We start from the raw sequence: 1,071,222 nt of genomic DNA on the forward strand, positions 1-1,071,222 counted from the left end.
TGAACATTCTTGCACATATCTTTTGTTCCACATGGACTCTCATTTCTATGGGGTATATACTGAGGAATACCACAACTGAGACTTACAGTATGTGTATATTCAACTTTGGTAAATAATGCCCAGTGATTTTCCAAAGTGTACCAGTTTAACCTCAGTTGTCTTATAAGAATTTCCACTGCCTCACATATTAACAGTCTTTATAATTTCAGCACTTTTAGTTTATGTGTAGTGGTATCTCATTGTGCTTATAATTTGCATTTTCCCGATAAATAATGTTATATATCTCTCATCATATGATTATTGGCTACCTGGATATTAACTTTTGAGAAGAGATTTTCCCATGGGTTACCTGTTTTTTTCTTAATAATTTGTAGGAGGTCTTTATATATTCTGGATACAAACACTTTGTCTGTTATACTTATTGCAAATATCTTCTCCCTGTCTGTGGTTTGCCTTTTTTTTCCTCTTTAATGATTTTGGTTTTTTTTTTTTTGATCAACAGAAGTTTTTAATTTTCATATACTGCAATGTTTCAAGTTTTTCCTTTGTAATTAGTGCTTTTTATGTTACATTTAAGAAATCTTTCCTATCTCAAGGTCATAAAAACATTATCTTTTAGATAATTATCTTACATTATCTTTTAGAAGTATCATTGTTTTACCTTTCACATTTATACAGTCAATCCTCCTTAATTTAATTTTTGTTTATGGTGTGAAACCAGTGTTAATTTAACTTTTTCTCTATTGATATCCAATTGATGCTTTCCTACTGCTCAGCGGTGTCACCCTTTTCATAAACCAACTTTCCATGTGTGAATGTCTGTTTCTGGGCTCTTATTCAGCTTATTAGGCTATCGTTGTGGTGATACCAGAATTTCCATATAAATATTAAAATAAACCTATTGATTTTCACCAAAAAAAATTGGGATTTTTGACTGGATTGCATTGAATCTACAGATCTATTTGGAGAGAGCTGACATTTGTACAATATGGAGTCATAAAAACATAAAGAATCCTTTCACTTATTTAGGTCTTCAGTTTTCCTAAATATGTTTTACACTTTTCTGTGTAGAGGAATTTCACCTCTTTTATTCTTAACTATTTGACTTTTTGGTTGCTATTGAACATATATTTAAAATTGTCGGTATTATACAGAAATCCAGTTTTTTGTATCCTGATACTGTATCAAATAAACTTGTCAAATGCACTTATCAACTATTTTCAAACTTTACATCATTTATTTCTTGTTCACGATTTATTGCACTGGCTAGGACCTTGATACAATATTGAATTATTTATTTATTATTCCATGCATTCCCCCAATTAGATTAAAAACTACACATTTTTAAATCTTCTTTAAGGGTAATTCTAGAGATTAAAGAGGGTGTCCTTGACTTACCAAAGTCTGAAAGTCTAATATAAATTATTACAATTATCCTCTTTCTGAACTTCAGATGCAAGGATTCTAGAAAACTGTATCTCCATTTACACCTTTCTTGACTTACTATAATTGTCGTACATTTATTTTTTATATTTTAAATTTATAATCTTAATTCGATATATATTTAAGGAAAGTCATTGTTTTACATGTCAACATCCCTTTAGATTTACTCACATATTTACTCTTCCTCCTGCTCTTCATTTTTTCCTCTATCTCTGGCCTTTTTTGTCTTAGATCGTTTTCATTCTGACTAAATTAAATATTCTAGTGTTGCCTGACAAATTCTCTATTCCCTTGTCTGGAAATATCTTTAATTCACCTTAATTTTTGAAGGATATTCCCACTGAGTACAAAATTTGAGGTTGGCAATAATTTTCTTGTATCACTTTAAAGATACTCTTCTGTCTTCTTGCTTCCATGATTTCTTGTGGACAGTCGGCTGTCAACCTAATGGTAACTATTTTGAAAGTAATCTTTTGCCCCTCTGACTGCTCTTTAAATTGTTTTCCTTTGTCTTTATTTTTACTACAATATGATTTCCAAACAAATGTGTGTCAAACTTGGGCTTTTACAAATTGCCAACAGACACATGAAAAAAATGCTCAACATCACTCCACATCAGGGAAATGCAAATCAAAACCACCCTGAGACATCATCTCACCCCAGTTAGACTGGCTATTATCAAAAAGATGGAGAATAACAAATGCTGGTGAGGATGTGGAGAAAGGGAACCCTCCTACACTGTTGGTGGGACTGTAAATTAGTGCAGCCATTATGGAGGCTTTCTCAAAACAGTATGGAGGTTTCTCAAACAACTAGAAATAAAACTGCCATATGACCCAGGAATTCCACTGCTGAGTAATACCCAAAGGAATGGAAATCATCGTGTCAAAGGGATACCTGCACTCCCATGTTTATCACAGCCCTATTTACAATACAATAACCAAGAGTTGGAACCAACATAAATGTCTATCATTGGATCACTGGATAAGGAAACTGTGGTATATTTACACAATGGAATACTATTCTGCTAAAAAAATGGAATGAAATACTGCCATTTGCAGCAACATGGACGAACTTAGATAAAATTCTGTTAAGTGAAATAAGACAGGCACAGAAAGAGAAATACTGCATGTCCTCAGTCATAAGTGGGAGCTCAAAAAATAAACAAATAAATAAAAGAAAGATGCAACAATCACAATAATACGCTGAACTTTCAAAAGGAGTGTAAAGAACTAGGTTACCAGAGATGGGAAAGAGCAGTGGAGGGGACATAAGGGAGGAATTGGTAAAGGGCCACAAAAACCAATTACATTATATAATGTTGAGAATACTAATTACCCTGATTTGAGCATCACATATTGCACTCAGATATTTTCAACTCTGTACCCCTCAGATATGTACAATCAACTATGTATCAATAAAAAATAAATTAAAAAGTTGGGCTTTTAAGATTTCTTCAATCTGCAGCTTGAGACTTTTGTCAGAATTGTAAAGTTTCATCCATTATCTCTTCAAATTTTTCTTGTGTTCCATTTCTTCTCTTCTCTCCTTTAAGGATTCAATAACACATGTTAGATCTTTTCACTGTTTTCTTTATGTCTCTGACCTTACACTGTATTTTCCATCTTGTTGTCTTTCTAAGATTTATTTTTCTTACCAATTTTCCAGTACATTAATTTTCTCTTCAGCTGTGTCTGAGCATTAATTTCAGTGACTGTTTTTTCCCCAAGGTTTTATAATTTTCATCACTTTTTTTTTTATTGTTTCCACTTTTTCACTGAAATTCTCAATTTTGTCTTGTATCTTGGATATTGAAAGTACACTCATATTAAAGTTTGGGTTTAATAACATCAACAGTTGGAGGTTTTTCAAAATGTATATTTGATACTGCCAATATCTGGAGGTCTTGTAAGTTTATTTCTATTATGTTAATTCTGTTATCTTTTGCTTATGTTTTCCCAACTGCTTGTGTGCCTGGTTATTTTTTACTGTGCACTAGACACTGTATTTGCAAAATTGCTTATAGAAATTTTTTTCTTCCAGGTACCTGGGAACACCTAGGATCTTTTGAATATAATTTCAGTGATGAGAGTATTTATCAATGGTAGTTCCTATGAAGTCCTGTCTACTTTTTGATCACTCTTACTCCGAGGTTGCAGCCCTTCAGTTACCAGCCCAAAGAAAGCATGGTTCATTAAGTTTTCCTCCTTGGTAGAACTCAGACTTAAATGCTGTTGTCTCAGTTCCATAAAACTCAAAAGTGTCAATTCAGCCCTCAGCCACAAAAAACGATTGGTAAAGGGCCACAAAAAAACGATTTAAGAAAAACGATTGGTAAAGGGCCACAAAAAGAGAAATACTGCATGTCCTCACTCATCAGTGGGAGCTAAAAAAAATAAATAAACAAAGAAATAAAAGAAAGATGCAACAATCACAATAATACACTGAACTTTCAAAAGGAGAGACTAGAACTAGGCTACCAGAGGTCTACAGGAATGTGTGACCTCTGGCACCAGTGTCACCTCTCAGGATCATACTTCCTCAATTCCTGGCCAGATAATTTTTAACGCTTCTGTTTGTTCTCTGATAACTTCAAGTAGTTTCTCCACCCCCCATCCCATCCCCAGGTTTTCTAGTTGTCCTCAAGAGGAGGGTTGGTTCAAATTACCAAGTCTGCCAGTAGTGAAAGGAAATCACGTGTCATGGATCTGAAGGTTCTTGTTGATACAGGAATTGGTGAGGATCCCCCAATGGAGAGCTGCTGTTTTTGAACATAAAGAAGCACAGCTGAGTGCCTGAACCCTTCCCCGCTCCATCTGTTTTGTACTCAATAATTTACAAAGAAGTTTGATGTGCACTTGACACAATGACATCTTAAGGTAGATATCACTATCTCTACAGAAGAGGAAATGGCATCTCACTGCGGATAAATGACTTTTGTAAAATAACCAGTAGGTGGCAAGGCTGTCACAGTACTTAAAGTCGGAACATTTTTCCTCTAGGGTCAAGGAACCAATAGTTAGATGGAGATAGAAATGAGCATAGACACATAAACATGTACTTTCCCAACTAGTTATGACACATGTGCCATAAGTGACTACTAAAAAGTAAGACTGGTTTCCATAAGACATACAAAACCAGACTCATTACTTTATAGTCTCACCTCGACACACGTATTTGCACACAATGGCCAATAGTGTAATAGTAGATCAGAGGAATTGTGCTGAAAAGTCCTCATGTGCACAATGAGTGTTGAGGTGGGTTTGAGCAGATGAAGAATGCAGTCTGTCAAAGTGGGAAGTGGTGCATCAGAGAAATGGAACCCCCCCCAAACACTGAAGATGGGAATTTCTACTTTGTCCATCACTGTACCTTCTTGTGACAACAGCAATTTAGTATTAGATTTGCACTAATTTCTCAAAAGTGAATCTGTTAGTTCTTGGGGGATTTGATTTGCTTTTCTATGAAACTACCTATTGTATCTCCACATATACTCCAGGCACTGAGAGGCAGAGGCAGAGGTGCACAAAGGCACAGATCCATATTTTTTATAGATGTTTAGAGTGTACCTACCCACTGCTGCCTCTACAAAGCCATAATCTGTACCACATAGCCCTACCCTGTGCCCCACCACAGGCGACTGCACAAGCAGTCTAGTGTGACCTGCAGGGCATGGCTTGAAGAGTCAAGCTGGACCAATGAGATTCTCTTGTCTTCAGCAATGTGAACTAAAGAGACAGAGGGAAGTTACTGAGAATTGTGGACACAGAGCCACAATTAACGGAAGGAAATCACTTTTCATGGATCTGAAAGTTCAGAGTCGAGGCTGGACCATGCAGGAGAGTGTGCTGGAGTTAGTAGGAGGGAAGCCTGTGGGTGACTGGAAGAGGTTGGTCAGGAGAGAGAGGACAGCAGAACATGCAGGAAATAGCAGACAACACCCAACAATTATTGTGACTCGATCAGAGTAGAGTGTATAGCTATGCCTACATATGCCATGGCCTGAGACTTTTTGTCTGCAGTAGCTATTACCAAGTCCCATTCTCTTGACCACTGCCTATGATTCTGACTTCAGAAAATGATGGGATTATTTGCTTAGAACAGGCTAACCTTGAGGAAACACAGCCATGGAGCTGACAACCAAAACAGAAGTTCTCTGTTCTTGCCGGTCACAAAAAAATGTTTGCATTGTGGAATGATAAAATTATTTCAAAATTTAAAAATTAAAAAAAATTAATTGCAATTACTTAAGTCTCTTTGTATTCCCAGAGAACCACGTAACAATGAGTACAAATGGAAAAAGAGCACAAGCGAATCTGAATGAAGAGTCAGTTTGCACTCAGTACTCCTGTGGATGCTGATTTCTCAAAGTTCTGGAGAACTAAGTTGGGACTAAGTCATATGACTGGTTTAAATGGTACTAAATTACAATACACGGACTCTGAGTGCCCTCACTTTTCAGACTCAGCTCAAGAACACTCAAAATTATATCTCAGCAACAGAGTAAGTTTTCTCTTGAAATACATATTTTACTGCAGCAATTTCATTGTAGTGCTTTTCTCTTCTTGCTAAATAGGAGTTGAGTGTCAGAATTTTCACTGGGAGCCTGGGGGAAAGGTACTCACAAAAATGTTACATTGACTATTACATTGAATTTTCTGTTTTTAGAACCACTGTCTATTCTTAGAGACATAGAAAGTGGTGAAAAATACTGTCTGTGGCTGACACCAGTGAGAATAGTTCTGGGGAAAGTTATAAGTCTCAAAATATTCAATCCCCTTTCTGTCTGACACTGCACAAGGCTCCAGTGCTGTTTCACCCCATCTGTCCCTCCCTTACCGCTGGTGTTTTTTTGGCTGAAAGTTTGGCCCACAATTTAACAAAGTAGTTTCTGTCCGTAGAAACCAGGAAATCACCAATGTTCGAAGTAGTAAGCTTCCTAGGAGGCTCTTCAGATGTCCGGTGGGATGTCTTCACATCTGGTAGGAAAAAAATAAAATTTAAAATAAAAGGCATAAAATAAAATAGGAGAAAAGAATAGGATAAAAGAACTTTCTGAAGTGATAGAAATGTTTTATGTTTTTATTTGCCCCCAAACTGTACACTTACAGTCTGTGCATTTCAACCTGAAAATAAAATAAAAACGTCTTAGAATAAAATAATAATAATAATTATTATTATGAAGTCAGCCTATAACACCTGCTAACACATCCTGTGAATATACCTAGTACTTGATCAAAACAGCCTTTTGAATGGGATTAAAGTGAAGAAAACATGTCAAAAACGGTGGCTCCTGGGCTGGCTGGTCAGCTCACTCGGGAGAGCATTGTGGTGGTTAACACCAAGGTCAAGGGTTTGGAACCCCCTACTGGCAAGCTGCCAAACAAACAAACAAACAAAACTCTGATGGTTTCTAGCTACCTAATTGAAAAGTTATCCTTACAATTACTTTCCATTTGACAAAATTCTTCTAAAAGGCCAAAAGTTAAATAAAACAGCAATGCCGAGAAGAAACTTTAAAGTAGAATGGAAGGAAGGATGAGGCTACTGTTTGACAAAATTTATTTACAAATAATGTCTAATATTTCCTTTAAATTTTCCTTTAATATTTCCTTTAAAATACTAGAATGTCCAGAGACCTAGAATATACAAATATAAATTTCTATGACTGCTCATCTGTAGAGGAGCCAGGTGTAAATACCTTTGGATATATAGGAACATCAACACTTTCGTAAGTATGGCTTTTAAAATGCCAAAATAAGTAATTTCCACATGTACCTCTAGTCGATGTGGCTGACTGAGCAGATGGGAAAGCTACTGCCACCCAAAGACAAAAAGTATATACTAATGTTAACAGAAATGTGTTTTGTTTTTAATACAGAGTAAGGCTGACACCAAGAAAGAAAATTTCCCAGTGCTACATGTGAAGTGAAGACTCTAAGTCAGAGGAGTGGGAATTGATGCCAAGAGGTCAGAGGGTATCAGGGGAGGAGGTCTGAACACCTGGACTGAGAGAGGGGCCACAGTGCCCGTGCGGTTGGTATGCAAGACCTGAGATCCTTGATGAGAAGTTGGAAAGGAGGTGTCTGGAAATCTCAGCCCACAGACCAAGAGACTTTGCTAGGGCACAGAGTCTCACCAGGACTGAGGATACAAACACCTGTGGGAAAGCAGACCTCTATTTCTGTGCTGTGTACGGGTGTGGAATCTGAGCTTGAGCTCCCCCCAAACTGTGTGGCAATCCCAAACCAGTGATGCAAGGTAAAAGTTGTTGCAGATGAGTAAAAGTATGTAGTCATAATAGGAAACTCTAAGGCTCGACAATCCTGTCTTGAGAGAGAGGGAGGGAGATTCAACAGATGCAACAAACAGACTAGGAATATAGCCAAGGGATTCCAGGTAACAGAGCAACCTAAAAAGGAACAGTAAAGTGACTATGTTTATTGCAAAGTGATAAACGAAGACAACTGTATGTAGAAACATTCTGTTAAGTCTATGATTAAAAAAAAAAAAACCAAACAAACTCATCTGACCCATATTTATTGAGCATCTACATGTGCTGGATGGTGCTCTGGATTTGGGGGATATGCTCTCGATGTAAATAAAAAGTTCTTGACCTGCGGGGATTCCACTCTAATGTTGGAGACAGACAAATAACACATTAAATAATGTCAGAAAATGATGAGTGCAATGAAGAAACAGAACGCCAGATAAGGGGACACAGTGATGACATGGTGGTCAAAGGAAGCCTTCTCTATGGTGGTGACATCTGAACAGATATCTAAAGACATGAAGAAGAGAAGCATTCAAATATCTAGGAGAAACCATATCAGGCAGAGAAAGTGGCTTGTATAAGGACCCAGGAGCATGCTTAGCATAACTGCACCACAGTAAAGAATTCAGTGTGGCTGGAGAAAAAAAGGGGAGGGGGGAGGGGGAGGTTGTCGACCTTGTGCTATTTTTTTTCAAAAACCACGTTTCCTATTGATGTGACTCTAAGAACAGAGAATTATGAAAAAGACCAGATGAATTTGAACAAATCTAAATAAGATAAAAATTAAAGACGTAGAAGTTTTATTCATTGAAATAGTTTCCACAGAAAAGGTCCTATACAAATAAAAGGCTTATTCAAAATATAGTTTTTGAGACAGGTTTCCTTTTGCTCACTTTCTAAGACATAAGCCATCTGTACTATTGTGTAAAGTCAAGTTCAATCTGGTGATACAAAGCAGCTATAATTCCAAAAATTTAGTGTCTTAATAGTTTCTCAGCAACAAAACATTTTGGGTAAACATAATGTGTTTAGATTACTATTAAATTACATTGTAATGCCACCACTTTAATTACTTGAACTACTACAGTAAAGAGTTTTATACACTTCCTAACATATTTTCTAATAACTTGATACATCAATGGACAAAAGATCTTACTTCCCAATTAAAAAAAAAAAAACATAATTATCAATGTTGTTTTGTAATAACACCCTGCAACAAAGTATCCTAATGTGATCTTATTCAAAGTATCTAAATTAAAGTCAACCTTGAAGCAACATTTAGAAAATATATAAACTACTTTACAGTCCACAAAAGAACCAAGTACTACAGTATATAGGCTGGTTAAATTTATTTAAACACTTACAGCAAAGCATAAATGAATTTAATGATGCATGGAAGATTTTAAAGTTATTTTATGGGTTAGTATCATTACCAAATGCAGGAAAATATAAATGAAGTGTCTCGAACAACTAGAACTACATCTCAAATTAATTCTAAATGGCTTAGGCCTTTTATTTATTTATTTATTTATTTATTTTATATATATATATATATTTTTTTTTTTTTTAAATTTTATTTTGTCGATATACATTGTAGCTGATTATTGCTCCCCATCACCAAGACCTCCCTCCCTTCTCCCTCCCCCCCTCCCCCGCAACAATGTCCTTTCTGTTTGCTTGTGGTATCAACTTCAAATAATTGTGGTTGTTATATCTTCTCCCCCCCCCCCCCCCCGGTTTTGTGTGTGTGTGTGTGTGTGTGTGTGTGTGTGTGTGTGAATTTATATCTTAATTTTTAGCTCCCACCAATAAGTGAGAACATGTGGTATTTCTCTTTCTGTGATTAGGCCTTTTATTTAGACTTATATCCCTTGGAAGTAAAATGAATTAAAATAGTATTTGTATAAAAAATCTTAAAAGAATAAGCATAGAATCCCAGCTAAATAACACATGCAATAGGGGCCATAAACCTAAGAATAAAGCATATATATGTGTATTTAACATCATATCATCACACAAAATAAGTAGGGTCTTTCACTGCATAAAGGAAAGGAGAAAATAAAAGACACTGATGATCTGGTGTTATAGGCACATAGCCAGGTCAACAACTAGTAATAAAATTATTATTTCGGGGTCAGATTGTGAATATTTTGAAAACAAAAGTCCCTATTTTAATGACCAATGTTTCAACATTAATAAGATTACCTGTATAGCAGTTTAGTTACTCTCCTGTCCACTTTTCAATATGAACTATTTTTAATGTTAAAAAGATGCAAAAAAAAAAAAAAAAGTATCAACACTAGAGTTGAAGTTTTTGAAAGCAGCTGAATGACTTGGAAATAAGCTTTGATTTTTAAGACAAAAGTCCTCAGATGCCCAGATGACTTCAGAATCATTTATTTTCCCTCCAACTCAAATGATACTTTAAAAATGCATTGAGGTTTTTAAAAAAAATAAGATACCTACCATGATTAAATGCACATACTCGTACATATATAAAATGTAAATCCCTATAAAAACGATTTTCAATACTGAAATACGTAACCAAAAAAGGGCTTAAAACAAATTAAAACACAATCGTCTGCTATAGAATTTTAAATATTTATTTCCAATAGGATAGTTACATAATTTGTAGTGGAAAATTTATGAAAAAATTTAGTTCATTAGGAAGTGCTATTAGAAAAGTGAAGGTGCCAAAAGAGGCTATTTTTTTCAGGACAGAATTACATCTGAAAAGTCTTGTCTCTCTTTGCTTTTAAGAAATGAATAATAGCAACTAGAAAAATAATAATTTCCCATTGCATCCCTGATGATTTTCCATAGCAAAATAAGCTTTTACAGTAAAAAGTTACCACAATGTTTGCATTATGTATGATACAAATCAATATATTTATTAAACTATTCCAGCAATAAAGTGCTATATTCTTGAGTGTCCAATCAAAGGAAATAATCAGCTATTTAAACAGAAACACATTCTACCTCAAGAAAAGGGAAAAAGCAAGGGAGGAATTAGTAAAGGGCCACGAAAATGATTACATTGTATAATGTTGAATATACTAATTATCCTGATTTAAGCATCACATATTGCACACAGATATATATATATATATATATATATATATATATATATATATATAAATATTTATATATTTATAAATATTTAAAATGTATATATATATACATTTTAAATGCTTTGGGGAGTCCTATATATAGAAAAAAAAAAGGAAAGCATGTGAATGTATACTCACATGAGAAAATGAGATACGAAAACGTTTCTTTCCACTAACTTCGTACTTTGTAATGTTTTCAGTAGAGCTGAAATAATAGATTAACCTTTGGGCACTATATCCAGAATGTCCCAATTAAAACATATAACAATAATACCCAGAATTTCAAAAGTAAGTTGATGAGTTTATTCTGAAGTATTTACTTGACACTTTGAAGGAGATAAACCATAGAAAGGTAAATTTCAAGAGTGGAAACTTGGTATATAAGATTTGCATTGCATAGAAGAATTTGGGAAAGGGACAGGAGAGAAAAGGGGTGGAAATGACTGGCAGGAAATGGGATAGAAACCTTCAGGGACCTTCAATACACACTAAGAATTTCCTTCTAGAGGGTCAAAAATCTTGATTCTCATTTGAGTTTTATAATAGGGTTTTTAGGTAATGCATGTATGGGACAAAAGCCCTCAATTAAGAGACAAAGGTCTACAGATAGCATGGCAAAAGCCCATCTAATCAATTCTAATCACTGTTTAGGGATGGGATTATGTACTTTGTTTAACTTAGTGATTGTTGTTAAAACATGTTGAAGGAATTGCTGTAGGAAAAATGTGAAAAAAAATGTTTGCTAAGGGCGAGCTGTTGATGGAAACTTTAGAGACAATTATCATAAGAATGTAACTTTTGCTTAAATCATTTGGGGAGAGGTTATGTTTTGGGTTAGATAATGATTGAAGTTTTATCAATTTAGCTTTCCACAAATTGTACTTTGGAATGTCACCTTGTTAATTTAAATGATGTTACTATTTCCATTTCTTAAGCTATACCTAGGTATAGATAACTTTTGTCTTGTTGCCCATGTCTTTGTGTCCTTTTGAAGTGATTGAATCAACTGATTTTTCTTGTGAAACTTCCCTGTGTTTACAATAGAAAACAGAAGCTAACTCTGAATCGGGGCTGTACCCAGTTTTCTCCCTCTAACAGAGGAGCTGCTGAGGTGCAGTCCCTTCCGGCTTCTCATTGCATTCGTGTTGCTTTGAGCAGTCTTTTTTTCATCTCCATTACACAGTGAGAAGTGTAACATTTCCTCATATCCTTTGGCCAATGCATTTGAATAACTGTATTTCTGATGTGATTTCCACCCAACCCCACACTCCCACCTTGGGTAAGTGTGGCCATTGCTTGTTAAGGGTTTATCCTTCAAGAATGACTTTTTCAAAGATGTTGTTTCACTGGTCACTTTCTCCAGCGATGACACTTTGTCTCTCTTCACTTTGCTTTTCTATTTCTGTCCTTGGAAACTGAGAGTCTGTAGATCTGGCAGCTTGTGGAAGCCAGTCTTTGTCTCAACCCACCACAAAGAAAATCAAACTGCCCATTATCTGGACAAGTAACTTGACAGCATTTACTATCTAACCAATCTGAAACCCAGAATATAAATGATCTTGATTTTATCAATAACAAAATAATAATAGTAAAAGTAAAGGTAACATTTATTGAGCATATACTATGTCCCAGGTGTTATTACAAGTCTCTTATATGTGAATCACAAGGAAATACATAATAACTCAGAACTGCTGTATCCCCACTCACGTCCCCAAGCTGCAATGCTGCCTGTAAATGTCCACTGAAGAACCTCTTGATCTCAGTACCACTTCGCCAAACTTCAATTTTGATCTAATCAAGGTTGTCAAATTTTTTAAAAGTATTTTCAGAGAAGACCATCCCATTTGCGAAATATTTCTACCTACTCTGGACGGTGTTGTCCTATCCCAATTAATGATAAAATACAAAAAGTTTTTGCTGTTTACATGTTAGTACTAACAAACACTCACATAAGTGCTTACTGTGTGACAAACATTGTTCTGGGTGTTTTTCAATATATTAACTCATTTAATCCTTGTGACAATACCAAGGTTGGTACTCTTATTGTCTCCATTTTATATCCAAGAACTCTATAACTTGCCAAAGGTCCCAAGGCTAGATTATAGTGGAACTGGAATTTCCAGTGATTATTTTGAACTTTTAGTGTTATTTGCAATCATGAATTTCTCAGGTTTCAATCTTTAATGAAAGATCTTCAGCTTTTGCCAATCCTGACTGATTTCATAATCAGCTTTAATATTAGAAATTTGTTCTTTTAACATTATTTGTCTATCCTCCACACAAAGAAATGGTTAGGTTCCTATCCTCTGCTCTGAATGCCTGGTCAATACAGAAAAGAGATTTCTAGAATTATATCTTTCAAATTGAACTAGGCAATTAAATTCATTTATGGACATACTGTGCTAGATACCGTATAAATAGTGCAATTATCTGAAGTGGAATTTGGAAGATCTTTTATGACAATAAGATGATTTTCAGGGTTGTCATGGAGCAAAAGGCAAGGGAGTCAGCTAAGTACTTAGTGGTGAAAACACTAGTACTGTTTTAAAGTGCTTTTCAAAAAGTTTTATATGAGAACTTAGCATATGCATTTTGGATATATCTTATGCATTTTGGATATATCTTATCCTGAGCCCCAGCACTGACAACATAAGTGCCAATACACCAATTTCTTGTCCCAGAGAAGAATTCAGCATAAATGATACCAACCCACCCAACCTCACTTGAAGGCAACAGAGCAGGGAGTTGGGTCAACAGGCCTCTAAGGACAGCACCATAGCAAAGCTCCAGAGTGCTCAGGGCAGCGTTTTTCAAACTGCAGGTCAGAAACTAAGTTGTGAAAACAATTTAGTAACTCACAACCAGCATTTAAAAAATTAAAATTCAGCACTATAGAAAACATCAGAGTGTATCACCATAGTAACAATGTTTTATGACACTTTTTTTGTTTCCTATGTGTGTATGGATTTACTGGGTCATGATATTGTAAAAATGCATTTCTAGTTATGGATCTCAGTCAAAAAAAAATATGAAAGTGCATGCAATTTTCTAGTACTAAGTACTACATTTAATAAAACAGACAGCTGGATTCTTTACAGCCAGCGAGCAGAGCCAGTTGCCATAAATGGATCATAGATCATAAAAGGAACTTTAAATTCCATCCAGTTCAACTAATCACCCAAAATATGGAGACTTTCTGTAAGATTCTCATATCAGAGCATCTAACTTCTGGAGAAAGCCTGTTCTTTCCTCTGTGAATCACCTCTAACTTTTAGAAAGTTCTTCATTATGCCAAATCAAAATAGAACATAAGGCTGCTGCTTTCAGATAACAGCTCTTCACTGTGTATGTGTGAATTTAATTCTATATAACTTTTTTCTGAATAAACAGAGTCGTTGTAGAAAATTTTTAAACTACTAAAAAGTGTAAGTGAGAAAATAAAAATTGCTCATAATCTAATAACCCAGAGCTAAAAACTGGAGCCATAGTGGCTAGACTTCCTTAACCTGCTTCTACTTAACATATACTGAATATCTTCCTCTACTTTAATATTCTTCTACAACATGATTATAATTGCAACATAACATCCCAGCATATGGCTGTACCATAATACAATAACTTATGTTTTAAATGCCATTAGAAGCCTAGATTATTTCTCGATTTTACTACAAAAAACATTGATATGAACATCCTCATAAATAATTTCCTTAGGATAATTCTTGGATTAGAGTTACTAAAGATATGCAAAATTTTAAGGCTTTGACAGATATTGTAAAACAGTCCCCCAGAAGATGTGTGCCAATTTCCTTTCCTGCTGATGATGCAGAAAGTACATTTACCCACGGCCTCCCCAAGAACAGGCACTAACCTGTTCTTCATCTTTGCCAATTTGGTATGAAAAAAAAGTCTACTCTGTTTTAACTTATAATGAGGTTAAACACTTTTTGACATATTTATCAGCCATTTTTATTTCCTCTTTTATGAACTGCCCAATCATGCTCTCTGTCCAACTATCTTTTGAGGCTTTGAAAATAATTGATATAGCTCTGCAAAATATTTGAAAAAAGGCTTTCATGCCCAGTGGAACTATTACCACCTCTGCCGATTTGAATACTAGGTGCCAGACTTCCTTTACAAAGCCAAAGATGGTATCACTGATACAGTGACTATAAGCCACAATGTTTTTTCCCATAAAGACCACTTTGCTGAGGAACACATCAAATGGAAGTGATGTGAACTTTGCTTGTAAATATTGATAGAAAATGACAATTTTTAAATATTTATATTCTACATTTAAAAATCAGAAATTTCCCTTATACCAAGAAAACCGATAATAGCACTAAAAACCTTTCACTAGAGAGAAGTTGAGGACCTTTTCTACTCCTTTCCTTAGACCACAAACAAAATGTCCAGTTGCGCTGAATCTGAGACATTAAGGACTTACACTACCACAACCAAAACACAAACACAAACAAAAAGCATATACTACCCGCATGGATCCCAGCAAAGGGGAGCTAGAGCTCCCTCCAAGTCAATGAAGGAAAATTTGGCTTATCGCTTCCCATTCATGTCCTAATGAAAATACAACTGCAAATGCCTTCAGGAGCTTCTGAAACAGTTGCCCAAAGAGGAAACCAACTAAGTTTCTAAAGTTCTCACCTAAGTGAGGCACTGGCGCCTCCAAAGTGCCCACACACAGCTCATGGAAAATGGGTGGTTATCCTCATTTCCTCCCTCTCCTTCACACTCCATCCTCCCCCACATCCAATCTAAATACTTACTGAACTTGACCTTTCCTGCCACCATGCTTATTTCAGTCCCTTGTTGTTTGTCCAGACTCCCACAATGGCGTCCCAGCCATTTCTCCTGCCTCTTGTACTGCCCTCCTTAAATTTATCCTCTCTACCACCTCCACATGATGCCTCTAAGATACAAAATTTAGCCATTCAGCGGCTCCCCCATGTTACAAGATCAAGTTTCTGAGCTCTTTAGCATAGCACAAAAGGCCCTTTTGGGTCTACACAGACCTACCACTCTCCTGGCATCTGGGTCGTAGAGGACGCTATGCCTGCTCTTGCCTTTATGCTTAGGCATATGCTGTTCCGTCTTCTAAGAAAACTTCCCTTCACCCATCAGTCTACTGACTAATTCAGCAACCTTGAAGATAGCTGAAGGTGATCTTCTCTTGGGAGTGCTTCCTGATCCAATTCTCCTACTCCAGCCTGAAATTCAGTGTCCTTCCTTGGTATTCTTATGACAGTCTGGAAAAGTTAGTAAATGGGTTTTCTCGTTTGTACGATACCACATACAGTCTAGCATGCTTTAGGGCTTCCAGTTGTCCTAACCACATGGCGTTGTAGTGAACCTTTGTATCTGTCTCTGTCGATAAAAGAGAGAGCTCCTTGAAGTGTTCTCACCATCTCACTATATCCAGCAACAATCAGTATCTGGCACACAGAAAGTGATCAATAAATGCTTGTTGGATGAATAACCTAGCTTAATAAAAATTAATTATGACATGTTAAAAAAAATCACCTTATTACTTTCACCTTGAACAAACCAGATAAATCAGATGGTAATTACTAGCATTACATAGGCTCTTCACTTTACAAGACGATTCCTCCATCCTGGATTTTTATAATGTCGATTTCCTCTACTGCGCTTGAAATAACATTTGAGATTCATAGCTTTGTGGATACGTACCTTTTGTGTAAGATAAGACAATCTATACAGGCATTTAGTCATTGATTACATTTTTTAAACATAGGATGGCAAACATACCTTAGTATGCTGCTGTGGTATACAGTAAGTGCTCAATAAATATCTTGTAATCCCTTAAGAGTCGAATCTTGTGTTGGCTGCCTTGCTCACAGTTACTCTCTTCTCTGGGGATGCAGTCTCCATAGACAGGAATAAGCCCAATGGGTATGGCCAAGGTAACCCTGTTCCTTGCCAGAGCAGATTTGTTTAAGAATAAGCACCTGACCCAAACTAAGCCAATTAGTTTTCCCCTGGAGTTTTTTGTTTGTTTTTTAACCTTAGGACCAAGGAATATGCAAGTTAATCCCCTTACAGTAGTGAGAGCAGCCAGAGGTGAACCAGATATAAACTTGAGAGCTGTTGGTGGCCACGTTCCCTCCCATGTGCAGAAACTGATATATAGCCATTTGTAGACCAAAGAATGAAGACAACATGGAAAAAGAAACGGAAATGAGAAACGAAGAGAGTCCTAGACAAGAGTCCTGGAGGCAACAAGAGTCCTTGTTATGTTCAGTGACTGGTCCCCAATCTCTCTGCCCTGCCGCACTCCTATCCTTCCCACAGTCTGGTTGCATGAGATATTCTACTCTCTTCTAATAGATTCATACAAGCTGGCTCAGGCTGGACTCCTGTCATTTGCCAGCAAAAGAATGCTGAAGGCATGAATAAATAAATGAAAAACTGATTCACCTGGATTTTCTCCGCACTAATTCTTTTAACTGATTGAACCAGATGGTTTGGCATAATGAAGGCATGGGCTCATTTATATGAGATTCCTATTCAGAGAGAGAAGGAAGGTATCCATTTTGAAATACATTTCAAACAAAAGTAAGTTTCAGGCAACATATGTCAATGCAAACAAGAAGCATTCGATCACAGTGTCACACATGCAAAGATGCATCCTCTTCCCTACACAAGGTCGCCACAAATTAGCTGTAGGTTTGGAATCTCCAGAAACAGCAAATGCTTCCTTTCTCAAAGTTCTTTTTGCCTTGGGACCCCTTGATAATGTAAGCGGTGGAAGAGAATTTTCTAATCTAGAAGTGAATTTTCCCAGTGAAGAGAACACAACTTGATGGCAATGGCAATGGGACTTCAGCCAGAGTTGGCATGCATGTTGGAATTCGTGTCTGGATGCAAAGGTTCCTTGCTGACACTGGCCTTCAAGACTGGCTCTACTGGCTGGCAGCACTAACCCCTCTGTTGCTGTATCCCTCTGCAACAGCTGCTCTTCCCTGCTGCAGTGGCAAGCTGCTAAAGAGGCACAGAGGTGCCAGGATTGGCTGCCTTCTAGCCATCCAACGGCGGGCCAGCGCTGGACAGCCCCACCACCTGTGCTGATTGTGGCTGCAGATGGAAGCCAGTGTACAGACTCACAGCGCCCCAGCCATGGCTCTTCATTTTGTGCCAGCGCTGCCTCAGGGGGTGGCGGACTTCAATGCTCTAGTGGTTCCAGGGATGGCTTAAACCTTGGTGCTCTGACTGCCCCGGGCCCGCAGCCTTCCTTGCCGGCTGCCCTCCTCCTCAGCAGACACCTGATTCTGGGCAGCAGCAGGGTTTTCGTCCTGTGGTACTCCCTCGTGTTTTCGGGTTCGGTTCTCTTTGGCTTGCTGCTTGGAAGCAAGTGCACTGCCCCTTTGGACAGAGCTCTCTCTGGTCTGACTGGTCCCCTTATGGGCTTGTGTCTCTTTGACAGGCTGCTGGGTGGGGGCCATGCCATCCTGCTCTGGGGGTTCCGAAGCAATCTCTGCCTTCTGAAACCTTCCCTTTTTGTGAGCCTGTTCCTTACCCCCTGGACACTTCACAGGAGCAGCACTGTCCTGTACTGACTCTGCAGAGGGCTTTTCGCTCTGGGGAGGTTTCTTGTCGGGGGGCTGACTCTCTTGAGTTGGCTCATCACTGCTGAAGGTAGTTTTATTTGCTTGAGAGAATCCTTCAGAAATCTCTCTTTTCAAAGATGCTCCTTTTTTGGACACACCTACATCCTGAGGCAGGTCATGTGGGGGGAGGTTGGTAGGGGCCTTTTTTCTGGAATGATGTACTTTTCCCCTTTTTTCTTCCTGCCATCGGGGATCTTTAGAGGATGGTTGAGCGTGGGGTGGCTCTGGAGTGCCTGGGGTATGGACTTTTCCCCTCTGGTTCCCCTGGGGGTTCAGGGGAGGGCTGGGGTTAGGATGGTCGGGCACCATCACAGGGGTTCGCTTACTACGGGATTCTAGCCGCGAGGCTGTCGGGTGGCTGCTAGGTGGTGCCTTCTTCAGAGCTGCTGGTCCTTTAGCTGTCTCTCTCTGGATAGGGAGTTTTTTTTTTCTTGCTCCCATCTGCTGCACTGGCTCTTGGTTGTGGGCTGGGGCCTGCAGATCTGGAATCTTCTTGCTGGAGGAGCGGCCTACCTTGGAAGCCTTACTTTCCTTCATGGGCCTTGGGCCAGGAGGAGCCCCTGTGTCCTCGGGCGGCTGTGGCCCTGCATGGGGAGCGGGGATGTGAGGCAGCCCAACTTTCTGGGCCTCCTGGTCCTGGGGCGGATCGGGCATGTGCTGGGGTGCTTGTTCCCGGGTAGGGGGACGGATCAGCGGCAGTTTCACCTCGCTGACTTTCTCCTCCTGGACTTGCTGGGGATTGTGGGCTGCTTGGGGGCTCAGCTTCTGGGGCGGTTTGGAATGGGGGGTCCTGATGGGAGGAAGTTTACTGGTATCTCCTTCCTGAGTTGGTGGCGGCCTGGGAGAGGGAGTCATGGTTTGATCTGAGGTTGTTCCTAAAGCCTCTTCCCTGCTGGGTGAGAGGAGCTTGGGGGTGGGCCTCCTCCTCTGGAGGGGAGCGAGTAGCCGAGGCTGGGGCAGCCTGGTGGGAGCCAGCCGGCTTCTAGGGAGCAAGGTCACTGGGTCTTCCCCGTCCTGGGTCTGCTTTGTACTTGCTGATGAGTCTTGGGGATGTGACAATTCGGGGTAAGGAGTACCGACCCGGACAACTTCTGCTCGGGGGGGTTCCTCTGTGAGAGGCTGTTGAGAATCTCCAGCAAGTTGCTTCTTCACCGCATCAGGGTGGGAAGGATCTTCTGGAGGATCATGATGGGAAGTGCTGGGTGGAAGCTTGTCTGACTCAGTTTCCTCATCCTGTGTTATCTGAGGGTTGAAGGAAGTTGGACCAGGTCCCTGTGGAGGCTCAGACAGGGGAGGGAGGGTCAGGGTTACCTGGGCCTCCCCAGATTCCTCATCCTGGTCTGGCTGGGGGCTGGGGGAGGTACAAGGGTCAGGGTGCTGAAGAGGCGCTTGTCCCTCATCTTCAGGGACATCTGTCTTAGCGGTTATTATTTTTGAAGAAAGATCTGGCTGCTGAATATCCTCTGCTGTCACATTTGAGGATAAGTCTTGCTCCTGCTGAGGAATAGCGGGTGCTGGTGAGCCGATCTGTTGAAGAGGCTCCGAAGTGAGATGGCTCCTGGGAGAAAGCTCTTTTTTATGGGGTTCTCCATCCTGAGTCAGCTCTTGGTTCTGGGAGGGAGCTGGGCTCTGATCTTCAGGGACCTTGGCATGAATTTGCATTCCAGGGAGGTGCTCTGTCATCTGGCCATCTGCTTGCAGTTTTGCCAAGCGCCTGGGGGATGGAACCAGGTGTGCTGGTACCCCAGACCCAGTCTTCTTGCTAGTGGGAGCTCCTGCTTTAATATAAAAAGAAGTTAGCTAAAAGCAGTCTTAACACTTTAGAAATTAGTAACAAAAACCATCTTTCCCTTTTTTGATGCACATAGACCCCTGAAAAGAATAAAATTATGTATTATAGAGAACTTAACCTTCCTTCCTCCTCGGGGATACTAAGTATCTAGAATTCTCTTATTTAGTGGAACTTAGAAAAATTTAGTTAACTGAAAACATGAATTTTAATGAACAGATATAAAGAGGCTTATTCACAGAACCAAAATTTATATCCAGGTTTGTGGATGGCGAGGAAATTTTCCAAGCAAATGAGTTTTAGAATTTTCACCACCTTAGAGATCAGTGCTGCTTTGGATTGTAGAAACCAGAGGATGAACATCTAAGCCAGATGAAGTGCCATTTGTTTGTTTCCTTGTTTGATGACAGTCCCTTTAAATAAGCTCTGAACTCTGGGAACAGTCATGGCTCTTACCATGGGGCATGAAGCTCAGCAGGAACTCAATAAATAAGTGATGAATGGAAAAAGGAAGGAAAGAATCAATCTGATGGAGTCATAAGGCACATGGTTTAGAGACGCTGCTCCTGAAGATCCCTGTCCAAGCTGCTATCCCCTACCCATTCCTGTCCCCGGGACATCTCTTTTCCCTCCAAGTCCACCCAGGCTCTCAGAAACCACTAGAGATCTGATATTGCATGGAGGGATTGCTTTTTCCAATCACCTGGGAGCAAGTCCTCAGGGGACTCTGCTCTCATGGACAGTCGCATGGACACAATCACCCCAGCAGGTACTTGTTTATGATAGAAGCCCTGATACATTCTGGCAGACCGAATATCATCTTAACCCAGCCCTTAGGACATGACTCTGAAATGCAGAGTGGTCAGAGGCAGCACACCAGCCTGGAACAACCTGGAAGAAACTCACCTCAGCCCACTTTGGGGGACACCTGATACTCAGAGACTACCAACGCAATCAGACCTCCAAGGTGACCCCAGAGCGCTCCATCCCCGGAAGCCAACTAGCCCCCCTTGGCCCCTCTCTGGAAGCTGGACGAGCCTGTACTGCTCTGGGTTCTCACCGAGCCTCCTAGTCTGGACGAGCACCCTCGGCACCCAGTCAAACCACATGTCCCCTGGGGATGGGAAGGAAAAGCTTCCCTCTTGGCAGGGCTTCTGAGGGGCTGCCCTGTCCGTCACTCTTATCTACCTAGTTTATAACAGTTTAAAACACGAACTCAGACAAGAAACAAGGTTAAATCAAAACATAAGAGCAACGAAAATATCTAGAACAGGCAAATTCATAGAGAACAGAGAGTAGATTAGAGATCACCAGGGGTTGAGGGGAATTACTGTTTAATGGGTACACAGTTTCTGTTTGGGGTAATGAAAAGTTTTGGAAATAGGTAGCGGTGATGGTTATACAACATTGCGCATGTAATTAATGCCATTGAATTGTACACTTAAAGTGATTAAATTGGAAAATTTTGCGTTTTATACATATATATATATATTTTTTTAACACAATAAAAAAATTAAAAGATACTACACTATAAGAACAGTAAACCCAGTGCTGAAGGTCCTTTCCCCCTTTAATTCCTCCTGGTTTCCTATAATGACACGTACACATTTTTTTTTCCCTATTTACACAATTCATATTATTTGGAAAATGATACCATGCCCTTTATTAAAGATAAAGGCAACATTTTACGGACTAGTAAATTGTTCAGTTTACCTGTTTGACACATCATAACCACCATCATTTTCCTCTAATCATTAGTAAGAATTCTGAATAATGATCTGCAAATACAATTTCATTTTATGATCATTACAGCAAGAACTCAGGGTGATAGCTGGTTTGGCATTCTAAAAGCTTTATTGGAAGCACTGACTATCCCAGAAATAGGCTGTACAAGACAAATGGAGGGGAAAGACATCCCTTATGCTGAGTTGCAAACATAGTGAGTTTTTTCTTATTTTCTAGCAACTACATTGTTTATACAGGCTTTTTAAGTCCTCATGCTTTAGAAGCAAATGTTACCTGCATTACTACAGGAAATAAATAAGATAATTCTATACCTAAATTTATATACATTTCTAATTAATGGTACACCTAAAGATCTCAAGAGTCTGCGATCTCTCTGTACCTAAAGTTACTATTTTATACAAGCATTAAATGAAAATCCAATTAATCCGTGCACAGTGAAGGCTGACATTTCTGGGCCCATGCTGGGGGGGGCTGTACTCAGAACTGATAGACTTTGGGCTTACTTTTATAACTTTTTTCACTCTCGTTGTTAAGCGTAGAAATTAAATTTGCATTCTCAGTTACATATTAGCAATGTAAATTTACTAAAGATAAAGCTATGTATTATTACTTAAAATATTTGGGAACAATTTTCAGTTTGCATTGATATAGGATTACCACTTTTAGAAAAACAATACTGTTGGCCATAAGATTTCTGTTTGTACTGAAGTGTAACACATAGGCAGTCTAATCCAATCAGGAAAAACCTCAGCTCTGGAAGGGCAGATTCTAATAATATCTGGTAATATTATATATAGGGTTTGTGGGGTTTTTTTTCTGAAATGGGATTTCGACATCATTTCTCTAATCAAATTAATTATTATTGCTTAGATTTTGAAGAGAAAACTTAGGCCTAATACTTCCAGTCCAGTTTTCTAACTGCTCAGACAAAACTGTATTTTATAGAATCTTAAATATTTTTTATATATTTCAATTTCTTCCCTTTGACAGCTCAAGTATACAAAAATTCACTATACTAAAATTATTGGGTTTTTCTATTTCTAGAGACCCCATTTATGTAAGTATTTATATAAATAAACCTAAACTATAAAACTTAAAATCAGTGACCAAGCTCAGAGCAGAGGCACAGGCATAAGGTGACGGTGAGTCTGCTGGACCCCCGGGCCCTTCTCGGGCAGTCTTATACCTCGTTTTGAGGTCATTGTGATTGGGACCCACTTTCCTACACTGAATCTGTAAGCACCTGTCCCACACTCCTTGGGATAAACTTCACAGCCCTGAAACTCAGAGAGGACACTGGCTCTACTTTTTGGGCCACCAGAAACACCATAAAAGCTTATAATAGGGACCATGTTCATCAGAATTTTAAAAATACTCACTTGAATAATGTCTGGCCTCCACAATGTCACTTTATGTGCAAGTTTATCCTTAAACGATTAACTTAAAAAAGTAACTTGCTCTGCAAATTAACTGTATAAATAAGAAAATGTTTGGCTCAAGAAAACACATTGTTTTCCAAAATACTAAACCTACCAGGAAAACAAAGATCTGCTGTGGGTAGTGATTTGATATATTAATTACAAATCATCCCATCTACTTTTTTAAGCTGGAATTCTATTATTCAATAACTGGATGGCTCAGTTTCAGTTATTAACTGTGTCTGAGAGTCATAACATTTTTACAAATTTTATAATTCATACTTTTCATTAAATCAGACAGGCCTAACACAATTAGTCCAAATAAATAAAATTTTATTATACCTTTTAAAATGGGAGTCCATTTTCCTATGCACACATTATTTGGTCTATTAATTTGCCAAATGGTAAATGTACCCAACAGTCAGTGTTCGTGATAGTTGTAAAACAAGAAAAGACACCAAGATGGAGCCCACTGGCTTCTGAGACAGAGTCTTGGTCAAGCGTCACTGTTCAGAGGCACTCTCAGCACTGTCAGATCAGAAACGTGCATTTCTCAGTTACTCAGCCCTGGTCAGGCTCAGGGGACCGACTCATGTTTATGCAAAGCCTCAGAGGCTGATTTAAAAGCCAGCACACCAATTTATTAATTTACAACGGGAGCGGGGCCTGGCTCGGGGATCAGGGCAGGGCATTCTAACATAGGGTTTGGCCCCCACAGAAACAGGTCTACCCAGGGGACCAAATTAAAGACCAGAAGGTTGCCTGGTTAGCAAAGAATTAAAGCAAAGGGAACAAATTTCCTTAAGAGAAACTTCTGTTGGGCCACCGAAGCCTCATCAGGTACACTTTGCTACTCTACACGACACGCATGGCCTCCCACAGAGCCAAGGCCTGACGTGGAGAACCAGCAGACGTGGAGAACCAGCACAGGTCTGCACAAACACACTGACACGCCCCTAATTTAACGCCCTCCCTCCCATTAATGCCTATTTTCAGACAGGTTGAACTTTATTCAGGTACTTTCCAGTCAGTAGGTCATATCCTGGTCACTTTCCCTCCTGTGAGACAGATATAGAAGGAAATTTTCAGCTGCTATCTGTTGATTTTCACCAGTTTCACACTGACCTCATCCCAAAATACAAGGGGCACTCGACCTGGGAAATGTGTACAAAACTGCAGAACAGCACAATTGGTTGTAATTCTGACAAAATCACGATCTGGCCTGCCTCAGTCTACCAAGATACAACCACGCCAACAAAATCATATTTGGGCAAAGAGCCACAAAGGCTAAAACACAAAGCTGCATAGCATCTGCAAAGCAGCAGGAGTCTCAGGTTAACAGCTTTCAACGTGTGATAAGCGAATGGGGTTCAGCCCGTGGAGAGAAACTTTGTAAATTACTACTGTGTAAAATACACATAACATAAAATTTACTATATTAACCATTTTTAAGTGTACAGTTCAGTGGCATTAAGTTCATTCACACTGCTGGGAAGCCATCAGCACCATCCCTCTCCAGAACTCTTTTCTTCATCTTCTCAAACTGAAACTCTGTGCCCATTAGACAACAACGCCCCATTCTCTCCTCCCCCAGCCCCTGACAACCACTACGCTTCTTTCTGTCTTTACGAGTTTGACTGTTCTAGGTACCTCATATGAGTGAAATCATACAGGATCTGTCCTTCTGTAGTTGGCTTACCTCACTTAGCATAATATCTTGAAAGTTCATCCATATCCTAGCATGTGTCAGAATTTCCTTCTTTTTTTAAGGCTGAATAATATTCCATTGCATGTATACACTACATTTTGTTTATCCATTCATCCATCCATAGACACTTGGGTTGCTTCCACCTTTTGGCTATTTTGAATAATGCTGCTATGGAGATGGATGTGCAAACTCTCTCTTTGAGATCCTGCTTTCAATTCTTTTGGGGCATATGTCCAGATGTGGAATTGCCAGGTCATATGGCAGTTCTATTTTTAATTTTTTGAGGAGCCTCCATACTGTTTTCCACAGGAGCTGCACCATTTTACATTCCCACCAATAGCATACAAGGTTTCCAATTTCTCCACATCTTTGCCAATAGTTCTTTTCTGTTTTTGTTTTGTTTTGTTTTGTTTTTAAAGTATTCATTCTATTGGTTGTGAGGTGAATTTGAGAGAACCTTTTAAATACATCATGAAATACTCATGTACCAAATTCTACATTAGAGCCTTAGAATTCCTAGATTCCAAGGAGATGCTTCTGTATATCCTATGTTATTTGCTGTTCATAATCCATGAGGCAGGTGGGGAGCGTTAAGTCCAGATAGCAGGACAGTAAACTGATGCTCAGGACAGCTCCGCAGCTTGCCCAAAGGAGCAGTAGGGCCAGGACAGGATCATATCCTCTTACGAGTGCTCTTTCCACTATATTCTGCACTGCAATGTTTTGAGGGCTGGGGCAATGCAAAGAAAAGGGGGAAGAAATCCCTTGGACTGAAATAAAGCTAAATGCAAACCCAACAGATAGAACAATTCCTCAGCCCCCCAGAGGAACTCAACTTCTGGAAGGCTGAGTTCTGAACTCTTGAGGCTAACCCTTGTCTGTTCCCCATCTCCAAGACACTGCTCAGCTTGTCCCTGAAGGGCAGTCCCCTAAGTTCTGTGATGGGCGTGGAGACAAGCAGAGTCACAGGTACAGAGACTGACTCACGCAGCCTGTTTGTGGGGATGATTAACCCAGAAGAAGGATTAATAAGATAGAACCAGCATTAGCCTCGCTGATGAGTACCCAAATAACAACTCACAGATTTCCTTTCCATGAAAAAAACCATCTGGCAAAAAGGGGGTAGGATGGTACCTGCAGCTGGAGCCAGACTCTTGGCAGGTTCTTCAGTCAAGCCAAGGTATTCTCGAATGAGTTGACTCAGCTTCTCATAGGCAACATCCAGATCATCTACAGGAAATGAGAGCAGATGTCAAAGCAACAGGATCACATCAGAGTAGAGCTGATGTTCACCTCTTGGTGGTCAGGATTTGTTTACTACATTAGATTTTATGAATATTGTGGCAGACAGCATTCTAAGGTGACCTAATGACATTTCACCCTTGCGTAGTTTCCTCCCCCTAAGTGTGGGCAGAACCTGTGGAGGTAGTGAGATATCACTCCCGTGATTATGTTACCTCATATGGCAAAAGGGATTTTTTTTCAAATGTAATTAAGGTTACTAATTGGTTGACTTTGCATTAATTAAAAGGGAGGTTATGAAGGTGGGCCTTCCCTAATCACGTGAGCCACATAAAAGGAAAGTTTTCTCTGTCTGGTAGCAGAAGAAGATGTCAGAAGACTCAGCACAAAGTGCTGTTGCTAGCTTGAAGAAGGCAGAGGCCACACAGATAGGACCTGGGAGCAGCCTTTAGGAACTGAGGACAATCCTTGGCAGAAGTCAACGAAGATACTGCAAGCACAAGATACTGCAAGCACAAGATACTGCAGCCACAAGATACTGCAGCCGCAAGATACTGCAGCCACAAGATACTGCAGCCACAAGATACTGCAAGCACAAGATACTGCAGCCACAAGATACTGCAGCCACAAGATACTGCAACCACAAGATACTGCAGCCACAAGATACTGCAGCCGCAAGATACTGCAGCCACAAGATACTGCAACCACAAGATACTGCAGCCGCAAGATACTGCAGCCACAAGATACTGCAGCCACAAGATACTGCAGCCGCAAGATACTGCAGCCGCAAGATACTGCAGCCGCAAGATACTGCAGCCGCAAGATACTGCAGCCGCAAGATACTGCAGCCGCAAGATACTGCAGCCGCAAGATACTGCAGCCGCAAGATACTGCAGCCGCAAGATACTGCAAGCACAAGATACTGCAGCCGCAAGATACTGCAACCACAAGATACTGCAACCACAAGATACTGCAGCCACAAGATACTGCAACCAGAAGATACTGCAAACAGAAGATACTGCAGCCACAAGATACTGCAACCACAAGATACTGCAACCACAAGATACTGCAAGCACAAGATACTGCAGCCACAAGATACTGCAACCACAAGATACTGCAAGCACAAGATACTGCAGCCACTCAGTCCTACAACCACAAGAAACTGCATTCTGCCAATAACAAGAATGAGCTTTGCAGCAGATTTTTTTTGAGCGCCTTCAGCCCAGCTAACTGCTTCATTTCAGCCTCCTGATACCCTGAGCAGAGAATTCACCTATGCTGTACCAGGCTTCTATTCTACAAAACTGTGGGCTAATAAACAGGTATTGCTTTAAGCCACTAAGTGTGAGCATTTCTATGCAGCAATAGAAAACCAACACAAATATGTAACATATTAACATGTTTTAGAGGTCAAAAACTATTAAGTTGAACTACATGAAATTGTTTTCATAGATCAAAAGAGTTGAATATCAGCAATTTCATATGGTTCGTACTAATGCCCCCCAGCCAGTCTCCCCTAGACAGGTAATCTCTGTTATATTTTGAGGATTCTTCCAGAGATTTTTTAGGTAGAACAAAAACACATGATTACATAATTTTTTTTTTTTACATAAATGATGCTATACTATACCTATGATTGTGAACCTGGCTTTCTTACTAACAATATGGCTTGAAGATATTTTCTTATCCTTACACAGAGTGTTTTTGCATTCCTTTTTATAGCGGTATAATACAATGCAGTTTAAAAATATACAGACATTTTCATATTTCAATAAATTCTCCCACTGACTCCTGCTTTAAATAAGTGGCCATTTCCAAGCTAGTTCTTGAAAATGTTTGTTTTACACAGATATTTTCATGATTTTGATATTTTTAATAGTTGGGTTTTTACCTATGTAGATTACGATAAATTTGCCTGAATTTTATATACCTTTCTAGAACTTTAAATGTGTATTTCAAATTATACATTATCTGATTTTGTTCTCACAATGTCCCCTTAAGGAAGAAAACTAATCCAGGCTCATATTATACCAGATCTTGTTAGTTAAGATCTTAAGGAATAATAGAGATAATGCTCTGATTAAAAAAGTGGAAGGTTAGACCTCTTGGATTCTTAGCCCTTTTTGCAGCTGTTTGTGACTCATTGCTACAAGGAAAATACGTTTTACCAAAGGACTTTCTTCCCAGGAAATAAACTTTTAATCTGGTGACCTTATACTTCAAAAATAAAACTTTGTTGAAAGTTACTGACCTGCATTGATTACTGCATCAAAATATCCTGGCCATTTCTGATTAATTTTAATATAAAGGTTCACTCTGGAGACGGCAAATTCAATTTCTGCACGACTGAATAGTCCTTTTCTCCTCAAGTATCCCTCATATTTTTCCTTGTTCATGGGCACCACCAGGATATATCGAGGCTCAAAATAGGAACATTTCAAACTTCTTACACCCTACATGTTTAAAGAAAAAGATAATAAATTGGAAACAGATACCCAATTTAGAAATCATTTTGGAGACATCTGACAACATGGGTATAATAACTAGTATTATTTCAAGGAATTTATCTTATCTGTATAATTAGTTACTGGTTTCCTATAAATATCTCAAGGTTGGATTACTTTTCTGTATCGAACATTAAGTTGTCATTGGAAATATTAGAATTCATTCCATCTGGTTATCCTCTAATTAATCATGCTAATGAATGCAGCTATTAAAAGAAAATTGCTGGGTATAAGACATACATTCCCAGCAGTTTTGCAATTTTATTACTGAAAACTTATTTAAATTCTATATTTCAAAAGGCATCTTTGGAGCACCAGAAGATAGAGATCCTACCAGGGAGAAAAGCCTCTTCTGTTACCCCTTTCATCACCCTGGAGCCATTTCTGTTTCTAAACCAGCAAACTGTTTAGGCTGGTTCCAATGACATCTCATAGCCTCTACTGGTGAGCTCTGGCTCTGCTCATAGCTCTGGAGCTGGCAAGGCCAACTCGTGGTAACCGCTAAGCAGGAGATCACAGCATGGAGCAGTGCAAGGTACTGGTCTGTGGCTCTGGAGAGCTTGGTTGTGACCGCAGCTCTACAGCTCCTATAGACCTTGCCCAAATCCCTCAAGTTCCCCAGGGATCAGTTCCCTCATGGGGAAAATGGAAGAGTTGTTTCAAATGGACTCCAGAGTCCCTTTCACCTCAATTCTATCCTATCAGTTTAACTCAATGCTCAAAATCTTTGTTTTACAAATTTAGTGGGAAGAAACACAGGGTCTGTTTAAAACAATTTCTGAAAGCATCAATGACAAGAGTAGTTTGGAAAAATACTTCAGCTGGGGAGAATCAGGGGAATAAAGCATAGTTATAGACTCGGCTCCCTGGAAATGAGTGGGAGTAAGCTCTCAAGGAGAAAAAAAGGAAAACAGGAGCCATCACTCAGGTAACTGTAGAACTGGAAAAAGGTAGACACAAAAAGATAGAGTGTCTGCACTCAGAAATGCATTAATTTTTGTTTCTGCCTTGTCTAAGCAGGAATTTTTTTAGAAAAGTCCTATAATTTTTTTTCTGATTACAAATGAGTTATACTGCTTGGTGAAGGTTACTTGAAAAAAACAATCAAACATCTTTGAATATTTCAAGTATTTAATAAAGCTATATCTCTTTAAAACAAATGAGTGGGAAATTCGTGGTTTTACTCTGGATCTTAACTTTGGAGAAACTTCTGTATACTCTAATTACAGAAGATTGTTGGGGGAAGACGGGATTCTGTGGCAAAGAGAAAAATCTCCTGAAATCTGCAAGTCTAAATCGCCAGAAGAATGAAGACATTGTACCCAGTGAGCAAGTGAAGTCAAATGACAGCACGGCCCACACCTGTCCCATAATGAGTGACAGAACAAGACCAAGGCCACAGGGCTGCCCTTGTCCTGAGGGGACAGGGAAGTAGAGAAGCAGGTCCCCACTCTGCAAGAACCAGGCTTTACCTAACATCACTCTATGCTAACAGAGACCATACTTTAAAAAGAAAAAGGACAATGTAGTGAGAAAATAATTTAGTATAAATAATTTAGTAACTCATAGGATATGTGTGATTTCTGATATTGTCACTTAAGTTTTTACAACTTTCATTCCCCATACTAATTATAAACTTAATACCTCACACTTTCATATACATTTTTGTTGTGCCTAGCCCCCTCCTCAACTTCAAATACACCCCCCCACACACACACAATAAACTGATTGAATAAAAAACACTTACTTCTATTTCCATATGAATACAGCTTGCTAAACCATCTCTGGCGATACCTTCTATGGTGTCCCTATTTAATCCATACTTGTGATTCCCGTAATCAAATGTCAGAATAAATTTCCCCTGGAATTTGAGAAGTACAAAGATTTTCATACAACAGCAGCCATAATGAAATTTAATATAAGTAAAATCATTTGATGTCTCATTTTTGTATAACTCCATAAAACTTACAAATATTAGCAACTATACAAGAATGACAATGGGATTATGAAACTTAATATCCAACTGTGATTCGGAACTTTATTCAGAATTCCCAGCTGACAGACAAATCAGGTTTTTGGAAATAACCTGCTGAGAAAATGTCAGAGGAGGGCTAAGGCACTGAAGCTGCTTATAGAACAGACCATTTTTCTTGCTTTCCCTCATCCTACCAAACCTGCACCACGGACCTTGCTTATTGAGACAGAAAAACTAATAGCGGTCCTTTGGCCCCACCACTTTGGCTGTGCCAGCACACCAGGTAGCCCAGAAAAGGCTTCCATTCCCCAAAGCCTTGCATTCCAAGATAAGCCATGAATTACAGATAATTCTTGAAGGCTGTGAATTACAGGGACCTCCTCAAAGCTTTGAAAAACAGACTCCTCCTGTTTTTCCTCATAACGATAGCTTTTTATTGAAACTGTCCCAGATGTTATTCAATGGAATTGTTGTCTTCCCATAGTCATTTGAACTATAAATACCACCTTCTGTCTGTATTCTGGAAGCTCAGTTCTTCCAAAAACTATACTCTCTTGCCAAAACTGCAAGTAAAAACAAGTCTCTCAAAATCGTCTGCAACTTCTTCTTTGACAATATTATATTTATTAAACCACTAGGTCTAATCCATACTGGAGGCCAATGACAAGAGAAGGAATAAAAATATTGATGACGTTGGCAAATCTGGCTCCTCATATACATGATTTTGAAATAAATAATGAAGCGAAATGTCCACGGCTGTGTCAAATCCCTTCAACTGGCGGCAGCAGCACTAGGAACGGCAGCAGTAAATGTCTATTGCTACCTGCGCCTCCTGGCCCCAGATGTCCTGGAGACGTGTGGGGTCGGGCGGGTCTCTGGGGGATGTGTCTGCTCTGGATGATGAGGAAAATTCACACCCCCCATGATCAAAAGATGTTTATGTCATGTATTCTAAAAGTTAAAAACTCAACAATAAATATCCTTAAATATTTTACTCCTTCAATGTCATACTCTCTGTTCTTTGGAACAAATATTGTGATTCTTTTGCTTTTAATATATATTATATCTATACAGATAGATAGATATCTGGCTCTCCTTTCAGGCATATACTTTATCTTGTTTACTGTGTGTGATGGTCAATTTTATGTATCAACTGGGAGGAACTCTGAGTAAGCAGATTGCCCTCCGCAATGTGGGTGGGCTTCATTCAATCAGTTGAAGGGCTGAATAGAATAAAAGGTCAGCCTTTGAACTTCACCTGCACTGTGAGCTCTCCAGGGTCTCCAGGCTGCCCAGACCACACTGCAGACGTGGACTCACCAGCATCCATAATCACGGGAGCCAATTCCTTATACTAAGTCTGTCTCTTTATATATGCACACCCTATTGGTTCTGTTTTTCTGGAGAACCCTGACTAATATTCTGTGACTCACCCAGTTTTCAAAATGTGTACTTGAATTAGTTTTCAGATACTAATAAGATACTATAAGTTTCAGGTATTACAAGTTTGTTTCCTTGTGTGGACAAGGACATCCTCTGTGGATCCCAGAAGCATTTTCTGGAAGGATGTGGGGATGGGAGGAATCTTGTGTTATACGTATACGTAAAAGAGACCCATTAAACTGATTTGTTAAGAATTGAGATGAAGTGCCCCCACTCTTCGTTGCCCCCATGTCTAGCTGGTGATTCTCCTTTCATTTCTTGCTGCATGTGGATTTCCCAATAGTCATACTTCAAAACCTCCAGGTCTGTGTTCTTATTTCCACAAAATGGGGAGAGTTTCTGTGGATAAGTGACTGGGTACAAGTATGTATCCATAAAAAGGGCCCATGTGTCTGTGGACTCATAGGAGGATGATCTGTGTGTTGGAGGGAGGTGCTTGTTGGAGAAGGTGTGTGTATGGGGATGCTGGTGCAGGTCTATGTGTTGTACCTGTCAGAGCAGGTAGATGTGATGTAGGTGCGCAGTAGGTGTGCAGGGGTGGGGTATGCCAGGGTTGCCCATCATGGGAGCTGCTGCAATGGAGGGTTGGGGGAAGGCTGTCTGGGCGGGTGTTGTGTGGCTGGGTTCTGTGTACAGAAGGCTGAGTGTGTGGGCAAGATTGGTGAAGCTGTCTTCATGAAACAGTCTGAAGCTCACATTAAAGGAAAGATCAGAGGCAAAATTCAAGTTGAAGAAAATTACGTTATATTGAAATAATACATGTTAGCAGAAGCATTAAAAATGAGTACTTCTCAAACACATGAGGATTTTCATAGAGGGAGTAAAACTGTAAGACTACATATAGTACAGAAGTAGTGATTTCTTAGACTAGGAGTTAGCCAGACTAACCTGATTACAGATCTGATAAGGTATGGACCATCACAGGTGTGTGTGGGGTACTGAGAACAGATGAACTGGACCAAGAAAAAATGCCTTATATTCTAGCAAGAAAAATTAACACTAATTTTGGGAACTAGATGTCTTTCAACCTAAAGAGTCCTAAGAGAATGTTTCTTACTAATAATCAAGATAATTCCTCAAATCCCTGTTAAGGCTTTTAGAAATATGAAGTCCCAGAATACTCTTAATAAATGAAACTGAATTTATTAAGTTTAAAATAGAGCTCCAGGAGAGAAAATTATAAAGAATTTATAAGATGTTCTTCTGGTTAGGTTAGAGGAAAAACTGCCTAGGATTACAGGACTTTTTCACTTGCGTTTCTCTGTAAATGCAAGAGAACTGAAAACACACCATGGAAAGAGTTGGTCATTCGAAATTATACTTGTAGAAACGACAGAGCCCATGCTTAAGTGTTCCATGTTTATGTACACTGAGGTATAAGCCATGTCCATTATTTCGGGGTGGGAGCAGAGGAACGAGGGGGAAAACAGAAGGGGAGACGGGTAGGAGGAGAGGTAGCTACAACAGCATCAATCGCTGGTTGGATGGTGATCTTTCAAAAGTAGAAACATAGATCAGTCCCTCATCTGGTCCTGTGATAGGCTCCAGGAAAAAAAAAGGGGGGGTTGTAGGATTCCTTTGGTGATAGAAAAAATGGTTATATAAACAAAAATAGGGGCTATGGTAAAGAAAAAATAAAAGGTTTACAGATTCTTTGCTTGTGATGAAGACACAAGATTCTCTTTCAGTTTAACTGAAGTCACGGGTGGATAGGTATTAACATTAGCATGTACTTTCAACAGATAAAACACACTAGGGTTGTGAGAATTTCCTTTGCATGTGAAGACAGAGAAGAAACAAACAAATTGCTTTTAAGAAAAGAAATTCAAAGACAGGGGTATTGTGAATTACTGTCAATGACTAGATTATCAGGGTTTCAGTAAAAACAAAAACAATTTAAATTATACAAGATTGCCCCGAGTTTCTATGAAATGAACTAATGAAGGGTAGTTACCCTCACCTGGTAAAGACACAGTCCTCAAAGAAATTAGGACTCTTCTACTGTCCCATAACAAGGGCTTCCCTCTGCATTAGTGAACTGCCTGACCTCCAAGACTCGGGGCTTCTCAAATGGCAACGTCACTGTGGAAGGTGATGTGTCCAGAACAAGCCAACTGAATGGGACACGCCATGTTGAAAGGGTGCTTAGGGTTGTGACAATCAGAAAGCACCCTTGGTGACACAGGAGTACTCTCTGGACAGAACACCCAACCCCCAGGAATGCTCAGTTTGCAAGCCTTGTGCGTCAAAGCAGTTCTGTGAGAACTGTTTATCTTGAGTAAAATCTGATTAATAACAGTAGCAGCACCTGAAAAGCACAGATCACAGAATTTCCCGTAGTGCTTTTAGTTCTAGTTCGTTAAAACATCAACTCATTCATTTTTATTGGAAATTTACAATATTTTCTCCAGGATCATAAAATAAAGAGGCATGTGGAGAATGACACATTAAGCAATTTAAGAAAAAACCCAATAGGAGTTCACCTCTTGTAACAAGCACAAAATTTAATTTTTCCCTTTTTTATTTACCACTATTTTATAATATTTATGCCAGAGAACATGTATTTCTTATGCAATAAAAATAAAGGAGAACATTCCTACCATGTTTAGCATTTCATCAAAAACTTCTTGAGAGATAAAATGATAATCAACTCGATCCCCTTCTCCAAAGTAAGGTGGTCTTGTGGTGTGACAGGCCCTGAAATCACAGAATGGTTAACCCAGTCTATTTCTATTAACTTGACAATCCAAACGGAAAAGGTTTCAGTATAAAGTGTGCTTTAGAAAAACGAAATTGACCCACAAATAATAAAGTAATTACGAAAACACTGTGGTTTTGAAGTGCTAGGTTACATTTACTTGCTACAGTTTACAAGGATTACACAAATTTTGGATGATCAACAGGAAATTTTTACTCACCGTTAATTATCACCTTCTGAGCTACTTTTTCTGCCATCACGTAACAATACTTTAAGAAGTACAACAAGATTAATTATTCACATATTTTCCACTCAACCGTGCTGTGTTCTCTCTGTTCTATGAGCATTTTCCACAGGCTCCCCTCCTCCCCTTACACCTGGCTGGCCCACTTGTCTTTCAGGGCTCAGCTTAAGTGTCACCCCTCCAAAAAGCCTTTCGGGACCTATGGCCGGATCACAGTCCTTTACAGTCCCACAGCCTCATGCCTGCCACCTACTGCCTTCCAGCTCCTCGTTCAGGACCCCGTCTCCTGTACCGCCCGTGCTGCCAGGCTGTGCCAACTTTGTGAGTGAGCCTCCTATGGCTCCAGGATGCCAAGGCTAAAGGAATTCTCAATGCAACCAGAGAGGCCTGTTCCAACCGCTGTCTGAGATGGCAGCCCCACCCCACCCTACCTCCGACTGCTCTCTTTTATGTATTTATCTGTTTTTTTCCTATCTTCCCTAGCAGACCACAGGAGCATGAGGCCCCAGGGGAGGACTCTGTCACATTCATCTTGCCCGCCACTGCATTCCCAATGCCTGGCACATGGCAAGCAATCACTACGTATTTGCAAAACAGATGAAAAAACTGAAACATGTGAACTGGATAACAGAACTCCATTTTATAGATGGTGATAAGAGTGACTTGTCCAAGGTCACACAGCAGGCTGGTGGCAGTCCTGGGACTAGAATCTGTGGGTCCCATCTACCCAGGACTCTTGATTTCATGTCATTCTGCCTTCACAACATTAAGTTCTGAAAATGCAAACTGATTTTTAGACTATTCTATAATTTTAAAATGGGAGATGAGAACAGCTAGACACTTGACCTGTTATTTCATTTATTTCTCACAAAAACCACAAGGTAGATGTTCTTTCTTATTCTTATTTTACAGATGATGAAACTGAGGCACAGCGATTAAGTAACGTTACTAAGCGATTAAGTAGCAACACCAGTGATAGAGTTTGGATGTGTTGTCCCCGCCAAAACTCATGTGGAAATCTGATCCCCAGTGTGGCAGTGTTGGGAACTGATTGAGTCATGGGGGCGGATCCCTCATGAATGGATTAATGCTCTCCCTGGGGGTGGGGGGATAAATGAGTGAGTTCTCGCTCAATTAGTTCCCGCGAGATCTCATTGCTTAAAATGACCCTGGCACCTTCTCTCTCTCTTGCTTTCTCTCTCTTGCTTCCTCTCACCATGTGATCTGCTTGTACCCGCTGGCTGCCTGCCACTTTCTGCCACAAGTAGAAGCATCCTGAGGCCTGCACCAGATGCAGCTGTCCCAGAATCATAAGCCAAATAAACCTCTGTTCTTTATAAATCACCCAGTCTCAGGTCCTCTGTTATAGCAACACAAAACGGACTAACGCAACCAGGATGACTCCAAAGTCGATTCTTTTTAATATCATGCTAATTAAGAGGTAAAGTTGCAACCTCAAAAGCCTCTCCATGACAAAGTCAAATGCAAATAGATTTTTATATTTCATACCACTGTTCCCCTTCCATTATAATCAAGAATTAACCATACTGGTAGATTTTAAGGTCATAACATTTCATACATTTAAGTTGTACACTCAGGAAAGTGAGTACATTGTAAGAGAAGACTGGCAGAACACTGTAACCTGGGTTTCACTGTTTGAACACACTGGCGTTTCTTCACATGCCCTTGACAGTTAGGGAAGATCCATCGAACCCTCAGCACAGCCTTCGCCCACTGTCTGAATTTACATTTCCCAACAAAGGGATTGAGCGGCAGGAATTTTTTCATAACTTCTAAAAGGAAGACACAACGAAGAAGCAATTTGAAGCTTTTAGGCAGGAAAGTGAAGAGCTGGCCTCACTGATGTGGAGAATGCTGATAACAGAATCTGCGACCACTGCGGAACTTTCTATTAACAAGGACCTAACATGGCCTGCAGTGTTTCAAACCTGTCGTCCAATTTTCACATATAGAAACGTTTGCAGTATGGTATGCCGCTCAAATATGTACATCTTAAATAGGAAATACTTCATAATGAAAGCAACCTTTCAATAAACTTGTTTAGAAAAAATGATGCTAATTTTAGACAGATTTTCTTGAGCCATCACTATCAATGGCCTTCCTCTCCCCTGTCTAAATATTTCCAAGAGTTTATTACTTATTAATTAATCTACTAGTTAAATCATGGTAGTTAAATCATGGTTTCTAATGGGAGCTATACTCCTTGTTAGTTTCACTTAACAGACAGAAGGACTGAATTGGAGCTTAAACCCAGACTGTAACTCTGGCCCTAAAAATCTAAGGGTAAACTTGGACATTGTAAAGGCCAATCTATCGGCCAGCTGTCATCGAGGCTACTAACAAAGCAAGTCCATGGAAAGGAGAGGACCAGGAGGGAAAGGAATATGGAAGTCCAGACCAACTAATGGAATACTAAAATATCCAGAGATATGTAATAGGAAGAAAAGATATCTAAGAAGAGCTAGCAGGTGGTTGAGGATGTAGAGATTTTTCAGTGTGATTAGGAAGCATGCAGATTTAGAATCTCAATTCTGGACCAGATTGCCTCAGGAAATCATGAACTTCTTGTTACTACAACTATTGAGGCAGAGGCTTGGCTGTGAGCACCTCTGATTCAAGCACGCCATATTATTAATCAGTGAGTTCTTTCAATGGGTAGCCACAAAAGCCCAGGTATTCCTGGAGAATTTGGTAGGTAAGTTAAATTGGTCTTAACACCCAGTGCAAATATATGTCAATAACTTGCTGGACACAACTTAAGGAAGCATGAACGTAAAAGATTCTAGCACATACTGTGTCTGAGTATCAAATTCCATCAAGCCACCACTCTGTCCACTTACCAGTAACTACACACCACTTACTAACTCACACCATCATCACCTGCCACTATATTCTGTATTCTCCTTGTCTCCAGCCTTCCTTCCCAAGCTTTCCCAGACTGCTGACAAGGTTTCTCCTGCTTAGAAACCCTTTTTGATCAAACCCTTATCTTTCCACTCTTATCTTCTGTCATCTCCCTTAATACTTCAAGTTCAACCATACTACGATGTACGCTTTTTCAGTAAATGAAATGTGCCTGTTGTTCTCTGTGCCTACAATGCACTACCCACTCAAGCCCCACATCCCACTTCTCTTTTATTTCTTTACTTCTCTCATCACAGCACATATCTAACTATCTTGTTAGACAGCATTTACTTGTATAAACCCCTTACTAGATTGCAAGCTGCCAGGAGGACAAGACCCGGGTTTTCTTCTCACAGTTTTAACACTAGCACATGACACATGAACAATGCTCAATAAATATTGATTGAATGAATGAATGAAACTTTCTACAAATTTGTCACAAGTGTATAAACAGACACTTAGATTAGACTGCACTTAGGTTGCTATAGCTCCTATCATTTCATGTAGCTACACAGCTGTGGTCTTTTACTTTACTGTTTTATAATGCTAACAATAAATTACACTTTAGTAGTCAACATCATGAGAAGGTTATGAAAATAGAGATTGCTATAAAATAAAGATCTAAGGAAGAATAAAGTTTTTCTTTCAGGACCATTCAGATCAATTTCATGGCCTTAAATCTGGAAGATAAATAGGCATGCTGGTATTGTTTTGTGTCACCCTCATTATCCAGCACTTTCCCAGGAAGTCACCAATTTGTGCAATAATATCAAGCTGGAAATAAATAGAGAGATTTTTAAAGGCAGTAAATGCGTATCCCCAGGTCACTCATAACTAACACAGGTAAAGAAAGAACATCCAAACTATTTTCTAAAACCAAGAACAAATAGTAAAGTAAAACTCTAAGACTAGAGGAAAACCTCTCAGCCACACCAATATTTGCCGTATGACTGAGCTATGTTTTTAATATTTGTATATCTGCACAGGCAACTTAGCTTGTGAAAATTTTACTGAATGTCTTGATGTCAGATCAATACAATTTTAAAAAGAAGCAAAATATCAGGAGAAAACGAAATAAGTAGAAGAGAAAGAAAAGACTTAAGAAAATGGCAGAGAAAAGTGCCTTTGTTAATGCTTTTATGTTTCACAATGAATCTGTATTTATGCCTTTTTTTCTTTTCTTTTAATTAAAACTCCATAAAACTTATGTTAGAGAAAAATTAAAGGAAAGTAAATCCAAGCAAGAGCAGTGGCTGGCCCCTGAGGATGTGCTTTGGTTTTATCTTTAGTTTTAACTACAAAGTTGCTGCATATAATGGTAGTACTATCTTACTTTCTTAATGGATGAAATAACTAGCTATATAATACCCTCTTTTATCCAATAACATGGTCTTTGATCCATGCCTTGATGAAATCCTTAGAATGATTTGCCATTGAATGAGCCCTGATCTCTACCTGCGTGAGGGTGACAATGAATGGCTGGACGATGCTTCTGAGCCATGAGGCAGGTGGAGGAGTGAGCGTGTAGTTGGTAGGGGGGCGGTTAGGAGCCTTCCCAGTTGCCACTAATTCCAGCCAGAGGAGAAAAATAGCAGTGGCAGCAGTAACAGTCCAGGAAGATGAAGCTGATTTTACGATTTTGTTTTGCCACCTTGTGCCTTCACACAAGTTTTGCAAGGCACTAATTATCTAAGGTCTGAGTTCCCCACTATATTACAAATGTCATTAGGCAAGGACCTCACCAGTCTTGCTCCCGCTGTATCCTCAGGGACTAGCACATAAATGGGAAGAATGCAATAAATATTTATTGAAAGAATGAACAAATGAATGAACCCATCCATCTTTCTGTATATCCATCAGTGGAGGTTGAGGGAAATCACCTATGCTTCTTATCACAGTCATTTCCACTAAAGGTGGCATAGAGCACCATTAACTCAGCTGCCCATTCACTCACTCCATCAGTTATTCATTTAACAAGTATTTATCACACACATATTAAGTGCCTGGCCATGTGCTGGGCACTGAGAACTCAAAGGTGAACAAGGCTAACATTGGCTCTTACCCTCAATTATGGTTACAGATAAGCAAGGAAAACAGACATTCAAAAGCATGATGGACAAGGATTCTAATAGAGGAAATACAGGACTTAATGAAAATAAATAACTAGGGGGCCTAGCCAGGTGAGAATGTAAGGGTAGACTGGATCAGAATCTTTATGATGAGCCAATAAACACCTGAAACAACACATGGACCAAGCATGCTTTGGCAGTAGCATATCACAAACGAATAAAAATGACTGGCCTACCAACAATAGGTATATGCATCATAACTGACATCAGAGATGTGAAAGGAACCAGAGAAAGCCTTGGTTCCTGTAGGTCACTTTGGTTTGCTAAAAGGTTCCAAATTTACACATAGCAAAATAGTCAGCATATACGCTCTTGCCCTAGTTTGACCTTCCATTCACTGTGTTCAGCTGATCTTTTAAAAAAGGTTCAGTACCCCCATATGAACACAATGGTACTCTCTACTTTTTTATTCTAATATTAACTTTTAATTTATTTTTGTTACTTCAGGGTGTTTAAAATATATTAATCAATAATATATGTGTCCTAGAGTTGTTCAAATAAAGGATGTACTTTTAAATATCTAAATAAATGGACCTGTTTAAAACAGTATTTACATTGTTTGAATGAATGCAGCTTAAGGGAAGATATGCTTTTTGTAACAGCATTAGAAAATAACTTGCACTTAGTTTTCTCGCTGTCCTGTGTATCTCTGTAGTCACCTCCTCAGCTCACAGACACCACTAATCTAAAAGTAATTTCTTTGCCATACATAAAAAATAAAAGAGAAAGTCAGCCTAAGAGACCACAATGACAATTCTAAATCTGATTTCCAGAAACCTCTAAAAAAATCTGTAAATGCAGCTGGAGGTTTTCTGGGGATGGGTCTAGTTTTTCAGATACTTTCCTCTATTTTAACTGCGTCATAGGGAATGGCTCAGCAAAACATTTGCTCTGGAAAACTTTAAGGGCATTGAATGCTAACATGAAGGACAGGAAAGGAAAAGGTTTTGCTGTTCCTACTCTTTCCATCCTCCTGAAACATGCCTCTAAAGAGGAAGACCTGACTTTGAAAAAGAAGCTCAAGTGCCGTCAATGTGTGTTCCAGGGAGAGACAGGAGACGCTGTCACTAGAGCACAGCACAGCCCCTCACGCATCGATCCCTGCTGTCATGCTGAGCAGCAGCAGGAGGGGCCTGCGTTCAAATACGAGTACGCTTGATTAAGAAGACATGTATTCTCAAACCCTGGAGAGTGATTTGGCTGGTGCTGAATTACGTTAAACATTTGGAGGATTCAAGTTTTAAAAAAACAGTGTATATCACAGAATAATAAATGGTAAAGAAGCTAATAAGCCTTTTATGGAAAAAATGCATGAAAATGGCATGAATGAGCCATGTTTGTTTGTTTGGGGAGGGGTCACTGCTATGTGTTTCCTGTCTGCTTCAAGGAAGACAAAATATTTTGTTTCTTCTTGTCATTTGTTAAGGTCTTCTATTGCTAGGAGTACACTTTAGCAATCATCTCTACCACATCGATTAGAATGCCACATAAATCAAGATTTCAGGAGCAGGTAATCACAGTGGTCCTATTTTATCAATAATTTACCTTCAAGGACCAACACTCTCACAGTGCTCTGTCCTTACCAAGAGTTAATATCTACTGAACGTTCAATTTACTGACCCCTTCGAGCTCTGCTGTAAAACGTAACTTATACATTAAGTTGTTTTGTACATTTTTGAACTTGATTAAATTCATAGCCAAAATTATCAATATCTGAGATTTTACTAGGAAAGAACTATTGATACATGCAACAACTTGGATAAACAAACTTCTAACAAGCCAATAAACCAATATATAAAAGTTTACTCCTGTCACACAAGCCAACAAATAAACTTACCCGTATCTGAAGTAAGTACTAAACTGTCTGCAGAGGCGGTGGGCAAGTTCTCGTTTACCGCAAGCTTGAGGACCAGCTAATATCAACATGGGATAAGGGGCATCCAGACTGGGAAGAGTGCTGCAACACAGGATCAGAGTCAATTATTACCACCCGTTAGTGACGCGGTCCACGCCATGGCAGGGTCCTAAAGGAGTCAGCTTGGGCTGCCCTCTCCGAGTAGGCAAGGCCGCCGGAGGGAGAGCTGCTGGCCAGGCCGCAGCTACGAGCACTTGCTGCAACCAGAAGGGCTGCCTGCCTCGGCTTCGTGGCTTTTGCCTTCTCTTTCGATATTTTGGTTAGCGTGGCAGTTCTCTGAATTCCCAAAAGATTATAAAAACAACACAAATAATTATGCGGTCATTGAACTAAACATTCCCACAGAGGATCCGAGTAAATTGGACAATTCAAAATTATGCCCTTATGATAAATTGACCACACCAGCATATGTTCCAAAAGCACCGCTCATGACTAAATATGAGCTGCAGCCTAATGTAAGTTGGCAAACATCATTTGCTGGAGATTATATTAATGGCAAGAGAATGGTTGGTATTAATGGGAAATTATACGATTGGGACAAATTAAGTATATGGAAACGAAACTGTAGAACCCCCTTTACTTGCTGGTGTCCAGTTTTAAATAAATCATTAAGAATCAGGTATTGGGATAAAAATATATGCTGTAAAATTATTAAACCTGCAAAATTAGATCTTAGAAACATAAGAGAGTACACCTAGTTTTGTGAGGGATGGTGCTGTGCACAAGGACACTTTAACACTTAGATCAAGATTATAGGGCCACAGCGAATGCATAACCTCAAAATGTGCATGATAATGCTGCTCAAATATCCACTGTTCTTTTTCCATATAAACAGTAGATTCTTTCCATTAGAACATAAAATCATTACACCCCCATTAGAAATTTTTTTTTTTTTTTTTTTTTTTTGTCTTTTTCATGACCGGCACTCAGCCAGTGAGTGCACCGGCCAGTCCTATACAGGATCCGAACCCGCGGCGTGAGCGTTGCTGCGCTCCCAGTGTCGCACTCTCCCGAGTGCGCCACGGGCTCGGCCCACACCCCCATTAGAATTTAAATGTTAGCATTTTTCCTTTTAACAAATTTGTACTTACATTTAGCAATAGACATAGGTCATATGATAGTACTGTCTATCACTTTGCAACTGCAATAGTCCCACCCTGTTAATAGGGTAGATATTAACCACAGCTTGCCAACTGGAAAGGTCACAGGTTAACTTCAAGACAATGAGAAGATGGTCCCAATCTGATAACCTGATACCAAAAGGAGGAAGCACGAGCTAATCACCTGAGACGTGCTAACGAAGGAAAAAAACTGGCTTACCCTGTCCTTTTTAAATTATTAATTCAAGCTTAGTGATGTAATAAAAATGATACCCAAAAACCCCCTGCAGAGAAAAATCTCAATAAAAGGCATTGTCTCATGCTCTACTGTGCTCCAGCTGCAACACGCTGACAGCCCACAGAGAGAGAACATGCATACTGAGGCACTGAGGTCTCTGTCTGTGTTTTTTATTTTCGCCGGCTTCCTCATCCCTCTTTCAAGGACCCACAACTCGACTGGAGCTGGTCTCCGGCATGTTAGGTAAAGTTTCTATGTTACAATCATAATTAACTCAGCTAAATGAGCACTTGCTATATGTAGACACTGTATAGAAGGGTAGCCCTACTTTCCAGAAAAGAGTTCATTATAATATGCCAAAAATAATATTCAAAGCATATATAAAATCATGTAAAATACAAATTTATGTAAGTTTAACAAGATTTTTTAAAGGAAAAATATGGTAAGATACATTAGTTCTTGAATGTTAAAGTATTCCCCCTAGAATTTATCAATGAAGGAAATAAGACTTCTCTCTGAGAGTTGAAGTTTAACATCCATATCTATTGAATTAGAACACAGATAGGCGCCTATTCACTGGGGAAGGGACAGCCTCTTCAGCAAATGGTGCTGGGATAACTGGATATCCATATGCAGGAGAATGAAACTAGACCCATACCTCTCACCATATACTAAAATCAACTCAAAATGGATTAAGGATTTAAATATACACCCTGAAACAATAAAACTTCTTAAAGAAAACATAGGAGAAACACTTCAGGAAATAGGACTGGACACAGACTTCATGAATACGACCCCAAAAGCACGGGCAACCAAAGGAAAAATAAACAAATGGGATTATATCAAACTAAAAAGCTTCTGCACAGCAAAAGAAACAATTAGCATAGTTAAAAGACAACCAACAGAGTGGGAGAAAATATTTGCAAAATATACATCTGACAAAGGATTAATATCCAGAATATATAAGGAACTCAAACAACTTTACAAGAAGAAAACAAGCAACCCAATTAAAAAATGGGCAAAAGAGCTAAGTAGGCATTTCTCTAAGGAAGATATCCAAATGGCCAACAGACATATGAAAAAATGCTCAACATCACTCAGCATCCGGGAAATGCAAATCAAAACCACATTGAGATACCATCTAACCCCAGTTAGGATGGCTAAAATCCAAAAGACTATGAACGATAAATGCTGGCGAGGTTGCGGAGAAAAAGGAACTCTCATACACTGTTGGTGGGACTGCAAAATGGTGCAGCCTCTATGGAAAATGGTATGGAGGTTCCTCAAACAATTGCAGATAGATCTACCACACGACCCAGCTATCCCACTGTTGGGAATATACCCAGAGGAATGGAAATCATCAAGTTGAAGGTATACCTGTTCCCCAATGTTCATCGCAGCACTCTTTACAACAGCCAAGAGTTGGAACCAGCCCAAATGCCCATCATCAGATGAGTGGATACGGAAAATGTGGTACATCTACACAATGGAATACTACTCAGCTATAAAAACGAATGAAATACTGCCATTTGCAACAACATGGATGGACCTTGAGAGAATTATATTAAGTGAAACAAATCAGGCACAGAAAGAGAAATACCACATGTTCTCACTTATTGGTGGGAGCTAAAAATTAATAAATAAATTCACACACACACACACACACACACAAAAAAAAAAAAAAAAAAAACCACAATTACTTGAAGTTGATACGACAAGCAAACAGAAAGGACATTGTTGGGGGGAGGGGGGAGGGAGAAGGGAGGGAGGTTTTGGTGATGGGGAGCAATAATCAGCCACAATTTATATCGACAAAATAAAATTAAAAAAAAAAAAAAAGAACACAGATAGGCAAAGCAAACTTAACAGTAAGAACTAAAATTTACCTGAGCAATTACTACGTGCCAGGCACTATTCTAGAAGTTTCACATGTATTACCTCATTTAATTATCATAAGAAGCTAATGAAGATGTTTCTATTATTATCCCCATTTAACATATGAAGATATTTAAGAACAGAGAAGTTAATTAACTTGCTCAAAGCAGTAGCTAATAAGGAAGAGCTGATACATGATTCTAGACTTGGCTTCCAAGCCTGAAGGCTGGACTAAAGAATGAGTTTATTAACAAAATGTCCTATAACATGCTGAGCTGACGTGTTTGGACTCCATTCATGACACAAAGTATAGAGATATAGAATAAAACATATTTTTTAAAAACATGGCTGAGATGTGGATTCTGTGAACATTCTGTGAAAACTATGAAACAGCATAGCTTTTTAATCTCTCTGAATACCTACAAAAAAAAAAAAAATAGAAAAACTTGAGAGCAAAAGCCCATGAAAAACACATATAACAAAACCAGCTAAAAAGGTATCTCTACAAACCACGAACCCACAGAAGCTGCATGGCACTGGGAGTCTGCAGGAAGAAGAAAGAAGCAATGGGCAGCATCTGACAGATCTGAGAACAAGGGAACCCCCAAACAGCCACTGAGTCCCTGCTGGAAGCAAGCAGGCTGAAACGTAAGATATACACCTAAGGTACATCTCTTTGTACACGTACAAAAAACAGTACATGCATGTTCGTAGCAGCTTTATTTGTAGTAGCCAAACACTGGAATCAGCTCAGACGTCCTTCAACAGGCGAATGGTTAAACTAATCATGATGCATCCATACCATGGAATACTGCTCAGCAATAAAAATGAATGAACTGGTGATATATACAACAACTTGGATGAATTTCCAGGAAATTATGCTGACGGGGGTGGGGGTGGAAAGTAGCCAATCAATCCCAAAAGGTTATACACTGTATGATTTCATTTACATAAGATTCTTTAAATGATAACATTATAGAGATGGGGACAGATGAGTGGATTGCAGGGCTTAGGGAAGATGAGAGGGAGGGAGGCACTATGGCTACTAAAGGGAATTGCAAAGGATCCTGAGGATGAAACTGCTCTGTATCTTGACTATAGTGGTGCTCAGATGAATCTACACATGTGATAAAACTGCACAGAAGGAAATAGAACTAAAGACACACAAGAGCACATGCAAAACTGGTGAAATCTTATAAGGTCAGTGAATTTTCTGGTCAATTTCCTGGTTTTGATATTCTTCTATGGTATGCAAGATACCACCGCTGGGGAAAACTGGGTTAAAGGTATATGGAATTTCTGTGTTTTATTTCTTACACCTGCATCTACAATTATCTCAAAATAAGTTTTTAAAAAAATAACTAAAGGGAAAAAAAGATTTCAGAGAAAGTGACAAACATTGAAACAGGCAAAGGAGATCTTACTGAAGAAGAAAACCAAAAGGAACAGAAAAATATTAAAGACTGTAACTCAAGAAAACTTTTATGAAATTAAAAAAAAAAATCCTACACATTAAAGGGCACACATTTATACCTGAAATATCATCCCAGAGTGACTAGCACCAAGACATGGTCTAGGAAAACTACTGTACTTTGAAGAAAAAAGAAAAAAAAATCTGTTTTATGAGCATGTAGATTGAAAAAAAATAAATTTTTTAAAGAATCTGTTCAACTAGAAAAAGAGAGCACATGACTTATAAGGGAAAGAAAATTAAATTTTCACCAGATTTTGACCACAATGTTTTACACCAAAAGAAAATGGAGTAACACCTCTACTATAGTCAAGGAAAAAAGTGTGAGCCATGAATTTTATACTGAGCAAAAATGACTTTCAAGAATAAAGTGTACAAATTATTGTCAACATGCAAGAATTTAAGGATTTAAGAATTTAATTTTTAATTCTTAATTTTAAATTTAAGAATTTAATTTTGAATTTAAAAATTTTTAAATTTTAAATATAAGAATGTAAGGGATGCTGATCCCATAACCCTTCCTAAGGAATCTACCAGAAAACAAGCTTCATGCAACCAAAAAAACTCAAAAGACATCAGTATAAGGACTGGTAGTGAGAAATAACTATGTAATTACTCACAGAACTGAGCTTAAATGAGAGTAAAGAAGGAGAAAGTATAGTATGTGCTGGGTTTATGTTCTGACAATATAAATATAACACAATACTATTTTTATTTTTATTTATTTTATTTTATTTTTTTTAAAAAGATGACCGACCGGTAAGAGGATCTCAACCCTGGACTTGGTGTTGTCAGCACCACGCTCTCCCAAGTGAGCCAACTGGCCATCCCTATATGGGATCCGAACCCACGGCCTTGGTGATATCAGCACCACACTCTCCCGAGTGAGCCACGGGCCGGCCCTCAATACTATTTTTAAAAGGGGTGGTTGATACTTGTATGAAATATATGCAAGAGGCAAATTCATAGAGACAGGAAGTGAATTAGAGGTTATCAGGGGCTGGGGGCAGGGGACAAAGGAAGTTATGGCTTAATGGATACAGAGTTTCTGTCTGGGATGACGTAAATGTTTTAGAAATGGACGGTGGTGGTGGTTGAACAACATTGTGAATGTACTTAATGCCACTGAACTGTACACTTAAAAATGGTTAAGTGGCAAATTTTATCTTATATATATTTTACCACAATAAAAAAATGAGGAGAGGTTGGATGGATAGAACATAGGCAAAGCACATTCTAATGTTTTCAGTGATCATGTTGGTGGTGGTATTAGCACAGGTATTCTGACACTGTTGCACTGTCATATGGGATTAAAAAATGAGAAATTATGGGATTTTATAATTCCATTTTCCTCTGTCTCCTTAAGAACCAGGGGATTCTTGATGTGGGAGAAAAGGAAATACAGATATAATAGAGGGGAGATTAAATAAAAGCTTGACTGTAGTCTTGAAATTGAATCGTCAGTATCAATATGAATTCAAGAGGTACTTAATCCTTCTATCTATAGGTATATAGAGATAGATCTATCTAGATATAGATAAGAGAAATAGGTATAGATAGATTGAATAGATGTACATAAGTAGGTACAGATAGACAGGATAGTGGGTAGATGGATGGACGGATGGATGGATGGAAGGAAGGAAGGAAGGAAGGAAAGAAATATATTCCTAGCTCTTTCCACTAAAAGGCCTAGAAACAATGACCAAGCAAGTAGTAATGAGTATCCCTAGCACCCAGATTGGGATTGGGAAATACCATTTCTCATTAAAACCTGGGCTTCTTGGAGAAATGGCTGATTCCAGGTTTGGAATAGGACATGTCCCAAATGAGCCTGGAGAACTTTGTCATATCAGAGAGTAAGGAAGCTGTCAGCGACTACCAGGCCAGAGTCGAGGTTTGACTCATGCCAGGAGAGGGGACAGTGATTCCCCAATAAGGCAGCATATAAGTCCCTAAGCTGAGAGTCAGGTTTCCTCTCCTGGAGCCTGATTTCTGATGCTGCCAGAGAGCTGTGGCCTGACCCGGAGTAGGAAGGGAAATGGCAGGTCTACAGCTAGCTACGGATCCTTTCTCTGTGAGTTTCACAATGAACCCTGCCCCATCCCAGAACTTCTGGGCCTGCTTGGTCTTTGCTCTTGTTTGCCTGACAGCCAGAAATGATCAAGATGTATGTGTTTATCAAACACTGCTGCAAATTTCTTTGATATATACTTTTATATAAATGTACCCTAAAGCATGAAACAACTAGCAATATCATAAACTATTAAAGAAATACAATGAGGACATGTCCGTCTTTTATATCAAAAGTGCTTTTCCAGATGTATGTAAATAAATTATAATTCATTTCACCTAGAGGGCTACCATAAACATAAAACTGTCAATGTCTACATTATTAAATTATATGGAAAAATCATGTCATGGGTTCCAAAATAAAACATTTTGCTCTCTGTGGGAAACCAACCATGTGAAGCACAGGAGCAAATATCACATGAAGAAGAGAAGCCATTTAAATCCAAGAGATTTTACAAGTATTTTTAAAATGCCTTTGGGTATTGATAGAATTTCTGCATTATACTTATAGCATAAGTGGCCATCTGCTCCAACAGATTGTTTAAAAAGAAATGGAGAAACCGTGGTAAATCTGTCTTTGAATTTAGAGGCGAGAGACTCTATTCACATGTTCAGCCAAGCCAGGTGACTCCTCCCTGTTGGGTTGACTGCAGCTCAGTGCAAAGACTGTTTCAGATTTTCCTTAGGTTAGCTGGGCTTTCTGCTAGGGACTCCTTAACCCTAATAATCTGTATTCTTGGAATGCTCTTTGGCAGGGGTATTTAGCATTCACTCACAGCTAAGAGAAAATTTGCAATGGCTGTAAATGATCACAATTTAATTTTCTGTTAATGAGGTTGATATGAGTTCAATGTGTCCCCCAAAGTTCCATGTATCAGAAACTTAATCCCCACTGTGCTGATGTTGAATGGAAAATCCTACTATGGTCATTGAAAAGTGGGTCCTTGAAGATGTGATTAGATGAGATTATGAGGACTGTACCCTCAGGAATAGATCCATTCATGGAGTAATAGGTGTGGTTCTAATGGCTTTAAAAGGAGAGTAATTGACAAGCTTAGTTCTCTCTCACTTAAGCCATTTTGCCAACATGACACACTGCGTCACTGTGAAGAGTCACCACCCACCAACGAGGCCCTCACCAGATATGTTCCTTGGACTTTGGACATCCTGGCTTCCAAAACTGTAAGAAAAAATTCTACTTTTTATAAATTACCCAGTTTCAGGTATTTCTTTTATAAGCAACAGATATGGATTAATACAGAGGTTAAGGTCTATGTTTCTACCCTAAGGCAGAAGAGTTTAGAAAATTATTATTATTATTATTATTAGCTTTCATTGTTGCATGGCACAGGCTAGCTACCACACAAGTGGCCAGATGCAAGAGAAAATGAATCAGCTCATCACCATGCTTGGGAAAATGCCAAAGAGTGAGCAACACATTCAAGTGGGTGATACGACACTGTAACTGAGACAACACAGTCTATCAGATAAAGACTTTGACCCCTTCTCTCAGAGAAGGCAAGAAAGTGGCATCTATAGGAAATGAACAGGTCACAAAACAGGCTGGGGAAAATGAAGAGGCTGCATTTTGCTTGCCCAGCCTGAGTTCTACCCTACCGATTCCTGATAAATACCTGTCAAAGATCCGCTGCGGCTGCATCACGCTATTGCAAACATGAGTCAGGTGATCTTGAGCCGCAACCACTTCAGGAGGGGGGTCATATTTATTCACTGCCTCCACCTTTTCCAGAATTAGAAATGTAAAAGAAAAAAAAAATTTTGTTTCTAAAAAACAGATAAGGCTTAGATTTTCTTTAATAAAATAATCTAGACATGCAACCAGGTATACAAAATAATTTAACCCATGCTCATGAACCTTTGCATTCAGTCTTCACATGTAGTCCAATGTAGTCCAATTTTCCTAAAACCTAAATAATGACAATTATTTTAAAATATGGAGTGAGGTTCTTTGATCCCCTCCAACCTCATACTCCCTGGTTTGCAAGGGGAAAAGGCCAAAAAACAAAAAGTCCATGATTACTTTTAATATAGTGAACATTCCAACTTTAAGTATGAGAAGGAACAAAATTTAAAATTTCTAAACTCCAGGTAGTTGATACTGGGGAATTTTTTTCTCATGCCAGCTCCCTAAAACTATTCCCATGATCTCAGATTCTACCAAAACTTCCTCCTCTTAGCATAACCTTCTTCATTCAAGGATATAGGCCTTTCTCTCCTAATGCACAGTTCTCTAGCCCATCGTCTTTGCCATCCCTCTAAATCCATTATCCTCATCTACCTTTACTTAACATGTGGTTTTAAAATTTATTCCCTTTGCAAAACATTAAAGGGAAAGAGAAGTCTAATAAGAACCTTTGAGTGTGAGAATAATAACAGGCTAGCATCTGTAACTATTTTTAACAGAGATTTCAGAAAGGCATTTATGAGATGGAATATGTGCTTCTCTACGTATTTATACCCATTTTCATTCCCATCTCAAATTTGCATTCAGTGTAAGAGATTTCAGCTGTCACCAGCCACTAAAGCAAGACAAAGCAGCTACCACAGGTAGAAGAGGCAGGTGCCAGCATTCAAGGTCTGGTTACTCTGAAATCGTGTGACCAGATGAATCATGATTTTAAAAAGAAGAATTAAGGATTGATAATATCAGAATAGTGATTTATTTGAGTACCATTTGATTATGTGGAGAAGGACAGTATAATTAGTGTTAAATGAATTTTTAAAGTAACACAGAATCATATACCCTCCGGATGACAGTTAACCAAAATGACGGTCTGCATGACACTGCCAGCCTAGGTAAGTGGAGAGTGCTTCGGGCCCCCATTGCTCAGCTTTTCACTGTGCCAGCAGCAGGCCTTTCACGGCATTTGTGTCGATGCTCAGCTTTGCAGAGGATTAAACTGACAGACCCTAGGACATGGACACATTTCCTAAATAAAGAATTCATTTACATATTGTCACGTTTCTCATTTATTGATCGTATTGGTTCTGCAGCAGGCAGCATGAGCTTTGGAGCATGTTAACCCATAAACACATGAAATGACAGGATCACATACCTTTTCTTCCACTTTAATCTTCTTCTGATCTAATTCTGTCAATCGCAGTAGCATAAAAATTACGAAGAGCCAATATTCAGATTTTTCCTATTTAAAATACCAAGAGGAGTAGTCAATTGCCTTCCTTTACCCAGATCAATAGGCACCAGCATTCTATCTTCATGAGCCTGGATCTCCCACCTGCTACCCCCTCATTCCCACACACACACCCTCGCAGGTCTCTACATTCCATGCTTACCAGTCCCCTTATTTTAATCAAATGTAGATTGTGCCTTGTAATTTATTAAACTCTTCAAATGTGTGACCTCATTCATCTCCCTGTGAGATTAGCAGGATGGTAGGATTATCCACATTTCTAAAGAGGAAAACAACCAAGCCTCAGAGAGGTGAAGTGTCTCATCTAAGGTTCCATGGCCAGTGACTCAAATCCTGTCTTCTGACTCCAAAGAGTTTCATTATATTCAGTAATATAATGAAGCTTTATTATTCATTATTTACTGAATAAAATGAAACACTATAATTTACTATTACAGTCACGCTCTTTATAACAACGTTTCAGTCAACTACGGGCCATATACGACAGTAGCTTTACCATAGGTGTGTAGTAGGCTATGCCATCTAGGTGTGTAAGTGAATTCTACACACAATGTTTGCATGATGACAAAATCACCTAATGATGCATTTCTCAGAAAGCATCCCTGTCGTCGTGATGCATGGCTACATTTCATTTATTTTTATATTATTTCATATTAATTTGTATTACTTATAAATTGGCTTTACAATCATAAAATAATATTCATTTATGAAACAAATTTCTTATTACTCCCTATCATCTGCTGTATTAGGATTACCTGCCTTTTAGAAATGTAATTAGAGTTTTTTTTGTATTAAGAAGCTACATCTCTGTTAAGAGAAAGAGATTTGTGGAAGATGCCTCCTACAGATGAGAATGCATATAAAGTGAACTACAAAGGTATCTTTTATGTACTTCCATGTGCAAATGTTGCTGGGGTTGTATATAAACGAGTTGACGTGCACAAAAGGGTTCATGATGTTAATTCATGGATATGCACAAACACTCTTCATGGATCTGAATCGGGGTGTGACGGTCACTTTAAGCCCTGCTCCTTACTTTCCCAGAGATGCTTTTAAATTGCCTGCCACTATTGCCATACCAAGGGCTGTTTTTATTTTTGAAATCTTTCTTCTTTTTTTTCTTTTTGATTTTGTTGTTTTTATGTTCAGACATGTCCATCAAGATACACACAAAAAGAAAGGTACTAAGAGATATGTACGAAGTCAAAAGTCTGTGGAAATGTTAAGTGGAGGATATAAGTAGAAAGATGGGATGAAGGACAGATGAACAAGGAGGGAGGGGAAAGAGGCCAGGAGAAAGGATCTATCACTGGAGAGGAAAACAGGGACCTGGAAAACAGTCCCCGATCCTTGAGTCCTGAAGGTTAAGAACCCCTAGGAAATATATTATTTTGTTCTATAATTATTTTACAACCATATCAATTTCATGACTATCTCAGGCAAATTACCTTAGATTTTTTCTTCCCTGTTATAAAATAGGAACCATATTGGCATCTTGCCTCCTCTAATGTAAAAGAACATTGCTCTGCAATCTGATTAGCTCCCTCCTGTGATCTTTAGTCCTGCCCAGGATAAGTCACAGCTGACCACACACAGCAGGTAAATGATGATCAATTTCAGGCTTTACTTTCTCTCACAGCAGAGTCAAGAAAGATCTTATTTCTAAAAATCAAGCCTTTAAGTCCTACTTAGCCCTTCTAATTGTTTCCAAGAGACAGAGAATGAAGAACTGTATTCACATTCCTGATGTTTTTTTATCAAAAGTGCTTCTTGTAAAAGAATTCCAAGATAGTCTTCATCCGCTTTCCCCTCCCTGATATAAATGGTCTCTCACCTGAATTGGATTTCTTAGAAGACTGAGAATTCGAAGGATAGGTAGGTTTTCAACGTATTCTATTTCACTCAGCTCAGCAATCTGTTCAATCAAAGAAATTATTATCAACAGACTAAATGCAGAAAGACAGTAGGAAACAGTTCCTCTAAGAATACTATATAACTGTTCTGGCAAAATTTCACTTTAGGTCGTCTGGGATGCTGCTGTCCCTACACCTTCTGTGAAAGCTGGTTACGCACAGGGTCTTGGGTCTGTGGCCTTGGTGGAGAGGAGAGGTAAGGGTGGGATCCACTGCCGGTGACGGTGTGCAGCAGAGAGGGGCCACATAGGACAACCAGTATCTGCTGCACTTTGCCGATTCAGGTGAACCCCCAGGACGCCCACACTTGCACCCCTCTTACCAACCTCGTCCTACTCTTGGAAGGGGAGCACAGATGCCCAAGGCCCCCGGGGTTCTGGATCACTGTGGAAGGAGGCTCGATGGCACCTCTATGCCCCAGTCACCTGAGCGGGGAGCCTGGGAGCCCTCTTCAGCAAAATCTTCCTCATCCACCACCTCCAATCTGTCCTATTAGTTCTACCTCAGGAATCTTTCTGGAAGCCAGCATTCCATCTCACTAGCACTGCTTTATGTAAGGCCCTCATCCTCTCAGGCCAAACAATTCCTCTCATCTCCAGTCTCTGTCTCCTCTCTCCATCCAGCAGGAAAACACCGGAGCCTCACTTCTTTTATACAGTCATTCTAGAATCTTATTACATGCACCTTAAACACCAACCAAGCACTTGATGGAACAGAGGCAAATCTGGGCGCTCCCGAGGGCTCCTGAGAGTCATGCATTCAGTCAACAAAAACTCTTGAGTGCCAACTACGAACTAGGCATTGCAGAGAGTAAACAAGGTAAGATCCCTGAGCCCGTGAAGCTAACATGCTAGTGGGAAAGAAAATGAACTCCTAAAGATGTAAAAATAGAAGGTATGATACGACATGGAATGAATTGTTTTGAAAATTTGGGGAAAATCTTCTAGAACAGATGTCAGATGTTATAAAGCTCCTGAGGCAGAAATAAGCTTGGTCTGTATGAGGATTAGAAGAAAGTTCCTGCAAGTTGGCATTCCAACCGCTTCTGCAAGGGAGCCCTCGGCTCCACCAGCTGCCGCTAGGAGTGCTGGTCTCCTTCCCAGTCACATGAACTGGCCGTAACAGGCCCTCTGTCCTGCACTGCTGGCCTAACCAGGTCAGCTGGCTGTGGCACACATGGCCTCAGGTCAGCAGCCTGCATTCTAGTGAGTCAGCGCTACAGCTAGGCAAGGGACAATTGAGCAGGCTGACTCCACCGCCACGAAGCCAGGTCACCAAGATGCAGGCCAAGTCCACCACCACGAAGCAGGCATTAAGTAAGGGGCCGTGGGCAAAGAGTAAAGTCACATTAGCCTTGGGCCAAAAGTTCAATGTGTATCTGAAAAGTGAAGAGGTAGCATCAGGACCTGGGCTCAAGGCGTGCACCCATCATCAGCGCTCTGCAGAGAGCCAAGGCTATCCAGAGAAAGCAGTGGCTGGGACAGCTTCTGCTGCCTTTGTGACTATATAGCAGCTCAGGCTGCTCTGCCTTTACATCCAGGATGTAAAGAGGCCAAAATCCTCCGAGGGTCCTCCTTCCTGTCTGCATCCCATGGCAGTGGTACCTTGGCCAGGTGGAATGGAGACTGATTTTAGCAGGAGCCCTCATCATGCCAGCACCTTCTATACCCAGCCCCAGCCACCTCTGCATCACTGTTGTCAGCCCCTGGAGGCCCCAGGTGCCCTAAGGAATTGTCTGATCCAACTCCTCTCTTTACAGGCCTAACAAACTTAAATCCAGAGAGAAATAAGGTTCACTTAGAAGCCAGATTCAATCTAATTCCCTGAAAATTCCTTTTGCTCACATATGTGAACAGAAGTGGAGAGTGACAAAAGGCCCCCAAACAAAGGACCTTTGAAAGGACCTTTGAAAACCACATTCAAACTATCACACGTAGGTACTACTATGTTTCGACAGCTAAAACCAAGTAAATATATTGATGAAATATTATATTTAAACCAATAAAACAATATTCCCAACATCAAATTAATCACATGAAAAGCAGAAGCTATGTTAGGTTTCTTTTAAATGACACATTTTTCCATCCCTGATACACAGTATTCTCAGTAGTCCTGGAGAAATCTCTGAGGAACTCTTCCAATGCCTCAAAGAATATTTCAAAGTACTATTGGTTGCTCCCCGACCTGCCCAGTGGGGAGCCAGGGAATTATGTTGTCGTCACGGACCCAATTGTTGCCAAAGGATCCCTCTTTGGGACACAAGGCCACTTATTTTTAATGGAGTCTCTTTAACATTTGAAAATTATAAACTCCTTTCTTCATTTAATGATACGCCTTTTTTCTTTAAACTTTTTCAAATGTAATTTGAAAAGTCTCTTGAAACGAAAGAGAGTAATATACTGTTTGTGAGGTGTTTCCAGACATGATCCTTCCAATATGGTAGCTACTAGCACAAGTGGCTACTCAGCACTTCAAGTATGTGGCTAGGAGGAATAGAGAAATACTGTAAGTGTGAAATACAACCAGATGCCAAAAACTTAGCATGAAACAATAAAAGATAAAATATCTCATCAATAATTTTGAATACAGATTACATGTTGAAATGATAATATTTGGGGTATATTGGGGTAAGAAAAATATATTAAAATTAATTCCACCTGTTTCTTTTTACATTTTTTATGGCGGCTTTTAGGGAACTTCAAATTATATCTGTGGCTCACATCTATGGCTCGCACTATATTTGTAGCAAGCCATAAAAAAATGTTATGACGAGGATTAACTGAGATACGTAAAATGCTTAGATCAGTGCCTGGTGTGTAAAGTACTCAGCAAATATCTCTAGATTATTCTATGACTGTAATTGTTACTATTATTATTACTATTACTCCTTTTCCTAGATCCTGAGATGCAATGAGTTGGAATTTAATGAGTGCATTCCATGTTTCCAACACCCCCTGTATTTATGTGAGAACCATTTTGGGTAGGAAATTTTTTTGAAAACCAATCTTCAATGGCGATTGCATGACAAGGACATCAAAACCATATGAAATAGAGATTGTGCTGACTTCCTAAGACACAGGGCACAGTGAACAAAGGTCACGCACTAGAACTTAAGAAGTCACCAAACAATTTAATATACAAATCAGGTGAGCCTGAGGATGAACAGTTTTGTTTGTGATTAAAAATCCACTTATTCCCAAACCTAATGACTGACTTTTCTTGATTTTTAGCAACCTACAGATGATGGAAGTTTGTGGGAGAAAAAGCCATCAGACAAAACTGATAAGCACCACCACATTGTCACATCTTGCCCCAGCAATGACTGTTTCTCTTAGGGTTGGGCCAAATATTCATTTTTAAGAAGAAATAAACATTTATCTTTCTTATGAAATCTTTCCCCCCAAAATATGATAAAGTACTCAATATGAAAAAAATCACTTTGTAGACCTTATCGCATAAGAAGTCAGCCATAGGTACCAACTTAATATGCCATGATAAGGATTTAACAAATGCTTTAATTAAAAATAAAATGTAATTAAGAATGAAAGCCAATTTACATAATTCTTCAGGTAAAGTGCTCATTAAGCCATCCGTAAAAGATTGACTAAGACCAATCCCCAACTCATCATGCAGATCAGGAACTTACACTATCGTTATTACCAATTGGGTGTAAGAATTCACTTCCTGTGTCTCTTTATTTTTAAAATGGTTTAAGCCTTTCCTAGATTATTTGCATTTAAAAATTTATATTGACAGATAAAATCGTGTGTGTTTATTATGCACAACATGATGTTTTGAAATACATATACACATTATGGAACGGCTAGATCTAGCTAATTAACATACTCATTACCTCACAAAGTTATCATTTTGTGGTGAGAACATTTAAAATCTACTCTCTTAGCATTTTTCAAAAATACAATACATTCAGTCCTCCATTTCCAGAGCTCCACGTCTGTGGATTCAACCAACTATGGATCAAAAGCATTCAGGAAAAAAAATTCCACAAAGTTCCAAAAAGCAAAACTTGAATTGGCTCTACCAAGTACTACAATGAATCCATGCAAATAAAGTGATGTGTAGGCACTGTATTAGGTATCATAAGTAATCTAGAGATGACTTAAAGTATACGGGAGAAGGTGCATAGGTTATATGCAAATACTATGCTATTTTGTATCAGGTACTTAAGTATCTACAGCTTTTGGTATCTTTTGGGGGTCTTGGATCCTAACCCTCACGGATACTGAGGGATGACTATATATTGTTATTAACTACAGTCACCATGTTGTACAGTAGGTCTCTTGAACTCATTCCTCCTATCTAACTGAAATTTTGTATCTTTTGGCCAATATCCCCCCACCTCTCCCCACCCCTCACCCCAGTTTTCTCTAAATCGTAGGCAAAGGGCAACACCAGCCTGAGGCTATTCTCATATCTCCAATTTCTTTGCTCTGACATTTTAGACATTTGTAACCTGCACAAAATTTTGCATGAACACATCTACTCTAGGAAATCAGGTGCATGTGGGTGCAGTTTAAACCTATACAATAAGGTAATTAGGAATCATCAAATTTTCAAAAATTAAGAATTCTAAGTATTTTTAAAAAACAGTCCTGCAACTACTGCTCTAGGAAATTTGCTAGAATAATATTTCTAAGCTGGTATTTAATGTGACAGCCCTTGAGAACCCAAAAATGGGGTGTTTGTGCTAAGGTCTTTAATATGTCCTTTTGTGTAGACATTGAAACCAAGATGTGTAAAGTATGACATTACCTTATTATCCTCTAGGTTGATCACTTCCAGGAGGTCATGATTCTCTAAGCCTTTGAGGCTACTTATCTGATTGTGGGACAGATCCAGGTTCTGCAAGACTTGCAGATCCTCTAAACCTGTGATCTTCTCAATCTGGTTATTGCTCTAAAATGGATAAAATACACTTAATGTCTTAAAGGCCTCTTGTAGGAAAAGTTGTAATGGCAAGTGTTCATTTTGGATACTGCGCCAGATCTCCTAAAATACCAACAAGCCATTTTTGTCCCTCCCCACCTTGCCCTGTCTCCATCATTCACTCCCTGAACACATATACATACCCCAGAAAGAAATCCCTGTTTCTCAGGTGGAAGATAGGTTATAATATTATCATTAACATTCAAGAAAAATGAGCATTCAGATCAGTAGGAAAGACAAAGCTAGGTAGTATAAGCTTTTAACATTGCACACCTAAAGTCTAAGGGCAGCATAACTCCATGTTTATCTTTAGAAATACAAGTTTAATGCAATTCTTTCATCGCCATCACAATAAACCACTTGAATATTGTAATTCCCACATATGCTTTGTTTTCAGAAACATTCTAAATATAGTGACTTTATATTATGAGGACTGTGGTGGTCTGTTACCTTGGTGGCCTCCAGTTATTCATGCTCTCGTGCAGTTCCCGCCTCTTAAATCTAGGCTGGACCTATGACTTGCCTTAACTAAAAGACATGGAAGAAGTGTGCCAGTTCCACACCTATGACTTAAGAAGGCCTGGAAGCTTCTGCTTTCATGTCTTGGGAGCCTTGAGCTACCATGTAAGAACGCCAGGCACTCTTTTGGAGAGAACTTGTGGTGAGAAGGAGAAGTCACATGGAGAAAGGCCCTGAGATTAATAGAGAGAAAAGCCCAGCCATCTCAGCATTCCAACTGAGTCAAGCCCCTAACCAATATGGCAGCTGAATGCAGCAAGCCCAGCAGAAGAACCACCCAGCTGAACTCAGCTCAGATTACAGAATCATTAGCTAATAAAATGGTTATTTCTCCAAGTCATTACCATGAGGGTGGCCTGCATACAACAAAGATAACTAAACTAAGTTCTTCAATAATTCACACATAGCATCTTCTCAGACAATGAGAATAAAATAGATTCAAGACTTAAATGTTGCCCTCTTCTTCAACCTCCATGTACCCATAACAACAAATAAAAACAATAATTTGCATTTCCTTGTACATTTTTCAATATACTTCATCTTTCCTTGGGTTACTTATCCTTGAGGTATAAGAAAATGTCATAGTAAAACTAAACTTTAAGTTTGAGCCAAGAATCTTAATAAAGAGTAATTTTGAGGTTTCAATTAATGTCGTGTTGTACCCATCCTTATACTTTTAAAACCTAATAAGCATTTAAGAACTAAAAAATTAAATTATAGTATTCTCTTCCATCTACAATATTTTTCCTGGTACATGTTTCCTGGTACATTTAATAACAAGAGCACATTTTCATCCTATTTTTCATAAAATTTTGTTTAATGAGCAAGATTTGTGTTCATTAGTATAATTCTATGGCTCTTTAAAATATGTTAATAAAATGTTGATAATCTATAAAGCTGGGAGATAGCACATGAGGGTTTATTATACTATTCTTTTTGCTTTTATATATGTATGAAAAATTACATAACAAAAAGAAAAAATATTTATAATCCCATTTGCCAAAGTGAAATCAAATTTCCTTCTGTTCAGAGTTCGAAAAAGTTACATAAAGTGTACTAGAGAAAGAAAAGAAAAAAGTACACTACACTGAACATCATATCCATATTAATTTACTATATTGAAATAAAACCTCAATATCCTATTCAAAATATGCCCATACATCAAATTTATATACAATACACTTCTTCCCAAGTGCTTTAGATGTGGCAGATAGACTGTAATTCTTCACAGTGCCTCTGATGGCTTTCAAAGTGGAAGGTGATATGAATAGAGTGAGGCACAGAGAAGTTTAATTAGCCTGTGGTCATAAAAGAAACCAGAACTGAGAAAATTTCAGAATCATAGAATTTCTGAATTGAAAGGCATACAGTTAAGCACTTCATCCAATGCAAAAAAAACCTGATGCATCACTCCTAAAAGTGGCATCAGTTTCTGCATGAACAATTCTTCTGCTCATTTTATAATGATTAGCAGGGAAAAGGCTTTCAGAGAGAAACTATTTTCTTAAATAAATGAAATCAGAAACATTCTTGATCTTCCAGTTTGGGACAGAAAAACAAGCGGCTTTTACTAAGACAAAGTGAATTTTAAAGTTTGGGAAGCATTGTCATTACCTGTTTAGAAGCTGGGTGACAGAATAGCTCATTAATGAACCACATTTTCCCCTCACATTTATCGTAAGAGATGACAGTCGAGAATTAATGATTGGTTCATACCGTGAGCTGTTCTTTTTCTAAATTGTAAAAAGAATTATTTTCAATAGTAACTAAATGGTTTTCTGATTCCACAAGTTAAAAATAAAAGTGTTAAAAACTGTTTAAACAAGTGTGTATCATTTTATCTTATAGATTTTATTAAAATTTGGAAAAGAAAACCTTCTGCCGTGGATTGAACGTCCCCCTGAACTCACTGAAGCTTAATCTCCACTGTAACTGTTGAGGGTGGGAAATCCGATTATGATAATTGAAAGATGGGGCCTTGAAGAGGTGATTAGATTGTGAGGACCATGCCATAGTGAATGGATTAATAAGTTGATGGTTTAATGGTGGTCATGGGCGTGGTCTGAGGGCTTTAAAGGAGAAGGTGTGAGGAGTTAGCTCTCTCTCTACTCTGCCATCCAACACATGACACCTGAGTCACTGAACAGAGTCACCAACAAGAACAAAACCTTCACCACATGTGTTCCCTGGACTTTGGACTTCCCAGCCCCTGAAATTGTAAGCAATAAATATTGTTTCTTTATAAATTACCCAATTTCAGGTATTTTGTTATAAGCAACAGAAATAGACTAATACATCTACCTATTCTCAAAAAGTTTAAGGATAATCAATTATAGCATATTCTGTATTTTCTAGTTCATCTTGGGTAATGGGGGTGGAGATTGGGAAATACTCAACTAAATCTATTTGTAGAAAAAAATAAGTATTTTATGCTATTTCTAAAACCTATTTCCGACAGAATTGTTAACAGGGGTTACTATTTAGTTATTGAAACAAACTTTTAGGATGAAAGTGCTATGTGCTATTATTCTTAATAATGAGATAAATTCTCTTTCTCTTAAGTACACCCCCAGATCTCTTTCAACTTACGGTCCACTTAAAATTAGTGGGAATGTAAATACAGAGAACATATGAAGAGAAAAGAATATGGTTCTAACAAAGTACAAAATGAATAGAACATACTGCCAATAAGCATTCAGATCATCATAATTTTAAAACATAGCTTTCTTTTATAATTTAAAATTTTTCAATCCAATTTATCAAATTCATTTTCATTTACGCTTTGCTAACATGCCTTCGTAGGCAGAAAACATGAAACCTAAGGGAAATTATGAAACCTTTCCAGCCTCAGTGTCATCCTCAGTCCTGGGGTGCCAGTACTTTACCCTCACCTACCTCACTGCAGGTATGGATGGGTCTCAACAAACACTTTGAGCTCTAAGCTCAGGGGGAAAAAAATTAATACATAGCCAATCTTTAGTGATCTGTGGTTAAATAAGACAGGAGTAGTATACTGTATAAGTTAAAAATCTGCAGATTAAACCAAGATGTCATTTCAAACATTAGTTCTACATCCTCCTATGGGATAGTTCACACAAGAAATTCATGAGCTATAAGCTTCATGGCTTGAATTCATGCCTGCCCACCCTGTTAGGGATGTAATGAAGAACAACAAAGGCATCCAAGCATAAGAAGTAGGAGAGAGGAGGAAAGAAAGAGCAATCCTGGATAATCCGCAAACAATATTATTAGCCCCTAAATGAGCAAACCATACTGTTATTTTTAAAATATTGCATATATCTTTGGAGCTATTATGATCCTGCTGATTTCTCTGTAAATGGTCTCTATTTTCATTGAGTCATAGTCACACAGCATGTCACATAGCTTAAGAAGAGTGCTCTCCATGGGGAAAAAATAATCAAACTTAAACTTTCTGATTGCAATTGTTCGTTTTATTGTCAGCACTATTTCTGATTTCCTACAATGGGTGACTACCACGTATTAATATAAAAGGACTGCCAAAACTCAGTGCCCAGGAAACATCTTGTGGTTCATTTGAAGGCAATAAAGTCTCAATAGCAACAAATGTTATGCTTAGATGTTATTTTCACCAATACAGTATTATAAAATCGATTTTAAATACTTGTTAAAAGTATACCTCTCTTTTCCAGCATAAAAAGTCAACTTTTTAAAAAACTGAATTTGGCTATCAAATTAGAAAATCATTTTACTTAGCATGAAATATTGATCACACATGCACATGCACACACACACGCACACGCACACACACACACACACACACAAATACAGATATAGGAAGGAGCAAACAAAACTGAAGACAGTAACATTTCATGAAGAGGTTAGCTGTTTAGACATTTAAAAAACCCTAAGTAGTCAGAATTCATACATTTACTAAAACATTAACTACATTTCTATAAAGAATAACATTTTTATTAGACTCACCAGGCAAAGTATTCTGATTGGTAACGTGTTTAAGCCATTAATTGCTGTGATCTTGTTGTTGGCCAAACTAAGGTGAGTTAAATTGCCACACATCTCTAGTCCACTGATTTCTTCTATCTCGTTGCCTATATACCATAACTACGTTTAAGGAAAATGTCATTAAAAACATTTTGAAGAAAAAAAGAATTAGCGGTAAATTATTACTAGTAAAAAATCAGACAGCAGCTTAAATAAAGCAGTATTATATGCCCAATATACTCGTAGGATGAACACTAAATCCTGAAATATATTTTTCACATAGATTATGTTATATTCTCTATGAAATTTATCTTTTTAAAGGCATCGCTTTGCATTCATATGTGACATTTAATCGGTATGAAAAGACATACCACAGTGGTTCCTAGCTGCTCCTCAGCAGTGTGTTTCCCCGGTTAGCTATCAGTCTCCGTGAGAAACTCATGTGCTTTCCCACAGGCAGGACTTCTGAACACAGGGTCACCCTGCTGAGGCCACATGCACCAAGCTCCATCATCCTCATAACTAGGGTAAAGCCTGGGAGATGTCATTCGTAGCCAATGAGTGGTCCAAAGACCACTACCCTCCTATAGAGAGGAACAGCCCTTTCTTTCTGTCTATATTGACTTTTCTCCTTAATAAATGAGGCTTAAATGCTGCTTTAATTTTCTCATCCATTAAGTTTTCATTCATTGATACAATTTTAACTTATCTTCTATGTTCCATCCTTGTAGTCACCTTAAACCACAATCTCAAAGTCACCAATTCCACTTAGTTCTCTCTGTTGTCAATCTCTTTGACCAGTTCCCAGAATTTAACGTCATTTACCCATCAAAGCTCAGTTTTTCTCTGTCTATGACTGCACCATTTCTTAGTCCCTGATAATCTGCAGGGAATCTAACTGACCACCGAGACCTGGCATTTTTTTCATTTAAAATATCTCTTTAATTATTCACTTCCTTTTTATTCACGCCTCTGCCAAACTAACTCACCTTTGGCACCAACAGTTACCTTTGATATCCATTACTTCCTGCGCTCAATTACCGTACACACTGTAGTCAGGTTAACTTTTTCAAAATATTGATTGGATATCACGTTTCAATTAAAAACTTCTCATAGGATGCCAAAACCACAACGAGATATCATCTCACTCCAGTCAGAGTGGCTATTAATCAAAAAGACAGAAAATAGCAAATGCTGGCAAGGATGCAGAGAAAAGGGAACTCTTAGACACTGTTGGTGGGAATGTAAATTAGTACAGACATTACAGAAAACAGTACAGAGATTTCTCAAAAAACTAAAAATAGAATGACAATATGATCCAGCAATCCCGCCGCTGGATATTTATCCCAAGGAAAGGAAATTAGCATACTGGAGAGACATCTGCACCCCCTGTTTATTGCAGCACTATTCACAATAGCTAACATATGCAATCAACCTACGTGTCCATCCACAGACGAATGGATAAAGAAAATGTATATATACACAATGGAATTCTACTCAGCCATAAAAAGAAATGAAATTCGGTCATTTGAGGCAACATGGATAAGCCTGGACGACATTATATTAAGTAAAATAAGTCAGGCACAGAAAGATAAATACTGCATGTTCTCACTCATATGTGGGAACTAAAGAAAAAGGTTGAGCTTATAGAAGTTGAGAGTAGAATTGTGGTTACTAGTAGCTGGGAACTGGGGGATAGAAAGAGGTTGGTTAACAGAAAAATCACAGCTACAAAGGATAAATAAGTTCTAGTGGTCTACAGTAGTTCTAGGCATCTATAATTAACAATATTGTATGTTCTCAATTGAAGAGAGGAGCTCAAATACTCTCATCTCAAAGAAATGATAAATTTTTGCAGTGATGAATATGCTAATTACCCTGATTTGATCATCACACGTGTACACATGTACTGAAATATAACTCTGTGCCCTATAAATACATACAATCAGTATATGTCAACTAAAAATGAATTAATTAAGTTAAATTGAATCCAGGACAGATAAGAAAAAATTCCCATAGGATGAATTCCAAATTCCTTACTCTGGCATTTAAGGCCCTTCACTATAAGCAAAACCTATTCATCCAATTTCATCCCCATTGTAATCCAATGAGAATTCCCCATTTTTGCCAGGTCAATCCTCTCAATAGTTCTAGAATATACCAAGAACTTTCTTACCTGGCAGGATATCCTTTCTTCATACTGCTTTCCTTCTCCTTTCTAAATGCTACCTATTCTCCAAAGTCTACTTTTTTTTTTTTTTTAACATTTATATTAAACCAATGTCATATGCTTTTTGTTTTGGGGGTTTTTTTTTTGACAGATAACCTTCATTTTCTTACTAATTCTCTTTTAGTACCTTTTAATTACACAAGTAAGTACAACAGACTGGGAGAACATATATAATATCTAATATATAAATATATATTAGATATTATGTAATATATATAATATATAAAATTTATATTAGACAAAGGATTACTAACTAGAATACATTTTTAAATGACAATAAACCAGTAGAAAAAAAGATAAAACACCCCAATAGAAAATGGAAAAGGAATATGTCCAGGCAATTTCCAGAAGAGCAAATCCAAATGGCTAATAAACACATGAAAAGATGTTCCGCTTAACCCGTCTCAGAAGAATACAACTAAGATAAGATGCCATTCGTCACCTATCAGCTTAGCAAACATTTTAAAGTGCAAGCTTTTGAAGAGCAGATACTTTTATACTGCTGGGTGAGAGGGTTCCTCATGATATCGCCACTTTGGAGGCAATTTGGCAATGTCCATCCCAATTGTAAATATCCAATTCCACTTTTTGGTCTTCACTCTAGACAAACTATTTCTTCCTCAAATCCTTTTCTGGTCAACTTACAATGCCCAGCTATCTCCTTCCATCAATCAGAGAATCAAAAAAAAATTTGAAGAGGAAGGAAGGGATCATAAACATCATAAAACATGCATATTTGCCTCATAATTCTTTGTAATTATTCTAACTCTCCTACTTACTAGTTACATAACCTAACTTTTCTCTGCTCAAATTTTCCATTTGTAAAGTGGGGATAACACCAGGTTGCCATTAAAGGGAAGTGAGGTCATGGACGAAAAATTAGAAAATGCATGTGAAGGAGTGACACAAGCCATACATCACTGCACAGTTATAAGGCAGTGATATTACTAGATGGCAATCACATGAGGCCAAGTAATCACGTCTTCTACCTCTTGGCCAACAAAATGGAAAATGAAGATTCAAGGCCAGGGCTGAATCTGAAAGACACAGGCCAGAGAAAAAGGTAACTAAGTAAATTAGACAAGAAAATATTGCTAAATGTGCCAAAGATTCCTAGGTTTTCCTCATTGGTTTCAGATTCATTCCTCGGGCAGAAGCTTAGTTCTGTTTGTGGTCAGTGTGCATTTTCAAATCTCCTTCCACTGAGCCCCCTGCCAGAATAGCCCTGCAAATGACATGGATGCTCACAAATACTATTCTCCCCATTTCCTTTTGCTTTGGGCTATTTAAATAATTATTCTGGAACTAGAACAAAGACCAGATCTTTGTAGATATGGATTGTAACAAAAGATGAACATGAAATAAAGGAAATGAGAGATTAAACTATCTCACACAGCTACTGATGAAATGAAGTACCTTTGGAGCAGGCAATCTTTGGCAACAAAAACTAGGCTGGGAAAACTTTGAATGGCCATCTGTCTCACTTCAGCAGAGAGGGCAATAGTGTTTAAGGCTAATTTCAGGAGCCCTGGTGTCCTGGTAGCTGTATTCCAATCAAGGTGAAAATACTCTGAATCATGGCAGAAAAAAACAGACGCTTGTGGGTAGCTGGGTCAGGAAGCATTCCCATGGGGAGCAGGCAAGGATCAGAAAACTAGAAAAAAGGAATCCTGAAACTAGCACGAGATGTCAGGAATTGAAAAGGAAAGCTTGTTTATTGGGTCTACAGTAATTTTCGAAGGCATTGGAAGCTAACCGCGGTTCCCTTGGTACATCCAGCTCACTCTCTAGTTTTCTGAAATTAGTATTGCAAGGACAAAAAGAAGGAGGAATGCAGAGGCCACACTGCAGTCATAGCCATGGCTTCTGCAGATACCATTGCTGTCACTCAGCGCTGGGGTGACGGGTGCAGAATTGTCTGAACATCTCTGTTGAGAAATATGCTCATTTCAGAAAAATTGTCTTCTCCTATTTCCCAGCTCTTTACTCCCCTTTAAATTTGAAGGAATTTCAGGCACTATAAATTCATGAGGTACTTGAATAAAGAGCACTTTTTACAGTGGCACACAGCTTCCCCCCCCAGCCCCCTTACTCCCACAGCCACCTCAGGGGTGACCTCCAGCAAGAACAGCCCATATGCAGGACTGGGCCACACACAGCTCTGAGTTCACAGTTTGATCTCCCCAGTCTCGCATTTTCTTATTTTAAGGGCCTCCATGAAATGTTACTTGTCCCTCCTAACATTATTCTTTCATGTTCTTTTATAGGTCTTGGGACTTTCTGATAAGAAGAAACATAATCTGATAAGTCATTAAACTTAACAATGAATTAGCTTACTGGGATAATCCTCTTAGGTGTATTTTAATTTTAGAAGACCACTATCAGGAAAAAGAGGCTCAAAGAACTTAAAAATCATCATATTGGATTCCAGCTTTAAAGTTTTATGATTCTGTGAATAAATCTTTTACAGTGGAACTTTAGATCCTTATGGAAACCGAATGAAGTAACCCTGTGGCACTTAGGCATAACTTTACAACTAGGGAAAAGCCCGACAATATATTTTCATGTTTGGGTGATGCTGTCAGTAGTTCACAATGCTTGACATGAATGATTCACTAGTTCAGTATTCAGTCTTACTCATTTGTCTACAATCACAAAATACAGTTCGGGTGTACAGAAAACAGTTACTGAGAAATAAGTAGGAAAAATCCAGCACAGTTCTCTTAGAGGAGAGAGCCACAGTGGTGGCTTTAATCAAAACCAATCCTGAAAGATCACTTTACCAGTGAAAAATGTTCTTCACTATGGGAGTGAGTCTCTCTAAAACATGCATACAGTTTACATGGCTGTGTGATAAAAGTAGTAATTACTCAAAGAATTGCAACACGGGAAGAAACAATGGAATTCAGAAGACTATTCTCAGTTCAAACATTTAACAAATACTCTCAGGCAAGTCACTGAACCTACCTGGGTCTCAGGCTCCTCTTCCACGAAACACATAAAGTAATGGTTAGCACTAGATAGTCTCTAAAATCCTGCCTAGATTTAAGATTCTATGAATCATTTTTTTAAATTCCATGATTCTAATTATAAAATTCTAATAAGCAACCAGTCAATGTTTATAGGTAAAGAATAAACTGCATTTTTATGAATACATTTACTTAATCTTGGCAAAGCTTACCATCTTGCAGTTTAGAATGCTTATCAATTAGTCAGTTATCCACATGTGGAAGGATAAAATAGAATAATAAAATAAAAAACTGATATTTCATAGTTAACAACTCGCTCTGAGGTATTAATATAATCTACTATAATCACATTGCCAGTATTGTTAGCTTGATTAACTGACTTGGGTTTTTTTATATAATTGTTTTCAAAGAAATTAATAAAAAATTTTCAGATTTTTAAACTTTTACATAGAACTGGGTTAAGTTTAATACTTGATTCATCATTGGCCCATAGATGGCCTGCTGTTATTCACTTTTAAAAATATAATGAATGCTCTTGAAACTGTGCCCCCACCCCAGCCCAAGAAGTAGAACATTAGCAACAACTTAAATCTACTCCTGTACACCTGTCCTGTCGAATCCTTGTGTCCCTCTCAAGATAATCACTATGCAGAATGCTTTCCTCTTCCCTTCCTCCTTTAGTTTTATACCTAAATCGTATTTACTTTTATTAAGGTTCATCACATTGCTGCATATGTCATTCATTCTCACTACTGTACGATATGCTGCTGTGCGAGTATATCATTATTTATGCTTTCTCTTACCAATCCAATGTTTTGCTATCATAACTAAAACTGCTATAAACATTCTTATACAAACCTCCAGGTACATATATGCTCTACTTTCCATACGTAGAAATGAAAGTACTAGGTCACAGTGAATTTGAATATTCAACTTTACAAGACAATATAAAATTGTTTTCCAGAATGTGAGCTAATTTCATGCCCACAAACACAAACAAGGTAAAAAGAGATCCTCTTGATCAATATGTTCTCCAACGCTTGGCATTTTTAGGTTTCTTAAATTTTGTCAACTGAATGGCTATAATACAGAATCTCACGTGGCCTTGAGTTGCATTTCTCTGACTATAAATGAGGTTGACATTTCTCCATGTGTTTATTAGTCTTATCTATTTTCCCTAAAATCATTTTTCACATCTCTGCCTATTTTCTTACCCAGGAACATGGGATATATTTCTCTTTAGTTAGGTCTTTAATATTCTTCGATAAAGTTTTACATTCCCCCCACAGATCTTATTCATCTTTAATAAGATTCATTTTTTGTTGCTCTTGTAAATGGCATCTCTTTTTAAAGCTGAGTTTTCTAATTGTTTGCTTCTGATGCAGAGGAATGCAATTGATTTCTGTTTATTGAAGTCATATCCAGCCACTTTTTTTTTTTTTTTTGTGACCGGCCACACCACGCTCAGCCAGTGAGCGCACCAGCCATCCCTTTATAGGATCCGAACCCGCGGCGAGAGTGCTGCTGCGCTCCCAGCGCCGCACTCTCCCGAGTGTGCCACAGGGTGGGCCCTCCAGCCACCTTGTTGAACTCTCAAAACTCTATTATTTCTAGTAGTTTATTGCAAGTTCTTTTTTATATTCTCTGTAGATAAATATATTATTTGCAAAGAATAACTTTCATTTTTTCCTTACCAATCTTTATATCTCTAATTGCTTTCTCATGTTATGGTGCTGGCTAAGAACTCCAAAACAATGATGGCTAGAGGATGGCAGGTATCCTTGCCTTGTTCCTGATTTTAAAGGAGAATGCTCAGAACATGTCCCCAGTCAGGATAAAGTTTGTCTCAAACATTTTTGTAGACATCATTTATCAAGTTGTGAATATCCCTATTGAGTTTACTGAGAGTTTTTATTGTAAATACAGGGTTTTATAAAATTTTCTATGTCTATTGAGTTTCTTTATGTATTAATCATAAGGTTTATTTCTCTTAATCTGTTAATGTAGTTAATGACATTTATAGATTTTCTAATATTAAACTATCTTTACATTCCTGAAAAAAACCCAACTTGGTCATAGTACAATCTTTTTAATACATTGCCAGATTCAGGTGCTAATATTTTGTTTAGGATGTTACACCTACATCATGACAAGCCAATCATCACCCTTTCTTTTACTGTTCCTTGCCTGGTCTGAATGGCAAAGTAACCTCAATAGAATAAATTGTAAATATGCCTTCTATTTTTAATGTTTGAAATAATTTGTTCATTATTAGAAGGTCTGTTCTTGAAAGTTTGTGTTTGGTGTATTTTGTAGGAAGATTTTTTAAATTTAGTTCATTTTAACTTGTAATGAATTACTTTTATAATTACAGGACTGCTCAGTGTTTCTATTTCTAAATCAGTGTTTTGGTACATAATATTTTTCTAGAAATTTGTTCATTTCATCTAAGTTTTTAAATATACTGGCATAAAAGCTGTTTTAAAATTCTGTTATCTTTCTGATTTCAATTAAAGTTTAGTCTTTTCAAAAAAAAATCTAATCTAGTGCCTTTTTATTCTGAAAGAGATTAATTTATAATCTTCTCAGATATGTTTTTGCTTTCAGCTATCCAGAAAAACTTGTAAAACTCCACCACCTACATCATGCACAATATGATATGCTTGAACGGAACAAAAATATATTTAATAGTATATGAAGGATAGTTTGTCTTGGCTACTTGTCTTTGCATTTTAAAAAATGCAGGTGAGAAATGGTGCCATGTTACACTCTAATTACATATACCCATGTTCTGAATTTCAATTGGTTCTGATGTAATAATTATAGCTTTTTATACTTCACTGACAAGACTTAAATGCTACATCTAACATCAAGGTAAAAAACAACAACAACAAAATAAACTCTGATTCCTTTCTTCAAGATATCTGAAGTTTACAAAGTCATATAATTTTTTACATGGAAAGCTAAATTTATAGAGAAAGTAAGACTCTCATTATAGAAATGTTTTAAACTGTATCTCCATTTTGAGTCCAAAATACCAAATTGTTTTCTTTGGCGATTACATGCTACACATGAAGAATGTCTTCCTGGGAGACAGAGCTCTCCATGTCAGACTCTAGATTGCCACGTCAACATCCTCATTCAGAGTACCCTCAATGATCAGAAGGGGCTCTGGCAGCTGAACCCCTTCTGGCTGGCAGGCATTTAGGGGCAGCTGACTTCTAGACACAAGGTCTAAAAGGAGTGCTGCTATGTTCTAGGCTTTCCATCCCATATGAATAAAGGATTTTTCTACAAGACATACGTTCAAGAAAACATACCTTCCACTATCCCCACATCTCAGCCTTATGACAAACATAGTGTGTACCATCTGTTGCCACATCCCTGGAATGAGGCACCCAGGGGCAATCAATTCATTCTCCATTCCACCCTGAAAAATCCTCAGGTGGGTAGAAAGATACCGAGAAAGAGAAGGCGCTGCTCCCCTATCACCCAGTGAACATTAGTCTCTGGTGTAAGGAAGAGACTCAAGCTCATTAAACTCACAGATTCCCCAATTAACCTCCCATGCTCTAGAAGCTGGAGCGAGCTGACTTTAAAGTAGGTGCTCTGTTTGCATGGGAGCCTGATTCATGCAACAGATGTGTTCCTGAAGTTGGTTGCAAATCAAAAGTTGCTTTTTTTTTTAACAAAATCTATTTTAAATACACTAGAAAGGCTTGCTATTTAAAGGGAACACACTATGAATTCTTTTGTAAAATAAATAATTACTAATTTTCCTTATGACCATATCTGGATTTTCAAATACTGAATTTATATTAAATAGGGCATAGGTTTAAGTAAATTTCAAGAAAGGAATTAATTTTCTGGTTCTAGAATTTTGAATAAGCCTACATTTATCAGAAGAATGACTATCTTACTTAGATTTTCAGAGGTAAGATGCTCTTGGCAAGCTCTGACTTGCAGTTTTACTCCCTGGTAAATAAAACATCTTTCCGCATTTTGTGATTATCAATTCTTAATTATTTAGATGAGGCACACATCTCTAGTAAATTGCTTACCTAGTACTGTTTCATATAATCCACACACCCTCTTTAATGTGTACCCTTTAAGTTTAATTCTTTAAATTTCCCCTCTATTCATTCAAAGGATACTGTCCAAAATTAGTTTAGTGAGAGCATGGTATGCTGACAAATCACACATTCCAGAAATTCGGTTGCAGGAAAAATCCACCTTCTGGTGAGAAAAAGAGAACAATACATTATACTTTTTCATTCATATTCACAATAATTAATTACGCAAGAAGATGGTATTTCTGGATGTAGGGTTATAATTTGTTACGAAAGTTCACTTAGGCTAAAACATACATCTATCTTTAATCATTTTCTAACTGGGATCCTTGTCTGTCCACTTTGAGGGAAACTGAAGAGGAGACCCCTTCCTCGTGGCCCACAGGGACATCCCCACAACCTAAACACTTTCAATTCCTGCAGCTACTCTTTCCATTTTCAGCATTTATTTTAAACTTTCTTGGTCTTCCCTCAGGATTTGCCTCAATTTCATCCTTACTTACCACCGTTTCTTTCATCTGTTCTAATGCACCATGACCTGTTTTCCTTAGTTTATATATGCCTATCTTGTGTCCCTTTTCTCTGCCTTCTCGACTCCTGTCTCAATATATCCTCCCATGTCACCCCCCAAATGCCAGAATAGTCTTTCTTATTCATCCCACACCTCTTCAACTTTACATCTTTTCTTAAAATTGACTATTTTAGGAAAGCATTTTCAGCAACATCTGTTGTTTTTAGTCAAAAATAAGAGACTAAAAAACAACATTAAATAACTTTGTTTAATTATTTACGTAGTGGCAAAGGACTAAAGAAAAAACTTTAAAAAAAAGAAAAGAAAAAGAAAACCCCAAGTTTTTTGAAACTGTGTATTGCTAACTTACTTGGCACATTGCAATCCTTTTCTGGAAAACTATTAAGCAATTACAAAATAACCAGCACTCTTACTTTCTTGTGCCCTTTAAAACAGTGGCTCTACCCCCAAAATATTAAGATTATTTTAACAATATGTTAAATACTAAAAACTTTATACACTAAATACTCAAAAAAATTTAGAAACAACTCAAGTGGCAAGAGTAGAGAACTGGTTAAGTCAATTACAATATAGGAACAGCACTACATAGTCAGTAAAATGCAAGTTTGTAAGCCACGTGGAGAAACAGAAATGTGCAAATAAAATAGTGCTAAGCAAAAATATCAGAAGACAAAATTCATATATTTACAAATGGCAGCTATCTAAAATGCATACTATGACATAATCGGTCTGGCATAATGTATATGGAGTACTTTTTTCTTCTATGTAATAATAATGGACTAAAAATAAACTCTCATTCCGCAGGCTTGCTTATAATTGACACTTTCTCATCAATGCGTTCCATTCTCGTGCCATAGCATGCTCTCTGTCTAACTACACCTCCATCAGGGCTATCTGACAATACTATGCCCTATGATATTAGGTTTGTCAAGAGACCTTAAAAAGCATATGATGTTGCTTTGACTACCCAACCAATCAAGTTAACATTTGTCACCCACTAAGAGCAAAAGCATTCTAAAAAGTACAAACAGTGCAAACACAAGCCCCTGCTTTTTAGGAAATGCACACTCTCTCCGGTTGGTGGTGCAAGGCTCATAGATATGAAATGAAAAGGAAGTAGAGCTTCTCAAGAGGACAGAACATAGTACAGTACACAAGCCCAACTTTATGGAGTGGTACAGGCTTTGGGGTCTCAGACGTTGGGTTCAATCTCAGTTCCACTACCTCCCAGCAAAGGTTAAGTTACCTAACCGTCCTGTGCTTCACTGTCTTCATCTGTAAAATGGGACAGTACCAGCTACTTCACAGATTTATTCAGGAGGATTAAACAAGATAATGCATTGAAAATGCCGGAAGGACTCAATCATCCCTTCCCAGGTCCACAGAGAGCCCACCTAGGGTAGAAAACCCTCATTGAGGCAGTCTGGCACTTAGAAAGCACTTCTCTAAAGTTACCAATGTGTTTGCTCTTAATTCTCCAGGAGCTCAGAACCTTAAAGATGAGGTATATGATTTTGTTTTTGTTCGTTTGTGGGTTTCTTTTGGGAGGCGGCCAGGTAGCGTGTGAACAGAAGAAACTCCAAGGAAGTTTTTCCCAGGACAGGGGTCACACTGTTACCCTGAGTAATTTCCCTGCTGAGGGCAAGGCGAATGGGACAGCAGAAGAGAATCGAAACAGCTCTGCAAATCCAATTCCTGATAACCTGACACCATGCAGCCCCACACTGAGGACAAATAGGACAAAGGAATGTCACCCTGGCAATAACTATAATTGCAAAGGGAAAAAACACACTACTGATAAAAATAGAAAAATGCGAAACAACGGAAGAAAAATTAAGAAGGCATCCCACTGTCAGTATGGGGAATATCAGATTCTTGATTTCAAACAGATTTTTATATTCATGCAAGCCTCAGTAGAACACTTTGGATCTAAGTTAATTTGGTTTGTAAATAAAATAAAACTAATAGATAATAAAGGGCATAAATTTTGTGAAACAAATAATTACTAATTTTCCTTATGACCATATCTGGATTTTCAAATACTGAATTTAAATAGGGCTCAGGTTTCAGTAAATTTGAAGAAAGGAGTTAATTAAAACAGAACCTCTCTTCTGGTTCTAGAATTTTGAATAAGCCTACATTTATGAGAATGACTATCTTAGGTTTCCAAGGGTAAGACGCTCTTAGCAAGCTTTGACTTGCAGTTTTATTCCTTGGTAAACAAAATATATTTCCCCATTTTGTAAATATCAATTCTTAATTATTTGGATGAGTCACACATCTCTAGTAAATTGCTTACCTGTTACCTGGTTGATGGCCATTCCTTAAAGTGACTTTTTTTAATTAAATACTTGAGTCCAATAGATGAACGCTAATCACAAGCTCTGTGGCAATGGTTCCCAAATTTATCAGCTCATCAGAGACACCTGAGGGTCTTTTAAAAGGGCCAAAGCCCAGGCCTTACCTTGAACTACTTAAATCAGAATCTCTGGCAGTGAGTGCCAGGCATCAGTAGTTCTTAAAAAAAAACCCCAGATGATTCCAATGTGCAGAAAGTTTGGGAAGCCTGACTTCATGACCTCCCTACTTAAGAAGGGGTCCGTGGACCAGCAGCAAGGACATCACCCAGAAGTCTGTGAGAAATCACAGGCTCAGGCCCCACCCCAGACCTACTAGGTCGGAATCTCATTTTCACAAGAACATGGGCAATTTGGGCACACATTAAAGCAGATGACATGCCACTCTATAGCATAGTGGTGAACTGTTCTTTAAACTACTGTCCACAGAGAGTTTATTTTGCTTCAGAAATGCAAGAGCAAGCACAGAGAAGCAAGAATGGAAATCTGAAGCTTTCTTCTCTAAAAAAAGGAAAGGTTGGATAAATAAGAGGGTAGTTTGGGCCCCTAGGAAATTCTTACAGATTTTTCAGAGATAAAATTTTTCAGATAAAATTGTTCTGCTATAACAAAAAAAATGCAATAACAACTACTATTTAATTGAGGGAAAGAGTAGAACAGAAGGAAGCTGGTTCTTTGGTTTGAACACGAGGTTTTAGCAAAGCTTCGTAAAAAGACTATCCATTGACAAAGCATCTTCTTTTTCCAAAATAAATGAGACACAAATCCTTTTTTATTTCATTTCAGACACTTACACTATGCACTTCAACAAGTTATTCTCTCTGAATTTTCTATTTTTGTGCTATTTTACTTATTTAATGTCCTTTGCAAACCATTTAACATATGTAATTAGTGTATTGATAAAGTCTACCTTGAGATTTTTGGGTGGCTTGAAATTGAAGAATGTAGTCAGTTTATTTTGAGAAGCATTAAGTTCTAGAAGATAAGGCATATAACTCACACAAGACAAATCTAGGGGGAAAAACAGATACAGAATAAGGTAAGCCAATATAATAATTAGACAAAGTCATTAAAAACAGCATATGTCATATCAGAATATTTTTTTAATGATGCCAGTTGCAAGCACGTCTTAATTATTCCAGATAAGTGAAATGAATAAAATTGTTAGTGTGTAAAATATACACAAAAAAGTGTGGAAATCTCCTTATGAGCCAATAATTTAACCTTCTCTCCCAGGGCGCCTTCCACCCCTTATTTCCCGGGCAGCCAGGGAAAAAAGTGAAAGAGGCCTCATCCGTGAGGCCACTCTCTCCAGCTCACTCTCTCCCATGACCTGCTAACAGCCAAATGCTTCAAAAACTCCCAGCCTTAGATAAAAGGATGAGAAACTAAAGCCTTAGATAATCCTCTTGATAATTAGCCCCTAATTTACTAAATTAGGTCTTTTCAGAAAGACTGAAAATGCCACAATTAGGGAATTCTCTTTGTTGTAAATTAAATTTTGTTTTAGTTGGACTTAATCTTAAATCTCATTAATTATTTGAAGTGATTTAAGTCATTGCTGTTATTTTACTTTGACTCTAACTCAGAGTTCAAAAGCACATCTGAATTTTGCATTTTACCCCAAGCAAGTATTCTGAACCTCTAATACGTATGAAGTAAAGGACTATTTGCTAATAAAGGATACTCCTAATGAAATTACACATACACCATAAAAGTTGTGAAGTATTGTTTTGCTTTCCTGCCACTTTCCAGTGGATGCACGTCAGGGTAACAGGATGAATTAGGGAAGGATCAGGAAGAATCACACAGTAAGGGTTACAGCCCTGTCTCTACCAGTAACTCATTTCTCCACCTGAAAACCGTAACAGTAACAGCGTCTCCCCCTCTCTTCTCATTCTAGGTCATAGAAGGAGCTGTTACAACCCCTCAGAGGATGGCCCCTAGTGAGAGAATGGAGCCCCCACAACCAAAGCCAAGCAAAGTGCTCCCACCTTTTACCATCTGGCACAGACACATGCAGACCAGGAGAGGGGAGCAAGCCGGAGCAGTGGGGGGGCCTTGTCCTGGGTGGGACAGGCAATGTGAGGGGACCTCCTAGCATCTTTCCTTCTCAAGGGTCACTGAAGCCAGAAGACCCCTACCAATTCCGACTTCATTCCTCTAGACTAAACCACACACTTCTTTAGTAAATGTGAGCAGATCTAGGAGAGACAATCCACTGGGAATGAGCGAATCAGGGAAGGTTGCCTGTGAGAGGAAGCTGCGATTGTCTTAGGATTTGTATCTATTCGTCGCTTCTGCGCTCAGCGACGCATCTGTCAGGAGAGGTCTCAACTGTACTAACTTCCACTGGCCTGCGGGTGCCCTGGAGCTGATCTTTTCTGTCTTGAAGCAGAAGCAGCAGCTGGGACTCAGAGAGAGACAAAGAGATGGTGAGTGCTCTTCACACTTTGTAGATAGCCAATGTGTTCAAATCATTCTGACAGACAAAATCCATGGCTCGGGCTGCTGGACTTCTAATTCCAGCAGGCCCCTTAACTCCCTGTTCAGTGCAGTGACCTCTCTGTCCACCAGATGGCAGGAACTCCTCGTGTCCACATCAGTGGTTCTCAGAGTATGGTCCTGGACCAGCAGCATCAGTCTCACCTGGAAACTTACTCAAAATGCAGATTATAAGGCCCCACCCCCGATCGACTGAATGAGAAACTCTGAGGTTGGGGTCCAGCAGTCTGTTTCAATAGGCCCCCAGGTGATTCTGATGCAAGTTGAAATTTGGCATACATGAAAAACACCATACCTCACACACAGTAGGCTGTCAAGCACTTGATGAATTAATGAAATGGGCCATACAAGATTAATGAAGACTAATGTGGCTGAAGAGGAAAGCTTCCATTGCAACTGTGGACTCCCTGCTCAAGTGGCAAGGATATGAAGCCAGGTCTTTTTTCTTGTTGTTAGCACTAAGCATTGTTGAAGCCTCCCCCCTCTCGGCAACTTCTTATCCACTAAATGAAACCAAGCTTGGAGATGTGGGTGGAGCACTCCTACCAGTTAACACTAAAAAAGTCTTACTGATTATACGATAATCTGGGATATGCTTTAAAGTAACCCTGGGGAAAGGGTACAGGGAGGTATAGCTGAAACAAGATTGGCTATGGGCTGATGATTGTTGAACCCAAATATTCATTCTGATATTCTATTTCCGGACATGTTTGTAATTTTCTATAACAACGTTTTATAAAACTAGAAAAAAATAATAAAGTCTCTCAAAACAGTAGAATTTTAAGAATTAAAAGACTAGAATATTTCTTACCCATTGAAATGAGTGGATTTTAATTATTAGAGTCATATGAGGGGAAAAAGTCAGAAAATAAAACAGAGAAGATGATATAAGCAACATTTAATTTTCATTTAAAAAGGCAGGCAAAACTAGCAAGTAGAAAGATTATCAGTGGAGAAAGTTCAGAAAGAATGATTTGCTTACTTCCCTATTAGTCTAAAGAAAAAAATTATACACTGAAGTTTCAAATAAGGTAAGAAAATTAGAAACAAGGATCAAGCTTTGAAGGAAATGTGACAATTGTAAGACTAATTTCGTTAAATGTGAACAAGATGTCATAACAAACATACATAGAACTACAAATGGTGGAGTTAGAGTTGTAAGAATCAACTAAACACATAGAGACAGCAAAAAGAGGGGACAAGTAAATGCACGAAGCCCTGGTGCTCAAATAGTGAGAATAGAAGTAGCTCGCCAGGATTAAACTGTAAATGCAAAAGCAAAATATAGAAAAGAATCCATTAAAGTGGAAAAAAAGGACTAATTCATCTGCACTGAATAGAAGGAAAGAAAAGGGAATTGTTAAACATTCAGGAAGTATTGAAGAAGTAAAATAGATCTTAACAGAAAAAAATGAAGCAAACATTGCATCTCATACTCAACTATCACAGAGTGCATCTCAACCATGTCATAATTTTGCAGACCTGTGCCAATGACTCATCACTCATTGGTGTCTTTTATACAGAAAGCAAAGGACCAGTTTGTAAATTGATCCACCGATCACATACACCAAGTTTGAGGATATTACACTGTATTACACACTACAACATCTGCATTCCGAAATAACTCAGAGATTAATCTACTAAAATGACCATTACATACCTTCAATTTTATTTACCGAAAGATCCAACTTCTGTAGGTGAACATATCCACAGAGAATGCTAATGTCAATTAAATCACAACCCTGAGAAAACAAAAGGTAAAAGACTTTAATATTGCTTCAACAGGTTAGTGTTCAGTCTTGTTGCAACATCCAGAAATAATAGTGATGGAAAGCAAGCCAGACTTTCTTTCAAAAGTATAGAAGAAGTGAGAGAAGAAAATCTGAAACCTGCTACTAATAGGATCTCAAAACAGACTATGGACTCCCTGAGAAAAATGCATTCCTCGGAAGAAAGAAGCTTAGGAAACTAGTGCTGTTAGCAAGAACAAATACGACATGAAAAGGCAAATTAAAGCAGTGTTCTAAAGACCTTTAGAGCAGAGTTTTATATTAAAAAAACAACACATAACAGCAATAAAGACAAAGGTTTTATCTAGTAGAATAAAAGAAAAAGCAAATGCCTAGAATTTAAATGAATTTTTACAGAGTGCACACCTAATCAGGAGATCATTGATAACACCACCCATATTTTCACAGGATTTATTTTCAAAGCTCCTTCACAATAATCTCATCTAATCAAATGCACCTGTGAAACCTGTAGGGTGGCTTATTCCCAATGTAGAGATGAGGAACATGAGGCACATGAGGCACAGAGGCATATGTAGGTACCCTGGAGTCACACAGCAGGTTAGTAATAAAGAAGCAGTATCCAAATCTCCTGAATCCTTGCCCAAAATTCTTTCCAAGAGACCTTGCTTCTAGTGAACTTCAAATGTGGTTATGGGGGAATTTGGTCCCATGGAACGAGACATATTACTGATTTATGCTGTTATGTCAGAAAAAGCCAACCAATGAAGAGTCATTAGAATAATGATGATTGTTTAATGAAGGCTGCTAGAACATTAATAAATACGTACTTGCTAAATACCTGCTATGAACAAGGCATTGTGCTTGGCGTGATGAGAAATACAATGACAGAACAGAGCTACACTGTGCCCTTAAGAAATGTATGACTTTGGTAGGAGAGAAGATATGTACATAAGTAATCAGAGAAAGCAAAATTAAAGTGTAACATAAGGAAGATGTAAGGGGGAAAAGAATCACTAAACGTGGGCGACCTTAGAAAGTGTATTCAGTAAGACAGGTTATTAAGGCAAAGTAATTCACCATGTAATATCTCAAATGTAAGGAGGTCAGTGGCAAAATAAGTTAAGCTTCAGTCCATCTAGCTGAAATAAGATTTAAAAGATTGCTTTTTTTGGTAGATCAATTTAAGGCATAGCACTACATACGTAAGTAGAATATTGATTGAAAGGGACTTGTGCAGGAACGTTTTGGCTGCTGGAATTACATACCATCCCGATGTCTAACATAGTGCAATGCACACAGGCTGCTTCCTGTATGTTATTGCCTGACTGGCTGAGTCATCTATAAAATGTTATAAAGTGAAAATAGTAAAAGATTAGAGCCTTCATATGCTGACCTCAAAGGACGTGCCACAGAACCAGCATAGGTGTAAACAGCTTAACATTTCTTGAATAGTTTACTAATTCAAATCCACATCAGAAAAGTCTTGTGATGAATTATATACACTTTAGCCACCTCCTGATGCTATAGTAAAATTTCAATGTACTTTTTAAAATTATGTATCCACATTTATTCTCTGAATCTCCAAGAAACATTTCGTGCTCTACAGTATAAGGAAGCAAAAAAAGTGAAATTATTTTTCTAGGACTATAGAGAAACAAAATGGGGAAAGAAGCTGAAGTACTCTGACTAGTCTGCTCTTACAGCCTCTCATAATAAAACAGGAGCCAAGATTTTGTGCCACTCTATGACTCGTATTGGAATCTTGAAAACTGATGAATAACAATAGACTTTTTTCTTTAATGATAGGTATCTTTTGGAAAGTATGATATAGCTCAAAGCTACTTATTTCTTGACATATTTAGGGGGGAAAAGTCAATATCAAAATACTTTGTTCCCTCGCATTTAGATAAAAATTTTAGTTCTACTGATCAGAGAGAAAATCCTTAAAAGAGTTTTTTTTTTTTTTTTTTTCTTAAAAGAGTTTTTGATTGCTTTTACAGAATCAAATTCAACCTTCTGGAAAGAAAGCATTGATTACTATAATATAGACTACTTAAGATGAAAGAGAGTGTGAAGAGAATGAAAACAAAGGAATTTGGGGAGCTGATTATTGGACTGGCCAGGGCTCTTTGAAGTCTAATACTTATATAAATATCCCTTAATCACCAGTCTCCATCAAATTGAGGACCCTGAGATTTGCTGCCACCACAAAAGCTATGAGTACCAGAGCAAATGGATATGGTCTAGTCAATGTCACGATGTAACCAGCCAGTGATGATCTTGTCATACTCACTGATAAAGTTAGACTGAGGTAAACCTGCTCAGTCCCAGGACCTGAGCGCCCCAACTGGTGGAGTGCCTTGGCCACGGCCTCCTCTCTTAGGATCCCATCAAATTCCTCCTGCAAAAAAAAATCAGACAGGTGGACAAAAAAAGGACTCCCATTAGAAAAGAAACAGCCCACCTTGTCATGTCCAGCACTTAATAGGTCACACACCCAGGAGCTAAGCCCTCCAAAATTTACCATCCCCAAAGAAAATTCTGAGTTTAGAATACATACCTATTATGTAAAATTAAATATATATCAAATCAACGTTTCTATTGCCACTGGTTTTTCAGGTGGTCGCTTGCATGACGTATGCAAAGTTGAGTGAACGTGGTAGCAGTAAAAGCGTCAGTATTAGTGTGGATAGCTATCATGACTGAGGGCTTCTCGATTCCAGGAGCTGTGCTAAGAGCTCTCAGTGATCAACTCACTGAATCCTTCTGACGGCCCTGAGGTAGGTACTTATCTCCATTTTACAGAAGAAGAAAGTCAGGTTGCTGAGCTGACTTGCCTGAAACCACGCAGCTAGTATGTGACAGGGCTGGAATGAACACCTGCATCTGTCTGACTGCAGGGCAATTCTAACCACTGCCCTTGACTGCTTGCCCACGCCCCAAAGTATGGTTACATCAAATTAAGGCAATTAAATCTGCTGTTCTTCCTGGAGAAAACAGGTCCTTGGTTTGCTTCCTATTGGCTAGTTTTGCTGGGTTCATGCAATTTACATTTATTAAAAGGGTGATAATCATTTCCATACAGAAGTTGGCCGTTGGTCTGTAGACATCCCATGGACAAATGGCAGCTCAACGTGCCCTTCCCCTAATAATGACAGACAGAAGCGATAACAGGTGGCACAGTGTTATGTTTGTGCTGCCTTCAACTCCATAATGACTAAAATTAACAATGCCATCAACAAGAGGACACAGAACACAGTCATCACATCAGTCACACCGATAGAACCAACCATGACTGGCAGATGGACTGCAATGGTAAAATACTCTTTCCAGGTTTTCTATAGTAATACAGGAAGCCACAAGGCTGCTCAGGCTGTTGGTGCAGAGGACATATATTTTGTAGGCTTGTTCTACTGTGAAGAGTTTCTTTCCCCCCAAATTTCCACTAATCCAGGGAAGCAAAAACCACCTACATGGAAACAGCACATGGGCTTTGGCATTTGGCAGGCTTGGTTTGAACCCAAGCTCTGCCATTTGGATGTGTGACTTTGAGGAGCTAAAGTTATCTCTGAGCCTCACGTTCTTCACCTATCAATAGGAAATGTTATTACCACTGAAGGAGTTCAGAACATGCCACCCTGAAATAGGCTGCTTTGGCATGTTGATTATTTTGAGCTGATGGCATTTGAAACAGAAAATGCAGGGAGAGCCTTTCTCTGAACTTTCCTTATGTTCCTAAAGACAGATCTTCCACAAGGAACTCAATTGTCATAAATCCCCTTCCCGGGAGTTTCATCAACTCGAGAAGATTGACTCATCACAGGAGAGAGACTAGAAGTCAACCCACACTCGGACAAAATTTGTCACAAACTATCATATCTCCCATCCATTCTCCTAAGGGCTCATCCATCTTTCCCAAAAAGTATTTACTCTCCCCTAAGTGGCCTACTTCCCCCCGCCTTGCCCTTTTAAGACGGTGTATAAGCTCTTAAATTTCACTGTTTTGGGGGTATTTGCTTTTATTTATTTTTTTCTTGTGATGCCCCCACACATGTAATATTAAAAATTAATAAATTTGTATACTTTTTTCCTGTTAATCTGCCTGCTGTCAGTTTATTTCATAGACCCAGCTATCAAAGCTAGGAGCGTAGAGGGAAAATCTTTCCTTCCCTATACCTTCTTTTAATGTTTTAGGGAGAATGAAAAAAAATGTCTATAAAGCTCGTAGCGGAGTGCTTGAAGCATAGCTAGTGTTCCCAATAAATGACATTTGTTCCTACTAATTGATGAAACCAGAAATTCCATCTTAATGTTTCATTCATTCATACCTATCAACCTGTTTACAGAATGGGTGGAAGATATTCATTTTTCTAAATAAGGTTCCAATTTCTTATATAAGTCCTGGGAAGGAGGGAGGGCAGAGTTACTTTCCCTTTGAAACTTTGCATTTTGACCTCTGAAGTTCGTGACACACACACACACACACACACACACACACACTCTCTCTCTCTCTCTCTCTCTCTTCCTGGAAATGAGAAGACATTCCATCCTTACTTATTGTAAGCAGATGCCTGTTTATCAATGTAGCTGTTGACAGGGAGCATGGAGACGGGTCACACTGTCAGCATTTTTCCAGATCCCCAAGGCAAGTCTCCGCACAGCCACCCCCTCACATCTCCTCTGAGGTTCCTGCCATTTGCCAGTATCATGCTTTCCCCTTTTGGTCTTTGGTAATTTTCAAAACTTTACAAACCCCATCCTCACTGTGGGTGGCCTCGGAATCCCTACAGATGGCCTCCAGCACCCCTACTGCCAGCACATGCGCACACACGCGTTCCTTACTGACTCAACTCCAGACAGCTTCAACTTGATGTCCACCCAACTTCAGCCACACAGAAGACAGGGTGAATAAGTGAATAGACATGGTGCCTGCCCATAAGGGATTTATAGTTCAGTCCGAGAGACAGACAAGTACACAAGCAACTTCAGGAGTTTCATATTACAGTGGAGACAAGCAGGGTGCTGCTGACTATCAGCAGGGCGCCCATTATATGTCAGTGTTGGGGTGGAGTAGGAAGTTAGCAGAAGCTTCCTGGGGGACAGAGCAGTCAAGCTGAGACCCCAAGTCATGAGTCATTCTGGCAAAGGAGAAGAAGCCTGAAAAGAGAGCCAAAAAGTAGCATTGCAGGCAAAGGGGGCAACATGTACAAAATCCCAAAGTCACAGGCAAGCACTGCCCTCTGGGGGAACTAGGAAACTTCCAAATGGCGGAAGCATAAAGTGGGAAGGAGGAAAACAGTGCCTAGCAGTGGTAGGCGCTCAGGCATGGGTGGAAATGAACTAATGAACACTCTCTGCCCCCCGAGCTGCCAGGTGGGCCAGAAAGGGCCCCACCGCCATGCATCCTGTCCATGTCTGTACAGTCGACTTTCTGCTGGGCCTCGGTGCTATTAGACGGTCTCCCACTCTCCATCAGCTCCCTTCCCAGCTAGTCCAGGTCCGCATCACTCTCCCCAAGCCATGCAGCATCAGCTCCTTCGTCCTCCTCTCAACAAATGTCTTTCTCTTCTACTTCTGAGGCAGAGTAGAAACTCTCAGACAGTGACCCTGTCAACCCCCTGCACCGTCTAATGCTTCTCACTTGGGTCTCAGAGGAAGACCGCTCCTTCTCTCTACCCAGGGCCCCACTCCCTTCTGTTTCCCCAGAGACCCTGCTCAGGGACCATCAATTTTGCCCTACTTTGTCGGTTTCCAGCCTGTCACTCTCCACTGGTTCCTTCTCCCACTATACAAGCCCGTGAGTCTCTCCTGTCTTCAAAAGGCTCTCTTCTGTCCTCCATGTTCCTTTAGCTATAGCTAGAGTTTCCCTTAACAGCCAAGCCTCTGCAGAGTTGCTTTTTAATCCCTGGTTCCCCCTTCCGCACCTTCCATTCACTCTTCAATTCATTCCAGTTAGGCCTCTGCCTTCACAAAACAAAACCCACGTGGGCCAAGGTCGTCAGTGACCCTCCTGTAGGCAGTGCTGATGAGCACTCTTTTAGGGACCTCTCCACTTAACCTGTTGGCAGCATAACCCCTTCCCACACTCTTGAGACTCTTTCTTGCTTTGGCTTCTCTGTCTCCTTGCTCTTCTTTCTTCTCCTACTTCTCTTACCAGTCCTTTCCAGTTTCTTTCACCAATCCTTCTTCAACTGCTGACCACTTAGATGCCTGTATCCCTACGGCTCTGTTCTCGGTCCTCTTTCCTTCCCTTTCCTTCCCTTCTCTTGCTGGATGATCTCTCAAGCACCAATGCTGATGATTCCCCAACTTCCTACTCTGAGACCCTTCCCCTGACTTCCAGTCATACGGTCCCTATGCCCAACTTCTTAATGCATAGCTCATCTGACCCTGATTCCTGTTGTAGACAATGACCTTAACATCCCCTCAGACCATGCCATAGACCTAACAGTCATCTTAGACTTCTACTAGTCATTAGTAACTGTCTCATCTTAAATATTTTAAATACAAGGGTACTTCAAAAAGTTTATGGAAAAATAGAATTAAAACATGGTATGAATCTTTCCATGAACTTTTTGAGGACCCCTTGCATGTTTTCATCTTTAGCTTTCTTTCCCTTTCCACTGCCACTGTCTTAATCCAGACTCTTCTTGCTCCTCCCTAAATATGACTACAGTCTTCTCACTGGGCTCCCTGCCTCTAATCTAATCCCACCTGGCCACCAGAGCAGTTCCTCACTGCTTAGAGACTCAAGTCCATGTCTGTACAACAGCACAGAACCCTCCACAATCTGGCCCCTACCCAGGCTGCTACTTTTGCTGTCACCTATAATTCATCCATAGGAGAAGCTCTGTCTGCCTGCCCACACACCACCATTCCATCCAGACCCTGCAATCAAGCTGTTATCTGTACATATCACTGTATGTAATACTACAGATGCTGAATTGCTAGGACTTACACTCTTATCTCCCTGTGAGAACAAGGACCATGTGTGTCCTCAATCATGTTATCTTCTCCTATCACTACTGTTGCTATTATTTATTACATCTATAATTTGAGAGCCTACTCTGTATCAAACCCTATATTAACAACTTTAACACAGAGTTTCTCATTAAATTTGATGTTCTTAACTATCCCACGAGCAGGCATTATTAGCCACATTAAGTTACTGGCAAAGAGTGATTTTCATGCATCAGTTATCGGGGCTCAAATACTTCTGCTCTTTATAGTCAAAGAGTTCTCCCTACACAGCAATCATTCAATAAACGTTTGTTCAATGAAAGCTAAATTAACTAAATCACTTATTGGGTAGTTAGCAGATAAAAATGTGTAAGGTACTATTTGTATTAGTAACCGTATCAAAGATATATTATGCTAAGCATACTACATATAGGATCTCATTTAATTCTCACAATTCTCCTATGGGATAGGTATTACTATAATTTCCACATTATGGATGAGACATAGAGAGGTTAAGTAACTTACTGAAGGTTTCACAACTAACAAAAGGCTAAAACAAGCCTCAAACACAAATCTTTGATCACAAAGGCAGTGTTTAAACAGCTGGTCTGTTCCGCCTCCCTTAAATTCATCAGAGTTTCTGAGGCTTGCAGCTAATTGTATTATAGGCACTTAATAATTATTGTGACCATTGTAGCATTGCAAAAAAATAATAAATCACTGAACATGAATGTCCAAATGTTTCTTTTTAAAACTTTTCTTTGCTTATTCAGCATATTAAAATGTATGCAATACTATGAAAAGCCAAAATAGAATGTGAGAACACAAAATAAATAGTAACATTTAAAATGTAAATGTATGAAATAATGAACTTTTTTACACACCCCCTACGAGCCAAAAAGGAATGACTAATTCAAGTCAACCCCTTCTGTGGTTTTTTAATGGCATACTGAAGACAGATTAACAAAGGTACTAATGAACCCCACAGCTGAGGAGTATGTGTTAATTAGAATAATAAAGTATACGGGTGGCTCATTTGTGAATTCCTCTGGGGTGGAAGCTGCTGGAAACCATACAAACATCTCAAAGTTGTAAAAACACTGTTACAGTTTTGCAGTAATCACTGCTGAAGCTGGCAAAGTAAATCAACAAAGACAAACAAAATAAGTAATAACTAACGAAATAAAGAATAACTTTCTGTAGTCAGCTTTAAGCAAAACTAGCATATAACTATCTCCTGTAGAAGGAAGGAGAAGAGGAGAGACAAAATGAGGGACAAAGGAGAAAAAACATGGGCCAAATGTTGACAGTGAACCAAAGGACATTTCAAAAGAAGGGGAATCCAAGTTGGGGAAGAGTATAAGGGGCTAATGGTAGAATCAGTAACAAAAGACACTGCAGATTAGACAGGGAAGAAGAAGAAATAACACAAATAAGGAAAGGAATTTGCGAAAGGGAACAGGCATAACAAAGTGAAACATGTTTGGCCTCGAAGAGCAAAGGTGACTCGGAAAAGCTGCAAAGCCAGAAGACTTTCACAAAATGTAATATACTAAGTTTTTAAATCACTTAGTCTTTGAAGATTATTTCAAGAGAGTAATTTTTTTTTCTTTTTTTTCTTTTTTCCTAGAGGAAGATGGAGAGGAACAGGTACTGGGGATGCCAGCTCTGCCTATTCACAATATTGTCAAGTTTATAATTTTGACACGTTAAAGCCATAACTCCCATACAAATATACGGATACTTTTTTCAGAACGACGCTCTGTAACTTGACTCATAAGAAATCGAATGTGTTAATGAAAAAGAAAGGAGACATTTGGAGAGATTTCAGGCAGGGGGTGAGGAAACGGGGTAACAGACATGGGAAGCAAAGAGCGGGGAGCCTCGGGGCGTTCGGGAAGAGGTGCTCCTGGAGGCGAGGGAGGCCGAGGAGCGGGCTGAGGCTCGGGCTGCTGCGGGGTGCGGCTGAAGGGGGGAGCGGGGGGCGTGGGGGGCGGGGAGGGAGAGGGCACACCTCCAAATTCAGCATTTCGGACTCTTCGGACTCTTCGGACTCTGAGGAAGCCGCCTCGCCCTCGCCCTGGTCCTCGTCTCCGTCCGCGTCCGACTCCTGGCTGCGGTGAATGAGCTGCTGGAGCAGGTAGGACGGGGCTCTGTTGAACGTACTTTTTCCCACGGGAAAAGAAGACCAGCAAGCCGAACGCGCCTTTTCTGAGCACAACAGGATCGACTGGGCTCTAGTTCGTGAACTGCCCATGCCTCCCCGGGGAGAGGCAGCTCCCGCCTTCTGGGGATCGCTTCTGGAGGTCGCCATCTTGTTTAGCGGTTGCCTAGGAGACTGACGCCGGGGGGGGGGGCGCCGCGAGGCATTGTGGGGGCTGTAGTCTTCATTCCTCTGCGCGTGCTCGCCTCCTGCCCTTTCCCTTTTTTCTGCCTCATCTGTTATTCTTCTCTCTAGTTCTGTATTTGTGCTTGTCCTTCTCGTTATCACCCCTTTTCTCCACACCCCTTTTCTTTGTCTTCAGCTGTCTGTTTTCTCCTCACCTCGAGGCCCGTCTTAGGGCGTTTTCATCCCACCTAGGGATCACACGTGCGCCTTCCTTGCCGTTTCGTTCATGAAGAGCTCTTTTCGCAGAGACCACTTTGGAATTGTCTCTAAAGCGTCTGCGGGGAGAGCTGGCAACGTTGAAACTGAACTCTATGCAGAGCGCGGTGCTAGGAGATGAGGGAGTGCATAATGAAATAGAAGACAGGCCCCCCTGTCCTTATGATTTAATTGTAGATGATAAAGAGAAAGTATCAGACAACTTCTGAGAGCTGATTTGCAATTAATTTACATCCCCCCCCCCCCCCCCGAAATGATGAGCCATGTCCTTGGGGGAAAAAACTGGCAACGGTCGGACAGGCCAAACAGAGAGAGAGAAAAAACTGGCTGTCAAATTGACACTATCTGAAAGCCTCTGAAAAGCTATTAGCATCCCATAAATAATTGTTATTAGTCAAGTGACCTGCATTGGTAATTATGTTAATTTTGTTGCATAGGTTCTCTTTGCAGTTTGATAAAATACTGTTGCAAGATTACAAAGCATGATTTTATGCTAGCGTGATTTTATGTGACCCAGATCCCATAGCCTTAAGCTCCACAAAAGTAGACACTCCATAGAAAAGCAGAATGAAAATTATAGTAACTATTATTGTCATAGTAATGACAATAGAGATCCTTGCAGGAAGTCGCCCTCATCCTCCTGGCCTTACAGGGCCTTTTCTCCACGCTTCAGTGACAGCAGTTGCAAATACAAAATGATCCTGTCAATGGCTGTCAGGGGAGAAGAAGGAAAAATCCTTATGGACACCATCCATTGACTATTATCTTTCTCAGTGCTTGAGGGACTGTTAAAACTGACATAAAGCTTTCAGAATTACCTTCTTTCATTATCTTGCTAGTCATAAATGTAAAGGCCACAATGAAAGTATCTCTTTCTGCTAGGCTCATCTTGCTTCTTGCTTATTTCTTTTTCCAGTAGGTAGTTTTCTCCAAGGGATTTTCCCCACTCTCACCCCCATAGGGCTTGGCTCCAGCTAACGGACTTAGAGAGGAAGGGAGCAGAAAGTATAAAAATGCAAACCCAGTGTACTTTTAATTTTTTTTAATAACTTAATCAGCATTGCTAGCAAAGCAAACTTCGCCAATGTCAATCTATTGAGGAAAGTGTCAACGCAGTTAGTTAGGACTCATCAAAGAATAATTTTCAAAAAGTTAAAAGCATAATTCTCATACAAAAAAAAAGGTAAAGAAACACATGTGAAAGATTCTGTTCAACTCATTGATTAATGAGAGAACCAGTGAGAAGGTAACAGGATACTCAGAGTCCACGAGGAAAGACATTCTGAAATAAGTTCGCCAAGTTAGAGACAAAACTGGTTAGTGCACTATAGGACAATAAAACGATAGCCTTTGGAGTTATATATTTCTAAGTGTTTTGTCTCTTTTCATCTTCGTATCTACTCTCTGTCTAGCCTCATTCAACAGATGTGGTCACTGAGGCTCAGGGAAGTTACATAACTGGCTGAAAGCTAAGGGGTGGTGCTAACATCTAAACCTAGGATGACCAGCTCCACAGTCGACCTTCAACTACCACTTCTGCAGGTGAAAAAATGTAAGACAAGATAAAGCTGCACAACAAGAGGTCTCAAAAGAAAAAAAAATATCAGTCAAGGTTCTTAAGTATAAATAAAAGAGTTCAGGGCCGGCCCCGTGGCTCGCTCGGGAGAGTGCGGTGCTGATAACACCGAGGCCGTGGGTTCGGATCCTATATAGGGATGGCCGTTGCACTCACTCGCTGAGCATGGTGCAGACAGCACCAAGCCAAGGGTTGTGATCCTCTTACCGGTCAAAATAAATAAATAAATTAATTAATTTTTTAAAAAAGAGTTCACTCAGAGAATCACTTTTTTAAAATAGAATTATAACATGTCAGAAGCAGAAGGAACCTAAAAGCCCATTTTATCCCAACTCTTCCTTTTTGAAAAGAAATTGATGGCCCTTAAGTGACAATGACTTGCCCAAAATTGCCTCACTTTTTAGGAGCAGAGCAGAAATTAGAGTCCAGACTGCTTATTGCTCGATCTTTGCTCTTGCTAGTTCACCAAAATGCTCCCTAAGCTGGAGTTCTTCTACTAGAATCCCCACTTTTGGATTCTGATACCAAAATAGAAGGCATTGTCTCCATAAAGCAAGTTATTTTACCAGGTAGGGAAAACAAAACTAGGCAGAAGGAGAGGAGGTAAAGAGAGAATATTTTGTCTAAACTCTTCCTATTAGTACAGAATGTCAATAATCCCGTCCATTTATTCATTGCTTACTGTAAACCAGGCCTGTGCTATGTGCTGTATGCATTTCTCATTTAATTATTCCAACTGCTCTCTGAAATAGGAGTTCATATCCCCACTTTACAAAGTAGAAGAATGAGGCTCAAAGATGTGTTAGCTAAGTTGCCCAGTCACAGAATTTGTGTCTAAACCAAAACTTCAACTCAGGACTTTCTGTATCCAAAGCCCACGATCTTAACTATTAGTACTCTACTTTCTTCAGAAATATAAATTAGTTTCTCAGGAACTTATTGTCAGGAACAGAGAGTCAGGCCATGGTGAGATACTGAAATGGTAGTACACGCACGTGCACATACGTGTGTGTGTGTGTGTGTGTGTGTGTGTGTGTGTGTGTGTGTGTGTGTTGGGGCAGGCAGGAAGACCCCAGGTTTCTGGAGCCAGGGAAGTGGAGCAGGGTGGGCAAAGGTGTGGGCTACAATCATCCAGAAGAACAGAGTCTTCTGTAACAGCCCCAGATCCTTACCAGCTTAGGTGAGAGGAAGGAGAAAGCAGAGGAGTGGCACCATGACACTCAAGAGTGCCGCTCTTGAGAAGACAACCAGGGGGCAGTTATGAGGGGAGAACCAAAGAAGTAAAGAGCTTAAGATGAAAAGAGGTGTTAGCGACCAGCTTCAGCTACGTGGTAGCTTTGCCTCAGTGCTGATATTGACACTTGCACCTAACTTTCCTGGGTGCAGCTGGAGCCTTCCCCTAATGTGGAGCCAGCACCCTGATGTAAGACCTTTCTTTCCATTGAGAATGGGGAAAAAATTCAGGGATGAGCCCTCTATTGCCTATATTTGGAAAGAGTACCTTCGCAGGAGTGTGCACCTTGGCAGGATGAAGAATGTGGGTCTCCTTCCCCTTTATGTAGCTGCACCTCCCTAGTTTTGTGTAAGGAAAGCAGTGCTTCTCAGGCATGTTGACATGGCAGCACTTTGAACTCATGGTGTATTTTTATGGAGTGTTATAATTTTTACAGAACACTATGAAATGAGGAGAGAAGATAGACAGTAGACAGCATCATTGGTATAATAATAATTAAAACACAACCACAACTAATATTTATGAGTAATTCCTATGTGCCAAGCAACTTTCTAAGTGCTTTATATATATTACCTCATTTAACCCCTACACGAACTCTGTAATACGATAATATTATTAGTCCCATTTTATAGATGAGGAAAGACAAGCTTAGGAAAGTCATGTGATCCACTCAACCCCCTTGTCACACAGTGACAAAGCCAGGACTCAAATGGAGAGGGTCTGGTTTCCCAGACTACACCTGTAATCAACACGCTGTATTTCTACTCCACTGCTATTATAAAACTTTGCAGGGAGGTGGGAAAAATTTGAAATAATTTGATTCATTAACTTCCTATCTTTTTATGTTTTCTTATCCCTTTCTATGAAGAAAGGATGATTTTTCATTGAGAAGGGTGCTCATTATCTAATAAAAACCTAGTGGATTTATAGACATTAAGCAAATAGTGACATAAATAATCATTTTGTTTCAATTGTCATAAGGGCTAAAGAGGGAAAATTCAGGAGCCATGAGAATATCATCCGGGGCCTTGACCCAATAATGGTGGGAGAGGGCCTTCAAAATGTCAGACAAACACTTCGAGCCTCATGATAATTATAAAGTTGGGAAAAGACAGTACAACAAATGAGGAATTCATTTGTTACCTTTGCAAGAATCAACTGTATTCAGATTATGATTGTCATAATGAAGTGAGCCAATTGCACCTGACAAAGTCCAGGCAGGACTTGACTGAGCCACACAACATCTCTTTCAGCAGATATCGAAGGTATTTTGGGGGGTGCCCCACTGATAGATAACCTGGATCTGATACCAGTATGGAGATCAAAGATAAAAACTGCAGTCTAGGAAAAGATAAAATCTTAAAAGCTCCAACATTAAGGCAGAAAAGTCAGGCCAATAAAGAATTGTTGCAAAGGAACTGGAAGCATCAAGTCTGAATAAAACCTGAACAGAGGATGAGATAGGGATCACTGAAAGTCTCTGGCTCGGATTATTTTAGCAGGCAGAAAACTGGAACCCATGCAAGAAGTCACGAAGACTTAAGATCAAAATGATTAAAATGATGATCAGAACGGATGATACGAAATCTTTTGGATGAAGATATGAGGACTTGAGGATGTTAAGCTAGGACATTCAGAAGATCAAAGAAGATCAGAAGGAATTTAGAAGAAATAATCGCAGCAGGTGGTAGAAAGGAAAGAGAGCTTGAGAGATACAAGGTTTAATAACCAAAGCATCCCAATGGCGCTGAATAATAAAAACAGCAGGAAGAGCAAACAGAAGACAGGTGAATGAAATGAGCAGGAAATCCCACCACAGCCCATACGCTTGGAAAACAGCAACCTGCCTCATCTACCTAAGAACAAGTGTGGAACAGTGGTGCTTTGTGGAAAGAGCAAATCATGCAGACTCTGATGTAAAGCACAGGTAACCCCACGTCACCATGATCACCAACTGGCCACACAACCAATAAGGCCCTACTATGGAGAGGGGTCTATTTCAAGCACTAGGGGTATCAAAAAAGGCAAAGCCTTGGTCTCTTTATTCACAGGATTTTCACTATGGTTGAGGCAGTAGGATACAGACATTAAAAAATAAACTAAGTACAGGAGAGGAGATAAGTTGCAGCTGATGGGTCTGGAGTTACGTTACAAGCCCTCAGGGAGGGACTGAGCTGGAGGCGCAGCGGGACCCTGGAGGGAGGCAGTGCCCCAGGCCAGTCTAGGGAGGCGTCCGTTGAGATCACATCTGTCCCAAGACAGAGTTGTTCAGGAGTTTCACAGAGGAAGGAAGAGTTGAGCGAAGCGCTCAAGGAAAAGGAGGGGTGGGCATTCCAGAAATGGGAGGTGCTATGGATAGCGGCCAGGAGGCTGGCTGGGATGTGCTTCAGGAAGACTGAGAAGTCATTTCTATAGAAATAAAACCTGCTCCCGGGGAGTGGGGAAGAAGCGGATGGTGCTGCCTTCCAAGCAGAAACGGGGCACGAGCGAGGAAGGGGATGACACGGCCTTGTGTGTCAAAACGTCTAAGCAGGATCTGGGGATGAGATTTAAAGGAAGAAAAGGTGGGCATGGTGAGAGGTCCTGATGGCTGTGAGAAGGAAGAGGGGACCTTATCATTCTTGGTTTTGATGAAGTCGGTTACACATAGATAATGCTTTCCCAAGAGATGAATAGGAGATTATGTCTTGTCTCTGATATACTGTACATTTTAGGCACCTTAAACAACTTCCACGTACACCTTATGGCCAAATGTCCTCAGTCACCTCTCCTTTGAGGGTGCCTCTCTTTCTGGCCGAAAGTGCCTGCACATAGTAGGTGCTTGATAACATGTGCGACTACATAAAACCTTAACATTATGATGATTGCAGCCCCTGCTTCATTCCTCCTGAGTGAAATGACATCTGTGCAGATGAGTGTTTGGAATTCAATTAGCCGGACACCTGTCTCAGATAGGAGTACCCAGACTCTGATGCCTCCAGAGAGATAAAAAGACACAAAGCAGAACTTCAGACTGAGACCTGGGATCTAATCCAAGTCAGTCCTAATGCCTACCTCACAAGGTTATGGGGAGAGTCAGAGGGTATGAGTGTAAAATTGGCTGATTCCGTGTGGTAGATTGCAAATACAGCCACTGATTCTTCTCATCCATGTATGCATAACCCCTGCAAGGTGACTTTGTAGCTCCTCCTGTCAAGAAGCAGAGTCTATTTCTCCACCCCTCGGATCTGGGCTTCGCCATGCAATTTCTCTAGCCAACAGAACAGTAGGAAATATGGCACCAGCAGAGACTTGAAAACACTTGGGCATTGGGACTGTGCTTTCTTGTTGCTCTTGTAAATACTGTGATCACCCTGTGAAGAGCGTGAACTAGTCTGCTGGATAATGAGAGACACCAGACCCATTTCCCCTGTGACCTTGACCAGCCACGTCTCATTGCCAGACACGTGAAAGAAGCCAGCCTGGATAAGCCAGTAGCAGCTGACTCACCACCTGACCTAAGATTAATGAGAGAGCACAGCAAAAATCAGCTGAGAAGACTCAAACCAGAAAAAATCCCCAGTCAACCCCAAACACCATGAGCTAAATAAATGGTTGTTTTATCGCCACTAAGGTCTGGGATGGCTTGAAGGGCAGCAAAAGTTAACTTATGCATACAGTGTGTAGGTTGCCTACAGTCTCACCCAACTGATTAGTAACAGATTGAGGTTAGAATCTGTATTTTATGACTCTCACTGAAGTGACTAGTTTTATATTAGCCTTTGCTACTGTCAGTACTATCTTCCATAATAAACAAATCTTTGCTGCTATCCAGGCCAAAAAAGAAGCTGCAAATCTTTCCAACAATGCAGGTGTATTAGTAGGTTTCTCCAGAGAAACAAAACCAATAGGATATATGTATTTATATATATATATATACACACACACACACACATATATATATGCACATATATATAACATAAATAGATAGATATACACATACATACATACATATATGTTATAGGAAATTGGCTCACACAGTCATGAAGGCTGAGAAGTCCAGGATCTGCAGTTGGCAAGGTGGAGACCCAGAAGAGCAGGAGGTGCATTTCCAGTTCACATATAAAGGCATGAACACCCAGAAAGCTGATGGTGTAAGTTCTAGTCTGAGAGCAGAGGAAGACCAAAGTCCCAGCTCAAGCAGTCAGGCAGGTAAAGTTCCCTCTTACTCAGCCTTTTTGTTCTGTTCAGGTCTTCAATTGATTGGACAAGGCCCACCCACATTAGGGAGGGCAATCTGCTTTACTCAGTCTACCAATTCATATGTTAATCTCATCTAGAAACGCCCTCACAGACCCATCTAGAATAATGCTTGACCAAATAGCTGGGCACCCTGTGGCCCAGTTAAGTTGATACATAAAATTAACTATCACAGCAGGTAACACTCACAGAAAGTTCCTAAGTAAAGGACAGAAAGTTCTTTGGAATCCATGAAAGGGAAAGAACAAACCTCGCATCTTTTGCTGTTCCAGACTTCCTGTTCCCTCAAGAGGGCCTCCTGGATGCTCTGCTTGGACACCCTTCCATTTCACATGCCACTGTCACCTTCCTTGAGGTCTGGGATGATCTAAACCATTAAGAGTATTAAAAAGTCTAGGATGCACATAGAAATAATGATAATGATAATAATAATAAAGAGCCACACTTGCATGAAAAAGTACAAGTAGACAGGAGGCGGCTTTGCAATTCTTTTCCCTTCAAATCAAACATTAGATATTCAAAGTGGAAAGAGGATGGTAAAGAGAGAAATCGTACCCTGAGTCACGCCACAGGGCCTTTTGATGAGTCATAGGACATTGGCAGCATACATTTCTGGAGAATAAAATTCTAGAACCATCAGAAGAATAGGAGAGAAGCCTGACCTTTGCCCTTAGCGATCTTTAAATACCCAGGTGAGCAAATTTGTGTTTGAATTATTTATCTCATTTGTAAAGACAAACAGCTCTGAGTATACATAGTATTTTCATTATAAATAAATAAGGCTTAGGAGATTTTTTCAAAGTTCATTAATTATTGAGGTTCCCTCAAGCAGTTCTTACTTTGTCACGTTTTGATATTTGTTTCTGACCAAATCAGACTACTCAAGAGTCCATCTTGTCTGTGAACTCATTCAGAAAGAAATTTGATTTTAACTGTTTAGGCACTGAGTTTCTCTTAATACTACAGCTTTCTTAAAAATTGTGGTAAAATACACATAATATAAAACTTACCATTTAACTGTTTGAGGGTACAGTTCAATGGCATCAAATACATTAGCATTGTGGTGCTGCCATGACCACCATCTGTCTCCAGGACTCTTTTGATCTTGTAAAACTGAAACTCTGTACACATTAAACAGTAATTCCCCAAACCCCCTCCCCCATCCCTGGAAACCACCATTCTATTTTCTGTTTCTATGAATTTGACTAGTCTAGGTATCTCACGTAAGTGCAATCATACAGTATTAGCCTTTTTGTGACTGGCTTATTTCACTTAGCATAATGTCCTCAAGGTTCATCCATGTTGTAGCGTGTGTCAGAATTTTCTTCCTTTTTAAGGTTGAATAACATTCCATTGTATGTAAATACCACATTTCACTCATTCATTCATCCATCAATGGACACTTGGGTTGCTTCCCTCTTTTGGCTATTGTGAATAATGCTGCTATAAATATGGTGTGCAAATATCTCTTCAAGATCCTACTTTCTGTTCCTTGGGGTATATACCCAGAAGAAGTGGAATTGCTAGATCATGTGATAATTCTATATTTAACTTTTTTGAGGAACTGCCATACAGTTTTCCATAGTGGCTGCACCATTTTACATTCCTACCAATACTGCGCAAGCATTCCAATTCCACCATATATATGTGTGTGTGTGTGTATATATGTGCATATAACATATATGTTATATGTGCACACACATATATGTTACGTGTACACATATGTTATATATGTACATGTATGTTATATGTACATATAACCGTGCTTGTTATTTTCTGGGTTTTGGGAATAGCCACCCTAATGGATATGAGGTTGTATCTCATTGTGGTTGTCATTTAAATTTCCCTAATGATTAGTGATGGTGAGCACCTTTTCATATGCCTGTTGGACATTGTATGTCTTTTTTTTGAAAAATGTCTATTCAAGTCCTTTGCCCATTTTTTTTTTTTTTTTTTTTTTTTGTCGTTTTCGTGACGGGCACTCAGCCAGTGAATGCACCGGTCATTCCTATATAGGATCCGAACCCGCGGCGGGAGTGTCGCCGCGCTCCCAGCGCCGCATTCTACCGAGTGCGCCACGGGCTCGGCCCCTTTGCCCATTTTTAAATTGCATTTTGTTTTGTTTTGCTATTGAGATGTATGTGTTCCTTATATATTTTAGATATTGCCCCCTTATCACATATATGACTTGCAAATACTTTCTTATTCACTCTGTTGATTTTTTCCTTTGCTGTTGATTCTTTCCTTTTTAATTTGATGCAATGCCAAGTATCTGTCTTTGCTATTATTGCCTGTGCTTTTGTGTTATATCCAAAAAAAAATTGCCAGGACCAATGTCAAGAATCTTTTTCCCTATGTTTTCTTCTAGTAGTCTTACAGTTTCAGATCTTATGTATAAGCCTTTAATCCATTTTGAGTAGATTTTTGTATATGCTGTGAGATAAAGATCCAATTTTATTCTTCTGCATGTGGATATCCAGTGTTCCCAACATCACTCATTGGAAAGACACTGCTGCTTTTTAAAAAATAGTATGCTTCCTTTGATCTTCCAGCTTCCTGCTGTGGCCAGGCCCTGAGTATCTCAACATCCTTTCTTGGGCTCCTTAACCCTACCCATACCTCTGCAAATAGCCTCTTTATTAAATTCTCTTCAGGATTCTAATTGAGTGGGCTTAATATTTCCTGCTGGACCCCTGTCTGATAAGAATGGTAAGAGAACATGAAGACGACCATTCAAAAGGAGCCAACAAAACTAGTTTGTCTAGAGAGATATTTAGCATAGTACTTCCATCCTGTTTGGAAGCTGAACGTTGAGTAAGAGAAACCCAGCCAGGAGTCATCAGGAGTCCTCTCCCTTGCCTTTTTAAAAATTTTTTTTGTATGGGGGAGGGTGGAGAAGAGAGGAAAGGAAGGAAAGGAAAATCCTGAAGTTTGTTTTGTTTTGTTTTGTTTTTTTAACGCTAAGATTCCAAAGGGAAAACTTGTAAAAGACCAACATCCCCTGCTGAGTGTTGAGGAAGATATTACATGCAGACCAATAGAAGGATTTTACGCTACCAGCACCTTAAAGGATCCAGAAGGGTTTCTCCAATCTCCCCAAACCCAGTGAAGAAGTTAACCATTGTTTATATACTACTCGTCCACAGAAATATGTTTATAATTTGGGCATCAGAAGTAAACCCAGGGGGTCGGCCCCGTGGCTCACTCAGGTGAGTACGGTGCTGGTAGCGCTGAGGCTGCGAGTTGGGATCCTATATAGGGATGGCTGGTGCACTCACTGGCTGAGTGTGGTGCAGACAACACCAAGCCAAGGGTTACGATCCCCTTACTGGTCGGAAAAAAAAAAAAGAAGTAAACCCAGGCCTAGATTCCATTAGGTAATAATTTATCAGTCAGAATTTAATGACAGAGATGGTACCAATGTGGGACTGCCCAAGTGTTCTATTTCTTTTTATCTTGCTCCTTTAGTCTTCTTTCAAAGGGATTGTGGCTCATTTCTCTTCTATGTACTTGAACTTATTAATTGGGCAAACCCAATCCACACCCAGACCTGACTCAGTCACTGAACCAATCTGTGCCCAATCTCTGCCATCTAACTAGACTTGAATTAAATCATTCTATAAACTATACCCACAATTTTTGTCCTAGGGGTGAATCCTGGGCACGCATGTAGTCAGGATTGCAGCACTTCCTACACCTGGCAGCTACCTGCATTGCTGATTCAATCTGTAAGACTATGCTTCTGCCCTTATAAACATCCACTAACTCTCAAAAGCAGGATCATAATTGAAGGCTTAGGCCTCAGATGGAAATAATCAATGCCCTACTTGTGTAATATTTTGTAAACCCAACCTATTTCAAGAAATGACATTGCAATTTACGAGGTTACATGGCTAATGCCTAATCCTTTGTCATCTCAACAATTACTCTTTGTTAAATTTTTTTAAATAAATAAAATGGATGTGGATCATAGTTAAAAATACAGATCTTTTCCCCGCCCAATCAGCTCATACTTATTCAAATAATGACTTAAGGGTAGGAAAGAAGACTTCCAAATTTGAACCATATCTCCCCATCCAACCATTTCTCAAAGAAGCTGCCAAATCTTCTTAAATAAATCCTAAACAATATTTTTTATTTTCATTATGCTTGTTTTTAAAAATGAAAGTAAAAAGATAAAGTACTTTTCACCCTGGCAATAAAACTTCACAGGCAGAGAACTGGATGTCAGAATCTTTAGTAGCAGCCCCATTATTTAGCTGATGAAAAAATAGGAATTTGTGGAAGAGGAGGTAGGATTTAAAGCTAAAACTGAATAACAATTAGGTTTTCATGTCATTAAAATTCCACTTTCAGTTGCTATTAATTTTCTTTTGACCATAAAAGACATTCACTTTTCTGAGTAAAGAGGAAAAAGATCTATATTGTTTTACAAGAGTACTCACCGAAGAAACTGCCTCTGTAGTAAGAGGTTGTCACGTGAATTGCCTACACAGGAACAGATGAGCAGAAGGGGGAAGATAGGGAAAGAAAAGGATGCACTGGGGTGCATGTTAGAATCTTAAAACTATGAGCAAACTCAGATGGGAACGGTGATACTCTTTCCAGTGGTGGGAAAACAGATAAGGGAGAGTACAAAAGAGCAAAGGCAAGCCCCTCGACCCAGGGGCAGAGAGCTCTGGACACTGAGGTGGGCGTGGGCCAGACATTTTCGAGAAAAAGACCAGGTGCTTTGAAAGAGAAAGCTGATGATGTCATGCAAGGCCAAAGACAAGTCCCCTTAACTCCAGATGACAGCGTGGTCACTGGATTTAAGCTTTTAGCAAACTTCCATCTTGAGATACTGGTTGGTATTTGGAACTCACTTGGGGATGATGGATTTAGGAAATGCTACCCCAAAATATGGCCTCTTGGTGTATTGACTATTTTAAACGGGAGGAATTTGAGAATACTGCATAAGAAGGTCACTCTGACCTGCCTCCTCCTTTTTTCCTTTTTGGTCTGTAGCTGAGGCATGTCATAACATGCTCGTGTGAGAGGTGCCCTTCCAAAATATGTGGAGGAAAGGAACATTCCTATGTTCAAAGAGAGACACCAAGAAGGATCTGAGCAGGCTTTGAAAAGTTAACCCCAGCTTATCACCATTGGATTGCTCCCTTTTTGCCCTCTCATAATTTCTCCACGGCTTCCAATGCTTCATCAAAACTACTATAAAAAATATTCAGGTTTAACCATTTCCTTATGAAGCTTCCATGTCATGTAAAACTTTGATTAAAGAAATTTGCTATGCTTTTCTCTTGTTAATCTGTCTTTTGGGGGACCCAGCCAATGAACCTAAAGATGGGCAGAAGAAAAAGATAGTGCTCCTCCTGCAGGGCACAGGGCTTGGGTTTGCAGCATGATTATGCCTTTTCACCCTGGGCACAGGGCTTGGGTTTGCAGCATGATTACACCTTTCACCCTGGGCACAGGGCTTGGGTTTGCAGCATGATTACGCCTTTTCACCCTGGGCACAGGGCTTGGGTTTGCAGCATGATTACGCCTTTTCACCCTGGGCACAGGGCTTGGGTTTGCAGCATGATTACGCCTTTTCACCCTGGGCACAGGGCTTGGGTTTGCAGCATGATTACGCCTTTTCACCCTGCCTTCCCTCCCCTCCCCTAAACAAATGTTGGTTTACTGTTAGTGTCACCCAGGGCCATCCACCCACCTAATTCCTGCTTACAGACAATAAATACAGAAACTGGGTACATTTCACTGTTAAGCAGGCCCATTAATGTATTAATTGAGAGCAAAAGAGCATAAGTTTGAATTAATTAACAGTATATTAACTGAGAGCAAAAGGGCATCGTTTGAATTATGTGATAAATTATAGCAGCTGAGCTGTAGACTATCAAAGCTACAATTCTGAGCTCAACCATTCAAAAACCAAAGCATCTAACATGAGGAAATAGCACAGCATGAAATCCAGTGTGGAGAAATCCAAAACAGGGACCAGCCCACCACTGCTAAAACTCAAGACTGTTATTAGAGAATTAGACATTCCACCTAAAGCAAGTCTGGCAAACACACAGCTCCTAGAGAAAAACAGCAAATCGAAGGAAGCTGATTCCATAAATTCTGAGTCACTCTAACAGAAGAGAGGAACAAGCACTCCCTCGCAAAGAACAACACTTAAAAAGAGAGCTGCCAAGAGAGGCTGAGATAGGAAAGCAATGACTCAGCAAGAAGATGGCAACCTCTTAAAAATGAAATGTAGGCAGCGCCTCAGCCCTCCCTAGCCTTCCGAATGGCTCCTCCGAGGGGAGGTCTGTTAACTTTGCAGCCATCCCTTAAAGACCTGAGGAAATGAACATCCCATGACCTCATCAGGGCACTAAAAGGGGTCACATTTTAGTTGGAAAATGGCAGTCTCTCTGTAATTTACATACTAAGCAAAAGCTTCTAAATTCCTGGAATTTCCGTTAGGAAGACACGATAAGTAAGAAAAGGTGCTTATGCTGACCCATTGTCTAGTAGGAGAAGGTGAACTAAGTCCAGATGACTCATACAGACAGGCGAGTGCCGCCATACAGTGTGACAGACACTGGTGATGGATCTATGGGCCAGGTGCTCAGGGAAAGCAGAGGAGGTCGTGGCCAGTGAACTGAGCCCTTTTTGAACCCAACAATTCTCACTATCATAGGATAGTGAAGCTGAGTACGGAGTCCTAGCGAAGAGGAAAAGAGCAGGCCAGGGCTTTCCTTTTTTGTTTGAGTCCCCCAACTTGCTAGACTGGCTCTAGGTGCCTCCCTTTCTCAGTATTTATGAAAAATGCCTCATTCTACTGGTTTTCTCTGTGGACTCTGTGCAACTGTAAATTATTTAATGTGTTTTCCCTGAAAACAAATCTAGGATGTCAACCTGCTAGCAAATGAAAAAGGAACTTGTCCAGGGGCATTGCCACCATTTTGAACACATTTCACAGTAAGGACACCTGCTGTATTTTAGGCACTGTATCAGGTTCTTAATATTCACAAGGGTGGGAATTATTATTCCCGTTTGGCAGGCGAGGAAACAGAGTTTGCCAGGTTAGGTGATTTGCCTATGAGCACATAAGCTACTCAGCTGTGCAGCAAAAAATGTGAACCCAGGTACTCGGATTCCAGAGCCCATGCTCTTCCTACCAAATTCTGTGCATCCCACAGAAAACTGAAATGCAACCAAGCACCACTGACATTTCTTAGGGGGAAAAACCTGAGATTTCATTAGTGAGTCATGAGAAACCCAGGCTGGGGCCCACCCCAAGATCTGTCGACCCCAACCTCCCGGGCACCTGGCACCTGGCCTTCCTAAAAGAAGCTCAAGTCCCTCCGGAAACCCAGCCTTGGAGCAGCTTCAGGGGGGGACGGGGGGAGGGGGCAGGGGCTGGCCTCACCCAGCTGCAGCCTGCCCTTGATGGACAGCAGCCAATCAGTTCCTCTCGGGTGATTGGTAAAGGACAGTCCCATGGAACTCATCTGGCCAATGATATGTCTCTGCTGGAGAGCTTCTGGGAACAGCACCCCCAAACCCTTTTTTAAAAAAGGTTCCCAGGAAGAGGGACAGTCTGTCCTTGCATAGATTGGCTATGCTTTTGCATAGCTTCTTGGGACGTGAGGACCACAAAGTGGAGAGAAGTAACTTATCCAAACCTGTGTCTTTGGATATAGCCTTGAGGAGCCCTGTTTACAATTCTGGGCTGCTTATCTCTGGACTTCTTGTTATATGGATGAATCATCTCCTTTACTGTCAAAGCCTTGCCATCTGCTTGGAGTGGTCCTGCTCTTGTTTGGGATTTGTTTTTTATTTTTCTCTAAAGCAGTTTGAGACCTGCAATCCAGCCACCTCTGTTTTATGGGTCAAAGCACTTTGAGCTTTGCCATGGGAACCCAGGAGAAATGACCACTTCAGGATCTCAAAGCTCCCCACGTATAGGGGTCTTTTAGAAGCCAAGTAGGACAGAATCCCCTTCCTCACTCTGGTTCAGGAGTGTGGGTCCTAAGCCCTTGAAAATGGCCAGCCTTCTTAGCAGGATGGGGTAGGAGTCTGAGCCTGCTGTTCCAAAAATCAGCTGCCTTCTGCCCAGGCCAAGGACCAGCTTGAGTCTCATTATTTCCTTCATGATGGTATCTGCCTTTGGATGTTTCCAATGGATAAACGATTACTTGAGCTTTTTGCCTTTTTTTAAAAAGTAGGATCTGGAGCAGTTAATCACTTCACATTCATTCCTTTTGTAATTTAGAGAGCTTTCTCTGTGAAATGCAGAGCAATTTCACAGGAAGCCATAGGAAACTTCTCTCCCCACGTTCCTCTGTAAGATCAAACAGGTATCTATCAACAAAGGGCAGTCATCTCCGAGCTCAAGCTCTTTAATGTGATAATGAGATAATGCGGTTCACATTTCTCCCGGGCTCCTCAAGGGTCTGCAGACTGCACCCCGCCGGCACCTCTTCTCCCAGCGTCCTCTTCCCACTCCTCTCTCTCAAATTCAAATGCATCTCTCAATATTCTCTATATTCTTTTTACTCTTAACCCCTTTACTGCAACCTTACATTCAGAGGCACCCAGAGTTTTGTCATTAAACTCAACAAATGCTGTGGAGTGCCTACTACGTGCAAAGCACTGTGATAAGCGCAGTGCAAGCTGTAAACCCGAGTGAGGTCATGTCTCTGCCCTCAGTTGCTTATTCTCTCATAGGGCAAATAAGTTGGGGTAAAGTAAGGTGAGTGGAAAGTACAAATCAGGGTCCCATTTTTGACCAACTGAGGCAGAAAGGGAAGGCATGACTGAGGGAGCAAGCAGACAGGAGGGTTGGGGCAGAGTCGGCTCCTGCAGCCCCTCATTCTGTTTGCAGATCAGCTGCAGGACTGCAAGTCTCAGCCTCTGATAGAGTTTGGATGTGTTGTCCCCGCCAAAACTCATGTGCAAATCTGATCCCCAGTGTGGCAGTATTGGGAGCTGTGTGAGTCACGGGGGTGGATTCCTCAGGAGTGGGTTAATGCTCTCCCTAGGTGGGGGGATTAATGAGTGAGTTCTCCCTCTATTAGTTCCCATGACAGCTGGTTGTTTAAAAGACCCTGGCACCTCCTCTCTCTCTCTCTCTTGCTTCCTCTCTCCATGTGACCTGCTTGTACCCACCAGCTGCCTGCCACTTTCCACCATGAGTAGAAGCAGCCTGAGGCCTGTGCCAGGTGCAGCTGTCCCAGAATCGTATGCCAAATAAACCTGTGTTCTTTATAAATTACTCAGTCTCAGGTATTTCTGTTATAGCAACACAAATGGACTGATACAGCCCCCACCAGCTTTTCCTCCTCACTTTTCTCTTGACCTCTTCTGAACCAGCCCATTGCCCCTTTTTGAGCTCTCTCCAATGAGGAGCTCTCTTCAATTGCTCTTAAAAATGTTTTATTATTTTTGCCATTTCCTGCCACTCTTTTCCTCCTGTAAGCTGAGTATTTCCAGAGATCTAAGGCTGGGTATAAGGAAGGGCCAGCTCTTTTCCTTTTTAGCTTTTTAATGTGGCTTCCAGAAATTAAGTGACATGTGGTTCATCTTCTGCGTATATTGGGCAGCGCTGAGGCAGTGAGCAGTTTTGGTGACAAGCCATTTTGTGTGATCTTATTCACTGGTATTTGGCTTTAAGTTTTGGTGACAAGAGATTACACGAGATACGATTCACTTGTCCCTGGCTTCCTTAAGCATGGAAGGAGTTAATATGGTTGGGTGTGACCCACCTTCCCTGTTGAACAGGCTTTTCTTACCATATTTTAAAGAAAGGGCTTTCTCTCAGTGTGGTGCTAAAAGCATCCAGGGTCCTCCTGGCTGCTGCTCTGCCTCTTTCTACCGACGCATCAATTAAGAATACTTTGATGACCTGAGTTTCCTGTCAGAGAGCTCGGAGCTCACTAGCTAATTAACTCTCCAAAGAAAGCGGAGCTGCTATCACCTCAAATGTTTCCTCTTTCCCTTCCTGCTGTGGATGGGAGAGCAAAACAGGGGATCACCCCTGGGGGCTGTGGGGACTCCGGCTTGAGTTTATGCTTTTGTTTCTCCAGCTGAGGGAGACTTTCCTTGCCAAAAAAGAACCATTTCATTACTGCATCCTTCCCAAGAGAGGGACGACTTTGCCAAAAGCGAAGTTCAAGGAGTTTTTGCCACTGACCAGAACTTTTCTTGTTAATACTTTAAAAAAAAAAAAAAAAAAAAATCCTTCACATTTGAATGGATTATAACAAACTTTAAGTGGATTAACAGGGGGATTCTTTCCCATTTCACGTCATTTCCGGTAGAATAGAACTGTTGTTTTCAGCTGGCTTAAAATTATTGATTCTTGTTTAGAGGAATGATGCCTGCCCACGTGGTCATCCCTTTCTCACTAGATCTGTTAATGGCACTACTGTCTTCCCAGTCCCCAGGTTCAAAGCATTGACATGTTATGTTCAATTCCTCTCTCCCTTGCCCCCCACTTGCAAACATCTGCCATGTCAACATGTAATTTCACCTCATCTTCATCCCTCTTCTCTGAGCTGCTACCTTTTTCCTAATTCAGATCTTCTTTACTTCTTTTTCAGATCACTGCAGCAGCTTTTTTGTTTTTTATTGTTATGCATATTCATGGGGCACAAAGCTGACCATCACCACCTGTGCCCAAGATGTGATGATCAGGTCAATACTATCAGCATGCCACTACCACAAATTGCAGTTATTCCCTGTGTCCCCACCCAACCTTTCCCCACCTCACCCCATGGCAACCCCAGGTCTGTTCTCTGCCTCTGCAAGTCCAACACACCAATGTGATCTTTCTTTCCTTCCTTCTTTGCAGCAGCTGCTTACCAAGGTGGCTTCTTGTCCCACAGTTCTCTAAGGAGGTGCCAAGTTCCCCTTCCTGTGGAGGCTCTGATCAAGTCATTTCCTGGCACACAACCTGGTTCCCTATGACCTGCATTCTGAGGTCAGCCATCTGAAATCATTTTAGGCCAAGGTGGATATAAACAAATGTAAACATGAAACAAGCAAACTTCCCTAGATAAAACTTTAGGCATCTTTCCCGGCATTCAAAGCTCTCTGTTGCTTGGCCACAGTATCCCCTCTTCAGACTCTTGCTTCCAGGAGAACTGAACTATCGAATGCTCTCCATGTGCAAGTTACACATTCTGTACTCAACAAGCTTGCACTCTCCCTTCACCTGAGCTTCTCTTTTCCGATGTCTAAAAACAAACAGTCCTACAAGTCCACATCAGTTTGCTAGGGCTGCTGTAACAAAGTATGCTAACTGGGTGGCTTAAAACAAGAAATGTATTGTCTCTCAGATCTGGAGGCCAGAAGCCCAAAATGAAGGTGCTGGCTGGGTCATGCTCCCTCTGAAGACACTCAGGAGAGACCTGTTTTCGCCTCTCTCCTAGTTTCTGATAGTTCCTTGGCATGTATGTGGCAGCATAACTCCTGTCGTCATATGGCAAGTGTGTGTGTGTCTGTCTGTCCCTAAATTTCCCCTTTTTATCAAAAGCCTACCTTACTCCAATATGACTTTATCTTAACTAATTACATCTACAATGAGCTTATTTCCAGAAAAGGTCACATTCTGAGGTACTGGGGGCAGGCTAGGATTCAAAATATGAATTTTGAGGGCACTCAACCTGGTTCCCTGTGACCTACATTCCAAGGTCAGCCACCTCAAATCATTTTAGGTCAAGGTGGATATGAACAAATATAAGCATGAAACAAGCAAGCTTCCCTAGGTGAAAATTTGGATGTCCTTCCTGGTTTTCAAAGCTTGCTGTGGCTTGGTCACCATATCCCTTCTCACGGCTCCTCTTCAGACTCTTGGTTCCAGTAGAACTGAACTACTGAGTGCTTAACACCATCCTTTAAGCCAGGTGCAAATGTTGCCTACTTCTGGAAACACCCTTGACCCCTTTCCCTGTCTCCTAGGGAAAGAGTTATAATCTCTATCTCTCCTTGGATGTCTCTGGCCTGAGTAACCCTTAAAAGTTTTCTGTGCTTTATGACACAAAGCACTGGCTTTGTATCTGGCTCAGGTATTTGAGTCAGCTCCAAGTGGTTTTCTGAAGGGAAGTTAATCCTTCCTGAAGCGTCTCTAATGCTCCCACCCATGTCTCATGACCCTTGGAGAAAAGATGAAAAGCCAAAACACTTCAGTGAGAGCTCTCCTTGGTCTTGAAAACTTGCTGTGTGTGGTGAGGATGCATCCAAGTGGAGCTGCCCTGCCATGACAGTTGTCCCAAGAACCAGTGCTGGAGTTCTGAAGACAGCTCTGAGGACTTCTTCACCTCCAGCTGCTAGAGGCAGCACCTCCAGTTGCCACCACTGAAGAACAGAGGGTTGTTCTGAGCCATCCTCACCCCCACCAGCAACTTCCCCATCAGAGAAGTTAATCTGCTATTTAAGATGCAGATCTTGATTTCTTTTCACAGCTTGCTCAGCTGCATTTTGTGGTTTTGATTAGGAGATAGCACCCTGTGTGCAAGAATTGAGTCGGGTCACACCATTTAATAAAGCTATCATGACTGTGAGCACTACACACAAAAGAGAACAGGAGTCGCACAGCTGTACTCTTTGTGGCATGAAATCATGCAGCTTGCACGTGGGTAGGGACCTTTTTGATGTCACAGGGTGAGGGATTAAGTCATAATTATGTAGGTCTAAATTACCTTCCAGCAAACCCACTGGCGGTTCTTCATTAACATCTCAGCAGGCTTTAATTCTAGCATAAGAATGATCACCCTTCAGCTGCCTGACATCCAGCCTGCAGAATGTTTGGAATTAAGCAGGAACTTTGGTTAAAAAGGACATCAGGTGCTGATTCCCTACTTTTGTCTCAGATTTTATGTTGATTGACATGTGAGTTACCCCTTTGTGACAGTGTCTGGGATGCGTGTGCCACGTGCCACACATCTGACTTCACTGCCCAAGGCTCACTGTGCTGTGATTTGAGAGCCTAGCAGTTAGCATGGACCTTGAACATTACTGATCATCTGAATTTTCATCAGTGCAACTTCAAGTCAGATTTCTTCCAAAACCATTTATGACTGAGGTGGCCAATCGATATCACTGTGAACATTTTCCAGAGTATGACTCTTCCTACTCTGAACCAGACCTAAACATCTTAGTGTCTCTCCCTAGGGAGGCTGGAATAATCAGGAGGAAGATAAATGGGATCATGTAGGAACTTTGGTGTTTTCATCCTGTATTAGGTTGTGGAGGTAGGCCCCTTGTCAATGTGCAGGAAGCCTTGGGACTGATTAGTTGACTTTTGTTTTGAGTCAACCAGGTGCTTATCTCAGCAAGAATAGTCCATTAGCCAAAACCTCCTCCACCATCTTCCATTAGGGTGAAGCAAGGAGACCGCCTCTCAAATTAGGCAAGATAAAATAGCCTTGCTTCAGGGTACCACAAGCCTGTTCCTGTGAACAGTAGACGGTGAGATGTGCTTTTCTCCATTAAGGAGGTAGACGTTCTCATATCCACCTTCTGGGATCTGTTGCCCATGGACTATTTTTCTATCTGTAACAAGGAATTTTCAATTTACCTTAAATTGTATGATGTTTAACCCCTGACAAAGCACAGTGGAAATGATGAAGACCTGGGAAGGATAGTCTGAGCCACTAGGTCTCTAACCTGAATTAGGGGCTTAAAAAAGAACATATTACCAGATACTACTCCATACCGACTACGTCAACATCTCCATGGGTTGGGAGTTAGATTTTATTCTTCTTTGAGCTTCCATAATTGTTCCAAATTGTTGCAACTCTCCTAATTCTTCTATGTGGTTTCTGATTTCTGTTTTTACAAATTTTATCTTAACTCCTTTATGTACAGTCATCTCTCAGTATCTGCAGGGGATTGGTTCCAGAACCCTCCAGCCCCCCCCACAGATACCTGAATCCACAGATGGTCAAGACCTTATATAAAATGGTATAGCATTTGCGTAAACCCTATGCACATTCTCTTGTATACTTTAAATCATCTCTAGATTACTTACAGTACCTAATACAATGTAGCTCCTATATAAACAGTTGTTATACTGTACTGGTTTTTATTTGTATTTTTTGTTGTTCTATTTTAATTTTTATTATCAAATATTTTCAATCCTTGGTTGGTTGAATCTGTGGAGGCAGAATCCACGGACACAGAGGGCCAACTGTGTATGTCATAATTCCAGACTGCTTCAAGTTATTTCTGGAAAACAGATGGTGGTGGTGGTGGGTGTCAAATTATAAGTAAATTTGGAAACAGAGGTCACCTAAAAAATCCTTTATCTACTAGAAAAGAAAATCCCATTCATCCTCTGTGATAAATGGCCACCTGCCCTTTGTTGAGATCTTTAAGTGGCAAGCAGCAAACCAACTTTAAAATGTGACCTATTTCATCATGGGTTGCTGTCACTATGTAGCGTTCTTCCTTGTATTAAAACAAAGTTATCTGTGTGATAACATTTCCCTGTTTATCTTAATTCTTTCCTTTGCTTCAGAGAAGTTTTCCTGTCAGCATTTATTAGTTACTATTGCTGTACAGCAAATTATTCTAAGATTTAGCTACTCAGATAACAAACACAGTTCGTGTGCAATACATAGCACCTGAGAGTCAGGAATCAAGAGCAAATTACCTGGGTGGTTCTAACTGAGGGCCTCTCATGGGGTATTTAGATGTCAGTTGGGGAGGCTTGACTGGGAGGGAGGATTCGTTTCCAAGATGACACACTTGCATGGTTGTTGGAAGAAGGCCTCAGTGCCTTGTCGGTTTTGGGCAGGAGGCCTCGGTTCCAAGCCATGTGGCCTTCTCCATAGAGCTGTTGGAGTGTCCTCATGACATGGCAGCTGGCTTTCCCCAGGGGTGTGATCCGACAGAGAGCCATGAGAAGTCTCAATACTTTTTATGACTTAGTCTGGCCACACATCGTCACTTTATGCCACATTCTGTTCAGTAGAATTGAGTTGCTCACTGCAACCCAACTCAAAGGGAAGGGAATTAAGCTCCACTTGTTTTAAACAAAATAATAATTTCTATCTCTTTATTAATATTCTCTATTTGGTGAGACATCACTCTTATGCTTCCTTTTAATTCTTTAGACATGGTTTCCTTTAGTTCTTTAAACATATTAATGTTAGCTGGTTGAAAGTCTTTGTATATATAAGTCCAGCGTGTGGGCTTCATCAGGGACAATTTCTCCTGACTGCTTCTTGTCCTGTGTATAAGTTATATTTTCTGTTTCTTTGTCTCATAATTTTTGTTGTTGTTGGAAACTGACTTTTTTTCCTTAATTTTTAAAATTAAGGTATGTTCTATACCATAATATTCACCCTGTTAAAGTGTACATAAAGCCCTATGGATTTTAGTATATTCACACAGCTGTGCAACCATCACCACCACCTAATTCCAGAACATTTTCTTCACCCCAAAAAGAAACTCTGTACCCAGTAGTTGAAAACTGGACATTTAAAATAATGCAATGTGGTAACTCTGATACCTTCTTCTACCCAGGGTTTGTTGTTGTTGCTGCTTGTTTAGTAACTTTCCTGGACAAATTCTGTAAAATGTTTACTGTCATGACTAAAGTGTTTGCTCAGTGAACTTAGTGGTCATCTAATGACTGAACAGATATTTCCTTAAATATCTTGAACCAATTAGTCTCCAGTCTTTGCCAAGGGCCACTGTTTGTTGTATTAGGGCACACTTTCAATCTCCAGCAGTTTACAGTTTTCTGCTTGCACAGGGCCTCAAGGTCAGGCACAGGTGGGAGGGTAGGTCACACTTAATCTTTCCTGAGCACACACACAGCCCTGCACAGGTGCATGGCCTTCCACATCCCCAGTGATGTGTCGGAGCTTTTCAAAGTCCCCTGTGAACATCTTATTCCCAAGATCTCCCTTTTAAATGTTTGGCTAGGCTCATGTTTGCCCCAGCTGGCATCGCAGCCTCAGGCAGCCACAATGTTAAACAGTTGCTATTGATTGTTTTTGGCATATGCCTCAGGGAGAAGATCTCTCCCACCCCCTTTCCCCCAGTGCTGGAGACCAGCTCCACAGGATTCGTTGGACCTGAATAGGTGTTGTGGATTCAGTGAAAAGGAAGAGACGGACCACAGATGTCTAGTGCAAGTGTGGACAACAACCACAAGAATCTTGCTTTATTTATATTTTTTTACTTAACCTTTTACATGATGACTTATCTTTTAATCAAAACATTTTTTATTTCATCTCTATAGAAAAAGAAAAATCAGAATGTTCCAAAGCACTCACGCTGTGATGAAAGCACCCACTCATGCATCAATAGTTCATCCCAAAGCCTATGGCTTCTGGCCAGGAAACTATACAATAGCAGCATGCTTGGCTTTAAAGAGTGTCAGACTTTTGGTTTAAACTATAATTCTTAACCTTTTAAACTTACAATTCAACCCTTTTTATTTTTTATTTATTTATTTTTTTTTCAAGCAAGATGCATTTATTAAGTAATAATTACATCATTCTCCAAGACTTCCCCTCCCCCACCACTTTTTTTTTTTCATAATCAAATACATATATATCAAATAAAAGCATCTCAGATAACCAATCAAGCTGAGCTGATAGAGTTCTGGCTCAAAGCAGAGAAACTTGACACCAACTTAGCCCAGGATAAAAGCAAGATTTCAGTTGTGATTCCTGAAATGCCTATATTTTGCAAATCACACTGATTGCAAAGAAGCCCCTGGATTAATGCTTCGCAAATGCCAGTGTGCGTGCATATCACCTGGGATCCGGTTAAAATGCAGACTGTGACTCAATGGGCCTAGGGTGAGGCCTGAGAGTCTGCATTTCTGACAGGCTCTCGGGTGCTGCTGCTACTGCTGCTGGTCCAGGAACCACACTTTGAGAATCAGCGTCCTGGATAACAGGGGACAGCAGACAGGGAATCGGGTCACAAGGCATGGCTCAGTTTCAGCTCCAAGGAAAATTTATTAAGCACCCTCTATAGACCAGGCCTTTTATAATGCCAGGTACATTTCTTTCTTTTTTTTTTTTTAAATTTTTATTTTTTTATTTAATTTTATTTTGTCGATATATATTGTGGCTGATTATTGCTCCCCATCACCAAAACCTCCCTCCCTCCTCCCTCCCCCCTCCCCCCCACCAATGTCCCCTCTGTTTGCTTGTCGTATCAACTTCAAGTAATTGTGGTTGTTATATCTTCTTCCCCCCCCCCCGTTTATTTTTTTTTGTGTGTGTGTGTGTGTGAGAATTTATATATTAATTTTTAGCTCCCACCAATAAGGGAGAACATGTGGTATTTCTCTTTCTGTGCCTGACTTGTTTCACTTAATATAATTCTCTCAAGGTCCATCCATGTTGTTGCAAATGGCAGTATTTCATTCGTTTTTATAGCTGAGTAGTATTCCATTGTGTAGATGTACCACATTTTCTGTATCCACTCATCTGATGATGGACATTTGGCCTGGTTCCAACCCTTGGCTATTGTAAAGAGTGCTGCGATGAACATTGGGGAACAGGTATACCTTCGACTTGATGATTTCCATTCCTCTGGGTATATTCCCGACAGTGGGATAGCTGGGTCGTATGGCAGATCTATCTGCAATTGTTTGAGGAACCTCCATACCATTTTCCATAGAGGCTGCACCATTTTGCAGTCCCACCAACAATGTATGAGAGTTCCTTTTTCTCCGCAACCTCGCCAGCATTTATCGTTCAGAGTCTTTTGGATTTTAGCCATCCTAACTGGGGTTAGATGGTATCTCAGTGTGTCAACCCTTTTTAAATCTTACTTATACTTACTACACTTAATTTTAATAATATTGATTAGGTATGGTTAACAATTTAATATTGCTTATACTCTATATTGATCATTTTAATTTATAATCAAAATCACAATATTTATACCTTTTATTTCCCTGCCAATAGACTCCAGGAACAACACAGGGGACAAAGTGAAAAGTTAAATGATCCTACTCAAACTAACAAAAACACACTATATCATTCTTATTATTACTAGGGAAATAACATGTTCTTGGTAAGTCAAGTGAAACCGTGGGAATGGGGAAAACAAAGAAATCTGTAATTGGTTAATGATCAAATAATTGTAAACACCACTGCACTCGGACCCACCACCTTCCTGGGGAATATGGATAGAAATCCAACATAATAACTTCATTCCACACGTACAAAAGTGTGACCACAGCCACAATGGGTCCATGTACACATCACTAACAAGAAAGAACAATAGCAAAATTAAATCGAGCCAACCCATACCGGGAACATGCATCAAAAACACCTTTAGTACTGACAATGTCTTTTAAATAAACCAGTTAATTTTGATGTATTTTAACATGTCCTTTGAGAAACTCCAGGGAATTTCCCAAAGCCATACTAAGCCAAAAGGTTAGGCTGTTTAATTCTGGGAAGCCTTGTCAAGCAAACAAAGGTGAACAAACAAGAAATTCCATGGAGCCGTGCCACACACACGGGACCCCCTTGTAGCCTGCAGAACAAGGGGCATCACTCCTCAGGCTCCCATGCCATTCCTTATAGCAGGACAGTTCTCAGCACCCCCGCCCCAGTGAGCTCTGCATCAGGTCAAATAATGACAACACCCTGTGAATGGGGCTTTTCAAGGGAGCTGCAAGACAGGTGACATAGTGACAATTCTATGAGAATGTGCTTTTGAGGAACTTTAAACTCAGTCTGCCCCTCCAGTAAGTCTGCTCATTTTCACAGCAACAGTAATTGTAAAGCTGCTGGTTGTCAAGGCTGCCACAGAGCTGCAGTGGTACGGGAACAGTGCAAGTTAAAATGTCACAAAGTTTGCTATTCTCACCAAGATTCAGCAGTTTTTCTTGAATAAATGCTCCTTGGATTACTGCAAGCCTTTCGTTAATTTTCAGAGTTTAGAAAAAGTTGACTGTTTTGGCCAGTATTCCTGTTGCTCTTATGGAGGAGTGGAATTTTGGAAGGGTATTATTCTACGATTCTGGAAATCTCTAAGCTCCACCTCTTGAAGAGAGAGTGCCAAAGGATTTGTGGACATATTTTAAAACCACCTCACAGCATCCATACTCACAAGTGAAAACCAAGGTCTCACCTCTCAACCTGGCCCAGAGCTGCCATTAGTGGGTGAAAGACTTAGCAGTAAAATTAAGAGTGAGCAAGCCTGTCCTATTGTTGATTGCTTTCTTTATAGCTAAACCAGATGCTTTCCAGGAGAGCTTGTCCTCTCTTTGACCACTTGGAAAGCCTGTGCCCTCTGTAACCACCTGCCAGCCTTGCAAGGAGGTGAGGCATCTACATTCAGAGAAGCCTGCCTGAGGCCCTCCAGATGTAAAGGTAATCCAAGGGGAGCCCAGGTGTCAACCTGAGATGAAAGGATCTGCCAACGTCTTGGGACCTTCTCTCTGACCAACTTTCCCATCCAGATTTTCCATACCAGAGCCCTGTGTTCCTGGTAGCATGACTCCTTGCCTTGATTGTGCCCCACCAATTTGCAGCCATATTCTCAATTTTGGCCAGCCCCTCAAGAACTTTTTATGTAGTTCATGGTGCCCTGACAAGAGATTTTATGCTGTCTATAAAACTGACAGAGACATATGTTTCTGCTTTGGACAAATAAGGAAGTATTCAAGGCTTCCACAAGAGTATTTGGGAATTATAACAGGTCTGCACATTTGGCTTAGAAGCAGCTACCTTCAGAATAGCCAGTTATAGCCAGCGACCAATGTGATAACTGATCAGTAGAAATTCCACACTCTTGGCTGAGCCACGTTCCCAGAAATGGATGGCTGAGACTAGGCTGATTATATCTCCTTCGTAGTGAAGAGTCTTCTTGGGAGAGCCAGGTTAGCAGCTCACTGGAGCCAGACAGCCTTGGTTTGTGTCACATATAGGTATGAAAGTAATGTTACAAGGGATCCTTTTTGTTTGCTATAATAAGCCTCATTTTCTACGGAGAAAGAGGTGAAAAGATTTTCACTTTGCAAGACAATTATGGAGAGGAATTGGCCCACACAGTAGAGGAGTAGAAGGGGAATAACTTGAACGTATGTGGCAGAACCTGCCTTCTTGGAAATGCTAAATGAGGGAGAGTGTCATATTAAAGATAGCTGCAAATTCATTGGCATACCTTCCATTGAGGGGTGGGATGTATTACTGTCCCATTATCTTCTGTCCTCTAGAGTATGGCCAAAGTGATGCTATGCTAGTTTTAGGGCTAGCCTTTAAAAGAACTAGCAGCTTCTGCTTTCTTCTCTTAGAGCCTGAAGTCATCATGTAAGAAGTCCAACCACCCTATTGGAAAGACCTCATGGAGAGGCTCTGAGACTCGAGGGAGAGAAAGAGAAGGTCCCAGCTGAGCCCAGCCTGCAAGCTGTTCCCACCCAGGTGTCAGGCTTGTGAGTGAAGCCATCATGGACACTCCAGACTGGCCTAAGTGCCAGCTCAGTATTACCAAATGACCTCAGTTAGTGCCACATGGAACAGAAGAATCACCCAGCTGATCCATGCCCAAATTCCTGATCCATAGAATCATGAGATATAATAATTGGCTTAAGCTGTTAGGTCTTGGGTTAGTTTGTTATGCAGAGATGAATAACTGGAAGAGGGTGCTGGTACCCTTCAGTGAGTGTGCATTAGACATGAGCAAGGAACCAGAGGGGTCCTGGCTGTTCTGCAATTGTATCTTGATGGAGCCCAGATGGCCCCTGTTAGGGGATTCCCATCACTGGTTGGGAATCCTAGGTGCCTACACTGGCCACTTCCACGTACCTCTTAGTGGTGTAGGACCCAAGAGAAAACTTCTTTTTCAACCTCCTGAAGGTTTTCTGAAAAATCAACTGAAACAGATTAATATGAAAAAAAGACATAACAAATGTTATTATTTTAATATGCTGGGAGGGGAGAATGCATGAGAGAATCATAAGAGAGTAATTTTTCAATTTTCCGGTAGAGTACAGAAGCTTATATACCAATTTTCATAGGGAAAGGGGAGATGGGGGGGCGTAGGAGTAAATGATATTTAGGGGGATTCAGTGGGCCTTGAGAACATAGAGTGGCCTGAGACAAAGTCTGTTTGGCCCACAGAGCAGATAATGACTGGTAAACAATTCTCTTCAGAATACTGAATGGAACTGAAAGGTCTGTGACAAAAGTTTGTTCAGGTGTGTTGACAGACTTTAGTTTTTCTTCCTGTGATATGAGTTAAGTTAATGAAAATTCAGAGAAAGGACCACAGGTAACTGTCATCTTCTTTGGTGGGTCTGGACTTTAGACTTAGACTTTGGAGGGTGACAGAAGATTGAAAGACAAAGGATAGGGGGAAGGTCAGAGAGATCTTAAAGCTGCTTCTTTATTCCAGCATCTCAAATCACCATATTTTTGGGTAACAGTCTCTGGGCCCAAACATAGGATAGCAAATCTTCCACATATGACCAGCAAATAAATATCTAGAAGGAAAACTGTTGAGTCATTGATATGTAAATTTCTAAGCTTTTTTTTACTGCCAAATTGTAATGCAGGAAGGTTCTACCAGCTTCTAGTTTCTTCTGAAGTGCCCCTTCTGTGGACTATACCAACATTTATAAAGCAAATGTATTTCACAGGGCCAACCCTCCAAAGCCTTGTAGTTTCAGGTTTAGCTTAACCTTTTAAAATTACACATAGAAATGTTAAGCTTGCAAAGGACAGGAAACTTTCCCCAGGCTAAAGTCTCTGTTGTAGATAAAGTATTGTAGCACAGCAAAATTGTTGGCTTAAGGACAGATGCCCTTGGAGCAGGTTAACCTAAAGTTATTCGATTGTTATGTAAAAATACTAAGGAAATTGCTGTAGGAAAAGATGGTATTTGCTAAGAACAAGCTTTTGTTGGTGGATCGACTTAACCTTTTGCAAATTTCATTATGGAATGTCACTTTGTTATTTCACTGATGTTACCAGCCTCTATTGTTAAACTATACTTAGCCATAATTCCACCTTTGTTCCTTTTCTGTACCTTTCTGGCCTGGAGAATAAATACTGGGAAAAGACCCCAGTCTGGTGTTATTTTTCCAAGGAGGAATGCCTCTCTCTTGAGGGTTCCTGGAAAATTAACTCCTTCGGGGCTTCTCGCTGCTCAGAAGAAATGGGCTTTGAGTAATCTTTTGCATCTCCATCACCCAGGGGGAGAGAAGTGACAAAGAGAGTGTAATACCTTCATTAGCACTGGCTGTTATCAGTGGACATAATTGTGACCTTATGACTAATGTCATCCACTTGCATGACCTTGGTTTGCTCATGTTTGTATCTAGCATGCCTGACATACTGTCTAGAACAAAGTAGGTGCACAATACATTTTTTGAATGAGTAAAGACTCTGAAGGCTGCAAAATCTATTTCCCCAGCCCAAAGCCCTCTCCCGTCTCTCTACATCTTTTCCGAGCTGTCTCACAGGTACCTCATGTTTATCACAAACCCACCCCTTAGCCTCCAATCCTGCTTCTTCCCTCCCGAGTGGTGCTCCCTATCTCACTGAATGGCACACAGCTACTCAGTTAACCTGGCTAGACCTGGGACCTTCCTCTGTTTCTTTACCACTCTCTCTTACTCACTCCCTTCCGTTCAACCAGTGATCACATCCTGTTCAATCTATTCACCCTTTACCTATTTCTTCATTCTGAAAATATTTATTTTCCACCTACTATGTACCAGGGATTGTTCTAAGCACTGGGGATAAAGAGAACAAAAGATACAAAAATCCCTGCCCTCACAGAGCATATATTTTAGTTGGGGAAGATGAGTGATAAATGCATTAACAATTAAATTACATAGGATGTCAGAGGATGATAAAGGCTATGGAGAAAAATTAAGCAGGGGAGGGGACAGGGTATTGGGAAGGGGCTCCTGTTTTAAATAGGTGGTCAAGGAAGGACTCACTTAGGTGAAATTCAAGCAGAGACCTAAGGAGGTCAGGGAGCGACGGTGCTTTGATACATCTCCTGAAGCTGTCCATTTCTCTCTGTCTGCCCTGCCATCACCCTAGTTCAAGCCACCACCATCTTCTTCCTGGACTACTGACTGGTCTTCCTGCAATCCACCTTCCAATTTTTTACCCATCTTCCCTCCAGGGTGATACTTCTGAAGTCAAAACCCAATACCACTCTCTTGCTTAACACCCCTTAGTCGTTACTCCAAATTCTTCAAGGTAAAAATTTAAAACTCGCCACTACCTCCCACCTTACCTCCCCCAAGTCCCCCCTTCTAGCTCCAACTACTTTTAGTTCTTTCAATACGCATGGAGCCGAACTTTTAAAAACCTTCTTAAACACCTTCTCATTCCATAAAGAAGATAATGGGTTCTGTTTTTGTTGTTGATTCTTTTTTATTTGGGTTTGAGATGTATTTTAGAGAAACTGACTCTCTTTAAAAGAGCCATTCATTCAGAAAGGGTAGGTTTTGTGACAGGACTAAACTTTCTAATCAGCAAGGTGAGAACTAATCATGCAGATGAGGGACGTTTATAGCTTACCTAAGTCAGGGGCTGCAGCTATACATTATTAATAAGCTACAGTCTTCTGGCACGGCTCTGGCTATTAATAGCATAAGCTAGATGGACTCCAAATCTTGGCGTGATAAAGTACAAAGCTCTGCACATTTGGAGGTGGAGCCTGTTTGCACCAGCAATAGGCATTAGATTTTTGGGGGGAGGAGGTTGCACTGACACCTCCATGTAAAAGTTCATGGGAGGGTAAGGCTTCTTGATTGTGGGTGACTGGAGTGCTCAATGGTCAGAGATGCAATGGGCCATTGGTCAGAGCACAGCCTTGGTTCCAGTGGACCTAGTTAGTGTCCTTGTGCTCTGAGGCAGGCTGGGACTACACCCTGGGTCCTGCCTTGCAAATCTGAGTTGTCATTCCCAAGGTCACATGGATGGCTCAGTACAAACCTGTGCCCACAACTAGGAAACTGATGACTAGTAGATGTCCTATTGCAGGGATTAGAGAAACTGATGCTGAATCTGAAGGGTGGGATATTAATGAGGGATGGGATAGCCCAAGCTGGCAGCTCCCTGACAAATATCCTTAAAGACCAGACCCAGAGCATCCTTGCAAAACCCACCCTCCTGTAGTGGCTGTGGCAAATTTTCTAAGGATTGCCATCTAAATTAGAACAGTACCCAGGGACAGTTAATTAGCATAAGAGGAGTTAAGAAATGAGTGGTGAAATGCATTCAAGTATGTGGTTGGCTGGTGAGACTTTATGGGATTTACCTCCTTTTTTGTAAATAAATGAAAAAATAAGTAAATCCAGTATTTGACAGCTGTGGAACAGCACTCTGGGTCCTCCGTCTCCCGTAATTCATGAAGAGCCCTGTTTCTAGATCTGAGTAGAAGGTGGCTCTGATCCTTCTGACAGAACATTGTCGTGTTGGCCTTGGAGTAAACTTTCTAATAAAGTGCTAGTCAGAGAGTGGGGACACGGCGTGGAAACTTCCCCAAGCTCATGGAGCATGTTGAAAGACAACTTTCGTACTTGCTTGCTGATCAATGTTGCCTGTTGACAGCTTCCTTTGTGGCATATGCCTGCTAGCCAGCTTGTGGGGAGGAGGTGCGTTGCCCCACCTCTCATATAAGAAGGCTACTGATGTTTACCAAAGGAACCCGACAACACGGATGTCTAATCACCTTAGATCAGTGCTCAGTGGAGGGGTGGGATGTGGAGTGAATTACTTAGATACTCTTACTTCCCTTCCGAACTCTGAGCTGAGTCTGGGACAGTGTGTAACCATCACAGGGGTCTGTTGGGGCAGGACCTGCTCCATAACTAACTGCAGGCAGAACACATGAGAAAGAAAAACCAAGAAAATGATGACAGTTAATAAAACTATAAAACATAAGAATTTCTATAACCCCAGTGAAAACACTTTAACGTTTGCTATACTGTAGATGAATGAATTGCAGCTCTTTAAGTAGCAAAAGGCCTAGTACCTTGTGTCTTATTAGTCTCTTAAAGCTGGCTGAGTTAATAGCATTTCTGTGTTATGTTTTCTCATTTTAAAATTGCAGCTTTAGATTTCATTTAAAATCATTAACATTTACTTTCATTGGGACATCAGAGAAATACAAGGAACTGTGAGCTGTCAGGGAGGAGGGAAGAAAGACAAAGATTTTGCTCCCAGTCTTTTTCATGTTTTGGTGAATGGGCCTGGGTTGTCAGAGGATAAAAACTCCGTACTAAGAACAGATATTGAATGGTACTGTAATGCAAAGCTCCAAAGGAAAAAGGGGCTGGTCTGATGAGCTGAATAGGCCCCAGAATCTAGGAGCAGAGGTATATGGCCTTTTTTGTGTGTGTGTTAGGGTTTTTAAGCTTTAACAAGGGTTAAATATTATAGATAGCTTTTTGTATTTATATATTGGATTTATAAAGAAGCTTTCCTGGGAAGAGTTAGAGACACTGAACTAAAACCTATGTATGTGGGCTCATTAATACTACAGGAGTTAAAATACAGGAAGGAGGCAGAGGAAGCAAAAGAATAAATAAACTGAGGGGATCCAGGGTCACTCCTTGTTTTGATTAATTTCAAGTGTCAACTTGACTGGGCCAAGGGATGCTCAGAGTTGGTAAGGCATTTCTGGGTGTCTGTGAGGGTTTCTAGAAAAGATTACCACTTGAATCAGTAGACTATGTAAAGAAGATCTGCCCTCACCAGTGTGGGTGGGCATCAGACAATCTGCCGAGGGCTCAGGTAGAACAAAAAGGTGGAACTTGGACTTCTGCTGAGAGTGGTAAGTGAAAGCTCAAAGCTAGTTTTGATTCAGAAAAAATTTTTTAAAAAAGAATGTGACATTTTTCTCACCTCCATTTTATAGAGCAATTTGTGAACTTATTAGAAATCCATGACCTGACATTCCTCAGCATAGGTGGGCAAACTTACCCCCCAGGCAGAAGGCCATTAAGTTTGTGAAGGCCTGGTCCCTAAAGGGCATCAGAGCCTTCAGAATTAATGAGATGCACATAATATATTGGCAGGCAATGAGATGCAAAACCCTCAGTAATAGCTAAAAAAGAGCAGGCTTGAGGAAGTAGACCAGAGGCCAGTTGTCCTGTGTGGGGCAGGTGGCTGAAACAATCGCATAACAAAATCAGGACCTCCTCGGTGGGGGCTTCAGGCGTCCCAACGCCAAACAGCTGTCTTGAAACAGGCCTGGTCAGGGGGCTGCATTTCTAAGCCGCTTCAACAGTGCTCATTTGCTCAATACTGGGTGTAAAGCTAGGGCTACCAACAGGGCTAGAGCTCACGGACCCCTCGAACCCATTGCACAGACTGGGTCACAAACCCTTCACACGTATACCTACGAGCTAGGTAATAGGAAAAGGTCCTGGGAGCCGCGGATAAAAAAACTAATAGGCTTTATTCAGAACTAGGAGCAGCCACCCTAGTAGCCTCCCGGAGTGTCCCGAGAAGCACTGTGTATCAGAGCCATTAGTCCTTTATACTTAAGTCATAACCCAGGACAGCTGGGTGCACATGTGCAATTACATTAGACAATAACCAAGGAACACCTGGGTTCATGTGCATATTTACATCAAATGCTCCACAAGATTCTGAACATCTGAAGGGCCCTGACCATTTTCCTTCCCTTTCCCAACATTGGGTCAAAACTGCTCAAAGAGATGGACAAGGTAATATTATGAATTATGTATATATAATATTTACTACATGCCAGGTACTGAACCTCTCTTTTACTGTACACAGAAATACTACTGAATAGGAGCTATGGTATCATTATCCCATTTCACAGATCAGGAAACTGAAACTTAGGGAGTTTGATAACTTGTACAACGTCAAACCACTTGTAAAAGGTGATGGGGTTCAGGACATATTGTGAGGCACCCTCCCACAAGAAATGCACATACACAACACTCGTGCAGAAAACGGCAGTTTATTCACTACAGCTGGCCAGAGACCATCTCCTAAGGAGCAACCAAGGAAGAGCGGCCTCAGGCTTTGGTCTTGTAGCGTTTTTAAAGGCAAAAAACTACATCCCGTTGGCACACAGGTTGTCCAGGTGCACAAAGCAAGCTAGGGAGCTAGGTCACAAAGGCCAAGACTGAGCCGGTCGAGCAATCAAGCATACAAGTTTTCATTGTGTGTGGTTCCTGTTCCAATGTAATAATCCACTGTGTATGGCTCCTGTTCCCATGTAGTGGTTTTTGTTTCTATGAGAAGGTCAGCGGTTTCTCACGCAGACGTGGGTGTAGTCTGCAGGTCAGGCAGGGGCTAAAATGGAGTTACTTAGGTTAAGCAAGCAATTCTACAGAAGCAGATAGCGTACGTTATAAGGGTGTAGGGAGCTCTATTTCAATACTACCCCCAAATATGGCACCTTGGCATACTGAGTATTTCAAGCTGAAGGAATCTGAGAAACAGCACGTTTAGGAAGGTCCTTCTGATCTTCTCCAGCCCTTCTTCCCTGAAGCAGGTCACAAGACCCTCATGTGGGAGGTGCCCTCCCCTGTGCTTGGAGGAAGGGAACATCATCTAATCTGAGACTTAGGGACACAGAGAGGATCTGAATAAACAGGCCTTGCTAAGCTTGCCCCGGCTCATTCACACCCTTTGTCCTATCACTTGTTCACTACTCTCCACTTTTCAGGAAACCTACTATAAATAACACTCAGATATAACTCTTTTTGCAGGTCTTCATTTCCTGCTGAAGGCTCCTGTGTCACATAAAACTTATATTAAATACATTTGTGTGCTTTCCTCCTGCTAACTCTTATTTAGGTTCATGAGAACCTAAGATGGGTAGATGGAAAAGATAAGGTTCTTCCCCTACAAAGGCTAAGGTGACATTTTGAGCCAAGATACAACAGATTCTAGAACTCTGCCCCCCGACCCTCCTGGCCTCACCAGCCTTTGGGCCAGGTGTGGGTCATCTTCAGCGTCCAACTGGCTGGGCTCAGCCTCTGGGCCACAGGCTTGTGATTGCAAGATGTACGTAGCTGTACTGGCCACAGGGGAGGGCTCAGGCAGCCGGGGGTGCAGAGAAGCAGAGGGTTATGGAGAACGGCAGCCCCCAATTCAGTCCAGGACTGGCCTCCGCTGGGGGCCACAGGACAGGGCAGAGCTGATGATGGACGAGTCAAACTGCCAGAGTGTTTCTTGGAGCTCAGATATAGCACGTGAGGGCCCATCCCTTTGCCACAGTACACAGTGAGGGTTTGGATCAGAACAGAGGAGAGAGGGGGCACCAGTGTGGATTCCGGCGCTGGGTCACTTACCGGGGCTGCAGCAAATCTTCAGTCTGAGCCATAGTTTGCTCTGCAAAGTGGAGGTGATGATAGTATCTACCTCATAGGATTATTGTAAGGATTAAATGAAATAATGTGGTAAAGCATTTAGCACAGCATCTGACACACATTGTGCCCATTAAGTCGTGTCTAGAATGACATAATGGCAATCATACAAGAAAAACAATAATGAAGAACAGCTACTAATGGTTTCCTGATCTCTCATAGTAAATAAATCCTTGTGAGAGAAAATTCAGCCTGTTAGGTAATCAAACACGTTTGAGGTGTGATGGTTGCTGGTGTTTCTGTTTGGAGCCAGGTTCCTCTTAAGTATCCATTGCAGAGTCAGCAGGAACCTGAAGCCACATTTCTAAATGGGATCAAGTATAATGCGAACTACACTCACCCGAAAGCACCTAACCTTATTTATTTTTTCAGTTGTGTGTACACACATATGGTGTATACACATTTAAAAAATACATGTGGCTCTTCCAGGTCACTGCATTCTTGGGAATCCCAGGGACTCCAGCTCCAGGTGTGGGAATGTCCTGGAGATATTTTTAATCACAGACCTGTCTTTGGCCCGGGTATGTGAAAGTCACCCCTCAGATCATGTACCTTTTAACACTCCCACACTAGCTCCATTAGCAGAAATTCTTTCTTGGTGTTTGCATCTTAGTTCCCTTTTAAAGAAATTTCCAGCTCAGTTCCAGTGGCTTTTGCATCTCATTACACTCTTGATAATTAGCTCTATCTCATTACACCCCAGCCCAGTCGGAATAGGATTAGTTGTTTTCAGGTGTAAACCTGTGGTGTGCATCTTACTACACCTCTTCAAAATTCCAGGCAGGCCTTCCGCCTCAGCCAAATTAGGATGACTGCTTCCAGCTGTGTACAGTTCATTACCACTTCCATTTCAGGAAGAGACTCCGCTGCATTTCACATCTGGTCATACGCTTATTAATTATGTACTTCTTATAACAACTGTGCCTAATTAGGACAGAGTTGAGACCTTGCCGAGCTCAGTGATTCTTTATGTTTTCTTGTTCTTGGTACCTCATTACCCTCCCTCCCAATTATGCCCAATTTGTTTTACATCCCTGCCACATTAAGACGATTGCTCTCAGGTGTGTGTATTTCAGCATACATTTTACTTTTCAAGCAAAATTTTGTTGACCAGGACTCTCCTTGTTTTCATATCCTGCTAGAAGGACAGCCACTTTGCTGGTCTTCTGATCAGATTTGCCCCAAATGGAGTGAATCTAGCTGGGGTTTGCTGAGCCCTAGGGCTGGACTCTGGTCTCCTTCACTCTTTCTGTGCCCTGGTCCTGGGGAGATGGCCCTGGTCCTGGGGAGATGGCCCCAGCTATGCCTCAGAGCAATGGCCTCGGCCCATTCATAGAGCCTATGAAGTAGGAATTCATTTGTTGCATCAAGAAAGGTAAAGGGTGAACTTCCCTGCTGTGCTAGCTGGTGGGAGCACAGTGAATAGCGCCCAATCCTGAGCTGCCACAAGGGCAAAGCTCAGCAAAGAACAGCAGAGGGTCGAGCTGAAGATTTCAGTCCTCCTATGAAATGCCTTCCTAAATGAAAGGGTAGGCTTGGAGAACAAAGGGCGAAATATGCACTCTGGGCAGAGCAAGATCAGAGAAGAAGTTGTAAGAAGCTAGTGGAAGTATAAGCTCCATGTCACAAGGGACTGTCTCTTGCTCGCCATTGCATGAATCCCATATCGCCTGAGCTGTAATAGGCAATTATATCCTTTTGACTCAATGAATGACTGCATCAGTGCTAAGAAATTCATGGATGGGACTTGACAGTAAGAATCATCAGGGTTTGGTGCCAATTCAACTTGTCTGTATTGGAGTTTTTCTTCCCAAGCCACTGCATAAAAATAATGACTGTCAGTCTCAGAAATCATTCAGGCAGGAATGAAGTCCTGGAGAGGGGCTGGGGCTTCTGTGAATGTCACTCTGCAGAGGACGGTAACTCGTGGGGGAGGGTCCCACCGCAGAGTCTGTGTCTCAAGAGTATGGGCCGTAGGCACTCAGGTCCGGTCCTGCCACTAAATTTGAGCTAACTTGGGCCTACCTGTGTTTCAGAGTGTGGAAGCAGGGCTTATCCTGTTCAGGCAAGGGCAGCATAAGGAATGTATATCCTTGTCTAACCATCAGGGATATAACCAGCTGGCAGGGGGAAAGTTCTAGTTGGGCAATAAGATTTAAAAACCCCAGTGTGAGGTAGGGATAAAAACGTTGTACTAGGATGAAATTGCCTTAAAAAAAAATTGTGTCAATAGGACAGGTATAAATGAGTGCTCCTGGGGTGGCGGACACAATATTACCCAAAGAGTAGTTTTGTTTATAAATTAAGAGGTGTACTGAGAGGTGATAAGATAGCTAAAAGTAACAACAACAAAAACTGTAGAAGAAACCACTACCAGCAGTTCTGAGAATACAGTTTGTCAATGACGGTACTTCAAAAAGTTCGTGGAAAAATGGAATTAAAAGATAATACGAATCCTTCCATCTTCTTGTACATATCAAGAGTTGGACCTGATCTGTTGAATTTGTACCTGTTAGGCTAGGGCTCGAACCCTTCAACCCGTTGTACAGACTGGGTCGCAGATCCCTTATATGCAGGTCGTGAGCTAGGTAATTGGAAAGATCTTGGGAGCCATTGGCAAGACTGACATGCCTTATTCGGACATGAGCTCAGCCCCCAGCCTCCTCAGCAGCAGCCTCCAGCAGTCCCAGCAGCAGCAGTGCCCCCAGGGGGGAGGGGACACATCCTGGGGGCCCTCTGGATCAGAGCCGTTTGTCCTTTATACTTAAGTCAGTATCCCAGGGACACCTGAGTGTGACACAGCTAACCAAGAACAGCTAACCAAGGAACACCTGGACGCAAGTGCACAGTTAACATGTTTACATTAAACAGGCTAGGTCATGCTCAGCAAGATTCCAAACATCTGAGGGAGCCTGACCATTTGTTTCCTTTTCCTTATAGTACCTCTATTTTAAGGAATTTATTCTAAGGGTGGCTAAGTTGGGAGAGACTCTTCTAGTTGTTTCTGATCCCTTGGGTATGGAAGAAAGGAAAGAAATATTTATGCCATGGGGGAGAACAAAGTGGGAAAACATAAGCACCACCGAGTTGGTGACATTGATGAGAAAAAGGAAGCGCTCTCCAGGAGCTGCTATTACTTGACAACCAGGTTGGATGATATAACCTCAGAACCCTCCTTTCTCTGTAGTCACGTTTATTGTCTCATCAGGACCCTTCCTAGTCCTGTGAGCCTTCTCGAAGGTGCTGTGACTATGCTGGAGACATGTAGGGAAAATATAGGAAAATGGTCAGGGCCCCTCAGATGTTCAGAATCTTGCTGAGCATTTGATGTAAATATGCACGTGCGCCCAGGTGTTCCTTGGTTATTGTCTAATGTAATTGCACATGTGCATGCAGATTTCCTGGGTTATGGACTTAAGAATAAAAGATGAGTGGCTCTGATCCATGGCACCCCCCTTTGCCCCCCAGGAAGCCCCCAGGGGGGGCCACGGAGAGGCTGCTGCCGCTAGATCTGCTGTAAGCTGCCACCACCGCTGCTGCTGAAGAAGCTGAGGCCTGAGTTCGTGTCATCTGCCAAAAGCTCCGGGATCTTTTCCCAGTTATCTAGTGTGGATGTGCATGTGAGGGGTCTGGTGACCCAGCCTAGCATGTGAGGGGTCTGTGACCCAGTCTTTACAATGGGTTTGAAGGGTCTGTGGGCCCTGGCCCCTAGCCCTGACAATACAAATGGAAATATTAGTGTAACTAAAGTAATGAAACATTTTGGCTTTAGTTATGAATTACCTAGCCATACAATTGGTGTGGTCACTTAGCAGTGCAATTGGCTACATTGGCAGGATACTGACAATGGCCCTGACCCGACAAGACATCATCCACATATGTCTACCCCACTCGTCCCTTTGTGTAAAAACGCAATAATGGTTTGCTTCAGCTGCAGTGCCCTTCTGGTAAGGTCTGGTTTTTTTTTTTTTGGCCTTTTTATCTGCAACAGCACATTAAGGGATTGGTCTTAATGGTAGCACACTAGCTCTTGTAGCTATATAGCTCTGTGTGTGTGTGTGGGTGGGTGGGTGCACATGCACACACTGAGCCTGTCGTTGGCAGACCCTGGATCTCTAGCACTTTCTGGTCATGGCTGTGAACAGCACAAAAACACTCTCACAAAATATCCCCAAAGAAGACCATAACATGTGGAAATCTTCACTGTGTCCCAAATGAAGCTAGCATTTGAGGTGGCCATGCCATCTCCATCTGCATCCATTTGACCATCCACTGAATGTGTCATTGGCTATTCTTGACCTGTTGAAGAATAAAGACTAATGTACCAACCTTCAAAGAAATTTGTGACTTGAATGTCCGGAACAAAGAACCCTAGACCCCCTATTCTGTGCAGAATTGACATTTCTCGATAGCATTATTATGGTTAGCAAAGCAGGGATTCTACTTTCCTAAATACTCCCCCCAAGGCAGCTCATCTGCCATTTTTCTGCTGGTTCTCAGCATTCTTGACATTTTACTCAATCAAAACCCATGTCCCTTTCTACCTCTAATAAAACTATCATCAGCCTCCCCAATCCCACCCCTGGCTTTACTGTCACCACTCAGAGGGTCTACACTTGGTGTGGAAGGAAGGAAAAGAAAAGGCACAGAATCTGTGCTGGGAGGCCATGGCCACTAAGAGGAAGCTTCCACACAAAATTGGGTAACTCTTCTCTCCCCTCTTCTCCCTCCTCCCACCCCTACTTCTTGGGTAGATCACTTCTAATGATCTTGTCTAGGACAGTAAGTTTTTCCATGGTTGTCTCCTGCACGGACTCAACTTCTTCCCAGTCAGGGCTCTGAAGCCACACAGATTTACAACATTCCTTCCTGCCAGAAGCCCCGCTGAGTGTCCTTTACAGCTGCCCCACTGTCTGGAGTGACTGCTAACTCAGTGCTGTGTCCGTCTGTCGGGATCTGTGCTGGAGTCCAGTCCCCACACTCCTAGATAATAAGCGTGTCCTCTTGGTCTATGTGTCTGCCCCTGCGCAGAGCAGAATTTGGCACATATTAGGCCCTCAGGGAATGTTTACTGAATAAAGAATATAAGAAAAACAACATACAACATTTAAGCTTCTCAAAACATTTCTTAATTTTGTTTTCTTCCCACCAAGACCAAAGTTGTATGAAAAAGGTGTAAAATTCCCGACGATCAGGGTGTGAGGCATCACTACGTGTGGTCCGAGTCCTTCCTGCTCTCCTTTCCATGTTTTCAAGATGCGTCCCAGTCAGTGCACTGCTGCCTTCTGTGACATATGAACCATGGGTGGCAAGAGGACTTGGGGATATGGGGGACAGAGGTGAGGTCCACTGTGCCAGGATGAGCACCACATCATGGGAGAGCAATGCAGAAACAGGCTCAGCTGGTGGCCCACACAGGAGAAAGGTCACAGCTGTCCTGCCTTCCTTGAACTCAGCTGAGCAGACCTGGGCCACTTTCTCAGGTGAGAAAGACCTAGGAGCTCATAGAAGAGTAAGTGGGCACCTAAGAATCATTTACCCCCAAACAACATTTCAAGTGAGATGTTAAATTCTCTAACCATTATTTTCTCTTGGAAATTAGAGGGGGAAAATCAAGCAGAGGGCTGAATCACCTTTCATTCTTCCACTTAGGTCACTAATGTTATGGCTCTTGGTTTTGATATAGCAGAAATAAAACAAGAAGGCAACAAGCCAGCCTATAACCTATGTATAAGCTTCAGCATACAAAACTCTCCCAGGGATTAGGATAAAAGGACTTTTTCCCCCTAGTCCTGAAGAGGTCCTGTTCTGGTTAGGGAAAATGGTTGTAAACAACAGCCAGCTGAGAAACCATTTATTTGATTTTGGCAATAGAGACAGAAAGCAATGCACATACACTTATTTCACTGAGTTGTAAGCCGACAAGGTTAAGAGTAAAAATCCTTCTGTTCATGTAATAGAACCTAGTTAGTGGCTTTAGGAAGGAACTAACACTTGGGTCACAGTCTGCTTTCCAAGACTGGAATTTATAAGTGTTGGGCAATAAACAAAACATTAGTTAGTAATTCATTCATTCATTTTTCAGAATCCGACAGTTTGACACAGCCTTCCTCCCTGTCCCACCCTAGTCTTTAGACTTGACTGCATTGAAGCAGTTGTTAAATTAAAACATGCATGCACTGCAAACTTCCTCTAGCGTTCATGTGAAAAGCCAAAACTCAAGAGAAAAACTTCTTATACCTTCTCTCCACTAAAGCATCAGTGTAGAGAAAACCAAGTCAGCTCAGAATACACCAAAGAAAGAGGCAAATATGACCGAGAAAACAACACCCCCCGCCCCCTCCCCCACCGCAGCACACCCATTACACGGTAGTTATTTTCTTGTCCTTGGTGGCTTGTTTGATGGCGGCCTGCTCGCAGATGATCTCCTTGAGCCGCTGCAGCCTCATGTTCTGGGTGGTCTGGTCTCCCACCCCAGTCTGGCTGCGGTGCAGCAGGGTCAGGGCGTGGATGTACTCCAGCTCCGTGTACTTCACGCCCTGGTCCACCACCAGGTTCAGGAGCTCATCGGCCGTGTTGTACAACATCTCGTAGTACTGCCTGAGAAAGCAAGACAGACATCGTTCTCTGTCACTGCCTCCACGGTCAGCAGCGAGGGGAGTGGTTTACACACGAATTCACTTACTTACTCGACAAGCATTTATTGATTACCAGATAGGGTTCTAGGCCCTATGAACATAATGCAGAACGACACAGACACCATGTGTGTCCTCTTGGAGGTCACTGGATCTCTCTCTATGAGAAGTTTAAATGAGACGTAGGAGTAGACTTTGCACCTTTCAGGGGTTCGATTCATTCTAGATTTTCTCTTAATTTTGCATGGACCTTAGGAGACTCAGAGAAAGAGAAGTAGGTGTGCAGAACTAAGATGGAGAGAAATAATCATCCAGTGGGCACAATCCCTCATTCATTCACTCACTCATTCAATTATTCATTGGAGACTCTGTGAAATATATGGTTTTCTTCTGCTAAAGAGAGATAATAATAGTACTGACCTCTGAGGGTTATTGGAAAAATTATATTGATTAATACACATAAAGCACTTAGAATGGTGTTGCTTCATAAAGATTATTATTATTATAAATAATAATATGTTAATAGTAATGTAATAAAAGTCCGGGTTGAGTATCCCTTATCCAAAACAGTTGGGACCAGAAGTGCCTTGGACGTTTTTGGATTTTGGGATATTTACAGAATACTTACTGATGGAGCATCCCAAATCTGAAAATCCAAAATCCAAAATGCTCCAATGAGTATTTCCTTTGAGCATCAAATCTGCACTCAAAAAATCTCACATTTTATCAAACAGTATGTTTTTGATGCAAAAGAAAAAAAAAGTTTTGGATTTGGGAGCATTTTGTGTTTCAGATTTTCGGCTGTGGGATGCTCACTCTGTAACAGTAGTATATAATGATGAGCAAGACATGGCCCCTTCCTTCAAGTGGCTCAGAGACCTGCAGAAAAGATATTGAAAAGCAGAGAAACAGGATTACGTTGCTGTTGCCGAAGTTCATTCCCACGCTCTGTGCCACGTATCCCTCCCTGCACCCCGGGAGCTATACTTCTTCTCTCAGATAAGAAAGCTGAAGTGTAGAGAAGTTACGGGACTTGCCCAACGTCACAGAGATGATGACTATGCCAGGATACGAACTCGGGTGTCTGACTCCAAGTCCAGTACCATTTCTTCATGGATACAGACAACTTACAAGAAGAATGTTCCCTGTGCCACAAGTGAGGTATAAGTGCCATGAATTTATAGCAGAGGAAGGAGAAATCGTACCATGTTGACAGGAGCATGTCAGACCAAGAGAGACTTCACCTGCGGTAGGATCTGTCAGGCAGGGCTTCCAGGAAGGAAATTTTAGATAGAGGCAAGAACATGGGTAAGGACAGGGGAGAGTGATCTGGTCGGACTGGGGAGTGTAGCCTCATAGCGGAGAGTCCTGAGAAAAGGCGCTGAAGCCAGAAGGCTTTGAACATCAGGCTATGACTTTAGGCTTAGGTAAGCCAATAAAGGACTTCCCTCTCCCACCCCCAAGGCTCTGTTGAGAGCAGAGGTACTGTTCTAAGTTGTCCTTCTGAAAGATAATGTGGCAGCAGAGTGTAGATGGTCTGGGAGGAGATCAGTTATAATTCTAGCAAAAAGGAGGGGACTTGAGAGCCATTTGACTGCAGGCCATTGGCCTGGGTGGTGGAGAGAGGAATAGTCCCTATAACAGAAATGTGCATTACAGTGAATCTTCAATGCAGAAAGGAGCTGGAGGTGGGAGTCAGGGAGGGGGAAGGCTACTACTCACTATTCATAAAATCAACATTATGTCCCTACTCCCCTCAGACTGGATTCCGAGCTATGACTTACATGCCACTCCAGATTACCCAAGAGGTAAAGTTTAGCACAAGCTCTGAGCCAGCAGTGCTACCACGGCTGTTAGCAAAAGGACAGAAGAGTCTTCCCAGGAGCAGATTGCTTCCTCCTCTCTTCCTGACATGAAAGGTAGGTTTGCCAGGACTGAGGGGACAGAACAAGGTGGTGGGCTCAAGGCAACTCCTGGAGGTGAAGGGATCTTACAGATCTCTCAGGATCACTAGCTCAGAAATCCTGTGTTACTGGACTCAGGGCCTTGGATTTGTTTCTTCTTCATCAGAAACATCTTGAAAAAAGAACATCCAATGGGAAAACTAAGCCATCCTTAGGGTAAGGAATACATTCTAGGAGTGTCATACTTTCAAAAATATTTTATAAATTGCTGCTACAATGAGAATGTGGGCAGGAGGCATTGTGGCGTCTTTTCAGATGGCTAGTTCCTCTTCCTGCTCCGTTAAACCTCCTTTTCTAATTAACGTACTCTTTTAAAAAATAGGAGAAATAATACTCTTTTGTGAACATTCCCTAAATAGTGGCAGGAACGGAAGGTGCTCTTTTCAGATTGGCAAGTTTATGAGTGTCTCCTGGGAGCAAATGCTCAGCTCCCCTGTGTACAGGGTTCTCTTGGGCCTAATTTTCTATAGTGTCTCATTTTAACCTTCTGGAAACAGACATTTAGGAATCACTGGCCACGGGTAACCTTGAATGTAGACAGAAGTACTTCTGATAGAAGAGGGCAATGAACTCTAACCTCCGGGGGTCTAGGAGCCCAATAGCAGCTACAACCAGAAAACTTTTTGAAGCTTCACATTTAGCCTAAAATCCATGTGAACTTTGTATCCTATTCCTACATAGCTCATGGCTTGTAGAGCAAGTCTCTTCATAGTCCATAATATTCAGGGACCAGTTGCTAGATGTGGACCAAATATCCTATTCTGGGGACCAAAGAGTTTCACGTCACCTTGGTGGCTGGGACATTCTGGGAGGAGGTGTGTGCTTTCCCATGGTTTCTCCTACCCTTTGCTGTGCATCTTTGGGCAGCAGTTCCCAAGGTACTATGAACAGAGAGGGCAAGGGGGTGGAGTGATAGAGAAGTGGTGGTCATGTCTTCAATGTATCTGTTGTAATTTAAAAATACCATTTCTAAGAAAAACTTGATGCTGTAGGAAGATGCGCCATATTTATCAGACAGCTCTGCATGTCTCCTGGTACACCATGGCTTCCTCCTTGAAACTGGCCTCTGTTTTGAGAAACGAGGCCCAATGTCACCTAATTCTGTTTCCTATAGATGCACAGGTAAGAAAAAGAGCTGTCTATTTAGGCAACTACCTAAAAATATATATTTTTAAAATTGCTCAAGAAAAACCTATGTACACATCTAGATTTACCAAATGGAATGAGACAGAATATGGGGCTCATGATTGTTTCAAAGCCAGAAGGGAACTGAAAGCTACAGTTTCTAGACTAGTGGTTCTCAAACTCCAGAGTGCGCAACTAAGAATTATCTGGGGAGCTTATGAAAAGTGCAGATTCCTGACGCTTCATCCCCAGATACTGTGATTCTCAAAGGTTCTAAACCAGCTGTGTGAAAAGGACGCTGAGCCAGAGTTGTACGTGAGGGGAATAGTTACAGAACCAATTCCATCTCCTGCAGCCAAGGACCTAAATGCATCAGGGAAGGCTAGAGGAACAATAAATGGTTTGTGATGCTTTTCACTGAGATTTAAGCCAAAAGAACTGGGTTTCTTTGTATTATAATGTTGATATTTTTATCATTTATCTTAGAAGTAACACTGAACCTATCACACCTGATGAAACTCGATTTCTTTTGAAAAATCTGATGAATTGTTTCCAGGGATACTGGCTGGTTTTCTATAGAGATCTTTGTTCCATGCTGGGAGCAAACAAGAAAATGAAGATGCCTGAATTTCTAGTCTTGGATTTTCCAGGGTGATAAGTGATAAAGGGCATGCCACGTAAGTTCGTAATGTTTCAATATCCTCTGTGCAATGAAGACCTTTATAAATCCCAGAATGACACTCTGAAGTGGACTGAGAGACTAAAAGAGTCCTCAAGAGCCTCAGATGAACAGTGCCCCAGAATTGCAAAGCTGAGTTATTCAACAAAATTGACAGGTAACTGATGGTGTGTTTTCTATAGTGAGGGGAAAAAAATTCCCTTATAACCATGATGATATATTAGATCATAAAGAATCATAAATATTTAAAGGCAGAATGAAATTCATTTATCTCTCAGAATCGTATCCAGTAGCAAAGACTACTAAATTGACATAGCAACAGTTACACCTGGAGGTGGCAAAAGGATGCTACAAGGTGCCCTGAAGAGAAAATAGAAAAATGCTCTGAATTCTACAATTAAAATGAGCTTCCATGACAAACGCTGATACACTGAAATGAAATCATGTAACCCAATGGTAATAAATAATTTCTCAACACATATTGAGCCCCCAGGAAAACGAGAGTGTGGTCTTTATCATCAAGCATTACAATAGCAACTATGGGTTCCAGGGCACCACGTTTTATACAAGATGGCATTTGACTTAGCTGCCTGCATGGGATCAGTGAACACATATGTGATTTAGACATTTTCTAGCTCATGGCTTGTAGAGCAAGTCTCTTCATAGCCCACAATATTCAGGGGCCAATTGCTAGATATTCAGGGGCCAAATATCCTATTCTGGAGATGAAAGAGTTTCACATCACCCTGGTGGATGGGACATTGTGTGCTTTCCCATTTGGCAGCAGTTCCCAAAGTATCATGAGCAGAGAGGGCGAGGGGGTGGAGTGATACAGAAGTGGTGGCGTGATGTCACAGAGACGGGTTTTGTGTACAAGTCCATGACATGACAACGTTGATACTTTGTTCTGGGGCAAATAGATCATTTTCTCTTATCTTCCTCACACTTGCATTATCAACGGACTGTTCTTTTCTGTGGTTTTTTTCTTCTTCCTTTGTTTTAATGATGTTGCACTGTGACTCCCCTTCTGATTTATACTAGTGTTCATGCCAGTAAAAATATGAAGGCATTTTGGTAAGTGGGCAGATCTTTTCAAAGTTTTAAAATAAAGTTCATTTTTAGTCATGACTTCAGAAATACGAATTCGATAAAATTCACATGCCAACTCATTTTTCCATGCTAGTATTGTGGCAATCCAAAATTCATTTACACAATCTTTGCAGTTACAATTGAATAACACTGGATTTGATCTGGGAATTCAGTGCTCTAAACCAAATAATAAAGTCATGTTGTAAATTCAGCACTTAATTCAGGAGGTACAGGAAAGATTTTCAGTTTTTTCATTTTGTCACCTCTCTTTATTTGGTCTCTTTTTGCCCCTCCAAGCTGGCAATGGATGAGGTGACCTTTCTTTCCAAAAGTTGGCTGCCCTTTTGATTCAGTACTTCCTTGGGGATGGGAGATGATTAAGTATTTCACTGTAAAGACTTTTTCTTCTGGTCCTTCCTGAGATAATGCTAGTATTGCTGTCAAGAAGAGAATTAAGAGCCAAAGCTGACTTTTGAAATGTATGTTTGAGAGAGAAAAAAATTGGTCTGAATATAACTTCGTATTACATAATAATATTCAGTTATTCTCATATAGTATTGCTATATACTGTAGCTCCCAAAATTCTTTTTAGCTAATAGTTGCAGCATTCTGAGTAATAAAAACCCAGTGGACTATGGGTCACTAAACTGTCAGGTGAAACATTCAACTCCTGTTTTCTCTGCCCATTCAATGGTACATATAATAAACAAGGAAATAGAGAGAAAAGGACCTCAATAATCTATAAACTAGATAATCATCCCATTAATAATTGAGAGGTAGTTGCAGCAGAAAGACTTAGAGAGGTAAATACTCAAGAGAGCAACTAAACTCAGATTCTGGTTAAGTCTGTCATGACCCCCCTAACTAGCCGTGTGACCTTGATTCTAGATTCTCCGGAGCCCTTTCTGGTTTTTCTCTCTGTTGTTATCACAGCCCTTCCCCGTTTACTAACATTCGCCCTTCTTTCTCTGCTCTCTTTTTCTTTGCTCTTTTCAGCTTATCAATAAGTGAGGTTTTCCCTGACCACCTTATTGAAAATACCAGCCCCATCCTCATCAAGCTTTGTCCTTTACTAAACTTAATTTTGTTTTTAGCACTCATCTCCATCTAAAATATGTATTTCCAAAATATATTTAATATATACATATTTTATATTATACATATATATTTAAATATATGTATATATAAAACGAGAGACACAGCATAGTGCAGTGGTTAAGATCGTGGCCTGGGGGCTGGCCAGTTGCTCAATCAGTTAGACTGATGCTTTGGGCAAATGCTGTCAGCTCTTTGTACCTCTGTTTCCCATGAGAAAAGTGAGTTATAGTGGATGCTATTTAAGCACTGGCATTTTGGATTTTAAAATCTTTACGGCATCCTCTGCTTGGTCCTTTAAAATCATGGGGCTTCTATCAGAATTAGCTGATGGTGATTTCCCCCAAGCAACGGTAGGCCAGATGCAGTAGCAACTGATTTGCAGACACTCTGAACAAGTGTAATCTGAGCTCACATGTACTTTCCAGACCAATAATAAAATGAATGATAATCCTGTGTGCTCGAAGAATAAATTAGTTTATTAAAAAATATAATTGCTCTTGTCTTCCCTTCAAAGAGCTCAGAGTTTATTACAGACATGATTGAAAATTCTAATTTGAAATGAGTTTAAGTTATTTCCATTCCCGGAATGACAAAACTATGATAGAGAAAAACTAAATAATTTTCAGACAGCTAGTGGCAGACTTAGAGGAATGTTCTACATAGGGATAGTTTCTAACACTCCTCACAACAGATTGTGTGGGTTTTTGATCTAACCAGGACACTCTAGAGGTAAAGAACGGTCTTTAGAAAAGACATTGCCCATTTTCCCTCAGCTGGTGGCAGCAGAAAATCATCCAAGAGGGAAAGACAGTCTGGCCGTCTGTTGCTTTAAGGCATGCTCGGGCTTCTTTGATTGGTCATCTACCTACATTTTCTTTATGTAAAGTCACACACACACACAGACACCCTTCATCAGTTCCACTAAAATGGCAGTTACCTACTGGCCTCGTTCTGATAACATCATGCTTCAGCAGTACTGGGGGTGTCTCTCCAGGGGTGACGTTCAAAGTTAAATTCAGCTGCGTTCACCCCTCTCAGGAACGCATCCTGACACTTGTGATAGTTAGCAGCAGCAACAGAGCCTGGCTTTATTTCTCTCCAGAAAACACAACTGCTCAAAACAAAGGAATTCCTCCAAGATGTCCCCTTCACAGCTGAGATGATGACCTGTTCCCAGCTCGGTCACAGTCACTGAAATGGGGAGAGAATTTCTTTTTGTTCCCCTAGCTAGCAACTTCTTTGCTCCTCACCTTTGGAACGCATTGTAAATTTATAAATATCTATGGTTGAAAATCCTCTTCAACAACTTAAGAATTCAGCTGTCACTCTCTGCTACATCAGATAATTTTTTAAATTAAGTTCCCTACAACAGGGCTAGAGGAAGATCTGCATTTAAAATTCCATACAATTAAAACTGTGTCTCTTTGGTCTGGCACTGCCTTTGGTCAAACCCCATCTGTATGAATAATTATTCAGTCCATTAGGGAGTCTGCCCAACTCCTTCTCCCATTTTGAAGGTTTTAATAAATATTGATCAGGCGCATTTCTGTTTGCACTTGCCAAAGCAATTCTGATGGATTCATCTTCTGATGTTATCAAATAATGAAATATGAAAGAGTGAATAGAATTACCCTCTTGTTCTGTGATTTTTTATTTAGGTCCTTCATTTTACGTTCATAATTGTGTTTGTCTCATACTTCTGTAAATGCTCTTTTGATTACCGAAAGGTGAGTCCAGGTTAAGGAGAGCCATGCTGTGCTGAATATTACTTTAGAGTCTTTTCAATTTAAAGAAATCGTTTATCAAATATTACTTTAGAGAGTCTTTTCAATCTGTAAAAATAATTTATCTAATATCATAGGTTGATAAAAAGGACATGAGACTCTTGCGCTGTATATTATCTATATTTCCCAGGTTGTGGAGGTATGTTGAATAAAAACAACTCAGAGGCCCTATGACTTTTTCAGTTTTAGGTAATGAAATAGAATTATTAACTTTCAATAAATAATGCAAAAGATTTCTTCAAAGGGAAATCTAACATTCTTATTATTAATGCTTAAGAAGCTACAAATAACATTTTAAACGCTAACATAACAAAGAAAGGTATGATCCTTGGCTTCGAGAAGCTTCTCTTATTTCTACTTAATCCTGGCCCGGGTCAAAGGTGTTAAAGGCACGAGGCAAATGTTTTAATTTAAAGCAAAACAAAACCAGGGCTTGCCAGTCTGCCTGCCCACTCCGCTCCTGTCTCCTGGTACCTGAGAGAAGAGGAAAGAGGTGGAAGGCTGTAGACAGGACGGAAACCAAGGCTCCTGCTCTGGGCGATGACCAGAGCTAGTGACAGGATGGAGAAGTGAATGGGCAATTGGTTTGAGATGTCTGTATTTATAATACAGTGACCCTGCTCTACCTGTCAGTGTTGGAGGAGAAAGGTCAGTGGGGACAGGCATGGACTGCATGGCTCTGATGTGAAAACATGCTCATTAGAGCATGAAGTCAATGGGGCCAAGATTATGGACTGATTCTGGTGGGTGCCAGTTAGTGTATTCTTTGGCCATTGACTCTGCCCCTAGGCAGCCAGCTCACAAGTATGTTAGGACAGGGACAGGTGAGGGTGAATGGCTGCTGGGGGTCTTAGATGCAAAGGCTGCTGTTCAGCTAGAAGTTGGGTGAGTCGCTCAAACCCCGATTCCTGACCTTTTGGTCCTCCTTAGTGACCCTAGTACATGCCTCAAAATTGTTGGGGAATTTCTCTACTTTGCTGAGACAAAAGACCATGTCTTTTAAGACTGAAGGGCCACAAAGGAAAAAGGGTTGGCACAGGAACCAAAAAAATCAGTGGTTTATTTGAAAAGTGTGAGCATATGCAAATCAGTAGATCCCCATGGCAAACACTTGAGGGTATATTAACTGAACCTTTAGGTTATTTATGGAAGAGAGAAAACTGAAATCAACCAAAGCTACAAAATGGGCCACCTGAGATTCAGGAACATGTAACTCAATTAGAAAAATAATAGTGTAAATAGGAAGGAGCTAATGGAAATATGTACAATACCCAGCAGGGTTTAATTAAAGACTCCAATTCTCTGACAAACGTGATGGACAGCCATGGATAGCCATGTGAATCTGGTGGATCAAAAGACCACTGTGGCTGATATATATTTGGATGCCAGTGAACCATTTGATGCAGTGCCTCTAAAAATACATAACTAGCAAGATGGATTTATTCTGAACGGCTACCCCTGATGGGACAGAGGCTGAAAAACAAAGGGTAATGATGAAGGCAAATCGACAAATTCAGAAGAGAAAGCATCTGGGGAATGCTAAGAACACTGGCTTTATAACTGATCTCACTTAATGCCTTCATTAACGTGCAGGAAGACACAGAGCGGAGAAAGGGCGAATGTTAGTAAACGGGGAAGGGCTATGACAGCAACAGACAGAAAAACCAGAAATGGCTCTGGAGAATTTAGTAAATAATGAAAGGAAAAGGAGATTCAACTTGGAAAAACCCAAGTGCATCTGTCTGAAGAAATTCTAACCTCCTTTATTCGACAGTTGGGAGAAAACTTAGAAGAGTACTGTGTGAAATGGTCCATGGTGGGGTGGGGGTGGGTAAGGGCATGGAACCAGAGCGTTTTCTTACTTCCTATTAAAAAAAAAAAAATGTACCAGTTATTGGGTGATGAAGTGATGATAATCCCTGTCTTTGTTGTACTTCATAGGTTTTTTTTTTTTTTTCCTTTATTCCATAAGCCAATAGAAAGAAAATCAGAAAAGAGCATCAATTGGGTAAAATTAAAGGGACAGAGGGTCTGAGGAAAATAGATCAAAAGACTCAGTCCAATTTTGCTCCAATGTCAGCTTATCAACAAGTGAGGTTTTCCCTGACCACCTTATTGAAAATACCGGCCCCATCTTCATCAAGCTTTGTCCTTTTACTGAACTTTAATTTTCTTTTTAGCACTCACCTCCATCTAAAATATATATTTCCAAAATATATTTAATACATATTTTACGTTATACGTATATATTTAAATATATGTATGTATAAAATGACAGACACAGCATAGTGCAGTGGTTAAGATCATGGCCTCCCTTGGGGCTGGCCAGTTGCTCAATGGGTTAGACTGACGCTTATAACACCAGGGGCCACCAGGGGCCAGGGTTTGATTCCTTTACCGGCCAGCCAAAAAAAATAACTCAAAAAGATCATGGACTCAAGAGCTAGGGACCTGGGTTCGAATCCCAGGTTCTGCCTCTTACTATTTGTAAAATTTTGGTAAATTTATTAATCACTCTGTGCCTTATTTTGTTCATCTGAGAAAAGGAAATAGTGATACAGGGGTTGTTCCAAGGCTTAAATGATTAAGAACAGTGGCTACATTCGTAGCAACATGGATGGACTTAGAAAAAAATTATATTAAGTGAAATAAGTCAGGCACAGAAAGAGAAATACCACATGTTCTCACTTATTTGTGGGAGCTAAAAATATATAAATAAATACACAAATAAAGGGGGTGGGTGGGGTGGGGAAGAAGAGACAACTGTCACAATCCCTTGAACTTGTTAAGACAAGTGAACAGATATGTTGATGGGAGGGAGGGATGAGAGGGAGGGGGAAAGAGGAATCGGTAAAGGGACAAGAAAATCAACTACATTGTATATTGATAAAATAAAACACAAAACAGTGGCTAGACAGAGTAAGGATGTATAAGCATTTATTACATAAATAAAGATCCCCCTCCACCCCCAGAATACAGGCTCTATGAAAAAGCAGAGGTGGGTTCTGTATCACTCCTTGCTGTTACCCCTTGGCCTGAGAAGGGGGCACCTAATGGGTGCTGTATAAATGAAAAGCAATCAGTGAGTGAGCCGACGGTCTGTAGGTTTCCTGTAAGTGACAGAGCACAATGTAAAAGAGCAGCCTGTGATTCTCTGACACTGGGAAGGGAGGAACATGAACACGGTGGCTGATGCATGTAGAACGCGAAGGGGTGTTCTGACGTTGCTCCGAGGGAGACGTCTGGGATATCTATTTGCGAATGGAAAAAGGGAAGACACAGAGGGAAGAGATCCAGTTTTGGCTAATGATCTGTAATCCCCCTCAACTTTCTTTCATTCTCTGGCAGTTAGACATGAGTCCCATACCTTTAACCTAAGGTGTATGTCCTTGGAAATTTCTTAACATGTCTGAACTCCAGTTTCTTCATTCACACAATGGGATAAATAAATGCTACATCACAGGATAGATTTCAGGATTAAATCAAATGATATGGTAGAACACCTGCTATATAAAAATGGTAAAAATAATAGCTTTTATCGAATACTACTATGTACTCTGTGCTGGACACTATTTGCATATACGTTACCCGTCTGGACCTTCACTTCACCACGATCGTATTAGGTATCATATCTTCTGCACTAACATTTGTTTGTTTTGGTTTATATTAATCCTTCCCTCTTGATTTAGAAGATGAAGGGTTTCTTTTCTATCTTTTTCTTTCTAAGATTAACCTTATGCCTTTGATCCCAACCCCTCCCAATGCTTTCGGGACTCTGCTGGGGTTTTGTTTTAACTCTTTTATCTAGTATGTAGTATGTTCCCCTTTCGCTGGTTCTTTCATGTCTGCCTTCAAGCATCCTTGTGGTTCTCATATTTACAAACAACATCCCCAAACCTTTATGTGGTCCTGTGTCCACTCCTCTCACCTTTTGTATTTTCTCCCTTCCTTTGTTGAATGTCTTGAATAAATCATTTGTATTCACTGTCCAAAGCCCTCATTTTGTCCATGAAAAGGGTCAACAATGACATCCTAGTAGAGAGACACAGTGGCCTTTGCTTGCTCTTTTCCTTGACAGTTTTCCATACTGACAATACTTTTTGGGCCACGTTTTTTACGTTCTCCTCCCAGCTCCCTCTCAGTTCCTCCTCTGATTCCTTTATTGGCTCCTATTCTGCTGCCTGCTGCAGGCCTTCCTCCCAGTCAGGCAGCAGCCCTCTGTTCTCTCTCTGCTTCTAAGAGTCTCATCCATGCACGCAATGCTCAGATCTGTCCCAAGACCTGGTCTCTCAATAGATCAAAGCTTCATTTTCATTGGCCTCCAGACATTTCTACCACATGCCCTTTTCAGGCAGCATCCCTAACTTCTGAATTTTGCTTGATAGAACTAGTTTGCAAAACCTCAAAATCCCAGTGTAACCTGTGACTCTTCCCCTCCCCTTCATTTCTTTTGCCCAATCAGCATCACATCTATCAGTGTAAGATCTTTTATGATCATTTCCTCTTTGCAAGCTCATTATCACAGACCCTAGGCACTTCTCATTGGATTACTGCAGTTGTCTCCTTACTGGTCTCTCTTACTCACTCACTCCTCCTAGACTAATCATATCACTATTCAGTGTTAAACAAAACTTGTGTGTTGAGTAGTGCTAGCAGGATCAAGTCCAAACTCTCAACACTGACATCCAAGGTCCTTTAAAGGTCTGGCCCCTCTTCCACCTTTTCTCGCACTTTTCTCCTGCTTCAACCTTTCATTCAAGCCAACTGAGCTACTCGCTGTCTCCTGAGTAATGCTTAGTACTTTTTGGCTCTAAGTATCCAAAGCCTAACTCTCAAGACTACTGAATCCCCCTGTCCTCTACTTGATGTCTCCAGGCCTCAGTTTCCTCATTCATAAAACTGGGATAGCAATAGTACCCAGCTCATAGGGTTGTTGAGAGGATTAAACAAGTTAATATTTATCAAGTGCTTAAAATAGTGCCTGGCACATAATACGTACAATATAAGTTTTCATTAAATAAGGAAAATAAAAGGTACAAAAAAGTATACAGTGCAAAGTCTCTCATACCCCCTGCTTCCAGCCACCCACCCTCTCTCCTTTCCCAGAAACAATGGCTGTTACTAGTTTCCAGGGTATCCTTCCAGATACATTTTATACACAAGCATAGTTCTTTTTTGAGAGAGAGAGCCATATGTGTATATGCTCATGCATATTTAAAGATAAATGTTGTTTACATGCTGTCCTGCACCTTGTTTTTTCTACTTAACAATGTATCTTGGAGATGGTTCCATTTCACTACATATTCACCTGCCTCATTCTTCTTAATGGCTGCAGGATATCAACTGTACAGATGCACCATAATATATATATCTTCACCCGGACTGTAGGCTCTTTGATGACAAAGACCACGTCTTATGACTCTCTGTACTGCCCTCACCGCTTGTATAGTACCTTTCAAAATCCTTCTTTAAAAATTTGTTTATTTGCTTTACAAATATTTAACTGCCAATGAGGCAGCAGGTGGTATATAGTAGGCACTGTGGATACAGAGATGAATAAAACATAGTCCTTGCTCTCCAAAGGTGCAAAGTCTGGTGTGGAAGAAGCCATGTACTTATAGCAATGTGACAGTGGCTATGCTAAAGGTACAAAGGAGATTCTCTAAGATGACAGACAGGAAGGCTGCACGCTTCTCAGAGCAGTCCGGGAAGGCTTACTGAAGGCGACATAAACGATGAGACAAACGTGAGGGACAGAAAGTAAGTCCCCTATGAGCCAAGGAAATAAAATGTGCAAACTGGGTGGGAAAGTAGGAAAGAGATGGTATTTTGGGGGAAATACAAATGGCTTATTCCTCACTGAGTGCAAAGGGTGTGTGCAGGGGCAAGGAGGGTAAGCTGAGGCCAGACCATAACAGACCTTGTGAGTCATGCTGAAGACTGGATTTCCATGGGTGGGTAGGAGGGGATGAGGGAAAAGCTGACTTAGAGTTGTTAATCTTGTATTTTGCCAAGGTTATTAAAACAAAACAATTGCCATTTTTTATTACCAGGATTGAATAAAAGAAGATATTTTAACACTCGTCACATAGAAAGGAAATAATCTCAGAACAAAAAGGTTAAATGTTTTCTTTTATGAGAAATACACAAACTCACTATATTGTCATTATTTTTCTAATATTCCTCTGAAAGAGAACCCTCTCAGCTTCAATTTATGTACCATCTCCCCACCCCTGGCATTTGGGAACCAATGCTGACTGATGACAACTGTGTTCTAGGAAGACCTGTCCAGCTGCAGTGTGAAGGGTGGCCCGGAGGGGCAAGAGAGCCTTCAGACTGTTGGATGACCCAGCTTTGCCCTGGTTTGCTCACCTTCTTTTCTTCTATCAGACCATATCAATCTTCTAGAGGTTTCCTCACAACTCCATGTCCCCAAGCTTATAGCTGAACAAAATCAACCTCAAAGAGAGAGAATGGTGCTGCCACCTCAACAGAGAACCACATATCCAGACTCTCATCTCTAGGACCTTTCGTTCAGCTGAGCCCCTGTATGGAACCCTAACAGCACACACACTGGACCAAGATGAGAGGCGGGGGCTGAGAGGACAGGGAAGGTTGGCAGTAAACCGCTGACCCTACTCCTCAGCTGGCCTGAGATGTGTGGGAGGGGGACTTAAAAGGCACAGAGTATAAATCACGAGTACGATCACTGTCTCATTTAATCTCTTCACAACCATACAAGAAAGGTGTGATAACCTTAGTTCGGCAGATTAGTAAAGGATCAGAGAAGAAGGTCACAAAGCCTCCATGTGACTGACACTGGATTCAAACCCTGGTCTGTCTGATTCAAAAACTTGGGCTCCATCTCTCTATTGAAGTTATGGGGAGATTTGGGGGGCACTGGTGACCTGAAAAGTCATTATTACATCGTGAGAATTTACACTAGATTCTGAGTTTAGAATTGCAATGCGAGTCTGGTGAGGGTGTCTGGAGGGAAATGAGATATAATAGGATAAAATTAACCATAGGAAAATACATTCTGCAAGTCAGCACAGAAAATCAGGCATGGAGGGACAGAACAGCAATTTTTTAAAAATGGCCCTTTCCATATAAAAAGACTAATATGAGGTCGCTCAATAATACTGCTCTCCTGTCTAAAGAAAAAGGCCTTTGATGGGAAAAATATATATAGCATTTGCATTCTTTTTTTAGGAAGAAAAAGTACCTGACTTGAAAAAAAATCTCCCAGAAAGGGCAACGTTAGGAGAGGAAGGTCTTTGAGCAAGTTTAATGCCTCTATTTAAATGCTAATGCTAACCTATACCTCTAGACCACACAAAAACCAAAGCTGCTCAGAGACCATAAGTGAATTTAAAATGAAACCTGAATTTCTTTAAGAAAAGATTTTTTTTATTTCCGAAGAACAAGAGAACATGAGGCATTTCATAAGAGGAACACTGTGCTGGTCACAGCAGAAACGAGCCAAAGACAAGGCAGGCACATTGACGGCAGAGCCTCACCACCAGCGTCCAGTATGCAAGGCCACCTCTGTCATAAACCATCTCCCCTCAATACCTCTGTCTCTGGAACTCCATATTTGCCACAAATCGTCCCTGATGGAGGCTGGTGCTTCCCCCACCTCTCCCCTGAACCATTTCTTGTAATGATCTGTGCTGGGAAGGAAAGCTGGAGGAAAACACAAAGGCCTGGGGTTGCTTGGCTCAGAACAGCCAGAAGGACCCAGCGCACCATGAGGAGAAGGCTCTTGGTCTAGTGCTGCTTTATTTCCCCTGGCACCAGCATTAATGAATGCAGGTAACCGAGGTCTGGAGTACGGGGAAAGGTTGGCTCCTCATCACAGTAAGGCAGCCGAGGCTTGGGGGACCACGTACTGTATGTGGGTGTACAGGGAAACAAATTCAGAAAATCAACCCAAATCAGGAAATACATGCCTGGGAAGGGGGTGAAAGGAGGCTTTTGGGGTGATTTTAATAGTTTATACTTTTATCTGGGTGATGGTTATGTGGGGATATTCACTCAGTGATCAAGCTGTATAGTTAAGATTTGTACAGTTTACTGTACGTATGCTCTATGTCAGTAACAACACATATCCTTCCTCCTCCACAACCCCACAACAAAAGAAAAAGCAAGAGAGCAGGCAGTAGGCCAGGTGTTGGGGTGAATACCTGGGTACATATTTTTAATTCAGTCTCATACCCTAATATTAAGACAAATGCAAATTTTGTGAACCTTGAAAATATCATGCTAAATGAAAGAAGCTAATCTCAAAAGATCACATACTGTATAATTCCATTTATATGATATATCCAGAAGAGGCAAATCTGTCAGACAGGAAGTAGACTAGTGGTTGCCAGGAGTAGAGTTTGAGGTGGAAATGGGGAGTGATTGTTATTGGATACAGGGTTTCTTTTGGGGGTGATGAAAATGTTCTAAAATTACCTAGTGATGATGGCTGTGCGACTCTGTGACTGTACTAAAAACCAATGAATTGCACACTTTAAAAGGGTTAATGTTTAATGTTTATGGCATGTAAGTTATAAATCCATAAAGCTGTTATAAAAATGCAAATTTTATGAACTACAACCCTGACTTCTTAACTATATAGAAGATATTCGTCCACAGCCAATACTGTTGTGAAGATTGATCCGTTAATCAAGACAGCTGCTGCAGTTCAATGAATGTTCTCCTGTGATGATAATTGCAGAAAAGATTCTGCATGCTGACAGATACGAAAGCACTTTTACCAGCTCACATCTTCACTAAGTGCCCCTGAAACGTACTGAAGTCATTTCTCAGGGCTCCACACATTTGTAGGTGAAGTGACCCCTAGCAGCTCTGCACTAAATGCCTCTGAACTCACTCCATCCCTATAAACCATTCTCACGAAAAATTTATGACAACTAGTAATGAACAACCCTTATTAGAAAAATGGGTTAGAACTGGGAACAATTCTTTGTGTATAATTACAGAGTGACAGAAATATAATTGAGCCAAAGAGTCACTAATGATTGTACTAATGTTTATTATTAAGAAGGACAATAATTAAGAACAATTAGCATGTAACACTTATTATACGCCATGTGCTTTACAGGTATACCTGATTTAGTACTTACAACCAGAAGCTCACAAGGTTAAATACCTCCCTAAGGTCACCTGGATGGTTAACAATGGCAGCAGGATTGAATTCATTGTTTTTTCTTTTTAATTCTGACTACATAGACTACACTATCCTACCCTACCACCCCCAGATCATTCCATGAAAACTGAGTTGGGCCATGAGTAAACAGTTTATACCCAGAATCAAGCTTGGGAAGACAAAAATGTTGACTCATCAAGAGACCCACGGAGATCCTGTTTGTGAAAGCCCTATGGAAACTGGAAAGCACTCTGCAAGTGTAAGTATCCAGCAAGAACACATTAATGGGTATTGGGTGGGGGAAATCAGAAGCTGAGGTGCAAATAACTGCTTGAAGTGTGAGTGTTGTGCAGACTTGTGTAAGTGAAAGTGGAGGATGAGACTTCTTACAGCTGTCTGCTCTTTCACACAGCTGACCTCTGGGCTGTTACCCATGTTGAGCTGTGTTGAGGCTGTCCTAGAGAGGAAAGTATAGGCCAGAATGGCCTGTGACCTCAGGTAGTAAAGAATTTTAAAGAAAATACATGCTGATCCCTAATAGGAAAAGTAGACCTTATTCAAAAGGCAGCAAAAATAGGCTGGAAACTTGAAGCTAGTTTTTCACAAAGATTGCAGAAGATGGCAGGCAGGACAGAGAGAAAAGGCTTATTCCTTCACACCTGCTACCTTAAGAATCAGTCTCATAATTCCCAGTGCTTCCAGAAATCCAATGAACTTCCACAGGTGCTTTACAGCTGATCCAGTGGGGATGTCAGTGAGCAGGATGTGGCCTACTGAACCTTCATTCCCCTGTGGCCCAGAGGCCATGCTGCTCTCATGACCTGCACTTCAGTGGAGAAAATGAAATGGGAGCAAGGTGGTGACAAGGACTCCCTTGCCCACACTTTGGTCAGGCTCCTCTGAGCCCTCTTCTCTACTAGGCCTTGTCCAGAGACAGAGTGGGTTACTTGAAGTACCCATGAGTCAGAAGTACGGTGAGGGTTCAACCCACTCTTCTTGGACTCCAAGTTGCTGATCTAGTCACTAAACCCTGCTCCATCACTGATCAGGCCAATGCTACTTAACCAACGTTATTCTAAATATCCTGCTTCAAATTAGCACTGCTGTGTTGGGCAGTGTGGGCAAAAATAAGGAAGAAAGAAATAAGCCTTTGGTCCGTCCTTTTCTCAGTAAGACTGCTCTGTCAAGTTTCCTGCCTCCTCTTTCCACACTTCCTTCTCAGCAATACTCTAAATTTATAGCCAGAGGAGAGAACTGAACTGCCACCCCCCAAACTCACCCCAAACTGTACTACTCCTCGGTATACCTATTACCGTTTAAAACCACAGAATGTTAAAGTCTAAGGTGATGCTGGGAGATGTCACATGTTCCTTATGGGCCAAGAAGGGACTGTTATGCCTAGAGGTCCCTGAATGTCCCAAACCAGGTGGGTGGGGGTTTCCCTCCCATTCCAGACTTACACTTCTGTTGAGAATCTGTTTCCCTGGCAAACATTGCTAATGTTTTCAAAGAGAAACATTTCAAATGAGGTGGTGAAACAAACACTGGTTGCAAATGTTTTCTCAGGCTGGGGGTATAAATGTTTACAAACCATTTGGGCAGGAAAACTGCAATGATGTGTTTCAGTAATAGTTGCTTGGGGGGAAAAATCCCCATGCTAGTAAGTGCAGCCACGATGTCATTAAGAAAATGCCTATCTATTCCTTTATATCCCATGTGACAGTGTAGACATGATGTGACATCTCCAATGCATCTATTCCAGTCCTTGCCCCAACACTAGCTAACTAGAATCATGATTATGCCACTCAATCCCATTGTACCTCAGTTTCCATATCTGGAAAAAGAAATAAATTAGACTAGAAGAGATGACATCTAAGAAGTCATCCTAATTCATGAGGGAGATTGGAGCAGGGGAGGGGCCAGCATTGTTAATATCATTTCCATTTTCCAGGGAACAAAATTTAGGCTTGGACAGATTAGGCCCCAGGTCACGCAGTTAATCAGCAGCAGAGCTGTGACTTAAATCTGCATCTCCTGAGCCCAAAGCCTATAACCTTTCTATTACACCGCACAGGCTCTCGACAACTCATCTGGTTCCCCAGCTTCCTCAGGGCCTCTGTACTAAACGACAGTGTGCCCAGTCATGGATGGCCCACATTTATTTGTCCTTTCACTTTCACTTTTTTCTATCATGCATTGTGTCACTCGATCTGCACTAAAAAAAAAAAAAAAAAAAAAAAAAGGTGCTTTTGACAAGAGGACTGAGTGCACTGGGAAATGCAGTTGATGCAGCTTTATTTCAGGGCATATTCACTTGAAAGTAATAGAGGCTTCATTGTAATAAAAAGCTTTATTGTGCTTTGTAATGAAGACACAAAGCACTTAGCTGGAATTACAGTCTTTTAAACTAATATGCTTTATACTCTATAGCAGAGACGCAGATAGCAGGGAATTCGAAAGTGATTTCTACAAAATGATTTACTCAAAGTGGCTGTATCTCTGAGTGGGAACCTCAGTTTTGCCCAGGTATCCTCTTGGGCCAGGGTTTCTTATCTTTTCTCTTTTCCTACTGCGTTTATGATAGGTAATCCCTGGTCTTTCTCCAAGTTTAGTCTACGTGAGGACTGATAGACTTCACAACAAAGAGCATTACATATTATATGATCTCAATCGAGGTATAAGAATCCCATACCACCTGCTTCTGTGTATGCGTGCACATGTGCACACACATATGTGCACACCAGAATATAAGACAGCTAGCTCGGGGGGGAGAAGAGGGAAATGAGGATTTTAAAGCCTTTAAATAAAGATTGTAACTGTTGTAGGACTGCACAAAGATACACAGTAATTAAAAAGCTCTTCAAAGAATCGAATAAGTCCATTAAATTCAGTTAAATAATTTTTCAGAAACACTGTAAGAAATATTTCTTGCTGTTTCGTTCTCTCACAATGAACTGAAGGAAGAATATCTCATTTTCCAAATGGAGTTTATGGAGTTTTTAATAAGCCCCCTCAGCACTTATCTAAATCTTTAATTAGTTCTATAATATACTGATGATATCAAGCCTAATTAAATTTATATAGATAAGGCGCAATGAAATTCTAACCAAGTGATCTGGAAAGCATATATTAAATAGTAAATTTAATGGTTCAAGCTGATAACTACAATTTTATATCAAAAAATTAAATTCAATTTACATGTTGTATTCAAATTGATTTTGAGTGTGCAAATTATTGGAAAAATCTCTTAAATATATCAGTAAAATTGCTAATCCAGCCTGTTTAAATATCAGTTACTAATGTCTGCATTTGCAAATAAGCCACACACATCTGCATTTTTACTGCATATAGTAAAAAAATTATCTAAAACTTATGCTGTTTTATTAAGAACACTAAGTGATTTTTCTTTTGGCTTCATGAATAAATTAAGGAGGCACAGAAATGATTGTTGGGTCTAAAGAAGAGAGAGTCAGCAATTCAATATATAGCAAGGCAAAGATGAGATATATATTTTGCTGATTAAAGCAGTTTACGTAACCCTTTGGGAACAGCAATTACAATAGTAAAATTCTCCTTTACTTAGGATCAAATGGAATGCAACCATCCACAAACATCTGATGCCATTATCATGGGGACAGGTGGCTGGATGCAAATCTGATGGTATTTTCCATCAGTTTGGGGATCGGAGGAAAATGTGTGCTTATGTTTTAATAGAAGGTAAAGATACACACCACCTGTATTAGTCCATTTTTGTTGCTTATAACAAGATACTACAGAACTGGGTGATCTATAAAGAAGACAAAATTTATTGCTTACAATTTCTAAGGCTGGGAAGTCCAAAGTCCATCTGGTGGTGGTAACAGTGACCCAGGTGTCTCCCATTGCAAGATGGTGGAAGCAGAGAGCAGAGAGAGAGTAATCTTTCAATCATTCTCTTTCAAAAGACCTCAGAGCCATGCCCCTTACTACCATTTTTAATCTATTCACTATGACATGGTCCTACAATCCAATCACCTTTTCAAGGCTCCACCTTTTAATTACCATAATAGGATTTTCCACCCTCTTAACAATCCCAGTGGGGGACAAGTTTCTTCTACAAAAAACTTGGAGGATACAACTCAAGCTTCAGTGAGTTTTGGGGGGACATAATTCAACCCACTACACCACCTGATCTCATTTCACAGTGAGCCAAGGAGTAGGCTTGGGAAGCTCTGTTAAATATTCACTTAAAGAGAAGGCCCAACTACTTTCCCATGTACGGTGACCAACAATAGTACCATTTTCGGTTTCCACAGGTGACTGGCTACCCCTTAGAAGCATCTGCCTTAAATATGCTTACTTCTTTTTCTTTGCTGACATACACAGATATTGAAGATATTATAAATATTGTTAATTAAGCTTCAGTGACATCAGAATTAGCTACATATTGGTTAAACTTTGTGCAGTGATTACTCTGCCATTATCTTTACCTGTTTTCCCTAAGACATACCTTTATTAATCTTGGATCCCACTGGCTAGAAAACTATCTTTGAAATGATCAAATATTTATTAAATATGTATTATATGTCATGTGCTTGTACTATGGGGGATACAAGTAATATGCCAACAACTTCAGAGAACAGAAAAGTGAGGGTCAACTGGAGTAGTCAATTGTTCCAGAGAAGGGGTGGAAGTGTGAGACATTTTGAAGGGTGGGAAGGTTAAGAATAAGTCAGCAGAACAGCTGGAACAAAGCCATGGACATTAGACTACAAGTCACAGGTAAGGAGGACTGTACAGCAGTGGGATCAGAAGATTCCAGAATAAATCATGAGAGAAGCTGGCCAGTTAAGAAACAATGGTTATTAGATGAATTTTATCCAAACCTGAAAAGTTTGGGCTGGATAGAGTATTTATCAAAAAGTTATTCTAAGGACTGAGCAAAAATTTAATTTAAAAGAAGCAATATTTTGAGATGACTAGTCCAACCACATCACAAAGAATAGCTGAAGGGAAGAGACTGAAAATTATGAACATCAGCTGAGGCATTGTTGCTTTATTCCAGATCCAATATGGTAGTGATGGCAGGAAAAGTAAAACAAGAATCAAACTGAGAACCATTTAGAGGAAAAAAGAGTCAACAAGTCTTTGTGTTTACCTGGATATAAGAGGCTGAAGGGATGGACGGATGAGCCATCGAGAGGTGTTAGCAATTTCTACAATGTGAAATCTAAGGTTAAGGGATGCGGAGTGGCACTAAGCTGGCAGATCCTGAACCTGTTTTTACAGAGAATCAAAACCAAAGTGAATACACCTGTTTGTCTGTTATTAATATCTGAAAACATGGAAGGAGAATTGCTAGGATCAGATAAGGAAGATGAAAGAGAAGTTGGAGTCAGTGACTGTTCAAGACCTCCCTCCTGAATGGAGAATGGTGTCAAACTTAGAAATAGGGACTTGCTTTATGAGAGACGATGAGCTCGTTTCCAACGTAAACTCTCAACACAGTGAAAGCCTGTGTATTCTGTGGCTCTGTCTCCACGGTTATTCACTCTCTTGGGGCAGCTAAGCAGAACAATACAATAGCTGGGGAGGGGTGGTCAGTTACACATGGAGGACCATGACGGAGGGCAGTGGAGGGAGAAACACTAACAGGCCTGGCAAGATTATATCACTTTGGCATTAGTATGACTGCCTGTTCTGATCCTAACTTTTTGTTCAGAATTCCAGAAATGAGAAAACAAACATGAGGGGTCTTCCAAAAGTTTACGGAAGAGCCTACATGTAAATATAGATGCCTAGAGTATCAACACAGCACTTGCGGAAAATATTTTTATTCTGTAATGCCTGGAATTATTAAACATATCCTGGAATTATTAAAGGCTTAAATGTTTTTATGTGTTCACTGGGTCTCCATGGGAGAAGTCTCAGGCTGCTACATCCCGGGCTGCATGTTAAAGTCCTAAATCTGCCAAAGTGTGAAAGTTCAGCAATGCCAACCTGCCAAGTGCAGACGTGTCCCAGCTGAATGAGTTCAGATAGTCCCCATGTGCCAGATATGCTAGTCTGTACGCAATCAGTACAGCCACTGCTCAGCCTATGCTTCTCACGCCTGCCTCAGAAAATGGGATGTCCACTCCACGGTGTGTTCCACAGCAGGTAAAGGAGGCCTCGGCTGCACTGGATTTTGTTCCCATCCCGACCTTTTAAAGGTAAACGGTGGAAAGACAAGTTACCTGTTTTAGTTCCTTGTTATTCACAGTTCTAAGCATTTTGAAAAGAACTCCCTAGGTTCAGAATCAGAGAAAACCTGAGCTGGTAAGTAGTAAGATGCTGAGGGTGACTATTTTGTAATTGGAATACTGGAAATAAAAATATGTGCTTTTTCAAGAACTGCTGGGGAACAAGAACTTGTAAAAGGCCACAGGAAGTCCTCAGTTTGTTTTGTTGTGGTATTCTGCTCAACAGACTGTTGGAACTTAGAGCAGCTGTTCTCAGGGTATTCAGAGAAGAAACTAGAAAGATGATGCTTCCACTCAAGACCAAGAAAGCCCCTGAGGACGAGTGGGAATAATCCACTTCTAAATTGTGCCTAAAATGTTCATGGCGAAGTTTATAAAGGCCTGGATGCCAAAGCTACTCAAATACTGTTCCTGTCTCATGCCTTGTAGTATGTGAAGAATAAGACTAACACCAGGCCCTCTCCTCTGCTGATGCCTGTTAGAACTAACTGAGATGATACATTTGAACTTCTTTGAGCCTCTCCACAAGGGAAACATGCTAGAAAAATTCAATTATTATTGAATTATAACCCTATAACATGTTTTACCCATCGTCTCATGCTTTTTGATCATCTGATTTCTTTTTATAATTCAAAGTGTTTCAGTGAAGAAATAAAGTTACCCTGGTCTCCTTCTGTGAGGACACCATTCCGCTGAAATCCCCTTCAATGGAGCTCTGTAGGACCCAGCTCAGGGCCATGTGGGAGCAGTTTTCAGCCTTTGATTGAGAGAACTTGGGCAAAACCACTGATATCTTCTCCCTTTGGTCTTTATCCTTGATGCCTTTCATCTCCCCTATTGTTACTATATTCATGTTTCAAATGAGAATTAAATTCCTCTGCTTTGCCCCCTGATATGACTCACTTTTCAATAATGTCAACCTACCTTTAAAACCATAGAAACTGTGGGCTGGCAGGTTAGCTCAGCTGGCTGGAGTGTGGTGTTATAACACCAAGGTTGAGGGTTCAGATCACTGTATCGGCTAGCCGCCAAAAACCACAAAAAAATAAAACTGAAAAACATAAAAAACTGGGAAGCCAAGTACTAGATATCCTGTTGTATGTTATAACAGGAAGAAAAAGAATGAACAACCACATTCCTTATATCTGTACTGGGTAACTTCTATTTGCACTTTCATTTAATCCCTACGACCCTCCTAAAGTGTGAACAAATCATCCCCATTTTATAGATAAGGTGACTAAAGTATTAAAAGCCAGCTACTAGTAAGTGGTAGAGTTGGGATTAAACCCTGGTTTGCATTTTGTTTCCACTTCACCAAGTTGCAAAACAAGGAGGTTTTGAGAAGAGACACCGAATTCTTTTCTTTTTATAGAATCTATATATTATTTTTTAAAATCTATAGATTATATTAAGAGATGAAGGACCTTTTAGGGTCTACGAATTATATAAAGCTGGCTATTTAATCAAAGAAAAAATTCACTTAGCTTGGACGATCCTGATTTGATACACAAAGCCAGAATGAAGGAAGCCCTCTTTCTATACCTCAAGGGAAAATTCCTGAACAAGGTAACTAGGCAGTCACCACAGCCTTTTATTCTGAATCATGTCTGTGATTAAACTGAGCACGCCAATGACACAGACAACAACTTTTCTTTAACAGGTTCGTTGGTATGAACGTTCATCAGTTAAGGGAAAGATGAGATTAACAGTTGTCATGCCTAAATCTTAAGCTCATGCTGAGAAATAAATTGTCATTTCCAGGACCATCCACAAAATCAAGTCTGCTGAGGAGTGGCTGCAAGCAAGCAGCTTTCCATTTCTGTTGCCAGGGACTGGTTTAGGGGAGGGTGTGTGACGACATGTGGGCCAAGAAGACATGATAGGAAGTAAGCTGAATGACTGCTAGAAAATGTTTCCTTGCTGACAAAAATGAAGTTCAGGAAAGGAAACACTCTTCTTCTACTGGCTGTTTCTGTGATGCTTGGAAATTTAGCAGCCAACTCTGGTCTGCAGAAGCAGCTTTGGAAGATGAAGTCAACACATCTTCAGTTAGGAAGAGCACAGAGATAGCAAGAACCTGGGTTTTTAATGACATCAATGGGCCACTGAATTACACAACCCTCAAGCCACCCTACCTTAGGACTTCACATTATATAAGAGAAAATGTTTTTTAAAAAGAAATGCTTAAACCACTTAAGTCAGGGTTTTCTGTTACATGCAGTCCAGCAGTATCCTAATAGAGGAATCTCCTGGCGTGACAGATGAAGATATAGCTCACCTGCAATACCGCTATCCTTCTAGTATTTTAAGGTCACATTTTATGATTTTAGAGTGAAAATGCTGTTCTTTGTAACTTAAATTAACTCCCTAAGCCACTATTTTTTACTTGAACTAATCTCCTGCCTGCCCCCACTTTTAAGATGAGGCTATAAATGACGCTTTTTAAAATGTTTCTTTCTCCCTCGACTGTCTACCCCAGCACCCTTTTGTCCCCCACCTGCTATTTCCCTCAGCTACGTTTTTACTTTTGCTGTGTGAAGGAAACATTTACACACTGTCCTACAAACACAAGTGAGTCTTTCATGTTATGTCTGCAGGAAGATTTGTGAAAAACAATAAAAACAACACTGTACTTTTATTATTACTGCTCAGTGCTCGCCCTGTACTGTGTGAGGATTATGCTCCCTTCTCTATCAGTCAGCCACAATCCTCTCAATGAGGATGCTTCTAGAAGTTTGCTTTGTATGTGAACCATGAATTTCTTGTACAGGTTTTTTTTTTTTTTTCCTGAAAATTTCCAATTGCTTTTCCTTTTTCTTGCATTACTTATATGTGTCACACCTTAATTTTTTTTTTTAACCTCTCAATCAGACTTTCTATTTTCTTGAGTCTTTTCCCTCCCTAGAGACCCTTCCTCAAGAAAACTGTATCCTAATATTTCAATTTGGACTGGTTCTTTTCTCTAAGCCTGCTTCACGGCTATCCTTTTAATGTTCTTCTGAGTGGGGTCAAGTGTTTTTTAGACACTACATTTTCTAAGTTTTTGGTTTATTTACTTGCTTTGCTTAAACACATCTTCAAATAGTTCCTGAGGAAGAAAAGCATGAGACATAAGCTTTCTGAGTCCTTAACATCTGAAAAAGTCTTTATTTTGCCCTCAGAAGTGGCTGATACACTGTTTGGACATGCAGCTCTGGGCTGAGATCACTCTTCCTCGGAGCCGAGGAGGCATGACTTCGTTATCTCCTGGCACTGAGAGCTATAGATCACCAGTCTGACACCAGCTGACTTTTTTATGCCCCTCTCTCTGGAGCTTTTAGTGACTTTACTTTTGGCATTCTGAAAATTCATGAGACTGTGTGGAGGTGATGTTTTCATTCACTGCAGCGGGTACCCAACAGAATCTTGACATAAAGACTTGTGCCTTTCCTCACTTGCAGAAAACCATTTCTACTAATTCTTCAGTGATTTTCCCTCCCCTTCATTTTCTGTTCTCTTTTCCTGGGACTCCAATTAGTTGCATCCTGGGCCTGTGAGTACAAGGGTATACTTCAAACAGTTTGTGGAAAAATAGAATGAAAGGTAATATGAATCTTTCCGTGAACTGTGTGACGTACCTTTGGATAGGAGGTATAGCGTTCCTAACAAGGCTCTTCTCTTAGCGGGAGGGAGTTCTGTTTGCGAGTGTTCTGTGGGGTGGTGCAGAAGGTGCTAACAGACGGGCTTGTCCTTGGGGTGAGCAGGTGGGATGCCGACTGCCAGGCTGGGAACCTCTTCCCCCAATGCCAGAATAAGGAGGGTTTTGTTCCGGGGCTCCAACACCCCACCAGAAGCCTTGACTCTCCCTAAATATTTCTAAGATGGCTCTTCCAAGAATAAATTCTGGATGCCCACATTTTGGAGGGATGAATAAAATAGTATTGTATAGCATATATTTTCACATCTGTAAAATGTTCAGTTTCTGTTGGCATTTCCACATTTTGGTGAACTGTTGCTTATGAACCTGGAACTTCTCTGAGGTTCTCATTACACATTCTAGACTGAGGGTTTTCCCCCCCTGCTTTGTCCATTAAAAGTGTACATCTTCTTCCTATCACCCAGAAATTTGTTGACATCTTTTGTTCACTGGTAAACCCCCTCCTACTTTTTCTCACTTGTAGATTTCTTCCTTTTTGTTTCTCTATGAAACTGCAGAAGTGAGGTCTGCCATCTTGCAAGCTATACATTATTTAAACCTCACAAGCTTTGTTGAAAACATTAGAAATAATGCAGGACACTTTAAAATAACTTTCACTGTATGGCATTAATCTGCACCCGGTGGTCAGGGAGGAGCAGAGTATTGCTTATTTATGGTACCTACGCAGGCACATGGTAAGAAGGAAGCTGTTGAAGCTGTCTACTGTGCTAGACAGAATAGTTTTCTAATTGCTTTCATCTCCAGAAACCAACAAAGAAGAGACATGCTCGAGGTCTAATGTGCTGTCCCCTAGAAGGGCAAGATTTTTTGAGTCCCCAGGTCCAGTTTCATGGAGAGGCCCAGCTGCTCCCACAGGTAACAAGATGACCATTTCACTCCCTTCACCAGTGAGGCCAACCAGCTCAGGGCTGGGCTGGTCCCAGCTGGCTTCACCATGTGAGGGTGATAATGAGCAGTTATAGTAAAGGGTGTCAGATGGCTCTGAGCCTGGCAGGGTGAACAGCTTCTGCACCGTGATGTGGCATGGAGAGGTGCCAATCAGTCCCACAAGCAGCAGGAAGGTGGTTGTGGGGGTAACAGCTTGTATGTGACAGTGATGACAGCAGCAACAGTGAGAAAGGCTGGCAGCTGCCACAGACACCAGAGGAGCAGCCACTGGGCAGTGACAGCAGCTACAACTGTGGGAGAAAGTGTTGACAGACCTAGGGCAGCACACACCTTACGCTTTAATGTAAGAGACTGTAAATCGCTGTCAATACATAGGATATTGCTTTTTGGATAACGTGGTTATAGGAAAGATTTCAATATGGCTAAAGATACCTATGACAAGAGGCTTCTTTCTGAAACCAAGGTCAGAGGACCTTACAAAAAGCCTTTATCACCATCTCTGTATCACTGACTCCTATTTTCAGCTTTCAAGGAGTTAATTTGTTTATAGAAAGGCTAGTGTTTCTAGAAGGGCTGTGCTAGTTGCTGTCATCAGGTGGCAATAAAGAGTCATAATTTATAATCCCAGATGGCTGGAGTCACTACTTCATAAACTTACTGTCGGCTTATTAAGCTAACCATATCGGAGAGATTTGGAAACAAATAAAAAATTGCAAAAGAAAAATCTTCCTTGAAAATAGAAAACAAAAGAATTCTGCTACACTTCTTTAGCTGTTCTTAACAGAGCTGTAAGGGACACTTAGATTCATTTGCACAAAAGTTTCCTTCTCTTTTTAGATGTATCCATTCTAACTTTGGAATTGCCATTTCTTCAGTTGCTTATTGCAGTTCCTTTACTAGTATAAGAAAGTCTTCTTTCAGCTGGATGGAGGTGTGTGTCAGATTCTGAACTAGTAATACCTGTCTCTACCCTCACAAGTGTAATCCACTCTTCCTATAGCTGGTCCTTTGTCCTAATTAGCTCCATAATAATAATAAAGTCACCAGGACTACTAAAAGCAGTTCCTTACTTCCACAGGCAGCATTACAAACTTTGTGTCTGTCTTTCCTCAACCATAAAAATTGTGTGTGTGTGTGTGTGTGTGTGTGTGTGTGTTTATTTGTGTGTAAGGGGGAAAGGGAGGGAGGGAGGGAGGGAGGTAGAGAGGGAGGGAGGGAGGGAGGAAGAGAAAGAGAGAGAGAGAGAGAAAGAGAGAGAGAGAGATCCCTGCCATTCCCTACCACTACTCTCAAGTTTTGCGCTTTCTAGGTTTTTTCCTTAAAAACAAAACAAAAAACAGCTTATTGAGATATAATTCACAAACCATACAACTCATCCTTTTAAAACATACAACTAATAGCTTCTAACATATTTACAGATCCACGCAACCATCACCACAATGAGTTTTAGAACATTTTCACCACCTCAAATACAAGCCCTGTCTTCTTTGGTTACCACTCTCCGGTCCCCCACTCCCCACCCAGCCCTAAGCAAACACTAATGCACTTTCGGTCTCTATAGATTTACCTATTCTGGACTTTCATACGGATGGAATCACATCGCATGTGGTCTTTTTGATCAGCTTCTTTCACTGGGCATAATGTTTTCAAGGTTCATCCATGCCGTAGCAACATATCAACATTTCAGTCCTTATTGTGGCCAAATAATATTCCATTGCATGGATGTAGCACAGTTTGTTTATCCACTCATCACTGATGGACCTTTTGGCTACTATGAATAATGCTGCTACAAACATTTGTGTACACGTTTCTGTGTGGACATATGCTTTCATCTCTGTTGGGTATATTCTGAGGAGTGAATTTTATGACATCTTAACGTCCTTCCTTACCTTAGTCCTCTCTCTCAGTTCTTATCACTCTGCACTGCTCCATTACTGAGCCTGCTGTGGAACGTGGTGTTCAAACAGGAACCCTATCTTTACCTTTGTAGCTCCAGGAATGATTAGCTCTCACAGATGTTCAATACATATTTGATGTACAAATGGAATGACTGACCCTTGCCAGTGTGTCATAACCACTTCAAGCAAAGGCCTCGGATAGTGAAACAGTTTAAATGATGTGCTTTATACATGTACGTGGCTGTACTCATTGAGGAACTCAGTGGGAAGAAGCTCCTGATGGTAGATGGTTCCAAAGATGTGAAAGAGCCTGAGAATAGGCTACTTTAAAAAGATCACCAAGGTCCTACAGTGAGGAAGAGGCTTAATACACAACAGATGAGGGAGATAGCAAACAACATATTTTGGATAATGAGGGCACGTCATCCCTCAGCGTAGAAAGATAACCCCCTGGGTGGTGTGGATAACACCAAGGTCTGGGGTTTGATCCCTGTTCTGGTCAGGAAAAAAGAAAGAAAGAAAGAAAACCCACTGGAAGAACATTTTGGTCTCGACCAGATCGGCTTCCTCCCTTACACTGAGGGCAACCCACCTGGGTGGGCCTCCTGTGGTCGTGCGCTCTGCTTCCTTCTGGGCCCTCCTACCTTCTCAGCAAGACCTTTGCAGGAGCATAAGGGCTCTCTCATGTCTACTTGCTAGATATGATGATGCAGTTGAGAATGTCATTTCAAGGCAGTCAGCAGGCATCTAGATTAGATCAGACTCCTCTCAGAGAGAAAGTAAGAATTTGAAGATTATGCCTGAGTGGCCCCAACACTAAACCTCTGCTCTCCTCCAAACTGTTCAGAGATATATGAATTCTCCCTCTTCACCTGGCACTTTAAGGGTATTTTCCGCATTATGATCATGAACTCTGGAGCTCGGGAAAAGAACCTATGCATCCTGCGGAGAAATCTTCATTGAAGGTAGAAGATTAGTATCAGGTTGGCGCTTAACAAGGCAAGTGATGACACTCACTTCCCAAGCATAGGCAACGGCACCATGCCTACTGGTAGCAACAGAGGAGTCTGGCCACCCTCCACACTGCGGCTGACCCGAGAGCTCCATGTTCTTCTGCCAAAGATTTGACTTTCCACTCCTCAGTAGCAGGAAAAGTCTCCTACAATATCTCATCCTCACATAATCACAGTTCTTGTATTTTGTTTCAACAATATAGTTTAGTAGAACTTAGATAGTAATTAAGTGTGTTATAGTTTTTACTTTAATTTCCTTAAAAAAAAAGATCCAAATTGATGTGGGCAGAACGGATATTTATAGCTAAGAGAGAACATGACAATATCAATCTCGAAAGCTAATAAAACTAATAATCTTTCTGCATTTACTTAGTAACAAAGACACGAGTCTATGTACACAGTAAACAGAAGTCAAAATTATCATCACGTAGTAAGTCCTGTTTGTAAAGAAGTGTCCGCAGCAATGTTACTCTGGAATTGAGAAGGTGGACATTATGGTTAGTGGGGCTAACGTGACACCCTTGGGCTGTATCAGAAAAAGGGAGAGGTGGTTGAGACCTCAAGATGACATCCCTTCTCCAGAGGATTCTGGTAATCCCCTTCTCTCCAGGTTGCTGTCACTGCCCTAGGGCATCACTGTTTCCCAGGAGAAAGTGAACAAGTGCGAGAGCTTCTGCCATCAGTCTGCAGGAGGCATCGAGGCCTCCAGGAGGGAGGACAGAGAGAGGACTTAGGACATCTGGGTTCCAGGCCTGCGGGAATCCTTCCCTGGCCAGTCACTGCACCACTCAGAGCCAGCCCCGCCTGCCGGGAAGGGCTAGACGGTACATCTCAAAGGTCCTATTTAATGAAGACTTTCAGATTTCACACAGTATGACCTAAGTAATCTGGGCCAACCAGGACTCTCTTATCACGAAATTCTAAACTTATGCCATCTACTGATTTCTCCTTCACCAAACCCATGGAAATTGAGTTGGCTCGGTCAGTTCAGTTTTGCTGCTTTTCTCCTCATATTTTCAGTCCTCTTTCACTGCTTTTGGGGAGGAGGGTGGAAAGGGGAAGGGCGGAGAGAAGGAGGCAAAGAGAGAGAGAGAGATTGGGGGTGGGGAGATTAGTTGCTTTCTTTTCCTCCTTAGCTTATGAGAGTAAAACTAAGTTCATTCACATTCATGGAAACCTTCAGCTTCACAGGAGGAATATAAATACAGATTACTATTATTTCTGGTAATTTCAGCATCTATTGTTAATCAAAGTGACTGAGGATTATAAATGAATATATGTTCTAAAAAGGCTTTTCTTTTCTTTGATAGCAATCACCATGGAAGTTTTATTTTTTTTATGAGTCCCTTAAACACTAAAACACCTACTTGTCACATCCAGAGTTAAAAAAAAAAAAAAATTCTTCTTGCAGCCAACCAAATCTGAAACTCCTTAGTACAATATAATACAATATAATACAGTCACCAAATTGAAAGAGTCCTGAGAAATACAAAGGTGCACCTTCAGGAGAGCAGAAGCTTCTCAAAATTATACTCTGCAACCTTCTCTTTTAAAATACCTTTTAGTTTTTGAGAAAATAACCTTCCTCTGCCTATCATATGCTCTTTCCTTCTAAATCTTACCTCTTTCATAGTACAGCTCAAAAACTACTTCTATAACATTTTCTCTAATTATGTCAACCCACTCTGAATAATGTCCCAGCAACATCTCTCTTTCCATAAATTATTGTTTTTAAATGTCTATCCTCTTTGACAGATAACAAACTCAGTACTTTATTGTCTGCACCACTCATATATTACTTAAATTTTATTTATTCAGCAAACTGCTATTGTTATGTCTTGTATGTTTATCCAGCATCCATCCCTCTTCTTTTGTTATTCAAACCTTTTTTTTCTATGGAACATGTTTTTTGAGGTCACATTGGCCTGATCAACCCTCCCCAACAGGTGTGGACAGGTGATCTGCGTTGTCCCATTGTAATGTTCCATTTCTCTTGGCCAAAGCAATTGGCTCAAAAATGGACAGAGCCCATCAAGATTTCCTCCATGAGATTTGCTATATGGATTTTGGAAGAGAGAGAATTTGCCTAAGATTCTCAGCTCTGAGTTTGATATAAGTTTGGGCTGCTATTTTGTCCCTATTGCAAGACAGGCTATGTAATAACAAAGCCAAGCAGATGCAAATAGGAGCAAACGTTGGAGTAAGAAAAGCAATAAGTCCTGCTAATACAATTTGAATCTCTGGATAAAAGCAAGTCTACCACCAATGGTCCCTTGGAAGTCTGCTTCATGATTCAATAAATTTCCTTTTTTGGCTTAAACTAGTTCGAATTAGGTTTCTGCTTCTTGCAACTGAAAGAGTCCTGACAAATACAGTGGGTGGCTACTATAGCAGGCACTGAGTTAGGTATATCTAACTTGGAGCTGGAAGCTGAGATATAGCAGTAGCTAAATTCCAAAGATAGCCCCTAAAGAACCACGCCTCTTGTTACTCATGCCTTCATTCAGTCCTCTCCTACATTAAGTCTGGGCTAGTCCTGTGACTTGCTTTAAGAATGTGACAGAAGTGATCCTATGTCAGAACTGATCTAAGCCTTCAACAGCCCTGGCAGCTTTTACTTTCATGCTTTTGTGAGCCCCAAGCCACCGTGTACAAAGTGTGACTACCCTGATGAAGTAACCACACACAAAAACTACACAGAGAGTCTTTGAGACTACGTGGAAAGAGAGAGAGGGACCTAGCCATCCCTGCACCCCAGCTAAGCCCAGCCTTCCAGCTATCCCCACCAAGTCACCAGACATATGAGACAAGCCATTTTGGACATCCCAGCTCCAGCTGCCATCAGATTGCAGCCATGTTAGAGACTCCAAGGCAGTCCAGAGAAGAACCTTACATCTGAGCCCCAGTCAATCTACTAAATCAAGACAGCTAATATAACGGCCGTTGTTTTAGGTGCTGACTTTTGGGATGACTTATTATACAACAATAGATAATGGAAACAAATGTGTACCTCCAGTAATTAAATTTTCCCAGAGATGAGTAGCTAACCTTCAGGGAATGCCAATGCAGGCAATTTTACTTTCTCTTTAAAAAATGAAAATTTTTTTAAAAATTATTTATTTATTTTTAGTGTTTCGTTTTGTTTTTATTGATTATGAATATTCATGGGGTACAAAGAAAATTGTCACCATTCATGCCTAAGATGTGATGGCCAGATCCATACTGGCAGCATGTCCATTACCAAAAATTGTGATTATGCTCTGTGTCCCCCACCCAATTATCCCCTCAATTATCCCTGACCTCCCTCCCCATCCCCCTTCCCCCACTCCACTTTGTTTCCCTAGGTATGTTCTCTCCCTCTGCAAGTCCAATGCACCACTGTGGTCTTTCTTTCCTTTCTTCTTTATCTCTTAGCAACCACTTATGAGAGAGTACATCCAGTATCCCTCTGTGCTTTCCTTATTTCACTCAACATGTTTGTCCAAGCTCATTCATGTTGTTGCAAATGGGAGAATTCCATTCTTTTTTATGGCAGAGTAGTATTCCATGGTGTATATATACAACATTTTTCTTATCTAATTATCCACTGATGAACATTTAGGTTGGTTCTATATCTTGGCTATTGTGAACAGAGCTGTGATGAACATGGAAGTGCAGGTATCTCTTCAACATGATGATTTTCATTCCTTTGGATATATACCCAGAAGTGGGATTGCTGGATCATACGGAGGATCTATCTGTAGTTGTCTGAGAAACCTCCATACTGTTTTCCGTAGTGGTTGTACTAATTTACAGTCCCACCGACAGTGTAGGAGCATTCCCTTCTCTCCACATCCTCACCAGTGTTTGTTATTCTCCATCGTTTTGATTATAGCCAGTCTGGTGAAAGATCACTACAATGAGAACTACAAACCACTATTGAAAGAAATTAAAGAAGACACAAAACAATGGAAAGACATTCCATGCTCTTGGATTGGAAGAATTAACATTGTGAAAATGTCTATACTACCCAAAGCAATCTACAGATTCACTGCAATCCTCATCAAAATACCAATGACATTCTTCAAAGAAATGGAAAAAAACAATCTCAACATTCATATGGAATAATAAAAAAGCCCAAATACCCAAAGCAATCTTGAGCAAAAAGCAAAGCATAACACTACTCGACTTCAAGTTATATTACAAAGGTATAGTAACCAAAACAGCACAGTACTGGCATAAAAATAGACACTCAGACCAATGGAGCAGAATAGAGAACCCAGAAATCACCCCTCAGGCTTACAGCCATCTGATATTTGACAAAGGGAACAAAAACATACATTGGGGAAAAGACTGCCTCTTCAATAAATGGTGCTGGGAAACCTGGATATCCATATGCAGAAGGATAAAACTAGACATGCACTTCTCACCATATACTAAAATCAACTCAAAATGGATTAAAGATTTAAGTGTAAGACCTGAAACTGTAAAATTACTAAGGGAAAATATAGGTGAAACACTTCAGGAACCAGGTCTGGGCACAGACTTTATGAACATGAGCCTAAAAGCACAAGCAACAAAAGAAAAAATAAACAAATGGGACTATATCAAACTAAAAAGCTTCTGTGCAGCAAACAATCAACAGAGTGAAACAACAACTTACAGAGTGGGAGAAAATTTTTGCTAACTAGGCATCCGACAAGGGATAAATATCCATAATATACAAGGAACTTAAGCAATTATACAGTAAAAAAACAAATAACCAAATTAAAAAATGAGCAGAGGAATTGAATAGACATTTTTCAAAGGAAGACATTCAGATGGCAGATAGGTACATGAAAAAATGCTCAACTAGTCATCACTAGTCATCAGGGAAATGCAAATTAAAACTATATCGAGATACCACCTCACCCCAGTTAGACTGGCTATAATCAGAATGACGGTGAATAACAAATGCTGGTGAGGGTGTGGAGAGAAGGGAACGCTCCTACACTGTTGGTGGGACTGTAAAAAAATGAAAATTCTTGATAGATATTTGAGCATGTTCTATAATTGACCAAGAGATATGATGTGGGTCAAAATTTTAATAGTCACGCGTAATAATGAAAGAGTAGATTTTATTGTGTATATATGTAACAGGCTGCTAACTTGCAGAAAAGGAGTTACTGGAGGGATACTGGGTATCTCCTAGATAAGCCAGGAAGATGGAGAATGAGATTTGGAGAATGAAGAGGAATAAACAAAGCTAGGCAGCACCTGGGATCATGGCCAAAGTCGCTCCAGAACCACTCTTTAAAGATAGTTTCATGAAGATATGACTGCTGCTGCCGCTAAACGTGAACACCACGTCTTGCTCTGCTGCCAGCAGAATTGGATGTTGGTCATACCACAGCCACTGCTGTGCCACCACCTTAGGTAACTGGAAGTTGGAACTGCTGCTGATACTGTCTCATGTGTGTCCTCGGAGTCCCCAGCTCCCTGATCAGAGTTTGGAGAAGGTGAGTCCGATTGGTCTAGCCTAGGCTGTCCCCCACACAGTGGAAAAGCCTTGACTTTTGTATTTTTAGGATGGAACGTGGACTGTGCCTCCCTCCAGGACCAGGTTGTGGGGAATTCCCTAAACACAGATTTAGAAGAGTAGACAAAAATTGACAGATGTCAATAATATACCACTACTTTTTTTTCTTTTAAAATGACTGGATTTTCTATTGACAGAAGAAAAAGGTGTAGCTTCTTGCTTTCTACTTCTTTTTGAATATTTTAAACTAATTTAGAGAAAAATATCTAACTGCTTAAGGGCTACTTTAAGACAATTTCATCAGTCATTGTATTATCACTGTATGTAGGAGTTCTACTGATTCTTTTGGATTTGAGTTTGTATGTGGTGGTGGCCTCACTCACCCTATACTATCTGGCCCAGCTTTTCTCCCTGACTTGGACACCATATAACACTGCTGCCATACAAAATCTCTCTGAGGTCCCATACCCCTTCATGGCTCTCTTGGGCCCATCACAGCTGTGGGCATTCCTAGACAGGCCTTCCTTAGGTGCTGTGCTACAATCCTTTCTCATAATCTTTTGGTCTTCTTTTGTTTGTCCCTGCAGTCCTATTAAACAACCTCTCCTTTCAGTTTTGCTCAGCGAAGATAAACACTGTCACTCCTCCTGCAAGCCCTTTTAACTAGGAACACACCATCACCACTGTTTAATAGAATTAATAAAAACACTGAGGCCATGGTATATCTTCTTGAAATACTAATGAATTACATCATCATAAACTGTATATAGCATAATGGCTAAACTGCAGATAGACCTGGCTTTGAGTCATGGTCTTGTCATTTACTAGTAGTACAGACCTGAGGTTACTTATCTTTCAGAGACTCCATTTTCCAACTGGCAAAATGAAGATACTAATACCTAAGCACACTAGGTTGGTATAAGGATTAAATAAAATAATGTGTGTAAATCACATAAGTAGAGTGCTTTGCACAAAGTATGTGCTCAATTCATAGTAGTTATTAATGATATTAACAATAATAAAATAAGAAATTATTTTAAGCAATTTGTTACTACTTAGTCTTATGGAAAAAATGAAATACTAAGACAGAATTATAGAGATGTAAAACCTCTACGATACAGTATGAAAAGAAAATGAGGGCTTATAGTTAGTCAGATATTCTTGCTTATACTGAGATACCATATTGAATCACCAATTTTTCAAAGACACAATATGGTAAAATATATGTAATGCTACAACTACACCATGTAGTAGTATTCTTCTTTGATGAAGAATAGCATATTCTAGACTTGGGGGCAAACATCGTGAATTCCAATTATTATTGCAATGAAAAAGGACAGAAGTCCCAGTTAGTATGATTTTACATACAGAAGAATTATTGATAACCAATTCGTACTGTTCTTATATTTGGTTCTAAATATAAATGACAGTTCAAAGAAAGAGAGCAATATTGGAAAGTGAAAAACAAATACATGGGGGGAGGGAAAGGCGGATGGGGAGAGATTAGACAAGGAGCATAAAGAATAATTACGATTTGTAACAATATATATGCTAGAAATGTTGATTTGATCAACATATCAATATTGAACCCCCAAAATATGTATAATCAATTTTGATTCAATAAAAAGAAAGAAAGAAAGAAAGAAAGAAAGAAAAAGAAAGAAAGAAAGAAAGAAAGAAAGAAAGAAAGAAAGAAAGAAAGAAAGAAAGAAAGAAAGAAAGAAAGAAAGAAAGAAAGAAAAAGAAAGAAAGAAAGAAAAACAAATATATTTTTCTGAGAGGGATAGCTTGGTCTAGGAGATTAAGGAAACTTTTGAAGTTAGGGCCTAATAGTTCATTGATCAGAAATGGACAAGACAGATTAGACAGAAGAGGAAAATGTGATATTAATATTATTTGAATTGAAAAGAAATGTGAACATGTATAGTTCATATTTTTAGGGGTGAACGACCCTTAGTACAAACAGCAGGATATCTATGTGCGATAATGTCTCACATTGGCCAGTCCACAGGCCTCACTAGTGTATCCTGCAGGCCAGGATTCCTGCTAAGATAGTTGCAAAAAAGGAAATCTCTCTCCTTGTCCAAGTGAGTTAACACAGAGGTTGGGGATTATCCAAGCAGATCTGTACAGGTCCCATTGGAAGGAAGGAACACAAGAAAAGGAGCTACTGCTTTTATTGGAAAACTGCATTAAAAACTGCATTTTTTTTTTTTTTTTTTACAAAATTATTTATTCATTTATTTTTGTGGCTGGCCGGTAAAGGGATATAAACCCTTGACCTTGGTGTTATCAGCACATGCTCCAAGCAAGTAAGCTAACTGCTCAGCCCTTTTTTTTTTTTTTTAATTTAAGAAAGGGAAAAGAGCCATTACAGACTCTTTGGCTTGAGGGCTCATAATTTAAACATATGCCATTGGTGAGAAGGAGCCTCAAAATGCCTGAGAGCCAGTTCTTCTCCTCTGTACAACAAACAGTAAATATTTAAGGCTCATTAGAGGAACTGCCAAATAGCTAATAGCCAATAGCTACAAAACTTAACTGAGGCCATCAGTTTCCTCGCAGGCATCTGCTTCCCTTGCTCAAACGTTAGTTACATGTCATTATCATTTCAATACTTATGTCCCTGGAGAACTATGAAACCAAGAAATACAAAAAAGCAAAATTTCTGAAAAGTGAAAAATAAAAATTCTCCTATGCTATATAATTAAAGTTAACAAAAGAGACAGACAGACTGCCACATACATGGAGCAGAAAGAAGCTGAAGCTTCGGATGACTGATGTACCACAGCAAGTAATTACTTTATGTTTTTCATAAACATTTGAAACCTATTATTACTTCCACAGCAGCCCACATCAACGGAAGACTGTCACCTCAGGGAGAAATGGGCACCTGGGCTGTAATTAATTTCTGGTCAAATACATCATGAAGCCTTTAATGTTGTCAATAAAAGGCTCTAGCCACTAAAAATCCCAAACCTCTCCCTCCCTCCTCTGTCCCCAGTACCCCAAAATGTTTAATCAGCATCTTTGTGAAACAGATTGCCTAAAGCAGAATGAGATGCAGAGTTAACGTGTGCTGGAAAGTTGAGGCCATCGATCCACTCCTTCCCCTGACCGTGTGTATCCAGAGAGAGAAGTCAATCAAGAGCTGGCCTCTCCTACCCCCACTTGTTTTTTTCTCGTGTGACTCCATCTGCAATTGAGAAAATGGAAGGTACACAATTCTTTGGAGGAATTTAAACATGTAGATACCAGGCAATGGAAATCATTACAGCAGTGGCTGAAGCCTGTATCTTTAAAGGTTAGAACACAAAGATTAAGAGTGCCTCCAGGAAAAGGCGAAAGGGCTGATCTGAATAAAACCTTTCCATCAGTTGAAAAACCACAGCACAGCAAAGGAGATGAAGAGCTGCAGCAGCTGTGACATTTATGTTTATGAGTACCTACATGTTTATTTTTTGAATTACCGTTCAGAGCCTTATAAGACCTTTACAGGTCACGCAAAAGCAACAGCCAGCTTCTATCTCTTTCTGAATGTCTTAACTCTCCTGTTCATGTGGTGAGCATGCTACAAGCACGATCTTCACCATGAAATGAAACAGGCCTACGTTACTTCCTTGTTCATTCATTCATACGCACATACATTAGTTTGTCTGTCAACAAATATTAAAAAGCCAGGTACGTACTGTGTATCTCAGAAACCTTTACAGTATCTTTATGGAGTGAAATTGGAGCTAATTTCCTTCCTTTTGAAGACCTTTCCTGTGATAGTCTCTTTTGAGAGCCAGAAGTCAAGGCCAAGCACTAGACCTTCAACCCCATCTCTGCCTTTCCATCATGGAACCCTGTCTGGGCAAGACCAATCTTCAAGAGACTCTACAGTTGATCTTCTAGTCAAACCTCTTATTTTATAAATGAGAAAACTTCAGTCAAGAGAGACAAGTGACTTGCTCAAGTTTATGCAACAATTAAGGGTTGAATTTGTTTACTAGCCATCCATTAGATAAATGATAGACTAGTTCACTGCCAAACTTCCAAGAACACAACCCAACTCTGCCCCAATTTCTACACATGTAAACTGAAAATAAGAATGGTGACTACCTTGTGGGGTAGTTTTAGTGATGATTCACCTTAATCCAGGACAAGTGCTTTCCAGTTTATTTCTACTTTCACTGCCTGTAGTAGGAGAAAAGAAGAAGGGGGACTAAAGGAGAATAAGAGGCTGAGAGAAAAATGGCCTGGATGTCATATGAGTCTCAAAAAACATGAGGACAGGCCAGTATTTCTCCAAGAGTGTCTGCAAACTACCTGCATCAGGATCGCCTGGGCCCCACCCTCAACCTTCTAAATCAGAATTTTTAGGGATAGAGTCAAAGAGTTTCCACTATAAAAAAGTTCCCCAGGAATTTCTTTTATCCTCTTACCTTTGATAACCATGTGGTTAAGCTCCTATTGGATTAGAATTACAGGTGTATGCACTTGGGATTAATGACAGAGGTTATAAGTGATGTGGATCATGTGCTAGCTCTAATTTGTGGTATGGTTCTGAGACAGTGGTCTTGGGCCTTAAGTGCTACTGCTCCATGGACAGCTGTTTGGAAGGTCAGCAGGAGACCAACAAGCAGCACAGAGCACCTGATGACTGAGCAAAACCAGCCCTATAACACACACCAACATAGGAGGAGTCTGCAGGGCCCTCTGTATGGTTAAAGCTAGGGCAATTGTTGGAATCCTACTGACCTAGCCAAATGTATTGCTAGGGCTCACAGAGAGACCCTTCAAACCCATTGTACAGACTGGGTCACAGAGCCCCCACATGCAGGTCCATGAGCTAGGTGTAGGGAAAGTATAGGAAAATGGTCAGGGCCCCTCAGACGTTCAGAATCTTGCCACGCATTTGATATAAATATGCACGTGTGCCCAGGTGTTCCTTGGTTATTGTCTGATGTAGATGCACGTAAGCACCCAGGTGTCCTGGGTTATGGACTTAAGTATAAAGGATGAATGGCTCTGATCCACAGGGACCCTTGTCCCTGGGGGGACCATGGGGAGGCCACTAGTGCTGCTAGAGGCTGTTGCTGCAAGCTGTTGTTGCTAGTGCCCCTGATGCCCGAGAGGCTACTACCGCTGCTGCTTCTGCTGCTACTGCTGAGGACTGAGCTGGTGTCATCTGCCAATGGCTCCCAGGATCCTTCCCAATTACCTACTGTGGACGTGCATGTGAGGGGTCTGGTGACCCAGTCTATACAATGGGCTTGAGGGGTCTGTGAGCCCTGACAATATAGATGAAAACTTAGTATAACTAAAATAATGAAACTTTTTGACTTTAGTTATGAAATGCCTAGCCATACAATTGGCATAGTCATGTAACTTTAGGGAATTGGGAAAGATCCTGGAAGCCATTGGCAGATGACACCAGCTCAGTCCTCAGCTTCCTCAGCAGCAGCAGCAGCAGGGGACTCCAGGAGGGACCCAGGGGCCCTGGGAGCAACAGCTCACAGCAACAGCCTCCAGCAGCAGTAGTGGACTCCCCATGGTCCCCCCAGGGACAGGGGTCCCTGTGGATCAGAGCCATTCATCCTTTATACTTAAGTCCGTAACCCAGGACACGTGGGTGCACATGCGCACTTACATTAGACAATAACCAAGGAACACCTGGGCGCACCTGCATATTTACATCAAACGCTGGGCAAGATTCTGAACATCTGAGGGGCCCTGACCATTTTCCTATATTTTCCCAACACCGTCTATAGCCAAAGTGCTAATTAAAACTGCTGGAGGTCAGAGCTCAAAGAAAGTCAAGAAGGAAAGACACACAATCAGAAAAAATAAAGGAAAAGAAATGTTTGAGAGTTAAGAGCCTAATTGAAAACTAAAATCATATTTTAATTAAACAAAGCAAAACAGAGACCAATATTTACCACAATGATAGCCTTACTTCACATGGTTAAGAGCATACGTAGATTTGGGGGCTGGATTGACCTAAGTTTTAATCCTGTCTCTTATTATATAAACTGGGAATGTATTTAACCTTTTTAAGCTTTAGCTTTTTCATCTATAAAATGAGGTAATAATAGCTACGTACAAAATTTCAGGGAGGAGTCATAGAACCAATGTACGTAAAGCATTTACTATAGTTCATGTCATGTACTGAGTTCAATTATCTAGTAATAATAATGTCTCTTCTACTATAATGGTAACGTCATCATCGTCATCACTGAGAAAAAGTAACCAATTTAGGCCTCTAGGATAATTTACACTAAACTCACTTGTCTTCTAGGAGCTGTCCTTGTTTTAGAGAAAGCAGTTTAGAGTTAAAGGTCTATAAGGCTAGGTACAAAAACTATTTCTTGGTAACCTATTTCTATTTAGCTAAGTATGCTCTCTAAAACATAGATGAAATTCATGTATATGAAACACACTTTGAAACCCAAATTACATTCATAAACACTTTAGATTGCTGATTATGAGCCTATTACATAGAAGTAAGGGGGAAAAATGCCCAGAAACCAAAATAAGCAAAACACAGTCATTGTAACCAGTCACACAGACTTTACAATTAAGTGGGAAGGGAAAACATGCTAATAGAAATTAGAGCAATAAAATATTAGAAGATGGATTCAAATGAAGAATAATGTGGCACATAATGAGGTATTAATTCAGAGTACAGAAAATCAGAAAAAAAGATTATAAAGAGGAATTGATATGGGCCAGACACATTAGAGAAGGTTTTAGAGAACAAAGGGACTTCAGCAGTTGACTGCAGCGTTCACTGTGGCCATCTGACCTCCCTTCGGCATTCTGGTCTTGCTCTCTTCAGATTGGCAAAGGGAGTTAGGCAAAGCAGGAGGTGGGAACAGAGAAGTGCTTTCTATGTATGATGGAGCAAGAACAGGATGAGCCGGATAGGAAGCCTGGCCTTGATATGGTTTGTAAGGGGTTGTAGCTCTGCTTTTACAGCTGTAGCAACTGTGCCTGTTTCTACTTGTAAGCACCAAAATTTAAACACTACCTCTTTATTTAGAAAACAAGAAAGGTCAGCTTCCAGCCCCAAGTTTTTCAGTAAGAATTCTAATAGAGTCAGTAAATAATCATTCTTGGGCTTTAGTCACAGAACAACCTTAATGTCTTTTCAGTACAATGCAATCCTTCCCTGGCAGAAAGATAGCCTCATTGGGTGGGTTAATTTAATTTCCTAACTATGATGACTGCAGAAGTATTGCAGGATACATAAATAACACAATTTGATAAGAGATTTTGGACAAGTCACTTCTGATTTCCGTTCCTTGAGATCTTTATTGGATAATAATAACACCTGCCATCTATGCTAATCTCTGAATCATTCCAATTCCAGCATATAAATACTACGAAGGGAAGACAGCCACTCTCTGCCAAGGATCTCGAGGAACCCTAAATTATACATTGACATTATATATGTACAAGGCATGGTGACATTAATTGGGCATAATCAAAAGAAATCTTACTTAATTAAAGCCTCACACATGAGATATGTTTTTGAGAAATCAAACATCAATTACTGAGCGGTATTTTTTTGAGAGGCTTATCAGTAATCATTGTTCTGAGGTGCTCTATGAAGGATATATAGACCAGTAAGGCATGCTCACTGCATTCAAACAGCCCTAATTAGATAATTAATTAGACATTATTTAATTGTTACAATGTACAGAATCCATAAGTGTAATAAACAGAAAAAGGAGATCAGTAGAAAGTGGTATGGTCAGAAATGGGGTGGCAAAGTCAAACTGAAGTTTTAGAGAGATGTAATATTATTTAAATCTACTTATATGAAGATCTTTAAGAAAATTCTTTGAGAGATAAGGCCATACAGATTTTTGTTTTGTTATTAAATTTTATTAACTGGTATATTTCCTTCTACTAGGCAGCAAAAGCTATGTAACCCATCATATTTCCCAATTTACTCTGGCCCCAGGGAGAGGAATGGCTTTTTATCATTACTAAATTCAAGAGATTTAACAGGATTTTTAGAGGCATCATCAACAGAATTTTTGGCAATAGACTAATCTCTCCTACGAAATCAATCCCAAATCCACATGGTTAACAATCTTGAGTCTGGAGTAATACAGGTAAAGCTTGGAGAGGGATAGGTTACACCCTAGAATTGGAAAAGCAGATAAGATCAATGACAGGCTAAAGCTGGGTAAAAAGTAAACAGATGAAAGGATGCAAAAAATTTTTTTGTTTCTTTCTCAGAAACAAAACTGCTCTCCTAGCAAGGCAGTCAAAGATAATTTTTTTTAGTAGGTACAAGCATTTCATATTTCCGAACAAGTCATCTTTGAAGTCTACTTCAGGGGCAACTCCTGAGGAGACCACGGATAATCGCCTGTCTGAATGTCTGTGGGTGTTTCCAGTAGGTGGCAGCATGTCATTGCTAATGCCCCTTTATCAAACTACGCCCTGGTCACTCCTAATAGGAAAACTCATAATCTTTCCCACAGAAAGCGAAAGTGGTGTTCCTGGTGCAATAGGTTTGTAGGAAATAAGTCTATGTAAATACCTCCCTTGGGAGGAATTCAACATTTTCAGCCATGCCAGAGACCATTCCTGACCTTAGAAAAGGTACACAGTCAAGGATAAAGCAGGGGTCCAAATCAGTATGTTAAGCATCTGGACAGTTTATCTGAAAGAGGAGTTGGAGGAAGTTAAAATGAGAAAATGCTTTCACTTGCTGGGAAGAAAGCTGCCGTATCAGTTAATGCAGAAAGCACGATTTCCATGCAGGCTGCAATGCGGCCGTACACTCTCTTTAGCTTTCATACACTGTCCTCTTCTGGCCCTCACCTGTCCCATGGGACCATTGCTTCCCTATCCTCTTCAGGGATTCCTCTTCTTCTCATGCCCTTTACTGTTGGGTCTTCCTCATGGGATTGTTCTCCATCTACACTGTTTATCTCCTCTAATTTTAAACAGCTCCATGCAGAGGATTCCCAAAATCTCTTTGTTCAATTCCGGCCTCTCCCTCAAGCTTCTAGCTTACATATCCAGCTGCATATTAGACATCTCCAGTTGGGAGTCCCACAGGCCTCTTATACTCATCATGGTCACTGGTGATCTTCCTTCCACCAGACCTAGTCCTCCCGCCTCCTGTAGGCTTATGTTACTTGATATTGTGACCCAGTTAGATATGCATGTCAGAAACTGAAGAGGCATCCTTGGCTCCTTTTTCTTTACCCTTATTCAATCACTCGCAAATCCTGCCAATTTTAGCTCTTTCACATTTCTCAAATCTGTCCCCTCCATCCCCACCAGCACTGATCCAGTTCGTGCCCTACACACTGCTGTCTTAGCAATCACCTTCCAACTGGTCTACAAGAACTCCAATTTCATCTCCCTGAAATCCATGCCCTGCATAGCTGCTCAAATGAATAAGCACATAAATGTAAACTTAGAATATAAACCTGACCATCTCGCTTCTCTGTTTAAAATAGTTCAGTCACCTACAGGGGAAAGTCCAAATAACTTGATCATCGCACAAGTGTTTATTGGATGTCTACTATATGCCAGGTACTGGTCTAGGTCCTGGGGCTACGGCAGCGAACAAAAGAGAGCCCGTGCCTACGGAGCTCACATTCTACCTGCGGTAGACAAATAAAAACAAATAAATAAGTAAATATACAATATGTCAGATACGTGATAAGAAAATATAAATCAGGGTACGGAGAAGAGGGAGTGCCGGTGGGGGAGAAAGGCATATTTCGAAATTCTAGGAGAGAAGGCCTCTGACAAGGTGGCGTTTGTGCAGAGCTTACCCTCAGCTAGCTCTGGCTTCCCCTCTGGTCTCATCTTTAGCCACCCCTTTCCTTGAACATCTACTTTAGTCCCCCTGAACTGCCGTTTCTATTTGAAATGGCTCTCTCCCCACCCCGGATAATTCCAGAAAGATTAATATTAACCATCACCTCCTTCTCCAAAAATTCTTTCTTGATATTCTATCTTTCAGGATGCATTGGGGACACTAAAACATGAGCCAGACAGTTCCTTTACAAAGCTCCCCCGTCAACGTGAGTATACAACTTGGGCTACTCATTTCCCAGGATATATCATTTGGGATTTTTAAAGGTTTAAAGCTCAACTTAAAAAAAAAAAAGTTTTATTAAGATATAATTCAGATATCACACAATTTGTACATTGAAAGTGTACAATTTTAGGTCTTTTCGTATAGTCATAGGGTTCTACAACCATCAGCACAGTCTATTTTAGAACATTTCCATCACCCCCAGAAGAAATCCTGTATCCATTTCCCTGTTTCCTTTCAACCTCCCAGCTCTACATAACCACAAATCTACTTTCTACGTCTATAAATTTGCTTATTTTGGACATTTCATATGAGTACGATCATACAATATGTGGTCTTTTGTGACTAGCTTCTTTAACATAACATTTCAAGGTTCCTTCATATTGAATTATGTATCAGTACTTCAACTCTTTATGGTCAAATAATATCCATGGTATAGATTTATCACATTATATTCATCTATCAGCTGATGGACATCTAGGTTGTTTCTACTTTTTGGCTACTATAAATAATGCTGCTATGAACATTTGTGTACAAATTTTTGTGTAGATGTATGTTTTCATTTCTCTTGAGTATATATATACCTAGGGGCGGAATTGCTGGGTCATATAACTTTATGTTTAACTTTTTGAGGACCTGACAAACTATTTTTCAAAGCACTTTACATTCTCACCAGCAACAAATGAGGGTTCCAGTTTCTCCACATCCTCACCAACACTTTTATTGTCTGTTTTTTGATTATAGCAATCCTGGTGGGTGTAGAACGGTACCTCCTTCTGGTTTTGATTTGTACTTCCCCAACAAATGATGTTGAGCATATTTTCATACTCAACATGAATTAGCCACCTGTATATCTTCATTGGAAAAATGTCTATCCAAATCCTTTGCCTATTTTTTTTTTATTAATAGACTTTTTTTTTAGAAGTTTTAGATTCACAGAAAAATTGAGTACTACAGAGTTCCCATATAACTTGCACCTGGTTTCCCTATTAACACTTGACATTAATGTGGTACATCTGTCACAACTAATGAAACAATATGAATACATTATTATTAACTAAAGTCCATAGTTTATTCAGACTTCTTTAGTTTGTACCTAAGGCTCTCTTCCTGTTCCAGGATCCCATCTAGGACACCACATTACATAGTTCCTCAGACTTTCCTTGTTTTTGATGACTGTGACAGTGTGGAGGAAGACTGCACAGGTATTTTATAGGATGCCCTCTACTGGAATCTTATGTCTTTCTCATGATTAGACTGGGATTAAGGGTTTTCAGGAAGAAGATCTACAGATAAAGGGCCATTTTCATCATATCATATCATATCAAAGGTACATACTGTCAACATGATTTATGCATGTTGATGTTGACTTTGAGAAAAGAGAGGTTGCCAATTTGGTCTTTTATATATCACACTAGAAACTCACTAATTGCGTTTTTATTTGCCCTAATCACATCAGACCCTACCATTGAATTGAGGACTGAGAAGGCTGTTCCCAAATACATACATTTGAAGCTGTTCCTACTTTAGGTAATTTGTGTAGGGAAGATAAAGGAATGCAAACCAAAGCATTTCAAGCTTCTTGTCAAGCCCTCCAGTGGCCAGTTCTCTCTTGGGCTAATTTAACCTATCAGCAGCATTTGACACAGATGAAGAGGCCCTATTCTTAGAACACTTCACTTGACTTCCTGGACGTGACCTCTCCTAGTTACCGTCCTACTTTTTGGCTGTGACTTTTCAACTTCCTCTGCTGGTTCTTCTTCAGCACTCCAGCATCTAAACAGTGGGGTACCCCAGACCCAATTCTTGGACAGTTTCTCTTTTTTCTCTACTTGTGCTCCCATTGAGATCTCACTTCTCACCCCTTCTCATGGCTTTAAATCTCATCTATATGCTGATGTTTCCCAAACTCACATCTCCAGCCCAGACCTCTCTCTTGAACTCTAGGTTTGTATATCCAGCTCTCCCCTTTTTATCTCTATTCGGATGTCTAACAGGCATCTCAAACTTAACATTTCTCTTGAAATCCCCTCCCTATCTGCCCCATGCACTCCACACACTCACCTGGCCTCTCCATGGTCTGGCTCATATTCATGTCGGTAAATGAAAACTCCATGCTTCAAATTGCTCAGAACAAGAAACTTGGAGTCATTGGCTTACTTCGAGTCCTTCAGCAAATTCTGTGAGCTCTATTTTTAAAACATATCCTAATCGTACCATGTGTCATCCTCTGCTACCATCTTGGTATGAATCACCACTCTCTTTCACTTAGCAGATTACTGCCGTAGTTTTCTAACAGATTGTTCTGCTTCTGCCCTTGCCTACAAACTCCCCCCACCATTCATCTATTTTCAACAGAGGAGCCAGAGTGATTCACATTACAGCATTCTTCTACTCCAAACCCTCTAATAGCTTCTGCCTCACTCAAAGTAAAAGTCAGCGTCATTGCAATGGCTTTCAATATCTCAGCTCCCTAGATTAAACCTCTCATCTCATCTCTTACTATTCTTCCTCTTGCTCATTGACTTCATCCATACCGACCTTTCTGCTGTTCTTCAAATGCTAAGCATCCTCTTCCCTCTGAGTCTTTACCCTTAGATTCCCTTTGCTGGTATGTGCTTGCCCTAGATATCCACACGGCTTGCTCCCACTCTTCCTTTAGGATTTTCCTCAGATGTTCTCATCTCCTTAAGGGTTTCCATGAACACTCTAAAATTTCAGATTACCTCCATTATACCCTGGCACACTTTATTATCCTTCCCATGCCTAGTTTTCCACCATAGCATCTATCTTCATATGATATACTTTATATTTTACTCATTAGTTTGTGTCTTGCCCTGCAGTAATGCAAGTTCCGTGATGGCAGGACCTAGAGAGAACACACATCAGTAAGTATTTGTTGAATAAACAAAGGAATAAAAGGGCGAGGAAGCTTTCTTGTATGTTACACCTTCTCTCCTGACCACTTCCCAAACCTCAGGCTTCATTTCCTTATCTTTGTCAGCTTTTCTTCAGCAGATTTAAGAATGAGCAATGCCAGTCTAAAGAAATCAAAAGAAAAAGAAAAAAAAAAAAAAATCAAGGAGCGATGAAACCTTGGAGGAAAGCAGGAAGTAGAGCAATAGGAGAGAGAAAGGAAAAAAAGGAGCCAACTGTAATGGAAAAGGCAGGTACCAAAGGGAGAGGGGGGGAACTGGGAAGAAAACTCTGGAATATTTGTTTTTGAATAATGGCTTCATTTAAACTCTAAAGATGGACAGATACACCTTCGGGACTACAACGTCCATTCAGACCTCTCTTGTTATACACCCACCACCTGAACTTGTAGGGTGGTTTCAGTGACTCATTTTTGGAAAGGCACATGAGGGCTTAAGTTAAGATGTTCTGTGATGAAAGGAACTAAAAAAGCACACTCATAAAGCCCCTCCACTTTCTAGTTAATCTGCAGTGATTTTCATGGACAAAGAATCTTTTTGAGTCTGAAAATTAATAGTGGGGTCAAAAGGGTCAAAGCCATAGCAGAGCTCAAGTGATCATTTCCATAGAGGGCAGGGGCTCGCTGTAATTCTGGTAATGTTATAGGTTGTCCTGATCCCTTGCTCATCCAAGATTTATCCTCCTATAAGTTTAACTAGAGTAAAGGTGCATACAAAAAGAGAAGGACAACTTAACAATAGCATGGATAGGAGAACCAACGTAAATGGAATCACTCCAGATCCTTCATTTCTTTATTATGGAAAGGTGTTATATTTTCCACTGGCCAGGAAGGTTATGGAAGTAAAAAACTACAAGCGCTTTGCAACTTCTTGTTAAATAAGTTTTCTGACACATGACAACTAGTGATTAATTACTGTGCTAGAAGATAACATTCCTATAGAGATTTGCTGGAAATACAGATGCTGTCCATGCTTGATTAGACATTGCTTAAGAAATGCTGAGGCACACTGTGGCAGTCTATTATTTCTGGCTATTTTGGTATCGCTGTTATATTTATATTACACAGCTACAAATTCAGTAGAATTGATGGAGCCTATTTCACAAAACCTGTCCCTACCAAAACAAGAAGAAAAAAAAAAATCATAAGGCTACAAAGTGTGTGTGTATAAGTGCAAGAGAAAATGAGAGAGAAAGAGACTATGAATAGTTGGACTATATTATTCCTTTTTGTAATACTTTCTGCTCTACAAAGAAAGAACTATAAGGGAGATCTGTTGTTTCTTATAAGCCTATAAAAAAACTGAACCAGGTCAGTTGGTTAAAACCTTCTGGGCTTCAAAGGTAGACTAAACTGTCATTATCCAAGCCTTTCATCAACTCCAAAACAAGCCTTGACTTGATATCTATTCATTCATTCAATACACATAATGAGCATTTACTCTGGTCCAGGCACTGAGGAAACAAAGTCACGGCCTCTTGGAGCCCACAGTCTAGTAAGGACATGTCTTCTGGACCAGGATCAGAAGGACAGAATCATCCAATGCTATATGTTTATGTCAGCCTATTTCCTTTCACAATCCATTTAAGAATAAATAGTAATAGCAGCAGTACTTCTTCCAAATGGTCGCATTCAGCTTGTACCTATTTCCATGGACATAATTCAGAAATCCAACCATGAGAGGCTTGACTTGGTTGCCATTCAATGATTTCCTGAAGAAGCGCTTTGTGGGCATATGGGCCACTGATGCCAACCGCAATACTGCCCAGTCAGCATTTCGTTATTCAGTTTTTTCACTACACATTTGGGCCCCATATTGTCTGCCAAAAACTCTGTTAATTTACTTCTTTCAGCTAAATAAAAAAAATCATTTAAAAAAGGATGATTGAATTTAGGAATTATATTCCTCAGAGAATTAGTAATGGTTCTCTGTATCCCTCAGGCCTCCGTGTTCTTAACTTCCCTCGTCAATGTTATTATTAATAACTAATTCAGTAATGAGATCATTCCCCATAAGAGCAACCAAATAAATGCAGCATTCAGTCACACCTGGTTTCCTTAATCTGAGCAAGAAAGGCTTTCCACCAAATTTAGTGTAAAATAGGGAATTTAATGAAAACGCACACACACACATTCCCACAAACAGGAAGAAAAAAGACAGGGAAGAAGGATAGAAAAGCAAAGAAACAGGACAGCAATGGAGCAAATGGAATAATAGATTGGGGAAGAAAGGTTAAAAGTGAACATATATGGTCCATTTTCAAAACAAAGACCTTAACATATATGTCTTCATAATTACCAAAGTAATATAATATTTTATAAATGCCTCAAGAATTGTTTCAAAATTTCCTGAACTTATCAAAGAATCAAAAAATCAAGTGAAAAGACACAGCACTAAACTACTAAGTACTAAACATTAGGCAGGAGCATTCTGGATTATTAAAAACAAATGACATTCTAGTCATAAAGGCTTTTGGAAAATCCACTTAGGTATAAATAGCAACAGAGCATGAATATACCATAAATATCTATTTTCTTCAAAACTATTTACACTTTCATTAAAGCACCAAAGGTTTTATGATTTAAGTAAGGTACAGACACTGTTAAGACCAAATGAAGAGAGAACAAAATTAACTCTCAAATTTGAAAAGTGTCACATAAAGAAACCTTAAAAATTAAGATCAGCAAACCTAGAAAAGAGAAAAGATAATGATGAGTAATTACTTTCCTTCCAGTGGAAACGAGGAGACAGGTTTCAACTGGAACAAGACAGAAGAGATGAGGAAATAGATTCATGTAAAAATAGGCTCAATACATGTTATTTACAATGAGAGAAAAAGATGGAAGAAATTCAAGTGTCCAAAAATTCGCAAATGGTTAAAAAAAATTATGGTTCATTTATACCGCAGAATATTCGTTCAGGCATTAAAAGTAATGTTTTCAAGGAGTTTTAAATGGAGGAAGGACAAATCACACTTTCAAAGAATATTATTTGATATGGGGAAATGCAATTAAATTAATATAAAATTATATTAACATAATTTCAGTTTTGTAAAAAGAGAAACTATGTGCATGTAAATGTGTGAAAGGTCACATGTACACACAGCACATTCACAAAAGCCAGGAGAAAGTATACCAAATATCAGCCTCTCAGTGAAAGCGTAAAAGTCATGTTTATATTCTCTGTATTTTATCTGACATATTTTATGCAACGCACATAGATGACTTTTATACTCAGAAAAAAGTTACTAAAGTTTTGTAGTGAGAAGAACTTAGGTTAGACAGTAGGGAAAACTACCTGCCTAAAGAATGTAAAATATTCCATAGAATTTTGTAGAAATACCTTCTGTACGACCTAAGAACACCTATTTGTCTGTTTCTTTCTTTTTTTCTAACTAAGCTTCTAAAATACCAAGAATCTATTTTTTAAAATGACTTTGTAAGCAATGAGGTCTTGGCCTCGATACAAAAAACTGAGCCCAGTTGTCCCTTCTACCTTGCAAAGTCCAGGTCTGCCTCCCGCGACATGGTGATGTTGGTCAAATTCTGCTGAAGAACAAAAATGTTCCTACACATTTTCTTGATGCCGGACTCACTGATGCGCCTGAAGTACTGGGCACTGTTAACGAGGATGCAGGAGATGAGGTGGCCCAGGCCTGAGGGGTGACACGGTGCAGTGGGGAGAAAAGAGAAGACAGTGAGCAGCATGCTACAGAAACCTGCACGCAGCATTCCTCTCTTCTCATCCTCCACTAACGTAAATGACCAAAGAAAACATCTCTCTGACGGTCGCACCAGCTGATCTCACAATAATTTCAGAGCATTCCACCACTGTCCCAGTAGTTACGAATGGGAAACTCAATGCTGGCAGAATAGCCTGGTATATCTACGGTTCTAGCATTACCATATGCACCTAAAGCCACCATGCCAAGGGCTTAGAGAATATGCCAGGTTGTTATAGTCTATTACAGTGCATAGGAACTCCTGCTTTTCTGTACAGATTTATGGGAAGCAGAGAAGAACACAGGAGTCTGCAACAGAACAATGAGCTGTCTGGCCTCTCCTTTCTCCCACAAAACAGAAAGGGGAACACTTTTGGCTTAAAAGTTGACTGGGAACCTATATAAGAAAAAATAAATCAATTCAAATTGGGCATTGGCAATAATACTAATACACCTCAACACTGTTAAGTAAAAACAAATCAAGAAGAAATTGAATTACTGACAGTAATGCTAATACACCTCCACATTGGCAATGGTAGAAATTGGAGAGTATGTGGTCATCAGAAACAAAGGGCAAAGGAAAAGCAGATCATACATGAACTGCTCCATTCCCACGAGACACGTATGGACATTTCTGGGGTCCCAGAAGTGGTTTGTTCTTACATCTGAAGGATTATCTTATGGTCTATGGAGCGTGGCCAAGGGCAGCTCAGGACATCAACAAACTACTGGCCCCCTTCAGGAGACCACAATTAATTCAGCTGGTGAATGCTGGCTCAGAACAGGAGGTGTCTATGGGTTACTATTTTTAAAAGTTACTTTCTAATTCTAAATATTTGAAATTAAGTAAATGTTTCTCCTTCTCTTTTTCTTATTCTTGCCAAGATGGACTCTAGCAGGACATTTCCCTCAGAACTCTAAAGCTAGTCTGACTAGTCACAGCAATGTATACTGTTTTTGTTATTTCCCTTTATAAAGTCACAGTCCCTCCATGGAGACCCTTTAAGGTTCAGATCAGAGTGCAACGCACATCTTCAGGTTCAATGGCTTCCTCTGTCTTCAGAATGAATTTCCCCTTGATTAAGATGAAAGTAGAAAAGGGAGAGGAGGATGACCTCTCCCTCGCTTCAGCTACACTCACCCAAGACCACAGACTTTTCCTTTACGTGCTACTATTTGAAAGTGGGGGAAAAAAGGTTTCTACTCACAACAAAACAAAACAAAGAAATACAACCTTGGATTCTACATTTAAAACTTGACACCTTATGTATGTGAAAAATCTCTGTAGGTCAACTTTTGGTGTCATTCTCCCGAGCCCACAACTTTGGGTATAATTTTGTCCTGCTGTGGTACAACGTGGTCTGCCCAAAGTGTGGGCAATGGGGGCACTGTTTGTAGAGAATAAGACATATAAATTATAATAAATATGTTACAGAAATAAATTTTATAATATGGATTGTATGAATGTTCATACACAGGGCTTGGAAGAGCCACTGTCAAGAGCAAAGAGTTAACTGTGTAACAAGGGAAAAGTGAACTCCCAGACGGACACAGTAGCTTCAACTGAAGAGCAGTCCAGGTGACCCAAATTCACAGCGCCATGCCACGGGCTAACTAACAGCTAACCCTTTAATCACTTATACTTTTTAGCTAAAGTCTTTTAGGACTATTCCCCTTCAGAATGCAACAGGATTTTTTTTGGTCTGAATTTGCTGGAATACAAATGTTTCATAAAGCAAGCATTGGCCATCCATTGACACTTTCTTTCCCATCTTCAGTTTGCCACAGTCCTTTGGACAGTGAACCTTCTTAATTGTTTTAAATCATACTGGTTTAATTCTGTGAGAGAACACAGATACTTTTGGCACCCAGGTCTTCTACACACAAACAAACCAAAACAATTTTTACTTGTGCATATTGTGTATACACAATATACTTGTGTATATTCCCTTTTTACGGGAATATAATTTGAATTCCTAACAGGGATCCCATGGGCGGAATTCAATGAAACGATTGTTTGGCTGGCACCACATTTAACAAATTTTGAAAACAAATGTCTTTAGATGGTACTTACTGCCTCTCACACCCTTCCTGGCCTGCCTGACCCCTAACAGCATTTATGGAGGCTGCCTTCCTCAAAATCACAGCTGGTCAGAGGCTTCTGTTCTTTTCAGATGGTAATTCATTCTGTGAGAGAAAACTTCCCCTTCATGATAATTTTAGCCAATGAGGGATCTTTCAGGGTTCTCTCCTCATTTTGTGTGTGTGTGTGTGTGTGTGTGTGTGTGTGCGCATGTGTGTGTGTGCTCTTTTTCTTTCCTGAGCTCTTCTTGAGTTCATTTGTGGCCCACTCCACACATTTACCTAAATCTCATGAGTGGCATGAGAGGAGTGTCAGGGAGGCAGCCGGGCAGCCATCTGCCTTATCTTGGATTAAATCTTCTTATCAACCAGGAGCAGATGGCAGCCATACTGCTGTCTACCTAGTCATACACAGACAGGCTGGGTATTGCAGCTTCAATTCAAACAAACAAACAACTTTTTTTCCTGCAAGTTTTGAACTTTGATGATATAGAAAATCAGGAAAACCTTCACTCTTCCTTCCTCCCAAACTCCCAGAGAGAGAGAGAGCAGGGCCTGACCTTCAAAGATATACTGGAACTTGTGCTGCTGAAGGCTGGCGCTCATGGCCTCTTCAATGGCGCTGATATCTTTGTTGAGCTTGACCACCAGAGGGTCATAGTCCATACTTTCCACATTAGCAACAATGGCATAGTTCCCCTCCTTTGCAAGAGGAATGAGATAGTGGAAGCAGTGAACCCTGAAGAGAGAGATGAGCAGAGTAGTTAAAAATAAATCTTTCCAGTAAAAACAGTGATCTTGTGACAGAGCACTAAAACATCTGAAAAAGCAGTGGCCAGGTAAATTTTTATGTAACCCCCGTCCCCTTTTATTTTTAACTAGAAATCCATCTTATTTATTCTGTAGAACAACTGAGTGATCTGGAGCAATTAAGCTTCTAGGACCTTTGCTTGTTTAATCCATTGTTGGTGAGTTCTAAAATTCTTTTATATGCCAGGATTGTATGCCCAGTGTGAAAAGCACTGTATCTTTTAACATATATTGTTGCAATGGAAATGAGAGGCAGAGATCACAGATCTTAAAAGCAAAGGCTTTTGCAGGCTGGCTGGTTAGCTCACTTGATTCAAGTGTGGTGCTGATAACACCAAGATCAATGGTTTGGATCCCATTACCAGCCAGCAACCAAAAAAAAAAAAAAAAAAAGAAAGAAAGAAAGAAAGAAAAATGAAGGCTTTGGAAGGAGATTACATTGACTTTGATTCCCAGTTTCAACATTTACTGGCTGTGTGACTTTAGGCAAGTTACTTTATCTCCCTGTGCCTCAGTTTCCTTATCTGTGAAATGGGGATGATAAAACACCTATCTCGTAGGGTGCTGAGGAACTACTGCATACAAAGCATGTAGCACAGCGCCAGGCACAAAGGAAGTGTACAGTGCTGGCTATCATCACTAATATCGTAATTATTACTGTTATTAGTTAAATACATCACTTACTGAACATCTATGAATCTGTTACAAGCTGTGCTAGGCCCTGGGAATATAAGCCAGTTCATGCCCTTAAAGACACCACAGCCTGGTGAGGCAGACCAATAAAAAATCACAAAAAGAGGTCAGTGTCTCACTCAAAGCACATCCACACAGGGGTGCCATGAAAATATGCCACAGGGTGTCAGGAAAGGTCCATCACAGGAGGTGACAGTTGGGTCTCATCTGCGTGAGCTGGAGGAAGGAGGGCATTTCTATGCCTGAATCAGTTGGGTCATGAACAATTCTTAGGTTTTTTTGGTAGATATTGGTACTTCCAAAGAAGTGTGAGGTTGGTAGGGACTGGCTACACCTCTAAAAACTTTTTAAGTTGTAATGAAAGCAAGTTTCAGTCCAAATTCTGCCGCACATTCAGGCATTTATTTTGGAATACAAAAAACAACAAAACAAAACACCATCCACTGGCAGTTCAACCAGGCTGTTCTGTAAGCTCAGTGAAATCCTAAGTCGATATCATTTTAGGTGCTCTGTCTGATCTTGTAAGGAAGGTCACGGAGGCAGACATGATGATAACCCAGAGTCAGGGTTCTGTTAGCCTTGCAGCTGGCATCAGGTAACAAGAAACATTCTTAAACATATGGCTACACAAGCCTTGGGTATTATCCCTAATGAAGCAACTGCAGACCTTGCTTATCACCTTTCCTTTTTTAAAGTTGGGTTTATTGAGAAATGACTTACAAAAAATAAAATTCCTCCTTTCTAGTGTGTAGTTCTGTAAGTTGTGATAATTGTGCATGGTTGCATAACCACCACCATAATCAAATTATAGAACATGACCATCTTGCCCAAAATTCTCTTGTGCCCCTTTGCAGGCACACTCTGAGCCTTTGGCAACCACTGATCTGTTTTGTCTCTACAGTTTTGTCTTTTCCAAAATACCATACAAATAGAACCATGTAGTACATAGCCTTTTGAGTCTGGCTTCTTTCACTTTGCATAAAGCATTTGAGATTCATCTGTTTTGTTGTTCATGCCTTTTCATTGCTGAGTAGCCTTCTACTGAATGGATATACCACAATTTGTCCACTCATCAGTTGACATTTAGGTTGTTTTCAGTTTGGGGAGGTCATGAATAAAGCTACTTCATGTACAGGTTTTTGCATAAATATAAATTTTCATTTCTCTTGGGTAAATACCTAAAAGTGGGATTGCTGCGTCATATAGTAAGTGTATGTTTAATTTTGTAAGAAACTGCCAAAATGTTTTCCAAAGGTGGTGTGCTATTTTGTTTCCTACCAGAAATATACAGAGTTCCAGTTGCTCCACATCTTCATAAGCACTTAGTGCTGTCAGTTTTAAAAAAAAGTTTTAGTCATTCTATTAGACGTATAGTCGTATCTCATTGTGGTTTTAATTTGCATTTTCCTCATGACTAATGATGTTGAGCATATTTTCATGTACTTGGTTTCCATCTATATTTCTTTGGTGAACTATCTGTTGACATCATTTGCCCAACTTTTTTTTATTGGGTTGTTTGTTTTCTTATTATTAAGTTTTGAGAGTTCTTTATATATTCTGTATATAAGAACTTTATCAGATATATATATATATATATATATATATATATATTTTTTTTTTTTTTTTAAATTTTATTTTGTCGATATACATTGTGGCTGATTATTGCTCCCCATCACCAAAACCTCCCTCCCTTCTCCCTCCCCCCCTCCCCCCCAACAATGTCCTTTCTGTTTGCTTGTCATATCAACTTCAAATAATTGTGGTTGTTATATCTTCTCCCCCCCCCCCCCCCGGTTTGTGTGCGTGTGTGTGTGTGTGAATTTATATATTAATTTTTAGCTCCCACCAATAAGTGAGAACATGTGGTATTTCTCTTTCTGTGCCTGACTTGTTTCACTTAATATAATTCTCTCAAGGTCCATCCATGTTGTTGCAAATGGCAGTATTTCATTCGTTTTTATAGCTGAGTAGTATTCCATTGTGTAGATGTACCACATTTTCCGTATCCACTCATCCGATGATGGGCATTTGGGCTGGTTCCAACTCTTGGCTATTGTAAAGAGGGCTGCGATGAACATTGGGAAACAGGTATACCTTCGACTTGATGATTTCCATTCTTCTGGGTATATTCCCAACAGTGGGATAGCTGGGTCGTATGGTAGATCTATTTGCAATTGTTTAAGGAACCTCCATACCATTTTCCATAGAGGCTGCACCATTTTGCAGTCCCACCAACAATGTATGAGAGTTCCTTTTTCTCCGCAGCCTCGCCAGCATTTATCGTTCATAGTCTTTTGGATTTTAGCCATCCTAACTGGGGTTAGATGGTATCTCAATGTGGTTTTGATTTGCATTTCCCGGATGCTGAGTGATGTTGAGCATTTTTTCATATGTCTGTTGGCCATTTGGATATCTTCCTTAGAGAAATGCCTACTTAGCTCTTTTGCCCATTTTTTAATTGGGTTGCTTGTTTTCTTCTTGTACAGTTGTTTGAGTTCCTTATATATTCTGGATATTAATCCTTTGTCAGATGTATATTTTGCAAATATTTTCTCCCACTCTGTTGGTTGTCTTTTAACTCTTTTAATTGTTTCTTTTGCTGTGCAGAAGCTTTTTAGTTTGATATAATCCCATTTGTTTATTTTTCCTTTGGTTGCCCGTGCTTTTGGGGTCGTATTCATGAAGTCTGTGCCCAGTCCTATTTCCGGAAGTGTTTCTCCTATGTTTTCTTTAAGAAGTTTTATTGTTTCAGGGTGTATATTTAAATCCTTAATCCATTTTGAGTTGATTTTAGTATACGGCGAGAGGTATGGATCAAGTTTCATTCTCCTGCATATGGATATCCAGTTGTCCCAGCACCATTTGCTGAAGAGGCAGTCCCTTCGCCACTGAATAGGCTTGATGGCTTTGTCAAAGATCAGCTGACAGTAAGTGTGTGGGTTGATTTCTGGATTCTCTATTCTATTCCATTGGTCAGTGTGTCTGTTTTTATGCCAGTACCATAGTGTTTTGGTTATTATAGCTTTGTAGTATAGCTTAAAGTCAGGTAGTGTTATGCCTCCAGCTTTATTTTTTTTGCTCAGCATTGCTTTGGCTATGCGTGGTCTTTTATTGTTCCATATAAATGTCTGGATAGTTTTTTCCATTTCTGAGAAAAATGTCTTTGGAATTTTGATGGGGATTGCATTGAATTTGTATATCACTTTGGGTAGTATGGACATTTTCACTATGTTGATTCTTCCAATCCAAGAGCATGGGATATCTTTCCATCTTCTTGTATCCTCTCTAATTTCTCTCAGCAGTGGTTTGTAGTTCTCATTATAGAGATTTTTCACCTCCTTGGTTAACTCAATTCCTAAGTATTTTATTTTTTGTGTGGCGATTGTAAATGGGCAGGCTTTCTTGATTTCTCTTTCTGCATGTTCACTATTGGAGAAAAGAAATGCTACTGATTTTTGTGTGTTGATTTTGTATCCTGCTACTGTGCTGAAATCATTTATCAATTCTAGCAGTTTTTTTGTAGAGGTTTTAGGCTGTTCGATATATAGGATCATGTCATCTGCAAACAGGGACAGTTTGACTTCATCTTTTCCAATCTGGATGCCCTTTATTTCCTTCTCTTCTCTGATTGCTCTGGCTAGTACTTCCAACACTATATTGAATAGGAGTGGTGAGAGTGGGCATCCTTGTCTAGTTCCTGTTCTTAAAGGAAAAGCTTTCAGCTTTTCCCCATTCAGGATGATATTGGCTGTGGGTTTGGCATATATGGCTTTAATTATGTTGAGATACTTTCCCTCTATACCTAACTTATAGAGGGTCTTTGTCATGAATGAGTGCTGAACTTTATCAAATGCTTTTTCAGCATCTATAGAGATGATCATATGGTCCTTGTGTTTGAGTTTATTAATATGGTGTATCACATTTATTGATTTGCGTATGTTGAACCAACCTTGCATCACTGGGATGAATCCCACTTGATCGTGATGAATAATTTTTCGTATGTGTTGCTGTATTCTGTTTGCTAGTATTTTAGTGAGGATTTTTGCATCTGTATTCATCAGGGATATTGGCCTGTAGTTTTCTTTTTTGGTTATATCTTTACCTGGTTTTGGTATCAGGATGATGTTTGCTTCATAGAATGAGTTTGGGAGATTTGCGTCCGTTTCAATCTTTTGGAATAGTTTGTAAAGAATCGGTGTCAATTCCTGTTTGAATGTTTGGTAAAATTCTGCTGTGAATCCATCTGGACCTGGGCTTTTCTTTGTTGGGAGCCTTCTGATAACAGCTTCAATCTCCTTTATTGTTATTGGTCTGTTCAAATTTTCTACGTCTTCACGGTTCAGTTTTGGGAGCTTGTGTGTGTCCAGAAATTTATCCATTTCCTCCAGATTTTCAAATTTGTTGGCGTATAGCTGTTTATAGTAGTCTCGAATGATTCCTTGTATTTCAGATGAATCAGTTGTAATATCGCCTTTTTCATTTCTAATTTTTGTTATTTGAGTCTTCTCTCTTCTTTTTTTTGTTAGCCATGCTAATGGTTTGTCAATTTTATTTATCTTTTCAAAAAACCAACTTTTTGATTCGTTGATCTTTTGAATTGTTTTTTGGTTTTCAATTTCATTCAGTTCTGCTCTGATCTTAATGATTTCTTTCCGTCTGCTAACTTTAGGTTTGGATTGTTCTTGTTTTTCTAGTTCTTTAAGGTGAAGTGTTAGGTTGTTCACTTGCCATCTTTCTATTCTTCTGAAGTGAGCGTTTAATGCAATAAATTTTCCCCTCAATACTGCTTTTGCAGTATCCCACAGGTTTTGGTATGATGTATCATTGTTTTCATTAGTTTCAATAAATTTTTTGATTTCCTGCTTGATTTCTTCTTGGACCCATATGTCATTAAGTAGAATGCTGTTTAATTTCCATGTGTTTGTATAGTTTCCAGAGGTTCGTTTGTTATTAATTTCTACTTTTAATCCATTGTGGTCTGAGAAGATACATGGGATAATTCCAATTTTTTTGAATTTATTGAGACTTGATTTGTGACCTAATATGTGATCTATCCTGGAGAATGATCCATGTGCTGATGAGAAGAATTAATATTCTGAGGTTGTTGGGTAGAATGTTCTGTAGATATCTGCCAATTCCAATTGGTCTAGAGTCTTGTTTAGATCTTGTGTTTCTCTACTGATTCTTTGCCTAGATGATCTGTCTAATATTGACAGTGGGGTGTTCAGGTCCCCTGCTATTATGGTATTAGTGTCTATTTCCTTCTTTAGGTCTAATAGAGTTTGTTTTATAAATCTGGCTGCTCCAACATTGGGTGCATACATATTTATGATTGTTATGTCTTCTTGATGGATCAGTCCTTTTATCATTAAGTAGTGTCCCTCATTGTCTCTTTTTATGGTTTTTAGTTTAAAGTCTATTTTGTCAGATATAAGAATAGCTACTCCAGCTCGTTTTTCTTTTCTGTTTGCATGGTAAATCTTTTTCCATCCTTTCACTCTTAGTCTGTGTGAATCTTTATGGGTGAGGTGGGTCTCTTGTAGACAGCATATAGTTGGGTCCTGCTTTTTGATCCAGTCAGCCAGTCTGTGTCTTTTAATTGGGGAATTTAAGCCTTTTACATTAAGAGTTGTTATTGAAAGGTGTTGATTTATTCCTAGCATTTTATTGGTTGTTTGGTTGTCTTAAGTGTCTTTTGTTCCTTGCTTTCTGATTTACTGTTTGGTTTCTGTGTTTGTTGGTTCCTTAGGTTGTAGATAGTGTTTTTGTTAGCTTGTTTTCTCTTCATGAATGCCATTTTTATTATACTAGTGGGTTTAGATTTTTCTTGGGTTTTTATGGCAGTGGTAGTTATTTTTCAGGAACCAAACCCAGTACTCCCTTGAGGATTTCTTGTAAGGGTGGTCGTGTGGTAGTGAACTCCCGCAGTTTTTGTTTGTCTGAGAAATATACTATTTGCCCCTCATTTCGGAAGGATAGCCTTGCAGGGTAGAGTATTCTTGGCTGGCAATCTTTGTCTTTTAGTATTTTGAAAATATCATCCCATTCCTTTCTAGCTTTTAGGGTTTGTGATGAAAAGTCTGATGTTAACCTGATTGGGGCTCCCTTATAGGTGATTTGACGCTTCTCTCTTGCAGCTTTTAAGATTCTCTCTTTGTCTCTGAGTTTTGCCAATTTGACTATGACATGTCTTGGAGAAGGCCTTTTTGGGTTGAATACGTTTGGAGATCGTTGAGCTTCCTGGATCTGAAGATCTGTGATTTTTCCTATACCTGGGAAGTTTTCTGCCACTATTTTGTTGAATATGTTTTCAATGGAATCTCCATTTTCCTCCCCTTCTGGAATACCCATGACTCGGATATTTGATCTATCAGATATATATTTTAAAAATATTTTCTCCTAGTCTTTAGCTTGTCTTTTTATCTCAACAGTGTCTTTCAAAGAATGGTTTTTAATTTGGATGAATTTCAACTTATTTTTTTCTTTTCTGCATGGTGCTTTTGGTGTCATGTTTAAGAAATCTTTGCCTAAAAAAGGTCACACAAATTTTCTCGTATGTTTTCTTTTACAAGTTTTAAAGTTTTAGGTTTTATATTTATTCTATGATCCATTTTGAGCTAAGCCTTGTATAGGATATGTTATATTCTTATAGCGTGTTCATGAAAGAGAATTCAAATATCAGCTGCCTCTGGAATGTGACCTTTCTGATACAATGAAAGTTGACCAGCTATGGTGAGGGATTCATGATAGGGCAACTGCTACTGTGGTTGAAATTTAAACAAAGTAGCACTTACTTGAAAATGAAATCAAAGCATGCATGCTAAAGTATTTTTAAAAGTAAACTATATACTTTGTAGCCCCAGACAATGGGAATCCCACATAAAAAGGCATGAGGCTATGAACGGAGGATAGTTCTGAGGAATCGTGAGTGGTTCCTCTCTGCTGCACATAGATCACATGACAGAGGCCTGAGGGGACCTTGGGGAGATGGGCAGAGACCAGATCATCACAGGCTTTGGAGGGTATCTAAGGAATCTGGACTTTATTTTTAGAATCCATAGGGAGCCTTAGGAGGATTTTAAGAGGTGAAATGATATAATCACGTATGAGCTTTGGCAAGATCCCTCGGGCACAGTATAACAGTAGATTGATGGTAGAGAATGGAAACAGTTGGAAGTAGAGGGACTAATTAGGAAATTCAAATAGTCATAAGAAAAGAAGTCAAAAGAAATTTAAATAGTCATAAGTGAATGTCAAATTCAAGTAGTCGTGTTCCCCCCCCCCCCCCCCCCCGCCGTCTCTTTTAAGTTCTGGCACATTGTTGCTGACCTTAACATGACTTTGTCATTAAGGTTTTCTGAAAACACTGCTGATTACACAGTGGGATGGTTGATTTTCAGAAAGTGCACATTTAGGATCCCAACAGTGACAGACATTGCTGTTGAACCTACTTAGAGCCCTCTTGATGGTGAAAGAAATCAGCTGAAGGTGACATTCTTGGCATCTTGGACTCAAACAGCAACTTAATTTTCTTCCTCTAAAGCTCAAATAGGGAAAAAAATCCCAACAATTTTTAATGATCTCATCATGTCTTTCATCTCTTGGGGGTGTCATCTGCTTTACCCTTCAAACTGTGGAAAGGGGCTGCTTGGTGGTTAAATGTGACCTACAGAGACTCAGGTAAAATGTCAAATGCTCTTTGGATGGGTCCTTCAACATAGAACCTGCCAAATTTGGGAACATTGTTTGGTTTAAACTTTAAAAATGTTTTTAAAAAATGTGGGCTATGGATATAAAGATATTTTGGGGGATAAGACAAATTTTTGGCATTTCAAGTTGTTCTGGACTTCTTGCTAGCATATCTCATTCATTTTTTTCCCATGAATTTTTTCTTCTGTTTTATCTCTGCTCTCTTATTACAGTGATGTTTTGGCTAAAAGTGCCAGAGACGGTACCTAACCAGCCATTTCTTTATCACACTAGCTCCCGGATGACAAGGCCTATGTTCTACTCCTCTTTTCTAGCAGGCTGGGAACAAAACAAACATTAGTTGATTATGACGATGATGACGCTGGCCACACACTCTGTGTACCTCTTAGACATATGCCGTAGATGTACAAGTGAACTACCATGTGAAAACAGAATCTACAAACTAATTCATTTTCTTTAAACAGCAACAGGTTGTGTGTGTGGAAATCACACTTATTTTATCTGGGTTTAATTTCAAACCAGCTAATTCTTAAGAATCAATCAAGTTTTTACTGAGTATCTAATATGCAATAGGACTGTTTCCGGTTCTGGAGCCAGCCAGAACAATGAGCGACGCACACCTGGAAGAGCTGATAGTCTCTTCCACACCTTCTGGGTGCCCAGAGCACTTAGCAGTTGTCTTTATTCTAGCATTATTATTCTACAGTGTAATGATTTGTGTGACATCTGTCTTATTCATTTTGTATCATCACTGTACAAACCCCAAACAATTGCTAATGGAAAGGACAGAATAAAGTGTGTCAACATTCACTAGTTTTATGTACCATACTTTAGAAGGAACAAAGACAAAATAAAGCATAGTCATAAGAAAGGAACCTGAAATTGAAACCATGTTATATGAGGAAGTGAGAAAATTTAATTTAGAAAAAATAAACATGTATAGTGTTCTCAGTAAAAGTCAAGGAAAGATAATATAATTCTGCATCCAGGACTTTAAAATTCAGTCTTTTTGTTATTCATTCTTCAAATTACCTTTTTCTGTTTTTAAATTAATGTTGAAGGAGATATGACAATAGGTGTTACAGCACTGTATGGTTTCTTGTAAAGTCAATAAATAATGACTAAAACATGTTCAGCGTTAAGAATAGCATTGCCAAGATGAACAAAAATAAAAAGGGCAGAACAGAGGTCAAGGTTTAAAAAGATCTTACTCAAACGTGTTGAAAATATCCCACTTGGAATTAACTACACTACAAGTAAATAATTCTGAATGCAGAACATGTCATGCAACCACACAATCAATAGCATAAATTCTAAGACTTGTGATAGTAATTAATTTGGTGCTCCCTTGTTTTTTTTTTGAAACCAGGGAACAGAGGTATGATAATATTACTGTTTTTTCTCTTCTGTCTATTTCATTTATCTATTCATAGAAAACATCTGATTTATCTCACTGTTAGCTTGTAAATAAACAGAAAACATATCTAAAAATTATTGTAAAACAAATCAGAAAACATATACTAAGAGCCTTTATTTCTGGACAGCTTAATGTAAGAAATAAGGTCAGAAATAATGTCAAGTAAAATAAGATTCCCAATCTGCAATGCTACTTTTCTTGTTCCACCCCCAAGGTGCTTACAAGCAATAAAAAAGTAACTCATTGGGCAAGATATTGATATTAAAGAAGCATGTGGTACACATAAAGAAGTAACATCAACACACCTGAAAGATATCTGAGTTCTAACTGGAGTCCAAACATATTCCAAAGGCTTAGCTATGAATCAAAGCCCTATTTACATTTTAAAATCTAAATCTAGTAAAGAATTCAAACGAAAATAGAATATTCTATCAAGTTTAATAATGTTCCAAAGTAATACAGAAGAAAATGTATTACCATACCAAACACTTTCTGATCCTGAGATTTCTAATCCTGAAGTTTCAAAAGTATATGTCCAACTGTCTATTTGTCATTGCTACCTAGATGTTTAATAAGCGTCTCAAACTGAACATCTTGAAAACAGAATTCTGGATTTCTACCCCTCCCCCAACCTTTCTCACTTCATTTAATGGCAGCCATTAAATGAACACAGATTAAATGAACACAGTTGTTCTAGCCCCAAAACTAGTGGGATTCCTTGAGTCCTTTCTTTCTCTCACTGCTACCAGCCTGTGTCCAATCCAGTCTATCAAAATATTCTATCAGCTCTACTTTTAGTAAATGTCCCAAATCCAACACTTCTTACACCTCCACCTCTGTCATCTTGGTGCTCATAACTGGTCTTAACTGGTCATTCTACTTCCATTCATATTTCTCCCTGCAATTCCTTTTCCATACAACAGCCAGAGTGATCTTTTAAAAATGTTAATTAATTAATGTCTCTCCCTTGCTTAAAACCATTCTATGGCTTCTTAACGCACTTAGAAGAAAATCTGAACTATCCACTTGGTCTCTAAGGCCCTACAATGTGTCAGGCTTCAAGAGCCCACGTGATCGTGCCCCAGCCTGTTTCTTGTGGATCTTGTTTCTGTTTCTTGTTACTCTTCCAGTCCTCCCTACCTGCCTTGTACACCAGGCTACAATCATATCAGGCTCCTAAAACTGCCAAGCTTGATTTTGTCTCAGGACCTTTGTGAGTGTTGCTCCCTCTGTCTAAAACTCTCTTCCTCTAGGTTTCTGTACAGATGGCTTCTTCTTGTTACTTCATCACATTTCCTCTGACTACACAAAAAAGAAAAATCCCCCTTCTGAGTTAACCTGAGCCACTCTTTGTACTGTCTTGTATGACAGCAGTAGCCACATGTGGCTACTAAGCACTTGAAATGTGAGTAGTCCAAATTGTGATGTGTATACTTGTAAAATATGCAGATTTCAAAGTCTTAGTACAAAAATATGCAAAATATCTGTCTTTTTATATTAATTATACATTAAAATGATAATATTTTGGATATATTGGGTTAAATAATTCATTTTACTTGTTTCTGTTTACTTTTTCAAATGTGACTATTAGAAATTTTAAATTTATCTATGCAGCTTGCATTTGTAGCTCACATTATCTGCTACTGAATAGCCCTGCTTGATCCCATTATGCTATTTTATTATTTTAGTTGCTAAAATTATCTTTTTTTGTTTACTCATTGGCTGTTTCCCTCCATTAGAATGTAGTTCCATGACAGCAGGGACCTTGAATGTTTTGTTCATTGCTATATCCCAATTTTCAGAACGCTGTCTGGCACAAAGAAGGTACTCAATAAGTATTTGTTGAATGAATGAACAAACAACTGAAGACTTCGTACTGCTTTTTCCCTACCATTTCCATATGTATAATTAAAGAGGCTACCAAAGCTAATCAAAACATTCTACCCTGTGAGAGAAGAAATAAGAGTCCAAGAATACAGTATCTTTGAAACTACTTTCTCGAATTATTTCTTAATCTCTTCATTTGGGTTTTAAGTTCCTTAAAGGAAGGATTCATGGTTCTTCTATCTGTATATTGCCTTCTTGACTAGCAGAGTACCTTAGTGAAAATATCAATGACAATGAAATCACCATAATTGTAAAGCTACTTTGAGCTGGCATTGTGCTAATCATTATTTCATTTACAATATCTCTATAAGTTAGGAATTACCATTTCCACTTTTAAGATGAGGAAAATGAGGGTTTATAAAGTTAATTAATTGACCGAAGATCACCTAGCCGGTTGGTATACACATTCCAATCCAGGCCATTGTGATTTCAGAGGCCATGCCAATTCTGAATCACTATACTCACAACACAGCACGTGTTCAAATACTGTAAGAGTCACTGAATAACACTAAAAATCACCTTCAGTGTAAAAAAATGAACAACAATAATAAGAACCAAAAATTATGATGATACTCCCCAGAAATAAACAAGTGCTTAATGAGCCACGTGCATTCCGACTGCAAAGTCCCATGCTTGGCTGCATCATACCTCACTTCCAGATGTAAGACCAGCAAGCAGCGGTCAGCCATGTCCTGGAACGATTTGGCAAGTTCACTCAGAGTCTGCATGATCTGCTCTGACACTGGGGGAAGATCCATGTTCATGTGGCTATCTTGAGCAGGAGAAAGCACTGAAAGAAGGGGTGAGGATAAGACACCAATCATTTCATGAGATGCCTACAAATTTTTTTGAAATGACATTACTTTGTTCATCTTGTTTTCACCAATTGTCTACTGCTAGTGGTGGCAGCATTAGAATTACAAGATATGATAGACTATTTTAGAAGCTCAGCTGATTGTCTTGAGTCAATTCACAGAATGATGGAAACAGAATCTTAGCATTGGGTGTGGCCTTAACAGTCGTGTGGCCCAAACACTGGGTCTATGTTTTTGCACATCTTCCACTGGCTGTTCAGCTTCTGGTTGCACACTCACGGAAATGTTTGTGAAAGGAAACTCAATACCTTTAGAGGCTGCCTATCCCATCTCTGAAAGATTTGACCGTCTTACATCAAGTCAATATGTGTCTTATTAACTTTTAATCACTGTCTCTGATTCTATCTAACATGACAATCACTCTCATATGTGTCAGTACTTCACGTACTGAAGATACCTTTTTTTGCTTCCTTAAAGTCTTCTCTTTTGAAGCTAACTGTCCCCAGTTCTTCAACCATTCTTCAAATGATTGGATTAAGTCATTTTACAATTCTCAAAATTTACCAGCCAAAACATTCCAGTTTTTCTATATGTCTTTTGAAATGTGGGACTCAGGACCAAGCAGAGTAAATACTACGGACCTGTCTAGAGACAACTATCAATTCCCTTTTTTAGATTAGATGCCACGTTGCTTGCACTGAGGCCTGGAATCCAGAGGGTAGAAGTGGTAGTGTGCTGCATTCCACTTTAACTCATTCATAGCTTACAGCCAACAAGCCTTAAAGTTCTTTTCAGAAAATTTAATAAAACCTTCTATATCTTTCCAAAATAAATATTTATGAAAATATTTAACAGCACTTGGACATTTTCTTCACAAAAATACTGAATAGCAAAAAATGTGAACTACATTTATTTATCTCTAGACTTCTGTTGTATTTTTAGTTCCCCATAATTCCATCAATAATTTGGCAATCTCATTCAAACATTCTTAGTTCTCTAGAGGCTCAAAGGCTGGCTTTGAGTTTTGTCTCCACCATTTACTTTATGTGACCAAGAGCTAATTATTTAAATTCTCTCTGCCTTAGTTTCTTTTTCTGTAAAATGGGGATAATAGTACCTATATCATGGCATTGAATAAATTAATGTAGGTAAACATAACAACAGCATAAAAAACTTACCCAATATTAATTTAAATAGAAACACAAGCAATTATTACTATTCTTTAGCATGTGATTTCTCCAGGTACTTACAAAACGATTCCATCCATCTTGAAGTTCAATTTCCATTTATCTGTATTTTTCACTTTTCTGTCTGAAAATCATTCTCTCTATTAGAGAATACAGGGTCTTTTGGAAGAAGGGCTCTCTGGACTTAGGGCACATGAGATTTGGTGGGCATCAATGACCAACTCAGGAGGCAGCTCACCTTCCAGGGTGGGGAGGCAACCTCTGGCTGCAGCAATGTCTACAGTTATGACCTGTCAGTGCTGTATCTATTTCTAGCCTTTGCCAAGCCCAGAGAAAGGCCCAGATAGACAGCCCAGACTAACAGCTCATAAGGCTAAATTCTCCCCTGTGGAAACAGACTGTAATAAATTAAAATAAGATGGCAAGCAAAAAAAGAATGTTGTTCAAGAGAACTGATGTGTAAGGAGGAAGGGAATATGGTGATAATAGGCTTTAAATTGTCACCCATCTTGGCATCATTCTGGATGTTCTCTAACTTGATTTGCTGGAGCCTGGGTGCACGGCTCTGGATCCCCTCTCTAATGTTAACATTATTTGTGTTCGATCACAAGGCAAGGTCACTGCCTTGAAAATGTTTTCGTGTGGCAGGTTAGATGACAGCAACTTTAAGTAACACTATTGTAATATTTCAAAACATTTTAGGGCTTTTCAGTCCCTGGATTCCTCTGTTCTGTTACACTGACTGTGGCATGGAGAGCTTCCTATGTGCAGTGGATTGAATGTCCTCCCCCACAAAGAAACTTACTGAAGCTAAATCCTCTCTCTAACTGTTGAGGGTGGGACATCCTATGACGATAATTGAAAGGTGTGGCCTTGAAGAAGTGATTAAGGTGATGGTTCAGTAGTGGTCATGGGTGAGATTCTGAGGGTTTTAAATGGAGAGAGCATGAGGAGCTATCTCTCTCTCTGCTCTGCCATTCTGCCATGTGAGATCCCTGTGTCACTGTCACCACCATCAAGGCTCTCACCAGATGTGTTCCCTGGACTTTGAACTTCCCAGCTCCTGAAACTGTAAGCAATAAATTTTGTTTTCTTATAAATTACCCAATTCCAGATATTTATGTTATAAGCAACAGAAACGGCTAATACACTATGTATCAATGAGAAGAGGCAGAGATTGGATCCTGAAGTCTCATTTCCCATCTGAGGTCCACAGCTATATCAATTGGCCAAATTCTGTTAAAGGTATTCTAGACAAATCCCACCAAGAAACTAAAAAGTTCCCCTTTCCTACTTAGAAATACACAATTCCATCATGTGGCAATTGACCACTGCCACACTACAAATTAAAAAAACCCCAAAACACGCAAGTAGAGTAAGTCAACGGCAAGATCAGCTGTCAAGGTAAAACCTGCAATGAGTGAGGAAAGAGCAGTTTTGAACAGTAGCATGCCATGCATTTCATTTGACTGTAATCTACAGCAAAAACATTTTATTAAAGCAACACAGAAAAATTATGCCCAGGGCTCTCCTGAAAAGCTGGCTTATGAATTCCTGAGGGCTCACTGAAATTTATGAAGTTTTCTTAACAAGAAGGAATATATTGAGCAAAGAAATGCTGAGTGTGGCAAACAAAGACAACACAAAACAATTGACTAGCTCTTAAATGTCAAATGGAAATCTACAAAAATGCAATGCTGACAGAATCTGCTTGGGACATTACAGTCAAGGCAGGAAGGCACTGGATACACACACTCATGCATTTGCACACGCACACCCATGCATTTGCACACGCACTTTTAGAGACTACGTGGTTGTATATTTATCTCAGGATTGCTCTTCATATCAGCAGAGCTCACATGCATTGGGTTTTAAAAACATTAGTACTTGATCACTTCATTAAGACATGTGCTTTGAGCTGTTTTTCTAATACTGGGATGGGTGACATCGGACCATTCATAATATCCTTGCTCCTCTTATGAACACTGCATAGACGCATGTATCTTTAAGATTCTTAGCTAAGTGTCTGTGGCAAGGTAAATGTGGTTTTCTGTACTAAACTACTGGCCTATATAAGGAAGCTGAACCTTGGTATCCGGGGCAGACACTGCTTTTTTGGTGAACCAACAGATATTTCCAATTCTCATCTGCTCTGTTCACTCTGTTACAGACTCTAGAAAGCTAAATGTTTGCATTTCCAGCACTGTTTGTAGCCAGTGATGGCCATGTGTCACAGTCTGGCCAGTGACCCCCTAAGTAGGGTTTTCTGTGGCTTCTGGAAAGGCTTTTGTTTTTCCTGATATAATGAGAGAGCTGAGGCTGTTGCTACCCCTTTCTCTCCCTTCCCCTCTTTCCTGATGTGAATGTGGTACCTGAAGTTGCAGCTGTCAGCTTGCTATTGAGAGAGAATGATTGAGAATCAGAGAGACACTGGTCTAAATACTGATGAACCATTGGCCAACACCAGCAACTGCTTGCCTTCAGATTTCATGCTCTAGTAGGAAAATAAGCACCTCTTTAAACCACTGCAAATTAAAAAATGTAACCTGCTGCCAAGTTAAATCCTGTTTTCCAACCTCCAAAATTTTAAATTCTAATATCATATTCTGAGACCAAAAACTTTTCTTCTTCTAACTCTCTCATACCCTCGTTTCCATTGTACCTGCTATTCAACTTTAACTCAATAATCCCTTCATTTTCTCCTGGTAGATCAGGTTCCTCTTAGGGCCCACAGCATGTATTGCATGGCTGATCCCCTCAGCTACTCTTTCACCAGAAACCTCAACTCCTCGGAATCCTCTTCTTTCACTATAACTGCCCTAAAACTCCATCTAACCCTGGGCCAATTCTACAACTCATCCCTTGACAGGAAAACAAAACAAAACAGAACAAAAGTACAGATGTTGCCACTAAAATGTTCTGGATTTTAATCTCAAAAAAAAAAAAAAAGCTTTCAACGCCACTTGTCAATCCTTTCCCTAGTGCTTGGTTAGCTCCTTACCCTTACTCAGCAACTTTTTCAAATGCATGCTGCTCTCCTTGGTCCTCTGTCCTACCTACTCCCTATTACTCTTCTCACGAGGACCTAGGATTCTTACGAAGACTTCAAAAAAACTATCGACGCTCGCTTTCTCCATTGACCTGCCTTCCATTAACTCTTCAGTGTGACACAATGATTTCCGCCTTAATTTCTTTATTAAAAAGTTATTCTGATAATGGTCATCAATGGTATTTTAACTGACAGATCCACTGAGTGCTTTTCAGTCCTAATCTCTTAAAAGCTCTATAGTACATTTCACATCACTGGCCATTTACTTCTCAAAATCATGTCTTCTTTTGGCTTATACAGCATCATATTCTTCTGGGTGCTCTCTTATTTTTCTGACATTTCTTTAGAAGCTTCGTTCTCTGAATCTTCTTCCTTTTCGCCCACCCATAAATGCTGGTGCTTCCAGGGAATTTTTCTGCTATTGGTATTCCTTACCTGCCATTACATTTTGAGTGAACTCATCTATTTTCACTGTTTGCACCATTATCTATAAAATGAAGACTCCTAAACCTCATTTGATTAACAGTTTACAAGATATCTTCATCCCAGAGACACAAGGTTGGTTCAACATACGCAAATCAATAAATGTGATACACCACATCAATAAAATCAAACACAAGGACCATATGATCATCTCTATAGATGCTGAAAAAGCATTTGATAAAATTCAACACTTGTTCATGATAAAGACTCTCTACAAGTTAGGTACAGACAGAAAGTATCTCAACATAATTAAAGCCATATATGACAAACCCACTGCCAATAACATCCTGAATGGGGAAAAGCTGAAAGCTTTTCCCTTAAGAACAGGAACTAGACAAGGATGCCCACTCTCACTACTCCTATTCAACATAGTGTTGGAAGTACTAGCCAGAGCAATCAGAGAAGAGAAGGAAATAAAGGGCATCCAGATTGGAAAAGATGAAGTCAAACTGTCCCTGTTTGAATATGACATGATCCTATATATCAAACAGCCTAAAGCCTCTACAAAAAACCTCTTGGAGTTGATAAATGATTTCAGTAAAGTTGCAGTATACAAAATCAACACACAAAAATCAGTAGCATTTCTATTCTCCAATAGTGAACATGCAGAAAGAGAAATCAAGAAAGCTAGCCCATTTACAATATCCACCAAAAAAATAAAATACTTAGGAATAGAGTTAACCAAGGATGTGAAAAATCTCTACAATGAGAACTACAAACCACTGTTGAGAGAAATTAAAGAGGACACAAGAAGATGGAAAGATATCCCATGTTCTTGGATTGGAAGAATCAACATTGTGAGAATGTCCATACTACCCAAAGTGATATACAAATTCAATGCAATCCCCATCAAAATTCCAATGACATTTTTCTCAGAAATGGAAAAAACTATCCAGAAGTTTAAATGTAATAACAAAAGACCACACATAGCCAAAGCAATTCTGAGCCAAAAAAATAAATAAATAAATAAAGCTGGAGGCATAACACTACCTGACTTTAAACTATACTACAAAGGTATAGTAACCAAAACAGCATGATACTAGCATAAAAACAGACACACTGATCAATGGAATAGAATAGAGAATCCAGAAATCAACCCACACACCTACAGCCATCTGATCTTTGACAAAGGCACCAAGCCTATACACTGGGGAAGAGAATGCCTCTTCAGCAAATGGTGCTGGGATAACTGGATATCCATATGCAGGAGAATGAAACTAGACCCATGCCTCTCACCATATACTAAAATCAACTCAAAATGGATTAAAGAATTAAATATACACCCTGATAAAATAAAACGTCTTAAAGAAAACAGGAGAAACACTTCAGGAAGTAGGACTGGGCACAGACTTCATGAATACAATCTCAAAAGCATGGGCACCCAAAGGAAAAATAAACAAATGGGATTATATCAAACTGAAAAGCTTCTGCACAGCAAAAGAAACAATTAACAGAGTTAAAAGACCACCAACAGAGTGGGAGGAAATATTTGCAAAATATACATCTGACAAAGGATTAATATCCAGAATATACAAGGAACTCAAACAACTTTACAAGAGGAAAACAAGTAACCCAATTAAAAAATGGGCAAAAGAGCTAAATAGGCATTTCTCAAAGGAAGATATACAAATGGCCAACAGACACCTGAAAAAACGCTCAACATCACTCAGCATTTGGGAAATGCAAATTGAAACCACACTGAGATACCATCTCACCCCAGTTAGGACGGCTAATATCGAAAAGACTGTGAACGGTAAATGCTAGTGAGGTTGAGGAGAAAAAGGAACTCTCATACACTGTTGGTGTACTGCAAAATAGTGCAGCCTATATGGAAAATGGTATGGAGGTTCCTCAAACAATTGCAGATAGATCTACCATATGACCCAGCTATCTCACTGCTGGGAATATACCCAGAGGAATAAAAATCATCAAGTCGAAGGTATACCTGTTCTCCAATGTTCATTGCAGCAGTCTTTACAATAGCTAAGGGTTGGAACCAGCCCAAATGTCCGTCATCAGATGAGTGAATATGGAAATTGTGGTATATCTACACAATGGAATTCTACTCTGCTATAAGAAAACATGAAATACTGCCATTTGCAACAACACGGATGGACCTAGAGAGAACTATATTAAGTGAAACGAGTCAGGCACAGAAAGAGAAATATCACATGTTCTCACTTATTTGTGAGAGCTAAAAATAAATAAATACACAAATAAATTGGAGGGAAGGGAAGAAGACACAACAATTATAATTCCTTGAAGTTGATATGACAAGTGAACAGATATGAGGTTGTTGGGAGGGAGGGGGGAGGGAGGTTTCAGTAGTGGGCCACAATAATCAACCACTTTGTATATTGACAAAATAAAATAAAATTAAAATTAATAAATAAATAGAATAGAATAAAATAAAAAATATCTCTACTTGTGCACCCCATAGGCATCTCAAATGCAATGTGTTCAAAGGTAAACTCATTATCTTTCTTTAGCATCTGTTCTTTATCCTGCATTCCCTTTCTATCCGTGATATGTCAATTCAGGAATCTAACCTGCAAACATGAGTGTAATCTTTGACTCTTTCTTCTCCAGCAAAGACTAATTTCTGCCAATTTTATTTACTAAATATTTTCTTAATATTTGCAAGGGTCCTCAAAAAGTTTGTGGAAAGATTCATATTATCTTTTTTTTTTTTTTTTTTTTGTGACCGGTAAGGGGATCAGAACCCTTGGTTTGGTGTCGTCTGCACCGCACTCAGCCAGTGAGCGCACTGGCCATCCCTATATAGGATCCGAACCCGCGGTCTCGGAGCTCCCAGCACCGCACTCTCCTGAGTGAGCCATGGGTTCGGCCCTCATATTATCTTTTAATTCCATTTTTCCACGAACTATTTTGAAGTACCCTCGTATTTTCTCTTTTCTGTATCTATTGCCACTTTCTGGGTTTAGACCTTATTTCTTCCACCGTGACTGGTGTCCTTGCCTCTTGCCTGTCCCCTTTTTATCGAATTCAATATGAGTTATATAAATAGTTATTTATCTAAAATGCAAATTTAACTGCATTAATTTCTTGTATAAATAAAATCAACGTTTCCCACTGCTTATGTCATCGAGTCTAAGCTCCCTAGCAATGGTTCCCATGGCTTTTAATTTCTGCCCACCCCTCCAGTCTTTCACCTTTCACCACTTTCTTCTTCCTGTCCAACTTATACCCTCCCTAACCCTGGCCCTTTCACCTACCACCCTTTTAAAGCGAATTTCCTAAATATGTCATGCTGTTTCATGATTCTACACCTTTGATGCCTCTTACTCTTCTTTCAAAACTATTCACACTTCCTCTGGCTCTTTCTGATTCCCCAGAAGTCTTTCCTGACTCCCCAGACAGGATCAGTGGCTCTTGTAGGCCTTTCCCACCCTCCACAATTCTAGTATAGTAGCTATCATATTCCATTAACATTATCTGTTTATCAGTATATCTCCCTTTCAGATCATTAATTCCTTCAGGGCAGGGATTATATATTATATATACTTTCCCATTTGCAAGGCTAGCAGAATTACTGGAAGCATTACAAGAGCTCAATAAATGCTTTTTTAATTAAACTGAACAAATGGTTTAATTGACCAATGTAACATGACAAATAATTCACATAATGACAGATTGATAAAGACCAGAAAAAAAGAAGGAATGACTTGCCATTTCCAACTATAATTTCCCCTCTAGTTTCCTGCGTATAATCTAGGGAGGGAGTGGAGATGGGGAAGTGGTTCATTACAGCTGGTTTCCTGGGCTAACGAGGAATCTTACAGAAATACAGTTTAAAGCAATTCTGGTCAGTCCCTACAGCCCAAGCACTGTCCCTATAAGTTGGGCTGTCTTTAGAAGCCACTTTAAGTTCATGAGTAGTCAGTCCACCTTGCTGTAGCCAAGACTTGGGGGTCTCTCTTCCACTGACATAAAGGCCCTGGCATGTCAAATACCCAGCATCTCTCAAGGAAAGCCATCATAGTAACTGTCATGGAGAAGCAATCAGTCGAGGACATTAGGATGTCTCAAGTGGTTCCATATCCTAACATTAACCAGACTGAAATCTGTTTAGGTCTTAAAATTAGTCAAAATTGGACTCATTCAGACCCAGAAGAGCATCTGTTTTCAAGGATGCAGCTGCTACACTTTCAATGGCAACTTACTGTGACTTCTTTAATTGATTCATATGAGGATGTCCTTGTGCATCTGCAATATTATCTAAAATTGTTACAATATTAGCTTAGACTGGTATCAGCTGTCATCAAAGTGATAAATTGAAAAGGGAAAGATGGTTATCACGGCAGGAAAAGAAAGGTTAATGCTGTGAATTCAAACTTTTTAGGAGATAGAAAAAGACAGTGAAGAATGATCCCATGAGACTTTCTCACTGGAAACATTTTAGAAGATCAAATTTTGGCACAATAATTATTTCTGAATTCTCTTCCTATTTGTACAGGGATGACAGACACCACATAATGATTTCTGCTCTAACCTGAGGTAAAATTATTTAATTTCCAATCTTCAGATTTCCTATTTAGAAAATTGTGGAAATAGCACCTTCCTAACTCCTAGAGCAATGTGTTATTAGGTCTTGTAAATAATTTTGAGGTCCTTCAATGCTGTTACCTGGCCTAACACTTTTTTAAAAATGAAAAAAGGGATGCTGATTATATCTATGATATTAAGAATTCATGGGGATTTCAGAGTTAATGAAGACGGCAACAGTAGCCCCTCTATCCTCTTTCCTCTCCTTAAATGCCTGTGACATATGCTACTATCAAGCCTACTCTTGGGATCAGATTTAAAAGTGTTAGACACTAGAATACCACAGTTCCAAGTTGGAACTTTAATGCCTGCTAGCTCTACTCTCAGTCTTCATAATTTCTTTGTACTCTTATTCTTACTTTTGATTCATTCCCTTGAATTATTTACAAACCTATACAAGCTAACCTTCCCCTATTCCACTGCTTTATACCCTGGAGGACCTTACTGTTTGTTAAATTAATTATTGATCTATTTATAAAGTCTATTTGGCTTCTGGAATGCACAGATGATCTTCACATGCTAAAGTATCTACTGTTTCATTAACGTCTAATTTGAATTTTCTTAGGATAGAGATGTCGTTTCCTCTTTACCTAAGTTAATTACTCCAAACTAAAATTTCATGGGAACTCTTTTTGAATGCTCTTGTAAGACACATTTTCCAATACCTAGCCACTCTTTCCCAACAGTCCTTAGCTTCTGCCACTATATCTATTCATTTATTTTGTAGCTCTTTCCCCCCTTCCAAACCATCTATAACCTAGTTTTAAGATCTTTTGCTATGTTTTCACATAAGGATGACCCTTGTGTAACAAACATGTTTGGAAAGTTCTCTCCATTTTGCTTCCTATTTCAGAAACAATGGTTCTTCTGTCCCCAAATAATAGCTCTTTTTTTCAGGCCAGACTTCCCCTGAAACTTGGGGTTGGTACTAGCAAAGTCAACCGATTTTAAAACCAACATGCTGACTGAGATTGTTCTTTGACCAACAGAATTCTGATCACAAAGAACGGGGACATACTGCACATTATTCAGATTAGCCCTGTACACGCATACACAGGTGCACAACAAGCTCTGGACATATAACCTGCTCTGTGAGACAACACCCAGCCAACGAACGCTTTCTCATCTACTCAGCTGTGCAGCAAGAATTCCCAGCCCTTTCCCTGCTGCCTCTGGCAGGGAGCTGTCTTTTGCCCACTGTTGCAGGGGAAGAAAGGCAAAAGGAAGGGAGTTTTTAAAAATTGGGGTGGGAACAGTAGAGAAATTCATTACCATGAAGAAAAAAAGAGATAAGGATGTGGGAACTGGAGGATGAGGGGAAGGTGTTTTATTTATATTTGTTTTCTATGGCGCAGTTTCCTAATTGATAATATATTTATGTTCAAAAAAATCACTTCCTGATTACAGAGGGAATACTTTATATGTGGGTTAGGAGACAGAGACCTACTTTCTTCTCTGTGGTGCTATTTGCTATTTAGGGTTCATGTATTACACCTCTTCCCCCTGTTGCTCATAAGACTACGCACAACATAACTTCTTAGTGATCCTTAGAACACCTCCTCTGAAAGTCATATATTACCCTGACTATAGACAGGAACTCTTCAGAGAAGAAAAGATATAACTGTACATTCCCACTCACTGCCTACCTTCATGTCTCAGATGTTCAAAAACATTCATTTGAAAATGTATTATTATGAGCTCCCACAACCCGCTCTCCAAAGAAAAACAGACCAAAGACCAAACTCTGAAAAAGAATTTGCACTTTTAATTTTAAGGATGCTGCTTAAGAGTGCTTTTCATCTCTATGAAACCATACTCTTTTCTGCTGATTCCCAGAGGAATATAATTTATTCTCCCACTTTTTATGACCTCTAGAACAAATTTCTTAACAACTCGAAGCCTTGTTTTCCTCATATACACAACTCAGAGAGTTTTGAGGGCCAGATGGGGGAATGTGGCACCTGGTACTATATGTGCCACAAAGCTAAGGAACATTTAGTAACACTCTGCCTGTCTCCTATCAACTTAGCACATTGCACCTTGCATGGTACTTCCCTACAGCATCCCTAGTAGATTGTGTGACTGTGATAACAAAAACAGTAACTTGTTCTTCCTGGCTTCTCTCATAGTACATAGCTCTTTCTTACACTCAGCAGACTGACAATAATGTTTGTTGAATTTAATCTTCAAGTTAAGGACAAATCAAAGAGTTTTATATCCATTTTTAAAAATTATATCTCCACAATGCCTTTAGTCTAATGTCTTCCAAATAGTTCATTAGCCTGGAACATTATTCTGTTTCAGGGTAAGAAATTGAAGCTCCAGAAAGGGTATGATCATCTGAAACTAAGGAATTATTTCAAATATTGAATTATATAGAAAGAACAAAGGAGATTCATGTAAGACCCATTCTGAAAAACAAAACAAAAACAAGAGCCAAGTTAAAAATGGAGAGTTATGCCTTAAGGCTGCCATGGAATAAGAGGCCAATTCTGAGCCAACAGTATATGCTACACACTGCACAGTTCTGCAGAGGGAAAATCGCATCCAATCACTCATGAAATAGGGCTTGATAGTAACAAGACTGAGCAAGCCCCAGGTCCTCCAAGACATTTAGCTTTAGGGTCCTATCTACATATGGTGCAAACCAGCACAGACACATGATTTTTATACCTTGTGACTGATAGTACAGACCTTAGTCTCTTTCAGTCCTGGGGAGAAACATTAAGATTGATTTTTTCCTTTATTCCAAATAATCCTCCCTGAGGCTTGGTAAAAACCTCATCATCTACTAAAAAGGCATGTGGTATAGCCAATTCAGCTCCTGCCAGATATGAAAGAGAAAGGGGGGAAAAGCTGATGAACAGCTCCTGTCCTTCTGTTAAAAGGCTCTGTTGTGGAGCTATATTCAATTTCATGGACTTTGTAAGCCTTTTGTATTTCTGTAAAACCCTGCACCAAAGAGCATCTTAAAGTGTTAACAAATACTTAGGCAGATATTTTAAGTGAATAAGTGACACAGATTTAAGTTTTAAGAGAATTTTAGAGGCAAAAATATTGCACAGCAGAGAGAAAACATTTGTCTATGTGTTCAAACAGAATCCTTGTAGCTTTAGCATTTGTAAATCTTCCAAAGCGCCTTAAGGGATGGCTTATTCACTGGGTAAATTAGAAACATTAGGTCCGTTTACAAATGTTGAAACTGAACCAAATAGAAATAAAGCCCATAGCCCAGTATGACACAGCATGGAAACAGACCTAAAGGAGTTGAACTGAAAGTCCTATATGGGTACCCTCTTCGATTTAACTTTCCCCAGTTGCCTTTTTTTCCCCCCATGGGTTTCCTTTTCAGGCAGCTGCATCATTCATAAATTTGGGCCTGAGGATAGAAATAATTATTACCTTCTTGACTGAGAGAAGGTTTCTAGAACCAGTAGGTAAGTACCAACTATAGTGTATAGGACATGCCCTTTGGAGATAAGACAAATCTGAGCTCAAATTCTGACTTTCACGTATACTATTTGGATGTACTTCTCTAGAACAGGTTCCCTTCCTGTAAAAGGAGGATCATCGTACCTACCTCACAGGATTCTGTGATTAAATTAGAACATGAAGCCTTGGAATAGCATTTAACACACAATTGCTTAATATATGGTGATTACTATTGCTACTGCTACTATTACTATTGACTCAACAAAGATGTATTGAATGAATAATAAACAAAAACCCAGTATCCTTCTCCTCCATCTATAGTTTTATGTAGACATTAGAACAATCAGACTAGCTTTATACATCTGATGCCAAAACCTAAGAGCTACTGTGACCACAGAGGAAAATAGGCAGAATCCTATAAACCATGGCCACTCTGGCCCTATTGCTGTGTGGACAACATACAGACAACTGATTTATCCGGAGTATGGAGCCGATCCTGCCAGAAAGTACTTAGACCATCACCATGACTAACTGTGTAGTGGATGGGGATTCCTTTGAAGCATGTAGGATGTAAGAAATATAAAGAGAATTAACTTACTGACATATGGTGTGGAATTTGCAGGTGTAAATCTTGCTAAGACAATTTCTACTCAGTGGGGACAAGTGTGGGTGCTTCTCTAGTATGTGCTAAAGATAACAAATAACTCCCCTCTAATCTCTCTTGTGTCAGATACTCCCTATGCAAGTGTATTAGTCTGTTTTTGTGTTGTTACAATAGAATACCTGAGACTGGGTAATTTACAAAAAAAAAAAGAGGTTTATTTGGCTCACATTTGTGGGACAGCTGTATCTGGAGTGGGCCTCAGGCTGCTTCTACTCATGGTGGGAAGTGGCAGACTAGACAGTGGGTACAAGAAGCTCACGTGGCAAAAGGAAGCAAGAGAGAGAGGGAGGGGAGGTGCCAGTGTCCTTTAAACAAACCTGCTCTCTAATAGAACTAACAGGGCAGAGTGAAAAGTCACTCACTATCCTGCACCCCCAGGGAAGGTATTATCTATTCATGAGGGGTCTGCTCCCATGACCCAAACCCCTCCCAACATTGCCACATCAGGGATCAGATTGCCACAAGGGCTTTGGGGAGACAATGTATCCACACTGTATCAGCAGGCTAAACTGACGAGCTGGTGCCACACACGTATTGACTAATGCTTTGTGAATGTTAATAATATATGACCATATTTCTGTCTTTATTCATTAGTAACACGTGAATACTGTTCACATATCCATTCTAGTTTTGCTATACAATCCTGCAATCATTAACAGTTCATATAGATGCCTCCAGAATCAACTATCCTAAAAACCCAAAGATTAATAATCTGTGTTTATGTCAGTTAAGGAAAAGCTACATAAAGAAGCAATCATTTAAGAATCAGCTGATTATATAATTTCAGGATATTGCCTCGAGATCTAAATTAACTTTCTCTAAGTAAAAGGATATGACTGTTCTCATATTAACGATGAACCAAATTTTCTTATCTATAACAACACTGCTTTTGAAATGACTACCTTTTCTTTTTGACTGACCCAAAAAGTAGTGGTTAAATTCTGATTCAATCAATTACTAATTGAACAACTGTGGGCAAATCGTTAAACCTGTGAATCAGAGCAACAACATTTTCAGCCACAGAGCGTCACTATAAGGATTCGATGAGATTATACACAGAAAGCATTTAAAACAGTAATCAGCACACAGTAAGTGCTCAGCAAATCTAAGTTATCTCTGAACCTCGTGGTGGGAACCCTGAAGAGTGAGATTCCTAGACTCTCCCCTTACTCACCAAAAATCATTGCAAAAAATCTGAGAGCTGTGGGCTTAATTGTTTATGTGGGTAATGGTCAGAAAAGAAATGACGTGTTGATATATTAAGACATTTACATTGTGTAAAATCATGACATTTTGAACTTAAAATAAGGAATCACAAAAGTATCAGAACAACACAGAGTTCTGGCAATGTTCAAATCAGTGAAGACATGCAGGAGAAAAAAGGGACTAAGGGTGGCAGGTTTAAACTTTATCTTTCCATCCATAAAAAGGGGAGAATGACTCTCTGCAGAGTTGCCAATTTAGCAGCATTCGTTCGGTGCAAAAGCCAGGATGCCACTCAGAAGCAGCTTGGGAGAAGATACAGTAGGGTTTCTCACATCATTTTGAGGCAGGAATGACAGGGGTCTTTCTTTCCAAGGCCAGGATGTCTGCAGAACTTGGTTCCTCAGTAAAGCAAACGTAGGAGTTATTTTAGGAAGTCAAGAATATTGAACAAAGCTTTGAAATTGTTCATGTGTTTGAGAGACCAGGACTGCTTTACTCAAACAGGGCCTAAAAGGTTACCCTCATATTTATATTTTGAATCAGCATTTACTTCATGACCAGAGTTTATTTTTCTTCTGCCAATGGCACTATGAGGAGAGGGAAGAAAGAACACACATGGGTGTGATTCTACGTGCCACAGGTGAGGGAGCAATGATTATGAATCTAATAGCCATTACTGACACCTGTGTTATTTTCACCTGAACAGACACAAATTGGGTTATATATTATTTTAATGTGCACATAAAGACACTGACAAATCAGGTCTTTTATTAAGGCTTAATACAGCCGAATGGGGATTATTTCAGAAAGATGCTTTTTATATTTACTATCACAGGCGTCTTGTTATTTTATTTGCTTTCTTGGAAATCTGTCCTCCTTCATATTATCCTAGACTGGATTTACTGTAGAAAATTAAATGCGAAGACACCCTTGTGCCCTTGTTTGTTGTCACCTCAGCATCATCCCCAGCAGCTTTCCTGGAAGCAAAGGAACATTATCCAACTTCTTGCCAGCAGGGTTTCAGGTTTGGATTCTGCCACTGAGAGACACCCCCAAAAGACGTGTAGGGCAGAAAGAAAGGGACGGCATTATTCTCCTCTTGCAGTAGCAGAAAGGTGCGCAGGCAGCTGGCAATGACAGGCTTGCAGCAGCCTCCAGGAGAGCTCCTGCCACGGCTGCTTCCTCCCCACAAGGAGCTGAAACCCTGGCTGCACTTCCTGAAAGCTGACAGCTAGTTTCCTTGCTTTCTGTTCCCTTCCAACTGTTTTCTCAGCCCATTCAGCAATTTTTAAAACATCGAATTCCCTGTATTAAATTCCCTCTTGTTGAAATACCTAACATGGTTTCTGTTCTCCTGACTGAGCCTTGATGAATGACTACAATCTTCTACTCGTGAGATAGTTCTGAACTGTGGCACCTCGAATCTCAGAGAACGTTTGGAGCAGGAAGGAGTCGATGAAAGGTCACCAGGAGTCCCTGGGCTACCCTAGAATGGAATGTTGTAACCTCCAAGGCAAGGATTTTCAGAAGGTGCTCTGCAGAGTTCCTCATCTCATCCCCGTTCTTTCATCCTTCCCCCTCTTCCACCTCAGAGAAGCTCCACTTTTATTTGTTACCCAGTTAAGATTTGGCAGTAAAATTCTGCTGAAAGAAAGGCTCTACTGCTAAGAAAAGCTGTTTACAAACCACTGCCCTGGAAAAGGAAGTATCTGGTGACAAGCAACAAGCTCCCACTGTATTCCTGTCCCATCTCTTTCGTAGCCCTTCTTTTCCTCTGGTGAACCCATTTTGGCTCCTGGTACTCATTATTTTCCTTTCTATGTGCTAATGATCCTACTGGTTCTAGAGATCATTGTCTAATGTTAGTCTCTTATTTCTAGAATTTCTTCTCTCCCTCTGCTTTTTTGTTTTTTGAGGTTCAAGAATCTTTATTTATTAGTGCCTGCACTTAAACCTGTAAGCTGGAAAGTCATCAGTTCAATCCAAAGTTTGGGAGTCATGAATTTGGCATTGGTTTCAGTCGTACCAAAATGCATCTCCCTAACTCTAATCCAGCTCTCACTCTGTTTTGAGAATAGGAATAACTGCTGTAATCTGATGTTCTGTCCTGCTTTACATGCTCCATAATTTCTCAAACTCAGCAAAGTTCCTTAACACCCTCAGATCACCATTTGAGCTCTATTTTAAAGAAGCCAGATGCCATCTGATGCTTTCCTCATGACTTGTCCTATCTTTTCATTTGAAGAATCTCCTTTCTAAATAAGACAGAAACAAAAGAGGAGGAGAGTGGTTCTGCCTTCTATTACCATTATACTCACCACTTCACTAGTCAGTGCAACTTCTACAGAATCCCATAATGTTATTTTAGTTACCAGCATCAACCTCTCCCTTCATTAAACTATTCATAACGACAACTAACTAATGAGTTGAACTACATTAGGGGCATTCCGAAGCTTATTGCCCAGTGTGAAAATTACCTTCTTTTGCCCTTGTGCTACATCCTTTTGGGTTGATTAGCTGCTTATAATTCTACCTGTTAATCCCAAAACAGAACTCCTGTTTCACTCTCTCAACATGGGCCAAACACAGGGCATGAAGAAAAGGATTCAAATGAGTCTGTGTTGCTAATTGTAGCAGGTCTGTGAGAATAATTTCTAAGATTAGATTTGTAAACTACAAATCAAATAATATTGATACAAATACCTCTATAACAAAAGAGATTTCTAGGAATCAACCAAGTATTTATCCTAAACAGAATTTTATAATATAAAGCACTAGTTCAACTAAATAATTTGGATAGTTTCCTTTAATGTCATGTATTTAGATTTAAGCTGTACTACACATCTGTGATGTACAGGTATACTTTCATTTTAATGAGTGTCATTTTTAACACATGGCTCTATTTGGCACAGCTAATTCCACATCCTAGCACAGCACCCGGTATAGTCACAGTGTACCTAGTTACACAGACAAGGAACCTGGAAATACTTTTGATGCCTCTGTATCCTGTACTCCCTGTATCATTCCTTCCTAATATCTCTTGAATCCAACCCCACTACCTCTGCCTTGGTATAGTCTGCCATGGTTTAAATGTGCCCCCCAAAAAGCCTGTGTTAGAAAGTTAACCCCCAATGCAACCGTGTTAAGAGGTGGGACCTTTAACAGGTGATTAGGCCATGAGGGCTCCACCCTCATAAATGGATTAAGGCCATTATCAAGGGAGTGGGTACATTATAAAAGGCCATGTTCGACTCCCACCCTCTCTTGCCCTTCTGCTTTACCATGGGACGATGCAGCACGAAAGTCCTTGCCAAACACGGGCCCCTCGATCTTGGACTTCCCAGTCTCCAGAACTGTGAGAAATAAATCTCTAGTTTTTATAAATTACCCAATCAGATATTGTTATAGCAGCACAAAACAGACTAAGACAAATCCTTCATCTTTCACCCTTATTAATGTGTCAAGTTTCTAACTAACCTCTTTGCCTGAAGGATTATTCTTCTCCAGTTCATTCCCCTACTGTCTTACTGGAGAAATCATTCCAAAACACCATCTGATCATGTCTTTCTCATGTCTAAAATTTTTCAATGGTTTGATTCTGTTCTCCAGATAAAACCTCAGCTGCGCTGTGCCACACCTCTAGCTTCACTGCTTTTTGCTCCCCTAAAGTGAGCCCTACATTCCTACTGAATACATGAATCACACTGAACGTGCCCTATTTTCTTTCACTTCACAGCCTTTTCCTTCCTTTCCTTTCTTTCTTTCATTTGGTTTATCCTCCATACTATGACCTTCTATCCCCTCTGTGCCTGGCTAATTACTACTTACCCTTCAAGGTCCAGATCAGAGGCCACTTTCTCCAGAAAGCCTTCCCTGATACTTATACTCCCCTTAAAGTGTACACTTCATATATTCCCATAATGTGTTGGGCTTTCTCCACAATTGCCAAATCACATTATGGTGTAATTACTTTCATGCCTGTCTTTTCCATTGCTCGTGAACCCCCTACAGGCAGAGGCTGGGTCTTGTTTACCTGTGTCCTTATGGCCTGCAGCTGGTACTGTGTTATTTTGTAAAACTGAATTGATCCACAAATATTTACTGAATGAATGAATATCTTCCCTGATGGCCCCATAAGACAGTGCTTCACTGATTTAGTTTCATTTCTACCAGACAAATTCCATAGAACACATGATTTATGAATCCCTGTCCATCCATGTAACCGCTGTGACCATCCAGCTGATTGACCATGTGTCTATTTGTTTCCTCAGTAGGGGATGCCTCATGGGGAAGATGGAGAGTGAACAGCTGGCAAAGCCAGGGAAGACAGCAGGAGAGTCAGAGGTCAAAGGCAAAAACAGGAAAGTGAAATTTCCTTTTCCAAGTAATACTATTTTAGGCACTTCCTCATTCTCTGCCATTCAAAGAACCCAGAACACAAAAAATCACAAAAATATCCCAATGTACATAATAAAATTCCCCAAGTTTTTGCATTTGCAGTGTTTATCTAAGAGTTGCTTTTTAAAATATAAAGTCCTAAATACTGTTCTCTCTGCTTATACTATCACACTATGGTTTCAAACATACTTTGAAGCAATTCTGATATTTCAAGTTTGCTAAAATGTCATTATATCTGTTTTTATTAGGTGAAGAAATAACTTAAACGATAAGGGAGAGAAGTAAATAACTTTCTAATACAGAAAGTAGAAAGCATGTCCAAGAATCACCAAAAAAAGGTTTTTAGAAGAAGACGTATCTTTGCATTGTACCACAGACGAAGTACTGGTAAAAATATTTCTGCCAGGTGAGAAAGTGGAAATTGCAAATATTGTGGACAGACAGACTAATCATCTATAAGAGGGGTACTGAAAAAATGGAAAATACAGAATATAAGGAGAAAGAGAAGTAGGGTAAAATTTCTTTTTAGTTTAATGAAAAGTAATGTGGCTCTCAGATCAATTTCAGCTCTATCACTGGCCAAACATAGTTCATACATTTTATACCTCAGTTTTTCCATCTGTAAAGTGGGAATAAATATGCTAGCTTTCTAATTAGCTCAGAAAGTTGCTGTGGGGATTAACCAGTGGGTGATTAAAGTGCAACATACAAATGTGTAGGGCTAGAGAGCTCCTGGAGGGACACACCAGGAAGAGAAAGGGAAGAGAATTAAAAAATGCACACAATAACTTGATTGCTTCCTTGGGACCCTTGGATTGCTCATTTCAATGAAGAGAGAAGTGAAGCTCAGAAAGTGAAGCAAACTCATTTGAGATGAGCTGTGATAGCAGGCTCGACTGTGGTCCCCATCAGCTCAGTAAACACTAATGATGGAGACAGTGCAGACTGCCACCAGCGATAAAGAGCTAGCTAAACACTCTATTAGTTTTTCAGTTTGTGAATTAATGACCTTCATGGCGTGTGTACACTAACCAGTAATGAATTGTCTCCTTTGAACGGCCTGGGGTACTCTTTACTGCCTCTGCAAGAAGGCATACATTTCACATGGAAATTAGCCCTTTTAAGGAGGCAATCACTCTTAAAAGAGTTTGTTTTCCTTTAGTTTCTAGAAATGTCCTGCCTTAAGAAAATTTGCCTCTTTATAAAAAATCAATTTATTTTATAAAAATTAAAGAAAAAAGAAGCAAAACAGTCCTCCATAAGAATATATTCTTACTTGTATTCCACATAAGAGCCCAGACATGAGCTGGGAATACTTTTTAAAAAACCCAAAACTCTGAAGCCCTAATATCTTCTATAACAATAAAGAGAAATCAATCTCTTACTGGTCAAGTAAGTCTTACGCATTAACCCTGATGATCAGGTTTTTCTCCACTTGCCAACAAGGTCCTCTAAACCTTCTCTACCCCTGTGGACTCAGAAAGCCCAGTCCGGCCTCTGGTGCACATAATGGTATTTCATTTCTCTGGAATTTACAACTTCTGTATCTCGCAAAGGACTGCATAGTTACAGCTGAGGTTGTCTTTTCAGCCTTTAACCAGCTTCTCTGTGGGTTCTTCCTCTAGAAGACTTTTTTTTAAATGCCGAAGTAATTTGGGAATCATTTTAAGGTCTAAGGAGAAATCAGTAGTGAAGAAAAGGAAGGTCTGGGGAAGGCCTTTTGGGAACTGGAGTCTCCTGGAGGCAGGTGCTTGCTCTGTGGGTGGCGATCTTGAACCAGTGAAGTTTACACTGATGAGACAAAAGGAAGTTTTAAAGCCTCAGAGAAAAATACGGTTGGTTCTTCAACTTGGCTGGCTTTCTTTTTTAGTTTAAAAAGTCATGATTCTGACATAAAGAACTAGAGGAGCCAGAAGGTCTGTGTTCTTTTGACTGGTTCTTTTGCTGATTTCAATTTTTCTAAGAAGGTTTCGGATTTATTTTCTTCCCCAAAGATTTATATACTGCCTATTTCCCTAAGAACTTGAAGTTCTTTCTCATATGTTCCTTCATATTAGCTTTGCAGATTTTAATTAAAAAGATTTCACAGGGGCACACATACATAATAAAAACATTCTCACAAAATATATGACAAGTCCCTATTTCTATACTTAACATTCATACTTTCAAGATGAACTATCCCTTTCTTCTTTTCTCCTAATATTCAATATTTCCTAGGTAACTTAAATTAACACAGAGGCTTTTCTTTTAAGTCATGTCTTATGTCGATAATGGTCCCACGAGGCTGTAGACCCCAAAAGGGCTGGGACCATGATGGATGCCTCATGTTTAACTCAGTCCTGGGCACAGTGCAGGCTGAATGACTGAAGTCACAGAATGAATGAAGGAGCAATATCCCTTCTTACTCAATGCCAATTTCATCATCCTGTCTCCTTTCATGAGTTCACATCTCTTTCCTTTTTGATACTTTAATATCTGGTATTATTCTCTAATAATTTAAGCATAAAATCAGTCTTTCCCCCAAATCCTTGACACTGCAGTTATCCCATGGGGCTTTGGTGCCCACAGCATCTACTATTTGTCACTTTCCTTTTACTCCTTGCCTTACTTGTCAGAAATACCCCTGAGTGCTGGTGTTTCTTTTGCCCCTCACCTGTCTCTAATCTAAACAGAAGTTCCTAAGGGTTCCAGATTCCTGTGTTCTAGTTTCTCATAGCACAACAGTATTTAAGTGAGGCTGATGGTTTTGTTGTTGGTCAATTGACATTTACTAAACACTCAGTGTATATTCTAAAATGTATTCTAAAAAGCATTTAGTTTAGTTTTGTTTTGTTTTAATTGATGAGCACTTCAAAGTTCTGAGCACTTTAAATATGGGTGCCTCCCCTCTCCCCCACCAAAACAAAAATTGGAGCCCCACATCAACCTTTCTATGATACCTGATCATAAGAATAAGACAAGGAATAAGACGAGGCACATCTGCAGTGAGTGATTAGCTGGGGCCACCTGGTAAAGTGGAGGGACCATGGAAGGCAGCCCTAGGCTGCTGTGATGCCTGCCACCCTAGTATCACAAAGCCATCCCTACATGTACAGCATGTGGAAACATATTGAAATCCTCTTCGGATCACAATACATCTGTGCTAAGAGGCTGAATGAGAGATGCCAGGGGAACATTAACTCAGAATTTTCTAACTCGAGTGCAATTAAAATCTCAGCCATAGTGCGGAATTAATGTAGCCCTTTGCATTTTAAATACATATTTTAATTAAATGACACCCATCTGTAGAATATGAGATTGCATTTTTATTGAGGATTTCAAATGATATAATCTGTTCCTATGAAGCATAAATGGCTTGGTTCATGTTTCCAAAAACCTCAAAAGAATTATACAGATCTGGCATAAGCACATGTGGTGACACTCAATTTTGCTTTCATTTAAATCTGTTTAACTTGCATGGTAAGTGTTGTTTGTGTGATGAAATTGAGGTTGTGTGTAAAGAGCGACAGAAAATAAGAGTGCAGCCTTTTATATGTCTTGGGTGGTGTCTCCACAGAGCCAGTAGGAGGGAAGCAGAGAGTCAAAGGCAGTAGGTCTCTGTCCTGGCTGGAGCCCCGTGGTCACAGTGATCATCTTTTAACTAATTTAACCTAATGAGAAGCATTCTCTAAGGTAGCAGGTGTGTTAATGAGCCCCACTAACAAAATACAGACAGGACAGCTACTTGGGAGTTGCACAATTAGTTTTGACAAAAGATTTCGACTATGTGTAAAGTTTCTCAAAACTGAACTACACTAACAAGAAGTAGAAAGCAAACACATCATTTTCTCTTTAGGGCTGTTCTTTGGTATCTTTGCTTGATGTGGTATTTTCACCTGCATTTCCACAGGAAGTGTGTTCTTCAAGAAGATAAAGCTCTAGACGGCGCAGAAGGATACCTGGTTTTGGGAGACTGAGACATTCTGGCTCTCACTTTCCTTGTTCATAAACTGCAGGAAGATAGCAAAGTAGGGCTGAGACTAAGACGTGGACGCTGAAGTCAGACAGCAAAGTTTTAAATCCTGCCTCCGCCACTCTCGGCCTGTTTCCTCCTCTGAGAAATGACGCAGCCACTACCTCCCTCCTAGGGTGCTGTAAGGACCAGGCAAGATCACTAAGGTGTGACGACAAGAGCCTGCCTCCTACTTGGCTGGTGTTCAACAAATGCCACTAGAATTGCAGTCGAAAGAGTCTAGTCTGGGAATCACACTGTCCTAGGTTCCAGTCCTGGCTTCACCCCTATCTCATGGTTTTAGAGAAGATATTCAATCTTTGAACCTTATTAGTTTCCTATTGCTGCGGAGACAAATCACCACATACTTCCTGGCTTAAAACAAGTTAAATTTATTACTTTACAGTTCTGGAGATTAGAAGTTCAGCATGGGTCTCACTAGCCTGAATAGGTGCCAGAGGCTCCAGGTGAGAATTCATTTCCTTGCCTTTTCTGGTTTCTAGAGGCTGCCACGTTCCTCACCTGTGGCCCCTTCCTCCAGCTTCAAAGCCAGCAGTGATGGGTTGAGTCTCCCACATCACATCACTAACTTACTCTTCTGTCTCCCTCTTCCACTTTTAAGGAGGCTTGAAATTACATTGGGCTCACCTGCATAATCCAGGACAACCTCCCTATTTGAAGGTAAGCTGAGTAGCAACCTTAATTCTCCTTTGCATAACACATTCATAGGTTCTGGTGATTAGGACATGAACATCTGTGGGGGGCCATTATTCTACCTACCGCACTTAGCCTCACAGGTTGTGAAATTACAGATGATATTCTGAAACCCACATTATAGCATCTTGTGTACAACAAATTCTCAGTAAATGGCAGCGCTCATCGTTGTGACTAGTGGCTAAGGTCCTGTCAAACTTGGAAGTTATGTGATCTTATAATTACATAGCTAAATGTTTTGCTAACAGTTTTATGTTCTGATCATAAAGAAGTTCTGTCCAGGTCCTCACCATTTACTTGTAAACATTTGTCTGTTAATAGCCGGAATATGATAACAACTTAATACGTGGCTCTCTAGTTGATCTGCTGAAGGCCATTTGAGGGAAATTAAATCTCCTAGCAGAATTATTATTATTTATCTCAAAAACTCTATTGGATAGCTTGTAGAAACAGCTTCACAGTAGTGAGTTATTTATAATATTATTATGGGAAGTATAATGTTATATATCAAAATATTAAACATACTTGTATTATTTTTACCATTTTTTTTCTCAGATATATGTATTTATTCATATATAGGCTTAAATCTTTTTCATTATACCTAAAAAAACCAAAAAAACAAAAAACAAACCTAAGTCAAATTCTTAGAGTTCTGCTGTACTCATGGAAGTGCTGCTGATAAACAGAACCCAGTTCCGTCTACTGTGTCGGGCACCCTGCTACGTGGAGGCACACCCTGTTGGTGTCAGTTACCTAACAGTCTTCATGAAACCAGAAAACACCTTGTTCAAGATGGTATATCTGTGAGCAAGGCAGCATGGAGAAGAAACCACCTGGGATCTTATTAGATACTGGATAGTAGAACTTTTATCATCTCACCCAAATCCAAGCAAATAAATTATTCTGGTCAGATTTGCATTTGGTGGTCAGTACCAGGAATGAGGGCAGATTACAGAGTAACTCCTAAGTTTCACAGGAGAAATTTTGAAAGTCCAGATTCCAACTGACATTTGGAAGGTCTATTTTTCTCTGCTCTTTGGATCTTAGGAAGACTGACTGGAATTTTGTGGACAACAGGCACTTCCTTGATTGAGTCTACCAACCCATTTTCACATAGTAGTATAAATTATTAACTAGAATTGATTAAGTACTTAAAAGTGAGCACTCAGAGAAGACTTTTTAAATACTGTAATCAGTTTTTAATTCACTTTTTATTCTATGCACATAGATTAAAAAGTCAAATTGTTTTCATAAGCTTTTTTTTTACTAGAATACTAACAATTCTTTTAGTTGATTTCTTTAGTTCTTATTCCTGTCTCATTAAAGAAGTTGCCTATTTAACCACTTTGCAATTTTTCAGTTTTAGGTATTTATCTGTTGCCCTGCCACTGTGCAAGAGGAGGATTTAACTCCCTTTCACATACACACTCTTTCCACTATCCTCCCACTACAGATTCCTTCTAACTTAGGTTAAATCAGCGTTTCATGTTCACGTGATTATGACTAGGTACATGCTACTGACATCTACAGCTACGTAGTGTTCTGCACATTTCCCCCCTTGCATAACCAGTTTGTTTTCTCTGGTGTTTATGATAGTCTTATTAGTTGTCTGCTTAGTTTTCTATGTACTGAGGGGTCATTCAACTCTACACTCTTCCCCGACTGAACAATTCTTCTTTCAATAAATCCAAACACACTGGGTATTCTATCAACATCATCTTCTTGAGCAAAGCTCTCCTAAGACCTGAGCTGCTCTGCTCTGAGCTACTTACTCCCTAGGCCTGTGGCAGAGCTGTTATCTTGGCATCTCCTATCATTATCACTCTGAGGATCTCTCTGTAAGTATGTATGTATGTATGTATGTATGTATATATGTATGTATGCGGGTAGTTGTGGCTGGACGGTATGGGGATCCGAACCCTTGACTTTGGTGTTATAACACAGTACTCTAACCAACTGAGCTAACTGGGCAACCTGTAAGTATATTAGAATCCCCACTTCTTGTAGCCCATGTCTTCCTATATTTATGTAAACTCCTTCAGTTTGATAGATTCTGTGCAAGACTGCGTGGAAAATAAGTTTAAGACCCCACATTCTGAAAATGTCTGTAGTCTTCCCTACCACTGAATTAGAAGTGTGGTTAGATGCATAATTCTGGGTTGGAAATCATTTTTCTTAGATTCTTAAAGGTATCTTGCTATTGTCATCTAGCTTCCTGTGTTACTTTTGACAAGTCATTGCTTTTCTGCTTATTGATACTTTCCAGAAAAACTTTTTTTTTTTTTTTATGGTGGGGGGGGGCAGTTGTAGGATTTTCTCTTTATTCTAAGGGTTCTGCAATTTTCTGATGACTTCCTTAGGTAATCTAGGTCTGTTTTCATCACTTGGTCCTTTCAATTTGAAAACTCATGTTTTCCATTTTGGGAGGTTTTCTTAAATTTTTGGATGGCTCTCTCCTCTTTCTCTCTGTGGCCTTATTATTCAATTATAGAACATCTTGGACTATTATATGGAGTTCTTTTTCCTTTCTTTTTGTTCTCCTTTCTTAGATATTTCTTCAGCTCTATCTTCTAACCTGCATTTTGAGATTTTAATTTCACTTTTTTATTTTTTATTCCCAAGAGTTCTAATTTTCTGAATGTTCCTTTCACATAGTATACTGTTCTTGTTTCATGGATACAATATATTTTCTTACTTTTTCTAGGGATATTAACTATAGTTTTTTTTTAACAAGGTTTTTTTCCTTTCTTTCTGGATAATCCATGTTCCCTCTAAGTTATATTTTCTGTGTCTTTTGATCTCTGCATTTCATATTACATGGTCTTCTCAAATGTCCACTGTCCTTGGCTGTCTGCTTATATTTAGTGGGGCTGACTGAAGTTTTGTGTCTGTGGAGGTGGGGCTGAGGAATGGCAGTCATCCTTGCAGGTGATCTGGCTGGTCTCTTTTATTGGGAACCCCCTGGTATGAGTTTCTTTGTCCCCCCACTGAGGCTGATTGGATTTTTTAGGGAAAGAACAGAGGTCTCAATAGTCATTAATGTAAACTTCGTCTAATTTTGGTATGGGAGCCCCCACACTCATCTATGACTTGTATCCGTCAGCCCAAGGAATCTCTATTTTGCCATTTTTAGAGACAAAACATCCAGCGCTCTGTTGTGATTTTGACAGGAGCAGTGGCACAGCTCTGTGAAGTACAGGAGAAAATCTGAGGGTAAATGTCTCCTCAGGAGACTTTCATCAAGTCTCCCTGTTTTTAGCCTCACCTTCATTCCCTCTTTTAAAGGTAATTAACTTTGTCAATTCCCTGCCTTTTGAGTTAAAAAAGAACTTCTAATATATACATAAGGTATATATTATTCAGGAGGAAAAATTGTTTAAGGAAAAGAAAGACAAGTCAAAGTAGGTCAGAGAGAGCATTTTCAGTAAATAAAATCTACATTTAGCAAGGGATAGAATAGGCATAAAACTAAATATATTGCTTTCAATAAGGAAGTTAATGGCCACAGTACTGTGGAAATTCAAAGGTAATCGTACCATTCAATCCTAAGAGAAATTCTTAACAGAGATAAACAGATGACTAGAGAAGAACTTCCCTGTGCAATAAGATAGTTGTGACTATTAGTGCTTGAAATGTGAGGGGAAAAAGAAGAAAGGAGAGCACTTGCAGAAATAAGAGTACTTGGTTGATTCAGCAACCAATTCAGCAAACGGAAGCAGGGAGAAGATTTCAGTCCTTGACTGGAAGCATTTTGTTAATTTAATTCAATTTAATAAAACATTTACTGAGTACCCAGTTTGTTCAAGGAATTATGTCTTGAACTGGTTTTATTACTGATACTGATAAACACACTGGCCCTGCAACCTCTAGATCAACAGGAAGCATTATTAGGCCCTGTGCAGCACACTCAGGTTGGCTGTGATTTCCACCTGGTGCTTTGGTTGACAGTCTAAGTCGATATGAAGTATCGATGAGCAAAAGGAATCTTTAACTGATCTGGCAGTGGTGCCTGGGTTGTTAACTAAAATTCACGTGACTAATTCAGTATGTATGGAAAGGAGAAAATTAAGTGGATTGCAACATGGGTAACTGACCCTTTATAAATTCAAGCTAAATAGCTATTTTCACTATTCTTGTTTCCCAGCCCTCCCAAATATGTTCCTTGGATGCTCTTCTCAACTATTTAGATGTTTCGAATGGTTCTGCTCAAGCTAACAGAAGCTCCTGATAATGAAGCCGTTTGTTATTTCATGACGTATGTAAAGCCTTAGGAAATGATCCTTAGTAAAGGATTAGTATACAAAGGAAATTGTGGAATAATCCATTACCCAAATAGTGAACACAGAAAATACCACATTAACATTTACAAATCTTGACTTTCTAATTTAAAAACTGGAGTGGTTTGAATTCCTTTGACACTTGTAAGGAAAATCCTAATCTAGTCTAAGTTATGCTTTGCCACCAGGAATTTATTGAAGACTAAGACTATACTTATTCAAAATTAAATATTTGAAAGTTATGGTAGAAGTTTTAAATTAACACATATTTATCCTTAAATTTCCAGTACGTACAGCATTAATGAAGTGTCAGTATTTTGTACATCTTCCTATGGCTATCCAGGGTCACTCAGATATTTAATAGTCTATAATTATTCTGCCTTTGTAAAATAAAACTACTTATAAGAGGCATAACTAAAAAGAAAATCCCTATGAATCATCCATTCAATGAAGAATTACAAATTAATCTGAATGAAGAAAGGAAGAAAAGCTTTGATTTTAGGGAAATACACTTGCATTGAAAACTTGATTCATTAATTTTAGGCTATGAATATAAAGATCATCTTGAGTATGCCATTGAAGAGAACCAAAGAGAGTCATCATTTTAATTATTCACTTTAGTCTGTATATAGTCTTCACACAGACAAAAAAAATCAAGTATTTTATCAGTTGGGAAATAGATTGTTTGTAAATAAATGTAAAGAAAACACATTCTCTGTACAGGTCAAAGTGATTAATTACAAATAAGTAATATATCTTTTCTGGTATTATTTCCTCATAATTCACCAGTGTGGTAGAATAAATAATTGTCACAATTTCTTGCAGGTTTTCCCATTAAGCAGTAGAGTCTTTTCCCCACCTCTTGAACCTCGACTGGCCTTGTGGCTTAACACTGACTGATAGGCTACGGCTGCAGTTATGTTGTGCGAGTTTCAGAAGCTGGGCCTTAGGTACTCCAGATTCTGCTTTTGCATTTTTGGAACTGCCCCGAGACCTCTGTGCATTGAAGCAGTCCAGGATGAATGAGCACATGGAGAGAGAGGACAAGCTTTCCAGATGAAGCGACCCCTAGCTGAGCTGTCAGCTTAACACACAGCTGCTTGAAGAGCTCTGGACAGAAAAACTGCCCTGTCAACTCACTCAATTATGGAAAATATTTGGGGTGGTTTGTTATATAGTAACAGATAAGAGGAAGACCAAGTTTTTGTATACTCCAGCAGCACCTTTTTTCAGCCATGACATACTTCACTTTGCAATGAAATAGACAAAAGAGGTTTCATAGAGGAAGAACTATCGTTAGTCTCTGTTTTTCCATGAGAAAATTCAATCCTACTGGAGTCACTTCTATCCTTTACCACTTACTTTAAGTTACATGGAATCTGGAGGCTGCTAAAGTCCTAATTATGTCATATTTTTAGATACAATTCATAGTACTCATCTAAAAAGAGATACAACTCATAGTATCCACCAGAACAACAAGAACACAAAAAGCAATGGCAATGTTGTCCCTGTGGTCCCACATTAACTCCATTTAGAGATAATACTGCCTAGAGCAAAGATCTCCAAACTCCTTTGATTACATATCCCAACAGCAAAAAAATTTGGAGCCCAGAACAACAGTATATGTAATTATTCATGTTATAAACATCCCTTATCATACTAATATATACATTTTAAAATATGACCAGAAAATAAATAAAAGACAAGCTCAAGTTGGAAAAAGTAATATTATTAAATTTTTTCCTAATCACAGTAGCTTCAAATTGATGTTACTTAATATCTCATAGCACATATATACTTAGGGCAAGGTTCAGGTTAATAACTGTAGATGTAAATCCACATTCCAAATAATTTTCCTGACAAGTAAGGTCTTTTGCCAATTCCCAGTCATCTGATTAGATTGCGACTGCTGCTTAGATAACATCATAATGTGACTAATGAAGAGCCTTACCAGGAGCAAGACCAATGTGGTAAATCCATGCAAGAGAATATTATGCGGCCTTAAAAAAGATGGAAATTCTGACACATGCTAAACATGGATGAAACTTAAAAACATCATGCTAAATGAAATCACCTAGTCACAAAAGGACAAAAACTGTATGACTCTACTTTCAAATTCATAGAGACAGGAAGTAGAATGAAGTTTGCCAGGGGCTGTGGGGAGGGAGGAATGAGGAGTTATTGTTTAATGGGTATGGAGTTTCAGTTTGGGAAGATGAAAGAAGCTCTGCATATGGATGCTGGTGATGGCTGCATAACAGTGTGAATGTACTTAATTTCACTGAACTACACATTTAAAAATGGTTAAAATAGTAATGATTAAAAAAGAATACTAATTCCCATTCCTAGTTAACACTCTTAAAGTCCTAGTGGAATTGGGACTCGCAGAATTCTCTTAAGTGCTTTATTACCCCAGAGGCAGCACAGAAGGGGTAAGCAGCTAACCAGATCACTTGTTACTCCTGTGGAGTAGGCCCAGCTGAAGCTTGAGTAGATCTTCACTAGAGTCGTTCCAAAAGCCTACTTCAATACAGATGGAATCCCTTGATAGTATAAGGCCCAAGAGCTGCAGAGCTACTGGGGGCTCTGGACTTACATGGTCTGCCATTTTTGCTAGTTTTTACTAAAGCCACAATGCAGCAGCTCCTTCATTTTCTTTATCTCCTGATAACACTGAAGTACAAGTTTACAGGGAAACTCATTCAATGAGGGCAGGAGGTTTAACCTTCAGTTTCACTCATTGTGGCCCTGAATAAATACAACCTTATCCCATGCCTAAGTTCCAAGGCCACGTGGAGTTTGGAAGGCTGTTAAATTTAACAGCTCAAAATCCAATTTCAAATGCAATATACCCAAGATCCTTTGACAGTGAAATTAAATTATCAAGCACAATGGCCCAGCTACCAACAGGAAGGATAGAAGAAGGGGGAAATAAACAGGAGGTAGACCTGGGCATTTTGCACTGAATACCACTATGGGCAAATATTGGCAGCAAAATGAGAAGAGTCAGAAATAAAATATTCTCAGGATGGCTAAGAATAAGGAAAAGAGCTTTAAAGAGAAGCAGCAGAAGAAAGAAACCACCATTTATCGAGTGCTAGGCACTGTACCAGGTATTGTGTCTACATCAGTTGATTTAATCCTCCAAACAATCCTATGAGGAATTTATGATACAGATGACACTATCAGCAATGTTAAGTATCTTGTCCAAGGACAAGCCCCTACTCCTCTATTGAGCTATGTTGGTGCTGAGGAACAGAAATAAGGCAGGAGTGTAACATCAGGTGTTGAGTTGGACTCAATATTGCATGGGTGGGGCCGGTTCAAGGGAGAGAAAGTCTGGGCACAGTGTTAAAGAAAAGCACCTCTCCCCACTTGTTTCCTGGGAACGGGAGCTGGTGGGAGGAGTTTCCGGCCACTGGTGGCACTTGCAGCAGCCATCTGTCTGTCAGTGACCCATGCTCTGCTTCCTGGAGAGAGGCAGATACAGCAGCATATGCAAAACTCTTTTGTGGGGGTGTTTCTCTAGCACACGTCCAAGATTTCTGTGAAAAGCTAAAAGGCTGTTGGCTTGAACAAATGCGTTAATTGGGCTTGTGGTACCGTTGAACAAATAAGATGATGGTAGATTTTAGTTCCACTCCTTTTAGAAGCAACAATGACAGTTCTGAGTGTCTCTTCTCTCTGGATAAGTTTGAGCAAATATTTCTCTTCACAGAACCAATCCTAAAGGACAACCCTTATTATTAGTGTATGAAAAAATAGACTCCAGTGATACTTCTGCTTGATGCTTACAATAATCCATAAAACTTAAAATTAATATTTTGGTGAGATTTTTCTCTCTAACACAATCTTTTTCCAGTATTCTGATAACACTATTGAAAGACTGTACCCAGAGAAGATCAAAACATTGTCATCAAGTTTCTTGAATGAAGTTCTATATTTCCCTTCAAAAATTGTGAGAGACTCCCTTGGGCAGAATGGACAGGTCCTCAGTAGGCCTCAGAAGAGAGTTCCCGGTGAAGGAAGGTATGTGGCCTTTTTATTCTGTTCCTTTGTTGGAGCTGTCTCACCTAAATCTCCCAGGGATTCTCATTATGAAGAGAAGAGACTCGGTCTTAACTAGAAAAGAGCTTTATTCTATGAGCGCCTAAGATAAAACCTGGAATAAAAAGGTAAACACCTAAAAGTACGTGTTCTAGATCAGGTCCAAGGCTTGGGTAAAGTATACAGATCTTTTAAAAATAATCCTTTCAGAACCACAGCAGAATTTTTTGCAGATTTAAAATAGTTAAAATTCTCAATAATGAGCTATAGATAGAAAGACGTATTGTTTGAACCGGCACCTCTCCCCCAGGTGTCAGGCTAATGACTTGATCATTTTCCTTTCAGAAAGTTGCTCACGTAAAGACAGTCTTTATTTACAGAGAGATCCACTTACACTGCTTATCACCACCTTACTGGTTCCATAACATAATAATTCTGATAATAACATCCTTGCCTTGCCTTCTAACCACATCAGCCTTCGTAATACCTCGTCTTTGCCATACGCTGTTAGCAGAATGGGGGGGGGGGGGAGGGTTGCAAAGAGATATAGAATATGGGAAAATACAAAGAATGAATAGGAAGAGGGGAAAACTCCAATTGTTATTAAAACGCAGTAGTCCTCTGCTGCACGTCCCAACACTAGTTAATACAGACATCTCCAATAACTTTAATCTTTAAGTGGTGATTGTTGAAAAAAGAAATCAAGTTTGCATTTCTTAAAAGACAAGAGGGAAGAAAATGACTTGTCATATCTGACTGGTTTGGAAATATAAAATCCAATTCTGAAGAAGGAGATAAGAAAAGGGCGGTGGAAGTGCCATCAGCTTAGCAAACACTAAATAATGAACGATGCAGAGACTGTCCAGCATGATAAAATACTCTATTAGAGGGACTGTTTTTAAATGAGTGATAATTGTGGCATCGCCACAGTGAAAGGTTATTGAATTTTTATCTGTAGCAAGAAGCTTTTGACAGACTTGTTGAAAAGTCACCTACAAATAGTACCTTCTTCAGATGAATTTGACCAAAGGGGTTTTCCAGCATGTAACATCTTTCTGACATTTACAGGATTTTTGCTTCCTAGAAGAATCTGATCATATTCTTGATTTCTGTAAAGACACTTAGGTTTTTCATCAGTCTTACAAAAAAGTCCTCATTATTCTTCCTTTCACAAAAATTGGATTGTTAGTTAAGAACTCCAGTCAAATCCACCAGGATTCAACAACCGGAGCTCAAAGATATTAGTATGCAGAATTAACTGCTATTAATAAGCAACACTGTGCCTTGGAGACCTCCACCTGATATATACCTTTACTTCGTATGAAGGAGGAGGCCTTTTACCTTTTTATCATATAATTTATAATACTGTCATGTACCGCATAACAACCTTTCAGTCAACAACTGACTGCATATACAATGGTGGTCCCATAGAATTATAATGGTTATACCATATAGCCTAGGTATGTACTAGGCTGTACCATTTAGGTTTGTGTAATGACACTCTACGACGTTTGCACAATGATGAAATCACCTAATGATGCATTTCTCAGTATGTAATCCCATCGTTAAGCAATGCATGACTGTACTTAATATAAATTACAGTATTGGGTTTGAGATGATAAAACAAAAGAACCTATCCCTGAATATATGACTATCAAATTTGGTTCTAAAATAGATCCTTTGTGGACAGGGGGTATAGCTTTTACTCTTCAGCTTCTTAAAATGGATGAAATAATGTCAAGATCACTCCCCCTCCTACCCACTCCTCCTTTTTTTTTTTTTTTTTTAATTTTATTTTCTTGATATACATTGTGGTTGTTTATTGTTGCCCCTTACGAAAACCTCCCTCCCTCCTCCCTCTCCTCCCTCCCTCCCTAACAATGTCCTTTCTGTTTGCTTGTCGTATCAACTTAAAGTAATTGTAGTTGTTATATCTTCTCCCCCCCACCCCAGGTTTTCTTTTTGTGTGTGTGTGTGTGTGTGTGAGAATTTATATATTAATTTTTAGCTCCCACCAATAAGGGAGAACATGTGGTATTTCTCTTTCTGTGCCTGACTTGTTTCACTTAATATAATTCTCTCAAGGTCCATCCATGTTGTTGCAAATGGCAGTATTTCATTCGTTTTTATAGCTGAGTAGTATTCCATTGTGTAGATGTACCACATTTTCCATATCCACTCATCCGATGATGGAAATTTGGGCTGGTTCCAACTCTTGGCTATTGTAAAGAGTGCTGCGATGAACACTGGGGAACAGGTATACCTTCGACTTGATGATTTCCATTCCTCTGGGTATATTCCTAGCAGTGGGATAGCTGGGTCATATGGTAGATCTATCTGCAATTGTTTGAGGAACCTCCATACCATTTTCCATAGAGGCTGCACCATTTTGCAGTCCAACCAACAATGTATGAGAGTTCCTTTTTCTCCGCAACCTCGCCAGCATTTATCATTCAGAGTCTTTTGGATTTTAGCCATCCTAACTGGGGTTACATGGTATCTCAGTGTGGTTTTGATTTGCATTTCCCGGATGCTGAGTGATGTTGAGCATTTTTTCATGTGTCTGTTGGCCATTTGTATATCTTCCTTAGAGAAATGCCTACTTAGCTCTTTTTTTTTTTTTTTTTAATTTTATTTTGTCGATATACATTGTAGCTGATTATTGCTCCCCATCACCAAAACCTCCCTCCCTTCTCCCTCCCCCCCTCCCCCCCAACAATGTCCTTTCTGTTTGCTTGTTGTATCAACTTCAAATAATTGTGGTTGTTATATCTTCTCCCCCCCCCCGGTTTGTGTGTGTGTGTGTGTATGTGTGTGTGTGAATTTATATATTAATTTTTAGCTCCCTCCAATAAGTGAGAACATGTGGTAATTCTCTTTCTGTGCCTGACTTGTTTCACTTAATATAATTCTCTCAAGGTCCATCCATGTTGTTGCAAATGGCAGTATTTCATTCGTTTTTATAGCTGAGTAGTATTCCATTGTGTAGATGTACCACATTTTCCGTATCCACTCATCTGATGATGGGCATTTGGGCTGGTTCCAACTCTTGGCTATTGTAAAGAGTGCTGCGATGAACATTGGGGAACAGGTATACCTCGACTTGATGATTTCCATTCCTCTGGGTATATTCCCAACAGTGGGATGGCTGGGTCGTATGGTAGATCTATTTGCAATTGTTTAAGGAACCTCCATACCATTTTCCATAGAGGCTGCACCATTTTGCAGTCCCACCAACAATGTATGAGAGTTCCTTTTTCTCCGCAGCCTCGCCAGCATTTATCGTTCATAGTCTTTTGGATTTTAGCCATCCTAACTGGGGTTAGATGGTATCTCAATGTGGTTTTGATTTGCATTTCCCGGATGCTGAGTGATGTTGAGCATTTTTTCATATGTCTGTTGGCCATTTGTATATCTTCCTTAGAGAAATGCCTACTTAACTCTTTTGCCCATTTTTTAATTGGGTTGCTTGTTTTCTTCTTGTACAGTTGTTTGAGTTCCTTATATATTCTGGATATTAATCCTTTGTCAGATGTATATTTTGCAAATATTTTCTCCCACTCTGTTGGTTGTCTTTTAACTCTTTTAATTGTTTCTTTTGCTGTGCAGAAGCTTTTTAGTTTGATATAATCCCATTTGTTTATTTTTCCTTTGGTTGCCCGTGCTTTTGGGGTCGTATTCATGAAGTCTGTGCCCAGTCCTATTTCCTGAAGTGTATCTCCTATGTTTTCTTTAAGAAGTTTTATTGTTTCAGGGTGTATATTTAAATCCTTAATCCATTTTGAGTTGATTTTAGTATACGGCGAGAGGTATGGATCTAGTTTCATTCTCCTGCATATGGATATCCAGTTATCCCAGCACCATTTGCTGAAGAGGCAGTCCCTTCGCCACTGAATAGGCTTGGTGCCTTTGTCAAAGATCAGCTGACAGTAAGTGTGTGGGTTGATTTCTGGATTCTCTATTCTATTCCATTGGTCAGTGTGTCTGTTTTTATGCCAGTACCATACTGTTTTGGTTATTATAGCTTTGTAGTATAGCTTAAAGTCAGGTAGTGTTATGCCTCCAGCTTTATTTTTTTTGCTGAGCATTGCTTTGGCTATTCGTGGTCTTTTATTGTTCCATATAAATGTCTGAATAGTTTTTTCCATTTCTGAGAAAAATGTCTTTGGAATTTTGATGGGGATTGCATTGAATTTGTATATCACTTTGGGTAGTATGGACATTTTCACTATGTTGATTCTTCCAATCCAAGAGCATGGGATATCTTTCCATCTTCTTGTATCCTCTCTAATTTCCCTCAGCACCCACTCCTCTTTTTAAAGTGTATTTGGTGCCATTTATACCAGGAACACAGCATTGTGTTCATGTTGCTGCTGTAATTTTGGAAGACAGCTGAAGAGCAGCATTGTCTCTGTGGGGAAACACAGGCATGCTGGTTTGGTGTTTTGAGGCACACACATAACAGGTGATTATGCTGTTTTTCCAGACACTCTGGTCTGCAGTCTGAGAACAGTTAGATTTAGTCTAAATTTTGTCACTGACTCACTTTGACCTTGGGCAAATGGCCAAACTTCTGTGTTTCATGATCACACTTTGTAAAATGGAGAGAATAAAAGCTGGCCTGTCAACTACAGCTTCAGGCAGGGATAAGGGATAAAGAATTAATGATTATAAAGGTCCTTGAAAGTACAAAATGTAATCCAAGCATTGAGCGCCGTTATTATCGTCATGGTACCTTCGGGGATAGTTACACGCACACACGTTCACACACGCTGCCCCTTTGCTGCACTTTCCTGGGGCTGGCAGTCTGGAAAAAGTCTGTACGCACTATTGATTAATAAGTCAGCTGTCTGAAAAAGCATACCCAGATTACATTGAGAACACTTTTGTAAATGCAATCCCACCAAGTGACGGAGATCTCCATGCAACCTTGGCCAGCCTCCATGCTCTTTCTGGTTTCCCTGTCAGGATTCATCTCTCCTCATTCACTGCATTTTGTAGCATATCTAAACTTAGTTTCAAGGGTGAAGAAATTAAAAGACACAGGATTTTTTTCTAGTGAGGAGTTCATTAAGTCACGATTTCACCTTGGTTTGTGGGCTTATCTCAAGTTTTAAAGCACCCTACTGTCTAAGGGCTTTTCTAGAAAAGAGCTTAGATTTAATAGTACAATCAGTGCCTTCAGGGACAATCTTTCTCTGCTGCTCATCAGAAGATGCCTTTTGGTTTGGCAGCCACATGAATCCCTTCTGATTTGTTGTTCACATCAGGCTGCCCTAGGAGCCATTCCTCCCACTGCTGTCAGGTGTCGGCTCGGCTCAGGGAATTCTGCATTCCACTGTCTGCTCAGTTTTAGAACCTTCTCTTGCTTTCCAACTTCTGCCTCCCCTCTTTCTCAGGGATTTTCATCTGTATTTCTTCCTTCTGTTTCCATTTTACAGTTTTGTTTGAAGATACAATCACACAACTGGAAGCTCCCAGCCACCACACTTAAGCATCCATGACATTATCATATTTTAATAAAACATTTCCCTCTGGATACAAATGTTGGCATTTTCAAAGAAACAGCCACATAATTCTTTATGGGCAGGTACATAGAACTCCATAATTACACTGAAGCGCTCACAGCACTTCCCTTCTGTGGCTCCACAACTGATAATCGTCTCTTGAGAAGGAAGGAGGGATACTGCTTTCTAATCAGTCCTCAGCAAGAACCCTACAGATGACCAGCTGACTGACAGAAGCAAACTGTAGCTGGATCTAGCATGTCTCTCAATAGTAGCTGAGCCCTCTTTAGGTAGTTGTGAAAAAGGAAAAGGTATCCTTTTCAAATGCAACCCCGGCTTCTCAGATAGGCACCCGGAGGCTCTCAGACGCTGGCCCATTCTCACACACAGTCCCCGTCCTGAGGTATGCTTGGGGACTCTGGTGGAGTGAGAGCCATGATTAACTAGAAATCATTCAGGAGCACAGATACTAGCAGTTTTAAAAGCAGCCTTTATGACTTGAGATAGAGGAGAAGCCTGAAGTAGTAGAAGGAAGGTGAAGACCCAGTACAGGGAATGAGAGCTCTAGTGACAAGATTCATATTAGGATGCCAGAAACTCCATACAGAGTACCTACTGCATGTCAGACTCTGCTAAGAACTCCAAGTTCATCATCTCATTTAATGGTTACAGCAACCCCATGAGTATGCATTACTATTTATTAATAGGTGAGAAGACCTATTTAGCTCAAAAAGGCTAAATAACTTCCCTATGGTGATGCAATAACTTGCCTGATTTGTCCTCAAGTGTGTCTGATTTCAAAGTCAAATATGTACTACAAGCTTCCGAGACTAAGGGGGAAGAATGGGAAAGATTCCATGAATTAAAAGAACAGAGAGGTGTGGGGAGAGGTAAAAATGACCATGATTTGGGCACTCAATGAGAGAAAAGGAAAACAGAGTAGAAATGTTTAAAAGGGGGAATAACTCTTGCATATTAGTATTTAAAATGTGCTCAAAGCAGAGGAACATGGGGAAGCCCACTGGGGTCGGCCTGAAGCTTGGATGATAATCAACAATAATAGTGTGTAGCACATCAATGTGGAGAAGGAGATAGAAGCGTCCAGGTGGTAGTCCTTAGAAAACAGAAGAATAAGCAGCATCTCCGTTCCTAGTAACAACATGGGTTTCAGAGGAGTCCTAAGAACAGTCAGGTGAACACCCTGAACACAGGGGCTTTCCTCACAATTCTCTCTTCATTATGAGAAATTTCAATGAGTTTGTAAATATCAACAGAATACAATCAAGACTGAAAATGAACAAGACAAAATCATCATAAAATTGTCGGTTGGTGTTTTTATTCCTATAAAACATGACGAGTTGCAAAACTGGGTACATTCTGGAAATATATTTGGGCCTCATTTTAAAAAGAAAAAAAAAGCTCATACATACAGAAGTACAAGGAAGTATCAATTGGATAAGAACAAAACAAATTCAGAGTTGGACAGTGGATGAGAAGCTCATGAACAAAATATAATACCAATGGTAACTTAACTTTCTTAGTAAACAGCATGATCATGAAATTAACCAATGACATGAATGAATGAATTTGGAAGGTTTTATCAATAGAAGACGAAAGAGAATAAGAATAAATCTACAGAATGAAAGTCAGCTTAAGAAAATGACAACTTATAAGACCGAAAAATGATTAAGGGCATAGAAAGCCTGAGCACAGAAAGACGATTAGAAAAACTAAACATGTCGAGGCAGGCTAACCAGAGCTGAGGAGGAGCTGTCTGATAACAGTCTACAAATATTTGAAACTTGTAAATACCGAAGCAGGAGAGGAATTACCATGCATGGAGTTCAATTAAAAAGAATCAGATGAAATTATGACAAGGAAAACTCTGACTTAATGGTTTGACAAAAGCAAAGCTGAAACAGGACAGTTTCCCATGAGATCTTGGCTAGGGAAATTTTTATTCTCATTTGTGCCAAGGCAGAAAAATAATCAGCCCGGGGATTTGCATTTTGTTTCTCATTTACCATTAAGGCATAAAAAGTCCATGACAGTAAGCTACTATACGAGCATGGGAGAATTCACATTCCGTCTTCCAGAAAATGTTAAATCATACTAGGCAAGGCATGAAAACATCCTGGTATGCTGCACAACCACGTACTTGGGAATGGGGGTGGACAGACACCCGGACCTTTTCCTTCTTTATTTTCAACAGACATAGGGTACTTCAAAAATTTCATGAAAAAATGGAATTAAAAGATAACATAAAATTTTCCATGAACTTTTTGAAGACCCCTCATATAACTGACTGGTAAACACTCCCACATTCATTCAATTGGTTTAGCAATTTCAGTCTTTTGTGTTAGGAGAGATACTGATTCCTTGTGCCCTTCTCATTTAACTGGCTTGAAAGGGGTAAGAGGAATATTTTTATTTTTAATTGATTTGGGGTGACAGTTTGGCTATCTAACAACTGCTAAGCAGGTTGTTGTCCTGACTCTGGCATAGACACAACATACACTATCTCTGCACCTCGTGTTTTTATCCATAAAATGGGCAATCATGCTAATCCCAAGCTTCTGAGAGTAGAAGAACTGGCAAAATAACTACAAAGCATTTCCCAAACATAAAGAGCTACAAAAATTGAAAAAAAATTTTCAGGGACTCTAAATCAGTGGTTTTCAACCCTGGCTGTTTGTTGAAATTGCCTAGGGAGATGTTAAAAAGCACAGGTGATTCTAATGTGAGCAAAGGTTGAGGACCATTGCTTTAGAACGGTGGTTTTCACCATCTGATTTCATTGGTTTGGGGTGGAGACCAACGCCCAGGCCATACCTTGGAACAATTAAATCAAAACCTCTGGGAGTGAGGCCCAGAATCAGTATTTTTAAAGCTCCCCAACTGATTACAATTGATGTGCAGCCAAGTTCAAGAACTGCTACTCTCAAAGGATGTATCTCAGGAAGCAAGTTTTACTTGGAAATGGATTTCGAGTCAACATTGTACATCAGAACCTAATGAAAATGGATTAAATGTAAGACTTTTTAGTGAAGGAAATTCAGCTAAACTCTTTTAATCTCAGCATGGTTTTGTCTGAAATTAACATGGTGTGCACATTTATTAAGAGTTATTTAGCACATGTGCTGCTAAGCAGTAGCTGCAGGCCCGAAGCAAGCGTCTCAGGGTAGGAAAAAATCTTCTCCCGCATAGAACCTTTCAGACCTCCAAGATTACAGTCAACATCAATTGCATAATTCTTTAAGGTGAACAATCATTTTTTTCAAGCAAGTATTCAACTTGTTCAAACATTGAGCTTATAGTAGATCCACTCATCATGTTAAAAAAAAGCCACTAGAAAGATAAAGAGACAAAAGCAATTTGTGGTGGGAAAATGGAAAGTCAATCTAGAATTTATAAACAACTGCCTAGAGAGGACGGTATAAAGTTGAGGCACAAAATCAATCCTGGAACATCATTAGTGACAAGTTACGTTCATAGCATGTTCCCTTGATATGATGTATGACAATGGCACTTTACCTCTCTGGTTTTCCTTTCCCAAAACCATAAGCCCTGTTTAATGAAATGACATCAGACAAATCCATATTGAAGGACATTCTACAAATACCTAACCAGCATTCCTCTAAACTGTCAAGGTCATCAAAACAAGGAAAGTCTAGAAAACTGTCACAGTCTAGATGAGCCTAAGGAGTCATAATGACTAAATGTAATATGATATATTCTGGATGGGATCCTGGAAAAAGGACATCAGACGACATTAAAAACTAAAGAAATTCAAACAAAATATAGACTTTAGTTAATAATAATATACCAATATTGGTTCATTAATTGTGACAAATGTACCATACTCACGTATGATGTTAACAATAGGGGTAACTGGGTACAAGATATTTGGGAATTCTCTGTCCTATCTTTGCAACTCTACTCTAAATCTAAAAATTTATTAAAAAATCCATCCCAAGAGCCCCCACAATGGATATATGAGCATTCCCCCATGAATTGTGGTGCAGTGTTATGATATTGTAGCTAGAATCTTTAAGAATTGTGAGGAAAACATGACTAGAAAACGGTTGATATAGCAGCCAAATTTGAAACAAGCAAAAAGGGGAACTATGTTTATTTTATATTGATTGACTTGAACATTTCTAAAAATAACTAAACAAATCAAATAATCAAATAACCAAATTGCAAGAGAAGTCATCTGATGGCGTGCAAATTGCCAATAATATGAAATTAAGTTCCTGCAATAGCGGAACATCTGTTCTGTGCCTGATGGTGTTGGGAGAAATAAAAGATTCTGAGCAAATTATATGAACACAGCACTGGGCAGTGTTGCACAGAAGATGCTCCACGGAATAGAAGTCCTTTGAGATGCTCTGAGATCAGAGAATTCCACTGAAAAATAAGTTTAAGAAACACCGCACTGCTGTAATTAATTGGTTAACATATTAAAGATGTTAGAAGTTTTATGCTATAGAATTACTGTTAATGTTCTTTACCCTAATGTTTCCCAAGTCTATTTGATCATTAAACCTTTTCTCTTTAGCATCAATCAACATCAGTAGGAAAAATCTCAGATAATATTGGTTCTAAAACACATGAGGGGTCTTCAAAAAGTTCATGGAAAGATTTGTATTGTCTTTTAATTCCATTTTTCCATGAACTTTTTCAAGTACCACTGAACATGTCTGTCAGGGGGGTAAACATGATTTGGAGGCTGGACAATTAAACTAGTTATCCATGTTTTGATATAAGTGGGTAGACATTTTGACCTTTATCAATGACCTGGGTGATGATCTATAGCATTGTCCAGTAGAACTTTGTGATGATGAAAATGTTCTGTATCTGTGCTGTCCAGCACAGTAGCCACTGAGCATTTGACATGTGACGTAAAAACTGAATTTTTAACTTTAATTAATTTAAATTTAAAGAGCCACACAAGGCTAGTGGCTACTATACGAGATAGTACAATATCTAGAATATATCAAATAACAGGATTACAAGACAGATGAAGTTTCTAACTTAGAAAATACCTGCAGAACAAAAATAGAGAGTGGCAAATTAGCGAAATGTTTTATTACAACTAAGATGAAATTCTAAAGGGATAATTGCAACAATCCCATATATTTAAGGCACAGAAATTATATTTAGGCACAAGAAAATGGTTGGAAATTATCACAAGTTAACTGTAGGCATTAAGTGCTTCCATTGAAATAAAATATGACCACCATCCTGGAATGATTTAATAGAAATATGGCATGAAAGATCCAGTCAGTGGCTCTAATCTTGGTACTGGTCAAGATAGTGATGTACTAGAGAGAAAATTAAACTGAGAATTTGAAGACTTGCTCCATCCCAGTTTGGCAGAGACATGTAGTGTCTATGAGGCCTTAACTTCCTCTTGTGCAAAATAACTGAGTTGGACCAGATGATTTTTACTAATAATTCTACTTTAAGAAAGAAGTATATAAATAATTGTATTACTAATACTGTAATAATTCTACTTTAAGGAAGAAGTAATTCAGTAAATAATTGTGTTACTAATAATCATTATTAAATTTCTGAAGAGAACACAACAGAGGAAAGAGGTTTAGACTGAAGTAAGGAAGCTTTAATAAAAAAAGAAAGATGACCTCCTAGATGGTAAAGAACAGAATACACAATCAAGGAAGTTGTAGAATCTCTAATCCTAGAGATTTTTACAGAATCCCAGATAGAGAGGAGGACCTCCCTGAGGAAGGACAAAATCAGCCCTTGAGCCTCATTCTAGTTCTATGTAGTCTATTTTTTAAAGTGATTCATCCTTAAAACAGAAGGATAAGATACAAAAGAAAGTCATTAGTGTTAGATTGGAATATACTCCAACAATTTTTATGTAGTTCATTTTGAGAATTTTCTTAACCATAACAATTTCAGAGTCTTTATTTAGGATTCCTACAAACAACAGGTATTACAAAGAGCAGATATTGTTTCATTCCTTTACTACAAGGTTGAAATTGTGATCAATGGGTGAAAATATGTATAAACTTTTATCCTGAATGCCTAATGTTAAATATGATCCTGTTCAACTTCCTTGCACTCAAAGCATGTCTGTTAAAACAGATCCAGTGCATAGAGGTATTCTAGAGATGGGAGTGGGAGATAGACATTGAGTTGGAAGAGAGAGAGAATAATGTGTAAATATGTCTGCGACCTATGTATCTGTGAACCTCTAGATCCAGCCACACCTGAAGCCCTTTCATTTATCAATTTTATGAGTCAATGCATTCTTTTTCCTCCAATTAGTCTATGACTTTCAACTGAAAGAATCTTAAGTAGAATAGGTATAGGGAAGATTGTGGGGGAGAATGCCAGAAGAGATGGATCAGGAACCATGGACCATGCTAGGAAAAAAGTAAGAGCAGTACCTTTGGTGTAGTCAGGACTTAGGTGATGTGAGGAGACCCTTTTAAGTGTAAAAGAGATAGAATGACATTTAGATAAATACTAAAAGCGATGGAAAAATTACCTTTGAAATAATCACCAGTTCTAATCTCCTGGACAACATGTGACCGACCATGCCCTGCCAATATTTTCTTCTGGATGATGTGAAATGTTTCAGGTGGATGGAAATCCTACTCTGCTGTGTGAAGAGATATTCTACTATGAAAATAATTTTCTACAAACTTCCTCCACTCCATACATTAACAGCTTCCCAAGTTTAAGAAGTCAAGTGTGGCGTTTACCACAACAAATAGTTAACAGGCTGTGGGATGAGATATAAACCTAAAATCCTCTTATCTTGATTTCTTCCCATCCTGATGAGTATCCATGAGTGTGGGATGAAAGGCCGGCATTTTCCTCATGCTATCTAGTCTCTGGACTTGGAAACACTTTTGTTGCAGTAATCACGTGTTTCACTTTTCAAAAGAATAATAAAGAGCGGTCCCTGATTCCCTTTCTAGAGTCACACTGACATGAAGCAATCAAAGTAACCCTTCTATCAGAGAATACCCTAATTTGTTCAAATTATAAACATCGGTGGGCATCTCTTCTGGGAATCCAAGCGCAGGCAAGCGTGGGTGAGCTAGGCTTGTTGTTCACAGGATGAACCAGGTTTGCTTGGTGCTTTGTTTTAGCAAAGACACCATAAGTAGTGATTACAGTTCAGATCGGTTTTGCACTGATCATCAAAATGCTGACAGTCACTTAAATCACTCACTGGGTGGAATAATAACCCCAGAAGGAACTGAGATGGCACAACTTATATTATAAAATGGAACTGAGCACATGAGACAAAGTATTAATGGGTGTGGTGAAAGAGATCTTTGTCAGAATAACAGAGATGATTGCAGACATGAATTAGACATCAACTGTACTGGGTACTCTTAGTGACATGAACATAACAGCTAAATCGCGCAATTACAAAGTTAAGCATAACTCAGAAAGTATCCTTCCCCTTTTGAAAACAGTTGATGCCAGGTTAGCCTGTGGGAATCATGCAGTGGCTTGCCATAGAGGTTATGTACTAGTACTATCCTGTCTTGTGAAGCCATTTTAGAATGAACAGAATAAAAATCTGGAATGCTGTGCCATTAGAAATAAGAGACTATACTATTAAACATTAGACAGTGATGGCCCACCAAATGAGAGGACCCCTTCCAAACGTCACTCATAAATCTACCCAAGCAGCCCTGCATTTGCAAGAGTCGAAGGAAACCAGAAAAAGAGGCATCTAGTCCCTTTTCAGAGCTGTTCATTTTGCAGTTAGCAAAGAGAAAATGATATCTTTCTGATTTTGGGGTGGGGGGGAGCCGAGTGGGTTTAGGAGATAAAATGGATAATTTAAATATCTTCTTGTAATATAATTGCTTCATATTATGGGATTACAAAGTTGAAAGGGCCTCTCAAGGATACCTACTTATGTAGAGTCTGCTTAAATGCAATACTATACCCCAGAATATCTTTAATAGGTGGATACATTTTCTATTCTTACAGATTTCTGAGAATAAACAAGTATAATTTTATCATTAGATAAAAAGCATTTTAAATAAAAGGTATACAAATAAAAGTATAATTAAAAACTAATATTTGAAGATTTCTAAAGCAGATGTTATTATCGTCCCCAGAAGCCCGCTCCTCCCATCCCTTCTCCCACCCTGTGATGGCCCTCAGGACAGGTATGTGATCATCATGAGACTGTGTCATGAATGTGCATGTAGTGAGCACTCAAGGGATTCCCTGATCTCTGGATATGAGACCTGTATTTCAGGGAATAATTTACCCCTGCAAATTTCATCCACACCTTTCCCACCTCTAGGCTGGAAACATGATTAATCAAGTAACAATAACTTCCCAAAGGACAGTGATAATAAATAACTCACTCTGAAGTGCACAGTCCAAATACGATAAGCACTTCCTTTCTAATAATTGGCTAACAGTTAACCCTACTATTAAATTTAGGGCTGATTTTGTTTCTTTCTTCTTCCTGCTGTGTTTTTGGGGTTTTTTGTTTGTTCGTTTGTTTGCTTTTTTTTTCTATCCTATTTCCATCATTCCATTCATGCATGTAAATCTGCCTTTTCTTTATTCCTTCTTCATATCATTTTATCCTTTGCTTCTATTTTAACTGCATACTCCTGAAGTAATGCTTTAAAAATCATTTACTTTATAGTTATAAAAATTTATGTGCCCTAAAGTTTTCAAATTATTTTTCTCTGAGTCATTGGTCCTTGATAGAAAAAGAAGTTTCCCATTCTTACTTTATATCCTATTCCTTAAATTCCTTGAAATCTATAATTATCTCTCAACCATCTCTTTTCCAGAATAATTGTTGTCCTCATTATCTCTGTTTTCTAGCACCTTAATCACTTCTCTGATTCTCTTTTTAGACACTTTTTATTAGCTTTATATCAAGTTCAAATGAGAACTTCAGCTGGGCACTCAGCCCTGAGCTCTGAGACAGTTTCTGCCCTTGAGAAGTTGTTGTAAGGAGGTCAGAAGGTACTGCTTCATGTTCTTGAGACACAGTGATTCAATCTGCACGGTTTTGTGTTTCTAAGGTTTAATATCAAGCTATGTTAACACAGACCTTTTCTGGCTTCCTACACCCCACACGGGGAAACCAAGATTAGTTCCTTTCCCAGAATCACAAAGTAGGAGAGGTGCGGCACAAGCAGAATCTAACACTTCTGACAACTTGGGATATGCCCCCATACGAGGGCATGTTTGGGGTGGTACGGCCACAGACCACACTGACATTTCAAATGAAAGTACTCAGTCTAATTCCTCAGTTGTTGCAACAACAGCAGCCACATTAGATACTCACTCTGAGATGTAGAAAGACTGGAGAAAGCTGACTTTGTTCGGCCTGCCAACCATTCCAGGCTTTCATGCATGTTGGCCAAAGCTTTGAGGTCACTGACATCACGAAGGATGTCTTGTGGAGGGATTAATTTGTCACCCAGGTTCCCAATAAGAACTTCAGACTCCTTGCCAAAGGCTGCCCTGGAAAACAAATCAGAAACACACTTCACATACAGCATGGAAAAGGTAGAGTGGCCAACGCTTTCACGGCATGCCTAGCACAGTGACTGCTGTAATTGCTATTTTACAGCATGCTTGTGCTCCTAGGTTTACCTTTGTTAGAAAACTATCATATGCCTCCTTAAAATTATTCTGCTAAGTAACAGTTCTTGGAAGAAAAAGGTGATTTCGATGGTTGTACCTTCAACAGGAACCGGTATGGGCCTGACTTACACAGTGCTGGTCCCTGGGGACGGCTTCAATGCTACTCTCTTGTGGGTTTTTTCCTCACCTCTTCTCCTGCTATGGAAGTTGATGAATAGCTTAGAGTGTTAAATATGTACATGGTTTGAAGTTTATTGTAATAAAAATAAAACAACCAAGTCAATCTGGCAGCTAGACAATTTTTTTTAAATGTTCAAAAGCTCTCTCTTTAAGAGAACAGGTTACAGCTGAGATGGATGACAGGCTCCATTCACATATTCATTTATTTACTTGTTCTAAAAAGGATCTGAGGAAATAAACTATAAGCATTAAGGCATCCATCATTTGAAAAGAGAAAACAAGAAAGATCAATGCGGGATCCTTTTACTGACTGGAAAAATATAATCAGATGGGTTATACACAAAGCCCCAGTGTCTGCAAAATATTTTTGGGGGGTTGAAATGTCAAGTTACATGGGGTGACAAAGGGTGGAGTTGGAAAGGACCCCAGAGACCATACGGCGCAGCCACTGCAGAGGTGAAGAAACGGAGGCTCAGTAAGTTAACTGTTTTGCCTACATGACACATGAGTGGCAAAGTGGGACTCAGGCTGCCTAATTCCCACAGCTCTCTTTCTTTCAAAAAGAGAGACAGCTGAAATGAGAACAGATGACTGAGGGCAGTAGGGAGAAAAATCATGTCTTTTCAGAAAAGCTACACACAGAGTTACACAAACAGAGTGATGCTGGAGGGGACTCCAACAGGTACCTGGGCAGTTTTCCTTATGTCCCAAGGCTTTTAAAGCTCAAAACACCTTAAGTGAGAAAAAGCAAGGGCTTTATTTAAGCAGAACAAGCCAAATTCACTTTCAAGTAAGCAGTGCTTAACATACAGTCAGGAAGATGTCTAATTGACACACGGGTATTTAGTGCCCAGCACTACAACAGGTGCACAATGTTGAAAGAAACAACTGCTGTGAATTAAATGCTTATTAAAATGTTTAAGTTACCAAAGTAGTGACTAGTGATTAGTTTCTTATTTCAATAGAGGGTAACTGTTTTTTTTTTTTTTTTTAAGGAAAAGTGACAACTGATGGACTGATTTGGGGAAGTCATGGCGACAGAGGCAGTGAAGACCAGTGGACTGTGCACTTGCAACTTGAGTGTACATACAAATCTTACATGGGGGTCTTGGGGTGGGGCCCCAAATTCTGCATTTCTAACTAGTTTCCAGGTGAAGCCCAGCTACTTGTCTGAGAAGCATTTTGTCTTCGAATAGGAAAGGTTAGAGCACAGGCTTCAAACTCAGATAAACCTGGGTTTGAATCCTGAATCTACCACTCACTTGCTGTGTGATGCTGCTTAACTTCCTTGAGCATTGTCATCTAGGGGTAATAGTACAGACTGACCCTACATGAAATAATGTAAAGATTAGATGAGGTGATTTTCAAAACTTTTTATTGGGGAAAGTTTGATAGTTACAAAAGTAGAAAGAACATTATAACAAATCTCCATGTGTCCATCTCCCAGCGTCAACTATTAGCAATCCATGGTGAGTCTTAGTTCATCTGTCCTTATCCCCCCTCCCTCCTCCTTGCAGTATTTTGAAGTAAATCATTCAGGTGATACTTTTAACTGCATAACACAGTGCATGGAATTTTTGGTAAAACCTAGCGAGTTATAGCTATTATTATTCTTAGGTCTGTTGAGATGGCTGGTTTATTTAGCATCAACTCAAGGTATGTGATGATGAATAAATTTAAATAGGAAAGAGTGAGTAGAAGGAAAGAATTTAGATCTTAAGGGCTAGTTTTACAAATGGAAACTTGTAGCACCATAGCATAGTTACTGTGTCTCACAGTCCAGATTTTTGTCAGAGACTTCATGAGGTAAATCATTATGACAGAAATCACAACTTGCCTATCCAGTACTTATTGTCCCAAGTTACCACTCAGGTAAAAGGAACCTTGTATCGCTGCAGTCAGCAATGTGCCCAACTTAAAAACAAAACAAAAAACCCCTATAAGTTTCCCAGCCCTTCTTGCAGATGTAGTGGCCAATGAGATGAAAACTGAAATCAGCAGATAGGCTTCCAAGAAAGCTCGAGTAATCTTAGATGGCAGGCACCTCTTTTGCCTTCTCCTGTTCTGGAATGCAGCTGTCTCAGTATGCTTTATGCTGCTATAACAGAAACCACAGACTGGGTAATTTACAAAGAAGAGACATTCATTGGCTCACAGCTCTGGAGGCTGGAAAGTCCAATATCAAGGTGCTGACATCTGGCAAGAGCCTTCTTTTGTTGCATCATAAATGGCAGAAGATGGAAGGGCAAAGAAAGATGAGGGGGCCTAACTCGCCATTTTATAATGGCATTAATCCCACCCATGAAGGCCTCTGCCTAATCACTTCTTAAAGGTCCCACCTCTTAACATTGCAACGGCAATTAAATTTCAACAAGAGCTTTGCAGGGGACAAACATTCAAACCATAGCAACTGACACTGCTGCAGCCATTCTCAAACATCAGTTGCCCTTGAGTATGGAAGCCAGTGCTGAGAACAGTGGAACCAGATGATAGGAGGGCAGTGACACACTGAAGCCATCGTGGAGCTACAATGCAGTCCCAGACATGCTTCTGGGCTTCATGTCATAGGAGAGAAAATGAAACTCCGTTTGTGTAAGCCACTGCTCTTTCAAGTTTCTGTAACTGGCCGCTAAATGCAATTCCTAACTGACATAATTACCTAATTAGCATAAATGATGTCATCCTCAGAAAACTTTCACTGAATGTAGATGTCCCTAAAATCTAGTTACTGAGAAAAGCAGAACAATGTCTCCTCCGTGATTTAAGCCCAGAACACATTTATGATATCTTCCCCTCGGCTGTCACTCAGTCAGGTTGTAAATATTTAGTTTTCTTAATCTGCCCTTATATATCAGCTCTTCCAGCCCCTTAATCATCTTTGATAGTTAGAACACAAAAAAATGCCTTTGAGCTGGGTAGTTAAAAAGCAACGGGGGAGTAAGAGAGCTTTGAAAACCTGGCTTGGAGCCATCTTTATGCATGTAGGTGTAACCCTGGGTAGAATGTGACAATCAAGACAAATGTATTTATGTAGAAGTCTAATCTATTTGTGTGGGGATTATGGGGCCCTGGGCATGTCTGCGGTGTGCTTCCAGCGCTAGCTGCCTATCCCGTTTCCCTGTGGCTCACTGAGATTTGCTTAACCTCCTCAGATGGGAGAGCAACAGACTGAGAAAAATACAAACTGCCTCATGTTGAATACGTAGCACACATCTCATTTGACAGGACTCCAAAATCACCCCTTAGCAACCTGGAAAGAGCACAGAAACCATGACATGGAGAATAACTGATTGACAGCTATAATCATTTCACACAAAAAATCATTCCTTTGAGGATTTGTGTGTGTCAGAGAGCTTGGTGGAAGGTTTTTATGTGTTACAATAACCTTAAAGGGATGGCTTCAGCTGCTTGACTACAGATTTTTTTCTAAACCCTTTGATTTATTAAATTATGATTTCCACTATGGACACCTATAGAGTCATTAGAAATTATGTAGCAGAAAATACTTGATACCACAGAAAAATGTGGGGTATTTTTAGCTTATTGAGCTTATTTTTTAGCTCTTTTTATTTTTACTGTTATGAAGTCATATGTTCTGTATGATATTAATTTAAAAAATTAGATATGAACTGAAAAAAGATTTGATATCTATATACCAAAATGTGAACTGTGTGACTGAATCATCCTTTGTGCTTTTCTGTACTTCCCACATTTTCTCCAAAAATCATATTTGCTTTTTAATTAAAAGAAAATTTGAAAATTCCACCACAAATGAGAAAACTTTCCAATGGGCATGCCAAGAATCCCAGCATGGAGAACTGGAGGCCGTGGGTATTAGCTATTTGAGCCAGTCTGGAAGGCAACAGGTGGCCGGCAGCAAGGTGGGTCTGCTCCTGCGGCTCCAGGCTTGCTAGGATGCAGTCACTGTCGCCGGAGGAGGATCTCACTGCCAGAATGGCCACTACCCAGCACCTGGACCAGTACTATTTCCTGTTTGTAGATATGAATCTTTACATGCTCTTCATCTTCTGCTTCTTATGCAAATACATTATTTAATGAATATATTACATATTTTTGAGTGAAGTGGGTAGCAGAATAATCATTATCTTGAGAAGGTAAAGTAACAGAAACTCAGAAGGAGCAGGAGCTCAGTAATTGCCCAAAGATTACCCGACATAACCGGGTAGAGAAATCAGAACTCAAAACATGTATGTTTTAGGTGCTGGACCACCTGTGAGCAGTCGTCTTCATAATCAGTCAGCCAACATGCTCACACAGAAGCCAATAAAACTGAAGGAGAGTGTTAAACCTGTTAAGCTTAATTTTTACCACACAATTATTTATAATCTTTAAAGACCTCGATCTGATAAAAATTCATTTATGAGAATTTTGCCAAGAGTGTTAAACTTGTTTAAGTATAATTACACAATTATAATCTTTACAGAGGTCTAACTTAAGAAAATTATTCACTTAAGAAAATTTTATTAAAGATGCACAAAATTGTCTCCATTTAGTCTTTAATGATTCTGTTATCCACTGAAAGGAAGCCAAAAAAATAATCTTCATTTTCAGCAGACTAAATGCAATTATGAGAGAAACATCATAAATGGCTTCAAAGTGACTGATTTGCAGATCTGTGCTATATCTGACCACATGACATATACACTCAGGCCCATTCCTCTCTTTTCCTGCCTCATTCCCCAAATCTTCCACCACTGCTTCCTGTTGCTGAGCCCAGCTCTGAGATAACTGCCCCCAGAGCCTAGGAAATGCTGCCAAAAGGAAGAGTCAGTTCCCCTTCCTTCACAGAAGAGCACGGGAAAGGCAAGAATTGTCTCAAATGGCAAAGCAGACTGACACAGACTTCCTGCATCTTGGAGGGGGCTGTGTCATACACTACACTGTCACAGTCACTGGGTATGGAATTGGCTTCCTTGACTGAAATATTTCTGCCAGCACCACTGTCAGCAGATTTACTGAAGATCTTATTCAGTCATGGTACCCCATTCAACATTGTTTCTGACCAAGAAACTTACTTTATAGCAAAAAAAGTGAGGCAGGGCCTACACTCCTGGAATTTGCCCTCTCTTCCTATATCCCCAATTACCCAGAAGGAGCTGGCCTGACAGTAAGGTGGAATGACCTAGGCAGGATTTAGCTATGGCACCAGTTAGGAGACAATACTTGCAAGGCTGGAATACTGGAGTAGCCTGACCCAGAAACCAATATATAGTGCTTTCTCACTCCTTACCCCCCCCAATAACAAGAAAATGTTGAGTCTGGGAACCAAGGACTAAAAATAGAAATGGCCCCTCCTCTCATTATTAAAACTACTCATGGAGGTTTTGCTCTTGCCCCTGCAACTTTGGGCTAAGCCAGTCGAGAGGTATCCAGGAAGGAATGCTTCCCCTGGAAGATACAACAACGGTTGTGTTAAGTTGGAAGGAAAGTTGTCATCTGGCCATTTTGGGCTTCTCACACTACTGAACCAACAAGTAGGTAAAGGGTTGCTTTGATGCCTAGAATGAGTGATCTGATTTGCCAAGGAAAAAGTAAAATATTGCTTCCATGCAATAAGGGCAGGCAGGACTACGGTGGGTTCACTGGGACCCGTCTTAGTACCTCCATGTCCATAGTAAAAGTAATGGGAAAACCACAGCAGCCTAACAAAGGTGGAATCACTAAGAATTCAGCTCTTTAGGGAGCAAAGGCTAGGTTCCACACAAACAGGTAAAGAACTCTGCCCCACTGAGATGCTCAAAGAGGGCAAGATCAGCATGGAATGCATGGTGGAACAAGAATGTGATAAATGTCACCTACTGCCTTGTGACCAGTCATAGAAATGGGGCCTGTGGTAGCCCGGCATTTGAATGCATATATTAATCAATGGTTTCTTTTTGTTTTCCACTTCCACTACTATTTTTTTATTGTGCTAAAATATACATAACATAAAAATTTCATTTTAACCATTTTTAAATGTACATTCACAATGTTGTGCCACCATCCATTTCCAGAACTTTCCATCATCCTGAACAGAAACTCTGTGCACAGTAAATAGTAACCTCTCATTCCCTCCTGCTCCCAGCCCCTGGTAACCACTACTCTACTTTGAGTCCATACATTTGCCTATTCTAGATACTCATATAAGTGGAATCACACAATACACGTACTTTTGTGTCTGGCTTATGTCACTCAGCACAATGTCTCCTCCATGTTGTAGTGCGTGTCAGAATTTCCTTCCTTTTTAAGGTTGAATAACATTCCATTATATGTTTTCTTGTCTGATCATTCATCTGTTGATAGATATTTAAGTTGTTTCCACCTTCTGGCTTGTGTGAATAATGCTGCTACAAACACTGGTGTACGAGTATCTGTTACAGTCCCTGCTTTCAGTTCTCTCGGGCATATATACCTAGGAGTGGAATGACTAAATCACATCACGATTCTATGTTTAACTTTTTGAGAAACTCCCCAATTTTTTTTTATAGTGGCTGTACTAGTTTACATTCCCAACAGCATGTTTCCATTTTCTCCACATCCTTGCCAACATTTGTTATTTTCTGTCTTGTTTTTTTTTTTTTTTTTAAATAGCCATTCTAATGGGTATGAAGTGGTACCTCCCCTACTATTTTATATGAGGAGCATTTGTAGTGATTAACTTTACAATCTAGTTCAGAGGTCACCGGATATGAGGAATCACATCTGACCTGAAATGGAGGACTCTGGAGATCCTAGACATGAGATGAACACAATGACTGATGAGACTTTGAGTCTTCCTTGCTGGGGACAGGGGGAGAATGCCTTTGTATGATGAATGGTTACCTTGAATTAATCAGAAACATGAACTTTTGAGATATGGGTATAAGGGCGAGAACGGATGCAGAGTAACAAAGGGGTGGTCCCTAAAAGTCCTTGGCCTGTTTGCACGAAGATCTGAAGATCTGTTCCTCACCTCTCCCCTGCTCTGATGTGTGTTGGGTTGGGGGTGAGGACAGACCCGTGCAGGCTGTTTTCCATGCTCCTGGCTGGGTCCTGACAATGGGAGGCCCCAGAGGGAAACTGAGGGCAAAGGGAAAGGAGGAGCCAGGGCCCTTCTTCCCCTCCCTCTCTGCCGTGGGTGATGCATCTCTCTAGAGGTGGCTCTGGCTCCCGCCATGCCTCAACTTCCTTTGGGTGCCTTTGTGCTCCAGTAACATGCCTCTTCCCTTTAGCATTCCAGCTAAGGGGAGGTATTCCAGCTTTGTGCTGCTGCTAATCTATGGGTATCTTAATGTCCTTGTTTGATACTCAGATCTTTAATCTGTGTAACCCATTCCCTACATTAAATTCCCTCTGAGATAAATATTTGAAGTGGTTTCTGTTTTCCATGTTAGACCTTGACTTACACGAGTATAAGAGCTGATAACAATGTTTGACTACATTTAATTGACTATATTCAATGCTACTGGGAATTGGTTACATTCTTTGGGATGAGGATTAATTAGTTCTGTTGTACAGGTAGAGAAACTGAGATATGTTAAGGTGACCTATTAAAGACCATGTAGCCATTATCTGGCAGAGGTCACCTACCTAGATTCCTAATAATACTGACTGATTCTTATCAGAAGTGACAATGACACTTCCATTTAGCACTTCTGCTTTTTAAAACTGCTCAATTTTCAACCCTTTCAAAACCTGTCTAATTTTTCCATGTCAAAAATAATGGGGTAGTACTATTCTGGGTTCTTTAATCAGGTTTTCAAAAACTGTTTTTCTAAAATGATTTTAACTAAATCCTCATAAATAGGAAGTAATGAAATTGTCCAGTTATCTTGATTACAATATTATTTTTTTTCCTCTTAGAAACTGCTAAAATTCTTCAGTAGGTCTGTCCTTCAGTGGTTTTCATCAATGTACATTTCATTACACACTATCATGTGAGTAGCTATTTTTCATATTTAATAATAATTGCTCCTCTCTAGAAGTCTGTCTCCTCCTTAAGTGATCACCAGCAAGAATTTTTCATTTGCTTTCTTTGCAAACTGTTCTTCCACCATTTAAAAACTTGCAGTGTTCTTGACTAGTTAGATGAGGCTGAGCAGTCCTGCAAGGTGCAGAGGCAGAACTGGGAAACAGTGCAGTGGGTTCTCAGTGGGTTCTTTAAGTCAGGATGCATATGAGACGATATCAGCGACTTCTCTTCACTCATGACTTAGAACAAATTCATTTATTTATTTGTTCTTCTGGTTGAAGGGAAATTGGGGTTTCTACTCACTCAGAGATTACAGCCAGAAATATTAATCATGACCATCATTAGGGCATGGGGGTCAGGGGGTAGGAGCACCAGCTCTCCCCCTTGTGCCTTTGAATCAGCCTGTTCACAGGGACACGCACTAAACACTAGACTTATGCATTTTTGGTGTTCTGGCATTGAGAGGGATCTTGGCAATTAGTCTAAACCAGGGGTTATCACCCTGGCTATATATTAAAAGCTTAACCAGAGAAGCTTAAACAAAATAACCTTACAAACTACACTTACAGAAATTCTAATTTAATTGGTCATGGGTTGGGCTCAGGTACAGGCATTAAAAACAAAACAAAACAAAAAAACCCATACCCAGCTTTACTAAGATATAATTCACATACTATAAAATTCACCCATTTAAAATGTACAATTCAATGGCTTTTAGTACAGTCACAGAGTTGTGAAATCATGACCACAATTAATTTTAGAACATTTCATCATCCCAAAAAAGAAACTCTGTACCATTAGACTCCACACTTACCCTCAACCCCCAACCCCCCAGCCCCAGGTAACCACTAATTTACTTTCCCTCTCTATAGATTCCCTTATTCTGAACATTCATATATGATTCCTAATCATATACATGGAATCATGAACATGGAATCTTTGTGACTAGCTTCTTTCACTTAGCATGTTTTCCAGGTTTATCCATGTTCAAGCATGTAGCAGTACTTTTTTTTTTATTACCAAATAATATTCCATTCTATGGATGTATGACATTTATCATATTTATATAAATGACATATATCCATTCATTCATCAGTTGATGGACATTTGGGTACTGTCCACCTTTAGCTACCATGGTAATGCTGCTATGAACATTCATGCACAAATTTTTGTGTGGATGTTTTTCATTTCTCTCGGTTATGTATACCTAGGAACAGAATTGCTGAGTCATATGGTTCTCTAACATTTTGAGGAAATGCCAGAGTGTTTTCTAAAATAGCTACACCATTTTACATTTCTATTAGTGTTGTATGAGGGTTCCAATTTCTCTACCTTCTTGTCAACACTTATTATTATCCATCTTTTTTTTCTGTAATAAAAAACTGGTTTATTTGGATGAAGTGTAGCATGTTTTCAGGCACAGAAACTAGCTAGACAAGAGCTGCCTTTTAAAAGTAAATTCTATCCAAAGATAGAGAACACCTACTTTATTAATCCATTTCATTATGGCATCTTTTTTTTTTTTTTTATAGTCATCCTACTGGGTATGAAGTAGTATCTCATTATGGCTTTGATTTGCATTTCCCTGATGTCTAATGATCTTTTCATGTGCTTATTAATAACCATTTGTGTATCTTCTTTAGAGAAATGTTTATTTCAACTTTTGTTCATTCTTTAATTGGGTTGTCTTTTTATTATTGAGTCATTCCTTCTTTAGCAGATTTTACTAGGAACACACCATTACCCAGGCCCTGTTCTAGACCCTGTGGTAGGTTCAAAGCTCACTAGAATGATTTCTTAATCCACTAATATGTTATGACTGTGAGTCCGAAAATACATTTTAAAGTCTGCCTGGCTCTATGAACATGTTCTTTGACTGGATCTCCCAAAGAAGACAAACATTTATCAAGCATTGTATAGAGAAAATAAAGCACACAGAGGAAGATGTGCTCATTTTGCACACTGTAGCAAAGGTGGAAACAGAGCTGGTTTCTGTTCTTAGTTTACTAATCTGGGCCACAAACCACATTGCCTATCATGAGTTATAGTAGCTTTAGCATTCTCCTGCACCCAGAGATTCAAATAGGCCCTCCCTAAGACATATAAAAATTGTTTCTTACCCTGGAATTGAACTTTCATAAACACTCAACTGTCAAGTAATGCTAAAGTAGTAGAGACATAACACAGAATCTCAGAGAGTAGAACCCCTTAATAATAACAGGCACCTTCCCACTTTTGAAGACTAGCATGCTTGATTGATGGGCAATTGCCCAGCAATAAAGTAAATCAAAATCCTCCTATGAGAATGCCCCCATTTTTGTTTCAGCTCCTTAATACACTCATAATCTACAAATGACTCAAGAGTTTATGTGGGAACAGAGAGGAGGAAGACACAAAGAAACTCCAGCATGAGCGGACTCTGAAAGGAGAAGAGAAAGATGAGCAAACACGAGGAGTGGCTGGTAAGAAAGGCAAACTGAGTGGACATTACCTCTACTAAGGACATGTTGCTTTGGCAGGGTCACATGTCACCCCTGAGCAGTTGGGCAGCTTGGTCCATGGGCAGGGTTATGACAATGAAGAGGAACACTTCTACAAGTGGCCTTATTCTCTGGCCATTTAGGTAGCTGCCTGCCCAGTCTTCATTTTACATAATTTTTTTCAATGGAGAAACAATGGGGATAGTTCTGCTTTAAGTCTGTTCTTAAGTGACAGGGTGTGTCACATATGCTTGGCTCAGACAAACATGCTGGGAGAGCTTTTATTAAGAGAAAGGAACCTTGAGACATGACAGCTCACCCATAACTAAAAGGGGAAAAACCCTACAATACCCATCTCTTTATTTCATCGTTTTAGTCATGCTCCAGAACCTGAGATGTTAGCAATGGTAATAACAAGTTGTATAATACATAGAATACAAAAAACTGAATGTGTTTAATGCAATCACATCTTAAAAATGCTGGAATCCTTTGCTGTTTTTCAAGCAACTACTTGCCCCCAACTCTTCCATCCTGGCCCTTAACCTGAACATGTAATAGTAAGGAAGACAGGTAGGCTAATCAAAGTATTTGTGATCAATCACAATCATCTTCAAACACTTAAGTCATTTTAGTGTGACAGTACAAAGACTGACCCATCACCAAGTGTCTATGTTAATATTGGAGAGATAAGGAACAAAGTGTCTAATGCAAATACTTGGCAAAATCTTTTAATTCATTTACGTAAACTTCTTTCTTTTCATCATACAGCTTTCCCTCCAATTATGCTTGAAGTAATGATTAATTGAAAGCCATCAATAAGAAGAAAAAAAGTGAAGAAAAATAAGAATATGTGCATGTGCTTAAATATGTATATATTTGCTTAATAACACAGGAAGGATAATCTAGAAATTAATAGATATGGTTACCCAGAGAGGTTGGGTAGCGATGAGGTGAAGAAAATAGGAACAGGAGCAACATTTCTTTGCATGTGCATTTTTACTTTGAACCATGTAAATGTTTCTTATAATCAAAGAATAATATTAAACTGGGTGAAAAACAAACCCTAGAACTGAATACATACAGAAACACATAAACCTGACTATATATCAAAAAGATGCTATAAACATATAGGGAAAATAATTAACTCAAATACCATTTGAATATAGAATTCTTACTGCATATCCTTAGTAGAATATATTCTAAGGACAGAAAGAATGGCAAAGAAATCTTGAACTTTACTTAGTCGGATTGTTATTGGTAATGGTATTGTCAGTTTTTTGAAACAATTTTGTGTACGTTATAGGGTATAACAAAGGAGTAAATATGTTGATGTTATGGGGAAAATTACTATGGGGAGAGAGATAAAAATGTGGAAAATCAAAAGGTAAGGAAGAATTCTTTTGTGCTGGATTTGAATTATAAATTATATATATAATATTTATTTTATATATGTTTAGGTTACGTGTGTATAAACTTGTCAAAACTCATCCAACTGAAGACTTAAGACTTATGTAGTTCATTGTATGTAAATTATACCCCAATTAAAAAATTAAAAAAGAAAAAAACAATTGTTATGATTATAATGCACTGAATGTATTAAAAAATGCGTGAGTACAACATAACGGGGCGGGGGGTAGAGAGAGAGAGTACAGAGGTGAAGGAAAAGCTCTTTTTCACAGAAGAATGTTAGCTAATAATGTTTCAGACAGGGTTTATCAACAGATGCTGAAACTGTTGGTGAAAGATTGTTGGGAGAACAGGAAAATCACATGGCCTCAAGGTATCACTCCACAGATTACTAATTAATAACAAAAGGAAATACAATCACCTTTACAATGGGGTTGTACAATGGGGCAGTCATACCTGAACCACATGGTCAAGGTTGGCATTGCTAGTAGCAGCCCAGCTGGACTTTATATGAAGCCATGCAGTGGGAGGTAAGAGATATCACGTATGTGATGTTCTCGACAGAAATGTTCAGCCTGGATATAATCACAAAATTGTGACATGAATTCAGACCGCTACTTGGCAACTGGCTTAGACTCTTATCAAAGGACTCCATGCCATGAAAATTAGAGGGAGTTGATGAGAATATTGTAGATTAGTGGAAACTAAAGAAACATAACATAATGTGCAAACCTTGATTGAATCCTGGATTTTAAAATATCTACATGATGTTTTTGGGGGGCACTTGGGGAAATATGAGTATGGACTATATGTTGGATAAAGTTTTGAAGTTTGGTGTGGTAGGCACAATGATGACCCTGCAAAGACGTCCCTATCCTAATTGCTCGAATCTGTGAATATGTTACTTTACATGGAAAAGGAACCTTGCAGATGTGATTACGGTTAAGAACCCTGAGATGGTGAGATTATTTTGGATTATCTGGGTGGACCATATCTAACTACGTGAGTCCTTATAAGCAGAAAATGTTTCCTGGCTGTGGTCAGGGAGAGAGATGTGATCATGAAAGAAGGGTTAGAGTGATGTGCTCCCTTTAAAGAGGGAGGGATACCACAGACCAAGGAACAAGGATGACCTTGAGAAGCTAGAAATGCAAGATAGATTCTCCCCTAGAACCTCCAGAAAGAAATGCTGCCCTGTAGACACCTTGATTTTAGCCTAGTGAGACCTGTGTTGGACTTTTGACCTACAGAATTGCAAAATAATGAATTTGTATTGTTTATGAAACTAAGTTTGTGGTAATTTGTTATCACAGCAACATGAAACTAACACCTGTGGTAATGATGTGGGTACCTAGGAGAATGTCTTTGTTCTTGGGAGATGCATGCTGAAGTGGTTAAGAGTTCAGGGTCATTATGTCTGTAGCCTACTTTGGGATGGATTGGCAAGAGGGAAGTGTGTGTATATGTTTGGACAGAGAACAGAACGGGTATGGCAAGAGGTTAACGGTCAGTAAAGTCTAAGTCAGTATACAGCATATATGTATTCATTGGACTGCTATTTCAACTTTTCTGTGGGTTTAAAACTTTCAAATTTCAAAAATCCAAAAAGTTTAAGCTCATGGAAAAAAATAAGAAGCAAGAAATAGAAGGGCATTATTGGGCTTTTCAAAATCAATATCTCCCCTACTCCTGTCCAGAATAGTTACTGGGACATCAATCTCCTGGGCATCACTTCCTAGAGGGATCCTTTGACAGTGCTCTTTAAGTTTCTTCCTAGTATGTTGAGTTTCTAGAAATGAAGGTTTTATACAAGGTATAATATAACATGTATGATGAGAAGTTAATGAACCAAATTAAAAACTTGAACAATATTATTAAAGCAATCAGAATCCTTGCAAACTGTTTCTGCCATTCTCATTTCAGATCTGGAGAGATAATATTTAGAATGACAGTCAATTACATGTTGACATGTTTAATCCATGAATACAAAGTTCCTTCTGTCAGTCTATATTTCTCTCCTTGCATAAGTATTTTGGAGTGGCTTGTGTGTTGTGTTCTTATGAATGAGCACAGAAAAACTTTTGTGCAACTCAGCCTCTTCTAGAAGAAAAAGGGCTAGAGTTACCAAGGCTATGGCAGGGGCAAAGGTCTAGAGACTCAATTGCAGGCACCACTCGGCTAAACGCAGCTTTGCCACTGTGTGGGCACACTGTCTAAAAGAAACACACAAAAGCATCATCCTTAGAGAGGCTGGGTTGATAGCAAAACACCAGGGTTCAAACAACTAGTCTCCACTTAGAGGCCAAGGTTTTAATCACAGGTCAATGTAGGTAACTGTGAGAAGTCCAAATGCATATTATAGGAGATTCATTACATTAAAAAAACAAACAAATGAAAAACAAAAAACAAAAAACCATTCCTATTTGCCTGCACAATTATACAAGAACAAAATTCCTTTAGATTTCTCTATAGTTATAGTTTAATTTGCCATTTTTCTTCCCTAACAGCATAATTTTTATTCTTCTCCCTGTATTATTAACAGTATATTCTATACATTAAACAGTTAACTTTTATTTCTGACTAATTTCCAATTGCTAACAAAAAATTTTAGCTCAGATTTCAGGTAAACAGTTAAGTATTTGTACTCTATAAGATTTCTCCTATGCTATCCTTTCTCTTATTTAACTCCATTATGTGTATATCAAGTAATACATGAATACAGACATACGTTCATCCAACATGAATTTATTCAGTAACTATTGCTTGACTCGTCCTATGCCTGTCATTCAACACAAAAATTCTAAAGCAATGGTATCGGCTAGGCTCTCTGGTCATTAACCCTACACCTTTGCTATCAGTGTTGAATCCTGATTTGATCTAGAAACTTGATGGTTTCAAAAGCTATTACAGGCAGCCTCTGCTTTCACAAAAATGTTTCTCTGGAAACCTCATTGGAAAATAGTAATCACCAATGAATTGACCAAATTTTCTTATAAAACAACTTGACAATTAAAGGTTGTGTTTCTGAGATATCAAATAAATGATGAATGTTTGCAAAAAATATGCCACAAATGTAAACATACTAAAACTAGAACCCCAAGTAGTAGCTAAAAATAGTAAAATTATAGTCCAAGTTCTACAAAATGGGCAGTATGCACTATGAGGACTTCCAATACGAGGGATTCCAACCTAAAGTATAAATGCATGACATAAAAACACTACTTTATTAGACCTTTAATATGACCTAATATGAACAAACAGATACACAGACACAAAATATTATCATTTAAAAAAATACAGCCTATAAATTCTAGGCTTATAGATTACCATTTATAGAGGAGGACTGGAGGTGCAGAGGAGTAAGGGGGACCGCTCAAGTGGAGTACCACATAGATGGGTACACTGATGTATCAGTGGGCAAAGACATAGAAAAATTCTGTGAAAATGATACTGGTAACACTAAGCAAAAAGCTAATTGTGAAGCAGCATATTATTTTCTGTTGCTTTGCCTCACACGGCATGACAGAGATGCAAAAAGGATTACTCAAAGCCCATTTTTTCTGAGCAGTGAGACACCCTGAAGGGATTAATTTCCTGGAACCCTCAAGAGAGAGGCATTCCTCCTTTGGGAAATTAACCCTGAACTGGGGTTCTGTCTCAGTATTTATTCTCCAGGCCAGAAAGTTACAGAAAAGGAACATAGGTGGAGTTATGGCTAAGTATAGTGGAACAATAGAGGCTGGTAACATCAGTGAAATAACAAAGTGACATTCCATAATGCAATTTGCAAAAGGTTAAGTTGATCCACCAACAAAAGCTTGTTCTTAGCAAATACTGTTTTCCTACAGCAGTTTCCTCAGTATTTTTACATAACAATAAAGCAACTTTCTTAACATATCTATCAGTAGGTTAACCTGCTCTCAAGAACATCTGTCCTTGAGAGCCAGCAACTTTGCTGTGTTACAATTCTATATCCACAACAGAGACTTTAGCCTGGGGAAAATTTTCTGTCTTTTGCAAGCTTAACATTTCTATACGTAATTTCAAAAGGTTAGGTTATACCTATAGGGCTTTGGAAACTAGGCCCTGTGAAATATATTTGCTTTATAAATGTTAGTATACTCCACAATTTTGAGGCCGATGGTACCAGCTCAAAGTTATGATGTGTTGACACAACTTGGAATAAAACTGCATTGAAATGCTCTGTTAGCTCGGAACAAGAATGCACTTTTCTTTTGCTAACCCACTCAAATAAGCCTGGCTGCTAAGTTTCCTTCATAGACATTGCCAAACAACATTAGATATAAACAATTAGGTACAAAGTTTTTCTTTAGGTGCTGAGACTTCAAGAGGTATACAGTTTTCTGCCAAGAGCCACTGTAATTATGCATTCGTACAAATAGCAATAGCTTCCTATAAAGAACATTTCTTAAGCTTCAAAATAGATCATCAATATACAGATTAAAAGAAGCAATGATCACTTAGTGTAAGCTGAAAATAATAGGCTTTGGTTTTTCAACTACTGAGAATGATTATATGGTTTAAAAGTCAAAATTTATACAGCATTGAACCTTCTCCTCTGAGTCTTCCAGTTTATTGACCATTTTGGTTATTTCTCAAATTGTCATACAATTTCCTTTTGCAGACACTAAATCCATTGAGAACTGAGACACTAAACAACTGATCTCAAGCAAGGGCAACTTAGGATCAGGTCTTCAAGGCAGCTCTCTTGCAACAGAGAGGAGGAGAGATGGGGCAGGGGTCTTAGGAGGAAGACACAGATAGGAACCTCAGTGGCTAACGATACAATGGAGAATAGTGAATGCTTTGCATAAAATTGGCAGAAAAGTGAAGATGGTTAAAGATTGTAACTGTTTTTCAGAGATAAAATTGTTAGAATGACAGTGTACTTGTATTTGTAGAGCTGTAGGGAAATGGTAGTGTCACAAGGTTTGCAGATGTGTGAACATTTTTTTAAGGAAACAAAAAATTTAAACCAAAGTAATAATTACCGATGGCTAAATAACCTACAATGACAAGCACTGACCTCATGTGTCACCCCTCCCAGCCTCAGTTCTGTGCCCAAGAAACAACAATATACAACTTTAAAAAAACTATTTCTGTTTCTAAATTCATCGCATGATTATATCCATCTCTCTACAGAGTCTGTTCAAACTGCTACTTGTCAATGTATTAATTATAGACATTTTATTCTGACCTCTTGTTTGATAGATGGGTGACGATTACATCCCCTACCCCTTCCTAACATGGTAATGCTACAAGTTTTCATTTCTCTACTGGTCTCTTCTTTATATGTTTGCACATATTTTTTCCTCTAGCAGCAGCACTCACTACACTCTAAAGCTTCTGCTTTCTTGCTCGAATGTCCCCAGACTGTGAGCTCCAAACCCAGGTGGGAGGCAGGGTGAGGTGAGGAGAGGGAGAGGGTTACAGGGAGGAAATGCTGGAGGAATTGATACCTGAGCTGAAGCTTGAAAGCTGAACTGGGCAGGTACAGTAGATGGGGGTGCGATGAGCAGAGGGCACTCCAGGATGAGGGAATGGGCAAGGCAAAAACTAAGAGGTCTGAAAGAGCATGGTGCCTGGGGCACCTGCAAAAGCTCAATATGGAAAGAAAGACTTGTGTGAGGAGGCAAGCAGCCCCTCGCCAGCTGGCAGGGAATTTCAGTGTGCAGCAGGGAACAGGCATCCGCAGAGACAGAAGTGGGGCTAGACTGCAGCAGGCAGCAATGGTTCTGGATGGTCTCACCGATGCTCTTGTCTTAGGAACACCTGTTCCTGCTCACCTCCCCTCGCTCAGTCACAGGCATGCTTGCCACCAACCACCACAGTGGCACAGACGATCCATTACCAGCCTGATCTTCTCAAGGGCCGAGTGGGACTACATTAGACAGATTGCTATTTGGTTTTTTTTTTTCTTTTATTAAGACTCCAAATGAGAGAAAGAGGAATGGTATTAATGTATACTTAAATGAAAAAAAAAAATTAAATAATCCTACAATCTGAAATTTAAAAAGAAAGTGTAGAAAACAACAAATTAGTGACTTTTTAGTAGCACCAATAGATAATTACAATTCTCAAATAACTGTCTAAATAGACTAGCATTTATGCAAGTATAAGAGTTTAAGGTTTTTTTTTCATTTATTGCCAGTCTTGTGCTAACAAGAGTCACATTATTTTGATATCATGACAAAGTGCCTAATTCGATCATCTTGAACAGTAATTGATATGCTTGTAGCTGAGTCTCCAGTTAATGACCTTTTTGTTTAACTTTGAGATTTAATTCTGCTTTTCATCCAGACTTACCTAACAGTGTCTTAGATCCATCTATGACCTTCATCTTGTTTAATTGAGAGAGGAAATAAACATTTTAGTAAAGCATTTTCTATCCTTGCACTTATTTTATACATTCATGTTTCCTTTTATAATTATATTTTTAAAGTCATATTAAATATTCAGAGATAGTTAAATAAATGTCTCCATTCTAATGAACATTTTGTTCAAGACAGCTAAAGTCTTTTTTCTTATATCACCTTTTTCACTTGCTCCTTCAAATTTATCTGAAAATTCTTCAACAGCTATACTTATCTAGAACCTTTTAACAGATGTTACTTAGATTATGTTGAGAAACTTGTAAATTTCTAAGTGGAACTTTCCTGAAAATTATTTATGTTCTACTTTATTCATATTATTTCTGTATCTAAATACTTGCCTAGCCCTGCTAGATTTCTGCTTCTTTTGTAATCATCTAATCTGAGCTGGATGAAGAAATTGAAGAGGTATAAAGACCTAAACAAAACAAACTCGTTCGTGGCCGTGCTGAGGACTAGAACCTAGGCCTGTGAGCTTCCAAAGGGAACATTTGCTATACATTTAACTTTTAGGGAGTTTGCCGAAGGCATATTCTTCTAATGTGAGGCTTTCTCATTCTTTATGTACAATCTGTTATTGGGAGAGAGAGAACCCACAACAATTTAATACATTAAATATAATACAGTGAATATCAATAATAACAAATCTAGAAAAGTGCCTATATGATAAATGTCTGTGACATTAGCAGAAAATGATTCTAATATTAGTCAAGATTATGATGATCAATGAAAATGAAGGAATAACTGAAATGTCCCAAAATACAAATACCTGATCCATTTTTAGGCTGGTTGATCACAGTGTAGTGGCTCTAGGAGCCAGACTACCTAAGTTCAAATTCTAGCTCTGTCATTTAGTGACTCTGTGAACTTGGGGAAGTTGCTTACTTTCTCTGCATCTCAGTTTCCTCATCTGTTGAATGGGAATAATAATACTTGAAAACACATAATGTTGATATACAGTGCCAGTCACTGTCAGCTCTTATTGCTGTGATTTTTGAAATAGATTGCACAATCCATCCAGAGACTTAATTCTTTATCATGCATCTTTCTGCCTACTAGAATTCAAGACTAATTGTCAGTTTTATATATTGCTTGACCCTTATCACCTGAAAACTCTGCTCCTGGTCCCACCAATCACACCTATCCACTTAAGGATTTTCAAATCTCCCTCTAGAGAAATGATTCTTATAATTTGAAATTCAGGGGACCTGAGTGAAATGGGGGTAACAGACTTTGGGGGACTGCTTTTCTAATACACGTGGTCTTCCTAGATATTAGACAGCCCCTCCATGTCCCCTTTATCTCCCCCAACACCTTACCCCTTCTGCTAAGCACATCTGTAGAAAGGAAGACTACCTTTTATCAGCATATACTCATAGATCTCAAAGGATGAATATATGCATATACATGACAGGGGCAAAGACAATGGGCTAGAAAGCCTGCATTCAGCTTCTTTGGAAATAAAAGGATATTTGCTATTTTTCTTTTTTCTATTAAAGCCCTGGCTTGGCCTATTTTTTTTCCCTTCTATTCAAAGTTAAGCCTGGAAATAATACATTTTACTTTTTAGTTAAAAAACAAGAATAGAAAAGGGCCTCATTTAGTAATGAAGGGAACATAACCTTTAGTCAATGCAAAGGGCACTGGATTCTATATTCATCTGTGCGCCAAATAGCCCTCTGAGCTTTAAAAACTAATTATAGGGGAGATTGTGACTTTTCAATCTTTTTAGCTCATGCCATGTTCTGCAGTACTCTAACGTGCTAAATCAAGGCTCTCTGTCAACTCTACCATACTGGAATATCAATGAACAGTGTCCTCTCCTACTCACCTTTGCTTTCAACTTCTAAGCTGGATAGAGAATGTGACAGGCTAAGAGAAAAGAATCAATCACATACAAAACAAAACAGATCTAAAAAATTATTTCTCTTTTGTTAAAGGAAATATAATTTGTTTTTCAAACCATGTCTACATACAGAAACATGGATGAATCTCTCAGGAATAATGCTGAACAAAAGAAACCAGATATTATGATTAAATTTATACGGAATTCAAAGACAGGAAAAGCTAAACTATGGTGATAAAAGTCAGAAGAGTGGTTACTTTGAAGGTGCTAGAAAAGTTCTATATTGTGATCTGGGAGACGGTTACCTGGGTATAATCATACATAACATTTCACTGAGATCTACACCTAAGATTACACTTTATTTCACGTATAACTCAACAAAAAATTAAGAAATATATATACAATTTGTTTTGCCTTCAAATTTATGATGGAAAGGGATATAATTCAATGAGCAAAACAAGAAAGCAAAGTAGGATCTTAATTCTAGCTTTTCTAAATAAGAAGCATGAGGTGGTGCACGGAGATTCATCTCTTGCGATCAGCATTCTCTTCTCTGGAATAAGGCTAGATATTGCTCCCTTCAACTCTAAGACATTAGATATATCTAATAAAACTGAATGAAAATCTCTTCATAAAATATAATTAAGAAGTTATAAAGTAATAAGGTGAGGAAATATAATTAAGTATAAAATATAATTAAGAAGTTATAAAGTAATAAGGTGAGGAACAACAAGACACACATTCATTTAAAGTAACCTGCAAAGTTGGGGAAATAATTTATCCTCCAGAAATTGCTTCTAACACAACTATTAAGGTTAATAGATATGGCCAAATGAGTACACTTAAAGAGAGGAAATGGGAATATGCTCACCCAGACCTCTTAAAAACCTGGCAGCAGGAAAATATGAATGGTAATACTGTGAAAGACTTGAGCCTGTGCCTGACCTCTGTCCAAAGGTTAGTTTGATTATTTCTACTTGGAACTCTAATCAATCAATCTTTCAATCATTGTTTATTTCTCTTGATAGAAAAAATCATGTGGTTACACTACAGCCATGACAAAGTGATCTAAATTAAGGGAAGTATGGAGAATGGGGATAGGAAATAAAATTTAAGAATTTGTAATTTATTTGAGATGCTGGGGAAAAATATATTTAACACAATAAATGTTCTAAAGGAAAACCTCTCTGTGGTATAAGCAAAGATTGCTTAAATAGGATACAAAATGTTCTATCCATAAAAACATAATAAATTGCTAAATCTTTAAAAATTCTGTTTAGTAAAAGACACGAGTAAGAGAGTAAAAAGGCAACCTGTAAAGTGAGAAAAGATTGACCTATTTATCTATAACAAAGAAATTATATCCAGATAGGTAAGGTACTCCTAAAAATTACTAGAGAAAAATAACTAAAAATTATCAATAAATTTAAACAAGTATATTACAAAAGAGGATATCCAAATGACCAATAAGTACATAAAAATACATAAAAGGTGCTCAACTTCATTATTCATGACAGAAATGCACATTAAATGACAATGAGATAACTCTACAAGCCTACTAGAATGGCTACAATTAAAAATATGAAAAATATCAAGTGCTGGTGAGATATAGAGCAACTGGAATTCTCATGCACCAAGAATGTAAACTTTTGCCACCACTTTGGAGAACAGTTTGGCATTGTGTACTAAAACTAAACATATGCATAGCTTACTACCCAGCAATTCTACTCCTAGAATATACCCAACAGAAATGCACACATATGGTTACCAAAAGACATGAAATAGAACATTCATAGCAACACTATTTGAAATAGTTTCAAACTGGAAAGTGCCCATCAGCAGTACAATGACAAATGTATGAATACACACTATATGTGCATATACATATACATACAAACACACACATACAACATACATACATAGACACACACATAGAATAAAATATTTCTTTAAAAACTTGTGGTATCCACACAATGGAATGCTATATAGATAGATAGATAGGTAGACGGACAGATTGCAGAGTAATGAGAACCTGTATACAATATGGATGAATTTTGCCAAGGTAATATTGGACATAAAAAGTGAGTCATAAAAGAATGTATAATTGTACGATTTCACTTATATAAAGTCAAAAAGCAGATTAAATTAATCTGTGTAGTTGAAAGTCTAATAAGGGTAACTTTTGGAGAGGCAGGTAGTAATTAGAAGGAGGCAAAAGAAGACCCCTTGTTGCTGTGTTCTACTCCTTGTTGCCAATGTGCTGTTTCTTGATCTGGTTATTGGTTACACAAGTTGAAAAGTGTGAAAATTCACCATGCTGTGCCTTTGATAGGTGCACATTTCTGTATATTTATTATGCTTTATTAAAAAGTACATATATAATGAGTATATATTCAATAAAAAGTAAATTACAAGTAACATAAAAAGAGATGCAAACTTTAAGAAGGAATCAAGAGAAAAATCAAAACCACCATAACAGAAATGAAGAATGCCTTTGATGGGATCAGCAACAGACTGGAAATTGCCAAGGAAAGAATTGGTGATATTGAAGAAATGTCAATAGGAAACACTGAAGCTAAAATCCAAAGAGAAAAAAGAATAAAAAGAGAGAACAGACTATCTAAGAACAATAAAACAATTATAAAAAGTATAACATATACATAATGGGAATATCAGAAGGAGAAGAAAGAGAAAAAGGAAAAGAAGAAATATTTGAAGCAGTAATGACTGAGGATTTCATAGAACCAATGATGGATACCAAATCACAGATCCAGGAAGCTCAGAGAAAACCAAGCTAGATAAAAAATAAAAGTCTACACCTAGGAAAATCATACTTAAACTGCACAGAATCAAAGACAAACAAAAATCTTTCAAGAAGCCAGAGGAAAAATTAACTATAGAGGAACAGGGATAAGAATTACATCAGAATCACATGGTTCAGAAACCATACAAGCAAGAAGAGAGTGGAGTGAAATATCCAAAATGCTAAAAGAAAAGAATACCAACTGTGATGATTAATTATATGTGTCAACTTGACTGGGCCAAAGGATGCCCAATAGGTGGTCAAACATTATTTTTTTCTGGTATGTCTGTGAGGGAGTTTCTAGAAAAGATTAGCGTTTTAATCAGTAGACCAAAGATCTGCCTTCACCAATGTGGGTTGGCATTATCCAAAGCATTAAGGGCATGAATAGAGCAAAAAGGCAGAGAAGGAGCAAATTCACTCTCTTCTTGAGCTGGCCCATCCATCTTCTCCTGTCAATTACTATTCCACCCCTGCAGCCCTATTCTTGGCCTATGGACTTAGAATAAATTACATCACCAGCTTCCTGGTACTCCAGCTTGCAGATGGTAGGACTTCTTGAGCTCCATAATTGCATGGGCCAATTCCAATAATAAATCACTCTAGCTAGCCAGTCAGCCAGTCAGCCTGCCTGCCTACTGGTTCCATTTCTCTATTTCTTTGGAGAACCTTGATTAATACACCAACCTAGATTTCTGTACCCAGAGAAATTAGCCTTTAAAAGTGAAGAAAAATCAAGACTTTCTCAGACAAACAAAAATTGAGGGAATTTGTTGCCAGTAAATCTGCCTTGCAAGAAAGGTTAAAAGTTCTTCAGAAAGAAGGAAAATAACATAGGTCAGAAATTTGGATATACACTAAGAAAGAAAGAGCAGTATAGAAGGAATAAATGAAGGTAAAAATAAACCTTTTATATTTTATTCTTAATCTAACAGGTAATAGTTTGCTCAAAATAATAATAGCAACATTATATTTAGTGATTATAGCTTATGGATAACAAAATGAATGACAGCAATTTTATAAGGAACGGGAGAGAGAAATTATGAATACTTTCCAATAAGGTATAGTTGACCTTTGGACAGCCTGTGCAGTCAAGGAAAATTTGCTTATAACTTTTGTCTCCCACCACCCCATGTATTTAAGTAATAAATTATTTGAATAATAGTTTGCTAATAGCTTACTGTTAGATAGGCTACTTAACTGTTTGGTTAGGTAAGGATACATGATATACCTAGCCAAAAATTTTCCAATATATTTATTGAAAAAAACCCATGTATAAGTAGACCTGCACAGTTCAAATCTGTGTTGTTCAACAGTTTGCTGTACTTGCATTACCTGTGTAGTGGTATAGTGTTATCTGAAAGTTGACTTGGATTAGTTGTAAATGTATATTGCAAAAGCAAGGAATAAAAAAGGAGTATAATTGACATGGTGAAAGAAAGAAAAAAAAGGAATCATACAAAATAATTAAAACAAGAGAAGGCAGAAAAGCACAATCCATAAAAGAAAAAAAATATCATGAGTTCGACTTTATTAAAATTAAAAACTTCTGCTCTGCAAAAGACACTGTGAAGAGAATAAAAAGATAAAAAGATACCGACTGTGAGAAAAATCTTTGCAAAATATGTAAGTATATAAGATAAACTACTGGTATCCAAGATATGCAAACGACTCAAATCTCAACAATATGAAAACACATAATCTAATTATAAGTGAGCAAAAGATCTGAACAGACATCTCACCAAAGAAGATATGCAGATGGCAAATAAGCATACGAAAAGATGCTCAGCATCACATGCCATCAGGCAATTGCAAACTAAAACAGTGAGATATCACTGCACACCGACTGGAACGGCCAAAATCTAAAACACTGACAACACCAAATGCTGACAGGGATGTGGAGCAACAGGAGCTCTCATTCACTGCTGGTAGAAATACAAAAGGATACAGCCACTTTGGAAGACAGTTTGGCAGTTTCTGACAAAACTAAACATACGTTTACCATATGATCCAGCAATCTCATTCCTTCATACTCACCCAAATGAACTGAAAGTCTCAAGACTACACAAAAACCTGAACACAAACGTTTACAGCAGCTTTATTCATAATTGCCAAAACTTGGAAGCAAATAAGATGCCTTTCAAATATGTAAATAGATAAACTGTGGTACATCCATAAAATGGAGTATTATTTAGAGATAAAATGAAATGAGGTATAATGCCATAAAAAGATGTGGAAGAAACTTAAATGCATATTGCTAAGCAAAAGAGCCAATCTGAAAAGGCAACATACAGTATGATTCCAACCATATGCCATTTTGGAGAAGGCAAAACTACAGAGACAGTAATAAAGATCAGTGGTTGCCATGGGTTAAGGGCATCCAGGGAAGGAGGGATGAATAGGACGAGCACAGAGGATTTTTAGGTCAGTGAACTATTATTCTACATGACACTGTAATGTTGAATACACCCTTTATACATCTGTCAAAACCAGTAGAATACACAACACAAAGAGTGAACCCTAATGTAAACTACAGACTTTAATTAATAATAATATATCAATAGTAGCTCATCAATTGTAACAAATGTACCATATTAATACAAGGTGTCAAAAATAGGGGAAATGGTAGGGGGTAGGTTGTAAGGGAATATATGGGAACTCTGTAGTTTCTGTTGATTTTTTTCTGCAAACCTAAAATCACCCCCCCCCCAAATAAAGTCTATGAATTTTAAAAAGTTTGTTATATGTATATATAGTTTTCTTATACTAATTTAACTAGCTGACAAGTATCTCTGAGATAATGTGAATAATAAAGAAGAAAAACATATATAGGAAAGCTTTAGGTTATATTACACATGAACTTTTGAATATCACGGTTTTGAGGAAGTTTAACATGATGTTATAGAACGTTTTCATAACAATGTTGGTAAAAATATGGCACTATAGTGCACGGATATACTGTAGTTAACTTCGTGAGCAGGAAAGACTTATTTATCTAGTTGCAATCCACATTCTGAGAAACAGATGAGCCCACAGTTCCATAATGAAGGAAAAGTAAAATATTGGCCATACTTCTTTTATTCCTCTTCTGGTCTTTGCTTCTTTAAAGTGCTTTTATTTTATTTTTACCATTTATTCATTTACTTCGATGGGCAAAAGACAATAAGAATAAACCTAATCTTAATATGACAATATATCACAGACATCATTTTTCTATTTTACACAGCTCTAAAATGACAGAGATGAAAGTGTTTTACTGTGGGAAGCCAGCCATATGGAAATTAGGCCACATGTTCATAACTAAGTAAATCATTTAAACCGCATGAAGGTAAATGTTGAGTGATAAAGCTGAGAGACCTTACTTTGTCAAAACAAGTAGAAAACAATCAGAGATAATACAGTGTGTGTGAACATGGGACATCTGTAATTTCCAGAAAGTCCAACTAACATTTCTATGAACCGAAGTACATGTTAAGAATAACTGTAACATGCTCTGTATGGGTAGGAATCTTATCTTATTGTCATGTTTGTATGGTACGGCATATAATAGGGTCAATTCAGCTTTGCTGAATAAATGAATGAATGAATGAATTATATTTTCTCCTAAGAGGGGAGAATGACCTATAAATTAAAAGATATTTTAACTCAATTTAGCAGTTCTCCAAATTTGATTCACATCAATTCCTTCTTCTAAGGTTCTGAGCTCAAGGCATATTTGCATGGGAAATGAGGTGAGGCAGAATGGAAACAGATTTTACTAAGTTCAAGTAATTGCTGCTTGATTTTTAGAACTGGTCAAAATTTCACGTAAAGAAAGGATTAGCTAAACAGATGTTTGTTCTTATGTTTAGTACAACTTGGAAAATAGACCTTTTACCTTATGAAATCTTCCTCCTCTTCTCTCTTTGGCCTCAGCTGTTTGGGTTGGGCCATATTAATCCAGTTAGGTAGAGATTTCAAGAGTCTGCTGATATCATCATCTTTTGCCCAAGATGCACTGATGACAAGTTTTTCTTCTGACTGGACAATGCCCCTAAACACAGCCAACAGAAAGAAGACACTTCAGCACAATGCCTGGTATTCATACAGCATTTTTCATCTACCTTCACTGAAGAAAAAAGCTATTACATCCGTCTCTCTTATTAACATAATCCGTTGTCTGAATTGGAGGTTATGAGATCCATTAATAGGTCACTTTACTGGGAAACACCATTTCTAGATTTCATTCTTAGTTTCTTAATTGCTGAGTAACTGTGAGAGCTAGTACTACTAATTAATTCCCCTTATAGTTAATCCCTTAGGATAAATAAAAGTGTATGGTAGGTCTGGGGGAGGGGGGAATCTTTTAAGAAAATGTTGAATAAATAAAAAGTGGGGTGGCCATATAAAAGAATGCTATTAAATTACAACAGAAAAGGTACCCAAAAGGTGACAGAAGGGTTACAAAGGTTGTTCTCTCACCTCTTGATTTAAACCACCAATTAGTTCTACTTGAAGGTATTTTTTGAACTCTGGACACCCCTCTATTCAAAGCAAATCTACCATCATAAAGAAACCCTCTGCCCCAGATGTCAGGCAGAAAAGCCTTTGATCATTGCCATCTCCAGTGGGCTTTGACTAGCGACCTAGAGTTGACGGGCTTCAAGTCCTTTAATAGGGCTCATGGGTTAGCTATTAGCAAGGCACTGACAAGAATCTACCTGTAAATTCATCTTAAATGTTCACTTTCAACTTAATTAAAAAGCTTCTCTTTCTGTTCAACACTTCCGTCACTATAACTAATTTCAATGGTCTAAACATCCTCGCCAGCAATACTAGGCAACAGAAATGACATCTATTTATAAAGGGAGTGCTAATTAGCTCGATCCTCTTCTGAAGCTGACCAAGACTCCAGGAAGTCCCCCCATCGTGGAGAGAAATCTATTTTGGGATAAGGGTCATAATGAGGGCCATTACATACTTCCAGATAAGCAATACATATGATAGGATATGTCTGTGTGCATTATATCTGATAAAACCTCCCTGACTCAACACCCAATTTAATGTTTGTAGATAAAAGACCTCTCCAAAGTCTACTCTATGATTTAACCCACTGACTGCTGTTGGAAATTTTTTTCGTTATGTTTGCCATTTCTAGATTTTCCATTTGGCTGTTTTATAAAACCACTGGCTGCCCCCTCCAAAATGTCCTGTTCTTGTATTATGGATTCTATTCCTCCCTTTAAACCTAAACCTTGGCATACAACAGCCTGACTCAAGGTATCATGGACTTATGCTGCAGGCAGCAATATTGTCCTGGTTTTCATAAAATACTTAGAATAAATAAGAGAACTATGGGTGATCTTTAGAATTCTTCCATTCATTATAAGCAAAAGTTTTCTAACAGTAACTGTGCTCAGAGATGCAAAAATTAGACTACAGAACCTTCTTCCCTCCAATCTCTCAAATTACTCTCTCACTGACACCGCCTATTCCCTCCTTTCTCTTGTGATTTCCATGTACCTTTTCTGTAATATTTATGAATTAATCCAACAATCTAACTTTTACAATCATGCTTTCATTGCTGGGTGCAATCTCATAGCATGGTACCACCTCGGATTTGTGACATTCCCTTGGACCTCAATGTTCGCTGGCACTCTTTATGCCTGTTTCTGATCAGCTTCCTCTCCCCACTTCCCTCAGTGGCTAGTTTTTAAACCTTTGCCTTTTCTGTATTTCCTCATTGTTTATCCTCACATACTTTCTATTTGACAGAGAAAGGAAGGGACCCGAGTACATACTTTCAAACATTCTACCTCCTACCCCCCAATAGAAATATGTTCAAATCTGCTTCATGCTCATTCGTTTCCAGTAATCCCTCTAATTAGGCTTTTGGGGATCCTTTCTCCCCCAATTATCCCCTCTTTTTCCTGAATTTTTAGTATCTCCTCCTCAATATATTCCTCAACCCCTATGTTATTCTTTCAAAACAATGACTGAGTGAATGAATGAGTATCTTCCCTGATCCAGCATCCCTCTCTAAACAAAGCTCCTCTCTCTCCTTCAAAGACACTCATCAAATGAGTTACGAACCTAAGTTCAGAAACCTACTCTATGGGTTTCACTGGTTCCAAATAAGTTTTAAAAATTTTTATTTTTTCTTTTTTGGTTTAAGTTTCTCCTCCCTACACGGGTAGTGCAAATTGAGGTCCTTACTTGCATATATCACATGTATGGGATACTGATTTCTTTTAGGGGCTACTTTTCTACTCCAGGTTGGGTGGCTCATTCTCAGGTCCAGAGTTTTTCTGGTTCCATTCATGAATGGAATAGCCCCTAGCATGACTAATGCACAAATAAAGCTCCCTCTGTGTCTTGTAGGTGTTAACATGCCAGCCCCATCTGACTTCTATATGTGGTCCTGATACCCATGTGGGTCATTCGATGTCAACATTTGCTTGTTTCTATGGCTTTTAATTTGTCTTTCATTCATAGCATCTGGAGAACTCTTTCTTCCTTTTGAGTTTGGATGCATATTTAAAATACTTTTAAAGTTATAAATCTTTATCCAGAATTTCTATATGCTAGGAACAGAAAAGGGGCTTCCGAAATCTATTCACTCCACACTTTTGACAAGGAAGTCAAAATTCAGTCTTAAACCAATTTTAGAACTAGGGTTCTAAAATCACTGTTGCAGCAAAATTGCTCCACCATCCCGTAGGCATGCTTTATGCTTCATGCTCTTTGACCGTTCTAAAGCATCCAATAGTTTTGATTACTCTCTTCTTGAAATATTACTTCTTTGCTTTCCACGTCATCATTTTCTCCTGGTTCTGCTCCTGCCATCTTAACCTCTTTCTTAGCCAGACCGATGGCTCTTTTCAGCTCTCCATACTGTATATGTGGTGTTGCACAGGATTCTGCATTTCTCACTGGGGCAATCTCATCTTCTTGCCAGACTTGACCCACCTATATTCTGATGACTCCCAAATTAATATCTTCAGAGTAGCCCACTATTGTAAGTCTTGGTCCTGCATATCCAAAGGTTTACTGGAGAACTCTACTTGAAAGTCCCACCATCATTTTAAGTTAAAATGAGTCAAAAGCAACTCACTTATTACCTGCCTCTCTCTCTCTCTCCCACAAACCATCTAGTATTCCTTATTCAAGCCATCATATTACCCACCGTCACCACGTCCTGCCAATCCCACCTTCTTCATATCTTATAAATCTGTCGTTTCCTGTCCAGGTTCACTGCCATTAACCTATATTTAAACCCTCATTATTTCTCACTTAAACTTGGCAACAACCTTGTAACTGAGTGTCTTGCCTAGAGCTACAAGACCATCCATCCAACTCATCACACTAGTCAGAAGAGACATTTTTCTAAACTACAAATACAATCACATTATTCCCCTTCTCAGAACTTTTCAGTGATGCCTAATTCCATATAAAACAAAGACTGGGCTTAGCAAGGCATGAACATCTACCTTCCCAGCTTTATCTCCTGCTACTACTTTCCTCCTTTGTCTCTGTTCACTATTCCCAGTCCAGCCCCTGCCTGTGTTGCATGAACACATTATCAACAATGAGAATTCTAATGTTTCTGGAATGGGATACACTGTTTCCTGCTTCTGTGTGTCCTCTGCCTACAGAGCTTTTTCTCACTTTCCCTGTTTGCCTCTATTACCCAGCACTGCCCTGATTCCTCCCTTGGTACAGCCGGGTTCTCTCTTTCAGGCCTCATTACCCTTATGCCAGAGGTTTTCAACCTTCACTGCACCTTAGAAGCACTTGGGGGGAGCTATTTGAAAAACTAGACACCAAGGCCATATGCAAGACCAAGTAAATCAGAATCTCTGGCAGGTGGGACCCAGGCAACAGAATTTTTAAAAGCTTCCCACATGATTCAAATGTGCACTGAAGGGTGACAAGCACTGTCTTACACAGACCTCTACTCTCACTAGTCCTAGTGCACTTTTTCACAAGTTGGAATCCCACACTGATGAGTTCTCTGAGGGGAGAGTTGATTTCTTCCTAGTTTTTGTGTTCCCAGTACCTAGCACAATACATGGTATTTGTAAGGTGTATACAAACTGAACTGGAGATAAAACTAAGCCCTGCCAACCACCAGAAAAAAGAAGCCCTCTTCAGTTTTAGGAGTCTAGTCTTATTAAACTAAAGCCATTTTTGTGGTTTCCCTTTTCTTTTCTGCACTAAACAACTTAGATGAGCTATCAAGTCATTTGGCATTTAACCTCATCACAGATCACTCCACACATGCCCTTCAGGAGTTTAGCCTCTCTGAGTTCAGCATAAGTCAGAATAATGAATACGGGTGTGCCCCCTCTGAAAAAAATCCAACATAAAAAGTTCCAACTTATAAAATGAAAGAAGCAAGGTATGGTTATTGACAAGCCTTCCCTTCTACTGCACTTACATCTAGGTGGCCCATTGTAGGAAAGTCTCCTCAAAAACTTACTTTCTCTGTAAAGAATTTGTTGACTGTGTCAGCTTACAGTGATCTCTCCCTTTGGGAAGGAAAGAAACAAAAACACTCCTTTCATACCATCTACAACGTCACAATTAGCACTTTGTCCTATACAGTGGGGTTGGTATGGTACAGCCTGTGGGCCGAATCTGCCCATCAGCTATAAGGTAAGAATACTGTTGACATTTTAAATTGTTTTTTGTAAAATTATTATTTTTTTCTTTCTTTTTTTAATTTAATTTTTATTGAATTAAAATTGATTATACATATTTTGGGGGGTCAACATTGAGATATATTGATCAAATCAATATTACTAGCATATATATTGTTACAAATCGTAATTATTCTTTATGTCCCTTGTCCAGTCCCTCCCCATCCCCTTTTCTCTCCCCCCACCCCCCTGGTTTTTGTAAAATTAAAAGAATAATAATATTGTGTGATATGTGGAAATTATATAAAATTTAAATTTCAGTGTCCATATCTAGAAAGAATTTTGGCTAGTTCATTTGATTCCCCTTCAACCCATACTACAGGTTAAATTCTGCTCCACAAGAGTTAGAAGCTCAAACCCAATTCATTTTTCCAGCATCTAAATATTTGAGTCCATCCATGCTGGCCCACATCTGCTATAGGTTCAGGAAACAGTTTGGGTATGTAGGTGTGAGATGGTATTGGTATACTTTGGGGAGCTAGAATTTTCCATTTTCGCACTATCTGGAATGCAAAAAGATTACCTTGGTGGGACACTGCATTAAAGGTGCCCACATTATTTTGTATTGTATATTGGAATAAACTTCAATCCCAAATGCAATTCCAAATATTCTAATTTGAAATATTGGCATTGGTTAACAACATACAATTACCCTAAAGGAAAATCTTCATTCAAGTGACAACATTTCCACTCTAACCCAATGCATTTATTAGTTTTTGATTTTGTGATAAACTAGATCATGTGGGTTACAAAATTCTAGGACATATCCAAATAGCCTCAAAAAAGGGGAGCTACATCTCCAACAATTATTCCAAGAGAGGAGTAGGGTTAATCATCCCTACCAGAACTATAACCTACTAATTAATTCACAGCTCAATGGGCCACAGACAGAGCCATCTGTGTAACTATTTGTACCTGTTCCCAGGAGGAAGAGGAAAATAGGTGTACCTCTTGGAACAGGTGATAAAGCTTCCATGAGAAGAGTCCACTCTCTAGATACAGCCGAGTGCATTTCATTCAGAAAACATCTGCTGGTGTCGACTGGTTTGATGTGCTTGGCTTCCTCTCTGGAACAGTTGGGAAGTGCAAGTGTGCATGGTCCCTGGACACAGCTGGGGTGCTGAGTCTTTCATTAGGCAAACAACTAGGGGCAAGTGGGGCTAATTGGATTCAACTGTTTGGTGACAGCCTGGGCATGATGTTTACTTTGCCAGACTGAATCTTTCAGATACTTTGAAAACTAGGAGTCGGGCTAGACAAATGAACTCTGGGCAAGGTTGGTCTACATTAAACTGCTGTAGTCCAATTTAGACTGTGAATGACTGGACCTGCAGCAGCCAAACCTGCGGTGCAGTGCCCAGCAACACAAGTGATAATGACAACTACGGAAGCAAAAATAAGAGTAAGTACTATGCTGCTGAATAAAACAACAAAACAAACACAAATCTAAGACTAAAAAATCTCTTAAGATAAAATAAAGCAGAACAAATAGAAGAGAGAAACATCAGATCGTCTTTGATACCACACTCAGTGCTGGTCAGAGGGCATTATGATGGTGTGTATTTCTACCTGGGAATCACAACAAAACATCTGGTAATTCTGGAGATGGTTCACGTGAAACAGAAAGAATTCAAGGGGACTCGAGGAAAAAGGATTTGGAATCTGAGAGTTTACAGAAGTTAATTCTTGGGAATAACTCAATAACAACCTTTAAATAGACAGGTTCTCACATGAAGGGTCATAATTGTTTGACATTTAAAAGACCAAGAAGAAAAGAATTATAACACAGGCAGTAGACCAAGAATTAATATAAAATCTGTCTCAACTGCCAATGTTCAGATTTTTCTTATGATAAGTAAATTTAAATATATTCTGTATTTGAATATCCTTATGATCTTTATAAAAAGATATGAGACTAGAAAATTCCCTGTTTAAACCTTGCATGTCTTCCCAGTGAACTCAGAATTAAACTCATATTCCCTGGCCTCGAGATCCTTCATCAATGGTTCTTAAGGCTGGCTGCACATTAAAACACCTGAGAAGCATTTAAAAAATTTATCACTTTCACAGTCTGAAGTGGGGCTCAGCATGGATATGTTTTAAGCTCTCATGTGATTCTCCTGTGCAGTCAGAAGTGACCCAAGTGATCTGACCCCTGCACCTGTCTAACCTCACTTAGTATTCAATCTCTGCTCTAGTTAAACTGACTGGAATTCATGGAAACTTTAAGCTGGCTCCCATCTTCAGACCTGCTCCTTCCTCTGCCTGGAATACTCTTCTCCCACATCTCCATGTGGCTCCTTCTCATCCTTCAGAACTGAGCTCAAACACCATGTCCCCAGTGAAGTCTTTCCTGATGCTGCCTCTCACATCATCCTTATTACTGAGAAATTTCTTTTATTTATTTGTCACTTGATTATTATTTGCCTTCCTCCATGAAAGTGTAAAATCCACGAAGGCAAGGACCTTGGCAAGCTGATTCACTTTTCTACCCTTAGCCCTAGAATAATGCTGGCTCCTAGAAGTGCTCAATAGGTAATTGATGATTGAATGAATGATACAATGAAAGCATAAAACACCAGGGAAATAACAGAGGGCATAAAAATATCTTTCTTATGACATCTTACTAGCAAATATCAAAAATACCATCAATGAATTAATTTAAAATTAAATAAGAAAACACCACCAACAGCAGCGACAGATATCATATTGGTTAACACATTTAGCATTTGCCATGAACTAGGTGTTCTTTTAAGCACTTTATGTGTATTAACTCTTAATCTTCACAACAATCCTGCATGGTAGGTATTATTATTATTATTATTATTCCCATTTGATAGATGAAATCCCAAGCCACAGAGGTTAGGGAACTTGCCCCTGGTCAACCAGTCAGTGAGGTAGAGCCTGAACTGAACACAGACCTACCATTCTGGAGTCTGTGCTCCTAACCATTAGAATGTCTCTCTAAACCATGTGAAACAAGTTGCAGGCTTCCTGTTTCCTTTTTAATTCCATCGTCTCTCCTTTGGGCTTTAGATTCAGACAGACTTAGCTTCTAATGCACGCACTGCCTCTTCCACATTCTGTGACTTTTGCCACATTATTAACTTTTCTGAAACTCTGTTTTCTCATCTGAAGGTAGAGACACCCTAATTTAACAGAATTGTTGTGACTAACTATAGTTGGTAATAACTATATAGACCCTTTCACAGTGGCCATGTACTTTACTGATTGTTTATTTCCAGTCTAGTCCAGGTCCTTATTACTTTGCATCAAGGTTACTGCAACAGACTCCTATCTGATCAAGGTAGACTGAGTTAGGTACTAGAAATGAGAACTGGCTGCTCACTACAGAATTTGCAGGACACCTGGCTATGTGGACAACATCTGTAGTTGGCTAGGATGGCAGGTGATGAGCGCTGGAAAAATGGAGTGAAGGTATTCACTTAATAAACAAGCATGAAAGGACTAGATGTTGGAGATAATTATGTGAAAAAAACCATAGTAACTTCCTTCTAGAAGCTGAGAGTCCAGACCAGTGATTTCTAACCAGTAACAAACATGAGAATCACTCTGGGGAGCTTTTTAAACCACACTTCCCCAGGCCCAACTCTCTGTGAGCCGAGTGTGAGAAATCAGTATGACTGTTTGGAAATTTCCCCTAATAACTCTGACGTGAACCCACAGTTGAAAAACAATGTTCTAGAGAGAGAGAATGACATGCAAACCAATAACTGATCAAATAATACATTAACAAAATTAAATTGTAATACAATGGGATAAATTCTAGAATAGAGTCATGCATAATAAATGATAGGAACACATAATAAAAGCTCACTTGCACAATGTGCTCTGTGAAAAATATACTGTACATTTTTTACAATGATCTTTTGTATCTATTTAATATTTAATAAAAATGATTATATATCAGTGTTAAGATATCAGAGGCAAGAGGGTGGCAGAGACGACATAGTTTTAAGAGGCAGATCAGAATACAAGCTTGCATCTAGCTTGCAGAGGGTTTCTCTGGCATATTCCCCTGGCTCTTCTAGGCTCAGTTAGCTAGGCTGGCAAAGGCTGCGAGGTAAGGTCAACTAGGCTCTCATGCCTACAAGAACCTAGCCTCTGGCTGCATAGGAAAACTGAAGGTGACTTCATGAGCCACCACAGCCCCTGGTGTCTAGCCTCTATCTAACACGATGGGGCCAGTTAGAGCTTCTTACAACACCACTTAGATCACGTCATCCTTCTCACCAAAACCTATTTTAGTTACTCTACTTACTATGGGAAACTTTCAAAACTCCCCTTTCCTGACCCTTCCTACCCAACCACACTGTCCACTCTAGTCATTCTGATTTCCCAACCTTTCCCCCACACATCACGTCCATCCACACTGCCCGCTGCTCGTGCATCCTGTTCAGTCTGGCAGGGATTTCCTCATTCATTCAACAAACACACCAAGGGCCAGCAAGGTGCCAGACCTGATTTCTGCCATCAGCGAGTGCTAGTTTATCCTTATCTCACTCTTTCTTCATGTTCCGGCATGAGTTCTAGCTCCTCTGCGAAGAAGTGGTGAGAGGGGTGACCTGGGGATGGTTATACCTCTCCTAAAAAATAACATGCTTGTGTCTTATATCAATTGAGCCTCTCATACTAGAGAAGAGGTTTTATTTGTATTCTCTACCAGGCCCAACACAATGCAGAGTCCCCTCCCTCCCCCTGAAAAAAATTGATTAATGAACTTTTGCTAAATTGGAACAGTCAGAAACTTCAGAAAACTGTGAATTCCAAGCTCTAACGTATGGTCTTGGGACACATAAGCTGCTGGTTGTATCTTAGGACAAAGAAGACAAGACAGGGGAGTGAAGTGCTCAGCCTGGGAGGAGCCGACTCACAGACTGATGGCCTGACTGCGAATGCAGCAGCGCAGTACAGAATTCACAGCTGAGCTTTCCTTTAAGCCCCAAGGCGTATGGCTAATTAAGGAGAAGGCCTCTAGTCCTCACTTCCCTTCTAGGAAACCTCTCTTTATCCAAAGCACGTAACATGACATCATTATACGGTATCATCTTTCTCTCCAAAGTGAGGTGCTCACAGAAAGGTGACATGTTTTTGACCCTTCCTCAGATCTCTAAATTCCCAGGGACTGCTCAGGTTCTCATGGTAAACTTGGAAAACAGGCCGACTCTCAGCAGAGGGCATTGTGAGCTTATGGACTGGATCATTTCAGTGAAAGATATCTGCTGAGGATCACGTGGGAGAAAATCAGAATGCAATGTTCCCCCACACCCTTCCTCCTTCCACAATGTTATATCATTTTGGATCATTTGAATTGTATATGGCTTTCTATTTAAGTCAGTCATTTGCTGGCAGCAAAACTAGAACATTTCCTGTTTTTCCTCTCACTGTAATCAGGATTTGGCTGTCCAAATCAGGACTGCCCTAATTACTCCTCAGCAGGTGCCAATCTGGGGGAGAGCAATAAATGAGAAGAGAGGAAGTAAGGACATTTCGCATCTTCAGACTGATTCAGTAAGAAAACACTTTGTCCCTAAGCCTGAAAACCCTGATTAAGTAACAGGTAACACCCACCATGGGGTCATGTGTTGTGCGTGAGTGTGCATTGTTGTGTAACAACCATGAAGATGACTTTCTATTCATTCCCCATCAAACTTCACAGAATTACTTTTCCCCACCCTGAGATAAATTCAACCTTGGCCAGTAATTCAGCACTTGTGGTAGATTGCCTCCAGATATTCCACTGTGATCTGATAGTGGGCCCCAACAAGTAGACGTAATTTCAGAAACTTTGGCCAGAAGGGATACCAAAGTGGCATAGTCTCTTGCGGGTAGGAATCAAGATATTCTTGATGACCACAAAGGTGTCTTTAACCAAAAACAATGGCTATATTCCAGAAATAGTACGAGGAAGATACAAGTTTGCAGTCCGAACAAAATGGTGAAATATAAAGGAGAGAGAAATAACTCAATTCCTATAGAAAGGACTGAGCATGGCATCCTTCCTAAAATCGATCACTCCACTTGTGCATTAGATCCCACCCCTACTCATCTAGCCAAAAACATAATTTCAGTGGTTTTCCCCTTTCTTTCCTATGCCAACAATTTTCCTTCTCTCCCAAATCATTTCTTCAAATACAAATATGCATTTATTTCTCCTATTTAAAATAAAACATGAAACCAGAAAAAACCTTTTACGTGACCTCACTCTTCTAGCTATTCCCCCATTTCGCTGTTCCCATTTGCAACAAAATTCACTATAAAAGTTTTGCTTGTATTTATAATTTCTCTACTCCCATTTTCAAGTCCACACCAGTCTGGTTTTCATCCCTATAACTCCACAGAAACAGCTCTTGTGATGGTCACCGATGACATCCGCATTGCTAAATTCATCACTCAGTCTACGCTCAGTGCTAATGCTGACCTAGTAGCAGCACTTGCCCCAGCTGATCGCCCCCCTGCAACTCCTTCACTTGGTTTCCATGATGCCAAATTCTCTTGATTTCCTGCCACTTCACAGGTTATTGCTTCTCAGTGTCCTTTGCTGGTTTCTCCTCATCTTCCAATTTCTTAAAGTCCAAAGTCCTCTTCTCTGACATATACGTGTATACTCACTCCAGTGGAGATTTCATCTAGTCCCATGGCTTTAATACCGTTAACCCATACTATTTATATGTCAATGTCTATCTTCATGCCAGACCTCTCTCCTTTTGGGGCATATATCCAACTGCTTACTCCACATCTACATGGGGATGTCTAATAGATACTCCAAATTTAAATCCTGTTCTACTTGCCCCCAAACCTGCAGTGCCCTCTGTCTCAATAGCTGGCAACTCCACCTTTTCACCGCTCAAATAAAAAATCCCAAAAGTCACTTTGACCACTTTCTTTCTGTCTGCCCTATATTCTATCGAGCAGGGAATTCTGTCGGCTGTCTCTTCAAAATACATTTGGAACTCAACCATTTCTCACCATCTCTGCTGCTCCCAACAATGTGAGCTGTCTTCATTTCTCACCTGGATCACCTCAACAGCCCTGGTCTCCCTGGTTCCATCCTGGTCCCTTTACAGCATATTTTAAATACTTATCTTTTAAAATGTAAGTAAGGTCATGCTGCGAGGCACAATTCCTGCAATGGCCGCCATTTCACTCAGAGTGGAACTCAATGTTCCTGTCCTGGCCTACAAGGCCCTGCCTGGTGTGCCCCACTGTTCCCTCTTGGCCACTCCCTGACATCCACCTCCTTGCTCACTTTATTCCAACTGTGCCAGCCTCCCTGCTGTTCCTGAAAAGTGTCATGCAGAGTCCTGCCTTATAGACCTTGCTCACTGCCAGTGCACTCTTTCCCCAGATATCTTGTCTAACTCTCTCAACTCCTTTAAATCTTTCCTCAAACCTCAACTTGACAGGCCTCCCAGGGGACACCCTACTTAGAATCACAGCCTCCTCCTCCCACACTCCTGAGTCTATCCACCCTACTCCATTTCTTTTCTCTACAGTGCTTATTATCTTTTTTTTCTTTTTTCCAAGGTCAGGCCCAACGCATTTGACAGCAAGAAAGGCAGAGTAACTAACTCTGACCTGTTAGCAGGAAACTTGAAAAGTATTTACTGAATGTTATCTATGTGCTTGGTACTCAATGGATACAAAACAATAGATATGAATTCTGCCCTCGGCTTACAGTGAAGTTGGCAAAACAAGGAACAAACACATATAATCTTTTTGTATATCTGTACCCTCTACTAGACTGTAAGCTCCATGACAGTAGGGTCTGTATTCACCTTATGCACAGCTGCCTACTATAGTCTGGCCCTGCCCACTCAACAGATAAGTGAATAAATGAATGAACATGAATCAATGAAGTAACAATAAAAGGCAGCCTTTACCTAGTAGTGTACCAAAGAGAAGGGTAAAGAATTAAAGCTAGAAGCAGGTAGAGAAGTGAAGAGAGCTAAGTGGACAGTTAGTGGGTTTGGAGGTAAAGTTAGAGTTGGACCTTTCCATGGCCCGCAGAATAAAGCAGCTCTCCCTGCTGGTTGGAGCCTGACTTTGGGGCCCTGACTGTGCCCTATCAAATGTGTAAAGCATTCTCAAGTGATGACATAAAGTGGCAAATGCCTCAAAGTACTTACTATCCTCTAAAATTCTTCGATACGTTTATGCATTATATTTATTAAATATCTCTTCTCTCCCAACCCCAACAGAATGTAAACCCCATGAAAGCAGATATTTAATCTTTCTGGTTAATTGCTACATCTACGAATTCTTGTTACAAGTACTCATATTCACTAAACATCTGTGGAATGAATAAAATCCTAGAAACCAAGCAAATGAATTGTTTTAAGGATGGAGTAATCAACTGTGTTAACAGTTACTGAGATCAAAGGATATTCTGACAGGTTTAATAAATTTAGGCAAGGATCTTGGGATACTGAAACAATTCAAGCATAGAATCACAGCACCACTACTGGAAGTATCCTGATGGGGAAAAATGCCGGAGAGCAAACCCTGATGTTCATAAAAGAAAAAGAAAGTAAATTACAGAAATGGGGTAAATTTGGAATTATAGGCAAAGTACTGGACAGATTATTAAAGATACTTTGTGAACGATAGGAAAGTGGAACTCACCAGGAGCCAGGAAGATCTCACAAAGAACAAGTCACATGACTTTATTTCTTTCCTAACTGACTTAAATAAAGAAATGGTAAATTTGGCTCTTGGTTGTCTTGACCTTGCTTCCAGTGGCAATTTAAAAGCTGCCCAAGAGGAGAATTCTTAAATAACAGCTCAACAAAGCAGGGAGAAGTGGGTCCTAAAAGTAAAGGGATGGGAAGATTCCTGAATGAACACCTAATATTGTCCATAGCTGGCTTATATGCGCCCATCTTGGGGAAACATGAGGGAGGGCTGGTTGCATGAGAAGGATCAGGGCTGAGAAGACACCAGCAAGAAATACGATAAAGGCTATTTATTATAGGGCAGATGATGAAGTATAAGGGCTACTGTAATTGGTGGTGGTCAAGGCAATCACTGTCATCATTATCACTGTCATTATCAAAATGGCAGCTAATCATTTTGCAGGGAGCATACTGTTTTGCTAAAAACAGCTTTGAAAGATTGACAGGCTGAGTAGCTGTTCAAGGTCATATAGCTAGCAGGTGGAAAAGCTGGCATTCAAACTTAGGCTGCAGGGCCTGCTCTTGAGCCAAACCCTAGTTAGAAAAACTCCTGAAGTGCCAAGTAATATATAGATGCCAATCTGAAAGGAAGTCTCAAGAGGTATACCCCTCAAATTCTCAACTTAGCCTTGTCCTATTAAACATCTTTTTCATATGAGGGGTCTTCAAATGACATGAGGGGTCTTCAAAAAGTTGGAAAGATTCATATTATCTTCTAGTTCTATTTTTCTGTAAAGTTTTTGAAGTACCCTCATAAATAAAGAAATTAAAAGATTATTTATAAAATCAAAGATGACATGGAATTTGGAGGAATAGCTAAGATTTTTTGATGACAGAATGAGGATTCAAAAATACCTCAATAGACTAAAATGATGAGTTAAAAATAACATTACATTTAATGTGTAAATGTGAGATCTTGAATTTACATCTAAAAACTCACCACAAATACAGCATAGAAAAGATAATGCTAATTTCAGCCAGTATTTCTTCTTATATTTCCTTATCCTCTACAGCCAACTCATAGCCAGGTCTTACAAATTTTACCTTTTAATGTCTCTTGATCTGTCCTTTCACTTCCATTTTCCTTGCCTCTATCCTAATTCAGGCACTTCATGCACCACTCTCTTCTACCTCCACATTCTTGTTTTTCCAATCCATCTTACACAAAACTCAGAAAAATTCTCCTAATGCACAGGTCTGCACCCCCCTGCTTACACACCTTCAGTGGCCCCCTACTTCCTAATTTAAAAAGGCACGTTCCTTGAGCCTGACATTCAGGATCCTCCAGTTTGGCCCCAGCCTTCCTTTCCAAAACCCAAATATCCATCGCTTGTTCCTCCTTTGCTTACTCTTCCTTACCTCTTAACATTGCTCTGGTTCCATCCTTCCCCTCTGTAAGCCTATCTGTCTAAATCTTCCTCATTTTTCACAAAGGTTAGTTCATACCCTTCACCAAGCTTTCACTGTGCTCCTTAGTAATTTCCTCCTCCTGGAGCATTACAGCATATTTACCTATTTTGACATATTTTCTGCCATAAATTAATGCTGTGGGTATACACATTCTATTTCTCTGTGCCAGATTTTCCTTTCTATCCTTCACCAAGAATATAAGCTCGTGAAAGGTGGAATCTGTGGCTGATTAACTTCTTTATCCCCACACATTCACACAGTGTCTTGGTAGGTGCTCAATAAGTAACTGACAAGCACAACGATAGGATGCAAGAAGCAGCCCTAGATGACAGGATGTAATAGTTCCCAGCACTGGGTCCTGCACAAGGAAAGTGATGGTTCTGCTGAAATAGCCAGAGCACATCTGGGACACTGGTCTGAGGTGGACACTGCCGAGCCAATGGGCAATGGAGAAAGGTGACTGGGACGGCTTGCAGACCCAGGACTACCAGAGACTGGGAACGTTCAGTCTAGGAAAAAAAAAAAAAAGTCTAAATATGAGGGTACTCCAAGAAGTTCATGGAAAGATTCATATTATCTTTCGATTCTATTTTTCCATTAACTTTTTGAAGTACCCTCATATTTGAAGGGCTTTCGTAGATAAGGATTAAACTGATTTGGAATCACTCCAGAAAAAAACAAAAATACTACATCCACTGGATAGGAGAGGATCACTTCAAAATAAGAGAAGGCTGCCAGATGAGAACTTTCAACAATGACCAGTCTGCTTTGTGGATGCAGTGGCTCCCGTCACCTGACACGTTGAGAGGTGGAGTCGTAAACAATGAGGAAAAGATCACCAGTGATGAATAAGGAGCCAAGCTACAGGGACTCAAAAAATTTCTTTCAAAATAACAACAACAATACTATAAAAGTGGCCATTAGATTTGGGGTTTAGATTCTACAGTCAACTTTACCTTCTCATGGTCCGATTATGCAACATCTCCATTATAATTAATATTCATCGACATTATTATTTGTGAGAAATTACTGGATGCCCATAATCAGACATTAAAAAGAGGGCATGACATGACCTGTTTTTAAAAAAGCTCTAAATTTAATGGAAATTAAACATAAACATAAAAGTAAATTTAAAATGAAATGTTATTAAAATGCAATTTAAGAACATTTTAAGTTTTAATATTTAAAATGTGTTTTTCAATTCTCATTTGGTATATGAGACATTGGTACAACCACTTTGGAGTTTGGTTTTATAAAGCTGAAAATACAACACTCTATGGTCCAGAAGTTCCAATTTCAGACAACTAACCTAGAGCAATGGCTAATTGTTATTTGTGTATCCCTTAAAATAATTTCGAAAAACTACTCTTCTCCATCCCACATTTTTAAGTTGACATTTAATTTTTTTCAGCATGAGTTTAAATAGTTGGAAGAGATATAATTTTTGGCATATCATAAATATTAACACTTAAAAATCACTATTTTAAATATGCCCAGTGGCCAGGCACAGAAAGACAAATATTGCATGATCTCACTTTTATGTGGAATCTAAAAACGTCAAACTCAGAAGTAGAAAATACAATGGTGGTTACCAAAGGCTGGGGTGGGAGCAGGGCGATGTTAGTCAGATGGTACAAAGTTTCAGTTAAACAGAAGGAATATCTTTTTGACATCTTTTGTACAACATGGTGACAATAGTTAATATTTCAAAATTGCTAAAAGAGATTTTAAATGTTTGTACAACACACAAAAAGATAAGAATGTGAGATATAGATATGCTAATTACCTTGATTTAATCAGTTCGTAATGTATTCATATATCAAAACATCACATTGTACCCCATAAATATATATAATTATTATTTGTCAATTAAAAACAAAAAATATATTCAATGGCATCTCATAAGGATTTGATACCCTCCATTACACATTTACAATATATGCTCGTATGAACAAGCTCGTTGGCAGTTGAACATTATTCATTTTTCCTCTTTGAATTCTTATTTCTATTTCACTTCCTCACAGAATTTTATCCTAATGGAGTATATTTTTATGCTTAAAGTATTTTATTGATTATCCTACTGTAGTTTTCTGCAAAAAATTATTTGTATACATAAAAATCCAAAAAATCAAAATTTTCTTTTACAGGACTAAATTTTAACTTTTTTTGCTTGGATTATCATTATAATTATCATTTAGCACACAATTAATTATGATATAATTATTAATTATATGTATGATTTTAACTTAAATATATTATAATTTTTGATGAATAATTATTGAACAAAAAAGGTGAAGTATCATTGGGAGTAGAATTCAATAAGATGGTTGGGTTTCTTTCTTTAACTGGTCCATGTAACTGTGGATAAATGTCACTTATTGCTGGAATGAGGGGGGTAAGCAGTAATCAGTGTTGTCTTCCACTGCCAGATTAGTCGTCTCTAAACATTGCTTCCTAGATCACTTATAACAATCCCTCATCTACTCTACAATATCTAAATTTCCAGGCTTTATTTTTTCCCTTTGTTAGTTGGTCTTACTCTTCCTATTCAACATTATCTCTTACTACATTCTGCTAGGAACTCTGTTTCAGTCAAACGTCCTCTTCCTTGTTCCCTCCAAACATTAGGCAGCTACTTTAGTGCTTCCTCTCCATCCCTGCACTGCCCTTATTTATTCTCTCCACCTCCATAAAATTTGTCTGTCCAGCACACACCTCACCTTCTGCTAAATCATTCCTGTCCGCAGCCACCCTTTCTTTCTCTTTCTTGCGTTTTATTCCCTTTGCCCTTATACTCTGTATTGTACAAGCAGCACCTGATTATGTACTGTACTTCACCTATCTATCCGTAATTATACATCACATATAATTTAGTATTTTATTATACATTCTTTTCTTCCCTAATTGTTTCATGTCTTGTCAACCAGACCATAATTTGTTTCTATTATTAGCTCGCTATGCGAAGTGCTATGATCTTTTCCACAAGCCCAGAGAGATTTTTGAACCCAGTGAAAAGAAATCAGAGGGATAACTAATGGTTTTCAAGTTCATAACAATGGTTTTTCACTTCGAGTGATGCTGAAAACAGGCATAACTGTCCTTAGGTGACAGCGGGAAGGCTATAGATCAAACATCAGAAGGAACATACTTTTAAGTATTAAAAAGAAACACTGTTAAAGATTATTGAGAATTTCAATTGCTCTACTTTAAGGATCTTTTCAACCACAAGATGGACTCTCAAGATTTGGAATTTTCTGGAGGAAGACAAATCTTATGTTTCTAGGTTTTCATGAAAATCAAGGCTGACACCTCATCTGAGTCACCCAGTGGCAGTCTTATGTAGCTCTGTCCCTTTGTCCCTTCCATTCCCTGTCGGTAGACTATGCAAGGGTCTAGGAGACTATTTCTGTGGTGCATGTTCTCATCAGGCCCCTCGACAAACTCAGGGAAGGCCCTTGTCTATAATGATGGAATGTAGGCTATGGAGGCAATATCAACAATCAGAGCAATTATCAGGTTCCAAAATGGCTTTGCTCAGCTAGTAACAGAAGCACACCTGTAGGCTGCAGTGCAGGTGTCCTTGTACTCCTGAAGCTTCACACACACCATGTTGAGGAACTGATCTGAATATGCACTCAGGTCATGCATCAGGTTCATGAGGTCTTGCACTGTCTTCTCCACAATGATCGTGCTCTGGAAACAAACAAAAAGAGAGAAGACACAGAAACTCATGAGATTTCTGTACTAAGTAATGTGTAGGACAAGGAAGGACACTAAAAGGATGTAACAATTGAAGACACTGGAGCTTTCCTGGAAGGATGTGACATTTAAAAATATGGACTAACAACAACAACAAAATAAGTATCTGACATAGTGCTGTTCTTCCAAAGACGCAAGAAAGTGTTTTCTCTGGAAGGACATAGGATAGGGATTTTAAAACTGATTTCATGGAATTCTTGGCATCTACAAGATATCTCTGTAGCTCTGTAGCTCTTAAGAAAGAAAATGCATATTCAACTGGAGCCTGATTTATCACCTCCGGGCTCTACTTTAAGATTAGGGACCTAATCTCAGGCAGCACCAAAAAAAAGCCTTCCATGATTTATTTTCAAAGTTTCAAAACCATCAATCTATTAAGAACAAAAACTGACATTTGTATTGTGTATTACAGCTTGTAAAAGGTTTTCACATACACAGCACGTTATCTAACTTAAGATTCACATAATAATCATAACCATGAACATTTATAAGACTCTTATAAGTCCAAGGACAATGCTAAGCACTCTCCATGCTTTATTTCATTTAATCCTCTCAACACTCTACCTATCAAGTGGATCCTATAGTCATACCCAGTTTAAAGATGAGGAAATTGGCTTAGAAAGTTGAAATAAACAAATCAAGGGCTCCAGGAATTGCACTTTTCACCACACCATTCTGCTTCGGAGCTAGACCTAGGTCCCCCTGCCCTAGACCAATTATTTTTCACGAGATCACAGTATTTCACATTGTTCTCACCACTACAGAAGTAGGGTCCAAATGGACTCAGACATATTTTAAAACTTAATTAAAAAATATCTAAAGTAAACAATAAGCCCATCTTAAAGCTAGAGATTGATATTACTGTGCAGCAAATCAGTTGTTATATCTGAAAAATTCAATAAATTCTAAATCTTTGATTAAGAAAAGACTGTTTTTTAAACCATTACTTCATGCCTCTTTCAAAAGGAACAGAATTACACTGGGGTAAATACTAATCACATGCTTAGCAGCTTGGAATCCTTTGGTCAATAACTGGTTGTTGAATATGTATTTACATAAAATTACATAGGCTATGGTAGACTTAGCCATAAAAGTAAACATTAAAAAATTTTTTTTCCAGTTAGCCAGTAACCTTTGAAGGAATCAAAGGCATTTTATTATGCTTGAATACAGACACTGGGGTACAGGGTTTCAGCTCATTTTTTTTTCTAAAAAGAAAAAGAATGGATAAAAGTGTACAGCTTTTCTGGACACACTGGAGGATTAGCTTGAATGAGTTACATTTGCATGCGTATTCAAGATGATTTGGTGGTAGAGGTTTCCTGTCTCTTTCCCCCTTCCTCATCCCTGGTAAAAGAATTGGAAGGTGAAAAAAGGAAGGAGCAGTTATATTGTGTAAGGCAAACCTCAAAGGAAACCAAATTATAGTCTCTAGAATCCCCACAAGTTCAACTTCCTTTTCTGTATTGATTTTAAGATTAAAGCACTGCAGCTTCACCCTGATCCATAATCCCATTCCTCCGTATTTGTGTGTGAGTGACAGGAATTGATTCTGCCTGGCTACACGTCGCCATGCTAAGAAGAATCTAAAATCCTCATCCTGATTCAGAACACAGGATATCCTACAAACGTGGACAGCAATTAATAAAGGAGAGTGGTGTTCAGCCATCCTAACAAAGCCCATTTAAAATCTAAAGCATCGCAGGGAAGATGAGCACGGGGAGATTACGCTGATTATTGGGAGAAAGGGCCTGGTTCTATTTCCCATTACGCTATTGATAACCATCTCTGGGGTAGGTTTGGGTAGCCTCTTTCTTTCTTATGACTCAGTTTAGTCTGCTAATAACCAAGGATAATTTGATCACTCCTTTACTCTGTCGGAACCTCATGGCTCATGTATTCAATGTCTGCACTGGTACTTCCACACTGGGTGAATACCGTGTCACTGCTCTCGAGTCATCTCAGGTGTGTTTGGTCTTCCTGAAGAGATTATCAGTGTCTCAAGAGGAATCAGCATTCTTTTCTTACTGTCCATCCCCATGTTTCCCTTGCCCCACTTGCTTATAATTTCTCAGGGTCTTCAGGACAATACCACTAATAAAAGAAACAAAACTAGTAATGTTAATACACAAAAATAAACCTCTCTTTGAATGTCATATATGTGAGAGATGTTAGACACAATTACCTTTGCATTTTGAAATCTCCTTTGGTGGATTAGGTTTGGTTTGTATTTATTGCAGTGCTTTGGGGTGTCTAGAATCGTGCTGATGGTATATGGATGGGGAGAGGTGACTGCAAACACCTCTGCGTATCCCCTGGTGGTCAAGGTTTTATGGGTGAACAGGAGGTATCAGTAGGAAATTATTAGAATGCCATGGTTTAATTCTAATGCTTGTGCTAAACACAGAGCTTATGTGATGCTGTATGATTACATACAATTTTCCAGCTATTTCGCTGGTTTACCTTGTCATGGTAGCACTCTGGATAATCAATCACTACATTCTCTTCGAGGAAAATGATACTGTAGTTTGCCAAATGATGGGTATTTTTACAGGAAAAAAAGTTCCCATTTTTTCAAGAATTTATAACAATTTCCAAATCAGTGTCTCTGACAGATAAATGTTGAAAATATCAAATTCCTAACAAGGTCAATCCTGTTTTTATTTATTTGAATTCTTTAGCATCACAAATGATTTATTGACTCATTATTAATTTTGAGATTTGCCAATGTTGAATATAATGACTTTATAATAAGTAAAACCTTGATTTTATTATTATAATTTCTATTAAACACATCATAAATGATTGATATTTGTTTAGAAACAATTCAATTCACATTTCTTGCAACTTATTAGCAGGTATTAAACCATGACATGAAAAATGAGAAAAGGAAAAAAAAATCCCAGGTCAGCTGATGTGAAGAAAAACATTGCTATGAAAAATAAACAACCAAAGCTTATTATAGGAATATAATAGCAATCTAAAGTAGAAGCAGGTGTATAAGAACCAGATCTTTGGTTCTGCACTTTTCAAAAATCTAATGAATGAATGAAATATATGATTGGACCTTTGAGAGCTAGTCCATTGTTTGCCAAAATGGCACGCTGCAGAATGACACTAAGATTAACATTATAGAGAACTGGTTCCACGTTCAAATAATTTGGAAAATTATGAATTCAAGAAAATTAAAGTGGTTTCTTTACTGGAGGACTTTGAAAACTTTTAATATGTTGATGTCATTGTTAATCTTAAAGAGGCAAATGTAGTATTTAATCTTTCCCTAACTAGTGAAGTAAAGAAAACACTTTTCATAGCCCATCTTTTCACAACTACTGGAACAATTTATCCAGAACATGGTTTGGGAATGACTCTTCCCAGGTCTCTGGTTGTACATTGAGGTCACTAAGGCCCAATGACATGTTTGAGGACACATATGGAATACTGGTAGGAACAGGGTGAAAATCCAGGTCTCTTTATTTCTTGGTCCAGGCCTTTTCTACACACCAAGCCTTTTATGCGCTGGCTCCTGCCTGCCTCTTGAGCTTTCTCACTAGCTCCACTAAGCATGCCCACCCCTTGCTCCAGCCACACTAAATTACTAGTCATTCCCTACTTGCATCAAGCTAATTCCTTCTTCTGTGTCTTTGTGTGCCCTGAGCTCTGTGCCTGGAATGCTCTTCCTAGCTTATGCCTGTCATCCTTGAAGAGTCAGTTCAAGGTACCTGCTCTCATTTAAATGCCCTTCTTCTGTGCTTCCAGAACACCCTGGCTAAATAATTTTAGGCTGGGCTCTAAATGGGGTATGGGAGCCACTGGTTCACTTGGCCGTCTCTTTCAGTATTTTTGATCAGTGACTGTACCTTCATATTCCTAACATCTAGCAAGGTATCTGACACACTGCAGTTGCTCAATAAATGTTTATTAAATGAATTAATGCACATGCACAGCACATTCTGAGCAGGGTAAAAAGACAGACTTAGACTATAATTATAATGCTTGGCAGTGTGTAAAAAGCCTGACTTGGTTAGGTGAAGTCAGATCACAGCCTTATTACTACATGACTAAATCTTAATTCCCGTGGTTCTAAAGACCGAATATTTATTGTGACCAAGGTCTTTAGATATTTCTACAAAAATGCTCCTAATTTCACCTGATTGTATTCCTTGCTGTAATGGCAATCCATTGTATATGTGACCAAACTGTGCTAATTTTAAAGTTTTAAGACATATAAATAAATTCACAATTCAGATAAAACAAAAACAAAACAACATTAATTTGAAGAATGCAGTCTCTGTATGTGTGCTGTTTTAGCTCCTAAGCAGGAATGGCTCAGAGATGCTGCACTGAACCTAGGGTTCTGGGAAACTGCTTTAGGAAGAACTGGAAAGAAAACATGGTCAGGGAAATCCATCCATCACTTTAGATGCGAGCCCCCCACCACCTTGACACACACACATACAAGCAATTGTGGAACAAGGGGTCTTCATGAATGTTTCATGATGACCATAACGGTTCTGTTTATTGGGCATATTCAATTACAAGTCAGTAAAACTTGCCACACCATATTGTTCTTCCAGTTACTGTCCACTCTAAGTTGTAGATGGCTGTAAACAGTGATAATAAGGACACCAATGGCAGTAATGACAGAAGCCGAAAAGAAATCTGCTTTTTTTTTTTTTCTAAATCTATGTTTTGATTTATGTGATGTTTAAAAATGTTCTGAATGGGTCTGCTCCTTTTCTAAGCGAGCTGGTAAAAGGCTACGCATCCCGGAGTTGGTGCCTGAGGAACTGCACCTCGACTCTCCCCAGATCATCCTTCACCCTTCTACAAATCTGCATCTCCCACAGAAAAGAGTGCTCACATCCATCAAAAGACATGAACACAAATATTCATCACGGTTTTATTTATAACAGAAAATACCAATTTGTATGCCCATCAATAGGAGTGGCAAATAAATTGTGGTATATTCATACAATGGAATGATGCAGAACAATGAAAGAGACGAACTACTGCTACACACGACATGAATGAATCTTACAGACCTTACACTGCGTGACAGTGGTCAGACACAGGAGTACAACTGTATGATTCTGTTATTACTGTAGTGCAAAACAGGTGAAAGAAATCTCTGGAAATAGAAGTCAGAACAGTGGCCACCCTTGGAGGGAGTGGGTCCTGATTGGGAAGGAGAGAACCTTCTAGGTACTGGAAATATCCTGATTGCGTAGCTGTTGTATGAGCGAAAACATATCTTAAAATTCTTTGCACTTAAGATTTGTGCACTTTAAAATTTATAACGGTTATGTCCAAAGAAAAAATGTAAAGTTATACCTGATCGTGTCTCTCCCCAGCTTAAGACTCTTTAATGGACTAGGCCCCGCATTCTTCAGATGACTCATACGGCCCTTCATGACATGGCTCCACCTCTCCAGCCCTGTCTCCTACCATTTTCTCTCTGTCTCTCGAAGATTCAGCTCCATGGGCTTCATCAGTTCTTCATTACCATTTCAGGGCCTTGAACTTGCCTGCAGTACTCGACCCCTTGTCCTCCCTTCCTAGAGTACTTTTTCTTATCTTTTAGATATCAGGTAGAATGTGCTTTCTGCAGGAAAACTCTCCTTAACCCCCATACTAAATTCGGTCTTTGTTTTATGAACACCTAGAACATCTTTTACTTCTTTGTTATAACATTTAGCATACTCATAATTGCTTATTTAGGGTCTGCCTACCCCGCCAGTCTTTAAGATCCCTGAAAGGAGGGACAATCATACAGGACCTGTCATATAACAGGCACTCAATAACTATTTCTTCACTGAATGAGTAAAGTTAGGTACATCCTATGTAAAGATCAATTCATCACCTGCCAGAGGAAGGAGAAAAAAAACAGGAAGCTGGTCACTGAAGCTGTGCTCTGGAGTTTGGTTCTCAAACAAAGCCTTGTATGCAAGCCCAAAACTATAAATAACCCAAATGTCCATCAACAGTAGAACTGATAAATAAAACTGTGACATATTCATATAATGAGATACTACAGAGTAATGAAAAAGAACTAGTGGTGTGCATAAGAATTCACATGGATGAATTTTGCAGACACAATGTTGAATGAAAGCAGCCAGTCACAAAAGACTATATACCGTTTGATTCCATTTACGTGAAGCTCAAGATCAGGCAAAGCTAATCTATGGTGACAGAGGTCAGAACAGTAGTTTTTTTAGGGGAGGAGGAGATACTGGGAAGGGCATCTGGTTGGTGGTTACGTGGGTGCATGTTAAACATGAATTTTAACAATTTATGTCCGACTATTTACAACAAGTAGATACCACTCCAAAAACTTTTGAGAATGCTATCTGTAAATATATGGGTTTTTTATTGTAACAGTTTTCACTTAATGTATATTTTTAAAATGTGAAGATGTAGCTGTATTGTTGGCAATACTTCTATGAACCACCAAATGAGAACTGTTCTGGAGAAGATCAAAGTTGTTCGGTGAAAGAGCAGGGAACTTAACTGATTGATTAAGTAGATAAATATTTATTAAGTAAGCATCTTCTCTCTGCCAAATACTGGGCTAAATGTGGGAGATACAAAGCCAGATAAGACAAGATTCCTTCCTTCCAGCAACCTTAGATATTAGTAGGAAGAGACAAATCAGTTTGTAAATAAGGACAATAAAATGTGGCTTCTAGGTTAAGCATCTACATATTGTACAGTGGAGGCACAGAGGAAGGAAGGGTTCACTGGACTATGGTGGAATGCGGGGGAGACTGGTGAGAAAGGGGAAGTTACAACTGAACTGAGTTCTGAGTGATAAATAGCAATTTGTAGGTAGAGCACTTCAGGTAGACGGAGCAGCATGAACATGAAACAGCATGGGATTCAGGGAAATGCAAGTGGTTCTTCGTGGCTGGAGTGAAGGGTGCGTCTGTGTGTGTGCGCACGCGCGTGTGGTCAGAAGGGCAGGCTGAAAGAGGCAGTGAGAAGCCAGACTGTGGAGGTCCTTTTATAACATATATATATACGTAGTATCTGAACATTTTGACTATCCCTCTTTTCTTCTTCTCCAGCAAGAAAATACTACAAATTAATCTAATTTGATGTCACTAATCACTAGATGACCCACTTCAAGTGTAAGAAGATAATTTCTGAACAGTTCCACTGTTCAGAAAAGATGAATATACTTATACTACAAATAAGGAAATACATTCTGAACCTCTATTTTTCAGGCTAAAGAGTTAGGAAAAATTTCCAAATAGGCTCAAAGAAAATATGAGATCAAATTTTGGACAATCAAAAAGCTACATATCCTTTTAAAATTCATGTAGGTGATTATAAAATTTATTTGCTAATTTAAAAACACAGACATGTATAGGAAGTATATTATCAATAATACATTTTTAAGCATTTTGGGTAGAGGATCATATATGGTTGAATAAAATCTGTGTCTAACATACTTTATAAGCACAGCTGGCTCTTTATGAGGTTTGTGATTTCATATTCAAAACAAAACATAATAGCAGGAAAGGGGAAAGAAGTCTACAACAGTTGTTCTTAATTAGACTATGTGATCCCAGAAGGCATCTTTCTTTCTCTAGTTAATATTATGTAATAAAGAAATATTTGTTGACATGTATATTTCAAATCAATGTAACTCTACGGCCAAGTTATCAATTCCCCTCGAAATGTAACGGAACCAAGAGAGTGGAAATGGATGAATGAACAGGCGAGCATCAGCACTTGTAAGAAATATCCCCAACATCCCCCTCCCCAACACATGCACGTACACATACACACATGCACTTCAAAAGCACCTTAAGGTTATTAATCAGCAAAACTGAAATTGCTACATGTAGAAAACAAATAGAAGTATAACAACAACCTGAGCAACTAGAGTACTTCTTATTTGCCCAGCAATGTTCCTGGTAAAAAGCAAGGTCTCTTCTTTCCAGGAATGATGACAATCTAGTTGGGGTAATATCAGAATAGGAAACAAGTGATATTCAAAGAGAAGAAGGAGATAAGTGCAAAACACAGTGTCGGAGAATAGGACTAAAAAAGGTGGAGGAGCCTGAACTGGGATCTGGAGCATGGGCGAGGTCTGGATACTTGGAGAGGCAGAGGCAAGTATTCCAGGCAAGGGAAAAGGTGCAGGCAAAGGCTGGGAAGAAGGGCTGAGCTGGCTTCATGTAGGAGGCAGTTAGAGGACGAGCATGGCTGGAGGAGAGGATTCCTGCTGAGGAATCAGGGGAGAAAGGGCTGACTGGAGAGCAGGAACCAGCTTGTGGAAGTCCTGAGTGACAGGCTGAGGGCTTTCCCCTGCAGCTGGAGAGAAGCAGGGCAGCGTATTAGGTAGTGGAGCTTGGGATCCTAATTCTGAGCTGAAAACAAACCTTGTTACCCAGTCTAATTCTCTAATTCTCTAATTCTCTCTCTCTCTCTCTCTTTTTTAAAGAACCATAACAAATATTAAAGGGCCAGTCAAAAACACATAGCTAGTTTATAATAATACAATAGCTAGAATCCAGGTCTCTCAGCTCCTACTGACTCAAGTTGATGATTAGAGGATAAAGAATAAATTATTAGAGCAAAAAGAATAAATTATTATAGTTGATGATAATTACTGAAAAACATGAAAAATCAATGAAGAGTGAAAGTCATAAAAAACTCATTTGTCATCATTTGAGGTGGCTATTAAATCAAAATCTTCTTTGAAAACTGGTAAACAAAGAGAAAAACTTATGTATGCGCTCTGTCTTTCTGGTAGAAACTCTACTTTAGCATTACGGAAAAGGGAAGGTTCTTTAAGGAAGAATGCCTGCTAAGAAATGTAGAAGAATAACAGAATTAGAAAATCATTTTGTAACCCCTAATAAACAATTGCTTCAGGTAAAGGTTATCGATTGGCACTAAAACAAAAAATGAAAGTTGACAAGGAAATGAACATTCATGTATGGTGGTGTCACACAGATTACTTTCTGGCACCTACTATATGCCAGGCACTACCACTAAGCTATGCTCTGGGATAATAGTTTACACACACACACACACACACACACACACACACACACACACACACACACACACATTTCCTGCCCTTGGGGGTTTACAGTTTAGAGGGGATAAATAAACGAAACAGGAGATTATAATGACGTGTGCCACAGACAGGTCTAAGTGCTTTATATGCATTATCTTATTTAACTCTATAGATCTTATTTTACCATCTATAAGTTAGGCGCTATTCTTATCCCCATTTTACAGTTGAGAAAACTGAAGAACCTAGAGGTCAAAGCATTGTCCAAAGTCACACAACTACAAAGTTCAGTGCCAGCCAGAATTTGAACTCCGGCAGCCTGAATCCAGAACACTTCTCTTAACCACTATTTTTTTATTGCTTCTAGTAAAAACAGAAAAACAATAAATGATGAGTTAAATCTCTTCTTGTAGTCCACAGTGCTGGGGCAGCACAGTCAAGGTGAATAGGACTGCTGTGGAAGAAGGTTACTGTGACCTTCAGATGACAATTATAATGGCATGGTTGGTAAGACCAAAACCAGGTTTGCAGGAAGCTGTGAAAGGAAGAGAGGCAGTCATCCTAGCCACCCCTCACTGAAAGGAAGGTAGGGAGCTGCTCAGCAAGAGGACAGAATGCAGTAGGGACAGGTAATGAAGACTAGACGCTCCTGCAGGTCAGCAGGCTGTGCTGCTTGAGCAGCCTTCTGGAGGCTCAGGCCACCCCTGTGCCAGCAGCCCACAGATTCGTCACGGGCAGTCTAAGCCGGCAAGGGCTCTTCTCTCTTCCCACTTTCCCAACATCCCGGCCTCTTAATTCACCCACAACTGATACCTAAGACAAAAGGATAGATCAGAAGGACATAAGCTTGCCATACAGGCTCAGGCTAATAATCCAACCTGCCTCGAAACTTCTTTTTGAAGTTATGTCTTAGCATAATTTTCCATGCCCTGCCAGCAACATCACCATCGCATTTTCTAACACCCTTCTTCCTGAGAACTCAGAGTACTTCACAAATATCTCTGTCAATATCCCAACAGATTGTGAGGAAGTAGAGCAGTCATTATCATGCCTATTTTATAGCAAGTCTAACACTAAAAGCCGTTTCAAGAAACAAGTATAACACTAGAAAGAGGTTTTCAAAGAACACCAGAACGTCAAGCTGCCACCAAAGGTGGTCTGAAATGCTCTCATTTCTTTACATTTCTCAAATTCTTATTCCACTCTGACTAGTCTGTCATGTCACAAAGCATCTGTAGTCACAAAAGCCCCTCTCTTGATACAGTAATATTATTCAAGCATTTTTTGTGATTATTTTGTCCTTTTAAAGATTACATTTCCTCAGTCACTCCCTTTAGAGCCAATAAACAGACACAAAAACTCAAAGAGCAGAACTTTTACTGTTCTTCTTTTTCCTAGCAAAGGCAGGATGTGTTCAGTGGGAGGCACCAGTGTCCCACCACGGGGCATGATTCATTAGGGAAGAGCTGCAAACCTATAAATCAACATGTCAGAGGGGGAAGTCCGGCTGCACCAGTGGGAGGTGCGTACTACGTACACATTTGTTCCGCTCTGTGCGGGCTCACCTGGCTTTGGTGGCTCACACCGTATAATAATCAATTATGCTGACAAGTTTTCCTACAAATTGTTTCAGCTTCAGTTACTCAAGCACCTCAGAGGTGAGGTCTGGAGCCCTCTGAGGAGGAGGATGGGCCAGGGAGCTTGGCTTCTGGTAAAACAGAACATATGGAACTGTTTGGGGGAGAGAGCGGCGAGCGAGCGTGCAAGCATGCACACGCAAGGGAAAATTTGTTCAAGGGTAGAGATCCAATCCAGATATGCCTCCCACTGGGGGAGACAATACAATATGACAAGAACTAAGGAATTTTAAAAAGTAGTTCTTGTTTTCAACAAAACTGGCTGTTGCAAACCCAGCATTCTAGCTTGTTTCGGGAATAAATTTAGCTGCTCTCTCTGACCTTTCCATGCCAAGCAAAACAAAACACACTGCTGGGCAAAAATGGCATGACTAGCACACAGGAGACCTGGGCTGCTAGACACATGGTTTTAGCGGTGACTGCCTCTGGTGCAGTGAGCAAGTTGCTCTCCCTTTCTTCTCATGCAAGGGTGTGATATTCTTCACGAACCATGGAAACATCTCCAGCCTGCCCACCATAAACTAGATTTGGGCTTCACCTCATCTTCCCGAGTTGAGGAGATGACTTATTCACACTTATCTTTCCTAGATCTTCGTTATCAAAGCACACATCTGTGAAGAAATAGGTTGACATGAGATTGGAAATCACCAAATGCATTCTGATGAACTAATCTCAATGGCCTCCCACCAAAGTCGGTACAAAAAGGACAGTGATAGAGCCACCCACATATCGCCTGGGAAAGCAGCTTTTCTCCCAGTCCAAGAATAGTTAGTAGTTAAAAATCAGAATACTGAAGCTTTGATGTTTTTTTTCTAAGACTGACTATTTCTTCACACAGGAAACACCTACACCCCGGCAGGATACAGCCAATACTTGGAATGTACAATAATTTCCAGACCTTAGGATTTCGCCAACCAGAAAAAAAAATAAATGAACCAACAAAAATCCAACTTTTTATTTTCCAAGTAAGGATGCTTAAAACAAAACAAAACAAAATGAAAACAAATCATCTACAATAACAGTGTTTTCATAAAAGTATGAATGTTTTAACATCAAAAAATAGGAGGAAAGTAAAATATCAGAAAATACCGACAGTCCCTCCCAAGAAAGCAAACTTGCAATCTTCACAGCCCCCTCTTGCTGCACACCCCACCCATGCACATGCATACACTACCCACTACATTGACCATATTCTACCTGTTTTCTGTGGATCGCACCCTGGAGTGGCTGGCCCCAGTTGGTGGCCTAGCCTTTGGGGACCATAACTCTGGGAGGGAGGTGTTAGGTATCATTAACAGAGTGCATGTTTTGCAGTTCCATATGCCTAATGAGACATGCCCAAGGACAATGTTCAACTGTTGTGTTTGTTTTTAGCTTTTGCTTTTAAATGGGAAGTCATCATTCTACCAAACTCAGTCTTAATATTTTCTCCAGTCTCTCACTAGATTATGGATGAGAAAAGAGGTTCATATGTTCTAAAAAGAAAGAGAAATAAAATACACAAAGATTCAGCTGTCATGATTTTATGTTTGGGTTAAGTATAAATTTTTTTAAAATACAAACTTAATACAAAACTCAAAAGAATTAAATGAAATTATTCAACAGCCTCTTACTGTTGGTAATTTAAGAGGCACTTAAAGAACATGCAGATATAATTTGGAAAGAAGACTCTAATGATTCCTAAAATTACCACAGTTCCCATGCAACTGAAAACAATAGAGCCCACCGCAAAATATAGACAGAGCATTCAAATCATTGTCACGGTTTCTCATTTTTTTCCTTTTAAACCCTCTGCTCCTTTTATCACTAAGATTTTTTTTAATGAAAAATAGAATGTCCCTGCTGCCCATTTTCTTCTTTTATTGTTTCCCTTTTGTTCTAAAAATGAGGGTAAAATTAAGTGTCTAGATCACTCGAGATTTCCAGATGGTCAGACAAATGAGTACTTCGGCCCCTGAGCTTGCATTTTTCATAGATAGAGACACACATCTCTCACTGTCTCCATGGGTCTTGTTCAATGCACATTTGATTTAGCCTAAGTACCTTAAATATATGGCAAACAAATTTCTGCTTTGAGTGAATAAACCAAAATTGACTTAATTGATAAAATCAAAATGGGAATTTTCTGTGCATTTATGAAAATACCCCCTTTTTTCTCCTGGTATACATATTTAAGATAAAATATAAAAAGTTCATATTATATGTAGTTTAATCTTTGCAGATTATTCCAAAATGTAACTATTTTTCTTCTTATTTGTCTCCCTTCCTGATCTCCACCCTTCCTCTGGTTTATTTCATTCACGCTTTCCCTAGTTTCTGAGAGCTACTTTGCCTGTGTTACAGCCCCAGGCCATTTTACCTCCTCTTTATTTTCACATGTTCTTTTGGTCTTGAATTCTATCACATAATAAGTAGGCAAGGGCTGCATAATAAGTGCAAGCATTTTCTTAAATAAATATGCACATAATTGCTTACTATATGCCAGGCATTATATGGGGTGCTTTTAAAATTATTAACTCATTTAATTCCCATGATAACTCTAACAGGTAGATACTAGTATTATCTCTACTTTACAGATTATAAAACTGAGGAAGAACATGAAGGAGGAGGAAGGAGAAAGGGATGGGAGGTGAAAATAAAGGGATAAAGAGAGAAATTAATGACTGATTCGTTGGGGATGAGAACAGAGAGGGGGCAGCCTAGCAGTGGTCATGGATCCAGAGAAAAAATCTGGGCTTCGTGTTCACTAGGGCCGTGGGGCAAAGAAATATAATGTAGGTGCAACCACTTTGGAGGAGGGGTTTTGCCATCTTAAGGATAAATGGTATCTGGTGTGGCTCAAGGTCATTGGCAAATGGCAGGAGTAGAAAAGAGAAAGTGGTGTGCTGGTAAATCTATGACAAGTGGCTCTCCAGGGAGATGGAAGAGTCTTGATTTCTAACATCTGCTGGGTTTAGTGGTGTAAACAATCCCAATATGGCCAATTTCAAACTATCAATGTGATGTCACTGAACTTAGAGGTGGGAAGAGATGCACGGTAACACACATAGTGATATTTCATATCTGCTACCAGCTACAATAGATGCAAATAACCTCAAGGGCATAGATCATAATAAAATGTAATAAAATAGTTAAGAAGTTATCGGTTTGATTACCTTTTTTTAATATTATAGAATTTACTTTCTAATAATGACTGTGTTTAATAATTAGCTTACAAGATGTCTGCGAATTTAACAACTGGCTCTCGGGAGCCATGGGAGTGTGACTATCCTAGTACACCTATCTATTGTCACCTAAGTGGATGAACGGTGATCTGGAGACCCGATCTTCACAACATCCCAAATTCACCACAGCTAGGAAATAAATGCAAGAAGAGGCAGACAAAGATGATAATGCTTATGAAAAACAGAATGCCCTACTAATCTGATGAAAGCAGAAAGAGGTCATGTGTGAGAAACAGAGTTTGGAAGGTAACTCCAGAGAGGGGCTGAGTTTCTGTTCTCTGACAAGCTCTAGGCCATGAATGGCAAACAAAAGAAGGCTGCTGAGCCCTGCCACTAAACTTGACTTTCTAAACAAGGTCTTACATCTTCTTTCTCTGTTCTACAGAGACTTTTCACTAATGGAAACAACAAACAGAGGTCTAGAAGGAGCAGAGGACATTTAATAAAATGACACGCTTTGGGTGAACCACAAAGATAAACTATGTAAAAAGAAAATACAACTCAAGAATTTAATGAAAACAATTTATGCATAAAGCTAGATACGGCAATGAGAAATACCTGCATGGAGAGTTCTTACGCAGAAGAAAAAGTCAAACATCAGAGGCAACTAACAATCTTTGCAGAAAGACAGTCTGTTTCACTCACCAAAGATTCTCCAGTGTCAAGCACATAGTCTAGTACAATCATACTCAGGAAGTATTTTTCAGTAAATGGATTTCCATGATTTTTGTTCCAAGAGGTAACTGTCTTTGACACTTGTCACCTGAGTACAAAGGGATGTGGGGAGGTGTGTATAAGAAAAAACTTTTTTATGGAAAACTTTCTGCTGTTTTCCTTAATGCTTAAGAGTTTAGTAATATTTAAAAATTCATGAGCTCACAAAGGAATGCACATTTAAAAACTTTGACCTCCAGTTCTGCCTATAACCTTTACCGGGTACAGTACAGTATAGAATTTTATGTATAAAGAACTTATCAAATGCTTGTCAAATTGAAAGATTAGCGTAAGATCCATCTCATTACTCCAAACTGCCAAATAATGGGCTGTTTTGCTAATCGACACCTGAACATATAATTATAACTGGCAACCCTACATAGCAGAGCACCTTAGGTCAAAAAATCAGCTAGCTTCCAGATCCCAAGTGGCAAGCTGTGTATTGAATTGGAAGTTAGTTAAAACACAGTTCTCACTTTTATAATTGCAAAGAGGAAGCACAGCTGTCAGCCTGAGGTGTCGAATTTGGTAAAGCCAATACTGTGATTGAGGGGCTTTCAGTTTCACTGAAACTGTGTTTCTGTCCCCTGTGTTCCTTAACTCAAGGGATAGGAATTTCCTGCCATAAAATTTTAGTTTAGAGAAAGAATTCTATGTTCCTGCCATGGTTGATGTGGGTACAGCTTGGATACAGAAAAATAAAATGTCTAACGAAGAACCTCTACCAACTTCTTTTTCCAGAACCAAAACATAGTGAAATTTCTTGAGCATCTACTACAAGGGAAGCATTGTGCTAAGGTGATGTGAGAATCAAAGGGGCAGGAGACTAAGTTTTTTTAAAAACCTCCTATATACCTGGGATTATGCTAAGCGGGGCCACATGCTTCATCTCATGTAGTCTTCACATACCACATTTTATGGATGAAGATAAGGAGCTGCAGAAAAGTGAAGTCCCTTGCCCAAGATAACACAGCAAGTAAGCGGTAGAGCCCAGAGCAGCTCCCAAGCTGGTCCTACTCCAAGGCCTGCTCTTTCCATTATATCGCTTTGCAACTTAAATCATGAATTACCAGGCAAGACCCTGGCGTAAAGGAGAATGCAATCTAGTTTTACTCTCCTTGGAGAGGATAGAAGAGATGCATATGCAGAAATTCAGCTAACCACAGGAGTATACGTGAGCGTTATTCATCATGGCCTGGGATGCTCTAGAATGGCTTTATAGACAAGTTAGAATCTGATTTGGGCCTTTAGGGAGGGTAAGTAGAAAAGTTGGACTTTAAGGCCTGGGTAGGAAGAAAAGCAGGGGGATGAGTATTCCATATTCCTCCAGATGTCTGTTGGGAGAGGCAGGGCAGGACCTTCTGTGTAAAGGCACAGGCATCAGGAATGAGAGACGTGTGGAGGGGACAATTTACTCCCAGGTCAAGAAAGTAGATTGAACATACACATCCGTTCTCTCTCCCTCCACTGAAATGACAATAAAGAGATTTTCCCCCCCAAGACATAAACCTCCTACAGTAAGGAGAACAGGATGCAGAAAACAAAAGCAACATAAAAGTCTACTTCAGCAGTAGTCAAATTTCCAGATCCCTTCTGCCACTGGGCAACAGTCTCTCTTCCACCCTGGCAAGAACCTAAAGGTTCATTCTTTAGAAAGAGTCAAATAAAGGGTCTGTAGACTGGGAGACAGCACGAACAACTAAGGGTGGGAGAAAACGTGGGAATTAAGCGGACTTATGCATATGGGATGTCAAGAATCCCCAGCCCTCTTCTACTGTCTTTCCTTTGGTTTCCCAGATGCTGGCAGCCAGGCCTTCGATATCCAGAAAGCAGTTTAGAGACTCTTTCTCTGTGGAGTCTGTTCCAAGAGAGATCACCTAAACATACTGACACTGGAGGTTTCTCAAATAAATGGCCCAGTCAAATCTTCATGGTTCGATGACCCCAGCCCAAGCCAAAAAGTGAGTTGAGAAGAATAAATAATAGCGAAAGAGCTCTTGCCCTTACTATTTGAAAAATAAAAAGGATCTCTTTGAACCACACTCCATATAGAACTGTTACTAAAGACTAATGAAAGAAAATTCTTGTTCTTTACCTTCTGTGTTCTTGGCAATTATTTGATTACCAAATTGATGAAATAAAGTCAAACTCATGCTGATTTGAGAGTGAAGGCCATTAGCACACATCTTTAAAGATCCATTAGAACCGTACAGTCAGATAACACAGAGCAGTGTACAAGTTATAATCTTTCTTTAATTAAGTTGATCAATACACATTTGCTCAGAGTTCTACTGAAAAGACCTGGTCTGTTTTAATATGCACAACCCACCTCTGAGGCTTATAAAAATTAGTCTTTGGCAGGTTTAAGTAAGTGATTAGGGTTTTCCACTGTTATCCCACAGGTCATACTACGTTTCACATTTAAGTGAATGTGGCAGGATAATCTTCTGAGAGACTAATTTCTGTTCTAACTACTACAGGAAACTTGGAGGGAAACCCAAAAGGCATTTTTCTCCTTCCCTGCCCCCACTGGTAAAAGAAGAAGCAAGTCTTTGGTTCCTCAGGAAAGGATTAAGAGCTTCCTTTACTTCAAGGAATTCCCAAAAAGAAAATCTATCAGCCAGGTCTCTGAGAGGAGAAGCTGGGACTGCTCTCAACGGGAAGGGCTGGGAGGTTTTGCACGCTTTGAAAGGATTCATGCCAATGATGATGGCAATAATGTTAGCAACATTTGCTGAGTGTGGACTCAGTAGTTTATGCATTAGAAAGTGTTCATAGTAATATAACAGTTAGAAATTTACATATTAATTTACGTAGTCCTTGCAACAATCCTGTGAAGAAGACAGTATTGTTGCCATTTAACAAAAGAGAAAACTGAGGCACACAGAGGGTGCCCAAGGCCACCCAGCTAGTAAGCAGCAGAGCCAGCACTTGAACCCAAGCAGTCTGGCTCCAGGGCCCATTGGCTTAATCATTCTTAGTGAATCCCCGGAGCCTGGGAATGCCTGGACTTAGGAGTGGTTATTTCTACAAGTGGCAGTATCTACTGCTATACAGTGCTCTGGATCATTGATGAGGTGGTGTGTGTGGATGTCTGGGAGCCCAACACTATGCTACCACCTCAAGGGCCCCCTGGACAAGCTCCAGTGGTTGAGTTTGGCAGGCATAGGTTGAGAGATTGCAGGGCACAGCAGAGCCAAATGTTTTCAAATCAACCAAGGGACTTGCAAATGAACTTCTCAGCAAAGACTAGGTTGCACAGAATCTATTTCAGTAGAGAGAACATGCACATTTCTCTCTTCGTTAAAAAAAGTTGCAGACTCTTACAAAGCTCTAAAACTCGAAGTTTCAAATGGCACGTATGTGACGCGATGGATATGTTAATTAGCTTGATTGTGGTAATCATTTCACAATGTATATACATATATCAAATCATCACATTATACACCTTAAATACATACAATTTTTGTTTGTAAGTTATATCTCAACAAAGCTGGGAAAAAATATTTTAAAAACCCCAAAGCTTCAGAGCACACATGCTCTCAGATCCAGAGATGAATCAAAGTAAGTTCTACTTGGAAGAAGGAAAGTAGATAAATAATGAAATTGGAAGGTAAGCGTCAGAGCTGAGATTTAGTGGCAGGAAGAAGTTGCAATGCCTCCCCACGGTCCAGCCTGAGTGACTCGGTACTCTCACTAGTAACAGGACAGCACTCTCACTAGCATGGCTTCTCTAGCTAGCATCATCTCCTGCCAGCTTCTCCCATGTTCCATGGCTGCACTGAAGAGCACATCATGTCCCTGTTCTTTAACCCCCTGCTCCCAACCATCTCATCCCAGCCAGACCTTGAGGTACATGAGGGCCTGGGTATACTGAGCAGCTAATCAGTGTCTAACACTTAAGCCATATGCCTGAGGGAGGCAGTGTGTACTGGGGAGAGAAAGGCTGGGATTCACCCCCAACTATGCCAGTGACTCGCTCTGTGACCTTGAGAAGTCACTTAATTTCCCTCAATCTCTTATTTAAAGTATTCACTTCATAAGATTGTTGCAAAGATCAAGTGAGGTCATATCTATGAAAAGCACGTTGCTCAATAAGTGGCAGTTATTATTAGTCCCCCCTTCAGAAATGTTAGCTGAACAAAGGTAATTACTCTAAGAAAATATTGAGAAACGAATATAATCTTTATTTTAAAAATATGCATAGCAGAATAGATGTCTCCAAGTTCACAATGATTGGTCATCAGTAGACGTACTTTAATAGAGCAACTAACTAAGCTACAAGTGTTTTTACAGAGGACTGAATAAAAATGAACATGAAAATGCAAGAACTGGGAAGATAATGTCCAATTATATGTTCAGAATATTAACACAACTTAAAATAACTGTTGGCATACACTGAATTTATATGTCATTTCCAGGTAAATTAAATGAGAGAACCCCATCATAAACAAACTACACTTAAACGTTTTTATCTGTTTGTCTCAATGCACCGCCAGTGAATTTCTTAATTTTCATTTTTATGGATATAAGATTTCCATTTTTTTTTTAATGGGAATGAAAACAAGAAATTCAGTGAAAATTAAAATCTATGGATCATCTTAAATCTGATTGGTCAAATGAAATTAGTCAAGATAACAATTTTATCCCATGAAATGTATTTAAGAGAAATTAAAAAGTACTTTATAATGGTAAACACCTTATAAATTGCATGCACAATAATCCTTCACTATTCACTTTCATTTTTCAGACAAGGATTTCTCAAATAAAATCTCAGTTCCTAACAGGTGGTCTACCTATTTTAAAACAGTATTTAATAAAACAGAATTCCAGTACAACTAGACACTTTACATGATTTATATAACTTCTTAAACTCCCATTGCTGATGATATTTCTAAAATATATTCAGACTTTCTTGCCTTTTACAGTAGAATCCAAAGATCTTAATGTAACTTCATAATGACTCATTATAAATTAATTATTTGTTATTATTAAAATTAACTTCTCTGTTCAGCAAAAAAGCCATATCCTCAAAGGTTATCATGGCAGGGAGAGCAGTTTGCACCCCACTTTAATGGCTTGAAACTGACACGTAGCTTTATGATTTTATACAGTTTTCTTATAGAGAAGAGGAGCTATTAAATCTCAATGCTTTGAACAAAAAATATCAGCAGACTCTTAATTGTTTTCAGTTTCTGCAATTGCTAATTTACTGCTTCGTAAAAAAATGTGAACCAGAAAATCAGATAGCCAAACTTTTCTAAAATAAATAGGCTTTAACTGAGGCTTATAGGTAAAGCACGTGGGCTTTGGTCCCTAGATTTATGGCCACTAGTTATGTAACTCAGAAGCTTTCAATTTTGCTTATACTAATCCACTTTTGGTACTTAATATCTTAATCAAGTATTTAGAGGAGATAAAATGCAAGAGCATCATTATCTTTTCCAACAAGAAGTCAGGTGTGCAAAAAGTACCAAGTACTTTGATGAATAAGACAGGACTCATGATACAGATGTATTTTTCATATCCCCGTGTTAAAATTTAAGTTTCTCGAAAGCAAAGCCTGGTCCTGCTCATTTTTGTATATCTCAGAGCACCTAGCAATGTGCTCTGTACATAGGCAGCCATTGATTATTATTTATTTCTTGTAATAACCATAGGAGTAATAGAAAAAGAGCCTTTGGTATTTCGTCAAACGCAACAACTGCTTCCAGCAAGGGTGAGAGCAACACACGGGACACAGCTCCCTATGAGAACAGAATGGAGGAGGAATGGGGGTACAACAACAAGGGGTCTGGATCAAGAGAGTGGAGAAGGAACCCAGGGCTGCGTAAGCAGGACTAGAGAAGGTGAGAGTTCAGACAGGACCTTGCCCTCCCGTTGTCCTCAGGCTATCAAGTGTTATCAGGGCCTACAGGGACAAACTGTCCATGCCTTGGGCTTCTGCTCTCAGGACTCCTGCTCTGAGGAATCTGATCATCTGGCCTCACTCCTGCATTTTCACTTCCTACCATATTTGACGGCGAGATTCAGATGTAGCATGCATGACAACGTTTATGTTTCCATTTCTGGTACACATAATTTACTTACAAAATCCAAAATCTTAGTAACAGGAAATCTATCTTTTGTTTCATAATTATCTATAGTTGCCAAATTCTTCTGCCTTTCTTAATTTGAGTGCAAGTGTCTTAAAAGCCAGAAGGAAAGGATTTGACAATTTACTCCTTACCAATAGGTTGATATTTGACAAGTTATTAAAAACTAATAATTATAGAAAAAGTTTGAGGGCTAGTGAAATCACCTAACAATTCTTACCAACTTTTGTATACTAATGAGACTCCCTAAAGCCTTCCTGATCCAGAAAAGGAAGTATAGTAGAGTGAGAAAAATATAGAATGAGATTGAAAGATCTGGTTATTAGATCCTGATATACCACTTACCAGCTACACTATACTAACTAAATCATATAGTTTCCTTCTCTATAAAATGGAAAAAATAACCTATCTCACAAGGTTGTCGAGCATAAAACAAACACAAAGGTATTAGGTAAAATGCCATCCAAATATTCATTAATATCATCAATTTTCACATATAAATCAGTGAGCCTAGACAAATTAAGTCTCTGAACCTGTGAACAAATAGCCACAGTAACCACACAATGCTCTGTACTATTTCATCACAGTTATTTATGTGAAGGAGCCACCAGAGATTACAGCAGAGACATGGTCAGCAATCAACGGAAGATGAACAGATGATGGTGATAAGAAAAAGTCCTAAGCATGGAAAGAACAAGTTCCAGAATCAATATGAGACAATATACTTATTATTGCTACATTTAATATCACCCAAAGCAGGTTCAAGTAGAAAACAAATAACCCAATGGCCACCTACTGCCTCTTATAAAATCTGTTTACTCTTATAGCTCTGTTTGGTCAGTAGATCCCAGAAGAACTGCTGAATGTCACAACTGTCAGTCACTAGTGCTGAACTGCAAAGCTGGGAGTTTTACCAAACAAGAAAGTCATTCCAAACTTGATGGCATCCTCTAACGCAGCCTTTAAACATTTCTTGGCAAAACGTTTAAATGAAATAAAATATACAAACAGAAAAGTGCATAAATAATAAGTGTAAAGCAAAACACATTTTTACAAAGTGAACTCACCCACATAACCACCACCCAAATCACGCTAGAGAACACTGCCAGCAATTGAAAAGCCTCCCTTAGTTACTCTGCTAGTCACGATGCCTGGCCAAAAGTAACCACTGTTTTGACTTCCTATCTCTTTGATTCCTTTAATCTGTTTTTGAACCTCATATAAGGAAAATTACACAGTATATGCACATTTGTGTCTGGCTTCACTGTGTTATACCGTTCCACTGTATAAACATTCATAAATTATTTGTTGTTGATAGAAACTGGGTTGCTTCCAGTGTGGCTATAAATATTTGAGTTCGTGTCTTTTGGTGAACATATGTGCATATTTTTATTAGGTGTATACCTAGAAGTATATTAGGTGAACATATGTACATATTTTTATTAGTTGTATACCTCGTGCTGGATAATAGGATATGTTTATGATCATCTGTAATAGATGACACCTAAGAGTTTTCCAAAGTAGTTATACCAATTTGCAGTCCTGTGAGCAGCGTGTGAGAGTTCTAGTTGCCCCACATCTTTACTACACTTGGTACTGACAGTTTTTTTAAAAAGCCATTTTGTTAGATGGGTGGTGGTATCTCATTATGGTACTTCATTTTGTATGTCTCTGAAGACTAATGATACTGAGCACTTTTCATGTGTTTATTGGATAACTTATTTTTATAAGTGCCTACTTAATTCTTTTGGCCATTTTTTATTGGGTTGTCTTTTTTTTTTTAATTATATATATTGTGGACACAAATCTTTTGTTGGAGGTATGTAATATTAGTATCTTCTCTCACTCAGGGGCTTACCTTTTTATTCCCTTATAGGTGTCATTTAAATGAAAGAAATTCTTAATGAAGCTCAGACTATCCACCTTTTTTTTTTTTTATCACTGGTGCTTTTTGCAGTCTTGTTTAAAAACCTTTGCCTAATCACAGATCCTGAAGATATCCTCCTATTTTATCTTTCCAAAGCCTTCTTTTTTTGATATTCATGCATTTGGATATCCAGTTGATCCAGCACCAGTTATGGGAAAGATCACCCTTCCCTCACAGCCCTGCAATGGCACTGTTATAAACCAGGTGTTTATCTGTTCTTGACTTCTGTTCTGCTTCCCTAATTTCTTTCTAATGCAAAAAAATTGTGCTGATCTCCCCATGATCGTATTTATACTTTCAATATTTATTGATAAAGAAAATATTTAGTGACCCATACATATTATGAATTCAGAAATGCTTCTAGATTATTTTATAGTTTAATTATCATTCTAGCTTTTACCTGTGTTGACAAACAGTACATTTATGTATGAGCCCTAATTATTCATATTCATGGATCCTTCCGGTAACTCAGAGACCCTTAGTCTGGTAATTGGGCTTTAAATGTTAATTTTTAAATGCTTTTACTCTCATATTTTTGCTCTAATATAATTTCTCACCATTAACATAAATCCCTCACATCACCAATGTAAACATACTAGAAAAATTTAGAAAAATGGTTTCCCTACATAGTGTTCACTTCAGTTTTTTAAAAGAAATTTTGTATGTATGTATGTATGTATGTATCTACAGTACCTATCTTTAGCTTTAAGAGCAACCTTGACTTCTTGTAGAAATCCCTGAAAATCTTCACAGCCGTCAGTTTCACAGCGGGAAGCAATGATTTAGCTTAACTAAAGGTCATCCTTTCTGCTGTAACTAGTATTTCAGTTAATCAGTCAATCAATCAAACCAAGAAATAAAAAGCCTCAATTAATGAAGCCTCTGGGAATAAAGCTCTTTTTAATGAAACAAATAAAGTTTAAAAAAAAGATAAAGAAAATTAAAGATACGAACCATATGAGCCAGTGTTGGTGTATACTTTACGGCTTTATCAGAATGCTTCTAAAGCTACCCACATAACCAACTACCGACCAAGTACCTTGTCTCATGACTTTTATTTGTAATTACCAGAGGAAAATGGGTTTGACCTCAAGCAGAACTGTGAAAGCATCTTTTCGACATTCCCAACCTTGCCTTCTTTTCTTTTCTCTACCTTGACGTGCAAGGTACTTGCCCTCTAAACCATTGTTTCTCAAAGTAGGTCCACTGAAACAGCTTCTTTATAATCACCCTGGGTGCGGGTTAAAATTGTGGATTTCACTAGGCTGCGCCCCCCCCATCCAGATCTTATAATATACTTATTAGCCACGTGTGTTTGTTTGGGGTGTGTGACTTATCTGCTCATGTCCTTCACCAAATTTCTTCTTAGATTTTTCTAATTCATTTTAAACAGTTCTTTATGCAATTAAAAAAAAAAAAAGAATTGTGGATTTCTGATCCCCCACTCCAGGTCTAGAGGATCAGAATCTGTGGGTAAGCAAGGTCCACAGGCAATTCTTGTGCACCCAAATTTGAGAACCCCTGTTTCTGGTCCTATTATGGCTTCTCCTCATTTCCTGAAAACCTTTGAGGATCTCTTCTATGACTTAGTGCCTACCCTCTCCGAGCACAGGTTGGCTTTAAAGGAATCATCCCTCCACAGGCCTTGCTTCCCTTTTTGATGTAAGAACAGCTGAATTACCTTCAGCTGAGGCAGCTGCTTTGTGAAGGAGGTTGCAGTTGAGCCAGTAATACTCGGATATTTGGGGATGGGGACGAGTGGAAGGGCATTCTCAGCAGAAATAAGTGAAGGAGTGAGAACATAAAAGCAAGAATGCTCTTAGCACATAAGGGCAACAGGGAGCAGCTGAGTTTGAAGTGCCTGAATTATTTCTGGTTATATATGGGAAAATAAACACATACATGTTGAGATCATGCATATTAATGCTATGCACATTAATGCATTTAGGTAGATCATGAGATCATGTACATATGTGGAGGCACTTTTAAAAGTTTAAAGTGTTTTACATAGGGTCTTATTATTATTTCATGGACCTCAATTAAAAAATTTAAATTCAATGTCTTAGAACTGAAAGAGGAAAGGAAGTAACATTTTTAAAGCACTTACGTGTGTTGGCACTTAACTAAATACTTAACTATATGATCTTCTTCAATTCACCAGCAACTCTCTGAAAAATTATTTTCCTTAGTATGAATCCAAAACTATAAACATTAAGATATTTGCCCAAAGTCACATAGCAGCTGTAAGGGGAGAAGGATTTCCTATTTTTTTGTTTTGTTTTGCACGGTTCCTTCCCTCTCACAACTGCCAATAAACACATCTCTGGAGTCACCAAAATTAAGGTTTTTCATTGTTAGTGGCACTTCTTAAGAATGAGGAGTTTTGCCCTTTTACTTTCTTCCTCAGAACTTTTAGTTTGGTGATCTCCCATGCTCTGTTAGCTTGACTGTGTAATACGTAGAGACGCTGTGGAAGAGGAGGCGTGGAAAGGGGAAGTGAGCTGCCCAACCTCCGCCATGCTGTGGAACCAGCTGTCCCCTGGCAGAGCAGTTCTGAGGCATGGCTCTGACTCACACATGAACAGAGCTGGGCTCCTCTCAAGAACAGTGGGCACTGGCCTACAGGCTTTGGTTTTATCAGAGGAGAAAAACATATCTACAGTGCTGTGCTGGCCTTCAGAATTCTATCTGAACAAAGCCAGCAATGCGTAGGTTGAACAATATGAAATTGACAATATTTGACCTTGTTTGACCTACAAAAGCAGCAATTTCATAATCTAACAAAACATTCAGATGCATTCTTAGGAGTTTTCTAGTCTGCATCTGGCTCTGCTTTCTAGAAGACAACACAACTATTTGCACAACATTTCCTGTACTTTAAAGAGCTTCAGCATATAAAACAATAGCAATTTTCACCCAGCATCTTATTTTATCTTCACAATCCTGCTCATTGAAGAATCCACATTTCACACATTCTTTTCCAACTCTTAAAAGTCAAAGATGAACCTCTTAGGCCATTTGTTCTGTCTCTGGAAGGATTTTGTGAATTCACTCTCAAAAAAACCCAGTCACCCGACCAACCAAACTGTCCTGATCAAGGAAGGCACGAAAGCAGCTCTCTTGTCTCTGTCTTCAATACGATTTCCCCCCAGTGCTAATGACTGTAAGCCACTATCCCGTGAATAAACCCATTTAGGTCTCCTAGTGCCAGCTGCAAGTAGGAAATTAAAGCAAATGGAAAGCCAGGCGCTGCAGCAGTTCCAGTGTGGGTACCAGGATCCAAGAGACGCTCATCCATTAACCAAACAGCAGCACTTTCAAACCCAGCGGGAACCAGTGGCTCCCTGCTGAGAAACAGAAATTAACTTTGCAAGGAGATAATTCGTCTTTAGATGACTGTCATATTCAGAAAAGCTCTCAGGGTGAGGTAGTGGGAAGAGAGGGAGGGAAGCTCTTGACAACATAGCCACATATAAAACAAAAGCTTATCAGGGAGCCAGGTGGCACTGAAGATTGATCTTGCTACCTCTGGGACATATGCTTGAAAAGTAGCAGGAGCTGTGGTGCCATTTGCCTCTAATGGCTGCTTGGAAAAACTAAGACTGCACAAGCAATGCTTGTAGATTTAACTCAACCAAAGAGGAGCAATGAGACAAGTGGAATTAGGTTTCTGAAAAACAAATTGGTGCCACTGGGTGAGGCTTTGCAAAGTTTGGGGGAAAAGAGTCAAGTACCCAAAGGGTACTAAAGATGGCAACAAAGAGACCTGCCGGACTGGAAGGCCATCATCAAATAGGTAACTAGAATCTGAAACACATCCTGGGCTTGGACAGCAAGCTGCAACAAGATGCCACTTTCTGTCAAAACAGATGAAACACAGGAGGTGCCTAAGAATGTGACATTATTTTGGCTAACTTGAAAATTATTTAATATTACAGGGTTTAGATTAACTGCCGTGGGATAAGAGTATAGGAAAACACTCTGATGCATGTGAATTGAACAGAACACCATTTAGTTTCGGAATCCACATTTCACAAGCACCTGCAGAATGCCAGAAACTCCTCAAGGAGTTTCCAATATGTGTAACTCCACAAGGCACTTGAGGTATCTTCTTCAGAGCCCTCCGGCAAATAAAATTCTATCTGTTTAGTCCCAGGGCACTAAGACACTCATCCAGGTAGATCACATGGAGGCATTATTTTTAAAAGTATTCTATTTCTCCATTGCAATTCTGCCCTTAGACAAGAACATACCAAGCAAGGCACCTGAATCAAGAGGCATCAAGAAGCTTGGAGATGCAGAATGGAATCAGCTTTGTGGACTTCATATGAGCCACGTTGCCCCCCTATTCCAATTAATAATTATTTTTATAAATGTTAATGGTATCTATGAGGTACCAAAGTATGAAAGGTATGGCAGATGACAAAAATCATTCATTCATTCATTCGATAGACTTTTTCTGAGAACCTACTGCATGTTAGATGCTCACTAGGAGCTGCATATGCAGTGAGAAGACAGGCTGTACTCAAGGGATTCACAGACTGTGGGCGGCAGGAAAGTCAACAAGCAACACGGAAGAGGTGATGTCACGCTGTTAGTAAATTTCAGTGCCAGGAATCAGGCTTAGACAGTGTGCCTTAGGTGCTTAGCCATTATGATGCTCTCACAACTCACTAAAGCAGCACACATACATTTTCCCAGTTACAATTGCACCAATAACTTAAATCAGTATAGGACTTACGTTCCTTTATACGAATTACTTATTTAATCCCCATATTGGTGCTGTAAGGGTCGAGTTAGTAATATTTCCACACTATAGATCAGGAAACTAAGTCTCAAGGAAGTTAGGCTACCTGTGAAGGGTTATGTAGCTAGTGAGAGGCAGGTGTGGGATCTGATCCCACATCTAATTCCAAAGCCTGTGCTTTTTTATCTATGTGGGTCAGTTTCTTAAAATTAATACCCATGTAGAGTTTCACTTTACAAAGTGCTTCTCCACTTTCCAGACCATCTAATCTTCCTGACAATGCTGTGAGGTAAATATATTACAGGTAGGGAAATCAAGGCTCAGAGTGTTGAGAGATAGGACCCATTTACAAAGCTAATAGTTGATAAAGCAAAAGGCTTACCACAGGGGCCAGAATTGAAATCATTGCTTTTTCCCCACTACAGTCTACATATGTAGGCATAATAATTGTAGATGATTTTTACGGTTATATAATAACTGCTCACTACCATCTTGAGTGTAAAGGGGAATGCGGGGTTAACTACTTTGATTGGCAGACAAGACATGGGGACTAAAGTAATGCCTACCTTCTCATCAGTAGTTGCTTCTACTGTCTACTCCCCAAAGAAAAAGGCACACGTTATGCTTTTCAGAATCACTGATTGTTCTATATTTTGTTAATAGATCTATTACATCACTACTTGGATACTTAGGGGAGGAAAAAATGCATTTGGAGATTTGAAAGTTACAGGCTAAAATATGGATCCCAGGGCTCTAGAATGAAAGCCACATATCTCCAAATGCAGTTCTGCTGGAATCTTGAGAATGAAGATAAAAAATCAATCTTGCCTGCCTGATAAATGAAAGATACATGGAAGGGTGTTCGTATATCTTATTTTCATATCCTATTAGAAGAAATCTTCTAGGGTACCTGCTGTAGTTTGAGGAGCGGTTGAAATTTGCAGATGGAACTAAGTTGGGTTTCTGGTCTCGATTTTTAGATTATGGCGGGAAGGGTGGTTTGGGAGGGCTGAGAGAGGAGTTTTAAGTAGCAGAGGTACTCTCTACTAAACATCTAGGATAAGCCGTACATGAGAAACAATTGTTCCACTTCTCTTTGCTGGTAAAAATAGCTGACTTGGCAATACCTTGGGAACAGGAGGAGCCACTTACAATACCTCAATCAGCCAGAGGGCAGCACTGTGTTATCTACTTCCTGCAAATGAGAAAGACCAGGAGACATTAAGAGAATCACAAGAAGTAGGGGTAATGTACTGCATAAGTCTCTGGATCATAAGGCCTCTTCCTTCTTTAATTAATGCCAACAGGTAAGTCTTTTTTTTTTTAATAATTGGTTTCTAGGGAGCAAGAGAAAGGGATAGTGAGGAGGATACCCCCAAGCAGAAGAAATGGCTAGGAGGGACTACCTGAAGGTAAGGAGGGGGTGGGACTTAAGAGGGCTCAAAAGTTTAAAGTGCCTCGGGGTCCCATGCAGCTTCTAAATTTTGCTGATGGCTGTGCTTATGTTTTAAAAATAAAATATCTGCTGAGCAGATTAAAGGAGTGAATTGAATTCCTGAGGCTCCGATTACCTTTCCATTTGCCAGTTTTCATCAGCAACGATCGATAAGATCGTTAGATCTGATGTAAACTTTTTTCCAGTTGCACTCTTTTTAGCTTCATGGCATGTGAAAATTGTGTGCATGTGCGTGCGTGTGTGTTTTAACATGAGCCTGGTTGAGAATGCTGAAGAAAAATACTTAGGAACCAGGAGACCAACAAGTGAGGGCAGGCATGTGTGAGGGGAAGACACCTCCCTCCATCAGTCCCTGGAGTCCCCACAACCCCTGTGCCTGTCATTCACAGTCCTACCCCAGCCTCACACTAAGAAACAAGAAGCTGGATGGCTAGTGCCTAGAGAGGCAAGTGTAAAACGACACTGCTCGTGTCATTATGAGGCCCTTTGTCCCCGCAGTCAAATGGGATGGACCCTTCAAATGGAATGGACTCCCTCTCGTAGGAGTGCTGACTCTGATAAGGCAGCTGCCCACCCGCCCCTGGTTAAGGCTACTTCCTCTGCACCACATCTTCTTGAAAGTTAAACACTTTACCACCGGAAAGCAAACAGAAACACAGTCAACGTCTTTGAACCCATCAGGGACTGTGAACAGACAGAAGATTGTTCTTGAGTACCTCTGTGCTCACAGACATGCCAGCAAAAGAATGCACCAGAGGAGAGGTGCACAAACGTGCTCAGCAAATGTGAAGCAGCAGGTTCTTCTCAGGTTTAACCTGGCAGAAGAGGTGGGAAAGGTCTCTAGAGCAGGAGCTCTGTGTCCACAGAGATGAATACAAACACGAGCACATGGTACAAAACTGAATCAGGATGTCTGGGGACTGGCAACACTTGTAAATAGTTTCCGGGTCCTCAGATGTGCCTAAGCCTGATGCTGAGCCACTTAGATATTAGGGCAGAGAAAGATTTTCTTGCCCCACAAAGTAGCAGTAACAATGGTCAAAACAATAGATAAAATCTTGACAGTAAGAATATTGAGAAGAGAGAAGCGGATGGCAATAGAAGCCAGCTAGCTACATGAAGCAGGTATCCCAGCTGGTGAATAAGCACCCAGTTATCTTAGGTGTCACACTAAAGAATGGCACTGTAACAAAGCCTGACACGACCTCAATTGCCTAAACCATGCCCAAATTGCACTTTAACTGGTACTTTTCTACCTTAGGCTAAAACCATTTACTGGATTCTGAACATTAGAAACAAAAAGACAGGTAACTGACTAAATCTAGCTTCCAGTAACTTAACTCATCTCAAATTCTGCCAGGGGTTCAAGGAATACTTGACAGCAGAGATACCCCACTGTCTATTTATTTGTTTATTGTTTTGGTTTGTGTTTTTCACAAATCTTTGGTCCCTAGGTCACTGGGGGAGTACTCAATAAATATAATCTCACTTTGTGTGAATTCATACAGGGCACGGATTCTAAGCGACAGCAGATGTTGCTACTCCTTTCCCTTAGAAAGAATGTTTTTATCAAACAAGACTCCCTAAGAATTTTGCTTGCTCCCCAACCTCCATCCCAAAGACAGGAGTCAGGAAAATGCTGTGCATGTGGGGAAAAGAATGCATTTTAGGAACTAGTGATTAAATTTCAATCATCTCTTAGGTTATGAACATTTAGACAAGGAAATGTTATCTAAAAGCCATCATGCATTCATCTAGATGTTATATTAACTTACTTTTCTTACAGGATTAGCAGACTAAGAGACGTACATGTCTTGAATTATCTTGAGAGCTATGTTTACGGTAAAAATATGGGGTGGATGGCAATTCATGAAGTCAAGTATTAGCAGGTGGTTAAAAAGCTATGAGAAAAGGTTGCTTAATGGATTCCTTTCAACCTAAAGTGATATCCATAACATACTACAGTCTGTGGAAATGACCTATACCAACAATTTTATTGATAACTTTAGAGACGTACAGATTTATTTATTAAACTTAATAAAACCAGGAAGCTGAGAATGCTGTATCACTACTGACAAAGTCAGGATTCAACATTATCCCAATAAGCATGAGACCAAAATTATGAAATTTAAGGGCAATAAATGTTTTTCACTTAGATTCTGAGTTACTGGCTTTGTCAAGATCATAAGGAAAAAAAAAAAAGATCTGGGGATTTTAATTCACCAAAAATCAGCATGAATTAGAAATTCAACCAGGTTCTCAGAAAAACAATGACAACAACCAAAAATCTTGAGCTGGATTAACACTAGTATAATGTAGCATGGTGACTTATGGAAGATCAAATCAACTGGAATGACCTTTTAGAAGTTTGTGTCACTCTCCTGCTTAAAAGCTTCCAATAGCTGTCCACTATGCTTAAAATCTATAGTTACCTGAGCCATGGTAACATGGCTATGATCCCTTAAACAGTCTGCTGCCTTCCTCTCCGATGTCACCTCAAGTTACTCTCCCCTTCTCTTACTAAACTTCCCACATGGCAGGCTCTCTTTCAATTGAAAAGACTTGTGTCCACCATACAGCCCGCTGTTTGCCCTTCCTCCACCTGGAATGGACTGCCCACAGGTCCTCATTCACTCCTTGGTTCCTCTGTATCATTCAGGAACATCTCACGAATGGCACCTCCTAAGAGGCCTTCCCTCACCGCTGATCAAAAATAAGCCACCTCCCCCCAAACACTTTCTATCATATCACCCTGTCTTATTTTCTTCACAACATTTTTGACTACCTTGCTTATTATTACATTTCATGGTTTACTTGGTTTTTCCACTACTAGACGGGAAGCTCCACGAAATCTAATCTTGCCTGTCTTACTGTCTGCTGTATTCTTAGCACCTAGTGCCCAGAATAGAACAGTGGCTCCAGGGGTATTTGTTGAATAAAAAGTTAAACATTTGTGCTTGATAGATTATAGTAAACTGTGTTTAATTCTAGGTATCACATTTTGAGAGGGACACTGTATGTTATCCAGAGAACAGTAACCAGAATGGTAAGAATTCTAGAAACTCCTTCATATGAAGAAGAGTTAAATAAGCTAGAAATATTCAATCCGAAGAAGACAAGGCTAACAGGAAACATGGTAGTCATCTTGCAGAAAAGAAAGCAAATTTGTTTTGCCTATATTCCAGATGGCAAAATGAGAAGAAATGGGTAACTTACAGAGAAACAGATTTTTGGTTCAATTATAAGGAAGAATGTTGCTAAAAGAAGGAAAAGAGGCCAGCAATGGACTGAACTGCCTTTTGGAGTGGTAAGTCTTCTGCTAAGGTCTGTATTCAGCAGAGGCTGGATGGCCATCTGTCAGGGCTAATGTAAACTGGATTGCGACATAGGTGTGTGTGTGTGAGGGGAGGTGACCAGATAACCTTTAAGCCCTCTCAATTCTAAACATTTTATGATTCTCTAAGTCTGTTCATATATGAATGCAATATTTCACAAAGAGTATTGCTTGGAACATTAGGTTTCTGTGATTCTCCAGTGAAAAAAAAATTCATTTAAATAGTATACTCTCGGGTCGAGCCCGTGGTGCACTCAGGAGAGTGCGGCGCTGGGACCGCCGCGACGCTCCCGCCGCAGGTTCGGATCCTATATGGGAATGGCTGGTGCACTCACTGGCTGAGTGCCGGTCACGAAAAAGACAAAAAAAAAATAAAATAAAATAAAAATAAATAGTATACTCTACATCCCCTTCTGTGAAGTGTTATTGTAAAGAAACCTATTTAATGTTTAACTAATCTTCTTCCCAAACTTATCTTAACCTTGGAACCAGTTCTCACACCGTACCTATTAGCATCCCACACAGCTGGATCCCATGGAACACATTTTGGGAAGTGTTAGCCTATACTATCGGAAGAGCATTCTTTTCTCCTTCAAATGCTCTAAAGTGCAAAAATGCTGGGACTTCAATTTCTACATTCTGGTTGGTACCAAAGCTTTAGGCTGACAACAAGAAAGATATATAGTACCTAGAAAAAACTGTTAAATTTTCTGCAATTTTATAAAGATAAATAATCTATATATCACAGGAATTGGGCAGCTCAAAGAAACTGACTTTCTACTGAAAAATAGTTTGAGAACTTACTTACATTAGGAGTTGTTTCTTTGAACACTATACCCATGAATAACTCACATACACTTAGTTGCAAAATACTGGAAACATTAATATTTCACATGCTGAAGTGCTTAGAGATGAACATTCACGATATATTGTTAAAGCTGACCAAAAGAAAATAAAACGTGATTTTTAGAAGAAGAAACCCTTTTCCTTTGTATTAATTTGGTTGTATTAATTTGGTAAGAATGCAAAAGCTTGGATTGATTCCTTCAGTTAACAAATACTTGAGTATCTACTTACTACGTGTTAGGCATCAGAGATGTAATGGTGATGCAATAGAGACACTATCTCTGCTTTCAGGAAGCTCTTTAGGGAAGGAGGCAGACAATTAAACAAGCCATTGTAATAAACTGATAAGAAACAGTGATGTGCTGGAGCTGCTCCCATTGGCTCATTAGAGTGGACTGTTAAATTTTTAGGACTTTCTTGAGCCAGTTATTAAACACAACCATCATTAAAAACTATTATATAAATGTACAATTAAACCAATTGTATTAAAAACAATGGTAATCAATAGTCAAAACTCATCACTTCCCAGTTATTTTACATTTTACTACCCTCTGTGCTCTTGAGGTTATTTACATATATTTTAAATGTATGATGGAAATTCTATATAACAGTGTGCTATTGCACATTTCTTCCCAAGACTACATTCAGTATCATGGTGGTAGTGTAAAATTGGCCATGGTAGGAGTATTTACACCATAAAAATTGGCGAACACTACAAATTTGGGCTTGACTTATTGATCCTCCCCCCACCCCAACTTTATTCCCAAATAGTTGGTTGTTAAACATTTACCAGAATACTATTGGAATGAGAAATCTTTTCAAGTCCCAAGGCTTCAGATTAAGATAGGTGAGATCTCCATTAAGGTAAAAGCTGCCAAATAAGGTTTTTGTGTCCCTGGTATTCTTGGCTTCAGAGAGGCTCTCCTATACGGAAAACATATTTACTTTTGTTTAAATATACTTTCACTCAATGAACATGTATCGAACAACCTGCCATATGCAAGGCTCTGAGATGGACATAGAATTAGGGTTGGCCCCGATCTCAGGAAATTTATCATCACACTGAGAAATTAAAATGTGAGAAGACAACAAATGATAAACTGAGTAAATTGCAACTTTAAATGATGGCTCAGACAGCCTATACATTAGAATCCAGAGAACAAGGACACTTCAGATCCCAGAGAAGAGGTGAGATGTATTTATGGATAAAGTCTGATAAATTGAAGGAAAGTATAAAGGATATTTCAGATAGAGGAGAAGAGTAGTGGAAGAGTAGAGGGTCAAAAAAAAATGCCATGTATGCTTCTGGAGACAGTGACCAGACCAGTTAGAAGGTCTTTGTTATATAGAATATATCATTCTATATAAGATACAATTATCTTCCAGAGCTGTCCCTTATGAGACATGTTTGCATGCTAGCTTCATTAGTGTTGGGGATACAGCAACTGGGAAAGGTTCAATATGATGTCCCTTGAGTGTATCAAATCCTTGGCAAGTTTAAAATCTTCATATGGGAACACTTAGATGCGAGGGAGACCAGCCATAATACCTATCACCCCACTGACAGCCAGGGTTGATATAAAAAATGTCACAGACCCTGTGGGCATCTTCCTCTTCTCCCATGTGCTCTTTCTGAAGCCGTGTACTCGGGCAAAAAGGGCCATTTCTTATTTCTTCCCTTTGCTAGGTGATATGTAGCTAGGGTTGCAGATTAGAATCACGTTCATATGAGCATGGCCAGGTGCAGCCCACCTCCCAGCGTGCGGCTCTCTGAGGGCTTGTGCTTCTGCCCCCAAATTGCTAAGTTCCAAGACACTCTGGTATAGTATGGGGAACTGGAAGTGAGTCCTAATCCTCTTCTCCCCTAGAAAAATTGCTTTTGCTGTTGCTAATGATACTTTTCAGGAAAAAAACCTATGTTTACATAAATAGCAAATAAATCTTATTCACTGAAATTATCCCATTTAACATTCTAAGGGAGGCATAAGAAGGGCTATTACCACTACTACAGACTTTACAAATAAGTATAAAAGTGATGAGACCCACTTAAGACTACATTGTGACCACATGTGAAACCCTAGCTCAAAATCGGTAATCTTGCCACGACACCAGGGATCAGCAAACCATGGCCTGTGGGCCAAATCTGGCCTGCCACCTATTTTTGTAAATAAAGTTTACTGGAACATAGCCACGTGCATTCGTTTCTGTATTTCCCACTACAAAGACAGAGTTGAGTAGTTGAAACAGAGACTGCATGGCTTACAAAGCCGAAAATATTTTTGGATCTTTACAGAAAAAGTTTGCTGACCCCTGCACTATACACCATACTGCCTTAGGTGGATGGTCCTAAGTGCCCAGGAACAAAAGTATGGACTCTTTCAGTCCAGCATATAGCGGAGCAATCTATATCTATTGGGTACTGGAAAGGTACTCTCTAAGCCCAGAGTACCACCATGGGATCATGCCATCTACACACAAGTCATTAAGGGTGGTAAAAAGACTGTGGTTACAAGATACTTGACTAATTTCAGAATGGTCTATTGTTAGCATTTTTGAGGCTTATAAGAAACTTAAGTAAAAGATCTGAGCAGAAAGACAGAACTAAAGACTTAAATGATTAAGTGAAAGGCTAAGGTAATAAAGCAAGGAGCTGACAGGGCTAGACGTTGATTTTATGAAATTCTAGTCTCAGCCTGCTTCTTGCATTGTCTTTTCTCAAATTTCCTTTCACTTTATCCCCACTTCTTTGCTTGATTGAAGACCAGCTCCACAGATATAAAATAAGCATGATGTTATACTTTTTTTGCTGTAAATTAAAATTTTCCTCTGTGTGTGTGTGTGTGTGCGTGTGTGTGTGTGTGTGTGTGCGTGTGTGTGTGTGTGTGTGTGTGTGTGTAGGAGTGAGGGGTAGAGGGAAGTTATCACAGAATTAATTGCAAAGTTTTCTGGTTTATTATAGTGAACAAGTGCCTGCATTTTATGTTCTTTTAAATCCTTTAAGACTGAAAAGTTTAGCCAGTCAACCAGAGACACTCTATTTCCCCCCGAGAAAGGAGAGTGCAGTATCAGCACTCTGATGCCACTACAGTAAAGAAGCAGATTATTGTGACTTGTGTTCATGACATGATTATAAAGTAAACCTGTCATCTGTTAAAATAAGCAAAGCTTCCTTTTACTTACTGCATGCAACATGAAATGTGAAGTTTTGTTTAAACCAAGCACCAAACTAATACCAAGAAACATGTAATTCACTGAATGAGAGGGAGACACCACGGCTGGGACACATGGCAGGAATTACATGCTGGAGAGTTGACATACGTGAAGCGCTTCTGTCAGGGAGAGAGCCCGCCAAGCCATGCGTATGGGTTTTTGACTGTCGGAGAGAACCAGACACTGGGCAGTTGGGGATGAGTCTAACCCCCAGATATTTCAGTCAGTTCAATGGGCAGAGGCTATATGTCTAACCTGGCTATCTTTGCTACCTGGCTTATTCTTGCTACCCAGGACATTTCACTTGAACATAGTGTTCCCAGCAGGCCATCTGTCATAAGGCAGACCAGGTGACAGGACGTGTGTGGATCACACAACTGCAGCTCTTGCACTAGAAAAGAAACACAAGGCATGTTCCCACCTAATCAGAGTAGGAATCCATACAGTCTCTCTGAACAAGTGACAGTTTATTTACTCTATTTCATACAAAGAGAAAAACAAGCATAAAAACTAAAGTTCCAGGCTGACCCTGTGGCTCACTCGGGAGAGTGCAGCGCTGGGAGCGCAGCAGCTCTCCGGCCGCGGGTTCGGATCCTATATAGGGATGGCTGGTGCGCTCACTGGCTGAGCGTGGTGCAAGTGACACCCAGCCAAGGGTTGCAATCCTCTTACCGGTCACAAAAAGACAAGAAAAAAAAAAAAAAAAACTAAAGATCCCATGATGCAGAGGCCACCTATACATACCAATTTCAATTTCAAGATGTAAGTTTGGATTTTCAGGCTTGAGTTAATCAAAGGCAAAATTTTAAATTAGAAAAAAAAACAACATTTGATAGAACAAAATCTATTACAAAGTAGAAAATCTAGTGTGGTTGTAATGTAGACACAGATATTTTCAGGTGGTATTTCAGAGAGGGCCTAAAATAGCCTCCTTTTTAGTCAGGAATGGGTTCCTAAAGGGGATTTTAAGTTTGGTAATTAAGCTGAGTTGAATGTGAGGGAAAGGACATAAGGACGCTGTTCTACCTACAGAAGCGTGGCAGGGAGGTACATACGGCCATAGACCTGGAGAAGAAAAACAAGCAGGAAAGACTACATTTGTCAAACCAGTAAGAACAACACGTGTGGTAGCAGCGAAGAATCAGAGAAATCAAATTGGGTGGATAAACATGTAAAAGAGAGTATAGGAAGATACTTCAAAACGTTCATGGAAAACCGAATTTAAAGATAATATGATCCTTTCCATGACCTTTTTGAAGTGCCTTTGTAAACAGCTTGAGGGGATCTTTGGATTTAATGAGGGTGCAAAGGTGGGCAGTTGAGCAGTTTTCTTAGCCGAGCAGTGGTGAAAGTGGCGACGACTTATACCTACCTGAAAAGTAGTGTGAAAAAAATAACCTTTGTGTGGAATAAGAATGGGCTTAAAAGGAGAGAAAAGCTATAGCCGAAATGGCCTTGCCCATTATGGATACTATGTTCTCTACCTCAGCAAATGCCATTTCTAGTCAACAGTTTAAAAAACCTGGGCATCATGACAGACCCTGACTCTTCTTCCCCAACCATGTGATTCTACCACCTGACAGCCTTCACGCCTGCAACAGGCTGCATGTTTATGCACTCTCCCCAGTTCATATGTTGAAATCCTAACCCCCAAGGTGATGGTATCAGGAGGTGGGACTTTGGGAGGTGATATGGTTATGAGGGTGGAGCCATCATGAATGGGATTAGTGCCCTTACAAAAGAGACTCAGAGAGAACCCTCACCTCTTCTGCCATATCAGGTTCCAGTGAAAAGACAGCCGACCATGAACCAGAAAGTGAGCCCTCACCAGACACCGAATCTGCTGGTGTTTTGATCTTGAACTTCCCAGCCTCCAGAGCTGTGAGAAACTATTTCTGTTGTTTAGAAGCCACCCAGTTTATGGCATTGTGTTACAGCAGCCCAAACAGACTAAGACAACACTCACTCTTCCCATCTCCTGCTGCCTTACTTCAAGCCTTCATCTTCTTTTAAAAAATCTCTTTTATTGTGAAATATAACATAACATAAATATGAAAAGTTTATAATATGAATGTACATCTTAATAAGTAATCATGAAGGAAACACCCAATGGAACCACAAACCTGGTAAAGAAACAAAACTTTCAAGTATCCCAAGTTCTCCCGCTGCACCAGTCAAAACCTTCTCCCCTTCCACTTGAGGTAATGCTTGTAGTAATCCTTTCTTTGATATTCTTTATGATTTTGCCATTTGGATAAGTACCCTTAAACTATATAGTTTAATTTTGCCTGTTATAGATGGAATCACACATATGATACATATTGGTAAATAAGTGTAAAGAGAGTTAGACAACTTTCAAGTATAACACTTAACTCAAAGAAACAAAGTAACCTCAAAGTAACACTAAAAAGATGAACCTAGTATCCTAGGCTTAGGTCCATAAGGCTGGACTTGAATACTCCCATAAAGCACTTGTCACTATAGGATTTAGGTATTGGCACAAGTCCTCCGTGCTAATATCCTAAAGCTCAGTAGCACTCTTAAGTGAGTACCAGCTTTGGTCTTCATTCTTTATTGATTGCCAATTCATATGACCACTTCCCTATTACTGGTAGACAAACAGGCAAATGCTAAACAACCTTGCCAAGGAAAATACAGTGAAAATGAATTTATTAAGAGCATATGTTTTTTCACCAGAGCACAATCTTCAAAGCAATATGCTGCACTGTCATTATCTCATTACAGTAATTTGAAGACTTGTTCCTGTTAACTTATTAAAAAACATTTTAAATCGTTTTCTTCATTGCAGGCACAACAAACTATCTCATTACCCAAATATGGCTCGGTGCCAAATGATATGGCAAGAGATGTGATAAAGGAAATGCACATACACAAGAAAAAGCCAGAGTCTGGAGAAAGGCAAGCACATAATAGAATACAACTGTAAGCTACTTCTTGCCAAAGAAAAAGTGATTTTGAAAATGTTGGCAGTATGACGCCACAACAGGGCTAAGCCATTATGCCTCTCACCTTATTCTAAAGCCTCTAGAGGAATAGATAGCTTGTTAATTGACTTCAAATTTTTCTTACATAATACCTAGGTAGAGGATAAATTAACCTCTATCCATTCTATATATGTGCATGACATTATAAAACAATCCCACGTAAACATTCAGATGGAAACCTTTAAGTTAAAAACAACAACAAATCATTTCAGACACATTGTCTAAAACAGGGTTGGCAAACTACAGCCTGCAAGCCAAATCCAGCTGCCTCATTTTTTTGTAAATGAACTTTTACTGGAATATAGCCATTGCTTCATACCATGATGGCACAGTTCTCCAAACAGAGACAATACAGCTCACATAGCCAAAAATATTTATGATCTGGCTCTTGACAGAAAAGTTTACTGACCCCTGGTCTACAGCCTTGCTACTCACAGTAGGGTTCATACACCAGCAGCGTCAGCACTACCTGAAAGCATGTTCAAAATGCACTATATCAGGACTCAACTAGACTGACTGGTCGGAATGTGCATTTTTTAAAAGATCCCCCCCCCCCCAGTGATGAACATGAATATTAAAATTTTAGAAGCACTGGGTCTAAAGATCACAGTCCTAAAGAGAAATAAAATTTCCAAAAGAGGAGTGGGCTTATTAATGGACTCAGAATATTTTAGTACTAGACAATACAAGAGAGGTCTGTTTGCAAAGATTTCTATAAAGATGAAGAGAAAAAAGGAGATAGATTGCAAATTATGGAAAACATTAATATTGTATATGAAGGAGAGATTTCTCACATCAATTTATACCCCTAGAGGGTATGAGACATGTGCAAACTGCTTTAGCCCAGATGGCTAGCTTTTTCCATAAAAAAAAACCTTTACTGCTGAAAGCTGGTCTAGGTCCCATATCTATCTTTCTAGTACAAAAACAACAAGTAAATAAGAAACATATTTGCTGGTTTCAACCAAGTCCATTTGGTTGTCATATTCGTTTCCTTTTTAAATACTCCATTTTCCCTGTGTAACAGGGAAATTGCCTTTCCAATAAGGCAAATGGGTTATGATTTTCTTCCTGAAAATAAACACGTTATAAAATCCACTCGAAATCTCTATTTTATCATGTGTTATTTGTGTTCCATTTGTAACAGGCTATATGCTGTCATTTTGGGTTTACGTTATCCAACACTGTAGGGATCTGACAGAGATGAATAGCATTTCCCCTTAAAGTTACAAGGCCTGCTCTATCATTGTGTTTATATTTAATATCTTCAAGTTTTCTAAGTTTTTGAGTTGGGAAGTTTCAACATATTCAAACTAGACATATCCAAAGAGAACAGAATAATATATAAAGAAGTACAAGAACCATTTCATGATCTTCTTTTCTAACCGACAGACAGTGAAACTCAGAGGTGAAAACCACATCTCTGAATCAGAATCCTCACTGGAAACACAGCCCCATGAGCTAGCAAAAAAAGATGCCATGCAATAATTTGAGAGGGAAAATTATTGCTCATTTGATAACAACATTCATTGGCTCAGAAACTGTTACCTTCTGCCCCCAAACATGCCCTGCTTTGGACGTGCTGGACTGAGCAGGTAGAAAATACATTTGAGAAAAAGGAAGCCTTTGTCTAAGAGCTTTCAGATTGGACCTTTTTTTTTTTTAATTTTATTTTGTCGATATACAATGTGGTTGATTATTGTGGCCCATGACCAAAACCTCCCTCCTCCTCCCTCTCCCCCCTCCCACCCAACAATGTCCTTTCTGTTTGCTTGTCCTATCAACTCAGATCGGACCATCTTTGATTTCAGAGATGACAAACTGACTTCTGTCACAGAAAATTTATACCTTTTACCACTCCCCACTTTTCCAACTAAATCTGACAAAGAAGGAATGCGGCTGCTACTTTCTGGACTTTTTTGGAGCATCACCAAATAATACAGCTAGGAGGAAATTCTGAAGAGGCCCGCTAGCCTCTGTTTAGAGATGAGACATCGAAGCCTGGAGAGATGAAGCGCACTGCCCTAAGTCACGTCACCAGTTGGTAGCAGATCACCAGGAATGCACTCCCAGAGGACAGCTCTCTTTCCTTTTAAATCTTTGCAATTCCTAATTCTTCATACAGTGCTTGGCACACAGCAGGCATTCAGAAATTGTTTGTTCAACTGAATACAGATCCCTGAATTTCAGTCCCAAAGTTTTTTCCACTGTGCCATGCTTGTTCATGTTTAACAATGGATTAATCTCTCCTTTATCTTCCAAAAGAATCAGAAGTCACATTTCAAATTATGCTTTTATGCAGGTATAATTAAATCTTTAAAAGGTGGGATGGCAAAGAAATTAGAGGCTAGAACATAACAGACATTTTACAACCTGCAGATGCCAACAGCAGGCAGCTCCCACCCTGCTCCGCCCCCACTTCCCCCACAGTATAACGACAATTATGTTTCAGGGTGAATAATATAATTATCTAAATGAAACTAGGAAGAAAAAAAAAAGCATACAACATAAAAGGATTAGCTTCTCAAGGGCTTGTGGCTGGGGAAGGCAGGAAGATGGATCCAGGCTGACAATTTCATAAAGTAGCCATCAATTATTTAAATCATTGTGACTTCTCAGACAGCATTCTGGACAGCAAGGGGCTAAAAAAACACTCTAAAATTTTGCAAACCATAAATCAGGATAGAGATGCCTATTATTTGGTTTTGGAGTAACACATGCTCTGCCTTCAGAGAAAGGAGCAAAAGCAAAGGCAAAGTCAACAAAAATAGGAGGTGGCTTAAGATGTCACTTTCTTGGAAGTTCAGCAGAACAAAATATTTTTCTTACAGTACAAGCGTTAGTACTGTTAAAACCCAATATAAATAAACGGTTCAGTACATGAAAGGTAACAGGTTTTAAATAATACTACAAAGTAGAAAAGAAAGAGAATTGGACCAGAAGGAGAGGAGCCTGGATTCTACAATTAGATCTGTCATTTACCAAATATGTCGCCTTAGACAGGTACTTAATGTGTTGAGCTTAACTTCAGTGATGGCATTGAATTAATGTCTAAGGCACCTTCTAGTCCAAAAATTCTATTGAAGTCTAGTCTCTATAGGATAGAGAATACCAATGCTAGCTGGAGAATATTTACAATGTAGACTAACCACATACTATCAGGCATTCATTAAACAGAGTTATGACTTAGAATATTTGTCTCATGTATGTGAGGTTGCTTACAACATTGCCTGTCTACTATGTTATATTTCCATCATACAAATAAACCAGACTGCTTTTACATCCAGGACCTAAAAAAAATAAGGAAATAGTGAATAAGCCTAAAATGTGTGCTATTACTTGAATTATTTACATTTGCTAAGCTAGCTGTAAAGAAATTGATTATTTCTACCCAGGCACAAGGTTTACAATTGGGTTAGTACTCATGAGGTGAATCTGGTCAATAGTTTTATGAGCCAATTAGCTAGGTTTTCCTTGGATATAGCTAGTTGAGAAAGAATAAAAATAGCTTTCAATTGAGTCACTTAGATGATTTCTATAAAACTGCTCCATAAAAAGCAGACATTATAAATACATAACTAATCACATAAATATTTAACTAATGCATTTTAGACAAATGTATAAACTATAGCAAGATTTTTTAAAAAATACAATTACCTAGGGACTAATTAAAAACATTCACCAACTAAAATGTAACATTATAAATTACAACTTATCTCTGATTCTTTTTGCTTTTCACTTAAAGAGAAATCTTTAATTTTCTCTTATTTATGTTCGATACATCAAAAAGCTTCTGATCACTTGCTGCTTACAAATTTCTTGTCATGCTGGCTGCTGGAGAAAGTTCTTTCTGCTCTTACACTTTGGCCATTCTGCCTATACGCTTTCCACCATATTAATTCCTCTCCAAATGAAAAGAACTTGGTAATCTAACCAAGTCTCTGAGCTTGCTATATTTTACTAATATGCAGGGTCAGTGTACGTTCAAGGAGGGTGTGCCTGGGACCTGTTCCTGTGCATTCCATCTCCCAGGTGGTAAACATACTTCTTTTTTTTTTTTTTTTTAAAGATGACCAGTAAGGGGATCTCAACCCTTGGCTTGGTGTTGTGAACACCACGCTCAGCCAGTGAGCTAACCAGCCATCCCTATATAGGATCCGAACCCGTGGCCTTGGTGTTATCAGCACTGCACTCTCCCGAGTGAGCCACAGGCTGGCCTGAACATACTTTTTTTTTTCTCTCTCTCTCTCTATTCCACCTTCTTCATCACTGACTAAGGTGTAAGTCAGGCTCTGATTGGCCCAGTTGAACCAGTCATCTAACATTGAAAGGTGTGCAAACAGGAAGCAAGAGGCTTCTTAAAGGTCTCCTGGCCAGAGCCATCTCCTCTGAAAGCTTAACACAAAAGTTGTTCTGGAAAGAGGAAAGCTTAGCTCTTGACAAAGCAGGATTTTGTTTCCCATTTCATGAGCTCCTTTGGGTTTAGCTCCCTCTTTAAGAAATCCCTGCGGGAGGAACTCCAAGTCCCAGAATAAATTTACCTGTTGCTAATTCTGAATGACTTGATAAAAGAATTATATTTGCTCTTATGTCCCATTAATTAATTCCAGTTTCCAGATACCTAAAAATTCCCATAGCCTTTTTTTTTTCTTCCATAGGAATGAGCTTATTGTTCATCTTTATGTGGATTTTCTTTCCTATTATTTGAGCCGGAAGAAGAAAAATCATTGTGTTAATTTCTGCAGGAGTCTGCCCTTCAGTGAATTCCCATGGCTATCCTATTTCAGACAGAAGACTTTTGTTCCACCTGACTCATGGTCTTTGTAATAGCTGTAGCAGCATGTCTTCAACAAGTTAGGTTGGTGTATGTGTGACCCAAAAATACAAAAGATAAATGAAACAAAGAGTTGTGTTTTTTGAGAAGATAAACAAAATAGACAAATCATTAGCTAGGTTAACAACAACAACAACAACAAAAATCAGAGAAGATCCAAATTACAAAAATCAGAAATGAAAAAGGAGACATTACAACCGATTCCACAGAAATACAAAAAATCATTAGAGACTACTACAAACAACTATATGCCAACAAATTTGAAAACCTAGAAAAAATGGATAAATTTCTGGACACATAGAAATTACCAAGAGTGAACCATGAAGAAATAGAAAACCTGAACAGACAAATAACAAGAAATGAGGTTGAAACAGTAATCAGCCATCTCCGAACAAAGAAACGCCCAGGACCAGATGGCTTTACTGCTGAATTCTATCAAACCTTTAAAGAGGAATTAATACCAATTTTCTTCAAACTATTCCAAAAAACTGAAACAGAGGCCACTCTCCCAGCCTCATTCTATGACGCCAGCATCATCTTGATACCCAAACCAGACAAAGATACAACAACAAAAGAAAAGTACAGACCAATATCTCTGACTAACATAGATGCAAAAACCCTCAATAAAATACTAGCAATCAAAATACAGCAGCACATCAAAAAAAAAATCATAAAACAATTAAAAATGTTTAAGTGGAATTCACCCCAGAGAAGCAAACATGGTTCAACACATGCAAGTTAATAAATGAGATACATCACATCAACAAAATTAAGGGCAAAAACCATAGGATTATCTCAATAGATGCAGAAAAAGCATTTGACAAAATTCAACATCTCTTCATGATAAAGACTCTCAGCAAATTAGGTATAGAAGGAAAGTATCTCAACACAATAAAAGCCATCTACAACAATCCTACCACCAATATCATCCTGAATGGGGAAAAAACTGAAGGCTTTTCCCTTAAGAACAGGAACAAGACAAGGATGCCCACTCTTACCACTCCTATTTAACACAGTACTGGAGGTACTAGCCAGAGTAATCCAGCAAGAGAAAAAAATAAAGTGCATCCAGATTGGAAAAGATGAAGTCAAACTGTCCCTATTTGCAGATGACATGATCCTATACATAGAAAAACCTAAAGACTCTATCAAAAAATTCTTAGAGCTGGTTAATAATTTCAGTAATTGTTGCAGGATACAAAATCAATGCTCCAAATCAATTGTGTTTATATTCTCCAATAATGAACTAACATAAAGAGAAATCAATAAAGTAAGCCCATTTACCATAGTCACCAAAAAAATAAAATACCCAGGAATCAATTTAACCAAGGAGGTGAAAGATCTCTACAATGAGAACTACAAAGCACTACTGGAAGAAATTAAAGATGATACAAAAAGATGGAATGATACTCCATGCTCTTGGATTGAAAGAATGAACATTGTGAAAATGTCCATACTATCCAAAGCAATCTATAGATTCAATGCAATCCCCATCAAAATACCAATGACATTCTTTACAGAAATAGAAAAAAAATCCTAACATTCATATGGAACAACAAAAGACCCCTAATAGCCAAAGCAATCCTGAGCAAAAATAAATTAATTAATTAAAGAAAGCTAGAGGCATAACTCTACCTGAATTCAAATTATACTACAAATGTATAGCAACCAAAACAGCATAGTACTGGCATAAAAATAGACACTCTGACCAGTGGAACAGAATAGACAACCCAGAAATCAACCCACAGACTTACAGCCAATTGATACTTGACAAAGGCAACAAAAAATTCATTGAGGAAAGAACTGCCTTTCAAAAAGTGGTGCTGGGAAAACTGGATATCCATTTGCCATATTCCAAAATCAACACAAAATAGAATAAAGACTTAAATTTAAGACCCGAAAACTATAAAACTACTAGAAGAAAACATACGGGAAACACTTCAGGAAGTAGGACTGGGCAAAGACTTTATGAGTAAGACCTCAGGAAGCAACAAAAGATAAAAATAAACAAATGGGATATATCAAACTAAAAAGCTTCTGCACGACAAAGGAAACAATCAACAGAGTGAAAGACAATCTACAGAATGGGGGAAAATATCTGCAAACCATACATCCGACAAAAGAATAATATCCAGAATATACAAGGAATTCAAACAACAGTAAAAAGAAAAAAAATCCAATTAAAAAATGGGCAAAGGAGCTGAACAGACATTTCTCAAAAGAAAACATACAAATGGCCAAAAAAATCTTAAAAAATATTCAACATCACTAATCATCAGAGAAATGTAAATAATCAAAACTACATTGAGAGATTATCTCATCCCAGTTAGGCTGGCTATTATCAAAAAGAGATTAACAAATGCTGTCAAGGATGTGCAGAAAGTGGAAACGTTCTACACTATTGGTGGGACTGTACATTAGTACATCAACCATTATAGAAGAGAGTAGGGGGGTTTCTGAAACAACTACAGATAGAACTACCATATGATCCAGCAATCCCACTGCTGGGTATATACCCAAAGGAATGGAAATCATCATGTCAAAGGGATACCTGCACTCCCATGTTTATTGCAGTTCTATTTACAATAGCCAAGATATGGAACCAACCTAAATGTCCATTAATGGACAACTGGATAAGGAAAATTTGGTATGTTTACATAACAGAATACTTCTCAGCCACAGAAAAAAATGAAGTTCTGTCATTCACAGCAGCATGGATGATCTTGGAGAAAATTATGTTAAGTGAAACAAGCCAGACACAGAAAGAGAAATACCATGTGAACTCACTCATAAGTGGGAGAAAGAAGGAAGGAAGGAAGAAAGGAAGGACACAATAATACATTGAACTTGCAGAAGTAGAGAACAGAACTGTGGTTACTAGAGGTGGGAAAGGGGCAGAGGGCTGGGAGTTAGCAAGAAATTGGTTAACGGACAGAAGGAATGATTATATTTTTTAATGATGAACATGCTAATTATCCTGATTTGATCATCACACATTGTACACAGATATTTATATTCCACTCTGCATCCCACAAATATGTATAATCAATTATGTTTCAATTCAAAAAAATGTATTGATATGGGCTCATTGGTTATAAAAAATGCACCACACTGATATGTTATTAATAGGGAAACTGGGTGTGGCGTGTATGGGAATTCTCTGTACTATTTTTACAACTTTTCTGTAAATCTAAAACTTTTCTGGAAAAAAAAAGTGTATTTTTAAAAAGTTTTAATGCTACTTTTCCTGGCAAACAAAATAGGTTTGCTTTTATACACTCTATCCCTAACCATGTAAGCCAGAGGCTACCCTTTAAGGTAACTGTTGGCTATTTACATTTTATTCTTTAAACAAAAGTGCTTACTATGTGTCACAGATTTCTTTCGGCTCTAAAGCAAAACTTTGAAAGGATGTAAGACAAGGGTACAAGAAATTGACAGTCCAGCCTTCTCTCTCAGGCAGGCTGCTCATTCTGGTAAAGCCTCGGAAGCCATGGGCAAACACAGCAAGCAAGGTCACCAGAGTACTTCTGCAAGAGCCTGATAGGCTGCCTTGACCTTGGAATGACCAAGGGGACAACACAATCAGAAATGTTTTGTGGAATAAAAAAGGAGGAAGCAATTAAACTCCTGCAGTTGAAATGGAGCAAAGAGAAGGAGCATATGTCCTAGGAGGAGAGGTAGAGAGTGGCTCTCATTTAAGTGTAGTTATCGGAATTTGGCTTTGTAGCTATTTGCAAGTGAATATTCAGGGTATTCTGGACTCCACAGATATGCCTAACCATCATTGAAATAGCTATTACTATGAAGGGGGAAAAAGCAGATAAAAATGTGGAAGAAAAGAAGCTGAGATGGATTTTTTTTTTCTCCTCGAAAGACTCTATGGCCAATATGCACAATCTAAAAAGGACATAATGACATAGATAACCTGTTAATGAGCTAGCTGCATGTTTCCTTTTCTCCAAAGCAGGACTTTAATTGACAGCTCCTGTGTGACTAAAAGGATAATAAATGAGAAAGGTACAGCTTAATCTTTAAACAAATGTGAACATGCTGCATCCAAATGGCTGCTCCTGTAGACGCAGAGGTGATGAAAAACCCTGTCCAGTCATGGCTTCAAGGGCTCAGGAAGAAAAACCTGATGGGGATTTATAAACACGATATGTATCCCAGAAATCAGTCTGTTGGGTTTGTTTGTTCAATTATGACAATCAATCAAAAGAATGGCTTCAAATGCTGAGCTCAGGAAAATGCTGGGGCTCACCAAAACTCAGGCAGCCATGAGGTCATCACCCAAAGCTTCGGGCTGGAGAGAAACACTCACAGGACACTGTCTGTCTCCCCTTCAGAGCTGGAGTACTGGACCCTTGCCTTAGCTGGCCTCTGTGATAACAAGCTCTCTTCCCTCTAATCCTATGAACTGCCAAAGCCCAGTCTTGCCTAAAAGCGCAGCCATTTGAGCACATCCCTTCTCTAACACCTTACACCACTCTGTATCTCTTTCCACTTCAAAACCAAACTGGTCTGCTCAAAGTGTGGGGCCTCTGTAATAGAGTTTGGTGTCCCTGTTAACCTTATTTCTCACTCTGCATTCATTCTTTCTCTCACGTAGACAACTCTCACTGTCACAGGAACACACGGTGGTCGGTTTTACCTTTTATCTTCGCTTATGTTGTGTTGCTTGTTTGGGTCACCTTCTCCTCTGCCTTCTCCATTTCTACACATCCTACAAGGCCCAGGACCCACTTCTTGCTTAAGGTCTCTCTTGAATCCTCCAGTCCTCAGTGTCTCTCCCCTCTGCTCTTATGGTGCAAAGCTCCTAAGCTATCACAATCAGTGCTCAATTAATTATAAACTGTCCTCTACTGTTTTTGGATTCATAAGTGTGGGGAATACTGATTCCCTAATTAATTGACTCCCTACTAAATTATTAAAAAGTGGAAGTCTTGTTTTAAATTTATTCTGTATCCTTACATCACCTTGTCTAGTGATAGTACAAAGCAGGTGCTTAATAAATTAATATTAAATTTAGTTTTATTATAATTTCAACAGTGAAAATTACTCAACTGTGTCATGTCACTCTTGTTATGGAAGATGTATCAGATTTTTAGCAGCCCATCTTAGTGTCTATGCTAAGATTAAGTGCATGCAAGTTTCTGAGTAGGGCAGGATCCTTGAAAAGCATGAAGAAAAACAGCTGCTTTATTTGAACAGTTAATCTTAAAGGACCATTTAACTTTCAAGCTGAGATAGTCTTGTATCTCTCTCTTCATTTTCTCACTAGAACATCTCTAAGCCAGAGCTGCAACATCCAGACAGGGCAAAAATTACTTAGGATAAGAACCTCAAAAATTGCCCAAGTTAAGCAGTTCTCTGTCTACACTCATCTGGATCCTACCAGTAATCTTGCCAGATCAGCAATTCTGCTGCTCTCAAGAATGATAACTATCATTTGCTTAGGCTGTCGAGCCAGCCTTTTCTCTCTTCCTAGCATCTTTTGATGGGACGCTTTCCTCTTCTCTAACATTTAAGGAAAAGAAATAAATCTGAAGATGCCTTTGTTAGCAAGTAAAGTCAAATAATTTCAGGCAAAGGCAGCTCTCTAAAGATCTGAGTGACAGAGTGTTAATGTAGTTGGGTGCCTGTCAGCAGATCTGTCATAAGTCATTACCTTCTCTCCTGCTTATCCAACAAGGAGTGGGCCGAGGCAAGATCAAAACGGACAGCAGCCAATCAACGCCTCAAAACACTTACCCCAAATGTGCCCTGTCTCATAGAACAGCCTAGACAACAAAGAGGGGCATCGGTGGGTCTCCCGCTACTCATGACAGAAAGTAAATTCAGAGTCCTAGTTTAAAACTCAGGGCTTATCCCTATATTGATGTCATTCTGAAATAGCCTCAGGCTCAGACAAGTTTCTTGGCACCAAACAAAACTGGTAAACAAGCATCACTAACTGTAATTACTTTCTCACCCAGCAATCCCTTGTGACTCTGCTACCTATGTGGATAAAGCCTGCCAACTTGTTCTTTTTAAACTGAACTTAGAACCCAGATGTAGTAGATAAATTCTTGAAAAGTTGCATCTAAATTAAAATCTGTTCTAAATACATTATGAGAGATGGTGGATTGTTGAAGAAAACACTTGGAATAATGACTGATCTCAAAAAACAAAAATTTTGAGAACATTAAAGATCCTCCTAAAACGTACAGGGCTGGCTGCAGACAATTTTCTGCAGACAAAAGAAAAAAAAATAAGGTTTATTTCTAGCTCCCCATGTAGAAGTTCGTTTAAATATAGTTAAACACTTTTTTTTCCCCCTCTTGTGCTTCATAGAAAGCTATTTATAGAAGTCTAGTTAACCAGGAACTTCTCTAAGAAAACCAGCCAGACGAGATCCTATTTCCTTTTCATTCAGAGACAAGACTATATGTTAAAGATATTTATAAAAATGCAACTTGACCATATAATGGGACTGTTTTGATGGTATATAAAAATCATGTCTTATTAGCTCACTTTACAAGCCTTCTTCAATAGTTATGAGGACAAGTTACTTTTTAATATCATATCAATAAAGGCACTACTTACAGATTAATCACAGCATGAGCTGGTCAATTTCCTGTTCTACAACACTGTTTAAAGGAAATGTTTGGAAGAATACTTTTAGAAATTGAATATTCTTTTAAAAAGCAACCACTCTCTCACCTAACACATCTCTCTGTATGTTCCAGATTATCTAAATAAGATACTAAAATCCTGTGAACACCACAGGATTTTACGATTAAAAAAAAAAATCATGGTAAAGTGCTTAGGGAATGATTGAAATTCATTTCTGGGATGGCTGAAGATGAACTAAAATGACCAAGTTTAGTTAAGCTATGAAACAAATATAGGAAAATGTTAATCATGGAATCTGGATGCTACGTCTGTGGGGGCTCACTAGGCTTTTTTTCCAGCTTTTATGTATGTTTAGAATATTTTCATAATAAACTGTTGGAAAAAAATATTGCCAGATTCTTATACCGGTTGTCTAATCATGTATGAAATAAACTATTGGTAAAGACTAGTAAAGATTTTCATTTAGAAGAAAACATTTTTTACTTCTATAGGTGTTTTCTTAGCCCCATTCCTTTTAATGCTAATAGATTTTTCTGAATGGGCATTTTTCTGAACCATGTGGGCATGTGGAGCAACAATAGCAATTGTTAGGAAACATCTCAACACATAGAGCCCTTCGTAAAGCCCTGCTGAATACATGATCCCAGGGTACTTTTCGCCCTAGTCGTCTGAGGTAGTTTGAGCAGGTATCATTCCGATTTTATATATGAGGGAAGGTAAGCAGCTTGGACCTGTCTAAGGTCATCAAGCTGATAATTACGGAGATCAGAGCCACATTTTATATGTTTTTCCCACACCACCATGATGAAACTTAGCAGTAACTACTTTCAAAAATGGCTGTGAAGAATCACAACAAAAATTCTACAGAAATTAAAATGTATTAAACCATTAATAATAGAATAAACAATACAAAAAAAACCACAACTTGATAAAAATGACCTGAGAACATAGATAAATGTTATGGAATCCCCAAAATCCCCACTAGTCATGAAAGATCTAGTTTGCTCAGTTGATTCAGAAGAGAACAGATGAGGGTTGAAAGCCACGGTGACAATCTACATAATCAAAGCCAAGAACAAAGGACTCTTCTACTCCACGTTCCTGAGTAATGTCTGAAGTAGTCACAGGTGGCTGGTTATTTAAGGCCCTACTTGTTGTGAAGAAGCCAAACAATACTGTTAGTGAATAAATACAATAATAAGAGTAAAATTCATAGAAAATCAAAACTACGAGAGGTAAGTTAGTGTTTCTTTGGGTATAGATAAACACTAAAGAATTAGATCAGACCCCAAGGCATCTCGGTTCTAAGACTTATTTGAGCACAGTGAGACCATTAGGACCACCTCACAGAGCTTAGAGGGAGAAAAAAAATCAATTGATGAGCTCTCTTTTCAACTTAATGATTTTCACGATGACTTCCAGCAGACCTTAAATGGGACTAATCTATTTACACTAATACAAGCTGAAGCTATTCTGTACCAGAGAGTGGGATGGCAACAGTTGGCCGTGACGCGAATGCCACTGAAATGCAACATTCTTCATATTAACATAATGTGCTATGATGAAAACAATATGCTACTGCTGCCAGCCACACTTCCTTGGGAAATTATAAGAGGTTACTGGCAGTGCCTTAGCTTAGCTAGGGAGATAATAGGTTTGGGCATCAGTCTAATTATCTCTAGCATATTATCATACTGTAAGCAGCTGTGTCCACCAATCTTCAAAAAGGCTTAACTAGGGTTCCAGCAATCACTCAAACTACCTAAAACTTTAATTCTGAACCTTCCTGACATCTAGAATTTACAAATTGCTAGACCTATTGCCTTAACAGCAATACTTGTACACTGCTTCCTTCCTGAAGACTTTAGGTCTTCAAGGAAAATACAGCAAACTGAATGTATTTCATTCTGCATAACTTGTTTCTAGTTACCAGCTGCCCTGGATTGAATAGTGTCCCCTGTCCCCCAAATTCTACATAGAACTTCAGATTGTGACCTAACTTAGAAATAGACTTTTTGCAGATGTAATTAAGGTAAAGACTGAGATGGGATCGTATTATATTAGAATGGACCCTAAATCCAATGAAAGTGTCCTATATTATAAGAGCCAGAAAAGGACAAGTGAGGACACAGAGGAGAAGGCCATGTTAAGGTGGACGCAGAGACTGGAGTTATGCTGCCAGAGTCCAGAAACACCAGGAGCCACCAGCAGCTGGAGGAGGCAAAGAAGGGGGCTCCTCTGGAGCCTGTGGAGGAAATGTGGCTCCTGGCCTCCAGGCTTTGAGAGAATAAATGTCTGTTGTTTTAAGCCTCCAAATTTGTGATCATTTGTCATGGCAACCCTAGGAAAATAATCCACTAGCTTTAATGGTCATAAACACTGCATGCTGCTTCTAATAAATAACCAGTTGACAAACTCCAGGAACAGAAGAAAGGAGGTGGAACAATATCATCTCTTGCTGTCACACCAGGGTAGAGGGAGGCAGGAAAGAGAAGATACTAGGTAGGTGCTAGAGGACAGAGAACAGGAAATAGGTAAACAGCAAGTTGGTGATGACAAAGAGATATAGGTTGAAAATCTAGACAGAGATGGCAGTGGTTGACAAGTATAGTTGGCAGAGATCAGAAAGCCAGGAAAGCAAGAATTAAGGAGCAGGAAGGTAGCAGAGAGTAGTCCATGCTGAAATTCATGCACAAATGACAAGGGGCAGGAAGGAGAATGTATGTTTTACAATCATTATTCCATTTAACTATGACAGAGTTTCTATGGCATAGACTGTATTATTCCCATTTTCAGAGGAAGAAATAGGTACACAGAGGTTAAGCAATTTGGTCACGGCCACCAAGCTATCAAATGAAATGTCTGGGATTTAAATCCATTTGGATCTGATTCCAGGTCTCATGCCCAAAGTTTGGTTCAAAGTATTAAACAGAACACTCTGCTATAAACCTGACTGTATTAAAGAATGCCTCAACTATAATTTTTTATATACTCCTCTCAGGGCAATAGCTGACCCAATGGAGTAGAAAGATCCAGGCCAGGCCAGTAATCCTGGCTGCATGTTGGGATCATCTGCGCATTTTACAAAACACTGATGGCCAGGCAGGGCCCAGTCCTGACCACTGATGAGAAGTTCCTGGGTGATTTTAATGGGTGGCCTTGCTGAGAACCACTGCTCTGAGCCCACAGGTATTAGTGGGACATGCAGCTGGGGAAGAGATGAATGTGGTGTTTGCAGGCAGACTCTAGCAATTTCACTTTTCAGAAGTTACTCCAACAAATACTGGGGCAGTGAGGTAAATGAAAATATGCTTTAAGTATTTCGGGACTGTCTAAAATTTCTACTTGCACAGCTTTTATTTGTTCCTCCAATGATGTGGGAATTTGAGCCTGAGCATTAGCAATGCTGCCTTGTGTCTCACATTGCCCTACATGAGCCAGAAAATGTAGGCTCATTCCACATTTGGAAGGAACTCTACAAAACTCAGCAATGTGCTAGACTAGGAAGCAGCTTCTGCTGCCACTGCAAATATTGTTTCTACAATTTCTGGGCCTGCTTGAAACAAAGCTGGATACTTTTTTTTTTTTTTAAGTTATTACTGGTGTTCACAACACTAAGAGCCCTCAGAATTAGATCCCACTTCCTAGCCTCAAGCTGGGCATGATGATGTTGCGTTAAGGGAATGCTTCTCAAACTTGAGTGTATATCACAAAATCACCTGGAGGGTTGGTTAAAAAAAGATTCCCAGAGTGGGGTGAGGTTCAGGAATGTGCATTTCTCAAAAGCTCCCTGGTGATGCTGATGCCACAAGTCATGGGCCACACTTTGCACTGAACTAGTACAAGGCCATGCTTCTCAAACCCTAAGGTGTATAAAAATCACCCGCCGATGCCATACAAATGCAGATTCTCATTCAGAGGTCTGAAGTTCTTGTCCACAGATCACTCTGTAAGTAGCAAGAATACAAGATATTCCATTGAGGGGTAAGGGAAGAAACTTTACTTGTTCTGTTGTTTACACAGTTTGCCCATTCAGCAGTTTGATAGGTAAGGAATAAAAGACTTAAAGTATTAGTCCCCTCATTCTTTTTTAAGATGGAGACACCAAAGAGAAATAAATTAAATGACATCCGCAAATCAATGATGAACTAGGAAACTGGAGTGAATCAGTGTAATCTGTTTTCTCATGTCTAAGGAATGAATAATTTGTAGACTCTGGGAGACATAGAAGGCATGAAAAGTATCCAGTTCAATCATTTGTTTCCAACACTCCACATCCAGAATGCCAGACATGATGACCCAAAATTCCATGTACAGAATCTGACCCAGAAAAAATGAGGAATTTCTCTTCACATATTTCCTTATTTTGAATGAGCATGCTTTGCCTTACAATGGGTGGAAGACATTTTGCAGAAAAAGTAATGGCAGTAGAGAGATCTCAGATGTTAAGACTGAAGTATCCAATCCTGCCTTCATACTGAGGGCATCAGAGGCAGGACAACTCTGACATTTTAATTTAATCATCACCAAAATCTTAAACCCAAGATTGTAAATCTTATACCGTGGGTGGAAAACGTGTCCACACACATCCTTGCACTAGGGAAGCCATCATTAATTCATTCACTATCATCCACTCCTTCAGTCATCCGTTAATTAAATATTGAGAGCCTGCTCTATGGCAGACACTGTTGTAGGAGCTGGGAATTTAGGAGATAATCAACTGCAACAAATATTCGAGCTCTTCTATGTTGTAATGTGCTTGAGGTGCTGAGGCAAAAGAGATGGTTCTATGCTTTACCTCTGTGTGAGGCAGTATAGGGGGGTAAGGAATTTAGGGCAGTGCTTCTCTAACTATGGTGACAGCCCAGACTGATATTTTTATAAAATACAATAAAAATGAATTACAAGAAAAGAGAAATTAAGAAACCCACAGCTACATACAAAACACAAGTCCCAATTTTTTATTATTTCGATTTGACAGGTGATGTCAAATTGCTGGAAAAATAATAAAAAGTGTCTAAATGCTCACTCTCAAATTCTCTACATCTCACAGCAGATTAGTAACACATAGTTTACTGACAAGCAGAATCCACAGACTACGACGTGAGCAGAAGTGGTTTAGAGCATGGACTCCAGGGTTATGTGGTCTGGGTGTGAATTACAGCTCCACTCTTTGCTAGCTGTGTGACTGCGGAAAAGTTCTTTGATCTCATTGTTTCTCAGTTTCCTCACCATAACGAGAATATCACCCTCACAGAGCTGCCACCATACATTTAAAACACTTAGGAGTCAACACATATAAAAAGCACTCAGAATAGTCTCTGGCTGAAAGCAAATGCTACTAAAGTTTTCGCTGCTTTCACTACTATCTACTGTTATAACTGCTGTCACTACTATTATTACTTCTGTTATTACTACTAGCAGTATTCTGCTGTAGCACTTTGGGCTATGTTAGCATCCACAGAAATGCCCCTTGTAAGCCAAGTGTCTGTACTGCCCAGATGCCATTTCAGAGAGGCGAGGACAAAGTGTCCTGAGGTTCTCTTCACAGGGTTCCCAGGCACTGTGCCTGCTCATCATCGAGCAAATGAAAGCAGCATTAAGACAGCTGTCCTTCCACCCGCCCTGGAGAACCCGGCCAGGCTGATGCTGTGTGACACTGGGTGCTGCCTCCAGGGAAAGGCACGTTCACTCTTTGGACTGTGACCAAACAACAATCCAGTGGAGGGAATAACTTTAAAGGACATTTTTATACTTCACGTAATTGAATACTTAACTCACATGAATTTTTTGCACATTCCCAAGCTCTCTTCTTAATATTTGTTTCGAATTTTCAGCTAAAATTTTTGAGAATTATTTCCTACTTTTTCTTCAGATTAGCTACCTACAATTAGCTGGGAATAAAAATATTAAAAAGACACAGAAGCACGTTTAGGAAACATTGAAACTTGAGCATGGGAAACTATATTAGAACACAATTTACAGTCATTATAAAGCAAGATAATTTCTCAAGATGGGAAAGGAAAATAACCATCTCCTCATTTGCTTTTTTTAATCTTGTAATTCTGAGAATATTAAACAAATTTATTGATATGGTCTAAGAAATTTTCATTTTTATAAAATAAAAATTTTATGAAGAAAGAGAGGGCAAAAAAATAACCAAATAATAAAACAGGCATTTTAGCTCTGAAAACAAATTTGGAGGTTAACAGCTTGAATGGCCTTAGTCTCAAGATTTTCTCACTTACATATAATTGTCATATCTCGATAAAGTCAAAGAGAGAGCAGCTGAAGTTGGAATCCTTAGCCTCAGAATGGAGAAATGGACTTCCAGGACCAGAGGCATGGTGACACGCACAACATGACTGGTGATGAGGTTGGCAGTGACGATATCATTTAGCTGGCAGTGTCCGGCCTTGACATGGCCCAGACTGTAGTCAACAAGTTATGACTTTTAGTGTGTCTTTGCTATTTAAGCTGAAAATTATTATGTTTAATAAGCCAGCATCTCTAGATCACAGATTCACTCTGCAGTGCACTGTTGCCTTTTTTTTTCCATTTTAAATTCAATACACTAACCATGTTAAAATTGCTTTGTGCAGCACATAGCAAGACACTTCACAGAAATAAATATTGAAAGGTTTGCTGATGGAAATGAGGCTAATGATATGGTCAGACAAAACATAAAAGTAAATAAGTTTTTGTCACTTTCTATTTCTCATCTTCCCATTCTGATTTTACAGGTATTTATAACTCTCAAAACTTATTCACTGTGTCCATCTGTTGCTACATCCATCCATCATTCAATAAATTATTTATTGAGCACCTTCCTGCTACCTGGCACTATACTGTGCTTTTGGAACTTTCCTTCTAGTGGGAAAAGACAGAAAATAAACAAGTTAGCAAAATTAACTAATAACTACAATTGTAGTAAGTGTTAAGAAAGGGAAAAACCCCAAAGTGTTAAAATATTGATTAATTGGGGAGATCTATTTGGGATCCTGACAACAAAGAGTATTCCCCTCAGACAATTCAGATGAAGAAATACGAATGAAGGGAAAACTTGCAGAGGTATAGGCCCAGTTGAAAGAAGCAACAAGGGATGTGGAGGCACCCAGAGAGTAATAACAGCAGAGAGCCCAAATCAAGGAGCACGGAGAAGAAATGGTGTCACCCAAGCCCAGTGAGAGCTGGAGCTACGGAGGAAGAGTCACCTGGCAGGACTTCTGGTTATGGAGGGATGCGCCCACGGTCAGGACCACGATCCAAAGTGGAGAGGAAGGGGAGAAGAAATAATCCAACCTCTTTCTCCTTTCACCCTCCAATGTCCTGTTAGGGCTTCTTCATATTGGCAGAACCTGATCAGAAGACACCTGTCAAGGGAGCCTCAGTGACATAGTCCATAGGGTTTGGCTGCAGTGCTGACAATGGACGTGGGGTGAGGGGGTAGGGGAGGATGGAGAATAACCAGGAAAGGGAAACTTCTTAGGTAGGATGGTCAGGAAAAGCCTCCCAGTGGAGGTGACATTTGAAGTGAGACACAGAGAGGAGAAGGTCCCAGCTGCGCAAAGAGCCAGGGAAAGAGTCATTGAGCAGAAGGGCGGGTGCGTGCATGCCTTCGCCCTTCCCCTCCTCTGACCCCGTTCTCACTACAGATCCCTCACCAGGAGCACAGCTAACACGGACCCGGGCAACACGAATGAACGTCTTCCTACGTGTGATGCCTCTATTGTATTTTTTCAAAATCATACAAGAGTTTCCACATAAAGAAGGAAAACTGAGGAAGATGTCTGTAAAGGCAAGTAAAAACAGGCAGGTAAAGCAAGTCCAACTCTGTTCCATTTACACGACTTCTGAATAGCTCAAGCCTTCCATACTTCGAATATCCTCACATCGTGCAACTGATGTAAAAATGTGCTACTATGTCCATCATTCTGTTAAATGAAGAGATACTATTAAGATTCAATTACAACGTAATAATAATTAATGTATATCCATAATATAAAGTCACAAATTTTCTTTTAGTTTTACATTTACCTCTAAGTGACTAGCAAAAATGCATATAAAATATAAACCTTAAGCCAATCAATCCAAAATATGTACTGACACAATATTTTTTCTGTTATCCAGAATCCATTTCTTGATATAGTCAAAGTACAATTTTCAGTATTAACAACATCATCACTTGAATTTAAATGGTCTGACTTTTATTATTTTTATTTATTTATTTTTTTCTCAATACATTTCAACTTTATTTTATTTATTTATTTATTTATTTACAAAGATGTTACCTTTATTTTTATGGTCTGACTTTTAAAAGCCAGCTGACTGGTTCAAATTCACCGTGAGCTAGCAAAGTTATTTATAGGAAGTCTGCCCTCAAATAGTACAGAGGGAAGTTTCCTCCTAGTAATTAAGGTTAGGCACAGTAACTTTCTTCCTGTTAATCCTTCATACTCTGGGATGCATTCATCAATGGAAAAATAAGTTCTTTCAAGGACAAATTCCAGGCAAATAATGGGCAGTTGCCTGCATGTTAATGGGACTCACCATCTCCCAAATCCAAAGCTAACCATTTTTTCTTAAAGATCTTAAGGAACTTTAATTATCCAACTGCATTAGAGCTAAATTCCCCTAGTGCCTGTTTAATTTATTTCCTCTTGTTTTGTCCCTGATGAACAGGGAAACAGATGGTAATTCTTTTTTAATTTATGACTCTTGCCAAGTCAATAAAAATTGCTTATGAAAATAGTAAGTTCAAAGTGTGTTATTACCTGTAGGAGAGGCCGCTGTACCCCCAGCACCTTCATAGTGTCTGCATTAGCGAGGATCTTCAAGGGGTCAGATGTTTTGGTGACTCCTTCAATCTCCTTGTTGATCTCAGCCAAGACCTGATTAAGGAAGATGTTTTTGATGTACACAGTAAGAAACTCTCGAAGAGGACACTGTTTGGCTGGGCCAAGTCCCAGAGCATGCTCAATCTCCTGAATAAATCTGGAAGACAAACAGAGTAAAAAGGTTGTTAAATATATCAGAAAAATAGTTATATAAATACAACACAACACACATGGTATTTCTAGGGTTTGGCTATTTCCACGGAGAGAGCAGGTTATCACTCCATGATTCATCTATGCATGATTTTTAATCTTTTATATAGACTATTCTGCTAATTCAACAGAAATAGCATAAAGTAAAAAACATAACTTCTAAACCAGGGTGGGGGGGTTGTGGGGAGAAGGAGATACAAAAAATATTTTTGTTAATTCAAGAAGGAACTAAGACTACAAGAAGCAAAGAAAAAGCAACAGAAACAGAAAATACAAATTATGGTGCAAATTAAAAAGCGCACACCCATACAGTACATATTTCTTATTGAAACTTTTATATAGAGAGATATTAATGTTAAAAAAGAGGGAGAGAAAATGAAGGATAGTCTTTAAAAGTCATGATGATATGTGAGTTTGGAGGTTTAGAAAGGGAATGGGATGGGAGTTGGGGGGCAAAGGAGAACTTTAACCTTACTTGTAAGGATTTATTTCCTTCATTAAAAACACTTAGAAGTATACATAACAGAATGCTAATAACTGTCCAATCTTGGAGAAGAGCATGCCGATGTTTGTTATGTTATTCTCTGTAATTTTCTATACAGGCAGCCCCTGCCTTGTGTGGTTTGATATGCACAAATTGTTTATAAACAATTTATAAAGAACATCAGCCCCCCAGTAACACGGTTTAAATTCCATAGTACCATACTACAGTTACCCCAGTGTATTAACTGCGAGTAATGGCATGAAGAAGAAACCGAGCGAGGTTTTAGCTCTTAGAAATTGCTACGTAAACAGCTGACGTGCATCATGATCAGTGACCAATCCCATCACTAATCCAAAGTCTCTTGGTGACTGGTCACTGTGCATTTGCTGTTCAGTTCATGTGTAGCCAACGAAGCATGCAGCTGTGGTGTCTCCTTGTCTCCCTGTGACAAATCCATGTGATGTTTTATAAAAGTTGAAAACTGAAAGAGGGAATTCACCAACAAAGATAAAAGTACAGGGACAGGAAAAAAAAAAAAATATAACACTGAAAGTGAAATCTGAATTGACTCTCAATGGAGTTATGAAGAAATAGATGATTGTGGGAATGTTGACACTGCTGCCATTTGAGAGGCAAATGCAGCCAGAGTGAAGGCGAACATGAAGAATTTCCTCTTTATGTTTATGCGGTTGTGTCGAAAGGGGTGAAGAGGGATGGGACGACAGAGGAAGTGATACTGGCAAAAAATTCACATTTAAGGAACTCTTTGTGTTTTTTTCACAACATTGAAAAAACAAAGGGTAAAATTCTGGCAGCTGATCCAAACTTAGAAGGAGTATGACAGTTCACCACGGCGTAATAAAAAAGATGCTTGCTGTGTTTTGTAAAGTATACAAGAAGAAGGCAGCAAGCACCAATCAAACTACTCTTGAAAAGATTTTAAGAAATAAAACACTTTACTTCTCAATGATCCTACTGTTACAGTGGACTAAATACACCTTAGTTTTCTTATGTTTTCATTTCCATATACATTTATAAATGACAGTAAGTTTTTAATGTCTCGACAAAAAATTTTAAAAGTTGTGAAACAACTGTGATTTAAGATTGCTTTACATAGTTTCAGCTTGCATGGCCATTTTTACAGTTCCACAATCCTACCCAAAGCAAGGGCTGCCTTGTACTTTAAATTTTGTCTCATAAAAGGGGAGGAGGAAAATGAAATGAAATAAAATCTAATGAAATAAAGACAAAAGATGAACAACTAACTGGGAAGATATATTTGCAATTCATATCACAGATGATGGCTAGAAATCCAGAAGGAAAAAAAAAAAACTTTGTAGAAAAATAATCAAAGGACATGAAAAGACCATTTGCAGTAAAAGAAGTATAATAGTCTTTAAACATAAGAAAAAATTAACTTCATTCATAATGTGAAAAAATGCAAAGTAAACTATACTAAGATACTAATTTTTACACCCATGCAGTTGACCAAATTCCAAAAGTTTAAAAACACATTCTGTCGGCAAGAGTGTGGGGAAAGAAGCATTCTTGTGTATTACAGATGAGAGTAAAAACTGGTAAAACCCTTGCGAAGGGCAAGTTGGAACTATCATTCAAACTACAAATGCATTTCCTTTTGACCCAGATATCCCACTTTTGGGAAATTCTTCTGACAGCTCTATCTGAACATGGATGAGATGATATATATATACATATATATATACAGAGTATACAGATAATTGTGGCATTGTTTTATGGCAAAAGACTGGAAACAACCCCAAAGTCCATAAATTAGGGGATAATTAACTAAACTCTGGTGTGTCTACACATTAGAATACTGTGCTCTCTCTGCCCGCAAATGTGGAAGCTTCTGATGCACTAATGTGAAAAGGCCTCCAGGAAATATTAAGAAAGCAAGTGCAGATCAATATGTATTTAGTGATATTTACTACACTAACTTCGTATAAGAATTATATGAGTATATCTTCCTTTGTTTATTTTAGCATTAAGACACCCTGGGAAATCGCACAAAAAAACTAATAAGTACCTGTAGGAGGCAGGGGTGGGGGTGAGGTCTAGAAGAGGAGTGGGAATGAGACTTTTCAGTTATAACTTTTTTACAATCATTTGGTTGCTGAAAACTGTGTCTTAGCTACTCAAATAAAATTAAATTAGAAAATTTAAAACTTACCTACACTTTTTAAAGACTATATTTCATGCACTGCTTTCTAATCAGACCACATTTAAAGTGTGGCGTATAAATAGTTCCTTAAGTTCAGCTGCTTGACCTATTAAAGTTTTTTTTACTATATAAATCAACTCATTTCAGTTAACCTTGCATATAACCAATTAAATATTACATTAACTATGGTGTGTGTGTTTGTGATGGGAGAGGAGGGGAGTATACATATAGGATTATCACAAAGAAAAAAGTAACCCAAAGAATGCAGGAAAGAAATTGGAAATTAACAAGGCACGAGAAAAGGCAATGAGCCTTTTTAATTGATGTTATCAATGTGGAAAGAGAAATAAAAATATGATCCTAAACAAGATAAAATGAATCTTTGAGGAGAGGGTGAGCAGAAGTTAGGGGAAAATGGAGAGATAAAAGTAGATCGTTAATCATGGCCATAATTTTAAGATCTCCTAATCTCATCCTGCTACATGGACCCCTTATGATCGCACGTAACCCTCAGAAAAATCCCCCACCCAGGTGCATCCAGGTCTCCTTAATCTGCATCCAAAAGAAAATTTGCTACTGAGTAACATCAAAATTATGTTTATTTTACTCTTTTTTAATATAATGGGAATCAATCATCAGAATCCCTATTTATTTTCTTCAAAGTGACTTAGAGTTTTGTCTGAGTGGAAGTACTTCTTACATTTTCAAAATCTTTAACATCCTTAGAATGAAATTCTTACTAGTCAACCTACTCCTAAACAGAGTAACAGAAGGCTCTAAATTATCCATATTTTCTTTTTCTCTAGTCTCTTATTTGCCTTTGGCGTCCCTAAAATATGAAACTGCTCTGACTGGCACTGATGGAGGGGCCCCCGTCACTTTCGGCTGAATGATTTCTTTCAAATACAAATTGTTTATTACCTAAAGCACACACATCAGTCTCAAATGACACATCCAGGTTGATGTTGTCATCTCTAACTTGAGGGGAACCATTCAACATGCTTCCAAATCTACCTTCAGAGCCGTGAGGGACCTCACTGTGCAGAATGCATAAAACATGTGGGTGAAAATGAAAGAGAAAAATTGGGGCTGTCTTACCAGCTCCTTCTTACGTCTAGTCAAAAATGGTAGAGTGGAGGTTATTAGAGGCTGGAGGAGATGGAGAGACATTTGGTGAAAGGACACAATGGTTCAGTTAGACAGGAGAAATAAATTCAAGAGATCTATTGCATAACATGGTGACTATCGTTGAAAACAATGTGTTGTATACTTGACATGTCTATGACAGTAGATTTTAAGTGTTCTCATCACAAAATTGAGTATGTTAGGTAATGCATGTTAATTAGCTTGATTTAGCCATCCTACAATGTATACATGTTTCAAAACATGTTGTACACCTAAATACGTACAATTTTTATTCCTCAATGAAAAATATAATAAAATTATTTTTTAAATGGAAAGCAATTACATTAAATGGGCAAACTGCCCTTTCTCGGGCATGAAGGGCACAGAAAACGAACTTTCCAAGCCATCCAGACTAGGAATCTCACTCACTGTCACTGCAGGAAGGAATAATTTAGGGGAGTAGAGCGGTCAAGAGCAGAGCACTTAGAGTAGTATTCCAGAGTTTGGACCTGGAATGTATAGTCTTGGAGAGGATACTTAGCCTGTCTTTGCCTCACTTTTGTATCCCATAAATGGATATAACACTACCTACCTCACAGGATTGTTCTGATTAAATAAGGAAATAAAAATTAGGCACTCAGAACAAAGACAGACACATAGCAACTGCTAAGTAAATGGTTGGCTGCTGCTATTTTTATAATTATTATTACTACTATCATTATGTAGACCCTGACGAAGTTGGAGATTAGAGGAAAGTGTGACATATTTTTTTCACCTTGCTCCTTTACTTTCCTGTCATCATCTATAATCAGCAATTCAGACCATTAAATTAATACTTCAACTATTTCAGCAACAAATAGATGTAGGAATGACCAGAGGTCAAATGCAGATTGCTTACTGCTATATCCTTAGTGCTCGGTACTACTCTATGGCTGGCACATAGTAGACTCTTGGGAAACATTTGTCGAATAAAGTATTGAATAAAACAATTAACGGGGCCTTTGATTTCAACCCACAGTTTCTGAAAATAGAGCCTGACTTTTCTGACAAATAATGTTCTTCTCCCAAGAAATTAGGCTAGAGGTCCAAATAAAAGCTTAAAGAAACAAAAACAGAAAAGCCATTCCATATCTCTATACCACCTCAGTGTTAACTGGTACCTCTTACTGAAAGAGTATTCTCTAGTTTTTGTCCACATTCCCACATTGTTTTTAATTTTGTGCAATATGGCTGTACACACTACTTTGTACTCAGCTTTTTCATAGAGTATTATAGACTCATTCCATCATGCTAATGAACACAACATTATTAAACTGAACGTCTGTTAAGAATCATTATTGTGTCCCCGGGTTTTATTATAGATAACCCTACAGTGAACATCTTCATTTTGCTTCTGTCGAATTATTTCCATAAGTTAAAATACTGCGAGCAGCTCCTCAACATCTTTCATACGTGAGTCTATTTTTTATTCTCCCCACATTCCCACAATACACTACATGGGTCAAAGTAGTTAAAAAATGAATAGCTGAATGGGAGACACGCAGGAGAGGCAAGGGTGTGGAGAAGAACCGTCAAAAAGCCCAATTTTTCCAACGAGGCTCCTAATCAGCTCTACGGAAGTAAGAAAACATTGAATTTTTACCAGTGAAAAGAATCTCATTAGAAAAGAAAATATTTCACTTCAAAGTTAAGCTAGAACACAGATGGAACCCTGTCAAAAGAGTATGATCTAATCTCATAGAGTACTTCACACTAGGGATTTCCTAGCCCTGTGAATGACAAGCAGGCAAACATAAAGTACAGGTACATCTGTCATATGGAAAAAGAGCCAACGAGAATCAAAGAAAAGGATCTACACAATGCTGTATGTACAGCATCTGATTACAGGATTTTGAGGAATCTCATTCAGACCAGCCTCCTAAACCTAAGATTGTAAATTAGAATAAAACAAAAAGCAATGACAATATTCAACCAATTCTGATTGCATTTGAATGTTTAAAGCAAGGATCTTATTTCCTACATTCTAATACTGCTTTTTGCAAATATTTAACCAGGGGTTTTCTTCTCAGATTATCAACTAGGGGGCCTCCAAAAGTAGTATACATGCAATACATATATTTTCGAATTTACTCTTTCTTGTAGCAAGTTATGTGTCCTTTGGAATGCACACATGAGCACATACTACCTACATTTCACCCAGTGTTTTCAAATTTTCTATCTTGATTTAATTTCTATCCAGGAAAATTATGAAGTAATTAAAATTTCACTCAAGCTTCCCAAGCCCCTTGCTTAGCCCAGCCTCTTTATCACACATTCCATTTCTCTGTAAAGCTCCATTTCTTCCATTCTATCCAGCCAAGAACTGTGGCTGCGGCTAGCTGGAAATATCCTTGAACACAGAGGGCTGACACTGTATTGTAGAAGCTGTGATGAGAGCAGTGGTATTTATTCATTTGAATAAAAATAGTTGCTCATAGTAAATAAGTATTCCTTACATTTGCACCCTAATGAGTTTTTAATATTTGAAGGTCAACATCACTAATACTGGACAAACTGAAACTCATGTGCCTTCTGACATGTCACAGAGGAAAACACAGCATCCCTTCTCTGCTACTCTTGCCAAAAACTGCATAACTTTAATCTACTCATGGGGACACATCATCTCTCCATAAAACCTAACTCAAAACATTCACATTCAGGATTCTGGCTTTTAGAGCACAAGTAATGCATACACGACTGTCATAAACATTGTGACATTGCAAATTAAGCTATTAAAGTATACATTTATATATAATCTATATCATACAACACATAAAATTTAATTTCATTTTGATGTTTCCTGACTTTGTTGTGTGTCACACATATGTTTTAGCAGTTTAAGACAAATAATATATACCATTAATATTTATCTGGAAGGCTTGGGGATTTTTCTCCTGATGCCATGCATCAGAACCAGCAGAAATGTGTGATTTATCCCTTATGGACTCTGCATTCTGCAAGATCTCTCAGCATATCATTTCCTCGAATGTATTTTCTAATCTACTCCCGACTGTCTGCAGATACCATGCTAACCTCCATTGAGAAGCTCTGGGTCTCTTCCACTGCATAATAGCTTTAAAGATTTTCTTTCTTTCTTTCTTTCTTTCTTTTTTAATGGAACCATATTCTTTCCATTTTAGTCCAAGATTTTAAATTTTTTTATTTTTTAAATTTATATATGTATATTCTTTTTATTGAAACATAATTGATTATATATACTTGCGGGGTACAGAGTTGACTATCAGTACTTGTGTACAATATGTGACGATCAAATCAGGAGAGTTGGCATATTCATCATTACAAAATGTATTCATTCTTTGTGCAAGATTTCTATGAGAAAACTTGCATGATATTTATAGGTCTGCAGAAACTTTGCTTAAGTAGTCAAGCAGGTTCAAAGATAAGTTCACATGGCACCATCCTCAATATGCTAGTACGCTACTGTCACATTTCATATATGTACATTTAATAATGTTGTATGACACAGATTATATATAATGTATATATTAAAGACTTAATTAGCCTCTACGGCCATACCACGTCTATGAACACGCCCAATCCTGTCTGACCTCACAAGCTAAGCAGGGTTGGGACCGGTTAGTACTTAGACAGAATATCACCTAGGAACACTGGGTACTGTAGGCTTTGAAAAAAAAAATGTGATTAGCAACAAACAGTGACACACACTGTTTATGATACAGTTGTGAATGAATTACTTGTGCTTGCAAAGCCAGGATTCTGAATTTAAAACTTGTACCTTTGATTTTGTGTTTTAGTTTTACGTAAAGAATGCAAACGACAGTAACAAAAACCCTGTAGCATGAATAACACAAGTTATGAAGAGAAAATAAAATGCACATTTTCCCCTAAATCCAGTAAACTGAAATAATCTTTGAACCCAGAATGAGAATGGAACATTGACTGTCAAATGCAGAACTTTTCTGGGGAAATATGAGCCCATGTAAAAATATGCCAAACACCATTAATAACACAGAGTCCTGCATTCTAATGACAGTTTCTGCACATCACTCTAGGAAAAATAGTAGACTTTTTTGAGAACACAGTACACTCAAAATTCCTGCCATGCTTAATTTGTATGAAAAAAAACAAACAAACCTAGAACCCATAATAAAATTGACTCCCAGACATAAACCCATTCTTCTACAAAGAACTGTGACTAGCTAGCTATACTCAGGTAAATGGGCCTTTGGAATCAAACCCAAGTGAGACCATGCAAAAGGCTGGAAACAACTCAGTCTGCAGAAATAAGCTGCCCCAGCAAACATGGCTCCTTCAAGACATATTTCTTACTTATTCCATTGCTCTCAGATAGGACACTTAAGATACAGAGCAAACTGGAAAATTTGGGCAAAGAAGGAAAGAAAGCTCAGAGGAATTGACTTCAGACACTGTACATTGAACTCACTTGTATTATCGGAGTTGAAAAAGATCACTTAGAAATGATCTACAGGGGACTCATTCAGAAACAGCAGCAACAGGCATATTTAAGACCATAAATCAGTGGAACATGGAAACCAAAGAAAAATCCATAAAGGTTAATGCACTTTGGAGCACAGTTGCCTCTTAATTCATGGGCGTGAGCCACCAGCACATCAGAAAGAGGCTCTTCCCCCACCAGTCTATAATTGTCCATGCTGAGTGTAACTACTATCCATGCCTTTTATATATAAAGATTTTTTGTGTAAAAGTGCAAAATAAGCTCATCATTGCAGAGCCCAATCATGTCCTCAGCCCACACTCCTGGTAGACAATTTGCTGAACTAATGCAATAAAAAGGGATTTGGGTGCTCTTATTTGTAATGAGTGAAATTCATGCCTAGGACGAGAGGAGGAAAGAAGTAAAAATCATTAAATAAAGGGAGAAAAGAATATTATCTACAAAATTTGGACTCTGCAGGCTTATAAACAAATTCAACGTTAAAAAGTCTTATCATGGGTACATTGCAGGTGATTTGTGACTATATTTAAGTGTTCCCTCCAGACTGAAAAGCACTTTAGGTAAAATGAAGTAAGCCTCTTTGAAATGACAGCTGTTAAATTTTCTAGGCATATAATTTGGAAACTGAAGTGACTTAAGCTACAACCCTTAATATCAAGCAATCTTTTTCTAAACCCCCCAAAAATGCATATAAATAAATAAATCCTACTGATACAAAACTCAAGACAAAATAATAATCCTGCTTTTCTAACAGATCTGAAATTCTATTATTATCTTTAGAGTTATCTTACTTTAGTTAAATAACTGCTTCTTTATATTTTTATAAAAGATTAAGCTGTCAGGAAATTTTCAACGAAAATTGCAACTTATTGCAAAATGCCTATCGTATTACCTGGAAACTTATGTGTAACATATTAAATATACTCTATTTTAGGTGCTCCACGTCAATTTGGCCTTCAGATATTCTAATGCAAGATACAGAGGAATTTGGAAAATCTCCTATTTGTTGCTATGTCAGTGGGAGCTGTATTAATAATTGCTTACACTTATGGAGCTCTTACCATGTCCTGGTCAAAAAGCTTTATATGAATTATTTCACATAATTTCCACAATAACTCTATGAGGCCTACACTATCACTATCTCCATTTTACATATAATGAAACTGAGCAAGTGAAAAAATAACAGCAACATTAACAGCTGACAGTTGCACTGTTCTTATTATATGCCTGCACTGTTTTAAGTAATTACCATGCTTTGTTTCACATATTCCTTACAACACTATGAAGTGAAGTACTTTTATAATTGCCATTTGGAAGACGAATTGAAGGCATAGAAAGGTTAAGTTACATTCCCAAGGTCATGTGGCTAGTAAGTGATGAGGCCAAAATTTGACCTTGGATGGTTGGGCTCCAGAGACCACACTGAAATTCACCACCGCCCTGTCCAACCCACTCCCCTAACATCACAGCCTCTGCAGTGTTCATCCCCTGGATTAGGACTCTGGAGGTGGGCAGGTAAGGCGAGGACTACCAACAGACAGAAGTCCACACTGAAAACCCTGAAGTGTGTGTCGATGTAGTGGCACCTTGTGTGGATGGAGAGGACCATAATACTGCTAAATGCAAGTACCTGAATATATCAAAGATTGAATTATTTCCCTTGAAATGCAATAAATCTTATCTCCAGCCCTGACTTCTTGGTCCTGACCTGCATTTTCAATCACCTGTTCGCTACTTTTAACTGGATGTCCTCCTGATAATTTAAACTACGTCCAACGTGGAACTCTTCACTGCTGCCCTCCCACCGCTTTTCAATTCTCTCCTTCTGTGTTCTCTATTTTTGTACCAAATCATCTTTCATGTTAAAAATCATCATGTTAAGAATCAATCTTTCACTTTTTGCTTAGCCTCAGTACTCATGCGAGAAGCTTCCAGACTTAGAGACATTCTTTTTATATTATGCACTTATTCACTTCTTCGCGCCTTCATTTATTTAGGCGCTATTTATGGAGTGTCTACTTTATGCTAGGTTCAAGATGCTAAAGCATCCACAGGGAAAGAAGCACGCCCCAGGGCTACCGTTCATACAGTATATGATAAAAAGGACCAACTCAATGAGTTCAAGGCTGGAGTCCAGGCAGACATTCCTGTGCCTCCATTTGTGATATTCACACACTAATTCAGGTTCTTATTAGTGAGATGATGTAGACGAATGGACAAAACTTAATATAAGGTAATTTCTTTCCTCAGTCTCCCTAAAACAATATCCTTTTTTTCACACCTTCAATCCTTTCTTCCTTCATCTTATCCAACATACAGCTATATTAATCTCATTAAAGCACAGAATGTACAACTACTTGAAGTTTTGATAATGTGCCCTGCTCTCTCTTGCCTCCAGGTCTTTGCATATGCTGTCCATTTACCTGGAACATTCCCTCATACCTCTTTCCTGACTGTCACTTGTCCTACGGCCTTAGCTTAAATGTCACTTTCTCCAGAAGGCTTTCTCCCTGAAGTGTGCATTGACTGCTTTTCACTATGTCACCATCCCACTCCAGGTCTACAGAATACTCCTACTGAGTGTCTTATCTCCTACTAGTTTTTAAATATCTCAAAAAGAGAAAACAGCTCATTCATCGCAGACAGAGCTTGGTACCTGGGCGGTACTCAAGAATAAGTCTTACATTATTTCCACTTCTACTCATCAACAAACTTTGCTTTCTGAGTACTCCCTCATTCTGTTTAAAAAGTGCATGACTTTTCTCATGATGTCCGTGGGGTCTACTTCTGTGAAACTCTGTATTTTCTAAATTGTGGCATATCAGCTAGAGCGGTAGTTTGGAAAATTATCATTTTCACTATAGTATTCCTTCAAGGAACAATTAAAATCTAACTCACTCATAAAGATTTCTCTGATCTCTTTGAACTATTTTACTCATTTGAACTACTTTACTTCATTACTTTATATCAGTAGTCCTTTTTCTACCTATTAGACTTAAGTTCCTTCAGAAAAGCAACTGTTTTGTGCATCTTTGAATTGTACCAGACATGATATCAAGTACAGTGGGTGTAGTTAATAAATGTTTTAATAAATAACAATAAGTTATCACAACTTACTTAGGCTTGTCTTTAAAGGCCAGTGCTTTTTACAGGGGTTACAATGCACAGATTATTTTAAGGCTAGGGAATAAATATGGCTAAACAAAATGAAAAAAGAGTAGAGACGATAAAAGAAAAAAAAAGGTTGTGAGGTTAAATAATGCACACATTGTGTTAAATGCATCAATGTGAGGCATTTTAAGGCAAACTATTAGCAAATTAAAACCTAGCCTTTCTCTCTAATGTAAAATTCAGGGAATCTGGCGTAAGTTGAATACTACTTGAGTATCAGTGATGGAAGTCAAAGAGTGAAAGTATTTCATGTGTCAAAAACATGCCTTGTGTACATGCTGGGATAAAATCACAGTATATATTTGCTGGAAGAAACAGGCTGGCTACTAGGTTCTCTCTTCTACTCTTTCTCAACAGGATAGATTTCCTTATGTTTAATAAATGAATGCTTTGGAACATTCAGATTAAACAATCTCTAATGAGCCTATTTGGCAGCTAACCTTGTTCCTGAACTTAGTTTATGATTATTTCTTACCCCACTCTTATGTTTACTATCACTCAATTAACTACCAACCTGAATGCAAAGTACTGTAAGAACAAAGTATCTGCAAAGTGGTGAGTGATCCCCTAGTCAAGAATTGTGAGTCATAGATAACAAGAGTTATGAGTCTGGTCCCTTAAACCTTTCTACTTTTATCTTCTTTTATGTGCAAAGTTGATTATTTCAATTAAGTCATGATAATCTTCTCATATCACTATTGGCTCCTTTCTCTCCTCCTACATCCACATTCTCCTAGAATAATACCTCTAAGTAAGTATCTTGCAATAATATTCACAAAGTTATTTTTCTATAATGGTTCAAGGTTTCCAAGTTTACCTCCTACAGAGCCCTTTCCTACTTGGAAGAGATTCTCACTTTCTATTTTCTCACTTTTGGCCATCTATTGACATACTACACATCCACGGTTTCAACATGACAAAATGGGTTAGAGTACGAGCAATTAAAACTCAAAAGTGAACTAAGCTAAACATTTTCAAGCCATCTCGGCCAGTATTCCATTCTTATCACCCTATGGTTCTTCCAGAGGCATCAGGGAGTTATTTCATCCTTTATAGTTAGTTTTATAAATAGGTCCACTTATTAGACAGGAATTAAAGACTTTACTATTCCTATTATTCCATTTTATCCAAGTTTTGACATCCCGTGTAACCAAAATCAGAGTTAAAAATTTAGCTCACAATCTGAAATGGAGAAAAGTATAGATTATTACATTTGTATATGGAATAATAAAGAAAAAACTGCCTCCTATCTAGTTGATTACTCGCAAGTGAATATCTATCAACTGTACAGGCATTAAAATGATGGAATACACAGCATTTCTAATAAAAACCCTAGACCCTACAAAAGAATTTCTACTACAATATTCTTCTACAACATTCTACTACTGATATTCTTCTGGATTATGCTGATGACAAACACCTAAAACACATAGAAGATAAACAGCTGTCCAAGAGTCTATGTCTGCAATCAGGTGACTCTGCTCAGTGTGTTACACTCTTGGGCTGATTGTTGCTACTAACTGCAGCTGAATATGCAAGAATCAGAATAGTTTACACATTTTTAAAAAATCCATTGTAAGCTCTGATTTCATCTGAGAAATGTTTCCTGGTTTCAAAGCAATGGAAAAATTTCAGGAATATACGCTTTATCATAACACAAATATAAAGTACATCTTAATGGAAAAAGAATTATTTCAGAAAACTACTTTGTTGATATAAAACTTGTAAAAAAATTTCCAGCCATCATATTGGCAGTCAGGTCCCTCTGACACAGTTTATTTTCAATATGAAAGTACACATAAAATTGTTCATTTTTACAAGGTTGACAGTGAAAAATATGGCCACAGGCAAGATAGCCAAAGCACAAGAGTTAGTTTTGCATTTACCATTTACATATTCAGGTTGTTACTACAATGCATTCACACTTGTTAATATTTTAAGTATTTTTATATCATTTCCCACATGCATATCTTGTTTTGGAAGCAATATAATAAGTCCTTCTCGGACAGAAGGTGTTCATTGTATTTTCTCTCCTTTTAAAATGTATGCAGCATGGGCTGGCCCGTGGCTCACTCGGGAGAGTGCGGTGCTGATAAAATGTATGCAGCAGAATCCATTTAACTGGTTTTGACAAATCCTTGGCAATAATCATTCACGTAAGATTCCAGCAACAATCTGAAAGATGTCAGCAAATCTTTCAAACATCTAACTAGTTAATTAATTCAACTAACATTTACTCACCCTGTGTAAGCTATGTGCAGGAGCTAGGGATGCCAAGTCATGTAAGTTAAGTGGATACATGGCTATCTCTCATGTCTATAGTGCCATGTTAGCACTTATGAAGGACTTTCACATACTAGAAACTCATTCTGTTTTGAGAACTGTTTGACAGTAATTATTTCCATTTGACATATGAGGGAACTGCAGTTCAGACTAGATGAGTAATTTGCTGAAGGTCACACTGCTATCTAGCTTTGTGACTCTGTTTTGAACCCAGATCTGGCTCCTAATTAGTCCACCATCCTTTCTTCTAAAAATGGCAAAGCCCACATGCATGTAAATTCAGAAGAATGGGAAATACATGGTCACAGATTCAATGATTCTAGAAAATTTCCCAATGAGCAGAAATATGGAAAGGCATATTTTTCATAACTAAGTTCTACATATTTAGGTAGTTTTAGAACTTTCCACTGCACTACTATACTACATCCTGAACAGTTTTAAAACATTGGCAAAGTCTGATGTGTATAACTTTGCTGGAAAAGTGAGTGGGCAAAATATACGTATAAAAAGAAGCAACATGACAGGATCATGCACTACACTGGTGTGTTTATTTCTACAGGAAAGGATGCCCGAGTGTGTATAACATGATACCAATGCCATGCACAGGTTCTAGGAACTGTGAGAGAGCTGATCTGAGACTCAATCACAGTGTTTGGCTAAGCATGAAATCTGCATCTTCTGCCTCTTAGTTCAATTCTCCAATGACAAGGGTGAAAGAGTAATTAGAATATGTTGGTTTCTCTTTAACCTGGTTGGCCATTTCCCCTAACAGCACAATTACCCTGCTAATGAGATTAAATTTGGTTTAACTAGAGGACTGTTTCACTGCAGAGCCCCCTGCTGACTCTGGTTCCCACAGGATCCATCACTCTGTGGATGTACCCATCTGACATTCATCTGCCCTAATGAAAGCCAGACATGAGAATTGGGCCTGCACAGCAGTGAAAAACACAAGGGCCTTTGTTTATATTGAAAAAGAGGCTCATTTAGTCAATCTCAATCTTCCTAATACCCAGTGAAATATTTATTAATGAGTATCAGCACAGCAAGCCAAAAGTCTTATTTGCATTAATTTAAACCATAAATAATTGAAGGTAGATTTCATTCCTTAAGTCATGGTTTCAGAAAAATCCTCAACAGCATGCTGAATAAAAGAGACCATTAACAAAATAAAATGTATTAAAAGTTGAGGGTGGTAGATGTTTTGCCTACTCTTAAACTACATGAATAGTTTCTCAATAATATAAATCTTCATCCTGTTATGTTCACCTCGGTAGAGGTGACAGAATGAGACATAAGTTTTTCTTATTTCTTGAGGTCAGTATTATAGAAAACATATCTGCACTATTCATCAGGTTGGACCAAGAACCGGCTCTGAGCAGATTTGGGTATCCCTTTATTCACCGACTCACCAAACATTTAGTGAGCTTACTACATGTCAAGCACCACTAGACGGTAAGAATGAGAAATGGACAAAACATACAACCTGTTTTTAAGAAGCTCAGACTAAAGCAATGCTGAATCCAAATCACAGTTCACACCCTACTAGTGGTCATGAAATAAAATTAAAGTGATGCAACCAGCATGGGTGCAGGGGAGTTGAGGGGGAGATAAAGGCAGAAAGGACTAGCAGAACGGGAAATATCAAAGTGTATTACGTGTGTTTATGCTAAATTTGTTTTGTGTAACTTTTATGTGTGTGTATATATATATAATATATATATATTTTATACATACATAAGAATCTACTAGATCCTGATATAAAAAAATAATTCTTATTATGGGTTATGGTGGAGGGAAAAAGTACTAAAGCCACTGACCCAGGGAGAAATGAACTTAAGAATTATACTCCAGACAGGCTAAGAGCCCTAATGGTACATACCACTCTCTAATTTGTTTACATACTTTATCCCCCTCCTAGACTCTAGGTTCTTTGAGGGCAGGATATTGGTTAGATTTATGACTGTATTCCCCTCAGCGTCCAGCATAGCGTGTTGGCAGATGCTCAATGCAAACTTCCTGCATAAAGTGAGGAAGTAAAAATTAAGCCTATGTGAAAATGGCCATGATGCAAACCAGCTAATTTAGGGCTATGTTTACCTGAGCATATGTGAAGAAAATGTATACAGTGGTCCCCCCTTGTTTGCAGTTTCATTTTCTGTGGTTTCAGTTACCCACGGTCAACCTCAGTGCAAAAATAGAAAATGGAAAATTCCAGAAATAAACACCACATACGTCTCAAACTGCATGCCATTCTGAGTAGTGTGATGAAATCTCACCCTGTCCCACTCCATCCCCCTGGGATGTGAATCCTCCCTTTGTCCAGCATGTCCACACTGTAGACACTACCCACCTGTTAGTCACTTAGCAGCTGGCAAGGTTATCAGATCAGCTATGGTGGCAGCACAGTGCTTGTGTTCAAGTAACCTTTTTTTGACTTAATTATGGCTTCCAAACGCAAGGGCAGTGATGCCGGCATATTGTTTTAATTGTTCTATTACTAGTTACTGTTATTTCTTATTGTGCCTAATTTATAAATTAAGCATTATCATAGGTACATATGTTCAGGAAAAAACATAGTGTATATAGGATTGGGTATCATCTGTGGTCTTAGAACATATCCTCTGATGATAAGGGGAGACTACTGTATTCATTTGCTGTTGGCCAGAGTTTACAATCATTTTATGCTTGCATTTTCTCTACCTGTGATAATTAGAGCCAACTTCATTTGTGAAAGCTCTAATTAATTCACATTGCTGAGCAGAGTCTTTACCTTTGGGAGGTATTCAGAAATTATGAACAATATTGCTGCTAAGACAAATTGTGCCTCTTATTACCTGGGTATACAGTGGCTAGGAAGAAGGGAGTAGGCCTACTGATGATTCATAAAGAGCAAATACACGCTACTCAACCAACAACAGAACATAAACATGGGGAGATGCTAGTGAACAATGTCTAGCTCACAGCCAAAAAGAACATCATTTCCCAATACAGCTTTCCACGTTCCTCATCTCATCGCTCCCCTTGGAAATTAGCACAGGAATAAACAGCACTGTGAAGACAGCAATAACACGCGTAAGGAGAGCCACCTTCATGCTCGCTAATCACCTGACCCCACATGCCAGGCCTTCATCATCTGCCCTCACCATGTTAAAGTATCTGGTGGGCATCTGTCATGCGGGTCACCTGGCCAGGTGCCATGTAGCAATTCTTTTATTCGTCTGGAGAAAAAATGGCCTCGATAACTTCGACCACAAGGCTGAGCCATTCTATTCCACGAGATAATTTATGTAAGTTTAAACACTAGAAGGGAACAAAAGCATGAGATGAGCTTAAAAATTTTATATCTTGCTTTCAGACCTGAGAAGTTATGCATGCTTGACACTTTGTAGTATTGTTATTAGAGAATAGAAGAAGATGCCTGTCTGTTAGGTCCTCACACTGGGGGAAAAAGTTATAATTAGATGTCAACACTGTCAGCTACTTGGGTCATCTCAACTTTGAAAGCAATGACCAGGGGATCTCCATGAAATGTTTTCATGAACAGACTTCTTTTTGACTATTGTTCCTAAGACTGTGAGAACTTTTGAAACAAAAGAAAGAAAATCTTATCATCAGAGGACTTGAAAAATTCAGTGCAGAAATATTACTTAATAATTTGACTATTACTTAATACTGTCTTACGAGGATAAAAAAGAGACACTATCAAAAAACATTTTATTCTTAGAGCTGTGAATCTTTCATTCACAGCCTCATAAAGAGAACCAATGTGATTATTTCAGATCTTGATAGAGAAGCAAGACTTCCTTTATTTTTGGTCAATTAATTCTCTAGGAGAAGATGCTGTTATAGAAATGCAGAAAGAATCAGAATAGATGGAAACTGGATCATCCAAGGATATATTCATTTTCAAATGCACAAGCAATACATAAATCTACCTATCTAACTTAAATGTGATTTTAAGAAAATCCAAAAGAGATGACAAGTAGACAATAATCATCATCATAATATTTGAAATTTGTTTTCAGAATTTGAGTCATTTTCATATTTATTATCTAATTTAATGCCACCAACATCATATAGTGATATGAAGGGACTCTTACCTGGGCAAGTTATATGTTTGGCTGTAAGTATAAATTTAGAGAGGGAGAAAAGAAGATAGGATGGATGAATGGCTGGGTGGCTGGATGAATGGCTGGGTGGCTGGATGAATGGATGGAATAGTACATTCTGAAAAGCCATACAGCTAGTGGATTCACTAAGTTCTTGATATTTAACCTCTTCCTTTGAATGTGCATCATCTCCTTTAAATTGCTTTAATGAGATCAAGTAAGATGAAAAGGCAAAAAAAAAAAAAAATCATCTCCAGATGAGTCCTATCTCTATGACTGTCTACAATTCTAGTCTATACCCTCTTCTCCTAGGTTATTCTGTCTCTGGGCTGGTCTTTTCCATGCCTATTTCACTACTCACCCTACATTTCACCACCAGATTAATTTGCATTAAAGATCTCTTTCATACTGATATTCTATTTCTCAAAAACTTTCAGTGGCTTCTACTTCCATCACATGAATCTCAAATTCTCTCTCTGGGTTTCACGGCCCTCCCATGATCTGGTCCCATTACTTTCCCGTATTTCTACAGGATGCTTGTTTGCTTAGTATTTCATGAGAATGCAAAATTATTTTTGCTCTGGACCTTTTGCTTATACTCTTCTACTCATTCAGAACACACCCCATTTCAGTGAGGTTTCAGAATGCCCACAGTTAATATATATAAAATCAGTGATGCATGGGCTGAGAGAGAAAGGGCTATGTAATAAATATAATGAAGCATTCAGCCTGCCATTCCAATCAAGGAGAATATGTCCCAGGATAAGTAAGACAGGGAGACCCAAACCTAGATCCCTCAATCAGACTCAGCTCCTGTCTGCCTTTATTGTGACTGTGTGATCTAGCATTTTAAAATATGTATTTTTTATGCAATATAATGCATTTATTCACAAGGTGAATACTTCTTTTGGAGATTAACCAAAAGGGGGTTAAAAAATAAAAACAACTAGCTGTACTGTATTTACCGTGTTGAGAGACAGTAGTTCATCTCTGACTTGCTAAGCAATTTTTATGGGAAATCATGATGACATCCAATTTTCACCCTAGGTACAGGAGTAGGTCCTAACACCCACGTATGACTAGAACTCTATGACACAGTCTGCCTCAACTTTACCTGTCTTTCAAAAGCTCAGCTTCGGGCTTATTGTCTCCAGCATACACTAAGCTCTCTCTTCCCTAGCTCTCATAGTGCAAGGAATGCAATTATGTGTTTATACCTCATTTCTCACTGTTCTCTGTTATTTCTCATATAATTATCTATCCCCAATTATATTTTCATTTCTTTGAGTACAGGGATTGGTTTTTTGTTGTTTTGTTTTGTTTTGTTTTGTTTTGTTTTTATATTTCCCATGGTTCCTAACACAGTGTGCCACTCATATTAAGAATTCAATAGTATGATGTTTTGGACAACATGGTGTATAGCAGACAGCATGGGGTTGGGGTCAGACACGCCTGGGTTGGAATCTCACCTCTCCCAGGTACTTAACTATGAAATCTCCTTGACTACCCAAGCTCCTAGTCTACAAGATGGGGAAATAATATTACTTTGCAGGGTTACTGCAAAGTTGGCAGTGAAGTGTATATTGTAATAGTGCCTCATTCACCTAGTGTATATAAGCACAGCACCTGAAATATAGTAGCACTTGTTATATGGTAATACCTCTAACAATTCCTTTGTTCATTTATTTGTAAATGTGCCAATCAAATTAATGATAGGCTATTTGTATCATAAAAGTGATGTTACCACAGAGTCAGTCTCTTAAAGTAGGAATTCCCTCAAAGTTTTTAATGACTCATTTTACAATGATGAAGATCTTACTAACAATATTATATGTTTACATATTGGTTATAGTTCACAACACCTCCAATGCTTATTATCAGTATCCATAACATTCAAATAAGGAATGCTGAGGATCATTATCTGGCAAAGGAACCTGGCAGCACCTGGTTTCCTGGTGGTAACACTAACAAAAATACTCACAATGCACTTTGGCCTTTGAAAGTGTCGGTCCCTCTGCCTAGCTGCTGTTCCTCCAGACAGTCCTCCAACTCACTCTCTCACTTGAGTTGTGTGTGTGCACATGTCACCTTCCTAACATCATTCTCTGTCTCCTTTCATTACCTTCTTTATCTTCACAGAACTTGTTGGTTACCTTCCATCTGCCTCACAGCAATGTATGTCCCATGATGACTGTGGTGGATTGAATTATGTCCCCCCAAACTCACTGAAGCTTGAATTGTGTCCCCAAAGTTTTATGTATTAGAAACTTAGCCCCATTGTGATTGTTAAGAGGGTGGGAAATCCTATTACAGCAATTGTTGGGAAAATAGAATAGTTTGGTCAGGGCCCTTGCCTCAGGTCCAGTTGGGTGTGGTTTTAGCATATCCTTTGTAAGCAAATTTGTGTGTGTGTGTGTGTGTGTGTGTGTGTGTGTGTGTGTGTGTGTGTGTGTGTGTGTGTGTGTGTGTGTGTGTGTGTGTGTGTGTGTGTGTGTGTGTGTGTGTAGTTAGTGCATATGTGTACCAATGTATCTTTTTAGTTTTGTTGCTATTCTTGTGTTCTTCAGAGAGAGAGAGAGAGTTTTAATGAAGCAGGCAGGCGGGCGTCTGCCTCAGGCATCCACCTAGTGCAGCCATGCTTTCCAGCATACAGCTTCCAAGGACCTTTTGGCCGGTTATCTAGCTCATAGACCTTCACGAAAGGGTCTGGTGACCCAGCCTGGCATGTGAGGGGTCTGGTGACCCAGTCTGGCATGTGAGGGGTCTGGTGACCCAGCCTGGCATATGAAGGGTTTGTGACCCAGTCTGTGAATGGGCTTGAGGGGTCTGGGAGCTCCAGCCCCAGCCCTAGCTCAACCATCAGCTCAGTCAGCAGGATTACTGGCAGGTAAAAGAGCCCAACAACTAGTGAGGTTGCCTAGCTTTACAACTGGCATCACAAACAGGATTAAGAGTGCTACAATTGGCAATGTTGACAGGATTCCAGACATTAGCAGTAGTGCCACAGTAATCAAAAGGTGGAGCCTTGAAGAGGTGATTAATTGTAGGACCGTGCTGTAGTGAATGGATTAAAAATGGTGGTCAGGGGTGTGGTTCTGAGGGCTTTAAAAGAAAAGGAGAGTCTGTCTGTCTGTCTGTCTGTCTGTCTCTCTCTCTCTCTCTCTCTCTGCTTCTTGCAATGTGAGACCCCTGGATCGCTGTTGCCACCACCAGATGGACTTTGGACTTCTCAGCCTCAGAAACTGTAAGCAATAAATTTCATTTTGTTTATAAATCACCCAGTTCAGTGTATTTTGTTATAAGCAACAAAAATGGACTGATACAAGTCCTGAGACTTCAACTGACTCACAGCCGTATACCTAGAACCTAGGGAAGTGCCTAGAACACTGCAGGTGATATTTAGATACTTGCCAAATAAATAGAAACTTGCTGAACTCCTGTCTAGTTCTCTCCATGACTTCCAAGGACTGGAGACTCCAGAAATTATGTTGAGCAGGGTTATGATTCTCACTGAATCGATTAGTGAATGAATGAAGACAATGTCTTTACTACTTTTTCCCCATCAGATCCATCCAGCCACAGCTGTTTAGAGAAGAATAAAGCTCAGAATCCATTTCTGGTTCCAAACCCTCATATTTAGCCCATCCCATGTTTTTCCTGACCTCCAGTCATACCAGGAAGTAAAATTAGAATCTCTGAAAGTAAGTGCTTATGCAACACTGCTCTAGACCTTGTCACCTTTCTTTAATGCCTCATTAAGACTGTTGTTTGATGATCACACCTGAAAAGTAAGAAAAGAGTACGAGTCTAATGACAATACTTGGGTAGACTAGCTTCAATATTTTTTGAATTATCATCAGTAGCACATTCTTGCATGTGCAAATCCTGCAGCTCTCAATTTGGCCCCCTGTAAAAAGTAACATATGCTCACAATAAATCTTTAAAATGGCTCTATTAATAGAGTGGCTGTGGTGACAGTTTTATAAATGGGCCCATCTTTATGCAAACTGTGTTTTATTAGATTGCATTATAATGATTTGCAATAAGAATACAGAGATGAATTCTGAGAGAAGAAACTCCAAACGTTCCTAAGCCAGTCAGGGGTTTCAAAGTCCATGCATTCTGTTTGTTGGGCTGTGTATTCCGGGAACAACAGACATCATCAGATTAGTTTTGCTACAGTTGTATGCTTCTCTGCCTGTTTTTTTCCCAATCAGATAACACCAGTCTAATAACTGGCTTCGTGTCTGTCAATCCAATTACTTCCTATTTGGGATGTGCTGATACTCCATTAAATCGGCAGACAGATGGCAGGGTCTTTCATTACTCTCCGACTGAATAATTAGCTTCCCAGGCACATAACTGGGGAAGGAGCCCATCTATGAAGTCAGGTGCCTTCCAAATAAAACCAAAGACATAGATAACTAAAAATAATCTTGTTAACCCAATGTTATGTCAGTGCCACGCCTGTAACAGGCAAAGCCATCTAGTTAATCCTTCTGAACTGAGGAACCTTTCTAGGCAGACGTTATCAGGAGTCTCTGGCCATATTCCCACTAGAGGAACCCTTTTCCCCATATATCTGATTGGTATCCACCCCAGGAAAAATAGAGCCTCAGGCTGGGGTCCAAATGACGTCACCTTGGGAAGGCAAAACAGTTCTTCCATCTTACCTGATCTCATTACAAAATTAAAAGAGTACAACAGTGACTGAAATAAGCCACCTATGGAGAAAGTTAGGTAGAATTTAACCCAAAACTTTTAAGGCTAGATGACTGTATGTCTATAGTAAATTAAAGTGCAATCAGAAGAATTTTAATAACGTTACCTTACAATTGTAAATCTTCATAATATGCTTACATTATAATTAGGAAAAAAGAATTAAAAGGAAGCCATCATGTCTTCCATATTCCCCACTCCATCTACCATAACGATCAGCATTTAACAGGTGTTTCACCAACTTTCTGTGAATAAACTTAAGGATGTTTCAAAGTTGTTAAGAACAATGATGATAATTTTTAAGAAGAAAGACGTGATAAAGCAGGTGAGATTAATGCCCCCAAATATAGCTAGAGTTTACTCCTAAGAACTATGGTGGTTGATAGAAACACTTTTCTATCCTCCTTGAGTAGCTTTTCACAGATGTCTCACTACATGGTCAATTTCTAATTAGTTATTTGGCATTTCATGTCTTCCATGGGAATGAAAAAGGCAAATTAATGTGGAGATAGCATGATGTATGGAATGAATATGGCCTGGGTATGAAAAGGCCTAGATTCTGACCTCGCTGCACATTTATAACTGTGTAACCTGGGCCTCAGTTTACTCACTCAATCCTCTAAGTACAGCCTCACATTCCATGGTTTAATATAGGATGCTGGGGTGATTTGGCTTTTTTCTGAGCTTTCCTAGTTGCTAAGAGTAATTCCCTCGGACCCTTAAAGGGATCTGAAACATCACTGCTATCTCATTATGAATATTCATTCCCAAAGGCCACAAAAACTAATAAATTCCCAGCTTCAGGGAACAGAGGGTCAACATACAGCACTAAAAGCAGGGAGACATTAGTGTGCTGAACCACTAAAGTAGACGACTTTATAGCCCTTTGATGAGGATTATACTTTCATGGTTGTGGTTAGAGGGAAAAAGAGACCCATTACCCATCGTTCTCTCTTTTCTAAGTGTCTTCATTCCTTATTTATTGAGGGTAATAGTTACAGTCAACAATGGTTATATATGAACTTCCTTGTGGGATACCTGATTTTTTAAAGAAGGTTTTTTGAATACATAGTCTCTTCAACTTAATATTTAAGAAAGCATGCAAAATAAGTAGTTTCTTTGAAAAACAGTGATTAGACTGGGAAATGCTCACTCATTGGGGCCAAAGCGTGCTGCTACTGAAGAGAAAGTGAACAGTGGCAGTTGGCTGTGACACACAGAGGCCATTATCTGCAGCCTGGACAGCTTCCAAGGAAACTAATATAACGACTGAAGGAACATCTGGGCTGAAAGAATTGAAACCTGAATGAATTGAATTGAAAGTAGTGATCTCAGGTGCTAAGGGACAGAATAGGCTCGTTTAAGTTCAAAATCAGGAAAAAAAGGTAATTTAATTTCAAGATTTCAGAAACCCTGAAAACTAAGGAAGAACTCCAATGTAGAAGAAGTACGTTCTGCCCCTGAGCTCACTGAGTAAGCCACGCAGTTTCAGTGTCACTAGGACAGCTGACAAGGAGCTAGGCTGCTAGTGGCTTTCCTAAGTAACCCACCCTTTAAACCAGGAGACCCTTAGTCTATGACTCATCTGGACAGCAAAGATGGAAATGTCACCCTAATTACTGAAGCCTCCTGAGTGTACATAATAAGGGATCTCTAAAGAGTTATTTTTTCATCTAGGGGTCAAGAACACTAGAAGCTTCACAAAGGGCACCTGAAAAGTTGACTACAGAAACTGGACAGTGGAAGAAAAACCCACACCACTCAGTATAAAAATAATGAACTAGACATATGAGGAGAAAATGGCTTTCCGTGTTCAAGGTCCTCAACTCTAACTCTTCAGTTCTCACTGTATCATGAGAACATGTAGAGGAAAAGACCTCCAGAATGCAAGAGGGGCATTTTCACTCTCAGATGGGTGATGTGAGGCTGAACGTCCTTCTGGAGTTGTATACTTTCACAAGTTCTGTGAGGTACCTGATAAATACAGTTACGATGAACAGAGTTCTAGTGCCTCTGTGAGTCTCTTCAAATCTCTAGAATTAACAGCAGCCCTGAAGGTGATAAAATGAGGTGAGAGGGATCCCAGCTCACGCTGCTCTTTGAAGATTTGGAGGCCTCACTTCTACTAAATATCTTCATTTGCTAATTGAACACATTAGGCTTACTTTCCCAGTAATCCGCTCATTTTCACAGGTAAAGAAAAAGGGTGGCAGGTAACGGGGGGAATGCCTCAAAAAACCAGGGTGACCGTCCACATGCACCTTCCTTTCTCGCAGCAGTGCTGCCGATGTTCTGAATGAGCAGAGCACCCTGGGAAGATGCCCCACCGGGTGATTCTCTCTGTGCTAACGAGGCTCCAAACCCACTCAGACAACCTAAAGTTGACTGCTCTTTTCTATTACTTTATACCTTCTCTGAAAGAACTATAAATTCATACACTTTTTCCATTTTCATACACTTTTTTTAGAACATTAAAATTGCCTCAGTTTTTACAGTTCATTTCCATTTTGGGATAAAAATGCATATTTGACAATAGCTCCACTCACGTCTTCATCATAGCATGGTAATTTAGATTTTTGCTCCTTGTGAACAATTTTCTTCTGCAGCAGGTTTCTTTTCCATATTTTAAAAAATGAAAATGCCTTAGTTGTAAATAAAGTAATCACATTCCATGGACATATGAAAAGTACCTTTGGGGGCATTTTAAGTGATAAAACAGTATGGGTTGTCTAGCACTGCTCTGAGTAGAAGCATATTTGAAAGCTCATCAATTCTGAAAGGAGCATCCAAAGCCATGGAAGGAACAGGAGGAATGGCTGTAGATCCCCTAAACCAAGATCCTTAACCTGGGGTCTGTGAATTGCCTGAGGCTGTGAGTAAAACTGCATGGGCACGGGCATACAGGTGTTTCTCCAGGGTCCACAGCTCTCATCAGATGCTCAAAGGTGCTGTAACTTTCAAAACTTCCTTAAACCACAAAATTCCCTTAAACAGAGTCTCATCTGCATGTAAAAAAAATTAACTACAGAGGTAAGTTTTATTTAGAGTCATAGATGTTGATGTATAAATAATAGATAACATTTTTATTTCATAAAGATCAAACATCTAAATGAACCTGATCTGTTTTAGATAATATAGTTTGTGGTGGGAAGATCATGGACCAACAGCTTTGGATTCTAATCTTGATTTTTCCATCACTTGCTGCTCAACTTGGAGCAAGAAACTTAATTTCTCTGGGCCCCAGTTTGCAATTGTTCAAAACAGTTTACACACCAAGAACTTATTTTATTAATTCACTCTCATGGAGATTTTATTTTGAAATATTTTTACTAACCAAACTGCATTTATTAAACAAGAATTTATTTCTTCTTTTTCAAGAAAATTCATCCAAGTTTGTATAACTGCTAAAAGAACTTCTGATTAGTTCTTATTCCACCCATTTGTCCAACCATCCAATCAACAAATATTAAAGTTCCTATCATATATGAGGCCCTAATTTGTGGGAGCAATGGACACAGAACTGAGCTAGTCAGACTCAGCCCTCCTTCTGTGGAGCAAGCAGTAAGTGCTACACCTTGAGCTGATATAACTCCAGGCAAAAGACAAATAAACCTATTTGTAACTGTGCAGCTCTATCATGAGTGCATTCATACTCCTGAATATACTGAAATAACTTGTGAACTTCATTACCAACTTCACAGACTTCTAGGACTTGGGCACCCTGCACAGGTAGCTGCTGAATGAGATCAACTGGCAGCTTCCTTCTAGTTCTAAATGTTAAGAATGTTCTAGTTCTAAATGTTTCCATTTTCAGTGGAGAAGAGAGGATCCATAGTTCAGTGCCAGTCCCTAATATCCAGCTCTAATAAAAATGATACTTCAATGATTAAAACATTCTACATCCCCCATCTATATAAATGTCTTCATTCACTAAAACCTAATTATGCCTACAACTAGATATTTATACTGATAATTCAATCGATGTAATGTACATCTCCCTCCATGCTTCAGAGAGTTGAGTTTAAATGCCTTTTTTGATTACTAATTATTTTCTAAGTGAGTTTAATGCTTGTGAAAGCTATTGGGACCACATGCCTGGGAATGAATATTCTCTGTTTATTTGACAAGCAGGTTCCAGAAAGCCCCCAGCAGCATGCAGCATGAAACTCGACCTGCAAATCTCAATCTGGGAAGGCTTGTTTTATGCAACTGAGAATATTTCAGTCGTGATACCTTCCCTTGGGTTACTGGCTGGTTGTAAATCTTAAACAGGAGGACAATGTAGTCCTAGTAATGGGAGATAAATTATATGAAGAATTTGCCTAATCATTTATTTCAAATGGAATGCATGTGGCCACCCATAACATACAAATTGTGTGAAACGGGGCTAACGTGAACTTGTGATAGAAGCAAACAGCTTCCACATATTTTCTATCAATGGTCTGAGTTCTATTACTTTGGTGCCATTTGAGGTGTTATGGTAATCACCCCCACAGTTCCAGGAAATCGAATCACATTTTTGCATCATTTGTTTCAGCCTACTCAGTGCTTAGCAACATGTAAGTGCCCCCAGTGGGATGGGCAGAGACTCATTAAAGCTTTAGGACTATTAAGCAATCTTAGGTGAAGACATCTCTCAGACTTTTCCAGTGAAAATCAATTCATCAAATCCCTTTCCCGCCTACATTCTATTGCATGCTCTATTGCCCCTAAAAAAGCTTGATTCTCCTGCAGCTGGGCGAACTGCAGTTCACTCAGCAACCACTGACTCAATTGACCATACTGCACACTGCAAAGGAGCCTGATTCTCATCTCTGTGGGGACGATCAAGTTGTGTTAGTTGTGTGCTCATTATTTACGAGGCTGGAGCAGCTTCTGACTCCCTTAGGAGCTGCCTAACACTAATGGCGTCAGGTTTGTTACATGAGAATATATATTTTATCTAATTATGTGGTCAGTGGGCTGAAGAGCTCCCTATCCAGAAAAAGTGGCAAGTCCTTGGACACTTTAAACCAGATGATCAATATGTTGACTACCTCCAAGATGGAGAGTTAGAAACTAAGACAATATAATGTGGGTGTGATGGTTAAAATGCACAACTTATGCATAAAGTCTATCATTTCTTTTAGTAACAGTGTATTCATAGAAGCTGAAATGGAAAGGAGAAAATCTTTTCCTGTCCTACCCCACAACCCAAACCAAAACAACAACTCCCCTTTGAAAGGGATAGACTTGGACTGATTAGTATACCTGCAATTATTATAACAGTAACACAATCTCATAACCAAACACAGTAATTGAGGTGTAGAGGTTTAAAATCTGACCAAGGATATACGTAGGGTTGATGCTGGGCCTGCCCATGGCTCTCACATTTTCTCCCAGTCTCCTTTCTAGCTCATCACACTGCTTTTGTTTCACCCTCCAGTGGGAATCCCACATCATTACTGTGAAATTATATTAGGAAGTTTGCTGGAAATCAACAATAGAACATATCGGCAAAAGCAAAATATGTGCCCTTTTGTGCTGGGGAAGGGGAGGGAGAAGTGGCATAAAACTGAATACACATCAACAAAATGCAAAGTGGCACAAATGGAGAGCTTTAACACTTTTCTCAACCTAGTGTTCCAGAACTGTTCAGATCAAGAATAAACTCCTAAAGTTTTGTCATATTTTTGGAATAGATGCTGGTCCAGAAAACTCTCTAACCCATGCTTTTCTTTCCTTCCTTCCCTGCTTTATAGGCCATGGCAAAGAACTTGAACTGTACCCTGACAGAGTGCCACGATCTGCCCTGTGTTTTAACAGAATCACTCTGGCTGCCATGTGGAAACAAGACTACAAAGGGCAGGAAAAGTAGTAATCGCATCAGATAAGAGCTACTGCGACAGTGTAGATGAGAGATGACAGGGCCCGGGTGAGCGTGGCAGCAGTGAAGAAAGTGTTAAGTAGTTAGATTCTCTGTACAGTCTGAAGGTAGAGCACACAAGATGTGGTGCTCAATACAGTACCTGACAGAATATGCTCAGCAAATGTTACTTTCCATTACTGTTGTTATTCATGAATCCTTTGTCTTTTATGCCTAAAGCACTTTCCATCTATATACTGACCATTTGGAATTTATTTACAACCTTGAAGTATAACTTTAACTACATTTGTATTTATGTCTTATCTCGTCAACTAAACTGTAAGCTATTTAAATTCAGAAACTGATTCAACTTCCTTATATTTTCCACAATTCAAGCACAATATCCTGAGCATAGCAGATGCTGAAAACATATTAGTGGACTAAAAATACATCTTGACAGAGCAAAAAAGAATATAGGTTTTTCATCTTTTGGACTTTCTTCTGTTTGCCTGAATATTAGGAGGGAAATCTAATATAAGATACATAAACCGTAATAGCCAGGGTAATGAAGTCATCACTGTTGGATCTTCCATGGCCTTCTCTTGGATAGGGGAAAAGTACAAACGATTGAATAAAAATGTAAAATAACACAGACCTTCTATGTGGCCTTAAGCCTGAGGAAAAATGTTTTTCTAGACATAGTGTTTTAAACTTCTCAAGTACTGAGTATGCTTTGAGAGCTTTCATTACATTTCTGGAATGGATGCTGATCTAGAAAACTCTTTGACACCTGCTTTTTCATGTACTAAATTCTCCTCTGGGCCTTTCATTAGCTCTGGTTCCAACAACATGGATACTTTTTGGATGGCATACCCAGCGCCCTTCTCAGAGAAAGATCCATAACCCCCAGAAGGGTAAACTCTTTGAAGCCATTTTTTCTGCTGCACAGTCCTGTCTTTGCTCTAGTTGATTTCTACAGTGTCAAGAGATACCTGGCCAAAGTAAGAGACCTGAGACTTAGGAGTTCATAACAACTGGGTCATATAACGGAAGCAGTACAGAGAGTAGCCTCACACACTCCTCTTGCTAAGGTCCCCAGAGCTGCCCTCATTTTTGTCCTTCCAAACGGTTGTGTTCTAAGAGACACTCAAGTGTCCTTCCAAAGAATTACCTTTTTTTTTTTTGCTTAAAATTCCCTTTTTCCTTTTATTTACAAATTTAAAAACTCTTTATTGATGTATTTGGTATATTGAAAAGAAGTTGAATGTGAAATGAGACTTTTTAGTATTTCTAAAGTAAAACCAAGAAAATAAAACAAGTGTCTACTTCTGCCTTCCATCTCTTCCTATGACCTCAGTTTGGTGATGGGAAATAATGGCATTCTTATGTGCTGAGGATAAAAGGAGCCGGGCAGATAGAGAAAGTAAGCAAATGCTTAGGAAAGAAGGAGGGAGTATGGGATGGTTGTGGTCCAAGTCATCCCAGTTCCTCCCTGTCTTATCACTCTATCCCTTATTACACAGTAATCAAAAGATAAAAGTCCTAGATTATGATACATGTAATAAGCCAGACACACATAGGAAGAAAGAAAATCAATTGAAAAAATTCCATTTTATGGACGTGTCAAAGAAAATGGTTACTGAGAAAGCTAAGACTTTATCAAATGCTTGTATTGTTATGTTTTATATTTAGAAGGGAGAATCACAACTGATAACTGAAGAAAATTAATGTACAAGCAAGAAGACTTTAATTCTAGAAATTACCCACTTAGCCAAATAGGCTTGGGGGGACATAATTTACACTATCATTCCAATAGTTGTGGAAGTTTTGGGCTGATAAATACAGGTTCTTTTCTCCAGACCTCCTTTCACTATGTGGCAGTAACCTGGGAGATGGCTAACTAGGATTGGGAAGATGATAACTGGTGATTTAACATAGTGAAGTCAGTTGGCTGTATGGGAACTGAATTCATGGCCTTGGTCTCATTTAAATCATGCTCTAATTAACTACAATATTCTGTTCTGCAGTCATGTAGCTCCAGACATCTTCTGGGGTGCTTGGAATAGAAAAGCTGTTAGGAGTAAAAGACAGCAGCCAAGCAGTTAACTGCATTTGGGAAAGCAAAAGAAAAAATGTTTAATGCCTTCTTTTCTTAAAAGTTAGCCTGAGTGCAGCTGTGATTCTTGAACAGCTTGTTCTGAACCACATGGCCTTCCAGCCTCCCAATCTTCCCACTATGTTCCATGCTCAACTGGCTTTCAACAGCCTTCCTGAAGCAACTATTCAGCATACTAAACTTGGGATTCTTTAACACCAAGTAACACTTTTCTGTCTTTAATGGGATAATTTAGCCTTCTGACTTTCACAGCAGATGCATTTAAGACTCAGTGATCTCATTTAATTACAGACTCTGAAGAAATCTGAAAGCATCATTATAACTAGCCTGTGCTGTCAGCTCCCTGATGGAGCCCACCAGCAATGCCATACATGAGAAGAATGGACTCCAGGGAGGAAGAAAGAAGAGAAAAAGACACAGGTCAGGGCCTGTGCTCCATCCCCTGAATATTGATGTCCAGGGTTCTCCATAAATCACCTAGTTAAATGGAGATAAAACTCAGAGAGGCAGACTGAGGGTCCAAATTAAAAGGCAAATAAATGATCGGGTCAATATACCTACTGAATAATTATTAAGGTGTATTTTCTCAATTAGAGTGATCAAATTAAGATATTAAAGGTGCATTTTTCTGTCCTCTTAATGGTGTCTTGAAGTCTTAACCACTAGAGTTCAATTACTGCTATGCACCATTACAAGCTCTTCCACTTGACCTTTGCTGAGTAAGAGATGATGATGATGAAGACAAAAAATACGAGCAGAGAAGCCTATGTGTTAATCAAATGAGAAAGCACTAAGAAAAAAAATTAAGTGGCATAATTACAATTTTTATTGATTTGAATTATTAATATAATTATTACTAATATCATCATTCAAAATGGAAGAATAGATAAAATGGATGTTCTAAAACCAATGGTTTCTATTCTTTAAGAGCATAAGGATGGGAGTGTGAAGAATTTATCACATTCATAAGTTGTCCAAAGAAAGCAAATTAGCCACATCAAAAATATATATACATATCCTCTACTGCATAAAACTTTCTCTTCATGCCATCAACTCAGGGTCTGAGCAATTAAACTGAATAGTTTATCAAAATTCAAAAGCATCATAGCAAGTCCTACCTCCTTTACTGAGAACATGTGTATCCAGTATACTCTAAGTAAAGGAAGAAAGAACTAAGCTAACTTTGTTAAGTCTGTCAAAGTCTAAATCTTCCTCCCTTCTAAATCATTCACAGTTTTTAAAAACTACCTACAGGCAACGATCCCGTATACTAACTCTCTCCTCAGTTCACTGAATGCACACTTTATGACACCACTTAAATGTAACAGAGTTCAAGAGCATAAAGATGGATGAGTAATTTGGCATGGTGAATGAGATGAACATTCTGGCCCTCTGCCACTAGGAATCATATAAAATTCATTGTTCATAAAAGCAGTTATGTCCTAAGGGAACTGCAAATAGGATGATGGCCAAGGCCATGGCTCGATATCATGATGTCACACTCAGCAGTGCTTCATATGCAAGCATCAAAGCACACATGGGTATAAGACTATAACCCACTCTTCCAACAATCAACCACCGCCAACCCCTGGTCTCAGGATATGCCCAACTAGAGCTGGTCTTGGCAGCCTATGCAGCAATGAGACTTAAGGATGTGATGAAGATGTGGACATTCTTAAGTCCCCCACTACTGGGGAGGGGCTAAAAAAGTTAAGTTTTCAAGGGATGCAAAGGTTCATATTCGTGGCAGAGGATACAAATTATAAAAGTTTCTTTAAAAAATCATTTATTGAATGCTACTATATGCCAGGCATTACATGAAATGCTATATAAATTTTATTACTACTCTTCATAATACCACTAAGAGATAAACATTATCCCCATTTAAAGATGAGGCACAGTAAAGTAACCTGTCTAAAAAAAAGTCATCAAGACGGCAGAATAGACAGTCCTAGCAACACTCTCCCACATGTCCAATCAATTTACAACTATTAAAAAGCAAAAGCTGCCAAACTAGGTCTGCTGGAGCTTGGGGGAATAGGATGAGACACTCATTGAGCTTGTGAAGGCAGGAGAAGCCACAGTGAGAGAAAGAAGGGACCACTCTGACCATTTTGAGGCCTGGCTGCTTCAGGGCTGGCCTGGTAAGGGGCAGAAAGAAACTGTAGCACACTGAGCAAAGACTGACAAAAGCCACAGCTGTGCTCTTTGTGTAAAGTTATCTGGAGTCTTCAGGGGAGAAGAGGGCCTTGAAACACACGATACCAGCCTCTGGTGAGACCATGGGCAGGGTTCCTGTTGACCCACATAGGAACGAGGGGCTACAGCTAACCAAAGGAAAAATAAAAAAACTTCAGAGACCAGTGAATCATCACGAGGGACCATGTACACCCTGCCCCATGAGAAGCATTTGGAGTATGGGGGGAGGTTGGCGCAGCAGGGGGATACTGAGGCACAGCCTGGGCAGCTGATCTGCATTCTGATCAGCACAGTCCCACTCCGTGGAGACTGGGTCAGGGAGACAGAACTCCAAGGTGTGCAGTTTGCTGCAAAGACTCAGTTCCAGGCCAGAATTTCCAAACGGCCCGGGTATAGCTGACCTCACAAAGTGATTAAAAGGCAAACAATTAAAATATGAGCCACACAAAAAGCCTTCCCCAGAGAATCAGCAGCAAAGCAGCAATTTAGCTCAACCAGAGGGATGAAGTGCTGGTCTCCACAGGAAGTTCCCCTAATTTTAGAATTAACCAAGGGATAACAAATTAGTTCCAGTGCAGAGACAAAGCTCTGATATTAACCAGTAAAGGCCTAACAACACCAAAGAACACCTACAAAATCTAGAAGAGGTAGCAGACTCCTCAAATGCCCAGGCATCAATGTGAAGACACACAGATCAAGAAAGAACAGAGAAATATGACACCATCAGAGAAAACAAACCAAGAACCAGCAATGCACCCAGAGGAACAATGGATTTACAAAATTTCAGAGAATTCAGAATAACATTCTTAGGATGTTCAGGGAGTCACAAGAAAATACAGACAGAAAATTGATATCTGGAAACAATCCAGGAGCAGAATGAGAAACTTAACAAAGGAATTTAATCAATTAAAAAGAACCAAGTAGAAATTCCAGAAATAAAGAATACATTATCTGAACTGAAAAACTCAATAGAAAACTCCAACAGCAGACTTAACCAAACTGAGAAAAGAATTAGTGAGCTCAAAGATAAAAACATAGGTGGGGGCTCAACGCCACTTTGCCCCCGGCAGGAGAGGCTGCCTCATTTACAGGCAACAGCTTTGAAGTGTGGAGCAGGAAAAGAACTGATTCTTAGCTGCAAAAGCGAGTCTTGAAACAGGGAACACGGCGCCAGGGCTGCTGTGGATGCAGCCAGGATCCCGGAGGCCGGGGCCGCGCTGAAGGCGGCCAGCTGCCCTATTCAGGATCCGAGGTTTCAGGCCGGCATTAAAGAAGATTCCTGGGAGCGCCCGAGCGGCGCCGCGACTGAACAGCCCCGAGGCGGCAGCGCCGAGAACACGGAAGGCAACAAACCAGAGACAGAGCGAGCGCCCGACCTGGCACAGCACTGTGAGTGATCCCTGGACCACGCGGCTCCCGCCTGCACCACCAGGCCACTCACTGCCCCGGTGCTGCCTCCATTTTCCCAGGTGCGGGCAGCTCCGCCCTGCTCGGCCATCACTGAGCCCATTTGCTTGGCCTGGCGCGGGGCTTTCCGGACCCTGCGGGCCGGCCTCCTCTCCCACTCCCTCCGCGGTTCTCTGGCGGGGCTGGGGGTGTGGGGCATCCTGACCAGTGTTGGAAGGGCAAGGAAGTACGGGCGGGCCGACTGTCACTCCACCACACCCTGGACTCCGGCCCCGGTAAACTTCCTGTTACTGGGAGGCAGATACCATCTCTGCGACCACCAGTTTGGAAAAAAGCCTAACGAATTTCTGGTTGGGAATAGTGTGGTAGGAGAGTTCCCAGGTCCGCTTGAACCTGCCGGAGAGCAGGCTGCAGGCGGGCACTAGACTCGGTTTATACCGGGGTGATACAAAGGTGAACAAGACCCGAGAAAGATCTACACAGTGCTACAAAGGCACCCAGAGAGACCGGTCGTCTGTGCCTAGCAGAAACCTGGTAGACTTCCTGGACGAGGCGGTGCTGAGCAGGGTCTTGAAGGCCCAGCTGATAGACGAGGGGTGCAGAAGACACACCCCAGCCCAGCACAGTGTGCACAGAGGGGGGAGACGTGCGGCCAGGGAGGCGGAGACTCGACAGAAACCACACACCCGGTGGGGTCGCCACTGCACGATCTAACAGCCTGGGCCAGAGCACACGGAATGGGGAGAAGTCCTGTACAGAAAGTGAAAGCTCAACAGAGATCACACACCCTGTGGTACGTGATCCACCAGCCCAGCAGAGTCCAAGCTGACCAGAAAGGTGGATCCCCGGAGAAGCCCAAGACCCGAGGCAACCACACACACAAGACACTAGAGGCCAACTGAGCAGTCACGGCGGGAGCCATACCAAATTGGCAACCACAGCAACATCCTAGTTAGTCATTAGTCTCAAACCGGTGGACTGTGAAACCCCCTGCCACAATGAATAAACACCAAAAAAAGATACCAGAAATACAAAAAATCAAGAAAGTACACCACCAAAAGTTAATAAATCTCATACTCTAGATCCTATAGAACAAGAAGCCCTTGAAATAACTGACAAGGAATTTCGAGTGATAATTCTAAGGAAACTGAATGAGATACAAGAAAACTCAGCTAGACATCATGATGAAATGAGGAAAAGTATACAGGATCTGAAAGAGGAAATATACAAGGAAATCAATGTCCTGAAAAAAAATGTAGCAGAACTTGCTGAACTGAAGAAGTTATTCAGCGAAATAAAAAACACAATGGAGAGTTTAACCAGCAGGCTTGTCGAAGTTGAAGAGAGAACCTCTGAACTTGAAGATGGGCTGTTTGAAATAACACAAGCAGACAAAAAGAAAGAAAAAAGAATCAAGGACATGGAAGAAAATCTGAGAGAGATATCAGACAACCTCAAGCGCTCAAATATCCGAGTCATGGGTATTCCAGAAGGGGAGGAAAATGGAGATTCCATTGAAAACATATTCAACAAAACAGTGGCAGAAAACTTCCCAGGTATAGGAAAAATCACAGATCTTCAGATCCAGGAAGCTCAACGATCTCCAAACGTATTCAACCCAAAAAGGCCTTCTCCAAGACATGTCATAGTCAAATTGGCAAAACTCAGAGACAAAGAGAGAATCTTAAAAGCTGCAAGAGAGAAGCGTCAAATCACCTATAAGGGAGCCCCAATCAGGTTAACATCAGACTTTTCATCACAAACCCTAAAAGCTAGAAAGGAATGGGATGATATTTTCAAAATACTAAAAGACAAAGATTGCCAGCCAAGAATACTCTACCCTGCAAGGCTATCCTTCCGAAATGAGGGGCAAATAGTATATTTCTCAGACAAACAAAAACTGCGGGAGTTCACTACCACACGACCACCCTTACAAGAAATCCTCAAGGGAGTACTGGGTTTGGTTCCTGAAAAATAACTACCACTGCCATAAAAACCTAAGAAAAATCTAAACCCGCTACTACAATAAAAATAGCATTCATGAAGAGAAAACAAGCTAACAAAAACACTATCTACAACCTAAGGAACCAACAAACAAAGAAACCAAACAGTAAATCAGAAAGCAAGGAACAAAAGACACCTAAGACAACCAAACAACCAATAAAATGCTAGGAATAAATCAACACCTTTCAATAACAACTCTTAATGTTAAAGGCTTAAATTTCCCAATTAAAAGACACAGACTGGCTGACTGGATCAAAAAGCAGGACCCAACTATATGCTGCCTACAAGAGACCCACCTCACCCATAAAGATTCACACAGACTAAGAGTGAAAGGATGGAAAAAGATTTACCATGCAAACAGAAAAGAAAAACGAGCTGGAGTGGCTATTCTTATATCTGACAAAATAGACTTTAAACTAAAAACCATAAAAAGAGACAATGAGGGACACTACTTAATGATCAAAGGACTGATCCATCAAGAAGACATAACAATCATAAATATGTACGCACCCAATGTTGGAGCAGCCAGATTTATAAAACAAACTCTATTAGACCTAAAGAAGGAAATAGACACTAATACCATAATAGCAGGGGACCTGAACACTCCACTGTCAATATTAGACAGATCATCTAGGCAAAGAATCAGTAGAGAAACACAAGATCTAAACAAGACTCTAGACCAATTGGAATTGGCAGATATCTACAGAACATTCCACCCAACAACCTCAGAATATTCATTCTTCTCATCAGCACATGGATCATTCTCCAGGATAGATCACATATTAGGTCACAAATCAAGTCTCAATAAATTCAAAAAAATTGGAATTATCCCATGTATCTTCTCAGACCACAATGGATTAAAACTAGAAATTAATAACAAACAAAACTCTGGAAACTATACAAACACATGGAAATTAAACAGCATTCTACTTAATGACATATGGGTCCAAGAAGAAATCAAGCAGGAAATCAAAAAGTTTATTGAAACTAATGAAAACAATGATACATCATACCAAAACCTGTGGGATACTGCAAAAGCAGTATTGAGGGGAAAATTTATTGCATTAAATGCTCACTTCAGAAGAATGGAAAGATGGCAAGTGAACAACCTAACACTTCACCTTAAAAAACTAGAAAAACAAGAACAATCCAATCCTAAAGTTAGCAGACGGAAAGAAATCATTAAGATCAGAGCAGAACTGAATGAAATTGAAAACCAAAAAACAATTCAAAAGATCAACGAATCAAAAAGTTGGTTTTTTGAAAAGATAAATAAAATTGACAAACCATTAGCATGGCTAACAAAAAAAAGAAGAGAGAAGACTCAAATAACAAAAATTAGAAATGAAAAAGGCGATATTACAACTGATTCATCTGAAATACAAGGAATCATTCGAGACTACTATAAACAACTATACGCCAACAAATTTGAAAATCTGGAGGAAATGGATAAATTTCTGGACACACACAAGCTCCCAAAACTGAACCGTGAAGACGTAGAAAATTTGAACAGACCAATAGCAATAAAGGAGATTGAAGCTGTTATCAGAAGGCTCCCAACAAAGAAAAGCCCAGGACCAGATGGATTCACAGCAGAATTTTACCAAACATTCAAACAGGAATTGACACCGATTCTTTACAAACTATTCCAAAAGATTGAAACGGACGCAAATCTCCCAAACTCACTCTATGAAGCAAACATCATCCTGATACCAAAACCAGGTAAAGATATAACCAAAAAAGAAAACTACAGGCTGATATCCTTGATGAATATAGATGCAAAAATCCTCACTAAAATACTAGCAAACAGAATACAGCAACACATACGAAAAATTATTCATCACGATCAAGTGGGATTCATCCCAGGGATGCAAGGTTGGTTCAACATACGCAAATCAATAAATGTGATACACCATATTAATAAACTCAAACACAAGGACCATATGATCATCTCTATAGATGCTGAAAAAGCATTCGATAAAGTTCAGCACTCATTCATGACAAAGACCCTCTATAAGTTAGGTATAGAGGGAAAGTATCTCAACATAATTAAAGCCATATATGACAAACCCACTGCCAATATCATCCTGAATGGGGAAAAGCTGAAAGCTTTTCCTTTAAGAACAGGCACTAGACAAGGATGCCCACTCTCACCACTCCTATTCAACATAGTGTTGGAAGTACTAGCCAGAGAAATCAGAGAAGAGAAGGAAATAAAGGGCATCCAGATTGGAAAAGATGAAGTCAAACTGTCCCTGTTTGCAGATGACATGATCCTATATATCGAACAGCCTAAAACCTCTACAAAAAAACTGTTGGAATTGATAAATGATTTCAGCACAGTAGCAGGATACAAAATCAACACACAAAAATCAGTAGCATTTCTTTTCTCCAATAGTGAACATGCAGAAGAAGAAATCAAGAAAGCCTGCCCATTTACAATAGCCACCAAAAAAATAAAATACTTAGGAATTGAGTTAACCAAGGAGGTGAAAAATCTCTATAATGAGAACTACAAACCACTGCTGAGAGAAATTAGAGAGGATACAAGAAGATGGAAAGATATTCCATGCTCTTGGATTGGAAGAATCAACATAGTGAAAATGTCCATACTACCCAAAGTGATATACAAATTCAATGCAATCCCCATCAAAATTCCAAAGACATTTTTCTCAGAAATGGAAAAAACTATTCAGACATTTATATGGAACAATAAAAGACCACGAATAGCCAAAGCAATGCTCAGCAAAAAAAATAAAGCTGGAGGCATAACACTACCTGACTTTAAGCTATACTACAAAGCTATAATAACCAAAACAGCATGGTACTGGCATAAAAACAGACACACTGACCAATGGAATAGAATAGAGAATCCAGAAATCAACCCACACACTTACTGCCATCTGATCTTTGACAAAGGCACCAAGCCTATTCACTGGGGAAGGGACTGCCTCTTCAGCAAGTGGTGCTGGGATAACTGGATATCGATATGCAGGAGAATGAAACTAGATCCATACCTCTCACTGTATACTAAAATCAACTCAAAATGGATTAAGGATTTAAATATACACCCTGAGACAATAAAACTTCTTAAAGAAAACATAGGAGAAACACTTCAGGAAATAGGACTGGGCACAGACTTCATGAATATGACCCCAAAAGCACGGGCAACCAAAGGAAAAATAAACAAATGTGATTATATCAAACTAAAAAGCTTCTGCACAGCAAAAGAAACAATTAACAGAGTTAAAAGACAACCAACAGAGTGGGAGAAAATATTTGCAAAATATACATCTGACAAAGGATTAATATCCAGAATACATAAGGAACTCAAACTACTGTACAAGAAGAAAACAAGCAACCCAATTAAAAAATGGGCAGAAGAGCTAAGTAGGCATTTCTCTAAGGAAGATATCCAAATGGCCAACAGACATATGAAAAAATGCTCAACATCACTCAGCATCCGGGAAATGCAAATCAAAACCACATTGAGATACCATCTAACCCCAGTTAGGATGGCTAAAATCCAAAAGACTATGAACGATAAATGCTGGCGAGGCTGTGGAGAAAAAGGAACTCTCATACATTGTTGGTGGGACTGCAAAATGGTGCAGCCTCTATGGAAAATGGTATGGAGGTTCCTTAAACAATTGCAAATAGATCTACCATACGACCCAGCCATCCCACTGTTGGGAATATACCCAGAGGAATGGAAATCATCAAGTCGAAGGTATACCTGTTCCCCAATGTTCATCGCAGCACTCTTTACAATAGCCAAGAGTTGGAACCACCCCAAATGCCCATCATCAGATGAGTGGATACGGAAAATGTGGTACATCTACACAATGGAATACTACTCAGCTATAAAAACGAATGAAATACTGCCATTTGCAACAACATGGATGGACCTTGAGAGAATTATATTAAGTGAAACAAGTCAGGCACAGAAAGAGAAATACCACATGTTCTCACTTATTGGAGGGAGCTAAAAATTAATATATAAATTCACACACACACATACACACACACACACACACAAACCGGGGGGGGGGGGGAGAAGATATAACAACCACAATTATTTGAAGTTGATACAACAAGCAAACAGAAAGGACAGTGTTGGGGGGAGGGGGGGAGGGAGAAGGGAGGGAGGTTTTGGTGATGGGGAGCAATAATCAGCTACAATGTATATCGACAAAATAAAATTGTAAATAAATAAATAAATAAATAAAATATATAGATACAATAAAAATAAATAAATAAAAAATAAAAAGACTTTAATGTTTTTAAAAACAAAAGAAAAGATAAAAACATACAAAATTATCAAATCAGAAGAGCAAAAGGAAAAAGAATAAGGAAAAATGAAACAGAAATACTGCAAGTGTAGGACTCCCTCAAGCGAAATAATCTCTGCATAACTGGCATACCCAAAGGAGAGGGAAAAGGAAGAGATGTAGAAAGCATATTCAAGGAAATAATGGCTTCAATTTCCCAAGTATGGAGAAAGATGACAGCATCCAGGTACAGGAAGGTCAGAGGTCGCCACTCAAATTCTATCCACGGAGGAACAACTCAAGGCACATCATAATCAAATTATCAAAAACCAGAGACAAAGAAAGGATATAGAAAGCAGCAAGAGAAAAGAAACACATAACATTCAATGGAGTCCCAATCTGTCTCTCAGCAGATTTCTCAGTAGAAACCCTACAGGCTAGAAGAGAATCGGATGATATATTCAGGGTGCTGAGGAAAAAGACTGTTATCCAAGAATTCTGTATCCAGAACAACTAACCTTCAAATGTGAAGGAGAAATAAAGTCTTTCCCAGACTAATAAAAGCTAAGGGAATTCACCAACACTAGACCTGACTTACAGGAAATGCTGAAGAGATTTCTTCACTGAAAGAAAACAATGCTAAGGAACAGCAAGAAAACATTTGAAGACATTTAACTCATTAGTAAATAAGTTCACAGACAAACTCAGGATAATCCAATGTCATAAGGGTGGAGAATAAAAAGCTTACATCCTTAGTATGAAGACTAACAGACAAAACTAACAAGACAGCAACAAATACAACAACTGTATAAGAGATGGGCAATATTAAAAGATGTAACTTGAAACAACAAAATATCAAAAAGTGTGGAGGAATGATGCCAAAGAATAGAGTTGGCTTTGGTTCTTCCTTTCTTCTTAGACATCGAAGTTATTAGTTTAAAATAATCTGTTATAAATATAAGAGGTTTTTTGTAAAGCTCAAAGTAACACAAAAACTTATATGAGACATAATAAAAGTAAGTAGCGAGAAATCAAAATACACTGGTAGAGAAAACTACTCAATTGCAAAGGAAGATGGTAAGATCAGAAAAAAGAAAAAAAAGGATCCACAAAACAACTAGGAAAAAAAGTAACAAAATGGCAGTAGCAAGTCCCTATATATCAATAATAACTCTAAATATTACTTACAGCCAATTTACACTTAGCAGCCAGCTGATTTTACAACACACACAGCCAACTGATTTTTGAGAAAGGTGCCAAGAATACACAGTGAGGAAAGGACAGCCTCTTCAGTAAATGGTGCTGCGGATGGCCACATGCAGGAGACTGAAACTAGACCCCTATTTCTCACCATATACAAAAATCAACTCAAAATGGATTAAAGACATAAATTTAAGACCCACAACTATGAAACTACTAAAAGAAAACATAGGGGAAATGCTACACGAAACGGGAGTGGGCAGCGCTTTTTTGAACAAGACCACAAATGCACAGGCAACTAAAGCAAAAATACACAAATGGGACTGCATCAAACTGAAAAGCTTCTGCACAGTAAGGGACACTATCAACAAAGTGAAGAGACACTTCCAGAATGGGAGAAAGTGTTTGCAAACTACACATCAGACCAAGGGCTAATATTCAGAATATATAAGGAACTCAAACAACTCAACAGCAAAAAAACAAACAACCCAATTAAAAAATGGGCAAAAGACCTGAATAGACATTTCTCAAAAGAAGACAAATAGCCAACAGGCACATGAAAAAATGCTCAACATCACTAATCATCAGGAAAATGTACATTAAAACCACAATGAGATACCATCCCACTCCAGTTACTGGCTATTATCAACAAGATAGAAAATAAATGCTGGCGAGGATGCGGAGGAAAGGGAACCCTCCTACATTGTTGCTATGAATGTAAATTGGTACAACCACTGTAGAAAATAGTATGGAGGTCCCTAAGAGAACTAAAAATAGATCTACCTTACAACTCAACTGTCCTACTACTGGGTATATACACAAAGGAAATGAAATCAATAGGTCAAAAACACACCTGCACTCCCATGTTCGTCACAAGGCTATTCAGAATAGCCAAGAGATGGAATCAACCTAAATGTTCATCAAAAGATGAATGGATAAAAAAAAAACCTGTGGTATATATAAATACACACACACACTCAATGGAACACTATTCAGCTATAAAAAAGAATAATATCCTATCATTTGCAGCAACATGGATAGAACTGGAAACCATCACGTAAAGTGAAGTAAGTTAGGCACAGAAGGGGAAATACCACATGGTCGTCTTACTCATATGTGCAATCTAAAAAAAAAAAGAAGCAGTTTTCATAGAAGTAGAGAGTAGAACAATAGTTACTAGAGGCTGGGAGGGAAGGGGTTTTGGGAGGAGAGAAGGGGTAGACTAATGGGTACAAAACTATGCTAAGTGAACCATCGTGCAGTATATGCACATACTGAAACACATCATACCCCACAAAAATAAATATAGATAAAATTGAAAAAAAAAGTAACTTGTCCAAAGTCACCAGGCAAATAAATGGCATAGCTGGGATTCAATCCCTAGTCTGTATTGATATTTGGGTCTTTCCACTCTGTCACATGCTTTCCAATGGCTTGGGCCGGTGACCAGGGCAGAATCTACCACTGGGTGGCCTTGAAGCCAGACGGCATGTCTTTGGAGACTTATTTTGTCTTTCTGCATACTCCACACAATATTATCAGCCCTTGATATCACGCTCCTCTCCCCACATGCACAGTATTATTGTAGTTATGTATCAAGGTCCTGGGAACATATAATCTAAGGTGACAGTCATTCCTGGCATTTATTTAACCAGATTTTATCTGCAAAAGAAAGTGTTTCAGGGGTCACATTAAGGTGTGATTTGCCCCCGGCTCCACTTCTACTATGGATGTCGCTGCAAAGAAGTCTCCCATGTCAGGATCATTTTTCTGTCCTTATTTGAAACTTATCCTTTGACCAGCTTTCAGCCTGCCTGATCTGAGTCTCATCTGTTCAAGCAGATTATTGCAGAAGAGACTCGCCTAGTGAAATCAACATTCAGGAAGCCTAATTTCTAATTGAATTTTGCATCATTTTGATTAATGTTCATGCCCTCAAGGGCCTCAAAATGGGTGTATTTGTGTGATTTGAAATAATATAACAATTTCATAAAACCAAAGACGGATATTGGCTTATTCGTAAGCTTAAAGGCCCAAGGATCTCACTAGTCTGGATCCCAGAATGATTGCATGCCCTCAGAGGTTACATTTATTTAGTAAACCTAGATATGTATAAATATAACATTTTCTAATGTAGCATTTTGACAAATAACTAGCAATGTCTGGATTGATGACCTCCTCTGAGCTAAGAAAACTAACTCATTCTTAACAAAAGCTTAAAAGAAACTGGTTACAGACAACACTGCAACCCAAGCAGTGATGATACTTGGCAGCCTTTTGATATTGATCCAACTAGTTGTAATCATCCCTCAAAATAAATTAGATAGAAAAACTCATGCAGGCTGGGATTACAAAGGAATAATTTTTTAAAAATTAGAAGCCACAAAGTAACAATTAAAATTAGAAAAGTTTGATTCTGACTCAACAAAGGCTTTTTTGTGTTATCACTCATTATATGGCATGTCTGGAAGGAAGCATTATTTATATTTTGCAGCTGTTGGAAGTAAAGATAAGTTAGACAACTTGCGCAATGCCTAAGAGCTGTAAGCCAAGAACATACTTGGGAGTTGAGGCTCTGAGCCTCCTCCTACCTCTGCACTGATCATGATGAGTCAATGCTGAGCCCCATGTGGGAGACTCAGAGAGGTGAAGAAGGCCCAGTGAAGGGCAAATTCTCTGGACATATGTCAAGGTCTCCCACAAGCTTCAGGTATGTGGGTGGCTGGGCTTCCAGGGCTACAATCATCTGGAATTACCCCAGACACTGACAGAATCAAAGAATTTTAGAATTGGAAAGGATCTCTGCATTCATTGCTATTCCAATTCTTGCATTCTGCAGACAAAGATACCAACCCAGAAAGACTAAGTAATACTCTCAAAGGAACACAACTAGTAAGTGGAACAACCGGATCCCAAACTCAGGCCTACCAATTCCTGGCCTATTGTTCTTTTAATGTTATGGTGTAGACAAAATGTCTTTAGATTTTAGAACCTACAGAAAGCCAGTTATTTTTATAATGAATCCAGGACCCCAAGAGGTCTGGCCTGATCTTGAGTTTAATGGCCATCCTAGGGTATGAACAAATGAACTGGATAACCTAGAACAGCCTTCAAAAGTTTTCAGATTCCAATAGCCTTCTTCACAGACTGTTTTAAGATTTTTTTTTTGCTTCTTGATACTTAATATTTCCCTTATATAGAAGGACATAATGTTAGGTAAGGCGAGACAGAGAAAAGGGAGAGAGACATGAGCCAGGTACTATTTCAGCCAAGAGGCTTTATTCCACCAATGTGGAGGAGAGACTGAATCAGATCAGCTCCCCCAAACAAAGGAGAGCAGGGGTTTATAAGCCTTTGAGGTTCTGGCAGAGTAATGGGCAACTTCAAAATCATTGGTATGCAAGGTGACACAGCCCTTAAAGTCTGCTAACACCTGGTTGATTGGGGCATAGGCTTCTAATTACTGTCGTTACTATATCAGTGCATAGTGTTCAGCCTGAAGCCTGTTCCCGCAGCCCACAGGATATTCCTTTGGTGATAATGGTCATGTTTACCCCTTCCCACCAGAGGAATTTCACTGCTCAGTTCCTGGAGCAGAAAAGGGAAAGCCGAGGGGGAGAAGAGGGGGAAGTTGCTTAACCGGGCTGTGCTGATGTTAAGCTAGCCATGAGGCTAATACATACTATCCAAGAGTTGGCATTTGCTATTAGAACCAAAATGTTGGAGGGAACATAGACAGTATGTTCTACTCCAGTCAGTGTTGCCAGCCAGTGCCTCATGCATCCGAAGACTAATACAGGATCATCTGCCCAGTTCTATAATGTCAGAGTGAAGTCACCATGAAGCACAGGATATAATAAGAGCTATCTTTAGAGGATCAGACACTCACTCAGCATTTCAGAAGGCAGAAATTCACAATTCTTTGCTTTAAAAATACCAACATGCTGACAGGGGTTGTGGCAGCCAAGAGAATCTGCTGTGGAGAGCAGAGCTGATGGCCACCCTATAGATGCCACATTTTTGGGTCCCCCCCATGGTATTCATGCCAGGCCATGCTTCCCCCAGGTTGCTCCTAGCCAGTGACTGAGCATGGCAGGTACATTTCAACTGGGCCACTCCCATCCAGTGTGGGATTCCTGATGACACCACAATGCTCCAAAGTGAAAAAAAGACATGGCTCCCTGGAATTATTTGTACAGACAATAATTCTGGTAGACTCCTGGTGAATCTGGGCAAGTTGTTAAGTCCAAGCAAGAGGGTGTCTCTATTAATATAAAAAGACAGTTTTTTAAAAAATATATGCAAAAAGAAACCTGTTTAATGACAAGCTCTTAACACCAGTTTTTGAGCTCTCGAATCCAACACCTCTGAGGCCACCTATATCACCTTTTCGAGATTTACAAAAACAAAACAAAAAAACTCTTATTAACTTGGTAATATTGTCAAATAAAATATTAAAAGTGTGACCTTTTAGATTCTTGAAAAGCAATTATAGAAAGAAGAAATTATTTCACATATGAAGAAAATGAAGGGTTTTTTTTTTTTTGAAAATCATTAACTATGAATGCTAAGGCATTTAGAGCACAGTTCAGAAATAAAAATACAGCTAGTTGTAAAACACTGTTAGTGATCATTAGTTCTATGATAATATCACTTGTCAAGCAAAATCCTTCCTTCCCTCTAGCATCTACCTCCTGTTCTTCTCACCTCCCAGAACACGCTGCCCTGCTCTCCAGCAAATATCAGGATAAGTCCTCTGACCTAAATATCAAGAAATCAATAACTAAAATTTCCCAAATGATTCTAAGGCATAGCTGAGTTCTAAATAGTTTCAAGGAACAGAGTTTCTAAGATATCTGAACTGTTCTTTTTCTCATTCCTTTCCTACTCTTTGCTTTTTATAGTGTCATAAATCCACACTTCTCACCTAGCACTGCAGCAAAAATAAGAGTTACTGGTATTGAGAAAGCCATTAAAAAACAAACAAACCAACCAAAAAAACCTCATTTTTATAGACGGGAGCATTAAATGCATAGTATTTAAACCTCTTACTTATACCATGAAGATGGCAAGAAGATATAAAGTTTATAGTATCTGAAAGCAAAACTCTGTGGCCTACCAAAACAAAATTACTTTCCAATACAACTTTGCAATGGAAATTGAAACTCCAAAGGTAATTTTGCATCCAAGGTACTCACTGATGTATGAATTATACTCACGAAGATGAATCAATAAAATCTGTTTGATTGCTTCATCACGCCTCCATTATATCAAATCTTCTAAGGCGGCAGGAGAGATCATAAGGACGTTTGAGGATTGCTTATTTGAAGATACAGAAGAAGCCAAATCCTATCATATCTATTAAGGAATGGAGCCTGACCATGAAATCTTAATTAACACTGTAACAATTTACTTAAAAGTCTCTGATGCAGCCCATGTGAGGCTAAATCAGAAGGGAAACACTGTTAGCATTTTAGTAGCATTAAATTAAAAGAAAAAAAACAACATGACAGAGGCCACATGATAGGCTAATACGAGATTAGATAAAGCTGTTATTGCTTGGGTACTGTTTCTGTTATGTGGTAGAACAAAGGGGGAAACAGCTCTGCGTCTTCGGTGAGACTACGCTACCAGAATGAGTAGGGCTGGGAAGACAGTAAGTGGCCACAGCCTTCTGACTCTAGTCAGTAGAAATAGAAAAGAAATAGTGAAGTCTGAGATAACATCTCAGATCAAGTCCTGTCTAAAGTCAATAAGAGATTCATGAGGGACTTGGTTTACATTGTTCTTTTCTCATTAATTACCCCCTAAGATCAGAAGCAAGAGCTGGAATAGGATGTATGGCAACTTGGGTCAAAACTCTTAATACTTTGGACCTTTCCTTTGTTTTAATCATAGTACAGTCCTGATTAAAATGTGAATACTCTTGGGAGAATGCCTGCAATTCTCATCAATAAAGTATACTTTTGTAAACCTTTCAGAGAAACTTTTTTTTTTTTTTAAATAGAAGATAGAGAGTGAATGTCACTGGATGTTTGGTTTACAAATACTACAGACATGCAGGGAAAATGTAGTTCTAAGGAGAACAGAATATTACCCAGGTAAGATATGGTACCAACAGAAACTTCATAATGACTCATGATAACAGTCATAACATATATGATATAAATATATATATCATATGCACTAGCAACATGCCATAGACTATTCTAAGAACTTCACACGTATGTATTGATAAGCTTAATCCTTACAACAACCTCATAAAAGGTGGTACTATTATTATTATCCCCATATACCAGAGAAGGAAACTGAAGTATAGAGAAGCTCAGCAACTTGCTCAAGGTCAAACAGCTAATAAGTGACCAGGCCAGGATCTGCACATAGTATGGTTTTAAAGTCTGCATTCCAAGCTATGTGCTACTGTCTCTCACCTATATTATTCCTCTGCTTCCTACTATAATTCCAAATCAGGCCATCCCTGATTCTTCCACTAATCATAATACTGCCTTGTTCTTTAGAATAAATGCACGAAGAACATGAAACACTTTTCAGCTCTATAGCTGCAACTTCTCACACACCCTCTGCGAGAAGTATTTTTACTATACATTGTGGTCCAAAAGGAGACCCTTAGATTGCCTGAATCAAACCAGGATATAGTGTTCAGTAATAAGGTTTACTGATAATTTATTCTGCGAATATATTCATGAAATCAAATTTAATTGGTATATATAAACATATATTAATATATATTTACATGTAAATATATATATACACACACACATATACCTACCTATCTACATATATAGGGAACTTCAAAAAGCTCATAAAAGAGATTCATATTATCTTTTAATTCCATTTTCCCATGAACTTTTGGAAGTACCCTCGTGTGTGTATATATATACACAAACAAAAACACTCTCCTTCTCACACACACACACTCAACAAAATAAGCAGAGGCCTAGAAGAAAGGAAAAAGTGTACATGGTTTTTAATCTCAGTAGAAATACTGATAATTATGTTCAAAGAATTCTCCTTGACACGGAACAAGACTCATTCAAGATCCTGATACAACTCATCATTTTAAATCTATAATCTTAGTAGACTAAATATAAAAAAATTAACAATGAAAGATAATTATGAAATAATATCTGAAAATATAAACTGAGTAATTCTCTTGCCCCTCAAGTGGTCCTACTGTAGAATAAAATTAAAGCTCTTGCTCTTTTTTGTTTTCATTCTAGTTACTTTCCAGATGGCAAAAAGGGCCTTCTAGTTACAGGTCAATTTTGTTTCGTATTTTTAATATGGTAGTGAACTACAGACAAGTATTCTCAGATATTAGGAGGACATCAGTAAAGCAGGTAACAAATTCATGGCCCATAACCTGCAATAAAGAAACATAGAAAATCATACTTTGTAAAGAACATCCATTTGAGACCCAAAGCAATAGGCTTCTGAACTTAATTCAAAGTATTTGGCATCCAAATAGGCTTACTCTGAGCCAAATGTTAGCTCTTGAACATTTGATAACTCTTAAAAAATAATATGTTGATGATTTAAGAGGGTACAAATCAAACATGAATTGAATTTTTCTTAAATTACACATGATCTTAAAAATTAGAGAGAAGGGTAAACGAATTATATCCACATTTACTATGGCTCCCAATTTATTATTCACATTCTGTAGTCCTTCATTCACAAAAAGATCAATTAGCCTTCTTTGACAGTCCCTTTTTCCACATAAAGGAATTGGGCTTGGGGCAACATGTGCCAAATGTCTGGAACAAGAGACAAGATGTTCAATTAACTCCTGAAAGATGAATGAATAAATTAACGTAGAACTGAAACTAGAGTACAAATCATGTCATTGCAGTTAGCGGCATCAGAAAGGGAGAGGAAGGGTAGCCTTTAAGGAGGATGCTGCATCGCCGTTTTATTGCACAACAACCTAAAGACAACAGCATTTGAATTCCCAGCACCAAAGGGTGGAATAAGAAAATAGACTTGTGACAATCAATAAAGAGATAGTGGAAAAACCGAAAAACTCAATTTCCTCAAGTGGCTAACCTATTTTTTGAAATCACATACTTGCAACTTGAAGTCCATAGTTTCTTTAGCTTTCTAGCCCTTCTAGAAATAGATATGCACCTTATTTTGCCTTATTTCTTTGATTTGAGTGCTTTTTAATCTATAGAATACCTGGGACTGTCCAATGACCCTGAAGTCCACCAGGACTACAAGCAAAAAGAAGATAGATGTAATTCTTTCTAGAGAATTAATGATTTTCTTCTAGCACCAGGCCTACTTCTTTATCTCCTAGAAATCCTTTTCTGAAGACTCAAGAACATCAAATTTTGACTCTTCTTTTGAAGACATGAGAACATCCCAAGTGATTTACAGCCATGACTTATCTGCACTGAGCATGCCATATCAATCCTGCCATTTCCTATGTATTTATGCTTATAGGATACACTAAAGAGTGAATGAAAAAGCTTGTGGGATTATGGATGCCTCACAGGAGAAATGGACAGAGAAAAATATCTCATATATTTTCCTAGCCATTTTGATGCCTTAACTGTATCACACAGTTCTTCCTATTGTACTAAATCCATAGAAAAACTACAGGGAGAATATGTTCCAGATAACATTCTGGAACATTCTATATACATTCTGCTAGATGCACCTGCTACATGTTTGGCTGATAAAATTAATTTACCCTCTTGTCTAACTTTATTAAGGATGATAAGCAAAGACAAGACGGTAAAGACAGTGCTACATAGTGTATCCAGATTAAGAAAGTCGTGTGTTTGCAGATCACCCTGTAGGATTGTCAGATTGACTACTTTACTGAATGGCCTCAAAGGTAGCTTCAAGTCATATCTCCTTGATGCAAACTATAAATGATCAACGTACACTCTTCTAATTGATATAAAAGCCTAACATATGGAGGTTGTGCATTTAATCTGTGTTGATTTCTACTCCTTTTCCCCAAAGGACAGATTAAAGACACTAAGAAACCTCAGCACGTGGCACTATGTGGTAAAGAGTTTAGGAGGGAAATGCAATTCCTCACTTCTGACAAGACAAACTAAGAAAAAAGATCACGTAAAATACTGTCTACCTTTTTGAAAAATTGCCATAATTTAGCTCCACAGAGAGTTAAATCCATTTAAAACCTCTGGATCTGGAGCCCCAGGGGTAAAGGCAGTGCTCCATTCTACTGCCATATATCTGGGTCACTGCTAGAGGTAACAGACTTCAGTCAAGTTTACCATGTTTTCATCCTTATTTATTCAACTAATAAAAGTAGCAGGGTAGGGAGCAAGCTGAGTGGAGGATTAGAGTCTTTAGGGAAAAATAATCATAAACTTTGAATTGACATTGTGAATTATCCATAAGCCTCAGTGACTCCTGAAATTGGTCCAGGGATGAGCTTCATACAGACCATTTAATTCACCTAAAAACATCCAATGCACTAAACCCAATGGAACTCTGAACTCAGAATTAATGTCCATAAGTTAAGGACCATATACTATATAATACGTACAAATAGAATAAGAAGTTAGGCTTGAACAAAGTAGATTTCTTAAACAGCTTTTTTTTCTAAAAAATCAAGATAAATGTCTTCAAGTTTCTATGCTTAACATCCATGGTCAATATGCCACTGATTATCAGTAATAACTTGAGTTAAATAGCAATGGCTTCAGAATAATAGTAATAACCTCAACTGGAGCTAACATTTATGGGAAGCTTATTATGTGTTGAGCTCTACCTAAATTAACTTCAATATATATTATCTCATTGTCTTTGATTGCCTTCTTTTTCAACATCTTTATTCAATGTCATTCCACGTCCTACTGCAGCATCTTTAAATCTCTACAAACATTAAGAGTCCACAGCTGGTAGGAGGCTGCATTCATTTAAAAAGCAAGTGAACTATTATAGCAACGCATATGGAGCTGGCTACACATACACTTCCTGCTTATGCCTGAGAATGACTGAAGGTATCAGCCTGGATCTTCGGGGATGTTAATGGCCTGTAATCCTGTAGCCTTCCCAGCTCTGTCCTGGCTGGTTAGCCCAATGGGCAGAGAATTCTGATACCAGTTTACTTTGCACAGAAAATAATCACTCAGTACCGCACACCATAGCCTTAATCCCAGCTACATATTTTGGAAATGTGCATCTTTGATTATGAGGGGACCAGATGAAAGAGAGAGTGGTTTAATACAAACCCAGCCTTACTATTAGGATGGTGGGTGTGAGGAGATTAAAAACACCACTACCATAAAACACAGAAAAACAAATCTCAAATGTGTTTTCTACCAGTAGTGGACAGCAGTCTTATCTTCACAGACACTAGCTGTCTACTATATAATCCATTTAGATCGAAAGGGTTGTGGACAGAGTGGTGGGACGGTTGTAGCTTTGTGTAGATACAACTATATAAGGGCAAAGAAAGAAACACCAGTACTTCCAAGAATTTATATTATCAGTTCACTTGCTGATATTTCAACCTCCAAAATGTAAAAGTTAATTAGAACCCATAAAAAAGTATTCAGAGATTTTTGGCAGCTGTAGAAGGTGGCATATTTTGGGATGTGATCTGCTCTGGTAAGCAGCATCTCCCAGGCAGTGCCTCTAAAACCTGGCTGCTCTCCACAATTATCCAGGGAACTCAACAGGCAAAAACAAACAAAACAAAATCTAGCAAATATACGGGTTAACAGGACCTCCTCCAAACCTGCCGAATTAGGGTTTCTTTTCAAGGGGATTGGCAGGAGGGCAGAAGTAGGGTGAGGAGCAGGAATCTGTACTTTTAAAACACTCTCCAGGTAAATCTTACTCTGTCATGTTTGTAAAGTACTGCCCTAGAGACATCAATTATGATAACTTGGGTTGGAAAGCCTGAATTTCTGCACATGAGTTGAGTGGGCCTGCCTCTAAAAGAAAAAACAGAAACTTAGCAGCGGACTGTAAAAGAGTATGGTTTTCAACCAGAAAGGTACTGAGAGCTTTCCTATGCCCCTCAGGAGGCACATATGAACTCTCGGCATGACTGGGAAGTGGTGACATAGTGAAAAAGCAATCAGGAGAACACAAGGTTGCTCAGAGTCCTACAGAGGGCTGTGGAGTAGCTTCTCCATTTATGCTCACTGCAACTCTGGTAGGTACACATTATTCCCATGCCCATTTTACAGATCAGGAGACTCAAGCTCAGAAACATCCAGTGATTTGTCCAAAGTTGCCCAGGTAATAAGTCAGTAGGTGGTGCGCTTGAGGGGAAAGGATAACAGGCTAGAACTCAGGAGAATGGAGTTCCAACTCAGGCTTGCCAAGAAATTAACTGTGTGGTCCTGGCAAATTACTTTAGCACTCTGGGCCTCAAATATTCTTGTTCATAAAGTAAAGGCATTGAACTAAATAATTTCCAAGAACCATTAAAATTTTACCAATTAATGACTTTTAAGCTGTCACAAGCAGGGTTTCTACCCTGCTTAGTTTTTTAAACATTATACTTTAACTCCATATTATAATGTTTGGCAAAAGGGGGAATGAAAAATCTAGGTTAAGTATTACAGCAGGAGTTATCCAATGTCAAGGTTTTTATATACCTGATAGTAAATAATTTTAATTAATAAATTGTAAGTTCTGTTTTAGTAAAGGGGGGTGCTTAGTGGTTTGAATCCAACAGTGTGAAAGAGTCTTTGTGTTCTAACATATAAGTTGCAATGACAGTGGCATGTTCCATGAGACCAGGTGTAAAGGAATGCTGTGAGAGATGTTCCTAAATATTACCAGGGTTGCAGTAACATCTCTATCTTCAAAATGCATGCCCAGCACAGCCCAGGATGCAGAGGACATACTAAATAGGAAACGTAATAAATGTGAAGAATGGCTGTATAATTGCTGAACTCGTGCCTCATATATTCATAGCTAATTTTGGCAACCGATTTCAGTTACGGGAAGGGGGAAGATGGGGAGGGGGTGACTTCTCCTGTCCTTCAACTTCCCAGAAATGTATTAGAAATGACAGCCTATGATTGCTGCAGACAGTATCTAATTAAATGTCATTATAAAACACATGTCAGAGCCTGGGGCCTATGAGGGATCTGATGTCTAATTTCTTTCCAGAATAATAAGAGTTTCCCTTGAAACAAGCTGGTGAATGAATTTTGTTGTCTTATTAATCAACTGATTTCAATCTGACCCCCTATTTCCCTCCCATACTTCATTCTTTCCTGCTGCATCCCCCTCCCCTAACTATTTCGGAACTCATATTTTAGACAAGTGATGGATTTAAAACAACTTCTTGTCATTCTTTGCCTAGGCAATCTCAATAAAGAGCGACTGCAGAAATATGATATGAAAATGGAAGCTGTTTGTAAAAACTATTAACTCAATAATGAAACAATTATTCCTAAACAACCATGAAAATTACTTACAAGCCTTATTTTCGCTCATTTTGCCATACCACGGATTGCAATTCTACTTTCATTCCTATTAATTAGAACAAAGAATTTAATCCTTTTCTCCTTCTATTATGCAAAAACAAGCATGGTTATTAGGGAGCTCTCTAGTTTCCAATTAATTTCACTTAGGAATGAGTTGCAGGACTGAGTCATTACTGATGTCCTTTATCTGGGGGGTTAAGATGAAATGGGGCCTGAATCAACATAGAAAGTAAGTAATTTCTCCCAGTTTATTTTTCCATTCACAAGATTACTCATCAGCTTCTTCACATGGATCCATGGTATTCTACAACTAAGCAAGGACCACTAGCAAATGAGGCTGAATGAAATAAGAGACTATCAATTGACTGTAGTTGTGTGAGATCCTGTGTATAATACATATGTGGTAACTCCCACCTACTCACTCCAGTACTGGCACAATTAAAGTGTCCAGTGCAGTGCTTGACACATAGTTTGGGCTCAGATACTGTTGTTTCCTTCTCCACTTCCCTGACAGGGAGTCTAGGATCATACCTGTATCTTTTAGAGTACCTAGCAAGATGTAATACACACACAAGACATGCAATAAATACTCGATGGTTGAATGGATAAGTGAATGAATAATAAACAAATGAAAAGATCACATTAACTCAATAAATCTCCAATGGCAGATTTCAATTGCAGTAATAGACTCATTGGAGAAAGACTTTCAGGCATGGAAGTGTTCCTGGAACTCTTCATATAAAATCATGAAGATGACAGTATCATGACTTTTTAGATGGATAGCCCTACTGTTAGGGCTATTGAGTTTGAAGACTCAATCATTTTTTGCAATTTTGTGGATTTCTTGAGAGTGGTAAAACAGTTGCTGATTAGATGGAAAGTCACTGTGAAATGGCACAGTACAGCTGCCTACTGGAGGTGATTTATGAGTTCCAGTCATAACCCCCCCACCAGTGTGGTTCTTGAGGTTGAGAATAGCAACTTCTATACCCTTGGCTAGGACTTGATTCTTTAGAGTCAGGCTGTTTCCACAGGGGCCAGGCATGATACCTGCATATGTAAAAATGTTAATCTTTCAGGATTTTCATAAGTAGGTAATTTATGTAAGACATCTTGTTTACAAGATGCTAGAGAAGATGCAGTTGGGCTATCTTCTTCAGCAATACAGACATGTTACAAGACAGAACTGCTACTCATAATAGTACATATATATATTAAAAAAGTATACATAAAAATATATAATATATACATACACACACATATATATGTAATATTCCATAAAAGGCAAAGTAAAAGCTCCTGATAGAAAGAAAACAAGCAACATAATCTTCAGAGATATGAAGCTTTGGGCCCATTTGTTGAATTTTAGTTTGTAAATTTATTCTTCAAGATTCAACTCCTGGGAAGTTGGGCCTCTTTTTTGTGGTGCCTTGGAGGCGATCAGCTACTTCAAGACAAATCTGAATATCTCCTTCCCAGCCCCTGGCTGCCAGAAACTCATTGAAGTAGACAATGAACGCAAACTTCGTACCTTTTAAGAGAAGCCTATGGCCACAGATGCTGCTGCTGACACTCTGGTGAAGAATGGAAGGGTTATGTGGTCCAAATCAGTGATGGGAATGACAAACAAGGTTTCCCCATGAAGCAAAGGTGTCTTACCCATGGCCGTGTCCACCTGCTACTAAGTAAGGGGCATTCTTATCATAGACAAAGGAGAACTGGAAAAAGGAAGTGAGAATCTGTTCGGGGTTGCATCGTGGATGCCGATCTAAGCGTTCTCAACTTAGCTGTCGTAAAAAAAGGAGAGATGGATATTCCTGGGCTGACTGATACCATGGAGCCTCATTGCCTGGGCCCAAAAGAGCTAGCAGAATCTGCAAACTTGTCAAAGTCTCTAAAGAAGATGATGGTTGCCAAAGAAAGCCCTTAAACGAAGAAGGTAAGAAACCTAGGACCAAAGCCCCCAAGATTCAGCATCTTGTTACTCCACGTGTCCTGCAACACAAACACGGCAGTATTGCTCTGAAGAAACAGCACACTGAGAAAAATAAGAAAGAGGCCGCAGAACACGTTAAACTTTTGGCCAAGAGAATGAGGGAAGCCAAGGAAAAACGCCAGGAACAGACGGCCAAGAGATGTAGAATGTCCTCTTAGGGCTTCTACTTCTGAGTCCAGTCAAAAATAACAATTAGAGAGCAACAAATAAATAAGATCAGACCTCAAGAAAAAAAAAATCCAGTGCCCCCTCCCACCCTCAAACTTTCATGCCCCACCTAAAAATACTGAAGTTCCAATTGATATATTTTATCACCAAGTGGTAGAGGTTGTTTGGGTCATGGTTGAATATGATTCTTAAACAGATATATAATTCCGTAAAGGAAACTTCAAAAAAGAAATAAAAAGGTAAGTTCTACTTGGTACTTCACTAATGGAGTATTGTTGGTCTTAACTCTAGTCTTAAGTTAGAATCCCCCTTGAACTCATCCTGAATTTATTATCTCAAATCGATTTCTTCTGAAGGCTGGTCAGTGGCACCACAACCCATTTCATGGCAGCTTAGAATCAAAATCTACTCAATTATTCTCAAATTGCATTGCAAAAACATTCTACGGCTATTCTCCTCTAACTCCTGCTGTTGCCAACATCTTGCTACCCAAGAAGCTTTACGTCCTAGGCTTCTCTTCCCTTTGTTTACACAGGAAAGGAGCAACAAGCTTTCAGCCACAGTGATGCACAGAACAGTTTAATCTGCCTCTGACAGCTTACCCCAATCAGCTATTGCCGATGCAAATTAATTGGGAGGAAGAGACAACCCTCTCTCTTCCCCACAAGTTATTTTTCAGAGCGGTCTACATTAGTGTTCGGTACTTCCTCAGTCACCCCAGTCTCTCCTTGGCCACCTCAATCTGGTTCTCAGCAAACGTTCGCCTGAAAGTTGCAGTGACTTCTTGATGCTCACCCTGCCTGGTGTCTCTGCGGCCTTGGACACTGTTGCTTGAAAGCCTCTCCTTGCTCAAGGACACACGGTGCTCATTGACCCTTTGTCACTATGCCTCCCTTTTCATGCTCCACTAACTCTTCTCTTCAATCTCTTTAGCTTCCTTTCTTCCATCCAATCTTAAATATCAGTCACCTACTTTCTTTCACTTTGTGTGCCCACCCTCAATAATATTTATTACAGTAGATTCAAACCATCATATATACCAATGACACTATATACACAATTTATAACTAGTGCTTCAGACCCAAAATCTCAACTGCTTACTCCATTATCTCCACAAGGACGATGCACAGAAGACTCAAATTCAAAACACACAACACTGCCACCAGCTCCTCTCCCGGCCCACACTGTTGCTCTTCCTACTGCATTCCCAACCCTGGGTATCAGCACTACCGTTTCCCAGACGCCCATGTGCCTCAACTGGAAAACTTGGAAGTCAGCTTTGAAGCCTTTTCTTCATCTTTCAAATCCATCTCCTCCTCTCAGTCCTTACTTTCTGCTACTTGCCTTGGTTCAAGTCCTCATCATTCTAACCTTTTTTACTATTAGAGCATATACACTGCGCAAGAAGGAATTCTCTAAATCAGAAATTAGACGAGGTGACTCCTCTGCTTAAGGCCTTCCCATCCTCCCCAGGGCCGAGCCACAGAGAAAAACCAGGCAAGCTCCCTGTGGCATGCAGGGCCATCCATAATCTATGCCAAGTTGCTTTTCTAGTCCTGTCTCCCACATATGTCCTCGCCAGATTCTTGAATGGGTCTATGTCTTTGTCTGTGACTTCAACTCTGCCTAGATTGCCATCTACCTTTAGTAAATTCCAGTTTCACTGCCTAAAGCCTCTGTTCTATGAATTTACTCAATCAGGAGACAGGTGTCATTCCTTTCTCTGGGCCACCACGCCTCCATTCACTGTATGCCCACAATCCCTTCTGCCAAACCCTTAGGACCAGATGTATTTCACAATTCAGAAAGTTCAGATTTTAGAAAGGTTATGCAGGGCATTCACTGTATATTATGTAACAACTCCAGCAGAATTTGGGGTAGCACCTCATAATCAAACACATGTATGAAAAATTACACTAAGAGGTAAAAATAAAGGTCATATAAAGTCTTCTATCAGTTCAGGTAAGGTATTAGTTATAAACGAGTCTCGCACAAAATACTTTCATTTCTCGGAGCTTTTTGAAATTTGAAATTGTGAATAAGGGATTACATACAATTATTTTCTTGTAAGTTTTCCCAACTAGATGTGACCTCGTCAAGGTCAGGAGATTCTCTGTTTAACCCAGATGCTTGATAGAATGTCTGGCTTATTATTAGCTGAATAAATATCCTATCAACTGTGTATTGGCTACAGAGTGCTTTCAATGTTCACAAATAAAACTATCAATAAGTTAACAAGCACTATCATAAGAGATCAAATTATGGTTTCCAGTAAGAACTGTCATGTGGAAAGGCTACTTTAGAAGATCACGGAAGGATAAAGAGATGCAGTATAAACTAGTGTTTATAAGCACGGGCCTGGGTGTGGATCCTAGCCCAATTAGCTGCAGGATAGTGGGCAAGTTGACTGACTTTTGGAGCTTTAGTTTCCTCATAGATTAACTGAGTCTCACTCTAGCATCTACCTGATAGGACCAATATAAAGATAAACAGGATAATACATGCTAAGTGCTTAGCATGAGTTATGTGATAAAAATAATAGCTAATATTATGACTATAAAATGATTATGAGAACACTTATGATGTTACTGAAATAGCTACAAGAGAGATCAAGGCAGTATTCCAGGAGTATAGGTTATATATGTTGATTTTCCTAAGCGTATTGATGCAGTGATCTACTATTTCTCAACATATAATTTGGTTTCTTTCCTGATATCTTATCTTGGCCCAGGTGGACATATTTAAAATAGAGCAGATGAAGCTAATGAAACAAAGGCACCTGCTATTAACTACATGGAAAATGATTCTGTTCTGGGAAAAATGGGGTGGCCAATATAATCGGAGTGTGAGGCTCCCTGTGGTGCCTGCTAATAGTCCTCAAACCTGGAAGCTAATTCTGAACAAAAACTAGCTCCTTTGGATATTAAACATTCATGATAAAGGGAATCAGGGAAAAGTTCAAAACTGTTTCAGATTTGCTTTGGTATCTAGGAAACAAGATTGATGTACTGCATTTAGAGACCTTTTTTTCCTCTTTAGACAATAGCCAAAAGTTTCTCTCAAATAAGCCTTTTTATTATTAAATAAGTGTTAACTATTCCCCTTAGTTGTTAATAAATAGAATAATAAGAAGTAATCATTTGTCCTCTACATGGTATATGGCTCAAGGCACAATGTGTGCAGACAGACCTTAAAATTGGAATAAAAACCAGACACAACCCCAGGACAGAAAGATTTGAGGGATCAAAAACATGTCTGTTCAAAGACTCTGAGAAAAATGGTGCATTAACTGGCAATAAAACTTTCCACTTTTGTAGCCTAACCACTGGGTGGGTAGGTAGCAAGTTCAGCTACCATCAAACACCAAAATTTGGCTCCCTTGCCAATGAAAGTCCAACTTTCCACACTGAGTTAGCCTCTATACATGCACACTCACATTGAATTCTCACAATGTTTCGTGGAAAACACTAAATGCAGATGTGGAAAGTAAAGTTCAGAGAGATGAAATAACTGGCCCATGTATGGTCACACAGACTTGCATGCGGCCAGCCCAGTCTCTGGTGTGTCAGACGTCCAAGCATACGTGATTTCCATTCTAACTGAAAGCACAGAGGACATCCTTCCCCCGTCTTCATCTGCCTAATTCTAAATTCATTCTGGCTCAATTTAAGTGTCTGGCCTCTGATATGACATTCGCTTTTCTATGTCCCCATAACCCACTCTTTATATTCCTTCCATAGCACTTACCACAATATTTTGAAATTATCTGCTTGCTCATCTAACTCCTTCACTAGACCATGGGCTCTCTGAGAAGGGCCATGCCTTTTTCCCTCATGTACCCAGTACAGTGCCTGGTACAGCATAGTCAGTCAAAAAGTGTCTGTTGAATTAAAATGAACATCTGTCCTAAATTCAGCATCAAGTTTTAGGGAATTCATTAAAGTGTCATCACAGGCTAACAGATAATACTTTCCTATGAGACTGGTACAAATTTCAGATGAAAACTGGGAATCCCTCCCAAAAAACACTGCAGCATTTCCATTTTGCCAATTAAGGTTCATTATCGAACCTTGGCGACAGTTTGAACTTGAAAAGGAGTTTTGACTATTTTTAGGTTCCTAGAGGACACAGTTGCTATTGCTGGAGATATGGAAGATTTATTCCCAGTATTTTAGATATCCTAGGAACAATCTCCTAAACAGCTACTGATTGTCCATTTTCAATTGACATGGGGGCAGGTGGTGGGGGGCAAAAACCTCAAGATGGAAAATAATATTCTTTCTGAATAGCATTTTTTCTAGTTTTAAAAAAATCTATAGTACATCATACTGACCATAAATCAAGTTTTCAAATCATCTTCTAACTCTTTCTTTTTTATTCTATCTCATTTCCAACTTCTTAATTCTGCCTCTCTCACTTAAGAGGCTCAATGCAATAAACAATATATTTGTTGTTTCCTAACTAAGAATACTTAGATTTCTAAGTAGTCTTCCTTAGTCCTCGATAGTCCCACAGAACTTTTCATTTATACAGGGATTCCTTTCCACTCTTGGCAATCAAGGCTCAAATCATTCAAATCCTGAGCAGTGAAAACTTTCCTAGATGAGTCTATGGATAAACACAACTTTACATCCCCTAAGTATTTATGTATTCTATTTATGTCATAAATATTGTTTACTACTACTGATATCTTTATTTGAATCTAGAATTACTGAATCTCAGAGATGGAAGAGATTGTCTACCAGACCAGGAACTCTTTGAGGTGAAGAACTATGTCTTAATTTATCTTCATCTCTCACATCAGCCCAGAGCCTAGCATACAGTGGAGACTCATTAACATGAGTGAATACAAAATAACGGTTCAGTAGTTTTAAAACTACGTACCTCAGAACTATACGACTGTGCAGGGTCTGACTTGGAAGAGCACAAAAGGACCTTGTATTTTGTGGAGTAAGTTATACCTTTCTGTTTCACATAAGTCTTATAATGTTTCATGTAAAATTTCAGTTGAAAAAAATTTCCACTGCTAAAAGAGCTTGAAAAGCACTTATTTTTGTAGATATTATCTTATTTGCTAGGTTATTGTGTCTCTTGAAATAGACTAGGAGGATATGACAATAAGAACTCAGCTATATATACACAGTAAGCTAAAAATATCACATATATGAGTGTACTTCAAAAAGTTCATGGAAAGATTCATGTTATCTTTTAATTCTATTTTTCCACTATTTTAAATTCTATTTTTAACTCTATTTTCCATTATCTTTCCAAAAGATAATATGAATTTTTTCATGAGCTTTTTGAAGTACCCTTGTGTATGATATATATCCTCATATTCTATTTATATATATATATGTACACATACATAAATGGCCATTGTTTAATTGGATCCTATCATGAACTAGAAGCTTTACATATGTTATGCCATTTGACCTTCTCTCTAGCTCTACATGGCAGTCATCGCTGACAGCCCCATTTTATAAGTAAGGACTCTGAGGCTCAGAAAATTAGCAATTTACCTGACAAAGCATGTTTGAAACTCATTTCTGTCTAGAGCCAAAGATCAAGCTCTTGAGATAGAAAAGAACGTTTTTGATGTGAATTAGGAATGAATAGGAAGAATACATTGCAAAATTTTTAAATTGGCATTTTAGAGAGCGGAAGTAGTTTTAAACTAAATGGAGGAAAAGAACAGATAACAGTCAACAGATGGAAGAATGCATGCAAGAAAGGGGCAGGTATGTAAATAAGACTTCCCACCTCATTACTAAGATAAGTTGGGGAAAGTTTTTTAATTATCTAGTATCTGACAAAGGTGGGGGGATGAAGGGGATGTCTATAGAGGTAGAAGAATTTTTAAATTGAGAGAAGATGAGAGAATGAAATGGAAAAGTCCCAGCTCCACTGGGAATCTGACTTTAACTGCAATGAAAGATTTGCAACCTTGAGAAAGCCTACAAATACACAAATGTTTCAGAGACTATATTAGAAGGTGAACTGCACTTGGGTCTTTGAGAATCATTGTCAAGTACTAATTCCCTCCCTCTTTCTTCTAGAGTAGGTGATAAGGAGGTATGAAAGGGCAGGGAAGGTTTCCCTTATAGGGGGAAAATGTATCCTTCAATAGATGAACCATATGCAGCATTAGTTGGTGGTTTGGAAATATTAACCATTTTACTCTAAAACTTTAAGATTTCCAATTACAATTTGATATTAAAACAACTCTGTTAAATTTTAGCCACTCCAAATTCCACTGAGGTAGATAAAGATTTTTCCACTGCCATTCTAATGAAATGTCACTACTATTATTTTAGGAAGCATATTAAATTGGAATTTAATTTAAATAGAAAGTGAGTTGCTTTCCTTTAAAAAATTATACTGTTGCCTGTGTTAAGCAAATAATAATTAACACAAGTACATACTGTTATAATTAGCAGGGAATTTAATTAAACAAATATGCCAACATAACCAGATGCATGACAAAGTAATTGTAATATGCCTTGCCAATGTATTCTTTCCCACTTCATAGTTCTTACATAGTAATTATAAAGCTATCTCTTTTTTTAAATAAGCACAGAATTTCTAAAGACAAGCCTCCTGAAAGCCATATTCAAGTGAAAGAAAGCAAATTTTAAAAAATCTTACTGCAGGAGGAGCCGTGGAGAATACAATCAGTTATTTCACTCAAAATTCCTGGTAAAAGTTCAGTTGATTTTGACTCTTTAGCTCCATCTGAACTTTACCAGATTTCATTCTCACTTCAGTGTTATGGGGCTGTATCCCTAAGCTGGGAGAGACAATGCCATATAAAAAAAAAAAGACTGATTTTACATAATCTCCTAGAAGTACTCTGTCCTTCAGAAAGAAAGCAAGTCACCTAGAAACCATATGCCACTTTGAGTTACAAAAGAATAAAGAGAGTAGGGAAATAAATTACCAAAGGAAGAGGAATATGATTTCCAGGTAAAGTTTAAAATGCATATTCTTATTTAACACTGAGAGAAAATGATGGCGTCTGACAGTTTCCTTATGGGTAAAATTATAACACAAAGGAAGGTGATTAATGCAGATAGAAGGAAAATTTAATTAGGTCATTTCTAAAATAAGTCCAAGTATAAACTTTAGTATCTCAATGCTATGACATATAAAGATCTTAAAACACCACTACACCCTATCTTTTGTTATATCCTATACATACAAAGACTATAATATTTTTAGCAATCAAGAAACAAACAATTTGCCCACGGCACCAGAGCACATCTGGAGACACACATATAATTTTTAATTCCTGAGTCTACCATCCCTGGAAGTATTCCATTAACCTTGAGTTTTCAAAATGAGAGCAAGTCATTTGAAACATCTGATCTACTCTGCATTCAAAAAGAATCAGTTTTCAGCTTTTTAAATTTTACATCTAAACCAGGGATAAATTCAATCAAAAGGCAGGTGGGCTACGACCATATGTGTTAGTGATCACTTCCACTTCAACGTTACATCCTGAAATGAAGGGGAAAAAATAACCATCCTGATTAGATAGATGCAACACTCAGTTAAAAGAAAGTGCAAACTCTCCCTATGCAACAGGATATGCTCATTTACAGAAAAGAAAACTTATTTTCACAAATGATATAACAGCAAGGTGGCAGCAACAACCTACCTCTACATAGGAATAGAGGTCTCCCCTACATCTATGTAGGATTTCATAGGTGATAAAAAATTTCTCACGTTTTCCTTTAGCTGATGGTCACAACTATATAGTTAGCTAGTGATTCATAGCTGTATTTGATGATGTAGTAATTGAGACTTGGAGAGGTTAAATGTCCTGCTTAAGATCATCTAGCAATAAGTGGCACAACTGGGGCTCAAAACCAGGTCTTTGGAATCTGATTCTACTGTCTTTCCAACCATCTTCTGAATGTCACACAAAGAACAAAGGTCTGTATATATGTATAATGGATAACATCATTCTCCAGATTAGTAAACACTTCATCAATATTAAGCAACTCCCTGGGGTAGCTAATGGCAAAACAACTTATCTAGAAAAGTTACCCAATATGCTTGAAATTGCAAACTTTCTCAGTATTTCAAATATTACCCAAAAAGAAAACCAAATGGCAACTGTGCATACATGAGATATAAAGTTTGTTTCCTAACTCTCTCACAGGAAATCAACTTTTCTGGAACTAGGAAGTTTTTGAACTTAAAGTCCCAAACAATTTCCAATGGCACATGTGCCTCAGTGAAATACCATACTCCTGGGCCAAGTCCTCTCAGCCCACAGCATGCTGGAGGTCTCCTAGCAGACATCAATGGATTCATCCCTAACTTAGAGACACCATAATGAAATATCCACAAAGCCTCCTTGCACTAGAAGAGAAAGGGGGGCTTCATATTTGGACTGGACGGACTAACTCTTAGAGCACATCTTCTCTTTTTCAATGGCAGAAGTATTAGAAAGATTATTAGTTTAGATTGTGAACTCTTAGGGCAGTTTTTTAAAATTTTGCCAATCTTAGTAAAAAGACTACCTTGACTTCTGTTCACCATTTAAAAATTGCATAGAAAGATGGGATGCAGAAGGGTGAGAAGGGAAAGTGGGGAGGGAAGACAAAATTGAATGAACATTTATTAAGTTGAATCAGCTGTGTGCCTGGTATATCGATCATGCATTTGCCCATAATTCCTCGCTTAGTCTTCACAACTAAACTCTAAAGGAGTCAGTACTCTCACCATTCATATCAGACATGGGAAAAAGTCACAAGATTAAGACATTCTACTAAGGCACAGAGAAAACTTCGATGTTTCTTTGTGGTTTATTTTTATTTTTTATGACTAACAAAAATCAAAACAAGACTATGTACAAAACTTTCAAGTACTTTTGAGAGATTCCCTAGTTGGTAAATCCTGGGACTGTGAAGGCCGCTAAAAGCAGAAATGTCCCGTAGAAACCTGTCATAATGCTTTTAGAGAATTCAATTTTCTCTATAGTTCTTTCCCCACGTTTCCCTAGTCAATAAAAGAATTATAATTTCCCTCTTTTAAAGTGTTTGCTGTTGCAATTTTTTTCGCTGAGTACTCAACTTGTCTTTTTTTGACAGTCATTAAAATGCAGGCAACCTTGTATGAAAGTAACAACAGCTGCTAACATTTATTAAGCACTATTCTAAAACCTATGTATTAACTCATTTAATTCTACTAACAATCCCATGAAGTCATTTTACAGATGAGCAAACAGGGGCACAATGAGGTTAAGTAATCTGCCTAAAGTCATAACACAGTAAGTTATTAGAGCCAGGATTCTGATTCATTTTTTATGATGCTGAAACTGCACTCTTTACCCCTTAATTCATTCAATAAACCAGCCAAAATAAATGAACATTTTTTTCTATGCTAGGTACTGTACTAGATGAAGGGGGAAGAGAAAGGAAAGGCCCAGTCCTGAGCCCTCTGGGCAGACATATATTAGGACAGTGAACAAACTACTCCAAACTTTCATTTGCTAGAGCCTGGTGCTGGCTCACAGAGAGAGAGACAGCACTTACACTTGGTACTCGACCCTGTTTAAACTAAACCCAACCACCATTATAAGATGTCTATGAGAAGACCTCTGGAAGCAGAAGTTTCATTAGGCTGCTGACACTGTGGTGGGGACAGCAGCAGCAGGTACATCTTGATATCAGGAACTTGTTTTCTCACAGGAAATATCCCCAAAGAGCAATCGCTACATTAGGAGTTCTTAAAGAGTGGTCCCTGGACTAGCAGCATTGACACTATTTGGAAACTTGTTAGAAAAGCATATGTCTGTGTTCCTATGTGAACATGCTAACCTTTGGCCAGGGGGAAATACAGACTTTATAAATTGGTATACAAAGACAATTATTTTAAGTGTCCTCCCATATTTAAGTACTACATGTTACTAATTGTGTTTATATATTAACAACATAAATAAGTATATGTTAATTGCATAATAAAGTGAAAAGAGCAAAGAAAAGAATTATTTTTGTGTGTACTTTGGTGTATTTTGTCTTTTTTTCTATGTTTATAAAAGCTTTTTATACCATTATGATCATATTATATACACTATCCTGAAACTACTTTATTCACTTTTTATATTATAGATCTTTTCCAGTGTGATTAAAAACACTTGGTAAATATTTCACTACATAATATGGATGTAGCATAACTAACTTATGATTCCCCTACTGCTAGGTATTTAGTTTGTTTTTAATATTCTGCTGTTATAAGCAAGCTGTGATGAACATATTTGTGCAAAACTATTTATTCATATATCGGTGTACTACCTTGATATAAATATCTATAGGTGAACAACACTTAAATATTTCCATACTTTCTGGTTGTATTAATTAATGCTGCCACCAGCAGAGTATAAGACTACCCACTGGCTTAGTATTTGACAAAGGTAAGGAAATGGTTTCTTATTTTCATTTTTTGTTTTTTGGTTCCTGTTAATATTAAACTTATATATTCACCAGCCACTTATGACATTTTTGTACATATCTGATCTCATTTGATTTTTGCTTTTGGGTTAAACCATGTGAACTTTTCCTTTTGTAAGTAAAACATAAAAACCAGCAATTTCATATTGTTCAAACTTTATAGCTTAACCTTCAGGATTCTGAAATTGTACCACTTACACAGTGAAATTCTGAAACTATACCACCTATACAGCGATAGAATTCTCAGTTTATTTGGGACACAGAACATATATGCATGAAAAGAGAATAAAAAAAAAAATACACACCACTAGTCTCAGTACCATCTTGGGTCCTCCTCAGAGCTCAGCTTCCTCCTACAACCAAGTCCCCAATGGAACGATAACATTTAAAACACATACAATTATTTTCAATAGTATGATTTGTGTAATTTTGTACAGTGCTTTATGTATGTTTCAATAATTATAATGGATAAATAAATCATACAATGACTGTGAAAAAATAAAATATATATAAAAGGAAGAAGACAGAAAAGAGTGAGCAGGAGAGAGCTGAGCTGGAGCATCCACACATCTCTTCATGTGCCTTTTTCTCAGTCCTTCTCAGCAAGCCACTTCAGTGAAGTCTCACACAGGAGGGAGAAGAAACACTCTACCAGCAAAAGTCTGCCTAACTTGTCCACTTAGTCAGCACAGGTAAAAATCACAGGACCCAAACAGGCATATGAAAAAATGTTCAACATCACTAATGATCAGGGAAATGCAAATCCAAACAACAATGGGATACCACCTCACTCCAGTTAGAATGGCTATTATCAAAAAGACAAAAGAAAACAAGTGTTGGCAAGGATGTGGATAAAAGGGAACACTTGTACACTGTTGGTTGGAGTAGAAACTTCTACAGTCATTATGGAAAATAGTATGGAGGTTCCTCAAAAAATTAAAAGTAGAACTACCATACGATCCAGCAATCCCATTACTGGGTATATACCCAAAGGAAATGAAATCAGTATGTCAAAAAATAGCTGCACTCCCACATTTGTTGCAGCACTATTTATAATAGCCAACATATGGAATCGACCTAAGTTTGAACAATGGATGAATGGATTTTTAAAAATATGGTACATATAGGTATTTATATACACAAGGGAATTTTATTTGGTCATAAAAAAAGAATGAAATCCTGTCATTTGCAGCAGCGTGGATGGACTTGGAAGACATTATGCTAAGTAAAGTAAGCCAGGTACAGAAAGACAAATATCATATGACCTCATTCATTTGTGGAACTTTAAAAAAAAGAAGAAAAAAGGTGATATTATAGAGGCAGAGTGTAGAACAGCAGATACCAGAGTCGGGGGAAGAAGGGGGGCAATGAGAGGTCTGGGGGAGGTTGGCCAACAGGCACATAATTCAATTAGAGAGGAGGAATAAGTTCTGATGTTCTGTTGCACAGTAGGACGCCTATGGTTAAATTTTATATATTACGTAATAGCTAGAGGAGAAGCTTCTGAATATTTTTGCCACAAAGAAATGATGAATGCATGAAGTGACTAACCTGATTACTATTCAACATATATAGGTATCAAAACATCAGACTGTACCTTATAAGTATATATACTTACAATGTGTCAATTAAAATGTTTTTTTCAAAGTTAAAAAAAATTAACTGGGCCCACGTGGAAGTGTTTGCTTACTAATTAGAACTAATAGTAAGTTGCACAGAAAGGTGGTTAGAAATGAACATAATCATATAGACAATTCACTTATCAGCTATTAGCTCAATCAACAAAGTTGATTGCATATTGAAAAGCAAATGAAATGCTAGCCAGGCAATATGGCGGGATGAGCAGAGCAGTGCACTCTTTTATCTTTCAGGCAATGTGGGGTTTAGACTTAGCTCTGTCACCTAAGCTAGCTGTGGGACCTTCACTGAGTCGACAGCCAATTCATGCATCAGTTCACTCTTTTGTAAAAAGAGAGATAAGAAGAGCTCTAAAGTCTCTTTCCAATTCTAAATTCTATGAAGAAACTGACAATTGGCTAATATTATAGACAGCCACTTTTCCTTACAACTTTGGCAACAGCACATTTTTATCAAGTGAGACTCAGCAAATCTTTCATAGAAGGCTCTTAAACACCCTTAAACTCTCACATATGATAGAAAATACAAGGCTTTTAATGAGTTTCATGAGTTTGTTTCACATGCTTTAGAAGAAATAGTGTTATCCAAGCTAATTAAGTCATTTCATCTGTGTGGCTCTATGCAATTGTTGGGATTTTTCCAAAAACGTTCCTTAGGGTATCTTCTGCTTATGCTATTTTGTTCAAAATTTCAGAGGTAAACATGAACAGAGAATGCTAATCTCTCTTTAAGACTTCTTAATTAGGAAAGGTTGAAGCCCCAGTAGATTTATCGTTAATACTAAATTCTTCATTTATCAGTTTGCTTGCTCTCTCACTTGTTAGGCTAAATACATGCTAATTTTGGTGCAGAGCTGAGAATCTTCCACCCTGTTTCTGCCATCAAGTTGTAAAGCTGGGTATTATGGATTAAATAATGATAAAGAAAATACAAATTATGACATGTATCTGTTTATTCTGTTAGAATTTTGTGATATCAAGGGAGGGAGGTTTTGGTGATGGGGAGCAATAATCAGCCACAATGTATATCGACAAAATAAAACTTAAAAAAAAAAAAAAAAAAGAATTTTGTGATATCAAATACCTCTTGAAATAGAGAGACCATTTCCTAAGCCTTGAAAATATTTTTGTTACACAGAACTTTCTGTTGTCTAGACAAAAGACCACTTTTAAATCAGCCTGATTAAATATGCTGTGTGATGTTCAAACTCTTATTTTGCTTTAGGAAAGAAGGTTTTATAACACAGTGGAAACCTGGGTCTTGGTTTTGCTACTAATGCTTTTCCTAAAAGCCCAGAATGGTGCAAGGCCAAACCAGATGGTCACCGGAGAAAGAGAGAGAAAGCACAGGTGCCAGGCACTCAGGACTCAGGGGTGCGGTAATACCAGGTAGAAAGAGAGGAAGAGTGGAGATTTTCCCAAGAAGATACAGGATTCTGAGATTCAAAGGGAACAGCCCACCCTCCCCCACCCCTCTTATTCTAGGAACCGACTTTCTATTAGGGGAAAATATTAAGATTGTATATATCCTTCCATATCTCATCCCATAAACCAAGACACTATTTTGAAAAAGTTTCTGTGTTTATTAAGAAAATTACACATTATATTCAAATACAGTGTACAACAACACTACACCAAATGCTGCTTTCATTGTGAAAAGGACTAAACAAAAGATAAACAAGGTCTTCTGAATGCCACTGTTAAACAAATTTGCCTTGACTTCTACAATTTGTTGTGTCCATATCAGGAAGGCAGTTTTACCAAGGGCTCTCTGAAGAGCACAGCCTCATTACACAGACCTGAGCATTACAACACTGCCCCTAAACACAGACTTGACCTCCTGGTGATTTTACCTGTAAGGGATTTTGACTTGACCTGACATTTCATCATTGGTCAGACTGGTGCTGACTTGGAGAGGCGATGATTAATTCTAACCTGTACTCTGTTCCTTCTCATTTTTTTCTGTATCCCTTGTGTCTTTTCTCATGCCAGACACTACTCCTAGACCAAATTGGAAATTTGAATCTACCACCGCCCTCCCACTTTACTTTTCTCCCACCAATTCCGTTCTAAACTCTGACCACACCCTCCCCCAACATCTAAGGACTTCCTCCTTTCCCTCAATTTCCATCAGAACGTCAATTCACCAGGCCCTTCTCTCAGTCTACTGTCAAGGAGGAAAGGAGTCAGTGAGTCTAGGCTGTAAATAGCAGATGACAAGTGTATGTGTAACTGGTGGTAAAGACAGGGGTGGTGGCTATGGAATCACACTACGGGAGTTTCTGTCCTGGCTCTGCCATTTATTAGTAGTGCAACCATGAAAAAGTTACATAATCCTATTAAGCCTAAATCTCTTCATCCATAAAACGAGAAAGCACATAGGAGTGCTGCATTTGAATGAGATAATACATGTAAAGCTACTTTAGATCTGTGTCTGAGACTTAGTAATATACTATTTTAAAACATCGTTGTTATCATCATCTTCATTATCATCATCTCATCATCATTTATTAGCTTCTTCAAGATCCATTTGAGTTTTAAAAGAAGATTGCTCAGAGAAATAATACCTTAATCCAATATTCCATGAAAAATAGGATTCTCTGGTCATATGAATTTGGGAAGTGCTTGGCTAAATAAAACTAAATGGATTTTTTTCTTACAATGGGACTTCTTAAAATCTTCATTATCCTAAGGAGTAATGAACTTCAACAATGGGATTAGTGTAGTATTTCCTGATCTTATTCTCTTATTTGCTTACGGAACTCTTCCCCCTGCCTAAAGCATATTTTAATATCTTGCAAAATAATAGAATTCTACAATACAATTTGATGAAAAGTGCCTTAATGTATAAGATTTTAATGGTGGAATTTCAGGAATTATGGCAAACAGAGGGGAGGGGATTTTTGGCATGGGAGCAATCCCTAAATCCAAAAAATTTCATCATATTAAAAATGCCTACCCTATTAGTATGATACTGGCCCCCTTCCTTATTCCTCCCCACCCTCTAGAACTGCCTTGAAACGTCAACATTTATTTCTTAAACACTTAAAGCTGCCAAAGTACTTTAATTCTCGATTTTCCTTTATGAACATGATCTTTATCCTCTTTTTTTTTTTTTTTTTTTTTTTTTTTTAAACTTGGCACTTTTTTTTTTTTTTTTTCGTGACCGGCACTCAGCCAGTGAGTGCACACTGGTCATTCTTATATAGGATCCGAACCCGCGGCGGGAGCGTTGCCGCGCTCCCAGCGCAGCACTCTACCGAGTGCGCCACAGGCTCGGCCCTTTATCCTCTTTTTAAACTACAGACTAAGAAGACAATATCTTAGGAGGGAAAAAGAGACATATCATAGTAAGGTTATTAAACTTCAAATATTAATAAAGAATCATGTGGTCCTGTGGGCATCAGGCAAGAAAAATTAATTGAGCTATTACACACACACCCGAACACTTTTCAGTGTATAATTGTATACCAATTGTATACAATGTGTCTGTTTTGCTTACTAAATATATATATATATGTACATGAAATATGAATGAAAAAAGAAAGAACACATGTCCATCCCCAATGCACTTACTGCACATGTATATATGACACTAAGTGTACCTGCTTCTCCCAGATAGAGAGGCCTCAAGGACTGAGGCCTGGCCTGTAAGTCATCTTTGTATCCCTAGTACCTGGGATGTCACAGGCATTCTATAAATATCCATTCAATCCAATGAATAAACTATGCATTGATTTAACTATTTGGTATTAGCATGACTTTCTGTTTGGGTCACAGTCACTAGCAGTACCACTAAAGATGTTTCCTAAATAGTTCAGCAATTCAGAATTCCCCTGACTGAATAAAAGATAAAAGCAACCATTAACGTGATCCTTCTTTAACCTCTCTGGATAAGAAAACAGGTTCTAGAGCTAAATGTCATGAGTTCAAATCCATGTTTCACCATTTACTTGCTGGGTCAATTTAGGCAATTTATATACATTTTTTAAGAGTCAGTCTCTTCATCTGTTCCAAAATGGGAGATAACAGTACCTACCTCATAAGGTTGTAGGGAGAATCAAATCAGTTAACAAACATAAAAGAACTTAGAACAGTGTTTGTTAAATAGGTAGTACCCAGGATTTAGGAGGAGCCATTCAAAAGCAAACTGCTTGGCAGTCACTGAACAAACATTTAGCTGGAATCCAGATCTACGAATACCTTGTCTTTATGCAGATGTATAATATCCCAAGAACGTTAGTATAAAAGAGTTTTCCATAGATAATAAAAGACATCCCATCATGGGATATTATTCTTCCTTAATTATAATTTAATCTATGTTGGGATTCCATGGCATAAATGCCTCTTTTAGAGGAAGTCATCAAGTAGTTTTGACTCCAAAATTCCTCAGGAAAAGAGCTCTCTGACAGTCTTGTCTCTCATCTCAACTTGGGCATTTCCAAAGCTTAAGCATATTCATGATACTCCTTTAAACACTGAAATCACAAAGCGAACACAGTCTACATCTTTAAATATGAGACACTTATTTTTTCCCAAAACTACTACCCCCTTTCTCTTTGACTCAGCAGAAAAATCTTGAGCCATTTAACTACAGCCATAAAATGCAACTCATGTTCAATGGCTTATATTCAACATTATATCATTTCCTCACTGTAATCGCATTTTAAAGTAGAACCCACTATCTTCACATGTAAGAAAAGGGCCCAAGAAAAAAGGGTGGCATTGTTGGTATTAAGGCAGAATGTTAGCATCTGCTTATCTGCTTACATGCAGAAAACGAAATCTCTGACAACCAGTTTCATGGATAGATGTTCTAATAATGTACAGGGAAGCAAGGGAAGATATTTAGTCTCTTAATACATACTTTTTAAACAGCAGCCAGACAATCGTGATCTTGCCCATTTTCCCCTTCTCATTCTGGAAGCCTGAGTTTACCATTTCCAGGTACAGCTTCAAGAATCACCATCTTTGACTACAGTGATTCTCTTAAACTAAATAATCAGATCAGACTCAAATATTTTAAACTCAGTCAATATTTTTATGTAACTTTGTATTGTGTTTTATACAAGCTTTTCAGAATATCTTCCCATTTTCTACCTTCTTGGTCGTGTAATATTAGAGTAAAAGGAGCCACATCGTTTCTCTATCTCAGATACAAAATACTTTCTGGATTCTATGTTGTTTCCATAAGGTTCTCTTTCCTATGCTTAGGGCAAAAGATTCTTGGTCCCCAGATGGTGTTGCGTGAAACACTTTTGGATGTTTATGCAGATGGGTATTTGTAAACGGAGAAGGTCCAAAGCTTTTGTCACATTCTTAAGGGAGTGCATGACACAAAAAAGGATGAAGAACTACCAATACTATAGAGGTTTATCGCATTCACAGTCATAGAATCACAGACCAGTTAGAGCTTAAAAAGACTTTAGAGATAATCTTAGAGATAATCAAGTGCAATACCCTCATTCTACAGGTGAGATAATGAAATTTAAGAAAGGTTAAGTGAATTTGAAAGACCTTTTGTGAAAAAGTGACATTATAAAAATTTAAAAAGTGGTAATCTAGGCTTCCTTCACTACTTAAACATCTCCACCCTCTACCTTCAATTGTAACACAAGTACTTAGGAGAAAATAAGCAAGAGGTGTCATCAAGACAGTAATTATAGCTGATTTATTTTCTGTAATGGTATAACACTGTTTTATGATGAAAATGATAATTATGAAAATTATATGGAAATATGAAAAATATGATGTGTAAGAGAAAAAGCAGAATGCAAACTAGTACACATGGTACTGTAGGAACACATATGCATGAGGAGAAGAAGGGAGAGCATGGAACTAAAAGAAGTTATTATGATGGGATAGAAAGATTTTTTTTTTCTTCATTGGTACCACACTATTTTTCCAATGATTTAATAGGGCAGGAAGCCACCATGCAGACTCTGGTAATACAAGTTAAGTAATGAAAGAAGAAAGGGTATCGCAGAGAAGGGAGAGCAAGCTATTCGTGGCAAATACTCCACCTTGAGTCAAGATGTGAAGGAATTAAAAACAGGAACACCTGGGAAATGCACAGGGTGGCTGAACACCGTTGCGAGGATATGAGAGAACATGTGCTTTGCCCATTTGCACAGAGCCTAGCACACAGTTGGCAGCCAGCAAATGGAATTAGGAGTTGCTGTTATTATCCTATAGTTCCTTTTAAAATTCTGAAAATTTTTCAAATGGCTTACTGATTGTTTCATATGGCTTTCCAGTGTTGTGTGAAGAATTTGTAGAGCATCAAGTAGATCTCATGGAAGTAAAACTAGTGAATGGCAGATTTGTTAGCACTTATATTCTGGTGGTCTATTTAGTCTGATTCTTGGCACGTGCATTATACTTTAAACAGACTAAGTTGATAGAGGAAAGTATGTGCAAGAAATGCAAGGTCAACCTTTATGCCAAGATTCTTCTTCAGTAGGAAAAAGATCATCATCAATGTACATTTGCTGGCCAGCAACAGGAATACTGTGTTTACAGATCTATGAGGATACATGGACTTACCTCCACTTTAAGAGCAAGGGCATGGATGTAGGAAAAAAAGAAAACATAAATTCAGTTTCTTTGAAAAGCCTCAAACCTGGATTTTAAAAACACTATTTAGTAGCCCTTCTAAATTCTCAGAAAAAAAGAAAATCATTACTAATTAAATATGTGATGTTTATCCTATTTGTTAGAATTAAATTTAAAGAAAAATCAGGTTGAATTTTAAAATGCAACGTATGCATAGTTCACAGCACATCAGAGCACATCAGATAATCATCGGTCCTGTACATTTCAACAGTTTACAGTAGTAGGGTCTTCACTTTAGTCCCCATTCCTCTGACTATTCTTTAAGTGATATGGATTGAATGTCTCCCCAAACTCACTGAAGCTTAATCCCCATTGTAACTGCTGAGGGTGGGAAATCCTATTATGGTAATTGAAAAGTGGGGCATTAAAGAAGTGATTAGATTGTGAGGACCATGCCCTAGTAAATGGATTAATGAGTTGATGGTTTCATGGTCGTCATGGGTGTGGTTCTGAGGCCTTTAAAAGGGGAGCGCATGAAGAGCTCGCTCTCTGCTTCTGCCATCTGCCATGTGACACCCTGCTTTGATGTGGTGAGTCACTACCCACCAACAAGGCTGGACTTCAGACTTCCCAGCCTCTAAAACTGTAAGCAATAAATATTGTTTCTTTACAAATTACCTAGTTTTGCGTATTTCTGTTATAAGCAACAGGAACAGACTTACACAGTGGTTTTGTTCCCTAAGGTGCCACCCAGTTCTCTTAACAAACTCCCTAGTTCATTTTAACTCCTGTCATTGTTTGAACTAGCACCCAAATACCAATAACTCCCTTATGTATACCTTCTGCTGCTACCTTTCTGAGCTCTTGAGAAATACTCCTAAGTAGCTAATGCACTCACTCTGCTATTTCTTCGGGATATCAAGCGCCACAAGTTCAAACCTAAACTTAAAATTTTTCCCTAGAAGCCTGCTCCTGCTCTCACGGTCTCTATTTCAGAGAAAGGCACTGCCATATACCCAGCTGCCCAGGATAGAACTGGGAATCACCTTGGCCTCCTTCCTCTCTTCCCCTCCAAGATCCAGTCCAAGACTTGTCAATTCTGCTGACAAGACCTCTTACCCTAGCCTTGCAGAAACACTGCACCATCACTCCTCGACCAGACTATTACAGTACACTGTTCTCATTGCCTTAGGTTTTGTCCCATTCAAAATACCCTCTACACTACTGACACATTCCTGTGGGTATCAAAGATGTAATGATTAAGTGAGTTATTAGATATAAAAACGTATATTTTGTCTGGCACATTCTAAGAATTATATCTTCTCTTCCCTTTCTTCCACCTTCCTCAAGTTTAAATCTGATCAAATCATTCTGACTTAAACCCCTTCAATGCTCCCCAACTCATAAAGTACAAAGGTCACGAGTCCTTTCAGGCCCTCAGGCCCAGCCTTGGTCCACCTCTCCAGCCTCATGCTCATGCCTTAAATACACTCAGCACTCTAGGTTCAGTGAGCAACGTGTAGTTCCACAAATGCATGAGATTCTTTCCACCTTTATGCTTTCTACATGTTGAATCCTCAGGCTGGAAATGCGTCCTTCCTTGTTCACCTGGAGAAATTAAGATTTAATATAAATAGTGTAATGTTCATCAATCCTTTCTGGACCTCCCAGGGTATACGTCATTTAATCCCTCCACTGTATCTCTGCAGCACTAATTACATCTTGCTGGACCTATCAGATATTTACATATCTCATTTCTAGAGTTTCTGTTTGTTTTTTAGATATAATCTAAGTTCAACCCTGAATGTTTGTTAATATTTATTCCTTATAAATAACATCTTATCAAGTATCTACCGAGTGTCATTCTCGGGTGTGCTGGTGATACAAAGGTGAATAGGTTCTAGTCCCTGCCTCAGCGAGACCACAGAAAGTTAGAAGATTCAGAAAATAGATAGACAGTTACAATGAAAACTACAGAGTTGGTCTTGGGAGAAAACAGTCATTTCAGCTTCTTGGTATTCACATTCCTAATGGATGAAACTTACCTATATTTATACATTTAAGCTGAAAAGACACAGAACACACTTTATAAATAAAGCACATTCTAAAAAGATTAAGTTCTTTGATCTTTGAAAGAGATGGTCAATATGGTGGAGAAAAAAATCAAGAGTATTTCACAGGACAGGGATAAAAAGGATGGTTTTAGAGCAGCAGGAATGACCAAACCAGAGAGAAAGGAAGGCAAATTGGCTTCACCTAAGCAGGACGGTATTAGCAAAACATGGGGCTGGATGTGAGCATTTTTGTGTGATAATGTTTAACTGAGCCAGTGCAGTGCTTAAAGGTTGAGAAGAATTGAGAAACTGAGACTCTTATTAAAAACTTGCAGGATTTGCTATGGGAAGCAAAGCACGGCCTATTTTTCCTCATCCTCCACAAAGACATTCATGAAGTTAAAATTTATTTGCTGAGCAAAGTTGCTTATGACTCCCCTCCATCCCCCTGCCCCCCACCTAAAAAGAAATACTTTGATGGCTTCTCCTTGATTCTCCCTGCAATGCTCCTATGGCATCCCGTACTCTCTCTTTTTTTTTGTCAAACACTAATCATACACGTAACTACTTGTTTAGCATTCACTTTCCCAGTAGCTTGTGGGTTTCATGCGAGCACAGACTATGTCCTTCTTAACATCCTGGTATTGGCCCAGGGCTTGACACAGAGCATATACCCAATACATATCCTAAACGAATGAATGAATGAATGAGAGAATAAGCAAATGAAAAAACAAACAACATCCCAGAAAGACAGGTACCATGAATCATATTTTATGATGAGAATATTGCAGCTCTGCAAGCTTAGCTGAAATGACCAAATTCACAGAGACAGTAAGCAGCAATGACAGTCATGAGCCCCAAACTGTTATGACTCTGCCACCCATGCTCTTTCCTCTTGATCACATACCTTACCTTAGATAGCAAATGAAAAGTTAACTCACAAGTGCCAAAGAAACATAAATGAGTCCCTAGGAAAAAGAAGGTTTACTGGAGGAAAAGACTTTAGATGCTGGTCTTAAAGAAAATAAATTAGAAAATTCGGGGTATATATAACAGAGGAGCCATTCCAAGTGAAAGGAGTAGTGCTTCAGAGGACAGCTTCAAGGGCTCTTGAAACAAGTTAAAATGGAAAATTAGATGTAACTGTTTCACACTTGTGTTCTAAGACAACAGGAAAAAACCCATATGACAAGAAGAGCTATATAAAGAGGTGGTTTTGATGGAAATAAAGAACAACAAAGAACTAACAAACACTGAAATCAAGCTGCTGTTATAGGAGGAGTTACTTGCTCACTAACACGATCCACCTAACTTTTGCTTTCCTGCTTTAGCTCAGTCCATGAAAGCCAATTTAACTAGAATGAAAAGGAAACCAAGCAGTTTCTTGGAGTACATATAACACCCTCTTACATGCTGACAAATCAAATTTGGGAGAGGGCAAAGCAGCAAGGAAATTTCAAACTATTTTGGGCTATGTATTTTCTCAGGTCTTTCCCTTACGAACCCTTCCTGCCCCAGATATTTTACTAATTGGAAATCTAGATTTCAAGCAGAAGTCTTGAGCTGTAATTTGTTACATCTGCTTAGAAATGTGACTAGAATCTCAAATAACTTAATTGTAACATTTGGGAATGGTGAACACTAGTGCAATTACAAATAACCAGAGAAATGCTAATAAATGTCACTTTGTTGGGAAAGGAGATAGTCTCTGACTTCATGCAAGCAATTAAAGGTGTCTTTGTGACCATTAAATAAGCTGGTCTTCCAAATATTTTGATGGACTTTAATGAAACAAGAAACTCAAAGGATTCAGCAAACCAGTTGAGTATTCATGGCAACAGAATCCACCGGTAAAGAAAAAACCCATCACCTTTAGGAATGCCAACAAGGGAGGGCAAAATATGTTAAACAAGTTGCTAGGATCCTTGGTCTTCTACTGAATCTCGAGGTACTGTAAAAGGAGAAGCAATTCGGCTTTAAAAGAGAATGGACCATTGGTTTGATGTTAAAATTTTACCTCACAGTTGATCCTGCTCAGTGCTTTAGGAAATTTTAGACATAATATCCCTTTGACATTAGATTTACTTATGACATAAACTGAACAAGATTCAAAACAATTAAGTCACGTTTCTAGAGTTCTTCAGTCTGATTATGCATAAAGCTTTTAAATTTAGGCCACCATCCATCCGGACCCGGAGACATGGATAAAATTGTAAAGTAGGCCATCTGGGGAAATATCTCTCCTTTCCATCAACCCTTGGGCTCCATTGAGGACTCTATCAGTGAGGGCAGTAATTCTCAAAGACAAGAAGAGCAGGGCACCAGAATCCCCTGAAATCAATTTTCAGTAATGAAGTTGCTTAATTACTACCATAGTGAGTCATCTTTACTGATGCAAGAATAAAAGTGTTTATCTCATATAAACATAAAGTGTTTATCTCATATGTAAGAGAAAAGACACTAGACATAAAGACAACTGTCATGGTTCCTGACCCTATCCTGTCATGTTGTCTTTCAGCTGTCTAGCAAAATTGTTGAAGCCAAGTACTCTTGTGCAGAAAAGGGTCAACAAAGCAAACCTGAGGCTGCTGTCTTAAGAAGGACCTGCTTGCAAGGTTGGCCTCTGACTAACATTTAGGAACTTAGATTTTGGAAGTGACCTGACCTTTCCCTAACTGATAAAGGTGGTTTACTGTGCCTAGACTGTGTAAGCCAATATGGTTTATGCTGAACACCTGCTTTCCTTCCGGAAGTTTAGAATTTTGGGACATGCTAGGCAGAGGGTGTGTACATGACCAGGTAACCAGTCCCTGACCTTGGGCACTGAATCTCTAACACTTTTTGCATTTTTGTCAATGGGGGAAGAGTGTGCCTTCACATGAGTGTGCTCCGTGTGACCCTCTTATGGGAGGGAAAGAGCAGGAGAAAGCCTGTACATGGATTCCTCTAGACCTCACTTGTGCCTTTTTCACTTATCATCCAGTTGTGTAACCTACTACATCATTGTAATAAACCTTGACTACAAATACAATTATATGCTGAGTTCCACAAGTCCTTCTAATGAATCTTCAAACATAGGAGTGAACCCCCAATGCAACCCTGAAATGCCACCCCATTATGGGACTTTATGTGGTTCCTCTCATCACCAGGTCTCATTCTCTGAGCTCTTTCACTTTCCCCCTCTTGAAGCTTGTCCTAGGTTTTTATACTTTCCTAGATTATTGATAAAGTGTATTAATGAAGAAGAGTTATTATAAATTTCTAGGATTTGAAGTCTTCCTTCAAAACATTTTTAACATGTAGACTTTTGAAAAAAAAAAAAATCTTCAAGTCATTATCTAATCCAAAGTATTAACTCTGGTGGTACAAATCCAAGGCCTGGTAGAAAGATGTTAGTTCAACAGTTGATGAGTGAAAGAAGTATTTGGGAGCAATGCAGATTTTATGGTGTCTTGGGTCATACTACACCAGCAGTGCCTAGATCTGCAAACAGGGCTGGCCTAGCACAAAGAGAAAGTTTAAGTCATATGCCCACAGGAAGAGAAAATCTACGGGTTTCCTAGTCTCTTTGGCTGTATAGATTCTTTCTGAGTGTGAGAACAGGGAGCAAAAAGTTAATGAGACATCCTGAATCTGAAAGACCAAATTTTCCATAAAGGTGTAGATATTACAATTACGTGATAGTGGCCGATAGGCAAGAAAATAATATTCTTTCTGACTGTTGTTTTTTCTTGCTGAATCATACAGTTTTTAAACACTGTCTCAGAATAGAAACAGTTAAGCTGGGGCAGGGATGGGGTGCTGGGAGCTACGAAGAAGTTAAGAACTCAGGTTGTATGCTCAGTCTGATTCTATAAGGAGCAAAGTATCTCAAATCACCTTTATTTTTGACCAGGATAATTCAGTACATAAGCGTCAGAAAGGTACATCATCATCCTCTTTCCAGCACACAATTTAATGTATGTGAGTTTTAACCAATTCACAGATTATTTCATTTGACCTTCACAGCATACCAATTTTTGTGAATATTTCTGGTGTGATTTTAAATAAATGATCTTACTACTAATTCTCCTGGATTTTTTACTACAAGTTAAACATGCCAAACATATTTCATGTAAGAAAAAGTAAATAATAATAGCAATATCTATACCACCACTGAATGAGAGCAACACAGTATATACCATTTATTCTTTCTACTAAGTATAGAATTGTCTTTATTCCGGACTACGTTACTTTCAATAGTAATTGCTTTTAGGTGTGTTGAGTGCAATGCATTCCAATATTACACAAAAATTAAAAAATAGATATTAATACAGAGCAATAATAGTATTTCAGAAGTAACTAGTAACTTGGAGTTAACTTGACTTAGGGCACAAAGAAGAGAAGTACCAGACTTTCACAGCAATGAAATGCTACTGGAAGACTCATTATACACACCTAATCATGTCACTTCTCCCACAGGTTTAGAGATGCAGATGCTGTTTTCCTAAGTGTTGCTTGAAACAACATACAAGGTTCATCTTCACATACCTGAACCTTAACACTCCCCAGGTGTAGTTGTACTGGGAAACACCCTTCTTCTGAACCTCTGACTCTTTCAACTTATTTTCCTCTCTTTCTCTCTTTCTCTCATCTCTTGTTTTGCTTTCTCCAAAGTACTTCAGTGAGACCCTCTTTAGAAAAGAGAATACTCAGTCCTGACTCAGAGGAACCTTGGTAGAATTTCTTGCTGTCAGTCTGGCAATTGGGTTAGAAATCACAGGAAAGGTGGGCTGCACTCCTGCAGCTTTGAAATTTTTCAGCAACAGATGAAAATGTTTCTGCATTCTGTTTGAATTCTCTCTGTACGAACCTGTGTGTATCATTACAATCCTGTTTCACTGGTTTCCTCTTAAAAAATGAGCACTGAAACAGAGCTACCAGAGAACTTTATGACCTCAACACTGAATGCCAAGGCCAAGTTTTACTAGAAAGCAAAATCTCTGGCACAGAAGCATGTTATCTCCCCTCCCTGGCATATCTGCATGTAACTCAGTCTTGGGCAGAGGTGCACTGTGGATCAGTGAGTCAAGAAAGCACTGTGCAGGGACTCTGGCACTGGGAAAATTAACATTAAATAAACCACTGAAGGAATCTGAGTTCTTTAGCCTGGCTACAATATTTGGAATTAAAAACTAAATAATATTTCTCCATCTACAATATGATTGTAAGATAGCATTTAAGTAGCAAAATAACTGAAGCTCTCTCTGTTACTTGGAACTGGCAATTATCCTAAGCAAAAAAGACCATCAAACAAAACAGTGGCATTTAATCTACCTAGGAGTTTCCTAGACTGATTAAAAGTTAAAGATAAAAACATCAAAAAATTAAAATAAAGGCTGTGAGGTGGAATGGCCATTTCTAAAATAACAAGTACACATGTAATGTGAGAAGCCTTTTCTTCTTTGATACCTTCACATGAATCGTAGAGCAATAATATGCCTTTAGGAAGACTAAGATAATGTCTTTACAGTAGGGTTTTTTTTTCCTATTATAAAAGGAATTTTTTGTTAACATAATTGAAAACCACAGGAAAGTAAGAAGTAAACATATCCACTCAACAAATATTTATTGAAGAGATATCCTATGCCAGATACTTGGCACAGGATATGCAATGGTGAAAAAGCCCACAGTCTTTTCTCATAAAACTTACATGCTGGAGGAAGAGACTACCAAAAACCATGTAAACAGACCAATAAAATAATTGTGTATTGTGCTGTAAATAAAAATTTAAAAAGATAAGAGAGTAACAGGAGGAAATAGTTCTAAAATGAATCACAATTAATACTTTTTTTATTTTATTCTAGTCCTTTTAAAAATGTTTAAGTGCTTGTTCTATATGAGGGCACTTCAAAAGGTTTCAGGGAAAATAGAGTTAAAAGACAATACGAATTTTTTCATGAACTTTTTGAAGTAGCCTCCTACAGTTGTGATCATGTCACTTTATATCCTGTTTCTTTCACTTAAAGTCTTCTCATAAACACTTTCTATATCAATATACATGTATTATGGGCATAATTTTAATAATAGTTTTTATTATTAAATAGGCTACCATTTACAGAGCATTGTATACAAGGCACTTCCTATATATAAGCTCATTTAATCTTTATAACAAGCCTGTAGATAGGTACTTCTATTATCCTCATTTTATATATTAAAAAATTAGAAAATAAGTTTAATTAACTTACTGAAGATAATAGAGCTCATTAAAAGCAAAGCGAGGATTCAAACCAGGCAGTTGGACTTGAGTCTAAGCTCTTATTATAGAAGAAAACCAGACCGCCTTACCGGTTGCATAATATTCCATCACTCCCATTTGGTATTTGGTACACAAGCTTTTTATAGGGTGAGAACGGAAACAATGAAGACAAAAAATATGGAGTGACAGTGGAAGCAACAAATGGCAGGAGAGCGGGGGTCAGAGCAGTAGAAAGAAGCTCCCTTGAAATAAAGAAATAAAATAGGTAACGAGAGAAGAGGAAAAAGGAGCTTTCAAAAATTATTCCCTTGGCAAATTTCTAAACATTGCTAAATTGTGCATTTAAATTAACTTTTTTTTTAAGTAGAAAAAAAATGCTTATTATGTACTGTTTTCACCATGAACACATCATCTAGAACCTTCCAAATACTTGCGATCATGGAAGCAATGAATTCAGCCATCAGGTACATCCAGATTTAGTTGCATTTGTGATTCCTCAGCCTCAGCTAAAAGGGCACGCAGAATCAGAATTCTTCTGAGAGCCTTGGCACAATCTTATAAAAATGACAAACCCAACTCACAAACAGGACTGGATTTAATGCAAACAACTACTGGTGGAATAATACAAGACCATTTGTAACATTAAGAATAATTAAGAATAATTCTCACCAAAGCTCTAGTTCTATCTGTGCCTCCTCATCCTATTTTTCAACGCCTTTGGGCATATATGTTTAATTCAATATGCCTCCATCTCACTTTCCCACACCCACTCCCTAGCACCTCCACCATCAATCAGAATTTGGGTTAAATGAGAGTAAAGACCATGTTTGACACATTTCATCTTCCCCTAGAGAGTTTTTTTCTCAAACCTCAAGTGAAAAGTATAATATAATAAAAGATTTAACAACTTGTACTTTGAAATCAGACTTTCCTAGATTCAGATCCTGGCTCTATCACTCACTTCTGATTAACAAACTTAGGCAGGAGGTAGGGGAGGCTTGAGGGTGGTGCTGGTGATAAGAATTTACTACACTATTTCTTGTACCTAGGTAGTCTTTGGTAATGCCTTGTACAAGCAGGTGGTCAATGAATATCTTCGTATTAGATTCCTCACATCTAAATTTTTTCTGTACATTAATAAGATCTAATTATCTAATTCTCTTCTACATTTTTTTTTTTTTTTTGCCTCCAGGAAATATGTACCTGACAGATGTTTAACAGCTACATATCAGCAGTGAGTGAAATGATGTCAGTACATGATTTGGTTGTAAAGTTTATAAAGTGCTTTGAACTAACAGAAATAATGCAAATGAGGACTGTAAACGAATATAAAACATAAAATATCTCTTTCACTAACCTACTCCCTTTTCCTTAGATTTCTCTCTCCCAAACTAGGAATTCCTCTGTTTTTTTTTTTTTTTTTTTCCTTCCCCTAAGAGGTAGACACACCAAACTAATATGCAGAAGTAAGAAACAAGGTGGCTCTGATTTATTTAGATTTCACAGCACCAGTGCACAAAACTACTGAAATAGCTCAAAACCAAAGATTAGGCTCATTTACCTAATATGGACAGCTTGTTCATTAATGCCCAATAATGGGCAGTGATCCTTGTCAATTACATCCCCAAAGAACAATGGCCAAAGTATGGCCCACAATGGCAGCCTTGGGGTTTTGACTTATTTCATGGTTTTATAAAGGATGGCATTTAATTTCCAAAAGTCTTCTTGTGTTTTGGGGAGATAGCCATCCACTACCTCCTTCTGCAGCTTTAATACATGACATGTCACAGTGATTTTGAGTGGGCTTCTGCCAGTGGTACAGAAACTGATGACATGAGACAGGTACCAACAATGGCACAGCTGCTAATGGGTACATTTAAATCAACGTCTATTCTTCCCATGCCATCATGCAAAGCCCCTTTTACTGCTCTAAAACAAATACAGCTTAATTTTATTTCCTGCTTGGCTTTGTATAATTTTGACATGTCCTCAGTCAAACACGACCCAGTCCTTCAATCAGGCCCTATTTTTCTGGAGATGGGGAAACAAGAGGAAGCTAAAGTAATTATTGAAAACTCATAAGCGGCAGCTTTAGCCTAATTACCTTGACTTTCCTTTTTAATTTTTTTATCGATTGTCTCTTGTTAATATACGAGTATCGACTGAACTGGTAGAGCCTGGTGCTACTATGATAAGAACAGATGCTGCTGGGAAGCAAAATGTAATTAGGAGACCCAATATTCTTCTCTTCCTTTTCAGAAGCACACATGTACAGTACCGACTTTAGTTTTAGACTCTTAAGAATCACCAGCAGCACTTACACAAGAATCTTTGTTAAATGTCTTTGCTGTCTGTTGTGCCTTTGCCACCAGAGGGCAGCTGGGAAAAGCAAAAACAATTCCCTGTTCTTTGTTCCTCTTTTGATGTTAAAATAACGTTTCCCCTCTTTTGAGCACATATCTATTAGAACTCTCAGGTCAACAACTCCAGGGGGATGAACAACCCAGGAATGAAGGTGACATCCTTTTGAGCTGTATGTGTTCCCTTTTAAATGCTGTTGTATTTCAAGTCTCAACTTGAAAAAAAAAACCAAAAACTAAGCGATATTGGATGATCTCCCCTGAATATTAATGTGTCGCTGACAAATGCTTTTAACAGATCTTGATTCCTTTGACGGGGAGAAATATAAAGTTGTCTTGCTGTAGGATATGAAACTTACTTTAAAAATATTTATTTCTAAAGTAAAGTACTTTAAACTCTCCAATTTCTCATAAATCTAAGTTTTCTGGAACATTAATAATATCTTGTACCTCTCTAAAGGACCGGGTAAAGGGTCACGAAAATCAACTACAATGTATTTTGAGAAGTTAAAATTAAAAAATAAAATTAAAATAAATAAATAAAACAATAATAATAATATCTTGTATATTGAGAGTTTTAAATTGCTATAAAGGTGTAGCTCACTAAAAGCAAACATAATTTAGTAAGGTTGTGTGCAGGTCAGTTTTTTAGGAGCCAAGATGACCCTGGTAAATCAGGGTATCTTGTTGCATTCCGTTTTACTTTATATTTTTAAACAACTTTAAGAAGAAATAAAGCAGGAACAGTTAGCAATGCTAAAAGTAATCAGAAATATCTAAAAGGAAGATTTCTCAAGGGCTAACAATAGCCCTATAAAACTGTGTTATTGTTGCAAAATCCAAGAAGCATGGGGAAAGTGGTAGAAGAAATCTAATGGATACAAAAGAAAAAAATAAATGAAAGAACCATTAGACTAAAAAAAAGGCTTAAAGAATGGTATAGAGCAGAGATGGAGCACTACGCAGTAGAAGTAGTTTAGCCCCTGTAACGTGTACTATAACAACAAAGGCATATCAACTATAAAGTGAGAATCCTACAGACTTTGGGGGCATTTAGAGAAAGGACAAATGGATTTCTATTAAAATACCTTCATTGGTCCCTTAGGGCATTCTTGTAATCAGCTAGTCACAGGCTTAAGTATATCACCAATCCAGATCAGCAAATGCCAAACGATTCATTGCAAGGTATTAAGAAACAAAGTCACACCACACTCTGTACAACAGTTTGTAAAAGCACCAGATAATGTCATAGATATTCATCCATAATATTGGTTTCCAACATACTTCAGTGTGCTTTATATAATATTTAAGGCTCAGAAATAAAAGGTGAAAAAAATCTTTAGGATTTTGAATTACCCACTTCTGAAGAGTACTATCATGCTATATACATAGATGAATTAGAGCCCTTGGACAGTGTTTCAGTAGTTCAGGAAACGTTTTCTGAGTGCCCACTATGACCCAGATGGTGGAATACAAAGGCAAATTTGACCTGGGCTTTCTCTCTACAAAGATCATGGTCTAGTGGAGAGAAACACTCAAGTTATTAGGATACGATGTGATAGGAACAATAATTATGATAGGAACAAGATGTTAAGTCAGCTAAATAAAGAAAGGGGAAGGCTTTAATTTGTAAAAAGTTACATTTAAGCTATATCTTACAAACATAAATGAAATGACCATCAGGAGAGTAGCAGGGCTGGAGTAGTGGGTCGAGAGAGGCCCTGGCATGTTCAGGTCAACCCAGGCCTCAAGTGGGGAGAGACAAGTATTGATAAGAGCAAACCTGAGTTGAGAAAGACAAGTAGGAAGAGAGTCAGAGACACCTGCTGGGAAGCTACTTTAGGAGACACTTGGAAGGAAAAAGAAGGATGAAAGAAAAATGGACAGTCATCTTTCAGAAATTGAACTATAGTTCTTATTGACCTTCTAGGCATGGTGTACATAGCAAGAGCTTTGAATTTGCTGCCAGGTGACATGGATTTAAGTCTCAGCTCCACTATTTACTTTGTATGTGCCTGTTCCAACCAGGATCATTTCAGCTACAAGTAATAGAAAACTGACTAAAAGTGGTAAACAGGGTTTCATTGCAAGAAAAAGAAATCACTCACATTACTCTAAGCAGAAAGGGATTTAATGTAGGAAATTTGGTACTCACAGTGTCATAGGACACTGGTGGAGTTGGGTTTCCAGGAATTATTCTAAACTAACACTAACCAACTGATCCACCAGAGGAACTACTAGGAAAGTGAGGAATGAGGGGGCTGCCAAGGCTACACTACCTCTTGATAGTGACGAAGCTGGCGAGTGACTTGTAAACTGGCAAAAATACCAACATCTCCATGCTTGCTCTGAGATAACAACCAAGCCACAAAAAGTAATCTTCACCTGAGTTCCTCCTTCCAGATCTCACGAGTGTATCAATAGAAAGAACCTAATTCATCTGCTAAACTCTGTTGTAAGGGAGACCAAGAAACATAGCCACAAAGGCACAGTAAGAGGAGCTTAGAAGGTTTTCTGAGTGCCAAACCTCCATATCCACCACGAGTAGATTAAACGATAAGGTCGATTATTAAAAGCACTCATGTCAATATTCCCAAAGGTAGGGCAGCTTGAGAATCAGTTAATTCAGTGGTTCTGTGATATCTCTCAGGACTCAGGGTATCCCATTTTTCTATTCTTTATCATCAGAGGCTTTTCTCTTCTTGATTAATTGGCTGTCACAGTTCTATGTAACACATGTACATTTGATACTATTGACTGAAACAAATGGAACTATTTCTTCGTAATATCTTTTAATCAGAGAAAACCTTACCCCAAAGGCCACAGTAGACTTTCTCTCACACTTGCTGACCAGAATTATATCATTTATCCACATGCTAGACCATCGTTGGCAAAAGACACAGTGTTAACTTGATGGCCTAGACAAATCATAACACCCTGCGGGGCAGGAAAAGGGCCCCTTTCCTAAGCACAATGCCTTGCTGAAAGAGGAAGCTGAACGAAATTAGGATTTGACATCTAGGAAGAAAGGGATGGGTGTGGATACAGCAGGCAGCCAACAGGTTCAGCAAGTTGATTACCTCCAACTTCCAGTGTCTCACTTGCCTCAACTCTAACATGGGGGTGGTTACATCTGCCTGTTCACCTAAGGGGATCATCACTCCTGTGATACCAAATGCCTGCTGTCAAATGGGGCCATAATTCCTGGATGATCACATGAAGTGACATATGTAAAACCTCTGCATACGATGTAAGAAGCCGCTATTATTATCAGGGGCTGAGAAAGGGGACTTTTGTTTCAGAAAGTTCCACTGTCTCTGGATAGTATTAATTAGAAGGGCAAATAATTGTCATGAGAAAAGCAATTTGCTGAAATGCGTGCTTCAGAAGCATTTTACATGGTCATTATGGGAAAGAAGGTTAGATTGTATCTGATGAAAGACAACCAACAAACCATGAAACTGCCCAACAGGGTTTCCAGAGTATTTAATTTCTAACAGAGACTCCCTTAAGCAGTGTCACTTTGTTGATGAAGGGGGACTACATTTATGAAGCATCTTAACCACTATCCAGCAGGTAATAATGGATCAAGAACCTCAAGTTTAAGGGACAAGGCTTAGTATTAACATACACACTAATATCCACGCAGGCTCTTTTATATAAAATGTGTGGATAATTGGAAATTTCATGGTCCTTGGGCTTTCAAAGGGGCATATGCTTACTTGTTGCTTATAGTGTACATGATAATGCATGTCAGTTCCTCCTGTCAAGTTCTAACATTTTTTTCTTACGCTCAGTAGAACTTCATTTTATACAGTTATATCAGGGTAGCAAGGATTACTACCTATTAATATGCTCACAGTACTTTCTGCTTGCCAAAGTTAATTCACTGAATCAAACTACATTATAATATGAAATATTATTGAAGTGATATTATAAATTGATATTAAAACTATTAAAAAGAATTTCCCCTAATATCCTTATTATTTACTCTTAATTTTGCTACATTTGAATCCTTTACACTTAACTACAATGAGTTATGCTCTAAGATTCTCAGCCCCACAGTAACTTTAATAAGCAATTATATATACTGGTTATGCCCGGAATTTTATCATCCAGATATTATGAGAAATTTGGAAAAATTTTGTTTGTAGAATACTGTATCACCCTTTTGAAATTATAGCTAAGCTATATAGAAGGCTAATTTCTTATTATGGTGGCTTTGTAATGTGCAGATTGTCTAGACTGAACTGCATTTCCCTGAATTCCCTTCCCTGTGCATTTAGGGTTAGGGTGGGCTATAAGAGGCATTTTGCTTGAGCTGTGAAGGGTGGAAGAGAAGCAATAGCTACTGTGTTTTATCACTTAGCAGCTGTGGCCTTAATGTTCCTTAACTGCTGGCTTGACTCCTTGGCATGGGGTAGTTGCCTGGCCTGCAACTGTGTCAGCTTTCCTGCACGCTCCTTCAGCTTCTCCAATTCCTGAGCTAAGTGTGTCCCTGCTGCACGATGCTTCTCCTGTAGAACACACACATCATTAAGGCGAGGACTGACATGAACTCCAGCTCATTCTTGCAGGTTCCAGCCTGTCCTTGTTCTCCCTGACTTGATATCCCTCTCTCCTTCCTGATGTCCTGCCCTACATACTTCAAGCTCCAGAATGAGTTTTAAAGACAGCAACCTTACAGAGACTGTTTAACCAGATCCCACAATTGCCTAAGGTCAAGTCCCCATAGCAAATCTCTTACTATACAAACACACACACACATACAAATGCTACTGTAAGATAGGTATATGTCATGAAGTTCAATGTTGTCCTTTCACAAAATGTCTTTTGTTGCCCTGGTGGAAAAAGTATAGTCCTATACTGCAGTGGGTATTCATAAAAGGCAGTAGAGGTAGGAGTATCAGATCTTCAACCACCACAAATAATTTTATAGTTTCAATTACACTTTTGGATCTCAGGTTCTGTTTCAGTCTCCACTGGGCTAGTTTCTCTCTCTTCCATAGCTACAAACTGTCAAAACAATGTATTCTATACATAAACAGGAAGACTAGTCTAGAGCACATTCATTTTGGCTACTGGAAAACAATTCAAATGGAATGGTAGTAATGACACAACCTGGAGTCTGAAGGGAACATGCAGACATGCTGGATCACATGGTACCCAAGCTCCTTTCTGCAGCAACCCTGGAGATGTCAGCAACATCATCTTCAAATTAGAAGAAGCTAATAGTTTTGACAATTCCTAATAATTACTACTTTAAAAAAGATTTTAAAACATTTTCTCTGAAAATGATGTTGTCAAAACCCCAAAAATACAAGTCCAAAATTACCTATGCAAAACAGGTCATGATGACTGGAACAACTGCGCTTTGCATACATGCAAAGTCTGATACTTAATCCTGAAGAACTCTGTGGAAGGCAACTCAAATAGTAAGATGCTATCAGTTGACATTCCATTTTCCATACCCAACTACAAAACTCATTCCTCTAAAAGAATTCTTCTCATCTTTTGAAATGTTGCACGAAGCACTATGCTATTTCCCAGCAATGCTAACCGCGAAGGTAATGATGCTGTACATTTAATTTTTCCAGCCTTCATGTGTCTGCTGGCATTATAAATGAGTCATTAACAGTCTCAAATAGATTGACATTGTTATTTGCTACTGCTGAGAAATTTCATTTCTTTCAAGATTGCAAGAGGACAATTTGGATTTAATAATCCAGGAGCACAGAAAGCATGCAAAGTTAAAACAATCTAAAAGTATATGGGTCCAACTTTCTATAATGTTTATTTTGTTACTTAACTCAAAGGCTGAATGGCCTATTTCACAAAAGGTCGAGGCTGGGAAGATAGACTCTGTCCTCAAGAAACATGGGAGTTGAATAAAAAACTGAGGCTGGCTGGTTAGTTCAGTTGGTTAGAGAGCAGCCTTACAACACCGAGGTCACGGGTTCGGATCCCCATACCAGCCAGCCACCAAAAAAATCAAAAAGACAAAAAAACTGAACAACCTCACCTTTATCTTGCATGGTTTGAAGGAAAGGATAATTTGCTACACAAAGCCCCAGGATTTCATATACAACACAATCAGCCACAAAGCCATCTTCTAATGTACAAACTCATCTAGGTTAAATGAGATCCAAGCACCCAGAAACCTTAAGCTACAAGTTTGATGTTGAATTTGGAAGTCAAATAACATGAGAAGGATTGAGACAGCCTAGAACATTTATGGCAAAAATCTTCTCATCTAAGGGATTCAGAAAAAAATAATAAGCTTCTTGAGGCAGAAGAAGATTTATAACAGAAAAGGAATGCCAGAAGAAAGCTCAGAGGCTGGGGAACAGCAAGCAGCCCAGTTTAGCTGAAGCATAGAGTCTTAGTGGAAGAGTAATGGGGATGGATTGAAAATGCTGGCAGAGACATACTATTAAGTGCCTAGAATTTCATGCCAATTGTTTATATTCAATTACGGTCAATAAGGAGCCATAGAAGGTTTTAAAAGATACTGAAAAGACTGGATCTGGGCCTGAAAATTAATATGACAGCGCTATGTAGGACAGAGTAAAGACCAGCCAGTAGGTTACTGTATTGGCCATACGCAGCCAGGACAAGATTAATGGCTGCGGAAATATTAAAAGAATAGCAAATTAAGGAGCAATTCCTAGGATGGAATCTATAGGTTTTAGATAATAACTGGTAGTGACACAAGGAAGATAAAATTGAAGACAAGAGGGGTGTTTATGGTTTAGGTAGCTGAAAACAACAGAAAAACAAAAAACAAACAATTCCAGCAAATTGATAAGCTCTTCTTTGGACATGAGTGCCAACGGTAAATAAAGTGGGTAAATGAAGCATAAATAAAGGTGTCAAGAAAGCAATATATAGTGAGGATTCTGGGTTTGGGGAAACAGAGTAGGGTGATATTACATAAATATAATGGTAGAGCAAGGAAATAAGATCATTAATCTAAATTACACAGATTAGAAGACCTACCTAGGTTAATAATTTGGGCAGAAACGGTATTATAGGATAAGGAAGCAGGAAGAGGAGTCAAAAGAAGACAAAGAAAATGAGCAGTCAGAAAGGTGGCAAAACAAACACACTGTTTCAACCGTGAATATTGATGAGCATAAGGAATAGGTTTTCACCTATTTTGAAAGAACTAATAAGCCAAGGAGGATAAACACAGGAGAGGAAATCTGTTGAATTTAACGATTAGGGGTCATTACAGTGATCAGTTAGAGCAGTGGTTCTCAATCCAGGCAGCACATCAGAATCCTCTGGGAAGATTTTTTAAGTTATCAATGGTGGTGCTTATCACTGACCAGTTAAATCAGAATTTACTGGGGTGGTGCCCAAGCATTAGTAGTTTTAGAAAGCTTCCCAGATGATTCTAATGCACACAGGGTTTCAAACCGCTATTCTACACAGAATGATGAGGAAAGAATATTCAAAGGACAGAGAGTCAGTAGGTTGTAAAGCAGAGAAAAGGAGCACAGTCTACTCTTTGGATAAACTTGATATAGAAAAGAAGGCAATATCTTAACAGGACGTCAGGTTAGGAGGAAGTTTCTTTAGGAAAGGAGAGAATGAGCATGCTTATAGGTAGAAAGAAAGAGACCAGAACACATACAGAATATAAACATTTTATGGGAATGGTAGAGGTTTATAAACAATATGTCTCAGGATTAGAAGTGAGATACCAACTGCTTTACAAAAAAGGAAATGGGCTGCTTTAACTAACATCTACACTAAGTCTGAAAAAAGTTAAAGATGTGGTCAAAGTTTTGAGTTAGGGATGGCTTTAAAATAGTTGGTAAACACCAAACTATGCTGTAAGAAATACTGACAAAGAAATGCATCACGCTTCATTAAATCCTTAAGTTTCAAAAAGTTTCACGAAACTAATACAGAAAACTAGAATGTCAAGGAATCTCTAGGTTTCTGGAAGGCATACAAAAACTAAGAGAAACTGGGGAAAATTCCTTATAATATTTCCAATAAATATTGTTTCTAATAGAAACAATCAGAGATCACCTAAAGTTTCAACCTCAAACCCAAGTTGAAAAAAAAAAAAAAAAGAAGAATTATCATGAGATAAGTGAACTTCAAAGATTCCATTTACATTCTGCCAGGTCCTGTTTAAATAAAATGGAAAACCAATTTATGACCCATCACCATCTCCCTGCTTAATGTGATAATGACTGCACAGGCTTAAAAGGTTTAATTTTAAATTCTTTATAGTACTTGGGATGTTCTCATCAATAATTTGAGTTTTTAAGTGTCACCCACTCTCACCCTGGGCTGCTAACAGAAGCTGTCCCAGTGATACTATGAAGCTCTCCAGTGGATAACAAACAACTTACCTGTACAAATTTGATCTGCCAAAGGCGCTATTGTCTACTGCTTGGCAAACGGTTTGTATAAAAATCCATATATTGAGTTGAGCAGAAATGAAATAAAGTCAGCAGTGACAGAATGTCAATTATAGAGTTGGTAAAATAGCCATTTTAAAAAGTTGTTGACGTTGGCATTTTTTTGATTCTAAGAATTTTATTTAAATACCATATTTCTTTGTCACAAGCCACATTTTCTGTCACTTGCACAGTATCGTGAGGAATTGGAAGTGAAGGGTGAAAAGTCTCAGTAGATCACTATAAGATTTCTATAGAAATGTGATGGGTCACACACACTAAAAAGGAAGTATACACAGACTCATGAAAATTGAGATTTAGGCAGAATAATGATTAAAGAGTGACACCCAGATCTGTAAAGCATAATGATAAAACCTGTAGTTTAGACTTGGCAAGAAAAGACAATGAGGAAAACACCTAGGTACATGGTATAAATAACATACATTCACATTTGAAATGTGAGTTCTGATTTTCAGAATGCTTTCATATAATTAACCGACTGGTGCCTCACAACGTCCCCGTGAGGTAGGAAAGGTGAGCTTTTGTTATGCCTGTTCTAGACTGGAGGCAACTGCTGCTCTGAGAGCTTAAGGATTGCCTAAGAAGCAACTGTCTAGGGAGAGTGTTGGAGCCGGGATTCAGACTGCGTGCAACTGTACCCGTGAGTGTTTCACTTGGCTAGACACCTTACTCTTTACTCTCTTTATACCCTTTCCCTGCTGTTCTGCACAAGAAGTAGTTCTAGAAGTCAGTATAATATTTTTTCATTGCATCCCAATAATAAACAGAGAATCTTCAGTAGCACTTGTTACTTTACAAAGAGCCAAGGATATTGCACATTCTTTTATTTATGTCCCACATAAAATAAATGAAAGCAACAAAAAGGGGAACGGGAAGTTATTGTTTAATGGGTAGAGTTCCCATTTGGGAAGATGAAAAAGTTCTGGAGATGGATGGTGACAGTTGCACAACAATGTAAATGTACCTAATATCACTGAACTGTACACTTAAATGGTTAAGACAGTAAATTTGATGTTATGTATATTTTATTACAATAAAAAGTAATAAAAAAAATTTATACCACACAAAACTTTGGTTGAAATATTGCTGTCTAAAAGAAAATTACCACAGGGTAAAATCTACCAATGTTTTTGATTATCTATGTTAAATAGGAGGGCACTTCAAAAATTTTGTGGAAAAATGGAATTAAAAGATTATATGAATTGTTCCACAAAATTTTTGAAGATCCCTTTTTTGCTGCTCTTCTATATAAATGTGGCCCATATTTTAAGTAAAATCTGAAGTTTAAAAAATTCCATTTTCCATTTGAACAACTAGTTTCACTTTGTAATAAGTATCAAATGAGTCTTGTGAAATCAAATGAAATCTAATAAAGTAGAATATTTAATCTTACTAAAGTCTTATGTCTTCCACAGCATTCCCCAAGAAATGACTAAAGCTCACCATACTAGTGTTTACCTGTTAATGTGAGTTAATCCATACAAAACGGATAGAAAAAAACAATGAAGCACATAATTCCAAATAGTTTTTTTTCCTGGGGGGGGGGTAGGGGGGAGCTGGCAAGTATGGTCCATATAGTTTAATATTCAATACTGGTATTTTTGGACACTTCCAAAATGCTTTGGATTGTAAATTCTGAGGACAGGGATTTGTCTTATTCTCTGCTCTATGCAAATAACAGAAGAAGGGAGGGAAGAGAGAAGAGAGATGGAAAACTAGTGACTTTATAAACATATCCAAACAGGCATCCAGAAAAGAAATTGGGATCTGCTAAATCTGAAATAGCTGGGAGCTCACCAAGTTGACTTTGATTATATCAAAAAGCAACAGATATGACAGCACCGTTAATAACATATTACTAATCTATCATCTGTTTGAGAAGAATAAAGGGAAGTTAGAGCATTTCAATAAAGGGTCATAATAGACCCTAAAACTCCCAAGACTCCATACTTGGGGATCCTGCTTGCTTACCTCCAAGAGTTCCGCTATAAGGTCCCTATCCAGGTAGAGAATATAATTTCAAACCCATTTAACAAGATTCCTATATTGTCACTATCAATTATTATCCTGATTCCAATCATCTCATTTGTACTATGTAGGTCAGAAAGAAGGCCACTAAGAAGCTGCTTTAGCTGCCTTTGAGATCTAGTAGTTGGTTGCTTGGTTGACTTGTTTGTTTTTTAAACCTTCCTTGTTACGTGGTTGTCAGAAATAGTAGCGATATTAAAATAACAGAAAATTAAAGCCATGCTGTTATTTGGTCAAAAGCCTACATCTTTTATTCCCTTCACCTAAATATAAGAAAAGTAATCACAGTAGCAAATAATTATTCATCTGAATGCTATAACATTTAATTTCTAAAGGTCAATTCCTTTATCTTGCTCTGGGAGGTTTCCAGATTAAGACTTAATTAATCTTATTCCTTTGGCCAAGAGGCTAGGCTATTTTAGACCTAGAAAAGGAAGTTTTCTCAGTGTTCTGTAGTGAGGGGAGAGTCTATCTCCTGAATACATGGAAGAATTTAGAAAAGAAGAATCACGAAATTTGATTGTGACTATTTCAATTCCTTTTTAAAAATTATCATCAAAATATAAGTATGAAGTTCAGAAAAAGAAGACTCATTAAATAAAATATTAAACAAAAATCTGTAACCAAAAATAAAATAACATCATTAGAAAGCTTGAGAAAAATCTTAGTATCAAGGACCCAAGAAGATCTCCTGTAAGTAAGCATTCCCTTCCAGTCATGACAGATAATATCATTTCAATCATAGGAAGCACAGTGAGGCCTTTTCATAACTCCCTAATATATAGTGAACTGACAATACCGCCTCTTCCTAGCTAAGTAAGTATTTACCTAGCAGTATCTTTTCTATATTTCTCCCTTTCCCCATTCCCTCAAATACAGTTTGCAAGATTTGTATGTTAGGCCAATATTAGTCCTATCCCATTGATCAGTGATAAATAAGCAAACAGTATTGCTTTAACAATTATACACGAGTGCAATTACTGTCTTCTCAAAAACATAAGATGTTTTTTATAAAATGGCACACTTATATATTTACTCGGTAATGAGTAATCAAGTCATCTGTCAATCATTCCCACACTTCTTATAGCATGGCCCAAGTTTTCAGTTTGCAATTAAGTTTTTCACATTTGTTGTTTTTAGCTTTTCTTGAAACTAATTCTAAGGAAAAATAAAGGGGGAAAATTCATCAATAACCACCATTATGTGAGAACAAACAGGGTTTACAGAACAGAACTATGCTCCTGTCAGCCAAATATTTGAAGGACTGTTTTGTGAATGAGGGGTTAGACTATATCCAGAAGAACCCAAAGGCTAGAACTGAAATAGACAGGTGAGGCTGGGAGTGAAGTAGGATTGAAGTGGACCCCAAAATGTGAATTTCCCCCCACCCCCATTTTAACTTTACAGCTAAAATGTGCTTGCTTGTAAGGGACGCCTAAGAATACATTAAGGATTAAGAGTTAACTGTATTCTGTGACTCTGCGGTTGAAGCCTGTCAGTTTTGCCTGTGTGTGTGAGAAGTTCTACAGTGACTCTGTTGTTAGAGCCTGCCAGCTTGGCCTGTGTGTGTGAGATGCTGGCAGGCTCAGTTTGCAGAAAGCCCCTAACCACATTTCCTGCCATTGCAACAAGCCCCCTTACCCAAATTATGAAGCCCCTCATCTGTTCGATGAAGACCCCAGCTTGGGTAACTCTGCCTGGATACAGACAGAACCAATAGAAAAGCTTGCATGCTTACTCAGAAAAGGTATATAACCCCAGCTCTCTCTGCACTCGGGGCCCAGGAATTTGGAACAGAAGTTCACCTGGGACCACTAGCGTAATAAATCATCTGACTTCTCCATCTCTCTGAGTGTCTGCGTTTCCTTGGTTGCTTTTTCCATAACAGGAGGAGACAGGGTGTTTTACACCAAACGAAGGCTCTCCAATAGGCAATTTTACTGAAAGATGAAATGAGTTTCGTCAAAAGGTGGAGAGTTTTGTATTACTAAAGGTCTAAATAGTAGAGTGGACATAATTCAAGACAGAGGGATACTAGAGAAAAGATCATATGTTGAAGATGGGTTGGACTAGAAGAATTTAAAGGTCTTAGTATAATGATTTTGTACATAGAAGTCATTCTTACTATCATTATTAGCAAACTAATAAAGAAATGGGGTAAGAGCCCCAAAGGAGTTTACTGAACAAAAAGTATTTTACATTATGTTATAGCAGAAGAGAGTGTAAGTTACAAATAACAAGAAGGCAAGGAAGTATGGAAAGTTTGTGCTCAATATCAAGACAAATTACCAGCAAATGTAACCATTTTCCAAGAGAAGGACAGAAAATCCAACTTAAATCTAACAAGGGAAGGTACTCTTTGATTGACTCAACATGGTCAAAAAGGTTTGAGACAGTCTATAACTCTCAATGTTATCTACAGTTCTGAAATAAAAAGCTGTCTTCAGTAAACACTATGTGACAACATCAATGGAAAGTCTCAATAAAAATGTTCCCAGGACATACTGTCACAGAAATAGTCCTTTCAAGACAACTCTCAAGAAAATAGTTACTTTAAGAAAAGAGCAACTATGTTTCTTGCTACCCAAGGTTCACAAAATCATTACAGGTTTAGCTCTCCATGTAACTTTCTTTTTCTCCACTTGATGCACTACCATAAATTTTTAACACAGCATTTTAAGGTCTAATGAAAAAGTTCTAAATATTGACTTTGGCTGCAGCTCCTTCTCACTCAGTGATGCTCTGCTGATCAACAAGAACAGTGGCATTTTCGGACAAAGGAAGAATTAGATATTCATGTGCTGTTATCAAGTTAAACTGTTATCAATTACTGCCAAGTGGCAATAATTTAAAAGAACTTCAACAAGGAGTGTAAAATGAAAAAAGAGAAATTCGACTGTAATTAACTTAAGACATAAAAGTTAATGTTTAATCCTTTCCATGTAAATAATTTAACAAACAAGTGTGTGCAAGGAAAAAATTTAACTTTAATCTGACACACAATAAACGCAATAAACGAATACACTTAATATGACTATCTCATCTAATATTTGTCTTCAGTTATAGGTGAAGAAATGAAGGCTCCAAGAGTTTAACCTACTTAGCAAAATCACAGGATTAATGGAAGAACTGGTATTTAAAAACAGGTCTGTTTTATATCATTCCCCATGCTCAGAATCATTCCACTATAGTAACATGCACCTATTCATAGGTAGTCTAAAATATCATGTGTGAATTAAAGCAAAAAACTGCAATGAAATGTAGCAAACACTGGATGCATGTCAGTCATGACAAGTGTTTAAGGACGGTTTAGAAGAGAGAGAGAGAGGAACAGGGCATTTAAAGTGGCCTCTAATAGAAAAGATTTCAATGTGTAAAGGAGGACAGAATGGCATTTCAAACACAAAGGAATTTGTACGGAATGAGTAAACAAAGAAATGCAAAATTGTAGGGCCTATTGGAGACCTATGAAGAGGTGCTGCAGTTTGGCTCACAGCCATATTAAAAGATAAATTTTTGGTCAAGAAGTTGGTGATGGGGAGCGATTAGAGGCTTCTGAATGGGGGTTGGGGTGGGGCTGTATATTACGACACAACAGAAGTCAGCAGAGAGTAGTGTGTGCCCAGTGATTCACTGACTCAACACATACTCATGTGACCGCTATGTACCAGGCAGCATTTGATGAGTATTGATGAATCCCTCCTTTTTTTTTTTTTTTTTTTTTTTGTGACCGTAAGGGGATTGCAACCCTTGGCTTGGTGTCGCCCGCACCGCGCTCAGCCAGTGAGTGCACCAGCCATCCCTATATAGGATCCGAACCTGCGGCCTCGGCGCTCCCAGTGCTGCACTCTCCCGAGTGAGCCACAGGGTCGGCCGATGAATCCCTCCTTGACACACTCTCATTTGGCTGCTAGGACATCACTTTCTAGTTTCTTCCATCCTTCCTCACAGTCTTCTTCACTGCATTCTCCTTATCTGTTTTACTAATGATAAACTGAAACTTGCTCTTGCATTAATATTTGAGGTCAGCTAAATTTCCAAGGCCCTGGGAGGTCAGGTATAAGGAAGCAGTCACATCGGCACATTCTGGAACACTGTTAAACAGTTTATTTTAGGCCTAGAGTCCAAACACAGTTTGCTTTATAGAGCTATAACTTAACCTAAAGAACGTTGAAATGGATGATGTGATCCTTACTTATGGATTTAGCAATTGTTTAAAAAGCAAGATGTAACCATTAAATAATCACTAATTCGTGTCATGCTAGACAAGTGTAAAGCCTGATTAAGGGGCTTGAACTTCCACCTCTTTGGCCTCCCCTTCTTGATTATGAAAATACTGAAACTCTGTTTGTACCTCAGAGCACTTCTCAAGGTAACTTGGAGGTGTGTCCCAGGCTGCAGTTACTCAAATTTGACTCAAATAAATTGTTTGTTGTTCAAGCCATGCCTCAGTTTCCTTCCCCAGGTAGGCACTACATACAAGAATTAGTCCTTAGATCTTTCCTCTTCTTTGTCAAACTCTCTCTCTATGAGATCTTATTCATATCCATGGTTTTAATACCATTATTTTTTACAATTTTCAAATATATATCTGCAGTACATATCTCTCTCCTCAACTCCAAACCCCCCTTGGATGCCTAACAGACATCTTAAACTTAACAAGGCCAGATTCAGCTTGGTTTCACCTTTCAAATCTGCTCCTATTTGAGTCTTTCCCATCTTAGTAAATGGCAATTCCATTTTACCAAATGTGGAAGCCAAATACCTTATTTGTTCAAGTCCTCTCTTTCTTTCACACCATACATGCAATCTACCAATAAATCCTGTCAATTGTACTTTGAGGTATAGGCTGGTCATCACATGAGGAGTCAGCAAACTACAGTCCATGGGCCAAATCATATCCACAAATAAAGTTTTATTGAAACACAACCATGCTAGTTCATTTACATACTGCCAACAGCACACTTGAGTAGTTGTAACAGAGACCACATGATGTGCAATACCCATTTACTAGCTAGCCTTTTACAAAAAATTATCTGCTAGCCCTTGGTCCACATGAGTACAACAGCTTGCTAAGTCTTCTGCCTGCTTGTCTCCCTGCCTGCCGACACACTATTCTCCACAACGCAGCCAGTGAAAATGTAGTTTTACATTTTCTGTCTAGTACACTAGCTCTGTCCAATACACCTGTTGTTATTTAAAATTATATTAAATTTTAAAATTCACTTCCTTAGAGTCATTAGCCACATTTCAAGTGCTTAATAGCCATAAGTGGTTAGTGAGTACCTCACTGGACACTGCAGATTTTAGAGTATTTCCATCATCAAAGAAAGTTCTGTTGTTCAGCACTCTTCAAAATCTAAGTCAGATTATTTCCGTGTACTTCTCTAAGCCCTCCAATAGCTTCCTTTTCTATTCAACGTCAACATCTTTGCTATGGCCTGTTTATTAAATGATCCTATTTCATCCCCAGTTCCCACCACTTCACTTCTCTGATCTCATCTGCTTTCACTTCTTCTCATTCACTGTGCTCTAACACCAGTCCTCTTACAATTCCTGACAATGCCAAGCACGTACTTCTTTCAGGTCCTCTGTACTTGCTGTTCCCTCTTTCTAGAACATGTCTCCACATATCTGTATGAATCATTTCCACGCTTCCTTTGGCCTCTGCTCAAATATCACCTTCAGAGATCTTCTTACTTAGCTCTTTAGTCTACTTTATTTATCTCCATGGCATTTGTCACCAGCTGATCTATTACCTATATTTTATGAATGAAATAAAATAATGGATATGACGTTTTTAATATGTTTTCTCACTAGAGAAAGTTCCAAAAAAGCAGAAATTTTGTCTGTTTTGTTCACTGATATAACCCCAGAGCCCAGAACAATATCATGTACACAGTAGGCAGTCAATAAATACTTGTTGAATGAGTGATGAGTAAGTGAATGAATGAATGAATGGAAACACCCTGCAAAGGAGGTTCCAGAAGAGTTAAGATGTAAGAGGTTCTGCTTTGAAATGTGCCTCACTGACCTATTTTCCAGATGTGAGTTTAAAATTTGTCTTTTACTTTCACCAAAGCTTGGTTTGACTGAGATCTCCTTTCAGTTAACTTTGGAGTAACTGAAAAAGTAAGTGAAGAATTCGCAATAGCTCTGCTGAATCCTTTCTGCCTAAAGCTGTTCAACAGCAAAGGCTGTAAGACTTTGGAAATATCAGCCTAGGGAAACCAGATCTGACCTAGCAACCCTAGGCCTTATATTAAACACACCAGCTCAAAGACAAAATTTACCATTGCTAAATCTGCCATCCTGGGTTTAATTATTAACTTGTAATTAATAATCCGTAATCATTTATTAAAATGTTAATAATTACGTAAGATTTTTGACTCACATAATTTAGATTGACATAACTAACAACTGCATGTAAGGGTTTTTTTGTGTCTGTTTTGTTTTGTTTTTAATATAACTCAGAGCTTCATTTTTAATTTTGCATAAGTCATTATGGAAAGAAACTCTACTTCTTTAGTAGCTCAAGATAATATTCCCCCATCAAGTACAGGAGGTATTGTCAAATCTTTGCTCTCTGCTGGAGAGGGAGATACTATTTCTCTTGCTTTAAATACTGTTCTGTTTCTCCACCTTAACCAAGTCCACCTAACACTGAATGAAGAAGACAACATAGGAGATGGAAGGGCAAACACAACTGTTCAAGGTTTAGCAGAAACTGCCACCAAGGCCCGGTGGTGCCAGATAAAGCACAGCAGACTTTGAGATGGACCACCTGACCTCTTCTGCCCTCTTTTCTGCCCTTTATAACACTTGTTATTTTTGCCAAAAACCCCAAACTAGATTCTTGAATGAGCAACAGTCAAATAGCACAGATATATTCACTCATCTGACAGCTTTTATCTGGCAAACTTATAAGACATGAATTCCAAAGCAGGTAAATAATTTAAGATTACTAATGTAAGTGGAGAAGTAACATTTAACGTATAAATAATACTCATAAAGAAAGGAATTTGTATTCCCTGAGGCATATGAAAAAAAGCAAATCTGCAAGATGATCACTGACCTAGGAAAAGGTTAAGAGCAGTTTAAATAATAAATGCAGAAGCAGAATTCTGACTGATACAAATTTATTTTTCCTGCTACTGCATCTATATGGCAATAATCCAATCCGAGAAGCTGAATCTATGCAGAAAGGGCATTAACCCAAAGCCTGCTTGTTTAAAAATGCAACAATTTGGAGTAGTGATATTATACACCACTTTGCATTTTGAATGGCAGTAAAATTTTACATTGATTTTCACAGAAGACACTTAAATGAACACTGTAGTAAAAATTAATGGATTATTTTCCCTTTCCCAATGACCTTTAAAATGCCCAGACTTCAAACTGAAGTACTTAACAGTTATCACCCCTGCTTACTGTACCAGTGGTATTACACCAAAGACCTAAGGTTTCAATAATGTTTCCAAATTGGCTACTGATACAGACATATAATTGCCCAAAGCAGAGTTTAACAACAGCCAATTTCTCTTTCCCTCTGGAAAGGATACATGGCTTCTTTAACATTCCTCAGTCTGCAGAAACTTGATTTCTTCTAAAGGAGAAAGAAGTTAACTATTTTCTCCATTTAAAGAGCCTCTACTTCCCCCCCAGACTCTAGATAAATGCAAAGGCAATAAGCATTTAATCAACCCAGGTAAAGTAGATGAATGTGTGTGGCTAGAGAAACTGGTTTTCTCTAGTTTTAGGTCTTAATCACTCAAAATCAAAGTGCACTCTCAACAGATTTCCAACATTTCATTGTAATGAAAGACTGGTATTCAAGGCATCCAAGACCCAAAGGGGATAAGGGATAAGGCCTATTTAGCAAGAAATCATAAAGCCACACATCTTTAGTTCTGGCCTCCCCTTTACATGCCAGAACTTATGCGCAGTTGCAAATTGTATCAGACGCATAACTTAAACTACCTCCCTTACCTTAAAGTCAGTATGTTCAAACACCTCTGTCAGGAACTCTGAAGAGTCTGAGATTTAACCCTATTTGCAATCTAACAAGTTAGCCTGCCACAGTTTTATGGATGCTGGCAGAAGGGGAGGGAAAAAAAAAAAAAAAACTTCCTGGGACAGGGACAAAGGACATTTTTATCACTCTTCAGCAATAGTAGCAGCCAGAGTATCATCATTTCCTTGCAATGGTTCCCTCAGCCCCAGTTCCCACACAGCTACATGATGAGGGTGAGGTAATGTGCGCACACACAGTGGGCTGCATTACAAGAATGGAAATATAACAGCAGGACCCCCCATATTTGATCATATTTGATCCTTTTCCCCTAGGGCTGGAGCAGGCTTCAGCTTTGGAGGAAGTTTGCAAAGCAAACTTGCTGGCTGAATCCCCAGAAATAAGAGTACGCTTGCCTAGCAGAATATAAAATTAGCATAAAGGCTAGCTTAGCATGCACTTCTCTGAGTTCCTTCTTTTCCCATGGTTATTTGATATTTTGAACCTTGGTTATGGGGCAGGATGGTATTATTTACATAAGTGTAGGGCTGTTTTCTAGGTAACTCGGAGCTGCAAACTTGCTATGAAAAACCAAAGAAGACATCAGTAAAGCTATGCTGATTCCACCTCAAGGCAAATCAAAATCCTGTAGGACCCTAAGATAACGTCAAGGATGAGAAAACAAAACAGATGGAGCCTTGACGAGATTTTGCACCTGGCCCTTCACATGTCCCCCTCCCTCCTGCTTTTCACTCCTTCAACATCCTCCTTAAAACCCCCTTGGTAAATTGGAGCCTTTGAGATAGTTTAGCCAGCCATCTCCTCCAGTTACCAGTTTTCCTGAATAAAGCTGCCTTCCCTTTTCATCAGCATTTGATTTTCAGATCATTTGTTTCTGTTTTGCAGAGGGCAGCCAGAGTTGGGTTCTATATCCCAAGGTGAGAAAACCCCAATCCTATACAATAGGCACCAAGCAAATCTGTACAACCTCTTCCCTGGAAGGAGACATTATTTTTATGATAGTAGATGGTACACAAACCTACCCACTGCTCCAGAGGGAGACACGTTCTTTTTCTTCCAAGGCCGCTTACCATACATGCAACCATCCTTGAGAAGTGCATGACAAAAGGCTGCCAGTGCCTCTGTTCATGAGACATGAAGAAATACAAGAGATCCACAAAGAATTATCTCCCAACAAGCTCCTTCTTGCCATGTAAACCTGCCCGGTGGTTACATGTAAAACAGACGCCTGACTTACAAGGAGGTCATAAAAAAGACCTGATACTTTTGATTAACTACAAAGGTTCCAAAACTTACTCCAGCTTACACCAGGCATGATATTATATCTCCATATTTCTTTCCCTAAATCTTACAACGGCTTATGTCTAATGTAAAAAGCTGGCCTCTGACATAGTTAATAACAATATTTGGAAAGAAATGAGACCTCTTGACTGCCAAACATCATTTTTTTATACCACACCACACCGCGCTTGTGTTAAAAGAGATTCTCTATCCCATTCATGGTTCCAATTACCAGTTTTGATACCTGGTTCTTTCCCTAAGAATGTTATATGAACCCCAAATAGGTAATACTCAAAAAGTATGTTTGATGGTGTTTCAAGGTATTTTTCCTTATAATAAGCTCCTATGAGTACAGAAAAATAATAAATGGCAAGGTGATGCCATTGCTGGTAAATGTGCAAAATCCAGATGTTTTTCTTAATCTCAATTAAAAATTAGAAATAAAGCTCCATATTTTTTCAAACTCACCCAAAAGCAAGACCAGCCCATTAATTTAGTGACTGGAAGAATGAGCTGTCTGAATTTCAAGTTCTCAATCTTCCCTTAATTGGATGCACACAGTAAATGCAAGAGCAAGCCCACCAGAAGCAAAAGGAATAGAACAAAACTACCATCTTAAATCAAATGCCACTTAGCTACATAGTTACTTTAAGAAAACTGAAGTTTCCTATTTAATGCTAAGAAGTTCTACTCTAGCCCAAAGGATTCTCTCCTTAAATTTTTCTGATAAATTTAAGCCCTGTATAACATTTTGTTGTTTTGCTGTGGCACGCTTAGAATCGCAGCAGGTCAGTCTCAAGTCATCTGTCCCCTTGCTGGAATGTTTATTGTCCACATCTCCAAGGGGCCAACTCTCTGTTTATCTATCATGGAAATATTACTGTTTGCTAAATACAACAGCAGGTTTATCATCATCAAGTTAAGCAAAATACTGTGCTGACTCTCTTAAAAGTTCTTTTTTCTGGTATTTTAACAGAAAACAATTGAGGTAGGAGTACAAAATCTACCATACAGTCAGAAATTTCTAGTTTTATAAGTTCAGATATCCTCAAAGTAACTGTTCCCTTTGCTTTAACATGAATAAGAAAATAAAACACCTTCAAAATGAGACCCTAAGGTTGACTGTTTTGTGCATCACGGCTTCCTTGTACAAAGTGGCTGTCTCTTTATTGGTAGTTGTGCCTTGCAATCTCACAGTTCTGATGATGACAGGCAACACTCATGAAACAAGTCTCCCATCAGCTGCACATGCAGCAGACTTAGTTACCATAACGCTGAAGTATTTTGCTTTATATTTTAACCTATTATTTATTGGCCAAATAAGTGCTATACACATTTTTACAGATAAGGTAACTAATGCTCAGAGATCTAAAATGAGTGGCCCAACGCTGGAATACAATCCTTTATTGGTAATATACTCTCTCAAAATCCCATACTTGACCTTATTTCAGGAGTAGATTCACATACTCACTCAATGAAAGACTATTCTAGGCACTGAGCTAGGAACTGGGGATACACTAAGAAAAACATAGACACAGTTCTTGCCCCAAGAGGCCCATGGTCCAGTGTGTTGATGGTAGGAGACACATTAGACAATCATACACAATCAATCACAACCCAGTGGGATAAGGTCCAATAATTCTGAACTCCTTTCCAGGCTATCAGTTGATTGATCCATCCATCCATCCGTCCAGTCATCATTTCTTGAGAAGCAGTTAGTTTCTAGCAAGCACGATGCTAGTCAGGATTGGAAAACAGAATGCTAAGTAAGACACTGCAAACTTTTCTAAAACTCTGGCTTGCTGCATCAAAAACAATTACAATTTCTTGAAAAGGAAAAACATCCTTTCTGAGTTTCTGCCAATTCAATTTAATGAGAAATCACCAAAATTCACTTTAGAGAAATGCCAGGTATATTATTTTTATTTGTCACTAGGCCTTATTAAAAATAATTTGTATTACTTTTTTAACTCTTTGTTTTTACAATGCCAAGCCTCAAACCACACACACAATGAAGAAAATCAGCAAATGGACAAAGGTCTGAGGCATATTGCAACCAAGGCTGTAACAAACGAGATGAAGGCTGATGGCAGACTGAATGGAAGTCACAGTTCAACCAACTCAAATCCATAGCTTCCTGGAAAATAAATTACTTCTAGCCTAAAAGGTTGTCTTGCTTTTAGTTTGTTTACCTTTTAATCTACGTGAAATGCCTACCACCATATTACTTTTCCTAAAAATTCTTCTACCTGTCACTGTTTGACATGAAAATCTTCAATGGCTCCAAATGGACTGGAGGATGACTCTTTAGTCTTGCATTAAGGGCCCTCCATAAATCCAATCCAATTCTCCCCAGAATGAGCCCTTTCCCTGACAAGATTGGTCCACCTACTGTCCCTGATCATGCCTGTGCCCACACAAATTTTCTCACTATTGCCTTTCTTGGAGGATTTTTCCTTTTCAGCTAATGTTCAGTGAGCATTTACCATGTACTAGACATGTATTGTATTTAATCCTCGCCACAATCCTATGAAGAATGAACTATTATTATCCCAATTTCACATTTCAGAATATTGAGGCTTTACAGAAGTTAAGGGCCTGAGGTCACATAGCCAGTAAGGGGGGAAGCTGGGATTTGAACTGAAGTCTCTACCTGTGGGGTCCAAACTCTTTAACCACTGCAGCAAGAATCAGGATTAGCTGATGGTGAGCCCAGAGCTCACCCAGTGTTGCCTGGATGGCCCCTGGTTGGGGCAGGTAAACGCCTTCCTCCTTCATCAGTTATCCCTAGCACTGGAGGCTTCCTCCCCTCAGAAGAGAAAATTCAATTTCCCATCAATCTGAAGGTGTCTAGGCGACAGGCAGCTGATATTCTCAGACAACCTCTGTAGCCAGCTGGGACCCCAAACTGAACTGGATGGTCCTAAGCAACCTATGTATTCCCCCAAGAATGCTTCCTTCTTCTTGTCCTGTGGTAAGGCAGAATAACAGGGGAGCTCAAATCCATATAGCAGGCTCAGCAGAGGCCAAACCTGGTATGCCTCTCTATGGGATGGCAGGAGAATTGCAGGGACTATGCCTTCTTTTCTCTTGCTGACTTATCCTTGTAAGTTTTCCCTTTTGCTTGTAAAACCTATTCCTTAACTCAGGCTGGGTGAGTTGTGCAGTCTGGAACTCTGGTCCCTGATGAATGGAGACTTAGGTGGAATCTACCGAACACATCCACCACCACCTGTACTATAATGTCTTTTGGCATGAATCTTATCCACTCTTTTAAAGTTGAGCTAAAGTCCCATTCCTTCTGTGAAGAAGTCCCTGATTCTCCTTAGTAAAGGGGATCCTTTGGCCTCTGAACAAAACAAAACAAAAAAGCCTTGAGATATATTGTATACCATCTCTAATTTTCACAAACAAGCATTTCTATTCCAATGGAATTGTAAGCTTCCCAAGGGTGGGGTAGGGACCCTATATATGCATTTAATGTATATTTGCTGGTGTTGTGTGTGTGTGTGTATGTGTGTGTGTATTCTGTCCTTCATAAGGCCACACTTCATCTACTCATTGAACATATATGAATATCTAATATACCAAGCACTGTGTTGGGCACTGGGTTCACAAAGATGTTGTTCACAAGAAGCTCCCAACGTAGTAGTAAGATGGATATGTTAACACTGTATTGTAATAAACTTATGAAGAACCATGGGGTAGTATGGGGGATAGATCATGGAGGACTTTACAGGTTGGGGGGGCACACACATAGGCAAGATGGTCACACTTTAGCAGGGCCTTCATGAATCAGACTAAAAAGGTACAAACTTCTACAAGTGAGCAAAAGAAATACACTAACCTTTTAGTTATTAAATGAGTAACACTAATTTTCCTATCATTTGCAAAATTATAAAGCTCACTTAATGATCAAAAGTTCTCCCACTAGTTATTAACCTTGAATTACATACAAAGGGCAGTTTTACTTATTTCATTCTTTGGCAGTAGCCACCTGAAAAGATAAAAAAGAGCAGTGTACCTTTTAGAAGTTCTAACAATTCACCTTCGTCTGGAATTGCTTTTCTTTTTTTTTAAAGAGCCAAATCTGATCTATGGGAATACGGGAAATAACAAATGGAATTACTTGTTATCAAGAAATTCCACTTTTTAAAAACTTAAAGAAAAAAAATTTCTTGTTTCTTTGTTTATATCTGAGTCCAAGGAACATAGAGCTGGTATGAATTATGGCCTATTGAAGAAATATACTTTTAAAGAATATTTTCTAAAACTAGTATAAGACAATTAAATCCTATAATTATAAAAACACTATAGAAGAAAGCTCTTCTTTATTTGCTATTTTCATTTCTATGTTTTATGGCAGGAGACCAGGTCTACATTAAAAATGATTTCAAGTCTTCAAGTGTAATAGGTGAGGCCAAATGTAAAAAGTAAATATTTATTCTGTAAACAGGGAGAATTTATCTCAGAGATCCCTTCAAGCAATGTTCTTTGCTCTCAAATTTTTCTAGGTCCATGTCTGTATATGGGTTGTATTTCACCCAAGACTCTCTCCCATACACAGGTATTTCAGCTCTATAACAAACCCTTACATTTACTTGTTCAATTTGTTTTCTCCACCATAATGAAAACCCCTTGAATGCAGAGTCCCATGTTAACTCTTTCACTGCTGTGTCCCCAACACTTTGCGGGGCTCTGCACATAGTAAGTACTCAAATATTTGCTGAATGAATTTGCTAAATGAATGAAATGCATTTTGAAAAAGAATATTTAACAAGTACCACGCTAGAATAAACCTTTCTGGTGGTAGTATTATAACATATAGCCTTTGAAAATTTGACTTTAATATTTTTAAGAAGCAGGAAAACAATTTCTTGGTTGAGATACAATGTGCTTTCTACATACTCAAGGCAAATCTAACTGCTTTAATGATTCTGCATTGCCTGTAAATGGTTCTCCCTACTTGAAGAATATGGCTATTGGACAGTAACCTTCTGATATGCTTTCTAGAGGAAGAATTAGAGTTGCCAAGAGAAGCAAACTGCCTGGTCTCTTGAGTCTATGATGCAAATACCCTCTCCCCCAAAACTAAAGAAAGAAAGAATTAAAGGAAATGGCACCCTAGCACCCTCCCTTCTCCTCTTGTCCTTTCTCTCTATGAATGCCTCTAATAGTGAAGAGAAAAGAAGCAAACAAGCAATCTCTGGAGAAATACACACAAAATGCAGAAGAGGTAAGGAGCCAGCTTTGAATTCAGCACAGTTATTTCAGACAGAAAGTATCTAAGAGAGGCTTAGGAATTTAAAGAAAAATATAAGAGAAGAGCTAAGGCCAAGAAAAAAAAAAACAGGCCCTACATTCACTGAAAATATAAGGGCCTTTATGCCATAAAACTGAACTACTATAACTTTTTATCACTTTGAACTTAGGTCTCTCCCACTGATTGTATTCCTAATATTTTACTCTTCCCAAAAGATGATTAGAAAATGTGAAAAATTGTAATGGCTACTTAAGGGATACCAGAGAAAGTGGTTAGAGACCAGATCTACTTTTGTAGTCTATGCTCAGGTTAAGAAGCACTTTTCCGGCTGAGTGTTCAGTGGTGGCAGTAAGAAATGAGAGGACGAGGAGACCACTGAAGTCTTAAGATACCCGGTTTGGGATTTCAGAGCCCAGAATCCTCAGTACAAGGTTACTTGGTTTCCTTCTCTGCCTTCTAGCCTCCCCTATGTAGAACCCAGGAAGGAACTGCTGCTCTGTGGGGATGATCATGATAATTTTGAAGAGGAGAAAAAGACAAGGAGAAGAAACATTCATGGAATCAGAAGGTTTGAGAAATATAAGAAAAGCTGGAGATCAACAGATGTCACCTACCCATTACACCAAAGAGAAAAATGAGGCCCGGAGGCGTGATGTCTTGAGATCGTGCAGTGACAGAGCAGAGGTTAAAGCCCAAGTTTATTTTCTCCTTCATAGTCCGGTATTGTTTTTATAATAGTGATTGTGAGATGAATGGAAATCAGGTCTAGATTTGAGTTCTAAATTTCAGGACTTGAATTCTGGCTGAGCCTTAGGGAAGTCACTTCATCACCAAAGTCTTCGTTTTCCACTCTGGTAAAATGGAGATAACTTGTTAACTTACAGAATTGTTTCCTGAAGTAAGAACATATATTTGAATGTTCACCACAGACTATGGAATAAAATCTATCCATCAGTATGCTTTCAGCAGCCAGGGAATGCAACAGTAAGATAATTTATTTTCTTCTGTAAATGTCCAAAGGTGGGAAGGGCTCCAGGACGGTAAGATCAGGGCTTTTGCTTCAGTTATCTCTCGGTTCTTTCCTCCTCCACACTCAGCCTGTCCTCGGGTCATTTTCCCTTTCAATTGCAAAAGAGAGAAAACCTCTCCCTCCCAACTATGGAATACAAATCTTTCCTTTCATTCCAATTGGGCCAATTTAGGTTTTGAGTCTACACTAATCATATTTCCCAGGACTGGCACTTTGAGTGGTTTAACTCTGGGTTTCTAAAACAGTCACTGCAAAAGGGCTAGAATTACTATGACTGGATTAGATTAATCTGGCCTTACTTCTAGAACTAGGAAAGCTAGACTTCCTCTAAGATGCATGCACTGCTTTGGGGAGGGGTCAGTGCTATTAGGAAGGAGGAAGGGGAAACGGATCGCGGGAAGGCAAACAACATTGTCCACTACACGTGGTAGTGTTATGAGGATGAAAACAATGATGAACACTCAAGTCATGTCCAATGGTAGCGTCTAATCTCAATGGAAAACACAAGAAAGCTTGAGGCCAAGGATAGAACTCTGGACCAGTAACAAAGACGTCATTAAAACCTTTTACTTAAATTCCAGACTCCCCTGTTTCCAGAAGTCTTTGCTCTTCTCTGGAATCCTGAAGTATGTTTCACTGGAATGTGGACCTACCACTTCTTGTCACCTCTGACACCTGCCTCATTGCTCTCATTCTGCCTGTACTTACCCAGCTGTGGTTCAATGCTGAGAATAAACAAACCCACTGTCTTCAGAAAGATCCAACTATAGAAGTTACGCATACAGACTATATGTATTTCTTCCTTGCTGCTGCCGAAGCTATCAGGAAAAATGAACAGTTGAATATCTTATGAATTTGTTCTTCATTTTTGCTCTTTCCTTCATAAATATTTCCAATTCTGACCTTACAAGTGTTCAGAATCAATTGGCTACTATCATCACAGAGTAGAAATGAACAGATTTTTGCCTGCATTGATAAATATGACCTAAATCTTCTTTAAAATCTGGGTTTATTGGTGATTTTTCTCCTCGAGTAGTACAGATGCAGAGACTTGCAACTCCAATAAATAATAGTCTTTCGCTCCCAAGACTAATTGTTATCAGTTAAGATATAAGCACCATTTTGAGACCCAAATGCAGATAACAGTCACTAGCTACAGAAATGGACTATTAGGGTGAAAGAAGAAGTGAATGTTATATAAACAATCATCATCATGATTGTTATTTTGCTTATCACTGATAATTCAGAGTCACTATTAAGCACCATAAACTTCTTCATAAACTTTTTCACAATGGAAAACTTGACTTTACTGATTTTCATGCATTAAAAAAATTTGTAAGTCAAGTAAATAACTAAGCATATCATGTGTCTTAGGAATCTAAAAAGAATCTTAAAAAGGCAGACTAAAGAATTAGAAGGTATGAGAATACACACAGTCTTTTCAAATAGAAGAATCAGGTATTAATCATTGCTACAAATTCTTTGCAAAAATAACAATTATCTTGCCACTTTAGTAAGTTAAATATTAAGAGAATTCAGTTGTATATTACTAATTTTGTGAACAACTGTTTATAGTTAACATTCATTACATGCCCTTTAAGTAAACTATTGTCAGCACCAGGGCAAAAAGAGAGGATGGTAATTGAGAACATGTGGAGATCAAGAGTTAGAGCAAGGCTGAAGTGTTAGACTGGATAGAAGACAGAAAACAGGGTAAGCAAGATGTAGGGGAGGTGTGCAAATGGTATCATGATGGAACCAGAAGTCAGAAATCAGTCAGTGAGTACAACTTGGGAAAACTAGGGTCAAAAGAGCTAGGGAAGAGTTCAAACCGGACAACACATCAGGTTGTTAGTAACCTGGTAACAGGTTGATAGTAAGTGGTAAAGCAAGGTAATATTCAAAACAATCAGTGATCAGAACAAGGCGTCTGCTTAGAGCTAATATAAGTAATGAACAATTTGGAAATATTTAAGAACCTAGTGTTGGAAGCAAGGCTGTGGGAAATTTAGGCAGCATGCACAAGGTGCTGGCAGCAAGGAAATCATAAATACTAAAGCAACCATCTTCTTCAAGCAAGAAAACTTTTAATCAGAAAGCTTCTAGTCCTAGCACTTATTGTAGGTCTGAAGGTGAACCTGAAGGGGGTCCCCCATGCCCAAGTCTCTGTGTGTTCTATCAAGGGGTACAGGCCAAGTGCCCTCCCATATTTCTATGTCACAGCTTTCCTTCCATTATAGCCTTTATCATGTTCTATGACCCTTTACATATTTATTTACTTATTTTTTGGTCTTCTCACCTAAAATCTAAATTCTATGAAGGGTAGGTTATATCTGTCTTGCTCAAAGTTATATCCCCAAAGATTAGCATGATGCCTTTAGTACAGTAAGCTCAAACTAAATATTTCAGAGTGATGAAATTAATGACTATGAAGTATCTCTGTAAAATAAAGTATCCACAAGTCAAAGAATAATCCCCATGCTGAAGGAGGTCACAATCTAGCTGGCAGGAATGAACATAGTTCATCTTCCTTTGGCTATGAATTAACTTTTCTTATTTAGGCAACTCTGCAGAAGTAGAGATCAGTGGGTTATTACTTTTCATAAAACCTACCTCACATGAGGACTTGTCTCCACCAACCCTTTAATTTCCCTTCTCCAAGATAACATCTGTCAGCTATTTTAATTTTTTTCCAAAAATAATTTGAGGTGACATTCATATAGCAAAATTAACCATATTAAAATGAACAATTCAGTGGTGGTTAGTGCATACACAATGTTGTGCTATTACCATCTCTATTTGGAAACATTTCCATCAATCCAAAGTAAAAGCCCTTACCCAGTAAACCACTTCTCCCCAACTCTCCCCTTGTCCTAGCCCCTAGCAAACACAAATCTTCATTCTATCTCTGTGGATTTATGTATTCTGGATATTTCACATAAATTGAATCATAAAATATATGGCTTTTGGGGACTGGCATCTTTCACTTAATGTTTTGAAGGTGCATGCATGTTGTATAGCACGTATCAGTAGTTTACTACTTTTCATAACTGAATAATTAAAAATAAATAAAACAAATATAATAATTTAATTAATATTTTAATAAATTTATTTATCCATACATCTGTCGATGGATATTTGGGCTGTTTCTACCTTTTGGCTATTGTGAATAGTGCTGTTATGAACATGTGCGTACATATACTTTTTGAGTCCCCTTTTTCAGTTCTGCAGTCATATGCTAATTCTATGTTTCACTTTGTGAGGGACCATCAAACTTTCCACCACGGCCGAACCATTTTGCATTCCTACCAGCAATGTAGCAGGGCTCCAATTTTTCAACATCCTTGCCAACACCTGTGATTTTCCATTCTTTCGTTATCACCATCCTAGAGGGCGTGAAGTGGTACTTCGCTGTGGTACTTTAATCTTTTTCAATACTCTATTTTCACTACTTCCATTTTCTGCTGCATACTTTATGAATGTTTTTGAAATTTGTCATATCCACTTTACATTATGGACTCAAATTTAGGCTAGGTAGAGAATCTTTTAGAGTATCTTGATATTGAGCCCAAAGAGTGACAAATGCAAAATGAGCATAAGTTAATCAAAAAACAGGGAGGCAGGGTAAGATAGTGAGTACCGTGCTCAGTCAAAAACAATGGGCAGCAGTCAGGAAATGACAACAATAAAAAGGCACCCATATGGAATGAACCTTCTCTCTCAACTAGAATATCTCCTAAATGATTCCTTCTAGGAAAAGACTAAATGCTAGAGTATGGCCAGAAAATAATCTGGACTATATCCCACTGTTTTTTTTTGTTTTTTTTTTTTTTGCTAGCTCAGCTTCTTAAGAGCACCTAAATAAGCACAGTTTTACAAGAGTTCAAGGGCCATAATAACGCCACTGTCTATACACAGGTATACCCTAGGCTGACAGAGTATGAGTTCTTCTAAATGGAGGGGTTCTCATCAGTATCCAGCTGAGTCTATTTTTCCTATAAATATCCATAAATTGCTTAATACCATGTAGTTTTATGAGACACTCAAAAGTGATCATGTGTATCTTATCAGTAGGTTTCAGTTTATGCATTCTTCTACAAAAATCCACGACACTCTCTCTATTTTGAGTTTCACTAAATCCATTTCGCTCTCATTTCTGTCTGAGCATTGCAATCCAGCTCTACAGGTAGCAAATTGAAATGTTTAGTGGCCCATTGCAGACAGATTGAATCTGAAAAGAATACGGCAATAAGAAAGAAGCAAAGCATCAATATCCTGCAGTAAAGCTCTCACCAATGACAGCGATGATGTAGGGTGAATGATTGAGCATTTGTTAAACTTCTACAGTTGTGAAAGTAACCTATTATTTTCCTGGTTGTGCACTGAAATGCCTCAATCACTGATAGAACGAGTCGGTAAAAATGATATAGTTGATTTTCTACTGCTGTTGTTCCATGGGGACAGTATGGCATATGAACCCCTCATCCCTTGAACTCCGCACTTTACCAATAGTGTGCTTAATTTATTCCTCCCTTCATTCATTTTGTAAAATGCTTGATATACTGGTGGTGATGGTTTTTCCTTCTTTTTTTGTGGGGGGGCGGGTTTAAATTAAGTCTGAAAACATGACATGATTTTCTGATTTAGGGTTACTGTATACAAATAGAATAAAATTTTTAAAAATGTGACAACCATGTCAAAGCAAAACAAAGAAAAAAGAAATTAGTAGCAGCTGCCCTGGAATACGTTTCTTTGTCTCTCTGAATGCATAATAAAAATAGTTGAGGCTATTGGATAGGTCTCATACAGTAGCATTTTCTATCTGCAACTACCAATTTATATCCCAATTAGTTTCCATGTCCAAATCATCTTACCACTTAGAGAAATCCCCATACAGAAAATAAGCCATCGAAGCTGTACTGACCCAGGGCTGTGGGCAAGAGTGAAGACACAACAAGGAGCCTGAGAGAGCAGGTGCAGAGGATACAGCATGTCCCAGAGGTCTGCCCTGGCCTGCGATGGAAGCCTAGACCATCACCTGTGCTGTTTCTGCTGCACTTCTCTCCAAGTACTTGGTTCTAAATGCCTGACTACTACTGCATGCAATGTTCTTGTGAGTTTAATAAAACATATTAAGATTTCCATCAGAGGATATCATAAAACAATGCTAAACTCACTATAGGCAATGAACAGATATAATCTCCCAACTATCTAGTCTGAGGTCTGGCCAAACTCATATTAAATGTGATTATGCCCCCTTCTGTTGAACCAGATGTAATCAAAACCTTAATTTGATAAGAAGCAAGGTGCCTAAACAACTTGGCAAGTAACAACTCCAACCTGCTGGGGCAGAGCCTGGTGATAGGCCGCTGCTGATAATCAGCTTGTTGCAGAATGTTTCACTGTACCTGATCAGGAATGCATGGAACTGTCTTGCCTCCTTTTTATCTCTTTTCCCCGCTTCTTGATGTCATCTCCTGCTTTCTATTCGTCCACAAAATCTGTATATTTCTATAGCACCTCTGCCAATGTCAACCATGGCAGACTCTGCCTGATTATAATTGACTGTCCTCTGCTATTACACAGACTACACTACTAAAGAAGTAATTGCTTATCAGAATCACCATTCTGAAGATAGCACCCATTAGGAATCTTCCTGTTGTTACTGAGGGGAAGCAGCCGTTTGTGCTACCAGATCAGACTAAACACATCAGATGTAATTTCTTTTGAAGACATAATCAAGCCCAATACCACAAAATGACTGCTCTGAAAATAAGCTACGGAATGATGAGCAAACCCACATTTTCTAACATTATTAAATGCTGACATTTGGTAAAGTATTCTTATAAAGCATATGACCATGGGAAATAGCATGGCAGTGGAGCTATAGGACTACAGTGTCAGACTGATCAGATTTTTGTTTGTTTTTTTTTTTGTAAAACTTCTTTATTTAGGTATGGTTGATGCAAAAATGCCGTACATATTTAATGTATATAACTTGATGAGTTTGGACAAAGTATACACCGATTACCTTTCCTGCTTACCGGCCATGTAATCTACAGCAACTTACTGAGACTCGTTTCTTCATCTTTAAATTGGAAATAATGATAATGCCATAGATTGCTGTGGGACTTAATTGAGAGAATATATATAAAGCACCCAGCAGAGTGCCTGCTATGACACAAAAACTTCTCCCCCAACAGAATTGAACTTCTATGATGGCAGGAAATCTTGTCTGTTCTCCAGCATAAATAAATGTTCAATAAATATTTATTGAGTAAATAAATGAATAAACATGCCCACTGTCTCTTTCTAATCCATGAATTGTCAATTAATGTCAATTCCTCTTTTTCTGTGATGTAGAAATAAATTCTTTCTTTGGGACTAGGTAACTTACTGAATCCTTTCAAATCAGTATGTCCCCATGTGGCCAACTAAAATGTTTGTTCTTTCTCAGACTTGGTATGACAAACTCAACAAGTGCTTATGATGATAAAAGCCTCAAATTCTTCATTTATTTTAGTTTACCAAGTCACTTATGAAGAATTCCTTTTTCTGTATTGACCACATATTCTTTGTTTTTGTGTCTTCTTCTCATTATAATAGGAGTCATATACTTCTACTTCCAGTCAGAAGCAGGATTTGAGTCTTGATTTATAGCTCTGTTGCCCTACCCAAAAACTTCTGAGTCTGAGGGTTCTCATTAGTTTTTTTTTTGCAGCTGGCCAGTCATGGGATCTGAACCTTTGACCTTGGTGTTATGACTTCATTAGGTTTTATCTTGAGGATTTCCAAAAAGCACTTTATAAATAATATGAACCACAAAGCATCGTAAAAATTTCAGGTATTTTTATTACTCCATTATCTAAGCAATTGCCTATTGTCACTTGTAATAACCAGAATTTTGGAATTTCAAAATTCCAGGGCCTCCAATCTATCAGAAACAAAAATGATAGCAAACACTGTTCAGAAATAATCATTTGGGAGGTGAGAGAAAACTAGTCAGATTTCTAAAAGTCTACTTTACAATAAAAAACTGTTTATTTACTTAATTGGTATTTCATTGTCAACTTTATTTTTCTTTGTTTTTCTTTACCAATAGGTTTTCTGTCATTTTCTTAACTAATCTCAGGTATAAGTTAAATTCTATACTTTTATCAGTAAAACTTTTAATACAAATCCTCCAAACCACCTGACAATTAATTATGTGCTAAATGAGTCTCTTGGCTTCAATTTTATAGTGCTTCCATTAAAAAAAAAAAGAATAGGTAGGGAAAGGTCACTTAATGTGTACACACACACAATATAAGAATTTTGATTTACTGAGATGGAGACAGTGAAAGCTTGAGATATGAAAGCAGTCCCCCTGTTATGCTCTAAATGTTTATGCTCCCCACCCCCAACTCACATGTTGAAGCCCTAATACCAAGTGTGATGGCATCAGGAGGTGGGGCCTCTGGGAGGTAATTTAGTTTATATGAGGTCATGAGGGTGGGGATATCATAAGGATGCTATTAGTGTCCTTATGAGAAGAGGACGAAAAGACAGGAGCTAGCATGCTCTCTTCTCCTTCTCTGCCTCCTCCTGCCCTGTGAGCACACAGCAAGAAGGCTGCGGTCTGCAAGCCAGGCAGTGGGCCCTCACCAGAACCTGACCATGCTGGCACCCTAATCTCGGATTTCCAGCCTTGAGCACCGTAAGAAATAAATATCTGTTGTTTAAGCCACCCCTTCTATGGCATTTTGTAATGGCAGTCCGAGGTAAGACGCCTCATTTGTACTCTGTCTTCATATTCATATTAATTGGGCAAATTACTCAAACAATTCTGAACCTTCCCTCAGAGCAGCTTTAATCTCTGCCCTCCACATCAGTAATGTTAATGGCAAAGCTTGCTGGGCTAAGGCAAGCCCATTTCTGTAGGCCTCCTGCAAGGGAGACAGGCAAGCTTTTCTTCCCCAATCAGTAAAGGACTAGAAATTTCTGTGGCTTTTATACCTATTTTGAATTTGAAAAATGTTGCTTCTGTCAGCAAACTAAGGAAAAGCGTTTAAGCAGTTCTTCTAGCGGATATTCTTTATGTCCACATATATTTACAAAGTTGTCTTATTTTTGTACTTTGTGTTTCTTCTTTACTTCCATAGCAAAGAAGCAGTGATGACTGAATAAGCTGTCAAATGATCTATGATTTAATCCTAACTTTATTATTCTCACGATCCCTATCCTCATCACAGCTCACACTGGGTATACAGCCAGACAATCATCTACTCTGCGCTGTCCAATATGGTAGTCACAAGCCACACGTGGCTATTAAGCACTTCAAATGTGGCTAGTCCAAATTGAGATGTACTCTAAGATGTATATTTTAATACACATCTCGTTTCTAAGACTTAGTGTGAAAAAAAGAATGTAAAATATTTTCTTAATAATTTTTATACTGATTATAGGTTAAAAAGATATTTTGGGTGTACGGGGTGAAATGAAATATTATTAAAATTTATATCATCTGTTCCTTTATACTTTTAAGCATATATATTTCTATTGGGAACAAACTTACATTTGTTGCCTGTATTATATTTCTGTTTGATAGTGCTAATCTGTACATTTATTAGTCAATGGAAAGCCATGTCTAATGTTGACTTAAGTTTGTAAGAGTTGATAAATGTAAATAAAAGTACAAATACAAATACTTGTGTATATCCCCTTTACAGTATGCTTTTGTCATTGATAAACCTAGTTAGTAAATTCCTATAAAGTAGAATGAAGGCAGCATGTTGGAAACTGCTTAACTAGATGTTTTCATCAGGCTGGCTGGTTAGCTCAGTTGGTTAGAATGTGGTGTGATAACACCAAGGTCAAGGGTTTAGATCCCTGTACTGGCCAGCTGCCAAAAAAAAAAAAAAAAGATGTTTTCATTATAATAATTTAATTATATTGAGGCTAATGGAACTAATAAAATAAAAAGACATACACACATATAAATTTTCATACACACAGACACAGATCTGCATATACACATAAGCATGGTGGACATAAAAGTGACATTAATTCAAACTAACTGGGAGGGAAGTTCATACACACACTAGCAGAAGGGCCAGATGAACACTATACTTTCTTCAAAATTAAGTTTGATTATTTCTAAAGTTATAAATGCACTGGAACTGCAAGCTAAATTCTGTCTAGTAGAAAGTTAATTTAATAGACAAACAAAGAAAGGCACAATCGGCATAGCAAAGCCCCACTGGAAGTAAGCTCTTTAGAAGTGCCTAAAAACAACTTGATTAAATAAGCAAACATTTCCCTTTTGATCTTGTTGCTCTTGTTTAGTCATGTTAATATGCTCATTCATTAAAATCTTTAAGGTAATATTATGTTTCAACTCAGTTCCAATTCAGATTATCATATCACAGATGCTGAATTATGACATCTATCGCGCTCTGCACAGATCTTTTTAGGGAGCATAAAAGCTACTTGGATAATGGAAAATTTCTAAAATCTAGAATTACATTTCAGTTTTAATTACTCAGCGAGAAATTCGACTTGGAAAATTAAGACTTTCTAGGTATTTTTAACCCTTTGGTGAAATACTACTTGCAAGTTCAAGGTAATGCTTATTTTCACTGACATACAGCTCTGCATTTTGATTCTCAAATCTACTGCTTTCCTGGTCTTTTCTGTTTATTTCACCAGATAAAAATATAAAATAATTGATACTTTTAATAAACATATAAACATATCCTAGTTAAACACCTACGGCTGGCTGGTTAGCTCAGTTGGTTAGAGCGTGGTGTTATAACACCAAGGTCAAGGGTTCAGATCCTCATACCAGCCAACCACCAAAAAAAATAAAATAAAATAATTTCAAAAAATTTTCTTCTTAAAGCACCCAAATAAGAATTAGCCTTTCCAAAATACTTGCCTTCAGAGGTTAGCTATTTACCTCAGAACTGCTCTCACTGTTAAAAATACTCTAGAATTCTACTTTGGGAACTCCGTTAAAAAAACAATTCAGTAGTGACATATCTTTGTTTGATAAAGACTTTTTTGACCATGTTAAATCATTCAAACCTCAGTATGACAAATGAAGAAGTAAACAAAATGGGTATTATGATTTGATGTTGAATATATATTATAAAATACACACACATATGAAATATACATAAGTATATAATATATATAAAATATATAAAGCAACTGTACTTAGTTTTGAGGTCCTTAAATTTGCTCTAAGGTAATTCCAAAGGAAGATTTTTTTTAAAAAAATGTTTGAAACAAGAGCAGGATTTTTATTTAAAAATATACACATTCCTAAAGTAAATATTTTATGGATAAAATTTAAATTAGCTGACCAAATCTAGAATGTATGCTAAAAAATCTGTCCCTCTATGACCATGTATGCTAAAAAATTTGTCCCTCTATGACCATGTCTCTAAAAAGTGAACTCAAAAATCAATTGCAAAAACATGTTACTCTTCCTTTCACATTCCTAACTCAGAATCATAGAATCAAAGTCTTGTTAGGTATGTCCTTCCATTTTCTCTTAATGGAGAGGAATGGACTTGTCCAAGATTACAAAGCTGGTGTTCTGAAGTCCTGAGCCACAGCTCAGTACTCCTTCTATACTAATTCGTACCTAGACTGCTCCTTCCCCTTTCAAATTCACAGAGGCCCAGTGCTCCCTCATTCTCAAATGCTCAATCTTTGTTTTGTGTAGATAGTTTTTTCCAGACCACATGTAACCAAATTAATCCATATTTTCCCTTGGGCAAACTAAAAACTCAAGCAACCCTTCTGGTTCTACACACTGAATGCATGAATACTCCTTTGCACCGATGATCCTTGACACTAACAGGTTCATTCTTCTTATAACTACTGCTGTTGATTCTCTTCCAAAATCTATAATCTCTATTAGCTTTCTGAGGTTTCCATTTCAAATTATAATATAACAACTTCAAAATTCCCTCTTGTAATTAAACTTTAATTCGTAGAAAGCTTAAGATTTGAATTTGATCAAGTTAAATGTTCTTACAACAGAAACCATTAAGTTAATATCAAAGTAGAGCTCTTTTTTCCCTTTACTAACAAAATAAATAAATGGCAACAGAGAGGAGTCCCTGCACTGTTCCCTGGACCACGTTTGATCCCTGCCTCCATATAAAAAACAGTTGCCACGCAAACCTACTTCAGGCAATAAAAATATAAATTCAGTAAAATAATGAATGTGGATTGTCAATTGTTATTTGTATAATATGATGTGACATAAACATCTTGTCCAGGTCCTATTAGGAAAACAATGACTGTAAGCTCAAAATCACAAATCAAAGGCTGAGCATTTGACCATATGTCTCTCCCAGATATGCCCCTCACTAATGAATAAATGGAAACAATTTCCTGCAATTTTGGAATTTGTCAAAACTCATAACACAAATCAGAGACAAATCCAGGAAAAGAGCCCATACCAATATTTTTTTCAATTTCTTTAGTTAACATACAAAGTCAAAATGACTTTGGTATAAAGAACTTGAATCAACACCATACAGAACCGATTAGTGCAGTTTCTCCAAATTTTATCTTTTTTAAAAAAAATAGTCTCTCAAGAGAAGATAAGAGTAATTTTAAAGATATTTCTGTTAACACATATCTTTGGAAAATACTGCATGCTATATCAATCTCTTTGGCACTATTCACTTAAGCGCATTATAATTGAGTAAAGTCCTAGGGTAAAGAAACATATATTAACTTCTATTTAACCAAAGGTTTTTTTCCCCAGATCATCTTCCTCTTTACTGGCCATGATTCTAGTTATGTTTCTTGGGAGCAACAGTGTTCTGTGGAACATAGTTTGGCAAATGCTAGTTTACTGAAAAGTATATAGGATTGAAAGATAAATAAACATGGTGTCAGACTAAATCTAAGGAACAATCTGTATGACTTTAGCAAGCTATTTACCCTGGTCTCAGTTTTCCTAATAATAAGTCACAATATACCTCACAACTATATAATGCAAAATTAATTACTCTGATACATTTTCTGTTGCGATGGCAAATCATAAACTTTATTCATTAAATCACAATCAAACTTTAGTGAATGTGCAATGTTTCAGACTCTATGGGAACTCCTAGAGATCGTCTGTACATAAAGGAACTCATACTTAGTTGAAAAGCCACACACTTAAATAAACCATTACAAGAAGATACTAAAGGAACAAACGCTGACTCAGACTAGTAAAATATCAGGCAGAAAAGGCTCTACTGAGGAGTGGACCTGAGAGATGAATATCAATTTGCTCCAGGGGCTAAAGAGAGAATTCCAAACAGAGAGAATAGTATAGGAATATGAATCTTTAAACATTCTAAATATAAGTATACCCCTCTGTAAATAAATTTCACACTAGCCTCTTTAATGTGTATTCTAATTTCACCCTTGCAAATATTTACAGTATGTCATATCTATCAGTGTGGTTCTAAAAAAAGTTGAATGCTGATACTAAACAACAGTACTTTTTAAATACAACCTTAAGTTAGTGTTTAGTTTAATAAGAAATATCATATGCATGGCATAGAACTGCTAAAGCACATGCCTATTTTTTCATTGCCTACTTCTTTATTTTATTTCCATATTACAGACACACATCACACACAAATAAATTAACCATCAAATTCTAAACTTTAATATTCTATGCAAAATCTCAGTATGTGGCTGCAAAAAACGAGAAAGAAAAACAACAAGTATACTTGACATAAGAAAAAAACAAGGCATTAGAGTGTGGTACAGAGTACTGTGCCTACTGAATGTAGGTTGCTCTTCTCATAAGTTTAAGAGATAGTTATATAGCTTGTAATAAGTTGTTTAATATTTCTATGCATCTTCTTTAAGTCTAATAGTCACAACTCAAAAGGGAAGCCACTGCTTACTATACTCAATGACTAAAAACCACAATAGCCTGACTCTTCTTCATATAGAGGCACCGACACACAGGGCAGGGAAACAAAACGAAACACAACAAAGGTCACGTACATAAAATCAACATAATCTTTTATGGGGGGTGGGGGGACTGCTCAGTTGGTAGAGCATGATGCTGACCACACCAAGGTCATGGGTTCGGACCCTGCCAAAAACAAACAAAATATATATATATATAATTTTTTCATAGAGTGTTAAGCTTTCTAAAAAAGCAGTCAATTCATTTGCATTTTTTCTTTTGTTGTTAAAACAGAACACGTATGCATTAGCACAACACATCTTAAAAACAACGAATTTTGGTTTTACAATATAGTTTAGTGATAGTCTTTCTTTTGACCAAAACTTTAGTCAGGATCCTCTGAGTCTTCAGATTGACTAGGCCCAACCTTGGGCTTCCCTCTCTGTCCTTGCAGAATCCAGTTTGAGCAAGAATGCTGCTAAGTCAGTTTATGGAAAATCATCTTTGGTATCTGACCACACTGGCCTGCCTTTAGCAATAATGCTGTCAAGTTGGTTTGGCCAGAAACTCCTTATCCTTGATGTTTTCTCTTAGTAATTTTCCATCCATTAACCCCCCACCCTGCTCCTTGTTTATAAATCTGTCCTTGTCCTTGCTGGGATCCAAGTTGAGAACAATTTCTCTCCCCGACTACCAGACTCCATTGCAGTGGCTCCTATACCCATTGCCACGGTTCCCCTTGAATAAAGGCTGCCTTACCATCTTTAGTAACTGTCATAAGTAATTTGTTCTTTAACACTGGTTATATCAAGGGAAAAGAACATGGAGCTACACAGCTCTGAGTTCCAAGCCATACGCTACCATTACTAGTTGTGTGACCGTGTGTTTTTTTATAACCTTCAATGCTCTATGAAAAAAGGGGGAATAATAATATTTATTTCACAGAACTATTGTAAAAGTTAAATAATCTATGTCAAGGTGCCATCCCCTTCCTTAAGCTGAAAAATAAGCCACTTAACCTCCCATTTTCTTATTCTTTCTCTTTTTTTTTTTCTGTGAATGGGAATAAAGATTAAAAAAAGAGAAACAAAGATATTGATAAAAGGTAAGGAAGAAAAAAAACATACTCAGTCTAGGGAGAGGACCATCTCTTTATCTTGAAAGAACTCTAGCATTACTACAGGGGCTTTAAAAAATACTCTCCGAAGTCCCAAGCTTTACCCTATAATATCAGAATCACCAGGGAGGAAGCCGAGCAATGGAAACTGTTTTCAAATTTCCCTAGGTAATCCTGATGCAACCAATCCCAGACCTGTGCTTAGAGAAAATTTCCTAAAACAGATAACGGGCCTAATACAAAGTTGGTGCTCAGTAAATGTTTATTGAATGAATATATTGCATATGATTAACAAATTGAGCAATTCATAATATTATTAGAAAGAAAACTACAATAATAATGACTGAGGAGCAGGAAATAAACTGACAAATGAGACTTTTTGCCTTCATAATTTAATAAGAAAGGATGATATGCAAACAAAGAAGTTAAAATAAAATTATGATAAATGCAACAAAAGAAACAGCAAAAGCAGGGTGGGATTACTGTGCTGCTCTAAAGCAGCTGTAAGAAACCAACGGATTGTGTTATTCTGATGTCAACAATAAAAAATTCCAAAGATTATATAGAAAAAGAAACCAAAATTTAAATAGAAATATCAATTTGTTTTGCATTTATAATGTCATGCTTTAAATGCCCCTTGATCAGTAGTATATTTTATTTTTTAATGACCTAAGGAGCAGTACAAATAACCTCTGAAACATGGAGAATACGTGACCCATATTTATGTTAATATGTATACAATAAAACAATATTATTTTAAGCAATCCTTAATACAGCCACATTACAGTACAACAAATGAATTTGAACAGTCCTTTGGCTGTAACAGGATTTGATCCATGTAACATAATTGTTAGGATAAACGTAATTCAGATGGCTCTAGAATTCCAGTTCAAACTTTTAAAATGCTGAGACAACTTAATGGAAATTATTGATGACCAGAAAAGCTGCTGTCACTATCTGTGTAACAATTATCAACACAGACTTATTTAAGATATTAATAGCTTGGTTTTGCTCCAGCCTTTAAATAATTATAACTCTTTATTTAATTATGATAACTTATTATTTAATAATATTAAGTCTCTCAAGACTGACAGGCTAGTTGGAAAGAGACCCAACTATCGAGGACAGAGCTAAAGAGTGAAATGTTAAATCTTGCTATCCACAAATTCTACTTTCTCATCTAAAAATAAATAAAAAAAGAATACATCCTCAATTATTCTCCTTACAAATACTGTTAAACCAGAGGTAGACAATCTAGGAGTGGTAAACAAACACCTCTGTTCATTTGAGGTTGCAAGGGAGAGGAATAGAAATAATATTCTAATTCTCTCATCTTCTGCATACTTTTAGTGGTTCTCAAATTTGAGCACACCTCAGCATCATCTGTAAAGTCCAGGAAAAAAAATGTACATTTGGGGGCCCCACATACAGTGTTTCTGATTCCATTGTTCTGAGCGGGGCTGAGAATTGGCATGTCTAACAAGTTCCCAGGGGACGCTGGCGCAGGGGTCACCCTGTGAGACCCCCTGGCAAGCATTACCTCTTCAGCCTTGCACAGCCCTACACACCTGGCCAGACCCACTGAAGCTTAGCCCAAGAACAGTCTCCTCTCTAAAGCCTTCCCCGAGACCCTTTCAGTTGTCTTCCTATCCTGCTTCACCTTCCTCTTACAGTAAACTCCCTTTTTTGTTTTTGTTTTGTTTTGTTTTGTTTTTTTGGTGGCTGGCTGGTACAAGGGCAAAATCCCGTCTTTACAGCCCTTTTCTGTCAGGGGCTACTGAGACAGGGTCTACATGGCTATATTTCTTATCATCAGTGCCTAGAACACAGACACTATTTTACACATTTTTACTGATTTAAATGCATATGATGATCAAGAGACTGGGTCCTGGAAATGGACAGCCTGGGTTTGAATCGTGACGACATGACTTTCTGTGTAATTAGGGGTATGTTAATTAAATTCTCTAAACCTCAGGTTCCCCATCCCAAACAACAAGGATATATCAACAGGGCATACCTCACATTTTGTGGTGCAAAATGAATGAAATAACCCATGTAAAGTGCTTAGCACAGTACCTGACACATAGCAAATGCTTACTTAATCATCATTATTTCATTTACAATATTATTAAGAAAAACTGATTCTAAGAATGAGAGAGATGATAAGGTGCTGTTGGAAGATTCTTGAAGAAAAAGGTACAGGAACCACACATTGATTTTCACAGATAGTTCTGAACATAAATTTATTACTAAGTTCACGATTACTAAAACCTCTGTTGACTTTTAAAATAATTTCTTCTCCAGTTTCTCGCAATTGGCAATCTAGGAGGATTCTGATTAGTTGGAAGGGAGACAATAGAAGTGGAATCACTCAAATATTGACAAGATGGGAGTGCTTACCAACCTGGCATCAGTTCCATCTTTTCATTCACCCAACAAGAATTTCTTGAGACTATAAGAAGTTCACAGATTCTGTGAGTGGTTTCACAGCAGGAGATAAGTGCCAACATTGTATACCATTGATCTGAGTTCAGTTAGGGGAGACAAAAAGAACAAACCAGTCTATCCACAGGAAGCCTGTGATGTAAGAAACAAAGGCATACACTCAATGAATAGTTTCTAATTTGGTGGAGCGAAGGCTTTAATAAAAACTATTTTACAGGGCCGACCCCATGGCTCACTCGGGAGGGTGCGATGCTGGGAGCGCAGCGGTGCTCCTGCCGCAGGTTCGGATCCTATATAGGGATGGCCGGTGCACTCACTGGCTGAGCGCGGTGTGGGCGACACCACGCCAAGGGTTGCAATCCCCTTACTGGTCACAAAAAACCAAAAAGACAAAAAAAAAAAAAAAAAAAAAAACTATTTTACAAAGCGGCATAGTTCAATTAGCGACGTGTATATTTTACATTTGGAGGGTATACTTGGAAATTCTACTGTTCACAGCTGGACTCTGTAGTTTTTTGGTTACTACTGCTTCACAAATTTTTTAGGTTAAAACTACCACAGACATATTCTATTGCGTCGTTGTTTGTACCTAAGTAAGAAGTGAATGTCTTTCAAAGGACACTCTTGACCCAGCCCAACCACTGTTTCCCCTATAGCTCGCCTCCCAACAGAGATGAGGTGGTCTGCCCAATATGGGGCTGAAACATGAGATTATGAGACATATAGGGGAGTTGATCAACAGGTAGCCTCTTTTCCATGTGAAGACTTCCTGTGATCTCACAAAGAGTTTTGCTCTAACTGCACTGGCTGCTTTTCAGTTTCTCAAATGTGCCAAGATTTTCCCCACCCCAGAACCTTCAGTTCCCAGAATCATTATCATCTCCCCTAGGAGACTTTGCCTGACCACCCTCTTGAAGTGGCCACCCATTTTTATTCTCTATCTTACTACTCCCTGGTGATTTCCTTCATGTCACTTATTGCATTTTGTACCTATTTGATATTTTTGCTTGCTTACTTGTTTATTATCTCTCATTATTATATTTGCAAGTTCCATGAAGACAGAAGTCATATCTGTTTTACTGCAAATCTAACACACCTAACACGGTTCTGGCATACAGAAGATACTCAGCAAATATTTATTATTAGTATTCTATTTACTTGATTGTTGAAGACACTACTCATTACATTACAAGGTATTATCTCTAGGAGAATCTCTAGAAGTTATGACACTTTCAGCAATAGTTACTCTGCTGAGCAAACGGTTTATTTTATATTACAGATACGAGGAATTGCATGAGAGATATACATGTGCATCCCTGTGCTGACCACCAGAAAGTTCAAGGACAAATTAGTGGCCCACCTCCAACCACAGCACTAACATCATGACTGCTTCTATCTGACTTTTTGAGACATAATTTCCTTTAGTTCTCTATTTCTCCTATATATCATTAAGTTTTGCTTAATTAGTTGCATCTTCACAAACAATCTTAAATCTTTTGCGGATGAAGGGGATGACGATATACTACCCCAAAATGTGCAACTTTAGTACTCGGATTACTTTGAGCTGGAAGTAATTAAGAATCAACAGGTTCATGGAAGAGTTCTTTTTCCTCCCTGATCCACCTAAAAGCGGAGCATAAAATTTTCTTTGTGAAGGTGCATAATTTCCCCATGTGAAGGTGTCCTCCTGTCCTGTACCAGGAGGACAGCAACTCTTACCACAACTTACCACCAGAGAGATGAGTAAGCATAAACAAACCTTACCAAAATAACCCTTATCATCCATTAGTTTTCTGCATATTCCTAGTCACTTCCCCACAATTTATGGTCCCTGGAAGCCCAACTCCCCTTTCTTTGCTTTGTTAAAAGAGTATAAAGACTTTGAGTCTATGCCTTAGTCTAAACTAAGTAAGCAAAAATTTTAAAGTTTTACTTCCTTTCTGTGAATCCTTATGCCTGTAAATACGGATAAAAATTGTATAACTCTTCTCCTGTTAATTTGTCTTTTGTTATTCTAATTCACAGGGCCCCAGACAGTGAACCTAAGAGAGTAGAGGAAATGTTTTGCTCCTGCCATATGGAAAAGGGGAGAATATAAATTTTATATATATATATATATATATATATATATATATATATTATTGTGATATATTTTTTATATACCTATATATGTATATCTGTTTGTTGAGATGAAGCAATTTATTTGCCAGAGTTGCAGAGGAGCTGCCCCTCTCAGGCAAAGGCCTAGAGAAGGGAAGATCCTGTGTCAAGGAGGCGCTGCTGCAACAGCAGTAAGGGGAGGAAGAAGCGGGCTAAGGGAACAAAGGACTGGCGTGATGATATGGGGCTTGCAGACACATTTTTAGCAGCTGCTGTGACTATTAACTTTTGGCTGAGGAAAGAAGGGGATTTTTACAAAGTTTTGCTGCAAGATGAATTTTTAAAAGTGACTTTTCTCTTCTTCAAGAAAATTGGGAGTAAAGATTTTATTTATTCTGACAAAGCCTCTTTCAAATAAAATGTATAGGAGGCCATTGGTTTGGACTGAGTTCCTGCACTAGCCCCAACAGACCAGACCAAAATGGAGTTACTCATGCTGAAGTTCCATGCCATCTGGCCTAAAATAAGTTGTTTATCTGACTTTCTGAGAAATCAGGAGAGAGAGAGGTAATAGTCAAATCCTCAAACAAGCCAGTTGTAGCTGACATAAGGAAGTTCCCTCTGCTTTAATCTTTACAAGGAAACCGACTTTGAAACAACCAATCTGATTTTTGTTCTATTTCTGCTTTCCTCAGCTTTTTTCCATCTAAAAAGCCAACCTCCTCTGCTCAGCTTATGAGAACACTCATTCTATCTTACACAATGAGTTATTGCCTGATTTTAAAATTAGACATAAAAGCCAATTAAGATCATTAAAGTAAATTTGTTGTAATTTTGTCTTTTGACAACTCTCTCCTTTGAACAAACTTGAGTCAGGCTCCTCTGAGTTCTATTTCTGAGTAGGCCCCTGACCTTGGGTTGTGTCCTTGGCCCCTTTTAGTCCAGTTTTAACAAGAATTCTGCTGGGTCAGTTTAGCAAATGTCCCTCACTCTTGTTATCTGATCAAATTCTTCATTCCTACCCTTGATATCTGACTATCCTCAGTATCTGGTCAAATTCTTTATCCCACACCCTCAATATCTTATCATTCTCACTTGCCTTCAGCCATAATCCGTCAAGTTGGCTTAGCCAGAATCCTCTTATCTCTGATGTTTCCTCTTAGTAATTTGTCATCCACTGACCCCATCCAGATCCCTGGCTACAAATCTCCCTCCACTTGTCCTTGTTGTACTCAGAGTGGAGCCTGATCTTTATTCCTTACTACAAAACCCCATTGTAGTATCTCCGCCTTGAATAAAGTCTTCCTTACACTTATACTTGTCTTTAACAAGTGCCATGAATACTTTTTTTTTCCTTTAACAATCCTTTCACAACTCTCATTGTTGGACTGGTGTGTTAGAGTAGGCCATGGGACTGCTCAGCTTTCTGTATTTTATGTGTGCTACAGTGGAGAGATATAAGAGGAACTGTATGAACACCAAAAAAGGAAGCTTATACTCATCAGGGAAAATATAACAGCAGGGTCATGAACAATCCACTCCTACTGTGAGAGCCTTTTACCAAGAAATTGCTGGATATGTTGGTTATTTTACTTGGAGGGCAAAATTATAATTTCGAGACTGTGTTTCTTTTCTAAACTACTTGACCTAGAGCAATAAATTTGGGGAGGGAGGGTGGCTACAAGGGAGAAGAAAGACAAGGTTGCAAATGGAAGAAACTATCTATCTATATATATTTTCTCTATATATATATCTATTAGTTTTTGGGGGGGGGGTTGGGGGGCTGGCCGGTACAGGGATTAAACCCTGGACCTTGGTGTTATCAGCACCATGATCTAACCAACTGGGCTAACTGGCCAGCCCTGGAAGAAACTATATGATAAACAGTAATATAACAACAAATACCTAAGGAAAGAGGACATACGCACTCAGCCTATACACAGAATATTATGAATGTTTGACTGGTAGATGGGATGCCATTGGTTGATTCTAAAGGAACTGAATCCTTTGGTTTCTCAAGTATTCTGAGTGTAATATAAATGTTAAAACTTTCACACAGGAACAAATGAAGCATCTCTTGACAAAGAAAAATGGGCCTAGACCCTGGTGCTATGCCTTCTGAAATGTTTAAAATGACAGACAAGCTAAACTATACATGAAGGTTTTATTTTTCTAAGGCAAACAAACTACATTTTCACTAATACTAAAAGATAATTTGCTTATTTAAAAAAATATATTCAGGCCATGTTTTTCTAGTTCCTGAGCCTCCCACACTACTTAAAACAGAGAATAATAATGACTAATATAATTGGGTACCATTTCTTTTCTTATCAGTCCCAAAGGAGCCGTAATCTTCACTATACTGTCATTTCTAATGTAAAATAGAATTGCTAATCCATTGGGACTCAAAGTAAAAAGCTGCAAAGTATCGTTTTACCGCTGCCACTTTTTTCAATCCATATTTTCATTTTGTAGATTTTTATTCCGTTTAATTAAACATATACATTGATCAAAGAAAAATGCAGGTAGATATGCACATAATGAAATGCCTGTTCTGTACATTATGTGCCTACACAGAGAGTTCCATTTTCAACCCACTTCACAAAAGGCCAGCTGTCTCAGAGCTAATCATGCTATAAAACTTACTGCCTTCTCCTTTTCTGGTTTTGGTGAAGCTCCATATAAAATTACACAACGACCTCAGGACATTTCTATTTGCATTATAGGGTGTCTCAATCATGCTTCTAACTCTGAGTTCAATGGCATGTAAAGTGATGCACATTCAATGAAAATATTTATGTTCAACAAATACCTTTAAGCTTACTTTTCTCTTTAAGTCACATTTCATTGCAACTGATTAATAGCTAGTTAAGCCAAAATAATGATCAATTGCTTAAATTATTTTAAGGTCTGATTGAAGATTTTAATTACTTTGGAGAATACTTGTATTAATATTCAAGTTTTGAGGTGTGGGGAACAATGGTGCTAAGAAGCAAAAGAGAGAGGGGCAAATGCCTCTACATAAATTTAGAACTCAAAATATATGGAAAAACAGGGATGCTAAAGTAAGCCCATTGTTAAACTTGGTACCACCCTAAAGTCTACCTATTCTTTACCTATAGATTTATCAGAACTGTAGTAGCCCCGTCAAGTCTCAGTTTGTGTTAGTTAGTTGAAGAGATGGAAACCATTCTCTGCTCACTAAACATACCTAGGTGTATTAGGTCAAGTAACTCCCATGATCACTGAGTACAGCTGCTCCAAACCTACTCTCTCTTGATAGGGTCAGCCCAGAGACCTTGTTGCACAGCATGATTCCATTTCACCAGCCTGTGGACCAAGAGTAGATATCTTACCCAGTGATAGCCAAGCCAAAGGCTGGCTACAAGCCAAGATCATATTCTTACTCTTAGAAAGCTAAAATTAAAATGAAGTAGTAACAGAGAAAAAAAACAACTATAGGATCATGTAGTGAAAGGCTGAAAATGTCATGATACGTAAGTTGAATTTTTGAAAGAAACCCAAATTATGAAAAAATAAAACTACAAGGAAGAGAAAAGCAAGCATGAAAGTTGGCCAAATCACTTATAGAAGTTGAATATCTTGTGGGCCAGCTTTCATTCAGATTCTGCTGTCTCCTTCCATTCAGCTTTACAATATTTACTATCATTCTTGTGTTACCCCTGCATTTTTTAATAGCTCCTAAGTATATCATATACTTGCCATAACACTTGCAATAATCTGAATATGTCTCTATTCACTGCAAAGAAAAGATCCAATAATAGATTGAGCAGAAGTTTTGCCAATATATTTTAAAACCTCATTAAATCTCCAAGTAGCCTATCATCTCCATAACTCATAATTCTGCATTCGACTAAATTCCCACTGGAAAGAGTATAGATGGTAGTAATAGTCCCACCACCACCATTCTTAACAATTTTATAATCAGTAATTCTTTCTTCAATTCCCACCTGTCTCTACCCAGTTTCTACTCCCCACCCCACAAAACTCCCCTCTCTATCCCATTCATCATATCTTATAAGGATTTCATTTATTATTGACGAATCACAGTGATTTCCAGCTGTTTGAGAAAAGAAGAATAATCTTCCTGACCAAAATGTAGCAGACAATGTGTTACTACAGACATTGAGAAGATCGGAGGATTTTAAGAATATAAAGATTCAGTGGTATCACTAAACTATATAAAAGCTCAAATTCCATCTTAATATCAAGCAACAGATCCCATTCAAAACAGTTCCTGGACTTTAGCCATAAGGTTCCATATTTCCTGTTTCACTTTCTCCCTTCCCTCACTCCGTCTACTCCCAACTGCCAAGGCTCAAATCTCCCAGTCAGGTAGAACGGATTTCACAACTGGCTTATATCCCTGTGCATTAAACTACTCACCTAAATCAGAAATTAAGTGGGATTCAGTTAATCTCTAGTTTCCATATCCTTTCAGACTAAGTATGCATTTCCTCTAAGGAGTGAAAGTCCTGCCTGCTTATAATCCTTTTCCTTCCCCATTATACTAACTTTAATGTTTGTCATTCAAAACTATGCTTTTATATTTTACACATGTATGGATCACTAAAGCATACACATAGGGAGACACATACACGTAGTTTCTCAAAGTTTTAAACTTTTTGGGGGGGAGAGGGGTAATGGGTCACTAAGGGGATCCAAACCCATGACCTTGGTGTTCTGACACCTCAAATTTTTAAACTTTATGTAAACTTTATATAAATCATACAATATGTATTCTTTGCCAAACATAATATTTGGGAGATTGATTCACCTTGATATACATAGTTGCTGTTCAATTATTTTTTACTATTATATCGTATAGGAAGTTTTTTACTACTGTAACATATCACGATGTATTTATTAATCTTTCTGTTCAAAAAAGAATGTTTCCACTTTTTAGCTACAGCAGCTAATGCAGGGTTGCATTTCACTGGTAAGTATGCCATCCTTTTCTCTCTGACTGCTTTTAATGTCTGTTTTATCTTTGACTCTATTGTTCTACAGTTTTATTTTGATGCCTTCAGGTATATGTTCTATTTTTTGTGCTTGGGATTTATGCTTCTGAGATCCAAGGATTCATGTCATTTATCAATCCTGAAGATTTTTCAGTTTCTATCTCTTTAATTATTGTCTCTTCCCTATTCTTTCTATTGTCTTCTTTCGGAACTTCTTTCAGATATATGTATCCTATACTACTCATCCTATCTGTTCCACTTACCTACTGCTGTGTCAAAAACCACCACCCAAAAAGCTACTATTCCATGGGATAAAATTCTGTAAGGCACAGCAGGGATGAACTGTGTGTGTTCCATGAAGTCTGGATCTCGGCTGGGAATACTCAAACAACCAAGACTGACCCAAATCACTCAGGCTGGATTTTCCATGTGGTTTGGGATTCCTGGAAACATCACGGCTTCAGGGCAGTCTGACTTCTTTTAAGTCAGCTTAAGGCTCCAAAAACAGCTATTCCAGCAAGCAAAATAGAAGCCTTCTGTGACCTAGCCTTGGAAGTTACATGACATGATTCACACCATATTCCATTGGTTCAAGCAGTCACAAAGTGCCCATTTTTAAGGGCATGGACTCCATCTCATGGAGCGTACTGTTGGGCGTACTGGATGGGCGTACTGTTAAAGAATTTGTAGTCCTTTTTAAAACTGCCACAGCATCACATACATTTTAATTTCTCTCATATTTTTAAAATATTCTGTCTTTACATATTTCAAATTTATGATAGTTTGCTAATTATCTCTTGAGTGTGTCTAATCTGCTGCTTATCCCATAAACTAAATTTTTAATGCAAGATAAGAATTTTCATTCCTAGAAGTCTATTTGGTTCTTTTCCAAGCCTGCTTAGTCTTTTTTATTGCATCTTATTCTTTTATAATGTTTTTATACAAATTTTATTTTTTTAATATTTGAAACATAGCCATTTCATATTCTGCAATCAGTAATCCCACTTCTCAAGTTATTGGGAACTAATTGAACTGCTACTGTTTCTGCTGACTCTAGCACATGGTTACATTTTCCTTGTGTGTTTCTGTAATTTGGGGTCGTGAACTCATGCTTTAGGAGATTTTATCCATGGGAGGAACCAACATTAAATTGAAGGCATAACCTTCTAGAGAAGAACTGTTTGCTTTTTTTTTTTTTTTTGTCTGTTTTTTTTTGTGACCGGCCGCATCGAGCTCAGCCAGTGAGCGCACCGGCCATCCCTATATAGGATCTGAACCCGCGGCGGGAGCGCTGCTGCGCTCCCAGCTCCCCACTCTCCCAAGTGCACCACGGGATCGACCGAACTGTTTGCTTTTACCAAGATAAATTTACTTGTCATCTCCCTTTGCTGACGAGTGGATTTTTTCTATTCTACCCTTTTAACTGAAGGTATAACGCTTCAAAAATTCTATGCTTTCTATTGAGGTTTCAATTCTACATCCCCTCTTGTTCAGGCCCAGTGCCCTGTGCCCAGTAGTGATGTAGCTGTTAAAACTCCAATCTCGGGCCGATCCTGTGGCGCACTTGGTAGAGCGCTGCGCTGGCAGCGCGGCGACGCTCCCGCCGCGGGTTCGGATCCTATATAGGACTGACCAGTGCACTCACTGGCTGAGTGCCGGTCACGAAAAAACGACAAAAAAAAAAAACAAAAAAAACCTCCAATCTCTAGGTTTCTGAAACTGACAAATGCCCCAAGGCAGCTGCAACATCAGTGTCAGTTTACTGCTCTGGTTTTAAGTTTTCTCTTTATTTTCATCCCCAGGAGACCTTTACTCTCTAACAAGGTCAGCAATACATATTTAAAAGGAAGTTTATTACATTTTATCCAACATTTCTACCTACTTTGTATTGGGAAAATTTCCAGACTTTTTAGCTCTCAACCCTGTCAGAAATCAAAGTCCCTTCATTTTCCTTTTATGTGGTCATTTCTTTACCATTTTCTTCGACCTAGAACCCACAAATTTATCATATATCATGGAAAAGCCTTTTAATTCATGAAACCAAATTATTAAAAAGTCAAAGTAATTGGGTATTTTTTAAATTACCAGTCCTTAAAATTAGAAATCAAATAAAAATACGGTAATTTTGTATTAATTCTCTTTGTCTTTAGAAGCATATCACAGTAAATAGTTAAACAAGCCATCACTTTTGCATGTTTTACAAAGTTACGAGAATGCATTAAAACTCAAAGAATAAAGTTTCTGTCATTTTAAATAACCTTATCATGAAGGATGAATATTTTATCTTGAATTTGTAAAACAGTAATGGTATGACATCCGGGGTCATCTTTTCCAAGCTATGACCATTCAAATTCCTTGTATGTGTGCTAAGTAGCATCCAGTAGTTTGTTAGAAGTATCTCAACTAATTGGATAAACAATGCATGTTATATTGGCAGAACAGTAAATATTTAAAATAGCAAATGTGATTACGTGGCTTTCTACATTATATAGGACAGAATGTTAAACATGTATAAACTAACTTGGGTACATGCTGTGATCATTTGCTCAACATACTATGTTTACTCTTTTTTTTAAAAAAAAGATTCTCTTGGGCCGACCCCGTGGCTCAGTCGGGAGTGTGCAGCGCTGGTAGCACCGAGGCCGCAGGTTCGGATCCTATATAGGGATGGCCAGTGTGCTCACTGGCTGAGTGTGGTGCTGACCACACCATGCCGAGGGTTGCGATCCCCTTACCGGTAAAAAAAAAAAAAAAAAAGATTCTCTATTTTCTAATTATTTTATTTTGTATACTTATATTCTAGATATTTAGACATATAGGGAAAAATATCTAACAGCTTTTCATATTTTGATGCTAATATATATTACCTGATTTTTCCCCCATATGCCACAAAAGATTGTTACAAACTATTTTAACTGAGTTGGCAAAATTGCTTTTCTTGGTTCAAGAATACCTAAAATCTCATATGAGTGCTCCAAAATTGGGGGAAAAAGACAATGTTCTATGCAAGGACTATAAAGCCAGACTAGCAGTACAGCTTTTAAAAGATGATTATACTGGAAACATTACTTAATCAATGGTCGGTGAAAGAATAATCACAATATATTTTCATTTGATTCAAAAGCTACAGATATTAGTTAAAATGACTCAAATGATCAAATTATAAACCATTCACTCTTCTATCGCCAACCTCTTGACAGTTTAATACATACGTTAGATATCAAGCCCCAAGATATGAACCAACACTGCATATGAAATCAGTACACCGTGAGTTAAATTAACAAGTCAGATGTAGAAAAAACTGCAAATTTGATACTAATCAATTATGCCCCAAGCAGAGCAATTGAGGAGAGCTATCTTTGAAAGTAAGCCTGATGACCTGGAAGAATGAGAAACAACACTCCCGGTGATTTCACTCCTTCTAATCTGTCTGACAACACTAACAAAATGTGTCAGCTGGAATGAGCCATGTAATATAAACACACAGGAAGAAGAAGCGAGGCCCCACAAAGAAAGACAGGAGTAAAAGAGGAGGGAAGACATCCAAAAGAGCCACAGTGCTCAGAAAATCAAGGTGGGAAGGACAGTCTTTTAAATGGCCCCTCATACTTTTTCCCCTTTCACAGAATAGCAAAATCTCTGCAAGATCAGAACACCAACCTGTTTAAAGAAAAGCATTTTATGGTGTTCAGCTCAAGAGGGGAAATCCACACATTCCTTTGCTGCGTCTGAACTAACTCCCTTTCTTCAAAAGCATGCATTGGTGCTTGAGAAAATAACAATGTGCTCTGAGACCCAGCAGGTACAGCTTTTGAGTCATTTTGACTGCGAGCCTCGAACCCTATGTGGTGGTAAAAGGATCTGATCTTAGCCAGCACTTTACATCTGGCACACGACTAGCAGGCCATGAAATTATAACACGTGCATGTGAAAGGTGGCTTATGAAATTGTTTAGGGTATGCCCCTCTCCAAAATGCACACATGGTTATCTGAGTGTTATGTCAGTAAACATTACAGTATGAATCTGCTATAGGAATTCTCAGAAATAGGCCAAAATGGTTAGCTTGCATACTGTAAGAATCTGGGCTTTACTGCTCTGTCACGATGACCTCATCTATAAAATGAAGATAACAATAGTGCCTACCTCGTAGGTTGTAAGTTTTAGTTGTAAGGATTAAATAATATGAATATATGTAAAATGCTTAAAACAGTGCTAGATTTATACCATTCCAAAATTGTTATCTATTCTAATAGCATTATCTTTAACATGCTTAACAGTTTATTTGATTTTCTTAATTCTACATTATCATTTATCGAACTTGTATACTTTTATATTTTTTACAAGCTTCCATCTCAACCATTTTGACATAACATTCTTCCTCCATAGTAAATGGAAAAATATGTTTTATATGTGCATATTTTAAAAGGAACAACAGAATAAAGGCAAAGTTTAATAGCAGATCTGCCAGAAAATATCCAGTGAAAATACATAACAGAATAATTGCTGTAAAAATGGTAACAAAAGAAATTGAGTCAAAATTTCACACGGTAGCAAAATTTCATCAGATCAATCAGATTTTTAATTATACAGATTATACAGATTTTCTTTATTACATACAACTGAATATAGTACCTAGCATGCCACTTCTGAAAAAAGTTGTTATAAATCTATGATACTTCCTACATACTAGATTTCTCTTTTTAAATGTGTTATTTTGAAATAACTGTGATAATAATAATAATAATAATAAAGAGTTGCAAAGACAGTACAGAGAGATCCTGCATCCCCTTCACCCACTTCCCCTTACTTAACCATGGTACAATTACCAAAACTAAAAAGTTAATATGGGCACAATATCATTAACTAAACTACAGTCTTGATTCTGATTTCCCAGTTTTTCCACTAATAACCTCTTTCTATTCCAGGGTCCGATCCTTGAGGCCACCTTGAATTTAGCTGTCATGTTTCCTCAGTCTCTCCTCTACTCTATGATAGCTCTGCAGTCCTTCTTTGTCTTTCATGATCTGGAAATTTTTGAAGAGTACTAGCCAATTGTTTTGTTTCCCTGATGTGTTCCCAGGATTAGACTGCTGTTATGGATTTGGGAGAAGAATACCACAGAGGTGAAGTGTCTTTCCCTTCACACCAGGGGACACATGATATCAGCATGTATATTTAATGTAAGTTTTATGTGACACAGGACCCTTCTGAAATGAAGACCCAAAGAAACAGGGAAACCCCTGTATTTTTCTGCTAAGTTTGATGCAGTAGATAGGTGTGAAGAAGTATATCCGGACAAAGGTGATGTGACCTAATAGTAATGAACCAGAGGGAACTTAGTAACGCCTGTTTGTGCAGATTCTTCTCCGGGTCGGTGTCTTTAGAGATAAAGATGTTCTTTTTCACCAGATATAGCGATAGCACCTCTCACATGAGGGCTTTATGACCTGCTTCAGGGGAAGGTCAGAAAATTCTTTCTATGTTCTATGGCCTGCTTCAGAGGAGGAAGGTAGGAGAAGGACAGAGAGTAACCTTTCTGTTTCTGCTGTTTTCTCAAATGCAAAGGTGCTGTATTTGGGGATAGCATGTCCTGAACCCTATCATTGTCCAGCCCATATTCTAGGGCAAGGGAATTAGGTTTTGCTTCTATAGGGAGGAATATCAAAGAATATGTTATGTTATGTTATTATGTTTAAATCATCACAGTAATTAATAACTACTGTGGAAGAGATACTTCAAGGCTAAACAAATATCCTATTTCTCCAATTCAGGTGTTTTCAAAAGCAATTTTTACATATACCATTTCATTTGACATCATAAGAATTCTTTACTTCATAAATCAAGAAACCGAACCTGAAAAAGATGGACTTGGCTAACTATAAGTAAAAGGTAAAGTAGATTCCCGATTTCATGGTACAACCGTAAACCTAAAAGTCAGTACTAATTCTGTTGCTAAACACCAGCATTACGGAAGATTTCATTGTCCATACAGCAAATGCAGGCAAAAAGGGGCATGCTTATTCATTCTAAGCAGCTCACTTTACTGAAGAGTAAAAATGAATAACAGAAAATAAGGAAAAGGGCTAGGCTAGGAGACAATTAAATGTTTCATGCCTGAGCTATCACAAAATCGCCATTCCCCTTTAAATCAAAAGTACTGTTCACTGACCTAAGGATGTCTACTTGACTCTTTTTGTATAAAATAAACTAGACCTTGGGCTATCTAATCACTACTCCATAGACATCTGACCCAGTAAAGAATATAGCTTAGGCTTAAGTCTAAAATACAGTCTTAGATAACCTATTTTCATAATTATCGAATCATACTCTATTCTTTGTTAAACATTTTAGTAAATGTTTAGTTAATACTATACATATCTGAATGTTCATAACATTTTAAATTCTAAAAGCACAAAAAAGCCTACAATATTTTGTATATTTTTATGTAATATATATAAAGCACTTTCACATACATTTTCTTATTCAATCTTTTCAACAACTTTGTGAGATAAACAGAACAAATGACCTTATTCTTACTGTACAGATGAGATTTCTGAGGATTTAAGTAGTTAACCTAAGATCGACTGTCTAGTAACTGCTTACAGTTATGACTTGAAATTAAATTATGCTGTAAATCTACATTTGCTTAACCTGATGAGTATTCATTCTTTTTATTTATATCTGGTTTGTCTGAGCATACTTAGATATATCAGATCACTTCTCTTAGACAAGATACATTTTTGAATACTGTATGAAAATTATTGACACTTTAAAATCACATTTTTTCAAATCATAAAACACATGTTCATAGGATGAAAACATGAAAAATATAGAAAAGGAGAAAATAATATAACCAGAGATAACCATATCTGAGATCATATTGTATCTATGATTTCATATTCACTTGCAACATACATACTTTTTTTGCTAATAAAAGCTCTTTGTGGACATAATTTTAATATACCACTAGTAAAAATAATAGCAAACAGTTATACGATGCTTACATGCCAGTCACTGTTCTAAGTGCTTCATACGTATGAATTTATTTAATCTTTACCTCAGCCCTATGAAGTAGGTACTATTATCCCTATTTTTCAGAAAAGGAAACTGACTATATAATAGAACATTATCCACAACATAATTCGTAATTTCTTGATGTTAAGATTGTTTACCATTTGTAAAACTATAATGAACATGACTAATATTAAATTCTGACTCTGCATGTATTATTAACATAAATGTATGCTGATTTGGCTGTAACTGTGAGTGAACTGAAAAGTGAAATATAGACATTGCTGAAAAAGTAGAAACAAAATAAAAGGTTAACAATAAGTAAGGTTGCCTTTATATTTTCAATTATCTTCAACTGCTTATAATAAGAACCGTAAGTCTCATGGCCAGGAACTCACTTAATCACATTTTTGCCTGAAGAATAGTCATTATAGGTGATGTCACCTTCCCTCCATGATCATAACATCTGGTAAAGGAAACTGCGACACAGAAAAGCAAAATTACTCATGTATGATCAGTGAATAAACACCAGCTGGAATTCAGAAAAATCCCCTGAGTTAACTATTTTGAAACTATATAAAGCGTTTTAAAGTCCTTCAGAGATGTTTTTAACTTAACTACGGTAAGAAAACTGGAGTCCACATACAAACAATACCAAATGTAAGCTAAGGTCCAGTGAATGGAGAAACTGGCTTTGCCACTGCCAGTTTGGAATTACTATGCAAATAAGTAGAAGGTGTCCTATTTTGTCCTAAAGACCTTTCCACTATAGATATAGAGAGAACATTTACGTTTAAATTTAAAAAACATTCCCTTGAATCAAGTTTCCATCATTCAAAACGAGATCTGGCACTGAAATGCCCTTTACCTGCTTTATTTACATGTGAAACACGACAGAAAGAGACTTTATGTTCTCTACCATCTAATTTCTCTAAGCTACAGCCATTGATTCTTTGTAAGTTTATTTATTCAAAACAACAGCACAAACAATTCTTTTTTCTTGGGTCAGCAGCTTACTGAATTAACATCAATCATCAAAGGAGACATGGCTGAAAGGAAGATGGAAGCCCATTTTCTCAGATTGATTTTTTTAAGCCAAAACACACAGGCATAAGCAGGAGGCTATTTACCATCAAAAAGGTTCAACTTGAAAGTCACAGCCAAAAACTGGCACAGTACTGAGCAGGGTCCCTGAAATCTTAAAGAAATCGTTGTGGTTTTTTTGTTTGTTTTTTTTTTAAATCACTTAAATTTCTTTTTTAGTGGCCTGTGAGAGTTTGATTACTTCACTATAGAAAGCCCACCTAAATAGCTTAAAACAAGGAAAGGGGAAGTTCCAAAGGAGAGGGAAGGAGATCAATGTTGGTGTTTATTATAACGATTTTCTAATGGCTTTTTTACTCTCTCTACTTCCTTTGATGTATTTAAAGTGGGAGAAGTTCATCAAAGACTTCTGTGATTAGGGGCTTAAATGTATTTAAATAACTACCTTCGGCATGGTTGAAAGGTGATTTTGCTCCATAGGTCCTAGCAGAATTATTCTTTGGAAACCTTGGTATGCTTATTGCTAGGAATTCAGCTCAATTATTTTTCCTTGCAAAATGAGGGTGGAGAGTTCTTGCTTGAAAATGAAGTCAGAAGGGTCAGTATTCCTGAGACTGCTCTAAGAAGTGCAAAAAGTAATTGGTTTATATTCATTTTACATCCTGTTGTGTCAGGGGAATGTATGTTCCTTCTTTAGCTTTTCTGGAGATTTATGTAAGGTGAGAGATGCATTAGACCAAGCACTTATAAACTGCTGGACGCCTATTTCAGTAGAATGTGCTATGTTCTTTATTTTAGATATTTTTAAATATTAACTATATTGTTAAATCAATTTTAGGAGAAAAAGTGAGATTTCTTTCAATCTAGGGTAAAAGTGAATGAAGAAAGATCAAGAAATAAAAGGCCCACATGCCTGAACTGGTTGGCTGAGAGGACTTGTGTTGTCACTGTTTTCTATAAAATTGAGACAAAATTTATTTCATTTCAGAATTTGATCTCAAAGCCATCAATCACTCTCTTGTCTGAAAATGAAGCAGAAACATTCTGGCTCTCCAAATGTAAAACAAAGACTTTTAGCCTCTAATTCACAGTGATTATGTTGAGGAATAAAGGTTGCTTCCTGGAAGGTAGAAAATAAATAAATTCATTAATAAAATTAATAAAAAGCATAAAGGACTTTCACCTAATTTTTAAAAACCCATTATTTAACACTGAGATAGTATGACTTGTTAACCAGTCTAAAGTTTCATTTCTACTTACTCCCATAATTAAATAATAGACAAATTAGCAAACTAATGTTGAATTGCATATATATATATTATCATCTGTGGCCATTTTTGAGTAATCTTTTAGCTTCAACATTCTATAGAATGTTGTGTACTGAGAAAATATAAAATCCAGGAGAAAAAAGGCCTGTCTCAAATGATGACTGGCAATGTCAACTGATTATAAAGTGTTATAGTTAATATAATGTCTGTACCACTCTATGAGAAGGTGAAATTCAAACGAAGCAAAAAATATTACCCAGGACCAACTCTGGGGTATGACAGGGCAGCTTCAGCAAGAGTGCCTGGAACATCAGGCTCTGCTCCAGGCAGCTCTGTAGTGGACATCCACAATGACAAGAAATCTCAGAGGTCTCCAGAGCACTAACAGCATGGGGGAAGAGGGTAATTGATCACAATTGGTTAGGAGAGGCAGAACTTAAGAACAGTATTATTAATAAAAATGCTTTGGGAGAAAGTAAGTTTAAAAAGCATGACTTGAAATGAAAGCAGAAAAAGGGGGGAAAGGCATTGAAAATTCTGAAAATAAAATTTTCAAAATGGTGCATTCACTTTCAGCATGATAGTTCATTCCCCAAAGAACAATTTATGAGAGAGAAGCATCAGACTTATAGGGACATAAAACATGTCCTGTTTTTCCAAGGTTAGGAGTGTTGAGGAAAACACTTCAAGGCAAGGGCCTAAGTTAATAATTGACAGAGTTTGGATGTGTTTTCCACATGAGTTTTGGCCAGGACATCTGATCCCCAATGTGGCAGTGCTGGGAGCTGTTTTGAGTCACTGGGGCTGATCCCTCATGAATGGATTAATGTTCTCTCTGGGGGAGAGGGGGCTTGAGTGAGATCTCACTCTATTAGTTCCTGTGAGAGCTGATTGTTTAAAAGACTCTGGCACCACCCCTCTCTCTTGCTTCCTCTCACCATGCGATCTGCTTGTACCCAGCACTAGCTACCATTTTCTGCCATGAGTAGAAGCAGACTGAGGCCTGTACCAGATGCAGCTGTCCCAGAATCGTAAGCCAAATAAACCTCTTTTCTTTATAAATTACCCAGTTTCAGGTATTCTGTTATATCAACAAAAAACGGACTAATGCAATAATATATGATGGTCCTCGATATTTTAACAAAACAGAACTCACAGCACTGGTTTGAACATATAAAGAATAACCACAAAATATAAAAATAAAATATCTACGTGAAAGAAGTATGAGATCAACCTGGCAGGAAGAGAGAGGGTAGGAGCCATCAAGAGCTGGTTTGGTGACACCATGTGGACTTTACAAAGGGGAAAAAACAAAAGGACAATGAGACCAGGTGCATGACTAAATTTATGATCTCCAAAAGATAAAATAACTTCAAAATAAGCACAAACTTGGAGAAATTAGTTACTTTAATAAAGGGGTCAGCATGAGAGAAACAGTTAGGAGTAAATTGACTTAAATTATTTCCCTATGAGTGAACTGAACACACAGTGTAACAAGCTGTGAAGAGGGTAATACCATACATACATTGTGTTTTGCAAGCAAAGTTAGAAATTGAGAATTACTGAACCATGCTTAAGTTCTTATCCAAATGAGTGTTTCAATTAGTTAACAAAGTGAGTTTTAGAACTGGAGTTAGCATATGGAATAAAGCAGTCAACCCAGGGTGCTGTGAAATGGTCAAGCAAATTTGTTATACATGGGATTAAATCTAATTAATCTAATCTGAGCCTACTGTGTTTATAACAAATAATAATATTATTAGGTAGGATTTTTCAAGTTATACTTTTTGTATACACATAACAACTTTACTGAGATATAATTTACATATGGCAAAGTTTACCCTTTTTTTTTTTTTAGGTTATTATTAACTTCCACAAATACAGGAGGAATCAAGACATTAAAAATAATCACAGAAAGTTAAAGAGTACTAACATAATGATGCTTTTTCACCAAAGTGTACTGTTGAAAACATTATAGGACATTCAGTAAACACCCTATTTCACTAAATGATATAAGCTCTATAAAATATATCTACCAATGAAAGAAACTTGATGCATATAAAATCCTTCAGTTAAAACTATTAAGAAAAAAACCCAAAGTAATCCCTTCTGATGCTACTTAATAGAAAGGGAAAGATTTAAGATTAATTGCTGGTTTCGGTGGCCATGAGGTGAAAGAAGGTAGAAATGAGCTTTCTCTTATCTTTGTAGCTATCGAGGTGCTTAACACAGTTCTTTGCATAGAGGGAGCATTTAAGAAATATTTGCTAAATTAAACTAAAGAATGAAAGGAGCTGGAATATGTAAAGAAAGCAAAAAGCCAGAAGAAAAAAACTTTAAAAGTTCTTTTTAAAAAACTTGTAATTCCAAATTGAAGCTTTGGAATTTTATTTTTATGGCTGATAACTTAGAAAATGATCTTTTCTTTAAATACATGCGCTACACTTAACATGAGAAATTCTACCGCACATCCCTTGTGGTAAGATCAGTATGGCCTTGACAAAGATGGAAATGTCTAAAGATGAAATCATGGAACAAATCAACCACAGTAAATCACCTGGATAAGGCACGTTGACCCATGGGTTTGGTAGAAGGCTTGTGGAATGGCAAGGACATGGGATTTGTCATTTGTTCCTAGAAACAGCAATACATTTTAACTGTAACAAAGATGTTAAGGAGAAACCACTAATTCTTTTTTCTAAGACTTAAAAAATGAGAGACCAGGGAGATACTATGAATTCCCATACCAGTTAGTTTTATTGTATGCATAGGAAATAAGGAGTTCAAGTAAAACAGAATAATATCTTATAAGGATAAGATAGATATTATCAGTATAAATAAGAATGACTGTCAGAATAAAGGAGGCAAGAACTCTGAGGCCTTGGAGAGTCATCACATTGTTCTCATTACCTCTCTCTCTCTCACACACAAAAACACACAAATGCAAACACACACATGGTTTACTGTATTTTTGTACCCCTAAATGATAACCCTATATGGCTTTTTGAAAAGCTTTCTATAATATACATGATAAAAACCTCCTACTGCAAATAAGAGGTCTTAATCACAGCCTTTTTATTAATGAAAATGACAAGAAAATAAAAATATAAATAGCTCAAAAGTATACATATTTGGACGCCACATAAATAGCCTGTTAACTCATTTATTTACTTAATAAAAAAGATAAAAGACTCCTTGGGGGTGGGGGGAAAGAGGATGGTAGTTAATAAAATGCCTTATGTGAAATCAATAAATCACAGAAAGTATAGTAACTTCCCCTTCACTTTGTATAAGTCAGATCCTCTCACAAATGCTGTATTCAGTCTTGGTTCCTACACATTAAAAGGGACAATAATATACTAGAGAAGAACCAAAAAGGCAACCAAACTATTTGAAGAATAACTAGTGATATTTAGCCTGAACATTAGGATAATGTGATTAAATGACTGCCATAAAGAGATTAGACCTACTCTATGCTGCTCTCCAAAATAGGCATACTTGGTCTAAAACTTCTTTAAAAAATAAAATTTTGAGCACATTCTAGAGGTCATGCATTTTGCTAGGTGAGCTGGAAGATACAAAAGCAATCAGACAAGAATCCTCACAGAGTACATTGTCTACAAAGGCAAGTAAGATATAGAGTATGAGTGCCATCTGGTATCTGGGCCATTGCCTGGTATGTAATGGACACTCAATAAATATTATTTTTAACAAATGAATGACTGCAACTGTCACCCCACTAATTTTGTGACCGCCTGCTTGCCTGAGTTGCATCAACTCATATGGCTGATTCAAGCTCCTCTTCAAAGCTGCAGGTTCATGGTATAGGGGACCTTGCCAAACAGATAAGACATTTCTTATTCATGGAATAAGCATAATAACACACAAGGCAGAAACTAACAATTGCAGAGACGAGAACCAAAATGGGCTAAAGGAATTTACGGGCTGAAGAAATCAGAAGTAAAATTTATAAGAAGGTTGATTGTATCTCAACCTAATAACTGAAGCTGTTTAACAAAGGAACAAGGATTGAACTCCCAGCTACTCAAATCAAAATTGTACTTTATGAAGCCTCTCTTCAGAGGGATTCTCTGTACTGTTCCCCACCCTTACCCTTTTATCTGGAGATGCGTCTGGGGCTAATTCATCTCAGCAGAGCCATCAGGAATGTAGTCTGCTAAATCAAATAGTCTACAAAGTAGAACGATTTGTCCACACTAGAAGCAGACAACTCGTAAATCAGACCTCAGAATCTTCCAGAATAAAGTCAACTCTTCTCTGATACAGAACTATAGCCTATACTGTTTCCATAATACACTGTCTGATTTCTAGAGTTTTCTAAGGTGATTTAATATGTCCCTAAATAGAACTATGAAAATAAAAAGTCTTCATAGATTGATATATTGTGAAATATTGTTCTAGTTAAAACTAAAGACATTGTATCTAGAAAAATAACATTGAATTGTAGAGAATAATCGATATGAATTCTCCAGAATACAATATGGTAAATAATAAAATTATGTTTTTAGCAAATGCCTTTGAATAAAATGAGAAAACCCTTTGATACATACATTTGGTGGTGACTCTACTTATCAACTGCCAGTAGCAAAACACAAATCACCAAACCACTTGTACATGACACTATTACCATAAAGGTAAACCTCAGAATATCCCTCTACCATCGTATCTTTCCGTCTAAGTGCACATTGAAATAACATTTAAGTATATTGATTTTAAAGACTGAAAAAATAAAAATACTATATAAAAGAAACACTGAATATTTTGTGTTTGTATGTTTATTGTATATGTGTGTGTGCATGCCTCTACTCTGCAATCCCTAACTTCATTCAGCACTCTTCTTTTAAAGATGTTTAAAAAAATAGTAGTAGTGGATACTTTAATCTAACAGTTCAATTGAGCTTTGACTGTATAAACACTTGCATGAACTTATCATTTAAAGCAGAATTAGCAAACTGGCAATCACCTATGAACCAAAATCAGAATGCTGACGTATCTAATATGGGACCAAATATTTAATTTTTAAAAAATAGTTGATAATCAGCTTTATAAAAACTAAAGATATCTGACTTTTTTGTTTGCTTATTTTGTAAATTTAGAAGATCTGGCACAAGTGGGACTATATTATGGATGGCAGTGATTAGCTCCACCTGAGAAGGGGCTGGGCCCTTTAGGTGGATGGTACATGGGTCCTCCAGTTTGCATAAGTCCCCATTCATGCTTAAGTCACTCATTTAGGTTACAAGTCACACTCCCAGAGGCATTTAAATTTGTGACCTTTTGTTTCAAGAAACAAATATCGAATGAAGCAAATAATATCAAATAAAAGCAAACATAATACAAAAATAACCTGAATAACCTTGAAAGATAATCAGGCATACATTCATCTATATAGAGTTTTGAATATTTACAAGTGACTCTTTATAGACTTCAACTATGATACAGAACGGCCCTGTTAACCAATGACTACACTGAGGTTCTGGCTTGTAGATATTTAACCTATGGATAGCTGACAGTTAGGGTCATCTTGAAAACTCCAATTGGGCTTGATAATAAAGAGATTTTAAAGCAATGCCTATCCCCCCCCACCCCCCCCCCCACTCCCAACAAAACAAAACAAAAAGGGCAGGTGTTTTCCTTGGATGAAGAAGGTGAAAAACGCTAATCTAACATTTATTTATTTACTTACTTACTTGTTTACTTATTTTTGGTATTTGTTTACTTATTTTTGGCAGCTGGCTGGTATGGGGATCCGAACCCTTGACCTTGGTCTTATCAGTACCATGCTCTAACCAACTGAGCTAACCAGCCAGCCCCTAACACTTATTCAGCCCAAGAAATTAAGTGTTATATACTTTACAGAACACTCTCTTATTTGAATTGCCAATTTGGAGTTGATATAATCTCCTAAGATGTTGCTAATATGATTGAGTCTTTTCCCTCTCTCAGTCTCATTACATTCAGATGCCAGTAGTAAGCATAATGTTTAGCACTGTAATTCTGCCTTTATTAGATTCAGGTATATAAATGGCATCCCAGTGAGCATGGTGAATTTTGATCATTATTTCTCCACTCAAGTTGTGTTCATCCTCCTGCTGAGAGGATGATCACTGAGTTTTTACCATAAGCCCAAGGGACCCATTATTTATTATGTTACATTTTACGGTGTGGAGAAAATAAATAGCATTAAAGGGCTAAATTCATTCAGAGAGATGAACTGTGTTCATAAACTGGAGAAGTTCTTTAAATCAAGCCAATGCTGCTAATAGGTTCTTCATAAAAATGCAGAAAACATTCATTGTGATATGGCAGCAATAAAGTAAGGCAGCTGGGGTAACACACAGAAATATTAGAGAGCAAACATTTTAGGCAAGGCACACTAACAGCATATAAGTGAATCATGAGGTTAAACACAAAAACCTCATTTAGTAATCTGTCATCTTAATGTAACTGGATTGTAAAAATTCACTTTAAAAATAATATAATTATCCTTATAGAAGAATTAAAAAAAAAACCAAGAGTATAAATACATGAAGAATCCAGCAACCCTGACCCCTCCTAAGATGTGCCTAATTACTGTGTATTTTGTCTTAATCGGCTTGTCTTATACTAAAAGCCCATTGGGTAGGGAATGTGTCTGCATTTGTCTTTTGTATGACATATAATCCACTCCCATTTCCATCTCAGGTTTCTAGGGTTTCAAACAATTGCTTTTGGTATAGCTTTTGACTATAAAAAGATTTTCTAGCCATCAATCCTTTGGGATTTTCTTTCCCCATTCCTCATGTGACTTTTAATCATTCAAGGCAAGCTACAGCTCTGCATTTTTCCTTGGCAGATTTAAACCCTGGAGAGCTTGAGAGTGACATCAATTCCTTGACTCCCTTGGACTTCACTACAGAAAGTCACTGTGGGTCATAAGATTTGGGCTCCATACAACCCCATCTGCTCTCCCTTATACAGTGCTGTACCAACACCACCGAAACAACTGTGAGTAATTTTAACAATAAGAATGACAATAAACTTTCTATGTCAATTATAATATTTGTTTAGTGCTATGAGTTATTACCATACAGACATAAAGAACAAGGGAAATGAGTATTAACAAAGTGTCATAGTAATTATTTAAAATCATACCTAAGGGAATTGTCATAGGAACTATACTCAAAATATAGAAGATGGTAAGGTAAAAAGCACACCTGTTGCCTCCTTCTTTTTGAGATTTCTCTCCCAGCTAATATAAGAGCTCAGAGATTACAGGAAACAGTATATCAAAGACAGAACAAAATCTAAGACAAAGCCAGGTGCACAAAATGCAGTCAGAGGTCTAGACACACAGAAGAAATTCCAAATGAAGGCATATCAAAGTACTACAAAACAAAGCAAGGATGTGTAATGGTCAGAACAGGTGAGACTCTGAATCAGGGCATACGTAGAAACAATGAATGAAACTTCTCAAAACAGAGGAATAAAGGGAGAAAAGAATAAAAGAAGAACATACACATGAGAAAGGCAGGAGATACAGTTGACTATCAACGTTCCAAGTCCAGAAGAAGAAATAAAAGTTAAGATGGGATAATCAAAGGAAAAAAAATCAGATCTACATATCAGGGTTTGGGGATAAAATCTACTTCTCCACTATACATAATCACTTCATTTGACCCTAAAAGTTGACACAGGCCAAGTGTATATATGGCTTCCATCTGCCCTACCTAGAAAAACTCCCTTTAAGAGCACTCCTTTAAGGAATCAATATGAAAACAGCAAGATATGGGAGAAGGGTAAAGTCTAGGGCTAGGCAGATGTTTGGTTCTTCTACCTCAGCTGCTGAGATAAGAGGTACTGATGCTGTCTTCATACCAGCTCCTCTAAAATAAGTCCTGGTAGGGCTGCAGAGGGGGAGATGGTGGTGAGGACTGATGGGTAAGAGGTGATAAATAGTTTGAGATTTCCTGCAGGTAGCAGTTCTAAGACGTCAGAGTTATCGACCTTAAATAAAGGAAATAAATATATTTCCCAAAAATAAGTTTTAAAGGCCAACTGAGTAAGCCAATCATTTGTTCAACATCTTCATTTTAGACATGTTTATAAAGCAACAATCATGTGCTAGGACTGGGATAAGCACAAGCTAAAAAGAGATAAATCCTTAAGTGATTCACTAGGCAATGAGGATGATGGACAGCTCAACAGCATTTACACAGTTGATTGCTCTCTTTAAAACACTTTTTTTCACTTGGTTTCTTGGAAATCACTTTCTTTTGGCTTTTTCCTTTCTCATCATTTGCTCCTTTTTTGCATATCCTCTGCTGACAGCTCTGCATCTTCCTAACCTCTGCATTAGAGACCTCAGAGCTCCGTGTCTCTTCTTCACCTATGTCTCATGGCCTTACCTAGCAATGGACTATGGATGACTTTCAAGTTTTTATCTGCAGTCTTCCATGCTGAGCAATACAGTAATGACTAACCATATGTGAATATTTAAATTTTAATTTAAATTAATTAAAATTACATCAGTAATCAGTTCTTCAGTTGCACTAGCCATATTTTAAATGTTCCATAGCTACATGTGGCTAGTGGCTATCTTATTGGATGGTGAAGATATAAAACATTCTGTCATGCAGAAAGTTCTACTGGACAGTGCTAGTCTATTTCTTACTTCCAAATTTTAAAGTCAAGTATTCAACTAACTCCCAACATATACACTTGGCTATCTAACAGACATCTCAAATTTAACATCTCCAAAACTGAACTCATGATCTTATTATCCAAGTAGCACTTCTTATAGTCTGCATCATGTTTTGAAATTATATCCCCATTTTTGCTGTTGCGTAGGCAAAAAACTTTTGACTCTTGACTCCTCTTTTTCTTACATCTATATTCAACCCACTGGCAAATCTTAATACATCCAGAATGTGACAGCTTCTTACCTCCACTATTACCAACCTAGCTCAGGTCATCATCTCTTACCATTAATTATTGCAATGACTTTCTACTCTCTGCCACTACTTTTGCTCCCTCACATCACATTCTCCATATGGCAGCCAAAGTAATCCTTTAAAAAAAGTGATATTCCTCTAGTCAAAACTCTCCAATAGCTTCCCACCTCACTCAGGATAAAATGTGAAGTTCTTACTACCATCTAAAAGACCTTAAATAATCTTGCCTCTAGCATCTGTCTGGTGTTATCTTTGACATACTCTCTCCTCCTTGCTCACTTGACTTCAGGCATACTGGTCCTCTACCTGGAATGCTTCTCTCCCCAGTATCTCATAGTTTGTTCTCTAATTTCATTCAAGTCTTGCTTGAAGACATGCCCTGAGCACTCTATCTAGAACAGCACCTACCCATTCCTCCTTACCCACTAGATTTTCCTTCACAGAACTTAGCAAACCGGAGGCAATTGTCATTTGTTTATTGTTTGCCTCTCCCATTAGAATGTAAACTCCAAGGGAGCAGAGGCTTTGTTGTTTATTCATTGCTTGGCACATAATAAAAGCCAAATAAATATTTGTTAAACATATACAAAAAATATGCCTTAACAGATGAACATGTAAAAATGTTCTCCAGATCCTTCAACTCAGTCCACCAGTTGGGATTACCTTGATCAGGCAAATACTGTCCACAAATACAGAGATATACATACAAATAAACACTTAGGAGAGTTTGTGAGTAAAAGGATGTTATACAGCAAGGAAGAAGAGACAGAATTAGGGAATCTAGGAAGGAAATTCTGTAAGCTCGTGCCCTTGACGTAAAGGCAAAGTTGTCTTGCAGGCTGCCCTTCATCATTTGGTGGCTCTACAAACATCCCCCTGCAATAGACCAAGAGCACCCAGTCACAATGGAATCAAACTCAAACAAACCAAACATTGACTGCACAGCTAGGAAATACCAGGGCCTTGCACATACATCATTTGATTTGACACTTAGAACAGCGCTGCCAGCTAGGTAGTATTCACCCCATTGTCCAGGTGAGGAAACACATTTAAATGCTCAGAGAACTGGCCCGAGTCACAAAGCTGTAAGGCTAGAATTTCAGCATAGACAGGACTCCGAAGGTTCTACAATAGCATTCACCTTAGCAATGTAGACACCAACCTTTGAACCAGACACCTTAAATTCACAGAGAAACACCCACTCATACCAGTTATTTGCCATTTTAATTCTCATCACTAAAACCTGTCATGACATTATACTACCAAAAGCTGAAATAACTTACCTCTAGGAAATCTACCGAAATTTCATCAGAAATTGCATCTTAAAAAGAAAACGAGCTTCCTAATCACTGCCTCACCGTCACACAGCCACAATGCCAAATTAGGTAAAGAAAATAACTGTAAAAATAAAATGTTTTGATATAAAAATATGATAAAAGAAACAACATGCTTTAAAGCCGTTTTAAGTGTTCCTCACAAATGAGACCGTTGTCTCCTGGTGTCTTTCAAAAAGCTTTAAGTGAATCAAAGGGACTCTCAAGACATTCTTCCCAGCCTACTCTGATGGATTTTATTTTATGTTTCAGTCCGTCTATCCTCTCTCTCTTTCCAACTACCTTCTCTTACCCCAAATACACACAAATACATTTTACTGAAATTTCTACCATTTAAAAATATAAATATTTAGAAGATTCAGGGTCAAAGGATAGAACTTCTTGTGTGTTAAACACACAGTCAGGCATTTAATGAACACGGTTCTTCATTCACTGTGGTTTTTAAGCATTATTTAATTGGTGTCTAAAATCCAATTTTCCATTCTAAACTTTCCAGGATTTGTTACTAAATCACACATTCTGATTCATCAGAAAAAGCACAGACAGTTCCTTTCAAGCCTCCTTCCTAGATGCACACAGGTACCGCAGCTCAGCCATGAAGCCAGCACTGTTTTCTCTCCACACCTCAGCAATGGCTCCCCCCGGCACTGTGATGTGCACATCTAGCCCTGCCCTCGCGCAGCCTCAAGAAGCTCCTCCTCTTTACCTCTTGACAGAGACATCCTGCTGCTCCTCCTGTCACCACTGCAGACTCTGCAGCCACCAGAGACAAGTCAGTGTTGCTTCTCACCCCTTCCCTCCAGTCATGGCCTCATTGAATGAGGAGGGTGATCTGTTTCTGGGTGCTGATGGGGGCGATGAGGAAGAAAAACATGAATGCCCTCTTGCCAAAAGAAAGGGAATTCACCCAACATGTGTTAGTAACTAGGAAGGGAAGCAGATGGAGTGGGGTATAAAGTAAGAGGCAAAACAAGGAAGAACATTTCTGTCATGTCTATCCTCAGGCCCCCATCTCCACCTCCCCCTGCCATGCTTCACCCCAGAACTGCCATTTGACCCAGGCCTTGGTAACCATAGCAAGAGCATGTTGAGGGTAATGCTTTTATTCTCAAAAATAAGAAGGCTGGACTATATGGTCTCTAAGGTTCCCTTTATTTACCATATCCTAATATTGTTTGAGCTTCTGACTCCACTCCCAGGTTTCAGTAGGAAGAAATGTGCTCCTAGAATCTCAAGCCGAACTCTAAATCCATTCCCAGGACACATGCTTACATTTGAGTTAAATTTGAGAAATCTACAGTAAGACATTACAGATACATTAGGGATAAAACTGTTTTGCAGAAGTTTGCACCAAATAAGATAATGTAAGATTATTTTGAGGAGAAAATGCATTCTGAGTTCCAAACAACTGACTTACAAATGAACCAGATGTATGGACTACAATGTACTCACAAGTATGAAATTATATTGTTAGGATAGTACAGGGTACCCTATTAAAGAAAAGCTTCAGAAAAGAGGTGATTTGACAAATGACCATGACTGTGACCTAAATATGCCTACGGAATATTCTATAATGTATGTACACCTTTCTATTTGACTTACACATTTTTCTGTAACACTTTTACTAGAAAAATAAGGTCTCCTAATAGCTTTTTTTTTTTCTTTTTTCTTTTTTTGGCAGCTGGCCAGGTACAGGGATCCAAACCCTTGACCTTGGTTTTATAAAGGCCTCCTAATAACTTATTTTCCATTCCTACATTTAATGGTTTTTATTCCCCTGCCTATATTTATCACACTTCCCTTGACATAAAAAAATCATTCAGAATATAACCTACACAGGGCTTCTGTAGTGCGTCAGATGTTAACACTTAGTCACTTTACCTTTGTCTGTGGAGCATGGAGGAGGGAGGTCTACCAGGGCCTAAAACACAGTATGGCCATTACGGTAAAAACACCCTCAGCTTTATGATGGGATAGATGGCAGATGAGAAAACTGCAAAAGAAGAAGAGAACAGCTGACCAATTCAGACATTTTTGCGGGAAAAGAGCAAAAAGCATTTGATCGCACAAGCTATTTTTTAATCTATTGACTGTAAAGATGATTTGTATAAGAGTTTATGCCCAAAGCACTAGTTGTTGGAGTTCCAGCATTTGAAGTAGAAAATTTCCGATCAGGTATTGTCTGAAACATGGTATATTATTATATGAAAGAATCAAAAGAGCTGGGGTTTTTTCAGGCTCTGCTTCTAACTAGTTTTATTATCATAGGTAAGTCACAAAGCTGCTGGCCTCAACTTCCTCTTCCTCTCAAGTTGAAGACAGGGGATAAACTAGATGATTGCTAATGTTTTAAGAGTTAGTCTGTCACATAAAATACCTTAAATAGTTTAAGCGTAAATGTGAGCAGTGTGGATGCAGTCTGTTTCTCTTTCATAGGCTGCTACTCAATTTGGGGGGAAAAACAATTTCAAAGAGTGACTAGATTAAATTCTCAAGAGCTGTTCTGAGAAAGTTGGATTGTCTGGCTGTGATCATTCCTAGTGCTGCCTGGCAAGTGGATGGTGAAGCATGGCTATGTCACCAGTGCCTTAATGTGTTGTGAAGAATACCAACCCCAAGATATAGTCCTGAGTAACATGTTTATTGTTCACGTAAGCTTAGAAAATTGTGGCATGCACTACTTGCCTGTAGACATTGACAACACACTCTGTATGTATATTAAAGGCTCTGAAAGGTTCTGCAATAAAGAAAGTTGCTTGTTTTAAAAATATGCAGACAAAAAGAATATTATATATATATATTTTTGGTACCAAAAAGGATCTACTAGAATAGAGTTTCTTGAGAATAAGAACCATTTCTTAATTCACCTTTCTGCCCATGGCCTCTAGCGTAGTATTTGATTTGCAACAGTGCTCATGTTTTTTGAAAATCCAAGTGACTAAACCTGGAAATATGGCTAATGTCCTTATTATTAAGTCTTCCAAAGCAAAGGTAAAAAGGCAAATGTAGGAAGAAAATGCAAATTTTCTGAGTGACTGAACCTGGAAATATGGCTAATGTTCATATTAGGTCTTGTATAGCAAAGGTGAAAAGTAAAATGAATTAAGAAAATGCAAATGTAAATGCAAGACATACAACAAAAGAAAAACTTTCCAGGAGGACAAAAGAGTAAATCCAAGCCAATAAGTTGCACAGAATATTTTCCTCAAGCATAAGGGGGGAGCTAGAAACAAATATACTGTGCAGGGTTTATGAAGGTATTATGCCCCACACAGGCTCAATAAACATTAGCTGATGTATCCCAGCAGTGCCCATAACTTATTTATCCATCCACTTATGTTCTCAATGTCTCAATTTCCCTGTCTATAAAATAAACAAATATTTACTGTAAAATAAAACAGCAATCTATACTCACAGAGGAGTTGGGAGGATTCATTTAAGTTTTGGAAGCATTTGGCAAAAGGCAGGTGATGGATGGGAGTGTCAGTCATCTCCACACATCACAACTGCTATTGCAGTAAGCAGGTTACAAAGGCAGGACACCAACTCTCCTGGCTCCTATGTTTCCTGTCATGGGAGAGGCGTCCTTTCTATAAAACCACATACTTCTCGATTTCTTAGGGTATGCAGGGAAAAATGAGAAATGCCAAGGCAATAAAATTGGATATAGCTGAGTTCCAATGATTTCCATTAATAAAGATTTTCTTTATTAATCTGTGACAAATATTTTTGCCTACACAGTATATATAAATTATTTCCTAGGAAGTGCCAAGATAGAACAATTAAAAAAAAGAAAGAAAGAATGAATGAATGAATGAACACATCTAGCCTTTGAGTACAGAGTTGAGGGTGAAGAAAATCTTCGATTAGGATCTTGACTGTACACCACCACCAGTTCCTAATCCATCAGTTTGTAAGTTACTTGAGAGCAGGGATTGTGGTGATCACTCTCACACCCCTAGTGACTGGCACAGTGTCTGGAATACATTAGGAACTAAGGAAACATCGAGCAAATGAATGGATTAATACCTACAAGTCAAAGATTTATCAAGCAATAATCAGAACTTAACCAGCTATGCAAAGGCTGATGGTAATGGTTCCAGTTGTTTGTAAAATGCCTTAAAGAAAAATTTTAAATGTTTCTAGCCCTATTAACACACCCTTAAAGGCGCAAGAGAAGAAGGGGGAAAAGAGACAGCATCTGCACACTCTACAAAATGTCTACCAGTTTGATACATGACATGGCTATCACTCTGCACGCCAGTCACCCCAATCCATTCTGGAGAAAAATCATTGCTTCCAACATAATACACTAAAACAAATTTATAAATGTTAATAAAATTTTTAAAAGGTCAGGTCGCTACCTCCTGAAACATATGTCAGGGGAACCTAATACATCTCAGTATCAGGTCATTGGCAGGACAGCTATGACATTAAAGGATGGAGAAAATGGAATTTTTTCTCTTTTAAAAATAGTTAACCAGCACATCCATCTGTTTCCCCCTTGGCTGCCTGGTATGGAGCAAGCACTGTAATGGGAGAAATTTATTGAAACATACCATTAAATCAATATGGCAGAGCACTCTACTTTATACCATGCTATAAAAGTCACACATGTGGGAAAGCTGAAGAAAACAAATTGGTACTGAAAATAAGAACAAAAATGTTTTTAAAAAGCAAATGGATTACTAGAATTTATAAATTTAGTAAATAAGGCAACAAAACCATTTTCTTGAAATTGTTCTTAGGGTAAATTTGGAGATAGCCCTTACTCAAGAATCTAGCTCAAAAATGACAAACAAAAATGAGGATTCTTGCTGGATTATCAGAAATTACTTTGGAAGAAGGTAATAAAACTGGATTTATAGAAAAGAGTCATACTCACGCTTTATTTAGTCACAAATGGAAATGGTATATTTTAATAGATCATCCAGGGAGATTCAGAGAGGAAGGAAACATGCTGTCAAATAATTCTGCTGTAGAGTAAAATGTATTCTGAATATCTAAGAGTCAAACATTGAGAACATAGTATGCATAGGTTACACTGACATTCTAAACAGATTTTTAAAACTCCTAGGTCACTTCAGATTATTCAGTGTTTCATGGTCAATTTTCAGTAACCCCAGGTTTTACATATCTAAATATCCCAATTACCTAAATTTATAGAATCTACTAGAAAGATTACTTTTGTAAGTCTTAGAATAATTCAGGTCTACAATTGAAAAGTCTTAGAGTTAGACCAATCTAATATCCACATTAGCATCACTAATTTAAATGTTTACAGCAGTTTATGAAGCACATTTATACATACAAGGGTACTTTAAGAAGTTCATGGAAAAACAGAATTCAAAGATAATATAAATCGTTCCATGAACTTTTTGAAGTGTCTTCATATGTGTTTGATCTCAAAACAATCACATGCAATAGAAAAAGTTAACTGATTAACTCAAGACCACCCAGCTAACCATGTGAAAGTCAAATGGGGAGGAGAAGTACACACAAGTAAAACAAGCTTCTCACTGACATTAAGAACAGGAACAAATGCACAGAAAATGGAGTAAATCAGTATGGATCATTATGAGAATGATAGAAGTATCTATAAATAAAAATAACAAGCAACTGAAAATCTCAGGGTAACAATTTGCATGACAATTCATAGACCACACAGAAAACCCTAATGAACTATAATAAGGTTGCTACTGGGAATAAAGAGCAATTTTTTTTTCGTTTTTTTAATACAGCAGATTCTCTCCCCACTGTACGATGACATATGTACCTTTTCTCAGTCCAGATGCATGTACTTTCAAAAATAAAAAAAGGAAAAACAAAGAGATACCATGAAAATCACTGTGAACTTGGCCTGCAGCTTGTTTCTTTGCATCTCTGGACGTGGTTTTGTTTTTTCTTTTTTTCATTACCATTATCAAAAACAGGGAAAACCTTACCTGGCAGTTCAGCCTACAGAGACCCATTTTGTCACAGGCCATTAGTGTTCATCATTACACAGCTTAATGCAGTTGTCTATTCCCTTTAGTGAACTCTGCACAGATTCATCTTCAGCTAATGCAGCAAAGGCTATGGGAAACTACAAAGGTCTCCAGATTTGTTTGCCTTTAGGTGATAGCATTTTGAAGTCACTGTGGGCCAAAGGGACTCTACAGAATAGAAGATGTTAATATGTGCCTCTCTTGCCTGGCTCTAATAGGCAATGTTGTTCATAGAGATAAAGATTTGGGGGCTCAGAGGTACCACTGTTCAGAGGTGGAAAACTTATCTTGGGACTACAGTTCAGAGATCAAGAGAAAATTTTTATTTATTTATTTGTTTATTTATTTTGTGGCTGGCCAGTAAGAGGATCAGAACCCTTGACTTTGATGAGGAGAAAAATTTTATACACAAACTTGCATACCTTGATTCCCTGCTTCGACAACTCTATTTTAGGCTCTGAAACTTCATTCATTCAACAAACATTAATTGAGGGTCTACTATTTGTCAGGAACCACAGTAAGCGGTGAGGAATCAACAGTGGACAAAATAGACAAAAATCCTGCCCATATGGAACTTACATTCTAGTGGGAGGAAACAGAACATAAGCCAGATAAAAGATAAAGGATGTAGATGGTAATAAGGGCAATGAAGAAAAAACAGTGAGGGGCATGTTGGACGGTGATGCTACAATTTTCAATAGAATATCCAGGGCAGGCTTCACTAGGAAAGCAACATCTTAGAAAAGTCCGGAAGGGGTGAAGGGAGTGAGTCACATGAATGTCTGGTGGAGGAAGAGTGTGCAAATGTGCAGAACATTTGAGGAGTAGCTTGGAGCCCACTGTGGCCAGAGGCGAGTGATCTACACAGAGAAGGTTACAGAAAATGCACTCAGTGTCACTTGGTAGGGGCAGATAACTTAGGGTCTTGTAAACCAGTGTAAAGAATTTTGGTTTTCACTCTGCATGAATTGCTACTGAAGAGTTTTTGGCCCAAAAGTTCATTGGATGGGACTTACATTTTAACAGCATCGCTGTGGTTAAAAGGGAGAGGAACAAGAAATAAAGCACGAGACCACTTAGGGGCCTAATCCAGGCAAGAGACAATGGTGGCTTAGGCCACATAGTAGTTGTGAAGATGGCAAGCAATGGTTAGATTCTGGGTATTTTTTGAAAAGGCAACAGGACATGCTGATATATTGCTTCTGATGTAAAAGAAAAAGGAATAACTCCTAGGTTTTTGGCCTGAGCAACTAGAAGGATGGCATTGCCATTTTTTGAAATGAGGAAAACTAAAGCACAGCAGTTATTGAACATACAGTGCAGAATATCAGGATGACAATTTTAGACATTTTCAATTTGAGATTCCCATATGACAAAGAGGTGGAAATGTCAAGTAAGCTGGAAGACATGTAAGGCTGGAGTTCAGTGCAGCAGTCTAGGCTGGAGATATAAATTTGGGAGTCATCAGCTTGAGATGGTATTTAAAGACCTAAGATTGGATGCAATCAGCAGGAAAACGAGTGTAGATTAAAAAGAGAAGGTGGCCAAGGACTAACCCCTTGGTACTACAGGCTAAGAGGTCAAGTAAATGAGGGGGGACTCAGGAAGAGCCAGTGAGGTGGGAGGAAACTAGAAGAGTGTGTTATCCTGGGAGCCAAGTGAAGAAAGTCTTTCAAGGAGGAGGTAGGGATGAGTCCTGTCAAATACTGCAAGGTGGGTTTAGTACCATGTCAATGTAGATGGACTCAATAATGGTGACACTTTGTTCTAACCATCAGGAAAAGTGTGGATGAGGAGAGAACGCACAGAAAAGGAAAACTGGGGTTGTATTTGTTCTAAATCATTCCTCGTTGTTTCAATTTCTTCATTGCAAAAAAAAAAAGGAAATCAACATTAACAGCCTTATCCTTTGCACATGTTATATTTTGTTTATAAAAACTAAGCAGGTCTATGAAGCTTTTTGAGTGCCTTAGTAAAAAGCATAGGAAATCCCACTCTCAATAGAGTCCACTAATTCATTTGCCACATCTCCTCTTGCCATCTTCTATCTACTCCTTCTTAGCAAAATTTTTTTCAAGGCAAAATAAAGAAAAATCTCCGGTACTATTCTGCTGTTCTCAGTAAGAAGGACACTATGCCACATTTTTCTTTGTCTTATATATGTGCTTATTTATTTTGGAGGAGAGGAAGAATGGGACAAAGAAATAAAGGGCACATCACATTCATTCTTATTTGCTAAAATATGTTCAGAACTATTATGCTAGACTATAAAAATGCTCTTGAACTAGCCTTAAGTGATATCCAAGGATAATTACTGAGTAAACTAATCCAATGCTTCAAAATGAACAGCACATTGAGATATGATTAACTGCCATGCTCAAAACTACTCTTGTCAAATTCCCCAAAGACACATCATCTCTATATTCAATAATTTCTCTTATTCTCCTTGGCTTCTCTGCAACTTTTAGTAACTCTCTTCTTCTCCAAACACTCTTCCATAGTTTCCACGCTGGCTTTCTTTAGATGTCCTTTGTGTTGCATCTCATGCTGTGCCAACACTTCTCTCACCCCCTTAAAATGGGCATCTTCTGAGATTAAACTGAGCCCAGCTTTCAAATATATTCAAGGCTTACAAATCACCTCTATGCAGTATACCACAAGGGTTAGGAGCTTAAACATCACACAGATTTATGTTTGAATCTCGCTCTAACAATTACTAGTTGTACAACCTAGGACAAATTACAAAAATCTTTTCTGTGCCAGTTTCCTCATCTGTGCAATGTAGATATTAATACTATCTGCTTCATGGAGTTTTGGTGAAGGTTAAACGAGTTAATCCATGTAAAAAAGCTCACCACAGAGACTGGTACATATTAAATATGCAAAAAATGTTGGCTATTATTGTGACTCTCAAATACAAATTCCTAGCTCCAGTCTTTAATTTCTAAGTTCTCTCTAAGTACTAAGAATTGTCACACCAAACTCCTACTGGACAACAAGCTCACTAGTTTCTTTTAACTGAATATTTTGTTGTTGAAACCTAATTGGCCAATTTATCTATTTTGCAGTATAGGTTATCAACATCAAAATTATTTACTTCACAAATGTATAGCCCCTAGCCATAAGCAGTTAATAAAATATATCCATAGGGCCTGTTAAATATGTATTTTGCCATGTCTTTGTGAGCTTTCCATATTTTTTGTAGTTATAAAATCTTTACTTTTTCCCAGAGGAAGGGGGCAGAATACCACTGTCACTCAGGTTGTGGGCACAGTTACTAAAATGCGTAAATTCCTCCTGTACTGCTCAATGACCTAACACAGTGACCTAACAGAAAGTCCATTTCTGTTGCTTATAACAAAATACATGGAACAGGGTATTTTGTAAAGAAAACAAAATTTATTGCCTACAGTTTCTGAGGCTGGGAAGTCCAAAGTCCCTCTGGTGGTGGCAACAGTGACCCAGGGGTCTCACATTGCAAGACGGTGGAAGCAGAGAGAACAGAGTGAGCAAGAGAGAGAAAGACAGACTCTTCTTTTAAAGCCCTCAGAACCACGCCCCTGACCATCATTTTTAATCCATTCACTATGGCATGTTTCTACAATCTAATCACCTCTTCAAGGCTCCACCTTTCAATTACCGTAGTAGGATTTCCTACCCTCTTAACAGTCATAGTAGGGACCAAGTTGCTAATACATAAAACTTGGGGGACACAATTCAAGCTTCAGTGAGTTTGGGGGGACATCACTCAATCCACTACACACAGTAAGATGTGCATGTGGTTAACTGTGATTTTGTGTTCCCCAAACTCCAAAGGCAGTTCCTAAAGTGGTAATCCCCAGTGCCGCCTCCTCTAGATGCACAGCTGCTCTGCTAGCACGCAGCAAGAGACTCACAGGCAGCGCGCGTGTAAGGTAGGCTCACTTCTCTTACTCCCGTCTGGGATGATGCCACACCCCGCTGCTGTTTCAGGTATCTCAAGTGTCCAATGAGAATGCCTAGGTGGCTTGAGTGGAGAACTGGCAAGCAAACGAAACTTCAAGTAAGACAAATGTGAATTCAAATCTCAGATCCACCACATGTACTGAGTTCTACGACCTTGAGCAAACCACTTGATCTCTTTCGCAGATTCCTGATTTTTAAAATCAAATGACTATTATGAGAATTAAGATAAGACATGAAAAGTAGTCGGTACAGAGTAAGCACTTAATAAATAAATAAATGGTAGTTCTCTTCTTCCAGCCTGTGTGGACTTCTGGAGGTGGTACCACATCCCACACCTTCACCTTTTTCATCAAATTCTGCACTTAACATTAACAAAACATTTACATTTATCCACACAGAATGAAACTAGCATTGGGCCTCCCTTTAAAGTAATCAGAGGGGAAAAAAAGTTAAGAGAATAATAATAATAAAAGATAAGGAAAATCCTTAGTTCCATTCAGAGGTTTAATGGTTTTTTTGATCAGATGCTTCTAAAATCTGCAGAGTTCTACTTGGCCCATTCAGTAGGGAATATTTCCTTTTCCATGGCTTATAGAGATCAGCACAAGATAAAAACAAGAGACATTAAAGTGCTTCAAGAAGGTTTTCACATAATGTGGCAGAAATAATATCATGGAGAGGTAGGCATCTTTACCACCATCTTTTCTCCCCCCCTGTTTATTCTTTTTAAAAATTACTGCAACAAACATAGGCAGAGAGTTGTCTATCTAGGCCCTCAACATTTCTCTTCATCCTAGCTCACAGCTGGTAGTTTTCCCTACTCACCTTTGCTTGGAAAATACTCAGTAAATAAATGAGTGGAAACAAATTAGTCATTCTGTAGTCTATCGATTAAGCCACACTAAATCAGGGTCTCAGTGGGCGTGCTTTGGAGGAAGGGAAGTAATCAATTCCAGGCTGCAAAAAAAAATTAATGAAAACATGCACAGAAGTTTCTGTCCTTTTTACCTCGTTATTAACATTTGGGCTGTGAATCGCAAACGTACGGCCAAGGGCAATAACAAGCCCTACGATGGGGGAAGGGGAAGGTGCATTATTAACTATGATACACTGAAGGTGGTGGCAGGCAGGAGTCAGCCTCTGCTTCCTGAAGTTTCAAGAAATGGATGCTAGTAAGGGAAGACTTAATAAGGGAGGATGAGAGTTCAGTCATATCCTCCTTTTCTCTGGGAAAATCCATGTAAATGAAGGCTGCTAAAGACATGAAATGTTCAGTTTCACCATCTAAAGTAAAGAGACTTTTTCAGGATTCAAAGACGAAGAAAACATATAATAGAAAGAAGAGGAAACTGAATGCTCACCTTTCCTTGCTATAGCACCAAATGGGAGGCCAGTAAGACAATGCGATCCCAACAGGTAAACGTCAGCGTGTGTAGGAATCACCTAGACAGCCTGTTCAAAATGCCAATTCCCCAAGCCCTGCCCAGAGGTTCTGATTTGGTAGGTCCAACATAAGGACCAGGAATCCATATTTTTAATAAGTTTCCCTGCTGATTTTGATGCAGGTGGTTCATAGAACACACTTTAACAAACACTGTAAAAGTATAAAACAGAACTAAAATGAGCACTAATTTACTTTGGAAAAATAAAGGAAGAAATTCAAATAACAATACAAAACCAGTCATTTTCCCCTAGGAACCAGGCTAGGTGATGAGGTCCTTAGAGCATCTTTAGTATATATCAGTTTAATGAATAAATGACTGAATGAATGCATATCCTTATAGTTGGCAAACACAGGCAGACAGCTGTTACCATAGTTACCATTTATTCAACACTTATGTAATTTTCAGCAACTCTATGAAATAGGTGGTGGTGTTGCTGCTGCTACTAATACTATTACTACTGTCCTCATTAGAAAGAAGAAGAAAATGACATTAAACAACCAACCCAATGTCACACAGCCAAGAAATTGTGGAACTATGTCTACCTTACATCACAGTCTGTGCCCCTATTCACTGTGAATAGTTAATGGCTAATGATTTAAGGGTATGTTTCCTAGGAGGGTACACCATAGCTGCTTCTATCCTGGTGAGACCAGCACTAAAAGCAACCCTTTTTCCCATTTATCTTAACCACAAAAAAAAGCTTCTCTGAATTCTCACAAATCAATGTTTGGACAAGTTAAGGAGCTTTTGTCTTGTTTTCTGTTTTTTATCTGAAACTAAACTAAAAGGTCATTTCTTTGCTGTGCAATTTCATTTGCAACAATGTCAACATGCAGCTACTGCTCTCAGGTAAACTAGTCTCTCCACAGACCATGCACCCCAGGATCATTCAACATCCCTGTTGTTACTCCTGCCATTTCCTCATTGGATGGCATTCCTTTCCTCAACCTTTACTTGAGCTTTGGTTTGATTCCTGCCTCCTTCCGGAGGTCTCTCTGGATGATCATGCATCCAAACCCTTATACCTTTCTCTACTGCATGAAATTTTCCTTTGCGCTGACAATGTGCTTCATTGTCGTACTAAATATGTAGAAGAGGATAAGTACAAACTGCAGAGTTAGCCTAAACAGATGGTCAATCTCAAGATTTTGGTGAGAACAGGATGTGGATAGACAGCACTCCAAGGCCTAGGGGCAATCATGTGCTTTTGGGGCCTGGGCAACATGAGCCAGATAGCAGCCTGGTCATATACAGGACATTCAGTAGAGACCAGTCATACCAACAGGAGATCTGGACCTCCTTACCTGGGCACAGGGTAGATATAAGTAATTTTTAACCTGCTGTGATTCTGAAAGTCCCTAGAAATAAACTGGCAGAGGGGTCATGTGGCCTATAATCATCTGTTGCATTTTCAAACCATAGGTGAGAAACAGCAAGGGCTAAAGAGACACAAGTTCATATAGGCACAGTCTGACGGATCTAAGACTCACAAAGTCCTCACAGATGCATGTGGACCTCTCTCTCCCTCTCATTTTCTTTTCTCATTGCTTTTGCACATGCTGTGCTCTCCGATAGAAAAGTTTGTCCCCTATCCCTGACCAAATATTAGTCATCCTCTAGGTCTGAGCTTAGATGCCTCCTGTTTTAGGAGGACTTCCCTGATCAAAGGCTGAGTTGTATTACTCTACTATATTCTCCCATTCTTTGTTTTATATAAGTGCTTTCTTCGTGATTGCTTATATCACCCATAAGCCGGTGGCCACCATAAGGGTTGGGAATGTTACTCATGCCTATTTTATGCCTATTGGCTAGCATAAGGCCTACCACATGATAGGTGCTCAGTCAACGGTTACTGAATGAATCAGTGAAAAAACCAGCGAATGAATAAGTAAACAAGCAAAGCCTTAAGAAAGTCCAAGGCCCCACAGTAGATTCATGGCAGAGCCAGTTCTATAAGACTTATTTCACTTGTTAGTCTCCCTGCAGGAGTATAAAATGCCTAAGAGCAAAACCATGACTTGATTTCTTCTGAAAACTCAGACCAGTGCAGACCACTAAAAGATGCACAAAGAGAACCCATATCCCTTGGCTCCAAGTTTTTCCATGCAGCCTCCATAACCAACTCAATTATCTCCCCATGATGATTTCACACTCAACCAAGGCAGGATCCACTGACTTCTTAAACAATAGCATAATTATGGTTAAATGAGAAGAAACTCAAAAAACACACCTCTAAAAAGCTATTGTCCTTGGGAAATTAAAGACCATTTCTGCTTATAATTATAATTGATACTATTAAAAGTATAATGACGCTCTTTAGTAAAATACCAATACCACTGAAATTCAACTGTGTCTGTCGAGGGAGTAGGTATAGATTAACTAATATAGAACTCTGAATGGTATTTAACATCCATGCTAAAAAACTGCTCTGGGAGTAAAATTTTGATATTCAAAATTTTATTTTTCTATGCTTAGTAACAATACTCTAAGACCTCCTTAATAGTAGCTGTGGAATGACAGTTTTTTCATGAAACTTGAATAGTGGCTGTGAATGACAGTTTATAAATTTCTTAATTGTAGGTGTGCATGACAGTTTCTTCCTGAATACTAATTATCAGTGGAAAGAAATTGATGCCCATGACTGTCCTTTGCTGGACTTCATTCATTATCATTAAATTAGGAAGCAGCAAGAATGGATCCACAACCACCACCATGCACTTAGCATAACTTTTTTTCCCCCTTAATCATGCCTCAGTTCCTAGAAGAAATCCCATTTTACCCTACTAGACTAAGAAGAAAAAGACAAGAAATAATATCTGCCACTTCTATGTTCTCCCTGGTTGTCTGCACATCTTCACAGCATGTGTTAAGTTAGATGAATGAGCTGTTTTCCCGTAAGTGCCATTTGTTACTTGAAATGCCCTTCTGAATTCTACTCATTTCAAGTCACAAAATCAAGACTTAATTCCTAAACCTGGCCATCAAAAGTAAAATTCAGGCAAGTATATAAATCTTTAAAGAAAACACTACAAAGCTACACTATATCATTTCATAATATTCTAATTGGTGTTAGCTTATAGGCACGAATCACATAGAGTCAGAACTGACTCAGTTCAAATAACTGCAACCCTACTACTTTTGTAAATATTTTCTGCTTAAGGCAAAAACAATTTAAAACAGGTGAGTACCTGTCTTTTTATTCTATAAGGGTTCACTATAGTCCTCACAATTAATTTTTTTAACATATATATGTGTCTGTAATTGATCATTTCATCAGTATTCTGCTGCCATTTCATTTGTACTATTATTCTAATAAATGAGGGCCACTCATTGCTTTACTAGAGCTTTTTCTGTATTTGAGGGGGTTACTATGAACTTCTCAGTATTTTCAGATTTCAAAAACAGTAATCTCACTATTTCAGTTACATACTCTAGACACTTTACAAGATGAAATTCATTTTCTATTTCTTCCAACATCCAATTTTACTAATTTATTTTCATAGACAAAAAAGAAAGTAGTGTATTCTGTGTATTGTCATGAAATCTCCCCTCCCCTACAAATGATATCTTTGCCACTAAAGCTTCAAATTCAGTCCTTAATTTAAGCATAAGCAATCTTTCTCCAAGTCCTTCTATTCTACAAATACTGCGGTGGAGCAATATAGCCTGTTATTTGACTACAAATGAGCCTTGAGCAGTAGAAAAAGAAAAGAAAAAGAATTGCTGGACCAGGTACTGAGATAAGAGGAAAAGGGCAGATATTCTCCCACCCTTCAGTTTGCTCTGCCCATAACCAACAGACCCTAAATGCCTAAGGCCCCCGAGGTCCTCTAAAAATGTTAGGCCATTTAAGTATCCATTTTCAGTTCTATAACAACCACCTCTACAAATATCATTGATCAAGACCTTACTGTGTTTCCAGTACAACTCTAATTAATTTAGGCACAATAGCTCCCCTACTAACAATGCCACAATGCTAATGGTATTATTCCTACTTTACAGATGAAGGAACTGAGGGCTAGTGAAGTTCAGTGACTAAAATGGGAATGAAACTCAGATTGGTTTGGCTCCAAAATCTGAACCTCAACTGTATTTCTCCCTTCACGGCTAAACAGCCTCACTCACAGCTCTCAGAATACTAATGAATTTAAGGCTGTCCTTTAAATTCCTACTAAGGTATATTCTTTCCTGCAGGATTGATTTTTAAAAACCCTGATTCAGACATGCATAGAACCAGTGCTGTAATGACAGAGATCACCTGGTGCACTACTCAATTTCTTACTAAGAAAATACTCCATATATTAGAAACCCTATTTTATAAGTCCCAAAGAGGGGGAAATACAGGACATCTAGGAGGAAACTCACTTCCTGCCATGACTACCCCATCAAGCCCGACTAGACTTGTTAATTACCATTAGACTTTCACAGGGTCTTATTCACCTTGGCCTAACAGCACATGGATTCCCCCAGCCCTGAATTTTCTGCTGCCTGGGGCACTCTTCTGCCTTTCTACTACTCTCGCACTGCTTAAGAATAAAGACAAATCGCTATGCACAGAGAACACACCCTAATCGATACTTCTATTTTGTTCACTTCAAATTCTGCTGCGCAGTTCGGAAACAGGGAAGTTGTCTGGAGAGAGACAACAAAGAAAAGGGTTCATAAAATCGGGCTTACTTTTTTAAAATCTGTCAAAAGGGAGAAAAGTGGAGCTACAAAGGGAAGAAAATGCAGCTATACAGGCAAAGGTGTTTGCTGAGCTTGGAGAGTTTACAAGGAATGAAGGGATGTTTGCAGAGCTGAAGACACAGAGAAAAAAAAGATTAGTGAACGTATTTTTCCTATTAACCTTCCGGAGACAACGGAAAGTTCTCAAAGATAAATGTATTTCGCTGTGTGTGTGCAAATGCAAAATAGTGCAAAAATAGTGCAGAGGAGTCTTGTATACCCTTCAAAAAATTACCTTTGAGACACATTTTTACAAATAAAGGGGTGTCTTGGTACAGTGGGTATTTTGAACTGTGATAGGCAAATACTTCGAGAACTATTTTATCATGGTAATTGGCGGTTAGGAAAAAAAACTTCTAAAAACTAAGTTATGGTTTTGGATTCCAAAGCAATTCAAAGTAATAGAGAATCTGAAAATATAATATCTACTTACAAATATAAAAAATTATTGTTCTTAATAATGATTTCCTTCTCTCTAAAGTTTCATTAGAAGACACCTTCAGGCTTTTCAAGATGGCGGCGGCTGCTGTGGCTGGCGCGGAGTAGCTGAGGTGGAAAAGGTGGCCACTGGGCCTCAGGCAGCCGGGAAACTTGTGGACCTTCCTCTCGCCATCTCTTAAGGGAGGACTGCTGCTGCTGACCGGTCGTGGGGGTGACCGCCACTTTGTCCCTGGCAGGAGAGGCTGCCTCATTTACAGGCAACAGCTTTGAAGTGTGGAGCAGGAAAAGAACTGTTTCTTAGCTGCAAAAGCGAGTCTCGAAACAGGGAACGCGGCGCCAGGGCTGCTGTGGATGCAGCCAGGATCCCGGAGGCCGGGGCCACGCTGAAGGCGGCCAGCTGCCCTATTCAGGATTCGAGGTTTCAGGCTGGCATTAAAGAAGATTCCTGGGAGCGCCCGAGCCGCGCCGCGACTGAACAGCCCAAGGCGGCAGCGGCCGAGAACTGGGAAAGGCGGCAAACCAGAGACAGAGAGCGAGCACCCGACCTGGCACAGCACTGTGAGTGACCCCTGGCACAGCTCTGTTCCGGGGGTGGATGCCCACGCGGCTCCCGCCTGCACCACTAGGCCACTCACCGCCCGGTGCTGCCTCCATTTTCCCAGGTGCGGGCACCTCCGCCCTGCTCGGCCATCACTGAGCCCTCCCACCTGCTTGGCCTGGCGCCGGGCTTTCCGGAGCCTGCGGACCGGCCTCCGCTCCCACTCCCTCCGCGGTTCTCTGGCGGGGCTGGTGGCGGCGGGCGTCCCCGGCCACTGTCGGGAGGGCAAGGAAGTATGGACGGGCTGACTGTCACTTCACCATACCCTGGACTCCGGCCCCAGGTAAACTCCCTGTTACTGGGAGGCAGATACCATCTCTGCGGCCACCAGTTTGGAAAAAAGCCTAACGAATTTCTGGTTGGGAATAGTGTGGTAGGAGAGTTCCCAGGTCTGCTTGAACCTGCCGGAGACCAGGCTGCAGGTGGGCGCTAGACTCGGTTTATACTGGGGGGATACAAAGGTGAACAAGACCCGAGAAAGATCTACATAGTGCTACAAAGGCACCCAGAGAGACCGGTCGTCTGTGCCCAGCAGAAACCTGGTAGACTTCCTGGGCGAGGCGGTGCTGAGCAGGGTCTTGAAGGCCCAGCTGATAGACGAGGGGTGCAGAAGACACGCCCCAGCCCAGCACAGTGCGCACAGAGTGGGGAGACGTGTGGCCAGGGAGGCGGAGACTCGACAGAAACCACACACCCGGTGGGGTCGCCACTGCACGATCTAACAGCCTGGGCCAGAGCACACGGAACAGGGAGAAGTCCTGCACAGGAAGTGAAAGCTCAACAGAGATCACACACCCTGTGGTACGTGATCCACCAACCCAGCAGAGTCCAAGCTGACCAGAAAGGTGGCTCCCCGGAGAAGCCCAAGACCCGAGGCAACCACACACACAAGGCACTAGAGGCCAACTGAGCAGTCACGGAGGGAGCCATACGAAAGTGGCAACCACAGCAACATCCTAGTTAGTCATTAGTCTCAAACCAGTGGACTGTGAAACCCCCGGCCACAATGAATAAACACCAAAAAAAAGATACCACAAATACAAAAAATCAAGAAAGTACACTACCAAAAGTTAATAAATCTCAAACTCTAGATCCTATAGAACAAGAAGCCCTTGAAATGACTGACAAGGAATTTCGAGTGATAATTCTAAGGAAACTGAATGAGATACAAGAAAACTCAGCTAGACATCATGATGAAATGAGGAAAAGTATACAGGATCTGAAAGAGGAAATGTACAAGGAAATCAATGTCCTGAAAAAAAATGTAGCAGAACTTGCTGAACTGAAGAAGTTCTTCAACGAAATAAAAAACACAACGGAGAGTTTAACCAGCAGGCTTGTCGAAGTTGAAGAGAGAACCTCTGAACTTGAAGATGGGCTGTTTGAAATAACACAAGCAGACAAAAAGAAAGAAAAAAGAATCAAGGACATTGAAGAAAATCAGAGAGAGATATCAGACAACCATAAGCAATCAAATATCCGAGTCATGGGTATTCCAGAAGGGGAGAAAAATGGAGATTCCATTGAAAACATATTCAACAAAATAGTGGCAGAAAACTTCCCAGGTATAGGAAAAATCACAGATCCTCAGATCCAGGAAGCTCAACGATCTCCAAATGTATTCAACCCAAAAAGACCTTCTCCAAGACATGTCATAGTCAAATTGGCAAAACTCAGAGATAAAGAGAGAATCTTAAAAGCTGCAAGAGAGAAGCGTCAAATCACCTATAAGGGAGCCCCAATCAGGTTAACATCAGACTTTTCATCACAAACCCTAAAAGCTAGAAAGGAATGGGATGATATTTTCAAAATACTAAAAGACAAAGATTGCCAGCCAAGAATACTCTACCCTGCAAGGCTATCCTTCCAAAATGAGGGGCAAATAGTATATTTCTCAGACAAACAAAAACTGCGGGAGTTCACTACCACAAGACCACCCTTACAAGAAATCCTCAAGGGAGTACTGGGTTTGGTTCCTGAAAAATAACTACCACTGCCATAAAAACCCAAGAAAAATCTAAACCCGCTAGTATAATAAAAATGGCATTCATGAAGAGAAAACAAGCTAACAAAAACACTATCTACAACCTAAGGAACCAACAAACAAAGAAACCAAACAGTAAATCAGAAAGCAAGGAACAAAAGACACCTAAGACAACCAAACAACCAATAAAATGCTAGGAATAAATCAACACCTTTCAATAACAACTCTTAATGTAAAAGGCTTAAATTCCCCAATTAAAAGACACAGACTGACTGACTGGATCAAAAAGCAGGACCCAACTATATGCTGCCTACAAGAGACCCACCTCACCCATAAAGATTCACACAGACTAAGAGTGAAAGGATGGAAAAAGATTTACCATGCAAACAGAAAAGAAAAACGAGCTGGAGTAGCTATTCTTATATCTGACAAAATAGACTTTAAACTAAAAACCATAAAAGGAGACAATGAGGGACACTACTTAATGATAAAAGGACTGATCCATCAAGAAGACATAACAATCATAAATATGTATGCACCCAATGTTGGAGCAGCCAGATTTATAAAACAAACTCTATTAGACCTAAAGAAGGAAATAGACACTAATACCATAATAGCAGGGGACCTGAACACCCCACTGTCAATATTAGACAGATCATCTAGGCAAAGAATCAGTAGAGAAACACAAGATCTAAACAAGACTCTAGACCAATTGGAATTGGCAGATATCTACAGAACATTCCACCCAACAACCTCAGAATATTCATTTTTCTCATCAGCACACGGATCATTCTCCAGGATAGATCACATATTAGGTCACAAATCAAGTCTCAATAAATTCAAAAAAATTGGAATTATCCCATATATCTTCTCAGACCACAATGGATTAAAACTACAAATTAATAACAAACAAACCTCTGGAAACTATACAAACACATGGAAATTAAACAGCATTCTACTTAATGACATATGGGTCCAAGAAGAAATCAAGCAGGAAATCAAAAAATTTATTGAAACTAATGAAAACAATGATACATCATACCAAAACCTGTGGGATACTGCAAAAGCAGTATTGAGGGGAAAATTTATTGCATTAAACGCTCACTTCAGAAGAATAGAAAGATGGCAAGTGAACAACCTAACACTTCACCTTAAAGAACTAGAAAAACAAGAACAATCCAAACCTAAAGTTACCAGACGGAAAGAAATCATTAAGATCAGAGCAGAACTGAATGAAATTGAAAACCAAAAAACAATTCAAAAGATCAACGAATCAAAAAGTTGGTTTTTTGAAAAGATAAATAAAATTGACAAACCATTAGCATGGCTAACAAAAAAAAGAAGAGAGAAGACTCAAATAACAAAAATTAGAAATGAAAAAGGCGATATTACAACTGATTCATCTGAAATACAAGGAATCATTCGAGACTACTATAAACAACTATACGCCAACAAATTTGAAAATCTGGAGGAAATGGATAAATTTCTGGACACACACAAGCTCCCAAAACTGAACCGTGAAGACATAGAAAATTTGAACAGACCAATAACAATAAAGGAGATTGAAGCTGTTATCAGAAGGCTCCCAAGAAAGAAAAGCCCAGGACCAGATGGATTCACAGCAGAATTTTACCAAACATTCAAACAGGAATTGACACCGATTCTTTACAAACTATTCCAAAAGATTGAAATGGACGCAACTCTCCCAAACTCATTCTATGAAGCAAACATCATCCTGATACCAAAACCAGGTAAAGATGTAACCAAAAAAGAAAACTACAGGCCAATATCCTTGATGAATATAGATGCAAATATCCTCACTAAATTACTAGCAAACAGAATACAGCAACACATACGTAAAATTATTCATCACGATCAAGTGGGATTCATCCCAGGGATGCAAGGTTGGTTCAACATACGCAAATCAATAAATGTGATACACCATATTAATAAACTCAAACACAAGGACCAAATGATCATCTGTATAGATGCTGAAAAAGCATTTGATAAAGTTCAGCACTCATTCTTGACAAAGACCCTCTATAAGTTAGGTATAGACGGAAAGTATCTCAACATAATTAAAGCCATATATGCCAAACCCACTGCCAATATCATCCTGAATGGGGAAAAGCTGAAAGCTTTTCCTTTAAGAACAGGAACTAGACAAGGATGCCCACTCTCACCACTCCTATTCAACATAGTATTGGAAGTACTAGCCAGAGCAATCAGAGAAGAGAAGGAAATAAAGGGCATCCAGATTGGAAAAGATGAAGTCAAACTGTCCCTGTTTGCAGATGACATGATCCTATATATCGAACAGCCTAAAACCTCTACAAAAAAACTGCTGGAATTGATAAATGATTTCAGCACAGTAGCAGGATACAAAATCAACACACAAAAATCAGTAGCATTTCTTTTCTCCAATAGTGAACATGCAGAACGAGAAATCAAGAAAGCCTGCCCATTTACAATAGCCACCAAAAAAATAAAATACTTAGGAATTGAGTTAACCAAGGAGGTGAAAAATCTCTATAATGAGAACTACAAACCACTGCTGAGAGAAATTAGAGAGGATACAAGAAGATGGAAAGATATCCCATGCTCTTGGATTGGAAGAATCAACATAGTGAAAATGTCCATACTACCCAAAGTGATCTACAAATTCAATGCAATCCCCATCAAAATTCCAAAGACATTTTACTCAGAAATGGAAAAAACTATCCAGACATTTATATGGAACAATAAAAGACCATGCATAGCCAAAGCAATGCTGAGCAAAAAAAAATAAAGCTGGAGGCATAACACTACCTGACTTTAAGCTATACTACAAAGCTATAATAACCAAAACAGTATGGTACTGGCATAAGAACAGACACACTGACCAATGGAATAGAATAGAGAATCCAGAAATCAACCCACACACTTACTGCCATCTGATCTTTGACAAAGGCACCAAGCCTATTCAGTGGCCAAGGGACTGCCTCTTCAGCAAATGGTGCGGGGATAACTGGATATCCATATGCAGGAGAATGAAACTAGATCCATACCTCTCGCAGTATACTAAAATCAACTCAAAATGGATTAAGGATTTAAATATACACCCTGAAACAATAAAACTTCTTAAAGAAAACATAGGAGAAACACTTCAGGAAATAGGACTGGGCACAGACTTCATGAATACGACCCCAAAAGCACAGGCAACCAAAGGAAAAATAAACAAATGGGATTATATCAAACTAAAAAGCTTCTGCACAGCAAAAGAAACAATTAAAAGAGTTAAAAGACAACCAACAGAGTGGGAGAAAATATTTGCAAAATATATATCTGACAAAGGATTAATATCCAGAATATATAAGGAACTCAAACAACTGTACAAGAAGAAAACAGGCAACCCAATTAAAAAATGGGCAAAAGAGCTAAATAGGCATTTCTCTAAGGAAGATATCCAAATGGCCAACAGACATATGAAAAAATGCTCAACATCACTCAGCATCCGGGAAATGCAAATCAAAACCACATTGAGATACCATCTAACCCCAGTTAGGATGGCTAAAATCCAAAAGACTATGAACGATAAATGCTGGCGAGGCTGCGGAGAAAAAGGAACTCTCATACATTGTTGGTGGGACTGCAAAATGGTGCAGCCTCTATGGAAAAGGGTATGGAGGTTCCTCAAACAATTGCAGATAGATCTACCATACGACCCAGCTATCCCACTGTTGGGAATATACCCAGAGGAATGGCAATCATCAAGTCGAAGGTATACCTGTTTCCCAATGTTTATCGCAGCACTCTTTACAATAGCAAAGAGCTGGAACCAGCCCAAATGCCCATCATCGGATGAGTGGATACGGAAAATGTGGTACATCTACACAATGGAATACTACTCAGCTATAAAAACGAATGAAATACTGCCATTTCCAGCAACATGGATGGACCTTGAGAGAATTATATTAAGTGAAACAAGTCAGGCACAGAAAGAGAAATACCACATGTTCTCACTTATTGGTGGGAGCTAAAAATTAATATATGAATTCACACACACACACACACACACACAAAAAAAAAAAAAAAAAAACGGGGGGGGAAGAAGATATAACAACCACAATTACTTGAAGTTGATACGACAAGCAAACAGAAAGGACATTGTTGGGGGGGAGGGGGGGAGGGAGAAGGGAGGGAGGTTTTGGTGATGGGGAGCAATAATCAGCCACAATGTATATCGACAAAATAAAATTTAAAAAAAAAAAGAAGACACCTTCAGGCCCACTATGTAGCATGTAGAAAAATACTACACACAACTGCTCCATGACAGATGCAAACACGTAACCTCAGTTCCAAAATCCTTAAAGGACATGGTCCCACTTATTTACAGGCGTTGATCTCTTCCTAAAATTTACCCTAATTAAAAAAAAGTGAGCATTGCCAAAATTTGTCATTGATAGTCTTAAATTCCTAAAATTTCTATATCCTAGAGATTTTTACTCTTTTTAACCAGGATAAAGCAGCGTTAATATTTATGTCCAAAAAGGGTTTACTTTAGTACAGTACCCAGTTTGTGAATTTTTAGGATATTGCCAGAAAAGCATTAAAGCTATTTTCATTTGTATATCTATAAGTAAGCAAAGGAATATTATGATGAGAGTTTGGAGAATGGAGAAACAGTCAAAATTCCATAGAACAGCAAACACAGCCCATTTCTCTGAGGCTGACAGACCTAGGGGACCACCGAAGGTCCTCTGCCCTCCTGGGCTGCTTCTCCCTCCGCAGCTGCCCTGCAGTCTCCAATTTCTCTCTTCCTTGACTCATGACTCCCTTCCTCCCCCATGGTTCCTCCTTCTCGTACCTTTGTCTCTCTCTTTTCTTTCTTCTTTATATGGTTTCCATTTGCCACTGGCCACTCTCCTGTCTTTGATTCCTTCCCTGTGCTAAGTGGCTTAAATGGAACTGAGGTTTTGTTTTGTTTTTTAAACAACTGTTGTGTTTAGTAAATTAAGCACCACAAACTCTATACTATTATGTTAAAGACAAATTAAATAGCTTATATTTATCTAAGCACATCAGCAACAAAAAGAAATATGCACTTTACAAGTATTTAGCCTTTAATATATTTTTGGGTAATTGAAAGGAAAAAATAATCTCTCCCCCATCTCCCACTTACCTTCATTAAAAAGGTACTGTATTTCTAGGCTTTGTGTTAATCACAATTCATATTTCTTTACATGTAAATTTTTAAAAAATACATCCTTATATCACAAGTAGTTATTCTGGTAGCTTTTCACTTATATGGAGAATATTTATTGTGGCTGTCATAGGGAGAACGGAAGTTATAAACCGTCAACATCATAGCTGAATTACCTAGAAAAGGAAATCAACCAGCTTTTCTGCATATCTCTAAGCAAATAATGAGAATCAATCTACCAAGTACTGTAGTACCTGTCTCCTAGAGTTTCTGAGTTACAAGGCGGCAATTCTTGTGGGCAATTCTGATATCAGATAGAAGTCCTCAGGGGGATTTTAAAAACCATCCTATACAATGAACAATCAATCTGTATCTTCAAATGATGGTTTAATGCTATGAGACTAACTCACACTGAAAGTGATCCAAAGCCTATTTCCATTAGAGTTAACAATCTTTTTCTTATGGTAATGCAATAATTTTTTGGATTAATGAATCATGTTTTTCTGAAAATGTTCAAATCAAAACAAATGCAGAATCTGTAACGCTAAAAGACTATATAGGTGGTGGGTTTTTTTCTCATTTTGTTTTGATTTTTAATTTTTTGAAGATATATCATCCTTTTCCTCTAGATTTATTCAAGCATGAATGAAAAGTTCCTGCTTCAGTTCTGAGTTTTGATCTTCTTAGCTATGATGTCTTCCTTGGCCTAGATCCTAATGAGACTGTCACTACACACACTGCCAGTCATCTACATGAAATGCTAGGAATGAGCAGAAAGTGACTTTCTATTACAAAACACAGAAGTCCTCTTTGGGAAAAAAATGTGAAGAAATGTGGTGTATGACTTTAGATTTTTCTTTTCTTACATGGGGAGTACATGTACATACTCGAAAAACCTTCCCATGGTCATAATAATTGAATTAATACAGAATCCCCTATCCCTTTTTCTTTTGGGGGGAATACACAATAAATGCCCATTGCAGAAATGAAACCCACCAATCTCAATACTAAGAAAGCTTTATTTAAACCTTAAATGAACAGCTTCTTTTATAGGATTTTAAAAACCTAGAAAATAAGAATATGTCTCCTGGTTTTTCTTCCTCTTTGAATCTCTTCTACTGCAGTTATTTTGCAGATTAGAGTTAATCCCCCAAATAGGGAATATGCAGCAGGGTAGGTTATTGATTATATCTTACGATAAGAGTACTACTCCCAATGTGGGCTTCAATAGTGTATGAGAAGTCATCCAGGATTATTAGTGTAAAATCTTATAATGTAAGATTCACTTCCCCATTACAAAGGATAACTACCATAATTAGGGACCTCGAAACAGCCACGCCATTAGTTTTAAGTGGTACTAATCAGGATTTATAATTTAGATACTATGCAATACACAGACACAAACAAATACCATGTAAACTTTTGGCTCCTTTTATAAGAACACCAATTTGAAGATTAAAAATGAGGCTAAGTATTCTTAGAAGGGCACAATTTTCATTCTAGAAAGAAAATAAGCAACCTCAAGTTGCAACCAATGGGAGGAACAACCGGTTAAAAGCTCCGTTTCACAAATTAAATTCTGGCTGCGTTTTAGCATCAAGTCTTTTTTTTTCTTCACAATGCTAGAAATACATTCCAGAGCCAATGTTCTCAAGTGAAAACATCCAGTATTTAGACAAGCTGTAACTTGCTAGTAATGCTGCTGCATAATCATTTCACACACTATTGGTAATCATGCCATGGGAGGGAAATCTCTAAACTGGGGAACATATATACAACCATAAAATTAAATTATCAAAGATAAATAAAGGAAAAATGATCAAGTAAAAGAGTGTATTTTAAGCTGGTTCAGAGTACTAATAAAGTCTGTTTGGATAGTTTTAGATACTTATAAAAGGATAGAAACCTGGAAAATAACCAAATCTTAGAAATATAGACTCTTCCTTTTACTCCCGAAATTCTTAGCTAAAATTATATTTCCCCAAAGTAGTGATATAATATTAAATAGGTTCCCATTCAGTCACTTATCAGCATAACTTGTAAGGACTAAGCTCTTAAAAAATTATTTATTGAGGCCTATTCCAATAATAAAAAAAAATTATTGAGGTACATTGCTACCAAACCACGGTCTCTCTCTTAATACACTCTCAAGCTACTAATGGGCAGACACAGAGATAAAGGGTTACAACTCCACCAGAGCTGCTGAGTGCATTCTCTTGCTGAAAAGCAAGGTCTGGCATTCAAAACCAACTCCATCTTTTCTCCTTTTGCTCAGAAGGAATGACGAAGTGAGTGAAAGCATCAGGGAGGTGTGCACAGAGGAAAGCCAAGAGAAACACTTTGAACAGGCACATGATTCCCTCCCTCCTTCAGAAACACAAATGAATATGAAAGAAGTCAAAGTCATAAATAATCCTTAGTGGTTATAAAAAAAAAAGCGATAATGCGTCACACATGGCAGGGTCTGGCAGAGTATGTTACAGAGCCAGCCTGTGAAATGCTTAGCTATCAAAATCCTTCCAGTTGGCTGGGCTACGAACCCTGTCGCATATATTGAAAAGTAGATGAAACATAACTAAGTGTAATGATAAAGAGCAGTGAAAGTGGTGCTGGAGAAGTAATCAGGAAGCTTCAGCTTTTTTAATGATTCTGTCAATATCTGAAGAAGAGGAACTCCATGGAACCAGAAGAAATCTCAGGGGGATTTTGCAAACATTAGAAAGAAATTATACAAAGGGTTTGCAATACCAGTACATTAAAGCGGGAGGAAGGACATTATTATTTAAAAATAATAAGCTCAAGAAAATGCTCAACTAAATTTAAAATCTTAAGATTTTTTTTCTTTATGAGTGGTATATGAGACTTCCGACATTGAAAAAAAAAAGTCTACTCAAGCTTTATTGCAATCCACCATAGAGAAAAACCACTCCTTTCATCTCTCTCTTCCTAATATTAAAGGCACTAAATGGAAAAGCACAGGTATATTAAGAGAAATGAATAAGAAAATTGTTTTTTGTTTGTTTGTTTGGTTTTTGACAGCTGGCTGGTACAATGACTGAACTCTGTTACCAGCAACACCCTCTAACCAACAGAGCTAATCAGCCACCCAGAAAAATTAAATATGTCCATTACTTTCCTTTCATAAATTGTTTCTGGCTTTGTTTTCCCACAACTTCAATTTGTAACTGCTTCTCAAACAAAATATTTGATCAGCTGTCTCACATTCTTTTAAGAAAAGCATAAGCACTAAATGAACAAGTAAATGAATTTTTAAAAAATTAATGAAGTTTCTGAATTGAGCTGCTAATCCTTTACTCAAACTCTTCCAAATAAATACAGAGGGCACTTCAAGAAGTTCATGGAAAAACAATTAAAAGATAATATGAATACTTCCATGAACTTTTTGAAGACCCCTCATATAGATATGTCCATTCTTCCTCATATGAGACTAAGGATTAGCAAGATGGCACTAACAATTGGCCCAGATAAGTCAGAATTGTCTTCCTCTGCTATTATGACTCCCACTAGGTCATCCTTCTATAAAATAAGGAATAAGGAATTGTCATAAATTGGGAGATATGTGTGTTTAAAGCTGATTCATAATAGCGTTATAAAGACAAAGGTATTTGAGAACAATATCATACTTGTCACATCTCATGGAAACATAGAAGGGTCTACAAAGGCAGAAGTCATTTGAGAAATAATGTAATGCCACAAAATATAGAAAAGTGCATGCTCTCTGGAAGGTAATGCCAACAGATACTGTTTATAAAAGAGATATTCTCACAGGCAGCATAGGGGGTTCTTGAAAGTTTTCGTTTCACTTCATATCAAGACCCAAAACTAATTGGGAAATCACAATGTTCTATTCTAAAAATATTCAAGTTATCCTCTCCTGTAATAAAGACATGCCTAATCTGTCTAGATCAATTTTCTTTTAAGTAAATTGAGTTATATATTAAATGGGCTTGAAATCTTACCTTGAGTAAATTCCTATAACAAAAGTCCTTAAGTTATGCAAGTAATTATAACCAAATTAACTAATTAAACCCATACTTTCTTCTAAGTCAGCCAACTATTTCTGGATCCTTATCTTTTAGAAGCACAACTAAGCGACTGGAATAGTGATTAGCCTAGATCAGCATGAGAAAAGTGTTCTGCAAATCTGATCTTGACCTGGCCAGTGATGTCTCTGGGACTCAGAGCTGGTCATATTACATCTTTTCAACTGAATTTAACCCAACAGAAGAATTATGTTTATGAACTATTTCCAAAGTATCCTACTGAAATATATTTCAGAGTCAAACAGCCCAATTAGAGCCAATAGGGAAGAGTCTGAGAGACTGAGAAACCTCCTATTTTATGGATTTTGGATGGAGGCACAGAATTGTGACAGAGTAGGTGGTAAGAGCTCAAGCTCTGGAGCCTTTCTGCTTAGCTGGATCCTAGCCCTTCCACTGACAGTACCTAGATCTCGGTCAAGCTACTTCATCTCTCTATGCCTCAAGCTCCTTAGCTATAAAATAGGGATGATAACAGTACCTGATATAGAGTTGCTGGAAGACTAAATTAGATAATACATGCAAAGCTTTTATAACATAGCTGGGTATATCAGTAGGGCTCCGTAATTTTAGGTACTCTTGTTATTTTGAGTTGACTGTGACCTTTATAATACACAAGCAGATTGCAAAAGGGAGAAGCAAAATGAACACTTAGACAATTAGTTCCATGTCATATTACCCTATATTCCTAGAATTCAGAATGCTTTAAAACTATTACTTACTTTCTTTTATATAATCCAAAATACAAGGATTCAAGATGTGTGCTCATTACTATTTCTAGGTACAAGTAGGAAACGATATTAATGTTTGAGAAATTCAATGTTTGCATAAGCGTCAAATGTTTGGTGGCAAATTGGATGTGAGCAATGCAAGCAAAATCACTAGAACTGCATCAATGATCCGGCCTTATGGCTTCAGTGATGACTTTCCTCGAGTTTGCTGTGATAATGAGTACAGACCATGCTGATCCATTAAGAACCATGCCTGCTATCTTGCGTTCCCTCAAGTAATTCAATCATGTTTGTTTGGAAGAGACTTGGAGCTATCTTAGGAACATTCTAATACCAGGGTTTCTCAGAGCATGCTAATATATTTAAATTATAGAGGGGTTTCCTGATTGCACTAGAAATGTATTCATCTTCCCTGTTCTCCTCTTAGCAAAGGACATACCTGCTAACATTGTCACAACCAAATGCCAACTTCTCCAGGGCTGTGCTCGCCAATTATGTTTTAAAGAGCTACTGGTTTCTCTCTTAGTTATTCATCATTCACCAAAGAAAATAATATCTGAAATATGTATAACACACATACATATATTTCATCCGACCCCTAAGTAAGTACGCATGTGAATAATTCCCAAGAATATATTTGATAAAAAGCATCTAAAAGACTGAGAGGAAACTAAAAATAAATAACAGAAAGTTTAGAAATATCAAGGCCACTTGAAAAGCTCATACTCTCCTTTTCAGAGAAAGCAGGAAAAAGAGCATATAATATAATTAATATTTTGGGCAGAAAAATCGAGTCCCTAGAAGTACAGTAAACTACAAAGTTCACTCAAAATGCTGGGAAGATTTCAAAAATGTGAGCAGAGGCTTCCTTACTCTCTAATCCAAACTATGAATAAAACTATCCACAGATGCTCCTTAGCCTATGATAAAATTTCTCTAACATTTACAGCTGTAATGGTTTTTCTCCCAGAAAGAAAAGAAAATATAGGGAAACGAAATTTTTGACAGCCTTTGTGATGTTCAGTAAGGTGGAAGTATGTTTGCAAACTTCAAACCTGACTGACTTGTTGTAGCACCTTTTCTGACAGGCAATGTTAAACAAATGTCTCACACAGGAGGTTCCTCTGATATGTGAGCTTGGGTTTGGGGAGGGGAGGAAAGGAGCACCTTCGTGTGCTGTCATGGGAAATTAACAGTCTACCTTAAGAAGTTTACAGACTATCATTTTTAATCAAGCACAGGCAGCCTGTCAGCTAACATAAAGCACTAAAGATAGCAAAAGAAGTGACTTTCTCTCCCTGCTTCATCTTCATCTTCACAATGACCTAAATAAGAATTAGTCCTCTTTAAATAACTTTGCCAGAAAGCACATTTGGAAATGTGTATTTGTAATTTGTCTATCTGTATATCAAAAATAACCCCAAGAAGGAAAACTCAGTGCAAATCTGTTTTAGAAGGCAATGACCCTAAGGCACACAGGAGCACAAAACCTGAACCTTGAACTTGTGTGTGGCTACCTGACAACCAGCTGTCTGTTCTCCTTATCCTGGTTCTGACAGTGAGAACCACACAACGTCACTCTTCATGAAAAATTCACATTATTGATTCACTCACCAAATATTTAATGAGAAGCTAGTGTGTGCTCAGTATCATCCAAGTTCTAGATATGCAAAGTCAATCAAAAAATGGTCACCAGCATCTTCTTTATGAGGGAGAAACATAGGCTAGGTCCTATAAAGGCACAGAAGAAAGGGAAAGGAAGCGCTGCGAGAAGAGGAGGAATACAAGAGGTGTCAGAGGATTCCCAGAGAAGAGGTTGCTGAGGGATAAGCCGAAATTCACCAGGTGAAGGGGGAGGAAATGGGCATCGAGGAGAAAGAAACCACATGCAAAGGGACCCAGAGGTGTGACAGGGTACTGTGGTTAATCAAACTTCAGTTTAGGACGGTAAATGTACTACAGGAAGTATACAGGAAAATGAAGGAAATGAGGCTTAAAATACAGTTCTTCTACAATCCCACGTTTCTCATTTACTTTCCAAATGGAAAGACTCAGAGGGCCTGTAAGAGAGGAGCTGCAAAACGGAGGTGGCCTGGATCCCTGAATCACCTAGTGGCACATCCCACTGAACACCTTAGAATGACCCTCTCCATGTCTGGGCTCCCCATCCAGCACAGTGCAGAAAACACAGGCTTAAGAATCAGATCCATAGGTTTAAGCCTTGCCTCTAATACTGCATCACTGTGAATAAGGAACTGAACGTCCAAGCCTCATCCGTGAAATAGAAATAATAATATGACTCCTCCACACTATTTCTTACAGTTGTTATGAGGACCAAATAAGACAATGTACTTGGAAGTATTTTGCAAGTTGCTATTTAAATTTTAACTATTTAAAACTATTATACACTTTATATATTTAAGTAAATATCATAATCATAGTAATAAATTATTATTATTTATGTTCTGGTAGATCATGGCCTTGTACGCTGCTGGCTTCCCCCTTTTGACCTTTTTTTATAATTTAAATATGTGTTTATTGTAATGAATTCAGAAAATAAAGAAAAGCAGAGCAAAGAAAATAAACATCATAATACTACATTTATTTCTAAGTATACATGTCCTTACTCATAAATAAAGATATATATGTATTTGTATATTTTAAACAAAATTTGGTTATGCTATATATTCTGTTCTGTATCCAGCATATTACTCAATACGTTGAATGCTTCTACATTGGTTTTTTTTTTTTTTTTTTTTTTTCCGTGACCGGTACTCAGCCAGTGAGCGCACCGGCCATCCCTATATAGGATCCGAACCCGCGGCCGGAGCGTCGCTGCGCTCCCAGTGCCGCACTCTCCCGAGTGCGCCACGGGATCGGCCCTGCTTCTACATTGTTAATGGCTGGACAATGTTGTATACATGTACCATAATTTGTGTAATCAGTTTCTTCTAAATAGAAGCCCTATGTATCAACATAGACCTTAGCTAAACATTCCCTGTGATTTATCCATTTCAGGGTCTTTTAATCCCTTTCCTTACCCCATTCTCCCACACGCTCACCCATATCATCCTTTTGCTTTGCTTCTTTGCCAGAATCTCTGTATTTGATTTTAAGATTTTCTGAAGGCCCTCAATTCTGCATCATCTGAGTCACTGTTTTATTAAGTTTTATTTAATTGTGTAATTGTACAATGACTTAACCTATAAACCCTCATCTCAGCTACAAGTGTCATTAGCACATCCAGCTTACACCAATTATCCAGGAATCCCACTCTGTTTTTCACAATCCTTTCCTCCCCATCCCCCAACCCCATCTTCCAAGCAAAGATCTTGAGTCTGAATACAATCCAATTTCTCTCCTTTTTCCTGTTCTTACATTCTTCCAAACATCACTAGTAATTACAGATGTCACTGTTTTCTCCTGATAAGGAGGTTATTCTCCTGTTCTAATATTTTCACTGGGGGTAGGTATATTACTTTCAAAATAATATCTGTGTTCTGTCTTCAGTCATCTCAAGACAATATGTTAAATGCTAAAATAAAAATATGCCTAAAGAACAACAATTTTTTAAAAGGAGACAGTGATGAACTCATATCTTGTGAGAGTGGGTGGGAGTAAGCAGAGGAAAAAGTTGGAAGAGAAGGGAATACATGAGCTGATTCTTGAAGGATAAAATGTCTGGCAGCTAAAGAAGGAGAGCAGAAGGTTGGTGTTGGTGGTTACATTTTTGGTAGAAAGAAAGAAATATGGATTAACAGCATGACAGATCTAGGAAAAGAACGGGTTCGTGTGTCTACAGTGCACAAGGTGGACAGGAGAGCAGCGTGCATAAGGTCAGAGAGTCAGGCCTCTGTTACACAAAAAGGAATTCAGACTTCATAGACAGAAGAAGAGTCACAAAGGAGCAGTACAGTAGCATAATTATTCTGGCAAAGGTGTGAAGATGGATCAGAGAAGTCTAGGTTTACAGTAATGGAAACCAACTAGGGAGTTGAGAAACTAAAGTAATGGCAACAGGTATAGAAAGGAAGGGATGGATTGGGGACATATTTATGAAACAGAGCAAGCATACATTAGTGACACTGGGAGTGTGGAGTAATACGGGCAAGGGTTTTCAAGGAGGACTCCAAGATTTTTTTTGGTTTGGATCCCAAAAGGAATGGAGGGAAGTGGGATTAAGACTAGAGATGAATCGCCACTGAAAAAGGAAAGGCACAGAAAAAAGATGTGTCTCTACATCAAATGAGTCTCTAACTGTAAAGCAGGAAAATAGAAGAAATTCAGCACCGGTAGAATGATGGACTTGTTTGTTGTGGATTTTCTTTATTTTCCAATTAACACAATACCCTAATTAGAAACAAGCTCCATAAAGACAAAAATAGTGTCTGGCACATAGTAAGCACTCAATGAATATTTGCGGGGGGCGGGGATATGAATGAAAAATAAAATGACAGAAAATTATGACTAGAGTGAACAATTTTTCCCCAAAATTCAGTTTAAGTACAATCAACTCCCACTGAATGTCAGAGTTTCATCTTAAAAATCAACATGTCAGTCAAAAACATGTAAAAAAACCATATATATATATATATATATATATATATATATATATATATATATATATATATATATAAAATGAGTTAAGAATTATAAACCAGAGGGACCTACAACTTTCAGAGAAGGATGTTGGTTCGTTTTTACTTTTCACTGAAATCCTCATTTCAATTTTCTTAAAAGCTTCAAAACAGGAAGAACTGTAGATTCACTTAGACGCATTTCTGAGCATTGATGCACCTCTGTCAAACCTGCTCAGTATTTCTAATTTCATTCTAACAAATGGATTTAGTGGCCTCTTTTCATACAATTTTCTTTGCTATTCTTATTTCTGCTCTTACTTTTAAAAATTTTTCACCATTTTTCACACAGATGCAAAAAGCAAAAAAACCAGAATATGCAAATAAGATATGGATGGCTTCACTGACACCACAGCACCCTGAGCACACCGGACAGAATGAGAGAGCTTCAGGTGGCGGGCAGGACACTGTAGCTCGCAGTGATCCTAACAGCCACCAGGAGACCATACAGATGTGTAAAAACTCAGAAAACAAAACAAAGTGGCTGTAACAAATGTGACTGTACAGAACACATTATATTCTAATAATCAGGTAGCTAACGTAAAGGCAGTGAGCAAATAGGCAAAGGAGAGCAAAGGATATCATCTAATACGCAATAATTAAAATGCAAGATTCAAAAGACAGACTGAAAGAACAGTCAATATCCAGCAAGTTTACCTTGCACTTTTAAAACTGCCCCTGTCACTTACCTGTGATTCATTTGCTCATTTACTCAAAACATTTTTACTGACTGCCTGTTATGAACTAGAAACATGTGATTTACAGTCAATAAAATTAAATTCCCTACTCACTATAATTATGTCAGTCTCTCAATTGGGCCTATGTCTGCCTGTTGCTTCCTGTGACATTCCTCTCTATCTGGTCCTGGTTAATCCCTCATGTCAAGCTTCTCCTCTCCTTCTTGGACTGAATTTATTATTTCCAAAAACTAGGCTACATACTGATGTTTGCTTAGGAATGACAATTTAAAGCTGATAACTATCTTTCCTCGAAAAGAACATTTTTAAATTCTGAGATATCAGTTTTACTCTTCTAGGTGTTAAAATTCCTTTTCTTTAATAAAACCAGCAACTTATTTTAGTTGCCAATTATTTTTCCATTGATTTATTCATAAATTCCAAAGTCTGAGAAATACAGAATCAACTTTAGCTTCCCCGGCTTTTACTCCCAAGGCTGTAGGACACAGTCTGTATTCATTGTCTAGAGAATCTGACTTCTGGAGACCCTGGCCGATAGCCCTGCTGGATACTGCCCCAGCCCCCACGATCTCCCACTAGCCTCAGAGGCTCCTTGGCTCCCAATATAGGATCAAAAGATTTCTCAGAAGTTGTTTACAAGAAGTGTAAATTCTAAGCAGTTTTTAGGACAATCAGATAGTAAAAGTTCTTTTGTTCCAAGTAATGATTGAATATCGTTTTTATAATTATAAATTCAGTAGTATACTGATGATGAATAACATAAAACCAACTATTGCTGCTACTCCTAATAATGTGAATAACTAACACAGACATCATGTTGCACAAAGTGGCCAGACACCAAAGAGGACATATTATAAGATTCCATTTATTTGAAGTTCAAACACAGGCAAAACCAATTTACCTATAACAAAAAAGTCAGAAAAACGGATACCTCTTAGGGAAGGTATTGACTGTCAATATGAGCAACTCTTCTGGGGCACTGAAAATGATCTAAATCAGTATTCTGTATCTTGGTCTTGGTCATGGTTACATTTGTGTATGCATATGTAAAAATTCATGCAAATATATGAATAGATAAAATATATATGTAAATAATTTGTATATGTTAATATACGTTAATGTCATATCTCAACGAAAATGAAAAAATAGATTATCTTTTTAAAAATTTATATATATTGAATTCACAGAATCCAATTAAGTAAGATATTTCCATATTCTTCCACTAAAGAGTGTTATCCTAGAAGCCTTCTGGCATTACATTTTTTTCTTCATGCCAGTATGAAATACTTTCTCACCAATTTATAATGTGGTAGTTTACAGAAATAGACTTTAAAGAATGTCCATTCAGTTTTTAAAAATAGTAGTAATTGCTAAATAATTTCAATTCCTCCAAAACTAATTAAAACTACTTGAGGACATCAAAAACTCCAGTATGCATTTCAAGTGCAAAGCAAAAGTCAGGGTAGACCCAGCATTTCCAGGTTCAAAATGACTGTTCTTACAAAAAAATGAAATTAAGGTAATTAAAAACTAAATCTTCTTTTATGATGCTTTCACCTCTATTCTTCTTTATAACTGACTGTTCTCACTTGTCTTGTTTGAATCAAAGAACGTTCCTTTCTCACTTATTAAATAATAAAGTCTCAATAAAATATTATTGTTTAGTTTGGGTTTTCCTTTTGTTTGTTTTTAACTACAAAAGGAAAGTAAAAAGGTTTTCTTGACCATGAAGTGAAAAGTATTTCACTTGCAATATGACACATTAAAAAAAAAAAAAAACATAGTAGGCAATATTAATGATCAAATGTGCAAATGGTAATTAATAAAAATAAAACAGTTGAAAATGACCAAAGAACCCTTGGTATTATACAGAAGTCCTAGTAACAAAGTATGCAAAGCACAAACAAGAGAACAAAGTGAGCAGGTCTGTGTGTGTGTGTTTTGAGGGGCAAAGGGAATGGTAAAATATTTTTCCAAATCAGACAATGTACAGCCAACACCCAACGGAATATAAATTATTAAAGGGAGAGATTGTGTTTTTCCTCTAGGTATGCCTATATTATTTTTGATACCAAATTACATTATCAATTTATATTTCAAAATCAGATGTAAATGGGCCTGTAGCTGGACATAAACATATTTCACTGAATGCTGAATAAGCATATTTTGGCTATTGCAGTCCAAAAGACAAATGCATGTTCAGAATATATAAAAAGCAATGCAAAAATTATGTAAGCATTTTGTACTAAGAATCTTCTCTTTCCTAGTGTCTTTTATATGTAAGCTTCCAATAATGTTAATTGATAATAATAAAATGCAATTGATAAGGACAAGAAAAACTACATCTAAAATATGAGCTTAAATCTGCATCAAAATCACAGCAGGAAAGTCAGAATGATATGAGGTTTATTTGGAAATACAGTTTTGGTTCCATATCAGCTTTTACTGCAGAAGAAAGCCAGATTTCTTTTTACCTTAAGCATTGTTATGGTCATATGTACCAATTACTAGCACAGGAAAAAAATAGAAAAACAGAAAAACAGGAGCAGAGAAAGAAAAAAGAAAAAAGACAGAAAGAACTATATGGTGGAGTACAGTCCCCGTAACAACTGCTCCAGAAACAGTCATGACATGAGTTTCCTCTAACCCCTGGAAAGAAGAAAGACAACACTGAAATGACGCAGAAGTTAACTATAGTTCCTTGACCCTGCCAGTGGTAATCATCAGCATTAAACTGAAGTATGAAAAAGTAACCCAGATGAATAGGACAGCAAGAAACATATCCACCCTGAGCTCTGAAGTCGCACAATATATTAGAAAGACTTACAACCATAGATTTAAAGAATGTAGACCTGACAGCTTGTTTTTTTGTTTTGTTTTGGTTTTTATTCTTTTTATTGAAGTACAGTTGATTGTACATATCTGAGTGGTATGGAGTATGCAATATGCAATGCTCAAATCAGGATAATTAGTATATTCAACATTATACAATGTAACTGATTTTTGTGGCCCTTTACCAATTTACACCTGACAGTTTACATCCAGTTAGCTGCATCTTGAATTAACTTTCTGGTTAAACATTTCCAGGAAGAATATTGCCTTCCAAGGAAAGCTTTCTTATTTCCGATGCCTTGTTCATTCAAAAATTCTCATTGTGTAGAGTTAAATCTCTTTAACATCCAACCAACTAGTTCTAATCTAGACTTACGAAGCAAGAAAGAATAAAAGTGCTTTATCTCTTTTAAGTGATAGAGCTTTATATGTTTCAAAACAGTTATCAAATTTTGTTTTTCACTAACATTTCCAGGTTTTTCCACAATTTCTCATAAGGAACAACCTATACTTCTCTGCTAATTAGATTGGTATGTCTTACCTCTTTTGATATTGTTGAAATTTGCATAGATATGTGGGTTGAACTTTAATTGGTTCTCCAATTCATTCAGTAATATAAAACTGCCAGTTAGCTGCAATCAATGCTTAGCCATATATCATACAACATATTTTGAAAACACAAAAGTAAGAATAAAAATTTTTTAATCTCCAAAAGTTAGTTGGTTTCAAGATTAATAGCATTTAACATTTATAAAATAAATTCAAAAGCAGTTGCTCAAATGTGGGGTTTGCAATCTAAATATACCACTACTCAGTGCTTCACAGGCCTCATAGGTCAGACAACCTGAAAACATGGCAATATTTTTCATAATTCTGAGGACAGGAAAAAAAGCCATTGTGTTTCATAAAAATGCAGCAAGGTGGCCACATTTCCTCCCATGTATGAATAATGTATGATCCACAATGTTATTTGCTAGACTGTCTAATCACCAACATCTTTCAAAATGTCTATATAAGCTTTAGCTCATTAAGAACAAACATGCATCTGTACAAAAATATCACATACCTGTGAACACTCAGAATAATATTCTGTCAAATATCAATGAACACATCAAACTGACATGGATGGGTAAAACAACTTTTCTGCATTACTCAAAGAGAAAAAAATTTGGAAAAGAAATGTGGAAGATAATTATTTCAACTTGAGACATTCATACTTAATCTAAATATTCAAATATAAATGTCCCTTTCAAAGCAATTCACACTCACATCAAAAAATATATATCCAACACCAAGAAATGACCCAGGGGCTACTGCACACTTTCTAAATAAAAGTGGGAAAAAATCCAATAGAAACAGAATAGGGGGCTCAAAAAGACATATTTTAAAGCAACATTTCTTCTATTAGAAAAAGTTTTATCATCTTGGAAGGGGCTTCCATGATTCATGAAAGAATATGACAAAAATTACTTTACTCCACCGTAAGCTTTCAATGTAGTAATAACAGAAAGAAAAGTGGGGAAAAAAGTATCTAAGTTTCTAATAAACTCAACAAAATATGAGTCAAAGTTACAAAGAGTGTCACTTAGGATCAATGCTGTAAAAAAAAGTACATTTCTAAAATCACCTTTATATTTCTGTATTTGATCTTATAACAAACATTTCCTATTTATAATAGAGGTAAAGAGATATTTAAAAAACCAGCACATACCATGTTTAGGGATGAAAGACAGATTGATCTATTTTAATATCATTACTAAAGAAAAAAATCATTTTCCATTATATTTTTATTCATAACTGATGAAAAAAAAGCATTCACTTCAAATCAACAAAAATATACTAAGCACTCCTATAACTTACTTATTAATTTTTAAACAAATATTTATTGCATACCCATTCATACAGAATCACTATTCCCCCTTCATTGCAGAAGCAGTATAAGGATAGGATCTGAAAAAGGAAAAATCAAGAAGGGCAAAAATTCGGGATGTTACAGAAATGTAGATTTGGAGTTTTGAATACCTAAAATGGTCTTACTAAATTCATTCATTCATGAGCAGGAGTTAATGCCAGAAAAAACTGAAAAGACCTTTTGCATTTGACCAAGTTTAGACTAATATATATAATTCATAAGTAGTTAAGTGATTATCTCAGAATTATTCTCTAGAATAAACTTTGGTAGGTTTGTTGACAAAGCCTACTTAAAAACAAACAAACAACAAAACAGGCCTTCTGTAAAGCAGCCCACTAGACCATACTATTTCTTTAGGAGAAACAATAATCTATAGTTCAGCTACAACTATTCTTTAAAAACTCATATGACTGGATGGTTAGCTCAGTTGGTCAGAACATGGTGTTAAAACACCAAGGTCAAGGGTTCAGATTCCTGTATTGGCTAACCACCAAAAAATAAAAAAATAAAAAATAAAAAATAAAACTCGTATATCTGAAATGCCACACAGAATAATTCCTTAATAACATCTTGATAGGCTAATGTCATAAGAACATTTGCCCAATTTCTTTGGATAATACTGTTGGAGTGGGCTTTGTCAAAGATTTATTTTCCATTTCTAGAGATATAATTGTTTGGATTTTCACTATACAAATACAGTAGTGATAATGACTTCACCATTAAAACCAGGGGCTCCTGAATGCCTGAAAATAATTTTTCCTGACAGCCAATATTATCAGGTTCTCTCCAAGCCTTCAGTCCACGGCCATCTCACCCTGAAGTCGCCAGATCTAGTCTAAGCCTTCATAGCCTTTGGAAATTTCAGGTCTAGCCCCAAAAGTTTCTTGTAAATCTAAATACAATGATCTCTTTGTTCTTTAAGCAACAAGGAAACCACTATAATCTTGACTTTCCAAGTTCCTTACCCATGTACCCAAACATGCACCCCTGCAGTACTCACACCTATTCACATGAGTCTTTGTGCTGTTCCTTAAACATATTCATTTTCTTCCTTTTCACTTAGAATTTCCTCTGCCCAGGTCGTTCTTTACCAGATATTCCCATGGCTGCCTCCCTCACTTCATTTTCAAGTCTAATTAAATGCCATCTTCTCAGAAGGCCTTCCAGTTCACCCTATCTAAAGCAGTGCCTGTGCCCCCAGCCCTGCCACCAGTCACTATCAAATTCCTAGCTCTTCACTGTTAATTTTCATAAAACTATCATTACCTGATATTGTTTTGCATGTGTATTAGATTACTCATTTATTGTCTCACTTTTTCAATAAAATTAATTCCATGAGGGCAGAGAGTTGTTAATTTCTACATGAAAAGGACTAGGCACAAAGTAAATGCTCAGTAAATTCTGTTAAATGGGTGAGTGAATAAATTTTTTTGATTAGGGCTGAGCCCGTGGCGCACTCGAGAGAGTGCGGCGCTGGGAGCATGGCGATGCTCTGTGGCTGTCGCGGGTTCGGATCCTATATAGGAATGGCCGGTGCACTCACTGGCTGAGTGCCGGTCAAGAAAAAGGCAAAAAAAAAAAAAATTTTTTTTGATAAATTATAACAGTGAATTTTACATGTCTTTGGTCTGGCAATATTGGCAACATGTGACATTATAACTACTATAATTAATCCAAAAAAGTATAAAATAAAAAAGTCAATTGTAATTGTCATTTACTCTGGAATATCATTTTTAGAAACATAAATTAACATGTTAATAGCATAATCACTTTTGGGAGTTTCTCATTGCTCCAAGTTTGGTTTCAGCTACTTCCTGTGCTCCTAACTTCAAGTACTTCTCAACAATCATAGGCATTTTAAAGGTATTTCACATACAGGCCAAGAGTAACTCTGAAAAGGTTCCCTGTACTACGGCTAATTGGCAGTTTCTACAAAAATAAATTTTAGAAGTTATTCTTCTCTATATATTAGATATGATCACAACTACTAGTTCTTAAAGCTGTTGCCTTAAGAAAGGCACACAGCCAACCAGAAGAGATACTGTCCATCACCAAAAGCCATGAAAGTTTCATCTCCTTAACTGACCTAGATGCCAGCACTCTCATTATTGACCAATAAACATTTCAGTTTTTGCTCTACCCAGGAAGACATTAATTGCTGTCTGATGTTAATGAAGTATGGCTGATAATAAATAGTGAAAAATGCTCATTGCCTAGATATTCAAACTGTGTTCAACAGAGCCAGAATTTTTGCAACTTTAAATGCCATCATCATCCTCATATGCCCAGCCCTTGCCTCTGCCACGTCACCCCAAGACTGCAAACTGTTCTTCAAGAGTCTCATAAGAAACATACTTCATATATGCAAAGCACTCATTACCCTAAAGAGCCAAATGCCTTTTAAAAGCTAGTTGAAGCAAATAAGCAAAAAAACAACACATTGTAAAACCCACTTGTCACTTGAACTTTTAAATTTTAAAATGTCATGCCTTTGGATTCCCTAAATATTATAAAAGCATTCCCAGTCACAAAATCACAAAAATTGAAAGGTAGAAAGCAGCATCCACACCAAACAACTCCTTCCCTTTACAGCTCAGGACAACTAAGACTCATTGATTTGGCCAACATCACAAATGAGAATGTGTTCACTCGCCCTCATCTCCACACCTCACTTTCAATGGTCTAGCCTCTCTCTCACGAAATATATGGAATTCCTCTCCACTCAAACACGAGCTCCAGTGCTGAAAGAGTGATCAAGTAAATGTCTACATTAATTTACCTAGTTTGTTCTAATTGTGAAATGTAACATACATTCTCTGCAGCAGGTAAAGTAAAATGAGGTCTTAAGGGTGGGGCCCTGATCCTATAGGACTGGTATCCTTATAAGAAGAGGAAGACACACCAGAGAGCACTCTCTCTCTCTCTGTGTCTCTCTCAGTGCACAGAAAAGAGGCCACATGAAGACACAGTAAGAAGGTTTCCTCGGGCTCAAGCATGTCCTCGATCTTGACTCACATTCTAGCTAATTAGGATTTCGGATTTTGTTTCTAAAGCAACAATGGGCTGCATTAAATCCCACTACCCTTCTTGGATGGTCTCACCTGTGTGACCGAGAGCCTGCAGTGGTGAAGGAGGGGATGCAACAGAGCCAAAGACATGACTTTGTTTCCATTTAGCAACATCCCCAGCAATGTGCCTTACTGGCCCAGTAAGCAAAAAACAAATAAACAAATTAAAAAAAAAAAAAAAATTAGCATGTTTTCTGAATAGTTTTAGCTAGATGCAAGCATTTAGATGCTCAATGGAATAACTTTTGTTCTCACCTACGCTTGGCTGTATGAAGGAACTGTACTAACAAATCAAAGCCACAGTAGATGTTCTGTTTCTAGACTTTGAGAGAATAAAGAATAATGTCAAATGAATAGAAAAACAAAGAGAAAAATAAGTTCTCACTCTTTTCCCCAAAATCCCACAAACAGCAGCCACACGATAATTTCAAATTTCCTGAAATGACTATATCATATATTAATTGTAATAAAACGTGCCACTCTGTGTTAATCTGTGGTTGATACCTCAATAAAATGTACTTCGTTGCCAAAGGTTTATTTATATTTATATCATGGTTAATAATTACCATGATGTAATTATTCAAAAATAATAATTTTTGGAAAGAAAACTAAAATGCATGTCAGCCCTACACAAAAGAAGGGAAATATGCCACTCATATTTCAACATTAACATATCTTCCTTCTGTTCCCCAATTCAAAGCCCATAAAATGAATTCCATTTATTGGAACAAATTCATCCTTTTCTCTTGAAGGTTTCCAGAGAAAGATGAAAAACACCAAATGTGTAGGTGGGGGAAAAAGGCATTAGTCATATCATTTTCAGGAAAGTATTTTAGAATGTACTAGGGCATAGCTAAAAACTTATTTGTTTCAATATGTTTGTGTTCATTTAGATCCACAGGCAGAAAAACTGATTTGATAACCTCTTGTCATCCAAAGCATTTATTATGGGTTTAATTGCACACAATGTCCTGGTAGGCTAAGAGTAAGGCAAGCAAGATAATACCATACTCAATCTTTCTAGAAATTTACTCTCTAAGAAACATGCTTGACCAGAAAGAGAAAACAGTAAGGAAAAGCATGAAATAAACAAGTAAAGGGGCCAGCAGAGCTAATGGGGAATGAACAAATTGGAAGTCAGTACATTCACCTCCAACATCATATGAGATTACTAGTGATGAGACTGCACAAAAGTAAGTCTGCAAGATTATCAGAATTGAGGGCCTTGCACAATAATGTCATGAGAGGACAGTACAAACAACTGCTGGGAAAATATAAAACAGCATAATGGGAATCTGCTTTGATGTTCTTAGAAGGGTAGTTCAGAGTTTTCAATATAGAAAACCCTCAAGGCTGCAAAAAAATGCACTGCCTACTGAATAAAAATTATGGGAAGACTGTTTTGAAAAAATGAAGTGTGTAGAAAAGTCATAGGCAAAGTCTCAGGAAGACAGACTTCCAGTGATGCTAGACACAGGGTAAGAGCAGCAAAGAAATGAAGGGCCTACCCACTTACCCTTCCAGTGGAAAAACTCAGTTCACCAAGAGATTGTATAAGAAAACAATGAACTAATGTTTAAATAAGTTTTGACTTGTGATAAGTCAACTTTGAGAAGTTCCTTCTGAACTTACTTTTTGAATACGATATACATTATAAATAAAGAATAATTACTGAAATCAATTAGAAAAAGTTTGTTTGGCAAATTGGGATGGGAAAATAATGACTCAGTTGATAGGAGAAAAAACACATTCAAGAATAGCATTAGGAGGGGGAACTGCTGGGTAGCAGGATATGTGATTTCTCAATAATGTCAAATTGGTTTCGAGACAGGCTGTATTGATTTACATCTTCCCACAAGGTATAGAGATCTCACTGATCCATGTCCTCCCCAATATGTCGTGTTTTCAGGCTTCTTAATTTTTGCCACCCATTCAGCTACCATGAAAGTAACTTTTAGACAAGGATATGATCTTATCTTTTGGTTTCCCCAGGACCTGGTATAGAATCAAAGTCCAGTAAATAATCAGTGAGCAAAAGTGAGGTGAAGGAGCCTAGCCTTGAACCAAGATATCTTGCTGTGGTCTTCATTTTAAATTTCAAATTCTGTATTTTTTTCTATCTTTCTATTCTTCTACACTGCTTTTCCCACTAGGCTAGACTGTCTTTTAAATAATAGAATGCTAAACTGAAATCACTTTGAACTAGCATGGAATAAATGTGATGAGCATTCCAAGGGATGGAAAACATATCTATACAATTTTATATAAATAATCCCATAAAAATAAGAGTAACTGTTTCTAAATGAGAGTTTACATCTAACCTGGAGAAGGAAAAAAAAACACCACAAGTACTCGATAAACATTTGGGGAGTATGAATAAACGAATAACTAAAGAAAAAATGAGAAAGTTTATAAATGGTAACAGTAACAATGAAATGTACTAGTATAATTACGCACACCTATTCTTCTAATTACAATAACTAAACTTCTAAACTGTAGAAGAAATAATGAATCAAATGCTCAGCAAATGCTGATATGCAACCATGAAAAAAAAGTAAGAGATACTAAAAGACTTTAGTCATTTGAAGTTCCACAAGCCCATTATGAGTTTTCAGCTGAGACTCTAATGGGTTTGAGAGGCATGGTTGCAATGGCTAAAGTCTATGATGGTCATCTGCTTATCAAGGAATTACCTTACAGATGACATAATATTCTTGTGACTGCCACTAAAAGATACACAGAAAAAGAATGAAAAATAAACTATTAGTATCATGCAACAAACTTTCTCCAGTTCTAATCGATAATAAATAAAATTCTGAATGAAAGTAGAGACCACACAAGTGAGTAAAACCAGTGGTAGTACTATCAAGCCTTAAAACAACACTCTAGCCAAGCAGAATAAATACAACACTAAAAAATAACTGTCAAGATCTGTACAGTCTTCCACAAAAAGTTACATTTTATTAAAAAAAACAAAACAAAACCCACCAGTCTTCTACAGAACATGCATTTTATTAAGGGTGAAATAAGTACTAACACATATATATGCACATATATATATACACACACATTACATATATTAATTATTTATATATTATTTATATATTATTAATTATTAATACATTATTTATATATTAAGTATTTCATTCTCCCAACTTCACATTAAAAATTTTTTTAAACTTGTATAGGAAAAATCTCTTGAAAAGTGGTTAATGACACTGCAAAATAGCTTCTAAAGTAAAGTAGCTTCTTTGTGGGCCATTTGGGTTCTGTTGCAACTATTCTATACTTGGGAACAAATGTAAGCACAGGATTCCATTCATCCAAGCTATAACATAACTTGGCAATAAATTATGGCATTAAATCTAGGTTAGAAGATTCCTATAATGATTAGGGTATTTCCCCATTTTCCTAACAATTAGCAACATTAAGTAAAAATCAATTGTAATTAGAGAAGAGAATGAATACTAAACTAATTGAAAAAGTCAGTTGATACATATGAGCAGCGTTATTTAATCTAGAAATTCTATATTTCATAGTTTAACTATTATATATGACATATAAACCAACTAAACATATAGAGAAATAGTCATAATTCTCTTACTCTCTTAATAGCCTTAATTCTCTTAATTCCATGATTCTTAAATCAAATGAAATTACTTGCTGTGAATGTTTGCTAAAATAGATTTCTTAAAGGTCAATAACATTTCCTCAAAATTTTTTTATTGTATGAAAGCCAAAATTTTTATTTTCAATTTATATATTTGTGTTCTTGCATTTAACACCAATTGGGGAAAGTAATCTGGTATAATTCAAAACACTGGTTACCTAAGTAAGAGATTTAAACTTAATTAGTTCTAATGGTATCAATTTAGTAAGTCTTGGTTAGAGAAGGTAGGAAAATTTCAGTACTAAACTGCTTATGTTTTGGAAAAGTACACACAGTATTGTCTCTGGCCAATTCAGTAGTATTTTTTTAATTGTTATTCCAAATGCCTCAAATATCGTAAGAGTTTTCTGAGAAAGTTAATGTGATATTCTGAGGCACCTTTTAGTGAATCCAGGAGTTCCTGGTCCATTACATGAAAATATAGCAAAATATATACTGGATCTTTACAGAGAAAATGTAAAACTAATGTTATATTAGATATCGGGGTCCAAAAAGTGCCTTTTGTTATTACGGTCAAAAACAACATTTAATTTACCATCTTAGCCTTTTTTAAGTGTACAGTCCAGTAGTGTTAAGTATATGTACAGTGTTACATAACAGATCTCTAGAACTCTTTTATTGCAAAACCAAACTTCGTATTCACTGAACACTGCCCTTTTTGTTTTCCCTCACAGAAAAGTAATTTTTAAAGGTATTTAGGGCTTAGAATTTGCTTAAATGAAAGCATCGTGAATTCCTGTTTTCCTACAATGATAACATCACAAACTGAGCATTATAATAGATTTCACTCTAAGTCACCAAGTTATCTTTCAATATTTAAACCTATATATTCGATATAATGTCTTTCTGTTTTTGTAAATCATATTTGTTTAGAGAACTGCCAATTTTCAAAGGAGATGTGAGTCGTTAGTGTAAATGAGTGAGACAGATTATGGGTTGACAATATTTTCCTGTAAAGGGACAGAGAATAAATATTTTAGGCTTTATGGGCCATATGGGTTCTGTTGCAACTATTCAACTCTGCGATTGCAGCACAAACGCAGACGAGCAAGACTGCGTCAATAAAAATGTATTTACAAAAACTGGCACAGGCTAGATTTCTCCAGCGGGCCATAGTTTGCCAACCTCTGAATAAGGAGGGGAGGGGAGAGGAGGCAAGCAAAGAGGAACAGGGATAGGGAGTGGGAAAGAAAGAAAATCAAATAAAAGTATTTAGGAACTACTACTCCTGAGAATAAGTAGCCACTTAGTGGGGCCGACATTATCTGTTCTATTGATTAACTTTGATAGTGAGGCCTAGAAAATGGAACAAGTTTTTTTTTATGACTTGTTTCAATGCTGACTGAACTACCGACATTCTGTACATCAGCATAAATAATGAAAATATTGATCTTCAGTAAGTACATCATAGGACTTGACTTACCTTAGTAATGGATGGAATATGACAGTAATATTTCTGGCTCCAGGTTTGCAGACAAATTTTGTTCCTCCACCTTCAATTAAATTATCATCAGGACCCCCTTTCAGAAAAAAGAAATAGAGAGATTTAGCTGATCAGAACTTTGACAAATAAATAAATTAAGCTTATCTAGATGAGCTGTATACTGTCATAAGTAGGACCATCTTTGAAAGCAGTTTCCTTCAATATCTATAAAATTATTTTGGATGACTTGATCTGGACTTCTTCACTTGAATAAAGTATGGATTAGAATTTCCACTCTGGAGCGAGAATATGGAAGCACAGTAGTAATTTAAATGGCATATTTAAAGCAACAGAGCAAGGTTGTAACTCAGATAAGGTTAAAATTCTGATCTCCAGTGACTGGTGTCTATCTTGGACAGCATGGTAGATGAAACTTTCAGAGGAAGGAAAAAGTGCCATTCAAAGTTGTCCCAGGTTGAAAAGGTTAGAGCACAGACTCATAAACCTAACTGACTGCATCAATAAATCTAAAAGCCCAGTGACTGTAAGATACACAATTATTTTATGTACCCCTAAGAAAAAAATTCTAATTAAACTATACAGTGTTTTCTCAGAATCTTTATTTTTTCTTATTTAAAATCTCCTTTGGCTTTTACATAAATAGATGTTTGCCATAAATCTTTCATATATATTCAGTAAGGAATATCTGACTCAGAGTTCTCAATGCCTTTGTTTTATAATAGTGTCATCCTATGTCACCAAGAGCATGAATTTCTTAAAGGAGTGTTCCTCGTTGCAGTCAGTATTTTTTTTCCAAACTGCTGATATCAACTCTGCAAATTTTAAAGTTGATGTTCTCTTGATGCTATCAGAAGGTTTAAATAGCAGGTTTTCCTATACCAACCAGGATTCATACTCCTCCTGCACATGGCCCTTAAATGGCTTCTTAACTGAAACAGTGAAGGGTCATGGTGCAAGGAGTAACCACCAAACTCACACAACCAAGGCAATGATAATTCATCATGACTGTCTTCCAGTGGACAGCCATTAAGATGCCACTGATTTAAGATGTATCTTAATTTCAGAGGGTTTAGAATGTAAAAAAAAAAGTATGTAATTTTGGATGTTGGAAGAAATGCTTTCCCCTCACTCCTCATGTTTCTTTCCATTAGAATGAAGTTCAATGAATGTAGTAATCCCTGGTCTCTCTCCACCTTTTATCCACTCCAGGAGAAGGGAAGTAACTCCTCTGGTCGGTAAAAATTGAGAAGAAAAAGCTAAGCATGCGTGGCTTAGTAAAACCCTTATTCTACTTTAGAAATCAGAATGCCTGTAGATAGTAAGTGTTGTCTGGTATAAGTTCAGTTATAAAAGTCCTGCCGAGTCAGAGAAGAACTGAAGTGGTCCTAACACCTTCTAGAAGTGGGTGAATAAATCTAATTTTGATTTTCAGTTGGCAAGCCCACTTAACTCTACAACTAGGTTATATTCTTTAATAGAATTTATATCAGTATAAAAGTGATATTTCACTTTCCATCTACCTTATTTATGATATTTCCCAGCAGTTTCAGAACTCTAGCAGGAAAAATGGATGCTATTTAGTGGGCTTCCTCAAGACTCTAGCAATCTATGCCGATAATATTTCTAAATTAAACATTTTCTTTCTGATTACAGTTCTTTGCATGATACCAAACAAAACTAAAACCTCACCTGATTTATTATCTATCTTAATGGTCTATGAGGCATCTTGGAAATTGACTGATAAAAACATGTGAAGCTTCAGAAATCCATACCCTGGATCATCAAGACTTCCCAGAGGCATCACAGTCTAGACAAATACTATTAGGATCAGTTGTTTCCATCATTTAATCAGAGCACAGTTTTTCTTAAGAACAACAGAAAATATAATGGTGTGTACACCTCTTAATTCAAAATCATGAGCTGTTTCTGCTCATTTGAAAAAAAATCTATCTCGTAATGCTATATTTGCATTAGAGATATTAATGTCCTGCTAAGTTCTGCTAAGTTAAAAGGAAATCAAAAGGAAGGCATCAAGACTAACAAATAATACTCCTTTAATAAAAATCCTTCTTGAAAAGTCACATGGAGTGGTTAGAAACAGAAAAACAAACAAACAAAAAACCCCAAACAAATAAATATATCTTCTTAAAACTTTCCTTTCTAAGATTAAAAAATCTAGCCTACAATTCCATTAACAGTGACTATATACAAAATAATTCATATGAACTTTAACATTGGTTACTTCTATCACTGAATCACCAACGAGACATGTGTAGAAGAAACCAGGCTATATTCTGCACTCCAAGAACAGCATAAATCTACACACAAAAAATAATGCATTCACCTTCTCAATATGGACATATCTTTTAAGGACATATGTGAGTTGGAAAGATGACTTCCAGTGGTTTCTAAACACTCTAAAGTGCTATGATTTTAGGTACTCAATCATTAAATTCAGACCTGATTAACCTAGTTCCATTCAAACTAGTACTTTCATGGACACTAAATGCACACACACCTCTATATGTTGGCCACACTGGGCTCCCATCTGGAGGGCCCTCTCCCCTCTCAACATTCCTTTATGTCCCACATCTAGCCCCAAACTGTCAAAAGTCCCTCTTCCCAAGTCCACAATTCCATTAATAGTGACTATACATAAAATAAAACATATGAACCTTAACATAGGTCACTTCTATTATTGTTACGTGTTTTCTAATGCTTAGGTAACATTTTTCCACCTAGAACGTAACTTCCTAGAAAATGGTTACAGGAGCATACATTTGCTGAATGAATGGGGAACAAAGACCTAACCTGGTAGAATGCTATTAGAATTAGATGAGAAAGTATATGTGAAAGCCCTTTGTAAACTGTCAAAAATCTAACAAATGTAAGCAATTCTCTCTGTATCCCCAAAGACTTACAGGTCGTAGGTGTGTTTAATAAACATTTGTTGATTATGACAATATAGAGAATAAAGATAACAAAAGATAAGCTACAATACCAAAATTAAAGCACAGGAGTCACGAGAAATGTCAGTGAGATGAAGACTTGGCTGTGGAAATAAAGGCATAATAACAGTGCATGAGACCAGAAATGGAATAATGGTTTCATTTGTTCTAAAGCCTTGCTAGCTCCAGAAACATGATTACTGATTCACATAGTGGGGCTCATCTAAGTAAAAAGTAAAGTCTGGGTGGAAATATGAAAAAAAAAAAAAGACTCCCCTCCCTACTCCAAACTTCAGCATGGTGGGGACAAAGTTTTTGCTCAAGGTCATACACATGATAGGTTCAGAATTCAAATTTTAGTCTGTCTTCTCCAAGAACTATTTTTTTCCCCCAACTATACATCCTACAATGTGCTGAATATCATTTTATATTCCTAAAGAACTCACAGACTAAATAAAATGAGGTAGAGGATCGAGTGACTACAAGAAAATTCTAACATAGGAAGCACTAAACCCTGATTTTGTGGTAGTTTGACACATATAATGCATTTTCCATGGGATCAACACTAAATAGAGAACTCGGTTACTCAAGCCAATACACAACCAAAGCCTTTTTGATTAAAAATGTAAGTGAAACTTAAGAGAAATAATATTGTATGTATATAACCATCACGCAGGCAATGTTTGGGGGAAAACAGGTTTAGTGGTCTGAGGCCAGAAATGCCCCTTTGGTCTTTAGTAGCGTCCCAGCAGCACGAGCTAGAACTCTGCCCCTCCCCAGAGCTCCTGACTAGCCGGTAGTGATCGGATGACCCCCACACTCAAACTGCTGCTGAAGGCTCCTTGTAGGCCCAGGAACATGAAGACAGGACGACGAGAAAGGGTTGGGACCTTCAAGGAGGGAACTTTGGCGAGTCCGCCTGTCTTAGTCTCAGAAACTCTGATAGAAATCCATCTTTTCTGTTTCTCTGTAAAAAAAAAAAATAAATCCAACACCTGTCCTCCCTCCTTCTACTGTCACCACAGGTCATTTCCACATTTCTAATCACCTGAGGCCCATACGATGCCTCACAGTTTCATCACGACATAGAAAAAGCATGGCGTCCCACAGAAATCATCTTATACTCACTGTTTAATTTTAACAACAAAGGAAAAAGAGAGGATGGGGAAAATATAAAGTTTGAAAAGTCTCAAAAGTCTTATAATACGTTGAGCAGTCCTTCTATGTAAACGAGGAAGAATTTTCTTTTTCTTTTTTTTTTTTTTTTTCGTACTTAAAACCTTGTCTCTATTTCTGTTGTCCTCTGTAACTCTTAAAAATCCTGAGCGTGAATCTTGGGCTAATATTCATGAAGTACATCCTCCCCCCCCCACCACCACCCCAGTCATCCATAACTTAATATGGACGTGCAAACTGTGAGAAAAACAAGTGATTTTGGTGTATTCTTGTGGTACTCAAAAGTTATAATAAAGTATGAATGGCAACTATCATGCAGAATGCCATCTTCCCTCTCGTAGGCATTGGCAGACATTGTTAATTAAATCAAAATCATTTTTGTGTTCTAAGCAGCCACAACACTTGTTGAGAGTTGAAACATCCTGTTACGGAGAAAAACCATGTCTCTTGCTCAATATTCTTCCTTTATTAGGATTCAAAGTCAACACAAAATAATGAAACAAAACCAAAAAAGCATTCTTGGGTATTTTGTCAGAATACTTTTATCATACAAAATGAATCTCTTAGGGGTGGCATGAAGAAGCAAGAAATTAGAAGTTCATGAAAGCTGAGAGCATGAAAATTTATATTTAATTTCCTTAGTGGGATGGAGGCTTAAGGTGAGTGGTGATTAACTGAACTAGCCATTGAAAGAAATGGGAGAAAAATACTGATGAAGGATTCCTTGATCTTTTTATACTACCAAAGGCCCAGTTGAGATGAAACATCTGGAATGTATGGCAGTATCATCCAATTATGTAATATTCTAGAGCAGGAGTAAGAGTGGAGAAGAGAGACTGAGAGCCACAGTAAGGGATCTACCAGCTGGCTATTGCAGAAGAACAAGAGAAAAAAAGAGTTGAAGGTCCTGGTAAGAGAGAGATTCAGGTGATTAACCATAGATTGGTGAATACTTGATAAAAAAAGAAATAAGTTTGGGAGGGGCTTGGCCCAGGAAAATGGAAGAAGCTGATACTTGGTGGACTCTATAAGGTCAAAGAGTATTTTTGGCTGGAGTTGGAGTAAGAAAGATTTGGAAGGAATGGGAGGTTGTGATTAAAGAGGCAGATACTTAGAATTATATCCTTCCTCACTTTCCCTGTGGTCACAACCACAGGAGCCCCTCCCCAGAATTAGAAATGGGGAAGAGGGAAGGGAGCAAGTTTGATGTTTGGTAGTTAAAGAATTATGTAGCAGCAAAGTTTGAGGGTGAGGGTAAGGCAGAGAAATAAAGGAAATAAGGGAAATTCCAAGGATCTCGGCCCAGAGAATAAAGGGAAGTACCTTTTGATCTTCCCTACAATCGCACACAGTTACAGGCATAATGTAGAGAAAGAGAATCTAAATTAGGGACTGCCTAATGATGGCTTATTGTAAGAAGGACATATCTTACATGTTTTGAAGAAAAAGAACAGTGTAGTATGTGTACATGTAGTATCTTTCATTTGTTGGAAATTTCCATGTGAGCAGACTGCTAGGAAACAAATAACTCATCTCAGCTCTGCTTCAAGACCATCTCTCCTAGATTTTCAGTTAAAGACCATAAAGTAATTTTTAGAAAGAAATAAAGATCATATTCTTTTGTAGCTCAAAAATTGAATATATTCTAACTCCTAAATAACAAGTGAATTTTATAACAATCTACCATTTGGGGTGGTCTCTTGATATAAAAAACAAAACACCAGACAAAAAAAAGAAAGAAAGAAAGAAAAAACCAAAAAATGGTTCTATAATTATCTTCCTATCAATACATTAAAAGAGATTTGGAAAGATGGGATGACAAGGGAAGAAAGAAAACAAAGCAACAAATTTCAAGGTTGAGAATAGCTCATTCTGAACCATCGGTAAAATGTGTTTACCTGGAGCTCTTCCATGAGCGTAAGTCAAAGAAGGATCCATTAGTAGCAGTACTGAATGTTTCTTTAATGGAGTCTGAAATAGCATGCTCTATGATGCAAAATGTAAGATATAAGCCAATTACCAAAGCATCCACAGTCACTGCATGCATTTTTAAATGGTTGATCAATAAGGCACAAGGGAACTTTAATTGACCGTCTTTGAGGAGCATTCCTATTCTAGTGACATTATCCTCCAACTCACTTTACTTTAAGGTTACACAGAAAGACTGCATTGATTCTTCTTCCACTCTTGAACTGATACCCTAGTTTTAATTATCTTGCATCTATTAAATATGTTTTAGTGGCTAGTCAGGTGTATCTAGCCTGGAGCCCTCGTGTGTAAGCTGGGGTCCCCTACCTTATTTATCATGGGTCTGATTTCTTTCACTTAGCATATTTTTAAGGTTCATCCATGTTGGAGCAAATATCACTATTTCATTTCTTTTAATGGCTGAATAAAATTCCAATGTATGTATATATCACATTTAATTTGCCCAAATGTTTATCAGCTGATAAATGGATGTCTCCATTTTTTGGCTATTATGAATAATACAGCAAGGAACATCCATGTACAAGTTGTATGTGGATATATGTTTTCAACCCTCTTCGGTACATACCTAGAACTGGAATTGCTAAGTCATATGGTAATTCTATGTTCAACATTTTAAAAACTGCCAGACTGTTTTCCAAAGAGACTGTAACCTAATATGAGTTTTTGTTTTCTAATTTTAAAAAACTAGTTGTTATTTAACAGAAAATCGGGGGCATGGGGAGTTAAGGGTGGATGCAGTGGGCAGCACACAGAAGAAGTACGAATATTTTGTTCTACAGAGGAATCTCTTCCCATAAACTCCACTTCCCCAACCTGTCTCCTGTAGGGGTGGCCCTGTCTATTTCAAAGGATCACTGAGGAAGTATTACCAGACATAACAGATGATGGCTACAGCAGAAGCACTTGGGACTTGGTACAAGTGGGAAACTGTCTGTGCTATCTGCACTATTTCAATGAAGTGTCTGTGCTGTTTCATCACCCATGATTAAAACAGACAATAAGGTTTCTCTCCTCATTCAGGTTTTAAATTGCAGAAGATTTTACTGTTTACTCGGTAGTTATTATTAAAATAAAGCACAAGTAACATGAAGGACACAGATTGCAGTGAATTTCCCTAATCAGATGAGTGCATCTCTGTGCTGACCTACCATGTATGTTTGGCTAGTCAGAGTCTTCTGATGATGGTGTGCCAGTTGAGAGGCAGATTTATGATGTGGATAAGCACAAACTGAAAACACATTGAACCCATCAATCTTATTTTGCCTGTGAAGTGGCCTACAATGAAACTCGGGCCTCTGGGAATGATTAGTGCGTAAATATAATAGTTTGTGTAGAAGGAATGGTGTTGTTAAATGCTGTCATTGCCTTCACACTCAGATATGTGCTTAAATCTAGGTACTCCCAAAGCTGGAGAGGAATTACTTTGAAGGGATCAACATGGCAAGCACAAAGTATAATATCCCAAAATAATTAAGAGAAGTAGAAAAGATAGAGGGCTCTTTAAATACAAATTTAGTCAAAATACAGGTTGCAAAGCATGGCGGCATTTAGCTTGCTAACAAAGATAAGCAGTTCTGGCATCCAAAGAGAAACAGCATTACTTCATGGCTCATTGGAAGCATCTGGATGACTGAGGCACAGGTGGCTCTAAGTAACTTTACTAGCAAACCCATAGTCACTGTTTAGGTTTAATTAGCAACAGTCAACTTTCCAGGCACTCTAGGCAGCCACTCTTGCAACATTCTCACAGAAGTAAAATCAGTCTTCCAAGGCAGCTAAACAGGAGCGATAAAATGATTAACACTCAAAAGTACAACGGAAGAGGCATTTTTTACTATTTCCATATAAACAGAGAATAATATAGTATTATACATAACATGTTCAGCAAATAACTGATAAAAATAATCAGTATTTTACAATCTATACAGGCTGTCCTGCAGCTCTCTAATGCCCGATGTTTTTTTTTACACCAATACTATATATTGATAAAAAAGGAAATACAGCCCCTCCTATTTATCTACAATTGAAGTAATAAACATCATAGAGAAAAAGACAAGCTTTCTAAGTCTGAAGTCTTGACCTCTATCTTTCAATGAATGCAGTAAGTTCAATGTCAGCCATCCACCAAAGCAAAAAGTAGTGAATTTTTCCAATCTTATTTGCTCCACATTTGTCTTGGCATGGTTATCCTCAAATTTTTTATTTCCCATTTGATCAGTTATGATTATTGTAGAGCACATACCCAAAGTGTTCACATTTCATGTTCCAGTTCTAGGAATTTACTCCCAACCTCAATAAAAAATAACAGCATGAGTGAACTAAGATTTAGCAACAAGGATGTTCATCACAGAACATGGTGGTATATTAAACTTAAAAAAAGGAAAACACTTAAAATGCAAAACAGAGAATTGATTTAATAAACAAACATAAACGTACAAACATACATACATATATACATACACAGATATAACTGGAGTATAAGACAGCCATTAAAAATAGACAAACACTACAACAAGTCAAGAAAAAACATATAAAAGGCAAGAGCCATCATGGTAAAAAGTTATTAGTAAAAGTCATTCTGTGAAATAAGCCTGTGCTGTGTCTGATAATTGCAATACTGGAAGTCTTTGCTGACCTGGTTCTTTTGTCTTTCGCCTCTGCTGAACCCTGGTTCCACTTTTCCTGTGTGTGTGTGTTTTATACGTTCATATTCCTTAGAAATTTGTCTGTAGCAATTCTTTAAGGCCTGGTTTTAAGACAGGGTCCACCAGAAAACACTTCCAACAGCTTCTGTTAGTCCACCTAAAGGAACTGACAACCTGGAACCCATTTTGAACTAAATTCTCACTTGGAAATGTTTTCCTAGTACCCAGAGGATGTATATTTTGACAACAAACCTAGTTATGAATTCTCTAGGGATTTTTCCTCCCTTCAGCTTATGCCAAAACGGCCAATTTTCCTTTAGTCTCTTATAGGAGGTGTGGAGATTACAGAAAAGGGATGATATTTTTACATGATCCATATACTTTATGTGGAATGTGGGGGTACTTTCTGTCAGACACCCCCACACACACACCACCAAGGTTAAATGGGCCCTGGGCTTTGTTCCTGTTCTCCTGTGACTTGCAAGTCCACTTGGGCTTGGCAAATACCCTCAGGGTGAAAATAGGCTTTGATAACACTTTCTCCAATCTCTCTCTGATGTCCTTGGGTGTTTTTCCCTCCCGGTAATCCTAACTTTCTTGCTAGCACATTAAAATAATTTAATGCATTTTTATTTACTTATTTTTTGTTTAATTTTAACTTCTCAATCAATATACATTGTAGTTGATTTTCGTGACCCTTTACCTGTTCTTCTTTCCCCCTCTCCTCCCACCCCTCACATCATATCTGTTCACTTGTCTTAACAAGTTCAAGGAATTGTTGTGATTTAATGCATTTTTAAGTGTTTCATCCAGCATTTTTAGTTTTTTCATAAAAGGATTGAGAAAGGTACCAGTTGCACTGCTGGAAAGAGAAGTCTCCACACAATCTACTCTTTACAGAAGAGAATAAAAAGAACTTCACCTCAGACAAGCAAACAGAAAGGACATTATTGGGGGGGAGGAGGGGAGGGAGGAGGGAGGGAGGTTTTGGTGATGGGGAGCAATAATCAGCCACAATGTATATCGATAAAATAAAAATTTTTTTAAAAAAATTTAAAAAAAAATAAAAGATAAAAAAATAAATAAATAAATAAATAAATAACATTACGTGAATAGCTGGAAAAAAAATAAATAAATAAATTTGTTAAGCTTAAAAAAAAAAAAAAGAACTTCACCTCAGAAATCAATTATTCTAGTGCAACTATCTTTGATTTCTAGATTACAAAATTTTCTTTACAATGCATTCTACCCATTGGTTTTATTTACATTTTTCTGATGCTGCATAAAATAGCATAGTAGCAACTTTACTAAGTAGAAATTGATTCCAATTACTATAATCATTGAGATATTGTATATAATAATTCTAATGGAATTTTTTTAAGCGACATTAACTGTATTTTTTGCTTTGGGATATTAGTTATGCTTCAGAAAAAAACTGGTATCATTTTGTGCTGACATTTTTACATGGTCTAATTATGATTATTTTATGCTCTCTTTCTTTTATGAGAAGCATCTTAGATCTTACCATGATTATCACAAGAAATTCCCAAAGGAGAGAAATAAAATGGGCAAAATTCATGGCAGGTCTGTGCAATTTTAGTCTAAAATGTTTCTCAATTATTCACCCCTGTACTGGAAAATTACATCCCCTCAAAACTCACTGAAGCTTGTATTGTGTCCCCTAAGTTTTATGTATTAGAAACTTGGCCCCCACTTTGACTGCTAAGAGGGTGGGAAATCCTATTATGGTAATTGAAAGATGGAGCTTTGAAGAGGTGATTGGATTGTGGGACCAGGCCATAGTGAATGGATTAAAAATGGTGGTCAGGGGCATGGTTCTGAGGGCTTTAAAAGAAGAGAGAAGAGAGTCTGTCTCTCTCTGTTCTCTGCTCCACCATTTTTGCAACGTGATACCCTGCCATCACTGTCGCCATCACCAAGGCCTTTACCAGCTGTGTTCCCTGGACTTTGGACTTCCCAGTCTCAGAAACTGTAAGCAGTAAATTTTGTTTTCTTATAACAAAATACGTGGAACTAAGTGATTTATAAGCAACAGAAACAGACTAATACACCCCCAAAATAGGTGTTTAAACTTAAATCACTATAATCAATGGTTTTCAAAAAAGCAATTCTGAAGGAACTGTATTTAATAGAAAAACACAATTTATTTCATTGAATTCAATAATATATAATCAGTAACTCAGCATCTTTGTGATAGTAGCAAGCTTATGTTGAAATAAACATAAGCAACAGACATAGTCCCTGACCTCAAGAAGTTCATGTTATGATTAGGGTATAAAAAAGAACAAATCAAATATTACAGACAAAGCTATTATAAAATACAGCAAAAGAATAAAAAAGCCTTTCAACAAGACCAACTGTTCTGGAGTTTGGAAACCAACTTATATAAGCATAATAAAATCCAGGGTAGAAATGAGAAGTTATAGTTTGGCAGAGAAAATATGACACTCTTCCTCTGTAAGGTGACCTGATATTGATAATACAAGAAAACAAGCTGGAAAAGATAGCACATAATACAGAACTCCTAATACGTGGATTCAATATATACTCTATTTGGCTGATCAAAACAGTGACTCAATCACAGAACAAAGGAGCCTACTTATCAACATTTTCTAAATACATCAAATAAAATTACTGCTACAACCTATTCCTGGAAAAGTAATTTTTCTTTGTATTTCTTTAAAGACTGGTGATTCCGCTTTTGTATGCTGTTTTTCAAAACTCTAAAATATAGACAAGGCTTTTATTAAAATAAAATGTACTTGTCGATTTAGCTTGGAAGGAAACAGAGATGGGCAGAGGTTACCAACAAAAATGCTCTGAAGATACTAGACAAAGCAACGTAGGCCTACTAACTAATGGTCCACGGAAGGCAGCTTCAGTGTAAACATTTTCTATCTCCACAATCAAGCACCACCCCAGCAAGAGAACTAAGGAGAGACTAGAACAAACAGACGGGAGGCAGATTAAATTCAAATACATTTGACAAGTATTTATTAAGTACCAACCATGTGCAGGTAGTGTACGAGGTCCTGGCGACGGTAACAACATTATTCATGTACAAAACCTTAGAGTCAGTTTCACTCTTCTATTTTGCTCATACCTCTCATGCAGTCCATCAGCAAACCCTGCCAATTTGGTCTTCAAAACATAAAGAATACCAGTACCTCTCATCACCCTCACTGCCACTACCTTCCCAGACACCACCGTCTTTCTCCTGGGCTCCTAACAGGTCTCCCTGAGTCCATCCTTGCCCCCTTTCAGTGTATTGCTAACATACATGCCAGAGTGATACTCTTAAAATGAAAGTCTGATCCAGGTTCTCTTCTCCCCGGAATGTTCCAAGGGCTTGCCATCTCATTTGGGGTAAAAGCCAAACTTCTTTCAATGACCTATAAGACCTCTGTTCATCCTGGTCCCTCTGCCTGTCAGCATTCTTCCCCAAGAACCGCAGGCCTCACTCCCTTACTTCCTTAAGGTCTTTACTCAATTATTTTGTTCTCAGTAAGCCCTTTCTTGGAATACAAAATAAGAGTAAAATAAATAAAATCATTTAAATATTAAATCCAGTCAGTAGAAAGCATATACTTCTTTATACCAGCAACTACAGTCTATAAAAAAACCTGGCCATGATGATACAATTCTGAGAAAGAGATTACACAGGGAATGCCCACTAAAACAACACATTTGCACAAGCTCACAACTCAAGCATATGTATAAAAAGTTAAAACCACATATAAAAAAATTAAAATCATGTATATCTTCATGTCTGAGCTAACTTTTTCCTCCTAAGAAGCTATCCTGAGTGTTTTTCCATGTCATTAAATATTCTTTAAGAACATGAGTATTAAAAATTACAAACATTGTAGGGAAATGCCAAACATTCACCATTCAACAACTGTCTTCTGTGTTATAAAAGACTAGAACAGTGTGGCAAGAGAGACCATGATACCTGTATAATATTTAACAATAATCTCTAAAATATCTATTAGGGGCTAATTTAATTCAGGCTAGAGAAAACCTCTTTCAGGAAGTGACATTTACACAGACACCTGAAGGGTGAGTAGGAGTTGGTGTGTAAAGAGTAGAGGGAGATATGTTCCAGGCAGAGGGAAGAGCATGCATGAGGCCCTGGGCACATTCAAGGCAACGAAAAAAGCTCAGTGCAGAAGAAGGCTACTGAGGAAGGTGAGTGCATGCAGAAGGGAAGCAGGCAGAGCCTGATCACACAGGGCCTGATAGGTCATGTGAAGGAAAATAGATTTTGTATCCTAAGTACATTGGGAAGCTATTAAAGATTTAGAGCAGGGCCGTGGATAGGGTTTAATGGAAATATAAGAAGATCATGTTTTTAAAAACTCAGAGTAATCTCTGACACAATTATCTCCTTAATTTTTATCCTCACATAAAGTCGTGCTTCAGAATGCCTCTCCTATGAGCTCCAAAGCAAAGTCTCGGAAGTCTCTCAATCCTCTCCGCTAAGCAGCACATAGAGTCTGCAGCTTCTGGGACCATCATCAACCAAGTAAGGCAACAAAACCTCTGGTTAATACAACCAAAGCCCACCAGACCTCTCATTCCTATTTCATTGGCTAATTTCCATTCCCAATCCATAACCCCCCTCATAGTCCTCCCAATTTCCTTGCTCCTGATCCAGACCCTACTTTTCTCCAGTCTCCAAAACGCCTCACTCTTATTCCCCAGTTTTCTCCTGTGAACACCATTTCTCTCAGGCCTCTCAAGTGTTGGTTATTTCCTCTCTCACGGGCAGGAGAATTAGCAGTCTAGACTGGGTGGTATATCTCAAAGCAGCTTCTAAATCTCACATGCTAAGGACCATCCCATCGTGCTGTGCCATCCTATCTTCCTTGGCTACCATCTACTAACCCTGGCTCCTGAGTCACAGTCTTCTTCCCCAAAGTTCTTCCAGTAGCTAGAATGATGACCTCAACATTCAACATTCATATTTATGGCCCTTCAAACACAGGGGCCTCTAAGGGCTTTGGGATTCTCATCTCCAGTGACCTCATTCATTCCACCTCAGGCACTGTGCTGGATACAGAGACACACCATCCAGAATCCCCTTCAAGGAAGGGGTTGCTTCAGCTGCAGGGAGTGCTGTCAGATACAGCCACAAGCTGTCAGCAACTTCAGAATCAGCGTTGCTGCAGAGCCTCTTCACTGGAGGTTGTACCCTTCCCAGGCGGGCCCACACCCAGTGACTGAGTAGGCAAGAATATAAAGGCCCAGCTATTTCCACCCAATGAAAAACAATTCTGATGGGCCAGATCTCCATTGTTTCCTGCTGGGTTGGCCAAAGCTCTAAGGAGCCCATCTCCAATTTGACCTTTCTCTTTGCAGAACCTACTTCTGCCCCACTTCCTTTCATAGGTGGTAAGTCCCAATAGATATTTGCACCTTTGTCTCTGTCTCAGTGTCTGCTTCTGGAGAATCCAATTTGCAACAGCCATCTGATACCCCTGGTCTCAACCCAAATCTTATTACCATCTATTACTGCTCTAACTACAAATTTCCCATTCACCTCCCCAAATATTCGTTGACCCCATCATGCCTTTCAATCTACTATTCCATTCCCTTTCTCCCATTTTATCATCACCTTTTCTGTTTTTCACTTTCCTCCTTATTCAACCAAGATCCCATGATGCATAATGCCAAGAACACTCTTGCCAATACTGTCACTCATCTTTTTGCCCCTTCAACATGCCAGGCCAGCAAAAGCCAACCCTAAAAAAGCTCAATTACCTATGTTTTCTGTGTTTACCCTAAAGCACTGCCAAAGAGAGTCACCAAATAAGACACAGTGGCTGACTTAAATGGGTCCTGCAACACTGTCCCAAAAGCCTACTGCATTTCTCTGGATAATTCATTCTCCCACTGTCTACAACTACTATACCAATCTTTCTCCACTCTCAAACCCTAGTCCCATTATGTTCTCCCTCATTCTTACCAAATAGCCTTATTTCTTATTAATAAATAAGAAATATTTATAGAGAAAATAGTTGTCAATAATCTGGACATCCTTCACCTTCTTATTTCCAGAAAAACAAATGTTCCTACATCTATACCCACTCTAGCCTTCTTCCCAAAGCATTTAAAAAATAGCTCCCCCAAACTAAAGCTAATACCTAGGTGTCTTAGAACACTATTAAGCTTATTACATTAATGAAAATTCAGCCTCACTCAAAATAATCAAAGAGAAATAAATTGATAGCACACATTAAACTGACAGAAATACAATATTAAATAATAAGGTGTGATTGTAAAGTGACAAGTTCCATAAACCAGATTTATTTTTTCAGAAATTGTTTTCTTATTGCTTATAAAACTAAAAAATTATTTTTAAATTAAAAAAAATTTGAGAACAATGAAAAAATAATAAAATATATAATAATATATAATAAAAAACTATAAAATGTATTCTTTTTCTCTACACACACACACACACACACACACACACACAGAGTCTTGCACCACATAACGACATTTTGGTCAAGGACTGTGGTCCCATAAGATTATAATGGCTATATCATATAGCCTAGGTATGTAGCAGAGTACACTATCTAGGTTTGTGCAAGTACACTCTGTGATGTTCGCACAATGATGAAATCCCCTAACAACACGTTTCTCAGAACATGTCCCTGTCGAGAAGGAACACATGACTGTATATACGCACAGGGGGAAAGGGAAAGGGAGATCCACATCTATATATAGACATATAAGGGTTCTTCAATAAGTTCATAGAAAAAATAGAATTGAAAGATAATACGAATCTTTCCATGAACTTTTGAAGTATCCTTGTACATTTATAAGACATCATCTGATTGGATCTAAAAAATGTGGGATGTTTATTATACTCACATTTGTGTACACACACACACACACTCACACGAACTGTGTTATTACATATAATACAGCTCAGTGAGTCAGCCTAGAGAAAGGTACCTTTGCCTTATGATGTGAATCTGTGATGTGAATCTCAATGAGATCTCTACAAGTAGGGAAGTATTAAAGCCAAATCTTTTATTTATTAAAGATTCTGTCTCTAAATAATTCCCTGAAGGATAATCCTTCAGAGAAGCAGGCAACATGGTCACAGTTCTTAACCTTTGTAGGGTCAGAAAAGTTTTTCAGAATCCGATCTAAAGTATAGATTCTCTCATTAGAAAAATACACATATAAAAATGTGTGAAGAAAAAATTTTACAAATAATTCCAGGGGGTTCATGGACAGAAACCCAGGTGTAATAGAATTAATAGAGTTTCTGGAATCAGAAAGATCTGGACTCATTCCAATTTCGTTGTTTCCTCTATGTGTCTGTCCTTGTCAAGGCATTTAAACTTTTCCAACCTCTAATTACTTATTCATAAATAGCATAACTATACTTTCTTTGCCCACAAGGATTTATTATAAAGAACAAATCTGTGTGTGTGAAGCTCTTTGTAAAATTTCACAAAGTACATTATAAATGCTAGTTATTACAATGTGAAAACACTGTTGTGTGTTTTGATAACTCCTGCTATGAAAAAGCTGTAAGAGTGAATCCTCACAGGAAAGCAGGCTTACTTCTTATAGTTTTATTCTTGGGTATAAAAAGAAAAAAAATAGTAGAGGAAATGGGGAATGTTTAGGTTAGAAGAAAGAAGGAGAAATGTGGTGGGAGAGAAATATAATTTTGCCTTGAGATATGTGAAGTGCTATATTACAGAAAAAGAGTCAAAATTGTAATTCTGTGGTCCTAGAAGACAGTATTAAGATAAATACCTTGAAACCTTCAAAAAGGCACATTTAGCTATATAAAGGGAAAATCTCACTCAGGATTAGAAGGGCAAGAAAAAGTAATGACAGGAGACAGTTTCTTCCTTGTAACTTACGTCCATTATTTGTTTTTCCTAAGAGAAGCTAGATGCCCATTTGCAGTGGTACCATAAAGGAGATTTAAAGCATTGATTGGAAAGTAAGATTCAATTCCAACAGTGAGATTCTGGGATTTTATAAAAATATCCTGGGATTAAATTAACAAATATTATTAAGTCAGAGACCATCACCAAGGATTCTGTAGCAGTAGTCAACTTCCCTAAAAAATTAGTGATTGTAGTATCACGGTCATGTAGGATCATAAAAAGGGAACTAAACTTGTAACATGTCTAATTTTATTTAGTTATGTCCAGTTGTATAAAGAACAAAAAGCAATACTGTATACATTAAAGAGCAAATGATTATAAAGTAATGCAAAACAGTGATTAAAAAAAAAAAAAAAACTGTGAAAAACCAAAGAGTACAGAACAATAAAAAAGCATTTGGGTCTCTTATTTCATAGGTAAATAGTTTTTCAGGGACTATTACCACTAGTGTGTTGGTAAATGCTTAATAACCAGTTCTCTGACAGGGCTGGGAGCCCTGATTTATAGCATTTGCTGATACCTGTTGTGTATACACTCCCATCATGGCCAAGTTCAAGCTATCAACAGGAAATGTGCACAATCTGTTCCCATTAACCAAGTCCAGCCTGCACTGGCACACCAATGAGTCTATAACTATTCTTATGATCCTTATTATATAACTTTATCTCAATCCCCCCTCCCCCAAAAAAACCACATGTAAGGTAATGCTATCATTTCTTTAAATACAAGATTTTTCCCATTTCTGTTATAACTACGTTTTACAGATACGAATTTGTATTTATGTGTCAGTGTGAGAGTGCAGTTTATGGGAAAATATTTCTCTGTTAATGTTTCTCCTTAGCTGACTTCAACGTATTCCCTAGGCGCATCACACAACTTAGGGAGGGTAGAGCAATTGCCACAGAGTTATTATAAATAAATAATCAAAAAATATTTTCCAACTCGCTCCAGGCACAATATACATGTAATTGGAATATGCTGTATTCACAAAAAGCAAAAAATCATTTGGTATGAATTTCTGAATCAAGACCTGGAACAACTACAAGTTCAACTGAAGTATGAAAACATTCCACACATGAAATAATATGAAGGAATTCTGTATTTTCATACTGGATTTCATATAATAAAAAGCATTTCCTTTCTACCTCCTCCTTTTAATTAATGAACCCTAAATGAAGGCAAAATGTATGTGGGTACTTCAAAACGTTCACGGAACGATTCATATTACCTTTTAATTTTATTAAATTTTATTTATATATTTTATTTATTAATTAATTTTCCACAAACTTTTTGAAGTACCTTCATGTAATTAGCATTCCCAACACTTCCATGAAGCTCAGGACAAAAACAACTGTTGAAATTTCAGATATCTAACAAAGTTATCCTTATGTTTTAAAAATACATATTCACGGACATGGAAATTTGAAATTTATGTAATTTTACCATGTCCTGAAATATTATTCCACCCACCTCTCCCCAACCATTTTAAAAAACATAAAAACCATCTTTAGTTTGCAGGCCACACAAAAATTAAAAATAAACAAATAAAAATACATATTCAGGCATGTAGGGATAAAATGACATGATGTCTGGGAATTGCTTTAAAATACTTCGGCAAAGAATAGAAAAGGAAAATAGGAGATGAAGCAAACAGGGTAAAATTTTGATGACTGTGTAACTATTAAACCTTGAAAATGAGTATATAGAAGTTGAATGCATACTATTTTCCCAACTTTTGTGTTTGTTTAAAATTCTTTCAAAATGAGTGATTAAATAAAGCTGCCAGAAATACAGCAGTTACATTTAACACAGATAACAACCATTTATTAATTTTCCCTGGATCCGGGGCGTTGGTGGTCTGGTGGTATAGTGGTGAGCATAGCTGCTTTCTAATTTTCCCTGGATCCGCTAGAGTAGAAACCCTCTTAAACTCTGTTGCAGCCTGTTTGAATACTGTATTCATTATTCTCATTATTTAACAATTAAAGAATAATAATAAAATTTAACTTTTCAGGCCAAAACTGTGGGTAGTACTCTCCAATTCAAATGTACTTATATAGGGGCTGGCCCTTTAGCTCATTTGGTTAGAGTGTGGTGCTGTAACATCAAGATCAAGGGTTTCAATCCCTGTATAGACCAGCTGCCAAAAAAAAAAAAAAAGAGAGAGAGAGAGAGAAAGTATTTATATAAAGGTATAGTGCCTTTCTAGGGTTATTTTTGACTTTGCAGAGATAACTATCACCATTTTATAATACTAATTGTTTATTATTAAAGTAAACTCCCTCAAGATAAACTCTTGTCTTTAGCCATTTTGGATTCCTTTTGCTGAGTGCAAGCCTGGCAGGTAGTATACACTCTGTAAGCCATGATTTAGGAAAAGCAGGCTTGACAGCATGACACTCAGTGTATGTCATCAGAAGCATTAGGTTTAACAGGAGTTACTTAGAGGCAGTAGGCAATGGTCTCCAAAGTATCTACCTAAAGAATGACCTGCCTTAACATATGCTTACAGCACCTCTCCAAATACACAGGGGGCTGAAGGCAAAACATCTCAACTGGATACAAGTTGGTTACAAGTCTAGTATAGCTGGAGAAAAGCTTTAAATTCTGGGCCCCAAACAAATTACTGTTTAGCTGAACTAGGTTCATGAATCTCATATTTTAGTATTTTATTTCATCTTCATTTTCAGTGCTTTTTGAAACAGTTGAATGTGTTGCCTTCTCCCTCCCCCAGGGACTGTGACCACCTTAAAGGGAAGGTCTCTATTTCAGTATAACGCCTAAATCTCTAACAGTGTTTGGTAGTTGATGAATACAATAAATTTAAAACCATTCTGAGAAGCAGAAAGAAATTACCACAAACTCAAATGGGATAATCAAACAAATCGTTAACCTAGACACTTTGGAGGAATATAAGAGAAGACATTCATTAGACTCATCCTTCTGTTTTTTCAAGGGAAAATGTATTTCCATTCGTTTTCCATTTACCCCACAAAAATAAGTCCCAAACTGAGATTAAAGTGTTCTATATTAAACTAAAATGCTGAAATCTAGCTTAAAACAATCCCCCAGGAAAATTTTACTATTAAATTCTGAACATCTTCAAATTGAAGAATATTCTACTAACAAAACTTTTAATGCCTTATTTCAAAAAAAACTTCCAAAAGAAAATTTTCCAACTCCACTTATAACTAAAAAAAGTCAGTAAAGTATGACTTAAAATTATTTAATGATATCAATTTTTGCTTGCTTTTTCCCCCGCATCTTTACTTAGCGCATATTAAATTCAAACTTCAGAGCCATGCTTGTTTGCTTTTCTCAAATCTATTTTTATACTTAAGTTGTACAAAATTTTATTCAATGGTCCATTTTATATGACTCCGTGAACAAGAGACAACCATGTAACACATAGCAAGCACTGATGCAAATTTGTCCATTATAATAATCTGCATTTCTACTGTTAATTTTTCTTATGAGAAGTCTATAAAATGATTATAGTCTTCTGATCTTAAAGCACAGTAGAGAAGAAAATATTAGAATGATCACAGGATGCTGTGGTCGTACAATTTCACTCTGATCTCTTTTATGTACAATTCCATGGAGATATTGAAGGCTTCTTTTGATGCCCTAAAATTATTTATTTACTAAATTTCTGAGCTTGATGCCATGAAATGAATTTAAATATTGTTATGCAGATAATGCTTAGGTACAATGTCCTTCTGATGCTGCCTAATCTATTTTTACTCCCAACACTATCTTGTCTGAGATCCAACACCATATGCATTGAAATAAGTTGCTCTTCAATGTTTCAAAACCTGATTTATTAGTTGTTCACATTCCATCTGCCTCAGAAAACTGCAATGTGTCTTTACTTTCACTGGTTGCCCAAAAGGTTGAGGCTCAATTTTCCTTCACTTTATCATTTGATCAGCTTGTCAGACACATGTGTTAAGGTCTCTTTTCAACTATATAAACCACTTAAAATTCATGCATTTTTTAAAAATTAGGCCCATACAGCCAGAGCTTGATTAACGCATTTGTCATCTTCCATATTTACTAGTGTCCCAGAAAAACTGGTCTCAAAATACTGCCCTTACTATTGAAGCCAGGCTGTAAAAATGATGCTTGCCAAAACTCAGAAAATAAATTACTTTATTATTAGCAAATACACATTGTATGATCTACAGCTACAAAAAGGTAAAACAATCCTAGGGTCTATAAGTAACTACCATAGATTATTCCATCTGTTATTATTTAAGGACATGTGAATTTTTAGGGAGAAGAGAAAAAAATGGTCTGAAAGAGGCAAGTTCGACCAAAGAAGATACCTCTTACATGGCTGTACAGGAAAGAGAAAAGCCACCATTTAAAACAACAGCAAGGGTTCCAACTCTTGGCTACTGTAAATAGCCCTGCAATAAACATGGTAGTACAGGTATCCCTTTGACATGATGATTTCCATTCCTCTGGGTGTATATATGGTAGATCTCTCTGCAATTGTTTGAGGAACCTCCATACTGTTTTCCACAAAGGCTGCACCACTTTGCAGTCCCACCAACAGCGTAGGAGGGTTCCTTTATCTCCTCATCCTTGCAGCATTTATCATTCAGAGTCTTTTGGATATTAGCCATCCTAAATGGGGTGAGATGCTATCTCAGTGTGGTTTTGATTTGCATTTCCCGAATGCTGAGTGACGTTGAGCATCTTTTCATGTGTCTTTTGGCCATTTGTGTATCTTCCTTTGAGAAATCTCTATTCAGCTTCTTTGCCCATTTTTTAATTGCGTTACTTGTTTTTTTGTTGTTAAGTAGTTTGAGTCCCTTGTATATTCTGGATATTAACCCTTTGTCAGATGTATATTTTGCAAATATTTTCTCCAGCCTAAATGCCCATCATCGGATGAGTGGATAAGGCAAATGTTGTTTATCTACACAATGGAATACTACTCTATTAAAAAAAAAAATACTATCATTCACAGCAACATGGATGGACTTAGAGAAAATTATATTAAGTGAAATAAGCCAGGGACACAAAGAGAAACACTGCATGTTCTCACTTATTTGTGGGAGCTAACAAAAATAAATAAATAAACAAACAAATAAACAAACAAACAAATAAATAAATATACAAATAAATGGCGGGGGAGGGAGGACAAAAAGAAGACACAACAATCACAATTCTTTGAACTTGTTAAGACAAATGAACAGATATGACATTGATGGGGGCAGGGGGAGAGGGAGGGAGAAAAGAAGGAATTGATAAAGGGACATGAAAATCAACTACATTGTATATTGATAAATTAAAAGAAAATTTAAAAATAAATGAATAAATAAAACATCAAGGGAAGCAGGCTCTCAAGGCTAAGATGGGTTTTAATTCTAACTGCTCTAGGAAGAAGGTTAAAGGACCACTCAGTGAAGATGCTCAGGACATAAGGGATTTGCCACTATGAGACACGTAAGTTCAGCCATTGCACAGAGGAAAGAAAAAGACATGAATAGAGCAATATCGGGGATAAGGGACCTGAGGATGTTGGATAACTAGGGAGCCCTGGGCTCTTCATGGTAACTGAAATGAACAAGACAAAGGATATGAGGAGATGAAACAGACTATAGAGGTGAGAGGTAAGAGTTGTGGGGGATTAAGGGGCATGAAAATTGCCAGCAATATGCACAGCTCTGGGGTCCTCACCTTTTCATTGCTTGCCAATGGTGGTGCGGGAGCTACCCTCTTAAAATAGTCTTAGTCAATGATCAATTCTCAGTCCTCATCTTTCCTACTGATCTAGCAGCATCAGTTGGCACAATTAACCATTCCCTTCTTGAAACTTTTTCTCACTTAGCTTCCAAAACCCTATATTCTCTTGATTCTCCTCCTAACATACTAGCCAGTCCTTCTCGGATTTTCTTGCTAATTCCTCCTCATTTATCTGACCTTTTATAATTTTGTCACCCAGGGCTCAGCCACTGAGCCCTTTCTCTGCTCTATCTACACTCCACAGAAGATCTCACTTAACCTGCTGGCTTTAAATATCATCTACATGCTCCTTCAATAATCATCCTTATCTCAGTAAAAAGGAGTAAAGTACTGATTCGTGCTGCAACATGGATGAACCTTTAAAACACTATGCTAAGTGACAGAAATCAGACACAAGGGCCACATATTGTATGGTTCCATTTATACTTAATATCCAGAATAGGCAAATCCACAGGGACAGAAAAGAGATTAGTGTTTGCCAGCGGCTGGGGAAAGGAGGGACAGAGAGTGACTACTAATGGATAAGGTTTTCTTTTGGGGCTGATAAAAATGTTCTAGAATTAGATAGTGGTGACAGTTATACAACCCTAGAAAATGATGAATATTATGGCATATAAATTTTATCTCAAGAAAATAATTCAAAATAAAATTAAATAAAAATAATAAAAGATTGCACAAACTTTGTTTTATTTGCTATTGTATCTCAAGCTCCCCAAACAGTGTCTGACCATAGTGGGTACTCAGAAAATATTTGCTCAATAATTGATGAATTAGTCTCTCAAGTTCATACACATATACACACCTATTACTATTTTTCTGTTCTCTTTTCTTTATACATCAGTACCTAATGATGTAGAAAAGAAGAGCAGAGTAAGAAAAGAAATCCATTGTCCTATTGTGAAATCAGCCCTAAAAGTTAATGTAAATAAGAAAGCAGAACTGAACGAGAATACCAAGTGTGTCAATTCTTTGAGTCCAGAACTCTTTCAAGTTAAGATAATTTTAATTATTTAGGTATTTGCATGAGGTTGCATTTGAGCTTAAAAATTACATTTTTGTAGAGCACAAAGGGTAAATTCTAAATCAATCCAGACAGGCATTATATAACTATATTGTGTATGGCACAATGAGAGAAAACAAAAAGTCTAAGATACAGTGCCTTACCATCAAAGCCTTTATAATCTACAATAGGTAGAAGATAAACACCTAAGTTTTAAATTTTACAAAGATAAAAGATGACCGAGTAAAAGAATAAAATTATGTGAAATCTTATTTTAGTAGCCACTGGGGAAAAAAACTCACATTCCATATTATTAATTTCTAAAATCTGACATGTTTTTCAGTGTGGAAAAGAATATATATCATTAACTAGGGTAGCAGTACATATTCAATAATTGGGGTTTTTTTTAGTCAACCATAATTCCACAATACATCTTAAAACCTAGGGAACCACCTCTCCCCCCAACACACTTTTTTTTTTTTTTTTTTTTTTTTTTACACCCTAAGAAAGAAGCTCATTTTCCATTTCCCATTGGCAGGCAACGAGATCCTTCCTAACAGCACGGGTTTTCCCCAGTGTGCAGCTGCCTGAGCTCCTCATGCCAAGGCACAGAACACACCTGTCGAGAAGGGCCCAGCTGAAGCTGAAATATCTGATTGCCTAAATTCCAACCCGCCATATCATATTCCTCAACCTGTTCATCCATAATCTCTTTTAAATGGGTTTCTCTCCCCTCTCATGATGGCAGCTTTGTTTAGTCTGAAATCCAATCACAGATGAATTAGACTTTAGGAAACATTCCCATTCTAGCTCTGTAGTCACATCAGAAACTCTAGACCCCGTGTTAATTTTGTTACAGCTTTCAGTTCTCGCATTTCAATGCAAAATCACTTCCCCCTGGAGAATGCCACTGATATTGGCAAGAACGCACAAGAGGCTGCCACACAATTCAATCGCCAATAACAACGGGGGAAACTCAACCCTCAGCAGACATTAGTAATCACGGGAAAACAGCCAGAACTTTAATCACAATTCTTTCAAAGACAGCCAGGGATTTCAAAATGCTGTTATTCTAGGATATGACCCTAATACAGTGCTTAATCAAACCCACTGCCAGTATAAGAACAACCTGCAGACTTTAATAAAAACCAATTTCATAAAAGTCAGTGTGTCGGTATCACATTGGACCAAATTTAGCAAAACTCCAAAAACCTTACATATATACACATTCTGTAGATATGAATTTGTTTATGATACCATACAGCACCTCTGTATCTGGAACTGTATATTATACAAACACACAAACGTGCATCACATACACATATATACACTGCCATTTAGGCATGCAGTCACACAATTAAGGTTATATAGTCAACAAAAGTACTGGAAAATGTGAACCTGTAAAGCTGGTGACCAGCTGGGTGGGCAGGTGCAGGATCTGGACTGGATTGCCTCCGTGCTCCAGAGATGGTCTGGAGGCTTTCTTCAAAACAGAAATTTGGGATGGAGCACTTTTGGTGCCAAGCCTTTGCTGGCAATAGACACAAGTCCCAGATGTTCTAGAAGCCAAGTGGCTTGACAACTCCACCACCAGCTCTATTTTGGGGCAATGTCCTGTTGAAATGGCAAAGGCCATGATCACACCTTAAGATACAGCAGATGCCACAACTGCTAACGTAGCTGGATTGAGCTCAGTGGAGCTGTTGTCTGTCATCACAAAGAAGGAGAGAGAAGAAAAGCAAAAAACTCTTAGCCTATCTTATCTGCTCTACTACCTCTAGGACTTTTCTCCCAACTAGGAGAGAACTAGAGAAAGTGGCAGTGGGTGGAGGGACACAAGGGAGAGAGACTATATTGGAATGTTGTGTTCATTCATAAAGATGATGTCCACCAGGGAACGTGAATATAATGATGGGATACAGTAATTCATAGTGACTTACAACCTATCAGAGATTGAAGAGAATGAGTTAATTTCTAATTTTTGAAAAATATATGTGCGCCAATATATATATGTACAGGCCTCCAAAGATTTCTTTCCAAAGATTTGCTTTATATCACCAGATATCTCCACCAGATCTTTCCACAAATAAAAGGGGAGAAATTCCTCCAAACAGAAATAATATCAGTAAGTTTTCCAAGACAATGATACCAAACAACAAAATCTAGCATTTCAATGGACTAAAAGAAAGCTGAGATTTTTTTGGCCTGCAAAAAACCACCCTGATCACAAAGAGGTCTATGAAAATAAAATGAAAAGAATATGCCAAACAACCTACTCTTCAATTTAAAACAAAACAAAGCAAAACAAAGGTCAGGCTGAGCAACAGAGTCTACATCTGTTGCATTTCCATATACTCTCACCAGGGCAATCTTTAGGGGATTATTCCCAGGATAGTTGATTCACAGCAAACCTGTTTTCAAATGTATACTGATGATATTCAATTACATACTTTATTGGCATAATCTGTATGTAGTTGATGCTTCTACAGAAGCTAAAAAAAAGGCTTTTTCACAAATATCTGTTCCTATCTGACCAGACAAAGGTTTGAATTGTTAAGAAAATAAGTCAACAATGCTTTAAGCTAGAACTCTGCCCTGGTTGGAGGCACGGATGCTTTTCCATCCCACAACAGGATATGGGGAACAAAGCATAAGATGGCAAAGGTATAGAGCTTCTTATTTTCTTCTGAATCACACTTAGCTTTTTTTTTTTTTTTTTGCTTTTGTTTATTAGATTATGAATTCTTAGAACATAAGAGAGACCCATGTGTAAATGTAAATGCTGAAATACTTTCTAAATGATTTTTTAATTATCTGCCTTTCTGGAAAATTTACAACACTGATTCTCTCCATTAGTGCAAATAATAGAGATACTCTGCACCTAGGTAATCAGGCAAGTGGGAAACTATACCACCTTCATTTCACTGGGGAAGAAAACAGGTCTGCATAAACAATAATACTTACAATAGCTACTAAGAATCCAAATTACCTTTGCAATCATACTTTCGTCTGAGCCTCACAGTACTGTGAGGTAAAGCAAGTGTTATTAAAGCAATCAATGAGAAAACCAGAATATCAAAAGGTGAGTCACCTTGCATAAGATCCGTACAGATGGTTGGTGGTTTCAAAACAAACAAAAATGCTAGGCAATGCGAGAAACATCTGAAGTCCTCAAAAGTCAGAAATCTATCTAGTTTCTAATATCTGCTCTACAGTTAACTTGTAGTGTGATATTTAGGGGCAATAATATAAAGGTAAACAAAAATTTGCATGTTGTAGAAAAGGAAGCAAACCACTCACCTCCATTTCATCACAGATACCAAAATAAATGAAATAATAAGTAACAGATAATGCTTTGGACACAATACACTTCACACACTTTAAAAAAAAAGAAAAGGTTTTGTCTCTGCTCAATCCATCTCAGAAACAACTAATGTGCAGAAGGGTCCGTGATAGATGTGGAAGTTAATGTCAGAAATGCTAATTTGGTATCTGTCATCAAAGATACAATGATATACCATATTCAGTGAAGTACGTCACATTAACACTACACAGTACGGTCATCTTCTGTTAAATAGCAATGAGAAAGTCTTATTTGAGGCAAGGATAGGGTTAAGAGGAAGCCTGAGGAAAGGATCATGACAATGTGAAAGTAGAGAAAGATAGAAATATAAAGATAAAAGACTACAGTAGCATCCAGCAAGGACAATATGACAAAAAGATAAAACCCAGTCATATTCATCTTGGAAATTTCTGCTTCCTCCCAAACCAGGAGATGTTAAGAAGCCTCTACATTTACATATGGAGTCACATCCTCTACTGACTGATAAGGCTTTATAATAGTGCTGACCAATGGAAAAATAAAGGAGCTACAGATGTAATTTTAAATTTTCCAGTAGCCACATTAAAAAATAAAATGAAATGAAATGAAACAGGTGAAAGTAATTTTATTAACATTTTATTTAACCTAATATTATCACTTAAATATGTATTCACATGAAAAAACTGAAATATTTCACATTATCTTTTTCAAGTTACTAAGTCTTTGAAATCCAGTCATTTTACACTTAGAGCACAACTCAATCCAGACATTAAATGTTTATCAAAAAAACAATCTCGGCCGAGCCCGTGGTGCACTCGGAAGAGTGCAGTGCTGGGAGCGCGGCGACGCTCCCGCCGCGGGTTCGGATCCTATATAGGAATGGCAGGTGCACTCACTGGCTGAGTACCGGTCACGAAAAAGACAAAAAAAAAAAAAAAATCTCTATTTAGATTTCACAAAGTTTACAGTTGAAAAAGTAGAGTCATATGCCCAAGTTGTTCCAGATATAACTAATAGTTTCCAGTAACAAAATCAAGTATAAGTTTTCAGTTAAAATTAAATTAAGTTAAACTAAATTAAAATCTGTTCCTCAGTTGCATTAGCCACACTTCAAGAGTGAAATAGCCTCAGGTGATTCGTGGCTACTATGCCAGACAGAATAGCCATATACATTAAGTTTTGCAGTCTCTAGAATATCAAACATCATTCTGCTGCTATTGGCACAGTTTTCAAAAGGACAAATGGAGGTAAACAAAGTCCAAATACTAAGTAAGTGATCATCTGTTCACTAACATAAGTCAGATGATTAGACTGGAAGGTGCAGCAGAGACTGTTAGTTGTGGCCAATAATCACTCTCCCCTGATTTTTAGTTGAGCATCTTAGAATTCAGACTACATTTCTGGCCCTCCCTCACAGTTAAGTATGGCTCTAAGTTTTAGCCAGTGGGATATAGGCAGAAATGTTGTTTGGTAGCTTCTTAGAACCTATCTGAAAAGAGGGTTGATATAAGTCTTTTGTGCCCTTTGTACTTTGTCCCTCTCTCCATTAAGTGCCCACAATGGCCACCATTCTGGAACATCATTCAGCCATAGAATGAGTTGGCACTCATGCCAGAACCATGAGTTGGAAGGAGCCTGTCTTTCTAAGGATTTTGTGGAACACAGCTATCATACCAGCCCTGAACTACATCCTGACTTACACGAGGGGGAAACATCTACATTGTAGAGGCCACAGTTATTTTAGGTCTTTGCTACTTGCAGCAGAATCTAATCCATACTGATAAAGTGGGTGCTCTAGTGACATCAATTATCACTGCATTATTCACCAAGCTTGATCTGGATTATGTAGCTGCCTGAGGGAATATTTCATATATGCTGAAGAAAACAAACATAATTGAAAATTTGGTTGTCTACCAACTTTACATACTCTACAATTTCTTCCTCTCAAAAGGAACGTGATTTTGTTCATCTGGACATCAGCATGCCTCATGGGAGGCTGATCTGATGCCTTTGCCAGAGATGGATTTAGGAAAGGGCGTAATATTTAGGCTAATGAGATATGGGGATATTCCAGTAAAGGCACACATGCATTATAAATGAGATTCAAAGAAGGGGTGGGTCTTTGATGCCTCTAGAGGTCTTAAATGAACATGATAGCTGTGAAAGCTGTAATGCTTTGGCACACTGGTACCCATCTTGGAGCCAAGTTGAAGATGAAATCCACACATGGAAAAGAGAACCATAAGAAGGGCAGAAAAACAAAGCTGGAGCCCCCTGTAATGAACATGAAGCTTACTCTAGTTGAGAGACTTGCACTTACTGGGGAAACCAATTAAATGGCAGGAGGGGTAAATTTCTCTACAGAAGCACCCATTCTTTTACCAACTTCCAAAACACAAAAAACGAACAATTATAAACAAAACAAAAAATACACAGCACAGTTATGGAAACAGAGGGATCTGTAATATAAAGATTGGAATTTAAAAGCAAGAAAATTTGATTTTCAGTAGTTCTACTACTAATTCATGCAAATATGAACAATTCAGTGCACATTTTCCCTATTTTTAAAACAAAGTTAGCCTATTTTTGTCTTTTCTCCAAAAGAGGCAGCATATTAGGAAACATAAGAAAACAGCCAGAACTCTCACAAAACCTCTCATAAATCCACAGTACATTTTTTTTTTACAATGTGAAATAAAATAACTAAATGGGTTAAATAACAAGAAAGAAATCCAGATTAGGTCAAGAATTGAGATACCCAACCAATAGAACATCTAGGCTGTGGGATAAGAGAAAGAAATGACACAGATGGAACTCACATGAGGAAAACGTAGAGTAAGAGCAAACTGGATCAAAGCAAAGGGTAATGAGGATGTACTAGTCCATTTCTGTTGCTTATAACAAAATACACAGACCTGGGTAATTTGTAAGAAAATGTAATTTACTGCGTACAGTTTCTCAGGCTGGGAAGTCCAAAGTCCAGAAAACACAGCTGGTGAGGTGACCCTACAGAAATGCAGGGTGTCACACATGGCAAAATGGCCAAGCAGAGAGAGAGAGATAGTTCCTCATGCACTCTCCTTTTAAAGCCCACAGAACCACGCCTACTATTCCAAAAATGGATTGATCCATTCACAAGGGTGTAGTCCTCACAATCCAATCACCTCTCCAAGGCCCCACCTTTCAATTACCATAATAGGATTTCCTATCCTCAACAGTTACAGTGAGAATTAAGCTTCTAATATATGAACTCTGCAGGAGACACAATTCAGTCAATCCACAGCAGAAAGGGAAGTGGCCAAGCCTAGTTGGGAGCCATATCTAGCAGCTAGGACAAAGACAGGCAGACAGAAGTGTCAGAATCTGAGCTTCAACTCTTTAGGACAATCCAGGGAGGACAGAGGCCTGGTGGGTAGGCACAGTAGGAGATCCCAGAATCTGAGCCTTTCCATCAACCCTTAAAAAAATATCTCAGAGAAGAGAAGTTTGGTGAGAAGACAGTGGGAGACACAGGGAAGAATTTCTTCTTGTTAACTGACTACTTACATGACCTTGCACAAATTTCTTTACCTCTCTGACCATTATTTCCCATATCAGTAAAATGGGGATAACAGTAGCTGTATTTCATAAGGTTATGACAAGGATTAAGTGAGATCAAGAATAGAGTGTTCAGCACAATGCCTGACACATTGAGCTAAAAATTATTGGCTTTTTTTTCTCACACACACGCACACAGACACACACAAAACACCCACAACATAAATAGTTCATCCTGTAAAAGGAGATGGCAAGCTAATGCAGAATGCAAAAAAGGTATCTACAGGAAAAGTCTTAAGAAAAGCACATGCAATCAAATCAAGTTAATTATGGAAACTAAAGAACTCGGAGCAAGGAACCAAAAGCAGGGGAAAGGTAGATAGACTTTCTAGGAGTGGACTAATTATAGGACCAAGGGCTTTGCTTACTATTTCTCGTGGTATCAGCAGCATTTGACACACACCACTTATCAGTTCCTTCTTCTCTTGGTCTCCAGGAGACCACCCCCTCTTGATTCTCCTGGATGCTCCTGCACAGTCTACTGGATTTAATCCTCCTTTTCTGCCTTTCCCCATGGGGAGAGAAAGTCCTCTCTGATCTCATCTACCCACTCTCCCCATTACTTACACTATTCTATCCACACTGGCTCCCTTGCTATTCCTCAACTCTACCCCTACCCCAACATCTGCATGGTTCTTTGACTTCCTTCAGTTCCTGCCCAAACATCACCTCATCAGAGAGGCCTTCCCTGACCATCCGGATCTGAAATAGCAACTCATCCCTGCTGCTACCACCACTCTAGCCCCTCGACTGCTTCTGTTTTCTTATTGGCACTTCCCATAATCAGACCTGTGTTTTTACTCCTTGTCTCCCCACTCCCCACAACAACGTAAGTTCCATGAAAGCAGGGACCCTGTTTTGTTCCCTGCCTATGTCCAGTGCCTAAAACAGTATCTAGTACATGGTAGGGACACAACAATATTTGCTGAAAGAAAGGAAGCGAGAAAGGTCTTCAAAGGGAAATCTTTTTCATTCTTTTTCTACTCCATCTCTCATAACCAGCTTTTATTTTCTTCCATTTGACATCTTACCCATTGTTTCTCTAAACTACAAGTCACACACATCTCATTTTGGTTGAAGGGAAGCAACATATACTCTGCATCAAACTGGATTCCCATTTAGGGTTCTGGCAACTCTTACATTTTAAGATTCCTCTCTCAGTTCAGGTTTTGATGGTTTTGCCTCAATGACACCAGGAATGGTCAATAAGACTATCTTTAAACCAAATAACTGTGCCACAATTCTACTTGTTTAAATAATACTATTTATTGTAATCTAATGTACAGCTAGGCATCAGGGGCATTTTTTTTATAAATGCATTTTTTTTAATTATTAAATTTTACTATATCCTTATGTAACCTCATAAAATGTGGGTCCTGATAGGAAATTCAAATGCATTTAATATCATTTTAATATTTAATCAGAATAAAAAACAAAACTGGATTATTTTTGTTTGCTTAATAAATTATTTTGTGTCCTTTTTTAAGAATTTTGCATATGTTACCATATTAGCTCAAAATATACTTGCTCATCTATTACAGAAACATATGCTTACAATAATTTTGGAAAAGGTGTGGGAATTATGACAACTAGAAGAAAGGATTGTCTTTTAAATCCTTTCAATATGTAGAAAACACAGAATTGAAGAATCTAGAATCAGGAGAGATTTCTATAATTTAAGAGCTTTCTTCCATAAAGATCCCCTATGATTGTTAACTATATAGATCTGAAAACTGAACTTCTTTCGCTATTCCTCTCAATCCAGACTCTCAAAGACAAACTGATTCCCATTTTATAATTACATGCACATTCGTGATTCAGGGAGCAAGATGGCCTATGGCTTAAAGATTTCTAGCTAGATTAGCTCAGTCTCTGAGGTCACGCCTGCCAGGTAAGGATTACCCAGAGTTAATTTCAGATAGTGAACTAGAGGTGCCAACAACTAATGAAGAAATGTCAGAGTCCACAACCAGAACAATAAAGGAGCATCTCCAATCTTGCCTGACAAATCTCTCCTTGCTTGTATGTGATTCATTCTCCTGTTTGTCTTATAAAAACAAAATGAAACAAGAAGTGATGACTGTTTATAGCACTTTTTCTCACCCATGTTTGAAAACAAATAAAGACTAAGAAGAATTACTGAGACAAAAACAAAAGACTTTCCTTATTCTTTGAAGGTTTAAACCCCTTTATTAATATCTATCAACTTATAATTGCTGGATGGATCCTGCAAGACCTCTCCAGATAATCCCAGGTGTACATATTCTTGCATGCACTGCAGTGGCCAGAAGGAAACGCTTTCAGATTTTGCCATACTTTCCTTTGGCAAAAGAATAATTCCACAAGGTAAATTTTAGTGTTCCCAATGGGAAAAATACAAAAACTATCTAGTCCCAACAGACTCAAAGCACACTCTCAAAATCAATAAAATCACATATCACTGCCCCATGTCTATCTACCTGTATCCACCCTGTTGCCACAAAACAGAGCAAATGGAAATGCATGAACCAATTCTCAAACCTACATTCATCCAATTCCCCAAACCCACTGTCACCTTTTATAATCCAGTGGGCTAACCATTCTGTCCAGCAGCATGGAGATCTGAAAGAACTCACTTCCACATAGAGAACGTTGTATAGTCTCCTTAATAAATTCATATTGGCAACTTAGTTACAGAGATGTATGTTTTACATAAATATACAGGGTTAAAAATAAAGGAAAAGAGGCAGTTTTGCTAGGAAATATGATTATATACATATATATTTTAATTATTAGTTAAAATGGAATTATATCAAAATAGCTAAAAAGGAGGCAAAAAAAAAACCTAGGTCTCCATTTTCCTTTTATTTGGACATGTCATTTTATATAGAATAGAGAGTAAACACAAAAAATGTGTTAATATTTTACTTAATGGCAAATAAATTATCCCCCAAACAGAAAATCATAACTAATAAGCAAAGCATAAATACTGAAACAAATAGCATTGTTCGTTTTTAGTATGCTATTTAATATTTTTAAGGGGTGGTATAGAGAGGGCCAGAGAGAGAGGAAAGGAGGAAGAAAAGAAAATCATTCATTTTTTTGTACATAGTATTTATTTTCTGTTTTGGAATGAACTAAGAATCTGGGTAGCATGAATCTAAATGTTGCCACATGGCCCAGTTCCTAATGATTGGTCTATTACACTATAGTTGGATTTATTTGAACAATTAAATGGCTTGTCCAAAACAGAAGGCATTCCTGCCTTCCAGTAGATAAAATACACAATTTCCCTTAGGGAATGAATATAGGGCAAGAATACAAAGAACTGTGTCTAACACTGGTAAAAATGTCAGGAAACAGAAAATGTCAAATCCCCAAGGGAAAAACAAACTCAAACTTTGGTTAGAGCTCAGGCATCACTTTTTTTGTGATAAAATTGTAGTCTACAGTCTTCCCTCAGGGAAAAAACTGCTAGAACTAATCAAAGTGTAATTCTTGGTGGATTTTTTTCCCCCAAAGTTCAAAACAAAAGCAATAGCAACAACACAGCTTTCATGTCATTGCTGGCAGGAAATTTAACTCTTTTCAGGATAACTTTTCTTTAGGAAAAAATTGAACCAGAAATGAGAGTTTCACATCCTGGATTTCTCTTTCTGATTCCAATTTCCTGTCTGGTATGCTGGAAGCTAAAGAAATCTGGAGGACAAATTTAACTGCTAATTACATATTCAAGCCATCTGATTTTGTTGACGGGTTCAAACAATGACGCTAAAACTTGGGCATTTTACTTGATTTTTGTCCAGTGTGACATGCAAAAACCTTGTTAAAAAGACAAATGATGTGAATAAAATTGTCTGCTGACTCTTCCTCCACCTTTCCAAGGCCAGTCTAGTTCAGCCTCAGTCTGAATACTGACGCTTCAGTTAGTTCTGAGTTCAGGCAATTTTCCCCCATAGATCCAGTTTTCATTATGAAACTCAAAGACACTACCATCCTCATTCAAAACTTCCAAAGAGCAATCAATAATACCTGACGTGGACAACTGGTCTTTATTCTTCTGGTTTTCATTTTGCAGTCATAAGTGTCTAGACTAATAAAAATTAGATGAAACAAGTATTAAATATTTAACTTTCATAGAATTCTACTAACCTCCACTTAGATATGACGGCCTTGCCTTTTCCATCATTTCCAGTTATATTTTGATATATCAATTCCTTGTCAGTATGATGTATTTCCCTCTGCTCAAGGAGCCCATAAGAGCTTAGGGCAAAGGTGACAAAATGCCTGCATCTAGACACACAACAGCGTGTCCCAGAGTACCACGTGTGTACCAAGAGTTCTTATCAGAGAAGCTTTCCCCATCCAACCTGCCTAAAATTTCCACCCTCCCTCTTGATGTTTCATGTCTCCCTTTCCTCCCTCAATTTTTCTACTCAGTACTTACCATTATTGGAACCGGATGTACTCCTTATCTCATTTATCATCTATCTCCTCTTCTAACATAAGGACAACATAAGCTCACAATGGCAGTGATTTTTGTCCGTTCTGTTCACTCCTGTATTCTCACTGACCACAGTGGTGCTGAAGCAAATATTTGTTGAATTTAAGTAAATGAATTAATGAGAAGACCCAAAAGGACAAAGATCAGAAAAAGTAACTCCTGTGCTATACACTTCACTTTTTAATTAATTTAAGCCACACAAGAGCCTATTTCATAAATAAGGAAACTAAAGTTCAGAAAAGTAAGTTTTCTGAAGTTACACAGGCAACAGATAGCTGCACGAGGATTTGCACAAAACTCTTTATTCAAGGCCACATTGCCTTCTCTTCAATGAGGAAATATGACTTGCACTGCCGAGTTGATCTTTGCATGAGTGAAGAGCGAAAAAGATAAAGGAAACAGCATTAAGAAAAGGCAGACACAAAAATGTAGAGGACTGAATATCACAGAATGGCAGGAGCCTAAAATTTATGCTCAGATTTATATTCGAAAAGATAAATTAGAGAGACCCCAAAAGGCCTTGAATGCCAGAATCTATATTTTTATAAATGAACCCTTTCAAAAATTTTTTTTAAAAAGTAGAATTCTTCTTTATCATCTGAAATCATACACAGAACCCTGATATATTAAATACATAAAAGTCTAAGAAAAATCTGGAGACAAGATAGGTTGGGGAAGTAACTGTAATAGGTTAAAAACAAATGCCTGAAAAACAGTGATGTAAGTGGAAAAAAATAAGAGCATATCTGAAAGGCATCATAAAGGAAAAAAGCAAAAGAATTTGGTGATAGATTAGGCAAAAATCATTGTCAGAGAGGACTCCGAAGTCAGGATTCCAACTACAAGAAGGATACTGCTATCTTGAAAGAACAAGAGAATTTAGGAAGAATGGGGTTTTGAGGAGATGACGACTGTGCCTTTAGATGAGCATGGTCTACTCTACCTCAACATCCCTTACATGCTCGAGTCCCCAAGGTTCTGTCCCCAGGGCTTTGCTCTTCTTACTCTTTCTCAAAATGATCAAACACGTAATCATTGTATCAGCTACCACCCAAATACTAATGACACCCAAATCCATGTGTGGCCCGAACTTCTCTCCCAAATTCCAGATTTCATCTGAATGTCTCATACATTTCAAATTCAGTAAGTCCAAATGTGAGCTCCTGCTCTATACATCTTGCCTTTCTTGCCCAAAAGTTTGGCCCTCCACCACCCAATTTCCTGAGCCAGGAAGTCATCTCATACTCCTCCCTGTCCTTTATCTCTTCTCTTCCCCCACCCAATCAGTCACCATCCTCCGAGAAGCAGCCACCGTTCAGTTCAGCCACAGTTTCTGAGCTCTAACTGAAGCAACTACGGTAACCTCATGATTAAGGACCCTGTCCCCTTGCTCTCACTTTCTAAATTTATCCTCAAAACTGCTAAAATCTGATATCAATCCTGTGCTTAAAATCCGTCATCAGCTTTATCATTTCTTTCTCCACTTAAAATCCTTCAAAGGCTATCATTGCCTTCAGAATAATGGGGATATGCCTTAGTATATCATCTAAAGCCTTTTGAAATCAGGCCTTTCCCCATCTCTCCCTCTAGCTTCACCTCTCTCTTCCTCTCTCATAGCCATACCACTGAATGAACTGTTTACCTTCCTCTAAATGCAATGGGTTCTTTCAAATCTTTCAGACTTTGTACATGGTAATCCCTTTGCTTGGCATTCTCTTCCTTGTATACCTGGGTAATTCTCACCCCACTCTGAGATTCAGCTGAAGACTCCTTTCTCCTGCAAAATTTTCCCTGCACCACTCAAGTGTCGTTCTTCTATTTTCCCACAGCATCCTGACATGATATATCCATACAAGTATTTCAGTCCCTGGATTGTCACCATTCCTGATTTACATGTCTGTCTTCCCAACTATACCAACATTCTTCAGTGCACAGCACACAGCACACAGCAGACCTCAATAAATGTTGAATCAGTGAATAAAACAGCATGCTGCATGAGGGATTATCTGAGAAAAACAAGATGGAAATGTAGGATTTGTGTTTGAGAAATGGCTGAAAATGGGGTTAAAATCAGAGTGAACGGCTGAAGCCAAAAACAACAGACAAGATCTCAAAGAACTCAACATAAATAAAAAAGAATAGAGGGTTTTGGTAAGAATGTGGGGAATAGAAAGAAAAATACAACACTATTTAAAAAAAAACAAACACAAAAAAACGGTCCATTCTAAAATTAGACTGAGGTGATGGATGCACAACTCAGTGAATATACTAAAAAACACAAAATTGTACACTTTAAATGTGTGACTTCATGGGTTATAAATTACATCTCAATAAAGCTGTCAAAAAATGCTAAAGAACAGGTAATACTGGTATTTCTTAACTTCTACATATACTATTATTTTCTAAAGGATGAAATTTATCCTCAAAGAATGAAGCTTTTAAAAACCCATAAACTCTTTTGTACTTCTTCAGACTCCATTGCTTTTTTCTTTTAAAGTGTAATTGTTGCTCAGAGTTTTTTCTGTTTACCTTGAGAAATAGAGCAATTCTGATTCTTGTGATTTGTTTCACTACCATTTAAAACGCATTTTCCTGAATTTTTCATCATTACCCTATGGTCATTATTCATAGTTACACTAAAATGGCAAGGTACCTAACCATTTTTGCACCTGTTAATAATATTAAGGAAAACTTCCATTATATATCCTTTATTTAAAATAAAAAAGAGGGATTGTGACTGCATAAGGACAACTGAGCTACAATTATCAGAATTAAACATGTTCAAAAAGCCTGGTTTAAATTACAAAGCAGTCCATTTGTCTTGGATGTAGGAAGCTTCTGTAATATTTGTGGTTCTATAAACAGGACCCTTTAAAAATTAGGCCACTGTTTAAAAGTACTGTTCTTAACAAACAACTGTAAAAGTCTTTGAATATTTCAGTCTCGACATCGGTAAAATAAAATTCTCACTGGATCATCTCATAGCTTCCACTCACTTCAAATTTTCATAATTCTAAGCCAGTGTTAACAACTCAGAGATTAGCTGGTGAGTCCAAACATTTTCTGACCTTGTATCAAAAGCAGCATTAAATATTCAAGCAGTCTTCATAGGCCCAGTTTCTGCCTTAAAGAAGATAATGTATGGAAATGAATGCCCAAAACACCGCCAGAGTGAGACTGCTTACAGAGACTCCAGAAGTAAAGACACCTAGGTCACCTCCTTAAACGCTGCTCCAGACTTTTCTTGTGGGTCCATTTATCATATCAATTTTAAACACTTATGACTTGCCAGTGACTATGACTTCAGTACTGCTGGCACAAAGATGAAAAATACATGGATAGTACGGTGTCAGACACAAATCAACATTCGTTAGCATTCACTAAATGAAAGTTACTAAACTAACATATAAACAGTACCTTAGAGGAGAAGCACAAAAGAAGGAGTAATTATATACAATATGTGTCAGAAGGTGTTGTTAACAAGGTTCCCCGGAGAAGTTTTTTGGGGAAATCTGAAACCTCATGTGCAACCTGATTCAATCAGGGTTAATTAGTGTTTTAGATGTCAAGGGAGAGTGAAGAAGGATTTTCAATTTTAATTTATATTTTTCTACTTTGTCTGAATCTCTACAACAGCATATGCAACTTCTATAACTTAAAATCTATACATTAAGCAGAAAATTACAAGTGTTTGGCTAGACTGTGGAGAAACTGGAAGCCCTGTACACTGCTGGTGGGAAAGTAAAATGGTGCAGCTACATGGAAAACAGTATGGAGGCTCCTCAAAAATTTAAAAACAGAACCACTATTTGATCCAGCAGTTTCACTTCTGGGTATATATCCAAGAGACTTGAAAGCAAGGTCTCAAATAGATATTTGTTTACCCATGTTGTCAGCAGCATTATTCACAACAACTAAAAGCTGGAAGCAACCAAAATGTCCATCAACAGATGAATGGATAAGCAGAATGTGGTATATACATCCGATAGAATATTACGCAGCTTTTAAAAGGAAGGAAATTTACAACATAGATGAACGGTAAAGTGAAATAATCCAGTCACAAAAAGACAAATACCGTATGATTTTATTTACACGAGGTACTTAGAACAGTCAAATTCATGAAGATAGAAAGTAGAATGGTGGTTGCTATGGGATAGCTGGAGGGGAGAATGGGAAATTATTGTTTAATAGGTACAGAGTTTCAGTTTTGCAAGATAAAAAGTGTTCTGAAGATGGTTGTTAGTGATGGTTGCACAATAATGTGAATATAGTTAACACTGTATTGTATCTTTTTAAAGGTTAAGATAGTAAATTTTATGTTATGTGTATTTTACCATAATTAAAAGTAAACAAATTAAAAAGTCAACCGAAGTGAATAAATAATGAAATCCTAACTACATTATAAAGAATACTAGTGCTTAAAAAAAAGAGTACTTCAGCACCAAAAGATATTCATTCTATGTCCATGCCTTAGTCTATATTCAAAGAGAACACTCTTTTCTTATTCAAAGAAATGATGCATTGCATGAATAAACAAATTATTTACTCATGTCAGGTAATTCATTTTCATTTCAGAGACAAAAGGCCAATATATTATACTCTATACTAAAGTATCCCTTCACTGTTAATCAAGATTAAATGAAACTCTTTATGGATGGCTAGAGACCTAAAACTGAAGTATCAGTATACCATTAATATTTTAATTGAATACATGAATATTCATAGCTATTTATTTCTTTAAAGAACGAGATAAGATAACTAAATTATTCTAACATGCAAATTTCTGTCCAGACATGACATCTTACCTTCATCTAAATTACAAAACCCAGTGCATTTTGGGCCAATTCATTATTTATGTAATCCTAGGGTTTTTCAGGTTAACAAGAGCTATTGAACAAAGGCTGCATTTTCTCAGATGGGGACAGAGTAATTGTGGTGTTGCAAAGTCATTTTGCCCTAGCTATCTCAAAGAGTTGTATTTTATTTTTTCATGATTTCTAAGTTCAACACCAGCCCAACACCTGTTCTTCACTACAAGCCCCTGAGAACAAACAGAATGCAATGCTATTAAAGATCCGTTTCTTAACTTTTTCTTTCAATGCACTGGAAAATTCCAGCTCTAACACTGCAGAAAAAGTTAAGAACTTGACAACTATGCCAACTATTTTATAAAACTAATAGTACATTACTTCAATCTTCAAACATAAATACATTTATGAAAATTCACTGATAGCCCCCAAAAGTAAAATAATTCTTTTTTTTTCTTTTTAATGACGTGGTAAATGTTTATTTTATTTTATTTTATTTTATTTTTTTCCCACATTTATTTATTTATTTATTTATTTATTTTTTTAAATTTTATTTTGTCGATATACATTGTGGCTGATTAATGCTCCCCATCACCAAAACCTCCCTCCCTTCTCCCTCCCCCCCCAACAATGTCCTTTCTGTTTGCTTGTCGTATCAACTTCAAGTAATTGTGGTTGTTATATCTTCTTCCCCGCCCCCCGGTTGTGTGTGTGTGTGTGTGTGTGTGTGTGTGTGTGTGTGTGTGTGTGTGTGTGTGTGTGTGTGTGTGTGTGAATTTATATATTAATTTTTAGCTCCCACCAATAAGTGAGAACATGTGGTATTTCTCTTTCTGTGCCTGACTTGTTTCACTTAATTTAATTCTCTCGAGGTCCATCCATGTTGTTGCAAATGGCAGTATTTCATTCGTTTTCATAGCTGAGTAGTATTCCATTGTGTAGATGTACCACATTTTCCGTATCCACTCATCTGATGATGGACATTTGGGCTGGTTCCAGCTCTTGGCTATTGTAAAGAGTGCTGCGATGAACATTGGGGAACAGGTATACCTTCGACTTGATGATTTCCATTCCTCTGGGTATATTCCCAACAGTGGGATAGCTGGGTTGTATGGTAGATCTATCTGCAATTGTTTGAGGAACCTCCATACCATTTTCCATAGAGGCTGCACCATTTTGCAGTCCCACCAACAATGTATGAGAGTTCCTTTTTCTCCGCAACCTCACCAGCATTTATCGTTCAGAGTCTTTTGGATTTTAGCCATCCTAACTGGGGTTAGATGGTATCTCAATGTGGTTTTGATTTGCATTTCCCGGATGCTGAGTGATGTTGAGCATTTTTTCATATGTCTGTTGGCCATTTGTATATCTTCCTTAGAGAAATGCCTACTTAGCTCTTTTGCCCATTTTTTAATTGGGTTGCTTGTTTTCTTCTTGTAAAGTTGTTTGAGTTCCTTATATATTCTGGATATTAATCCTTTGTCAGATGTATATTTTGCAAATATTTTCTCCCACTCTGTTGGTTGTCTTTTAACTCTGTTAATTGTTTCTTTTGCTGTGCAGAAGCTTTTTAGTTTGATATAATACCATTTGTTTATTTTTCCTTTGGTTGCCCGTGCTTTTGGGGTCGTATTCATGAAGTCTGTGCCCAGTCCTATTTCCTGAAGTGTTTCTCCTATGTTTTCTTTAAGAAGTTTTATTGTTTCAGGGTGTATATTTAAATCCTTAATCCATTTTGAGTTGATTTTAGTATACGGTGAGAGGTATGGGTCTAGTTTCATTCTCCTGCATATGGATATCCAGTTATCCCCGCACCATTTGCTGAAGAGGTAGTCCCTTCCCCAGTGAATAGGCTTGGTGCCTTTGTCAAAGATCAGATGGCAGTAAGTGTGTGGGTTGATTTCTGGATTCTCTATTCTATTCCATTGGTCAGTGTGTCTGTTTTTATGGCAGTACCATACTGTTTTGGTTATTATAGCTTTGTAGTATAGCTTAAAGTCAGGTAGTGTTATGCCTCCAGCTTTATTCGAGACTACTATAAACAACTATATGCCAACAAATTTGAAAATCTGGAGGAAATGGATAAATTTCTGGACACACACAAGCTCCCAAAACTGAACCATGAACACGTAGAAAATTTGAACAGACCAATAACAATAAAGGAGATTGAAGCTGTTATCAGAAGGCTCCCAACAAAGAAAAGCCCAGGACCAGATGGATTCACAGCAGAATTTTACCAAACATTCAAACAGGAATTGACACCGATTCTTTACAAACTATTCCAAAAGATTGAAACAGACGCAAATCTCCCAAACTCATTCTATGGAGCAAACATCATCCTGATACCAAAACCAGGTAAAGATACAACCAAAAAAGAAAACTACAGGCCAATATCCTTGATGAATATAGATGCAAAAATCCTCACTAAAATACTAGCAAACAGAATACAGCAACACATACGAAAAATTATTCATCACGATCAAGTGGGATTCATCCCAGGGATGCAAGGTTGGTTCAACATACGCAAATCAATAAATGTGATACATCATATTAATAAACTCAAACACAAGGACCATATGATCATCTCTATAGATGCTGAAAAAGCATTTGATAAAGTTCAGCACTCATTCATGACAAAGACCCTCTATAAGTTAGGTATAGAGGGAAAGTATCTCAACATAATTAAAGCCGTATATGCCAAACCCACTGCCACTATCATCCTGAATGGGGAAAAGCTGAAAGCTTTTCCTTTAAGAAAAGGAACTAGACAAGGATGCCCACTCTCACCACTCCTATTCAACATAGTGTTGGAAGAACTAGCCAGAGCAATCAGAGAAGAGAAGGAAATAAAGGGCATCCAGATTGGAAAAGATGAAGTCAAACTGTCCTTGTTTGCAGATGACATGATCCTATATATCGAACAGTCCAAAACCTCTACAAAAAAACTGTTGGAATTGATAAATGATTTCAGCACAGTAGCAGGATACAAAATCAACACACAAAAATCAGTAGCATTTCTTTTCTCCAATAGTGAACATGCAGAACGAGAAATCAAGAAAGCCTGCCCATTTACAATAGCCACCAAAAAAATAAAATACTTAGGAATTGAGTTAACCAAGGAGGTGAAAAATCTCTATAATGAGAACTACAAACCACTGCTGAGAGAAATTAGAGAGGATACAAGAAGATGGAAAGATATTCCATGCTCTTGGATTGGAAGAATCAACATAGTGAAAATGTCCATACTACCCAAAGTGATATACAAATTCAATGCAATCCCCATCAAAATTCCAAAGACATTTTTCTCAGAAATGGAAAAAACTATTCAGACATTTATATGGAACAATAAAAGACCACGAATAGCCAAAGCAATGCTCAGCAAAAAAAATAAAGCTGGAGGCATAACACTACCTGACTTTAAGCTATACTACAAAGCTATAATAACCAAAACAGTATGGTACTGGCATAAAAACAGACACACTGACCAATGGAATAGAATAGAGAATCCAGAAATCAATCCACACACTTACTGCCATCTGATCTTTGACAAAGGCACCAAGCCTATTCACTGGGGAAGGGACTGCCTCTTCAGCAAGTGGTGCTGGGATAACTGGATATCGATATGCAGGAGAATGAAACTAGATCCATACCTCTCACCGTATACTAAAATCAACTCAAAATGGATTAAGGATTTAAATATACACCCTGAGACAATAAAACTTCTTAAAGAAAACATAGGGGAAACACTTCAGGAAATAGGACTGGGCACAGACTTCATGAATACGACCCCAAAAGCACGGGCAACCAAAGGAAAAATAAACAAATGGGATTATATCAAACTAAAAAGCTTCTGCACAGCAAAAGAAACAATTAAAAGAGTTAAAAGACAACCAACAGAGTGGGAGAAAATATTTGCAAAATATACATCTGACAAAGGATTAATATCCAGAATATATAAGGAACTCAAACAACTTTACAAGAAGAAAACAAGCAACCCAATTAAAAAATGGGCAAAAGAGCTAAGTAGGCATTTCTCTAAGGAAGATATCCAAATGGCCAGCAGACATATGAAAAAATGCTCAACATCACTCAGCATCCGGGAAATGCAAATCAAAACCACATTGAGATACCATCTAACCCCAGTTAGGATGGCTAAAATCCAAAAGACTATGAACGATAAATGCTGGCGAGGCTGCGGAGAAAAAGGAACTCTCATACATTGTTGGTGGGACTGCAAAATGGTGCAGCCTCTATGGAAAATGGTATGGAGGTTCCTTAAACAATTGCAGATAGATCTACCATACGACCCAGCCATCCCACTGTTGGGAATATACCCAGAGGAATGGAAATCATCAAGTCGAAGGTATACCTGTTCCCCAATGTTTATCGCAGCACTCTTTACAATAGCCAAGAGTTGGAACCAGCCCAAATGCCCATCATCAGATGAGTGGATACGGAAAATGTGGTACATCTACACAATGGAATACTACTCAGCTATAAAAACGAATGAAATACTGCCATTTGCAACAACATGGATGGACCTCGAGAGAATTATATTAAGTGAAACAAGTCAGGCACAGAAAGAGAAATACCACATGTTCTCACTTATTGGTGGGAGCTGAAAATTAATATATAAATTCACATACACACATACACACATACACACACAAACCGGGGGGGGGGGGAGAAGATATAACAACCACAATTATTTGAAGTTGATACAACAAACAAACAGAAAGGACATGGTTGGGGGGAGGGGGGGAGGGAGAAGGGAGGGAGGTTTTGGTGATGGGGAGCATTAATCAGCTACAATGTATATCGACAAAATAAAATTAAAAAAATAAATAAATAAAAAATAAAAAATAAAAAATAAATAAATAAAAAAAAAAAAAAAAAAAAAAAAAAAAAAGAGAAGAGAAGGAAATAAAGGGCATCCAGATTGGAAAAGATGAAGTCAAACTGTCCTTGTTTGCAGATGACATGATCCTATATATCGAACAGTCCAAAACCTCTACAAAAAAACTGTTGGAATTGATAAATGATTTCAGCACAGTAGCAGGATACAAAATCAACACACAAAAATCAGTAGCATTTCTTTTCTCCAATAGTGAACATGCAGAACGAGAAATCAAGAAAGCCTGCCCATTTACAATAGCCACCAAAAAAATAAAATACTTAGGAATTGAGTTAACCAAGGAGGTGAAAAATCTCTATAATGAGAACTACAAACCACTGCTGAGAGAAATTAGAGAGGATACAAGAAGATGGAAAGATATCCCATGCTCTTAGATTGGAAGAATCAACATAGTGAAAATGTCCATACTACCCAAAGTGATATACAAATTCAATGCAATCCCCATCAAAATTCCAAAGACATTTTTCTCAGAAATGGAAAAACTATCCAGTCATTTATATGGAACAATAAAAGACCACGCATAGCCAAAGCAATGCTGAGCAAAAAAATAATTCTTTTTGATGCAATGGTACGAATAACCTATTAATTCAAGGAGCTACCAAATGTACATCAACATGTCAGTTTTATATATATCTATATATATATATATTAAATCGTGTTATTATGTCAAGTTAGCTACGGTGATAAGAAATATAATGGCTAAAAATTCTGTGAAAAACTCTAATTCTCACTGGTTTGAGATGTAAAGATACACCCTAAGATCAAAAACCAGGAGTGGATATTTAGTTGCCCAATAAATAATTAATAACCCAGGAACAGCACTCAAGGTTTTGCAGCATAAAGTGAAAAGATTCTATTTTTTTAATGTATTGAGGATAGCCAGGTAAGTCATGAAAATTACATGATGAAAGGTGAAGCTGATTTACAAGGGAGAAATATAGCCAAAAGCTATACACATGCCTTAAAACATTCGCTCTATTTAATGCATTAATCAGAATTTAGGGATACAGAAGCATGAACTACTTTTCTTTGAACCCCATGTGACCATCCCATTACAAAAGATAAGTACTACCATTTCAACTAACTAAGACAATAATATAAGAATAACAATTTTAAGTGTGTACATAGTTGGAAAAATATTTGCATCTACCAATTGGGGGGTTATGAAAAAACATCTGTCCTACTCTGAAAATCTATAATCTCTACCATGTTGATTTGTCTCCGATTATGAACACTTACTTACATAATGTGATTGTGCTGGTATTTCAGTATGCAAAAATTCCTTCCAAATAAGCCAGATGGATCCATCTTGGTTTCTTTTCTTATTTTTATATTTTTTGGGAAGTCACAAAAATTGCATATGTAAAGCAATACCAGTTTCATCCATTCATTTAATAAATATGTATTCAGCATTTTTTATTTATATGATGACCTATAGAAAATAATAAATTTGAACGCTATAACTCTATTATTAAAACATAGATGAAAACAATAGTAGTAATTGCTAACTTAGACTGAAAACTGCATACTCTAGACCTTTTATAGGCATCTCATCCAGACTGAGAATGTGATAGGAGGCATCATTGTTAGGAGCAAGAGTATTGAACAGGAATGAGGATCTAGGTTCTTTCCCAGACTCTGACTTAATTTGTGCAATCTAGAAGATATAACTTAGCTTTCTGGGGGCCTCAGTTATCTCTTCTGTAAAGCAAACTAGATGTTATCCAAGAGACTGTCTAACTTTATGATAATCATTGGAATAATTTGTAGGAATAGTTGTCTTAGTGACTAGGAGGAAGAGAATAAAAGTGCTTGTAATGGCGATCCATGAACATACAACGTGGCAGTTTTATACTTCAAAAGTTTTTCATAAAGAAAAATATTATTAAAGGGGAAGAAAAAGAAAATTTTAAGTTTGTAACTTCATCATATATTTGCTAGCTTCCTAAATTCTGATGCATTAAATAGAGTGAATGTTTTAAGGCATGTGGTGAAGGTAACAAATTTTTCTTTTCTAATCTGCAATATTACCCAAACTGTAATAAAGGTCTGTCCCACCTCCATCATTTGTATAACTTATTCTTTTTGATTATGTCTATCATAAACTACATTGTGCAAGAGACTGCCATGTCGAAACTTCTGAGCCTACACGTATATGAGCATCTTGTTCCACTCACTAAGAAATAAAAATATATATCCCACCCTGAGCACATTATCCTTCTCACTCACTCACACACTCACACACACACACACACACACACACACACACACAAAGTAATAACCTAGAAAGAAGAAAACTTAATCTTGGCGTCTTTTTTGTCAGCAGAAATGAATGTCCATCATCATCATCATAAGAATTAGTTGTTACAAAAAGTAAGTTTTATAAAGCCAATACTTATATAAATGCTTAATATTTATCACAACTATGGATATTTTAAAGGTCATCCTCTCATCTGTCATCACTGAAGTTAAGTGGATGAATTAATTTGCCCTAGATCTCAAGGAGTTCAGTATACTATGGTCCAAGATCCTCTGTCTCCGTGTTAGGAAAGAGTCTTCATTGAGGTGGTTTCACAGATCCCATTTCTTACTTTTGATTGTTTATTTTTCTACTGAGTGAGATCACCTTAGCATTATCTGGGTGGTGACTATTCCCACTTCAGAAACCAGCTTTGTAGATCTGGGATTATTGGAATCCCCTCCTTTGCTTATTTTGATTTTGCTGGCTGTGACTAAATTGGCCAATGTAAGAGAATGATGTAAATAATTCAAACTCAACTAACAGATGCCCCCTATAAATAGGTTAAATATATATATATATATATATATATATATATAATTTTTTTAAAGGATAGTAATAGACTGCATAATGATAATTTGCCTGTAATGAAGACAACAGATTAAAATGAAAGAGACAAGCCAACCAATCACTTTTCTTAAGGTGTGATCTGCCAATTATCTCAACCAACACAGATCCTAATATTATCATTCTAAGCCATATGTGTAATTCTCATGCAAAAAATAAATCTTTTAACAAGTCTGTAAGAACTTCTGGCACCCATTCATGCCAGCCTGCATTAACATCTTGAGAATTTTCTCTATAACGATGTGGGGAGTGGAAGAGGTGGGAGAGAACCTAGCCATAAATATGATTTAGTTACAGGTCCAAAAAAGATGTAAAGATCCAAGCAATTCTTTTTAAATTTGCTAATAGATAATAAGAAAAACGCTGGCAGGGCTCACCACTCCTGAGCTGAAGGAGTTTATGGAGGTCCAGAACACTTTCAATATTCAGTGTGCCCATCTGTCAGCAATACAGTTGCCGAACAGAATGGGCAATAACCAAAGCCCTTTTCACATATAATCTGTCAAGCACATCTAGTCCTCCTGCCAAAAGAAATCAGAACCAAGGAATTCAAAAAACACACTGGCTTTATGGGACCAAGGAGATGTTCATTTAAGATGAACTTGTAGGTGAAAAAAGGAAAGGGAAAAACAGAGAGTGCTTATAACCACTCACCAGAATATTTCTGAATTGTACACAACTGGTCATCATGGAAGCATGCAAGCAAAGAGGCACCACTATGATTTAAACCCACTTTGCTCTACTGTGCGTATTATACTGTCAATTTAAAGAAATGGTCCACTCATTCCCAGAACTGGTTCTCTTTGGACAATGAACATACTGGATTTACTCCTCTCTACAGTGGTCCCACAACCATACCCTACCACCAAAGTGGAATTTTTAAATCAAGGAAACTGTTTCAATTCAGTAAATATTCATTAAATATTTTAAACATCCAAAGAGGTATTGTATATGTTATGGGTTCACAATTATTTTTAAGGTTAAGGGCGGAGCTCTTTTAAAGTTAGTGCTCTAAAGATTACAAACCAATACCTCTCTTGTCCACTTTGACTATTCCTTACAGTCTAGAACTATGATCTTATCACTCTATTACTACTACATTAAATAAATGTGCACTGAAGCACACAGTGTATACAATAAATCAGAATCAGGAGACAAGTATTAGCAGTATAGTCAATCAGATTAGAGGTGATGAAGACATGGACAACGTGATAGTAGTGAAATCAGGAAGCCACAAGAGGTAAATATGAATGAAAAAGGAAATGAATACATACTGACTTCCTTTGGGGAAAAGAAATCACCTTAAAATGTTTTTACCTGGGCACTGAGCACATCTTATAGCTTTTCAACAAGTGTGTATAATCATAAATATAATTATTTGATCCTATGGAGCACTTCACCAATATAGATAATATTAAAGCACATGAAACAATCAGGTCATCCATTTCACAAATAGGATTTTTATTACAATATCTCCTCCAAAAACTCTTTTCTAACAGATCTGTCATCACCAGTGAAGATAAAGGATAATTTTTAACTCTTAGAGGTTCCAAATCTTCACCAAAGTATCTCTGCAGGTGACAACTCTTCTGATGCATGTGGGTACAAGGGCAGAGAAAAATTATAATGACAAAAAGGCGAAGAGAAGAAATGTGGAGCAGCCAGCATGAGACGTAAGTACGATATTAACAAGAGTGAGAAAATGTACACTTCTGAGAAGCAGGGGTTTTGCTGACCAGGAGCTTCCTCTTTCGCGCATGTGAAAGAGCGTTTGAGCATCAAGCCAGCTATCAGTGACGGCAGGTCAGCAGCCCTGCAGACTGGCTGACTTACACACACACACACAAAGCGCCCTGGCCTTGATTATCCTTTACAGAGAAATACCCATTTTACCTACTACCAAATCAGGGAAAGCAACAAGTTTTTTTATTCAGTGTCTATTAAGTGAGAAGAACAAAAGTGTTATAAAAATGCCTGCTCTCAGGAAGCACACAGTCTAGTGAAAAAGCTTATAAGCAGACAAATCCTCTCCCTAAATATCTAGAAAAGCATGTAGGCACGTGTATATTGGTATACGTGCGAACATATATTTAAATATATGAATATAGATTTTACATGTGTATAGATTGTAAATATATGTAACTCTATGGTCATATTTGTGTAAGTATATAAATATAAGCACACACACATGTGCACACACACATGGACGCACACATACACACTCTCTTTGCCTCCACTCAAGAGCCAGAGCTACTTCTTATATACACAGCACACTTTCTACTTATTCATGTCAGATGTTAGTAATAAATAATGTATAATCACATAAACTATTAACAAGAACAGCAACTTAGTAGAAGTCTTACCTAATAACTAACAATGTTAAGAAGCACTTTGAAAACACAAAATGTTTTAAATATAATGAATAATAACTGGAAAAATTATACAGCATGTAACCAAAGTGTTTTAAGATTTTACAAGGCTGAATATCTCAGCCTTGAAATATTAAGTTGCCAACATCATTAATTTGTATTTAACCCAGGAACACCCAATTCTGACAGCTACACATCAAACCCCAGGCTGGCAGTTAAAGACCTGGTTCTAGGTCCATGCAGTTCTTCAGGGCTGTGCAATTCGGGTGCATTACCACAGCTTGCTAGGTCCCTGACCTCCCCTTACTGAAGCTGCCTCTGGTGATTCCTCAACTGCATGGGCCCAGGTAGGAGGCTGAGTGCTGATGATTCACCAGAAAGGGTGATGAGGGGACTCATGCACTATCTGGCACTGAAACTGGTCCTTCCTCCATTCTCCTAAGTAGCTCTGTGGTTTATCTGAACTGGTGCCCAAAAAACGTGTGCTTCAATTTTTCTTTGCCATAACTAGTCAATTCATCTCTGCAGATGTAAGTTTTGTCACTCTGCAAAAATGGGGTTCTTTCCAGCTTTAACATTACATGTAAGTTTTGAGTATCATGTACATCATAAACTAGTATGTTTTGTTTTTAGTTATTCATCAGACCAAAGTCAACATATTAACTATACTCAAGATCTGTTAAAAAAAAAAAAAAAAAAAAAAAACTAACTCTAACTTTATGTATTACCGCAGCTATGTATAACTACATCCTTTTGTTTGTTTTAGAATTGGTATAGTTCCAAATCACTTATATCTAGTAAGTGCTTTATCAAATGATCATACCCTTATATTATCTCAGAATCTGGCTAGTGTTTCCTGGTCAGTGGATGATATCTAATTCAAATATTCAGAAATAAGACCATTTCCCCCAAAACAGTCCCCATTTTCATAGTAGGAAGTTTATTAAGTTAGAAAATGTCTAGTAGTTATGAGTGGGAGGCTGAGTCATAAAGCCTTTTTAAATCACAATAGATCATATTCAGATATCACTATCCTTGGAGTATTAATCAGGAATCACAACCAAGCTGTTCCAGTGGAATAACAATGAGACACCCCAAAAGCTTCCCCAGAATCCCAACAACTATTCAAATCAGTAATATATCTACCCTAAAGTTTATTATTTTATTTCACTAAAGTGATTTTTATTATGCCAGAAGGAATTCCTTTTATACATTTTTTGTTTGTACTTCCTTTATTCTGCCATAACCTTTCAAATGCTAGAAATCGTTCGTATAGGCACAGAGAAACTATCAATTTGTTTTTATTTATACTGTTCAAAGTAAAATGATTATCCAAGCAATGTAGATGTTTATTATTCTTGATTTATTGCAATTTTTATATTGAATAAGCCTTTACAAGTTTTTCCTAGGCTTATTGATTTTTCAGTTCCAGTCTTCTTCTCTAGGAAAGTTCACGTTTTAGTCTATTTAATTACTTACTTCTATGATTCAGGTTTACTATTTCTATTATTGAAAATTTGGAGAAGAAATTTAGAAAACATTACAGATGAGAATTTGAGTTATTCAAATAGGCTGTAATGATGCAGACACGAAATAAAATAGACTGGAGTGCTGTATTAAAGTACCTCCAAGCACAAATATGACCATTCAAATAATCGTATTCTTTAATATCTACTGACACACTCTTCATTCACAAACACTACTGCCTTTTCCATTAGATCCTCTCTATCCTTCTTTATTTTCACCCAATGACTCATTAACAAAATCTCCACATCTACTTTCCCAGCAAATCCTAATTTTTCATTAACATTCCGATAGGGTTTCAGTGTGTCCCCTCCAAAATTCATGTGTTACCAATGTGATGGTATCAAGCTGTGTGGCCTTTAAGAGGTAATTAGACCATAAGGGCTCCTCCCTTATGAATGGGATTAAGGCCTTTATAAAAGAGTCTTCACGCAGCATTTCATGCTCGTGCTTTTCTGAGTTCCTCCCCTCTGGAGGATGCAGCCCTCACCAGAACACTAAACCTGCTAGCATCTTGATCTGGGACTTCCCAGCCTCCAGAATGGTGGGAAAATAAATCTCTGTTCTTTATAAATTAACTAGTCTGTGGTATTTTGGTATAGCAGCACAAAAGGACTAAGACGCTTCCTTCTAAAGGTACTGTATTAGTCCATTTTGTGTTGCTATAACAGAATACCTGAGACTGGATAATTTATAAAAAACAGAGATTTATTTGGCTTACAATTCTGGGACAGCTTCATCTGGCACAGGCCTCAGGCTGCTTCTGTTCATGGTGGAAAGCGACAGGCAGCCAGTGGGTACAAGCAGATCACATGGTGAAAGAAAGCAAGAGAGAAAGGAGGTGCCAGGATCTTTTTAAACAACCAGCTCTCACGGGAACTAGTAGCGTGAGAACTCACTCATTAATCCCCCGTCAACCAGAGAGAGCGTTAATCCATTCATGAGGGATCCATCCCCATGACTCAAGCAGTTTCCAGCACTGCCACATTGGGGATCAAATTTCCACATGAGTTTTGGGAGGACAATACATCCAAACTCCATCAGGTATTTAGCTCCCTTCTGTCTGTATGGACCATTAAAGGGGCTTATCTGGTCAATACCCTGAATGAGACTTGTCTCCCTCCTCAGAACCATTATACGACCTGGAACCACACAAGTGATCATTTAATAATCACTTCTTATCAGTCCTTAATTTTTCAAATATATTTCAGTGTACCTCTCACAAGATTGCAAATTACTTACAAAGTTCAAAACAATTCTAAATTCCATTGTCTAGAAAGGAAAGGCCATCCAGGTTGCTCAACAGTAGTAAAGATAAAGTATGGAGATACCAATACTTAAATTACATCTCTAATAAGTTCCAAATTAAGTAATTTTAAAAATATTAGTTACCATAGTTTTACTTTTTTTAAATGCCTACTTGAAGGTGGCTTCTGCTGGGCAATTTTAATTTGGTTACTAACAAGTATACATCACCCAAAGAAGTGGTCTTATATTGATTTGATTTTAAGTTTATCTATTTATTTATTTGATGTCTGGCTTGTACAGGGAAACCCTTGACATTAGTGTTACAAGGCCACACTCTAAAACCAGCAGAGCATACCTAGGGGTCCTAAGCAGGAGCCAATGGCAGCTGCCCCCTCCACCTGGAAACAGGCAAGCAGAAGAGCATGCCTGGGGTCCTAGGCATGAGCTGAGGGCAGCATCCCCTGCCCAGAAGCAGGCAAGGAGCACGACAAGAACACCACTTCCACATGGGTGGCCCACAATAGCTGCCACCACTGCAAAAGTGGCTCCACACCGCAGCAGTAGCCACAGCTACTGTGCAGGTGGCCAACCAGACACTCAACTGCACTGACACAAGGAGAGTCACCAGCAGAGTCTGGAAAAAGAAGAGGACATTTCCCTCTTTAAAGCCCACTCCAGAGTAACAGAAGAAGCAACTGCTATACCAGATGACCAGATATCAATGTAGAGATACTAGAAATATGGAAAGCCAAGAAAATATGACACCACCAGAAGAATACAATAATTCTCAAATACCAGAACCTATAAAGCAGGGAACCCTTGAAAAGACCAAAAAGGAATTCTGAGTAACGATCATAAGGAAACTCACTGAGATAATGAGAAGACTCAAACAACATAATGAAACAAGAAAAAAAAAAAAAAAAAACCAGCATATGAAGGAAATTTACAAAGAAACTAACACCTTAAAAAAGAATGTAGCAGAACTCATGGAACTAAAAGATTCACTCAATGAAATAAAAAACACAACCAAGAGCTTAAGCAGCAGATTAGAATGAGCAGAAGAAGGAATTTCTGATCTTGAAGACAGTCTCCTTGAAATAACCTAGGTGTACAAAAAAGGAGAAAAGAATTTTTAAAAATGAAGAAAATCTAAGAGAGCTAGCAGACAACCTTAAGCACACAAATTTCTCAGTCATGGGTGTTCCAGAAGGGAAGGAGAAAGGAAAAGTCATGGAAAACTTATTCAACGAAATAATAATGGAAAACTTCCTAGGTATAGGCAGAGACACAGACATACAGACCCAGGAGGCTCAAAGATCCCCAGACAGATTCAACCCAAAAAGATCCTCTCCAAAACACATCATAATCAAACTGGCAAAGCTCAAAGACAAAGGGAGAATCTTAGAAGAAGCAAGAAAAAAGTGTCAAGTCACCTATAAGGGAGCCCTTATCAGACTAACAGCAGACTTCTCAAAAGAAATTCTACAGGCCAGAAGAAAATGTGATGATATTCAAAACATTAAAAGAAAAAGACTTCCAGCCAAGAATACTGCACCTAGCAAGGCTATACTTCAGAAATAAGGGAGAAATAGTGTAATTTCCAGACAAACAAAAATTGTGCTAGTTCACCACCATATGACTAGCCCTGCAAGAAACCCTAAGGGAGTCCTACATCAGGAAATCAAAAAATGATAATCACTCATCTGACCAGCTATCGTTCTGTTCAAACTTTGTTTTTTCATAATTCGGTCTTGGTAAGCGGTGCATTCCTAGGAGTCTGTTCATTTAGATGATTTAAGTTGTCATAGTATTCTCTTATAATCCTTTAAGTTTCTGTAAAATTGACTGTAATAACTCTTCTTTCATTTCTGATTTCAGTTATTTGAGTCTTCTCTTTTTTTTCTTAGTTCATTTAGGTAAAGGTTTGTCAATTTTGTGGATCTCGTCAAAGTACCAACTTTTAGTTTCATTGATTTTCTCTATTTCTTTTCTATTTTCTATTCCTCTTATCTATGCTCTAATTTTTATTATTTACTTCCTTTGCTAGGTCTGGGTTTTGTTCGCTGTTCATTTTCTAGTTTCATAAGGTGCAAAGGTGATTGCTGATTTGATATCTTTTTTATTAATGTACACATTTTCATTAAATAAATTTTCCTTTTACCAAAAAAATTTTTTTCATAAAAAAATACTTTTTTCAGTCTTTTTTCCTTGCTGTATGTCTGAAGTTTAAACATACCTAGCTACTTTTATTGCAGTTTTTCACTCTGCTTTTTCACTTAATATTACATCTTGAAAATTTTTCTTACTTTTTAAAATTATGAGTTTAATATCTGCATTATATTACATTTGAAGTAGGTCCATAATTTATTTAGCCATTCTCATATTGCTGGACATTCACTTTATTCCCAATTTTTACTTTATATAACTGCTTTCCACATTTAAAAATATATATTTTCTTTGATTATTTGCTTAAAGTGTCAAGAAGTAGGATAATTGGTTAAAAGTGTATGGACATTTTAAAGACACCTATTTATGAATCCAATCTATTCTTCAAGAAAGTTTTACCAATTTATACTTATACTAGAAGACTTTGATATTGTTTCTCTCTTAGCACCAGTATTACATAGTATAATATTTTTTCAGTTTGAGAAATGAAAAATGCTATTTTTCTGTTTTAATTTCCATTTCTATGAACATCATAGAATGTATTTATTAGCCACTTGTGTTTCTTTGGGTGTGTGACTTGTCTACTCATGCCTTTCACCAAATTTCTGTTTAAATTTTTCTAATTCATTTTTAAGAGTTCTTTATGCATTAAAGATGTTAACTTTTTAGGTGTTAAATTCGTTCCTTTTTCAATTGACATTAAATTCAATTTGTGATTTTTTCCTTTGTTTGTATGTCGAGAAAATAATTTTCTTTCTAAATAATAAATGAATGAATGAATGAATGAATGAATAAATAAATAAATAAATAAAATAAGACCATGCTCTAACCAACTGAGCTAACCAGCTAGCCATGATTTTAGATGCTTCCTAAATCCTCTATGTAGAGTTAGGCACTTCAGTTTCTGGAACATAAAAGCAATACATCAAAAAGATATTGAGGAGTGGACAAGAGAGTCCTGGTTTTCCCACTTCCTACACATGTGACCTTGGATATAACTTCTATGTACTTTAGTTTCATGCTCGACGTGGTCCACCCTTCTCAAGGGGTGGCACAAGAACCATCTGCGTCTTCATGGGTACTTGTTTAAACATGTAGATTCTTGTGCACAGATCCTAAACCTACTGAATCAAACTCTCTGAGGCTGGAGAACAGGAATCTGCATTTTTTCCAAGAACCACTTGGGGTAGACTGAAAATTGAGAACTGCTATGGCAAAGGAGCAACATATGCTGAAAAAAGCAAGTCAGAAATTCTGATAGTTAATTTCTGCCACCAAATTTGCCTTGTACACTCAGAGAAATAACTTCTTTAGGTTATTCTAAGCTTTAGGTTGCTCTTTTCTTTAGGTTATTTTTTAGCTTTTGCTAAGCTATAAAGTAATGTGACTGAATTGGATGATCATTATGTAAGACCTCAGATTCCCAATCCTTTAAAGGGACCTGGCTGCCTCTATTTCCCACAATATTAAAATACTACAAGAGGCTCTAAATGCATAAGATTATCAATACTCATACAGTAACATCCATTATACATCATATATTGACACTACTAACTTGACTTTTATATACTAAATTTGACCTGTCAAACACAAGTATTTCCAGCTTATCCATAGAGGCCTTTTCCTGCCAACTCACACTACTTCAATTTCAGTGGCACTGCATCTTGGTACAGAAGCAAGTAGGCAACTACTTGATATTTTATTGCATTTTGCCATTATTTTATAAAAATTAGTGTTGAATGGAAAAACAAAAGTGCACACACAGCTGAAAAGCACAGGTCTCATTAACACATTCCTGTCAAGACAGAGATGTAAAATATTAAGTGTACAAGTGGTTATATAAAATAAGGTACATCAGTACGATGAAATACTCTTGCCATAACAAAGAAAGAAGAAACAAAACTCCATGATATATTAAATGAAAAAAATTGATGCTCAGAACAGTATTTATAATGTGTTACCTATTTTCAAAAATAGGAGAAAAAAGAATATAGATATATTTGCTTATATGCAAAAAATATCTCTAAAATGATACACAAGAAACTAATGATATCAGATGCCTACAGGAAAGATAACAGGTGCCCAGTAGAGAGTAACTGCACGGAGATGTTAACCATATATACTTATACACTTTTGAATTCTAAAGCATGTAAAAGTCAATTTAAATAGGTAATACATTTAAGTAAAGATAAAGTTGGTTTTTTTAAGGCAGCACAGTATATCCAAAAGTTAAAAAGAAAGAAGAGAGAACAAAAGTGAAGTGACTTTGTTCTCACATGAGTACTTTTAATGAATGCACAAACATGTAAAAACCTTTCCTTCTTGACATTCTGCATGATTCTGTATATATACCCAGTTTTGTTATGAGATATTCTAAATATTTAGCCTAATGTTACATCCATAGGAACATTATCTTCCAATATAATAAGTCTGCCTACGCAACTATAAAATCTTGTAAAGACAGTTTATTGGAATCATTTATCAATGGTACCATCTTTTGTTCTTTCAACAAATATTTATTGGGCACCTATTATGTGAAAGGCACTGTTTTAGACATTATGGATAAAACCAACTATGAAACAAGAATGGTCTCTGTTATTGTAGAGCTAATATTCTAGGACGTAGTAGACCAAAAAATCAAATTGAAATATGCATTTTCCTGCCCACCATGAATCAGTGATGTTTCTTGGTCCAAAAACGCAACTTGACTCAGAGGATTTGTTAAACAATGGAGTAAGAACTTACTCACTAAATTGAGGATTGGAGTTTTATTAATTCTAATCCTATTTTAGCCTGCATTTAAGTGCTTGCTTACTACATGCTAAGCCATGCTTTATGTACACTCTTATACATCATGCACATAACAACCCTACGAAACAGATACTCTTATTATTTCCACTATACAAATGAGAAAACTGAAGCTTGGATGGGCTACATAGCTAACTCTAAAACCCATGAAATAACCACTCTCTATACTGCTTCTTGCATGACTAAATTCTGGCCTCTGACTTAGAGAGAGATTATAGATAAAGTACATATAAGTTTAAGGTTTGGCCCTGGGCCCTCTCATTCCAAACCCAAATCATAATTCCAGGCATTAAAAAGCTATAAATCTGAAAATCATGAAGATGTTATTATATTATTTTCACTTCATTTAAGCCAATGTAGTTATTTACATATCTTTATAAATGATATCAAACTCATGTTCCTTATTTTTTTAAATTACTCCATATATCTATAACCCCTATTAAATCATCACTATTTTGACACTAACATTACTGCATTATATCTTGGGTATATTTTGAACTTCTAGGGAACTTTATCTACACGTTGTATAACAGTTATTTGTAAATGATTGTTAACACACTCCTCAGTTCTCTCCAGCTACAGGTATTGAGAGGTCCTCCAAGTTTGGTCCTGAATCAGCAGCAGCATCTGGTAGGGAACTTGTTTGACGTGCAAAATCAAATATGCCTCACCCAGACTAAATTTTTGAGATTTTGCAAAAACAAAGCAAATCCAAAAAACAGGTTGCTCAGTTATATCAGAATTTCTTGTAAACGATGAATTTTTTTAGTATAAGTATGTTCCAAATATTGCACAAGACATAGTTAAAAAATTAGTTGCTCTGTATCTGAAATTCAAACTTAATTGGGCGTCCTGTATTTTATCTGGCAACTCTACTCCATGGATCCCTAATCAAAAACTCTGAAAGTAGATCTCAGCAATCTGTTTTAACACGTGCCAGCATAGGGCTCCGACCCTTCAAACCCACTGTACAGATTGGGTCACAGACCCCTCACATACAGGTCGCAAGCTAGGTAACTGGGAAAGATCCTGGGAGCCACTGGCAGAGTTGACAGGTTCATTCCAAAACAAGCTCAGTCTTCAGCTTCCTCAGCAGCAGCAGCAGCTTACAGCAACCTTCAGCAGATCCAGCAGCAGTCGCAGTGGCCTCCTGGAGCATCCCGGGGGCCCTGGCAGCAACAGCCTCCAGCAGCAATAGCGGCCTCCCTGTACCGCCCCCCCCCCCAGGGCATTCCAGGGCTGGGGGATACTGTGGATCTGAGCCATCCTTTATACTTAAGTCCAATAAGCCAGGAACACCTGGGTGCCCACTTGCATCCACAGATAATAGCCAAAGAACATCTGGGTGCAGGTGCACAGTTACATTTAAATCAAATGCTCAGCAAGATTCTGAACGACTGAGGGATCTTGACCATTTACTTTCATTTTCCCTACAACAAGTCCTTAGGGTAATCCTGATACAGGTGTTAGCTCTTTCCTGACCCATCTCTAGCCAAGTCTGGGGTCTAAGTTTCCCATTCCTTTGAGTGGATGACATCTGTAATTGCCCGTATTTATTGAACACTCACTATGTCTCAGGTACTGTTTTAAGTATTTGTCATAGATTTCCTCTTTTAATGATCATAAACAACCCCATGAGGTAACTACTACTACTGACTACTGTCATCTCACAGATGAGAAAACTAAAAGTAAAGGAGGTTAAGCCCAGGATTTAACACGCTTGGAAACACACATCGAGCTTATAATCAGCCCCAGCAAGCATGTCCAATCCTTGGGAATTAAGCTTCTCCCTTGGCTCCTAAATCAGTTATGGTTCCCATGAACCTCAATCCATTTTGCTACAGTTCTGAAAAAGGGAAAGTCCCAGGACTACTAATTGGAATTCTAATTCAAAATAAAACTGGGCACCGCAACACTACTACTCACCAAATTCTAGATTTCTATCACAATTCTAACTCATCACATTAGACTCCTGGATTACCTGTACTCGGCTAGGTGAAGCTTGAGTTCACGGAACACTGGAACACTACGATTCAGACTGCTGAAACTGGCCTTAGCAGCCTGATCTCACAGGCCTGAAGTTGCAGTCCTAGAACAACTTGTAGCTACACCCCAAGTTACGACATATTTCCACTCATGAGGGCAGAATTAGTATCCGTTTCTTCCTTGCCTCTCACATTACACATCAAAAGCTTCACACATCATCAATCTTAAAAAACATTAAATGAATAGTGAAAATCTTAGCCAGTCTTCTACTGGTCAGTCACCAAAATTCAGCATTTTGACTGGGCCTTACTTTCAAAATTGATCACTCAAAGCTGGTTTATTTAGGTTAAAGGTATGGTTTAGGTGGTTTGGTTAAAAGTATGTCATAAAGTGACTAAAACATCTTTATTATACCTATTTTAATTTCCTATTTAAAGTAAGTGGAGAAAGAGGACAAAGAAGGTAGGAGTTTGATTTTGACCTGCAACTGAGTAGATAAAATAAGAGAATTTCTATAAAGCAAATGATCTTTCCATAAAGTTCAATTTGAATCACACTCATATGTCAACATGAATAAAACATTCTCAGCACCTTCATTTTTCTCTAGAGTATCTCCCTTCTACAGAATCATACCCAAAAGAGTAACTCAGCGGGAAAATTCAGATGCACAAAGTGGTTGATGTCAAAAGACAGTGGTCTCAATGTGTAATTTAATTCCTGGCAATTTTATAGAAACAAATTTCTATCTTCACCCAATTTGTAATTCATGTCAAAGGTGTAAGCAAGTATATCTGAATCACTGTGTTTTAAGGCCCTATTTTGCAAAGTCTTCATCTGGTTTAGGATTCACCTAAATATTCCAACCAACTTATGCCATCTAGTTTTGCCAAATCCATTTCAATGAATACACAGAAAAGACAGACAACGTATCAGACACCTCCCACTCGAGCTACACATAACTAGGCTACAGCTGGTGCAGATTAAACTCAACTGTTAACAGGTGCTTAGAGGAAAAGTCTTTAACAGATAAAGCACACTTGTCTTTAGGTTCTTAAAAGATAACTAGAGCATCATTAATTCTTCTATACAAGCAAATGCATCTGACCCAGGCAACAGTAGGAAAGAAGAAATAAAATGATATGTAAAAATGGAGAAATAAGGGAATAAAACTAGAAACCTCACAGCCAACAGCAGCTGCAGGGCAATTAAACTCAATATTTTACAGATGTTCATGAGAGAAGGCTAATTTGTCCAATTTTGATTCACTTTTTAAAAACATACACTTCTTGAGTTTTTTTTTAAAAAGCCCATTTTCATTCAGGATACTCTAATAATTTTTAAACATTTTCCTTCCTTCCAACACTTCAGTCTCTTTCAATTTCATAAGCCATTAAAAATGGCCATTAAAAGTAACCACTAATGCCAGAGTGTGACAACCCACAAGTACAAATCAAACAAATAAAATATAACATTCTCCTGAATGCTGACCACAAATAGCCATCCTTGGCCAGAAATAGCCATTTTAAATTTAAAAGTAGCACTAAAATGCCCAAAATGATTTCATCCTCCTTTCATGACTTCATGTGTCATAACAGTCTATCCCAGCAGACCAGTGTATTCCTAATGAGTCTATTACTAAAATTAATTAGGAAAACATTTGTTTTGGCCACAGGAGGGATAGCAACACAAAAATGTGATGACTCAGGGACTAAAAATTAAAAGCTCCTAAGAAGCACGAGGATTACTAAGGACACAGTAATATCTTTTTATTTTAGATTTTTGTAAGTAACAAAGTCCCACTATGACACATGAACCCCATAATGCATTAGTTGCATGGTTAGAAACTACAATGACTCAATGCCCTCAATATTTCTTTCAATTTGTTGCCTCAGTGCAAAACAAGAATATTTCAGCTGTGCTTATCTGAAACTAATTGCAATTTTCCAGCTCTACGCACACTTGTGAAAACAGCTACAGTTAAAACAAAGCTAATATTTTTCCTAGGTGAGAAAGAACTCTCTTTGTCAGAGGTATGCCATAACTGCTGAAGCAATGGCAAGTCTAATAAAAATGACAAGTCTCGAAGTGCCAGATGAATGGGATTTAGGGAAGTATATTAACCAGAAGCACAAGGTAGCAAATGTCAGGGCAGTGGAGGACCCTAGTAATGCACAGCAGCATCATGAGAGTCTAATGCAGACGTCAGGTTGGCCCAGTGAGACTTCTCATGCTGCTTTCCTCTCATTGGAGCAAAAACCAGCCACTGGGCACGGACAGCCTGAAGCAGGACAGAGTTGACTAAGAGCAAATGCACCCTTCACAGAAGTTTAACTATTTCTTCACAGTAAAAAGCAAACAGAAATAGAGTCAGCATTCCACCTCAATGAGGAATGCCCAAGGCAATCAGTCAAGGAATGGCATTTCAAAAGGATGGAAATAAAGTATAAGTGATTTTTAGGGCTTCCAGGACTCTTTTCTGCACTGTTATAGGTGGCAAGCAAGTAGGGCTAATGGCTTTTTAGAAATCCTTGAAGGGAGAAAGAAATGAAGAATTAAGAGGCACAGAGAAACAGCAGTTAAAGAAGATACAGAAGACCTTATTTATGGTATGAAACTCTGCTTACACCATGTAAGATTTTCAAGGGTGATTTTTGCCTTATCTTCAAAGGCAGATGGTATTGACCAAAAGGCCATTCCAACCCCAATTCCCAAAATTGAGATTAAAAAGCTAGATGCTTGCTTGTCAACATTACCTGCATGGAGAAGTGGTCATGTGACCAGACCTAAACAGAGGTGACCCGAGAAGACGTTCATTTTACTGACAAGTGTACAAACTGACACACCCAGTCCTTTACCCTCTTGCCTTGAACATGAATGTAACAACTATCCTGGCAGCAGCCATCCTGTAACCACCAGAGAAAGGCCAAAATAATCGTACAAAATCAGCTCTGATTTCATTGAGTCATCGAGCCAATCTCTCCGGACTTCTTTAATCATGAGTGATAAGAATAAAATGGTACTGTTATCGGATTTTCTGCTACTTACAAGTGAATGCATTCCTGATTCAAACACCAGTTTGTTGCATCCTCAACGTTCAACCCCTGTGGAAGATGCAGCATCATCATGTGCCTAAATGTAAACAATTATCCCTAAATGGCAGGATTACGGGAAATCCTTACTTTCCTCTTTTATTCACCTGTGTTCTCTAAATTATTCTTATCCCAAGAAGCTTTATTTCATTAGGAAGATATTGGTAGTGAGTATTCATTTGACACTAATAAAGCCATGTCAGCCTACCTTAACATAAAAGGATTTTTAAAAATGGAAAGGCATATCATGATTCTGAAAAGTCTCAAAATAAGCCAATTTTCCACTTATGAAGCTATAAATTCAATAGATTCATATATTTCCATCAAAAAACATGGGATGTATAATGGAACTTGACAAGCTGATTCCAAATTTCATCTGAAATAATGAATACCAGCCAATCATTTTTAAAAGGAAAAATATGAGAAAGTACTTGTTTTATGAGTACAGTTTTCTAAGTACAACAGAAAACTGCAGTAATTGACACAACTGGAACAGATCAGGATAAGCAGGAAATTATCATTTCTAGAGAGTCCAGAACCAGACTCATGTATATAGTACAGTGGGCATCCGTAGGGGAAGTGAAGATAAATGGTCAGGGCCCCTCAGATGTTCGGAATCTTACCGAGTATTTAATGTAAATATGTAACTATGCACGTGTGCCCAGGTGTACCTTGGTCTAATATAATTATGTAAGTATAAAGGATGAGCAGCTCTGATCCACAGTGCCCCCCCCAACCCCCAGGATGCCCGCGGGGGGGGGGGTGCCGTGGGGAGGCCAGCCCCTGCTGCTGCTGGATCTGCTGTAAGCCTCTGTTGCTGAGGAGGCTGAGGACTGAGCTTGTGTCATCTGCCAATAGCTTCCAGGATGTTTCCCAATTACCTAGCATGGACCTGCATGTGAGGGGTCTGGTGACCCAATTTGTACTATGAGTTTGAAGGGTCTGTGGGCCCTAACCCCTAGCCTGGTCAATACAAATGGAAAACAGTGTAACTAAAATAATGAAACATTTTGGCTTTAGTTATGAATTGCCTAGCCATACAATTGGTGTAGTTACTTAGCAGTACAACACCTAAGAAAGTATTAGCCTTTCATCACTTCATTCTGCTCGGGGCTTGCTGTGTTCTTACATGAATTCACTTCCAGGAAACAATGAAGGATAGCTGACTCAATTCTGAGGTTTATGGACTGGAGACCAAGAGACCAGTCTTTCTGAGTAGACGAAAGGCTCAGTGTAGGGAAAATGAAATAAATGGTCAGGCACCCTGGGGGTGATGGGTTTCATTATCTTGCCGAGCATTTGAGGTAAACATAACTGTGCACGTGCACCCAGGTGTTCCTTGGTTGTTGTCTGATGTAATTGCGCATGTGTGCCCAGGGGTTCTTTGGTTGTCTGATTCCACCCAGATGTTCCTGGGTTATTGGACTTAAGTATAAAGGACAAATGGCTCTGATCCAGTGCCCCTACCCCTGGGATGCCCCAGGGGGCGGGGGAGAAAGGGGAGGCTGCTATTGCTATTGCCAGCTGTTGCTGCCAGGGCCCCCAGGTGCCCCAGGAGACCACCGCTGCTGCTGCTCAAGCTGAGGACTGAGCTCATGTTGGAATGAACCTCTCAACTCTGCCAATGGCTCCCAGGATCTTTTCCAATTACGTAGCTTGTGACCTGTATGTGAAGGATCTGGTGACCCAGCCTGGCACATGAGGGGTCTGTGACCCAGCCTGTACAACAGGTTTGAAGGGTCTGTGAGCCCTAGCCTGATACTCAGGAATCATTTAGAAAATGACAGTCTAGACAGTGAGAAAAAAGAGTAAAGCCAACATATAGGAAAGAGGAGATGAGAAATGGAAAGAACAAGAAAAAGGAAAGATAATGAAATCTGATGGTATCTGAATCCCTAGTCAGGGCTGTTCCCAGGGTCCAGCCACATTCCTGTTCTGTGGTTCTGAGGGAAAGCCAGCTCATCTTAATAACTACTCTATCTTGCTTAAGCTCACCAACGTGGGTCTCTTTCATCTGAAATCAAGAAACTCTAATTATACATTTGGCAATTAGTACATATTTCAAATCACTGGAAAATGGCAGAACTATCCAATAAAAGATGCTGAGATCCTGATTTTACACTGAAAAAAATTAAATTGAAGTTCTATCTCACATATTACACAAAAATAAACTCAACATAGACTAAAGACCTAGCTGTAATACAGAAAAATTGAACTATGGAATCTGGGGGAGAGGGGGAGTATTTGTTTTTAATACGGGGGTAGAGAAGGCTTAAATAAACAAAATGTAAACCACCAAGAATCTATTAAAAAATTTAATGACACAAAACATTACATTTTTGCATTACAGGTACTATAAATAAAGTTTTAAAAATAAGCAACAAACTGGGAGAAAATAAGTTTGCCACATTTAAGAAAGGTTATCCATAACTTTTCTGACTTACTCCACTCACATCCATTCATTCACAAATATACACAAATCAGTAAGAAGAGTAGAAAATTGGTAAAGTAATAAGAACAGTCAATTTGGAAAGAAAAAAATAGAAACAGAAACACACTAAATGTAAACCAAAGTGAAAGTCCAAAGTTTGGGGTTATTGGTTTAACTGCTTAAAATCATAGATCTGAAAAGCATTTTATGTAACTAGTGTTCATCATCATATACTTCTCCTATGGACTTTAGTCTTAAAATAGTAAAAAAAGGCTATATGGTTGGTCACATGGTACCCCTGGGAGGGTAGATAGGCACAGAAGTTCCTCTTTCTACCCCTCAGGCTTTCCCCCCTCTGAGCAAATCAAAGTTTATTAGATAGTTTGAAGCATTAACTCCCAGATATCTCAGCCAATCAAGATTCCATTAAACACAATTTACATCTCTTATCTCTTTAGTGAACATAACCACAGCCTAAGGAGAGACATGACCAGAAAAAAATCAAAATCTATATTTATCATTAAAATTGAGGGAAAAAAGGAATAAGAATGATTTAAAGAATATGTATAACATTTGTCTGTAATTTCCAAAATTATTGTTCTCCTTTAAGGGGGAGGGGTAGCTTAAATACATTTTTCCCATTAAATTAGTCAATGTTTAAACACACCCCTCTCCCCAGTGCCTAAGGTATTTCATGAACTTCAAGTATTACTCAGACATTTAAATAAATTGATTATTATGATGTTATACCTAGAAAATAAACAAAAAACAAAATATGCAGTAACTTTTAATTTCAAGTTATAGCTGAACTTCAAGAAGCCACAATTACAATATTACTAGATTTCCCTTTTACAGATTTCCTAAGATTTACATTTATAACAGATTCCAGGGCAAAACGCTTTTACTAAAAAAAGAACCAAAATGCCAACTAACATTTCCTTTCAGGAAGCATTTCACCGTGGGTGTTTTAACAGGCATATTTCTGCTTTGATCAAGGAATAAAAAGCAGAGAATTAACAAACATATGACACAGGTCAGAAACAACGTGTGAGGGGAAAACATTTATCATATTAATTCCCCATGTTTGTGCTGTTTTAAGAACAATGGAGAATAAAGGGTTGGATTTGGGCCATTACTATTAGGAAGATTTTCTTTACTATTCAGAACTCTATAAAAATCATGCATGTTTTATTCACCACACACCTGTATCTCAACATCGTGACAGGTCCTAAGAGTATGAATCTAATAACTATTTATTCAAAATAAAATACTAATTTTTTTTAAAGTTCATGAAAAATGGAAAGTGTCGATTTCAAAATCAAATCACTAACCCTGGGCCTATGAAATCCCTAGGCTATTAACAGATGCATATGGCATGTACCATTTAACTGGTAGAGAATCAATATGCAACCTAAGATCTTCATGTGTTTTTATTTGGGGTAGGGTGGTGGGGTGGATGAAAGGAGACCAGGTGGTGTTTAAAAATGTGTGATAACTACAACTTTATGAAAAAGTCAGGTTGAATAAAAGCTATAAAAGCTATATTAGCTATGTTAAAGGAATGGGCACCCATCTCCTTGGTCAAACATTCCAGTTAAGCGCTTTAGGTTAATTGCTTATTTCTGAAGAGCTCAGCAACCACCATAATACTGAGGTGGTATTACTGTAGAAATTCTAAAGGAGGCCCATCCTGTACCTATCTAACAACATTCTCCCTCTTTCTCTGACTTATTCCACTCACATCCATTCATTCACTCACTTGTTCACTCACCCACTGAAACAGAAGAAAGCTGAAATGGTTTAAGAAAGCCCTGGGCAGGGAACCTAACCCAGTCCTTGGGTATCAGGAAGGTCTCCTTGCTGTCTTGGCTCCAGCTCTGCTCACTCCTACATCCAAGTGTGGATTCCCCTAACAAGTTCTTAATTCTCTGCTCTTGAATCTCCCCAGTCCTTTGGCATTTCATCCATCATTTCTACCAACACTCACGGAAAAGTACTCCATTAGTGCCTTATCTCCCTCACATCCAGCCCCATAATTCTTCCCAAAGTGGTAATGCCTATGATAATACTTCCACCGTAGGTCTCCAGCATCCAAGCAGAAATGTTTATCTTACGCACCAAAACTAGATTTCATCCTTACCTTGGTACTTTATGTTTGTTTCTTTAAAATCTGACATGGCATATTCCACTAAATATAAAGTTGGTACTTGCTGTTTTCTTTCTGGACAGTGTGGGAGTTATAAATTTGGCAGTGACATAGGGATTGAAGATGGAGCTGAACAATAAGAAACTGGACACTAAAATCAAGCTAATCTTAACAAAATGGGATGGAAAAAGTAGGGCAAGAAATCTCCTTTCAAAATAAGAAGAATTAACTCTACATATGTACAGAAATTCCATTTAGGATAAGAATCAGTGACAGGAAACAGCCAGAAGGGACAATTTATACTGAAATACAAACCATTAACTTGAGCCAAGCTAACAGCAAATGACTGCAGTGGCAACTGCTGGCTGCAGATAATTAGTTTAGAACCTATTTTAACATGAATATTTTATCATGCAGCACAAAACTCGTTATGGAGAAGAATTAGAGAGCCAGGACGTCTGAAAGCTCTGGAGAGGTGATCTGTCAGGTCCCAATAAAGAGCCTTCCAGGAGAAAGCAGGTTTAGTGATTCAGGAAGACGGGATTTCATTAAAGTTACAACAATCCATTAAGAACATATCTGGTGACAAGTTAAAGAGTACAGGTACCAAGCTGCACTGCAACAACTTAACTATGGGTAACAACTGACAGGAAAAATGAAGTTAGTGAAAAATCACCTCAAGTGATTACAATTTTCTATGTGATGCACACAACCTATTTCTATCAGAAACAACCTAATTCATCTGACCAATTCTTTCACGAAAGCATAACTACCTTGTGTGCTTACACATAAAAAAGGTGAAAAATTCAAAATTTTGAAAATTAAAGATTGCATTTTGCATGCTGTGTAGGAGTATGCCAAACTGGAATTTTTATTTCAAAAATACTTGTATATTGAGAGCATGTTATAATAGCTAACAATCATGGTTAAGAGTCTTATGTGCATTATTATCTCATTTAATCCTCAAAATTACCATATGAGTTAGGAGCCTCTAGTGTCTTTATTTTGTGAATGACCAAGTAGCAAAGAGATGCTAGAGTAAACATGTCTAAAATCATACAGCTGGAGTAGGAGAGCTAAAATTTAAGCCCATGCAGTTTGATTCTGAAGTCTGAGCTCTTTCTCTCTATGTGTATTGAAATGACCCTAGGCCTTCTAAATATAAGCCTAGGTTCTTAGAGGAACAAGGTTAATGTCTTTGGGTTTATTAAACAAACAAAACTAAATATAGGGACATATAAGTATTACTCAAAAAATTACTATCGTAAAGAAAAAAATGTAGCTAAAAAAAAGAATAAAATCATAGGTTATCTTTGAAGATGAGACGTAAAATATATTCCCTGGGAAAATAGTAGTGTACTAACATCTGCTTAACCACTACACATTCAGTGACCAGCCAAGAAAAAAGGCATTGTAATTATTGCTAGTTTTTCAACCTGTTTAGATATCTCAGTCTGTACAAAAAAGTCAAGTGTAGCATACTCCCTTAGGCTGATGGGGATTCAATAAGTATTTGTTCATTATTATTTAAACAAATAACTCTCCCAGGCCATTCTGTGTTACAGGAATTAATCCATACCCCAGGGGGAATTACAGGCTACAATCAATTTTTCCAATAATTTCTAATTCACTGATTTCCCAAATATTTTCTATCCACAGCAGTCTTGGAGGTGGTTTCTATATACTTCATGACATACTGCTATACCCAAGGGAAGCTAGAAGATGAGGAATCTTATGATTGTTAATCCACTGTTTGTTTCCAGAAACATTTACTACATGTAATGTGCAAGGCACAGGTTTATACAAAATTAATAAGACATAATTTCTTGCCCACAAGAATCTCAGTCTAGGTGGGGAGACAAATGTGTAAATAAAAATTATAATACAATGTGATGATTGTTAATACACAAGGGTACTTTAAAAAGTTAGTGGAAAAATGGAATTAAAAGATAATACAAATCTTCCGGTGAACTTTTTGAAGACCCCTCGTATAAGGAGTTACTAGAATAGGAAAAAGAAGACTTTAAACTCTTTCTTAAAGGTCAGGTGGGATTCTTTTGATGAAAAGTGACATGCAGGATGCTGCAGGATGCTGCAGGATGCCTGTAGCAGCAGGTCTAGGAAAAAGAACAGGTTAAGTACAGTAATGAGGAGTGTTGCTTTGTGTTACTTCACCCCCCCCATGGATTTGTCAACCCACTTCCCCTGGGTGACGGAGACACAAAGAATTACTCAAAGCCCATCTCTACTGAGCAGTGAGAGGCCCCAAAGTGGTTAATCTCCCTTTGGGACACTCAAGTGAGAGCCATCCCTACTTTGGGAAATTAACACCGAATTGGGGTTCTCTTCCTGCATTTATTTTCCAGACCAGGAAGTTATAGGAAGAGAACAAAGGTGGGGTTATAGTTTAACAATACAGGCTGGTAACTTTCAGTGAAACGAGCCAGATGACATTCCAGTAAGGCAATTAAGTGGTCCTCCTTATCTTGCAACAGAGACTTATAGCCTGAGGGAAATTTCCAGTCCTCCGCAAGGTCAATATCTGAAACTGCAAGGCTTTGGAATACCAGGCCCTGTGAAGTACATATGTTTTTTAGTATATTCCACAGTCGGAGGAAATGGCAATGGTCAGAAAACCTAAAACCTGAAGTGAGCCCTCTGATTGGCATTCTGATTTATGGCAATTTTGTTAAAGAAGAAAGTCAATTTAGTTGCATTTCAAAGCACAAATCAGGCAGGTAGGCACACATATTGCCCCAGCACTGGATGAAGGTTGGAGAGCAGAAGCAATAAACTTCTCTACAAGAGATCAATTTATTTTGAAATTGACAAAAATTTTAACAATTCTATTATTGGTGTGGGGAGCTTAGGAACTTAGAATTTAAACATGTAAGGCTCTTCTATTGACATTTACAAGATTCTTGTTACTCAAATCATATTAACAAGGAAGACTTTTAGAGAATAGTATGAAATTATTGAGAGAGAACTTAAAATTTTACTGATCTACGGTAGTACAGTCTATTAATATTTTACTGTTCTCAGGAATAGGCCTGGACTTACAACGTTACCATTTTCCTATAGATACTACCACTTAAGGTGGGATAAAGTATGTCTTAAGACTAAAAAAAAAAAAAGAAATGTGATATATAGAAGTCTAAATTTACATTAACAGAAAAACTGTGAATTTTCTCAATATAAAAATTGAACTCTACTTTCAAGATAGCTCACGGCTCCATTCCTCTAAACAGTACATTTCCTAAGGAATTTATATTATAGGATTTACTTAAAATTTTTCACTATCTATATTGTATAAAATAAAAATGCTTATAGATCTACATAAAAACTACTTCTCAGTTAAAGTACAAATTTAAGCATCACAGAATCAACACGGGTTGGGGCAGAAGGCACCAGTGACATGTTACATGGGAGATTAAAAACCTACTTCAATTTTAAATTCTCCAACAGCAAAATAAAACCAAGGATCACCTCTCATTGTGTCAGGAACAAGAGAAAATCACACTGGGTAACACTGTCTCTCCCTGAGCTGCCACCCTCCGTTCCTGGCTCCCATTATCTACTCCATTTCTATAAGAAATTGGGTCTGGTAAAGGCAAGAGGAAATAAAGGAACTAAGGTGTATCTCAGGTGGGCCTTGAAAGACAGATAAGGTTTTACTGAGTCTCTACACAGTGAGTGAGATGGAGTCTGGGTAGAAGGCACAGCACAGGCAAAGGCAGCAAGTATAAAGAGCTGAAGCAGTAGCGAGTAGTTTCAGGAATGAAACGGAGGAAGCAGCTTAAAGAGAAGACAAGGGCTGGAAGAGTAGACAGGTGGGACAACACAGAAAGTCTTGAAAAGGAAAGTAACATATTTAGAACATTATTTCAGGACTACTCAACACATTCTTTAAAAGCAAGAGATAGGGAATTTATTTGGTAGAAGACAGGCATAATCCTAGCGTGGGGTAATAAAGGCCTGAATTATTTGGGGGCAGTGGGAATAAGAAAAGATGTAAATTACAGACACCCTGTGATATAATAATGCCTTTTACACTTTTAAAAATACTTTATAGCCATTATCTTATTTGATTCTCATAACCATCCTATGAAGTAAGTAGGATATATAATACTGTCCCTATTTTATCAATAAAGAATCAGTGCCTGAGACACTGTAACTTGCCCACTGTCACACACCCACTAGCAAATGGCAAGGAAGGCACTAGAGCTCAATGCGTGTTAATCCAGTGATCCTTCAACAACACAAAAAGCAAATGGATCAGGCAGCAGGGAGGAGCAACTCTGCTCTTTCCTTTATTCATTAATTCATCAAACATATTTCGTTCAAGTATTTACTGAAAATTTTTGAAAAGGTTAAAAACAATAATAAATATACATGATAATGGTATGATGCACCTAGATTGCAGGAACATTTCAATGTAAAAAATTATGATGTTTTACTATCAAGAAAATATGGTGATTAGTACTATGCACCATACACTGTGTCAGGTGCTATGAATACAGCGCAGACTGATTGTGCTGATTATACACATACGATCATTTCTATCACAGGTTGGGGAAAACTATCCTGCCTCACTACCCCATACTAAGTCACCACTGCGTCTCAGCAAACGGGGCCTGAAGTTAATTGCCCAATTTGCCATTTGTTCTGGGGCATAGCTATGGGTGAAAGGAGGGAATGCCTAAAATATCTGGCTTTTGAAATAATTTCAAATATCAATAACTGTGCCTCAATTTCCCTAACATGTTGGGTATCAATAAAACACCTTAAGTTAAAAGTCTCAAATGTTTGCTAGACTGTAAACAAGAAGCACCTTTTTGTTTTTACACGACAGCAGTAACACAAAGACATCTTCAATGATTTCTGCCCTGTCTATTAAAACAGCTGCTTTAAAGAGAGGCTAAAACATGGAAGATGCAATGTAAAACAATGCTAGCTGACACATAAACCAATAACTCTGCCTCAAGCTTAGAGAAGCATTTTTATGAGGTCTGAAAACCATGGTTCAATAGAGCCATGTTGTTTTTTCTGTTTCTGAAATCAAAGGCTCTTAATGATATCAAACAACGGCAATCTCATGCAGTCAGAATGCAACCAGTTTTATTACTTTTTACATTCAATCAAAATGTCAAATGCTATTCATAATACCATTATTCCTGAACCATGAAAACATATTTATATTCATTATTATTATTTCCTTTAAAGATGTCCAAAATGATCTAACCCCATCTTCTCATGAAGACTCAATAAAATAAAAAAATTAATTTCCCTCTTCACTCCACAAGTCAGAAATGGATACTCTGCTCCCCGCTGTTAATGAGGTGATAGAAATACTACAGCTATATTACTAATGCACTCATTTAATGAATTATTTTTTTCTTGGTAATTGCTGTAATAACAGTAAGTCATCCCAACTTCACCATTTTAACACAGCCATATTATTTTCACTTTCATATTTAGTTTGCTTACCTCTTGGACACATTTAAATGAATGAAAATCAGATAGATTACAGGTGGTATAAACCCCCAAAGAAACACCATATGGAGATCCATATGCTTTGGCACTACATCAGCATGTGACAGAATCCGGGAATATAACTTCCAAGCAACTGATATCCCCTTTGTATCAACTCTGTGTACTGGCACTGTAGATTTCACATTTTAAACCTTGCACTAATATACTATACACCCAACTACTGAACACGGTAAATCAAAATGCACAGCAGCTACTCTCCTTCCAAAAGAGTACACAGAGAAATTTCCAAACAACTAAAGTTACAAAAACATTATTTCCCTATACTCTAGGCCAGAAAAGTAACATTATGAAATTTTCCACAGGAAGAAAAACCTGGAAATAAAAAAATTAAAAAAATAAAATGACAAGTCAGTAAGTGTGCTAGAGCACAGTTTATGGCACCTGTGCAACTGGAAAGTGTGTAAAGTACAGGCATTTATCATACAGCAAAGGTCTTTTATAACATGTAACATAGGAATAGACTGATTAATTAGGAATCATGCTTTGCATCTCACTATTCCTTATAAAAATATCATGAGCCACCACTCTGATAGGGTATCAGTCAGGGTTCAACCAGAGAAGCAGAACCAGTGGGAGATATATGCTAAAAAATGTATTGCAAGGAATTGGCTTACCCGAGGGTAGGAGCTATCTAGTCAAGTCCAAAATTTATAGTGCAGGCTGTCGGGAAGGGAGGCTCTAACTCTTGGCCACAAACTGAAGCTGCTGTCCACAGAAAGAATTTCCTCTTCAGGGAAACTGCAGTTCTACTTTTAAGGCCTTTTGCTGAATGATTCAGGCCCACCCAGATCATGTAGGTAACCTCCCATACTTGAAGTCAACTGATTATGGACTTTAACCATATGCACAGAATACCTTCCCAACAACACCCAAATTAGTGTTTTATTGAATAACAGGGGACTGTAGCCTAGCAAAGATGACACACCAATAAGACCATCACAGGGAAGGCGTGGAAGCTGGCCATGCCCTATCTTGTGCGGTTGAGGAACTGTGCACAGCATTCTTGCAGCTGCATCTCAGTTAAGTTTGAGTGCTTATGCTTGTTGTTTCTTTTTCCTTTGGAATTCATAAAAACGGGGGATAAAGGAAAAGTGTAAAAAACCCTCTACTAATAATACTGTTGGTGGTGATAAAAAACAGTAAGGCTGTTACTCTTGAGCAAAAGCTAAATGTCATTTAATGCTAGATTTGCTCAGAGATACAGGTTTTATAGTCTCAAACTTAGAGCTGTATATTTTTTTCAAACTTTATTATTTAAATTCCTGCAGGAAAAATAACTTTGTTGTTGTGACTAATGGCCATAAATGTATAATAAAACAAGACTAAACAGGACCTAGTTAAAGTGTGTGTATAAATCTAAATAAAACAACAATATTGTTAGGTAGATTAATTAAAGCACAACACCAAAGAGAATGATTAGTGGGTAAATGTCAATATTCTCTGGTGCCAGACAAAAAAAGGGCTTTACCCTTTGCTCTTGTCTCTGGTCAGCTTTTCCCCCAAATAACATGAACAAAGAATACGGCCAAAATGCATATCGAATTTAGGCATATCATGAGACTTGGAAGACAATAGAAACAAAATTAAAATCCAAAATATCCTAACAGTCTAGAGCTATGCCCCAAGCTAAGATGAAAATTTAAAAGAATAAATATTAAGTTTTATACCAGAGCAGAAAAACCACTCATATAAGAATAGAATGGTATCCACAAAATGCAAAATTATATTGGACAGAAATCAGGTTGCCAGATGCTGGGGATGGGGAAAGGGATTGACTACAAAAAGGCACCAGGAAACTTTGGAGAATGAAGGAAATGTTGTATGTCTCAATTGTGGTGAAAGTTACATGACTGTGTACATTTGTCAATAGCAATGAAATTTTCCACCTAAAAAGGGTGAAAATTTTACTGCATGTAAATTATATCTCAATAAACCTGATCTTAAAATAAAGGATAAAATGAACAGTTGTAGCTTAAAAACAGCAGCAATAAAAAACCCTTAAAAGTTATTATGAATTAACAGGATGACTGGCTATAAAATATATCTAGAGTAATATCAGACTACATTAATAGAAGTATCTAAAACAAGAGAAGTATTCAGCCAACTCTCCTCTGGACTGGTTAAGTCATATCAAGAATAGAGAATCCACTGTACAAGAGTGACTTAAAGCAACTGAAATAGTCAAGAATATCAGAGTCAAGGGCACTAGAAACCTAGAAATACAAACTTGGAACTGGGGTTTTCATCTGGAAAAGGAAAAGCTCTGTGGGAACACGTAGGCCATCTTCATCAATTGGAAAGGGTACCACGTGAGGCTGAGATTAGACCCCCTCTGCGGCTATACAGGGTGTCAAACTAGGACCAATATGTTTAAGCGATAGATATAGACTGGAAAAGAACTTGAAGAAAGGATGCAGATAGAATTCAAACTAGATCACTTTTAAGACTCTTTAATATTGGAAATAGTTCAAGAGAGTGATGAAGAGAATCTAGACTGGGGAACCTGAAGTGAACATGAAAAGGAAGATTAAGAAAAATCTGAATGTAAAATCTAAATGATTTTGTGACTGAAAATATGAAGAAATATGAGAAAGAGAAGTTAAATCGGGTTATGGTATTTAATGAGAAAGGGAAAGAAACTAATATTTATTGATTGGCTATGAGGTATCAAGTACTGTCCTAGGCATTTTACACTCGTTTAATCCCAGAACAAATCACTGAAACAAATATTACAAGCTCATCTTTAGAAAAGAGGAAATTGAGGCTCAGTGCAGGTCAACAACTTGTTCAACATCTAAAAACTGAGGATCTAGTGTGATTCCAGAGGCAGGATTTAGTTAACTGGGAAATTAACTTTTGAGAGACACTTTGTTTCTTAATGATACCAACAAATGAGGCATTACTATACTTTTTTCCTCTAAAATGCAGTCTTGAACCTGAAGTGGGGGAGGGAGAGAATCTCTCACTCATGAGTAGTTGGCAGAGAAAAAGCTACCACACCGGCAAGAGAATTGCTGAAATAATCTTTTCACCCCTCACAAATCTGCAAACACACACACACATACACACACTAGGGTACTTCAGAAAGTTCATGGAAAAATGGAATTAAAAGATAATAAGTATCTTTCCATAAACTTTTTGAAGATCTCTCATATCATACATACATACATATGTGTGTGTGTGTATATATATCTATCTATCTTTAGATAGATAGATATAGATAGATAGATAGATAGATAGATAGATAGATAGATAGATAGATAGATAGATAGATATCCGTTGACTTCTAAAGACCCAAAGTGAATAGAATTAAAAAACAAAATAATCAAAACGAAAGGTGAAGAGTTATCCTCCTACTCATTCAAACCTTCTCTCCATATTCTTTCATGTACAAGATACAAGGAGCCCTGAAGCACGCTGCACAGGAAAAAGGAAGGAAGGAAATCTGCAAATGGAAGATAACAAGGCTTTTCCGGCAGCCAATCTACCCAACACATCAATGTCCTGTTGCTCTAGGAACAGAACATAAAAGGTTACTGCTTTAATTCCCTTGATTTGGTTAAACCTCACATTTGGCAAAATACCATTTAACAAACTTATTAACATGGTCCTAGAGATCAAGAACAGAGGAAAGGAAAAAAATGACAGTGTTGGGATTCTGAAATCTCAGTTAAAATGCAGGGAAAAAAGGCATTAGACTGTGTGAGGTGACCTAATTAAATTTGTGACAGGAGGTGATAAAAACAGGTTCTGAAGACCCTGATCCTAACAAAAAAGGACAATCTCAAAACAAAGATATCAGAATCACACGCGGAAGTAAGGCAAATCAGTTTCCTACTAGGAAAACGGATGAATAAATGGTGGAAGTTACTATAAAAGTCACTTTACCAGCAGGAATTTTACTAGATTTCAATTTAACTTGATCTCTAAATGATTAGGCGACTAGAAGGAAGAAAGATAAAACAACGAAGATATTAATCCTAAACATGCCGTGATTATCAAGATTTTAAAATTTATTTTAGATCTAAAAAAAAATCAAAGCACAAATAGCTGGTACAATTTACTTTGAACATGTATTTTTCAGTCTACCTGGGTTTAATTTTTGAATAAGGCTGCAAGCATAGATGATGAGGAATCTTTTGTTCTGTTCAGGAAATATATGCTGAGTTCTTAACACTTTGATTTGCCCAAAGCACTATTACTTGGTGATAAAAGCCAGGCAAAAAAAATTTATGTATATAATAATAATAATCAAAATGTAGCCCCTAGCCTTTACTATTGAACTTCATTCAGAAAGGTATAATTCAAAATTTTCTAAGTAATGCTATTTCTTGGAGAAATAAGATAAACCTAATTTCATTTACAGGCTAACTAAAAACTGAGGGTCCATTTATCATTTTTAAAATGCTAGCCAGCAGATAAGATTAGTTTCTGTCACTCACAGAACTGTCAAGATGACTCAATATGATTGCAAAGTCGATTTTTATGGCCTTATTTGAACAAATAATAAATGTTCCCATGGAGGCTGCAGATTGAGGATCTCAAAGAATTTGACTGATGCAGAGGATAAACGACAGGCACATTTTTAGCAGCAGGTTCATTTTATAATCTCATACTACTCTTTTCTAAAGATCCAGAAGAAGCCACTAAAATTATTAAAGCCTGGATAAAAGCAGTATAAAAATAAAGCTTAAAGGAACTGGGATTATTGTGGCTGAAGAAAAAAACAGCATAAGGATAATCTAATAATAGTTATTAAATATATGAAAGCTTATCGTATGAAGGATGGGTGAAGCTGTTCAAGGGAGCGACTCAAGCATAAATGGAATTAAGGAATCAGGTAAAATGAGCAAAGGAACTTGCCCACAGTATAACTACCAGACACTGAAAGTATAAAAATACTCCTCTGAAACTCAACACTAGGGAATATAAACTGATGACACCTTGGGTGGAATCAACAAAATTAATTAAATTATATCTGGATACTCAGGTCATCTGAGAGCCCCCAAAAATATTAAATTAAAAAGAAACATAAAAATTTGCCTTAGGGGAAAATCTTTGGCTATGGAGATTATGTTAGGATACTCAATTTACATACAAAGTGAATTTTGGAAGAGTTATTTAAAAAATCTCTCTGATGGCCTTCTTGAATCAATACGAAAGGGTATTAAATCCTTTATCATACCATTCAGAAAACAAACTGCAAAGCCAAGAAAGAATCCAAGGACAATCCAAAAAGCTCAAGTTTTCCAACATACTCAAGCCATTAGTTTGTGACATAACTGAAAATAAGCAAAACATTATTTTGATAGCTGTGGTCATCTTATGGCTCTCAATTAGCATAATTCTAGTCTAAACACACTCATCATTAATATTTATAACCTCTCAGTTTTAATTCTGAATCTATCAACAATTTTGAAAAGAACAACCCAAATTTTTCTGAATACATAGACTATATTAGGTACCAATAATCGAATATAGACTTTAATGTCATTCGATAAATCAGTTTCAAACCATTTTGTGAACACCTTTAAAAGGGCATTCTTCTAGTGACATAATATTTCAAAATAATTCTTCAAATAAATTTTTAAAATGCCCTTATACTGAATACTAAAAAAAAGAATGATAGTGAGAGTTCTGGGTAGCAAAAGCGCGTGATCGCTTCATAAAGGGTCTTGAGCCTCTGTCTTCCTCACTGGTCACTCCTCGCTTATATGATCAAAATACAGTGAGCCTCAGGAAAGCTTCTTTCCCAAAACATTATTCCCAATACCGCCCAGAATGTTTACTCTATCTCACTGTTTATTCATTCACCAAATAGACACCCAGGTACACTGGTAAGAATTTTTCTTTAAAATGCAAATAGGCATTGGTGGATGATTCATGCCTAAAAGGAACTATTTATGGGGCAACAATTGAATGGGGCCCCCAAACATCATTATGGTCAACATCTTTCAAAGGTATCAGGGAGATTCTAACCAGGAGTGCTACAGAATGGGCAGGTAAAAGTGGCAGACATTCAAACATGAAAAATCAAGCTGAAGGCCACTTTGGCACTAGGTCTCAGGGACGGCATACCTAACCTACGCTTCCTAGGCAGTGCACAAATTCTCAAATTGTTTAAAATATGAGAAGACTCATTTCCAATTTTTAAAAAAGTAAATAATGACTATAATTAGCTTAATTAAATCTAAGTACACTAGATTTCAAATGTGAATAGCTCTAAAACATATTGTGTCTCAAGAATTATTTCACGTAGACATATTCAGAAGATGAGCCATGATTTTCCTTAGTTTCCTGTTAATATAAAATCTTTCATGCTCCTAGAATTAAAAAATAAGATTGTTAATAATGTCAGAAAAAGGGAACTAGCCAGAGTACTTTGATTCATGGTGTAAAAATATGCCACACATCAAGAGATTCCAAATTTCAAAACAAAAATTTTTTTTTTAAGTTTTTTGATGAATTAATTAACTGGAGGTGGCTGGGTCAAGATGGCGGAACAAACAGTTCCCAGCGTCACACTCTCCCACAAATCAACCAATTTACAACTATAAAAATGTAACATCAGCCAAGCTGGGGCCGCTGGAGCTCAGGGGAAGAGGAGGTGAACATATGGACGGGAGAAACTACGATGAGAGAAAGAAAAAGCTGCTCTGAGCGTTTCAGGCCGTGGCTGCTTTAAGGCTCAAGCTGATGAGCGCCTGGAGCAGGAGCCGGCAGAAGCCGCAGCTGTGCCCTTCAGATGGAGTTACTTGGAGGTGGCAGGGGAGAAGAGGGCCTTGGCGGCCCCCAGGATAACAAGACCACTAATAGGGATCTCGTGGACCCATGCAGGAGCGAGGAGCCAGAACAACTGAAAAAATGGAGCCACTCAGAGGCCGGTGAGTCATCGCAAGGGACAGCACCCCGCTGGTCCCACAGGAAGTGTTTGGAGCATGGGCAGTGGGCGAGATGGGAACACCGGGAGAACACTGGGACACAGCAAGGACAGCCGACCTGCCCCCCAGTCAGTGCAGGACCACTCAGAGGAGAATGGTTAGGAATGCAGAATTGCATGGGGTGCAGTTTGATGAAAAAACTCAGGCCCAGATCACAGATTCTACAGAACACAGACCCACCGGGTGTCTGGAGAGCCAGAAGGACCTATAAGATCAGCCATTAAACCCTGAGCTGCACAAAAAGCCTTCCCTAGGGAAACAGCAGCAAAGTAGCGATTTAGCTCAACCACACACTCAAGTACTGGTTCCCACAGGAAGTTCCCCTGTGTTAGAAGCAAAGGAGAAAAAATTAGTTCTGGCCCAGGCATACCACCAGCACCTTGGGGCCTGCCTGGGAACCAGAGGCTTGGATCCGGGGACCGGACCCCACTCCCACTTCCAGGCAAACTGTACCAGGGCCCCGGGGCCAGCACGGGGATCCAAGGTATGGAGAAGGGGACTGGACCCTCCTCCCACAACCAGGCACACCATGCCAGCACCATGGGGCTGAGGCAAGGAGAAGGGAACCGGACCTCTCTCCCACAACCAAGCACAACATGCCCACACATCGAGGCCTGCCCAAGGACCCAAGGCATGGAGAAGGGGACCGGACCTCTCCCCTACAATCAGGTACACCATGCCAGCACCTCGGAGCCCGCCTGGGGACCTGAGGTATGGAGAAGGGGACCAGCCATCTCTCCCACAACCAGGCACACCACGCCAGCACCTTGGACCCTGCCCAGTGACCTGAGGTATGGAGCCAGGGACCAGACCCTCCTTCCACAACCAGGCACACCACACCAGTGCCTCTGGGCCTGCCCAGTGTCCTGAAGCTTGGAGAAGGGGACTGGACCTCTGTCCCACAACCAGGCACACTGTGCCAGTGCCTCGGGGCCCACCCAGGGCATGGAGAAGGGGACTGGACCCCCCTCCCACAACCAGGCATGCAACGCCAGTGCCTCAGGGCTCACCTGGTGACCTGAGGCATGGAGAAGGGGACGAAACACACCCCACAACCAGGCATCCCGCCAGTGCCAAGGAGCATACCAGAAACAGTACCTCCATGTAGGTGGCCCACTGCAGCCTCCACAATAACCATGGCTGCCGAGAAAGTGACTGGACACCACAAGCACCATGCAAATGGTCCACCAACCACTGGAGTGCATTCACACAAGGAGAGTCACCAGGAGAGTCAAAGAAAAGAAGAGGATGTCTCTTTCCACAAAGTCCATTTCAGAGTGATAGAAACAGCATCTGCTCTATGATAATATCGGGGGACCCGATCACATCTCTCAGCATTGGACAGATCATCTAGGCAACAAATTAACAGAGTAACCATGATTCTTTCAGAAGGAGAGAAGAAATCTAGGGTAATTAGAGGGGGGAAGGGGAGGGAATGGAGGAAGGGGAGAGATTGGACAAGGGGCATAAAGAATACGATTTGTAACAGTACATATGCTAGTAATATTGATTTGATCAACATATCTCAATGTTCAATCCTCGAAATATCTATAATCAATTTTGATTCAATAAATAAAATAAATTTTAAAAAAGTTTTTTGATGAGAAGTCAATGGAGAAAAAATGTGTCTGTGCAACAAAGTCTTACTCTATCGTGGTAAGTGAAACTGGCAAAGTATATCAGGTCAAAGTATTGCTCTGTAACATGCAAATTGATCACTGCTGGCAGGAATCTTTCAGAAAAGAGACCCAAAGCTTTTCAATAAAGAAGGAACAACATATATGCAAAGAGCTATGCATTAGTAAATGAAAGCACAGATTTGGAAATTGTAAATTTGAAAGTGAAAGAAAAGGCAACTTAGCAATTTAGCAATTAGTTATAAAGATGAAGCCATGCAGGAAAAAATTATTAATGTTTTTTTAATAGCTTTCTGAGGTAATAAGAATTATGAGGTAGTCAGAGTAACACTGGTTTTTAATATATTTTCTTTTTCTGGACAACTAGTACCATATGTTCCTAAGAAATTTCCATTAGTGGTTCACTGACAAATGGGACAGAAACAGTATTCTAGGGCTGGAGTTTGAAGAAAAAAGAAATCCAATGGCAACATTTAGACAGTATGCAGTTTACCACAGATTATATAATGACAAAAAGTAGCCATCAGGAGTAAAATTGCAGCTCCTGTGAGCAATTGCATTAGTGAAGCAGGTGCTACATGAATGACAACAAGTAATGGCAGTAGTAATAACAAAAAATGCCTTATGTTTATCTGATGCCTTCCTTTGAAAATGCCCAAAACTACCAACAGGAAATAGCTAACTGCTCCTCCCAGGTTTTAGAGGTTGCTGGTGGGTTTTTTTTTTTTTTTTTCCCCCATACCTTTACCTGAATTATAGAATTATCATAAATCATAAAGCAAGAAGGGATTCTGTGAGATTATCTACAGTGAACTCATTACCTCTATGGCAGATCTGCCCCTAAGGCATGCCTCCTTAGCATCTTCTGGGAGAGGGACTATAAATTTCCTTAGCAGCATTATGTTAGAAATTCTCAGGTCCAGAGATTCATAAACTTCATACAGCAATGAACTTCCTCCTGAAGACCAATTAAAAATTCAGGCTACATTCATGATAGGATCTGGGGACAGTCTTCAGCTTATCAAACCATATTATAGTTTCCTTTCTGATTTGTTTAAAACTGCTACATCACACAAAATGGGGAAATAGTACAAATTACTAAATCATCCAACCTACACTGATATTATGGTTGGCTTTGTTAAATAAAAATTATAGGAGGCCACTGTTTTGGACTAAATTCCTGCAGTAGGTCCCAAAAGACCAGACTAAAAGTCAAACTGGAGTCAACCCTACTAAGTTCCATGTCACTTAGGCTGTGGACTGACCTTCCTAGAAGTCAGGAGAAAGATAACAGCCAATTTCCCTAACAGGCCAGTTTAAACATTCAATAGGTATGATAATTAAGTTCCCTCTGCTTTAATCCTTACATAAAAGAGACAGCCCGAAGTAACCTGATATTATTTTTCTATTATTCTGTCTTCCTGTCCCCACCTTACTAGGAAAGTAAGTTTGAAATGACCAATCCGCATTTTGTTCTTTGTTTCTGCTTTCTTTAGCCTTTTTCTGTCTATAAAACCAATCTCCTCTGCTTGGCTTATTGGAACACTTATTCTATTTTATGAAATAATGTGTTGCCCAATTCTAGAATCCTGATAAAGCTAATTGAGATCTTCAACTAAATTTGTTGTAATTTTGTTCTTTGACAGCTTTTAGAAAGATGGGGCAAATGGCTTTTCCTGTTCTTAATTAACAAGTACTAGATAGCCTGTCTTCACTTAAATCAGCAAAGAATAGAATGCAACTGAGATCTGGAACTCTGTTATGTCAGTCTTGCCAAAGGAAGTTGGTTCCCGAGTTCCATATCTGAGTTCATTTTAAAGTTCAGACATTGGCAATTATGCAAAATGGAAAAATACAACCCAGCAGGCAACGTCAAAGACAAAAAGAGAGACAGGAGAGATGGCTATTTGCATCAGACCCCAGTTGAAAACAATGAAAAAAAAATGTCTTGCCTACTCAAAGCATCATAGTGCTTAAGTAGAATAATTGAAGAATGATCCTGTCCCCATTTCCATGCAGGGCAGGACACTGCCATTGCCTACTGTCTCACTCTTTGTAATCATAAGATGATAAAGTGTGTGTTTAAGTATCAAATTGTTCTTTCTAGAAGTACTGGAGTAGAGCAGAGTCTTAAACATACCATGTGTACAAGGTACACAGGTAAAAGGTAAAAAAAAAACGACAATTAAGTTAATATTTCCAAAGCAGACAACTAATAGATCTGCAACATAACCAGCCCCACTTTAGACAAGCCCAAGTACAAAATGGCACCGCCCACCTCCTCCCCTCCCCTACCCCCTTCCCTCTAGAGGAGCCTCCTGACTTAGAAACAACTTTCCAGCTTCTGCATGGGTGCAGTTCTCCACCCAGTTACATCAACCTAATGGTCCCTCCCCCCTGTACATTTCGCACCCAAAAGCTAATATAAACTCTCGCAAACCCATTGTTGGGGCTGTCCACCATTTTCAGGGCAGCCCTGGGCCCTGTGCCACTCTGAGCACAGCCCAGCAGATTTCTTTCTTTGATAAAGCTTGAACGGTACCCGGCATCTCGGCTCGCTTTCTTTCAACAACAGATCAGCATTAGTTTTATACTGGATAAAGGAGACTAAAAGAAAAAAAAAAAAAAAATACACATGCAGCAATTTCGTGGAGATAAGAATGGCCTTTTCTTTATATGTATATTATGTATCCATAAAGAGATTTTTAAGTTCCTTGAGAGCTTGGACACAACTTTATATATATATATAAATAATATAATATATATAATAACTATATATATTATAAATTCAATTGAAGGACAAAGGTCTAAAGGTAAAGGATTTTAAGGACAGAGAAGGAGTTTTTAAAGCTATGGATGAGGAGAAAACTATTTAGCAGCAAATAAAGGAAAACAATTCTACTCCAGCTGAACAATACGGTGGTCCTCCCATGAAGAATGACCCATTCATTCTGAAAAATCAGCAACAAGGACCTTTGAGAATTCAGTTTGTGGTGAGTGAAAGAATTCTCTTATTTTCCAGATCTTGTACCATACTAGAAAAGGAACGGAGTTTAAATTCAAAAAACCTTGGTTTGAGTCTTGGATTTGCTGTTTCCTGATTTTATGACCTTGGACAAGTTATCGTACTTTTGAACCCAGTTGCTTCATCTGTTAAAATGAAAATACTCCTATGGCCTCATATACCTGTCAATTACAACAAAGTGCGTGGGGGGAAAGGCAGGGAAAGTTCTTGTAGTTGTTGCTAAAGAAAGAAAACATTTACTTATAACAGAAAACAAAATGAACCAAAAGTATGGGCTTTTGTGATTGATATGTAAAACTTTTTACAATCTCTTCTTCAATACTGTTCAATTAGATGCACTTTCATGATTACACCTGAGCACTGATATGTCTGAAATATGGAATATATTTCCACAGACGATTTGATAAATATAAATTGAAGAATGCTATACCACCCATTATTCTGGTTAAAAACAACATAAAAATACATGTTTGACTACTTTCAGAGAAATGTGGGGAAAAAAATCCAACATGGCATTCTGCTAGATGTGCCTGCTAAGCCTAGAGTCACCGATCATCGTGGCTGATTCATAAGGAAACAAAGAATCTGACTAGTAGAGACACTTTTCTCTTGGCAAGAAAGTGAACAAAACAGAGTACAAGTGGTATTCTCTCTATTTCTATAGATAGTGTAGACTTAAAACGATAAAGTACAGGATAAGAAGTAAATAGGGAGCTACATAAATAGTGTAAAGAAAGAGACTGGATTTCTCAACACTTTAGCTGAGGATACAGCACATCTCAGGGCAGACACCGCTAGGTGTCCCCTTCCCTCCTTCCAGACACGTGGATGATCGATGCAGACTACTTTTTTTTTTTTTTTTTTTTTTGTCTTCTTCATGACCGGTACTCAGGCAGTGAGTGGACCGGCCATTCCTATATAGGATCCGAACACGCGGCGGGAGCCTCACCGCGCTCCCAGCGCTGCACTCTCCCGAGTGCGCCACGGCTCGGCCCGCAGACTACTTTTCTGAGTCTTCCTTGTATCTAAGTGGGGCCATGTAATAAAATTCTGGCCAATAAAATGTAAGAGGAAATCAGTGTGGGCAGCTTCCAGAGAAGGAGACATGTCCTACTTTGCCTGTCTACTTCCTACTGGATAATATGTAGATATGACGGCAAGAGTTCAAGTACCCACCTAGAACAAGGAGGAGACCTTAGGACTAGAGCACACATATCGTGAAACATTAAGATAGAAAAGGCCTGGGTCCTTGAAGACGTCCCAGATCGAAGCCACCATACCAGCACTTGACTGTCAAACGTGTATATGAGAAATAAAAGTCTACCTTGTTTATATCACTGTTATGCTGAGTTTCTGTTACTCACAACCAAATCTACCCCTACAGCCAGGATAAAGATGTTTCACAGAAAACCTATCAACTTGATAAGGAGAGATTTAAAATGGATTGACAAGAAGAAACAAGCCCAGATAAAATAGATAACATGGGAGATAACAAGGATGACTGGGAAAACTGGTATTTTTAAATATTTTGCTGAAGAAGGCTGGTTAGAAACAATAGTAGGATCCTATTTACCTATTTTCTCTGTGTTCATCCATGCTGCTGCGAATGGCGGTATTTCATTCTTATTTACAGCAGAGTAGTATCCCATTGTGTACATATACCACATTTCCCTTATCCAGTCATCTGACAATGGTCATTTAGTTTGGTTCCAATTCTTGGGTGATGTAAAGAGAGCTGCGATAAACATGAACATTTATTCTGAGTAAGGGATTATGATAGGTATTTCTCTTAGGCTGCCTTATCTAATCCTCAAAATAACCCAACTAACACCTCTTAATTATGGACAGGACAGTGTGGCTAGACGTGTTTTAGTAACTCAAAAAAGTTAGTAAGTGGAGGAGTAAGAATCCAAATTCAGGTCTTTGTCTCAAAAGCCCACATTCTTTCCATTACCTGACACTGCTGCCTACAAGTTCTATTTTTGAACAAAATTTACTAAACTCAGAATAGATTTTTTTTTAAAGATTTTTTTAAAAAAGACTGGCATAAAAGACAAAAGAAACAAATGTGCTAGCACTGTATTAATCTGAGCCATCAGAAAAGAAAGTGATGATGTGACAGTAATCTCAGAAATCTTAGAAGAAATAAATATATTTATTCAGAGTTTATAATAGCAACAAAATGTACACTGGAAATACTTAAACATGTATTGGTAGCCTTGGGATAAATAAAATGACAACATGTTTGGAGGATACACACATATGATTCCAGGGCTGGACTCTATAAAAGAAAATAAAAATCTGTAAGGTAAAAAGAATACTTTAATCATATAAAAGAACTCATGTTACTTTATAAAAGCATTATATTGATTTCCATAAAACAGTACCAGGGTCCTGATTCCCCAGGCTGCCCTTGGTCTGAATGCAAATCCTACAATCCGCTCAGAGGATGCTGGTGTAAACTCTGGTACCATCCCTGCTTTCTACATTTCCAGCATTACTGCTTATCTTGAGTGAAGCTAGGATTCAAATGGCAATGGTCATTCAGATATGATGGTAAACATCCAGGTATAAGGAATTCTTTTTGTAATGAAATCCTTCTCATTATCTATAAACAAGGCAATTGCTATGTGGCGGAAAGACAAAATTACTGCCCCTGGAGTCAGAAAGACTTGCATTCAATGTCCAGCTTTCACTATGGGCAGGGAAACTGGACAAGTCACTTTCCTGCTCAGAATTTCATCAGTAAAATCAGGATAATGACAATTAACTCCCACAATGATGTACTATAAAAACACCATGTAAAAGCCAAATGCCACAAAGACATTAGGTTTTGCAGTGGGCACTCAATAGTATTTGAATTTAGTCGATACACAGAAAGATTGATTTCAAAAAACAAAATATAACTGTTTCATGTGCTTAAGCAGACATATTGCATAATGTGTGGGGCTATCTTGTCTCCAAATAATGACTCGTCTACCCTTTTAGTGTTCTGCCTCTAATCCAAAATGTGGTGACACACCTACACAAATTCCACTGAGAAGTAAGCAACTAACATCACCTGGGATAATGTCAGCTGTAAACATAAAATTGGCATACTTTTTTAACTCCCATATTTTCTCAGTCTATGTCCCCAAAGGCAGTATATCGTTTATCAAGCAGTTCTTCAGCTGGATATGAGTGACTCAACGAGACCGAAGGTAAACGTGCTGTTTATGTCTGCTGACTTGAAATCACAAGAGAAGCCATCTTCACAGTCTATTTATTTTCTTCTTTTGTTTGATTCAGCCTGATTCACTTTGAACAATAACGTAACACTACTTCTGTGTGTATATGTGCATGTGAGTGTATATACATGTTAATGTAATTCAATACCACTAGGTTAAGCTGCAGTGAAAATATTTCCCAGCCCTTGATTAGGGCCCGCATTAAACGATCAGACCCCATCACAAGCCTTACTGATGAATAGCTATTTGGACACACACAGAGCTGTGATTTCCATCCACTTTACTAATCAGCAAGTTCAGATTTGCTGCTAATGTGACATTGATGAACAGGAATGATGCTAATGTGACAGTGATGAACAGGAATGACAGCTCAGGGCTGATTAAAATTAGCTAAGGTTCTTCAACCCAGGAAAAAACGGAGGGAATTTGAACTCAACTGTAGCCCAACATGCATCTCTGAAACAGACAGGAAGTACCAAAAACATACGTTTACTGATTATACATCAGCAAATATACAGTTCAATGTGACAGTGTTTCAGACCCCAAGACTTGGAGTTAGATATTTTATCCACAGCCTTCAGGACAATTACCCCACCTTCCTTTCCTTCCTTTTTCTCACCATCTATTTCCATGCCATAGAGACTACCAAATCAGTAGATTAATACATAAGAGATCACTGAACCATGGCTGTAAGAGTCAAAATGTACTGCTGTCAAGCTGGTAACATATTTCTATTTTCCAACATAGTCTATTTAATCCATCCACCAATGTTTCTGGCAGCATAGTAGAGTTTCGATAAAACAAAAACAAAACAAAACACACATAGTCAATTGTGCCACTACCATAGCTTTTTTAAGATAACACAGATAACCTATGGCAAGAAGATGACCATAAACAATCCACACAGTAGTGGCTACTCCCCAAGCTAGAGTACAGTAGGATACAATACAGATATCCTTTCTTTTTAAAGAAAATATATAAGTCTATTAACACATTCTGCTTCTGTTAAGCTCTAAAGTGACCAGATTATCACTGTTGACAGTATTGAATAATTCCTAATGAGAGATGTACTCAAAACATTAACCTGCCCCAATGGTTAATTTGAAAAGAGACATCATCCATCCACAGGCTGCAATGTCCCTGCATAGTCCATGACTGCAGCATTGAAGATCAGGAAGTATTTCAACACAAACATTCATACAGATGAGGGTCTACAAAAATAAATAAGCATATTACATGCCAAAAATATTAGTCTCAGAATTCTAGTACATTTTAATTCAGGTTTTGTACATTGATACTGATATTGATTGAAATGTTCTACTGGTAAACTAAACAGAAATGGTTAAGTGGCCTTCTAAGAATCCAAAAATCTATAGATTAACCAGACATATTTTACAAGCATTTCTGAAAAGAGGTAACAAAGGAGATAGAAGAACAAGATACACTGCTCAGAGTTTCTATAATCAGATACTGAAAGTCAATCAACACAGGCAAATCTTCAATTACTGTACTCCCAGTGGCAATCATTGACAGGGCTGTTTCTGGGTCATGCTCCATACATGTAATTTTCACCCTGAAATCTCAGAGAACAGACCACATTTAGAGAGAAACTCTAGTTTTAAACTCTGTCTATAGTAACCCTATTAGCTTTTTAGTAAACAGTCATTTCTCATGCATAATATAATTGTCTAAATTATCCTTTATTAGAATTCCTTCTCAAAAGTAAATTTTCTGAAATTATCTAAATTACCTTATTGCTTCTAAATAAGTCAATTACTGATGCCTCCAAACAAATTTATATTGGAGTAAATAATTCTCTTTTTTTCCTTCTGCTAAGGTTAAAAATCAAACATGACTTCCAAACTTCCAAACTTAGAGCAGATGTGACCGATTTTTAACCTGGCCACACCAAACTACCATTCACTTCTAGAAGAAAAGGGCATCAAAAGCAGGCTTTCTCCTAGTTCAGTGTTTTCTTTTACCTTTGTGCTTCATTTTTTGGCATTAAGTTACTACCAAAGCACCACACATAAAAAGCAGTCAGCATGCAGGAAAATAAATTACCTATACAACTATCCAGCTCCTCTTGGTCAGGGTGGTTGCTCTGCTCCTCTATATTCACAGTGGGAGAATGCAATGGATATTCATTTCCCAAGAGGGTTTTGAAGTAATTTATCCTAAATCTTGTCATTCTGTGCCGTTCTCTTCTTTTCTTTTTCTAAAATACTGAATTATGATGGGACATATGATAACAAACAACAGTGGAAGAGTGAAATTCAGGCTATGGGCTAAAGACAAAGTTCAGAATACACACATGCACGCACACACACACACTTTTTTTTTTTTTTTTTTTTTTTTTGGTGGCTGGCCAGTATGGGGAGCCAAACCCTGAGCTAACTGGCCAGTCCCAGAATATTTTTAAAGGAACTAGGCTCCCCAAAATTAGAACTATAAGTACTGGGTAACTGTAGGTTTACCAGGCCTCTAGTCCCCAAAACTAAATTTATAAAAATGATTCAATAAAAATTTTTAAAAATAAAAATAAAAAAGCTATCACATTATTAAAAGTCAGTACAACTGAATTCTCAACCATGACTCAAAAAAGAATTTATGTCCCTAAGGACTACTATATTTTTCACACAAGAAGAACTTTTTTCATGTCTTTCTTTTTTATTTATTTTGGACCCTGAGTTTGGTAAATCTGCTCCCAAGCCTTGCCTGGGTCTCAAAGAACTGGTAGTGCCATAGGTCCTGACTATAGCCAAGTCTTTCTTGGTTTTACCATAATGTTCCTTTGTCTCCTCTCCGGTTTTCACCTATTTGTCAAAATTTAAAAATAGAATATAAATTCAGTTAATAAATCTGTATTAGAAGTAGACTACATTATAAATCTAAAATGCTAAACATAAAATAGCTTATTATATCAAAACTAATTAAAGAAGCATGGATACCATCTAACATGGATGGTTAGATTCCATAAAATACTGATGATAGAATCTGTGATTCAGAAGTTAACTTAAGAAAGGCCTTATAAGTACATTTACAGTCAATAAAATAAAGATACTACCTCATATAAAGATAATATATATTAAATTTTAAAGAAAATGAGTGATATTTAGCATCTTAATATTATTTTAATTAAAATCTTTTCCTTACTAAAAACTTCATTTTGTCCTTTTCCTAAAGTTTTGCTTGGCTACAGAAAATATGTATACTAAGAAGTATTTGTATGTATATGTATACAGTAGTAAGAGGTGTTTGTTACTCTTCTGTATGTTCATACTCATCTGTATGTTCAAGGATTTCAGTCTCTGCTAAGTCCTGCCTCTGTTAAGTCTTGCCATGATGTCAGAAATGCCAAATACCATAGAAATGCTTTAATTTAAAAAGATTAGGGTAAGCCTCTCCACTATGCTCAAGGTTATGCAGTTAATATGCCAAAGCACATGACATTGCTCCCTCCTTTCTTACAGATGCCTTAGTATGCAATGTGAATTGGAATCCTTCATCTCCCTTTACCTTCAGCAAAGTTATATATGTGAAACTTCTGGTCTCCTTCTGCTACTGTTTTAACTTTCCCTTTTTATTCTCAAGACCCCTCAGTTCCTTCCATTTATACCCAACAAGAATGAGGTAGAAATTATATAACTAACTTTCACGGATTAATAAAAAATATACAAGGTAAATTTACATATCCTTTAATTTCTCTTTAGTAGATAAGCATCTGAGGATGGATAAATGTACTGTATATCCATTTTCTTAATGTTCCTATTTTGCTGATGGGAAAAAAAAAATGCCCAGATGTTCAAATAATTCACCTTTTTCTAGGCTACCATATCACACTGCTCCCACCTCTTAATACTGCAAGTGCTTGGCAGTGGAGCTTAGTGATTGAGAGCACAAGCTCAGGAATCAGATGGCAGCTCTAGCCCCAGCTGTATTCTTGCAGGCTAAGTGACCTTGGGCATATTACTTAACTGCTCTGAACCTCATTTTCCACATCTATCCCCACACTTTCTAGAGAATTAAATGAAATAATGCATGCTTGTGGCTGGCACACTGCAAACTATCAATATATGTTAGTGGAGAGGTAGATATTTTCTTTTGTCCAATTACAAAGAAAGCTCCACGTTGCTATTCCTGATCATCCCTCCCCATTTCATTTGAAAAGACTGAATAATTCTCTAAATAGAAGAATTATGACCTAGATATGCATCACCAGATAAAAGTGAGATATTTTTATCATGATTCCTCTACTTGTTTTTTTTGTTCTGAGTAGATAATCATGCCACATAAGCAGACAATGATGCCACATAAAAAATAAACACAGACATCTGAATTTGTATGTAACTTACCAAAAGGTTGCATAAACAGTAGAGTGAAATGATGGAGCCAGATAGACAGGTTTGAATCCCTGCCCCACAATTTACTACTTGGGTTTTTGGATCTTTCTGATGCTTAGTGCCCCATCTACAAAATGAGATGATAACACTTACACCTCATAGACTTATCGCCACAATCAAATGAAGTAATACAAGTACCTGACAGAAAATAACTCAAATATAAGCTCCCTCCCCTGATAAGCATAAGGAACTTAAACTGCAACCCTCTCTCCAGCAAAGTTGCTTTTTACCCCCAAGGGAGAAGGGATGTCTAAACGATAGGAATTATCGTGAAACTCTGTTCCTAATATTCTTCTAGTTACACAAACAAGTGATATTTACTAATTACACTGGCGTTATATATTTTTTTAAATAAAAGGCACAGCATACACCATAAACATAATAAAAAGCTGAAGGAGAAGAGGATAAAAGGGAACAGCTGGTGTAAACTATGCACATCATTCAAAGAGGCAATGGGGCCAATAGAGTTCTTCAATAAAAGCAAGGGAACACGAGGTGGTAAGGAAATGGATACTTAGATCTGGGGAAGCAAAACATATTCACTACTCTTTGGGATGCCAGGGGAGGCTTGGATAACATCTCCTGTCTTAATGAGCTATACTCCATTCCCACCTGCTCAGAACAATGACAGAGTTCACTGCTGCAGTGAATCCATATTAAAAAACCCCATGGTCCCTAGAGCCAGAGGTGCAGGGCAAATGCTAAATCATACATCTGTTGATGTTTGGATGTATAAATGAACAGGGATTTAAGAGGGAAAAAAACCTTACATATCCAGGCTCTTTCTTCTCCAATAACTGTCAAACTTACACACATTTTCTTATCTCTTCTTTTGTTCAGAAAAAAACGTGTTGGCTCTGAGTATTTATTTTTAATTAATTGACTTTATTTTTTAGAGCAGTTTTAGGTTTACAGAAAATTAAGCAGATAGTAGACAGAGTACCCATATAACCTCTCACTCTGAGCACTTTTAATTGCCCTGGCTAACTTAAAATATTAAATGTTCACCCAATATGTGAATGAATCAATATATAAATGACCAAAGAAGAGAATTTGAAACCTATTCCCTATTTAGGTTTGCAGAAACCAAATGACTGATGGTGACAACAATCTGAATAGAATATAATGATCAGCCAAAAGAAAAATGTATAGCTGTAGATGTGTCAGTACCTATTAAGGGCATGACTAATGCCAAACTCAAAATCACAGTAACTGATGTAACATTTAAGTTTATTTGTAAAATCAGAATTTTCACAGTCAATTAAAAATATTAACATCTCATTAACCTCCATATTTGCTAAGACTAAGAGGAAATAACATTTCATGATGGGCCTATCTCCAATCTAAAGGACTTAGAATGTTCCTGAGATCAAGGCTCAGAGCTCCCTTTATGTTTATTGGACAGCTTCTTTCAACTATGGAACAGCTCCCTCTTGTTTTTAATAAGATGAGGTGCTCTATCTGGTTTGGTCATGCAAACACCATTTATCATTAAGCCAAAGATTATCAAATGAGTCATCACTACTGCTAGGAAACAATTAAATGGCTAATACGAGCAGTGGCTCCTATGAGCAGTGGTTCTCAAAGTCTGGTACCTAACTTGTTAGAAATGCAAATTCATGGGTCACTCTCCTGACCTAATGAATCAGAAATCTGGAGGTGGCAACCAGCAGTCTGTGTTTTAACAAGTCTTCCAGGTGATTCTGATGCAAATAAAGTTTGAGAGTGACTGGTATATTCAGGGATGTCTAATCAAGAAAAAAAGGAAGAGAAGATGAACAGTAAACATTGGCCCCCTACCTAAATCCACTCCCCCCCCCCCCACGCCCCAGCTTATCTGCTGAAGACAGGAAAGAATTTTGATCATTTTTAGAAAACTGTTGTATTTCATCAGGGAAATATTGATGACTATTGTGTAGGGCTTCCTAGAGTGGCCTACTGAACAGAGCTCTTTCAACTACAGCTATATTTCTTAATTGGATGTAATTCACATTTTCCATGCATCATAAAATGAACTAAAACCTATTGTTATACCTATATACAATTTTTCTCTTCTACACAATTTAAAATTTATCCTAACTAGGGTTTTTAAGTTTTACAGTGGATTTCAGCCTTCTGAAACTATGTTCCTTCATATTGCCTTAAATTATCTTACTCCTTTACCTGTAGCTCCAGGTGTAATAAAAGCAGACATACCATAGGAAGACTCTACGTTCAGATAAATCAAATAAAGAATCCTGTCTGTATGCTCTAGCCCTTAGCTAACAAACATAAAAGGCCCACCCACTGCATGATTTAAATATGTTTTTTGTTTGTTTGTTTGTTTTTGTAGCTGGCTAGTATGGGGATCTGAACACTTGACCTTAGTGTTAGCAGCAGTGTTCTCTAACCAACTGAGCTAACCAGCCAGCCCAGTATTGTTTATTTTAAATCAACTACTGTGTGATGCAAGAAAAATTCATTGAAAATTCATTGAAAGCCAGGTGGCTGTAACTTTGCTCCCTTTTCTATCGTCTAAATCTATTTGAGATTAAGTTTCTACAGTTAAATTAAAGTAATTGCATTCTTACTGCTGATTCTCTCTACTGTGCCTTGAGAAGTGAAATGCCTTTGCAAATCTATGTACTAAACTAGGTAGTAATGATACATTTGTTGGCTTCAGGAAGTTATATATCCTGGTAAGTTTCTTTCTTTAGAAATAGAATGCAGGATCAATGCAAACAGTTTTATTGAATCTTAGACCATGTATTTTTTTTTTTTTTTTTTTAATTCTCAGCAAATCTATTTGGTTTTTCTTCTTTGTCCAGTTAATAAGTGGTTTATTTCAAATTACTGATCCTGTGTCATGAACAAATTCCTAACCTGACAATAACTTGGATAAAGGAGTGGTCAACATTTATAAATGAGATTAACTTATTTGAGCAAGTTGGAAAGAAAAAGATTGGTGATTTCTGACAAACTGATTTATGCTTTGGTGTATAGCATCCCAAAGAAATAAGAATTTCTCAGCAGCCTGGGTAACAAGAGTGTACTGGTCTCTCAAGTGAAGAAAGAGCCAATTATCTCAGGCAAGGAAAATAATGCACCAACCATGTGTCTCTTCTGGCAGAAGAAGCTAAAGATACTGAAGTTTTAGCAGAATTATAAGCCTCATCTGCTGATGTTCAGGGGATTCAGCCCTTTGGAAACAAAAGGCAAATAATAATCTCTCTCATTCTGGAATACTGACTCCAGAAAAATACTGATCAGACAAGCAGGAATCTCTTTACAAAGGGGCTTCTTAATCTAGAATCCATGGATAGAATTCAAGGAGTATTTGATCTTGGATGGGAAAATAATATATCTTTATTTTATTAACTTCTATTGAAATTTAGCATTTCCTTCAATAATGATTGTGGACAACTACAATAGTATTAACATAATTGTAACTTTGTCACCAATAGAAATCACAAATATTTTCATATCACATTACAGTTGTTGCAGATATCTCAAAATTACACTTATGCTCATAAGTACTTTGCAATTTTAGTATTATTAGACTAGCCACCAGATCTTATTTATCATGAAGGTTAATTGTAGGTGTCAACTTAATTAGATTAAGGAGTGGGGAGAAACCTGATAAAGCTATCTTTTTAGGTGTGTCCTTGAGGGGGTTTCCAGCAGAGATTAGTATGACAGCCCGAGTGGACTGGGTAGGAAAGACCCGCCTTCAGTGTGGGCAGGAACCATCCAATCCACTGGGAACCCAGAGAGAACAAAAAATGTAGAAAAAAGGTGAATCTCTCTCCCTCTATCCACTGGAGCTGGGACACACTCTTCTCTCCTGTCTGTGGACATCAGAGATTGAGACTCTTCACCTTTTGGGTTCCAGGACTTACACCAAGGGCACCATCAGCTTCCCTGGTCTTGAGACCTTTGGACTTGGCCTAAGCCACGCTGCCAGCACCCAGCTTGCAGACGGCCTATCGTGGGACTTTTCTTCATTATCACGTGAGCTAATTCCCCTAATAAATCCCTTCTCATACATTTATAACATATTCTATTGGTCCCATCTCTCTGGAGAACCCTGACTAATACATTTATTATAATTGTATTTCAATATTGTTGGTTCCTCTTGCACAAAGGTACTTCAAAAAGTTCATGGAAGGATTTGTATTGTCTTTAATTCTATTTTTCTACAAATATTTTGAAGGATTTTTGTACTTCTATGCATTCTTTAATGAATTTGACATTATTATGAGGCATGGCAAAGGATCCACAACACAAAAAATGTTAAGAACCCTGCTTTAGAAAGAAATAGGATGGGAAGAGAAAACACTACAAAGTAGTTCCAGAAAGTCCAGCACAAGCCCTGTCACGAAAAAGAATTTTTCATATATGTTTATTATTATGTTCTGAAATCCACAAAGAAGTTAAGGAGCAAAACTAGCTTATTTTTCTCACTTGGAAAAAAGGTTGAGATGGGCTACTTGGTCTCAATAGCAATAATTTCCAGCAATCAGTTTGACCTTGTAAATACTAACCTACAGCACTGGCTGTTCTGGGAAAGGAAAAGACCACTCAGTGACAATTCAGCAAACACAATATCAGGAGCCACATTTTCAGTCCAAAATCCTACCTAAGGTACCACTGAAGGGACACTGTAAGGCACTCCAAGAGCCACAGCCCTTACAGTGTTAAAGTAGTAAAGTAGTAACTGGCAAATAACCTGCGGTGGACAATTCAAGAAGACTGAAAGTCACACAAGATACAATAGGTCGAAAGCTCTTTGTATAGAAAGATTTCAAATGCCCTGACAGTAGACTAACTTGGTGAAAGGCAGACTGGAGATCAAAGCAATCACAAACCAGTATCTTCATAATTATCAGATATGTTTGGATAGTCCAATCTCTGCACATAAGAGATATTCTTGAAATAGTGCTTTATAAGTCAGTTACTTTCAAAGTACTAAGAAAGAGCTCATTATTGAAAGGAATCTTACTGCAAAAATTGAAAGTTATATATACTCCAACTTTTAGGTTACATGTTGTCTCTCTCCCAGATGCCTGTGACCATACTTTGGAAAAGCATGGCAGTAGACTATGACTTCAATGTTCATGGATCTCCTCAAACTAATTTATAGGAAGCTATTAACCACTGAGATTTAGTTTAAATCTTTACTGAATTTAAATGTAGAGCACACTTTAACAGAGTTAGGTAACTAATCATCTGCCATTTATTCTGTAAGATGCTGAGCATTAAACTTCTCTGACCTGATCTTTTCTTCTAAAATATCCTAGAAGTGAGTAGTCTCAAGCAATCAGCACATATGAAACTGTGGCACATTATACCCATTAGCTGGCATTTTAGCTGAGGGTAAATAATGATTATCACTACATTGTAGCTTTAGATATTTTTCTTGCTGGCATCAGGCAATATCAAAAACACGATGGTGAGTTAAACACCAGTAGTCAACTTGACTCGGATCCCAGATGAAGTGCTGCCAATGCCCTTCAAATGAACTAGTACCTGAAGGAGTTAAAAACAAACCAATTGGCCATGGTTTTCACATGGCCCTATAAGAGATCCCTGGGCAGAAGTTTTCCATTTTGTTCTAGTCACGAAAGCATTTAAAATCATGTATATGCAAAGGTCTTACAAATAAATATTTCTGAGACATATTTCATACATTCAAAATGCTCTGCAACCGAAAAAAACAAAACACTCATTGCCTCTTTGAAAAAAGAATTTTCTATTTTCCACACTACTCTGCTATATGCCATCAAAATTTTTTTAAATCAGCACACATAATTATGATTCAGTTGAAAACAAAAATAGTACCACTATAATTGTGCCCAATGAGCCCAAAATATTAAACTTTTATTTTCAAGAATGGCTTTCATCACTCCCTCCTCCAATGCAGTATATATGATAATATATTATTTGTAATTCAGAAGAGGAAGAGTTCCATACAAAATGAATGACTTCAATTGCCTTATAAATAAAACATGGATAAATGTCTTGGTAAAATAAATTAAAGGAGCATTTGTATTTGATCACTCCATCATATTACTGTCTTTATCTACAAGCAGAAAAAGCTGTTGTTGTGTATTTCCTGAAATTCATTATGTGTAAAGTCCATAATGGAGAAAAATCACTGCTAAGTTATGGCTGAAATTCAAACAAATAACACATATTATGCACCTCAGAGAGACTCAAAACACGTTAAAGTCACAACACTCAGAAAAGATAGTAATGTTTCACACCTGCAGTTTGGGGGTTTCTTTGTATGTTTGTTTTGGAAGAGCTTTTACTAGCTTGATGATTTTAAAAATTAAGCTGTAAGACATTATTATCATAGGTTGATATCAAACTCTACTTTCACTTCTTAAAATCTAAAAAAATGGATGACGAGGATAAATATTAGTCTTAATGAAATGAACACATTTGTTGATTTTGATTTAATTAACAGGAGTTATAAGATAAACTACTTAAATCCAGTTCTAAGGAAAACTGAATCCACATCACTGTGAAAGTTGCAAAAATATATGAAACAGAACTGGATTAAATCAAAAGTAATAAACAGTATATTCTGCTTTCGGAGTGTAATTCTAGGTTATCTTCCATTTTCCCCATTATTGTTGAAATGCATTGGGGGCGGTACAAACTTCAAAAACTGTTGAAATAAATACGTTAACAAATAAACACTTTCAGATTTTATAAAGTAACACAGGACCATTTTCATTGTTTAAAAGAAAGCACTTTCAAGTCGATACAAAAAAAATTATATTAAGTAAGAAAATCATTAAAGAAAAACATTTTTTCTCATGTGCTAATGGAGAGTGGGTTACAAACATAAAATTTTAATTACAACTAACATGAAAGGCCAGGTAAAATCTAATTTCTAAGGATTTCAAATTTTCATCTAGTGTTTCCCATAGCATAAAACAGAAAATACTATTAAAATATGGGTTGTAAGTGTATTCATTGCAGTAAAAGTTAAAGCCTGATTGGTAGAAATTTCATTTTGAAAATTTATAAACACTCACTTCCAGTAGCCAACAACGAAGTGGCTCAGTTTACCACTCAGACCACATAACGTGCACTTACAAGCCCTGAAGGGTCAACATCCCACATAACTTTCTTTATTTTATACATCATCATCAACAGTAATTACCCTGCACTGGAAGCTTATTTCCCATAAAACTGGTGCTATCTGAAACACATACTTGGTTGATTTTTATAGCTAAACAGGGAAAAGCATAATTAAAATTCAGAAACTTTACTCTTTCGCTGAGCTTGTTGGGGGGGAAGGAGAGAGAGTGAGAGATAGGGAAAGAGAGAAAGGGGAAGTAGAAAAAGAGGTAGGGCCGAGCCCGTGGCGCACTTGGTAGAGTGCTGCGCTGGCAGCGCGGCGACGCTCCCGCCGCGGGTTCGGATCCTATATAGAACTGACCAGTGCACTCACTGGCTGAGTGCCGGTCACGAAAAAATGACAAAAAATAAAAATAAAAAAAAATAATAATAATAAAAAAAAAAATAAAAGAAAATAAAAGAAAAAGAGGTAAAGAAAAAAACAGGGGAGAGAGAGGTGAAATAAGACAGGAGGAGCAAGCGAAGAAAAAGAATTACAAAGGCAGCAGAAAGATCTCCCTGTAATCAATTTATATACTAATAATGTGTGTTATTTGCATTTTATAATGTGACTTCCACAGCCATTGAATTTTTTTACTGGAATATATATTTCATTTTTTAAAATATTTTGCACCAAAAAATTTAATGTATGCTGCATTTGCATAACAATTTAACTGAGCACTTTTCTCCCCCTTTCCCAAATAAGCTTCATCAATTGTCAAATGCATTCGCTAGCATTTCAGACCTTGGTAAAATAAGGGCTCCTAAATCCAATTCGTTCACACTCAGTTATTTATTAAGTATCTTTGACAGGCTAGGCTTTGTATTTGTCCCTGAAAATACCAAAACGAATAAGGTATACACACACACACATCACCCCAATGAAACAAATACAAAAACATTAATTATAAAACACTGTGGTGAGTACAGAGATAAGACACATGCCCAGGTCTTATGCTGCACCCAAAAGAGGCTTGTATCTGGTAAGAACTTCAGACTTCCTGTCATATTTGTTGCAAGGTTATTCAATTTTTTTCTTTTTTTTTTGGTTTTTAATTTTGTATGCTTGGATTATTAAAAAGTTCTACATTTTTTTGCGTGTGGCAATATTAACTTTTCTTTTCCTTTTAGAGTTCTCTCATTACTTTTAAGCAGGAAGTATTTGTGCATCCAAACACTTAATATTTACTTTTACCTTCTAATTTTTTGTTTTGATCTGTTGTTTTACTATTTTAACCACCTGTAATTAATTTTGTCGGATAATACAAGGTGAATTAGATTTTTTTTTTCCAAATTGTTGTAGCACCACTGACAACATCCATTCCACACTGAATCGTCATATACATAAGTTCACATGGAAACTGAGATCTTTCATTTCCAGTGATCTAGTGGTCCACTTCACACTGGGAACTTCATCTGAAAACTTCTTCCTAATGGCATTGGCTGGCATATTTGACTTCCTGAAAACACCCAACTTCTCCAAACTATTTATACTTCTCATTTGTAGGCTAATCAGGTTGTAGTCAACTTCCTTCAGACTATTTTCAGTGAAGAAGTCTATATGGATTCCTCTTTGTTTTGGCTTTTTTCCTCCTCTCTGATTTTTTAAAATTTATTTTTTTTATTATACATGCATATGGGTAGTTTGTTGTTTCAATACATGCATATATTGTATAATGATCTATTCAGAATAGTTAGCATATCTATTGCCTCCACATTTATCATTTCTTTGTGGTTATAATGATTATTTTTAAATAACCTTTTCTCATGGTTTGTAAACCTGTTTTATCTGTTTTATTTACACGTTTGGGGTTGTATTATTTAAATTTATGCCTTGATTTTTATGACATAAGTATTTCTTTTTATTAAATACTCTTCATAAACATTTAAATTAATACCTAATACTTTCTAAAACTTACATGAAATATTTACTTACCTACAATTTCTCTATTGTTAACCATTTAGGTAGTTGCCAAATGCAGTGTGTGTGTTTTTTTTTTAATTGTGGTAAAATATACACAACATAAAATTTACCATTTTTACCATTTTCAAGTATACAACAGTTCAGTGGTATTAAGCACAGTCACGTTACTGTGCAACCATCATCATCATCCATTTCCAGCACTTTTTGCATCTACCTAAACTGAAACTGTACCCACTAAACAATAACCCCCTATTCCTCCCCTCTTGGGCCCTAACAACTACCATTCTACTTTCTATTTCCATGAATTTGACTACTCTAGGTACTTTCTATAAATGAAATTATATAATGCTTGTCCTTTTGCGACTGGCTTATTTCACTCACTATAATGTCTCCAAGGTTCTTCCATGTTGTAGCACGTGTCAGAATTTCCTTCCTTAATGCTGAATAACAATCCATTGTATAGATATACCACATTTTGTTTACCCATTTATCCATCGATGGACACTTCAGTCACTTCCATCTTTTTGCTATTGTGAATAATGGTGTTATAAGAATGGGTGTAAAAATATCTGTTCAAGTCCCTATTTTCAATTCTTTTGGATTGCAATTAATATAATTTTAAATTTAGCTTTTTCCTACATTTCCTATAATTTCCTTAGGATAGAAGCCTAAAACTATCCTAGGAGAATTGAAAAAAATAGTAGAGAGAGTATGAATGATCTTAAATTCTTTTGCTACAGTGTAGAAAATGGTTTTTAAAAAAGCCAAAATTTCTTACCATCTTTGCATGCATATACCACTTTACAATATAGCTTTGCAGTACCTACCATCAAGAAATGTCCATTTCTGCACCCTTCAAATCTGGGTTAAAGTATGGGATAGTAGCAAACATAATGCAAGCCTAAATTTGAAGAAGTACAAAGGGAAAATAACTCATCTCAAAGGCAATTACCTAAAGCAAAATTATCTTAAACAAATGGTTTCTACTGTAAATGGCTCAAATCCTGTAAAAAATGAGTAGCTAGTTTGGCAGTTCCCCCAAAAATTAAACATAAGAGTCACCGTATCAACCAGCCTTTCCACTTCTAGGTATATACCCAAGCAGAATGAAAACATGTCCACACAGAATCTGATATGTGAATGTTAGTAGGAGCATTATTCACAGTAGCCAAAAAGCAGAAAAACCCAAATGTGTATCAACTGATGAATGAATGCATTAAATATCCATAAAATGGAATACTATTCAGCAATGAAAAGCAATGAAGTACTGATGCATGCTACAATATGGATGAACCTTGAAAACATTATGCTCAGTGAAAAAAGCCAGTCACAAAGACCACATATTGTATGATCCCATTCTGTGAAATGCTCAGAAAAGATAAATCTATAGAAACAGAAAGCAGATCAGTGGCTGCCTAGTAATGAAGGAAATTGGGAGAAATGGAGAATGACTGTTAACAGGCAAAGGACTTCTTTTGGGGATGATGAAAATGTTCTAAAGCTGATTGTGGTGATGATTATACAACTCTGTGACTATCCTAAAAACCACAAATTGTACATGTGGAATGTACAACTATATGTTATGTGAATTATATCTCAATATAGCTGCTTTTTTAAAAGTAAAAAAAAAAAAGCAAAATAACAAAATAAAACAAAAAATCCCCCCAAAACCTTGTAGTGTTTATACAGTTGCCGAGACTATCATATTTCTCGCATCAGAGATTGTAATTTTAATAGTGATGCATCAAAATCTTTCCACTACTTTAAAGTTCAGCCATTGAGCAATGATTGAATTCAAAGATGTATAGATGATATGTCAACTAACACTGAAAAGCAGCTGACAAATTTTCTATTCAGACTGATGAAACCACAATTACTTACAATAAGGCTCTTCAATAGCACATGTTCATTATTTTGATAATGATTATAAATTATAAGAAGAGATGTTGTTGGCAAATTCTTTAGAAACTATGCAGTGAAGCATTGATTTTTACTATTCTAAAAACTTGGTTTGATGAAAAACAAGTGCCACTGTAAAATTCAGTGTCTTGTGCTACTGATGGAGTAACCTCCAAGGCTGGAAGATACAATGGTTTTATAGCCCCCCTAAGAAAGTAGGTCCTGAAGTTCTTGCAATACACTGCATTGTGCATTGACATTAACTAGTTGCAAAAAGAATGTCAGTGCAGTTCTTTATCTCTCTTTTAGTTCAATAATTAAAACCAACAATAAAATAAAATCATATCACATGCAAAAAAAATGAGCAACTAGTAATCAAAGTAAACTATCTTGTAGGAATGTGTACGAAAGAAATGATGTGCTCTAAAAAACTTACTCTATTAAGAATATATTAAGAACTATAGTTTAATACCTGGTTTATCAATCTCAACTTCTCATCAATGATAAAAACTAAAGTGGTGGTGGCAACAAAAAAGTTCAGAATATCCTTAGTCCAATGCATCAGGAAAAAATGTTCTTATATGCAGAGGACACAATTTACCATAGTACAATGAACATAAAATATTTGATAAAAAAATAATCCACATTCTCCTATACGACTAAGATTTTTCACACAGTGCCTAGTTCCTAGCACCCTGATAGAGTTTGGATTTGTTGTCCTCACCAAAACTCATGTGGAAATCTAATCCCCAATGTCACAGTACTGGAAGCTATTTAAGTCATGGAGGGAAATCCCTAATGAATGGATTAATGCTCTCCCTGGGGGAGAAGGGTTAGTGAGTGAGTTCTCGTGTCCCTCCCCCTCTCCTTTCCCCTCCCCTCCCTCGCTTCCTCTCGCCATGTGATCTGTTTGTACCTACCAGCTGCCTGCCACTTTTCTGCCATGAGTAGAGGCAGCCTGAGGCCTGTGCCAGATGCAGTTGTCCCAGAATCGTAAGCCAAATAAACCTCTGTTCTTTATAAATTACCCAGTCTCAGGTATTCCGTTATAGCAACACAAAACGGACTAATACACACCCCTAAGTCTAAGCCCTCAGGTTTTCACTGCTATCTAATCAACTCAAAATATGTTAACTTCTTCTTTACAGATTTATTTTCATTAGTCTCCTTTTAAGAACTTTGGTGCTTCTTTCTGTCTCTATCAACAGCTCTAAGTCTAGACTAGGGAGCCTCTCATCAATAATTTCAATACTGAACACCCTGAACAGGGTGTTCTAATGCTGCCCAGAAGCACCTCTTTGTCAAATTTTTTAGAACATTCATTCCAGAAGAGGATTTATCAGAAATTACATGGAGGAAAAAAAAAATCTACTTATTGTTTTAAATATAGTGATGTTCCTAGGAGTTGAATATTAGAATTAAATTAATCAAATTGATTATCGATTATATAACAGTAACAAAATATTATCAATATCATTAATACATGTAAAGCACTGACAACAATGTCTGGGTATAACAGACACTTAATAGATGTTAGGTATCGCACTACATACATAAAATAATAAGCATGATATGGGGTCCTGAGCCAGCCACAAATGTGCTAGAAAAACACCACCCAATGGAACACCCAATTTTCTCCTCTGCACAATTACTGTCCAACAAATTGGACAGCAGTTACAGCTTACATAACCAACAATTTCATGAATCCAGATACTAGTCAAGAATTGAAAGTAAACAACAATGGCCTCTCAGGGGACAAGACAGATGTTACAAATTTCACAAGCCTTATTACTCATCTCAGTTCTATTTACTTTTTCTTTACACAGAGCATACATTCTTATTTCCAATTTCTAAGTCTAAAGGAAAGAAGGGGATGAAGATTACTAGAAGGAAGCAAGCTAAGCAGAGAGAAAATGCTTAACAATAAGAGAAGAAATAAAGGAAAATTAAATTAAATAAAAATCAGATCCAAGAACACAAAAAGACAGGATGCAGGATCATTTGAATAAAGGACAGACCTAAATTTTAGTACAGTATGCTGTTTGAAGTTCATAATGATGACCTGAAGTTATCAATAAAAAGTAATATTATGTTCAAGAAGACAAACACATGAAATATCTTAGAAAGCTTATCCTAGAAAAGAGATAAAACTTTTAATGATAAAAATAACATCAGGCATAGGACTGAAAGTTTCATATACTTTATGTTCCATCCTAACTGACTCCCTGCAAATGAGAATTATTACCTTAATGTAACATACTGTGGCTAAGAAAAAATAACTCGCCAATAGTTATATGTCTAATAAAACAATGACTAACCACATCACTGCATGATTCAAGCTTGGCCTAACTCTCCAGTCCACTTTGGGCAAATCTCCCCCTCACTACACTATCTTCAAGTTTCTTGTACACATTGACCTCCTTCCTTACTCAGAGCCTTCACAATTCTCTTCCCTATGCTTGGAATGCTCATCCTTGCCTCTTCCACATCCCCCATTACTTGTCCATCTCCCAGGATCCTTCAGAGATCTTGCCCAGAGATTTCTGACTCTTCTGACTAGACTAAGCTAGCTCCTGTATTATGCATTTTCAAAGCACCCTACACCTTCCTTTCATAGTAGTTATCACAACTTAACAGAATTATTTGTATGATATTTGTTTAATATGTTTCCCCTGACAGACTGTAATCTCCATGAGTGCAGGGTGCATTCTGTCTCACTGAATCTCCAAAGCCTAGCAAGAGGAGGAAAGGAAGAATACTGCTGTTGGAAGTGGAGGGGAGGGAAAGAGGATTTAGGAGAGGACTAACATTTACTACATCCTTATATCACAGGTACCGGGCTTGCATTTGCTCTACAATCACTACACTAAAGTGAATCACATGTCACCCCAAAATATGCCACTTTGGCATTTTTGAGCTGAAGGCAATTAAGATAAAGCAGACACAGGAAGAGATCTTTGCCCTCCCCCATGTGCCTAAAAGCAGGGCACAAATTTCTCTGGTGCAGGTGCCCCCCGACCCTCACACCAGGAAGAGGAAAACAACCCTTATCACCAGAGACAGAGAGAGCACAGAAATGAGTCTACAAAAAACATATTCCTAAATAACACTACCATTAGTTTCCACCATATATTTACCTTCCCACAATTTACTGCCCATACAAGCCCCTTACCTTTGTCTAGTCACTTCTCCACAATTTAGCCCCTTTTGTTAAAATTTTATAAGCCCCTGAATCTAACAACTTCCTTGAGATTTCATTTCTTTTCTGTGATGCCCCCATATACATCAAATTAAAAATAAAATTTGTATCCTTTTTCTCTTGTTGTTCTTGTTAATCTGTATTTTTCCAGTTTAATTTTCAGGCCTCAGGCCTTTACCTAAGTGGTTACAATAGAAAAGCATTTAGCCAGGGTGTTTGGAACCTAAATGTTCTGGATAAACAATATTTCTAAAATTTGGATATCTTACCCACAAGCAAACAAAAAAGAAAAAAAAAAAAAAAACTTGATGAAGATCTCCTGGATATACTCTTTTAGCTTTTCTTTCTTTTATACTTTTTTTAATAAAATAATTATGACTATATACTTATACTTATAAATTGCAATTTTGAACTTTAAGATGGTTCTTACCTGCCAAACCATGTAAGTAATGAAAAAAACCACGACTTCTGCATTGCCAGGAATATCGTAACACAGTCACTGCAGTTTCTGCTGTGATCTGTACCATTCTGTCCATAATGAACTAGTGACCTATCAAGACAATAGTAATTACTCATTTGAAACCCTGTGGGTCCCACTATCACCACCATCATATGCCTAGTGTTTAGATTTCTGAATAAATGATCTCTTATGGTATTTCGTTTAATCCTCACAAAAACTCCATGAGAAAAACTGTATCATGAGTCCTGTATCCTTTTATATATAAGGAAATCACATTTTTTTAGAGATGAGCAGTAAGGCAGTGTACCTGAGGACATCAGACTGTTAAAAGCTGGGGAGCTAAAATCCAAAACCAGTTGTGCCAAAGACTTAAGAGGAATGTTCAGAACAGCATTATTTACCACAGCCAAAAAGTGGAGACAACACAAATGTCCACCAACTGATGAGTGATAAACAGAATATAGTATATTCACCCAGTGGAATACTATTCGACAATAAAAAGTAATGGATTATTGACATATGCTACATCATAAATGAACCTCAAAAATTATACTAACTGAAAGAAGGCAGATACAAAAGACCACATAATTACATGATTGTGTTTATATGAATAGCCCCAAAAGGCAAATCCATAGAGACAGAAAGTAGATTAGTGATCATCTGAGGCTAGGGTGGAAATTGACCATAAACAGGTATGAGGTATTGTGTAAACGGGTTGACAAATATATTCTAAAACTGGATTGTGGTAATGTTTGCACAACTCAGTAAATTCACTGAAAATCACTGAAATGTACACTTTACGTGGGTGAATTTCACATTATGTTAATTAAGCCTCAATAAATTTGTTAAAAACAAAACAAGTTTATCTGACTCCAAAAAACATGCTATTTCACTAGGCAGAAAGAAGAAAAAAAAAAAAAGAAAAAGTATAAGATGACAGATATCCAGTTATACATGTGGAATAATTTACAACGAACTTACAAGGTCAGTAGTGAAAACACCTCATAGGTTTGAAAGATATACCCTTCTTTAAAAACAGAGAAAATGCCATCATTAACATAAACAGCAAAGTTTGCTTACAAGTAACAGAAAATCCAAATAAACAAGTTAAACAAGACAGAGGTTTATTTCTTTCTCCAATTTAAAGGTACATAGTCCAGGGCTGGAATGCTGACTGTGTGGTCATCAGGGATCAAGGCGTCTTCCTGCTCTACCAACATTAGGGCTTGGCTTCTAATTTCTAGGTGGCCTCATAGCCCAGTATGGCTATTGAAACTTCAGCCATTATATCCAAATTCCAGGCAGAGAGGAAGAGAAGGTTATAAAATGGTACCTTCTCAGCTGAGTCAGCCCCACTCAGATGCTCTATCCAACTACCTCTGTTTATACTTCATTGGTCACATCCAACTGCAAAGGATACTGGGAAATGTATTTTTGGGAACATTACCACCCGGGATACAATCAGAACAGGGAAAAAGGAGAAGGAAGTGGGTAAATGGATACTAAGTAACCAGCAATTTCTGCTATGTGCCCTTTAAAATTGCTCAGGACCAAAAATAACCAAAAGAAAGTCTAAAATAAAAACACTAATGTACAATTAAATATCTAGCACATTAGATACATATTTTTAATAGTATTTTTATGCCTTATAAGCGTCTAAACTCACTACTTATTTTCAATTCAAAATTAGTCTCAAATCTCTACTGGAATAAGTTTGGAAACTAGTCCTTCATCCTTTTCCTAAACATTCTCCCATCTCCAGTTCCGTAATTCATGCATAAAACCCAAATGAAGGAGACTTGTACAAACATCCAATTATACAGCCTGGTAATTGTTAATTTGTTACCATAGCTACAGGTTTTATGTCATTTGATGGGAATGTCTCTTTTCAAATTGCTCTAGGCCCAGGGGAAAAGATGTAAGGTTGATGATCTCTTAATGCACATGCATAATTCCATTAAGTTTGATCTTCTCCAGGGGAAATAAGATAATTCCTAAGTGCTATAGTGTTAAAAAGGAAACAATAGTTGCTCATAGGCAACAAGGCTATCCTGATTAGCACCACCTTTTATTTTATTACAAGGTTTAGAGTTGTGGTTCTCAAAGTGTGTTCCCTGGACCAGCATCACAAAAGAACTTGTTAGAAATATGAAATTCTCAGAACCAGTGCAGATGTACTGAATCAGAAACTCGGGTAACAGAAGTCCAGTAGTCTGTGTTTTAACATGCACTACAGGTATCTGATGTACCCTAAAAGTTAAAGAACATTGTGTCAGGATATACTTCATATTTCAATTATTTCACTGTAGAGATACATGTTCTCTAGGACAAATGAGATAATGTCATTATATATTCAGTAAAGACCTTTGAGGCTACCGATAAAAATATCTGTACATCTGTTGGTTTTTTTATGTTATGAAAAGAGAAATTATAATACTCCAGTTTATACCTTAGTTTACACTTAAGCACTAGCTGCTGGTAATGAAAAAAAAAAGGTCAACTAGTCAGTCTAGAATTCTTCCAGCCATGCTCAGCCATGGTCATCCACCTGTTGGTAATTCTTCATGGAAGCCTGGAGGAATAAAATATGGGAGTGATCCTCATGCCTTCCACAGGAAATACCACATGTTGGGCCACATACTGGGCCATGCATTGCTAGACAAAAGAGCTATGCCCTATTTGCATGGCATATGTATTTTACCTTGAGAGCACATCTCAACAGACTGAGATTCTAGCTTCTGGTTCTGCTCTGGTACAACCTTCAGCAAATTGTTAAACATCTGTCCTTCTCTTTTGAAAAGTACAGATGATGCCCACTCATAATCTATCCAGAAGGGATACTATGATGATCACAGTCTATAAAACAGGCTAATTTTAAGAAGAAAAGCAGATTCAAGGTGCTACTTAGTGTAAGAAAAGTGATTCATTTTCAGAAGTAATTCAGGCCCAGCCCAAAAGTTGTCCAGCTGGTTCAACCCATGGGGGGGCGGGGGGGGGGGGTTGCTGGACAGACAGAGCTCTCCTTGAGATGGTAATGGGTTACCAGCCCTTATTATTTACTTCAAATAGATAAAGCTCTCCTTGAGATGGTAATGGATTACCAGCCCTTATTATTTACTTCAAACAGATAAAGCTCTCCTTGAGATGGTAACAAGTTACTAAACCTTTATTGTTCTCTTCATTCCCTAGTGTTTCTCCTTTCACAGGGTTTCAGTGGGCCTTTTTCGCAGGCTTGTCCTGAGCCCTCAAAGAAATTTCTTACAAAGGGGTAATAAATCAGGGCAATCTTAGGTGTCATCTGGGAAGATTGTGCACCCTGTATACTCTCAGCCAATGAGGAACTGGGGGGAGGGACTTGCACCCTAGGGAATAAATTGCTTGCTACAGTCCTTTTCCATGTGCCTGCCCTTCAGACACCCAAACTTTGCAAGGCCATAATTAAAGTCTCACTTTGCTGTACCTCATGTCTCCATGTCCATCCTTTGGCACTGGACAGGTGAGGGTATTTCTCACACTTAGTAACTAAAGATATGAGATTAATTAAAAGAATTACTAAAATCTTAAAATTTTATGTTAATAGAAATTTTTTTAGATGTTAAATAAGCTGAATAGGTATCCAGGCTAATGGGAGATGTTAATTGTCAATTTTAAATTTTTTTAATTTGAGAAACATAAAGTTTGTAAGGACTGTGAGAAACTAGAAGAGATTACCCTCCCAAAAAACTGCAACATCTTTTTTACAATCTTTTAAAAACATCTATCCATCCAGCTAAAAGAAATCATATCTTTATAAATATTACTGAAGTCACTTTAAAATTATTTTTAGAAAAATAATCTTTTCCCCCCAATTAAATGTTATCTAAATATTGGGCTAGGGGAAACAAAGTATAGCATATATAAAGAGTATCTAAAAATCATTAAAAAGGACAAATAGCTCAGTAAAAAATAGGAAAGGGGCTAAGGATTAAAAAGTTTTAGACTCTTAATAATATCAAAAACTACAAACATCAAATAAATGTAGAAAAATACGCTAATCCTAGCTAATAATCTGGTCCATGCTCCAATCAAGTTGATAAAATTTTGTTTCTAAGCTTTTTAAATTTTTAATTTTTTAAAAATTGGTAATATCAAATGATGTCAAGGATGAAAAGAAAAGTATATATTCATAGGCTTTTTTGAGGGGGGAAGGTAAGCTGGGTGATATGAGGATCCGAATCCTTGATCTTGGTGTTATAATACCATGCTCTAACCAACTGAGCTTACTGGCCAGCCCCTCATAGACTTTTGGAAGGACTGTAAACTGGTAACATTTTTTGCAAAGTAATTCTGTAAGTCTCAGTTTTTATATAGGGTTACCCTTTTACCCAGGAATTCCTCTTCTAGATACCTACTTAAAATTAATATCACAAATATTCATAAAAGTGTGCACTGCAACATTTTTGAAATAGCAAAACTTGGAAAATGTGTATGTATGAAATCTCAACATATAAAGACAAAAAAGAAGAAACGAGCTTTTAAAAGAGAACTGGGAATCCTGATTGGCCAATTTCTTACACCATTTCAGGCCTCTAAGTAGTCTAGAGAACATACACAATTTTAAAACCACTGGAATAGATTAATTCAGAAGCTGCTTCCTAGTCCCACAGGAGAATATAATGTTTTTGAGGACTTCACAATCACATACATGAGTACATTTACATTACTAGACCACTACCATGGAGTATAACGTACAACTGAAATCAATCACATATTAATATCAAGAAATGTATCTCCCCAATCCACTTTGATATTCTAAAACATAATGTCATCCTATTGCCAGATATAACTACCAAAAAAGCCAACCATTATGGAAAAAGAGTATTTCTAAAAATATTTCTTCAGCATGTCTCCCATTTTAAAGAAACTCTAGGTGAAGAAGACCATTTGAAAGTATTTATATATTCTGTTAAACATACAAAGAAGGGATTGTTCATTCATCCTATACTAAATGCTGCTGATGGGCACTGACTGCACAGTGAGAAAGCAGGAGACTTCAGCAGTAGTTAATGGCAATTAAGTTGAATACAACCACAAAATCATAGCAATTAAAACTCCCGCAGAGGAATATAAGTCATCCAAACTACTAATCATTTACAACATTTTTTACATTATTTAAGGGAATCTAGCTACAGAACATCAAGCTTTTGTTCTTATACTATCAAGCTCTTGTTATACTATCAAGCAATTAGAGAGAAATCTGAAAACACTAATATAAACTGCAATCATACTAAATTCTAAGAATCAGAATGAGTGTGGGATCTCTCATTCCACACTGGGCCTCAGAGAAGGTTCATATAAGATATGAAGAGAAATTCTTGATATAATACTAAAAAAATTTTCATGGCTTTGTTTTGTTTCATGTGATTAGAAGAAAATATTTCCATTAAAGACATGATGCCATAACAAAGATTCTTCTCCACTGACTATTTTCATAATGGTTGCAAGTCATGTAATTGTAACTCAGGAGCTTGCAGTCAAGAGCAGACTATTAAACCATTAAAATAAACCCACAATTTTGGATATACTGAGCTCAGAGACAAAGTTATGGCTATCAAAATTTATAGAAGGGCACTGGAAACAAAGCAAAAATTTAATTATGGTTATTGGGAATCATGAAGACCTCACTTAGGTGAGTATTTAAAAAGCTGATGGTGGAAGATTTTTGCACTATAAACCTTAGGTGTCCACTGATCCACCCTTCCCTTAATTTATTCAAGATACTCCTCAAGTCTTAGGAGCTACTCTTCTTCAGCCAAGTAACAGCCTTTTCCTCAGGCTTAGTCTAGGGTTTTTCTTTCCACTTACTCCTATTTTATTTTATTTTATTTTTTATTTATTCACTTATTTTTTGGCAGCTGGAAGGTATGGGGATCAGAACCCTTGACCTTGGTGTTATAACACTGAGCTCTGACCAACTGAGTTAACTGGCCAGCCCTATTTCTATTGTAAAAGCTCAACAACTGCAGGGTTTCCATCAACCACATAAATGATTCATGTATTTCAATCCCTGACCTGAATCTCTCCCAATCCATTGCTTTGAACACTGAGGCTCGAATATTTCATTTTGCTGTCCTACACTCACCTTCATGATCATAAAATATCATTTCATAAATTCGATAGATCACAGCACTAAGAAAATATTCTTCTTTGCACCCACACTATTTCTGCTAGAGTAGGATATCCTCATGAAATCAAGTATTTCAATGGGAAGTGGGACCAAAGACTAGAGAGTTTCAGAGACTCAGTAACAATATAACTTTCCCAGCAGAAATTTCAATTATATATATATATATATTTAATAGTTAAATATCTATAAATACAGATAGATATATAGTCATATAAACATACATGAGTTGATCACTAAAAAGTAAAAGCATTCTTTTCCAATCATCGCCAGCAAAGATTTTTAAATAGCCTTCTTCCACGTCCATCATTCATCACTATATAAACTGAGCACATAGCAAATCAAAGCAGAAATGTTGTTAGCAGAATAGCTGACACGGTCACCTCACCACTGGGAATTCCACATGATAATATGGTTATTAGCAATTGTGAGCCTCTTAAAGCAAATCAAGTTCCTTAATTAACTAATTGATTGAGCTATATTAAACTGTAGTTTTAAAAAACTTCACATTAGAGGAGAAAACAAAAACAAACTTAGAATAGCCTTGTGTTTCCACTCCACTGAATAATAATCCTTGCTTTCCTTAAAATGATTCATATTAAATTACTATGCTTCACACTCTGGTTTCTCTTCAGATCGTATAAATCTTTCGCCTTTTTAAATTACTATGCTTCTCCTGATTTCTCAATTCTTATAAATTCGATTATTTCTGCCTACCTTTGATATTAATTTTATTAAAATTAAATGTTAGTAAATAGTTATAGGTATATGTGTATTTAGTTAACATTTATCACAAAAGGATATCATTTTATGTGCTTTTATTGAAGTTGTTTTATTATTTTCTTTGAAGATAAGACTCTCAATGTTGGGAACTATGTTTGTATATGTATTTATGAATGTGTGTTTAAGTACACACATACATACACACGTAATAATAGCATTTTGCAAACCTAATGAAAACAAGGTACTTTCTTCCTATTCCCCCCACTAATCTGCAAATGCTATTGGGTGTCACAGACTCCTTGAAGGTTTCCATGTAGCCCTCCCCACCAACACACACATTAAGAATCACTAATTCACCTGCTTAGGCTTCCTATGTTACTGACATGGAAATATAGAAATATTTCCCAACAAAGAAAACATCTATAAGCATAACACTACAAATTCTTTCAGCAGATATTTATCAGACACCAAAAAGCATATAATCATCAACATCAAAAAACATGAACATCAGCATTGAGGCTGACAGCTACAAATATGACAAAATCAACTCTTCAGCCTCTGACTGGCAGTTTTTCCAACTCCTTCCCAAAAGATTAAATTGCAGTTAGTTTTCAGCCAGCCAGTGATAGATACTCTTCATCAACAAAGGAAGGAGGATTAAGCAAGACTGGCATATAAAGCTGAGAATCCATAGTAGGACTGCAAGAATGATAGACTAGATCAATGAATCATGTTCCTAAATCAGAGATGCTGTTAAGGAGAAAAGTGCGGTGACAGAAGTCTCTGATTATATAGATACCACATTGTCTCTTCCATTCATGGTTGGCATAGTCTGGAATCTGCTAATAAAGCTGTTTTTTAAAATAGCCCCCAAGAGTCTGACAAAAGCTCCTACCTTTTGTTTAAATAGAGAAACCAAGGCTAGAAGAACATGAGAGAAGTCAGATTCACGCTGGCCTACTAACCGATCTTCAACCCCACCCCCACCCCCACCCCAGGCCAAGGAAGAGTTCTTTACCTGCATTCCACCTTAGACCTGAATGCCAACAATGTCCCTGATATCAATAAGCAGGCAATCCATAAAGAGTACATATTACTATTGTACTATGTATATTGTACTGTTTATGTACTATTTATAGATAGGCAGAGCATCACCATCACGTGCAAATATGAAAACAGGGCAGCAAACAGAAGGTTGAGAGATTTGAAAACGATGAGGTCCTTTTACTTAAGAATCTTAGAACCTAATGAAGAAAGAACAGACATATGAGTTTAACTTGGCAGAGTAAGCTAAGGCAAAAGATACATTGTTTCTTTATTTCTCAATTGAAATTACATGTCTAAATTAAGAGGAAGGAGGGTGAAAAATATTTTCCAGAACAAATGCATTTTCATTATGTTGTATCTCCTTGGGGTACGCCAACTACACTGATGACAGAATATACTTTGTTTTACAGAAGGTCTGGTGTTGCCTTCTTATTTCAGGCACCTAAGCTTGACAAAAGTCACTTATCAATAAGTGGTGATCTATGGCGTGGCATAATGTACTACCTAGACTATGTCTCAAGTGATTTAAAATAATTAAAAACACCAACAGTAATAAATAGACTCCAAAAATAGCAAATGCCCAGTTAGAAAACTAATGAAAGAAATTTTGGCCTCTCTCCAACATACATAAATATTTTAAATATTTGTTCAGCCACTAAATAGCCAAAATAAATTTATGAGAAAGACTGAATAATAAGTAATAATGAAGGAACAAAAAATACTGCTGTGCTTCTAAAACATACACTGAGCAAACATTTGTAACAGATATTTCACACAGTAAACTGGCCACTAAAGAATCAGGCCTTTCAGTTTCTTGCATTTTCAGATGTCTCCTTCTTCACCTCCTCTGAATCTTCCATTGCCTTAATAGTAATCTCAGAATCAAAATCAAAAGACTTTTTTTTTTTTTTACATATAATTTCACACTCCCCCACTCCTGCTTTGCTGTCAAGTGTCTGACCCTGGTTTGATAATCTCATTTCCTGAGAATCAAAAAGCTGGAAATTTAAGCTTCCTAGAGTGTTAATTGCGGCCCTGCTCCATTGCTAATCAAAAAATTGGATGTTTTGCATGAAAATGCTTCTCTAATTAATTCTCAGTCATAAATCGCCCTGGTTTTAATAACCCCTCCTTGATTGGATAGCCTTTGAAGAGACAGTGCAGCTAATCTGCTAAACTAGAAAAAACACACGTGGAGGAAATAATAAGTGGGCTTACAAGGTATGAACTAGATGATTGCATTAACACTGTCAAACCAAAAAAGTGAGTCTCCTTTCCAGGTCTTTCACGCCTCACCCTGTACCCCAGGAAAATAAACCGTGAAACTAGGAATCATGAACAAAGGCAACTGTCAAAGAGGTCATGCAACAAAACTCAAATCTTTTCACCCTCTTCCACAGAACAGCCATTCTTATCATTTTTTTAAAAAGAGGTTTCCAGGCCGGCTTGTGGCTCACTCGGGAGAGTGCAGTGCTGATAAAAAGAGGTTTCCCTTGACATTTTTTTCCCTAGAAACTGGAGATCCAGCAATATCTACTTGTCACATTGTCTATTTTAATAAGACAAGGTTTCTGCTTCCCCCCTTCCTTCTGCTTCTGACTGACAATATATTATCATACCGATCTCTAAGAGGTGCTGAACTGAATTTTCATTATCCAAAATGTCAAGATTCGTTTTTGTCATCAGAGAACACAGCTGGTCTATACCAGCAGCCCTTTGATTAATTCAAATAGAACAAGTCACCTATACATAACTTAATTTTCCCTAGACTAGGCCTTGCATTCTGCAAGTTTTAATTTACACCTTGTCAGTTTAAGATACCATTTGCTGCCATGGTGGCACTCAAAGAAAAACAAAGTCTTAACTAGCATTAGCCCTGTAAAAAAAATAATAAACTAATAAATAAATAAATAAATAAATAAAAATAAACTAATAAATTGATAAACTAATAAAACAACAATTGGGAATTTGTAACTTAGGAGCAGGACTTGCTCAGAACTCACCCAAAAGCTGGTAGAACTATACATATATACAATGAGTATTTTTAGTAAACACTATTTTTAACATGTAAATGAATGTGTATGTGGCTTTCCAGTTGACTTGTAAAATAGTTACATGCATTTTTTCTATATTTAAAATTTTCATGGAGGTACATATACATTATTCCAAAAGAGATGACATAGAATAAGACATATGAACTAATTATCATAAGAGAAAATCAATTTGAGGTTGATCTAACTTGAATGTAGCAGGCTGAAATCCACAGTAGTATAGCCTCCTACATCAATAAGATGTTACATTAAAAATAGACAAGCCACCACAATGAGATATAACTGTACATCCAGTAGAATGTCTAAAATTAAAAAGAATGACAATACCAAGTGTTGGCATACACTGTTGGTGGGAATATAAAATGATACACTCACTTTAGACAACTAGCAATTTCTTAAAAAGTTAAACATACACTAAATATATGACTTAGCAATCCCATGCTTCTTTATTCCCAAGGGAATTGAAAAAATATGTCTCCTACAAAGACTTGTACACAAATTTTCACAGCAATACTATCTACAATAACAAAAAACTAGAAACAATCCAAATGTACATCAATAACTGGAGGAATAAATAATATGTGGTCATTCATACAACTGAATACTACTCAGCAATAAAAAGGAACTACTGATATGCACAATAATATGGATGAACGTGAAAATCATGTGGAATGAAAGCCAGTCACAAAATTTTATATTGTATGATTTCATTTATATAAAATTCTAGAAATTGAAAGCTAATATATTGTGACATAAAGGATTTCAGCAGTTACCTAGGGCTTGATGTAGAAGGAGAAACAGACTACAAAAGGGTACAAAGAAATTCTGAGGTAAAGAAAATACTTGTATCTTGATGGTGACATTATTTTTATGGGTGTATACATCTACCAAAACTCATTAAATTGCTCATTTTAAATAAATGTGGCTTATTGTATGTAAATTATCTCAAAAAAGTAGAAAAATGCATAAGACACTTCAAATCTAAGTTATTTTTGCAAACCCGATATAATAAAACTCTATTATAGAACAACTCTGTCATTTATTGCTTTTGTGAGTTTGGTCAAGTTACTTAACCTCTATGTTCCATAGTTTTCTTAACCATAAAAACTGAGGTAATAACACCTATTTGAGAAAATGATTATGAGAATCAAATGATAATTATGCATGTACTCAAAAAAATGCCTTCTCTGTAACTTCATCCTCTTCTCTCAAATAACATTAGTTTCCCTTATCTTCCTTCTTAATATAATTTAATCTATGATATATTTGTATATCTCTACAATTATTATCAACATACTGGAATAAGCTCTAAACTTGGAGAGAAAAGAACTAAGCTTCTATCAAGTTCAGCCATTTGATTAATGTTAAATGAACTTCTTTTCATTTGTAAAAAGCATGAAAATTTACTGGGTGCTTACTATGCTTAGTTCTTGGTATATATGGTAAACCCAACTAACTTAGGCCTTTACTGTGTGAAACTTAAAATGAATGACAAATACACATTTTAAACAAATGACAAAAATAATTCATTGATTATAAGTATGCCATGTGCTACAAAGAGGGAAGTCAACCTAACCTGGGGAAATCTTAAAAAAAAAAAAAGTTTACCCAAGACTTCAGGGAAATAACACTTAAAATGATGAAAGTAGTTACTACTACATATATAATTTTTTAGAATACTGATTTATTCATGGTCAGTACGTAGTAAGCATTATATAAAATTCTTACTGCAAGGCAGAGCACAACCTTAAAGATGACAACTAGTTATCAAGAAGATAGGGGCAAGCCAAGTCCAGTATAGACAGCAGCACATAAGGAGGCCCCAAGGCCTGAATGAGCACGGCATGTTCTAAGAAGTCCCATAAAGCTATGGCAAAAAAAGGGGCCAAGAAGTGGCTGCATGTGGTGGTAGATACATCATGCAAAACCTTATTAGGCATATTAAGGACATGGGACTTAGTACTAAGGACACAAGAAATCACTAAATACTTTTAAATCACTCTGGCTCCAGTATAAAAAATGGTTTGGAGGAATTCAAGACAGAGGGAGACCCAACCAAGAGATGATGGCAGTTAGAACCTGAGTAGAGGCAAGAGACATTCTAAAAATAAAGAGTCGAGGGGTTTGTAAGACACTTAGGAAACAGCGTCAGTAGGATCTGGTGATAGATTAACTGTGTAGGGCAAAGGAGGCAGAGTCAAGGATGACTTCCAGGTTTAGCAATCAGTAAGGCAACAGTGGTACTGAATGGAATCAGGTGCACTGAAAGAAGAGCAGGTCTGGGTGGTGAGGAGAAGGGAGATGACGAGTTTGATTTGGGCATGCTCAGTGTCAGGTGCCATGAGACAGTGTAGAAAGGTAACATAATCATGCAATCATGCTGATGATGGTTTTTACCGTGCATATAAATTATTATAAATATTTTCAAAACTGTTATTTCATACTATAAACCCCACAGAAACTCAGAAAACCTGTTGGACCTTCATGCTTTCCCAAAGTCCCTCTCAGCTTCCAAATTAAATAAAAGTTATAGAGAATTGGAAGGGTAGGGACTAATTGTAAGACTGACAATTGAAGTAAATTGGGGGAACAACAAAAAGGTTGTTATTTTCCTTTCTTACAATAACAGAACAAGTCTAGCAACTTCCATCCATTAGTCTGAGGAAATTTGAAGTAAATCTGGGGAACAACAAAAAGGTTGTTATTTTCCTTTCTTACAATAACAGAACAAGTCTAGCAACTTCCATCCGTTAGTCTGAGGAAATTTGAAGTAAATCTGGGGAACAACAAAAAGGTTGTTATTTTCCTTTCTTACAATAAGACAGCAAGTCCAGCAACTTCCATCCATTAGTCTGAGGAAATATACAGGAGTCTCAAAGGAGAATCATGGAATATCAAGGTTGGGTGGTGTATTAGTTTTCTATTGATATATAACAAATTACCACAAACTAAGCTTAAAACAACACAAATTGATTATCTCAAATTTCTGTGGGTCACAAGTCCAGGCATGGGCTAGCTGGGTCCTGTGCTCAGGGTATCACTAGGCTGAAATCAAGGTGTCGGGCAGGGTGGCAATCTCATTTGAGATTTGGAACTCTCTTTCTAGCATATTCTGGTTCTCAGCAGAATTCTGTTCCTTGTGGTTACAGACTGAGGTCTCTGTTTTCCTGCTGGCTGGTGGACAGTGGTCAGCCCTAGGTCCTTACCATATGGCCCACTCTTCTCACAAGAACTACTTCAAGACTAGCAGAAGAGCATCTGCGACCACTTCTTGTCCTTTGAAGGGCTGACCTGATACGGTCAGGCTCTTTTGATTAACTCAAAGTCAAATCATTAGGGACTTTAATCACATTTGCAAAATCCCTTCACTATTGTCATATAGTGTAAACTAATCATCAGAGTGACAGCCCATAATAGTCGCAGATTTCCCCCACACACACACACAAGGGGAAATATTATACACAGGCACGTGTCTGGTCATTGGGGTCATTTCAGAATTCTGTCTACTACCAGTGGGAATATCAATAGGATATATAATAAAGATATAATTTGAAATAGCCATTGACCAAAGAATGGCAAAGAGGAAAGAAAGGAGATACCTTTATCTTCCACCTCAAAACTGCTAAGAAATTAGTAGGTGATCTCTAGCAAGAAAGGCTACCCAAGAATTCTGGGTAGAAACTGTATATATACAATCAGGACCTCCTCTAGAACATAAGATTATTTAACTATGAAAAGCTATATTGTAAATCAGTAAATTGGTATGCAGCCTGTAGAGTAAATAATCATATACAGAAACTCCTGCCAGAATGGGGGCAGGAGAGGAATATTAGGGTAGGGGGAGCTTAGAGATTCTTGTTTTAGAAAATATAAGGTAGACTATACAATCAACAGAATAGCAAAAATTTAGGCTGATAAAATCATATGTTAATGAAAATGTAGAGCAATTGAAATTTTACAATTTCTCATTAATTTCTACAACTGTAAAATGCTTGTTAGCATCATCTAAAGCTAAACATATGCCTATCTCATGACTTAGCAATTGCACTAAATATATCCCCAAGAGAAATTAATGTCATATACAAAACTGCAGAATTATTTATAATAGCCTCAAAGTAGAAATAATAAGTCTATTAAAGAGAGAATGAATTGTCCTATAGTCACAGAATGGAATACTATATAATAATAACAAACTGATACACATAACATGAATGAATTTCATAAACATCATGTTGAGTAAAAAAAGCCAGTCACACAAGACAATGTATGATTCTATTTATAAAGAGTTAAAGAACAGGCAAAACTAAGTGACAGCATTAGAAATAATTAGTGTTGACATTCAAGGGGTAAAAATGACTGAGAAGAGGCATGAGAAAACCTTCTGGTTGGAGGTTATCAAACCATCTAAAACTAGCTGAAACTGGTTTTATTTCCCTATCTCAAGTCATTTTACAAGTTCACGTAGGAGGTAAGCTGAGCATGTGCAGAAAGAAGAACCTTGCCCTCCAGTTGACCTTGAACATGAGAAGAACCAAAAATCTCCCTTCTGCAGGACTCAAAAGTCAGAAATTGAACCACCAGGACCTCTAGGAAGTGAGTGGTCCTTCAACAAAGTAGATCTGACATCCAGAAGTTTCATCATAGATGGCCTGACTCATACATAGCCAATCAACTTACACACCATCATATGGCCTGATTCCAAGCTAGCCAATCAGTTTCACATCATTATCATATGTGGTCCAATCAGGAGCTAGCTAATGAGCCCTTGCCTAGTCATTTGATCCTGAGCTAGCCAATCAACTTTTGCCCAGCTCTTCAAACCCCTACCTACCCTTAAAAACTTGTCTAGCTCCTGGATCAAGAGAAAGATTTGAGCCTTGCCTCCTGTATCCTTGCTGGTCTACTTCCCAATAAAGCCTTTTCTTTTCTCAAAAACCGGTGCCATAGTATTGGCTTCTATGCACATCAGGTAGTGAGCCCTTGCTCAGTAACACTTACTTGGTTGTATATACATGCAAAAATAAAGCTGGGCATTAAGATAGTGCAATTTACACACTTTATTGGAGATACATTCATTTCAATAAAAAGTGAAATATAATAAAATGATAATAAAAATACTAATAAAGTAAGGTAGAAGAAAAAAACAACAGAAAAAATTCAGTTCATAGGCACCTAAAGTTCCTGTGTTAGAGACATAATTTCTGTTTAGAAAATGTATATTATTACTTATAAAAGTATTTGCAGCAAATAAAAATTTCAATATGCAAAATGCAACAACTATAGCTAAAAATTAAACAGAAACCATCTAAAATAGACAAAAGGAGTAGAAGTTACTTAAAATGAGCTAATTATTCCCCTTGGCCATTATATTGACTTAAAAATGTCCCAGAAGTGAAGGTAAAAAAGAGAACCATACTGACTGATTTGGGGATGACAAAAGATTTCAATTTCTCAGGATAACACAGAACAAATTCTGTGTCTATTCTAAGGAAACTATGTCTATTGAGTTAATCAGAGTAAATAGTTTAGAAATAGTTCAGTCAACCACTTAATTTAGATGCTAAAGAACTGAGGCAAAAGTCTTCTCTTGAGAAATTTTAAAAAATAATTCATGAGATATTTAAGTGGAGATGGAATTATTTGTTCTCAATGAGTCCTTGAATCATAAATTAGCAAATCATTGATCCATCAATAGCTTCCCTTTTATCAGTCCTCTTTCAGTAGCATGCTGTGTGTAAAGATGTCCATAAACAATTCATTGCTTGCCTTCCAAGCCATGTCCAATTTCCCTTTCAGATTAACTGTAAAATTTATTTTTTTAAACTTTGTTTCAGTCAGTGATGGTTAATTTTCTACATCAACTTGATTGGGCTAAAAAATGCCCAGATAGCTAGTAAACTTTATTTCTTGGTATGTCTGTGAGGGTATTTCCAGAAGATACCAGCATTTGAATCATTATACTGAGTAGAAAAGATATACCTCACCAATGTATCATCCAATATGTTGAGGGCCTGAATAGAACAAAAAGTCTGAGGAAGGATGAATTCACTCTTTCTGCTAGAGCTGAGATATCCATCTTCTCCCGCCTTTAGCCATCAGCATTCCTGGTTCTTAGGACTTTGACTCCAACCAAAACTTACGCCATTCATCCCCCAGTTCTTGGGCCTTCAGCCTCGGACTGCAACTTACACCACTGGCCCCTGTTTGTAAGGCTTTCGGGTTTGGACTAGAACTACACTATTGGCTTTCCTGGGTTCCTAGCTTGCAGATGACAGATCATGGGACTTCTCAGCCTCCATAATTACATGAGCCAATCCCTCATAATAAATCTCTTTCTTTTTATCTATATATATTGCTTCTGTTTCTCTAGAGAATGCTGACTAAAACACAGTAATACATCTTTTTTTGTTTTTGAGAATTTACATTGTTTTCAAAAGATAATTTAAACTTATTTCTTTTTATAATACTAATGTGATATCTCTTCTAGCTCTAACATGTTTTGGGTTAAGAGTTGTTAGCAAACCATGAGTTGGAGTATGACTTCTTTTATTTTTGTTTTCACAAGCAGCAAGGAAGTGATTTCAAACTGGAGGCCAGAGGATGGCAAAACAAAAATGTACATGAAACACTGCCAAACTCTCAGATGTAAAGTAGTTAATTCACAAATACAAGGGAAATCTTCTCAATTTTAACCTCTTTATTTGCCACATTTTGATCATTCTAATTTATATATAAAATTCAGAGTTAGTGACATTGAAAATCAAAATGATTTTGAAGAGAAATGGCCACGCTCATCATCGCCATGGATATTTCTCTGCAGGGGAGATACAAGCTGAGAAGAGCAGATCACTAAGTGAGGACTTCCTAGTTAAAGGTATATGTGAATTCCACCTAGACTCTTACAGTGGATGCCACTTAACATTGTAAGACTGGGGTGATCACTGAGGTGAACACATTTTCTCAACACTCTAAAAGGATTTTTGTCAAAGAAGAAAACAAAGAAAAAGAAAAAAAAAAAGGGGAGTTTCTAGGAAGTACTCAGGGAGATACTACTTGAATTTACTTGCCCATTAACAGGCTTATTTATTAATGTTTTTAAAAGAACATTTATTAAGCACCTCCTGTGTGCACAGGATGCAGCTAGGTGCTGGGGGTCACACTTAGAACAACAGTAATAAACATTTACTCAGTAATTAATCTGTGCCAGGCAAAGTTCTAAATAGTTTACATGTGTTAACTCATTTCATCCTCACTACAGCCCTGTGAGGTTACGTATATCATATTCAAAGTTCACAGAAAATGAAAGTGACACACACAGGAATTAATTTATACAAAGTCAACCAGGTAGTAAGCCTGACTCCAGAGACCACACTCTGAACCCCTAACTAGTCCTCAGACTCTGATCTGAGCAAGTGGTTGAGAATCCAAGAACCTAGAGCTTTGGAGATGAATGAGATTCACAGAAATCATTTAAACTCTTCCTTTTACAATTGGGAAAACTGATTAGTGACTTGCACAAAATCATGGAGCAAGTTATTAAGAAAGAAGGATGGTAGCTTGGTTTTAATAATAAAAATACAGGCTACATCTAGGAACAGAAATTAAAGAATTCATATTCTTCAGAGACTAAAATGGGTAATAAAACTAATGTATCAACAAAGCCTAGAAAGAAGAAAGTAGTATATCTGCAATTTAAAAATAAAAGGTAGAAGAGGGAGGGAAGAAAAACATAACTCCAGTACTCTGAACTGAAGAAGAGGAATGGTTATAGGTAATCACAAACTGCTAAAAGCTTTAAATTTGAGGAAGAAGATAATAGATTAGATTAGACTAGGTGGTAAAATTATATTAGGTTAGGTAAGTTTTATTAGGTTAGATTATACCAGGTGAGATTAGATTAGATGGATCTAAACAAAACCAAAGAGAAACATGAAAATATATGTTTAAAAAGCTATTTTTACCCTAACACTCCATAAAATCTGCTCTTCTTTTTATATTCCCTTTCGTAACAAATAACATCATTACTTACCCAAGTCAGCCAGAACTTACTCAAACCCTGCACAGAATGAGTCATCATGTCTAACTGATGCTACCTCCAAATTAGCTTCTGGATCTCTTCCCGCCTCTCCTAAATAGCTGGCATAGTCTTCAATAGGCTCTCACCTGAAATAATAACACAACTTGCCTCCTTATCTCCAGTCTCACTGCACTCATTCTCAGGCAGCCATCAGAAAGCTTTTTCTAAAATGCAGGTTTGATTATGTCACTCTCCTGCCCTAAACCCTAAAAGACTCCTTATCATTAATAAGACAAAACGCAAACCTTCTCACTATGTTATTCTAGGTCTTTTGAAATCTGCCTACCCATCTCCCTTGATTAGGTCCAATCTTCCCCATATACTCTATGCTTCAATCAAAACAAAATAATTCCACGAAACCCTCACACATCTGTGTGTTGATTTACATCTTCCTCTCCCTATCTATAGTGAGTTCCTTTCCCTTGGTCAGTCTGATTAACTCGTCTTTCCAATTCAGTGTAAGGATTCCTCCTTTGTAATACCTTTTATGACTTTCCCAGAAAAGGTTAAATGTTTTCTTCTCTGTGCTCCTCTAAATACTTATGATATTTGCTAAAATTTTAACTGTTTGTATGTCTTGTCTGCTGCAACACCTAGAACTCCTCCTTATGCAGCAGATGTTCCAGGGAGCAGGGCCTAGGATATAGTAGGTCTAGAAATGTTGACCTTACATTGTCAGTTCCTGTGTGTCAGCTGATACAACAACTCTAAGAACTAGGCAAGGTAAATGTTATTAACTTCATTATACAGATGAGTAATCTAGAGCTCAGAAAGGTAGTGACTTGCCTGATAAACGTAAGATGAGTAATAGGTACTCCTTCCATTAAACCATGACACTCCCCAAGCTACTCAAAGCACAAACAGAGCTGCACCAATATTCCACATATGAACATCACTAACCAACTGAACAGGAATATGTAAATTAGTTAACTGGTGCTGAAATCAGACATTAATGTGCAAACAAACAGGGACTTTTCTGAGCTAAGTGGGCATGAATATGCAAATGAACTGGCTTCAATTCAGTAGATGTCATCACAATTCTAGGAATGAACATCCTATATTATGACTATTACAATATTCATGTAGCATTTCATACATACTATCATATATTACTGTAATATCAGCTTTTCAAGTCTAAAATTGTGGGGAAGCTAAAAGTAACTCGATGAATATTTTCATCCACACCACAATTATAAGCTGGAAATCAGATGTGAGCACACAGAACTCTGCAATCTCCATATAGAACCAAACGGCCATCACAACTTGCAGTTCAAGCTGAACATTCTATTTTTAACCCAAGGCACTTCAGAAATAGGTTGGGTGGTCCTTCGTGATCCGGACCCTGCCAATACTTCCAGCCTCATTTACCATGCATAGTCTGATATAAAACACGACAATAGCTGCATTTAAAGCAAAATTATTTATCCTATAGGAATTTTAATACGGTTACATGGCTGTAACACTTAAACATCACTCAGAAAACCTAGTATGTGACTACATTTAGCTTTTGTTCAAGTATAATAATGGCCTTCATTTTCCTATCATCACCAATACACCATTGGTTCTTATCAATTCTTACTCTCTTAAATGTTAGGATGAACAATGGCCAAAGCCATTCATAATAGCTTTGGTGTTCTATCACCTCTGGTTGCTGAAAGTAACGAGTTATAATCAGTAGAGGTCTATACACATAAACTGAGTTCCTTAATTAATAGAAAAAATTATATCCAATTCATGTTCTAAAACTCTCATAATAGCTTATATTCTCACACTTCCGTACATTTGTCCTTACCATGCCCACTGTCTGAAATTCCTGTCCCTTCTTTCTTTATCTGGAAAGCTTCCCTTCATCCTTTATAACTGAACTTAAGCATTAAATACTTACAGAAGCCTCCCTGCCTTTCCCAGCACTTGTATACACATCCTAGTTGTACATTTACAATTCCATCACAATGCACACCACAGTGCTGCGATCCCTTGTTTGCATGTTAAATTAACAAGGATCTAAGTAGGGTTGCATGTAACAGAGAATCAAAACACTAGTGACTCAACAAGACAAGAGTTTATTCCTTTCTCATACAGAGGTCTGGGACGGTATGGTGGCACTGGTCCAGGAAGTCATCAGAGGTACGGCACTGCACATATCAGAACCCAAGCTCCTTCTGTCCTGCTCTCCCATCCCTGCAGTGCTGCCTCAGCTGCGAGGTCTATGATGGCTCTCCACCACATTTCACTCATCTCACGTCTTCACACACATGCTAGGCTGGGAGAAAAGGACAGCATGTTCCTTCACTTTAAGAACATGACCCGAAGTTACACAAATCAATTTTACTCACATACTATTTGCCAGAATTAAATTAGATGTCCAAGTCTAGGGGCAAGGAAAGTGTAGAAATGTTCCTATTTTGGGTGGCCAGATACCTAGCTAAAAATCAGGGGCTCTACTAATAAAAGGGAAAAGGAGAACAAATGTGGGGAGGTAAGTACCAGTCTCTGTGACACACTTATGGTCCCTTTCTTTTCTTTTGCCCTACAAAGGCAAAACTTGGTTCTGTTTCATTACTGTATTCCAAAGGCCTAGTGAAGTGTCCAACACAAGTAAACATCATAAAGCTGTACAGGATCAATAAACAGAGAATCCAGAAAACACAGGAAACAAAAGTAGAATAGTTGCTGACTCCAATTAATGGTAGGTGTCTGACATTCCAGATGGGAGATGAGGGAGAGCAAGGAGCCAGTAGGTTGGGAGGGAACTCTCCTAACCCCACGGTTGTCTTCGCATGGATGACTTAAAGTGCAGTACTAGCTCAGGCATAGCTCACAGCTTTGGCCTGGCCTGGAGTTTCATAGCAATGGTACAGACCAAAGAACTAGTCCTGCTATCACAGAAAGCTCCAAATTTGGTCTAGACTTCTAAATGGGAACATTAAACGACATACACAGTTTTGTCTCTGGAGTCTTAAGAGGCTTTTTAAAAAAAATTAACTGTTCGGGTGGCCGGTTAGCTCAGTTGGTTAGAGCATGGTGTTGATAACACAAGGTTAAGGCCATACCAGCCAGCTGCCCCCCTCCAAAAAAAAAAAAAAATTAACCCTTTATATTTGTACTTTTAACAAAATTTATACTAAATATGAGCGTACATGATGTCTGCAATTTTAAAAAGAATAATAGAACAAATAACAGTATTTCCATAGCTTAGCTTCATAAACAGAGCAGCGCTACTATCTTTGAAGCCCCATGAGCTCTTTCCTGATTATGTCCTCCTCCACTCTCTCCAGAGACAGAAATACAGTTTTATATTTACACTCCCTTGCTTTACCTTCTCTACATTCCTATTACACAAGGATGCATGTCCAAATAATGTACTGTTCGGTTCTGCCCACTTCTGACCATCATAAGCAGAATGAAGATTCTGAGGAATGAGATTTCATATACATTTTTTTTTCCTTTTCTGACTGATTTTGAGATTCAATAAAGTCAACATATAGTATGGTTCATTCATTTTCACAGCTACAGCGTATTCTACCATCTGGCTCTACTGCAATTTATATATCTATCCTCCTGTCTCCGGGCATTTGAGTTGTTTCTAGGTTTTGGTTATTAAAACAATGCTGATATGAACATTCTTCTCAAAAGGTTTTGCTTTTCACATTTGAGTTCTGAAGCCCTTAAAAATTTGTTTTCCCAAATGATATGAGGTATAGATCCAATTTCCTTTTTTTTTTTTTCTTCTTTTTAAACTGTACGGATAATCAATTGTCTCACCACCCTTTACTGACTAGTCTTGCCTTTTCCTACAAATCCTTAAAATCACCTCTCTCCCAAATCAAATGTCTGTCTGTGTAGGGTCTGCTTCTGAGTCTTCAGAGTTTTATAACGGTGCCCTGGGAACCGCACAGAGCAAGGGAAAGGGGCAGATGCAGAGCAGGACTAGGCAGGGGGGCTCTGAACCCCCAACCCAGCTCTCTCAGAATATCTCCACTTTAATTTGTTTTCTGTACTGAACTGTGAAATGAGACTTGAGCAGAAGAAGGGTTCTATGACTAAAAAATGAGCCTGAAAAGCACTAACATATGAGTTCTAAAGCACTTTCTAGCTCTACGGTTTTATTTTCTAGATATCATACTATATGTGTGTTTACATCAGTATCTTCTGAATTTGATAATAGGTCACTTCAGAAAAGGTCATTTCTACTAATACTGTTAGTATTCCTGAAAGGATCCAAACCTCATTCTGAAAATATAAAATTACCTTATGAATTGTGTCTTATTGGGACAACAATAAACTTGTCATCTAGCATTTTCATCAGTTTTTTTTTTTTTTTTCTAAAAGATGACCGGTAAGGGGATCTTAACCCTTGACTTGGTGTTGTGAGCACCACGCTCAGCCAGTGAGCGAACCGGCCATCCGTATATGGGATCCGAACCCGGGGCCTTGGTGTTATCAGTGAGCCACGGGCCGGCCCCTTTTCATCAGTTTTTAATAATTACTTTCTTCACTACATGCCGTAAATGTTTCTGGTCTTCTCTATTTTCTAAAAAAGCTCAATTCATAATGAGTGGGATTATTTAAACTATCAGAGTTGCCAAGAATATAATTTCTTGTGGTCTTAGAGAAAGTTTAAGAAAATAAGCAAATCTGTTATTTTTGCCTTATTAAAAACCTGATGTGAACCAAATGATGAATAATATGAGATATAAGGTAACTTTTTAAATTTTCTGTTGTATCATTTTAGAAGTTTTTGTTCTTATTTTTCATATATCTGGGTTTTAAAAAAACCTTATAATTGAAATATAAATATAGAGAAATGCATTTGTATCACTTTTAAAACTCAAATACATTATATTCCACTTACTAGCATTCCCTCTTTTCTCACATCTGTATAAATGAATAAATAAATGAACAGAATGGAATTTTTTTTAAAATAAGGTTATATGTCATCAACTGGTTCTGCGTGATGACCAAGTATATTTCAAGAGTGAGGTTCTTAGGGCTTACTATGTAATGGGCTTTGTGATGGCTATTTTGCACTCTCAAGATCCGTTTTCTCATTCATTCCAATCTCTTCCGTATGTTTCAGCTACGGTGATTTGTCTACTGGATAGATAGGATATTGTACAAACTAGTGTTATCCAGAAAATAAATCCATTTTATATAAACTAAATCCATGACTGAGGACATTTTAAATAAAATAAATTTCTACATCATATAGATTAATGCTAAGAGGTGGTATATTCAATAACAAACTTGGCATATGAATATTTTTATTTCCTAAATGATTTAAAATAATGCATTAGTCTGTTCATGACCTGAAGAAAGTGTACTTATTACTTACTACTTCTAGGAACAAATAAAGAAATAAGCATTTACAAAAATTCTACTATAATTTCATTATAAGACAAATCCTACATATAAGGAAGCTAAGATCATTCTTTTTAAAAAGCAAGAATATAAATATACAAAAGAGGGCAAATCAATTTTTATACACTATTTTAGAGGCTAAAACAGAAGTGATAATTATGAAAGATTAAAGTTATTTTGAAACAATTATAAGCAGTTTGCAGAAGGAAAAAATGTACTTTTAATGTTCCCTGAATATTGTTACATAGTTATTAACAAAGTCATTAAGCAAAATTTAAAAGGCTACAAAGAATTTTCTAATCAAATTTCAAGGTATAAAGCTTTACAACAGCTTCTAATACTTAAGGCTGTGAAACAAATGTGTGATATGAGTGTAAAATTTTTGCACTAAATAATGTACCTCACTTCAGCAAAAATATCCCTGAAAATGTGTGCACGTTAAGTGACAAATTGCTTTAAATCGTCCATTATAGAACAGTTTGCTATTTAACAGACTCCTATTATAAATCCTTTTGTAAAAAGGATAATCAACCCATGGTTAATCTATCTCAAATATTGTCTTATCTTAAGGCAAGGCACCTCCAAACAGATTAATTACATATAATATCATTAAGTATTCACAACCCCAGTCATCAACAACCCATTAGAGAGAAAAACTAAGAAAATCAGGTCAGGTCAGTGTAAGACCCATATTTCCCTGATGCCAGTACTTTCATATTTACTATATACAGCAAATCTTCTCAGAGAAGTCAATTCTCAAGTGGTTGGAGCTTCACAGAATATTTTAATGTTAAGGCTATAGAAATGTCACTCATTAAAGTAATGAGAATAAAAACAGCACTCAAAAGGTAATATCATTGAATACAAACAGAAGTATTAAGTAGCCGCAAGATAGAAAAGACACTGTAATCAAAATTGAACATACATTTCTACTTGAATCAATGGCAATTAATGTACTCTACCCATTCATAAGTTTTGTTATCCTTAAAAATGTCAGAAGACAAATCACAGGATTCCTACTCTGTTCATTAAAGCTCCCGTAGTATTTCTCAAAAAGTAGGCTTATACCTACAATTAAGGAGATATTAATATATCATCATATATTTTTTAAGTGCCTAATTCAAGCTAAGCATTATCCTAGGCACTGGTGTGCACCAGTGACTAAGGCTTGCATTCTGGATGAAGAGAAGTGTAGACAATTAACAAGTTAGCAAATAAATAAGACACATACATATTAACAAAATTATTATGAGGAACATTTTTTTAAAGTGGTCATAAAGAATTATAGGATGGGGAGCAGGATGCTGGAACAGAGCAGGAGACATAGACATGGAGGTCATCTGCACCTAGGCACTAAGTAAAGCTTGCTGTTGGCTGTCATCATTTGAAGAGAGTCTATAGAGTGAGCATAGAAGAAATCCCAGGACCAAACCCTGAGGCACTCAAAAAGGGTCGTGAGAAGACTCAGAGAGAACACAAAGAGGAGAAGAAGAAAATACCAGCTGAAAGATCAAGTGAGATGAATGCAGAAAAGCAAATACTGAGTCTGACAAGATGGAGGTCAAGGGTGGACTGGAGTTGAAAAAATGAGAGGTAGGGAAGCAGATGCAGTACTCATGGTAACAAAATGATATTTTTTTAAAGTGTGATTTTAATTTAAATCAATATAGCTATTCTATTTTTTCCAGAATTTTAATATCTAACTTAATAGTCACAATATCCCCCTAAAGTAGTAAGGACTGACAACAGCTCTATTTTTTCATATGAGAAAACGAAGGCACAGTAGGACTGATAAACCTAGAGCTTATTTTGTTCATGAGAGGCAGTATTTAGATTTTTTTTTAACCCTCACAACATAACATGTTCATCAACTGCCTTATTCTTCTGAAGAATTACACATTAAACCTGAGAAGCTATATGAAGCTATATTCAAACTAAATGTTCATTAAAACTAGTATCTTTTTTCACCTCCAACACTGCTGTCTAAGCAGTACAATGAAGCAGCAGAGAGACTAAAAACAACAGGAAGTCGATGAGTAAGGCAGACACGCATACAGGTTCGATTTCCACCTGTCATTTCACACACTTTGAAATAGCACCCCCACCTCCTCGGCCCAACTGCCAAGAGCAGACTATTCAATGAACCATCTGTACCACAACAGAGCCAATTGAGATGGGTTGATAATACCAAAGAAATCTCATTTTTTCATTCTTTTTCCCTCTTGTGTGTTGTTAGACTGAGTAACATTTTTAATTGCATGTAAATTAAAAACGTTGGCAGGAATTTTACTTCTGTAAAATTTGAGCTTTTCAGTGTAACTTTGATGGCATTTCTGGTGAATTTCTTTGCCGCTCCCCTGCAACAGAAGGAAAAGTTGACCCTATGAACCAAACCTCTGTGAAGCAAAGCCTGCAGCAGCTACGTGGCATTGACAGCAGAGACAAAAACCTTCTGCCAGCCTCTTAGGATCTGACTGAACTCTTCAATTATGCCTTTCCAAGGATAAGCTGAAATGCAGATCTCACTGTGGTTCTTGGACTAGTCAGACTAATGGAATAACTGAAAAACAGTGGCCATTTTTAATGGAAGATTGGTGTGATCTTCCCCTCTTTCTTCCTGCTGACATTTTAAAAGCATTCATTAGAGAAACTTTTGCTCCTGAATGAAACACCATCAAACTTTTACAAAAACTGGTCAGTTGATCCATTCCCTCGCCAAGCAAGTGATGTGTCAGCTCAACTAAAATATTTTTTAATGATTATTAGAACATGATGTGTTTGCCTACTACTTTCTTTCTCTCATAATCAGAGATACCACTCCTATCTTGCTGAATACTAGCAAGTGCAACAGACTTGCGCTTGAAAGTCCCATGTTCCAGTTAACTTTTCGAAAGATGGGAAAGTTCCTAGTGAGACTATAGTAATTCCTCCATTAACCATCCCCACGGAATAAAATTTCTCTGTAACTTAGATCCTAAACCACAGGTGGCCAGCCAGTTAGCTCAGTTGGTTAGAGCACAGTATTGATAACACCAAAGTCAAGGGTTCCGATATCTGTACTAGCCAGCTGCCAAAATAAAAAAAATGAAATAAAATATTTTTCAATTACATACAGCAGTTTTGTCCTGGGACAGACAGCTCATGGACAACATTTCTACTTAATAAAGCTTATGTAAAACTGCAGAGAACAAAAATACACAAATAGCCTCTATTTCTCCTTAAACTTAAAAACTAAAATGGAAACCTGTGAAGATGACCATGGCAGTCAGTGGCCCCATGTCCTTCTAGGGCCCTTTCTACCTCTCAGTGGTGATCTCTCTATCTTACCCTAGATCTTATCTGTCCTCACTCATTCTGTTACCAAGTATTTATCATACATTTGCTGTATCAGGCACTATGTGAAGCACGGGAAATAAAACTATTTCACTCATGGAACTTATAGTTTTGTGGCAAGCTCAAACAAGTGAGCATTGATCTACAATACAGTATGGCAAGTACTCAGAAAGAGAAGATGTAGAAACACATAGAAGGGGTCACAACCCCAGAGTGTGATGTATCATAGGTTGGCGAGAGGAGGAATCAGCAGGGGGATGCTCATCAGAATAAGTGACAACTAAATTTAACTTGGAAAGTTGAGTAGGATTTAGCCATACAAAGATAACAGAAAGGACAAACAGAATGTGTGTGAAAACTCTGAAGTCGCCAGAAATCATAATACTGAAGAAGGAAGGGATAACATGCACTGTATGTCAGATTCTTTTTTAAATACTCTTCCTATCTTGATAAAGAAAGAAAAGGAAAGAAAAAAGCCAAAAAATACAAAAGAAAAAAAAGAAAAATATAAAAACTAAAAAAGTAAAATAAAATAAAATAAACAAAAAAATGAAATGATCAGAATTCAACTTTAAAAAAAAAGGTTTGGTCGCCATTAAAGAAATGTGATATAGAGAAGACACTGAGAGAAATTATGGAGGGAAATTTAAACTATTCCTTAGGCCAATTCCTAACATCTACAAGAACATGTGCTCTGTTACATCATTTTCTCCATGCTTTGCAGCCCACCCTATTCTCCTGGGAGGTGGCTGCCAGCTAGAGCCTGGGACACCTTCCTCCTTCACTCCTTGTCCGACAACAGAGGGGTCACTCCTTCATTTGTTCCAGCTCTAACCACTCTCTGTACTCCTGTATATTGAGACTCCAAGACATACACTGCATATATGCCAGAATGAATGCCAACACTTTAATATTAAATAAAATGTCGGTAGGCTAATTTCTTTTTCCTAATACCCTAGAGATCTTTGTAGGCTTTTAGTTCTGGTAACCACATATATGAGCTATGGAACTATTACTGTGATATAAATATGAGACAGCATAGCAGGATCTCTGGAAAAATTTACGGGTTATTAGATTACTAATGAAGGTAAAGGTAAGAGTGACTAGGCAATAGTTTTTATATAGTGTTTTGATGTAAAACTATGATGAATCTTAAAAACTAAATATTTAATTGTGTAGGCTAGTTGCTGCAAAATACCCCAAATGCCCCCAATGCATCAAAGACAGGAAAAGCATTCCTACCTATCCTTCATGGAGAAAGCCCAGAGTTCTATAATAATACAAATAATCACTCCCTTCTCATAAGTCTTCTAGTAGTTTTATGCATACCACCCACTTAGCACTTAGTTGTTAGTATTTACTTCTTGATATTGTTATTGGTGTGTGTATGTATATGTGTATGTGTGTGTATATACATATACATACACACATATCTACAAGGGAACTTCAAAGAGTTCATGGAAAGATTTGTATTATCTTTTAATTCTATTTTTTTCTTTTTTTTTTTTTTGTCTTTTTTCGTGACCGGTACTCAGCCAGTGAGTGCACCGGCCATTCCTATATAGGATCCGAACCCGCGGCGGGAGTGTTGCCGCGCTCCCAGCGCCACACTCTCCTGAGTGCACCACAGGCTCGGCCCTTAATTCTATTTTTCCACTAACTTTTTGAAGTACCTGTGAGGAGCTGCCCGAAATCGCCATTACAAGATGGCGCTGATTTCCGGTGGAGGGCAGGGCTGCTCGGTAACACGCCTGGGCCGATTAGGCAGCCACCAATAAGGTAGGAGCACGTCCTAGGCGAGGAGCAGTCTCTATATAAAGGGCGCGGGTTCCCTCGCTCGGGGTCTCCATTTTTGTCAGCACCATGCTCACCCAATGAGCAACCGGCCATCCCTATGTGGGATCCGAACCCGTGGCCTTGGTGTTATCAGCACCACACTCTCCCGAGTGAGCCACAGGCCGGCCCATGGGGTCTCCATTTTTGGCAAGCTTATGCTCTCCCTCTCAAGATGCATTAAAGCTGATCTGCAGAAGGATCCTTTGTGTGCCGCGTCGTTCTTGCTGGCGAGACGGTAGCGCGGGACATTTGGTGCCGAAACCCGGGAACTTGTGTCATCGTCAGCACCTTCGGAGACCCCCTGGAGACAGGGAGGATTCAGAACTGCAGGAGGGTAAGTTCGGAGAGGTATGCCTGTTCTTGGTCTGGGGTTAATCCGGTTGGTTTAAAAGGTTTTGAAATCGCCCGTTGGTGTGGTCAGACTGACGTAGATAAGCAGCTGCACCAGAGACCTGTGTGAGCCTCTAGTACGTAAGGGAACGGCGCGTCTCACAGCGCCTCCCACGGAGTGGGGCGCGTTATGGGTTCCACTCAGTCCATGGTTACCGCGTTAGAGGCCGTGCTGAGACAACGTGATATAAAGGTAGGGGGCCGTGTGCTCAAAAATTTTGTAAAAGAGGTAGATCGTGTAGCGCCGTGGTTTGCTTGTTCCGGCTCCTTGACTTTGAGCTCTTGGAACAAACTAGGCAGAGACCTTGACCGCAAGTACGCGGAGGGAGACCTCCGTCAGGGCACCAAGACCATTTGGAAGTTTATTAAAAATTGCTTAGAAGATGAGGGCTGTAAACCGGTAGTGATAGTAGGGCAAAATACATTAGAGGAGGTCCAAGACAGCATGTCAGAAACTGAACGGAGTGAGAGGATGGGTACCCGCAGGAGGAGAGACGTCTCCCATAAGAAAAAGGGCCCTCCCGGTAAGTCTACGGACGAGGGAGAGATTCTAAAACAACAAAGTGACACTCCCGGCACATCTGCCGGTAAAGGAGGGATTTCAAAACCCAGACAAAAGTTGGAAGGGAAAGAAGGAGGCCTCTACCCTATGCAAGAGCTGGGGGCCTTAAAACAAGAATTAGAAGATTTAAATCTGGATGAGTCCGACTCCGATCCCCTCAGCCCTAGTGAGGAATCCGATTTGGAGGAGGAAGCTGCCAGGTACGAGGAGGAGAGATATCATCCCGACAGGCGGCGGAGACCACTCGGGGAGTGGAAATGCCGGCCGCCCCCAGTGGCCCCCGCATGGCCTGCGCCTTCGGCGCCTCCTCCTTACGTGCAGTCTTCTAATCCCTTCTCATTCCTCTCTGATAAAGTGAGGAAAAAGGTTCAAGCTGCCTTCCCAGTTTTTGAGGTGGAGGGCGGAGGGAGAGTTCATGCCCCCGTCGAGTACACCCAAATTAAGGATCTAGCAGAGGCGGTTAGAAAATATGGTGTAAATGCCAATTTTACTCTAGTAATGCTAGAAAGGTTTGCTGGTGTGGCTATGACACCCGCTGACTGGCAAATGTTGGCTAAGGCAGCGCTCCCTACCATGGGTCAATACATGGAATGGAAGGCGCTATGGCATGAGGCTGCACAAGCTCAAGCCAGGGCAAACGCTGCTGCACTGACCCCCGAGCAGCGAGATTGGACCTTTGATATGTTAACAGGCCAGGGCCCATTTGCCGCTGATCAGACGGCTTTCCCATGGGGTGCTTATGTTCAAGTTTCTAGCACTGCCATTAAGGCTTGGAAGGCACTCCCCAAAAAAGGGGAAGCTTCTGGACAACTTACTAAGATCATTCAGGGACCTCAGGAACCATTCTCAGATTTTGTGGCTCGAATGACAGAAGCAGCGGGGCGCATCTTTGGGGACCCTGATCAGGCTGCGCCTCTTGTTGAACAACTGATTTTTGAGCAGGCGACCCAGGAATGCCGCGCGGCCATAGCGCCCAGAAAAGGTAAAGGTGTACAGGATTGGCTCAGAGTTTGTCGAGAACTCGGGGGACCCCTGACCAATGCAGGGCTGGCAGCTGCCATCCTCCAGTCGCAGAGACTGCCTAGACAGGGACAGCCAAGACAGGGGCGGAACCAGAGAGTTTGTTTTAAATGCGGTCAACCGGGACATTTAAAAAAGGACTGCCTGAGCCCCAGAAGGGAGGGAGATACCCCGCCCTGGACGGGCTGCCAGTCTAAAAAGGCGGGGTGGGCACTAAAAAATTACTTTACCTTTTCGCCTTATATGGGTACCCAGTATAATGCTACCTCTTCAGGCCTAAATTGGACATATCAAAACCCCACGATGGCGATCCGTTCCAACCCATTTGATGTTTGGCTGTTGTGTGGGGTAAATGGCAGCTGCACGGACCTTTCACCGTTTGCCTTTTCAAAAGGCGGTGGTTGGGGAAATGCCTCTTTTGAGTGGAATGTGACTGAGTCCTTTGAATCCACTGTGTCCATAAAACAGCTTGGAACAAATTACTCTGTCCCGCCAACACCAGTTTGCCTTTATCCTCCTTTCATGTTTATTTTAACTAATATTAGTGATGAGAGGAGTCAGATTGCTTGTGATAACTATACTTGCTTTTATGCACAGTGCCGGAATGCTATGCTGTTCAATTTGGCCATAGTTGCTCGAATGCCTAGATGGATTCCTGTCCCAGTAGAAGCTCCCAATACTATGGTCTTGTTCAGGCAGAGGAGGGATTTTGGTCTCACTGCGGCAATAGTCGCCGCCGTATCCCTGGCGGCGGGTGCAGCCACAGCTGCTGCCGTCTCCTTGACTACCACGGTACAGACTGCCACCACGTTGAATAATTTGTCCTCCGCGGTAACACAGGCCCTAGAAACACAGACTGCGCTAAACGCTCAGCTGAAGGGAGGATTAATGGTGGTTAACCAGCGGGTGGATCTTGTGCAGGAACAAATAGACGTTTTATGGCAAATTGCTCAATTGGGGTGTCAATGGAAATATTCAGGGTTATGTGTCACCAGTATCCAATATAAAAAGTATACCAAAGCTGCAAATTTGTCTAAACAATTATCCCAGCATCTTTCAACAGGTTGGACGAGAGAATTTGACAACCTGATAAACCAGCTGCGCATGGCCATTGTGTCCGTGAATTCAACAAGAGTGGATGTCTCCTTCGCAGCCGACTGTCCTCATGGATTAAAACGGCCGTGTCCCACTTCAAGGAGTGGGCAGGAGTGATTGGGGTTGGCATGTTCTTATGTGGGGGAACTGTGCTCCTACTATGGTTGGTCTGCAGATTAAAAGCCCAGACCCAGAGAGACAGGGTAGTCATCGCCCAGGCATTTCTAGCCCTGGAACAGGGGGCCAACCCTGACGTTTGGCTGTCCATGCTTAAGGATTAGCCTGCTCTGACTCCCCTTCCCTCTTCCTGTTGGCTGGCCTCCCTGAAGCTTGTTCAGAGGAGTTCGCCCTTGCTCAAACAGGTCTATGTGTAACAACAGGCTCCAGTGTGTCCAGAGACGGGCAACTTCCCCCAGACTTGAACCAACCTAAGACATGGTGCCCGGTGGCGATAGGGTCAACCTATGACGGGTAAGGTCAAAGTCTGTGGAGGGACGACCTAGGACAGGAACGCTGGCTAATTTGTCCGCGACCGCCGAGCTTGTACCAGCCGCTTTAAATGATAAAAAAGGGGGAGATGTGAGGAGCTGCCCGAAATCGCCATTACAAGATGGCGCTGATTTCCGGTGGAGGGCAGGGCTGCTCGGTAACACGCCTGGGCCGATTAGGCAGCCACCAATAAGGTAGGAGCACGTCCTAGGCGAGGAGCAGTCTCTATATAAAGGGCGCGGGTTCCCTCGCTCGGGGTCTCCATTTTTGGCAAGCTTATGCTCTCCCTCTCAAGATGCATTAAAGCTGATCTGCAGAAGGATCCTTTGTGTGCCGCGTCGTTCTTGCTGGCGAGACGGTAGCGCGGGACAAGTACCCTCATATATATATGCCTTACTTTCATAACTGGATCTTAAGGCTTTATCTTACATTTCTTTGTATGTGACTTCCATCCCTTCCAATGCCTAGGATGTCTTACACTTAGCTCACATTACACTCATGTTTTCTAAGTATTTTCTTCTACAGATTACAACTCTTTAGTAACCATACATGGATATCAACTATCCTGTGCATCAAAGTTATATTAATTATACCACACTATTTAGAGGCACCCTTCTTCCCTTTAAATAATGACAGAGGCTTTTTGCATTTGCATTTTTCTAAATCTCAAGTACTCCTACCATATTCCACAAGGTATCAACATCATTAAAAATAACAGTGGCAACCACAATAGACAGGCACTCTCCTAGACTATGACAGGACTCATGTCTGCTGTCTAAGTAAGAGCCTGGCCTCATCTCCTTATGCTTTGAATTCCTATTTGAATGATAGTAGGTCTATAAATCGTGTGGCTACAGTAATAGTTTTAACTGCTTGGCAGCAGATGCTGGGAAATGATAGAAGAAGCAGATTATCAAGTCATTAAATTTTTGTTATCTTGAAAGAATCATGTGAATACAGACCACAAATTTACATGCTATAAACACTTCAGATTTTCCTCCAGAAAATTAATTTTCCCAGAGAATTCCAGTCACCTACCTTGAAGTTCTCCGCTCCTGCTATAAAGCTCCCTTCTCTGTTCTCGCAAATAGGCGCTCATGCTGATGGCATGGGAGGATGATTCGAACCTGCAACAAAACACAGGGTAAACAAATGGTTAGGTGGCAACCAAGTAGGTGGCGTTGTGCTATGTCTTCCAAAAGTATTCTACTCTGGTCTATGTGATACTCCCTGATGTTCCATGATCAAGACATTCTGGCTATGCCATAACAGGGGCAGGGACAGCTGCCATAGACCTTGATTTATGAGCAATATTCATGGCTAATGCTCCTTTACAATGGTATTTGGATCTCTTGCTTATCTTCCACTTCAACTGGTACAACTCTGATCTGCCCCAACTTTCTTTTGCCTTCAGATCACCATTCTCCTTTGCCAGGATCCCTACACACAGCAATAACAGCGTCCTCCTATAAAGTCATTCCATCAAGCTCAAAAACCATCAGCAACTGCTAGCTGCCCCCACAGACATACTGGTTCTTTAGAGCAGACCTCCTGCCTTTCTAACTCCCCCCGGACCCCCAATAGAGCACTAGTGCAAAGGCATACTAGAAATGCTGGTGAATAACCACACCAAAGAAATCAAGGCAGCTATGGTCTCTCTGTAAATGTCCTAAAAAGCAATATCATTTCTAAACGGCTGTTAGTTTTTTGATCCGCCACCTACCACATAAAATGCCCTCAAAAATACCAAGCTTCAAAATGTTCGTTCCCAAGAACTATTTCAGAGGTCAAGAACATGGGGAATAGATGCATGATAAAAAAAAATAGGTCTCTAAAAACTGAATGCAAAAAAAGAAAAAACAAAAACAAATTAGTCTTAAAAGAAATTTGCAGGTAAGAAAAAAAATAGGGAAAATTATGACTCTAACAAACTGAATCCTCTGATGTGCTGGGAGATTCCATTTCAAACCTGAGATTTTCGAAGGCAGGAAAACAGGCTGACAGAAAGACGAAACCTTCTAAGAATTACTGCCACGAAGGGGTAAACAGCAACGTAGTAAGAGCAACAGTGATGATGGGACAGGTGTCTGGCAGCGAGGAAGGAGCACCATCATTTTCTTAATTATTCCTTCTCTGTCCTTTCCTCAACAGGGAAGATGAATACCAAAATGAATGTCAGTCTGTGGGGGAAACACTTGGGTTGCTTGATCCTCTCTCTGCACCCTGCCAAGAACTAAGAGGGCACTAATAGCCAGAAGGAAGGCAAAGCGTGCAGTACTTCACAAGTGCCACCTGCCAGTCAAGTGCAGAAAAGAAGCCACTGACCTCCAAAAAGCATGCTGACAGCTATTGATCAGAGATGGCAAAGGAAAAAAAAATAAACTCTTGAGCAAAGAATAGCGAGAAACACATTGTACAATAAGAGAGAACTTAAACACACTTAATTAACCTTGGCTAGGGGCAATTAAATAGGGTAATAAAGTCCTTCGCAGATGTGATAAAAACAGATTACAGCTCACCAAAATCTTAATTCTTTATGACTTGATGTATTTTGCTGCTCAGGAATTCCTTTTATGCTTGCAACAAGTCACAGATTGATATAATTTTACAATAAAAGAGGCACTAGAGATTATTTACTCTCACCTCCTTATTTTATAGCCAAAGGCACTGAGGCCTGCTAAAACAAGAGACCTGCTCAGTCACACATGGCTCATTAATGATGGAACCAAGACTAGAATCAGGCAAATTTGTAATAATGGACTAATTCTGTGCCAGTGAGGAGTTTTTATTATTGCCCAATATTAATAATGTGTAACAATTATTTAAGTTAATTTGTTCATTTCCAACAATTTATATTTTTTTCCGATACCACAACTTTAGAAGCAATGGCTAAATGTTTGAAAATGTCCATGTGATCTGAGGTTGAAATTTAGGGGTGATGGTTGAGAGCATGAAATCTGAAAACCCTGAAGCCCGCTTTCTGCAATAAACCTAGATTTAGAATGGCAAGCTGAGCTAAAAAAAAAAAAAACAAAGAAGAGAAAGGAAACGAAAGAAAAGAAACGGCCTGATTAGGCAGCATCCAGACAGTCTTAGTTGCCTCTCTCTATCAACCACCTTTTCCTTCCACTGTCTTTCTCATTTGCTGGCATAGCCAATTCCAACTGGGCATTCCTCTTCCTCACACCCTCTTTACTCAGCAATGTGCTCAGGCACGAAGGCTCCCTCTTGGCTGGAGGCCTAGCAGCAGCGATGAACCTGCCTCGTTTAAGACAACCACTGCAGTCTGCTGCCTCTTACCCCACTGGTTTAGGAATGGGCATTAGACCCAATCTTAGAACCTGAGGGAACCCTGCAGAGGGGATTTGTCACTGGCAGAAAAGATTAATAAATGGATATTTAATAATAAGTTATTAATAAAAAAGATTTGAAATGGTGTAGTCACTTTGGAAGACAGTTTGACAGTGTCTTACCAAGCAAAACATGGTCTGACCATATGATCTAGCAATTGTGCTCCTCGGTAATGACCAAAATGAGTTGAAAACTTATGTACATACAAAGACCTGCACAGAAGTGTTTATAGTGGGCTTTACTGATGATTGCCAGAAGTTGGCAGCAACCAGGATGTCCTTTAACAGGTGAATAGATAAACAAGTTGTGATATATCCACACAAAGGAATATTATTCAGTGATTCAGAAATATCTATCAAGCCATGAAAAGACATGAAAGAAACTTAAATGCATATTATTAAGCAAAAGAAGCCAGTCTGTAAAGGCTATATTTTGTATGAATCCAACTACACGGCATTCAGGAAAAGGTAAAACTATGGAGACAGTAAAAACATCAGTGGTTGACACAGGTTAAGGAAGAGAGTAGGGATGAATAGGTGGAACACAGAAGATGTTTAGTGCGGTAAAACTTTCCTGTATGACCCTGTAATGGTGAGTATGTACCATTATACATTTGTTAAAACCCCTTAGAACTGTACAACACAAAGAGTGAACACTAGTGTAAACTATGGACTTTAGTTAATAATGATATATCAATATTGGTTCATCAACTGTAACATGTATACCACACTAATGGAAAATGTTAATAGGAGAAACTGGGCAAAGTGGGGGGCGTATAAGGGAACTCTCTGTACTTCCGCTTCACTTTTCTGTAAACCTAAAACTGCTCTAGAAAATAAAGTCTATGAATTAAAAAGAAAGAGAGAGAGGTTCACAGGAACATTCACATTCTATTTCCTTGGTATCACCATCTTTATTGGACTGGAACTGATGTGCTTTGTGATCACAATAGAAAACACTCCTGATGTGTTGAGGATGACGAGGCAGAGCGATGGAAAGGGCTGGGTACTTTTTGATATTACAGTGTTGAATTAAGGAAACCTCCATATTCGTCTTTATTGTGTAACATCATAACTTTCCGAGTTCAATCTATTCTATTTGAGGTTTTATGTTACATGCAATCTAAAGCCCTTTAACTAATATTGCATCTACCTTCTGAATAAAACTGTTTAAACAGGAAAAAATAAAATGGATTTTATTCCAGGCGGGAACACACTAAAACTCCTCTCTGCTACACCACAAGATAAATGAACTGTTGAAACTTTCCTTAATTATTAAAAACGCTATGAATCCAAGATAAGTAACATATCTCAAAAGTGAATCAATAAAAGGTACTAGGGGCTTCAGATATTAAAAAAGAGTGAATTCAAAATACTGAGATTATACTTCTGTAGTCACTTTACATGCTTATATTTACAGATACAACTCCTTAAATATTTATTAACCCCTCAAAAGGACACATAGGTCTGGAGTTAAACTGCCAGTATTTAAATCCTGCATCTATCACTGGATAGCCATGTAACATTACAGAAATTACTTAACCTCACTTGTGTCTCAAGGTTTTTATATGTACAAAAGGATTAAAAACAGAACTTTTGCCTATAAGGTTGGTGTAATGAGTAAAGGAGATAATACATGAAAATGTCTTAATGCTGTGGCTAGCACTTATTAAATGAATGTTAGCTACTGCTGCTGCTCAAAATTGGTATAATTCAAATTAAATTATGTTTAATTGGGATTATTTTAAGAAAATCACCTAGTACAGTACCTGGTACCTAGGAAGCACTCAATCAGTGGTAGCTGTTATTATTATTGTCATTATAAACTATTAGTCGTTAGCAAGAGATAAACAATTTGGGCACATGACCTGGTGGGATTAACTAAAATAGTAATTAGAAAAAATGAATTTCCAGATTGTTCCTTTATTAAACATCTAACCACATAAAGACCAATACTGCTTAACCACGGAGATTTGCATAACCTTATTAGCAAAGGTTGTTTCTTGGCACTTGGGACATTTTCAAGGCTGACACATTTCATTTGATTTCATATAAAATTCCCCAGAAACAACTGGGGAGTTTCATTTCCCTTAATTTTATATGAAACTCCTCAGAAATAAGTTCCAGAAATTTGTATTCAGAGTTCCAGATAGTCCAGTAACCATAGTCCAAAATAGCCACTTCACCTTACAGGGGAAAAAAAAAAAAAAAAAAGGTAAGCAAAATTGAATATACATTCACTTTCTATAAATTACCTCGGATCAACTTTAGCAAGAGAAGCAATGGCTGTCAATAAAGCAGACAGTCATCCTATTTGGTTCTATCACTTTTGACACCTGCTATCTTACCAGCAGAGTGATACTTACTTGAAAAGAGAACTTTTTGGCCTTTGAGGTTTCTTCTTGGCAAAAAAAGCTGCAAACTCTCGTCCAGTACTGGCATAGCTTAGTTGAGCTGATGGTTCAGAGGCCGTACGAGTATTTTTCATATCCAAGTACTCAGTCAATAGCATCTGTACAACCAGAAAAAGAGTTTAATGCATACATTTTTATGTGCTGTTAAGAAAAAACACTTTATTTTATTTTAGTGAAACGTAATTGATTATATGTATTCCTGAGGTATAGAGCGTAATGTGAAAACCTGTGTACAATGTACGATGATCAAGTCAGGATAATTAGCGTACTCATCAATACAAAACATAATCATTTCTTTTGTTTTCAGGGCATTCAATCTCCTCTCTTCTAGTCATTTGATAACATAAATTAATGTTAATTATAGGTGTCTAGCTCAACTGTACCTCAATAGAACTTATTTCTCCTAACTAGTTGTTTTGTGTCCATTAACTCATTTCTTGCTATCCCCCTCCCCCTTTACTCTTCTAGTAACCACAGTTCTGTTCTCTCCTTCTGAAAGTTCAACGTAATATTTTGACATTTGTGGTGGATTGAACACCCCTCCAAAGTCATTGAAACTTAATCCCCACTGAGGATGAGAAATCCTTTAGTGGTAACTGAAAGGTGGGGCCTTGGGGAGGTGACTGGATTGTGAGGACTGTACCTGCATGAATGGATGGAGCCATTCTTATAATAATGGGAGTGGTTCTGGTGGCTTTAAAAAGGGAGTGAATGAGGAAGTTAGTCTCTCTCTCTGCTCTACCATTTTCTCAATGTGAGGCCCTTGTGTTGTTGTTAAGCCACCACCAAAGAAGAACTTCACCAGATATGTTTCCCGGACTTTGGATTTCCTGGCTTCTGAAACTGTAAGCAATAAGTTCTGTTTTCTTACATATCACCCAGTTCCAGGTATTGTGTTATAAGCAACAGAAACAGACTAACACAATAGTTCTTTCTTCCTTTTTTTCTTTCTTTAGCTCCCACTTATGAGTGAGGACATGAGGTTTTCTCTTTCTGTACCTGGCTTATTTCACTTAACATAATTTTCTCCAAATTCATCCATGTTGCTGTGAATGGCAGAATTTCATTCCTTTTTACAGCTGAGTAGTATTTCTGTTGTGTATATATACATTTCCCTTATCTAATCGTTTGTAGATGGACATTTAGGTTGATTTCATATCTTGGCTATTGTAAATAGAGCTGCAATAAACATGGGAGTGCAGACATCCCTTCAACATGATGATTTCCATTCCTTTCAGTATATATCCAGTAGTGGGATTGCTGGATCACATGGTAATTCTATCTGTGGTTGTTTGAGAAAATGCCATACTGTTTTCCATAAATGGCTGTATTAATTTACTTTCGCACCAACAGTGTACAAGGTTCCCCTTTCTCCACATCCTTGTCAGCATTTGTTATTCTCTGTTTTTTGATAATAGCCAGTATAACTGGGGTGAAATGATATCTCAATGTAGTTTTCATTTGCATTTCCCTGGTGACTAGTAATGCTGAGCATTTTTTCATGTACCTATTGCCATTTTGTCTGTCTTCCTTTGAAAAATGTCTGCCCATTTTTTAAGCAGATTATTTGTTTTTATTTTTGGGTTTTTTTTACTATTAAGTTGTTTGAGTTCCTTATATATTCTGGATATTAATCCCTTGTCAGATGCATAGTTTGAAAATATTTTCTCCCATTCTGTAGGTTATCTTTTCACTCTGTTGATAGTTTCCTTTGCTGTGCAGAAGCTCTTTAGTTTGATATAATCTCATCTATTTACTTTTCCTTGTGTTGCCTGTGCTCTTGAGGTCTTATTCATAAACTCTTTGCCCAGTCCTACATCCTAAAGTGCTTCTTCTGTGTTTCCTTCCAGGAGTTTTATAGTTTCAGGTCTTATACTTAAGTCTTTAATCCATTTTGAGTTGATTCAGTATATGGTCAGAGGTATGGGTCTAGTTTCATTCTTCTCCATTTGGATGCCCAGTTTTCCCAACCATTTATTGAAAACACAGTCTTTTCCCCAATGTATGTTCTTGGTTGCTTTGTTGAAGATCAGTTGGCTGTAGGTATGTAGGTTGATTTCTAGGTCTTCTATTCCATTCCATTGTTCTGACTGTCTGTTTGTATGCAGTACCAGGTTATTTTGGTTACTATAGCTTTGTAATACAATTTGAAGTCAGGTAGTATAATATCTCCAGCTTTATTTCTTTTTGCTCAAGATTTCTTTGGTTATTTTGGGTCTTTTGTTGTTTCATATGAATGTTAGCATTGTTTTTTCTACTTCTGTGAAGAATGTCATTGGTATTTTGATGGGGATTGCACTGAATCTGTAGATCGCTTTGGGTAGTATGGACATTTTTAAAACATTGATCCTTCCAACCCATGAACATGGAATATCTTTCCATGTTTTGGTGTCCTCTTTAATTTCTTTCACTAGTATTTTGTAGTTCTCCATGTAGAGATCTTTCACTTCCTTGGTTAAATTAATACATAGGTTTGGTTATTTTGTTTGTTTGTTTGTTTGGTAGCTATTGTAAATGGACTTGCTTTCTTGACTTCTTTTTCTGCTAGTTCATTGTTGGTATATAAAAACACTACTGATTTTTCTATATTAACTTTGTATCCTGCAACTTTACTGAATTTGTTTATCAGCTCTAGGAGTTTTTTGTGGAGTCTTTAGGTTTTTCTATATATAGAATCATGTCATCTGAAAACAGACAATTTTACTTCATCTTTTCCAATTCGGATGCCCTGTATTTCCTTCTTTAGCCTGATTACTCTGACTAGTACTTCTAATACTATGTTTAATAGGAGTGGTAAAAGTGGGAATCCTTGTCTAGTTCTTATTCTTAAAGGAAAAGCTTTTAGATTTTCCCCATTCAGGGTGATTTTGACATTGGGTTTGTTATATATGGCTTTTATTGTGTTAAGATACTTTCCTTCTAAACATAGTTTGTTGACAGCTTTTATCATGAAGGATGTTGAATATTGCCAATGATGCTTTTTCTGCATCTATTGAGATAATCATATGGTATGAAAAGCCATTTAAAACCATGCAAATCTAATTCTAAAACCTCACCCTAGACATTCATAAGGATATTAACCTGGCTATTCATTTTTCCAGTTGGAGATCTGAGAAAGAGTCATTACAGCCAGAAAGTCATCTACTTGTTACATACTCATAGGGAACAGCATGTGGTGGGCATTTGAACATAGGGGTAAATGGAACATTTTTATTGAGTGCATATTGTGCCAGGCACTATGCCAGGCACTGTGCTGAGTGAGTTAAACAATATTTTTCTTTAATCATAACTTAATCCTTATTATTCTGAACTACATCAGTATTCGCAGCAAGGCCATAATATTTACTGAGGGCTTACTATGCTGCAGGCAAGGTGCTAATCCATTTATCTCATTTAAAGCACAAAATTTATCAGGTAAATTCTTGGACAATAAATAAAGAAATAGGGCTTAGAGAGATTCAGGAACTGCAAAGTGATCCCGGCTGGAATGACTCCAGAGTCCATGCTCTTTCCCTTCACTCTAACAGTACAGTGGACACGGACTCCAACAAACTGCCAAGGAGAGGTATAGAAAGAGAGGCCTTATAAGAGGTCTTGACCTGAAAAGAATTTCTAGGGCCACTACTCATCTTGAGAGTGTTAAAGCAAGAAAAGCAACTGCTTTTTTGATCAACTACTGCCAACAAGTCCTGCTTATAAAATCAATCTACTTTACAGCCACAGGGGTTGGGGCAGGGGCTAGAATGAGCTGTTCTACTATTTCTAAAACCTACATTCTAAAAAGTTTCCACTGCTGTGAAAGAAAATAGCAGATCTGGAATAGAAATCACCATGGTTCCTAAGAATATCTAATCTGGAACTAAAGTATATTAATTGCTTTCTATAATCACTCACCACATTTAAAATTTTAAGATACCCAAATGGTATTTCACAGGTAGGCAACCAAATCTAGCCATGACTCATATAAAAGCTTTTCAGAGACTCAGGGTCCCATATAACCATTCATTCATTCATTCAATGAAGATTTAAGGACCCTATTAAGCATTATCATCAAAGAATATTTATGAAGCATACTGTGAATATGATGCAGTCCCAAGTAACTTTTAAAGCAATATGTCTCTATTATAAGTATAAATTCACTACTCAGTACTTACCAGAAATTTTAAAAACATCAGATCTTATTTGAACCTCAAATCTATGAAGTCAGAGTTCCTATCTACATTTTGGAGACGAAGAAACAGAATTAGTGGTATTAAGAAACCAGCCTAAGGTATTATAATTACAGAATAACAGGCCAGGATTTCAACCAAATTTAAATGACTCTAAAGCCTGGGCTCTTACCCATGACCCTCTACTCACTAAGAGCATACAAACTGCCAGTAAGAATGGACCTATAGGTGGCAGTAAGTGGACTTTATTTCATTTTCTGTATAATAAAGGTCGCACAGAAAAAGTATAAAACATGTTAACAGACTGGTTAATTTATTTTATTTATTTGTGAGGCCACTGCAGTATTATTCAGCATGCTGATGAAATAACATAATGACAAATACTATTTCTGTTAATACATCACCCAAACTACCCAATAGTCAGGGAGAATAGTGAATTGGTCTCTACTAACAAATCAACTGAAGGTCTCAATTACTGTAGATTTGGCGCTGATGCTAATAAGATTTTCAGCAATCTGTGATCAAAAGAAAGCTAGTAAGCCAGAAAAGAATTTCAAATTGATATAGCACAGAAAGATGTCTACAAATGCACTGTTTCACTCAGGTGTTGGTTTTAACACTGTGACAGAGATGTTTCTACCAATGCATGAAGATACACTAACCCAAAGTAACTATTCTCAGACTCTATTGTCCTAGAATTCAATGACTGGCCTGTACAATAAAATATTTCTTGATCAGGGCATCATTAACCAGCATCCTCGAACCCCAGGTACTTTAAGATCATTGGTTTTTTCTCTACACCAATAAAGTCCCTTTAATTATTACCTCTCAGCATTGTTAGTCTATTCCTATCTACTGGCTTCTTCCTTTCTACCTACTATTCCCAACTTCTCAGCAAAAATCTTGCTATGGTCTTTATGCTCTCTATGTAATCTTATTTCCTTTCTGTCCTTAGGTCACAAACTTCAAAAAGTAGCTTTAACATCTATTCTTTCCTTTACCGTGATGTGGTTTATTCCTCATTTCTCTCCCAAACTCCAGTCCCACATCTGTGACTGCATGCTTGATATTTTAAGTTGAAAATTTCAACTTCTCTGAAACCTAAATCATCTTTCCATAAAATTAGTAATTACTTTTGTCTTCTTTTTGTTTGTTAGTTCCTTATTCTCACTGTCTCCAGGTTTAAAACTTCACAACCATCTTTTGAAACATTCCCCTATCCTTTGTGCCCATAAGTGAATTAGTCCCCAGGTCCATTAAAGACTCTTTCTCAACATTTAGTTTGCCCCTTCCTGACCATTATGACAGCCACGAACTTAGTTAAACTCATATAGTTTACCTCATTTAATTTTCTGCTTCTCATCTCTTACTCTTCCAGTCCTTGCCATATACCATCAACAGACTAAATCTTAAAACACTACCTCCATCATCATAAGGCTACTCATTTCAACATCTACAACAATTTGACTTCAATATATACATATATCCAATCATTATCTTATTTACCCCAACATGAACTCAATACTCCAATTAAAATCACCTATTTTAACTCTTCCCTTTAATATAGTCAGGCCTTCTCATTTCTGGAATGTCTAATCTAGATTACCCTCTCTCCTAAATAAATCCCAACAAACCCTTCCAAGAACAGTTCCAAACTGTCTTTTCAATGAATCCTCCCCAGGTCACTCTAGGTCAGCTATCCCCTTTTCTGAATTCCTAAAGCAGTCTTTTCTACATCATTTCACTCAATAAGTGTTCATCAAAAACTGACTGATACCAATAGTCCTTATTTAATGAAAAGATACCTGACTACCCCAATTTATATGTTCTTTAAAGCATTATATTTCTTCACTTCCACTACAGAGCCATGCAACACACCAGCAAATCAAAAATACACAGAGAATCGGGCCGAGCCCGTGGTGCACTCGGGAGAGTGCGGTGCTGGGGGCACAGCGACGCTCCCACCATGGGTTCGGATCCTATATAGGAATGGCCGGTGCACTCACTGGCTGAGTGCCGGTCATGAAAAAGACCAAAAAAAAAAAAAAAAAAAAAACACGGAGAATCACTGAATTTTTAAAAATGTGATAAAAGAAGCCTTGATTCATATGTTGTTATATGCAAATTCAAGACAGTCTCCAAAGTACAACAAATTCTGTAAATTAGTACTCAGTACAAAAATCTATAACACAAGTAAAATAAGAAAGGCACAGGTGTGATTTTAACCACTGGCTAAATGGTGGTGATGTTTGTTTGTTTGTTTCATTGTTGTTTATTTCTTTTTCATAATTCCATTCACCACCAGCTGGAAAATACTGCTTTAAAATCAGGTAAAGTTTTATTCTGACACCCTAATTGGTAAAATGTATTTTTAAATATCTCAAAGAACAACAACAACAGCACAAAACCTTGATTTCTAAGCTCTCTGAAGTTTGTTTGAATTAACTAAATCTTCTACTACAAAGTCTTGACAAACACGTAAGATGATGGATGGAATCATCAAGAAATTATATAATTTCTTATATCAATAATTACATAATGTATTACATCTCCCAAATTGTACATAGATATTCTAAACACACACCTATAAGTTCAAATTTCCACTTTTATAAAAGGAAACAAAGCTACACAGGTTGTCTTTTGTCTGGGAAAAATCACCCAAGATTGGAATTCTGGGGCAAAGGGCATTACATGTAATATCAAATAAATCCTGTCCACAGAAAATCTGCAGAAGATAATACCACATTCTTGATGACTCTACATTCCTTCGTATCTCAGGCACTAATTTCTTTTCTATTTTTAAGTACCAGGAATTGCTATTTCTTGTTGATCAAGAGTTCAAAAATAATAAAGTTTATGGGTGTTTCAAGTTTGACTTCAAAGTCATTCATCTGTAAAACTGAAGACAAGAAACACAAAAACACAGTTGGAAAGCACTTGAAAATATATACCAGTTATATCACGACTACTTTATTTTTTGAGAACCTGGAATGTTGGATGACTCTGTGGTCAAAGTATAGGTACATAATGCTTTAAAGAACATACAAATTGGGATAGTTAGGCATCTCTTCTGCTATAATATTTGATCAGCAGTTGCTAACATGCTAGTCAGAAATCTCATGTTACAAAAGCAGGGCCAAAATTTTGAGATTTATAATTCCTGTAACATTGGTAATATTCTGAATGGATTCCTCCTTTACCATTTAATCTTCCTTATTTAATATATTGCCTGTGGCTGCTCCTGGTTTTACATGCAGAGTTTTCTAAAAATAAATATGGGATTTATAGACTTAGAATTAACAGATCTCCTGTCTTCAGTTTCTCCATATATCCAAGTAGATACTAATATCCTCCTGGGTACTTAATGTGGTAGGATCCATTTTAAATAACTTCTCAGATTACAAAACCCATTCCTCATCTAAGATCCGTTCCTCAACCATATAGCGGACTCTGGTAGCCATCTTTATACCTTGTGATCCCACCCTCTCAGCCATAGCTGAGATGTCCACCAAGGAGATGGCCAAGCCCCAGTTAGCCAAACAGATTCCCTTTCCCAGAAATGTGTTGGGGGGATACAGTCTCTGCTGGTCAATGAAAGTGAGAAGATGTAAATTATTTGAGGAAACCACCTTTTACCACATGGATGGAAAATCAAAGAAAGCCAATCTGCACAGAGAGACTAAAGAATGAAATAGATGACCAGAGAGAGGGATTTACAGGTTGCGACCTTTAAATGTTTTCCATAATTTTATAGGTCTGAAATCCAGTTGTTGATAAGTTCTTAGATTTTCTACCCTTTGGTTCCATAATATATCTCTATAGGCTCTAATACACTTTCCTTATTTTTTCCTTCTGAGAGTCTGAATGGATTTTTGCTCCTTCATTAAGATAACAATGGATGGATGAATATATGCTAATATGCATCTAGTGACATTTATATCACAATTATTGTTTTTGCAGAATACTGGTATCTCATGAAAACAGGAGTAGCAGTTTGCATAGATTTCAATCTGTCCAACTATGAATTCAATTCTCCTGACTACTAACTTCGCATATTTAGTGATTTACAGCAAAGCCAAATTATATTTGTCTTCATCGATAAATTTGAAAATTAGACTGCTTCTTATGGCAGGAGAAATAATAAAGTAAAAAAAAAAATCATCTTCAGCTCCTCCGAAATCAAGTTGAACTAAGACTAAACTTCTTTTGGGCAATATTTTAAATGTGCCTAAATTAAATCCTATAATTTTCAAAATTTGCTGTTTTAAAATGCAGAAACCTAGGAGTTTGTGTTCCAGGCACAGCAAAGTAGTTTTCATTGGACTAGTCCCCATGCTAATAATTATAAAAGCTAAAAAAAATAAGAAGAATTCCTGGAGAGGAACCATATGAGACAGAAACTGTCAGCTAAGATCTCTGCAGAAAGAAAGAAAGCAAAATAGGTGAGTTCCTCTGGCTTTCTCCCAAAGGGCACCTCCTGGTTTTCTGGAGCAAGGGGATAGCCCAGCAGAAAGTACACAGTCTTACTGCATGGAGGATGTCTAGAAGGAAAACCAGAGAAGAGGAAGGAGAAAAACTCAGTGTAATATACCCCTCAAAGTGACACCTTGATTCCTGAAAATATTACAACAGAAAGACTGAAACAGTATAACAATATTTTTAAATTAGGACCTCTATGTAAAATTACCAAAAACTATAGGTATAGGTTTTTCCCCATATGGTTGCTAGTGAATGGAATGTTAATAACAACAACAAAAAAAAAAACAGAAAAAGTTATTTCAATACAACAGTCTAATTTCCCCATTGTATAAGGACTAAAATATTCTGCAATAAGAAAACCAAAAGAAAAGTAAATAGTCATTCTGAAAATGGAATGGCTGCCTGCTTAATTATACTCATTATCAATGGCAATTGTACAATTAAAAGCACTATTAGTATGGTCTTGTGAATAGTTCATTAGCATTCACAGTAAAACAAACCAAAAAATTCCAAGTGTACACATGCATTTTCTGGTCCTGTATCAAACACCTGATCAGTAAAGCCTAGATCAAATAGCTCATGTTTTGCATTTTTTTTTCTTTTTCCCAACAGAACAGCTCTTAACAAAGAAAACCCAGTTTTAACAGCTTCCAAAAGAACGTTTTCATTGATTTTTAAGTTAAATATATATTTATTTAACACATAAAATATTCAAGGTATTGTGCTGACATAAAAACAGGACTTAAAAAATAAATCTTTCCCTCAATGTGCTCATTTAGTAACAGAGACACACATGAATGACAGCAATACAAAGAAGAAAGTGGTAAACCATCAGGGTAAAGAAATGGCTAACAGCACTTATAGGAGGACAACACAGCTCCTAATTAGGAAAATGCAAAAAGGCTTAAGATCATGGTACTACAGAAGAACACATACAGAATCTTAGAACGTATGAAAGGTCAAAATACAGCAGAACAGGACAAGCAAACAAAAAGTGCTGGGAAGATTCAGGGCATCTAAGTAAACAGCAAATATTTCAGGTGACATAAAAATGAAGAATGAGAGGTAAGCCTGGAAAGGTGGTCTACCAACAACTTCTAAGGACCTTTAATACCAAGCTTATGTGCTGAAGCAAAATACAAAATGAGGAGTCACCAAAAAAAAAAAAAAAAAGGTTTTGAATAGATGAATTAAATTGTGATAAATATACTTTATGTAAATTAATTTGGCAGCATATAAAATAATAGATTGGAAGGCAATGAGGTTGAGGGCAAAAACAAATGATTAAGGGAATACTGTAAAGAGAGAGGAGTGAGAAGGGAAAACCCACCAAGATAGTTGAAGAAAAAAAATAAAGAGGTTTTAAACTAAAGAAGTAGTAATGAGATTATACAATTAGGATAAATTTAAGAGTCAGGGCACAGAAAAAAAATGAACAAAATTTAACCAGTTATTCTGCAAAGGAAAGAGGAGGAGAAATAAAAACAATGACTAAAAGACTGCATATTTGAAGGGCAAAAAAAAAAAAACTGTTCCATGAACAATAATCAGGAATGCAGGAAGAAAGAGTTTAGTAGGGACAATAAATTTAGTTTGAAATATACTCCCTTGTGAAACATATGAATATTTAGTTCATTTATATCCTGAAATACATAATGCAAAAAGGTATAGTGTTGATGAAATTTCCATGATTTATAAGTTAATTAACTTGCATTAGGACTGCTAGGTGCATGTCTATAAGCTCATAAAAAATTATCACCACTCTGAAGGACATATATCCTTGCATATCTGTAATCTAATTCTATCCCATTAGAGCTTTAATGCAGCTTTGTTGAAGTATAATTTATGTACCAAAAAATTCACCCATTTTAGTGTACAGTTCAGTGATTTGTAAGTGAATGTATACAGTGTATAACCACCAACACAATCATTTTAGAATACTTCTATCACCTCAAAGAGGTCCATTATGATGCTAGCTGCAGGTTTCCATAGATGCCTTCTATCAGGTTGAGAAAGTTCCAGTTTAAAAAAAAAAAAAATCATCAATGGGAGTCAAGTGCTTTTCTGTATCTTTTTGACATAATTATGTGGATTTGGTCCTTTATTCTATTAATATGGTGTATTGCATTAATTTTTTAAATAAATCTCAATTAATCATGGTACATAATGCAGTTTACATGCTGATAGATTCAGTTTGCTAATATTTTGTTTGAGATTGTTGCAACTATGTTCATGAGGGATATTGCTCTATAAGTGCCTGTGATATTTTTGGCTTTGATAAAGTGTTTCCTTATCTCTATTTTCTGAAAGAGTTTGCAAAGATTTGGTATTATTTCATCTTTAAACATTTGATAGAACATTTGTGTGGCTTATGTATGTATAGGAAAATTTTTAATTATTAATTTAATTTGAAATAAGACAGTTCAGATTTTCTATTTCTTCCTGAGTCAGTTTTGGTATTTTGTGTCTTTCTAGGAATTTGTCCATTTCAACTAAGTTGTCTGAATGGCATAAAGTTGTCCATAATATTCTCTTTATAATCCTGTTAAGTTTTGTAGGATCTGTAGTGATGTCTCTTCTTTCATTTCTAATTTTGGTATTTTTTTGTGACCTCTCTTTTATAATTGGTTATTCTAGCTAAAGATTTATCATTTGTTTATTTTTACAAAGGATTAACTTTTGGTTTCATTATTTTTTTTTCTATTGTTGTTCTGTTTTTTATTTCATTGGTTTTCACTTTGGCTTTATTATTTCCTAACTTCCGCTTGCTTTGGATTTGAGTCTCTCTCCTTTTCCTAGCTCTTGGAGTCGAAACAAAAAATTGTTGATTTCGGGTCTTTATTCTTTCACCCATGTTGTATTTAGAAGTTTGTTGTCTCATTTCCAAATATTTGGGGAGTTCCAAAATTTCTTCCTGTTTGTTTAATTCTGTTGTGGTCAGATGTATAATTTTAATCCTTTTAAATGTATACTCTTGCATAAAGTGGGATCCAAAATATATGGAGCAAAAACTGACAGACTTGAAAGGAGAAATAGAAAATTCAACACTCACAGTTGGGGATTTCAATACTTTTTTCAATAATTAATAGACCTGGATGGAAAACAAAGAAGACTTGAGCAACAATATCAACCACCTTGACTTAAACTTACATATATGGTACACTCTAGCCAAGACCATCAGAGTACAGATTAGCTCAAGGTCACACAGGATATTTTCTGTGGAGTCTACTAACATTTATAAAGCAAATGTATTTCACAGGGCCTAGTTTCCAAAGCCCTGTAGTTTCAGGTATAACCTAACTTTTTAAAATTACATATAGAAATGTTAAGGTTTCAAAAGACAGGAAACTTTCCCCAGGCTAAAGTCTCTGTTGTAGATAAAGAACTGTAACTCAGCAAAATTGGTGGCTTAAGGACACATGCCCTTGGAGCAGGTTAACCTAAAGTTACTTTGTAACTTGTATGTAACTATGTAACTATGTTACTATGTAAACATACTGGGGAAACTGCTGTAGGAAAAGATGGTATTTGCTAAGAACAAGCTTTTGTTGGTGGATTGACTTAACCTTTTGCAAAGTGCATTATGGAATGTCACTTTGTTGTTTCACTGATGTTACCAGGCTCTATTGTTAAACTATACTTAGCCATAACTCCACCTATGTTCCTTTTCTGTAACTTTCTGACCTGGAGAATAAATACTGAGAAAGAACCCCAGTCCAGTGTTAATTTCCCGGGGAGGGATGCCTCTTTCTTGAGGGTTCCAGGAAACTAACTCCTTTGGGGTTTCTTGCTGCTCAGAAGAAATGGGCTTTGAGTAATCCTTTGCATCTCCATCACCCAAGGAAGAGAGGTGACAAAGAGAGTGCAACAATTTTCCATGGGAGACCATGTGCTAGACCTCTAAGGAACAGGAAGACACAAAGGAGGTCTCAAAATCCAAAGGCACATTCCTGACTACAGCTTCAATATATTCTCCTCCCACTTCAGCCAAACATATTTTAAAGTTCATTCTACCTATTTACATCACGTTCTTCCCTTTTCTCATCAACCTTGACTACCATGCTCAGGATTTTCTTACACCATTACAAACACTTCAGCTACTAATTTCAGCTATTTAATTCTGTATTTAATTAATACAATTTTACTCTGTATTAAGACTTATAGGTTTCAGCACAATACATTAATGACTCCTTCTATCATCACACAGTCTTCCTCTCTCTCTCTCCTCAATTCCAATGACCTCCACTCTGTTATTCCTTAACACTCTTTGTCCTTAGGAAATACTCCATCTCCAAGGTCTCTAACTCTGAATTCTCTCTGACTACCATGTTTTATCTCTGCTCAGTAAATATATAACTCCTTCTTCTCGGTTTGTGTTAAAATTCTGGAAAGATTGATCTGCACTTAGGAATTACTTGGAGGACTACTTTAAAATAGAGATTCATGTGCCCCACCTTAGAACTACAAAATGAGAGTGCAATATAGAAATGTAGAAAGTCTGTGCTTGAAATCAGCTCTGCTACTTATTAACTACGTAACCTCGGCCAAGTTACTTAATCTAAGACTTACATATTTCCCTCATCTGCAAAATAAGGATAATAACAGTACATATTTCATATAATTAATGTCAGAATTAAAGGAAGTAACACATATAAAATGCTTAGCATATAACAGACTATTATTATCTTTGGGGATAAGGCTCAGAAATCTGCTTTTTTTTTTTTTTCTTAATGCATTCCAGGAACTATGATATCACCTCTCTCAAAACCTGTTTCCTCATTTGTAAAACAGTAATAATAATATTATCTACTCCATAAAACTATCATCAGGATTAAATGAGTTAATACCATAAACCACTTAGAACACTGCCTGAAGCATCACAACCACTTTATATAAATATTAATAAACAAACCAACTTCTCTATGTCCTCATCATCTCGTGACTTTCATTTCTTTTCCTCCTCTCCTTTGCTCTACAATAAAGTCCTCAATCAATAAATCCAAGCTTCTGCTAATATTCATTCTCTAAACTTTTGGAATGTTTTCTTTCACTCCAGTGACAACAACTACCATATTTTCCATCCTAACTACTTGAATACTAAATATTCTGACTCTTGCTCTTTTTTTGTTGTTATTTCTACATTTCAGATGATTCCCAAATCTCCCTTACATCTTATTTTTCCCATGCTCTGCCACGGCCTGCAAGAGCATCTGGATTTTCACATCCTTATCTCAGTAAGTAGGTGAAAACAGTCAGCAGATTTTTTAGGAAGTGCTGAAGCATGGGTCCAACAAACTCTGCCTGACCAAGCAAACTCTTTACTATCAGCTCTCTTCAAAGAGAGGAAGGAGGGAGGAAACCAAGAAACGGCTCCTTAGTTCCTCTCTCTTTGTGTTAATGCCATTATCATTTTTCTGATCATCCTGGATCCAAATTTGTAGTTACCTGTGACTCTTTCAGTCTTATTCTCCAAATCATCTGCCAAGTCCTATAGATTTTATACTACATATTTCATGTCTATTACCTCTTCCAAATATTCTCATTTACATACTCATCTCTCTAAATCAGATCCTCATTATCTATCACATAGGTTGTTACAACAGCCCCCCAACTGGTCATCCTGCCTTACACATCTCATGACATCCTATTCCACAACCTGTTACAGATTAACTCAATGTCATCATACCTCTGATCAAGTCCTTCAATGTCTTCCTCCTTACCTGTAAAATAAACCTCTATCTCCTCACTGTTATCCAGCACCTTCCACAACACAGCTCCAATCAAACCCTGGAGGGCTAGCTCCTATTAGTTCTTTTACATCATTACCAGTTGATTAAACTGGATTGTTTCCTGTTCCCTAAATAACTCCCAAGGTTTGGGTCATGTCTGAATTTATCTTTTTTTTCTTTCTCTGCCTGTAACTACCTCTTCAATCTATCAAGCATGGTCAAAAAGATCAAGAAAGTGAATCTAAGTAAAACTTAATTGACTTTAACAAACCACTTGTGCTCCATTCATGTTACTAATCGGAGTTCACATGCATGGAAAAGATGCCAACCCCATGCATGAGAAAACAGAGGTAGGTGCTATAGCTTTCAAGCTTTATCTTCTCTTGGAGGTGTTATCTCTACCTTCCTCTTTTGAAAATTCTTTTAAAAGTGGTATTTTAATGTCACTTCCCCTTGGTCTTAAGATGACAATTTGCTGCCTCTATCTTTCCATTAAAAGTAAATGTGTAACATGCTGGTGTGTAGAACAGATCATTCTTATTCCATTTTCTAGCTGAGGTCAATATCTCACCAGGAGGCTAACACCCAAACTGAGGCTACCAGGCAACCAATGAGCATATCTCCAAAAGATGCTAGCTTTTCTTTTGGTTTTCACATCCTTACCATAGTTACTTTAGACCAACACCAGATATTAGTAATTCATATTATCATGGGGGAAACATGGCACATACAAAAGTACTTAAAAATGTTCATGGAAAGATTTGAAATTACCTTTTAATTCTATTTTTCCATGAATGTTTTGAAATACCCTCATATGTGCAAATTGTAAAAAAAAAAAAAGTAATGCTTCTAATTGATCTACTCATATTCACCATATATGTGTATAAATACATATGTGCTCACACTAAGAGAGTAAACATGAATGAGCATACTGTGTGAACAAGTCATGATTCCTGCCTTCCGGGAGATTACCATCTATCTTGACTGTCAACTATGATATCTCACTCTAATTAAAACCCACACAGCAGTTTGTGTCTCTGAAAGATTTCATCTGGTAGTCTTTCGCCTTCTCTGCTGCCTCTTAATTCAGGCCATGCCTTTTCTTTGTATCTCTGTCAACATCTAGCACAGTATCTTAAGTAGGTGCTCTCTAGTATTTACCTAAATTGTAAGTAAGATGCTCTTTAGGGCAGTTACGTACTGATGTTTCACATTCACAGATGAACTCCTCAAGTATAACTACAACACCCATGGTGAAACTTCAAGCTTTTTGAGGTGCATTAATTTACTCACATCACAGGAATACCATTTATTAAATATCTGCTCCAATGAGATAAGTGCTACCCTAATGACCTGAAAGAGTTAATGCATCTTGGAAAAGACCCAAATTACTCTCTGGAGACAGTTTATTCAATTAAGTGGCTAAGACACAGTATTTTCAATTAGCAATTCGGTTACTAAAACTCTTTCATATTTGTTATCTGTAATATGTAAATATTGACACACTTAAAAATTATACTTGCTTATAGGTCATTCAAAATGGAATCTTTAGGAATAACAAGTGCACATTCAATTAACATTTATTTTGTACCTACTGAGTGCCAGGAACTGTGTTAAGTATCTTATGTTAAAACTTGAGAAGAACATTGTGAAGACTGGGAGATAATGGGATTTGGAGGTGCTGAGAATGGTACAAGGCTCCCAGATACAGAGATAAATAAAGTGGTTCCTTTATTTAACGATCCTCAAAGATCTCAAGTGAATTCACCTAAGGCTCTTCAGGGTTTAGTTAAATTCAGTAAGATACTTCCTGTTCTGAACATATGCACATTATCCCTATCTAGAATGATCTTCCCACATGTCTAAGTCCTAGCCTTCCCTGAAGGACCAGTTCAGCTCCTACACAAAACCTTCTCTGACCAGTCTATCTAAAGTCATCCTTTACATTTCTATAAGACCCATGGATGATTACCTGGACTTGGCAATTAATCGTATAATGCTGAATATTTAATGTTTCCAGTATTTTATCTCTTAACCTCCCAACATGACATGGTTAGAAGGCACTTTGTCTAAAACTACCCTGGATTACCACAAATTCATGTCAAACTGAAATGCCCTATTAAAATCCATTATAACTGAAGGAACAACTTATCACTTATTTCTTTGACTTTGTCAACTCCTGCATCCACAAGAAAGATTCTGTCTATAACAAGCAAAATTCTTCTATCTGAAGGTGACTGTACATACGTATCCCTTGAGCAAGGAACTAAACTGTTTTTTTTTAAATTAAAAAAAAAACAAAAAACCCTGTCAACAGCTTGGTTAAACAAAAAAACAAAGAGTAATCCTTTTTTATCAGTTTTGCAAGCAAAAAAATTTCCAGATCTACAATAAATCTGTTATTATTATGCACTATTTTTATTTCTTCTGAAACATTATGTGTGAATTCAAAACATGGAATTAAACTATTTCATTTATCTACTAAAGGTTAGCCTATATTTTAAAAGGTTGACCAGATAAAATGCACTGCTGGTTTGAGTTTAGAGTAAATACAGAAAATACTTCACTAATATTCCTGGCATTGAATTTCATTCTTTTAGATTGGTTTTCCTATTTAACTTTATTTATTCCCAAATACTTCTTTGTTTCATTTTGATCTTTTATTTAAAAGTAATACATACTCAAAGATCAGATGGCAGTAAGTGTGTGGGTTGATTTCTGGATTCTCTATTCTATTCCATTGGTCAGTGTGTCTGTTTTTATGCCAGTACCAGACTGTTTTGGTTATTATAGCTTTGTAGTATAGCTTAAAGTCAGGTAGTGTTATGCCTCTAGCTTTATTTTTTTTGCTCAGCATTGCTTTGGCTATGCGTGGTCTTTTATTGTTCCATATAAATGTCTGGATAGTTTTTTCCATTTCTGAGAAAAATGTCTTTGGAATTTTGATGGGGATTGCATTGAATTTGTATATCACTTTGGGTAGTATGGACATTTTCACTATGTTGATTCTTCCAATCCAAGAGCATGGGATATCTTTCCATCTTCTTGTATCCTCTCTAATTTCTTTCAGCAATGGTCTGTAGTTCTCATTATAGAGATTTTTCACATCCTTGGTTAACTCAATTCCTAAGTATTTTATTTTTTTGGTGGCTATTGTAAATGGGCAGGCTTTCTTGATTTCTCCTTCTGCATGTTCACTATTGGAGAAAAGAAATGCTACTGATTTTTGTGTGTTGATTTTGTATCCTGCTACTGTGCTGAAATCATTTACCAATTCCAACAGTTTTTTTGTAGAGGTTTTAGGCTGTTCAATATACAGGATCATGTCATCTGCAAACAGGGACAGTTTGACCTCGTCTTTTCCAATCTGGATGCCCTTTATTTCCTTCTCTTCTCTGATTTCTCTGGCTAGTACTTCCAACACTATGCTGAATGGGAGTGTTGAGAGTGGGCATCCTTGTCTAGTTCCTGTTCTTAAAGGAAAAGCTTTCAGCTTTTCCCCATTCAGGATGATATTGGCAGTGGGTTTGGCATATATGGCTTTAATTATGTTGAGATACTTTCCCTCTATACCTAACTTATAGAGGGTCTTTGTCATGAATGAGTGCTGAACTTTATCAAATGCTTTTTCAGCATCTATAGAGATGATCATATGGTCCTTGTGTTTGAGTTTATTAATATGGTGTATCACATTTATTGATTTGCGTATGTTGAACCAACCTTGCATCCCTGGGATGAATCCCACTTGATCGTGGTGAATAATTTTACATATGTGTTGCTGTATTCTGTTTGCTAGTATTTTAGTGAGGATTTTTGCATCTATATTCATCAAGGATATTGGCCTGTAGTTTTCTTTTTTGGTTATATTTTTACCTGGTTTTGGTATCAGGATGATGTTTGCTTCATAGAATGAGTTTGGGAGATTTGCGTCTGTTTCAATCTTTTGGAATAGTTTGTAAAGAATCGGTGTCAATTCCTCTTTGAATGTTTGGTAAAATTCTGCTTTGAATCCATCTGGTCCTGGGCTTTTCTTTGTAGGGAGCCTTCTGACAACAGCTTCAATCTCCTTTATTGTTATTGGTCTGTTCAAATTTTCTACGTCTTCATGGTTCATTTTTGGGAGCTTGTGTGTGTCCAGAAATTTATCCATTTCCTCCAGATTTTCAAATTTGTTGGCGTATAGTTGTTTATAGTAGTCTCGGATGATTCCTTGTATTTCAGATGAATCGGTTGTAATATCACCTTTTTCATTTCTAATTTTTGTTATTTGAGTCTTCTCTCTTCTTTTTTTTGTTAGCCATGCTAATGGTTTGTCGATTTTATTTATCTTTTCAAAAAACCAACTTTTTGATTCATTGATCTTTTGTATTGTTTTTTGGGTTTCAATTTCATTCAGTTCTGCTCTGATCTTAACGATTTCTTTCCGTCTGCTAACTTTAGGTTTGGATTGTTCTTGTTTTTCTAGTTCTTTAAGGTGAAGTGTTAGGTTGTTCACTTGCCATCTTTCCATTCTTCTGAGGTGAGCATTTAATGCAATAAATTTCCCCCTTTATACTGCTTTTGCAGTATCCCACAGGTTTTGGTATGATGTATCATTATTTTCATTAGGGAAGGGACTGCCTCTTCAGCAAATGGTGCTGGGATAACTGGATATCCATATGCAGGAGAATGAAACTAGACCCATACCTCTCACCATATACTAAAATCAACTCAAAATGGATTAAGGATTTAAATATACACCCTGAAACAATAAAACTTCTTAAAGAAAACATAGGAGAAACACTTCAGGAAATAGGACTGGACACAGACTTCATGAATACGACCCCAAAAGCACGGGCAACCAAAGGAAAAATAAACAAATGGGATTATATCAAACTAAAAAGCTTCTGCACAGCAAAAGAAACAATTAACAGAGTTAAAAGACAACCAACAGAGTGGGAGAAAATATTTGCAAAATATACATCTGACAAAGTATTGATATCCAGAATATATAAGGAACTCAAACAACTTTACAAGAAAAAAACAAGCCACCCAATTAAAAAATGGGCAAAAGAGCTAAGTAGGCATTTCTCTAAGGAAGATATACAAATGGCCAACAGACATATGAAAAAATGCTCAACATCACTCAGCATCCGGGAAATGCAAATCAAAACCACACTGAGATACCATCTAACCCCAGTTAGGATGGCTAAAATCCAAAAGACTCTGAACGAAAAATGCTGGCGAGGTTGCGGAGAAAAAGGAACTCTCATACATTGTTGGTGGGACTGCAAAATGGTGCAGCCTCTATGGAAAAGGGTATGGAGGTTCCTCAAACAACTGCAGATAGATCTACCATACGACCCAGCTATCCCACTGTTGGGAATATACCCAGAGGAATGGAAATCATCAAGTCGAAGGTATACCTGTTCCCCAATGTTCATCGCAGCACTCTTTACAATAGCCAAGAGTTGGAACCAGCCCAAATGTCCATCATCGGATGAGTGGATACGGAAAATGTGGTACATCTACACAATGGAATACTACTCAGCTATAAAAACGAATGAAATACTGCCATTTGCAACAACATGGATGGACCTTGAGAGAATTATATTAAGTGAAACAAGTCAGGCACAGAAAGAGAAATACCACATGTTCTCACTTATTGGTGGGAGCTAAAAATTAATATATAAATTCACACACACACACACACACACACACACACACACACACAAACCAGGGGAGGGAGGGGAAGAAGATATAACAACCACAATTACTTGAAGTTGATACAACAAGCAAACAGAGGGGACATTGGTCGGGGGGAGGAGGGGAGGGAGGAGGGAGGGAGGTTTTGGTGATGGGCAACAATAATCAGCCACAATGTATATTGACAAAATAAAATTTTTTAAAAAATAATAATAAAATAAATAAATAAAAGTAATACATACTCATAAAAGTGTCAAACAGTACAGAAATATGTAAAGATCCAAGTATTCTTTAATAGTACAGTTATATGCAATATATTTTATTGATTTGTCTTTGTTGATACTTCATTTCATTATTTTTCTCTTGTCATCGCTCCAAATGCTAATAAGTACAGTGTCCTGAACATATATAGTACCTAAGAAATGTATTATATGCATTCATCAGAGAGCCCAATTCTATCAGTAAGTGGAAAAAACTACCTGATTGGCAGCGTATGATCCAATAAGATCCTTTCTGCTCTCAACTATTTACCCCCCATTTTCCATACATCATAGCTCATCTCAATTTATAAATTATACTATACGTGTCTGTTCAAACAACTTTAATGCCCCCCCCTCTCATGACCCAAGGGCAATGGCTGAACAGCTGAAATACCTAAGAGTTTAGAAAATTCTTGTATAACTGAATCATTCCTCTCTACAAGAACTACACCTTTTTTTTACGCTCAAAAAAACTACCACACCCAGTAGAGAGATGCAATAAATTCACTACAGTATGATGATTAATCTGACTCCATATGACATGAGAGTGAATGTTTATAAATATAACTTGAGAACATGGGGGTGGTGGGGGTGGGGGTGGGACTGTGCCTAACTCTTGTACTTAACAAAAATTGCCACAGCTCCACCTAATCATCCGTGGCCCCATTCTACCACTCAGTAACAAGCTCATACCATAAAGCAAGTCATACAAAAGAAAAAGACAGCATGCTATTTAAATACCAACCATGTTAACGCAGAAGCAATACAGTACAATTCATGTACCTCATGTTCTCTGCTAATTGCTTAAGACATCCTGCTATAGAGAAGACAGCAACAGTAGCCAGGCCCCAGTCTTCTTTAAATGCCAGCTCTTAATAGCAAACTCCAAAAAGGTCTTAATTGCATTTACCAGGAGCTCATGAACTTTAAAAGTTGTTCATCAGATTTCCATGTAAATGGAATGACGATTAAAGGTTAAGTACAGGTTTCTGAAATTTCAGAAGTTGAGAATATATTGCCCTTCACAGGGGGGGGAAACTATCAGCTTTGACAGAAACTAAACATCTTAATTAAACATGCAGAAGTACCATGCTTATTTTTACATGAAGTTCTATTTCCAAATGTCAAAGTTAATCATGTACTTGACTAAAAATGCGCAATAGTCTCCCTGCCAGAAAGGAAATGCCTTAGTACTCTTTCCTGAGAAGACATCTGCAGGTCTCCAAAAATTTTTCTGGTGTCCCCTCAGACCTGATTTCTGCCTATGATATAAGAAAACCTGAGAATCACTGTGAAATGCCTTCTACAGAGAGATCTTAATTGCTCTCCATCTGAGGAGTAATCTAAAGCCAAACGTTTTCAATCAACTCTGCTTCATATTTATGTGGCTCAGGAGAAACACGAGGTGCTTCCTCCATGAATTTGCTGCACCTGTGTCCCTGAAGTGACATGTTGACAAATGAACATGACATCTCCTCACACTCCAATAAGAATTTATGATTCTTTGAAAGAATATATTTGATCAATTATAGTGTCATCACAGTTGAAAGCAAAACCATGTCTTTGGAGTGCACTTCACAAAATTTGCAAGGGCTTGCATTCTGCAATAGGATAAATGACAATCCCAAACCCCAGAGTCAGGTCCTCATTCCAGCTCTAATACTCAATCTCAGATTCTCCAGCTTAAGAGGAGCTAGGTACAATAACCACTGAGTGTAATAATGAATGAGATGAATAGCTCTGTAGTGCTCTAGACAAAGTAAGTACAGAACTCAAAATCAGAAAATATTTGTAAGTGTAATATCTAGCCAGTAAAAATAAATAATTATTCTTTAAGTGTAATGTAAAGCTACAGACTATGCCAGTTGTCGGGTTGAGGCAATAGCTATGCAAACTGTACGGCGAGGCATTTCATAACTAAAGCCAAAACATTTCATTATTTTAGTTATACTAAGTTTCCATTTGTATTGTCAGGGCTAGGGCTCAGACCCTTCAAACCCACTGTACAGACTGGGTCACTAGACCCCTCACATGCCAGGCTGGTTCACCAGAACCCTTGCATGCCAGGCTGGGTCACCAGCCCCCTCATATACAGGTCCACACTAGGTAGTTGGGAAAGATCCTGGGAGCCGTTGGCAGATAGACACGAGCTCAGTCCTCAGCAGCTGCTAGCAGCAGCTTACAGCAGCCTCTAGCAGCAGCAGCAGTGGCCTCCCGGAGCATCCCCGGAGCCTTGGCAGCAACAGCCTCCACCAGCAGTAACAGCACCCCAGGGGGGGGGGGGGTCGGCGGGCCCCGTGGATCAGAGCCACTCATCCTTTATACTTAAGTCATAACCCAGCACACCTGGGTGCACATGCGCAATTACATTAGACAATAACCAAGGAACACCTGGGCGCATGTGCATATTCACATCAAATGCTCGGCAAGATTCTGAACATCTGAGGGGCCCTGACCATTTTCCTTCACTTTCCCTATACGTGATATCTAGCCAGGAAAAATAATTATCCTTTAATCCAGGTACACATTTACGGAAAAGCAATCCCTTCTGCAATTCTGTTGTTTTTCTCTGATTACACTTCTAATTGTCCCTTCATTTATTCCTTCTAGAAGTTTGAGAAAAATTCAGTGTTTGCTAAATACAAAGAACCTACAGCACACTTTTAAAAGAAAAGCATGAATTCTTAGAAATACTACTGGAGCTACAGCTACTATTGCTATTATAATCACTTCCAGTAATTGTATGAGGTGTCTTCAAAAAGTTCACAGAAAGATTTATATTATCTTGATTCTACTTTTCCATGAACCTTATGAAGTACGCTTGTACTATTAAATTTGGCCATGGAACAAACCAAAGCACATGAGTTTTAAAGAAATCCATACATGAAAAAGTAATATGGTGGTTATCCAATTTAAGGTGGAACAAAAGAGGAAGCGGGGAAGGGAAAATTTTTTTAATGGCTATTTTTGGAAAATGCCTCTGCTAAATTTTGACGTCCTGTTAGCAGAGTCTGTGGTTGACTCTCAAGGACAATGAAGTATATCAACTTTAAAGGACAAGGGTTCTATCTTCCTGAGAATAGTGTTTCAGAGTTTTATGTTTGATTCAATCTAACAAATATCAATAATGATTTTGATGAGCAACCTGAGAAAATGATCACACTCAATATGGTGAGCTCTAAGCTGTAGTTAGACAGGTGTGCTAAACTACCACACTTGTTTTCTTGCTAGTGCCGCTTTGGGACCAACAGCATAGAGTAAGGCTGTTGATCAGGAGTTATGAGATTAGCCTGTGAGACAGAATTTCTCAGTAGAAAAGTGTTTCGTTCTCCTTTGCATTTCCCCAAAGAAGCTTACAAGGAGTCTTATTGAGTGTGTTAAACCAATACCAACTTAATAAATGATTTTTATGTAGTTGAAACTCACAAGCCTGGTCTCATTTATTATTACCCTGTTCTCCTAAAGTAGGTTTACCCATCAAGATAGATAACCAGGAACAGGGCTTCGATAAAGATAGAACACAAAATTCCTAGGAATTGGTCTTTAACAACAAGTTCTCATCAATCTTTAACACTACAATATCCACCACAGGCCTCTAATCAGATCTCTCCAGTGTCTCACGAAATCAAATAAGCTCATTCCAACATCTGTGCCTTTATTCATACAGTCCTACTAATTTGAAAAGCTGTCTCATTTCCCTTTGCTAAATCAAATTCAACCACCTTTTAGAACCAATACAAATATCAACTTTTCACCAGTGTTTTCACTAGCTGTTCATTCAACAAGCATTTATTGAATACAAGACCCTGTGTTAGGTACCGTGCAAAGATGAATAAGACAGTTTGTGCCCTGAAGGAACTTATACTATACATCAGTGGACTTCCATTCATTCCTTTGAACTCTAACATTTAGTTCCTGTTGGCTTATACAAATAATCCTGCAAATAAAATTAACCTTAAAAGTATTAGACACATCCCATCAAAAGTACACATTCAAAAGTACTACCAGAGTATCAGATTCCAGACACTGACTCGGCTCTTATCTGTGTTCTCCATATTCTATGGCCTATTCCCATCATTTCTTTAATTAGTTTAAATAGTTTTTATGAGTGCTTTCTACGTGCTAAGCAATAACCTAAGCATCTTCATATGTCACCTAGGTGCTATGTGGAGTGACTCAGTTCTCTCCAGACTATCTATTATGTCCTTCATCCTGTGCTCTATCACACCTAATGTCATACCAGCAGAAGCTGCAGCCCAATAAAAAGCTCTGAGAACTTGGGAAGGCACATCTACCATCAAGTTCAAAATGATTATCTATGCCATTCAGAGGAGCTTGTGGAGCCCGATTCATGACATCTCAGTTTTCTCATATATAAGACATTGACTAGACAGTATAAAATCTGGGCTACTGTTATTACCCAATATACCAGAGTAGCTCCATCTGAATGAAATTCCTCTCCCTCCTAAGTATATTCGATTACATGATCAGATAAATGTGCATTATGATGGTGTGCTCCATAAAAGCAGAGTTTACATTTTCTGATAGTGACATAATTCCACACATGGAAGATACAATAATTATTGCCTATTTTATGCAGCTACTCTTTCTTCTGAATGCAAAAAACCATAACCCAAACATTTTCAAGCCACATATTGACCCTTCTAGAATCTGATGACCTCTATAAATATAGAGATTCTAGGATTCAGTTACAATAACTTGCAAGCAAAAATCAGAATCATTAATGACAATGTATAGGCTGGGATACAGTGACTTTCATTTCCTTTGCATTTCTTTTCAACTGATAAAAATATTCTTATCTTTAAATAATAGCTGCCATGGATAAAGGCAGAATACACCCAAGTGACACAATGTAGCATATGAACCAAAGGCATTCTGGTTTAGCCCAAGGTGGAAGGAAACAGACTGCTCACATAATGTATTTCTTATCATTTATGCTCTCAAAGAGCAATCCCATCATAATCAATAATTCTCAGATTAGTAGATAATGTAGGTTTCTGATTTGGGATATGATAGAGCAAGAGCTGCACTGCTTATGCTGCATAGAATTCTGTTCCTTTTGATATTTGAAACATCACAAGACCATACACAGATCATTCGATTTTTAAGTCAAAATAGCAGTAACTTAAAACCCATAAATCTATGGACTGCCAGTTATGAATATTATACATGCACTTTCAAAGTGCAGTCAACAATTATCCATTCAGACAACCATTAGCTCAGCCTTATCCATTGATATCAGTTCACATATGTATCTACAACTTAAAGTTTCGGATTCATCAACTCTGGAACAGCTTTCAAAGCAGCCTAGAACTCTCTATAATAAAAAGTTTCTACAGGAGACAAATTTAGAAAATAAATTATTTTTTCTCATATGTCAGCTATGATACTTTTAACTGAAAATCAATGATAGGAATCTAGATAGTGGTAGTCCTGAGCTTTGACACAGATGAGTTGAAAGTTGATAAGAAAATAATACTATTAAATAATAATCACGTATTACCACCTCAGAAATATGTTCTATTCTTAGCAGGGAAGGAATTTTATGTTTCATAACCATCAGCCTAACAAGAAACCAAAGTAACTCCTCAAAATGAAATGAAGGTTGTGTCGGAGAAATAAAAAGCAAAAGGGCTGTTTAAGAGTGGAATAAATTTCCTTCTAGAAATGATTTAAGGAAAACATTTCCTAATCTACAGTTATGTATGAATAGAGACAAAAATGTAATAGTAGTCTCCAGTTTTCTTTAAGATTGACATTTAAAAGCAGACTGAATCAGAGCATTTAGAACTTAATCAATTATTGTCTTGAAATGCCAGCGCTATTAATATTAGTTTGATTTCAACTAGGAAGCAATCTAAGAACAAGCACCATGTCTTATACTTTTTCTTTCTATAGATCTGTACCATCTATAGAAGTTGCTCAACTTCAATGACATGAATATACCACTTTTTATATAGAACAAAAATCATCCTGCTTTCAAAATATAGTTGTGCATTTAACACATAACTCTTAACTGTGTAAGAGTTACATATTATTAAAAACTTTCTTCAGCAAAGAATACCGTTTGCTAAAGCAGAATTAATTAACCAAGAGATGATACCTTTAGTATAGAGTATTCTCTTTAATACATGCTTAAAAGATTACTAACTTATATGTTTATGATTAATTCTCCTTAGAAAATATCGTTAAAGTAGATACAAAAGAAAAAAAGTTAATTAAGGAGAACCTCCAGATGCTTTACACATAAGTAGCCCAAAAGTTCATCACTAATTTCAGAGAAATGACTTTAATTCAGTGAAAAGATAATGTTTGAAATTTTCAATACAGATTTTCATGTTTTAAAGGATTAAAAATCTGTGTTATTATCCAAGAGCAAATATAAACAGAAAATGTAAAGATTTCTTTTGAAACCTTGATAGCAAATGCTATCTTCAATAGGAAGTAGGCATCAGTTTTCCACACTATCAATTATCTCCCAGAATTTTTACGATGGAACTTTCTATTATATTCCACACAGAATCTGGCCAACCAATGATATTAAAATCACTGAGCTCTACTGTAGGAAGCAGAAATATATTTCTGCTTTCATATAAAATGATTTCTATAACCTTGCTGTATTACTTACGATTCGCAGTGATTTTTGTATTCTCACAGTCTACTACAGATTTTTCTTAGTGATTTATGTTAAGCTCTTTTAAAGCCTCGATCATATTTATGGTTTATTCTCCTCCCAGAAAAGGTAACAATCCATTCCATGCATATATGTCATGATAAACTTACAGAATGACAGAGGGTGGACACAGGCAGATTTTACATAATGGAAAGGAGATTGATGAACCACCAGTGATGCCATTAAAAGGCACTTTTCACATGGAAAAAAATACAAAATGGACTACATATATTTCAAATGTCCATACATTGCTCATTTGTTCAGAGTAAACACAAAGGTTAGTAGTTCACATATGTAACTTTGTTGGCTATTCTGTCATTATAACTAAGAACATGTTTCCACAGGGTACATTTGTTAGACTGTCAGTTGCTGTCAACAATCCATAACGGTGGAGAATCAAAACAACCTAGTTAAAAATAACTTTTATAGAAAAAAAAACCTCTTATCTAGAACCGATGAGCTAGATAAGACATAAGAGCTCGGCAGAGAGATGAAGGGTGGGCGAGGTATGAAGGTGGTAGAGGTTGTTGAGAGTAGATGACTTCCGACCTTTCTTGATGCCTGTGCTGAGGCCTGGGGTTCTACCGTGGTCACCAGACACAATATTTACTGCTTCTCATCAGCAGACAAGGCACGTCCCTGTATTTCTTAGATTCTAAGGTACATATTTTCTCTTATTTTAACATTTCTAAAAGTCAATAGCTATCTTAAGATAGATTTATACATTGAAGGTAGTTTTCCTTAATCTTACACTTCTTAGTGTCTTAGAATGAAGGAAATGAGATATTAACTAATTCTACTTTGTAGGAACCATTTCTTTTTTTTTTTTTTAATTGAAACATAATTGATTACACAAATTTGTGGGATATAGAGCTGACTATCAATACCTGTGTACAATATGTGATGAACAAATCAGGATAATTAGCATATTCAAAATTACAAATCATAATCATTCCTTGTGTCCATTAACCAATTTCTCACTAACCCTCCTCTCCCTCCCCTTTTTCCATCTTTAATAACCACAGTTTCTATTCTCTCCTTCTGAAAGCTCAACATATTATTGTGAATGTTATTTCTTTCCTTCTCTCTTTCCGTTTTTATTTAGTTATTCATTTATTTATTAGCTCCCACTTAACGAGTGAGGATTTCTATATCTGTGCCTGGCTTATTTTGCTTAACATAATTTTCTCCAAGCTCATCCACTTAGCTGCAAATGGCCATTTCATCCTTTTTTATGGTTGAGTAGTATTCTACTGTGCATATATACTACATTTTCTTTATCTAATCATCCATCAATGGACATTTAGGTTGGTTCTATATCTTGGCTATTGTAAACAGAGCTGCAATAAACATGGGAGTGCAGTTATCCCTTTGACATGATGATTTCCATTCCTCTGGGTATACACTCAATAGTGGGATTGCTGGATCGTATGGTAATCTATGTATAGTTGTTTGTAAAGCTCCAGACTGTTTTCCATTATGGCTGTGCTAATTTACTTTCCCACCAACAGTTCTCCTTTCTCTGCATCCTCACCAGAATTTGTTATTCTGTCTTTTTTATAATAGCCACTCTAACTAGGGTGAGATGATAACTCAGTGAGGTTTTCGTTTGCATTTCCTGATGATTAGTGATGCTCAGCATTTTCTCATGTACCTGTTGACTATTTGTATGTCTTCTTTCAAGAAATGTCTACTCAACTCCTTTGCTCACTTTTTAATCAGATTATCTGGGTTTTTACTATTAAGTTGTTTGAGTTCCTTGTATATTCTGGATATTAATCCTTTGTCAGATGCATAGTTTGCAAATGTTTTCTCCTATTCTGTAGGTCGTCTTTTCAGTCTGTTGACTGTTTCCTTTGCTGTGCAGAAGATCTCTAGTTTGATATAATCCCATTTTTATTTTTTCCTTTGTTGCCTGTGCTTTTGAGGTCTTATTCATAAATTCTTAGTCCAGCCCTACATCCTGAAATGTTTCCCCTGTGTTTTCTTCTAGCAGTTTTATAGTTTCAAGTCTTATATAAAGTCTTTAATCTAGTTTGAGTTGATTTTGGCATATGGTGAGAGATACAGGTCTAGTTTTGTTCTTCTACACATGGACAGCCAGTTTTCCCAGCACCATTTATTGAAGAGACTGTCCTTTCCCCGGTGTATGTTCTTTGTGCATTTGTTGAAGATCAGTTGACTGTAAGTACTCGGTCTCTAGGTTCTCTATCCTGTTTCATTGATCCATGTGTCTATTTTTATGTCAGTACCATGCTGTTTTGGTTACTAAAGCTTTGTATAATTTGATGATCAGGACCATTTCTAATCTAAACTTTGTTCCTCTTCCCTCCTCTCTGCTTTTATTCTTTCTTCTTTTGTCTTCACATGCTTCTCCTATACTTTATTCATTGGAAAAGCTGGGTTGTTCAACAAATCACAGCGCATCAGGCTAATTATCAGAGCCTCAACCCTTCTCAATGAGTAGGACAAAAAGCTTTTTAAAAGGTAAAAGCAATAACAAAAAGGTAACAATACTGTAAATAGTTAACGGTACTGAACAGTATGCTTAAAAATGGTTGAGGGTAAATTTCATGTGTTTTTTACCAAAATTTAACATTTAAAAAAAAAAAAAAAAAAGGTAATAGCAAGGCACCAGGTCTCTCTGTAATTACCCTGACATACAGCTGTCTTTTCAACTCCTTCGTAATCATTGACCTCCTTTCCATCACATCAGTTACCTGTGGCTGAGCAGGGCCACCCTTCCAACACACTGCAAATGAGCATCATGCTGGCGATCTCACTGAAGAAACATCAGAACTGGGAGTCCCTTTCATTGTGTTCCTAGGAGGACAATTCAGTTGAGGAGCAGCCACCAGCTCAAATACCTAAATAAATCCCTTTAACTCTTTCTCTGACTCAAGATTTTTAAATAAAATATGTCTGGTAATGAGGGAGATAAAAATATACCAATAGAAGAAAAAGTAAAAAAATTTTAAAACTATGAGTATATCAAATTAATGAAAGAAAAAAAAAATCATTCAGGAACACAAGAAAAAAATGTTTCTCCTAATTAATGAATAAAATATTAGTAAATTATCTGAATTAAAAAATGTTTATGTTAACCTACATTAACCATATACATTTAAATTTAAAATCCCATTTAGAGCTAAAGAAAGTAAGAATAAAGGAGCATATTGCCCTAAATTACAAGTCAATTGGAAACGCACAAGTAGAAATGAGGAACAAATGTCAGACTTTCAAGTTAAAATGGTATTTGGCTAGTAGTACCGCACACAATCTCTCCCACATACCCATTAAAATACCTATGAATGCAAAAGACAAAAAAAAAACAACTCACAATGCCAAAACTCCGGACCCACACACAACTACTGCCAGAATCTTTAAAGAATTTCCACTAAATACAAGGTTGATGGTATGGAGTTAAAACCTAAACTTAAAGGTTTAACTGTGCTGCACCAATGAAAGGAAAGTGATCTGCTTATTTGAAAGTAGGTACAAAAGGCCTTTCCCACTCTTGCACTGTCTGTACTCTCCAAAACAAAGAAAACTGAGCAACCACTCGCTATTGCATAGATGCTGGCTTCAGAGGCAGCTCGCCCTTCCGCTTACCATCCTGTCCGAACACTTCTTGTCCTACCATCCACTAGAAACAGCACTTCGAATTAAATCATTTACTAGAAAGTAAAAAAGGACTGACAATGGGGCTCTGACAAATAGAACCATCTTTTGTAAAATACTATATAGATACAAATAAGCTTGGAAAATGATTTATGCTTATTTTAGTATTTCATTTATTATTCTCTGTGCATATCAGGAAGCCAGGGAGTAATGCAGGTTGAAGATTCCATCTCAAGGAAATAGATTTGCATTATATGAAAACTAGGAACTCAGCTAGCAAATGTACACATGAAATTGATTTCTAGCAGTAAAACTCAGAAAATGATTTCATTAACACCCAAATGTTTAAATAATAGGCTAAAAGGCAGTCCTCATATTCTAATAGTCAGCAAACATTGGGTCTAGGTGGATTTTCTCTCATTTGAGAACAAGTAAACAGGAAAAAGAAAGAAAGAAAAAGTGAGGGAAAGATAAATTTCAAGAAACTAGAAACAAGAAATTTGCAATAAATCCTGGCATCCTCAGTGGCATACAAGAAGAACACATGGTCTCTTATGACAGCAAAAGAAATCCTGAAAGAGAAAACAGGCTGAAAGGAAAAGACACCAGAATAAGATAAAAAGGTACAAGAGAAAGATAAGAAGAATTGCAAGGAAAATAAAAATGCTATATGGAAGAGAAAGCCACTATAAAGGCACTATGTTAATAAAAATTGCTATTCCATAGAATAAAATCAAGAGGTACAAGAAACAAACTTGAGAAGTACTCCCACACGTACACAGAAAAAACAACAGAGAGTGGAAAGGTTGAGAACAGATGATAGATATAAAGATTTGAGAACAGGGATTTAATCCAAGAATTACAAGAACAACTTACACATAAACACTCACAGACACACCCTGAAGAACATTTTCTTGCTTCGGGGTAAACAGTACCACACGTAACACAAAAGAATTTACTGTATTTGGGGAGGAAAAAACAATGAATGACCCTTCTCAAGATAGATGTTATTTGTAAGGCAAACAAACAAAAAGGCAGAATTTTTAAAACTTCCAAAAAAAATTTCAGGATAACTGTATACTTTCTGCAATACTAAATAACAGAAGACCATGGAATCATCTATAGTTCTTAGATAAAAAGAATATGTTAAAAAAAAATTATCCTCACATTTTCTTTCTTTCTTTTTTTTTTTTTTTTTTTTTTTAAAGATGACCGGTAAGGGGATCTTAACCCTTGACTTGGTGTTGTCAGCACCACGCTCACCCAGTGAGCCAACCGGCCAACCCTATATGGGATCCGAACCTGTGGCCTTGGTGTTATCAGCACCACACTCTCCCGAGTGAGCCACAGGCCAGCCCCTATCCTCACATTTTCAAAAGCTCAGAAAACACAACTTGAGAGAGTTCAGAAAATAAGGAACCAGTGTTCTTGGGGGATATATTAGGTTCATAGGCTGCAGTAACAAATTACCACAAATTAGGTGGCTTAAAACAACAGAACTTTATTCTCACAGTACTAGACGCTAGAAATCTTAAATCAAGGTGTTGGCAGGGCTATGACCTCTCTGAAGGCTCTAGGGGAGGATGCCTCCTCACCTCTTTCTAGCTTCTGGTGGTTGCCAGCAATCCTTAGCATTCCCTGGCTTATGGAAGTATTACTCCAATCTCGGCCTCCATGGTCACATGGTGATGGAGTTTGGATGTGTTCTCCCCTCCAAAACTCATGTGGAAATTTGATCCCCAATGTGGCAGTGTTGGAAACTGATTGAGTCATGGGGGCAGATGCCTCATGAATGGATTAATGCTCTCCCTGGGGGAGGGGGGATGAGTGAATTCTCGCTCTATTAGTTCCCACGAGAGCTTGTTGTTTATAGGACCCTGGCACCTCCCTTCTCTCTCTCTCTCTCTTGCTTCCTCTCACCATGTGATGTTTGTACCCGCTGGCTGCCTGCCGCTTTCCACCATGAGCAGAAGCAGCCTGACGCCCGTGCCAGATGCAGCTGTCCCAAAATCATAAGCCAAATAAACCTCTGTTCTTTACCAATTACCCAGTCTCAGGTATTTCTGTTACAGCAACACAAAACAGACTAATACACATGGTTTCCCTGGGCTCTGGTTACAGGACAGCCTCTGGGTTGCAAGCCATTCCCCAAGCTTTCAGGCCCCTCCTCTAGAAGCTCCCCTAGAGGAAAATTACTGTTACTAGTTAGACCTATTTTGGGCACCAACATGGGGAAAATGAGACCATAAGGGGCTGGCTTATGCAAATCCAGTGGCTGGGCATGCTCAGTAGAGAGGAGTTATATAACCCTGGTAGCTGGGCATGCTCAGTAAAGTGGAATTTATCCTCTGAATGACCTTCCACTAGAGGTGCTACAGAACAGGAAATATTCTTAAATGTGCATGGTGCATGTGATAGGATTTGACATATGAACATGCTCCAAGAAGGGACCAACTGAGCATTTGTAAGACAATGTTACATAATTGGGAACCACCCCCTTAATTGAATATTCATTAGATAGCAAAACTATAAAAACTGGATCCCAGCAGAGGGCAGGTTGTTGCTGCTCACTTTCCTGGGGACAACCCACACTTCACTGGCTGAGGTGTGTATGTTTTTCTTTTGTGTTAAGTTTACCTTTCGCAGGTGGCTGCTCACTCTCTTGGGCCAGCATACACTCTGTACCAAACTTTAAGTGTGTATTTTTTGCTTTTATGTTAAACTTGGAGTAGGCCCTGCTCAGTGTCCTGGGGCTAAGCTGCACTCTCTGTAAAATCTGTATCTCTTATTCATTATATTAAACCTGTTTTCACTTTCTGCTGTGACTCTGCCCTTGAATTCTTTCCTGTGGCAGAGTCAGGAACCTGGTAAGAGGACGGGGTGGGTTAAGGCTGACTATTGGGCCCCCCAATCCCTACCTCTGACATCAACATGGCTTTCTCCCTATGTGTCTTTTGTCTCTGCAACCAAATTTCCATCCTCTCATAAAGTCATTAGATAACAGCCTACCTTAACCCAGTATAACCTCATCATAAACATGTGCAAAGACCCTATTTCCAAATAAGGTCACATTCACAGGTATCATGGAGGTTAGGACTTGAGTATATCTTTTGGGATGACACAATTCTAGCCACTAAAGGCAGGAAAAAAGTTCCAAGACATATTCTAAACTACCAAGAATGAGCAGAAATTAGGATTTAAAGCATAAGGAAGTCATGTAAAGGACTTCTGGGTTTTCCAGCCCCAATGTTAGTAATCCAACTGAAATGAGTGTAGTGAGGCACACTGTGCAGGCCAAGGGCAAAGTGGGGCACAGGAACGCTTCCCTGAAAGGTACCTTTCCCTGTTCTGCCCTTCACCTAGAACCTCCTATTCTGAACCCATAGTCAAAATACTTTAGTTGGAAACTTAAGACAACAGCATTGTTATTCTTTCTACCACTAATAGTAGCTCAACTATTTTAAACACATTTGGGACAATATATTCCAGGAGAATTACTAATTAAAAAGCACATTTTTCTCTCTAAAAGGAGGAGTAACATAGAGCAATGTAATAGCATTTTTTTGCATAGGAGCTTGAGAAATAATTTTTTACGTCTGAAACTCATAATGAATGACCTGAATCATTAGTTTTTAAAATAACTTTTCTCTCATCTAGGTCCTGTGACTATACATGTGTTACATATGCTTAAAAATAATCAGGATATGAATTCAATTCAAAAAAGTAAATAAATATAAGTGAAAGTTAAAAATTATCCCTGTGATGTGGAATTCTGGGTGATTTTTAAATTTTCTACTTTATAAGTTTTCTATATTTTTCAAACATTTCTATAATATGCATGTAACTACATTTATAAACAGAAAAAGTGATTTATATAGCCACATAGAATTTTGCATTCCCAATATGTTGACAATTTTCTAATTTTTAATGAAGCAGAAATTTGGAGAAGGAAATGCATCAAAATGTGAACAACGGTTATTTCTAGGTGCTGAGAATATGGAAAAGTTAACTTTCCTGCTTATACTTTTCTGTATTTTCCAAATTTTCTATAATGAACATGTGTTATTCTTACAATAGGAATAATAGTCTAAGAAAAAGGTGGGGATGGGGGGGACTTGCCTAACAGACTCTGCAGGAAGAACAGAGGGTGGAACAATGTTCCTTTCTCACCTGTGAGAAAATCTATATATCCTCAGTGGGTGTGGAGTACACTTACATTTATAAAGCAAATATATTTCGCAGAGTCTAGTTCACTGTAGTTTCAAGTTTAGCCTAACTTCTTAAAAGTACATATAAAAATGTTAAACCGGCAAAAGACAGGAAACTTTCCCCAGGATAAAAGTCTCTGTTGTAAGATAAAGAATTGTAACACAGCAAGGTTGCTGGCTCAAGGATAGACAGGTTACTAATTGATATGTAAAGATACCGGGAAATTGCTGTAGGGAAAAACATGTTTGCTAAGATCAATTCTTTGTTGTTGGATCAACTTAACCTCTTCCAAATTGCATTATGGAATGTCACTTTGCTTGTTACCAGCCTCTTTTGTTAAACTATTACCCCACCTATGTTCTTTTTCTGTAAATTCCTGGTATGGAAAATAAATGTGGGGAGAGAACCCCAATTCATGGTTAATTTCCCAAGGAAGGAATGGCTCGTTCTTGAGGATTCTGGGAGATTAACCCTTTTGGGGGCTCTCACTGCTCAGAAGAGATGGGCTTTGAGTAATCCTTTTGTGGCTCTGTCACCCAGGGGAAGGGAGGTGATAAATCCATGTGAGGCAAAGCAACAAGTGGGAAAAAGCAAGCAGAAGTCTCTGACTGCCTAAAACAATATGTAACAGCAAAGAGTCAACACTGATCCTTTCATGCCTCAATATGCCTTAGAAAGAGATATATTTTCTAGAATATAATAGTGCAGAGCCAAAATACATGTGAATACATGCAAGTACTTCAAAAAGTTCATGGAAAAATGGAATTAAAAGATAATAGGAATCTTTCCGTGAACATTTTGAAGACCCCCTCATATACTAAATAGTAAAACACTTAGTTGACTTGGCCAGAATCACTAAAAATGGAAATATGAGGTACCAAAGCAAATTGAAAACTATTTTTCCCCTTTAGTACTTGATTCATAATTAAAAACCAACATTAAACCTACCAAAATGTTCCACTGTCTTCAAAGAGCTAAGTAAACATCTGTAAATGTAACTGTAGCCTAGGAAGACAGGTGGCAAATAAAGTGGCAGAGGTACGCTTTGAAATTTATATTGCAGATCGAGGCCAAGTTCTAGGCTGATTCCTCCTGCCAGAACTTGAAATTTACTGCTTGACAGTGTATTACTCTACATCCTCAAAATACCCACAAAACCAGAATATTACCACTACTCATGTGAAAAAAGTAAAGGTGGTCATTAGTCCTCTCAGTTCCTACTGAGTTCAAAATCTAGTCTATGGCTTCTGGAATTATCTATGAGGATGGACCAGTTTTGACTCTTTTGTAAAACATAAAAAAGTTCAATTTAAAAAAAGACAAAGATGAACAAAATCCAAGTTCCATTTCATGTTTATTATTCAGCTCAACTGACAAAAAATTACATTGTCCAATCACTAAGAGTTTCTAAAGATTTAACTCCAATTTCTGTACTTATTCCATGGAGAACTGGTAATAGTGAGCAGACTAGTGATGGTCTGGGGACCATGCTCTTGAGTAATCCAGTCAAGTAAGAAGCCAGCACACGTTCACTAGCTACTAGTAAGCAAACTAGAGAAGAGGCCATCTTCATTTTACAGACAACCCTGCATTAAAAGCTGGGAGTAACCACTCTAACCACCATCAAATCACCAGAGATAATTTTACAGCACAGAGTGGAACAAAAATGCACATCTCAATTCCAAAAAATTTGACAAAGTCCCCTTTTCAGTATGAATGTTTTGTTGAAAGTTTTGGTTTAGACTGTCATGATATTGGGCTATGGGAAGAAAGGGGTGGGGCCAGCTTCGCTGGTCTCATGCACAGGCAAGAGAGGATGCTGGTGCTGGAGAAAAGACTGTGTGAGGCCTTCACTCTCACAACAGACTGGGTAACAGCCACAAGGAAGAGTACAGGCTCTGTCTGAGACTTTACAGAAAGAGAGGTCCTCCTGAACGAGGACATTACAACATGTCCTAGCTGACTCAGTAATCTCTTAGAGTTAGGGAAGCAATCCATCTGATACCAACCCAGCTCCTGTACGGGAGCACGGTATAAGGCAGAGGGACACAAACACCACCACACAGTAGAATCACTGGGAGGGTTTTGTTTTGTTTTTTAATATCATTGTCCAGGCATCTGGGGCAAGGCATGGACATGATTGTTTCTTGTGTTTTGTTTTTTTAAAAAAACTCCCCAAGATAATTGTGTAGCCAAGGCTGAGAACCGCTCAGATAGCAGAAAAAGTCCTGGCGTGTACTCATAAATTAAAGCCTTGGGTTCTAAAATTAGCCCTAATAATTTTTAGTTGTGTTGCTCTGTGCAAGTCATTTTGTATTCTAAAGCCTAATTTTACACAATTGTACAGACAAGAGTACATCTTCCTACCTCCCAGGGGTTTCGGAACCTCAAATGTGTGTTAACTGTGAAGCACTTAACGCAGGTTCCAGCAATCCTTTTCAAATATAATATTCACTAAGAGAGAGATTTCAGGGACTCTTAATAACTCTGAAGATCAGAAACCTATGACTGCATATGCACACTTGAGTAGATTCTATAATGAGTTTAGAAAAATTTCAATTTGTCAGGTTATAAGTTGAAAACTTTGAGAAATGCTGTCTTTTAGCCATCAACTACATGGTAGGAGAAACATCAATCACTACACATAAGGTCCAGAAACATGAAGAAAAACTTTGCACACACAAAATCATATTTATGCTCCCAAAGTTCTGCTTAATTTTAAAAAATCTGCTCTATTTAAAATAAGAATTGTTTATGCAGTTAATCTCTAGGCAAATGACATGATTCAAAAGAGTCCCCAAAAAGTGTGTGCGACCTCACCTCGTCCTCTGACTTTAGAATAAAATCTATCTGATAAGACCTCTCAATGTATCAGCCCAGACAGCTCCCCCTCTCACCCAGAAGCACAGCTGAACTGCCAGCTCATTCTCTCATGTCTCACAAGCAACCCAAACTTAATATGACCAAAAGACAAGCCCCAGTTCTCTTCTCCCTTCCCCCAAGCTTAACGCAGCTCTCTCCTTCTCATCATTGTCAAATGTCACCTCTTCAAAAAGGCTTGCTGATGACTCACCTTAAAGAAGGCACCTCTGGAACAAATCACACTCTACAATGTGGTTTCCCTAATTGTCATTTTCAAAGGAACTCAAGAATAAGGAAATTATCTTATGTAATGAGTTTCCTGTCTCCATCTCCCCACTAGGATGTAAGCTCCTCGGAGGGAGGTAAGACTCCATCTATCTTATTCATTGCTGTGGCTCCAACATGTAAAACATTATCTGGTGCAAAGTCAGTCCTCAATAAATGTTACTGTCCAAATGGAGGCACATGGAAGCAAGAGCAAGAGCTGGAGCCTCTACTGACATGCTTTTAGCAAGCCTCTACTTGCTACCCTCTGCTTTGATACTTCCTTTTCTGGTCTCCTTGGTCCATTTTGCTGGCTCTCTTCCAGAATCTCCCTTGCCCCTTTGGACTAAAAATTCCTTTGAGTTTCAAAGCCAGCCTGATTTTGTAATCTAGTTTCTCCTCAAAAAACACTCAGATTGAACCTTTGGCACTCCACAGTCACTGAGTGAGCTAGGCCCCACTCTTATGGGACCTGGTTCTCAGCATACCTTTTTGGCCAGGATATCGGTACACCCAGGTCTCCTAACCCAAGAGAACAGGAAGTGCTCATAATTCCCTGAACCACATAGTTCCTTGGGCTATGTACCTGGTCCTGGCACAATGACCAAAAGAAGGGCTATACTCCACCCCAAGCTTTCCTTATCTGGGCACCATACTCTTGCTGCAGGTGCTTCTTGTATGGTTTGAATGTTCTGTGTATAGAAGACAACACCTCACTTAACCATCACTTTGCCCTTTGAGGGGTCGTTTTCCAGCTGACCTTTCTGGGAACATAACTATAAAAGATAAGGATGAAGCTCTAGGATCCTTAGGTACTGTGATTGGTTCTGGCTCCTCATCACTTCTGGGAAGATGGAAGGACCTTTGCTAAAGGCCACTCATACCACTCACTGACACCCCCAGAGAAGTCAAGCCAATGGGCATGCAACTGGATCAGTAAAGCTGCAGAGACACGTACTCATCCAGGGCCTCTCCTGGATTCTGCCCCTGCTTCTTACCATGGGAAGGGTCATAGAGGAGTTTTTGGTACATGAGTTCCCACCACTAGAGTGAAGTGACAATAGACTCAGGGCAACTATTATGCACTTCACAGACCAAGTCTTTACCCACAGGCTGATTTCTGACTCCATTCATGGCTACCCAGCTGCTCTCTGGTGAAGAAAGCAGAGATGAGCCCACATTCTGTACTGCACGTGAGAGACTTTACCAAGAAGCTGGTGTGACTACTGTTCATCTTTGCCCTTGCTCTGGGTCTCTCCTGCTAGGATCTCCTGGGAACCCATCCTTGGTTAAAAAGCACAGCTTCTAACAGTGCTTATATTTCCCACCCCAGCTCTAGCCTCCACAACAATGCCCATGCCTGATATCCTGGACATAGGATGCATCATCTGTGGAAGAAGATGTGAGGACAAAGCAGCTGTGGAACCACCCCTACAGGAAAACAAATAGTCTTAAAATTTACTCCACACCTCCTGTCACAGCAACAAAGGCTGCTCCCACCACCACTTCACAAACCCCAAAGTCCTGCAGATGTGCACTTGTATTACAGAAGATGTTATCATCACATGCCTCATTGCTCAGTGGTGCTCACCCTCATCTTTCACGGGCCAACCTTATCAACAAGATTCCCATCAGTCTCCCATCATCTCAAACTCAAATGTGTTTAAAACAAATTCATCTCTTCTTTATTACAAATAGTACCACCACTCTTTCAGTTACATAAAACTGATTGCTTGGTCATCTTTGATTTTTTCCTTTTCTCCATATCCAGCAAGTCTTCAAGTCCTTCAAATGCCTTCTCCTTGTAGTCAAAAACCCATCTACTCCCACCTCCTCCATAATTCATTATCCCTTCTCTCATGGATCATAATAAACCTCTCCTTCTCTACCAGGTCCTGTCCTTTACCTTATAAATAGACCTAAATACTATCCCTCTCAAGCTCTTCCTGAGTCATTTCCCCATCCTCTGTTTCCCCATCCAACTGCTTCCTCTGTTTCCAGGGCACTTAAGCCCTATTTCATCATTAAGCACAATATGTCACCACTATTCACACATTAAACTGCCCACTAGTGGAGGCTCTTTGAAGCAGAGAGCCTAGCTATTCAACTTTAAATCTCCACAGTATAATAAATTTTAGTAAATGTTTACTAAATGAATAAATTCTCCCTATACCTCTAATAACTACGCCTTCCTTTCTATTCTCACTGCTATGGTTTGAATGCCCCTACCAAAACTCGTTGAAATGTAACTGCCATTGAAACAGTGTTGAGGCAGGGCCTTGAAGAGGTGATTAGGTCAGGAGAGCTCTACCCTCACGAATTCATTCATGCCATTATCCCAGGAATGGGTTAGTTATATTGAGAATGGGTTTGTTATAAAAGAGAGTTCAGCCAATTTCCTCTATCTCACACACTTGCTTCCCTTTCCATTTTCTGCCATGGGATGACTTTTGCCAAATGCTGGAGCCATGCTCTTGGAATTCCCCGCCTTCAAAACTGTGAAAAATTAATTTTTTTTATAAATTACCCAGTCTGTGGTATTCTGTTATAGCAGCAGAAAACAAACTAAGACATCCACTGTTCCTATTCTGTCTCTCATGATCTCATGTTAGACTTTCAAGAGTCTTTTTAATTGATCTTGAGTTTTATCACCTCCAATTCATTATGAAAACTATATCCAGTATATCCTTTCTAAAACAATAATTTCATAATATCAATTCAAGGGATTACCTGTTCCCCAATGTTTATCGCAGCACTCTTTACAATAGCCAAGAGTTGGAACCAGCCCAAATGCCCATCATCAGATGAGTGGATACGGAAAATGTGGTACATCTACACAATGGAATACTACTCAGCTATAAAAACGAATGAAATACTGCCATTTGCAACAACATGGATGGACCTTGAGAGAATTATATTAAGTGAAACGAGTCAGGCACAGAAAGAGAAATACCACATGTTCTCACTTATTGGTGGGAGCTAAAAATTAATATATAAATTCACACACACACACACACACACACACACACACACACACAAAACCGGGGGTGGGGGAAGAAGATATAACAACCACAATTACTTGAAGTTGATACGACAAGCAAACAGAAAGGACACTGTTGGGGGGGAGGGGGGGAGGGAGAAGGCAGGGAGGTTTTGGTGATGGGGAGCAATAATCAGCCACAATGTATATCGACAAAATAAAATTAAAAAAAAAAAGAAAAGAAAAGAAAACAAAAGTTCATAAAAATGAAAAAAAAAAAAAACAGACTTAAACTAAAACACACATAAAAAAAACTTAACAAAAAACCTCCAGTCATTCCCCACTTTTTATGGCAAGATTTGTCAGTGGGTCGATCATTAGTAAACAGTAGATCTGAAAAAACACATGATCAGAATTTCAATCCATGAGTTTCCAAGATTATTTGCCAGAGAAGAACTCAGCCAGCAGCACTGTTCTCTCCTCCACTCTCAAAGGGAGTCTCAAAGACTCCCATCTCAGGAATATCCTGCAGTAGGTCTGTTGTGTTTACATACACACACACACATACACACAACACACACACAAAGGCTTAGCAATGTTAAGTCAGAATTAACCCCACTGTACCATTTGCAAGCCATATTCCCTTAGCAGATGATTGGAACCTTAGAGAAAGTGATAAATGCCTCCTCAAGATAATGTTAGAAACCTTTGCTCCATGAAATACAAAACTAAAAATCCTCAGGTGGGATTTCTAGGCCCTCCATCACCCAGCCCCAACCTACCTGGACAGGATTTTGTCTTCCACACATGCCTTCTGTGCTGGTCCATTTAGCAGACCCCTCCCCCACATACTCCTGTAGTTTCTTACCTCTTTTTCTTATACTGTTTCTCCAGATCTTACTCATCTATAGATACCACTCCTATCTTGAAGCGTTTTGCAATAATCAATTCTTTCTCCTTTCCTTTAACTTTCCTGGTACTTACAGTCCATACCGCTTATTTGGCATTTACCACCAGCTGTTGAAGTTACAACTTTAGAAATGGAAGAATTCTCCCAAAATCTCCCAATAGTACTACAATACCTCCAGTCACATAATGAACACTAATGACCAAACGTAGCATGAGAAGTTAATTCTAAGGGGAAAAGTGCTTGAAAGGAAGAGGGAATTAAGTGGACAACCAGGGGTGGAAATAAAGGTGGAAAGAATAACAGAGTGAGAGCTGTCAGAAAAGTGCATAGTTGATTCCAGTACTTTCCTCTGAAACCCTTAATAAGTTGTCCTCCCTCCCAGGAACAGTGAGACTCAATGAAAACATGAAGAGTAATAAGAAAGGGAGTTGGGGCAAGATGGCGGCGGCTGCGGCGGCTGGCGCGGAGTAGCTGAGGTGGAAAAGGTGGCCACTGGGCCTCAGGCAGCCGGGAAACTTGTGGACCTTCCTCTGGCCATCTCTTAAGGGAGGACTGCTGCTGCTGGCCGGTCGTGGGGGCTCAACGCCACTTTGCCCCCGGCAGGAGAGGCTGCCTCATTTACAGGCAACAGCTTTGAAGTGTGGAGCAGGAAAAGAACTGATTCTTAGCTGCAAAAGCGAGTCTTGAAACAGGGAACACGGCGCCAGGGCTGCTGTGGACGCAGCCAGGATCCCGGAGGCTGGGGCCGCACTGAAGGCGGCCAGCTGCCCTATTCAGGATTCGAGGTTTCAGGCCGGCATTAAAGAAGATTCCTGGGAGCGCCCGAGCGGCGCCGCGACTGAACAGCCCGAGGCGGCAGCACCGAGAACACGGAAGGCAACAAACCAGAGACAGAGCGAGCGCCCAACCTGGCACAGCACTGTGAGTGATCCCTGGCACAGCTCTGTTCGGGGGGTGGATGCCCACGCGGCTTCCGCCTGCACCACCAGGCCACTCACTGCCCCGGTGCTGCCTCCATTTTCCCAGGGGCGGGCAGCTCCGCCCTGCTCGGCCATCACTGAGCCCATTTGCTTGGCCTGGCGCGGGGCTTTCCGGACCCTGCGGGCCGGCCTCCTCTCCCACTCCCTCCCCCACTCCCTCTGCGGTTCTCTGGTGGGGCTGGGGGTGTGGGGCATCCCGACCAGTATTGGGAGGGCTAGGAAGTACGGGCGGGCCGACTGTCACTCCACCACACCCTGGACTCCGGCCCCGGTAAACTTCCTGTTACTGGGAGGCAGATACCATCTCTGCGACCACCAGTTTGGAAAAAAGCCTAACGAATTTCTGGTTGGGAATAGTGTGGTAGGAGAGTTCCCAGGTCCGCTTGAACCTGCCGGAGAGCAGGCTGCAGGCGGGCACTAGACTCGGTTTATACCAGGGGGATACAAAGGTGAACAAGACCCGAGAAAGATCTACACAGTGCTACAAAGGCACCCAGAGAGACCGGTCGTCTGTGCCTAGCAGAAACCTGGTAGACTTCCTGGGCGAGGCGGTGCTGAGCAGGGTCTTGAAAGCCCAGCTGATAGACGAGGGGTGCAGAAGACACACCCCAGTCCAGCACAGTGTGCACAGAGGGGGGAGACGTGCGGCCAGGGAGGCGGAGACTCGACAGAAACCACACACCCGGTGGGGTCGCCACTGCACGATCTAATAGCCTGGGCCAGAGCACACGGAACGGGGAGAAGTCCTGTACAGAAAGTGAAAGCTCAACAGAGATCACACACCCTGTGGTACGTGATCCACCAGCCTAGCAGAGTACAAGCTGACCAGAAAGGTGGATCCCCGGAGAAGCCCAAGACCCGAGGCAACCACACACACAAGACACTAGAGGCCAACTGAGCAGTCACGGCGGGAGCCATACCAAATTGGCAACCACAGCAACATCCTAGTTAGTCATTAGTCTCAAACCGGTGGACTGTGAAACCCCCTGCCACAATGAATAAACACCAAAAAAAAGACACCAGAAATACAAAAAATCAAGAAAGTACACCACCAAAAGTTAATAAATCTCATACTCTAGATCCTATAGAACAAGAAGCCCTTGAAATAACTGACAAGGAATTTCGAGTGATAATTCTAAGGAAACTGAATGAGATACAAGAAAACTCAGCTAGACATCATGATGAAATGAGGAAAAGTATACAGGATCTGAAAGAGGAAATATACAAGGAAATCAATGTCCTGAAAAAAAATGTAGCAGAACTTGCTGAACTGAAGAAGTTATTCAGCGAAATAAAAAACACAACGGAGAGTTTAACCAGCAGGCTTGTCGAAGTTGAAGAGAGAACCTCTGAACTTGAAGATGGGCTGTTTGAAATAACACAAGCAGACAAAAAGAAAGAAAAAAGAATCAAGGACATGGAAGAAAATCTGAGAGAGATATCAGACAACCTCAAGCGCTCAAATATCCGAGTCATGGGTATTCCAGAAGGGGAGGAAAATGGAGATTCCATTGAAAACATATTCAACAAAATAGTGGCAGAAAACTTCCCAGGTATAGGAAAAATCACAGATCTCCAGATCCAGGAAGCTCAACGATCTCCAAACGTATTCAACCCAAAAAGGCCTTCTCCAAGACATGTCATAGTCAAATTGGCAAAACTCAGAGACAAAGAGAGAATCTTAAAAGCTGCAAGAGAGAAGCGTCAAATCACCTATAAGGGAGCCCCAATCAGGTTAACATCAGACTTTTCATCACAAACCCTAAAAGCTAGAAAGGAATGGGATGATATTTTCAAAATACTAAAAGACAAAGATTGCCAGCCAAGAATACTCTACCCTGCAAGGCTATCCTTCCGAAATGAGGGGCAAATAGTATATTTCTCAGACAAACAAAAACTGCGGGAGTTCACTACCACAAGACCACCCTTACAAGAAATCCTCAAGGGAGTACTGGGTTTGGTTCCTGAAAAATAACTACCACTGCCATAAAAACCTAAGAAAAACCTAAACCCGCTAGTACAATAAAAATGGCATTCATGAAGAGAAAACAAGCTAACAAAAACACTATCTACAACCTAAGGAACCAACAAACAAAGAAACCAAACAGTAAATCAGAAAGCAAGGAACAAAAGACACCTAAGAGAACCAAACAACCAATAAAATGCTAGGAATAAATCAACACCTTTCAATAACAACTCTTAATGTAAAAGGCTTAAATTCCCCAATTAAAAGACACAGATTGGCTGACTGGATCAAAAAGCAAGACCCAACTATATGCTGCCTACAAGAGACCCACCTCACCCATAAAGATTCACACAGACTAAGAGTGAAAGGATGGAAAAAGATTTACCATGCAAACAGAAAAGAAAAACGAGCTGGAGTGGCTATTCTTATATCTGACAAAATAGACTTTAAACTAAAAACCATAAAAAGAGACAATGAGGGACACTACTTAATGATAAAAGGACTGATCCATCAAGAAGACATAACAATCATAAATATGTACGCACCCAATGTTGGAGCAGCCAGATTTATAAAACAAACTCTATTAGACCTAAAGAAGGAAATAGACACTAATACCATAATAGCAGGGGACCTGAACACTCCACTGTCAATATTAGACAGATCATCTAGGCAAAGAATCAGTAGAGAAATACAAGATCTAAACAAGACTCTAGACCAATTGGAATTGGCAGATATCTACAGAACATTCCACCCAACAACCTCAGAATATTCATTCTTCTCATCAGCACATGGATCATTTTCCAGGATAGATCACATATTAGGTCACAAATCAAGTCTCAATAAATTCAAAAAAATTGGAATTATCCCATGTATCTTCTCAGACCACAATGGATTAAAACTAGAAATTAATAACAAACAAAACTCTGGAAACTATACAAACACATGGAAATTAAACAGCATTCTACTTAATGACATATGGGTCCAAGAAGAAATCAAGCAGGAAATCAAAAAGTTTATTGAAACTAATGAAAACAATGATACATCATACCAAAACCTGTGGGATACTGCAAAAGCAGTATTGAGGGGAAAATTTATTGCATTAAATGCTCACTTCAGAAGAATGGAAAGATGGCAAGTGAACAACCTAACACTTCACCTTAAAGAACTAGAAAAACAAGAACAATCTACACCTAAAGTTAGCAGACGGAAAGAAATCATTAAGATCAGAGCAGAACTGAATGAAATTGAAAACCAAAAAACAATTCAAAAGATCAACGAATCAAAAAGTTGGTTTTTTGAAAAGATAAATAAAATTGACAAACCATTAGCATGGCTAACAAAAAAAAGAAGAGAGAAGACTCAAATAACCAAAATTAGAAATGAAAAAGGCGATATTACAACTGATTCATCTGAAATACAAGGAATCATTCGAGACTACTATAAACAACTATACGCCAACAAATTTGAAAATCTGGAGGAAATGGATAAATTTCTGGACACACACAAGCTCCCAAAACTGAACCGTGAAGACGTAGAAAATTTGAACAGACCAATAACAATAAAGGAGATTGAAGCTGTTATCAGAAGGCTCCCAACAAAGAAAAGCCCAGGACCAGATGGATTCACAGCAGAATTTTACCAAACATTCAAAGAGGAATTGACACCGATTCTTTACAAACTATTCCAAAAGATTGAAACGGACGCAAATCTCCCAAACTCATTCTATGAAGCAAACATCATCCTGATACCAAAACCAGGTAAAGATATAACCAAAAAAGAAAACTACAGGCCGATATCCTTGATGAATATAGATGCAAAAATCCTCACTAAAATACTAGCAAACAGAATACAGCAACACATACGAAAAATTATTCATCACGATCAAGTGGGATTCATCCCAGGGATGCAAGGTTGGTTCAACATACGCAAATCAATAAATGTGATACACCATATTAATAAACTCAAACACAAGGACCATATGATCATCTCTATAGATGCTGAAAAAGCATTTGATAAAGTTCAGCACTCATTCATGACAAAGACCCTCTATAAGTTAGGTATAGAGGGAAAGTATCTCAACATAATTAAAGCCATATATGACAAACCCACTGCCAATATCATCCTGAATGGGGAAAAGCTGAAAGCTTTTCCTTTAAGAACAGGCACTAGACAAGGATGCCCACTCTCACCACTCCTATTCAACATAGTGTTGGAAGTACTAGCCAGAGCAATCAGAGAAGAGAAGGAAATAAAGGGCATCCAGATTGGAAAAGATGAAGTCAAACTGTCCCTGTTTGCAGATGACATGATCCTATATATCGAACAGCCTAAAACCTCTACAAAAAAACTGTTGGAATTGATAAATGATTTCAGCACAGTAGCAGGATACAAAATCAACACACAAAAATCAGTAGCATTTCTTTTCTCCAATAGTGAACATGCAGAAGGAGAAATCAAGAAAGCTTGCCCATTTACAATAGCCACCAAAAAAATAAAATACTTAGGAATTGAGTTAACCAAGGAGGTGAAAAATCTCTATAATGAAAACTACAAACCACTGCTGAGAGAAATTAGAGAGGATACAAGAAGATGGAAAGATATTCCATGCTCTTGGATTGGAAGAATCAACATAGTGAAAATGTCCATACTACCCAAAGTGATATACAAATTCAATGCAATCCCCATCAAAATTCCAAAGACATTTTTCTCAGAAATGGAAAAAACTATTCAGACATTTATATGGAACAATAAAAGACCACGAATAGCCAAAGCAATGCTCAGCAAAAAAAATAAAGCTGGAGGCATAACACTACCTGACTTTAAGCTATACTACAAAGCTATAATAACCAAAACAGTATGGTACTGGCATAAAAACAGACACACTGACCAATGGAATAGAATAGAGAATCCAGAAATCAACCCACACACTTACTTCCATCTGATCTTTGACAAAGGCACCAAGCCTATTCACTGGGGAAGGGACTGCCTCTTCAGCAAGTGGTGCTGGGATAACTGGATATCCATATGCAGGAGAATGAAACTAGATCCATACCTCTCACCGTATACTAAAATCAACTCAAAATGGATTAAGGATTTAAATATACACCCTGAAACAATAAAACTTCTTAAAGAAAAGATAGGAGAAACACTTCAGGAAATAGGACTGGGCACAGACTTCATGAATACGACCCCAAAAGCACGGGCAACCAAAGGAAAAATAAACAAATGGGATTATATCAAACTAAAAAGCTTCTGCACAGCAAAAGAAACAATTAAAAGAGTTAAAAGACAACCAACAGAGTGGGAGAAAATATTTGCAAAATATACATCTGACAAAGGATTAATATCCAGAATATATAAGGAACTCAAACAACTTTACAAGAAGAAAACAAGCAACCCAATTAAAAAATGGGCAAAAGAGCTAAGTAGGCATTTCTCTAAGGAAGATATCCAAATGGCCAACAGACATATGAAAAAATGCTCAACATCACTCAGCATCCGGGAAATGCAAATCAAAACCACATTGAGATACCATCTAACCCCAGTTAGGATGGCTAAAATCCAAAAGACTATTAACGATAAATGCTGGCGAGGCTGTGGAGAAAAAGGAACTCTCATACATTGTTGGTGGGACTGCAAAATGGTGCAGCCTCTATGGAAAATGGTATGGAGGTTCCTTAAACAATTGCAAATAGATCTACCATACGACCCAGCCATCCCACTGTTGGGAATATACCCAGAGGAATGGAAATCATCAAGTCGAAGGTATACCTGTTCCCCAATGTTCATCGCAGCACTCTTTACAATAGCCAAGAGTTGGAACCAGCCCAAATGCCCATCATCAGATGAGTGGATACGGAAAATGTGGTACATCTACACAATGGAATACTACTCAGCTATAAAAACGAATGAAATACTGCCATTTGCAACAACATGGATGGACCTTGAGAGAATTATATTAAGTGAAACAAGTCAGGCACAGAAAGAGAAATACCACATGTTCTCACTTATTGGAGGGAGCTAAAAATTAATATATAAATTCACACACACACATACACACACACACACACACAAACCGGGGGGGGGGGGGGAAGAAGATATAACAACCACAATTATTTGAAGTTGATACAACAAGCAAACAGAAAGGACATTGTTGGGGGGGAGGGGGGGAGGGAGAAGGGAGGGAGGTTTTGGTGATGGGGAGCAATAATCAGCTACAATGTATATCGACAAAATAAAATTAAAAAAAAAAAAAAAAGAGTAATAAGAAAGCCCATGTAGTTTTTAAGAACTACAACAACTTCCTGGAAAGTTTAAAACACAGTTGATGTTACCTATGAAAGGCCGTGGTTTGGAAATAGTTAAATAGTGTGTCCATGCTGGGGGTGGGAGAGGGTTGCCAACAAGTGATTATACGGTTTGACCATTAAACTAGTTTTTAAAAATGCTTTTAAATGAATATATTTAATTAAAAGGAAAAAATAAACAAAGAGGCTGTAACTCATGAGAACCACTTTGCCAACCTGAGTTGGCTTCTTGAAGCTGAGTGGTAGATGGAAGAGTTACCCACTGAGTTACAGTCTCCCTGACAACGTTATCGTTAGGAATCTTTACACACTCCACAATTCATCGGTGAGGCAGGTCTAGGGAAAACACAGGAACAGTCATCTGGGCTGAGAGACTGATATTCTCCCCCTGCATCTTTGCTCCTTTTGTGTTACAGACTTTATGTCTCTTAAGGATTTATTTATCCTTTCATGAGTGCCAGAGCAGTGATACAGCTTTTTTGGTCCCATGTAACCATGTGTCAGTAGTCTCAAGGTAGCTTTGTGTGGTATCATTATCCTCATAAATACAAAGACACTCATACACAAATATGTATGCTGTACTTCGTGGATCATGTGCACATTATTTCACATCTTAACATCTCTGAAATTGGGATGGGTTTGGTAAGTGATGACATATGAGAATGGATGAAATATGGTACATTTCCTTTAAACTTGACTATAAGACCTCGAAGGCAGAGACCACAGCTGAGATTCAAATGCTGACTGAAATGAACAGTAGTGATCCAACCCAATCCCCCTATTTTACAAGTGAAACATGAATGCACACATGCACAAAGAGGCAGAAGTAAAACCAAACCTGGAAATCAAATCTCCTTATTCCCAGTCATTGCTTTTATGTTCTATTAGCACCTCAGCAAAATACTAATGAACCGACTCACTGTCACCTGTAAACAACAGGTAATCAGAGACGTTTTAAGATGACCAGAAGAAAACAAAATAAGCACTGCAAGATGAGGGACAATGTCCATATTGCTGACTGTGATATTTTGAGTGCCCAATACCAGATCTTGCAGATAGCAGACATTTAATAAATGAATTTATGAATGAATATTCTGAGATGAAAAACCTGGCTATTATATTTAAAGGCTGGCAGCAGGAGACCCAGTTAGCAGGTGGCAGCAGTTAGCAGGTGGCAGCAGTATACAGCAGTGAACCGCCTCATCCAAACCTCTTGGGATACCTATTAAAAATGAAGATACCGGACCGAGCCCGTGGCGCACTTGGTAGAGTGCTGCGCTGGGAGCGCGGCGACGCTCCCGCCGCGGGTTCGGATCCTATATAGGACTGACCGGTGCACTCACTGGCTGAGTGCCGGTCACGAAAAAACGACAAAAAAAAAAAAAAAAATGAAGATATCCAGGCTTTTCACGAACCGACTGAATTAGAATTTCTGGGGCTTAGACCCAGGAATCCGGACTTTCAACAAGCATTCTAGGTGATTCTCATGGCCATGAAAGGTTAAGTGTATTAAACAATAACCACTTCACTGGAAGCAATGGAAAGGAGGGAGCAACCGTCACAAATAAATATTTAAATCTAAAGAACATAGGGCATTAAAGAAAGAAGAGAAAATATCTGAGTGACAAGGAAAAAAACAGGGGAAGTTAGTTATAAACTAATGTTAAGAACCATTTAAATATAAATGTGCAAACATTAAAGAATCAAGAACTCTGAGGAGCCCTGGGATGAAGGATTAATTTCGTCAGTGTGCAAGAGGCCAAGAGTACCATATGAGACATCATTAGGATAATTAAATAATTAACACACATAGGATTAAAATTCCTCTTGAGGAAAATAATAATGAATAAGAAACACCTAATGTAGTTTCACAAATGCCTCTTCAAATATCTACAGACAAAGATCTGAACTAAACGCAGAGAAAAGCAAAAAAGTATCCTGTTACAGTCAGCTAAAACTTATAGAAAAGAGTCAGAGGTAGCAAATTAATTCATGCTGCTCAAGTAAGTCAGACATGAAGAAGACAGCTTTTAAAATTATCAAGGGGGGAAAAACTAGGAAAAGAAAAATGCTGCTAAAAATGGAGTAGAATATGGAATTAATGAAGACTAAACTAACTCAGAAACTGAACTAATTCTCTTTAATTTGTCTTTGACAAGAAAAATGAAGACGACGTATTTGTATAATTAGAGCGAATGAAGACTTTGCAAAAATAGCGACTGACAAAAAGCAGATGGGGAACACTTGACAAAACTGCACTCATACCAATCAGCAGGCTGGGACGATGGGAAGCTGAGCTTCTTGAGGGAATGGCTCACACACTGGCGGAGTCATTTACAATCATTATGCAAATGTCACAGAAAAATGGGGAAACAAAGGATCTGAAGTGGAGAAAAGAATTAGATCATGAAATACCCCATCAATCTTAAAATGGTTACAAAGAGAGATTGTGGAAAATTTTAGTGGTGAAACATTTTTTCCAGTTTCGATTATGAGCTCCATGAGGCCAGAGGCGTCCGTCTTCATTATCACACATGGCACGGAATTCACAGCAAACAGCAAGTGATGACCAGAGTTGAACATGGATAATGACAGTGAGCTAGAAAGTGAATGCCACCAAACTTCTACATTGCTTCTGAGCAGGAAACTGTACCATAAAGGGGTTTAGGGTCCATTTTCTACCTCACAAATGAAATAATATAATGGCAAAAGGCAAAATACTTGAACATCTGGTGGATAATTAAACCATACACCATAATCAGAATAAAAACCTAAAAACTCTAGTAACACAAATATACATATGAGAAACTGTAAAAATAAAGCAAAAGAAAGATAATATGCTCTATAAATTTGGGCAAATATTTTCAGTATTTTCTTTAAGAAGAAATTCTCTAAAGTATTTGGAGAACATGCAAAGTTTAAGGTGATATTAAAAAATAATAAACAAAAATCCTAAAAAGCACCTTTACTATGATTGTTATATAGTTAATGAATCATGAAAGTTCTTCACATACACACTCCAACACAACCCTATCCATAGTCAAAAACTCAAATATATTTTTATTAATTCATCCTCAATTTGTAAACATGCAGACAGACAAGTTTATATAGAGGCATATATTTCCAGGAGGTGATACTAAGCAAATGGAAAAAGATCATAAGCGGATCTCAAGTAATTATAAACATAACCAAAAAAAGACTAAATGCTGCATTTCCTACAAGCTCACATATGAGAAAGGTATATGACACTTACAAAGGCTGTTTATATCACAGGTCCTTTGATCACATCCCCAAAACTGACCTCTATGTAAGAAAGGATTATGCCAGTAAACTATCCTGTGAGATATGAATAATGTTGGATTTTTTTGTTCTGTTTTGTTTTCTTTGGGCCACACCGCCTTCTCTCAGGAAAAGGGAGACAAAGAAAAGGAAAAGGAAAAGGGTATTAGTACTGATCACTGGGAAAGGGAGTTTCATCATTTATTAGTCTTGATGCCAAATGAAGAGGCAAGGAAAAGGCTAACTCAAAGAGAATAATATCATTTATATGAGTAATAATAGCTCTGGCCTAAAAAGACAGAGTCAAATTCAAGATATTCTCATTCACAGGGCAGAGCTCAGGGTGGATGGATGGGCAAGTACAGACATACCAACTGAAATAGTAAGAGAATACCAGGAGGGCCCAACCACTCTGAGTTTCACCCAGTTAATATCCAGTCAGTTTGTATGGATGCAAAAATATATACATATATAAATACATATGTGTGTATGTGTGTGTGTGTATTTATATTTCAAAAATAACCAAGCTGATGCAAGAGCACCAATCTCTTGAAACAACTGGCAAGAGTAAATTCAACGTCCTTAGACACACACACACTGAGATAATTCAAACACCTTTATGCTACCCTTCCTTATACTACCCCTGAAGAACAAAAGATCGACAAAAACAAATGAAGAGGGGGAAAAAATCTAACCAAATATTTGACTCAAAAGAAAGAAAATATCCACTTGCTTCAGTGTCAAAAGAAGCATGCTTATTCATTCACTTACTTGATAAGATGACAAACAATGGCAGAAACTTTATGCCTAACCCAGATACTTCTAAAAATTAACAAATTACTAAATAAAGGAACATTTTCCCAGAAACGGATGTCCAAGAAACACCTAAAACTTAAGCGATATGAGTGTACTTCAAAAAGTTCGTGGAAAAATATAATTGATAGATAATACAAATCTTCCTGTGAACTTTTTGAATTTGAAGTACCCTTGTAAAAATCAGTAGGATGGATAAGACTAGGAGAGAGTATTCTACAATAAAGATGTTTTAGTTATAATTTGCCATTGTTAGTAGAATAATACCCAACTTATCCAGCAACCTGGACCACTACAAATAGTAGGAACTGTTAGAGAAAAGAAAGAAAAAAGGGACATCTCCATGGGCAAAATTTACTTATGTTACAAAATCCAGGTTAAGAATCCGTACACTTGATGCAAGCGACTGCTTTTCTGGTTACTTATTCCACACACAGTCTAACCACCTTGGTTCTCAACCTTTGCAGCTTATACCGTAGTAGAGTCAAGCAACTTAGAAAGCAAGAGGAGCTTGTCTGAGACAGACACGATAAATAGCTAGATATGATAACCTACAGCCAAATAGCATGGGAAAAAGAGAGATGGCATGAAAAGTGACAAGTGAGATAAAAAGAAATGCATGTCTGGGGCTGGTTCAGGGTGGCAGAACACCATACATGCCTCTATAAGTGATAAGGCGACCTATGACATATCACAATATACTCAAAAAAGGGTAGTGTTGAGAAGCTCAACTGAAGCATCTGTTAACCAGGTTCAAAATGATGACGCTTCAATCATCAAGAAAAGTCTAAAAGTGCTCAGAATATTGTGACAAAAAGACCAAATTTGAGAAATGTATGTTACAAAAATTTCCATTAAAAATGTTAAAATACAACCTTTGGTGCTGAAGAGGGGGAGATTTTGTTTTCTAGAAAATTCAGCTACGTTGAAAATCAGGTTCCTAGACAGTGCTAAATAGTTTGGGCATTACCAACATTCTTTTTAAAGAAAATATGACACAACACTTAGGAGTTTACTTACAGTAAAGTAATCAGTGTCTATCAGAATAAAGACAGCCATTTAAGACAAAAAATACTAAGGACAAACTTTAATTATAAAAACAAAGAGCCATATGGATTTGCCTGTTATGACAGCACAATCCTGAGGTCTGTGAAAAAGGCACCTCATTTCAGTCCTGTCACAAAGCCATAAAAAATGGTTAAATAAGCTCAAAATATCTTTGAAGCAATATTAATGGTGTGTGCTGGGTTTCCCATTTTTCCTGCACTGAGTTAAAAGTTCATAAATGTTGCAGGGAGTTCCTCTGCATTCCTCAGCCCACCCCCGCCCCAAACTCTAGGAAATAAAAGCAGCTCCTACCATCACTTTACAGTCTAGAGGGTTTGCAAAATGACTTGGTAGGGGAGCTTTGAAGTTTATAATAATAGAAAGAGAAATATACCATGAATGCCAGAGGGGGGAGCTCAGAGCAAAGGGAAAGATCATGTTTATAATGGGCAAGAAAGGGAAACTCTAAAAACCTTCTGAGCTTTTACACAATATCCTTTTTTCTCTTTTTTCAGTATTCTCTTTTGAAGGATGAGTTCCAACACCCTTTGAAATAAACAATCTTTTTTTTTTTTTTTTCCACTTTTTCCCAGGTAGAAGGAAAAAAATCTATTGCTGAGGGAAACCAGTTTAAACAATGAGCAGGTTTCTGAAACCTCTGTTTTAGGGAAGTCTCAGGAACACAGCTTCCCCTCTCAAATCAGTTTTGTTTGCAAATGAACCTACACAGTAGGATTGGCAAGTAATGATGCTGGAGGCACAGTGAAAGAATTAGCCCAAGACAATCATTATTTTAAAGAGGTGTTTTGCCTCCTCCAGATTCCTTTGTGTATTTACTTTGAAAGACAAAATGGAATTTTAATGGACTCTTTCCATAGTTAAAAAGACTGTCTTTGTGTACTTGCTGCCCTTTTTACCACTAAGGAAATACAACTAGTTCACACAATAAGAAAGGAGCCACTGGCCATTATCTTCTCCTAGAAACCACTTCCAAGTAGACAGGCTTGCAGAGACAGTCAGGGTCAACCAGCACCCTTCTTCCAGATCTGAATTGTTAGCATTCCTTTTATTTAAGCTTTCAATCCTGAACAGTTTTGCTGGTGACCAGACACACAACATTGCCATTAAAATAGGTGCTATCAAACAATAAGGTTCTTGATTCTACGTGGAAAGCTAAAGCTCCCAAATCAGTGCCCAAAGAAAATCTGTAAAAGAAATCATCGTCCCTCTGTATTTGTTAGCTACTGCCACTACAATACCAAGTAACAAACCACCCCAAAACTCAGCAGCCTATAACAATAACCATTTCTTTCTCGCTCACAAATATGCTGGTTATCTGGGCTATAGGTTGGGCTCAGCTGGTCTTGATACCAAGCTGCACATCAGGCCTGGAGCCAGTGCCTTTCCTCCTTGAATTATCAGCTACTAGAAGCATGCTCTTCTCATGACAAACCATAGGAGTGCAAAAGACCAGAGCCAACTGCACAAGCACATTTCAAGCCTTTGCTAGGGTAATATCTGCTAACATTCCATTAATCATGGCAAGTCACATGTATAAGCCCAGTATCCATGGGGCGAGGAAGCATACTGCTCTCGTGGAGTGGTGGAGAGGGGAAGGTGGTGGTGCGAGTTAGGGAATGAATATTTGCTGAACAATAACCCAATCTACCACATCCTTAGATGCAGGCTTCTGGAGGTTATTTGTTTACCATGTCTGGTATCCTGCTGCTAATGAAATATCAAGGTCTCTTCACTACATAGTCTGGGGAAAAGAAACCTAGTTCTATATAAGTTTGCCATTTATAGGACCATTAGAAAATAAGAATTAAACAGGAAAAAAAACTGTAAAGTCGGGATTATATTGTACTTCTGGGAATGAATGGACATGATAAGGAGTTTTATTAGTGTCCCAGTAATCTGTTGACAAATAAATAGTAATAAATTAAGATTACAAAGTGATGCTTAGTATACCCTAGTGTTTTGAGTTCATGTACTTCCTAAATTGTCTACCTTACATCAGCATCAACAATATTTTATGCAGTATTAGCTTTGCATAGAAACAGCATGCTAGGTAGCAGAATTACAAAGAGAAGAGAAAGTAAGAAAGATCATGCCAAGGTTTCCAGCTTGGATAATGTAAGCAATAGTGGTGGCATTAGGAGAAGATGGAAGAGAGTAGAAAGCACTTGACAAACAGATTTATAGCAGCTGTTTACAAATCTTTACAATAAACAACATTTTAAAATAATTTTCAAAGGTGTGACTATCCATATACATTTCACAGTTAACTTGTCAATCACATAACCAGGTAAATCCTACTGAAAACAAGATATGGAATGGAGATAAAATGGGGGAAAGGGAAATATATATATATCAATATAACACATATTTAAATATCTATTTAACAAAACTTTATTAAGGAGGTCCAATAAAGGAGGTTCAGACTTCACTATCAACTATTAAATGCCTACTATGTGTCCAATACATTATCTCATCAAATATAAAGCTATGTTGTGAGGTAGGAATTATTACCACTGCTGTGGATTGGATGTCCCCCCAAAGCTCACTGAGACCTAATCCCTACTGACAGTGTTAAGAGGGTGGGAAATCCTATTACAGTAACTGAAGTGGGGCCTTGAAGAGGTGATTAGATTGTGAGGACCATGCCCTAGTAAAGGGATTAATCCATTGATGGTTTAATGGTGGTCATGGGCATGGTTCTGAGGGCTTTAAAAGGGGAGCCAGTGAAGAGGTAAGTCTCTCTCTGCTCAGCCATCTGCCATGTGACAATCTGCTTCACTGTGAAAAGTCAACACCAACAAGGCACTCACCAGATATGTTCCCTGGACTTTGGGCTTCCCAGCCTCCTAAACTGCAGGCAATAAATATTGTTTCTCCACAAATTACCCAGTTTCAGGTATTTCTGTTATAAGCAACAGAAATGGACTTATACACTCACATTTTTACAAATGTGTAAAGTAAGCCTTGGTAAAGCTCTGTGATTTAAACAAGATCACTAAACTAGTTATTCATGGAGCCAGAATTTGAGCATAAATCTTCTAAATAAAAGCCTGTTGTTGTTGTTTTTTCTCTTACAACCCCATGCTAATTCCCCAAAATTGCCTTTATTTCTTACCTTAATGAAAAGAACTTTTAGATTCTCCCAACACTACAGGGATGGAATAGATCAGAAACACAACTATGATCAGAACAGGCTTATGATCCCCCCCAGGATTTGGACAAATATAACCAGAATTCAGGACAAACCTGTTACCTTAAATATCAGGTATCAATCAGCTGGTACTTTCAAGTAATGTCTTAATATTCTGCTTCCTGGAATGAGTTTTAACTAAAGTAATTGAATCAATTGTTTCCCATAAAGCCTTGTAAAATAAAAGGTCTGTCAAAAGGAAGTGAAATGTATGTTCTTTGAATTCAAAGGCTCTAGATTTCTACCAACAGTCTACAGCTCCTGCACAGCAATTCTCAACTTCGTTAACAGGTCCAGTCTATAAACCTATCCTTCAAGGCACACAATTCCACTTAACATGCAAATATGGTTCCTAGAACACTGCCTCAGACAGAGGGTAATCTATGCTTACTTACACTATGCAACATCTAATTTATACAGATAGTAACTCTGGAAGAGCAGACTAAGGAGGAAAGACTGATAAAATGGATTCCTCCATCCACAAGGATGATTAGGAAAGAAAGAATACTACTAGATAGAAAATCTGCATTAACTTGTCTCACATTCAGATAATTAGTCGTGAATTTTTTAAGGCAAGTGACTCACAAGGGAGGGTACAAATTGTCTTCTACAATCTAATAATCTTGGCAGCTATGAAATTTATCTATTTATTGATGGGCAACTGTAATTTATCTTCCCTAGGTAAAAGGCAGTTATTTATTTATTTATTTATTTTTTTTTTTTTTAAATTTTATTTTGTCGATATACATTGTAGCTGATTAATGCTCCCCATCACCAAAACCTCCCTCCCTTCTTCCTCCCCCCCTCCCCCCCAACAATGTCCTTTCTGTTTGCTTGTTGTATCTACTTCAAATAATTGTGGTTGTTATATCTTCTTCTCCCCCCCCCCCCCCCGGTTTGTGTGTGTATGTGTGTATGTGTGTGTGTGAATTTATATATTAATTTTTAGCTCCCACCAATAAGTGAGAACATGTGGTATTTCTCTTTCTGTAAAAGGCAGTTATTTAAATGTTTTTCTCTTTTTATGAATGCTGGCCTCAGCAGTAAACATGTAAATGACTTCACAAGAACAAAAACACTCATTAAATGTCAATAAACCCCCAAAGCACAGCTATAAAAATGTCAGAAAATCCTGTACTGGGTCAGCAATGGACCACTAAGCTCAGGAAGAACAGGGAATTCAAGATGAATAGTGAATTCAGGATGAATGTGATAAGAGCTTGGCAAGGAAAGCAGGACCAGGATTCTAGTCCTTGTTCTGCCAGTAAGCCTCTGTGTGACCTTCTGAGAAGTCACCTGCCCTTTCTGGGCACCATTTTTCTCATTGGGGTTTGATTAGACCCATTCATTCAGAAACATTTTACTGAGCACCTACTATTTACAGCACTAATCTAGATGGAGTAGACACAGTGAAATCAGTGACTTTTAAACAAAAAAAAAAAAATCAAACTTATTTCTCACTCAGCTTGTTCTTCACCTTGCCACTAAAATTCCACTAACAAGCTACACCCATAAAACTGCTTATTCCTGCACAACTGGAATAGCTGAGTCAAGATCATGACCTTCTTTCTGACCTGTTCCTTAAGACAACCTCTGATGTTAATGTCACAAGTTGTTTGTCTAAGATGTTTTGCTGGATCCCCTTGGAGTCAAACTGGTCTGAAGTGACTGTGCTCACAGACCTCTCTTCTGAACCTGTGTGGGTGTTTGATGGGTGACCTTTGGACAAAAACTCCACCTCCAGATCATGCTACCACCACCATTTTTTGAACATGCAACCCACAAAGGGGCATGCATCAGCTTGTACCTGCACAGATAGCAGAAGAAATTCCTTGAACCTCTTATCCAATCACAGTCCTACACAATCCTCACCTCTCAATCCACTCCCCATAAATGTCTCTAGCTCCCTGCCATGGAGGAGGTGGATTTGACATTATTCTCCTGTATCCTCACTTGGCTGCCCAACAAAAAAATCTTTTCCTCTGCCATAAAAGCTGATGTCTCAGCATATTGGCACCAGACAGCTGCAACGGACCCTGTTCAGTTACACAGCAGTGAACAAAATGGACAAGGCACCTGACCTCAGAGACCTTCCATTCCAGTAAGAAGAATGATGCATTAGAATCCCTCCAGCTCTAAAATTTTATGACCTTTCAAAGCCTCGCACAGTAAGTCATTTCAGGGTACGTGCTGTCCAAAAAGGCAGGAAAGAAAAGGTAAAAATTTTTCAACAGTATACATTTTATATAATATGCCCAATATGGTGGGAATGTAAAATGGTGCTGCCAATTTGAAAAACAGTGTGGTAGCTCCTCAGAAAGTTAAGCATAGTGACCATATGATGCAACAATTCCATTCCTAGCTATACTGAAATTATAAACATATATTCACAGAAAAACTTGCACACAAATTTTCATAGTAACATTATACATAAAAAACCAAAAAGTGAAAACAACCCCATCAGCTGATGGCAGACAAAATGTCCATTTAATGGAATATTAATCAGCAATAAAAAGAAATTAAGTACTGATACATGCTATAACTAATTTAACCTTGAAAACATTATGTCAAGTGAAAAAAAAAACAATCACAAAGGCCATATTTGTAGGATTCCATTTATATGAAATATCCAGAATAGACAAATCCATAGAGACAGAAAGTAGAATGGTGGTTGCCAAAGACTGGGGAAAAGGGATGATGGAAATGACTGGTAACAGTGAGTGATTGCTAAGGACCAGTTTCCTTTTGGGGGTGATAAACACACTCTGGAAGTGGTAATGACTGCACCGTCTTGTGAATATACTGAAAAGTACTGAACTGTATAATTTAAAATGGTGAATTTTATTGTATGTAAATTATACCTTTTTTTAATTTAAAAAAATAAATTATGGAAAAAATATTGGTCCTAATATGTAATACGATCAATTAACTTAGCAAAGGTTATAAAATGGCATATTGAAATGGAAAGCAAATGATTTTCCAGTGAAATATTTAAAATAATGTTCAGATTATGATTTCAAAATAGTTTTATACTTGGTTCATTACCTCAGGTCCAAGGCAAACATCACCGAAATTGATTCAAACAGAATACGAAAAGCCATATTTCTATCAATTCTTTAATATCCTATTACAAAAATTCATAATGTTTCAGTACCTTTGCACTCACTAAATCAATATCCTCCCTACTTCTCCTTCATCATTGCTCTTCCAACCCAAAGTGTTAGCAGCTCAATCCCTGTTCTCAAGTCAGGCCTCTCTTGGTTAATACTTGCCCTGCCCCTATGGCCTTTCCAATGCATCAATATTTCTATAATTCCCCTTTAGTCAACTTTTGACTCATTAGATTTTCAGATATATACGTCTTAAAGCAACTTCAGATAATACTTATAAAGTAACTTTTGATCAGGGGAAAAAGAGAAAAGATAAAATACAAAAAAATTAAGAAGAGTGATGATATTCGCTGCTAACAATTTTACCAAAATTACCTTTAAGTCGTGGTATAACCTAGTTCAGAACTAAATATATACAATAAGCACCAATAAATGTTTGTGGAATGAACAGCAAGTGGTATAACAAGAAAACACACTGATGTAGACTATAACTAAAGGAACCTAAAAATAATGTTAAACAAGTCTTCAGGCCACAACTATTGAATCAGTTTCCTGATTTACGCACATCAATCCTACAATCGCAAATTCTGAACATTAAGTTTCTGCATAACTAGCCAAAGCTGTATAGCTCCAGGGATTTTTAGAAGAACTGTATGAAGGCCCGCATAATAAATATACTAAAACATTAGCACAGAGTGATTATTACTTGTTCTGAGACTACTTCCTCCTGATCACTCTAAGGCATGTGCTCCAGTTGGTGGCACATGCCCATGGCTGCTGGATAAATAAATGACATTTGGATGTCAATAGAGAAAAAAGTCAAAGGTGAAGAACATGTTAGTAATTCTCCGAGGGAGAAGACCAAGGGGGAAACAATTCCTTAAAGCTCGGTTTGGTTGGCCTTAACCAGAATCTTAACTGTGGTTGAGAAATTTACATTCTGCTTCACAAGACAACAGAAAGGATGGCTGTTCCTCAATCAGACCAAGTGAATAAAATTGGAAAATTTTAAATCAGGACATTATGCTGAAGTTTAATAATCCGTAGACATACAAATCACTGTCAAGTGTGATCCAGCAATTCTGAAAGCTGCATTTTAAGCTTCCATTAGGCTGGAGCACTTTTACCATGATCCTATCAGTCATCAGTTGAGAAGTTAAACACCCTATTTCTCAAAGTCTTGAAAGCATCACAGACTGAAAGCAAATAATTTGCAAATACAAGGTACTTATGTCTTTCATTCTTTTCTGTAATAAGGAAATTGATTCTCTCCTCAAAATCTACCAATTGATTTTTCTCCTTCTTTTAATCAGAATTATTAAAATGTAGTATAATTTCCCTACTGGGAATTTCAATCAGAAAGCAGGAACATGGCAACAGCGGATCCCCAACGTGTGTGCCTACCATCCCCCGCCCATAAGCTCTGCCTCCCTCAGAACACAATACGAAAATATTTGGCCACCAGCCTTCTGAGGCAATCAATGGAGAAGACTGGCAAAAAGGGCCCCCAAAGGCAAGATGTTAATTTGGAGTTCAGTGGTTTAACCCTCCCCTTTGCCACCCCCACATTTTCCTCCACATTTAACCACTAGATGGCAAAATCATGTTGGAGAGTAGCTGACAAACTAACCCAACAGACAATATGCTGTTTTCCTTTTTGACTGAATGTTAAAATTCCTGCAATGCCAAAAATTAAAGCAAAAGTCCATTTCTAGTCTATTTCCTGTTATGCGAACAATAGATGATAATAATAGTTTCTAAGTTATCGTGTCAGGGTTGTTGATGAAAATGCATAGAGGTGAGCTAAATGCCTGAGGCTTTGCATATACGGAGCAAACAAACAAAATTAGCAACTTAGTGGAGCTGTGAATTGTCCTGTCAAGGGAGGATAAGCCCGGCCTGGAAAACTAGAAACAAAAACAATTACTCCTCATCCCAACTAAAATGTTCCCTAGCTTATGAGGCATTTGACATACAATCCAAGTTAATGACCCACAAGAATTGATTATCTTGAAAAAATAAAAGAACTCATCTAATCACCTCTGATATACCTCAAGGAGTATACATGTACAGGAGCATCAAGAGAGTCATGGCACGATTCCTTTAAAGTGTTCCTTTAAAGGATTCCTTTAAGTTTCCTTTAGAGTGTATGGAGCACTAGCCAGAGTTCAGAGCCATTGTTTCAAAATGAATCCAACTCCTCATTAGTGGAAAAGGCAGAGACCCACACCATGGGTCACACTGTCAATATAAACTGCTCAATTCCCTGGGATACCTTAAGAAATTCCCTGTTTTGTCGGAAGCTCACCAAGAAGCTGATATCAAAAGATGTTCATGAAAAAGATCAACAGTCAATCTGGACTGAATTACTGAGTGCTGATATTTAATAATAAGAACGTCTGTACTATATAATGATGTTAATGAGGGCAACCACTTGTTTAAGGCAGAAGAAACATACATTCAATTAACAGCTCTTTCTTCAGCTATGTATTCACAAACACTGTCTTTAAAATTGTCCTTGGCTAGGCAAAGATAGCAAGACGGGGCAACAGTTTTCATAATTTTTCAATAGAGTATCTCCAAAAGAAAGGCAAAAGGAAAAAATACTTAACATTTTCCACAGAAAAATTAGCAGAAAATTGAGCTATGTAAATAAATTTGCCATAAACATCCAAACAGATACTATTATTATCCCACACTTCATGAGCAACATTTATCTGCATGTAATTAATTTGCTTATTTCTGGTGTCTCTGACAATGTAATATGCTTATCAGCTTAGTTCCTAAACAATAAGTGTTTAACTCTTCCTTTTATATTTATAAGAAATATTTCTCTTGCTCTTTCCTTGACAGATTCAGAACCATCTGCAGGCATAACACACAGAGCTCCTTCTGTGGCAATTACAAACATAACCCCCAACTGCGGCATGATGTCACCAACTTTAAAGTGAGCATCTAACTAGCCAAGGTTGACTTCCCTAACGCCTCTATTATTTGGGTAGGCATGTTTACCAGTGACACACTTTGCACCAAAAGCATCTGCAGTAGATTGAATTATGCCCCCTCAAAACTCACTGAAGCTTGAATTGCGTCCCCCAAGTTTTATGTGCTAGAAACTTAGCCCCCCACTGTGACTGTCAAGAGGGTGGGAAATCCTATTACGGTAATTGAAAGGTGGAGTCTTGAAGAGGTAACTGGATTGTAGGACCACGTCATTGTGAGTGGATTAATAATGGTGGTCAGGGGCGTGGTTATGAGGGCTTTAAAAAGAGAGTGAATGAGGAGGTTACTCTCTGCTCTCTCTGCTCTATTACTTCACAAGGCAGTACCCTGGCGTCATTGAGGTCACCACCCAGACCCTCACCAGATGTGTTCCCTGGATGATGGACATCCCAGACTCAGAGACTGTAAGCAATAAATTTTGTGTTCTTTATAAATTACCCAGTTTCACGTATTTTATTATAAGCAACAGAAACAGACTAATGCAGCATCACTGTCAGAGACAGAGAAAACATCTAAGGGAAAGGGGTGATCACCTCCCTCCCCTAACTCCCAACTTCTAAAATCCTGTGTTCCCTTGAGAGAGCAACTCCCTACTAACTTGTCCCTATACACTGCATCTTTCACGGCTGCTCTGCCCACTGTCTCCGACATCTCTCTCTCTCCAGACTCATAACTGTAGTCCATGGAGCACATGCCCTGCCCCAAAGAGTAGCATGAGTGCTTTTACCTCTTCTGAATCCTGGCCCTAGGAAAATACCATCATTTCCTCACTAGCCTTGCTGCTACCAATGACATACTTTGAAGCTGTAAGAAGTCTCCTAACGTTTTCTGTGTGCTGGCCAATCTACTTCCTAGAATTTTTGTCCTCAGAGAATTTTGGTAGTCATTTGCCCAGTCATGGGTCAAAGAGTAGAAATGTCCTACCTACTGATCCCTCTCTCTCTCCTCTACTATTTTTAAGGTTAGCTTCTTTCTGAGAGAATATAAGAAATAAGAGGAAAGCTGATATTTTTTATAATTATTTAATGACCATACTCATAGTGCTAAACCTCACATCAAATATACAATTTTCTTACAGCCTAAAAATGCTATTACCTATAAAAATTTCTGGCATATCATTTTATGAGTACTGCTTGTAGGGTGCAAGGTTATGTGAATAAATAATATTCATTCATTCACTCAGTTATTACAGAGTACCTATTATATCCAAGGACATCACTAGGGTACATAGTGGTGATAAGGTAATCACATGGTTCTCACTTTCAATGAGCTTTAAAATTTAGCAGACAAGAAACTGACAAATGTGAACACACGTGTGCATGCATGCACTCACACATACACAATTACCAAATGAGCAAAGTGATGTGAAGATAAGATAAAGAGTGCTATAGAAAACTATGTGAGTTTCTAGGTGAGAAAACAAGGTGGGACAGAATGTCTAAACCAGAATTAGTTTTACCTTGGGTTTTCATTCCTCTGTGTTATGAAGTCTCTAGAATAATTCCAAATTAATCTCCAGAAGAATTCTCACTTACAAAGAAAATTATTTAGCTCATCCTTGGGTTACTCCATTAATTCTATTACTTGCTCTAATGATATTTTCAAAATAAGACTGCTTCCTTTTCTTCTTTTAAAAAACATTAAGCATTTCCCACAATTTCTTTAGTAAGATAAGACCTTCACACACTTCTCTAAAATTCTTTCCAACTACAGAATTTTTTCTTAAGAAATGAGAATTTTTTCTTAAAGAATGAGATTCCTAGTTTTTTTAATTGCTCCATAAATCCCCAAGGGATTTTCTACCAATGCCCATTTCAATCAGCTTTCTCTAAGTTGAATGTCATTCTGAACTGGGTCATTATGAAGAGCTACATGCTCCAGTAAAACATGTAACCTATATAACCTCCATGTTAAGAAAATGTGGTTCTAAAATCAGCCCTATGCAGTTTGACTATAATTTCACTGGCTTCCACCTAATTTAAGCACCCATTTTATTATGTAATGCAATCTACAGGGAACACAGAACTCTTGTATTAGCTACCCTTTTTATGATGCAATGCAAGCTATATCAGTATCCTTTTTATTCCATAATGCAAGATACGTAAGTACCTTTTTTATATGTGATACAAGCTATAGGGAACACAGAACCTCTAAGATCAATCTTAAACATGGAAATGTTCAAATCACTCATAGGTAAGGGATTTAGTTATCACAAGAGATCAAATAACTTTGTTGAGCAGTTTTAAAAAAAAAAATTCAGATCCAAGCTTCTGTTTTGTTTGTTTTCAATTTTGCCTACAACATTGCATTTTTCTCCACCTACTTTAATAAAGAAAAGCATATGGTCAGACTGCCTGGCCTACTTGCAATGCTCAGAGGCATAGGCAAAAATAACGGATCCAAAAGCATGTCAGGACCTTCACACAAAAGAGACAAGAGGGCTCAGTTCTTTGTATAAAACAAAAATTTTTAATGAATGACCTTCAGTAAAATAGAGTGTAAGTTCAAGATCCCTTCACATGAGCTGCATATGGTATTTATTTCTTTCTTCTGACTGGTATTATAGGTAGTCATTTACATGTCCATCTCTCTCAGTAAAGTTAAAATTGCTTCAGGGAAAGGATCATATTTCTTCATTTTGGCATCTCTAAAGTACCCTGGAAAAAAAATACTGACTATTCAATAAATGAAGGAATATAATTGGCCTTTAAAAACAAACTATGAAAACACTGGGGGGGTGGGGAATGAATGAGTAGTTAGGGGATTCAAAAATCTTTTAAATACCAAACGTACTAGCCTTCATTGCACTTGTCTAGTTGAAAGTAACAGAAAACAACTCAAAATACCTTAAACAAAAAAGAGAGGAATTTATTATACAGATTAAGAGTTGCACACTACATAACTCCAAGGCAAAAATGCAGCCAGAACCAGGAAAAGCAAGCAGAAAACGGAAAGGAGACCTCTCTCTCCATGATTTTCCTTTTCTCTGCAGATGAGTTCCCTCTGTCCTCTGCAATGAGCTTCTGTTTCTCTTTCCCATATAGTAGAAGACAGCTGCACTACAGCCTCCTTGGTTTCTAATTTCTTTACGTTAGATCAGCAAGGACTGAACTGTCATTTTTTGTCCCAAATCCACATTCCCAATATGGAGAATCTGTGTGGCTCAGTTTGGGTCAGGTGTCCATCCTTTACCTGATGGACTATGGTCAGAAAGACACGATCAAGGTACAACCATGACTTTTAGGTACTACTTCTACAGGTGGGAAATGGCCAGCACTCCTTACAACAAAAGCAGTCCACTACATTGCATAATGCTTTCCCTTTTCAAAGAACCTTCACTTCTTTAACTCATTCAATTCACACAACCCTGTCAGAGAGGAAAGACAGAATTTACATACAGGAGAACTGACGCTAAGCACAATTCAAGGTCTTTCTAAGGTTGCTCTGCCATTAGGGCAGGAAAAAAAAACCTATGTTCACTACTTCCCACCAACCCCCTTAACCAAAATGGAATAGTGAAAGGGAAAAGAACAACTGTTTTCAAAAAGCCTGAGTTAAGAACTCACAGACTCTCAGGTGTCCAACAGCACCACGAATGTGAAATACACTACACTTAATTAGAAGGGGGGAGCGCAGGGGAATACTATAAATTTCCTAATGTGAAATTATTTTTCTAATTATAAAACAATCCACCTGGCCAAGCCAAGCCCAAACAACTTTCTTCTCCCTCTAAATCAAACTCCTTTTTGCACCTACCACCTGTAACACTGTTTCCTAAAATGTAATCACCTGGGGAATATAATAAAAATGTAGATTCTGATTTAGTAGGTGTCATAGACAAGACTTTACAGTGGTACCATGATCCCCATCTGCTGGTGTCCACACTTTCATGTGATTCTCTCCCCTTTGGTGTGGGAGAGACCCTTGACTTGCTTTCAACCAATAGAATATGGCAAAGATGACAGAACGTGACATGATGTTATATAAGACTCTATCTTGCTTGTATACTGGACCTTCCCTATACCCCATCACTGGCTATTTAGAAGTGAGTTGCCAGGAATCCTGGTGCAGCAAGGACAAGACATCAGCCAATAACTGAGGGAGCCTGGAAGCAGATTCTTCCCTAGCCGAGCCTCTGAGGTGAACCCAGCCCTGGCCGGCACCTTGACTGCAGTTTGGAACCATCTAAGCTTCTCAGACTCCTGACTCACAGAAACTGTGAGATAATAAATGTGTGCTGTTTAAAATGACTGAGTTTCTGGTAATCTGTTAGGCAGCCACAGAAAAATAATAGAGTAGGTCTGGATTTGGGCTTGAGCTCAGAGATTCATACTTTGAATATCGCTAATATACACTTGACACCAACGTTTGCTGCCTTCTGTTCAGGCTGGCCTTTCATGTTGCTCTTATGCCAATAAGACCATGAGCTCCTTAAAACACACACCATATACTCCATGGCTCCCACGATAGTCCTCAATAAACACTTGGGCGCTGGCTGCACGTGACTATGCCACTGTTACCTTCCCAATCTCGCTTCATTCAGATTTTATTTTATCCCTTTCATTCTGCTTCATATCAAAACACCAGTCACATGGTAAACTCCTTTACTGTTGGTTCTCAAAACTTACTTCTTAATTCTTTCAACAAAGCATACCAGCTTGGAGAATTGGAGAAATTCAGACTTGTTCCTTCAGTGTGTCTGTAAATAAGCCTTTCATCTGTTCCACGTCATGGGCCTCCTTTCTTTTTCTTTCTTGACGTTTTTCCCAGTCCTACTAACCATACATCAGCTCATATGCTGCTGGTATTGCTATTCCATAATCACCCAAAATTCTTATTAGATGATTCATCCAATGTCACATTGAAACCGCATTGTTATTTTCTTCAAATCATTTCTCCATTTCTACCTTCTTTAATTCTCCCTACACACTCAGCTGCTTAAAATAACACTATTATTCAGAGAATGTCTCTCCTGTTTCCTCTGCTGTACAACACCCCTTGAATTCATTTAGACCAGGAATGTCATATTGAACCACTTTATGACTTCTAAACATAGTCAAAGATGACCTTTTTTCTCAACACTAAAATTATCTGTCATCCTTACAATATATTCCCATAAATCTCCATTTATTTTTTCATTTTTAATTTAAATTCTAAAAGCTTACCATGTCTGAAGTCTTTATCTATTCCTATATCCTACTTAAGAGTTTGCTATAAAATTGCTGACCAATCAATTACAATAGTTTCCTTAGCCCCAGAGTATATTCGCCAGCATTGTGGCTCTCAATTGTTATATCTAACAATATTCACAATAATCTTAAAGGGAGTTATGGATAGTGAGTATATATGGTGATGTATGCACTTTATACAGGATAAAAAAAAAAACAAAAAAACATAGAAGCCTGGGAGTGAAAGCCATAGCTGAACCTGAGGAGGTGGTTCATGTATATTTAGAAACGTTTCAACTAGATATTGTGTTATAACCCCTCGAAGACTTCGACCACAGCCCTACCCAAGAGAACCAATGCACTGACCTATTTTTTTCTCTCCAGCACTTCACAACCTGTGTACACTTAACACATTCTTCTTAGTAATTTCTGACACATTATTTTCTATGAAAGCTATGACTTTAATTCAATAGTGTCTGAGCAGTACAACATGAAAGTAATTCTGAGACTGACTATTCAGTGTTCTCCAAAACCAATGCACAACCTTAGTAAGTAAAAAAGAGCTAACTGGTCAACATCATGAACTGAGCTACTTTTCCATTCCTTTCACATTCAAATGAGGCAAAAGAAACTACAGTAATCAATACTAATTTCTGGGCACTAATGTACCACACCAAAAAACATTTTTGAGTTTGGTATTCTACAAGATTTCAGCCTATACCATAAATATGTTAAGTAAGCACTGAGCCAAGAAAGAAACCAGTACATACAGTTGTCCCTTGTCCTGAACTTCATTATATGTTTGATAGCATTCTCTTCATGAGATGAGTGCTATGTTCTTTTTATTACTAAGAGAAGATGAAAGTGGGGAGAAAAGGTAGAAAACAATAATTATTTAGATATTGTTTTTTAGTAAAAATGGGAAAAAAACATTTAGTTACTAATAGTATGGCGTTACCCAGTCAAAAATTCATCTACTGATTAATGCCAGAGGGAAAAAAATCATGCAAAAACTGGAAATGTATAAAGAATCCTAATGTTTCACATGCACAATCTACAAATAAATTTAAAACTCATTGGTTTTTATTTTGAAGCAGTCAATTATAGTGATTCATTCTAAAATGAAATTTTACAGGAGGGTAAAAGCACATGGAACGTAAAGGTACTGATGAAGTAGACTGGTTGAGGATCACAGCAAATAACAGAAGACATTACTAATGAGATCAGTCCCTGAGGTCATGAGTACAGAAGCAGAAAAAAGGTGGTAACTATGGCTCAGACATTCCCCAATTGTCTTAGACCCTTGGCTCCTTTCTGACTATAACTGATGTCAAAGTGGATTCTTACAGTCACTACATTTATTTTGCTCTTTTCTATGAACTAGATTTTCTTACCCCATCAATGATCTGATTATAAAACCTTTTAACACCCTGAATGTTAAAAAGGTTTTTAGTTGACATAGAGTCAGACCTCCCATCTTCACATCCTAGCCTGTTTGAATCCTTCCCTTGGCAGGAAACTCCCTCTCTCTCAAAAGAATATACTCCAATATTAGAGAGCTCTAAACTATTGGTAAGTTTTTTTACTAGGCAGGAATTTGTCTTACTTTGACTCTTTAGCCTGGGTTCTGCCCTCTGATAAAATATAATTAAAAGAATTACTTATCCACATGGGAAATGTTATTCAAACATTTAAGGGAAATTATCATGTCTCCATCAAATCTTTCCTTTTCAGCCCTTTGAATCCCTTCCTTTGTATTACACACACTGTATGCTTTTCTTCAATCCCAGCTTCCAAAGCATAAAACTCACATAATCACGTAGACCTCATCCTTCACATTATCTAAATGCAAGTGAACCTTCAATGTTGCTAGACAATGCATTTAGTCATCTGTCTTTTATTTCTTCACTCATATAAAGGTATTTCAAATGCTCTTCATTCCCTTTAATACCCCACATTGCTACCTTCATCACGAACAGGACTCCCCCTCCCAGCACAAGGCCATGGACCATGCATCCCTTCAGTCCCTCCTCTACTCCAACATCGGCTCATCCTGCCTCCCTGCAGGTGAAGAGTCCTCCTTCTTTCTCTAAAAGATGTAACTGTCACCCTCTCTCTCCATTCCTTACTAGGTCTTCTGAAATTGTTTTCCTCAATTATCTCTTCTCAAACATCTGGTATGGGAGGAGATAGGAGGAATACTACATTTACCAAGCACAAGTTATGTACCGTTGGTGGCACTTATAATGATTGTTTTGTTTAATCTTTCCATGTTTGTCATGGCTTTTTCACATACAAAGTCTCTCCAAGACGAATGCAGTTCCTTTTTACATTAAGATGTTTATTTATGCATCTACTATATGTAAAGTACTGTGGTTGGCAGTGGTACAAAGATGAATAAATAACCCATTATTCCTTCACTTAAAGGATCTGAGGAGCTAGAAAGAGAAACAGCCAGATATGCAAATAATATGATGTTTTTAACAAGAGAGGGAAGAGAGAAGATATAAATTAAAAGTAGTCACTGTAAGTTTCTAAATCAGAACTGTGTTGCTGTGGTATCACTTTGAAATTCCAAACTGTTCACAAGGATAATGGTCAAGTACTGCACCAAGCTTAATGCACAAGGCAAACTTCTTACATCCACCATTCCTTTCAACCTACTGTCCCATTTTTCTCCTTCAATTCACTGACAACCTTTGTAGTGTTTTACAGCACAGTCTGTATTTTTCTCACAGAGCACATATTGTGTATCTCCTACAATTTGATTTTGAACCTCACTTCTAAAATCAAAGCTGCACCCTAGGAAAATATTAATGAGCTAATTACCAAATTAAAAGTTTTGTTGTTTTTTATTTAACGAAATCACATTCTCTCCCTTTCTGCAACATTTGACATTATTGACAATCCTTACTTTGTACCTGTACTAATAAATGATTCTTCAACTTATACCTTTCTGACCAAACTTTATGTCCTGTTTGTCATATCTCACCAAAATGGAAGCATGCACCAAAGCACTTCTGGTACTTACATTATGCTTTTCTTCAGAAAAATTTTCTACTCTCACATCAATTATCATTTTATTGACTTCATATATATGCATACATATACATGTGTATATATAGTTTTATTAAACACACCCACACACATAGAAAATAATATAACAACTATATACCTAGCATAACAATTTTAACAAATGCTAATATTCTGTATTTGTATATTTTTATTATATGTATTTGCGTATTTTTATTATGGCATTTGCATATTTATATGCACTTGCATATTTTTATTAGCTTCATGCCTTTCTTTATTTTAAGAAATAAAATGACACAAATATAGCTGCAGTCCCACTCTTCCACCTCTTGACATTTTTTCATACTTTGGTTATACATCTAGAAACAATGCATACCAATATTTTTAATGCTTTTAAAATGAATATATAGTCAATAAACACATGAAAAAGATGACCAATATCATTAGCCACCAGGGAAATGCAAATCAAAACCACAATGAAATACTACTTCACACCCACCAGAATGCTATAATCAAGGAGATGGACAGTAACAAGTGTCAGCAAGGAAACAGAGAAACTGGAACCCTCATAAGCTGCTGGTAGAAATGTAAAAAACACGCAGCCACTTTAGAAAACAGTTTGGCAATTCCAACATGAAGTTACCAGTAATTCAATAATCCCACTCCTAGTTATATACCAAGACAAGTGAAAACATATGTCCACACAAAAACTTGTACTTAAATGTTCACAGCAGCATTATTCATAATAACTAAAAAGTGAAACAACCCAAATGTCCATCAACTGATGAATAAATAAATAAAATATGGCATATCTATGTAATGGAATACTATCCAGCAATAAGAAGGAATAAAGTATCGATACATGCTACAATATGAATGAATCTTGAAAACATTATCTAACTGAAAGAAGCCAGTCACAAAAGACCACATATTGTAGGATTTCATTTATATGAAATGTCTAGAATAGGCAAATAGATGGAGACAGAATTAGTGGTTGTCTAGGGCTGGAGAGGATGGGAGACTTGGCCAGGGAGTGATGGCTAAGAGGAGAAGGGTTTCTTTTTGGGGTAATGAAAATGTTCTAAAATTGTGGTGACAGATGCACAACTCTGTGAATATACTAAAATCCATTAAATTGTACATTTTGAATTGGTAAAGTATATTATAAAGGGAATTATATCTCAATAAAGCTTTTTATAGGTATAGAATGTAGAATTCATATTTTATAATTATATTACATACACATATAATAACTATATTACATATAAAGCTTACTTTATTCATTTAGTATCATGTTTCTGAGATTTAGCTATGTGGATATATGTACAACTAGTTTATTTATTTTAACTGATCCACTGTATGGAGGAAAATTTACCCTACGTTTATCAATTCCTCTGCTTTTTTTCTATCTGAAGTAATGCTACAGTGAACATCCTTGTACATGTCTCCTTGTTTTATACATGTGACAATTTTCTAAAATAACACAAAAAAGCAGAATGACCGAGTTGCAGAATATGCACACCTTCAACTTTACCGAATATTTCCAGATTGCTTGCTAAAAAGATTACAATGATTTATTCCCATCAGTAATATACAAGAGTTTCTGTTTCTTCTGACCCTTGTCAACACTGGTATTATCAAGCTTATTAGGTTTTGCCAGTCAATAGGTGTAACTTGGAATCTCACTGAGGTTTTATTTTTCATTTCCCTGACTATTAGTGAGGTTGAGCATCTTTCATAATTGGCCATTTAATCCTCTCCCTATGTGAATTGCCTAGTCACATCCTTTACCCAGTTTCTATTGAGTAGTTTGTCTTTTTCTTATTGATTTGCATGACTTCTTTCAAATTTTGTATACTTATCTTTGGTCACTTAGAAGAGTTACAAATATATACTTTCAGTCTACGGTCTGTCTTTTTGTTTTGTTTTTAATTTTTTTTGTTATAGTGAGGATTTTGCTAACATATTAAAAAATGTCTGTCTTTTCCTTTCAGGCTTGTGATTTTTATGTCTTGTTTAAGTAATTCTTCCCTATCATAATGTTATGAAAACATGGCCCTTCAGAGGTGTCTAGAGTTTGTCTGAGATAGCCTAGCCTTTATATGCCCTCATTGATCAGTCAACGTGGGCCAACCCAAGATGGGACCTAATCTTGAGCAATCTGACAGTCTGTAAATGGGCAAATAGCTAAAGTCCTGGGTACCAACATCTCTGGCCTGATCTACAATACAAATATGAACAATCCTCTATTTAAAACTCTTCAAAGACTCCCCACTTCCCACAAAGTCCAAACTCATTAAGCATGGCCCACAAGTTCCCATGGGAAAACTGAGATTTATAAAAATTAAGTCACTTTCATAATATCCCATAGCCATCCAAAGCGGCAAAACTGAATGAAAGTTAAGCCTAAATCTGACACCAAAGTCACTGCAATTTCTGTGACATCATATAAAATGCCAATGTGAGTGTATGGAAGGAAATTCGAGCAAGGGATGACTAAAGAAAAACTATCTACAGTGACATTTTCTTTTTCTTTTTTTTTTTTTTTTTTGTCTTTTTTCGTGAGCACTCTCCGGAGTGCGCCACGGGCTCGGCCCTACAGTGACATTTTCTTAAGAGCAGTCTTACCATCCATATAGGTCCCCCCTCAAAATGATTATTCAACAGAGTGAATTGAGAATGCTCCCTGAGAAGTTCTTTGGATTTAAGCTCCAAGCTAAATGACAAGGAATTTGGTTTTGAAGTGACCAAATTACCAGTTTCTGTATAACCTTCATTGGAGCTCATAAATCAGAAGAAAATTCAATGAGCTGTGCAAAAATAAAATCACTGAATTCAATAGAAGAAATCATTCTAAAATGGGTCTTCAGTAGATAGAGCTCTCCCCTTTGAATTGGTGCTAAACCACACACAGCAGAGAAATCTGAAAAACTGGAAATATAGTCATTCAGACAAAAAATGTGAACATTTGTACTGATTAAAATGCCAATCACCTTTCTCCTAAGAGCACCAGTATTAACCCTGGTGTACTGGCCACTTTTCAACCCTGAATAATGTTATTATTAAACATGAACTGACCATCAACAATGCCTTTAGCACCTCTAACAAAGAGACAGAGGCCCTGTCCAGTTGTATGTCATCAAACCACTGTTTTGAGAAAAGACAGCAGAATGACTGTAAACCACTTCTGGATTTCATTTTCATGGGAAAAAAGAAAACCTCAAAATTTTTCTCTCCCCTTAAATTTTAATATAATTCAGAAGATTATTTATGGAAAACTGTTCTTTATGATGCTACATTTTTATAATTCTTGCTGTTGTCATATCAATCAGGTGTATGACCAGGCCTTGTTATAATTAAATCAGAGGATATCTGATCTTACATGGTGGTTTGGGAGTAACAAACAATCATAAGGTTGCAGAATTGGGCTACCATTAGACAATGCTAAAAACTTTATACCTGACTGTGGAAAAATAATTAGACATTAACCCAAATAAAGATAGAAATATTATAATGTCCAAATACATTCAAATAAAAATATGTACAATCCTCCAAAATGCCCTACAACATACCACTTTTTATCAGCTAATACCAGCAAGCCAAATATTGGGGGGGAAAAAACCTGAATTCTGAAGGTATTCAGCAGATACAAATCAGAAATTCTGCATAATCTAGAAGCTCTTACAAGGCTTAAGGTAAGACTGCCTGCCCACTGCAAAGCAAGACCAACTTTGGCCCAGCCCCTCAAAAGCAACATACCCTATAAACAAGCTCACAGACAGGTGATTATTATTTAATGATCCATTTGAAGGTTTCGGGTCCCACCAAAGCCATACTTAGAAGTAACTTGTATTATTACAGAGAAACAAAAATTTACAACTCAAAATCAAGAAAAAAAATTGCTTTGATATTATGATTTATTCTATGACTTTTAAAAGACAGAAGAAAGACAGCAGATGAGTACATACATTAAGACTTTCAGTATAACCAACACCGCGTGAGTTCCGAATAAACTAGCATGTTCCACTTGACACTGCATCATTGCTTTCCTTAAAGCCAGAATACTTTTGTGACCCTGAAGATAAGTGTCTTATAATCTGGTCATAATTTGCACCTGGAGATGCCTTCACTGGGGCATTTGATGTTGGGATTTTTGTTCAAATGACTTTTTTGAGAATGTCAATATGTGTTTAGGTTGAATGTAAAGACCAAGAAACTGTTCTACTTTTGCTGATGCTCAATCCTGAAAATTATTATCCTGAAAATTAAATCTACAGATACAGAAACTGTGATAAGATCTAGCTAGAATTCTATAAGTGCACAATGTGCTAAATGTACTGGCAGAGGTCAGGGAAAGCACAGGAAATAGCAAATGTCTTTATAAAGTATAAATGACCATGGACATTTTTATTAGAATATCTATTCTATATTAATGATAAGAATTCCTGAGTTTATTTCTAATGATACTACAAACTACTAAAGACAACACTTTAGTAAATAAAGTGACTCAATGAAGATCGATGATCTACAGATGGTACAAAAATGCTTCAACTTCCTCATATTTAGTTAACACTTTTAATAAACTATTTAAAGCCCTTTGTATCCAAATATGACAGTAAAGATGTAAGACATGAAGTTTAACTGTTATTTTTGCAAAAGTGGGTATGAGTTTATGCTAATCTACATACATTCTTTTACTAAATTGCTTTTGATACAAAAGATGAATATCTTTAAGATGGCTCATTATAATTTTGGGTACAAGATGGTCAAAAATAGACCAAAGTTAACTAACCCAATGATAGCTCGCTTCTGTAACTTCAGGCTCTTAAAATCATAGTCCCATCCAATGTAATGTCTGTCCTAAACTTTAGTCACATGAGATCAGAGAGATTGATCTAGCACAATTTAAATTGCCTATGTTTATTGATGTTAATGTAGATCACAAACAATAAATTTTACTATCATCTCTTGGTGACCTTGGATGTACTATCCAAGCAGAATGCAAAATAAGGAAGTAGGCAGATGCTCATGTGTGCACAGTGTGAATGCATGTATAGCCACACAGGCAGAAAAAAAATCACACATGCACAGCCATATATACCTCAATCTTAAAGTTCATTTGCTAATCTTATGCAAAATTCTAATTTCCCTAATATAATGCTTTTTTCCTCCAATATAATGCTTTTTTCCCTCCCTTCTCTGATATCCTGTAAGAAATAAGTCCTGGTAAGAAGACTCTAAGCTACTTTGAAACACATGCCCAACACATTTTTATGATTCCTGCAAGCTAACCGTGTGGTGCCCATAGACATAAAACCATTTCAAAAGTACATTCACTGTGCACTGGCTCAGCAGGATGGGCTGTCTAGAGGTAGGAAAAAAATGAAAAAGGGATAAGCAGGCAGTCCCAGATAAAATATAATTTCATTTCTTAGCCTGAAAAAGAGACTCACAACAATCTATTTGCTCAGTCTCTCTTTATTTGTAAAGTAAAGCTAAGAATTCTGAATACTTTCTTATGAACATCATCAATACATTAATTAATAATAAAGAGCCAGAAAAATACAAAATTATTTTAAAACATTAACTGACAACAGCTTATCTGTGAATAAGGTCTAGTAACTTCCAGTTCTTTAATTCAACTCCCCTTCCCAGCCCTGTTAGGCTAACTAACCCAGAGCTATAAAGAGGAAAGTATTTCCAACATTTATCAAGTTGGCCAATAGTAACATTCTTTAGGATACCAGATCCCTGGGGTAATTAAAATATATAGAAAAGAAAGAAGGAATTAATTGAACAACCGCAGCCTGCCAAATGTCTGAATAATGCCAGTTAATATGTTCCACAGTAAGAAAAGTTGGGCAGGGATCAGGATGATGACAGCAGAAAGTCACACTTACTGCTCTGAGTTAGTGATCTCCAAAGGAAGATACTCAGGAAATACTCAGGAAAACAAAAGCAAACCAGCATTTCTGGCCATTTCTGGAAATGTTTTGAAGATAAACAAAGAAATTCAGCCTCCAACACATTCTGTCTCTCATATCTGGTGATACTCCACATGATTGCTTTGAGAAGATGGGGGGGAAATCACTGTGCTCTTAGCATATAGCACAGACGTGAATCTCTTCTCTCACTCGTGGCAGAAATGTTCTAAATGTTCTGTGAGGGGAATGAATTAGGTAAGAGAATAAACCAAACACAACTGAAATTCTAGTACTTTTAGTAGACCATCAAAATGATAGTTTTCTTGTAGGAAAACAAAGCCTCAATATAGTGGCAATAAAACTTGATCATTCTGTTATTGTATTTTAGCTAAACATTTATAAATTTGCTAGTTTATTATACAATCCCTTATGAGCAATGCAGAGGCACAGCCTGTGTAAGACCATCGATGATTCATCTATATACTAACCTACTGGGAGGTTTATCCAATTTTGATTACACTTTTCTTTTTATGCAGTCACTCCAGATAGATAGCTCCAACAAGACAAAATTGTTTACATTACAGTCCTAACACAAGCTACCTACAGTAGTTCAGAAAGGTCTTTGGTCTTATTTAAAAAGTGGTGGATACTGAAATATGCAAAGATAAACGAAAAGAATCTTTGATACCAGTTTGACCATCTCCTACTGGCACCACGTCTCAGAATACCAGAGTCACTAGGCTATGAAATACACATAATTCACCTATGGTGGACTGAAAATAAAGTGGGTAACAATGTAACATTCTGGTAGAGTATATGGACTTTGGTGTCTGACTAATTTGGGTTCAAATCCAAGCTCAATCATTTAATAGGTGCTATGGTTTGAATGTGTCCTCCAAAAGTTCGTGTGCTGGAAACTGGGTCCCCAACACAGCATTATTGAGAGGTGGAAACTTTCGGAGGTGATTCATTCATGGATTAATGAATTAATGGATTATCAAGGGAAGGGGTCAGTTACCACAAAAGTAGGTCTGTTATAAAAGCCAGTTTGGTTCTCTCTCGTGAACCCCTCACCACATAATGTGCACTGCCTTGGGACTCTGCAGAGTCCCCACCATCAAGAAGGGCCTCACGAGATATGCCCCCTCCACCTTGGACTTCCAGCTTCCAGAACTGTAGAAAATAAAACTTATTTCTTTATAAATTACCCAGTCTCAGGCATTCATTTATAGCAACAGAAAATAAACTAAGACAACAGGCATGTAGTAAAATATGAACAGAGCCTTGAGGTGTAGGTGAAATGAGATCATCACAGAGCTTAGGGCAAAAGATATACTAAGTAAGGGGTAGCTGCCACCACCACCTCCATCATCACCAACACCTCTACCACTACCACCACCCTTCACCTCCAACATCACTACCAATATCTACAACATCATCATACTATCACCACAACCTCAATCATCACTAGCAACTCTACCATCATCACCACTGTCATATCCACCATTATCACCTACATCATTACCCATACCTTCAACATCACCACTACCATCACTATCACCTTCTTCTCCATCATCAACATCATCATTTTACTGGTTGTATTAGTCTGTTTCTGTTGCTTATAACAAAATACCTGAAACTGGGTAATTTGTAAAGAAACAATATTTATTGCCTACAGTTTGGAGGCTGGGAAGTCCAAAGTCTAAGGAATACATCTGGTGAGGGCCTTGTCCTGGTGGTGACTACAGCAACTCAGGGTATTGCATGGCAAATACGGTGGAGAGAGAACAAGAGCGTGCATGTCTCATTCACTCTCCTTTTAAAGCCATCAAAACTATGCCCACAACAACCACTAAACCCACAACTTATTAATCCATTTACTAGGGCATGGTCCTCACAATCTAATCACCTTTCAAGGTCCCACCTTTCAGTTACCGTAATAGGATTTCCCACCCTCTTAACATTGTCACAGTAGGGATTAAGACTCCAATGCATTTAACTTTGGGGGAATACAATTCAAGCCATAATATTGGTTTTGGAATCAGGTTTGGATCTGACCTCAAATAAATTATTTGACCATTTTTGGCCTCACGACTGTCATCTAAAAAAGTGAAAATGAGTAATAAACCTGACTTTGCATAATTATTGAGAGGACAAAAAAAAAATTAAATGTAATCATGTATGCATCTAGAAAGGTAGGAGTTCAACCCAGACCTTGTTCTACCTAAATTTTTCTTTTAGTGCACATTCCAGTTTGATTCTAAATGTCTTTGCATCATCCTTCAAGGAGAAATGATCCAGTTTGGTAATTCTGGTATTTAATACCAGCATTTTAATTAAATTAATCTTACTCCTATAATTTATAGCCATCCCTTTTAGTTTGCTGGGAACTTCATCTTATATACATCTTGTCTTACTCTAGGCTGCTATTCTTTCATAGCCTAATTGAACATTTCATACTTTAACACAGCTGATATTCCCTTCTTTTAACATTAAGCCACAGTGACTTTCACCTTTATACACAATCACAGACTTGATTACTTGATTTGCATTTGCTGCTGTGAATCTATTAAAGAAAAAAATCACTCTGACACTTGTTAAAACGATAAAGAAGATTTTACTCAAGACTACTGCCATAGAGGTGTAGCAATAGGGGAGAGAGACTGGGCTCAACTCTGTATACAGCAAAGATATTTGGGAATTTGTAGCCAACAAGCCTGGTGAGGCAACAGTTGATGGAAAATTACTAAGAGGGAACACATTAAGGGTAGAGGGATTCCTGCTAACCTTACCTAAAAGGATTCCTGCTACAGGCAGGTCAAAGTCTTACAGACCAAAGGTGGAATGAGGAACTTGATTAGATATTAAGGGCAGTGGGTGGGGTGGGGGAGGGGGAAGGATTCTCACTGAAACTGGACTCAGCAAGAATGAACACAGAAACCCGAGGATGAGTCCTAGTCTGGAAGACTAGGCCAAGGAAAATCTTTGTCAAATCCAAGAGTAAACAAGCCCTGAGTGCAGGCTAGAGTAGCCTTCCTAATAAAGAGCCAAGCCACACACTTTGGGACACTGACACTGGTAGCAGTGGACCATTCCCTCTCACTCTCTGTCCAAGTTGAAGATTATAATAATAGCACTTCGCGAAGTTCATACAGCATATTGTTTTAATAAACCATGGTTACGCTCATTTTAATCAATTGATATTGTCAATATAATTGTTGCCTAAATGCAGACTCTCTGTACAAGCAGATACAAAAATAATTTAAACTAAAGTGAACTATGAGATATGTATTTTACTTAAAGAGTGGAATTCCAATAACTAATGTTTTTCCCTTAAAGTTCCTTCTAGCTATAAGAACTACACCCTTTATATTTTATCAAGAAAGTGAAGAAATTGCAAGAGGCAAAGAGAAAGAATCAAAAGAAATTTCAAAAAATACATACTTTCTTTTTACAGGTAATTTAAAAATACAATCCCAGGAAACATTGAGTAAAACCGTGTTTTTAATGTTTTAAAGCAACAGAGAGCCAATAGGTAATATAATGGACATAAGTTAGGTTGTATTAGTCCCCCATGCTCAAAAATTCCCAAGTATTTGAACATATGCCATAAATACAAAAATATATATATATTATTTTCCAAATTATGCTCCTAAAAACTTGATAGGGTTCTGTGAAATATTCCATAGTAGCCCACAGAGGCAGTACAGTGTGGTGTAAGAATACAGCATGGGATTGGGAATCAGTCAATCCTGGGTTCAAGTTTACTTTCTCCACTGGATAGCTGTGTGACTTTGTCCAAATTATTCTCGGCCTCAATTTCTTCACCTGTGATGTAGGAATAAAAGGCAATAAGACAAATGAAAGAGCTCTACAAGCAGCAAATCACTACACAAGTATTAATTACCTATAGACACTAAAGTACACTCACACTTAAGATGTTTTTGTAAATTATGGACATAGTTTATCTTTCAGGTCATACACATCTTGCTTGTAATCCCAGCACTTAACACAGTGTCTGGCCCACAGTAGGCACTCAAATATTTGCTAAGTGAGGCGGATATATAGGTGTATATATGAATGGGTGGAGAAGTTCCTTTCTCTTTTCCTAACTCTAAATTAAAGTCCAATTACCACTTCAGGGTGGTACACTTTCTTCAAAAGGCAAACAAAAATCACATTCAGAAAACAAAAATTTTATATCAATATTTGTTGGTAATACTTATTTATATCATTTTATCATGATCTGAATAGAGAAACCATAAAAAGGTGAAAGAATTTGCTTTTTTATAATTTCCACAACCTCTCTTTCTCTACTCAAATATTACAGGTCTTATGATTATTATTTTAGATCTTTTCCTTCCTCCTTCATATTTAATATGGATCATTGCCTACGTACTAATATAAAATTACAAATTTTGTTTTATTGACATTTGCTCTACAAACATCATTAAAACTTTACTACTAAATCAATGTTGTATGATTTTAATATAAAGTTTCCAAGGCCTCAAAACCCTTGTAATTTCTACCCTAGACAAAATAAGAAAACAGTACCTAAGTTTTAACTTCCTTGTTCATTTGGTCTCTTACTGAACAAATATTTCTAAGTGCCAGACACTAAGAATACAGCTGTGCTCAGGACTCAGCTATAGCCCTGAGAAAGTTCCCAGTCGAGCCAAGAACAGGCAAAGACAGTATAAGATAAAAACTGTTGCAGCAGGAAAGTGCACAGGGCTTTCAGGAAGTCCAGAGGTACCAATCCTCCCCCGGGTGTTCAGAAACTGCCTCCCAGAAAGACTGACAATGAAGTTGAGAAGTGAAAGATAAATGAGAGTTACCCAGGGAAGGAGAGTTGAGAAAAGGTCTAGGCAGAGGTACAGTATGAGAGAAAGCCTGGAGGCAAGAAAGAACAGGACCCACCATGGAACTAAAGTGAGGTATAAAGCTGCCAAGGCCAGGCTGGAAGAAGCCTTGCATGCCATGTCAAGGAGTCTAGACTTAATCATCAGAATTTGGATGTTAAGGAGGGATTTGTCATTTAGAAAGATGATCCCAGCTGCCACATGGACAGTAAGTAAGAACCAGGCCAGATAATCGGTTAATAGGATGGCACAGTGACCCACGGAGAGAGAATGGTACCCTGAACTAAAGCTGTGGCCTTGGAAAGAGAGAGAGAGAGAGAAAGAGAGAAACAAGTGGATTTTAGAGACACAAAGGGGTAGAACTGTTAGACTTTTGTGATTGACATGGGACTTTTTTGACGTGGGGCATGTGAAATAGTAATATTTGGAAGTTCCTAAAATGGAGAACACAGTTGGCTTAGCACCCAGCACTGAGTTAAGCAAAAAGGCAGGATGATAGGATGTTGGCATCACTCTAATGGTCAGTCACTGTAATAGGCTAAATTCACCCTACTACCATTGATAACCCACAGAGAAGTTCAGAACTTCAGTCAAATGCAAACCCAGCTAGCAGTCTTCCCACAAGTGCAGTGGGATCACAGTAAATAGAGGAAAGGGATACTGATAAGGCAAGAGTCATGACCACATCCCTTTAGGAGCCCCAAACAGCTCCCAATATCTCAAGATGACAAATGCTAAAGGATAGTGGGCATTTGTGTGTGTTTCCTATGAGTAAAAAGATTTTTCCCCTTGTTGCAAGAAATATTAACGAGGGTCTTGCTACTCAAAGTGTGGTCCAAGCAGCACTGGCATCTCCTGAGAGCCTGTTAGAAATGCAAACTCTCTAGTCCCCCTCCAGAAATACTGAATAAAAGTCTACATTTAAGAAGATTCCCAGGTGGTTCATATGCTTGTCAAAGCCTGAGAAACACTGAATTAGAGAACTTGCCCACAACTTATTTCCTGTAGATAAAATGAAAATATAGGCACTGCTGACCACACATCTGTTTGAAGGAGTAACTCAACAACAGCCTTCAAATTATACAATTTACAACACACGGTTACTTAATGGCAATTAGCATGTATCAAAAAGTAACTTCAGGATTTCCCGTATTCAGTATTTCTTAAGCAAACTAATTATGGTTAGTTCTTGTTTCAAATATTTTCCAGGTGAAAATTTTCCACTACGCATTTATTTAGTGAAGAAACAGATAACTTACATACTCCTAACTCACCCCCAGTTTTCTAGTTTCCCCAAGGGCTTTGCAATGCCCTTAATTATATACTAGTCCAGAACAACTATTTCATTAGCTAATTTTCTGCCCACCTTTGTCATGTGAAAATGTGTTACCAAGGTTCTTAGTGAAGGCACAGTTAATGTGTTTGGGATAGTAATTTGCCTTAAAATGAGTAATTAATATTCTAGTTCCAAAATAAATACCACATCTATTAAACATAATGCATCCAGGAATAGATTAAAAGGTAAAAGAAGCTAAACATGTCAAAATTTGGACAAAAAACAAAGTCATGCAGAAATCACTGTATAAACTACTTAGTATATTTAGTTATTTTACAAATCCTCAATAAAAAAGACACCCTGATTATTTATCTGCTAATTATTTAAGAATATAAAACACACTGTCAATGGTAACAAAGACCAAAGTTTAGGACAACAAAATTCACTGAGAGGTTAAACGCCTGACTGAATAGAAGACAGATGAAAAGACACAGCTAAATTTGGATCAATATTAGTACAAAAGCCACTACGAAGAGGCTCAATCTCTTCAGACTGTGAAATAAAAAAAAAAAAAGCATGTGGGCTCCTGATAATATTATCAAAGAATAATATTACATACAGATGGTGATGATTTTCTGTCTTTCTGCTTTCATCCTCTGTATGTTCTACTCCCTGCTTGTTTCTTGTATCTCTGTCTTCTCCTACACAATTCATTTTCCACAATACCCACGAATTTATCAATCCATATATCATCCTTTCTCTATATTCATCCCCTCATTACCCAGTTTATTAACCCACCATGTAACACAAAACAGGGGATTAAGACCTCTCAGAGGGGTGATGGAAGGGAAGGGCAACCCAAGACAAACCATAGATAGTTGTTATGGCCAACAAGTGCCAAAACTGGGAGAAAGAGTTCAACGATAATTCCTCAAAGAGATCTGGCTTTTGTTTCTAAACTAATGGAGTTTGGGTGGAAAAGTGAGAAACTATAAACTAGATTCCGTGATCTGACATGCGCATGCTGTTGTGGAAAAAAAAAAAAAAAAGCAAAAATTCCTCAGGAAAAGAAAATGGAGAGAGCACTGTAAAACCATGAGCTTCAGTCTATCAGGTGATTCCCAGACAATCGGTCATATACAGACACTAGGAAGTAATTTATTAAATAGTTGTCCCCAAATTAACTAATGCCAAGTGGACAGAGAGGCAGAATGAGCAACCCATGAAACCCAGTACTATCTAGAGATATGTTTATGGTTAGGTGATTGATAAGTTTCTTCCAATTAAATACCCATTATACTATTGTAAACTCTTACTACATTATATTATATGCAGAATAACAAAGAGAATCTAAAGTCTCTATCTTCTAGGGCCAGGTCTTCAAGTGCTGAATTTACAAATTTTAAGACCAACAAGTTGTCATCATTTCACATCTGATCTACCACAGTAGTCTTCTAACTGCTTTTCCTATCTCTGATGTATTTCCCTCCAGGTTGCTTATACGTCTTTAGTGCCACTAATCCCTGCCTCACAGCCCCAATGGTCTTGACTGTAAACTCAAAACGTGCATAAAAGCACTGAGCATTTTGTGTAACACAGCGCTGTTATTCAATAAGTGCTAGTTCACTATGACTCCTTAGCTGGCATTCAAGATCCTTAAAATCTGGTTCCTAACGACCACTCAAATATGAATGGTGACTATACCCCTATATGAACCCTCTACTTCAAAGTGGGATACTCCCTGTCACCAAAACATGCCATGGGCAAGACATCTCTATCTTCCCTGTTTGGAATACATCCCACCCCTTTATTTTCTTCTCTTAGCTCAATCCCCAGCGGGCAGTCCAGTGCTAATCTCACCTCCATGTGAAGCATTTCTAAAAAGGCCCAGCTTCACTCCAGTGATGTCCAACAGAATATTCTTTCTACACCACTCATGAGGTACATTTTGCGTGTATCTCTTTCTATGAATATTCAGTGCTACTCTAGTGAGATAACGTTTCTGAAATGTATAGAAATGAGTTTTATAACTGAAGCAACATCTGTGCATGAAAACTCATTATGCCCATAATTCCAACCACACTGATCTTTATATCTATAGTCTGCAAGACACAATCTTGCACTCAAATAGATGTTCAATGACCAAGTGATGAGAGAGATTCAGAGATGCTGATAGTGTTGTTTCCTGATCCAACCAAGAGTTGATAATGTGGATATGTGTAGTTCATGCAAATATGTGAAAAATATACACTTACAATGTGTGCACATTCCCAGATGAATAAAAAACACAAAATAAACAGAGGAATGAAAGAGGGGGAAAAGTGAAAAAGTGCACAATCTATTACAAAGGAAATTAAATTAATTCTCCAACACTGACCTGGCAGCCATCACAGTAGTTCCAGGCACCTAGTTACTTCAAGAGTATTTAAGAATGTTTACTTTTAGTAGTTTTAAAGCTATCAATCACTTTCACCCTTTTTGTAAGGTGTAGTTATGCTGAGATAAAAATAATAACTATAAACTGAAAATGGCAACAACTCAAGAGGATAATACTGACAATTTATAGGAATGCCAGGAGGACCAGCTAATTAACTTGAATAAAGCACTTGGGAAGTGTAAATGGTATACAAATTCTAACTGATGATGATAATGATGGCTGAGTTACCTATATTTCAACCTTTATAAATGTAATTAAAAAACAATAAGCACTTAAACACCACTTTACATTCTCTAATCAGTTTAGAGATACTAATTAAGCCACAGGGCATCCGCTGAAATACATGTAAATATTTCCATTTAGAGAAAATGGAAGTCAAGTCACTAAATTATGATTGCACTGGAAGGAACTAAAGGTAATCCCGTTCTCTTTGCTCCTTAGAAATTCAGTTGAAAATGTAGAACTTACTGAAATAAAGGAGGACAACACAAACTCAACTTCTTGTTCTGCTTTCAGCGCCCTCTGCAAACCCGGCTTAAAGAAAGAAAAGACTACTGAGGAGTGTATGGAAAGGAAATGTTACTAAAATGAAGATCTGGCCCCATTATGTGCTCTGGTCCAAACTCAAACTAAAAGTTCAACACAACTGAATAAAGCAAATACAAAGAGTGAGCATGGCATAAGGGATAAGGTTTATGAGCAAATATACAAAGTCGCTAAGATCCTGGATTGAAAGGACTTGCTTGAAATACAAAAAGGAAATAACTAAACCAGTAAAATGCTGATAGAGCCCTGTTACGTACGTAATAGGACCAGGTATGCATCTTGTCCTAATCCTTATACTGGAATCTATTCAAAATGGCACCCAAGGGCTGAGCCAGTGGCGCACTCAGTAGCGTGCTGCGCTAGCAGCGCGGCAACGCTCCCGCCGCGGGTTCGGATCCTATATAGGAATGACCGGTGCACTCACTGGCTGAGTGCCGGTCACGAAAAAGAAAAAAAAAAAAAAAAAAGTGGCACCCAAGCTTAAATAAGAATATATACACTAACTGTGTCATTGCTAGAGTGAGAAGACAGCTTGAGCTGTGTAAAATAAAACTTAACCTGGAAGGCTATAGTCCAGCATGGCCCCTTATGACATTAAGGTCCCTTTAGCAGATCCCATGATTCTAGGTGCAGGAATTCTGGCCTGAAGGGCCTGCCAAGCAGTCTCTACACATTTTTTCCCAGATCACAAGAAGCAGCTTAAGCCTAATACATGAGTAAGATACAATTATAAATTGAAGCAGATAAAGCCATAAAGGTTTACATGAGTTTTGAAAACAATGGAGACAATATACCCTAGTGGCTGAGTTTAAATCTCAGCCTCACCACTTAATAGCTGGGTTAAGTCATGTAACCACTTTAAATTTCATTTTTGTCACCTGTAAAGTAAGAATAATAATGGCATTATTAATCTGGGGATTAAATGAGATATCGTGTGTAAAGTACTGAGAACAGAGGTATAGGGTAAATGCTCAATGTCAGCTGTAATTTTTAAAATTTTCATTATTTATTAAGAGAATAAGTTTAGAAAGAATAGCAGAATGGTGGTATCTGCAGTAGGGGAATGGAGAATCCAAATGCTCAGAGATAACAGAGCAAATATCATGAACACTGAAAGATAAATGGGATAATACACAGAGGACAGGCTTGAAAATAACAGGAAAAGATAGCAAGACAAGGAAGAGCCAAAATATTAATTTTTTCTGAAATTATTGAGCACTTGCTGTGAAATGATACAGTATTAGTTTACAGACAAAAAGCAAAGAAGTCATCCTTAATGCCCAAGAGCTAATAATTGAGCTAAGGAGACTGCAACTTTAGGTGACAGGTAAGATACAATCTTAAAACAAAACAAAAACAAACAAGCAAACAAAACCAACAAGAGGATATCCATAGGCCTAGATAGGAAAGCTAAATTGGCTCTGTTTGGGATAGATCCAGACGGGTTCAAAGGCTATTTCAAATCAAGGCTTGAGGTGGATAGAATCATGACTGTTGTGTGGCAACAGTATAAGTCAAAGAAAAAGTTCAGGATTTCAAATGGAGCCCTAAATAAGATGCAGATAAAAGTCAACTTCAGCATCTTGGTTGGTGTGTCTTTCTTTGTGCACTGAAACAGTAAGGGTAGCAAATTTTCAGCCTTACAACACCAATATGAATAGAAGCAAACTACAGCTCCTCCATTGAAAGGGAAAATGACCTTGAAAAATTCACTCCACCATGCTTCTTTTTCCAGTTTGAAGTGGAAAGCCTTGATGTGAAACAGGTGGCATGCTTCACAGGGAAATTATAGGCATCTAAGGAATAAAGACTCCCAGGAGGAAGCCTGTTCAGGGAGTAAAATGATGGGCTGACTAAATGATAAGAAAGAGTAAGGGCAGAGCTATGGCTAGGACTGAGTTCTAGTTTTATACTCTGGTTTGCTCTTGGCACCCAACTTGCTGCTTGACCTCTTGAGTGCCTTGCTAACTAATGACATTCTTAGTTGTAAAAAGCCACAAGAATCATTCTTTTTTAAATCTTCCTGTTCAATAGTAGTTGAGGGAATAAACTTTGAAATCAGACTAAGATTCAAAGATTGGCTCTGCTGCTCACCAATCACATGAGAGCTTGGACACAAGGTTATCATCTGAACACGGTAATACCAACACCAAGCTCTCAGAAGTGTGTGAGAGTTGAAGGAAATAATATATTTAAGGTTTGGCCAGATCACAGTCATCAGCATAAATGAATCTGAGTGTTGAAGTTTCCTGAAATAACACTAGCCTTTTCTTATTACAGTCTAGTTCCATGATTCCCCTGCACATCAGAATAACCAGAAAGGCTTGTTAAACACAGATTACAGAGCCCTATCCTCCAAGAGTTTCTCAATCTCTAGGTCTGGGATAGAGCACTAGAATTTGTATTTCTAACTACTTCCCAAATGATGCTGATGCTTGTGGTCTCCGGACCACACTTTGAGAACCACCAGTCTGTCTAATGTCATTCCTGACACCACTGTCTACCCTGAAAATTTTTCATTATAAGACAAAGGAATGAACCTCTCCCATAAAGATTCAGAAAAGTTGAGATGACGGATGTGCTAACTAATTTGACCATTACACATTGAATACATGTATTAAAATATAACTCTGTATCCCATAAATATGTGCAATCAATGTTCCAATTAAAAAATAAATTTAAAAAATTTTAAAGACTCAGAAAAGGCTAGAAATTTTCATAAGACAAAGGAATGAAACTCTCCCATAAAGAGTCAAAAAAGGCTAACATAAAAAAAAAGTCATCATATTGCCATATACATATGCAGTAAAGAAAAATAAAGCATCTGCTCAGTTGGGAGCTAAACAATCCCTAAAGAGAAAATTTTGGTTGTCCCCTCACCCATTTCCATAAAATGTTAGCATGAGTTTGTTCTGTACAAATCCCAAGTGATTCACTGTCAGATTAAATCCCCAAAGAAATGTAGACAGAATGAACAGATGGCCTTTTCCTTTCTAAATACAGTTTATGTGTGTGTTTTATACATATATATATAGTATATATATATAATTTTTTTTTTCATTTGAGCAGTAAAACTCACTCCAGAATCACATAGGGCCTAAGTGTGAAGAATCTTAGTACATTCATAACAACCACAGTGCTGGGGTCCTATTCACTTGCTCCTTTGATATTATAAATTGCTCATGCCCTGTTTGCATCCCAGTTGGCCATGGATGAAGGACAATATAGTAGATATAAAATCCAAAGCATACTGTATACATTGGCCGAGGATTTTCCCACGCTCCTCTGGCTGCCTCAGTTTTTATTTTAAAGAAAAGGGCATTGCTCTTCATTGCATATATTTCTTCATCTCTCTAACCCTCTAATTGATCCCAGAAGATAAACAACAGCCCTTCACACACATTGGAATGGTGTTTATATGTGGGTAGAGGAAAATTATAAGGCTACTTTATATTAAAAATGCAAACTTTCCTTAATGTAAATACTTTAAATGACCCTATTTCACTCTAGGAAGTTTGCATTTACCCTTCCACAAGTAAATGGATTTTTCATCATCTTCAATTGCTACCAGGTAAGAAAAAAGGCAAAAGTACTGCTGTATAACAAGCAACAATAATATAAAGACTTGGTGACCGTGGCAAAATTATACTTACTATCACAGATGAGCTGGGTATCTTTAGATGGAGGCTCTCAGAAGTAATTTACTACCATAAACTGACTCAATTACGGAAATTTTAATTTCATAAAGTTTCTTTTTTTCATTTTTTCCCACCTTTTTTTCCTTTTTAATGTTGCTGAGCTTCAAAAAGGACACTGTCAGGCACTTTTGGTAGGGTCTTGTTTTAGTCCGTTTTGTGTTGCTATAACAGAAATACCTGAGACTGGGTGATTTATAAAGAAGAGAGGTTTATTTGGCTGATGATTCTGGGACAGTTGCATCTGGCATGAGCCTCAGGCTGTTTCTACTTGTGGCGGAAAAGTGGCAGGCAGCCAGCTGGAACAAGCAGATCACATGGCAAGAGGAAGCAAGAGAGAGGAAGCAAGAGAGAGAGAAGGTGCCAGGGTCTTTTTTAAGCAAGGAGCTCTCGCGGAAACTAATAGAGCGAGACCTGACTCATTAATCCCCTCTCCCCCAGGGAGAGCATTAATCCATTCATGAGGGATCCACCCCCATGACTCAATCAGTTTCCAACACTGCCACATTGGAGATCAAATTTCCACGAGTTTTGGAGGGGACAACACATCCAAACTCTATCAGGTCTTTTTTGATGTTAGGTTATTTGTAACATTCACTTGAAGCTTGAAATTAAAATTTCTTCCTCCTACCAGTTCGGTACCTTCCCATTTGACAAACATCTTTCTTGATTCTTGCATCTCTAATGAAGCTGAAAATTAATATGACTTTTTTGTTTAATTCTTTGATTATGCAAAAGAATCATCAATGATGTTAGTATGGTTCTGTATAATTAGCTGAGAGTTGTAATAAAAGCCTTACCTTTCTATAGCACCTCATCTCCCGGAAAACCACAAAACACTTCACAAACTGTTTCTGTTTCTCAGAAGAAACACCTCCATGCCACTCACTTGAAGCTGCCCCTCCAGTTTGAAATGCATGCTCTGATTAACTAGCATTTACTCCAAAGAATTACATAATAGAAGTTCTGATGACTGTAAAGAAAGACGTAACACTTAAAGAAGGTTAATTACACCTAAAGATATCACTGAAAGAAGCGGATTTAACTTACAGCAAGTATCTTCATAGCAAGATATGAAGGAAAACTTTTTAAATAAGGATAAGAAAATCAAACTCAAAAATCAAAAATTAAAAAATAAAATCAAAATTTTAAATTTTATTTTTTCCAAAAAACGAAGGACAATTTGGTAAGTTTTATGTTTACTTAACCTACTATCAAGTTTTTCATCATTCTTCCAAATCTATCATTGTGAAATCATGATGAAAATGATGCCTGTCAACAAGTGAGAATCAGTTATATAGCAACCATGCTGTGACAGTCTCTTGTCAACATTATTTCATGCCCCTTATCTGGAAATCTGAGCTAATCCTGAGCAAAAGAAACCTTTCAGATATGGATGATTTAACTACAGCCCAGTCTAAGAGAAAGCAGGATGAACTGGTCTCCTGGGAATGTAGCAAAATTTCACAGTTTTACGATTCCTGTGCCACACAATTTTTAAATCTACAAAGTTCATTACAATTACAAGGCATTTAAAATTCAATCTTGTCTTAGTCAGTTCAGGATACTTTAACAAAATACCAGAGACTGGGTAGCTTACAAACAACAGAAATGTATTCTTCATAGTTCTGGAGGTTGGGAAGTCCAAGATCAAGGCACCAGCAAAATTGATGTCTGGTGAGGGCCCATTTCCTGGTTCATATGACAGAAGAGACAGGGAGCTCTCTGAGGCCTCTTTTATAAGGCTACTAATTCCATTCAGAAGGGCTCTGTTCTCATGACCTAATCACCTCCCAAAGGACCCATCTCCAAATATCATCACAATGAGGATTAGATTTCAACATATGAATTTAGGGGAGATATAAACAGTCAGTCTACAGCAAGTATTAAATCAACCAATCAACAGATATGTATTGAGTATCTAATACTCATTCATTCAAGAAATATTTATTGGGTGCATGCTGCCAAACTCTGTGGGCAAAGGGGAGGGGACAGACACAATCAATAAACTGCAGTCCCTTCTCTCAAAAGGCTAAAGACTAATTGAAAAATAAATCTAAAAAATGTAAGTACAAAAGCAATGTGAGAAATTTAAAGACGTAAAAAATAGTTTACAAGAGGACTTTAATCTGATTAAAATGGAAAGATGAGGATTTGGTAAAGGAAGAAAAATATAACTATTAGATGTGTTAAATAAGTAGTAAAAACAAGAAGTACAGTGAGTTCTTGAAAGGAAATCATCATTGAATGCTTCATAGATAAGACAGAGAGGATTGGAGCACATCAGAGAAGGTAATGAGGGAAGAGGGCAAAAACAGCAGGGAAGATGTAAACTACAAACAAAAGCACTGGTATAAGAAAGGGCAGAGTCACATTTAGAGAACGGAGAGAAAGACTGATTTAATTGGAACACAGGATTTCTATAGGAAAAAAAATAAAACTAAGCCTGGTAAAGTAACTTTGTCCAAATCGTGGAGACATTTACATGTCAAGCTAAGAAAACAATTTTATCCAACAAGCTAGTTTATTACAAGGAAACACAGACCATTTGTAAGGAAACTAAATTTTAACCCGCATTCTCAGTTTACTACTTTTATTACATAAGGATACCATTACAGACAAAGACTGGCATACACATCACTGCCATACCATAATAGCCCTTTCCCATACAGGAACCTGAAATTATGACATTTCTACAGGACATAGTAAGAGTCTATGGTCACCTAGTAAAATCCTGGGGGCGGGGGGAAATAAGACTGTCACTCACTCCTGCAGCTGTTCTGTTCCCAGAGCACCCCAAGGAGGCAACCTTGCAACCCTGTGGGTTATTAGGTATCTCTGAAGAAGACACTGACCCTATACATACTGGCCCACTCGATTAAATTTATCTACCTTCAGTAAGGAACCCTAACACTGCATCCCAAACTGAGGGGAGTAATTCTACAAAATCAGGAGGAATGATGCCGGGTCAACCTCAGGGCAATGAAGCTCTCTTTTTAGCCTATGTCAATCAGCAAAGCATCTAAAACATGCCTGGGTATAGAAAAACAAGAGATGAAAATTCTTTCTGATCACAGCAGGTGAAGAGATCATGAACAAGGGCCCAGAATCACAGAAGAGAGAAATGAATATGCCTACAGGGATATTCAGTCTATTTCCCTACTGATACACACTCAAATCTGTCAAGATCAAGTATCCAATGAAATTCTACCCCATTTCCCTAGGAGAATATTCTATGGTCCAATAGTTCTCACTATAGAAATATTCCCTGACATTCAGTTTTCTACATTTCTTAATTTCTTTTTGCTATACTTGCCTATACTATTGTGGAAAGTAAATAAATTATATCTTTATTTCATATTTTAAATTTCTAGAGATTATTATAAAGTCTCACCTCTGTTGTTCCCAAGTTTACAAGAAAGCTGCACTTGAATTTCCAATCAAAAGCACCTGACCTACACGATCTATTATTATTTTGTATTATTTTTCCCATTTACAGCAAACACTAACACTACCAAAGTTGATCCTTTGATAAACAAGTATTTGCTTAATTTTGCTTTGGAGTCTTTTTGATGATCTGCTGTCTGTGAAAATGCTTGAGTAACCCCTCCAAAGCACACTGTATTAAACCAATACCAACTATTGAAGAGTCATAACTCTTTTCACAATGACTACCTTTACAAGGACGATATTTCTTCAATATCATTCTATCTCGGAAAAGGTTAATATCTCTTTACTTCCATTCTTATTCCTCCACATGCCACTTCTAAAAAGCACCTAAACTTGCCTCATCTGAGGTCCTTAATCACTGCAGATGCTCTGCTTGGGACTCCCACCTACTTGTCTATCTTGCCGGTGCACACATGTCTAACACTCGAGGCACATCCCAGATGCTGCCTCACGAGAATTGGGTAGAAAGGAATGATCAGCCCAGCTCGGTGATGAGATGCTGTTTTGTACCACACAGCCAAAAATAGTGCTGGCCTTTTTCATTGCCCTATCACGCTGCTAACACATATCTAACGTGCTGTCATTTATCACCCCCGCGAGGCTGGCTATTTCGTGCTGAGCTTTCATCATTTGCTGTAGTGTACTTGGCGGCAGTCCTCATCTTCCTAGGGAATTGTATCCGAAGCAGTGGAATTCGTTGTTGTTGGTGTTGGTGTTGGTGTTGTTCACTTTACATTTTCAAAACCTTTTGAAAAGGTTTAGGTAGCTAATCAAAAAAGGTTCATACCACTCACTTACGTGACACAGCTCTTTGGCAAGACTAGCAAATACTTCTGGGAAGCCGAGAATTATTTTTAAAAAATCATCTGCACTTTGGAGTGCTATAAGATTTGCTATACATAATGTTACTAAAGGAAAAAAAAAATGATTTTGAACACAATTCCCTTGTGAAGAAGGGCCCATCACCTTTCTTCAATACTGCATCGAACTATATGTATAGATTTCGTAATAAAAATTTATTTTGGGGGCTTTTCAAGATGGCGGCGGCTGCGGCGGCTGGCGCGGAGTAGCTGAGGTGGAAAAGGTGGCCACTTGGCCTCAGGCAGCGGGGAAACTTGTGGACCTTCCTCTCGCCATCTCTTAAGGGAGGACTGCTGCTGCTGACCGGTTGTGGGGGGTGACCGCCACTTTGCCCCCGGCAGGAGAGGCTGCCTCATTTATAGGCAACAGCTTTGAAGTGTGGAGCAGGAAAAGAACTGTTTCTTTGCTGCAAAAGCGAGTCTTGAAACAGGGAAAACGGCGCCAGGGCTGCTGTGGATGCAGCCAGGATCCCGGAGGCCGGGGCCGCGCTGAAGGCGGCCAGCTGCCCTATTCAGGATTCAAGGTTTCAGGCCGGCATTAAAGAAGATTCCTGGGAGTGCCCGAGCCGCGCCGCGACTGAACAGCCCGAGGCGGCAGCGGCCGAGAACTGGGAAAGGCGGCAAACCAGAGACAGAGAGCGAGCACCCGACCTGGCACAGCACTGTGAGTGATCCCTGGCACAGCTCTGTTCGGGGGGTGGATGCCCACGCGGCTCCCGCCTGCACCACCAGGCCACTCACCGCCCGGTGCAGCCTCCATTTTCCCAGGTGCGGGCAGCTCCACCCTGCGCGGCCATCACTGAGCCCTCCCACTTGCTTGGCCTGGCGCCGGGCTTTCCGGAGCCTGCGGACCGGCCTCCGCTCCCACTCCCTCCGTGGTTCTCTGGTGCGGCTGGTGGCGGGGGCGTCCCGGGCCAGTGTCGGGAGGGCAAGGAAGTACGGGCGGCTGACTGTCACTCCACCATACCTTGGACTCCGGCCCCAGGTAAACTCCCTGTTACTGGGAGGCAGATACCATCTCTGCGGCCACCAGTTTGGAAAAAAGCCTAACGAATTTCTGGTTGGGAATAGTGTGGTAGGAGAGTTCCCAGGTCCGCTTGAACCTGCCGGAGACCAGACTGCAGGTGGGCGCTAGACTCGGTTTATACTGGGGGGAAACAAAGGTGAACAAGACCCGAGAAAGATCTACATAGTGCTACAAAGGCACCCAGAGAGACTGGTCGTCTGTGCCCAGCAGAAACCTGGTAGACTTCCTGGGAGAGGCGGTGCCGAGCAGGGTCTTGAAGGCCCAGCTGATAGAAGAGGGGTGCAGAAGACACGCCCCAGCCCAGCACAGTGCGCACAGAGGGGGGAGACGTGCGGCCAGGGAGGCGGAGACTCGACAGAAACCACACACCTGGTGGGGTCGCCACTGCACGATCTAACAGCCTGGGCCAGAGCACACGGAACAGGGAGAAGTCCTGCACAGGAAGTGAAAGCTCAAAAGAGATCACACACCCTGTGGTACGTGATCCACCAGCCCAGCAGAGTCCAAGCTGACCAGAAAGGTGGCTCCCCGGAGAAGGCCAAGACACGAGGCAACCACACACACAAGGCACTAGAGGCCAGCTGAGCAGTCACGGAGGGAGCCATACGAAATTGGCAACCACAGCAACATCCTAGTTAGTCATTAGTCTCAAACCGGTGGACTGTGAAACCCCCGGCCACAATGAATAAACATCAAAAAAAAGATACCAGAAATACAAAAAATCAAGAAAGTACACCACCAAAAGTTAATAAATCTCAAACTCTAGATCCTATAGAACAAGAAGCCCTTGAAATGACTGACAAGGAATTTCGAGTGATAATTCTAAGGAAACTGAATGAGATACAAGAAAACTCAGCTAGACATCATGATGAAATGAGGAAAAGTATACAGGATCTCAAAGAGGAAATGTACAAGGAAATCAATGTCCTGACAAAAATGTAGCAGAACTTGCTGAACTGAAGAAGTTATTCAACGAAATAAAAAACACAACGGAGAGTTTAACCAGCAGGCTTGTCGAAGTTGAAGAGAGAACCTCTGAACTTGAAGATGGGCTGTTTGAAATAACACAAGCAGACAAAAAGAAAGAAAAAAGAATCAAGGACATTGAAGAAAATCTGAGAGAGATATCAGACAACGATGAGCGATCAAATATCCGAGTCATGGGTATTCCAGAAGGGGAGGAAAATGGAGATTCCATTGAAAACATATTCAACAAAATAGTGGCAGAAAACTTCCCAGGTATAGGAAAAATCACAGATCTTCAGATCCAGGAAGCTCAACGATCTCCAAATGTATTCAACCCAAAAAGACCTTCTCCAAGATATGTCATAGTCAAATTGGCAAGACTCAGACATAAAGAGAGAATCTTAAAAGCTGCAAGAGAGAAGCGTCAAATCACCTATAAGGGAGCCCCAATCAGGTTAACATCAGACTTTTCATCACAAACCCTAAAAGCTAGAAAGGAATGGGATGATATTTTCAAAACACTAAAAGACAAAGATTGCCAGCCAAGAATACTCTACCCTGCAAGGCTATCCTTCCGAAATGAGGGGCAAATAGTATATTTCTCAGACAAACAAAAACTGCGGGAGTTCACTACCACAAGACCACCCTTACAAGAAATCCTCAAGGGAGTACTGGGTTTGGTTCCTGAAAAATAACTACCACTGCCATAAAAACCCAAGAATCATCTAAACCCGCTAGTATAATAAAAATGGCATTCATGAAGAGAAAACAAGCTAACAAAAACACTATCTACAACCTAAGGAACCAACAAACACAGAAAACAAACAGTAAATCAGAAAGCAAGGAACAAAAGACACCTAAGACAACCAAACAACCAATAAAATGCTAGGAATAAATCAACACCTTTCAATAACAACTCTTAATGTAAAAGGCTTAAATTCCCCAATTAAAAGACACAGACTGGCTGACTGGATCAAAAAGGAGGACCCAACTATATGCTGCCTACAAGAGACCCACCTTACCCATAAAGATTCACACAGACTAAGAGTGAAAGGATGGAAAAAGATTTACCATGCAAACAGAAAAGAAAAACGAGCTGGAGTAGCTATTCTTATATCTGACAAAATAGACTTTAAACTAAAAACCATAAAAAGAGACAATGAGGGACACTACTTAATGATAAAAGGACTGATCCATCAAGAAGACATAACAATCATAAATATGTATGCACCCAATGTTGGAGCAGCCAGATTTATAAAACAAACTCTATTAGATCTAAAGAAGGAAATAGACACTAATATCATAATAGCAGGGGACCTGAACACCCCACTGTCAATATTAGACAGATCATCTAGGCAAAGAATCAGTAGAGAAACACAAGATCTAACCAAGACTCTAGACCAATTGGAATTGGCAGATATCTACAGAACATTCCACCCAACAACCTCAGAATATTCATTTTTCTCATCAGCACATGGATCATTCTCCAGGATAGATCACATATTAGGTCACAAATCAAGTCTCAATAAATTCAAAAAAATTGCAATTATCCCATGTATCTTCTCAGACCACAATGGATTAAAACTAGAAATTAATAACAAACGAAACTCTGGAAACTATACAAACACATGGAAATTAAACAGCATTCTACTTAATGACATATGGGTCCAAGAAGAAATCAAGCAGGAAATCAAAAAATTTATTGAAACTAATGAAAACAATGATACATCATACCAAAACCTGTGGGATACTGCAAAAGCAGTGAGGGGAAAATTTATTGCATTAAACGCTCACTTCAGAAGAATAGAAAGATGGCAAGTGAACAACCTAACACTTCACCTTAAAGAACTAGAAAAACAAGAACAATCCAAACCTAAAGTTAGCAGACGAAAGGAATCATTAAGATCAGAGCAGAACTGAATGAAATTGAAAACCAAAAAACAATTCAAAAGATCAACGAATCAAAAAGTTGGTTTTTTGAAAAGATAAATAAAATTGACAAACCATTAGCATGGCTAACAAAAAAAAGAAGAGAGAAGACTCAAATAACAAAAATTAGAAATGAAAAAGGCGATATTACAACTGATTCATCTGAAATACAAGGAATCATTCGAGACTACTATAAACAACTATACGCCAACAAATTTGAAAATCTGGAGGAAATGGATAAATTTCTGGACACACACAAGCTCCCAAAACTGAACCGTGAAGACGTAGAAAATTTGAACAGACCAATAACAATAAAGGAGATTGAAGCTGTTATCAGAAGGCTCCCAACAAAGAAAAGCCCAGGACCAGATGGATTCACAGCAGAATTTTACCAAACATTCAAAGAGGAATTGACACCGATTCTTTACAAACTATTCCAAAAGATTGAAATGGACGCAACTCTCCCAAACTCATTCTATGAAGCAAACATCATCCTGATACCAAAACCAGGTAAAGATTTAACCAAAAAAGAAAACTACAGGCCAATATCCTTGATGAATATAGATGCAAAAATCCTCACTAAATTACTAGCAAACAGAATACAGCAACACGTACGTAAAATTATTCATCACGATCAAGTGGGATTCATCCCAGGGATGCAAGGTTGGTTCAACATACGCAAATCAATAAATGTGATACACCATATTAATAAACTCAAACACAAGGACCATATGATCATCTCTATAGATGCTGAAAAAGCATTTGATAAAGTTCAGCACTCATTCATGACAAAGACCCTCTATAAGTTAGGTATAGAGGGAAAGTATCTCAACATAATTAAAGCCATATATGCCAAACCCACTGCCAATATCATCCTGAATGGGGAAAAGCTGAAAGCTTTTCCTTTAAGAACAGGAACTAGACAAGGATGCCCACTCTCACCACTCCTATTCAACATAGTGTTGGAAGTACTAGCCAGAGCAATCAGAGAAGAGAAGGAAATAAAGGGCATTCAGATTGTAAAAGATGAAGTCAAACTGTCCCTGTTTGCAGATGACATGATCCTATATATCGAACAGCCTAAAACCTCTACAAAAAAACTACTGGAATTGATAAATGATTTCAGCACAGTAGCAGGATAGAAAATCAACACACAAAAATCATAGCATTTCTTTTCTCCAATAGTGAACATGCAGAACGAGAAATCAAGAAAGCCTGCCCATTTACAATAGCCACCAAAAAAATAAAATACTTAGGAATTGAGTTAATCAAGGAGGTGAAAAATCTCTATAATGAGAACTACAAACCACTGCTGAGAGAAATTAGAGAGGATACAAGAAGATGGAAAGATATTCCATGCTCTTGGATTGGAAGAATCAACATAGTGAAAATGTCCATACTACCCAAAGTGATATACAAATTCAATGCAATCCCCATCAAAATTCCAAAGACATTTTTCTCAGAAATGGAAAAAACTATCCAGACATTTATATGGAACAATAAAAGACCATGAATAGCCAAAGCAATGCTGAGCAAAAAAAAGAAAGCTGGAGGCATAACACTACCTGACTTTAAGCTATACTACAAAGCTGTAATAACCAAAACAGTATGGTACTGGCATAAAAACAGACACACTGACCAATGGAATAGAATAGAGAATCCAGAAATCAACCCACACACTTACTGTCAGCTGATCTTTGACAAAGGCACCAAGCCTATTCAGTGGCGAAGGGACTGCCTCTTCAGCAAATGGTGCTGGGTTAACTGGATATCCATATGCAGGAGAATGAAACTAGATCCATACCTCTTGCCGTATACTAAAATCAACTCAAAATGGATTAAGGATTTAAATATACACCCTGAAACAATAAAACTTCTTAAAGAAAACATAGGAGAAACACTTCAGGAAATAGGACTGGACACAGACTTCATGAATACAACCCCAAAAGCACGGGCAACCAAAGGAAAAATAAACAAATGGGAGTATATCAAACTAAAAAGCTTCTGCATAGCAAAAGAAACAATTAAAAGAGTTAAAAGACAACCAACAGAGTGGGAGAAAATATTTGCAAAATATATATCTGACAAAGGATTAATATCCAGAATATATAAGGAACTCAAACAACTGTACAAGAAGAAAACAAGCAACCCAATTAAAAAATGGGCAAAAGAGCTAAGTAGGCATTTCTCTAAGGAAGATATACAAATGGCCAACAGACATATGAAAAAATGCTCAACATCACTCAGCATCCGGGAAATGCAAATCAAAACCACATTGAGATACCATCTAACCCCAGTAAGGATGGCTAAAATCCAAAAGACTGTGAACGATAAATGCTGGCGAGGCTGCGGAGAAAAAGGAACTCTCATACATTGTTGGTGGGACTGCAAAATGGTGCAGCCTCTATGGAAAATGGTATGGAGGTTCCTCAAACAATTGCAGATAGATCTACCATACGACCCAGCTATCCCACTGTTGGGAATATACCCAGAGGAATGGAAATCATCAAGTCGAAGGTATACCTGTTTCCCAATGTTTATCGCAGCACTCTTTACAATAGCCAAGAGTTGGAACCAGCCCAAATGCCCATCATCAGATGAGTGGATACGGAAAATGTGGTACATCTACACAATGGAATACTACTCAGCTATAAAAACGAATGAAATACTGCCATTTGCAACAACATGGATGGACCTTGAGAGAATTATATTAAGTGAAACAAGTCAGGCACAGAAAGAGAAATACCACATGTTCTCATTTATTGGTGGGAGCTAAAAATTAATATATTAATTCACACACACACACACACACAGACACACACACAAACGGGGGGGGGGGAGATATAACAACCACAATTATTTGAAGTTGATACGACAAGCAAACAGAAAGGACATTGTTGGGGGGGAGGGAGGGAGGGAGAAGGGAGGGAGGTTTTGGTGATGGGGAGCAATAATCAGCCACAGTGTATATCGACAAAATAAAATTAAAAAAAAAAAAATTTATTTTGCCATCCTTCAGCAAGTAGGCAAAAGTATACATAAAACACAGATGAGTGAACATGATGCTGTTAAAACAAGTTAAAAGGGAGTTCTGAATAACATGTTTTCTTAAAATCCTTTAGGTTAGAAATGGCTTTCTATGATTATACACAATTTTTGTAGTTACCCATCAATGACATTCTTTGTAGTTCTGATGGCTATAAGAAGCAGGAAAGGGCATTAGGAAACTCTTGGTGCCCACCTTCAATAACCAGTTCTCAGTCATGGTGTAGGTACAGCTGGCAAACAGAGCAACGAAGAGGGGAAAAAAAGGACACAAAGGCTGGGTATCAAATCCCCTCAACTCCAAGGTCTTTTCCGTATGGCTGGACAGATATACTTTCTGTCCTACATGCTCTACTTCTTCACTTCCTTCCAGGCTCACTTACAGACCTGGTTTTTATTTCCTCCCCAAGCCGTCTTGTCCACAGCCTCAAAGGAATTGCCAGCTTCTGGAAGCCACCACCCCTGACCTGAACAGCATTTGGATCCTGCTCAAAAATTTGTTCTATATCACCCACACCGGATTAAAAAATGCAGCAGCAAAGAAAGGCAAAATGGGGCATCAACATGAGAAACTCGTCTCTAGGGACTGTATAACATTCCATTTGTGACACGACTAAGCTGATGAACTTAAGAAAAGTACTCCTCGCTTCACTCCTAATAGTTTCTAAGTTGGTCCATTTGTACAGCTTCAACTACTATCCCCAGGCAGATGAAGAGTCCCTACATTTCCATCTCCTGCCCCAACCTCTTCCCTAGCCTCTTATGCTCAATCTAGCTGCCTATACACAATTCTACAGGGATATTCTACCAATACCTCAAATGTAGCACACACAAAGCACAGTCTTCCTGATCCTAATTCCCAGTCACCCAGCTTCAAATCTTCATGTTAACTTACGGCTCTCCACTTCTTAGAGTAAACGTTAAAACATTTTGAAAATGCATTCGTCTTTCAAAATCTCTCTGATCTCTACACTCTTTCTTTTCACTGCCTCTGCCCTACTCTAGCCTTTCCCTCCTGCATTAATTGAACTTACCTTCCAAGTGGAATCTCTCCATCTATTTTCTTCTCCACCAATTCATTTTGGGCACAACTGGCAGTTAAATCATCCTAAAAACATTACTTTTACCACTTTTCTCTTCTATCAAAAAAAGCATAATACCTACCATCACTTATGAAGTAATAATGCTCCACAAAAATCAACTTAAATCTGATAAAGCCTCTAGACCCAAGTTACAGGACAAAAACCAAGCAGCAATCAACAAAAACCAGACTGTGGAAAATTCTACAGGACAAATGATCTGGTTTCTTTAATAAATAGATCTCAAGAAGTAAAAATAAAATGAGAGATGGAGGGGGAAATTATAGACTAAAAGAGTTTTAAGAAACTTAATCAAACTGCAATATTTAAACCTAATTTGGATCCTGATTCAAACAAACTATAAAAAATATATAGTGACATTTGAGACAACTGGAAGTGTGAACACTAACTGGATATCTGAGAATAAGGAAATTATATTTTTAGGTTATGATCATGTTTTTTAAAAAGAGTTCTTACTTTTTAGCAATACATACTGAAATACAGATGAAACAATATGATCTCTAGGATTGCTTCAAAATAATGAGAGGGAAGTAGCTAGAGGTAGAGATGAAACAATATTATCCATAAATTGATAACTGCTGAAACTGGTGAAATTGGATGATGGATACATGGGGATCCATTATACTATTCTATTTCTGAACATATTTGGAATTTTCTATAACAAAAAAACAAAACGAAGAAACATAATGGCAGTCCACTGCCTAAAAGGCCAAGTCCAAACTGCCCAATCTCTTCTTCAAAGATCTCCTTACCACCCAAAATTATTCAATCTTACTTGGTGGGGAGGGGAACATGTTCCAAGAAAACAAACAAACCAAAAAAAAATCCATCTTCCCATCTCTAATACTATTCACATTACATATTTAAACCGAGCCATGTTAAAGTGTGCAAAGTCCCACTCTACCCACGAACTCAACTACTCTTAATTCCATTTTAACCTCATCCTTCTAAGGTCTTCTCTAGCACTTGTGCTCATACTGAACATTTTTCCATGGAACCATAAACTGTTCTGGATTGTTCGTGGTTTATGCTTGGTCTAAATTCCATGCAGGATTAAAATAATTTCTTAAATTATTTTTATATGAACATGTTAAAAAAGAAAAAATATTTCTTTTTCCCCCCAACTACAAAAAAAACCTCCTATCAATATACACGTAGAAAACTCACACAAGTAATAAATGAGGATGATGGGAGAAGCAACCTAGAAAACCTCCTTCTTAACAACAGACAATAATTACTAACAGTCACAAAAAATTGTTTCCAGTGTAAAAAAAATCTTGGATGAAATCACGTATTTGTCAAAACTCTCCACTACTCAAGTCAGAATTAGGAATTACCTACGTTTGCTGTCCTTGGGCTGCTACTCTTAGTAAAATTGACCAAAATCCATAAAAGGAGATCAGTTATAGCACAGACATTTAGTTTTTCTTCTCCCTTTAGAGTATATGTATATTAAAGCATTTTTCCTTCTTCATGAAGTTTTGTCATTCTATCTTCATTTGCTATATGTCACAGAAAACAGATACTTTCCTAAAAGTGCTATTGTAACATATCTTTCAAAATTAAACTAAATCCATTTTTTGTAAACTTCATCCACCACTTAAGACTGTCCTTCATGGTCTTGGTTTTAATATGACCAATCCTATAACAATTACTAATACTGCCTCTTAAACAGGAGGTTGCATTAGAATCAGTTAGAATCCTACTGAAGCAAGCTCCCCAGAAGTGGGGAGGTCCTTCTGATTGTGTACCCCTGACAGAGAATCACTCCCCACAAGTCATTCTGATTGTGTACTGCTTTAAGACAATAGAGATGACAAAACAAAGATTAGCCACAACTAGTCTAACAGAATCCAGAAGACTTCATTGACCAGATTACACATATATTTAAAAGAGACCAAACAATGGGATTCAATAGGTCAGAGTGCACTGTCTCCCACTTCCATATGGGTCCTTCTCACCACTCCTTAACCACAGCAACTGTGTACTGCCTAGTATGGCAGAGCTTCTCAGAAAAACTCTTCTTGCTATGGGTCAAATGTGTCCCCCAAAAGTTCATGTATTGGGAACTTGATCTCCACTGTAATAGTGTTAAGAGGGTAGGAAATACAATTGTTATTTGAAAGATGGGGCCTTTGAGAGGTGACTGTATCATAAGGACTGTTCCTTTGTAAATGAATCAATCCATTCATGAAGTAATGAGTTATCACAGGTGTGGTTCTTTCTGATGGCTCTCTAAGGACAGTGAATGAAAAGGTTAGCTCTCTTCTCAGCCCACGTGACACCATGCATCACTGTAGAGAGTCACCACCAAGAAGGTGGTCCTCACGAGATATATTCCCTCGACACTGGACTTCCCAGCCTACAAACTTTAAGAAATAAATTTCATTTCCTTATAAATTACCCAGTGTCAGGTATTCAGTTATAAGCAACAGAGAAGGACTAATACAGAGGCTTTATAAGTTAAGATTAAAAGAAATACAACAACAGCAGCTTCTACATCACCTTTCACCTCAGAAGATTTAAAGTCAAGAACATAAAACAGTAGTAACATCTTGAAATTTAACTTCCACTCAATTTTTAAATTAACCTTTGCATACTCATATTATGACGCAAGTATCAATAATATTACTCCTTTCTATATGTCAACATTTACCCCAGAACAAGAATACAAGCAGTGCAAATTAAGGGAGGAAGGGGAGGGAGGGACAGTGAGAGGGAGAGAGGGAGGGAGGGACGGAGAGAGGGAGGGAGGGGAGAAAGGGAAGGAAATACTCCAGTGATCATTGGTCCCAGAGAGGTAAATAAAGAGGGATGGAGGGAGGCCCAGTGACCACTGGAATAGCTGTGTCTTCTAAATGTTCAGAATATTCAGATAATCTAATCTGAAGCTATAGCCAAAAACAAAAAAGAAATAGCCTTAATTTCCTTCACCCTATAAACCAATCTTAGTGCATTTATCAAACTCTTTGGCATTTTTGAACAGGAAAAGCCAAATCTCTATGCAGTGACTTCTGTTCTTTTAAACTTGAAATCCATATGATAAATACAATTTTATCTGTCAGTGTAAAAAATTTAATAAATAAACTTGAAATCCTGAATCTTCACAATGTTAAAACAATCATACATATATGTGTGTATAGGTGTAAATATACTTCTATACACACAAACACAGTGAAATGCCTGGTGAGACATATTCCTCAACACAAAGAATTTATTTAAAAAATACATGAACTAATATCATTTCAAGTAAATGAATCAACTAAAAAAGTATCACATGGGCCGAGCCCGTGGCGCACTTGGTAGAGTGCTGCGCTGGCAGCGCAGCGACGCTCCCGCCGCGGGTTCGGATCCTATATAGGACTGACCGGTGTACTCACTAGCTGAGTGCCGGTCACGAAAAAACGACTAAAAAAAAAAAAAAAGTATCACAGATTCTCTTAAATGTCAAGATGCCAAAATATAAACCAAGCCTACAAAGTAGGCTTGTAAATCAATGATTTAACATTTTTAAAAAGAAAGCTAGAGCAAGATGAGTTCTACAGTTGAGTAGTGCTAAAAACATGATTTAAAACTCATTATCTCAGTTTCTCCGGCTCTCAAATGGGAGACAATATGACAAATAGCAACAACAGAAAGATCAAAGGGATTAATATGACATAAGAAATCATTTCAGTACTTGAGTCTAAAATGACAAAGTGTAATGACTGTGAGAATTTTCATAAAGTCACTTGAACAAAAAAATTTTGTGAAACACGTATTTTCCTAAATGCATTTTGAATGGTCTAATATGATCAAACTGGTAAAATTTTCTGAGCCTGGTAATCACTTAAATATTCTCTAACAAATTAAGAACAGTAGACAGAATAAAATGTTAACTTTAATCTTGTGACAAAGATCCAACAACAAATAAACCTCATGCCAGTGTCTGACTCTAGTGGATCTATACAAGAAACTTACAAACCCCACAATATTGTGGTGGAATAAAGATATCTGCAAATTCTTTGCCACTCTTCCCTCTTAAATGGACCCTATTGTCGGTCGACTTGAATCTGAGCTGCCCTTTGACCAAAAGAATGTGGTAGATGTGATAACATGTAATATTCAAGGCCAAGCCTTAAAAGATATCCAGCCTTCACCTTTTAAAACGCTCCCTACTTGGAGCCAGCTATCATGTAAGAAGTTCAACTACTCTGAGACCACCCTGCTGCAAGGTCATAGGGAGAGACAGAGAAGCCCCACGGAGAAGCACAAAGGGGCCAGACACATAGTGAAATCTCCTTGGACCTTCTAGCCCAGTCCACACTGCAGCTGAAGCAGCCAAGTGAGTGATCCCAGCCAATGCCATGTAAAAAGTAGAAACACTGTACAGCCAAGCCTTCAGGAATTCCTGATGCACAACACTGCAAAATAAGGTGGTAGTTGTTTTAAGGCACACTGTTTCTGAATAATTTGGCATGCACAAACAGATAATCAAACCAAAAGAACTATCACTATAGTAAAGAATTTAGACATATGCATTGCTTCCACAATCACAAAAACTTTAAGAAAAACACAATTTAAAAACACACAAGAAAAACAAAGGTTACCAATATAATTATTGTTGCTCTAAAATCTTCTCAGGTAGGCAGAAGCAATGTCAGTGAAGGTCCTGTCAGTTGCTTTAATTTCACTCAAATCATATAATGATACTTTCTGCAACACACTATTTCACCTACTACTACTAATCATCACCACTTATCATGGCCTTGGTTCCTAGCAATTCCCTTGCTTTGGCCCAAGTGCACCCAATTGTGATAAGCACATTTAAAGCAGCAATAGCAGCATGAGTCTGACAGGCACTTGGCTTTTAACGGTTCATCCTCTAAAATCTCAGACAAAACCAGACAGAGATAAGCTTTGGATGTGGTGGGCTGGAAGGAAGACCTGCCATTTCTACCATTGGATCCTCTAGACCAAGACATACTCAGGCCCAGGTAGATCCATCCTGAATATCTAGGAATTTAAGGAGAGCAGGCTTGCCACCAAATCTACCTATTCCAGGGTATCCTCTGCCAAACTACTATTTTCTAAAGTTTGGCCCAGTGTATTAAGATATCCATGACATTTACACCAGAGTTAACTAGGCATCAGACTTCACCATAGCACTCTGACTTGGTCATCTACCACATCTGCACTGGGAGCCAGATGGAACTCCTCGGCTGTCCATCAGTTCCTGCTTGAAGAATTAGTAGTAATGCCAAGGTCCAGGGTTCGATCCCCATAATGGCCAGCCGCCAAAAAAATAAAAACTAGTAGTGGACACTAAATAACACAGGGAGAGTCCTGGTGCTACAGAAACTGACTCCAATTTAAAGGAAGACTTTTAATTTAACTTTAAACTGTTAATTAAATTCTGTTCCTTGAGCAGCATACTTTCCATTGACAAGACAGAACAAAACTTTTATAAACAAGCACCTTTTAGGAGACTCAATGGGCTGGCCGACAACGTGACTATACAATGGCACCCAAAATATAGGCTATCAAAAGTTTTAAAGGCTGAGAAATGAAGAAAAACTATTTCTGCAAGAATATTCTCGCAAGTCATCTGACCTGAAACACTGAAAAATACTAGTTTTACTTTAAGGTATGGAATCCTCAGCTAACCAAAATATCAAATGCAATAAAACCTAAGAATAACCTAGTTTCAGACCGGGATTCAAAATAGAAATTGCATCTGTCTCCATGAAAATGCCCTCCAGGTCATGGATCAGTACCAATAATTCTGTGGATTTTCTTACCTAAAAGCAAACTTCAAGTTCTCTCTGCATGAGGTTAATTTTATTACTATTTAAACATTTTTGTGGCAGTTAACAAAAGTAAAATGATTTTACATTGACTCCATAGTCTCCATAAAAAGAAATCAAGGCACTAAAAAGATGATGTGACATGCTCTGGGTGTCACCATTAGTGGTAAACAGTGTAATCAGAACCCACTGCCTCCATCACTAGGCACCACTTAGCACACCAACAGGTTACACGTTTAAGCCAACAATGGCCGAATGGACATTTCGGTTTTGAAATAAGATATGAAAAAATTAGATTTTTTAACAATCATAACATCTGGAGGATGGGTTTTTTCAAAGTGATCCTCTTATTTCTTCTTCTATGTAGGAGTCAATAAGAAATGAATATTTTGTGTTTCTAGTATATCTCAGTCTTATACACTTGAAAATGTACAGCCAACAGTATGACAGACACATCACCAAGTAGGTGACATTTTAGAAGGGGCTGCTGCCACTCAGAAGGGCAAAAACATGTATTTCTATTATCACAGTTTCAAAAAGAGTGTAAAACTGAAAAAGGAGTGCAACAGTGTGTGGTCACAGGGTTGACACCAGGAGAAAACTATGACACCCTTCGACTATGATAGCTATAAGCCTTGTCTCCTCACTGTCTCCAGACACAAACATGCTGAGACAAATGAGCCTTCCAACTAAAGGATGGGTTCTGCCTGCCAGAAAGCCCCGGTGCCAGTGGAGAAAAATTGCTGAAGTCTCCAAAAGATCAAAAATTATTTCTTTTCCAAGATTTAATATATAAAATAAAATTTCAACTTTTCGGCAAGAAACATTTTCCATTCAAAAAACACTGAAATCTGAACTGTAAACACTCATAACTCCATTCATCACATCATCCCATCGCCTTTAGTCACACTGTTACATGCTTAACTGCAGCATCTACTGTTCTCAATTATTTTGTTCTTCAGGAATGATTTCTAACCTAAAGAACACTCCTCCAACAAGTACATGAAAACTAAATTGTCCCTTTGCATAAAACCCTACATGAAAACTTAAACCAAAAATCTACTGTCTTAAACCCTACATTAAGTATTTCCTAGCCAAGGCTCTCCTGTGTTACTACTCTTACAAGATCACTAACACGGATTTTAATGGAAAAATACATATTATTGCAGGCTCCCCCTCACTTCACCAGAGTGAACTAGCTCTCTGACTAGTTCATCTTTATCCACGTGTACCTAGCACAAAATTGGTCCCAATAATTCAACACTAAACCATCATCAAAATATCTGTTATATTGGAAACCAGGATGACAGGATGACTGTATGTATCATTCTACAGATTTTCTAAAAGACTCTCAAAAGATTTACAAATCTTTTTCTCCCTCCTTTGTATTCCTTTACCAACCGCTGTCAAAGCCTATCTTATTTATTCCCCTATTAGACAATACCTCAAGTAATACAACCCACAGACTCTCTGGTAGCCTACAAAACAGCTTGCCTGCCTTAGTCTCTAGCCTCTCCACTCAGTCCTTTTCACTGCTACCATATTAAAATCCTTCATCTCATCAAACCCCAATCAAATCCCCAATGGTCCAATATTGCCTAAAGCAAAGATTCTCAAACTCCTGCATGCATAAGAATTATCGGAAGGGCTTGTTAAAACAGACTGTAGGGCCCCGCCCTCAGGATTTCTGATTCAGAAGGTCTAAGGTGGGGATTAAAAACTTGCATTTTTAATATGTTCCCAAGTAATGCTGATGCTGCTGGTCCAGGAAACATACTTTGACAATTACTGTCCCAAAGCAATAATTCCCAAGTACAAGATTCTAAACAGAATCACCTTAGGAGCTAAAAAAAACACAGAATCTAGTCCTTATCCATCATGTTTCTCATTCAGAAGATGTGGGATGGGACTAAGAATCAATCCCCAGGTAAATGTAATATGCAGCCAGCTTCAGAAACTATTACTCTAGAGATAAATCGCAACCACTTACATGACACTAAAAGGCTTTCCCCAAATCTACCTATCCAAGCTTATCTTCTAGTCCCTAAAATAAGCCTTCAGCACTATCTCTGAACATCCTTGTCCATTCATTCCTTTTGTGCCACTTATCAATATTATCTCATTATCCTTTCCACCTATCTGGAGAGCCATTCCTCATTCCCTATACCTCTATGAATTCCTCCAAGGATCAACTTATCATCAACTTCAAAAACCTTTCTTGGTCCATTCAACATGTCTCAGGATGGTTATATCACTCATTATGTCAACTACTGTTCTTACATTTAGCAACATTAGTTCATAGGTGTAACTGTGTCATCAGATATGCACTTTATTGATGGGTGTGTAGCCTAATATTATTCAATACTGTGTAACCAGAAAGAATTTTAAAGGAACTGGAAAAGACAGGAAACTAAAAACAATTTAAAAGTTATATAGTAATTTTTATTGTATAGCAATAACAATTTAAAATATTTGGATGAACTTCTTGTTCAAAAATATTTTATTCTCAAATCTATGAATTAACAATAAAGATGAGTAAAATAGATAGTTAAGAAACAATTAACAATAGATTAACTCAAGTCATGAGTTATGGTCATTCTTCCAAAACATGTTTAAGAAAAAAAAAAAGATAAGGGTGGAAAAGTAGACAGCTACAAGGTGGAGAAAAATGAAGAGAAAGACAAGAAAAAGGGAAAGAACATTATCATGTCTTGACATCAAACCAATTAAACAAAATATGTGAAATAAAATGTTATTTCTATGTTAGACCTCTCACCTTTTATTATTAAATCAGTTTCAGTTTTATGCCATTGGTATATGTATGCATTAACATGAAACAGCAATAGTACTGCCAAACACATAACTGATTTGGGGACTAAAAGTCACATACAACACAAAATAAATACCTCTTTGGTGTCTTAAATACATTTTGTCTACTTTCTCTTATGCTGTAAAATTTCCAGTGATCCATATTGTAAAAAAACTAAAAGAATGAAGACCATAGATCAACGATAAAAATAAGTCATTAACAAAAAGTAAATTAGTACGTAGTAGCCCAGGTCTGTGAGAAAAGGAAGTGGAAAATCGGGAGTAACTGTTAATGAACACAAGGTTTCTCTTTAGGGTGATGAAGTATTTTCAAATTATATTATGGTGATGGTTGCACAACTCCATAAATACACTAAAAGCTATTGAAATCTCTAAATTGGTGAACATTATGACACATAAATTATATCTCAATAAAGCTGTTTAAACAACTCATTACATAACTTGAAGTAGGATCCCCAAAACACTTATTTAAACCATATGTATGAAAGGTATAACTCATCTAATAAGCCAAAAACACATATTTTTAATGATTTCTACATTTCAGCTAACGTCTGATGTAACTTAAGTGGCCTAGTTTATTATAGTCATTTTTAATATAAAATAATGGGGTTTGTTTTCAAAAATGTAGGAATTATATACATTTGACAATTCCAAAATAAGTAGAGTTAAGGAAGGCATGATACCTTACTTTGTTCATAACCATAATTAATTCTTCATGAGAACATTATAATATGATCCCAATAGATTTTAAAGTTTTTTTGAATACAGATCCTTAGCCCAAGTTAGCCAAAACTCAGAGATCATAAAAACAGGGGCTTTAAAAGGAGAGCACGTGAGTCTCTCTCTCTGCTCCGCCATGTGAGACTCCCTCATTGCTGTAAAGCCACTACCAAAGAAGACCCTCACCAAATGTGTTCCGTGGACTTGGATTTTCCAGCCTCTGAAACTGTAAGCAATAAATTTCATTTCTTTACCAAAAAAAAAAAAAAAAAAAGGAATCATAAGAACTTATTCAGAAAGTATTTTATATACTTGACAGAGGATTACATAGTCCATAACATACTTTCTACAGCTTGATGTACTGAGTTTTAAATGTCATAATTACTATGATACAAATAATTCCATCTGAAAATATTATATATTCTAATAACATCTATTTACGTAATATTAGTTATTTTTATTAGTATTTCATTGTAAATCTCTTTCCATTCTTATCTATATCTTTATATTTAAAGCATGTCTTTTAAACCCAAAATGAGAAATTTGTATTAAAGTGGGTGGGGGGACATACTTTTTAAAAATGCCACTGTCCAAAAAATGGTATACGTCCAACATCTGCATTTGGGTTCTATTTGTCCCACCTTTGCTTTGTTCTTTATCTTTTCTTTCTTCTTTCTTCTTTGTTCTTCATTTCCTGCTTTCTTTTGAATTAATCAAATATTTAATCACTGTTCAATTTTATCCTCCCTACTGGTGTGTTTACAGCCATACATCTACAATTTTAATGTTTAGTCTAGGTATGAAAATATGCATCCTTAACTTATCATAGTCCACCCTAAACCTTGTACCTCTTCATGTATGATGGAAGAAACTCACAAGAGCACAGTTTCACTTACTCTGCTCCCATCCTTTGCATAATTACTGTCATATATTTTATAAAAATTCACATACATTATTATAGGTTTTGATTTAACCAGAAATATTTAAAAATTAAGAAATAAGAAAAAAGTATTTTATTTTTCTCCACATACTCACCATTTCTGGCCCTCTTCATTTTTTTTTTTTTTTTTCCCCTGTTCATTTGAGATACCATCTGGTATCATTTTGCTTCAGCTTGAAAAACTTTCTATAACATTTCTTGAATTGCAGGTCCAGTGTTGACCTATTCTTACAGCTTTAGTTTATTGGAAAATGCCTCTATCCACTTCAAAGGATAGTTTCAATTAATATAAATTTCTAAATTGACTGTATTTTGTTCTTCCAGTGCTTTCAATATACATTCATTGATTTTTGGCTCGCATTGTTTCTGATGAGAAGTCAATAATAATTTTTATCACTGTTTCCCTGTAAAGCAATGTGTCTTTTTTCCTCTGGCTATTTTTAAGATTTTTTTCTTTGGTTTTCAGCAACCTGATTATGATGTGTCTGGGTGTTAGTTTCCCTTGTGTCAATCTTGCTTGGGATTTGTTGCACTTCTTAGATCTGTGGGTTTATATTTTGCAACAAAAACAAATCTGGAAATTTGGGGCATTATTTCTTCTGATATTTTTCCGTCCCAACTCTCTGTCCCTCTCCTTCTGTACCTGCAGCCACACAACTGTTAGACTACATGATATTGTCCTACAGGATATTATGGCTTCATTCATTTTTCTTTTCAGTCTGTTTCTCCCGTGCTTTGGTTTGGATGATTTAAACTGATCTATCTTCAAGTTCACTGATCCTTTCTTCTCCAATATGAAATCCACTGCTAAACCCATCTGGTGAATTTTTCATTTCACATATTAATTTCTATCAACCTTCTTAGCCTGGCTATGAGTCTTATTTTCCAGCTTTTTCACAAGTATCATAATTGCATGCTAGACATTGTGGATGCTTCATTATTGAGAATCTGGATCATGTTGTCATACTTCAGAGAAAGTTTTGTTCTGTCAGGAAGTTAATTTACAAGAGGATCAAGCAGATACCGTAGAGACTTGGTTTGGGGCTTTGTTATGAGAGATCTACAGTAGCCCTATTCCTAAGGCATGACCTGAAAGCACAGGATGTTCAGCATGCTCTCCCCACACTGATTAGTCCAATCCCAAAGTTTACAAGCATTTTGCAACTTCTGGAAACTCCATTCAGCTCACAATACCACAGTCACTGCTTTCTGCTAAGCCTGAACAAAGAAATCAATGGCATTCTTTTTTTAATTTTCTGGGGCTCCTACTCCATGCAATTTCCTTCCCTCCAATAGCCTAACCCACATATTCCAACTGCCTTGACGTCCCTGAACTCTGATCTCTGCTTCCTCCGCTTAGAGAGTCTGCTGCTGTCTGTTTAGGCTTCACTGCCCTATGGCATAGTTTGGAAAGTGCCCAAAGGAGGATGCAGAGATGAATGTAGAACTCACCTCATATGTTCTCTTCTCTCAGCTGACTGTGCTGACTACCTTAGTCCACCCAGTCTTATAGTTGCTTACAGCAAAAAGTAACTTCATCATAGCCAGAACTAGAAGTCCCTAATTCTGTTTTTGAAATAGCTTTAAAATCTATTACCTTATTTCATTCATAAAATAAACATGTGACATGAAAGGCACATATTATTTCCATATGACAGATTAGCAAACCAAGACACAAAATGTTAAATAACCAGCCTCCAACCCATAAAGATATTGTATTCAATACACAAATATTTAGGCACCTACTACAATTACATGGTAATTGACATAGTGGTGAAAAGAACTCAGAGGATGCAGTTTCAACCCATATTATTTCTACTGAACCATCAATAAAGAACATACACTATACCAAAAAATTTTCTAATGATTGAACAACCACGAATCAATCATTCAATCCACCAGGAGTGTGCCTAGATTTTCAAAAATGACTACAATTTATCTTAATGATTCATTTTTTCCTGTAAAGACTATTATTTGCCCTGCAAGTAATTTCACTCCTAAATAGTTATATTTTCTATTCCCTACATATACTTAATTTTTTTCATATTAGTAGGTACTGTCTAACCAAGTCACTTCTATTTAGTTATGTCAAACTTGCTTCAGATAACTCTGAATTGTATTTCTAATTTTCATATGGCAAAATCAAATATATTTTGCTGTCACATGGACAGAAAATTTCTAAAAACCATCTCAGTGTCATCATACAAAAGATACAAAATGACACTACTGTATCATTTCTCTTCAACAAATCAATCAAAATGATACATTTATACCTGACAGATTTATTCTCATCTTTCAAAATAAACTCTTCACCTGTCATTTAACCCACCATATGCAAAAGTTGGCTGTAAGGAAATAGTCAATAAAATTAAGCTACATAGGTATTTATAAAATAGTGCTTAAGGACATTTTAATATTTATTACCCTGATATATAACTAATTCCAGTGAAGTAAAGTACATTACAAGAGAAAGCCAGATACGGTAGCTCCTTGATTGCTACACATTGAGAATCTGCTTCTAATTTCAAAGCCTGGCAAAAAAGGTTCGTTGAAAAGTCTTCTGAAGACAGTAGAAATTAATAACATTGCAGCATCACCTTTAAATGGAAGCATTATTTTCTCACCCTGTTTATGATTCTTAAGGTAATATTTTCGGTGGCTAGGTTTTTTGGTTGCTCTAAATTGTATTCTGAATCAAGATGACACCCTTTGAAAAAGCCCTTACCTGCAGAACATCTTGGATCTTCACCCACACATCCGCCATATCGTACAATTTGACATCTTCCTGCTGAGTCAGTGGGGCCACAACAGTGTCCTGCAGGTATCCCAGGACCATAGAGTGTGCAGTAGCTACAGCATTAAACTTGTCAAATAGTAGCTCCAGCAGTTCTAGGAGTAACCTAATGGCAAAATAAACAAATAAATAACATTTATACAAACACATACACACACAGAGAGATATACAGTTTATGCTGACCTGCAAAAAAACCCATTAAGACAAAGTAGCATACTACAACGTAAATAGCATAAACATTCAATTTCAACATTTTATTTCAAACAGTTGTTATGATATAAGCGACTTTTTAAAACTTACGTAAGCCTATTTCCTCTGCTGTAAAATAGAAATGACGTAAGAATTTAAAAACCAATTGTAAAGTCCCGAAACTAGCAGTAGCAATTCAATCAACATTTGTTTCCTTTTTAACATACTTCAGTGATTACAATACTACTAGTCTGTATTCACATAGGCAGCTTCTCCAAGGAATTCAGGCAATTTTTTCAGATAACAGTTCAGATGTTATACAGAATATGCTATTTTCTAGCAATAAATTGGGCACTTTGGTAAAGGATACTAAACCTTTTAGTAATAGAAGTCTATGCTTACTTACATTCAAATGCATGGCCAAAGTTGCCTGAAAAAAAATACACACCTGCCAAGCAATCCGACTTTCACTACAGGGAGCAGCTCAGGCATCCACATTATCTCATCTCTCGTAGTGAGATATGTTGGACACATATTATTACATCGATTTTGTACACTCAAAGACACAAAATGAGGTTGCAAGGCAGCTGGGCCTAGAACAAAAGTTGATTTCCACGTCAGTGCACTCAGCTGCCTACCTCTCACTACAGTTCTAGAATGTAGATGTATATTTAGAGATAGCTCAGAGCTTTATGTCATGGATGCAAAGTAATTCCTCTGCCACTGAGCCTTAAAGCTTCACTAATCACCCAGGTCTGGAATCATCCTTTCCTCCTGTGAACTTTTATAGTATTTTCTCTCTCTCTTAAGGAATGTACCACATGTGGTTCACATACTAATACGTAGCTCAATAAAGGTGAATCACATTTATTTATTTATATAGAGACATTTACCTTCCTTCTCCATTATTACTCTTTCAGGCTATGCACCACCTTACACATCATTGTATATTTAGAAGCACTTAGAAAAATGATCAGCAAATATTTGCTGAATGCATTCAATGTATATGCCATATGCAAGTATAAAAAAAAAATCTTGGGGGCCGACCCCGTGGTGCACTCGGGAGAGTGCGGCGCTGGGAGCACAGCAGCGCTCCTGCCATGGGTTCGGATCCTATATAGGGATGGCTGGTGCGCTCCCTGGCTGAGCGCGGTGCAGCCGGTCACGAAAAAGACAAAAAAAAAAAATCTTGGAATGTAAGTTTTATTGTATATTATGTAGCTATCAGTTCATAATTCCTAAAGAGATTGATAAACCAACCTGGAAAGTAGAAAAGGAAAGCAAAAGAGCTTGCCAGCTGCGTCAGTTAACAAGATTTTATTACCATAAATAAGAAGGTAAAACTACAATCTCATCAAAACGTCCGGAATATTAACTATTCCTATGGCTTCTTTATTGCCCAATTATTATAACTAATGTGCCAGTGTGACAGCCCATAACTATCTTATGATAAAGCCCTAATATCTATTTGACATTGTAATTTAGATGAGACAGAATCGATAGAATTTATGTAGTACTCCCAATCTAGAATATACATACATAATCCAGAAATTACACATTGTATTTGTAAATAGAAGCCATTCTACTTTTTAAATAATGATTTTTTAAAAATCTCTTAAAGGTCAATTCATATTTATACTAACAGATAACTAAAGAATTTCTTTTTTTCCCCATCGGTGTTATGAGAGAGCTACTCAAATATCAAACAGAGACATACAAAATACAGGAAGATGTGTCTAAACATAAAAACTGAAAATGTTACTCAAGTTAGGGAAAAAATCGGTATAAAATTGGTATCTGGCATCACACATAGCGAATACCTGATTAAGTGAAGGTTCTACTTTTCAAATAAAGACTTATACTACGTACTATGTGGTTCCCAAACATGAATCCACAGACCATAACATATTTTTCAGTGGTGGACAGCAAAATGAGAAAAATAAGAACAATGTATTGACTCTTCACTAAGATAAATTATTTAATTTTATGTATTTTGTACTCCCAGTCATTTCCTGTCATGATGGCACAGTTATGTTGCAAAATGTCCTTACTAAACAAAATTAAAACTTAATGACCGTGCATTAGACCCCAACATTTTTTGGAATAATGATCCATGAAATTCTGAAGCCTGAGGCACACTGATATACAAGGTCCCAATGGCATGAAGCTCTAGGTAGAGAACTGTGAACCAGCAATGAAGTAGAAAACAGTGGAAGAGAAGTGGCTCCTCCAAATGGAGGGGCATCAGTCAAGGAATCATTCAGCAATCAGAAACAGTGCTCAAATTGCAAAAGAGACCCAGTGGGGAAATGAGGTGTAAGATGAGATTCATAGTATCTACTAACATCATGAAAACAGTGATCCCTTAATAAAATGCTGACACCGTGCTAGCTTCTGCCATTCCTGGAGGCTCAAGGCCAAGACAGGCCTGCCCCATAGTGTAGCCATCATAGCCACAAGACAGACTACACAAGGAAGAAGGTAGGGAGACGTAACAGTAGCTAGGAAAAGACAAGCCACAAGTGGGGAGACCCTACTTGTACTTCTACCTACTTTGAGACCTCTACTCATTTCAAAGACAGGAAAGTTCTCCACAGCCTTACCAAAACACAATCATGTAATATGAATAAGACCCCCAGCTACAACATCAAAATTAAAAACCTTTGGGCTTCAAATGATACCATGAAGAAAACGAAAAGGCAATCCACAAAACAGGAGAAAATATTTGCAAATCATAGATCTGATAAAGGACTTGTATCTAGAATACGTAAAGAACTCTTATAACTCATAAAAAAAAAGACAACCAAATCTAAAAATGAACAAAAGATTTAAATATACATCACTCCAAAGAAAATATATAAATGGTTAATAAACAAACAAAAAGATGCTCAATGTCATTAGCCATCAGAGAAATGTAAATCAAAATCATAATGAGATAGCACTTCAAGCCACCAGGATAGCTATAATTTAAAAAAAAAGAAAAAAAAACAATAAAAAGTATTGGTGACGAGGATATAGAGAAATTGGAACTCCCATACAGTGCTGATGGGAACGTAGAATGGTATAGCTGCTTTGGAAAACAGTCTGGCAGTTTCTTAAAACATTAAACATAGAGGTACCGTATGGACTCAGTGATCCCATTCCTAGGTATATAATGAAGAGAAATGAAAACACACATGCACACAAAAACTCACACACAAATGTTCAGAGCAGCATTACCCAAATGTCCATCAACTGAACAACGGAGAAACAAAATGAGGTAAACTCACAAGAGAATATTACTCAGCCACAAAAAGAAATGAAATACTAATACATGGTACGACAGGAATGAACCCTGAAAATATTATGCTAAGTGAAAAAAGTTAGTCACAGAAGACTACATATTGTATGATTCTATTTATTTAAAATATCCAGTATGTGCAAATTTATAAAGGCAGAAAATACATTAGTGGTTACTTGGGCCAGGGGTAGGTGAGAATTGACTGACTAAGCTTGTGGGATTTGCTTTAGGAGGGAAGAAAACGTCCTGGAACTAGGTAGTAGTGATGGCTGCAAAACCCTGGGAAAACACTAAAAACCACTGAATTTTATACTTTCAATAAGTGAAATGTATGGTATGTGAATTATATTTCAATATTGCTGCCTAAAAAACGAACAAACAAAAAAAAACCAAGCAGCTGTGTTTCTGAGAGAGGACAGTGAGGGTCCAACACCTCTCCAGCAGTGAAAAGAAAATATATACAACAGTGAAAAAAGGAACCTGGTGTCTCACACAGTAAAGTATCCCAAAAGGTGATTCCTTTAAATTCTTACTACCATGAAGACATTAACTCTTCTCTTTTGGTTCACTTGGTTTTTGCTTATCTGTTTCTCTTTCTCACACAAGTAACACGCAAGAAACAAAAGACTTCCATTCTTCCCAAGCATTGACACTTCCTAAACCTTTAATTGTAAAATAATCTCTCAACTTCTCTAAGTGTCCCCATCTGTAAAACCAGAAGATTAATTAATGCCTGTTCTAGGGGCCTCACAGAGCTGTGGGACAGATCAAATTAGAAAACGGACAGAACTAGCTGAAGTTACAGTACCATGGTAAAGAGAGGGGAGGGTACGGGATGCCTTTGTCTGGGTTTCTTTTTCTGGGTTTCCGGCTTGAGCTAGGGAGGAGGAAGGAAGCCAGGGAAAATCTTAGGAGACAATGGAGAAAAGAATATCAGCAGAGTCAAAAGCTACACAGAGGTCAGGTAAGGTGAAGAAAGAAATGTACAACTCACAGGTCCACGGTGACCTGGGCAAGGAGGGTTTCAGTGGAGCATTGGAAACTGAATTCAGTAATGGGATGAGCAGTGAATAGCTAATAAGGGGGAAAAAAACCAAAGGTAATCATACACATTACAAGGGCACACCACACCAATCCTCACCAGCACGTTCACTCCTTACAAAAGGAAAGGAAAAAGTAAGAAGACTCTCCCCTGATGCATCAAAGAATAAAAGAGATTAGGAATCACTCACATAAACAGCGCATACATTTTCACTAGTGTAGTCCAATTTAAAGTTACCAGAAATAAACTAAAATATGTTGTTAATATTCATATATACTCTCCAACTGCCCACACAACATGAGATTAAGAAAACAGTGTCTGCCTTTAACTGCAGGCACACTGGGGATGATCTAAGCACACAAGGCCCCACTAAAATCATTCCCCACCCCACTTCCACCACAAAATATTAATGAAAGAAGAAATAAACTATTACATTGCAGTTTGCACAGTTGCTTAAGTCCTGTTAGGATCTAGGTTTCACCACTGATCTAAAAGACAAAAGAGCAGGCAGGTTCATTAGATGACCTGATGATTCCTTAAGCTGAAGTGAATTAGAAAAGGCCTAAGACCCTTAATGATTTAAATTTCAATTTATTGCAATATCTCCCCTTCAGAAAAAAATAACACACACACTATTTTATGCTTCTTTTAACCACGCCTCTCCTCTGACACATGGCCCCATGTCCAGAATGGAGTAAACAGCCAAATTTTGTGGGCAACCAAGTTCAAGAGTAAAAGAATGAGCAGTGTAGACAGTGAGGGGGGGAGACAGTGAGAGGTTGGTTAATGGATACAAACTTACAGCTAGAGAGGAGGAATAAGATCTTGTGTTCTACAGCACTACAGGGTGATTATAATCAAAAAAAATTTATTGTATACTTTCAAAGCTAGAAGAGAGGATTTTGAATGTTCCCAACGTAAAGAAATGATAAATATTAAAAAAAAAAAATCACTGGTTGTCAGGGTTTCAGAGTAGGGAAGGGGGCAAGACGGGGGAGGGGCGGCGGGATGAATATGTGGAGCACAGAGGATTTTTAGGGCAGTAAAACTATTTCTCTGCATGATGCTGTAATGGTGAACACATGACATTATGCATTTGGCAAAACCCACAGAACTGCAGAATACAAAGAGGGAGGCCTAAGGTAAAATTTAGTTAATAGTACAGTATTGGTTCCCAACTCTAACAAATGCATCACACTAACATAATACGTTAACAGGAGGAACTGGGGGACAGCGACGTGAACTGCCTGTACTTTCTGCTCAATTTTTCTGTAAAACTAAAACTGCTAAAAAAATAAAGTCTATTACTTAAAAAAAATAATAAAAATAAAGACTGAGCAACATAGGCTGGCAGTATTAGGAGAAGTCTAGGACTAAAGATCCCGACCTGGGGTTCTTCCTCTGCATGGGGCAGGCAGCTGTCATAATGGAGGAGATCCCTCAGAAAGTAAGGCTGAAATGAGATGCGACCACCACAATGATGATGATGACAACTGTAACTGAAAGGACGACGACAATGACTACTATGTTAGTAACTGCCACTCTTCACTCACAACATGCCAGGCACTGCATTAACTGCTTTACTGGATCATCTCATTTCATACTCAGGACAACCCTATAAAGAAGGTACAACTTTTATCCCCATTTTACAGACAAGGAAACTGAAGCTCAGATAAGAAGAGAACAAAGGACACAATTTTGGAGAATGTTTCTTTTTAGGGGTGTTGGAGAAAAAGGAAACAGTTTAAGAAGAGAGGCCAAAGAGATACCGGTACTCTACAATGCTAGGGAAACAACGGCTGGAAAGAGTGCCAACAGAACTGTCTGCGCTGCCTCTACTTTCTCACTGGTACTCTACTAAAACACCTCTTGTTAAATTCCCAGTCATCACTTTGCTCAGTACAACAGACCCTCCACAGTCTTTAACCAAATAGCTGCTGCACTTGTTTCTACTGGCCACTCACTCCCTCCTGAAACACTGTCTTCCACTGATCCCACAACCCTAGACCCTTCGGCTCCCTTCCATCTATTCCCTCCAGTCGCTCTTTCTCAGGAAGGTCTTCCTCAGCCTGTTCCTTAAATGCTGAGATCTCTTCTCAATCCTCATACTCTCTCTAGGTGAGCTAATTGAAGATACCATGACATGTTCAATTATTCACCTGCTAACAACTCCCAAACTTATTTCCTGGCCAGATGGCTTCCCTAAGCTGTAGGCTTCCAACTTAACATGACTTAAACAGAACCCATCATGTTCCTCCCCAAACCTGCTTCTCCACAAACGGTACCTCTTGCCCCAAGCAAACAATCTTCACCTTCCCGCCTCCCTCACATCCAAGCCATCAACAAGCCCCTTACTCCTGCCTCTTTACTGTCTCTCAAAGGGTCCTACTTCGCTCCATTGCCACTGTTACCCGGCTAATGCAGGCCAGGTCATCTCTTCCCTGGATTATTAAAACAACCCTCAAACAAGTCTCCAGTCCTTGCCTCCACCCCTCTAGACTGTAAACTCACTGAGGGCAAGGGCTGCTTCTGATTTATCACTCTATTCACTCTATCACTCTATTCCAGATTTATCTGGATATTATTTGTCATTATATCCAGAATATGTTAGGCAATAAGTGAGTAACTGCTGAATGAAGCAATGGAAAATGAGCTCTAGCTGAATGGGAGGGATAGAGGACTGATTACAGATAACAAGCAGTGAGGAAATAAGTGTCATAGATTAAAATCTCCTCATTTTCGAAGCCCACATTAAAAAATATTTCACATAAAACTATGGTCTCAAAAAGGTAACCTTATCAACTTAAACATGAGAACCTGAAGAAGTATAGTTAAAAGCTGAAGGATACACGCATTCAGAGCTAACTTTAACACTGCAATAAAATCTATTTTATGTAAGAAAACAAAGTATCAAGATGAAGAAAGTATTTGTTCTTTAAACACACATCCAATTACCTGGCAGTTTTTAAAATCCACCTTCTTAAAGATGTAAGCAAAATGTTACTTATTTTCCCAGATCGTCTACTTACTTCCCATCCTCAGAGATCCCTATGTATTTCATCTTCAAGTGCCACCATGAAAAAAGGCAGAGGGCTAAGAAGAAGAAAATATTGAGGAACAGTCACTGTTGCACAAGGCAAGAAGTGCCTACGGTGTGGAGCTACATCATCAAGCTGTGAAAAATGTTCAATATTTAAGGTGAGATAAGACTATCTGAATCTAAATTTAACATCCAGGGAAACTTGAATTAGCCATTTGGCTGGAAAATCCATGTTTGCAGCCAAGAAGCTGCCTTACTTGGTCACGAAGCAAAGACACACACAAGGTGGAAAATCAGTTCTGTTCTACTACTTATCTGCTGAGGCCTTAATGTCAGGGTTCTGCATTTTCCTACTGGCAGACAAAGGCAATAACTACAGAATATTTATTTCCCTACTATTATGCTCTGAAAGGTAAGAAAGTACTGAACTTAGAGCTTAGATTTTATATTAAAAATTAAAAGAAATTGATCATCAATTATATCACGTCAAAATGGTCTTAGTCTTACCTGCCTACATCTCACACACACATTTTCTTAATAAGCTCAGCTGAGCTAGTATTTCTCATTTCAAAAAGGGCACAGATCCCATTTAATCTTCAAGGTTATCTCATACCTACTTTAAGGGATAGAGATAAGTTTTACCACTTGTTAATAAGTTTTCATATAAAAAGAAGTTACTATTTAAAGAGTGCTGACTAATTCTCCATCTGCACTTTGAAAAGAACAGAAAAAAATTATTAGCAATATAGAATGAAACAGTAAAAACTGAACTGAGTCCTGGCTCTAGTCACTTCCTTCCTGTGTCATTTCCCTCTTTGTCAGGTCTGGTTTCTGAATTCTGGAGAGATAACCCCAAATGAACTTCTAATTCTGAAGTGTAACCACTTACTGGCTAAAATTTGAAAATAAACCAAAGCCCTCTTTCTTTGAATCAAATATCAGTATCATTCTTTCAAAACCCTTTCCCCCATTCCAAAAATAATATTTCATCATAATGGAACATGAGAAAAATCCATAAATCCACCTCCCAGAGATAACAAAAGATTTTAGGTACCTATTCTTAGTACTTTGTTGTGTATTATTCTTAGCACAAGAACATACAAGATCTCTAGAGGGATTGTTTATATAACTAAGTTTGATTCTCAAGCGAGCTAATTAGGATCCATTTACTCCGTGGCTGCTGATCACACTTCTTAACATGTCCAGTTATCTCTGAAAGGCCTCTCATTGATCACAATAGGGGGGCGTGGGTGGAAGAATAGATATGTCAGGACAAATACTGCCCTTTTCCTAAGGAAAAACAAAATCAGGCCCAGGAAATGAGTTAGGAACATCATCTTTATACAAACCGGAAAGCAAACTTACATGGTAGAGACTACTTCTAATCAATCCCATCACCGCCAAGAAGCTTTGTGAACTGTCAAATTATTTCGGCTTTCACATTTCCCTGGGTAAAGCTGGGATTAATAATAATGCCCCTGCCTGTGATGAGGCCAGAGGTAAGGCTCACTCAGGTGAGGCACCAGATGGCAGACTGCTTTGCAAAGCATAAATGCTACAAAACTGCAAAACTCTGTGATGTTCAGGAGGTTATAAAAAGTGTTCTCAAACTTTAGCATGCACAAGAATCATCTAAAACATAGAGTCCTGTGAGGCCCTGCACCCAGAGATTCCAATTTAATCACCCCCACAGGGATATTTGCATTTCTAACTCTCAAGTGACATTGGTGCTGTGGATCCTTAGGCCCTACTGTGAGAAGTGCTGAGATTTTTTTTTTTTTTAATCACTTCCTCTTATTAAAAAGTTATCTCCTTTGCATCTTTTTGGTACTGATTCATTCATTTGAATTCTTGGGCATTTAGTATGTGCCCAGTCCTAAATCAGGATGCAAATACAAAGTCAACCCCCCACAAACTCACAGTCCAATGTGATCAAAGACCGTAACAAGGGGATGCGCCAGGAGCTAGAGGAGCCCACATAATATGAAATAAAAGCTAAGAAAAGCACGAAGGTGCTTTAATCATATCTGACACCACCACTACACATTTGACACAAGTTTATTTTTGCAATGAAAAGATCCAGTGTCCATTTGAGCTTGGAGTACCTTCTGTATTACGACACTCACAAGTGCATAGAAAATGACAAGACCTAAGACAGCTCCCACTATCTGCCAAGTACTAAGTGGCCTTGATGCAAGATGAAGGTTGACACCTAAATAAAGTTCTAACAACCCATGAAATAGATTTTGTCTGTCATTCCCTTAATTGGTCCAGTCTCTCATTTGAACCTGCTATAGCACGTAAAACAAGAAAAATCAAGAGCACATTTTTTTTTACTTTGCCAAACACAAAACAAAGATTTAAGAAATGTAATATTGAGTAAGATCTGTGGCCCATTCAGCAAAGAACCATTTTTCTAGAGAATATAACCAAAGGACAAAATACAATCAAAAAGACAGCTATCCAACTTCATGTTTACAAAAGAACTATGAAAATTACTGACATTGCAAATTCACCTTATATGTTTTGACGTCATTATCAATTAATTTGTTTTATTAGAAAGTATATGGACTTGGAATCTTCCATGGCAGTGAATTGCATATTTTAGTTTAACAATTGGAGTAATAAATAACATATGTAAAAGATTTAGTTCCTTTCATTTGTTCTAAAAATATTTCAGTAAAGCTGCAGGGAATATTTTCTAGTTGAAGAATGTGGGATTTCTTCTATATATCCCTACTTCATACTATCCATCCCTTCAATATTTAATACTTGGGTGTATTTAAAGAATGTTCTCACTGATACATGTAATCAAAAGTTGAGATTTAATCAAATGGAATCATAATCACTGAAGTTAAATTTACTTGCTTCCCGCCTGCTTTGATTCGAATAAACCACTCATCTAAATTACACTGAAGTCCTTCCTGATTCCAAGCATGTCCAGGTGCTACATGCAGTGCTTGGGAATGGCTACAAGAAGCCACAAGGACAAATGCTTGACCTTGTTTCAAAGCTGCTCTTCAATGACTTTTCTGTAAAATAAAACAACCAATTCCACAAAGTCCTGCATTTCAGATACTTAGGAGAAGAGTAACTAATACAGGAAGAAGAAATGAAAGGAAATGCTACTTATTTGAAAAAGAAACACATGCTTGACTCTAGCCACAATTCTAAAAGAAATCGTGAAAAATATTTCGCTTATTTCTCATTCCGTAAACACTATACTTGTACTATAAAACTAACCTTGAGGCCTAAGGCTTTAGACTTTAGACAGATAAAATCACTTTATAAGAATGCTCTATTATGTCAGTTTGCCCTCATTCTGAGTTCTGGACTCTGAATTTTAAAAATATTTTTAAAATATACTTTTTTCAAATTTTAGTGCAATAATTCAATGTATTTCTAAAAACCTATAGCCTTCATAGACTGAGATACCAGGGGGAAAAAGAGTTGTAGGAAGTAAGGCAAATACCAACTTTGAATAGAACCATGACCATAAAGTAAATAATTCAGTGTCAGAATTATCCAGCAAGCACACAGCTTACACTTACAACCAATTACACTATGGATACATCGGTGGCAGAAATAAAAGGGGTATTACTGTCTATTACAATACAGTGTAGTAAGTGTCAGACCTGTTTAAAAATAGTGTGGTCACTCCTTCAGATGCCAATGAATCAAAGATATAAATATTAAGAATGAAACTATATAAGTACTAGAAGAAACTTTGGAAAATTTTATTTATAATCTAAGAGTGGGGAAGACCTAAGTTCAATACAAAACTAAGAAGCTATAAAAGAAAGCATTGATAAATATAGCCTCATAAAAATAAAATCAAATGTCTACGTGGCCAGAAACATCACAAACAAAGCCAAAAGGCAAAGAAACGAGGAAAGTTGCAAAATAAATATCAAAGAACTAATTTCCTAAATATATAAAGAGTTCTTGCAAATCAATAAAAAGACAAACTGGAAAAATAGACTTCACTGAAAATGAAATAAACATTATCTGAACATTGTATTATTGAAAATTTCAAACATTAAAAAAGATCACAAGATAATGAACCACCCTGTACCCATCACCCTGCTTCAATAAGTATCACTTTATGGCTTAGTCTATATCTTTATCCACTCTCAACCCAGATTATTTTGAAACAATATCTCCAGCTTTAACCCAGACATCATGACAATATTTTATTTTTATACAAATAAAAAAAGTTTAACTTCACTGAAATGTTTAAATGAAAAGTTTAACTACCTTGGAAATACTATTTTTCTACCTCTCAGATTGGCAAAGATAAAAGCATTTAATATAATCTGTTGGCAAGGGAATATAGAAACTCAAACATTATCCACGACATAAAAAATTGGTATCATCTCTAAGAAAAGCACACTGGCAATAATCATCAAAATTCAATTAACCACAAAGGTCAGCAAGAATTGTGACAATGGCATATCAAGAATCTGCTTTCCTTCTCACATCTTACATGTTGATGTCATGCTAACTGCACAACTGGTAGGTGCTGTCAAATGAATGGAGCTTAACTACAACTCGTATAAAACAACAATAAAAGCTGCCTTACTTTATTATCTCAAAAAAAAAAAAAAAAAAGGCCACCTCCTAACACCCACCTACCCAAACTAGATGGGGTACCTGTGGTTAAATGCTTTCATGACACACTGCTTGTCTTCTACAGCACTTATCATTGTTTCTAATAATATACTTATGGGCTGGCCCCATGGCGCACTCGGGAAGAGTGCAGCGCTTGGGAGCACAGCGGCGCTCCCGCCGCAGGTTCGAATCCTGTATAGGAATGGCCGGTGCGCTCACTGGCTGAGCGCGGTGCGGACGACACCAAGCCAAGGGTTGCAATCCCCTTACCGGTCACAAAAAGACAACAATAACAAAAAATAATAATAATATACTTATCTGAGGGTTCTCTGATTAATGCCTTTCTTCCCCTCCATGATGAGAGACCATGTGTGATTTGTTTGGCACAGTGTCTGGTCCATGGCAGTATTCAATATATGGAATTCATTTGTGCATTAAACAAACATTTACTATGGGTCAGCTGGGTACTGTGCTAGATTCTGGAGGTATGCTGCTGAATAAGGCAAACTGGTTCGCTGTTCTCTTCCTTTCTAGGGCCAGTCAAGAAATAATCAAATACACACAGACATACACATATACCATAAAAAGAACCTTAATGAACAATGTTCAGTTGGTCTAAAAACAGTTATTACATTTTCCAATACTAAAATTTAGTTTTATGGACGTTAACAGCTCCATTAGGCATTTTCACTTCTGATGCTTTCTTTAGATCAAAATATCTTGAGTAATAATTTAAATTAATTCTTCAATAATGAGTTTATTTTGCAAAACAGAGGAGAAAAAAACAAAACCAACATCCTTACTACCTGAACACAACTCCTTTTAGTATTAAAGTATATTTCTTTCTTGTGTTTAGCATACCATGAATCTTTCTTCAATATCAGTGAACACAAAACATGTAACGTTCTCTGCTTTTCACGTCTGATGCTTAATATTCCTTCTTCTTTATAGAAGTCAATGAACATTGCAAAATGATCTCAATCCAAAAGCAAGAGAGCACTCCCTGGCAGCCATGGCTCCAACTCATTCAATCCTTTCTGCCCTCTTTAAGACCAACAGTTTTACCAAAGTGGAGCATACCGCCAGCATTTCCCCCTGCAATGATCTTGTGCCTTTTCATTTAAAAGGACCATTTTCAAATAGATGGAGTAGTTCCCTTACACAAGCCAATCATTGTCTTTTCCCACATTCTTCTCTCTTCCATATTCTCGACAAGATATCACTTTTGAGAAGAATTCTTTCTTCCATCTCTTTGTCATGCTTTTCTTATTTGTTAAGTATTATAGAACTTCTTCCAGCTTCTTTGAAACAAAAAGATACAAAAATCCTCACGAGCTAGATTTTGGAAAATCATCAACAATTAGGCAGCAGGAGCTGAAGAAATTAGTTCTGAACTACAGAGGCTGCAGGCCACATTCGCCATATGAAGTTGAAGACACTGCCTGCCTTTCTGTGGGTATAATGGGTAGCAGGTGGTTCTGGCAGATTAGCAAGGCACATGTTACCCTAATGTTTATCAATAACAGTAGTTCAATATTTTCCTTTAATGGTAAGTGGAGGCTTATAGACGATAGAGTATGAATGCACAGAAAAGTTAAAATATTTCTCCTATAAATAGACAACAGATAGTTTGGGAAATCAAAAACAAAATAAAATAATAAGTGAATCACCAAAGTGATTTTTAAAAGCTGTCTGGGAAAGTATTTTGGCTTTGTAGGGACTGAAAGCAAGACAGAATTCACTAGCCTAGTTCCTTCTATATTTCTAGCAAAACAGCACACAACATTAATTCTCTTTACATAAAGACAAATGTGAATGGGCCTGCAATGCATCATAACCAGAATATATTGAATATATACAATGTTGAACAATGAAACTTTTAGGGAAAGTTATAGTAATGGTATCTTGCCTTACAGCAGCATTTACATATTCATGTTTTGGGATAGGCTGTTTCTTTGGGATGAGAGAGAACATGCATGTTGGGGAGAGAGGATTCATGGTTCTTTATGCCTATGCTCCAACTTTCTTTAAGAAAAACAAACTTTTATACCTTTAGCCATAAGATTCCTTGAATGGTAAATAATAATAATAATAATAATGCTGAGTACTGTGATTTTATGTCTCTCTGAAATAAATCTCATAACACCCTCCTAAGTAAAGTTCAATGCACACAAAGAACCATGCAAGCTTCAAGGGATAATTTGCCAATATCCCTTCTAAAATTCTAATCTTTCAGAAGCAACCATACCAATCACTTTGAAATGACTGTGATTAATTCAAGGGAATTCATTTTTGAGGAGTTTTAAAGCATTTGATAGCACACAACCACCAGAGACTACCTTAAAATTATCAGTCACATGGAATCCCAGTCCAAGAACTAAATCTTCAATCTTCTAATGAAGTGGTTCACCCCAAATACTTGCTTTCACTATAATATTTTGTATTTTGTCTCATAATAAATGGCTTTAGTCCAAAATTTTGGATTTATATGTTTTATAAAGTGGGATCGTGTTATAAACATGAAACCAAGGCAAGCACCTTGTTCACTTACTAGTGTTCAATACAGCCTGCCTACAAAAGTCTTTTCAAATACTGACAAAAAATGAAACCTAAATAGGGAAAAAACGCTGCTGCTGACTAACTCCTCATAGAGAAACATTTAGTATTTCCTCGAGCAGTGTGCTGAATTTCTACCTCTAGTGCTGTAATATCAACTCGTGAATTCTCGAAGGGGCTTAGGTAATGGAAGAGGAAGAGGTCAAAATCCTATGAAAGACACAGTGCTTTTAAGAGTATTGTAATGAGATCTGCAGAAAAGCCTTGATCCATGTTCTTTTATTTTATTTCCAAAATATACTATAGTAATGATATTTCCCTATGAAAGTTCAGTATATTCATTTAGGGACTTGCAACAACAGGGCAAATAGCAAACCAGAATTTTAGAGTATCCATTAGTAAGAAGCCAAAGGTCTTCATGGAAATTCAGACACCAGGCAAAGAAAGAAGAAAAGAAAAGTTCAATTTAGAACCGTTCCCCAGCTTCTCTGGATCACGACATGCGTGATAAAGAACATGGAAGTTGAGGAAGATACCAAAAATAAATAAATACATGTATTCCTATACACATGCATTCATGTAATAGTACTTACTGGTGCTCCTCTATTAAACACCATAATCATATAATCTCATCCAAAGCAAGCAACCCTATAAGACAGGTATTATTTTCCACATCACAAACTGGGATGCAATGTCAGGACGGCTCTCTAAAACCCAAACTCATCAAACATTTGCTTTGAAACATTCTGTGGTAGGAGAAGGGTAGAGAAGATAAGTTTCTTTTACCAACCATAGCACTTCTGAATAAATTTTACGAGGAAATTAATTTTTGAAGAGTTTTAAAGTATAATTAAAAATCCATGTTATTTATATATACAAAAGAAAATAGAAAATGTAAATAGAATACGTTTCTTCCAAAAAATTTAAAGTAAGGCTGGGGAAGTCATTTCTCCTTAAATTTACCTTCTTTTTTTAAAAAAATTTAAGAGCCCTAAGTACAAACAGTAGAATTTCCTTAACAGCATATCAACAAGATTATGACCTTTCTACACATTGTCTATCACCTCGCAGGAGCTCATACCATTTGAGAAAAACTGAAGATATGCTTGACTTTGCTGTCCATTTTCATATGTAACTACAGTTTCCATTGGCCTTTTTCCCTCATACCAAATGCCTGCCTTTGTACATGTCTAGTGTGTTTGGAGGTTTGGGGGCAGAAGCACAGAAGAGTGAGTAGGGAATACAGACCACTTTAGAGTGAACTTTTGATCTTCCAGGAAAGCCCCAATTTCAAATATCTTGCTCTACTGTCAGATGACATTAGTCTGTTATGCCCTAAAATCTTCTTTTGCAAACATGATCTCCCAGTGTATGATCATCACAGAGCTAAAATCTGAATACAATCTCAGTATTCTCCTGATCTCCCAGTATATGATCATCACAGAGTTAAGATCTGAATACAGTCTCAGTATTCTCCTGATCTCCCAGTGTATGATCATCACAGAGCTAAAATCTGAAAACAATCTCAGTATTCTCCTGATCTCCCAGTATATGATCATCACAGAGTTAAGATCTGAATACAATCTCAGTATTCTCCTGATCTCCCAGTGTATGATCATCACAGAGCTAAAATCTGAAAACAATCACAGTATTCTCCTGATCTCCCAGTGTATGATCATCACAGAGCTAAAATCTGAATACAATCTCAGTATTCTCCTGATCTCCCAGTATATGATCATCACAGAGTTAAGATCTGAATACAATCACAGTATTCTCCTTAAAAAACAAGAATTATAAAATCCAAATCCCACTTGTTGTTTTAAGTGAATATAGGAATTCCTGAGACTGATTTGCCTATTTGCAAATATTACCACACATTAAAGAAGAAAGCTTGAGAGAGAGGAAAGACCTTAGAAACAAATGGACTTGTATACAACTCCTAAGCGAGCCACTTTTTCTGTGAGCTTGAGCTAATTACATAATCTCTGAGCTCCAGTTCTCCTGACTATAAAATGTAAATACTAACAACTATCTCATAGAGTTGTAGTAAGGATTAAATGAGATAATATACATAAATTGTCTTGAACCCTGCTTAGTACTCAGTACATGTTCAGTAATTGCTATGTCATTTCACACGATTTTCTTATTCATTTGATGTATTTGAATATAGACAATATACTTTAAAATTTCTCAAGAATTTCAAAATCCAGACAGCTGCATTATGCCTAATCAAGCTGTTTTTACCACTCTGAGTTTGCATGGGTTACAGTATCCCAAATGCAAGAAAATAACTTTAACAGAAGATAAGTTACTTACACCCCACCCTAGAATATGCCCAATAAATAGAGTTGTCAAAGACACAAACTGCATCCCCACCTACCTTGGTTGGTTCTCCACAGTTAGAGTCTCTCCCCTCTGATAGCCACTGTCTGCCACCTGGGTTGTAGACCTCTTCACAATTTGCTTTAGTTCCTGCTCTAAGCGCTCTTTGATAGCTTTCACTGTCTCTGGGATCTTCTTCAGTTTGGACAGTCCCTTGATAAGGATACCCATAAAAAGGGTGCTGTTCTCCTCTGGATCTAATTCCAAATCCTCCTTGATGTCCTGCAGGTTTATCTCCCTTGCTGCAAAATTTAAAAGAGTAATAAAAATAATAATAATAGACACAGATTCCACCATGAAATTCAAAAACAGAGCAGCCTAATAAATGGGATGACTGCTTTGATTACTCTCTTAAAGGAATCAGAAGACTTTTCAATCAAATTATATTTGCATAACAACTACCCAAGAATCACAAAATAACATTTATATTCCTCAAATCACATCCATCAGTTAGTAATTAGAGACAGAAGCAATTAAAAACAAATATGCAAATCTTCATGGACAGTTTTCCATAGACTACTACTTCTGCCATGAGTCTGTTGGTCTATGCCATTATTAAGCACTCACAGTTTATAAAATGCCACACATAGTGCTGCAGGAGAATTCTGAAGAGCCAAACCCTAGCCTCAAGCTCCTACTTAATTAATTTATTAATTAGGAGTGATAAACTGCTATAGAAAAAGACATTATTGACACATGTAAGGGGGGAAAAGGTAAATAAGTTAAAATTATAACAAATGAAAAAAGAGATGAAGAAAATTAAAGGAAAAACAACATATACAAGTAAGACAACATATATAAGTAAGACAAGACTTTGAGGAAAAAGAGTAATAAAGATATATGTCATAAATACAAAGAACAATCTCCTATTTTTCATTAAACATGTGTTTGCTACAGCATCACTGTATCGAAGATAGATCCTGCTAATAAGCCATCGAAGTCTTCTGAGAAGTAATATGTCAAAACCCTGTGCAGATCTTTACAATACACCTTTCAACTAAACCATTTGGTTTTGCGATGGAAGAAATAGCCTAAAACAGCGGTTAGTAACCCCTCTGGGGAGCTGGAGAAAGGAAGTAGCTGTGATCTGATACCTCTGTTATCTACTGGAAGCCACAGGCCTTTCCCTCCAAATAATACATATACATGTATATGCAAAACTTCACATATCCATATGAATTCAGGGGTTTCATAACTGCCAAAAGAACTACAAGTTACAAACCTCTTTCCTAAAAACAATTCTCTCATTTCACAAATGTCTGGATTAAGACAGACAAAAGCAAAAATGAGTACAAGCCTGAAGATGGAGCCTAACAGTTAAAAGTTTGCCCCATCCTCCCCTTATCCTCCATCCTTCAAAACCAATGGAAGGTTTTTAAAATACATGATATCCTGAAAGAATGGCTGTATTCTTCTTTAGTAGATTTAAGCTCAACTAGACTACAAGATACTCTAAATTATTCAGCACCACTGGAATGGCATTGAAATCTACTTAGAAAAAAATGAAAATATCTCAGTATATGGAGTAAGGTCTTATAACTGTGACATTAAGTCTCTAAAACCTCTATTTTAGATGATATGGAATCCCTGTAAGCTATTCCCCTCAGTCCCTTCTTTGGGGGCTCCCAACTCATAAAATACACTTAAAGAGGATTCAGGGAAGATAGTAGAACAGGAAGCACCAGAAATCTGTGTCAACCTAGACAACAACTGCATTGGTGGAATCTTTCTGACGTAACTATTTTGGGACTCTGGAGTCTATTGAAGGCTGCAATTCACAGCAGAAGGCTTGGATGATAAATTGAAGTTAATTTTGGTCAATTCCAGCTCTGAGCAAAGTAGCTGCTACCCATCCCCCACTCCTCCAGTCCCCCGGCAAGCAGCTGTGTATGTGTTCCTCCAACAATTTACACAAAGCTGGCAGAAGACAGGGTGGACAAAAAGGACTCCATCCCCCAAATATCAGAGATTTATGCTCTGGTTGCTTCTTCTAATCAGAGAGATACAGGCAAAGAGGCTGGTGGCCATTGTTTTTGCACCTCCTCCAATTGCTCAATTGCTACCCATCTTGCTGAAGTGACTTCCAGAAGATTTAAAGGACCAGCACTCCCCCCCCCTTCATTTTTCTCTTTTTCCCCGTTTGGGAGAGAGACATTAAAACTAGAATGTTCAAAAACAACTTCATATACAGGAAAAATTAGAAAGTGATTGTGCATGCCCAGAGAAAAGTGCAAGTTCAGAAAAGACCTGAGAAGACTTTAAATTTACACCCAGGTTGACCCATGGGATAGAGACAACCTACAATGATCAAAAACAAAAAACCAATAACAATAACAAAAAAACAGCAAAACCTGGGAAAGGAGGAAAATATGATTTCCAGACATGGCCAGTTAGCTCAGTTGGTTAGAGCATGGTGCTGATAACACTAACGTCCAGGGTTCAATCCCTATACTGGCCAGCAAAAAACAAACTAAAGTTAAATTAAAATTTTTAAAAAAGAGATAAAATCTGATTTCCAGAGTCACCACATTATTAGATACAAATGCCCAGTTTTGAACAAAAAAAATCACAGGACATACAAAGACAAACAAAAATATGGCCCATTCAAAGAAAAACTTTAATCAATAAACATTGTCCCTGAAAAACACTTAAAGGCAGATCTACTCAACAAAGACTTTTTAAAAAGTGTCTTAAAGATGCTCAAAGAACTAAAATGAAATGTGGAAAAGTCAAGAAAATGATGTGTGAATAAAATGGCCACATCAATAAAAAGATAGAAAACCTAAAAACAAACTAAAAAGAAATTCTGGAATAACTAGAATGAAAACACTAGAGAGATTCAGAGGCAGATTTCAGCAATCAGAAGAAAGAATCAGCAAACCTGAAGATAGAAAAATGGAAATTATTGCATTTTAGGAACAGAAAGAAAAAAGATTGAAGAAAAAGGACCAAAGCCCATGTGACCTGTTGTACACAATCAAGCATACCAACTTATGCGCTGTGAAAGTTCCAGGAGAAGAGAAAGAAAAAGGGGCAGAGAGGATATTTAAAGAAATAATGGCTGAAAACTTCACAAATGTAATGAAAGACATGAATATAAACATCCAAGAAGCTCAACAAACTCCAGAAGAACTCAATGGCACCCACAGCAAAACACATTATAATCAAACTTTCAAAAGACACAGAAAGAATCTTAAAAGCTGCAAGAGAAAAGCAACTCATCACACAAAGGGATCTTCAGATTACCCACAAATTTCTCATCAGAAATTTTAGGGGCCAGAAAGCAGTGGGCTAATGCAAAGTGCTAAAAGAAAAAAAACTATCAACCAAGAATTCTATATCCATAACTGTCCTTCAAAAGTGACAGAGAAATTAAGACATTCCCAGATAAAAGTTAAGGGAGTTTGTTACCACTAGACCTGCCCTGCAAGAAATGTTCAAGGGAGTCCTACAGGTTGAAATGAAAAGACTTAGTCAGTAACTAGAATCCATTTGAACAAATAAATGTTGGGTGGCAGCTACCTTCCTGGCACAGGTGGTTGCTACACCTAATGATGACTGCTTGTTCCCTTCTTTGGTCTTCACACATGTTCAGGATGGCGCCTGGAGGATGTAAAGGGGGAGTGACTATGGTGTCGGGTAAAACCTCACCCCATTTATGGGGCTTAACATTATTGGTGCAGAGAGCCTTCCAGGCTCATGGACACTTCATGATTTTTACTATAAGCATAGGCAGGAGCCATGCATGCACGCATGACCTATAGGGTGATTGGCCTGTTAGGTGGAGACCCCCACCAGAATCCCCCTCCCATTTAGCCCATTTATTCATAAATATGTAGGCTTTGAGTTGAATAAACGGAACTGCTGGACAGAACCCCCACTGCACCTGAGTGTCCCTTTGCGAGCTGGATAGGGGCCGGTGGCTGCACTTACTTATCTCCTGGGCTCTCCCTCCTGCTCCCTCTCGCACAGGGAGAAAGAGGCAGGGGGTAATCTTCGGCCTCCTTCCCTTGAGCCGAGCATGGTTTAGCTAGTTGTCAGGACGCCGGTGTGGGCGCCGACTCCCCCTCACCCTGACAAATAAAGATCTCAAAGGTAAATACCTGGGCACTTATAAAAGCTAGTATTATTGTAACAATGGTTTTAAACTACATATTTCTTTTCAATATGATTCAAGAGACTAAAACACTTTTAAAACACAATTATTACTCAAAAAGCTAGCATTGTTATAACTTCAGTTTGTAAGTCCACATTTTATTTTCTATATAATTTAAGAAGCTAACACATTTAAAAGAATTATCAGTTTATATTTTGGGGCATACAATATATAAAGATGTAATTCTCTGGCATCAACAACCAAAGGAGTAGAAATAGAGCCATTAAAGGTGAAGCATTTTTTTATGTTATTGAAGTTAAAATGGTATAAATTCAAGTTATATCATAACTTTAGGACGTTAAATGTAATCCCCATGATAACCACAAAGAAAATAGCTATAGAATCCATACAAATGAGAAAGGAATTTAAATGTTTCACTACAAAAAAAATCAACTAAACACAAAAGGAGATAGTAATGAAAGATATGAGGGACAAAAAAAGCTATAAGACATAGAGAAAACAAACAGCAAAATGACAGAAGTCTCTCCTTATCAGTAATTACTAATAAATTACTAATAAGTAAATTAAACCCTCCAATCAAAAGAAAGAGATTAGCAGCACAGATTAAAAAAATAAATCACAATCGAACTATATGCTGTCTACAAAGGCACAAATAGATCCAAAGGCACAAATAGACTGAAAGTAAAAGCATGGAAAAAAGATATTCCATGCAAACAGTAATGAAAAGGGTGGAAGAGTGACTATACTAATATAAGACAAAACAGACTTTAAATAAAATAATGTTACAAGAGACAAACAAGGATATTAATGCATATATTAACAAATGTTCCACAATACAAGATGTAACAACTCTAACAATTGTAAACATTTACATACCTAATGACAGACTATCAAAATAAAAAGCAAAAACTTATAGAATTGAGGGCAGAAATAAAAGAGTTCTATAATAATAATTGGAGACTTCACCACCCCACTCTCAATAATAGATAAAAACCAGACAGAAGATAAGCAATGAAATAGAGGAGTTAAATAACACAATCAACCTACTAGATCTAACAAACATATACAGAATACTGTAACCCACAAAAACAACATGTTTTTAAGTGCATATAGGACATTTTCCAGGATAGAGCATATCTCAGGCCCCAAATTAAGTCTCGACAGATTTAAATAGATAGATATAATACAAAGTATCTCCTCTGACCAAACTGGGATGAAGTTAGAAATCAATAACAGAAATAAAACTGGAAAGCTCACAAATTTGTGAAAATTAACACACTCTTAAACAACCAATGGCTCAAAGAAGAATAACAAGCAAAATTAGAAAATGAATTAGAAAGGAATTAAAATGAAAACACAACATACCAAAATTTAAGGGATGCAGCAAAAGCAGTGCTAAGGAAGAAATTTATAGCTATAAACACGTTAACAGTCAAGAAAGATCTCAAAACAACAATCTAACTTTACAACTTAAGGATCCAGAAAATAAGGAACAAATTACACCCAAACTCATAGAAGGAAGGAGATAATAAAGATTAAAGCAGAGATAAACGAAATAGAGAACAGAAAATCAATGACGCCAAAAGTTGGTTCTTTGCGAGCATTAACAAAATGGATTAATTTTTGACTGGACAGACTGAGAAAAAAAATAGAAGAGCCTCAAATTACTAAAATCAGAAACGAAAGTTATATTACCATTGATTCTACAGAAATAAAAATGATTGTAAGAGAGTACTATAAACAACTGTATGCCACTAAATTGTATAACCTAGGTAAAATGAACAAATTCCTAGAAACATAAAATCTACCAACACTAAATCACAAAGAAAAAGAAAATCTAAATAGACCTGTAACTAGAGTAAGAAAATTTAATCAATAATCAAAAATCTCCCAACAAAGAAAACCCCGGACCTGTTGGCTTCACTGGTGAATTCTACCAAACATTTAAAGAGAAACTAACACCAATCCTTCTCATGCTTTTCCAAAAAAAACTAATCTACAGATTCAATGCAATCCCCATCAAAATCCTAATGAGACTTTTTTGCAGAAACAGAAAAACCTATCCTGAAATTGATATGAAACCTAAAGGAATCCCAACAGCCAAAATAATTTTTAAAAAGAACAAAGCTGAGAAGACACACTTCCAGATTTCAAAACTTACTTCAAAGCTATGGTAATAAAAACATTATGGTAATGGCATAAAGAAAGACATATAGACCAATGGAATAGAATAGAAACCTCAGAAATAAACCCTCACATAATATGGTCAAATGATTTTTGACAAGGCTGCCAAGACCATTCAATGAGAAAAGACACAGTCTTCTCTACAAATGTTGCTGGAGAAACTGGATATCTTCATGCAAAAGAATGAAGTTGGACCCTTATCTAATACCATATGCAAAAATTAACTCAAAATGGGTCAAAGACCTAAATGTAAGACCTAAAACTATAAAACTCTCAGAAGAAAACATACAGCAAAAGCTTTATGACATTGGATTTCACAGTGATTTCTTGGATATAATACCAAAAGAACAGGGAATGAAAAAAATAAATAATAAACAAATTGGACTGCATGAAAATTTAAAAATTTTTCTGCATCAAAAGATATGATGAACAATAAAAAAGCAACCACAGAATTGGAGGAAGTATTTGCATATCATATATCTGATAAGGAATTAATACCCAGAATATATAGAGAACTCCTAAATACAACAAAAAGTTCCATTTCAAAATGGAGAAAGGACTTGAGTAGACATTTCTCCAAGAAGATATAATATGGCCAAAAAGCACGCGAAAAGATGCTTACCATCACTAATTATTAGAGAAATTCAAATCAAAACTAAAATGAGATATCACCTCACACCCAGTAAGATGGCTACCATAAAAAACCCCAGAAAACACCAAGTGTTGGTGAGGATGTGGAAAAATTAGAACACTTGTGCACTATTGGTGGGAATGCAAAATGGCATAGCTGCTGCAAAAACAGTATGGTAGTTCCCCACAAAATTAAAAGTAGAATTACCATATGACCCTGCAATTCTACTACAGGCTATAAACCCAAAAGAATTGAAATCAAGGTCTCGAAGAGATACTTGTACACCCAGTATTCACAATAGCATTATTAATACAGCAGCATTATTCACAATAAACAAAAGGTGGAAGCAACCCAAGTGTCCATCAGCACAGGAATGGATAAGCAAAACATGATATATACAAACAATGGAATATTATTCAGCTTTTAAAAGAAAGGAAATTCTAACATATGCTACAACATAGATGAACCAAGAGGACATTAAGCAAAATGAAATAAGCCAGTCATGAAAAGACAAATACTGTATGATCCCATTTATGTGAGGTACTTAGAGTAGTCAAATTCACAGAAACAGAAAGTAGAATGTTGGTTTAAAGGGGCTAGGGAGAGGGGACAATGGAGAGTTATTGTTTAATGGATACAAAGTTTCAGTTTTACGAGACAAAAAGAGTTCTGAAGATGGATGACAGTGACAACTGCACAATATTATGAATGTATTTAAATTCCAATTATACTTAAAAATGGTTAAAATGGTAAACTTGACATTTATGTATTTTCCACAATAAAAAATGCATTTAAATATGAACCAAAGCCATTTTACTACATACATGATATAATTACTTATACAAGATTGTTCTCATGTGAATGAGTCCTCTACATATTTATCCATAATGTGAATCTTAATAGACCCATTAGGCTCCTGAAATCCATAAAGAGAAAGAAGCACATAATGGCCAGATTCATGTGGTTTTCCTTGCATATAGAGGGCAATTGATGCTATGGTATTTAATAAACACACATTTTTAAAACTAGTAAAACTGCAAGTAGAACCAAGAAGTCTTAAGCTTCTAAAGACAACGTGATGATTCTGAAGGCGAATCAAAAAAAGTCATAGATACTTCCAAATGTGATATTCCAAGAACAGACATTTCAGTTACCAGTTTTGTGTTATACATGAAGAAGCTAGACACCTCAGGCCACAGAATTACTCCACCCAGCAAAACCAACCCCACAGCAAAAAAAGTACTTAGTAGCCAAGGAGTCATCTAAATTCAGCACGTTAGAGCAGAAAAGTAAAACAAAACTATAAGCAGAGCTTCAGGTAGGAAAAAAAGTAAATAGAAATTTAGCTCAGACAAAATGCTCTTCACTGAAGAGCACGTGAGTCCCAAACAGGACACATACAAAGGGCCACCTGGACATCACAGCTACCTACCAAAAGGGTGACTGGTGATGAGGTAAATGTAGTTTAAATCTGTAAGGTCTGAGATAACGTGGCATATAGCTACTTATAAGCACACTAATATGATAGATAGCCCATTATAAAACAACAAATAAGCAAGGTATGAATAACAAAATGCAACCACCCCAAATGGCACATTTGTTTAGAACCTTATCTTTCTATTTGTCTCCTGAAATCTCCTAGAGCATAAACATTGAACAGATCCAATATTAATTAATTTATATTATCTATTTCACTTCCATCAGCTGAAAATTAAAAGGCAATTTAAAAGGATAATATAATCAACCATGACTAGTCTAATAATCACAAAACCCTGTGAGATCAGATAGATTTATTGGTGCTTTATGGAAAAAGCCTGTACAAATAGAACTTAACTGAAATTCACTAAGGCCTCACACCACAATTAGAAGAAAATGTACTTATTTCCAAACTACTGAAACCCAAAACATTGCTTGGTCTCTATATTGCTATAATATGTACTCGAAGTGTAGATTTTAGAACTCTTTAAAATTAGAAGCACTTTACTTCCCTTCCCAATTCTCTAATTCTCTTCCCTTTGACTTTTTTTTTTTTTTTTTGCTCTGAGGATCTTACCAAGTGAAGATTCTTAAACCTGGTTTTGAAGACTCTCATTGACTGATAGGACAGTGCTAAATGTTAAAAGACTCGATGCCCTTTAACCAATTATTACTAAAATCTTATTGGCCCCAAGTGTTTCTTATTACACACTTACCTTTACCTAAATATAGATATATATAGATATATATAGATATGGATATACAGATATATATGCCAAGGTGAATATAAATCATATCGGTGGTTGAAGCTGACCATGGAATCATGGAAGGAGAGTTTAATTCCCTGGGATTCATGAAAGGATTAACTAGATCATATCTAAGGTCCTGTCAAGCTCTACAATTCCACAAGTCCATTAAATATAGTTTAAATCTATATATTTCTGGTTACATAGCCTATAGCTACTTATATGTACACCTATATTACAGATAGCCCATTTAAAAAAATAACAGGTTTCTTGTTTACCTTCATAAGCAAGGTGAATAATCCATTTATGCAGCTGAATATTTTATTAAAAAGAACTACTTTGTCTCCCAGTGAGCACAGAAAGCAATCTAGACCACAAATCCAAGGCTGCTTTCTTTCCTCAGTATGTTTGGTAAGACAAGATCAGTGCATAGCTATACACAAAAGTCACCAAACTGCAGAAGATAAGAGCACTAGCATTACACATTAACTTTTTAATTGAATAAGCTACATTATCTCATTTATATTGATACATGTTAATTAAGGTATGAAAACAGTAGTGTTTACTATAGAAACTCTCCATAGATGTCATTCCTCGTATTATGCATGGTACATAAATTATGCAAAGTTCAGATACATGATTTCAACCTATGTAACTTAAATTAATACTGTATTCAACAATATTATCCCTATATAACATAAGAACTGGCTGCCACTATAGAACAGTGTTCACTATAAAAAGGAACCTTCAAAAAAATACCAATTTAAACTCAGACCATCAAAGTATTAAACAAATTACTTATCTACAATGCTGCCATACAGATGGGAACTTGGCCTCAGAATACTGATGATATCTCAAGTAGAAAATAATGTTACCACTTAAAAATAATTTGTGTGCTCCTGATCAAAATGGCACTATAAATTCACACTCGAGATATCCAATCTGCTTAAAACAGCATTATACTAAAACATAAATTAAGAAATGAAAAAAATAGTTTGACTCAAAATTGAGAGTAACATCTCTGTGGACAAGAAATGCCAAAACTGAGTGGAGCCAGAGTGTGGCTCCAAAGAGCTCTGGGCAGAGAAGCAAGCAGAGACAAGCGGGGTTTGGCCCATGGAAGGGAAAGAGAGTTCACACGCTCCACTGCCCAGATGAGCCAACAAAATCCTCCATCAAGGGCTACAAGCACAGGACCAAATCAAGGTCCTATCTAGGTTAGAAGTCTGCTGGCCTCACCAAATCTTTATCCTGCATTTACATCTCTATAGAGGTACTTGGTCAACTACATATCTTAAATACCACTCCTTTCACCAGTGAAAAATTTCTTCTTACATCTTTTATTCTAATTAATGCACCCACTGGTGCAGAATGAGAGCACTATCGAATGCGCTGGTCGCCTCTGGAGTATAGAATCTTGATTAGGGTCTTTCAAATGTTAACTAACTACCCCTGGAGTGTAGATTCATGATTAAGGTACTTCAAAAATGTTAACTAAGACCCCTAAGGTGCAGATTAAATTACTTTAAAGAAAACTACAGACGATATAACACCCCACTCTGGAAAGGAGGCTGCCAAAAGCTGTTGCCGTCTGCTACTCGGGGCTATTATTTCCAGGAAGCCAGGAGTTTACAGGGCCTCAGGATAAGACAATGCTGAGGTGGACAACACAGGGATAGTTCCAATTCAGAAGTAGAGATGAACCCCACATTGCAGTCAGTTTTGAAATCAAGATGAGTGTGCATTGGTCTGTCCATAAATGAAAGTGGGCCAAAAAGGAAATGATTGTAGGTTTGCTTCCAGGGGAGACAGAAAAACAAACAAAGAAACAAACAAAACTAACATCTGTTGAATAACTTTAGCTTGGAATAGCACTTAATGTGCATTTAGCTCATTTACAGCAAGGAAGATGTAGCTTAGAAGGTCGATAGCAGCCAGTGAAGAAGAGGCTACTAAAAACATACAGGGATACAGATTAACATGAGGGACACAAAACAGATGAATAAATTGATAGTTTATATTGGTAATCACTGAAATGTATTAGGTTGCAGTCTATTGTTAATGTTTTTTTGTTTTTTAAGTTCAATCAGTCAGGGAGACAGCATAATGTAGTGGAAAGAGCAAGAGCAGGACGTCATACAATTTTAGATCTGAGTATCATCTCATCATTTTCTAGTTGTGTGATCACCCTCAAGTCATTTCGTCTTGCTGAACCTCAATTTCTTCATCTGTAAAGTGAAGATAATATTATCTATCTCACAGAGTTGTACATATTAAATGGGATAATATGACATCAAAACTCAAAAAGAAGAATTGTTGAAAATGTACTTTCAAAACTTCCAGCTTTGGGAACTCCCGGGTTGACAATGGTGGCTGCTTAGGTCCCCATTTCTCAATATTTCCTTAAAAAGCAATGAAGAACAATAAGAATAAACAAAACTACATAAAACCCATGTCCTTGGGATTACTTGAAAACAGAAATTGCCCCAAATTTGAAACAACTGTAAATAAAAATAAGAAAAAAACACCTAATCCCAACAAGGGAACTCTCGTGCTCCTGCCCCACCTCTGCTCTGCCATATGGCTTTGTTGCAAGCAAAGGTAGAATGTGAAAAGCTATGATGAAGAGAGAAGGGAATTAGAGATGAACTTAAGGTTGGCCTAAAAGCATCATAAGAACAACAAAGTCCACTCAAAGTTTCAAAATACTGAAAAAATATCCAAGCAGATCAGGCTACTGAGATAAGAAAGGGACTTAAAAGCAGGCATAATCTGAGAGAGCAGTTTTGAAACACATAGCTTCTGGGGGAGAAATAAGACAAAAAGGGAGAGAGAAATGCCCTTTGGCTATCAAACAGTTAAGAGAGGAAGAGGCAATAAGGGAAAACTTGGGATCCTACATGAGGAGAGCCAAAATTCAAAGAACACACAACGTCCCCACACCACCAAAACAAACAAAAAATCCACAAAAGTATTTGGACTTTGCTATACTGACAGAAGAGGGAGCCAATGAGCTAAAAATCCTGTAAAATACCCGAATACCACAAAAATGAACAGGAAAAAAGTAGTGAAAGGATTCACACTGAGGTATTAAAAATAAGTCAGATTACCCAATACACATTAACAGAGGTAAATTCATCCTGACAAAACAACCAGGAAGCAAGAGAAAACCAGAAGGCAACATTCCATTAATTAAATTAATTAATGGAATTAATATACTCAAACAGGAATTTGGGGATATGTAAAGCCACCTTGACCTGGAAATTAAAAAATTAAAAACAGACATGGACAAAAAACCAGGAAAGTGTGAAAAGAAAAGTGACACTTCAGTGAAGAAATGGAAGAATAAGAAAAAATTTTCTGAGACATGAAAAATAAATTATAAAATATCCAATAGAGAATAGACTCAAATGAAGATTTCATAAGCACTGAAGAGATGCAAGGAACCAAAATAGAGAATAAGATAAAGATTAAAAAAGAAAAAGATCAAAGAGAAAGTAGTGGGAATGGAAGACAAGCAAAGAAATAAATAACACAGTATCAAATTGAGAGTGAAGAAAAACAAAACAACAAAACAGAAATAATATTTAAAATAATAAAAGCCAAAATACTTGCCAGAAGTAAAAAATTTTGTTTGAATCTACAAAATTAAAGTGCCCATTGGGTATCTGGGAAAATTAACCCAAAATAGTCAACTCTAAACCATATCCTAGATAAAAGTTAAATTTCTAAGATTTGGAAAAAAAAAAAAATCTTCAGGCAAAAAAAATCAAATAAAAGCAAAAAAAAGTAGACTGGCCCCAGAATTTTCATAAAACACAGAAAGATAACAATAAAACAGCATTTTTAAAAAAAACTCAGTGAGTGAAAGTGTAAACTGAGCAATTCATATCCACTCAACTTGCCCGTCAAGTAACAAGATTATAGAAAAATAAGTTTTCAATGGACGGAATTCTGCACCCATAGCCCTTCTTGAGGAATCCATTATCTCTGTGATGAGCTTCATCCATCCAAGAGATAACTAGGAAAACTTCAGCAAAAAGGCTGATGAAGAGCATGTTAAATGTTTAAACACAGATTTAAGACAAAAACAAAAGTGGGAATGAGGATAGAAGAAAACTATACAAAAGTAATACACTGTGAAAAAGTAAAAATAATGCAACTTAAAAATCAGGAGAAGAGAGAATGAGGAAAATAAAATAAGGTTAATGTTTGTTACATAAGCAATGGATGGAAATTAAAGGATACCAATAAAATGCATAAAACATAATATACTGAAAGACAACCACCTAAAAAAAACCAATCTTAAACACTGATGGGGTTCAGGTTTGCCAAAATATGACACCTTGGCATTTGAGAAAACAGCAGCAGGAAGGTCACTCTCACCGTTGCCCCTACCCTTTGTCCCTGAAGCGGGCCAGAAAACCTCGGAAGGTCCCTCTCTGACATACTCTCTCCATTCTCCCCTGAATACCCTCCTGTGACAGGTATCCCACCCTATACCTACAGGGAAGGAATGTCACACAGGGAAACCCAGAAGAATGTGAACAAACAGGCCTTGCTAAGTTCCCCCCAGTTTCTTACTATTAGACCATACCCTTTGTCTTCCAATTATACCACTGCACAACTGTCCATATTAATACACTGATTTCCCTGTTCCTTGGGTCTTCATTTCTGAAAGCACTTGTGTTACATAAAACTTACACAGTATCAGATAAATTTGTTATGCTTTTCTCTTGTTAATCTATCTTTTGTTATAGGAGTCTCAGCCATAAAAGTAGCAATGAGTAAAGATTCTACTTTTTCTCCCCATGACACCAAAAAGTCTGTATAAATTGAAGATCAAAATATATCTCAGGGAGAAAGAAACATAGCAAACATAATATAATACACATCTTTATAAAATGTTATGACAGAGTTGAGACAAAGCATATCAGTCATATCGATATATATCAATAGGTTCAACTCACTATTAAAAGAAAGGATTTTGAATTTGGCTCACAAAGAAATGTCCACCTCTACATTATACACACATCCAAAACAAATTAATTAAGAAAAGCTAGAATAGAGAATGAACAAAGGTATGCCAGTCAAAAGCATTAAACATGACAAAGAAGGGCATTTTTTAACACCAAAAGCCACAACTCCAAAGAAGGTCTAACACTTCTAATTATTTACATACCCAATAACACAGTAACCCCCTTTTTGAAGCAAAAAATACAGGAGATACAAAGCAATATAGAGAAAAACACACTAATAGTAGAAAACTTTAGTACATCACAAAAATAAGAAAGGAGAAAGGAGCCCTAAACAATATAATTGAAAAAGGTAGATATTATGGACACACATCAAATTCTACACTTGATAATACAGAACCCGCCTTCTTCTCAAGTACTCATGGAACACTCACATATATTGATTATATATGAAGTCACAAAGAAAACACGAGTAAATTCCATAAAGTAGAAATAGTACAAACAACACACTCTGACTATAATGAAATAAAGCTAGAAAGTATTAAGAGAAACAAAACAAATGAACAATACAAAAGGCTGTTCACTTTTAAATTTAAAATTCTTTTATTATAAACATTTGGATAAAAGGGAAACAAACTGAAATAAGACAATTTTTAAAAAAATGATAGTGAAAACCCTACATATTAGTGTCTACAGGATACATTTAAAGCAGTGATTAGAGACAAATCCGTATCACTAGTTACTTTTATCAGTCAAAATAAAAAAATTAAATATGATTTAAATTTCTAGCTCAAAAAAAATTTTACAAAAGAGTAACAAAATAAACCAAAAGAAAGCACAAAGAAGAAAATAATAAAGATAATAGTGGGAATTAATGAAGTAGAGAACAGAAAAACAGTAGAACTAACCAATAAATCAAAATCCTGGTTATTCCTTGAAGGAAAAAAAAACAAAACAAACGGTTAGCTACTTTGATAAAGCAAAAGATAACAAACATAAAGATATAAGATAACATAAATAAAAGACAAAAGAAAAAGAATAAATTTTAAACCATAAGATAATACTTTGTAGACGTCTACATAAATGAAATTTTAAAACTAGATGAAATAGATAATTTCCTAGGGAAATACAGATCTTAAATTAGATCCCAGCAGAGACAAATGCTTAAAAAAGATTAATTTGCATAGAAAAAATAGAGAAACCTACAGAAGAGAAAAAAGTAAAAATGTAAAGCAGTTCTAGACCCAAATGGTTTCACAGAGAAATTCCCAAACTTTGGAACAGACAGTCCCAATGCTCCATGAATTATTCCAGAGCATTGAAAGTGAAGAAAACTTCCTAATTTCTCTTATACAGCAAATTATTACATTAAAACCAAAAACTGGTTAAGGGTTAGATGACACAATTTACTCATATGATACTATCACTCATAATCATCAATGCAAAAATCCTAAATAAAATATGAGCAAACAAGGCTGGCAAGTTAGATCAGTTGGTTAGAGTGTGATGTCATAACACCAAGGTTATGGGTTTGGTTCCCCATACCAGCCAGCTACCAAAATAAAACAAAACAAAACAAAACAAATATGTATTAGCAAATGGAACTCAACATCACATTGATAAAATAATATACCATGATCAAGAAGGATTTATTCCAGGAATGCAAAATTGATTCAATATTAGGCAATCCATTAATATAGCATATTAATAGATTTAAAGATAAAATGGAAAAAAGATAATGATAATTAACAAAAAAATAAAAAGACCTTAAATATAAATATATAAGAAATAATTCAAACCCACTTATAATTAGAGAAATACAAATCAAACAACACTATGATGCCATTTTTCACCTACAAGATTGGCAGAAATTAAAAAGTATGACAATATATTCTGTTGGCAAAGCCGTGGGGAAACAAGCATTCTCATACACTAGTGGTAGGAATGGAAAATGGTACTACTCTTCTAGAAGAGCATTTGGCAATACCTAATAAAACTACATATGGATGTGGACCTTTACCTTACATCATATACAAAAAGTAACTCAAAACATCAAAGACCTAAATGTAAAACCTGAAACTATAAAACTCTTACTAGAAAACACAGGGGGGAAAAGCCTCATGACACTGGATTTGGCAAGGATCTCCTGGATATGACACCAAAAGCACAGCAACAAAAGTGAAAATAGATAAATTGGACTACATCAAAATTTTAAATTTCTGCGAATCAAATGACACAATCCGCACAATGAAAAGGCAACCTATGAAATGAGAGAAAATAATTGAAAATCATAAATCTGAAAAGGGGTTAATATTCAGAATATATAACTACATCTCAGCAACAACAAACAATTAAAAAGCAGGCAAAAGGCTTGAATAGACATTTCTTCAAGAATGATATACAAATGGCCAATAAACACATGAAAAAATGTTCGACATCACTAATAATTAGGGAAACACAAGTCAAAACCACAATCAGACATAAACTCACACTTAGAATGGCTATTATCAAAAAAGAAAAGAAAACAGAAAAAGACAAGTGTTGGTGAGGATGTAGAGAAATTGGAACCCTTGTGCACTGTTGATAGGAATGTAAAATGGTATAGCTGTTGTGAAAACAGTATGGTAGTTTCTCAAAAAAATTAAAAATAGAACTACCATATGATCCAGCAATTCCACTTCTGGGTATATATCCAAAAGAACTGAAAGCAGGATCTCAAGGAGGTATTTACACACCCATATTCATAGAAGCACTATCACAATTGCCAAGAGGTGGAAGCAACCCAAGTGTCCATCAACAGATGAACGGATAAACAAAATACGGTATGTATAAAACAGAATATTACTCATCCTAGAAAAGTAAGGAAATTCTGACACATGCTACAACATGCTAAGTGAATATGCTAGTCACAAAAGACAAATACTGTATGATTACACTTATATGAAGTACTTAGAGTAATCTAATTCATAGAAACAGAAAGTAGAATGTTGGTTGCCAGGGGCTGGGGGGATGGGAAAGGGAGAGTTGTTTAATAGGTATAGAGTCTCAGTTTTACAAGAATAAAAAGTTCTGGAGACTGGCTGCATAATAACATGAATTTATCTAACACCACTGAACTGTACACTTAGAAATGATTAAGATGGTAAACTTTATAAGTTTTTTAGCATAATTTTTTTTTAAATAAGCTTAAAAAAACCCTCAAACTTATATATGGGCTTATATTTTGATTGAGCTAGGCCTCTTCTAGATATTTACTCTAACGATACACCTCCAACAACATGAAAATACATATGCGTGCTATTAATTGCACCATTGCTTGTAATGGCAAAATATTGAAAACAACCTAAATACTCACACATAAGAGAGCAGTTGAACAATTGTAAGTCGACACAGGAGAGTACTACGCAGGTATTTAAAAAAAAAGGAATGAGCAAAATTTCTATAAACAAACATGGAATGGTTTCCAAGATATGCTATAAAGTGAAAAAAGCAAAATATAAGAGAGTATCTATAGTATCCTACCCTTTATGGAAGAAAGAAATGATAAAAGATAATATATCTGCTTGCTTGTGCAAAAAAATACAGAAAGAATAAAGCAGACTGATTACAATCTCAATAGAAGATGAGTGGAAAGAGAACAAAAAAGAAAAGAAGACTGGGAATGGGATAAAAGATGGGGATGGAGAAGAGTACTCTTAGTATAGTTCTGATGCACAGAACATGATGTTTCACATGCCCCCAAAATAAATAATTTAAATTGGTCAGAATCTAGGGAAACCCAAATGAAATAAAAACAATAACAAATGTATCTAAATGTATTACAAATAAATAACATAACCATACTGAGTGTGTTGGGGAGGAAAAGAACGAACCTAAGCAACTTTGGGTAATGACCATTTTGACTATATACTATAAGCTTTATGATATGCAAATAGAACCATACACAAATATTGTACTCAAGTTAATAAATTTGTTTTTCACTGTATTTTTCACTGTATAATGAACTGTTTTTCATGGGTTAGCAATTCTAAAATTCTTTTATATGAATATTAAGATTATGCAAATAAGTTAAAAAAATGAGAACCAGGTTTCTCACTATTAGAGAAAAGCACTAGAAATAAGGACAGGAAGATGGCTGGAACTGCAGTGGGTTGATTTAGAATTGGAGTTGAACTCATGTTTTACATATCTATATATACACATTGATAGAAACAGATACAGATCTGTGTGCATATATGTTTCTGTATATACGTGTGTATGGTATATATACACACACACATTATAACACACCAGTAGCAATGTGTACAAGTAAAACACATATCTTGGTTTCAAAATATCATTCTCTAATAAAAGGAACCAGAGATCCTTCAAGAAACGATTAATTCCAAGGCTAGGGCAGGGAAAGTACAAGGTGAACCTGAAATGTCTTGTGGTACTAGAACGTAAGGAAGTGTTCAAAAAATGGTGGGGGTATGCTGGAAAGACCTAGAAGCCAATTTGAAGGAGCTACCTACCAGTGGTCAAATTGGGAATGTTTGAGCAAAGTAAATAATGATGATAATTGTCTATAACTCATAAAACAACATAAATATCTATGAATTCTTAGTGATTTAAATAATCAATAAATAAATCCAGAAGAGACAGCTCTTCACCACGGTAGAACTGTTAATTAGTAAATGAAGAGAGAATGACAGAAAAAGAAAATCACAGTTTGGCAAATACCTAATAATTGCTGCAAACAAGAATCATAGCTTGGAACATGCACTACATTTGAAAGAATAAAAAAAGAAAATAGATGGTTGATAACTTTAAAATATCTCTGTAGTACAGTAGGTGCTAAAAAATTAAGGTTAAAATCTTAAAGAACAAAAAAACAATCTATGGCTTCCCACTCAGCAGAAGGGTAGATAATTAATCAAAAACTGAAAGCAAATATCACATTTAGTGGTGATATTTTAGAAGCATTTCCATTAAAGGCAAGACCCACTATTGTCTCTAACTTTCAAAATTATACTGTAGTTTGCCAGGTATATAAAAATTGATAAATTAGCAAAAAAAAAAAAAAAAAGAGAGAGAGAGAGAAAGAAAGGGAAGGGGAGCAAAAAACTTTTAAATTTTTAAGAAATACAGACAAAACTGTCATTAACTACAGACACTAAAATCCAGGAAAAATATACAAATATATTTTTCAAATATTCTATTAGAATTTTTCAAATAATTCAGCAAAATTGCCAGACACAATATCAATATGAAAAAGTAAACTTTCCACTTAATGTCCTTATATATTAACGGGGAAAAGAAATAGACAATTCACAAAAGAGACCTAAATGATACATACATGTACATGGAAGGATGCTCAAACTAGAACCAGAGAAACACTAACTAAAATAACCTAAACTAAAAAAAAAAAATTAAAACCAATTTGCAAAAACTAAAGTCTAACAAAACCAATAAGAAGGATAAAGAAGTTGAGAAACAAAAGCTTATGCACCACTTGGAGGAATCTATGTTGGTACAATCATTTTTAAAAGCAATTTAACCAGTCAAGATGGTGGAATAGAATAGCCGGTCGCCAGCATCCCTCTCTCCCACAAATAAACCAATTTACAACTGTTAAAAAGCAACGACAGTCACACTGGGGCCACTAGAGCTCAGGGGAAGAGGAGGAGAGACGTATGGAGTTCATGAAGGCAGGAGAAGCCACCATGAGAGAAAGGATCGCTCCCACCATTTTGAATCCCAGCTGCTTCAAGGCGGGAGCTGCTGAGCACACAGAAAAGTATCCAGCCAAAGCCACAGCTGTGCCCTTCAGATGGAGTTGCTTGGAGGCAGCAGAGGAGAAGAAAGCCTTAGTGGCCCCCAGGCCAGTAAGACCACTAACAACGTTCCCACGGACCCACATAGGACTGAGGAGCCACAAAAACTGAAAAAAGGAGCCACTCACAGGCCAGTGAGTCATCGCAAGGGACCAGCACATGGCCCAACCCATGGGAAGCGTTTGCCGCATAGGCAGCACCGGTGGTGGGGGAGATGGGCCCACCGGGGGAACACTGAGGCACAGCAAGGACAGCTGATCTGCCCCCCAGTCAGCACAGGACCAGTCAGAGGAGACTGGTCACGAATATAGAACTGCAGGGGGTGCAGCTTGCTGAAAAGACTCAGGCCCAGACCAGAGTTTCTACACAACCCAGGTGTACCAAAACTCACAATACCCAGAAGTACATACAAGGTCAACAGTTGAAACCTGAGCTGCGCAAAAAGCCTTCCCCAGGGAATCAGCAGCAAAGCAGCAAGTTAGCCTAACCACAGAGCTTAAGTGCTGGTCCCCACAGGAAGTTCCCCCATTTTAGAAGTAAGCAAAGGACAACAAATTAGTTCTAGTGCAGAGTTTAAGTGGTAGGAACAGCAAATAATCCAACACAGAACTGAAAGAAAAAACAAAATACCTACAGATCAGAGACAAAGTTTGATATTAACTAGTAAAGGTCTCACATCACCAAAGAACACCTATAAAACCTAGAAGGACCAGAAGCCCCCTGTGCTCCCAAGTTATGGCGAGGGGAGGGACGAAGGCCTCAGCCATGCCTGCACCACCCACAATGAGCACAGTGACAACCACCAAGCCCCCACAGGAAGCACCCCAGGCTCCTGAGCAGGGGCAGTGGGGGGCAGAGGGCCTGGGCCATGCCCTCCCCTCCCGACACCTACAATCAGTCCAGTGACAACCACCGAGCCACTGCAGGAAGCCCCCTGGTGTACCAAGCTGGGGAGGTGGGGGGTCGAGGGCTTGAGCCACACCCCCCTGACATCTGAATCCATCCCAGCAACAACTGAGGCACCTCTGGAAGCCCCCTTGTTTCCCTTGCAGGAATGAAAGGAGTGCCACAGGCCTCAACCACACCTCCCCTCCTTCCTCTTTCTCCCACCCTATTTCTTTCCCCTTTCCCCTCTCCCCCGCCCCTGCAACTGCTCCACAACACCTTAGAATGTAAAAAAGTAATAATATTAATAAACTCTCTTTTTAATAAACTTTAAAAAAAGGCAATTTGACAAGTAAATCTTAAAATGCACAACATTCCTATACATACACACACATGCACTCTAAGAGTACAGCTTCCCACCTTTTGGGCATCACGGCACACATGGAAAACAACAGTACTTACACAGCACAACTGGGTAAATGGAAGTAGCTGCATGTGGCTAGAGATGACTTGCCTAGCGATTCTGCCTGTCCCAAGACTCAACTGACTGTCCCAAAAGCCAAAGTGTTCAATATCTCAGATATATCTACAACCTATTCACAAGAGATCGATGGCTGGGAAACTGTCTTACAGAAATATATACAACAATATTCACTGCAGTAAGGTTTGTAATAATGAAAACCTGGAAACAATTTATACCTTATCTATTTATAGGGGAATAGATAAATTGTGATCTATTATGTAATAAAATATTATATAGCAGTTAAAATTAATAAACTCATGTTGTCAGATGAGAAAAATTTTAAAATAAGACGTTGAGTGAAAAACCCAACTAGTAGAATGATGCATATTACACAATCTGCTTAAGCCGTAAATGTTCAAAGTAATACAGTTTTTATATCTATGTAAATAAATATATAAATAATATATAAACATTATAAAGATACACACACATAAATATATGTTTCTACATTTACAAATGCACAACATTAAATACATACACATAGTAAAAGTAGGAAAATATGCAAGGAAAAAGATACACACAGTCTTCAAAAAGTTCATGGAAAGATTCATATTATCTATTAATCCTATTTTTCCATGTACTTTTTGAAGTACCCTTGTATAGAAAATTTTAAAACAGTAATAACCTCTGGGGTAGAAGAGAGAGAATAGGAATTGAGAAAGAATTCATCCACTCATAAAGGGTTTTAATTGTATTTGTAATGTCTTATTTAAAAAAAATCTGTTCCCCAATCAAAAGACACAGACTGGCTGACTGGATCAAAAAGGAGGACCCAACTATATGCTGCCTACAAGAGACCCACCTCACCCATAAAGACTCACATAGACTAAGAGTGAAAGGATGGAAAAAGATTTACCATGCAAACAGAAAAGAAAAACGAGCTGGAGTAGCTATTCTTATATCTGACAAAGTAGACTTTAAACTAAAAACCATAAAAAGAGACAATGAGGGGCACTACATAATGATAAAAGGATTGATCCATCAAGAAGACATAACAATCATAAATATGTACGCACCCAATGTTGGAGCAGCCAGATTTATAAAACAAACTCGATTAGACCTGAAGAAGGAAATACACACTAATACCATAATAGCAGGGGACCTGAACACCCCACTGTCAATATTAGACAGATCATCTAGGCAAAGAATCAGTAGAGAAACACAAGATCTAAACAAGACTCTAGGACCAATTGGAATTGGCAGATATCTACAGAACATTCCACCCAACAACCTCAGAATATTCATTCTTCTCAGCAGCACATGGATCGTTCTCCAGGATAGATCACATATTAGGTCACAAATCAAGTCTCAATAAATTCAAAAAAATTGGAATTATCCCATGTATCTTCTCAGACCACAATGGATTAAAACTAGAAATTAATAACAAACGAAACTCTGGAAACTATACAAACACATGGAAATTAAACAGCATTCTACTCAATGACATATGGGTCCAAGAAGAAATCAAGCAGGAAATCAAAAAATTTATTGAAACTAATGAAAACAATGATACATCATACCAAAACCTGTGGGATACTGCCAAAGCAGTATTGAGGGGAAAATTTATTGCATTAAATGCTCACTTCAGAAGAATGGAAAGATGGCAAGTGAACAACCTAACACTTCACCTTAAAGAACTAGAAAAACAAGAACAATCCAAACCTAAAGTTAGCAGAAGGAAAGAAATCATTAAGATCAGAGCAGAACTAAATGAAATTGAAAACCAAAAAACAATTCAAAAGATCAACGAATCAAAAAGTTGGTTTTTTGAAAAGATAAATAAAATCGACAAACCATTAGCATGGCTAACAAAAAAAAAGAAGAGAGAAGACTCAAATAACCAAAATTAGAAATGAAAAAGGCGATATTACAACTGATTCATCTGAAATACAAGGAATCATTCGAGACTACTATAAACAACTATACGCCAACAAATTTGAAAATCTGGAGGAAATGGATAAATTTCTGGACACACACAAGCTCCCAAAACTGAACCATGAAGATGTAGAAAATTTGAACAGACCAATAACAATAAAGGAGATTGAAGCTGTTATCAGAAGGCTCCCAACAAAGAAAAGCCCAGGACCAGATGGATTCACAGCAGAATTTTACCAAACATTCAAAGAGGAATTGACACCCATTCTTTACAAACTATTCCAAAAGATTGAAACGGACGCAAATCTCCCAAACTCATTCTATGAAGCAAACATCATCCTGATACCAAAACCAGGTAAAGATATAACCAAAAAAGAAAACTACAGGCCGATATCCTTGATGAATATAGATGCAAAAATCCTCACTAAAATACTAGCAAACAGAATACAGCAACACATACGAAAAATTATTCATCACGATCAGGTGGGATTCATTCCAGGGATGCAAGGTTGGTTCAACATACGCAAATCAATAAATGTGATACACCATATTAACAAACTCAAACACAAGGACCATATGATCATCTCTATAGATGCTGAAAAAGCATTCGATAAAGTTCAGCACTCATTCTTGACAAAGACCCTCTATAAGTTAGGTATAGAGGGAAAGTATCTCAACATAATTAAAGCCATATATACCAAACCAACTGCCAATATCATCCTGAATGGGGAAAAGCTGAAAGCTTTTCCTTTAAGAACAGGAACTAGACAAGGATGCCCACTCTCAACACTCCTATTCAACATAGTGTTGGAAGTACTAGCCAGAGCAATCAGAGAAGAGAAGGAAATAAAGGGTATCCAGATTGGAAAAGATGAAGTCAAACTGTCCCTGTTTGCAGATGACATGATCCTATATATCGAACAGCCTAAAACCTCTACAAAAAAACTCTTGGAATTGATAAATGATTTCAGCACAGTAGCAGGATACAAAATCAACACACAAAAATCAGTAGCATTTCTTTTCTCCAATAGTGAACATGCAGAACGAGAAATCAAGAAAGCCTGCCCATTTACAATAGCCACACAAAAAATAAAATACTTAGAAATTGAGTTAACCAAGGAGGTGAAAAATCTCTATAATGAGAACTACAAACCACTGCTGAGAGAAATTAGAGAGGATACAAGAAGATGGAAAGATATCCCATGCTCTTGGATTGGAAGAATCAACATAGTGAAAATGTCCATACTACCCAAAGTGATATACAAATTCAATGCAATCCCCATCAAAATTCCAAAGACATTTTTCTCAGAAATGGAAAAAACTATCCAGACATTTATATGGAACAATAAAAGACCACGCATAGCCAAAGCAATGCTGAGCAAAAAAAATAAAGCTGGAGGCATAACACTACCTGACTTTAAGCTATACTACAAAGCTATAATAACCAAAACAGTATGGTACTGGCATAAAAACATACACACTGACCAATGGAATAGAATAGAGAATCCAGAAATCAACCCACACACTTACTGCCATCTGATCTTTGACAAAGGCACCAAGCCTATTCACTGGGGAAGGGACTGCCTCTTCAGCAAATGGTGCTGGGAGAACTGGATATCCATATGCAGGAGAATGAAACTAGATCCATACCTCTCGCCGTATACTAAAATCAACTCAAAATGGATTAAGGATTTAAATATACACCCTGAAACAATAAAACTTCTTAAAGAAAACATAGGAGAAACACTTCAGGAAATAGGACTGGACACAGACTTCATGAATACGACCCCAAAAGTACGGGCAACCAAAGGAAAAATAAACAAATGGGATTATATCAAACTAAAAAGCTTCTGCACAGCAAAAGAAACAATTAACAGAGTTAAAAGACAACCAACAGAGTGGGAGAAAATATTTGCAAAATATATATCTGACAAAGGATTAATATCCAGAATATATAAGGAACTCAAACAACTTTACAAGAAGAAAACAAGCCACCCAATTAAAAAATGGGCAAAAGAGCTAAGTAAACATTTCTCTAAGGAAGATATACAAATGGCCAACAGACATATGAAAAAATGCTCAACATCACTCAGCATCCGGGAAATGCAAATCAAAACCACATTGAGATACCATCTAACCCCAGTTAGGATGGCTAAAATCCAAAAGACTATGAACGATAAATGCTGGCGAGGCTGCGGAGAAAAAGGAACTCTCATACATTGTTGGTGGGACTGCAAAATGGTGCAGCCTCTATGGAAAAGGGTATGGAGGTTCCTCAAACAATTGCAGATAGATCTACCATACGACCCAGCTATCCCACTGTTGGGAATATACCCAGAGGAATGGAAATCATCAAGTCGAAGGTATACCTGTTTCCCAATGTTTATCGCAGCACTCTTTACAATAGCCAAGAGTTGGAACCAGCCCAAATGCCCATCATCAGATGAGTGGATACGGAAAATGTGGTACATCTACACAATGGAATACTACTCAGCTATAAAAACAAATGAAATACTGCCATTTGCAACAACATGGATGGACCTTGAGAGAATTATATTAAGTGAAACAAGTCAGGCACAGAAAGAGAAATACCACATGTTCTCACTTATTGGTGGGAGCTAAAAATTATTATATAAATTCACACACACACACACACACACACACACACACACACAAAAAAAACGGGGGGGGAGAAGATACAACAACCACAATTATTTGAAGTTGATACGACAAGCAAACAGAAAGGACATTGTTGGGGGGGGGAGGGAGAAGGGAGGGAGGTTTTGGTGATGGGGAGCAATAATCAGCCACAATGTATATCGAGAAAATAAAATTTAAAAAAATAAATAAATAAAAATAAAAATAAAAATAAAAATAAATCTGAAGCAAATACAGAAAAAAATTAAGATTTATTGATCTAGTAGAAAGTACATGGGGTGATGAATATATTGATCTCTGAAATATAAATGATGTAATATTCATATTTTATAATACATATTTATAATACATATATTTAAAATAATAAATGATAAACTCTGGCCTTGCTTTATTTTTACATTTAGAAATATTTGAACTATTAATTCTACTCTTCTATTTTGCCTCCCTTGTAAATATTCTTCAACTGTACTTATGATCAATCATAAAAATCAGCAAAGATATTTAATTAGAGCAAATGCAAGTACCTTTAGGAACAGTTGATTTTAAATGACAATGTCAGAGCAGGGAGCCTGAAGGATGGCCCCTCTGTTCACAACACACCTGACAGGAATATGGGATCATTGTGACAAAGGGCACAATACTTGCAGCCTCCCTGTGAATAAATGCCCTACATGTGAAAAAAAAAAATAATAATAATAAAATAAAATAAAATGCCAACGAAGGCCCTGACCTAAGGACAGAAGTAACTGACAAGGCATCATATTATTTCGGAGAATCAGATCTTCACTGTTCTGCACATGTGAGTTCTAAGAGGTGAAATGTCATCTCCCCTTATGTTAGGATACATAACTCCCACCCCATATAGAGAGAATTATTTAAATATCAGACCTAAAATTCTTAAGATACATTTTAAGTCTCAGAATAAGACTTTACGAAATAAACTGCCACATTGAGAAAATAGCAGCAAAAGAAAAAAAATCAATTAATTTGTGTTCTCTTTAGATTTTATTGCATACCAAAAAGAAAAGAAGTAAGAAGTCCAGTTTCATTATAGTCACAGTCATAGCAATCCCAGCAGGAGCATGAATAAAATAAATAAAAGAGCCACAAATGATACGCCTGTGTACCCTGAGAGTAATTGCTCAGTGAAAGCGTTCCAAAGGCAGTTTGCCAAATGAAAGGATATGGTGGGAGTCCAAAAGCTTAAAGGAACATTTTACTACAATTAATGGCTTTTCTCCACACTTCTCCCACCCTTCTACTTAAGTTATAGATGAATTACTATATCTCAATTAGACATCAGTTTCTCCATACATTACAAAATACTGTGACTTATGAGAATGATAAGAGAAAGGCTTGTAAAATACATCCCCTTGATACGAGCCTGAGGCCAGGCTCCAACAGTTACCATCTTAGTTGAACCTGAACCAATGACTCAACCTCCCTGGACTCAGTTTCCATATTTATAAAATGATTTTTTAAATAATACCTGATTAACTAGAATAAAAGTAGCTTTTTATATACTTAGTAACATGGGTTTCCCCTTATGCAAACTTCCTGTTCATATTTTTGCCAATTATTCTATTAGCTTTTTTATTGATTTACAGGAGTTCCTCATATATTCTGGATACTTAACCTTCCATCAGATGAATGCCAATCTTTCTGTGTACATTGACTCTTCTGTGAATTGACCATTATTTGCCCCATTCTTTATTATGCTATTTCTTTTCTTCATTAATATGTAGGCAAAGTAAGTGGATGCTAATAATTTCTCTGTTAATGGGTTAGTTGCTTCTTGCCAATCTGTGACTTGACTTTGCATTTTGTAAGTAAATATTTTTTAATTAGATGATACACACACATATATAATTCTATACAACTTTTATGATATATTAAATATTTGAACATATGCTTAAATATAATGGATATAAATATAAATATAATGATAATGGCAATAGTACCTGCCCTAACTACCCCACAGGACAGTTGCATCAGTTAAATGATGTAGTGTATTTTGCAAACTATAACTTACAAACTATGATACAAAATCCCTCACAGAAAAGTTACTCGCAACTCTACCTCTAAATAAGACATCTGAAAAATGACTCTTTCACAAGCAATCAAAATTCTCATTTAATTAATAATAACATGAAAGTTCTCAGGAATCACCTCCTACCTTAATTTATGGCACCCCAATGAGAGATCCATTTTACAGGGATTCCCTATTGGAACTTCCTCTATAAAAGTGTCAATCCTAATGGATTACACCCTAAATCCCACTGTTTCACAAGATGAAAGGGGAGCTTTAAGAGCCTATGTTAAATTCCCTGCTGAAAACGGCTATTACTTTCTAGGCTGACTTGCAGAGCACTTCACAAATAGACTCTTAGGACTTACTGTTCATTATTAAGAATAAGACAAATTTCTTCCCTTTATTATATTATATTTCATCAGCCCCATACTTTTATATGTACTTAGTAACATTTTACGCAGTTCTCTACATAATTTATATCTTCCTCATTTATACAATCCCCTTTAATAATGTGATCCAGATTAATACAGTCCTGTAGACTAGAACTGCAATGACTTAAAAAGAATTCATTACATAATTTCAAGAAAGTAAAATTTTTTATACACTGGCTCCTAAATATAATTTAAGCCAGAAAATAGGCAGTACAGAGTATGGTGAGCAGAATAATGGTTCCCCAAAGATATCCATGTCCTAATTCCCAGAACCTGTGAATATCATTTTACATGGCAAAGGCAACTTTGCAGATGTAATTAAGGTTAAGGACCTTGACATGGTGAGAGTAGCCTGAATTACCCAGGTGAGATTAATCCAATCACATAAGTCCTTAAAAGAGGAAGGAGGCAGAAGAGTGAGTCAGAAAGACGCAAAGTGAGAAGGATATAACCCAGCGGATGGAGGAAAGAGGAAAAGGGTCATGAGCCAAGGAAAGTGGCAGCCTCTAGGAGCTGGGAATGGCAAGGAAACAGATTTCCCCAAGAGCCTCCAGAAAGGAACACAGCCTTGCCAACACCTTGATTTTAACCCACTGAGTCTCATGTTAAGACTTCTGATCTACAAAACTATGAGATAATAAATTTATGTTGCTTAAGCCACTAAGTTGAGTGAATAAAAAACTAATACACAGAGCATACCTCACTCATTTTCAAGCAAAATAAACTGCATACTCTGAACCCCACCTCCTGAGTTGAACTCACAGCTCTGCTACTTGTCTGCTGTGTAAATTTAAACCAATTATGAATCTCTCTATGCCTCAGTTTTCTCATCTGTAAAACGGGGCTAGTAATGGTACCCATCCCATAAGATTGTTGAAGGACTAAGTGGGTTAATTTATGTAAAGCACTTTATTGTTGCTGAGTCAATGGTCAAGTGAAGTAAAAATTTTATTAAGTAGACATCAAATACATCTGAACTGAACCTCTATTATTGGTTTTAATCAATAATACTTTATCTTCTTTTTCAGTCAACCACAGAAAAATCACAAGGTCAATACTCTTCAAATCCGTCAAGGAGATAAACCCTTCTAAAAAGAAAAGTTTGTACATATCTCTACAAGCAGTCTCCATAACGGTCACAGCTCCACTAATCTACCCTATAGTTCTTCAAGAGTCATTCGCAATAATGCCAAAGTCAGAGTGTCACTATGAACTCCACTAAGCGATAAACACTAACTCTAGGGCCTGGAAGAAAAAGTGCCCATCAAAAAGTAACACCTGTTTTATTAAAAATAATAGATGTATGATAACACCAAGGCCAAGGGTTCAGATCCCCTTACCAGCCAGCTGCCAGATAAAAAAAAAAAAAAAAAGAAATAGATGTAGCAACATTAGTTTCTACTGAAATTTGTCATAATTGGCATTTTTCAGCTTATTTGAATTTATACAACACTTTTCATTTGCAAAGCTGCCCTATCATTTCTTCATAAACAATTTAAATTTTTATTTCACGTGACCAGTGACTCAGCAATATTTATGTAAATTAGTATAACCAGACTAAGCAATGATGATTCACATTATGAAAATGCAAAGATGTGCAAATAATTGGTAATTTCCACAAAAGGCAGAGGTAAAATACAAATCAAAAATATGAATATATTTTCTGTTTCATAATTCCACACTCTAAAACAGCTCAGAGCAGCACAAAAACTCAAAGAAAAGTGATGTGACATCAGAAAGTAGGAGAAAACAAAACCTTTTCTAACTCCAGGAAGAGGCAAGAGTAAAAAAGTAAAAAGCATCCTGACAAAAACAATTGTTTTAGATTTGTAAAATATCAGTAACTAAGCAGACTGAAAGAAAAATCCATTATGAAATAATTCCCATACTTTCCATTGTAAAAGTAAGGAACTTCAAGATTCCCAGCCTAAATAACCCTAAAATAATTAAATGACATTTTAAAAGGCAATGAAATATGCCCCAGCAACAACAATGTATTGTTAAGCTCTCAAAAAAACCACTTTCAATTAGTTACACAAAATGTATTGATTGAATCCAAATTATTTTTCTACCTTTTCGTTACTTCAAGCTCTATAGGACTATCGAATAATAAGAACTATAAGAAATTTTTATCTGAAAAGACAATGATAGTAGACATTACTATTTCTTTAAAAGGCCTTGAGGACTTCGCCTGCCACACAAAGGCATCTGTGAGGCATCCCACAAAAAGACATCCATTCCTATTCTCCCCCAACCCAAAGTCGACATGGCAGAGAAACTCTCTGCAGAGGCCCAGAAGCTTTCTGAGCCCAGTTGAGCTGACTCTCTGAAAGGGCAAGTCTGAGCCACTCCAGATGATTCCCCTAAATCTTTGCATCCACACTCAAAGTACACCCCCAACCTTAAATACAGCCCAGCATAACTCTCCTTTTTCTTGTTCAATAGGATAGTAGGTAGCCCCAAAGAAGAAATGACTAGTTTGTAGATATTTCCTCAAAGTATATTATACGTGTGAGAGTGTGTGCACACGTATGTGTATGCAAGTTCATTTGGGAGTGGAGAGGCCACTGGAAGATACAAAATGAATCAGGACACAGGACAGGGGTCACACACTCAGAAGCTCTCAAGGACCAGAAATGGAACGTAATACATGAAACAACTAGGTAGAAGCTAATAGGACTAACAGAGGTTATGCAAAAAGGGAAGCACACATTCTACCAAAAGGCATTCAAACTCAACTCCAGAAAAACAGTGCTGGGCAAATAAAACACAGCTACAGCTATACTCAGCAACCAGGCCAGGTTCAACTGCCAGTTTTCAACCATGATAATGCAACAGGCCCAGTGAATCATTTTACATTTTATTTCCTCGGAGGGTCACAAGGAGCTCATCAAAAGTTCCAAGGAACATACCTCAGACCCTCCCAACTCCTGGAGGCTTCCCTAGGTCTTTGCCTAGGAACTGCAGCATACTGAAAAGTTTATTGGCCAAGGAATTAAATACTTACCACTTGAGCTTCCAGTAATAGAATACTGAGAGGTATCAAGGAATTTTCGAGGAGTAGGAAGGTTTGTAACATCAATCAGAGGAACAGGAGAAGCATCTTTCACAAGGGAGCTGCAGGGGAAAAGAAGCAGTTACCACTTTCTCCAAAACCAACTGAAGTCCCACTACATGCCTGGCCGTTATCACTGTCCTTTTTGTCACGAGCCTTCCTTATGCTGTGACTTCAAACATTTCCAGTAATGTGGTGATTGTCACATGCAGGGGTATAAAGATATATTCTAAGGGCTCCAAGTATTTGAATTTTTATTTTATCTTTTCATTTTGATGCTATGTTTTAAAAAATTAGTGTAAGTATAATCTGGATGACCACCATATAATGAAATTATGCCAAGCAATTTCACTATCCTCCTTTGTGTCTGTATTAAAAATTAATTTATTAGCAAAGAAAGATCAAATGACACCATGTCATGATAACTGAATTAACTTGTTATTTTTCAAGCTGAAGTTTTTAACATATTCTGCAAGTTCACTACATTTAGTTTTCTTTAAAAGAGGCTCATAAATTTCATCAAGTTAAAAATCATTACAATAAAAGATGCTTTAAGGAATCAAACAGGTTAACTCAGTATTTGATTATCCATTTCACCCTTTTCAAAAAGGCCTAGCCCCTTATCTTAATGATTATTTAAAGTCTCCAGAATAAACACATTAATTCTAAATAACACAAAGACTATATAAAAACAAATTTTCAAATTAATTCCCATTTACAAGCACCTATTAAGTGCAAGAATGTAGGCAATATCAAGGGAAATAAAGCATTCACCCTACCCTTTAAAAAACAGAATCATCTAGCCACTTGTATCTATAACAGAAGAGCTTCTCTAAGTCAAGTCCCAAGAGAAGAGAGGTCAAAGCCACAACTCTCACCTCTTCCCAGTCCTGAACTATATCATCAGTAGCAGTGGCTACCCATGGAAGTGATTCTCAAGGTGGACAGTAAAGGGAGAAGAGGCTCAGCACACCCACAGCGAGGATTTCTCCAAGGGTACAGAAGGATGTGTGCATATGGGAACAACATCTGCCCCCATGCCCCACAGTGATACATCCCCATCTCCCTCCCACATTCTTTTCGGAACCAAAGTGCTAGGTATGTGTGTGTTTTAAAACTAATAAAAAATAAATTCTTTCAGAAATCTTTGAAAACCAACCTTTGTTAAAGAGCAAAAATATAATTTAAGGTATTATTTTTCATGGCAAGCCATTGTCCTGGCCTTGAGGATAACTCTGGCAATATTTAACTTCACCCTTTTCACTTATAACAGGGAGAGGCAGGCATGATTACTCTAGTCTCCAGCATCTGGTTAGCATGTGGCACTGTGCTCAGTGTTAAGGATGCAAGTACGACTAAGAGTTAAACCAAACTTAGCACATTCCTAATTGGTACAATCACTTGCAGACTCATGTGAAATTCAAGTAAAGTATAAGACATAAAATTAACAGAAAAGACATTTACCAGGAATTGAACTGGAATAGTTCCAAAAACTCTCTTTTCCACCAATATAAAGCTATATGTTCCTAATTACCTAAACTATATTGAAAAGATCCAACAATCTTCAAGTCCAATGATTTATCATGTTTGTCTATTTAGAAAGTCAATCAGATCATAGATTTATCCACCCTTTCATCTTCTGTGACCACTTTTGCCTTCTCATTTTTTCCTCTCAACTACCTCATTCTCTTTTACCTACATTTACCACAATTGGAAAACCAGCTCTATACCATCTCCCTAGCCCCTGGGTATACATGCCCAAAGAGACAGAGGATAATCACTGAGGTTTACAGTGCTGGTACTGGGTAATTAAGAATAAGGTAATTTCAACTTTAACTGACAGGAAAAATATATACTACATTTTATGAATACTTAAATATTTCCATAACAAAGTAGAGGAGCTATTTTTGAAGAACAGATAAATACAGGTATCGATTAGTTGGAAAATGCAGGTATGTATCTGGAATACTGCCTGCCAGCCCTAATAATGAAACAGAACAGTCAGTACATGTGTGTGCACATCATCATGTATGTATGTGTGTCTATAGTAGTAAACACAGATGTGCACACGATTCACTTTAGATTAAAACCTACAATTACATTATCGGTTTTAACCTAAAGATATATTTCAGTTAAATACAGGGTGATAAATGGCTTGCCTTTTCAACTTTGAAAAATATAATCTGCCAACTTTATTATCAGAACCAGAAGGGCCCTCAAACTCTACCAAAAAAGACTTTCAGAAAGTCAATTTACTACAAAACTATTTTTATAGATTCATTGCTTGCTCTAAAATTTTCCCTTAGGCTTCAATTTTCTCCTTTGTGAACACTAACCCAAAGGCAAGTAATTCTAGAAATGACTTTTGTTTTTTCTCTTGTTCTTTTATGGAAGGACTTGGTCTTAAAAGTTCCAGAGAAAGAGGGCACACCCACTCATTTGCAAAGCTAAAAGGTAGGTGCTATTATAAAACACTGCATTTAAATAGCATGTACCTCAGTTTCCATTTCAGATGAAAAAGGCCTCTTCTCACCACACATCAGGGATAAAGTTAAGAAGGTATTAATTATAAAGGGTTTGAATCTCTCAGAAAAAGTATTTTTGAAAACAAAAATAAAATCAAAATTAGACTGTTAGGGAAATGCAAATTAAAACCACATTGAGATATCACTTCACCCCAGCTAGACTGGCTATAATCAAAATGACGGAGAATAACAAATGCTGACGAGGATGTGGAGAGAAGGAAGTGCTCCTACACTGTTGGTGGAACTGTAAATTAGTACAACCACTATGGAAAACAGTATGGAGGTGTCTCAAACAATTACACATAGATCTACCATATGATCCAGCAATCCCACTTCTAGGTATATACTCAAAGGAATGGAAATCATCATGTCAAAGGGATATCCGTACTACCATGTTTATCACAGCTCTATCTAGATATGGAACCAACCTAAATGTCCATTGACAGATGACTGGATAAGGAAAATGTGGTATATTTACAACATGGAATACTACTCTGCCATAAAAGAGAATGAAATTCTACCATTCGTAGCAACACGGACGAGCTTGGAGAAAATTATGTTGAGTGAAATAATACAGGTACAAAGGGAAAAACACCACGTCCTCACTCATAAGTGGGAGCTAAGTGAAAAAGGAAGGAAGGAAAGAAAGACCACAGCAGTGCATTGGACTTGCAGAAGGAAAGAGCATACCTAGGGTAATGGAGTGGGGCAAGAAAGGGAGGGAGGCTTGGGATTAACTGCGTGGGGGACGCGGGAAATAATCACCGTTTGTGGTAATGGACATGCTGATAGTACTGATCTGGCCATCACATCCCGGGCACGAGTGGTGATGGTCAGCTTCGTACCCCATGAATATGCGTAACCAACAAATTTTTTTAAAAAAATTAGACTTATTTTGAAGTTTGTAATTAACATGAATCTTCTGAACTGCTTTATTTTGAAAGAAATATTGAGTTATTTTTCTTTTTAAATAAATGATTTTGATTGCAAATTTTTGTTTTAAATCCACTCAGAATCATTCATAGCTGAGAGTTAAAAAAGAGAGCTGATGTACACTAAATCCCTGCTAATATAAGATAGTCACCCCCAAATTACCAATTGTATATTGTGACAACGTGTTTTGCTGCTTAATAATAACATGGTGGAGAGGAAAACAATAAAGCAAATTAAGATACTCCAAAAACAAGCAGCAATCACTGCCACCATAACCCCAAGGACTTTCTGATCATTAACCAACTATCCAACTAGTAAGGATCTGCTTCTAAATGTGTTTGATTTCAAAATTTCAAAATATGAAGGCAGTTTTTCTAAAAAAGGTTTAGAAGTGCTGACAGCTTATTAAACATTTGCTTTTTAATTAGAATGTATTTCTGTTCCTTTACTTAGCAATAAATGGGTCCAACTATGTGCAGAATTTATAGCTGCAGCTCATTTGACTGATTTTATTATTGAACTGGAAAACTGAAAGAGGAGAGTTGAACTATAAGTTGTAAATCTATTAACTAATATATTCACTTCTATAACCAGAACAGCTGGCACGGTACCTGTCAAAGAGCAAGTGCTCATAAAAGTTTGTTAAATCAAACTGAGCTGAGAAATATCTGTCAAAGACAATATGTCCTTAGTAAGAAAACTTAACTGAATAATGAAACAGGAATGGCTGGCATAGTAATTCTCTACAGTTCTAAGATCTGGCTGAACATACAGAAAGAATTATGAATGATTTAGAGGGTATAAAAGTAAGAAAGAGTCATGGTCTCAAATGACACACCAAGGGTGAAGACATGGTAATAGAAAATAAAGTGAAGCTACAAATTAAAAATTTAAGCATAGAAGAAAAAAAAAAGAACTGAAAGATAACAACAAGACACACATAAACATTTTAACATCAAACATACATAAACGAAAAAAAAAATTTAAGACAAAATAGGGAGCAAATGGAGTCAAGGACACTCCTTACACACCAAGAGACAAACATGGGCACCAAATCCAAGGGTCTGAAATTTTCTGCTCCACGAGCTACAGAATGTCCAAGGATATCCAAGGAAGCAAAGGGATTGAGTATAACCCAGGATGCATGCATAAGTAACAGGATTAGCTATTTACTAAATAACTTTTTATTGATTTTATCTGATTATAAAGATGTAACTCCTTCTGTGAAAACAAAAAGAAAATAAAAATAATCCATTAATATTATTTTGGTGTAACGCCTTCCAAAACATTTTACAGAAAGGAGTCTCTCTCCATCCACCCACACACAAACACGCACGTGCACGCGCACGCGCACACACACACACACACACAACAAAAAAGGTCCACATGCTCCTATTGTAACATTCTTTGATCATCCTGTATAAAGTTTTGAATTCCAGTTTTTCCAGTACAACCTAAACATTTTCTCATTTCATTAAAGAAGTCTTCAAAAGTACCATCCCCTTGATGAACACTTAAGTTGCCTATTTTTGTTGTTCTTACTGACAACATTGCAATGACCATCGTGTTACATATATTTTTATGAACTGATACCATTTTGTAGGATGTGGACCTAGAAATTGAATCCCCTGGTCAAAGAACATGTAATTTTTATTTTCCAAAAAGGCATATTGGTAATTCCATCACCAAGGGAAAGCTACTAGTTTGCTCCTATCCTTGCCACCACAGCATGCTACTGATGTCTTTAATTTTGATAATGTTATGATCAAAAATTGCATCTGATTTTTCAAATTTGCATTTCTCTGTTCATGACATTGAACAGACTTCCTATGTTTATTAGCCATTTGCATTTTTAATCTATAAATTACCTTTCTATACCCTTTCTTATTAATCTGAAGGATATTTTCAAACTTTAGATATAGCTTTATATGATATACATATATTTTCTCAGAGTCTGTGTTTTATCTTTTCACTCCATTTCCCTAAAGATAAGGTTTTAGTTTCTAAATAGCCAAACCATTTAATATTTTTCTTTATATCTTCTGATACGCTTGGGAAAGCCTCCTCCACACATGTTCTCCTATTTATTTTTTCTAACACTCATAAAGTTTTATCATGTGATTTTTAAATCTAGCTGAATTTTTTGTATATAACAGGTAGGCATCTAAATTTTTCTTCAGATCAACAGCCGATTGTCTGAACACTGTCTACTAAATAGCCTTCATTCTCTCTCCATCCCGACTGACCTGTATTATTAAAAAATACTAAAGTCCCATGTATCCTGAGGTCTGTTTCTGAACTTTTTTGTCCCACCAATCTGATTTTCTATTTGCATACCTGTACTGTTTTGATTAAAGTAGTTTTACAATACACTTTAGTATCACATAAGAAAAGCCCCCCTCATAACCTCCCTTCTCAATTTTTTAAAGCAATTCTTACATATTTATTCTTTCATGCTAACTTCAGATTTCATTTGACATTTTCAAAACCTCAACGGGATTTAACTGGAACTGACATCTTTATGAGCTAAGAACACGGACAGTGTCACTTTCATTTCTTCCAAATACAATTTTTATTATTATTTTTTCAGGTAGGCCTGTACCTTTCTTTTCTCAGTTTTACTAATTTTCTATTTCAAAAACGTCTGTTCTTTGTAAGTATGAGTCTTCATATGATTTCCTTTTTCTCCTGCAGTAGAAATTTATTGTTGGGTATTTGTTTTGGGGTATCAAGCATCTGAACAGTCTTTGTATTTGGAGGGAATCCCCATTATCTGATTCAAAGTAAAATAAAGGCCCTACTTCCTACTATGGAAGTTGAAGGAGGCCAGATATGACCCAGGCTGAGCAAAGTGAATGCCTCCAGCCAGGATTTTGAATCTTGAGGAAATAAAGGAAAGATGCAGGGACATTTAAAGATCATTTATAGGAGAATTTAAAAGCCAGACATTGTAGGCATTGTGCCAGCAGGGGTAGCAACCCAGCTAGACCCTTCCTGTGGCTTGTCTAAGATTGTGTGCTCAGCTGCTTAATCTTGCTTGGTTCCTACTGGGTTTTGGAGCCTGATTATAAAGACTTCCCATAGATTCTATGAACTACCTGATAACTTTCCAATAAATTCCTTTCCTATTTTAGTTACCAGGACTAATTTCCACTATTTGCAATCAAGAACCTTGTTTAACACATCATCCTTTGTAATAGAGAATATGTTTTATTTAATTTTGTCATTCCTAGTGATTTTTAAATATAAAAATGTTTAAATACACATACCTTGGTTAATAAAAACAAATTAAACATATTTTTTCTAATTTTAAAGTCCAAAAAACAACTTGTAACTCATCTTAAGCAAGAATTCAGCATTCTTTTCTATTTCTTACCTATCTAAATTTCCCAGTCTCTACTGACTTAATGAAAGGGGATGTAAATCCTATTTACTGTTAGGGACTAATCCTTAACCACACAGACATTCTTTTTCAATGGTTTTCAGCTTATATTTCTGATCTCATAAAAATAAATCTGTCAGTTATTTATATATACACAAATTTACACATTTAAACATATATGGTATTCCCAGTCATTTCAAACTACCTACAACTTTATCATTCTTAAGTTGTAATTTTCATTTGTATCTTAGAGTTCATCTTTGAGTATTTTCCTCAGAAAAAGGACACTAGTGATTTATTTTTTGTTGTGTATTTATATCTGAGAACGTCTCTCTGCTGCCTATCCATACTAATATTCACTTGGCTGGGTACAGAAATCTTTGGTCCCAACTCTTCTCCATACAACACTCTGTAGACTTTGTTCCACTCTCTTCTGGCATTTAGTGTTCAGCAAATTCTGGCATGCCTGATTTTTACTCCTTTCTGTGTATCAGAACTAGGTCTAATTGCATAAAATGAAAGACTCAAATAATAGTGATCTGAGTAAAACAAAGGTTTCCTTTCCTCTCATATAAAAGAGGTAGCCCATCCCAGGGTAGAATAGAGCTTCCAAGTCATCAAGGAGTTTAGGATGTGGCTTCTAGCTTCAAGGTCACCTCAGGTCTAAGATGCCTTGATGGCACCAATCCATATCCCAGACAGGAAGTAAAGGAAGACAAGTGAAGGGTAAAAAAGTGACCACACCAGTTTAGTTGGCACCTTTGAAAAATTTTCCTATGAGCCTCCATTCAACAGCTTGTAAGCAAAAGTCCTACTAATCACCTCTAGCTATATAGGTAGATGAAAAACGTAGCATTTTACTGGGCCTGTGGCCACCAGGAACAAATAAGGGTTGTCATTAAAAATGGAGAGAATGGACACTGGATGGGGAAAGAACTATCTCTATCATAGCAAGTAACATAATTTTTCTTCCTGGTGTTTACAGAATTTGTTTTTGACAGTCATAAAAATTTCCAGATCAAATCTAAGAGTAAGTTTTTTAAATTAATTTTACTTTGAATCCTTTTGACTTGCAGACTAAAGTCTCTTTTTTCTGTTTAAGTAGGTTTTTCTATTACTCTGTAGTTATTGCTTCTGTTCCTCCCTGTATTAGTTTGCTCAGGCTGCCATAACAAAGTACCACAGACTGGGTGATTTAAACAATAGGAGTTTATTTTCTCAAAGTTCTAAAGGCTGGAAGTCTGAGACTAAGGTGTGGGCAGGGCTGGTTTCTTCTGAAGTCTCTCTCCTTTGCTTGTAGATGTCTTATCTTCTCCTTGTGTTTTCACATGATTTCCCTGTGTGTGCTTCTGTGTCCAAATTTCCTCTTTTTATAATAACACCAGTCCTATTGGATTAGGGCCTACCCCAATGACCTCATTTTAACTTAATTACCTCCTAAAAGATCCTATCTCCAAATACAGTCATGTTCTAAGGTACTAGGGATTAGTATTTCAGCATATGAATTTTAGGGGTGACAATTCAGCCCATAACCCTGTCATCCTCTAGATAACCCAAAATCATTGGATTGATCACTGTTCTCCATCTACATATATATCATTTTTCTTTCATCATCTTGTCTCTTTCCTCTTCATTTTGAGGAAAGTTTTCCCTCCATGTCACTGATTCAATTTTTCTCTCTAATGCTTTAAATAAAGACTTAAATTTCGGGCCGAGCCCGTGGCGCACTTGGTAGAGTGCTGCGCTGGGAGCGCAGCAACGCTCCCGCCGCGGGTTCGGATCCTATATAGGACTGACCAGTGCACTCACTGGCTGAGTGCCGGTCACGAAAAAACGACAAAAAAAAAAAAAAAAAAGACTTAAATTTCCCTACTTCATTTGGGTTTGCCTTACATTTTATTCATATTTTAGTTAGTTCTGTTAGCATCTCTCCTTATTCTATTCTTGTAGCTAATAATTCCAGTATTGTTTCAGAGAAGTTATATGCTTGCTGCATGCAACCACAGAAAAGCATACACTTGGGTGGTTGGCTGATCCAAACTGGGCAGGTCTGCTAATCTTGAGTTGGTTCCACGTGTCTCTCATCCTCCTCTGGGGACTAATGCCAACATGGCAACGGCAGAGTCATGAGAGGGCACACCCACCAGCACAAGCACATTTCAAACCTCTGCTTGTCTCACATGTCTTAATGACTGGCAAAACCCTCAAAATCAAAGGGTAGGAAATACACTTCTTACATTAAAGTGGAAGAGGAAGGAACGATTACTTTGAACAATAATCTAACCTACTACATCATGTTTTTTGCATCTCTTGAGAAACCTCATGCTTAAATCTCCTAAATTCTTCTTGTTTGCTTTACAAAATTTTCTTTTCTGGCTGGCCGGTTAGCTCAGTTGGTTAGAGCACAGTGCTGTAAAACCAAGGTCAAGAGTGTGGATCCCTGTACCAGCCAACTACCAAAAAAAATTTTTTTTCTTTTCAAATAAATGTCCTTCCTTTAAGACCACAAAGTTATGCTCGCTTTTCCATATGCTATAGAATATTTTCACATGATTCATAGTGATTTTGCTTCATTATCTATCCTTGCATGGGAAGAAATCTATTCAGACTTGCTATTTACCACCAGACACTGTGAAAGAAATTTCCTTAGCACTCCCCCCGGCACTTTCCTCTGTGCTGAGGTACTGACAGTTACCCTACTTAGATCCAGTCTTTAAGTTAAGTCTCAGGTGTGTAATCCCTACCTCAATTTGTGTGCCTGGCAAAAGTTTTTCTAGTGCCTCTCTGCTGAGAGGAGGCAGAAACTCCTCCTTCTCTGTCATAGTCTCTGTTTAAACTGATGCATCACACACAAAGCTAACATCTTTTGTTCAAACGGACAGAACCTGAAAGACTTTGTTCCCAGCATGCATTGCTTCCAGTGCTCTTCTTGTTTATAGTTGGATGAAAAGGCATAAACACAGGTATTTCAGTAACTAGTGCAAAAATGCCCTCTGAAAAGATCTAATGGCTATTTTTTTTTTAAAGAAAATGAAATTTTATTAATATTATTTTTTACATTCTAGGATGCTGTTGTAGAGCAGTTGAAAGGGAGGAGGAGAGGGGAAATGGGAAGGAAATGGGATGGAAAGGAGGAGGGAGGAGGAGGGGCGGGATTGAGGCCTGTGGCACACCCCTCATTCCCACAAGGGAGACTGAGGGGCTTCCAGTGGTGGCTTGGTCATTGCTGGGCTCAGTGCAGATGTCAGGCGGGTGTAGAAAAGCCCTCCCCCCCACCATCCCAGCTCGGGAAACTGGGGCCCTTCTTGCTTGGTGGTTGTCGCTGGGTTGGTTGCACATGTCAGGGGGGCATGGCCGAGGCCCGAGGCCCCCCACCTCCCCAGCTCAGGAGAGCCTGGGTTGCTTCCCGGCAGCAGTTCAGTGGTCACAGCTGGGATGGCTGCAGGTGTTGGGGGGGGCATGGCCAAGGCCCAAGGGTCCCCACGACCACCTTGGCTCAGGAGAGCCCTGGGTGCTTCCTGTGGTGGCTCAGTGGTCACCACTGGGCTGGCTGCATGTGTTGGGGGGGCATGGCCAAGGCCTGAGGCCCTCACCACCTCAGCTGGGAGAGCCCGGGGTGCTTCTTGCAGCTGCTTGGTGGTCACTGCTGGGCTGGCTGCATGTATGGGGCAGGGCATGGCCAAGGCCCTCATCCCCCACTCTCAGGATTGGGTTGCGGGTGTCAGGGGGCATTGCTGAGGCCCCTGGCCCTCCCTACTTTCTGGTTTGGTATCCCAGGGGACTTCTGGTCCTTATATGTGTTATAGGTATTCTTTGGTGAAATAAGAACTTTACTATTAATATGAAATTTTGTCTCTGGTTGCAGGTACTTTGTTTTTTCTTTCAGTTCTGTGCTGGATTATTTGCTATTCACACCATTTATAACTCTGCACTAGAACTAATTTGTTGTCCTTTGCTTCCTTCTAAAATGGGGGAACTTCCTATGGGGACCAGTACTTGAGCTGTGCGGTTGAGCTAAATTGCTGCTTTGCTGCTGATTCCCTAGGGAAGGCTTTTTGTGTAGCTCGGGTTTTAATGCTTGACTTTATAGGTACTTCCGATTCTCGAAAGATCCTTAACTCTGGTCTGGAACTGAGTCTTTTCATTAAACTGCACCCCATGCAATTCTATATTCCTGACTAGTCTCCTCTGAGTGGTCCTTCGCTGATAGGGATGCAGATCAGCTGTCCTTGCTGTGCCCCAGCGTTCTCCCAGTGGTCCTGTCTCCCCCACCACTGGTGCTGCAAACACTTCCCATGGGACGGGCCATGCACCAGTCCATTGCGATGACTCACTGGCCTCTGAGTGGCTCCCTTTTTTCAGCTGTTCTGGCTCCTCACTCCTATGTGGGTCCACAAGAACCCTATTAGTGGTTTTGCTGGCCTGGGGGTCACCAAGGCCCTCTTCTCCCCTGCCACCTCCAAGCAATTTCATCCAGAGGGCACAGCTGCAGCTTCTGCCAGCTCCTGCTCTGTGCACAGCTCCAGCCTGGATGTGGATGGGGCTTGAAACTGTCAAGAGTAGTTTTTTCTTTCTCTCTTTGTGGCTTCTCCCACCTTCATGCATTCTTTAGGTCTCTTCTCCTCTTCCGCTGAGCTCTAGTGGCCCCAGCCTGGCTGTTGTTGTTTTTTTATAGTTGTAAATTGGTTGATTTGTGGGAGAGAGTGACGGTGGAGACCGTCTATTCCGCCATCTTGACTGGAAGTCCTCAAAAGAAACATTCTTATCATCAAAGAAAGGAACTTGAGATGGACAGAATTCCCACGCGACCTGGGCTCCTGTAGCCATAAGTCCTGAGTTGGCCCTGCGGCCATGGCCCAGGCACCAAGCGTGCAGGGCAGTACCCACCCCATGGCTATTTTAAAGGAATATTGGAAGGACATGTATCATACACAGCTATGTGATATATGTTAATAACACCAGTGTTATACATCTTAAGATCTAGTCTTATTCCCTACCATGTCTACACCAACCTAATGCATTTCTTGAGTCTACCTAGGCCCTTAAACATAAGGTTATGCTACAGCCAGCCATTGGATGAAAGAGAAGTATTCTCTCTGAACCTTTCCCGAACCATTCCAGAAAGAGGATTGTCTAAAGTTAAACATAACCCTAAGTAACAAAGAATCTTATAACTTCAGTTCATGCACCCATATTTCTTAGGCTGCCTTCACTGTCCAATTTAAGGATTTTTCTACTTCCTTCTGAGATATACCAGTGTCTCTGAACAACTATATAAGAGGCCCACAGTAAATGTTTCTTATTTATTCTTAAAGAAGAGGACTATTATAAATGCACAATAAATGAATGAACAAACTTTGAATGTCAGCCTCTTAAAACACAGAGTATTTGTTATTATAAAACCACCTTCAAGTTTCAAAGACAGTACATTAAAGGAAAAGTAAAAAAACTACAATATTCAAGAAAACACAGAATAGTCCTTATAATACCACACTGCCATAAGACACTGTGGCAAAGAACCTCTTTAACCGACCTCATTTTCCCTTTTTCCTTGTTACACTGCACAACTCGGCTGGTGGATTTGATATACAGGTGCCGGTGCAGTTCATCTATGAGAACCAAGTGGAGGTTCATCTTCTTGCTGTGAAGCTCCAACCTAAGGTCACTCAGTCCTTCCACCTGGAGCAGGGGGCCCTCCAAAGACTCGACTGCTGACACCTGAAAAGAGGGAAAAAAAAGAAAGTTAAGTACAACTAAGTAACCTAGCAATACTATAAATAAGACTATTTTTTAAAGGTACTATCAAAAGGGAGTCTATAAGAACCTTATCAGCATATATCAGACTTTGCAGAATATAAAGTGGATAGGCCTAGTCCTGCCCTTAAAGGGTTTATCATCCAAGAGATAACGCTAAAGAAAACAATCTTGTCAAAGGTAAACACGAAGGTATGTAAAGCATCACGACAAAGCTGTACATACTATTTATTCCCATACACATTGATTGTCAATGGACACATGTAAAGAGACCTCCCCAATTAAATGATTATATCACTCATATTCTCACAAGAACACTACGCACTAATGGTTTAAATAAACTTTTAATCAAAGTTAGTCTTTTAAAACTAAGATTAAATAAAAGCACACTGTGAATATTTTAATAATGACTTATTCTCATGATGATTGAATCAAAACTTGGTTAGCCTATGTCACATGTGTGTCTACAAAGGGTCAGGCTCTCTCTCATTCTTTCTCAAACACACATGCACACAGAGGTAAATGCATTTTTTACATGAATGCTACAAGTGTACAACAGTAGTCATCACTTCTCCATGCCCTGATCAGGTTTGATAGAAGAAACAGGATTTGAATGACGAATAGAAAATTAAAAAAGGAGAGAGAGAGATACTCCTAGCACAAAGTGATTTGGGAGATTTTAAAGACAAAGGGATCAAATGAATCAAAGTAGTGTAGGAATGCCTATAGAAGATGAAGGATTCAAGGAAACTGGAGCAACTCACTTTGAAACTCAAAATGATACTGCCAAAAGAGAAAAAAAAAAAACAGGCTGCATGTATGATATGATCCCATTTATTCATGTATGTAAAATTATATTCATGTGTGTCTATATGTATAAAGATCTTATATATTTTTTAAAGGAAAAAAAAAGGAAGAGCATACTCTAGGTACTATTCCTTGGGAGAAAAAAAAAAAGGAAGAGGGAAACATGAAGAATGTAAAAAAAAAAATAATAATAATAATAGAGAAGAGATGACTACAAGTTGAGCTTAGAGGAAAAACAGCACAGCCGAGCTCCCTGAGGATGAATGTGCTATGACTATTCCCTGCTTAGGTTATACTTCTAAATATTCCTAATAGGTACAGAAAAAGGCAGTTAACTAATAATACTTCAGAGTAAAACCATGAAATGTAGGATTTATGGATACAAATAGACTCCTGACAAATAAAGCTTTTATGGAAAAGCAACAGATAATGAAAGCCATGAAACACACTGGTGATCAACAATGTTGAACACAGATCTACAGCAGTCTAAGGAGTCATCTGGGAGTCTGTGGATAGTGAATACAGAAAGCTTTGTAGCTGCCAAATACAAACCACCCTGAAATGGTGAGGAAAATGCAGTGGCTTACCCAGGAACACATCACTTGTTTTGTGATGTGCTATAATCAAATGTCAGTAGCAAATAAGTTTCCTTAAGTTAACCAAGAAAGAATCAAGGAATGGAAGAGTGACAAGCCCTGGGCCAGTTCTGCCCTCTGAAGCCTGCCAGCTCATTTTTACGCTGACTTGCAACTGCCCCTGCTATAAGAGCCCCTGGGCCCTGTGCAAGCTGCCAGCAATTCCAAATGGAAAGGCAGCCTCACAAAATGACCAAAGTGTCCCCAAGGAGGAAAAACAACAACAAATTCATTTACACTTATGCCCTAAAATGGATTTTAACCCAGGTCTCTAGCACAGAAAAGAGGATGCATTAACCTTTGGTGACATCAAGATCCAGAAAATGAAAAATAATTTGGTAAACCACTGGCCCATCATGTTGCCTTATCCCTTAAGGTAATTAAATCCAGCTGAGATGTTTAAGCTTAAAAACCACCCATCGCACATCCACACTTGGTTTGTAGAAACTTGCATGAAGATTTTTAACCCAATCAGTTCATGTTCCTAATACAAAATTATATGACAATGTGAACTTTCAAAGTCACAAAATTAAAAAATTTCAGGCAAAGCATTTAGCACAGTGCCTGCCACACACTGAGTGCCTACTGAGATTACTTTTAACAGTACCTATTTATTCTGTGAATAAAGAAACCTCAGAGGGTATTTCCAACATATTTTAATACAGCATTTTCAGTAAGTGTTCTTTCCTTCATTGAACCATTATAACCATTTAAATAATAAGCTTCCTGAATATGTTTCCTTGGTCTGATATACATGTACATTTAACATAAATAGAATCAAGGGTAGTCTTAGAACTTCAAATCCTTGAAAACTTTACCAAAAGACAATAGAAAATAGTATCTTACTTCTCTAAGAAAACACAGTGCTTTATTTTCTGGCCTTCACTTATTAACAATCTTGTAGAAAGCCATAGTTATGGATGCTAGGCAAGGTCATAGTCTTCCCCTACTCTTACTAACTGGTACTCTCAAGCCAATTTGAAGAAAATAGTTGTCAATAAAACATTTGATCTCTAGAACATCAGTTTTAAAGGCTGACATTATCTTATCTGGTTCTAAGTAGCTTGTACCATAAAGTTCACACATAAAAGAAAATCTGGTGAGGCAGCAGTCAACCCATAGACCATCACTGCCAATTAATTCAGTTGTTGTACTGAGGGAGGGGGCGGGGGGGAGTCTGGTTTCCAGGTACTGACTAACACTTGCGGTTTTAATAAACATTTTTTTAACATATGGGACGTGGTGATTTTATAAATTATTTGACTGTTTTCCAAATTTACTGACTACAGAGCACTTTTGAAATTACACAGGGATGAACCATCAACAGGAATTAAAGAGATGCAGGTGGATTAAAGCAGACAGCAACAAAATGGTCTCACAGGTTAGTTGCTATAAGAAATTATCAAAATCAGGTTCATAAGTGTGACACACAACATTCAATTATATATACAATTAATATATATTAAAATTATAGTACAAGACACAGCAGATGAAAGATCAGACAAGACAACATACACTGTGCAGTGAATTAGTAATTGCTGTCTGTGTATCTATTCACAGATCAAACACCGTGCTTTCATGCCCCAAATGATGTCTAAGAAGACCTAGAATTCTCAGGTATGCCACACCATTTCTTAAAGTTAGATTACTACATAATGGTGAGAGTCAAGCAAATGTACTTGGAATTTTTCTGACATATATTCTTAAAAATAAATTTTGGAGGAAAAAAAAAGATAACAGTAGCAGGAAATTTTTACACAGAACAGCTATTACCGTCTAACAGAATATTAGTGTTCTAGTCAACACAGTTGGAAACTGCTCACGTAGATAACAGAAATCTGTTTAAGAGTTGAAAATGAATATTTTCTCTAAAATTATGAAGATAAGCAAACATTTTCAAAATGTTTTAACACATGAAATTGAACAGGACAGCACATTATGCTATTAGAAACCTATCAATGTTAAGAAAACAGAAATTCTGAAAAATGTTCCTGTAACTCAAAAAATAAGTCAAACATAACAGTTAAACTGTACACGATCAAGAATTTAAAAACTTTTGCTTTGAGCTGAGATATAAGTTTACAACAAAGAAAAATGTTTGTAATTAGGAACAACTGTATCCTTAAATTTTATTTCCCAAATGTCTATTTCTCAACTTCATTTTTGTGTAAAATATAGGAAATTATAATTTCATAGTTAAATGATTATCTTCAGCCACCTTACTCAAGCTTATTAGGGAAAAAGATCTAATTTTGTGCTCTCAGATGAACCAATGGAAACATTTTGGAGGAACACCAAAATTGGCCATTCTCAGTAGCTGCTTCACTGAAGAAATGTTGTGAAAGAAACTACAAATCTGGGAAGTGAGACACACAAAGGTAAATGACATTAGTAACCGTCTCTAAAAAGGACTAAGGTTCAAGCCAAAAAAAGGAAGAAAACCTTTTAACTAAACAAAAACCCAACCTGATAACTAAACCATCTGCTAGCTAATGAAAATGCTTATTTTGGCAACTATGTTCCGTAAATATAGCAACTGTACTGCTATTGTTGAGTCCAAAACAAATACGTCCTTCAGGACTCTGATAATTACATGGCTTCAAAATGTTTTATCACTTTTCAATAGGTAACTAAGTCTCCCTTAGGGAAGCTTTTTTCTGGTAAGAGGATATAACCATCCTGAAAATGTTTGTTGTAGCCCAACTTATAGAGGCCATAAAAAGATATAAAATTAGGCTACTCCAGAGAACTGATACCTTCTTCCTTCCTACAAGTATATAAGACACAAGTTAAAAAATAAACTTTTTGGGGCTGGCCCCCTGGCTCACTCGGGTGAGTGTGGTGCTGGTAGTGCCGAGGCCACGGGTTCAGATCCTATATAGGGATGGCCAGTGCGCTCACTGGCTGAGCATGGTGCAGACCACACTGTGCCGAGGGTTGCAATCCCCTTACCAGTCAAAAAAATTTAAAAAATAAACTTTTCGAACAGTCTTGACTAATTAAGAACCTAAAAACTCTTTGGCTAATAACAAAAGAAATCTGCTTTGGAACCCCAGATCTACTTGGTGCTCAGGTCACTTGCCTGCTGCCACCCTGCCCCTGAACTGCTGGAAGGCCCAGCTCCCCCGATGGCCCTCCATCCCTAAGTGTCCACCTTCGGGCTCAAGGAGTCCCAGATGGGCATGAGAAGACTCCAAGTCTCCCTGTGAATGCAGAATGATTCAGACATAACTCTGAGCAAGCAGGGAAGATATTTAACACACACGGACCAAGAATCCCAGATCATTCATTCACCAAACGATTCATTTTACTATACTTTATTTCCCAAAACAGAAATTTTGATCTTCATCAGACAGGAACTGGTAAAACACTGAATGCAGCTTAAAAAAGCAAAACAAACCAAAAAACAAATACAGTATCTTTGGTGTATTAATTTGTATTAATATGAAAATACTGTTTTCACAGGTCAAAATGATCAACTACTGGCTATTTTATTATGGTTCAACCTAACAGTTTTAGGAGCAGGTCTGAAAGCTTTGTTACATCTGGATGTCATAGCACTCTTTGTAGAACATCGTGGCCTCTATAGAATCCTATGTATTTAACTGCATCAGATAAACTAGGAGTAATTTTAATAGTAGAACATAATACTATATCACATGTAGGAGGATACTTTTAAAAGTTCATGGAAAGAGTCGTATTATCTTTCAATCCTATTTTTTTCCATGAACTTTCTGAAATGCAAGCAAGTGAACACATGTTCACAAAATCTCAATTTTTAAATACAAACCTGATAACATCACCCACTTAACTTTTGTTCACAGCATGACACCAGCTACCTTGGGGGCTAGGCTGTCTTCATGCAAAAATGAAAGTAGTGTGGGGCGAGGGAGAATGTGAGGCACGCAAAGGACAATAAAGGGAATCCATTCAAATCTCAGGGATATAGTGAGGGTTTTGGGGAGTCTTGGGGTGATCTATAGGAAAAGCTACCTCTGATCCCAGTTTCACTGGAGAAGACTAAGAAGTACTTTTGGCTCCCTATGGCTCAGCAGCTCAGCTTTGCCACTGCCTGAAGGCCTCAGGGTTATTGACAGTCTGGTACCTTAGACAGACTTTGCAAGATATCTGCATCACAGAGCAAGGCCAAGTGCCTGGAGCAAGAACACGTCACCCCCCCCCCCCAACTCCTCAGCTTGTATGCTAATCAACAGTGATCCAATCAGGCCATCAAAAATGCCCATTCTTAAATCAGTCTGATAATATAATATTGATCAGATCCATCGGGTGCCCATCTCCCTGCGGAAACCCAATACCTATAATGTGGATTCAGCTTGCTCTCACCATTAAAAACAGGATGCTGTCTACCTTCACTCTCCCTTCATTAATGCCAGGGTTATTGCATGTTTTTATTTAATAAACCTTCATCAGCTCAAATGAAGGGTTGTTATTAGTTGAGCTAACAGCCAAATGATAATGCTCCAGAGAGATATCAGTGCTTGTTGGTGCATTAACAAAGAGAGGAGAAGGGCTGAGGTCAAGCACGTGTCAATGTAAATGAGGCAATATTAGGTACTAACGGCTTAATGCAATAGACTGCCTGGGAGATAATGGAATTTACAGGATAAAGCAAATGAGATGAAGTTATTGATAAGTGAATGAAGGGAGGGGGGCCTGTAACATAAAGTGCTGTTGAAGAAAAGGCCTTTTATTTGTGAGTTTCATCTTTAAAGTATCTTCAAACCTATCTTAGAAAACAAAACTCAAAAGAGTTCAAATGTGACCTCGCTTTAAGAAAAATTTCACCCCATTATTGCCATGAAACACAGAGTTGTGCTAAAAGCACACCATTTTATCAAGCTATTCTTAAGCTTTCTTTGGGGTGCCCACCTTTTGGGGGTTTGCTTCCTTCCCCCCCCCCCCAAACATCAGGGCATTTTACCACAAATAATCCATATTTTATTAAAGCAAAAGTCATCTATTTTTCTCTCTCTCTCCTGAAGTAGGGGCAGCCAGGTCTCCCCAGATATTTCATCAGCCCAAGTCTCACAGAATGACAGTTTCTAAGGATGAAATGCAAGAAATTTCTATTGTAAGAGGCCTTTTAAGGTTGTCAAGACTGGGGCCCACTCTAATTTTACAGATTAAAAAAAAAGTGAGACCCAGAATGATACTTTTTTGCACTTCCTTAGACATAGCTTCACTAACTTCATTGTATTATTTTTGAACCCTATACTGTTTTTCCCTCTGTAATCTATTAGGATACAAAGCTAATGGCAATATGCTTTTGTATGATGTAGATACACAGTGAAATGTACGTATACCTTGGGTTAATATTCTGTAGTCACACAACTGTCATTCTTAAACTTTATTTTGCTTCCAAATTACAAAAGTAATACAGGCTCAAACAAGAAAATGTGAAAGACAGAAAGTCATGAAGGAAAAAGATCATCCATATTTTCACTCATCAGATATAATAATATATAATATTTTAACCTGATTCCTTCCAATCATTTTTCCACACAAAGTTTTTACAAAACTAGTTATTTTTAAACATGCTTTTTTTATTTGGCAATGCATTGAGAACATGCATCCCTAAATATCATATAATTTTTAGTGTTTTCAGACTAGCCCATAACATAAATATACCACAAATGACTTAAACTAATTCCCTACACTTAAATCATTGCTAATTTTTTTACTCTCATAAATCTTACTGTCATAAATATCTTTGAACACAGAACAATTAAAATTCTTAATTATTTCCTTAACATAAAATTCTAGAAGTAAAATTCCAAGTCCAAAGTTAGGCACATATTTAGGGTTTCTGATGAATAATGCCAAATTAAGAGCAATATTTGTTATAAATGGCCTTATAACAGACCTGATAACAATTACTTTTCTGATAAAATTAAACTATACCTAACACCTTATAAGAAAGAATTATAAGGTGTTGAAAAAAAAAAAAAAAACTTACAGAAGAAGCTCAGAAAAAAACCTTCTTTGTCCCTAACCTCATGGTCCCTTCAATTCTCAGTTCCCATCAGTTGTCCATAAAGAGAGCATTAAAACCTAGGTTTCGATTCCAAAATGCAAGAGAAGAGACCACTAGGAAAGACATTCTCTTTTAACAAGTGTCCCAAATTCATATATCCCATCATCTATTTGTTACTCTAGGATGAGAAAAAGTTACAGAACAACTCTTCTTAAGAGTTGGCAAAGGAGGTCTCTGAGAATCACTTCAGGCTCACACTTAAACCAAGACAATTTCACCCACACTCTGAAAGAGCCCCAAATCCATTAGAAATGGTCAGCACTTATACATCTCTTTACTAACATGAGCTATTAAAACCCCACAAAGGAATGTGAGAGGAATATGGCTTTTTTCATTTTAAGAGCTAGGCAACCACAAGTAATTAGTATTGGGATGAATCTCAGAGAAAATAGGCCTCTTTAACAAGCTCCTCCTATCTTGTCAGGCCAAGCAAAAGCTACTGATCAAGTATTCTCAGACCATCATCAAGTTGGAATAGAAGGCTCTTATCAATAGCATGGGTTGTCATCAACTGCAATTTACACAAATACCTGGTTCCCATCTGGCCACAAACTAACCAATCAAAAACCAGTTCAAAGAAGTCCATACATGAGGATGAAACCAGAAATATGATAGAGGATGTCAGCAAATGACTTGGGTATTACTCTTGACTTAGATCATTCCTCCTACAGACTCATGTGTAAAAAGACACACACACACATAGTTTATCTGATTAAAACAACATGTGTACATTAGTGATGGGCACACAAGAACAGAAATGCTGCTCAGTGTAAACAAGCCCCCGACTACTGACTTCTTTTTTCCTGGCGCTGAGTATTGGTGATGATGACAATGATGCCTACACCATTTTAAATTTGCATATTGCTTCATATTTTACAGAGCACTTTTCCCATACAATATTTCACGTTTATTCTCACAACCATCCTATAATATAGATGGTAAATATTTGTATATCCATCCACTCTACAGATAAGGATACTAAAAAACAGGGAGAGAAACTGATTTCTTTGTCTAAGCTCACAGAACTGATGAGTTGTTGAGTCAGGACTAGAATTAAGAACTTCTTGCTTTTAAATCTATTTTGTTTCCACTATGCCACACTGTACATAGCCACCACTTGTCAATTAACAAATTTGTGCCCCAATCTCAATCCATTAAGTCCCTACAACAAGTCAGATAAGAACCCCCAGCAAAGATTCATAAATCAGCATCAAGATGACAGCTCTGAAGAATGCCAAGTCAGTCCAAACCTGGAGAATCATCTACTTTAACTATAAAACTAAACTCATTTTTACCAAAGAGACAGGCTGTATAATCAGAATGAAAGCCAGTTACTCATCAGCTCTGTCCTAAGACTACAATACAGGATAGCAACAAAGCAACTTCAAACAATAACATTCTAACATTCTTACACAATACTTGGTCTCTAACTACTCAGAGTTGGAGTTAAATGAAGGCAAGGCTCTTACTCCCAAGCTATAACATGTACCAATAGTTCAAAATCTGCCTGCATATTGGCATCACCTGAAGAATGTCAAAAACTACTGAAGCTTACGGCCCACCCACAGAGATTTCGATTTAACCTGTCTGGGATATGGCCTGGGCTTTAGGATTCTTGAAAGATTACCTAACATGCAGTTTGGAAATCACTGCCCTACAGCCAAACAAGCCAAATGAAAATTGCTAAACCTTGTAAGGTTTAGTGCAATAAAATAAAATTTCTATTGGCTTTAAAATAAAAGAGGCAAATGAATAGCAGATTTTAAAAAGCAAAATAAAAAAGAAAGAAAGCTAATATAATAACCAGGTCCCTATCAAACAGTCTGGTTTTTAGAAACCCCAGGCTTCAATAAATATAAATAAAAAGGGCTTTGAGCAGCATGAAAAATGGTTGCTACAAAGTCCTGACTTTTATTCTATATGAGAAAAATAAAGCTGCCACAAACTAACTCACTTAATTTTGGACACAAAAACTAAAGTTACTTGTTTAATAACTTTATTTTTGGCTTTTCCTAAATCTTTTTGAAGAAGATCAGAAGTAGGTGCTTCAGGGAATGAAGGGGTTTCAAATGCAGCCACAGCTGACCACCCTATTTAAAGGGCAAACCACACTACCCAAATCGCCACCCCTAGAATTCCTAGTCTACCTTTCTTACCATATTTTTCTCCATTGTACTTATCATCATATGAGACACTGTATTTGTTCACGTCTGTCTCTCCCTATTAGCATGCAATCTCCTTCAAGGCTAAGGCCACCTTCCCAGGCACACACACCAACAACAGAAGTGATCCACAATGCATCATCACAGGTGAAATACCCAATTATTTCTTCATCTATCAAAATATGCGCCAGATTCTCTCCTGATAAATTATTAGTGTAGAATGTTGGCCTTGGTCTTTCAAATTGATATTCAACATTAGGAGCAGATGGGCTTTAGCAACAGCTATTTCATTACTGATCACTAATACATTTTTATCATGTTGTGGAGAAATTTATAAGGAAAACTGGAACATTTTTGCACAGTCACTGAACCACTTTCAGGTTAAGTCCAATAAGCCCGCTAGAATGTTCCAGCTCCTAGTATTTATAGAGCTTTCACCTCGATACCATCCCCAGAGTAATGACAAACAAGAGTTCTGTGAGAGCTCAGAAACTTTCAAGCCAAATAAAAGGGATGTATATTTTGGCCCCTTTTTTTCTTACTTGTACATTAATCATTTGGTAGTGGGTACATGATCACCCCTTCCTTGTCCATAAAGAAGAGAAAATAAGAGTAGTCTGTTTGCTCCTTTGACCATAAAAAAGGTGGACTAGTCTTTCATTCAGGTATATGCCCTACTTCAACTCTTTTACTAGCTCAAAATAAGTAAAACTCTAGAACAGTTTTTTAGATTATAACATTGCAGCAATCAACATATCCTTTCCTACAGTACCAGTAAAAAAGAAAAAATAATAATAATAATTATAAACAACATTTATAAGAACTTACTATGTACACTGTACATACTTGAGGTACACAGTTTTATATTTCATTTAATCCTTTCAACAACCCTTAGGGGTATATATTATTCTTAAGTCCAACTTTCAGCAAAGATAAATAAAATAATTAGCCACAAGTCATCCAACTTAGTAAGAATTAAAAGAGGGATTCAAGCAGAGGTCCATCTGATTCAAACTAAGACCCTTGCTGATATTCACAAAGCATCAATGCTACCCAATAATTAAAGGATCTCATAAACGGAAAAAACTATAAATATACTCATTTTTAATATAGGATCTTAGAAAACTATTCAATTAAATAAGTGCCTTACTCTCTTTATCCCAGATATGGCCACATTTTCACAATGGAAGTGAAATAATTCCACCACACCATTCTCTCAGCAAAGCACTCTGAGATCCCCGGGGAAGAAAGCAGCTATGTAAATATGTTATTATTATAATTATCATAATAATCCTTATCTGACTATACAGCTAAGGATTATTTTGAAAAAGGAATATAAATAAAGAAAGACAAAATTATTAAGAGACATTCAAAATCTTTACAATTTCAGGAAGCCTTAGAAATGAAAAAATTATTTTAGTCACAAGCCTTGTGACTGTCAGCTAAAGTGCTTCAAAACTACTCGTAGTGGCTTGGTTTCCACAGACTGAATGTAATTCTGAATTGACTTCTATGGGCTGATAAATCAGAACTTGTGTAAGTGGTTTTCAAAGCTCATCTGTGCAATTTCAGTTTGATGCAGACCTCTACACAAATTTTCTGTTTAAAAAAAAAGTTTATAAAAATTTTAACTATCATGAAATACCTTCCTGGTTAGCTCATGCCACTGGGAAGAATCTACTATTCTTATATTAATAATTCTTCCCAGAATTAATCAGTCATTGTACATTAGAACCAGCAGCTGGAGTGTTCTGAGTGATAATGAAACCTGTAACAAGGCATCCTCAGCCGTCTTTTCAAGACAATAAGGGAATTAAAATTTCAATTTAAATGCAGAGGTTTGAAACACGCTTCACTGGCAAAATTACTTCAATTAATGTGAGTGGAATACAAAGGACAGACTGCAGAAATGTGATGCAGCAACCAGAAATTATGTCATTAATGTGCTTGCATCAACCCAGCACAATGACTGCAAAGGTCTAATTTAAACCGTACATATCACAAAGCTACAGGCTACAATATTAATCAAGTCTCTGATTTCAATGTGATGGATACAGCCTTCTTGTTGGATCACTTTTTGCTTTTCATAAGCCAACAGTAACTGTTTATACCTTGAAGAGGGAAACAGAAGGCCAGGCCTATTTGTGGACGTTGTCTGTCATGACAATTTAATTATTTTATGCAATACTTGGGTTATCATACCGAAAGAAGAAATAGATATCCTACACAGAAGCCAAGCCTATAGCTACCAGAGACCAGTTTGATGGTAAAGCAGGAAAAGCAGGGGCTGACAAGGGCCCTGGGTTACCTCTGATTTATTTATTCTGGATTTATATACTCAGTAGAGAGATTAAATGAGTATGCATCTGCATCTGCACCTGCCTTAAAATGGAAATGAAAAATCTTTTGACAAACAAATCCAAGGTAATCAGGGGGTTTTGAAAGACTAGATTGTTTTGTCTTCACTTTCCTTCAATGTCTTTTAGCAAAGATTTTCATTTGGACCCTTAAGATGCCTTAAGTAGATTTTACTTCTAACAGCAAGCACATAAACATGGGGAAAGAAAATGTGATTATTTTTCATACGAAGTCCAATAAAAAAGCAATTATTGGGCTTACTACTCACTCTTATATACAAAAGACCAAGTTGAAGAATATTTCCAACCTTTCAAGCATACTATAATGCTACCTCCATGAAATTTTTGCATATTAGAGTATACAAAACACTGGTGACTGGGATATTCCAACTCCCTAGATCATGTGAAGCAACTACCTTATCTATAAAATGGCAATGATATCAGAAACCTATCTCTCATAGGGTTGTTGTGAGAATTAAGTGAGTTAACAAATGTAACATACTTAAAATGGTACCAGCACATAGTAAGTGCTGCATACATATTAGCTATTGTTATAATTGATATTGTGCATTTAAATTAATTTAAAGGTTAGAAACTAGACAACCTTGCCATAAAAACAAAAAACAAAACAACTAACCTAACCTGAGGAGCAAAGACTGACCAGAGCTCCTAGAAAAGAAACACCTTTTTTTTTCTCATGTGCTGGTATTAAAGTCTTGAAAGTTATTCACCTGGCTAATGATTTGTGAATTCTGACTATATGAACTGAGCTATGCTAGGTACAGGGCAGACAAAAACAGATAACATGCAATGACCTACCCTCAATGACCTACCCCACAAACAAAAGCAATTATATCATAATGAAATACATGCAGCTTACGGACAAGCATCTTGCTATCTGGGACATTCAGAGAGTTGATGAGATTTGAGCCAAGTCTTAAAGAATAAGTTATCATTTTCCAGGTAGACAGGATTGGGATCAGTTCAGGGAAATATATGATCAATTAAAAAAAATCTATTACATCCTATACAGCAGAAACAAATAAGAAGAAACTGTAATTAATAAAGAGCTACTGTTTTTAAAAGCAACAAAAAATATATGATGCCCAGAAATAAATCTAACAAAATACATGTAATACCTCTAAGAAATATATTACTAAGCATTAATAAATGACATAAATGAAGACTTCAATAAATGAGAGGCATATCTTGTTCACTGATAGGAAGACTCTATATTGCAAAGATAGAAATTCTCTTAAATTCAATCAAAATCCCATCACAATTTTTGTGGAACTTGACGAGCTGATACTAAAATTCCTGTGGAAGAGTAAAAAGCCAAGAATTCCTGAGACAATTTTGAATAACAAGATGAGGGAATGTCTTCACCTCCTATTAAATAACAAGATGAGGGAATGTCTTCACCTCCTATTAAGACATATTATAAAGTTATAGTAATTAAAACAGCATGATTTTGGTGCAGGTACAGACAAGACCAATTGAACAAAACAAAGAGCTCAGAAACAGACCCACGCATATGTGAAAACTTGGTATGTGACCAAAATGGTATTATAAATGAGTAGAAAAAGGATTCAATAGTCTGAGCCAACTGACTATATAGAAGAAAGATAAAATTAGATTCCTAGTTTGTAACATGTATAAAAATGGATTTTTGATGGATTAAAATAAAAAACATACGAGATTCTCTTTATGACAATGGGATGGGAAAAATTTCCTAAAACAAACATCACATAACATAAATGAAAAAGATTGAGAAATTTTATTTCATTAAAATTTAAAATTTCTTTATACAAACAAATGATACCATAAACAAAGAACAGATGCTCCTCAACTTACAATAGGACTATGTCCTGATAAACGATCATAAATCAAAAATATCGTAAATCGAAAATGCATTTAATACCCCAATAAACCCATCGTAAAGTTGAAAAATCGTAAGTCAAACCATTGTATCTCCAGATGCTCTTCAACTTACAAAACCCCATCATAAAGTCGAAAAATCCTAAGTCAAGTCATCACAAGCTGGGGACTGTCTATAAAAAGAGACTTTTCTCACCAACTAGGAGAAGATATTTGCAATCCATCTAACAGACAAAGGATTTGTATACAGAATATATAAACAACAACAAATAAACAAGAAGGAACAAAACTCCTGGGAAATGTATCTCATACACTCACCTTTTTCTGAAGGTAACTGCTCTTCTTCCTCACCCTACCCCGCCACCACCCCAACCACAAGGTTTTGGTTAGAACTGATGTTCACAGTACCCACTCTGGCTGAATCTAGGTCCTAATCCCGGATTTTTTTTTTATTAGGAAAAAAGATTATTTTCTTCTGCAAAACTGTAAAGCCTATACCCCTTTTTCTCCCCCAACACCCAACTCCACCCCCCACACCCCCCCACAAAACATAGAAGAGACCAGTCTACAGTAGAACAAAGAAGACATGCAAAGAGAACATAGAGGTGGCATTCCACACATACTCCTGTCTGTTTAGCAGACTGGTTACATGACTCAAGAAATTCTTTTTTACCTAAGCTAGCTAGAGTTGAATTTCTGTAACTTGCAACCAGTAATTTAAAGAAATTATTTAATGAGGTCCTAAAGAAAAATAAGTTTAAAAAAAAAAAGGGAGGACAGTATTCATTATCAATTAGCCCTTCAGTAAATAAATCAGCCCTTAAGTAGTAAGAACATAAAACAAAAAATCTGGATTCCTAAAATGAACATAATTAACACAGAAATAAATTCTAACAACCTATTTTAATATATGGCACTTACTTAAAAGCAGGCTCACTCCAAAAATCGTGATTCAAATAGATGTGTATATGCTACACAAATATATATATAAGCTTAACTATTCTGACTTGAACCTTGATAATTTAGCACAAATGTGCATTCCTAATGTGTAAACCAACATTAAAGCTGAAAAGTAATTTTTTTCCGTCAGATACTCTATAGTCATTATTAAGGAAGATGACACTTTGAATAAAATGCTGAAAATAACTAATTCTTTTGCCACTCCCAAGAGCAAACTGTTCTTAATCTCCTTCTACTGTGGAAATTGAGTATTTGGTCCTGTCACATAACCAGATTTTAATATATGATAGAATATCATGGCACTTCTTCCTTAGTTACCAAATTTCCTTAAAAGCCTATTAGGAAGGACTTTCAGCAAAACTCTTCTTAGAAGCCTGAATGAATTAGAACCACTTAGAGCATTTAACCTGTGTCCCCCCCAATTCCCCTCAGTGTTTTTTCCAGTGTTACAGCCAATCTAATTTGGTGAAACAAAGATAAAAGGCTTTTACCTATTGTGGAAAAGAAAATTCAAGTCCAGTCCATCTGCTGCTGAGAGCTTCTGTAGTCCTCAGTCAGCTCTGAATGAGATGGAAGTGGGTGGGTGTGAATGGGGGAGGCAGATAGAGAAACCATCTCTAAGAGCCACAGGCCCTGGGAAAGTTAGGATTATTAGGGAGCAAAACTTGCATTTCTATTTTTTTTATTTTCTTGACCCTCAGCCACATGCAGTACCAATTGCAACCTTCTGGGAACTTACCACTAATTTGAAAAGTGGCAAAACGCAATGGACTAAGACGCTAAAGGCTAGGTTGTGGAGTACTCTTGCTTAACAAAGCTACTTTCAGTATCAGTCCCCCAAAATTATTTTCTTTTTTATCAACTTACAAAGCCCTTATATAAAAATTCCTTCAAAGAATTTGTGGAACACCAAGTTTATAAATCTTCAAAAGTTCTGTCTCATGCAGATTTCATTCTTTAAAATGAGATTCATTAATTATCTTCTTCTGAAGCTAAAAAACACCTCTACTTACAATTCCAACATGATTTAAGTACTGGTTTCTTACCACTATATTTCTTGCCATTGTTCCAAAGGCAGACAATACATAAATAATCATCACCTACCATTTCAAACACTGGAATTAAGAAGAGAATCAGCCAGGTTTCACCTGCAAGGATTTGTGAATCTCAATAGGGCAGTTTGTAATGCGCTACATGCATTAAAGGGTTCAGAGAGAACAAAAGGAAGAAAGTACTTTTACATTTTAGCAGAATGACCTTTAGCACAGGCCACCCTCTTACCAGCATGTCAGTGGCACTGAGATAGTGCTTGCTGGCCATGCACTGTTCCAGCTTTTGAGGCACTTGCTTGATATTCTCAATTTCATCCAGCAGGTTCAGAACATGCTTATGTTCAATTCCTTCAATCCACAGTTTCCGAAGCTCATCCCGCTTGCAGTGCAACAGCATCTTGCATGAAAGCAGATTCTCTTTAACCTACAATAAAACAGATGCAATCTTGGGTAAATCCAAAGCCTTGCCAGTCTAAACCCGTAATCTGGTTAGTATTCCTCGTTGGTACTACTGCATGTAACAGTTCCTAATTTCCACTCCCACTTGTTCCCCTTGGTTGGTCTGCTTCCAAAATTCTAATCCTGGTTTCTAACACTGACTCACTTGGGCACATCTCCACCTCTCTGTGTCTATTTTCTCTCCCATGAAATGAGAAAACTACTCCTACCCTACCTTTGAGTGAATCTAACGAAATTACTGAGGCTAAAGCACTCTGAAAATATGAAGTACCACATAAATGTTAATACATCTCAAAGGGGAATGATTAGTGTGAGAGTCCATGCTGGTATTCTTTCCCCGATCCTTCTTGCAGATTTCCTTTTCAGCTGATAAGGCACTTGGTCCATGCTTCTAACTCTAGAACTCCTGCTGAAGTGTACAACTGAGGAACTGAGCACTCATCTCAACTGACTAAAATAAAAATAACCCACATTTCCAAAAAAGAATAGGCATGTCCAGAGATAATCTCAAAATAAAAGGACATATCAAGGATTTTTTGTCTTTTATTCCAAATAATAAATATTACATAAGATTGTCTCCAGCCATAGAGCTACACACTATAGTGACTAGCATAGACACAATATGATAACATAAAAGGGAGAGAGAGGAGAGGAAGGGGGAGGGGTCGTCATAATGCACAGGATAAGAGTAAGTTTTTATTTTCTGCCTTAATTTAAAATTTTCAGTTTTTACAACATGGAAAAATAAAAAGAACTGTAGCCTTTACACAATTCACAGAACTGCTTTCATTTACTTTTAGCAGTCTTATCATGTATTTTATTTAAGTTAGAGTTCAATATTTATTTACAGTCTTGTTTCTGTGTTTTGTTTAAGGTAAAATTTATGCATGAATGCATCTCGGGTGTACCATTTGATGAGTTTTAGCAAATGCATATGCCTGCATAATACAAACCTTCATCAATATACAGGATATCTCCATCACCCCAGAAAGTCTATCACGTTTTTGACAATTGAAAACCTGTATTCTTCTTCTATGAGATCTTGTATGGTGGTATACATATTCACTGACACTATACTTCTGGTGATTATAAAGCAGAATTTCAACATTTTTCCAACAAGCATGGAAAATATGAAGACAGAATGCTAAGATTAATTAGAAGGCTTCTTGAAAAAACACCTAATCCATTCCTACAACTTTAAGACAACACCTAAATTATACGTCTATGAAATTCTCTCATGTAAAAAAAAGTGCTGAAAAAGAGTACTTTGTAATCTCCCTTGATAGGCAGAGTGGAAAGACTATTAATTTGGGGGGTCATAGACCTCTTTGAAAAACTAATGAAGATGGTTCCAGTTATCTCTATTCCTTCCCGCAATGCCACCAAAATAACAGCAAAGGAATTTCTCTTAAGCATAAAACACCAAGCAAAGAGAGAACAGAGAGAAGGAAACAGCAAATAAGCAATGACAAGAAAACTTCAGAAGCTGGCAAGAAGATGGATGTGGGTAACTAAATTAGCAGACCAGGTTAATCTGAAAATCTTATCCGGGAGTGGGGCTTGCTACCACTGAAATGGAGGCACTAAGTGTACTGAAAGCAAGGGTACAGGGCTAAAACTTCCTACAGGAGTGTTTTTGAGCCCCACTAAGACACATTGACAGGTAATTCCCTCCCCCAAGAATTGGCCAAATCTGGAGTGACTGAATTAGAAAGGATATGGTCTAGGAAATGCCAGGCACAGCTGAGGGGAGGACTGGACAGAAAACAGGAGGATAAAGTCAAAATGGAGCCTATTAAACAGGATGACCCTCAGCCCCTCTGGGCCCTCAGTCTCCTTCAATGGTTAGGCTCCAAGAACACTGGCAGCTTGACTTTGGGCTCAAATACAGGGGACTTAACGGCTTTCGCCTTAGGAAAGCGAAGTGGTCCGAGTGAAAAGACCTGTATTAGATAATGACATTTGAGGTTTCACTTGAAGAAACTGCTGAGTCCCTGGCCCAACCATTGTAGACAAGCCTGATAACATGCCCTGAGCTTCCAATCGGCTCTGTAGTGCCTCCCTCTTACATACAAATGGTTAGCCAAGGATCACCAGAGATTCAGGAAAGTCTGTAGAATGAAAAGACAAGCATTAAAAAAAAAAAAGAAAGAAAGAAAAGAAAAAAGCACTGGAGGGGGGTGGGAGAACAGAAACTATGCAGAAAACAGAATTTTTTAAAACTATAATATCCTTAGGAAAAACAAGAAAAGCTATTACATCAATAAAACGAGGACAGGATTCTATTTTAAAAAATCAAAAAATGAAAAACAACTCTTACGAATTAAAAATATGATAGGAAATTTTTAAATCCAGTAGAAAAGTTAGAAGATACCCTTGAGGAAATCTCCAAACAGAAAAACACAAAATACAACAGATAGGAGGTAAAAGAAAATGAGGGGATTGACCAAGAGGTCTAATACTTGCCAAATAAGAGTTGCAGGGGAGAAAAAATGAGAAAAATGGCATGGAGAAACACACTAATAAAATAATATTTAAAAATCACAGAAAAATAAGACATGAGTTTTCAGATTGATTAAAAGGCACACCAAGAGCTCAAGAAAACAGGGTGAAAAAAGCCCGAGCACATCATTCTGACAGGTAAGAACACAAGGGGTAAAGAGGACAACTTTAGAAGCTTTCAAAGGAAAGAAGAAAAAAACAGGACCTATACAAAGGCTTGTGAATCAGAATGGCATCAGAGGGCCGACCCCGTGACTCACTCGGGAGAGTGCGGTGCTGGGAGCGCAGCGGTGCTCCCACCGCGGGTTCGGATCCTATATGAGGATGGCCAGTGCGCTCACTGGCTGAGCGCAGTGCGGGCGACACCAAGCCAAGGGTTGTGATCCCTTTACCGGTCACGATAAAAAAAAAAAAAAAAAAAGAATGGCATCAGACTTTACTCAATAACACTATAACCTAGAAGACAAAGTAACATACCCTTAAAATTCTAAAAGAATTATTTCCCAGAAAAACTATCAAGTATGAGAAAATAAAAACATTTTCAGACACGGAAAACTGTGAAAAAATAAACATTATGCATCATATTTCAGCAAACTACTGAAGAATCAACACAAGAGAAAAACAGAAGAGAAGAAACATGGGATCCAGGAAAGTAAGAATCCAATGCAGAAGAAAGCTAATAAGACTATTCAGTCATTAACTCCAGGGAAAACAGCAGCAGCAGCAACAAAACTGCACAAGAGAAAACATAATCATAATATACTGTATGGCTTAGATGTAAATACTTACATAGTTATGATAAGTAAGCACTGATTATCTATTTAACCAAAACTAGAATACAACTATATAGAGAAGATGAAAGAAGATGTGACAGGGTGGGGGAAAGAGTGAGAAGGGGACTAAATCTTCATCTTCCACAGCTGGAAGTCAACATGGAATGTAAAAAAAAAATTTTTTTTAAATAGTATAAGCATACTATTAGAAATAGAAAACACTTAAAAAAAAAAAAAAAGCTAAAAGAGTAAAAGTCAGTGCCTATGAAGTGCTGGACCTGGGATGTTGGATGAGGTAGGGGAATCCTGACCTTTTATCATCATTTGTGATTTATTTGACTTTTAAACATATCTCTCAAGGCCATTCCCAGATCCCCTTAGAGTTCTTGGTCTCTGGGTTAAGAACTCTAGCTATTAAATCCATTCCATTTTAAATGTGAGCTAAAATCTACTTGATTTTGATTTCTGATATTCTACTCATATTGCCTTGGTTCTATAATTCTCAGCTTTTTCCTCTATGTGTAATGGTTACTATGGAAACGGTTAAAAATAAATTTTATGTCATACAACACCCAACTAGGCTCTTTATCAAGAGAGTGGGGGATAAACTTACAGAGTGTCAGCAAAGCTTGGCAAACTCCTGTCTGATTGGAAAAAGACCACTACACATTTCACTCTAGGATATATGCAACACAATCAGCTCACTTCTCACTTTTGCTTAGTACACGGAAGGAGATGTAAAAAGGAGGGTAGAATTTGGGGCGGGGGGGCGGAGAGTGGAGAAACACTGGCATCAGGCTGTGTAGAAGAGGAACATCACCAAAATTATTCCCTAAACTGAAGTAACAAAGCTGCAGACATGAGAAGCTACAAAAACTTAATACTAAATTGCCCTGAGGCTTAAGCTTTTTGATTAGAAAGTCACGGTTATGAAGAAATGTTCTTCTAAAACTTTGGGGATGGGATCAGTCAACAACAAAAAGGAAGAAACATGAAGATTCTCAAAAACATTATGCTGATCAAAAGAAGCCAGATGCCAAAAAGGACGTGATATAGAAAGTTCTAAAACAGGCAAAACTAATCCACAGTGATAGGATTCAAAATAGCAGCAGCTTGGAGCAGGATGTGGAAAAGAATTGACTGCAAAGAGGCAGGAGGGAATTCTGTGGGGTAATGGGGAAACATTCAAGAATATATATGTTTGCCAAAACTCATTGAACTGTACTCTCAAAATATGTGCATTTTACTAAATGTAAATTATACCTCAATAAAGATGGGGAGCACAGCCATTATGGAAAAACAGAATTAAAAACAGAACTACCATATGATCCAGTAATCCCATACTGGGTATATAGCTAAAGGAAATGAAATCAGTATGTCAAAGAGATATCTGTGCTCTCACGTTTATTGCAGCACTGTTCACAATAGCCAAGATCAACCCAAGTGTCCATCAACAGATGAATGGATAAAGAAAATGTGGCATATATACACAATGGGATATTACTCAGCCTTGAAAAAGAAGGCAATCCTGTCATTTGCAACAACATGTATGAACCTTGAGGACATTATGTTAAGTGAAATCAGCCAGGCACAAAAAGACAAAATACCACATGATCTCACTTACATGTGGAATCTAAAAACGTTGAACACATAAAAGCAGAGAGTAGAAAGGTGGTTACCAGGGACTCGGGGTAGAAAGGGAGTGGTTGGGAAGATGTTGATCCAAAGACACAAACTGTCAGTTAGACAAGTGGAATAAATTCAAGAGATCCGTTGCACAACGTGGTGACTATCGTTAATAAAAATGTATTGAATACTTGAAAATTGCTAAAGGAACAGATTTTAAGTGTTCTCGCTACAAACAACTGGTAAGTATGTGAGGTAATGAATATTTAATTAGCTTGATTTAGCCATTCCACAAGGAATACATATTCCAAAACATCATGCTGTACACCATAAATATATACAATTTTTATTTGTCAATTTAAAAAATTTTAAATAATGAAAAGGGTGTTTTTTTTTAATGGACCAGGGGAAAAAGGGCTATGTCCATCAATGAATAACATTCAAATGTGAGAAACATACCAAATTACACCTAAACGCTCATGTCTCAAATCTCTGTTCTACTGTTATAAATGTGATGGCACTATTTTCATTCCTTTCTATTTAATTTACACATACAATTAAGATTGAAAAATTACATTACTTTCTCTTCCTCTTCAAATCCATAAAAAGACAAGTTGTTCAAAATATAGCATTAAGTACAGAGACAAGTTTCCTTTGCTTCCTCAGAATTTTAGTAACTACACAGTTGCTTCTAATCACCAGTTCAGAAACACAGCAAGATTTTGTTTCAATACACAAGAACTGCAAGTCACTCTAATTAGGGACTATTAGAAAAAGAGAAAATAGGGAAAACAGGGCCCAAGAGGCTATCCTGAATAGAAATGTGAGATGATACAGACCCCAGAGAGAGAGAGACTTTTGCTACCCTGCCTTGGGAAAGACAGAGAGATTAGGAAACTCATTGGAGACTTTGAATGACACTGCTTTAGCATTTGTGCCAGTAGGAGCAGAGATATACATAAGATGGGCTGATGGATACAGGCCCAGGGGAGGTGACAGAAGGCTATATAACTTTTAAGCCATTAAAATCAGAAAAGTACTGAATGTGGATCAAGGAGAAAATAAACAGGGGAACTGTCTCTGAGTATGCATATTATCTATAATAAAGCACCACAAATGTGTAGCAACTCATTGAAACTGAAGACTAGAATTAGTCCAAGCAAGAAATGGTAAATAAAAATCAATATAATGGTCAACATTATTCTTAATTTTAAAAGTACAAAATATTGTGATCTTTTTTTTTCATTTTTTGGTAGTAAAAGTATATCTACATATAAGGGCTTTCATAGGTTTTCTGCTGTCACTAGTGTCCAACCCAATTTTTTCCACAGTCTTATAGGAGTGCCGAGAAAGAACTTCAGAAACACACTCATTCTTCTGTTGAAAAGCCCTTTAGAAATATAAATCATTTAAAAATTATCCCCAAACTTTTATTTCCCATACTTTTTTTCCCCTTAGTTTTTTTAGCTGCCATTCTAAAGTGGTAAGTTCTCTGAGAGATTCCCCTCAACCTGTTCTGGGGGCAATACCTTCCTTTTAAGTTGCAGGGTCTGGACGCAGTACACAGATACAGATACAGTTTAACTTAATAGAAAGATGACCTCATGGTTCTTGTAACTGCATCAACACACTCCAGATTACTGCCTACCTTTTAAATTATGCTATCTCATTACTGCCTGCTGTTTAGCATGTTCATTTCTAGAAACCTGAGTCTTTTTTCCCCTTCTGATATAAGCAGCTAGGATTTTCTATCTTATGTTTGGGCTGTAAATTACCCTACCAAAACCATGTTGCTCTGCTGTACCATTTTTAATGCTAATTAAGGCTATCCTTTATTCTAATTCTACCTTTCAAGGTATACTTTCATGTGAAAGCCAAAAAATTATTTTAGGTAAATGTTAAGAAACAAATGTTGCATTACTCGATGATTAAGCCCTAACAACTTCACCTGAATAATCACATACAGTTATTTCCAATTACAGACAAGAAAAATGAGTTTCAGAGCTTGATGTAGCACCAACAAGGCAGCCAAAGCTGGGGTGAAATGGTGTTTGTGCACACATCACAACAGAGCCAAGTATCTGTGCCCTCCCTTCAGCCTACCCTGCTCTTGTGATAAGCATTAAACTAACTGCTTAGTACCTTTAAAGAAACCTGAGGTCATCTCATCCATCTAGTACACCATGGAGAAACACTCAAATTCAAACATCAACAAGCATCACCTATACAAGCCCAAGTCCCTACCTTGTATCAACTCATATTCATATATTTTGATGCTGCTCCTATAAAAGACACTCACTATAAGAGACATTGGCAGATTTTGAAGTTTTCTAATGCAATAACCAAGTTTGACCAATTTTACACTGTATTCAACAGCAATAGAACTGACCAAATATTTTACTTACTGTCCACATAACTTGACCTGACCAATCATACATGATATTTTATTTGCACATTTTTTTAATTAAAAAAAAAATTCCAAATGGACTCAACCAATGTAGAAAAGTTTGGACCATGTGGGAAGAGAGTCAAATCCATCTGTCAGCTCAGATTTATCCTCAAGGACATAGATTCTACCAATACAACATAAATTGACATCTGAAAGTAATGTCAAAAAGGAGGAAGTGTAAACAGTTCTATGGTCTCAAGCTCTAAAAGGTAGTAATGCATAAATATAAACATCTTCATCACCTCAGTCCCCACTAAAATCTATCCCCAGCACAGCAGCTAGAGTGGGCCTTTTGAAATGTTAGTCACGTCATTTCTGTGCTCAAAACCTTACAATGGTTTTCCATCCTACTCAGAGTTAAAATCAAAGTCTTTCCAGTGATCTACAAGACCCTACGTGACCTGGCCCCCTCTGCCACACCTTACACACCAGCTCTCTCATGGCTCTCCTGCTCCTCTCCCCACTCCTCACTTTGCTCCAGCCTCCCTGGCCTCCTTGCTGCTTCTCTAAATTTCCCAATGATGCCTTGGGATCTTTGCACCTGCTATCCCTTCTTCCTGGAGTGCTTTTCCTGATTCTCTCCCTTTCATCCTTCACGTGTTGGCTCAAATGTAACCTCAGTGAAGCCTTCTCTGACTGACCTAGTTAAGACAGCAACTCCCTAGGATACATTCCTTGCTTTTTTGGTTTGTTTGTTTGCATAGCACTTCTTACAATCTGTCATACCATACTTCACTTATTTATTAATTTACAGTCTGCCTCCCCTGTTTACAAAGTAAACTAGAATGTAAACTGTACAGGTACTGGAATTTGTGTCTGTTTTCATCACTTCTATACCCCAGAGCCTAGAACAGTGTTCAGCACAAAGCAGACAACATATAGAGACTAAATAAATGTTGTTAAATATTATCTGTTTTTCTGTCTCTTCCTATTCTCATGTAAGCTCCATGAGGACAAGAACTGGTATTTTCTACTTGCACAGCCCAGCACCTAAAACAGAACCAGGAATGTAGCTGGCATTTAAATATTTGTTGCATAAATCTTCATCATATCCCTTTGGCAGAGAACAGAAAGAAAATTTCAACTCAGATCGACACATTCTCAACATCTTGCCTGGCTCTGAAATAATGTAGCCCAATGATTATTGAATCATCCACATTTTTACTTTAAAAAATGCATATTTATATTTTATATATTATCCAAAGTACAATTAAAAACCAAAATGACAGAGAAAGATTAGTGAGGAAATACTAATGTTTCCTTGGAGATGAGAAATGGACTTTCATGGTACCAAAATGTCAAATTATGCAATAAAAACAAATTTATTTTCATTTTACCCCAACATTTTTCTTCTCCTATTAATCAATTACTAAAAGCTTTTTTGAAGAGCTTTAGCCCTTTTTTTCTCTTTCCAATATTGAAGCTAATTCATAACACTGAATTACGTGGCATTTACTTTCTTGACAACTGTCTGATACGATAAACATAAAGTTTTCTTTTGCTCAAAACCCCAGCATACTGAAAATGAGGATGGTAAAAAAGACTGTGGCTACTAAAACAAATGTGAAATAATCAAGATGAGGCTCTTTTTCAATATCAGGGGAGCACTCTTTGTTTGCAGCAAAGATGCTATCGACTCAGAGTGATAGGAAGAAAAGCAGAAATCACTGCTGGTGCTTCCCCTGAGATTAGGACAAAGTCCTTTCAGTCATCCAAACTAATCAGAAAACACAAATACCAAAAGGTCCTTCACCCTTGCTGTGATTACCGGAGGCAAAGCCAGAAGGTCCGCAGCTCTAGACATTCATTTTCTGACCCTTCTTGAGCTTAGTATATTGGATCAAAATAGACTACAGTTTACTTTAAATCTAGAGCAACTGATCTATAGCTTTTTCAAGTTTCACAGATAAATAATAGGATGAATTCACCACTTGTAAAGGCTAAGAACTATAGTATTCCTTTCAAAAATGCCCAGTTAATTTTAAACGTAAAGAGGTTATCACTGATTCTGGAACTGGGCTCTTGGAGGCTGAAACTCATGTATCAACAGTATTCTTAGAAGCATAATTTATGTATCTGCTTACGAGATCATAGTATAAGGTCTAGAGCACAGGAAATAGAACATGTGAGCATGCCATAAGCACAGCCATACTGGGCAGGTACATGCCCAGGGAGTCCCCTAGTCAATCTCACAGCACAGGGCAGTGACTTTCAAACAATGGTCTGTGTAGCCTGCAGTCCCACAAAGGGACCAAGCATAATGCTCTAGACCTCTCAGCCCAATGCCAAATACATAATCGGAGAGCGTCACCTCTCTTTGGCATGTTGAGATTCGGTAAAGTATCACATTAAAAAAAAAGAATTCTGCTGCTTAAAAAGATGCCTGAAAACCAGCAGGAAAGGCTTTGGAGTCAAGGAGACCAGAGTTCAATTCTAAATCTGTTGAGGGAGGAGTAGACATAATCACGCAGGGCAAAGAATCAGTGTTCAATAGATGGTTAGCAATTATTGTTATTTATCGAAGAGTAGTACTAAAAGGTACCGAAAGAGTAATCCTCAAAATATGCAGCCAAGAACCATATAACTATGACATGACAGTACATAACCCTTATTTGATCACTTCATTCCTTGGTCAAATATACAAATACCCCTCACAAACCCACTTTATCCTTTAGGTACTAAAGGCACGGTGCCCAGGAACCAAAGGCTTTTCAAGGACCTACCACAAAAGGGAGGGAGGGAGAGAAGGAGGGAGGAAGAGACAAAAGGAGGGGGGAAGGAAGGAAAGTAGAGGGTAGAAAGAGGGAAGAGGGAAGGTAGAGAGAAGGGAGAAAGGGAAAAGGATTTTTAAAAAGAGGAAAGAAACAGCTCCAAAATATGAAAAGAAAATTATAAAATAAAAATTAACACATGCTTGTCATGACTAAAGCATGACACCCAAGACTTGTGGTCTTCATAGACATTTCATTATATGTTTTAATAATTAATAGGTTACATTTTCTTCACTTCATAAAAAATGCCAAGAATACACAATGACTGCAGAGAAATCACAACCAACTTCAAATTAGGTGACATTTCAAAGCCAAAATTAAAATAAAAAAAACTTTCAACTGTTGCAGCAATGCACAGGCGCACACACACACACACACACACACAAAATGTAATATGAGCTCATCTGATATACTGTGATGGGAGCCTCTAATACTAAGAGACCCTAGAGTATTAAAAGAGCTCTCCTCTTTGGTTTCGATCCCTTTCAGTGTTCCTCAAGTTGTGGCCACCTTCCCTGTGTTATTTCACACTGCAGTGAAGAGTAATGGCAAAAGCCAAGGATAAGACACAGGGGAGGGAAGACGCAAGCCCAGGATGCCCTTTGCGGTCTCCTCAGCCAGGCTTTCCAGACACCTACAAAACTCCTGGAATGTGTCATTAAGTACCACTAGCTACCACCATGGCAAAGCTCCAAGTCACAACACCTGTACTAACGGAAGTGCTGCAATCACCAGACAAGAAGAAAGGAGGCCTACCTGCTTTATTTTATTTCGAGAGTTAGTGATGCGCTCTGTGATGCTCTGGTACGTGCGAATGGCTGTCGTCAATTCTGTATAGTGCTGCACAATCAGTTCATCCAGGTCACGGTCACATTTCTCATAAGCTTCTTCAAGGCGCCCCTTCTCATTTTCTCGATCTTCAACATCATCACTGGTAGACAGAGTCCTGGTGAAGACAGAGAATATACCAAGCTGAGTAAAACAAGCAAAAAGCGAAAGAAAGGTGACTCAGTCAATTACTAGCACATTTATCCTTCTAACTAGGAAATGAAATAAGTTACTAACAGAAAATACAAAACCACCTTCATAGTAAATTCCAATAGCCCATCTAAGTGGATTTGTTGGTTGCTTATCCAAGGAGCCCATCTCCTCACTTGTTTCCTTAGTAGTAGAACTGATTTTAATCAGATGGCAGGTAGGCATGGACTTTGCAAGAGGCTGGGCAGTTCTTGATTTGTTTGAGTGAATCACAGTAATTCCTAATAATTCCATTCCTCTTACCAGTGACAAGCCTAGCCAATGAGATCTTAGAAACTTCTATAAATAGTTTTCTTGCAGAAGAATAACAGAAAAGGTCCATTTTCCCAACCATGGATATTGACCTACAAGGCTGAGATACCCAAACACTTGTATCTTACAACCACAGAAGGGAAAGCCAAGGAAAAGGCAAGTGACCACTTATGCCGTTGACCCACCTCAGCTGCCAGCCCTGCACCTGCCTACCTCAGGACTCCTTGTTAGGGGAGATGATAAATATCCATTGTTTAACTCACTTCCAATTGGTCTTCTTTTATACGTAGATGTAAGCATACTAACTGATAAAATTACTCATAGACTGAGGAACCACCTTCCAAAGAGCTCATTTGAATGACCTGAATTTGGTACGGAGCCCCCAGCAGCCTGGAAATAAGCTCATATTAATTATAAAATCTGTTACAACAGCAATAATCTAAGTTATATTACAAGACAGTCCCCATATTTACTATTCTTCAAACAGCATGAACAAGATTGATATGAATCAACAATAACCAAGGAATGAGATAGATACACTTATTAAAAATCTTTCAATAACTTAGTTTGATACACTGGCCACAGATCTTTGTTTCCTCTATTATCTTTCTTGGATAATTTTTTTTAATTTAGTATTATAATCAGTAACAAAGAAACCTTTTCCTCTTATCTGCTGGCTACAGTAATTTAGAGTTTCATTAAATTCCTTCAGATTTGTCAGTTTATAAATTCAGCCTGCCTTACTTCACTTATCCCTTTTAATGTAGGGAGGGGGATATTTTAGGCTCTCAATAATGGATGCAATCAATTATAAGTCCATCATTAGAACTGCTTTCAGGGATGGTCTGTCAGCAAATCAATCACATATCCACTTCTCGATATTTGCAAGCAAAATACTGTACAACAGTCTCCAAACTGTCATTTAGAGCAAAGGATCTTAATTCCTGGACTGCACAATATATAAAATTTCTTATCCAATTTAGAGGAACATTCAGGAGGCTGGTCTTTGACTTCAATCTAAACTCAAAAAGAATTCTGTAAATGTGTCAGGGATGCCAAGATACCAGGTACGGCATGAAATGGGGAAGGTGGGGGGAGGTCAGCACAAAACCTGAATTAAGGCCTTTACCATGCTAGATCCTGTTTCCTCATCTGTAAACTGGTGATCCTAAGCTAGACTACTTCCAAGTTTACTTTCAGGTACAGAATACCACACAAGCGTTTGACTCTTGAAGTAAATCACAGTGGAGAATTTACGGAAAATTTGGTTTCAAAGATAGAGCTACCAAGATTACTTGCAATATTTGGGTACAGAGTAGTGTAGCATATCTTCCTGTTGTTTCTATGATACATAACTTTGCTCTTTAAATCTGAAATCTTCCAGGCTATTAATGTAAAGTAAAACACACTCAGAAAATGCCTTCAATTTATCAACTGTCCCAAAGGTAAGAGTTCCTAGATATTTAACTCTATTATTTCTCCTTGTAACAGCAAACGTAATTTTCAAAGCTACAGTGGATCAGTTTGCCATCTTTACAATGCTTTTTCATGATTTCCTCTCTACTACCATTGTAGAAGGAAACACGCCAAATATTTCATATCGTTTACCTTAACTACTTAGAATTTCCATTAAGGAAAATGTCAGGCCCAGAGAGGACACCTTCTCTGGCATCAGCTGTCACTGTAACACATTACTGGCTCATTTAGGAATTATTTAGGAAATAAAAAGGGTTACTAAAATGAAAATTAGCAAATAAGTTGGGTCTATAAGGGGTTTTTGCTCTTATTTTCATTTTTAAAGAAAATATTTATATAAGGAACATCCTGTGCCAGGTTTGCCCCACATTTAAAATTCATCCTCTTGATGTAAACTGGAATGAATGACATTTTGTCTTCAGTCAAGACTTCTTCCATTATAGAACTCTGAGAGTACAAAACCATTAAAGTTTTGGTTTTTTAAATTAGAGAAAAGGCAGCAAGGATAATAAAAATAATAATAGCCTTTAATATTTAGAAAGGCTTACTAGCTGCCAGAAACCAATTGTGTTGCACATTCTGCAGAATGTATGAGGGCACTTCAAAAACTTCATGGAAAGATGCATATTATCTTTCAATTCTATTATTCCACAAACTTTTTGAAGCACCCTCGTATGTCTGATCCTCATAACAGCCCTTCGGAGCGGGTCTTGTTATTACCTCCTACCCCCACACCACCATCACCACATTTTTTACAGATTAAGCAGCTGAAATTTGAAGAAGTTTATTAATATGCCCGTACCTCACAAAATGAAGGTAAGGGATGGTATAGGGACATAAAACTCAGGTTGGTCTGTTTTCACGTTATGCCCCCAACTACTACAGTCATGGACTCTGAAGTCAAACTCCTAGGTTAGAATCTTGGCTCTGTCATATTTACTACCCATATGACCTTGGTAACAGCATCTCATTTTGCTCATCTATAGACTGGAGATTATAAGATACCTCCCTTATAGACTTGTTCGTTGAGAATTAAATAAGGTCAAACAAAGTCTGGTATTCACACTGTTAGCTATTATTCTTATTGTATTGGTTGTAATAGCAGCAGCAGCAAAGGCAGTAGCTATTTTTCTATCTTATAATAGAAAGTACATCTTCTGGAGACACAGGTTCAAATCCCACTGCCCCCAAAGACTAGACCATTTGGCTCTGGGCCTGAGATTTAATCTCTCTGATTCTTACATTATTCCTCCTGAACATCAAGAATTGTGATGAGTCTGTGATTTTATCCCACTCACAAGCTAACAAGTTAGCCTGTCAGTTTCATAGGTGCTGGTAAAAGACACGAAACCCCTGGGTCAGAGACTAAGGATTTTATTACTAACAGCACAGCAAGCAGCATTAGTGTCAGCATATTTGCATCAGTTCCCTTGCTCCCAGGTACCCTGGGAGCTAGGCAGGCGGGCCCAAATGAATGCCTGCCCATACAGAGAGCTACTGGAGAAGAGCCCTGAGCTTAGAAACCAAATCTTTCATACTGGGCTGGAAACATGCCTGCCCTCTGCTCTGGAAGGAAGAACTATCTCTGTCTTTCAAGGCTGTTTGCTAAACATCCCTGACAAGATGGTCTAAAACAAAGGGCGCTCACTGCTTTGCTCACAAGAACTTTAGAAACACAACAGACACAAGGAGAATTTTCTCCAAACAATAATGAAACCTAAGTCACTGGGTTCCTTCACCCATTGAATGATGGAGCACGGTGCCGAGCAATAGCAGAGCATTTCCAAGCTCTTTTCTTTTCTGCAAAATGAGACCAGACATACATTGTCTCAGACTACCAATATTTGCAAAATGAATGAAAGATAGACCATAAAAGCATGAAACAGTGGACTAATTCTAGGAGTACAGTTCCCATGCATGCCAGCAAAGCCCAGCAAACTTCAATGTGAGATTATCTTATTTTAAGCCAGTCACTTGACCTGAAATGAAAGCAGGGTAGAAGAGAACACTTGTCATCTAGCTCACCCCAGCAGCCAGGTCTGGAAACTCTCTTCAGCCTTAAAAGCCCCCATGTCATGCAAAGCTCACAAAACAATTCATTGCAATTTTGAACAGCTCTAGTTATTATAAAGCCTTTTGTTAAAATAAAATCTGCCTCTTTATAATTTCTACCCATTGATCCTAGTTCCATCTTTATCAAAATAAGTCTATTCTCTCTTCCACAGAATTTCCCTTTAAATTGTAAAGGACTCTCAGTAGTTCTTTCTTTCTCAGGTTAAACACTTCCAATTTCTTCAACTATTTCTTCTACATCACGGCTTCCAAGCAGCCCACCATCCTTGTTGCTTTCTTCTGAAATCCTCTCAAAAACAGCAAACACATGTAGAACTTTCTATATGCCAGGTGTTAATCTAAGATGTTTAAACATAATAATTCATATATTCCTGACAACAACTGTATGAGGTAGATGTCATTATTTCAGAGATGATGAGATTGTCTGTTCAATGCACAGAGCTTTTAAGAAGCAGAGGCAGACCTCAAACCAGGGCTGTCCAGCTCTAGAGTCTGGCTCTTAACAACTTCACTATTCTGCCTCTCAAGATGTACTCAGAACTGAACACAACATACTTCCAAACAGAAAGAGGTTTTATAGCCCACAACATGGATATAATATTTCTAATAATCTAGCCTGAAACTACATTGTATTTTTTAAAATATAGAGTCCAAAAATTATCCATGATCATTTTGACAGTAAGTGATGACAAGACAGCTCTCATTTCTCTACTTGTGAAATTTTAAAACTAAATGCAAAAATTTACAAGCATCCCTTTGTCCTATATGTTGGGGAAGGGAAGTGACAGCGAGGCACAGGATATAAATCATTGAGTATCTATTATACATCAGGCAATACAGTGGTTATTTTGCATAAATAAAAGACAATCCTCAAAATAATCTAGTGAGATAAATAGTATCACCACCCTTTTTACAGATAAGGAATCAGAGGTTCAGAGAGGTAAAGTAACTTGCACACAGGCATACAGCTAATAATATCAGAACTGGAATTAAAGCTAAGTATACTTGACTCCAAAGCACGTGCTCTTCCTCCTATACAAGTTATGAAATCCTGTTTTTCCTGCCTTCGGCTAAGTGCACGCTAATCGTGCTACAGCTCATATGTAAAGACAATGGTAGACAGCTAGAGATGGGAACAGATCACTAAGCAGCTTTTTTTTAGTAGTAACAGTCTTGAATCTGCATAAGAAGGCTTAAAAATGACCTTAAAAGTCATGAGCAAAGGACAAATGGTTTAAAGCTGCCACCCAAGATGCATTCAAGTTATTGAATGATGCTTTAGATTTTTTTTCCATTCCTATCTCAAAACAATTATGATTTACAAGCTACCGTCAAGTTCATGGAGGACGTGAAAGAGTAAACCACATTCCAGGTAAGTTGGACACAGGGACATTTCTGGATCACTAAGAATTTTTCACTATGACAGCTCTGGTATTTTGCATGATGAATTACATCTCTAACCATGAATAATTAATCCCCAGGAAGGAATTTATTTACCTAATGGGCTAAAAGGACCATGGTACACATGTTAAGCTACTATTAACAGCTCCAAGTGGCAACAAGTACATTATATGGTTCTAGTGGACTCAGCCATCAGCTCCAAGCTAGTGCTATGAACAAGCATTAAAAAACCAGGGTAAATAACTGGAGATCTAAAACTGAATCTGTTTCCTTTTTTAAATAGCAGCTTCTGTATTTCAGTGTGGCTGGTCAAATGTTTTGAATGGAAAATAACTAGTCACTATCACTGGCTTTTTCTATGGAGCAATTTTGCTTTCACTTTGTACTTAATGGAGTAATGGAGTCCAGATAGGAGAAAGTACATAAAAGTCTATATTATTTTTCAAAAAGACAAAAGGAAAATCATGTAAAAGAAAAAGCGCACCTATGAAAATAAGGTCACCAAAAAGTGACCCATCGCTCAAGAGGAATAATAACTTTCAGTCAAAGACAGAATAAGAGGATGCAAAAAGAAAAAACAGAAATCTAGAATACTACCATTAAGAATACACCAGAAAAGTTTCTTACTACCCTCATCAAATATGTCAAACAAGAGGCATACAAGTATGAATGAAAAAACCCAGATTCAAATAGGGATCTACAACTTTCAAGCTATTTAACATTGGGCAAGTGACTTAACCTCTCCGGGTCTATTTTTTCCTTGTAAAACAAGCAAGAGAATAAGAATACCTGCCTCATCAGAATGTTGTAAGAAACAGAGAAATGTGTGAATTTGCTTTGTAAAATATAAAGTATACAATGCAAGTGTCCACTGATACATTATCAGGAACAAAATAAATAATCTATGAATCACAACACTATTAGCCCAAATCCCCTAAACTTTCCCCCACTCTAAATTTCCTGAGGATATTTATTCATGAACTGAGATCAGACCTTTTCTCCGTATTCTTACAGTGCCTGCTACATTGAGTGCTTAGTAAAAGCTAAACAATAAACAGCAGCAAGGTACAGGATCTGGAGAGGTCATGGAGGACAGCTCTCTGCCTTAAGAAATGACTGCAATTTAATTAAATTGTCTGACACCAAGAAATGCCTGTTCAAAATCTCTAGGCATGCACAAACAATAGTTACAGTGACCCTATTTAATTCATCTATTTAGTCAGCAAATGTTTAATAAGCACTTACTACTTACCAGGCACAGTTGTAAGTGACTGAAGATAGAGCAGAGAACAAAAGCAACCCCTCCCTCAGGAAGCTTACATTCAGTGAGGGAAGGCAGGCAATAAAGCAGATAGAAAAGACAGAACATGTGCAGGCCAGGAGGGAGTGGCTGTAGCAAAAAGGAAGGCAGAGTGGGAGGATGGGGGCTCCTTTACATAGGGAGGCCGGGGAGAACCTCTTGATGTGTGACTAGAGCTTAGGAGGAAGTCAGAGGGAGGCTGATTCCAGAGAGAACAGAAGATGCACAGGCGCTGAAGCAGGACATGTTTAGCCTGGTCAAGGGACATGAAATGTGGCTTTAGACTAAAGGAAGAGTGACAGTGATAGGAAATGAGGTCAGGGAGGAAACTGGGACCCAGACCAGGTACAACTTTGTGGGTTTTACTCTGAGTCTTCTTTGAAGCCACTTGGAGGTTAGCACCTCCAAGATAATTTTTGATAATTTTTCAACCAGTATCTAATGGTGAAACTGAATAACAATATTTACATTCAAGTTTCATTTCATTATACCCTACGTCTTTCCAAAAAAAGATCTCAGTTTGTACAAGAATATAAATAATAAAAAGTAAAATACAAATGAGAAAGTGGGACTAAAGAGATGCATGACAAAACACCACTATATAAACATAAAACACAATATGCAGCCCATATAGGCAAGCATAGTTTATATGAAATGAGCCCTCCATCTATATCTGAGCTTCCTGGTAGCCAAAGCAAAAAAGGAACATTATATAATTCTCATTCTCAAACAGATAGGCTCCAGTTCCCCTGAGGAAGCAAACTTTAAATTAGTCCTAAATTCACAAAGAAATCTTTCACTCAATACAGTAAGAGAGACATACAATATAGTTAATGATACAACAACCTTCTGAAAACAAAATAATAAATTTTACATGGCTATTTCTTATAAGTTCCTTCAAGAACATAACATTAAAACTCAACTCAAGCCTAGAGATTTCAACAGCCTCTGAATATAGTCCAAGTATGAAGTTTTCTAATTCATCTGAATTTAAGGATAGAATTTAGGGAACTTACAGGACTAAATGGATCAAATTATGTTTTATTAACTTCCTCCTCTCAACAAACCTTTTGATATTTCAAGCTGACCAGCCAGCAGCTCTTTGAGGAGAGTGTACAGTACAAGTATTTGATATTAGAGGGTTATTAGAAGACTGTTAAATACTTTCAGCCAGTTAAGCATGTAATAAGGCTGACAACCAACTATGAAAAATTAAGAGCCTGATCAGGGCTATTGCCTGAGCCTCAATATTACCTGTGGATGAAGACAGACTATCACTCTGGAAGCAATTTCAGGTATTTTAACAAAGTAATGAGTCCCCAGGGTCCCACTTGTTATGAAGTGAACTGTGTCCCCCACCCACCCAAAATCATATGTTGAAGCCCTAACCCTCAATGTAACTATATTTGGAGATAGGGCCTATGAAGGAGGTAATAAAGATTATGTGAGGTCACAAGGCTAGGGCCTCAATCTGATAAGATTGGTGTCCTTCTAAAGGGAAGAGAAAAAACAAAAACAAAAACAGGAGACAAGAGAGAGCTTTCTCCACCTACTCCCAGAGGAAAGGCCATGTGAGGACACAGCAAGAAGGAGGCCATCTACAAGGCAGGAAGAGAGGCTTCACCAGAAACCAACACTGATGGTACCTTGATCTTGGATCTGTAGCCTCTAGAACTGTGAGAAAATTAATTTCTGTCGTTTAAGCCACCAGTCTTTGGTATTTTGTTATGGCAGCCCAAGCAGACTAATATACCACCCTATAAAACACAGGCAATGTTATTTTCAATGTTATCAGTCAACATCCTTAACCACAAGCAACATAGATTCTTGGCAAATCCACAAGAATTAGCTGTGTAATACAGCCCCAGATAACTAAACTAATTAACCTGCTATAAGAAATATTCCACGTAATATATCTGAATTTTGGCAACACCTACAGAATAACTAGCATTAAGTGATGCTTTCTGAAAACAATAAGCTTAATTGTCTACTAAGGGCATTCCTTGTTGGCATCCAGTGACCTCTCCTCTAGGAATAATAAAGATTACCAAAACAATTAATGAAAATCCCTTCAAGCAACTCAGAAAAACTAATTACAAGTAAGGCTTCATATATCCAAAAATCACTTATCAAGAAGCAACAGCTATAAAAGGTGCAATCTATAATACGAATCAAATCTCCTCAGGGGCTCCCATTCTGCAAAGTATTCAAAATGGGCCGCTGAGCAGACAAACTGGATGTCACAGAGCCCCTGCATGTTTTACTCATCAAGCACCTGAACCCCGCAATCAGTACTACCTTCTCTCTTGTAAGGACAACTCTAACAAATTTTTTAAATTGTATAATGGAAAGAACACTAGGCAAGGAGTCATCTTTATTTATTTACAAAACATTCTAACAGTATCCTAAGGCAAAAACTAAGCATGACTAAACTCTCAACAAATGCTCAAGGGTTAACCAGTCCAAAAAGGAAAAAAATTAAGTATTAGCTTATTGATCTTTCCAGAACATAATATTCCTTTTTGTTATTGATCCGAACACAAGAAAAAAGACTCTAGAACAGGCATAATTCTTCAAAATGTGAATCCTATTTTCTTTCTCAAAGTGCTTTAACCAGAAGACATTAGGTTACATTGTTAGATCTATTTAGCCCTTTTTTCAAAGTGTGAAAGTCAGATTTTCTTTTCCTTTAAAATATGAAACAGCCAATCTAGGAAATGCCTGACAGCAATATATACCTGTTATGTCAGCAGGGGAACTAGAGACAGTTCCAAGTATGAGCAGAATGAAAGCACAAACTGGAGAGGAGGAAAAGAGACTGCTAAGAATATCAACACTAACTAAACGAGTTGAGAAGTAAGTCTTCCAAGCCTATTATACTAAGCAGAACACTTTGCACATGATGAATAGTCTATAAATGCTTCTAGTGAATTATAAAAATAAGAGACAATCATAATTCTGAGTTTGAGTAAAATATCATACATTAAAGAAATGTTCAAGATGTGTATCACTACAAATCACGTAAGATACAGCTTCACTCAAAGCATAACCAAATCTACATTACACTTTTAAATTGGATTTTATTATATTCAATCATACATTGAGATTGCTTGTTTCTTAATTATGGTTTATTAAAACCCACAAAATACAAGATAATCCCATCCCAATTGATAGCAATTCACAACGACAAGTCTCTCTGAAAAAGTTTTCTGATGCACAAAAACAACATCCCTTAACAGTACAAAGAGATTCATTTAATATCAACTGACAGTAAACAATTTCTGTTTGAAAGTCAATTGAAAATTCACTGGTATCTTACTTCAGATGGTACTTAGGGGCAATTACTACAAGTACTACACCCAACATATACAGTTTTTCAAAATTTGAATCAACTCAGTTATACAGAACACTTCTGGGAACCCAAAGCTATAAAATCTTTTAGCTGACAAAGGCCATTATCTAAAATTAAGTAAAATCACCCCGACTAAGGCATTAAAGTCCAAGGTTGACAATGTTAGCTTAAAATCTTTCTCCTACCTTTACTTAACCAAACTCTGCCTCTTTTCACACTTCCATTTTAAGCCCCCCATCTTCCTTAAAACATTGTCCACAGTGATCTTATTTTCTGGTGAGTTCCTCAGAAACAATGTTTTACAAGATATTAACAGGTGGTCAAGTACATTATGGAAATTATGGGTTACCCAAATTGAAGCAAGTGTCTTAACTTCAGACATCCGGGAGACTTTAATAAATGTGCTAGGTGCCCGGGTTAGAAGGGCAATGGACAGGACACAAAAAATATATTATGCAGCATTTCTGTAATTTACTAATCTACAGAACAGAATCTCTCACCCCGTTTCTCCCCAGCATATACGTACATATAAACACACACAAACTTATACATTTTTATGGAAATTTTCAACCATGCACGAAAAGTAAGAGACTTGTCAAATAAATCCAGCTTTAACAATTAGCAACACATTCCAAACTTTCTTCATTTATAACCCCACTGGCTCTAACTCTCCTCCCCCATTATTTTGTTTTTGTTTTTATTGCGGTAAAAAAATACATAAGGTTTGCCATTTTAACCATTTTTAAATATACAATTCTGTGGAATTCATTACATTCCCAATGCTGTGTGACCATCACCTCTATTTCCAAAACTTTTTTGTCATCCTAAACATAAACTCTGTACCTATTAAGCAATAACTTCCCATTATTCATTCCCCCCCACCCCCCACCCCTGTTTCTGGTAACCTCTAATCCACTCTGTCTCTGAAATTTATTTTTTCTTTTTAAGTCTTTTTTCTTAATTGACCCATGATATATTTATGGAGTACAATGTGATATCTGGACACTTCTATACAGTGTGCAATGATCATATCAGGGTAATCAGCATATCCATCACCTCAAACATTTATCATGTCTTTCAGTTGGGAACATTCAAAATCCTCTCTACTAGCTACTTGAAGTCATATAGTAATTTGCTGTTGACTGGAGTCTCTCTACAGTGCTATAAAACACTAGACCTTATTCTTCCTACCTCACTACAATTTTTTGTTTGGGTTTTTATTTTTTTGATGGCTGGCCAGTAAGGGTGGCTGGCCAGTACCAGGGGGTGGTAGGGTGACCAGTGGACACAGAATTGTAGCGAGGGCTGGCTGGTTAGCTCAGTTGGTTAGAGTGTGGTGTTTTAACACCAAAGTCACGGGTTCAAGATGGGAGGGGTATCCACAACAGGGAGGATCGATCTTGGGGTAGACTCTACCGTTGCCCTATCAGAGGAAATTCTTAGTGCACAGTGGGTGGTTGTTATGTTATATTGTTACTTCAAATAAAAGACTAATTCTTTTTAAATACAAGGAAGGAAGAAAAAATTAATCAATAGGAACTAAGCCAGAAATGGAACAGATGATAAAATTATTAGACAAAGACATGAAAACAATTATAACACCTGCATTCCATATGTTCAGGCAGCTACAGGAAAGAGTAAACATGTAAGCAGAGACATGAAAGATATAAAAAAGACCTAAATCAAACTTCCAGAGATGAAAACTACAATCTAAGATAAAAATTACATTAGACTTAACAATGTCTGTTCCTCCATTAATCTGTACATTCAACGCATTCCCAATCAAAATCCCAGCAGATTTTACTGTAGAAATCCACTAGCTCATTCTAAATTCACATGGAAATGCAAAGGACCTAGAATACCCAACAACTCTGAAAACACAGAATAAAGTTGGAGGGCTTACGCTGTCTTCAAGACTTAAGAAAGCAATAACCAAGAAAGTGTGGTATCATCATCAAGATACACAAACATGAATGGAACAGACTAGAGAGTCAAGAAATAGACCCACATATATACGAGAATTGATTTTTGGCGAACATGGAAAAGAAACTCAGTGAAGACAGGATAGTCTTTTTAATGAATGGTGTTGGAACAACTGGATATCCTTAAACAAAAAATGTACATCAAGCCATATACTTAAGATTTCTGCACTTTAGGGTATATATTTATACGCCAAAAAGGGGGCAAATAAAGTTAGTATATAGAGTAAGACCCATATTTAATTAAAAAAAATTATTTCCATCTATCCATCCAACATTTCATACACACATACATACATACATACTCACAAAGAGAGAAGGAGAGAGAGAGAGAGAAATGGGAGAGAGAAATGGATGTCTGGAATTGGGTTCACCTAATATCAATGATGGCAATATAGTAAGGATAAAATCTGGAATAATTTGTTTTACTTTCATCTTCACATTTTTCTGCATTTTCATTATTTGAATTCTTTATCATGAATGTACTATTTTTATAACAATAGAGTGATTTTTTTTTAAAAACTGGAAGCAAAGGTATTAACAATGGTTACTTCTGGGGGAAAGAGAATATGGGCAATTTATTTTTTCTTCTCTGTAATTTCCCAAACATTTTTAATTCCTTCACCTAAAAAATACTTATATACTAGAAAGACTATACAGTAATATAAAAAAATTTTGTTTTGCTAAAATATGTTAACTTTGTTATAATTACAACTCTTAAACCTTTGTATATACATGGACAGGATCCATACAAAAATCTTAAAAAGGAAAACAAGTAATATTTAGGGAAATGAAACTCTCAAACAATGTTCCTCTTTTATGACTCTATTCTTTTTACAAATTTGTACAATATAATTTTCATAAGGGTCAACAAGGGTTATCTAGGCAGAGATCATGGGCCCTTTGATGTGCTTGTTTGTGGTCTTTTCTGTCTTTTAATCTAATAAATGTTTTATATTTTATGTGTGTCTATATTTTATATATATTTGTATATATATTATATATATATATTTTACACACACTCATAAGCATCCATATATTTAAATCTAGCTTCTTTAGCCACCTCAAATTGTGAAATAATTACCATCTTAACTCCCACACAAGGTTTCCTGGTTACAAAGACAACATTCCGATAAATGGAATCAAATACTAGTTAACCTGGCAAGGGTATTTCTGGTGGAAAATTAATAGTATATCCTGGTTGCTAGCTGGCAAATTTATTAAAATCAAGTTTGTAACCAAAAAAGCTACAGACCCTGGAAAAAAGGAAATGAACATTTGAGTGCCTTCTCTGCGCTTAACTACGCTAGACACTTTTACATACTCTTATCTCATTTAATGTCTCCAAAAACCATAGCAGATCATATTACCCCATTTTACAAATAAGAAACTAAGACCCGGTGGTAAGTGGTCCAAGGTTACATGGGTGATACAGTAAGTTTCTACTTAACCATACCATGCTACATACCTGCACCTCCCACCACAGGCTGTGACCGTATCACTCAACATTAAAACTATATATATATGCCTCTAAGCCTCCGAGCAATTCCAACATTAACAATTACACAGCATGACATTAGAAACCAAGGCATGGGTCCCCAAGACATTAATTCTGCAGGGTTAGCCAGAAAATGGGAAAATTTTTGCCCCTTACTTCCACAAACACTGTCAGATACCCCAGGACTTCCTGAATGTTTATAGAGTATTTAGTCTCCGGGTATTCTAGTAGTAATTTTCAAACAACACTGCCTCACTACTGCCAAGACTCCCCAGGATACAAAGAGAGCTAGAAACCTAAAAATCATTATGAGATTAGCTCAAAGGAAGAGAGAAGTTGATGCTGGAAATGACATTAACACCTAACACAACTTCCAGGACTCGGCTCAGAACAGTGACCACGTTCCTTGCCTGCCACAAACTGTGTCATGAACCTCAAAGGTGTTTGTTCAAAGCCCTGATCAAAGCCTGGACCCCTTCAACAAAGTTTACTTTGAATTAAATACAGGGCTAACCAAAATACTCTGAAGAGGAAAAAAAAATTTTAACAGGTGTCTGCAATAAAGGATGTTCTAAGTTTTTCAAATTCCAACTTCTGTGAAGACATAAAAGTTGATGAAAATGTGAGCCTTCAACTGCCTTCAAACCACCCAGACATCTGTAACTAGAGTCTGTCTACAAAAGGTCTGCTCCGAGGTTTCAATAAGGTCCCCTTAAGTCACAACTGAAGTTTGTCTTCCCAATTAAACTGGCTATTACAGGCCAACTTATAAAGAAAAGAGAGAAGACATTTAATTGGAAAGCAAATCACCTAACAGTAAGTGGTAGACACATTTCCCAATTAAAAATCTGACAAGAACTCACAATAATAAAATAACATCTCCAAAATGCCATCTTGCTTATTTCCCATGTAGAGAGGCTGCCTCCTCCAACTTCACACCAAACAAAAGACTAGGGGGAAAAATTGATATGAAAGTAGGAAAATTGCTGTGCCTGTGTGTGTGTGTATGTGTGTAAAACTGTCCAAACTGTACATCAGCAGGTAATCAGGATTTTGTCCACCCAATTAGTTCCATTTTAAGGGGCCAGTGGAAGATTTGAAACCAAAAGCAGCACAGTTAGCAGCAGCCTCCGACACACTAAGCACTCTCCTCCTCTAAGCCCCACCTCACAGGCCGGAGGACCTCTTTTGTAAAGCCATGGGACACTTGGAACATCTGATTGTCCTGAAATGTTTTTATTCAGTATTTTTTAAGTGATTAAGAATTTCTACTTATGATCCTCAAGCCATCTATCAGACATAATACAGTCATGTGTCACAGAACAACATCTGAGTCAACGATGGACCACACAGACCACGGTGGTCCCATAAGAGTATAATGGAGCTGAAAAATTCCTATCGCCTAGTGACGTCCCAGCCATCCGAACATCGAAGCACAGTTACTTAACTCTTTAATAAACTTAGCATAGCCTAAGTGTACAGTGTTTATACAGTCTACAGTAGTGCATGGTAAAGTCCTACATCTTCATTTTCACTCACCACTCACTCACTAACTCACCCAGAGCAACTTCCAGTCCTGCAAGCTCCATTCATGGTAAGTTGTCTTATACAGGCGTATCATTTTTTATCTTTTATACCATATTTTTACCGTATCTTTTCTATGTTTAGATACACAGATATTTACCATGGTGTTACAACTGCCTACAGTATTCAGGACAGTAACATGCTGTACAGATTTGTAGCCTAGGAACAACAGGCTATACCACTAGGTTTGTGCAAGTACACTCTATGATGTTGAAATCACCTAATGACACATTTCTCAAAACATATCTCAGTCATAAAGTGACACATGACTGTACCTGTATTACAATTACACTATACTGCATCTTTATTTTGGCTTCTAAATGCTTTAAAATGGTGTAGCATTATACTAGCAAAATACAAAGTCGTTATTTAACTATTTAGTGCCATGGCTGGAAACAGCAATGAAATTTGGATGTTCCCCATGTCTACACCTACTCTGTCCTTAAGTCAAACCCCATCTACCTGTAGTTTTTTTTAAATCAAGTATTAAAAGATGACTGTAACAATAAATTCTGTTTCAACTATTAGGAATAGTGTTTTAAAAATATGTAGACTGTTACGACAATACATAGTGTAGCATAAAAATGGCATTTTTTTCACATATCTAAGTAAGAGAATTGAAGGAGAATTTTAAACATCCACTGTTCAAAAAAGAAAAGAACTGCTCAGTGATATACAAAGATAAATAAAGCTCAACTGATCAAACTTTTCAAAAGACAGTGGACTCTATCATTAACAAGTAACTTATTTTGTGACAAAATGATAGCTCACAGAACCATGAAAGAGAACTGGCATGTACCAGGTACATCATGAGGAATGCTCAGATTTTATAAACATGAGACTTAAATGGGTTTTCATTTTTGAGGCTTGTTGCCAAAGCAACATGGAAAACTACAGTGTGCCAGAGAGAATTTGAAAAAAGGTTAAGTTTAGGAGGAGGTAATCAAAATTTTATGTGAGGAATTATGAATGAATACAATGTTACAAGGAGGGTAACACAAAGAACACAAAAAAGATATACAAAGCAGCAACTTCAGAATGACAGCACAATTTACAAATAAGAAATATACATTCCCCCTTCTATTCATCTCTGCAAGACCCTCCTCCCACCCCATCCCAAACTCCAAAGTAATACTCCCATCCTCCTCTCATTCACTGCCACTGTTTATAAAAATTAAACCACTGGATATGTTCAGAAGTGTGTCAGGAAGGAAACAACAAGTAGAGTTAGCAACATCCTCACTCCAATCCCTAAATTTTCCTGTCACTCAAAGAAATGTTTAAATACAAACACCAGTACTACAGCACCAACAATATCCAGTCTTAAAGTCATATGTAACCATTTGCCCAGGGTGCTAGGTCTGGACACTCCCTTATACCAGGCTTGTAACAAATACAATAAAATAAAAGTGTTATTCAAGTGGTTAGAGGTGGTCAAGGATAAGGAAGAAAAATGAAAAGCAGTAATACACAACAGAAGTTAAAGTAAAAAATATCTAGGCCTAAATCATGGTGATAAAGTAAAGGTAATACAGATCAGCATAAGAAATGGTGGATAACCACAAAAATCATATTGCACACCACCCAGCAGGAGACTCCTCCCTGGAGAATGTCAACCAAAAGCAATATGTGTTTCTGAATCATTATTAGTAAAAAGCTTTAGGTTGGTTTTCATGCTGTTTTCTAATACTGTGTAGGACATTTATAGTAAATTTAACTGGCACTGAAGAAACCTGATAAATAGTATAAAAGAAAAGAGAACAGCCTACAAAACCAAAAGTACATAGATGAGATGGTACATTTGTATACAGCTGCTACCTTCCCTAACCCCCACTCCACTTCCATTGGAAGTAACCATTCCTTCTCCTGGATTTCCACATTTCATCTCTCTCCTAGTCTTATGTCATATTTTTTACTTGCATATTTTATCCCCCAGGTAGACTATACTCTCCTCGAGGGTAACATCATGTCTGATTCATCTTTGCAAAAGTCAAAGCATTCAATCATTCATTCGACAAATATTTACTAAGTATGTAATAGGCACCAGACACCATACTACAAACTGGCACTAAATACCTATTGTTTAAACAAATGTTGACTATAAGGCAGAAAAAAATTAACAAGTTCAAAAAAGAATCCAGATAAATTCTTCTATCATAATTCCACAGAGGATTAAGAAGGGAAACTACAAATATTCTATTCGGAGTTTAGTATCAGAAGATACATCTACCTGTGTACTGTCACAGCAAGAATGCAGGACTGTGAATCCACAACAAAACATTTCCTCTGTATGGCCTACCGAGTATATTAAGTATTTCCATACAGAGAACATTCTCAATCCTAAAAGAAAACTGATAATAATGATGTAACCAGACATAATCTTAAACCAGAGTCCCCTAAATAAGACCCATGAGATGGGTCTTTATCAGTCCACGAGTGGTAATCTGTTTTAAAAGTTTGATATATTCATTCATTCACGTGCTTAGTACCTCCCAGGTCATGTAGTGTCCTGGGTTTTTAAAAGACTATCAGGACACCCCAGGATCCCTCTAAGAACTCAAACAAAAGTTCAGCATAGGTGGGGGGGAAAGGGAGGGGAGGGGTGTTCGTTTTACGAAAAATACCCGTGTTGAAATTGAGATGCCAACAACGTAAAAACGTGTCATAATACATTTTATTCAGGTTGTTTTTAGTCATTCCCGGGATCATCCTTAATGGTGCTTGAAAGGGTTCCCTCATCCTCAATTTATCTCACTAAAAAAAAAAAAAAAAAAGAGCCCCTAAAAGGTCAACCACTCCCACTCTGATATTTTGGGAAAATAAAGTGCATGAAGGATAATTTAAATTCCGTTTTGCTTTTTTCTTTAAGGAACACACCAGGATAGGAAGGCAGGAAAAGGAAGAACAAAAATTGAAAACGGATGTGTGCCTTCCAATCCACAGTCCTTCTACCATTCTTGCATTTGAGGCTGTGGCCATTCACAGGTGGTTGAAAGGGTCCACAGTCGCATCATCTGCAGCTCGTTAGCAGGAGTCTCCGGACTTCAAGGCCTTACACCCAGAACCCCAGGAAACAAGACGCCTTGCAAGGGAGCTCTGCTACAGGCAACCAATAGATAAACGTTACTTTCACCAGACTTTCCCTACCAACCCCAAACAGCGTGCTGAGAAGGCCTGGGGACCCTAACGGAGGGCACTGCCCCTTAAGAAAAGACTATAAGGCGGGGCTCCTTCCTCTAAGCCCAACGCCAGAGAAAAAGGGAGGAACTGCGGGGGCACTGGGGTGGGGCTTGGGGGAGGCAAGGAGGGAAGGGGAGGGTGGGCAGGGTGAACCCAGCTAACCCTTCTCCCTTCCAAAGCGGAGATCGAGCCGCTGCCCGCTGTCCCCTGACCCTGCCTCCTGCCTCCCTCACCTGATCACAGAGATGAGCAGCCCCGAGGGGTCTTTGCTTTTGCTGACTGTGCTTCTGTATTTCCCACCAGCCGCCTCTGCCGCCATCTTGGTACGTGGGTGAGCGTGAGCTCGAAAGAACCAAAGCGAACGCAAACTCTGTATTTGACCCCGTTGGAGTCTTCACCAATAGGAAAAGAGAACTCCGGAGTCCCGGAAGTAGACCATCCAATTACTGGAGGGAGGAGGCGGGACTGAGGCAGCAAGGTTCGATGCGGAGAGGCGAGAGTCGGCTCTAAGCACTCTGGGAATCGTAGTTTTCCTTCCGTGGCTCCTGGGAGCTTCGGGAAAACTAAACTCCTGGCAACTTCTTCCAGTGTAGTAATGAATGTGTTCGTTTATATTTATTCTGACCTTGGGCTTTTTTCGGTTTAGAACTTTATCGGGCTTTTAATTAAATTTATCTGATGATGTCAAAATGTGTATGTGTCCCACAGAAGGGTTCCCCTTCTGTGCTTGATGACTATTTGAAAGTTCATAATTTAAACACAAGTGATAAAAATAATCCAATCAAATGCGAAAATGAATTGACACAGAAATAGTCTTCCTTAGTATTCTTTAAAACTAAATGTTTCTGCATTGGTATTATGTGTGAGTTCAGTTTTTTCCAATGTTCACATATTTCTAGATCCTCCTAAAAAACATACATGCAGAAACACCCAAGTGAACACTGATAAGGAAAAGACAGTATAACCGAAAAACAAAACTGACCAGATTGCAGATTCCTCTTATTTCCGACATAAATAAGAAACAGATAGTAATAATGCATATCTGTGCTTTATTAATCATTTACCTCATAAGTTTTTGATATCTCCTGCATTGGACTCTATTGGCTTAGCCATTAATTCAGAAGACCAAATAAACCAAAAGCAAGATTAGTGTGTGTATGGAAAGTGGGTAATTGAGGAACAAGGAGAATAAGAAACATTGAAGAGAAGGGAAGGAGGTGATCTGCTTAGTAGCAGTAAAAATTAAAGAACTTGAGCAATGAATAGAAAGCGAACTAATGCAGAGGTCCTGAGGTTGTGGAACAGGAAGCTCGGAATACATCAACTGCGTTTATTAAGCAGACATCAACCTGGTAGAAGTTCACACTGATTGTTAAAAATTAGTCAGAAATGATATATGTATGTATACATATGCTACCTTAAAAGTGTTAATAGCCTTTGGCCCAATAATTCCAGTTCTAGGGACATTGTTCCTAAAGAAATATATGTATATATATATATATATATATATATATATATAAAATATTGATATTTTTGAAAGAACATAGAGGTATTAAATAAATTATGGAACATTTATATGAGGAAATAACATATACCCTCTGGAAATCATAATTTTAATGGCTTTTAATGAAAAGAAGATTTTCATGGCATAAGTGTAGAAATCAGGCTATAAAATTAAATAATTCATAGAGAAAGAGAGAGGTAGTTGGGCCTATTGGTTAAGAATGCAGGCTGTAGGAATAAAAAAAATATGATTGTCACAATTGATGCAGAAAAATCATTTGTCAAAATTCAACACCCTCTCATGACAAAAATACTCAGAAAACTAGGAATAGAGGGGAGCTTCTTAAATGTCATAAAGGGAATTTATTAAAAACCCACTGTGAAAATCATACAGAATGATGAATAAATGAAAGCTTTCCTACTGCTGTGGGTTGAATGTGTCCCCCAAAGGTTCATATGTTGGAGACTTAATACTCAGTGTAACAGTGTTAAGAGGATGGGAAATACAATTATGGTAATTGAAAGGTAAGGCCTTTAAGAGGTGATTAGATTGTGAGGATTATACCCTCATGAATAGATTAATCCATTGATGGCTTAATGAGTGGTAATTGGCATGGTTCTGATGGCTTTAAAAAGGTCTCTTGCTCAGCCATTCACCATGTGATACCCTGCGTAGCTGTAGAGTCACCACAAGAACAAGGCCCTCACCAGATGTGTTCCCTGAACCTTTGACTTCCCAGGCTCTAAAACTGTAAGAAACAAATTCTGTTTTCTTATAAATTACCCAGTTTCAGATATTCTGTTATAAACAACAGAAACGGACTAATATACCAACTAAGATCAAGAACAAGACAAGGATACCCACTTTCTCTACTATTAAATGAAGTACCAGAAGTGATAGCCAGAAAAATTAGGCAAGAAAAAGAATGAAAGGCATCCTAATTGGAAAGGAAGAAGTAAAACTATCTCTATTTGTAGATGACATGATCTTATATGTAGAATATCCTAAAGAATACAAAAAAAAAAAAACCTATTATAACTAACAAAAGAATTCAGCAAACTTTCAGGATACAAAATCAACAATAACAGAAAAATCAGTAGTATTTCTATACACTAGCAATGAACAATTCAAAAAGGAAATCACACAACAATTTCATTGACAATGGCAGTAAAAAGAATAAAATACTCAGGAATAAATTTAACCAAATATGTGAAAGACTTCTAAGCTGAAAATTATAAAATTGTTGCTGAAAAAATTTTTAAAAGACCTAAATGAATAGAAAGACATCTTGTGTTCATGGATTGGAAGACTTAATAATGTTAGGAGGTCAAAACTCCACAAAGCTATCTACAAATTCAGTGCAATCCCTATCAAAATTTACTGGCCTTTTTAGCATAAATGGAAGCACTGATTCTAATATTGATATGGAAATAAAAAGGGCCCCAAATGGCCAAAGCAATCTTGAAAAAGAACAAATGTGGTAGACTCACACTTTCTGATGTCAAAACTTACTAAAAAGCTACAGTAATCAAAATAGAGTTGTACTTGCTTAAAGATAAACACAGAGATAAATGGAATAGAATTAAAAGTTCAGGAATAAACCCATATATCTATGATCAGCTGATTTTCAACAAGGGTGCCAATACCATTCAATAGAGAAAGAATTGTCTCTTCAACAAATGGTGATGGGAAAACTGGATATCCACATGCAAAAAAAAAAAAAAAAAATGAAGTTAGACCCCTACCTTACAACCTTGTAAAAATTAACTCACAATAGATCAAAGACCTAAGTGTAAGAGATAAAACTGTTAGAAGAAAATATTATGGTAAATCTTCATGACCTTAGATATGGCAATGGATTCTTAGATATGACAACAAATTATGAACCACAAAAGAAAAAATAGATAAATTGGACTTTACCAAAATTAAATCTCTTGTACATCAAAGGACACTATCAAGAAAGTGAAAGACAACTCACAAAATGGTAGAAGATATAAGTAAATCATATATCTGATAAAGGTCTGGAACCAGAATATGTAAAGAACTCTTACAATGTGACAACAAAAGACTAAAAAAAGACCTCAATTAAAAACAAGAAAATGGACATGAATAGACATTTCTACAAAGGAGATACACAAATAGCCAAAAACATGCTTGACCTCATTAGTCATTAGGAAAATGCAAATCAAAACCACGATGAGATACCACTTGACACCATTGACTATAATTTTTAAAGATGGAAAGCAAATGTTGGCAAGTATGCAGAGAAATTGAAACCCTTGCACACTGCTGTTGGAAGTATAAGATGGTTCAGCCACTGTGGAAAACAGTTTGGAGTTTCCTCAAAAAGTTACCATATTTAACAGCAAGTCCACTCCTTGGTATGTACCCAAGAGAAATGGAAAAAAAGTGTTCAGAAAATATCTTGTTCATAACAATAATAACACAAATGTTCATAGCAGCACCATTCACAATAGTCAAAAGCTGGAAACAATTCAAATGTCCATCAATGGATAAGTGTAGTATAATATGTGATATATTATTGTGGCTTAAATAAAATATGGTATATCCATACAATGGAATATTATTCAGCCACAAAAAAGGAATGAAGTAATGATACATGCTACAATATTAATGAACCTTGAAAACAGCATGCTAAGTGAAAAAAGCCAGACACAAGAGATCACATAGCGCATAATTCCGTTTATATGATTTATCTGGAACAGGCAAATTCACAGAGACAGAAACCAGATAAGTGATTGCCAGGGACTGCGGGAGTGTGGGGGAAAGTAGGAATAGGGAATATCTGCTTACTGGATACAGGGATTCCTTTCAGGTAATGAAATGTTCTGGAACTATATAGTGCTGATAGTTACACAACTTGGAATGTATTAAAGGTCATTGAATTATACACAGTACTTTAAAATGGTTAAAAATGGTAAATTTTATGTTACCTGTATTTTACCACAATAAAAAAAGAGTAATAAAAATGCAGACTATGCAGTATGACTGTCTAGATTTGATTCCAGCTCTCCACTTACTGCCTAGGGTACCTTATGCAAGTTATTTAATCTTTCTGCGCTTCACTTTCCTTAGTGTAAAGCAGGTGATAACAGTACTTCACCTACAGAGCTATTGTGAAACTGTGTGAGATATGCATTTTTAACACTTGGTAAATATCAGCTATTATTACTGAAGTGTGGTGCTAATTTTCTTTAAAATACATCTCTGTGAGCATTATGAAGTTGTTTCGGGAACGATAATATGGATAATTTTTCAGTTTTTCTTTATACCTTTCTGTGTTTTCTAAAGTTTCTAGATGTTGCTTTTATAAACAGGAATAAATGAAAGTACCTTTTAAGAATTAGGAAAGTGTCAAAAAATGGCCTACTTTTATCACACAACTCAATTGAATCTTCATTCAATAAACTGTTTTTGGGGGCTGAACACGTGGCTCACTCGGGAGAGTGTGGCGCTGGGAGAGCCGAGGCCACCGGTTCGGATCCTATATAGGGATGGCTGGTGCACTCACTGGCTGATCCGTGGTGCGGGTGACACCAAGCCAAGGGTTACAATTCCCTTACCGGTCACAAAAAAAAAAAAAAAAAACTGTTTTTTTATTCTCTTCCCTTTCCTGCACATCCCACTGCAGAAAAACTGCCGACTGTACCTTTCATCTTCAGGTGATAAAGATACCCTTTAACATTGATTCTATTCTAGGTGACCTTCTCAACTAACTCCAAACTTGCACTAGGCTGTGAACTAAGAAAAAAAAAATTCTGGGGACGCATTAGAAGGTCTGCCCATTTGTAACTCTCAGCCTTCAATGCAAACTCCCAAACTCAGAAGACTACCTGGAACCAACTAAAACTTATGAACATCTAATAAATTAATTGTAAGCTCTTCTCCGTGGAAGTGGTGACATGCTATACAGGGAAATAAAAGAAAAGGAAAAGGAAGGTGGAAATAACCACAAACTACAGTAACTACAGAATGCCCAAAGAATAAGAGCATAAATGCTGCAGGTGTTTCAATGGGAAATAGTCAATGAAGACTAGGATGACTATAGAAGCCTTCATGGAATAGGAGGATTATAAGTATGCTGAACCAAAAAATAATAGTAATAATAGAGACTGAAATATCTAAGAAGGAAGAGCAAGGCCTTCTAGACAAGTTAAGATGCAAAGTGAAAACATGCATGCTATATTCAAGGGTATAATTTGTTTAGAATAAGAATAAGGGGTTCACGGAGAAGAAATGGTGTCATAAGGTGAAGAGATACATAGAGATCAGCTCAGCAAGGACCTTGAACCCCAGGGCCAGGCATTGGATTTGTTTGTGCAGTGAGGGCAAGAAGCAGGCCTTGTTTTATGTTGTCTATTATTTTGTAAACCAGGGCAGACTGTTTCTTATTATTACATTTGTAAATATACCCAGAGGCTCTTAAAGCCACGGGAACATCCAATTAAATTAAAATGCTTTGACCTCTTTGGATGAGTGGCTGTATATAAATCCAAGGTATTGATATTCTTATTATTGTGGATAAATGAAATGTGTGAGTGAGGCTAGCTCAGCAGCAGAATAGCTTTTGTGAGATTCATAAAAAAATGCCCAGGCTTGGATGTCTGCAGGAGACCCAGCACCGACACAGGAGATTTCAAGAAAAGTGTCTCGTAATATCAGCCATGTGGGTGGAACTTTGGAAAGGGACTATTTCATGCCCCCATCAACATTGCCAGTTTATAAGATTCAACTCAGCTAAGATATAAAAATGTGCTTTAGGGAAGACTGAGTAAATCAAGGCATAGGGTATAGATTATATACTGAAGGAAAAAGTCAGTGATACTTTCATTGTGGAAAAAGGAACAGTTTTATTCAGGATTTAAATTTTATACCAGCTTTTTCAATTACATTGGTTTAAAAAAATCTTATGTAAATATAAGCTTAGTTAAGATATACACATTTTATATTCTATCTGGAGGGAAAGTATATAAGTAGATCACAATAGGCCATACCTCTCATCAGTTAATTATGCTGCCCGTATTCCCAGTACTTGGGTCAGCCTATGTTGTCTGATCCAGGAATTGTGGTTTAATCTTCATGTTGCATTCGAGTTTCTGAGTGTTTTAAGAAGTTGGTCAAGAGTAGTATTTTTAATAATAAAAAACAACTTTGTTGAAAGAGAAGTGTCCATTGTTTCTGTGGGACACAAGCCTGACTGCTGGCTAGCGAAGGCAGCAATAGTCCCTCACCTTCTCTCCCAGATTCCATCATTCAACAAACACTGAATGCATAGAATGTTCCGGGCACTACATATAGCTAAATACCTCTGGGCATCCCCACCCAGATTTCCAACTAACACCTCAAACTGAACCCATTTTCCCCACCCCCCTTCACTCCCACTGGCTTTTTCCCCCTGTGTATCCCATTTCACTAAATGGCTCAAAAAATGTATTGAGTGAAACGACAACCTATGGAATGGGAGAAAATATTTGCAAGTCATATATCTAATAATATTCCAGTATCCAGATAATATAAAGAACTTTTACAACTGAGCAACAAAAAGACAATCCAATTTTTAAAATGAGCAAAGATCTGAACAGACATTTCTCCAAAAAAGATACACAAATGGTCAAGAATTACATGAACAGATGCTCACCATAATGCATCATCAGGAAAATGCAAATCAAAACCACAGTGGGATGTCACTTTACACCCACTAGATTAGTTATATTTTTTTAAAAAAGGAAAATGAGTGTTGGCAAGTATGTGGCAAAGTGGAACCCCAGTACATTACTGATGGAAATACAAACAGTGCAGCTGCTGCAGAAAACAGTTTGGAGGTTCCTCAAAAAGTTAAATGTAGTATTACCCAGCAATTTTGCTCTTCATTGTATATCCCAAAGAATTGAAAACAGATGTTCAAACAAAAACTTGTACACAAATGTACACAGCAGCACTGTTCATAATAGCCAAAAAGTGGAAACAACTCTACCGTCCATCAATGAATAGAAGGATAAACAAAATATGGTTTATCCATATAATGGAATATTACTCAGCTGTGAAAAGGATGGAAGTATTGGTAGATAGTACAACATGGATGATTCTCCAAAAACATTATGGAAAGTGAAAGAAGCCAAACACTAAGAGTCACATATTGTGTGACTCCTTTTATATGAAATACGCAGAGGTGGTAAATCCATACAGACAGAAAGTAGATTAATGGTTTTCAGGGACTGGGAGAAGGAAAGTAATATTTTCAGGAATAAAGGATTTTTATCATTGGGGAATGACTGCTTTGTGGGTACAGGATTTTCTTTAGGGGTGATGAAAATGTTCTGGAACTGGATAGTAGTGATGGTTAAATAGCAATGTGAATGTATGAAATGCCCCCAAATTGTACACTTGCAAATGGTTAGTTTTATGTTATGAATTTCACCTCAAAAAAAAAATCTCCTGAGTCTCTAAGTAAGGATTCATTGTCATCTTTCAGTTGGTCGCCAAGTTCTACTAGTTTGTTTTGCACCATGTTTCTTAAATCCATCCCTTTCTCTACATTGCCACCCCCATTGCCTTGACAAGACCTTCATCATCTCTTCTCTTGACTATTTCCATCGCTTTTCACCTGTTATCCCTTTTTCTTATGCCATCTTCATTCCAATCTACCCAACACACTTCTTCCTGAAGTATTCCAAAGCATGAAACTGATCCTTCTACCCCTGCAATAAAAAACTCCAAGGACTCTGTTGCCCATAGCATTGTTTTTCAAGCTGTTCTCTAGAGAACCAGTTTTAAACTATCTTTCCAGCTGTTTTATTGAATATTCCCCCATTGCACCCCACTCTAACCATGTCCCAAATATGCCAGGTATTCTCATATTTTCCTTCTTCCAACACACAACTGTTCCCTAAAATGTCTGAATCTCAGATTCTACCTCTGTTCAAATGTGCCTCCCCATCTTCAGGGTTGTTGTGAGACTTGGAGATAAGAAAATACATATGTAGAACACTCAGCATCAGATTCTTTTTAAAGAAAAGTTTCTTTTAATTCACCTGGTTGAAATCTGACCACCCTTCAAGACCTAAGGTCAGCAGTTCATCTGAGAGCTCACACATATTCACTACTCGTTTGCACACCCGGCTCTTTAAATTCTTGGTTAGTAGCAGTCATGACAACATACTATGATTGCTGCAGAGGATGTGATTGTTCCCTTAGTCTTGTTCATTTGTGAACTTGAGCCCCAAAGCATGGTTGTATTCGTTTTCATACCCTCCATGCCTTCCACAGAGCAAGGCTCTCAGTATTTGTTGAATTGAAGCATCCTCTATAGTACTTTAATATATAAGGGGGCTAAGGAGGAACCTTTCACAAATACTTGATTTTAAGGAAAATTATACAAGAGAGGCTGGCAAAAGACATCACAGTCATCAAACTAATGATAAATGGTTTAAACACAGTATTTCCTTTAGCAATTTTAAAAGGACTTCACTGTTTAGATGCATTCATTCAAGCTTATGTTGCCTTTTGGAACACTACAAAGATAGAAATCATTTTTGATTTACAGATTACAAACTCATTTTAATACATAAAAAGTAGGAGGAGCATTAAAACAGAATCAGCAACATAATTTCATATCTGAAATTTTATGCACTGTCTGCAATTAAGTCCTCTAATGTGTATAAATTTTTCACATGTATGAGTACAAGTAAAACTGTAGGTAATACAAAAACCCATGTGCTTGTTCTGTAAAAATACTTATAAATGTCTATTGTGGAATGAAACAATACAAAAGATTTTGAATTTTACTCAAGTACTTATTTATTGCTTATTTTTGTCCTTAATTGGCTCATTTAAAAAAAAGAAAAAGAGAAGAAAGCTTTGTCAAAGAGTAAAATAGTGGAGCTGGCAATTTCAAGTATTGATGTTTCAAGAAGCTCAATCAACCCTGATTTGATCATCACATATCATACACACATACTAATAGTCAACTCTGTACCCCACAAACACGTATAATCCATTATATTTCAATAAAAAATTAAGTTCAACCACCCTAAAAATCACACTCCCATTGCAATGGGCACTAGCTACAATAGCATAACCACCATTTATCTTCAACCATCCACAGAGATCACTTTATTGGTTATGACAATGCTCCATGGATACCCAGAGGTTGGGAAGCTATTACAGGGGAACCCTCTTCATAGATCCACCGCTCTGCATGGATTGGTGGGTCCCATCCAGACTCACAATATCCAGGATATCTTTTGTAAAACCGGGAGCTCAGCAAAGTCTTCTGATTCCCCTAGTGCCCAGGACAGACACTGAACAAAGGAGAGGAGAGAGAGAACATGAGAGGATATTAAATAAAAATCAAATGCGATATTGTAAAGGAATTAGAGTCAGACAGAGAAGAATTAAAGGTAGTCATGGTAGAAAGAGGTAGAGCCGCTAATTTCCCAGGTGTCCATTACAAATCAGAGAGCCTCTGCCTCCACTTTTTAAAATAACTTTTACATTATGGAAATAATGTTTATTATAGAAAAAAATTTAATATGGAGCAACAAAATGATAAAATAATTCCGTATAATTCTACTAGCTGCTACTCAGAGATAACCACTATTGTGTTCTGTGTTCTAAGGTTTCATTCATGCAATATGCAGTACATATTATCTTATTACTTGCTATATTTTAAACACTAAACAATAAACACCTTTCTGTATAATTAAATAATCTACTACTAATTGTTTTTCAAAAATGGTTGAATGGTATAGCTTTGAACAGATATACGATTATTTTATCAACCTCCTAGTGTTAGGCACTTGAGTATTTTGGTTTTTTTTTTTTTACTGTATAATCAGTACTACAATGAACATCCATTGAACAGAGATCATCAAGTTGAATTGGCTCAGTTTGTAGGTGAAAAACAGCTACCTACATGGTAAATTTGTTTAGCTCCCCCAAAACCAACTTGCCCCTAGTAGTCCTGTTTTCTAAAAATAAAAACCCTTGTGAAAAAAGCCACTATGTGTGGAAGAAGTGATAACACGGTAAGAATTATTTACATTTTGCATATATATAAGCTTCTTTTTCCAGCAGATATATGGGTATGTGCATACCAAGAGACATGTAAAAGATATTTATAGCAGCATTATTCATGATATCCCCAAACTGGGTGTTACAAGAGAAATGCCCAACAACAGTAGGATACACAATCAGTACCACATTCATACAATAGAAGACCCTACAGCAATGAAAAAGAAACCAACTTCTGCAATACACAACATGAATAAATCTCAAAAATATAAAATGGAATGAACAAAGACACAAAAGAATACATACTGTATAATTCCATTTATATAAAATCCAAAAAGCAGGCAAAATCAACTATAATGTTCTAAGTCAAGATAACAGTTATGTTCTAAGTAAGAGGGACAGGGTAGTAATTGGGGAGTGCTGGTAATGTCCGCTTTCTTCATTAGGTAGTGGTTACATAGATAATAACCCTGTTTTATATTTTATTTATTTTTACGTTTCATATTTTATTTTACTACTTTTTCTGAAGGTGATAATGTATTGCTGTCAAATATATGTTCACTTTTCTGAATGTGAATACATATAATGAATATATACTAGGGTACTTCAAAAAGTTCATGAAAAAAGTAGAATTAAAAGATAGTACAAATACTTCCATGAACTTTTTGAAAGACCCCCTCATATACTAAATATATGTACATGTGCAATATATATCCTTGTAAAAATACAAGCTGATAATATAATCATCTTGGTTGCTTATTGGGAGGCAACTGGTGGCTGAGGGGTAGGGGTGTATTTCTTAAATTTTGGAACATATAAATGTATAATTTGCTCAAAAAATAATAACTTAAATAAATTATTACAACAAGCTTTATCCAGCGTAACATGCATTGTTCTGACGTGTCTTAATAGTTTCAATATTCTTGCTTTCATTTATTGTGTTTTACTTTTGTCACTGTATCTTGAATTGCACAGTGATCCCATTGTGTCCTACTAAGGTAATGACAGCCCATTGACTATCAGCTCCTATTTGAGACACTCTATGGCATTTCACTCTTTTCATTTCCAGTTCTCTTCTTTTGACATTCAATATCCATTTCATTGCAATCTCCAAAAATCTTTTCCAATAGCTCATTGGCATTTCTGATATAGTTTCTCAGAATTCCTATACACCATTCAGTCATTTTTACACATTCTAAAACTCCTAAAAATTTAATTAAATTATTGCTCAAAATCTCATCAAATTCTTTGATTATGTAAATAATTACCAGAAACACCACTTTTTATAAACTCTTGTGTGCACTGAGCAAATGCAAACAAGATGGCATTTGTTTAACTTTACAGGTTTGTGAAATTTCTATGCTTGATTGCAAAAATATTAAGTAAATAAATGCTCAGATATGCACATAATTCTTAAGAAACAGTCACGACCATCTGTTATCTGCTCATTGCCAACATTTATAAGATAATAAATATGACTCAGGTGAGCACCGATTGCTGGGTTCTTTGTCTGGAGCGATCATGTGGAAAATGTGCTCTACCTTGGGGAAATTTTTTTTTAATATATGATACGAGTATAACAAAAAGGTGATGCAGAGAATTATGGGAATAACAGGGAGCTGTAAAACCTTAATTAGTACAAACTGTCTAATATCAGAAGCTTTAAAAACTTTTTTTTAAACCAATAATCCCAGTTCACAGACAGGAAAACAGAAATAGACACAGAGTAATCTAAAATGTGTCTACTCTGACACATCTACTTTGACACATTTAAGATTACTCTGTGTCTATTCAAGGTTTTTTTCCCTTTAATTCAGGGGTGATATTTTAAAAGGTAAAAGTGGTTTGATACAAACATTGACCATTTAGAACAGATGTCCCACTCTTGGTCCTAGAGGTCATCTGTGGTCCCAAGAATTAAGGCTTTTGGTGTTGTAGTGTGTCAACAGTACATAGCATTTCAATATTAACAACTAATACTGGGCATGTCACCAGAATCTCAGCCCTGTTCTAATCCTAGTTCATCCTAACAACAAGTGCCTGATATGTATACTAGGTCATATTCCAGTGTTCTATACTTGTTCTCTAGTACCTCTATAATCTATTTAGGTAGAAATAATTAATCTATATTCTACCGAGAAGAACCGTGGGACAGAAGAAGTAAACATAAGGCTTTGAACTTACACATTTGTTCAAAGATACTTTTTGGAGGTAAGAACAACATGCCATCCATACATAAATCTTAACATGATCCTAGATTTTTAAAAAGCAATAACAACAACTATTTTTTTAAAAAAGACAACCAGTAAGGGGATCCTAACTCTTGACTTGGTGTTGTCAGCACCACGCTCTCCCAAGTAAGCTAAGTGGCCATCCCTATGTAGAGATCCTAGCCTTTGACTTGGTGTCATCAGCACCACACTCTCCCAAGTGAGTCACGGGCTGGCCCTGAAAAAGCAATAACAACAATTATTAAAAAAAAAAAAAAAAAAAACGTATTTGAGACAATTGTGGAATTTTAAATATAGACTATATATTATTATTTTCTCCTAGGTGTCATAATAGGACTGTGGTTACATAGAAAAATGTCCTTCTTTTTAGGAAATATGTGTTAAAATATTTGCAGGTAAAATACATGATTTCTGCAGCTTATTTTCAAATGGTTTAGAAAAAAGGTAAGGTATGTATAAACATGTAAAGCAAATATGGCCAAATATTAATAATTGGTAAGTCTATGTGAAAGTATGTAGGTTTTTATTGTTCCATTCTTTCTTCTCTGTAGGTTTGAATATTTTCAAAATAAGATGTTGAGAGAGAAAAGAAGAATATAAATAGTGTATATAGAAGAAGTATCTTTATTGGGAGTTTAATACTTATATAGCAATGAGCCAGACAGAGAAAAATTAGGAAAATGTGAAAGTAGTGTTCACCCTGTAGAAACATGCCAGAAAGTTGTGGCATGTATGATATATGATTATAATTCCATGTTATCTCATGGTTTTAGAAATAAAGTCTTTAAACAATAACACTGAGAGTCACTGGCACAGAAGAGAAGAGGATGTTTAATGGTGTGAACCCAGAAAATACCATGGTGTAACTCAAAGCAGGATCTGTTAGTATAGCTGCCAAGCAGGAAGTAATACTTCCCACCAAAGGGGGTTAAACAGCTCTGGGATTTCCATCCTACAGGGAATACGAATTGTGCCAAAGCGAAATCAGAGGCCAAAGAGGCCAAGGACACAGTGTCCTCAGAGGAGACTGTGAGAGGAGCTCTTATTCCCACCACGCACCCATTTTTGTTAACAAGTAGAACACGCAACTAGCAAGTAATTTGTGGAATACATGGTAGATAGGCAAACCTTCCTTACAAGACACAAACATAATACTCAGTCCTTAGAGGGGATGCTGTCACAGCAAATGCATCTGCATTTGCGGTGAGAAAAACATGGAACACATAAAAGAGGACACAAACCTAGACCAGATCCATTCTCTCCAATATATGGGTTAAGGGTTTTTACCCGGATGTTAGAAGATATGCTTTAGAGTACGTTTAATATAAGTGCCTGGAGAAAAATAGTGATTTTCCTTACAGAGATTGCATTCAGTCTTCCTCAACAAATCTTTGCTGTCATTTTCACAAAGTTCTAACGTATGAAATTTTCCAAAGTGTTCTTATATTGAGATACCTGGACCCAATGAACCCCACATCACTGTTAAATTTGTATTCACCTATCTCAAATAGGCAAACAAAAGTCTGTGTAGCCCCCTTTGCAGAATCAGTCTTATTTCTGTCTACTGTGCTATAGTACATTAACATGAGGAATACCAGGAATAATTGTTACAGGAGTCCAAAGGTTCTAAAAGATTGGCAGCTGAGAATGGGATTGGGAGAAACAAAAGAGAACATTAGTGGGAAACCTAGCAAAATGATTTGGAGTTATGCAGAAAGGAAAGATTTCCTGATTGTAAGTCTTATGAGTCACACAGGAATGAGTGACTATGTGAAGCTACACACATACACACACACACACACACACACACACACACACACACACAAATGCACACAAATGCACACAAATGCACACACAGTTTTAAAGAAAATCTTTAGGCCATGAAAATTCTATTCTCCTCCACAAAATCAAAACTATTCTTCCCTGGCTGACCTCTCCTTCACAGTCATCAACCTCACCTTCTATATCCTTCCATATCACTAAAATAAGAAAACATAAGCATCTGCCTGTAGCAAATTCTAAAAGGCCTCTGGCGTATCACATTGGTTTTGCATCAAATTTATTGCTGAATTTCACTGGCTTCTCCTGATCTGCTTTATTGCTGATTTGAATCTTGTTTGTTTTAGGCTTCTGAGCCCCACTGCAAAATACCTAATATATTCTTTGTAGCTAGAGACTGTATAAATAAAACGTATCATATTCCCATTATAACCATACTATATCTTCCACATTGTGCAGCACCCACAGGTGGCCTACATTTTTAATTACCCCCCCAACTCTAAATTAATATAGCGAATTTAGAAACCCCTCCACTTCTCATAGGAATAAGTAATTGAATACTCCATTATGATAATAAACTATTTTTCATTGTAAGTGTTCATTCCCAGAGGGCTTTGCTCTGTGCGGTATGTCTACAGGCAACAGTTCTGAAAGGGTAATGTGTACTGTGTACTCAGATAATAATACTTTGTTATTTTGCCTTAGATCTTAAACCACTTTTACTCTAACAACCTCTCCAAGTATACTGTGGCAAAAAGTATGAAGGGAGCTCCATTTTCTGGGTAGAAAAGCAGAAGCAAGAAAGTGGTGGCTTTTCCACAGCATCCCCGTGGTTCCGGGGTGAATTAAGAGATCAAGCTTGTAGCCAAACAGGGCTACAGATGAGCATTCCTGTTTGTAATATCCTCCTGTCCTGCTCCATCCTCTCTCTCCTAAATGCCCCTCCGTGCCAAGGATTATGTCTAGTGCATCGTGAATCCTTCCAATGCTTTGCCTGCAATGGGCACTCAATGAATGCTGCATAACTGAAGAAGAAATAATAAAGCCTCCCTACCTGGCTCACCTAAAGCACAGACGAGCCCTATCTCTGTAAATTGCCCAGAGACAAGATGACAAGAGGCAGAAAAAAACTTCATCCCAGGTTTGCAATAGCAGCCTCCAAAACTGTAGGTATGTGCAAAAAAAAAAAAAAAAAAAAAAAAAAAAGAGCATTAAATGCAGACTTGATGTAGGTAAAATATCTTCAGGTTGAGAATTAGTATAGAGTAAATAAGTTAACAATATTGCCTCTAGAGTCAGACCATTGGGCTGTGAATCCTATTTCTGCCATTTATTGGCTTGTGATGACCTTGGGTGAGCTACTCGACCTCTCTGTGCCTTAGTTTCTTCATTTGTAAAATGAGCATCATGATAGTGCTAACTTTGAGGGTTGCTGTGAAGACAAAAAGAATTTAAAACCACTTAGAACAGTGCTAGACACATTACACATACTTAAAAACCACTTAGACACATTATATATATTAGCTATTGTTATGGTTGTTAAGGGTCACATGCAAATTATCACTGTGCAGGGCCTCAGAAGTACAAGGCTGGTGAGGGAGCCAACTCCATAGTGAGGTTGGAGGGCTGATAAAGGGCCTCTGATCAGATTCATCTCTCCCAAGAAGCCATAGGGGTGATAAATCACTCATCAGTCCTATGCTTCACCCCTCTGAAAATAAAAATAATGATATAGGAGAGGAGGATGCTTGGCCTCTGATCAGTTTCCCTTCGCAAACCTCCAGTGATTCCTGATTGCCCCATCTTCCTCCCCTAGCTTTCAAAGCCCTCTGCTGTATGGACACAGACTGTTTTTCCCACCTGAACTCTTGACTACTTTCCACATTTATCTCAGTTCTGGGCCTTCTGTTCATCTAGTGGCTGTTATTAAAGTCTATTAGCTAGAAATATTTCTTGTCAAGGCACCTTTTCTAAAGGGAGCTATTTACCTGGTCAGGCCATGGGAACCTTCAACAGCAAATGCCATTCAAGGCCATTGAGCTCCCCTGTCCATCCCTGGCAATACCTAAAGGGTTTTCATAACAAAAGGACGAATCGCCCATACAACTGTGGGAAATTTATATGCAGTGACTAGCAGTTGATCTTCGGCATAAACCCAGCTGTAATTGATATGCAGAGTCATTTTCTTGTACGGGACTTCCACTTCCTTCACAGTAAAGGGCAATGTGCGCTGTCTGCTCAGCACAAAGGGAAGAATCTGTTCCTGGGGGCGGGGGAGGGTGGAAGGGAGAAGGCGTGCTGAGGGGAATGCTGGGGACACAAAAAGCCACAAAACCAACATGAGCTCCTTTCCGCATCTTGTCCTTTGTGCCGTGCAGCCATTTTCATTAAGATAGACAAGTGACTAGCAAATAATCTGAAGAACATTTGGTAGATAGATACATCTTCTAGAAAAAAAATCATGCAGATTCAGGACTTAAAGACAGTCTCACAAGAAAATGCAAAGGGGCAGGAGAGACCTCCTGCAATGCTAGTCACGTTCTCTTTCCTGATCTGGGTGGTAGCTGCATAGGTGTGTTCATTTTGTGAAAACTCATACAACTGCACACTGAGGAGTTGTGTACTTCCCTATATGTGTGTTATACTTCAATTAAAACGCTCATTAAAGTATTAAAGAAGATTGAATATGTTAAGAGTATATGTTCTATTTTAAATTATAATGGGATGTTAATGAACTATGTCCATGGACTAAATGTTAATCAGCGATCAGTCAGTTTAAAAGCTATTATTCAAAATTTGCTAATTCTATGGAATAAAATAATAAGATTTATAAGCCGTGGAGGGTACTAACATTAATAAAGCACATGTATTTCACAGGGCCTTAACATTTAGCCTAGTAGGACCAAAGTCTTTAGATTAGTAGGACCACAGTCCTTAGATCAGGCTGTAGCTTAGTAGGATCTTTATCTTAGTAGGACCACAGTCCTTAGCTGTTAGAAGAGCCAAAGCCCTTTAGTTTAGGCTGTAGCATAGTAAGGCCACAGCCCTGTAGTTTTCACAAGGGCAAAGCCTTGTAGTTTGAGGAATAACCTAACTTTTTAGTATTGCACATAGAAATGCTAAGCTTGGGAAAAAACAGAAAACTCTCACAGGACTAAAAAGTCTCTGGTGTGGATAAGAAAACTGTAACACAGCAAAAGTGCTTGCTCTAAGGGCAGATGTCCTTGGTGCAGCTAAACCTAATGATGGGAAAAGTATATATGTTAAAAGCTTCAAGGCTACTCTGCCAATCAGTGGTTGGTTCCACATTTCACTTTCAACTGTTTCTCTAAGTTTCCTAGGGAACTAAGTGTTGCCATAATGATTATCTCATTGGTTCTTTTGTATGCCACATAGCTTAGTTTTATGACTCCTTTGATGGTAAATTGCTTAAACTATTTTTAAGTTGCACCTGCTTTAATGAAAATAGTTATGTAGCCAGTTTGTTTATGTTTTCATTATGACTGATTAACTACCTATGTTCTTTTCTGTAACTTTCTTGGCTGGACAATAAAAACGGAGAGAAAACCTAGTTTGGAGTTATTTCTGAGGAATGTTTCTCTCCTGAAGAAGTCGTCTCCTGGAATTAACCCCTTCTGGGCCTCTCACTCCTCTGGAAAAATGGGCTTTGAGTAATCCTTTGTGTCTCTGTCTCCGTCACCCTGGAGGAGAGGTGACAATAAGCTGAACTTAAGAACTTAAAGAAAATATTATTCAGCAATAAAAAGGAACAAAGTACTGATACATGCTACAATGTGGGTAGATCTCCAAAACACTGTGATTCAGGAAAGAAGCCAGACACCAAAGACCGCATACTGTATGGTTCCATTTATATGAAATAGCCATAACAGGCAAATTCAGAGACAGAAGCAGATTAGTGATTGCTAGGGGCTGGGCCAGGGGGTTGGTGGGGGGAGGGTAGGGAATGACTGCTTAATGGGTAAGGGGTTTTACTTTGACAAAATGGAAATGTTTTGTGCCTAGATAGAAGTGGTGACTGCACAACATTGTGTGTGTACTGTCACTACCTGTCCACTTTTAAATGGCTAATTTTATTTGCATTTCACCTCAATCAAAAGCTTTTAAAAGATTACATTTAGATTTTAATAATTAAAATTTAATACATTTGACACAATTTTTAAACCATCTTTAAATGGTCTTTTCTGTGCACCAAAGCCACCCCCAAGGGTATGCAAAGCTATCACACTTTCTTTTGGCTTTTAATGTGGCAGTTATAAATAGGGTCAGGTTCACTGTTGGGTGCAGGGATAGGAGTAGCCCTCTGTACCTTTTGTATGAGGTGGTCTGCCATCTCTGTAAGTCCAATTTTATATGTTCTCCCTAGAGAAATAGAGAATTGGACATAGCAAATAAAAATGCAATTGAGGAGTTATCTATTCTTTCCCTTTGCCCTTTGGTAAACCTGTTTGATCCATTTGAGATGGTCTCTCTCAAATTAATTAACTCCTGGGAAGGAGATTCTACAGATTTTTGTAGTAGATCTTATACCCTAAGAGTAGTATTTGCAGGGAAAATTCTAACACTGGTGATGAAGGCTTCATAGGCATGCGCTGTGTGGTCTATGAGGAGGTGGACATTACATTCACTTTGTGGTTTAACTGGAGATGTTTGCTAGCTTAGCAAAGGAAGTTATCTTGGTGGTAACGGAAGGGGTTGAGCATCTCTGGAATTTGGGGAAAGAGAGAACAAATTCCAGAACATATCTACTTGAAAAACTTTTCCCAGAACGTATAGAGTGGGATCTGAACTTAAAGAGTAAATTTTGAGTAACTGTAGACAGAAACTAAGAATTATTTGCAGCAAATATACATAACCTAACACAAGAAAATGACTGTTTCAACACAGGCCAGCAGAGTTACTTGCACGATTTCCTCAGCTTCAGTCAGATTACATTCAGTGGTAGCAAGTTGCTGTGAAGTTTAATTAGGTTTGGGTCGCCATACTTAACAAATTTCAGATAAAGAACAATGTTTTTTGTATAGGTATGTTCCATATATTGCATGGGATATTCTAAGGCTGAAAAAAAAGCATTTATTTAAATCTGACACCCAAATTTAACTGGGTATCCTGTATCTTATCTGGCAATCCTAAATTAGGGGAGTGTGTGTGTGTGTGTGTGTGTGTGTGTGTGTGTGTGTGGGAGTGTGAGTGTGTGTGTGTGTGTGGGAGTGTGAGTGTGTGTGTGTGTGTGTGGGAGTGTGAGTGTGTGTGTGTGAGTGTGTGTGTGTGTGTGTGAGTGTGTGTGTGTGTGTGAGTGTGTGTGTGTGAGTGTGAGTGTGAGAGTGTGTGTGTGAGTGTGTGTGTGTGTGTGTGTGTGTGAGTGTGTGTGTGTGTGTGTGTGTGTGTTTAGGAGAAAGAGAGACTGAGCCTCATCAAAGAATACATAGTTTACACAGTGTAATATGGTGAAACAGGGTCGTTCATTTTACCCTAAGATGCTATGAAAGGTGAGATAGGGGTCTGAAAAATTTGAGGTTTTCCTTATTCCTGTCTCTTTTCTGATCCTCCTGTACTGCCCTTATCTTTTCTGACTTTTAGCCAAGCAGATTTCTAACTAGCCTCATCTGTCCCTGTACTGGCGATCATCCTCACGGTTTATATCTGCCAACGAACCTGTCTCCTTCTGCCTGTTGTCCTATCCTGCCCCTGAGGTTTAATGTGGCCTTCTCAAAACAAGTAGAGAGTAAATAAGGATTGTCAACTCACCTCAGCCTAGACCAGGTGGAGTTAGGGAGGTACTGAAAACAATCTGTTTTACTGGTCTCTTTCTGTCATGTATTACAGAACATGGGACCTGCTGTGTCTGTGATATTTACCTTAGAAACAAGTTTTGTGTAAATTGGGTAAGCCACTGGGCCTCAGTTTTCTTCTCAGTAAAGGACTGCAGATAGGCTCTAATGAGAAAAGGTTGTGAAAGCACTTTATAAAATGTGAAGGGCTATGATTACAGGAATTATTTTATTTTATTTATTGGGGTGGGGAGTGGGGCTAGCAGAGCCAGGGGAGGCTTTATTTTGCAAAAGATAATTGAATTGGTTCTTACTTGGGACGTGAGCAAGAGGCGGCACCCCAGGCAGTAGACTCCCCACAAGGGAGTGAGCTTCAGGTGGGTTCCCCACGCTCCCAGGCACAGCTGCCTCTCCCACAGGCTCTGGGGTAGCCACAGGAGAGGGGAGGCTGGGAGGGCTGCAGTGGTCATACACTTGGGCAAGACATCAGGAGACATGGACACCAGCTTCCCATCGCGGGTCTCGTTCTTCACAACCATGGCTTTGGTGGAGCTGGTGGAGCTGCAGGAGCTGGAGCTCCCGCCAGACCCAATGCTGGACTGGAAGGAGCTCAGGCAGTAGGCTGGGCTTGTGAAACCCCCATAGGCCAAGCTCAGCCCACCTGAGTAGCTGCTGGTGGTTTTCTTATGGATACTAATGTTCTGCATCCCAGAATCCAGCCTGCTCTCCTTGCCCTCCAGCAGCTTGCAGTAAGTGGCAGTCTTAATGTTCAGGGCCAGTTGGATATTCATGAGCTCCTGGTACTTGCACAGCTGCTGTGCCATGTCCTGCCTGGTCCAATACAGTGTGGCCTCCAGCTCAGCCAACTTGGTGTTGGTGTCCTTAATGGCCAGCTCCCCACACCACACAGCATCAGCGATGGCAGCCTCCAGGGAAGCCCTCTGGCCTTTGAGGCCCTCCATCTCAGCCTGGAGCAGGCTGATGTTCCAATTCATTTCAGAGCTCTCCATCTTCCTGCAATGCAGGTCACCTCCGTGCTCCCCGGCCAGGGTCTGCAGCTCCTCATACTTGATCTGATACATGGTCTCAGCCTTGGTCTTGCTGCAGTTGGCGATCTCCTGGTACTGGGCCTTGATCCCAGCAATAATGCTGTCCATGTCCAGGGAGCGGCTGTTGTCCATGGACAGGACCACAGATGTGTTGGAGATCTGAGACTGCAGCTCTCGGGTGTCCTCTTCATACAGCTGCCTGAGGAAGCTGATCTCATCAGTCAGCCCTTCTAGGTGACTCCAGCTCTACCTTGTTCATATAAGCTTCATTCTCATCCTTCCTGATGAGGACAAGTTCATTTTCTATCTCTGTACGCTTGTTGATTTCATCCTCGTACTTATTCTTGAAGTCCTCCACCAGCCCCTGCATGTTGCCAAGCTCCGCCTCCAGCTTCAGCTTCTCCTGGCCCAGTGAGTCCAGCTGCCACTGAAGGTTGTTGATGCAGCTCTCCAACATGTGGTCCGTGTTGCTCTGAGCTGTCTTCTGCTGCTGCAGGAGGCTCCACTTGGTCTCCAGCAGCTTATTCTGCTGCTCGAGGAATTGCACTTTGTTGATGAAGGAGGCAGACTTGTTGTTGAGGGTCCTGGGTGCACATGTCCCGTATGTTGGGGTCTACCTCCCACTTGAAGGGGCTCAGCAGACTCTGGTTCACCATGACAGCTGTGTTGCTCCCTCCACCCACCAGCCTCAGCATAGCCCTCACCCAGGCCTAGGCCCAGGCCCAGGCCCATGCCAGCGCCCAGGCCACCCTGGAAGTGTCTGCTGCTGCTACCTACCCAGGAGCAGCTTGAGGAGCTGATGCGGGCACCAGATGTGCTCATGTAGGAGTGGCTGCTCCACCTCCTGGCCGTAGGTGGACACTTTGTAGGACTTCTGGGTCACCCTGATGGACGTGGTGAGGCTGGAGCGGAGGTGGGCAGAACCAGGTAGATATTCGAGAAGGAGCTGAGAATCTGCCCTACAGGAATTATTTTATATTTCTTCATCTTGGAATACCACAACTAATACAGGCTTTGATCCCTTTAAATGAAACATTGTCAATATATTCTCTTCACCATCATCCTGATCCCCGCCCTAGTCGAAGGTGTTATAAAGTGATAAAGAAGTTTAACTAAGAGGAGCCAAGTGCCACCTCCAGCATAAATCAACAGTACCTTCCAATGTCCCTGGGTTAAACTTTCCTTTGGAGAGCAGGAGATGTCGGGGAGAAACAGAGTGACATTCTCTTTTTAAAGCCACATTGGAGTCTCTAGGAAATGACAGTTTCAGCTGCATGAAAGGAAACACTCTAGAGCTAAACACCAGGAAACATCTATCAAAACACAAAAGAAGTGACAAATTACTTTCTAACATGCAGAAGAATGTGCATTTGAATGATCATCTTCAAAGACTTTTTGGGGGAGGGGAAATAACACATTTTATAGATGTTATGGGGAGGACAGGTGACTACCTTATTCTTCTATTAAATCTTCCCAGAAAAGGAAATTTCAAGGACTCAGAAGATAGTTGCAAAAGTTTCTTTCTTTATCTTACTTGCTTTTTTGGACTTTTGCTTTCAAAAGCTCTGGTAAATGGTACAGAACTCACACCTGAGTCATCCCCGACCAGGGTACAGGCATTGTTTAAGAACTGTTCTCGGGGTTGATAAAGAAATAGAATAAAATGTAGGGCTGCAGTTGAATTCACATGAGAAAAGTTGGTTAGAGAGAACCAGAGCCTGTAGGGATTTGAAAACATGATGGCCAGTTAGGATTTTATTCTTGAAATTCAAGAATTTCATTCAAGATTCTTTCTCTCGAAACATTGGAAAGGAAGGCTTTTCAGCATAAGAATGTCATCTGGCTTATGTTTTCAGCTTTTGAAGATTGCTCTGGCTGCTGTGTGGAAAACACATTATAGGAGAGCAAGAGTTGAAAGAGAGAAACCAAGAAGAAGATATTTTAAATTTGTAATTGGGGTAAGAGATGGTGGGAGCTCGGGCTAGGGAGGTGGCAGCACAGATTGAGAGAAATGGCGTGACTCAAGATATATTTTGAGAGTAGAATCCACAGTGTTATAAATAAGAAGTGAGAGAAAGAGAAAAATCAGTGGTGACTCTCAGGTTTTTGACTTGAACAATTGGGAGACTGGCAGCGTTATTGCTAAATTCGGAAAGGCTGGGGAGGTACACGTTTGGGGGTAAAAATCAAGAATTCTGTTTTGAACATGTGATGTTCAAGATGTCAGTTAGACATACAAGCAAAGCTATTAAGTAGGCAGTTGGAGCTGCAAATTTAGATTTTAAAGGAGAAGTCTGGCTTGGGATATAAAGTTAGGTCTTAATAACATCAATTTAAGTGTCAAATGAGAGATAACGTTTAAAGCCAGGAGATCAAATTTCCAGTTTTAAGGTAGGGCTTTTACCCCTGTGCCTGATGTCTTCTGTTCAGCCCTCCAGACCCACTCTCCTCCTCTTTCTACCCTGCTTTCTGCCTTAGAGGATTGATATGCATGTACAGAGTCATCAGTGGGCTTCCTTGGCCTCCGGCTCCTGGTTGAGTTCCACCATGGGGGTCCCTTCCTTCACTCCCAGGAGATGAGAGGGAGGAAGAACGGTGAGGTCTTTGGTGGCCCCCCTGTGGAGTCACCTCAGTCAAAGGTCACTGCTACTCTCCCAGTATGGCTTCCTTGGCTCAACTCTCTTCTGGACCCCATTTACTCTCCCACTTTTCCCTTCCAGGCTGGGAACCGGGCGAGTAACAGTATCCCCTGAGGTTCCCGTACCTCCAGCTCATACCTTTGTAAATAGCCCATTGATTGGACATTCCGCAAATTATCCCAAGTTTTGCATGCCATGTGTTTGCTCTTGTGATGCTGAATATCGTCCCTGTTTCTCCTCTTGGAATCACCCCCAAACAATAAGAACAATGAACAAAAACACAAACTCTACCTTGTCATGTACACCCCCAAGCCACACTTTAAGATGACAGAAAAGTGGGGGAGGAATGGTAAATGACTTGGCGAAGCTTAAGAAAGTCAAGAACTGGAAGCACCAGGTTCTTTGGAGGGCAGGGGAGAGGCCAATGGATAAAAACAGGAAGATTGTTTAAAAGGCTGTAGAGCCACATACACGTCCCCATCTGTACTTCCAATCTAGGACACTTACTCTCACCCACTCATGCAGGAGATGAGAGATTTATTTTCTGGGGAAATAAACCAGACAGGGTCCAGATTGGAACAGGAAGGTGGAAGCTCCAGGAGGAATATTTCTGGGCAATAAAAATTAGAATGGATCAATTTCCTGACAAGTTTGACTATGTAGAAAATTATTTGCAGTGACATTTTATATTTATCTGTAAGTGTATGGAATAGTTTAACTATCAGGTCAAAGACTCTTAAGTAAATAAAAATATGAGTATATTTTTAACTTCTGGTAAAACAAAGAAAATAAATGTAATTATGGCACATCAGTTGGCTCAGCAGTAAACAACATTCATACATTTATAATACTGAAAATAGATTTAACATATTACTATGTTGGGAAGAAAGCAGAGTATTTATCAAAAATGCACATAACCTATGAGCCAGCAACTGCACTTAAAATAATCAATTCTGTATTGGCTCAAAGCTCCAGTACAATATCGAATAGCTGAGCTGATGCAGATAACCTTCCCTGTCCTGATGTTAGCAGAAATGTTTCTAATCTTGCACCTGAAGTTCCCTTGCTTCTGCTGAATTTATGGCAGATATCCCTTACTAAGTTAAATACAAGCATATTTTTAAAAGTTTGTGGAAAATAGAATTAAAAGATAATATGAATCTTTCCATAAACTTTTTGAAGTACCCTCATATCTTTCCTATTTTAGTGTGAGGTTTTTGATGTTGATCAGAAATAGGAGTTGAATTTGAGCAGATTTAAAATGCATATATCAATGTCAATTTCTTCATTGGTTAATGTAGAAAATTATAAGAAAAGATTTCCTAACATTACAATGCCCTTATATTCATGGGATTAAATCATACTTAGCTATGGTGTAGGTATGTGAGAAATATACATATATATATCTTTTGTTCATAATACATTGTTTAAGATATTTATTTGCATTTATGGTCATGTAATTTTTTTGTTCTACTCATGTCTGTATAATAAGTTAGGACACTTTCTATCTTCTTCTGTTCCTGGAATAATTTATATAAAATAAGAATTATCTGTTTCTTGAAAGGTTGGTAGAACTTGCCTACAAATTGTCTGGGACTGAGCCTTTTAAAAGATAGGTATTTGATTACCTATTAAATTACTTTTATGGCTTTTGAATTATTCAGCTTTCTACCTCTTATTTCTCCTTATGACAATATGGAAAATTTATATTTTTCTGGAAATCCATCCATTTTATCTATATTTTCAAATATAACAGCATAAAATTTGCATACTCTCTCACCATTATTATTTATGTATTTATTTATTGGCATCTGGCTAATAAGGGGATCTGAACCCATGGCCTTGGTGTTATTAGCACCACAACTCCCAAGTGAGCCACCAGCCAGCCCACTCTTATAATTTTTTAAAACCATGGCTGAAACTTTACATTGTTGACTTTCTTTTTTCTAAGGTTTATTATTTTTCCTTTTTCTCTTTTCTCTTTAAAAGAATTGCCCCCAAATTGTTTTATCGTTCTTATAATTCCTTCTTGTTCATGTTGATCAAGCCTACTATATTTTCTGCTTCAACAATTTCTGCTTTTATAACACTTCCCTTTCGCTTTTTTTTTCTTTTCTAAGGTTTGTGTGATGAATGACTAATTCATTCATTTTTAATCTTTGTTATTTTCTAATAACTGTATTTAAGGCTGTACATTTTCCTTGGACACACCCATCAGGTTTTGATATGTGGGGCTATTGCAGCCACTCACTTCTCAAGTAAGTTTCCATTTCAGTACTGATTCCTTTTTTAAGCCAAGAATTATTATAAAGGTGTATTCAATATCCAAGTTTATTTTAGGGGGACTCGAATTTGTTTTTTAACAAAGGAATTATCTAAAAGGGACAACAATGCAATTATACTAAACACTACTGAACTGTACATTTAAAAATGGTTAAGACGGCAAATTTTATGTGTATTTCACCATAATTTTTAAAAATTTTGATGCAAATATGATAGGTAGATTATCTGGTTGGGCCTGTTATACTCACAAAGGTCCTTACTAGTGGAAGGGGGAGGCAGAAGAGAGAACCAGAGGGACATCAGTGTCAGAAGGACTCAGCCTAACACTGCAGACTTTCAAAATGAAGGGACCAACAAGCAAGCAATGTAGCAGCCTCCAGAAGCTGGAAAAGGCAAGAAAATAGATTCTCCCCTAGAGCCTCCAGAAGGAACACAGCCATGCCAACACCTTGATTTTAGCCCAGTAAAACCATTTTTGACTTCTGACCTTTAGAACTGAAAGATAATAAATTTGTATTGTTTTTAGGCAAAAGAAAAGAATTCTCTAAAAGGGTATTTTTTTAAAAACCCAGTTGAACAAATGTTAAGAGGGGCTATAATTATGCTAATTCTGATGAACTGTATTTACAATAGTTAATTAACCCTTGAATTCTAATGAACTAACTATATTTGCAATTGTTAATTATATGAGATATAGCATTAGTATTAGCCACTTTCTGTATTTGATATAAAAGTCATCTAAGCTTTGTGACACATGTGGCCTAGCATATATGCCATAGGGAAGTCCTTTCTATGAGATATTCAGAGCCTCTTGTCCTCTTGTTATCCTTTTGCACATCCATCGTGCTGACAGCACCATCCAAGTTTTTCAATGAGAAAACAGAGGCAGAAGGAAATTAAGCTCCTAGATGTCAGGATCAGTGGTAAGGGAGGGGGTAGAACCTCCTAGGTTACGACTATTTCCATCATCGTAGCTTAGCTCTCTCCGGAATCCATTCCACACAGCTGGGATCAGATCATTAAGCCCCTGGCACCCAGTCCCAGTGAGGTCCACAGATCAGAGCTTGGGAAATTTGAAACTGAAGCATCATCAAAACTTTCATCTGCCAGTGTCTAGAATGGCAGCGAGGGAGCAAGCCAAGCAGTGAGAGAGAAAGGCCACAGCTCACCAGGCTCTTGCCCTCTCAAGGGCTAAAGGGAATTTTATTCCTGGAAATGTGTACAGAGCCCTTGCCACTGTGTCCCAGATGTGTTCCACTTGCTTATCCTTTGAACTTTAGATTGCATTATAAGAGCTAACATTTGCTTGTTTGGAAGGAGACTGAGCCTCTTCTCAACCCTTTTCCCTGGCTGTTTGAGAAAGGTCTGGGAGTGAGAGTGATTCTTTTAATAAATAGAGACAGAGTCTCACCTTGCCAACAATATTTTCATCCATCTTTTATTTCACGACTTTTGAAAACAGAATTCAAGGAGATTTTCAGATTTGGTATAATTCCTCTGACCCATGATTCTCTAAGCTCATAGATTAGTGCAGGATGTTCTTGCCCATAAAGTGGGAAAACTGAGGCAGGGAGTGAAGGAGTGATAGGGTCAAAGACACTCAAGATTGTAGGAAGGGGAATTTGAAAACCTGTGATGGCATAATGAGTTGTTTAGAAATGCAGTCAGAGGCTTTCCAATTTTTTTCCCTCTCTTCCCCTCAGTGATTCCTGAGCATCTTAGAATAATTATCTCCTAGGTTTTATCTATAGCTCTTTTTCTCCAGTGCAGAAAATGAAGGTGAAGATTAACTCTGCATGTTTAAAGCCAAAGCAACACTTTCTCACCCCCATACTCCCACTTCAAATCGTCCACATTATCCAAATAGTTACTGCCGTCCTTGAGTCCTGAAAAAAGCTTAAAATCTTCTATAAGCAGTTTTTTGGGGGGGGGGGCGGTGAGGGGTGTTAAAATGCTATTCCAAATGTGAATTCTGCAGGCAAAACACTATTTGTACACAATAATTTTTATGAGCACTCTTTTACAACGTATAATCTTTACAAACTACATTCTTAGGTAATCTGCCTCAGAAAGCAGTTTACTTAAGAAAGCAGTTTATAAAAGTTGTAAGTTGCTAAGAAGTTACTAGGGAAAGTCATTTATGTGCAAAATAAAATATTGATCAAATGATTATAACTTGGAGAGAGCTCTCACATAAAAGAAAAATAAAATGCAAAGATGTAAAGTTACTCAAGTGAAGAGAGAGACCTAGAAATAGAATTAATTACCAAGAGGTTTTTTTCTGAAGGGCTGAAATGCCTCACCTGGTAATAATTTCCTCCTTTTCCTTCTGCATGGAAAGAATCAATGATAAGACCTTAAACTTACAAGAAACAACTTCAGAAGCTGTGAAAAAGAGGAGTCACTGCAATGATTCTTTAAATTAAAGCATTAGCCAATAGTTGATGGAAGCTGTAAAAACAAGGCAGCTTATAGAGCCACAAACGTGAACCGTCTGACATGTTATCTGACTTTAAAACAAGGATTAAAGAGAACTTATAAAGACAGTTTTAAATCACATCTTGAGATAATAAACTATGCCATGAAGGGTAATGTTCAGAATTTGTAAAAGATGAACTGAGTTTTACCACATGCCAAGGTGTTTTCCAACTGTTGCCCATAGATTAGTGCACTTGAAGCAAAGGGCACAAGAGACAGGAAATACTAGTGCTCACCAATACCCAAGCCTGTTCTGTCATTCGTGACCATACCATGAGACTATATTCCCCTTCCCAATTTCCAGTTAGCTGTGACCTCTTGATTGAATACAGCTCTGGACATATTATGGCCATTGACATGATAACCTATGAAACCACTCAAACCTCTCAATACTATATACATCATGTTCTCAATCTTCCTTCATTTCTTGGATGGAGACAGGGTTTTGTCATGTAAGACCCCAAACCCCTAGAAGATGACAGAACCATGAAATGTAAGGACTCTGGGTCCCTGAATCTCTTTATGGAAGACTGCCAATGCATTTGGATTGGGACATGAGCAAGAAGTTTGTCTGAGGTCTGGAGTTCCTTGTTATGGCAATTAGGCTACCTTGATTAATACAATGCTTATAAAAATTGTAGGTTCCTTGCCCTATTCCCAGATATATTGAATTGGAAACTCCTGGAACAGCACCTAGGAATCTGGAATTTTAAGTTCTCCAAGCAATTCTGTGCACACTGAAGTTTAAGCAGCACTGGCTTAGACTCTGATTTCTTTTATTTTTTTTGTCTTTTTCGTGACCGGCACTCAACCAGTGAGTGCATCGGCCATTCCTATATAGGATCCGAACCCGCGGCGGGAGCGTTGCTGCGCTCCCACTGCCGCACTCTCCCGAGTGCGCCACAGGCTCGGCCCGACTCTGATTTCTTTTAAAGTTACCTCCAGATACCTCAAAATCAAACCATTTCAAAGACAAGTAGAGCTGTTCAAAAGAGTTTTAAATCTGTTAATATAGAACAATGAATTTGAAACAATGTCAATTTTAACTTTCAAATTCACAGTTATAGTTAAAATCATGTAGGTAAGAGTATGCAACATTTATTCAAAAAATATTTGTTAAGCACCCACCTCACCATGTACTGGGGACTATACTAGATGCTGGAGATACAATGTTCAACAAGATAGTCATATTCCCTGCTCCTCCAGAGCCTTCTATGGATATGGATAATAATAATACGACGGTACTTCAAAAGGTTCACAGAAAAATGGAATTAAAAGATAACATGAATCTTCTCATGAACTTTTGAAGACCCCATGTTTGTTGTGACAAGGGGCAATACCTGGAACTTTGAGAGCGAATATGAAAAACATTTAATCCAGGTGTGATGAATTCAAGGAGGACCTCTCAGCTGAAGCATGAAGAATAAGTAGGAATTAACCTGATGGAAGGGAAGAGGAAACTGATAGAGTAAAACTTTGGTCATGCATGAAGATCAAAGTTGAGAGCAATATGGAGTGTAACGTTAATGGACATAATGAGAATTGGGGCTAGAGAACTAAGCATGGGCCTGTAAAGCTAGGCAACTATGCTAGTTGTGGGGTTAGGCAAATCATAACTAAAGCCAAAGTGTCTCATCATTTTAGTTATACTAAGTTTCCATTTGTATTGTCAGGGCTAGGGCTCAGACCCTTCAAACCCATTGTACAGACTGGGTCCCTAGACCCCTCACATGCCAAGCTGGGTCACCAGACCCCTCACATGCAGGTCCACCCTAGTTAATTAGGGAAAGATCTGGGGAGCTGCTGGCAGATGACGGGAGTTCAGTCCTCAGCAACGGCAGCAGCAGCTTACAGATCTAGCGGTGGCGGTGACCTCATGGAGCGTCCCAGGTGCCCTGGCAGCAACAGCTTGCAGCAACAGCCTCCAGCAGCAGTAGCGGTCTTCCCATGGCCCCTTGGGGGACATCCCAGGGGTGGGGGGCACTGTGGTTCAAAGCCACTCATCCTTTATACTTAAGTCCATAACTCAGGACACCTGCGTGCACGTGCGCAATTACATTAGACAATAACCAAGGAACACCTGGGTGCACGTGCATATTCACATCAAATGCTGGGCAAGATTCTGAACATCTGAGGGGCCCTGACCATTTTCCTATATTTTCCCAACAGGGCCCGGTCAAGGAGCGTGGTGGAAATCAATGTAAGGAATCAGAACATTATCTTGAGGGTAAGGAGGAGCTGTTGAAGGGGTTTAAAAAGGAAATGCACTTTGTTAGATTTGTTTAGAAAAATTACTCCAACAGCATTGTGGGGAATTTATTGGATAAGCCAAGACTGGAGGAAGCCAGTTAAAAGACTGATTTGTATATGATGCAGAAATCCAAGTTAATTTGTTCTTCAATTGAAATTTATTGAGCGCATGCAAGAGACTTGGGATAAAACGGTAATGAGGTGGACATGATCTCTGTCCTCATGAACTTTAGAGCTTGGCGAGAGACAGACAGAGAGAGAGAGAGAGAGGTGGAATATGTAATAAAAAGTAGCTCAGAGTAGCCATGATAACGGTGGAGAGAAGTATATCCATGGCAAATAATTACATGAGAAACTGCTCAACATCATTAGTCATTAGGGAAACGCAAGGTAAAACTACAGTGAGATGCCTCTGCACTTCTTTTAGAGTAGCTAAAAATAAAAGTCTGATCAAACTACATGTTGGAGACGATGTGGAGTAACTGGAACTCGCATGCAGTACATAATCTACTGGTGGGAAGGTAAAATGGTACAGCACTTTGGAAAACAGTTTGGCAGTTTCTTAAAAAGTTAAACATACACCTCCCATATGACCCTGCCATTGACTCCTAGGTATTTACTGAAGAAAAATGAAACTGTATGTCTACACAAAGACTGGTACGTGAATGTACGCAGCAGATTTCTTTGTAATAGTACCAAGCTGGAAGCAACCCAAATGTTCATCAACAGATGAATGATTAAACAAATTGTATATCTATACAATAGAATGCTGCTCAGCAACAAAAAGGAATTAATCAGATGCATGCAATAGCATAGATCTCAAAATTATTTTGCTAAGTGAAAAAAGGCATGAAAAAAGAACATACACTATATGATTTTATTGCCTAAAATTCTAGAAAATTCAAACTAATCTATAGTGACAGCAGATCAGTAGTCACCTGGGGACTGGTGGGGTGGCACAAAGGGCTTGGAGGGAGGAATTACAAAGGGACACAAGGAAATTTGGGAGGGAGACACCTGTTCATTGTCTTGGTTGTGGCAGTGGTTTCATGAGTGTATGCATATGTAAAGGCTTTTCAAATTGTGTACTTTAAATATATGTAGTTTCCTGTATATCAGTTATACCCCAGTAAAACCATTGAAATACCTTTAAAAAGTAAAACTGTAATGCTTCTATCCATAAAAATATTCTTGCAGAGAACTTTGAATGAATGCCTTCAGAAATGGAGAAATTCTAGATAAGATCTAGGGATGTGGCCTTGGAAGCAGATGGCTGAGAAATGAAGGTGATGTTTGTTGTCACTGTGGGAATCAAGAAACTGAGTGCCCAGTGTGTTGGCTCATCCATGTGTTCTTGGTGAGCAGAAGAATCAAAAGAACCCAGGTATTTGTTACTAGCTGATGTCAGCATTTCCCGGTTGCAGGTTTAGCTATTGTAAGGGATGCAGTACGTGTAGGGGAAATTATACTCTTAAACATATAAAATTATCACAGAAAATATCATATCTGAAAAATTCTGATCAAAAAACTTCTTTGTCATTTGAGGGTATTTTTAGCCTTGCAAGCTGTAGGACTTTCAAAAAAAAAATCTCATTAGAAAAGTGCCTTTCCTGGGATTGATCTTTCCTAATCCCTCACCTGCCAGCTTTGTGTTAGCACAGTAACTTTAGTTAGTTGTGACTGGATGGTCTTTAGGAAATGAAGGCATTGGATTAGATCAGTGAGAGGTTCTGGACCTTTTTTTGATTATTGACCTCTTTGGAAATTTGATGAAAATATGAATCCTTTTTCCAGGACAATACTGCATTCAATTTAAAGGTGCTTCGTGGACTGTCATGTAATATAACCTGAATTTGATGTGGGTATCTTTTCAGTTCTATAATATTATGACTACACCACAAAGTCAGTTAGCTTCTTAGTCAAAAATTTTTTAAAATTTTATTGCAATATTTTCTCCTAAATTTGTCTCCCAGATCCCTTTCTATAGTTAGTGAGGCCTAGAGCTATCCTATAAACTTCCCCTCTGATTGTAATCTGATTTTTCTCTCCTGGTGTGACCCTTCCTGTTAGAGCACCTGAGAGCTGTGTGCTATTCACCCCAATAGATTTTATTTGAAAAGGATCCATCTCTTCAGCTGAAGCAGCTGAGCTTGACATCCTGTTTGTTGACTGGCAACAACCCAATCCTGCAGCTGAAGTGGTTGAAGGGACATCGGAGACACCTGCTATCCATCCAATTCACTCTGACCTGGGAATCATAAGTCAGAGAGAGGGGTTTTGGCACAGAAGGCAGTGCAAGGACTGATGGGCTGATGAGGGGTTCTCTGCTGAACACATCTGTGCTCATGGTCTCAAGAGTGCTTAGAAATACAAGCCTAGGAAAAAGCCATGGAGTGAAATGAGCAAAGAGAAAAGAAAAACATCCCCCCAAATAAGCAAGCAAAAAGCACACACCATTTAAAAAATCACATATGGAGAGAGCTTTAATTTTTTATTCTTCTTATATAATCAGTCACTAAGATGTATTTCTCTCTTTCTTTTCAAAGGTTACTAACAGTTTGTCCAAAGCAGCAGTAGGAGATCTGCTTAGAATCCAGAGTGGGTGCTAATGCCAATCCATTTTAGGAAATAAGTGAGTTGGATAGATCAGATTATTTCCCACAGAAAAGTTACCTTTACCTTGTTTCTCTCTACCTGTGTCTTCTCCTTTTCTATGGTAGTTATTCTCTCTCTAACTCTAACCTATTATTTTGATTTTATTTTCTGCCCAGGAGGACTTGAAACAATTTACAATAAAGGCTAAAATTCTGGAGAACCACCAAAAGATAGCAAGGGAGAGCCAACCAACAGGAAGATTATAACTGTGTCGTAAAAACTTAGGCTTAGCAAAACTGCTGCAATTGATCCCAAAACATAGTTATGAGCACCCTGGAAGCCAAGGTAAAAAAGAGGGAAATATGACAATTGAGATAGTCCTCATTATCTGTTAAATTAAATATACCAACTTTCAAAATGTTTTTCCTATTATTAAATTCTAAATAAAATCTATCTGTCATGGAGATATTCAATATGGTGGATTCATTACCTTCAATTCTGAGACATAGGAACACTATTACATGGAAATTTCTCAAATATATCCTTGATAATTGCCAAAGGAGGAATATTAAGTCATGGATTTGTTAAGGTTTTCTCAAAGGTAGCTTAAAGAAGTCTATCACAGGTATGTTATTTGCCCCTTTTCTGACTTGGCATGAGGTTAAAACAGACTAGAGGAGAACTTAGACTGGAGGAATATATCTTTAGCCATGTTTCTTCAAAAATTCTTCTCAATTATTAATTGTTCCAGGTGGGTAAATTAACAAACAATGAATAGCAGGTAATTTGAGACCTAAAGCATAGATCTTCCACATTGTGAAGAGAAGATTCATGTGCATCAGGTATCTTGGGGTGTTGATGCAAAGCTGAGCTTTTGTCATGAAACTAAGAAACTTGATTTGTGTTCTTGCCTAGATGGAGGGTCTACCCATTTGTACCCGGGTGGGTTTCATGTGCACATGGAAACAGTGCCAAACTTTTCTCAGGAAGCAGCTTTGGGTAATTGTAATATCTCCCGATGTCTAAATGAAATAAGAAAGTTGTTTAGTCTGAATTTGGAGCACATCTACCCATGGTGACTATTTTGACTTTGGCACAATTGATTTTGGGCTTTTCTTTAGTTGATGGAATTATTTGCTTTTTAGAATGACTGCTAAAGAGAGTAAGACTATGCTGTCATCCGAGAAGAGGATGCTTATCTTCCTGTTTGCCACGGGCAGAGAAAATGCATCCAGCCCTTCTCAAAGTTGTACTGATATATTTTGGTATGAGTTCTAGGGAATGGGAAAGGAGTTATTAAGTTGGTCCTAAGAAGGCACAGGATCTCTCATTTCTCCTCCTCAGGACTCACTTAAGGGTGCTGATTGTGTTAGAGTAGGATCAGACTTACATTATGCAATACATCAGGAAGGACAAAAGGGGACATAGTGCAAGCTATGAGAAGCAAAATTGATAATGTCATCACAGTTGTTAAAGCAAAAGCAGATTTGCATTATACTTTTCCATATTATTAAAATAAAATGATCTACTTTAGATTCAAAGTCTAGAGTTAGTCTTTAGGAATGAAGAATTCCTTTGCTCAGTATCCAGTTATTTGCCCTCTGGGAATTTGATTATTGTAAATCAATAAACAGGCAGAAAGGAGGTCCTAAGAAGAAGAATAAAGTAATGAAAGCACTTCTTTGAGTTTCAGGATTTGAAATACAAATCCAACCTATGTGGACAGTGTGCCATGAACAAAGGAGTATAATAATAGAATTAGCTAGAACTGATGGCCAAATAAACAACAACAACAACAAACTGTCTAGGTTTTGACTTGAGAATTGAGAGAGAGAGAGAGAGAGAGAGAGAGAGAGAACTGGCTGGTTAGCACACTTGGCAGAGTGCGGTGCTGATAATACCAAGGTCAGGGGTTCAGATCCCCATACCAGCCAGCTGCCAAAATAAAAAAAAAGAGAAAACACAAAAATTCCATTTAAATAAATCAACATTCCCTGCAGTGTTGCCCCAGAATATGAATTCCACATTAGTTCCTTAGTAGCTCCATGTTCAGCCAGAAGAAAAAGGGGTTTCCTTAGTCAAATAAGTTTGGGAATCCGCACATTAATCCTGGTTCCTGGTGAGTCACAATGCACACTGGAATAGGCAGAACAGCATATTTTGTTCAACCCAGAATTTTCTAAACTTATTTTACCAGGGCATTCTTTTAATGTGACATTTATTAATTTCCTACTAAACACACTTTGCTAAATGGTAGTAAATGAAATGGCCATGTTGCTAAGCAGAGTATTATGCAATAGTTCTGTGTTCTCCATTTTAACTTCTGTTAAAATAGAGAACACACAGGGCAAAGGACTTCATCTTCATGAGTTTGCCATATTTCACTCGGGGCAAACTTCTGACAAATTAAGATAAGTGCTTCCCCTTTGAATATTTTTCTTCTTAGCACAATTGGTCCCAGAAGAGCCTGGCCTTCTTGGTGTCTACAGGTCCTATCCCTTTGTATCCATGAAAGAAACTAACCCGCTGGTGGAGGTCCCGAGATTGTAGACAGCTACGATCCAATAGGTACCTGGAGTTAAAATTTGTAAAAATTTCTCGTAAAAATTGTAGATTTTCCTGGTTTAATATAAATGAGAAAAGTTTTATATGTGTGACATTTTCCTAAAGTTGATAACCTTTAAAATTATTATCTGCCTATTTGCATATGGTGGCTGTTTTATAGAGAAAAGACAAGATGGGAAAGGGAACTGTCATTTGTCACCAATTCCTTCCTCTGGAAGGACTGTCACCACCATCTCCAACACCCTCTCCCCAGGTACTAAGCCTTTAGCATCTACTGAGAATTCGAGGTATTAAGATAGACCTTGAGAGGGAAATCGTGGGCGTTCTGCCAACAGGTGCAGGGCAAATAACAGTGGGAAAAGCAAAAGAGCTGTAAACATATTTGCACTCTGAGTTTGTGGAGGAAACCATTTATACACTGATGTAAATAATACTCTACTTCCTGAAGCATTCAGCATTCGGGAAGACAGTCTGTCTCCCCTTTTCACTCCTGATCCGACATTGCGTGGCCTTGTTGTCTAAAACTTCAAATAGGGTGGCTTTAGAAGAAAAGGTTGGGAAACACTCACAGAACCCTTTAGCTGCCATCCTTTGCAAACGAGTCTCCAGATAAGCATCACTGGGTTTGTCTGACATTTGCCAAATTCCTACATAAATAACCATTACCTGAATCTCTAGCAGTTGGGATATAAATAAGATTTAATAAGTTCAGACTGATAAGGTGGTCCAATCTGGCTGACAATGTTTTGAAACGAGATTAGATACCCGTCTAAGAGCTGTGGGAGTGTAAATATGTGCTAAATGTGGTGCTGAAAGCCTGTTAGACACAGCTCTGGGCTTCACAGAGGTGTGAGGGGAGAGAAATTTCTTCGGAGCACAACTGTAGAACATTTTAACACCCTTTGTCTCTGTGGATGAAACACTGTCACCCTGTTTGGTCTGAAGCCTCTCTACATTCTTTTTTAATATTCAGTTTTATTCAGAGAAAATGATACACAGAAATTTTAAGAGAGCTTTGCTAGAAGAGGTCAGGTTGGAAAAATGAACTGCTCAAGGCTGTGGAAGTTCTTATTAAGGAAACAAAGTGTATGCAGATAAGAACAAAGACATGCTTCGAGATGGAGGGGATGCTTACAGCAGGTTGGTAAAAAGACTCTAAAAACTTCTTTTGGTTGGAAAATGGCCATTATGGGGCTTTCATGATGCTGACCTGCAGGCATGATGGGATTATAAACCTCTCTTCCCAGCAGCATTGAGTTCAGTCCAGTCCTTGTACAATTAAGGAAGTTCTGTATATACTCACTGGCATGAAACAAAGAGAAAGAAGTAACAGGAGAAAGAGGCAGAGAAAAAGATACAGGAATTGGAGATTGAGAAGGCCTATAGGAGAGTGGGTTTCCATTTATTCCTCTAAAATGTCTTCCAACTGTTTGCTAATAGTCATAGATAATGATTCAAAGCAGTTCCAGGTCTCAGTTGTCAAGCTCTGTCCCCTGTTCCCAGTTATTTGGCTAGGTGGGTGCTTCCCACCCATAGGAGAGTGACTTGGCTCACAGCAGGGACAGTGGGAGAGTCTCTGCTCTTATATTCTCTGGTGTTTCAAGGTTTACGGGGCTCATCCTGTGGCCTGGTAATGGAGGCAGAGGCTAGAACATCAAAGCACACCCTATCAGGACAATGCATAACTCAGGGGGTAGGGTCACAGGTTTCATGGACAACCTAAATGTCCATCGACAGACAAACGGATACATACACACAATAGAATATTATTCAGCCTTTAAGAAAAAGAGAGGGAAATCCTGCCATGTGTGACAACATGATGAACCTTGAAGACATGATGCTAAGTGAAATAAGCCAGGCACAGAAGGACAAAAGTGTCTGTTAGGAATGGGACAGGCAAAAAAGACATAAGACCTCAAGGTTAGGCCGTGTAGTGAAGATGGGCAAGTTTGTTTTGGTGACAGTGACAGGTGCGGGAGGTACAAGAGAGGAATATGGAAATAACTCTTTGCTGAAGAGTGACATGGTGTGACCAACCCCAGGGCCTTTGGATTTTAGCATACTTAAAATTCTAGATCCCCCTTCTCAGTGAGAGCTGGATGCTCTATCTGGTTGGTTGATGGACTGAGACCCATCAATTTCAATATCCTTAGATTATGGCAAAGTCATCGAGAGGCTCCTCTGACTGCTGGTCTATTCTTTTCTCTTCCATCATCACAGCATGTCGACTATGAGCTTGCCATAATTAACTAACTTCACGTTAACAGCAAACTTCACTGATGTATGTCAGCCCTCAAACTCACTAAGATGGAGGGGAAAAAAGGCTAATTTTTTTCTTGCTTAGCACACAATCCTCTGGGGAAATCAGAAGCTGAGGAACTTTCCAGCAATGAAATTAAAAACTATTCCCTCAGTGTATTAAATCAAATAACAGGAACAAACATGGCTGTAACTTAACTGTAAGGGACATTTTAGTGTCATTTCAAAATTGACAATATTGGCACACAATAGGCCTTGAAATAATGTTAAAAAGAGAAAGAGAGAGAGAGACTGAGAGAATGAGAAACAGAGGAAGAGCGGTGGGAGGAAAAGGGACATGCAAGAGAATGAATGACTCAAGGTTAGCTCTGATTTTGGAGGAAAACAACAAAAAGACAGACTAAATGTATATATAAAAATATGTACGTGGGAGAAGTATTTAATTGCTTTGAAACATTTTTGACATGTCAATAGTTACACTGACATGTAGCTAACAAGGGGAGCCTACAAATATTTTATTACAGTAGGAGAAGTCCCCCAATACTGCCTTCACTTGTGATACTGAGCACCAACTGAAGGTCAAGGGAGTAAGGCTTACCTGAGTCAGGTAAAGATAAAACTTACTAAGAAAATTATTGTCCTGGGCTGACCCCGTGGCACACTCGGGAGAGTGCGGCGCTGGGAGCGCCTAGGCCACAGGTTCAGATCCTGTATGGGGATGGCCGGTGGGTGCACTCACTGGCTGAGCGCGGTGCAGGTGACACCAAGCCAAGGGTTCCGATCCCCTTACCGGTCACGGGAAAAAAAAAAAGTATTGTCCAGAAACTTTTGGGTTAAAATGAGAAAAAAAAAAAAAAAATGGTGCCAAATATCCTCAACCTTTTGTTATATATGTGTGTGTATAGTTTTTAATTAAAAGATTCAGTTGTGTGAAATCAAGCTCTCAAAGAGATATTTGCATTCCCATGCTCGCTGCAGCATTATTCATAATAGCCAAACTGTGGAAACATGTAAATGTCCATCGACAGACAAACTGATATATACACACAATAGAATATTATTCAGCCTAAAAATAGAGAAGGAAATCCTGCCATGCGTGACAACATGGATGAACCTTGAGGACATTATGCAAAGTGAAATAAGCCAGGCACAGAAGGACAAATACTGTGTGATTCCACTTACATGAGGTATCTAAAAGAGTCAAACACATAGAAACAGAGTAGAATTGCAGCTGCCAGGGGCTGGGGGAGGAGCAAGTGGGGAGTTGTTCAGTGGGTGTAAAGTTTCAGTTGTGCAAGAGGATTAAGTTCTGAGAGATCTGCTGTACTATACTGTGCTTATAGTTAACACAACTGCACTGTTCTCTTAAAAATTTCTTAAGAGGGTAGATCTTATGTTGTGTTCTTAACACAAGTTTTAAAGAAAGATTCAGTTGTGGAAACCAGTGCTCACTTAGACCCATTCTGGTGATTAAATCAAAGGTGTCTGTGACACGTGTGAAACTTGTCTGACACTATGAAAGCTGGACATTAGCATAAGGTTGACAGGTGATCCGTCCTAGTCCATAGTATTTTAGTTCGGGGCTTGGGGTTAGAATTAAAGACACCTTCATCACTCTGCCAGAAATTCCAAGTGAAAGATGTGACCTTAATCCACAGATATTAATCAGAACCCATTTAAATACCAAATGATTAATAATGCCAATCTGAATTTCCTTTTTTAAACTTGTTGAGAAAGAGAGGAATGAAAAATTATATAAAATGGAATAGGAAGATTTCAAGCCAAAGGAAGGGGAAAGCAAGAAGGAAATGATGAAAAGAGCCTTGAGAGGCAATCAAAAGTGAAAGAAATCTCAAGAAAAGTCATTGGTTAAAGGGGCCAGAGCACCCACACTCAGAAGATTGCTGGCATGACAGCGACAGAAACATGTTCACTGTTCCCCAGAGACACAAAGCTCTTGCATCTGAAGCATGAGGTCTTATGTCCAGAGCCATCTACCTTTACTCCCTCTGGTTTTCTCTCTCAGCCACATCTTCCACATCGTATAGACTCCCTTCCAGAGTGTAGGAACCTGAGCATACACCAGGGCTCACTCAGCTTCCACGTACCAATAAGGTACCAACAGTGCTTCCGATTTTCCTTCCCAACTCCACCTTTCTCATGCCTGTTCCACACTCTCCTTTATTCTGTACTAGCCAAGTCTCTGTCTACTCTTCCTCTGTCTTTTAATTTTTAAGGATTTATATTCTATCATGCCTTAGCCTAATAGTTGTAGATTATAATCTGAGTATAAATAAACAAATCAAGATATTTTTGTTGTTGCAAATGAAATCTTTGTTGTTGCAAAGAAATCTAACTCAAACTGACTTTAACACAAAAGTTAATAGTTCTCATGATGGAAAAATCCAGAGCTTCAGGTGTGACTGGGTCCAGGGGCTTGAACCATGTCACATCATTAGAGCTCATTTTCTTCTTCTCTCTCATTTGTATTAGCATTATTTTCAAGCAGTTGCTCTCCATATGGTAGCTCCTTTCAGCTTCTATCATTATTTTATTAACAGCTAGAAATATCTGCAAGAGCTTATCTTGCAGTGAAAGTCACAGGATTGAACTGCATTGCCTGGCTTGGATTGCATACCCATCATCAGACCAATCTCTGTAGCCAACAGAGTGGAATGCACCAAGTGGCCATGCCTGGCCCACATACCAATTTCTGGAGCTATGGGGTGGGGTCAATTCTATCAGAATCACACTGATGGGGAGTAGTACTATGTCCAAGAAGGGGAAGTGAGTTGTAGGTGAGCAAAAGCAGTGTCCACTACATATCCTTTCTCCTCTTTTTCTCTTTCTCTGCATCTCTGGAAATTTAAGGTCCTTTCCTCTACTTTTCATGAACAACTTCTCCTGCTGCTATGGGTTAAATATGTCCTCCAAAAATTCATGTATTAGAAACTTGATCCCCCCACCCCCACCCCTTATAATAGTGTAAAGAGGGTGGGAAATCCAACTATGGTATTTGAAAGATAGGGCCCTTAAGAAGTGATTAGATGGAGGACCCTGCCCTAGTGAAAGAATTGATCCATTCGTGGAGTAATGGGGTGATGGTTTAATAGGTGGTCATGGGTGTGGTTCCAATGGCTTTATGAGGAGAGTGAGTGAGCAGGTCAGCTTTCTCTTGCTCAGCCCATTCTCACCATGTGACACCCTGTGTTGCTCTGGAGAGTCACCACCAAGAAGGCCCTTACCAGATGTGTGTCCTCGATCGTGGGCTTCCCTGCCTCTAAACTGTAAGAAATATGTTTCATTTCTTTATAAATCATTCAGTTTCAGGTATTCTGTTATAAGCAACAGAGACAGACTAACACACCTACCTACAGTTCCAATTAGAAAGTGAATTTCTCAAGAGCTTCTCAATGTCAACGGGTTGCTCCTCATTCCTTGCCTTCCTTTCTCGTCTCAGAGCTTTTGGCCCAAGTGAAATATTCCCTTCAGCATTTGCTCTCTGCTTTCGAGACTCTTCTGGGTGACTGGACTCTGCTCAGCTGATTTTCTCAGATTCTGATTACTTCTGCTTTCCTCCGAACTGTGTCACCTCATTCTGCTGCCTGCTGCATGCCTCTGAGGCTTCCCTTTGCACCATCCTATCAGCATCCTTAAGCTACCAAGCCTGAGGGCCTCTAACTTGCTAGACAATGCTGACCTTAACATATGGAAACACAAATTACTTGTGAAGCTATTGCACCAAAATAAATAGGTTTTTAAAAAGTCCTCAGGAAGTTGGGGGTGGGAAATTTATTATAATGGATGATAGTAATAATTACAAAATTATTGCACATAGGTAAATATATGGAATTCATTTGCTTTGAGTTCCAGAGGTCAGTAGTTTGACAGTATAGTTAAATATCCTGGAAAGTTATGGCAAAAATCCTGAATTTATATGCTGGGCTTTCTTTCCCTCACAAGATATGTAATGCTGAAGTTGCAAATGTGAATATCTACAGAAGCCTTGCAGGTTGATATAACGAGTGAAGAACTGAATATCAGCAAGATTGATGGAGACTAGGGTGAACCAGAGCATGCATGACCCTTCTGCTAGTGGTGCGTAGTGCTGAAGAGCACACTCTGGAACCAGGCAGTCTGAGTTCAAATCCTGATTCCGCTGTTTCTTACCTGTGATCATGATCTAAATATCTGATCTCTGGCTTCCAGTCAAGATGGCAGAATAGATGGTTCCTAGCATCACTCTCTCCCAGAAATCAATTGATTTACAACTACTAAGAAGCAACAACAGGAGGTCCAAGAGCCATGCTGGAACAGGCAGGTACTGTGGGATGCCCAGGCCAGTTCCCACCTCCCGGAGAGGCTCAAGAGCCACCAGGCCCATGTGCCCTGAGACATCTGTGCTGTAACAGGTAGGCGCTGCATGCCATGGGACCCCAGCCCAGGGCAGTCCCTGCTACCCAGATGTTTTTGTCCATTTTGTGTTTCTATGACAGAAATACCTGAGACTGGGTAATTTATAAAGGAAGGAGGTTTATTTGGCTTACGATTCTGGGACAGCTGCATCTGGCACAGGCCTCAGGCTGCTTCTACTCATGGCGGAAAAGTGACAGGCTGCCAGCGGGTACAAGCAGATCACATAGCGAGAGAGGAAGCAAGAGAGAGAGAGAAGGTGCCAGGGCCTTTTTAAGCAACAAGCTCTAATGGTAACTAATAGAGCAAGAACTCACTCATTAATCCCCCCTCCCCCAGGGAGAGCATTAATCCATTCATGAGGGATCTGCCCCAACACTGCCACATTAGAGATCAAATTTCCACATGAGTTTTGGAGGGGACAACACATCCAAACTCCATCACTAGAATTGGCAATCCCTTCAGGATCCAGGCCAGATATCAGGTGGAAAGAGTGGACCATGATACCCCCTGCCACAATTACTAAACACCAAAGGAAAGATACAAGAAATATGAAAAATCAAGAAAGTACATCACCACCAAAGGAAAATAATAACTCAAGCTCTAGATCCTATAGAACAGGAAGTCCTTGAAATGACTGACAAGGAAATTTGAGCAACAATTCTAAGGAAACTAAATGAGATACAAGAAAACTCAGTTAGACAACACAATGAGATGAGAAAAGATACACAGGACCTGAAAGAAGAAATGTACAAAGAAATCAATGTCCTGAAAAAGAATATAGCAGAGCTTGTGGAGCTGAAGGATTCATTGAACAGAATAAAAAACACAACAGAGTGTAACCAGCAGGCTAGAACAAACAGAAGAGAGAATATCTGACCTTGAAGACAGGCTGTTTGAATTAACACAGACAGACCAAAAAAAGAAGAAAAAAAGGAAAAAGAATTTTAAAAATTGAAGATAATCTGAGAGATAACAGACAACCTTAAGCGCTCAAATATCTGAATCATGGGTATTCCAGAAGGTGATGAAAAAGGAAATAGCATTGAAAACATATTCAATGAAATAATAGCAGAAAACTTCCCAGGTGTAGGGAAAGTTACAGATCTTCAGATTCAGGAGTCCCAAAGATCCCCAAACATATTCAACCCAAAAAGGTCCTCTCCAAGACATGTTATAGTCAAATTGGCAAAACTCAAAGACAAAGAGAGAATCTTAAAATCTGCAAGAGAGAAGTAGCAAGTCACCTATAAGGGAGCCCCAATCAGACTAACATTAGACTTTTAATCGGAAACCCTAAAAGCCAGAAAAGAATGGGATGACATATTCAAAATACTAAAGGACAAAAATAGCCATCCAAGAATACTTTACCCAGCAAGGTTATCCTTCTGAAATGAAGGACAAATAGTATATTTCTCAGACAAACAAAAACTGCGTGAGTTCACTACCACACGGCCAGCCTTACAAGAAATTCTCAAGGAAGTACTGGGTTTGGTACCTGGAAAACAACATCACTGCCATGAATACTCAAGAAAGAACAAAACCCACCAGTTAAACAAAAATGGTACCAATAAAGTGAAAAAATAGTTTATCTACCACCCCAAGAAACCAACAAACACAGAAGACAAACAGAAAATCAGAAAGGAACAAAAGATACTTAAGACACCTAAACAAAAATCAATAAAATGCTAGGAATAAATCAATACCTTTCAATAATAATTTTAAATATAAAAGGATTAAATTCCCCACTCAAAAGACAGACTGACTGACTGGATTAAAAAGATGGACCCAACAATATTCTGCCTTCAAGAGATTCACCTCACCTGTAAAGACACACATAGACTAAGAGTGAAAGGATGGAAAAAGATATACCATGCAAATAGAAATGAAAAACAAGTTGGAGTAGCTATTCTTACATCAGATAAAATAGACTTTAAACCAAAATTCATAAAAAAGAGATAAAGAAGGCCACTATATAATGATAAAAGGATCTATGCATTGAGAAGACATAACAATCATAAATATATATGCACCCAACATTGGAGTGGCCACATTATAAAGCAAACATTATTAGACATAAAGAATGAGATAGACACTAATACCATCAAACCAGGGGACCTGAATACCCCACTCTCAACATTGGACAGATCATCTAAGCAAAAAATCAATAGAGAAACACAAGACCTAAAGAACACTTTAGACCAATTGGATTTGGAAGATATCTACAGAACATTCCACCCAACAACCTCAGAAAATTCATTCTTCTTATCAGCGCATGGAACATTCTCCAGGATAGACCACATGTTAGGTCACAAATAAAGTCTCAACAAATTCAAAACAATTGGAATTATTCCATGTATTTTTTCAGATCACAATGGATTAAAATTAGAAATCAATAACAAATGAAACTCTGGAAACTATACAAACACATGGAAATTAAACAACATTCTACTTAATCACATATGGGTCCAAGAAGAAATTGAACAGGAAATCAAAAAAGTTCTTGAAACTAATGAAAATAATGACACATCACACCAAAACCTGTGGGATACTGCAAAAGCAGTACTAAGGGGGAAATTTACCACATTAAATGCACATTTCAGAAGAATAGAAAGATGGCAAGTAAACAACCTAACACTTCACCTTAACGAACTAGAAAAACAAAAACAATACAAACCCAAAGTTGGTAGATGGAAAGAAATAATTAAGATTAGAGCAGAACTAAATGAAATAGAAACCTGAAAAATGATACAAAAGATCAATGAAACAAAAAGTTGTTTTTTTTAAAAGATGAATAAAATTGACAAACCGTTAGCAAGGCTAACCAAGAAAAGAAGAGAGAAGACTCAAATAACAAAAATTAGAAATGAAAAAGGTGATATTACAACTGATACCTCATGAATACAAGAAATCATTAGAGACTACTATAAACAACTATATGCTAACAAATTTGAAAATTTGGAGGAAATGGATAAATTTCTGGACACACACAAAGTACCAAACTGAGCCAAGAAGATATAGAAAATCTGAACAGACAAATAACAATAAAAGATATTGAAGCTGTTATCAGAAGGCTCCCAACAAAGAAAAGCCCAGGACTGGAAGGGTTCACTGCAGAATTCTATCAAACCTCCAAAGAGGAATTGATACCAATTCTCTATAAACTATTCCAAAAGATTGAAACGGAGGCCATTCTCCCAAACTCATTCTATGGGGTAAACAGCACCCTGATACCCAAACCAGACAAAGATACAACAGAAAAAGAAAACTACAGGCCAATATCCTAGATGAATATAGATGCAAAAATCCTCAATGAAATGCTAGCTAATAGAATACAGCAACACATACACAAAATTATAAACCACGATCAAGTGGGATTCATTCCAAGGATGCAAGGTTGGTTCAACATATGAAAATCAATAAATGTGATACACCACATCAATAAAAGCAAGGACAAAAACCATATGATCATCTCTGTAGATGCTGAAAAAGCATTTAACAAAATTCAACATTTGTTCATGATAAAGACTCTCTACAAGTTAGGTATACATGGAAAGTATATCAACACAATTAAAGCCATATATGATAAGCCCACTGCCAATATCATTCTGAACAGGGAGAAAACCTTTCAGCTTTTCCCTTAAGAGCAGGAATTAGACAAGGACGCCCACTCTCACCACTCCTATTCAATGTAGTGTTGGAAGTACTAACCAGAGCAATCAGAGAAGAGAAGGAAATAAAGGGCATCCAGATTGGAAAAGATGAAGTCAAACTGTCTCTGTTTGCAGATGATGTGATCCTATATGTTGAACAGCCTAAATAAAGCCTCTAACAAAAAACTCTTGGAGTTGATAAATGATTTCAGCAAAGTTGCAGGATACAAAATCAACACACAAAAATCAGTAGCATTTCTATACTCCAACAGTGAACATGCAGAAAAATAAATCAAGAAAGCTAGTCCATTTACAATAGCCACCAAAAATAAAATATTTAGGAATAAAGTTAACCAATGATGTGAAAAATCCCTATGAAAGAACTACAAACCACTGTGGAGAGAAATTAAAGAGGACACAAGAAGATGGAAAGATATACCATGCTTCTGGATTTGAAGACTTACCATTGTGAAAATGTCCAGTGATCTACAGATTCAATGCAATCCCCATCAAAATTCCAATGATATTTTTCTAAGAAATAGAAAAAACTATCCAGACATTTATATGGAATAACAAAAGACCATGAATAGCCAAAGCAATCCTGAGCAAATTGTACCTGACTTTAAACTATACTACAAAGCTATAATAACAAAAACAGCATGGTACTGGCATAAAAATAGACACAAGGATCAATAAAATAGAATAGAAAACCCAGAAATCAACCCATACACCTACAGTCATCTGATCTTTGACAAAGGCACCAAGTCTACACACTGGGGAAGAGACTGCTTCTTCAGCAAATGGTGCTGGGAAAACTGGATATTCATATGTAGGAGAATGAAACTAGACCTGTACCTCCCACCATATACCAAAATCAACTCAAAATGGATTAAAGAATTAAATATACATCCTGAAACAATAAAACTTCTTAAAGAAAACAGGAGAAACACTCAAGGAAGTAGGAGTGGGTACAGACTTCATGAATAAGACCCCAAAAGCACATGCAACCAAAGGAAAAATAAACAAACAGGACTATATCAAACCAAAAAGCTTCTGCACAGAAAAAGAAACAATCAACAGAGTGAAAAGACAACCAACAGAGTGGAAGAAAATATTTGCAAAATATACATCTGACAAAGGATTAATATCCAGAATGTACAAGGAACTCAAACAACTTTACAGCAAAATAACAAATAACCCAGTTAAAAAATGGGCAAAGGAGCTGAATATGCATTTCTCAAAGGAAGATATACAAATGGCCAACAGACACATGAAAAATGCTCAACATCACTCAGCATTCAGGAAATGATACCATCTTTCAGATACCATCTCACTCCAGTTAAGATGGCTAATATCCCAAAACTGAGAATGATAAATGCTGGTGATGTTGCAGAGGAAAAGGAACTCTCATACACTGTTGGTGGGACTGCAAAATGGTGCAACCTTTATGGAAAATGGGTCAGAGTTTCCTCAAACAATTACAGATAGATCTACCATATGAACCATCTATTCCACTGCTTGGAATATTTCCAGAGGAATGGAAATCATCATGCCAAAGGGATGCCTGTACTCCCATGTTTATTGCAGCACTATTTACAATAGCCAAGAGCTGGAACCAGCCCAAATGTCCATCATCAGATGAGTGGAAAGGAAACTGTGGTATATCTACACAATGGAATACTACTCTGCTATAAAAAAGAATGAAATTCTACCACTTGCAACAACATGGATGGACTTAGAGAAAATTATATTAAGTGAAATGAGTCAGGCACAGAAAGAGAAATACCATGTTCTCACTTATTTGTGGGAGCTAAAAACAAACAAACAAACAAACAAATGGTAGAGAGGGGAAGAAGACACAACCTTCACAATTCTTTGAACTTGTTGAAACAAGTGAGCATATATGATGCAATTGTGGGGGAGGGGAGAGAGGAGGGAAAAAGGAATGGGTAAAGGGACTCAAAATCAACTAAATATATATTGAGAAGTTAAAATTTAAATAAATAAATATCTGATCTCTTTGCACCCACAGTTTCCCATCTGTAAAATGGACATATCACTAGTACCTGCCTTGTAGTATTCTTGCGAGTACTAAATGAATCAATATGTGTAAAGAATTTAGAATGGTTTCTGGCACAAAGTAAGCCCTGTATAATTGTTGGCAATTATTTTTAAATCCAGCCAATTGTTTTCATCCAGGAATGTGTGCTATCTTGTGCGATCTTCTAATATTTCAAGATAGGCTGGAAATGTAGTTTTCCATGTTAAGTTCCCTGATTACATGTCTTTGAACTAATTGAAAAAATATGTTAAAATACCGAGATGACTACCTTGGTTAGGAATGCATTCAGCTGCATGTTATTGAAAACCTAGCTTGCAGTTTATAAAAATGTTTATTTTTTTCACATAAAAAGATTTCTGACACAATCACCTTGGAAAACTGTTTTCCAGTGCATATCCTATGACCAGCAACCCTACTCTTAGGTATTAACCAACAGAAATGTGTACATGTGTTTATCATCAGACTGTTTAAGAATGTTCATTAGATAACCCAAAACTAGATAGTACACAAGTGCTCATCAATAGTAGAATAGATAAATAAATCATGTTAGATACAAATATAGGATGCACATGGCATACAGTAGAAAATGAATGAATCGCAACTACAACTGTAGACTGGATAAATTATGGTAGATACACAGATGGCATGCAGTAGAAAATGAATGAACCATAACTACTCAGACCAATACAGAAGAATCTCACAAACATAATATTGAGCAAATGAAGTCAGACACAAAATAATAAACACTGTACAATTCCATTTATATAAACTACAATATCAGGCCAAACTAATGAACAGTGTTAGAAGCAGGAAGGGGGTTTGCTTAGGGTGGTAAAGATGGAAAGGGGACTCGGTAGGGGACACTGGTCTTGTTCTCTATCTTGATCTGGGTTCTGCTTACCTGGGTGTGTGCAGTTTGTGAGATTTCATTGAGATGTATGTTTTCGGTAGGATTCTTTTCTGTATGTGTATTATGCTTCAATAAAAATATTTAAAAGGATGAGGTAGAAGGACAGAAGTCAGTGGTTTCTGGTATTGACTCAGACCAGCTCTTCATACATTTGTGCTCTGCATCCCTAGCTTTTTGGCTTTCATCTGAAGCCTGTTACTACATGTGACGTTTACCACACTACTCTGGTCACGTTCACCTTCATGGCATAAAGAAGGGGTTATCTCCCTTTTTATCAGGAAAGCACATCATTTTCCAGAATTCCCCTTTCCATTTCTTGGAGAAAGAACATGATTGAGCCACTTTGGGTTGGGTCAGGGGTTTGCTCCTGTATCAGTTGGCAATGGGGGAAGGGGAGCAGGGTCACATGGTAGCGATGTGGTTGCATGGGGGAGGGATTGTGTGAGCTGAGCAGAACCTGGGCGGTTTGCACAGTACTCAGTTTCCTTTTTCCTGCAATGGGGATAATAACACCTAGTGCAGTGTCCCTGTGAGGATTAAATGAGATGGTGCACGTGCAGTTCCTAGTAAGTGGCTGGCACTCAATAAGTGAAGAACAGTAGTAACAGCAGCAACGGTGGCTCTGAGAGCAGCAAAAGGATGCTTTGTAGGCAAGCACAGCTATTCTCTGTCAAGTGTCAAGTGTACCTAGATTTCCTATTACAAAAGAAACCTCTGTTGTAGATTTATAAGTCGAATTTATCCAAAGCAATTTTTGAACCAGCTTCTATTTTCAGTCTGTATTGCCTTCAGGGGCAACATGTTTCATTTCTTTACTACCTGCTTCATTGAGTAGTGCTTTGTTGTATTTGTCCTATAACCACTCCTTTCAAGCTCCTGAGACAGCTTCTCAGTTCTACCTTGGTAGCCCCTGAGATATGCACCATGAGGTCCTGTTCACATTTCTGAATTTGAGGGAATGGAAACATTTGTACAGCTCCAGGCTTTCTTCTGAGCTGCATTCCACATCATGGGGTTCCTTTGCATACCTTCACAGACAAGCTTTTATGAACGTTCTAGAGTAAAATCACTTCCTTACAGTGCATTGCTGACTCTCTGGACAAAGCTGAGTTGTTGTGTAGCTGTCTGGTGACAGGCTCGGTGCCATCCCCATCTAGAGGCTTGTTCCTGTTACTTGTCTCCCACCACAGGTGATTCAAACTCATGCCTCAATAAATGACGCATTCCCTTACCTGCCTTTGGAGCCACTCTGATTACAAATCAAAATTCATGGATGCAAGAGTCTACGGATTCAGAATTTAGTCAACACACATTTTCTTACCCTCTTTATTCTTCTTATGATTGGGGTCCAATTAGGGATGTCTGGAGAGAGATTTTTCTGTATATGAAACCACAGAGATCTGACTCATATTCTTCCTTGAGCCACACCAACTGAGTTAATCACATTAAACCATACTCTGAGCAATGCCATTGTGATGTGACCCATATATGACAACTGTGTATCTTCCCTACGTATAGTCACCTTGCAATTATCTGCACAAATGCAGGGGTGCAGCAGTGCAGATAATTCAAAACAGCAAACAATACAAATGCCATTTCTGCTCTGCTTGAGAATACATTATGCAAATTTTTGGTAGCAAATTTACCTTCTTTATTACATTTTGCTTGGATTCATATTAAAAATTTGTTTGCATTCTCTATGAGTGTGTATATATATATATATACGGGTGGGGAGTCCTGGGAATGCTCTAGGGGCATCCCTAGAGTTTAAGAGAATCATAAAACCTTGGCATTGAAAAATGCCTTAGAAATCATAATGTAAATTCTACCTTAATTTTTTTGGAGGAGGAAACCAAGGTCTAGAGGGATTATGTGACTTATGTATGATCCCAGCATAAATCGGTGGCAGAGCTGGGACCAGAACCAGGTCTCCAACTCCCTCATTCCAAGGGGAGAAACAAGCACTATTAATTAGAAACTGATTAAGTGTTCTAGCCTTGTCAAGACAACCTTGTTAGTGCCGCCAAAGAGTGAAGTCATCTGCATTCTAACTTCTGGGGGTGCAGAACTTCCTAACAAGCCTGGATCGGGAGGCTGCTCCACCTGTGGCTGAGATAATACCTGTTTCCCCAAGGCAGCCTAACAGCCCTGGTGGGCTCTGCACCTTCTTACCACATGCTGTTGAATTGCTTGGCATTAGCCAAGAGCTCTCAAGAAGTTTCACCCGAATGCTGTATGAGTGGGGCACAGGGAATTGCTGGGAGGCCACAAACACTGGGATTAGTGAATCTGTACCTCGGGGAGGGTGACAAGGGAAAGCACATGTAGGCACTATGCTTCACATCAGGACACGAGCAGCATATGCCGACCCTGATGGGTAACCTGGGGCCTTGCTGCCAGTGACTTAAGTTGACTTTGAAATAACAGCCAAAGAGCAAACAAGAGGCAGATAGGCAGGCCTCCACCTCTGGCTAACCTCTCCAAGAAGTACAGCAGTGAGGTTCGAGAAAAGACATTCACAAGATCAGTCAGCCAGCAAGCATTAGCTCAGGTGCCTCTGGGGAGTGAGGAGGCTGGAGGGGACAGTAATGCTGGGTTGCTACACTCCACATCAACTCTCAATCAAGCTGGCTGTTGTCCCAGGGGTCATTAGCAACTAATGGCTTTTTGTAGCTTGGCGCTGGCCGGCAGTAGTTCCCTGCGCTTTCCTGTGTGGGCAGGTGTTCTCAGTGCCTTGGGTCCCCCTGGAGCAATTCAGCAGAAAGTGCTGGAGAACCTGGAGGTACTCAGAAGTACTCTGGGCAGGGATACGAGAAGAGTTTGCTTTGAGCTTCCAGGTCTGACGATTTGAGTCTATCTACACCACTCATCCACCTGTCCTGCACACACTGATTTTGGGCCAAGAATGAAGACAGATATTTATCTTTGAATGCAGAATAATGTCAGAAACTACATAATGGGTGAAAAGGCTTCCTTGTAATCAGAGACTGATTTCATTAATGCTTATTCTTTCTGGGCAAAGCCTTTTTCTTTGCTGGTAGCAACATCCACTCAGAACTGCTGTTTATCAATAATAGCAATGTTATACCAGTACAATAGGTCATTAACAATAATACATAACAATATAACTTTAGTTTATGAAATGTTAACTTTGGTGGAATAGATTGTGTACAATTTCCCATTTAATTCTCTCAATGGCCATGGAGAGTAGATGAGAATATTGTATATCTCCAGGACTTCAGAGAGGTAAACTGTCTACCCAAGCACACAGGGGAGTAGAAACTTGAACCCAGTTCTTATCCTTCTTTTCCAGTTCTGTTGCTCTCCCTCCAAACACCTGGGAGGGAAGATTAAATGGTTTATACGATGAAGTGAGAGCTATGAGCTCAACCCTGGTGCTCAGTACAGGGAGGGCACCGTAAGGCTGCATTGAACTCTGCTCTGCATTACACCTGGCACATGGATTAGGAGCCTTAGTTGCCAGACCACAGAGGGACAGAACAGGTTGTTGCCTCCATAGGGTAATTGAGGATCTTTAGAAATGATTAGAAATGCAAATTCTCAATCCCTATCCAGACCTACAAAATCAGAAACTCAGAAAGTAGACGTAGCATCTTTTAACAGCCTCTGCAAGTAATTCCAATGCACGCCAAAGTTGGAAGTCCACTGGCTTAGACCAGTGGTCAGTAAACTTTCTGTAAAGGACCAGAAAGTAAATATTTTGGGCTTTGGGGGCCGTACAGTCTCTATCAAGATTATTTAACTCTGCCATGGTAGTGTGAAAGCAGCTGTAAGGAATATGTAAATGAATGGCTGAGGCTGTTTTCCAATAAAACTTTATTTAGACTGATCAGGCCTCACTTAGTTAATGATATTAATGATGAGCATATCTATAGAATAAATTCCTGTGAGTAAAATTGATTTTTTAAAGTATTATTCATTGTTTTATGAAATTTTATCTTATTTATTTTTATTTTATGATGACTCATCCTCAGTATGTGTAGAAGATTGATTCCAGGACCTCCTGTGGATACCAAAATCTCTGCATGTTCAAGTCTCTTATGTAAAATGGTCTAGTATTTTCATATAATCTAAGCATATCTGCATGTTTAAATCATGTCTAGATTACTTATAATACCTAATACAATGTAAATGCTATGTAAATGGTTGTCATACTTTATTGTTTTTTATTTGTATTATTTTTTATTGTTATTTTTATTTTTAAAATATTTTTGATCTCCAGTTAGTTGAGTCCATAGATGCAGAACCTGTGGATATGAATGGCAGACAATATCACAGACACCTGAGCTGTTTTCCTTCTTTCACAAAATTATATTCTTTTTTGATAGTATCAGTTAGCTTCTGCTGCATGACAAAGTACCCCAAGCCTAGTGACTTCAAACAACAACCATTTGTTATTGTTCCTGATTCTATGCTTCAGCTGGATGATTCTGCTCATCTGGGTAAGGGTAGGCTGATCTTGACAGGGCTTGCCAATGTGTCTGTGGTCAGCCAGGGGATTAGATGGAGGCTCACTGGTCTAGGAATGCCTCATTCACATGTCTGGAAGTTAGCAAGCTATTAGCTGAGGTGATGGTGGTGACTGGGTTATATTTCTCTATAGAGCAAGCCCGGGCTTGTTAGCACAGCAGCTGGGCAGGGCTCTAAGAGAAGTAGTGAAAGCCCACAAGGTCTCTGGTGGCCTATGCTCAGAACTGGCACAAAATTACCTCCTCCATATTCTGTTGATGATGCAATTCACAAGGTCAAGCCCAGATTCAAGGGGTGGAGAACTAGATGGCTCCTCTTGAGGGAAGGAGCTGCAAAGGCATATTTCAAAGTCATGTAGATTTTGTGGGGAGGAATGACCATGGCCATTTTCACAATCTACCATAGGGATGATTTTAATGTTTAAGATCTGGCTTTCAGAAAGTACTGAGCAAAACTGTTGATCATGAAGCTAATATAGACTCCTACATGACACTTGCGGTTTTTATATCCCAGCTGGTGCATCTGGGAGAGAAGGTCTTATGGGATCTTAATGATATGCTCAATGCAGTGAGAAGAGGCCTAAGGAGGTGGGAATTTTTAAGTTTCATTTGACAATCTGTGAAGCTTAAACTATTTTGGAACCATTGTCCATATTCTGTTTCTCTTTCTCTTTTACTGAGATGTACATAAAATAAAATTCATCCTTTTTAGTCCACAATTCTATGAGTTTTGACAAATGTATAGTCGTTCAACCCTCAACACGATGAAGAAATAGACTTATTTCATCACCTCAAAAAATTCTCCTTAGCCCCTTCAGAGTTAACCCCACACTCTGCCTCCCACCTCTTGCAACCACTGATCTGATTTCTATCCCTGTAGTTTTGTCTTTTCCAGAATGTCATATAAATAGAATCACACACTGTCCATTCTTGTGTCTCTGGCTTCTTTCCATTAGCAGAATTCATTTAGGATTCATCCGTGCCATGGCATGTATCAGAATTTTGTTCCTTTTTGTTACTGACTAGATATTCTGTTTGTGTTCTTTTAAATCACCCGTCAGGAAATTAGCCTCGGCCAAGTTTAGATGTAGGTTCTACTCATACAAATGTTTTCTTTTTTTAGTCCAAAGCTGTTGTACAAACATTTCTTTTCTAGTCCAAAGCTTATGGAATTAGCGTAAGAGTAGAAAAAAGACGCCTATGAAGGGGGGAAAAAAAAGTATTTTTTTTAGTCTTTTAACGTGCTAGTTACTTTTCATAGGTTTCTTTTTCAAGTGCTTTCTTTCCTTTGAAGTTTTCAATAAGTGCCTTTTAGACCAGGAGTACTTTTAAAGACCACCCAATCTAACCCCGTTATTATTGTTAAATAAATGCTTATTTTCTAATCAAATTCTTACAGGTGGGTAATTTTCAACAAATCTAATAGTGCCACCAGACTTATTACTAAAAAATCACAGTCCCCTGCCCCATCATTTCTTGACTCCGCACGTGCCTACTCCTCTACTTTTAACCCTTTTGTTTCTTCTGGTTTTTACCTCCATATCCATAAGTCATAAGCTCATACTGATAATGTTTGATTTATCCATTCTAATGTTTTCTATTGACTTTATATTGTGTTAAATGAAGATTTTGGTCTCTTAAACACTCCTTTTCCCTCTCCCCTCAGACTCCTAATGTGGTCACATCACAATTAAAGGTTAAACTGACATTTGTGTTGACGTTACATAATTATGACTGTGCAAACTTTGTTCACTGGTGTGCCAAGTAGTATACTATGATCTTTTTCTTGAACATTTTCCCCCCGGTTTTAATGATTGCCTTATTTTTTTCATTTCCTGTTTTCTTTGTAAATATTTTATTTTTCCTCCAACAGCCTCTCAATCCAATTTTCCATACAGACATCCTCATCAGATAATCAATACTTCTTTTGCTTGGAACCTTCCATTCTCTTGTTCCAGCTTGACTGGTTGCTTTCTGGGCTTGCCGCTCTCTGGATTTGCTGAACTACAATCATTCTAAGAATTTGCTTTACATTTCTTTCTCGTTGGATCCCCAATTTCCAGCTTCCCATCTTTTCTTGTTCTTGTTTTAAACCCATTTGTAGAGTACATTCTCTAGCAGTTTCCTGAGAATGATCAATGAAGGATAAAATATTTAGGTCCTTTTATACCTGCAAGTGTCTTTATTTTATTCTCACAGTTGATAGTTTGGCTGGATATAGGTGGAATATAGTTTTCCTTCAGAACTGTAAAGACATTTCTCACTGTCTATATCCAGTAATGCTGTTGAGAAGTCCAATACTGTTCTGATCACTGATCTTTTGTATGTGACATTAAAAAAAATCTCTACAAGGCTTTATGGTCTTTATTCCTGATGTATTAAAATTTTTCCTGATGGTATCCTTTGGTGTGGGTCTTTTTCATTCTTGGTGCTGACATTATGGGGCTCTTTTAATCTGGTGACTCATGTCCTACACTTTTCTTGTATTATTTGTTTCATAATTTCCTCTCTGTGACTTTCTTTGTTCTCTTGTTCCAGAACATCCATGAATCAGATGTTGAATCTCTTGGTTTAAACCTGTAATTTTCTAATAGTTTCTCTTACGGTTTTTCTCCTTGTCTCTTCGTTATACTCTCTGGGAGATTTCCTAAACTCTTGCTTCTTCCCCTTTATTAAAAAAAGCACAGAAAAGTTTTTGCTTTAATATTTTTAATCTTTAAGAGTTTTGTTTCTCTGATTATTCTTTTTATAGTTCCTATTTTTTCATTGAGGTAATATTTTCATTATTTCTGAAATATCAATTATATTTATTTTTTGAAAATAATTTTTTGCTACCCACCTTGTTTCTGTTCCTTCTAATTACTCTTTTTCTGTATGTACATGTGTGCGTTTTAGTATCTTTCATATTGGAGCATTTTTCTTAAATGTCAAGAGATTCCTGGTTGTCAGTTTATATTGAAAAAGGAGCTATGAAAGTGCTGTTTGGAAATTTCATTTGTAGGCTTGAGTTGGTTGGCTTTGTTGTGGGTTAGTGGAGGAGCAGGCTGCTTGATTTTTGGTGGTGGAATTCACAGTTTTCTGTGGGATATTCCAGAAAAGAATTCTACAAGTTTCTTTACCTTCTTTGGGTAGAGAAGGGTGGGGAAAGGAGGTGCCATGGTAATTAGGCTGGTTCCCAGTGCTCTGGAAGCTGAGCATGTGGTGAGGGTCTCACAGTTCACGTCACACACCTTTTTTCACCGTTGTGCTTGTTGCCTGCCTTCCACTTGGCAGGTGTCCCCAAGTTTGAAGTTACTCTGGTTTAATTTCTTCCTGTGACGGGCTGTGTGAGAGTTCTCTCTGTACCATAGATGGACTTTTAATCAATTCCCCATTTATAGCCCCTTTGTTAACTTCCACTTTCTGTGGTATTTAGTGTCTTAAAAATCTTATCACTTACCAACAATACAGGCCTCCTTCACTCTGCCACATCATTTAAATGTCTTCTATTTTTCACTCATTTTCATGTATTATAAATATTTCCTAATTTCATGGATTGTGGTTTGTGTTTTGATTCTCATTGCCCTTTTCGGTTTTTCTGAGAAGAAAGAGAGGCAGAAAAAACAATCTTTCCTCTGCCATCTTAATTTTGGAAATCACTGATCGCACGTCTTAATTTTGATCGATATCCTCAAATTGTTCTCCACAGTTTGCACCAATTTATATAGAACAGTGTTAAAAATGTCTGTTTCGCATATCTTCACCATCTTAATAAATTAGCTTTTAAGTCTCAGTCAATATTAGTGGAAAATGGGGTGGCACAATCTTAACTACATCTTTTGTAAAGGGCACTAAGACCTCATTAATCCTACATTTAGTCATTCAGTAAATACATGTCCTTGCATACAATTACTATAAACCCCTCTTTGGAAAATATCTTAAAGGGCTCATATTTCTGACAATAGAGTTGTGTTTATATATGAGAGATTGCATGCACACGAGCTTGTTCATATACAATAAAGGGCCCTGGAGAAGTGGAATCTTAAAACTCTGGATTTTGTGAAATTATTCCCTAGTTTTCCCTCTTGGAGCTTCCTCCATGGAGGCAAGCGGAGGTGATGGAATGGGGGCGGAAGACTTATCCTGCACTATGCTTTCTGCTCAGGTCCCTGACTTCTTAGCTCTTTGATTTTACACAGTATGTGTCCTCTAAGCTGTACAAGGTACTGTATAATCTCTTTGACAGTGAACATTTCGTAAACATCACAACATTGCAGCTGTCAGACACCATGCTAAAGGGAAATATTGGCACAGAAGCGAAGCCATATATCTGGGCCGCAGTCACTTTGGATTATGGAAGGAAATGTTTAGAAGAGAAAGATCTGATTAGGGAGTTATCTATCCTCGTGTTTGAGAAATGTGATGGGATTGGACCTTCCACTTAATGACCAATTCTCCTCCATTGAGGGTCCTTGTCTAGCTACAAATATAAAGTGCCAAAGACACTAACGGAAGGTATTTAAGGAGATTTGCCACACTGCAGCAAACTAAGTACACCAAATTGTGAAGCACCTTGCTAATATGTGAGAGACTTGCTTCTTTCCCCTTTATTGACATTTTATGGAAACGTTTAACCTAATTCATATTTGTGGCTAGCTCCTATCTATGGCCGGATTGAGGAAGTAATCTCAGTCCAAAGAAGAGGTTATATAGGATTAGCTACACAAACATCATGGCACTATCTCCTACCTATTTTTTTTTTCCCCTGAGCTGTAATGACTCTGTCTTGTCTTCTAAGGGTTACTCTTAAATGAGTCTTTAATGTTCTGAAAAATTTAAAAAAAAAAGATCAGGCTAGTTTCATTTAAATTTGATTTACGGTTCTGAATCTACTTCAGTGCATTTCATCACCCTCATAAAATGGCAAAATAGAAATAAATCTTTGTCCTTCTTGATATCAGGTGAGAAAACACAGCTACATACTCTGCCAGACTTTTCCAGGTGGGGCATAGACAGGGATATGTCTGCCTTGCATTTCTGTAAGATTTCTAAGCATGATTTTTAGTTTCCCTAGTGAATGCCTAACACCTGTGGGTCTCCAATGCCACACTGTATTTCTACCTTATTTAAAAGACACCCAGCAGTTTCATCAATAAGTTTTTTGTTGTCACTTGACAAGGGAACAATACACCAACAGACTAAGCCCACAATAGCTTCTATCAATCAAGCACTTTGGGAAATCAGAAATGACAATGAAACCCACTGCATTAAATAACCCGTGGTGCTGGGAATTAATCAGAAATCTGGTGTTGTTGAAAATAAATGAGTTTTTTAATAAATTAGATTTGAGAATTACTTACAAGCTGTGGATTATGGGTCTGTGCGGAGGCGACTTCCGATTCATTGGGAAATCTGCAGGGGTAACTGCTGCTAAAGTAGACAGGCAAATGTGCTTGTTCCTCTGGAGACAAGGCAGAGGAGGAAGTATGTGCCAGCTTCTCCTTTCTTGCCCATTCCCACATTAGCCAGGCCAGATCTTTGCTAGAGGCTCTTACGCTCTCTGTGTTGACTTTGATATCGAACAAAGAGAAATTTGTCCTACTTAGGCTCTTATACTCTCCATCTGCTTTTCACCTTAGACTTAAACTGCCTGAAGTTTCAAAGTACAGTAAATTACTTAAATATGATAGTATCAATTTTATAATTAAATTAATCGATTGAGTTTGTTTGGGAGATATCCCATTAACGATTTTCAATAGGCAGAAAGACCTGGTCTACCATACCCTAGCAATCAATTAGACAGAATTCAAGGCAACACACCAATTATTTATGGAGTGCCTACTATGTGTGAGATGTTATGCCAATGTATTAGGAATACAAAATTGCCAAGGCTTCCTCAAGGGTCTTAGAATCATGGGGGGGGAAACTAGGTCTGAATATAAAACAAGGTGTCGTATGTGCTCAGGTGAAGTTATAAATTGTTATAGAATGGCAAAGGAGGGCCAGGAAATTGTAGTATGAGGAGTTTGGAAAGACTTCACAGATTAGGGGGCACTGGAATGGATCCTGGAGAACTAACTGAATTACCATTGGTGAGGGAAGGGTTAATGCCACTCCAAGCTGATGGGAGAGAATGAACAGACACTAGGAAGGAGTCTTAAAAGTGCAGGACATGTTTCAAAATTGTAATTCATTCATTCATCTGACAAGGGTTGAGTCACTTATACTAACTTAGCTACTGTGTAAAGTAGCTGACATGTAAGGTTGAGGCAGGAACAGAGTTTGAAGGACCACGAGTTCATATGAAATGCATAGTTTTATTTCGTTTAATGTTGTTTTCCAAAATAGCATTATACTGAGCTTATTCCTCTGTTGCTTGTGTTTTTTCACTTAATGTATCTTGAAGACACTTCTGTGTCCATACCTTTAAGACTGTCTTCATTCTTTCTTTAATTTCTATATCATATATAGGGTTGGATCACAATTTATTTAATCATTTGTCTCTTGATGAATATTTTGGTTGGGGAAAACTATTTTAAGCATATTCTTTCATGAAAAGAGATCAGCCCAAATACCACTACTGTGTTGTAGAACTTTTTTTTTTTAATTGACATGTATTGGTAGTACAGATTTATGGGGTACAGAGTTGTATTTCAATACATGTATACAATATGTGATGATCAAATCAGGGTAATTAGCACACTCATCATCACGAAAGTCTACCATTTATCTGTAATGAGAATATTTGAGTTCCTCTCTTCTAGCCATTTGAGAACATACAATAAATTATGTTAATTATAGATGGCCAACACTACTGCATGTGTTGTAGAACGTTTTAAAGAAATATATGTTACAGCCAAGACTCGATAATATCAATCAACCAATCAATCAATCAATATTTGCAGAAGACTCTTTTTTATTTATTTATTTATTTATTTATTTTTTAATTTTATTTTGTCGATATACATTGTGGCTGATTATTGCTCCCCATCACCAAAACCTCCCTCCCTCCTCCCTCCCCCCTCCCCCCCAACAATGTCTTTTCTGTTTGCTTGTCGTATCAACTTCAAGTAATTGTGGTTGTTATATCTTCTTCCCCCCCCCGGTTTTTTTTTTCGTGTGTGTGTGTGTGTGTGAATTTATATATTAATTTTTAGCTCCCACCAATAAGTGAGAACATGTGGTATTTCTCTTTCTGTGCCTGACTCGTTTCACTTAATATAATTCTCTCAAGGTCCATCCATGTTGTTGCAAATGGCAGTATTTCATTCGTTTTTATAGCTGAGTAGTATTCCATTGTGTAGATGTACCACATTTTCCGTATCCACTCATCTGATGATGGACATTTGGGCTGGTTCCAACTCTTGGCTATTGTAAAGAGTGCTGCGATGAACATTGGGGAACAGGTATACCTTCGACTTGATGATTTCCATTCCTCTGGGTATATTCCCAACAGTGGGATAGCTGGGTCATATGGTAGATCTATCTGCAATTGTTTGAGGAACCTCCATTTGCAAAAGACTCTTATCAGGGTGATATTGGAAAAGAAATAGTGCATTCAATCTAGGTAATAGAGAAAAGTTTAATAAAGCTAAAAGTTAATAAAGCTTAATAAAGGCACTATTTACAAAAGTATAGGCAGGGTTTAGGGAAACTAACAAGGGATGGGGTCATACCCCACAGGCTAACAACAGCAGAGAGCCGTCACCACCTCTAGGCCGGACTGGCAAGTAGAGGGAGTGGTTACTGCAACCTAAAGCAATAGCTGTACAGAGAGAGGCAGCCAATTCATCAGGACCAGGCAGAGGGATCCATGACAAATGTACACTAGACTTCACTCTCCTTCCTGCTGTTATCTCTTGCCTGTGCATTGGCCAAACCAGTTAGCAGCAAGAGGGCAAAATGCAGTCAACAGAGATAGCCTCCTGGGACACAAAGCAGGATCGAGAAGAACAGAGAGAGAATTTGGAAGTGCTCCCAGAAAATCTCCAGTACAAGGACCAATGAGGAGTTATCCAAATGTTTATATGCAAACACTATACTAAAAGATGGTCTGTTTCCACTGAGAATTCTAGAATGAGTACCTGTTGAAGAAGAAATTAAATATTTTGATGGTCATATTATTCTAGAGTACACCTGACCAGTACTCCAAAAATACAGGGCCTCTAAATCTTTATCTTTATTCTTGACTTTGCTCCTGAGCTCCAGACTCAGATTTTAATTGGTGGCTGGACATCATTTCTATGTCAAACCTATGCCTCATTCATGCCCCCCTCAACTGCTCTCTCCTTCCCGGCCCCTGAATTCCTCCGTTTCTCTCACCTTATTATATCAGCCATCATTTTAATTTCTTCCTCAAGAAAGATCATTAGATCCTTGAACTCAGGACAAGGATGTGGCTTCTTTTGTCCTGTGAAAAGCCTGTCTACCTCCATATTAGGGAGAAATAGAAATTTTTTTTCTAAAAACAAATTTCTTCCATGAGACTCACCCTAGTTATTCCCAAATCATTAAACATTTTAGCCATTTCCTCACTATATTGTAAGTTATTTGAGGGCAGGGACCATGTTTATTTGTCTTGATATGTCTCCTGGTGTCCCATTTTCTGAGGAAAGAACTTAATGCTCAGTAGGAGTCCAGTGGCTACTGTTTATGTTTTTGCTCTTGTTGTTAATTGTGTCTGGAGTAAACCATGTCTCAGCTTGGGCACCATTTAAGCTTACTAGACAAACCTCAATGTAAGAACTAAGTTTGGAACTGTTATATTAAAGATGGATTCCTGTGGTGTCAGGGCTCCCAGCTGGGAAAATTGCTTTCAGTTCAGCCAGCATTTAACTGCTTTTTCAGCTGACATGAATATGCAAAGGACAAAAAGCCACCGACAGATCCTGGTGTGGCTCGGTGATTAGGCATTAACAGACAATCAAATTTTGGACAGAACGAATCTTTAAGTGCTGCAGGTATCAAGAAAAGATATGAAATTGTTCTTGTTTCATTGAAATGGCTGTTAGATAAGACTGAAAAATACATGGTTCTAGCCGTCCCTGTGTGGGTCTTTTCCACATTCATTTGAAAGAGGTATGGCAGCTCGTAAAGAACAGTAACTTTCTTGCAAGCCAGAGGGCTTAATGAAGAATTAAGGATATTGCAACCTTGTAGCTGAAATAATAGAAAGAAAATTGAATTATTCTTCCCATATTAAATGCATATATTCCTGAGTATTTCTGCCAAAATGACTTTGCTAACCCATAGGGTGAAATACACTTTGTTTTCACATGGGTGCACTAAACAAAGCTGTGGGCTCTACTACAACTGCTTTGAAGGGAACGAGAAACATCAGAATGAAAAAGCACTCTCGACGTATGGTTATATCGGCCCTAAATTGTATCACAGCTGCTTCTGGCACTGTTAGGTGGAACACTGGGAAATTTATAGAAGTCATTTTTAACAATTTGATTGTTGGTGTATATCTGCTGAATTGATTGGTTGTGGAGACAGATCTTTATTTTTATAATAGCAATAACATCCTTTGCAGATTACTGCTCAATTTATTCCTGATGCTAATGTTACCAACCAGTGTCTATCAATTTATATTGGAAAAATATGTTCTTATTTCTCAATTATCTGTTTAATTATAGGGAGACTAGAGTCCTGTGATGCCCTGATTTGCCAGCACTAGGGAGTCTACCAGAGTCACTGGAAGTCTTGTAGTTTGGTTTCTACAGGACTCTGTGGAACCTCATGACACTGACAACATTCCCCCTGCGTGTAAGAAGGCACTTGTGTCCTGATGCATGGCAGGTGGCACAGCCTACTCTTCTGCATGTCTCTGCAAGCCAGCAAATGTTGTTGCTTTGCCCCCCACGGATTTGTCACCCCACTTCCCCTGGGTGACGGAGCCACAAAAGATTACTCAAAGCCCATCTCTTCTGAGCAGTGAGAAACTCCGAATTGGTTAACTTCCCCAGAACCCTCCAGGGAGAGGCATTCCTTCCTTGGGAAATTAACCCCGAATTGGGGTTCTCTTCCTGCATTTATTTTCCAGACCAGGAAGTTACAGGAAGAGAACATAGGTGGGATTATAGTTTAACAATATAGGCTGGTAACTTTCAGTGAAACAAGACAGATGCCATTTCAGTAGACAATTAAGTGATCCATTAACAAAAGCTTGATCTTAGCAAACATTCCCTTCTTACAACAATTTCTCAGTATCTTTACATATCAATCAGTAATTTGTCTGTCTTTGAGCCAGCAACCTTGCCGTGTTAGAATTCTTTATCTTACACTAGAGACTTCATAGCTTGAGGAAAATTTCCTGTCCTTGCAAGGTCAATATTTGAAACTGCAAGGCTTTGGAAAACCAGGCCCTGTGAGGTACATTTCCTTTATGAATCCTCTACAAAATGTCTTCTCCATTGACTTACCTTCCTGCTGATCTTGTCTTGCGGTTCTAGTCATCAAGAATCCTGGTGACAATGTCCTCCATCAGGTCTCCCTTGGGCAACTTTCTGGGGAGTGATTGGTGGGAAAACAGGACTGCCAAAATTTTGTAGCATCTCCCTGGAATAAATTATAGGCCCCATTTCTGACCAATGGGTTGGTTCAGTTGGCAAAAATGGAAATTCTAAACCTTTAGCCAGTTTTCCCTTCACATTGGCCACCAATACTGAGTGTAAACATAAACCTATGCAATAGATTTACATTAAAAGGCCACTGCTATCACTAAGTTATATCCCTCATATTTGTCCATTCTTTTTTTATTGTGAGATTTTATTTTTTTAAAATTATTTTTTATTGTGGCAAAATACACATAACATGTATTTTACCATTTTAACCATTTTAAAAATAGTTATTTATTTGCAGTGATTATGTTCAAGATCCTTTCTTCTAGCTATTTAAAAGTGTACAACAAATGTTAACTACAGTCACCCTAGAACACCAGAATTTATTCTTCCTGTCTATATGTCCCTTTGTACCCCCTGACCATGCTCTTCTCACCCCCTCCTCCCCTCTTCCTTTCTCAGCCTCGGGTAACCACTATTCTACTCTCTACTTCTATAAGATCACTTTTTTTTTTTTTTTTAAGATTTCACATATGAGTGAGATTATGCGGTATTTGTCTTTCTGTGCCAGGCTATTTCACTTAGCATGATGATCTCCATTTCCATTCATGTTGCTGCAAATGACACTATTTCATTCTTTTTTCTAATAGCTGGATGGTATTTCATTTTAACCATTTTTAAATGTACAGTTTAGTGGCATTAAGTACATTCACAATGTTGTGCAACCATCACCACGATCCACATCCAGAACTTTTTTATCTTCATAAACTGAAACTCTGTACCTATTAAGTAATTATTCTCCATTGCCCCCCCAGCCCTGACAACCACCAACCAACCTGCTTTATGTGTCTATGACTCTGACTACTCTAGATAACTCATATAAGTGGAATCATACAGTATTTGTCCTTTTATGTCCAGTTTATTTCACTTAGAATAATCTCAAGTTTCATCCATGTTGTAGCATGTGTCAGAATTTCCTTCCTTTTTAGGGCTGAATAATATCCCATTGTCAGTATATACCACATTTTGTTTATCCATTCATCCATTGATGGACACTTGGGTTGCTTCTGCCTTTTGGTTCCTGTGGATTATGCTGCTATGAACATGCAGGTACACACATCGGTTCAAGTCCTTGCTGTCAATGCTTTTGGATAAATACCCAGAAGTGGAATTGCTGGACTATATGGTAATTCTGTCTAATTTTGGAGAACTGCCATACTGCCCAGTAGGTTTCTGTACAGAGCCAGGAGAATGTGCAGAGATGACTATGTGCTGACCCCACCCTAACCCCTGAGCCCAAGGAACCCCATTCTCCCACAGGATGGTGAAGGAATATATGAAGTTGTAATGAGTTGTAGGACACCCGTCTCTAAAAGTAATGACGGCTATATTGCAGCCTCAACCAGCGACACTTCTCCTGGAGTCTGGTGTCTCCTGGAGTCTGAAGGGGGCAGAACTCAATCTTTTGTTGTGGACATTTGGGTTGTTCCCACCTTTTGTGAATAATGCTGCTATGAACATGAGTGTGCTAATATCTGTTTGAGCTCTTGCTTTCAATTCTTCTGATACTTGCCCACTCTTCAGAAGTACTGCTCGTCTCCTTCACCATGCGTCCCATTCAACATTCATCTCCCTGTGACTCGGTTCCTGCCAAAGCCTTTCCTTGTCACAGCCTGGATTCCACTGCTTCTCCTTACTGCCCTCCCTGCATTCTCTTCTTCAGCTCTCCCAAGCCTTCTTTTCCCCATTTGCCTGCTAGAGCAGAGACAGAAGCCCCGGGCTGGACTCTGAGAGGAGGGCTACTCCTGCAGTTTCTCAGTGATGCCCATGAGCCTAAATGGGCCCCATCTCCAAGCCTTCCTCTGCTGAAAGTAACAATCCCTGATTTCTACTCAGCAGCCCATGTGAATCCATGGGGTCATCTCTGATTTTGAGACTCTGGCTGAAGGCAAAGGCTGAACGCAAACCTGGTAGTCAAAGACCAAAAGCCAGAACTGCGGTAGTGCTGGCCTCAGCTGCTTTGAACTCCATCAGTGCTGTGATGTCAGGAGATCATCTCTGTCCCAAGTTGGATGCAAGCACAAGAAAGCCCTGTTTCCAGTAAGAGAATAGTGTGCTTGGGGCCAGAAGCCCTTGCAGGGATGGTAGTCATCCCCTTTCTAAACCACCTTGTTTTTTATCATTCTTTTCATCAAGATCATCATCATTGTTACAGATCACTACCATTGACTGCATGCTTACTATATGCAAGGCACATGATAAGAAATTGATATGAATTTTTCTCTTTTTATCTTTTTAGCAATCTACTATTAATCAGAGGCAGAACAACCTTTGGAGCCAGACTGCAAAGTTCAAACCCAGCTTCACCTCTTACTAATGGCTTGAACTCCCCTTCCCTCGGTTTCTTCATGCAGGAAGGGACAATAATAGCATGTACCTTAAACAGTTGTGATACTCGAGTGAAATAACCCATGAAAAGCAGATAGAACCATACCTAGTCAGGACTTGACAAAGGTTAGCTCTTACTATTACTTCTCCATCTTCAAGACCAGGAAACTAAGACAGAGCAGGTTAAGAAACTTGCCCACAGCCACACTTTCTAGGTCTGTTGACTCTAAGGTTGTAATATTTCTTAGGACGTTTATAGATGCTTACTCTGTTGTCCATGGAGGAGGAAATAGAATAAGCCGCATGTCAGCCATTTTTATAAGTTAAACATATGTGCCTGTCTCGACATATTTTGGGGTAACTAGCCTACCTCTACTTCAGGTTGCAAAGAGTAGATAACACAGAGTTAAGTAAAATTTCTGTCTCTAATTTTCGGTGATAGAAGGCAAGTGGATATCTGAAAGGCTGGTATATTGATAATATCTTCCATGTACAAACACATATAAAGTGTGAAGATTCCTTATTTCACCCTCTGCTAAATATCTATTCTCAACATTCCCAGTCACTGGAAAGCAGACGATTAATCCTTTCTCCTATCTTACCCCCCTCATCACTCTACAAATTGGTACATGAGAGATAGTGAATGCAGATGGCAATTCACAGAATCAGAAATGATCTCTACAGGTATTCCTGTGTGGAAAGCTGCCCATTCCCCAAGAAGAAGGACCAGGTGAGTCCTGCTCAGGTGCATTTCAAAGTCATTGCAGCAGCAGCAAAACTCTTTTAAAATATAGACCATTTCAAAATTATCTTTAATGGACTTATCATTTCATTTCTTGGGCTTTACTCAAATCAGATGCAATTTCACTTTTTTCCCCCTCTCATCCCACTTTTGAAGTGCCACAGCCACACTGTGGTTGATATTGACAGTTTATTTGCAATTGGGCATGGTTCATCTGACCAAGTGAAGGTAACAGGGCAAATTTCTGAATATAGATAGTTTTAAATTGAAGTATCATTCTGCCTCGAATGTAGGAGGGTCTCTGGACATAGATGTGAGCTTACCTTCCAAAGATAATAACATGTAAAAATGGAAATTATGGAGTACAGGGGAACTTCTCTTTTTTGGAGGTGGTTAAAGATGATAGGGCACATATCTAGATTTTATGGAAACTGCTTTTGCAGAAAACAAGGTGTTAGATTAAAAAGTGAAGTGTAAGGTTCCTTTCAATAGACAGTTTTTCCGATCCTACAGGGAAAAGAGTGAGCATGTGTGTTGGGGAATAGGGTTGGTAAACATTTTTTGTAAAGGGACAGATAGTAAGTATTTTAGGGTTTACAGACCATACGATCCCTGTAACAACTACTCAACTCTGCTGTTGAGGCAGGAAAGCAGCACAGGCAATACATAAACAAGTGGACATACTTGTGTGTCAATAAAACTTTATTTTCAAATACAGTTTGTGGGCTGGATTTGGCCTGCAGGTCATAACTGTTGACCTCATACTGGGTTCTGTGCTGGGCATTTTATATATATTATTTCAATTGCTTAGACCTGAACATTGAGACACAGTCTTGTTAAGCTAACCTAGTTAAATGATATGAACACAGATAAGAGATTTTTGTTGTTGTTGTTGTCTAGTCAGTAACAATAAATAAAACTGGCTCTAGACTTTTCCACAAAGAGTTTTTCTTGTGCTATCCTTGATAGAGAATAGAATTTCAGGATGGAGGGATTTGGGTTGTTTTAAAATTTTTAATTGTTTTTACTTTCCATATTAGTTGAATTTACATCATGAGCAAGTAAAAATTTTTACAAAAAGACAGAGTGATTTTCATAAAGGAAAGAATTTAAAAAGAATTAAACATGTTAGCTGTAGTTAATTTTGGTGATGCAAATGATTGTTGAATTCTTTTTCCTCATTTATATATTAAAATAAATTTAAAGAAACTGATGTGGATTTGTAAAAACATAGAACATATTGTTACAGAAGCAGTAGAAAGGGCATTTTTTAAGAAGGAGAGAGTGGTCAATAGTGCCAATTCTAAACAGAGGATGGATAAGCATAGGACAAAGATTAGCAACAGAGAGGTCATAGTTGACATTACTGAAAACAATTTCAAGGGAACAGTAGGAGCAGAAGCCAGAAATTAGTGACTATAGAGTACCTGGAAAGTGAAGTCGAGATTCTGAATTTAGGTTACGCTTTCCAAAATGAGTCATTATTCCTCAAAATCACCTCTTGGAATACAAGTTATATCCACTATTCTTATGGAGAAATTGAGGTTTATGCTCCTTAATCAAGGTCATGTGGCTGTCAATCACAGAGCCAGTATTTGAACCCAAGTCTGTCTGACTCCCAAGCCTATTCTCCTCCACTGGACCATGATTTGTATGAAGTTTTGGTTGGAAGAGAAGGTGGAGGATGTGATCAGTGTGGAGAGAAAATAGAAGTGTCAAGGATGCCTTTGGAGGTGCATGTCCAGCCCACAGTGCCCTTTCCTGAGAACTTCCTACAGTCCCAGGAATGGAGGAAGACAGCTGTGTGTGCACCATGTGGCCCTGCCACCCAGGCTATACTGAATGGGCTAGGTGGACTATCAGAGGCTAACACTGATTGGACTGGGGTAGACCCAACATGAGCCTAAGTGTTCTGGGAATTTCTATTGGAACTACAAGAGGTGAGTACTTTTTTTCAGCCAGTCTCTTGAACTGAAGAGAATTAAAATGGGCTGAGGTGGCTATATTTGTGTATGTGCACAAAGAGAGGCAGAGGAAGCTGGCTAAGAGAGACAGATAGACTGAAAAAGACAGAGATAGAGATAGAGATAAACAGAGGTGAGAGAGACAGACAAAGGAAAGTTAAGGTGAGAGGCCAGAGAGAGAAAGGCACCAAGTGAGATGCGAGAGAAGCTGCTTTGACTCAGATGGCTTTCCAGTTCTGGTTCTTGCAAGATCTGCCTGCAGGTTTTGATTGAGCTACTTGGAGTGGGTTTCTGTTCTTGCCAACCAAATAGTCTTGGCTAAGGAGGAAGGTAAGAATTTAGTCACATCAGGAAAGAGTGGTGGGGTTTGAGAACTGAAGGACTACCTGACATCACCATGGCCCCGGGCCTGCCACTCACCCCCCTGTCATTGGATAGGCCACTTATCCATTGGAGGGTTCCAATTCCACTCAACAGAAAAGCTCTTCTGAGAAACATAGCCCTAACCCCTCTTCCCAGATACTTTCCTTGCTCTCTGACTGGACCAGGAGAACCTTAGAATATGGAGTCTTAAAAAAGGATAAGAGAGGAAGCACCTGTAATGTAAAGAGAGAGTATGAGCTTTTGGAGCCCTACTGAAATTGCAACAAATCTCCTTTTCTTAAGAGGAAGTTACAAGGAGTCTCAGCCTGCCATGAAACTAACAGCTTAAATCACTGGCCAATGCTTCTGTCTTTGAGGGCGGATGTTCCGTTATTGCTCCTTGAGTTGGGTTTGGAGAACATGAGGTACTGCAGGTCCCAGTCCTGCCAGGAGCAACTGGAGGAGGAGGCTGTAGAATTCTGGTGTCAAGTCTGGATTTGAAGTGGAAGGTTGGCTTTAGGGCCTCGGGCCATTCATTCATTCATCATTGATCATCATGGCTCTCCTGAAAAGTCTTTAATATATGAATCTATTGGTTAGAAGATGATGATAACAAGATCATTGAGCATTATTCTGAGTTGAGGTGGCACCTGTTAATCCAGTCATATGCTTCAGAAGTTGTTTGCTCTTTGTACCCATCAGCATCAGGACTTGAAGAAAATGTGCTTACAGGGCATGACCCCTCCCACAGTGCATTGGGGGCATCGTCCTCTTCCCGAGAGTTTGGAATGTTTTCATTTGTCAGCTCCCCTCTCATAAGGACACAGTGGGTGTGGTGTTTTCTGGTGCAGAGCTGATCATTCAATGTAGCGGATGAACTTTGGCTCTCAGATGGAGTGTGACACAAATGCTCTCCCTTGATGCATTTTATACTCTCAGCCAGCAGTGCCTGCACATTAGATCACATTCTCTGAATAATGAGTGTCTTGTGTCCAAGCCAATGTGTGCAACTTGGCCATGTAGATTTAAATGCTATGATGCATTACAAAGTGCTACGTGTCACCCCAGGTTGTGTTCGCCTCCATCACAGCTTAGGCTGATGGGATGCAACATAACAGGATGTGGCAAGCTGGGAGATGTCTAATGCAATGTTACGTGCCCTGACTGCAAAGCAGTGCATTCTCAGTGGGAGCAGCACAGCACTGCAGAAAGCCCTGCTCTCAGCCAATGCTGCATCTGTCAGGGGTCTGGGAGGAGCTGGCTTGCTGGGGTAATGGGCTCTCTCAACACCTTAGAAACCAGTGCTTAGTTCTAAGTTGCATTTTACCCAATTCCCTCAGCAGCTGCTTTCAAAAGATAAAGCCCATCAGCTTCAACCAAAAGCCAACCCTGAGGTAGAGATGAGCCTGGAATTGCATGTCCGTGGTTAGAAACTAGGCGAGCTTGAAGTCTAGGCATTTGCTTCCACTTTTGAAGGCTCTTGTGCGGGCACTTCCTATATAGCCTCTGCATGTGTTTGCCAGGTTTGCATTTCACTCTGAATATGATCGAGTTGCTGACACTAAAGAGCCTACACAGGGCTACTGTTCGTCTGGAAGTCACCTTTTTGTAAATTAGAAAAGGCACCACCTTTTCTACCATGTGCCTCTGAGGCTGCACATTCTGTCAATAGCTGCTTGCTATCCAGAGCAGTCCCAGTTCCTGGTCATGTGAAAAGATCTCTAACTGGCTCTTCCCAAAAGACCTCCTCAGTCAAGCTACCTGCTTCTTGTCCCTTGACATTGCCTCTTGAACATGCCTACCTCTATCAGGGCACTCTTCAGAGAAAACTTACCCGGGAAGTGAAGTGGGTGTTTAGAATTCCATGCTGCTCTGGAACACCCACTCCCTCAGGGCGGGACCAAAGCATGCTAATAAATACCCTCAACAGTGAAGAGGATATTGTGCACTCTCACTGAATACAAGATACCAAATTGTTTTTAATAAATGAGCTGCTGGTGTTTATAATTAGCTTTCCCAATTATAAAAGTAATGTTTATTAAAGAAAAACTGAAAAGTACAGAAAGTATAAAGTAGAAAACTAAAATCATCTATAACCCTGCTACTCAGAGATAATCACTGTATTTTCTTCCAATTTTTATAATAGATGTACACATGCATTAAAAAAGCTTTTGAGATTATACATATATGTGTGTATGTGTGTGTGTGTGTATATATATATATATGTGTATATAAATTTTGTGTTCTTTTTTCCTACTTCATATAATATTGTTAATATTTCCCCATGATTTGCTTTGGCTAAATCGCTAGCACAGGAATTACTAGGTCAGAGGGGCATTTGTAAATCACATGACACATACAATCAAATTACAAGGATAATGTTTTGCTTTGAAATCTCAGCAACTTCTCAGGCTAGTGAAGAACCATCCATCATCTTCTCTGGAGAAGGGCACAGGTTCATTACAGGAACCAGCTCACGGTGGTTGGAGGCTGACAGTTCTACTCCCGTTTCATTCGCCAAGTCATTGGGTCAATAAATATTTCCACCTCCGAGCCTCAGTTTCCATCTCTATAAGGTGAACTTGGAAATGACTACCTGCAGGGTTTTGAAGATCTTGCAGAGGGGGCACAAGACGCCCAGGATGGGTCTCAGCTTCCCTGCACTCACTTGTCACTAGTCTTGACTCTCCGCAGAAGCAGCTCTTTCTTTCTCCCTCACCTCTTTCTGTCTACAGATTGGAAGGCGGGTTCTCAGGTGAATAGAGGGTTAGGAGCAGAAGCGGGGAATCACTGACAGAGGGAAAACTCTACAGAAGCCTCCTGTACTGCTCCATACCCTAAATTCTTCCTAAATCCCAAACACCTTTCTTGGGAGAAGTTGGGACTAAAACGTCAAGTTTTCCTGTAAACCTGCTCAATGCAGTAGCCACTAGCCACATGTGGCTATTTAAATTTAAATGAATTAAACTAATTAAAGTTGAATACAATTAAAATTCACTTCCTCAGCATCACCAGCCACATTTCAAGTGCTCAATAGCACATGTGTCTATATAGAACATTTCCACGATGGCAGAAAGTTCCATGGACAGCGCTGCTCTATCCTCTTAGATGAAGGAGAGTAAATACATATCCCTGGGATTTTGGAGCCTCTGCCAGAACTTTTTCAGGGGAGAAATTTCTTTGAAGTCTCTTAGTTTCTTTTAAAAGCTCATGTGAATTTTTCATTCGATAATATAATACATACACCTTTATGTTAATGTTTTAAAAAATGTTAATTACCAAACATTGAATAAAATTGACAAACCAGGAAGATGCTAGATGTATCCTGGGGTTTTTCATATCGCAGCTGGAGGAACATGGCTTTTGGAGCACTAAGGATATTGCTGGCCTCTGGCTGTCACCATTGATGAGCCTTCCTGCCTTGCCAGACCACTGCAGCAGAGAAGGGGCCATTGGAATGACATGATTCATAATTCGGCACTGAACGTGATGCATGAGCCAGCTTCTCACAATCTCCACACACACCCGGTGAGGCACTGTGAAACACAGGGAACTCGAGGCTTATTTCAGCAGGTCTTTCTCGCTTTTATCTATGCCATGACAGCCTGGCTGGCTAAGTAGTCACAGATTGAATTTGTTAACCAGATAGATTCCTGACTGACTGATCACTGAGATCCTCACATTCACTCTCTCCTAGGATGCTGTTCCCAGGTATGTTACTTCAAGTCCAGTAGTAACGCCTTAGGCCAGGAGTTTTCAAAAACACTTGGAGGAGTCATTAAAAATGTAAATTCCGGGCCGAGCCCGTGGCGCACTTGGTAGAGTGCTGCGCTGGGAGCGCAGCAACGCTCCCGCCGCGGGTTCGGATCCTATATAGGACTGACCAGTGCACTCACTGGCTGAGTGCCGGTCACGAAAAAACGACAAAAAAAAAAAAAAAAAAAAAGTAAATTCCTAGCATTTTAAGTAAGAGCCCTGATGAATCTACCTGTGTTCTCTAGTAATGATACTTATTAAATACCTACTATGAGTTGAGCACAGTAGCAGGCACTGGAGTACAGGGAAATTAATCATTTTAGAGTCCTAAGTTTGGAAGTAACTTTCAAAGGATATGTAATGTGTACCTAAGCCTTAAGTGGATTCAGTTACAATCTACAGACTGACCTTCCTTCAGAGGAATGAGATTAGATCCTTCGTTAATGATTTGGCCTATATTTTTTCTGAAGTAGTGTTTTCATCTAGCAAAGGCTGCTTAACGGTTTCCAACACAGAAGATGTCCAGAGTAACATGAAGAAAAGTGAAAATTTGTGCAGAACATGGAGGGAGCCTGTGTTAGGATTTACAGCCTCTTTGCAGTTCTAAAGTGTTTCGGGGATTTAGATCAAATATCTGTGTAGTCTTGTTTTAGAATCCAAAATGTCAAATTTTGTGCTTGGTTCGAATTCCCCATTCTGCAATTGAAGTTTATTTCTTCTTTGTGCTCAGGAGAGATGGAAGTGGCTAATTTCTACTCTTGAAAAAAAAACTTTTCATAATTTTGAAAGTCTTTTTTGATGTATTACGCAGACTTACAGCCCAGCTTTTATCTTCTTTTCTCTCACCTTCCCCCTACGGGCTATATCCCAACTCAGATCAATCTTGCTAATTTCTGGAATGTCTCTAATTTACCCATGCCCATTCTAGGGTAAATATGATGGACAAAATAGGATCTTAACCAATGCTACAGGGTTGGATTCAATAAAACTGCACCAAGGCCATCCAATTTCAACTGGCCCATTGGTTTTTCTCTAACCTAGGGCCTAACACCTGTTTCTCTATTATTTTCACCCCTGATCAGACCCCTCTAAACTGTTGCAAATATATCATATATAGGAATTTTTATTGCAAATATTTGTTTCAATTAATTAGCAGTGGCCTTATGATGAAGCCTGACTGCATTTTTCTATTGTAACCATGTGGTAGCTCCAGCCCCAGGGTGATGCACAGCCCAGCAACATCCCTTAATGATCCTCTTAATTACACAGTTGGGGTAACCATTCTGTCTGAAAAATCTGCTTCATAATTACAAAATCACCAGCCCAGCCAGCCGTGTTGACCCATCCATTGCTTGCATTCCACTGTGTCCTTAAAATGTTCGCTGTCTTCTCTCCAAATGACAGGGAAGCTTTGGAAACTGGTGAGTGTGGGGTGCAGCTGCTCCTCTAATAAATATCTCTGCTGCTCTTGCCGCAGAGCTCTAGGCTCCACTGCTGGGCTTCTTCCTCTACCTCCCACCATCTTTTCCTCCACAATAGCCTAAAAAACTCAAGGGAATTCATCCTCTCTTTCAAATCCATCAACCAAAAGCTCATTGCAGTAATTTAGCATAAGCCTGAAAAAATAACTATGGCCCCTGAGGTTGACTGGCCTGGTTCTGTGTATGCAGAGGCTGCTGTTGAAATCGCCACTTAACTTGTTGCCTTTACTAACTGGATCTGCATCATCAAAACTGACTTGTGTCCCTTTGTTACTGTGTGCACTGCATCCGATAGTGATGACTTGTGGGAATGTTGGTCTCCTCCATTGTATTGTGAGTCTGGGGTGCTAGCACCCAGCACAGTGAACAGCCCGTGGAACAGCCCACAGTGAACAGCCCGTGGTACAGCCCAAGTGTTGGCAAAGGAAAAGGTGACAAGTTCTTAATTTCTCCAGTAGGTCACATCTTTATACTATGAAGGCTCCTGCTGGTTAATTTGTCCTGACTACCATATACACGAGGACATTTTGGGACCCAGTTTACATACGTTTGTCTTGAGTGTCAATGAATGAAGCTCCTTTTCCATATCATAGAACTACTGTTTGACTGTGTAATGAATTCCAAGTATCCTGGGGGGTCCCCTACATATTCCTCCCTTGTTTCATCCAGGGAATCATCACCTCCCCTCACATTGCAAAAATACTGCAGCTCCAGATGTCCTTTGTGAACTGGTGTCTCTTGGAGCCATGGACATAGAGAATCCTGGGACAGATTCATCATAAGGCCACTGCTAATTAATTGAAATGAATATTTGTAATACAAATTCCTATATATGATATAGTTATAACAGTTTAATGCTGAGAGAAGCTTAATAGAGGGGTCTGATCAGAAGTGAAAATAATAGAAAAATGGGTGTTAGGTCCTAGGTTAGAGAAAAACCAATGGGCCAGTTGAAATTGGATGGCCTTGGTGCAGTTTTATTGAATCCAACCCTGTAGCACAGGTTAGGGTCCTATTTTGTCCGTCATATTTACCCTAGAATGGGCATAGGTAAATAAGAGAAGTTGCAAAAATTAGCAAGAACGATTTGGGTTGGAAAATAGCCCCTAGGGGGAAGGCGAGAGAATAGAAAATAAAGTCTGGGCTGTAAGTCTGCATAATACATTAATAAAGACTTTCAAAACTATGGAAATTATGAGGACTCATGCTGCAGTCACTACTTCTTCTTATGGAAACCCTGCCTTCTGTAGCAAAGGAGATTGGCTAGGAGATTTTCTTCGTGTTGTGAGATACATAATTGGAATTAAAAAGAAAGGCTCAGAGCAACAGGAACCCTCATTTGTTGCTGGTGGGAATGCAAAATTGTATAGTCGCTTTGGAAGACAGTTTGGCAGTTTCTTGCAAAGCTAAACATAGTCATTCCATACAATCCAGGAATCAAGCTCCTGGGTATTTACCCAATTGATTTGAAAACTTATGTTCGCACAGAAACCTGCACATAAATGTTTATAGAAGCTTTATTCATAATTGTCAAAAACTTGAAGCAGCTAAGATGTCCTTCAATAGGTGAAACTGTGGTGCATCCAGACTCTGGAATATTAATCAAAGGTAAGAAGTGAGCTATCAAGCCACAAAAATGCATGAAGGAATCTTCAAGTTACTAGTTGATAAAGCACTGTATCAATACAAAACGATAAGTTGTTAACCACAGCGGTACAGGTTAACAGTTCTGATACTGCTATACATGTGTTTTGTAAGTGAACAATTACATAAATAAATGGCAGATGGTGGGAGCCAAGTTTGTCACTTTTGGAGTGGAAATTCACAGCTAAGCAAGGAGAGGAATCTAGAATAATTCATGTGGTAAAGAATTAGAGTTGGAGACAGTATGAACTCAGCTTAATACAGATTACATATAGAAATATGTATGGATATGGGTTAGTATACACAAGTGTATTTTTCCTCTGTCAGCTAAGAGGGCCTAAAAGAAACAAAACCTTAGTCGCCAGAAGCATAGCTAGCGTCCAGATCTTAGTTTCTAACATCATTTTCCAATAAAAGGAACCAGGAATCCTCAGAGAAAGGACCAATTCTAGGTCCAGTGCAAGAAATATACAAGATAAGCCCGGAGCATCTTATAATGCCAGAAAGTAAGAAAGTGCGCGCGCGCACACACACACGCACGCACACACACGCGCGCACACACACGCGCGCACACACACACGCACACACACACACGCACACACACACACACATGCACACACGCACGCACACACGCACGCACGCACACACACACACAAACTAAAACAAAAAACTCTGGTAGAGGCTTGTCAAAAAGGCATAGAAGCCAACTGAAAAATCTCCCAATGACCAAAGCTGGAACAGTTTGAGCAACAAGAGTATCGGATAATAAAAAAAGTATAATATAAATTTCCATGAGTCCATACTAATTTAAATAAATGATTGAATACAGGGCCGGCCCTGTGGCTCACTCGGGAGAGTGCGGCGCTGGGAGCGCCGAGGCCACGGGTTCGGATCCTACATAGGGGTGGCCGGTGCGCTCTCTGGCTAAGCTTGTGCGGACCACACCTAGCCAAGGGTTGCGATCCCCTTACTGGTCACAAAAAAAAAAAAAAAAAAAAAAAGATTGAATACAGTAATAAATAGGAGAGAAAAGAGAAATCTGCAGAAGAATATCAAATAATTTACGTAAATACTCCACCCTCAAGGAGGGGACAAAATTCCTCACTCATTCCTGGACTGAGCATAGTGACTTCCTTCCAAAGAGTACAACATTGAAAAGGGGAAAAAGAGTAACTTTACAGTATAGAAACCTGACAAGCACTACCTCAGCCAGGTGATCAAGGTCAATGCCAACAGTCGTAAATCAGGGTGATAGCGTGTACCCTTGATGTGATGTGATGAGAACGGTACTTTACTTCTGTGGTTCTCCTCTCAGTAATGCATAATCCTGGTCTTATCAGGAGAAAAACATCAGACAAATTCCAATAGAGGGGCATCCTATAAAATATCTGACCAGTATTGCTCAACAGAACAGAAAAAGAACACTGGAGAGAAACTAAGGACATCTGGAAAGACTATGGACTTTAATTAATAGCAATATATCAATATTGGCTTGTTAATCATTACAGAGGTTCCATATTAATGTAAAATGTTAGTAATAGGGGAAACTGGTAGAGGGAAGTCTCTGTACTATCTTCACAATTTTTCTGTAACCATAAAACCATTCTAAAATAAATAGTCTACCTGGCCCCTTCTCCCATGCCCCGCATTCTGGGAGCCCTGCAGATCCTTTTTTGTCTTCCTCTACCCGTGGCTAGCGTGGCAGGGCAATGCTGCTTGTGGTCTATTAGCCCCTCCAGATCCACCCATCACCCTTCTCTCTGCTTCTAGAAGTTGGGCATTATGAGTTGCACCAACCATGCTCCCTTGCCCCCACCTTCTGGTTGGATTCTGCCAATGGAAGGCACCGGCAGGAGATCAGAAGGTGGGGGAAAGAGGTTGGAATATTCCCCTAGTGCCCAGCTGTGGGTTGGTAATGACTGTGTTGTATCATGTAAGGCCAGAGCTCCGGCAGGCCCTCTCTATAGCTCTCTCTTAAGGTTTCCCTAACTGCTCCTTCCTCTTGCTCCTTCAGGCCTAGGCTGGTAACTTTTGCTGTTGCTACCCTGGATATTTGATCATCGTGTATTGGTTTCCCTGAACCCTGCCCACCCCTTTTAAGTAGTCCCTTCATTAAATTCATCCCAATTTCTCCACTTAGTGGGCCATCTGTATCCTGCTCTTATCCTATTAATGCTCAGGGCTTCAGGGTTCTGATTACCACCAATACTCCCTTATGTGCTGACACGCTGCACCGCAATCACAATCCTGCTCTAAGACAAACAAGAGAAACTTGCTGCCCACCCAACTGCCCCAGTGTCTGCAGACTAGGAAGGAGCAGGAGGATGAGAGATGCACTTAATCTCCCAACATAAATGATGTTGAAGAGCACGCTCACCATGTACCAGGGTCTTCATATGAAAAATTGGGATATTGCCACAAGCCTAGTCCATTTCTCTCTGTAAGAATTGTTAATGATAACAACTATGGAGTCATTAGTAGACCTAAAGGAATATGCAATAACATCATTTTTATAATCTCTTCTCCTCATTAGAAAAGCAATATAACTTCTAGTGTTACATTTTTTATGAGCATGTAGTCGTGTATTACTTATGTAATTAAAAGACTATAGAATAATAAAAGTAAAAGTAATATATGCTTATTATTATTATTATTTTTGTCTTTTTTGTGACCGGTACTCAGCCAGTGAGTGCACCGGCCATTCCTATATAGGATCTGAACCCACGGCGGGAGCGTCGCTGCGCTCCCAGCGCCGCACTCTCCCGAGTGCGCCACGGGCTCGGCCCTATATGCTTATTATTGAAAATTTGAAAAATATTTTTGAAATTTGAAGGAGAAAATAAAAATGACCCATAGGCCTGGAACAACAAAACGACGTGTTAAAACAACTTGAAAATCCTTCGTTCAAATACCAGCTCTGTCGCTTTTTAGCTAGAACCTTGCACAAATCACTTAGCTCCTCTGAGCCTCATCTACCACAGCTATATAAAAGGGACACTGATGCCTCTCTTGCTTGCAGTATTGTGGCAAGAATTAGAGATGATATAAGCACGGCCTTCAGCACAGTGCCTCATGAAGAGTACGCTAGGGCTGCCTTGGGTTGAACGTCCCCCCAAAACTTAGTCTCCACTGTGACCATGTCAAGTGAGTGGGAAATCCTATTATAGTAATTGAGACATGGGGCCTTGAAGAGGTGATTAGACTGTAGGACCGAGCCATTGTGAATGGATTAGTAATGGTGGTCAGAGGCGTGGTTCTGAGGACTTTGAAAGAAGAGCACATGAGAAGCACACTCTGCTCTGCCATTTTCTGCCATGTGAGACCCCTGCACTGCTGTAAAGCCACCACCCAAGAAGACCCTCACCAGATGTGTTCCCTGGACTTTGGACTGCCCAGCCTCTGAAACTGTAAGCAATAAATTTTGTTTTCTTTGTAAATCACCCAGTGTCAGGTATTTAAGTTATAGGCAAAGAAATGGACAAGGGCACTTCAAAAAGTTCACGGGAAGATTTGTATTATTTTTTAATTCTGTTTTTTCCACGAGCTTTTTGAAGTATCCCTGTGTATGAATAAAGGCAGACCTGGGTTTGAATCTCTGCTTTGCCTGTTACATGCTGTTTGAAACTTGAGAAACTCAGAAAACCTCTGTAGGTGTGTTAAACAGGGAGGTTAAAAACGATAACTGTTTCTGAGGATTAATGAACATTTGCACGGAAGCCGTTGCCTTCATCATCTTACATTCTTATATCATCATCTTCACACGCATCTTCATCCTCAGCAACGACCATCAGCTCAGGGAAGGAAATCGATGCTGAAGTGACCCACCAGGTCTGATCTTACAAACCGAGTGTTTGCATATTCAGTGAGACCTGAGGGGCCAAATTGGGCCCATTCACTGTCCCCAAAGTTACACCTTCAGAGAGGTATTTCTTGAGTGCAAGCCTGTACCATGCAGCAGGACAACATGGGAGTTTATTTGCCACCAGGCTTTTAGAAGAACTGCTCTCCAAGGGTATAGGAACCAGGGCCCTTTCCCCTCCTAACATTCACAGACCAATAAAACCTGGTAAAAGTAAAAAGCAGCAAGTGGGAGTGAGAGGGAGAAGGGAAATGGGGGTGGAAGGTGACAAAGGAGGGGTGTAAAGATGGGCTGTCTTTCCTAATTTAGCAAGGAGGTAAGGATTGCCAGGTTTTTATTTTATTTATGTTTGTTTTCTTGCTTAAGAAACTCATATGTTAGGGGCTGGCCCATGGCTCATTTGGGAGAGCATGGTGCTGACAACACCAAGTCAAGGGTTAAGATCCCCTTACCGGTTATCTTTACAGAAAATAAAATAAAATAAATAAATAAATAAATTTTTTTTTTAAAAGAAACTCATATATTGTTTTCTTCAAGCCAGGTATAGTTCTAAGCACTTTACAGATATTAAATTTGTTACAAACATACAAATTTACAATATAATCATTTGGTTATATAGAGGCCTCAGAGTCTCAGGCCATTTTTATTTTTTTTTATTTTATTTATTTATTTATTTATTTTTTGTCGTTTTCGTGACCGGCACTCAGCCAGCGAGTGCACTGGCCATTCCTATATAGGATCCGAACCCGCGGCGGGAGCGTCGCCGCGCTCCCAGCGCTGCACCCTCCCGAGTGCGCCACGGGCTCGGCCCTCAGGCCATTTTTAAAATAACAAGTATACCTGTTCTTGTCTCTTACTACCCTTCTCTTTTCTGGGGTCAGCGAGACAGCGTTTGCATGCCCAAGCGCATACGCATTCATTAATTCTTTCAAGAAAGATTTATGGCGAACCTGTTAAGTCATGCTCACACTGGCCTTCTGGAGTTTATATTCCAATGGAAAGAGACAATGAACAACTGGTTATCATTATTCTAGGGAACTCAGCATTTCAGCATGGATAAGCTCATCAGATATTCTTTCTGAAAATAAGTTTTGATAGACGAAAGGGTGACAAACAAAAACCCGAGGACCTGGTTTTGGGGAATAGGGCTATATGGGACACATCACTTGGAAGAAGACTCTGATGTGACCATCAGAAGCCGAGGTGGTTGCCCACATCACACCTTTGCCTGGGGTCAGGTCAGGGTTCCTGCCTGAACCTGCAGGAGCTTTGCATCTCTGAGTAAACTGTATCTTCCCAAACTCACCACATTTCACAAAGCTTGATCCAAGAATCAGGGTAATGCTGAGCTCAAAATCCACACTGTTTCAGAACTTTCTTATCTTTTTATCTGCTGTGGGGACTGTTTCAACAAGCCAGGGGGGAACTGGGGATGATAAATATTCTTAGGAAAATCATATTAAAGCTCAATTGGCTACATCAGCCTCCTGATCTTATCGACGGTGGGCACTTGTTCTAACAGCAGAACCAGGAGATGATAAATCCTTTAGGCTGAGTCTGCAGATGTTTATCCTAACAGTGTGGACGAAATCAATGGGGAAGGCATCTAAGGGAATGTACTCGGGGCTTATATAATACCAGGCTGGTAATATTGCTTGATCGGATGTAATCATTATTTTCCGCTGGTGCGTGTGTCATTTCAATAACAAAGCTTTCGACATGGTTGGAATTTTCCTTTTCTCCTGGCAAGAGCAGCAGAAACACCTGTTACCTATGTTCCTGTTTTCAACACCCCAGTTCAAATGCTTACTGTGCCATAGTGTTTCCTGGAAGTTTTTGGAAACAAAGCTGGGAAAAAAAGGTTTTACAATGCTGGCAATTAACATAAACCCATATGATGTAAATGCTTCTCAGAGAGACTTTGTTGCTGAAAAAACATTCCAGCAGACTGAGGGGTATTAAGCTGGGGAAGCATCTGCCTTTTGGGAGACTTCATGGGCAGAGTGAATGTTTTTAGAAAGCAGTCTAGGGGATGGCATTTGCCCCATTTATTTAGTCACCCAATAAGTGCTGAGCGTGTTGTGTGTGCAGACACTGCTCAACACAGAGGAGAGGCTGCCTGAACCAGTCATTCACTCTCTCAAGGAGCCCAGGAACAAGGGCAGGGTTGGTCAAATCTGCCCCTGCTTGTTTTTGTACAGCCTAAGAGCTAAGAATGATCTTTACAATTTTTTAATGATTGAAAAAAAGAATATTTCATGACATGTGAAAACTATATGAAATGTAGATTGTAATGTCCCTAAGTAGAGTTTTACTGGAAAACAGCTTTGCTCATGCCTTTTTATATTATCTGTGGTTGCTTTTTCAATATAATAGCAGAGTCGAATAATTGCGACAGAGACTGTAAGGCCTGCAAAGACTAAAATATGTGCTATCTGGCTCTTTAAAGATAAAGTTTGCTGACCATGGTCCTGGGGCACAGACAGTAGAAGGCAGCTATCTCACCATGTGATAAGACCAGAGACTGTTAAGTGCAGCCAGTTCCTGTCTTTAGGACTCCAGTACAGCAAAGATGTTGAATCAGTCACGAGCAAGTGGTATTGCTGTTAGGAGGGCTGAGCAATGAGGGAGTGTTTAAAAGAAACAGAAGGCGGGCCGACTGGTGGTGGTTCATGGATGAGAAGACATCAAAAGAGTGATGGATGCAGGGTAAGTGGATGAGGGAACGATAGTGACTCGGGTTTCAGTTTCTTCGAAAGCAGAGTCTGAGACACGAGCTTGAGTACAGGGGGCTTTACTTGGGAAGTGATCTCAGGAACCAGGAGTGAGAGGGTGGGGAGAGTGAAACAGGAAGGAGAAGAGCTGAGGGAGGGTATGTTAATAACTGCTTGCTGCTGCGGGCAGCCGGGGCTCAGTCCTTTGGGAACCCTCGGAGGCACAGTGTAGACCGTGCCTCAGAATTGTCCCCCACCCCCAGCCACAGCACAGGGGAGCGGGGCGTTTCCTCTCTGATCCTTTACCCCTTGGTTAAGCTCCCATGACCTCTTCTGCATTTCCAGGTTGCACCGGCAGGTGGCTGCTGAGCGCCTTCTGAAGCTTCAAGCCCTGAGTCAGCAAGCGGAGACCTGCACCGTGCACGGAACTGTCCACCACCGCCGTGCTGAAATAGAGTGGATCAAGGAGATGTGGCACTGTGCATCATGGCCATCCGCTGCAGAGATGTCCACGCAGCTAAGTAGGAGCAGAAGTAAGCTCTGGCCTCAGACTGGGATGCATTCTGCTGGACCGACGCCTCCTGCTGCTGGTGACTCAGATCCCCTGGCTGGCCTTGTGGCTCCCTGGGGAGCAGGTGCCTCCTGTGCTGAAGAGAACACAGTTCTGGGAGTCACAGGCCTTGATTTCAGCTGGGCTTGCCCTGCCTGGGTTCCTGATGGCCTCTGGTAAGCCTTTTATCTTTCCCATCCAGAAAAAACTGCCTTTCTACCTCATACATTTGTGACGAAGATTAGACACATTTCACGTTTTACAAAAGAACAGAGTGCCATGTTCATATATTATTATTATTGTTTCTGTCAGAGGCCTCTTATTGCTTCTCTGTAACACAGAAGACTCTCATTTCTTCTCTGTAATGCAGAAGACTTTTCAGAGAGTGTTAATCATCCACCAGCAGCTTGCCAAGAGCCCTGATCTGTGCACATTTAGTGCTTCTCAGCAGTGGAAATTTGCCTCTGTGGATTAGATGGGTTTGTTGGCCCGAGGATGTGTCTTGTTACCCATTGGATACATTGACATCTTCTCACCTCTTTGCTGATCAGTCCAGCTTCTAGGCACCAAGGAACTGCAAGCAACTATGAAAAACTGTGGGAAGGTCACTTTCTTCGACAAAAGCAGATAAACCTTTGACCAGGATTTTTCTCTAAAATAAAATCTTAAAAAATATGAGGAAGGTGTGGGAACTTCCTGATCCCAGAACACTCTGTTTACTGAAAAAAAGGAATATGCTTGGGTGGCAGATGGTAAACTTCTTCACATTATAGGCACCATGCTTTCCTGGGGACATTGAAAAGGCACTTTTCATATTTCCAAGCAGTTGATCTTTGATTGTGTTTGCTGCTTGTGCAATATCTGGGGAGAAAAGACTGTCCTATTGCTTTTAAATATATGCAAAGTATGTCACCCTGATAGAAGGCAGTTTTCATCAAAGGGAGAAATAAACAGAGAAAAGGAGAAAGGAAGGGAGAGGGAGGGAGGGACGGAGAGAGAGCAGTTAGCCATCTCAGGATGCCATCCATAACCCAGGCTGTCAGAGAAGAGGCAGGCTCAGAGAAATGATAGCAATAGGGGATCGTCAACATCTGGAATTCACCACTCATCACTTCTTGGTTCAGTCAAGGTGAAAATGTTGTGGAAAGATCTATTTTGTTTAAATCAATTTTTACAATAGCTGAGAGAGGCACCAGATATAACCAGTTCCATTTCAGAGATATGGGAAATGCGTACCTAGTGTTCTATGACAGTGGGGCTGGAGTGAGGATTCTGAAATGTTCATTCCTTGGGCCAAATTTGCCTGGAAAAAGTCTAGTTCTCTGGAGTTCCTTTTTACCTTTTCTTTGCCAGCTCATACCTCCACCTCCAACAGTATTTCCTTCAAGAAAATTGTAAGCAGTAGTGCTGAAGTTCTGCCATTTGGAAAAAGAACTTTAAAAAAAATTAAAACCCTCAAGCTCTGGAGTTACTCCCTTAAGTTTTTTGTTTGTTTGTTTGTTTCAAACATTGAAGGGCAGAAATACTCACTATTCTTAAAGAAAAGCACAGATCAAAAGCAAGAGTTAAACCCACAGTTACAGATCTGCCATTGAAAAGATTTCCCATCACCACTCTAGTTGGAATTTGCAGTAAGCAACATGTCTCATGTAAAGTGCTGCATATTTACTTCACGCTCCTTAGTCCTGAGGATTTGACAATCTAACAGATATGTTTCTTCCCAATCACAAAAGTCAGCTCGATATCTTTATTTCTCCTTAATAGATAAGGGACCCTAAAAAGAGAGAGGGCAAATGGCTTTTCTTGTGGTCTTATCAAAGTCAATCAAAGAGTCAGCATTTGGAGACCTTTGGGATCCTATTTGGGAACTTTGGAGTTCCCCCTTCTATTTAGGCTAACTAACTGATATACAGTCCAGACCTGGCACATGTGATAAATAAAATATTTTAAACACCCTCAATCCCACCATCCAGAGAGACCCTTGCTTTTCGTCTCTCTAACTTGCACTCATTTTTTTCAGCCCCCATCCTGGTCAAGAAATTCAAACACACCAGAAAGATAAAAGGTGCAAGAGCCTTAACATGGTTGTAAACCTTCATGAAGTCTCCCTCTGTCTTCCCTCTCTCCTCAAGGCTACAATCTTTTCTACAATGGCTGCAATTTGAGTGCTAGATGCCAAACTGACTTAGAAGCAAAACAAAACTTAATTTTCAGATTTCAGTTAAAGCCTGTGATAAATGCAAATAATTTAGATGGAAAAGAAAACAAAAAGGGAAGATTGCACCACGCTGAAACATACTTTGCAGAGAGAAGCATTGCCTTAATTAGGAATTTTTTTCTGGCTTCTTCGAGAGGACTCTCAGATGACTCTGGAACGGCAGTAGAAATCAGTTTCGCTGACCAAGGAAAACAGAAAATAAACAATTGAATTGGGAAGGCCCAAGGTCCAAGGTATGTGTGGCAATCTCTTTTACCACTCCTGGACTCTTTGGAGCACATCCTGACAGTGACTCATCAGCAACTGGTCTGTGCAAGTAAGCCTTAACTTCCCAGACCCCAAATCCCAGAAACCTTAAAGTTCAATACCTGGAGTTTGAGAATCGGCACAGGTTGGGCTCTTCAGGAAGCAGGAGATTCACTAGGGAGGGCTCTTGGATTGACACATATGAAAGAGAAGGGACTTCAGAAGCAAGAATGGGCTCAGGAAGAAGTAGACCTGTGATGCCGGCTCAGCAACAGTTTCAGCCAACCCTGCGGGGAGCTGTGAAGTGCAATGAGTTTTAGAGCTGCCCCAGTTGGGGCAAGAGGGCCTGGCTTTTAAATTCTCTGTTGATTATTCATTGGATGCAGACTGCCCTGGGAAGGAAGCATGACTTTGGGCAAGGTAGCTCCCTTCAGCAATCTCCAAAGGGAGCTGACAGCTGCCTACAGCTCTCAGCAATTGGGGCAACCATTCCTTCCCTTTTGAATGTCATGGATCACAGCATCCATCACAGGGATTCTAAGATAGATACTGATAATTCAGCAAAAGAATAGAAACCAGATGAGGAAGGAGAACCCAGCAATCCCCGACTTCCCAGTGCCACCAGCCCCTCTAGATAGTCCTTTAGCAGAAAGCTTGTTTCATACATCCAACAGGCTCTGAAATGATGCAAAACATAAGCTGAGAGCTGGAAGCTCAAATCTTCTTGTTGCCAGTGGCTGCACAGCCCCTGACTATGCTACAAAAAGAATGTCCACTAGAACAGGGAGCCCAGACACAGCCTCAAGCTCCAAATAGTAAGATGTTACCCTCGTTGTCTCTAAGGAACCCATACTTGCAGAGTTCAAATTGGTTTAACCCAAAGCTACCATGGAATGTGGTAGGCAGCAAAGGGAAAATGCACCAAGATTTCAGTTATGTTGTGAGAGCTGAACTGTGCTGGGGCATTACTCCCCCAGTGACTCTTATCAAGAAAGGATGATTTAAGGTTCCTGAGTTAACCTCTCAAAGGCCTTCTATTCACAGTGACTGAAGCCTGGATCCCAGAAACAATGCAATAGATGCTCATGAAATGGGGTGGACTCTAGAAATGAGAACCAGATCCACAGAGAGAAAGTCTGACCACTCCTAGGTTTGGATATCCTTTTTCAGTTCTCCAATCCAGTATTTGAAGCTTGGTCTATGTGAGGAGACTTGGAGACTGGAATAAAGCTCTGGTCTCATGGAACTCCAGATGAAATGGTTACTTAAATCAAGTGTGGAGGACTAACCTTCTATTTTCAGTGATGACCTTTCCAGTCATGAACAACTGGAAAGTCAGGTGCACTGTTGTAAAGGAGCCTAGTAACAGGTCTGATCTGTTTGGATTGTCTTGATTTTAGAAGGTAAGTTTCTGTATCATATCCCTGTATAGAATCTTCCCATGCATTCTTTCAACAGACATTTTTGTGACCTCCTATGGACTAGGCATTGCATTAGAAAGTGCAGTTACAAAAAGGCTAATCTATGGATCTTTCCCTTGAGGAAGTCATGGTGGGCTTTACAGTGGCGTGAGACTGTGAACAAAACTTACCCCATCTTGAAGCCCTTTCCATTTGCTATATCCTTTGTGTGAATCCTGACCACAGAGGTTATACACTGACTAGGGGTAAGGTAGTTATAACAATAGGTAGAAACACCTTGCTGACTACAAAAAAGGAACTTAATGATTAAGAACCAATATGGCAACAGCCAATTCAGCCACCTGCATCACAAGACTACCAAAGATCAGCATCATAAGACATTTGGAATTAGTGACATTAGCTTATTCCTTAGTCGGTAATTGCCACTTGGCTTTTTCTCCTCGTTTGTGTGAACTACCTGTGTCAATTTGGGCTGGACCAGAAAGTGATGTGGAGAGACCTTGAGTATGCTCCTGGCTCATTGCCAACCCCATCCGTCATCCCATGTGCAAGTTATCCTGATAAAATTCTTTGCTTTACTGCATGGAATTGACTGTTACTTTTTGATCTCAAGATACCTTCTCAGTTTGGTGGCCATTTTACCTTCAGTCCACTGTCAGACAAAGTGGTATTTCCTAGAGTCACTATGTCACCCACAGTGTTGGGTGGGGCAAGGTCAGCTTAGATTAGAAAGGATATTCAAGGACCAATTGAGCCCAAATTACCTTGACTACTTGTGAACTCTGGGGTTTCTTCTCGGGCAAGACCCCACCCTGAACCTCAGATCTTTTGATGAAGGCCTTGATATCCTGTCTGGTACTTGTGAAAACCCTCCCTGCTAGTGTTGGACTCTGACAAGGATGGACTCCTTGAACCCTGATACTGCCTTCTTTCCCCTTTCAAGTATCTCAGCATCATAGAAACTCCTGCTGACATGTCTCACCCAAGTGGGCTGGACACCCACATATTTATACCTCCCCAGATTAACCCTGGATTTGTTACATCCTTTTGGACTTGGTGACTGCCTGCCTTCCTTCTTACCGCCCTCCCTCCCTCCCTCCCTTTCTTCCTTCCTTCCATCCATCTATGTTTTCTCATTGGGACTAAGACCACTGGCTACCTTCCCTTGAGGACATCCCCCGCCCCCCGACAGCCAAATTAATATCTCAGTCCCAACCCTACATATTTGTACCTTTTTCCCTTTCACCTTGGCCTGCAGCTGAGAACTCGGAATGCCTTCAGGGCAAGCCCCAATTGTAACAGATTAATTGTCCAGATTAAGCCTTTACCAAGGAAGACTCGACCCTCTATGTTATCTGCCCCACGCCCCCTCCCTTGTGCTCCCGTCCCAATTTCTATGTGCGTAGTGGGAGGATGGCAGCCTGGGTGCTGCTGCTTTTGAACACTGGATGAAACGATGATTTCAACCCAACTATGAAGTCAAGTTGACCCCTGGTGATCAACTGGAAGGTCCTCCTTTGACTGTCTCCTCCAGATAATCATGGAGATCCGCTTTAACATAGAGGTTAAACTATGGCTTCGGGGGTGGCAGAGTTGGGTTCTAATGCTACCTCTGCCTTCCTCTGTGACTTTGGGCACACTATTTAGCTCTCTAAGCCTCAGTTTCTTTATCTGTAAAATAGTGATAATCCCCCCCCAGAGGATTATCAGAGTATGTAATGAGATGTTGTATTAAAGCATCGGCTTAGTGCTCACTAAGAGCTCAAAACACGACAACTATTATTATTTTCTATTGTGGTGATTATTATTTCTAACCTTAAAAGAGACTCAATCCTAGATTTGCAGTGATGCTGCTGACATGTCTCAGGAAGGCCTGGGGAGAAGCACAGGAAACTGCTGGTGAAATGGGACAGCAGCCTGCGGGAGGGACCTCAGGGCTCCGTCACAGCCTGTCCTGGGAGGAATGTGCTTTCTCTTTTGTTTTTCACTGTTCCTTTCTAGGGTCTTTCTTTTTCTCTGTTTCTCCTTTTCGTTATGGATGCTTTCAAACATACAGAAAAACGGGGGACACTCTAACCAACGTCCTACGTGCTTCTCACCCAGCTCCCACAATTATCAAGTGTGGCCAATCATGTGGAACTTGCTCTTGGTGCCTGAATTTCTCCTGTATGTAGAAAGGAGCCACTAACATCTATTCTCCTTGTTAATGGGAATGGGTAGTGATGTTAGTGAAGACCTTGCTGTTGTCCCACCCCCAAAATACCTCTCACGAAAGCCTTCAAACACATCATTCCATGCTTTCAAGTACAAGAGATTCTGAAAATGTTGAAATTGTCTAATCCAGCTTCCCCATTTCCAAGCTTGCCTACAAATACAAGACATAACCGTATCACACTTCTCTCCCCCCAACGCCTGTCCTATTATGCAGTCTGAAACAATTCAAGATTAGAATGACAAATTAACTCTTAACTGCTAAATATTTAATGTCAAGAAAAAGCTGTTTAAAACCCATAAAAATTCAAGCAATAAATCTAAACAGTATAGTGGGAAAGTGTTATATTAACTGAGACTTTGCAGTACCTTAATATCGTCTTATATCAGGCATTTGCCAATTGGAGAATACACAGCACATTTAGTGCATAAATTTATGAACATGTTCCAGTAACCCCATCCATTCTCTCTGTATTGTTTTCTCTTGGCATTTATAGCAATTTCAGTTTGTCACTGCACAAGGATAAGTGATTTTTTAACTTTTTCTTCCAGCTTTGGCCCTTGTTTAGTGGAGTACACTCATGGCCAGCTCACTTTTCTTCCATCCTCCTTGAAAAAATAAAGTTAGCTTTAAAAAATTTAAGTGATGGAATCCGAGGTAGGACTGGAGAGGAGCAAGAGCCTGGGATGGGAAAGAGTCACTCCCCACCTCTGCTAATAATTCACTTTCAGAATCCAAGTTGCTGCTTTTAATGTATGAGGTTGCTGTGAGGGTACTAATACTTTCCACAAACCAGTTCCCTAGAGATATAGAGGGAGTTAATAAAAGTAATAACGGGGTGAAAATGCCTATGAGTTATATAGCATGTTCCTTGGATTAAAGTGGTAATAAGTGAATGTGGGTCAAATGAAAGCTTCTGGATCTTTACTCATGTTCTCTTCACTTCCTGGAATGCCTAATCTCCTTCTTTGCTTATCCACAGGGAAGCCATATGCAGCTACACAGGTTGTGCACTGCACAACTCCAGGGCTCCATTCATACAAACCACAAAGATCTCCCACCTCTGGGAGATCTTTCCTGATCCGTTCAGTCCTCAGGACTCTCTCCCTTCAGTAGATACTCAAAGATGCTACCAGAGGTGCCTCTGAGCCTAATCTCCTGAAAGGACCATGCCCCACCAAAAGGAATCTCACTAGGGAACCCTAATGACATTAGATGAGCTGCCAAGAGTGAACCAAGAAGGGGGCTTTAACCCGACAGGTAAAACCCAGTCACCTCAATGATGCTGAGTTACCCACAGAATAAACATAGTGGGTCAATCAAGACTCAGCCATTGCCACGGAGGAATGGGTAGTGACACTAAAATGGTTGTTCAGATGCAACCAGCCTTTACATGTGAAGGGAGATCAGCTGATGGTCTAACTTTAAACTCTCAGGATTCTGCTGCCAGAATTTCCTACCTAGAAGCTGGGGCCAGACACAGACATGTGCACTGTTCCAGCTTCAGTCATCCTTGGGAGCCATCAGGAACTGGGTTTAGTTGAGCTGCAACTAAATCTCACTATGCTTCAAATAAAAGACTGCCACATTTCTGTTAATATGATGCAGGCCCCCAGCCAGAGTCCCGCTGTAGACCATGACCTGCCCACCCGGCCGTCCTCTAAGCCTAACTGGTACATCTCCCCATCAATCCTCTGGCCCACCCTCCAGGCTCATTAGGTATCACAGACCAAAGCAGCTGCACTAAAAGTTCGACATTTGTCATATGTTACCTGTGCTATCTGTTGTACATAATACTTCAGTCTGGAGGACAAGGAACAGGTTGCATTGACCTTTCTGTCTCCAGGTGGTACCAGCATAGTGATGAGCACACAGTGGGTATTCAAAAAGAATTTGTTAATAATTCCATGCATATAAAGTGAACATTTAAAATTTCCTAAGGTAATAAAAGGAATAGCTCTAATATCTATTTTTTATATTGTCTTGTGTTTACATGTCTCTGCTTAATAACCCAAACCTGTTTCCATGGTGAATGTCATAGAACTACGTGATTGTGGGTCTCTAACTTAATCTTCCTTTTGAAAAAGCTATGTTATTACCAAGACTATAACTTTATCTTCCTTTGTAAATTATTTATAAATATTATCTTGCAGCTACCTGTCACTGCCAACAGCCTCCTAGAGTTGGCTTCTCCTGCTATACAGTTGACTGTTTGGGGGAAGTTTCTTATAAATGTTTATGGAGATCAAGGGCAGAAAATTTAAAGGTCCAAATGAGGAAAAGGGAAGTGATATTTTTGTGGGACCATCTTTTTTTTTAAGGATATGCACATTTGTTCAAATAAATACATAAATGGAATAACAGATGAATGACAAAACACTGTAGAAAGTAGGACTTCAAATTTTCACAAAAACTGGAGATGTAAAATTTATTAAAATTTACATATCTCATTTTGTAATGTCCACAATTATTTAAAATAGTTCTCAAAGTGTTCCAAAATCATGCAAATATCAAATTAATTTCAACAGAGGAAGATGAATAACTTTTCAAAGGTAAATTAATTTCTAAGCAAATCAACAAGTCCAGTAATAAAAAGAAATCAAGAACAGAAATTAAATGTCTAAGTTTAGCAACATAATTGCATAAAAAAATCAACAAAACAATATAAACACAGGGCACTTAAAAAAGTTTGTGGAAAAATAGAATTGAAAGATAATGGAAATATTTCCATGAACTTTTTTTGCTTGATTAAATTTTCCCTTTTTTTTGTTAGAAAGACTAAGATCATCAAAAATATGTTCTCTGACCACAATAACTGAAGGAAATTTAGAAAATTCTCAAATGTGTCGAAATTAAACAACGCTCTCCTAAATAAACTATGGGTAAAAAGAAAAATCACAGTGAAATTAGAGAGTTCTTTGAGATAAAGATCAAAGCTCAGCATATCGAATTTATATGATGCAGTGCTTAGATGAAAATTTATACTTGTAAGCACCTATACTAAAAATAAGAAAAATCTCAAATCAGTAAGCAAACTACGTTAAGAAAATAGAAAAAGTAGAACTAAACTGAAAGCAAATATAAGTAGGAAATAACAAAGATTACAACAGAAATATATCATATAGGGAATTAAAAAAACAATAGAGAAAATCAACAAAACCAAAAGTTGATTCTCTAAAAAGATCAACAGAGTTTGCAAACCTTTATCTAGACTGACTAAGAAAAAAGAGAGAAGACTGAAATCACTAAAATCAGAGATAAAGTAGAGGCATTATTACATTGGCTTTTTGTGGTGGTAAATTTAGTTTCTTTCTTTTTCTCATTTGCACTTTTGTTCTACCAGTGGGTTTCTTTCTTTCCCGTGGATTCGTGGTAGTGATTATCATTTTTCGAATTCCAGATGCAGGACCTCCTCAAGAATTTCTTGTAGGGCTGGTCATGTGGTGGTGAACTCCCACTGTTTTTGTTTGTCTGGAAAATATGCTATTTTTTCCTCATTTCTGAAGGACAGTCTTGCTGGGTATACTATTCTTGGCTGGCAGGGGGTTTTTTTTCTTTCAGTATTTTGAATATATCACTCCATTTTCTTGCAATCTATAGAGTTTCTGTTGAGAAGTCTGCTGTTAGTCTGATAGGGCCTCCCTTATAGGTTACTATTCTCTCTTTGTCTTTGACCTTTGCCACTTTGACTATAATGTGTCTTAGAGAGGATCTTTTGGGGTTGAATCTGTTTGGAGATCTTTGAGCCTCCTGGATCTGAAGGTCAGTGTCTCATCATATACCTGGGAAGTTTTCAGTTATTATTTCATTGAATAGGTTTTCCATGACTTTTCTTTTCTCTTCCCCTTCTGGAACATCCATGGATTCAAATGTTTCTATGCTTCAGGTTGTCTGCTAACTTTCTTAGATTTTCTTCATTTTTTAAAATTATTTTTTCCTTTTTTTTTTTTTTTTGTCTTCCTGGATTATTTCAAAAAGAATATCTTCAAGATCAGAAATTCTTCCTTCTGCTTGTTTTAGCTTGCTTCTTAAGCTATCAGTTGTGTTTTTTAAATCTTTCAGTTCCATGAGTTCTGCTACATTCTTTTTTAAGACATTAATTTCTTTGTAAATTTCCTCCTTCATATTCTAAATTATTTTTTCTTGTTTCATTACATTGTATAACTGAGTCTTCTTGCATCTCAGTGAGTTTCCTTAAGATTGTTGCTTAGAATTCCTTTTCAGTCTTTTCAAGGGTTTCCTGCTCTATAGGGTTTGGTATTTGAGAATTACTGTATTCTTTTGGTTCTAGGCAAAGACCAAAAGGTCTCTCATATTTTCTTGGGTTTTTGTATTTCCAGAATCTCTATGCCAATATCTGGCCATCTGGTAGAACACTGGCTTCTTCTATTACTCTGGAGTGGGCTTTGAGGAGAGAAATGTCCCCTTCTTTTTTCCGATCTGCACCAGTGACTCTCCTTGTGTCAATGCAGTTGAGTGTCTGGTGGGCCATCTGCACAGTGGCTGTGGCTGCTGCTGTGGCATCAAGCTGCTTTTTCAGCAGGTTCAGCTGTCACAGTGGCTGTGGTGGGCCACTAGCGTGGAAGTGGTATTTTCAGCATGCTCTCTTGCCTGCTTTTGGTACGGGGTACTGCCCTCAGCTCCTTGCCTAGGACCCTGGGCATGCTCTCTTGCCTTTGTAAGGCCATCTTATGCCAGGATATATGTGACCTCATTTATTCCTAACAATCCCATTTTACAGATGAGAAAACTAAGACTCAGAGAGGTAAGTAATTACATAAGATAGGACAGGTCTTGATAAGTATAATTTGACTCAATCCAGATATATCTGACTTCAGATTCCATGCTCCTTTCATTATATGTGCTCCAGAAAAAGTCAAGTCAGTAAGACTTGTGAGGCAAGACAAGACAAGTGATATCCTACACAGATGAATCGGTTGCTAATGAAGACAAAGGGAGATGGTATTATTCCTGTAATATCTGGCCTTGATTTTATCCAACAGAAGGACAGGATCACATCTCCCCCATGTACTGTTGTCTCCCCAGTGCTTAGCACAATGCCTGGCCCTGAATTTGTGCTTAATTGTCCAATACATTTCTACTCTGACATGAGGCTTTAAAAAAACACCTCAGCAAGAACAATCAAATGCACCTTTACTGATTTTAGCTACCATGCTTGCAGATTGTTTTATGGATATTTGATCAGTAAATCTTTCCTAGAAGGCAGTTGAACAAAGCAGTTGGGAGCTGAACTGTCCAATATAGTAGCCACTTGCCACATGTGGCTATTTACATTTTAACTAAATAAAAGTTAAAATACAGTTTTTCAGTTGCACCAACCACATTCCAATTTTAATAGCCACATGTGGCTAGTGGCTACCACATTGGACAATGCAGATGGAGAACATGTCCATCATCACAGAAAGTTCTGTTGGAAAGCACTTGTTTAGAGCTTGGACTTTGCTGTCGTACAGACTGGGAGTGAATCCTAGTTCCACCGTTCAGTAGTTGTGTAACCATGGAGCAGTAATTAATTGGCATTTGTAAAATGGAAATAACAATCGTACCTGTCTTAGCCTAGGTTCCTAAGAAAGCAGAGTCTGACACAGAAGTTAATGTGCCAGTATTTTATTGGGGAGTATCATTTCAGAAAACAGAAGTACAGAATGAGGTCCCATATATGGATGTATGTTTGAGCTGGCCTTAGCTATTGGCAACTGGCTGCTTGGTCCTGCAAAACTATCAGAAAATGTGTATTTGATGCATCTCAGAATCAGTCATGTCGGGAGTGGAGATGGAAGGGAAACATATGTCTCTTAGTTCCTACCCCCTTTGCTTCCCTGGTGGGGTGATTTAGATATTCATTTCTAAACAGTCTAAGGTTTAGTTGTCTTACCCTTACTAGGCAGTGGACACTTCCATTCCCATTCACCGCTCACGAAGAGATACCCCCACTGAATACCCTGGGTTCTAGACATACTCCTCCCTACTTTAATTGTATAGCAGTAGCTCCTTGTGATAATCAGGATCAATTACTCTTGCCACTATAATAATTCCGTTGTTAGTTTCCTTGTCCTTCAGCATGAAGATCCCAAAGTGATCAGGTTGTAGTGGCAACTTCATTCAATGAATACGTCCCCTGGCATTCATTCACCTACCCTCCCACCCCCCACTAACACATATGCTAGCTGTTGGAGAGAGAGCACCACATATTTTCTTTTGGCTCAAGGCAATTACTTTAACCTATAGCAAAATGCCACAACCCAGCAGAGTGTTACCCCTGTGATGGAGTTTTTTTGAGGGGTGACACTCCCCAGTAAAGAATTCTATTAGTCTGGTTGCTTCTGAATAATGGGGTGTGTGGTCAGACCAGAGGCTCTTGTGGTCAGGTGCTCATTGTTGCACCTCTTTGCCATAAGAATGAATTCTTTCTTCTGAGACAATGTTGTGTTGTGTACCATGCTAAGAGGTCAGGTACCCTGTACACCAATAACGGTGGCTCTGGTGGAAGCACTGTGGGCTGGAAAGGCAAACATAAACACATATCTGGAGTAAGTGTCAATTCTGTTAATGGTAAATTTCTGCTCCCTCTGGAGTAGGTGGTTTTGATATAATCAACCTGCCACCAAGTGTCTGTTTGGTGTCATTGAGAAGTGGTCCCATATCAAGGGCTCAAGGTCGGTCCTTGTTGTGGACAGCTTAGGAGTCTGATCACTCAGTAATGCCACTAGACTCAGGGAGAGGGAACCCATGGTGTTGGACCATGCATATTCTCCATTCCTTCTACCATGACCACTCATTACCACCACTGGAGTGCCTTAGGAGAGGGGCTGGCTGACATCATGAAATGAGTCATTTTGTTCATCCACCTGGCCATTGAGAGCCTCTTCTTCAAGGGATGATCTCTGCCAGGCATCAGTGTGAGACACGAAAATCTTCATGTTTCTACACATTCACAGAAGTCTATCCACATACATTTTCCCCAGACTTCCTTGTCCTATATCTTTCCAGTCTTCTTCCTTTCAAGCCCCTGACCAACTAGCCAAAGCCACTGCCCAGGAATCCATGTTAATTCATACCTTAGCCCACTTTTCCTTCCATAAAAAGTGAAACAATTAAGTGTACTGCTGCTCCCTCCTTTGCCTACTAGGAAAATTTCCCTTTACCACTGTACTTTATAAAATCTGTTTTTAGCCAGCACCAGCATATAATGCCAAGTCATCTATAAAGAAATATTTGCTTCCTCTATTAGTTGGATGTAGAAATTCCCCCCTTCTCTGCCCTAAATAAAGCCATTGTAGTGAGTTGAGGGAGAGATGTTAGTACTATAGTAGTAGGTGACTTGATGGCAGGGCCAACTGATCATATAGTTGTCTTGTGCATTCTAGACCTTCTCTGACACAATCCTGTTGTTTGTAAAGCACAGTGGACTGCTGCAGTGCCTAACTGAGTTTATGACTTGGTAGTTCTGTTAACAATGAGCTCAGAATGGTCATTTTGGGTCTCATAGTTATCACTTTGTGTCTCAAGTGTTGGATCTCTGCTGGAACTGAAGAGCACACCAGAAACTATTTCTCAAAAGGATAGTAAGTCTCTGCTTTACAGGATATGGTCTTGCTCCAGAAACTTGCCATAACCCTCATGTTGGGCTTGCCAGAAACTTCACACAGCATTCTTATTCACCAGAGAGTACTGGATCTGCTGGGTCATGTGGCCCAAGCAGCAGGACAGTTTACTCCACAGCATGGACCTATTGCTGGATTCTTTTTGTGCTCTGGATCCCACTTGAAAATAACAGCCTTTCTGGTAACCTGATAAACTGGTTCAAGTGCAGTGTGTGTTGCATCAAAAATCCAAAAAGACTCATCAAACACGTGCCTTCTTCTGAACAATAGGCGATGCAATGTAGAAAAATGTCCTCTACCTTAGAGGAGTATATCTCAGGACATCCCAGACTCTATGGACTCTTAAAAATTTCGTCACTAATTACATATTTACAAGAAACATAGAGGAACATGTCAAAAGATACCATAGAAGGGGCTGGCCAGTTAGCTCACTTGGTTAGAGCGTGGTGCTAGTAAACTCAAAAGATACCATAGGGATGCAATTAGCAAAATTGAACCATAGGAAAAATGACCCAGTTTCTTTAACAAATAAATTGCAAAGAAAAAAACCAGAGAGATGGAAGGGGAACTTATAAATTAGCGGAAACTTTTAAAGCATATCAACCAATTGCAATTGTAGGTTTTATTTGTATCTTTATTCAAACAATCTACTTTTTAAAAGTATGGCATTTATGAAACAACTGAATATTTGAACAATAACTGAATATTTGATGATATTAAGGAATTATTAAGTATTTTTAGATGTGATGATGATATGACAGGTATGTTAAAAAAGACAATTTATCTTTTATGGATATATATGGAATATATATAAATTAAAAGATATGATGTCTGGGATTTGTTTCAAAATAATATGGGGGAGAAGGGAGTGAAGTTATAGATGAAACAAAATAGGCTGTGAGTTTATAATTGAAGCTAGGTAAAAGACACATGGTGACTTATTATATTATTCTGCCTAGTTTTGTATATACTTGAAAGTTGCTATAATAAACATTTTTTAATTAAAAATTTAAAAAATTATTAGTAAATAATTACACCAGGAGTGCTTGCCACCTGAGACTTTGTAGGAGTTATCTTTACAAACTGGCCCACTTGCAAGGTGATAGAGTTTGGATGTGTTGTCCCCGCCCAAACTCATGTGGAAATCTGATCCCCATTGTGGCAGTGCTGGAGGCTGTTTGAGTCATGGGGGTGGATCCCTCATGAATGGATTAATGCTTTCCCTGGAAAAGGAGGGGTAGTGAGTGAGTTCTCCCTCTATTGGTTCTGAGCTGGTTGTTTAAAAGACCCTGGCACATCCTCTCTCTCTCTCTTGCTTCCTCTCTCTTCCTTCCTCTCACCATGTGATCTGTTTGTACCTGCTGGCTACCTGCCTTTTTCCACCATGAGTATAAGCAGCCTGAAGTCTGCACCAGATGCAGCTGTCCTAGAATCACAAGCCAAATAAACCCCTGTTCTTTATGAATTACCCAGTCTCAGGTATTTCTGTTATAACAACAAAAAATGGACTAAAACAGAAAATTGGTACCAGGAGTGGGGTGTTGCTATACAGATAACTGAAAATGTGGATGCGGCTTTGGAGCTGGGCAATGGCAAAGGTTGGAGGAGTTTGGAAGACTTAGAGGAAGACAAAAAGATGAGAGAATGTTTGGAACATTTTAGAGTTAAATGGTTAAATTGTTGTGACCAGAATGTTGATAGAAATGTGGACAGTAAAGGCCATGCTGATGATGAGGTCTCAGATAGAAATGAGGAGCTTATCAGGAATTAGACAAGAGATCATCCTTGCTACACCATAGCAAGGAACTTGGCTGCATTGTGTCTGTGCCCTTGGACTTTGTGGAAGGTGGGACTTAAGAGTGGTGAACCAGAATGTTTGGCAGAACAAATTTCCAAGCAGCAAAGCATTAAGGAAACTTCATGGTACTTCTAACAGTCTGCTCTGAGTTATGGCAGCAAAGGCATGATACAAGGCCAGAATTTAAAAGGGAAGCATAGCATAAAGATTTGGAAAATTTGTGGCCTGGCCATGTGGTAGAGAAACAGAAAGCTGGAGAAAAATGCGAGGGTGAAGTAGATAAACTGGTTGCTAAAGACATCAGCTCAGTGGTGAGGCAGCCAGATGCTAATAGCCAAGAAAATGGGAGAAAAGCCCTGAAGGCATTTCAGAAGTCTTGAAGGATGCCCCTCCCATCAAAGACCCTGAGGCCTAGAAGGACTGAGTTATCCTGGAGGACAGACCCAGGATGCAGCTGCCCTTGGGAACCAGCTCCCAGCATCCCAGCTGCTCTGGCTGGAGCAGCCCTGCCTCAAGCAGCCTCAAGTGTGGTTTATGCAGCAGCCCTGGAGAGTAGAAACCTGAAACTTTGGTGGTGTCCACATCGTGTTAAGTCTGCAGGCCAGCAGGACATGAGAGCAGTGGAGGCATGGAAGCCTCTACCCAGATTTCAGAGGATGTATGGAAAAGCCTGGGGGCCCAGGCAGAGACCTAACTCAGGGGCGGAGCTGCTGCAGAGGCCATCTACTAGAGCAGCAATGTGGAGCAGAAAAGTCGGGTCAGAGCCCCCACAGAGAGCCACCACCAGGGAAATGTCTAGTAAAGCCAGGGCAGTGGGACTGCTGCCAGGGCCTCAGAACTGTAGGGTCACTGGCAACATGCAACACTGGCCTGGAAAAGCCACAGGCACCAGCACTGCCCAGTGGGCTGCACCTGGCAGACCTGTGGGAGTGAGGCTGCCTGAGGCTTTGGGGGCCCAGAAGCCCCAGTGTTCCTAATAGATCTGCAACATAACCAGCACCATTTTAGACAAGCCCAAGTACAAAATGGCACTGTCCACACACACCCCCAACCCCCATTCTCTTTTACAAGAAGCCTCATGGTTTCAGAGCAAACGAAACTTTTGGCATTTCTGTATGTGCAGAACTCTCCATTCCCATGACCTAACTCAATCCTGACCCCGGAATTGTATCACCCAGCTCTTGGTGCCAACATACCAATATAAGCTCCCACTGCCCTAGGTTAGCTACTGTCTTCCATTTTGAAGGCAGCCCCGGGCTGCCTGCCACTTTGAGCACAGCCCAGCAGATTCTTTTCCTCTAATAAAGCTTGATCGGTACCTGGCATCTTGGCTCACTTTCTTTCAGTTCCCAGGATATAGGACTTGGAATCAAAGAAAATTATTTTGTAGCTTTAAGACTTAATGTCTGCACTACTGGGTTTCAGACTTGTTTGGGGAATGTTTCTCCTTTCTTCTGGCCTATTCCTCCCTTTTGGAACGGGAATATGTACCCAATGTCTGTTCCACAATTGTATCTTGGTAGTAGATGAATTTGTTTTTGCTTTTTACAGGTTAACAGCTGGAAGGACTTTTGCTTTTGGTCTCAGATGAGGCTTTGGACTTTTAAACTGGTGCTGGACAAGCTAGGACTTTTTAGACTGTTGGGATGGAATGATTGTATTTTGTATGTGAGAGTGACATGTGTTTTGGGGGGCCAGGGGTGATGATAGAGTTTGGAAGTGTTGTCCCCTCCAAAACTCATGTGGAAATCTGGTCCCCATTGTGGCAGTGCTGGGGGCTGTTTGAGTCATGGGGGTGGATCACTCATGAATGGACTGATACTTTCCCTGGGGGAGGAGGAGTAGTGAGTGAGTTCTCGCTCTATTAGTTCTGAGCTGGTTGTTTAAAAGACCCTGGCACCTCCTCTCTGCTCTCTTGCTTCCTCTCGCCATGTGATCTGCTTGTACTCCCCAGCTGCCTGTTGCCTTCCTCCATGAGTAGAAGCAGCCTGAGGCCCACGCCAGATGCAGCTGTCCCAGAATCCTAAGCCAAATAAACCTCTGTTCTTTATAAATTACCCAGTCTCAGGTATTTCTGTTATAGCAACACAAAATGGACTAAAACACAAGGGGATCCAGGATACTTGTTATCCCATTCTTATCAGAACCCATTAGAATGGTTATTAATGTTCTGGTGGAATGTTCAGACAATCATGTCCCTGCAGACTCTACTGGGGCAGGGAACAGGAAAGTTAACATAGCCTGGGGCAAGACAATAAATACATTTCTGTCTCTCTCATGTAAAATCAAACTGATTCTGATTCTCCCCGTACTGATCTGCATGGGGAAGAAGGCATTTGCCAGATCAATAGCCACATACCAAGAGCAAGAGACTGTGTTGATCTGCTTTAGGAAAGATAGGACAGCTGGCATGGCAGCTGCTATTGGGGCTACCACCTGATTAAATTTACGATTGGCATCCACCCATGATCTATCTTGTTGTTGTTGTTTACAGCATCCAGACAGGTGAATTGAATGGAGTAATTATGAAGACCAGTACCCCCGCATCATTTAGGCCTTTGATGGTGGCATTAATCTCTGTCATTCCTTCTGGGATACACGATTGCTTTATTATCTTGACCAGAAAGATGGGGAGGAGGCCAGTGACAAGAGCTTCTGCACAGTTTTTCCTATCATTGAAGCTCTCTACAGGTCAATGACATACTCAGGGGCTTTCTCCTAGCACCATGATGTAGCATCAACACAGAAGTTCTGGGGCAGGAAGCAAGAGGTGTGTAGCATAGGACTGAGGGCAAACATCACCAGAATGCATCTGAATGAAGCTGGCTGGGGTCTGTGCAGTACTGGTCACTGCTACACAGGATAAATTAGCAGATAGGTGAGGCTGCAGGCATTTGAAGTGGTATACGGGGCATGTCCTATATAGAAGCCACGTCAAAGGATTGTTGGGAGCATTAAATGAGAAAACCATGCAAAACTGCATTGCACGTTACATGCGTAAGTGCTCAAACTGTTAGCTACTCTGTCATTACTGTCTTCATTGTTATTATTTCCCTGAAAATAATAGACTTTTTATTTAGTGAAAGAGCAAGGGGCAGAAAGCTTAGATTATCATACGACCACCTCCCATCATCTCTGGGATCTTCTTCAGGAACTTGTTTGCTTGCTTGGCCCCATAAGGCATGTGATCATAAGTAAAACTACAGTAGCAATTGCCATTTTACCTCTTCCACCAGAATCTTTGCTGATAATAGCAAGTTATTCTTTTCCAGTTATTTTCCTTTCCATTATTAATCAATTTTTTACTTAGTAGCCCTGCTGGATACTTCTTATTCCTTAAATTCTCTTTGCAGAGGCCTGCTGTGATTTCATTATGGCACCTGGATTCTGAGTTATTCCTAATTCTGAATCTTGCCAATTATTACCAGGTTTGCAGAACTTGCTTTCCTGAAGTGCAATATCCCAGTAACTTCCAAACTAGTTCAGAGGAGAAACATGAGAAAGATAAAAAGTAATAAATTTAAAAGAAAGCAAAAAAGAGAAATAAAAAATAAAGAAGAAACAGAGCAGAGAGGAACACTAAAAGGATGAGATAGTAGATATAAACCTAAATATATCAGTAATTGATTAATGAAAATGGACTAATGCTTCAGTTCAAACACAAAGACTTTGAGACTAGATTTGAAAGATCCAAATACATGTTATGTAGAAAAAAACAAGTGGCTAAGAAAAATTAAAAGTAAAAGGATGGAACTTCTGCTTCCAACCAAGATGGAATAGCGGGGACCCAATTTATCCTCTATCTGAAAGAAACAGCAAAGATGAAATGTTTGAAACAATTGTTTTCAAGCCACTGGACTTAGGCAGTAAAGAGCAGTGATCTCTGAAAGATGGGAAACAGGAGGTGGGCCACTGCCCCAGCTGACATTCTCAAGAGTTCCCAGGTTGCTAGGTAGGGAGGGAGAACCATGCAGAGGTTGGTAGGTCTTTCCTGGGTTGAGAAAATGCAGCTCAGAGTCTGGGGAGACAAAGTTCGCTAGAGTTTTCTGGACAAGTACTGGAGAGGAAAGAGCCGAAGAAAGTGAGGACTCTGGAGATTGGCAGAGGGTACTTGAGTCTTCAGCAGGATACAGATCAGCACATGCATGTGCAGAAACTATCTGAGACTGAAGAAAGAGCCATTTGAAAAGATGACAGGAAACAGGACACAGCTCTTACAGAGGGTTGGGAACAGTATCTCTTCCCATCAGTCAGACTAGACACCCAATTCACAGATAATTGGATAGAGTACTTAGAAGGGTCTTGCTTCAGCACTGAGAAATAATTAGTGCTAGTCTAAATACTGCTGTGGTCCCACTTAAAATTTAAAGAAATAACAGAAAGGATCAAATGGTTTCCAGATCTAATGACATCCCAGAACAAAGCTCAAAAATATTTATAGGAATATAAAAATGTCTAGCACCCAGCAAGGTAAAATCCGTAATGTCTGGCATCCAGTTAAAAATTACCAGGCATGCAGGGAAGCAGGGACGTATGACCCAGAATGAGGAGCAAAATCTATAAATTGAAACTGACCAAGAACTGCCAGAGATATTACAAATAGCAGACAAGGATATTTAAACAGCTGTTATAACTGTATTCCAAATATTTACAAAGGTAAGTAGAGATAGAGAGGATATTCTGAAAAAAACAAATGGAATGCTGGATGTGACAATAACAATGTGTGAGATGAAAAACATGCTGGATGGTTTAACAGCCGATTAGACATTGCAGAAGAAAGATTAGTGAATTTAAAGACTAATAATAATAGTAACTACTTTAAAAGAAACATAGAGAAAAAAGTTTTTCATGAAAAGTGTTTCAGTGAACTGTGAGATACCTTCAAGTGGTCTGAGATATGTGTAGATCAAGTCCCTAAAGGAGGGGGCAGGTAGAAAAAAATATTTGAATAAATTAGAAGGAATGATCTGTTGATACATACAACATGGATGAATTTTAAAATAATTACACTGAGTGATACAAGCAAGATTTTTAAAAAGTACATAATGTATGATTCCATTTATATAAAATTCTAGAAAAAGTAAACTAAACTATAGTGACAAAAAAAGGCCAGTGGTTGCCTGGAAACTGGTGGGGGGGGGCGTGCAGAGAAAGTCGGGGGTAAAGGGAACGAGACATGAGGAAACTTTAGGGGGTGATAGACATGTTCATTATTTTGATTGTGCTGATAACTTTATGAGTATATCAATAGGTCAATACTTATTCAACTGTATGTCTTAATTATGTGTAGTTTATTGTTTGTCAGTTACATTTCAGTAGAGTTGTCTTAAAAAAAAGTAAAATGATGCACAAAGTTATAGTAGATAAATACTGACAGAATGAAAATAGTTTAGCTATACTAATATCTGGTGAAATAGACTTTTGGCTAAAAAAATTACTAGTGGTAAAGATGATCATTTCTTAATGATAAAATTGCAATTACTAAAAAGATATAGTAAATTTGAATTAATATACACCTTCTAACATTGTCTGAAAATATAGAAAGCAAAAATAGACAAAACCGAAAAGAGAAATAGATAAATCCGAAATCTTAAGAAAGACTTTAACCACTTCTTCAAGACTAATAGAAAAAGCTGACAAAAATCAGTAAGAAGTAGAAGACTAGAATAATGAACAATTCAATTAACACACTTTCGATAATGGTACCCATTAGCACAGCACCCGCATCTTTAGCATGATGATGCCTTTCAAGGACTCGGGGAAAATTTACAAAAACTGACTGTGTGCAAGGACAAAAAAGAGATCGCACATTTCAAAAGTATCGAAATCATATAGAATAGCATTGCAAGTTGGGTTTTCCTGAACACTCTGGGATGGAATTTTGGGTGCAGGATCTTTTTTAGGAACCAACACCTGTAAAGGAAGGAGTAGGAAGCCAGAAGGAGTGGAACTACAATGGAGGCCCAGCAAAGCCAACAGGAAGGTCTCTCCAGTGAGTTTTACCTCTAGGTGTTTGGTCAGGTACCAGTTACTTCATGCTGCAAATTCCAGAAGACACACAAAAATCTTTTCCCATATGTCTTAGTTTGGGTTCCTCCAGAAGGAGACTGTAGACAAGGTCGTAAGTGCAAATGGTTTATTTGGTTGGGGATCCCAAGTACACTCACAGAAGAGTGGGAGAACGAGACAGGAAAGGGAGGGAAGCCTGTCAGCCTATAAGGGGTTGTTAAGAAGAAAGTAACTATTATGGACCCTGGATCTCAATCCTGCCATGAAACTCTAAAAGCTAGTATAATACATGTGGTTCAAATGTATCCCACTCAAAGGGCAAGGGAGCTGGGGTACTTATAGACCAGCTCCTACCAGTCATGGGTCAAAGGCTGCTACTTGGATTTGGGGGTAAGGAGGTATTCATTTCCAGCACTTCCTGCCTGGTGTCTGAGAGCCAGAGAAAGCCCTCAGGCATACAAAGGCAAGATGGAAAGTTGAAGGTTGGACAAGCACACTGAAGTGGTAAGGATGAGGGGATATGGGCAGAGACCACACTGTGGAAGGGGGGTAGGGGGGATGGAGTGTGATAATGAACAACACACGAATAGCCCTTTCCAAAGAAATCCCAACTCTTGGCCTCCAAATCCCTCTCTTACATTGCCTGCAGGTGGGAGATGGGCCAATGCTGGCCCAAATATCCTTTGCCACCCTCTTTGCCTGTCCTGCATCGATGGTCTAGCACTACAGTTTGGAATGTAAGGGTATTTTGCATCTATAATCATGAGCTGGGGAGCCTGAGCCAAAATTCTGAGACAGGAGAGTCTCATTTTTACATTCTATTACAAATCCTTATAATTCTATAACCTTCCCTGTTTTCACTTGAAGTAAATTGGGCAAATCTCTAGTCTTTAAAACCCAGAATCAAATCAAATGTTAATGACAGGACTGAGAGGGAAGAGTAGGTGAAATATATTTGGAAAGTACTGAAGCGTTAGTGATATTTGAGGCATATGGCACACGTTTTTTTATTTCTCAGAGAGAACACATTTTAGTGAGAAAGGAAGTCTTCTAAATGCTGGACTTGATTGTGATCCGTACTCTGTACTATGTCCATCTGTGTAATGGCTCTCTGCCCCCAGAAGCTCAAGTCCTGTGCACAATCCTCTCACTTACCCAGGTAAGTAGTCCAGATAAACTTTGCATTTAGTGTCCAAAGTCAAAAAAGTTGGAGAGATCATTCTCACAATCTGTTCAAGTGTCAACAGACCAGAACAACTCAATTCTTCAGAAATGTTGAGCAAAACAATGCTGCCACCTCCAACTGAGAGCTCACAATTTGTATGCAAAGTCCTAGTTTGGGGGTTGAGCAGTTGCTGTGATTTGAATGTGTCCCCTGAAATTTATGTATTGGAAACAATCTCTAATGCAACAGTGTTGAGAGGTGGGACCTTTAAAAGGTAATTAGGTCAGGAGAGCTCTGCCTTCATGAATGAATTATTGCCTTTATTTTGGGAGTGTGTTCCTGATAAAAGAATGTTTGGCATCCTTTCTCTCTCTCTCTCTCCCCCCCATCCCTCCCTCTTTCCCTCTATCTCTGTGTCTATCTCTAGTGTTCTCTTGCCCCTCCGCCTTTCACCATGGGGTGACGCAATGAGACGGCCCTTGCCAGATGATGGCCCCTCAACCTTGAACTTCCCAGCAACTAGAACTATAAGAAATAAATCTGTTCCTTATAAATTACCTGTCTCAGATATTCTGTTACAGCAGGACAAAATGGACTAAGACAACAGTTGATTCTTTCTTTGTGGTGACTCTCAGATACATCTCCCCATTCCCAATTCCTGCCTTCTTGGATAAGGGTTCCATACAGCCTATATGAACTATAGTCTTCTGGGAGGTTTTCTTGTTGCATGAATATCTTTAACACTCTCTATCCAATACTCTGCACCCAGAGTAGGCCACTTAAAATACCATATTCATCATTCCATTCACTTGCTCAGTATCTAATCTGGCTGTAATTTGTTATCCAAGGACCCATACTGACTTCCAAAATCCTGGCCCTTTCCTATCTGTCTGGAATACTCTGTCTCTAATTCCCAGCGTGTATCTCGCACCCTCCCTCATCTGGTTTGCCGTCTCACTGTTGCCCAAATTTATGCTGAAAGTTTTCTTGCTCTTACATTGCACATGCTCTATTTTCTTCCTGCCCACTCCTAACATTTCCAAATATTACTAAATGAGATTATATATGTAGAAGAATCTAGTCCTCTGCCTGACATAGTCAATCCCCACATGTTGATTCCATCCCCACAAACCTCACTAATTTTAATTTGGGGTCCACCAGTCCTGAGCCCTTGACCTCAGAAGAATGAGGCAGAAAGGGAAACTGATTTCTAAGTTTAATCAGTGGGGTCTTACAAACCAATCACTCTAAAAGCTCTCACCTCCATTACCCTTTTGTTTAATTTACTTCAGAGTATTTATCATAATTTGAAATGATCTTATTTATGTACTTATTGATTGTCTCTCTATCCCCACTAGAATGTGTTTCACTGGAACAGTGTCCTGTCTTATCATGTCTAACATATTATACCCGCAACCTGAGTGCCTGGTGCACCAGGTGCTCAAGAAATAGCAGTTGAATGAATGAATGAATGAATGAATGAATCCTTTTCATGAAGGCTTCTCCTATTAGGTTAGCTAGCATTGATTTCTCACTTTCCTGACTGCTAACTTAGTATCGCAGATTTGATTCTTGGTTATATGTATAGCTCGTGTAGCAGCTCCCTGAAATTATTTGTCTGAACTTATTTTATACATATATCTCAGTTCTCCACCTAGATGTAATTCTTGTTGGCAATGGAGATCACTGGTTTTGGAATTAGATAGTTCTATCTTATTTTTAATTCCTTTTATTAGCTGGGTGACTTTAAGTAAATTACTTGACTTTTCTGAACTGCAGAGGAACAAGGAAAAAACTACTTTTCTCAGAGAGTTGGTCGGAATATTTAATGAGATATTCACGTAAAGTGCTTATTAGAGTGCCTTGGGCATACTGAATACTCATTAAATGGCAAACACTATTAATTTGAAAAGTTACCTTCAGAAAATATACTGCACATTTTATGTATACATCATATGCATATTTAATGTTACATTACAATGTATATTTTATAGAAAATAATGTATGTTTATTATACTTTATAAAGTATATATTATTTATGGTATATGTTTTTAATTTTTCTTAGTTTTTATCTTTTTGGTGGCTGACTGGTACAGGGATCCAACCCTAGACCTTGGTACTATCTACACTACACTCTCACCAACTGAGCTAACCAGCCAGACCCCCTAGTGTATATTTTTTAAAAGAAAATAGTATAACAACCATGTGCCCATCACTCAGAATTAACAATTGTTAAGATTAAATCACTTTTTTCAGAACTTTTTAAATAAAAGAAATAAAACATTATAAATAAACATAGATAAGTCCCCTTTGCTAAGTATTATTATTACTAATATTATAATTATTTCCACCCAGAAATCCTCCTTGAGGACAATAATTATGTCACATATTTTTTTCTTTTCTGCCTTTTCCCATTTCAGCCTTCTAGAACAAACGATGGTATGGTCTAGGACTCTTTGTTGAATTAAATTGAAATGATGATTGAGTCACACTGTAGAAATCTGATTTAAAGAAGATACAGGGTGTCCTGATTGTCAGAGCCGGGAAAAATCTGCAATGTTTCTAGATCATGTAGAAAAAAAATGTATTAAATTTACCAACCCTGTGACCAAGCTGGAGATAAGTTATCTCCCTGCAAGATCTAAAAGAAACAATATGATTTAAAAAGGAACCAAGTAGGGGGATGGGCATTCCACTCCATCTAGAAAGCCTTTGCAAGCAGCATCCAGCCCCCTAATAGGAGTTAGAAAGGCCTCCAGCAGGGAAGACATGGTTAAGAGGCGGGTCCATTCAAGGCAATCTTCTTTTGTGAACCAAATCAGACGTAGCAGGATTCTACACCCAGGCATAGCCTGAAAATCTGGGTGCTGGGGTTGCCAACCTGGGCAGCAGCACTGAACACAACCAGCTCCTAAGGAGGAACCGGAAGATCCCGGGCCTAAGTCTAGTGTCGCTAACTAGCTACATACCAAACTGGCTTTCTTGGGCTCAGGCTCCTCACCTGTCAAAGGAATGAATTGGAACAATTGACCCCTGTAAACTCTCCTGTCTGTTTCTGAATGGAGTCTTGCTGCTTCACAGTTTAAAATTGTATTAGTCCTTTACCTCCATGTAACAAATTAACCCAAAACTTAGTAGCTTAGTAGCTTAAAACAACATATATTTATCATCTCACAATTCAAGCATGGCTTAGCTGGGTGCCCTGGCTCAGGATCTCTCACAGGCTGCAACCAAGGTGTCGTCAGAGGGGGCTACTGTCATCTCAAGGCTGGACAGACGGAGGATCTGCATCCAAGCTTACTCAGGTGGCTGTTGGCAGCCTTGGGTCCTTGACTGTTGACAAGATCTCAAAGAAACAATACAATTGTTGTCAATTCCTTGCCATGTGGATTTCTCCATAGGGCTGCTTGCAACGTGGCAGCTGGTTACTCTCAAAGGGAGACAGGAAAAGAGAAAGGAGGAGAGAAAGGAAGGGCAGGGGAGAGAATAAGACAGGAGAGGAGCCAGCTACCATAAAAGTGGAAATGGATACAAGGTCGGATGGGATGTAGAACAAGGAGAAATGTGCCTGGTGGGGCCTGAGATGGGCATGAGGTAGTATGGCTAACTCATTCTAGTTTGTTTGAGACTTTCTTGTGTTTGGCACGGAAAGTCCCACATCCCAGGAAACCCCTTCATCTTGGCACAGCAGGACATTTGGTTTTCCTATGGGTGTTCTGACGATTGCTAGTGCTCCTTTCCAGAGTGTTCTCTGTCCATACAGTGGAGTGCTCTCTGCAGAAGGAGCTGCTCTCTATCACAGCAGCTCTACACAAACAGAGCTAATATTACCCACGGGGCAGGGTCTGCGCAGAAATGGACCATGCGTGACTTGCCATAATGAGCAACGTGTTCCTCATTTGGCAGTTTGCGCCTTCCCTGGGAAGACCTTCCTGCTGAATCGGTATACGGCTTATTGTGTCATGCAGGGCATTGTTGCTAATGCCACGCTGGCTGGCACTGGGGATGGTGTCTATTGGCATGTCATCCTGCAGAAAGGGCACCATGCCATCATGACAGATGGATTCGTGTGCTGGCATGTTGTGGAATCAACAGGTCCATCAAGTATGAAAGTGGTAAGGTAGAAAGGGATTGCAGAACTCATCCTGAATCCTAGGACATTGAGGGATATTGCTAAGGTAGTGCTAAGAGCTCTTAAATTTTTTGAGATGAGTTTTCCGATAACAAAATGATGTAGACTAATATCCTGAAAGGCAGTGCAAAAGAATTTGGCAACAAAGAATATTTCCACCTGCTGTTATTTTTTTTCTCTTAGTAGCAACAAATGCCCAGCTGGAAGATCATCTCCTTTCTACCATCAGCACAATAAATCACAGTAAAACAGAGAGAAAGAGAGGAAGAGAAAGAAGATTCACCAAATCTAATTTGACTTCCAATTCACCCTCTGTTTTACTTTTTTATGCATGTGAGTGGCTAAATCCTGTGTCATGTTAATTTAAAAAAAATCCTTGGGTAGAATCTCTAAGAAACATTTTTGTTAAAAATAATAAAAATAATGAAAGGTATCTCATACATGATTACGTTTTTTTTACCTGAGAGTCTTCTTCATTCCACTAGAATGTAATTCAGTTTACCATGGTGACTATTATTCCCTGCATTTTCCTTAGAAACCTAGGGAAATACACTCTCAGTGAAAAGAAATTATACCAGGGATAGAAAAGACATGATTTTTAGTTCCAATGCAGTGTTTTTCTAAGAAACAAGAAGGGCATGGGGGAAAGGCTAGTCATGCAAGCGCTGACTGCTAATCGTTCCGGAGGCTCCGTTGTCTGGGGGTGGGCTCCAGCTTTCCTTGGCTGCTATGGGGAAAAGAGATGGAAAGAAAGATTACAGGTAGAAACCACCAGAAGTTATAAGACTGGGAAGGGAATCACAGAATCTCTCGCCAGGGCAGTACAGTTTCATAGGATTGTTAATGATTTTCCCCAATGCTTTCTCATCCATAATTTCACCTTGCAGAGGAGGTAGGGAAGCTATTATCCACCCCACTTTATGAGGAAAGGAAGCGATGAAGAGACTTCTGCCACATGTCTGAACTCCTAGCCAGTGTCTTATCCCAGCACCCAGAAGCCCTCACTAGGACTCTGCCCTGACCAGAGCTAACCCATATGCTATTCAGTGCCAAAGAATGTGTCATTTCAGCACTTACCCATTTAAACAACCCCATTCACCTAATGTGACAGAGGAAAAATTATTTGTCATGTTCAATTCCCCTCTCCTCTGAGGAAGATGGATCCCAAGGAAGTTCTTCATGAGGATGCAAACTGAAGAAGTAGAGAGAAGCTCTAAATTGTTCTATAGATGAAAGACAGCAGGAGAGGAGGCGATGCTGAAATTTCAATAGCTGGTGAGTTGGCCCCGCAGGAGGAACAGGCCACTGGGTCCTAAGAGGAAATTAGAGGGGATCTTCATCAAGTTTTGCCACTGAACTGTGGGTTAACTCTCTCCTCTGTCCTATGATAAGAACTATCAACGTTTATGCAACTTGCCAGTGCTTTTGCAGTTTGGGTTATTTTAGATGGGTTTGTTTGTTGTGTTATTAGGAGGATGAGGAGTGATGGAGTTTGGATATGTTGTTCCCCCAAAGCTCATGTCGAAATCTGATCCCCAACTTGGCAATGATGGGAGAGGTTTGAGTTATGGGGGTAGATCCCTCACGAACTGATTAACTCCCCCAGTGGGGGTGGGGGGGGTTGGGGAGCGGAGAGTAGTGAGTGAGATCTCACTCTATCAGTTCCCACAATAACTGGTTGTTTAAAGGACCCTGGCACCTCCTCTCTCTCTCTCTTGCTCCCTCTCGCCACGTGATCTGCTTGTACCTGCCGGCTGCCTGCCACTTTCCTCCATGAGTAGAAGCAGCCTGAGGCCTGTGCCAGATGCAGCTGTCCCAGAATCGTAAGCCAAATAAATCTCTGTTCTTTATAAATTACCCAGTCTCTGGTATTCTGTTATAGCAGCACAAAACAGACTAATACAAGAAGGATGCAGTGAAGTGCTGGGTGACCTCAAGGGGGGCACTAACAGTGACAGCGGAGGCTGCCCACACTGAGGAACCCAACCTTGGTCACCCCAGCAGGAACCTAAAGTAGCTCAGTGGTTTGAGACAGTAGATGTGGTCAGGGAGGATGCTGCAGAGCCGCAGGAACTCTTGGGAAATGAGGGTGCTCACTTATTTCAGAGAGTCGTTCAGGCGGAGAAGGCCCTTGGACAGTCTATCTCAGGAGTGGGCATAAGTAGGACAGCATTTTGAAAGTTTGTTATGGGGTAGTTGTCCCTGGGTGACCTTGGGTGGAGAAGAGCAGGACAGTGTATTGAGAGCTCTTTCAGCCTGGAGCAGCAGCAGAAGTGTCACTATGTGAGGAGTTAGGTGACATCTTGGCTAATTTTTCCTATTTCTTCCATTTCTTTTCCTAATGCTGTGCTACTTGCATAGAGGGAAATGGAATTGTACTCCTGCCCATTCAATTACAGTCATGTGTTCCCTAATGATGGGGATTCGTTCTGAGATATGTGCCGTTAGGTGATTTCATTGATGTGCAAACATCACAGAGTGTACTTACACAAAACCACGTGGTATAGCCTAGCACACACCTAAGCTATATGGTATAGACACTGTCGTGTATGTGGTCTGTCACTGACCGAAACACTATTATGCAGCATGTGACTATATTTGTTTGGCTACTTCTGGCCCAGATTCTATTGAACTAACACTTTCATCACCAAAGCTTAAAAACTCCAGATAGTGTTAACCTTTACTATCAAGCAAGCCAAACATATTAGCAACAGAAACTTGAAATAAGAGTTTGCACTAATATCTTACTGAGAAAATAATCCATTGTACTTGCTGGCAATTAATCAATGTGTTATTTTGTGTGGGAGTCAGAGCCTCCCATGTTTTCCATAGGGGGGTAGCACACTGCATTTATTCTGAGAAGACAATCATTTCTGTACCGATCCTCTACAACAGCTAAACTAGATCTGAAGGGTCAATGACCAAAAAAGAGTATGTTTGCTCAGTATTTGGGGAAGAGAGGTGATTGATATGCTGTCCTTCCCCTGTGGCCTGTGCTAGCTCTGGGTACTAGAGGGAAAATGGGCTCCCAAATGCCAGTGAAACATCTGTGTCTACTGCAGCAAAACTCTGTACTCGCCCCCTCTGCCTTTTGACTCAATACAGGAATTTCATTATGGAGTCATTTTATCTCTCTGGGGAGCAAGGTGATGGAAGACACTGGTGAAATTGTACTCTGGTGTCTTGAACCTATTTAAAGCAGACTACTGGGAGGTTATCATCATTTCTGTCATTAAAAGTGAAAACAATGCTAACAACAATAATATTTTTATTGAGCACTCGAACCACAAATATTTATTGAATAACTATTATGTATACCTAGCACTGTATCAGGCACTATGGGAGCTTCCAAGCAGCCTAGTACTTTGCCCCTATCTCAAGAAATTTGCAACATAGCTGGAAGCCAAGATGGACTTTAAAATATTTTCAGGAGAGCTGGGTGGGACAGTGGAGAGATATAAGCCCAAAGACATCGAAGACCTGGATTCTAGCTTCTACTTCACTGTGTAATATGGAGCAAGATCTGTGTTCTTACTGGTAGAGTGATAGGTATGTTATTTTATTTATTCCACAAATAGTGATTGAGCACATGTGCATCAGGCGTCATATAGGGGTTTTAGAAATAAAATAATCCACATTGTAGTGGAAGTAACAGAAAGTCAATATAGTATTCTATGCAAGGTAATAAATACAGATTTATTCTTTCAATATTTCCTGTATCCACTAAGCACCTACTATGTGCTATGCATTCTTTAGGTGCTTGGGAATGCATTAGTGAACAAAATGTTCACAAATCCCTACCTTTATGCATCTTATATTCTAGTAGGGAAGAGGCAGAAATAAATAATAAGTAAAAATAAGGAGATAAATTGTATAATATGTTAGAAGGTGATAAGTACGAGGACAATGAGATATAAGCAGGGTAGATTGGATCGAGTGTGAGGACAGGATGGGGTGAGAAAAGCTGAGCAGGTGACTTGAACAAAGGCTTGAAGGAAATGAGGGTGTCAATCCTGTGAATAGCTGGGGAAAGAGGATTCCAGGCAGAAGGTTCAGCAGGCACGAGACCCTACGGCAGCGGGGCCCGCAGTATCTGAGGAATGGTGAGGAGGCAGCACGGCTGCAGCAGAGTGAACGGGGCAGAGAGGTGTGCGGGGTGGCAGATCAGGTGGATCCTGTGGGATCCTGCAGGAATACTGGCTCCTGGATCTGTGTGAAATGGGGAGCCATGGAAGACTTCAGAGCAGAGGAGGATATGCTCTGACTTAGGGAGTGTATGGCAGCGGTTCCCAACAACTGCACTACCCCACGCAGCGGGGACCACGGGCTGAAGGCAGTGGAGTATTTCAGGCACTGCAGTGACATTACCGCTATTTGAATCTTGGAGGGGTACTTCTGGCAGCAGGGTAGAGGGTGGGTGGGAGCCTGAAGGCTGGAAGGATAAAGAGGCCTCTTCTAACTCTCCAGGAGAGGAGCAAGGTGGGCCAAACTAAGACTGCATTAGAGACAGAGAGGGAAACCCAAATCACAATCTTTCACGGTAACAGTGTCAGTCTCTGAGGGAAACATACATAGCTCAGGCTTGGGTGGGGTGGAGTGGGAGATGGCTTGTTCAGTTCCAGACTTGTTGGATTTGGTGGCTGTGGGCCATGTGACAGAGGTGCTGTCGGTAGTTGTGACAGGCGTTCCTATGCGCATCCGTTTCTGCCTCGCCTCTCCCTCCAGGCTCACGGAAGACTGCTCTTCACAGCCCCCTGGCAGTGGGGCAGGGCTGGTAATTTGTTCTGACCCATGAGATGTGAATGGAAAGTGAGGTGTGCCATTTCTGGGCTGAAGAAGTACTGAATCTTTTGTGCAGACCCTGCAGTGCTCTCTTCTCTGGCCTACGCCAACCAAAAAAGACTCCATGTTCCAGATGGTGCCCCCATGAGATGCTGGAGCCTCTGTCTGCTTAGGTCCCTGTTATATAGGCTCAGTTGTGTCCCCCAAAATTCATATGTTGAAGTCCCTCAGTACCTCAGAGTGTGCCTGTATTTCAATATATGGCTTTTAAAGAGGTGATTAAGGTAAAATGAGGTCATATGGGTGGGTCCTAATTCAATATGACTCTTGTCCCTATAAGAAGAGATTAGGACACAAATGCTCAGAGGAAAGATTATGTGAAGAACCATTTCAGCATGAGGAACCCAGTCGCATTTAGTGCCTTCACAATTTGTACAACCAACAACTCATCTGGTTTCAAAACATTTTCATCACCCTAAAGGAAACCCATACCCATTAAGCAGTTACTTCCCATTCCTTCCTCCCTGTCTGCCACCTGTCTGCTCTGTGTCTCTATGGACTTACCCATTCTCGTTATTTCATGTAAACAGAACCATACAATATGTGACCTTTTGTGCCTGACTTCTTTGCTTAGCATAACGTTTTTGAGATTCATTAATGTTGTAGCATGTGTTAGTATATTAGTATATCATTCTTTTTATGGCCAAAATATATTCCATTGTGTATATATATCATAATTTGTTTATCCATTCACCTATTGAAGAACATTTGGGTTGTTTCTACCTTTTTGCTATTGTCAATAGTGCTACTATGAAACTGTGTATACATGTATTTGAGTACCTGTTTTCAATTCTTTGGGGTATATACCTAGAAGCGGTCATGTGTTTAACTTTTTGAGGAAATACCAAACTGTTTTCCACAGCAGCTGAACTATTTTACATTCCCACCAGCAATGAATAAGGGCTCCAATTTCCCCACATCCTTGCCAACACTTATTTTCCATTAATAAAAAAAGTGTTTTTTTATTAAGGCCATCCTAGTGGGTGTGAAGTGGTATCACCTTGTGGGTTTGATTTGCATTTCCCTAATAACTGAGATGTTGAGCATCTTCTCATGTGCTTCTTGGCTATTTGCATATCTCCTTTAGAGAAATGTCTATCAAGTCCTTTGTCCATTTTTAAATTCAATTGTTTTCCTTTTTGTTGTTGAGTTGCAAGAGTATATATTCTGGATTCTAGACATACAATTTGCAGATATTTTCTTTCACTTTGTATATTGTCTTCACTTTCTTTTGCATGTGGATATCTGCACAGTTGTCCCAGCAGAGGAATTTTTAATAATGTGAAAGGCATTCACAATATATTTAGTAAAAAAGGCCATGATACACAAGAGTCCAGTATAAAAATGGTCCCGTTTTTCAGCACCACACTCTCCCAAGTGAGCCACGGGCCGGCCCTAAAATGGTCCCATTTTTGTTAAAAATATACATGTATGTTTCTGTAGACTAAATAGCATCTGTTTCCACATGCAATACTTGTTTCTTATGCCAAATTTAATAGATGACTAAGTAGCTCTTGAATTTGCAGAGAAGGAACCCCCTAATTTAAGTATCCATGAACAATACTAAGAATCGGGTTTACATCTCACATCCCTAAGCAAACACTGATCCATTGGTCAGGTCTAATTTTGAAAGTCCATTTTTTCTCTCTTATGATGCCAATAGGATTTTTTGCCACTTGTCTTTTAAACAATACTCAACATCCTGGGCCTGTACATACTTCCTCCTGGCTTTCCCATTTGTCTTCCCTTTAATTATGCAGAATAATCTGCTGAGCTTCAGCTTCTAACTCCAAATTTGCACAACTCCTCCCATGATAGTGTTCAACAAAGGAACCTCCTGTGACCAGCACTCTCTCCCTCCCCACTTAAGAAACAGGGATAACAGTGGAGACCAATAGCAATAACAACTTTTCTCATAACATACAGTAAAAAGTGCTGGAAAAATATAATCCATACTAACAGTTATTTTCTCTAGACAGTGGGGTGGGATTACAGGTGATTTTAATGTTCCTACTTTTCCTTATTTGTGTTTTATTCAATAAACATATGTTCATTTTGAAATAAGGAAACGTTATTTAAAAATAAATCACCATGGTAAAAATTGACCAGAAATAATCTTTTCTCTCTTTCTTAAAACTCTACTAAAATAATAAAGAGTAAAGAAAAAAAAAAAAAAAAAAGCATGTCCTCACTCATAAGTGGGAGCTAAGAGAGAAAGAAGGAAGGAAAGAAAGACCACAATTCCAGGGCTGGAATTGCAGAGGTACAGAGCACCCCTAGAGATACAAAGTGGGATGGGTGCAAGGGGCAGGGGGAGGGAGGTCTGGGGATTCATTGGGTTGGAGACACAGGGTGTAATTGCAATCTGTGGTGATGGGCATGCTGCCAGTATGGACCTAGCCATCACATCTTGAGCACAAGTGGTGATGGTCAGCTTTGGACCCCACGAATGTTCACAACCAATAAAAAAAAAAAAAGACAGCCAGAGAGTTTAATGTTAGATTTAAATAGACTCATAAAAAAAAAAAAAAGGGTATGAACTCACAAACAAAAAGGAGACGAAGCAAGAGTAAATAAATTTTAAGACATTTTAGGAAAATGACAGGAAGACGGAGGAGTAGCAGCCAATTAGCAGAGAAGGCTACAAGCCGTGCCCGTGGGAGCAGAGGGCTGCTTTACTCCACGGTGCTTCCAAAACTCTGAGTGAAAAAATATATCCACCCTAGAATTTGGTACCTAGCCCAAATTGTCAATCAAGTGTGGTAGTATAATGAAGATATTTTCAGACATGCAACCACTCCAGAAGAAAGAGGAAGGAGGAAGAAGGATCTTTCTCAGGAAGATAATGGAGTACATGTTCCACAAGAACAAGGTAGTAAACCAAAAAAGGGGAAACACAGGAATCAAGGAAAAGGAAGAACAAACACAAGACAGCAACAAAGAGTATTCCCAGATGAGGCAAGCGATGTAGAGACCAGAGCAGAACGACAGAGGTTTCAGGGGGTAAAGCTCCTAGAGAAATGGGTGTAATACGTTTGAGCGTGTGAGCCTGTGACGAACAGCTGTATGACGGTGGTGGTGGAACTTTTGGGAACTACTAATGAGAGAGTCTTAGAAAACTGGGCAAATAGGTTACACAAGAATCAAGCTGTGTCATGGTGAACTCTTAGTTCAGTAAGAAACAATCCTTGCATATTCGTTCAACATTGCTTCATTGAGTTCCTACTATGTGTCGGTTACTGCGCCTGCAACAGTGACTGACACAGACCGAGTGGTTGCATTTATGCATCTGCTATTCTAGCATGTGTAGAGGAGGTAGACTGACAAAAACGCTTTTTTTTTTTCACATTATTTCTGAAACTGGGATGCACTGTATAATTGATGGTATGTCATGCTTAATTGGCAACATTTTTCTTCTTGGTACATAAAATAATAGCATGTCTTACAGTTGATGGCAGTCTTAAATTTGATGAAATATGGTTATAGGTCATAATAGTCACAATAATATGAAAAATGACTATTGGTTTAACCAAAAGTTCTGATATGCTATGATGATGGGGGAGGGATGGGAGCAAAGGTGGCATACGTGAGCTAAATTCTCCTCCGCTGTTGTGGGACATCAATAGATGATGTTCAAAATGCAAATAGCAGCATATGTGTGCCATTCATATTGTTGAGTTAAACGTTAAGGGAATTAGAAGACTCAGGATTAATTGCCTCCTAGGGATGGGGAAGGGTTGGGCAGGGGACTGCTGTTTCCCAGTAAAAGCCTTTCTGTATCTTTTAACTTTATAACCATGTAATATATTTCTTCAATTAAAATAAAAACTAATTTAAAAAATAACTGTGTGGCTTAGGTTGCATTCCCTAAAAGCAGAAGCTGAGGCGGGGATTCAGGTGCACGGGATTTATGGAGGGAAGAAGGCTCTTCAGGAACACACGTAAGGGAGCGAGGGAGCAGGATAAGGGATGCGAGTTGCTGAGCAAGGACGCAGCCCCAGGTGAAGTCTGGCTTTGGCTGATCCAAGGGGGAGCTCTGGATCATAAATGGCTCTGCAGAGTTGTCCCACCTTGAGGCAGGACTGTATCAGTTAGTCCATACCTGACTCCTGGGTGGGAGGTAATTTCCCAAGCATCTTAGGGTGAGGGTGCTTTGTCTGCCAAGGGCAATTCTCCACAAAGGTCATAGGTGTAGGTCATTAGATACCACTCATGGCAGCTGGGATTGGGTGCACTGGCTGGAAAGACACTCTAGACAGGGCATCAACAGAATCTACCCACCATGCTATCAATCTCAACAATAAATGTCCAAACTGTACTAGTCACGGATCTTTTGTTTGGAAGTGATGGAAAGCCACCTCCAACTAACCTAAGGGCAAACAAAGCAGGTGAAGTCTTTAATTGATTCACATGATTAAAAGCTAGACTTGGCCATATTCAGGGTTCAAATAATGTCGCCTGGGATATAATAGATCTGCAACATAACCAGTGCCACTTTAGACAAGCAAAAGTACAAAATGGCGCTGCCCACCTCCTCCCCTCCCCCTTCCCTTTACGAGAAGCCTCCTGACTTAAACAGAAACCTCTTTTGCTTCCACAAGGATGCAGTTCTCCACCCTGATCCACATTAGCATAATGCCCCTCCTTGATGGTATCAGCCAACCATTGGCGCACTATATAAGCTCTTTCACCCCCACACCTGGTGCTGTCCACCATTTTCAGGGCAGCCCTGGGCCCTGTGCCACTCTGATCACAGCCCAGCAGATTTCTTTCTTTAACAAAGCTTGAACGGTACCTGGCATCTTGGCTCACTTTGTCTCAGGATCCATCTAGCTTTTCCCTCTCTCAGATAGGCTCTTTCATTGTGGTAATAACAATGACACCTCACAGCCCATGATTCCCTTCCTGCTGGTTTAGCAATCCCAGTGGAAAGACATTTCTTGTGGTTCTGGCAGGAAAGTAATAGGGAGGTAGTTGACTGGCCCCCTTAGGTCAAATGCCTATTGCTGAGCCAACTACTCCAGGCCTGGGGTGAGGAGAAGACAGGAACAGGGACAGAGTACTCTGATTATGGTGATGGGCAGGGGCAACTCTACCCAAACTGCATGTAAACAGTTTCCGCAGAACAAGGAGATTCAATCAGCAGCAGGAGAAAGGGATGTGAAGTGGGAAAGAAACAAACGTCGTTCACTACCATCCATTTTTCTAATTCTGCTTATTCTCCTTGTGGCCAGACCCTTAGTTATCAGAGGGGAGGAGATTTCATATCTTTATCACTTTATTCCCTCCAGTTCAGGAGTAATATCAACTTTCTTAACCATTTCTGAGAAGCCCAGGGAATTGACGTGAAGTGAATAATATTTGTGGTTCTCCTTGGTTCGTCTCAATTCTGTTTTATGCTGAGGAAGTCTAGGGAGGGAAACAGGCTTGTGGAAGGTCAAAATAAAAGTAAAAAATTTTGACCCAATGAGAGGACAATAAATTCCTTGGCTATGAGGTCTTGAATCAGTATGTGATGACCTTTTCAGTGTTCAAGTTGTGTGCTCTGTCAACCAGGTTATTAATACTAGTTGAGGAGGCCTGGGGGCTGGACAAATGAAATGTCCTATCACGATGCTTTCAGAAATTACTGTTTAGCTCAATAGGCCTCATGCCTTTTTTTCTTCAGCATTAAAACTAGGTTTTAATGAAATAGAGGATGACATTTCAGAAAAGATATAATTCACTTCTTCCTCAATGGATTTTATTTTTCCCATTCTCATGAATGTTTCTCAATTCAGAATCCCTAAGTTGATTTCAGCAAATGATCATTATACCTTGCATCAAAATTATGTTCTGATTTAGACTTTAAACATCTACTGCACTAAAATCTTGCTTCTTCAAACCTCTCTCTTTATCTGAAGCCCAGACCTTGTGGGATGTATAGGAAAAAGTAAAAACTGAGTCTTAATAAAGTCATTCTGTACATTGGGAAAACAATCAATTCTGAAAAGCAAAACAACAGGTAAATGTCAAAGATGCATGATGACAGTTTTTAGCAGAGGAAGGTGGGAAGGCCACCAATGAGATTTTGACCACTGAAACAGCAGTGTGGGCAGCAGACCACCCATATCAGAATCACCTGGGATGCTTGACAAAAAGGCAGATGTCTGAAGCCACACCCCAGACCTAATGAATCAGAATCTCTGGGGATGGGGCCATGTGGAGTATGCATAAAGCAAATGTACTTCACAGGGCCTGGTTTTCCAAAGGCTTGCAGTTTCAAATATTGACCTTGCAAAGGACAGGAAATTTTCCCCAGGCAATACAGTCTCTGTTGTAAGATAAAGAATTGTAACATAGCAAGGTTGCTGGCTCAAAGACAGACAGGTTACTGATTGATATATAAAGATACTGGGAAATTGCTGTAAGAAGAGAATGTTTGCTAAAATCAAGCTTTTGTTGGTGGATCAACTTAACGTCTTGAAAATTACATTATGGCTTGCCTGTTAAACTTGTTAAGCTATACTTAACAAAAACCCCACCTATGTTCTCTTCCTGTAATTTCCTGGTCTGGAGAATAAATGCGGGAAGAGAACCCCAATTCGTGGTTAATTTCCCAAATGGAAGGAATGCCTCATTCTTGAGGGTTCTGGGAGATTAACCCCTTTTCAGGGCTTCTCCCTGCTCAGTAGAGATGGGCTTTGAGTAATCTTTGGCATATCTGTCACCCATGGGAAAAGGGGTGACAAATCTGTGGAAGGCAAAACAACAGGGCCAGATGTTGACATGTTTAAGATGCATATACCACATAATCTGGTGCACATTAATGTTTATACCTGCCACCACAAACAGAAAGCCACTAGAGTTAAAATTCTACCTTTGGTAATTAACCATGCCTGGCATCCTGTAGGTGTTGGAGTGAGCAGGACTAAAGCCATGTTGGGACCCAAAACCACATGGGCTTTAAAAGATATTAAAAGAACACAGTTTTTTTCTTAGCATGCATTTCTCTGAGTTCCCTCTTTTCCCATGGTTATTAGACACTTTGGACTTTGGTTATGGGACAAGATGACATTATTTACGTGAATGTAAAGTTGTTTCCCAGCCAGCCTGAAGCTGCAGACTCACACGTACTACACGGACCCTGAAATAACAGCAAAGATGGGAGAAGAAAGCAGACAGAGTCTTGGTGAGGCTTTGCACCTGAGACCTTGCATGAAGCCCTCATTGCTCATGTGCCTCTCCCTCCTGCTTATCATTTCCCGCATTGCATTCCCTCAGCCCCCTCTTTAAAAACATCTCAGTAAACCTGAGTCTCTGAGATGGCTTTAGCCTGGTCATTCTCCTATGGGTTTACTGGAGAGATGGCTTTAGTCTGGCCATTCTCCAGGTTTACCAGAGAGATGGGTAAGCCTAACGTCTCTCCACAGGTCACCAGTATTCCTGAATAAAAGCTGACTTCCATTTTCACCAACATTTGACTTTTGTTCATTTGATTTTTGTCTTGGGGCAGGCAGCTGGATCTGTGAGTTTGGGATCAATTTGGGGGAGCCTCAGCTGGGAGCTGTGCCCTGTAACATAGACATGTAAATTTTAAGGCTGCTTTGGAAATCTAAACCTTTGTAAGGACAGATAAAGAAACTAGCAATGCAATCTCAATGTCAGTCTTCATAATATGATCACCTTGTAGAAAAAGGGCAAGAAATGCTTAGCATGAGATTAGTATTTTTAAAGAGAATATACTACTTGATCAGGAAACACCTACCTAGAGTTTTAAAGGATAGAAGAAAGAATTGAGGGGCACTGAAAGATGTGTTTCTTTGAAAAGCATATTTAAAGTATCACTTGAGTATTTAAACCTTCTGCTAGCCAGCAGCACAGGATTGTGTATGACCGTGTTAAAAGTGTTACGGAATAGCTCCGACTCAGCAGTGCCAAATTAAAGAAACATTCACAGTCAAAATGCTACCTGTTCACCGGTGTTACTCCACGGAATTCCTGTGGAGCTCAGCTTTTAGCTGTCTCACCAGTGGACAGCACACTTCCTTACTACTGGCCCATACATAGGAAAGTGTGTTTTATTTGCATTTCATGGAGGTTTTTAATTTCTAACTCAGCCTCAGTACTTTTTTGCACTCTGAATTCTCTTTAGATAAATTCCAGCTAGCATAAAAAGAGAGCTTCTGGTCACCTTCTTATTTCTGATTCTGCCACTTCTGCCCCACCTGGGGAAATTAGTTTCTGCACAAGGTACAATTTCACTCTCAGTAGCCATGATCTGAATTACATATGGCCTGGGCAAAGCACATCCAAGGTAGAAAGCACGACTTTTGTACAATTGTCCCTGGTATACATGGGGGATTGGTTCCAGGACCCCCTGTGGATACCAAAATCCAGGGATACACAAGTCTCTGATATAAAGCCTATGTACATCTTCCTGTATACTTTAAATATCTCTAAATTACTTATAATGCCTAAGACAAAATAAATGCTATATAAATAGTTGTTATGCTGGATTGTTTTTTATTTGTATTGCTTTTATTACTGTATTGTTAATTTTATTGTTTGGTTTCTGAATATTTTCGATCCAAGGTTAGTTGGATCCATGGATGTGGGACTCAGATACAGAGGGCCCACTGTATTTACAAGCCACTGTTAAATACTGTCCTCATTTCATTTTACTAAGGACAAACCTTTCTGGTATAAGAGGGAGTTTAGTTGAGTGTTATGGGAATGAATAGAAGAGAAATCAAGCCACTTGCCTCCGTTTACTTCGTAAATGAAGTTTATGATGGGGATGCACCATATTCTGGGGCCATGTCTGTTCACAGGGTTAGCAGCACCCACTTTAAGAGGACTGATTTCTGTTGCAACTAGGTCCAGACAATGAGTTCAGTCTCTATTCTCTTCTAAGGTCACCAGCTGCCCATCATCCTAGCCAGCTGCATCCCAAAATTGAGCCTGTGGCTGTCAGAATAACCTGGCGACTATTTGTCAGTAATTCTGTGGAAAATTATCCACATTTTTGGACAAACAACTAAAGGTACATTACCTACTGATAGTATAAGCTTTGTTCAAAAAAAAAAAAAAAGAAGAGTTTTGTTCTCATGTTCAAATGAAAAAATATCTGGGTATCATACTTTCTTAGAAATTTTAGGAGGCTACCTGATGCTGCTTAGATTTGGTATTGTCAATCATCCTAGGACATTATGGGCCACACATGTCCTGGTACTTGACAACCAGACCTGCCCCTGCATGGGAAAGGGGAGAAACTCTAAGGGGAAATTTCCCACCGCTGTTCCTTTCTCCAACACCTAGAAAGCGACCAAGTGCCCCAGGAAGAGGCCAGGGGGATATCAGGACACATCCTTCCTATCTTTTCACTTTGAAGTCAAAAAGCAAGTATTTGACTTATTTATTGGTTTGTTTGTTTTAAATGCTTAGAAATTATAACATGATACTTGTTTACATTCTTTTCAAAAATACAGCAGAAATTTAAAGTCCCCAATTCAATACCTCACGTTCCATTCTCCTCTTCAAAAATGACCAACTTAATAAATTTGTTGTTGTACACATTTTTCTATGCATTTACGTTTGTAGTATAAACATCAAGCCTTTTATTTATAGCAGTGTTTTTTACAAAGCTTGTTGACTTGAGTAAGAGCAGTGGTATTTTCTTTTTAAAAAATCTTAGAATATTTAATTGTCTAAGATTGAATATATTCAAGGTGTACAATGTGATGATTATAAAATCATATGTATACATAGTGCGATTAAATTTTAATTAATCAGCACAATTAAATTATTAACACATCCAATACTACCCATGTTGTACAATTGATCCGCAGAACTTTTTCATCTTGTAACTGAAAGTTTGTTCTCCTTGACCAACGTCTCCCCATTTCCTTCACTTCCTAGCCCCTGGCAATCAATATTATACTCTCTGCTTCTATGAATTCAGCTTCTTTTGATTTCACATATAAGTGAGATCCTGTGGTATTGGTCTTTCTGTGTCTGGCTTGAGATTGGCCTGGAGGAGACTGACTCAGTGAGTGAGGATTCAGATCTAGAAGAGAAATTGCTCCAGTTACTGTGGCTGTTGCAACAGGTTGAAACTGTACAACATTCATATTGCTCAGCAGTCACCATTTGGGCAGAGCTCAGCAGTGACAGCTGGTCTCTGCTTCACTTGGCATTAGCTGGAGTGGGTCAAGGCTGGAGTCATCTGAAGTCCTACTTGCTCTCAGGTCTGATGGGTCAAGGCTGGAGTAATCTGAAGTCCCACTTGCTCTCAGGTCTGGTGGGTCAAGGCTGGAGTCATCTGAAGTCTCACTTGCTCTCAGGTCTGGTGGGTGATGCTAGCTAAAATCTGGGAACTTAGCTGGGCCTGTCAGCTGGAACAACCACACATGGCCTTTCTGTATGGACTGGGCTTCCTCATGGCATGGCGGCTGTGTTCCAAAGGTTGGCATCTTGAGAAAGAGAACACCAGGCAGAACTGTATCACTTTTTATGACCTAGCATCTCAAAAGCCATGTGGTGTCTTATCTGCTGCATCTATTCACTGAAGCTGTCGCAAAGTCCCAGCCAAGTTCAAGAGGAGGGGAAATAGACTCCATCTCTTAATAGGGAGCAGTAAAGTTCAGGAAAAGCATGCAGGATTAGAAATATTGATGTGGCCATTTTTGGAAAATACAATTTGCCGTAGTCATGATATTAAAAGAAAAAAAAAAAAAATCAGGGCTGGGACAGTTGATCCACTTCCTCTTCAAATCAGACAGGCTCTGGTACTGAGCCATTTAAACCTGGGAGAAGACAGTGTCTGGGGGTGGAATAGGGTGACCATTGGGTTTCATCACCCCACCCCTCTGAAAGGCAGGGGGAGGCAGAGCAGAAGAAATGAAGCGAGGAGGTGAGGACACAAGAGTCCTTCCTTCTGCTGTTCACAGTGACATTGACCATGCAGCATTCTAATAGGAGAAGGCTGACATCTTTTGCAGACGTTTTGTTCATAATTGAATCCCTTTCTCTGAACAAGCAGGCAGCACAGCCATGGAGATGGCACCAATACGGAGACTGATAAGGTCCATCCCAGCTTGAGATTAACTATAAATTCCTAATGTGTTCAGGTAAGACACATCTCTACCTCACAGCGGACAAAGAGGCAAACACAATGATCCATGAAAGAAAGAAAAAAAGATGCTGCCCAAGTGAAATGAGCCTTCCTATGTCACCTCCCTCACCTTGTGTTTTTGTAGCTGTGCCTCCAGACTTCCAGATCGCTGCCTGAGGTTTACTGATGGCTTCTTTCAGGGATCATTAAAAGTGATTTGTGGGCCAGCAAGGCTTGTACTTCCATGCTCATAATTCAGTTTATAGCATGTAACTTGGGGAGGGGAGTCTGGAGGACTGCTTCCCCCTCCAGGAAATCTTCTACTCCAGGAAGTCCAAGAGGACTTCAACAGTCCACTGGTGATGGATGATGCAGGGCTTGAGTGGGAGAAAGTGGTCCCCTGGGAATTGGGGTGAGGGTGGGTGCCGGCACAGGAGCTTGCTGCCTCTCCTTTCTGCCATCAGGCTGCCCCAGCCTTGAGAGCACAGGGCACCGAGCAGCCTGACATTTGGGGCCCTAGAGAACGGACACTGCAGGCAGGAGAGGTCTGCCTCAGATGACCGAGCTGTGCTAGAAGCCATTGGCACATTTTCTTTTTTCCATTGCTGGAATAAGCTTGCTTCCAAGTGCGCCTTCTGGCCTCCTTTTTCCTCTTGGGAGGTGTTTTTATTTACAAATGAATAGAGTTTTTGGACTTGGCAGAGGCATGGGCTAAGTTACTATGTGTCAAAATAAACTTCAAGCATCAAAGTGCTCTCTCAAGACACCAGCCCACTCTTTGGACCAGCTCTTTGTCCTGGGATGTTCACATTCAGCTTGCTCATCCTCAGAGAGGAGACCCTTTGCCAGAATCCTAAAGGCAAAGCCAGGCTGCCCACCTGCCCAATCACTTTCTCTTCCTCCCCTCAGCACACAATTTTAACCAGCAAAAATGCTTGTGCAGCACTTCCTTAATCCACAGAGTGGCGGGGTCTTTACGTTGTATGTGTGAGGCTTTAGCCTCATTAACAGAAATAAATCCCATTGCACTGTGTGGTTCAGTCTCAGGTCAGGGTCTCACTTAAAGAGACAGTCCAACAACAAAGACGTAAAGCAGATCTAACCTACAGTGGTGTGATGAGCAATTTTATGTGTCAACCTGACAAGGCTGTGGTACTCAGTTATTCAATCAAACACTAATGTAGGTTTTGCCATGGAGCTATTTTGTAGATGTAGCTAACATCTACAATCAGTTGACATTAAGTAAAGGAAATCATCCTCAGTAATGTGGGTGGGCATCATTCAGTCAGTTGAAAGGCCGAAGAGCAAAACTGAGGTTTGCCTGAGGAAGAAGCAACTCTGCTTTAAGACCGTGGCATCAGCTCTTGACCCAGAGTTTACCACTGCCTTGCAGATTTCAGGTTTGCCAGCACCCGCAATCGTAGAAGCCAATTCCTTGAAATAAATATCTTTATGTATAACACACATGTGAGGGTACTTCAAACAGTTCGTGAAAAATAGAATTAAAACATAATATGCATCCATGAACTTTCAGAAGTAACCTCATACATATATATCTTTATCCACATCTATATCTATCATCCACAGATGGTCCCAGACTTTCCATGGTTTGGCTTAAGATTTTTCAGCTTTGCAATGGTGCAAAAGCAATATTCATTTAGTAGAAACCATACTTCAAGTACCCATACAACCATTTTGCTTTTCACCTTCACTACAGTATTTAATACATTACATGAGATATTTAACATTTTATTCTGAAATAGGCTTCACATAAGATAATTTACCCAGATATAGGCTAACGTAAGTGTTCAGAGAACATTTAAGGTAGGCGAGGCTAACTATGATGTTTGGTATGTCAGGTGTATTAAATGCGTTTTAGATTTATGATATTTTCAACTTAACGATGGATTTTTTGGGACATAACCCCATTGTAAGTGCAGGAGCATCTGTGTATCTATCTCCTACTGGCCCTGTTTCTTTGGAGAGCCCTGACAGATACAACTGGCATCTATGGAAGGAGAATACAGAGGAACCAATTCATAGTCCACAGACACTTTTGTTGCATTTCCCTGTCTCCCTTGTCACTCCATTCTCCAATCCCTAATACCCTCATGCCATGCAGCAAGACCCTGGCGTGCTTTCCACAGCCTTCCTCTATGACACATCTCACTCCCCCTGTCCATGAGGCCTTTCCTCCTCTCTTGCCTTCTCCCCCTTCTGCTATTCTCTCTTGGAGTGAACCGAGGCCTTTCCTCCTCTCTTTCCTTCTCCCCCTTCTGCTATTCTCTCTTGGAGTGAACCTAGGCCTTTCCTCCAGAGATCCACCCATCTTGGTGCCTCTGCCTTGTTTGCCCAAGTATGGGGATGGGGAAAAAGGACAATAGGAGCTGCTGAGTGGACCAAGACACACATGTGTATCGGGTAAAACTGAGGAAAGGAGGGCACTCATATCTTAGTCATTTTCTATTCTATTGAATTTTTCCAAACTACTTTTAAGTTTAAATAATTTAAATAATTTTCCTGAAATCTTCATAATGACATAGAAGATAATCCTTATTTTACCCTTAGAAGGTAAATTGGTTAGGTACGATCCCTTTTTTAGAGATGAGAATACCAACAATTAAAAAAATTGAAAGTTACAACCAAGGTTTCACTTTAGGTCTCCCTTTCCTGATAACAAAGTTGGAATTACGACCTAAGATCTCTGACTCCACCACACTGTGCTGACTCTGTATGGAAGAGGACATACTTGGTTCCCATCGATTTTTTGTAATTCACTCAGCAAATGGGCATCAAAGAAGAGGGACCCAGTATGGGCTGAAGGTAAAGTTGAAGACACAGTCCTGCCTTCAAGGAGCTCCTGGTCCAAGGACGGAGAGTGGGAGCTGTTACAGGGATGCAAAGCCTTCTAGTTTCTCACCACTGTTTGGAGAAAGGCAATTTGTGGAGGGCCCTTCCCTAGGTGTTTTCCTCTGCCTGCCTTCCCCTCTTTCCTCAAACGACGTTGTTGGCACAGGCTGCCCCAAATTTAATGGCTTTATGTGTCAGGGAATCCATTTAACATCTTGTTACAGTTCTCCATGAAAGGCATGGAAGCGGAGTGTCCAGAGTTCCCACATGTGCACACCAGGCTGTTGCCATGGTCAGGAGATTTGCTCTGTGTGTCCTGGAGGGCTGGGAACCAGCCTTGGAAGGAGAGAAAGTCAAGCAGAAGAGAAACCCAGAGCGGCTGGGGGAAAGAAGGCTTCCGAACTCCCTTGAACATCATTATCTCTCCACCCCTTTATTGCCTTTCACACTTTCCTCCTCTTAGTTTTAAAACCATTAAAAAGAGAATTAAAAACAGAAAAGGTGATTTTCAAGATGAATATGGACAGGATAAAAAGAAGGATTATAGAAGGTGATAAAATGGTCAAAAAAGTATTTAGAAAGGCTCAAATTAGATGACAGCAATTATAAAAAATGAGAACAAATTTAAATGACTAACAATTAAAAACAGAATAAAACAGTTTAAAACAAAAAGTTGAATAGTACAAAAATTCCAATTAAGGTTATAAAGTAAAATGTGTAATTAATTATACATTTCAAAGATTAACAATTAAAAAGTAGAGATAAATAGTATTAAGTTTAAAGACTATAATTAATTAAATTCATATTTTAGAGAAGATGAGTATACCAGTAGAAAAATGACAAAGAGCATGGGTTGACATATGAAGAAATCCACATAAAAATAGGTTATGTGGAAAAATGTTCAATCTCACTAGCAATAAAATAAATGCCAATTAAAACTATGAGGGGACTTCAAGAAATTCATGGGAAAATGGAATTACAAGACAAAAATAAAAAATGTAAACTTTATTTCTTAACATAAGCTCCACGAAATTCAAGACCCTTTTGTAAGCGATGATACCAGCCATTTAGTCCATCCCTAAAGAACTGAGGATCCTGGGAATTTAACCATGTCCATGTAGTCTTTTTCACATTATTAGCTGAAGAAAACTGGGTCCCCTTTAAATATTTTTTAAGATCAGGAAACAAAAAGAAGTCAGAAAGAGCCAAATCAGGACTGTAAGGTGGATGCCTGATTATTTCCCATTGAAACTCTCACAACATTGCCCTTCATGGATGAGAGGAGTGAGCAGGAGCCTTGTGTTGGAGACGGACTCTTTGATGAAACTTTCCTGGGCATTTCTGATAAATCTTTGGCAAACTTTCTCAAAACACTCTCATAATAAGCAGATGTTGTCATTCTTAGGCCCTCCGGAAACTGAGTGAGCAAAATGCCTTGAGTATCTCAAAGAATGGTTGCCATGATCTTTGCTCTTGACCAGTCTGCTTTTGCCTGCACTGGACCTCTTCCCACTGTTGGTGGCCATGGCTTTGATTGTGCGCTGTCTTCAGGATCATGCTGGTAAAGCCATGTGTCAGCTCCTGTTACAATTCTTCAAAGAAAGGCTTCAGGATCTTCATTCCATTTGTTTAAATTTCCACTGAAAGCTCTGCTCTGGTCTGCAGCGGATCTGGGCACAACAGTTTTGGCACTCACTAGTGGAAAAATTGCTCAATTTTCATTTTTCAGTCAGAATTGTGTAAAATGAACCAATTGAGATGTCTGTGGTTTTGGTTATTGTTTTGGCTGTGAGCCATCGATTCTCTTCAATTAGGGCACTAACAAGATTAATTTTTTCCCGACAACTTGATGTGGATGGTTTCCTGCTGTGGGCTTCATCTTCAACCTTGTCTCATCCCTTCTTAAAATGAGTTATTCATTTGTAAGCTGCTGATTTCTTTGGGTTATCGTACCCGTAAACTCTTTGTAAATTATCAGTGATTTCACCATTCTTCCACCCAAGTTTCACCATAAATTTGATGTTTATTCTTGCTTCAGTTTTGACAGAATTCTAGTAGGGGCTCTTTTCAAAATGATGTCTTATTCTTCTTAGTGCCTCAAACTGGATCCTGTTCAGACACGTTATAATAATAAGTTAGTACGAATTTATTTTGGTGCAAAAATTTTTTGGAAATCCATGCATAGTTTTTTTTTATAATATGCATTTCCATGAACTTTTTGAAAATCCCTTATATGAGCTATTGGTTTTTACTTACCATGGTGCAATGGTTTGAAAAAATGACGATATTCAGTGTAGTCAAAGATTTAGGAAACAGTCATCTCATGTCGCACTGGCAGAACTGTTAATTGAGCAGACAGAGTTTGGCAAGACACATGAGAGATGAGACAATATACATATTCTTTTCCTCAGTAATTTTATTGCTAGGGATTTATCCTAAGGAGATAATCACAGATTTGCACAATGAATTGCCTACAAGAATCTTCATCAACATCATTGTTAATAATGTTAATAACATTTTTAAAATTAGGGGGAAAATTCCTAAGAGCCCAATAGTAGGAAATTTGATAAATAAATTATGATTTATTACACAAAGGGATAATATACAATAATTAAAAATACTATTAAAAAAGAGAAAAAAGAAGCACAATATGTTAAGCAAAAATCCCAGCAGACTAGAGAGCAGTATATACTGTATAATCCCATTTGTTTTGGAGAAAAAAGAAAATGTGTGTATATTCTTAATATATTAACAGAAGTTATTTATGGGTAGTGGGTATTTATGGGTGATTTTAATTTTCAATCCTTTGTTTATCTGCATTTACTACAATGAGCACATGTTATTTTTAATAAGCAAAAGTTACTAAAGAAAGGTTAAGAAAAATATGAAGACAGTTTAAAAATTAGAATTCTAGGAGGAGGGAGGGAGGTTTTGGTGATGGGGAGCAATAATCAGCCACAATGTATATCGACAAAATAAAATTTAAAAAAAAAAATTAGAATTCTAAATTAAGAATTTAAAAATAGAATCAATTTAAGTAATTTAAATATCTAAAACATTTACAAACAAAATACCATATGATGGTATTGGAAATAAAATTAATAATATATTTTTAACCAATCAGAATGAAATGAACATCACCAGAATGACATAAAATCATCATTTATTGAGTTTTTAGTGAATGCCTGATGCTGTCTGTGCTAGGTGCTTTAAATACATTAAGTAAAATCAGTGTAATAGGGTATTCCTTTATTTAAATAAATGAGTGGATAATAGCGGAAGGGTGTTTCAATCTTTATGGCAGCCTCTAGATTGGACATTCACTCCTCCTTGAGAAACCACTTTCTCACAGCTAATTCTTGGGGGTAAATGACTCTTTCCTTCTGCCACTCACCAGGTGTCAAAAATCAATACATTCAAATGACTCCTCAGGCTCCAATCCTATCTATATAGTTTCTGTCCCTTCTCAGAGTCCTAGGAGATTCCCTGGTCTCTGACTCAGTCCCCTCATCCTACCCTAGTAAGCAAAGGGAACAAGCAGACCTGGCCTTCTGCAATGATCCTCCTATTCTATTATAAAGGTTGGGAAAATGTGGATGACTTGGTATACAGAAGATGAAGCAATTTATCAGTTCATATGCTTTATGTGGTAATTTACAGAACATGAGACTCAAAGGTAACCACTTCTCTGATATGCATCACTACAGATTAATTTTGCTTGTTTATAAACACCATGCAATTAAATGGCTTCATGCAGTAAGCATTCTTCTGTGTCTGAGTTCTTTTGCTCAACATTATGCCTGTAATATTCAGCCATGTTGTTGAGTTTAGCAATAATTTATTCTTTTTCCTTGTAGTATGGCATTCCGTCATGTGAATATACCATAATTTATTTATCCATTCTAAAGCTGATGGACACTTGGGTTATTTTCTGTTTGGGGCTCTTGTGAATAAAACTGTAATGTGTCTTTTGGTAGACATAAGCACTCATTTCTGTTATGTGTATCCCCAGGAGTGGAATTGCTAGGTCATTAGCTAATGTTTGATTAGCTAATAAATTGAATGAAGCCTCCAATATTCTCATGGGGAAGGTCTATTGATTCATGCTAGACCTGAGTCACCTCTGTAATGGAGGCCTGCATCTCGACCTCATAACTAAGCACATCCCTCTTCCTCTCTGCTTAATAATCATGTCTGTCATGGTTCCAAGGGCTGTTGCAGTGTCCTTTATCTGGCATTGGAGCCCTGGCATGTAGGGCTCCTTAGGGCAGTTTCTCATGAGAGAGGATCATGAGTTACTATACTGAATGGCTGGAGATGTGGGATTTGCCAGGCTCTTATGTAACCAGGCTGTGTGGCCTCAGGCAACTCATTCGAACTCTGTGGGTCTCAGTTCCTTCATCTGTGAAATAAAGAGGAAGATTAGTTGGTTGCTTCTGCTTGAAAGTCCCATGATTCCTAATAAAGGAAGTGCATTGTAGATTCTTCCAGGCTGAGGGTTGGAATATACTTTGATTTGGAATATGTGAGCAAAACAAAGTTTCACTAGAATTGAAAGGCTCATGGAGTTCCTACGTTGATATCTTCCTGAACTGGGGCATAAGTAGAACCAAACAGAGCAGCACACTTGGGTGAGGACTGGTTATGTAGAATGTGTACTTAGGGACATTTCTACACTATTAGCATCAGCAAACAGCTTTTCTCTGCCTGTCCAATATTACAGCAGAAGTGCTCATATAACCTTGGTGCATTTAAAGCATTTGTTATTTGGAAGAAAAGAGGCTAACACCCTGCATCTCAGAAATCTCTCAAGCTCCATGACAGGTAGATATTGTTAAAGGGTTAGGAGAATGTCCCTGGACTCTCAAATAAAAATGGCTTGAAAATTCATCAAGGCCAGAGGAGCCATTCAGGAGAGATGACAGATGGAATGTTTGTGCTTATTTAAGAATTGGAGCTGAGAAATGAGTCTCTTCTGACTTGGGCTCTGTTCATCAGAGATGATCACTCTCAATCCTACACAAAGGAAATCAAAGGGCCTTGGGACCCTTGCAGGGCTTGAGTTTGGAAGAGACAGGAGCTAGACATGGTTTGCCTCTCACTCTCTGTGCACACATCCCCCTGCTCATAGTCGTCCCTCCTCCCATGCCTTTATGCCAACACTCAATATTTCAGCTGCTATATTTTGATGAATGTAAGGTGCGGAGAAAAAAATGAGGTGTCAGGGAAAAACCTAAAAATGAGAAAAGCAAAACAGAAGAATGTCCAGGAAATGGTGGAGAGTGGACTTTTAGAAATGTGCTGTAAATTTGGTGAGGCTTTACTCTAGAATAAACTGTATACCAGAGATACAAGGAAATCTTCTTGGTGCATTGCCGAGTTATGACTCATGTAAAATTTATTTCAGCTATATAATGTTAACTGATGTCTGCTAAGCAGAATGGCACCAGAGCCCGTCTGAGGACATGGCATGGCACAGCATATACAGCTTACTGTGAACAAGAAATTAGTAGCAAAGGGTACTGTTTAGCAGAAGCCAAATATATATGGGGAGGATCCTGAAACATGGGTGTATTCTGCCTCATGATTTCACAGATGCATGGGCAGTGCAGTGATCAGTTCTACTTGAACACTGATGGGGCACTAATGAAAAACCATGTGATTTGAGCCATTTCTGTGGATACGTTCAAAGACGTTGTTGTGCTGTGCTTGTATATGCCTTCTAATCATTGCTGACTTTTTAATGCTGTTTTGAGTTTTTAATCTCTTCAAGTGTGCTGCTCAAAATTCTTGTATTTAGGATGTCCCACATAAGCACATGCACACACACACACTGAGAACTACTGTTTGAGGGCTTCATTGTGTTTATGTGATTCTATATACAATTACTGGTGAAAAAAGTTTTAAAGCTGATGTTCTATTATGGCTTATCAAATGTCTTAGTCCATATTTTTAGAATATCTTCATATTAATTGCACTACACACGAAACACTTTCCAGTGATTTTAATTGGTTTGCTATAACTATGGCAACTACATGTCCTAGATTTTCCAGGATAATCCTGATTTCAAGGACTGATTTAATTGTCTCTAAAAGTACACAAATAATAGAGAAATTGTTCTAATCTTTAGTTCAGAAAACATGATTCTGTATTGAAAAACATATACTGTATTTCAGCACAGGTCATAGAATCCTACTGTGCGTAGTAGAGTGCTCTACTGTGATGCTGAAATGCTGCACAGAGGAGCTGGGGAGAGGGCTGCGATGAACAACACAGTGATTAGCTTTTCTAGCTGGTGACCAGGAACAGGTCTCTGTCCTCCCCGATACCTCATCCTTCTATGTCATGTTCTTTTTGCTTTTACCTCTCCTTCTCATCCATCTCTTCCAACACTCCCACCTAGTATGTCAGGAACAACCAAGTGATGTGTGAAGGAGTGGCAGAAAAGGGGTCAACAGGATTTTGCCTTTGCAACTTTTTGTTTAAAGTTGGGATTGAAAAATCAGAGTATATAGTGAAAACTGTCTTCCCACCTCGAGCCTTCTGGAATTTTGTTTGTTTCAGTGATTTGGAAGTGTAGGTGGATTTTTTTTTTTTTTTACCAGGGAATGAGGGTTATTAAGCATGATTGGAATTTTTCTTCCTTCCTTCCTTCCTTCCTTCCTTCCTTCCTTCCTTCCTTCCTTCCTTCCTTCCTTCCTTCCTTCCTTCCTTCCTCCCTCCCTCCCTCCCTCCCTCCCTTCTTTTTCTCTACATTCTCCCCCTGACCTTCCACTCTCTTTCTTTCTTTCCAGCATTCATTCCAAAGTTTTGACGTGGTGAGAAAGTAAGAAATTGCACAGAGTGAGGGAGTTGGAAGGTAATATTGCTTGGTGGCCAAGCTAAGATTTGTAAAGAATGAAAGTCTGCTCAGTTTTTAGCTTGCTGTCAAAGTAAACTGTTGAGATTCATTTTTACTTAACATGCTGCTTTGTTGGGCAGAGACTGAAGAAAAGATTACATTGTATTATTGCCGTTGATATTTGGGTAGGCTCACGTAATGAAGCAGGTGCTTTAGTAAGGCTATGTGTGCCAGAATCTAGTACCTGAGGCATAGCTGGGCCTCAGGAAGACCAAGAAAGCTTGTTAGAGCTAGCTGATATAAACACTGCACTTGGAGGGCCTTTCTGAATCCTAGGCAACTCTAGAAGTTTCTGGAGTTGTGGGTATTCACTCCAGTGCTCTGTATTTGTGGGACTAAGCTAATTCTTGAGAGTCTGCTTTATGCTAGTTTCCCTTTTCATTGGCTTATGTTTGAGCTCACAGTTTCTTTTCTTCCTTTTTCCTTTTTTCCCGCCAAACACCTATTTTGGACTTTATTAAATGATAAATCTCTATCATGTTTGAATAACTATACATCCTTTAACAGCTTTATTGATTTGTAATTTACATACCATAAAGTTCATCCATTTGAAATGTACAAATCAATAAATTTTAGTGTATTTACAGAGTTGTGCAGCTCTCACCATAATCTAGTTTTAGGACTTTTTTTTCACATCCCCCCTCCCCCACACCCCGGGAAACCTTGTACCAATTAGAAGTCACTCCCCATAGAAACAGAGAGTAGAAAGGTGGTTACCAGAGGCTAAGGGGAGGCGTAGGGAGTAGAGAGGGAGAGATGGTGAAAGAGAAGATGTTGAGAGGAGTTTGGTCAAGATGGCAGAATAGATAATTTCCGAGAGCTTTCAAGATGGCGGTGGCTGCAGCGGCTGGCAGGGAGTAGCTGAGGTGGGAAAGGCGGCCACTGGGCCTCAGGCAGCCGGGAAACTTGTGGACCTTCCTCTTGCCATCTCTTAAGGGAGGACCGCTGCTGGTGGCCGGTCGTGGGGGCTGAATGCCACTTTGCCCCCGGCAGGAGAGGCTGCCTCAATTACAGGCAACAGCTTTGAAGTGTGGAGCAGGAAAAGAACAGTTTCTTAGCTGCAAAAGCGAGTCTTGAAACAGGGAACATGGCGCCAGGGCTGCTGTGGATGCAGCCAGGATCCCGGAGGCTGGGGCCGCGCTGAAGGCGGCCAGCTGGCCTATTCAGGATTCGAGGTTTCAGGCCGGCATTAAAGAAGATTCCTGAGAGCCCCCGAGCCGCGCCGCGACTGAACAGCCCGAGGCGGCAGCAGCCGAGAACGGGAAGGGCGACAAACCAGAGACAGAGAGTTAGCACCCGACCTGGCACAACCCTGTGAGTGACCCCTGGACCAGTCCTGTGGGCGGCAGACGCCCACCCGGCTCCCGCCTGCACCACCAGGCCACTAACGGCCCGGGGCTGCCTCCATTTTCCCAGGTCCGGGCAGCTCCGCCCTGCTTGGCCATCACTGAGCCCTCCCACTTGCTTGGCCCGGCCCGGGGCTTTCCGGAGCCCGCAGGCCGGCCTCCCCTCCCACTCCCTCCGCTGTTCTCTGGCGGGGCTGGTGGCGGGGGCGTCCCTGGCCAGTGTCGGGAGGGCAAGGAAGTACGGGCGGGTCGACTGTCACTCCACCGCACCCTGGACTCCGGCCCCAGGTAAACTTCCTGTTACTGGGAGGCAGATACCATCTCTGCGGCCACCAGTTCGGAAAAAAAGCCTAACCAATTTCTGGTTGGGAATAGTGTGGAAGGAGAGTTCCCAGGTCCGCTTAAACCTGCCGGAGAGCTGGATGCAGGCGGGCGCTAGACTCGGTTTATAGCGGGGGGATACAAAGGTGAACAAGACCCGAGAAAGATCTACACAGTGCTACAAAGGCACCCAGAGCAACCGGTCGTCTGTGCCTAGCAGAAACCTGGTAGACTTCCTGGGCGAGGCGGTGCCGAGCAGGGTCTTGAAGGCCCAGCTGATAGACGAGGGGTGCAGAAGACACGCCCCAGCCCAGCACAGTGCGCACAGAGTGGGGAGACGTGTGGCCAGGGAGGTGGAGACTCGACAGAAACCACACACCCTGTGGGGTCGCCACTGCACGATCCAACAGCCTGGGCCAGAGCACACGGAACAGGGAGAAGTCCTGCACAGGAAGTGAAAGCTCAACAGCGATCACACACCCTGTGGTACGTGATCCACCAGCCCAGCAGAGTCCAAGCTGACCAGAAAGGTGGCTCCCCGGAGAAGCCCAAGACCTGAGGCAACCACACACACAAGGCACTAGAGGCCAACTGAGCAGCCACAGAGGTAGCCATACCAAATTGGCAACCATAGCAACATCCTAGTTAGTCATTAGTCTCAAACCGGTGGACTGTGAAACCCCCTGCCACAATGAATAAACACCAAAAAAAAGATACCAGAAATACAAAAAATCAAGAAAGTATACCACCAAAAGTTAATAAATCTCAAACTCTAGATCCTATAGAACAAGAAGCCCTTGAAATGACTGACAAGGAATTTCGAGTGATAATTCTAAGGAAACTGAATGAGATACAAGAAAACTCAGCTAGACATCATGATGAAATGAGGAAAAGTATACAGGATCTGAAAGAGCAAATGTACAAGGAAATCAATGTCCTGAAAAAAAATGTGCAGAACTTGCTGAACTGAAGAAGTTATTCAACGAAATAAAAAACACAACGGAGAGTTTAACCAGCAGGCTTGTCGAAGTTGAAGAGAGAACCTCTGAACTTGAAGATGGGCTGTTTGAAATAACACAAGCAGACAAAAAGAAAGAAAAAAGAATCAAGGACATTGAAGAAAATCTGAGAGAGATATCAGACAACCTTAAGCGATCAAATATCTGAGTCATGGGTATTCCAGAAGGGGAGGAAAATGGAGATTCCATTGAAAACATATTCAACAAAATAGTGGCAGAAAACTTCCCAGGTATAGGAAAAATCACAGATCTTCTGATCCAGGAAGCTCAACGATCTCCAAATGTATTCAACCCAAAAAGACCTTCTCCAAGACATGTCATAGTCAAATTAGCAAAACTCAGAGACAAAGAGAGAATCTTAAAAGCTGCAAGAGAGAAGCGTCAAATCACCTATAAGGGAGCCCCATTCAGGTTAACATCAGACTTTTCATCACAAACCCTAAAAGCTAGAAAGGAATGGGATGATATTTTCAAAATACTAAAAGACAAAGATTGCCAGCCAAGAATACTCTACCCTGCAAGGCTATTCTTCCGAAATGAGGGGCAAATAGTATATTTCGCAGACAAACAAAAACTGCGGGAGTTCACCACCACACGACCACCCTTACAAGAAATCCTCAAGGGAGTACTGGGTTTGGTTCCTGAAAAATAACTACCACTGCCATAAAAACCCAAGAAAAATCTAAACCCGCTAGTATAATAAAAATGGCATTCATGAAGAGAAAACAAGCTAACAAAAACATTATCTACAACCTAAGGAACCAACAAACACAGAAACCAAACAGTAAATCAGAAAGCAAGGAACAAAAGACAGCTAAGACAACCAAACAACCAATAAAATGCTAGGAATAAATCAACACCTTTCAATAACAACTCTTAATGTAAAAGGCTTAAATTCCCCAATTAAAAGACACAGACTGGCTGACTGGATCAAAAAGGAGGACCCAACTATATGCTGCCTACAAGAGACCCACCTCACCCATAAAGATTCACACAGACTAAGAGTGAAAGGATGGAAAAAGATTTACCATGCAAACAGAAAAGAAAAACGAGCTGGAGTAGCTATTCTTATATCTGACAAAATAGACTTTAAACTAAAAACCATAAAAAGAGACAATGAGGGACACTACTTAATGATAAAAGGACTGATCCATCAAGAAGACATAACAATCATAAATATGTACGCACCCAATGTTGGAGCAGCCAGATTTATAAAACAAACTCTATTAGACCTAAAGAAGGAAATAGACACTAATACCATAATAGCAGGGGACCTGAACACCCCACTGTCAATATTAGACAGATCATCTAGGCAAAGAATCAGTAGAGAAACACAAGATCTAAACAAGGCTCTAGACCAATTGGAATTGGCAGATATCTACAGAACATTCCACCCAACAACCTCAGAATATTCATTCTTCTCATCAGCACATGGATCATTCTCCAGGATAGATCACATTTTAGGTCACAAATAAAGTCTCAATAAATTCAAAAGAATTGGAATTATCCCATGTATCTTCTCAGACCACAATGGATTAAAACTAGAAATTAATAACAAACGAAACTCTGGAAACTATACAAACACATGGAAATTAAACAGCATGCTACTTAATGACATATGGGTCCAAGAAGAAATCAAGCAGGAAATCAAAAAATTTATTGAAACTAATGAAAACAATGATACATCATACCAAAACCTGTGGGATACTGCCAAAGCAGTATTGAGGGGGAAATTTATTGCATTAAACGCTCACTTCAGAAGAATGGAAAGATGGCAAGTGAACAACCTAACACTTCACCTTAAAGAACTAGAAAAACAAGAACAATCCAAACCTAAAGTTAGCAGACGGAAAGAAATCATTAAGATCAGAGCAGAACTAAATGAAATTGAAAACCAAAAAACAATTCAAAAGATCAACGAATCAAAAAGTTGGTTTTTTGAAAAGATAAATAAAATTGACAAACCATTAGCATGGCTAACAAAAAAAAAAGAAGAGAGAAGACTCAAATAACAAAAATTAGAAATGAAAAAGGCGATTATACAACTGATTCATCTGAAATACAAGGGATCATTCGAGACTACTATAAACAACTATACGCCAACAAATTTGAAAATCTGGAGGAAATGGATAAATTTCTGGACACACACAAGCTCCCAAAACTGAACCATGAAGACGTAGAAAATTTGAACAGACCAATAACAATAAAGGAGATTGAAGCTGTTATCAGACGGCTCCCAACAAAGAAAAGCCCAGGACCAGATGGATTCACAGCAGAATTTTACCAAACATTCAAAGAGGAATTGACAACAATTCTTTACATACTATTCCAGAAGATTGAAACAGACGCAAATCTCCCAAACTCATTCTATGAAGCAAACATCATCCTGATACCAAAACCAGGTAAAGATATAACCAAAAAAGAAAACTACAGGCCAATATCCTTGATGAATATAGATGCAAAAATCCTCACTAAAATACTAGCAAACAGAATACAGCAACACATACGAAAAATTATTCATCACGATCAAGTGGGATTCATCCCAGGGATGCAAGGTTGGGTCAACATACGCAAATCAATAAATGTGATACACCATATTAATAAAGTCAAACACAAGGACCATATGATCATCTGTATAGATGCTGAAAAAGCATTTGATAAAGTTCAGCACTCATTCTTGACAAAGACCCTCTATAAGGTAGGTATAGAGGGAAAGTATCTCAACATAATTAAAGCCATATATGCCAAACCCACTGCCAATATCATACTGAATGGGGAAAAGCTGAAAGCTTTTCCTTTAAGAACAGGAACTAGACAAGGATGCCCACTCTCACCACTCCTATTCAACATAGTGTTGGAAGTACTAGCCAGAGCAATCAGAGAAGAGAAGGAAATAAAGGGCATCCAGATTGGAAAAGATGAAGTCAAACTGTCTCTGTTTGCAGATGACATGATCCTATATATCGAACAGCCTAAAACCTCTACAAAAAAACTGCTGGAATTGATAAATGATTTCAGCACAGTAGCAGGATACAAAATCAACACACAAAAATCAGTAGCATTTCTTTTCTCCAATAGTGAACATGCAGAAGGAGAAATCAAGAAAGCCTGCCCATTTACAATAGCCACCAAAAAAACAAAATACTTAGGGATTGAGTTAACCAAGGAGGTGAAAAATCTCTATAATGAGAACTACAAACCACTGCTGAGAGAAATTAGAGAGGATACAAGAAGATGGAAAGATATTCCATGCTCTTGGATTGGAAGAATCAACATAGTGAAAATGTCCATACTACCCAAAGTGATCTACAAATTCAATGCAATCCCCATCAAAATTCCAAAGACATTTTTCACAGAAATGGAAAAAACTATGCAGTCATTTATATGGAACAATAAAAGACCACGCATAGCCAAAGCAATGCTCAGCAAAAAAAAATAAAGCTGGAGGCATAACACTACCTGACTTTAAGCTATACTACAAAGCTATAATAACCAAAACACTATGGTACTGGCATAAAAACAGACACACTGACCAATGGAATAGAATAGAGAATCCAGAAATCAACCCACACACTTACTGCCATCTGATCTTTGACAAAGGCACCAAGTCTATTCACTGGGGAAGGGACTGCCTCTTCAGCAAATGGTGCTGGGATAACTGGATATCCATATGCAGGAGAATGAAACTAGATCCATACCTCTCACCGTATACTAAAATCAACTCAAAATGGATTAAGGATTTAAATATACACCCTGAAACAATAAAACTTCTTAAAGAAAACATAGGAGAAACACTTCAGGAAATAGGACTGGACACAGACTTCATGAATACGACCCCAAAAGCACGGGCAACCAAAGGAAAAATAAACAAATGGGATTACATCAAACTAAAAAGCTTCTGCACAGCAAAAGAAACAATTAACAGAGTTAAAAGACAACCAACAGAGTGGGAGAATATATTTGCAAAATATACATCTGACAAAGGATTAATATCCAGAATATATAAGGAACTCAAACAACTTTACAAGAAGAAAACAAGCAACCCAATTAAAAAATGGGCAAAAGAGCTAAGTAGGCATTTCTCTAAGGAAGATATACAAATGGCCAACAGACATATGAAAAAATGCTGAACATCACTCAGCATCTGGGAAATGCAAATCAAAACCACACTGAGATACCCCCTAACCCCAGTTAGGATGGCTAAAATCCAAAAGACTCTGAATGATAAATGCTGGCGAGGTTGCGGAGAAAAAGGAACTCTCATACATTGTTGGTGGGACTGCAAAATGGTGCAGCCTCTATGGAAAATGGTATGGAGGTTCCTCAAACAACTGCAGATAGATCTACCATACGACCCAGCTATCCCACTGTTGGGAATATACCCAGAGGAACGGAAATCATCAAGTCAAAGGTATACCTGTTCCCCAGTGTTCATCGCAGCACTCTTTACAATAGCCAAGAGTTGGAACCAGCCCAAATGTCCATCATCGGATGAGTGGATACGGAAAATGTGGTACATCTACACAATGGAATACTACTCAGCTATAAAAACAAATGAAATACTGCCATTTGCAACAACATGGATGGACCTTGAGAGAATTATATGAAGTGAAACGAGTCAGGCACAGAAAGAGAAATACCACATGTTCTCACTTATTGGTGGGAGCTAAAAATTAATATATAAATTCACACACACACACACACACACACACACACACACACACACACACACACACACACACACACACAAAACCTGGGGGGGGGGAAGAAGATATAACAACCACAATTACTTGAAGTTGATACGACAAGCAAATAGAAAGGACATTGTTGGGGGGGAGGGGGGGAGGGAGAATGGAGGGAGGTTTTGGTGATGGGGAGCAATAATCAGCCACAATGTATATCGACAAAATAAAATTTAAAAAAAAGATGGCAGAATAGACGGTCCCAGTGCCACTCTTTCCCACAAATCAATCAATTTGCAACTATAAAAATGTAACATCAGCCATGTTGGGGTCGCTGGAGCTCAGGGGAAGAGGAGGAGAGAACTATGGAGTTTGTGAAGGTGGGAGAAACCACGATGAGAGAGAGAAAAAACTGTTCTGAGTATTTCAGGCCACTCCGCTTTAAAGCTGGAGCTGATGAGCACATGGAGTAGGAGCCGGCAGAAGCCGCAGCTGTGCCCTGCAGATGGAGTTACTTGGAGGTGACAGGGGAGAAGAGGGCCTTGGTGGCCCCCAGGACAGCAAGACCACTAATAGGGATCCCGTGGACTCATGCAGGAGGGAGGAGCCAGAACAACTGAAAAAGGGAGCCATTTAGAGGTTGGTGAGTCATCTCAAGGGAACTGTGCAGGGCCTGTCCCATGGGAAGTGTTTGGAGCATGGGTGTTCGGGGCGATGGGCCCACCTGGAGAACACTGGGGCACAGCGAGGACAGCTGACCTGCTCCCCAGTCATCACAGGACTACTCAGAGGAGACTGGTCGGGAATGCAGAAGTGCATGGGGTGCAGTTTGATGAAAAGACTCAGGCCCAGATCAGAGTTTCTACACAACCCAGATCCACCAGGTCTCTGGAGAGCCGGAAGTACCTATAAGGTCAACCATTAAACCCTGAGCTACACAAAAAGCCTTCCCCAGGGAAACAGCAGAAAAGCAGCAATTTAGCTCAACCACACAGCTCAAGTACTGGTTTCCACAGGAAGTTCCCCCATTTTAGAAGTAAGCAAAGGACAAAAAATTGGTTCTGGCCCAGGCACACCACCAGCGCCTTGGGGCCTGCCTGGAGACCCAAGGCATTGAGAAGGCGACTGTACCCCATTCCCACATCGAGGCCCATGGCCAGCACCTCAGGCCCCTGACTGGAGGTCTGGGGCATGGAGCCAAGTACCAGAACCCCGTCCCACAACCAGGCACATCGGGCCAGCGCCTCATGGCCCACCTGGGGACCCTAGGTATGGAACCGAGGACCAGACACACACGACAACCAGGTGCACCACCAGCACCGAGGAGCATGCCAAAAACATAACCTCCATGTAGGTGGCCCACCACAGCTACCACAATAACCACGGCTGCTGCGAAAGCAGCTAGATGCCACAACCACCATGCAGATGGTCCACCAACAACTGGAGTGCACTGACACAAGGAGAGTCACCAGCAGAGATAAAGAAAAGAATGGGATGTCTCTCTCCACAAAGCCCATTTCAGAGTGATAGAAGCAGCATCTGCTGTATGATAATGTCAGGGGACCCAATCACATCTCTCAGCAGTGGACAGATCATCTAGGCAACAACTTAACAGAGTAACCATTACCTTTTCAGAAGGAGAGAAGAAATCTAGGGTAATTAGAGGTGGAGGGGGAGGGAGAGAGGGATGGGGAGAGATTGGATAAGGGACATAAAGAATAATTATGATTTGTAACAATACATATGCTGGTAATATTGATTCGATCAACATATGTCAATGTTGCACACCAAAAATATGTATAATCAATTTTGATTAAATAAATTAAAAAAAAAAAAAGAAAGAGAAGATATTGATCAAAGGGTACAAAGTTTCAGTTAGACTGGAAGAATAAGTTTTAGTCATCATTGTGCTGCTTGGTGATCACAGCTAATAATAATGTATTGTGTATTTCAAAATAGTTAAAATAGATTTTTAACATTCTCACCACAAAACAATGATAAATTGGATTGGTGATGTATATGTTAATTGGCTTGCTTGAATCCTCCTACAATGTACAATAGATCAAAACATCACAATGTACCCCATAAATATACGCAATTATTATTTGTCAACTAAAGATTAAAAAAAAAAAAAGAAGTGACTCTATCTCACCCTTCTCCAGCTCTTCCAAGCCTAATCTACTTTTGTTTTCTATGGATTTGCTTATACAGGACATTTCATTTAAATGGAATTGTACAATTTGTGCTCTTTTGAGTCTGGCTTCTTTCCCTTTACATAATGTTTTTGAGGTTCATCTGAGATAGGAGGTGCTCAGTTTCCCAGAGTTTAGTTTTCAGGCCACTCCCCTGGGTCTCAAACCACTCCCCTAGCACTCAAGCCCCTCCTCTGGGCCTGAGTTACTGTTGCTTGTTGCATCTGTTTTCAGCATCAACATGGGGAGATTGAGACTGCAAAATTATGTAATTTTGGTGGCTGAGCATGCTCAATAGAAAGGAATTTATCCTTGAAGGACCTTCCACTGGAGGCACTAGAGAGCACTGAATATAATCTGAGTATTTTTCAGTGAATATGTTGGAATTTGACAACTAAGCATGCTCCAGAGAGATCAACAGAGCACACACAAGGCTAGGTTACATAACCAGTTACATAAGAGTTACATAACTGGGAACCAACTCCTTAGTTTAATATTCATTAGATAAGGGCTGGCCCGTGGCTCACTTGGGAGAGTGTGGTGCTGTTAATACCAAGGCCATGGGTTCAGAACCCTATATAGGATGGCCGGTTACCTCACTTGGGAGAGCGTGGTGCTAACAACACCAAGTCAAGGGATAAGATCCCCTTACCAGTAACCTTTAAAAAAAAAATTCATTAGATAGCATGAATATGTATAGAATAGCCAGACTATAAAGTTGGAATCTAGGAGGAAGGTGGGGCTATGCTCATTTTTAAATCAGCCTGCACTTTGTTGGTAAAGAGTGTATTTCTTTCTTGTTGTATTAAATCTGTGTTTGCTTTCTACTCCAACTCTGCTCTTGAATTCTTTCCTGTGGCAGAGTCAAGAACCTGGTAGAGAATGGGGTTGAGTTCCGGCGTCCGACCTCCCCAGACCCTCTCATCCAGTGACATATTCATATTGTAGCATATGTCTGTATTTCATTCCTTTTATTGCCTAATAATGTTACATTGTCTAAATATACCACATTTTGTTTATCCATTCAAGGGACATTTGACTTGTTCTTGATGCTTTTATAAATAGAATTGTTTTCTTAATTTCATTTTTGGCTTGTTAATTGCTAGTGTATCGAAATAGGATTGATTTTTGTATGTTGATTTTGAATACTGCAACCTTGCTGAATTTTTTAAAAAATTAATTCTAATTTTTTTTTAGTGGATTCCTTGGGATTTTTCTATTCACAGGATCATGTCATCTATGAACAGAGATAGTTTTACTTCTTCCTTTTCAATCTGGATGGCTTTTATTCTTCTTGCAGTTTCTTCTTCCACCTATCTTTAGTTTGCCATGATGCTTCATGGTTTAAACTCAGTATCATAGCTTCTCTTTTTGCTATCTTTTCTTTTCTTTTTTTTCTCTGGGTTGGAGTTTTTTTAATTAAAAAATTTTTTTTGTTTATCGAAACATGATTGTATGTATCTGTGGGGTTCAGTGTTGAATAGCAATACCTGTGTGAAATATGTGATGCTCAGATCTTGCTATCTTTTTCTATGCTCTGAATTTTCAGGTTTAAATTTGAGAAAGTGACAGCGATAAAGGAAAGGGAGAAAGACAGAAAATCTGAGTGGCTCAAGTTTTAGCTATTAACTTAGTTTGGGCAAAGGTTTGCATTCTAGCTGATAGGTCTCTAGCTAATAAATGCTGCCTTTGAGTTAGATAACGACAAATAAGCTGTAGCCAGAAAGAAAGGGAGGCCACAGATTATGGGTGGCTGAGAAAGGGGCTGTAAGCATGACTGGCCTTGAAATTGACACGGATAGAACAATATTGTTATAGGAGGCATTTTTCCAAGAATAAGATGTGCAGATGCTCCTTGACTAACAATGGGGCTATGTTTAGTCAAACCCATCATAGTTTAATGCTGGCAACAGAGGAGATGGTCCCTGACTTATGAAGGCTGGACTTTTGACTTTACAAGCATTTATCTGGACGTATTTGTGGGAGTCCACGGAATGTGTATTGCTTTCTCTCTATCGTAAAGTAGAAAAATCAGAAGTCGCCGAACTATTGTTAAGTCATGGACTGTTTTTAAAAAACAATTTCAGAGGACTTCTTTATATGGTTGAAATGGATTAGGGATTCTAAAGCGTTTTTAGATTGTCTGCCAGATAAGACCACTTTTGTGTTTTTGTAGCATAAAAAGTGAAGGCACCCCATTACTTTCTCATGCTTAGTCTTCATCATCTTTAATATACTTGGTTGAAAGAACTCTAAAATTCTAAGGAAATAACTATATTCAAGATAATTCGTAGTTTCTCCATCTCGCTCTCTCTTCAAGAAACCCTTTCTTTGTAATTAGTTATTTTGGTAAGCATTTCTTGAACATCTGTTTTATGTAGAATCTCCAAAACATACTATCTATTGAGATAATAAGTGAGCGTATGTTTGTGGAGGGGAGATCCCAAAGAAATGAAAGACATAATTCCTGGGAGTTTTAGTTCCCTGTAGAAGATTTAAACATATTATATAACTTGAGATTAAGTACAAAGTAGCATGTAGTCTCAAAACTGAAAAGTAACAGGGTATGATTTAAATGCACATATGTTGAAAAGAACAAAATGTGCGTTTAATCAACACTCTGCCACTGATCAGGGATATAGAGATGAAAAAGATAGTTTCTGCTCTAAAGATTCATACAGGAATAGACCAGCACATAATTGAAGCTCAGAAAATGTTATTGCATTGTCTTGGATGCCTTTGGCATAAGAAGATGTCATGCGGTGTTATGGCCTGCTGCTTATAATGTTGAAAGGGGCTACCTAAAGATAGTACAATTATTAACCTAATTTCTAAAGAGAATACGTCTGCCTCTGTAAGATTAAGGTCATAAGGGTAAACTTACGTGTAACAGAGTGTTTGGCAAAAAGTAATTAAATATGTACATGGATAACCTAAGAATTATTTACTGATCTTGTAGAGGTGAAATACTGAACTAGAAACTTTCCAGAATAGATCATCTCATCGTCGTCTAATGTAATTTTAATTCCTCCGCTAATTTATGCCGTCTTTGGCCATCACAACTTTCCTACGCCAAACCGTATTATGGCCTAATTTATGTAACCGACGTGGAGGGAGACACAAGTGTGGGAAGTGAGTACCCTGCATGCTTGGTGCAAATAATTTATTCATTGTGTTTTCTCATATGCACATTTGAAAGCCACAGTATTTAAAATTTTACTTTACAATAAAATAAAATAATAAATAAATAAATAAATAAATTTTTAAAAAGCGCACAGTTCACGAGATAAGGTCTGGTTTTTCTGAATGCAGGTTTTTTTTGTTTTTGTTTTTTTAATGGCTAAGAGTAAAGTAATGAAATACTGTTTTGCATCAGGTATTTGTATGTAGGGATGGCTTCATTAGGAGGGAGAGTGCATCTCTCTCATTCAACATTCCATTAAGAGAGAGATGGTGTCTTTTAACTCACTAGTCTGTTTCTAGAATAACATGCTTTCTCTTCAAAGCATGTTTGCTGGATGAATGAACTTTGAAAGTTGCCCAGTCAAAAGCATTTCTTGCCATCGAGACCACAACTCCCAGAATACCACGCTCCCCTTGC

General features: G+C 38.3%; 3 protein-coding genes, 1 non-coding gene and 1 pseudogene across 5 annotated transcripts; 2 read left to right on the plus strand and 3 right to left on the minus strand.

Moving 5' to 3' along the window:
• Nucleotides 1–18,050: 18,050 nt before the first annotated feature.
• Nucleotides 18,051–89,178, minus strand: LRGUK (leucine rich repeats and guanylate kinase domain containing). Its single transcript, XM_063101012.1, has 16 exons — nt 88,879–89,178; nt 82,198–82,305; nt 79,814–79,895; nt 76,559–76,659; nt 72,844–72,925; nt 63,473–63,597; nt 58,817–58,960; nt 53,965–54,045; nt 52,035–52,121; nt 50,592–50,698; nt 42,126–42,245; nt 34,893–34,989; nt 30,622–30,735; nt 28,622–28,823; nt 26,263–26,358; nt 18,051–20,242 (listed from the first exon to the last, which is right to left on the minus strand). Exons 1-16 carry the CDS (start codon nt 89,176–89,178, stop codon nt 18,051–18,053), a joined length of 4,038 nt encoding a protein of 1,345 aa, XP_062957082.1.
• Nucleotides 89,179–129,989: 40,811 nt separating this feature from the next.
• EXOC4 (exocyst complex component 4) lies at nt 129,990–921,895 on the minus strand. 2 transcript variants are annotated; one of them, XM_063100340.1, is made up of 18 exons: nt 921,797–921,895; nt 903,187–903,376; nt 892,080–892,274; nt 875,724–875,908; nt 863,303–863,412; nt 831,944–832,187; nt 814,777–814,951; nt 698,833–698,978; nt 694,155–694,243; nt 554,352–554,448; nt 351,951–352,170; nt 292,296–292,432; nt 273,830–273,985; nt 246,592–246,770; nt 199,582–199,723; nt 186,977–187,155; nt 184,109–184,268; nt 129,990–131,472 (listed from the first exon to the last, which is right to left on the minus strand). In XM_063100340.1, exons 1-18 carry the CDS (start codon nt 921,880–921,882, stop codon nt 131,235–131,237), a joined length of 2,928 nt encoding a protein of 975 aa, XP_062956410.1. In that variant the 5' UTR covers nt 921,883–921,895; the 3' UTR covers nt 129,990–131,234. The 2 variants fall into 2 exon arrangements, with proteins under 2 accessions (XP_062956410.1, XP_062956411.1); XM_063100341.1 differs by lacking the exons at nt 129,990–131,472; nt 184,109–184,268; nt 186,977–187,155; ... (3 more) ...; nt 292,296–292,432; nt 351,951–352,170 and adding an exon at nt 494,825–494,888.
• Nucleotides 385,142–408,479, plus strand: LOC134380051 (small ribosomal subunit protein eS6-like; annotated as a pseudogene).
• LOC134381408 (small nucleolar RNA SNORA11) lies at nt 858,384–858,507 on the plus strand. Its single transcript, XR_010023998.1, has one exon. It is a non-coding gene; the product is annotated as a small nucleolar RNA SNORA11 (small nucleolar RNA).
• Nucleotides 921,896–938,227: 16,332 nt separating the features above from the next.
• LOC134380878 (keratin, type II cytoskeletal 8-like) lies at nt 938,228–1,002,212 on the minus strand. The gene is given in 8 exon segments (XM_063101013.1): nt 938,228–938,420; nt 940,438–940,490; nt 942,214–943,183; nt 943,185–943,529; nt 943,531–943,621; nt 943,653–943,795; nt 943,797–943,907; nt 1,002,163–1,002,212. Coding segments are annotated over 8 exon segments (1,956 nt in total).
• Nucleotides 1,002,213–1,071,222: the final 69,010 nt, after the last annotated feature.

Source organism: Cynocephalus volans, chromosome 6 (genome assembly GCF_027409185.1).
Source record: "Cynocephalus volans isolate mCynVol1 chromosome 6, mCynVol1.pri, whole genome shotgun sequence".
In the NCBI taxonomy this organism is placed as follows: Eukaryota; Metazoa; Chordata; class Mammalia; order Dermoptera; family Cynocephalidae; genus Cynocephalus; species Cynocephalus volans.

Coding starts and splice junctions, on each gene's coding strand:
- EXOC4 (XM_063100340.1), bottom strand. CDS start 921,882: ATGGCGGCAGAGGCGGCTGGTGGGAAATACAGAAGCACAGTCAGCAAA. Junction 892,275..903,186: donor CTCGAAATAAAATAAAGCAG/GTAGGCCTCCTT, acceptor GTTTTATTGTAG/GTTAAAGAGAATCTGCTTTC. Junction 131,473..184,108: donor GCAGACCTGGACTTTGCAAG/GTAGAAGGGACA, acceptor TTGCTTTCTCAG/GCAGTACTACGAGATGTTGT.
- LRGUK (XM_063101012.1), bottom strand. CDS start 89,178: ATGGCGACCTCCAGAAGCGATCCCCAGAAGGCGGGAGCTGCCTCTCCC. Junction 76,660..79,813: donor TTCGGTAAATAAAATTGAAG/GTATGTAATGGT, acceptor TTTTCCCCCTAG/ATTTGTCTTGTGTGAGTTAT. Junction 30,736..34,892: donor TTGATGAAATGCTAAACATG/GTAGGAATGTTC, acceptor CTCAAATTCCAG/GGGAAATTTATTCTGACATT.